This window comes from Lissotriton helveticus, chromosome 3_2 (genome assembly GCF_964261635.1).
Source record: "Lissotriton helveticus chromosome 3_2, aLisHel1.1, whole genome shotgun sequence".
Classification (NCBI taxonomy): domain Eukaryota; kingdom Metazoa; phylum Chordata; class Amphibia; order Caudata; family Salamandridae; genus Lissotriton; species Lissotriton helveticus.
The window spans coordinates 233,578,511-234,731,943 of NC_136062.1; the positions used below are offsets into that span (position 1 = coordinate 233,578,511).

Sequence of the window (1,153,433 nt, forward strand, 5' to 3'; positions counted from 1 at the left end):
TTTTGCCATATGTCTAATGAAATCAACTCCAAAGAGTAGGCCTTGAGACGCTGCTCCTCCTCCATTCGTGGCTAGTTCCACTCGCTTTGGATCTATTTTGAGCAGAACACTTTTCCTTCTCTCATTTGAGAGGGCTGTGTTGGCGTTCCCTAGGAGACAGGTGGCTCTTTGCGCCCATTGGTGCAATTTCTTTGGGTCAATTTGAGAATAATCAAGGTAGGCCCCTTCCACTATTTCGAACATTGTTGAAGTGGGCTTATAATATCAAGTAGGCTGTCCTGGCATGACTTTAGGCCTTTATCAATACCTTTCCTGGGTCTTTCCCTCCTTTAGCAATAAACGCCACCACCTTTGGGTCTAGTTCTAGCATAGAGGCAAACTTGTCTGGTAAGAAGTGGCGTGGGCATTCAGATCTCAAGTGTGATCTGACATTTTTTTTTTTGCTAAGCCAAAAGGAGAGCTACTCTGCAATATGTTGAGCAGGGGTCCACTCTGGGAATAGGGGGCGTTTGATGAGGAGTGGATTGAACGTACTTTCTCCAGATGAGTCCATAATGCTGATTTTTGACCCAGAAGCATTTGGTGCGTTGCCACTTGCTTCAATATTCCCTTGTTTGTATTTGTATTTGTAGGGGTATTTGTAAAGCGCGGCGGTCGCTCCGGAAGGAGCATCATGGCGCTAAGAGTCCTTGATTACCGGTCTGAGGGCGGAGAGGAAATTAGATGGCTGCTTTAGCGAGATCATCGGGGAGGCTGAAGATCCACGTCTTAAGAACCTTTCTGAATGGTTTTTCTTGCGTTAATTGCCTTAGGTGTTTGGGGAGATTGTTCCATGCTTTGGTGGCCAAGTAGCTTAAGGTTTTGGCTCCCTTCCTCTTCAGATTATACTTAGCAGGCAGGATGAGGTTGTCCTGGGACGAACGGAGAGATCGCCTGGGGGTATAGTGGGGAAAACGTTTGTGGAGATATTTTGGACCGGATTTATTAAAAGCTCTGAAGGCGATGATTAGAATTTTGAATAAAATTCTCTTGTGAAGAGGTAGCCAGTGTAGGGATCGAAGGGCTGCGGAGATGGAGGCTCTACGGGGCAGTTTGAGTACGAGTCGAGCAGCTGTGTTAAGCACGCTCTGGAGTTTCGCAAGAGTGCTCTTTTTTGCTCCTGCCAGTAAGCCGTTGCAGTAGTCTAGTCGTGAAATTATGAGGGCTACTGCTACACTCTTTCTGGCGTCGAGAGGGAGGAAGTTGAAGAACTTTTTTAAGGATCTTATTGTCCCGAAACATTTGCCGGCTACCGTCTTAGCATGTTGGTCAAAGGAGAGATCTGAGTCGAAAATGACGCCTAGATTCCTGGCCGTAGTTACAGTTTGGGGGGGGGCGATTGAGTCGTCTGGCCACCAGAGGGCTGGGCTGAAGGAGGTGTTCTTTCCAATTGGGATAATCTCCGTTTTATTAGAATTACATTTTAAATGATTTATGTTCATCCAATGGAAGACATCCGTTAGGCAGTTCTTGAGGTTGAGTTCGGCGCTGGTGGAGCTACCATCTAGGGGCACGATGAGCTGGGTGTCATCGGCGTAGGAGGTAACAGGTATTCCAAAGGATTCGATCAGGGATAGGAGAGGAATGAGATAGATGTTGAAAAGGAGGGGACTTAGGATAGAACCCTGTGGGACGCCTGAGGAAATCGTTTTTTCTTTTGAATGGAAAGGGCCCAGAGCGACAGTCTGTGATCGGTCTGTAAGGAATGATTTTAACCAGGATAGAGCGTAGTCTGAAATCCCTATGTTCATCAGTCTACTGATGAGGATGGAATGGGAAATGGTGTCAAACGCCGCGGTCAGATCAAGAAGGATGAGAATTGAATTTTTACGCTGATCTTGAAGCAGTTTGATCGTGTCTGATAGTTCTATCAGCGCTGTTTCCGTCGAATGTTTGGGACGGAAACCCGACTGCTGCGGGTGGAGTATGTTATTTGTTTCCAAGTGTTGTCTAAGTTCTTTATAGACCAATTGTTCGGTTATTTTGCCTAGGGCAGGGAGTAGTGAGATCGGGCGCAGATTGGTCAAGTCAGATGGTGATTTATTGGCCTTTTTCATGAGAGGCTTGACAATTCCTTTCTTCCACCGGGGGGGGACTATTCCTGTGTTAAGCGACGAATTGACTATTTTGTTAATTATTGGGTTGATCACGTCGATGGTTTGGTGTAGAATTCTGGGGGGACAGGGGTCGGAGGGGGAGCCTGATTTGCAGTCCAGGATGGCTTCTCTAGTTTGTGCTAGAGTTACAGGGGAGAACCTGCTCAAGCTTCCGGAAAGGGAGTCCGAGGGAGGGGGGAGTGAGGAGGAACAAAAAGGGGGGAAATTGCTTTGGATGGAAACTATTTTTTCTTCAAAATAGTCAGAGATTTTATCGCAGAGGTCCTGTGATGGGGGTATTTCAGGTTGCAGTGCTTTGGGCTGGGTGAATGACTTCACAATAGAAAACAAGGTCTTTTGTTTTTGATGGGATTCTTTAATGGCGTTCACATAATAGGACTTCTTGGCAGATTTGATACTCGAAAGATAGGCTTTTCTTGTTTGAGTATATAGGAGACGGTCGTCAATGTCATAGGACTTACGCCATTTACGCTCTGCTTTCCTACATAGTAGGTGAGAGGTGGCCAGGTCGGGGGTAAACCAGGGGGCATTGATTTTGGATTTTTTATGAGAGTTGCCTTGACGTTTGGGGGGATTTCTGGTTTTCATTTCGTGTGTGAGCCAATAGTAAAAGAGGTCGGCGTCGATTTCTATATTTCCGGACAGGGTCGGGGTGTGGGATTGATCCATAGGTTTGAGAGTCAGGCTTTCTTGGACTTTTTTCCAATTGGTAGGGTTGGAGGGGCGAGAGTTGGTGTTATTGCGAGAGGGGGAACATACGCTATGGATGTGGAACAAAATCAAGCTGTGGTCAGTCCAGACTTGGGGGAGCGGGGGTAGGGTGATGAGGGAAGAGAGATTGGTGCATACAGCATCGAGGGTGTGCCCATGCAGGTGGGTAGGATGGGAGACTAGTTGTTTGAGATTGAACATTTCGAGTGTTTGGAGGAAATTGGTGGCTTGGGGATCCGATTTGGAGTCGAGATGTAGGTTGAAATCCCCGAGTAGGGTGAAGTGGGGGTATCGGAGAAGAAAGTGGCCCAGGGAGTCGCACAGTGAATCAAGAAAGTCAGTGGCATTACCGGGCGGGCGGTAAATGAGGCCGCCAGAGAAGGAGGTTTGCTCGTTCAATTTGATTGAGAAACCTAGGCCTTCCGTGTTTTTTAGGGGCTCGAGGTTGAAGGAGTGGCATGGGAAGGTGTTCCTAATAATTATGGCGACACCTCCTCCTCTGCCTTTGGGTCTGTCCTGCCTAAAGAATGAGTAGCCATGAGGTAGGGAGGCAGCAATATCAGGATTGCTATCTTCTGTTAACCAAGTTTCGGTTATCATTAGGCAGTCTAGGTCCGAATCGCAGATGAGGTCGTGAATGTCATGATTATGTTTGCACATAGAGCGTGCGTTAATCAGACCTCCTTTAAAGAGCGTTGGGGTGGTCTTGGGAAGCAATAGGGGGGTGGGTATAGAGGCTGGAGGATTTGTGGGCGTCCAGTTGCAACTTTTACAGCTGATAGTGTCCGCAGGCTTTGTTAGATCGAGTATACAGGGGCAGTGTTTGCCACCCTGTAGTCGATAGAGGTCTTCAGGGAGGTACTTAATGATGGTTGGGGTTTGCGCAGAGTTTTGTGCGCTAGGCGCGGTCTTGGCGCGGACGGGCGCAGACGGGCTTGCCTTAGGCGCGCCTTCGGCGCGCAAACGGCGCTCCCGCTGCGCTTGCGTGGGACACACATTTGTGGAGAAAGAGGGTGGGCGTGGCCTATCGTGTGGGCGTGGCCTCGCGTTTCCCAGCGATGGCGTCCGTGTGCCGATTCCCTTCCCAACAGCGCTAAAATCCGCTGAATGTGGGTGTCTGCTTGGCAGGGGAAATAGTTGGAGTGGCTGGGGGTAAGTGCACAAGTTTAAAACATACAAGTTATTCACAGTGTTAAATTTTAAAAAAAGCGAGCGTGAGGACACCTCCGGCTTTCCGCCTCAGAGGTCAATCAATTCTATGGCCGGCGCTATTTCTCAGCGTTTACATAGAATGGGCGGTGGGCGTGGCCTATCGTGTGGGCGTGGCCTCGCGTTTCCCAGCGATGGCGTCCGTGTGCCGATTCCCTTCCCAACAGCGCTAAAATCCGCTGAATGTGGGTGTCTGCTTGGCAGGGGAAATAGTTGGAGTGGCTGGGGGTAAGTGCACAAGTTTAAAACATACAAGTTATTCACAGTGTTAAATTTTAAAAAAAGCGAGCGTGAGGACACCTCCGGCTTTCCGCCTCAGAGGTCAATCAATTCTATGGCCGGCGCTTTTTCTCAGCGTTTACATAGAATGGGCGGTGGGCGTGGCCTATCGTGTGGGCGTGGCCTCGCGTTTCCCAGCGATGGCGTCCGTGTGCCGATTCCCTTCCCAACAGCGCTAAAATCCGCTGAATGTGGGTGTCTGCTTGGCAGGGGAAATAGTTGGAGTGGCTGGGGGTAAGTGCACAAGTTTAAAACATACAAGTTATTCACAGTGTTAAATTTTAAAAAAAGCGAGCGTGAGGACACCTCCGGCTTTCCGCCTCAGAGGTCAATCAATTCTTGTTCAATTTCCTCAATGTCTGTATCCAAGTCGGAGGAGTAGGACAAGTTGATTTCGTCCTCCAAATCATCATCGCTGTTGATGGTGATAACAGCTGGGCCTTTTTCTTGCCCATCTGTAGCACCCAAGGCACTGTCTGATTCACCGCCAATTTGTGATGTCACTTGGTTAGATCGTTTCAATTTGTTAACCCATTTAGTTATGTTATCCCCTTTGCTTCTTTTTTTCTGGGCCTTATTCGCCCCGTCTGCCCCGTCAGGGTGTCTTTTGCTAGCAGCTGGCCATCCTTTTTCGGAGAGGGCCTCCAGTTTTTTATTGATTGTGTTATCTAATGACCCAATTACTTTATTTATAGCTTCATCAGCTCTTTCATCCTATCCTCCAGGGTACTCACTGAGGGGTCAAGGGACATGATGAGAGGCTCTGTGTCTTTCCTTCATTCTAATGCTGCGATCTAACCCCCCTTTTTTTAAATACGTTATTTATATAAGATAGCAGGCACTGTCATTCTGTCATTACATGCTGTTACTTAGCGACACAGTTCACTTTTCCACACATTTTGTCATCTTAGATAAATCACACAGAAAAACATTTGTATTGAATCTAGCGTTACCCCAATCATCATCGGCCAAATTTGATCATTCAATTTCTTGAGGTATTAAGGGCAGCTGGCAAATATCCCCTCTATAAGTATTCCAGCTCCCCCATTTCTTTATCCATTTTCTGGGACATCCCCTATGAACATACATTGTCTTTTCCACCACCATGACAGTGTCCATGTCTCCACGCCATTTCGCTAACGTAGGGGTGGTCATGCCACCCCAGTGGCTGGCAATATTCCTCTTGGCTATCATGATACCCAAAGTAGCCCAGGACTACAACGTTGAGGTCAAATCTGTTGCGTCCCAGATGTTAAGTAAGCAGCACTTGGGCTCCGCCGGGACTGGGATCCCACTTGATAAGGGACATAATTGACTCCCAATATGACGCTATTACAGGGCATGTCCAAATAGTGTGAAAAAACGTGCCAACCTCCCCACATTGTCACAGGCAGAGCGGGTTATCTACTTTTCTAATCTTACAAAGGGTAGGTCTGGTGTAATAAATTCTATGGAAAATCTTATGTTGAACAAGACATAGTTTAGATGTGATCGCTACCTCTCTAGGGGACACCAGCGCCTCCTGCCAATCCACATCATCCAATTCACCCAGGTCTGCCTGCCATTTATCTTTAAGCTTCATTAGCAGATCTGGCATGTTATTGACAATTTTCCGATATGTCAGAGATATTGCTTTTTTGTCCATGTGATCCGTGAGTAGTCTGTCCTCCAGGGGGAGGCCTCAGGCAGGGTGGCATCAGGGGGAATTCCCGCTTCAAGAGTGTGTTTAATCTGCTGGTAACAGAAGTACTCCGTTGACGCCATTTTGTACATCTCCTGGAGATGCGTTAAGGTAATCATTTTTCAGCGTACTCAAAGGTCGCTCACCCTGGATATTCCTATACAGTCCCAGTTGTGAAAGCCTTTACTTTTTTCCAACCTTCCCAGCCTGTCTGTAACCCAGAGGGGTGTCGTTCGAGTGAGTAAGTTGTGCCATCCTAACCTTTTTTGCACTATTTTCCAGACCTCAAGTGTGTGGTTCGTCTGGCCCATCATGGATTGGGTTTTGATATAGGGCGCCCAATGGGGACCCGTTATCCCAAGATGCAACCTGTCGAGGGCAAAGGCGGGATCCGTGTGTGGGACATGAATCCACTGGTTTATCACTGTCAGCTGAGCGGCCCAGTAGTAAGATTGTATGTTCGGGAGTGCGATGCCCCCATCGTACCATGAGCGGTATAGTTTCAGCATAGCTATACGGCCGGTTTGTTGTCCCAGAGGAGTTTAGTGACTTCTGCCTCAATGGCACGGAAGTGACTGGAAATGGTGCATTGTGTAGGGTGTAGAGAAACCTGGGGAGCGCCATCATTTTAAAAAGGGACGCTTTTCCCAGGAGTGACAAACGCAGTGACTTCCAATGTTGGGTATCTCTTTACAACCGTTTCAGGGGGGCTTGGAGATTTAGGGTCATAAACTCGTCCGGGTCATGGGTGACATGGATTCCCAAATATTTAAAAGTGTCCTCCACTATCGTTACTTTGTAGCCAACCAGCAGGAGTGGGGGGGGGGACCCCTCAGGGCGTAGAGCACCGATTTCGTCCAATTGTTTGTATTTCCAGAATAGTGTCCATAGGAGCTACAGATATCTAGTAGACAGATCAATGAGCGTCTGGGAGAAGCCATGTATAAGAGGATATCGTCCACATATAGAGATATGCGATCCTCACAGTCCTCTGTCCATCGAAGCCCCCGGATGACCGTGTCCTGCCGGACCCAGGCCGCCAGAGGCTCCAGCACTAGGGCAAATAGAAGGGGGAACAGCGGGCAGTCCTGTCTCGTGCCGCGATGCAATGGAAAATCCCTTGATCTATGCCCATTAGCCACTGCATGGGCCACAGGAGCAGTATAGAGTAGCCGAACCCAGGAGCAGAATTTCGGACCAAAATCTAATTTTCAGAGAACAGCGAAAAGGAAGGGCCATTCGACATTGTCGAAGGCCATACGAGCATCTAAGGACAACACAATAGCCTCTTCCTGAATAGTATGTTTGCAGCCCAGCACGTTGTGGAGGCGCCTACGATTTAAAGCTGTATTTCTCCCAGGCATAAACCCGGATTGGTCGGGATGTATCAATGTTGTGAGGTCAGGTGTGAGTCTGTTGTCCAGGGTCTTGGCCAATATTTTGGCCTCAGCGTTAATCAAAGATATGGGTTTGTAGGAGGAACATTCCTGCGCGGGCTTGCCGGGTTTATGGATGGCAACTATTGTCGCCGTCCTTTGGTCACGTGGTAGCTCCCCCTTATCCAAACTGGCCTCATACATTGCTGCCATGTACAGTGTGAGTGTTGTCGCGTTCGGCTTGTACCACTCAATGGGGATAACGTTTGGCCCCAATGCTTTTCCGGTCTGCAGTTTACCTACTGCCACCGCAATTTCTTCTACTCTAGAGATTGGGACTCTGTTTCTTCTAGTTTCTGGGGAGTTTAATATCGCGGAGGAACTCCTCCGCATCTGTTTGTGTAACTGTAAGTGCGGAAGTATAGATCTACTTGTAATGATGCGCCAATAAGTCTACGATGCGTTGGGGATCAAGAGTGGCAAGGTCCGCGGGAAGTTGGAGTTCTGCGATGCAACTACCTGCCCTTTCCCTTTTGTCAAGCCAGGCCAAGAGCTTGCTGGCTTTGTCTCCACTTTCATAGATGGTATGTTGGGTATGGGATGGCCGCGTTTTAGCTGCTTCCCACAGATACTCCCTATTCTTCTGCTTCTTAAGTTGTAATAAGTGAGCGTTTGTATCTGAGGGGTCCTGACTATGGGCTCTTTCCAAATCCTCCACTTCATGTTCGAGTGTCTCTACAGTTTTGACTTTCTCCCGTTTATTATGAGTAAGGCTCCCGGTTTTCCGTTTTTACGGATTTTTACAGATAAATACAGACAGAAAACAACGTGTTTTCTGTCTGCATTTATCTTTAAAAGTGGATAAATACAGAAAATCGTGCTTCTTTTAAGCGAGTCTCCGTGCTTTCTTTCATGAATTATAGGCCAGCAGCTGGGCAGATGGACAGCATAGGAAATTAAAAAACAGGATGAAATGTCTTTAAATAAAGGAATATGTTAACATATATTTATGGTATAGTGCTAATATCTACCATTGTATGTATTGTGTAATATTTGGCATCTTAAATAGCTAAAACACGACAGACATCAAAGTATGAGTGCGCGTCTGTCAGTTAAATAGATATGGAAATGTACAGTTTTATAACTTTATTTATACACAAACATAAAATAAATATGGATAAATACAGATAAAATGGCCCAAAAATAAATATGGATAAATACAGACGGAAATGGGCAAAAAATAAATACCATAATACCGGGAGCCCTAATTATGAGTAATTAGGGAGACAGCTTGTCCACGGATCACTGTTTTGTATGCCTCCCAGAGAACAACTGGGGAAGAGACGGATGGTGAGTCCTTTCCCTATCTCCGGGGCCTTAAAATATCTGGGATATTTGGGGAATATGCGGGTCTGAACTGTGGAATGCCAAGAATAGAGAGTGCTAATCGGAGAGTGATCAGAGATGCCTCTTGGTAGATGTGTAACTGTTGAGAAGTTTCCAAGTTCAGCTGCTGGCGTGAGTATGTAGTCAATTCTGGAGAGGCTATTATGTCCACCTGAGTAGTATGTAAATTGTTTTGTCTGGGGAAAGCGGGAGCGCCAAATGTCCACCATGCCTATGGTATCCAGGAAGTCAGTAGGGACAGAGTGTGATCGGTGTTGCTGCCGAGGGTGTATGCGATCCATAGCGTAATATAAATTAGCGTTGAAATCCCCTTCTTTATTAGATAGCCCAGTGGGAGTCGGGGAAGGAATTCGCTAAGCGCCTAAAATGATGAGGAATGGAGAGTCGGCGGGATGTAGACACACATCACGTTAACTATACGTCCTTCCCATTGACACGAAAGCGCCGCAAAGCGATCTTGATCAGCTGTGTATGTGTGTTTAATGACAATCGGGTATTGTTTCTTCTGGAGGATTCCCACCCCCCCCTTGAACCAGATGGGAACTCTAAGTGTACCGCAAGTCGAAACCCCATCTATCTAGGGCCTTGCAGACAGTTCCTGTTAAATGAGTCTCCTGCAATAGGGTGATTGCTGGTGCCTTACGCTTCAGATACTGTAGAACCAGTCATCTTTTAAGCTTATCCTGAAGACCATTAACATTCCAAGATATAATAGGCAGGTGTTGCATGTGGGGTATTTCAGGCATTGTTAACTCATATGACAGTGAAATGGGTGCAGGGTGACGCTTGTTCTCGGCTGTCTAGATTGGCATGTGGAAACGCGCGAACAATGTCAGTGGACCAATATTGTGCCAAATAAGAAATGGAAACAAACATAAACAAAATATATGAACTTACCCAAAGAACCCCAAGTATCCCCCTGCAAGACGGTATTTGAACTTCCCGTCACCCAACTTTGCAGAGTGCCTACTTCCCATTACCCGATACCTATGTGAGGGGAGAGAGCTCCTGAAGTGTCCCCCAGGGGCCCGCTCAGAAATTAGCTGACCCTTCCAAATGGTATTGAAATAAATTTTGTGATGTGCCGAGAACCCCTTGCCCGTACAGTATCTTACAGAGGATCATCAGTCATTTGCCCCTCGATAGATTCTTGTTCCAGCTGGGCCATAGAGGGTTTGGAATCTCCTCTCCTATACGTGTCGGAGCCTTGGCGTCGAGAGTCTTTGCCTGCCGTCACTCACTGGTGTACTGAACAGGTGTCCGTGTGCAGCGTCTCGTACAAGAAGTGTCCAGTATGCTCGATTCAGTTCTCCGCGGGCCGAGTCCCAGCCCCCAGCGTGTCTGCCATCTGGTTAAGGGATTTTGGTTTTGAGGTATCTCGAGCAGTGTTTTGACCAGAGTTACCACGATGTTGGACTTGACGCCAGCCCTCAAGCCAGTCCTGTGCATCCTCCGGTTTGGTGAAAAACAACGATTTCCCATCTGCCTCCACTCTCAGTTTTACTGGAAATAGCATAGAGTACTTGAGCTCACGGTTCAGGAGGTCTTGCTTCACCGCTGTGAAACTCCGCTGTTGTTTGGCCACCACTGCAGTGTAGTCAGGGAAGAAAGATATCATACTCTGTTGAAATCGGATCTGCGGGCCGATCTCGCTGTCTGGAGGATGAGATCACAGTCGCGGAAATTGAAAATGCGTGCAAGAATAGGCTGTGGGGCCGCCCCTGGCCTGGGGCTGCCCCCGGGGACCCAGTGGGCTCGTTTGACCGAGAAGTCATTGGAGAGCCCCCTGGGCTGCAGATGGTTCTTGATCAAGTCCTCCACAAAGAGGTCTAGTGTTGGCCCCCCGTTTCCTCCGGTACTCCCACTATGCGCACATTATTTCAGCAGGAGCTGCCTATGTAGTCGTCCAGCTTCGCTGCCATGGTCCTGTTATTTATTTGCAACCTTTGCACTTGTTTCTTCAGGGAGGTTGTGTCTGCACTCACGGTGGCCGTCGTTAAATCGACCTCCGTCACACGGGAGCTCAAGTTCCTGAAGTCGGTACGGATAAGTGAGAGTTCAGTGGTCACTGTGTCTATACGGGATTCCAGAAAGTTATGTACCTTATTAAGAGTGGCCATAATGTCTTGCAGTGTGACCTCTTTTCCTGGTGAAGCCTCTTTGATAGAGACCGCTTCAGCTTCAGTACGGTGGTTTGCATCTTTGTCCAGTTTAGATTTATTTATTTAAGGTTTTGTAATTTATTTAAGGTTTTGTAAAGCGCATAGTAACCCGTGAGCATCCCAGCGCTAGAAACCCAGAAAATCCAGAGGGGGTGGCCGCCAATGAAAACGGAGAGATCAGGGGAAGAGAAATGTTTTCAATGATTTTCTAAAAAGGAGAAGATTCGTTTCCATTCTCAGTTTCCTGGGAAGAGCATTCCAGTGTTTAGCCGTGTTTACAGAGAATCGTCGTCCCCCGGACCGGGCTTTCCTCACTCTATGGATCGTAATGAAGTTCTCGTGGTCCGAACGGAGCACTCTAGCGGCTTTGTACGGCATGATAAGATTTCTGAGGATGGGGGGGCCTTTATTGTGAAGGAGTTTATGTGCCAAGCAGAGAGCCTTGAACATAACTCTTTCTCTGACTGGCAGCCAGTGAAGCTGCCTCAGGGCTGGCTTTGCTGATGTTCTGGCCGGGGTATTAGTAAGGAGCCGGGCCGCGGCGTTCTGAATTCTCTGGAGGGTGTTAAAAGTAGCCTCAGGGGCTCCCAGGAAGATGTTGTTACTATAGTCCAGCCTGGACAAGATAAGGCCTTGGATCAGTAGTTTCCGTGAGATGAGAGGGAGCAAATGGAGAACTTTCCTACATGATCTTAGGAGTCCAAAGCATATACCCGCCGTTTTTTTTGCCTGGGTTCTGAAGGACAGGTCTTTCTCGAGCCATATTCCCAGGCTTTTGACCTCAGTCTTGGGGGAAGGGGGTTCACCCAAGCAGGCGGGCCAGATATTGGGGGGAAGCGAGGGACCTTTTTGTCCCAGGAGCAGAATGTCCGTCTTGGACCCGTTGAGCTTTAACGCCGAATTGTTCATCCATTCCTGGATTTCAGTGAGGCAGCTCTTCAGGTTGGAGGGTTCCTGGTGGGGGTGGGACAGGGTTACCACCAGCTGAGTATCATCAGCGTAATTGATGATGGTCACTCCAAACTGGGTGACCACCTCTTCCAGCGGGGACATGTAAACGTTAAATAACGTTGGGCTGAGTGACGAGCCCTGCGGCACTCCGCACCGGAGGGGAACTGCTGGGGAGTGGCTGTCACTCTCCCAAACTTGGAAGGAACGGTGATTGAGAAAAGACGCTAGCCACTTCAGGGCAGTGCCCCTCACTCCGATGACTCCAAGCCGATGGATTAAAATCCGGTGGTTCACAGTGTCGAAGGCCGCACTGAGGTCCAGGAGAATCACTGCCACTGATCCTCCTGTATCCAAAATGCATCTGGCCTCCTCCACTGCCGCCAGGAGGGCGGTGTCAGTGCCCTGACCTGGGCGGAATCCCGTTTGAGAACGCTTGAGTAGATTGTTGGACTCAAGGAATAGTGATAGTTTTTTATTCACTAGTTTCTTAGTGACTTCACTGCTCCCTGGGAGAAGGGAGATTGGCCTGTAATTGGTTAGGTCCTGGGGGTCCAATGCAGGTTTTTTGAGGAGGCCTTTGACAACAGCTGCCTTCCAGCTGGGAGGGACCTTTCCTTGGAGTAGAGAGGCGTTAATGAGGTCCGTGAGGGGGGGGGGACAATGGTGTGGGCTACTTTCTTCAGGAAGCGCATGGGGACCGGGTCGCTGGGAGAGCCACTCTTGATTGTGGCAAGTACCGCCGCGACCTCCTCAGTGGTTACCGGGCCAAAGGTGTCAAGGTAGGGGACGAGGGGCTCAGGGTGCAAGGGAGTGAGAGGGGCAGGGTTAAAATTATCATCACATGTGACACTAATGTCGATTGGTGGAAGGGAGGCGAGGATTTTAAGAATTTTGTCATCAAAGAATTTTGCTAGTTTGTTGCATTTGTCCTCCGCGGTGTTAGCGTCGAGGAATTTTGCTGCAGGACCTGGGACCGTAAGAAGTTCTTTTAAAATAGTAAAAGTTTCCCTCGAGGAGCTAGAGGAACTTTGTATTCTTTCCTCATAGAATGACCTTTTGGTGTTGCGGAGCGCAAGTTTGTACGTTCTGATTGATGCCCGGAAGGCTTCTTTTTTTTCTAAGAGTTTTTCCTTCCTCCATGCGCGTTCAGTCCTTTTACATTCCTTCCGGAGGGTATTTAATTCCGGGGTGTACCAGGGGAATGGATTAACCCTATTGGCTCGTTTAAGGGTATGAGAGAGGGGTAGAAGACTGTCTAGTGATTTGTTGAGCCAGGAATTGAATTCAATATCGGCTGTAATGGGTTTAGAGAAGGCATACTTCTCCAATTTATTCTGTAGGGTCACTCGTTAGGCCCGACCCCCATCTTGCTCCACTCTACGGCCACCGCTCGTGGTCACTGACCATCAGAAGGCAGTACTCACCGCCGCCTGCCTGTGCAACCTAATGGTGCACGTGGCCTGTCGGGTTTCCTGCGTGCTGGTGCGTCCCACTATGGGCAGTCTGTGTGGCTGGAGCGTGTGGCACAGAGTGGGGCAGGCACGAAGCACTTTGTTCTCAGTGTGAGCCTGGCCTTGACTCACCAAAGGTCCAGAGCGGGCTATTTACTGGCTGCAACGTGCAAGGGTGAATCTCTTTGGGCCCTGGAGTGGTATCTGTAGGAGCTAGCTCCAGCAAGGGCCTGCAAGCCAGTCTGAGAGGTCTTGAGCAGTTCAGGGGGCCTCGTTGTGAGTTCACATAAGACAGGACCCTGTTGAGCCCATGTACCCAGGAGCGACGTGTGGTCTCAGGAGGGTATAGCAGTGGTTCAGCACGTAGAAGGACATACCTTATTGGATCACATCATCTGGACCAGCGGGGCGCCCAGTATGGATCGCGTTGGATACACTAGAAGCCTCTGTGGTTGTGAGTTGGTGCCCAGTTGACAGGTACCACTTCAGCATGGATGCTGATGCTGATCGCCTCTTTCCGGCGTGAGACGCTGTGGGGTGGTGGGATTCCCCCTTGTGCTATTATGCGCGGGTCCTGTTGTCGGGTCAAGGAGGCGTGACAAGACTGGGAGTCCTGGAAGGGAGATCAGTATAGCGGTGCCGATGCCCAGGGCGTGCTGCGCTGCGAGGCGCCACCGGGCCCGCGCCTGCGGGGACTGCCGCTGGGCGCGCCACCTACTCCAGTCTGTGGTTGCGACATGCCGAAAGGCCGCAGACGGGATGGTGGCGCTGTCCCACGCATCAAGAAGGTCGCTGCAGTCGGGGCAAGAGGCGCGATGTGTGCTGGCAGAGTTCCGGCACTCCCGTGGGGATTTTGGCCGGGCGGGCTACGGAGAAAGGTTACGGAATGTCAGTTTTTAGCCCCTGGAGGTCTGGAGCTCTACGCGACGGTGTCCATCTTCCTCGTCTGCCAGCCATGCCTCTCACAGGCCTCCCCCTTTTTATTAGGGATGTGCAGCCTGCTGTGCATGCGCGTCACATGGGAGGGGGAGATTCATTGAATACTCATCTTGTAAGTCACTGGTAAGCCTTAATGTTCAATTATTTTTTATTTTTTAGGCTGCTTAGGCGCGTGACACATTCGACGTTCGCTGCTCTTGCTAATTGGCCTTGGAGCCTGTTGGTTATTATTTTCGAGGCATGCTAGGCACGCGACACGTTGCTCAGAGAACGCGTCGGCCTCTGGGTATTAGTTTCCGCGAGTTTGGCTTAGGTTGCTGAGTCCGGCTAACAGGTTGTTTGTCAATGAAGTCCCGTTGCCGTAGCAACAGGCTGTGGCCTTTATTTGCTTTTTAAGGCCTAAGCGAAGGGCAAGATCGCGCTCGACGGAGAGTCCAACCCACTGGATAAGCTCAATTTCAGCATCTGGCTATCCCAGGATGCACCATTCTTCCCATTCCCAAGATGGCCGAACCCCTCTCACGGCATCCAGATCTTCCAAGAACAACCCAGAGGTTAGGCTATCAAGGGGGCTACTACCTACTGGAACAACGGTTTGACAACAGGTTTGCCCTCTCCTTCCCAGATGACAGCTTGTCTACCTAAACAATAGAGCAGCCCCTTTCCCAGGTGTTAATTATTTGCCCTTCAAAGGCGGCTTCGACTTTTGGGCTAACACCAATGTGGCTTCCTGCCTGGCAGAGGTAACACCTCCTCCAGTGGCAACCCTTTATTGTTTCCTTTCCTGGGTGTCATTAGCAGTCTCCCCAGGAGGGCAGAAAGCGGTCTGCAGGACACACCCAAAGTACAACAGTAAACGGGCACTGGAACCCTTGGGCAACTAAAGTGATAACTTCTAAAGTTGCACTTTGCCCACCAGTGACATAAAATTTGATTTAACCATTAAATCGGGACTTAATGAACTGATGCTTTTGATACCTTACAGTATCAACTTTTGTGGTCTTATTCAGAAGCTAGCACGGCTGAGGTGTCAGTCTGTAACTACTTGCTAATGGAGCTACTAGCCTTCTCACTGCAAAAATGAAAATTTCGGGATTTTCGTTCTGAAAGATATACAAGTACACATTTTACTTTTTAACATACGGCACCCTTGCCTTAGGGATTGTTAGGCTTATACTAGGGGTGACTTACATACATTAAAACGGGAGATTTGATTTTCGCAATTACCTGAAATGGCAAAGTTAGGAAAACAGATTAAAACTGATTTTCCGGGCTATCCTGATTAGAACAACGCCCCTATTTAAGGGCATTAAATGGGAGGAGGGATGGGAGGATAAAATCTCCCTATATGCGGACGACATGCTCATTTATATGGTTGAGCCTGACAACGGCATCCCTGCCCTGCTAGAACTTTGCAACACACACGGGAAATCATCGGGCTATACCCTGAACTGGTCTAAATCGGTGATATATATACTTAAGGGCCCGGCACCGAGGCTTCGGGAGGACTGCCCCCTGGCGGCACCGACGACCTCCTTTAAATACCTGGGCGTGGTCATCACACATTCTGAAACAGAGTTCTTTGAAGCCAACCTCAAGCCGCCTATGGAACGCTTACGAGCGGACGTCAAACACTGGGCGACCTTGCCCCTCACCCTTCTGGGAAGGGCAGCATTATATAAGATGATGGCACTCCCCAGGTTCCTATATATACTGGAAAACACCCCACACCTTGTCCCACCGCGATATTTCAAACAGATCGCTACGTTGGTCTCCAACCTACTCTGGAACAATGGCCCAGCACGCATAGCCTATGACAAATTGGTGAAAAGTTGGTATGAGGGAGGGATTGCGCTTCCCAATATTCAGCTGTATTACTGGGCAGCCCAACTTAACCCCTTCAGCGCTAATGACAAGGGTAACTCGTCATGGAGTTTCCATTGATTTCAATGGAAAGTCAATGGGAATGATCGGGATGCCTTAGCATCCAAGTGGTTAAAGTAATTAACCACTGGATCCACACCCCGAGAGACGACCCAGCGTACCGGGCAGACTGGTCGCAGCTGGGGACGGACTGTATGCTCTCGGTACTGTATACCAAACCGCGACTCAAACATCTGCACGGTCCGACGCGACACACAGCGGCCCTCTGGCATATAGCGCTGGCAAGACTGGGATGGAAAGGGAAAATCACCAAAATGACACCATTATGGGACACGGGGTCACTTGGGAACCTTAGAACATGTAAAGGATTTGCGCAATGGGACTATATAGGTATCTCCACGGTGGGGGACCTCTGGGACGAAGACACGGTGATAACGTTCCCACAACTCCAGCAGCAATATGGCCTCAGACCCACTGAAACATTTAGGTACATACAAATTAGACATGCACTGCTCCAGGCGATCCCTACGGGCACTGATTTGCCAGAATCCTCACCACTTGAGGACAGACTATTGACAGAATTTATGCAACAAAGCGTGACTTCCCTCACATACAAAAAACTGCTTAACAATTTAAAAGACCCCACGCTGAAACTTAAAGGAAAATGGGAGGGAGAAATAGGCGAGGCGGATGACTCGGAATGGAACGAAGCCTTGGCCTCCCCGAGAGAGGTGGGCATATCGGCAAAGTTTAGACTGGTGCAACTAAAAATTCTACAGCGCATCTATTATACCGGGACACTGCTCCATAAAATAAATCGAGCACCCCATCCCTTTTGCTTGAGGGGCTGCGGGGAGGAGGGAACACTATTTCATACACTGTGGGAATGCCCGCACATACGGGAATTCTGGAAGAAAATAATGCGCACAATCTCACAGACACTCAAGATTTCCATTTGACCTGAACCACGTAAATGCCTCTTGAACATCTGGGACCCCAACGACCTAGATAGATATGGGATGCTTTGGGCTACACTGGCCATGACGGTGGCTAAGCGTGATATTGCACAGAAGTGGGTGGCTTCGGACCTACCCACTGCGAACAGATGGGCTAAAAACATGGATGTTCTGATGGTCACGGAGAGAACGGTATATGTCCTCCGAGCTTCCCCCCGCAAATGGAACAAGGTGTGGCCAGCGTGGAATGTTTATAGGGGTGAGATTTGTGAACCCTTGCCAGACGGAGACGACCAAGGCTCTGAGGGGGAGGATGAGTAACGGATGGAGTTGGGGATGCTTACTTGAACACACCAAATGCAGCAACATGTTAAAATAACTCACCTGTATGGTGTCTGAAGGGCAAGGAGACCTGCTGACGGGAGGGGAAGTGTGGAAATGTAATTAAACAGTGATGACTGATGTTTGGGGGGAGGGGGGACTTTTTCTTGTACTTGTGGGATAGTTGCATATGTTAGATACCACATAGCGAGAGAAAATAGACGAACTCTGGTAACTGAAGTAAGGTTAAGCGGAAGGGCAGATACAGACCTCAGACAAACAGACTGGGTTACGAATATAAAATGAAGAATGCAAATTAATACTTCAAGAAATGTATCAAATGAATACGACTGAAACAGTTCGAACGTACCATACTAACTGTATACTATGCCTTCATGTTAATAAAGATTGTTAAAAAAAAAACAACTGATTTTCCGGTCTGCAGTGGCAGACTGGGAATCACATTTTACCTCATCCCACTTAGGGTGGCATAACAAGTGCTGCAGTCCCTGGGCGACACTAACTTACAGGCCCTCGGTACCCTGGGTAATATATATTAGGGACTTTCAGGTAAATTAGGCTATGCCTATTTGGAACACAAAAAGATGATGGACGGAATCCTGAACATTGTCAAACATTCATTGGCTATGATGTATGAATTAATGAAAGAAGAATCTGTCTGTGAAAAATAATGAACATTTGGATAAAGAAAAATATACTCTGGACTTGGATACCCTTTTTTTCAATCCCTATGTGCTGAATTACTTGAACTTTTTGATTAGTGATAACGAGAAATTCTGACATCATTGTGAAGAGTGCTGGAACCATTCTTGTGTTTAAACATTCACCCCCAGTACAGCGATAAGGGCCTAAATTAAAAACTTTTATTATCATCATGCGACCCCTGACCGCAGGACAGGTCGCTCTACACGTCGCACAGCCCCGCCTATGTGCTCGTGCCTTCCCCCTCCCAATTGCCGCCACTGCCGCGAGGTCGGCTCTGCCCCCTGCTGCTGCCCGGTTCGTGTATTTGTCACTGTTGTCTTTATTGTGTAATTCTGCAATTCTGTACTTATTTTCTTCTGTTTTCACTTATTTTGCTGCTCTGCCCCTGTGTGCCTTTAGCCACTCTCCCCCCTCGTTTCGTCTGTCCGTTCCCATTCCTGCTGCTGCCCCCCTGCGGCCTGCCCCCTTTGCCTTCTGTACCCCGACGCCCAATCGCCGCCCAGCTCCTGCCTCCCAGCTGCTCCTCCCTCCCTCCCACCTCGCCTTAAATGGCGGCCCCCACAAACGCCACGACGCCAGACTCCGATACGACGCCAGCACCCTCCACGCACTCAACACCGGACGAAACCACAACTGCTTCCAGGCCGCCCCGAAACGCACCCACGGACCCTTCTCCTGCCGAACCTGCAGCTTCACCTGCGACAGAGCCACCAAACCACCAAAGACAGGACCCAACCACCTCCGCTGCATACTCCTAAACACCTGCTCCGAATGAAAACACGCTGTCAAGCTCTGGGACCTGCTCCACACCTCCGCCCCAGACGTCCTCCGCCCCAGACGTCGCCTTTGTGACCGAAACCTGGTGGAACGACGCCTCGGCCCCCGACATCGCCATAGCCATCCCGGACGGCTACAAGATCGCCCGCAGAGACCGCACAATGGGATTGGAGGAGGAATTGCCATCATCCACAAGTCCACCCTCAAGGTCTCCACACACTCAGACGACACCCTGAGCACCGCCGAACACCTGCACTTCCGGATCCACACCAACCCCAACACCACTCTTAGAGGAACACTCGTCTACAGACCCCCCGGACCCTGGCCACAGTTCATCGACTCCATTGCCGACCTCATCAGCACCCTCGCACTCGCCTCCACGGACTACATCCTCCTCGGGGACCTGAACTTCCACCTCGAGAACAACAACGATGCCAAATCCACCGCCCTGATTGACAACCTCGCCAACCGTAGCTTCAGGCAGCTCCTCACCGCTCCCACCCACGCTGCCGGCCATACGCTTGACCCCATCTTCTCCACAAGCTCCCACGTCTCCTTCGACCACACCACCGAACCCCACTGGACCGTTCACTGCTGCATCCACTTCACATACAAGAAGACCACCACGCACCACCGCACCCAACAACTGCCCAGACGCTGCTGAAGCAAAGTTACAGAGGATCAGCTTACTACCACCCTCGCCCGCAACACCCCCACCGACCCAGACGCCGCCGCCCGCAACCTCAGACAGTGGCTCAACGACTGCGCCACACCCTCGCCCGCTCAAGAAACCATCAAACAGCCGCACCAGCAAGAAAGCCACCTGGTTCACCGAAGAACTCCAGACCTCCAAACGTACCTGCCGGAAACTGGAAAAGAAATGGCTCCATGAACAAACACAAGACAGCCACACAGCCCACAAGGACGCCACCCGCAGACACCACCACCTCATCAGACTTGCCAAGAGATGCTCCTTCAAAGCCCGCCTGGACAACAACGCACATGACAGCAAAGAGCTCTTCAGTATCGTGAAGGAACTCTCCAACCCGGCGCCAACGACATCCTGCCCTCACAAGAACTCTGCGACTCGCTGGCCACCTTCTTACACTGCAAGATTGCCGAGATACATGACAGCTTCAACACAACGACTAACCCGACGCCAGTCCCCTTCCCACCCGCATCAAACGCCTGACCTCCTGGACTGACAAAACCCGCAAGATCATAAACTCCATCCACTCAGGATCACCGTCAGACCCCTGCCCTCACCACATATTCAACAAAGCTGACACAGCCATCGCACCCCAACTTCGAAAACTGATCAACATCTCCTTTGAGATAGCCACATTCCCGGAAAGCTGGAAGCACGCTGAGATCAATGCCCTTCTCAAGAAACCAAAGGCGGACCCCAAGAATTTCCGGCCCATCTCCCTGCTCCCGTTCCCGGCAAAGGTCATCGAGATAATCGTCAACACGCAACTCACCCGCTACCTTCGAGGACAACAACATCCTGGACCCACCCCAGTCCGGATTCCGAAGAAACCACAGCAGCGAGACAGCCCTCATCGCCGCCACAGACGACATAGAGGACCAACTGGACAACGGCGAAACATCGGCCCTCATCCTCCTGGACCTGTCAGCCGCCTTCGACACAGTCTGTCACCGCACACTAAAGACACGACTCCAAGAAGTCGGTGTAGTGTGTTTATCTAGGTACCTATATTGATACTCCTATTTCTGACCCTTGTCCGGTTATTAATTCACTAATGTCCATACAACGGCACAGAAACCCGTCTTCAGATTAGGTCATAGCGCATGCTGTCACATTAAGCAAGCACTATCCCTTCAGCCCCCTAGAAAAGCACACCGAGTTCTCAAAACAAATCAAACCTCCAACAGACCTGGGAAATCCCCGCGACCATTGTTTTGATTTCGCTCGAGAACTCCTGCAAAGAATGTAAGAACGACCAGTCCTTATGACATTCTTGCTGACGTCTTATGTCCATCCTTACGTCAAACACGGCACCTTTCAGGTATAAATATACTGACGTTGCCCTAAGCTAGGACACGGTGGTGACAAGCTTGGAGCAGCGATACTTGCCGGAGAGCCCAGCTGATGCAGAAAAAGCCCACGGACGCTGCCCCTCCCTTTTGACGCGCTGAGAGAGACGCTGCCTTTTCTCCTGCCGAGAAATCCAGCCTCCGGCGTTTCCAGCCGCCCTCGCGGGTAACTGGGATATCGAGTCCTGAGACAGAGATACCAACCCTCCAGCCTTCCAAATCCCAGGTACTGAACTGACTAACCCCTTACAGAGAATTCTTGAGTCAGATTCTTGGCAAAGCAAACTTAACTTAAACTGCTACTTACTTACTCCCTCCCAAGTATTAGGCTTAGGTCAGGTACACCGGGGTAGGCGTAGTTAGAAGCACCAGTTATTATTTGTTAAAAGGAATTTATTACCGCGCACGGACACCAATTGGTTTCATGGCGCTCACAGACAGAGGAGAGAAGAAGGGTGGTGAGTGTGAACAGGGTTAATCATAAGCTAACTGTAATATATGCTTTACCTCGTGCTGCATGCAGCACGAGAAATTCCCTCATGTTTTCATTCGTATTGCTGTTCCATGCCTCCGTTCGGTTCTAGTACTCTGAGCAACGATAGTCAGTTGCCCGGAGTCCTGGAGTCGAGCGGCGGCACAAACCTGTGGGTGTTATCGTTATATGAATAAAGAAGATACTTTTATTCAGCAACGTTTCCTGAAGCCTATTTACAACAATTGGCGAAGAGCGGGTATCGAACCTCTTCAACACCCACCAGGAAGAAACTCGGCTAACCTTCAGAAACTGCCGGCTCCACTCCCATCGTTCTCCTCACCTTTGGACTCCTCCTCCAACTTCCTACTCATGTGCTCCTTTGCTGGTTGCAGTCCGTTCTCTTTCGAAGGGATTTCCTCCCAAATTTGCCATCTCCCTGGCTGTTCGTATCGAGCCTCGCAACGTCTCCGTCTCGAGCCTGCCATCGCGTGAGTACCACGTCATCAATCATCACGTGAGTACCACGTCATCTACCAGCGCGTCAGCCATCTCCTTCCTGAGGCACAATCAACGCTGCTCTTTCCAACGTTACTACGTCACCACGCTCACGCACGTCGGCCATTTTATTATTCGGTTGCCTAGTTACAGCTTCACTTACACGGAGCCGATATAACAGAAGCGCTTCAGCGAAATTAACTTCCTTCAGCCATACAAAATCAAGCGCTTCCTTCTTCATTCAAAAACAACACTTCTGGTATTTTGTTATGCTTTTATTTACTTACATTGAGTGTCGAATTTCACTAATTTATTCGAGTCAATTTGCCTCATTGACAATTACAATACATCTTATTTCTCAATAATACTCAAGACTTTAAACACTTTCATTTAATTAACATATGATATTATTTTTACCAATTCTTTGACTTCATTTCATCAAAATTTAACCATAACTCATCTCCAATGGCTTCCATTCAACAATTTGCTCAACCTCCACCTTTCTTACAACTTCCTGGCAAACCAACTATTCCTTGGCGTCAGTGGGTTAGAGCTTTTGCCAATCAAATAGTGGCAATTGACGCAGTCAAGTTTGCTCCTGAAAGGAAAGTTGGCATTTTATATGGTTGCTTAGGTGTGGCTGCACAAAATGTATTTGAAAATCTTCCAAGGTCTTCTCCTCCATCTGGTGATGCTGGTGATAATTGGGACGAATATAAAGAAGCTTTGTCTCGATTAGCTCGTCACTATGGTGAAGAACCAAATGAAATGCTGGAAAGACACAATTTCTTTAAAAGGAGACAACAAGAAGATGAGTCTGTTGAAGAATACATTGCCCAATTGAGAATATTAGCGTCTACATGCGAATTTGAATCTAACCCTGATATATACATTCGGGATCAATTCGTATTTGCGTGTTATTCAAAAAAGATTCAACAACGCCTTTTAAGTTGCAAGAAGCCTACACTTCAAGAAACTATCGACATTGCTAAGAGCATTGAAAGATCCATCAATACATCCAATGCTCTTCAGAAAGATCAACCTCATACTTCTACTCACACTTCTTCATTTGATAATTCTAATTCTGTTAATTTAGTTAGTATGAATAAGTCTTTTAGACAGTTACAAAGAAAACCTAACCCTTATTGTTACAGGTGTGGTTCTAAATCCCATATTGCCAATAATCCCTCTTGCCCTGCTACAGGTAAAAAATGTGTTTTATGTAAAAAATTGGGTCATTTCCAGGGCATGTGCAAATCTGTCAAAAGGACATCTAGACCTTCTATTAATAATATTGTATGTCCTGATTTGGATGATTGCATTGATGAATTCCAAGACATGGTGGTATCAATCCATTGCAATTTCATCGATGCTTCTAAATTAGTCAAAGGTCCATACTGCTCTGCACTATTTGGGAACATTGAAGTTACAGTAATGGCAGATTCTGGATCTCCGATAACCATTCTTAACGATATATTCTTTTATGAAAAATGGAACAATTCCATTTCTTTGATTGAATCTGACCTCAGTCCCAAGGCATTTGGTGAATCAGACATTATCATGCTTGGCTATTTTAACTATAGGCTAGAATGTTTTGGCAGATCTATCATTACAAAGATTTATGTTGCGATTAAGGGTCGCAATATTGTTGGCTGGCAAGATCTCGCCAAAATGGGTATCTACCTAGTTCCTGGTTTGGATGATCCCATTAGAGTGGGTGATCCACCTGAGGGTTATTCCCCTGTTCCACCTTTTGTTCCTGATTGTCTTCTCATTAATGATCATGAGTCAGACATTAAACAAATCTTGGACAAATTTCCTAAAGTTTTTTCCAATCAACCAGGTACTGTCAAAGGCTTTCGACATGAGATTAAACTGAAAGCTTCTGCTCAGCCCATTGTTCATAAAGTTCGCCCTGTCCCTATTAGTGCCAGGGATGAGCTCAAATCTGTACTTGCTTCTCTTAAAAAGGATGGTATCATTGCACCTTCAGACTCTTCCGAATGGGTTTCGCCCATTGTTATCGTTCGCAAAAAGAGTGGTGAGGTTAGGCTATGTGCCGATTTACGCACATTAAACAAAAATATTTTGGTTGATTGCCATCCCCTCCCCAAAATTCACGACCTCCTCGCCAATCTAGGTGGTGCAAAATATTTTTCTTTAATTGATTTACGTTCGGCATACCATCAGGTGCCCCTAACTGAACCTTCTCAAGATCTCACCACTTTTGTAACCCCATTTGGTGTTTTCAAATACTTAAAACTTCCATTTGGACTCGCTAGCGCAGCTAGTGTTTTTCAAAAAATAATGGACCATCTTTTTGAATCTATTCCTGGAGTACAAGCCTATCAGGATGACATTTTGGTTTTTTCGCCTGATTGGAATTCCCATTTGTCTCATTTATCTTCTGTTCTGGGCAAACTCAATGAAGCTGGCATGACTGTCAGAGCTGACAAATGCAAATTTGGCTCTCAATCCTTAGAATACTTGGGTCATACTCTTACTCCTGAAGGCATTAAACCCAAGTCTTCTCTCATTGAGGCTATCACTCATGCTACTCCACCCAAGGATAAGGATGCTCTCCGCTCCTTTTTGGGTTTAGCGGAGTATTATGCCCGTTTTGTAAAAGGCTATGCTCAAATTGTTGAGCCCCTTCGTTCTTTGCTTCGCAAAGGCTCTAAATTTTCTTGGTCTGAAGAGATCGATGCCTCTTTTACCAACATCAAAAACATGATTGTTAGTGCTCCCGCATTACATCCTTTTCAAGATTCTGCCAGATGTTTCATTATGGTTGACGCCAGTTTGACTGGTTTAGGTGCCGTATTAGGTCAGTGGGTTTCTGGTAGAGAACACACAGTTGCTTTTTCCTCTAGGACACTTAAAGCTTCTGAAACCCACTATAGCACCATTGAACGAGAGTCCTTGGCTTGCGTTTGGGCCATCGAAAAGTTCAAAAACTACATTTGGGGGCGAGAATTCGATTTATTCACCGATCACAAGCCACTCACTCAACTTCTTAATGGGGATGGCCTAGGAAGAGCCTCTTCTAGACTTGTCAGGCTCTTGTCCAAATTGCATGAATTTCACTTCAATATTAAGCACATTTCGGGTGGTAAAAATTTTCGTGCTGACTGTTTGTCCCGCATGTCACTCAATGATTCATCCGATTTTCAAGAGATTAGTGACGTTGAGTGTGTAGTCGCCACCCTTGACGCCACCAAATTATGCCCTCGCATCACAGAAGAATCTTGGTCCAAAGCCAATGAGAATGATCACACTTTAAAATTGGTTGCACAATACATTACAAAAGGCTGGCCTGAGAATAGGAAATTGTCTAATGAGCTGAAAGCTTTTTCCATGATTTCTTCTGAACTCTCTCTGGTTGACAATTTGATAATGAGGCATGATGTATTTGTTCCTCCCTCTGATGTCAGACCTGACATCATTAAATTCGCACATCAAGGGCATCTGGGCATAACAAAAACATCTCAACTTATCAAATCCCATTATTGGTGGCCTTCTATTGAGTCCCAAGTTAAGTTTTACATTGATTCATGTAATGAATGTTTACTATCAGATAAGAAATGGAAACTCATTAATACACCCTTCCATCCTGTTCCTTTTCCAGTCAAACCCTGGGAAAAGGTTGGTTTGGATTTTTCTGGCCCATATGATATACTTCCCCATGACATGAAATATGTCATTCTTTTGATTGACTATCATTCTAAATGGTTGTATCACATGTTTTGTGACTCTCCCTCCTCTACCAATGCCATCAAATTTTTACGGAATTTGTTCATCATTGAAGGTTGCCCTTCTGTTATAGTTACCGATAATGGTTCCCATTTCATATCCGAAAAAATTTACCTCATTTTTACTGGAACATGATGTTGTTCATTTCAAAGTCGCACTTTATTTGCCCACTTCAAACGGTTTAGTTGAACGGGCTAATAGACTTCTCAAAGATGCTATTCAAACCGCCATTTCCTCCCACAATGATGTAAAGAATTTTGTTGAAGAAAAATTTTGGTCATACAACATTTCTCCTCATTGCACAACTGGGATGTCTCCCTTTTCCTTACTGAGAAATAGGAATGTTCACACCAAATTGTGTCCCAAATGGTTATTTGAGAAAAATGTTGAGATCCCTCAACCTTCTAATGTTTCTTTATCTGAAAAAGTCTCACAAAAACAACTTGTCATGAAGAGCAAACATGATTCAGGTAAATGTTTCAGTCCTATTGTCTTAAAAATTGGTGATTGGGTACTCATTAAAAACCCAAGAAAGGTTGCTAAAGGTATATCTAAATTCTCCACCCCAGTTCAGGTGACTGCTGTCAGTAAGGCTTCTGCTTTACTTGGCAACAGAGGATGGTGGAACAAGAGAGCTTTAGTTCATTTATCCAATTCACAGGCTCGCTCATTATTGTCCTTGAATAAGGAACAATTTGATCAGTGTGACTGGTCTTTTTGGTTAGATCTTCCAGTTTCTTCTAACTACTCCTCTTCCAGTCCTTTGTCAGGTACATCCGCATCATTATCAAATTCATCTTCCTTTTCTGATGCATCTGCCTCATTAATGTGTTCCTCTCCCTCAACAGCTGATTCTGAGGTTGGTGGGAAAGTGTTACATCAAGCTTCTACATCATCTGTTCGATGTAAGAGGTTACCTGTCAGGTTTAATGATTATATTCTAAATTGAAATTTGTTTTCATGTTTCAACTTGAAATACTTTTAATGCCACAGATTAATGAATTTGTTTTCTTCCCTTTACTCAATTTTAAATATTGTGAAAAGGGAGAAGTTGTAATATATGCTTTACCTCGTGCTGCATGCAGCACGAGGAATTCCCTCATGTTTTCATTCGTATTGCTGTTCCATGCCTCCGTTCGGTTCTAGTACTCTGAGCAACGATAGTCAGTTGCCCGGAGTCCTGGAGTCGAGCGGCGGCACAAACCTGTGGGTGTTATCGTTATATGAATAAAGAAGATACTTTTATTCAGCAACGTTTCCTGAAGCCTATTTACAACACTAACTGAAAAAGATGGGTTTTAAGGAGTTTACGGAAAATAGGATAATCAAAACAAAGACGAATGGGAGGGGGAAGGGAATTCCAGGTTGAGGGCGCAAGGAAAGAGAAGCAGGAACCACCGTGCTTTTTGCGTTTGAATCTGGGAATGACAAGCAAGTTGTGGGAAGAAGACCGGAGGTGCCTTGAAGGAAGATGGCGTTTGAGGCTGAGGGAGGTAAAGGCAGGGGCAAGGGCAGAAAGGGACTTAAAAACAGTGCAGCCCAATTTAAAAAGACATCGAGAAGCAACCGGGAGCCAGTGCAGGTTCCGCAACAAGGGCGTAACATGTTGGTGTTTAGGCTGTTGGAAGATTAGTCGAGCTGCCTGGTTCTGCACCAGCTGAAGCCGGTGGAGGTGGTAAGCAGGAATCCCCACGTACAGACAGTTGGCATAGTCAATACGGGAGGTGACAAGGGCCATAATGACTAGTATGAGAGCCTCAGTAGATAGGAACCTTCGGATTTTTCCGATTCTGCGAAGATGGTAGAAGCAGGCCGAGGTCACGGTGTTAATTTGAGGTCTCAGAGAGGTCACTGGAGATGGTAACACCGAGGCTCTTTACAGACTTAACCGGACATGGTGGAGAGGCAAGTGCCTGTGGCCAGAAGCAGGAGCTCCAAGGATTAGAAGGTCCTCCTGTCAGGACCAGCTCTGTCTTGCTGGGGTTGAGCTTTAGCTGACTGAAGTTCATCCACTCAGAGATGGTGAGCATGGTGGATTGAAAGTTAGTGCAAGAAGAAGGAGAGGAATCAATGGGAAAAATTAACTGAAGATCGTCAGCATAATTAAAAATAGTGACAGGGGAGTGACGAAGAGAAACTAAGAGGGGTTGCATGTAGAGGTTAAACAAAAGAGGTGATAGGGCGGAGCCCTGGGGGACGCCACATGAGAGTGAAGAGTGAGGGGCAGAAAAGGAGGATAACCGAACAGACTGGGAACGTTGGTGAAGAAAAGAGCAAACCCACATCAAGGCCAGGCCCTGGATGCCCGCGTTTACGACACGGTCGATCAGAATCGTATGATCGACCGCGTCGAAAGCAGCCGACAGGTCTAATAACACCAGTGCCTGGGCAAGGTTCCTATCAGCCCCCTGTCTCAGCGCGTCCATCACGGCCACAACGACCACTTCCGTTGAGTGGGCTGGTCTAAAACCAGCCTGTTGGTCATCAAGGAAGTGGGATGATTCTATGAAGGCGCCGAGGCAGCGGGTGACATAGGTCTCCAGCACCTTACCCAAGTAGGGGAGGAGGGAGATCGGACGGTAGTTACTAAGAACCGTAGGGTCCAGGCCAGGTTTCTTTAAAATTGGTACTACCACTGCTTTTTTGAAAGCATCGGGGACAGAGCCTGTGGAGAGTGAGTGGTTAAGAAGGTCTAACGGAGGGCCAGTACAGGCCAAAAAAGCATCCTTCAAAATTTGAGGGGGACAGCAATCATTAGGGGAACCGGTGCTAACTGCATGTAAAAGGGAGATGAATTCCGACTGAGAAATAGGGGGGAATTCATGCAACCGGCGGGGATTCATGGGGGGAAGATCAGAAACAGTGAGTGAGGACGGAAGGGGAATGTTATTTTTAATAGAAATGATTTTTTCAATAAATTGAGGGAATCACAGAGATCCTGGGAGGGTTGAGGTTGGACTGTGACACGATCAGGAAGGGAGAGTTCAGATACAATAGAAAAAATATCCTTCGTTTTGGAAGAAGATCTAAGGATTTTCTGAGAAAAATAAAAGGATTTAGCCAGGATAATCGAGTTTTTGTATAGTTTCAGAAGATCCTTGTAGATAGTTTTTAGTAAGGGATCGTAGTTCCGTCTCCACCGACGCTCAGCTTGCCTGAGGGCTAATTTATCCGATTTGAGTTGGTCGGTAAACCAGCGCTGAGCGTCGTGCGGGCGTTTGGTTTTAATAGTTCTCACGGGGGCAACCACTTCACTAGCTTGGGTCAGCCAAAGATCGAGAATGGCTGTTTGAGCATTAATGTCCAAAGAGTCACAAGGAAGTGTAGTAGACAAGATGGAGTGAAAGTGAGAAATATCAGCCCGCTTCCAATTGCGTGCCAAAATGTTAGACGCAGGTGGAGGACGGCTAGGTAAAGAAAGCTTTAATGAGAAAGAAATGAAATAATGATCAGACCAGGTGCAAGGGTAGACTGAAGGGGGAGAAACATCCAGGTTTGCAGTCCAGACTTGGTCCAAAGTGTGACCTTTATTGTGGGTGGCTGCGGAAATGTGCTGCAGGCAGTTCAAACTACACAAGAGGTCAGTGAATTCGAGCGACTGGCCGCTTTCCCGGGGGTCCAGAGGCCAGTAATTGAAGTCGCCTATAATCAGGATTCTAGCAGAATTGATGACAAGGCGAGAAATTAGATCACTAAAATGAGACAAAAAAAGGGGCATGTTGTCGGGGGGGCGATAGACCAAGACACATATAAATGAGGATTGAGGGGAGGTAGATTTCAATGTAAGGATATCAGAATTAGGAATAGGAGTAGTTGCCAGATTGGTGAAATGAAACTGTGAGCGAATGATGGCAGCAACCCCCCCACCCGTTCTACCCGCCGCCCTGTTGGACTGGAGGATATAGAATCCCAGGGGGATGGCAGCAAGGATGTCGGGGGAGGAGTCCTCGTTTAACCATGTTTCAGAAAGAAGCAGGATATCAATTATGCCATTATCTAGTAGTTGAAAAACTTCTAATTGATGTTTGGGAAGTGAGCGAGTGTTAAGATAGAGGATGGAAATGTGATTAGTATCTGGGGGGCTGACCGTAGATGACATATGGACAGCACTGGCAGGGGGTGGAGGAGTAAGTGACTTGGCTTGGTTGAAATTAGAGCCGTGAGGTGTCCATAGGCCACAGGAGTGGGCAATATCGGCAACATGGGGATCGGGAAGACTGTCGCATAGGAGGGAGTATAAGTCCTGGAAGGAGTATGTAATGCGACGGGCATTATATATGGCCCCGGGCCCCGGTCGGCCGCGGACGGGCGCAGACGGGCTTAACTTAGGCGCTACTTCAGCGCGAAGTCGGCGCTCCCGCTGCGCTCGTCCGCTGCGCTTCCACCAGGCCACCATTTATGCAGGGTGGCGTGAGCCATTAGACCGCTAGCCTGCAGATGAAGAATCAGGGCGGAAGTGGTGTAAATCAAGAGATGGCGCTCATGTGAACGACCCTCCGCGCAAACGGCACAATGCCGGGGCGGAACGGGGTCTGGAGCGGAAAGAGTCAGGTAGGCAAGTTGCCGTGCACCAAAACATTAACACAAACACTTTGCACAGAATATAAAATGAAAATTTAAAATACAGCTAGTAGTCAGCTGAGTCAATAATTAAAAAAACGTTATTCAAGCGATAGCGCTATCACACCCACGCAGCCTTGCTCGCCGCGTTTGTCTGGCCGGGGCATCCGTTTTCGCGCTAGAAATAGGAAAGGAGACAGCAGCCACTAGACCGCTAACCTGCAGATGAAGAATCAGGGCGGAAGTGGTGTAAATCAAGAGGTGGCGCTCATGTGAACGACCCTCCGCGCAAACGGCACAATGCCGGGGCGGAACGGGGTCTGGAGCGGAAAGAGTCAGGTAGGCAAGTTGCCGTGCACCAAAACAATAACACAAACACTTTGCACAGAATATAAAATGAAAATTTAAAATACAGCTAGTAGACAGCTGAGTCAATATTTAAAAAACGTTCTTCAAGCGATAGCGCTATCACACCCACGCAACCTTGCTCGCCGCGTTTGCCGAGTTGAGTACGATTAGTCAATGTATATATGTATGTATATCTTTTATCCATTTTAGTATCATATGGCTAAGAAACCATATAAATGCTTTTACAGTATTATTTTATAATTCTGTTTTTACTGTATGCACTTTACTTAACTATAAGTATTGCAATAATAGCGATTCATTTCTCTTGTATGAGAAAAGAGACTGATCAATAAATAACATCTTTTATTGAACCACGCCCATCTCTTATTTCTCTACAAACTGGTGAAACTAAGAATGCACGTACTGACTGAGTAAAATAAGTTGTCTTTTGTTTTCACACGACTCTAGAGATATACTCTTGATTAGGGGAGAGCAAAGTTGTCATGTTCTATGGTTGTCAGAAACTAAATCCCTTCTTGTCTATCCAGGGAGGTTAAACTCCTTCTTGCCTATTCGAGAAAGTTTCTAGTGAACTCTGAGCTAGCTGGCACACATAACTTTAAGCCTAATATCGTCAGTAGAAGACCTAGTTAACCACAGTCCTACGTCTATACTATTGAAGATATTATTCCAATGCGCAGAGCCTATTGGGATAATAGGAACTACACTACATGGCGCCCAACGGTTTGGATAGGCGATATATCTAACGCAAGACATTAGAGTAACTCAGTCGTGCTTTTTCACACAGACCCTTTTTTCCATAAAACTCCAAAGACGTCTGGAGTGGGTGAAAGGTTAAATCCGCCAAACTTAGTAGGAGGAGACTCCTATGTATGGTTTTTGGTTTATTCAACGTTGAAGGATACAGTGTTCCAAAAATATTGTGCATCTAATCTTTGTTTCCTTGAAAACCTGATCTGCAACAAAAACTTTTCTTGACAGTAAAATGTCAGAAACTGAAGAAGATAGGGAGGCAGCTAGAATAGCAGCTCAACTCCTGGAGGAAGACACAAGTCTCCTACAGCAAGACCCGGATGCAAAGCTCATCCCGGTCAGCATAAGAAAAACTATAACTTTAAAACTTATAGAAAATGGACTAACACCGAGAGGTGGTACAGTCATATCCGTAATTGAGGCACGCGAATATCGGCAGACAGAGATATTCAATTCATGGATAAATTTTCCAGCAGCAAACGCTGTAACAAAGGAGTTCCATTATTACAAGATAGAGGAACCTCCGGATGAGTACACCCCTTTCGAGGAGGTGGAAATACCACTCAAATACCAAGAGCACCTGCTCTGGTTTAAAGGCGCCCTAAAACATAATGATCACATCACCAGGCTCGGTCCACTAGGTAGACCAGGAGCAACGTGGCCGGTTCTAGCCGGATACACACCACATCCAGACATTGAAAAAATGTCAGTAACAGAACTTTTAACACAGTTAAAACAACTGATTAAAATACACAGACAACTAGTCCAATATGTAATGCGGACTTCAACAGTCCAACCAGCTATTAAAATTCCACAGCTGACCCCTCATCAGGGGAACACAAATAAAATCACACCACAGAACATACAGTCCTGTCTAGGTAAAGTACCCATTAAACGGGAACAAATTCCATTCTGGTTAGCACAAAAAATCACTCAAATAGAGGCGGTATTTCCAGATACCACACCTGTGGAGAAACACAGAATTCTGACTATCTGTCTCCCAATGGGGATCGCACCACATGTGGAGGACTGTGACACTTGGGGTACAGTCTTTGCTTCCATTTACACAAAAACACATGGTGTTCCTTCCATGGCGGTAATACCAGAAGTGCTAAAACAGATTCAAAATGAATACGGTCCAGAACCTGCTCTAACTCTGGGTATGAAATTACTGAAAGACTTCAAGCAGGTCTCGGCAATATTACTAGCAAACATAAAAGGGGAAGCAGCAAATGTGGCGAACCGCCAAAGATTGAAGGAAACAGATATAGCAGACCAACCATTTGAACTTGCCAGAATCATAGAAAAATCCTATGAAGAACTAGGAAGAGATAGTTTGGGTGGGAAACCAGTGAAACCCCAACTAATAGAAAATCCTGAAAAGGTATTTATTAAAAATAATCTAAACACTTCAAAAAAGAACTGGGATGGAAATAAACAATCCACTCCCAAAGAAAAAAGATTCCAGTCCAGAGGAAGGTCTCCTCGGCGGAGAGAAAGATCTCCGGACCAAGGACACAAGTCTCCCCAGAGGGAGCCCTCTGAGAAAAAATACAACCTTAGAAATAGGGATAATCTGAAGAAACCTGATAGATATCAAGATATTGATACACGTCCCTCTCGATCTTTTCAGACTTCCTCGCAGAAATTGGAAAGAAGAGGACGGTCAGAACACAGGGAAGAGCTCGTCAAGTCCAAAGACAAAGAACCTGCTCATCAAAGTAAAAAGTTACAATTTCCAAAGAAGAAGGTAGCCAGCATTAAAATAATAAAACATGCCGAGGATCCTGAGGACTCAGCTGAAAAACGGAGAGTGGGTTCAGACAATGCTAGACAGCGCAGCAGAAGTGAGCATAGCTCGCAAGATCCTGATGAATCATCTGGAGACAGTGGACACGAATGAATACATTCAAGTGGAAACTGCAGATACCAGAGTTAGCAAACCTCATAAAATATATGAAATAACCTTACGTATAGAGGGAGATAAGACTAGGAAAATAAGTAGTCTATTTTGGTATAATCTCTCCAAGGGCTATGACATCCTTCTAGCTGAAAAAGACTGGCCACCAGAGTTTGTCAGGGAGTGCCTTCATGGCGAAGAAATGATTATGCCTGCCTTCTCAAATCATATCCCAATTCATAAAAAATATACACTTGCAAGAAAGTGGGCAGTAGCCCAGGCTCCTGCACTATATAAAAATCATGTGGGATGGGATGAGGACTCTCCTCCTCACAAAATCCAGTTAAAATCTCAACCAACTGCACAGAGGCAGTACCCAATTAAGCAAGAAGCTAAAAAAACAGGTCAGGGAGATCTTAGATCAACTTGAATACCAGGGGGTAATTGAAACATGCACCTCACAAATGAACAATCCTTTGTTTCCTGTCTCCAAACCAGATGATTCATATCGTCCAGTTTTGGACTACAGACACCTTAACTCATGCTGCAAAACGTTTGCAGTACAAAACTCACACAGTGCTGCACTAATGAATAGCATAGTGCGCAAAAAATACAAAACAACATTAGACATCTCTAATGGATTCTTTTGTCAAAATATAGCACCTGAAAGCAGATATTTGACCGCTTTCTCAATAAATGGCTCGCAGAAAAATTTCTGTTGTTTGCCCCAAGGGTTCAAGAACAGCCCAGGGTTATTCTCAGCGAGAGTAACAGAATTACTACAAATGTATGATGATGAGGCATTATCTTATGTCGATGACATCTATCTAACAGATGATGACTTGGATACTCACTTGAAAAGAGTCAACACCATAATACTTGGGTTCGTAGCAGAGGGTTACAAATTCAACTTCAAGAAGTCAAGAATTGCCCATCTGACTGTCCTATTCTTAGGATATGAATTATCAAGTGAAGGCAAAAGCCTGGCTGACAATTTCCTAGAGAAATGTGCTGTAATCCAAGCACCTAGAACATTGAAAAACTTGCAATCAATTCTAGGTTTCCTGAATTTCTGAAGAACTTACATTATAAACTATGCAGAGAGGGTTAAACCTCTCTATGATCTAATAAAACTAGATTTTAAAAGAATCAATTGGACTCAAAAACACACAGAAATTTTGAGATCTTTACAAACAGACATGTTAGTTAAAACAAAACTGCAAACACGCGATAATACACGCAACCTTGTGATTCGAGTCATCCCAGGAAGATGCGGATTCACATACCTGACCTCAAATGAGGGAGAGAAGGTACCAATAGCATACAAATCACACTTGTACACAGAAACTGAAAAAACATTCAGCATTAAGGAAAACTTTGTTCACGCGGTTCAAACAGCTGTAGCAAGAGAAAGATACCAAGCTGACGGCAGACAAATTACAGTCAGAACAGCAGAATCAGCCTTTGAGGCATTAACAACCCCATGTAATTTACCCACTATGGCACTGAATCCTAGATGGATACAATGGGAAGATTCTATTGCTACAGACAAAGTGAAATACTATTTTGATCCAGAATTGACAAAATTAAAAAATCTAGAATATGAAAGAGAATATCCTCTGCCAATCGACATTCTGCCCGTACGACAGAACGCCTGTGTAATACATACAGACGGACATGCTCAGCCCTTAGTTTGGGGTGAACAAGGTTATAACGCCACATGCGAGATTACAAAAGACGTGTGGCGCGGAGGTAAATTAAGACCTCTGTTTTCAAAAACACACTCAGTGGAAAATAATTCAGAACAACAAACTGACATAATAGAGCTAAAAATGGCGCTAGATAATGCCGATCGCGAATTCCCGACACTAATAGTGTGCGATTCGTATTACTGCGTCAAATCATACAATAACGACTTGCAGAAATGGGTTGAAAACGGGTACAAAGATGACACAGGTGCCACAATAAAGCAAAAATCACTTTGGGAACAAATAGTTCTTTTAAAGAAAGAACTACCAAAGACTCACGTGATACACTCACTGAGTCATCAGCGTGATGGTGTTCACGTTGCAGGGAATTCATTGGCTGAGACAGCCACAGCGGAACCAACTACAACGGCTTCCGTAGCTACAAAAAAGCGTTCAGTAAAATACATTGACGGGGAAACAATGCTGGCGGTAAAAACGTCATCAAAAGGCGACTGCTCGGCGCTACCCCATATGTATCCACTCAATTATACATACATAATCGATGCAAACTCCGTCCCTTTTGCTCGAATCCCTGGAGTGGGGGATAGAGTGATTCCAAACTTGGACAGGAGAGGCTTGTTAATAGCAGACGCACATATGGGTGAGGGTCTTAGACATCTTACACTTAAGGATTCTCTAGAAGAATTACAATCAACATACTGGTGGCCAGGAATGAGCCTGCAACATCATATATTTGCAAAAAACTGCCCAGACTGCAACAGAGATCGCAGTGGTGACCGAGACGGCGTATTACCATGGCGTTTCACCCAATAAGGATTAGGCTATCAACATGAAATACCCAGTATGAATAATGCGTCATGTTAACATGTAGAGACTATTTTTCACTTAAAATGTAGACCCCAGCTCTCGGCTGACGTCTGAACTGTTATACAAAGATTTGCGAGTCTATAATGGCATATACGCAATTTGCATGCCACATTCTGACCAGGGTCCTGCTTTTAGCTCTCGAGCTTGTGAGACGGACATGGCCAGCATGGGCATAGCATTGCGGTACTCTTGTCACCTCCTTCCTGAGGGAAATGGGATGGTGTAAAGAAAAAACCAGGGCATAGAGCAATCTATAACAGCAAAGGTATTAGGTTCAGGAGCTGGGTGGGTCAAACATTTAATAAGTGTCCAACGTAGTCTTAATAATCTGCCAAGAAATTCTCTGAGAGGTCTCAGTCCGTACGAACTATTGTTTGGGACTAGAATGCTAATCCAGGAACTTGATAGTCAAACTTCAGTGGTTAAAGAAAAATGCTTTGATATCAAAGATCGTTTGGCTATTTTACAGGACTTAAACAAAAAAAAGAAAAGACCTGAGCAACATAAAGTTGAAGCAACAGCCAACAGCCACTGAAGAGAAACCACCTGTCCCAGCAAGGCCTGTCTGGATTCCAAAAATCGGGGATCTGGTCAGAGAAAAGATCGCGGTGAAGAAGGAATTTGGGCCTCCTTACAGAAAAGCAGTTCCTGTCTTGTCTGTCAACGGGACAAGATCAGTAGTACTACCGCCCCTTGCTGGTAAAAAGGAGAACCGAGTTGTATCCATCGACCTGGTTAAACCACAATCATGTGGCCGATAACAAGTAGTAGGCCAAGTGGACTCCCACGAAGTAGTAGAACACCAAAGTTTGCTACAAACACAGAGGTTCAAACAGAAAGACTAATAACAATTGATAAACCTACAGTAAAACAACAAGGACTATGCAACAAAGCCATGGAACTTAAACCTCTTGAAACCCAAATTAAAATCTTAAATCAAGAAACACCAGTCTATAATGATGTAACCACAGACTATGCTAATGAAACAAAGAAAATTCCAAAAACGAAAAGGAATCCAGAAGCAATTGAAACAATTGACAGAACAGCATCAGGCTACTTCATCAACTTCGATGATTTTTCTGAAGATCCAAGTGAACCTGAGGAACAGCCGACAACAAAAACTTTAAAAGACAAAGCAAAGGAACTCTTTCATCAACTAAAAGAAACCTATCTGATTTCTCCATGGATTGAACTTTGGGTGGCACTAGGAGTATTCATCCTCATACTTTGGCTCATCATGGTACTATGCTTGGGACATTTCATTGAGGGAAAATATGCTACAATGGACACAGCAAGTCAGAACATCAACTTGGTCCTGAAACCACACAAGACTTCACACATAGAGAAAAGAGAACTTTCTTCAGTAAACTTCACAGCCAATCCTATACCCGGTGGGGTAGCATGGGACAAAACTGATTACGAAATCTATGGTCCGGTTGAGCTTCTGAAGTATCCTCATCAATTTAAGATTTCATTAAGTGACTTTGTAAAACCAAGCACATTTGCTGATGATTGGGACTTTGAAAGTATTAATGATATGATGTCTGATCTAGTAATGTCAGCTAAATTTACAGAACATGATTATTTGCAAGGTTCATCTAATTACGATCAAATGTTTTGTTATAACCATTATGGTAACCATTATCTGCATAAATCTGCTCAACCTAGAAATGTTTTAAAATTTAACCAATGGGAACATTGTGCGACTCCACCAAAAGGCAGTTCAAAGACATATTTTGATAAATATTCATACTTTTCTGGGTTCAACACAAGTAATGCAGAATCATTTTATTTCAAATTGTTAAATAAGACAGGAGTGAAAACCATGCTTACAAACACAAAATTGATATATTCAGACTCATTTTTTGAAAAAATGAATACCTTCGGTTTTGATTTCTGGAACAATAACATTGAAACAAAAATGATCTGGGGCACAAAAGATTGGCAAGTGCAAGGTATAGAATCATTATTTAGAGCCTGCATGATCCCAGAACAAATTATATTTTTGAATGATACAATTCAACAGACATCCTGTCTTGGCCTAGCCAAAATTAAAGACTTAAATAAACCGTCTATTCCAAAACCAACACCTACCAGTAATAGCACAACGGATGTTGAGATAGACGTAGCCCATATTTTAAACCAAAACAGAACACATACTGATTGGAAAAAATGGTTGATCTGGCTCACAGACACAAATAACTGTCAAAACAGATTCCTGAACAAAATACAGGGGTTTAAATTGACCAGGCCAGACCCAAGATACTCCCAGAGACAACATCCAGGGATTGTAACTACTTATAGTTTGGGGAAACTCTGCCTTCAATGGCTACATACATCCACACTGTCAGAAATTAAGCAACACTTAACTTTACTTAAAGAAGGTGCTGACTTGCGTGATTTCATCATGGGACCGCGCAAACAGCGTCAAAAACGTTTCATAGCGGCCTCTATATATGCAGCTTACATCGAAGCTTGGAAAGTAACTCAAATTGAGACAGCAGAAAAAATACGGGAAATTGACTGTGTTCATTTGGAAAAATCACTTTCGGTTGTGGACAATGGGTTAATGACTCTGTCTTCCAGAATATATTCACTGGACAGTATTGTATCTTCTGCAATCGATATAATAGAACAAGACTTACTGATGTTGCAACACGGTCAGTCTCAATTGCATTCTATTGTACAGCTTGGCTGGACGTTACAAAATCTGCGTTCAGGCTATGTGCCTTGGCGTCTAATCAACACAACGTCACTATTTAATATCTTTAACCTTACTGATAAACAAATCAGTTTGGCACAAAAGGGTGCTGACTATACAATTCTGAGCATTGAAAAACTTGAGAGATTACCATTGACAATGTCAGAACGACCTGTCATTGAATGGATAATACATGGGATAATAAATATTCCGATAACAACTTTCCAGTTTCAATACTGCCAAAAATATATACAGGCAGGCCAGTATGAAAGGTTGGGTAAAGGATACATTAAGTCCACATGGAACTTGCCCTATACACACACATGTGTCAGTAATAACGGACAGAATGTATTTCTTAGTGGTAATAATTGTGAAAAATCACTAAGTGGCATACTTCTGTGTCAGGGTATTAGTTTGCATGGGGCCTGTGAAGGGACTTCAAATAACCTTTCATGTCACCAGTTAGGCACACCTGCAACACAAATAGAACCATTCTTTAGAAGACTTTCGAACGGGAGTTACATTCTAATTGTAGATCACAGATGTTGTGGCTTGCTGCCAGGAAAACCTTATCTCATAAGCGTGACTTCCAGGGTCATGTGCTGTGAAAGAGTATTGTTCCCGAATGATGCTCCAGACAGGGAGGGAAGGTTATGGCCCAGTTTAAAAATCTCTTCTATTCGAATTGATACTTTAAGCAGAATGAAGACTGTGCTCCTACAGACGCCAACCCAGTTGACGTCATCAAAAGAAACGTATGATCTCCAAGTTGCAAGGACAACGGCAGAGATTCATTCAATGTTATCAACAAATAGCCCCCTACACTTCGCAGAAATGTTGAACGAAATCTTAAATATTTCTGATACAAGTGGTATCGCCAGTGTATTTAAGACAGTTTTTTCAGGCGCTTTAACACCATTCAAAGCGATCCTGGGTATTTTTCCAAATTTCGTCCATTCCATCTTTGGCGGACTTCCCCTCCTGTTGGGACTCGTAGCAGGCATTTTATTCTTGCTACTCTTGCTTCGTTATGGCAAGCCATGTCACAGACAAGACTCCAGCTACAATGGAAGAAACGATCCTAGCTATCCGCTACCGGGACCGCATAACTAAAGTCCTTGGCTTAGCCCGGCTACGAGATCTGAATATGACCTGGTTTCTTTCATTCAGACCCATCCGGCAGAATTGTGTTATGCCTGTATTAAGATGCATGCTATGCGGCGAAGAATGCGTGTTGGACACCTGTCTTGCACTACAATCAGACGTACCATTGGATGCAGATACTTTGTTGGGTCCGGTAAAGGCTCATGCATTGTGCTGTCCCCAGCGGCTACCTATCCTGATGACGGCATTCGTGGAAACTTCACCACTGCGATTGAAGAGTAGTGAAGTACATGATGAAGGCAGCATCGACCAGGTACGACCTTCTGTAAGCAGTTCTGATCAAACCATCAGTGAAAGCAATCATGCGCGTGACTGCATGGTAGCGACATTTTCTAACCTAGTCGAACTCTCACCAGAAGCCGTAGACTGTTTTTTCGAGAATTTATCTGAAATGATGTTTTCACCGGAACAGAGAGAATGATTTTAAACAAACTTGCACATGGCGTTCCCTGAACTCTGAATTTGGCCTTCAGTTTTTTTAAAACAAAATGACTGTTTCTCTTTTCCCCTGAATAGCGAAAACTTTTTCCAAATTCCAAAATATTTACCTTTTGGGCACTTATCTTCTGCTTAAAGTAAAACTATTCTTAGAGAACAGAACTTCTATTCTTAGGAATACTAGAGTAATTACATTACCTCGACCTCTAGTTTATATGCAATTAATTGTGTTTATATGTGATGAGATGGTCTCGCAATTTTTTTTCTGTATCAAGAGCCATTTCATGTGTAATTTCGCAAATCATTCATGCCGATATAAAATGTGCATCTCCTTTTTGAATGATTATACTGCTTGAATGCATACAGTACCTATACTCATTTCGTGCAGTTCGCATACACCATTTTTAAAATACGTAAATGTTTTTGGGGTGGTCCGGTATACAAATGCACTGTTAGTTATGTTTACTATTGCTTAGGTTAGTAAATATGTACATAATTTCGTGGAGTGGGTGTAGTGTGTTTATCTAGGTACCTATATTGATACTCCTGTTTCTGACCCTTGTCCGGTTATTAATTCACTAATGTCCATACAACGGCACAGAAACCCGTCTTCAGATTAGGTCATAGCGCATGCTGTCACATTAAGCAACCACTATCCCTTCAGCCCCCTAGAGAAGCACACCGAGTTCTCCAAAAAAATCAAACCTCCAACAGACCTGGGAAATCCCCACGACCATTGTTTTGATTTCGCTCGAGAACTCCTGGAAAGAATGTAAGAACGACCAGTCCTTATGACATTCTTGCTGACGTCTTATGTCCATCCTTACGTCAAACATGGCACCTTTCAGGTATAAATATACTGACGTTGCCCTAAGCTAGGACACGGTGGTGACAAGCTTGGAGCAGCGCTACTTGCCGGAGAGCCCAGCTGATGCAGAAAAAGCCCACGGACGCTGCCCCTCCCTTTTGACGCGCTGAGAGAGACGCTGCCTTTTCTCCTGCCGAGAAATCCAGCCTCCGGCGTTTCCAGCCGCCCTCGCGGGTAACTGGGATATCGAGTCCTGAGACAGAGATACCAACCCTCCAGCCTTCCAAATCCCAGGTACTGAACTGACTAACCCCTTACAGAAAATTCTTGAGTCAGATTCTTGGCAAAGCAAACTTAACTTAAACTGCTACTTACTTACTCCCTCCCAAGTATTAGGCTTAGGTCAGGTACACCGGGGGAGGCGTAGTTAGAAGCACCAGTTGAGTACGATTAGTCAATGTATATATGTATGTATATCTTTTATCCATTTTAGTATCATATGGCTAAGAAACCATATAAATGCTTTTACGGTATTATTTTATAATTCTGTTTTTACTGTATGCACTTTACTTAACTATAAGTATTGCAATAATAGCGATTCATTTCTCTTGTATGAGAAAAGAGACTAATCAATAAATAACATCTTTTATTGAACCACACCCATCTCTTATTTCTCTACAAACTGGTGAAACTAAGAATGCACGTACTGACTGAGTAAAATAAGTTGTCTTTTGTTTTCACACGACTCTAGAGATATACTCTTGATTAGGGGAGAGCAAAGTTGTCATCTTCTATGGTTGTCAGAAACTAAATCCCTTCTTGTCTATCCAGGGAGGTTAAACTCCTTCTTGCCTATTCAAGAAAGTTTCTAGTGAACTCTGAGCTAGCTGGCACACATAACTTTAAGTCTAATATCGTCAGTAGAAGACCTAGTTAACCACAGTCCTACGTCTATACTATTGAAGATATTATTCCAATGCGCAGAGCCTATTGGGATACTAGGAACTACACTACATCGGCATCCAAGAGAAGGCCCTGGACTGGACCACGTCCTTCCTCTCCGGCAGAACCCAGAGCGTCCGCCTCCCCCCTTCCGCTCATCAGCCACCAACATCATCTGCGGCGTACCCCAGGGATCCTCCCTCAGCCCAACGCTGTTCAACGTTTACATGACCCCCCTCGCTCAAGTCGCCCGCCAGCACAACCTCAACATCATCTTCTACGCCGACGACACCCAGCTCATCCTCTCCCTCACCAAGGACCCGCACACCGCCGAAACCAACCTCCACGAGGGAATGACGGCCGTCTCCGAATGGATGAGAAACAGCCGACTTAAGCTGAACTCGGGCAAGACGGAGATCCTCATCCTAGGGTCCACCCCCTCATCCTGGGATGACTCCTGGTGGCCGACCACGCTAGGAACAGCACTGACGCCCACTGACCACGCATGCAACCTCAGATTCATCCTCGACTCCTCCCTCTCCACGTCGAAGCAGGTCAACGCCGTCTCCTCCTCCTGCTACAACACCCTCCGCATGCTTTGCAGGATCTACAAGTGGATCCCCACCGAAACAAGACAGGCGGTGACACAGGCCCTCATCAGCAGCAGGCTGGACTACAGAGACGCACTCAACGCAGGAATCCCGGCCAAACATCTCCTACGACTGCAACGCATCCAAAACTCCTCCGCCCGACTGATCCTCAATGTCCCTCACCGCAGCTACATCACCCCCCACCTGAGAGACCTACACTGGCTCCCCATCGACAAGAGGATCACCTTCAAGCTGCTCACCCACGGACACCAAGCACTTGTATTTTGTATGGATATTTCTAAAGCGCTAACTGTCGCTCCGAAAGGAGCATCCTGGCGCTGAGCGTGTGTACAAACCAAATATTCGGGACTAAATAGCAGCCATTACAAAATTGTCAGTCAGACCAAAAATCCAAGTTTTTAAATGCTTCCTAAAGGCATTTTCCTGTAAGAGGGATCTGAGGGCAATAGGCATGGTATTCCAGGCTTTAGAGGCTAACACTGTAAGAGACTTCCCGCCTTTAGTTTTAAGCTTAAACCTTGGTATGTTAATTAAATTACCGCCAGACGACCTCAAGCATCTTGGGGGATCATAGCGAGTAAAACGTCTCATGAGATATCTCGGGCCTGTCTTATTGAGAGACCTGAAGGCAGTTAGCAGTATCTTAAACAAAATCCTTTTATGTAGGGGTAGCCAGTGAAGGGTCGAAAGTGCAGCAGAAGCAGAAGATCTTCTTGATGATTTAAGAACTAATCTTGCTGCCGCATGTTGAACGCTCTGTAATTTTCTTAGCGTAGCTTTTTTGACTCCGGCCATTAGACCGTTGCAATAGTCCAATCGCGATAGTATTAGGGCCACTGCGACCGACTTTCTTGAGTCCATGGGGAGGAAGTCAAAAAACCTTTTGAGGGACTTGATGATACTAAAACAACTTCCTGCCATACTCCTTACATGTTGATTGAAGGAAAGAGAGGAGTCAAATAAGATCCCTAGATTTCTTGCAGTTTCCACTGAATGAGGGGGAGCAGGTGACTCTTCAGGCCACCAGTCCTTTGGGCAGAAAAGGACATCTTTACCAAGAGGTAAGATTTCGGTTTTGTTAGTATTGCATCTCAGATGATTATTTGTCATCCATCGGAAGACATCTGATAGGCAATTTCTGAAATTTTGCTCCGCATAGGTAGAGTCTTTATCCAAAGAGACCACGAGTTGTGTGTCATCGGCATATGATGTAACCAATATGCCGTATGACTCTATCAGTGTAATAAGAGGGGCCATGTAGATATTGAATAGTAAAGGGCTCAAAATGGAGCCCTGTGGCACCCCGGATAATACCCTTTTTTCGTTGGAGAAAAAGGGACCCAAAGATACCATTTGGGACCTGTTAGTCAAAAAGGATACTAGCCAGGTCATGGCAGCATCTGTTATCCCTATACCTCTCAGTCTATCAATCAAGATTACGTGGGAGATGGTATCAAATGCTGCCGTGAGGACCAGCAAAATCAGGACAGCCCTTTTCCCTTCATACTGCAGAAATTTGATCGAATCAGTGAGCTCGATGAGCGCCGTTTCTGTTGAATGTCTGGGTTGAAAACCGGACTGTTGTGGATGTAGAATATTATGGGTATCTATAAAGTCTCTTAATTCATAATATACTATCTGTTCGGTGATTTTCCCCAAGACTGGGAGGAGCGATATGGGACGAAGATTAGATAAATCGGTGGTCGATTTATTATACTTCTTCATTAACGGCTTGACAATAGCCCTTTTCTATTCCTGAGGAACGACCCCTGAGCTCAATGATGAATTAACAATGGCGTTGATGAAGGGATTAACTGCATCAATCAACTGATGGAGTATCAAAGGAGGGCACGAGTCAGAAGGCGCCCCAGACTTACATGCCAGAATGACTTCCCTAGTTTGAAGAAGAGAGGCCGATTGAAAGGCACTCATGGTATCAGTCAAGTTGTCCCCTCTCCCTTGATGACTAAAGGGAGAAATGGGGGAGAGATCAGGGAAGTCTCTCTGGATAAGCACAATCTTCTCCTCGAAAAAGTCCGCAATCTGATTGCAGAGAGCTGCCGAGGGCGGAATTTTTGGCTGGAGAGCTTTGGGGTGAGTGAAGGATTTAACTATAGAAAAGACAGTTTTCTGCTCATTCTGAGCCTCATTGATAGCCTTGATGTAGTAGTCTCTTTTGGCAAGTTTAATACAGGCCAAATAGGATTTCCCTTGTTGGACATAGGCAGTTTTGGCTGATTGGTTGTAAGATTTCCTCCACTTCCGTTCCAATCTCTTGCATAGTAGATGACTTTCTGCGAGAGTCTGTGAAAACCATGGGGCATTCGGTTTTGGCCTGGTAGCCTTATATTGGCGCGATTTTGACGGGACACATTCTGTGGTGACCTGATGCATCCAGGAGTGAAAACTTCTAGAATCATGAGATGCGTCCCCAGTTAGACTAGGAGCTTGCAGCTTCTGTAAGGGGCTCGCCTTTATGATTTCAGCTACCTTCTTCCAGTTTATGTCATTGGTCGACGGCTGGTTGGCCCGAGGTGTTTTTATCTGACCCACAAGACAGATATTAAAAGGGATCAGACTATGGTCTGTCCAGATTTGTGGGATAGGGATAAGGGTTGATAATGCCAGGAAGTTGGAACAAACACCATCTAATGTATGTCCAGCGGAGTGAGTGGGTGACTCCACCAGTTGTTGCAGACCAAAAATGTCCAAGGTCTGATAAAAATGGGCAGATTGGACAACATTATTGGATTCCAGCTGGAGGTTGAAATCCCCCAAGAGAGTGAAATGAGGATTACGCAATAGGAGCTGTCCTAGACATTCTCCCATTGAGTTCAGAAAAGGGGTAGCGTTTCCGGGAGGGCGATACACCAGACCTCCTGAGAATGATGTTGATGGATTCAGCATAATTGAAAATCCTATTCCCTCTGCCCCCTTTAAAGGACCTAATTCGAAAGTATGACATTTAAGGGCACTTCTAATGATTAAGGCCACACCTCCACCTCTGCCCTTCTGTCTGTCCTGCCTGAAAATGGTGAAATGATCTGGCAGGGCGATAGCCAGATCAGGATTACTGGCATCATTGAGCCAAGTCTCGGTCACAAAAAGGAAGTTGAGATCAAGTTCAAGGATCACGTCCCTGATGTCCTGACTATGACAGCAAGGGGACCGGGCATTGATAAGGCCACCCTTAAATTTACAAGCGTCTGTCCCCGGGGGGACTACCATGGGCAAGGACTCAGAAGGCCATCGGGTGGTCCATTTGCAAGACAAACAGGAGAAAGGGCCCCATATCGTCTCCATCGCGGGACAGTTGGGACATAAACCAGTGTCCTTATACATATGAAGATCGTTCCCATTATACATTCGAATTGATAACATAGGGATAGAATCAGAGTGACTATGACCAGAGCGCCTGCCGCCTGGCGCGAACTTGGCGCGGACGGGCGCAGATGGGCTTCCCTTTGCCGCGCCCGCCTACTGCGCCGCCGGGGCCAGGTGCCCATTATATAGCGATGAGGAGGGTGGGAGACAGCAAGCAACTAGTGCGCTGCCCTGGGACCCACTAAAGATGGCGGTACCTTCACGGAGAGCGCGCCTGCGCTTCACAACACCGGTCCAGCCTACCTCAACAGCAGACTCAGCTTCTACACCCCCACCTGCCAGCTCCGCTCCGCAAGCCTCGCCTTTGCCACCGTCCCCTGCATCCAACGTACGACCACTGGCGGAAGATCCTTCTCCTACCTCGCCACCAAGACCTGGAACACCCTCCCCACCCACCTACGGCAGACCCAAGACCTGCTAACCTTCAGGAGGATCCTCAAGACCTGGCTCTTCGATCCCCCTTTCCCCCCAGCGCCTTGAGACCCTCGCAGGTAAGTAGCGAGCTCTACAAGTATAATGATTGATTGATTAATTCCAGTTTAGAACCAGCCATATAATCAGTCCTGACCCATCGAAGCAAGATCAATCTACACGACTGCCTGTATCACCCACAAAGCCTTGTACACTTCCTCCCCTCGATACCTGGCAAATAAACTTAAAATCTCTGGAGGCTCTAGACCTTTTTGTAATGCGAAAAAATCACTGCTTGAGTCCCCCACCTTCAAAGGAAAAGATCCATGGCTCAATCCTTCTCAGGATATGCGGTCAGAATCTGAAACTCGCTTCCTCCACTACTCCGTACCACCACCTCTAACTGGACTTTCAGAACTGACCTCAAATCTCTTCTCTTCCAAAGACACTTCCAGAATTAATACATCCCTTTTCACATCCCTCAAGGAAGTTCTTACAATGTTGTTAATATGTAATCGATGCCTGTACGATCCTAATCCTATTGTGTTTTTGATTTTTGTGTGACTACCACCTAGTTATTTTACTTTTTCATTTATCTTGTTTGTATCTGTAACGTCTAAGTATGTAAATTTCCTCATCTAACGTACTTGATTCTGTTGTGAAGCGCTCCAACACCTTTGGGTAGAGTCTGTGCTATATAAAATCGCATTAAATAAATAAATAATCCAATCTTAGATACTCTACTCCACGAATATATGACGTTACAACGAATTCCGTTGCAACGCATGCCTTTACCACGCATGCGTTACAACGGAATTCGTTTACCACGCATAACATTTACCACAATTACTAGCGTGGTGACGTCATACGTCGTTAAGAGAAAGCGGAAGTTTATTTTCCGTTTTCTCTTAAACGACGCTGATACCCGACGTGACTTCAGGTGAGTTTCTTTTTTGGGGGGGAGACCCCCCAAGCCCCCCCCCCCCCTTTTTTTTTCCTTTACCACATATACCTTTACTACAAAAATCGTAGTAAAGGTATGCGTGGTAAAGGCTTTCGTGTTAACCACACATGCGTTGTACTGCATGCGTGGTTAACGACTTCGTTGTAAAGGCTTCGTTGTAATGGCCGTTTCCCCTACTCCACTGTACACAATTCGCTTTACAGCATTCCATGCCACTCTAATTTACTCCAAATTCCCCCCACTTCGCGATACTCCACACTATAACATTCTACTCTACCCCTCCCCACTGTAACCCCACTCTTCTCGACAACACTAACTTTTATTAGACAGGCTGAACAGCAGGCACGCTGGTGTAGAGCATAGCTAAAACACATCGACAAAGTCATTAGCACTTGCATAGGCGAGACCTAATGGCTCTACCAATGATTGCTTCCCTCTGCAGATATCTGCACGAAAATGTGCATGTTTGAGGTTTGGCGCCACTGATAGAGGGCTCAGATTCCCTTCGCAATACATAGTGCATGGGAGAATAGGTTGTTAACAGTGTTTGGTTGCAGTGGCGGCCCCAGTATCCCGTATCTTACATACATTTACTGGCCCCTGGGTTGAATGGAAGCACCCTCCCCCCGTACACCGCATGGGCTGCAGAGGCCCGTGTAACGCCCTTGTATGGTTGCGTGTCGCTCCACTTCGTCTCTGCCTTCCTTCTCAATGTTGGCTAGCTCTATATGTCGAGGGGCGTCTAGGATCTATACCTCCTCATTCGAGGCGGGTGGTATTGGTGAACGAATATGTTATTCTTGCACCCTTCGGGGTGAAGGGGGCGGATGGAGCACGGAGGGACCTTGTTTCCGTTCGAAGAGCGCGGTTGGCACTTTGTTATCACCCATGGTGGGCACCGTCACACCGAGGGGTGAAGCCTTCCAAAAGAATGGGGTTCATGTTCCACCCTATTCCTGCGGAAGGATGTGGGTCACTACACGTATGTGGCTTTTACGAGCCGGTCCCACACACACGGCACCGAGGAAGACCCGTCGACGCACCACTACCGCCCGCCACATAGAAAGGGGCGTCTGCTGGGTGAACGTGTGACCCGCCCACGGGGAAAGGGGTGTGTGTGGCTGCATTTTGTTCACGCCCCCAAAAGGGAAGGTACTGGCTGGTTCCGCCCCGAGAGGTTGGGCTGCCTAACTTCTCGGTCCGCCCTCCACGGGAGGCTGGCTGCACCACAGGCCCGCCCCGAGGAGGCGAACCTTTCTCTCCCACCCTCAGCGATCCTCAACCGGCTTCCAGGTAACAGCTGCTGCCCCTGAAAACCCCCGGTACCCGCTGCGCCGGGGCTCGCCTGTACCTGCGGGGAGGGAGGGAGGTTCGGAAGTGAGGTTCAGGCGCGGGGTCCCCCGGATCAGACTTGGGGAGGGCGCAGACCCGGGGAGCCCTCTGGGGCGGGAGTTCTGTTCGAGGAAACAGGGTTCACACCGAGAGGGGAGGCAATGAAGTGCGGCATGTTTACCCCAAGGCCATGCATGAAGGGGTTTGAACGAGCTGGGGTGAGGGGTCCAGATCGGTAAAAGAGGGCTCCGATCAGAAGGGGTTTGGATCACACGCGGGGGTGGAGTCCAGAGCAAAGGGGGAGCTGCACGGATCAGCCGTGCGAGCGGTCAGAGCGCGGACCAGGCTGGGAAAACATTGAAGCTGGTGGTGGCAACAGCGGGCACGTGTGCGCCCGTGGTGTCCAAGGGGCGGACGCCTCGGTGCTTGCCTTGCCTGGGGACGCATGGTCTGTCTGCATCTCCCTGAAGCCCACCCCGGACTTCCGGTTCTCTGTCAGAGGGTCTTCTGGAGGGGGGGAGTTGGTGGCAGTAAGCCTGTTGCCGTGAGATTCACTGGCGCCGATCCATGCGGTTTATTCATGTCAGGGATTACCGGACGTATACGGTGGAGTTGGCGGGCCACAATTCAGTGACACTCAGTAATGGATGGCTGCGTTGACAGGTGCAGATGTGGCACACTAAAAAGTGGTCAAAGCGGGTTGGGATCTGTGGCTCACGGCACCTTTGCCCCTATGCGAGATTGTAGTATTTGTACGGCGCTTACTACCCCTGTGCCGTGCGCTGAAGTACTTACCCAATGGATAGCAAGCTTCACCGTAAGGGGTGTTTCACTGGAAGGGTGTTTTTGTTGTGAGCCTTTATGGGAAGCATTTTCATGTGGTTTGTGAAGACCACCGAGGTGCGGTTATCGTGTTATGGGAAGAGCAGCTCCTGGCGGTATGATGAGTGAGGGTATGTGAGAGATAGATGTGCACATTATAATTAGGATGAACCAGTTTAGCCACCAGGGCAGCAGAATGCTGTGTGACTTTACACCCAAAGAGGATGAGGTTAATTTGAGAAGGCCCAGTAATTCAGACCACCACATGTGCCAGGCAAAGATTCTGTCAAGTGATTGCAAGGACGATCTATCAATTTTATCTTATGACTTTTGTGTCCTTTAAGTACCAATCCACCACAGAAGTACAACTCAGAAGCCTCCCAAGACCTCAGGGGAGGCATTTAGAGAATCACAGGGTGGCAGTCATGGCCAGCATGAGGGTCCAGTTCCAGTTGCCACGGGCAGTTGTAGGAAAGGTCTTTTGTAACTGGTTGTATCCCTGTAGCTTGAATAGGGTGGGTCAGCGTTGTGACCCTTGAAGTCCTCTTCTTTGTCCTGGGTACAAAAGAGAGAGCAGATTCAGTTCATCAGAGTTCTTCTCATGATGCCGACATCTCGTCAAGTCATCTCATCCTCCTCAGGTCCAGGAGTGTTCTGAAGCCAGTGCTTGAAGATGCCTCATTTATGGCTGGCACAATCTTGTGGAAGGAAATGACCCATTGGGATGCCCTAACCAATGGGGAAAGGTTCCTAGGGCTAACCCTACCAACTTTGGGTATTTTCAAGGTGGCAAAGAGTTTGGCCATACTAAACTTGGGGTGAGTGTGAGAAAAATACTATAGTCATCCCAGTGTATTCTCAAACCTAACACCAAAATCTAATTTGATTTGGTGCCTATACCCACAACAATCTCAGTGACAGAAGTTTGGTATAACAAAGCTGAGTTTATAAGAACTAGAAAGTGGATATTCACAAATTGTTTTGACATTCTATTTCCACCATTTGAAGTGTTCCCCAAATGTTATATATATATATATATACACACCCAGTAGACCTGTCAAACGGGTTGTGACACTGTAATATCAAAAGAGGCCTGCTGTGCTTGGTGCCTGACTGGTTGGGAAGACAAAAGAAGGGCACTAACTAAGGGTCAGCTAAGATTCACCCGTGACAGGTGAGGCTTCTTTGACGTGCTCCCCAAGTGTCATATTAAAAGCAACAGCAGATCGATCATGCAGGATGTGACAATCAAGCTGGAATTTACACTTTAATATAAAAAGGACCACCCCAAGACCCCCTTGCATATTTGGTCAGGTTCAGAGCGGTAATCTCTGAACCTGACAGAACATGGGGAACATTGTTTTGGCTAGGACAGCAATTTGGCACTAATTCAGCAGCTCTTGGTTTTTTCATTGTTAGCCCAACTCTTCTCTGACCAATGAAGGAAATCTCTGGCAGACATGGCATGGTCTCCATGTGGCGGTGAGAGAACATTATGGGCAGTTGTGGAACTTTGTCAATATTTGTTGGATTTTAGTTTGTCATTGTGAAGCATTTCATTTATGAGAATGTATGTATGCGCTATTGGTTATTGCAGTATGTTTCATTCAACAGTGACCAGTTGGCCGTTACTCCATTGCAGGTGGTTGTTATGCTTATAGAAATCTTTATTCTTTATGAGGCTTTGATGCCATTCTAGTGGCAAGTGGTTATTGAGATGTAAATTGATTTTTCTTTGAGGTGGCGAACAATTGGATAGCTCGATGTTTGGAGGCATGTTTTGCGTATGACAGTGCCATGAGTTGCCTTTTGTGATCCGTATGAGGATTTGTTAATGTTGAGCACTGTCTGAATCACATGACAGTCACTGAAAGCATGCTTGAGCTTTTCTGGTCATGTGTGTTATGTGTGTTCCAAGGGTACAGTTGGGCTAATATGTGATTTTGATGCCACGCTGATTCAGGGAATCGAGGGTCCAGCCTCTCGTCGATCCCAGGCAGAGTCAAGGGCCCGTGACATTCTGTCCCTCTAGGAAGTGCTACCGTACAGACATAGCAAATACAGTACAGATAGAGCAAACCCAAGGTCCAGATGTCATGTCCTTCTATTGTTTATTATCATACAGATACCTGTCATATTATCCGGGCGTTTGTCTAGCGTCTTCAACCAATTAGCATACCACTGACACACTTTCTTAATTTGTGCACCATTTTTGTATGGGTGGTAGCTGATGTTAGGAGCGAGAAAAGGGGGAAATTTAGTGAAAGGTGAGTGTTTATGCATTTGGCAGTAACTGGACTGGTCTCGATTAAAATTAAATGCAGATTATTAGAGTAAGAGGTTGAAGCCTGGTGACTAGAGTGCTTGTGAACCCCAGTGCCTTCAATTAAAAAGGGTTTAAGTGTCTCCAATACTAGTGCCATCTCTATTCTTGCTGAAGATGCACCAAGCAACAGTATCACCCAACTCCCTTGTGAACACTCTGGATGTCCTAACTAAATCTATTTGACAAGAAACTAAACAATTGAATTAATACAATTATACATTTTAATTTACTGCTTCAATATTGGTTAAAACTATTTGGGAACTGGAAGTTAAAAAACAGAAGTGCGTCTTAAAATGCTTTGCAGAGAAAGGAGTAGCCAAGAAGCAAATTGCAGGTGTAGGGCCCTTTGAAAAAAAAAAAAGAAATGCAAGTGTAAAAAAACGAAATGCAGGATGGGGACCGTTGGGGACAAGGTAGTGCTGCCAAGTGGCCGGGAGCGACATTAAACAGTGAGCAGATGAGGAGCTTTCGGTGGGAGTGGGTTAGAAAGAAAAAAAGCAGAGTGGGACGTTGAGAGGTAGGGAAATCCTGCAGGAGCACATGGGGCGGGGAAGTGAGTGGGAAGCAACATTGGGGGGAGAGAGAGCTAGAAAACAACAATCCTCATTGAGCGCTGAAAGAAAAAAGTAGTTCCCTAGTGGCAGTCGGAGAATGATAGAAGTCATCAAACCAAAAGACGGTAAAGAAAGTATGTCCCAGTAGAGGGACACATGGAAGTAAAGAAAGGAAAGCAATCTCATAAGAAGCATGACACGTAAGTCAACCAGTGATAGTCAATGAGCTCACCCAAAGATTACTGTAAGTATTAACACTGTACACAATAGATCTTTCAACAGATAAAACTGTCTGTAGGTGAGACCTAAAAAACCCTTCCCAAGCCCCACACGTCAGCTATATGAATGAAGGAAGGAATAGTGACCATTTAGAATCTATGTGATAGCAAGCACCCGCTCTCTCCAAATACAATCCAAACATTGTACAAAAAATAGTACGTTTTACAGTAGTTTTTGAAAGAATGCAACCATCTCAAAATCTAATGTGGGCCAAAAAACGGTGGCAATCATAATCTCTGATAAGTTGATACCTACATGTAGTCAGTTATTCTTTATAACAAAACATATTGCATAAGCTTTCATTTTGTGTCAATAATGGATAACACCACAGAAAACCCTTATCCAATCAAACTTTCTGATAAAAGTTGGGCAGCAGTTCGGAAAAAACTGGAATTGGGTTCTAGGATTGCAGAAATACAATTTATTAAACAAGTTGAGTGATGATAACATTAATTTGAGAGTTTTAAATGATATAAATGGCATGCTTGTCAAACAGGGTATTTGTGGCTCCTTGCAAGTGGCAGCCTTGACATTGACAAAGATGAGCATTGTATGGTTTGTGTGGTCACCCACCTATGCTGATGGTTACGGCTCCTGAGAATATATATACAAGTCAAACTTAAATATAATCTATTGAGGCATTTTATAATACTAGGTTTGATGCTGCTTTATGTGTACTTATGCAAATATGTAATGATTTAGAAAAAGTGAACCTAGCTACGGGATAGCTGAAGTCTGTACACATAGAGGGGTACAAATAGATATTCCAGGAGAGGTTGTGAGGGTAAGGTGAGCCTGGGCTGTAAGAGAAGAGAGCCAGTGAGTGACATTATTTACATATGGTTTCTCCCATTCTTTGAGAAAATAACCTATACTATGGAATACTACGCAGATGATTTTGCAGTTTTCCATATTAATTCAAGCATTTCAACAAATCACTTTTTTACTTCATAGAACATACAAAAATGACACTAGGGTGTCCACATGTCAGTGTTTTGGGGAACATTATTTAAAAAGATGATGGAACCACTTGATTGTCTCCAGCGGGTTTGTTGCCATAGCTAGAGTAGTTTGTAAAATGTGACTGTTAGGTTATGGATTAATAAAGAGCACTAATATTCCCAGATAGTTTCTAGTTGCAAGAAAAGTAACTCACAAAGCCTAGGGCATGTGTTTAAGGCTGTGGTTAAATAGCCACGTTTCGAGGATCTTATGAAACACCAGTTTTTTTCTTGCAACAGATGTTTAGGGGAATATTATTTCAGCGGTGAGCCCCTAAAATTTGGAATGCTTTCTCTCCCAATATAATGTCCTTTGGTATAATAATTCACAACAATTTCATAGAGTCATATCTATGATTATCTTCCTCAGAAGTTTCAGTACTGTCCCATGAAATAGCTTGAATCTTATACAAGCTGATTACTTTATGTATGGGCTGCCACGGAAGTTGGCAAATGACGTTGGACACAAATTCAGATTTCTTTATGGGAAATGTCACTTTAGCAGCTGTATTAAAAATGTTCAGCAGTCTCTGAATAGTTTTCTTTGATATACCTGTTACAGAAGTCAAGAAGTGACTCTTCCTTTTGGGAAAAAGAGTGAAATGGAAAGATCTGGTAACGTATATTTTTACTAATGTTTTATTTTTCCAGGTTTGTGTGGCTTCCAATGTCAAAGGAAGGTCTGACAGGACCCCAGATGTTTTTTTTAGCTAATTGTTAGTTGCATTGCATATTATCCATGTGGTAATAGGTGGTTACATTGAATTAACTTAGTACATCTGTTAAAGGTTTAACATTGACATTAAAATGTGCCGGTGGTAAGGCTGATCCTTGAAAAACGTTGACTCAAAGGTTTGACATTTGCCATTAAGACACCAAGTTGGACCGCTTGTGTCCTTTTCTCAAGGAAAAATGTTATCCGCTCATGGTGGATCTCTCGCATCTCAAAGTTTTTTAGGTCCTGTAGGAGAATATGATGGTCCATGGTATTGCAGCAATAGAGAGATTGAATAAAATAACTACCTCCCTGTCACTGCCATTGACCATCATCCGCAGATCATCAGTTGCCAAAATGAATAGAGATTCAATACCCTGAACCTAGCTTGTGCTTTATGCAGAAGATTATTAGTTCTACAAAGTGCTGTAATTGAACATTGCCAACTTTTTCTAAAAGTTTTGCCAATTAAGTTAATAATGAAGTAGGCCTATGACTAGAAGGAGCTTCTTGATTAAAAGTCTATTTTTTAAGAATAGATCGGATAATGGCTGATTTTAGGGAAGTGTGAATGATCGCTGTTGTAAGGGAATGGTTGATGATGTCATTCAAAGACAGAGCTACCTGTGACTTTTTACTTAAAAGCACTGCAGGCGTCCAAGAGGTGTTAAGAGATTCGATAGCATTAAATAGTGTGCTGGGAAATTTTGTGCCTTATTGGTTTTATTAGTATCGTTTTTCAGTGGTTCTCACTAGGTAATATTATTTATTCCTTTGTGTGAAGTATTATTTTTTTTTATGTTCCAATTTTGAGAACTGTCTGCTCCATTTTAAGTGCAGGGGATTAGCAAGGATAGGTTTCGGATTAATAGTAAAGTTTTTTATAAGTAGCAATATCATTGAGGGTGGTTTTAAAAATGTTGATGAGGAGATTTACTTTTCCGTAAATATCTGTGCTTTTGCAAGCATCAGGACTTTTTTACTCTTAATTTTACAATTTAACATGTCACGATTGATAACTTTTCACTCTGGTGAAGTGATACTTTGTTTTGATCTGAATTATGGTTCCAGTGAGATAGCAATAAGTTTTTAATATAATAAGGGCAATCATCAGCCCATGGTAATTCTATAATCCGTTTGAATTTATTGCAGTTAGCAGGAATAAAAATCAGATCAAGCGTATGTCTCGCTCAGTGGGTATGGTTATTAATTTGCTGGGTTAGGCCCATAACCTTCAGAGAGTTACAGTTATTTTGCAACGCTTATAGGAGCTGGCTCTTTATTTAGTATACCAAAACGAGTTTTTAATATAATAAGGACAATCATCAGCCCATGGTAATTCTATAACCCGTTTGAATTTATTGCAGTTAGCAGGACTGAAAATCAGATCAAGCGTATGTCTCGCTCAGTGGGTATGGTTATTAATTTGCTGGGTTAGGCCCATAGCCTTCAGAGAGTTACAATTATTTTGCAACGCTTATAGGTGCTGGCTCTTTATGTAGTATACCAAAACGAGGTGTACTGTAGAAAGAGTCCCGGTATCCCTTATAAGTGGGCTGGGGCTTGCTCTAGCAATCCCAATGTGCTCTCTTAGGGGGAAGGGTGGTCGAGCAACTTTAGGCTTATCAGAGAGGAGTGTTAGATAGCTGCTGCATACACACAGTCAACAAATGTTGCACACAACTCAATAAGGAGATGCACACCAATTTTATAAAAAGAACACATATCTTTATATAAATTTAGGCACCAAGATCATCAAAAGCAGGGAAGAACGTTTCAGTTTAAATATATTTCCAGTTTTCTAAAGTCAACACTTCGTGCAATTTCTGAAAAGGTAATGTTATCCTATGGAAGAAAGGCATATACTGCATACAGGTACTTTACAGTGCCTTACAGGACCAATATTCTGTACTTTAGGTGAGTATTGGGCAGGGTCCAAGGCAGCACCAATAGGTCACCTCGGGCAGCACTGGGGCGGCCGGGTGCTGAGGTGCAATACAGCGTTGGATGTCCTGTTGAAGTCAGTGGGGATGTATCTTGTCAAAAAGAGGCTGCAAGCTGGGACTAGGAGACCAGCAGGCGGCCGGGGGCAGAGATATCCTGAGGCATCAGGTTTTTCTCACCGGAGACACTTGCGGTACAAGGGGCCTTCACAAAGAGGCAGCAGGCGGCATCAGAAAGTCCACAGTTGGTAAACCCAAGGTGGTCTTCGGATCTCGAGGGTCTGGGGACCAAATTGGTAGCGTTGAACCACTTCAACTCAGGCTAGGGGGCACGAGTGAAGTGGTGCTTTCCGGTGCCTGGTTTTTGGTGGTCGGGGCACTTGCAGCTGTTCTGAAGGTGCCTGTAGGATGCAGGGGAGCAGCTCTGGTACTCCACAGGATTTATCGAGGACAGCAGGCAGGCCAGCAGGGTTGGTGCCAGGTCAGTTGCTGGTCTTCTGTTCCTGCTTTTGCTAGTCTTTGGTGCTTAAGCTAGGCCTTGCTGTAGTGAAAAGCAAATCTAGCGCCTGTTCACTATCAGGACATGTAAAACATGAAAGCACATGTCCCACCTTTTATATACACAGCACCTGGCCCCTGTGGCTACCTTGGGACTTACATGTAGTAAAAGGGAAATTGGGGGCCCGGCAAGTAGGAGTACTTGCCAGGCCAACATGGCAGTTAAAAACTGTACACACAGGCTCTGCAGACGCAGACCTGAGACACATTGGGAGGGCTTCAACAGAGCTCAGCACATACCCATATATTAGATTATCAGTTTCACAAATATATTCAGAAGTCAACAATTTATAATATGTTTGAGACTAGATCGTATTAGGAGACCTATATGTGTATTGTACAAAGCTAAATGCTCAGCAAATCATTTCACAAATTAAGATTACAAAATTCACGGGGATTTTTGATTAATGTTTTTTTATACAACTTGATTGAAAAGTCAAAAGCTCTACTTATGATATCAAGATTACCTCAAATGTAAACAATTGTGATGAAATATCATATCAATATCATCATCAATATCATTCATGTACCTCAACAACTTCCGCCCTCCCTTTTCTTTCGAAAATCACCGAAAAATATGTTACGAAACAACTTGCCCTAACATTATGGACAATAATCTCCTCGACGTTTTCCAATCTGGCTTCATCCAAAATTGCAGCACTGAAACAGCCCTGCTGCAAGTGATTGATGATACTGGCACAGTGCTGAAATGTTTGCTTCTTTCCACTCAGATAGATCCCAAATGATTAACATAGCGAACAGTCTTTCATCTCCATTGACTGTAGGTCAAAGCGTCCCTCAAGGTTCTATCCTGGCACCCACCTTGTTTAATCTCTACCTGGAACCATTGGGAAACTTCCTAAGCAAATCTGGGATCCATTACCATCTTTATGCGGATGACACTTAAATCTACCTCAAGGTGTCTTCCGCACACGATGTCTCACTACTCAACTCTACTCTCAACTCCATTCAAAACTGGTTGTTGGCTCACCAACTCATTCTAAATCCCGCCAAAACTGAATTCCTCCTCCTTTTACCTCTCTCTCTCACCTCCTCCCATTCAATCATGGATGGATCAGCTGAATTTACTCAACAACAAACCCATCATTGTCGACAGCGCGAAATCCCTAGGTGTCATACTTGACAAAAGATTCGACCTAATCTCCCACATCAACTCTATTGCCAAGAACGCACGATACCAGCTGCGCCTTCTGTGGGGGATCCGTCGGTTTTTCCAGGAGAAAGACTTAAAAACCGTGGTACAATCGCTTGTTTTCTCAAGACTGGATTATTGCAATTCTCTTCTGACGGGCCTACCTAAATCTCACCCCTCCCCTCTCAAATCCATCCTCCATTCAGCAGCTCGCTTCATTACAGGGTCTAAACGAAGTGACCACATCACTCCTATCCTGTCCTCTCTTCGATGGCTTCCGATCAAGGCAAGATCTATCTACAAAACTGCCTGCATCACGCATAAAGCCTTGCACACGTCCTCCCCTCGTTACCTGGCAAACAAACTGGAATTGTCCGGAGGCTCGCGACCCTCGTGCATTGCGGAAAAGCTTCTGCTTGAGCCCCCGTCTTCAAAAGGGAAAGATCGACGGCACAATCCTTCTCAGGCAATGCGGTAAGAATTTGGAACTCACTTCCCCCATTGCTCCGTGCCACCGCCTCTACCCGGATCTTCAAAGCTGATCTCAAATCGCTCCTCTTTCAAAGACACTTTCAGAACTAATACTGTCATCCTCAGGCCCCTCTTGGAAGTTCACTCATTGTAAAGTTTTTTTTGTTCCTGTTCATTCTTCTCTCCTGCTTGCTTTGTTGGATTTTGTGTTTATGTAACCTTCATCTTTAGTTTGTAATGTTGTATTGTGTTTCCACTGTTCTCTTGTAACGTAACTGGCTCGATTGTACAGCGCTCTGACACCTTCGGGTAATGTCCGCACTTTATAAAAATGCAGTACATTTTGGCATACTTTATCTGGCAGCACCTGTCACTGTACTTTTTCTCTCGGCGCTCTAGGACTGCCACTTATCACTTTAGCACTCGCGCTATATAAATAAACTGCATTCTAGAGTAGCAGCCACCTATCACTATTGTCTGCGTGCCAATTGCGAGGTCTGCCCGGCCTGTGATACAGTACACTGGTGGTCTTAGTGTCATAGGGGGTCCATGACGTCAGATGGACACTTACAAATGTAAGCACTGCCCTGGCGGAAGGTCATACTTAACCTAGTTTTGGTTCCTAGCGCTCACCTCATCTTGCAACAATTGTGCAGAAAAAAATAGATGTATACATAGGCACTTTGTGCTATGTGGAGTGGGAAACCCGCACAGTTGGTATCGTTGTTGCAGTACAGACGTCTTATGAGTTAGCCCGCGAATATGAAAGTGTTCGAGTTATTTCATGTTTTTTTTAACTCTGGTTTTGACTTGCTGTGATTAAAGTAACCAGCAGCAACGTAATTGACTGCCCAGACTGCTGCTGCCACCACGTTCGTGCACGGCGATTCTCCGCCCCTTGGGAGGCGTGGCTATGACGTCAGTCAAATGGCGAATACAGGCCTCCTATTCGAGGACATCCAGTGGCGGGTGACGTAAAGTGGGTGGTTGACCAGCCCCTCTTTTGCCATGTGGGATTCCTGTTGGTTCATCAAGCGCCGCCCTAACTAGTGCGACGTGATAAAGGAAGTGATGTGCTTTCAGCTTGAAGAGGATGGTTCAATGATTGCTCCAGAGTGCAGCTGACATACTGAACTAATGGGCCGATTAGAGACAAATCAAAACCGGTTTGCTAGTTCTCGCTGGTTTATATCATTAGCCTGTTTGTAACCCGGCTGTCGGGATGTCGGAGAATGCGAATGGCTGCACGGTGGATTTTGGCGGCCATCTTTGAATGGCTGTGTCGTCTTTCAACACAGTTTAATACCTTGTCAACTTGGACCGTTCGGATATTTCATCTGAGTTATAAGGGACCGCTGAAGAAATTTAACTGTTGCGGCTCTGAACGTTTGTGCATCTTGCGCATAGACGCAAAGTTACCCACGTTAGAGAAACAGATTTTAGGAGACTTTTTACGTATGAGTAGTGTACTTATGAAACATAGCTCTAAACATTTTACAAATTACGTTAATGCAGAGTTCACAGAAGAAACGATTGAAGTAAGTTATTGGTTGATGGCTATTTAGTTCCAGTAAGTCAGATCCGACGGGCCCCTAGCTATACTGAAGTTTGAACTACAACGTTCTAAAGTTGACCAAGCGCGAGCAGCGATGAGTACCCACGCACGCCTTTGCTGGCATAGAGAGGTATATTAATGCCATGACGAGGGGCCACGACTTCCTAATAACGAGTACACCTGGTCTCGACTGTCAAGGCGACAATGTCGGTCTGTTGGCCCTTTCAATTTAAAGGTCGGAAGATCCCCCTACCCCATGGCTGCTTTAGCACAGGGGTGCTCTTCACACCGACTCCACAAGTGGTATTGCGAACTTTAGGTATTGGGGAAACAGAAGCGGGGCCTCTGTAGAGATAGGTGTGGTTGTATGAATAGATAGACTGCAGAGGAAAAGCAAATGGTTAAAACTACCTTTTGGTGGATCCTACGTATTTTATTCCTGTCCCCGGTACGGAGAAGACAAAAAGACAGGGGTTAGTTGATCCGATATTAGAGGTCCCCATCATATCAAATACACTGTCTGAGATGTGAAGCCATTCTTTAGGACGATACTCCACGCTGCTAATACAGAATACAAATTGGAATGAATTGGAAATGAATACAACCAGTGGTAGATGCATATTTGTTGGAATCCTCTGGGGCTTGAACCTCCGTTTCTCAAAAGACAAAGAAAAAGCACCAACATTTTATGACCAGACTTAGAACAGTAGTAAGAGTGAGTTGTCTGGTTATCCAGTCATAGGGACCGGGCCCAGTGTGGTACCGCATAGTGTAAGTGGCGGGTAGACCCTGCACACGCACGACACTTGTAAGAAAAAAAAAGAAGCAGGGGTTCTTATCTGCTCTGGTTGAGCTTCCCGTCCTGTAAAATAACAGGTCCAATACACCTCAGACAGCTGTTCTGTTTTCTAGAAATTTGACTCTGAGTACTCGGACACAAACAGCAGTCTCTGTGCCACACATTCATTATTTGTGTGACGTGCAGGAGATTGGGAGTGAATTGGAATCAGAAACTTTCCCCTGTCCGTACTAGAGACTCAAAAAATGCAATACTTCCAAGACAATCGGCAATTCCTTTTATTGAAGTTGTGCCTGGCTGGGAGCATAGCGGTCTGCTCACATCTTGTCACCAAACGTAGTAGTCCCCAGGGTAGCACAGATGTGTCATGCATGTCACTTCACTAGCTGACCCAAAAAGTACAAAAAATACAAGAAGGTAGTGGTAGTAATATGCAAGTGTTTTACTTTAAAAACCTCTGTAAGCCTGGTAGGTACATATGTTTGGTATGTTATGTTGCCTTTCATTCATAATTCTCACTCATACCAAAGTGTCATGTAATTTCATTCAAATAGTGCTCACAACGTCTGATAGTGTTAAAGCACAAGCATTAAACTGCTCGTAAACACAGGGTTAGTGGTTATTGGTTATTTTTGGTTGTTAGAATTAGTCTTGTGCTCTCAAGGAAACATTCCATGCATTTCCTCCAGTTTGTGGTAAATTAATAGGAGATAGGTGTGATCATTAGTGGGGGATATGTGAATCATGCAGATGGTAGCATGATTATTAGATGGACTGAAGGAGAGTTAGGTGGTATGGGCATGGCTATGACGATTCAGAAATTGTGATTCTTGATATGTGTCATGGACAATTTGCAGAAATACAACAACAGAAAGGGAAACATGCATAGGTCTTAAATAGAAGTGTACTCAAAGGAGGCATGCAGAGGATGGACTTTAAGGATGGCGTCATTTGAAAGGTGGGAAAAAGGAGAGGCAAGAGTCTGAAGTTTCAAGTTAAGGTAAATTTTTGATGCAGGACTTACGGAATTTCGAGGATGCCTTTTGAGGTATTGTAAGAACATGGCTCTAAATATACTGGACCAGAGTAAGGTACAGTGTGTATAGAGTCCACAGTCATCAACACAACACTCAGAGAATGGTAGGGTCAAAGGGATAATTTAACGACCTGCCACAGTTCTATTCCCCAATCTTTACATAACCTATTGAACTGGGGGTCTTGCAAACAAAGTGCCAACACTTGTTGACACTTTGTTTGCGAGACCCCCAGTTCAATAGGTTATTAGAGTCCACAGTCCCCAGAGGTTTGGCAGAGGCTTAAGTTAGATATAACCTTACTCTCTAAAGTGGTCGCTTGTTCAAGCAGTAAGGCAGTATCAGAGGACAGTGTAAAGCATTTGTTGTACACACTCAGTCAGCAAATGGTTTCACACACTCAAGAACTGAACTCTAGGCCAATTGTTTAGTATCAAAATATATAGTTTTATTTTAAGAACGAATAAGGTATCAAAATATACTTTCTCAGAATGAGTTACTTTAGTTAAATACTTTTTGAAAAGGCAATAGGCTTTTTGATTACAATAGTTACAGTTGTTGCAATAGGCAACACAATTTCAAACAATGCAATATTGAGCTCAATGGGAATTTCTAGTTAAATGCAATTAGTTACTTTGTAGATTACTTTTCTAACCACAGGACTGGATCCTGGATTCAGTCCTGGGACATTTCCTGTAAACAGTTAAGTAAAAGCGTTTTTGTTACAGTAGTGATTTTTAAGGAATATTATTCTATTTTAAAAGTTGACACTTAGAAATGTTTTCACATAGAATCACCAATGGTAACCTATGGGAGGAAATTCACTTAGCAGGTAAGTAGTGTTATAATGACTTTTTCTTGCTCCGGGTTGGATCCTGGATCCAGCACTGGTGCATCTCCTGTTAACAGTTGAAAGAATGCGTTTAAGTCATACAGGCGATTTTTAGGGAATATTTGTAGTTTCTGAAAATCGACACTTGGAAACTTTTCTGGTGAAAACCAGACAATGGATTTCTATGGAAGGAAATTCAAGTTACTGGTAAGTATGGTTATGATTAGTTTTCAGGGTTAGTGCCGGGCTAAAGGATGACGCCCTGGGTTCTCTCCTGATAACAGGTGAGTAAATCGGAATTCGTTGTTCAGCTCACTTTAGGTGAATATATTAAAGTTTCAAAATTCCACACTTAAAAGAATTTCCAAGTGAAACCAGTCAATGTTACCCTATGGAAGAAAAGTGAGTTATCGGCTTTTGGGTAAGTACTCGACTGGCAGAGTTAAGGTTCTGGGCATAGACTCAGGGGTCTCCCAGGGTCAGGTAGGTGCAGTTGGTACATCCTCAGCAGCACAGGGGCAGCCGGGTGCAGAGGTAGTTAGGCCCAATGTTATCCAATGAGAGGCAGGGGGCCTTCGGCTGGTGGCTGCTGGCAAGCAGGCCACACGGCTGTGGGAGCTGGTCTCCTGATTCATGCACCTGTGCCCACACCACTAGCATAGGGCACTCAGCTCGAGGGGTGACTGATGTATGCCAGGGCAGTGGGTTTGTGGGCATGGTACACAAGGAGGTGTGCCATGTCGACTCTTTGTTTAGTTCTGCACCAGGACACTCAGCCTGCAAAGGCAGTGTATGTGTGTGTCAGGGTGCAGGGCCCCTAAGGGTGGCACAACCAGTGATGCAGCCCTTGGGGGTCTTCTCTGGTCACAATGCCCTGGATACCTAGGGTACCACTTACCAGGGGCTTAAGGCGCTCTACAAATCAAAAATACAATACAATAAAATACAATATGTGGCCAGAGATGCCAATTGGGTTTTAGTTTCAACATAGTTTTTGGGAAGGAACACACGCCATGGGCACCTGATTGGCAGGAGCCCAGGGCACACTCAGCCAAAGCAATTCGGCTAAAAGTGGGGGCCTACCGTGCAAGAAAAGATGGCACTTTCTCAAAGGTTTCATGCAATATAAGGATGCACAACTGCAGAAAGAAATTGTATTAATTGTATGTGAGATGATGTAATATTATATACTTTTGATAGGCACTGAATCAGGTGAACAGTCTTGTCGAGCAAAGACATCTCAACTCAGGGGTCCAAAGCATGAAGTAACGGCTGAGCCGAAATACAGGGAGATATCAAGGAGCTTTAGGCTACGCTTGAAGGAAACGGCAGCATCATGGTTATAGCACTGTGAGAGTAAAACAATGCAACAATGAAAAGGGTTTACTACAGTGGGATCAACTCTATAGTATTTATAGATGAACCCAAAGTACATTATGGCACGCTTGTGTTACCCGGGTCTACTCTCAAGTCTCACTTTTTATATAAGGGATGTGGTTATTCCCCTTTCACGTAAGGAGACATCCAAGCTAGGCCACACTAGTGAGTTCAAGTCTTAGAAGTTCCACGATGGGTTTGAGAAAGTCAAAGTGTCCAATGCAATAGCACTTTAATCACAGCAAGTTTCCCCACAGACCCTGTATTCAGTCCTCCCCACTCTTGTCAGTGGTAGTGTGGAGGGATAGGGCGTGCATCTCGGCCTGGCGATGCTGTGGTTGGAGTGTCAGGCATCCACAACTGTCCTCTGATCAAATGGTAAGTCTGCCGAAGTCCGGTGGCAGGTCATGTGTGCTCCTGGATTCAGGTAGTTAAATCGTTGCTCTTCTCTGTGTGGGTCACAACCCACTACTTCTCAGATGCACGCTGTTTCAGGGCGGAGGCCATTTCATTTGCCACAGCCCCCTCCCAGCAGTCGGAGGGAGTCCCAAACAGCAGCACGGAGGGTGACGGACACTTCAGGTCACAGTACTGCACAGGGCAGTAGCCCTCCTCTTTTTCCCGTGATGTACCTTGGCGACAGCCTCAATCTTCACCCTGGCCCCCACACAGCATATTGGGGTTGTCCGCACCACAGATAAGGCGATATCTGCCTTTTGGTAATGTTGATGCTCGGAGCGATAGCCCTTCTCTCGTCCTAGCGGGGCACCAGAGTGATGACTTAGTCTTTTCTGCTGCCGCCACCTTGTAAATGGGGGTCGCGAACAGCGCATATGGATTGATTGGTGCGCTGGTCCCAAAGGGTCAGAATCTCATACTCCGCTCCCATGATTGACTTGGCAGGATCCCCATTGGACTTCACTCCCTCTAAGCGATCTCCTTCTACCCACAGGGTCCTCTGATCTAGGCTCAGGTAGAAGCTGATGCTCCAGGCCCCGGGGCGAGTGTTCTTGATTCTCCTAGGTGATATCTCCTCACTCAACAGGGAGATTGGCATACCCACAGTCCTGGTCACAAGAGACCCAATTCGCGCTGAGGTTCTCCACAATGATATACAGCTCTAGTATGACAATTTGGAAGCCTAATGCTCCCCTTTTTTAATAATCTGTTTCCACACACAAATGTGATTTAGTGTCGTAGTTGTAGTGTAGTTCCTATTATCCCAATAGGCTCTGCGCATTGGAATAATACCTTCAATAGTATAGGCCTAGACCAGACGTTAACTAGGTCTTCTATTGTCGATATTAGACTTAAAGTTTTGGGTTTGCCAGTTAGCTCAGAGTTCACTAGAAACTTTCTCGAATAGGCAAGGAGGAGTTGAACCTCCCTGGATAGACAAGAAGGGATTTAGTTTCTGACAACCATAGAACATGACAACTTTGCTCTCCCCTAATCAAGAGTGTATCTCTAGAGTCGTGTGAAAACAAAAGACAACTTATTTTACTCAGTCAGTACGTCTCACCAGATTGTAGAGAAAAGGAAGAGACGGGCGTGTTCAATAAAAGATGGTATTTATTGATCAGTCTCTTTTCTCATACAAGAGAAATGGATCGATATTATCGCAATACTTATGGTTAAGTAAAGTGCATACAATAAAAGCAGAAGTATAAAATAATACTGTAAAAACATTTATATGGTTTCTAAGCCATAAGGTGGTTTAAAATTGATAAAATAGATACATACACATATATATTTGACTAATCGTACTCAACTGGTGTTTCTACCTACGCCTACCCCAGTGTACCTGACCTAAGCCTAATACGTGGGCGGGAATAGAAAGTAGCAGTTTAAGTTAAGTTTGTTTTGCCAAGTGACTGACTCAAGAAGTCTCTGCAAGGGGTTATTCAGTTCTGTACCTGGAATCTAGGATGAATGAGGGATGGTATCTCTCGTCTCTGGTCTCGATATTCCAGGCTGCCTGCGAGGGCTACCCGGAAGCGCCGGAGCTGGATTTCTCGGCAGGAGAAAGCAGCGTCTCGTTCTCAGCGCGTCAGGAAGGCGGGGCTGCGCCAGCGGGGTCTGCTCTGGGCTTCGGCAAGTCTGGCTGCTCCGATCTCGTCACCACCGCGTGTGTTTGCTTAAGGCAATATCGGTAATATTTATACCTGTAAGGTGCCGAGATTGACGTAAGGATGGACATAGATACGTCAATAAGGATGTCATACGAGCTGGTCGTTAGCACATTCTTTTGCTGAAGTTCTCGGTGAAATCAAAACAATGGCCGCAGGGTTTTTCCCAGGTTGTCATAGGTTTGATTTGTTTTGAGAACTCCGTATGCCTTATCAGGGGCTGGAGGAATATTGCTTGTCTAATTAGATGGCAAGCGTTATGACCTAATCAGATAACACGTTCCTGTGCCGTGGTGTGGCTTAATCAGATAACGGTTTCTGCATCATGGGATGGCTGCTAGTTAACTTGTTAACCAGAACAGGGTCAGGAATAGGGGGATCGATACAGAACCTATAAGAATACATCACATAGTCTTTGAAATTTGTGTTATGGGTGTTGTTCCTTTTGAAGTGCCCCCTGTCCTTTGTCCTTGAAAGCAGTCTGTACCAGTAGGAGCGACTCAAATTTTATAGCACCACAACACAAGTCGTCCGAGGGTCTCAAGGTTCACATCTTGATGTCAGCCTCACTGATATATGCTCAACGCATTTTTGTCAGGGGGCCCTTGCCATACTCTGTCGTATCAGTCCCATCTCCTTCTTGAGATATGCCCAGGCCTCTTTGGAGTGCATAAAGCGCCTGCCTCTCCCTTTGTCCAGTGAGTATGTCCCGCCCATATCTCAGGAATGTAGCAATCCACAAATCTGCCTGGGAGCTCCTCTGCCTCCACATCTCTTCTCCAGCAGAGCCTGGGGCTCCCAATATGGAACCCACATGTCTCCATGCACTGTTCCACTTCCATGCACACATTCATACTTGGATGCTGTAGCCTTCCATGTACTTCACCCACAGGCACACATACATGCCAGCGCAGTGCACACAGACTCTCATTCTGCCAGCACTACATCTATTCTGGTGTAGGCCAGGAGTGAGCTAAGTACACATCAGTGGAACTTAAATAGAGTAGGCCTCTAGGCCCCACTCCCATGTCATAGATAAAAAAGGCCTGGTTGTATTACTTATTGCAAAACAGTATGTTCTCTCCCCTGTGCTTGTGCTACTTAGCTCTTGGTAAGGGCAGTAGCAATTTACCACTATGAGGGTATTGCATTGTGCACCCATCCTAGTATAACCAGACATCAGTCCATGCCACCTGCATCCGTGTTTGCCATAGACCAAAAATTGTTACTGATGGTCAAAGACATCACCGTAGCTGGGGTTTACTCTTATTACCATGGGAGGTACTTTTTCATTCCAACCTAATCCATCTATCTTGTTTGACGTTGTAGGAAATATCAATGTTTTCGTGACTGTCTGAATGTCAACAGTAAAGAGTCTCTGTGCAAGGGGAGAGTGAAACATTTGCAGACTCATGCTGCAGTGATAGAATAGGTTCTACTAACATTTCTCGTAGGTTGGTTGCTGGGACCTGTATTAATGCCAGGGTTGTAGATCTCATTGTTCTTTTGGGAGGGTGCAGTCTAAACCTTTTGCAGCAGATTGAGACATTTCCTAGTGCTTAACTCTGTGTACAGGGGCCAAAGCCTTACACTCAACTTTTCTTGTATACTAGTAATCAGTGGAGTGGTCTAAAAGTACACAAAATGTGTCCTTAGTAGGCAAGCTTCTGCATTTTGGATCACCTGTAATAAATTCAAAATGTCATCTGTATTGGTTAGATGATGTTCCCGTAGACAAGCTGCAATTAAATTAATGCTATGCCTATAGTGCCATGCAAATGAGGGCTAACAAAGAGTGGTGTTCTATGAAATTCGATATCATGATTAAAACAGGTACTGGTGTCAGCCGTGATTTGGCTGAAATGGGTTTACTACCATTATAATGGGCAGCTAGACTAGTGCAGTCAATCTGGGGATCTCTGGGAATGTCAGTGGCGATCTTTGTGTCTAATTACAAGAATAGCAATTGCAGAGCACACTGTTCATTTTTGGCACTTAATAAGTATGTGTTACAATTAAACTCAATAGAATTCTTTTTTTTTTTTTTAGAACAAAGAAATGGTTAAAAACTGCAGGGGTTCCGGCTTGGGTGTTCCACTTTTTCTTGAATTACTATTTACTTATTGGGATTTTCTCAGATAAACACAGGTAATAAAAGGAAAGAAAATATAACATCACAGACAACAGAACACCTGAAGATCAGTTTGGATTACATATCGTAGGCATTTCACACCGTGCACAATACAGTGAAATCTGCCCACCAGCTGGCCAGTGTTTGCACAATATGTAGGAGCGGAGGACACGCTACATCCTCCACAATCACTATACTTAATGGTTAATATGTGCATAATTCCCCGGAGTATTAATTATTCTGGCCATCCATGGCTGTCCATCAGTTTATGGTTTTGTAATGTCAAGACTAGCATTGCAGTGTTTATTAGGAATGTTCGTAGCCGAGACAATATGTCTTGAGTCCTGGTGGCAAGAGGAATTCTAGAGTGATAAGTCTCCAGTCGCTTCTTGCAATCGATTAAGTCCTCTAGACAGGCTTTAACTGTGAGGGATCAGTCCCGGCCTAATACCCAAGTCTCTCGGGGCTTGTTCAACAGAAGGGCCTCCTGACATATTGAGGAAGATCCTCTGTGTTTGCTAATAGTGCTAGCATGGGGATGAGGGGGCAGTGATAGCATGATTTCAAGCTTGGTGGAAACCTGGGCTAAGATCGCAAGACAGTATTTATTTCAGGCCATGTATATTTCAGGCCATGTCCATGTGAGATGGAGGAAGTTCGCTACTTGGGTGTAACATCACATTCATCTGGGAACCTCGCTGACCCCAAATTGCCGCTGTGCTCACTGGGTACTATATACTTGCTGTAGGAACTTATAGTGGATAAGGTACAGCCTACTGTTGGGGGCTATGGTACCCATCTGCCTGCAGCAGAAGCACCATTCCTTGTCTGAGAAAGGATGCTGAAGGTCTGTTACCCATTTCTCTTTAGAGGCCAGGGCAGTGATGGGGGTCCTCTCATGTACTGAGCTGTATAATTTGGTGACAGTGTCTTGTTTGTTTTGAGAGTGAGTAGTAGAGACCGAGATTTGCAGGTGTGGGTTTCCTGAGGAAAGGGATAGGTCACTCTGTAGAATGCGCAGCCTCTATAGGATAGCAGGACGTTAAGCAGAGTTTCTCTGATGGTTGAGAGCTCTACCAAATTAATCTCTGGAAGCATGTGTCCAATCCTAATGAGGCCCCAGTGTTGCAATTGCATAACATCCGTGTGCTTGTCTGTGAGTGGATGCGACAGGAGGTTGCTTATCAATTGATTTTAGGCATATAGGGTGTGTGAGTTCATGACACTGAGTCGCATTCCAACCAGAGTTTTTAGTGCATGACATTCTGTCCCCTCCTCTATTGCCACAAGTGCCATGAAGGGCGGAGGTGTAGCCAGTAATACACACATTTTGCTTCTGTGTAGTTGTACTATAGTTCAAAATAGCACGCAACAAAGCCTCTTCATCATACAGCAGTTTTAGAACCTTCCAGCTGACCCAGGGTCATCCTCCCGCCAACATCCAAGTTACCATGCAGGCGCACAAGCGCTCAGAGTAAGGTTTATCTACAGTTATTCGGAAATATAGAAGAGCCAGAGCAGTCTGAGAAGGAATTATTTTCATCAAGGCTAACCTGTCCACTTATGATGGAGAGAAATTCAATAATGTTTAACCTGCTCTTCTATTATGGCCATCCCAACTCTGAAGTTTTCAAGCATAATTGTCTTTACCCTTACTTACTCAGATGTCTAGGTATTTTACTGAGGTTGTACACCATCGCAGGGGGGATTCCAACGCATCTAGAGGTGTGCAAGACGTAAGCAGGAATAACACTGATTTATTTCAGTGTATGGATACATGGATTGCTGTCCAAATGCAGAGAATTCGCTTTATGAACAGGCTAAGATTCATAGTACGATTGTGGAGGAATAGTGTGATGTCTTCTGGTAGCATGTTTCGGTCTAATCGTGCTGGTAAGAGTTTCAAGGGCTGTGGCATATAAGATTGGGGAAAAGGGGCAGCTTTGCCTTGTGCCTCACTTGATGTTGATGGAGAGGAGCCCATGTAGACAAAGTCTTGTGGTATCGCCAAAGTAAAATAACCTGACCCATCTCAGGAAGACTGCTGGCATTCCAATTCTGGCTAGGGTGGCAAATAGGAAGTACCAATCTAATGAGTGGAATACCTTGATGGCATTGAGGAATACTGCCATGGCATGGATTGGCAGATCCAATTGGTGCATTAGAGCAAATAAACTGAGATCGTTGAGGTCTGTTGAACCATCAACATGCAGATAATTGCTGGCAAACCAATAGTTTGAGGGCTGAAGCTGTCAGGTTTGCATTTTACAAACCTCACAGCTTCAGCCCTTAATGACCTATGTGGTAGGCTGGACGCACCAGCCAACCTTGAGTAACTCCAACAACAGTGCCTCCAGCTAATGTGCGCCTTATTGCTCTTAGAAGCATCATTGCCTGTTTGGGGGGAAAAAATGCCACTTTGCCTAGAGCAAAAAAAGAAATGCTTGGATTGACTTTTACTGCTGTATAAGATAGTTGTACAGCCGTAATGGTTCTTAAGCAATAGGTAAAGTTAGTCAATTAAAAGGGTCATATTTAGGTTATGCATGCACTGCTCTGTGAGGCATTCTGTAATGTCCTGGGGCTTAAAGCCCCTCCTCTTTCTTTAATTGGTTCACGTTCCTGCCTTTTATAAATGCATGCTCCTGTTTGGTTAGCATATCTTATTACTCTCACCTTTTGTTGTTTTCGATCCTCCCTGCGGACTGCCCCTACTACATGTATTCAGAAAAGGGGGTGGTGATGAACAGAGTGTCTGAATTAAGCAGACCACTCTTACCCAGTCCAAAGATCAGGGCTTGATCCATCACCGTTATTTAGCTCACTGCCCCATCCCAGCTCAGAACCTGGCTATATGCAAATTAGTCTGTCCCTGGCCCAGTGCATCATGGGAACAGGGCAGACCAAACTACCAAGCCAATTCTTCACCAGAAAGGAGACAAGCTTCCGGGGACCGGTTTCTGCCATTTCAGGCGTCGTCGGCCCGGCTTGCTTGAATCCTGATGGAGCAGTGAGCAAGGGACTCATGTAGTTTTCCTCATTCTTTAACGTGAATTTGTTCTCTCTACTTTTTTTCTTATGGTGATGGCTTATTAAAGAAGACCTCCTTTACACATTTGCAGTGAGCCTTTGTTATAAATGTAATGCGCACTAGTGGTTTTTTGTTTGGTTTGGTAATGGCTAAGACTTACAGAAGCTATGTTTACATTTTACGGTCTGCTTTTGTTTGTAAATGGCCGGCTGGAGTGGCTCAAAGAGTGCTTTTGTTAAACACCAGGATTACCCCAAAGCAGAGATTTTTTCTTACTACGATTAGACTGATTAACTTAGGTTGTATAAGCAAAGCCCAGAGGACTTCACGTTTGTGACATGGATGGAAGGAAAATGCACAATTAATGGTAGCTCTGAGTCTTCCACCCGTGCAGATGTGTGAATGCAATGCGCCCAGTTAAAATTTGATCGCACGTGATTATTCATCGCAGACGATATTGTTTTAGATGACATATTAACAACTACTGCTGCAAAAATAATTACAGAACTTTTATGGCAACTTCTGAGGTACGGGCACTTGTAGCAATGTGGGCTCTATAGGGGGCATGAATGGACAAAATCCGGATTCAAGCAAAGAATGCTTTTATCAACACTACATATGGTATGTTTACAATAAGCACAGGAATTAATTACTTTCTCGAGCTGAAACTCTCCAAGTCTTTAATGCGGTGTACTGTATTGTAACTTTTTAGGACTGAGAGGCTTATGTTGAAAAAGTGTAAGTGTGATGTGCAGTTAGGTATTTTTTCAGTTTCTGATAGACTCGCTCTTATTCCATACTCCCTCCCTCTCATGCTCCTGCCTTCCTTATTTCATTCCTTCATCATTCATTTCTTCCTTCCTTAAATATATAAATATGTATGTGCCATGTCATAAATTATATTATCGTTATCAATCAAGATGTGTATATTTTCGTATCTGTTTATGTATAGGATTACTGTGTGTGTACATGTCATTGCATAACTCATTTTTCCGAATCGGTGTGAATGAGTGTATATGCACATAAATGATGTATATTTTATATATGAAAGATAAGCCTGCTTGTATTTACCATTGCCTAATTGATGTAATCTATATCAACCAGTGTACGTGTCCATATACCGATTATATACAGACAAGGTGCACACCAGAAGCGTCCTAAATAATGCACAGGTCAATAGCAAGGTGACCTCTTCCCAGCTCATCTAACATATCTAAAGCTTTAATATGTGGCAATCTGCACAGGAGTTCAAGCTTCCTCTTTTGGCCCTCCCCTATAAAAAGTTGGAGGCATAGACAAGACATGCTGTTAAAGGGTTTGAGCACCTAAAACTGGCCTTACTCCAGCCCTTCGTACGTGATTTTTTAAATTATTTTTTTAATTAAACATTTGTAAATACGCCCTAAATGTCTCCCTTTTTCTAAAAAATTAACCTGTCCACTTCGCAGCGTTCTGGTGTTTCTTGGCCCCGAGAATATTTTAACTATACTGTGCACAACTGCTTTGTGAACTAAGAGCTGCATAGTTCGGAGCGGTTTTGTATTCATGGTTATTAATGTAGGCAGTGCTTTTATGTTTCGGACGCATCGCTAGCATTTTCACACAACGGCCTTTTAATTATAGTGACCTCTCCCCAGCCCAACTCACATGTTTAATTTCTTTTTGGGAACACTTGGGTGTTACATTCAAGATATCAAAGGAGCGCGGGACCGCATTGTGCACTTTCAAACTTTCCAATTTAAAATTTTGCGCTTTGAAGGTTGGAAGTTCTTCGATGTTCGTACTTTGGACCGGAACACCGCTTTAGTGTGTGAGTATAAATATTTCACAAACAAATACCCAATGTGTTAATTCCACTCCAGACTATTGCTGAGGGGTGACCTCTCCATATTAATTCCACTGCAGATTGCTACTGCAGGGTGACTTTTCCCCAACTCCGCTAACCTATTTAAAGTCTGCATCCCCAAAAATCGTATTATGCTGCAAGGTTCCTCACCTTTGCCTACAGTTTGTTACAAGCATACACCTTAAGAGTCATTCATAATGTATTTATTTTGATTTATATAGCGCGTAATCACCCCGGGGTCTCTAAGCGCTTTATCAGGTATATACCAAACAAATTCTACAGCCGATCATCAAGTTACAGCACACCCCATGCTTGCTGAAAAAGCACTGTTTTTAATTTTTTTCGAAAAGGAAGCAAGTTGGATTCTTTGCGCAGTTCGGTTGGTAAGCTATTCCAGACAGCTAGAAAGACGTTAGAGAATGCACGCCCACCTAAGGTGGATAATCTGAAGCGCGGTTGGGTTAGGAGGGTGGCATCTGAGGAGCGCAGCCGTCTACCAGGCTTGTATGGAGCCAAGCGAGCTTTAATATAGCTTGGCGCCTTTCCATACAGGACTTTATGCGTAATGCAAAGCCCTTTGAACAAAACCCTCTATTTAACAGGCAACCAGTGGAGTTCACGCAGTAGAGGGGAAGCATGCGTTCTCGTTTTTTTTTAAATCAATCTTGCAGCGTCATTCATGACAATTTGCAGTCGGTTCAGGTGTTTTTGAGGGAGCCCAGCATATAGTTAGTTGCCATAGTCCATCCTGGCTAGGATCATGGCAGATACAGCGCGCCACAGGGTGGCAAAGGACAAGAGTGAGGAGATTTTCCTTAGTTGTCGAAGGAGGCCCACACAAGTGCCCACCACCCCCGAGACTTGCTTTTGCATCGTCAAACTCCCATCCAAGGAGATACCCAGGCTTTTCACTACTGCTGCAGGTTCTGGGGGCGCCCCTAGTTCTACTGGCCAGAACCGATCATTCCAGGGGTTGCCCATGATGGTAATTGGCAACACCTCGGTCTTATCTGGATTGATTTTCAGGGAGTTCACAGACATCCAATTAGCTGTATATCTTAGGATATTCTGCATTCTTGCATGTGCACCCGGACAATCTTCCATTTGGATGATAATTTGGGTGTCGTCGGCGTAGTTGTAAATTTGACAGTCCATCTGGTTAAGGGCCGAAATCAAGGGTTGTAAATAAACATTAAATAAGAGGGGAGAGGGCAGAGCCCTGTGGCACACCACAGGTAATTGGCACTGTGGTTGAGACTAAGTCTGCCAGTTGAACTCTCTGAGTTCTCCCTTGGAAAAAAGAGGAGAGCCAGACATATGCTGTTCCCTGGATGCCTAAGTCCCTCAACCGCAACAACCATTGACTGACAAACGGTGTCAAATGCCGCGGAGAGGTCTAATAGCACCAGGGCCCCAGGGAGTTTCTTGTCAGCTCTACGTCTTAACACATCCAAGATGGATAGCATCACTAGCTCCGTGCTGTGATGCGCACGAAAAACCCTGCCTGGTTTTGCTCAAGTAAGACATTATTCTCCAGATGATCGGAGAGATGAGTAAGGACATGCTGCTCCAGAACTTTGGCCAAGAATGGTAGTTGAGAAATAGGCCTAAAGTTCTTTAGATTCTTAACGTCTGCCCCAGTTTTTTTCAACAGGGGGATCAACCGTGCCTCCTTAAAGGAGGATGGAACCAGTCCTATTTGTAGCGAATTGTTAAGTAGAGTCCAAACATCTTCCTCAATACCTGGCATAGCTAACTTAAAAACCCCCGGGGGACAAGGGTCAGCCTGGGAGCCAGATTTAAACCGCCCCTCAAGATTTGTCAGCCTGTCCTTCGTAATCAAGGGCAGAGTGACCAAGGGGTTATTCACCGGTAGAGTAGCCGGGGTAATCTGTAAAGGACAGTCCATAATCGGGGTAATAGCGATTTCTGATAGGAGATCTTTATTCTTAGTGGAAAAGAAATCCTGACATTTTTGGCAGTCTTCTTGCTTAAACTCAGGACTCTGCTCCTTGTTTTTCCTGAGTTCCGTAAGGAGTTTAAAATTTTCTTTTTGTAGGTCCGTAGCTCTAGAAATCCTATCCTCCTAGAACTCCGCTTTCCTTAACAGAATAGCATGTTTATAGGAAGCGAGCTCCTGTATGTAAAGACTCCGTACGTTGAGATTTATAATCCTTCCGCCATGCTCTCTCAGATTTACGTAGAGCCCTCTTTTTTCCCCTAAGGGATTCATTATACCAAGGGGCCCCAGATCCTCTGTCTACAATCTTCATCCTTCGTGCTGGTGCCACGAGATCTACTACCTTTTTCAATTTATCTGTTAAATCATTACAGATAACTTCTGGGTTATGTATCACCAAGTCATCATGAACATAGCCCCACCTCAGCACCAGTGCAGCCCCACCTCAGCACCAGTGCAGCCCCACCACACCACCAGCGCAGCCTCACCACACCACCAGCGCAGCCCCACCTCAGCACCAGCGCAGCCCCACTACACCACCACCTCCGCTCCAGCACTACCCCATCTCAGTAGCAATTCAGCACCACATCAGAACCAGTACAGCACCACCTCAACATTAGAACACCATCACCGAAGCACCACCTCAGCATTAGCACACCATCACCTAAGCACCAGCGCAGCCCTACCTCATCATCGGCACAGCACCATGTTAGCATCAGCACAGCACCACTTCCTCATCAGTTCACCACCACCAGTGCACCAACTCAGCATCCGCACGTCCCCACCTCAGCCCCACCACACCACCACCTCCACTCCAGCACAACCCCACCTCAGTACCAATTCAGCACCACATCAGTGCAGCACCACCTCAACATTAGAACACCATCACCTAAGCACCACCTCAGCATTAGCACACCATCACCTAAGCACCAGGGCAGCCCCACCTCATCATCAGCATAGCACCATATTAGCATCAGCACAGCACCACCTCCTCATCAGTGCACCAACTCCTCATTAGCACGTCCTCACCACAGCACCAGCACAGACCCACCTCCGCATCAGCACAGCACCAGCACTACCCTACCTCAGCACCAACGCAGCACCATTTTAGCATCCACGCAGCACTACATCATCTCACCACAAATCGGCATCACTCTACTACACCTAAGCACCTAGATAGCACCACCACTTCATCACCGCTCAGCACTACCTCCGTATCACAAAGCACCAGTTCAGCACCAACACAGCACCACCCCATCATCAGCACACACCACTTTTCAGCTTGGTTGTTTAAGAAGCTAGCGCTGGAAAGAGCTGCGTGTAAACTAGAAAGATCGCGACGGCGGACTTATGCTGACTCCAATTAAGCAATTTTTAAATGGTTTCTAAAAGGTTACCATACGAATATCCAGATAACTCATAGTACTTTTTACTCACATTGCATTAAAGAGGCCAAGAATGTTGGGAGGGAGATCTGCAAACTTGTATCTAATTTTACAGATTCTAAAGCTACGTCTCCCGCTAGAACACAGCCAGTCCCTTTGTTCGTGCCTGAGTGTTTTTTTTTTTAGGCAAAAATGATAATCCGGCTTAACTTGACAAGGGATAACAATACTCTGATTAGTTCAGCAGCTGAAGAACCAGTAGAGATTTTACAACTACCCCCACTGGTTACTGTTCCAGCACCATCAGTGGAGGAGGTAACAGTTGCATTATCAAACTGCAGGTCGGGGTCCTCAATGGATCCGATAACCCCTATATTCTGAAAGCAATCTCCGATATTATTGCTCCAGTGTATCAGACACTGTTTGCTAATTCCCTTGACTCAGGCGTAGTGCCCAATAACTGGAAAAAGGCCAGGGTGATTTCGTCATTAAAAAAGGCAAATGCTGCCCCAGACTATTAAGCACATTTTAGGCCAGTCTTGCTGCCAGTAGCTTCTACGGTTTTGGAGAAGGTGGTAAACCGGCAACATACTATCTTCTTAGCTGAAAACAACCTGCTCCACCTCTCGCAATCAGGGTTTAGAACCGGCCACAGCACCAAGACCATGTTGTTTGAGATCTCGTAGTCCATCAAGTTCAATTTGGTCTCAGGCCGCAATGTGGCTCTGGTGCTGCTGGACTTGTCAGCAGGTTTTGACACGTTTGATCATCATATTTTGCTGCACAGGTGTGGATGACCAGAAATGGACTAGTATGCTATGGTGGTGAAACAAGGAGATTTATTGAAAGACACTCCCTTATTGGACAGTTGCAAATGATGAGAGTCCCTTTCCGTATTTTCGTCAGAGGTATGGAACAGACTATGACTGGATCCTCCTTTTCTTCCTTCCACTCTCTCTCTGGGGTCTGGGCGGTGGAGGACCATATGCAGCAAAGAAAACAAAGAAACAAAAACGGGTTTCACCATAGACTCTTGAATTACAACAGCTTCGGGGAAAGGAGTGTGGGAAAAGCATCTAGACCGCCTCCAAGTGTTCGCGAACCCTAGCCAGGACTCTCTCTATCTGAGCCCATGGGTAAGCCTTTATGACTCTCCTTCCTCCCCACGCTTACAAAGCGGGCTGCTCCCAGTCGCACCCACTTTGGAGAACCAACCCCGTATGTGGGCACGTACCTCAGGGAGCCATACTTCTCCCGGAGTGTGGCTGGCTTGTCCGTGGTACCGGATGGGGTCTGGCTCCCTTTCACAAGGCTCTTCGGATTTCCTCCGCTGTGTCTCCGGTTTTCTTTTCTGCTCGGCTCCTGAAGGGGCGATGGTCGCTTCTCTTCCTGCTCGGAGAATTACCCAGGACGCCGTTGGGTCTCCTCTGTAATCTGCACTTCTGTGGTCCGGGATGACAACGCTCCTCCCTTCCTGTTTGGTGTTTAAATGCGCCGCTTCCTCTGGATACCAAGTCCTGATAGGAGCATGTGTCTGAGTCAGCTGGGTCGGGGATCCCGGGCAATGCTCACAGTTAAAGGGGACGTGACAGTCCTGCATGGGAAATTCCGACGGCGACTGAAAACAAAGGACAGGAGAAACATAAGGAGGTAATTGGTCAGTAGAGTTTTCGTCCTCTTGATCCCGGATAGGCCCAATGTGACAAGAGGTTAAAAGATCTGAGAGTGGTGGGCTCTGTGCTGAGTTGGCTGGGCTCTTTTCTTTATGGTCGCAAGCAAGTGGTTTGGATGAAACAATATGCCTCAGGAGGTGAAGAGTTGAAATGGGGGTGCCACAAGGTTCCTCCCTTAATCCTACTCTCTTTAATATTTATATGTCTCCCTTGGTGCAGCGGCTGGAATTCTCTAACATCAAGATTATCTCTTATGCGGATGATACTCCACTCCTGCTCATGTATGAGGGGGAGCCAGAGAGGACGAAGACTGCCTTTGCTAACTGTATGATAGAACTGTTAAACTGGTTGAGGGCTAACAGATTGCAATACAACCCGGATAAGACAGAGGTCTTATTATTCAGACTAAATCACCTTCTCGGTTGGGTGGGGGCCTGGCCTGAAAGTGTACCCCCTGCCACCCCCACCAACGGCTGTGGCAAAAAAAATGGGTGTAATGTTAGACACCTAGATTGCATTCAGTGCACAGTTGTCTGAGGTGGTGAAATCCTGTTTCTGGATGTTTCGCATGTTGAGGAAGTTTCTTTATTTGCTCTCCCATGAGGCTCAAATAACAGTGGTTAGATACCTGATTTTATCCAGGTTGGACTACGCTTATGTCTTTTATCTTTTGTCTCCTGGAATATCTGATCCGGCGCCTACAAGTCATGCAGAATATGGCTGTCCGTTTATTATACAAAATTCCAAAGTGTGTGTCGGTCTCAGCATACCGAGCCAATCTGCACTGGATGCCAGTTCGTCAGCAAATTTATTTATTTATGAGCTTATAAAGCGCACTTATGCCCAAAGGCGTCCTGGCGCTGCCAACTGACTCCGGAGCTAAACGGGGGAACTATTCCATAAATAACCAGGTCTTAAGCCCCTTTCGAAATGAAAGTAGCTCTGAGGCATTTCTGAGATGCCCCGGCAGGTTGTTCCAGGCTTTAGCAGCACAGAAGAAGAAGCTATTTCCTCCCCATCTGGCCTTTTTTTTACACGTGGCACCACAACCAATCTGCCTTCGGCTGATCTAAGCGATCTGCCCGGCACATACCATTTTATACCACTGCTCAAAAACTCTTGGCCTATGCCCTTCAGCGCTTTAAAGACTTGCACAGAGCTTTAAACTGAGCACGTCTTGATACCGGCAACCAGTGTAGTTGCCTAAGCCCCTCACGTACTGAAACATATCTGGGGATCCCAAGCAAAAGTCTTGCTGCGAGTTTTGAACCAACTGTAATCTGTATTCATGCTTCTTTCTCAGATTCAGCAAATTGGGTATAAAGCTCTGTCCCTAACTAATCAAGCCCTCCACAATATGGTCTCTAGGTACTTCAGGGACTGCATCAAGGCTTACTTCCCAGGGAGACTGCTGCGATCAAGCTCAGCTGGATTTATCATCTTACCGCACTTTTGGAAACTGTGTAGGGGAAGCGCTTCCTTCACAGTTATAGCAGCAAATCTGTGAAATGTGTTCAAGATGGGCATTCCATTCCGGCTAGTAGGCGTGTCTTTCCCTCCATTTCCTTACGGACATTTTCCATGACACCAATCGTTTGCTCTGGCTTAGAGGGGCCTGCTCTAACTAATGGAAAACGCCATAACCAAGATCCTCCCATAGAGCGAAAATGGGTTGGGTGTATGGCGCGAGAGGATGTTGAGTGGCAGTACCTACAACCAATGCTAATGCATGTGTCATTTGGGCACAAGGCTCCCCTGGAGGAGGAGGAGGGAGTGGCGGGGATTTCCCGGGTGACAGTGAAGCGGGCGAGAGACGGTTACTCCATCTTCGCTGTGCGGTACTGTGCCCCAACCTGCTGTGTGAAGAGGCAGGCTCTGTGCAGGGCTGCGGGGCTGTGAGGGGACAGCAGGAGCAGCTCCAGGGCTGGCAGTCTCTGGCATGGGGAGACCAGCAGGTGGTAAGCTAAAGAATGATGATGGATTAAACCCAGATCAGTTGACTGGGGGTGAGTGTTTGATTTGCTCCAATGTTCTGTCCATCATCCCCTTTGGTATCGCTTTGTTCGCCCTAAGTTGGCAGGGTATGCCCAGACGTGGGTCCCTGTTGTAAACACCACACACAAGATGTGCATTTAAGCATGTGTTTATTCTTCAGTGAAGACGTAGGGAAAACCCGACCAACAGCGCCGGGATTCAAATTGCCTCTAACGGCTTCATGCTCGAACGCCCAGCCCGTGACACATAACAAGTAATCACGAGTCACAGAATGACAATAAGATGAACATAACAGTCCCTTGCTCACTTTGCCACTAGATTCAAGCTAGCCTGGCTGATGACTGCTGATTAGCCAGAAACCGGTCCCAGGATGCTTGTTTCCGGTCCAAGGAAGACATGGCTTGGCAGTTCGGGCTGGACTGTTCCCATGAGGCACAGGGTCAGACTGATTTGCATATGGCCATATCTGAGATTGGGTGGTGGAGTGAGCTAAAGAATGATGATGGATTAAACCCAGATCAGTTGACTGGGGGTGAGTGTTTGATTTACTCCAATGCTCTGTCCATCATCCCCTTTGGTATCGCTTTACATCAGCATCACCTCAGCAAAACAACTCTGCATCACTGCACACTACACTAGACCTATGCACCAGCACAGCACCATCCCCTCAGTATCATTAATCATAATAGCTTAAAAACATTACCAAAGCCAATAGCTCTGGCTAAACCCTTGGAAGGTCTCAAAGGCGAGTCCTATTGGCTATGCCAGTGCTTGTTTGTAGTGGTAAACAGCAATATTTGTTGATATGGAGGACCATTTAGGAGATAGGTTAAAGATGTGCCTATAGGGGCGTTGTTTTATGATGGTCATAACATTTTTGTTATTTTACAGCAAGCTGTTTGGGGGTGGGGGGGAGACGTATTATTATATTATAAAAATACTAGTGCATGATGTTTTTTTATTTTGGGTTTACTTCGGGTATGTCTGTCAGAGGCTACTCTGCACACCACAAAGGGCTAAGTGAATTCGCATGCGGAGGTTTATGCTGTCTGCTTTCAAACATGCTTTCGTGTATAATACACGAGCTCTTACTCATGTTTGAGCCACTGGTGCTACAATGCCCGCTCGGGGAAAAAGCTTCTGTGACGAGATGTAAACATGCTACACAAGGACAGTCAAGGCATTGCCCTTTAAGGGAGCAGTGGGTGAGCCCTATGAAACCACTCCTCTCCACTCCCGACCAGTGCGAATGTACGGTGTAGGCGGAGCGTGTTCAAGATGGGCATTCCAGCCAGTAGGCGTGTCTTTCCCTCCATTTCCTTTACGGACATTTTCCACGACACCAATCGATTGCTCCGGCTTAGCGGGGCCGGCTCTAACCAATGGAAAACGCCATAACCAAGATCCGCCCATAGAGCGAACGTGGGTTGGGTGTATGGAGCGAGAGGATGTTGAGTGGCAGTAGCTACAACCAACGCTAATGCATGTGTCATTTGGGCACTGGGCCCCCCTGGAGGAGGAGGGAGAGGCGGGATTTCCCGGGTGACAGTGAAGCGGGCGAGAGACGGTTACTCCATCTTCGCTGTGCGGTACTGCGCCCCCAATCTGCTGTGTGAGGTGGCTGGCTCTGTGCAGGGCTGGTGGGCTGCGAGGGGACAGCGGCAGCAGCTCCAGGGCTGGCAGTCTCTGGCAATGGGGAGACCAGCAGGAGGTGACTGCAGGGTCTGAGGTGAGTGCTTCTGTCCTGTTGTGGAGGTTGTGAGACACATCTTGGTAACTGTGTTTTGTGTATTCGATTCTGGCGTACAGGACAAGTGCCTGCTGCTTGATACGTTGGTGCGCCACTTTGTCAGGGCTCTTGCTGGGTTTGGGGGGCCGGGCTCGAGCCGTTATTGTGCAGCTGCGAGGGATCGCTGAAGGGGTGGATTCACGCAGAAATATGGGCGTTACTTCTTCAGTGGGTGGATCTTTGTCCCTGTTGTGTTCAATATGAGGTGGTGGAGCTATACTAGCTCGTGGGCGGAGACCAAGGGTAGGCAAGGCTAGGGTTTGCCATTCGGCAGGGAAGGGGCGGATGAAAGCCATCCCATGGGTCGACATTAACGAAGTGGGTGGGATTTGGTCTGGTCTTACCAATAGTAAAGAGGTTGGATTTAGCTTTCGTGAGCAAGTCCTGGGAGGAGCTATGGTGGGGGAGGAACCCGGTGCTTCCGGGGGCTTGGCCCATGTCAGATGAAGGGGGCGTAGTTGTGTTGTATAGGCGTAGCTTCCTGGTGTAGGCGTGGTGTTATCTGAATTGTTAAAATGCGTTCTTGAGGTAGCGCTCGTGTTTCCGAGGGCGTGTTTTTGCTAACTATTGGCCCGCCTTTCCTGTAAGCTGGGCGTAGGCTAAGTGTATTCTGCTGGTGGAAGGGGGCTGAAATGCACTTGGTAGGGAGTGGTGTTTGTGACTGGTCTTTGGTGCGTGTGTTTTCGAAGATGAAATAAGTAGAAAGAAATACAGTATAATTAGCAACCAGGGTAGATGCACTGGTAGAGTCGGCTAGACTGTAATCCGTTAGCAGGGAAGTTTCCATGTCAGTGTTGGAAGAGCTGTAGACATTCAACATTAGATGTTTGTTGATATCTCACTCAGTTCATGTATGTTGGTTAACGGTAGGTGTAGTATTACCAGTTCGACCGTGGGGTTGTTTCCCTTACTTTAGATCGGAGTAGATGAGATCCTTTATGTGTTCGTGGTCGTGTTTATAATGGGTGCCAATGGATGATGGTACCAGGATCCCTTTTGTGATTTCTAGAGATAGGTTGTACTTAAATGGTATGAAGGAAATACTTAGTATGTATCTCCTTTACTCTCCCCTGGTTGACATCTAGGTGCTATTATGTTTTTTTACCTCCCGCTTTTTTACATCGCTTCTTGAAGCTTTTTTTTTTTTGACGTGTGCAGTGTTCAGGGCTTTAAGTGGGATGAAAAAACTGGGGGGGGGGGGGTGTCTCAAATGGGCGTGGTCAGTGTAATTAAGGGCGTGGCTTAAAACACGTAAGCTAAGTGTGCCACCCGACTTGTATTTTGCTGTTCCTGTCATTGCGTCCAAATATGATACAACAAGTCACATCATACCTACAAGTCACTACTAGTTGCATAAGATAAATAAGCAGCAACTATGGCTTGTTTATAATATTGAAAAAACTTCCACATAATGCCCTGGTGACACCACGATGATGGTACTGCTCCTTAGTTTAAAAAAGAGAAGGGAAATCCAGAGAGAAAATGACTCTCTAAAGGATTTCCCTTCCCCTACAACGCTCACCACACGCACATCGAGGTGGCTGCTGTCACTGCAGTCTGGGGAAAAAACGGACCGCTGGTGCCAGGGCACAAAACAGAGCCCGATAGAGACCCGTTTCGAGGCCCCCTTAAAACAACTGCCGGTGCTCCGACCCCTTGAGACCCGGCCCACTTAAAGCCCTGGCAGTGTTCATACAATGTTTTAGATTCGCCATGGAAACTACTGGTACAGTGGTGCATTGTATTGCCCTGCTCTATTATTTTGAGAGTGATTTCTTCTTAAGTTTATTCATTACTGGTCAACAGGATTGGGAGTAAATGCACCCATAGTGTTTGTTGGTATAATACCTGACGATATTGTTCACATAAACCCTGTGCTACATTAATTAACGATATCGGTTTTAATTACAAAAGCGTTTTTGCTACAATACATACCGCTACTACATGTTAGTTTCTTAAAGAGGCAACTAGGACCGCATGTTTCACATTTAGTTTTCCTGCCATCTTTAAGAGTCAGGTTTTCACAATGGGGGATGCAGCCTCCACCTGCACTGCACATTCTCTTGTAGCTCCACAGAAAACTTCCTGCCCATTGGGGTCAATGTTTTTTTCCTATTTCAGGAACATAAATCTTTTTTTGAGTGTGTTCCTAAAACGGATATACGTGTAGAGGATTTCAACACTAGTTGCCTCCTTGGCAATCATTTTGGACTAAAGGGATTTAGCTACCCAAGCCTTTTTTCTTATAATGATCTCCACCTGGCAGATAAGGACCCATTAGTGCTGTCTAAGGTCTTTGGCAGGGTTGAGGGCAGCTGCTGGTCCATATTCATGCCCACTAGGTTTTAAGTATTTCAGCCACAAAACTATGTGAAACCGATGTACAATATACAAAGTAGTAATGCACATATAGGGAGTGTTCTAAATGACAATGTATGATCATAAAGGCCAAGAATATATTCTTCAACAAAATTACATTCTCTCCAAAAAATCGCTACTATTTCATGTTGGTGACACACAATCAACTTAGTCTCACAATTCTACGTATTTTTACACACTCAAACATACTGTCTCCCATTCACATCTCATTTCTACCTTTCAGAAGCCATGGTAGTAGTTAAAGTTGAATTGACAAGGTAACGTTGGTGATTAGGTGAAGGTAGTGCCTTAACCGTGGTTTCTGATATTTTTGGATTTTGTGCTGCTGTATTCATAGCATATCTTAATTTTTTGTTAACACAGCTATTAGAAAATTAAACACTTGTATAAACCCCCAGGGAAACATCGCTGACTCAAAATTTTATATTTTTTTTTTGTTACTTGCTTTGTTTTTTAGGTCTCGCTGAGCCAGCGCATGCGCTGCTCTGAGACATTTAGTAGGTGAGTTTTCAAAGTGCTACCCCACACTTTGGCTGGCCTAGCGCTTGCGTTCATGCGAGCGTGTAGCAGTTATCTGTCTTTCACGGGTCATTAAGTGCACCACTCGGCTGCAACTCTTGAGGCTCCTGCCATGCCTGCTTTTGAAATTCGCGCGCACCACTCGGCCGCAGGTTTTGTTATAATTAAGTAAAGGTTTATATTTTTCATCAGTTTGTCAGTGAAGAGGCCTGTACTTAAGGCTTCTATTCTCACCATTCATATATATGTATCTCCTTTTGTTCCCATATTAATTGTGTGTAACTTTTTGTTCCTATCCGTCATATATGCATTCTTTAATTTCCATGTATCATGCATGTAGCCATTTACTCCTATATTTTGTGTATAACTTTTTGATCCCATCTTTTATATTTGCAGCCCATTGTTGCTACTGTTAGTGTATTTAGACCTTTGTTTCCCATCTATCATGTTTGTAGCCTTTTCTTCCCTGTAGCTGAATGCCACCTAACTTGACTAGTTATCAAGAATCCTGAGACATTGGCAATGGCCAATGTGCTGCATGGCCCGAGTCCTGTGATCTGCTGCAGTGCAGCGGAGTGCCAAATATGGACAATATTCTGCTTCCCAGAATAACCCCAGCCCCTTACAACTTAATTACTCCAGATCTTCCATCTGGTTATTTGGGCCCAGAAAACCAAGGGTAAATCGATAGGCAACTAGAACCTGCCGCCTGGGTGCAATTCTCTTGTGTTTACCTAAACACATTCCATGATGTAGCGAGGGCGGTCTACCTTGCTGCTTACAGGGTTAATAAAAGCACATTTTCACATTCCAAAAGATGCAAGGAAGGTGAGCTGGTTCAAAACAACCTATAATTGTGTTTATGAGGAACAATCTATTATTGCATTGATGAGGGATAGCAGCCCTCATCCTCCCCTCTATTTAGGCTGTTCTATTCCCCTGCACCTGAGGCCTGCCTAAGATGGTTCTCTGAGAGTCAAGCTCTTCTACTTTACCAGCTGTTTCTGATGTGTTCTCTCTCCCCAAAAAATAGGAGGTAGAATTTGAGTCATGCAAACCAAGCTAGACAGCAACTGAGTACATGGCGGGGTAAAGCCATGAGATTCAATGATATCTTTAAACAAGCATTGGCATAGCCAATAGGTCTAACCTTTGGTTATCCAGCACAATATCCTTGGTGCAACAACATCAACTGTTGCATGGCTAAACACTTATAAGGTCCCAAAGGCGAGACCTATTGGCTATGCCAATGCTTGTCTACAGTGAATTTTGTCCTCCTTGAGCTCACTGGAGTTGCTTAGTGTGGAGCGAATGAATGTCAAGTTTATTTTGCAAGGAGGTGGGACGTGTAAACTTACAATGAATTGTTGCATAGATTACATGATGGAGAGGAAAATCCTTTACTGCTGCAACAAATCGGTTCCCTTTACATTTTGGGCTCTCCTAAATGAGGCACGGGTGAGGAGAAGCATAAATGTTTTTTAGGTTTTGCCTGTCGAAAGCTGCGTGTTGCGCACTGCGCAGCTTTTCGCGCAGGCGAAATCTTATGTCTACAGTATGTGTGTGTTGTCCCGCCCCTCTGTTCCATTGGCTAGCTCCATAAATGGAGGCTAGCCATTGGAACAGAGAACTGTCCGTCATTTCCCGAGGCGATTGGTGGGCGTTCGCTGATTTTTTTTTTTTCTTCCCCTTTCCGCCCCTTTGAAAACGTCATGTGGCGGTTGGTAAAAAAAGAATTTTTCTCGGCAATGCGGCCGCCATTTTTTCGTGGAGCTGGGGCTGAGCGGATGCTCGAGATGTTCCGTTCTCACCAGCACAGCGCCTGGAAGGCCCTCTCGCACACCACGTCAGGATCATGTGCACACGGAGCCCGACCGTGGGGGGCATGTGACGCCCCGGATTGCTGTGCAGCCACTTTTATTTTCTTTGCAACATTGCTTCTTCCCCTGGGTGCCCCCCTCTGGCCCCATGTTGAACCCTGCGCCCTTCTGGACTCCCAGCTGCGGGGGCGCCCGGACCGCCTGCTGCTCGCTGAGGCCCGGCCGCAGGCCGCCCTGCCGCTCCTGCTCTGCCGCCTCTTCCGATGGCCCGACCTCGGGCATTCCTGCGAGCTGAAGCGGCTCAGCGGCTGCAAGAGCCACGGCAAGGCTGAGCCCGAGCTGGTGTGCTGCAACCCGCACCACCTCAGCCGGCTCTGCGAGCTAGGTAAGGAAGGGGCTGCGCGGCCTGCACACTCGCCTCCTGCACACCTCAGCCGCCCCTGCACATTGCCACAAGTCCTGCGAGCTAGGTGAGGAAGGGACTGCGCCGCCTGCACACTACCACCTGAGCCGCCCCTGCACATTGCCACAAGTCCTGCGCGTGGCGTGTGCACCACTCTCCTCCTGCACACTAACACCAACGGCGTGCACCACCTCAGCCACCCCTGTACACTCTGCTCCATGGCACTAATCCTGCGAGCTAGGCGAGGGGCTGCGCGCGGCGGGTACATCACACTTTCCTCTTGCATACTGGGCACTTACCTTAGCGGCATACGCCGCCCCCCTGCAAATTGCCACAAGTCCTGCGAGCTCGGTAAGGTGCTGCGCCGCCTGCACACTCACCTCCTGCACACTGGGTACAAACACCAGCGGCGTGCACCACTCCAGCCGCCCCTGCACACACTACACCACTGCCACAAATCGTGCGAACTAGGCATGGGGCTGCACCGTCTGCACACAGGGCACTACCACCTTAGTTGTCCATTGCATACACTGCACATTGCCACTAGTCCTTCGACCTAGGTATGGGACAGCGCGCGGCGCATGCAACACACTCGGCTTCTGCACACTGGGTTTCTCTCAGCAGTTTCTCTCAGCTCTGTTCAGAGGGTGCAGCTGACTGTACATTCAGTACTGTGCCTGTTGTTGTGTGAGTATGTGTATGTTTAAATATGTGTGCCTCTGTGTTGTATACATGCTTAGCTCTGCTTGTGAAAAAGTGGGTCAGTGCCTGTGTGTTTGTGGTGTACTGTCTGTGTGTCAGTGCCTGCATACCTGCAAGGGTTTTTATATGTCTGTGTTTACATGCATATCAGTATTCACATGTTCATTTAATGTGATATTTATGTAACATGTTGTGTGTTCCTAAGATGGAATCAGATCGGACTCTACAACTAAGCACAAGTGAGTGTGTGTGCTAGGCTGGTGTGTCTTGCCTTCCTCTCTCTGGACTCTGCTTCTTTGTGAGGGCTGCTTCTCCTGGCGGGAAGCACACACCTGGGTTCCCGTAATGCCCTGCTACAGAGAGAGCGGCCTCACAAACGAGCGTCCAGCTTTTACTGACCTCTGAGCAAGCGGCTCGGGTACATCCATATTGAGCAGGAACTGCAGAGGCCCAATAAAAATACCTTCTAAGGTGGAAGGAAATGAAAGTTCAGTCTTGTGTCCAGCAGATGCTGTTGGCCATCATGTTCACTAGTTTTACAACCCCCCCCCCCCCACACACCACCCAATTAGCTCCTGCTATCAGGTGAGAGTGGTGAGGCAGTGGGGGGGGGGGTAATCCACATGTTGCTCTCATGCTGGTAAAACTATTACCCAGCGTTAGAACAGTGCCCGGATTGGCCTTAGCAGGCTAAGTTTGCTCTCCAACAGGGACTGGGAGCCTGTGTCTACTGTTCTCCACCCCTGGCATAGCAGCTCGGGTTGGGGAGATGTCAGTGCGTATGTAAATTTGGTCATCCTAAGACAGTCGGACCAACACATAAATATAAATTTTGTCATTTACAATGCCAATCGCTCAAACTTTTCAGAAGGCGATACCATTGCATTGTAAATGCTTGTTTTAATGGTCTTTGAAATGTGTAAGAAAAAAAGAGGTTGGTTGATGCCTCATGATGAGATCAGTTGGGGAATGAACATGAGGTGACTAAAGAACAGGTGTTATATTTGCCTCAAAAGGGAGTTTGATCATTCTGTAGATTTGCATAATGAATAATTTTTGACTAAGGTACATACAGAAAGTCATGATGTAGATCAAGAAATCTGGTTAACGAAACTAGTGAATAGACATGAAAAAGATGGCTTTTTATATAACAAAGAAGCTTTCGGGAGGAAAAGTCTCAATCGGCAAGCTGTGCTCAGGGGGCTGCTTACTGCTCTGAGGGATGTGCGCACATGGAGGCGGTGAGTGAAGCCTAAACACTCTCTGTGTCTTGTTGTCGGGGGGGAGTCCATGTTCATCGCAGAGTGCTCGTTCGGTGTGGATTGAGGTATCGTGTATATGGGGGGAGCTGCACATCAGTACATTAGATATAAACCACGAATCCCAGGAGTCTGAAATCTTTAATGTTCCAGAGAGCTGCTGGCTATGTTGGGGAACTGTACTAATAATACAGTTATCCTATGAGATTCATTTAACTGCCAAAACCTCATAAAAACTTAAAAGGGATCTCAAAATTAATGAAAATGTTTTTTCCAATACAAATTTAATTTCCAAAATAAAGCACAAGACCCATTCAGTGTCTTGCTTTGAATCCAGTCATATTTAGCTAACAATGAAGTGAGTGATAATAGTGCAGGCGATGCAGTGCTCCAATGATGATTCTATTTACACCATATAGGGTTGTCCTTGTTACTTACACACTGTGTTGGATAACTGGACATATCTTGCCTCATGGTTAACAGTGTCCTTGCTGGGCAATTATGCTGCTGTGTTGCTGAGGCCAGGACTTGCTACTACATCCTGAATTTCTATTTGCAGAGGTCAGTTGCCTGTTGAGAATTGCTTGTACAGACGAGTGGATTACAGAGAAGTATCCTGAATCTCTATTGTTGATGAAAGCAAACTTTGCACTTTAACTAATTTTGAACTATTGAAACTAGAGTTTAATTCAATAGAGGTACAGTCAGCACACAAGTCGTGTTGCTGAAGGAAACTATCTTGAAACAATTTGAACACTTAGAACTATATTAAACAATTGTACTTCATACCCTCATTGGGGTCAGATACCTAAGTCTATAATTCAAATTTCATTTTTAGCAGGCAATGCACATCAATTTCATGAATACATAGCATCTTTTATTCTTCCATGTTTACATTCTCCCAGTTGGTTGTAGTCAACATGTCAATATTTCAAAATCTAGATTGACAATTAAAAACAATATCTGCATTAAAACAATATCCTGTTGACATCTGTGTTTTTATTTATTATATACTTTGAAAATCATTCATGTTGTCTGTTATTAGTATAGTCATGCGTATGTTCCTACCATATATTTTTCATATAACACTCCCCTTTGTTTGTGTTCTATTATGTCGCCGGTAATGTTTCCATTTGTATTTCCTGCATTTATATTGATTTGCTTTATATCAACATGGTTCAACTATTTATCAACTATACTTGCTACAACTGTGGTGGTTGCCTGTTATTGTAATATGTGCAGTGCAGAAGTAATTCTCTCTCCTGTAGGTTCCTAAGAAGTTTTGCTTACTAATCTACATAGTGCTTTGTCAGGTTACTCCGAGCGAGAAACGCAGGAGAAGTCAAGGGTATGAGAATTACTCCTGAAGGCTGATGTTATATGCCGGAAGAGGCCCCAGGTCCCGCTAGCTGGATCGTTTGTGTGCGTGCCATTAGTGGTGTAAGACACCCTTTCATTATTCTCAGAGTGCGTGACATCGGAGGTTACATGGGAGCATGTGTGCTCCATTTAATTTATCACCAATAGGAGTTATGTTTTTGACAAACCTCCCACCCGATTATTGAGGCTTAAAATAGTTTTAAGGAGGAAGATTAGTCAAATCTCAAAATTTGGTGAAGCATCTTTAGCCCCTGAGCGCTTTTGGCAAGTATTCGCATGTAATTGAATGTGCAGGTTACTGAATATCGACATGGCTAGCTGCTTCTTCAGTCTTTCAGAAGGCAATACACAACTGTTCCATTGTCCTGACGAAGACCCCAAGGTGATGCTTTGAATATACACGTTAGTAGGGGTTGAAACGTCGACGTTCTTAACAAGCCTTGTTGCCCAACTAGACTCTTATAAAGAACAATGAATTATAGGTAATTATGCTTTTTCTACTCCTGGGTGGCCCGCTGGATAGTTCAGTTTGGCCTTTAATACCAACTTTGAAAGCAGATTTCAACAAGCTGAGCAGATTAAAGGCGCGTTTAACGCAACAAGAAGTTGCATTGATTTCCACACGAGAAACCTTCACCCTCCAGGTGGCAAGTGCGGCCACTGAAATTCAAACACTTTCAAATACTAACCTTCCATTACATTTTGGGTAGTTGTTTCATCGCATGTTCAGTGCGTAGAATACTCACGGGCTGGCACATTTTTAAAAACATTTGTGTTCCGGCCTTGTCTTTCTTTCAGACTATATTTGGTGTGATACCTGCATTTATTCATTCTCTCTTTTCCAGTGTCTTTGGCGGTTTTCCGTTACTATTGGCATTGGCTGCGGGAATCCTGCTTCTGCTGTACCTGCTACGCAATGGCTGCTCCTCTTGTGGTACTGCGCAGGCTAGGCCAGCTGCAACTGCTTTGTGACCAGATGCATGAATGCTTTGGTACACTGCCTCTTGTGACACTCAGTGTGTTTTATGTATTATCCTTCAGTTTTTTTTTTCTCGTTTTTTTCCCCATATTTCACTTGCGTGCAACCCATGTTTTCTTGCCTCCGCTGTGAGTTTACGTGGGCATTGGAATTATGCCTCACCAGCACGTCATGTCCAGTCCCGGATTACAATCGGCTGATGGGTCCCTTAGTTGCTCATGAGCAGGAGTGTACTGGGATTGGCTTAATGGCACATGCTGCTGCACTTGGAAGTTTGGCACAATGGGATGTCTGTGAGGCTTCACAGAATCTCCTACTTCAGAGCTACATTGAATATCACACAAGTTATCCTACAATGCTAATGGAGGCCCCCAACAATGAAGGTCATTCTTGTTCCTTCACCATGCTGAATTGGATGGCATCTTACTTTTCCAACGTCGAAAATGATGTCCTTCTGGAGGGTATTGCATTCTTTTGCACTTACACCCTGATTGATTAATCAGGTACATTGCAAATGGGCATCCGCTGGGTTTCCGGATGCCTTGTTTTCAACAATTTTTTTTACTCTTACTTCCTCCTCTCTCTCTCGTTTTTCGACTTCTTCCAGGACTTGGTTTTTTTACACAGACTTTTGTCTTGGCTTTTTCCAATTTCATGGACACGCCTATTGATATCTGCTCACGCTTTTTGAACGTTGTTTTCTTTTTTGAGTTTACATGCAATGGACTTATCAGGGGGGGGGTGTGTAGTAAGGGTCCATTGTACACATTTGCTAAGTTAGCATGAGCTTTGCTGTCATGAGGCTGCTTTTGCGCACAACACTGCATGCATATATTTCACAAGACTCTGTGCCCCTTTTACATGAGAACTATCTACCTTGCAAGTTCATTGCTGTGCTCTGAGGTTTAGTCTGCACACGATATTCAAGGTTAAACAACAATGCCTCTTGTTCTCTGCTGATGAGTCCCTCGCACCTAGACATAACATGTTACACACAGCTGCACTCCTGGAAATCGTGCACTTTACAGACCCTGCAGGATTTCGCTATTTCGCGGGAAACCGCGAAATCGGCACTTTTGTAAATATGCAGCGATTTTTACAAAAGTACCAGCGAAATCGGCACTTTTGTAAAAATTGTGGGATTTTTACAAAAGTGCCCGCGAAATCTAGACATCCAGACCCCTTTCAAGAGGGTGGTGCGGAGGGGTGGGGGCCCGAAATCGCGGAATCCTGGAGGGTCGATCATATGTTTGATGTATACAGGCAGTGGGAAGAACTCTCAATGTGTAAACTGGCCTAGAATTGGAGTATCCTCAGCCAATCCTTGCGCGCTGAACAAAAATCGGCGTGCTCATTAGCTAGTAAATCCGCACGTGCCTCTGCTGTAAATAAACACATTATCATGCAGTTTAGTGAACTCCGTGTAGTTCGGAAAGAGTATGCTTTGAGGCCTAGAATGAGAGAGTAATTTTTGTACCCCGCCGTAAAATTGTCCCGAACGATAATATTCCATCTCCAGATAGGCAGGCGCTGCTGCTTCCTCCCACGTTTACGAGTAGAAGGGAAGCCAAGTGAGGAGACACTTTAGAGCAGGGAAACCCCAGTGAGACGACAATACTTATAGCTACTTCGGTTACACAAACACACACAGACCACAAACACACCAGGGACCAACACACGCAGACCACATACACACCAGGGACCAACACACACAGACACACCAGGAACCAACACACACAGACCACAAACACAAAAAACTAAGATATGTGTTTGTAGGAAAAACCTCCAAATAAAATGCAGCTAAATTGCTGCTAAATTTCCATTTTTGTGCCGCTAAATTTGCTAATCCACGCCACTATATCCTGAGGGGTCTCACTTTAATATTGCAACAGCAACCTGTTTTAGACACACTTGGAGAGACACCTTTCCGGCGAGAAGAGCTGTGCTTGTCCTGCTACGTGAACATAGCATCTAGGCCTTGAGGTATGGGGTCTGCTGCTGACAAAGCCCAGAGGTCTTCCTTTTTATAATAAACTATCTCTTGTTACCGGAAGGGTGGTTAGGTCGTTCAGTCCCTTCCCACTGTTTATTAGGTCTCTTGGAATCGATTCACCTCTTGAAATCGATCTCTTGGAATCGATTCACTTTTTCGCCCAAAAACATGCACGCCTTGCATTGCTTTCCATGGCAATGCGTGCACGTTTGGCGTTTCCCTTGCGTGAGCGACCTTTAGCGACATCTGTTTGTAATTAACTTGCAAACACATGGTGACCCTGCTCGCTCCGGCAAGGAAAACACTTTGTGGGTCTGTTTTTTTTTTTTTTTTTTAAAACACAGCGTAGATCTCCCAGAGACTTCTTCCAGCAAACACAATGCTGGCATACAGGCTGCTTTGAGCAAAGGAGAAATTCCCGCGGCAGTCACTGCGAAGCAGGGTATGTTTAGAGGTATTAAACGAGTAGTCAAACGAGAAGTCGTATGGAGCGTGTAACAAAGACGTGTTTTTAATGTTGTTTATTCCCTTAATTCTTTGAGACGAAATAATACTAGGCATTTCTCAGCAGCAGACACTACTGAGATACAGTTCAGGAGAAGTACATTTTAATACCGCTGCGCTCTCTGTAGGGATGTTGTGGGAATTGTCGCATTCACATCTGCGTCAACGGAGCAGCCATTCACCCTCCTGTCTAAAAATTCACAGTCTAATCGTAGAGCAAACTTCCGCATCCGCGGCACACAATAGCCAAGCTGTAGGCAACATGTCACTTGACTGCTACGTGCAACAAACACACGCAGCCCGAGTGAGATAAGCACAAATCAGCACGTGCCACTACAACTGCCTGTAGAGCACCAGCGACTGACTGCTGCTTTCAAACTTGGGGGAGCCGCACTTTGAGTGGTGGCAACACTCCTCCGAAAAGAGACGTCTGTGTTTTGTTTTTTCAGAAGAGGAAGAGCCGATGTTTCTCGTCCCCCCCCCCCCCCCCCCACTCTCCCTTTGACGAAACAGCTGAGTACATTGTGAATATCTGACGCTTGGTTGACTAATTTCTCTTTGGTCCCAGGACTAGGGCAGTGCAGTTGACCGACATGGCACGTTAAGCTAACAAACAGTTTGAAGGAGACGCTTCCATAAACAAACACTGACTCCCTGACACCAGCCCGCTAGGTGCTTCCAAGAACAGTCATCTGGGATTTGCTCTCACGCCACGGGGGTCCACACTCCACAGTCGTTTTCATTCTGATTTGAGCTTCTTACTCAGAGTGCGCGTGAAACGTATGTCACAGTCCATAGCAACAGTTAACCCCCAACGGACACCCCCCCCCCCCCCCCCCACCCCCCAATAAAAAAAAGCAATAGTAGCCTGTCAGACTTGAGGGAACTACTTTAGGAGTCATTAGCATATTTCTGCGCCCTGGGTGTGTCAATGCTCTGTCTACTGTGTTGTGACTGCATCCTGAGAATCAAAGGAAAACATTAAAAGAAAATCTGAGGGAGGTGAGTGTATTGGAGCGCATAGAACATGCTGGTTCTGAGGTTGTAGTAGACCATACAATACTTCTTCAGTGTGTCTTTGGTCATTCACACTTGCTCTTTCCTTCTCATGTAAACTTTTATCTGTGAAAAGTCCCTCTCAACATTGGAACTTGAGACAGGCAACGCCAAAATAGCCAGTACACAATTTGCTAAATCTGGCCACTGGTATAGCTTTCCATGTCATAACTGTTGCACCTGAAGATTGTGATTCTCTGTGACAGGTTCTGCAACATATGCGTTGAACTGGGCGCATATGCCCTCAACAGTTATTGGAGTGGTCAAAAATGAGTCAGCACTTTTGAAATTCCGGAGAAAATTTTCCTTTACGGAAGGGATCCATAACTTATGCAGAGTACCAAAGTAAGGCTTCATTGACTTCAAATGCCATGGTTGGTTAACCTCATGCGCGCGGCGGTTTTTCCCGCTGCGCGCTAAAGTTTTAAAAAACCCCGCGGTTCATGACGAGCTCAGCTCGTCATGAGCGCACGGCAGGTAAAACTCATGAAGAGCTGAGCTTGTCCTCAGCCTTGAAGGGGTTAAGGGCTATTTCTCTTACATTGTAAAATAAAAGTTGCTGAATTGCTCCTCCACATTTCTCTGCTTACCAAGTGGCAAGCACTCTAACATGGAAAATGTTCCAGTGCCAAAGTAACTAAAAGTGTCACCCAGCCTACTCTCAAGGAGATGTTTCACATCTACACTAATTAAGCTGAACACTTGGCAGACTAGGGTGTTTTCAGACTCTAGTTTTTTTATTATGTGTACTACAGCAGTCCTGCTTTCCTGTAAAAATCTAAGAATACAGTAAAGTGTACTTTTTTCAAATCGCCATCAATATGTGACCAAAGATCCTCACATTTCTTGCTGTATGCATTATCACTCAGCAAAAGTTCTGTAAACGGTTGCCACATGGATAATATAGGATTCATGGCCTCTAGGATTGAGAACCACCAGCTAAGTGACACATTCTGGATGACTCTTTGATACCACACACAGCACAAAATAAGAAATATTTGTGCTTTAGTCCCTACGCATAACAAAACAGTGCACCAGAATGGACTAAAAAGTCAATAGCATTCTTCATTAACTCTGAAGATTGTAAAGATGCTTTCAGATTGCCATCTAACAAGTGGCAAGGTTCTCTTACAGGGAGGCACTTCAGTTTGGGTATCGATTTTGACAGGTCATCATACAACATTTTCATATACATAGCTGAATCACTGTAAATAAAAACAATACCACTCCAATCTTTGTTGAACTTGGTAAGAACTTTTTGCAGCAGCGTTCCAAGTGACACTGCATTCCATGTTTTCCAAAAGTCTGGTGTCATGTTTTCACCAGTATCCCAGATGTTTTTTTACTGCACTCTTTTTCACATATACCGGTCACTATACCTTGCATTGAATGTTTAAAGCATGGGGTATTTGGCAATTCACCTACTTTCAATACTGACTAACTTAGAAAAGGGGGCTGATGTATCAAGGGTTTTTACCCATTCTTTGTGAGTAAATGTGATGGTACATATTGGGAAATATTCTTATGAAACCTACATTTTTCCTACCTGTGAAAGACTCAACCGTAGCCAAAAAATCAAATGTGATTCAGATATTCCCTGATGCTCTACAATTTATAAAAATAAATAAACACCTAAAACATGCTTCTAAACCCTGTATCTTTAGACCAAAGACCTCACAACTGAAAAAAAGACGAAGAAACAATATTTTAGTGGCATCCCTAAACAACAAAACTCAAGCAGGATAATGTTAGCCCAGTCTTTCTTACTACTACCATATATAACAAAGTTACATTGTATTGGCCCATTCAGGAAGAAATAAAAATGACTCTTTCACGCTCCTTTTCCTTTCTTTGAATGTCATTTAGTTTGTGGTTGTGCAGGTTTTTTTTCAGTGTTTATATGTTTACACTGGTGAGGCCTATTTCCCTTCCGGTAGGGTTTTCTCAGTTATAGGTTTAAACCTAAAACCGGACCGCTTAAACCTGCTATTCCAGTTCGTATTCTATGATATTGTAACAATGCTGACTATATTGTGTTCATGCATTTTGCTGCTAGTATTTGCTCATGTACTGCATCTTAGAGTGCGTTAGTTGAAATAAACATTTAAAACTATACTTCGTTTCTGATTACTCACATTGTGGACAGTTATGAGTGAGCGAAAGCTTGTCTAGCTCCCGAGATTCCCAAGATAGTGACTTATTCTGGATTGTCTAATCATTGGTAGCTTCGCTGTAGACTGAGCATGAATGAGACACTACAGCTAGTCTGTTTGGTATTTTAGGTACGGATGTGGTAGGTTGATACACTACCTATTCACTGAGGTCCTGTTTTCCTGTGCATATTTCTGTATATGTGCAGAATCCCCGCAACACTAGGGCTTCTCACTGTTAATACAACGCTATCCAATGAATTTTTGGTCTGTGTGGTATATTTGTTATGTATAGTTTGAATTGTTGATACATGTTGAAAAAACACTTCAGTCAGTTTGTCTTTTGTCACCATTGTAAAAAACTACCTTTGTTTGTAGTGTATATTGGGTATGTGTCATGTTCTGTACAACTTAGTCTCTAAAAAATATGATTTTTTCAATATATTAACACTATTTATTTCAGTTGTGCGTTTCTTGGTTTATACAATCAGTGTTGTGAATCATTGGATCATTAATTGTAGTCCTACCACTGTGAGGAATAAGTAAGATATGTATTGATTCTTATTGTGGCAGAACCACTGCTCGTATAACGTACTAATCCACACATGTCGGGTTTGGATTGCTGCATTTGGCTAATCCCTCATCATGTGATGGGAAAGAAGATGGCCTTATTCAAAGTCAATAAAATCTTCAATAGTTCTAAATTATGTGGAAAAGACCAATGTATTTTGTTGTTGTGACTCATTTGTAATTATGCCCTACCTCCATTCTAGATTATCCCTCTTTCCCTTTATTAGTACATACCATTCCCACAGTAATGACATTTTAGTGACTTTAGAAACTATATATATATATATATATATATATATATATATATATATATATATATGTATATGTTCACAGTTTCATAAATACGTTTACAGGGTTCAAGTAGAGCCTACATTCATCTTCACCAGAGAGTGTAATGATCGCACGTAAGGTAGTTATCCAAAACATAAACCGTTAATGCTTTAAACATGTATAACTCTGGAGATAATTGTTTGTATGCGCAGTTTTCAGGAATTTCAAGTTTAATTTTGAAATTCAGAGAGTTAATTACACAGAGGCGTTCAGGCATATCTTTTAACAGTAGTACCTATATTTAAGTCTCTAAAGGGCAGAACACTTAAAATATCTTTGTGGAACAAGAACTCACTACCTTCCGCGCACCTAAATGACTTGGCCATATGACGAGCCAAAAGTGATGTAGTATTGTAACTCTGTTCACTCTTATCCCATTCTGCATTTTCTGCTTCTAACACTGGCCATCACATTTTTGTATTTGTGATAAGTGGTTGAGGTGGTGAGATGTTGACTCGGGCATTGCTCCTATTGGGTCCTCTGCACACGATGTTTGGTAGCAATCTGACACTTGCCCCCCACTTCCTTTATAGTTGTTGTTGACCCACCTGTTAGCCTCTGATCTTCTCCTGGAAGCCTCCTTCAAGCAACAGAGCCCATGCCAGAGAAGCAGTGCCTCTATGCTTTGTTGACAACCATGGCTTCCCAGCTTCTGAGATACAAAGGAAGCCATGCACTCTATTTCTTAGCTCAAGTCCTTGGGTTCTAAATATTGGTCTCTAAAATGCAGAGCTCACTTTATTGTGACACTGGCTGCTTTTCTCAGTGGAAATACTTTGCCTCTCCACATGGACAAGCTTGCAAAATCGTAAAACGTGTCTAAAAGATATTGTAGTGTGGATTGCCTATTTGTCAGCTAGACCACTGCCAAAAGTGCTTGGCATTGGCTTCAACTCTGCCAGATGGTTGATTGGTGTTCTTCGTTGTTCCTAGACTATGCCCATGAGATGTATATGTTTTTTCTCAACCTTGGGACCGATTTTTAATTAGTCATGTTTCTGGCATAAGCACCTCGTATTGAAATTAAAACCATTTATTGGCAAGTAGTTGGTCAATAGGAAGTTATTTGGTGTAAGAGGGTTCAAAAAAGTTGAATTTGGTATTCGTTTGACTTCGACTCCTGTGATAATAAGTTAAGGAAACCATAGTCGGATGCTCTGTTTTAAAACTGTTTCTCTACGCTGATTGTACTGCGGTTATAAAGATGATGTTGCCCTAAGTCCTGTATTTGCTTAAGGATCCGAGTAGAAATTCCAGGGAATATATTTTGAAAGATTTAATCAGGTCCTCACTAACCTTTTTATGGGAATATGCACAAGGCAAACCTTTCACTGAACTGTTGCAAGTACCATCTTCCAAATTAGGTTTTGGTCCTCCAGGCCCTAATGAGCATCATTCTCATGCTTTTTTTTTATTTTTAAAATCTCTATACAGAGGCTAGTAGGCCGTGTAAAGCTGGAATCTTAACTACACAGATAGTGAGTCAAGATGCATCAGCAAGTGCCTCTGGGTACCTCCACCACAGCCAGTTTGTGGTCATAGCTGATTTGCTCAAGGGAATATTTTGTTTTCCTATATGGACAAGCATGCAAAATATTGAAACTTGTGGCTAAAAGATGCACCATTCTGGTGTCCTTCATTACATCCACCTCCAGGACTTTGGACTCCGATCAGTCCCTGTGCTATTATATGTGGGTCAGGTCTCCAACGTTACATCAGCCTTTCATGCTGACCCCCTGGCTCAGATCTTCTCTTCCTGAGGTGCCACTCTGTAACGAGGATTGCTTGGAGTGAAGAACAAACTAGCCTTTATTATTTTACCAGAGTTAAAGAAGTTCTAATGACTTCCCACTGGATCAGCTATTCATTATCATCTTAAGATGCATGTACCTCTGAAAAGAAGGGAACACTTAAAAAAAGAAAAAATATGGTCTAATCCCCTAAATTACATTGATGAATGGATGCTCTCTGCAGGTTGTAGCAGTTGTGTTCTACAGTTTGTCCATCTGCGTGTAGGGCACATCTACCCCAGTTAGGGTTTCAAGAACTTTTGGACGTGACGCCTCTAATGTTTTGGCACAAAAAAGCCTGTCCTGCTGTCTGAAAAGGGAAACTGTCCAGGACAACGACAGTCTGTTTTCTGGAAGTCTGTATGGTACTAAGTTTGTATAGTTATGCAAGATGTGTACTTGGAAGTAGTTCATTTTCAAATTGGGGAACAAACACTGCTAGCGTGGGACGTAGCTTTGTAGTCTCCATGTGCCCTCAGTGCTTTACCAAGATTCCAGTCCTAATGTCTGATTACCTTGTGCCTGTCGAGTCCACTGTTAACCCTATTTGTGTGACTGGCTCATCTGAGTAGTCCGCTCGTGTGGCAGCAGAGTATGGTTGAGTCTTTCTATCAATCAGTGAACTTGAAAAGCGCGCTACATACCCGTGAGGTTCTCATGGCGCTGGAGGGGGGGGGGTGCTGCTACTGCTCTAAGAGCCACATCTTGAGGAGCCTTCTGAAGGTGAGCAGGTCTTGGGTCTGTCGTAGATGGGTGGGGAGGGTGTTCCAGGTCTTGGCGGCGAGGAAAGAAAAAGATTTAACGACGGAGGTTGTTCGTTGGATGCGCGGTACGGTGGCAAGGGCGAGGTTGGCGGAGCGGAGCTGGCAGGGGTGTAGAAGTTGAGTCTGTTGTTCAGGTAGGCTGGTCCGGTGTTGTGGAGAGCTTTGTGTGCGTGGGTGAGGAGTTTGAATGTGATCTTCTTTTTGACAGGGATCCAGTGCAGGTCTCTGAGGTGGGAGGTGATGTGGCTGCAGTGGGGAACGTTGAGGATCAGTAGGGCTGAGGCGTTCTGGATGCGTTGTTGTCGTCGCTGGTGTTTGGCCGGATTTCCTGCGTAGAGTGCATTGCCGTAGTCCAGCCTGCTGCTGACGAGGGCTTGGGTCACTGTTTTTCTTGTTTCGATTGGGATCCACTTGTATATCCTGCGAAGCATGCGGAGGGTGTTGTAGCAGGAGGAGGAGATGGCGTTGACCTGTTTCGACATGGAGAGGGAGGAGTCGAGGACGAACCCTAGGTTGCTTGCGTAGTCTGTGGGAGTTGGCGTTGCTCCTAGTGTGGTTAGAAACCATGAGTTATCCCACGCAGAGGGGGTGGGACCTAGGATGAGGACCTCAGTCTTGTCCGAGTTCAGTTTCAGGTGGCCGCTCCTCTGCCACTCGGCGACGGCTTTCATTCCTTCGTGGAGGTTGGTTTTGGCGGTGTGCAGGTCCTTGGTGAGGGAGAGGATGAGCTGGCTGTCGTCGGTGTAAGAGATGATGTTCAGGTTGTGCTGGCGGGCCACTTGGGCGAGGGGGGGCCATGTAGACGTTGAACAGCGTCGGGCTGAGGGATGTGCCCTGGGGTACGCCGCAGATGATGTCTGTGGCTTTGGAGCGGAAGGGCGGGAGGCGGACTCTTTGGGTTCTGCCGGAGAGGAAGAACGTGGTCCAGTCCAGGGTCTTCTTCTGGATACAGGCTTCTTGGAGGTGTGTTCTTAGTGTGCGGTGGCAGACCGTGTCGAAGGCGGTTGACCGGTCCAGGAGGATGAGGGCCGACGTTTTGCAGTTGTCTAGTTGGCGCCCGATGTCTGTGGTGGGGATGAGGGCGGTCTCTGTGCTGTGGTTGTCTCTGAAATCGGACTGGGAAGGGTCTAGGATGTTGTTGTCCTTAAGGTGGCGAGTCAGCTGCATGTTGACGATTTTCTCGATGACTTTCGCCGGGAAGGGGAGCAGGGAGATGGGCCGGAAGTTCTTGAGGTCTTTGGGGTCCGTTTTGGGCTTCTTGAGGAGGGCGTTGATTTTGGCGTGCTTCCAGCTTTCCGGAAATGTTGCTGTCGAAGGAGATGTTGATGATCTTCCGCAGTTGGGGAGCGATGGTTGCGTCCGCTTTGTTGAACACGTGGTGTGGGCAGGGGTCTGACGGAGATCCTGAGTGGATGGAGTTCATGACCTTGCATGTCTCTTTGTCGCTGACGTGGGACCAGGAGGTCAGCTGGTTGGTGCATGTGCCGTACAGGGTGTGGTTTGTTGTGGTCGGGGCGGATGAGGAGTTGAAGCTGTCGTGGATGTCGGCGATCTTCCGATGGTAGAAGGTGGCCAGTGAGTCGCACAGATCTTGAGAGGGCAGGATCGTGTTGGTGTTGGGGTTGGAGAGTTCCTTCACTATGTTGACAAGTTCTTTGCTGTCGTGTGCGTTGTTGTCCAGTCGGGCTTTGAATGACGATCTCTTGGCTGTTCTGATGAGGTGGTGGTGTGTGCGAATGGCGTCTTTGTGGGCTGTGTTTGTGTGGCTGTCTTGTGTGTGGTCGTGGAGCCATTTCTTCTCTAGCTTCCGACATGTTCGTTTGGAGATCTGGAGTTCTTCGGTGAACAGGTGGCTTTTTTGCTGGGGTGGTTGACGGCGGGTTTTTGGTTGGAGCGAGGATGTTGGCGCAGTTGTCGATCCACTGTCTGAAATTACGGGTGGCGGCGTCTGTGTCGGTGGGTGGGTTCTGGGTGAGGGTGGAGGTCAGCTGGTCCTCGGTGACTTTGCTCCAGCAGCGGCGGGGCAGCTGTTTGGTGCAGTGGTGCGTGGCTGGTTTCGTGAAGGTGAAGTGAATGCATCGGTGGTCCGTCCAGTGGAGTTCGGTGGTGTGGTTGAAGGTGATGTGGGTGCCTGTGGAGAAGACCGGGTCAAGCGTGTGGCCGGCGCCGTGGGTGGGTTCGGTGACGAGTTGTCGGAGGCCGAGGTTGTCGATCAGGGCGGTGGAGTTGCCGTCGTTGTTGTTTTCGAGGTGGAAGTTCAGGTCCCCGAGGAGGATGTAGTCCGTGGAGGCGAGTGTGTGTGTGCTGGCGAGGTCGGTGATGGAGTCGCTGAAAAGGGCCCGGGGTCCGGGAGGTCTGTAGACGAGTGTTCCTCTGAGGGTGGTGTTGGGGTCGGTGTGGATCCGGAAGTGCAGGTGTTTGGAGGTGTTGAGGGTGTGGTCTGCGAGGGTGTGGACCTGGAGGGTGGACTTGTGGACGATGGCTATTCCTCCTCCCATCTTGTTGGTGCAGTATCTGCGGGTGATTTTGTAGCCGTCCGGGATGGCTATGGTGATGTCGGGTGTCGAGGAGTCGTTCCACCAGGTCTCGGTCAGGAAGGCAACGTCTGGGGCGGTGTTGTCGAGCAGGTCTCGGAGCTCGACTGCGTGTTTGCATGCGCAGCGGGTGTTGAGGAGGATGCAGCAGAGGTGGTTCGGTCCAGTCCTTGGGGGTTTGGTGGTTCTGTCGCAGGCGAAGTTGCAGGTGAGGCAGGAGAAGAGTCCATGTGTGCGTTTCGGGGTGGCCTAGAAGCAGCGGAGGTCTAGGCCGGTGTTTAGTGCGCGAAGGGTGTTTTTTTCTTTTAATTTATAAAGCTCGCAAATGCCCTGGGGCGTCTCGGCGCTGCGGACGATAAGCAGAATCAGTAGACAAGATTATTGGTTGAACAGCCACGTCTTTATCATCCTTCTAAATTGTAACGATGACTGAGAGGCTCTGATCTCCAACGGGAGGGCGTTCCAGAGTCTTGCCGCCGTGACGACAAAACGCCTGTCGCCCCAAGAGACAGTTTTTGTGCGTGGTACAGTTAGCTGGCAGGCAGTGGAGGAGCGGAGCAGTCTGTTGGGGTAATAGGTAAATAACTGGTTTATTAGGAACTGGGGGCCTATTTTTCGCGAGGCTTTATAGGCAATACATAATGCCTTACATTTTATACGATTTCTTACTGACAACCAGTGGTACCTTTTGATCACGTTGGAGATGGATTTAAATTTAGGGGTCCCTGACAGCATTCTGGCAGCCGCATTTTGAACGGTTTGTAATTTTTGAATAGTCCTGCTTTGTACATTAGCAAACAGCCCATTTCAGTAATCCAAGGATGACATCACCAATGTGCTGACTAGAGTTTTGCCTGCGGCCACCGGGAGAAATGGAAGAATTTGTTTGATTGTTCGAAGTTTGTGGAACGCTGCTGAGACCACCTGGTTTGCATGGGGGGCAAAAGTCAATCTGTCATCGAACACGATGCCTAGATTTCTGACCTTAAGTACTGGGTTAGGTGGATCGCCCAATGAAGATGGTCACCAGGATCTGGACCAAGAGGGGGATAGTTTACCAAAGATAATGACCTCCGTTTTATCGGAGTTCAATTTTAGGCAATTGCTGGCCATCCAATTACTGATGGCCAGCATGCCCTGTTGAAAGCCGGCTGCTACCTTCTCTCCATTGTTAACCACGAGCACCAACTGGGTGTCCTCCGCATAGGATGTAAGGCCCATCCTGTGTGCCTTGATGACTCTGGCTAGGTCCGACACATAGATGTTCAAGAGTGTCGGACTTAGGGATGAGCCTTGTGGTACTCCGCATGGTAATGTCAATTGGGCAGAATGGAAAGAGCCCAGAGTCACTAACTGGGTCCGGTTGGACAGTTATTCACTTGCATTTCCTTGGATACCCATTGCAGTGACACGGTCAATCAGGGTAGTATGATCGACTGTGTCTAAGGCAGCTGACCCATCTAACAGTATAAGCACAGCCGTGCCTCCCTGATCCAAGATGGTTCTTATATCTTCTGAAGCTTTGATTAGAGCTGTTTCAGTACCATGTGCTTTTCGAAAGCCAAATTGGGTGTCATCTAACATGTGGTGGTCTTTTATGTATTTGGAGAGTTGTTGGTTCATCACCTTTTCAACCACTTTGGCCGGAAAAGGTAAGCTGGCTATCGGCCTATAGTTCTTGGTGTCCTGTGGATCCAAATGTGTTTTTTTTTTAGAAGTGGTTTTAAAATGTTTTTTTTCCATGAGGTAGGGTAAATTCCTGATGTAAACATGTTATTACAAATTTGTGCTAATACTGGAGCAATAAGGTCCATGACGGGGGCAAGAACTTTGGTTGGACATGGGTCATTAGCTGATCCAGCTTTAATAGTGTTCATTATCTTGGCGATTTGATCCCCTGTTACTGTTTCAAACTGAAAGAGAGGATGATCTGAAAAATTTGTTCATGTAGACTGTGAATTATGATTAGTGTGTACTGAGACTTCAGTGTAGATCTTATTTACTTTCTCATAAAAATAATCCGCTAATTAATTGAATAGGGATTGTGACGGCATAGGAGCGGCTAATGGTAGTCGGCCCACTAACTTGTTAACTACTTGATAAAGTTGTTTATTTGAATTTTTAGCTAATTCGATTTGAGGTGTGTACAATTTACTTTTTTCCTGCATGATCATGAGTTTATATTTGTCCAATTCTTCCCTGTAGCAAATTTTATCTTCAGCAGCGTAGAATTTACGCCAGTGCCTTTCCCTATTTCTACACATCTGTTTTTGTTCCCTGAGAGTCTGTAAACCAGGGGGCTGAGGGAGAAATCCTATTTTTTTAGATCGATTTACTCGGTACCAGCAAATTCACTGCATTTTGGAGCCAGTTGGCGTATCTGGTAGAGGCTATGTTTGGGTTGGAGGACACCTCAGGAAGAGTGGCGGACAGAAGAGTTTTAAATTGTTCAATATTTATGTCTTTCCATACCGTAAATACCTCTGGGCTAGTTTCCAACGCTTTAGTCCGTGGGTTATTATCAGTTAGTATGTTAAATATAATTGCATGGTGATCGGTCCATGCTAGTGGCAGGATGTCTTTTACAAGAACTTGTTTTGAGCTGGAGAATAAACCATCCAAAGTGTGGCCTGCTTCATGAGTGGCCTTCGTGACCAGCTGTGCTAGCGAGGCCCATGGAATTAAGATCTGCTAATAACGGATTAGTGTCCTTGTTATGTGTATTTTCCAGGTGGAAGTTGAAATCACCTAAAATGGTGAAGGAGTCCTCTACCACTAAGGATTCAATCAAATTGTTGAAGGTGGCTAGGAATTCGGTCCTAGTTCCTAGGGGTCGATAAAGTAGAATTCCTTTGAAAGTTTGTAAGGGAGTTAACGAAATAGAAAAATGAATAGCTTCACACGTTGATGTAGGAACGTGGACTATTCGTGTGGAAAGATAGTTTCGCGAGATTATTGCCAGTCCACCTCCTTTTTTATTTACTCTATCCTGTCTCAGAGATATGTAGCCTTCAGGAGTGGCTACCGCCAAGTCTGGTTCAGAGGCTTGGTTGTTCCATGTTTCTGTAATGAACAGTAGATCGATGTTACGATCAGTGATCAAGTCTGCTATTTCTTGCTTGTGTTTGCTCAAAGAGCGAGCAGTAATAAGTGCAGCCTCTATGGTCGGTGCCTTGTTTTTATCCCTAAAATGGGTGATCGTAGTCTTTCGGTTAGATATTATGAATACCTTGAATTCACAGTGGGGACATGATATCTTTTTGTTTTTTGGCTGGGTCATCCAATTCAAATATTGTGCATGAATTATCAAGTGGTGGGTGTAGTAGAAGAAGTTCCTTGCCTAGGTAGGATTTCTTGGTATTTGAGTTGTCGGCTTGGGGGTATGGCCCTAGGCCCGATCCAGGCACGGACAGGCGCAGACGGGCTTGCCTTTGGCGCGCCCGCTGCGCGCGTGCGATGTTCCCTGTGTTGGCAGCGAAACGCAGACTGGTGGTGTGGAGAACGCGTGGTCCAGGGGTTCTGGTGCTGGCCGCGGTCCAGGCGCAGACAGGCTTGCCTCGCGCGTGGCGGCCGCCATTAGTAGGGAGGAGCAGGTGGGAGGAGCAGGTGGGAGGAGCAGGTGGGAGGAGCAGGTGGGAGGAGCAGGTGGGAGGAGCAGGTGGGAGGAGCAGGTGGGAGGAGCAGATGGGAGGAGCAGGTGGGAGGAGCAGGTGGGAGGAGCAGGTGGGAGGGGCAGGTGGGAGGAGCAGGTGGGAGGCAGCCAATGGGGTCGGGAGGCGGGGCCGCAGGGGGACGCAGCGGCGGGAAACCAGGAGGGCAAAGGAAGGCCAGGGGGCGGCGGCGGGAGAGGGGCGCCAAAGATGGCGGGAGCGGGGAAAATAACGAAGGATACTACAGAGAAGGGCAAGAACACAACAGATTATACAGTGAAAAACAGCAGAAATGCGGAGAAATATAACAGAAATTACAGCGCAAACCCCGGTACACTAAGTAATATTGGGGATGACAGGTAGCCTTGAACACGGGGCTCTCAGCAGCAGCGGGGACGGGCGTACTCAGGTGGAGCTGCGCGGTGTGGGGAGCGACTGGCCTCAACCAGGGTCAAGGGTCTTTGCTCTCCAGACCTCTACATTTTAGGTGTTCTTTGAAAGTGACAAATCTCAGTGTCTTCCAAGTGGTTATTTCACCGGGCAGTGCTGGATTCGAGCCTGACAAAAGCTTTCCTCCTTTAAAGTGCTTATCATTGGATTGTGGACCATTTCTCGAACAAGACCTTTCATCTTAAGGGATTCCAGAGACATCCAGGCACGTGCATGTTGATGGGCTCCATCTGGTAGAGCATTGTGATATGTTCTAGTCAGTCCGAACCATTCATGTTGTTTCCATTCTTGGTCTTCTCTTTGTGATGGTCAGCAGATTTATGTTAACTTGTCTTTAAATATTGATAGAGTACTCTGTTACCCTACTATGAAGCTCGCTGGTCTTACAGTGTATTGATTCTTTTGCATTATCAGTAAGGTAACCTATTTAGTGAGGGAGAGAGATACAATGGCTAGCTGCAAAATGGTAGAAGCAACTCATGTTGATGTTTCATATTAAATGTATGAAGAAGATTAGTAATGGTGGACTACGCCATGCTGATCAAAATGTAGGGAAACAAGGAGCTCTGTGAGATAAGTCCTGATTTGTGAAGTGCTTGCGACGAGAACAAATGGGTTTGAGTAAGGATTATTTGGTCAGAGGGTCCACTGCAGTGCAACCCAATGATGAGAAAAAGTGACACTGTGCCTCTTCCTGTCATGTATGCAATTATGGTCACCACAGACTCTTCCGAGTTTTGTCGGGGAGCTAACTTGCAAAACGTCATCAGCATGTTGTTGGACAGATCGGATTTGTGTCTCCACATACTTGTTTTGGAGCTAAAAAAACATCTCCGATGTCCACCGGAGGTGAGATCCAGAATAGTGATGGTACACATGGAGGAACACCCCTTCCCTCTTATGTATGTACAATATTTAGAGATTCCTCCCATTCCTCAGGAGACTGGCAGTGGAGCTCTGAAAAGAGTGAAAACTCCTAAATTACTGGAGTGATTGTTACTGGGGCTGATGGCCTAAGCAGGTTTCTTGCCTCTCCTTGCAATTGGGAAATTTGCCAAAAGCTGCAGAACTACTGTACGAAGACTGGGGCAGATAACCTAAGCAGGTTTCTTGCCTCTCCTTGCAATTGGGAAATTTGCCAAAAGCTGCAGAACTTCTGTACGAAGACTGAATACAATCATACGTCAACACCTTCACTCACCTGAACTCTTAAGTTTGATCAGTTCTCCTCCTGGATGGTAATCTGTTCGGGATCCCTGATAGATGATACTGTGATGGACTGCAAAGTATGGTTTTTCGTTGATATGCCAGAAGTCTCTTGGTCTTCTGTCATCTAGTGGCTCCTACTTGGGGCGGCCAGGTTTTGGTTTGTGCACCAATTTAATTTGCTTTATCCTTCCAAGATCAGCAGCCTTCTGTCCATTCAGTCAGAAAACACTTCATCCTCCACTACCGTTGCTCACCTCAAGTGCCTGTCCCTAAAGAGCCAGTCTTTGTTCATGTATGTTTATATTGGTATATATATATATATATATATATATATATATATATATATATAGCGCAAATCGAGCTATGAAGCCGAACTTAGCAAGAGAGCACAGGAGTTTTGTCCATTTTGGGCATTGTAGGAAAATTATAGACCATTGTGTACATCAAGTGGGGGGGATGGGGGATTGCGCCTTGGTATTGCACATTGTTTGCAGTTTTTGGGATGGAGATTAAGCAATTTGCATAGTCAAGCTATTATCAGACAAGTGGCAAGATCAGGATTCAAACCGAAATTCTAAATTTATCAGCATAGCCGCTTGATTACATGTTTTTCTCATGTAGGCCTATACGGAGAATCTTGACGTCTTGCTGGCTGGCAGGAAGTCTTCAGCCAGAGCATATTACAAGAGTAAGTACTTGAGGTTCTGTTAAAGGGCCTTGTTATAGAAAATTGATTAGTTAACTTTTTAGTGGATATTTTTTCTTTAAACACCTGAAAGGCTTAACTAGGTTAATTACCAAAAGGTGTCGTTTAGTCAATGTTTTGAGGCTGCTGCTATTAGTTTTGCCATTTTGGATGCTTTTTTAATGCATCTTCATTTACAAAAACAATGGTGGTAACCAGCCATGCTAATGTTTTTGCACCCATTTGTTGCAAATAATTAAACCAGAATGCTAATGTTTCTTCGTCTAGTATGGATTAATTCAATTCAATACTCTATTGTCTAGAAATATACGCTACTGTCGGTCTTCCTCCCTTAAATGCTGTGCAGAGATGCCTATATTACTTGCTTTAGTCAAAATAGTCTACTTTGCCCCTTTTTTAATGGACTCCAAGCAGGTGCATTTGCTATTATTTTTTTAGGACCTCTAACTTCCTTGTACTCTAACTCCACCATTCAAACTTTTCTTGTTTCTTCATCGATATCCTTTTGCGAACAGTATTATCAACGAATAAGTCTATATACTTCGCTTCATACGTGGCTAAATCCAGAAATTATTTGAGTTGATCTTCATCTGCCGGCTCAGGCCCGTCTTCAATTGCCTGTAGTGAACTTTTTTTTTAGAACCTAAAGTCCTTTGCTTAAGACTAGTTGTTCATCTGGTTCCACATCAAATTTAAATGTTTCTTTAATTATTGATAACCCACTATTTTCCTGTATGGTGAGACCCCAAATAACATGTCATTATGCCCATTCTTAGATTTACCACACTCAAGTAAGATCTACGTACAATCTGGTCTTACCATTGGGTTTGTTTTAGCACTACAGAAGGTGACTATTCAGATGACTACATTTCTTAGGTTATATTCTCTCCTTCCATAGCTGTTTGTAGTTTTCTCTTGAGGCCTTTCTCACAATAATGGGTGCATTCCATACTTTGGACATAAGGAGTAACCCCATATAGGAGTATTGTCTTTTGAGAGAAGCCGTTTAATAATCCTATGGAAGTTGAAAACACCTTTGGAAATATCTGGTATAATTTCTCTGCCTCCCACCAAAGAGCAGATCGGACACCAAATTGCTGCATCGCAAAACTTGATCTGAATTATTGGAATTGAATGTCATCATAAGTTTACGTTGTTATTGCTAACCTAATAAATAAGACTCTTCACTAGCTAAATACACCTTAGCACTAATTGTCTTAACTCTGAACTCCTATGTAGTTTGACAATTGCCTGCTACATCAATAGATTTAGTACATATCTCAGTAATCTAATATCGGGACACTCCCAAGTGAATCCCTGGAATCTTTAATAAGATATATATCTAAAAAAATACCCTTTCAGGCATAGTGACACACAAATTATGCAACAAAGTTTAACAACAGCGAGACACTAGATTTGTTCACCTCAAGTGTCTGATTTTTCTATCAGCCTTTAAGCATATGATTAACACAGTGCCATCCACTCCGTGATCGAAAAGGACAAAGTCTTTTGCCATTTCTACAGCAAAGTCCTTAAGCGTAGCACTAGCACAGTACCATCCATGCCGAGCTGTAAAATGACAAAAGCCTTTTACCTCTCCAGGCACAGTATTATATGCTTACACGTATCTCAGCAGAATAGTCTTTTATGGCCATTTTGCCTGTGCTGTCCTGCAGATTTTCTTGGTGAGTCCGCTCCTCGGATTGTCCCTTTTGGATGAGAATGCTTTTGTATATATTCAAATTGTTGGAAATCTACAGCTAGAAGTGTTGATCAGAAAAACTAGTTCCATGCCTTCAATAACACACGTTCTGATGTACATTCTAACTGCAGATTCCTCACAGCCCTTCCTCCCTGTTCTATTACGTGAATTCCGGTGACTTCTGAAAAAGCCCCAAGTTGATAAGGCACCATGTCACATCCAGCCTGTTGTGGTTCATAAACTCGTAGGGGTGGCACCTATAGGTGACTCCACACTATAACTTTTGGGTGGGGGAGCTGCAGCCGATACTGAAGCAGGGGTGTGGAATTTAATTAAATATCTACTTGTCCTGGAACAAAATCCACTTGCCTCTTTGGTGCTATGTACTGTAGCAACAAATTATGGCCGCAATCTCATTATATAAGAGCTCTTATATAGCTTATCTGATTATGCCAGAGCTCATACCATAGTAGTATTTGAATACCTGCAATCCCTCATGTTACCACGTTTCCACAGAACTACATACCGGGGCTGGAGTTAGTGGGAAGCAATAGTTCCAGGGTTAGAATGCCCTATTGAGTCTGTGCATGCCTACTAACTTGCATGTTTTCAGGGTTTTCAACAACTCTTCTCTAATCTTTTCCCATACTGAGAAATGTTGGAAATATACTCCTGACAATGGCAGACGTAAATCTCCCAGAGTCGTGAAAAAAGTGTTCGGAGGGAAAGTGAACTTGCAAACACTCAGATTTTCGCACGAGCACATCTACACATGCAAATTTGCTCATGCTAAAATGCAGTTCACAAATATTTTCTTGCAGTACTATTTCTTGTCCTACTTCTTTAAGTTCTTGGGAATTCATTAAAGTTGTATAGCTGCACTTAATGCAAGGACATATTTACCATGGTTTCACATTTGAGACTGTCTTTAATAATTGGGCCCCTAATTTGGTCTGGCATTGACCGTGACCTTTAGTGTTCATTAAAATTCTGTATCTTTCTCTTTATCGGATGGCTTCACTGTGAGTGACCACATTCTGCTCTTTCACAAGTAGCATCTCTGCACACAAAGTAATTTGGTCAGTGCCAGTAACTACTGTGGCAGTGTGTGCATTTTGAGACCCCAAAACTATTGTTGCTTTTGCCAATGTTTGTTATAATGATTAGGGCCTGGCAGCTCCCACACCAAAAACAGGTCACACATTGACAAAATGAAATAGCTGACCACCACTGTCAGACCTACTGGCTTTGCCAATGTCGTTTATTTTTGTTTCCCATAATCTTATTGAAACTGGTTGCACTTATTTTCCATTATGAATATGTTTGGGAGATATTAGCATGCCTCAACACATGTTACTAAATGATGCTGCAGAGAAATGGTAACATACATTTTACAGTAGTTTAGCAAAATGTTTTTAGGTCGAGCTGGAGAAAGCAATGCGAAGCATTGCGTCCAGCGAAGTATCTATTGTTGTCCGCTTTCGGGAATCTGAGACAGGTGATGTGCACGTGGCGATTTCACTTTGTGGGCGCGCACGCCCAGCCCGGCGCCGTGCATATCTGTGTCAGATTCACAGCAAGACAGCCTCTCGCCCCTCTCAATCGCGCGCACACATAACCACACTCATGCATGCGCACATACACATACACCCACGCAGGCACAATGCAGCAGGGCGCACGCACACAGAACCACATATACACATGCACAGCTAACAGACACACAGTCACACATATACATACATACACACGCACAGCTGCACACGCGCTCCCGCACAGCTACACTCACACATGCGCACACACCCCCTCCCGCCACCCCCACTACAACTAAGCCCCACTTACAGCGTATAAATATTACATTTATCATTATCTGATGACCAAACCTGCGGTTTCCACAAACCAATTCTACACGTCCAGCCCCTTCCATGCAGGATAGGCCGAGGAGTCTTGAAGTCCCCGCCTCTTTCTGTTAACGGTGAGCCTCATGTGGTGAAGTGGTCGAAGGCAGAGTATGTTTATCTTTTAGAGCGAGTGCAAACGCCCCAGCCCCCCCAGCCGCAGGTGACACAGGTGGAGCAATGGCACGAGGAGGTAGGACGAGCCTCGAGAGCGAGCTGCAGCTCCCGTTCCCGCTGGTGGGCAGTTGTAATCCCAGATTTTTCCCGGGGGGGGGGAGCCACAGCATAAACAGAGATGGCGGAGGCGGCGGCTGCAGCGGCTGCAGCGGCTCCGGGGATACAGTCAGCAGCGGCCGCCGGCTCCTCTTCCTCCGCCACCCGGGGCCCCACCACCCTCGCCATCATCCCCACTATCCCTCCAGGGGGAGGCTGGACCCGGCAGGTAGCCTGCAGGTGAGACCACTGGGCTGAACCAGGGTTGTTGCCCGATATTGGTCCTCTTAAGTGTCGTGGCTTGCGCCGACTCCCTAATGCACCCCCTTGCAGCGAGTGCACCACCGTGTGCTCAGCAAGCAGTCTGCATACACCGGCCAACTGACCTGTACTTTCCTGCCGGTTATTCTGTAATCATTCAGCAGTGAGATCCCACTTCCGCAATGCCCTCACGCCTCTCATTTCCTCGCTGTGATATTCGACCTCCCCCCCATTGCAGGTAGCCTGCTATGCATCTTAATAATACAGCACTGCACCGCCTACATCTCACTTTAGTATTGCTACGTTACTACTGCCACGCGGTACTCCATTTGTCCCCCGGGGCTGCCGTGCTTACACGTTTCCTGCACCCTGGAACCACACTATTGCAATGCATTTTAAAAGGGGTCTGCTGATCCTATACCTCTCCTCCCATTTCCCCCCCACCCCACCCTACTGCTGTTCCTTGAAAGCACAACCTTTCAGCACCCTGATGCTGCAGTGCAATGCAATTTTGGTGTCCCAGCTGGATCATGTTATCTTGCTGCATCCTTCTCCCATTTCATATACTTTTTTAGGTCGAGCTTGAGAAACACTGCGAAGCATTGCGTCCAGCGAAGTATCTATTGTCCGCTTTCGGGAATCTGAGACAGGGGATGTGCACGCGGTGATTTCACTTTGTGGGCGCGCACGCCCAGCCCAGCGCACATCTCCTGTGTCAGATTCACAGCAAGACAGCCTCTCGCCGTTCTCAATCGCGCGCACACATAGCCACCCACACTCACGCATGCGCCCACACACACACATACACCCACGCAGGCACAATGCAGCAGGGCGCACGCACACAGAACCAAATATACACACGCACAGCTAACAGACACACAGTCACACATATACATACATACACACGCACAGCTGCACACGCGCACACCCCCCACTCCCCCCTCCACTGCCGCCAACCCCACTACAACTAAGCCCCACTTACCGCATCGGCGCAACTCCGGACTTCCGCAGCCACCGCGGGGCTCTCCCTCGGGCATGGGAGCCCCACGTCACCACTGCTCCTCTCCTGGCCAGCCACTCCGTGGGCGCGATCTTCCAGCAGGAAACGGAAGTCCCGCCCCACGGCAGTTTTCGTTTTTGCCAGTGCACATGCACGTCTTGTTCAGAAGTGTGGTGGTTGTCATCCAGGAGTCAGAGGCTTGTTTAATGAAGCAAGTGTCGGCATTCTCGAAGGTCGCATCAGACAGCCTGCGTCGGGCATCTTTTTCTTTTCTTGTTATTAATAGTTACCCTGGATTCATCCACCTTCAACTTCCCCGATGCACAAGGGTGAGCTATGGGTGTGTATTATTGATAACCCGGTCCCTTTGATAACTGCCACTGAGGGAGGGTTTCTTTGTTTATAGATATTTATCGCTCTCCAACAAGCATCCATAGCAAACCATATTTTACACCTTCTACATCGCATGGGGAAGTTATGGGCTTGCCTAAACGGCAACCCGTTCCCGTTGATATCTGCCACTAAGGGAGGGTTACTTTGGTTGTGGATAGTGAGTGCTTTTAAATTAAGCAACCTAGGCAGACAAATAAAGTTTGGAAATAACATTGGGGCAGGAATAAAGAAAAAACGCCACGCCTAAAGGTCTCCATGGCAACGCGTAAGTGCGTTGCGCTGTTGCGGTCACGTGACGTGATGACACTGCAATCACGTTCTCACAGACCGCAAGCCCGCTCCGCACAAAGACGCCTCGCTCGATCGCCGGTTGTTCTTCACAGCGGTAACGGGACAAAGGGTCCGGGGTAGCCTCACTTTTGAAGTAGTAAGGAGTTGCAGGGGCAGGCACCTTGGAGGGGGGGCCCTAAAATAACGGAGGGCTTCTCATAAAATAACTTAAAGGATGCCTGATAAACAGTGGGCAGATAGCAGAAGGGGGATGGTTTTCAATTAATAACATGCTTGGATTAATTTTACTCATGACTAGGGGTAATTTAGAACATACTGCATATACTTCCGAGGTCATAGTTAGATTGTGATCCTAACCTATGATATATGACCAACATTGACTAAAAGCCCAACAGTTGAACTTTACGGTAATCACTCGCCTGTTTTACAAGGTGCGCAAGGCCTTTTAACCTGGGTGGCCCAAAAACCCGGATGAGTTTAAACAGACCAGACACAGATGCTAGCTCTCTGCTAACCTAAAAACTTCCCTTCTCCATGTTTAGCCCTGCAGTGTTCAGTGAGCTATTTTGGGGTTTTGTCATGTTTCCAGGCTTCTTGTTTTTGTCATTTCCAGTGTGATTCATATTGTGGTGCAGGTTTTGGGAATTACACATTTTTATGGTCTAGAGTTGTGGTATGTTAGAAAGTTTAATAACCTCAAATTAATTGGCATGAAGATGGTGCACATGTGGAATAACAAAGATGGAGGATGGTTGACAAGTGAGATCTGAGAGTGGCAGCAGCAACTGGCAGCAAACCGCCTCACCCATAACTTTTTTTTCTCTCACTGCCTCTCGTATTCAGCCCTCCATACTACCACACCCACCACAACATCCACCACCACCACGTCCACCACCACCACCACCACACCTACCTCCACCTCACCTACCTCCACCTCGTCCACCACCACCATGTCCACCACATCCGCCACCACCATGTCCACCACATCCGCCACCACCATGTCCACCACCAACACCATGTCCACCACCACAGCCTCCACCACCTCCACCACGAGGCCACTACCACGCCCACCACGGCTATAGGTGTCACATTTGGGAAAGTTAAAACTATTGGCATTGTAAATGACAAAGCTATTAATTTCGCTATTTTCAAAAACAACACATAAATAAACAAGCATTAGAAATGCAATCGGGCTCGGATTTATTTGAATTTGAGCTAATGGCATTGTAAATGGCAATGTCTTTTCGCCATGTGTTATGGAGTGTGTGCATGTGGTGTGTAGTGGAATTATGTTGGTTGAATTGTAATTTTACCAATGGTGGCATGCTGTGCTTTATATGAATATGTTTAAAAGTAAAGTGTACCATACTGCGTTTGCTTGGTGGAAAAGTGCACTGCCGGCTGGAGGTGTGTGTGCCTGGTGGAAGGGTGCACTGACGGCTGGTGGGTGTGTGTTTGGTAAAAGTGTGCACAGATGGCTGATGGTTGTTGGTGTTTGTGCATGGTGAAAGCATTCATTGACGGCTGGGGGTGTGTTGTTGTGTGTTTTCTTTTCTGTGTACTGGTTAGTGTGTGGTGGTGAGTCTGTGGGGGTGAGCCTGGGGAGTGAGTGTGGTGGTGAGTGTGTTGTGTTGAGTGGTGACGAGTGTGTGGTGTTGAGAGACTGAGGTGTGTGGTTTGTGTGTGCGTTGTGTGTGTGGTGTGTGTGTGGGGTGTATGTGTGTATGGTGTGTATGTGTGTGTGGTGTTTTCTGCACACTCACACACTGCCCCTACACATTCACACACTGCTCACCCGCACACTCCCAATGTCCACTGTTTATCCTGCACACTCACACTATGTGCACCCTTACACACTGTCTCTGCAGTCACTCTGCACTCACTGTCACTCTGCACTCACTGTCACTCTGCACTCACTGTCACTCTGCACTCACTGTCACTCTGCACTCACTGTCACTCTGCACTCACTGTCACTCGGCACTCACTGTCACTCGGCACTCACTGTCACTCGGCACTCACTGTCACTCGGCACTCGCTGTCACTCGGCACTCGCTGTCACTCGGCACTCGCTGTCACTCGGCACTCGCTGTCACTCGGCACTCGCTGTCACTCGGCACTCGCTGTCACTCGGCACTCGCTGTCACTCGGCACTCGCTGTCACTCGCTGTCACTCGGCACTCGCTGTCACTCGGCACTCGCTGTCACTCGGCACTCGCTGTCACTCGGCACTCGCTGTCACTCGGCACTCGCTGTCACTCGGCACTCGCTGTCACTCGGCACTCGCTGTCACTCGGCACTCGCTGTCACTCGGCACTCGCTGTCACTCTGCACTCGCTGTCACTCTGCACTCGCTGTCACTCTGCACTCGCTGTCACTCTGCACTCGCTGTCACTCTGCACTCGCTGTCACTCTGCACTCGCTGTCACTCTGCACTCGCTGTCACTCTGCACTCGCTGTCACTCTGCACTCGCTGTCACTCTGCACTCGCTGTCACTCTGCACTCGCTGTCACTCTGCACTCGCTGTCACTCTGCACTCGCTGTCACTCTGCACTCGCTGTCACTCTGCACTCGCTGTCACTCTGCTCTCGCTGTCACTCTGCACTCACTCTGCACTCACTCTGCACTCACTCTGCACTCACTCTGCACTCACTCTGCACTCACTCTGCACTCACTCTGCACTCACTGTCACTCTGCACTCACTGTCACTCTGCACTCACTGTCACTCTGCACTCACTGTCACTCTGCTCTCACTGTCACTCTGCACTCGCTCTGCACTCGCTCTGCACTCGCTCTGCACTCGCTCTGCACTCGCTCTGCACTCGCTCTGCACTCGCTCTGCACTCGCTCTGCACTCGCTCTGCACTCGCTCTGCACTCGCTGTCACACTGCACTCGCTGTCACACTGCACTCGCTGTCACACTGCACTCGCTGTCACACTGCACTCGCTGTCACACTGCACTCGCTGTCACACTGCACTCGCTGTCACACTGCACTCGCTGTCACACTGCACTCGCTGTCACACTGCACTCGCTGTCACACTGCACTCGCTGTCACACTGCACTCGCTGTCACACTGCACTCGCTGTCACACTGCACTCGCTGTCACACTGCACTCACACTGCACTCACACTGCACTCACACTGCACTCACACTGCACTCACACTGCACTCACACTGCACTCACACTGCACTCACTCTGCACTCACTGTCACTCTGCACTCACTCTGCACTCACTCTGCACTCACTCTGCACTCACTGTCACTCTGCACTCACTCTGCACTCACTGTCACTCTGCACTCACTCTGCACTCACTGTCACTCTGCACTCACTCTGCACTCACTCTGCACTCTGCACTCACTCTGCACTCACTGTCACTCTGCACTCACTCTGCACTCACTGCCACTCTGCTCTCACTGTCACTCTGCTCTCACTGTCACTCTGCTCTCACTGTCACTCTGCTCTCACTGTCACTCTGCTCTCACTGTCACTCTGCACTCACTGTCACTCTGCACTCACTGTCACTCTGCACTCACTGTCACTCTGCACTCACTGTCACTCTGCACTCACTGTCACTCTGCACTCACTGTCACTCTGCACTCACTGTCACTCTGCACTCACTGTCACTCTGCACTCACTGTCACTCTGCACTCACTGTCACTCTGCACTCACTGTCACTCTGCACTCACTCTGCACTCACTCTGCACTCACTCTGCACTCACTCTGCACTCACTCTGCACTCACTCTGCACTCACTCTGCACTCACTCTGCACTCACACTGCACTCACACTGCACTCACACTGCACTCACACTGCACTCACACTGCACTCACACTGCACTCACACTGCACTCACACTGCACTCACTGTCACTCTGCACTCACTCTGCACTCACACTGCACTCACTGTCACTCTGCACTCACTCTGCACTCACTGTCACTCTGCACTCACTCTGCACTCACTGTCACTCTGCACTCACTCTGCACTCACTGCCACTCTGCTCTCACTGTCACTCTGCTCTCACTGTCACTCTGCTCTCACTGTCACTCTGCTCTCACTGTCACTCTGCTCTCACTGTCACTCTGCTCTCACTGTCACTCTGCTCTCACTGTCACTCTGCACTCACTGTCACTCTGCACTCACTGTCACTCTGCACTCACTGTCACTCTGCACTCACTGTCACTCTGCACTCACTGTCACTCTGCACTCACTGTCACTCTGCACTCACTGTCACTCTGCACTCACTGTCACTCTGCACTCACTCTGCACTCACTCTGCACTCACACTGCACTCACACTGCACTCACACTGCACTCACACTGCACTCACACTGCACTCACACTGCACTCACACTGCACTCACACTGCACTCACACTGCACTCACACTGCACTCACACTGCACTCACTGTCACTCTGCACTCACTCTGCACTCACTGTCACTCTGCACTCACTCTGCACTCACTGTCACTCTGCACTCACTCTGCACTCACTGTCACTCTGCACTCACTCTGCACTCACTGCCACTCTGCTCTCACTGTCACTCTGCTCTCACTGTCACTCTGATCTCACTGTCACTCTGCTCTCACTGTCACTCTGCTCTCACTGTCACTCTGCTCTCACTGTCACTCTGCTCTCACTGTCACTCTGCACTCACTGTCACTCTGCACTCACTGTCACTCTGCACTCACTGTCACTCTGCACTCACTGTCACTCTGCACTCACTGTCACTCTGCACTCACTGTCACTCTGCACTCACTGTCACTCTGCACTCACTGTCACTCTGCACTCACTGTCACTCTGCACTCACTCTGCACTCACTCTGCACTCACTCTGCACTCACTCTGCACTCACTCTGCACTCACTCTGCACTCACTCTGCACTCACTCTGCACTCACTCTGCACTCACTCTGCACTCACTCTGCACTCACTCTGCACTCACTCTGCACTCACTCTGCACTCACTCTGCACTCACTCTGCACTCACTGTCACTCTGCACTCACTCTGCACTCACTGTCACTCTGCACTCACTGTCACTCTGCACTCACTGTCACTCTGCACTCACTGTCACTCTGCACTCACTCTGCACTCACTCTGCACTCACTCTGCACTCACTCTGCACTCACTCTGCACTCACTCTGCACTCACTCTGCACTCACTCTGCACTCACTCTGCACTCACTCTGCACTCACTCTGCACTCACTCTGCACTCACACTGCACTCACTCTGCACTCACTCTGCACTCACTCTGCACTCACTCTGCACTCACTCTGCACTCACTGTCACTCTGCACTCACTCTGCACTCACTGTCACTCTGCACTCACTCTGCACTCACTGTCACTCTGCACTCACTGTCACTTGCTGTCACTCTGCGCGCACTGTCACTCTGCGCGCACTGTCACTCTGCGCGCACTGTCACTCTGCGCGCACTGTCACTCTGCGCGCACTGTCACTCTGCGCGCACTGTCACTCTGCGCTGTCTGCACGCACTGTCACTCTGCACTGTCACTCTGCACTGTCACTCTGCACTGTCACTCTGCACTGTCACTCTGCACTCACTCTGCACTCACTCTGCACTCACTCTGCACTCTGCACTCACTGTCCCTCTGCACTCACTGTCCCTCTGCACTCACTGTCCCTCTGCACTCACTGTCCCTCGGCACTCACTGTCACTCTGCACTCACTGTCACTCTGCACTCACTGTCACTCTGCATGCACTGTCACTCTGCACGCACTGTCACTCTGCACGCACTGTCACTCTGCACGCACTGTCACTCTGCACGCACTGTCACTCTGCACGCACTGTCACTCTGCACGCACTGTCACTCTGCACGCACTGTCACTCTGCACGCACTGTCACTCTGCACGCACTGTCACTCTGCACGCACTGTCACTCTGCACGCACTGTCACTCTGCACGCACTGTCACTCTGCACGCACTGTCACTCTGCACGCACTGTCACTCTGCACGCACTGTCACTCTGCACGCACTGTCACTCTGCACGCACTGTCACTCTGCACTCACTGTCACTCTGCACTCACTCTGCACTCACTGTCACTCTGCACTCACTCTGCACTCACTGTCACTCTGCACTCAGTCTGCACTCACTGTCAATCTGCACTCAGTCTGCACTCACTGTCAATCTGCACTCAGTCTGCACTCACTCTGCACTCACTGTCACTCTGCACTCACTCTGCACTCACTGTCACTCTGCACTCACAGTCACTCTGCACTCACTGTCACTCTGCACTCAGTCTGCACTCACTGTCACTCTGCACTCACTGTCACTCTGCACTCAGTCTGCACTCACTGTCACTCTGCACTCACTGTCACTCTGCACTCAGTCTGCACTCACTGTCACTCTGCACTCACTGTCACTCTGCACTCAGTCTGCACTCACTGTCACTCTGCACTCACTGTCACTCTGCACTCAGTCTGCACTCACTGTCACTCTGCACTCACTGTCACTCTGCACTCAGTCTGCACTCACTGTCACTCTGCACTCACTGTCACTCTCACACTCAGTCTGCACTCACTGTCACTCTCGCACTCACTCTGCACTCCGTCGCCGAGGCCTAAAAATGGAATATTCAAAAGTCCGCCTTGCCTGACAAACACACACCACCCTTTTAATGTGCAGAACCCTTTTGAAGGGGCACGCGCTCCATTGTAGAGAAAATACAATTGGTCGCTTCACTAGCCCCGCGCGGTCAACATCAATAAGCCATCTAGAAGATGAGTTTCAGGTGTGTGATTTCGTTGAGTGGATGGTCAGTCACTTTTACCAGCTACATTTATTTGGGATATGAAACGAAAAAAAATGTGTGCATGTACCTGTGTGTCTATATTTCATGTGTGTACGCGCCCCAATGTCATCGTGTTTGTGCGGGCATTGCCGGGGGCCTGGGTCAGTGGGGTGGGAAGGTGACAATATTTTAATGTAAGGTTACTTGTTGTCTGTGTATATGTCTGCAGCTTCACAGAGGACCCTGCAAGAAAAGCCGATGCGTTTAAAGTAAAGAGGGCTGCATTCAGCTGCTGAGCGCAGCACACATTTTATCAGTTCATATGCGAAAAGGGCCCGAGCTGCCTTTCTTTCCCTCAGGAAATGAGGCTGCGCGTGACACTTGCCGCAGAGGCTCCATTTACCAAGCGTCATTAGCTAACCATCCCGGTGATTTCCGGCGCGCACCCTGGTAATTCGAGGGCAATCTGCCATTTCACCTGATGGCCGAGCAGAAGGCTGTGAATGTCAGCATGTCCTACTGTTCAGTGGCGAGCCGCGCAAGGCCAGAGTGGCGGAAGAGACGCATGCAAATCACATACCAGATGAATAAGTACAACTCACTTTACCCGGAGTAAGGCGATGAAAGCACAGAGCAGAACCAAACTCGTGTGAAGTCTTAATCTTCGTAAAACGGCCATAACCTCAAAGGCATTCAATGCCACATTACCCAGCGGGAAAACAAAATTCAATTTGAAATGCCACTGATTCGCTATGCCTGTGTGCACGTGAGGAGGACGCGCGCCCGACAAACGCACTGCTCTATGGTGAACGCGCGCACACCATCTGGAATGCATTAAACGGGCACCCTGACAGCTCCTAATTAAAATTAATGGACTGCCATGCGCGAAACCGCACAGAAAATGCCAAATATGGCGGACGAAAATTACATCTGCCCAATCGCATCAAGTCTACTAAAAATACAGCACCGCGCGGACCAATCACCGCGCGGACCAATCACTATTCACATTATAAAATAAAGCACTGCGAAACCACGAGCACAGAAGAATTTTTCTACCCTTTTTCCATCCTTAACAATACGGGTCGTAGCTCCTCCCCACTTCGTGGTGACGTCGCCGAGCCCGTAAAAATGTGTCATTTACAATACCAATAGCTCAAACTTTCCTAATGCGAGACCTATTGCATTGCAAATGCTTGTTATTCTTGCTTCCAATTTTTTATGAACATTTTATTTTGAAAGCAAAGAATAATCAATCTTGCTTTCAAGCTTCTGCAAGTATGTGTATCAAATCATATAACATTCTGGGAGCACTATACATAGCCTCATATTGCTAAACTTTGACAACGTGTATACACATTTATACTGGAACCACTGTTAGTAGTGTATTCAAAGCTTACAACATTTACTTAGCACGCTCACCCTAATAATAAAGGTTGTTAATTAATGAACCATAGATACAAGTCTGAACAGCATTAATATATGAGCCAAAATATTCCCTTAACTGCAGACATTGCCCTTCCCCCTTATCAGTAATGTGGTTCTTTCTTTCCAATCTTTATTTCGGCCATTTTGCCATAAAAGATACACAATACACATATACAAAATAAGAATCAGTGCATTACAATATAAAACATTAGAATGATATACTAAAATGCATTAAAAGCTGTGAGTCTTAAAATTTAGGGAGACATCAGGGTCTTTAAAATGCGATTACGAGTGTACCAGACATTAGTAAGGTATTTAGCCAAGGCAAAGACAGTTGGACCTGAGACGTCAGATTTTAAAATCCTGTACATTGGCGCGTATTCCCTGCAGCCCATATTTCTGATCAGCGGCAACAGCCAGTATTTCCTTGCAGCCTTATAGGCTGGGCAGAAAAAAGCCACATGTAGATCAGTTTCTTCCTTGGCATCACAGGCCGGACACTGCTTGGTGGAAGGGGGGGATGACCAGGAACTAGTAAATGATCGAAATGGCAGCGTGCCGTATCTCCATTGAAGGAAGAGCTTTCTGGCCAGCACAGGGGAAATGTCATCCAGGACCCCCTCAAACCTATATAGGTCCTTGCTTTGTACAAATGCCGACGATAATGACCCTTCAGCCTGGCTGTCTAGGGCCCTCGCTCGTTTTTGTTCAAAGTATGCATTAGCCAGAAATCTTTTGGAGATATTTGTTGCGGCGCTGGATGGATCATACCATAAATCGGATAGCCCTAGTTCCATACAAGTGGTTTGGATGTATTTTATCCACGGGATGCGGAGCGCTTTTGGATGGTTCAATAATTCCAACAACTCCGCCCTGTATGCAGCAAGATTGTTGCTACTCCACAGCCTATGCCAGAAGGCTATGGGTCTCAGTCCTATTTCTTCGGCTATTGGTCGTAGACCTAGATCAAGCCTTAGGGGAAGGAGCGGGGTGCTGGGCGGGAGTGCGGCTATCTGCCTAATGAAATTGTTTTCTGTTAGTGACAGACTGCGGCATGATTTGTGTCCCCAAAGTTCAGCCCCGTACAATGTCGCTCCCCTGGCCTGGGCTTTATATATCTGGATAAGTGACCCCAGCGGGCGGTATGAAGAGCCAATCATCATCCGGGCAATACCCCCGGTAGTTTGTGTCAGTTTAAGGTTCGCCCTACTCTGATGGGATCCCCAGGACATGGTTTCGTTAAGAGTCACACCAAGATATTCAAATGTGGATACTCTTTCGAGCCGTACTGCTCCTAGAATCGGGTTCGGCCACAGTTTTTGGCTCGGATTCAAAACCATGAACTTTGTTTTAGTTGCGTTAATTTCCAACCCTCTGTCAGTGCAGAAGGTCACAAATGAGTCGAGGATCCTCTGTATCCCCATAGGGGTTTTAGATAGCAGCAGGGTGTCATCTGCAAACATTATTGCAGGCACCCTGTTGCCATTCAATTTGGGAGCGTCGGTATAGTCAGTGGCATTCAAATGGGCGTTCTGCAAACTGGCAGCCAAAGGGTTTGTGCTGCAGGGGGCTGGGCCTACTTGTCCCAAGGACAAAATACACATGAGAACTTGTTGCCCTTGACAAAATGTCCTGGTTGTTAAGCTATATGTATTCCACATCCCTGCTGACGGTGCCACCTTCTGGCAGGCAGGAGCAGGAGCTGTTAAAACTCCAGAACCAGTCTGGTGCCTAGGGTTATTTAAAAGGGGATGAAGTATCCACCTGAAAGAGCACTACCAAAGTCAAGTAACTTATTCTTAATGCCACTAGTTAATTCTGTGCTAAACTCAAAGACCTGAAAAGACAATGGAAACATGATAATATAACTGTTGTGAATGATGGTGTCTTGCATTATACGCATCCTAAATGCCTGATGTTACATTTGCTCCTTGCAGGAATGCCTTGTCCATGGTTACAAGTGTCTGGGTAGTTGGTGTTGGTGGACCACAGTGTTAGTACAATCTACATTGGTGGATTGGTGGACCAAGAAGTAATTCTTACTAGACATGTCATTTCTTGACCACCAGCCGCAAGTGACCATCCACACAGCTGCACCAACAATACCTGCATATCATTGTACTGGATCTGATGGCAGTTCACCTGGAGCAGCTAGCGTTTCATAGCCTCATTCACAACGCAGCCATTATATTTCACTTCCAACCCATGTGCTGATCAACTGACTTGACTGGAGCAGTGGTCTAGCAGTAGACTAGCAAAAGAGATGATTTACCTTATCCTAGTACCTATTAAGAATTTCCAATATAGCACAATCTTCACATCTAAATAATGTTGTTTCTTTCTACATTCTTGCATCCTCAAACTGCATGCGGTCTCAAAAATATTCACTGCATTCTTTAAATCCGGCATTAAAAAAACTGTCCTTTAATTAAAACCTCTTTGTCGCCTCTCCTTGTTTCTTTTATTTCAAATGTCACTCTCCTTCCTTTCCACCCGCTTCATGCTTTCCTGTCTTAGCACAAACTACGCTTGACATGTGCATGTTTGACTACTCTCTATTTCAGCAAATTTCCCTCAACTCATTTACTCTCCTTCCGCTGAAAAGCATACCTATGCAAACTAACCGTACCTAATCGCCTTTAATTTATTTTATTAATCCCAGCAGCCGTGTGCTTGAGCTCACCCCTCTTAATATTGATTGCAACCAAACACTATTACTTTAGTCCACCACAAAAATGTGAAATGTCTACACGGAATGGTTTGCTTTGAGCGCACAAACGAATCCCAATAACAAACAGTAACCCTGAACTAACCATTAACCTTAGGTTCCGGAGCAGCGTGCTACCCAGCGTAAAGCGCTTTGACGCCTGGTGAGGGGAGGTTAGCGCTATATAAATATAATTACAATACAAGCCTGCCTATTTGTACAGGTAACTTGACCACAATGTACTATTTACAAGAGCAAGGGGACACTCGCAAGTCTCAATTGTTCATGCTTGCACAGGTAGTCAGGCACCTGGTTGTTCGTCATTGGGTCTTGCTCCTTGCAGAACACTTCCCATGAGTGAACAATGACTTTGTGGACCTGATAAGCAAACTGCCTCACCAAGCATACAAATCGGGAATTAACATACAGTTGCTTCCACTTTTGAGTAATCCCAGCAGTGTGCAAGCATACAAAATGCCAAAACTTTGTCTTCAGGTATCCCCAGTCACAATCCAAGGGCAGTGCACCAAGGATGGTCATGGCATCTGTGGTACTAGTTACTCTAGGCAATGGCAAAGCATCCCACGAAAAGCTACCGCTGCTACATTCTTGTCCTCGAGTTCTCTTCTTTGAAAGTAATATTCCTTTCTGTAACCTCTTCCCTCTGCAGTGTTAGTGTGCTGCAAGCCATAACAGGTTGGGAGCTATTTCTGCAAGTGCACAAACATTGAGTTGTCCTCAGAACTCACCTTCCATTCCCACGTCAGTCAGTCTATTAATTTACCCTATTTGTTCAAATACGATTGGCCGTGGAATGGTGCTTAAGTACTTTTAGATGTTAAGAGCTTCAATTTAGTATATTGTCCTACCAGAACCGTCAGGAAAATCAAGCAGATGTTTGTTGCTTTTGGCCAGCCTAATTTAACATGGCACGTATGTCCTGTTGTATTGTAGATCCACCTTCTTCTTCTTAGAGAATAACGTCTTGGTTAATAATAGTTCATTTTTCCTTATTCACTCAAGCTAATCTTGTATTGACCTCTTTTTTCCAACCTTTTCTGTGTCCCATCAGTGATTGTATTGTGTGGATATTGCAGTACATTCCCTCGGTTATTTACTTGTTGCAAGAAAGTTACTGCAGCAGTCGGTGATTTTTGCCATATCTGCAAAACATACCTTAATTTGGGATTAGATTAAACCCGTATGTCAACCTCGCTATAAATTCTTGATGTTACCCTAAATCCGCTGCTTAATTTCCAATCTAGTATAAGTATGCGCAAAGATTATCAGCAGAAAACCATACCCATTGTTCAGTTTGTTCAATAATAATTTCCATTTACCGATCGGCAGCAGCCCTTTTCTCTTTATGATACTGTTTATCAAGCCAGGCCAGAGTGAATTACAGATCAATAGTAGATTAAATGAAAGCTTGTTGTGATTAGGTGGTAAAATATGTTAGTACTTAATACATCGCTCAGTCGGCTTGAGTGCAAGTTGTCACCCCACCTGTTCCAGTAATGTTAGACAGATCATTTAAGCATTTATTCTTGAGTGGATTATTTATTTTCCCTGCTCCAATATACAGACGATTATATTCCTCTTCAAGAGTGGAAGAGAAACACGTGGAACAAATCCGCATCCTTTTGAGGTTAGCCTGGAATACTTAATTCGGCATCCTAGTTAGGAACACTGATTTGCCTCATTTCAGATATTTCATTACCGGAGGAAAGATCCCTCTTGTGGAAAAAGTATTGTATACTTAGCAGTGTCAAATCCTGAACTGACAATTCACGTTCAGCACCGCCCTTTCCTTTCCTTAATCCCCTTGCTATCGTCTGGCAATTTTTCTTTGTTTAATTCACCATAATTACTTTACTCATGTCTTCACACTTTTCATTTTGATGTAAAAGAATTGTTTTTAATCGCCTTGTTAGCATGTTTTCTGTTCTCAGCATCCTTGTGTCACTATCCAGCTCATGCATTGCTTTAGAAACCCCCTTAGTCTTTTATCCTCTCAACCATGAGAAAAGACTTGTTTTAGAACAATTTATCATCATATAATTTGCTGCACCACTGAACTTCTGCATATGCGCACTACCAATCTTTAGGATAGTTAATTGCACTAGAAATTCATAATTCTCTGTAGGGGATCTGTAGATGGCAATGAAGGTGTAGAAGGATAATGAAACGGTTTGACATTGGACGTGGAATACCGTCTTAAACTATTATGTAGGTAGCAGTGGTACTAGTTGACTGCACATATCTAAGTTCGAGTGGCTAGTTGTATAGTGCACAAGGTAAACAAGAGCCCAGTCTAACTGATTCTCCAACAGACTACACCTTTGCTACCAGATACTGTACGCGGAGTGATGGCAAGACCATCACTGACTTGAAATAGAAATAATTTCCTGGAGCACAGTTAATACTGCACAATGCAATGCATGTCCTTTTTTATCGTATCATAAGGATGGTTCTTTTTAATTGTGTATGCCACCAATAACTGTATCCTCTATTCATTGATAATGGCATACAATACACAATAAATTGTAGTGGTAAGAATGTAATTACGGTTAACTAACAGATTGTTGCTATTCTTGTATAATATGATGGGTTGCCAATTTTCCTAGTGATTTCAAATGGCATCAGATACAGCAGACACGTGTTTCATCACTTTGAATTTTTCAAGACTGTAAAATTAGTATTTTGAAAGTGGACCAAAGATGATAGACGTAAGTGCGACCTCTAGATAGAGCAAGGAGAGCCTTCCTCCTAGACCTAGTTACACCCTTGGTGTCATGCAGATGGTAAAAGAGTTGCCCAGTTGAGACCTAGAAATTCGTAGTTACAGGATTGACATGAAACTGAGTGACTTGATTCATATAGCTATTTGGGATTACTAATATATTTGTAACTCTCATGGACAAAGTGCTTGAGGTAAACCGAGATGTGCATACCTATTTCAAACCGCAAGATAGGTAGCCTATGGTGCAGTAGGCTTGAGTGCGGCGATTACTCGGTATGTACCGAATAGACAGTAATTTATATTGGTGGAAAAAACAAACAAATGAGACCACATGTAAAACCTGGCATCACGTGAGGGGACAGTTAAGAATCGTAAAGAAAAATAGAATGGTACCCATAGTGTATGACTTTGTTGATAATTAACTAGAATTTGAAAATGAACCGTCACACTCGTGATTAATCCTAAGGTGAAACGATAGAAAAAAGTGTGTTGGTGCTATCTGAGTTCCTCCTTCTAGTTCAAGTTCTGCATTTATATAGCGCACTACTCACCCAGAGGGTCTCAAGGCGCTTGGGGGGGCAATATTAAAAGAAGCAGTCGCGTTATTCCAACAGGGAATGACGTCCTCAAATGCACACAGAAGAATAATTTCCTTTGTAGTTTGTAAGTTCTCTTTGAAATAAAGTTTTATTGAAACATACAATTCAGCTGATTTTGACTGTTGTTTTTCACAATCTGATTATTACTTTTATATCGAAATTTTTTGCATCTCAATTTTTAATACATGGCCCAATGCATTTCGGGCAAAGTGCCCTTCCTCGGGGGCATTCTTCAACTGTTGAAGGAAAATAAACACAACTGTGAAGTATTGTTAAGTATAGCATACATTTTGTTGTGTAAAGAACACATTTTTGAAAACCTTATATCCCTTTGTGTAAATGTATACAGGAAGTTATAGTGCATCACATCAGTATTATTTCTCCAAATGTGCGTGACATTTCAATAGCCCGTGTGTTTATGTCATGTATATTAGCATACGATTTCACGTGGTTAATTTTGATTTTACAGCACCCTTTCACCGTTACTAGAATGATCCCTGCTAATGTTAGACCGACGTACCTTCCAGAACTGAAGAATATGTAGAATGTGGGTTCATGGGAAGTATAAATCGATAAATGTATTCACAAGTAGTTCACCTGGGAAAATAATCATGGTGGCACCTTATAAATTTCGGCGATGATATCGTAGAGCTGAAGTCAATATTAACGTTAATATAGTCATAAACATACCTGATGTTTTCCAGCATATGTGCTGGTTCAATATTTTATCTTAGTCACCGGATTTCACGGACCGCGTTCTAAAGGGGGAAGAACCGGAGCGTTGTTTTAATTGGCAGGTCAAATAATGCCGACTCTCTCAGCTCAAGTATTTAAACGAAACGGCACTCACCATGTCGCGTTAATCGCGTCCGGTACGCGATTCCGAGAAATCTGAGGTACTCTTCTTTGGGTGTGATACCGAGCCCAATTGGCAGGACTGGTGGCCCATTGACATGTTTCCTCCGACTTGCTCCTCCAAGACGGCCAAGAACTTGGGGGTCAAGATGGACAATGGGCTTTCTTTAAAATCTCAGATTTTGGGGGTCTCAGGCACCTGTTTCGGCCTCCTCAGGATGCTGCGGAGATTTCTCCCCCTGTTGTCTGAGGAGCACAGGAGGCTGACGGTACAGGCTCTGATTGGGTCCAGGTTGGATTACTCTAACATTCTCTACTTGGGCCTACCAGAATACTTGTTGCAGCGGCTCCAAGTGGTGCAGAACGCGGCTGCAAGAGCTATTTTTGGCTTAAATAGGCGGGCTAGTGCAACGGGGTTGTTGAAGACATTGCACTGGCTTCCAGTTCGGAAACGGATTGCCTTTAAGGCTCTGACCTTGGCTTATAAGGCCCTTCATGCGGTGGGAGCAAAATATCTTCAAAAGAGAATGACTTTTTATTATCCAACTCGCTCCTTGAGGTCTGAGTCTCTGCTCCTGGCGGTTGTCCCGCGAGTGAAGAAAGCCCGCTTGGGTGGCCGCTCCTTCGGTTTACTTGCACCACAGCTGTGGAACTCCCTGCCGCTTTCGCTGCGGGGAGCAACCAGCTTACTGGCTTTTAGAAAGGATCTTAAGACGTGGCTGTTCACTCAGTAGACGTTATTTTGTCTGCTTTTTAGGTCTTCACTGTTCTGTCCCCCTCTTTTAAACGTGTTATGTTATTATGATGCAGCATTCCTTTACCAAAAGCGCCGGGATACTCTTTTTGAGTCGCCGTGCGCTATACAAAAGATTAAATAACATAACATAACAAAGTACGAATGATCCTCATGCTGCCAGCGGTCCGTGAAATCCGGTGACTAAGATAAAATATTGAACCAGCACATATGCTGGAAAACATCAGGTATGTTTATGACTATATTAACGTTAATATTGACTTCAGCTCTACGATATCATCGCCGAAATTTATAAGGTGCCACCATGATTATTTTCCCAGGTGAACTACGTGTGAATACATTTATCGATTTTATACTTCCCATGAACCCACATTCTACATATTCTTCAGTTCTGGAAGGTACATCGGTCTAACATTAGTAGGGACCATTCTAGTAACGGTGAAAGGGTGCTGTAAAATCAAAATTAACCATGTGAAATCGTATGCTAATATACATGACATAAACACACGGGCTATTGAAATGTCACGCACATTTGGAGAAATAAGACTGATGTGATGCACTATAACTTCCTGTGTACATTTACACAAAGGGATATAAGGTTTTCAAAAATGTGTTCTTTACACAACAAAATGTATGCTATACTTAACAATACTTCACAGTTGTGTTTATTTTCCATCAACAGTTGAAGAATTCCCCTGAGGAAGGGCACTATGCCCGAAATGCATTGGGCCATGTATTAAAAATTGAGATGCATAAAATTTCGATATAAAAGTAATAATCAGATTGTGAAAAACAGTCAAAATCAGCTGAATTGTATGTTTCAATAAAACTTTATTTCAAAGAGAACTTACAAACTACAAAGGAAATTATTCTTCTGTGTGCATTTGAGGACGTCATTCCCTGTTGGAATAACACGACTGCTTCTTTTGTTGATAATTAACCATGAGTATAGTGCATTGAAGTCCGGTGGTCCTTGTTAAATAAGATAACTGACAGTGGCAGCCAACCGGTAAAAAATAATTGGTTTAGTATTTCTAAGATCTATAAACAAGAGTAAAATGTAAATATATATGGTGTCTAGAGGTGATATGTTATACTATCAATAATGCAAGTGAGCAGAGGATTGTACAATGCCAATTCGTATCCAGTTGTTTAAGTGGTGCATCAAACTGAGCGATAAAGGTAAAAGGCATGAAAAACACTGATTAAAAAAAGGACATGCTATGTCGGAACAATAAATATAACGTAGGAAAAAGCTTTTGTGGCCGGGGAAAGAATAACTGTGTAGCAGGTATGCCCTCAATGTGCCCAAGGTTTGCCAAAGCAGGCCTGTCTATGCCAATCTGTGACTGGACTGTGCCACGCACCAGAATCCCTCATCCTCTGGCTTCTGATCACCCACAGCTCCAAAAATACTTCCATCGAGTTATCAGCTCTAAAAACCCCAGGGACTTATCAATGTGGAGCTGCTGTCCTGGCCTGCGTGGGGCAGACTTCAAGCCCAGACCTCTTTGGCACTGTGGGGTGAAGTGGGGTGGGAGCTTTAAATTTGATGCAGTTTCCCGAGGCGCGGGTTGCATCAACGTGGGGCTGCTGTCTTGGCCTGCTGTAGGGATGGACTTCAAGCCCCAGATCTCCTTGCCTCTGGGAGGCAGTGCTGAAGCTTTAAATTATATGCAGTTTCTCGCAGCGTGGGACGCATCAATCTGGGGCTTCTGTCTTGGGCTGCTGCGGGGGGACAGACTTTAAGCACCAGACCTCCTTGCCACTTAGAGGCTGAGCGGGTGGTTTAAATTCGATGCAGTTTCCCGAGATGCAGGACATGCCATGATGAAGATCGAGCCAAGAGTGGGCCCATCTACATCTGTTTGAGCTTGGATGGTGCTAGGCTGGGCCACCCCTCTTGGCTCCGACTTCTGTGTTCCATCAGGCATTATGGGTAAGTGGAAAGCAAACCTATCCCATGCTATAGACAAACACCCATGTACAAATACCACTATTCTTTCTTACCTCCGTTCAGCTGTGGGAGCTATCCCAAAAGAAATCACCCCGGTAAAGGAGCAACTAGGTTTGGTTCAGAGAACAGTTTTTAATCATGTAACTTTATTGCCTTTACTACCAAAGAGGTGCCTCCACTTCAGGAAGCTACTAAGGCACAGGCAAATAAGAATTTTTCAGACTGCGGGTCTGAGCTGGTCCAACGGCTGTCTTTACAGTCTATTTCGATTGGCTCGAGGAGCAGGAATAAAGAGGACATTATTTAACAGCCCCTACTAGGAAATTCAGTCTCTGCATGGTGGCCTCGTGCAGCGGAAGAGGAGGGCTTTATTAGACTATAAGCACTGGTGCGAGACTCCTTTTGACTCCTGTAATCCGCGGATAAATAAGATCGAGGCTATGCTCTTCAAACTGGGGGACGTTTGATTGGAGTGGTTAAATCCAAATCTTTCTCTTTGGAGGCTTTACAGGATCTTCCCTAGTGACAGTTGCACCCAGCTATTGACTCCTAGCACCAACTCACATGTACATATTCAGTCATTAGGAGTCTAGAGGCTGTCGGGAGAATGTTTGCACTCAGGGAATACAGTTATGGAGGGGCATGGTAAGTTGCCACAGGGTACTCATAGGGCGGTTCTCAGTGAAATTTGTAAGAAGAATCTGGTCAGACGTGCCTTGAAGGTAGAGTGTCATATACCTCATTGAGCCTATCTATTGAGGGCAACATTTGGGGGTACGATTAGGCTTTCAATTGTTGCTATAACTTTGGATTTACCTCCAGCAGCAACCCCCTTTGTATTGGCGCTGTCCAGTGTGCTGCCACATAGTAATGAAGGGAGCGAAAATCTTACAGAGCTGGTTACACCAATGTAGGATTAGGAGCCTGCCCCTCTACGATCCAGTAGCTGTTTAATAGGGTCTCATGGGTGGACAGCGATGACAGTCTTTGAAGGGAATTGAGTAGTGGTGAATTATAATAATGCTCGTTTAGTGGGCAGTCAAGGACTTATCTTACCATACTAAGACCTAGGACCTCCGAAATTGTGGCACTACTTTTTTGTGTTCTTTTTATTTTTAATTATTGATCACTAGCCATGTCCACCCTGAAAGACTTCCATGTAGGGAGTACTCACTGATTTGAGCTGTTAGGAGAGGCATGGCCCCTATTCCTACTGCTAATAGATTTGAGGTGACTTGGAAACTCCAGGATTGACTGCATTTGTTAGGTACTATTACTCTTTCTGACCAATCGCCTGCCCCCAGCCGCTTTATTGCCTTTAGATGATGCACATTTATTTACGGTTCCTAGTTGGAATATTGCTGGGCTAGGGAACAAGACAGAGGAAGTTAGTGGTGTAGATTACACAAAGAATTCCATGTAGTTTTTCTACTGGAAGCTTGGGATGTGGAATGTAAATTTGTGCTGGATGGCTGCAGTTCCTATTATATTCCAGCCACTCCTTTATTGCATGGGAGCGCGAAAGGTGGTTTGTTCTACTAGCTCTGAGACTGAATTTTCATATCGAGTCTGTGGACACTCGTTCTCAGAATTTAGCCGCTGTCCTTCTTGGGTTGAAATCCATTGGCAATTTACTAAATTTGACTTTTTATGAATCAGATTTTATCTCGGATAAGGATACTCATGTTGATGCACTCAAAAGCATTTAGATTATTTTTATGACAGTAGGGTGAATTCCGTTCTCATAATGCTTATGGAAGATTTCAACTTACACCTTTGGGAAATTTGCCCTGTTTTAGATTCTTCTAAATGTGATGATGGAACTACAGGCACTGTGCAATTTATAGACACTCCAAGAATGGGGTATATTGATTTAATTGTTGGCTAATTCCAATTTGGATATTTTAACCAGACATCAGTCGGCTTGTGTAATGGACTAGGATAAGGGTATACTTACTTTCACAGGGAAAGGCAGTGGAAAGATTATAGATTGTTTGAGGAAAGTGAGCTGTAGATCACATGCTTTGCATACTCCTGCCATCTAGTGTTGGGTCTGGATGGTTGCAATTTGTTTGTCTTCGTAGAAGTCTTTCCAGTCATGAGGTAGGCGACTCTTCGGTGATAGTGCACATGGGCATCGACTCCATTGTTTTTTTTATGCCATCTGGTTCTAAAGGGTAACTGTTTTTCGTGTTCCCCTCGGTGCGCAATCCACTCTACCCTCGACGGTATTGTTTTCGTACGCGTATCCCATCTTCTCCGTGTATTGTATCGGTCAACAAAACTTCTATTTCGATTGGAAAACTGTATCCATTTCTGAATCGGACTCTGACATGGAAGAACACGTGCCGGAAGGTCAATGTTTCGTGTGTACCGAACACCCTTTGCCCCAAATACCTATTCAGCCCAAGCTAAAGGCTCAATTCCCACCTTCGGGCCACGGTCGGCACCGAGAAGATGTTTACAACGTCCACCTTCCGGCTTCGCTACGAAACACGCACCAAAGCCTTCCGGCTTAGGATTGAGTTAGCCAAAGTCTAGAACCGAGACGAAACCTTCGGGCTCGAAATCTGAAACCGCTTTGGAGCTGAAACATTCAAAAACGAAACCGGCTTCTGAACTTAAACCTTCGGCACTGAAAATTCATCTGACCCCGGCACCAAAAATTTCGGGTCTGAAACAAAAAGATGCTCGTTTGCAGCAGCAGGACCCCTGTTTCGACGTCCCACCCCCGAAATCAGACCCCAAACAGAAAGAACTCTATATTAATCCCCAGACAGGATATCTTTCTACCAAATTGCTTCAAAAACATAAACCAGAGTCAGAGGGTACTTATCATATTCCTTTGAAGAGGAAGCATGTTGGTACTAACCCCTCTCCTCCTCCTCCTCCTTCTCCTCCTCTATCACCTCCTTCCCCAAACTTACACCACTTACTAATTACACCAACTAACTTTCTCAACAACCTGGTGAGGAGGATGATGGCAATGGTCGGGACGATAGTTTACCAAATCCCTGGAAAGACTATAACACCGACTCACCCACAGATAGTGACCCAGACCTTTACCCTACTAAGCCTTCCCCACCTGACGACCATGTAGGATACACAGAATTACTTTCTAGAGCTGCAGAGTATCCTGGGGTGCAATTGCATAAAGAATCTCTAGAAGAGGACTTTCTATTTGAAACCCTTAGTAGCTCACAAAGGTTCACTCATACTCTCCCTATGCTCAAAGGCATGATGAGGCATGCAGACGATATATTCAAAGACCATGTTTGTGCTCACATTCTCACCCCCAGGATAGACAAAGTACAAACCTACCCTATCAGATCCAGCTTTAATTAAAGGGCAGTCGGTACTTGACTCAAGTTTCTAATGTCCGTAAACGGGTCAATTCACAATTTTCAGGGGACGACCCAACTCCAGACAGACAAACTGCCCGAGCAGAAAGTCACTGGCGTATTGCCAACACACAGGCTCTTCTAGCCAGGTGTGATAGGGCACACTGGGTCGAGATGGAGCAATTGCTCCAATTTCTACCAGATGAGCATAAGGCTAAAGCTCAAGACCTATTTCAAGAAGGAAAGCTCATCTTGAATTCATCAGTTAGGTGTGCTTTAGATGCTGCTGACACTGCAGCTAGAGTAATCAATACTAGTGTATTATTAAGGAGGCATGCATGGTTAAGGATCTCTGGCCTTAAACCTAAAGTCCAGCAATCCAATTACATACACCATTCGAGAAACCGTATCTCTTTGGACCCGTAGTAGATACGTCTTTTGAAAAGATGAAAAAGGATACAGAAGTAGTGAAATCTACGGGAGCCCTGCAGTCTCCTTCTAATTGGAGCTCCTTTTGTTGCTCCTGCTATCGCGGGGTGTCCAAGACTATGTCTTCAGACACTACTTCTGCACCCTACAAGGGCAACAATCAATCCTCCTCCTCGAGAGGCTTATTAGAGGAGGGTACAGAGGTAACAATGGCAAGGGTAGAGGTGCAGGTTCTACCACACATACCCCCCCCCTCCTAACAAACAGTGACTTGCCTACGCTTCCCCTGATCATTTAACATGTTGGGACGCATTATACAAGTCCTCCTCCTCTGGCAATCGATAACTACATACAAATGTGTGCTAGGAGTTATCCAACATTGTTTTTGCCTGGATCTTACCAACAATATTCCAAACATTCCGCCACGTTCTCACAAAATGTCACCAGAACATTTACATTTACTTCAGCAAGAGGTCCAGTCACTCCTGTCCAAAGGAGCCATAGAACCTGTGGCGTTACAACATCTAGGAACAGGTGTGTACTCCCTGTACTTTCCCATTCCCCAAAAAGATGGCTCCCTGAGACCTATTCTAGACCTCGGAGAACTAAACCTTGACCTACTGTCAGAGCATTTTCACATGGTAATACTTCAACAAGTGCTCCCGCTTCTACAGCAGGGCGATTTTATATCTACTCTAGACTCATATTTCCACATTCCAATTCATGCCGCTCATCGCTAATACCTGAGAATCATGATAGCGGGTCATCATTGCCAATTCAAAATACTCCCATTTGGAGTCACCACTGCTCCCAGGGTATTTACCAAATGTCTGGCAGTAGTCGCAGCACATCTAAGAAGACAACACATCCATGTCTTCCCATACCTGGACGTCTGGCTCATCAAAGCTAGCAATTACCAAATGTGTCTTAAAACCACTATTCACTTACTTCACCAGCTAGAGTTTACTGTAAATGCGTTGAAGTTTTATCTGCAGCCTTCCAACACACACACGTATCTGGGAGGCACAATAGACGCTCCGAGAACTCTTGCATATCCCAATGCAGCCAGGATTCTCAATATTCACTCGATTCTCACTCCATTTCAGCCTAACCAGTCATTACCAGGGAAAGTATTCATGCAACCGCTAGGAATGATGGCGTCCTGCATATTAATTGTTCCCCACGCAAGACTTCACATGCGTCCCCTTCAAGAATGCTAAGCAAGTCAGTGGAACCAATTGCAGGGTCAGTTGACCGATATAGTGTTGGTAGATGGCTACACCCATCGCACTCTGCAGTGGTGGAACCCACAAAATGTATCCAACTGGCGACCCTTTCTTGACTCTGTTCCACAGACTGTGCTAACAGCAGACTCAATGCTCACTGGTTGGGGCGCTCACCTACAAATTCACACAATCCAAGGACTGTGGACTCTAAAGTACAAGAGCCTCCACATAGATCACCTATCACCAGTGTTTCCAGCTCTCAAAGCCTTTCAAACACCTAATTGGCAAAACTGTCCTAGTCCACACAGACAACATGACAACTATGTATTATATACAAAAGCAGGGAGGGCACACACTCTCCAACTGTCACGCCTAGCACACGCCATTTGGAAATGGGTCATCATAAAATGTATCTCCTAGCAGAACATCTTCCAGGAGTAAACCATCAAATTGCCGACCTTCTCAGCAGAGACCGCAAATCCACGAGTGGGAACTTCGTCCCTAGATTCTTCTTCCCTTCTTTAGGTAATGAGGATTTCCTCACATAGACCTGTTCGCCACTGCTCAAAGCGCAAAATGCCCTAGCTTCGCCTCCAGGTTCCCACACCCGCTCTCCAAAGGCAATGCCCTGTGAATGAACTGATCGGGCATATTTGCCTATGCTTTTCCGCCTCTACCACTCATTCCGTTAGAAGTTTAGAAGCTCAAACAATCATTCTTCAAACTCATTCATATAGCTCCCACATGGGCACGTCAACCTTGGTTCACCACCCTGCAAGAGCTCTCAATAGTTCCATACCAAAAGCTGCACCTCAACTCAAGACTGCTCACTCTGAGCCTTGGAGAAATCAGGCATCCAAATCCCAAGGAACGCAACCTGGTGATTTGGCTCCTAAAGTCCTAGTTTGGCTATTTATAATTACCACCAGACTGTATGAATATCCTAAAAGAAGCTAGGGAACCTACAACTAGAGCATATTATGCAGCAAAGTGGAAAAGATTTGTTATATACTGTAACAATAACAATATAAATCCCCTTGATACCACAGTGCAAAGCATCATCTGTTATCTTTTACACTTACAGCAATCTGGATTAGCCTACACAGCCATTCCATTCCATTCCATTTTACTGCAATAGCTGCATACTTGCAAAATAGACAACAATTATCTTTATTCAAGGTACTAGTGATTCAAGTCTTTATGGAAGGACTACGTAGAGTAATCCCACCAAGAGCTCCTACTGCTCCATTATGAACTTAAACATAGTCCCTACCAGGCTAATTGGTTTACCTTTTGAACCAATGCACAAGGGTCATCTACAATTTCTCTCATGGATAGTTGCTTTTCTTATCGCAATCACTTACTTAAGGAGAGTTGGTGAACTTCAGGCTCTAACTATACAAGAGCTTGTCTTTCAACTTCACAAAGACAAAGTGGTTCTTCGAACCAATCCCAAATTTCTTCCTAAAGTAGTTTCAGCTTTTCACATCAATCAGTTGAGTTACCTGTGTTCTTTCCTCAAACGTATTTTGTAGCGGAACGAGCTCTATATACACTAGATGTTAGAAGAGCTCGACTATATTATGTGGAAAAAACAAAACATTTTCGTAAAACAAAACAACTCTTATCTTAGTTGCTTTTTTGCCACCACACAAGGGCAATCACATTTCTAAATCAGGCCTTGCGAAATGGATTGTGAAATGTATCCAAACTTATGTGAAAGCGAAAAGAACCTTGACAATACCCCCTAGAGCGCATTCCACCCGCAAAATAGGGGCTAATATAGCCTTCTTAGGGAATATTCCCCTAGCGGACAACTGTAAGGCAGCAACATGGTTTACACCGCACACATTCACAAAACACTATGGTGTTGATGTGTTAGCAAAGCAACAAACTAATGTGGACCAGGCAGTACTTAAAATGCTTTTTCAAACACCTACAGGTTAGCCACCACTTTGGGAGTTACTGCTGTATAGTTTATGCAAAGCATATGATAAACAGCTCACATGCCTTGAACAGGTAATGTTACTTACCCAGTATGCATCTGTTTTTGGCATGTAGAGCTGCATATTCACATGCGCCCACCTGCCTCCCCTATACCTGTTGCAGTTTTTTCCTACTTTACATACATACGCATGGACATCTCTATTCTACCTTTACTAACTCCATTGTCACCCTCTAGTGGAAAACAATCTAACAGTAGAGTTGATGCCCATGTGCACTATCACCAAAAGGAGGAGTCACCGACCTCTTGACTGGAAAGACTTCTTCGAAGAAAAACAAATTGCTAACATCCAGACCCAACACTAGATGGCAGGAGTATGCAAAGCTTGTGAATCTACAGCTCTACATGCCAACAACAGATACTTACTGGGTAAGTAACATTATCCTTATTGCTGTTTCCTCTGGCTTACTGTATCTACTTTAGGAATCCAAAGTGCAGTGGGTTGGCGGTAGTGACCATAACCCTTTATTGGCCAAGTTTGACTGGCGTTGTGGGCCTAATATTAAGACTCCCAAGTATGATATCCTGCTATCTTTAAAGTATCATGGATGTAGAATAAAGTGGGCCATGATTAAGCTTGAGAATTTCTGCTTTAAGTTATTTCGGCATTTTGCAGAGGACTTTGGAATTTGCTTGGAAGAAGGTGTGCTTGATAGCGAGATTTGTGCCTTTATTTAATCACATTGTATGGCTGTCAAGATAACGTTATTGAGGCAAGGTAACTTTAAAAGCCACCCACCTGAAAGGTGGTTTGGCATTTCATGTAGCATAGTGCTTCACAGAAATTACTTAGGGAAGAATGGGACAAGCTCACCTTCACATGTTCAGAGAGATTGTGACCTGTTTTGGTAGGTGGTAAATCGACCTGTATTTAAAGCCAGTATTTGCTCTTTGTTAAGCTCACACATTCCTCCAGAAGTTTTTGTAAAACTTTCTGAATCCATTTAAGGTGACTGTGAATACACTCCTTCAATTATCCAATAAGTGGGGTAAATTTTGTTTTTGATTGGGAAGAAGTGAGACTCTATTATGGCCTTGATGATTAATAAAGCACCAGGACCTCATGGCGTACCAGGTGACCTGTTTAAATCTGATGTGGAAATGTAGACACCTCTAGTAACTAACTTTCTGAACACTTCTATGATTTATTGTCTCCCAGACTCCTTCCCGCATTTGGTGATTGTGCCTAATTTTTTTAAAAGGTAGAGAGGATCTGTGTTATCAGCCCATTTCACTAATCAGCACAGAGGTGAAAATATTAGGAATAGTGATTCTAAATTGTTTAGGTACCTGGGCTAAGCGACAAAATGTGTTATCTGATATACAGTATAGTTTTAGGCCCATAGTGGGGACTGTTAATAACTGTCTAAATCTGTATTTAATAAGGTCTAAGTGTACATTTGCCCGATGTACCTCGTCCGCTAGTTGTTTTAGATGTGCGCACTCCCAAGTGGACTGGGCGCATCTTTCTCTGTCCTAATTTGTTTAACTTTTGGAGTAAGATATTGCTTTTTTAGGTGAAAAATGACAAGTTCAAATTGAACCAGATCCGCAAGGGGTATTATTGGGATCTTGCCCTTGAATTGCTCTGCGACCCAACGACAACAGTTCTTTTATAATGGGCCACTAGTAGCCAAATCATTGATTATGCAAAACTGGAAGTTTTTGGCTCCGCCATCATACGAAAACTAGATACTAAAAATGAATCCGGTAAGAAAATACGAGAAACTACATGCCCAAAGGGTAGGGGTGCCCTCAAGAAAACTGAGGGAATTTGCGTTCTTTTAAGGGGGTACAATAGAGGAAGACAGCAATGTATGAGAAAATTCTTTCTTGTTTTTTTTATTTACCTCTTTATGGTTCACTTGTTTTTGTTTGTCTGGATAAATATATTTTTGAAATGCTAATCAAAATTTTGTACATGGCTAATTTACTATATATAATGATTGGTTTTATGCATATTATGAATTTATGAATTACGGCATGGTCCTGATTATCAATTTTAAACCAGCATTTGCAATGCAATAGGTCTCGCATTAGGAAATTTTGAGCTATTGGTATTGTAAATGACAATTTTTTTATTTCTGTGTTGGTTTTGAAAATAGCTAAATTAATAGCTTTGTCATTTACAATGCCAATAGTTATAACTTTTGCAAATGTGACACCTATAGCATTTGTAATGAAATGTGTGTTGTATTTACGTGACTTAGATGTATTGCTATTACAAATAACAATGGCTTTTAATTTTTTTTAATAATTAATACTTAAATAAACGTTATTGTAATTTATAATAGCAATAGCTTAAACTTTTGTAAATGACTTTTGTGAAGATTGTGTTAAGTGTATTTTATTGTGACGAAAATCCAAGAACAGAAGTGAAATATTAACATCTTTTTGTGACATTTGTAATAAAGTTTGAGACATTGAGAGAACATATTTGAACCAGTTGTTGTTGAATGGTTGCACAGATTGATTCTGTGGTGCCCCTGAGTGGTGGTGCTGAGTGAGTGTGATAGATAGAGTGAGTGCGATAGATAGAGTGAGTGCGATAGATAGAGTGAGTGCGATAGATAGAGTGAGTGCGATAGATAGAGTGAGTGCGATAGATAGAGTGAGTGCGATAGATAGAGTGAGTGCGATAGATAGAGTGAGTGCGATAGATAGAGTGAGTGCGATAGATAGAGTGAGTGCGATAGATAGAGTGAGTGCGATAGATAGAGTGAGTGCGATAGAGTGAGTGCGATAGATAGAGTGAGTGCGATAGATAGAGTGAGTGCGATAGATAGAGTGAGTGCGATAGATAGAGTGAGTGCGATAGAGTGCGTGCGATAGAGTGAGTGAGGGCGAGAGAGAGTGAGGGCGAGAGAGTGAGTGAGGGCGAGAGAGAGATGGAGTGAGGGCGATAGATAGTGCCTATAAATTAACCCATCAAAAACATAAACACCTATTAAACTAAAATGCCATATTTGAACCAGTTGTTGTTGAATGGTTGCACAGATTGATTCTGTGGTGCCCCTGAGTGGTGGTGCTGAGTGAGTGCGATAGATAGAGTGAGTGCGATAGATAGAGTGAGTGCGATAGATAGAGTGAGTGCGATAGATAGAGTGAGTGCGATAGATAGAGTGAGTGCGATAGATAGAGTGAGTGCGATAGATAGAGTGAGTGCGATAGATAGAGTGAGTGCGATAGATAGAGTGAGTGCGATAGATAGAGTGAGTGCGATAGATAGAGTGAGTGCGATAGATAGAGTGAGTGCGATAGATAGAGTGAGTGCGATAGATAGAGTGAGTGCGATAGAGTGAGTGAGGGCGAGAGAGAGTGAGGGCGAGAGAGTGAGTGAGGGCGAGAGAGAGATGGAGTGAGGGCGATAGATAGTGCCTATAAATTAACCCATCAAAAACATAAACACCTATTAAACTAAAATGCCTGATTATTAAAAAGGAATAGACCAATATATTAGATTTGTGCAAATACAATAAAGAGAAGCAAGACCGTGAAGGGGCAGGAGAGAGTGAGACAGAAATAGAGGAAGAGTGGAAAGGCCAAGACAGTGAAGGGGCAGGAGAGAGTGAGGCGGAAACTGAGGAAGAGTGGTGAGGCCAAGACAGTGAAGGGGCTGGAGAGAGTGAAACAGAAATAGAGGAAGAGTGGAGAGGCCAAGACAGTGAAGGGGTAGGAGAGAATGAGACAGAAACGAAATGCACATGCCGAATTGCGAACAAATGTGAACATTAGCAATGCAAAAATACAACAAAGCAAGGCGAAGTTGTGGTGTGCATGGACCTACACTGCATGCAGCTCTGCCACACCCAGGAATACCCTCGCCCAAAGAACAAACTGCAGGAAGAAGCTGCCTCAGCCATGTCTGGAGGATGTAAGAAGGGGTCGACAGAAGGCCATTCCTGGCAAGGCAGCCATTGTTCCAGTGTCGTCCCTTTTACATGGTCAGTAGGAGCAAGTGGGAGGAGGGAGTGGGAGAGGGGTGTGAGATAGATCAAAGCCTTTACTGTGATCAGTGGCCGCAGGCTGCCAGTGGGAGGGAACGAGCATATGGCGAGCGGCGGGGGAGTCTGGTGCGAGGCGTAGGGGGAGGGGGAGCAGGCATATAGGGTGTGAGTGAGGCCAAGCGCGCGCCTGGGGAAGCTTTTACGCTCCAATACACAACATGCATTGTAGGAAATCCGGCTTGTTCAAGAAAGTTTGGTCACATGTAATAGGTTTCGAGCAATAAATTGCTCGACCTAAAACCCTCTCTTTTTCTCCTTGGGTGAGTCCAATTTGCCAGTACCCTGATAAGTCAAAGGTACTCAAAGACTTGGTTGCAACCAGCTTGTCCATTAGTTAATCTGCCCTTGATATTGGGGTGAGCATCAGTTTTGGTAACTGCATTTAAACCCATACACAATCTTATTTAAGGTTTCCCATCTTTAGAATGAGTTTTGGGGGAGCAGTACCACTGGGCTAGCAATGGGGCTGTGAGAGGGTTCAATAACCCCAAGCTCTAACATCTTGAACGCAGTCTTTATGCAAGCCATAATTTGGTCTGACAACGTTCACATTTTATGTTTGACAGGGAGGCTGTCACCAGTGTCTACATCATGCGTGCACCATGTTGTCTGACCAATGGTCAAGGAAAAAAACTCCGCAAACTGATGTAGGACTTGCCTGCAGTCAGGTTGCTGTTTTGCAGTGAGGATGTCAAATGAAACCTTTTCACTGACCCACCCTGTGGGTTGTTTGACAGCAGCTCATGGAGGGATTCACTTTCCTCCTCCGGGCATCCATCCGTGACAATGAGTATGGTCATGCCAGCTATGTCCTGGTGGTGTTTTAGGCAATTTACATGGAGAACTCCAAGGACCCCTTGAGGTGCCTAAGTCAACCAAGTTGGTGACCCCCCCCTTCTCCAAGATGGGCTAGAGCCTAGTTCACTTGTCATGGAGGTCCATGGAAGCCACAGGCTCCAACACCCACTCAAGCTGACCTGGTTGGTATTCCACCAGTGCGGATTACTGGCGATACCAGTGCTTGATAAACTACTGGCTGGCCTCTAAGTTCTTGTTTGCTCTCTTAATGTACTCCGCCATACGTGAACGTATGCCTAGTACATAATCCACTATGTCCTGCTTGGGCTCTTGGATAGATTTTTCCAACCTTCCCTCACAAGACTCAATGGACACCTTAAAGGATAGCCAAACAAAAGTTTGAAACGGCTGAATTCAACCCCCTTTTGTGGCACCTCTCTGTAGGCAAACAATAGGCTCCTACATTTTTCAAGGAGGACCATAATCATGCCTTTCATGGTTTTGTTGAACCTTTCAACTAAACCATTGGTCTGAGGCTGATTGGTGGGGTGGTAGTGAACTTGTAGTTCACACCACATTCATCCCACATAGCTTTTAGGTATACAACCATGAAGTTAGTCCCTCAATCAGAGACCACCTCTTTAGGAAACCCAACCCTGGTGATGATTCCAAGGAGGGCCTTGAATGTTCGAAGCAGTTGCAGTCTTGAGGGGAAATTTCTTCCAGGTATCTAGTGGCATGGTCCACTACTACTAGGATACATCTATTCCCAAATACAGTGTGAGGGTCAATGGGACCAACAATGTCAGTCCCTACACTCTCAAGAGTCCCAACCACTGGTAGAAGAATTAAGGAAGCCTTTGTACGTCTGTCTTGCCACTGGCCTGACCGGTTACACAGGAGTGACAAAACTCCTTTTAAAGACATCTCGGGCCAATGAAAATGAGCAACTAACCTGCCCCAGGTTTTAGTTTGTCCCAGATGTCCAGCCATGAGGATGTCATGGCCTAAGGTAAGCATGAACTTTCTGTACATTTGGGGGGACCACCACTCTCCTGGCTGCCCCTGGTTTGGGGTCCCTGGCTTCAGTGTACAGAAGCCCATCCTCATAGTAGACCCTGTGGATACCACCGACATCACCCTCTTCCTGCTTTGCAGCTTGCTTTTAAAAGCCTTTAAGGTGAGGGCATAGCTTTTGCCCTTGGCATAGGTTCTTCATGGAGGGTTCTCCTGAACTTAAGAGTTCTGCCAGGCCAGGCCAGACTCCATCAGCCGCAGCTCCCTCCTCAGGCACTGGGGCATCTCAGGAGAACTCTTCCCCCTGGTCCTGTGACATTTTAGACGTTGCCTTAGTGGACTTTGTGTCCTTTCTCTTGCTTTGGGTCTCTTGATCCACTGTTTCAGGGTCCAAGTTCCCAGGACTTGCCCGACATGCTGCCTGTGCTCTGGTAGTAACACACACCACTCCACCTTTTCTCATGCAGAAGTCTTAAAATCATTACCCAACAGACATTACACTGAGATGGCAGGGGATACAACCACCTTTGGGCCAGTAACCCCTCTCCATTCTAAGCTTACCAAGGCCATTGGATTTAGCTTTACCTCATTGTCAGCATTGTTAACCTGGTGGATGACACCAGGCAACAGTTGGTCTGTAGAAATCAGTCTAGTTGCCAACATAGTGACACTGGCACCTGTATCCCTCGGAGCTACTACCTCAGTACCATTGATCTTTGGCCTTTGTCTATACTTCACCGAGCTTGGAGGCAAGTCAACTATGGCTTTAATATCCACCTCATCCAGGGAAACTAAAGTAGCCTATATGTATCTTCTGGCCTGTCCAGAGTACACCTCTACCCTGTGAGAAAGTGGCATCTTTCTTGCATGGTATGCCCCCACTTTTTGCTGAATTGCTGATGTACTTTGACTGAGTGTGGCCTGGGCTCCTGGCAATCAGGTGCCCAGGGCCTGTGTTCCTTTCCTAAAACTGTATTGAAACCTAAACCCAATTGGCATCTCTGTCCACATTTCAGCCCATGGTAAATGGTACCCTAGGTACCCAGGCCACTGTGACCAGAGAAGGCCCCTAAGGGCTGCAGCACTTATTGTCCCACCCTTAGATGCCCTGTACCCTGACACACACACACACACACACACACACACTGCTTTTGCAGGCTGAGTGTCTTGGTGCAGAACAAACCAAAGAGTCGACATGGCACACATCGCATTGTGTGCCATGCCCACAACACACTGCCCTGGCTTACATCAGTCACCCCTCTAGCTGGGTGCCCTATGTCAGTGGTGAGGGTACAATGGCATGAGCCCTGTACCCCTACAGTACCCATGTCCATTCCTGGGCACTGTAAGTGCAGTGCTACCATTAAGAGTAGATGGCTACACTGAAGGCTGAGAAGTTTGGTATCAAACTTCTCAGCACATTAAACCCACACTGATGCAAGTGTGGGATTTAATGTAACATGCACGACAGAGGGCAACTTAGAGTTGCCTCCTGAAACTAACCCACAACCCGCGTCCTGACTGGGAGGCTGCGATGCAGCCACCTAGCAGACCTGTTGCTGGGCCCCTGGGAAGAGAGCCATCCGCTCTTGTGGGCCTGCAACAATGCACATCCTGGGGCGAGGTGCTAGGCCTCCTCCCCCAGGATGGGCAGAGGAAGCTTCAAAGGCATGCCATGCCGCCTTTGTGAGCTTCTTTAGGCCACTTGCTCTACTCAACAACTGGCCCCCACCTGTTCTGACCCCCACTCTGGCGGGAAGACAGGTGGGAAAACCAAAATGAGAAAAGGGGGTGTGCCAGCCTCTGCCAACCCCACCCCTCAGTTGGGGGAGGCGACGTGCAGCACAACTCCGGGCTCTCGTCATCTTGAGGATGGGGAGCCCTACCCTATCGGGGCTAGGCTCCTGCCCCCCCTCCCACTGGAGAGTGGCAAGATAGGTGGGTGTACGCACCCCAGGAAAGGGACCCATTGGTCCCTGTCCTTTCCCTACCTGTAACACCCCTAAATTTAGTATTTAGGGGCACCCTAAACCTTCCTTTCTCAGATCCCGATTCCGAAACTACAAAGAACAAGCGGCTAACAAGAGGACAACACCAACTGACATGGACCCTGCCTCACCGGCCTGTCGACCCTCGAACCTGCTCCTCCTAAACCCCGGCGTCTCCAGTGGTCAGCAACCAACCCTGGAGGACCTCACTGCCTTGCTCATCTAAAGACTGGGACTCCCACAAGCAGTGGTTCTGCTCAAACAGCAACAACCCCTGGTGCTAGCCAGGAACTGCGAATCCAGCGCACACTGCACCGACCGACCGAGCCTGGCCTGTGCCTGAGTGAACAAAGACCACTAGGACGTCCCCCCGGCGACTGTGTCTCAGAATCAAGCACCCAAGGACCCTCCTCGACGCTCCTGACGATGCCTGCAGCCTCACAGGAGACCCCTCCAACCGCGACCAGCAGAGGGTAAGATTTCCCAACCCAAAAGACACCCCTGTACCCGGCGCCCCACGGCCCCCTTGTGCCCAACTCCTGGGTGCCTACCTAACCTACAGCTTCCCAACTTACCTCTCAAAGTGGTGGTCACACCTGAAGAATCTCCGTCCCTGAGCTTTCAGCGTTTGTTCGTCATGCAGCTTTTCCATTGAAACCCATTGGGCGCACGGCGGTCCAAAAGCACCCTGCACCCAGCCGCCTGAGTGCCACTGGAAGTGCAGCATCTGTTCTGTTTTACTTCCCCACTTGCCCTCTGTAAGTGACCAGGAGCTCAGCTCCCACAGCCTCGTGGTCTGCCTGATAGCAGCCACCAACCAAAGGCCCCCTACCCGCCATAGGCTAACATTGGGCCTACTCTCTCTGCACCCGGCTGCCCCTTTGCTGCTGAGGGTGTAACTACTGTACCTACCTGTATCTGGGAGACCCCTGAGTCTAACCCCCGAACCTTAACTCTGCCAGTCGAGTACTTACCTGAAAACCTAAATTTTCTCCATAGAGTAACTTTGACTGGTTTTCACTTGGAAATTCTTTTAAGTGTCGAGTTTTGAAACTTTGAAATATTCACTAAAATTCGGTCGATTTACCGAAAACGAAATTACTCACCTGTTACCAGGAAAGATCCCAGTGCTGGATCTTTGTGTCCAGAAAACAACAAAGGGCCTTGACTCGGACTCAGTAAGGCTGAGTCAATATAACTAAGGAACAGAACAAATGCCAGTACTGAGCTCAACTACCAAAAATCCTTCTCACTTGACTTTATGAATGAAACATAAGTCGGCTTTTAAATTGCACCAATAAATCGTTTATTCCTCTTTTTTTGCATTCATTAATTTTGCAAAAAACGTAATTCTTTGTGCATAGAAATACATAGAAAACACTTGGAACAGACTATATACAGTAAATACATTTCATTCAAACCTTCCCATTATATACATACAAACACATCACACCTCTTCACAAATTTGGCCAATACAATCATCCCACATACTCACACATCATTCATCCAAAAACGACCCAGTATGGGTCAAACAGTGGTCCCAATGTCAACAACCAAAAAGAATAGAACTAAATACAATAATTTCCCTAGATTGTATGTTTTACATAATCATCCTGATCTCAACAAACTAGAACGCATCAAAATATTTGGGAACATATTGTTCGAGGCATGTGGGCCATATTATATCTGACATGGGACCAGGTCGACGCGTTTCGAACCCGGTGGATAATGGGGTTCTCCCCAGGACCAAAAGACTCTTCAATTTTCAGGGAATAAAACCCTCTTTTGTGTATCTGGTGTGTCAGTAATCCCTAGCTGTGTGTGGCACTCCTAAATTGGCAGCAGAATGTCCGTGATTAATACTGCTGCCTCCTAACCCCGCAGCTGGCGCTGCGTGTGACTGTTTAGTGCGCTCAAATCGTTAACGGGCGAACGTGCAACATCCAATGCTGGCTTTTTACTTCCGTATGTATTCTGGAAAGGCTAACCACATTGAGTTTAAACCAATCCACAGCGATCTAGTGTGTGACATGTCCGTAAGTGATTGGATCGTTGTGTCCAGTACTGACCTTTAAAAAGTAATTACAACTGTGATTTTCCGATAACTTGATTTTCATCCCTAGGATAACATTGGCTGGTTTTTGCCAGAAATTCTCAGTCGATTTTTGAAACATACCAATATTCCTTAAAAAGCTCCTTTCAACTGTTTACAGGAGATGCACCAGGGCTGAATCCAGGATCTAGCCCTGAGTAGAAAAACCTACGTAAAGTAACTGATATTGCATTTTACTTAAACTCCCCATAAAGCTCAATGTTATAATTGTGTTTAACTTGTGTTGCATATTGCAACAACTGTATCTATTGCATTGAAAAGTCTAGTGCTATTTGAAAGTATTCAACTGTAGCATCTTATTCTGAGAAAGTATTTTTATACCTACTTGTGGTTCTAAAATAAAACTATCTTTTTATATAAAAAACAATTGGCCTAGAGTTCAGTTCTTGAGAGTGTGAGACCAGTTGCTGATTGAGTGTGTACAACAAATGCTTTACACTGTCCTCTGATACTGCCTTGCTGCTTGACCAAGCTACCACTTTAGAGAGTAAGGTTATATCTAACTTTAACCTCTGCCAAACCTCTGGGGACTGTGGACTCTGTGCACTCTGTACCTTACTTTGGTGCAGTATATACAGAGCCACGTTCTTGCATACCCCCACTCATATGCTAGCCAATGTCTTGGATTGTCCACCACTGGGGCACTTTTTGGCGCATGCTGAATCTCCTTTCTTATGCTCTGCCTGATGACAGTCCGAACAAAGCCCAGAAGTCTTTCCTGGATCCCAATTATTAACTTGCTACTCTTTGCCTTTGTACTGGGAGACGTCTCTGGGCCCACCCTCTTGAGAATTATTTTGGGGGCCTTTAGGAAGCTCCCTTTTTTGTCTGGTTTTGTGCTCACCTCCTTCCCCTGCTGGGAAGTCTGTGAACCCTTTTTCTGTTCACTCCCATCGTGGGTCTTTCTGGCAATCCTGGTTCTGACCCATTTGCCAGCTATCTACCCTAGCTCTCTAGGAGAAGACTTAGAATGCAATTTCTCTGTGGTACAGTTAGTTCCTTCATTATTGAATTATATAGCCCATCATAAGTCCCACCTCATTGCCTTTTATACAGCCTTGTAGTACTTTGACTGGAGTCCACAAAGTCCACCAATTTCTGGTTTTGACTGTTATTGGTGTCTCTAAACCTCAATCTGTATTCTTCAGTAGTGTGTCCAAATCCTTCTATCGAGGTATCCTTCATATGTTGATAGGACTCGTATACCTACCTCCTCATTAATAGTCGGAAGTCTATCTCTGGCCTTTACTGAGAATTACTCCCAAAGTAGAGAGCCCTAATGCATGCGTGCTGTCCTCCTCATTTTGCAGACCCTCTCAAAGGCTGCAGACCATTTGTCAATATCGTCAACATCACTCAACCTGGGGACATTCCCTTTGGTGATCTTGGGGTCAAAAGATTCCTCCTTCTCCTTTGTATTATTGTTGTTGCCACAATCTTTGAGACAAAGTCCGAACTTAACCCTTCTTTCCTCAAGATTGATTCCTACTACCTAACCATTGGGAGGTCTGCTGGAGTGGCTCCTGTCACTTTCCACTGGTGAAGGAGATCTGGGGAATGGTGGAGAGTTGAGGTTGTCACCTTCTTCCCCATAGTTATCAATTCGATCTAGAGCCTCATCCTCCCTTTATTCAGGTGATTCTTCAGAGGACTGACCGTCCCACAATCCTTTCTTTCTCATAGGAGTTAAGGAGCTTCTCAAGTTCCTCCTTTTCAGCTGTCACTCTATAGCTAATGCAGTAACGGCATTAACACTGCGGACGGAATCACACGTTTCATTACCGTGCAAGCGTCACAACACTTGCCTTTGTCAAGCATTTGCGTGGTAAAGACAGTCTGCGCTCTAGATTCAGAGTGGATGGACGGGCGAATCGAAGGAACCGGAAGGATCCAGACTCTGCTTGGTAAGTAGAGCTGGGGGCTGGATTTTAGGGCTCGGGTAGTTTTTTTTGGCTTGGGGTCAGTTTTAGGGCTCATGACAGGGCCCTAACAATTGAATTAGTAAAATCGTAATAATTCAGAAAAAAATATTTTCGATGCTGAAGTCAGTTAAGTGGATTTCTCGTGCAAAATAGCTTATGACCAACTGGTACTGCAAAACACAGGTTCTGGATCCCCACCGCTGTGACACCAATGTAGGAAAGTGGAGTATTATGTGGTGTGAGGGTTAGACCTCCGCATGTAAGGCGATCATAGTATCCCTAAGATGGTGTTTTGTTTCGCACCTATAAATTCTTAGCCCATTTCTGGTAGTGTGGCTAAGACAGTCACCCTTTACTAGAGGAACATGTGTTAAGCATTTCAGAGTACCAACATGTACGAACATGGACGATAAGTAATTTTCACGACTTGAGAGAAATCTGACACCAATTTATAAAAATAGATTATATATTTATCTTAATTTAGACACCCAAACAAATGGAATAGCATACATATAACCGGTGCTATAGATTGTTGAAGCAATATTTAAATCAGTGCAGAAAAATGCATGAAAAAGATAATATTGCGGTCAATGTGGAAAAAACTACTAGTGACAATCTGTTGCTTGCAGGCTAAGTTACGTGGAATCCTTACAGGCCTTTGGTCCTGCTGGCTCCTGGGCCAGGCCCCAACATTCCTATCAATATTTCCTTGCGCGTGGAGTCCGGGTGCAGATTGTCCTGACTGTCCTTGGTGCTGAACGGGAGCTACGGTGGTGCTGATTTTACCGCTTACACAGTGCTGCTAAAAACAATGCAAAAACACAACATATACACAGCTGCTGATGTCGGAGGAAGGTTGCACAGTATTCCCTGTAGATGCAGCTTCGAGTGTGGGGGTCGGTTACCAGATTGGTGACCAACAAGCCTTGGCAGTGGTAAGTACAGCGGAAAGGAACCAGAACTTCACTGGGTCTGGGGAAGTGAGGTAACACCCTGTAACTTCAGGACAGGTGAGACTACAACACCCACAATGCACTGAACAACCTGGATTTGGGTGATCCCACAGAGGGCCCAGTGGCTAGCAATTCTTTTCATTGCGCAAGCGTTTTTACCTGCAGGTTGCAGAGGACTAGTGCCACTAGTCCAGGGCAGCCTAAGGGTCCTTCTGGCTTCCACAGGGGTCCCTCTGTTCGGGATTGCTGAGTTTTAGCCTAGGTCGAGGGTCAATCACTCCGTTCTAAGCCTGTTGCCTCTGGGACAAAGTATCCCTCTTTTGTTGTGGTAAAAATCCTGTTGTTTCCTCTTGATCCCTCTGTTGCAAGTTGTTCAGATGTGAGGTTCTGGTGTCAGGGGTGTTCCTGAAATCCTAGGTTTAGGGGAGTTAGATGTGTGGACACTGGTATCCAGTGGGCAACTGGTCCCTGTAGCTAGTCCGCCCCAGGTGACCTCATCCGAGGGTGTAGGTCACTATTCAGAACCCCTATCCTGCCATCCCTAAAGATGCCAGAAGTCGAATTGTGGTGTAACGACCAGTCTTCTCACCCTGCAAGTGTGACCAGCATTCTGAGGGTGTACACCTCCCTGCACAGCTAAATTCCTGCCTGCCCGGATGCAGTTGTGCCTCGGGCAAGAGGAGGATTGTTTCCTCCACTGGGAGTCAGCTCAGATGCGCATCCGAACCGGTGCAGCCTTTGAACCTCACCGCCTTATGTGCCACTTCACTAAGTTGTTTGGGAGGAGGGAGGTGTAGGACTTCCTTCCTTCCCAAGCCTTTGTTTCTGACTCCTGGGAGTGATCACACTGCCTGCAGGAGGTCAGAATCCAGTCTTGCTGGCAGCAGGGACAGGAAAAAAAGCATGGGCTGTCCAGTCAGAACACAGGGAAGCTGGGACAACCGGGTGGGCAAGCTCTAAGATCGCTACCTAGGTGCATGCCACGTCACCCATAGCACGAGAGTTGTGTCAGCAGTGAGGCGGCACGTTGTTTGATACCATCCATGACATTTCAGTGGTATGATAATGGAGCTGCCAACTTCGGAAATACCTAGGTGGCACCCTGTGTTATTCTTTGGACTCTAAAACTTCTAGTAGTTTCCTATATGGAACACTACTTTGGGCACATACAGGCTTGCACTTGTATGTCCTCACCTTTTAATATACTGCACCCTGCCTCCTCGGGTGAGCAGACCAACCTTAGGGGTGTCTGATATGTATTACAGATAGCGCATTTAACTGTGCAACACATGGTGGGGGTACAGTCGCTTACAAGCACTTTAGACTGTTCCTGCAGTCCGCAATGGCAGGCCCCGCTGTCTGTTTAGTTTTGCTTGGGTCACCCATGGTGCACAAAGAACAATTGATGGACAGAATGCTGAACAATGTCCTACATTCACCCTAGTGCAGAGTTCTAGGTCAAAATTCCAAACTGGGGTGGCTTAGTGAGCAAAAGAACTATGGATTTAACCCAGATCTCTTGACTGGGGTTGAATGTTTGATTCATTCAGCATTCGTCCATCATTTGTTGCCGGTCACCCAGGGTGGTACAAAACCGGGCTACAGCCCTGGGGACTCCATCACCTCTGAAGCCCTTGGTATCTGGCACCACATACTCGGGACTGAGAAGGGGGCAAAATCTTTGCCAATTTTGGATTACCAAGTCGATCATAGCAGTTTTGGGAGAGAGCACTGGGGTCTGGGCAGCTACTCCAGTGTACTACCAGTCATAACCATCAGCATTTGGAGCAAAAAGTTGGGGGTGACTGTACAAAAGGGGCCCTTTCCTACAATGTGCCACTGTTAAAGTAGGATTTTATATATGCAATAAGAGTAGGACAGATATATTTGGTGTCCTTGGGTATATGTACTCTTCGAAAGTAGTTGAAATCTGTGTACTCCTAGTATTCTCTCCTTTGATTTGTTAGATAATGTTGTATTGTATTCTTTATGTTGAAACCGTGACGCCATACGTCTGAGTTTTTGGAAAATGTCTTCACTTCAGTTTGTGTAAGTTATGTCGCTTCACCACAAGGAATGGTTTGGATTATGGATAGGGGGTGGGGGGGGCACTCGTGGCATGTAATGCTGCATTAAAGGAAATTGATTTTCTGTATAGTCTTGAAGCTGTGCGTTTTTTAATTGTACAGAGCAACATGAAGAAACGAAATAGATGTTTTTCTACGGTGTTGAGCAAATCTTAAGTTGTAATCATGATCATTAGGAGGATTCAGAAACAGTTGTATTGAGTGCTCTTTGCTTGTATGGATCATAAAAACATAGCTTATATAGCTGCCCCAAAACACAATATTATTGATAGTGACAGGTTGTCTAGATTACCACAGAAGAAATTCTTCAAAGTTACCCATGTATAGCTTTGCATAAGAGCATGGAAATTTCACACCCATGTCTACGCCCTATATATGTCTTTTTCATTTACCATAGTGGTTGAAGACGTTGGTTTCTAATACTAGATTAATCCTATCCAGAATCGTGTTGGTGTGTTCATACAAAGTTGGTTTTCTGTGTGAAAGAAAGTGTTGGATGGATTTGTCTCTTTGATTTTAAGTATATTGATAAACTGGGACCAGAGTCTAAGGTATCTAATGTCATGTTATTTGATCAGATCGTATCAGTCCATGTATTCAACTTGCCCCTTGTGAATTGTATGTACAATGACAGATTGACGGTGAATGGTTGAAAGATGTGGGCGATCTATTCAGAGATTTTTCTTTCTGCTGGAGAGCGTATGCCCAAATGATAGGTCGCCAGGGGTAAAGGTTTGTGCATTTTTGGTATTAAGTTTTGTTTCAATTTTAAGGCGCTATTGTCACCCTGAATATCCATGTTTAATTCCATCATTTAGAAACCAGTTCAGTGCATTTGAAAGATCGCTACGAAGTCAGTATTTTATCATATGAATACTATTTCATTTAGTAAACTACCATGGAAGATGATGGGAGGTATTTTCAAAAATCTGTCATTCCCAAAATAGGGCTGCTAGTATAGCTGCATTAGAACACTGTAAATAAGATAATAAGATCTTGCTGTAGCTTCCTGGGATACACATGTCTTCCTGCATCAAGACTATTGGCTGGGGAGGGGCTTGCGGACATTTGGTTAGTGTCAATATTTCAGAGCAGCAAGAATTTCCAGCTCCCTCAAACCCAATGGTTTGCCGAAAAGAGGAACGTAATCATCTTTGTAAATTAATGAAGATTTGATGTGTGCCATGAAGGAAAGTTTAGTTTGTTCAAGATGTTATAAGCTAGAGTGAGACTTCAGGTACCCATGTGCCCATGCAGCTGAGTGATGAACGTGGAATAGTAGAATGCCCAGCAGGTCAGAAGTATTTTGCAGTTTGGAACTTCATTTGTGGTCAAACCAGTAACTGACTGTTAACTACCATTTTAGGGTCCTTCATATCATAGCAACAATGACTGTAGGGAACCATGAAAGAAGGAGCCACCTCAATGCATAAAAAATTAGACTCCAACGCAATTCAGAATGCCCAAACACTAAAACTTGCCATGGAGAACCGCACAGACAAACGTCATCCATTTTAGGAAGAAAACGACGCCAGCTCCTTTGACACCCACCTCCAGTCTAACAGAAATGTTTTAAGACCATTCACATTACAGATGTGTGTTGTGCTAGTCTTCTATTTATTGATCGGTATGCATAGTGTTTCTACAGAATTATGTTTTTTGCCCTTCTGACAAGAGGCCTGTTAGGCCTTCCCGTAGTTTGGAAGCCAACCTGTTTTGGTTCGTCTCAAAGTAGGTTGAATGTCCTCAAACTGCAGTGCGCCCAAATTGTTGGCTTACAACTCGCCCAGGCATTTAATTTTTCCTCTTAGATAAAAAATGTTTGTATCAGTGTGTTGCTAAAAGTTAACATTTTCATGTTATTTTCTGATGTGCATGGGCTGCTGCATTGCATGAAGTCTCAAGTCTGGCCTGCTCATCATACCCGACCATTCTGTCTCATCTTTTCTTTAGGTTTCTGCACTTTCCCGACTATGCGTTTAAAATGAAGCGGCGACTGGATGAACCGGAGTCCCCAGTGTTCCCGCCTCCTCAGCGCCGAATTGCCAGCAGCACGGACGCCTACCAGCACCGCGTGCTGGCTCCAGCGCCACCCGTCTATGAGGCAGTCTCCGAGGCCATGCAGCCTGCACCGAGTATTCAGTACTCTGTCACTTCCAGCTACCAGGTATGCTGTCTAACATTTAAAGCTCTCACAAGTTGATTACTTGAATTAGAAGCTTTAAATGCTATGTAGGCTGCTGTCATCCAGACTGTTAGTTCTCGTCAAGATTCCAGCTTCTCATTGTTGACCTGATGCAGTGTTGTAAACAGATCCTTTTTGTTGCAAAAATGTATGATCTTGCTCACTGCTGTCCTCTAGTCATGTACAGGAAAGTAATCAGTACCGTGAAATATTATCTAGAAGTCTGTATAACAACCTAATCAAAGATGTTGCTTAAAATTGGGCGCTATTCTAGCCTTCTCACCCAGCCCAAGCAGCTAATGCATGATGATGGAATTGGGAGAAATTTAGACCGTAGTGGAGGATTTCCACCTTAATTCTTTAAATTGAGCACTTTTCATTAACCGACTCTGCAACCTAACTTCACATATTTTTAGATTTAGTTCATAGTTTGTAAAATGTAAAGACTCTCTAGCTTCATGGAAGCTGCAACCAGCTAGTTTTGATCACCCTTCTAGTGGCTGGTGTGATATATATTTTAGCATGCTCCCATTTATTTATTTACCAGCAGTCTATAAATTAACATGCAGTACATTTATTCCAATTTAGAAACAGTTTTGTAAGCTAAAAAAATGTAAGGAGGCAAATGAGTCATTCTTCACGACCGCTCACTCGAGCCTCCTCCCTCCCCCTGAAGAAGTTAAATATGAAGTCAAATAGTTGGTCAGCTGTGTATTCCTCTCGTTCTTAATGCATATAATTGTATGTGCTGGATTTTGTTTTACGTTCGTAATACTTTGAGTCATCTAAATGAGGCTCTTATGTTCTTAAATCTAGGTTGAGTATTCGGTCTATCCACCTTTCATTTATTTTTACTTTTTACCTCTGCCATCGAAGTAACAAATTTACAACACTGGAGAAATCTGTGAAGGTGTTTGGTAGCTGCCATGCTTTAATAAAGTATGATTTAAAAAGGGAATGCAGTCAGGCCGACGTTGTTCAGATTTCTTTTTTTTGTTTCATTTAACAATCAGATTGTCTGGTATCGATGTGAGCAAATTCGCCTATATTCAGACCAGCCGGGTGTAGTTTCTCTTTCAGTATTTCATTAGGATTGCCATATTTTTGTGCACATATATTTCTTATGCTGTAATTATTCCATTCTGTTTTCTTCTAAAAGCCAGCCGTTGTGGTAATCTACCACAATGTGATAGAATCTGAAACTACTCCTAAAATCTGTTAATACAAAAAAGCAATGTGGAGTATTTTGTATGATTATCTTTTTATTTGAAGGTTAGTGAACCTACTTTGCTTAAACATCTGCGCTCCTGGTTTTCTTATTGAACTGGGAAACAAGGGAACCCTACTCACTTGGAGCCTGGGTGTAACGATTTTAAAGGAAAACAACGGCTCCTGTGGAATCATACAGAAAGACTGGTAGTATAAATAAAGCACAATTGCGATGTGGGGGGTGGGCTGGGTGCCAAACAAAGAGACTCTCTGTACACGTTTTAGGTACGATATTTCATTACCATCTTTATATAGACATTTCAGAAAAAAAACTTTTTTTCAATATACATACAGACTTTTCACATACATAAATAAATGTTATTTGTGTCCCAGTGAATTTAGACCATAGACCCTACGCTACTATTAGTGACATAACTGTGGTATGTACAGACAGTGGTTTCTATTTTATATTTGTATCGTCAAAGAAAAGGCGACCATGAAATGTATATATAATGAGGTGAACAACAATTTAAACAAGTTGGAAACTGATATGTGGTCTACCTCTTTATATTGTCGAAGATGTTTCGACCCTTAAAGGATGTAGGGTCTCCTCAGGACTGGACAATGTGGGGACACCTGAAGAGGGCCTGCCCTGCACCTGAAAGTAGAGGTGGCTCTGTGATGTTTAAGTGAAACGAAAGACTCACATGGGTCCCGGCCGGGAGCCCACTTGAGGGTGAAGTATGCAGGTGCGAATTCCGGTAGAGCCGGCCCAAGGGCTCTGTTGGCTATATTATGATGAAACAGGAGATACGAGGGACGGCTGGCCAAGCCAAGCGCGTGGGAACGAAGAAGGGATTAAATAGGTGCGGTGGTCACCGTCGGATACCGTATTTCTTGTGGTTTGCTCGCGCTTCAATCAGCGATGCAGCCCGAATGGCTCTCTACGCTACCCGTCTGCTATGCGTCTGCTCCTGTGGTGTGATAGTTTTCTTTTAGCCATGTGGGCCATAGTTGGAAGGTGCCTGTGCATTTCAATTTTAGCTTACATTACCCTATCTCTTGTTGTTAAGCGTGATACCATTTAACTTTCTCCTGGACTCTGTTTGGCCTCGGCTAATATTGCCTGTATTGACTGTAAGCAGATAAGATATTCGGATGGAATTCAGGCCGAACCAAATCAATTTTTTTCTGCAAGTTACATTTTTATGATCAAGTAATCTCACTCCGTGAAATTCAAGACTAATTTATTCCTCCTTCGTGCAGGTCTCAATTTTGACGAAACAACAACTTTACAAACAATTTCGCTGTTGAAAAAACCCAAAAAAGCAACCAAGATCAAAACGCCAGAGTTGTTAGTTATTAATAGCACACGCAATCAAAATCCTTGCAAAATATTAGTTTATTATTACAAACTAAGAAACAAGCTTGCTCATATGGCGAATGTAGAGTGTGATGCAATATATGTCTCACCTCCCATTTTTTTCTTATATTATCCTTTGACAACTCCTTTCTTGAGATGGTCGTTGCTTCCCTGAAGTATGTTGTGAAACCTCACCTGAGAACGCCTACCTGTGTCAGTGTTCTAGCTAGGGCCCTCTTGAACTAGTAAATAGTCAATGGAGACCCATCCTTGTGCATAGCAAGTAGCTACTCCTCTTCCGTTATGCCTCCAAATAGAAAGAAAAGTGTCAGAAGGCAGAAATGATCACACCGCCTTTCAGGAACCGAGTGTTCCGAAGGGTAACAAAGTTTAAAATATTCCCTCCACTTTTCTTGTGTTAAGGGGCCTGCTGAAAATTGGGGAATTGGTGCTGATCCTTCCTTCATGGGAAAATCTAGTTGTCACGTCTTGAGCCTGGTAAAAAGAAAGGAAGTGGTCTTCCTTTGGCGACGCCCCGCTAAAATCCGGTCCTGTTTATCTCACGGGTGGAAGGGTTCAGAGCGTTTCTGATTGACTTATACCAGGGTGACTGACTGATCACATCTTTTCCTATGTAGCATTGATCAAGACTGCAAGCAATAAACATTTTTATTTCAATACAAAAATACTTCTGTAGGTGCATGACTATTGATATGTACGGTAGTTCTGAAGAGTTTGTAACTAGAGGTAAAGCAAAAAATGCTGCATGTGGTTAGGGAGGGGCAATTTATTTGGGTGTATGAAGTTTAAATAATAGAACCGTCTCCCATAAAATCGAGGGCAGCACATAGGGGGAAAAAATGAGATGGAGCAATAAAAGTCTGAAGGGGTAAAGAAGAGATGAGATCATTGTAGAATGAGGTGAAGGAGGAGGTCGGAAAAGAGGATTTTTACAGATAGAAGCTTGGTATCAGGAAAGTAACACAAAGGAAACTCTGGTAAGGGGGCGCCGGCAGGCTTTGAGTGGAAATGTAATTCCAGATTATCTGTTTGGCATTTGAGTTTCATTTCGGGATATTATTTTTTTGTGTTTGTGTTAATTTAGCATTTTCTCTATTGGTTAATGCAATGTTTAATTAGTGGTTCGTATTTTACTTGTAAATGGTGTCGGAACATCTACTGAGGCTGCTATCTTCTAACAGCTACTATTTTGCCATTTTCATTTTACGTTCCAATAGTTAATTTTTCTTTTAGAGAGGAGACCACTAACTAATTACATTCCTTTACAATTTTTACATTCAGGGGAGTGGAGTGCTCCTCCTATATTTTCACTTAACTTTTAGTTTTCCCTTTACTTTGCCCACCTTACCATCTTTGTCCAGTTTTTCTGCTTGATGTTTGGTTTCCGGGTATTTTTTCTTTTATAACATTTTTACATACACCCTGGAAGCCCCTGTGCGTGTTTGCCATCTTCTTTTTTTTTTTTTTTTTTTTTAAAGACCTTTATTGATAGAAATCGCAATTACAACACAGCGCTGAGCCCAAGGCTCGCGAATACAGTACAGTGCAATACAGAAAAGCGAAGGATCCGGTCCAGGAGTACAGAGGTCTAATTTTAAAGGTTTGCGTTCCGAAGGATAGACAAGAACAGGATAACATATCACAACAGGGTGATTCCGGCCTGTAATAATCAGGATAGCCAATTGCATAATACAACAAAAACGCCAGAGTCGCGCGCATCACGTAGAAAAATGTCTAAACCCAGAAAAGAGGAAAAAGAAAAAGAATAGAAGGCCCATAGAACAAAAAATAAAAACAAACCCCCCCCCCCCATCCACCCCCCACCCTGCACCTCTGCAGCTGGCTACGGCCTTTCCCCCCCCTAGCAGCGTGCCTGTCGCCCAATAAAAGGAGTCCCGAAATGTAGAGAGTAAAGGAAGAAACCTAATCTATATTCCCATGAAAGGAAAAGCGGGGAGGAGTCCACCACCCGTCCCCCGGCTCCACCCTCCTGCAAAGCCAACAGCACTAAACATGACATCCAGCGGCATCAAGCATTACAAGCAGGAGAAGTTGGATACACAAAAGCAGCCCACATCGCAAGCAAGGATAGCGATCCACATCCCACATGTCTGGCCCCAGCATCACCCTCCCACGGATCAATAAGGACGTAGAGTCCGGTGCCAAAAACCATTACCAGCAGAGCAAGTCACAAGGCACGAAGCCGGCACAGTGCACAGTCAACGAAATCAGCACATCACATATCTGGCTCGGTCAGCAACGAGAAACCCATCAGTCAATAACAGGAAGCGTTCATCCCTGTCCGGTTTTTTCACGTGCACCACAGTTTACCAAAGTGTCCCAAAAAAATGCGAACATCAATCCAAAAATGGCAAGCCGGTACAACCACCCAATCATGGCAGCTACGCTCAAACCCAGTGATCCCTTCCGGGCAAAGAATGAACCATCCCCACGTCACAATGCGGAGCCGAGCCAGGAGGGAAAATGCCAACATCCGACAACACCCGAGGCGACCCCCAGGCAATGGGGAGTACGGCTCGGGGAAAAGATACCCGTCGCGATTCCATTCCAAGGTCCTCACAGCGCCCCAGGCATGCGACATCCGCAGCATTGAATTTTGCGAGGTCCGGAGATTCAGATCCGCCATTTTGAAATAGGGCAGCCATCTTGATGGAGACGGACGAGGAACAAGAACAAGCGAAATGTACCTGCGAGTCAGCCATTTTCAATCTTCCCAGTGCACACACGATACCATCCACCTTGTCGATCAGGGTTTGAGCAGAGTGCGCCAGAACGTGACCGAGGGAGAGAATAGCAGCCAGAAGATCGCCATATCCTAAATCTCCACTACTCTCCCCTTCGAGTGCGTCCCCTTGTACTACAATTCCGCCACCACACTGCAGCACAGACCTCCCCAGGCTGCGCTCCATCATGGCCGTCATTTGCATGGGGGTAGACACTCAGAAACAGGTCAGGGCACTAAAAGTAGAAAGCCAGAGTTCCACGCACTATAATGCCGACAAACAATGCCAATATGCTGCCACAAGCTGAAGACCCATAGTAACGCCGTCTTGTAAAATATAGCGGGAGCGGAAATCCGGGAGCCTCCCGTTGATTGCGGAGCTCCACGAAAGCCGTTTCTCGGCAGCCAGCAAAGAGGGCACTCGCCGCCGTGCAGTTGCCCCAAACCAAGCGCCAGGCACGATCCGTCCCGTACCTGTAGTACAGCGGGGCGTGCGTGTAGAAATTCGGCTGCCTCGCACTAAGAAGGATCTGACCGGCTCACAGCGATCGCGGGCATCCCGGGTTGCGCACTGAGCGGCCGGCCTCACCATCCACTCGAGGCCCCGGTATGAGAAATGCTGCGGGCCGCATAATGCGATCAGTCATTTCTCCCGTTGGGGAGAACGGTACAGCATCAGGATTGCTCCACAGGTCGCCGGACGTCATCATCTTCAACAATCCGCCAGGGCGGGCCAGGATAGACGGCAGGATAGTTGCAAAGGAGGAGATGATCCTCGGAGCCAAGGGACTGAGCGTCCTACCCGGACGCCATCTTGGCTCCTCCCCGTGTTTGCCATCTTCATATTCTTTTTACCCGCTTTTTGGTCTGGTAGCAGGGTCTTGAGTTCAGGAGCTGCGAAGGAACCAGAGCAGAGTTTTGTCAGAGATTGAAAGGAAAAAATCGAGATCAGACAAAGTTAGAGAAGTGTCTACAGCTGTTGAAGGAACAGGAAAGCACAGATGAAAATGGAGGTTTTCAAGCTGTTTTCTCAACGTGAGAACTTCAGCCACATCGTCGGAGAATGAACACTGAGGATGTAGCATACCCTATTTAGATTCTCCCCAAAGTGCCACCACAAGTTCTCCCTGAAATGCAACCACAAGGTGTGCAGCATTGGTTTACTGAGCGGTCACTGCTCAAATATTTGCACCAAATTCCTCCCCTAGGGACAAGGGAGAAGCAGAGGTGGGCACATTATGCCATGACAGTCACATCACAAGAAACCCTCGATAAAGGCCCGAGACCTGTCAACGACCAAGTGTATACTGTGGAAACAAGTGGTATAAGGGGAGAATCCGCCGCTGAGGAGGTCTTATAAATTGATAGAGAGAGAGCGCAAAAAGAGGGAGAATCGAGAAAGCAACATGTAATATATCTGGCATGTGGAGGATACAGGCACTTGTGCTTGGGCACCAGCCTAAGAATACACACTTCGCTGAGGGTGTCTGGGTTTAAAAAGAAATTGCAGGCGGCTATTTAAAACAAATGCAAGGAGATGATGGACAGAGTGTCTAACTTTTCAGACACTTGCCCCCAGTCACAGATCTGGGTTGAATCCATCATCATTCTTTAGCTCACTTCGCCACCTTAGTTCAGACCCAGCTATCTGCAAATCAGTCTTGACCTTGTGCCTCATGGGAACAGTCCGGCCCGAACTGCCCAGGCAGGTCTTCCCTGAAGCTGAAACGAGCATCCTGGGGCCGGTTTCTGGGTAACTCCCTTCATCAGCCAGGCTAGCTTGAATCCAGTGGCAAAGCGAGCAAGGGACCCACGTCTGGGCATACCCTGCCAACTTAGGGCGAATAAAGCAAACACAAGCAGAAGAAATTGCAGGTGGCTATTTAAAAAATGCTTTTACTAGCAAAAACCTATTTAGGAATGCAGTGGACGAGTCACTTTAGAGAATAAAGAAAGGCAGCAAGACTGCAAAGGAGATGGTTGCCTTGGAGTTAAGGTGTTGGTTCCAAGGTAGACAGCCACACCGAGGAGTATACCTGCAAGAGTTCTGTAGCAGCTTGTCACGCCACATGCCACCTTCATGCATGCACCAACAGTGGGTATACCCCACAACACTAAAAGCCTTTTTGAGGAAGTGATGTCTCGGAGGGAATACGTCACAACCTAAGGGGATTGGGGACCAGAAATTGAGTGACTTGCAGCAGAGCTTTCCCCCACCCACAACACCAGTACAGTGGAGAATTGGAGGCTTCCACGACGAGCAGAGGGCAATCACTTCAGATAAATGAACAGTAACAAAACTATTCTATTGTATAGATCTGGTGCTAAAGCCTCCCATAATAGGTCATGGGGAAGAAACTGCATCAAGGAAGAGTCGATGAAAATGAAAAGTCAAGGACCTTCTAAAAATCAAGCAATAGTGATGGATTCAAATGAGGAAACGCATCCAAAGGGGCTACTCCATTTTTGCAGTGTGAATTTTATCTGGATTCACATGCTGTGCAATATTCTGCCATCTAGTGGTTGGGTACGAATTGTTGTATTTCTTGTCCTTTTTTTTTCTTGGTGGGCGTAGACATACCACCATTTGGTGTCCTCCTGTGACATCAAAGTGCTTCCTCCGGAAGCTCCCACCATTGGTCGCCATCTTCAGATTCTTTTTTTCCAGCCGTTTTTTCCACGGTTGGGTCTGGATCGAGATGGAAGGAGCTCCAGAGATTTGGAGAAAAGAATCGACAAAAATAGATGAAACTTCTACAGAACACCGATAAAAGGCTTTTTGACGTACCGACTACTATCCGACCAGCTGGAGTACGCTGAAAAGGGGAAAGCACGATACTTCGACGACACAAAGCATGCCCATGCAGGGGGCTCCCTGTGCACGGTAATGGACAAGACACCTTTGAAATTCATCAAGAATTGTCATCATAAGTACTATGAAAAAGATCCGCATCCAGTCTAAAACCTTTTCCTGCCGCTGGATCACCGAAGTGAAGATTGCAACGCGTGCTCTGCCTTCACCCCAAAAATCTTAAGGGTACGAGAGGGACAGAGAAGGGACAACTACAACATGTAGGGCCAAGGGGCCAGCACGGTCACTTCGAGATCTAGGGCTTTCCAGTGAAGAGGAGGACCACGTCGCCGAAGGCCCTGAAGTTGACGAGGATATAGACGTTCCAGTCGTAGAGGTCCAGAAGAAGACTTCGAAAGAAGTAAGCGAGCCGTCGACCTTGAAAAAACAAGAGGAGACACAAAAATGTCTCTAAAACCTCAAAAGGAGCCCCGGCATCAAAACAGTCGCCGTCCGCTGCCGCTTCCAAAGAGAAACATTCTGTCAGATCCTTAGACTGCGAAAACTCTCGATAAATCTAAGACGCGAAAGACAGTCATGAAAAAGATGTCTCGATGTCGAAAAGAGAGAGGCCGAAACAGTCTTCTACGACAACATCGGCGTTGTCAAGCACAAAGAGTAAGGCAGAGGGTCTCGACGCCGAAACACACGCTTCAGATATAAAGAAAAAGAGGCTTGAAGCAGAGATGACTAATATTTTACTTTTGACGAAAGCTTGAAGCAATTAAAGATAACGCCGAAAACGGCGACTGAAGTAGAGAAATCAGTCGAGGAACATCTCCCAAACCGCTCGACAAGGAAGAGGAATTCTTCGAGGAGGAAGGTTATGACGAGCCACTAACTTATGTGGTCTCTGCGAACTCGGAGGCTTAAGACCTATAATGGCAGGATCTCAACGCCGAATTGACCAGAAGAGGCGGTAGACACTTAACCTTCGAGGCCTTCACCACCAGATCACATTGGGATGTACAACCAAGTCATAAAAGGGCAGCAGATAACATATGGAGTACAACTTGAAGAAGAAAAGCCACAATCATGCTTTCTACTAGAAACCTTACTGCCTACACAGTCAAGGAGCCAGTTTCTGCCCATGCTACAGAGTGGATTGGATCAAGGGAAAGAAGCATTTAAAGAGCCTGCAACTTGCAAGGCAGTCACACCAAGGGGTGAGAAGAAATACAAACCTCCTTCAAAGGACCCACTGTACATCAAAGGGTCGGTGCCAGCTGACTCAATCATTACATCTACAGCCAGGAATAGGGCAAATGTCTCAACCAATGTCGGACCACCGCCAGACAAGGAGAGCATGAGGATGGAGATTATGCGGAGAAAGGTTGAAAGGAGTGCAGCAATTCAGTGGCGCATTGTAAACTCAAATATATTGATAAACAGTCACGCATATCAGCATTGGGAAGAGGTAGGAGAACTACTAAAGCACCTGCCTGAACAGTTCCATATAAGAGCAAACCACTTAGTGGACGAGGGAAAGAACATGGCAAACCCATGTTTAAAATTTGCCCAAGACGCTGCAGTCCAATCTAACAGGCAGATGATGATCTGCATTACCAAGAGAAGACCTGCATGGCTGAGAATATCCGGTTTCAAGCCAGAAGTGCAGAATAACACACTAAACTCCCCGTTCAATGGAAGACGGCTGTTTGGTAGCACCGTAGATGAAAAGCTTAATCAACTCACCACTGGGGTAGGGCACCCTGCTAGAGGAGTGGCCGATGTATGCCAGGGCAGTTTTTTGTGGGCATGGCACACAGGGATGTGTGCCATGTCGACTCTTCAATTTGTTCTGCACCAAGACACTCAGCCTGCAAAGGCTGTGTGTGTCAGGGTGCAGGGCCTCTAAGGGTGGCACAATAAGTGCTGCAGCCCTCATAGGCCTTCTCTGGTCACAGTGTCCTGGGTACCCATGGTACCATTTACCAGTGGCTGACCTGTGGCCAGAGATGCCAATTGGGTTTAGGCTTCAATGCAGTTTTAGGGAAGGAACACAGACCAATTACATCTCTATGTCGAGTTAGTGAATTACAAGCACCAACACTACAGGAACCCTACTTCCAAATACATAATGACAGAATTATCACAAGACCAGATCAACACTTTATACCAAAAGTGGTATTACAATTACACATAAACAAAACTATGCAAATTCCAAGTTTCTTCCAAGACCCCAAAACACAAGCAGAAAAAGCTTTGCACACTCTTGACGCTAGGAGAGCAGTTGTGTACTGCATTGAAAGAACAAAGAAATACAGGAAGACAAAGCAATTATTTGTATCTTTTTGCTAACAGCTTCCTAGGACGACCTGTTACCAAGAACACCATCGCAAGATGGATTGCTCAAGCCATACAATTATGCCACAAAGAAGCAGAACAGATTTTACAAGGAGCTCCAAGGTCTCACTCAACAAGGAGGAAGGGAGTAACAGTCTCATTTCTAGCAAAAACTCCAATTCAAGACATTTGCTTAGCTGCAACATGGTCTTCAATGCATACGTTCACAAAACATTATAGAGTGGACTTTCAGATGAATAAACAAGCACAAGTAAGACAAAAGGTATTACAACATATATTTACAAACCAGTGCTCCTCTTCCACCCAGCCACCACAAACCGCTACAAAATGTATGTACAGCATGTGAATCTAGAAAAGATTCCAGCGTGTATCCTTTTCTGGATTCACATGCTGTGCATTATTCTGTCATCTAGTGGTTGGGTCCGGATTTGTCTCTATTCTTCTTCTTTTTTTCTTTCTTTCTTGTTTTGGTCGCTGTCGACCACCATTTGGTGCCAGGTACGTCCCCTGTGTGACGTCAGACGGTATCCTGGATGTCGACATGCGTGGTAGACGGGAAGCTCGGAAGAAAGTTTTGCAATGTTTCCCGAAAGAACTTCAAGAAGGAATATTATCACAAAGTTCAACAGAAGAACGTCGAATAACAACACACCATCGTGTGCAGAGGCAGAGCTCCAAAAATTGGCACCACCTGAGGATCACTCCAGGACACAAATGGTGAGGTAGGGGCCATGGAGGAGACCCTCTTCAATTTTTGTCGAGTTCCATCACAAATACGCATAACGAGACCCACACACCGTGTGTAACCTCTGCCTGCTGTTAGATCACCAAGACGAAGACTGTGGGGCCTGTTCAGCGTTCCTGCCGAAGACTCTCAGGACGTGCCGGAAACAGAGACAGGCCCACTACACCATGATGTCGCTGGCCTCGAAGAAACCTACCATGAGCGAAATGGGGTTCTTCAGCGACGAAGAGGAGCTCCCAGCTCCAACAGAATCAACACACGAAGGTTCGGACGTCGAACTTATAGAAAAGGGCGCCGATAAGGCGAAGGAGTCAAAAAAGAAGACGGAGAAGGTAAGAAACAAAGATCCGTCGGAACCGAAGGGCCACGATCCAAAGCTGGCAAAGGCAGACTCAACGTAGAATAAAAAGGCGATCGAAGGTCAGCCGCGATCGAAAGAAACCCATGGGACCCATCCATAGGTCTCAGATGAGGGAAACTTGCACAAGCCGTCGAAACCAAGGGTCAACAGCGAACCAGCGAAAAAAGGCCCGCTGCCGAAAGCAACAGTTGACTTTGAAAAGGAGAGAAAGTCCCCGGCCTCAGATGCCGAGATGACCCTCTGAGTCCAAAACCAAAGGAGAAGTCTCGAGGACGAAATGGCTGCTCTCTTACAAAGGAAGAGGGAGTTCGACGAATCCTTAAAGGGTTTCCGAATCCCTAAAGCACTGGAAGCAGAACCAAAGAACGTGAATGCCGAAGAGGCAGAAGACGCCAAAGAGGCGGAAGAGACTATCTTCAACTCCCCACCAACACCGGAGCCTCGAAGCAAAGGTCCCGAGGAATACAGTAACTTACCGGAGGATGACGAAAACGAAGGAAACTTCGAAGATGACTGGAACGATCTCGACACAGAGAGGCCAGAGGAAGAAATCTGCAAATATCCCTCGAAAGCATCCCCCCAGATGACATTGCTTTGTACAACAAAGTGGTAAAGAGGGCAGCAAACCAGTTTGGGATGCCCCTGGAGGAAGAAAAAGGGGACACATTTCCTGCTGGAAACTCTGGCACCTACAACTAGAGGCACACAGTATCTTCCCATGCTCCCAATTATTTTGAACCAAGGCAAGGAGGCGTTCAAAGAACCAGCTTCCATCAAAGGGGATAATTCCTAGAGTTGAGAAGAAATACAAACCTTCGACAAAAGACCCTAAATACATACAGGGAAACGTTACAGCTGATTCAATCATCGAAACAACTGCGAGTAGGAGAGCAAATGCGGTCTCCAACACAGGACCTCCTCCAGAGAAGGAGAGTAAAAGCATTGACCTAGTGGGGAGAAGAATGGAAAAGGAGGCAGCAACGCAGTGGCGCATTGCCAACTCAAATGCCTTGCTCAACAGATATGGCCACCAACATTGAGACGAAATGGAGGAGTTTATGAACAAACTCACAGAGGGCGACACGAAAAGAGCAAATGCGGTCATCCAAGAGGATAAAAATATGGTCAACACATGCCTAAAAAATGCACTAGAAGCAGCAGATACCGCAAGCAGGCAAATGTGCACAGGAACCATACTCCGAAGACATGCCTGGCTCAGGATATCTGGATTCAAGCAAGAAGTTCAGACATCAATAAAAAATAGGCCCTTTAACGGACAGGAGCTATTTGGAAAAAAAGGGGATGAATCACTACAACCGATTAAAAAAGACAACGAGATAGCAAGGGCAATGGGGGCCCTGCAACAAAGAGGTTCTTTTAAAAGAGGAGGCTTCTCTAACAAAGACCGCCGGAAGAGGCAGCTTCAGCCAAGGCCAACAGCCACCACAACAAGGCCAGGGGCAAAACCCTAACCAGCAAACGAGTCTGCAATCTAGTTACCAGGGATGGCAGCAGCAGACAGCCCTTTCGAGCACAAGGTAACGGGAGAGGAATAGGCCAAACCTCCAGTGGGAGAGTGAATGGCTCAAACTGACTCCAACTGTAGAAGGGACCCACACAAGACACCTGGGGGGGGGTAAGATTATCCCTTTACCACAATCAGTGGAAAGGGGTCACAATAGACATATGGATACTAAATTTGATACAACATGGATATTGCTTAGAGCTAACAAACACGCCTCCTGCAAATCCTCCAAAAACAAAAAGACTCACGTTCAGAGCAGACTCTGCTAAACACAGAGATCCAAGAACTGTACCAAAAACCGGCAATAGTAAGAGTACCAAAACAAGAATGGAAAGCAGGAAACTACTCTCCATACTTGTATGAAAACAGGACCTAACCCTAAGGCCAATCATGGACTTACGATTCATAAACAGATTCATACAGACTCAACACTTCAAGATGTGCACCCTTCAAGAAATAATACCACAGATTCAAAAAGGGGATTTCTTGGCAACGCTAGATCTCAAAGACGCTTATCTGCACATCCCAGTGAACAAAGGACACAAAGTACCTACGGTTCCTACACAACGGAACACACTACCATTTCAAGGTACTCCTGTTGGGAATAAAATCAGTCCCACGGTGTTCCTACACAACGGAACACACTACCATTTCAAGGTACTCCTGTTGGGAATAAAATCAGTCCCACGGTTGTTCACAAAGTGCTTAGTAGAGGTAGCGGCACCCCTAAGAAAGGACAAGGTCCACGTATACCCCTACTTGGACGATTGGCTAATAAGGGGACGCACATAGCAAATATGCCTCCTTCACGTCCAGAAGACAAATCAGACACTGGAAAATCTGGGTTTCTCAAACCACAAGAAATCGTCAATCACCCCCGAAACAGAAAAACGATTTGTAGGAGCAAGACTCAATACAAAAGAAGCAAAGGCTTAACCCACACAGGAGAGGATACAAGCCATCCAAAACAAAGCAGCCCTTTACCACGAGGGACAGTCTCTGACCGTGAGGAAGGTGATGAAACTAATGGGCATGATGGCATCCTACATCCCACTCATTCCCCACGCTCGCCTACACACTCGCTTATTCCAGGAATGGCTCACCAACAGCTGGTCGCAAGCCAGAGGGAGTTGGGAGGATCTAGTGGTGGTTACACATGCAAAACAAAATGGTGGGCATCCAACAGCGTAGCACAGGGGAGACCTTTCAGGGACCCAACTCCCATCTGTGACAATCACAACAGATGAATCCCTCAATAGACGGGGAGCACATCTCAACAAGCTAAAGATACATGGACAATGGAGTGAAGAGGACTCCATGAAACCCATCAACTACCTGGAGTTGAAAACTGTTCTTCTGGCAATAAAGGCATTCCAGAAACATGTTCAAAAGAGAACAATTCTAATACAAACAGACAATACTACCACAATAAGCAAGGTGGGACAGCGTCCTTTCCACTGAGCAAACTTGCACAGGAAATATGGCATTGAGCAATACCGCAGGACATACATCTACAAACTGTACATCTAGCAGGAGTAGACATCACAGCGGACCAACTGAGCAGGCAGAACTGCTCTCACGAATGGGAGCTGAAGCAAACAATAATCCAGTACCTATTCAACATCTGGGGAACACCAGTGTTGGACCTATTTGCAACAGTACTGAACAAGAAATGCCAAAACTTTGCCTCGAGGTTTCCACACCACCTGTGAAACGAAAATGCGCTTTCACTAAACTGGTTGCAGACATTTGTTTACACCTTTCCACCAATACCCCTAATACAAACGGCACTGCAAAGGGCAAAAGAACCAGGGACAAACCTGATTCTCTTGGCCCCTCATTGGCCAAGACAAACATGAAACTCAACCCTCCTGGAACTATCCAAGGGACAAATGATCTGGATCAAACCCGAAAAAGACCTACTGACACTACAACAGGGTCAGATCTTTCACCCAGAGCCAGCAACGCTGCAACAGCCTGGTGCCTGAATACATAGAATTTGGTCATCTCAAACTACCACCACGAACCATGGAGATACGAGGCAAGAAAGCAATCCACAAGAAAATGCTATACAGGAAAGTGGAAGTGATGTACCACATGGTGCATCGCCAACAACAAAGCAAGTACCATAAGGACTCAAGTAACAGTTATCACATATCTAACTCACCTCTTGGACAGCGGCATAAATTTCTCAAGCCTAAAGGTGTACCTGGCTGCCATAGTGGCGTACCCGAAGGGAGAATCATGCAAGAGTTTTTTCACAAGACCAGTCATAAAAAGATTCCTAGAGGGAGCAAAAAGGATAGCTCCACCAAGAGCCGCACCAGTACCAACATGGAGCTTAAATATTGTACTTTCCCAACTGATGAAAGGACTTTCTGATGCCATGCATACAGCAGATATCAAGCATATCACCCGAAAGACCGCTTTCCTCATAGCGATTTACATCACTGCGCAGAGTGAGTGAATTACAAGCTTTAACAATACAGGAACCCTGCTTGCAAATCCACAAGGATAAGGCAATCTTTAAGACAAACCTGTGAGAAATGGTCTGGTGATGCTCACAGAGGCGGCATGCCTTCGAAGCTTCCCCCTGTCCATCCTGGGGGAGGAAACCTAGCACCTCGCCCAGGGTACTGTAGGGGCACAGGGCATGGTGACCAGAGAAGACCCCTGAGGTCTGACAAAACCCACAGTTTCTACCAAAGGTGGTATCTCAAGATCACTTAAATCAGAACATCCTGCTACCAGTTTTCTTTAAAAATCCACAAACTAAAGCAAAAAGAAGCCTCCATACCTTGGATGTAAGGAGGGCGATGTAAGGAGGGCGTTACAATACGATCTACAAAAAAACAGAAGTAATAAGGAAAACAATTGTTTGTGGCTTACTCACACACCAACAAAGGATCTGCTATCACTAAGGCGACAATTGCAAGATGGATAGTACAAGCTATTCTACTATGTTACAAGAAGGCCAATAAGGAGCTAACCATGCAACCTACAGCGCACGCCACTAGAAAGAAAGGAGCATCACTGGCATTTATGGCCAACGTAACCATCGATGCCATTTGCGCAGCGGCATCATGGGCATCACCACACACCTTCACAAAACATAACTGTGTGGACATACAAATAGATAAGGCAGCTCAAATTGGACAGAAAGTGCTACAACACCTGTTTTCAAAGACTTCCTTGCACCACAGCCTCCTCAAAACGGGGGAAACTTTACATAATCTAATGCACAGCTTGTGAATCCAGAGAAGGATTAACGCTGCAAAACGAAGTGGTTACTTACCAGTAGGAGTAGGTTCGAGGCATATGGGCTGCAGATGGTACATTTATGAATAGATCGCCATCTGGTGTTGGGCTCGGATGATTGCACTTTGTTTTTCTTCTGGAGAGGTCTGTCGTCATCGATGACTCCTCCTGTGGGTGTTAGTGCGCATGGGCATCGGCTCCATCCTTAGATTGTTTTTTTCCGCCATCGGGTTCGGATGAGGATCGAAGCGCTCCGGATCGACTTTGATAAAGAAAGTTAAATTCGGCGCGTAACCATCTCCAATTCGACAGTATTGTTATCGAACGCGACTACACTTCCATCTCGGTGCGTTTCGAAGGACGACGGCTACGAGAAGACCAGCTAGACGTAGTCCAGCCCGGAGTTCATGGAAAGGACTCCATTCAAAAAATGTCCAACGTGTGGTGCTAAGTTCCCACACAAGGACCTACACGAGGTGTGCAACCTCTGCTTGTCCCCTGAACACGAATCCAGGGACTGTGAGGCCTGTGCAGCATTTTCCTCAAAATCGACGATTAGAAACCGTCGAGCCCGAAGACACGAGGTATCGAGAATGCAGTCACAAGCAATCCCGGAGCTGTTCAAGGACCAGCACCCAGAAGAGGAGGAAGAAGAGGGCGACGAGGCGGGGTCAGAAGCGGACGAGTCCGACGTCGAGGAAATCGACGTCCAACAAACCGTGAGTGACGACGTCCCTTTACCAAAGAACCGACCCCGCACGGTGTCGACCCCGCCCTCGAGCCCGATCAGACAACCGAAAAAAGTTTCAGACGCCCCGCCTTCGGGCCCGGCAACGAAACCGAAACACTCGGTCTCCCAACATGGTGGGTCCGATAAACGACCCACCCCGACATCGACAACGAAGCTCCATATCAAGGACAGCTCGAAGTCGAAAGAGTCCATGTCGGCACCGAAACACGCTTCGACGTCAAACACCCTCGACACCGAAGACACACTCGACACCGAAAACATCGGATCCGAATAAAATCTCGGTACCGAAAATGCAAATGGACAGTCAGAAGAAAAAACACCTGTTGGACCCGAAAACTGCGGTACCGATTCAGGAATATAAAACTGATCCTAAACAAAAGACTCTGTTTATTGATCCACAAACTGGCAAGGTAGTCACAGAACTACCTAAAAAGAGAAAAAATGAACAATCGGACGACAAAACTCCTCCGAAGAAGAGAACAATAGGGACAAATACAACTCCTCCCCCTTCCCCACAACCTAGAGACACACCCTCTTCGCCTACTCCTCACAGTAGAACAACTATTCCTCCCACACGACCATCTACACCTACAACAGACGTAGAAAGTGACACAGGGGAGGGAGAACATCCTGGGGATGATGAAGACACAATCCCAGAGGAGGCAGACCCATGGGAACAGTACAATGTAGGGTCAGATAACGATAACGACCCTGAATTGTATCCGTCAAAACCTTCACCTCCTGATGATAATACTGGGTTTGCGCAACTCATTAATAGAGCAGCAAAATACCACAAGTTAGAACTACATGCAGAACCTCAAATAGAGGATTTCCTATTAGAAACACTACCCGCTGCACAAAGAACATCAGGAACACTACCAATGCTTAAGGGCCTTCTCAATCACACATCAGAGATATTCAAAGAACCAGTGAGGGCTAGGGTACTGAACCCAAGAATTGATAAGAAATATAGGGCAGCTCCAAAAGACCCAATATTCATCAAGGGACAAATTCCTCTAGACTCACTAGTGGTCACAAACTCTCGTAAGAGAGCAAACTCTTTATCTACAGGAGAAGCTCCACCTCCTGACAAAGAGTCTAAGCTAATAGATGCCTCTGGCAAGAGAGTAGCATCTCAAGCGGCAAACAGCTGGCGCATAGCTAATACACAAGCACTACTTGCAAGGTATGACAGAGCGCATTATGATGAGTTAGAAAAACTCATCACACATCTCCCTAAAGAACATCAAAAGAGCGCAGATCAACTCATACAGGAAGGGAAGCTAATTACTAACACTTCAATCAAGTGCGCCCTAGACGCGACAGACACTGCAGCAAGATCCATAAACACAAGCGTCATGTTAAGGAGACATGCATGGCTCAGGGTTTCAGGGTTCAAACAAGAGGTGCAAACTTCATTACTGAACCAACCTTTTAAAGAGAAAACACTTTTCGGCACAGGGACAGATGAGGCCTTAGAAAAGATGAAAAAGGATACGGAAACGGCTAAATCAATGGGAGCATTGCAACAGCCGACCCAAAGAGGTTCCTTTCGTAGATCCACATATAGAGGAGGATCCAAAAATACAGGTACAAGCCAGCAACAAACCTCTTTTACACCGACATCACCCAGAGGTAATTCTAGAGGTAGTTACAGAGGTAACAACAGCAAGGGTAGAGGGCGCGGAAACAACAACCGCAACTCTCCAACCCCAAAGCAGTGACTTCATACAGCTCCCCCCAGACCATATAACACCGGTCGGGGGGCGCCTATCACAGTTCCTACCTGTCTGGGAAAACATCACATCAGACAGGTGGGTGAGACAAATTATCCAACATGGTTATTGCCTGGAACTCACATCTACCCCACCAAACATCCCCCCCAAACAGCGTCCAATGAAACAAGATCACTTAACACTGTTAAAACAAGAAGTACTATCTCTGCTACAAAAGCATGCCATAGAGAAGGTTCCAAAGCAACAACAAGGAACAGGAGTATACTCCCTATACTTCCTAATTCCCAAAAAGGACGGGTCTCTAAGGCCAATACTAGACCTAAGACCTCTCAACGCATACATAAATTCGGAACATTTCCATATGGTCACGCTCCAACAAGTACTTCCTTTACTGAAGAAAGGGGACTTTCTTTCTACACTGGATCTAAAAGACGCGTATTTTCATATCCCTATTCATAAAGCCCACAGGAAATACCTAAGGTTTGTGGTAGAAGGACAACATTATCAGTTCAAAGTCCTTCCGTTTGGTGTCACGACGGCACCAAGGGTGTTCACAAAATGCTTAGCAGTGGTTGCAGCCCACCTAAGAAGACAACAAATACATGTCTTCCCATACTTGGACGACTGGCTAATAAAGGCCAAGTCACAAGAAGAATGTCTTCAGAACACACAGAAGACAATTCACATGCTGCACCAACTAGGGTTCACTGTGAACTACACAAAGTCACACCTGCAACCAAGCAAGGTTCAACAATATTTAGGGGCTACTATAGACACAGAAAAAGCCAAAGTATACTCTAATCCAGTCAGGATCCAGACAATGCTTACAATCATTCAAAGATTTCAGCCACAACACTCACTAACAGCAAGAGTGTTCATGCAGCTATTAGGAATGATGTCATCCTGCATACTGCTAATACCATATGCCAAACTACAAATGCGTCCGCTACAAGAATGTTTAGCGACACAGTGGAATCAGGCTCAAGGACAGATTACAGATCTGGTGTTGGTAGACGACCGCACACACCGCTCTCTGAAGTGGTGGAACACAACAAACATTGCCAAGGGGCGGTCGTTCCTAGAACCAATTCCACAGGTGACAATTACAGCGGACGCATCGCTCACGGGATGGGGAGCGCATATGGAGAAATATACAGTACAAGGAAGATGGAGTGTGCAGGAGAGAAGGCTGCACATCAATCATCTAGAACTACTAGCAGTGTTTCTAGCATTAAAAGCCTTTCAAATGCACGTTACCAACAAAGCAGTCCTGATCAGAACAGACAACATGACAGCAATGTATTATATTCAAAAACAGGGGGGGGACGCACTCTCTCCAACTATCCAGACTAGCGCAGGAAATTTGGAAATGGGCCATTCCTCAAAACATCTATCTGTTAGCAGAACACCTACCAGGAGTTCAAAACCAGATAGCAGACATCTTAAGCAGACAGTCGGAACAAATACACGAATGGGAACTGCACCAACAAATACTGCACCATTCTTCCAAAGATGGGGACAACCAGAGATAGACCTATTTGCCACTCATCAGAACGCAAAATGCCAAAGCTTCGCGTCCAGGTACCCACACCACCTGTCGCACGGCAATGCGTTATGGATAAATTGGTCCAACAAATTTGCATACGCTTTTCCCCCTCTCGCACTAATCCCATTAGTGGTCAGAAAGCTGCAACAACACCTAGTAGCACCCACGTGGGCAAGACAACCGTGGTTCACCACGCTCTTGCAACTCTCACAAGTGCCACACCAAAAGCTAAGAATTCGACCCATGCACCTGACACAAAACCATGGAGAAATAATGCACCCAGATCCCACACAACTGAACCTAGCGATCTGGCTCCTGAAATCCTAGAATTTGGGTACTTAGATCTACCCCCAAATTGCATGGAGATAATTAAGCAAGCGCGACGTCCCACCACCAGAGCATGCTACGCAGCTAAGTGGAAGAGGTTTGCTATATACTGTACCACTAATAATATCAACCCTCTGGACGTATCAACAAAGGAGATTATTTGCTACTTACTACACTTACAGCAATGTAATCTCGCGTATACATCTATCAGAGTACATCTAGCAGCTATAGCAGCGTACCTACAAAACAGGCAGCACATATCCCTGTTTAGAGTGCCAGCGATAAAAGCCTTCATGGAGGGCCTTAAAAGAGTCATTCCACCAAGATTACCACCTTCACCGGTCTGGAACCTCAATGTAGTACTCACCAGACTAATGGGACCACCTTTCGAACCTATGCATAGGTGTGAAATACAATTCCTTACATGGAAGGTGGCCTTTCTTATAGCCATTACCTCACTCAGGAGAGTAAGTGAATTACAGGCACTGACAATACAAGAACCATTCCTACAATTACATCAGAATAAAGTGGTTCTTAGAACAAACCCAAAGTTCTTGCCTAAAGTAATTTCAGCATTTCACATCAATCAACCGGTGGAACTACCAGTCTTTTTCCCAAAGCCACAGACGGTAGCAGAAAGGGCCCTACATACACTAGATGTCAAAAGGGCCATTTTGTACTACATAGAAAGGACACAAAATTTCAGGAAAACTTATCAACTATTTGTAGCATTTTCCCCAACACATAAGGGCAATCCTATCTCTAAAGCAGGCATCGCTAGATGGATTGTAAGATGTATACGAATATGTTACATAAAAGCAAAGAGAACATTAACTGTTCCTCCTAGAGCTCATTCTACACGTAAGCTAGGAGCATCTATGGCATTCTTAGGGAACATTCCCCTAGATGACATACGTAGAGCAGCAACTTGGTCTACACCACATACCTTTACAAAGCACTACTGTGTTGATGTGCAGGCTACACAACAAGCCAGAGTGGGCCAAGCTGTATTAAAAACTCTATTTCAAACAGTTGCGACAGACACGGGTGACCACCGCTAGGGAGGTAACTGCTGTATAATCTATTCATAAATGTACCATCTGCAGCCCATATGCCTCGAACGGAATATGCTACTTACCAGTATGCATCTGTTCTTGGCATAGAGGGCTGCAGAGTGGTACATGCCCTCCCTGCCTCCCTGGAAACCGGTGTCTGTCCCAACATTATCTTACTTAGATACACTTACATGGGCATATAGTTATGTATTCTACTCCATCTAACCCTACTATGGCAAAACAATCTAAGGATGGAGCCGATGCCCATGCGCACTAACACCCACAGGAGGAGTCATCGATGACGACAAAGACTTCTCCAGAAGAAAAACAAAGTGCAATCATCCGAGCCCAACACCAGATGGCAATCTATTCATAAATGTACCACTCTGCAGCCCTCTATGCCAAGAACAGATGCATACTGTTAAGTAGCATATTCCTTTTGCAGCTTGAAGAGTTTTCTGTATTCACATGCGACCCACCAAGCCTACCCCTGCAAAGGCAACAAACAGATGGGAAGTAAAAGACTACATCAATGTTTATTAAGGACCATCGGAAGGATTTCAAAACAAAATTACACAGAAAAAAGAATCTGAAGATCGCTACCACGCACGTCGACCTCCAGGATGCCGTCTGACGTCACACAGGGGACGTACTTGGCAACAAATGGCGGTCGACAGCGACCAAAACAGGGGAAAAAAAAAAAAAGACCTTTCTGGACCAAAACACTAGATGGCAGAATAATGCACAGCATGTGATTCCAGAGAACTCTTCAAGCTGCAAAACTACTCCTACTGGCAAGTAACCATTTAATTTCTTACCTGTCGGTGTAGTTTTGCAGCTTGGAGAATTTTCTGGATTCACTAGCGAACCCACCCTCCTCCACCAAAAAAGATGAGACCAGAGGGAGAAGGGATGCAGCACGTTGACGCCCAGAACACCAAATGGTGGTATGTCTACACTCACCCAAAAAAAAAGACAAGAAATACAATAATTCTAGACCCAACCACTAGATGGCGGAATAATGCACAGCATGTGAATCCAGAAAATTCTTCAAGCTACAAAACTATTCAGACAGGTAAGAAACTATATGTTTCTTCTTTGTGCTAAAGCCAGACAGGGCACCCATACCCATCATAGACTTATATGTTTTAAAAAGTTCACCAAGACACAAAAATCAAGATAACCAAGATGCATGAAATCATTCTGTTGCTGGAGAAAGGGGGCTTCATGGGAGCCATAGATCTCCAAGAAGTCTGTCTAAGTTCCAGGTGCTTGTTGTGTACAGCCTACATTACCAGTTAAGGGTGTTCTGTTTTTTAAATAAATATGCGCTGAGTGTTTGTACAAAATGCTGTGCAGTGGTGGCTGCGCATTTGAGGCAGGGGATACAGATCTATCCCTACCTGGACTAAAGGCTTCTAAAAGTGAAGTAGTTCAGACAGCGCTAGGAGATAGTTGATACAGTGATGGAAACACTCCACAGATTAGGATTTTTTCCTGACCCTAGAGAAATCATCCCCAGAGTAAAAAAATTTTTTTTCTATAAATCAAACCCTTACAATCAAACAGCACAACAAGTGACTTTAAACTAAAGACAGACAACATAAGAAATGACCTCATTATGGATGTAAGCCGATTCCCCAACCACACCAGAATGGCTAACACTCAACCTAAAAACAAGGCATCTTGGCTGTACTTCGATACATACTCGGAAGAAACAATACACAAACTGCTCCGCACCTTGAAGCCCTCTAATCACCTCACAGACCCTCTACCTGCTAATGCTGTAAAAGACTTCATCCCCTTGCTCCTCCCTCTCTGGACCAAAATTGTCAACCGCTCCCTGCAACAAGGCCTCATTCCAGACTCCCTCAAGGTGGGGCAAGTGTCACCTATACTCAAGAAACCTACAGCAGATCCGTCTGACCTAAACAATTACCGGCCCATCACCAATATCCCCACCCTGGCCAAACTGCTGGAGAAATGTGTCCAACTCCAACTAACAAAACACATTGACCAATTTGACCTCCTCAACTCTCATCAATCAGGCTTCCGAGCGAAACATAGCACGGAATCAGCTATGACACACATAATTGATGACGCCCTCCAAATTCTTGATCGCAATGAGTCCTGCCTCCTCATCCTTCTTGACCTCTCGTCAGCATTTGACACGGTCAAACATGAGAACTTGCTGGAGTTGCTAAGCACTAGAATGGGTCTATCGGGAACTGTTCTCAAATGGTTTTCGTCCTTCCTTCACAATCGGTCTCAGAAGTTCAAGATCGACAATGTGTTATCTTCACCTGTGCCTGCAGATCTAGGTGTTCCACAAGGATCCTCCCTCTCCCCCACATTGTTCAACCTCGTCATGGAACCGCTCGCCACCTTGCTCCAAGCTTCCAATGTTCAATTCCATATGTACGCCAACGACACACAACTGTACCTAAAGCTTCAATCCCCGGAAGATATCAAACATCTGAATTCCACGCTTATTAACACTCAATCTTGGCTAGCAGATAACCACCTCAAACTAAATGCTCTGAAAACTGAGTTCCTACTCATCTCACCCCCGGCGAAAATTTCCACCACCCAAACATGGCTCAACAACCTAACAGCACTCAATGTCCAACCCACCATAGTAGACTCAGCGAAATCCCTAGGCATCACACTGGACGCCAAGCTCAACATGCAGCAGCACGTCAGCAAAGCCACAAAAGCAGCTAATTTCCAAATAAACACACTGAGGAAAATTAAACCCTTCCTCCCTGCTGAAGACTTCCATACTGCTGTACAAGCGTTAGTCATCCCTCGAATAGACTACGGAATTGTGGCCCTCAGCGGACTCCCGCTATCCACAACAGCACCCTTAAGAGCCTCCCTGAACGCTGCCGCGAGACTCATTACTGGCTCAAGAAAACATTCGCATATATCCCCAGACTTAAAGTCCCTAAAATGGCTGCCTATTGAAGCCAGAATACAGCTAAAAATTGCAGTTATGACACACGCGGCCGTGCACCACAATGCACCCAACTACCTCGCTCAAAAATTGTCTATATCAGGAGGTTCTAGATCCAATAGAAGCTCAAAAAATCTACTCCTGAAACCTCGTAGATTCCGGAAAGAGAAAACTTACAAGCGCTCCTTCTCAGGAATGGCACCCAGGATCTGGAATGCGCTCCCTCCTGAAACCAGGCGTATCTCCTCCACAGCACTCTTCAAGAAAGAGGTGAAAACCATCCTACTGGCCAAGATCTCCTGAACCTTATAGGTGCTGGGTCAGAGACCCTGCATTGCATTGTGTCATTGCACACCTTGTCTTTTGGCATTATACCTCTACTTAATGGGGACACTACTACGCTACTTTCATACTACCGACCAATATATGATACACGTTTGGAAACGCTTGATCTTGGGGGAAAGGCTATGTTGGTCCTACTGGACCTGTCTGCGGCATTCGACACCGTCCCACACGCCGGCCTCCTCCTAAGACTTAGGGAGGTAGGACTGCGGGGGACGGTGTTTGACTGGTTTCAATCCTTCTTAGCCGACCGTCGACAGGTGATCTGGGCTCCACCGTTCTCCGCGGAAATGCCTTCGCTAGAGGTGGGGGTGCCTCAAGGATCTATCTTGAGCCCCACCATATTTAACATTTATATGGCCCCTTTGGCGAAGGTCGCGGAGGCATTTGGAGCCCGGGTCATCTCGTACGCTGATGATACCCAGCTCCTGTTTACTTGCAGGAAGGGAGAGGTTTTTAATGGCGACAGAATCAGAGACTACCTGAGTGCTGTTTTTGCATGGTTTCAGCACCAGAACCTGAAATGTAACTCGGATAAGTCCGAGTTGCTCTTTTTTGGCTGCGCGGAGGACCCTGGCTGGAAATCGTGGTGGCCTTCCGACATGTTCCCCCCTGAGAAACCCTCTGCCCAAGTCAAAAATCTGGGTGTGGTGTTCGACGACAGTCTTTCTTTTCGTCCCCACATCACGGGCTTGGCGGGGAAATTTTCGGCATTTTGAAGATGGTGAGGAAATTTCTCCCACTGCTTTCCCTTCAATATCGCAAGAACATTGTGCAAGCACTCGTGGGTTCGCGTTTAGACTACGCTAACGCACTTTTCTCAGGTCTGCCTAAATATCTGGTATCCAGACTACAAATTGTCCAAAACTCGGCGGCCAGAGCCATCTTTGGCCTTCCACGGAGAGCTAGTGCCTCTCTATTGCGCGGCAGGCTGCATTGGCTGTCTATCGCTTGCAGAATTAGGTTCAAGGTCCTCACGTTGTCATTTAAAGCCCTCCACTGTATTGGCCCAGCTTACCTTAGGAAGCGGATTGCTTTTTACGTTCCCCGGAGGAGTCTGAGATCTGCTGACCTGGCTAAAGTGGAGGTACCAGTGATCAAACGCGTGCGGATGGGTGGCCGGTCTTTCCAGTTCATGGCGGCTAGTTTGTGGAATGAGCTCCCTCTGTCACTCCGGAAGGCTAACAATCTCCTGGCCTTTAGAAAGGAGCTTAAGACGTTCCTCTTTTCCGCCTAACCAGTGGGTCTATAGTATTTCTGCCTCTGGGTTTTTCTTGGTTGTGTTTAGGACTCTGCCAAAGCGCCGGGACACCCGTTCTGGGTAGCCGTGCGCTCAAGAAATATAGTTTTAACATAACATAACATAACGTTGGTTCACTGATTCACTCTCCCTATGCCCCCACTCAGTGCTCCCTCTATACTAAAACATTGGTATAAACCTCCAGACACCCAAGGGGTACCTGAACACCTCTGTAGTGGGGTCAATGACTTATGCTGTCTTATATTACTTCTTTACCTGATTGTATATTGATATGTTTTATGTATGCTATTATTATCCTATCATGTTAGTGACTACTACGTTGCTCCCATTACTGCTGTTCATTCCTACTGCCCCTACCCTGTCTTTGTGAAGCGCTCTGATATCTGTAAGGATCTTGTTCGCGCTATATAAAACTTTGAATAAATAAATAAAACAATGGGTCTTCATTTTAAATCGATGTGCTGAGGACTGAATGGGGACAGTATATTCATATGCTGGTTTGATCGATGATTAGTAGATCATTACTTGTAAGTTACATTATATAGCCATTGCATGCTTTCAGGTCACTCGGTGTTTTGGGACGTTCATAATTGTTTTCATTTGATGTGGTTATTGAGGACATTAAAATGGGAGCAAATCTGTACACCTACCACTGTTCGAAATTGTAAAGGACCTAATTGTCCCTCTCAAGTGTAGTGTACATCATCTTGAGAGTGGCCCACTTGTATGAAATCTTTCCTGATTTAATAGTACTATGATGTTCAATAATGCATGTGTTTGTTTTCCCACTTGCCATGCCAATGTGGGACAGTTTATCTTGTTGGAGAAGAGCATCCTGTTTTGTGAGGTGTCCTGTCCAGTGCAGATTGTTGAATTGGGTATACTTAAATATAGCATTGCTAGTGACCTGGTGAGCATTTCCAAGGGTTGTCTTTTAACTCCCTGTAGTTCTGCTTCATGCTGAAGTTGCCCTTTCAGGCCCACCTCATTCAGGTTGAACTTCGTCAGAGAAGAACCTTGTTGTACAAGGACACGAGTTTATGTACTTCGTACTTCCTCTCTTGTTAATAAAAGCTTTAGTACTTTCTGTATCTAGTCTGGCCAATCCCCTCACTTTTCTCACTTGATGTTAAAGACTGCATCATATACTAGAAATTGACTAGGCGAGAGTCTTGTGTTTCTCCCAGGATATTAAGAGGTTTTAGTTCTCCAGCTGCACAAGTCCGTGGGAACCCTTTCCCCATTGGCTAGCGAGTCTTCCCCTCCCACAAACGAGAAGATGGCATAAAAGTGGCTCACCAGTCCTGCGGTCCTCAGATCATTACCGGATTGGCAAGAAGACAGGAGGACTGCCCTGCTGCTTCCGGAACCCAGCATAATCTCACCAAGGAAGGACTGCACCTGCTCAACTCAAGCGGCTGGCAAGGAGGACTATGCCTGCTGTGCCCACTTGTGGAAGAAGGGTTCCACTTGTGCCTAGAACGGAAGGAAGACTTCCCTGCTGCTTTCTGGACTCAGCAAAGAGAGGCTGCACCAAAGATAAGACTGCGCCTGCTAAATCCGCGGGACTCACCAAGAAGACGGTCCCTGCAGTGGCCACTTGTGAAAAAGGGATCCACTTGTGCCAAGTCCGAAGGAGTAACCCCAAGGCCTAGATGGGAAGCCGCCTGTTTAGCACCAGAGATACACAGGCTGAAGTAATTCTGCACTCGAGAGCCCAGCTTCTAGGATGCTGAAGTGCATGCTGGGAGACAGTCTTGACCTGTCTGAATTATCTCCCAAGTCCGTGGGGCTGGTAGCTGCCATCATTTAAGTGGACCCTGGTCTTTCTGCAACAAAACGGACACTCACTTGCAATGTTCGCTCTAATTATTTTGGTCTTTTATGCAGCAGCAATGTTTGTGTGTGCACTTTTCTCGACTTTGAGCATAATCTAGTGTAAGGATGAGCAAATTAATGATGGGAACGGGTGGCTCAAAAACCTTAGTTCTGTTTTTTTCTTTTAAACATGTCTATATTAGTATTTGGGCAACACACAACCACAAAGGGCATGAACGTGCTAGGCACATCATCCAGCATGATCAGAAAAAGGATTAAGTAATCCAGTGCCTACCATAACCAATTTAAAAAAGGTATAATTGATGCATGTAAAGAAAACACTAAATAAATAGCTGTAGTATCAAAAGGAGGTGGCGGTTCACCACTTGAGGAACCTTCCCACTACCTACCCAGACACAGCATGTGTAGGTAGATGTAAATACATTTCAAGATGGACTATAGGGACAGTGGGTGGGGGGGGCGCGAAGGCGAGGGACAGAAGGGGATCAACCCTGGAGCGGTGAGGGGGCTCGACCAGGGCCCCCAGTCTCCCTGACGCACTGTCACAATCATTCCACTGTACACCAAAAACGTAACTGCCTATCCGGGCTCCAACTTAAACACAGCTCGCAAGCACACCATGCAGAGCATCCCGACCCTTGAGCCCTAGAACTACCAGAAAGGGTAGGGGTCAGCTCATCTACCTCTGACTGGCCAGTCAACATGTCTGCCCATATTTCCAAATCACGCTCAGCATGCTCGTCTGTGTGCATGGCTCGCAGACGTCTCTCCTCTGCTACGCCCCATTCCTGCACGTCTGCCAGCCACTTACCGCTATTCGGGTCTGCATGCGGCATCCATTGTTTGGCCACCCTCCTTTTGGCCAGCACTAGACCCAACAGTACAATTCTGTGGCATATGTGGGTCCCTCGTTTACAGGTCGGACGTACTCCCAACAAATTGTTCAACTGAGTCCTCCGCTGACACCCGCATGGTTCCCTCAGGACCTACCCACAGTACCCTTGCATTTTGGCACACTCCAGGACAGCTGAAAAAAGGATGCCGGGGTCGACCCACTGTGGGGACAAACCTCTGAGCGAGCACCGTTCATCCCCTGTAACTGCAATGAGGTGAGGTAGACTTGGTGTAAGTAGAAAAACTGCATACGTTTAAACCTCACGTTGCTTGCCACTTCCGTAACTTGAGCAAACTCTTTATCAGGCCCCATCAATCGGCGGCGGCAGTGTCCCGGCCCACCTGTCCTGAACCGTTGCCACGTTGGTGTGTCGATGCTCTTTAAGGGCCGTATACAGACTTCTGATCACGTCTCTGGTCGACCCAGGGTCCAGTATAATCTGCAGAGTTAAAGATTCCCCAAGCTCAGTGGGAAAGATCGGCTATATCTCGCGGATCGTATGGGATACTTTGGCACAGTGCAAGAACTGGCCCTGGTGGAGGCCAAACACATTGCTAGTTCTCACCGTTGTGAGAAAAACACAATTAGGGTACAAGTCCCCAACAGTAGTACGATTGCCGTTGAACCATTGTGTCAAGTCCATCACGGATTTGATTGTCCGAATGGGTTTCAACCAATGTAACGGCAAAAGTCTAGCATAGGGGGCTGACGCAGCATCTGTGAGGGCATGTTCCCAAGCTGTAGCCACCGGTCTCCTCCCAAACATACAACAGCATTGGAGGTCTTCCGCCGCACCCCACACACCCAGTAGGTTTTCTCCATCGGAACACCATTGAGCAGCATATTGCAGCAGGCTTGATTAATAGTACTATTTTAGGTCTGGGAGACCAAGCTCATCTAGGTCAGTATCCAACTTCAGATGATCCCGTTTGACCCTGCTGTGCTTAACCGCCCACACTAGGGACACCAGGAGGTTATTAAGACTGGCAAAGTTAGACAACGGAATTTCATACATGGCATTTTGTACGTCACTAAGGCAGCGGGGCAAAAGATCCATTCTGCTCACTGACTTCCTCCGCATCACTGACAGACTGACCCAGAAAAGGATGGACTCGTCCAGGCCACTGAGGGCTCTACCCTGATTAAGTTGATATCCACCTACCCGAGTACTTCCTATCTGGATCCTCAAATATCGAAATGGTCCTTTTCCCACTAAACACGAGAGCGGCCAGCGGGAACAGCACCATCTCCTGTTTATTGATACAAAGACTGAACATTACACCAATTTCAGACATGATCTGCAGTAGGGTCCCCACCGACTGCTCAGGGCGGGAAACATACACAAACACGTCGTCGCATCTAGTGAGACAACATGGGTGACGCCCCCCACCTCGAACCTCCACCCCCACTAACTCGGCCTTGTCGTGGCAAAGGCATATGGCCAGTGGCTTCATCGTCAACATGAAAAGGAGTGGCAACATGGGGGCAGCCCTGTCTGGTACCACTCTCAATAAGAAAGCACTCCGACACTACGGAGCCTGTCCGAACACAGGCGACTGGGCCGGCGCAAAGTAAGTTCACCCACGACAAAAAATACTGGTCCAAACTCTATCCTCTGAACCTTCCACAGGTACTCCCAATCCAGAGTGCCAAATGCTTTTTCAACATCTAAAGTAATCAAGGCTGCCTCCATCAGCAACGGAGTGCATCAAATGATACAACCTCCTTACATTCATGTGGGTCACTCGTCCTGGCATAAAGCCACATTGGTCATCGCAATCAAGGCTGGTGACTATACCGCGCAGTCTAGTGGCAAGCACCTTTGACAGAATTTTGACATCTTATTTTCAGCATGGACAGGGGTTTGTAAGAGCGGGGATCCAACAGATTTGTTCTGGTTCTTTAAAAATAATAACAACAAGGCGGCCATTTTAGATATGGCAAATGATATCAGAGAGCGGGAATCACTATTTTGGTGTTCAGGTCCCAGCTTAAAATTTTATGTGTGGTGGAGCATAGATGTGAAGGTGCGCCATTGTGGTACCAGTCTTGCCCCTGAAAATACGGACAATTAAACAAGTGAACGATCCCATGCTAGTGATAGGGCTGCCTGTATGGGCTGTTGATACAGGGACCTCCATAGCGACCTTTTGTGCTGCCTTTGTGTAGGAAGGTAGATCCCTGACTATGGTTGCCCCCAACTTTTTGCCTGGTGTTTTGCTGGTTGTCTGACTTAGTTGACCTGGGACCCTGCTATTCAGAGCCCCAGGCCTACTGCTCTCTCTGTAAAATGGATTCCATGTACCTTAGGTACATATCTAAATTGGATACTGAGTCACCTTATCAGTCCCTGTACAGTGTACCTTAGGTACCCAGGGCATAGGTGTACCCAGGGCCTACCAGGGGCTGCAGCATGTATTATGCCACCCCTGGCTGGCCATCCAAATCTGACACAACTGGCTGCTTGACAGCTGGGGCAAGGTGGTGTAATCACCCTTTGCTTTAGATATAGTATACCTATATCTAACCCTAAAATGGACACACAGATCTCCTATCAGTCACTCCTATGGCAGGCCTTAACAATCCTGAAGGCAGAGTGCTTGGAATCGTGTGAGATGGTGCTCTGGCATGAGCTGAGCCTGTCTGCGGCTTTCGGGATCCATCCCTTAGCCGTTTCCATGATATCGCATACCATATACTCTTAAGTGCATTATAATCCTCGCGGTTATATGCCAACTCTGGTATCGCTTTATCAAAACATGTCGAGTAAGGTGTCATACGAATTGGAATACTAACCCCTCGCCAATTCTGGCGACGGGGTTAGCATTCCACCCTTCTAGAGGGACACGACATGTATGTAACCCCTAACCCCGGTTAAAGTCAGACATAGCCTCAGCTCCACAAAATGGATGCTGCCACCGAGACACAAGTCTGCCCTCCTGCTGCTGGGAGTCCTCCCAGAGCAGGAGATAAGGACAAAGGGTTTCCTGCCAGGGGCGGTGCCAGCACCGTCCCAGGCAGGGTTTGTGTATTGTAGGTAGGCAGGGCTTCAGAGGAAGGTGACTGCACGTGGCACCCCGGTGCTCACTGTGCATAGGCTGGCTGGAACCAGTTCCAGGGTCACTCCAGACCCTGTGCTGGGGAAAAGCCCGCCAAGGAAGTGGGTGTAACCACCCCCCTCCTAGTCCCACCCCTAGGGCAGGACTTAGTCGCGTGCCAGCCCCTTTTTACAGGATAAAGGTAGGAACTGGCCCCCTTCCAAAACAGATCATCTTTGAATCCTGAAACTACTTTCCACGAAAGGAACTCAAGACTTCTTCCTAAGATTTCTCCCTTGTGACTAAGGAGTAGTCACCCTGCATCCGCAGGCACCATCTTAAGAACACTGCGGTCTGCTGCAAGTCTCTCCTCCGGATCAAGACTGCCCAGCTCGACGAGAACCGGCTTCCCTGGCACCTCTGACCTCTACCTGCATCATCAGTCACGCTGAGATTCGTGGGTGTGACGAGACCTCGAGGGACCGGCCATCTTCAAGACTGCACGACTTCTTTCCAGCAAGCCCGCCGAGTAATTTCCTGGTGAGTGCTTTGGGGTCCGAGAAGCCCCGACCCTGAGCAGCTCCAGCACCGAAGTGCAGCCTCCCAGCATCTCCACGATCTGCGTGGGGCCCTTCTGCTTTTTGCTGCTCACCGCGTTGTTTGGCTACTAGCCCGCTGGCTTGTGGCCTTCTGAACGACGCCCGACGACATTTCTGCTGCTGGTCTGGTTGCTCCAGGCTGGCCCTTGCTCCCTTCCAAAAGAGGAGCACCCCGGACCCTCCTGGTCCACTCAAGACGCCATTTTGAGTCCACCGCGCGGGCTTGAATTAGCCAAGGCTTGTTGCCCAATCCTGGGTAACTTCGACGCCGACAGCTTCATCCATCGTGGGACAGCTCGCCTCTCCATCCTGGTCGCCGACAACGCCTCCTGGTCCGTGAGATCTGCAGAGCCAGCGTCGCCCACTCACCTAGTCGAGGTGACTTCGCCCGGTGCCATCCTGGTGCCCACTTAATCACTGGCTAGTGATTCAAGAACTTGGTCCCCTCTGCTTACAGGTTTCTTCTTCCTTGATCCAGGCTTGGATCCAACGAACTTTCCTTCACTGGTCGCCTGCCAGCAACTTCCTTCTTCCAGGCTCCTGGTCCGGCAACGAGATCCCCGACGTCTTTTCAGACCTATGCAGCTGCAGCCCCTGGGCTAGGTAACTTCGGCACTTCGGTGTCCCAGCATAGCCTCACTATCCTAGGGTCAGGATCCACTGTCGTTTTCTTCCTACCAGGTCGGGTTCGCCCGTGAACACTAACTTTACCTTTACTAGCTTCCATAGACTTTGTCCCGCATCCCGCGTGAGAGTGCACACTCTGCACCCGAGTCCCCTAGGTCTCCTAGAAGTAATCTAACGATTCTATAGTCAAGTCCTAGCGATTCCAAAGCCTATTAGTACTGTACTTACCTGCTAGTAATTTCGCATTCCACTTTTTAAGTATATGGTTTTTCGTGCCCCTCGGGCATTTGTGTATAACGTGCTAACTTAAGTATTTTCATAAGAGTTTTGTTGTGTGCTTAGCACCCTGTCCTCATAAAGAGTACAGGGTTGTTGTGATTCTAATAAATACACTGTTTATTTTCATAACACTTGTGTGGTGTCCTTTCACTGGGTGTTCAAGGGGTAATGTGATGGTAAAACAGCTGGCTTAACACGCCCTCTAGAGTCTTAGCCTTAGACTGCTCGTATCCATGCTACTAGGATAGCTGGTCTATAAGGTTGACTTACAACCAATCATCAATAAGGGTTGTTTGGTCTGATATATGTTATGTTATGTTATGTTATAACAATTTATAATGCGCTCAGCGACCCCAGCAAAGGGGCATCCCGGCGCAAAAGACAACGGAGCAACACAACATAACAGAAAACAGTGCCACGGAGGGGAAGCTAGAACAAGAAAGTCTTAATGGCTCTACGGAAGGACAACAAGTCCTCAAGCAACCGGATTTCCACTGGGAGGGAGTTCCAAACAAGTGCTGCTTTCACCCTGAAAGAGCGACCTCCCATCCTGCTGAGCCTAAACCTAGGAACAACGGCAAGGGCCTGACCTTGAGACCGAAGATTACGGGTAGGGACATAGAAGGAGATGGATTTGGCCAGAATCTCAGGGCCTATGCCTCTTAGAACTTTAAAGGTCAAACAAAGGACCTTCACCAAAATACGTTTCCTAACCGGGAGCCAGTGCAAAGAGCGGAGGACGTTGGTCACCGGAGAGAACTTAGGCAAGCCAACAATGGCTCTCGCCGCAGCGTTCTGCACCCGCTGCATGCGGGTTAGCTCAGCCTGGTTAGCCCCAACCAGCAAAGAGCTAACATAGTCCAGACGAGAGATGATAGTTGCCTGGACTACAAGCTGTCTTGTAGGGGCATCAAAGAACCTAAGCACAGGCCGTAAACCTCTTAGTAGTCCAAAGCAGCAGGCTGCGATTTTTTTGGTGTGCCCTATAAATGTGAGACCAGCGTCTAACCAGACCCCTAGGTTCTTCACCTCCGACACCGGGGTCGGAGTGGGGCCCAGCTCCGAAGGCCACCACTGATCGCCCCAAAGCTCCACTCCCTTCCCGACAACCATGACCTCTGTTTTTGTGGCATTGAGCTGAAGGCAGTTGCCTGTCAGCCAGCTAGCCACCGCCTTCAGTCCAGACTGAAACCTGGGGGCATCCTGTTCCGCATCCCCGCTGAGAGTAACCGCCAGCTGTGTGTCGTCGGCATATGAGACCAAAGTTAGGCCCCATTGCCTAGCGACATCAGCCAGCGGTCTCACGTAAAGATTAAACAACGTGGGACTCAGCGAGGAACCCTGCGGAACCCCCGAGGCCAGCGGCTGGAACCTGGACTTGAAGGGAGGGATGGCAACACAGAAGGAGCGGTTGTCTAGGAAGGAGCGGAACCATTGCAGCACCTGGCCACCGATACCAATCTCCTCGAGCCGCTGGAGGAGGATGCTGTGAGATACAGTATCGAAGGCGGCGCTGAGATCTAGCAAAATCAGCGCCGCCGTCTGACCAGCATCCAGCCTCGCACGGAGATGTTCCACCATCACCAGTAGGGCAGTCTCCGTGCTGTGGCCAGCACGGAAGCCATTCTGTGTGGGGTCGAGGGCGTTGGAACGGGCAAGATGATCCGACAGGGCCAGGTTGACATGGGCCTCTGTCAACTTGGCTGGCCAGGGTAGCAGCGAAATGGGACGGTAGTTTTCCGGTTTAGACGGGTCAAGAGTAGATTTTTTAATAATCGGAGACACCACCGCCTGCTTCCAGCTAGAGGGGACTACCCCCGTCTCAAGGGAGAGGTTGACCAAAGAATGTATGGCCGTACGTCCCAGAAAAGTCTGGTTCTCGGATGAGGGCCGGCCTCACTGGATCAGATGGGGACCCAGTTTTAATTTGAACAGCAAGTTTGTCAAACCCTTCCTGAGTGAGGGGAGGGAATGAAAGCAGGGTAGTCTGAGGTAAGGTCTCCTTAGGGCTATCCAACACATTGCCCGTACTCGGGAATGACCGGTATATAGCCTGGACTTTTCCCACAAAATAAGAAGCGAGGGATTCACAATGTGTGACAGAGCTCTCCGCCGTAACGGTTGACCGCTTAGACATAAGGTCTTTAACCGCCCTGAAAATGGCCTTCGCCGGGTTCGTGCTGTTCCGAAACTCTTCAGCGTAAAACGCAGCTCGGGCACGACAGATAGCCCGGTGGTAGAGCCTGACGGACATGGCGTATGCAGCTTTTAATTCAGCCCCATACGTCTTCCGCCAAGCCCTCTCCGCCCGTCTACAGGCTCCCTTCAGAGCACGCAAAGCGTCGTTATACCACGGGCTCGACACACGAGGATTGATCTTCGTTGTTACAACTGGTATCAAGGTATCCAGAGCCCCAGTGAGCCAGGAACAGAAGAGATCGTATCCTTCTTCTACGTTGTTAAAAGGGCCCGGGGAAGCCAGAGACAAAAGATGGTAAAAGTCATCCAGCTTGAGTTTACCCCAGGGTCTCCTGGGTACCCGTTTAGCTGGAGCAGTCAGAGTCGTAGCTGACATAGGGCAATAAATTGATACCAGAGAGTGGTCCGACCACTCTACAGGAGCAATTGACGTGACTTTGACCTCTGTCAGGTTGGTAAAGACCGGGTCCAGAGTATGTCCCCCAGAATGAGTAGGCTGGGAGATCAGCTGAGATAATTGAAAGGCCTCTAAGTCCATAAGAATAGTACGTGCTGCCAAGCAGGATGGGTCGTCAAAGTGCAGATTTAAATCGCCAAGAATGGAAAAATTAGCGCAGTCAGTGACAAAAGTGGCAACAGTGTCCGGGAAAGCATTCCTGAACGCCACGTCACTGCCCGGCGGACGATATACCACCATCCCAGAGAATGTAAATTCTGGACTGACAGAGACTTTAAAGGAGGCACTTTCACAGCCCGCGATCTTTAGGACAGTCCATACACAGGCAAAGCTAGATCTCACTATCAAAGCTATACCCCCTCCTCTGGACGGCCTATTCGCAACATACATCGTATAGCCAGGAGGGCATACAAGATTAGGAATGGCAGTATCGGCTGCCTGAAGCCATGTTTCGGTTAAAGCGAAAATGTCCGGTGCTTCATCCTCAATCAGATCATACACATTCTGCTGATGTTTCAGAAGCGACCTGACATTGAGATGCAGTATCCGCAATGATGATGGCAAGCCTCTACTGCGCTGCACGGCAGAAGGACTACACCGGGAAAGAGGCAACGGGGGACCGAGCACCAAGCCGTTGCAAGGGCAACGGTAAGGACCACATAGGGGTGAGACAGGCTGCAGAGTGCAGTGACAACTCACATTGCCGATGGAATACAGCCGCTCCCTAGAGTATGTTCCCATGGCGGTGGTAGGGGGCAGAGGCGAGCCAGAGCCAGCCACGTCCAGCGCGTCCTGTCGCGGACGGGCGCAGACGGGCAGGACTCTGGCACGACTCCGGCCACGCGAGGACACGCCCGCTACGCGATCCCGCTACGCTAGAGGAGGAGCATTAAGTAGGCGTCCTGTCTCCGCACATGCGCAGTCACGCGCTGGACAATGCAACCTCCCCTGCCCAGGCAAAGGTGGCGCCCACCCGGGAACCAAGCCCGCCAAACGGCGGTGGGGGCACAGATTACAATGCAGGTAAGTGGGTGATTAAAAACGGACAGCCCCTAGGACCAACAACTCGCAAGCAAGTCTAAAATTGAACAGCAATGCGCTCCGCTGCCTAGAATAGTGAACACTGCACATCAGGCCAACTTCTCACATTGGTGGCAGCGGTGGGATTTGAGCTTGCTGTTGTTTTACCACACATGCCCTAAGAATATCTTGTGAAAGATCACATAAGTACTAAAGGTACATATAACTTAGCTTAGAATACTCTGAGTTCTACTGAACCAGCTGTTGTAGCTCCTAGGGCCTAGCACACCCTAAACTACAACTCTAGCAAGGGATCAGTAGGCAAACATATAGTGTAGGTAAGTGCACCACTTACACCTCACTAGAAAAGCATGTCTACCCAGGGAGATTCTACTGAGACTCCCCTGGTCAGTGTTGACCCTCCACAGGTCACTTCAAGATATGCAGCTCTCAGTTTCCAGGAGATGAGACAGATCTGTGTCTCCAGAAAACTGAAGCAGGGGTCTAACCCCACCATTCCCTTTCTGATAGGTCTCAATTAATCTGTCCCTATCCTCTGCAGTAGTCCCCAAGCCTTGGAAGCACGCCAAGGTAGCTCCCTATTGAAAAAAACAACACTAGATGTCTCCATGCCAGAAAACATACGTCCTATCTCGCTGCTTCCATTCCTGTCCAAAATCAAGGAATCGTATGTCAATTCATTCTTAACTCACTACCTGGAAGCAAACTCAATACTTGACATATCTCAAAACGTGTTCCGGCCTCGTCATAGCACCAAGTCCGCTTTGCTGACGGTCATAGAACAGCTATGGACCTCCTTGGACGCTGGCAGAACTACAGCATTAATTCTGCTGGATTTGAGTGCGGCCTTCAACACGGTCTCCCATGAGATCCTGCTCCTACATCTGGAGGAGATCGGTGTCAAGGGCAAAGTCCTCTACTGTTTTTCATCCTTCCTAGATGGTCGGACCTTCCAAGTCACTGCCCCTCTTTTCCACCCCTGCACTGTCCCACTGCGCTGTGGGGTGCCCCAGGGGGAATCATTATGCCCTACCTTATTCAGTGTCTATGCAAGACTGCTGGCTCTGCTGGCCAAAGCCCAGGGCATCTCCCTGGTGTCGTACGCAGATGACACCCAACTGGTGATTGCCTTCTCACCAGGACATGGTAAAATTTAGACAGGATCGAACAGTCATCTCGGAGTGGATGGTCTTGCATCTCTTGGGCAATGAGGGGTGGCCTCCTGCTCTTGGAGTACCCCCCATACCCAAACCTGTGGTGAAGAACCTAGGCATAGTAATGGACAGTGATCTCACCTATGAGGTCCATGCCAAAGTGGCAGGGAAATGTTTTGGACTGTTGTGTGGCCTCAAACCAATACTAGGTCTCTTTGACTCCAAGACTCGGCAGCTTCTCATCCAACCATCTGTCCTTGCCAGACTGGATTACTGCAATATGCTTATTCTGGGAACCAACAAATCTGTAATTAAAAGGCTGCAGCGCGTTCAGAATGCTGCTGCTCCCTCAATCTTTGCCCTCCCCAAACACTGTCGTATCTTCATACTCCTTGGTCGCCTACACTGGCTCCCCTATAACAGAGAGTGCACTTCAAACGCTGTGTATCACCCATAAAACCCTTCTGGGCACTGGCCCTAGAATCTTGAGTGATCTCTATTCCTACCATGCTTCCACACTTGCGCTGTGCTTGGCAGATCTGCTCCTGGCCAGAGTCCCTCGGATACGGAGGACCAGAGCGGGTGGTTGACCTTTTAAGTTGTTGTCTCCCGCCCCCTGGAACTTCCTCCTTACCCACATCCGCAGCAGCCCTAATCACCTAACCTTCAGAAGGCTGGTATAGACCTGGCTTTTCACCCAATGTTAAACTCCCTTCTTTCTGTCACCTCACTCCGTGTTCATCCCTAGCACAGGGACGCCCCGTTGCTGGGGCAGCCATGTGCTTTACAAATACTCTAACATAACATGTGGAGAAGTGTGGCTCAATGTTTAGAGCGGCAGACCCTGATGCAGAGGTCTGGCCCGGGACCAGGGTTCAATTCCCGCCTCGGCAGGTCTTGGGCTCAATTTCCTCGGACCTGATAATTCTTGCCTCGGTGCCTATTCTAATCATGGGTCCCACTCTGCAACTCTGGGCAATAGCTTGCTTAATCTCCACAACGGCCGCAACAGCTTTGGGATGCCTGGCTTCAGCTTGGGGGTGCCCAGGAGTGGACATTTCACAGGGAAAAGCCAGGAAGGGTTCCACAGCGGTATGCGTTACAGCACCAGGACACCCCAGTTGGGGTATTAGTGCGCTTTACAAGTACAAATTAAAACATGTGCCAGTGTAGTATCCGGGAATACTACTCTGTGTAAGATAAGTAATCTGAAAGTAATGTACTGGTAATTTTATTAAAACGCCCATTCAAAGTATATGATGTCATCAGTGATGTCAGCGAAATAGTTAGTACAACTAACTATATAGGAGCAATTTCAATGGTTTTGTATGAGTGAAATGTCCGGCGAACTATAACATCTCTAAAACTTATAGTTTTTTGAGTGAATTTTAAAGGTTTTTTAAATGCTAATTCCTAACTATATAAGACCTGAAACCTATGGTTTTTTCATTGAATTTCAAAGGTTTTTTAAAATGCTAATCCCTAACTATATAAGGCCTGAAACCTGTGTTTTTTTCAGTACATTTCAAAGGTTTTTTAAATGCTAATTCCTAACTATATAAGGCCTGAAACCTATGGTTTTTTTTTCAGTGAATTTCAAAGGTTTTTTTATATGCTAATTCCTAACTATATAGGGCCTGAAACCTATGGTTTTTTCAGTGAATTTGCAAGGTTTTTGAAATGCTAATTCTATTAGCGGATAACGTTTAAATATGTTAATATCCTTGTGGGACCACCTGAGCAGCCCTAGGGGATCAGGGTGTTTCTACCCTGCCCCCTTTTTGCATTCTACACGTTTGTTTTTCTGCTTCTTTTGTGCCTCGGTCTACCTAGCACAAGATGAATGCCAACACTTCCTGGTTAGAACTGTTGACAGCCAATGAGCATGCTGCTTTCCTGTGAAAGGCATGCTGATTGGCTGCCACTGTCTGTCAACACTCCAAACCAGGAAGTGTTGGCAGCCATCTTGTGCCTCGGTAGAACCAAGGCACCAGAAAGCAGTGAAACAAAGGTGCAAAGGGGGCAGGGTAGAAGCACCCTGACCCCCTAGGCCTGCTCAGGGGGTCCCACAAGCCCCCCCCCCAGGCCCCCAAAAATATTTTTTTCCTAAAAATCGCGGTGGTACGCGCACCGTACAGAGTACAGTAAGCTTACTGTAAGCTTACTGTACTCTGTACGCGTACCGTGCACGTACCTCCCCCGCGATTTCCCCCCCAAAAATTATTTATTTTTGTTGGGCCTGGGGGGTTCCTTGTGGAGCAGGCCTAGGGGGTCAGGGTGCTTCTACCCTGCCCCCTTTTTGAGTTCTACACGTTTGTTTTTCTGCTTTCCTGTGCCTCAGTCTACCGAGGCACAAGATGGCTGCCAACAATTTCTTTTTTGGAGTGTTGACAGACAGTTGCAGCCAATCAGCTTGCAGCTCATACTCTGGAAGGTACAGAGTACAGTAAGCTTACAGTGCACTCACGGTGTGCCACCCATAGATATATAATTTGGGAAAATTAAATTTTCTCAACAACTACTGGAGCGATGTTCACCAAATATAAACAAGCATTTACAATGCAATGGTCTCGGCATCATTAAAGGTAGAGCTATTGGCATTGCTCATGACATTTCTTTTTTTTTCTTTAAATCATAAATAAATGGCATTGTCATTTACATTGTCAATACACAGCACTCTGCACTCAACAGCACACACCACTCTGCACTCAACAGCACACACCGCTCTGCACCTGCTCTCCCTACTCTGCCCTCACTACTCTGCCCTCACTACTCTGCCCTCAGAACTCTGCCCTCACTACTCTGCACTCTGCCCTCACTACTCTGCCCTCACTACTCTGCCCTCACTACTCTGCACTCTGCCTCACTACTCTGCCTTCACTACTCTGCCCTCACTACTCTGCACTCACTACTCTGCACTCACTACTCTGCACTCACTACTCTGCACTCACTACTCTGCCCTCACTACTCTGCACTCACTACTCTGCACTCTGCCCTCACTACTCTGCACTCTGCCCTCGCTACTCTGCCCTCGCCGCTCTGCCCTCGCTGCTCTGCCCTCGCTGCTCTGCCCTCGCCCCTCTGCCCTCGCCCCTCTGCCCTCGCCCCTCTGCCCTCGCCCCTCTGCCCTCGCCCCGCTGCCCTCGCCCCGCTGCCCTCGCCCCGCTGCCCTCGCCCCGCTGCCCTCGCCCCGCTGCCCTCGCCTCGCTGCCCTCGCCCCGCTGCCCTCGCCCCGCTGCCCTCGCCCCGCTGCCCTCGCCCCGCTGCCCTCGCCCCGCTGCCCTCGCCCCGCTGCCCTCGCCACGCTGCCCTCGCCACGCTGCCCTCGCCACGCTGCCCTCGCCACGCTGCCCTCGCCACGCTGCCCTCGCCACGCTGCACTCGCCACGCTGCCCTCGCCACGCTGCACTCGCCACGCTGCCCTCGCCACGCTGCACTCGCCACGCTGCACTCGCTGCACTCGCTGCACTCGCCACGCTGCACTCGCCACGCTGCACTCGCCACGCTGCACTCGCCACGCTGCACTCGCCACGCTGCACTCGCCACGCTGCACTCGCCACGCTGCACTCGCCACGCACTACTCTGCACTCGCCACGCACTACTCTGCACTCGCCACGCACTACTCTGCACTCGCCACGCTGCACTCTGCACTCGCCACGCTGCACTCTGCACTCGCCACGCTGCACTCTGCACTCGCCACGCACTACTCTGCACTCGCCACGCACTACTCTGCACTCGCCACGCACTACTCTGCACTCGCCACGCACTACTCTGCACTCGCCACGCACTACTCTGCACTCGCCACGCACTACTCTGCACTCGCCACGCACTACTCTGCACTCGCCACGCACTACTCTGCACTCGCCACGCACTACTCTGCACTCGCCACGCACTACTCTGCACTCGCCACGCACTACTCTGCACTCGCCACGCACTACTCTGCACTCGCCACGCACTACTCTGCACTCGCCACGCACTACTCTGCACTCGCCACGCACTACTCTGCACTCGCCACGCACTACTCTGCACTCGCCACGCACTACTCTGCACTCACTACTCTGCACTCACTACTCTGCACTCACTACTCTGCACTCACTACTCTGCACTCACTACTCTGCACTCACTACACACACGATAACGGCAAGTTACCCGGGCTGTGCCCAGAGGCATTAAAGTCTTTGACAGGTGCTGGGCACACTCACTTGCCTGCGCTCGTGGTTACCTTCCACTGCAGGCTGCACACTGCACCACTGTGCCAAGAATGCCCACTGCTACCTTTTACCAGCACCCGCTGCTTATTGGGGGCATTACACTGGCCCTGTACTTATAACTAGTTCGGGGCTAGTAAGCAAAACGCACTTTTCCAAAGCTGCTTCATGTTCATAGTCAAAGGCGACCAAAGAGCTGCGAGGCACAGTGGACTACCCTTACAAACTAATAAATTTTAAGAATGTAAAGCTCTTGCACCAAAAGGCGTATGCCTACCAGGTGGCATTCACTACATAAACGCTCATAAATTCACTACTAAATAAATAAAGTATTTAGGTGGACTGTTTAATCCCCTCTGGACAATCCAGTGCCTTGACATGTTTGAATGGCTATACTTTCATGCAAAAACATTCTCAAGTAAATTGCTTCTACACGCTAAACTGAATAGTCTGATTTTGTTACATATAGCAATTAACAGTCTACCCAACTTTGTTTCTAAAAAACACCTCTTTATTGCAGCAGATCGTAATGCTCGGCACATGAAAGCAATTTGCCCAGGAACGCACTTTCAAATGCATTTTGCTTGAATGAATGCAGTTGTGAAATAAGTAGACTGTTATAATCGATGTCGTGATGCTCAAGCAGTAGTTTATTTTTGATTCTGGCTGCTTCCTAGTTGTCAGTGTAGGCAGTGGCCATAACAATGGTACAATTGGGTGGCGTAGTAATTTAACCAGGTGAATAACTGTGAGAAGTTGCGGCCGCCGCATAAGAAAGATTTTGAGCACCGGGACTTATTTTTCTACAAATTAAGCACTGCTTACACTGTGGCATGGAGTCATCCTGCTCAGCTCTCGGCCTCGCGCGCGCGCCACTCCAGGCATATGTTTTCAATTATCTCCGCCGTGATGGCGAGATAATTGAAGATATATGGCCTCCTGCTCTTAAGACAATGCCTTTCATGTCTGCCCTACACAGAAAGAAAACACAAGAAAAGCACGAACGCGCGCCATTCACTGCAGACTGGTGAACGCGCCCACAACATCTGCATTACATTATCGCGGCACCCTGACAGCTCCTAATTGAAATTAATGCACTGCTGTGCGCGTAACCACACAGAAAATGCCAACATGGCGAAGGACAAATTACATTAAGCCTATCGCGTCAAGGCTACTAAAAATACAGCACAGCGAAGACGAATCACTTTGCAGATGCCATAAAAAACACGCGCGCACTAAGGAATGTTGCAGCCCGGACCCCTAAAGAAACTTTTTTTTTTTTTATAACATAAGATCTCGGAGCTCCGCCTCCCCTGCTGACGCAGGGTTGACGTAGGCCGAGCCCTAAAAAGGCACTACTGCATACCAGGCTCTACCATTTTGCCAAGTTTGCATTCATTCCATTCAGCCCTACGGGCTGCAGCTGTGTCTAAAGGTCCTATGGAAAATTGCATTGGACTCAATTTCACATTCAATTTTCTCAAAAACTACTGGAGGGATTTACACCAAACATACAAAAGGCACTGCTGCATACCAGTCCCTACCATTTTGCCAAATCAGGTGTAATTCCGTTCAGCCGTTCGAGCTGTAGCCTTGTCAGAATGTCCCTATGGAAATTAACATGGGGAAAACACGTTTTGGGACCCCCCTTTTTTCTCGGCCCCCGCTTGACGAATCCCCCCGAAACTTTCAGGGAAGGAGTGGAGCGCAGCGAGGCACATTTAAGGAAAATTACAGGCAGATCTCTCAATCGGCGCCAAAGTTATTCCCAATAGAATGTTCGGAATTTCCTATGGTAACCAGGTCCTAATTATATATACCTACTGGCGACCGCCAGTAGGTGATATATATATATATATATATATGTGTATGTATATGTATGTATATGTATATGTATGTGTATATATGTATGTATATGTATATGTATATGTATGTATATGTATGTATATATATGTGTATATATGTATATATATATATATCACGCTCCTGCTTGTGCCTTCACATGAGTCACTCGGACAGAAAACGCGACCTTCAAGCATAGGTCGAATTAAAGGTATGAAGGATTGCTGCGTGCTGTTCTCTTTCACAGTCTAAACACCAGCTGCCTGACGCGTTTCGAATTTCTTCTTTATCAAAGGCTGTGTGGTGAAAGAATTGCACAAACCGGTCCCCGCTTTCAGCTTCCAACTTATACTGAATGGCACGCCCTCTATGGGCTGTTCTGGATGAAGCTGCGCCAAGTATTCTGGAATTCGTAGTCCCGGTTCCTTTTAGTGCTTAGTAGTCCTGCTGAATTAAGACCCTGGATGGGCCCCAGCCTGCAGAACCCTTCTCATCCTCTGCCTTCTGTCCCACGCGGTAGTGGCCTGTCGATACTGGTCACTGTGGCCCCCCCTCTGTAGATGGAGGGGTGCACTCTCGGCGGCAAGGCAGCCGCCCAAAATATCACGCTCCTGCTTGTGCCTTCACATGAGAGTCACTCGGACAGAAAACGCGACCTTCAAGCATAGGTCGAATTAAAGGTATGAAGGATTGCTGCGTGCTGTTCTCTTTCACAGTCTAAACACCAGCTGCCTGACGCGTTTCGAATTTCTTCTTTATCAAAGGCTGTGTGGTGAAAGAATTGCGCAAACCGGTCCCTGCTTTCCGCTTCCAACTTATACTGAATGGCACGCCCTCTATGGGCTGTTCTGGAAGAAGCTGCGCCAAGTATTCTGGATTTCGTAGTCCCGGTTCCTTTTAGTGCTTAGTAGTCCTGCTGAATTAAGACCCTGGATGGGCCCCAGCCTGCAGAACCCTTCTCATCCTCTGCCTTCTGTCCCACGCGGTAGTGGCCTGTCGATACTGGTCACTGTGGCCCCCCTCTGTAGGTTTGTGCAATTCTTTCACCACACAGCCTTTGATAAAGAAGAAATTCGAAACGCGTCAGGCAGCTGGTGTTTAGACTGTGAAAGAGAACAGCACGCAGCAATCCTTCATACCTTTAATTCGACCTATGCTTTAAGGTCGCGTTTTCTGTCCGAGTGACTCTCATGTGAAGGCACAAGCAGGAGCGTGATATTTTGGGCGGCTGCCTTGCCGCCGAGAGTGCACCCCTCCATCTACAGAGGGGGGGCCACAGTGACCAGTATCACAGTGGTGGCTGGAGATGGCGGCGGTATCACATTGCTCCTTGCTGACCAGACTTGAAGATCTGTGCAAGATGACAGCTTTGGTGTTGTTGGATTCTCTTGAGCCACTGGTAATTCTGCTTCTTGTGGCTTAGACTTCGTCGTCAACGATAATTGCTCCGTCGACGACTGTGGCTGTTTAGTCTTCGTCGACGAGATGAACTTCGCCGTCGACGACGGAATCGTCGACGGGACTACTTTCTTCGTGGACGGGGCCGTCGACGGGACTATCTTCTTCGTCGACGGGGTCTTCCTAGTCGACGATGGGATCGTCGACGGCAGCTTCGTCGACGACGGCATCGATGACGGTAAGGTCTTCTTCTTCGACGGTAAGGCTGTCGTCGACGGCAAGCTGTTCGTCGACGCTGGTACTAGCTTCGTCGACGGAGGCTCGTCGACGAGAGGTGTGACTATTTTCGTCGACGAGATGGGACGAATCTGGACATGTACAAACGTTGGAGAGGACGCTGAGGACATCACCATAGAAGGTTTTGGTGAGGAAAAAGTCATAGTAGAAGTCACTGCAGTGGCTGTCTGACAGGAAAACGGCAGAGTAGTCCCTGCCTTGGTTACAGGCCTCTGAGGTGACAATAAAGACGCAGTCTTTTTTGATTATGTTGGCCTCACAGATTTCTCAGAGGATTTTTTCATTTTTGAGGTAGAAGGCTCACCAGCGTCTTCAGTGAGCTGGGCCTGTCTTGCCACCTTAGCCTTAGGAGTAGTCACCTTACTCTCAGCCAACCTCTTTCTAGATCCCATAGAAGACCCTGAGGCCAAACTTCCTACCTCTGAGAGTGGGATATCCTTATCTTTAATCCGCTGTATCCACAGCAGCAGGCGACCCTCTCTGTCCCCGAGGGTCTTTGGAGGAAAGGTGCGACAAATCTTGCACTCCTTAGCCTGATGATCAGGGTACAAGCAGTAGATGCAGAGAGTATGCGGATCCTCCTTAAACAGCCTTGCTTTTCCGCAGGATTCACAAGCCCTGAACAGGGACTTTGATTTAGACATGTTAGAAAGTGAAAACTTTCAGAAGTAGAGAAAAAACTGAGCAGAGCTCAGAGAGACTCCCTATAACACGACGTGCGGTAAAAATCTGAGAACCTGGGTCTCTGGGGAGAGCATTCTGGTGGGAGCTGTGGCCGGATTGGCTGCAGTTTGGTCTATACATAATGACTTGGATAGTCACTAATGTGGAAGTTTTTTCCACGGTAGCTGGGGCTACTTTACTTCCTGGTTGGGTATAACTGTTATTTGCTATGTACAAATGGCATATTACTGCTTTTTTATGTACCGTGGGACTCCCACTCCGACGACGGGGAATGATTCAGGCATGTGAATCTATGAAAGACACCCCTAATACTGGAGAAACTCCTGTTCCCTGGTGTTAAAACGGGACCGGCTCTATGGCTCCCTTTTCTAGCATGGATGTGACCTCTTGTTGTAACAGCGTGATGTGTTCTTTGGACATTGGACGGTATTTGCTGCCTGGGAGGCCACTCTTTTGCCTGAGGCTTCTAATATCTTTGACTCCTTGTCAGGAGGGGGAGCATCTACTGTCGTTTGTGGATTAGCTCGCTTTCAAGCGTTTGATGCAACTAGTGACTCTAATGGAAACTGTGACTTAATATAAGAAGGGTCTGTAGGGGCTGATTTATACTTTTTCTCAATTCTGGGATTGAGGACACGTGCTTTGGCTGGGTCTTTAAATATGTCTGGCGTGTGTTTTAGTACCCCTTTTAACATAGGAAGTGTACGTACACTTTTTTTCTGAAGTTGGAAAAGTGTCAAATAGGAAATCCTCTTCTATTGGCTCAGTGTGCAGGTCTACACCATGATATTTAGCTGCCCTATCCACTAGTTGGTTAAAAACAATGGTGTCATCAGTAGGCGACGGCTTTGTAGGATATGTAGAGGTGTCAGGGATGGATTGTGGCTCGTATGCATCATAAGTATCATTCTGGTCATCCCATGTGTTATCCTGTACATCCTGATCCTCGGGTTCTACAAAGTCATCCTGAGGATCTTCCCCCATGTTTTCGGTCTCATCATAACCTGAAGGTGTAGGAGAGTAAGGCACAAATGGCATGTTAGGAAAGAAAGGAGGAGGAGTAAAAGGCCTTGTAGGAGATGTTCCAAAGTATTTTTTCTTTAGAGGAACAGGGGAAGAAGTGTCAGTGTCCAATGGTCTTTTCTTCCTCTGGTAAACTGTTACGTGTCCTGTTTCAGGGTCTATTTAGAGTTTAGGTTGTTCTGCGCTCACTGGATTAGGATGGAAAAGTTCTTCCTCAACTGTCCGTGGTTTTGGCGCCGATGTTTTTGGTTCAGTCACTTGTTTGTGGTAAGTCTTTTGCTCGAGGACCTTTGGCTGTGGAGCTTTTTTCGGCTCGACTGCTGTTTTCGGGTCGGTGACCTTTTTCGGTTCGACAACTTTTTTGTTCTACGTCTTTTGTTGGCTGTACTGCCTTCTTTGGTTCGACGTCCTTTTTCGGATCGACGACCTTTTTCGGATCGATAACTTTTTTCGGTTTGCCGTGTTTTTTGGGCTCACGACCCCTTTCGGCTCGAAGATTTTTGGAGACTCGACGTCCTTCTCCGGGTCGACAGGCTTTTTAGTGTGATCTGGTTTTTGTGGATCAACACTTTTTGCGGCTCAACTTCCTTTTTCGGGTAGACTTTTTTTGGGATCGACGACCCTTTTTGTATCGACGAGCTTCTTCGGCTCGACAACCCTTTTAGGTTTGACGGCCTTTTTGGGAAGAGTGTTGCTCGTTCGTGGGGTATCAGAAGGCTTGGGTTTGGTCTTCGGAGCCGAGCCGGAAGGCGGGGCCTCTGAAGGAGTTTGTCGATCTCTGCTAAGGCCTTTAGGCGATGCTTCGACCGGAGCCTTGTCTTGAGATGGAAGCGGGGTTGGGGGCTTGGTACTCACGGTTTGCCCCGGTGTGATCTGGTCATCAGAGTCAGACTGGTCCTCTACGGTGACAATTTCTAGGTCGGAGTCCGCCGCTTCTGGGAGGTCATGTTAGTCGTCGAAAATGTTCTCCGGTTCCGGTGCCTGCCGCTACATCTCTTGTCTAGCGGCCCTTCGGTTCCGGATAGTTTTCTTCGACCGGAACTGAGCACAAGCTGGACAGTTTTCCTCGTTGTGCTCGGGAGATAGGAACTTGTTGCATACTGTATGTTTATCAGTATGTTGGAATTTGGAGTGACATTGTGGGCACCTTTTAAACTGGGGCCTTTCCATCGGCAACAGGCCCACGTGGCGTCGGAAAGGCCCAACGGCCCGCGTCGACGACCGGATCGAGATGGAAAGTATTATCGAGTCAAGGGGTACTGAATGAGAACAATACGGTTGAGGTAGAAGGCCTTTTGGCCTTAGAAAGTTGAAAAGTTTCGGTTCCGAAGTTGGAGTTGAAAAATAGCATCCGAACTCAATGGTGGCAAAAAACAATCTGAAGATAGAGAGGATGCCCATGCGCACTGTAGTCCAGGGGAGGAGTCACCTATCTCGTGATACTTCGAAGACTCTTCCAGGACAACAAGGTGCAAACATCCAGACCCAACACTAGGCGGCGATCTAGGCTAAGATATGAATTCAGCAGCCCACATGCCTCAAACACACACATATATATATATATATATATATATATATATATACACACACATACATACATACACATATACGAGGAGGCAGCTGAGACGGGTACTGATGAGGCCAATGGATGGCTGAAACGCGTCTGCCCAGTGTTTCAGGGACATTATTGCCAGAGCAAGACAATCAATAAATCTTGAACTTATTCCCCCGGAGCTGTGTCACGCTCTTTCTTGAGTAAGAGGGAGTTTGAGCTTCATGTTTTACCAGCTTGCAGGTGCTGGATTCGTGACACGCCCTCTCGGTATGGGTATGGATAGATATGCTCAGTTTTTTCTCTACTTCTGAAAGTTTTCACTTTCTAACATGTCTAAATCAAAGTCCCTGTTCAGGGCTTGTGAATCCTGCGGAAAAGCAAGGCTGTTTAAGGAGGATCCGCATACTCTCTGCATCTACTGCTTGTACCCTGATCATCAGGCTAAGGAGTGCAAGATTTGTCGCACCTTTCCTCCAAAGACCCTCGGGGACAGAGAGGGTCGCCTGCTGCTGTGGATACAGCGGATTAAAGATAAGGATATCCCACTCTCAGAGGTAGGAAGTTTGGCCTCAGGGTCTTCTATGGGATCTAGAAAGAGGTTGGCTGAGAGTAAGGTGACTACTCCTAAGGCTAAGGTGGCAAGACAGGCCCAGCTCACTGAAGACGCTGGTGAGCCTTCTACCTCAAAAATGAAAAAATCCTCTGAGAAATCTGTGAGGCCAACATAATCAAAAAAGACTGCGTCTTTATTGTCACCTCAGAGGCCTGTAACCAAGGCAGGGACTACTCTGCCGTTTTCCTGTCAGACAGCCACTGCAGTGACTTCTACTATGACTTTTTCCTCACCAAAACCTTCTATGGTGATGTCCTCAGCGTCCTCTCCAACGTTTGTACATGTCCAGATTCGTCCCATCTCGTCGACGAAAATAGTCACACCTCTCGTCGACGAGCCTCCGTCGACGAAGCTAGTACCAGCGTCGACGAGCAGCTTGCCGTCGACGACAGCCTTACCGTCGAAGAAGAAGACCTTACCGTCGTCGATGCCGTCGTCGACGAAGCTGCCGTCGACGATCCCATCGTCGACGAGGAAGACCCCGTCGACGAAGAAGATAGTCCCGTCGACGGCCCCGTCCACGAAGAAAGTAGTCCCGTCGACGATTCCGTCGTCGACGGCGAAGTTCATCTCGTCGACGAAGACTAAACAGCCACAGTCGTCGACGGAGCAATTATCGTTGACGACGAAGTCTAAGCCACAAGAAGCAGAATTACCAGTGGCTCAAGAGAATCCAACAACACCAAAGCTGTCATCTTGCACAGATCTTCAAGTCTGGTCAGCAAGGAGCAATGTGATACCGCTGCCATCTCCAGCCACCACTGTGGCACTATTACATAAGCGTTCATCACAGTCTGCATCTATGTCGCCACTAAAGATGCCAGACAGGCTCTTGGATTCTGAGGAAGATGAACCTGGTGATGAGTTATTTCAAGCAGCTAAGAGCCCATCTGACTTGCTTATACTAATAAAAGATCAGGAGGAAGAGGAGCAAGTGATACAACCGCCTAGGTTGGAGACTGAACCAACACCAGGGATGCAAATGCCTATGGAACTTTTCCAAAATTTGCAGTATATGTTGAGCGATTATTATCGCCGTTTTCCGCCTTCAGAGTCAGGCGAATCACAAATCTCTTCTCCACGGCCTCGAGTAACCCCGACTCCGATGACTACAATGACAGAAGAAACGGAGCATGCCCGACCATCCACACCGGTGCCCTACCACCAAACGGAGGATGAGAATACTGATGAGGAAGCTCATGAAGAAGGTGAATTAGATAAAACGGACTCGTCGGAGTATGAAGATTATCAAGCTGACACACCTTCTCCAGATGAACAACCAAAGGCTGTGTCACTACCGGTGGATATTGCAAATTTCCATAGGATTATGGACAAGGCAACTAAGATTTCTCATTACCATGGAGCCTAAACAGGACGAATGTTTCCTGTACGACTTTAAGAGTTTGTCTCAGAGGCAAAGTTGGTCTATTCCTATTATAGACTTTATTTGGAAAGAAGGTCTAAAGATCATGGCCACTCCAAATTCTTTACCTGCGGTTTTACCGCGAGTGGATAAAAAGTACAGGGCACCAACTTCTTCGCCTGCTTGCCTGATCGGCCAGGCCAAGACGGAGTCTGTCATTGCGCAAGCAGCTCAAAAGAGAGCAAAGAACCCGTCATCTCAGATCTCCACTCCTACGGACAGAGATGGGAGGCGACTCGATACCATTGGGAAAAAGGTATCGACTATTGCAGCGACCACAGTTAGGGCTGCTAATTCGCTGGCAATTCTCGGCAGGTATGATAGGCAGATGTGGTCAGACATATCGCCATACATTCAAAAACTGCCTGAACCGGACCGGACCGAAGCCACAAAAATTCTGCAGGAAGGGGAGTGTGCTTCGTCGGAGATCATTGATGCTGCAGTGGACGTGGCAGCTACAGGATTCAGACAGTTTGCAGGAGCTGCAGTCCTTAGAAGAGAGGGATGGTTGAAATCTACATCCTTTAGGCAGGAGGTGCAAGCCAAGGTGCAGAACATGGCTTATGATGGCGAGTACCTATTCGGCTCGCATGTGGATGAGGCTTTGCAGGCCATCAAAAAGGATACAGAAACTGCACGATCGTTGGGTACTCTGCAGTATCGGAAATCTTCCTTTCGTGGTGCTAGAGGAAGAGGTAACTTCACAAATAGAGGAGGATATTACCAACAACGATCATATACGAACAACCAAAATGTCCAGAGGTACCAGCCATATAAGCAACAACCTTATGGCCAGAGAAGAAATAATTATTCACAGCCCCGAGGGAAAACAACATATCGGGGCAGAGACAACACTAACAAAAAGTGAGAATCACATCCTGCCACCACTTTGTCCCAGCCAGAAACAAATTGGAGGAAGAATATCCCTACATTGCTCAAAATGGTCAAATATTACCACAGACAGATGGGTCCTGGATGTGGTTTCCAAGGGTCACATATTGGAATTTGTAAAAACTCCTCCAAATTCACCCCCAAAGGGACCGCCCCCAGCACATCTCTAAGAGCTGTTCATCCAAATCAATACAATGATTCGAAAGGGGGCAATCGAGAGAGTACCTCAACATCAGAGAGGAAAAGGTTTTTACTCTAGTTTTTTCTTGATACGCAAAAAATCGGGGGAATGGCGCCCCATCCTCGATTTGCGTGCCCTCAACAAATACATCAAAAAATGTACGTTCAGAATGTTATCACTCCAAGAGATCCTCCAGTTTCTGACAGAAGGGGACCACATGGCAACACTCGACCTTCAGGATGCTTACTTCCACGTACCCATTTTCCCCAGGCACAGGAAGTTCCTAAGGTTCAGAGTGGCTGGCAGGGATTTCCAATTCAAGGTGCTTCCTTTTGGACTACGTTCAGCCCCAAGGGTATTCACAAAGATGTTGGCACCTGTAGCGGCCCACTTACGATTACAGGGTATTCAGATATACCCATATCTGGACGACTGCCTTATCAAGGCCAATTCCTACGCCACAACAAGCAGACATGTCCAGAAATGCCTTTGCCTGCTTCAAAGCCTGGGTTTCTCAGTGAACTTCGAGAAATCGGATCTGGTACCATCACAAAGGAAGTCTTTCCTAGGAGCAACGCTGGATTCCAAGCTCGCTCAGGTCTTCATTTCAAGCGAAAGACAGGAGAAGATTCTAAAGATGGCGACTACACTCCTCAGAAAAGAGTGCATTTCTGTTAGAAAATTCAAATCTTTCCTAGGGATGATCTCATCGTGCATCCCTCTCACTCCAAACTGTCGTCTGAGAATGAGACCCTTGCAAGAGGAACTCAGTCACCAATGGGTATAGGTATCAGGTTCCTTCGAGGATATCATCACCTTAACACCTCGAATGAAGAATGCAATCCTGTGGTGGAGTCAGGAACACAACCTGCAGGTGGGTTGTGCTTTCCTCGCAGAAGTCCCCAGATTCATCGTAACCACGGATGCCTCGCTAGAAGGTTGGGGCGCTCACCTTCAAGGGATGACGATCAGTGGCAAATGGGACAGACAACAAAAGAAATGGCACATCAATTTATTGGAGTTAAGGGCCATTTTCCTCGCCATGAAATCTTTTCAAGCGATACTGGAAGACTCGACAGTGTTGATTCGAACAGACAACACAACGAGCATGCATTACCTGAACAAGCAGGGGGGCACAAGGTCAGCCCGGTTGTCCCAGCAGGCTCAAGAGATCTGGAATTGGGCTCTGGATCACAACATCAACTTGTCAGCGGTGCATGTTCCAGGAGTAGCCAATGTGCTAGCAGATTCCCTGAGCAGATCCAAGAGCAGCACTCACGAGTGGGAACTGCATCAACCAGCGCTGGATTGGATCTTCCAGAGATGGGGTCACCACGATCTAGATCTTTTCGCAACATATTGGAACAAGAAATTTACACACTTTGCGAGCTGGATTCCCCACAGAGAATCTTGCGGGGATGCTCTGTCAATGAATTGGGAGCGGATATTTGCCTACGCCTTCCCGCCAATTCCATTAATTCCCAAGGTCATCAAGAAAATGAGGAGACAACCGTGTCGAATAATTCTGATTGCTCCACGGTGGCCACGACAATATTGGTTCACACAGATTCTTCTTCTCTCAGAACGCGAACCAGTCCAGCTGCCTCAAATTCCAAATCTTCTGACAATTCAAGAAGGCAGGGTATATCATCCGGACCCTCATTCTCTGAAATTATCGGCTTGGCTCCTCAACACCATGAGTTTGCACACTTGAACATTCCACAGGACTGTCTAGAAGTCCTAGCCAATGCTAGAGCGCCTTCAACGAACAAAACTTACAAGCTTAAATGGAAGCGTTTTTGTGCTTGGTGCCAAGCTATGAATTTACATCCCATGAATGCTGGACCGGAAAAGATCTTACCCTTCTTTTTGCAGTTGGCTAAATCAGGTTTGGCGCACTCAACACTTAAAGTGTTTTTAGCGGCTATATCCCGATACCGTCAGGATGGTACGAATTCTCTATATTCCTCAAGAAAAATCCAGCAATTCTTTAAAGGTTTATTTCGTATGTTTCCACCAATACGTCGGCCACCTCCATCCTGGCATTTGAATATAGTACTAGCTCAGCTCATGCGCCATCCCTTTGAGCCAATCCATAAAGTTGATCTGAAGTTCATCACTTGGAAAGTCGCATTACTGCTGGCGTTAACATCAGCCAGAAGGGTTAGTGACATGCAAGCGTTCACGTCTAAACCACCTTTCTTGCAATTCACGAATGACTCTGTGATACTGCGCACCAACCCGAAGTACATGCCCAAGGTACCATCGGATTTTCATTTAAATGAGCCAGTGATACTTAAGACATTCTTTCCGAATCCGCAGTCGCCAGCTGAGCGGACTTTACACTCATTAGACATTAGGAGATGTCTTAAGTTTTATCTTTCAAGGACAGCTGCCATCAGGAAGACGGATCAGCTATTTGTAGCGCATGGCAGACTGAGACAAGGCTGTGCAGTGACAAAATAGACTATCGCTAGGTGGGTCTCATCAACGATAGGGCTCTGCCATCAACAAGCAGGTAAACCCTTACAGACCTTACCTAGAGCTCATTCTACGAGAGCAGTCTCTTCTTCAACTGCTTTGTTTGCTGGTGTGCCTGTCCTGCAGATCTGCAGAGCTGCAACATGGTCCAGCAGGCACACATTCACGAGGCATTACTGTCTGGATTCTTCAAGTGATACCGATGCCTCGGTGGGAAGAGCAGTCCTGCGTAATCTTTTTCAATAAGGTGAGCCTCTGATGATCTCTCCCACCTCCTCTTGCGACGCTTTAATATGTTATTGCATTTCATTATGTTCATGCATGAAAACTGTGTAGCTTAGCGTCCAAGAGCGATATATGGTATTACTGCTCACTACTCGGATTCAGGCATGTGAATCTATGAAAAACACCCCTAATACTGGAGAAGAACAATAGTTACTTACCTGTAATCTGTGGTTCTCCAGTATTGGTGTCTTTCATAGATTCACATGCACCCACCCACCTCCCCTCAGAGTCTCACCCAGACTATGGATATATATATATGTATATTTATATATATATATATGTATATATATATATATATATATATATATATATATATATATATATATATATATATATATATATACGTATATATATATATGTATATACTTAGGTACATTCCGGTGCTACAAAATCTGAGAGCCTGGGTCTCTGGGGAGAGCATTCTGGTGGGAGCTGTGGCCTGATTGGCTGCAGTTTGGTCTATACATAATGACTTGGATAGTCACTAATGTGGAAGTTTTTTCCACGGTAGCTGGGGCTACTTTACTTCCTGGTTGGGTATAACTGTTATTTGCTATGTACAAATGGCATATTACTGCTTTTTTATGTACCGTGGGACTCCCACTCCGACGACGGGGAATGATTCAGGCATGTGAATCTATGAAAGACACCAATACTGGAGAACCACAGATTACAGGTAAGTAACTATTGTTCATACTCTCTATACTTCCTAATTCCCAAAAAAGACGGATCCCTCAGACCGATACTGGACCTCAGATTTCTGAACCAATACATACTCTCAGAGCATTTCCATATGATCACTCTACAACAAGTACTCCCGTTAGTCCAGCAAGGAGACTTCCTTGCTACATTAGACCTCAAAGATGCATATTTTCACATACCTATACATCCAGCTCACAGGAAATATCTCCGGTTCACAATAGAAGGTCACCATGATCAATTCAAAGTTCTCCCCTTCGGGGTAACTACAGCACCAAGGTTTTTCTTACAAAGTGCCTAGCAGTAGTAGCAGCACACCTCAAAAGGCAACACATCCACGTGTTTCCATACCTAGACGATTGGCTCATAAAAGCCAAATCATACGCACAGTGTGCAAATCATACGTCTGACTGACTGACTGAAGTACTTATATAGCGCTCGAATGCCGTGGCGTCTTGGCGCTGCAGTGACGAAGGGAGCGGTGAGAACAGATCTTAGTGTGAGGAAAAAAGCAGGGTCTTCAGTGCCTTTCTAAAGCAGAGTATGGATTTTTGTGAGCGCAAGGCAGGGGGCAGAGAGTTCCATAGTCTGGAGGCTTGATGCGAAAAGGACCTGCCGCCCCATCGCATTCGTTTGATTCTTGGCTGACATCAGATCAAGACTGGCTGACCTTAACGTACGTGAAGGCAGATATCGAGGGAGGAGTTTGGACATGTCTTGTGGTCCCGAGCCATACAGGGATTTATGGACTAAACCGAGGGCTTTAAACCGTATTCTGGATCTGACTGGAAGCCAGTGTAGTTCCTTGATGGCTTTGGACGTTGGATGGCGGTAGGGTAGATTTAATAGGACCCTAGCTGCGGCATTCTGGATTGCCTGAAGCTTGTTCAATTGTTTTTCACCTGTGCCCAGAGTGAGTTGCAATAGTCCACCCGGGACATTACTAGTGCACTCAGTACGGTTCTTTTTAGTGTTGGAGGAATGTAGGGTAAAACTTTCCTAAGAACTTTGAGGGTGTAGAAGCAGGTGCAGGTGACCTGGTTAATCTGAGCTTTACAGGAGAGATCTTTGTCCACCAGGAAGCCAAGATTTCTAACCTTGTCTGCAGGACTAGGGCAAGTACCTGCCTCCGAAGTACACCAGAGGTCACTCCAGACGGACGGTTTTTGACCGAATTCGATTATCTCGGTTTTGTCCGTGTTCAGTTTTAAAAAGTTACAGCTCATCCAGTTTTTTACATCGAGAAGGCATTTCTTAAAACACTCTGCCGTAGCTTCAATAGACTGGGACACTGATACTATAATTTGAGTGTCATCTGCGTAAGACACTAATTGCAGGCCATGAGATTGAATCAGGGCAGCTAAGGGGGTCACATATAGATTGAACAGGGTGGGCGACAACGCCGAGCCCTGAGGGACCCCACCTGGGAGGGAGAACTCATCTGATTGTAAGCCTTCCCAGTGTACTTGTTGGATTCGAGAATCCAGAAAGGATGTTAAAAGAGTTAGGGCAGTGTCAGTAAAGCCTAGAGTTTTTAGTCTGTTTAATAAAATCGAGTGGTTCACGGTGTCGAACGCCGCCGTTAGATCTAGTAGAATCAAGGCCGTTCTACCACCCGCGTCCATTATCCTTCGAAAGTTTTCGGTTGCCATGATAAGGGCAGACTCTGTTGAATGAAGGGGGCGAAAGCCATGCTGAGAGGAGTCCAGGAGCTTATTGTGGTCAACATATCGCATCATTTTCGTGATTTATGGCTTTTTCCAGAATCTTAGCTGGCAGTGGTAAGCAAGATATTGGTCGGTAATGCTTGAGTACCGTAGGATCTAATGAGTCCTTCTTAAGGATTGGACGAATGCAGGCTTTTTTCCAGCTGCTGGGGAAAACCCCGGACATGATGATGTTGTTTATCAGAGGGGTCAGGACGGCTGCCACTGTCTGTGGGATCATGTGTAATATGCGTGGGGGGCATGGGTCTAATGGGGATCCTGACTTCATTTGTAGAATAAGGTCACTGACCTGTATCTCCTCTAATAGGGGAAAGCAGGAGTAGCTGGACTCGGCTTGGGAAGTAGTGTCATTGTTATCGTTGGGCATGGTGGGTGCAGAGGAGCTAAGGTCATTGTAGACTGTCTGAACCTTTTGCTGGAAAAAGGTTGCAATGTTCGTAACAAGGCTCTGGTCAGGGCGGAAAACAATATCGCGGGGGCTCTTGGTCAATTGGGTGACAGTTTTGAATAGTTCTTTTGTAGTGCTAGTGGCTGCCTGAATTTTGTTATTAAAATATGTTGATTTGGCCTGAACTATTGCTGTCTTATATTCCTGCAGGGCTGTGGTATATGCTCTGACAATCCAGCTGCTGCACAGTCTGGGATTTTCCATAAATTACCCAAAACCACATCTGCAGCCATCCCACATACAACAATATCTGGGAGCAGCAATAGATACCTTAGTGGCAAAGGCATATTCAAATCCAGCCAGAATAGCCAACATACAGACTCTCATTCAAAGATTTCGGCCACAACACTCCTTGCCAGCTCGAGTGTTCATGCAGCTTATAGGCATGATGGCCTCCTGCATATTCATTGTCCCTCATACCCGACTTCAAATGCGTCCATTGCAGGAATGCCTAGCACGGCAGTGGAACCAAGCTCAAGGACAACTAAAAGACCTAGTGTTGGTAGACAGTCACAATTACAACTCTCTGCAGTGGTGGAACCCACAAAACCTTTCCAAGGTGCGACTGTTCCAAGAGCCAGTTCCACAAGTAGTACTAACAGCGGACGCATCACTGACAGGTTGGGGAGCCCACCTACTTCAATACACAGTCCAAGGGCTCTTGACAGTCAAGCATAAGACACTGCATATAAACCACTTAGAGTTGCTAGCAATATTTCTAGCAATGAAAACCTTCCAGAAATACTTGTACCAGGGAAAGACAATCAAATAGCAGATCTACTAAGCAGACACAGCCAACAGATACACAAATGGGAGATTCACCCTCCAGTTCTCCAATCATTCTTCCAAAACTGGGGGCATCCAGAGATAGATCTGTTTGCCACAAAAGAAAATTTAAAATGCTAGTCTTTTGCCTCCAGGTTCCAACACCCGTTGTCACAAGGCAATGCGATATGGATGAACTGGTCAGGCAGATTTGCGTACGCTTTTCCACCAACCCCACTGATTCCATTAGTGGCACGCAAACTAAGGCAACAGTCACTCACAATGATCCTGGTTGCTCCCACATGGGGAAGACAGCCATGCTACACACCGCTCCTAGAACTCTCAGTAGTTCCCCATCAAATACTGCGCCTGTCGCCACAGCTATTAACTCAGAACCATGGAGAAATCAGGCACCCAGATCCCAATCAGATGAACCTAGCGATCTGGCTCCTGAAGTCTTGGAGTTCAGATATCTTAACTTGCTTCCAGACTGTATGAACATTATCAAGGAAGCAAGGCGCCCAACTACTAGAGCATGCTACGCAGCTAAATGGAAACGATTTGTAATTTATTGCAATAATAACCAAATCAATCCATTAGATGCCTCCATCTAAAACATAATCTCTTACTTGTTACATCTTCAAAGATGCAGTCTGGTATACTCTTCCATAAGGCTACACCTTGCTGCTATAGCAGCATATCTCCAAAACAGACAACACGTGTCCCTCTTCAAAATACCACCTATCAAAGCTTTTATGGAAGGACTTAAAAGAATAATCCCTCCAAAACATCCACCTTCGCCAGTCTGGAACTTAAACGTAGTACTTACCAGACTTATGGGACCACCTTTCGAACCACTCCATTCATGTGAATTACAATTCTTAACATGGAAGGTGGCATTTTTGATTGCCATTACCTCCCTCAGGCGAGTAAGTGAGCTACAGGCACTAACCATTCAGGAACCTTTCATGCAAATACACCACAATAAGGTAGTGCTTCGCACTAACCCTAAATTTATGCCAAAAGTTATATCCACTTTCCATATCAATCAGTCAATAGAATTGCCAGTTTTCTTCCAAAACCCGCAGCCAGTGGCTGAAAGAGCCCTACACACACTAGATGTAAAAAGGGCTCTTCTATATTACGTTGACAGAACCAAATCATTCAGGAAGACAAAGCAAATATTTGTTGCTTTTTCTCCACAACATAAGGGTAATCCCATTTCAAAAACAGGAATAGCCAGATGGATAGTTAAATGCATTCAAATATGCTATCAAAAGGGTAAGCGCACTCGAACAGTCCCCCCAAAAGCCCACTCAGCGCGCAAAATGGGGGCATCCATGGCTTTCCTAGTAAATATTCCCCTAGAAGACATATGTAGGGCGGCTACATGGTCTACCATACACACTTTCACTAAACACTACTGTGTGAACGTGCAAGCAAAGCAGCAAGCTGCTGTAAGCCAGGCTGCCCTTAAAACTCTTTTTCAAACTGCTGCAGCTGGTACAGGTGACCACCGCTAGAGGAGATACTGCTATACAGTCTATGCTAAGATATGAATTCAGCAGCCGACATGCCTCGAACGGAAAATGATACTTACCAGTATGCATCTGTTCTTGGCATGTAGGGCTGCTGACATTCATATCGCCCACCCTCCTCCCCGCTGCCTGTCACAGCTGCAGTAATCTTTTCTACATACATTCACATGGTCATCTCTTACTTTTCTATACTCCATCTTTGCCACAATGGCGAAAAACAATCTGAAGATGGAGAGGATGCCCATGCGCACTGTAGTCCAGGGGAGGATGCCCATGCGCACTGTAGTCCAGGGGAGGAGTTACCTGTCTCGTGATACTTCGAAGACTCTTCCAGGACAACAAGGTGCAAACATCCGGACCCAACACTAGGCGGCGATCTATGCTAAGATATGAGTGTCAGCAGCCCTACATGCCAAGAACAGATGCATACTGGTAAGTAGCATTTTCCATATATGTGTATGTATATATATGTATGTATCATAAACAAATTCCGGGGGGCAATTTTTAGAGCTATATTTCAATGACAGGATGTAAAACTTTCCGTTTTTTTTTCCTGCATCAGTTGTACTCTCTACGCATGCGCAGCCTTGTTTGCAAGCGCACTTTTTTTCCTTTTTCTTCAAGTTCGCCAAGCAAACCTCTCCTGATATTAAATTTGCTGCTTTCTTTTCCCGGGTCGTGTGTGTCATCCGGTGCTATACTTTTGTAATATATTAATAAACATATTGTATGTATATTTATTTGAAATGTAGTGTCAAGGCGCTAAACGTTGATTACTTACTCCGTCCAACCGCCATTTTAGTAGTTTTCCTCTGTTATTTTTACTATACCTGTTACTTTCATTTTACCCTGCGCATATTTTCTCTGTGATCGAGGAGATTTCCTACCACAGACACCATGGTGTTTGTCCTTGGCCTCCGATCTTATCAGACTTGGTCACACGTATACCTAGAAACTAATTTGAAGGACGGAAGCCACAGCCATTACAACGCGTGTTCGTCAACAAAAAAACCATTAAGATTATGCGTTTATCATGTGTGATAAATGCATACTAGTTGTAAAAGCATGTGTGGTAAAGCAATATGCGTGCTAATGGTTTTGAGGTGACGACACGCGTGCTTATGAACTGGGTCTGGGCGTGGTGGAGTCTAGGGCACCAGCCGGAGGGCCACGCAGCTCCACTCATACAATATAGAAGTAATATAGGATTTTTAAAAGTAAAAAAAAAAAATGATTTCATAATTATCCTAGATTAAGTCTTCTGCTAGTATTTATTTATTTATTCAAAGTTTTATATAGCGCGAACAGGATCCTTACAGATATCAGAGCGCTTCACAAAGACAGGGTAGGGGCAGTAGGAGTCAACAGAGATACTGGGAACAGTATAAAAGTCAATAACATGGTAATAACATGGATAAAACAACAATAACATGGTAACAATAACAATAACTAACATGGTAATAGCATGGATAATAAAAAACATACATAAAACCAATCCATATACAATCAGGTAAGGAAGTAATATAGGACAGCACAAGTCATTGATCCCAATACAGAGGTGTTCAGGTGGATCAGTAAACCAACGTGTATCATATCTTGGTCGGTAGTAAGAGAGTAGCGTAGTAGTGCCACTCTACAGGTAAAGTGTAGTGCCAAGGGATAGGGTGAGCAGTGATACAATGCAGAGTCTCTGAACCAACATCTATAGCGATCAGGAGATCTTGGCCAGAAGGATGGTTTTCACCTCTTTCTTGAAGAGTGCCGTGGAGGAGATCAGCCTGGTTTCAGGAGGGAGCGCATTCCAGATCCTGGGTGCTATTCCTGTAGGTTTTCGCTTTCCGGAATCTACGAGGTTTCAGGAGTAGATTTTTTGTACTCCTATTGGTTCTCGAACCTCCTGATATAGACAGCTTTTGAGCGAGGTAGTTGGGTGCCTTGTGGTGCACGGCCGCGTGTGTCATAACTGCAATTTTTAGCTGTATTCTGGCTTCAAAAGGCAGCCATTTTAGAGACTTTAAGTCTGGGGATATGTGCGAATGCTTTCTAGAGCCAGTAATGAGTCTCGCGGCAGCGTTCAGGGAGGCTCTTAAGGGTGCTGTTGTGGATAGCGGGAGACCGCTGAGGGCCGCAATTCCGTAGTCCATTCGAGGGATGACTAAAGCTTGTACAGCAGTTTGGAAGTCTTTGGCCGGGAGGAAGGGTTTAATTTTCCTCAGCGTGTTAATTTGGAAATTAGCTGCTTTTGTGGCTTTGCTGACGTGCTGCTGCATGTTGAGCTTGGCGTCGAGTGTGATGCCTAGGGATTTCGCCGAGTCCACGATGGTAGGTTGGACATTGAGTGCTGTTAGGTTGTTGAGCCAGGTTTGGGTGGAGGAGGTTTTCGCCGGGGGTGAGATGAGTAGGAACTCAGTTTTCAGAGCATTTAGTTTGAGGTGATTATTGGCCAGCCAAGATTGGGTGTTAATAAGCGTGGAATTCAGATGTTTGATATCTTCCGGGGATTGTAACTTTAGATAGAGTTGTGTGTCATCGGCGTACATATGGAATTGAACATTGGATGCTTGAAGCAAGGTGGCGAGCGGTTCCATAACGAGGTTGAACAGTGTAGGGGAGAGGGTGGATCCTTGTGGAACACCTAGATCTGCAGGCATAGGTGTAGATAGCACATTGTCGATCTTGAACCTCTGAAACCGATTGTGAAGGAAGGACGAAAACCACTTGAGAACAGTTCCCGATAGCCCCATTCGAGTATTTAGCAGCTCCAGCAAGTTCTCATGTTTGACCGTGTCAAATGCTGACGAGAGGTCAAGAAGGATGAGGAGGCAGGACTCATTGCGATCCAGAATTTGGAGGGCGTCATCAATTGTGTGTCATAGCTGTTTCCGTGCTATGTTTCGCTCTGAAGCCTGATTGATGAGGGTTGAGGAGGTCAAATTGATCAATGTGTTTTGTTAGTTGGAGTTGGACACATTTCTCCAGCAGTTTGGCCAGGGTGGGGATATTGGTGATGGGCCGATAGTTGTTTAGGTCAGACGGATCAGCAGTAGGTTTCTTGAGTATAGGCGTGACTTGCCCCACCTTAAGGGAGTCTGGAATGTGGCCTTGCTGCAAAGAGCTGTTGATGATCTTGGTCCAGAGAGGGAGGAGCAAGGGGGTAAAGTCTTTTACAGCATTAGCAGGTAGAGGGTCTGTGAGGTGATTAGAGGGCTTCAAGGTGCAGAGCAGTTTGTGTATTGCTTCTTCCGAATAGGTATCGAAGTACTGCCAGGATGCCTTGTTTTTAGGTTGTGTCTGCCATTCTGGTGTGGTTGGGGTATCGGCTTACATCCATGATGAGGTCATTTCTTATGTTGTCAGTCTTTAGTTTAAAGAAAGCAGAGAAGGCTTCACAGTGTGGGGTGCCATTTGTTGTGCTGTTTGATTGTGTGGGTTGTGCCTTTGTTTGGGTCTTGATTAGCTCGAACAGTTTTCTTGGCCTGTTCTTCGCTTGGTCCAACTGGCGGCTGAAGAAGTCCGACTTTGTGCGCTTTATTTTCCTAAAGTAGGCATTTCTCTTGTTCTTAAGCTTTTTGATGTTAATTAAATACATGAATATATGTTTTTAAACCATTAAAACATTTGCATCTTTCGCGTACGGGGCGCTGTAAATGACGTCACACGGAAGCTTTGATGCGACGCGTAACGTCCGCCTAGTGTTGGGTCCGGATGATCGCACATTGTTGTCCTGGAAGAGTCTTCGAAGTATCCTGAGATAGGTGGCTCCTCCCCTGGACTACAGTGCGCATGGGCATCGGCTCCATCCCCAGATTGTTTTTTTCCGCCATTGGGTTCGGATGCGGTCTCGACGTCTCTGTCGGAACCGAGAAAAACTAGCTTTTTTACGGCCAAAAGGCCTTGTATTCTTTGCGTCGGTATTGTTTGCGCACGGTCTCGAGTTCTTCCGTCTCTTGGAGTCGGAATCAGCGGAGTACTTTCACTCTTCGGACATCGAGGCCTTCTCATCGCGACACGACCGCAACTTTTCAGCATGGAGCGGAGTCCGTTTAAGTACTGTCCGCTCTGTGGGTCCAAATACCCACATATCGACGTGCACCCGGTCTGTAACAAATGCCTTTCACCAGACCATAACGAAGACAACTGCAGGGCCTGCGCAAGATTCAGGTCAAAGAAGACACTCAAGCTTCGGCGCGCGGTGCGCCTTGAGGCCAGACAAGCGGCCCCAGATCCAGAAAACATCTTCGGCGACCAAGAGGAAGAGGACCAGAGCCATCATCTTCAAATATCCCCGCCCGAGACGGAGGTCGAGGCGGATCCGGAAGACGACGACAGAGTCGTGGGTCAAGGCCTTGAATACGTCGACGAGGTAGGGGACGTCGAAGAGATTTATGGGGCCGCGGAAGATAGCTCAGGGGACGAGCTATGCCCCGAAGGTTACGAAGATCAGGATCGGGTCACGGGATCGCCTGTCGGCCTTACCCAAGATCCCATACCGCAAGCCACGGCCCCGCCCTCAGGCCCGGCCACGGACATACTTGCTGCGCAGCCCGTATCGAAACTGAAACCTACGGTATCGACTACACCTAAAATGGCCGACCCGAAAACGAAACCGAAACTTATGGATTCGAACGTCCCTAAAATGGCGGCCGTCCCACCAAAAACACCTACACCCGCTGCTTCATCGACTCCGTCGGCCCCCGGTCCACAGAAGTCGAAGAAATCTGTCGATTCCACAGTATCAAAATCGGCGCCAGAGGAGGGTTCCTCTAAGAAGGGTGGTCGGCACGGGTCAACCGCTGCGACGCCGTCAAAGCCCGCAAAAGCCAGCGACACGGCTCCAGTTCCGACTGGGACTTCGTTAGTCGGACGCGTGGTGGAGACGGAGCCGGCAAAATCACACGGATCGAAGGCTAGCACATCTACGCATCGGTCCCAGGACTCGGTGTCGGCGACTGCGGCATCTTCGTCCAAAACTCAGAAGGGCCAACAGGACGTCGGATCCGAGGGCAAGGTCAAGACCTCCTCGTCGGCGCCAAAGGCCGCTGTAAGTGACGCGTCCCCCATCGCCTCTTCACTACAGAGAATCAGGGAGAGGGCCTCTGCTACGTCGGCTCCGATGCCATCGCCACAAAAGTCGATGGACATTCCGTTGAAGCCTGCAAGTAAACTTCTCTTCCTTCTGCCGCCAAAAGAGGCGCCGAAGGCCTTTTCAACAAAATCGACGCCAAAGAAGTCGGATTCTTCAACGGCAGGAGCACTTTCAAGTCGAGTACTCGACTCAGAAGAGGATTCTGAGCGTTTTATCGACGCAGACACGGGCAAATTGACCCTTCACAAGAGGAGGATCACTTCACAGCCAGTGGACTCCTATGTCATCCCCCTGAAGAAGAAAAGGCTTCCTCAGGACGCTTCAGGCCTCATGGAACCTGTCCAGCCTCCTCCAAGAAGGAGCCCAACTCCTTCCCCAGAACACTCTGAGGGTGAGGGATATAATGAAGATGACCAATACACTTTCCCCATCAATGAACCCGATGCACAACCAGATCCATATGATGACATTGGTGACCAAGGCACCCAAATTGTGGGGCAAGACCCACAGCCTTTCAGTGCACGTGCATCCCCAACAGAAGACACTGCAGGTTTTCATGCACTCATTGAGAGGGCAGCTGCTAATCATGATGTGGACATGCATGCTGACCCAGTAGAAGAAGACTTTCTATTTGACACTTTTTCAGTCTCTGAAAGGACAGTAAAGACACTGCCTATGCTCAAAGGGGTCCTCAAGCATGCTGCGGACATCTTTAAAGAACCTACCAGGGCGAGAGTGGTCAATCCACGTATCGAAAAGAAGTACAGACCAGCACCTGCAGACCCTGCATACATTCGGGGACAGTTGCCGCTTGACTCCCTGGTGGTCGCAAATGCCCGCAAAAGGGCCAACTCCCAAACAACGGGTGAAGCTCCTCCCCCGGATAAGGAGTCCAAAGTGCTAGAGGCAGGAGGCAAAAGAGTAGCTGCACAGGCTGCCAATTTTTGGCGTATTGCAAATACACAGGCACTCTTGGCGCGTTATGATAGGGCGCATTACGACACCCTAGAGCGGGTTTTAGAACACCTGCCTTCGCAGTTTCAAGAGGGCACCAAACTGCTTATAGAAGAGGGAAAACTGATCTCCAACGCAGCCATAAAGTGTGCACTTGATGCCGCAGACACAGCAGCTAGGGCCATTAACACTAGCGTCATGCTGAGACGACAGGCGTGGCTCCGCATATCGGGGTTTAAACCTGACATTCAAACAACCATACTTAATCAGCCAGTCAATCCTGATAGACTGTTTGGTCCAGATGTTGACACCACCCTAGAAAAAATTAAGAAAGACACCGAAACTGCTAAGTCTATGGGGGCCCTCCAATCACAACAGTTTCGTGGCAACAATTTTCGTCGCTCAGGTGCACGTGGAGTCACCAGAGGACAGATGGGTCAACAATCACAATTCTCTAGAGGTGGAGCACAATCCTCGTACCCCAAACAAAACAAGGGGGGTTACCGAGGAAACAGCACCAGAGGACGTGGCAGAGGGAACAACAACTCCCGCTCCTCTGCCCCGAGCAAACAGTGACTCTCTGTCACTGCCCCCCGACCACTTGACACCTGTCGGGGGGAGACTACAGCAGTTCCTGCCCGTCTGGAGAAACATCACCACAGACAGGTGGGTGCGACAACTTATCCAGTACGGTTATTGTCTAGAGTTAAAATCCACTCCACCCAACATTCCACCAAGGCAACGGCCTATGTCCGCAGAGCACTTGCACTTATTGCAGCAGGAAGTGGTGGTGATGCTGCAAAAAGGCGCAATCGAGCTCGTGCCAGTGGGGGAGGAAGGCACAGGGGTATATTCCCTGTACTTCCTTATTCCAAAGAAGGACGGATCTCTCAGACCCATTCTGGATCTGCGTCCCCTCAACCTGTACATACTGTCAGAACATTTCCATATTCTTACACTGCAACAGATTCTTCCCTTGTTAAACCAAGGGGACTTCTTAGCAACCTTAGATCTCAAGGATGCTTATTTCCACATACCACTACACCCATCCCACAGGAAATACCTCAGGTTCACTATCCAAGGCAGGCATTATCAGTTCAAGGTCCTACCCTTCGGAGTGACCACAGCCCCAAGAGTGTTTACCAAGTGTCTGGCGACAGTAGCAGCGCACCTCAGGAGGCAGAACATCCATGTCTACCCCTACCTGGACGACTGGCTCGTTCAAGCCAAGTCGGAACAACAGTGCGCCGCGGACATGTCGACTACCATTCACCTCCTTCACGATCTAGGCTTCTCGTTGAACTACCCAAAGTCGCATCTTCAGCCGGCACATGTCCGGCAGTTTCTAGGTGCGACGATCAATACCCTGACGGCCATGGCTCAGCCAAACCAAGTCAGGATAGACAGCATGCAGTCTCTAATCCAGAAGTTCAGACCACAACACTCACTTCCAGCGAGAGTGTTCATGCAGTTAATAGGCATGATGGCCTCCTGCATCTTCATAGTCCCTCACGCACGGTTACATATGCGCCCGCTCCAGGAGTGCTTAGCAAATCAGTGGACACAGGCTCAGGGACAATTAACAGACCTAGTGTTGGTTACCAGTCGGGCATACGACTCTCTGCATTGGTGGACTCCACACAACCTTTGCAAGGGCCGACTGTTCCAGGAGCCAGTGCCACAGATTATCCTGACAACGGACGCATCTCTCCAGGGATGGGGAGCTCATCTGCTCACTTACACAGTGCAGGGACTATGGACGACGCAGCAACAGAAGATGCACATCAACTATCTGGAACTGATGGCAATCTTCATGGCGCTCAAGTCCTTCATTGTACATCTGTGCAACAAGGTAGTGTTAGTCCGGACGGACAACATGACCGCGATGTACTACATTCAAAAGCAGGGGGGCACCCACTCGCCACAGCTGTCTCATCTGGCTCAGAGCATGTGGAAGTGGGCCATTCAGAGGAACATCTTCCTCATGGCAGAACACCTCCCGGACAAGGACAATCAGATGGCGGATCTGCTCAGCAGATACAGCCATCAAATGCACGAGTGGGAGTTACACCCATCTGTACTCCACCCGTACTTCCAGCAGTGGGGTCATCCGCAGATAGACCTGTTTGCAACAAAAGAAAACGCAAAATGCCAACACTTTGCCGCCAGGTTCCCTCACCCACAGTCGCAGGGGAATGCGATATGGATGAACTGGTCAGGCAAATTTGCGTACGCTTTTCCGCCAGCCCCTCTGATACCGCTGGTGGCAAGAAAGCTAAGGCAGCACTCGATGACTCTCATCCTGGTTGCTCCAACGTGGGCGCGCCAAGCATGGTACACCACGTTCCTCGAACTCTCGGTGGTGCCGCATCAAAGACTGCGCCTCACGCCCAGACTTTTGACGCAGAACCATGGAGACATTCAGCATCCAGATCCGCAGCAGCTCAACCTGGCGATCTGGCTCCTGAAATCCTAGAGTTTGGATACCTTCACCTACCTCCAGAATGCATGGACATCATCAAGGAGGCAAGGAAGCCAACTACCAGAGCATGCTATGCTGCAAAATGGAAGCGTTTTGTCATTTACTGTACAGCCAATGACATCAACCCGCTAGATGCATCTATCCCTAACATCATTTGCTATCTGCTACATCTTTACAAGTGCAATCTAGCGTACACTTCTATTCGGATACATCTATCCGCCATAGCAGCTTATCTTCAGAATAGGCAGCATCTCTCTGTCTTCAGGGTGCCTGCCATTAAAGCTTTCCTTGAAGGTCTGAAACGAGTCATTCCCCCAAGAACACCGCCAGCTCCGGTGTGGAACCTCAATGTGGTCCTCACCAGACTGATGGGACCACCTTTTGAGCCACTGCACTCGTGTGAACTCCAGTTCCTAACGTGGAAAGTAGCTTTCCTAATTGCTATTACGTCACTAAGGCGTGTTAGTGAGCTACAAGCGCTAACAATCCAAGAGCCATTCATTCAGATTCATCCAAATAGGGTAGTACTACGTACTAACCCCAAATTCCTTCCGAAGGTGGTGTCACAATTTCATCTCAACCAAACTATTGACTTGCCGGCATTCTTCCAAAACCCACAAACGGTGGCGGAACGAATGCTTCATACTTTGGATGTTAGGAGGGCGTTGATGTACTACCTTGACAGGACACAACACTTTAGGAAAACAAAACAGCTTTTTGTTGCCTTCGCACCACAGCACAAGGGCAACCCAATTTCCAAAGCAGGAATAGCCAGGTGGATTGTTAAGTGCATCCAAATATGTTATCAAAAGGCAAAACGTACCTTGACAATACCCCCAAGAGCGCACTCCACTCGCAAATTGGGGGCATCTATGGCTTTCCTGGGGAACATTCCTTTAGAGGACATTTGCAGAGCAGCCACGTGGGTTACACCACATACCTTTACAAAACACTACTGTGTTGATGTACATTCCAAGCAGCAAGCAGCTGTAGGACAGGCTGTTCTCAAAACACTTTTTCAGGCTTCTGCAGCTGACACAGGCAACCGCCGCTAATGGAGGGACTGCTATACATTCTATGCAAAAGATATGAATTTAGCAGCCCACATGCCTCGAACTGAATATGCTACTTACCAGTATGCATCTGTTCTTGGCATGTAGGGCTGCTAACATTCATATCGCCCGCCCTCCTCCCCGGTGCCTGTCGCAGCTGCAGACATACTCTTGTATACAATCATTAGCATGGACATCCTTTACACTTTACACTCCATCTCTGCCACAATGGCTAAAAACAATCTGGGGATGGAGCCGATGCCCATGCGCACTGTGGTCCAGGGGAGGAGCCACCTATCTCGGGATACTTCGAAGACTCTTCCAGGACAACAATGTGCGATCATCCGGACCCAACACTAGGCGGCGATCTAATGCAAAAGATATGAATGTTAGCAGCCCTACATGCCAAGAACAGATGCATACTGGTAAGTAGCATATTCAATTTGTAGCGTATGCTGAGAATGATTAGCAGTACAAACTATGGTATGATCACTCTCTTACTGTCAAATCAGAGCACAGGGCGCGCTATGAGAATAGTTAGAAGTGGTCACTCATTGGAGATCCAATTCAGGTGTGTGGCTTATCCACAGTATCATAACGTTATTTTTTAACCTGTTTAAGTTTGAGGTTTGCATGAAATACTATGCTATAGGCAGATATGGATGTTTAGGCAGCACATATCTCCATGAAGCTTGGTTATTACCATTTACATATAGGTGCCAGAGGGAGGAAAAGGAAGTCTATGTGAATGGTGAGGATTGCACAATAGCACCAGATCACTCCTTAATTTGTAGACACATACAATTGCATGGCTCTTGTAAACAAGATGCTCCTAATTTGGACTGAGTTTTGAAAGGTAGTCCGACACCTGCTATCATAACAACGTTCAGTTTACTGGAAATGGGAGTTATTTACTTTGAAATAATGGAGATTGTTGTGCAGTGTTAGCAAGCATCGCTTACATGATTACGGTAACCGAGCGTGTGGTTTGATAAAAAAAAAAAAAAGTTGTGTTAACTCCTCTGCATGGGAAGCTGGATGTTTCCATCTGTCTGTCGATTTCGACCTTGAAAGCAGAGTGAACCAAATAAGTCGTATAATAGCGCTATTGTCTCAAACAGAGGTCGCTCTTATATCTGCTACAGAAACATTTGTCCTTCATGTAGCAAACACCCGCACAGAAGTGCATGATTTATTAAATACAGACGTGCTCTTGAATTTTGGGGAGTTAATTTAGAGTATCTTTAATGTGTCCTTGACTACGGGGTTACCTTACTTTTTTTTAAGTTAGAAGCAGTGGCCTTGTGACTTCTGTAGAAAGTATATTTAGTGTCTTTTCGGGATTTTTTCATTCAATTTTTTCCAGCATCTTTGGTGGATTGCACTTAATACTCGCATTAGTTGCCGGTGTGCTTTTATTAATTTGTTTACATAAATATGGATGCACATCCTGCAGCAGACGACATATGTCCCGGTTGATGGTTCGCAACCGAATGATTAGTAATTACGGAGCGCTGCCTCTGGCTACATTGAGTGCAGTTTATGGATTATTGTTTCGATTTTCCTTTTTCACATGCGTTCAACCTGTGTTCCATTGCCTGAGCTGCGATTTCGACTGGGCCCTGGATTTGAGTCTCTTCAGTACGGTGTCTCCCAACGCGGATTATGGCCAGCTGATGAGCCCCTTAGTGGTTCATGACGTGCTCTGTTCTTGCGGCGGGATTATGGCCTTAGCAGCGATACATGGAATAATAGGACGTTGGAATGTTTTTGCAGCGGCGCTTTAGTTCTTGGCATGCAGTTACATTGAAGATGACCCGGGCTTTCCTCCGATGGTGATAGAGGCTCTGGTCGTTGAGGAACATGTATGTTCATTCCCACTATTCAATTGGATGGCTGAAATGTTTTTAGATGAGAACAATGACTTCCTGTTGGAGGCTGTTGCTACATACTGTGCTTACACGCTGTTGGATTAAGACTCTTTGATTTTTCTACGTATTCTTTATTATTTAGCTACAGCTTTCTATCAAAGAGCGAATAACTTTTTTTTGGAAATGTGAACTTGACTCTGCTTTTTAGGCTTGGACTCTGCGTTCCTAATTCGCCCATGTTTATATCACGTGCTTCGATCAAGGAAGGGTGCCGTGGGGCTGAGCCTTGCACTCACACCCTGTTAAGTTAGCATGGGTTTATTAGAAGCTTACACGCTATTTTTGCTTTCCTGCTCTGCTTTGCACACGACACGTACTTGTGATATTGTTTAGAGAACGCTGAGTATTTTGCTTTATATGAGAATAATTTGGTATGCTAGATTTGTAAACTGCCTCGCTAGTTTTGTGTGTATAGTGAGAGCATGGAACATCAAGGTTATCTTGAATACTGTGTCTGTTATTCAGAATGATCCTCACACGTTCGAGACATAACACATATGCCGCACTGGCCACCTCTGATACTTGTGCGTTTCATAATGCATTGTGGAGGCAAAGTTACACACAGTTGGAGAACATTCGTATCTTGACAGTTTGTGGAGCACTGAATGTGATCCACTACTGCTGAGTACCAGAGGTATGGGTCTGCCCATGTAATCCTATGAGACTTTCTGTAGTTATAAACTAATCTGCTAGGTAGGGAGGGTGAAATGTAGGTATATTTTAAATTTGTTTACCTTTAACATTATAGGATGCTTTTTCCGTTTGTATTTCATAGAATAGTAACAATGCTGACAACCTTGTTTCTGATAATGTTTGGGTTCGAGGCATGTGGGCTGCTAAATTCATATCTTAGCATTAGATCGCCGCCTAGTGTTGGGCTCGGATGATTGCACATTGTTGTCCTGGAAGAGTCTTCGAAGTATCCTGAGATAGGTGGCTCCTCCCCTGGACTACAGTGCGCATGGGCATCGGCTCCATCCCCAGATTGTTTTTTTCCGCCATTGGGTTCGGATGTGGTCTCGACGTCTTACTGTCGGAACCAAGTAAAACTATCTTTTACCGGCCAAAAGGCCTCGATTTTCTTGCGTCGGTATTGTCTGCGCTCGGTCTCGAGTCTTCCGTCTCTTGAAGCCGGAATAAGCGGAGTTTTCTTCGCTTTCTAAACTTTGAGGCCTTCTCATCGCGACACGACAGCAAGCCTTTACGGACATGGAGCGGAGCCCGTTTAAGTACTGCCCGCTCTGTGGGTCCAAGTACCCACACATCGATCTACACCCCGTGTGTAACAAGTGCCTTTCACCGGACCACGACGACGGCAAGTGCAAGGCCTGTGCACAGTTCCGCTCCAAGAAAACTCTCAAGCTTCGGCGCGCGGTGCGCTTGGAAGCTAGGCAAGCGGCCCCAGATCCGGAGAACATCTTCGGCGACCCGGAAGAAGAGGTCCAGGGTCACCTTCTACAAATCTCCCCATCACAGACGGAGGTCGAGGCGGATCCGGGAGACGACGACGGAGTCGCGGGTCAGGTCCTCGAATACGTCGAAGAGGTAGGAGACGACGATGAGATTTATGGGGCCGCGGCGGATAGCTCTGCGGACGAGCTCTGCCCCGAAGGTTACGAGGATACCGACCGGGACACGGGATCGCCTGTCGGCCTTACCCAGGACCCGTTGCCGCAAGCCACAGCCCCGCCTTTGGGCCCGGCTACGGACTCACTTGCTGGGCACGCTGTTTCGAAACCGAAACTGAAACCGTCGGGGTCGTCAACACCTAAAATGGCCGACCCGAAATCGAAACTGAAACCAAAGGACTCGAGTGTCCCTAAGATGGCTGCCGTGCCTGTGAAGAAGTCGGTGCCCGTCACCCCGTCGGCTCCGTCGACCTCCGGTCCGCAGAAGCCGAGGAAGTCTGTCGATTCCGATGCTCCGAAATCGAAACCGACGCCCGAGGAAGGGGCCCCCAAGAAAGATGGTCGGCACGGATCAGCGGCTCCGGCGCCGTCCAAGCCCGCCAAGGTCGGCTCCAAAGAGGCTACGCACAAGAAGTCTGCGCCCCGGCCTCAAGATTCGGAGGTGCCGAAGACGGTTTCCGCGCCCAAAACGCACAAGGCCCGCGAGGACGTCGGATCCGAGGGACCGCTCAAAGCATCCTTGTCGGCGACGAAACCCACTGGCAGTGTACCGTCCCCCATTGCGGAGTCACTGCAGAGAATCAGGGAGAAAGCCTTTGCTCCATCGGCTCCGATGCCATCACCGCAGCCGCAAAAGGACGCTCCGGCTAAGCCTTCTGGGAAACTCCTCTTTCTCTTGCCACCTAAGGAGGCGCCGAAAGCGTTTTCGACGAAATCGGCTCCGAAACAGGGTTCCTCGCTGCCTGACCCTCTTCCACGTCGTGTACTCGAATCGGAAGACGATTCAGAGCATTTCATCGATGCTGCCACCGGCAAGCTGACACTCTATAAACGGAAGATCACTTCGGAGCCGGTGGACCCCTACGTCATCCCGTTGAAAAAGAAGAGGGTGCCCCTTGACGCCTCAGGCCTCACGGAACCGATTCAGCCTCCTCCAAGACGGAGCCCTACTCCCTCCCCAGGACACTCTGTGGGTGAGGAATATGATGAGGATGAACAGTACAATTTCCCTATCGATGAACCTGATGTACAACCAGATTCTTACGACGACACTGGTGTCCAGAACACCCAAGGTGTGGGCCAAGACCCGCAGACCTTTAATGCACGTGCATCCCCGACTGAGGACTCAGCAGGATTTCATGCACTAATTGAACGGGCGGCAGCCAATCATGATGTGGACATGCATGCCGACCCGGTTGAGGAAGACTTCCTTTTTGACACCTTTGCCATATCTGAAAGGACAGTAAAGACACTTCCTATGCTGAAAGGTGTTCTCAAACATGCTGGGGACATTTTTAAGGAGCCTACGAGGGCGAGAGTGGTCAACCCTCGCATTGAAAAGAAGTACAGGCCTGCACCTGCGGACCCCGTCTACATCCGGGGACAATTGCCACTGGACTCTCTTGTGGTTGCCAATGCCAGGAAACGTGCCAACTCCCAGACAACGGGTGAAGCTCCTCCCCCGGATAAGGAGTCCAACGTGCTTGAGGCAGGAGGCAAAAGAGTGGCTGCACAGGCGGCAAACTTTTGGCGCATCGCAAATACACAGGCGCTCCTGGCGCGTTATGATAGGGCGCACTACGACACCCTAGAACAGGTTATACAACACCTGCCCCCACAGTTCCAAGAAGGCACCAAAATGCTTATTGAGGAGGGAAAGCTAATATCAAACGCAGCCATCAAGTGTGCACTTGACGCTGCGGACACAGCTGCTAGGGCTATCAACACTAGCGTTATGCTGAGAAGACAAGCCTGGCTCCGCATCTCAGGGTTTAAGCAGGATATTCAGACAACAATTCTGAATCAGCCAGTCAATCCTGATAGTCTGTTTGGTCCGGATGTTGACACCACCCTAGAGAAAATAAAGAAGGACACGGAAACTGCTAAGTCTATGGGGGCCCTGCAGTCCCAACAGTTTCGTGGCAGCAATTTTCGTCGCTCAGGTGCACATGGAGTCACCAGAGGACAGATGGGTCAACAATCCCAGTTCTCCAAAGGTGGGACGCAATCCTCGTTCACTAAACAGAACAAGGGAGGTTATAGGAATAACAGCAACAGAGGTCGCGGCAGAGGAAACAACAGCTCCCGCACCTCTACTCCAAGCAAACAGTGACTTTCTGTCACTGCCCCCCGACCACCTAACACCTGTCGGGGGGAGACTGCAGCAGTTCCTGCCCGTCTGGAGAAACATCACCACAGACAGGTGGGTGCGACAACTAATCCAGTATGGTTATTGCCTAGAGCTGAAATCCACTCCACCCAACATCCCACCGAGGCAAAGGCCTATGTCCGCAGAGCACTTGCACTTATTGCAGCAGGAAGTGGTGGCGATGCTGCAAAAAGGCGCAATCGAGCTCGTGCCGGTGGGGGAGGAAGGCACAGGGGTATATTCCCTGTACTTCCTTATTCCAAAGAAGGACGGTTCTCTCAGGCCCATTCTCGATCTACGTCCCCTCAACCTGTACATACTGTCAGAGCATTTCCATATGCTTACACTGCAGCAGATTCTTCCCTTGCTAAACCAGGGAGATTTCTTAGCGACCTTAGATCTCAAGGATGCTTATTTCCACATTCCACTACACCCGTCACACAGGAAATACCTGAGGTTCACTATTCAAGGCAGGCGCTACCAGTTCAAAGTCCTACCCTTCGGAGTCACTACGGCCCCGACGGTGTTCACCAAGTGTCTAGCGACAGTGGCGGCGCACCTCAGGAGGCAGAATATCCATGTCTACCCCTACCTAGACGACTGGCTCGTACAAGCCAAGTCAGAGCAACAGTGCGCCGCAGACATGTCGACTACAATTCACCTTCTTCACGATCTGGGTTTCTCCCTAAATTACCCAAAATCGCATCTTCAGCCGGCACATGTCCGGCAGTTCCTGGGTGCTACGATCAACACCCTGACAGCCATGGCTCAGCCAAACCAAGTCAGAATCGACAGCATTCAGTCACTGATCCAACGATTCCGACCAAGACACTCCCTGCCAGCGAGAGTGTTCATGCAGTTGATTGGCATGATGGCCTCCTGCATCTTCATAGTCCCTCACGCACGGTTACATATGCGCCCGCTCCAGGAGTGCTTAGCGAATCAGTGGACACAGGCTCGTGGGCGATTGACAGACCTAGTGTTGGTTACCAGTCGGGCATACGACTCTCTGCATTGGTGGACTCCACACAACCTTTGCAAGGGCCGACTGTTCCACGAGCCCGTGCCGCAGATTGTCCTGACGACGGACGCATCTCTCCAGGGCTGGGGAGCACATGTGCTCACTTACACAGTGCAGGGACTATGGACGACGCAGCAACAGAAGATGCACATCAACTATCTGGAACTGATGGCAATCTTCATGGCGCTCAAGTCCTTCATTGTACATCTGAGCAACAAGGTCGTGCTAGTCCGGACGGACAACATGACCGCGATGTACTACATTCAGAAACAGGGGGGCACCCACTCGCCACAGCTGTCTCATCTGGCTCAGTGCATGTGGAAGTGGGCCATTCAGAGGAACATTTTCCTCATGGCAGAACACCTCCCGGGCAAGGACAATCAGATGGCGGATCTGCTCAGCAGATACAGCCATCAGATGCACGAGTGGGAGATACACCCTTCTGTTCTCCACCCGTTCTTCCAGCAGTGGGGTCATCCGGAGATAGACCTGTTCGCAACAAAGGAGAACGCAAAATGCCGACTCTTTGCCGCCAGGTTCCCTCACCCACAGTCGCAGGGGAATGCGATATGGATGAACTGGTCAGGCAAATTTGCATACGCTTTTCCGCCAGCCCCTCTAATACCGCTGGTCGCAAGAAAGCTAAGGCAGCACTCCATGACTCTCGTCCTGGTTGCTCCAACGTGGGCACGACAAGCTTGGTACACCACGTTCCTCGAACTCTCAGTGGTGCCGCATCAAAGACTGCGCCTCACGCCCAGTCTTTTGACGCAGAACCATGGAGACATTCAGCATCCAGATCCACGACAGCTCAACCTGGCGATCTGGCTCCTGAAGTCCTAGAGTTTGGATACCTTAACCTACCTCCAGAATGCATGAGTATCATCAAGGAGGCGAGGAAACCAACTACTAGAGCATGCTATGCTGCTAAGTGGAAGCGTTTTGTCATCTACTGTACGTCCAATGACATCAACCCACTAGATGCATCTATTCCCAACATCATCTGCTATCTGTTACATCTCTACAAGTGCAATCTGGCGTACACTTCCATTAGGATACATCTCTCAGCCATAGCGGCTTATCTTCAGAACAGGCAGCACCTCTCTGTCTTCAGAGTGCCCGCCATTAAAGCCTTCCTTGAAGGTCTGAAGAGAGTCATTCCCCCAAGAACACCACCAGCTCCGGTGTGGAACCTCAACGTCGTTCTCACCAGACTGATGGGGCCACCATTTGAGCCACTGCACTCGTGTGAGCTCCAATTCCTTACGTGGAAAGTGGCCTTTCTGATAGCTATTACGTCTCTGAGGCGTGTCAGTGAGCTGCAAGCGCTCACCATACAAGAGCCGTTCATTCAAATTCACCCAAATAGGGTAGTGCTACGCACTAACCCTAAATTCCTTCCTATGGTGGTGTCACAGTTTCATCTTAACCAAACTATTGACTTACCAGCATTCTTTCAAAACCCGCAAACGGTGGCGGAAAGAATGCTCCATACCTTAGATGTACGGAGGGCGTTGATGTACTACATAGACAGAACACAACCCTTTAGAAAGACAAAACAACTCTTTGTTGCCTTCGCACCACAACACAAAGGCAACCCAATTTCCAAAGCAGGGATAGCCAGGTGGATTGTTAAGTGCATCCAGATATGTTATCAAAAAGCCAAGCGCACTTTGACAATACCCCCCAGAGCGCACTCCACACGCAAACTGGGGGCATCCATGGCTTTCCTAGGGAACATTCCTTTAGAGGATATTTGCAGAGCAGCCACGTGGGTCACACCACATACCTTCACAAAACACTACTGTGTTGATGTGCATTCCAAGCAGCAAGCAGCTGTAGGACAGGCTGTTCTCAAGACACTTTTTCAGGTTTCTGCAGCTGGCACGGGCAACCGCCGCTGATGGAGGGACTGCTATGTATTCTATGCTAAGATATGAATTTAGCAGCCCACATGCCTCGAACTGAATATGCTACTTACCAGTATGCATCTGTTCTTGGCATGTAGGGCTGCTAACATTCATATCGCCCGCCCTCCTCCCCGGTGCCTGTCGCAGCTGCAGATATACTATTGTATTTATTCGTTAGCATGGACATCCTTTACACTTTCACTCCATCTCCTGCCACAATGGCGAAAAACAATCTGGGGATGGAGCCGATGCCCATGCGCACTGTAGTCCAGGGGAGGAGCCACCTATCTCAGGATACTTCGAAGACTCTTCCAGGACAACAATGTGCAATCATCCGAGCCCAACACTAGGCGGCGATCTAATGCTAAGATATGAATGTTAGCAGCCCTACATGCCAAGAACAGATGCATACTGGTAAGTAGCATATTCATTATATTATCTAAGGTACTGTGCATGAGATTATGGCGTTAGAAATAAATATTTCAAAGTTGCACGTGTCTTTATTTACATCTTGTTTTGGACTGGTGTAAGACTATAATGAAGGAGTGCTCTTGTTATTCACTTTACTTCTTGTAATCTAAGTCGCATGTTCTGGGTTGGTGTTTTTGCTCAAGGGCGAAGAACCAACGAGTCACTGATTGCTAGTCTGGTAGGGGGTTTGTGTAGTAACGTGGGTTTTGGTGCACAGTAATTCACTGAGGTCCCAAGTCTTTATGCATAGTTCTGTGTATGAGCAGAATTCCTGGAACAGTAGTTACAACAAAAAGGCTAGATAAAGGGCTTGCACTTTGAATATGAATATAAAATAGAAGAATAGTTGATACACACATCTAATTGCTGCATTCCTTAGCTGTGATTATGTGTGGATGATGTGTAGATTGAGTGGAAGATGAAAAACGTGAAAAATAAGAAAGGCTGGAGGGACGCAAACTACCCACTGCATTGTCAGTGAAGTGGATCTTTGAATTTCCAGGTCAATACACAGATAGGGTGTTGGATTCCGCAGTGGGAGCAAGAGCAACTAGTACCACATCTAAGGAAGAAAGCTAGTGCATAAAGTACAGCACAGTTGGGCAGATTTACATGCTAGTGGGAAAAATTATGCAAAAGTGGCGCAAGGGGCTTGTAAATCTGCCCCAGTGTGTGGTAGAAAAGACGCAAGAAAGGACGGAAGTGTGCAAATTACCCACTGCTAATCACGGGTAGTAGTTACCAAGAAGGCTGAATAAAGGGCCTGCACTTTGAATTTGAATTAAAGAAGTATTTGTGGTTGTTGTGTTGATTGAGCGGAATATGACTAAGGTGAAAAATTAGAGAGGTTGCAGAGATGCAAACTTTCCAATTCTTTGTGAAGGAAGTGGGTGTTTAGTTTTCTAGTTCATATATATATATTCATTGCAAATTCCCTGAAAAAACCATAGGTTTCACACATGTTCTAGTTAGCTGGACATTTCACTCCTACAAAACCATTGAAATTCCCCCGTTATAGTTAGTTCAGCTAACTATAACTCGCGTGCCCGCAATGCACTGCTGATGACGTTACATATTACATCCCTCATGACCTGGTCAGTGACATCACTCATGACATCACTATATATGTATGTATAGGTGTGTATGTATGTATGTGTATGTATATGTATGTATATATATGTATATATGTGTATGTATATATGTATGTATGTATGTGTATATGTATGTATGTATGTATGTGTATGTGTGTGTGTGTATGTATGTATATATGTATGTATATATGTGTATGTATATGCATTTATATATGTATATGTCTCCAAAATCCTCCCTCCAAAGAAGAAGCAGACGCCCAAAGGGGAACAATTCAGAGAGGCTTTAATGACTTAGCACAGCCCCAGTGGCGGCGAATGCATTTCGGAAGGGGTGCCCCACTACGTCCACACAGGGCCACAGGCCGCAGCACATTGCCCCAAACTTAGTGCTGCGGCCGGGGACGTGGGAACCAATGCACTGGTTCAGGGGTCCAGCGGGTGGGCCAGTCCATCCCCCCTCCCCCTCGCTGAAGCAGCCTCCAAACCCTCCTAGTTTGCCCTTTCAGGCCCATCAAACGCCAGTGGGTGGCAGGATTCGCCATCACCTCCCCCACTGGCGCACCATCACGTCGCATAGGTGGGTTTTGCAAATAGTCCGAAGGGGCTACTCCCTCCCCTTCGAGGCTACCCGTCCAGCCGAAGTTTTGGCTCTCTTGGCCAAGGGAGCCATCAAGCGCGTTCCTGCCCCAGAAGTAGGTTGTGGTTGCTATTCCCACTACTTTCTGGCACCCATGAAGGACAAGGGCCTGCGTCCTATCTTGGATTTCAGGAACATCAACCGCTTCCTCTGGAAGGAGAGGTTCAAGATGTTGAAGCTGGTCTGGTCTCACCTAGACGGGAGACGGGATGGTAGTGTTGGGCTTGCAGGATGTTTATTTTCACATCCATGTCCTGCCGGCCTTACCTGCGGTTCACGTTAGGTCACAAGCATTTTCAGTTTACCGTGCTCCCCTTTGGCCTTACCAGCACCCCCTGGGTGTTCACGAAAGTGATGCAGGTGGTCGCAGCTCATCTGCGCAGATCAGGGGTTCCAGTCGTCCCCTATCTCGACACCTGGCTGTTGAAGGCGGGCTTGCCTCAGGCAGTCGTCTCTCACCTCCAGACTACGGCCAACCTCCTCATTCGCTGGAGTTCTCCATCAATGTGCCGAAGTCGCACCTGATTCCCTGTCAGTGGTTCTGGACATGACGCAGTTTCGGGTTTATCCTCCCGATTAGCGAGTCCAGTATATTCGGGCTATGATTCTGATCTTTCAGCCTCTATCCTGGGTTTCAGTCTGGATGACCCTGAGGCTGTTGGGCCTCATGGCCTACTGCATCCTGCTGGTCGGTTATGCCAGGTGGCATATGCGGGCTCTGCAGTGGTACCTGAAGTTCCAGTGGGCGCAGCATCGGGCGAACCTCAGAGGGCACTGCTTGACAGTTGCAGTGCTGGCTCACGTACCAGGATTTGGTCAACGGCTGATCCCTCTCCCTTCCCCAACCAGAGCACACAGTGTTGACGGACGCATCCCTTCTGGGATGGTGCGGTTACATGGGAGAGGCAGAGATCAGAGGCCTCAGGTCACCGGCGGGGTCCGAGCCTTAAATCAATCTTCTGGAGCTTTGAGTGATTCGTCTTGCACACAAAGGCATTCCTTCTTTCTGTCCGGGGAAGAGTAGTGCAGTTGTTCACGGACAAAACCACCGACATGTGGTACTGCAACAAACAGGGCGGCGTGGGGTCGTGGACTCTGTCAGGAGGCCATCCACTTCTGGACATGGCTGGCCCATCAGGGCTTATCCATGGTCGTTTTACACCTGGCAGGTTCCCTGAACGCCAGGACGGACAAACTCAGCCGCAGGTGTATGATGGATCACGAATGGCATCTTCACTCTGAGATGGTGCATGGTCTCTTTCAACAGTGGGGAGAGCCTTGGTTAGATCTATTTGCCACCGAAGAGAACACGTAATGTTAGCAATGCTCCGCGTTGGAATTTCAAGGCGGCACTCACTAGGCGACGCTTTTCGTTGCGAGTGGAGCTGCGGTCTGTTGTACGCCTTTACGCCTATGCCACTTCTGCGCAGAGTGCTGAAGATCAGGCTCGACCAGGTTCCAGTTATTCTTGTGGCTCCGGATTGGGCACGAAGGGTCTGGTATCCCAAGCTGCTCAACATGACCATCGATCCTCCTATCAGACTGCCTCTTTGGGAGTATCTTCTGTCATAGCAGCAGGGGATGGTCCTCTACCTGAACCTGTCCAGTCTCCACCTCCTGGAGTAGAGATTGAGCGGCGGCAGTTGACGTCATTTGACTTGCCTCCCGAAGTCTGTGAGGTAATCTTGGCAGCCAGGCGTCCCTCCACTAAGACAGTATACGCCTGCCGTTAGAACACGTTTGTCGCATGGTGCACATCAAAGGCTGTGGATACCCTTTCTGCCCCTCTTTCTGAAGTTCTCTTGTTTATTCTTTCTTTAGCCCAGCATTGCTCTGCTCTGGGCACTATCAAAGACTATCTTTCGGCTACCTCAGCCTTTCTTCGGCTTCCCGATCAGCCTTCTCTTTTCAAGTCCCCAGTTGTGAATCGTTTCTTGAAAGGCATAACTCATCTCTTTTCTCCTATCCCCTTCGTTATGCCTCAGTGGGAATTGAATCTAGTCTTAACTTTTTTTTAATGTGCGCTCCCTTTGAGCCGCTTCACATTTGTCCTTTAAGGCTTCTGACGCTTAAAACTGCTTTCTGGGTAGCCATCACATCTGCCAGATGGGTGAGTGAGCTCCAGGCCCTTGCCTTCAAGCCTCCTTTCCTGTCTGTCCTTCCGGACAAGGTGGTTCTCAAGACTCGTCCTTCCTTCCTTTCGAAGGTTCACTGATTTCGCATCGGGCAGACCATCACTTTGCCTACCTTTTTTCCGCCTCCGCATTCTTCGAAAATGGAGGAGAGACTCCACTGCCTGGACCCAAAACGTGCGCTTTCCTTTTATCTGGATCGCACAAAACTGTTACGGGTGGATGACCAGCTCTTTGTTGGCTACGTGGTTGCCAAAAATTGTCGGGCGTACACAATTGGACTATCTCCCGATGGGTTGTTTTGTGTATCAAAGCCTGTTATTCTCTGAAGGAGCCTTCAGTGGGGCTGTGCGCCCATTCCACCAGGGCAACTGCAGCAACTACTGCTTTTGGACGTGGAGTTCCTCTGAATGCTATTTGTCAGGCAGCTACGTGGGCTTCATTGCACACCTTTACCAAACACTACTGCCTGGACAATCAAGTCCGGAAGGACAGCTTATTTGGCCGTTCTGTTCTCCATGACTTTCTGGTGTGATCTTAGTTTGCAGACCCACCTCTGGGGTTGGTATTGCTGGGGTATCTATTCTAAGGAAGGAATCTATAACTAACATGTTTCTTTCAGATGAACAAGTTATTATCTTTGGTAACGATATATCTGTAAGTAACATTAGTTAGTTATAGATTCCTTACCGCCCCAGCCATCCTCCCCGTTCTGCGAATTGATTCCTAGGGTTAAGGATGTCTTTTCAGGGCCCTAGTTTTGAGCACCAGTGTTCAGTGTCTTTCATGGCTCTGCGTTTCTGGCGCGGAAAGTCCTGTACAGAACTGATGTGAGCCCGTGAGGGCGACGTCTAAGTAGCTAACGCAACGTCATCCCGGTGATACAACGCCAACGACTGACGCGGATTCGACCGATGCCACCTTCCAACACACAGAGGTACTGCTGACGAAAAAACTTTCCGGATCCAGTCTGATGCCTGGGGGTAATTCTAAGGTAAGGAATCTTTAACTAATGTTTCTTACAGATCTATCGTTACCTAAGGTAAGTAACTTGTTCGTCAGCGCCTGAGCCTCCCTGTGTGTTTCTCTGGGAATGGGAAAGAAAGCTAAAGCAGGTGAGCAACTCCAGATTCTTTTGTCCTCCTCTTACTTGCCAGCTAGCAGTGTTGTAGGGCAACTTCGAAATCTTGTTTCCTTTAGGCATCCTGCATACATGCCCTTCATTCATCTCATCCGTGTGCAGCACTTTTAAAGTATTCATGACCACTCTGCTTCTCGTAGGCAGTCAGTTATCTCCTTTCCCCCCAACTGACAGTACAAGGGTCATCAGAAAAGCAGGCTCTTCCCTAGGCTGATCGTGAAACGGGAACCAGACAGAGCTTCGGTCTATGGCAACACATGTAGTCAGTCTCAGTTGATCCAGTATCTGCAGTTTGTCCCGAAAACTGTTTTGAGTAGGCTAGTGTTTGACTAATTTAGATGACCATAGCAGGAAGCACGAGCAAACCAGTGTTTATTCTTTTTGCATTCATTTTGTGCAGGGTTTCCAAGTTCAGACAAATCTGAACTGGCGAAGCTGCTTTGCTGTTCGAGGAGATAACCCAATAGCAGGCCACCATTGTTAGGTGGCGCTAGGTCAACAGCATAGAAATGTGAAAGTGGTAGAATTGCTCCATCTGCTGGGGAAAATTGCACTATACAAATGAAATGAATAGGAAGCTACCTTTATCCAACCGGTTTCAGGGAAGGGGTCAGGGGTACTTTCAGGCTTTAATTAGACCATGGATTAAGACAGCCTGCAGGAGCTACATCATCTTGTGCACCCATGCACCTAGATTTTCTAATGGACTCCGATCACTACAATGTCAAATAAAACAACAGAGCACAGTTCTGCTGACCAACAGCACAGTCCATTTTAATCCCCTCTAATGTAATCAAGATTTTCAAGTATATCCTCCGTGTAATTCCTGCTGTACGAAATGGGTCTGATGGCGATGTAATGTATTCAGCGCAATTGATTGACTTTATTGCATACCTTGATTGTTTATGGTTGGTTTTACACTGTGCAGAAAAAATCAATAAAAATATTTTTGAAAAAAAAAAAAGATTTTCAAGTATAGCGCAGCTTTTTCAAGCAATACAGATGAATTTTGTTCCAAGGTTTTTGATCTTTCATTGCTGTATAACTTTTCTGTGATCTAATCAATAAGTGGTCTCTTAACGATTGGATATCCGTTTGTGAAATCATCAGGATACAGTTTGGTGCTGCTTTAGCTGGGTTAGGATGTGTCCAGTCGGAAGAAGGCATACGGCGTAACAGCAGACAATGGCTGACAGTAGTTTGAGAGCTTAGACATACTGTTGCAGTAATTTATTACAGAATAAGGTGACCGTGTCAGCTGTGAGGGTGTGCTGAAGATCGTCCATTTGCCAAGCTTGTGGGGTGATATAGTGACATGGATGCTTATTTTTTCCTTCCATACTTTTTTTTCTCCTGTAAATCAACATCAGATATGAGGCTTCAGAATCACTGGGGTGACAGATCATAGCAGGCTACAGGTCCATGCTGTGCAGCAGTCCTAAACAGACATACAGTTAGTTGTCAGTTAAGAAAGGAAAGACAGTGGTTTACATCAGCAATGTTCCCAGACGATATGACTTTGACAGTAGGCACAGTACCCAGTGAGACTACCAGTTTCTTATTTCTCACCAACATCTGAGTTTTCGGCCTGTCCCAGTAAACATAAAGGTGTGCAACAAGACAGTTTGTGTTATTGTGTGTAGTAGCATATGTGGACAAGTTTAAAATGTTGTATCATGTGGTTCTGTGCCCAGCCTGTGATTGCTCTCTCTCTGCACACTGAACCAGGTATGTAGTAAACTGTCCCAGATGTTTTTGGTCCGAATCAAGGACAAATATTCGAGTTGTTCCTAACAATACACCACATCCTTTAACATCTCTTCACTTTGGGGGAGGTTCCATGACCCCATTGAATCACTACTAGCACCTAGTCAATAGGAGCATGAGGGTAGTGAGCCTGTACACTCCGGCAGGGACATCCGTAACATAATACAACAGTGCAACTTGTGGGATACCTGAACATTATCTGTGGTTTCATCGCCGATATAAAATATCCGTGATCTAAACTTAGCTACCCTTTGACACATCGAGACCAGATGTATAAAATCAGCGCTAACTGTGCCACGGCGCACAAAAAATGAGTTGTTCAGTAGGTCTATATTATGCAGCAGTACAAGAGAGAGATATTTTACAAATCTATTTAACATATATCAATCATAGCCTATAGTTGGAGCAGTAGCACCATTGTTCATCTGAAAGAGCAGTCTTAAATCGTAGGCAGATCGTGCCCTCTTGAAATCTATTGGTGCTTTGTTTTGCAGAGTAGACTATAATCACATAATCGATTTCTTAGAGGTGGAAGTGGCTAACTTTTCATTTAGTGTATGTAGTTGAGAAGCGGGATGCGGGAATGTGATTTGTAGTCCCCTACACTTGACACAAAGCCATTAGCAAAGGAACACTTCAAGTAACGAACATCTAGTGGCATTTTGCAGTGTAAGGAACCTACTGTCAGGGTACCAGTCAACCGTTGTGATTCTTTTCATGTGCTTTAGCCGGAGCCATACTCTCATGTCGGATGCAAGTGGCATCGACGGGTTCTAGGCTATAGGTAGTTGACTAACATATAAACAGTCAAGTCTTGTGCTGCGATGAAGGCGATCCCAAGTCCAAACTGTGAATCTCATGGTTAGGGTGTTTTGGAGAGTAACATCTCCTATCACGGTATGTAGTGGGCACGGGTCAGCGTTATCTGCTCCTGCCCTGCTTCTGTAATGATTTTCATGTTGTGTGGAGCCTTGTCCTCAGCAGTGAGCTTAATGGAGTTGTTTCCACACTCTTCACATCCATCAGACTTTCTTGCAGTTTTGAGTGTTACCAATCGTTCTGTTAACACCTACTGGTGCGCTGACTGACCACTATGCAGCTTTAGCTGTCTGTTGCACGCAGCACTGTAATCAATACTTTAAACGTAACCTTAGAGTGAGTTTAGATTCTGCTCCTTGCCCATAATTGGATGACTTTGGACTTTCAAAATCCCTGGCTTCTCTTTGCTTGTACTTGGCCTTAACTAGTTTACCATGGTTTTGATTATATCCTTTCATTGCTGAAGACTGGGAAAGGTTTCCTTTGTAATGTTACTGTGGGATTTGACCTTTTCAATCGATGCGATGGCACCACCATACCCCCTAATATCTTGCTCCTTTCCTTTCTTTCAGAATTTAGGTCGCTTAATGTCTTCTCTCTGATATCGTAACTTGCTTTCCTCATACCTCTGAATGGTCCTCTCTAAGAAGCTGCTCACCATTGTGCTTCCACCCTTCACTCCATTTCTCCTGTTAAAAATCCACCCTGGAAACTTAACACAACAAAGATAGCTGCCAGCTGCTACTCCGGATTGACTTTACCAAAGCATGAGCAACTGCAAGTGTTAACAGCGCCAATAGCATTACATGTCCATCTTGGAATTCTAGTAGATTGGTGTTCTTTATTATTTGTATAACATTCCAAGATGGCCATCATATTGCATTTGAACACAACTTGACTGCTATCTTGGAATGTTATATATGTATGTGTATATACACAAATGAACATTGTGGGGAATATTGTCGTTTTTGGCGAATTTATTTAAGTGGGAGTGTGCAACCAGTTCCTCATCTCTTGTGACAGAGTTACATCGCTTACGTGAAAGTGAATGTTTCATTTCACTACACTAATTTGCCCCTAATCCTTTATGGGATCTGAAATATCGTTTGACTTGCTGAAAAAGTGCTTCAACACCTCATCGATATCCTTCTCAATTCAAATAACTGGCTTACATAGCCACCACTCAAATTACATTCATATTTCACTATACTAAATCACAACTAATCCTTTGAGTACCGGAGTAGCGTGCTACTCGCCAATAGAGTGCTTCAACATCTCATCAGGGGTAGCAAGTGCTATATAAATGCTAACCTTTTCCCTCTTCTATCCCTCAGCTATCCTTCTCAATTAAAAAAACGAACTAACATATCCTTCATTCAAATTACTTTAGTTGTTCACTATACTAATTCATCACTAATTCAATTATGGGTGCTGGAGTAGGATTCTACTTGCCGGAAAAGTGCTATGATGCCTCATCAGGGGTAAGCGCTACATAAATGGAGAAGTGTGGCTCACTGGTTAGAGGAGGCAGACCTGGAAGCAGAGGTCAGCCCGGGACCAGGGTTCAATTCCCGGCTCGGCGGGGTCTTGAGTCCTAAAATGTCCATGGTCTCGACAATTCTCGCTCTGGTGCCTACTCGATTCACGGGTTCACACTCTGCGACTCTGGGCAATAGCTTGCTTAATCTCCACAACGGCCCCTCGCGGCGGGATGCCTGGCTTTCACCTTGCGGATACCCTGCCGGGGTTATCTCACAGGGGAATACCAGGACGGGTTCCCTAAGCAAGCGCTTAGAGACCGCTTGGTGATTTGCGCTATATAAATTCCTGTACACATAAATGCAATTACAATGCAATACAATATAAAATACCCTATTTTGATGTTGGTGCTCCCTGATTTTATTTTTTTATAGGTCTGGCGTAACAGCATAGTTTTTGCAATATTCTGTGAGTTTCAAGAAGCACTACGTAGAGAGGGGCTTTAGCTCCACCCTCATGGTGATTTGAGTACAACCTTTGATTGGGTAGAAGTTGTTGATGCCCCAGGGAGAGTACTTTTTGCACTCCTATAAGCGCATGAACATTTTTCCCTCACCCAACCTGGCCACTGCTTTCACACCTAATGATGGAATGCACAAGGGGAAAGTCTTTATAATGCGGCAGCGAATCAGAAGGGTTGGAGGTAAGTTTCTCCTTTATGTCTACTCCACAACTGCTTCCGTTTACTTAGTCTTTCATGTTTATACCCTGCTTACGGCACATGAGGGGATAGTGGAATATGTTTCCCGAGGCTGAAGTGAATGAGGCTCATCATTGGCTCATTCTAGCTGGTGCTGCAGTGACACTAAGCCCTTGTGGCTCCATGTTGCCCTAGTTGTCCCTGTCCTCTCACTCTGCCTCCTTCCTCTACCGGGATGCCCTTCTCCACTTCTCAGCACCTAGCAGACTCCATTCTTGCTGCACTCATTGACCTTGTTCTCTCACACTGACCCATGCTTCTCCTCCACGCTGCCTTTTTCCACCTGTCTGTCCCATTCTCCCCAAACCATACCTCCTCCTCCCTGTATTTGTCTTCTCCCAATTTCTTCTGCTCTGCCTTGGTTGTCTGCCTATTACTTCAGCCATTGGTACTCTCGTCCTGTTAAGAACAGCATTTCACCTGATCACTTTACCAAACTGTGATTCACCCTCTGTGCTGCTGAGCTAGTGCTTTAGTTTTCCAGGTTCTCCTTTTATAGCTGTCCTTCTCTTTTTATAAGCAGCTGTACTGCTTGCTAATCATTTAATCTGCAGTTATCTGTATTTTGTGCGGCAGCGGCTTCTACATTGGATACCGATTTAACAATAGTGATGATCATAGCATATCGTTGTTTTAGCATTCCAAGATAACCACTATGCTTAGAGGCACAGTATTGCCTGTCTTGGATTGGTACAACAATGATGCACTAATCGTAGTATCATTCAAAGATTGCACACTGTGATGTTTACTGAGCAGACATTTTGGAATGGTATTGTACATAGTCTTATCTTTTTACCCCTTAAAGGTGATAGCTTGTTTCTAAGCTTGGGCGTAAATTAGAAGTTTAGAGTTGATACACCATGTACCATACCATTTGCAAGATGGCCGCCCTCTGCTGCGTTTAATTTTATTTTTTATTCCAAGCATTTGCCCACTGGATTTGTGGTGAAATTGCTTCGTCCTACTTTATTTGACTATGTTTTGCACATTCTTGTAGAGTTTGTGTAGGCGTGTGTTTTAATATGGCATGATAAGTGAATGAATACAAAAATAAGTCGGTGTGTGAACGGTTGGATCTGTGAATGCAAAGACGTTTGATAGTGCTACTGTTATGACTTAAGTGGCTTGGCTCACCAGCGACTGAAGAGACATTTTCAATTATTAAGCTGCAGCTGCCTGCATTGCCCTTGCTTGTTTGGTTACTTATAGCTCTATTCTCTGATTCACTTTAAAAAATGAACTGCCTGATTAATAGTTGCTGTGCACGATTGGACACTGTAGCTAGTCTCTACAAACTTTAAAGTTGCAGTGTTTAATTCTTTTTTGTGTATGCTAATAGAATAAGAAAACCGTTTCCTGCTTTATTTTCTTTCCCAAGAACTGCATTTTGGAAATGTTTTTTCAGTTCAATATAATTTTAGTGGCTGATAAGTATATTAAAAAAGAATCATGTTGCCGCCTCCGGCCATTTTTTGTTTTTTTGAAAGAATACATTTTTAAAAATGTTTATGGATGTGAAACTTAAGTTTGAGATATTGCACTGGATATACATTCAGCGAACATTAGAATTACGGGGCACTTTCCCTAACCGAATGCTCTAAAACAAACCTCCAAAGTCTATTCAGGCTACACAGTTAATAAACAAGGTCATTTCTATTTTGTTGTAATGCATTCAAAAGCTTACTATAAGCATACTTGTAAAGATAAAGGTAGACCGAGTTGAAATCTAGTGTATGTTTTATAAAACTATAGACTGGATGTATGTACAGTTCTGCTGCTTCTTTAATATGTAGAGGGCACTGTTGGAATCTGTTCAGTTAACACTATAACCACCACTATTATCTGTGCCTTACATTCTAAACAGAGAATATTAATTTCCCTTACTCGTTTTGTTGAACAAAATGACTGTATAGTCTGCACTGAGGAAATATTTCTTTTCTGATATAATCGATACATTTTTTTCGTATAGTTGACATATGTAGATTGTTTTGGCTTTTGTGTACTTTGTCTAAAGTTGTGTTAATACATGAATCTGAATGTGATTCCCTTAAAGTTGTGAGCAAAGACCAAATTTACTTCTGCTCTTGTCCCCCCAACCCTTTAAATAAGGCATCCCCATCTGTTTGAAAAACTGCTTCCTTATGTTTCCTTTTTTTTCCAAAGGTGTCAGCTGTCCAGCAGAACTCCAACAACCATGGTCCTGCCGTTGCTACTGTGCACAGTGGTCACCATCACACTACGCCAGTTCAGGCTCATGGGACGCCTGTAGTACAGAGCCACACGCACACCACCCCACCAGCAGCTCCAGTGCAAGGCCAGCAACAATTTCAGAGGCTGAAAGTGAGTGTATATACGATAAACCGTTGCCTCAAATACATTTTACAGGGACTGTGGAAACATAATTGTATTACTGTGTGTTTGCATCTAACATTGGCTGCGCTGTCCCTGGTTTTGCCCCAGGCATCATGTCTGCACTATTTAACTTATGCTTCCGGCTCGTTTTTAGGTCTGGGTCTTGACAACAAAGCTATGAAGCAGACCTATTGTCTCAAATACACTTAAGTGAGCTTTGGAGTTCATCCCTTTCACACAGCTCTTTTCAGCTATTTCTTAAGAATTTGTCAAGTCATATCTTGGCTAAGCACAGGAGACTTTCTCATCTGATGCTGTTGCTTATTAAGGTGTATCTTTCTGCCTCGAGTGGAGTGTTTGATTTAAACTGCACGAGGTACTGGTTTACAGTTATAGGCCTCTGTGGGCTCCTTAATGCTAGTTTTCTGTCCTTTTCACTTGTCCTTTTGTGTCCGCTCTTACTGACAACCTTCTGTCCTCTTTTCTCTGTGTTCACTTCTGTTCTTCCCTCTTGCTCGCCCTCTTTTACCTAGAATGCTACTTGTTATCCCACCCACCACCCCTGCTAGTTATTCCCTATCAACCCTCCCTTTTCCTCCATCATGTTTCCTTTTGATGGCTTCCTTTAGTTTCACCGGATCCTGCCTGGAAACAAGGGTTCTTGCTTTCAATACAGCCCTTTTTGTTTATATGTCAAAAGATCAGACAGCATTTATGCCTTCATCATAGTCTTCCCATTTTTTCTCTGTCGTAGAAATCTAGGAACAATAAATAATAAGGGCTACTTTTCCATCCCGCCGTTGACATAAAAGAAAATCCAGGCTGTGTTGAAGGCAAGGAAGAACTAGCAGTTCTATAATTACCAGAATGAGGTGAAGGAGGTAGGAGCTTTCTCCTTAAAGTAGAAGGCAGATGCAATCCAAAGCTCAATAGAGGATCTATGATGTCTCTCAGCAGCGGTGAGTTGCAATCCAGAGACCTCACTAAAGGTTCAATGAGAGTCAAGTAGAAGCCTTATTAGGTACAACTCATTATGATCCTATTGTTTTGATGACTCACCTTGTAGTGCTGAATGCACAACCCCAGAAATTTAACAGGCACCTTAGGAGGATGTCCCTTTCTTTTGTACCTTTTTTTTTTTTGCTCGGTTTCTCCCCTTGAGGGGCACGCAACTACAACCCCTGGTCCTGCTGCATTTGAGTGACCAAGAATTTAGCCTGATCAGTCTGGGGCTAATAAACAAAATTTCAAAACGGCTTGAAACCAGTTCTAGAGATGGATCTCGAATTCACATTGTTGTCTTCCAAGCTAGAGTAGTCCCAGCCTGTTGAAGAAGCAAAAGATGTGTGCTTCCACAGAAACTTGTGGTGTGCCCAATAAGGTACTGGGAGCAGGGACAGGTCCTAAATTTGGCATATCAGAAGTCAGAGACTGCCAACGGACTAGGGTGCTGCAGCTCTTTTGGAGGCTTTGAGGGAGAGACCTCCTCTGATGTCGGATCATAACAATTACGAAAAAAACAGTATAAATGAGAGTAAAATAAACTTTGTCTAGAGACTTTTTTGGACTAGTCTTCACGGGGCGTGTAGTTAATGTGCAAATGTATTTATAGCTTTGCTTACTGAAATGTTGGTCTCTGTGGTGAGAGAACCTTTATTAAGGATTCTATATTTTGTAGAATGTCATTGACAACCTGTAAACATGGATTTATCGTGGTAAGTATTGTCTTAAAGGTAGTGGGCCTGCATTATCGATTGTGACCTGACAAAAGCTGCAGTTTTTCTGTAACTTGTCACTGGTTATCTGCGAGGGTGATGGGTTTTTAACTGTTATTCTATCAGGCACATCTGTAAAATGTGGTATCATGTTGTCAATTATATATTGCTTATATACCTGGGATTCTATATTGACTGTTTGGTTTCATGTGTATTAAGGTACTTTCATTTTTTTGTAAAGAAAATGCTACGACTGTACAGTGAATTGAGCGTTTTAGTTAAATTATATGAAAGGCCTGATTTTAGAGTGTCTGTATTGCTGGTCATTTTTTTTATATAAACTGATTTTATTGTGTCAAATATGAAACACGATGCCGAGTCCCTGTAACCCAGAAGACATCTGCCATAGTATATAATGCTGGATAATGACATTGACATATAGATTATATACTTTCAGAATCGTAAAGATAAAAAACAAGAGAACATAAACATTATAAACCCCCCATTGCACTATTTCGCTACACCAACACCAATGAATGAATTTTATCGCTATATTGTTGGTCCCTCACTCTACAGGCCTGTATGATTATACTAGGATCGAGACATCCGCTGGGGGCACTGGATCTAGGTAGCGTCACCGGTAGTCCGCCCATCTCTTCCAGAACTTTGGATGTTTTTGCGGGCATCCTATGGCTTTAAATATTGGAATCTCCAAATCCATATGAAAGTCAAGTACATTCTTCTATGCCGACAGAGAAGGTGGGACCGCTGCTTTCCACAGCCTTGTAATATCCCTTATAGCCAATGTGAGTCCCAACAACATCAGATGTATTTTATAAATATTTCCCCCCCCACCCCCAACACCCTCCATTATGTGCAGGATTACCAATCTTGGTGAGGAGGGGAGCTGCCCCCCCAATACCACTGCAAGACAAGCTAGTACCCCTCGCCAGAATCTTGTGAGTGCTGTGCAATGCCAAATCGTATGCATGAGGGATCCCTCCTCCCGACCGCAGCGTAAGCATATTGGGGATGACACTAGGCCCGTGCTCCACAGCCTTACTCTAGGATAGTACACCCGGTGCAGGTATTTAAATTGGATGAGACGTAGCCGCATCGCAATCGCCGCCTCCCGAGGGGAGACCAGTGCCTCCATCCAATCATCCCCATCTGGTGGGCCAAGATCGCTCTCCCACGCTCCTCTAAGTTTATCTAACATAGCGGAGTCACCAGCGACTGATAGATTTTAGAAATGTTATGGTCTTGTAAATCTCCCATAAACACCTTGGCTTCTGTGGGGCTAAATTCAGGGAGGGCCTCTAACCCCGCGCTGCTATGAATTGGAGATATTTATAAAATTGGGTTTTTGACATATGATACACTTGCTGGAGGTCTTGGAAGAATTTCAGGACAGAACCTCGCATCACATCTCCTAAGGAAGAGATACCTATATTGTCCCAACTGCGAAATAGAGGTAGAGATGACAGTTGTGGCAATCGTCCATTGTGCCACAGTGGGGTTCCCCCGATCAACTATTGCTGCCAATTCTTATCACAAATTAAACCAGACAATTTGGTTACTGCTAGATGGGGCCTCTTCGCCCAATCCTCTTCCCTTCCTTCCTTCTGTATGGCCCAGTTAGCCTTTCAGTTGGCTGTAGGCTCAGAAGGGACGATCATCCAGGGTTACATGACCTGATCTCCGCGGCAATGGTGCCCTCCTTATGCAAGCTTGCATTCCATTAAAGCCTCCATCTATGGCCTCAGTATCTCCCATTGGCGTCTGCCCTGTTTTGCTCTGTTAGGTTCTTTAAGGGCCTAATGCTGAAACCTCTCCTGCTCAAACACAACACTAAACTCCAGCTCTATTTCCCAGTTGTTAGACCATTGCTTCAGCTACCAAGTATCAACCCGAATCAGCTAAATTCTCCTAGTTGGTAGGGATAGTCACTCCTGGATTTTAGTTATCAAATACCTCTCAGTAGGGATAATCGCTCCGATTACAGGCCAACATTTCCTAATATGTGGGAATAGTAATTACAGTTTCTGACAGATACATCTTCCTGAGGATTCCTCACCTTCTGAATATCCCCTGCGCCAGCACTGCTGAATTTTTTCCTAGCTCTCTACGCCTACGAGGATGTCACAATGCCACGGCTCCACTCGCATCTCCCCATGACTTCACCGGAGCCATAAGAGAGCCTCGTTGGCATGATGACGTCCGTTCCCTTTTTTCCGCGCTGCTGACGCGTAACGGTTTTCTGGCACTCTCCATATTGTTGAGATCCTTTTTGTTATTCTATCTTTAAACTGTTGCTATTAGGATGTTGTCTTTGAGGAAGTCTGGATTCAAGACCTGTAGGGAGTATGGGGGTCACATGTCCATCACTGACCCCCAGGAAGATTGCTTATGGTGTTTGTCGTCTGATCACGATGTGGAGGACTGTTCCAGTTGCAGGAAGATGAACCCTAAGGCTCTTAAAGACAGGGAATCCAAGCTGTTTATGGCTAAGGCGAAGAAGGAAGGGAGAGGCCGTAAAAGAGCTATGTCGAAGTAGTCTGCTTCGCATTCGTCGTAGTCGGCTGCTTTGCATTCGTCGAGGAAACACAAAAAGAAGAGAAGACATGGATCTCGGCGCCGTTCGTCGAAGGGTAAGGCTTCGAAGTCTCCTTCGCCAGACCCTCGACGTCGTCAAAAAGAACGTGTCTCCTTCTCCTACGCCTTCTCCTTGAGTGACTCCGAAGAGATCTCCTTCTTCAAAAGGCACTCCGGCGCAGTTTCCGGCGCCGAGAGGTTCGCCGGATTAGGAAGGCTTACCAGTCCAGTTTGATCCTTCTCCTGCTTCTCCTGTGCATGAGGTCGAACCTGTGGCTCTGGTAGATCCAGCAGTTCCGACGCCGGATGCTCCTCGTTCGGGTTCTGGGTCGAATCCATTTCCGCAATTTCCTACTCCAGGTTCAGATCCAATGCATTTTTTAAATGCAATGTACGGGGTATTTGCTAAGGCAGCCTTCCCCTCCGGAGCACCTTTGGGTCCCGTGGGTCCGCTGGCCTTCAACTTGGTTGTTCCTCAGCATTATGCCCAGGCACCCTTTGTGCCTTTCATGCCAACGGAGCCGTCATGGTAGTTTCTGGTTCCGAGGGTTTCGTCGCCCTTCATGGAGACCCCGGTACAATCTGGTGGACTCATTTCTGGCTCGTGCAGCGCCGATTCCACCTTCGAATCCTCCTTCGACGCCGGCTCCAGAGATGTCGGTGCTGCGTGTGGCGCCACCGATGCCGATTCCAAAGTTTCAATCAAGGAGAGAGGCACAGACTGCTGGAGGAAGAGCAGTGTCAGACAGGAGGTTGAAGAGGGTGAGATTGATGAATCAGTGGATGATTTTGAAGGTTTACAGGACGCAAGTGTGCTGGACACTTCTGGGTGGGAGCTTTCGTCCACAAGGGCTTCTCCACCTCCATAGGTAGCCCCATACCATACTGTTATAAGAAAGGCTGCGGAGCTTTTGGACTTAGTTACCAACTGCTGAGTATAGGCCAAATTTGCTCACTGAAGTTTTACATTCTCCATCTTCAATAGTTGAGCCCTTGTTGCCTTTTAATGAAGCCTTGACAGAGCTGTGAGAAAGTGCCATCTTTCTTGCCTGGGTATGCCCCCACTTTTTGCTGAATGGCTGATGTACTTTGACTGAGTGTGCCCTGGGCTCCTGCCAACCAGTTGCCCAAGCCCTGTGTTCCTTCCCTAAAACTGTGTTGAAAATAAAACCTAATTGGCATCTCTGGCCACCTGTCAGCCCCTAGTAACTGGTACCCTAGGTACCCAGGGGATGGTGACCAGAAAAGACCCCTAAGGGCTGCAACACTTATTGTGCCACCCTTAGGGGCCCTGTACCCTGACACCCACACACTGTCTTTGCAGGCTGTATGTCGATGTACAGAACTAAACAGAGTCGACATGGCACACATTCCTGTGTGCCATGCCCACAAACTCACTGCCCTGGCATCCATCAGTCACCCCTCTAGCTGGGTGCCCCATGCCAGTGGTGTGGGCACAGGTGCATGAGCCTTCTGCCCCTACAGTTCCCAGGGCCATTCCTGGGCACTGTAAGTGCAGTGTTGCCATTACGAGTATATGGTGCTGGGAGGTCGTCATTACTAACTCCACAGCACCATGATGGCGTCACTGAAGACTGAGAAGTTTATCAAACTTCTCAGCACATTAAACCTGCACTGATGCCAGTGGGCGATTTAATGTAAAATGCACGACGGAGGACATCTTAGAGATTCCCCCTGAAACCTAACCAACTCCCAGTGTCCGGACTGTGTGGCTGCCGAGGCTGCCACCACCAGACATGTTTCTGGACCCCTGGGTTGAGAGCCTGCCGCTCTCGGGGGCCTGAAACAATGCACATCCTGGGACGAGGTGCCAAGCCTCCTCCCCCAGGATGGGCAGGGGAAGCTTCAAAGGCATGCCGCTTCTGTGAGCTTCTCCAGGCCACATGCTGTACTCAACAACTCGCCCCCACTGGTTCTGACCCCCACTCTGGTGGGAAGAACGGCGGGAAACCCCTAAGTGAGGAAAGGGGGTGTGCCAGCCAATGCCAACCCCAACCCTCAGGTGGGAGAGGCGAGGTGAAGCACGACTCTGGGCTCCGGCCATCTTGAAGATGGGGGGCCCTGCCCAATCACAGCTAGGCTCCTGCCCCTCTCCCACATAGGGGAGCAGGCTAGGGGGTGTACCCACCCCAGGACAGGGACCCATTGGTCCCTGCCCTTGCCCTACCTTTAACACCCCTAAATTTAGTATTTAGGGGCACCCTGAGCCTTCCTTCCTCAGATCCCGATTGCAACAACAAGAAGACCAAGAAACCAGAAGACCTGCAGTTCAGCTGCTAAGAAAAGGACGACGCCCACTGACTTGGCCCCAGAACCCTACAGGCCTGTTGATCCTTGAACCTGCTCCTGTGAAACTCCGGCGTCTCCTGCGGACAGCAACCTCGACAACCCCGGAGGACCTGCTTGTCTTGGACCTTCCAAAAGACTGGGACTCCCATGAGCAGTGGTTCTGCTCCAACAGCAATACCCCTGGTGCCAGCCAGGAACTGTGAACCCAGCCCACTCTGCACCCGCCCTGTGCCTGAGTGACCTAAGACCACGAGGATGTTCCCCATACCCCCGCCCCCCCGGCGACTGGGACCCGAAGTCCAGTGCCCAAATACCCTCTTCAACGAATCAGACGACACCTGCAGCCTCAGAACCAGGGACCCCTCCAACCGCGACCAGTCGAGGGTAAGATTTCCCAACACTAAAAGACACCTCTACACCCGGCGCCTTGCGGCCCCCTGCACCCTCCTTTGGGGTACCTACCTCTTCTCCAAGATCCCAACTTACCTCTCGAAGTGGTGGTGGCACCTGAAGAATCTCCGTCCCCGAGCCTGCAGCATTTGTTATGTTATGTTATGTTATGTTTTTTTTTATAAAGCGCAAACAGCTGCCCTGGCAAAGAGGCGTCCCGGCGCTGGGAACCTTGTAAACCTACCAAGAAGAGAGGGAACTGGGAACAGGGGCCTAACATAGTGGGAACAAATGGGTTTTAATAGCTTTTCTGAAGGCGGACAGACAGTTGATGGAACGAATAGTAGGTGGCAGGGAGTTCCAAAGTTTAGCCCCTAGAACTCTGAAGGAACGACCTCCAACCCGACAGTTTCGTTCGGGGGACAGTCACAAGATGTTGGCCAAAGGAGCGCAGAGCGCGCTGAGGGATATAGGGTTCTAGGAGAGGACGTAGTAGTTCAGGGCATTCAGCTTTAAGAATTTTAAAAGCGATGGTGAGAGTCTTAAATTTAATTCTGGATTCGATGGGGAGCCAGTGAAGTCTTTGGATGGTAGCTCTGGCGGAGCACCTACGGGGAAGGCCCACCACAGCCCGTGCTGCTGTGTTTTGAACCCGTTGCAGGCGAGCAATCTCCGCTTTATTAGCGCCCAAGAATAAGACACTAGCGTAGTCCAACCTGGATAGAATAGTGGATTGGATTATCAATTGGCGTGCTTTTGAATAAAAAAATCCAAGTATAGGGTTGAGGCTCCTCAGCAGGCCCACACAGGTAGCTGCCACTTTCTTTGTGTGGGCCTGAAAGCTGAGCGATGGATCGAGCCACACACCCAAGTTTTTCACCAGGGTTTTTGGGGACGGGATTGGGCCCAGCACAGAAGGCCACCAGTGGTCGCTCCAAAGTCTGGAGTTCCTTCCGAGGAGTAGCACCTCCGTCTTTCCTGCGTTCAGCTGGAGACAGTTGTCCGTCATCCACTGGGCAACTGCCGCCAGGCCATCCCTAAATCTTGTAGCCGAGTTCGAGGGGCCCTCAGTAAGAGTGATAACTAGCTGTGTGTCGTCAGCGTACGACACCAGCGTGAGGTCCCACTTTTTGGCTACAGCAGCTAGAGGCTGAACATAAAGATTAAAAAGGGATGGGCTGAGTGCAGAGCCCTGAGGAACTCCCTGTCCGATGGAGTGGGACCGAGAGATAAACGGAGGAGCTGAGACCCGAAAGGATCTGTCCTTCAAGAAAGAACGAAACCAGCCAAGGGCGAGATCACAAATCCCTATAGCCTCAAAGCGTCTTAGCAGGATGCTGTGGGACACCTTATCAAAGGCTGCGCTGAGGTCAAGCAGAATCAGCGCAGCACTCTGACCGGCATCCAGTATCCTACGAAGGTGTTCGGTGGTAGATAGAAGGGCAGACTCAGTGCTATGGCCAGGTCTGAACCCATTCTGAGAAGGGTCCAAGATGTAATTTGTGGCCATGTGGTGGGACAGGACGTTGTTAGCGTGGGCTTCAGCTAGCTTGGATACCCAGGGGAGCAACGAGATGGGTCTGAAATTTTCTAATTTAGTGGGATCCAGAGTGGGCTTTTTAATAATGGGAGTAACCCATGCCTGTTTCCAGCAGTTTGGGACAACAGCCGAAGAAAAGGAGAGATTGAGTAATGTAGCAAGGGAAGGAAGAAAAAAATCTAAGGACTCAAGAAATTGAGCCGGTCTCATGGGATTGTTAGGAGAACCGGACTTGACCTTTTTGCAGAGTTTTGCTAGATCATCATGTGAAATCGCCGGTACATTCGACAGCTTCGTGCCGATGACGAATGGGTTAGAAAGGTTAATAGGCTCGGTTGAAGCCTGTGGAAAGGCACTATAGATTTTCCTCACCTTATCTATAAAAAAGGCGGCAAGATCTTCACACTGTTGAGTGGAGGTAATACAAGAGGCAGTATTGCCACCATTTTGTAGTTTTTGCACTATTTTGAAAATGGTTTTTGTAGGGTTAGAACTTGAGCTAATTTCTTTGGCGTAGAAGGACGCGCGTGCATCGCGTATAGCTTTGTGGTACAGTTTCATTTTGGACATATAGAACGCTTTATCACTGTCCTTGTACTTTTTCCTCCATTTACGGTCCGCTACTTTACACTCTTTCCTCATAGTTTTTAGGTTATCATTATACCATGGGTTACTAGGGGAGCTAAGTCCCTTTGTCCATTTAGCAGGAATAAGGGTGTCGAGTCCCTTAGTAATCCAATTCTGGAATGCCGCATAGGACAGATTAATGTTCTCGTTGTCCTTATGACGAAATTCTCCCAAGGTGGTGAGAAGGTCAGCAGACTGCAATATATGCCATGGTCTCTTAAAACGAGAAGTAGACATTTCTTTCACTTTTTAAGTATTTTATTTATTTATTTTAGAGGTTTTATATAGCACTAGCTGGACTCAGGGGTATCAGAGCGCTTTACATTTTAGAGACAAGAAGGTCAATAAGACAGGGGACATACATAGCATCAATGTATATAAACAACATATAAGTCTCCGCCAGATAGATTTCAAAATGATACATATGGGAAATAAGCACATCAAAATATGGAAGATGTGAATAATAAAAAATATCAAAAGGCAACAAATTGAAAAAAAGCGGGAGGGGCAGAGGTGAGGGGGGGTTGGAGGGGATGAGGGCTGAAGGTGGACAAGGGAAGGGGGGTGCAAGGAGGAGTGAAGGTGGTAAACAGGGAGGGGGAAGTGACGAGGAGGAAGGGCGAGTAAGGCTGAAAAAAAGGGAGGGCGGATGCATCTAGGGTCGGACAGATGTGGCCAGTGGAAGAGAACAGATATGGATTAGGGTCCCCAGTATTTATTGAGGAGATGTAGTTTGAGTTCTTTTTTGAAGCTAGAGTAGGAAGGGTTGCAGCGAAGATCAGTTGGAAGGGCATTCCAAATGCAAGGCGCGTTGCCGGAAAAGGATCGAGACTGGGTGGTTTCCTTTTTTTAGAAGGGGGGGGGATAAGAAGTAGGGTGTTAGTACTTCTCAAGGAACGGGAGCAACCGGCTTTAGTGAGTTTGTTAGCGAGGTAGGTAGGTCGGTGTGTTTTGATGGAGAATTTTGTGTATTATGCAGGCTGTTTTGTAAGTGGATCTACCTTCAATGGGGAGCCATTTAAGGGCAGGGGAGATGTGGTCGAATCGCTTGCAGTCTGAGGTAAGCCTAGCTGCAAGGTGAAACTTTTTAACTTTCCCATTGGATAACATTGAGCGCCAGACGCCTCAAACTCACCCTGCACCCAGCTGCCCGAGTGCCACTGGAAGTGCAACAACTACCCTACTCTACTTCCCCACTTGCCCTGAGTAAGTGACCAGGAGCTCCGCTCCCCCAGCCGCATGGCCTGTTAGCTTGCAGCTACCAACCGAAGGCCCCCTACCCTCCATTTGATTGCATTGGGCCTACTCTCTCTGCACCCGGCTGCCCCAGCACCGCTTAGGGTGTAACTACTGTACCTTTCTGACCCTGGAAAACCCCGGAGTCTATGCCCAGAACCTTAACTGCACCAGTCGAGTACTTACCTAAAAGCCGAAAACTCATTTTCCTTCCATAGGCTAACATTGACTTGTTTTCACTGAAATCCCTTCTAAATGTGAAGTTTTGAAACTTTGAAATATTCATCTAAAATCAGCCGAATAACGAATTTCAAAATGCTCACCTGTGATCAGGATAGAAGCCAGTACTGTACCTTTTAGCCCAGTCCTGAACCGCAAAAGTAATCTTAACTGTACTTACCAGTTACCTGAATTTTCTTCCATAGGAAACTATTGACTGTTTTTCTGTGAAATTTCTTCTAAGTGTCGATTTTTGCAAACTATAAATATTCTTTTAAAATCGTTCCAAATGCTGAAACGTAAATACTTACCTGTCTTAGGTAGAGGTCCCAGTGCTGAACCTAGGAGTCCAGTACTGGATTACAAAAGTAAAGAGAACCTACTGTTCGAGGCATGTGGGCGGCTGAATTCATACCGTAGCATAGATCGCTGCCTAGTGTTGGGTACGGATGATTGCACTTTGTTGTCTTGGAAGAGTCTTCGAAGTATCACGAGATAGGTGACTCCTCCCCTGGACTACAGTGCGCATGGGCATCTTCTCCATCTTCAGATTGTTTTTTCCCGCCATTGGGTTCGGATGTACAACTCCAACTTCGGGACCGAAGTTTTCCAACTTTCGAAGTCCAAAAAACGTATACTTGCGATGGTATTGTTTCCGCTCGGTATCCCTCGACTCGACAACCCTTTCCATCTATCTCTGGTAGTCGACGCAGGCCGTTGGGCCTTTTCAACACCACGTGGGCCTCCTTCCGATGGAAAGGACCCCGTTCAAAAGATGCCCACAATGTCGATCCAAGTTTTCACATAGCGATAAGCATACAGTATGCAACAGGTGCCTATCTCCGGAGCACAACGAAGAAAACTGTCCAGCTTGTGCTCAGTTCCGGTCGAAGAAAACTATCCGGAACCAAAGAGCTGCTCGACAAGAGATGCAGCGACAGGCACCAGAACCGGATAACATTTTCGACGACAAACTAACTCCCAGAGGCAGCGGAATCCGACCTAGAGCTAGTCACAGTAGAAGATCAGTCTGACTTCGATGAAGACATCCCACTAGGGCAAACTGTGAGTACCAAAGCCCCTACCCTGCCTCCACCTCCAGATAAGGCTCCGGTCAAAGCATCGCCTAAAAGCCTTAGCCGCGACCGACACACCGCTTCAGAAGCCCTGCCTTCCGGCCCGGCACCGAAGACCATACCAAAGCCTTCCGGTACCCCAGGACCGAGCAAAACACTTCCCAAAAAGGCCAACGACTCAAAAACGGCCGCAGAGCCGTCAACGGATGTCGACACCAAAAAAGTCGCCGATCCGAAAAAGGCCGTCCAGCCAAAGAAGGTCGTCGATCCGAAAAAGGTCGTCGACCCGAAAAAGGTCGTCGACCCGAAAAAGGTCGTCGACCCGAAAAAGGTCGTCGACCCGAAAAAGGTCGTCGACCCGAAAAAGGTCGTCGACCCGAAAAAGGTCGTCGACCCGAAAAAGGTCGTCGACCCGAAAAAGGTCGTCGACCCGAAAAAGGTCGTCGACCCGAAAAAGGTCGTCGGCCCGAAAAAGGTCGTCGGCCCGAAAAAGGTCGTCGGCCCGAAAAAGGTCGTCGGCCCGAAAAAGGTAGTCGGCCCGAAAAAGGTAGTCGGCCCGAAAAAGGTAGTCGGCCCGAAGAAGGCCGTCGAGCCGACAAAGGACGTCGAGCCAAAAAAGCTCCACAGAAAAATAAAAAGAATCAAGCAACCGATCCGAAAACCTCGGCGCCAAAGCCACAGACAGTGGAAGAAGAACTTTTTCATCCTGAGCCAGTGAGCCCAGACCAAAACAGACTATATAGAACCTGATACAGGACATATATCAGTTTACAATAAGAACAAGAGAAGGCTGGGCACTGAAGCACCTTCTTCTGTTCCTCCTAAGAAAAAGGACTTCGGGACATCCCCTTCTAGACCTTTCACACATCCTCCTTTCACTCCTAACATGCCTTATGTTCCATATTCTCCTACACCTCGTCACTATGATGATGTAGAAGACATGGGTGAAGATCCTCAACAGGACTTTATAGACCCTGATGATCAAGGAAACCAGGATAACACACAGGACGATCAGAATGACCCTGATGACCCATATGATACACAACCCATACCCGATACCTCACCATACCCCACAAAGCCGTCTCCTACTCACGACACTGTCGCTTTTAACCAGCTAGTAGACCGAGCAGCTCAGTATCCTGGCGTAAACATGCACACTGACCCTATAGAGGAGGATTTCCTATTTAACACCTTCCCAACATCAGAGAAGAGTGTACGTATACTCCCTAAGCTGAAGGGAGTATTGAAGCAGGCACCAGACATCTTTAAAGACCCAGCCAGGGCGCGTGTCCTCAATCCAAGAATTGAAAAGCAATACAAACCAGCCCCTACTCACCCCTCTTATATCAAGTCTCATCTACCACTAGACTCTAGTTGTATCTAATGCTAGGAAAAGGGCAAATTCGCAAACAGGTGATGCCCCCCTCCTGGCAAGGAGTCAAACATTTTTAGAAGCCTCAGGGAAGAGAGTTGCCTCTCAGGCAGCAAATACCTGGAGAATTGCAAATGCACAAGCTCTCCTAGCACGCTATGACAGAGCACACTTTGATGAACTGGAGGGCTATAAGGCAAAAGCAAATGACCTAATACAGGAAGGAAAATTCATCACTAACGCATCCATAAAATGCACCCTTGATGCAGCTGATACAGCCGCTAGGTCTGTCAACACTAGCGTGTTGCTACGCCGGCATGCCTGGCTCCGCATCACGGGTTTTAAGAAAGAAGTGCAATCTACAATACTCAATCAACCCTGTAGGAGAGTAGGGTCTGCAATCCTATGATCACCCAGATTTTTGCTTTTTGCTGCACTGGTTTACGACTTTCCCTGGCTGTGGGCCTGCTAATCAGACCCACAGCCTAGCTGTTCTCTCTATCCAAATTGTACTCAGGTACTGAATTGGCACTGGGCCCTCCCCAAGTCCCTGTACCCAGGGCTGAGGTGCACCCAGAAGTCTCCCAGGGGCTGAAGCATGTATTGTGCCACCCCTGGACTGACTAACTAAACTGACACAACTGGCTGCACGACAGCTGGGGCAAGGTGGTGTACGCACCCTTTGCTTTAGATATAGTATACCTATATCTAACCCTAAAATGGACACACAGATCTCCTATCAGTCACTCCTATGGCAGGCCTTAACAATCCTGAAGGCAGAGTGCTTGGAATCGTGTGAGATGGTGCTCTGGCATGAGCTGAGCCTGTCTGCGGCTTTCGGGATCTATCCCTTAGCCGTTTCCATGATATCGCATACCATATACTCTTAAGTGCATTATAATCCTCGCGGTTATATGCCAACTCTGGTATCGCTTTATCAAAACATGTCGAGTAAGGTGTCATACGAATTGGAATACTAACCCCTCGCCAATTCTGGCGACGGGGTTAGCGTTCCACCCTTCTAGAGGGACACGACATGTATGTAACCCCTAACCCCGGGTAAAGTCAAACAGAGCCTCAGCTCCACAAAATGGATGCTGCCACCGAGACACAAGTCTGCCCTCCTGCTGCTGGGAGTCCTCCCAGAGCAGGAGATAAGGACAAAGGGTTTCCTGCCAGGGGCGGTGCCAGCACCGTCCCAGACAGGATTTTGTGTATCCTAGGTAGGCAGGGCTTCAGAGGAAGGTGACTGCAAGTGGCACCCCGGTGCTCACTGTGCATAGGCCGGCTGAAACCAGTTCCAGGGGCACTCCAGCCCCATGCCTGGGGAAAGCCCGCCAAAGGAGAGGGGTGTAACCACCCCCCTCCTGGTCCCACCCATAGGGCAGGACTTAGTCGCGTGCCAGCCCCCTTTTCCCAGATAAAGGTAGGAGCAGGCCCCCTTCCAAATTAGATCATCTTTGGAATCAAGACACGACTTTCTGCGAAAGGACTTCAAGATTTCCTTCTTCAAGATTCTCCCTTGTGACTAAGGAGTAGTCACCCTGCATCCGCAGGCACCATCGCAAGAACACTGCGGTCTGCTGTAAGTCCTTCCTCCGGAATCCGACTGCCCAGCTCGACAAGACCCGGCTTCCCTGGCACCTCCGACCTCTACTCACCTCTACAGCCAAGCTGAGAACCGTGAGTGCGACGAGACCTCAAGGGACCGACTATTGCCAAGACTGCACGACTTCTGCACAGCAAGCCCGCCGAGTAATCTCCTGGCGAGTGCTTTGGGGTCCGAGAAGCCCCAACCCTGAGCAGCTCCAGCACCGAAGAGCAGCCGCCCAGCATCTCCACGATCGGCGTGGGGCCCTTCTGCTTTTTGCTGCTCACCGCGTTGTTTGGCTACTAGCCCGCTGGCTTGTGGCCTTCTGAACGACGCCCGACGACATCACTGCTGCTAGTCTGGTTGCTCCAGACTGGCCCTTGCTCCCTTCCAGAAGAGGAGCACCCCGGACCCTCCTGGTCCACTCAAGACGCCATTTTGAGTCCACCGCGTGGGCTTGAATTAGCCAAGGCTTTGTTGCCCAATCCTGGGTTCTTCGACGCCGACCGCTTCATCCATCGTGGGACAGCTCGCCTCTCCATCCTGGTCGCCGACAACGCCTCCTGGTCCGTGAGATCTGCAGAGCACAGCGTCGCCCACTCACCTAGTCGAGGTGACTACCATCCGGTGCCCTCCTGGTGCCCACTGACTACTGGCTAGTAGTCACGAACTTGGTCCCCTCTGCTCTCAGGTGTCATCCATCTTCAAGATCCAGGCTTGGATCAACTCGAACTCTCTTCACTGGTCGCCTGCCAGCATCTTTCTTCCAGGCTCCTGGTTCGTCGACGAGGATTCCCGACGTCTTTTGAGGCCTATGCAGCTGCAGCCCCTGGGCTAGGTAACTTCGGCATTTCGGTGCCCCAGCATAGCCTCACTATCCAAGGGTCAGGATCCACTGTCGTTTTCTCCCTACCAGGTCGGGTTCGCCCGTGAACACTAACTTTAACTTTACTAGCTATCATAGACTTTGTCCCGCATCCCGCGTGAGAGTGCACACTCTGCACCCGAGTCACCTGGGCCTCCTAGAAGTAATCTAACGATTCCATAGTCAAGTCCTAGCAATTCCAAAGCCTATTAGTACTGTACTTACCTGCTAGTAATTTCGCATTCCACTTTTAGAGTATATGGTTTTTCGTGCCCCTCGGGCATTTGTGTATACTGTGCTAACTTAAGTATTTTTATAAGAGTTTTGTTGTGTGCTTAGCTCCCTGTCTCATAAAGAGCCAGGGTAGTCTTGTTATAAATAAATACACTGTTTATTTTCATAACAACTTGTGTGGTGTCCTTTCACTGGGTGTTCAAGGGGTAATGTGATGGTAAAACAGCTGGCTTAACACGCCCTCTAGAGTCTTAGCCTTAGACTGCTCGTATCCATGCTACTAGGATAGCTGGTCTATAAGGTTGACTTGCAACCAATCATCAATAAGGGTTGTTTGGACTCATATATATAGTGATCACTAGAACAGTGAGCACTGCACATCAGGCCAACTTCTCACAAACCCATTAACCAAGATTTCTTATTTGGCCCTGCAGTTGATACCATCTTAGAAAAGATGAAAAAAGATACTGACACCGCTAAGTCCATGGGTGCACTTCAATTTCAACAGTCTAGGAGCTCCTTTCGTCGCTCCTCTTTCCGAGGCTCAGGCAGAGGCAACACATCCCAAACCTCTTCATCATTTAAAACTAATACACAAGGTACCTTTAATAGAGGTTCCAATAGAGGAGGTTATCGAGGAAACAATAACAAGGGCAGAGGACGTGGTGGTAATAACACCAGAGCCTCCACCGCCACCAAACAGTGACTTGTTCACGCTCCCTCCAGACCACCTAACACCAGTCTGAGGCAGAATAGCACAATTCCTACCAGTCTGGAACCCCATTACAACAGACAGGTGGGTGAGACAAATTATCCACTATGGTTACTGCCTGGAACTCACTTCTACTCCACCAAACATACCACCCAAACACCCTCCAATGTCCAAAGAACACATCACGCTGTTACAAGATGTGCTACCCATGTTGGAAAAAGGGTGCCATAGAGCCAGTCCCATTTCCACATCAAGGGACAGGAGTATACTCTCTATACCTCATTCCCAAAAAAGACTGGTCCCTCAGCCCAATATTAGACCTCAGACCTCTGAGCCAATACATACTCTCAGAGCATTTCCATATGATCACTCTACAACAAGTACTCCCACTACTCCAGCAAGGGGACTTCCTTGCCACATTAGACCTCAAAGATGCATACTTTCACATCCCTATGCATCCAGCTCACAGGAGATACCTCAGGTTCACAATAGAAGGTCACCACTATCAATTCAAAGTTCTCCCCTTCGGGGTAACTACAGCACCAAGGGTTTTTACAAAATGCCTAGCAGTAGTAGCAGCACACCTCAGAAGACAACACATCCATGTGTTCCCCTACCTCGACGTTTGGCTCATAAAAGCCAACTCATACGCACAGTGTGCCAGCCATATCTCACAGACAATCCAGCTACTACACAGTCTAGGATTTTCCATACATTACTGTAGGAGAGTAGGGTCTGCAATCCTATGATCACCCAGATTTTTGCTTTTTGCTGCACTGGTTTACGACTTTCCCTGGCTGTGGGCCTGCTAATCAGACCCCCAGCCTAGCTGTTCTCTCTATCCAAATTGTACTCAGGTACTGAATTGGCACTGAGCCCTCTCCAAGTCCCTGTACCCAGGGCTGAGGTGCACCCAGAAGTCTCCCAGGGGCTGAAGCATGTATTGTGCCACCCCTGGATTGACTAACTAAAACTGACACAACTGGCTGCACGACAGCTGGGGCAAGGTGGTGTACTCACCCTTTGCTTTAGATATAGTATACCTATATCTAACCCTAAATGGACACACAGATCTCCTATCAGTCACTCCTATGGCAGGCCTTAACAATCCTGAAGGCAGAGTGCTGGGAATCGTGTGAGATGGTGCTCTGGCATGAGCTGAGCCTGTCTGCGGCTTTCGGGATCCATCCCTTAGCCGTTTCCATGATATCGCATACCATATACTCTTAAGTGCATTATAATCCTCGCGGTTATATGCCAACTCTGGTATCGCTTTATCAAAACATGTCGAGTAAGGTGTCATACGAATTGGAATACTAACCCCTCGCCAATTCTGGCGACGGGGTTAGCATTCCACCCTTCTAGAGGGACACGACATGCATGTAACCTATAACCCGGTTAAAAGTCAGACAGAGCCTTAGCATCCACAAAATGGATGCTGCCACCGAGACACAAGTCTGCCCTCCTGCTGCTGGGAGTCCTCCCAGAGCAGGAGATAAGGACAAAGGGTTTCCTGCCAGGGGCGGTGCCAGCACCGTCCCAGACAGGGTTTTGTGTATTGTAGGTAGGCAGGGCTTTAGAGGAAGGTGACTGCACGTGGCACCCCGGTGCTCACTGTGCATAGGCTGGCTGGAACCAGTTCCAGGGTCACTCCAGACCCTGTGCTGGGGAAAAGCCCGCCAAGGAAGTGGGTGTAACCACCCCCCTCCTAGTCCCACCCATAGGGCAGGACTTAGTCGCGTGCCAGCCCCTTTTTACAGGATAAAGGTAGAGACTGGCCCCCTTCCAAATCAGATCATCTTTGAATCCTGAAACTACTTTCCACGAAAGGAACTCAAGACTTCTTCCTAAGATTTCTCCCTTGTGACTAAGGAGTAGTCACCCTGCATCCGCAGGCACCATCTTAAGAACACTGCGGTCTGCTGCAAGTCTCTCCTCCGGATCAAGACTGCCCAGCTCGACGAGAACCGGCTTCCCTGGCACCTCTGACCTCTACCTGCATCATCAGTCACGCTGAGATTCGTGGGTGTGACGAGACCTCGAGGGACCGGCCATCTTCAAGACTGCACGACTTCTTTCCAGCAAGCCCGCCGAGTGAATTCCTGGTGAGTGCTTTGGGGTCCGAGAAGCCCCCACCCTGAGCAGCTCCAGCACCGAAGAGCAGCCCCCCAGCATCTCCACGATCTGCGTGGGGCCCTTCTGCTTTTTGCTGCTCACCGCGTTGTTTGGCTACTAGCCCGCTGGCTTGTGGCCTTCCTGACGACGCCCGACGACATTTCTGCTGCTAGTCTGGTTGCTCCAGACTGGCCCTTGCTCCCTTCCAGAAGAGGAGCACCCCGGACCCTCCTGGTCCACTCAAGACGCCATTTTGAGTCCACCGCGTGGGCTTGAATTAGCCAAGGCTTGTTGCCCACTCCTGGGTAACTTCGACGCCGACGACTTCATCCTTCGTGGGACAGCTCGCACCTCCATCCTGGTCGCCGACAACGCCTCCTGGTCCGAGAGACTGCAGAGCCCAGCAGCGCCCACTCACCTGACTGCGGTGACTTCGCCCGGTGCCATCCTGGTGCCCACTTAATCACTGGCTAGTGATTCAAGAACTTGGTCCCCTCTGCTTTCAGGTTTCTTCTTCCTTGATCCAGGCTTGGATCCATCGAACTTTTCTTCACTGGTCGCCTGCCAGCAACTTCTTCCTTCCAGGCTCCTGGTCCGGCAATGAGATCCCCGACGTCTTTTCAGACCTATGCAGCTGCAGCCCCTGGGCTAGGTAACTTCGGCACTCCGGTGTCCCAGCATAGCCTCACTATCCAAGGGTCAGGATCCACTGTCGTTTTCTCCCTACCAGGTCGGGTTCGCCCGTGAACACTAACTTTGTGAATTCTAGCTTCCATAGACTTTGTCCCGCATCCCGCGTGAGAGTGCACCCTCTGCACCCGAGTCCCCTGGGCCTCCTAGTAGTAATCTAACGATTCCCTAGTCCAGTCCTAGCGATCCCAAAGCCTATTAGAACTGTTACTTACCTGCTAGTAATTCGCATTCCACTTTTAAAGTATATGGTTTTTCGTGCCCCTCGGGCATTTGTGTATAACGTGCTAACTTAAGTATTTTCGTAAGAGTTTTGTTGTGTGCTTAGCTCCCTGTCTCATAAAGAGCCAGGGTAGTCTTGTTATAAATAAATACACTGTTTATTTTCATAACAACTTGTGTGGTGTCCTTTCACTGGGTGTTCAAGGGGTAATGTGATGGTAAAACAGCTGGCTTAACACGCCCTCTAGAGTCTTAGCCTTAGACTGCTCGTATCCATGCTACTAGGATAGCTGGTCTATAAGGTTGACTTACAACCAATCATCAATAAGGGTTGTTTGGACTGATATATAGTGATCACTAGAATAGTGAGCACTGCACATCAGGCCAACTTCTCACAATTACCCAAAATCACATCTGCAACCCTCCCACATACAACAATATCTGGGAGCAACTATAGATACCTCAGTGGCGAAGGCATATCCAAATCCAGCCAGGATAGCCAACATACAGTCTCTCACTCAAAAATGTCTGCCACAACACTCCCTGCCAGCTCGAGTGTTCATGCAGCTTATAGGCATGATGGCCTCCTGCATATTCATCGTCCCTCATGCTCGGCTTCAAATGCGTCCCTTACAGGAATGCCTAGCACTGCAGTGGAACCAAGCTCAAGGACAACTAAAAGACCTAGTATTGGTAGACAGTCGCACTTACATTTCTCTGCAGTGGTGGAACCCCCAAAACCTTTCCAAGGGGCGATTGTTCCATGAGCCAGTTCCACAAGTAGTATTAACAGCGGACGCATCAATAACGGGTTGGGGAGCCCATCTCCTTCAATACACAGTCCAAGGTCTCTGGACAGTCAAACAAAAGACACTACATATAAACCACTTAGAGTTACTAGCAGTATTTATTTCTAGCAATGAAAGCCTTTCAGAAATACTAGTGCAACAAGGCTGTGTTAATCCGGATGGACAACATGACAGCCATGTACTACATCCAAAAACAAGGAGGGACACACTCTCTGTAGCTATCTCACCTAGCACAGAGCATATGGAAGTGGGCAATTCCACAAAACATTTACCTCCTGGCAGAGCACCTCCCAGGAATAAACAATCCAATAACAGATCTACTAAGTCGACACAGTCAACAAATACACGAATGGGAGATTCACCCTGAAGTACTCCAACCATTCTTCCAAAAGTGATGCATCTAGAGATAGATCTGTTTGCCACAAACTAAAACTCAAAATGCCCGTCCTTTGCCGCCAGGTTCCCACACCCGTTGTCACAAGGGAATGCGATATGGATGAACTGGTCAGGCAGATTTGCGTGCGCTTTTCCACAAACCCCACTGATTCCATTAGTGGCACGCAAACTAAGGCAACAGTCACTCACAATGATCCTGGTTGCTCCCACATGGGCAAGACAGCCATGGTACACGACGCTCCTAGAACTCTCAGTAGTTCCTCACCAAAGACTGCACCTTTCGCCACAATTGCTAACACAGAACCATGGAGAAATCAGGCACCCAGATCCCACTCAGATGAACCTAGCGATCTGGCTCCTGAGGTTTTAGAGTTCGGATATCTTAACTTTCCTCAAGACTACATGAACATTATCAAGGAAGCAAGGCGTCCCACTACCAGAGCAAGCTACGCAGCTAAATGGAAAAGATTTGTAATTTATTGTAATAATACCCAAATCAATCCATTAGATGCCTTCATCCAAAACTTAATCTGTTACCTGCTACATCTTCAAAGATGTAACCTAGCATACTCATCCATAAGGCTACACCTTGCTGCTATAGCAGCATATCTACAAAACAGACAACATGTGTCACTATTCAGAATACTACCTATCTAAGCTTTTATGGAAGGACTTAAAAGAATTATCCCTCCAAGGCATCCACCTTCTCCAGTCTGGAACTTTAACGTAGTACTTACCAGACTCCTGGGACCCCCCTTCGAACCACTTCATTCATGTGAACTACAGTTGACGTGCAAGCTAAGCAAGAAGCTGCTGTAGGCCAGGCTGTCCTTCAAACTCTTTTTCAAACCACTGCAGCTGGTACAGGCGACCACCGCTAGAGGAGAAACTGCTATACAGTCTATGCTAAGATATGAATTCAGCAGCCCACATGCCTCGAACGGAAAATGCTACTTACCAGTATGCATCTGTTCTTGGCATGTAGGGCTGCTGACATTCATATCGCCCACCCTCCTCCCCGGTGCCTGTCACAGCTGCAGGGTTATCTTTTTACATACATTTACATGGTCATCTCTTACTTTCCTATACTCCATCTTTGCCACAATGGCGAAAAACAATCTGAAGATGGAGAAGATGCCCATGCGCACTGTAGTCCAGGGGAGGAGTCACCTATCGCGTGATACTTCGAAGACTCTTCCAAGACAACAAGGTGCAAACATCCGGACCCAACACTAGGCGGCAATCTATGCTAAGATATGAATGTATACATGCCAAGAACAGATGCATACTAGTAAGTAGCATTTTCCATACAGAGCCAGCTTCCTACACTCAGCAGTCTGCACCCAGGCAGCCTGGTTTGAGTTCAGTCTTCGGGTGTATGACATCAATTGCTTCCTGTGTCTGTACAACAAATGCTTAACACTACCCTCTGATAAAGCCTTACTGCTCACTCACACTGCCAGAAATAGAGAGTAAGGTGCTATCTACTTTTACCTTTGCCTACCTTTCGGGTTCCACTGGACTCTGTGCTCGCTATACCTCATTTTGGTATAATATATATAGAGCCAGTTTCTTACAACCACACACATGTATGGCTATTCTCAAAGAAGAAAGAAGATCTATCATAAGGGCTTGATGTGCAGAAAAATGGCACTGTTTGTGCATTACTGTAGAACACAGCACATTAACCCTCCTTCCCCAACAGACCAAGAACTAAAATGTTACCTGTTACATTTACAAAAGTCACAGCATACACCTCAATATGCCTACATTTAGCGACTGTTGCAGCATATTTATAAAACCGGAAACAGCAGTCACTTTTCCGCATTCCTGTAATCAAAGCCTTCATGGAAGGATTAATAAGAGTCTTTCCACAACGTACACCTCCAATACCAGCGTTGAATCTAAACGGTGTCCTAACACGGCTAATAGGGCCACCATCTGAGCCTCTACATAATTGCCAACTACGGTTCTTAACATGAAAAGTAGCTTTCCTCGCAGCGATAACCTCTTTATGAAGGGTAGGCGAAATGCATGTACTCACAATTATAGAACCTTACTGCCACTCTCACAGTGTGTTTACATTCTAACCCTAAATTTTTACCAGGGTCGTTTTTCCTTTCCATTTAAATCTAACCTTGTAATTACCAGTTTTCTTTCTAAAACCACAAACTATCGCAGATAATGCAATATATACACTAGCTCTGTTTTTTTTAAAAATCAAACGAAAGAAAATGCTACATCCAAAAGAGGTATCGCAAGATGGATTATTAAATGTATCCAAATGTTATGCAAAAAACCCACTAACTACTGTGCCAAGAGCTCATTCAACCAGAAAAAAAGAGAAATCATAGACCTTAGCAAAGCAGCAACGTGGATAAACCCACACACTTTCACAAAACATTATTGTGTGGATGTTCAATCAAGACAAGCTCTAGTTGGACAAACAGTTCACAAACATTATTTCAAGCCACCTCATCATATCATGCCTAAAGCCACTGTGTGGAGGGGCACTGCTTTGCAGCCTATGCATAGTGCATAGTATGTGTATCTGCAACCAACACTTGGTAGAAATGGCTCATTTTACTTACCCTGTAAGCATTTATTAATAGCATGTAGTGCTGCAAATTCACATACACCCTCCCGCTTCCCCAGCAGGTATTAGATGGTGACAAAATACCTACAGACGCAACATTTCTAAGACCTCTAAATCTCACTCCAATTATTAACTGAACTACTGTATTGTGGAATAATGCTCAGCATTTGAATCCAGAGATTCTTAAAACTGCAAAACTACTTTAACATGTAAGTACCTATTTAGATTTAATATTCATGTTCCTATTTAGAGGCCACTGTTAGATGAAAGGCTAAAGTGGAGCATTTATGTGGATCTAGAAGGTCTTGAAGCAGCAAAAAGGTCTTTGTGTTTGTCATCTTATTGTGTTGATTTTGAAAAACAATGACCAGGGAAATAAATTGGCAGTTCCTAGTTTCTACAAATGTTGCTAAACATGAGAGAGAGAAAATGCAAACAATTTGTTATCTTTAATGAAATGGCAACAATAATTTTATGGTTTGGAAAGAAAGAAGCTTGGAGTTTTGTGTCCGTATAAGCAAACCTATTAGCCAATCTAAATGGGAATCAACTTGCAAAGGTACCAAAGACACTGCCTTGCATACCCCTATTCTTTCCACTGCTGTGCATGGACTAAGATGAAATTGTAAGACCTACGAATGTAACAGCAGTGATAATGAAAAGCACAAATTCTTATATGCAAGGGAAATAGAAAGTTAAATATCCGGAATTGCCCACATAAGGTGCATCAAGGGTGAGCATTTGTCTCTTTTTTTAACCTCTCGCTTACCAAAGTCTTCTCATTCTACACTGAAACTCTATTTTAAAAATTAGAAATGTCATGCATTTAACAGTTAATTAAAATATATGTAACCTTTTTTTCCCTTGCCTTTTTCCACGAAACCATGTAAGGGTCGCTTTCCTAATGAGAACCTTTACATTTTTTAATGTATTTAAAAAAAAAAATCTTTTTATTAACAAAATCAAAAAGAAAAGGCATCGGGTGACATTTGCCGCTTCTACATTTGTCATCTATACATTTCCGTACTACAAGATAATATATACAGGATAACATTTAGGGATCACAGGGACTCATTCATGCGCTGCCGCTTCGTCCCAAACAACTGGAGGAACACACATATCCCCATGATAACTGTTCCAGGCTCCCCAAACCTTCCCCCACTTTGCAGGACAGCCCCTAGCGACGTAGACTGACCTCTCCCTGTACATACACCAATCCAGGTCCTCCATCCACCTCTCGACCCGGGGCGGATGGCTGGCGCCCCACAGCTGAGCAATGTTCCGTTTAGCAATCATACACGCAAGGGTTGCCCACTGTCTCCCATACGCACTCAAATCTGTAGGCTCCCAGACATTTAGGACACACCTTCGAGCCTCCACCGGTATCTCCACCCCTAGTACCTCTTGCATCTTGTCATGAATTTTAACCCAGTATTCCTGTATTTCTGCACAATGCCACAAAGTATGCATGAAGGTTCCCAGCTCCCCTCACCCCCTCCGGCACTCCCCGCCCGACCCATGTGCACTAGCCGGGGCCCCTTGACATACGACCTGTGAAGGATCTTTAATTGCACATGCCTGAGTCTCATTTGAATAGCCACTACCTTTGGAGAGGAGGTTGCCTCCCTCCAGTCCTCATCATCTAATTCCAAGTCGTCAGTGCCCCATTGTGCCCTAATGGTTGCCAGCGGGTCTCCCATATTGTTGAGAAGTTTTTTTATATATTAACGATATGGTCTTTTCCGGGAGATGACCATCTAAAACTCGATCTTCCAGGGGGGAGGCGTCTGGAAGCGAGGTGCCTCTGGGAATATGCGTGAGTAGGGCATGTCTAACTTGGAGGTATCGATAATGCTCACTCTCTTGTAGATGGTACTTTTCTTGGAGAGCACCGAATGTGAGCACTGTCTCTCCCCCAAACATCCCTGATCTGCGAGATCCCGATGAGATTGCATTTGTCAAAACCCTTTGTTTTCCACAAGCTGCCCAGTCTCTCTGAGTTCCATAATGGGGTCGCAAGGATGAGTTTACCGTTCCACTTAAGATGTCGAGTGGCCGCGTGCCACACCTGCACTGCATAGGCCGACGGTCCAGCGAGGGGAAATTGGCCGGCCCTGGTATATAATGCCCTCGTAAAGTCGCCCCCTGGCACCTGCCCGCGTTCCATCGCATACCCAGGGTCTCCGGGATACCCGTTGATTGCGTGGTTTACCGCCACTAGTTGGGAGGCCCAGTAGTACTTCCGCAGATCCGGCAAACCGATCCCCCCCATCATACCAGGGGAGAGAAAGTTTAGAGAAGGCAATGCGAGGCCTGCCCTCCCAAAGAAGCTGCCAGTGAAGGGCCTCAATTTCCTTAAAGTAGGACGACGGCACCGGGTCCATTGCATTCTGAAGCGCGTACAGGAATCGGGGAAGGGCCATCATCTTGAAGAGAACCGCCCTACCCAAAAGGGAGAGCGGTAGCGCCTTCCATCTCACCACATCCTTCTAAGCCGGGCCAGCGGGGGACCCAAGTTATTCGCGTATCTCAACTTCGGGTCTAACGTCCCATAAATGCCGTGGTATTGGAATCCTATCGGTTCAATTTGTAACTGGCAGGAACTCTGGACTACCGGAGGATCTCCACTAAGGACAAAGAGCACTGAGTTAATTGTGAAACCAGAGTACCTCCCAAATATAGCAAGCACATCAAGGAAACAGATTAGGGATTCCCTGGGAGAGGTGAGGTAAAGCAGAATGATTTCTGCATAAAGCGAGATCTTATGCTCCCACTCCAGCGTCCAAAGCAGCCCTCTGATCGATCGGTCCCACCGGACCCATTCCGCCAACGGCTCAAGAGCCAGGGCAAAAAGAAGTGGGGACAGGAGACACCCCTGTCTTGTGCCTCTGCCCAGATGGAAGTCAGCTGACCCATGGTTGTTCACTACAACCCTGGCCAGAAGATCTGCATACAGGAGACGGACCCAGTTGATGAACTCAGGGCTGATGCCCATCTTCCCCAAAACTGCGAACAGGAAGGGCCCCTCAATCCTCTCGAAGGCCATGGTGGCATCCAATGACACCAGGACCGCCGGCTCGTGTAACTTCGGGGCACCACCCAGTATCCCGTGCAGCCTTCGCAAGTTAAGTGCTGTATTTCGACGCGGCATAAAGCCAGATTGGTCCGGGTGAACCAGGGTGGTAATGACTTTAGCTAGTCTCGTTGCCAGGAGCTTCGCCAGCACTTTAGGCTCAGCGTTTAGAAGCGAAATGGGCCTGTAGGAGGAGCAGAGCGTTTTGGGCTTTCCCGCTTTGTGGATAACGACGATGATAGGAGAGCTGACCCCCCTATTTACTCTCTACAAACATGGCGCAAAGAAACGGAGCAAGTCTATTTGCACTCAATTTATACAGCTCTATAGGGATTCCGTTCGGGCCCGAGGCCTTCCTGGAGTGCACACTCCTAATGGCCTGTGCCACTTAATCATTTGTGAGAGGGGAATCTAAATAACTCCGATCATCTTCCGATAGTGTGGGCATTTGAATGTCGTGTATCATATCTGCACTGTCTGCCTCAGTGTAGACCCCTGCAGACATATACACTGAACTATAATATTCTGAGAACTCATTAACTATACTTTGTGGGTCGGTAATCCTATTCGAATCACTGTTCTGCAACTCTGGCACCAGCCTCGACGCCCACTCTCCCTTTTCCAGCCGTGCTATCAGTTTACCTGCTTTGTCACCGTGTTTGTATATCCTGCTCTGAGTATCTGCATGCTGTGCTTTGGCCCTATCCCTAGCTTGTCCCCTATATTCATCCTGAAGGAGTTTCAACCAGTGTGTACCCTCGGGGTCACATCTTTGGATACCTCAATCTCCTTCTTGGTCACCTCCGCCCGGTCCACTTTGGCCCGACTCTTCCTCTTTTTCCCCGCGACTAATAATAAAACCTCCCCTCATATAACAGTCTTGTACGCCTCCCACAGGGTCTGTGCCGAGTCGACAGAGCCCGCATTTTCATTAAAGTACCTTTCCATGCACGTAACAATTTCCTTCTTGGTTGCAGGCTCTTAGGTGCCACGCATTTATGGGGGCTATTCTACCTACGTCGAATTCGGTGAAGGATCATAGATTCCCGCACCTCTCGGACCGTCGCCGCCTGAGCCGCCGGTATCGGTACATAATTTATTCTGGAGAGGGTGTGGTGAGCAGCCAATACGTGTGTGTGGTGTACCCGCTTGGGTACTTCAGCCTCCAACCATCGGTAAGCCCTGTTGTTTCTAGGAAGTCTGAGACACCTCTGGGACGGCCTCAGAGTTCGGGCTGGGTGTCTATCTATCTCACCATCTATCACCGCATTGAAGTCCCCACACATCACCAGTAGGCCCACGGGCAATGTGAGGAAGATCGCACCCAGGTCACGGAAAGTGTCAGCCTGCAGTACCTGTGGTACATATACAGACATAAAAGTAACAGTTCTCCCCTCCCACAGCCCCGATATGCCAATGTATCTGCCTCGATGATCAGCCCAAGTGGCCTGGATGGCAAGGGTAAAGAAGTTTTTTACTAAGATACCCGTCCCCCTAGACCATGTAGTGAATACGGCATGAGCCACCAGTTTATATACCCCCTTGTGTAAGGCCATGCAACGATTACCAACCAAATGTGTCTCTTGCAGTAGCACCACATCTGGGGAATGTCTCCTAACCAACTGGTTTACCATTCCGCTCTTAATTTTATCCCCTAGACCATTCACTTTCCAACTTAGCACATTTATCCCCGAACCCCGTTTAATAGCGGACATTATCGTGGTAAGGAATCAGTTCAATCATAGCTATGTCACCAGATGCAAGAAAAAAGTGGAAAAGAATTACAAATATAACTGCACACAATGCAATCACAATGCGAAAAAACCCCATCTCTCAACCCCCTCCCCCTCCCTGCACCCCTGCATATGGCTGACGCCCATCCCCAACTAGCAGTGTGCCCGTCGCCAAACACTAATCTACGAACTTACTAAAGGTAGAAAATATAAGGAGGGCCAACACCCTGCCCAGCCTCCCCAAACACTTCTTCGAATCTGGGCCATTCCACAATAATTGTCAGTTAAACTAGTCTAATCAAAATGTTGACTGTGGAGCCACCTCTCCCCCCAATGTACAATATTACACATTAAATCTCACTGCCTTGTTTATTCTCATTCCACTTGTTCCTCTTCTCCACCTCGATCCTCTGATTCGCTCGGATGCTTGCTGTCCAGTCAGTCTAACGCCACCTCAGGGTTATCAAAAAACCAGGCCTTCTCGTTAAGTTCCACCCGCAGGCGGGCCGGGAACATCATAGCGTATTTCAGTCCCCTATCCCTGAGTTTCTCCTTCAGCGGCAGGAAGCTCTGTCGTTTCTGCACCCTCTGAGTAAAGTCCGGGAAAAAGGAAAGCGTCGCGTTGTCATACCGCAAGAGGGTCTCTGCTCTTGCCGCCTGTAAGATTACATCTCTGTCTCGAAAATTCAGGACCCTCGCAATCATTGGGCGAAGGGGGTCCCCGGGCCTGGGCCTTCCTCCTGGCACTCTGTGAGCGCGCTCGACTGTGAAAAAGTTACTCAGTCCCTTGGGCTTGAGGTGATTGAGGACGATATCTTCGACAAACAGATCCGGTGTTTGGCCCTCTGATTTCTCGGGCACCCCAATAATGCGAATATTGTTTCGCCTGGCCCTCCCCTCATATTCATGAAGTTTGCGATCCGCAATGGCCCTCGAGGTCTTCAGGTCCCTTACTTCTTGCTGCAACAATGCCAGAAAATCGATTAGACTAGGCGTCTTGATTTCAAGTTATTTAACTTTCTCACTCGCCTTCGTTAGATCCGCCCGTATCAAGCTTACCTCGATTGTGACGGTGTCCAATTTGTTATCCAAGGTTTCCATTTTCTGGCCTAGGGACTCCTGGACCCCATTTATAGCTGCCATAAGGTTCGTCAGAGTTGGTTCAGTGGGAGGGACTGTTCCATCACCCCCCACCGACTGAGCCCTCTTCAACTCCGTTGGGGACCCCTTGGGCATGGTATATCGGTCCAACTTATTAGTTTGCATGTTTCTGCATCCCTTGGAAGATCTGGGCAAGGATTTTTCGGTTTCCGGCTTGGTCGCCATCTAGACACCGTTGCGTCGTCACTGTTGGTCACTGGACTAGGGATTACACCCGGGGGCCAGGGTCAGAGAGCTTCCCGCGCGTCTCTGGGACCCACAGATTCCAGCCGCCGCGTTGCCGCACCCCCAGGGGTCTCAGCAAGTCAATACATGGGTTTCCCGGCCGGCCAGCAGATGGGGCGGTCTCTACAGCCACTGTTCATCCAGGCACACAAAGGACAGATCGCCAAACGTTGCCACTCTCGCCTCCACCCGCCAAGCAGGCCGTTTGAGTCACCTGTCCAGCAGCGAGGCACAGGAACCCCCACCACGGTAGGGCCACTCCGTTCCCTATGTTTCTCTGCCCCCACTGCAGCCAGACCCCACACCTGACACCACCGCCGGTAGCAGGGACCAACATGTCTGCCGAGGGCTTCATTTGTGTCACAGCAGCAAACGAATGTCCATAGTATTCGGGACCTTTATCAACAGGCGGATCCCATCTGGACAATGCAGAGTGTGCCCAGATAATGTACCTTCGGGGCAGTCCCTCGCCCACTCATCGTAGACCTCCCCTCCTGAATAAGGAGTCCACACCATCACCACCGCTCATTACGCAGTGTGGATGATGGACACCCCCCTCGCACCACCTGCTCACTTTATCTGCACCTCAAACACACAAGCGGTGCAGAACAGGCACAGGAGCCTCATGGGGGCCAGCTTCATCAATCCCCTGCTCATCGGGGCCTTGGCGTGTAATTTGGGTTCCCCAGCAGCGCCACAGTCTATTTCTGCCAGTTTCGAGCCGCCGCCCTGTAGTGCAGCACCTCGCACCAATGTTGGACGGCTCCACTCTCGCGCTCCAGGGGGCTGTCCGGGAGGATCCCTCGGCGCCAACGTCTCTCAGCAGCCGCCCGCCTCCTATGCGTACTCCGCAGGGCCCGTAACAGCCCAGAAGGAGCGCCGGGTTGTTTACGGGGCCAGACCGGTGACTTCTGGTTTACGGCCCGATGTTTGTGAACTCGTAGGCAGGCTCCCTTCTCACTCGAGCACCCGGCTTCAGATGACGGTAGGCTGCCAATCGTCGGACGGCGTAACTCCGGGGCCGAGCACCGCAGGCGGCCCGGAAAAGCGGCCGGGGATGTCGCTTCTCTTCCTCTATCTTTGGAGTGAGGTTTTGCAGCAGGATTATAGCTAGGATATTAAGGCTGGAAAGGGAGGTCGGCGTAGCCGAGCTCTCACGCAGCCATCTTGGTCTGGCGCGTGGCTCCTCCCCCTGCAATTTTATTTTTACTCTTTGAGGATGGCTACATTTCAAATAGGTTGTACAGTTGTAGACAACTGCAGCTTGCTGAAGTAATAAAGAATTTTGCCTTTGATTGGCTTATGTTGTGTATATATTCTTAGGAGATAGTGGGTGTTCGTAATCCACAGGACTGTCTTGCTTGCAGTGTACTGCCTTTTTTAAAGTCCGACAGTGGTTCGGAGGTGCCTGCAATTGTTTAGCGAATGAAGCATTGCCTGAAATCCCATAACGAAAGACAAAGGTGTTGGTTTTCATTTAGTTACCAGTGCGGGGGGGAAAAAAGACTATTTTGATAATTAAGCAAATTTAAGTTTTTATTACGGATCTAAAATCTCGAAATAAATGATTTAATGTGCATGAGTGGGATATTTGTTTTAAATTACATTTACAGCTGTATATGAATTATGTATGAAGCAAGATTTATCTGCATCTCCTTTAGTTCTGTCTTGCCATTTATAAAGTTTATGCCGATTAAATTAGCACATCATAGTTTTATTCTGTTTTTGATGTTTTGTAGCATTTATTGATACCATCCTTCACTGTGCATCCGAGCATAAAGCAATATTCTTTAATTGTACTCATCCCCTATGAGACTGTCGACATTGAAGCTGTTTTCCCCCACTTAAGGTGGAGGATGCTTTGTCTTATCTAGACCAGGTCAAGCTGCAATTTGGAAGCCAACCACAGGTCTACAATGACTTCCTGGACATCATGAAGGAATTTAAATCTCAGAGGTGAGTTCCATCCTCTTCACCATAGCGAATTATTGCTTCTGCACAAGGGAGCACTTCTGGGCTTTCGGGGAAATGCACTTGATTTTCCTGTAACATTGGAGACATGGAACAGCCTAGGATGGAGAAAACAAGATGGTCTAGGAAATCTTATTGAGACGCTTCTGCTACTTTATTAACTGCGAGTAGGATGGGTTACTTGGAGAAACTACACGTTGGGAGAAACAGCTTAAATATATAAATGCTACGAAATTGCTATCACTCCTGTCACATGTGAAGTGAATGAATTGCAACCTGTGGTGTGTTTGGATTGCGATTTAGTTTTTGAAAACTGTTAATCCAAAATCAGTTAAAGTTTCTTGTTACATTAAATATTTCGTCTTTGAAAAAATTGTGTGGGTGGGCCAGTAATTCTTTTTTCAGCATTGTCAGGTGGACACTAGGAAACAAATGTTTTTATAATGCAATGTTTTTATCTTAACTATTTCATATTCCCTACTAAATTAATTTCATTTGGAGTAGGCTTTCAGGGCTTTGAAAAATATGAGAAACATCATGGGAAGGACTCTTGGAGAGTATCTGCTTAAAATGTAGATTTTATAAGTGAGCGAATGCAAAGTAGCTTCTAAAATCGCACCATATTAATGCTGCTTTGAAACAGTTTCCTTTATTGTTTAAAGGCCGCCACTAACCCAGTTTTACATCTGTTATATATAACCGGGCCTCTATTGCAGTGTGCTTCCTGACTGCTGAGGCTCTTTATTCCTGTATTGTGTAGTGTGCACCTGATTTGGGATGTGTTGTATGAATGCACAAGATAAGGGGATCTGCTGTACCTAAATGAATCAACACTATTTAAATATGCAATACAGGAGTTCCTGACACACTCATTCATAGGACCCTTTGACGAAAAAAAATCATTTTGTGGCATAGCTTCTGTAAACTTATTGAAATATTGTAATTTAGCCAACACTTGTTTTGCCTGCATGGCCCAATTTTTGCAGCATGAATATTTGCTGGGTTCAGATGCCTTGTGTCATTCCATCATCTAGTGGTTGGGCCCAGAACTGTCTGTAATAGCTCATTTTTCATCTTCCTTCTTGTGTGGAGCTAACTATTTGGTGTCCTTTCCATCCTCTTGTAACATTGGGTGCACATCCCTAAAGCCACACTGTTGTCAGCATCTTCATATTATGTTTTTCCTGCTGGTTGGTTTGGAAACAAAGCCAGGAGCGTTCAAATCATCAGACGAAAAATTGAGATTGTCGATGGATCACCGACTGAACCGAAAAAAACGGAACTGAAGGTTAGAAGACTGACATTGAAGGAATTGACTTAGCACCGAACCCCCATACCTTACCCCCCTCCCACCCTGCTTCCTAATCCGATTGTTCTGGAGCTCTCCTTTGGAATGACATGAACCAATTGAACATCTGTGATGGAGCCATACCCTTAGATTTGCCGCCACAAGAACGGACGTCTACTCTGAATGGTGTGATGTATGTGCTCAGTTCCTGCCTAAGACCCTGCAGACTAAGGATAAAGGGAGGTGGGCTCACTATACCATGACGCAATCACAGCAGAAAAGATTGCTGACATACCCTGGTCAGTCAAGTGATGATAAGAACCGCGAGGAAACAGATGGGCACAATGAGTGGGTTCCGACATTGAGGGGGGTTGCTGAAACAGAGAGGGAGAAGGTGTCCAGGGAGTGAGGCAAATACATATCGGGTAACACCACAAGGGAGCAGTGGGGCCAAGCTGAAGCATTTGGACTCTGTCTTCCAGGGATACCCAAACACTGAAACTACTGTTGATTGAGTGCAAGCTCAAGCATAAAGACCCCATGGCTTGAAGTCAAAAGACACTGTTGGCCTTAAACTGTCTGAGCTGGCCTTGACTCCAACAGGGGAGCACAGGTGGAAGATCCCAGAGAGAATTGGGCTTGAGTACTGAAGAGGAAGGTCTCAGTTCTCCACTTAGAGTGGAAAAATGTAGGCTTTAGGCAGAGATGAAGGCCCTCCTGAGGAGGAAGTAGTTTGACCCCCTACGGGATTTTGCACTGCACTAAAGCCTCGTAAGTAGGATCAAGAGGAGGAATACATTACATTTGGGCTTCTGACACCTGAGGGCCATGAAGAGGAAGAAAACCTCTACGGTGAAGGATGTCAATTATAGAAGTATGCTTTTTATGCCCTGGAGTCAGCAGAGGAATAGTGGCCAGGACTTACATACTCTTCTGAAAAAGGTGTGGGCACATACTCTTCCAGCACCGCCAATACCCTCTCTGTCTCCACTACCTCGCAGTGTACAACATCCTGGGTAAAATTGCAACAGAGCCTTGTTGGTTGCAGTTGGAGGAGGAATGGGGGAACCCTATTCCCTTATAGAAACCCTGATTCTGTCCCAAAATAAAAACTAGTTCTTCCCAGTGCTGACCAGGAGCAAGAGGTCTTTAGGGAGCCAGCCTCAACCAAGACATAACACCAAGGGCATAGAATAATTAAGCATATTCTTCCAGAACCCTGTGTACATCCGTGGGTAACGTTAAAGCAGATTCGATCCTTGTGACCATGGCACACGTTTGATCCAACACATCCACCACCATGGGGCCTCCACCAGACAAGGGTAGCAAAGAAGATGGAGTTGGTGCCCTGAAATGGAGAGTTCAGCTACCCCCGAGTGGTGCATTACCAACTTTAATACAGTGCTCAGTAGGTTCGGGCACCAACTGTCAGAGGAAGTGGAACAGAGCAGTGCAGGAAGAGGGCAAAGATCCAGGACCTCAAGACAATCACAGCAATTGGTGAAAAATCTGCTCTCGTCGCAGTAGATACAGCCAGCAAACAGTTGCGCACAGACATCACCATAAGGAGGCCTGCATGACTGAGTGTGCCTTGGTTCAAGCAGGTGGTACAAGTAGCAGCAAAAACCTGCCTTTCACAAACACACTTTTCGGCCTGGCAGTGGATGCTTTGCTGTAGAGGATGAAAAAATACAGTGAAACAGCAAAAGGCAGCTGGTGCTTTTCATTTCAGAGACCTGTTTTGAAGAGGGTCAACTTCAAGAAGAAATTTGCCAGCTTGTCAACCCCCAAAAACGCAGCTTCACAATACAAACCAGCTCCCAAAATTCACCATTATAATGCAAACTAGCTCCCAAAATGCTCCATTGCAGTGCCAATAATGTGTTACACCTAAGCATAAGCAACCCTTTCAAGAGCTAGAGGTAGAGATCCCACTACAAGAGGGTCAGGGCACAAAACCAAGTATCTTGCGGAGCCATCCCTCCACACAGCACCAAAGGGAACAGAATCTGAGAGTTCCTTCAGGAATGGAGGACAGTCACCTCCAACAATTGGATTCTAAACTTATTTCAACATAGTTATTGTATAGAACTATCACAAAACTTCAAAACATCAGGCACATAGCAAGAACTTACAAGGATGTGAAGCTACTTCCGTTGCAAGAGTACAAGGGCCTTTGAAACAAGTATGCAGTTGAGAGGGTTGCTGTGGAACAAATGCATCATGGATATGTTCAGTTTATTATCTCGTACTAATGGCATAGAATGCACTCTGACCCATACTAGACATACATGCCTTGAACAGATTTATAATGAAGCATATGTTCAAAATGGCCATAATGGAGGGGGTAATCCCGCATGTGCAAAGGAGTCTACAGGGCAATCATAGACCTCAAGGGCGCCTACCTGCTTGCACTGATGAACGCTGGATGCAAGACGATAACCCATACCAGATTACAGAAGACTCTCCAGGATTGGCTGCAGTGTTGTTGGGCACACACACACACACACACACACACACACACACACACCTCCACCTCTCTATTGCCAGTTGCGTGTTTTGGTGAAGAACAAAGTGAAGAGTCAACATGGCACACATCCCTGCATGCCATGCCTATAACCCACTGCCCTGGCATAGGTCAGCCACCTCTCTAGTTGGCTGCACTATACCAGTGGTTAACGTACAAGTGCATGAGCCCTGTACCCCTACAGTGTCTAAGTCAATTCTTAGAGATTGTAAGTGCAGTAATGTCATAAAGAGTATATGGTCTGGGAGTTTGTCATTACGAACTCCACAGCAGCATAATGGCTTTACTTCAAACTGGGAAGTTTGGTATCAAACTTCTCAGCCCAATTAACCCACACTAATGCCAGTGTGGGATTTAATGAAAAATGCACTCGGAGGGCATCTTACAGATGCCACCTGAAAAGCGACCTAAGTTTAGTGTCCTGACTGAGTGGCTGCTCGCCAGCTGCCACCACCAGACATGTTCTTATTAAGAGGCTTTATTCGAGTACTTCTCATAAAAGCACAATACATACAAAAATGTTAAAACAGTATTAAATGGTTGCCTCTTAACAGATGAAAGCAAGTACTATCCATAAAAAGCATAAATATACATATATATACATAGGATATAAAATACAAACTGCGTCAGGTAGCTACAATAAACCCTCCCAATTTAAACATTACTTGTCTAACAATTTAACCCTAATAGACCAGGCCCACCCCATAAATTTTGCTACTGCTATGGCCAGTGGCAAGCAAGAACTAGTACAAATAATTCTCAGGGCTACAATGCTACTGTTAGTACCTACGTTTTTGCATGCAGGTTTTAACCAGGTTTGCCTAGGAACGGCATAGGCTTGACAGGCGAATAAAAAGTGACCAGTGGTCTCCCTTGCAATTCCACAAGCGGGGCAAATAGTATTTGATGAACCCCGCCACCTGCCAGTTAGGGACCTCAACGGAAGAGCACCTATCCTCAATTGACATAAAAGCTTCCTATCCCATGGCTTTGTTATCTGGTCCCAATAAAGTTCATGATCAGGAGAGATTTTAGATTCCAGATAACATCCTGTCATAGTTCTAGAGTCAATATTTCTCCAAGCCCGTTCAGCCACATAGTCCCAATACAACTCCTTTACAGTAGTTTTACTAGGGATAAGGGCACCTGGCGGGTTATCCCAGAGGGTTTGAAGACCCAACACACATAACAAGGATCTAAGATCTTTTAGCCATTTAATCTTATGGAAAACATCCTCCTTGATTAACGTCAAAAAACCCTCAGCATAATGCTTAAGTTCTGGAGTAATCCAGAGTCGTCTCCAATACAATATCGGGCGAAGCATTGCCAAATTAACCACTCCCTTTCTACCCAGCTCATATCTAAGGGGGGTACTTTCAGGTAATTGTCTTGAAGAACTTATTTTCGAACCTCTGTAATGAGTCGAGCTTCCCAAAACCCCACAACTCAGCCCTGTAGAGTGCTGAGGCCAAAGCTTTTGCCTCGCTAACCTGTAAGGCTGGCATGATTGGTTTAGTTTTTGATTTTTTATGTTCAGCCCCTAAGGCTCCAGCTAATTGTCCATGCCTTAATGTCGCAAGATCAATATGCTGGGGCCATTTAAGATCATTGGTTATATAAACACCAAGGTAGGTAAAAGCTTTGACTGCCTCTAGGGGGCGCTGGTTCATAGTCAGCCTGGAGCGGAAATTACGGTGAGGGTTAAAAACCATTAACTTGGTTTTGGCCACGTTGACTTCAAGGCCATGCTCCCCACAAAATTCCTCAAAGATGTCGAGGGCACACTGCAGGCCACTCGGAGTCTTTGATAAAATAAGAGTGTCGTCGGCGAAAATTAATATTGGGACCTTGGTGTCCGCCAACGAGGTGGCGTCTAAATTAGCCGACAGCATTCTTACTACTACACCATTAATGAACAAGGAAAAAAGCAGGGGGGCCATTGCACACCCCTGCCGAACTCCCCGCTCAACCGGGAAGTCCGCAGTGACCTCCCCTTGACTTCCCCACTGTATCCTGGCAAAATTCGCCTCATGCAGCCTCATAACCAGGGGCAGCAAGTCCTCCGGTAAACCCAGCTTCCACAACACCGACCACAGCTTAGACCTGGGAACCAGGTCGAAGGCAGCCCGCAAATCCACAAAAGCGGCATACAGGCTGCCCCCTCCCAGCACCACAGTTCGCCACCGTAGCAGAGTAAAGCGGAACACCTGGTCCACCGTACTAGTGGCCTTCCGGAACCCCGCCTGGTAAGGGGATAATGCATTGTTTTCATCCACCCAGGCCATAAGCCTGTTCACCACCATCCTCCCCACCACCTTTTGGATGGTAGCTATCAAGCTTATGGGTCTATAATTACCCGGCAAACCCCGATCACCTTTCTTGTGTACCGGGATAATGATTGCACCCTTCCAGGATAACTGAACATTTGCACCCTGGGCAACAGCATTAGTCAAAAGTAAGATATATTTGCCCCAGCGTTCCTTATCAGTAATGAAAAGATCCGCCGGGATCCCATCCAAACCCGGCGCTCTTCCTCTTGATATTGCCCTTAGGGCCAACAACACCTCACCACGACTAAAAAAGTTATCTTTGGAAAATACAGCCTTGAAACGTTCCATCTCAGAGCCAGGGCTGCTATCGTCATATTGTGGCTTAAAATAATTGACCCAGTCCTCCTCACCAACATTATTATCTGGGCAATTGGGTAAGCCGCCACTCCCCCATTTAACAATGCTCCAGAAAAGTCTAGAGTCTTTGGTCCTACTTGCCTCTCTTAGTTAATTCCAGTGTCTCTCATCCCATGATTTTTTTGCAGAGGATATACAATCCTTATACATCCTTCTTGCACCACGGATAGTCACTAGATTTTTGCTCTTAATAGCTATTCCCAAAGTTAGCCTGGCTTTTCTACACTGAGCGTTATACCACCTCGCAGAACTGGGAAGTACCTTATTGTTTTTCCTACCCGGTTTCTGGAAATGGCATCTAATAGCACAGAAAAGATTATCATGTATAGCAGAAATTTCATGAGACCCTGGAACGACAATATTTGTTTGCTCTAGGGCAATTATCGCCTTGTCTACCTCCATATCTATATTAACCATAGACTGTTGATTAGCCAAAACATTCGGCCATTTTAGCCGTCGCATGTCATTGGTGGGTACAGGCAGGGGAACACCAACCCTCTGGGGAGAGGGGTTGGCCTAATGGCGAAGGCGCTCGACCTCGGACCTGGGGATCTGGGTTCGAGTCTCGGTAACGACGCCAAAAACCCCCTGTGATTCTGGGCAAATCACTTAATCTCCCCGTGCCTAAAAAAATGAAAGTGTGTCCTCATGTAACGTAACTGGTGCTATGTAAAGCGCTCTGATAACTGATTTGGTTCGGTTCTAGTTCGCGCTATATAAAACTCTGCAAAAAAAAAAAAACACTCTTTAGCGGACTTCCCTGTTGAGAGCAACCACCATTTGTGTGTAACACACAATGGGTCATGGTCACTTTCTAGCCTATGCTTTACTTCCATATCGTGGACTCCCTTCCATAGTTGAAGACTGCACAGGACATAGTCTATCCTACTCCTATTTCTACCGTAATCAAAAGTGCATGCCCCCCCTTGTCACTCATTGTTCGCCCATTTAGTGCCCTAAGGCCCCTTTCCAGGCAAATGGCATTCAAACATATAATATCCTTCGGCCAACGTTTAATTGGATCTAGATTTAGTTTGGGGACGCCCCATAGCATATCCTCATCCATCCCAACTAGATCATCACTAATGTCCAGGGGTTCAAACGTACGGTTGAAATCTCCAGCAATAATGGTGTTATTATTCATGGAGTATATCTCAAGTAGGGAAACCAGAGCCTCAAGAACTACTGATTTCCCCCATTTGAGCCCCTAGCATATACATTGTATATATCTAGGCTCCCAAAAAAGCCCATACTCAATTTTATAAGTTGAATATCGTTACTACCAGTATCAACCACTTTTATAGTAAAGGGCAGGCATTGACGTACCCATATAATCAAGCCACCCTTAGGACGGCCCTTTTGACCTTTAATTGCCGGGATAGAATAGTTCAAGTACCCATGGAGAAAGCAGGGCTCACAGATCCAAGTTTCCTGAAACATACACACATCAAAACAATTTACAAAATCTACCCATTCCTTAGACTCCATCTTTGGGCGGATACCAGCAATGTTTCAGGAAACCAAGCTTCCTACTCCCTCCATATAGTTTGTTACCGATTCCCTGCGAGTGCCTAGCGGGGGTGCATCAAAGTCGATATTATTATCAGTGCACTCTACTAGACTAGAATTCCCCTTAGTTTGAGCCCCCCCTTGAGATGATGTTCATAATGGGGGCTAACCGTATGCTCCAAATTACTGCCAACTTCATTATGGACAAGTCAGTCGCATTCAAAAGAACATTGAATCTATTTGTTGTTTCTATTCCTCCTCTATATCTAGAATCACCCCCTTGCCAACGACCAGATGGCGTCAAATGAGGTATAGGTCGCAACCCATTTCTTCCTAAAGGGTACGCTTGATTGGAAAAATTCCTCAGTGAGGGGATCCTACGGGAGGATTTACCCTGAATGCCTGGTCTATAAAAGAACCCGAGGGGCACAACTTCAATACCCTGCCCCCTCTCTAATGAATGCTGTTCTGTCTCCCATAGTATTCTAGCAACTGTATTCGAATTGTTAAAATTTATGACTATGCAGTCACCCTCCCTGGTCTTCCTTAAGCGACCCACCCATCCTACTCTACGAACCATGAGTATATCACTTCCTAGTTCTTGACCCCCTTCTAGATTCTTTGCGAACCAGTGAGTGACCTTTGTCTTCAGTTGGTAAAACCCCTCAGTTAAACCAGCTCGTAGAGGGGGAACATTAGTCATAACCACCACTAGGGGGGTACTTTGGGGGGGGTAAGTTCAATGTAAACTGGTTTCCTATAACTGAGTCTAAATTGTTAGGAGCCAAATACCCAGGAGCAAGTTTAGTAGGTTCTAGTTGCGCTTCCTGACAAGATTGAAATGCCCCCTTCAGAGCATTAGATGACTCAGAATATAAGGTTCGAGGCATGTGGGCTGCTAAATTCATATCTTAGCATTAGATCGCCGCCTAGTGTTGGGTCCGGATGATCGCACATTGTTGTCCTGGAAGAGTCTTCGAAGTATTCTGAGATAGGTGGCTCCTCCCCTGGACTACAGTGCGCATGGGCATCGGCTCCATCCCCAGATTGTTTTTTTCCGCCATTGGGTTCGGATGTGGTCTCGACGTCTTTCTGTCGAAACCGAGAAAAACTAACTTTTAGCGGCCAAAAGGCCTCGCTTTTTTGCGTCGGTATTGTCTGCGCACGGTCTCGAGTCTTCCGTCTCTTGGAGCCGGAATAAGCGGAGTCTTGTTTCGCTTTTCGAACTTTGAGGCCTTCTCATCGCGACACGACTGCAAAACTTTTCGGACATGGAGCGGAGCCCGTTTAAGTACTGCCCGCTTTGTGGGTCCAAGTACCCACACATCGATCTACACCCCGTCTGTAACAAATGCCTTTCGCCTGACCACGACGACGGCAAGTGCAAGGCCTGTGCACAGTTCCGCTCTAAGAAGACTCTCAAGCTTCGGCGCGCGGTGCGCATGGAAGCTAGACAAGCGGCCCCGGATCCGGAAAACATCTTCGGCGACCAAGATGAAGAGGACCAGGGTCATCATCTTCAAATCTCCCCACCCGAGACGGAGGTATAGGCGGATACGGTAGACGACGACGGAGTCGTGGGTCAAGGCCTTGAATACGTCGACGAGGTAGGAGATGACGAAGAGATTTATGGGGCCGCGGCAGATAGCTCAGGGGACGAGCTCTGCCCCGAAGGTTTCGAGGACACCGACCGGGTCACGGGATCGCCTGTAGGCCTTACCCAAGACCCAATGCCGCAAGCCACAGCCCCGCCTTCTGGCCCGGCCACGGACTTACTTGCTGAGCAGACTGTATCGAAACCGAAACCGAAAGCATCGGGATCGACTACATCTAAAATGGCCGACCCGAAAACGAAACCGAAACTTAAGGACTCGAGTGTCCCTAAGATGGCTGCCGTGCCAGCGAAAACGACTGTACCCGCTACTCCATCGACTCCGTCGACCTCCGGTCCGCAGAAGTCGAAGAAGTCCGTCGGTTCCGCTGCTGCACATTCAAAATCGACGCCAGAGGAGGGGTCCTCTAAGAAAGATGGTCGGCACGGGTCAACATCGGCGCCGCCGTCCAAGCACGCCAAGGCCGGCTCCACGGAGTCTACGCAGGCGCACGGATCGAAGACTGGCACGTCTGCGCACCGGTCCCAGGACTCGGGGTCGGTGACAGCGGGATCCGCGTCGAAAGCCCACAAGGCCCACAAAGACGTCGGATCCGAGGGACAGGTCAAAACATCCTCGTCGGCGCCAAAACCAACTGAGAGTGAGACGTCCCTCATCGCCGCTTCACTACAGAGAATCAGGGAGAAGCCTCTGCTCCGTCGGCTCCGATATCATCGCCGCAGGCGCAAAAGGACAATCCAGCAAAGCCTTCTGGCAAACTTCTCTTTGTTTTGCCGCCAAAGGAGGCGCCGAAAGCCTTTTCCACCAAATCGGCACCGAAGAAGACGGTTTCTTCAACGGCTGGCCCACTTCCACGTCGGGTACTCGAATCAGAGGATGATTCAGAGCATTTCATCGACGCTGACACAGGCAAATTGACCCTCTATAAGAGAAAAATATCTTCAGAGTCAGTGGACTCATATGTCATCCCACTGAAAAAGAAAAGGGTGCCCCTTGATGCTTCAGGCCTCATGGAACCAATCCAGCCTCCTCCGAGACGGAGCCCTACTCCCTCACCAGAACACTCTGCGGGTGAGGGGTATGATGAGGATGAGCAATACAATTTCCCTATCAATGAACCAGATGCACAACCGGATTCATATGATGACACTGGTGACCAGGGCACCCAAAATGTGGGGCAGGACCCGCAGCTTTTTAATGCACGTGCATCCCCAACTGAGGATTCAGCAGGTTTTCATGCGCTAATTGAGAGGGCAGCGGCCAATCATGATGTGGACATGCATGCTGACCCGATAGAAGAAGACTTCCTTTTCGACACATTTTCAGTCTCTGAAAGGACAGTAAAGACGCTGCCTATGCTTAAAGGAGTCCTCAAGCATGCTGGGGATATCTTTAAGGAGCCTACCAGAGCACGAGTGGTCAATCCACGCATTGAAAAGAAGTACAGACCTGCACCTGCGGACCCCGCATACATTCGGGGACAGTTGCCACTGGACTCTCTTGTGGTCGCCAATGCCAGGAAACGTGCCAACTCCCAGACAACGGGTGAAGCTCCTCCCCCGGATAAGGAGTCCAAAGTGCTAGAGGCAGGGGGCAAAAGAGTAGCTGCGCAGGCCGCAAACTTTTGGCGCATTGCCAATACACAAGCACTCTTAGCACGTTACGATAGGGCGCATTACGACACCCTAGAACAGGTTATACAACACCTGCCTCCAAAGTTCCAAGAAGGCACCAAACTGCTTATTGAGGAAGGGAAGCTAATCTCAAACGCAGCCATCAAGTGTGCACTTGACGCCGCAGACACAGCTGCTAGAGCTATCAACACTAGCGTTATGCTGAGACGACAGGCGTGGCTCCGCATCTCGGGGTTTAAACCAGATATTCAGACAACCATCCTTAATCAGCCAGTCAATCCTGATAGTCTGTTTGGTCCAGATGTTGACACCACCCTAGAAAAAATAAAAAAAGACACAGAAACTGCTAAGTCCATGGGGGCCCTACAGTCACAACAGTTTCGTGGCAGCAATTTTCGTCGCTCAGGTGCACGTGGAGTCACCAGAGGACAAATGGGTCAACAATCTCAGTTCTCAAAAGGTGGAGCACAATCCTCGTTCCCAAAACAGAACAAGGGAGGTTACAGAAATAACAGCAACAGAGGTCGCGGCAGAGGAAACAACAGCTCCCGCTCCTCTACCCCAAGCAAACAGTGACTCTCTGTCACTGCCCCCCGACCACTTAACACCTGTCGGGGGGAGACTGCAGCAGTTCCTGCCCGTCTGGAGAAACATCACCACAGACAGGTGGGTGCGACAACTAGTCCAGTATGGTTATTGCCTAGAGTTGAAATCCACTCCACCCAACATCCCGCCAAGGCAAAGGCCTATGTCCGCAGAGCACTTGCTCTTATTGCAGCAGGAAGTAGTGGTGATGCTGCAAAAGGGAGCAATCGAGCTCGTGCCGGTGGGAGAGGAAGGCACAGGGGTGTATTCCCTGTACTTCCTTATTCCAAAGAAGGACGGATCTCTCAGACCCATTCTAGATCTACGCCCCCTCAACCTGTACATACTATCAGAACATTTCCACATGCTTACACTGCAGCAGATTCTTCCCTTGCTAAACCAAGGGGACTTCTTAGCAACCTTAGATCTCAAGGATGCTTATTTCCACATTCCACTACACCCGTCCCACAGGAAATACCTCAGGTTCACTATTCAAGGCAAGCATTACCAGTTCAAGGTCCTACCCTTCGGAGTCACCACAGCCCCAAGGGTGTTTACCAAGTGTCTGGCGACAGTAGCAGCGCACCTCAGGAGGCAGAACATCCATGTCTACCCCTACCTAGACGACTGGCTCGTGCAAGCCAAGTCGGAACAACAGTGCGCCGCGGACATGTCGACTACAATTCACCTTCTTCACAATCTGGGTTTCTCGCTGAACTACCCAAAGTCGCATCTACAACCAGCACATGTCCGGCAGTTCCTAGGTGCGACGATCAACACCCTGACGGCCATGGCTCAGCCAAACCAAGTCAGGATAGACAGCATGCAGTCTCTGATCCAAAAGTTCAGACCACAACACTCGCTTCCAGCGAGACTGTTCATGCAGTTGATAGGCATGATGGCCTCCTGCATCTTCATAGTCCCTCACGCACGGTTACATATGCGCCCGCTCCAGGAGTGCTTAGCGAATCAGTGGACACAGGCTCAGGGGCAATTGACAGACCTAGTGTTGGTTACCAGTCGGGCATACGACTCTCTGCATTGGTGGACTCCACACAACCTTTGCAAGGGCCGACTGTTCCAAGAGCCTGTGCCGCAGATTATCCTGACAACGGACGCATCTCTCCAGGGATGGGGAGCTCATCTGCTCACTTACACAGTGCAGGGACTATGGACGACGCAGCAACAGAAGATGCACATCAACTATCTGGAACTGATGGCAATCTTCATGGCGATCAAGTCCTTCATTGTACATCTGTGCAACAAGGTAGTGTTAGTCCGGACGGACAACATGACTGCGATGTACTACATTCAAAAGCATGGAGGCACCCACTCGCCACAGCTGTCTCATCTGGCTCAGAGCATGTGGAAGTGGGCCATTCAGAGGAACATTTTCCTCATGGCAGAACACCTCCCAGGGAAGTACAACCAGATGGCGGATCTGCTCAGCAGGTACAGCCATCAAATGCACGAGTGGGAGATACACCCATCTGTCCTCCACCCGTACTTCCAGCAGTGGGGTCATCCGGAGATAGACCTGTTTGCCACAAAAGAAAACGCAAAATGCCAACACTTTGCCGCCAGGTTCCCTCACCCACAGTCGCAGGGGAATGCGATATGGATGAACTGGTCAGGCAAATTTGCGTACGCTTTTCCGCCAGCCCCTCTAATACCGCTGGTCGCAAGAAAGCTAAGGCAGCACGCGATGACTCTCATCCTAGTTGCTCCAACGTGGGCGCGCCAGGCTTGGTACACCACGTTCCTCGAACTCTCAGTGGTGCCGCATCAAAGACTGCGCCTCACACCCAGTCTTTTGACGCAGAACCATGGAGAAATTCAGCATCCAGATCCGCAACAGCTCAACCTGGCGATCTGGCTCCTGAAGTCCTAGAGTTTGGATACCTTAACCTACCTCCGGAATGTATGAACATCATCAAGGAGGCAAGGAAGCCAACTACCAGAGCATGCTATGCTGCAAAATGGAAGCGTTTTGTCATTTAATGTACAGCCAATGACATCAACCCGCTAGATGCATCTATCCCCAACATCATTTGCTATCTGTTGCATCTTTACAAGTGCAATCTAGCGTACACTTCCATTCGGATACATCTATCCGCCATAGCGGCTTATCTTCAAAACAGGCAGCATCTCTCTGTCTTCAGAGTGCCCGCCATTAAAGCCTTCCTTGAAGGTCTGAAACGAGTCATTCCCCCAAGAACACCGCCAGCTCCGGTGTGGAACCTCAATGTCGTTCTCACCAGACTGATGGGACCACCATTTGAGCCACTGCACTCGTGTGAACTCCAGTTCCTTACGTGGAAAGTAGCTTTCCTAGTAGCTATTACGTCTCTGAGGCGTGTCAGTGAGCTGCAAGCGCTCACAATCCAAGAGCCATTCATTCAAATTCATCCAAATAGGGTAGTGCTACGCACTAACCCCAAATTCCTTCCGAAGGTGGTGTCACAGTTTCATCTCAACCAAACTATTGACTTACCAGCATTCTTTCAAAACCCGCAAACGGTGGCAGAAAGAATGCTCCATACCTTAGATGTACGGAGGGCGTTGATGTACTACATAGACAGAACACAACCCTTTAGAAAGACAAAACAACTTTTTGTTGCCTTCGCACCACAACACAAAGGCAACCCTATTTCCAAAGCAGGGATAGCCAGATGGATTGTTAAGTGCATCCAGATATGTTATCAAAAGGCCAAGCGCACTTTAACAATACCCCCAAGGGCGCACTCCACACGCAAACTGGGGGCATCCATGGCTTTCCTAGGGAACATTCCTTTGGAGGATATTTGCAGAGCAGCCACGTGGGTTACACCACATACCTTTACAAAACACTACTGTGTTGATGTGCATTCCAAGCAGCAAGCTGCTGTAGGACAGGCTGTTCTCAAAACACTTTTTCAGGTTTCTGCAGCTGGCACGGGCAACCGACGCTGATGGAGGGACTGCTATGTATTCTATGCTAAGATATGAATTTAGCAGCCCACATGCCTCGAACTGAATATGCTACTTACCAGTATGCATCTGTTCTTGGCATGTAGGGCTGCTAACATTCATATCGCCCGCCCTCCTCCCCGGTGCCTGTCGCAGCTGCAGATATACTATTGTATTTATTCATTAGCATGGACATCCTTTACACTTTTCACTCCATCTTCTGCCACAATGGCGAAAAACAATCTGGGGATGGAGCCGATGCCCATGCGCACTGTAGTCCAGGGGAGGAGCCACCTATCTCAGAATACTTCGAAGACTCTTCCAGGACAACAATGTGCGATCATCCGGACCCAACACTAGGCGGCGATCTAATGCTAAGATATGAATGTTAGCAGCCCTACATGCCAAGAACAGATGCATACTGGTAAGTAGCATATTCATTTTTATCACCTGTCTTGACTAGACTTGCATCCCTGGGTACCACTGACTTTTTTCCATTCTGCAGAGGGGATTTACAGATAGAGGGTGCCTGGTCACTTCTGACTACCTTCTGTTCTGGATTAGCAGGAAGAGTTTTGCCCTTGTTTGCTCCAACAGTCAGTGAATGTAACATATGAGAGTTGTCCTTAGCTGTAATTTCCAGTTTGTCCAGGCTTGCAGTGACTAATCTCAACCTCTCAATAATAGGGAGTAAGAAAGATCGAAGCAAGTGTTCAACTTGCCCCACCAGTGACCCGTCCCCATAAACATCTGGAGGAAGTAATGGCGAAGGAATAGGATATGGTGTATTATCAGACTCTACACCGATCCCAACACCCACTTGCTTATTCCCCTTTTTCATAGGTTTGGACCTTTTCGCTCTTTTACTTTGAGGACCACCCCCCCTTCTTTTCCTTTTGGCCGTAACTCTTTTATTTAGGGGCGGTGAGTTGACTACCACACAAACCGGAGAGCCATTGGGGGAAGATATACAGGTGGGAATTTCAACTAAGTCACCACTACCTGGCAGTGTAGGAGAGTTATTTTCCTCTAGAATGTTAGAAAGGGAATCTAACTCAATGCTGGACTCTGGCAAACTCAGGTCACTTAGCCGTTGGCTCATGCGATTTTCAGGAGTAGTACAATGCTGAATTGCCCCCCGAGAGGAACGTTTCGAGAAAAACTCAGCTGATAGTCTTTTCTCAACTGCACTTATCTGGTTTTCCAATGCAACAGAGACCGTAGTAAAGTAATTATCCAAAGTACCCAAAATGCTTCCAGTATTGGATTTCTCACCATCCTTGCCTCCCTTGGTTGACTGAGCCGCCATTACACCTCAGTCTAAAGTAATCTAGTGCACACAGGGAAAGCCTTAAAGAAAAGACTAGAAAAATACACAAAAAAATCACTGTTGTAGAAAAACCAAGGGAAATGGCCCAGCCCAGCCACAGTCGGCCTCAGACGGCCGTGGACGGCCCGCCCTCTGCCCGGGCTTAGCCCCGGGCTGTGTCCCGCACGCGTCCCGCGTGCGAGCGATCAAGATTGGCTTTTATCGGGCAGGAGGCGGGGGCGGGAAGAGGACCAGCTGCGGCAGATGACCAGCCGCACTGCAGGCTGGTCCTCGCAGTCCCGCAGATAGCCTCGGTGAATGTAGAACCCTCGAGTCTCTTTACGAGCGGCTCCCGCGAAGCGGGGGCCGCGAGGGGTGGGCTCAGAAACAGTCAGAGGAATCCGCAGGAAAAGCAACAGTCCGATAGACCTGGTGCCCAACAGGAAAACAAAGGAACTCCGTATGGCGCTTGCTCCACCAAACTTTTATCGGGCAGGAGGCGGGGGCGGGAAGAGGACCAGCTGCGGCAGATGACCAGCCGCACTGCAGGCTGGTCCTCGCAGTCCTGCCGCTAGCCTCGGTGAATGTAGAACCCTCGAGTCTCTTCACGAGCGGCCCCCGCGAAGCGGGTGCCGCGAGGGGTGGGCACAGAAACAGTCAGAGGAATCCGCAGGAAAAGCAACAGTCCGATAGACCTGGTGCCCAGCAGGAAAACAAAGGAACTCCTAGCAGGAAAACAAAGGAACTCCAGACATGTTTCTGGACCCCTGGGTCAAGAGACTGCTGCTCTTGGGGTCCTGAAACAAAGCTCATCCTGGTACAAGGTGCCAGCCCTCCTCCCCCAGGATGGGCATGGCCCACAAAGGGGAAGCTTCAAAGGCTTGCTGACTTGTGAGCTACTCCTGCCATTTGCTGCTCCCTGCATCTGGCCCCCACCGGTACTGACCCCCACTTTGGGCAGGAGAATTGATGGGAAAACCAAGTGAGGAAGGGAGGTGTGCCCACCTTTGCCAACTCCACCCCCCAGGTGGGGTAGGCGAGGTGAAGCACAACTCTCAGCAGGTGACCCAGCCAACCAGAGAGAGGCTTATGCACCCTCCCACTGGAGGGTGGCATAACTTGGGGTATACACATCCCAAGGAAGGGACCCATTGGTCCAGACCTATACCTACCTGTAATGCCTCTAAATTTAGTATTATGGGGGCAATTCTGAACCTTTCCTCCTCCGACAAGAAGAAACAAGAGGATGGGCCGAAGAGCCGTACTGAAGAAGTGAGGACACCAACCGACTTGGCCCCAACCATACCGGCCCATCCCTACCTCGTCCGACTACAGTGAAATCCTGGTGTGTCCTGCAGCTCCCAAGAACCCGGAGGACCTGCGCTGCCTTCCCAAACCAGACTTTGCCTTCCGTGAGCACGGATTAGCTCACCCACAGACTCTTGCTCCAGCCAAGTCCGCGAGTCTGCACATCTGCACCCGACGCCAACGGCCCAAGTTTGAGTGGACCAACATCACGAGGAGGTCTCCCTTGGAGATTCTGACCTGGGATCTGATGAATTCAGACCTGCCTTAAGTCTACAAAAGACGCCTGCAGTTCCTTTCTGTAGGATCCCCCTGACCGCGCTGGCAGTGTTTGTTGCAACCAAAGAACCCCCATTGAAATCAACAGGGTACCCAACGCTGTGGTGGGTGCACCTTGTGTGGTTAATGGATCCGTCTTTGCCCTGAGCCTAACACCCGGAGCTTTGCTCCCACAACCTTGTGGCCTGCTTGTGAGCATCCACCAACCGAAGGTCCTCTATCCCCCATTGGATAACATTGGGCCTTAAGGCACTCTGCCCCCGCCTGCCCTAGTGCAGCTAAGGGTGCTTTTAAAGTGCACCCTTGACCCTGGGGGAACCCTTGTTCTAACCCCAGAAAACCAACTTCAAAACCGAAGTACTTACCTTGAAATTGATAACTTCATTTCCTCCCATAGGATTGCATTAACTGCTTTCTTGTAAAAATTGTAGTGTGGAGTTGGTTAGTATGAAACTCTAAGAAACTGCAAATATACAAAAAACTATTTACTTACCTCTTCTCTAGGAAAGTAGAAAAAGTAACTAAAAACGTAATCTGAAAAGTAACTTTAAAAGTAATTGGTAAAGTAACTAAAAGTAATTTAAACTGCTATACAAACAACTGACTTGCATGTAACCAATCCAATTGCATTCAAGCTGCATTCAAGCTGCATTCAAGCTGCATTATGCTTCCAAAGTGTCCTTATCGTAACCTGTACCAGGCCTGGCTTAATTCTAGAAAATAAAATATAACTAAATAATATTTTTATACAAGAAAATGGGTCTGAGATCAGTCTTTGTGTGTGACATCATTTCTTGCCTGAGTTTGTACAATAAATGCTTAACACTACCCTCTGATAAAGCCTTACTGCTCGCCCACACTACCACAAATTGTGAGAGTAGGGTGCGATCTACTTTTACCTCTGCCTTCCTTTGGGGATCCACTGGACTTTGTGCACACTATACCTTACTTTGGTATAGTATATAAAGAGCCAGCTTCCTACACTATTTGTTTCCCCAGATCACTCGTATCACTGGTGTTGCTCAAGTGCAGAAAAGTAACCATGACACTAATCTTCATCTCTCAAAAATGGGCCATACATTGTTCTGGGATCTCTTGGAGATTGCACAAGACAGAGTAATGACACTACCAGGTCATCAGGACTTGTTCACAATACAAAGGGTGCAGGTATATCGCCTTGAACCATCAACCCTCAGCTTAGCAGCATGGTTCATGAGGATCTAGAAATTGGACATCTGGGGCTTCCACTGAGAGCCAGTGAAGTCCTAAGAGAATACAGATGTTCTATAGGTTTATACAGTGGGGCATCAGGAAGAGGTTTGTTTCACACACCGGTTATCAAGATATTTCTAGCGGTGGCAAAAAGGGTAGCTTCACCTAGGGCAGCAACCACTCCACTGTTGAACTTGAACTTAGACCTAAAGTTGATGACTCAGTCTTTGGAGCTTATGCATTAGAAACGACTCAAAACTCAAGACAGCTCTTTTGATTGCCATCACCTCATAGCGAAAAGTTAGTGAGGACAAAGCCAAACCAAAACCTTCTGCCAATAGTCATGTCCCATTTTCTTCCCAACTAAGCCATCCAAAAAAACTAGATTGTAAACAAAAAAGTGCTTCATACTCTGAATAGCAGAAGGGTAGTCATGTATTACTGGAAGGAAATGAGCCACATCGGGAAGGGAAAACAATTATATTCCCACCTTCCCCCCTGCAATCAATGGCTCACCAGTCACCAAGGGGACTTCTGCAAACATCCAGACATGTTAGGAGACAGTGGAGGGGCGCTTGGTCAAAACCAAAGAGCACAGTTGTCATGAAAGTTGCCATGCTGGCATTCATAGCAAATGTTTTCACAAATGACATCTGTATGGCACACACGTAGTCTTCCGTACACATCTTCACAAGACATTTTGTGTGGATATCCAAGTAAAACAAAGAGGCACAGGTAGGGCATAGTATTCAACATCTGTTTGCCAATAAAAAAAAAGTCAACCTAGCTGGTGAGAACACCACTACATAATTGATGCAAAGCATGGTAATCCAGAAAACATTTGCACTGCTGAACGAAATGATAATTTGCCTGTTGGGAGAAGTTTTGCAGCTTCAAGAATTTTCTTGATTCACATCAAACCATCACACCTCCTCTTAAATGAGGGTTTTTTGCTGAATACTCAAGACGGCAGATGATGTTTAATCATGTGTTTAGTTTCTGTATTTTCACGTCTGTTTTGAGGATAAAATCATAAAAAATTGCTACAACACCCCCCTCCCCCCCCCCTCCACCCCCATCACGTTTCTGTTAATGATTCAGAGGGGTCCACAGAAGTCAAAAGGTTAAAAACCACTGCAATAGTCTCAGTGTAATAATGACCTTCAAACCTATAAATTAGTTTGAGCTTTGAAAGTCTATATTCTTCCCAAGTCTTCAGATTTAGATTTTACTATGGAGTACAATTTATCTAGGCTGTGGCGAAAGATTTTATTGGATGACATGTTAACACCCTCCATAAACCTCATAGAATTCATGGGAATTGTTGCTACTATTTGTTGAACCCATGAATCATGTCTCATCAAATTAGCTAAACTAATAGAGCCTGTAAACAAAATTTCTCAACTAAGGTGATCTGAGCAGCCAATCATCATAGAGAGTGATGCAAACTTGACATTTTGCTCAAAGGAAAACTCTGATCATAAATTTCCCCCCAAAAAACTGCAAACTTTATTTCTGAAAGAGACTTTACCGTAGAATATTCCCCAGGTGTCCGACTGGATCTAGAAAATCTTGAGCAGTACCTCTGCATTCTGGTAGGTGGCATGGTTCAGCTCTGCATTGAAAGTGATGTAGCAGTGCCTATATACGCACCACCCCAGCTTGCTGAAGTCAGTTCCTTTTATTCTGCACCAACAGCGTGGATCCGGAGAGCTACCTCTGTCATTTTTTGACCAGTCTCTCCGATTGAAACTTTGAACCGCAGATTCCTCACCTTGGAATATTCCCCAGGCATTAGACTGGATCCGTAAAATCTTGAGCAGTACCTCTGCACGCCGGTGGAGTATCTCTGCAGGACAGCTACCCCACAAGCAATCCATCAACACTGTGGTCTGCATGTTTTCTCACGAAGGGATGGAAAATGATCTGGTGTTTTATACTCCTCCTTTGCCGTTCTCATTTGCTGTGGAATCTTCCCACTGGCTGAAAATGGGGAAGTCTCAGGTCTTGAAAGTAGAATAAAGTTATCTTGAAAGTGACTCTGTTACCTTTTGTCTCGAAGTTCTTTCCTGTCATCTTCCTCCTGTTGTCCGGTCAGCAACTGTTAGGAAACACACATTGTTTGGCTCTATTTCTTTTAATCAAAAAGATCTGGCAAGTGACAGGCTTACTGTAAAGGCAACTTTATCATTCTCTTGTGTGGCCATATTTCTGTTTAGGAACATGGCTTTTGTGACAATGGTTCTTAAGTGACAGATTAACATTGGTAAATTAAGGGGTTAGGGAAGCTTCCTGATGTCTTCTCTTCAAGGAGACAGAATGGCTAAAAAGTGACAGACTTTAATACTTGAAGAGACCCATCAAGCCATTCAGTGTACCCATTTATTGACTGCTGTTAAAAGTCATATCTCATTTCTTTATGCATTCACTTGGTGTATTCTTGCTTACTTGGATTTGTGCTTTGCAATTCCACTCCTTCCTTTAAGAGATATATAAAAACATATGACTAGAGTGTAGACTTGACATTGTTTTCCTTGTGTGGCAGTAAATCCGCAAACCTTTTTTGTTCTCTAATTTTTTTTTTAACATCTCAGCATTGACACACCTGGAGTGATTAGCAGAGTGTCTCAGCTTTTCAAGGGCCATCCAGATCTCATCATGGGCTTCAACACCTTCTTACCGCCTGGCTACAAAATTGAGGTGCAGACCAACGACTTGGTAAATGTGACCACACCAGGGCAGGTCCACCAGATTTCCACGCATGGCATTCAGCCTCAGGCTCCTCCACCACCACCACCACCACCACAGCCTTCTGCACAATCTACACCAACCCCATCCCAGGCAGCACCACAGCCGCTTCCTGCCAAAATCAGCAAGGTGAGGAAAGAAAGTAACATTCATTTTGATGGTTGGAAGGCAGAACTAAAAGAAAGATTTCTTAAAACTGTGATGGTGAACTAGGTCCAGCTCACATTGATGTGTCTAGTATAGATGACGAGTTGGAGAAAGACTAAGTCCAGCTTACTGGGGGTATCTAATTTAAACAGGTGGTGATGGGCAGAGCCTTCTAATTGTGAGCAGGTGTGAGTTAACTAGATAAGAATTGTAGGAACAGGATTATTGATGGTGAGTTTGGGGTTGGTCTCATGATGTGGTGCCAGGTCGGTGTACCATGGTCTGTGTGTTGCATCAACTTAATAAAATAGATTTGTTTCTATACTGAAAAAGGAAGGATCTGGAGCAATCTTACTGTTTGTGTTATAAAGCCTGCTAATTGAGAATCCAATATCTCACTTGGATGCAAAGAGATGTGCCAGTTTTACCTGCCATTAGGGAAGGCAGCTGTATTGAGATGGATCAAAGGCTAGGATGTTTGGTTCTGCTTTATAAAAGTCACATGTAGTCACAACCCAAAAACGAAATACTACCCAATAACTGCACCAGTTTTACATCCTCAGTCTATTTAGCAGTAGCATTATGAAGTAAACTAATTATGCTGATAGTAAAGCAGTGTGTCGGGCTATAACTTTTTTAATCCTGGCATTTAAACTTTGTGGATAGGGTTTAGGTGGTGCTGCTAGAAGTGAATTTCCTCTAGGCAACACAGCTTCCTATTCATGCTGAGTTATGCTGCTTTCTGATCGATTGTCACCTTCTTGATTTTCAATAAAGCGAAGACCTGAATCTGTGTTATTTGTGAAGGTGATTGAATAGAAGATTGTTCCTTTTCTCCCCAGCCTTCGCCATCTCAGGCACATACTCCAACCAGCCAGCAGACCCCTCCAGCCCTGCCTTTTCCCTCACCACGCTCCCCTGTGCAGCCACACACACCTGTGCCTGCTTCCCACGGGAACACGCCATCCCTGCAGAACAACCAGCCTGTAGAGTTCAACCACGCCATCAACTATGTAAACAAAATCAAAAATCGCTTTCAGGGGCAACCAGATATTTACAAAGCCTTCCTGGAAATCCTGCACACTTACCAGGTGAGTGGTGATTCTAGATAGAATGAGCAAGAGGAGGGTGGAGAATCGAGTTAATGGGAGTTCGTCTTGTCATTCTTGAGCGCTGAGCTTTGAAGTAGTTTTATCTCGGAATGATTTGTACTCCTCTTTGGTCGCACATGTCTTGTGAGATTATTGAAAGTTCTATAGCCCTGGACATCAGTTGGAAAACCATATAGCATTATAGGGCCTATGCAGAGGTACACAGCGTCTACCATTATGTATATCTTTCATATGTAAGCTTACACATTCTTTGTAACATTGTCTTTTTATCCCCCTTTTTCTGTATCAGAAAGAGCAGCGGAATGCCAAGGAAGCAGGTGGGAACTACACACCAGCCTTAACTGAGCAGGAGGTGTATGCACAAGTGGCCAGACTTTTCAAGAATCAAGAGGACCTGCTCTCTGAGTTTGGACAGTTCCTGCCAGATGCGAATAGCTCAGTAGTGAGTGTTGTGAATCCTTGGGACCACTGCACACCCATAACTTCTAGATGTTTGTGTGGAGCCTTAACAGTTTTGTAATTTTCATGAAGTATAGAGAAAAGTTGAAAATATGCAGTCTGATACTCTGGGTTCAATTTTCTAAGAGTGCAAACTAAACTTTGTCCTTAGTTCTTTGGTTATCATATTATTCGGCTGTTCATTTCCAGTGTACATTTTCCCCAGTTTTATACATTGCGGTTGAAAAGCTTCATATAGGTGTAAGAGAGTAGTTTTTTTCTCCAATCTCTTTAGTGGTGCTAAGGGTGCAAAACTGCATTAGCTGCTGGATTGCTTTTATGCCTTCCTCAAATACAGGTCTTAGACCTTTAAAGGTTTTTTTATCGTGTAGTAAGCGTGTCCTCCTCATTCCTGATTAATGAAAATATGCACTGGGTTTACTCCAGTAGTGGAACTTACATAGTCTCACATGCTTGAATCATTCCCTGTCGTTGTGATGCGAGTCCCCGGTATATCAAAACAGCAATGCAAAGTTAGCATAAAGTAGAAAAACAGGCCTAGGCCCATTTCAGTTTTGTAACATATTCATATATTTTTGTAAAAGAGACCAAATCTAGGCTTTAGCCAATCAGAACACCCTGCCCTCTAGAACACTCCTGAGAGAATCTCAGACTTTCAGACTTTCTACTGCACATTGTGTTAGGGAGTTTCCACTGAGCCCTGCTTAGTTTTTTCCTTTATTACTCTCTTGCGAGGTTTTACAAAACTTTTCTTCACAATTCTACTTATTTGGCTTTCTTAATCTACATTCCTGATGTCGGAGAAGGGTCTTTTTAGAGCCTGTGCCACCTTCTGTAAGAAAAGACTTCAGGTTGATATCTACCGCCTGTACCCTAACCACAAGGCCAAGGATTGTAAGGTTTGTTGTACCTTCTCCACCAAAATGCTGAGGGATCGTAAGGGGGGTCTTTCAATTTGGCTCCAAAAGCTGAAGACCAGAAAAGAGCCTCTATCTAGTGATGATAGTGATGAGACTTGTTCTCCCTTGTCTTCTAGAAGGTCTCTCAAGAGGGAAAGAACTCAAGCGCCGCTTGGGTATTACTGGTTTCATGTTTGTCGAACGTCAAATAATGTCATATTTTGCATGATCTAGATTTGTTTATTCCTCTTGTCTGCCATAATTCCATGATGGTTAGTCAATCCTTTTATGCTACTCACTAAATATCTATTATTAGACTATTCACGTTAGCCTACTGTATATAGAGGCCCGTTCCCCTTGCTCCCTGTAACTTTTAGATACTGGCATAAGCCATCCCTTTAGCATAAGTTCTCCTGATTTTTATCGTAGTTGTATGAAAGACTCAGTATCGTCTTATATTTTCGCTTATCTGATTGTTTACTGACATTTTATTAGAACATGACTACTATCCGATCATGCTACTGAAGCTTATATTGCACCCAATATTATGTCGCGTCACCCTCATGCTATCGTCACCCCCTGTTTCTGTGAAGCGCTCTGATATCTGTAAAGATCTTGTTCGCGCTATATAAAACTCTAAAAATAAATAAATAAAATAAACCTCATTCATCAGGTGAGCGCCCTCATAAAGCCTCAGTAAAGACCACCCACGGGTCTTACCAGCATAGTCCTACAAAATCTCCTCACCAAGGTGAACAGTAGAGGAAAGGACTTCTTACAGGAGACAGCAAGGTAGAAAACGCCAGTTCCGTCCCACCTTGAACACCTCCTGAAGGCAGGCGAGCCTTCAAAAAGCCTTCTTCTGTTCCCCCTGAAGAGAAACAGGCAGCGAAGGCTTTACCGTCGACTAAATCATCGTTGTTGACAACAGCACGCCGAAGAAACCATAGTCCTGGTCAAGGTGGAGCAATACTTCCCATGTGTCTACAGTCGAGGAGCAGTCATCGTCAATATTTCCTCCAACGACAGCATCGTCCACGGGATCGTCTGAGACTTTGCAGGCATCGCCGGTTATTGTACCACCGACATCCTTGTCGTCGACTATTACGACAGCGACGGCTACTTCTACAACGGCTACGGCGGCATCAATTATAACGCTGCCCAGTTTGCCTTTGACCCGGTCAACGTCAGTGGCTCCATCAATAACATCGTCGCCGAGGGGAATAAATTACTGCAGAGAAATTGAGTTAGACTGTGAACTCCATAAGTAGCATCACCTAGTTAGGTGAATCCTTTGATTCCTTCAGATCTCTTGGAGGAACAGGACTCTGAACTCTGATGAAGACGATGGCACCTTTGGTTACGCTCGCAGTCCATCGGGGTTACATATAAAATGCCAGGAAGAGCACTACAAGGAAGGCAATGAGGAGGAGCACTATTACATGCTTCCTCATGACTACCACCAACAGTATCAGGAGGAGATGGTTTGTATGCCATCCTTGTTTTCAGATCTGCAGTTCATACCTTTGGACTATAGGAAAAGATTTCCATTGCCTTCTGCTGTTCCGGAACGTGCTTTGTTGCCTCCTAAACAACATTCAGTTCCTTCCACCCCACAATTAGCGACGACGTTACACACAGTGACTGCGCGACCATTAACACTACCTCATGACAAGCAACTGGTCACCTCCGATGACGACCAGGAGGAGAGGGAGGTTCCAGATCTACATGGGGAATGGGACGACTATCTTAATTCCACTCCGTCTTCACCCTCACCAATTCTTGTAGATTCTCCACCTGAGGACATCAGTGGTTTTCATAAGTTATATATGGAAGGAGGGCCTTAAAGTCATGAAAACACTAGCCACAGTGATTCTTGTTCTTCCTATATTGGGAAAAAAATGTAAAGCCCGAGAGGACAGTCCTGCCTGCCTGGTGGTCCACCAAAAGCCAGACTGTAATCTCCCAGACGGCTCAAAGGAAGTCCAAGAACCTGGCTGCTCTGATCACAACACCTCCGGACAAAGACCGCAGGCACCTTGACAACTCAGGCAAACAATTCTCTTTGATGTCCAGACTTAAGGTCAGGGCAGCTAATGCTTTAGCGGTCTTAGGTCGCTACGATCTCCAAATTTGGTTCAACCTAACCCCTCACATCGATCAACTTCCTGATGAGAGTAAATCAGACGCCAAGAAGATCCCCCACGAAGGTGAGAGGGCTTCCTCAGAGGTTATAGACTGCCAGAGTATATTGCTATGACAGCTTATATGTCTCTGGCAGGCGTGACAGTCTTACGCCGACAGGGTTGGCTCAGAGCGACATGTCTTCAGCCTGAGGTCTAGAATAAGATATTGGATCTGCCCTTTGATGGAGAGGCCTTTTTTGGGAAATAGATCGCTAAGGCTCTCCAGAATATAAAGAAGGACACTGAGACGGCAAAGTCGTTGTGGACGCTTCAGTACCGTAAGTTATCTTTTTGCTCATATAGAGGTGGATACCAACAATACAGATATCCTTCTTCCACCACTTCTACACAACGCTATCGACCGCAATTCACTCAGCGGCAATCACAATTTATGACCTATTCCAGATCGGCACCCAGTGGGAGAGCATGGCGACGGGGGAAGGATTCGGCACCCAGAGGGAGAGCAGGGCGATGGGGGAAGGTTTACTCAGTTCGCCAATGACATCTTTCAGGCTTCCCCTTTCTTTTCCTTCCCATGCTCAGGTGCCCTTGGGGGGAGAAATCTCTTTATACATCAGAATTGGCAAAATATAACAACGGATTAATGGGTGATCAACATTATTCAGTTTGCCCTTATGTTAGAGTTTATTCAAATTCCACCTTTCACTCCACCTTGCGTACAAGTGACAAAGCATCAACCACCCCTCCTGCGGCTAGAAGCCTGGTTGATGCTCCAAAAAGAGGCAATCGAACCAGTTCTGGCATCCCAGAGAGGAAAAGGGTTCTACTCCTGTTTCTTTTTTGGTACAGAAGGCTTTTAGAAAGTGGTATCGTTTCCTAAATTTAAGGAATCTGAACACCTACTTGAAGAAACAGTCCTTCTGAAGGGCCTCCTTACAAGACCTATTACTGCTTCTTATTTTAGGAGAATTTATGGCCACTCTCGACCTTCAGGTTGCTTACCATGTTCCCATTCATCCATCACAGAGGAAGTATCGCTGCTTCACTGCAGCCAGGAGCTCCAACCAATTCAAGGTCTTGCCATTTGGCCTAAGATCAGCGCTAAAGATATTTACAAAGTCAGGCCCCAGTGGCGGATTTCCTCAGAATGCCAGGTGTTTCCTTACTTGGATGATTGACTGATCAAAGCACCGTCTATTTCGGCAGCCCGGGTGATCATGTCAGCTTGCACGTGTTAGAAAGTTTAGGCCATACCTTAAACAAGGAGAAATCAAGCCTACAACCAACCAAAAGCATTACCTTTGTGGGAGCCATATTGGACACAACTCTGAACAAAGCCTTTTCATCGCTTGAAAGAAAAAACAAACTGATATCTATGGCTCAACTCCTCCTAAGAAAAAATTCACTTTCAGTTCACCGTTACAAATCTCTCCTAGAGTCAATGTCATCTTGCATCCTCCTCATACCTTTCTGCTGCCTGAGCAGGCGCCCCCTTCAGGAACAACTAGACTTACAATGGTGTCAAGTGGTCGGTTCTTTTGAGGATATCACAGTAACTCCTACTAGGGTTCAAGGCATCTCTTGGTGGACCCAGCAGAAAAACATTTCAAACGGTCTGTCTTTTCTGACATCCCCAGCTTTGTGAGTAATAATCACAGATGCATCTCTAGAAGGATGGGGACCGTTCTAGCCAGAACTTCAAATCAGTGGCTGTTGGTAGCGACATAATCGCCTTCACCACATCCATTTGCTGGAACTAAGAGCAATTTGTGTAGCCCTGCAAGCATTCCTACCAAGGATACGGAACTCATCGGCTTAGTGCTTCTGGGAGTGTGTGATCCAGAATGGGATTTCACCAAGAGCGAAACACCTTCCGGAGAATCTGAACGCAACAGCAGGGTAAACGCACAGCAGGCTCAAGTCTGCATGCCACAATTGGGAACTGCACCAGGGAACTCTGGACAACAGCTTTCGGCACTAGGGCACACAAACCGTAGACCTGTTTTTCACTCTGAAAAACAGGAAATGCCAGTACTTTCCAAGTTGGCATCACCATCTGGCATCCTGAGGGAATGCGTTTTTGATGGCATAGTCAGGCACCTTTGCCTACAGTTTTCCTCCCATTCCCCTCCTGCCAAGGCTTCTCGTGAAGATGAAGGCAGAGCCTTGCAGGAAGATTCACATAGCCCCATATTTGCCACACCAGTATTGGCACAGAACTCCTTCTCTCAGAGAGGCAGCCAATTCTCTTGGATCCTATCCCATTGCTATTGACTATGACTCTGTGTCAAATACTGCAGCCGGATCCCAAGATCCCAAATCGCTTTGATTAGCGGCATGGCTCCTGAACAGAGTTTGATCATATGAACCTTTCCACTGAATGTAAGGATAGTCAATCAATCAATCAGGGAATTGTAAGCACACTACTCACCCGTGAGGGTCTCATGGTGCGGAGGAGGAGAGGGGGATGAGGGGGTGGGGATGAAAGCAGATCCATTGAGCCGAAGAGCCAGGTCTTGAGTCTTCCTGAAGGTGTACAGGGAGGGGGCGCGTCTGATGTCTCCCAGTAGTTCGTTCCCGGTCTTGGCTGCAATGTGAGAGAACGATCTTCTGCCTGCTCTGACTCTTTGGATGCCGGGGTTTTGGCCAGTGGGATGTTGGCAGATTGGAGGTTTCTTTTGTTATGCCCGGGCGCAGAGCACTAACAAACATATTGAATTAAATGGAAGCGGTTTTGTCCCTGGTGCCAGGAGTCAGGTATACATTCTTTCTCCTCTTCAGTTCATTAGATCCTTCCTTACATCCTTTCGTTGATGAAGTCTGTTCTGGCTCATGCATCTATTAATGTTCATCTTGCTGCAATTTCACGTTTTAGAAGAACCTCTTTGTGGCCCTTCTTTATGATCAGCGAGAATCATCAAACAATTCATGAACCAACTCTTTAGGGGTTTTTCACCTGTCAAGCCTTCCCCACCACTCTGGCACCTTAACGTGGCCCTATCTCAACTCATGAAACATCCCTTTGCCTTCTCCATCCTTCAGCTTTCACCTACATCCTAGCTGATAATTGAGCCTTCGTACGTGGAGGAGCGGATTATTGCCAGCTACCTGTGGAGACCTTCAGTGGGCAATTCCACAGGGGCGGCTTCGAGGAAAAGCACAGCGTACATTGGGGGCTAGCAGAATGGCGGCAAGCGGACGGCGTAGAGGAGGTGCTGCGGCTGCGTTGCCTGCCAGATGTAGGCGCAGTCAGCCTACCTTAACTCCTCCTTCAATGTGGTGCGGAGAGGGTCATCTGTGGCGGCTGCGGTGCTGGGAGCGACACGCCGCCTGTGCCTTTTGATCGTAGCGACCCGTCGCATAACAAAGGGCAGCGACAGTGGCCTACTGAGCGCCGTAGCCAAAGCCGCTGCAGTGCGGTGTGTGCTGCATTAGGGCAGTGAGGTTTGGTGACGGCCAGGGTCAGACCTGATTGGCTGTGGCAGAGAGGTGCGGTGGCAGTGTACCTTGCCTAAGGCTGCTAAGAAGCTAGTCTGGTGTTCCTTGGTGCACTGCCTGGCCCCTGCTGAAGGTCGTGGGCTACCGGCCGGGAGTGCTGTTGACGTGAACGGCCTGCTCGAAGGGTAGCGGGCGCCGTGCTGGGGAGCCAGAGAGTGATTCTGTACGCCGTGGGTGACCCTAAGCTAGGTAGGTGCTGCTGGACGTGGCGCGCCATACCGGACTACAGCCTTAGCGGTATTTCCCCCTAAATTGCACGAGGATCTATAGTCCTGCAGGCAGGCCACTATACCTTACGCTACTCTCCGGAGTACCATAGCAAAGATGGGAAACTCAGACTAAAATACAGTTTGAGCTCTGCAAATCATCAAGGACTGGTGAGTAAGCAGAAGACACTGCACTATCAGAGAAAGGGGCTGGAGGCTCAGATAAAGAAGACCTCTGCCATATCCTTTCAGCAATGCAGTAACGCTAGCCACAATTGACAGTAAGCTCGACTCGCTTTCCTACAGGATGGATCGCATGTCTGAGCGTGTGGATAAGCATGCTGAGAGGCTTGACATGGTTTAGCGCAGAGTGTCGGAAGCAGAGGATGCGCAAGTTGAGGCAGTGGCTGAGCAAAAGCAGATGACCTTACTTCGTGATAAGGCTTAGGACTTGGAGCACGCTCCAAGTGCAATAACATACGTATTTTGGGCCTTCCGGAGACCAAGGTGACCGGCAATATGGAACTGTTCACTAAGCAATTGCTGGCATCTTTGCTTGGGTGTGATACATTTTCCCAGGTATTCATCGTTGAGCATGCCCACCGCTCTCTAGCCCCGAAACCTCCTTCAGGGGCTCCCCCCGACCTATTATAGCGTGCCTCCTCAACTATAGGTATAGGGATGCAGCTTTACGTAAGGACAGAGAGTTGCGTGTGCTTCAGTTCGAGGGCTTGGAGGTTGCACTCTTTTGGTTCAAGAGGCTCGTAAACCATTCACACCCATGAAATGCAAATAGACTAGGCTATGCTCTACCCAGCTACATTACAGGTTACGTGTGATGGCAAGACCGAAATCTACAATGAGCACAAGACTCTACAGCAGGACCTTAAGAAATTTGGTAAAGCCAGAGCTGAGAAGGCGACCTGGGAACAGCCGGAGAGCATACGGGTGCACAGCGAACAAGAGGACTAATTAGATCGATGTAAAGGATATAAGTGGCAACGTCACCCACAGCACGTGTGTTAGCGACTTCATAGGAAACAAGGATGTATTGCTGCATCTCAGTCTGGTACCTGTGGCTAGGTATGGACCGTACTTTGGACTGAACAAGCCCGCCAGTGGAATAAGTCTTCACTATCCTGTTTCATACTCTGCGACTTCATAAAAAGGAAGGTTCATCCGTCACTGTAATGGGCTATCACTTAAATAGCTTGGATGGTATATTCTTCAACGAAGGCGTAGGCCAAGACATGGAGTGTTGGGAGGAGGTCAGCCTTCTCCCCCCGCATGTATTTCATGACCTGGCTTATTATAATAATTGCCATAGTTTGTTTTCTTGTTTTTACATGCTTTTCCTATCTTGTTTAAATTCGGGGTACGGGTACAATGTTTAAAGTGCGCCATGCTGAATGTTTCGGGATGTGGCGTGGGGGTGGAGGGGTGGGGGGGGGGTTTAGTTAGTTACACAGTCAGCAAGCAGAGGGTACTTTTTAGTTCGCCGTCACGCAATCTGTACATGGTGCTATGAGAGGTACATATTCACCATCATGCTAAGGGGCGACTATGATAATGGAAAATCATGTGAGTAATACTAACACACAACTAAATTTCATGTCCTGGAATGTGCGGGGCCTTAATAATTACAAGAAGATTTGAAAAGTGGTAGCTTACTTAAATAGGCAAAATGTGGACGTGCCATACTGCAAGAGACCCATCTGGCGCCCCGCACTGGGCTGTTAACACAGAAGCGCATGAGGGGCATTTGTGTGGCATCCGGTTTTACATCACATGCAAGGGGGGTGTTTATCTGGGTCCGTAAAAGCTCCGGCTTGCAGATTCAAGGAGTTGAGGTCGATCCCGGTGGTAGATATGTCATAGCACGATGCTGTAAAAATAGTTTCAATGCAATGCTGGTTGGTGTATATGGGCCCAATCACGATGACCTACTATTTTATCACTCTTTACATAACAAAATTGCTAGGCTCTCCCATGCACCTCAGTTATGAGGCGGCGACTTCAATTGCATACAAAGTCCAGATTTAGATCGCTCGAAGGGCCCCCCCCAAGCGTCCATCCAGGGCTGTCATTACTCAAATAGCAGAAACGGAGAACCTCGTAGATGGATGCATGGAGACATCTGTCGCCCAAGGGCAGGGGATACACGCACTACTCCTCAGCGTATGAGACACTTACCAGGATAGACTACTGGTTCGTCTCACGTTCACTGTTGCCTTCCATTATAGATTGTAAACATCTACCACACACCTATTCGGATCACTCACCAGTCCTTATAACGCTTTCGCTCAGTAATATGCCCCGAGGGGAAAATACTTGGCGATTCCCACAATTTTCTTTATTAGACCCAGTATTTAAAGATGAGTTACAGAAGGCGATAGTTGAGTTTTTTGCAAATAACATTGGAAGTGTCTCCAAGATGTGCACTATTTGGGAAACATTTGCAGCATAACCATCTCTAAATACTCAGGGGTTCTCTGATCGATTCGCTCACAACTGGACAAGGCAGAAAAAGATCTGAAAAATTTGGAGAGGCAATTTCAAGAAAATGGAGATGCAAAAATGTTATCACAAATGATGGCTCGGATGGAGGACTTTGACAAGCTTGCTAGCTCCGAGATAACACATCTAGGTAAATACGCCACAGCTAGGGCGAACGCAGAGGGAGATGGGCCTAGCGCCACGCTGGCAGCCCTGATGCGCCCCTCTGGGAGTGATGCAGATATTTCACACGTTTACAATGACAAGGGGAGTTGATGCAGGATACCCACGGGATAGTAGAGGCCTTCCTCTCATATTGCAACCAACTATACAACTCACAAAACTCTACCTTGACCAAATCAGACGAAGAGTACCAAATCAGACAGAGTACCTTGAATATATAGTGATGCGGTGGTTGAACAATTCAGATAGGGAGAGACTCCTGGCCCCCCTCCGCCGAACCAAAATTATATCTGCTCTCAAAGACATGAAAAGGGTCCGACGGACTGACTGTGGCCTTTTATAATACATTTCAAGATCAATTAGACCACATCTAATGAACCTTTTTGAAGAGATGGCGCAGAATGGTATAAAGCCGCCTTCCATGTGGGAAGCCATTTTGATTACTCTGCTGAAGCAGTGAAATGACCGAACCAGTGCTCATCCTATTGGCCACTCTTGCTGCTAAATACAAACACCAAGCTGTTAGCGAAAATAGTCGCCAACAGGTTGTCTCCCCTGATGACCATTTTGGTAGGTCAGGGGCAGACCAGGTTTGTTCCCAGCCGTTCCCTAGCATGCTATCTGCGAACCCACTTTGATACGATGAAACGCATAGACACGAAAATCAGTGTCACTGCTCTTTTTATTGACATAGAAAAAGCATTTTATTCTGTCGAGTTGCAATTTTTAGATGCATTATTAAGAAAAGTGGGGGTAGGCGAGGTGTTTCTGAAACGGGTCGAAGTTCTCTACACCAACCCTACGGCGCGTGTGAGGGTCAATTGGCCTTTTACCCAGCCGATAGCAAGTACAAGGGGTACTAGGCAGGCCTGTCTCCATTGTTGTATGCCCTGGTGGCGGAGCCCCTCGCTGGTGCCATGCGGGACTATCACTCCCACTGAGGCATTCGTTCTTCGCAATATAACTTAGCTATTGCAGCTTATGCTGACAACACCTTGCTATATATACGCGACCCAGATGCAAATTTGAACCCTATGCTCCGTGAGGTGGAACGATTTAGTCAACATTCAGGACTGCACGTAAATTGGCACAAGTGAATGATGCTCCCACTGACGCCCATTACCACCCCCACAGTTACTAACTATCCAATTGGGTGTACCGAAGAGCCTGTGCACTATTTGGGGATCCAGGTCCACACAGACCCGGATGTGGTAGTGAGAGAAAACTATGACAGAGCAACACAGAAACTATCGGAGACCATAGAGAAATGGATTAAAGTCCCCCTATCCCTTGTGGGTGGCATCGCGTTAATGAAAATGATCATACGCCCCTGGTTTCTCTTTCCATTTGTACACATCCCCATCCTTTTACACTGCACATGCTGATACTGCTTGCCTGGGCCGGAAAGCAACCCCAAATTAAATGGGAGATACTGACCAGGGCATATTCAGAAGGGAGACTCAATGCGCCAGACCTAGAAAGGTATTACACGGCCGCACAGCTACTGCATGCCCATTATTGGATTCATGGACACCAAGGTTTCCCACAGCTATTCATAGAAAGCGCCAAAGTCAGCCTCAATGCTTTAGCTGCAACACTGCTGGGTGGGTCCCGGGGTAAAACTGGAGTAATAGACCCGACCGGCTGTACAAGGGCACACCTACATTAAGCAGCATTGACACGACACTGCCCAAGTTGAAGATAACACTGATGGGGGATTATTTTTGCAGACTGTAAAGTCAAACCATGGGTCGAGGCAATTGGGTACGCCCCCAGACTATCACCGTAGATGCATATCAATACCATAGGGTGCGGCAGGTGCTTAAGGACAAACTGAGAGATGAGTTATTAGAACCTCAGGAAATGCGCTCTCTTACTTATCTCCTTTGGCATAACACCCCAAAAGATGACGTCACAGCACTATACACACTTATTAAACATGACACGCAAGCCCTGGACCAGATGCAGGAAGCGTGGCAGAACTAGCTGGGGGGTCACAATCACAGAGGCACAATGGGCACATTGCTATGCCAATACGAAATTCATCTCACAGAATGGGAAGCACAGGTTGGTGCATCAGGATTCAAGCAAGCTGGGCCGAAGACGGCTGTAATGCCAGAAACCGGTCCCCGGAAGCTTGTTTCCTTTCCAGTGAAGAATTGGCTTGGTAGTTTGGTCTGCCCTGTTCCCATGATGCACTGGGCCAGGGACAGACTAATTTGCATATAGCCAGGTTCTGAACTGGGATGGTGCAGTGAGCTAAAAAACGGTGATGGATCAAGCCCTGATCTTTTGACTGGGTAGGAGTGTTCTGCTTAATTCAGATACTCTGTCCATCACCACCCCCTTTTTGAATCGTTTTGGCCACCACAAGTGTGGAAGGGTATGCTCAGATGTGAGTCCCTTGCTCACTGCACCATCAGGATTCAAGCAAGCTGGGCCGAAGACGGCTGTAATGCCAGAAACCGGTCCCCGGTAGCTTGTTTCCTTTCCAGTGAAGAATTGGCTTGGTAGTTTGGTCTGCCCTGTTCCCATGATGCACTGGGCCAGGGACAGACTAATTTGCATATAGCCAGGTTCTGAACTGGGATGGTGCAGTGAGCTAAAAAACGGTGATGGATCAAGCCCTGATCTTTTGACTGGGTAGGAGTGTTCTGCTTAATTCAGATACTCTGTCCATCACCACCCCCTTTTGAATCGTTTTGGCCACCACAAGTGTGGAAGGGTATGCTCAGATGTGAGTCCCTTGCTCACTGCACCATCAGGATTCAAGCAAGCTGGGCCGAAGACGGCTGTAATGCCAGAAACCGGTCCCCGGAAGCTTGTTTCCTTTCCAGTGAAGAATTGGCTTGGTAGTTTGGTCTGCCCTGTTCCCATGATGCACTGGGCCAGGGACAGACTAATTTGCATATAGCCAGGTTCTGAACTGGGATGGTGCAGTGAGCTAAAAAACGGTGATGGATCAAGCCCTGATCTTTTGACTGAGTAGGAGTGTTCTGCTTAATTCAGATACTCTGTCCATCACCACCCCCTTTTGAATCACCACCCCCTTTTGAATCGCATTACAAATACCTGCATTGGGTCTATTATACCCCAGTCCGATTATGCAGATATGGCCTTAGGGAGGACAATAGGTGTCCGCGTTGTGTGTCCGAGAGGGCCGGATTCACACACCTAGTGTGGGACTGCCCGGCTAGCTGCGCATTCTGGAGGGAAGTGTTTCTCACAATAACAGAGATGCTTGAGATTCAGATCCGGAGACTCCCCTGGTAGCTTACCTGGGTTGCAATAAGTATAACCCAAAGTCTTCCCGTAAATTGGTGGCTATCGGTTAATTACTAGCTTAGCGCAGAGTGGCCATGAGCTGGATGCGTGGGACAATACCTAAAGTAACTGCGTGGCGCACGGACTTGGTTTATTGCTCCCCACAATCTGACAATTATAATGCTTTAATCCCATCCCGCTGTAGACCTAAGAATACCTGGGGGCTACTTCAAAAATAGCTAATATGGCAGTCGGCGTCTGTGGGCGAGCGGAGTGGGCAAAGGGACAAAGTCCAGAGCACTGTAGAGGGTCCATAGGCGGATAATGCCCTGCTTCTCTTCCAGGGGATCCTCATCAATAGTCATAAGCATTAGAATATTCCGCCCATGCGCGGGACCCCAGAAACACTATATTATATGTGCCCCACATATATATATATATATATATATATATATATATATATATATATATATATATATATATATATATATATATATATATATATATAATAAGCAATAGCAGCCTACTAAACATCAGAGCTGAATCATGCTGTAAAGAATTTCCACCATACATGAAAAACATGCATTAGAAACATGAGAAACAACAATAAAGATTGTTTTGGAACTGTTTTAATGCTCAGAAAGCAGTAGAAATTCTTATAAAACACTGAAAGCATAGGAAGCTCCCTGGCTGCATTGCAAATTCCCAGTCCAAATAGACTGAAAAGTTAACTTGCAGCTGAAAGCAATAAACTGACACCGCGCCTTTAAGGCACCCATGACCCCCAGCTTCCCATCATGCCTCAGGGGTGACAGTTAGGTCAGTTGTTCTTTCCGGCTCCTTCAGGAAGGATCCTGGCAACACAGCTCCACTCATTTCTGTATTTTCTGACAGAAATTTTCTTCACTTTTCACAGTTTTGTGACTTACTTTGACTTTTTACATCTTGTCAAGTAAGAATCTGTCCTTTATTGACAGTTTGGTGGGTATTTTCTGCTTTGAAATGCCTTCCCTTTTTGACAACTGCCCTTCTTGTGGCAACAAGAAGGCCAAGACAGACAGCCATGAAGTCTGTATACTTTGTCTACCTGACAATCATGACCCAAAAGCCTGTCCTCACTGCAAAACCCTGTCAGGAAGAACTCTAAAGGACAGGGAGAGGATTCGCATCTATGGCCTAGCCCAAAGGTCATCCAGAAGAATGTCTCCGGTAAGGAAGGGCTCCAAGAGGGCTAGAACACCTTCAAAGGATAAATCTACACACCCTTCAGCGTCGGGCTCGGCGCTGAGGAGAGAATTACCGGTGGGTCATTCATCGAAAAAACGACCTTCGACGGTAGGCTTGCCGTCGAGAAGAGGGGATTCAGGTACGTCGTCGTCGAGAATTCCAGCCCCTCCGCCATCGTCAGCTCGGCGTCGAGGACAAAGACCCCTCCGCCGTCGTCAACCCGGCGACGATCGGCGTTGAGGACAAAGACCCCTCCGCCGTCGTCAACCCGGCGACGATCGGCATCTAGGACCAAGACCCCTCCGCCGTCGTCAACCTGGCGACGATCGGCGTCGAGGACCATCACACCTCCGCCGTCGTCAACCAGGCGACGATCGGCGTCGAGAAGTGTAACCCCTCCGCCGTCGTCAACCGGGCGACGATCGGCGTCGAGGACCAGACCTCTGCCGTTGTCGTCGTCACGACGTTTGGCGTCGAGGAGAGGCTCACCTCTGTCTTCACAGAGAGCCCGAGATCCTCCGCCGTCGACATCCAGACGTCGATCGGCGTCGAGGAGGAGATCTCCGTCGACGTCTCGTAGGCGTTCGGCGTCGAGAGTGACCAATACCCCTCCCCTGTCGTAGCGTAGACACTCTGCGTCGAGATTGACTGCTCCGCTGTCGCCCCAGCGGCGTTCGGCGTCGAGGGCTCCGTTGTCGGCTTCACATCGCCGCTCGACGTCGAGACATCGCCGATCCTCGCATCGCTCACGGTCTAGGCATTCGGCGACGTCGAGGCATCAAGAGTGGGCTGGGTCGACGTCGAGGAACTCCGCTTCAGGGAGAGAATCGGTGATTCTAGTGACGGAACCAGCCTCCCGCCACTCATCCTCTCATTTGTCTGGGCAAGCCGCTTCAAAGTCTAGAAGCCCTGCCCGCAAGTCACCTTTGAGAGACCCTTCTTCTGCAAATGTGAGGTTGTCCCCTAGATGGAATCTGCCATTAGATCATTGGCGGGATTCAGGGGCTGCGAGACGGATGCAAGAATACGCCAGTCCTACACACAGGTCTTCGCTTCAGAGACTAGTGGGAGAAGTGGACAGACGCAGTCCTCCCAGGCACAGGGTTCAAGCTGAAAGATCACCTGTAAGGAGGCCTACTAGATCTCGTTCCCCCAGAAGGGAGGAACATTCAAGAAGACCACGTGAACGGAGGCACAGTGCTCATCGCAGGAGTAGGAGGACACCATCTACTTCTTCTACATCCTCTACCCGATCTTCCAAGAGGGATTACTCTCCCACACTTTCGGATAGCCCGATCTCTAGGGTCTCACCGGTTGATGACATCAACACTTTTCATGATGTCCTGCAAAGAGGAGCTCAAAAGCTCAACATTGAACTGTCTGTTCCACAAGTCACTACTACAGTGATATTTGAGACACTTCACCAGAAGTCTGCTTCACGCCCTTTGCTGCCATTAGTTCCAGGGATTATGGACCCGGTCAAAGATATATTCCTGGCTCCAGCGACCATTATAGCGGTGCCGGCTCGCATCCAAAAAAAAGTACAAGCCAGCTGCCTCTGACTCGGTCTTTGTCAAGACTGATCCTCCTGCAGACTCAGTGATCGTAGCAGCAGCACGAAAAACACACTCGGTCACTGCTACCTCCTCAGTCCCGCCAGATAAGGACAGCAGATCACAGGACTCGTGGGGTCGTAAGGTCTGTAACTCTGCCTCTTCTACTCTGAAGGTGTCTAGTGCGGCTGCACTGTTGGGTAGATATGATGGAGCCTTGCGGGACTCCATGGAGCGTTTCAAGTCCAAACTGCCAAAAGAAGACCAGAAGGACTTTGATGAGACAATGACAGAAGGCTGTCTGGTAGCGAAGCAGATGATTAGCACGGCTGCGGACGGCGCAGCTCTTGCGGCGCATTCATATGCCCATGGAATTTGCGCCAGAAGGTCGTCTTGATTGCGCCTGACAGGCCTCAAGCCAGATGCACAGCAACGCATCTTAAACCTGCCTTTTTCTGGTTCCTCTCTCTTCGGTGAACACACTGACGAAGAGATGAGTAGAATGAAAGCCGAACAAGAAACAGTCAAAGCAGTCGGTTTGGAAAAGAAAAAGGAGTTTAAGCGCCGTTTTAAAACCAACAAAGGCAGAGGGACTCAACAGAGGCTTCAAACCCCTCAGTGGTCCCAAAACAAGAATCCGGGCAAGACCCAGTTTCGAGGGGGAAAGTCCAACCGAGGTAGAGGAGCATCAACGAGAGGAGGGAAGTCATGAGGAGTGGCTTCCTGGAAGTGCTTCACAACATCTGGCAGAGTGGTGCAGCATCACAAAAGATCGTTGGGTGCTGAATATACTGCGCAATGGATACACACTTCGTTTCCGTGCGCCCCCAAAGAACATTCCTCCAAAGAAATCTCGTCCTCACCAGTTAGATCTGCTACGGAAGGAGGTAAAGGTTCTTCTTCAAAAACAAGCTATAGAAGAAGTACCTCCCTCGCAAAGAGGAAAGGGAGTCTACTCCAGATATTTTCTTATCTCCAAAAAGGATCAAGAGAACAAGTTCAGTCCCATTCTAGACCTTAGTCTGCTAAACAAGGTCATAGTCTGTAGGAGAGTAGGGTCTGCAATCCTATGATCACCCAGATTTTTGCTTTTTGCTGCACTGGTTTACGACTTTCCCTGGCTGTGGGCCTGCTAATCAGACCCACAGCCTAGCTGTTCTCTCTATCCAAATTGTACTCAAGTACTGAATTGGCACTGGGCCCTCTCCAAGTCCCTGTACCCAGGGCTGAGGTGCACCCAGAAGTCTCCCAGGGGCTGAAGCATGTATTGTGCCACCCCTGGACTGACTAACTAAACTGACACAACTGGCTGCACGACAGCTGGGGCAAGGTGGTGTACTCACCCTTTGCTTTAGATATAGTATACCTATATCTAACCCTAAAATGGACACACAGATCTCCTATCAGTCACTCCTATGGCAGGCCTTAACAATCCTGAAGGCAGAGTGCTTGGAATCGTGTGCGATGGTGCTCTGGCATGAGCTGAGCCTGTCTGCGGCTTTCGGGATCTATCCCTTAGCCGTTTCCATGATATCGCATACCATATACTATTAAGTGCATTATAATCCTCGCGGTTATATGCCAACTGGTATCGCTTTATCAAAACATGTCGAGTAAGGTGTCATACGAATTGGAATACTAACCCCTCGCCAATTCTGGCGACGGGGTTAGCATTCCACCCTTCTAGAGGGACACGACATGTATGTAACCTCTAACCCCGGTTAAAGTCAAACAGAGCCTCAGCTCCACAAAATGGATGCTGCCACCGAGACACAAGTCTGCCCTCCTGCTGCTGGGAGTCCTCCCAGAGCAGGAGATAAGGACAAAGGGTTTCCTCCCAGGGGCGGTGCCAGCACCGTCCCAGACAGGATTTTGTGTATCCTAGGTAGGCAGGGCTTCAGAGGAAGGTGACTGCAAGTGGCACCCCGGTGCTCACTGTGCATAGGCCGGCTGAAACCAGTTCCAGGGGCACTCCAGCCCCTGGCCTGGTGAAAGCCCGCCAAAGGAGAGGGGTGTAACCACCCCCCTCCTGGTCCCACCCCTAGGGCAGGACTTAGTCGCGTGCCAGCCCCCTTTTCCCAGATAAAGGTAGGAGCAGGCCCCCTTCCAAATTAGATCATCTTTGGAATCAAGACACGACTTTCTACGAAAGGACATCAAGATTTCTTCTTCAAGATTATCCCTTGTGGCTAAGGAGTAGTCACCCTGCATCCGCAGGCACCATCTTAAGAACACTGCGGTCTGCTGCAAGTCCTTCCTCCGGAATCCGACTGCCCAGCTCGACGAGAACCGGCTTCCCTGGCACCTCTGACCTCTACCCACCTCTACAGCCAAGCTGAGAACCGTGGGTGCGACGAGACCTCGAGGGACCGGCCATCTTCAAGACTGCACGACTTCTTTCCAGCACGACCGCCGAGGGATCCTCTGGTGAGTGCTTTGGGGACCGAGAAGCCCCGATCCTGAGCAGCTCCAGCACCGAAGTCCAGCCTCCCAGCATCTCCACGATCTGCGTGGGGCCCTTCTGCTTTTTGCTGCTCACCGCGTTGTTTGGCTACTAGCCCGCTGGCTTGTGGCCTTCCTGACGGCGCCCGACGACATCACTGCTGCTGGTCTGGTTGCTCCAGACTGGCCCTTGCTCCCTTCCAAGAGAGGAGCACCCCGGACCCTCCTGGTCCACTCAAGACGCCATTTTGAGTCCACCGCGTGGGCTTGAATTTGCCAAGACTTGTTGCCCCAATCCTGGGTCCAGCGACGTCGAGAGCATCATCCATCGTGGGACAGCTCGTACCTCCATCCTGGTCGCCGACAACGCCTCCTGGTCCGTGAGACTACAGAGCCCAGCAGCGCCCACTCACCTGACTGCGGTGACTTCGCCCGGTGCCATCCTGGTGCCCACTTAATCACTGGCTAGTGATTCAAGAACTTGGTCCCCTCTGCTTTCAGGTTTCTTCTTCCCTGATCCAGGCTTGGATCTCTTCGAACTTTTCTTCACTGGCCGCCTGCCAGCAACTTCTTCTTCAGGCTCCTGGTTCGTCAACGAGGAATCCCGACGTCTTTTCAGACCTATGCAGCCGCAGCCCCTGGGCTAGGTAACTTCGGCATTTCGGTGCCCCAGCATAGCCTCACTATCCAAGGGTCCAGATCCACTGTCGTTTTCGACCTACCTAGTCGGGTTCGCCCGAGAACAGTAACTTTGTGAGTTCTAGCTTCCATAGGCTTTTTCCCCGCCTTACGCGTGAGAGTTCCCACTCTGCACGTGGTGTCCCTAGGCCTCCTGCTCCTAACCTGAGTGTTTAGTATTGTAGGCCTAGCGTTTCTAAAGCCTCTGAGAATTGTTACTTACCTGCTAGTAATTCGCATTCCACTTTTAGAGTATATGGTTTTTCGTGCCCCTCGGGCATTTGTGTAAAGTGTGCGACTTAAAGTATTTTTATAAGAGTTTTGTTGTGTGCTTAGCTCCCTGTCTCATAAAGAGCCAGGGTAGTCTTGTTATAAATAAATACACTGTTTATTTTCATAACAACTTGTGTGGTGTCCTTTCACTGGGTGTTCAAGGGGTAATGTGATGGTAAAACAGCTGGCTTAACACGCCCTCTAGAGTCTTAGCCTTAGACTGCTCGTATCCATGCTACTAGGATAGCTGGTCTATAAGGTTGACTTACAACCAATCATCAATAAGGGTTGTTTGGACTGATATATAGTGATCACTAGAATAGTGAGCACTGCACATCAGGCCAACTTCTCACATAGTCAAAGAGAAGTTCCGCATGTTGGCCCTTCACCAAATATGTCCACATCTGCAGGAAGGCGATTGGATGTGTTCGGTGGATATACAAGATGCATAATTTCATATTCCAATTGCACTGCATCATTGCAAGTTTCTGAGGTTTGTGGTCGGCAACAAACACTATCAGTACAAGGTGCTACTCTTCGGGCTCAAATCGGCACCTCGAGTCTTCACCAAATGCATGGCGGTGGTGGCAGCTTTTCTTCACAAAAAGGGGCTCTTCGTCTATCCGTACCTAGACGACTGGCTCCTAAAAGGTCCATCTCTTCTACAAGTAGAGAGCGACTTTTGCCTTTCCCTGCAACAATTGCACAAGCTCAGCCTCCATGTCTACGTGGAAAAGTCAGTCCTACAGCCAACCCAGTCCATCCACTACCTAGGCTCCATTCTCTTCCAGGGGATCCTCATCAATAGTCATAAGCATTAGAATATTCCTTCAGGAAGGACCCTGGATACACAGCTCCACACTTTTCTGCCTTTTTCAGTCAGAAAAGCTTCTATAGAACATTTTTTTGATTTACTTTGACTTTTATTACATAGGAAATGGTTTTTAACCTGTTATTACCATGGTTTGGTTGTGGTTTCTTCCGGAAACGTAGCGCATATCCATTGCGCAGTATATTCAGCACCCACCGATCTTTTGTGATGCTGACCCACTCTGCCAGGTGTTGTGCAGCACTTCCTCCCACTGGAGTGGGTAACGGCGCCAGAGGAAGCCACTGCTCAGGCCTTGCCTCCTCTAGGCGTGGTAGAGGACTGATGATGTCCGCCTCTGCCTCTGCTCGACCTTCCTCCTCTGTATTGCGGCTTTCCTTGTGGTTTGTTTTGTGACCATTGAGGGGTTTGAACCCTCTGTTGGCCTCCCCGGTTCTTGTTGGTCTTGAAGCGTCGTTTGAACGGCACTTTCTGTTTTTCCAGACCCACTGCCTTTACTGTGTCTAACTCAGTCTTCATACGGGTCATTTCCTTATCGGCATGTTCCCCGAAGAGTGAAGATCCGGAAAAAGGTAGATTGAGGATGCGCTGCTGGGCATCTGGTTTGAGTCCAGTTAAACGCAGCCAAGAGGATCTCCTCACACATATCCCATGTGAGTAGGCATGTCCTGCTAGAAGGGCGTTATCTGCTGATGAACTAATCATTTGGTTTGCTACCAAACAGCCCTCCGTCACTGTCTCCTCAAAGTCCTTCTGGTCCTCCTTGGGCAATTTCCCTTTGAATCGTTCCATGGAGTCCCATAGGGCTCTATCGTACCTTCCCAGAAGGGCTGATTGTAGGAGAGTAGGGTCTGCAATCCTATGATCACCCAGATTTTTGCTTTTTGCTGCACTGGTTTACGACTTTCCCTGGCTGTGGGCCTGCTAATCAGACCCACAGCCTAGCTGTTCTCTCTATCCAAATTGTACTCAGGTACTGAATTGGCACTGGGCCCTCTCCAAGTCCCTGTACCCAGGGCTGAGGTGCACCCAGAAGTCTCCCAGGGGCTGAAGCATGTATTGTGCCACCCCTGGACTGACTAACTAAACTGACACAACTGGCTGCACGACAGCTGGGGCAAGGTGGTGTACTCACCCTTTGCTTTAGATATAGTATACCTATATCTAACCCTAAAATGGACACACAGATCTCCTATCAGTCACTCCTATGGCAGGCCTTAATAATCCTGAAGGCAGAGTGCTTGGAATCGTGTGAGATGGTGCTCTGGCATGAGCTGAGCCTGTCTGCGGCTTTCGGGATCTATCCCTTAGCCGTTTCCATGATATCGCATACCATATACTCTTAAGTGCATTATAATCCTCGCGGTTATATGCCAACTCTGGTATCGCTTTATCAAAACATGTCGAGTAAGGTGTCATACGAATTGGAATACTAACCCCTCGCCAATTCTGGCGACGGGGTTAGCATTCCACCCTTCTAGAGGGACACGACATGTATGTAACCCCTAACCCCGGTTAAAGTCCAACAGAGCCTCAGCTCCACAAAATGGATGCTGCCACCGAGACACAAGTCTGCCCTCCTGCTGCTGGGAGTCCTCCCAGAGCAGGAGATAAGGACAAAGGGTTTCCTGCCAGGGGCGGTGCCAGCACCGTCCCAGACAGGATTTTGTGTATCCTAGGTAGGCAGGGCTTCAGAGGAAGGTGACTGCAAGTGGCACCCCGGTGCTCACTATGCATAGGCCGGCTTGAACCAGTTCCAGGGACACTCCAGACCCTGAGCTGGGGAAAAGCCCGCCAAGGAAGTGGGTGTAACCACCCCCCTCCTGGTCCCACCCATAGGGCAGGACTTAGTCGCGTGCCAGCCCCTTTTTCCCAGATAAAGGTAGGAGCAGGCCCCCTTCCAAATGAGATCATCTTTGGAATCAAGACACGACTTTCTGCGAAAGGACTTCAAGATTTCCTTCTTCAAGATTCTCCCTTGTGACTAAGGAGTAGTCACCCTGCATCCGCAGGCACCAACGCAAGAACACTGCGGTCTGCTGCAAGTCCTTCCTCCGGAATCCGACTGCCCAGCTCGACAAGACCCGGCTTCCCTGGCACCTCCGACCTCTACTCACCTCTACAGCCAAGCTGAGAACCGTGAGTGCGACGAGACCTCAAGGGACCGACTATTGCCAAGACTGCCCGACTTCTGCACAGCAAGCCCGCCGAGTACTTTCCTGGTGAGTGCTTTGGGGTCCGAGAAGCCCCGACCCTGAGCAGCTCCAGCACCGAAGATCAGCCCCCCAGCATCTCCACGATCGGCGTGGGGCCCTTCTGCTTTTTGCTGCTCACCGTGTTGTTTAGCTACTAGCCCGCTGGCTTGTGGCCTTCTGAACGACGCCCGACGACATCACTGCTGCTGGTCTGGTTGCTCCAGACTGGCTCTTGCTCCCTTCCAGAAGAGGAGCACCCCGGACCCTCCTGGTCCACTCAAGACGCCATTTTGAGTCCACCGCGTGGGCTTGAATTAGCCAAGGCTTTGTTGCCCAATCCTGGGTTCTTCGACGCCGACAGCTTCATCCATCGTGGGACAGCTCGCCCCTCCATCCTGGTCGCCGACAACGCCTCCTGGTCCGTGAGATCTGCAGAGCACAGCGTCGCCCACTCACCTAGTCGAGGTGACTACCATCCGGTGCTCTCCTGGTGCCCACTGACTACTGGCTAGTAGTCACGAACTTGGTCCCCTCTGCTTTCAGGTGTCATCCATCTTCCAGATCCAGGCTTGGATCAACTCGAACTCTCTTCACTGGTCGCCTGCCAGCATCTTTCTTCCAGGCTCCTGGTCCGGCAACGAGGATTCCCGACGTCTTTTGAGACATATGCAGCTGCAGCCCCTGGGCTAGGTAACTTTGGCATTTCGGTGCCCCAGCATAGCCTCACTATCCAAGGGTCAGGATCCACTGTCGTTTTCTCCCTACCAGGTCGGGTTCGCCCGTGAACACTAACTTTAACGTTACTAGCTTCCATAGACTTTGTCCCGCATCCCGCGTGAGAGTGCACACTCTGCACCCGAGTCCCCTAGGCCTCCTAGAAGTAATCTAACGATTCCATAGTCAAGTCCTAGCGATTCCAAAGCCTATTAGTACTGTACTTACCTGCTAGTAATTTCGCATTCCACTTTTAGAGTATATGGTTTTTCGTGCCCCTCGGGCATTTGTGTATACCGTGCTAACTTAAGTATTTTCGTAAGAGTTTTGTTGTGTGCCTAGCACCCTGTCCTCATAAAGAGTACAGGGTTGTTGTGATTCTAATAAATACATTGTTTATTTTCATAACACTTGTGTGGTGTCCTTTCACTGGGTGTTCAAGGGGTAATGTGATGGTAAAACAGCTGGCTTAACACGCCCTCTAGAGTCTTAGCCTTAGACTGCTCGTATCCATGCTACTAGGATAGCTGGTCTATAAGGTTGACTTACAACCAATCATCAATAAGGGTTGTTTGGACTGATATATAGTGATCACTAGAATAGTGAACACTGCACATCAGGCCAACTTCTCACACTGATGCACTAGAGACTTTCAGGGATGAAGCTGCTGTGCTGCATACCTTGCGTCCCCAAGAATCTTGCGTCTTGCTGTCTTTGTCAGGAGGAACTGACGAAGAAGGAGCGACTGTGTGATTCTTCTTAGCTGAGGCTACTATAACTGAGTCCGCCGCAGGCTCTCCTTTAACAAAGATAGGATCTGAGTCGGCCGGCCTATATTTCTTCTGGATACGTGCCGGTACTGCCCTGATCGTTGCTGGCGTGAGGAAAACCTCTTTGATTGGGTCCATTATCCCTGGAACCAATGGGAGCAAAGGCCGTGTATATGATTTGTGATGAAGAGTCTCAAAAATCACCGTAGTGGACACCTCTGGAGTAGCCATCTCTATATTAAGTTTGTGAGCACCCCTTTGCAAGACGTCCAGATACGTGTTGACGTCGTCAAGCGGGGAAGCTCTTGAGCGAGGGCTGTCTGCCAGCGTTGGAGAGTAATCCCCTTTAGAAGATCTAGATGAAGATGAAGAGGAGGATGATGGAGTTCTTCTTCTCCTGTGGTGAGAATGCTCCTTCCTCACTGGAGATCTCCTAGGTTGTTCCTCCCTTCGAGGAGAACGTGATTTCCTCTGATGCACTGGAGATCTCGATCTCTCAGTCCGTACCTCCTTTCTCGGTGTTCGAGATCTGGGTTGTTCCCTCCTTGGTGATCGGGAGACCCTGGGAGTATGCGACCTGTCCGCTCTTCTCTCTCGTGAGCGTGATCGGTGAATGGTAGGACTCTGTCCATCTGCCTCTTCTGCCAGCTGCTGAAGAGGGGACCTGTGGACTGGACTCAAGTACCTTTGTAGTCTCTCTGTTGCTCCAGAATCCTTCCATTTACTCAACGGACCATACCATCTTGGTGAGAGTCTTGCCTGTGTGACGTACCGCCGCTGGGTACTCTTTTGCACAGGACTCCTACTCCTAGAAGAGGACCTCGATGAACCAGAGGCACTTAAGGAGGAATGGTGAGAAGCAGATTGTGTCACTAGGACTGTAGAAGGCACTGAAGGAGATCTCCTTCTCACCGGTGTTGGAGGACGTCTCAAAAGCCTTTCCCTCGACGTCGAACGTCTCTGCGGCGTCGACGGAGTGATAACCTTCGACGTTGAATGTTTCGGAGTTGACCTGTGGTCCCTCGACGTCGATCGGCGATGATGAGCCGACGACGGAGTCTTCTCCCTTGACGTCGAACGGCGTCGTTCTGCCTTCGACGGAGGTCTCGACGTCGAACGGCGTTGTCCTGCCGTCGACGGAGGTCTCGACGTCGAACGGCGTTGCCCTGCCGCCGACGGAGGTCTCGACGTCGACCGACCTTGGTCTGTCGGCGACGGAGATGTCAATCGACGTTGTCCTGTCGTCAACGATGCTCTCGACGTTGACCTGACATGCGCCGACGTGCCGTCGATGACGATCCCTTCCTCGACGGCGAGCGTCCGAGGGCGCTCTTACTCCTCGACGCCGAGCGCCTCCGTGGAGACGTCAGCGGAGGTGTCACACTCTTAGAAGCCTGTCGACGTTGAGACGACGGCGGGTGTGATCTGTGCCTCGACGCCGATAGTCGCCTGGTTGATGACGGCGGAGGTGATTCAAATCTTGACGTCGATCTTCTCGTCGACGGCGATCTCGTGGCTTCTCTCGATGCCGATCGTCGCCTAGTTGACGACGGCTGAGCTTTCTTCGTCGTCGGTGAACTTGACGACGACTCCCTCATCGACGCCGGTCCCGACGTCGACGGAGCTTTTTCTCTCGCAATGTCTATCAGATGCCGTTTTTTCAGCGCCGAGCCCGGTGCTGAGGTTGATGGACGCTCTGACTTGCCTTTGGAGGGAGTTCTGGGTCTCTTTGAACTCTTCCTCTCTGTAGATCTTCCTCTCATGGATCTCTGGGCCAGACCAAAGAGCCTGTTCCTCTCTCTGTCTCTAAGAGTCCTGTCAGACAGATTTTTACAATGTGAACAGTCTTTAGGATCATGATCCTCTGGCAAACATAAAATACAGACCTCATGAGAGTCTGTTTTTGCCTTCTTGTGGCCACAAGAAGGGCAATCATCAAATAATGAGGGCATCCTGACAGGAAAACCTCACAAAAAATCGACTGCTAAGCTTGGGCTTGGGAAGAGCGTTTCCTTCGGAGGAGAGACTTTTTTCGATGCAACAGAAGTGCAGGACTCTGCTCGAGACCCGAAGTCCAACAGTCTGTCAGGTAGCCTCCCTGCTGGGTTCCATGGCGTCCTGCATCTTCCTCATACCACAAGCCAGGCTGAGGATGCGCCCTTTGCAACAGTCTTTGGAGGACCAGTGGGACCAATCGACAGGGCGCTGGGAAGACCGGATCAGTCTTTCCCAGGCAGCAAGGATTTCCATCAAGTGGTGGACTCGACCTCAAAATCTGTTGGGAGTTCCTTTTCACCAACTTCTCCCGACTCAGTCAATAGTGACGGACGCCTCTCTTCAAGGCTGGGGGGCACACATGGGGTGCCTTCAGATACAAGGTCGGTGGTCGGCGCAAGAACAGACCTTCCACATCAACATGCTAGAGCTCCGAGCGGTGCATCTCGCTCTCAAAGCCTTTCTCCCTGCAATCAAAGCAGACTCGGTCTTAGTGCAGACAGACAATACGACCACCATGTTCTACCTGAACAAACAAGGCGGCACACGATATCGACTTCTCACTGGAGTCCCAGGCGATTTGACACTGGCTTCTCGCTCGGAACCTCTCGCTGGTAGCAGTGCACCTTCCAGGTGAGTTAAACATCAAGGCAGACTCACTCAGCAGGCACTTCGAAGATCAGTGCTAAACGACAAGGTAGTGGCAGAGTGTGAGAAGTTGGCCTGATGTGCAGTGTTCACTATTCTAGTGATCACTATATATCAGTCCAAACAACCCTTATTGATGATTGGTTGTAAGTCAACCTTATAGACCAGCTATCCTAGTAGCATGGATACGAGCAGTCTAAGGCTAAGACTCTAGAGGGCGTGTTAAGCCAGCTGTTTTACCATCACATTACCCCTTGAACACCCAGTGAAAGGACACCACACAAGTGTTATGAAAATAAACAGTGTATTTATTAGAATCACAACAACCCTGTACTCTTTATGAGGACAGGGTGCTAGGCACACAACAAAACTCTTACGAAAATACTTTTAAGTTAGCACGTTACACAAATGCCCGAGGGGCACGAAAAACCATATACACTAAAAGTGGAATGCGAATTACTAGCAGGTAAGTAACAGTTCTAATAGGCTTTGGAATCGCTAGGACTGGACTAGGGAATCGTTAGATTACTACTAGGAGGCCCAGGGGACTCGGGTGCAGAGTGTGCACTCTCACGCGGGATGCGGGACAAAGTCTATGGAGGCTCGTAAAGGCAAAGTTAGTGTTCACGGGCGAACCCGACCTGGTAGGAAGAAAACGACAGTGGATCCTGACCCTAGGATAGTGAGGCTATGCTGGGACACCGAAGTGCCGAAGTTACCTAGCCCAGGGGCTGCAGCTGCATAGGTCTGAAAAGACGTCGGGGATCTCGTTGCCGGACCAGGAGCCTGGAAGGAAGAAGTTGCTGGCAGGCGACCAGTGAAGGAAAGTTCGATGGATCCAAGCCTGGATCAAGGAAGAAGAAAACCGGAAAGCAGAGGGGACCAAGTTCTTGAATCACTAGCCAGTGATTAAGTGGGCACCAGGATGGCACCGGGCGAAGTCACCGCAGTCAGGTGAGTGGGCGCTGCTGGGCTCTGCAGTCTCTCGGACCAGGAGGCGTTGTCGGCGACCAGGATGGAGGTGCGAGCTGTCCCACGAAGGATGAAGTGGTTGGCGTCGAAGTTACCCAGGATTGGGCAACAAGCCTTGGCTAATTCAAGCCCACGCGGTGGACTCAAAATGGCGTCTTGAGTGGACCAGGAGGGTCCAGGGTGCTCCTCTTCTGGGAGGGAGCAAGGGCCAGTCTGGAGCAACCAGACCAGCAGCAGAAATGTCGTCGGGCGTCGTCAGGAAGGCCACAAGCCAACGGGCTAGTAGCCAAACAACGCGGTGAGCAGCAGAAGGCAGAAGGGCCCCACGCCGATCGTGGAGATGCTGGGGGGCTGCTCTTCGGTACTGGAGCTGCTCAGGGTGGGGGCTTCTCGGACCCCAAAGCACTCACCAGGAAATTACTCGGTGGGCTTGCTGTGCAGAAGTCGTGCAGTCTTGGCGATGGCCGGTCCCTCGAGGTCTCGTCGCACCCACGGTTCTCAGCTGTGCTGTAGAGGTGGGTAGAGGTCAGAGGGGCCAGGGAAGCCGGGTCTCGTCGAGCTGGGCAGTCGGATTCCAGAGGAAGGACGTGCAGCAGACCGCAGTGTTCTTAGATGGTGCCTGCGGATGCAGGGTGACTACTCCTTAGCCACAAGGGAGAATCTTGAGGAAGAAATCGTGAAGTCCTTTCGTGGAAAGTGGTATCTTGATTCCAAAGATGATCTGATTTGGAAGGGGGCCAGTCTCTACCTTTATCCTGTAAAAAGGGGCTGGCACGCGACTAAGTCCTGCCCTATGGGTGGGACTAGGAGGGGGGCGGTTACACCCACTTCCTTGGCGGGCTTTTCCCCAGCACAGGGTCTGGAGTGACCCTGGAACTGGTTCCAGCCAGCCTATGCACAGTGAGCACCGGGGTGCCACGTGCAGTCACCTTCCTCTAAAGCCCTGCCTACCTACAATACACAAAACCCTGTCTGGGACGGTGCTGGCACCGCCCCTGGCAGGAAACCCTTTGTCCTTATCTCCTGCTCTGGGAGGACTCCCAGCAGCAGGAGGGCAGACTTGTGTCTCGGTGGCAGCATCCATTTTGTGGATGCTAAGGCTCTGTCTGACTTTTAACCGGGTTATAGGTTACAGGCATGTCGTGTCCCTCTAGAAGGGTGGAATGCTAACCCCGTCGCCAGAATTGGCGAGGGGTTAGTATTCCAATTCGTATGACACCTTACTCGACATGTTTTGATAAAGCGATACCAGAGTTGGCACATAACCGCGAGGATTATAATGCACTTAAGAGTATATGGTATGCGATATCATGGAAACGGCTAAGGGATGGATCCCGAAAGCCGCAGACAGGCTCAGCTCATGCCAGAGCACCATCTCACACGATTCCAAGCACTCTGCCTTCAGGATGGTTAAGGCCTGCTATAGGAGTGACTGATAGGAGATCTGTGTGTCCATTTTTAGGGTTAGATATAGGTATACTATATCTAAAGCAAAGGGTGAGTACACCACCTTGCCCCAGCTGTCGTGCAGCCAGTTGTGTCAGTTTTAGTTAGTCAATCCAGGGGTGGCACAATACATGCTTCAGCCCCTGGGAGACTTCTGGGTGCACCTCAGCCCTGGGTACAGGGACTTGGAGAGGGCCCAGTGCCAATTCAGTACCTGGGTACAATTTGGATAGAGAGAACAGCTAGGCTGTGGGTCTGATTAGCAGGCCCACAGCCAGGGAAAGTCGTAAACCAGTGCAGCAAAAAGCAAAAATCTGGGTGATCATAGGATTGCAGACCCTACTCTCCTACATGACCCCCCCCCAAACTTTGGGACAATAAGCTAACCTTGACCAGGTGAGTCTTCTTGCTCTAAGTGGAAATACCTGGAGAGCCCATCAGCATTGCTGTGATCAGTCCCAGGTCTATGCTCCACTGTATAATCCATCCCCTGTAGGGAAATGGACCACCTAAGCAGTTTGGGGTTTTCACCCTTCATCTGATTTAGCCACAAGAGGGGCTTATGGTCTGTCTGAATGGTGAAGTGAGTGCCAAACAAGTAGGCCCTCAGCTTCTTCAGGGCCCAGACCACAGCAAAGGCCTCCCTCTCAATAGCTGACCAATTTTTCTCTCTGGGTGTCAACCTCCTACTAATGAAAGCAATAGGCTGATCATTACCATCAAAATTCAGTTGAGACAGAACAGCTCCCACACCCAACTCAGAAGCATCTGTTTGGACAATGAATGGCTTGGAGTAATCTGGACTCTTGAGGATAGGTGCTGTGCACATGGCCTGCTTTAGGTCATTGAATGCTTTCTGACAGCTTGCTGTCCACTGAACTTTCTTTGGCATCTTTTTGCTTGTCAGGTCATTAAGGGGGGTCACTATGGACCCATAATTTCTGACAAACTTCCTATAGTACCCAGTCAGGCCCAAGAAAGCTCGAACCTGAGTCTGGGTGATTGGAGGAGTCCAGTCCTTGATGGCCTGTATCTTACTCTCCAGTGGCTGAACCTGGCCTCCACCTACAAGGTGGCCCAGGTATACAACCTGTGACTGCCCTATCTGGCACTTTGTGGCCTTGATAGTGAGGCCTGCCTTTTGCAGGGCCTCTAACACTTTCCTCAGGTGGACCAGGTGATCCTCCCAGGTGGAGCTAAAGACAGCAATATCGTCAAGATAAGCTGCACAGAAGTCATCCAGCCCAGTGAGGACTTGATTCACCAACCTTTGGAAGGTGGCAGGTGCATTTTTCAGTCCAAAGGGCATTACCACAAATTGATAATGCCCTCCAGGGGTAGAAAATGCTGTCTTAGGTTTGGCTTCCTCAGCTAACCTGATTTGCCAATACCCAGCTGTCAAATCAAACGTGCTTAAGAAGTTGGCAGAAGCCAATCTATCTATAAGCTCATCTGCTCTTGGTATTGGGTGGGCATCAGTCTTAGTGACTGCATTGAGGCCTCTGTAGTCTACGCAAAACCTCATCTCTCTCTTACCACCCTGGGTGTGAGGCTTTGGCACTAGAACTACTGCGCTAGCCCAAGGGCTATCTGAGGGCTCAATGACTCCCAGTTCCAACATTTTCTGCACTTCAGTTTTGATGCAGTCTCTAACATGATCAGGCTGCCTGTAGATTTTACTCTTGACAGGCAGACTGTCTCCAGTGTCAACATCATGGGTACACCAATCAGTTTGGCTGGGTGTCAGAGAGAACATATGTCGAAAGGATTGCAGAACTTGCCTGCAATCCTGTTGCTGATGTTCAGTGAGGCTGCCACAAAAGACAACACCATCAACTGACCCATCATCAGGATTCTGAGTGAGCAGGTCTGGGAGAGGGTCACTCTCTTCCTCCTGTCCCTCATCTGTGGCCATGAGCAAGCTCATGTCCTTCCTGTCAACATATGCCTTGAGCCTGTTAACATGGAGCACTCTGAGAGGGCTCCTGGGAGTTCCAAGGTCCACCAAGTAGGTAACCTCTCCCTTTTGCTCAATGATGGTGTGGGGCCCAGACCATTTGTCTTTCAGAGCTGCTGGGGCCACTGGCTCCAGCACCCACACCTTCTGTCCTGGCTGGTACACAGTCAGTACAGCCTTTTGGTCATGCCAAGCTTTTTGAAGTTCCTGGCTGGCCTCAAGGTTTTTGGATGCCTTTTCCATATACTCAGCCATCCTGGAGCGGAGACCAAGTACATAGTCCACTATGTTGGTTGCAGGCTTTTTGAGAGGTCTCTCCCATCCTTCCTTCACCAAACACAGGGGTCCTCTTACAGGATGCCCATACAGAAGCTCAAAAGGGCTGTAGCCAACCCCCCTTCTGTGGGACCTCTCTGTAAGCAAACAAGAGGCAGGGGATCAGGACATCCCATCTTCTCCTAAGAGGTTCAGGTAGTCCATGAATCATCCCTTTCAGGGTCCTGTTGAATCTCTCAACAAGCCCATTGCATTGTGGATGATAGGGTGTGGTGAACTTGTAGTTCACACCACACTCTTTCCACATGGCAGTCAGATATCCTGACATGAAGTTTGTACCTCTGTCAGAAACGACCTCCTTAGGGAAACCCACTCTGGAGAACACTCCAACTAGGGCTCTTGCCACTACAGGGGCTGTAGTGGTCCTAAGGGGAATAGCCTCAGGATACCTGGTGGCATGGTCCACCACCACCAGTATAAACTTGTGTCCTGATGCTGTCTGGGGTTCCATTGGACCAACAATGTCAATCCCCACTCTTTCAAAGGGAACCCCCACCACAGGTAGTGGTATGAGGGGGGCCTTTGTTGTGCCACCTGACTTACCACTGGCTTGGCAAGTGACACATGAGCGACAAAACTCCTTGGTATTCTCATTCATATGGGGCCAGTGAAAGTGTGAGACAAGCCTGTCCCAAGTCTTTGTCTGACCTAGATGACCTGCAAGGGGAATCTCATGGGCCAAGGTGAGAAGGAAACCTCTCAGAGACAAGGGGATGACCAGCCTCCTGGTTGCACCAGGCTTGGGGTCTCTTGACTCAGAGTACAGGAGTCCATCTTCCCAGTATACCCTGTGGGCACCTGTGGCATTCCCTGCAGCCTCAGCAGCAGCCTGCTGTCTGAGGGGTTCAAGGGAAGGGCAGCTCAACTGTTCCTTCCCCAGGTCTGCTCTGGAGGGTCCCCCTGAGCCCAGAAACTCAACTTGATCAAGTTCAAGCTCTTTAGGCTCAGTTTCCCTCAGCTCTTCTAGATCAGCCTCCTCAGAGACTTGATCCTCAACCTGGGGCAAGGGGGAAGGCAAAGCCTTACCCTTACTGCTCTTCTTCTTGGGAGGTGTCTGGTCCATCATTTCAGGATCCAGCACCTGTTCAGTGGGGCATTTTCTGGCCTGTGACCTAGTCACAGCAAGCACATGTGCTGGCAAGCCTAACATCTCCATGTGAGTCCTCTGCTCCACTTCTGACCATTGTGATGACTCCAAATCATTGCCCAACAAACAATCAACTGGGAGGTCTGAACTGACTACAACTTTCTTTTGTCCCTTCACTCCACCCCAGGAGAAAGCTACAATTGCCACACTATGACTAGTAGTGACATTGCTGGCATTGGTCACCAGGAAATCAGTACCTGGCATGATCTGTCCAGGGTCCACAAAGTTAGGTGTCACCATGGTGACACTGGCACAAGTGTCCCTATAGGCCTGAGCCATTTTGCCATTAATCAAAGGTGTCTGCCTGTATTTGCCCAAAGTATTGGGACTTATTTCAGGGGACATATCCATATCCCCTGTACAGACAAGGACAGCCTGAGTGAGTGTGCCAACTAACTTGTCAGACCCCTCAGTACCCAAGGTTAACCCAACTAATGCCTTGGGAGTGACACTACCACTACTGACTGTACTAGGGGGTGCAGTTGCTTTAGGAGCTGTAGTGGCAGGAGTTTGTCCTCCTCCTCTTTTGGTGCACTCACTAAACCAGTGAGATTTACTTTTGCAGTACTGGCACCACCTTTTTGACTGGCCTTCTTGAGTCTTCTTCTTCTGGGAAGCCTGACCCCCACCCTCTTTGGTTTGTTGGGGACCTGGTGAAGACTTCTGGTCATTTTGCTCATTCTTAACATTACCCTTCTGGTCTGCTTTCTTCTGACCACCCTGGTTCTGGTTCTGGTTCTGCTTGATCCTTGTCCTGACCCATTTGTCTGCCTTCTTTCCCAATTCTTGGGGAGAGGTCAGATCTGAATCAACAAGGTGCTGGTGCAGCAACTGGTTCTGACAATTGTTCAAAATTTGTTCTCTCATCATTAGATTATACAATCCTGTGTAATCTGTAACCTTGCTACCCAGCAACCAGCCCTCCAAAGCCTTAGTGGCACAATCCACAAAATCAGACCAGTCCTGAGACTGAGTTTTCTGGGTGTCTCTGAACAGCAACCTGTACTGCTCAGTGGTTAAACCAAACCCATCAACCAGTGTATTCTTCAGGACCTGGTAATTGTTAGCATCCTCCACTCTTGTAGTGAGGAGCTTATCTCTACCTTTACCATCAAAGGATAGCCACAGTATAGCTGCCCACTGACTCTGGGGAATGTTCTGCACAGTGCAGGCCCTCTCCAGAGCAGCCATCCATTTCTGGATATCATCCCCTTGCTTAAAGGGGGGCACTATTTTAGTCAGGTGTTTAGTATCTAAACCCTTCTCTCTATCTCTTGGGAGATTGCTGCCACCAGTGGGAGCTAGCCCACTCATCTGCTGCTCTCTTGCCAGGGCAAGCTTCTCTTTGGCCAGGGCAATTTCTTCCCTTTCAATCCTCAGTTCAGCTTGTCTCATCCTAGCTTCATGCTCCTTTCTCTGAGGGGAAGTAAATCTCCTCTGTGGAGGATTCCTTCTCCCCTGAGAAGAGGCATTAGAGTGCAGAGATCTATTGGAGTCCCTAGAAAGAGATCTATCTCTCCTAACTCCAAGGTTAGGCCCACTTCGGGTTAGTACTGGGGGGCCCCCAGATCCTAGCCCAAGTAAGTCTAAGTTGGTCCTAGTTAGCCTTCTGACTACCTCAAGACCTTTGTCTACCTCATCCCCAGAGAGTACCTCCTGATCCTCCTCCTCAACTGCTGAATCAGTGTTGGGGAGGTCTGGATCCCCAGAGGTTCCCTCTAAGGCTGGCATGCTCTCATGTAACTGAGAGAGCTTTCTGGCATCATATGTCTCTAAGAGACCTATCAGAAAGGGAATGGTGGGGTTAGACCCCTGCTTCAGTTTCCTGGAGACACAGAGTTGCCTCATCTCCTGAAAATTGAGAGCTGCATATCTTGAAGTGACCTGTGGAGGGTCAACACTGACCAGGGGAGTCTCAGTAGAGTCCCCCTGAGTCGACATGCTTTTCTAGTGAGGTGTAAGTGGTGCACTTACCTACACTATATGTTTGCCTACTGATCCCTTGCTAGAGTTGTAGTTTAGGGTGTGCTAGGCCCTAGGAGCTACAACAGCTGGTTCAGTAGAACTCAGAGTATTCTAAGCTAAGTTATATGTACCTTTAGTACTTATGTGATCTTTCACAAGATATTCTTAGGGCATGTGTGGTAAAACAACAGCAAGCTCAAATCCCAACCGCTGCTCACCAATGTGAGAAGTTGGCCTGATGTGCAGTGTTCACTATTCTAGTGATCACTATATATCAGTCCAAACAACCCTTATTGATGATTGGTTGTAAGTCAACCTTATAGACCAGCTATCCTAGTAGCATGGATACGAGCAGTCTAAGGCTAAGACTCTAGAGGGCGTGTTAAGCCAGCTGTTTTACCATCACATTACCCCTTGAACACCCAGTGAAAGGACACCACACAAGTGTTATGAAAATAAACAGTGTATTTATTAGAATCACAACAACCCTGTACTCTTTATGAGGACAGGGTGCTAGGCACACAACAAAACTCTTACGAAAATACTTTTAAGTTAGCACGTTACACAAATGCCCGAGGGGCACGAAAAACCATATACACTAAAAGTGGAATGCGAATTACTAGCAGGTAAGTAACAGTTCTAATAGGCTTTGGAATCGCTAGGACTGGACTAGGGAATCGTTAGATTACTACTAGGAGGCCCAGGGGACTCGGGTGCAGAGTGTGCACTCTCACGCGGGATGCGGGACAAAGTCTATGGAGGCTAGTAAAGGCAAAGTTAGTGTTCACGGGCGAACCCGACCTGGTAGGAAGAAAACGACAGTGGATCCTGACCCTAGGATAGTGAGGCTATGCTGGGACACCGAAGTGCCGAAGTTACCTAGCCCAGGGGCTGCAGCTGCATAGGTCTGAAAAGACGTCGGGGATCTCGTTGCCGGACCAGGAGCCTGGAAGGAAGAAGTTGCTGGCAGGCGACCAGTGAAGGAAAGTTCGATGGATCCAAGCCTGGATCAAGGAAGAAGAAAACCTGAAAGCAGAGGGGACCAAGTTCTTGAATCACTAGCCAGTGATTAAGTGGGCACCAGGATGGCACCGGGCGAAGTCACCGCAGTCAGGTGAGTGGGCGCTGCTGGGCTCTGCAGTCTCTCGGACCAGGAGGCGTTGTCGGCGACCAGGATGGAGGTGCGAGCTGTCCCACGAAGGATGAAGTCGTTGGCGTCGAAGTTACCCAGGATTGGGCAACAAGCCTTGGCTAATTCAAGCCCACGCGGTGGACTCAAAATGGCGTCTTGAGTGGACCAGGAGGGTCCAGGGTGCTCCTCTTCTGGGAGGGAGCAAGGGCCAGTCTGGAGCAACCAGACCAGCAGCAGAAATGTCGTCGGGCGTCGTCAGGAAGGCCACAAGCCAACGGGCTAGTAGCCAAACAACGCGGTGAGCAGCAGAAGGCAGAAGGGCCCCACGCCGATCGTGGAGATGCTGGGGGGCTGCTCTTCGGTGCTGGAGCTGCTCAGGGTGGGGGCTTCTCGGACCCCAAAGCACTCACCAGGAAATTACTCGGTGGGCTTGCTGTGCAGAAGTCGTGCAGTCTTGGCGATGGCCGGTCCCTCGAGGTCTCGTCGCACCCACGGTTCTCAGCTGTGCTGTAGAGGTGGGTAGAGGTCAGAGGGGCCAGGGAAGCCGGGTCTCGTCGAGCTGGGCAGTCGGATTCCGGAGGAAGGACGTGCAGCAGACCGCAGTGTTCTTAGATGGTGCCTGCGGATGCAGGGTGACTACTCCTTAGCCACAAGGGAGAATCTTGAGGAAGAAATCGTGAAGTCCTTTCGTGGAAAGTGGTATCTTGATTCCAAAGATGATCTGATTTGGAAGGGGGCCAGTCTCTACCTTTATCCTGTAAAAAGGGGCTGGCACGCGACTAAGTCCTGCCCTATGGGTGGGACTAGGAGGGGGGCGGTTACACCCACTTCCTTGGCGGGCTTTTCCCCAGCACAGGGTCTGGAGTGACCCTGGAACTGGTTCCAGCCAGCCTATGCACAGTGAGCACCGGGGTGCCACGTGCAGTCACCTTCCTCTAAAGCCCTGCCTACCTACAATACACAAAACCCTGTCTGGGACGGTGCTGGCACCGCCCCTGGCAGGAAACCCTTTGTCCTTATCTCCTGCTCTGGGAGGACTCCCAGCAGCAGGAGGGCAGACTTGTGTCTCGGTGGCAGCATCCATTTTGTGGATGCTAAGGCTCTGTCTGACTTTTAACCGGGTTATAGGTTACAGGCATGTCGTGTCCCTCTAGAAGGGTGGAATGCTAACCCCGTCGCCAGAATTGGCGAGGGGTTAGTATTCCAATTCGTATGACACCTTACTCGACATGTTTTGATAAAGCGATACCAGAGTTGGCACATAACCGCGAGGATTATAATGCACTTAAGAGTATATGGTATGCGATATCATGGAAACGGCTAAGGGATGGATCCCGAAAGCCGCAGACAGGCTCAGCTCATGCCAGAGCACCATCTCACACGATTCCAAGCACTCTGCCTTCAGGATGGTTAAGGCTTGCTATAGGAGTGACTGATAGGAGATCTGTGTGTCCATTTTTAGGGTTAGATATAGGTATACTATATCTAAAGCAAAGGGTGAGTACACCACCTTGCCCCAGCTGTCGTGCAGCCAGTTGTGTCAGTTTTAGTTAGTCAATCCAGGGGTGGCACAATACATGCTTCAGCCCCTGGGAGACTTCTGGGTGCACCTCAGCCCTGGGTACAGGGACTTGGAGAGGGCCCAGTGCCAATTCAGTACCTGGGTACAATTTGGATAGAGAGAACAGCTAGGCTGTGGGTCTGATTAGCAGGCCCACAGCCAGGGAAAGTCGTAAACCAGTGCAGCAAAAAGCAAAAATCTGGGTGATCATAGGATTGCAGACCCTACTCTCCTACACAGAGCTTTTTCATTGTTGGGGTTGTCCAACTATAGACTTATTTGCAGACGACGAAAACAGAAAATGCCACGCCTTCGCGTCCAGGTTCCACCGCCCAGGGACGCAGGGGAATGCACTCTTGATGGATTGGTCAGGGACATTTGCCTACACATTTCCTCTCCTGTCTCTGATTCTGAAGGTGGTTTCCAAGCTCCTCAGATCGGACATGGAGATGATCCTAATAGCTCCGGGCTTGCCACAGCAGTGGTGGTACCCGGACCTTCTTCATCTGTCTGTGTGTCCACACAGACGTCTTCCTTGCAGGCCGGACCTGTTGAGCAAGATGAACGGGAGGATTCTTCATCCCAACCTTCCCTCTCTGAACTTAACGGCATGGCTCCTGAAGTCCTGCAGTATGGACATCTGAAGTTGCCTCCTGATTGTATGGGCATTTTAAAGGAAGCTAAACAAGAGCGTCATATGCGTTCAAGTGGAAGAGATTGACCCTACTAAAGAGCAGGAGGATGTTATTCTTCCATTCCTTCTTTCCTTAGCAACATCTGGTTTAAAGTATGCTTCCATTAGAGTGCACTTGTCAGCCATTGTGGCGTACCGGAAATCGCCGAGCCACATGTCTTTCTTCCAGATGCAAGTGGTTAAGGACTTCCTCCAGGGGTTAAAGAAGGTCTACCCCCCTGTCCGAAATCCTACTCCTCCCTGGGAGTTGAACCTGGTTTTATCCAAGTTGATGGGAGCTCCTTTTGAGCCCATCCACAAAGCAACGTTACAACATTTATCTTGGAAAGCCGCTTTCTTAGTTGCTATCACATCAGCGCGCAGAGTAAGCGAAATGCAAGCGTTGTGTACAAAAGAGCCTTACACTGTTTTCCACCACAACAGAGTAGTTTTGAGGACACATCCATCTTTCTTACGAAAGGTTGTGTCTGATTTTCATATTAATCAATCCATTTCTCTTCCATCCTTTTTTCCAAACCCTACGACCCCGGCTGAGCGGTCGCTGTATTCTTTGGATCTCAAAAGAGTGCTTAAATTTTATTTGGAAAACACGAAGAGTATTAGGAAGACGGATCAGCTTTTTGTCAATTGTAGTTCCATGAGAACGGGTTTTCCAGCTGCCAAGCGATCCATCTCCAGATGGATCGTCTCCTGTATCAAATTGGCTTATCAGCTAGCGAGCAAACACTTATTGTTGACACCTAAGGCACACTCTACTAGGAGGAAAGTGGCCAAAGTGGCTTTCCTACATGATGTCCCTATGTCCGAGATTTGCAAAGCTGCAACCTGGAGATCAGTTCATACCTTTACAAGACATTACTGTTTAGAATCTGATTCCAGGATCGATACTCAAGTAGGGCAGGCCTCTTTGAGGAATCTATTTCGGAATCTAATTCAAGCTTGGTTTTGTCTAAGCTTATCAATGATGTACTGTTTTGATTGTTCCTTTGCCCGCAGGGAGATTAGGTGAGGCTCGCTATTCTATTCTAATGCTTATGACTATTGATGAGGATCCCCTGGAAGAGAAGGATTAGTTACTTACCTGTAATCCTAGTTCTCTTCCAGGGGTATCCTCATCAAAGTCATAAGCAACCCTCCCGCCTCCCCGGGCAAAGGACTACTTTAACTTGGAGATATTGTTAACTTGTTTGTTTCATGTTTTTTTTACAGTCTCCGCAAAGAACAACTGACCTAATTGTCACCCCTGACTCATGATGGGAAGCTGTGGGTCATGGGTGGCTTAAAGGCACAGTGTCAGTTTATTGCATTCAGCTGCAAGTTAGCTTTTCAGTCGTTTTAGACTGGGAATTTGCAATGCAGCCTGGTAGCTTCCTATGCTTTCAGTGTTTTATAAGAATTTCTACTGCTTTCTGAGCATTAAAACAGTTCCAAAATAATATTTATTGTTGTTTCTCATGTTTCTAATGCATTTTTTTCATGTGTGGTGGAAATTCTTTAAAGCATGATTCAGCTCTGATGTTTAGTAGGCTGCTATTGCTTATTTTTATATATATATATATATATATATATATATATATATAAAAGCGCTGGGATGCCTTAGGGTAACCATGCGCTATAGAAATGTGTAATCATTCATTCATATATATATGTGTGTATATATATATATATATATATGGTTATATATATATATATATATGGTTATATATATATGTGGGGCGCATATAATATAGTGTTTCCGGCGTCCCGTGCATGGGCGGGAATATTCTAATGCTTATGACTTTGATGAGGATACCCCTGGAAGAGAACTAGGATTACAGGTAAGTAACTAATCCATGGGTACGCTGAGACACAGAGCAGATTGGCCACCAAGCTCCAGGCCTCCGGCAGGACCATAGGCCCCATCACCTACATGATAGTAATATCTCCTACATACATTGTGATGTAATATATGATTTTGTATTCTTTTTTAGTGTGCCTTTGCGCGTAATGATCCGAGATGTAGACTTGAATATGCCAGCTGTATTGACTACTTGAAAGCACTTGGATTTTTTTTTTAATAAAGTTAAAAAAAAACTAAAAGTATAACACGATTAACACATCAAGTAAGCAATAAAACAACTATTAAGGAATGGAAAAACAAAAAACAAAAAAAATACTATTGCAGTAGGAAAAACACCAAATCCTAGGATCCCCCATGTATGAGATCTGAGTGGGAGATGTCTTCCTGCAGAACGGGATCATGTTGAGGTTGTAAGTTACTAACGAGAAACATCAGGTTTTCTAGGAGGATATACCTTCCGGTGTGAACTGTTTCTCTGGTCTCCCGCAGCTGACCACAGCATGTGAAATATGCATTAAATCAAACATTTAAAAATGTAGAAAAAGAAAAATGCACCCGCAGGGGCGGTGCAGGGTGCTGGTTTGGTGTCGGTACCCTGTTCTTTTCAATCGGGATCTTCAGTTTTAGTTTTCAGCTGCAGGCTCAGTCCAGGAAGACTTCCAGGAGAAATCAACAGCTGGGCAGGTAAGCTGGAGGGCTCTGGGACGTAGGTGCACCTCTGGTTCTCTTCTCCAGGGCACAGGTTGGCTGAATTGCAGGGGTGACTTTTGAGGTCGGTTCTCAACTTACTAGGCCACGCGCGGTTGGGGGAGGTCTCAGTGCAGAGGCTGCAGGCGACGTCGGGGAGTGCTGGAGGGGTCAACCCACGGTGGACTCAGACTCTGGAGCGCTGGTGGACCTCCCTGGAACCGGTCGGCCCCTTGAACCTAGGCTGTAGGCGACTGGTGCAGTGGTGGTTCCAGACGTCTGTTTTCTTTTTCCTCCGCAGGCTCGGAGTCTTTGGTGTTTCTTCTGAACAGAGCTGCTGTTCACAGGAGATCTGTTCTTTGTTGAAGGCAGTCCGTACTCCCAGGGGTTCTGGAGGTCGTTGGCTGCAGGACAAGACGACTTTTGGCGCAGAATCTCTAGAAACTGCAGACGGCCTGGTAGGGCTTGGGCCAAGTCAGTTGTTCTCTGCAGTCTCGTCTGCTGGGGGTCTTCTTTAAGCCTTTTTTTTCTTTGTAGGTTGCGGGAATCTGCTTTCTTCGTTCAGGGCTGCCCCCTAAACCCTGTATTCAGGGGGTGTTTTTGAGGTGTCGAGGTCAGTAGCCAATGGGCTATTGACCTTAGGGTGACTACACCCTTGGTGTGCCCACGCCACGTGGGGGAGTGAGCAAATCCCTAATCCTGATTGGTAAGTGCCTGCCATCTGAAAGATGGTCTGGCACTGAAGAGTGGGCTTCATCTCTCCTCCCCCACCTGAGGGGTGAAGTTGGCAGAGGTGGGCACACCTTCTGGGCTAGCTAGTTTTTCCCGCCTGTCTTCCTGCCGACAAGGAGTGGGGACAGGAAAGGGGGCCTGCTCCTGATAGCAGGAGAGAATGGGGGTTGCATTACAAAGGCTGCAAGACCTTTGAAGCTGCCTTACCACAGACTGCTCTTCCTGTCCTGGGAAGGTGTGAACACCTCTTCCCAGGAAAGGCTTTGTTTCTGGGCTCAGGGAGCGAATGGTCCCAACGAGAAACCTGTCTCATGGTTGCAGGCTGGTGTGCACCAGTCAGGGAATCACTCCAGAGGCTGGTTGTTTTTCAGGGGGCATCTCTAAGATGCCCTTTGTGTGCATTTTTCATTAAATCCCACACTGGCATCAGTGTAGGTTTAATGTGCTGAGAAGTTTGATACCAAACTTCTCAGTTGTCAGTGTACCCATTATGGTGCTGTGGAGTTCGTAATGACAAGCTCCCAGCACCATATACTCTTAATGGCAGCACTGCACTTACCATGCCTAACAATGGACTTAGACAGTGTAGGTGTACAGGGCTGATGCATCTGTACCCTCACCACTGGCATAGGGGACCCACCTAGGGGGTTGACTGATCAAAGCCAGGGCAGTGGATTGTAGGCATGGCACACAGGGATGTGTGCCATGCCGACTCTTCACTTTATTCTGCACCAAAACATGCAGCCTGCAAAGGCAGTGTGTGTGTGTAAACGTACAGGGCCTCTAAGGGTGGCACAATAAGTGCTGCAGCCCGTAGAGGTCTTCCCTGGTCACAGTTGCCTGGGTACCTGCGGTACCATTTACCAGGGGCTGACCTATGGCCAGAGATGCCAATTGGCTTAGTTTTGAGGAAAGAACGCAGGCCCTAGGGTCCTGATTGGCAGGGACTCAAGGCACATCAAGTAATAGTGCATCAGTAGTCTGGCAAAAAGTGGGGGGGTTCCTGCAACAGAAACCCAGTTTCCTACATTTTATCGTGCATTTTCTTTCAAATTCTGCTTTGATAGGACAAACAAGATTCATAGAGCTCTTATTTATTGATTTTTTAACTTTGAGCCTCTTCCTTCAGTTTTGGCCACTTTGAAACGGTTGATATCCATATGTATTGTCTCTTCTTGATCCCTAAAAAGCAAAACAATTGTTTACCTTTACCTAGTTCTCCTTCAGGAGAAACTCCATTTAAATCATAAGCAATCCTCCTTCCTTCCCAGTGGTAGAGAGAAACTCATAGTTTACATAACGAACAGTATCGCCAGACGCGAATCCAAAAGAACTAGCACTGCCACTAAAAAAAGCAATGTCAGGTTTGTTTTTTTGTCTCCCTTGAATGCAGACTATCTCAAGTGTTACTGCTTTTCCTCTCACTTTTCTTTTAGGTTTGTATCTATTTTTGCTTAGAATAGAAATACAGCCTTCATCCAACGGCCTCGAAGAGATGAGAGAGAAAGTAGAAGAGAAGAGAAACCAAAATCCAACAGCAACTTACATGCAGTGAAAATAAAATCACATACCATGCTCCCATACAATGTTACTCAAAAAATCTCCTGTCCCCATCCCACCTTATAAAAAGTGTTAAATAGTAGACATCGTGCCTGGCGTAAGGCGAAGGACTCGCAACTATATTGGACAAGAGAGGTCTCTGAAGTGTAACACTTGTATTAAGACAAGGGCCCTACATTTTCTCAAATCATGGTAATGTGTGGTTTACAATCGCTGTCAGTTTCTCCCTTCTGCGTAAGTTCCAGCGTTTGTGCATCCAATCTGCTTGCGTGGGTATGGTGTCTGTGCCTCATCTTGACAGCAATACCTGTTTGCATCACACAGTGCCAGGGTTATAGCCCTCCCCCTAGAGGATCGTAGCGGGTACGTTAAAGCATTGGGTATCCCAAAAGAATGTAACTGGGGAAGCGGGTCAATTTGCTATAAACATGTTGTCAATGTCTGCAAGAACGTCCGGCTAATAACTATCTAATTTAGGACAGTGCCATAATAAGTGGGATAATGTGCCAGAGTGATTGCAGTGACGCCAACATCCTTCATCACTCCCCCTCTTCCACTTAACCAAACAGGAAGGTGTATAGTACCAAAAATGGACGACTTTAAGGAGAGTCTCCCTCCCAGAACCACTACATGCTGAGGTGTGGGTGCGCTGCAGAATATCGGCCCATTCCTTGTCCGAAATTTGTCGCTTGCAATCCAGCTCATATCGTGTTCCGGCCGGTGAGGCTAGGGGTGTAGCAGCGGTTTTCAGGAAGGCGTAAATGTCCTACAGCCTGTCGTCCTGCCGCGATAAAAGCCATTGTTTAAATGGGGTGAGAGGCCTGCATGCATGTGGGTGTATAGACTGATGAGCCACCCAATGACGGATGGCGAGATAGTGCCAGTGCTCAGTGTCCGGCAATCTGAAGTCCTGTTGTAGCCTTGGACACTCCAGCAGGCCCTGTATGTCTAATAGATCCCCTATTCGTTTGCAGTTTGCCTCCTATCACTGGGAGTATGCTGTACCGTGTAATTGTTTAGGGAAATCTACATTACCTATTAGTGAGGGAAGTGGCGAAATAGGGGTGGAAAGTTGTTTTAAAATACTAAGTTTATCCCATGCCCCAAATGTGGCCCTGACCACCGTAGATGTATACACTCCGGTCGGTGATTTCTTCATGGGAGCCTCAGAATCTTCCATATACGGACGCCGCCACTACCTGCTCCAAAAACCACCAATATTTCTCTGTAAATGGACGTTGCCATTCCACCAAGAATCACAGTTGAGCTGCCTGATAGTAATGGAATAGGTGGGGTAAGCCCAATCCACCCATAGCCACCGGGAGATACACATGCTCCCTGGCCATTCTAGCACGCTTACCACCCCAGATGAAGGTCTGTATGAGATGTAGTCGCTTCTTCCGTACAAAAGGAGGCGGTTGAAGCTCCATTGCCTGCATATAGTATAAATCTTAGGTAGCGGATACATTTTATAGTGACTATTCTCCCCAACTAAGAGAGGGCTTCCATGCCAAGACTGAATCAGGAAACGAGTTGTAGCCATCAGGGATGTGTAGTTGTGCATCACCAATTTCTCTAAGGTGGAAAGTAACTGGATGCCCAGGTAAGAGATTCCCTGCGTCGCCCATGAAAATAGAAAAGTTGCGGCTTGGAGTGCCTGTTTGTCTTGTGAAATGGTAAAACTACGGGTCTGGGATTAGTAGGCATTGATCTTTAAAACCGGTTTCCCTCCCAAATAAGTTATTCTAGCCAAGGGGTATCGATTGGCCAGGCTTGGTGATTGCCAACAGTAGATAGCGTACTGCGCTATCTTATGGAATTGGCCTCCCATCCTAACTCCCTCAATGAGGGGTGTGTCTCTGAATGCGCTCTGCCAGCTCGAACAGGGGTGGTGAGTGGAGACACCCCTGGCACATCCCCATAGAGATAGGAAAGGCGTGAAATAGCAAGCAGTTTACGTGGACAAACGCCACTAGATCTGAGTAGCTGGCCCAGATCCAGTTACGGAAACATGGTCCCAAGCCAACAGCCTCTAAGACCAGTTGTAGGAAGGGCCAGTTCGTCCAGGTCGAATGCGTTTTCAGCATCTTTCTAGAGAAACAGCGTGTGGACCTGAGAGCTTAGGGTTTCGTCAATTAAGTGGAACAGGCGATTAGTGTTGTCTCTGCAAGTGTGCCCGGGGATAAAACCCGATTGATCAGAGTCTGTCAACCTGGACATATACTTCCCCAATCCGTTGGCTAGGATCCCTGTAAATATCTTTGCATCTACCTTCAGTAAAGACATGGGGTGATAGCAGACACTATACTGGGAGTCCTATCCTGGTTAAGGAAAGACTTTTAAAATAGCTGATCTCATAGTGTTCGGAAGGGCACCCTGTGAGCTGAAGGATTTATTTAACGAAACCAGCAGTCGGAACAACAGCACAGCACATGTTTTGTAGAATGCAGCTGTGAACCCGTCTTGGCCGGGAGCCTTGTCCATCTTGAGCCTCACAGTTGCTTCGATATCCTCATGCACTGTGAGGTCTTTGTAGGAAGGTAGATCCCTGACTATGGTTGCCCCCAACTTTTTGCCTGGTGTTTTGCTGGTTTTCTGACTTAGTTGACCTGGGGCCCTGCTATTCAGGACCCCAGGCCTACTGCTCTCTCTGTAAAATGGATTCCATGTACCCTAGGTACATATCTAATTAGATACTGAGTCACCTTATCAGTCCCTGTACAGTGTACCTTAGGTACCCAGGGCATAGGTGTACCCAGGGCCTACCAGGGGCTGCAGCATGTATTATGCCACCCCTGGCTGGCCATCCAAATCTGACACAACTGGCTGCACGACAGCTGGGGCAAGGTGGTGTAATCACCCTTTGCTTTAGATATAGTATACCTATATCTAACCCTAAAATGGACACACAGATCTCCTATCAGTCACTGCTATGGCAGGCCTTGACAATCCTGAAGGCAGAGTGCTTGGAATCGTGTGAGATAGTGCTCTGGCATGAGCTGAGCCTGTCTGCGGCTTTCGGGATCCATCCCTTAGCCGTTTCCATGATATCGCATACCATATACTCTTAAGTGCATTATAATCCTCGCGGTTATATGCCAACTCTGGTATCGCTTTATCAAAACATGTCGAGTAAGGTGTCCTACGAATTGGAATACTAACCCCTTGCCAATTCTGGCGACGGGGTTAGCATTCCACCCTTCTAGAGGGACACGACATGTATGTAACCTGTAACCCCGGTTAAAGTCAAACAGAGCCTTAGCTCCACAAAATGGATGCTGCCACCGAGACACAAGTCTGCCCTCCTGCTGCTGGGAGTCCTCCCAGCCCAGGAGGCAAGGACAAAGGGTTTCCTGCCAGGGGCGGTGCCAGCACCGTCCCAGACAGGATTTTGTGTATTCTAGGTAGGCAGGGCTTTAGAGGAAGGTGACTGCAAGTGGCACCCCGGTGCTCACTGTGCATAGGCCGGCTGGAACCAGTTCCAGGGGCACTCCAGCCCCTGATCTGGGGAAAGCCCGCCAAAGGAGAGGGGTGTAACCACCCCCCTCCTAGTCCCACCCATAGGGCAGTACTTAGTCGCGTGCCAGCCCCTTCTTTTGCAGGATAAAGGTAGGAACTGGCCCCCTTCCAAATCAGATCATCTTTGAATCCTGAAACTACTTTCCACGAAAGGAACTCAAGACTTCTTCCCAAGATTCTCCCTTGTGACTAAGGAGTAGTCACCCTGCAGCAGCAGGCACCAACCAAGCATCGCGGTTTGTTGCCAGTCTCTCCTCCGGATCAAGACTGCTCCAGCACGACGAGAACCGGCTTCCCTGGCACCTCTGACCTCAACCTACATCATCAGCCCAGCTGTGATCCGTGGGTGCGACGAGACCTCGAGGGACCGGCCATCTTCAGAACTGCACGACGCTTGTCCAGCACGACCACCGAGTGACCCTCGACTGAGTGCTTTGGGGTAAGAGAAGCCCCGACCCTGAGCAGCTCCAGCACCGAAGTTCAGCCCCCCTGCATCCACGAGATCTGCGTGGGGCCCTTCTGCTCTTTGCTGCTCACCGCGTTGTCCAGGTCGCTTGCCCTTTGGCTAGTGGCCCTCTCACGACGCTCCACGACGACAACCACTGCTGGTCTGGTTGCTCCAGACTAGCCCTTGCTCCCCTCCAAAAGAGGAGCACCCTGGACCCTCCTGGTCCACTAAAGACGCCATTTTAGGTCCACCGCGTGGGCCTTGCATTTGCCAAGACTTGTTGCCCAATCCTGGGTCCAACGACGTCGACAGCAAGAACCTTCGTGGGACAGCTCGCACCTCCATCCTGGTCGCCGACAATGCCTCCTGGTCCGAGAGACTGCAGAGCCCAGCAGCGCCCACTCACCTGGCTGAGGTGACTTCGTCCGGTGCCATCCTGGTGCCCACTCAAATCACTGGCTAGTGATTCAGAACTTGGTCCCCTCTGCTTACAGGTTTCTTCTTCCCTGATCCAGGCTTGGATCACCACGAACTCCTTCACTGGTCGCCTGCCAGCAACTTCTCTCTTCAGGCTCCTGGATCTTCAACGAGGGTTTCCGACGCAACTTGAACCCTATGCAGCCGCAGCCCTTGGGCTAGGTAAACCAAGTACTCCGGTGCTTCAGCATAGTCCAACACTCTAAGTGTTCGGATCCACTCTTGTTTTCGACCCACCTAGTCGGGTTCGCCCGAGAACAGTAACTTTGTCTTTGCTATCCTCCATAGACTTTTTCCCGCCTTACGCGTGAGAGTTCCCACTCTGCACACGACGTCCACAGGCCTCCTGCTTCTAATCTAAGGGTTTAGTATTGTAGGCCTAGCGTTTCTAAAGTCTATGAGAATAGTTACTTACCTGCTAGTAATTCGCATTCCACTTTTGTAATATATGGTTTTTCGTGCCCCTCGGGCATTTGTGTAAATTGTGCGACTTAAAGTATTTTCGTAAGAGTTTTGTTGTGTGCTTAGCTCCCTGACTCATAAAGAGTTCAGGGTAGACTTGTTATAAATAAATATCTGTTTATTTTCATAACAACTTGTGTGGTGTCCTTTCACTGGGTGTTCAAGGGGTAATGTGATGGTAAAACAGCTGGCTTAACACGCCCTCTAGAGTCTTAGCCTTAGACTGCTCGTATCCATGCTACTAGGATAGCTGGTCTATAAGGTTGACTTACAACCAATCATCAATAAGGGTTGTTTGGACTGATACAAAGTGCTCACTAGAATAGTGAACATTATATATCAGGCCAACTTCTCACAGTCTTCCTCTAGAAGCACTGCTGTAGGTTCTGGCATTTTGTTAAGGGGGACTGTTCAAAGTATGCAGAACAGTCCGTATGGGGTAGTAGCTCAGAGCTGTACATCATGCATAGGAACGACCAAATTTACCGCGATGTCCGCATCCTGCCTCAGGGAATGCTGGGCTTGATCAACTATAACAGGAATTCAATGAGCATCAATGTGTGCAGTCAATCGGTGCGCCAAGAGTCTCCTGGCTGTGTACCCCCTGCATAATATTTCAGTTTTGTGCAGAGTAGGGCATCCTCTGCTGATTCCATATTTAGGGCCTTAAGCTGTTTTCTTGCTATGGTGAGTTGGCGCTGTACCCTATGGGAACCCACCTGCCTGTGCGACTCTTCCAACTCTCTTACCCGTGTCTCTAGTTCTGAGCGTTTGGTCTGCCTCTCCTTAAGACGTGCTGCTACTGATTTGCATGTCCTCTTCACCATCATGTTAAGAGTTTTCCCGATGGTCGCTACCGAGGTATGGGGTTTATCATTAATTTCCAAGTCCTCCGTAATCGCTTCATTCACTACTAGTAGTAGGTTCATAGGTTATTAATTTTGGGTTGAGGCGCCACATCCTAGATGTCGGACAGCTATTGGGTAGGTGCAGTACAATTGTTATAGGGGAATGGTACGATATCAAAGCCACTTCAACATCCGTATGAGTCCCCAAGGGTAGTGAGGGAGTGGAAACTAGAAAGTAGTCAATTCTAGCATAGGACTGACGTGCTGCTGAGAAGAAGGAATAGGTCTACATGACGGGATTCAATGGCTTTCAAACATGAGCTAGCCCTGCGTCTGAGAGCCATTGAAGACCCTGTGGGGAGAATGCTCCTGTGGAACCTGCTCTTTGAAGAGACTGAGCTAAGTGAGCGTTGGCACCAAATTAAAACACCGCCTATTAGGACTTTGACAACAGGTGAGTTAAGTATAGTCCCAATTATCTGGCGAATAAAGGGCTCCTGGTGATCATTAAGAGCATAAAGCATGCAATAGTGAAGTTGTGTTGGTGAAGGGAAATCCGCTCTGACAGCATGCAGCCCATGATTTCAGAATGTGCCTGAAGGACCTACCCTTGAGAGTGCGTTGTCACATGAATGGCTACCACAGCTTTCTTTCCGGGTCCTGAGGTCCTGAATTGACGGTCGAACCACTTCGATCTCATGCGGCTGCAGTCCTTTTCTGATAGATACATCTGCCAGTGGATTCCTCACCTTGTGAATATCCCCCTTGCGTCAGCAACATCCGGAAATTCTTTTGTAGCCTCGCGCCGACGTGGACGACGTCATAGAGACACGGCATCGCACGTGACTCCGCTGACGTCACCGACACTACAATAGGCCCACGCCGGCGTGATGGCATCAGTTCCCTTTTTTTCTGCGTCGTCGACGCTAACGGTTTCGGGAATATCAGTAGCCAACTGGTGACTTTGTTGCCTTATTGTTCGCTTTCTGCTTCTTTGTTTCTTCACGATGTCGACAAAGAAGACCAGCTTCAAGCCCTGCAGGGAGTGCGGGAAAATGATGTCCATTACTGACCCGCGCGAGGAATGCATTTGGTGTTTGAGCTCTGACCATGATGTGGATGGATGTTCATCTTGTCGGAAGATGAACCCGAAGGCCCTGAGCGAGAGAGACCAAACTCCTGGTAGCAAAGCTGAAGGCTGGCAAGGGAAAATCTTCGAGGTCTCGCACTCGACGGTCGAGATCGAAGTCAAGATCCAGATCTCGAGAGGAGTAGTCTTCGAAGTCCGCTTCAGACCATGCTTCGTAGTCGAGAAGGAGACATAAGAAGAAGAGGCATGAGTCCCGACGTCATTCCTGTACGGAGTCGGGGTCGAGGTGACCGAAGAAGGTACTTCCAAGGTGGTCACGATGGATGTTTCGGATCATGAAGGTGAGGCCTCGCCTTCGGAGTCGCAGGTACAGCCGCCGACTCAGGCTTCGAATCCGTCTCCGGCCCGAGATGAGGGGGAAGTTGATGTGGATTCTGCGCCTGTCGAAGAGCTGAATACAAATCCTCCACAAGACCAGCCTGAGGGGTTTCAGCCACCCTTCCAAGCCCCAGGCCAGGACCCATCGGCGTTTTTAAACGCTATGTATGGTGTCTTTTCAAGGGCGTGGTACCCCTCTGGCGCACCTTCGAGTCCCATGGGTCCTCTGGCCTTCAATTTAGGAGTCCCTCACTCCTATCCTCCTGCTCCATTCATGCCCTTTATGCCGACTCCGACGCCGCCATGGCAATACCCGGCTCCGCCGAGGTCGTCGACGCCGGTTCCGGCATCGCCCGCTCCAGATCGTCCTTGAGAGCATCCCACTGGGCCATCGGATTCGATACCGACGTCGAGCCCGGCTCCGTCGGAGCCCTTGGTGGATCCGGCTGCGAAGCGTGTAAAGGAGAGGTCCAGAAGGGAAGCACAGCGCCTTTTGGAGGAGCAAAGATATTTTAAGTCGCGTCCTGATTAGGAGGAAGGTGAACTGGAGGATGACTGTTTTGAGGATCTGGCTGATACTGGTAGTCTGGATTTTTCTCCAGAGTGGGAGTTACCATCCGGCTCTGATGCGCCTTCAAAGGACGTCCAGCATTATCATGTAGTGATGAGGAAGACAGCAGAACTTCTGCAATTGACTTTACCAACAGTGGAGTTTAAGTCTAATCTTCTTTCAGAAGTTTTGCATTCACCTAGCTCTGTGGTGGAACCATTGCTTCCGTTTAATGAAGCCTTAATGGAACCTATTATGGAGGTGTGGAAAACCCACTGACAGCTCCTGCAGCATCCAAGAGTGTGGCGAGAAGGTACAGGGTTGCTCCAGAAGACCCTGCTTTTCTGACGTCTCATCCGTCACCTGAGAGTCTAGTCATACAAGCAGCCTGTTCCAAAAAGAATGCGAGTGCCTTTCCTCAGGTCCCGCATAGGAACAAGATCAGGTGGCTAAAAAGACCTTCTCCTCTGCAAGTATGGCGTTGAAGTTGACTAATGCCACTTGCCTTATGGGGAGGTATGTGCATGCCCTTATGGACACTATGCGTACTTTAGCTCCTAAGATTCCTGATGACAGCAGGAGAGATTTTGAGCAGGCTTTATCAGATGCACAGGCTACGGAACGCCAAGTGATACAGAGTGGTCTGGACACTGCAGACTCGGTGGCACGTATCATGGGCACTGCGGTTGCCACTAGGAGATCGGCTTGGCTGAAATCTTCAGCCTTTTCGGCAGATGTTCAGGCGGCTTTGCTGGATCTGCCGTTTGATGGATCTGGCCTCTTTGGCAAGAAGGCTGATACGGCATTGGAGAGATTTAAAGACAGTAGAGCAACTGCTAAATCTTTAGGACCTCAAATCAGAGGTTCTTCAGCCAAGAGGTTCAGGGGGTTTGGACGCTCTTCCTTTCGCAACTATCGGCAAGGTTAGCAGCATCAGCAGCAGCAGAACCCCGTGTACAGATCTTATAGAGGAAAGCAAAGAGCTAGGCCTCTAGGTCATCAAGCCTTTTCCTCCTCTACCTCCTCTAACCCCCCAGCCTCAGAAAAGCAGCCCTAGATCCGCCATTCAGGATCATGTGGGTCCGGTGGGGGGTCGGCTTACCTACTTTCTACGGGATTGGGAATCGGTTACATCAGATCTTTGGGTTCTCAATCTCGTAGAAAATGGGTATGCCCTTCCCTTTCGGGAATTCCCTCCCAATTACCCTCCTTGCCAAGGTTTTTGCACGGAGGAACATCTGTTACTCCTGCAGGAGGAGGTGCTGACACTGTTAAGAAAGGGTGCGCTAGAGGTGGTCCCAGAGCAGGAAAGGGGTCAGGGATGCTACTCCTGGTATTTTCTGATTTTCTGATACCCAAAAAGGATGGCCGGCTTCGTCCAATCCTGGATCTCAGGATCTTGAATCGCTATCTGAAACAAGAGAAATTCAAGATGCTCACCCTTGCACAGGTTCTTTAAGTGCTGCTGGAAGAAGACTGGATGGTGTCGCTGGACTTGCAGGATGCGTACTTTCACATCCCAATCCTGAAGTTGCACAGGAAGTCTCTCCGTTTTACGGTGGGTTCGCAACACTATCAGTTTGCGGTCCTTCCTTTTGGAATTACTACTGCGCCTCGAGTCTTCACTAAGGTGATGGCAGTGGTGGCAGCACATCTCAGGAGGTCGGGGGTGCCTGTATTTCCCTATTTGGACGACTGGCTGATCAAGTCGGTTGGGTTTTTCGATAAATGGACCCAAGTCTCACCTGGTGCCCTCCCAGCGCATCCTGTTCATAGGTGCTGTACTGGACACGACTGTATGTCGCGCATTCCCTCCACCTCAAAGGATTCGCGACATACGGGAAATTATTCCATTATTCTACAATGGAGCGGTTGTTCTAGTCCTGAAGGTCCTTTGCCTGCTCGGTCTGATGGCTTCATGCATTCTGTTGGTGAACCATGCACACTGGCACATGAGGGCACTCCAGTGGTGCCTCCGCAGGCAGTGGTATCAGCACAATGGAGATCTCAGCGAGTCAGTGAGGATCTCCAGAGAAACTGCAGCGGATCTGTCTTGGTGGAGCGTGGAGGGCAATCTGTCTCAAGGAAAGCCCTTTCGTATCCTCCATCGGTTGCCACAGTAATCACGGATGCCTCCACTCTAGGGTGGGGTGCTCACCTGGGGGATCTGGAGATCACGGGTCTTTGGTCTCCAGAAGAACGGTTGTTTCACATCAACCTTCTGGAATTACGGGCGATACGTCTGGCACTCGAGGCCTTCCTCCCGTCCCTTCGCGGTCTGTCGGTGCAAGTCCTGACGGACAACACCACCGCGATGTGGTGTATCAACAAGCAGGGAGGAGTAGGGTCGCAGTGTCTCTGCAGAGAGGCTCTGCGCCTCTGGTCCTGGGTTCAGGACCACCAGATTTGTCTGATGGCAAATCATCTGGCCGGAGTTCTGAACGTGCGAGCAGACAGTCTGTCTGCAGTTCTCGGCCAACCACGAGTGGAGGCTTCACCCGGAGGTGGTTAGTCACGTTTTTCGGACATGGGGGACTCCTCAGGTGGACCTGTTCGCCACTCGCGAGAATGCTCACTGCCTGTCATTCTGCAGCCTCCAGTTTCCGATGCAGGGAGCCTTGGGGACGCGTTTCAGTTGAGTTGGGGCTCACGACTCCTTTACGCGTTTCCTCCCATACCCTTGATTCTTCGGGATCTGAGGAAGATTCGCCAAGACCGGTCCCAAGTTATTTTGATCGCCCCGGATTGGCCAAGAAGGGTGTGGTACACAGACCTTCTCCACCTCTCCTCTCGCCTGCCGCTTCGTCTCCCGTTCAGGGCAGATCTCCTCTCTCAGATGGAGGGGCAGGTTCTACACCCCCACCTCCATACATTACACCTTTATGCCTGGAGATGTAACGGCGCAACCTGAATTCCTTTTCTCTCCCGCACGATGTGGTGGATGTCATATTATCAGCTAGGCGTGACTCCACTAAGTCCATTTATTCTTACAGATCGGCTAAATTTGTCTCTTGGTGTGGGGAGAAGTCTGTTGACACTTTGAAAGCCCGTTTATCTGATATACTACTGTTTGCTCTTTCTTTGGCGCAGCAAGGATTTGCTGTTGCTACGGTGAAGGGCTATCTTTCGGCGTTGTCTGCATTTCTCTGTTTGACGGACCAGCCCTCTCTTTTCAAATCTCCTGTAGTTAGAGATTTCTGAAGGGGCCCACAAATAAGTTCCCTCCTACTCCTTTTATTGTTCCTCAGTGGGATTTAAATCTTGTATTAACCTACTTGATGGGTTCTCTCTTCGAACCCTTACACAAGTGTCCCATGAGGCTTTTGTCTTTTAAGACAGTCTTCCTGGTTGCGATCACCTCGGCAAGGAGGGTAAGTGAGCTTCAAGCTCTTAGTTCCAAGCCCCCGTTCTTGACCATTCATGCTGATCGAATGGTTCTTAGGACCAGGGCTGCTTTTCTCCCTAAGGTGGTATCTCCCTTCCACTTAGGTCAATCTATTACCCTTCCTACCTTTTATCCCCCCTCACCCTTCCAAGGAGGAGGAGAGGCTACACCGTCTGGACCCCAAGAGGGCGGTGAGTTTTTATATTGATAGATCTAAAGACTATCGGATGGATGACCAGCTCTTCGTTGTGTTTGCTGGCTGCAAGAAAGGAAGATCGGTACATAAAATAACTCTTTCAAGATAGATCATCCTCTGTATAAGATCTGCTACTCTTTGGCTGGTAAGGATCCTCCAGAGGGTATTAGAGCCCACTCTACTAGAGCTAAGTCTGCGACATCTGCTCTTTCTAGAGGTGTGCCTGTTGAGGACATTTGTAGAGCGGCTACTTGGGCCTCCCTCCACACTTTCGCAAAGCATTATTGCTTGGACACTGATGTGAGGAGGGACAGCCACTTTGCACTCTCTGTCCCACAGGATTTTCTGGTGTAGGAGCGTGGACGCCCTCCTCCGGGAGTGGGGACTGCTGTGGGACTCTATTCACAAGGTGAGGAATCCACTGGCAGATGTATCTATCAGAAGAACAAGTTACTTACCTTCGGTAACGCTTTTTCTGGTAGATACAGTATCTGCCTGTGGATTCCTCACTGACCCACCCGCCTCCCCGTTGTCCACTCTTCAATACCAGAGTTGCTATAATGTATTTATTTTATTGTCAAGGTGTTTTATTCAAATGTTTTATTGCATTTGCTTCACACTATGTGTTTTTCCTTGATTTTGTACTGCGTATACTGTGTATATGTCTACTGTCATTGGTCCGTCCGTGTGCCTCGAAGGCACGGAAAAAAGGGCGGAACTGATGTCATCACGCCGGCGTGGGCCTATTGTAGTGTCGGTGACGTCAGCGGAGTCGCGTGCGATGCCGTGTCTCTGACGTCGTCCACGTCGGCGCGAGGATACAAAAGAATTTCCGGATGTTGCTGACGCAAGGGGGATATTCACAAGGTGAGGAATCCACAGGCAGATACTGTATCTACCAGAAAAAGCGTTACCGAAGGTAAGTAACTTGTTCTTTAGGTCTCGCTGCGAAAAGCGCGCTCTCGCTGAGACTATAGCTGTCGGTTCAGCCAACTTTAGGAGACTGGAGACAGGACCTGGCCACGCGCACCACGCACAGCATTGAAACAGCATGGCAGAGTCATGGCAGAGTCTGATTACGACGCGCGCCTTAGGATTTGGTCGCGCACCTCCTAGGTTTCGGTTTCGTTTTGACTTTTTATCTCTTGCCATGTGCGTGAGCCAGAAACAGCCGAGGGAGGCAGGCAGGCGGGACGGACGCTCTGAGTGAGTGCTCCTGCCCGGGGGGCTCTCAAATGTCGGAGTCCAAATTTAACCAGATTTGGTGGCTCGCTGCACCCCATCGGCGGAGGTGCAGGGCTTGGGGTGCTTTGAGACGGTGAGCCAGGCTGGTAGACTCCCGCGCCTGTTCCCACAGAGTGAACTGTTTTGAACCCACCGAGAGCCATCAACTTGTGTCCTTCGCTGGCGAGAGTGTTTTCGTGCACTTCAGAGTGAACTGAGCTTTGCGGTCTCCGGAGTACCGTGGAGGTAGGAACGATAATTAGTTTTACTAAAATTGAGTGTAAACTGCTTTCCGGGATGACAGTTGTTTCACAATACTGACACGCGAGCGTCACTTTGCAGCAGTTCGCGGGGGAGGGAGTGTTGAAGGTAAAATGGGGTTTAGAATGTCTACACCCCATAATCTCGTTAACTGCATGGCGGGCTTACTTATGCCAGTTATTGCTACATGTTTTCCACCTAACCTAGTGTGACCAGATTTTCAGAACGAAAAATCGGGAGGGGCACAGATATAGAAATGGATCTAAATTAATGTCCTTTTAGGTCTTGGCATTATATATATATATATCTGTGAAGAGCTCCAGGGTCCGGCTGTCTCAGCCCTCATTCATGCCTCGTTACAAATCTCTGCTGCCTTGCTTGAATGAGGCGAGGCAGCACAGCAGGAGAGTGTAAACAAGTGAACTTCTGTCCTGAGAGGGCTGGTTGAAATGTGAGTCACAGCACAACACTGTGATCACTGTGCAGGTTCACCTGACCCTCCCTTAACAAGCATATGCAATAGGTCTTGTTACGTTATTTATGGAACAGGGTGACTTTGGCCCATTGGAGCTAATTTTGGCTATTACTAATAAAACATGTAGCGATGCGGATGGCCTTGCAGGTGCTGTATGACGCCCTTCGTTTCGTAAAGGAAGGTAACATCATCTGCCTTCTGGCATTTCTTGGTATGTCAGCGACGTTTGATAACGTCGGCAATAAAGCACTTCTAGACACTTAGGCCATATTTTTTTTTTATTCAGAGAAATACTGCACTGGCTTTCTTTTTTCCCTTTGGAAAGATCTCAATTTATATTCACTGAAACTACGACCCCCCCCCCCCCCCCCCAGCCCCTTACTTGCAGGATTCTTAAAGGTGCCACCCCATCATCCGTGCTATTTAACCCCGTGCATGACATCTCTGTGAGCTTTCACCTCACTGTCACCTCTCACTGTGTTGTAGTTCACTATTTGTGTGGATTACACCCATCTGTTATTGATTGCCACTTTGCAGTCCTGCCTCACAAGAATGCACCAGTGGATTCCTTCTGCTTTTCAGAAACTAGAATTCCCTCACTTAAACCGTGGCTCATTCGTGCTTCTTCACTAGGCAGTGCACCACTTGTAAGCGCCCCAAGCCACTCTAAATCTCAGCCGTCGTGTCCAGAGCGGCATAATAAAGGTGCATTAAATATGCTTTTTGGAAAAAACAAGAAAGATTAATGTATTCATACCACAGAATAGGTTTTGTTTGCCATGTCATGCATGCATTAGAACTTTCAGACATTAGTGGGGGCAGTACTACCATCTAGTTATTTCACCTCTTATTTTGCTAAAAGGGCATCGCACTTCATTATCATTAGGGTAAGTGAAATCTGACAGCATTACCCTTTGGCTGGCCACATGCTTATCCCATGGCTACCAATGATGATCATATAATGTACTACCTATGCTGCACCACATTCAAACGACTCGTATGCATATAAGAACATCTTAAAATAGCCCCTGGGTCCGCATTTAACCAAAGCAAATATGCTACCAGTAAAAATGAAATGAAAGAAAAATCAAGACCAATTTTTCACTCGATGTCTAGAACTTGTACTTACATTTAAGTGTGGGGTGGGGCACGCCTTAAGGAGATGTATTGGCTAGGTTAAAACAGCGCATGTCTCTTCCCCCTCACACTCACCCCGTCACCCTCACACCCCCTCACCCTCACACACGCTTACTCACCCTCACACACGCTCACTCACCCTCACACACCCTCACTCGCCCTTACAGCCTCACACTCCTCACCCTCACTCGCCCTTAGAGCCTCACACTCCTCACCCTCACACACCACATCACTTAGGGACACCACCACATCACTCGGGGACACCACTCAGGGGTACCACCTCGTCACTCGGGGACACCACCACACCACTCGGGGACACCACCACACCACTCGGGGACACCACCACACATCACTCTGGGACACCACCACACATCACTCTGGGACACCACCACACATCACTCTGGGACACCACCACACATCACTCGGGGACACCACCACACATCACTCGGGGACACCACCACACATCACTCGGGGACACCACCACTCATCACTCGGGGACACCACCACATCAGCTAACCATTCATAAACAATGTTTATATACCAATTGCAAATTAAAATAAAAATGAATGCAAAGCATTGTCATTTACAATGCCAGTAACTCAAACTTTAATGCTGCGAGACCTATTGCATTGTAAATGCTTGTTAAATAAGTGTGTCTCCTGTAGAAGACATGTTGCATTGAGCTTACATCAGCTTTGACAACAATGCCAATCTCTTTGCTGGGGCATTAAGGCCTCTTACATGGAGGGTAAGTATCTTCACCATAGAAAAGAGAAAGCCGGCCTTGAGGGTTCCGCTGTAGTGGGGATCGCACTTGCTCTGCCAGTAAGAGGTGGTGACGGGACCGTGTCCCATATTGGTGAAGCATGGAGACACCTGTAAGAAAAACAATTCAGTAGAATATATCTAACAAGAACACCAACTGGTGAAAAATAATGGATCAAGTAGAACGGGTCCATGTTGTAGCCCATCTGTCTCAGACAGCTGAAGGGTGTAGATGGTGCAGAGATCCTCCACTGCACTTTATCGAAAGTTCGCGATCAATCTGGGCGGTCCCAGTGTTCATGCATATAGCACGGGTGACAACAAGTATATCTAGAAGATTGGCGTGGGTAAAAGCTGGAAGACAACGGTCATCGAGGTTAGGCAGATAGCCGCCGGGCCCCCACCTCGACGGAGAGGTCTGAGACTGTGTGGGAAGACATCTTTTCTGATCCAATCCTGAGACCACCACTTTGTCCTGGAGCATGTGGGCCGTGTGGGTCGCTCGTTCCCAGACAAAAATGAGACAAAAGTGGTGTGCCCACCTCTACCGAATCAATTTGTCTCTCAGAATTTCAGACACATGCTTCCTGGTCTGACGTCGTGTCATTGGGATGAAGAGGTCCTTGTACCGACCTACTTTTATCCTTTTGAAGATGCCATGGGGCTGATCTTGCACCGCTTTCATTATAAGTTCCTTCTGGGTTAACTATATAAGCATGTGAGAATGTCCTGCAGGGTTCCAAACATCTCCTCTAGCTCCGGGATAGTGTGATGGAAGAGTCGAAGCACGTAGTCCACCAGTCGACCCGCTCTGCCTTCAACGGAATGCCTTTAATTCTAATATTAGATCTGCGGGACCTGTTCTTTAAGTTCTCCAAGTAATAGTTGAGATCTGCATTACGGTCTCTAAGTTCAAGAATCTCGATGCTGCATGCTTCCAACTCTTCGTCTCTGGCATTGCTACCCCTCTTTACCGTGTCTATACGCTGCCCCAGATCAACTAACTCACACCAAAGGCCCTTTCCCTTCTTGGACATCTCCATCTTAAGAGTCGCTATATCTTCTCTCAGAGTACTCAAAACAGATTACATAAAGCCGCCTGTGACAGGTGCCTCCTCGCTTGTGCCTTCGGTGGGGTGGCTCGGTTTATGGAACCAAGCAGGGGAGTCCGGATCTCTGGCTTACTCAGTCCACTTGGGGAGATTTTTGGTGAAGAAGTCCAGAATAGTGGGATCTTTTTTCGTTTTAGTGGATGTCTTCCTGCCACACCTGATGGGACTGATCGGGAATGCCTGAAGGAGCATGCACTATACTGCCTCAATTACCCAATGCGACTAATGTGGTCGGGCCCAGCAGAGCACCCTGCCCAAGACCCGGAGTCACCAGGAAGTGTGGGTCAGCGAGACCCCGTCTCAGCAATCAGTTCCTGGGGTCACGGATGTGGGGCACACGGAGAAGGCCCAAGTCTATGCCACTACTGTGGGCCCCACAGGCCCCAAGACGAAAACCGGAGGTTCTGGGCAAGTTGTCAAAGTATTGCCAATGTAGGCCAATAGCCAGAACAGCCCTGTTCCTCTTGGGACAGCCGCAGTCTGAGGTGGGCTGTGGCCGCCACACTCTTCGGTTTCCCCAGCAGGCTACTCAGTGCAGGGGTATCCAAATAAAACTTCCCTCTTAGTCCAGCTGGGGTATGGGGCCACGACTGCCTATTCTAGGACTCCGCCGGCCAACCACACCCTCCTCGGCCATCGTTCGGTCCGCTCCCCTCTGCCGCCTCCTCTGCAATGGATCACTCAGGCCTCGTCACAGGCGAGCGCCGGCAACCACTGGCAGACTCAGGACACTGGGGCTAGGTGATGGGGCAGGTCGCTACTTTGCGCTGGGGGTCCCTGAGTAGGGACTGACTACCTACACCGCTTTGCCCAGCATGGCTACCATCATGGCTCAGGGAGTGCTGCTCCACGCCAAGTCACGGAGACCCACAATCCAGCCTCTGCAGCAGTAAGTGGCGGCCAGCTGTGGTCTCCAGTCGTCTCCATGTCATGCTACCGATGTTGGATCGACCAGGCTCCCCAGATCTGCAGCAACAGGATAGGAGTGGCGGAGCTCCGCTAGATTGCTCCTACACTGGCGCCATCTTGGACATGCTCCCCTCCCGTTGCTTTTAAAATCAGTTTGTGAAAGAGTGTTTTTGCAGTGTGAATATTTCTGGATTCACATGCTTTGCACTATACCGCCTTCTGATTCTTTTTTTTCTTCTGTTGGTTATGGATAAAGTGGAGCTGGCTTGAGGACTGACAGTGGAAGAGTAATTTTTTCCTGCGGAAAATAAAGGAAGAATAAACAGTAGTAACCACAGAAGAACAACCAAGTTCGCCAAAGATCACCCCTTTTCAACTGAAGGTGTTTGGGTTTTTCAACCCTAGCAGACTATTAGGTCTCTCAACTGCATGGGCAAAGAATGCTGGTAGGGCAGGGAACACATGCCTGTCAGGTTCTGCTCTGTGCCACCACAATTTTGCTTAGGACAGCCATCAACTGTGCAGCTTATGAATGAATGGTTTGAAATACACAGCGTACAAATGCCCGGAGAAGTCTTTGCTCTACATGGACCTGAGTAGAGCTGACGATAAACCTAGAGAGTATTAGAAGAGATCACAGATTAAAAAGGCAAGTTTTGAGATTCCTCCTAAAAGCAACGGGAGAGGATGCTGTTTTCAGCTCCAGGAGGAGATGATTCCAGTTAAGGGCATTGGTTCTAAAGAATTTCTTCCACATAGGGTGGCCAGTTTAAAGAGGACAACCCTTAAGAGTCCGACTAATCAATAGCATAGCGTTCTGCCTGTTGTGTACCACACAATTTTCTTTGAAGTAGGCAGAGACTTTCCCGTAAAGTGATGTTCGAGGCATGTGGGCTGCTGAATTCATATCTATTGCATAGATTGCCGCCTAGTGTTGGGTCCGGATGATTGCACATTGTTGTCCTGGAAGAGTCTCCGAAGTATCACGAGATAGGTGGCTCCTCCCCTGGACTACAGTGCGCATGGGCATCGACTCCATCTCCAGATTGTTTTTTTCTGCCATTGAGTTCGGATGCATATTTGATCACTCAAGTTCGGAATCAATAGAAACTTTTCTTTTTGGCCCAAAGGCCTTTCCTATATCATCGGTATTGTCTTGCGATCGGTGCCGTTTTTTTTCCGGCTCAGTTCCCGAGTCGGACATCTAGAGGAGTCGCGTGGCTCTTCGGTGCTCAAGACCCGGTCGACGCTAGAGGCCTTATTCGACGGAACATCATGGAACGGAGCCCGTTCAAAAGGTGCTCCGTGTGCAACTCGAAGTATCCTCACATCGACGTCCACCCGGTGTGCAACAAGTGCCTGTCGCCGGATCACGATGAAGCCAACTGTATGGCTTGTTCTCGTTTCCGCTCCAAGAAGACAATTCGACTTCGGCGCGCCAGGAGGCCCAGCAGACGGCACCTGACCCGGTGAACATTTTCGATACCGAGGAAGAAGAGGCAGACGAGCAGGAAGATCTAGAGCCGATGTCCAATCCAGCAGCGGAGATCGACTCCAACTACGACGCTGATGTAGAAATGCTCGATGCTGAAGAAGTCGTCGACGAGGTAGGAGACGACGATGGGGCCTATGGGGCCATGGAAGATAGCTCAAGCGAGGAGCTATGCCCCGTTGAAACGATACATACGGCTCAGGTCGAGGGATCGCCACAAGGCCTTACCCAAGATCTTACACTAGGTTCTACAGCCTCGCCTACGGGCCCGGCTACGGACACTTCTAAAGAGCCACAACTGGTGAAAACGAAACCGAAAGAGAAAGCTTCGGTGTCTACACAACCGAAAGGGCTGGAACCGCCGTCGAAACAGAAAGTACGGGTTGCCTTGGTCGGCTCGAAGTCTTCTGACCTATCGGCGCCGCCACAGCCTAAAAAGGTTATCGACCCGGTGAAGTCGCTCAAGGGTGTCGAGCCGAAGACTGGGACACCGAAAGCCCTTGTCAAGGTCGTCGAGCCGAAGAAATCGGCGCCGAGGGCCGTCAACACAGGCAAAGGACTCGGAACTACAAAAGTTGTCGATCCTGCGCGTCCGCCGGACAAGGCCAAGGGCGCTACAACCCTCGAGTCCGCACCTGGTGGTGGCTCAAAGGAACCTGTCGAGTCGTCGCATCCGTCCGCCTCCTTCTCGAAGCAGGTGTCGGAATAGTTGAAACGCATTAAGGACAAAGCTTCCGCTGTCGATCCGAAGGATACTTCCACGCCGAAGCATGCCACCAAACCGCAAAAGTCGCCAGCGCCCATTCAGTTTACGCTACCACCAAAAGTGGCGCCGAAGGCATTCGCGCCTAAGAAGGTCGTCGAGGCGTCCATGAAGGTGTCCACAGGGCCAAAGCCTACACCTGCGGTTGTGGGCACGAAGCATCGACAACCCCTGCTTGACGAGCAGTCGGAACAATTCATCGACGCCGACACGGGTAGACTTTCTCTTTACAAATGAAAGATTGCCCCGGCACAGCCTATGGAGTCCTACACAATTCCATTGAAGAAGGATTCCACGGATTCACCCGTTCTTGTAGAACTGATTGCTCCACGTGGACAGGACACTGCTCCAATCTCGCCCACTTACTCAGAGGTGGAGGCTGGGGAAGGTGACTATGATCAGTACAACTACCCTGCCGACACTGATCCTGAGGATCAACATGACACATGGGCAGATGCTACTGACCCAGGGGATCCACAAACTGCCCCAGACACTCAAGTGTATAACGTGAAAACGTCGCCTACTGAGGACTCAGCGGCATTTAATGCGCTTATTGAAAAGGCAGCCAAAAATCATCATGTCCAGCTCCATGCTGACCCTATTGAGGTGGCTTTTTTGTTCACCTTTTCCACCTCTGAGAAGACCGTTAAGACTCTGCCAATGCTGAAGGGTGTCTTAAAACATGCTGGAGACATTTTTAAAGAACCCAAAAGGGTCATGGTTATAAACCCCAGAATTGAGAAGAAGTACAAGCCGGCGCCTGGGGACCCTACCTACATCAAGGGCCAGTTGCCATTGGACTCTCTAGTTGTTTCCAATGCCCGGAAGAGGGCAAACTCACAAACTACTGGTGATGTTCCTCCCCCTGACAAGGAATCTAAAGTGCTAGAAGCATCAGGGAAAAGGGTGGCGGCTCAAGCGGCCATTATCTGGCGCATTTCAAACACTCTGGCACTCTTGGCCAGATATGACAGAGCACATTACGATACACTTGAGACCCTGTTACAACACTTGCCAAATGAATATAAAGAGGCAGCAGAGATGCTCATACAAGAAGGGAAACTCATCTCAAATGCTTCTATTAAGTGTGCACTGGACGCAGCAGACACCCGCGGCCAGGGCCATTAACACCAGTGTAATGTTACGGCGCCAGGCCTGGCTCAGAATCTCCGGGTTCAAGCCGGAGATACAAACCACCATCCTAAATCAGCCCGTAAACCCTGATCACTTATTTGGACCTGAGGTGGACACCACCCTGGAAAAAATCAAAAAGGACACTGAGACTGCAAAGTCTATGGGGGCTCTCCAGTCGCAACAGTTCAGGGGTAGTTCTTTTCGCCGCTCAGGCAATAGAGGTGTTTCCAGAGGCCAACTGTCCCAGCAAACACAGTACAATAAGGGTGGCGCGCAAACCACGTACAACAAACAAAGTAGAGGTGGCTATCGCGGAAACAGCGCCAAAGGCAGAGGTCGTGGAAACAACAGCTCCCGATCCTCCGCCGCCAACAAACCGTGACGCCTTGTCACTGCCCCCCGACCATACAACACCGGTCGGGGGGGAGACTCCAGCAGTTCCTCCCAGTCTGGAAATCCATCACCACAGACAGGTGGGTCAGAAAGCTTATCCAGTACGGTTATTGTCTGGAATTAACATCCACTCCACCCAACATACCCCCAAAACACCGTCCTATGTCCGCAGAGCATTTGCACTTATTGCAGCAGGAAGTACTCGTCTTGCTGCGAAAAGGGGCAATCGAGCTTGTGCCGGTGGAAGAAAGAGGCACAGGAGTGTACTCCCTGTACTTCTTAATCCCAAAAAAGGACGAGTCCCTCAGACCCATACTGGACCTCAGACCCCTAAACCAGTACATTCTATCAGAACACTTACACATGCTAACACTGCAGCAGGTTCTTCCGTTGCTCAATCAGGGAGATTTCCTCGCCACTTTAGATCTAAAGGATGCATATTTTCACATTCCGCTACATCCGTCACACAGAAAATACCTCCGATTCACCATTCAGAATCAGCATTACCAATTCAAAGTCCTCCCTTTCGGAGTGACTATAGCGCCCAGGGTGTTCACAAAGTGCCTGGCGACAGTGGCTGCACACCTCAGGAGACAAAATGTTCACGTCTACCCTTATCTGGACTACTGGCTTGTCCAAGCAAAGTCGGCCCAGCAGTGCGCCGCCAACATGTCCCACACCATTCACCTTCTTCACGATCTGGGATTCTCACTGAATTACCCAAAATCACACCTTCAGCCCGCCCATGTACGGCAGTATCTGGGCGCAACAATAAACACTCTGGCAGCCACAGCACAGCCAAATTCAGTGAGGATCAACAGCATTCAATTGCTGATACAGAAATTCAGACCACAACACTCGCTTCCAGCACGAGTGTTCATGCAGTTGATAGGCATGATGGCCTCCTGCATCTTCATAGTCCTGCATGCGAGACTACATATGCGTCTGCTTCAGGAGTGCTTAGCACATCAGTGGACTCAGGCTCACGGACAGTTGAAAGACCTAGTGTTGGTGACCGGTCGTGCATACTACTCTCTGCATTGGTGGAATCCACAAAACCTTTACAAGGGACGACCGTTCCAAGAGCCTGTTCCACAAATCATCCTAACAACGGACGCATCTCTCCAGGGATGGGGAACTCATGTACTCCACTACACGGTGCAGGGACTATGGACAACACAGCAAAAGATGATGCACATCAACCTCCTAGAGCTGATGGCAATCTTCATGGCAATGAAGGCATTCAAGGTACATCTGTACAACAAGGTCGTGTTGATCCGGACGGACAACATGACGGCAATGTACTACATTCAGAAGCAGGGAGGTACACACTCTCCACAGTTGTCTCATCTGGCTCAGAGCATGTGGAAGTGGGCCATTCAAAGGAACATCTTCCTCATGGCGGAACACCTCCCAGGCAAGGGCAATCAGATGGCAGATCTGCTCAGCAGGTACAGCCACCAAATGCACGAGTGGGAGCTACATCCATCAGTACTCCACCCGTACTTCCAGCAGTGGGGTCATCCAGAGATAGACCTGTTCGCCACAAGGGAAAACGGCAAATACCAATACAATATATACCTATAGTCTAAAGAAATGTCAAAGGCACAATAGGTGTGTCACTCCAAATACCCACAAGTGAAGAATTAATGGAACAAAAACATACAAAAAGGAAGGCAAGACATTCCTTAAGGATAAGAACCCTCACTCACCCGAAGGTGACATGCTTCATCATTGGGGTTATCCTTACCAATGTACAGACCTGGTCTGCGTTGGGAGCTGTTACTTCTGATGGATTTAGGGAAGTAGCTCAGAGATGTTTTCACTATTAAGGACTAGGATATTGATCCCAATGGAGCAAGAGAGTGTAGTGAGGTGTGCAGCGCTGTGAAAAGATATATACACTAAGTGGTGAAGTTAAAACTGCCTAGGTGCAATCACAGAGCAATGCTTTAATAGTGTGTTGTACTTGACAGGATTAAAAGAAAGGTAACCGCACAGTGGTATGGATTTAGAACCACTGTCACTCGGTGGTCGACATGTTTCAGCCTCTAGATCACTACTCATGTATCAATGGCTTTCTTCAGGACCAGATTGCATTAGTGATGATGCTGCTGCACTGTTTGGTGTACAAATAAACATAGAATAATAAGGAAAAAAGTTTATACAGAACCGGTATTCCTGCTTGTCTTTTCAGTCAGGTCATACCCAGGTATCCTCTATAGTAGGATATTCCTGCCTCACCTCTACCTGGCGAACTGCTCTGGAGGGAGGCCCCGCTCTGTCCGTCGGTACCTCGTCACCGTCGAGAGCAAGTCCCGCACCCACAGTCGCAGGGCAATGCGATATGGATGAACTGGTCAGGCAAATTTGCGTACGCTTTTCCCCCAGCACCTCTAATACCGCTGGTGGCACGCAAGCTGAAGCAACACTCAATGGCGCTTATCCTGGTTGCTCCAACGTGGGCACGCCAACCATGGTACACCACGTTTCTAGAACTTTCCGTGGTACCGCATCAAAGGCTGCACCTCGCACCCAGACTTTTGACGCAGAGCCATGGCGACATTCAGCACCCAGATCCGCAACAGCTCAACCTGGCGATCTGGCTCCTGAGGTCTTAGAGTTTGGCTACCTCAACTTGCCTCCAGACTGCATGGATATCATACAAGAGGCAAGAAAGCCCACCACCAGAGCATGCTATGCGGCAAAATGGAAGCGGTTTGTCATTTATTGCGTAGACCACAACATAGACCCGCTTGACGCTTCTACGCACAACATCATTTGTTATCTGTTACATCTTTACAAATGCAATCTAGCATATGCTTCCATTCGGATACATTTATCCGCTATAGCGGCTTATCTCCAAAACAGGCAGCATCTCTCACTTTTCAGAGTGCCTGCCATTAAAGCCTTTCTGGAAGGACTCAAAAGAGTCATTCCTCCCAGGACCCCACCGGCTCCTGAATGGAACCTTAATGTGGTCCTCACCCGACTGATGGGTCCACCTTTTGAGCCTCTCCATTCATGCGAGATTCAGTTCTTAACATGGAAAGTGGCTTTCCTGATAGCGATTACATCGCTGCGACGTGTTGGTGAACTCCAGGCACTAACTATCCAAGAGCCTTCCATACAAATTCATTCCAACCAGGTGGTGCTGCGCACTAACCCTAAATTTCTTCCAAAGGTGGTTTCACCGTTCCATATCAATCAGACTATTGAACTGCCTGTGTTCTTCCAAAATCCTGAGACAGTGGCGGAGAGAATGCTCCACACTCTTGACTTCAAAAGAGCTTTAATGTATTACATTGATAGGACCAAAGATTTTAGGAAGACGAAACAACTCTTTGTTGCCTTTTCAGCACAACACAAAGGCAACCCCATTTCCAAGGCAGGTATAGCCAGGTGGATCGTTTAAATGTATTCAAATTTGCTATCAAAAAGCAAAGCGCACCTTAACAATCCCCTCGAGGGCACACTCCACCCGCAAGTTGGGGGCCTCCATGGCTTTCCTTGGAAATGTTCCCTTAGAAGACATTTGTAGAGCAGCCACATGGTCTACACCACACACATTTACAAAACACTACTGTGTAGATGTGCACTCCAAACAGCAGGCAGCTGTAGGGCAGGCTGTTCTAAAAACACTTTTTCAAACGTCTGCAGCTGGCACTGGCGGCCGCCGCTAATGGAGGGACTGCTATGTATTCTATGAAATAGATATGAATTCAGCAGCCCACATGCCTCGAACCGAATATGCTACTTGCCAGTATGCATCTGTTCTTGGCATGTAGGGCTGCTGACATTCATATCGCCCGCCCTCCTCCCCGGCGCCTGTAGCAGCTGCAGCACTTACACTTACTCTTAGCATGGTCATCACTCACGGTGTTACACTCCATCTTTGCCACAATGGCTAAAAACAATCTGGGGATGGAGTCGATGCCCATGCGCACTGTAGTCCAGGGGAGGAGCCACCTATCTCGTGATACTTCGAAGACTCTTCCAGGACAACAATGTGCAATCATCCGGACCCAACACTAGGCGGCAATCTATGCAATAGATATGAATGTCAGCAGCCCTACATGCCAAGAACAGATGCATACTGGTAAGTAGCATATTCGTTATAGGCTAAGCAGAGAGCCTTAAAGTTGATAGTGTTTAACCGGCAGCCAATGCAGTCTTATGGTTGCCCTAACTAACTGAGATTTAAGGATTTTTAGAAGAAAGCATGCAGCCGCATTTTCAGTGGTGTGCCACTTTTTAAGTGGGACTTTCGGAAGACCCACATAAAGACTATTACAATAATCCAGTCGACCAGAGACCAAAGCAATAACCACCACCGTCAGTAGATCGCCCGTAATAACTTACTCTATTTTTTTCCTACAATGCTGAGCCAGTAAAAGGAGGAGGAAGTAACCGCATTGCCTATTTATATTTCAGCTCCCTATCCAGCAGGATCCCCAGGTTTTTTTTAATTTGGGCATGGGTGTTGGTGCCGTGCCCAAATTAAAGGGGCCTCCAGCTAGACGACCAGATGGATGGATTATTGCGGAACTTAATGACCTCTGTTTTCGTGGAATTAAGCTTCAGGCAATTAGTATCCATCCATCTACTCACGGCACTCATGCAGTTGTTGACTGTGCTCCCAGAATAATTTTCATTTTTCGCCAGATACACTATTATTTGTGTGTTATCGGCTTATGATGTCAAAGATGGACCAAAGGATTTAATCAGAGAAGCGATCATTATAGCATGAAGATTAAACAATGTAGGAGACAGGGAGGAACCCTGCAAGGCAAGGAGTATGGATCTGAATTAAATAAACCAAGAGATACGACTTGTTGGCGCCCCGAGAGAAAGTACTTTGAAAAGGCTAGTGCTGAGTCTGCAAACACCATGTCCAGCAAGCAATTAGCCAGTATCTTGTGGTTGACCGTCTCGAAAGCTGCTTAAAGGTCTAGCAAAATCAGAATTGCATTGCCCAAAGACCACATGCGGGAGGTTGTGGCGCCTTTGTCGATTTCAAGCCTAAAACCCTCAAAATCGGAGAAAAACTCTGGCAAAGGAGACTTACATTGATGTCGCAGAAATGATGCAGCGTCAAGATTCTGATTGACACAGAGATGGGGAAGGTGCAAAAGAAGCACTCATCGAAAGGCCCCGAAAGCCTGAGACAAACGGTGCAGTGGAAATCTGGTACTAGGCCAAAGAGGTCCGACTCAAAAACCAAGAGGCCTACTTTGAGCTAGAAAGTGGCAGAACTCAGAGGTTCAAAAAGCCCTTATTACCCAAACGGAAGGATAGTGTAGGAGGCAAATCCTCTAAAGCGAACTTTGCCCTGAAAGAGGACCTGGAGGAAGGAGAAGTTGTCTCGCCGAGGGGACCTTCAGCTCTATAAAAGAACAGACTGTCATCAAAGATGCAGAGGAAAAAAAACTCCATGTAAAAAAAGGCATCTAAAGGCAAAAATGGAGGCCTTAATAAAAAGTTTGACGACTTAGAGTGATACACGATCCTGCTCCTGCCTCAGAAGGAAGCACTAGTCTAGACCGAAGCAGCTAAGCCAGCTCTAGAAATCCTGCCTGCAGAAAAGCTGGAAGAGGCCTTTGAATTTGTGGAGGAATTCACCAAAACCCCTACGAGGAGGGATGGCTTAAAGATGGACACCTCAGAGGATTGGTTGGACCTTGACGCCCATTCTCCGGAGAAAAATGTGGACCCTTCAAGGCAGTCACCACTGGACAACACATTGCAGTGGTGAAATGGGCAGTGGACACGGATGTCGTCAAACTTGAGGAGAACTAGAAAAGTCTTGCTTTCTACTCTAGACCCTATCGCCATCCCAACAAAGGTGCCAATTCCTCACCAATGTTACCAAGCATACTGGACCTGGTAATTTATTTATTTAAAGTTTTGTATAGTGCGAACATGACCCAAGTGGGTACCAGAGCACTTTACGTGCTGTTGAGGAAGGCATAGTAAGATAGTTGAAGGAGAGAGGTAAACAGGTCAGGCAATAAACAACTGGAGCAAATAAGAACATTGGGGGGGCGACAATCTGCACCAAATGAGATGTAGGTACAGCAGTTAGAGAGGATCGAGGTACGAGGAGAGTGCTTCTAGTTTAGCACAATGTTGATTAGAAGAGATTTAACTTCCCTTTTGAAGGCAAGTGTTGAGGGAGTCAGTCTTGTTTCCACTAGTAGGGAGTTCCAAATTCTCGGGGCAATGTAAATGTAAATGTACATGTATTTATATAGCGCAAATCACCGACACGGTATCTAAGCGCTTGCTTAGGGAACCCGTCCTGGTATTCCCCTGTGAGATACCACGGCAGGGTATCCACAAGGTGAAAGCCAGGCATCCCGCCGCGAGGGGCCATAGTGGAGATTAAGCAAGCTATTGCCCAGAGTCGCAGAGTGTGACCCCGTGAGTCGAGTAGGCACCGGAGCGAGAATTATCGAGTCCGTGGAATTTTAGAGCCCGAGACCCGCTGAGGCGGGGAATCGAACACTGGTCCACGGCCGATCTCAGCTTCCGGGTCTGCCGCCTCTAACCACTGAGCCACACTTCTCCACAATGCCAGACAATGTACGCTTGTAGAGTTTAAGTTTTTAAAATTTCTTTGGTTTAAGCAGCAGATTTGTGGTGCTCCTTGGGGACCGGGAGCCACCAGAGAGTTCCATCTTGTTTGAGAGGTAGAGTAGGGTATAGTGTAGTGCTCTATGGGTCATACATGCATTTTTTAAATGGATCCTTGCCTCGAAGGGAAGCCAGTTGAGCGATTTCAGGTCAGGCGAGATGTGGTTGGTCTTCTTGGAGTTGGTGATGAGTCTAGTGGCCGCATTCAGGTATACTCTGATGGGGGCTAAACTGAGTTTCGGCAGACCACCGTGAGTAGCGCTGCCGTATTCTAGTCTGGAGATGACTAGTGCTTGCACCGCCGATTTGAAGTCTTCTTGGGTGAGGTAGGGTTTGAGTTTTCTTAGGATACTCAGTTGGATGTTTGCTCCCTTGGTCGATGCTCTGATGTGATCTTGCATGTTTAGGTTTTTATCGAACGTAATTCCCAGAGACTTTGTGGAATCAATAACGTGGTGTGCAATTGAGAGCGGTGAGGTTACACAGATATTTCACGACAATGGGGGATTACTTAGTGGGTGAGATGAGGAGGAATTCTGTTTTAAGGGCGTTTAATTTGAGATGGTTGGAGGTTAGCCAGTGTAGGGTTTTGTTAAGTGATTTGAAGTAATCGGGGGAGGATATTTTCATATACAGTTGGGTGTCATCCGCATGCATGTGATATTGGATGTTGGATGCTCTGAGGTTTACAGTTAGTGGTTCAATGGAAAGGTTAAAGAGCGTGGGGGAGAGTGAGGACCCTTTGGGGACACCAAGGGTGCTGGTACTGGGGTTAGATAGAGTCTGATTGAATTTGACTCTTGGCGTTCTGTTGTTGAGGAAAGAGGCAAACCATTTAAGGACCATGCCTGAGAACCCAATCCTGAATTCCAAGAGGTTAAGAAGATTGTCATGTTTGACAGTGTTGAATGTGGATAAAAGATAGAGTAGAATTAATAGGGAAGCTTCATTCTGGTCAAGCTGAGTGAGAGCATCGTCCACTATGAGTGATGGCCGTTTCGGTGCTGGGGCCAGTACGGAAGCCCGATTGGAATTGGTCGAGAAGTTTGAATTGCTCAATGTGTTTGCGCAGTTGATCATGCACACATTTCTCCAGCAGTTTAGCAAAGGTAGGGATGTTGGTGATTAGTCTGTAGTTATTCAAGTCTTCAGGGTCCGCCGCCGAATTCTTGAGAATAGGGAGCTAACTAGGCCAGCTTTTGGGCAGTTCGGTATCTCACCTTGAAGAAGAGAGGTGTTGAAGTGATTTGAAGGTTTCAGTGTCGAGAGTATGTTGAGAATGTCGATGTTATTGAGGGGTGTGGACTGACTCCAGGAGGCATTGTTTTTGGGGGAAAGACCGGAAGGGGTGGGAAGAGGCATGGGTAAAGTGGAGTCTGGTGAGGGCGAGAGATGAAGTAATGCAGACTTTAGATCTGATTCGATCTTCTTCGCCTTATCGAGGAAGAAGTCATCAACAGCATCACACTTTGGCTGAGGGCGAGAGATAAGCTGAGATTGGATAGAGTTGTTGTTGGATTGTGTTTTGATGAGCTCAAATAGCTGTTTTGGGCGATTTTTGGCTTTGTCTAGTTGGGCATTGAAGAAGGTAGCTTTCGTCGTTCTAATGAGTTTGTTGTATCTACTTTTTAGAAGGTCAGTCGATGGGATGGATCTCCAGGTGCTTTCAGCTAGTCTTAGGCTGCGTCTGTCAGCATTTAGGCTGTCATTCAACCATGGTTTGGAGTCTTTGATGGGTATTCTTTTTAGTTGAAGGGGGGCCGTTGCATTTAGGACAGACAACATGGCGTTGTTATAGTGCTCGGTGAGCTCGTGCACGTCGCTCATTTTGGCTGGAGGTGGTAGGGAGACATTGCAGCGCGTTGTGAGCTCATTTACGTTTGCATTATGGAGCAATCTTTTCAATTGTTTTAGTGGCTGTGAAGTTTTGGAATTCCAGCTTTTAAGGATAAGGAAGTTGATATAGTGATGGTCCGACCAGTCACAAGGGAGAATAGATTTGAGATGAATGGAGTTAGGGTAGGAGATTATTAGATCTAGGGTCGAGCCTAAGTTGTGTGTGGGGCTGCCAAAGAAGTTGGTAAGGGAAGAGATCTGTTAGGAAGTTTTTGAGAGTGTTAACCGCCTCATCATGGGAGTCATTCCAATGGAGATTGAAGTCACCAAGGAAGATCTGGGGGCAGTGTCGGTCAAGGTTGGAGGAGATGGTTGTGAGAAGTTGGCCTGGTATATGATGTTCACTATTCTAGTGAGCACCTTGCACCAGTCCAAACAACCCTTATGGTGATGGTTGTAAAGTCAACCTTATAGACCGGCTATCCTAGTGGTAGCATGGACAAAGCAGTCTTCGGCTAAACTCAAGAGGGCATGTGAAGCCAGCTATTTTACCATATGCAATCCCCTTAATACCAAGTGAAAGGACACCACACAGGTTGTATAACAAAATATATATGTATTTATTTCTAACACAATCCTCTGAACTCTTTGAGGTCAGAGGCACCAGCACAATACAAGATACTTAATTAAAATACAATAGGTTGCACAAAATACAGTAATGCCCTAGGGGCACTTCGAACCATATACTAAAATAGTGGTATAAGATCCACATCATGAACAAAGGAAAGGCCTAGGGCCTGGAAAATAGCTGGGGCTACACTGTACTACCAATGGATGGAGAGCAGGAGGCCCACGGGATGCGCGTGCAGTGTCTTTGCCAGAAAGTTACCATAGAGTTAGAATGGGAACGTAAGAAATGGAAACTATTTCTTTTAGGACACTTCCAGATGGACTAGGGAAAAGCTACTTGAAACTAGGACACTAGGATAGTCAATACCCACAGGAGCACCGAAATACTCGCGTTACCTCACCCGCAGGAAGCGGGTGCATATGTGCCAACGTGTGTCGGGTTTCGTCGCTGATTCCTATGGAGCCTTGAAATAAAATGCTGCAGACGCCCAGGAGAGAAGTGTCCGGGTGGGTCCAAGGGCCGATCGAGGATGAAGAGTACCTGAAAGCAGAGGGGACAGAGTCTGGGTCACTAGCCAGTGACCAGGATAGAACCAGGAAGGAACCAGGCGATGTCGCGAAGCAATCAGGTGATGTTGTGAAGCTTGTCTCTGCAGCCACATGGACCAAGAGGTGTCGACGACGACCAGGAGCTGGATACGGACTGTCCCACGAAGGATCTCGCTGTCGGCGGTGTCGGCTTCCGGATTGGAGTCAACAAGCCTTGGCAAAGGCAACCCACGCAGAAAAGGAAGATGGCTTCTTAATCAGACCAGCAAGGTCTGATGGACTGCTCCTTTTCAGGGGAGCAAGGGCCAGTCTGGAGCAACCAGACCAGTGTTGTAAATCAAAGGTTTCGTCGTCACATAGGCCACTAGCCAACTGGACAGACGCGTCGAGCAGGAAAATGCAGAAGGGCCCTACGCAGAACTCGTGGAGTGTGAAGGGCTGATCTTCGGTGCAGTTGGGGCTGGGGTTGCTCAATCCCCAATGCACAACTTCGAGGGTGCCTCAGAAGTTGCACGGAAAGCAATTCGCTGGCTTTCCAAGATGGCCGGTCCCGCGTCTCTCGTCGCCTCCACGGGTCTCAGCTTTGCTGTGGCTGTGGATCGGGCTGTTGGATGTCTGGAAGTCTGGGTCTTGTCAGGCTCTGTGCTAGGGCTCCGGCAGGAGCGTCGACAAAGCAAACCGTTGATCGCTTGATGGTGCCTGCTTGTGCAGGGTGGTCACTCCATGACCACAAGGGAGATTCTTCAGTCTTATACGTCGAGTAGGATGTCAAAGGTCCAGAGTTTCGTATCAGAGTTTGTCAGGATAAATCTAAAGTCTTGGGACTCAGCTCCTACCTTTACCTTTACGACCGTTCCAACAGCGTCGACGGGAGGGTCACCGACGACGGCGAAGTCGTCGACGGGAGTGACAGCGTTGACGACGTTGACCGTGTAGTCGACGAGAGCCTCGCGACGACAACTTTAACAACGACGACGGCTGGATCGTCGACAATTTTATCGTCAATGACATCGGCGACGCCTATCTCGTCGTCGAGTGTACAAGTGTCCACGAGGCATGTTGCGACGACGGAGTCGACGACGTCTGCACGCACAGTACCATCGTCGACGGAACCGTCGACGATTTTGACATCGAAGAAAAGGATCACTATTTCTGTCACAAGAATTACGCCGGAGATGACCTCTCCTAGGAGAGTAACCCGCTTGCCACCATCTCTGCTATTTGATGAAGAGGAGTTAGATGAGGATGATCAGGACTCATATGGCTACGCTAATAGTCCCTCTCAACTTCTGATCAAATGTCAGGAGCCGGACTCTGAAGGACGGTATGACCAGGAAGATGGTTATCATCATCATGCTGCCCAATCACAGCATTATTCAGGTCAAGACATGGTTACGGTACCATCTTCTTTCCTGCAGGACCTGCATAAGATGCTGCAGGACTACAAATCTAAGGCTACAAGGCCGGTTCCGGCTCCAGTAGCGCCAGCAGCACCTGTATCGGCTCCTGCCTCAGCGGCTGCTCCTGAATTACCTGCTCAGGCGTCCCCTCAGCCACAGGCAACTATTAAAAAGTACAAAGCACCGGACGATGGACCAGCTGCCTTAACGGGCCACCCAAAACCGGACTCGCAAGCGGCGCAGAGGAAATCCCGCAACCCCTCTGCTCCCTTAACAACTCCTCCGGACAAGGAAGGACGGAGATTGGACAATGGTGGGAAGCGATTCTCATTGATGGCGAGTCTTCTGGTGCGAGCAGCCAATGCCCTGGCAATATTGGGCACATACGCCTGCCAGCTTTGGTGTGATGTTGCTCCGTTCCTGGATCAGCTTCCTCCAGAATCGAAATCAGAGGCAAAAAAGACCTTACAAGAGGGGGAGGCGACTTCAATGGAGATCATTGACTGTGCCATGGACATTGCCACGACGGCGTTTCGTTCGTTGGCTGGGGCTGCAGTCCTCCGTCGCCGGGGTGGCTGAAGGCGACCTAGTTTTGACCTGAGTTCCAAAATAAAGTCCTAGATTTTCCCTTTGATGGAGAAGCGGTATTCGGAAAACTAATTGACAACACTCTCCAAGTCATCAAAAAAGACACTGAGACCGCCAGATCTTTGGGTACGCTTCAGTACTGTAAGACTCCTTTTAAAGGATCCAAAGGCAGAGGTACGAACTACAGAGGATCCTATCAGCAACAGTGATATTCAGCCTACGGCTCAGGATCCCAGCAATACGGTCAGCCTTATCAAGGAAGGCAGGGCCAATCCTCCAATTACTGCAGGCTTGCAACAAGGGGAAACAGGCTTGCCCGGGACGTGATACGTCCAAGCGACAATAGCGGCCTCCAGGCTCATCCTACTGTTCCCTCCTCCAAGAAGTCATCAGTTGGAGGCAGGGTAACCAAATACCTTCGGAATTGGTCCAAGATAACATCGGACCGTTGGGTGCTCAACATCATTCGAAAAGGCCATACCTTGGAATTTACGCAAATCCCACCACCCAAGCCCCCTGCAGCCATTCCATCGAAACACCTGCGTCTTCTGCGGCTCGAAGTTCATCAGATGCTCCAGAAGGGGGCTATAGAGCCGGTTCCCTCCGGCCAAAGAGGACAAGGATTCTATTCCAGGTTCTTCCTGGTAAAGAAGACGCTGGAGAAATGGCGCCCCATTTTAGATCTCAGGGAGCTAAACACCTACCTAATCTCCCTGTCTTTCCGGATGGTCTCTCTTCAATACATCTTGCGGCTGATCAATCCGGGGGATTTCATGGCCACGCACGATCTCGAGGATGCGTACTTTCATGTACCGATTCACCCAGCACACAGAAGGTTTCTACCATTCACAGTAGCCAAGAGCCAATTTCAATTCAGGGTTTTACCGTTTGGTCTTCGCTCAGCCCCGAGGATCTTCACGAAGGTGCTGGCGCCAGTAGCAGCATTCCTGCAAAGGAACCATTTTCAAGTCTTCCCCTACCTGGACGACTGGTTGCTGAAGGCCCCGTCCAGGGAAGCAGCGCGGGACGCTGTTCAGGCTTGTACAAACTTGTTTCAAAATCTGGGACTCACTTTAAACAAAGACAAATCATATCTGGTTCCGTCCAGAAAGGCACGTTTCCTGGAAGCCATCCTGGACTCAAATCTCTCAATGGCTTTCCCAACCCTGGAAAGGAGGGAAAAACTGCAGACCTTGGCTCAGGACTTACAAAAAAGAAGGTGTCTTTCAGTACGCCGCTACAAATCTCTGCTGGGGGTAATTTCATCATGCATACCTCTGATTCCTCACTGCAGACTGAGAATGTGTCCTCTGCAGGAACAACTAGACATCCAATGGAAACAGATTCACGGATCATTCGACGACAGGGTGACCGTCACTCCGATGATAAGAGCGGCCTTATGGTGGACAGATCAGAGAAACTTGTCCCAAGGTCTATCCTTCGTAAGCGATCCGTCTCCTCAAGTAGTAACAACAGAAGCGTCAATGTAGGGTTGGGGAGCAGTGATGCAAGACCTACATGTCAGTGGCCATTGATCTCCTCACGATCGACGGCTCCACATCAATCTCATGGAACTAAGAGCAATAAAACTGGCTCTACAAGCCTTTCTTCCTCACCTAAGAGGTTCACAAGTGCTTATCAGAACGGACAACACCACGGCCATGCATTACGTAAACAAGGAAGGAGGAACCAGATCTCTTCCGTTGTCGCAGGAAGCTCAACAGAACTGGGAATGGGCGATCCTTCACAGGATATCGCTGAAGGCAGAACACTTGCCAGGAGTTCTAAACGAGAACCCCGACAGGCTGAGCAGGTTATCCTCAGTGAGTCACGAGTGGGAGTTGAACCAGCGAGTTCTAGAAGAGGTCTTCAGCCAGTGGGGCAGACCAGCAATAGATCTCTTTGTCACACCGACCAACAAGAAATGCCGGTCTTATGCAAGCAGGCTTCACCACCGAGGATCATTGGGGAATGCGCTTTCGATAGCCTGGTCAAGGACATTTGTCTACGGCTTTCCCCCATCCCTCTGATCCCGCGGCACATCAGGAAGATCAAGGTGGAACCATGCAGGATGATCTTGATAGCCCCTGCTTGCCCGAGACAGTTCTGGTACACTGAGCTCCATCTGTTGTCCTCCTCTCCCCTTGAGGACTATTCCAGATCTCCTCACAATGTCCAAAGGATAGGTTTGGCACCCAGATCTACAGTCATTACACCTGACAGTATGGCTCCTGAGCAACGAGAATTTATGAATCTCCCCATCTCAAATGAAATTAAGGAAGTCCTCTCCCAGGCGAGGGCTCCTTCCACGAACAGGACTTACCGCTTTAAATGGAAGAGATTTTGTATTTGGTGCAGGTGAGAGGGAATTGACCTCTTTACTTCAAAGCCTCATCAGCTTCTACCTTATCTTTTGTCCCTGGCTAAGTCGGGGCTGGCCCATTCTTCTATAAAGGTTAATTTGGCAGCCATTTCGAGATACAGGCGGTCTCGGTAGGAACCTTCGTTGTGGTCTTCCAGGATTGTTAAACAATTTCTTAAGGACTTATTCTGGGTCTATCCACCAGTGAGGCCTCCGCCTCCTACTTGGCACCTAAATCTAGTCCTCACTCAACTCATGAAAAACCCATTTGAACCAATTCATCGTTCTGACATGAAGTTCCTTTCATGGAAATAGGCTCTCCTTCTCGCCCTCACATCGGCAAGACGTATTGGAGAATTGCAGGCTCTTACAATCCAGGAGCCTTTCCTACAATTTAAAAGGAACACTGTTATCTTGAGAACTAACCCTAGATTCATACCCAAGGTACCCTCGGACTTCTACTTGAACGAGCCGGTTATTCTGAAAGCGTTCTTTCCTCAACCGGCTACACCAGCGGAGAAGTCACTGCATTTTCTGGATGTACAACGATGTTTAAAATTCTATTTGGATTGTACCAAAGGATTTCGGAAATCCTCTCAATTGTTTGTTGCTTTTGGTGGTCCAAGCAAAGGTCTCCCGCAGTCAAAACAGGGGATAGCAAGATGGATTACAAGTGCCATTCTACATTGCCATACTGCAGCAGGGAAACCACTGACTGGCAGGGTTCGGGCACATTCCACAAGATCAGTGGCTTCTTCAACATCCCTCTTTGCGGGGGTGCAGATTAAGGACATTTACAGAGCTGCTACCTGGAGCAGCGTCCACACCTTTACTAAGCATTACTGCTTGGAATCCTTACAGCAAGAGGATGCGGCAGTGGGCCAGGCTGTCCTGAGGAACCTCTTCCAATAATTGGTGAGCCTTCCTTTCTATCCTACCTTCCGTTATTTTGCACATTTTGTATCTTTGTCATGTTGGCTATTACAATGTATTTATTACACAAAATGTGTTTTTTATTGCTAACTGCTTGCTACTCTGATACAAAAGCATGGGAATCTATGAAAGTTCCAATACTGGGGCAAGAAAACAAGTTACTTACCTGTAACTTTGGTTCCCCAGTATTGGTAACTTTCATAGATTCCCATGCGCCCACCCACCTCCCGGAGGAAAGCTCAGCCTACAGCAGATATGGTGACTGTTACACAACGGCTACGAAAATCTGAGGTTCTGAGGTTCCTTCCGGAGAGTTCTATGGGGTGATGCTCTTCTGATTGGTTGATGCCTAAGTTTGGTCTCTTTTACAAAAAGAGGGTGATATGCTACAAAAGGGAATGAGGCCTAGGCCTTTTTCTTTCTCTTTTGTACCTACTGCTTTGGTATTTTTGTTACAGAGGCTCCCATTCCGACGACGGGGAATGATACAAAAGCATGGGAATCTATGAAAGTTACCAATAATGGGGAACCAAAGTTACAGGTAAGTAACTTGTTTTCTTCTTGGTGCCAAAACAAAATGGATCCCTAAGACCCATTTTAAATCTCAGAGGCCTAAACAAGTACAGCGAAACACACAAGCTTCACATTACCGCACAGCGAGAGAGGTCATTCCACTCATCAGCAGGTGGGGGACTACATGACAACACTAGACCTTTAGGATAAGTACTAACATGTACCAATGAACGGGTATGCTCAGACGTGAGTCCCATGCTCTCCATGCCAATGGACTCAAGCTATCCTGGCTGATGAGGGCTGAAAGCCCGAAACTTGTCCTAGGATGCTTGTTTCCAGTCCATGGAGGACCTGGCTTGGCAGTTCCGGCTGGACTGTTTCCATGGGGCACAGGGTCAAGACTGATTTGCATATGGCTGGGTTCAAACTGGAATGGCATGGTGAGCAAAAAACGATGGATTTAGGCCCAGATCCCTGTACTGGGTGAATGTATGACATTGTTCTGCATTCTGTCCATCAACTGTTGTTTTTGCAATTGTACTACATAGACCAGCCAGTTCTTTGTCTCTTTTGGCCTGGTGACTAAGGGGTCACCAGTGACTAAGATGGCCATACAAAGGTAATAGTTGAGACAATACAAAGGTGCCACACAGCAGCAGTTGTCATACTCGGGGAAAGGCGAAGGGATGCACTCTACCAGGAAGAATGGGGCACCATTGGCCTTCTTAACTGTCTCCAATATCTGCTTGGCTGCCATTTGGTCCTCAATACACACCTTTACCAAACATTGCTGTAACCCATACAAGGGAGCGAAACCGCTGTGTTGCATATAGGCCAGAAAAACAAGTGCAGATTTGCCACAGAGATTATGCATCCAATATGATGGAAGCTACAAAGTTAGGGACGTTGGAGAAAATAATCTGAATATGGTGACCACGACGTGGTGCTTCTTGAGTGTACATCTGACTTCTTCTGGGAGGCACTCCGCACTAAATGGTCAATGTCTACTTTAAAAAAAAAAAAACAACATGGAATCAAATCTGAAAGAGACATGTTAGTGATAGATTCCTTACCTTAGAATATCCCCAGGTGTCAGACTGGATCCGGAAATTTTTTGCGTAGCAGTACCCTTGCGCGTCGGTAGGCGTCGTCTGCGGCTCTGCATCCGTCGTGGGCGCCGTGATGACGTCATCGGAGTACTTAGACGAAGCCTCCGCGTGCTGACGTCAGTTCTTCTTTTTTCCGCGCCAGCAGCGCAGATCTGGAAAAAGTGGTACCGTAGTCACTTTTTGACTAACCTTTTTTGATCTTTTGATCATCCTTTTTCGAGTCTTCGACTCCGAACGGTGCCGGTAGGGATGCCAGGTTTCAAGCCCTGTGAGGAGTGCGACCGACTGATGTCGGTCACCGACCCTCACCGTCTGTGTCTCCACTGCCTCGGCGTCGATCACGACGACAAGACCTGCTCCGACTGTCGGGCCCTGACTTCGAAAGCTAGGCGGGAGCGGTCGCGTAAGCGGCTCGAACTCCGGCAGTCGGCCCGCGCCGAGAACAGTCCCGGTCCGCACGGAGGTCGAGGGACCGGTCACGGGAGAGGAGCCATAGGAGCTCCAGGAGTCGACATCACTCCTCAGGGTCGAAGTAGTCAGGTAAGCACAAGAAGTCGAAGAGACGTCATCGCTCTTCCGACTCCCCCCGACGCTCGCACGACGCGGCCGGGGGTTCTGGTGACACCGCTCACGCGGCTCCGTCGGAATCGCAGGCGCCGCGTCCGGCCTCATACCCTCCGGTCCCTGGGCCTAACGCGACGCCGGAGGAGATAGAGTGGTTCCTCATGGCCATGAGGTCCCTCTCTCCTCCGACGGACTCCGCGGCGCCTCCGGGCCCAGCGGACCTGTCTAGGGGGCCTAGCGGGTCGGGGGCTTCAGTCCCGACGCCGTCGGGTGCTACGGCTCCGACGCCGCCGGCGCCTTCGGGCCCGGCGCCGCAGGACCCCACTGGATCCGGTTCCGGATCCAGATCGCCACCGGTGGACTTGACGACCTCCCTGGCGCCGACCCCCCCGGTGTCACCCGTCCCCGATGCCTCCCTCGAGCCGGTTCCGGCGCCGAAGCGGCGCCGCTGGGCGCCGCTTCAGATGCCGTTCGGAGAGTTTACTTTCCATGAACCGGCCCCATCATTTTCTGACCCTGAGTATCAGGAGATGGGTGATGAGGAGTATTGGGAGGGGTCTGAAGACCCTCTGACACGTGAATGTCAGTCCCAGGAGGACTGGACAGGTGATCTTGGGGATGCCAGTGGTCTGGACACTTTGCCCGACACTGGCTTTGTTTCCCCCCTACCGTGGCTACGGAGGAGGGGGCAACCTATAGTGTGGTGTTGATGAGGGCAGCCAAGGCCTTGGGCCTTGAGCTCCCCGTCGCGGCCGTGAGGACTAACCTCCTCACTGAGGTCCTTAAGCCGCAGTCATGCTCAGCTGAGCCTCTGCTGCCGTTTAACGAGACCTTGACCGACGTTCTTTTGGGCACTTGGTCCAAGCCCGCTACAGGTTCGCCTGTAGATAGGAACGTGGCCAAGCGCCACCGCCCGGCTCCGGGTGACCCATGTTTCCTGTCCACCCACCCCACCCCGAGAGCCTGGTCATCCAGGCCTCCAATTCCCAGAACGCATTCCCGTCGGCTCCGCCGGACAGGGAATCCAAAAGGTATGAGCAGTACGGCAAAAAGATCTTCTCCTCCCTTGGTCTGGGACTGCAGTCTTCCAACACCGCATGCCTCTTGGGCCGCTACACCCACTCTCTGTGGGATACAGTTGCGGAAGTGCTGCCAGAGTGTCCGTTGGAGGTACGGGCCAAACTCGGCCAAGCCCTTGTGGAGGGCCGGGATGCAGCCAGATATTCTATCCGGTGTGGGCTGGATACCACCGACTCACTAGGTAGAGCGATGGCAACGACAGTGGCGGTCAGACGTCACGCCCGGTTATGGGTCCGCCAACTTTTCGGCCGATGTCCAAAACACACTGATGGACATGCCGTTTGATGGCCGGCGCCATTTTGGCGACAAGGCAGACCATGCGCTTGAGCGCTTTAAGGACTCCAGGGCTACGGCCAAGTCCTTGGGCCTCTCGGCCCCGCGCCAGCAATCGGCTGCCTTTCACTCTTTTCGTGGCCAAGGAAGGGGTGTACCCACACGTGCTGCCAGCCACGCTCCGCAGGGTAATACCAAACGCGGTGGCGGCCGAGGAAACCGCCGTGGAGGTGGTCAGGGACAACGGCGAGGTCAGTCCACACCTTCCCCCGCAGCATCCGTCTCAAAACCCTCCTAGTCCGTGCTTTCAGGCCCATGTGACGCCAGTGGGGGGGCAGGGTTCGCCTTCACCTCCTCCACTGGCGCACTGTCACGTCGGACAGGTGGGTGCTGCAAATTGTCCGAAGGGGCTACTCCCTCCCCTTCGAGGCGACCCCTCCAGCCATGCCACCGCAGTTCCACCGAGTATCGGGGTATCATTTGCGGCTTCTGCGGGAGGAAGTTACGGCCCTCTTGGCCAAGGGGGCCATCGAGCACGTTCCTGGGCCAGAAGTAGGGTGTGGTTGCTACTCCCACTACTTTCTGGTACCCAAGAAGGGCAAAGGGGGCCTACGCCCTATCTTGGACCTCCGGAACGTCAACTGCTTCCTCCGGAAGGAGAAGTTCAAGATACTGACTTTGGCTCAGGTCTTAGCTGCCCTAGACCCGGGAGACTGGATGGTAGCGTTGGACTTGCAGGACGCCTATTTCCACATCCCCATCCTGCCGGCCCACCGGCGCTACCTGCAGTTCACGGTAGGCCACGAGCACTTTCAGTTTACCGTGCTCCCCTTCGGCCTTACCAGCGCCCCACGGGTGTTCACGAAAGTGATGGCGGTGGTTGCAGCTTATCTGCGCAGGTTAGGGGTTTCAGTCTTCCCTTACCTCGACGACTGGTTGTTGAAGGCGGGCTCGCCCCAAACAGTTGTCAGCCACCTCCAGACAACGGCAGACCTCCTGCACCAGCTGGGGTTCTCCCTCAATGTGCTGAAGTCACACGTGTGCCCCTCTCAGAAGCTCCTCTTCATCGGAACGGTTCTGGACTCAGTGCAGTTTCGGGTTTATCCTCCCGAACAGCGGGTCCGGGATATTCAGGCTCTCATTCCACTCTTTTAGCCTTTATCCCGGGTCTCGGTCAGGTTGACGTTGCGGCTTCTGGGGCTGATGGCCTGCTGCACCCTACTGGTGCATCACGCCAGGTGGCGGATGCGGGCTCTGCAGTGGGAACTGAAGTTTCAGTGGGCCCAGCATTAGGGCAACCTGTCCGACCACGTCCTGATCTCGGAGGGCACTGCGAGACAACTGCAGTGGTGGCTCACGGACCGCGATTGGGTCAGCGGCAGATCCCTCTCCCTTCCACATCCGGAGCGCGTAGTCGTGACGGATGCGTCCCTCCAGGGCTGGGGAGGCCACATGGGAGAGGTGGAGATCAGAGGCCTCTGGTCTCCGGCGGAGGCCCGGCTCCACATCAACCTTTTGGAGTTGCGGGCGATTCGTCTAGCACTGGAAGCATTCCTCCCCTCTGTCCGGGGGAGTGTAGTGCAGGTGTTCACGGACAACACCACAGCCATGTGGTACTGCAACAAACAGGGCGGGTGGGGTCATGGACCCTTTGCCAGGAGCCTCTGCGTCTCTGGCAGTGGCTGGAACGCCAGGGCGTGACCCTGGTGGCTCAACACCTGGCAGGTTCCCTGAACGACAGGGCGGACGAGCTCAGCCGTCGGTGCATGATGGATCACGAATGGCGTCTGAACTCTGACGTGGCGCAAGGCCTCTTTCAGCGATGGGGAGAGCCTTGGTTAGATCTTTTTGCCACCGAAGAGAACGCGCAATGTCATCTGTTCTGCGCGTTGGAATTTCCAAGGCGGCACTCGCTCGGAGACGCTTTTCGTCGCGAGTGGAGTTGCGGTCTGTTGTACGCCTTTCCCCCTATACCACTTCTGCCCAGAGTGCTGAAGAAGATCAAGCGTGACCGGGCACAAGTCATCCTTGTGGCTCCGGACTGGGCACGAAGGTACTGGTATCCAGAGCTACTCAGTATGTCAGTCAATCCCCCGGTTCGTCTGCCTCTTCTGGAGGACCTTCTGTCGCAGCAGCAGGGGACGGTCCTCCACCCGAACCTGTCCAGTCTCCACCTCCATGCTTGGAGATTGCGCGGCGACAGTTGAGGCCATTTCACTTGCTCCTGAAGTCTGTAACGTCATTCTGGCAGCCAGGCGTCCCTCCACAAAGTCGGTATACGCCTGCAGGTGGAACAGATTTGTGGCATGGTGCACAGCAAAGGCTGTGGATCCTCTTGCTGCTCCTCTCTCTGAGGTTCTTCTCTTCCTTCTTTCTCTTGCCCAGCAGGGCTCTGCTCTGGGCACTATCAAGGGCTACCTTTCTGCCCTTTCAGCCTTTCTAAGGCTGCCTGATAAACCTTCTTTGTTCAAGACCCCTATTGTAAATCGCTTTCTGAAGGGCATCACACACACGTTCCCTCCTGTTCCGTTTGTGATGCCTCAGTGGGACTTGAACTTGGTTCTTACATTTCTGATGTGTGCTCCCTTTGAGCCACTTCACAACTGTCCTCTCCGCCTTCTTACTTTGAAGACTGCTTTCCTGGTTGCTATCACCTCTGCCAGGAGAGTGAGTGAGCGAGCTCCAGGCCCTTTCTTGTACTCCTCCTTTCCTTTCTGTCCATCCGGACAAGGTTGTGTTGCGTACTAAGCCATCTTTCCTGCCCAAGGTTGTCACGGCCTTCCACATCGGGCAGTCTATCACCTTGCCCACCTTCTTTCCGCCTCCGCATCCCTCTAAAGAGGAAGAGCGGCTCCACCGCCTGGACCCAAAACGTGCGCTCTAGTTCTATTTGGATCGCACACGCCAGTTCGGGTGGATGACCAACTCTTTGTTGGTTACGTGGGTGCTAAGAAGGGGAAAACGGTGCACAAGAGGACCATCTCCCGGTGGATCATCTTGTGTATCCAGGCATGCTACTCCTTGGTTAAAAAGGAGCCCCCTGTTGGATTGCGGGCTCATTCCACCCGAGCCACGGCGACTACAACTGCCCTGGGTCGGGGAGTGCCCTTACAAGACAGCTGTCAGGCAGCTATGTGGGCCTCGCTGCACACGTTTGCAAGACGCTACTGCCTCGACAGCCAAGTCCAGAGGGATGGCTTCTTTGGCCGTTCTGTCGTCCAGGACTTTCTGGTGTGATTATTGGTTCGCAGACCCACCACCGGGGTTGGTATTGCTGGGGTATCTATTCTAAGGTAAGGAATCTATCACTAACGTGTCTCTTTCAGATGCACAAGTTACTACTTGTGTAACGATATATCTGTAAGAGACATTAGTTAGTGATAGATTCCTTACCGACCCACCCATCCTCCCCGTTCTGTGAACCGATATCTAGGGTTAGGGTTATCCCCATTCAGGGCCCTAGTTTCAATGGCACCAGTGTTGGTTTTTAACATGGCTCAGCGCTTCTGGCGCGGAAAAGCTGTGTCTAAGAACTGCTTCAGCACGCGGAGGCGGCGTCTAAGTATTCCGATGACGTCATCACGGCGCCCACGACGGACGCGGAGCCGCAGACGACGCCTACCGACGCGCAAGGGTACTGCTACGCAAAAAATTTCCGGATCCAGTCTGACGCCTGGGGATATTCTAAGGTAAGGAATCTATCACTAACTAATGTCTCTTACAGATATATCGTTACACAAGTAGTAACTTGTGCTTCTGGACCTAACCACTAGATGGTGGAATAGTGCATAGCATGTGAACGCAGAAATTCGTCATTCTGCACAACTACTGCCAAAGGTAAGTAACCATTTTGTTTCTTATCACCTTCCTATTATAGTCCGTTTTAAATAAAAACATTTTGTTTAAGGAAATAAATGGAAATTGCACAACATAGCCATGACAAGCTGTCAATTATTATTTTTTTTAATTTTTTGACAAATTGGCTTTTCTGAGGAAAAGATTTCTATATTAATATCCAGCGTTTGGGAGGGCAATTTATTGCTGATGTTTTCGGTGGAGATTCCCCTGAAGTAGAGCTAGTGTTACAGGTCATCAACTTTTTTGTAATACTAATTTGCACTTACTACCAGAAGTTAATCTATATTTGCCTTGGTGTTCTATTTTTTCTTTTGAATCTATACTTTTTCCAGTGCTTCAGAATGCTAGTATGCAAGTTAATGACGTTATATGCTGCTAAATATTTCACCTCTCTGACAATTACTATTGGAATCTGAACATTATAATATGGAATGGGCAGTAAAGATGCAGTATTCACCAGCCCTGTTTATTTAATTTTTAATATGTTATTTTTATTGATGAGTAGGATGTCAGCACTTCAATATTCTTTGCAGCTAAGTTGGGCATTATGTTTGAAGTAGAGCAGACCCTGGTGGTTCAGAAGGAAACTGGCATGTAGGAGGTTAGAGTTAAGAAAACTTCAGCCTCTTTGCTTCTCGCACAATAGATGGAATGGTGATGCAGCTTCATTAAATCAAAATTAAGGAAATCTACTGCACCGTTTAATACTAGTGTCTGGATTGGAGTACCACCATATGTTTTGGTTTACAGACCCTGGACAATTTTTTTCATTGACAGTATTTACTTGGTCATGTATATAAAATGACAAGCATATAGTGAAAAGACGAAGCATCCATTTTTCTGGAAATAACGTTTGCACTAATCAGTAGTCTCATAACCACTTGCAGGAAGGCATGAAAAGGGCAGCTATTACGGTAAACAATAGGATTATTTCTCCCATTACTCCAGAACACTCCAATGACTTGCTCTCTTGTTTTGTCTTGACAATTTTAAGAAGCTGAGATCTCTAATTGTAGTTCTTATTCCTTCTCTTGTTCGTTAACAAGCTGCTTAGTAAGACCACTGCAGAGAAAGTGGAGTCGGTCAGAAATGACCATGGTGGAACAGTGAAGAAGCCCCAGTTGAACAACAAGCAGCAGAGGCCTAGTCAGAATGGCTGCCAGATCCGACGGCACTCTGGGTCAGGGATCACCCCTCCAGTTAAGGTAAGTGGAATTCTGTACTGGATGCTACTCTTCTATGGATAAAGTGAATGGTCCATATGGTGGTGGCCATTTTATTTTCAGTTCTTGTTTTTGATCAGAAATATGGCATTAAATTGTGCTTGCTAGCAGTCTTAAAAGACAAATGTGAAAAAATCAAGCTTGTTGCGCACGTTAGTACCTCCAGCACGTGTATCCTGCTTAGATTAGTAAGCTTTGTTATGCAGTGCGAGTCCTTTTCTGGATTCACATATTGTGCATTATTCCGCCATCTAGTTGTTGGGTCTGGAATAGTCTTAGTTCTTTTTTTTTCTTTTTTTTTTTTCTTCCTGTTTTGGATGCTTTCGACCACCGTTTGGTGCCAGGAACATCCCCTGTGTGATGTCAACGGTATCCTGGAGTTTGACGTGCATGGTAGCTATCTTCAGATGTTTTTTTTTCGTCGTTGAGTCTGGAAGCAAGACGGGACGCTCTGAAGATTTTTCAGATTATCCTGAAAAACTTAAAAAAAAAACTGAAGATTGACTTCTCATCCACAGAGGTCTCATCTCCCCCCTACCCCGACATGCCACTCCTTCTCCCCTTCAACTACAGCCCTCCCTGCTCTCCTGCCTGCATCGGCTCATCTCCTCCTCAGAACAGGCCTCCTGCCTTCATCTGCTCACTGCCTCCTCAGAACAGACCCCCCTCTGCAGCTAACTCCGAACCCCATTTGTCCTCCCCCCCACACCCTACTTACCCCCTCACTCTTATCTCAAACTCCCTTCGCAACATCGAACTTAACCTCTCCACTCTTACCAGAGATCTCTCTCGTCTTAGGAACGATTTCTACAACCTCAAATCCAGCGACCTCCCTCCCCGAAGAAACACCGCTAGCCCTGGTCTAATAAACCCCACCACCTCCAAACCGTGGAAAACAACGCCCATGCTCTGCCGGGCTCAAAGACCACTCCGCACCACTTGCACCCTCTCTCACCGGTAGATTTCCGACCTTCAAAATTCCTACCCTCCATACTCATCAACCATGAACACGCCTCCCCCCTTCTCAAGCATCCCCGTCATATTGGGGACTAGTCGTATTCCCCTCTCACCTGTCTCACCTAGACCCCCTCCTCATCTCACCTCCATCCATGCCCTCCCATCTCCCAAACCCACTCCCCTCACCTGCATGCTTAACTGCCGCTCTGCTGCCCGACATGCCATAGAAATCTCTGAAACCATCCTTAGCGAATCCATCGACATTGCGTTCCTTACAGAATCCTGGCTTAATGACCACTCTACAAGTATTCTACACCTACTCTCACCCCCCGGGCTACTCCATTATTAGGAAAGATGGACCCATCCGAAAAGGCGGTGGTGTAGCTATCATCTTCAAAGACGAACTACAGCTCTCCCCTATCAATAACGCCGAATATGCCTCCTTTGAATACCTTGTAGCTGAACTCAAAATACAGGGTTTCCCCCCCCCCATCCGCCTTCACAATATATATAATCCGCCTGGAAATCACTACCCATTCATTGACGAGCTATCTAACCTTCTTACCCAATCCTCAATTTCCAAATCTAAAAACATCTTCCTGGGAGACTTTAACTTCCATTGGAATGATACCAAAGATCCCTCAATCTCCCTCCTCTCTGACCTTCTCGAAATTAATGACCTCAAACAAACCTGTCAGTCACCAACCCATTCCAAAGGAACCACCCTTGACGCTATCATTACCAGCAAGGATCTAGCCCTCCTATCTAACATCATTCCCATTGACTGGTCCGACCATCACCTTATCCTATTCTCCATAACTACCTCCGCCTCCCCCCCTCCTACCAAAACTATTAAACCCATGAAACTGATCAGAAATCTCAGTCATATCCCTCCCGACTTACTTGAATCCAAACTTCATGCCCAACTTCTCGCTATCCCTCCCTCCCTCCCTTAACACAAATGAACTTACCGAACAATATAACAAAGCGACCCTTGACCTTCTAGCCCCTCTCAAGCTCAAAAAACAAAAAAATATTCCCTGCAAATCATGGTTTAACACAGACCTTAATAATGAAAGACTCCGACTGACTGAAAGATTATGGAGACAGCACTCCTCTCCTTCTAACCTGACCCGCCTCAGACTTGCTAGATCGTCCTACAAAAAACACATCTTTAGACCAAAAACTTCCTTCTTCAGGTCACAACTAGATCGAGCTCAGAATAGGCCAAGAGAACTATTCAGCATTGTGCGCAATCAAACTGCTTCCGCTCCCGCTGTCCCACTGGCCTCGACGACTATATGTGAAGAAATAGCTCTCTTTTTTCAGACAAAATTAAATTAATTGAGCAATCCTTCCTCTCTACTGCGATCCCTACCACCAATCCGAACATCTCTCTTAATATCCCACCCTCCATCATTACTCCCCCCACACCCACTACTGCCCATCATAACTCTGATCTCACTCACCCCCCCTTGCCCTCAAATTTCCTGGACTCCAATCATCCTAATTCTCATCCTAAAAACAATGCCGCATGGCTTAACTTCCAGCCAGTTGTGAGAAGTTGGCCTGATATATGATGCTCACTAATTCTAGTGATCACCTTGTATCAGTCCAAACAACCCTTATGGTGATTGGTTGTAAGTCAACCTGATAGACCAGCTATCCTAGTAGCGTGGACAAAAGCAGTCTTTAGGCTAAACTCTTTTGGCATGTGAAGCCAGCTGTTTTACCACAATATAACCCCTTGAATACCAGATGAAAGGACACCACACAGGTTGTTATGAAAATAAAAGGATATTTATTAACTAACATACACCTCTGAACTCTTTATGAGATCAGAGGGCTAAGCACATGACAATACTACAAAAGAAATACGAGTTTGCACAGTATTTACACGAGTGTCCTAGGGGCATGACAAACCATATACTCAAAACAATGGAATGCGAGGAAGGAAAGTACTGTAAGGAGATCCAGAGGCTGGAGGATCGGTGGGACTACGCTACGAACTAGGTAAGTACGGAGCAGGAGGCCCACAGGACTCACGTGCAGAGTGGAAACTCTCACGCGGGATGCGTACCAACGTCTATGGATGCTACAGTTTACAAAGTTACGGATTCCGGACGAACCCGGCTGGATGGAGGGAAAACAACAGTGGACCTGGACACTAGGATAATGGACCCAGACTTCAGCACCTAGAAGCTTTAGTTACCTAACCCACAGGCTGCGGGTGCATAGGGCTGAAGTTGCGTCGGGTTTGCTGCGTTGATCCCGGTGATGCCTGAAACAAGGAGTTTATTTATTTATTTATTTATTCAAAGTTTTATATAGCGCAAACAAGATCTTTACAGATATCAGGGCGCTTCACAGAGACAGGGGTAGGGGCAACAGGACTGAACAGAAATAATGGGAGCAGTATAATAGATACAAACATAATAGGATAACAGTAATGTACAGAAAACATACCGATATACAATCAGGTAACAAGTAATATAAGACGGCGCAGGTCATTGATCCCGCTACAATAGAGTCCAGGTAAACTTTGGATGTAGGGATGGCTTATACCAATTTCTTAGGATAGAGAGAACACGGGGTGGGGGCATCGGGAGGGTGATTCAACAAACTAAAGTGTATCATATATTGGTCGGTAGTAGGAGAGTAGCATAATAGTGTCACAATCAAATAGGAATATATTGCCAAGAGACAAACAGGTGATCGATAATACAGAGTGATGCAGAGTTTCTGATCCAACACCTATAAAGTTCAGGAGATCTTAGCCAGAAGGATGTTTTTCACCTTTTTCTTGAAGAATGCAGTGGAGGAGATAAGCCTTGTTTCAGGAGGGAGTGCATTCCAGATCCTGGGTGCCATTCCTGAGAAGGAGCGCTTGTATGTTTTTTCCTTCCGGAATCTATGAGGTTTCAGGAGTAGATTTTTTATACTTCTATTGGATCTCGAACCTCCTGATATAGACAACTTTTGAGCGAGGTAGTTGGGTGCCTTGTGGTGCACGGCCGAGTGTGTCATAACGGCAATTTTTAGCTGTATTCTGGCTTCAAAAGGCAGCCATTTTAGAGATTTTAAGTCTGGGGATATATGCAAATGTTTTCTTGAGCCAGTAATGAGTCTCGCGGCAGCGTTCAGGGAGGCTCTTAGGGGTGCTGTTGTGGATAGCGGGAGTCCGCTGAGGGCCACAATTCCATAGTCTATGCGAGGGATGACTAAAGCTTGTACAGCAGTTTGGAAGTCCTTGGCTGGGAGGAAGGGTTTAAGTTTCCTCAGTGTGTTGATTTGGAAATTAGCTCCTTTTGTTGCTTTGCTAACGTGCTGTTGCATGTTGAGCTTAGCGTCGAGTGTGATGCCTAGGGATTTCGCAGAATCCACGATGGTAGGTTGGACATTGAGTGCTGTTAGGTTATTGAGCCAGGTTTGGGTGGTGGTAATTTTCGCCGGAGGTGAGATGAGTAGGAACTCAGTTTTCAGAGCATTTAGTTTGAGGTGATTATCGGCCAACCAAGATTGAGTGTTACTAAGTGTGGAATTCAGAAGTTTGATATCTTCCGGGGATCATAGCTTTAGGTAAAGTTGTGTGTCATCGGCGTACATATGGAATTGAACATTGGATGCTTGGAACAAGGTGGCGAGCGGTTCCATGACGAGGTTGAACAGTGTGGGGGAGAGGGTAGATCCTTGTGGAACACCTAGATCTGCTGGCACAGGTGTAGATAGCACATTGTCGATCTTGAACTTCTGAGACCGGTTATGAAGGAAGGAAGTAAACCATTTGAGAACAGTTCCCGATAGACCCATTCTAGTGCTTAGCAGCTCCAGTAAGTTCTCGTGTTTGACCGTGTCAAATGCTGAAGAGAGGTCAAGAAGGATGAGGAGGCAGGACTCATTGCGGTCAAGGATTTGGAGGGCGTCATCAATTATGTGCGTCATAGCCGTGTTCGAGGCATGTGGGCTGCTAAATTCATATCTTAGCATTAGATCGCCGCCTAGTGTTGGGCTCGGATGATTGCACATTGTTGTCCTGGAAGAGTCTTCGAAGTATCCTGAGATAGGTGGCTCCTCCCCTGGACTACAGTGCGCATGGGCATCGGCTCCATCCCCAGATTGTTTTTTTCCGCCATTGGGTTCGGATGTGGTCTCGACGTCTTACTGTCGGAACCAAGTATAACTAACTTTTAGCGGCCAAAAGGCCTCGATTTTCTTGCGTCGGTATTGTCTGCGCACGGTCTCGAGTCTTCCGTCTCTTGGAGCCGGAATAAGCGGAGTTTTCTTCGCTCTCGGAACTTTGAGGCCTTCTCATCGCGACACGACTGCAAGCCTTTTCGGACATGGAGCGGAGCCCGTTTAAGTACTGCCCGCTCTGTGGGTCCAAGTACCCACACATCGATCTACACCCTGTGTGTAACAAATGCCTTTCGCCTGACCACGACGACGGAAAGTGCAAGGCCTGTGCACAGTTCCGATCGAAAAAGACTCTCAAGCTTCGGCGCGCGGTGCGCATGGAAGCTAAACAAGCGGCACCGGATCCGGAGAACATCTTCGGCGACCAGGACGAAGAGGACCAGGGTCATCATCTCCAAATCTCCCCACCCGGGACGGAGGTCGAGGCGGATCCGGGAGACGACGACGGAGTCGCGGGTCCAGGCCTTGAATACGTCGACGAGGTAGGAGACGACGATGAGATTTATGGGGCCGCGGCGGATAGCTCAGCGGACGAGCTCTGCCCCGAAGGTTACGAGGATACCGACCGGGACACGGGATCGCCTGTCGGCCTTACCCAAGACCCGTTGCCGCAAGCCACAGCCCCGCCTTCGGGCCCGGCCACGGACTTACTTGCTGGGCATACTGTTTCGAAACCGAAACCGAAACCATCGGGATCGACAACACCTAAAATGGCCGACCCGAAATCGAAACTGAAAGTTAAGGACTCGAGTGTCCCTAAGATGGCTGCCGTGCCGGTGAAACCGACGGCGCCTGCTACCCCATCGACTCCGTCGACCTCCGGTCCGCAGAAGTCGAGGAAGTCCGTCGATTCCGATGCTGCGAAATCGAAAACGACGCCAGAGGAGGGGTCCTCCAAGAAAGATGGTCGGCACGGGACAGCGTCTCCGACGCCGTCAAAACCCACCAAAGTCGGCTCCAAGGAGGCTACGCAGGCACACGGAAAGAAGTCTGTGCCCCGAACGCAGGAATCGGAGGCGATACAGACGGGATCCGCGCCCAAGACGCACAAGGCCCACAAGGACGTCGGATCCGAGGGGAAAATCAGACCATCCTCGTCGGCGACGACACAAACTGTGAGTGTGCCGTCCCCCATTGCCGACTCACTGAAAAGGATCAGGGAAAAGGCCTTTGCCCCGTCGGCTCCGATACCATCAACGCAGCCGCGAAAAGACACTCCAGAGAAGCCGTCTGGGAAACTTCTCTTTATTTTGCCGCCGAAGGAGGCGCCCAAGGCATTTTCAACCAAATCGGCACCGAAACAGGTGGTTTCTTCACCGACTGGCCCACTTCCACGTCAGGTGCATTTCATCGACGCTGACACAGGCAAACTGACCCTCTATAAGAGGAAAATAACTTCGGAGCCAGTGGACCCCTATGTCATTCCACTAAAGAAGAAAAGGGTGCCCCTTGACGCCTCAGGCCTCACGGAACCAATCCAGCCTCCTCCGAGACGGAGCCCTACTCCCTCCCCAGACCACTCTGAGGGTGAGGGGTATGATGAGGACGACCAGTACAATTTCCCAATCAATGAACCTGATGTGCAACCGGATTCATTTGATGACACTGGTGACCAGAACACCCAAGGTGCGGGGCAGGACCCGCAGCCTTTTAATGCACGGGCATCCCCAACTGAGGATTCAGCAGGTTTTCATGCCCTACTCGAAAGGGCGGCAGCCAATCACGATGTGGACATGCATGCCGACCCTGTGGAGGAAGACTTCCTTTTCGACACTTTTTCGGTCTCTGAAAGGACAGTAAAGACACTGCCTATGCTTAAAGGAGTCCTCAAGCATGCTGGGGACATATTTAAGGAGCCTACGAGAGCGAGAGTGGTCAACCCTCGCATTGAAAAAAAGTACAGACCTGCACCTGCGGACCCCGCATACATTCGGGGACAATTGCCATTGGACTCTCTTGTGGTCGCCAATGCCAGGAAACGTGCCAACTCCCAGACTACGGGTGAAGCTCCTCCCCCGGATAAGGAATCCAAAGTGCTAGAGGCAGGGGGCAAAAGAGTAGCTGCACAGGCATCAAACTTCTGGCGCATTGCCAATACACAGGCGCTCTTGGCGCGTTATGATAGGGCGCACTATGACACCCTGGAACAGATCGTACAACACCTGCCTCCACAGTTCCAAGAGGGCACGAAAATGCTTATCGAGGAAGGGAAGCTAATCTCAAACGCAGCCATCAAGTGTGCACTTGATGCTGCGGACACAGCTGCTAGGGCTATCAACACTAGCGTTATGCTGAGACGACAAGCGTGGCTCCGCATCTCAGGGTTTAAACCGGATATTCAGACGACAATTCTTAATCAGCCAGTCAATCCTGATAGTCTGTTTGGTCCGGATGTTGACACCACCCTAGAGAAAATAAAGAAAGACACGGACACTGCTAAGTCTATGGGGGCCCTACAGTCACAGCAGTTTCGTGGCGGCAATTTTCGTCGCTCAGGTGCACGTGGAGTCACCAGAGGACAATTGGGTCAACAATCCCAGTTCACAAAAGGTGGGGCACAAACCTCGTTCACTAAACAGAACAAGGGAGGTTACAGGAATAACAGCAACAGAGGTCGCGGCAGAGGAAACAACAGCTCCCGCACCTCTACTCCCAACAAACAGTGACTCTCTGTCACTGCCCCCCGACCACCTAACACCTGTCGGGGGGAGACTGCAGCGGTTCCTGCCCGTCTGGAGAAACATCACCACAGACAGGTGGGTGCGACAACTAATCCAGTATGGTTATTGCCTAGAGTTAAAGTCCACTCCACCCAACATCCCGCCAAGGCAACGGCCTATGTCCGCAGAGCACTTGCTCTTATTGCAGCAGGAGGTAGTGGTGATGCTGCAAAAGGGAGCAATCGAGCTCGTGCCGGTGGGGGAGGAAGGCACAGGGGTATATTCCCTGTACTTCCTTATTCCAAAGAAGGACGGTTCTCTCAGGCCCATTCTCGATCTACGTCCCCTCAACCTGTACATCCTATCGGAACATTTCCACATGCTTACACTGCAACAGATTCTTCCCTTGCTAAACCAAGGAGACTTCTTAGCAACCTTAGACCTCAAGGATGCTTATTTCCACATTCCACTACACCCGTCACACAGGAAATACCTCAGGTTCACTATTCAGGGCAGGCACTACCAGTTCAAAGTCCTACCCTTCGGAGTCACAACAGCCCCGAGGGTGTTCACCAAGTGTCTGGCGACAGTAGCGGCGCACCTCAGGAGGCAGAACATCCATGTCTACCCCTACCTAGACGACTGGCTCGTGCAAGCCAAGTCAGAGCAACAGTGCGCCGCAGACATGTCGACTACAATTCACCTTCTTCACGATCTGGGATTCTCCCTGAACTACCCAAAATCGCATCTTCAGCCGGCGCATGTCCGGCAGTTTCTAGGCGCGACGATCAATACCCTGACGGCCATGGCTCAGCCAAACCAGGTCAGGATAGACAGCATGCAGGCTCTGATCCAAAGGTTCAGGCCGCAACACTCGCTTCCAGCGAGAGTGTTCATGCAGTTGATAGGCATGATGGCCTCCTGCATCTTCATAGTCCCTCACGCACGGCTACACATGCGCCCGCTCCAGGAGTGCTTAGCGAATCAGTGGACACAGGCTCGTGGGCAATTGACAGACCTAGTGTTGGTTACCAGTCGGGCATACAACTCTCTGCATTGGTGGACTCCACACAACCTTTGCAAGGGCCGACTGTTCCAAGAGCCTGTGCCGCAGATTATCCTGACAACGGACGCGTCTCTCCAGGGTTGGGGAGCTCATGTGCTCACTTACACAGTGCAGGGACTATGGACGACGCAGCAACAGAAGATGCACATCAACTATCTGGAACTGATGGCAATCTTCATGGCGCTCAAGTCCTTCATTGTACATCTGTGCAACAAAGTCGTGCTAGTCCGGACGGACAACATGACCGCGATGTACTACATTCAAAAGCAGGGAGGCACCCACTCGCCACAGCTGTCTCATCTGGCTCAGAGCATGTGGAAGTGGGCCATTCAGAGGAACATTTTCCTCATGGCAGAACACCTCCCAGGAAAGGACAATCAGATGGCGGATCTGCTCAGCAGATACAGCCATCAAATGCACGAGTGGGAGATACACCCGTCTGTTCTCCACCCGTACTTCCAGCAGTGGGGTCATCCGGAGATAGACCTGTTTGCCACAGCAGAGAACGCAAAATGCCAACTCTTTGCCGCCAGGTTCCCTCACCCACTGTCGCAGGGGAATGCGATATGGATGAACTGGTCAGGCAAATTTGCGTACGCTTTTCCGCCAGCCCCTCTAATACCGCTGGTCGCAAGAAAGCTAAGGCAGCACGAGATGACTCTCATCCTGGTTGCTCCAACGTGGGCGCGCCAAGCTTGGTACACCACGTTCCTCGAACTCTCAGTGGTGCCGCATCAAAGGCTGCGCCTCACGCCCAGTCTTTTGACGCAGAACCATGGAGACATTCAGCATCCAGATCCACAACAGCTCAACCTGGCGATCTGGCTCCTGAAGTCCTAGAGTTTGGATACCTTAACCTACCTCCGGAGTGCATGCACATCATCAAGGAGGCAAGGAAACCAACTACTAGAGCATGCTATGCTGCAAAGTGGAAGCGTTTTGTCATTTACTGTACGGCCAATGACATCGACCCGCTAGATGCATCTATCCCCAACATCATCTGCTATCTGTTGCATCTTTACAAGTGCAATCTAGCGTACACTTCCATTCGGATACATCTATCCGCCATAGCGGCTTATCTCCAGAACAGGCAGCACCTCTCTGCCTTCAGGGTGCCTGCCATTAAAGCCTTCCTTGAAGGTCTGAAACGAGTCATTCCCCCAAGAACACCGCCAGCTCCGGTGTGGAACCTCAACGTCGTTCTCACCAGACTGATGGGGCCACCATTTGAGCCACTGCACTCGTGTGAGCTCCAATTCCTTACGTGGAAAGTGGCCTTTCTGATAGCTATTACGTCTCTGAGGCGTGTCAGTGAGCTGCAGGCGCTCACAATCCAAGAGCCATTCATTCAAATCCATTCAAATAGGGTAGTGCTACGCACTAACCCCAAATTCCTTCCGAAGGTGGTGTCACAGTTTCATCTAAACCAAACTATTGACTTACCAGCATTCTTTCAAAACCCGCAAACGGTGGCGGAAAGAATGCTCCATACCTTAGATGTACGGAGGGCGTTGATGTACTACATAGACAGAACACAACCCTTTAGAAAGACAAAACAACTCTTTGTTGCCTTCGCACCCCAACACAAAGGCAACCCAATTTCCAAAGCAGGGATAGCCAGGTGGATTGTTAAGTGCATCCAGATATGTTATCAAAAAGCCAAGCGCACTTTAACAATACCCCCCAGAGCGCACTCCACACGCAAACTGGGGGCATCCATGGCTTTCCTAGGGAACATTCCTTTAGAGGATATTTGCAGAGCAGCCACGTGGGTCACACCACATACCTTCACAAAACACTACTGTGTTGATGTGCATTCCAAGCAGCAAGCAGCTGTAGGACAGGCTGTTCTCAAGACACTTTTTCAGGTTTCTGCAGCTGGCACGGGCAACCGCCGCTGATGGAGGGACTGCTATGTATTCTATGCTAAGATATGAATTCAGCAGCCCACATGCCTCGAACTGAATATGCTACTTACCAGTATGCATCTGTTCTTGGCATGTAGGGCTGCTAACATTCATATCGCCCGCCCTCCTCCCCGGTGCCTGTCGCAGCTGCAGATATACTATTGTATTTATTCATTAGCATGGACATCTTTTACACTTTTCACTCCATCTTCTGCCACAATGGCGAAAAACAATCTGGGGATGGAGCCGATGCCCATGCGCACTGTAGTCCAGGGGAGGAGCCACCTATCTCAGGATACTTCGAAGACTCTTCCAGGACAACAATGTGCAATCATCCGAGCCCAACACTAGGCGGCGATCTAATGCTAAGATATGAATGTTAGCAGCCCTACATGCCAAGAACAGATGCATACTGGTAAGTAGCATATTCATTCCGTGCTATGTTTCGCTCGGAAGCCTGATTGATGAGGGTTGAGGAGGTCAAATTGGTCAATGTGTTTTGTTAGTTGGAGTTGGACACATTTTTCCAGCAGTTTGGCCAGGGTGGGGATATTGGTGATAGGGCGGTAATTGTTCAGGTCAGACGGGTCAGCTGTAGGTTTCTTGAGTATGGGCGTGACTTGCCCCACCTTCAGGGAGTCTGGGATGAGACCTTGTTGAAGGGAGCTGTTGATGATTTTGGTCCAAAGTGGGAGGAGCAGGGGGATGAAGTCTTTTACAGCATTAGCAGGTAGGGGGTCTATGAGGTGATTAGAGGGCTTCAAGGTGCAAAGCAGTTTGTGTATTGCTTCTTCCGAGTAGGTGTCGAAGGACAACCATGATGCATTATTTTTAGGTTGAGTGTTAGACATTCTGGTGTGGCTGGGAAATCGGTTTACATCCATGATGAGAGAATTTCTTATGTTGTCTGTCTTTAGCTTAAAGAAAGCAGAGAAGGCTTCACATTGTGGGGTGTCGCTTGTTGTGCTGTTTGATTGTAAGGGTTGTGTCTTTGTTTGAATTTTGATAAGTTCGAACAGCTTTTTTGGCCTGTTTTTTGCTTGGTCCAGCTGGCGGCTAAAGAAGTCAGACTTTGCGCGCTTTATTTTCCTAAAGTAGGCATTTCTCTTGTTCTTAAGCGTTTTGAGATGCAGTGATGAGGGGTCAGATCTCCAGGTGCGCTCGGCCATTCGCATAGCACGCCTGTCATCATTGTATGTAAATGTATTGCGACTTATATAGCGCACGTATCACCCGAAGGCATCAAGGCGCTTGCTTAGGGAACCCGTCCTGGTATTCCCCTGTGAGATACCCCGGCAGGGTATCCACAAGGTGAAAGCCAGGCATCCCGCCGCGAGGGGCCGTAGTGGAGATTAAGCAAGCTATTGCCCAGAGTCGCAGAGTGTGACCCCGTGAGTCGAGTAGGCACCGGAGCGAGAATTGTCGAGTCTGTGGAATTTTTGAGCCCGAGACCCGCCGAGTCTGCCGTCATACCAAGGCTTAGAGATCTTGGTGGAGACTCTCTTCAGTTGCAATGGGGCGACTTCGTTGACTATTGAAGTCATAGAGTCAAGGTAGTGATCGGTCAGTGATTGAACATCCGAGGCACCTGAAGGGGGAAGTAGGAGACTGCCGATGTGGGGAGGCAGGGTATTGGGGTTAAGATTCTTCATGTCCCTTTTCCAGGTCTTGGATTTGGTAGGTTGAGCCGGGTTAAGTTTAACTTTTTCGTTGATAAAGAAGGTGATAATGTGGTGATCTGACCAGTCGCAGGGTTGGATCGCCTCCAGTTGGGTAGAGTCCTCTTTGGCGATGATGAGATCGAGTATCGAGCCTTTGTCGTGTGTTGGTCTATCGCATATTTGGGTGAGGTCAAGCGCATTAAGGAAAGTTTTGAGACTATTCACCACTGCGTCTTTCTGATCGTTCCAGTGGAGATTAAAGTCACCCAGGTAGACTTGGGTGGTCTGCCGACCGGCATTGGATGTGATCGTGTCCATGAGTTGTTGAGTGAATGTGAGGTTGTCACCAGGCGGGTGATAGATGAGATGTAAAGCACAAACTAGTTTGCCCTCGCTGGTGATATCGAGGCAGAGGAGTTCACAGGAAGTAAGGGAGGGGGAGGTGGCTTTAGTAACGGAGAGGTTGCTCCTAAAAATGCATGCAATTCCCCCGCCCGTTGCTGGCAGACAGCCAGATGGAGGAGTCCGGTGGTTCCAAGGATGGAACTAGGAAGAAGGAAGTCCTGAAAAGGAAGGGGACAGAGTCTTGGTCACTAGCCAGTGACGGTGCTGGAACCAGGAGGGAACCAGATGCTGTCACCGCGTTCAGGTGGAAGAAGGGTCGCTTCTCTCTGTAGCTGCGCGGACCAGGAGCTGTTCTTCACGACCAGGCTGGAGGCACGAGCTGTCCCACGTAGTCTGCTGCTGTTGGCGGTGTCGGATCGTCGATCTGGACAACAGGCCTTGGCTAATGCAAGCCACGCGGTGGAACAAAGATGGCGTCTGGAGTGGACCAGGAGGGTCCGGGGTGCTTCTCTTTCACAAGGAAGCAAGGGCCAGTCTGGTGGACCAGACTAGCAGTGTCGAAATCTTCGGGTCGTCGTCTCAGAGGTCACTAGCCAGCCGGCAAGTGACCAGACAACAGGAAGGGCAGCAACCAGGCAAAAGGGCCCCACGCAGATCACGGGGAGGCTGGGGGGCTGGTCTTTGGTGCAGGAGCTGCGTCGGTGTGGGGCTTCAGTCCCCAATGCACTCACTCGAGGAACCCTCGGGGGTCGTGCTGGAGGCGCTGTGCAGGTTTCTTCAAGATGGCCGTCTCCACGTTACTCGTCGCACCCACGGGTCCCAGCTGTGCTGTGGATGTGGGTAGAGGTCAGAGAGGTCTGGAGGTCCGGGTCTTGTCGAGCTGGGTCGTAGGATTCCGGGATGGAAGGACTTTGCAGCAAACCGCACAGGAGCTTGATGGTGCCTGCGATGCAGGATGGTCACTCCCTGACCATAGGGGAGATTCTTCAGTCTTCTGATGTTCAGGAGGTCGAAGGTCAAGAGTTCTTCGTGGAAGTTGTCAAGAGTAATCTAATCTGGAATGGGACCAGCTCCTACCTTTATTCAGCTAAAGGGGGCTGCACTACGACTAGGTCCCTCCTATGGGTGGGACCAGGAAGGGGGGTGGTTACACCCCCTATCCTTTGTCCAGTTTCCCGCCAGAGCTGGGGCTGGAGTGCCCCAGCAACTGGTTGGAACCGGTGTATGCACAGGGCACCTTGTGTGCCCCAGGCATGTCTCATTCCTTTCAGCCTTGGCCTACCTAATACACAAAATCCTGTCTGGGGTGGTGCTAGCACCTCCCAAGGCAGGAAAACCTTTGTCTGAGTCTCCCTTGCTGCTGGAAGGACTCCCAGCAGCAGGAGGTCAGACTTGTGTCTGTGGTGGCAGCATCCATTTTGTGATGCTGAGGCTCGAGTTAACTTTAACCGGGGTTCACAGTTACAGACATGTTGTGTCCCTCTAGAAGGGTGGAATGCTAACCCCGTTGCCAGAATTGGCGAGGGGTTAGTATTCCAATTCGTATGACACCTTACTCGACATGTTTTGATAATGCTATGCCAAAGTTAGCATTTGACCGCGAGGTTCATAATGCACTTAAGAGTATATGGTATAGCGTTATCATGGAACAGCTATAAGGACTTGGTTCCGCAAGCTGCAAACGGGCTCAGCTCATGCCAGAGCACCATCTCACATAATTCCAAGCACTCTGCCTTCAGGATTGATAAGGCCTGCCGCCATAGGAGTGACTGATAGGAATATATGTGTCCATTTATGGTTAGATATAGGAATACTATATCTAAAGCAAAGGGTGATAACACCACCTTGCCCCAGCTGTCGTGCAGCCAGTTGTGTCAGATTTGGGTGGCCAGCCAGGGGTGGCATAATACATGCTGCAGCCCCTGGTAGGCCCTGAGTGCACCTATGCCCTGGGTACCTAAGGTACAGGGACTGATAAGGTGACCCAGTATCCAATTGGATATGTACCTAAGGTACATGGAGTCCATTTTAACAGAGAGAGCAGGAAGCCTGGGGTCCTGAATAGCAGGATCCCAGGCCAACTAAGTCAAAAACCAGCAAAACACCAGGAAAAAAGTTGGGGTAACCATAGTCAGATATCCACCTTCCTACACCAGTCACTGAAAGAGATGTCTTTAACATCATTACCAAACTCAAACCTTCCTCCCACACCAAAGACCCTCTCCCCTCCAAACTTGTCCAAAACCTCAAATACATCATTACCCCTTCCTGGACCTCTATTATCAACAGCTCCCTTGCCACCGGCTGCGTCCCCACTTCATTGCAACTAGGCCAAATCACCCCCATTATCAAAAATCCTCTGGCGGACCCAAACGACCTCAATAACCTTCGTCCCATCTCCAACCTTCCCCTTCTTTCTAAAGCCCTGGAAAAATGTGTCGTTCTCCAACTAGATAGACACATTGAACACTTCAACTTACTAGACCCCTTCCAATCTGGCTTTAGGAAAGGATGCAGCACTGAAACCGCCATGCTAAACATTGTTGACGACATCCACCACTCACTTGACAATGGTGAATCTAGCCTTCTGATCCTCCTTGATCTCTCTGCAGTGTTTGATACTGTTAACCACTCTGCTCTACTCTTTGTTCTTAGAGATCGATTCGGCCTAAATGGTACAACACACAAATGGTTTGTCTCATACCTACAACACCGTTCTCAACAAATCAAAATCCAAAATTGCCAATCTAACCCTACCTCCATCTCCTTAGGAGTTCCGCAAGGATCCATCCTCTCTCCCTCTCTCTTTAACCTTTTCATGGAACCCCTCACACTCATTATTAAACAAGCCGGGATCAACTACCATCTCTACGCCGACGACACCCAACTCTATTATAAGAATAAAACTCATGCTGACATCCTTCACCTCAACAACACTCAAGATTCAAGCCTGGTTCCACATTAACCACCTCAAACGCAACCCTAAAAAAAATTGAAATTATTCTTTTTTCCCCTAAAAATAACCAGCTCCCCATTCAGAATTGAATCTCTGACCTTAATGCCCTCAACTGCTCCTTATCTTTGTCCTCCTCAGTCAAATCACTAGGGATCTCCCTTGACAACCTCCTAACCCTCAAGGTACACATCAACAATTCTGCCAAAGGAGCCCTCTTCACTCTCCGCCACCTTAAGAAAATCAAGCTCTTCATCCCTATCGATGATTTCAAACTAGCAGTCCAATCCCTTGTTCTTTCTCGCATGGACTAGGGCAATGCCATTCTCACCGGAATTCCCAAGATCCACCTAGCACCTCTTAAATCTGTGCTTTACCTTGCAGCTAGGCTTACCTCAGACTGCAAGCGATTCGACCACATCTCCCCTGCCCTTAAAACCCTTAAATGGCTTCCCTTTGAAGGTAGGTCTGCTTACAAAACAGCCTGCATTACACACAAAATTCTCCATCAGAACACACCGACCTACCTCGCTCTACAAACTCACTAAAGCCGGTTGCTCCCGTTCCTTGAGAAGTACGAACACCCTCCTTCTTATTCCCCCCCCTTCTAAAAAAGAAAACCACCCAGTCACGATCCTTTTCCGGCAACGCGCCTTGCATTTGGAATGCCCTTCCAACTGACCTTCGCTGCAACCCTTCCTACTCTAGCTTCAAAAAAGAACTCAAACTACATCCCCTCAAAAAATACTGGGGACCCTAATCCCTATCTGTTCTCTTCCACTGGCCACATCTGTCCGACCTTAGATGCACCCGCCCTCCCTTTTTCAGCCTTACTCGCCCTTCCCCCTCGTCACTTCCCCCTCCCTGTTTACCACCTTCACTCCTCCTTGCACCCCCCCTTCCCTTGTCCACCCTCAGCCCTCATCCCCTCCAACCCCCCCACTTCAGCCCCTCCTGCTCTCTTCCTTACCAACCTAACAGACCACTAACATCCCTATCCTGACTGCAATTTTCTGGCTCTCTTTTCAATTTGTGCCTTATGATATTTTTGATTATCACATCTTCCACATTTTGGTGTGCTTATTTCCCATATTTATCATTGTGAAATCTGTCAGGCGGGGACTTTTATGTTGTTTATATACATTGATGCTATGTATGTCCCCGTCTTGTTGACCTTGTCTCAAAAATGTAAAGCGCTCTGATACCCCTGGGTCCAGCCGGCGCTATATAAAACCTCTAAAATAAATAAATAAAAATAAATTGACGCCGTAACAGAGGACAGAAGAAGAGCTCCGGGACCAACACCACAGGGGACTGCCATCGGTCCACAAATAGCGAGGTAGGGAACATGGAGAACATTCCCTTTAAGTGCCACCACAAGTACGCTCAACGTGACCCACATGACGTCTGCAACCTCGCCTGCCCAAGGACCATCAGGACAAGGACTGTAAGGCCTGCGCGGCGTTCCTGCCGAAGACACTTGGATCCCTCCGAAAGCAAAGCGGCCCACTGCACCATGATGTCGCAGACCTCGAAGAAAACCTCTGAGACCTGGGTTTCTCTAGCGACGAGGAAGAACAGGGAGCACCAGCAGACGCACGAGGGATCAGACATCTAGGTTGTAGAAGGTGACTCCGAAAAAATCCACCCCCAGAAGAAGGCGAGCGATCCATCAAAAAAGACGTAGAAGGTAAGACCATAAAAATTCGTCGTAACTGAAGGGCCACGAAAATAAGGCGCACAAGTCAGCCTGACGCTGAGCAAAAATGTGATCGAGAGTCAGCCGCGATGAAAAGAATCCCACGGAAGCCAACCAAAGGTTACTGAGGAGGAAAAATTGCTGATAAACGCCGAAATCCAAACACCAAACCCTCGAAAAAGGTCATAACACTGTTGAAAGCAAACCTTGTCGCTGCGAAAACAAGAACATCTCTGGCCTCCGATGCATAGAGGGCTCTCAAAGTCGAAAGACAAAGAAAACGACTCGTAGATGAAATGGCGACACTCCTCCAAAAGAAGAGGGAGTTTGACAAGTCGCTGAAAGAATTTGGAATCCCAAAGGAACCGGTTGCCGACCAGGAGAACGTCAATGCTGAAGAGGGCGAAGATGCCAAGGGAGAAGGTGGTATTTTCGACCCTCCTCCCCCAAAACCTAGAGACGAACAACCCGAGGAATACGAGGATGTACCTGAAGAGAAGGGAATATACTAAAATTTCGAGGATTCGTGGAATGATCTCAACACTGAAAGCCCAGAGGAAGAGATTTGTAGTTATCATTCAAAAGCTTCGCCTCCAGATGACATAGCTTTCTACAATGACCTAGTCAAGAGAGCAGCCAATCAATTCGGAATCGCCCTAGAGGAAGAATCTGGAGACACACGTGTCCTCCTAGAAACCCTGGCCCCAGCTACCAAGGGAACTCAATATCTTCCTATGCTCCCTAGCGTTCTGGTTCAAGGCAAAGAAGCTTTAAAGTAACCAGCTTCAAACAAGGGGGTAACCCCCAGGGTAGAAAAAAATATAAGGCCTCCTCAAAGGACCCCAAATATATCCAGGGAAACAGTACCTGACTCAATTATTGTCACCACAGCCAGAAGGAGAGCTAATGCAGTCTTAAACACCAGCCCTCCACCAGAAAAGGAGAGCAAGAGGATGAACATTGTGGGGAGAAGAATCAAAAAGTAAGCGGAAACGCAGTGGCGCGTCGCAAATTCCAGTGCCCTAGTAAACAGGTACGGTCACCAACAATGGGATGAGATAGAGGAGAGAGATCCTTAAAAAACTTCCAGAAGAGGACAGGAAAAGAGCAAGATCTATTGTACATGAAGGAAAGAAAGTGGCAAATACTTGCCTTAAGTCTGCTTTGGATGCAGCAGATGCTGCTAGTCGGCAAATGTGCAAAGGAACCATCCTGAGAAGACATGCGTGCCTCAGAATATCTGGTTTCAAACGGGATGTTCAAACCTCCATCAATAGACCATTCAATGGAGGGGCACTTTTTGGAAAGGAAGTCAATGAATTCCTTCAAAAGATGAACAAGCACTTACAATGCAACGGTCTCGCCTTTGCCAAAGTTAGAGCTATTGGCATTGTAAATGACAACATTTTTATTTATGTGTTGGTTTTGAAAACAGATAAATAAATGGCATTGCCATTTGCAATGTCAATAGTTTAATCTCTCGCAAATGCGAGACCTATTGCATTTGCACCCACCCACACACCCACACAGAGCCCCCCACACCCACACAGAGCCCCCCACACACACACAGAGCCCCCCACGCACACAGAGCACCCCACACACACACACAGAGAGCCCCTCCACACACACAGCGCCCCCCACACAGCGCCCCCCCACACATACAGCGCGCCCCCACGCGCACAGAGACCCCCCCCACACACACACAGATCCCCCCACACACACACAGATCCCCCCACACACACACAGAGCCCCCCCACACACACACAGAGCCCCCCCACACACACACAGAGCCCCCCCACACACACACAGAGCCCCCCCACACACACACAGAGCCCCCCCACACACACACAGAGCCCCCCCACACACAGAGCCCCCCACACACAGAGCCCCCCCACACACAGAGCCCCCCACACACCGAGCCCCCCCACACAGAGCCCCCCCACACAGAGCCCCCCCACACAGAGCCCCCCCACACAGAGCCCCCCCACACACAGAGCCCCCCCACACACAGAGCCCCCCCACACAGAGCCCCCCCACACAGAGCCCCCCCACACAGAGCCCCCCCACACAGAGCCCCCCCACAGAGCCCCCCCACACACAGAGCCCCCCCCACAGAGCCCCCCCACACACAGAGCCCCCCCACACACAGAGCCCCCCACACACAGAGCCCCCCACACAGAGCCCCCCCACACAGAGCCCCCCCCACACAGAGCCCCCCCACACAGAGCCCCCCCACACACAGAGCCCCCCACACACAGAGCCCCCCACACACAGAGCCCCCACACACAGAGCCCCCCACACACAGAGCCCCCCCACACACAGAGCCCCCCCACACACAGAGCCCCCCCACACACAGAGCCCCCCCACACACAGAGCCCCCCCACACACAGAGCCCCCCCACACACACAGCCCCCCCACACACACAGCCCCCCCACGCACACAGCCCCCCCACGCACACAGCCCCCCCACGCACACAGAGCCCCCCCACGCACAGAGCCCCCCCACGCACAGAGCCCCCCCACGCACAGAGCCCCCCCACGCACAGAGTCCCCCCCACACAGAGTCCCCCCCACACAGAGTCCCCCCCACACAGAGTCCCCCCCACACAGAGTCCCCCCCACACAGAGTCCCCCCCACACAGAGTCCCCCCCACACAGAGTCCCCCCCCCACAGAGTCCCCCCCCACACAGAGTCCCCCCCCCCCACAGAGTCCCCCCCCCCACAGAGTCCCCCCCCCCACAGAGTCCCCCCCCCACAGAGTCCCCCCCCCCCACAGAGTCCCCCCCCCCCACAGAGTCCCCCCCCCCCACAGAGTCCCCCCCCCACACAGAGTCCCCCCCCACACAGAGTCCCCCCCCCACACAGAGTCCCCCCCACACAGAGTCCCCCCCCACACAGAGTCCCCCCCCCCACACACACACCACACAGTCCCCCCCCCACACACACACCACACAGAGTCCCCCCCCACACACACACCACACAGAGTCCCCCCCCCCACACACACACCACACAGTCCCTCCCCCCCCCACACACACACCACACAGTCCCCCCCCCACACACACACCACACAGTCCCCCCCCCCCCCACACAACGAGGGACAGGGGGTTGGGGGGGGGGCAGAAAAGCGAGCACTTCCTAGGAGATGTTTGTCGCTCTTACTGCTTTGCCTCGTTTCTCTTCCTTGTGTATCTTATTCTGATCCCTTTCTTTCTCTGCTTTCTCACCTGTCACTACCTCATCCTATCCCTGTTTGTTTCATTCTCTTGCAATTACTCAGTCCTTGGGTAGTTTCTCACCCAGGTCCCTGTTGCTTTTTTACACCTTTCCCATTCTGGCTGCCTTCCTCATGCTGTCTCTCGCTACCTCTAAATCCTGCTAGCACCCCATTACTTACATCCCTGCGCTCACCCTCTTCTCTTACCTACACCGTAGACCCGTGATTCCCAAACTGTGTGCCGCGGCACCCCGGTGCGCCGTAATGAGGAGCCAGGGGCGCCGCGACCACAATATGGAAAAGTGAAACCTCTTTTTTTTCTGCAGCCAGTCCGACCCTGGCCACCGCCACTAGCTCATCGGATTCCTCCTTCCTGACCTATTTGACACAAAAACAGATTCTGATGGCAAATGATGTCAGAACCTTCAACCCCAGAAGTCTCGTCTCCATTATTAACACCGACCGGTTTTGCTGTCTGAATCCTTCAGCTTTCACCGACTTGGGGTTTGGCTGCGAAAGTGCCTAACCTCTGCTCACTCCAACCCGCACCACTTAATGAACAGGCATTTAATGTCTGTGTTTGAGCAAACTTTCCATGAACCCGAGGGAAGGCCACACTGCTGGTGGGGGATGCTTTCTTTTTGCATGTAAGACCCGAGGCGCACAGTCATGCTGTTCTTTGAGGAAACTATTTGAAATGGAAATGAGTCTTGAAAGCAAGGGAGTGCGATTCAGCAAAGTGTGCAAGTTAAAAAGGGTGGCGCTGCGTTATCGATAACATTTAAGTGCACATATTAAAGTAAACAAGTATTGGAATGTGGTGACTCTAAAGTCAATCAAAGGACTACATAAAAACAGGCCGTGTCAATGTTATAAATAAAAATGCGTATTGCATTAAACATTAAAAGTATTAAACTCAAATATGATCTTGCACGCAAAATGTATTCTGCATCGGGTCCCTTGGCATGTGTAGTACTTGCAAGTGTGCTGCTGCAGGATCGGATATCAGAAATTCAAATATACGTTTTTTTATCTATACCTGTCAGGAGCAAAGAAAAATCACTAATGCAGGCAGAGAACTTGCCCACAAAAGGACCGGATGGCCAGGTAGTTGATGTTGATCTCACTAGGGCCTGATTCACTGTGACTCTTCATTTCTAGAAGAATGTCTTGACACCGCCCATGAAGGCACAGAACACGAATAGTAGTTGCTGGACCTGCACTTCATTGGTGGGCAGCAAGTGGGCAGCACACGGTCACCAACTAGGACCACCAACCCTGTGGGTGAGTTTCTGGGCACTGGGAAGTTCGTAGATAACTAATGATGATCTTGTTCACTGACAATGGCTCACAGTCATTGCCAATGGCACATGCGTTTCACTTCCCAGCTAAAGATCACCAATCTACATAGATGGACTGGAGAAAGACAATAAGGGAAACCACTCTCACACCTCAGCGCTAAATAAGTTGTGCCCCAACCCTCAAAGTTGTACTTCCCAAAAAGTAGGTGTCGGATAATTCTATAAAGTTGACTGCTGTGTCTGGCTGAAGACATTGTGATGTCAGAATTTAACACTAATAACTTATTACATCTGAGTAGCTTTTATACAAGGATTGCAGGCTTCCAAATATCATAAACGGGATAAAATACCGCCTGCCATATGTTATAAAGATATTGTAAGTCACAGAGAAGTTCTGTGACCCTATAGGGCCGTGGCTTACATCCCCCCCCCCCCTGCCCACCGGTAAAAAAATGGTGGGGAGCCACGGCCAACTGCCAATTAGGTCAAGGGAGCCACGGGTCAAAAAAGTTTGGGAACCACTGCCCTAGACGCTTGGCACTCTAGTCTGACTTGCTCCTCGCTGGCTTCTCTGTGTCACGCTGTATTGGGGGTGCCGGCACCCTCTGAGCACGCACCACCTGTAGCACCTATATTTTTGGGGGCGGTAGACACTCTCGGCACCCAGTCACTCTCGTCCACCCAAACCATAGCTTCCCGGAGTGCATGTTCTTTTTCCTGTCAGGAGATCGGAACCGCTAGACCGGCCCCAGTCATCCACCCCTGCTCGCGGGCAGGAGGGGGTAGTAATGCTGTCTCCTGTACCACCCGGTGCCGTCCCAGGGAGCTCCACATCCTCCGGCCCCTGACCCTCCCTCCGGGACCACCTCCTCACCTCAGGAGCTGTCAGTGCTTGCACTCTTGCACTCTTCCGCCGCCATCTTGGCTGTCAGTGGGTGGGGAGCTGCGCGTGACGGAGGGAGAGGGGGGCGCGGCTCCGGACCTCACAACAAACCAGACACTGACACTTCCTGCGGCGAGGAGCACACTGGGAAACGTTGAGTGATGTACTGCACACCACTCAGGGGGCCGGTGTGCCGCCCATGACATGAGTGACGCCTTCAGAAAGTCCTGGGTTTTTAGTTAAGGATCCGTTGCATTCTGGGATATGCAGTTTTCTAGTGGCGCTCTAATAAATATCTCAGCATTGATGTTGGCCTAAAAGCTGGACTGTTTGATGGTTTCACACATGACCTGGGGGGCGCTTAGCAGGCATACCCCAAAATCGAAGTGCGTTCCATAACACGTCACCCACAGTCCACCCGGGGATACCGCGGCGATTGTGAAAGGAACGCTGCTGTGCTTCGCTGGCTCACGAGGGTGGATCTGTGCAAGGCAGGGACTCGAGGCTCATGGCTGAAAAACACAGAACCATCATTGAGAGGAAGAAGGACCAATATGATTTACTACAGGTAAACAGGTGAACAGATCGAGTAGAAAAGGTGTCCGAAAACAGAAGACTGACTGCGCCTGCAGAGCACTGCCTGGGCCAGCCCTGCTTCTATGAGCTGTGCGAGGCACAGAGGGTGAGACAGTCCGCAAGCGAAGTAAAGAGGCTGAATTTAGAGCGTCGGTAAAGGTGCCTTATATGGATGTTACGCAGCTCTGGCCCGCGGGCCACCCCTTTTCTCCAATACATAACTTGGGCATCTCTTCATTAGAGCATATCGACAACAGCAGTCCGCCTGGAACTCTCCCCCACAAGAGATCAACTGCTACTGGTGCCCAAGACCGCGGCCATACGAACCGGCTGCAGCCCATTACTTCTGATGCTGTAAGCGAACGCTGCATATGCTACAGGCACAGGGGAAGGCCGGCGCTGGAAGAGCCCCGAAGGAGAAGGGCCATAACAGCCAAGAGCATTAAAATTTTAGCGGGGGGCCAAGGCGGATAGCTGAAACAGCGGCAAACCAGGAGATGCGATTCACAAGGCGCACAGGCAAAACCTTTGCGCTTGTCGGCCCGCGCCTGAACTTGCCTGATCATAAGATGGCAGCCCATAATTAAGTGAGCAGTTGAGGGAAAAGAGTCGCTCAAAACCTAGGGAATTCAGATATAGCCAACACAAGAGTGCACAGAGACGTATACCTGCGGATACCCCCCTGGGCTATATGAACCTTTTGATGCGGCTCTGCCTACCTGAAGCTCCCAGCAGGGGGATTCCCCATTTGCTTCCTACAGCGCCATGCCGCAGGACGGGGCATGAAGGACCTACAAAGCCTCAACGTCGCCAGCCTACACTGAAGGCGCCCACTACGATATGTATGTAGACATTCCTGCTCTGCATCACTGCTGCCACCACACGCAAGGCGCAGAGAAGCCCGCACTCATGCCGCCAAAGAAGGCACCACCACCCAAGGTCACCAGCTTCTTCCACCCCTCAGACAAACCACAGCCGCTTGAACAAGGGGAGTCTACGAGCGTTATGGCCCTCACCAAAGATTACTTCTTATCCACATTGCGGTTTTTTATGGCTTAACTACGTACTGAGCTAAATGAAGACATGAAAGTCTCCATCGACGAGCTCCGGACAGATCTGACCACGCGCATGTCCACACTCCCAATAAGACATTGATTCAGTAGGCACGAGAGAGATAGACCTGGATACACAAACACAGGGATTAGAAAATCATACAATGGATACTCATGACAAACTGCAAGACCTTCAACATCCGCTCCAGCTAGCCCAGTTGAAATCCGAAGACCTTGAAAACGGGGCTTGACGAGACAATATACGAATCTGGGACCTGGCAGAAGGAGCAGAGGGGCCGGATCTTGAGGCGTTCCTCAAGAGATTTTTTGACGAAAGTATCAGTCCGCGTCCGCTTAAAATTAAATTGGAGTGCGCCCTCCGTGTCGGAGGACCAAGCCGTGGAGAACGGCGACGGACACGCGATGTGCTAGTTAAATTCCACTCCTTTAAGGTCAAGGAAACAGTCTTGCAGGAGGCCAGGAAAAAGGGGGACGTCTCCTTCCAAAGCCACAAATGCCCTCTGCACCAAGATCTGGCACCGGCAACACTGGCACAAAGACATCAATTTCAACCTCTTACAATGAAACTTCGAGGTGACCACGTGTAATACAAATGGACTTTTCCGCTTGACCTCAGCTTTGAACATGACCACAAACCCCGCCATTTCACGGAGCTCAATGAGGGATTCCGTCTGCTCGGTCTAACTCCAGTTGAGGAAGATCACCTGCCAGGACCAGCAAGGAAGAAGGAGGGCAGCTCCACAAGAAGGTCTCGATGGTCCATGAGCTCTATGAGTACACAAAAATGACAGTGAGGATGACAATAATTGGTCTACGTTTGATTAGACATTAAGGGAACTTGTCACCCCACCACGAAACAGAGTACGGTCCTCCTGAACATCGCGGAAAGTGGGTTGGTGACGCTCTTCTGGGGGAGATGAGAACATCTGCAAACTCGATATGGACTTCGAGAAAATGGCTCATTCTCTTTATGAACACTCAAGAGAGGCGTGGAGAGGAACTGCGGCTCCGATCTCCACCGACGAGCCCAAAAGGGTGATACCATTGGCAGTCAGGACATAACCTCTAGCTGACTCACACTGATGTTGGTATTGTTGGGGTTTTTCTTTTTGGTTTCTGGAGGGAGGGGGTGTTGTTTCTATGTAAGTGGTGGAGGGTGAAGCTTGGAAGTTGGGGAACCGATTACACATGTTCGAGATACAGCCTAGAAGCTGAGATGTCGGTGAAAATAGAGAGACATGGCACAGTCCACATTAGCATTCTGAACATTGGGCGTGCTCTAATAGGGAACGATTCTCGGCGGGGAGAAAGGAGGGGATCCAAGTGGCTATGGGGATCACAGTAGCTTCATGGAAGGTTAAGGGGTTCAATTCGCCACTTAAGCGTCAAAAGGTATGGAAATATATTACTGACCACTACTTTGACATTGTGGCCCTTCAAGAGACGCATTTAAAAAGAGACGTGGCTGCGACACAAAATATGCCCACGTATTTATAGATCTTCAGCAGGGACGACGCAGCGTGGGGGTGGCCCTACTTTTTCATACGACTAAATACCAACCAGAGTCGGTTCACGCCGATAGACGGTCGCCTAATTACGGTGAAGGGCAAATTGAAGGGGAAGTTATGCACCTTTGTCACAGCATATGCCCCTATTGTGGGCCAACCCGCCTTCCTCACTACCCTCTTTAGCCAGATTGGTGAATTTGCGGAAGGCCCGACAATCCTTATGGGAGATTTCAACCTCACATGGCAGGCAGACCTCAACAGTACACATTTCCATAGAGCATTAGCAAGCTCCTTCCCTACAGCAATAAAACAGACAATGATCTGGGTCTCAGAGACGTTTGGCTCACACTTTACCCTGCAGCTAAAGATTACACTTTTTTCTCTCATGTTCACCGCACTTATTCCAGGCTAGACTATATTTTTACTAGTCAGAGCCTGCTGGGCTCTCTGCAAATGGCAAAAATCTTCCTGCTCTCCGTCTCAGATCATTGCCCAGTCTCAATCTGCCTTAGATGGAGTATTGCAATGCCCAAGACCGCTAAGTGCTATTTCCCGGCGTCCCTAACAAGGGTTAGGCTGATGCGGGACGCTTTGCGAAATTCAATCACAGCATTTTTTAACCTTAATTCCCCACAGGACACATCACCTTTCAACAACTGACATGCGTTCAAAGCAGTTATCAGGGGCAAATGCCTAGAGCTTAACGCTACCCTCAATAAACCGAGAACCAAGGAAAGGATCAACCTGGAGGCAACATTAGACATAGCGGAGAAAGCTCACAAGAGTACCTCTAATAGGGGGACACAGGGTCAACTCACCGCCATAAGAGGGAAGGTTAAAGCATTCTAGAACAACAGAGCAGAATATACCCTTTTGCGGCTCCACCAAATAACCTACACACAGGGCAACAAAATTGGCACACACTTAAAGGCAAAAAAGGAAAAATGGAAGCAGGAGTTCATTGGGAACATATAAGACAACGAGGGCGGGTTGGAATCCAACGATGCAGGAAAGGCCACTATTTTTAGAAAGTTCTATGAACAGTTAAACACAAGGGATCAATTTGATCCCGCAACACAACCAGATTATCTGCAGGAATTAACTTTGCCAAAGGTCACTCAGTCACAATGACATCCTTACGGCCGATATCACCTACGACGAGGTGTGTAAGGCAATCAAATCGCTCTAGCCCAACAAAGCACCAGGGCCAGATGGCCTCACAGCTGAAATCGCCCCTCATCATATGCAACTCTTCAATAAAATGGCGGAGGAGGTACGGGTCACCCCCTCGATGGCTGAGGCGGTCATCACAGTGATACTTAAGCCAAGAAAAAAAAACAATTAAGCGCCTCCTATTGACCTTTTAAATTTGGATGTAAAGTTATACTAAACCCACGATAACATTAGGCGGAAAGCGTCCAAATGTAAAATACTGGCGGTAATGGGGTTGGAGGCTGAAAAGACCTTTGATAGGATGGATGGGCGTTTCTTTTTGCCACTCTTAACCGCTTTGCCTTTGCAGACAAATGTATCCACATGCTTAAGGCCAATTACGCGGCACCCCACTCCCGAGTACAGTTTAATGGTACAATGTCTTACTAGAGGGACAAGGCAAGGGTGTCCACTGTCCCCTTTGTTATTCGCTTTGAGCATCAAGCCACTTGAATGTATATTTAGGAGAACCCCAGGATAACGGGGGCTTCCCTTTGGGGGATATGATCATAATATAGCGCTCTATGCGGATGATATTCTTTTATATTTAACTGAACCGTCGTCTTCCCTCCCAGCGCTACAACTAGAATTAACCAGATTTGAACAGGTAGCGGGTTTCAAAATTAATTTGAACAAATCCTTTATACTCAACTTTACACTGCCGACACCTGAAGCAGATACAATGAAGAACACCCCCTTCCAATGGGCAAAGCAAGTCTTCAATACCTGGGAGTCCAACTAACCTCAACCGTAGAGGGACTTTGCAGGGCCAATTTCCCTTCTCTTCAACTCCAGGGTGACCGTAAACGATGGAAACCAATGTTCAACTCATGGCTAGGCTACATACACAAGATTGAAATGACAGTGGGGCTAATCTCGCCAGCCAGCAGTACCTGACAGTCCCGCCGTGAGGGCAACGGCTCCTACACTGCAGCATACCCGGACAGTGCCGTGAGGCTAATGGCAGGGACAACAGCAAAGACTCCATATCCCAGGTGCCCCGGGGACCATCGCCGCACCCGGGACGTCACCGCCTGCGCCCGGAGGCGCTATTAAACACCGCCCGTCCTGCGGGCGGCGCCGGGCTAAGCCCGTGCAAAGGGCGGACCATCTGTGGCCATCAGGGGCCAGTGGAGGCCGGGCCAGGCCCCCCCCCATATCTTCGTGAAACTCAAGCATGGGTAAGCGGAAATTACATACTTGTCAGGACCAGGTGGGAGTAAAGGCAAAAGTCCCCGGGAAGTCATCCTCAATCATCTCTTACTTGACTTCGGCGGTGGGAGTGTTAACATCGGAAATTGAATCCGCAGAAAGGGAACTTGGGCTGGATCCAACTACTACCCAATTAACAAGTACCCTGGCCCTGGATACTACCCTCGAAAACCCTGTCCCCCTGGAACCACAGGTAATTATTAACTATCCAACCGGTATAGAGCAAATAGATCTTATTGATGCCGTGGGCAGAGCCCAATGCTCTGCAAATAATGACCGCAGTAACTCTCCTATTCAGACTATAAATTATAAAGGCCAAACTAAGAAACATACTACTGTTCCAAAGAAAGCCCCGAAAAGATCCAACAAGCGCGAAAAAGTCCCAAAAAATCCTACAGAGATTCGTGGACCAGCTATAGCAAGTACCACAGAGTCCACTGTACGGGACATGATGGAGGAATTTTTCACCTCCCGGTTCGAGCTGGCTCTAACCAGTATTGCCAAGGATATTATTGATACCCTGACCACATGTGTTGCTACTCTTTTAGAAAAATGTGAGCGGATTAACACGGTTTTAAATTTGCATAATTGTGTTTCAGGGTCAGTTCATATACCTGAGCCCCCTTCATGTCTTCCCAACTCAGCCACAGGGAAAATGGTGGCTCAAGCTGAAGGGCACGGGGCACGTCGTCCCTTGCTGGTCGAAAAGCCTAGGCAGGGACAGAGCTTGACTGGGGGGCTCGTTGATCAAAATGGGGCTGAGGAACCACAGAGTAGCCAATTCAGAAAAACTGAGCTGCAAAGTAAGCCAGGTCCATCCAGGTGTCAGGGTTTAGGATCGGATCAACAGCCCAGGAATAAAATTGTTACTCAACCAAGTATTAATCTACCCCCTGAAGCAGCCCCATTGGTGGTAGTATTAGTAAGGATTCCTCCGTTAGTGGAGGGAGAAATTGAATCTTCAGATGCCCTCTTAGCGACCACTAAAAAGTGGTGTAACCGTAATTGTTCGGGTGGCACTGAAATCTCCTCAAACATTATAATGGCAAGGCGGGTGGGTTGGCTAGGGAGCACCAAAAAGGAAATCAAAGGGGATTGCATTATAGTAAACTTTAATAATCCCCTTGATGCACCCAGGCTGCTATGGGACGCCTCTGACCTGAAGAGAGAGGAAGGAAAAATTAGGGCATTATCCCTGGGCTATTTTTACCCCCCCTCAAGAAGGGTTAAGGAATACTCTAGATCTGTTCCTGGTTGTGGTAATATCCCTGGAACTATTGACTGGCCACCTAAAAACAGCACTATTAGGGAACTTCGCCATGATAGGGTTAGCTCTGGTCTCATCCCCACACCCCAACCCCTGTGTACCCAGGTAATCATGAGAAATGACACTCTAGTATTATCTAATGGGTTTTCGCCTTTGTCTCAGCTAAACGAGTTCGATTGACTAAGTCTTAGCCAGGAGACCCCATGATTTCTTCCCCCTGAAAGTGAATTAATTCCTGAGGGAGAAAATAATTATTGACTAATGAGCTGGAACATTGCAGGGTTGCGGTCTAAAAGGGATGATCAAAATTGGCTTAAGCTTATTGTAGCTTATGAAGTAGTCGCCCTTCAAGAGACCTGGGACAAGGATATTAACTTTTGGGTGGATGGTTTTAAGTCCTATTTTTAGCCAGCTCGTCCAAATCCCGCAGGGAGAGCTAAGGGGGGGTTAATGTTCCTTGTCTCAGTGAGATTGAAGGGTTCAGTAAAAATATTAGATTTTGCCTCCCCAAATTGTCTAATAGCGGAGATCACTACCCCGAATAGTTGTAAAACCTTGATAATTAACTTTTATAATTCGGAGGAGAGTGAGTACTGTAATGAACTTCTGTAGTAGGGGATCTCTGTGTATAGTCATATTCTAGTGAATAGTCCCGCACATGTGCGTGGACCCCGGCAATCAAAAATAATCTCTTAAGTTGTCAGAAAATTGCAGAACTGCAAAGACACTTAAGAGAGAATTTAAAGACAAATAATGCAGCCTATATCCACAGGCTACACTGTCCAGTACTTCAACTAGAAATTCCACCAAAATAACACACACATAGTACAGCCAGCCCAGTTTCTTCCATAGAGAAACTTGCCTCTACCAGTAAAAGCCTCTGGAATGATAGAGAGGAAGGCATGGACAGACAAGCCCCATAGGCTGCCATTATGTGGCTTAAATAGGATACTCTGCCTTTAAGAGAACTTTCCAGAACTTCTCCCAGTATCCCAGAATGCACAGCAGGTCCCTCTTACTTTCAGCTCTTTTTTCCGGCTCCTGCTAACAGGACCCTGGTGCATTGAGCTCTCCCTTTTTCAAAGGTTTATTGGAATTTTGTGCACTTTTTGGATTACAAGTGTTTTCAGTTTGTGTGCTTGGTGTTTCCCTTCACTCCTGTGTATTTGTTCAGGCTTTTTAGGGCTCTAAAATGCCTGCTCTTTTCGACAAGTTCCCAGCATGTGGAAGGAAGAAGGCCAAGTCTGATCCACACGACGTCTGCATACTCTGTCTCCCTGAAGCACATGTCTGCCAGACCTTCACTACAAGGACCCTGAGGGACAGGCTGAAGATCAGGCTTCAAGGCCTGGAGGAGAGACGACTGCAGGCTGCAGGTGGGTCTGGGCAGGCTGGGAAGGCTCCCTCTGCCTCTGCTGAGGCCTCTGGGGGGCTCCCCAGAGGCAGGAAGCCCAGCAAACGGTCCCGGTCTCCGTCGACGTCGATCGCATCGACGACGACGTCGAGAGGGATGATGACGGTGTGTTCCCCATCTCCCCGGGGCTCCGGGTCGAGACAGCGTGGAAGGTCGACGTCGAGAGGCCTGGGTAGGCCGCCGTCGAAATCACCGCCGACGGCGTCGTCGACGTCAGCGTCGAGTCATCGACGTCGACGAAGAAGGACCGACAGGCATCGGCGCTCGCCGTTGAAGCGAGATCGCCGTCGTACAGGCGCTCGCCGTCGAGGGGCTCCTCAACGCCGAGGACCGCGAGAAAACGGTCGACACAGAGAAGGAATCGACGCTCGTCGTCGAGGACTGACCGTTCGTCGTCTAGGTGGCAGCGTTCGGCGTTGAGGAAGCGGCGTTCGACGCCGGAGTCACGGGGTCGGCGTTCGACGCCGGAAAAGCGACGCTCAATGTCGAGGAGAAAAAGATCGGCGTCTCTGATGCTTTCCGCTTCTCCTAAGCGGCACAGAAGGAGTTCTGGCACCAAAAGCCACGCTGGGTCTGGAGAAGGACGCCGGAGGCGTCGCTCACGTACTGGGGGGTCTGGCTCACAGTCCCCTCCCCCGAAGAAGTCACCGGGCTCGGTGTACTCGGTGGTTTATACACCACCTCGGCCTAAGACGCCTCCCCCTTTGCCTAAGGAGGATCCTCCCATCAATCCTCCTCTGCCTCCACTTCCTCCAGCGGGACAACCTCCGCCACCGGCCCCACCTCATGCGCCTGCGCCTCGGCCGGAGATGCCTCCAGTCCTGCCACCGAGATCGGTGTCCCTGCCTCCGCTCCCTACTCCGCCTAAGGGCAATCCAAAACCTAAACCCCAGGATAGGCCACGGTAGACGCCTCCCCGGAAACCTGCGAAGCGCCCACGTGCTGGGAGATCGCGTTCACGTTCCAGGAGGAGGGAACGCTCGCGCAACAGGTGGTCCACAAGGTCAAGGCGGCGCCACAGGAGGCACAGGTCTCGTTCCCGGACAAGGTCTTCAGGGACCAGAGACTATTCCCCGACTTTGTCCGAGTCACTGGAAACAAGGGTTTCACCGATTGATGATCTGGTGTCTTTCCACGACGTCCTTTCACGAGGTGCAGCAAAACTGGGCCTCTTTGACGGTGCCCACGCCATCGGTGATCTTAGAGACGCTGCATCAGAAACATCTGTCTCGGCCGTTACTGCCCTTGGTTCCCGGCCTGGAGGAACCGGCCATGGACCTTTTTCTCACCCTGGTGGTGACTAAAGCGGCCCCCTCGAGACTACAGAAAAAATACCGTGCTCCCGACTCGGATCCGGCTTTTCTGAGGGTGGAACCCCCTCCAGACTCTGTGATTGTGACGGCGGCTCGTAAACAGCATGCCACCACTCCGTCCTCCACAGTTCCGCCAGATAAGGAATCCAGGTGGCTGGATTCGTCTGGGGAAAAAGGTTTGTGGGACGTCGGCAACTTCCATGAAGGCTGCGAGTGCCACGGCCTTGTTGGGATGCTATGATCGAGCACTCTGGGAATCTCTGCAGCAGTTTGTGGAACATCTGCCGCGTGATAAGCGAGAAGATTTCCAAGAGGTGTTGAATGAGGGGATGTTTGTGGCGAATCAGGTCATCAGTGCCACAGCCGACTCTTCCCTGTTGGCGGCGCATGGTTTCTGGCATGGAATTAACCAGCGAAGACACGCCTGGCTCCGCCTCACGTCATTAAAACCGGACGCACAACAAAGGGTTGCCAATCTACCATTCTCTGGCGAAACCCTATTTGGGAAACATGCGGATGATGAAATGGCCCGCATGAAGGCGGAGGCCGAAACGCTCACGGCTGTGGGTTTGGAAAAACCCAAGGAGACCAAGAAGTCATACCGACCGTTCCAGCGGCGGTTCGGTGGCCAGGGCAGAGGGCGTGGCCAGTCTTCAGGACAACAGCAGCAGCAGCAACAGCAGCAGTTCCGAAGACCGTTCCAGAAGCGCCAGAAAGGCAGAGGCGACCACCAGTCGGCGACAGCGACTAAAGGCCCGGCCGGGTCTAGGCCCTGAGCGCTTACTTCCCCTACATCCGTTACCCACTCCGGTGGGGGGAAGCGTTCAATTTTTTCTGGCAGAGTGGAGAAAAATTACTCAGGACAAGTGGGTGCTGAATATTGTTTGCAATGGATACAGTCTTCGGTTAACCAGCCCGCCTCCATCAATCCCTCCGGTCAGCTCGCAGTTTCGGCTGCGTGAGCTCCAGGCGGAGGCCGATATCCTGTTAAGGAAAAGGGCGATAGAAGACGTACCTCTGTCTCAAAGAAGAAGTCTGTACTCCCGGTTCTTCCTGGTTCGAAAAAAGGACAAGAACGAGTTCAGGCCCATTCTGGATTTGCGACAAGCAAACAAGTGGATTCGCAGAGAAAAGTTTTGCATGCTGTTGTTGCATCAGATTTATCCTCAGCTGCAACGGGGAGTCTGGCTGTGTGCCATAGACCTACAGGATGCATACTTCCATGTGCCCATTGCACACAAACACAGGAAGTTCCTGCGATTCCAAGTCGGCGCCAATCATTATCAATACACAGTACTGCCATTCGGACTGAAGTCTGCGCCGACAACATTCTCAAAGTGCTTGACGGTGGTAGCGGCACACCTGAGAAAGAACAAGGTGTTTGTCTACCCGTACCTGGACGATTGGTTGATCAAGGCCTCCTCCTTCTCGGAAGCGCAAGCACACTTCCAGAAGACGTGCGTTCTATTGAACAAGCTGGGGTTGCACATCAACATGTCCAAGTCTGTCCCGACTCCGGTCCAGTGCGTACAGTACTTGGGAGCCTCCATCAATACGCTGTCAGCAAGCGTGTCTCCTTCGGAGGAGAGACTGTTATCACTCCTTCGGAAGGCTCAGGCACTTATGACCACTCCATCTACAACAGTGAGGACGGTGTCTTCTCTACTGGGATCGATGGCCTCGTGTATCTTCCTAACGCCTCATGCACGACTGCACATGAGACAGTTACAAGAGTGCTTGGAGGATCAGAGGAGAGGATCTTGGGACGACAAGATACGACTGTCTCTGCATACTCTTCAGTCTCTGAGGTGGTGGTGTTCGGCGGAGAATCTCCTGAGAGGGGTTCCCTTCCACAAGGATATTCCCACGCAGACTATCGTGACGGATGCGTCTCTCCACGGTTGGGGGGCGCACTCCGGAGACTTACAGATTCAGGGGACGTGGTCACAGACGGAGTCCACGTACCACATCAATTTCCTGGAACTCAGAGCTGTTCCTTGGCGCTGAAGGCCTTTCTTCTGTCTTTCCAGACCAACTCTCTGCTTGTACATACAGACAATACGACCACGATGTATTACCTCAACAAGCAGGGGGGCTCGAGATCGCGCACCCTGTCGCAGGAGGCGCAGGCGATCTGGCACTGGCACTGGCTTCTGGCCAGAGGACTGACGATAACGGCTACCCATCTACCAGGTGTGCAGAATGTTCAGGCAGACGCACTGAGCAGACTGATTCAGGAAAATCATGAATGGGTCATAAACGACGAAGTGCTAGGAGAAGTCTTCGCAAGGTGGGGGACTCCAGACGTAGATCTGTTCGCCACTGCCGAAAACAGCAAATGCCGAGACTTCGCCTCCAGGTACTACCAGCCGGGGACGCTGGGGAATGCGTTATGGATCAACTGGTCGAGCAACTTCTGTACGCTTTTCCACCCATTCCCCTGATTCAGACGGTGCTCATCAAGCTGTCCCGGTCCAGGGCGCGGATGATCCTGATTGCCCCGGAATGTCCCAGGCAGTGGTGGTTCACGGACCTGCTTCACCGGTCTCTCCTTCCTCACATACGGCTGCCGTGCAGGCCGGACCTTCTCACGAAGTTCGGGGGGCAGATGTTGCACCCCAACCTCTCGTCTTTCAGTTTGGCGGCATGGCTCCTGAGATAGTGCAATATGGTCATTTGAATCTGCCAGAAGATTGCATGGACATACTGAATGAGTCTAAACGACCTTCCACTCGGACTTCCTATGCTTACAAGTGGAAGAGGTTCTGTATCTGGTGCTAATCCAAGAACTATGACCCTACGACGTGCAAGGAGGATGTTATTCTTCCTTACCTTCTACATTTGGCGCAGTCTGGCCTTAATGTTCATTCTATTAAGATTCATCTTGCTGCTTTGACTGCCTACAGGAAATGCCCTTCACAGACTTCCTTCTTCCAGATCCCTGTGATCAAAGATTTTCAGGAAGGCTTGAAGAAAGTATTCCCTCCTGTCAGGCTTCCTTCGCCTTCATGGGAACTGAATGTGGTGCTGTCCAGATTGATGAAGGAGCCTTTTGAACCTATTCATAAGGCTTCGTTGCAGCACCTGTCCTGGAAGGCGGCGTTCCTCGTGACCATTACATCGGCCCGCAGGGTGAGTGAAATTCAGGCGTTGTGTTGCCGAGAACCTTATACTGTATTTCATGCTGCTAAGGTTGTTATGCGTACTCACCCTAAATTTCTTCCCAATGTTATTTCTGATTTTCATGTCAACCAGACGATAACTTTGCCTATGTTTTTTCAGAATCCTTCCTCTCCAGTGGAAAGGTCCCTGCATTCCCTGGATGTTAGGAGGGTGTTGAAATTGTATCTGGATAAAACCAAGGATATTCGTAGGTCAGACCAATTGTTTATCAATTATGGATCGGTCAGGACGGGTCTTGCGACCTCTAAGCAGTCTATCTCTAGGTGGATTGTGTCCTGCATACAATTGTGTTACCAAAAAGCTAATAAGACCTTAGGGGGTAAACCTAAGGCTCATTCCACCAGGGGCAAAGCTGCCACGACAGCTCTGCTCCGTAATGTTCCTATTGCAGAAATCTGCAAGGTGGCCACTTGGAAGTCGGTCCATACCTTTGCTAAGCATTACTGCCTGGACACTGATGCCAGGGCAGACGCTCAGGTTGGGCAGGCTTCGCTGCAAAATCTGTTCGCACAATAGTGGTGGTATTTCTCTTTTCTCTACCGCCGCTTTGGTGTGGGGATGGGCTTGCCATTCTATTCACTAGATTATGACTATACATAGAGATCCCCTACTGCAGAAGGAGTAGTTTATGTCCTGTAACTCCAGTTCTGTAGTAGGGGTATCTCTGTTATAGTCGTAAGCGCCCTCCCGCCTCCCAAGTGGAGAGAGATATTCATGTAAGGAATGCTACAGGTCTGGCGTGTTACGCCTTCAAAAAGAACTGAAAGTAAGAGGGACCTGCTGTGCATTCTGGGATACTGGGAGAAGTTCTGGAAAGTTATCTTAAAGGCACAGTATCCTATTTAAGCCACATAATGGCAGCCTATAGGGCTTGTCTGTCCATGTCTTCCTCTCTATCATTCCAGAGGCTTTTACTGGTAGAGGCAAGTTTCTCTATGGAAGAAACTGGGCTGGCTGTACTATGTGTGTGTTATTTTTGTGGAATTTCTAGTTGAAGTACTGGACAGTGTAGCCTGTGGACTGCATTATAGGCTGCATTATTTGTCTTTAAATTCTCTCTTAAGTGTCTTTGCAGTTCTGCAATTTTCTGACAACTTAAGAGATTATTTTTGATTGCCGGGGTCCACGCACATGGGCGGGACTATTCACTAGATTATGACTATAACAGAGATACCCCTACTACAGAACTGGAGTTACAGGACAGAAACTACTAAATCATGGTCCTGCCCATGCATCGCCACCCCATTTTGAACACACACATAAGGGGGAGGCACTTTAAGAACTATTGGAATATGCTGACCTGTATGAACCAAGTTTTTTTGATGTTAAGGAGAGGGTCGCAACACTTAAGGGTCGAGAAAGTGAGACGATTATTGATTTTATATTCCTATCTCCTGCTTTATTAGGGTATGTATTTTTTTACAATGCTATATACTCCCTGTTCAGTGATCACTACCCGGTGATATTACTGTTAGATAACGGTTTTGAATTTACAGATACCACGGCAATTCGTAAAGGTCCAAGTAACATCAGAACCCAAGATCAAGGGAGGAGGCTAAAATGGGCAAAAATAGTCCCAGAGCACTTCTTTGATAGCCTGAGCACAAAGGTTAATGACGAAATCCAAAAATGTATTGATTGCTCTACTATGGAAGGGGAAACTATTGTATCCTTTGAAACAATCTGTAAACAGGTTGCTCTGGAATTAATTGTTCCCTCCAGGCCCAAACTTAATCAAGTAAAAAGATGGTTTGATTTGAAATGTTCGAGGGCTCATCAAAATTTGATAAAATCGTTGAAAATCAAACCTAGGGATAAAACACTGATAGCCAGCCTCAGAAAAGAATACAAACAAATTTTACTAAACCGTAAAAATGAAATTAAAACAGAGGCTTGGGAAAGTTTGATGTCTAAAGACGTCCTTAAGGACAGCTCAAAGTTTTGGCCAATTGTAAATAGCCCACTGCTTTCAGGGGAAGAGAATGGTTTATTGGATATTAATATCCCAGAAGAGGAGTGGTTGACTCACTTTGAAAATATATATGCAAGTAATGAGATATTTGACCCATTTGTAGCTCCTATCAGCAGCTCCTCTTCTCCTAGACTAGTGTTCAATGTTGAGGATGTGGAGCAAGCAATAAATTAATCTACAAGTAATAAGGCTCCAGGCCCGGACGGCGTTCCTGCCGATCTTTTTAAAAGTAACCCCAAATTGTGGGCCAAAATTTTAACAAATGTTTTCAATTCCTCTGTCACTTTAGGGTTCCCTGCCTCTTGGGCCCACTCTATTATTATTCCCGTATTTAAAAAAGGGCAGAGAGGGGATCCAAGATGTTACAGGCCCATTTCTTTAATTGATTCCTCCGTCAAAATTTTGGGTAAAGTCATTTTGTCCAAGATGTCAGAGTGGGTGACAGACAATAGAATCTTGTCTGACCTTCAATATGGTTTTAGATCCGGCAGAAGTACTGTAGATTAGTGCCTAAACTTGTACTTATTAACTAATAAATACACTGTAGCATCCAAGGGGTCTATTTGTTTAGGCTTCATGGATTTATCCACAGCATTTGATGTGGTAAATAGATCAAAGCTGTGGACGCTTTTACTAGACATAGGGATTGACCCCTGCCTGGTCTATTTCCTAGCAGACCTACATCGGGATCTATTAGCGTCCGTTAGGAGGTCTCATGAGGGTACCTGTACAAGGCGTTTTAAATCTGGTAGAGGGGTCAGACAAGGATGTATCCTGGCCCCTCTACTTTTTACATTGTATATCAACGCTTTAGATAAATCCCTGGACACTGCTACTTTGGACGTTCCGCGTATAGGGGACAGTACCATCCCGGTTCTCCTATACGCGGACGATGCGGTCCTATTAGCTCGCACCCCGATAGGTCTACAGTGACTGTTGAACACCTTTGGGGAGTTCATGGACTCTCGGGATCTGGTAGTAAACATCGCAAAATCGCATACAATGTCCATGGGGTTACGTAAGAACAAAGTAAGGACTTTATATTGCAAGGGGGGCAGAGGTTACAAGGGTGAGGGTTTTTACTTATCTGGGGGTACTGTTTGATGACTGTTGCTCCTGGGCACCCCAGTTTTTAGTGAAAAAAGCTGCCCTAGGAAGATCGACATCAGCAGTTTTAAGCTTTGCACAGTGGTTAGGAGGAAAGCCCTGTGAAGCGATTCTCTCTATCTATAAAGCAAAGTGCTTGGCAATAGCGCTGTATGGCGCAGCTATATGGGGGTACAAACAAGTGGAAGAGATACAGAAGGTAGAAAATAAATGTTTACCTCTCTCTTATCTATTCCCCAATCTTCATCCACGTTTGCTACCCACCACAAGCTGGGGGTGGGGTATTTGTGTGACCAGACTAGCTTAGCCCCCCTTATTTGCTGGCTAAAAACCTGGCTTAACCCAGAATTAATTTTAAACCGACGGATTTTAAAAGATTGTGCTAGGCTAGAAAAGGGGAATGAAATAGTATTTTTTTAAATATTAAAACAATGTTTGCGAAACTGGGACGCCCAGATATTTTTGAAAAACCAGAGGGTATCAACCAGAGGGTATCGTTAAGGGGGACATCAATTGGGTTAAAGAGCAATTCTTGTCCCTAAGGTCACAGGAACAGGAGGGTGAGGAATTAAAAAAACCTCTTGTTAGAGCTAATTTTTTATTAGTCACATCGCCATCTATTGAGCCCTACTTAAGGCTAGTAACAAGGCCTTACCATCGCTGGTTACTAACTAAATTCCGTTTTAACCTGATTCATTTTTTATTGGGATCTCTCGAAGGGTGGAGTAAGCCTGAGGATATAGCATTTTGTAACTGTGACACCAGCTCAATTCAAGATACCATGCACTTTACAATTTTTTGCGGTCATTATTGTGAAATTAGAATTACATTTATAACACCGTTATTAAAAGGGAAGGGGTTTTTACAGGCTAAGCCTTTATTTATTCTATTTACAACTGTTGGACAACCCCTGGAACATCTTTAATATTGCAAGTTATTTTGTAGCAGCTGTCCGGTTGAAAAAAATAAGATGTGACTATAGGATGAATTCCTGCCTTTTCTAACCTGTATTTTATGGATGATTACTTTTGCAATTTTTAATATCCTTTAATACCCTAAATGTATTTTATGAATTGTGTGATTCGAATGTGTACCTTTTATGATTTTAATTAATCGATTAAAGTGGTTTTGACTTGACTTGACTTGAAATGACAGTGCTCCAAAAACTCTTATATCTTTTACAAGCGCTACCTATACAACTCAATAGGGATCTCCTCCTTAGAATGCACACCCTATTGACTCACTTCATTAGGCAAGGCGAACGAGCGCGCCTGCCGTTTCATGAGTTGTGCCGACCAAGAGAAGAGGGAGGCGTAGGGTTACCCGACCTCGCCTTATACTACAAGGCCGCACAGCTCAGGATAGCGACAGCATGGTCCAAGCGGGCATTGGAAAAACATTGGTTACACCTGGATAGAGCCATTGCGGGAAGGTCGATATGGGATCTATTATGGAAACCAAAAAAAGATAGACCTGCCGACGCCTATATTAGCACCCCCACATGCACCGTTTTGAGGGTCTGGAACTCCATCTCTAGAGGGACCGAATGGACCACATTTCCCTCCCCACACACCTCGGTACACTTCAATCCAGCCTTTCCACCAGGTCTCTGCGAAGGCCCCTTTGACGCATGGAAGGAGGGGGGATGTCTCATGCTGCAGGACCTCATTCACAATCATGATATCTTAACTTTTCGCAACATGTAGGCGGGAATTCCACCAAGGCCCAGAGGAACACTACCACTATCTTCAACTAAAGCACTGGGCTTTCACACCTCAGATTCGCGATGCGGCCACACGAGAGAAGACCGCATTTGAAAAATTAGTTCAAACAGCTGTCTCTATGAAGGGAGGGGGGGATATCATCCCTCTACAAGATTCTACTTGCTTCCACCCACGCACCGTTAGATATATGGCCATATGGGAGAGACATATCTGACAGGGAATGGGCCGGGATATGGTCAGACACTGCTAAATGTAACCACTCCCTGGAACTTTGTGAGGCTCATATGAAAACCATGATGGATTGGTACCTCTACCCAACCAAGGTTAAAAGAATATCCCTGAACACATCTGATATGTGCTGAAGGGGCTGTGGTCTCCTTGACGACTTCCAACACATATGGTGGGATTGCCCCGTGCTAGGACCTTTCTGGGAGGAGATACTAGCCCATATCAAAACCCCTTACCGACTACTATTGAAGGAGTACTCCTGGGCATTAGGCACCCATCTCTGACACACCAAACCAAAATGGCCAAGACTTTCTTATGGTCCTACCTAGGGGCGGCCAAAATCGCCACTGCGGCAGCTTGTAAGTAAACCGCGTCCCCCACCCTGTCGATGTGGCAAACACCGCTCTGGAGAATACTCTGTATAGAAAGAGTGACGAATATCTTCATAGATGGCTATACATTTTTTTTATATATATAAATGTGGGATCCCTGGTTACCTACTTGACTCAGGGGCTACCTCTGGCAATATGCCCACACTATTCGAGATATGCAGCTCTTTCAATTCTAACTCACAGACCACTAATCATACAGTACGGCCAGACGAGATCTGTCCATCCGGTTCCCTAGAGAAGGCAGACATTACCCACACTGAAGTTTGTACCTCCGCTCCAATTTGATCCACACACTCGACACGTTACTCAATCGACATCACCACCACTCTATTTTTCTCGATTTCGGGGAGAGGGTTTCCTTTGTTTAGGGTATATCACCCTCCACGTTGGAAGGGTTTAAGTTACTAATGGTCCCAAGCAGAAAGGTAGACTGAATACTTGTGCTACTGTTATAGGTTACACACTGTGCCTTTAAACTGTACGAAACTGTGTCAACACTGTCATACGTTAATCAGGGAAAGGTATTGGGTGTCGGACGAAGAAAGACAGTCACCTCCTCTAGTTCGTGTAAGATATATATTCTGTCACCAATTGAACCACATACGGTCTATTGTAATAATAAAGAATGTAATCTAAGATAAAGGCTATCTAGCCGGACACAGACCATGTTCAAGTTTGCAGGTAATACTAGAAATATACTGGTTATAGTGATGCTGACGGATCTCCTGAAGGACTCCATAACCCTGAATTAGCCCCATAAAAGCATTACCCGCACATTTCTGGAAAATGTATTATCTTGCATGTTTCTGTAATAGTTTGCCAATTTTTTTTTAAAACAATAAATATAAATTAGAAGAAAAAACAAAGGGACAACAAACCGTCAAGGGCGATGGGAGCCCTACAGCAAAGAGATTCCTTTAAAAGGGGCGGATTCAATAACAAAAAGCCCACAGGTAGAGGCACCTTTGGTCAGGGACAACAAATGTCACAGCAACCACAAGGCCAGAAACCAGGACAACAAATAGGTCAGCAGTCAGGCTAGTTTGGCAGCAACAGCAGAAGCAGCCCTTTTGGGTGAGTGGCAGAGGGAGAGGCAAGCCTCTAGAGGAATAGGAAACCGATCCAACTGACTCACAAACAAGGACCCACACAAAACACCAGTGGGGGGGGGGGGGAAATATCCTTGTTCCTCGAACAGTGGAAAATATCACAACAGACAATGGATATTAAATATGGTAAAGTACGGGTATTGCATAGAGCTTACAAGAAAACCACCTGCAAGCCCACCAAAGAAGTCTGAACACGTACTGCTAAAGGCAGAGATCAAGGAACTATACCAAAAACAGGCAATAGAATTGGTGCCAAGGCAAAAATGGTTCACTCCCCATATTTCCTAATACCCAAACAAGACCTAACTCAAGGCCAATCCTGGATCTAAGATTCATAAACAAATTCATACTAACACACAGCTTCTGTGAGAAAGTGGCTCTATATATACTGGACTAGAAGGAAGTACAGTGTGATTAGAGTCCACCAACCCCAGAGTTATAACAGAGGTAAAGTCAGAACTGACCTTACTCTCCAAAGTGGTAGCTTGGTCGAGCAGTAAGGCAGTACCAGAGGACCGTGTAAAGCATTTGATGTACACACTCAGTCAGCAAAAGGTTTCACACACTCAAGGACTGAACTCCAGGCCAATTGTTTGTATATCCAGAGATATGTTTTTTTAATTTTTAGAACCAACTGTTATAAAAATATACTTTTCACATTACGAGTACTCTCATGTAAGTACTTTGCAGAGGAGCAATAAGTTTGTACACACATCAATCACAGGTCAGCTAATAAGCAATTCAGTTCTGAAACACACTCTAGCATTGAGGTCAATGGGTTTTCATAGGAAAGTACAGTTGATTAATTTATGGATTACTTTGGTAGTCCCAGGTCTAGATCTTGGATTCAGTCCTGGGGTCTAAGCTGAAACCAGATTAGCAAAAACGTTTTAGTTACAGTGATGATTTATCCTGAATATAAAGCTTTTTTAAAAGTTCACGCTTAGAAACTTTTCGAGGTGATTCTCACAATGTTATTCAATGGGAGGAAATTCAGGTTACAGGTAAAGTACGATCGCGTTACTTTTGTAACACAGCACTAGTCTGCTAGGGCCAGCACTGGGGGGTTAACTCAAAACAGGTAGGTAATTGCGTTTCAGTATTTCGTACGATTTTTAAAGAATATTTGTAGTTTTCAAAAGTAGACAGAAGAAATTTCATAGAAAAGCAGACAATGGGTTCCTATGGAGAAAATACAGGTTACTAGTAAACCCGCTAGGGATTACTTTTGCGGTTCAGTACTGGGCTGAAAGGTACAGCACTGGCTTCTCTCCTGATCGCAGGTGAGTATTTTCAAATTCGGACTTTGGCTGATTTTATAGGAATATTTTCAGTTTTCAAAACTTCACACTTTGACCCATTTTTTACTCGAAAATGTTCAATGTTACCCAATGGCAGGTAAGTGAGTTACCGGTTTCCAGGTGAGTACTTGGTTGGTGAAGTTAGGGTTCTGGGCATAGACTCAGTGGTCCCCCAGGGTCAGGTGAGTACAGTTAGTTCAGTCCCAGCGGCGCAGGGGCGGCCGGGTGCAGAGGTAGGTAGGCCCAATGTTATCCAGTGAGGGAAAGAGGGCCTTCGGTTGGTGGCTGCTGGCTAGCAGGCCACAAGCCTCTGGGAGCTGGGCTCCTGGTCACTTGCTCTGGGCAAGGGGGGAAAGTAGGATAGGGCAAAGAGGTCACAGCCAGCGGCACTCGGGTGGCTGGGTGCAGGGTACTTTTGAGCAGTCGGGCGCTCAATGTTATCCAATGAGGATCTTGAAAAAGGAGCAAAGGCTGAAGGCTCGGGGACGGTGACTCTCCAGGGACGACCAGTGCTTCGAGAGGTAAGTTGGGATGTGGGAGCACAGTTCGGTACCCCAAAGGGAGGCACAGGGGGCTGTAGGGCGCCGAGTGCAGGGGTGTCTTTGGGTGTCGGAAAAGCTTACCCTCGGCTGGTCGCGGTTGGGGTGGCCCCTGGTTCTGAGTCTGCAGGTGTCGGCTGGTTCGTCGAGGAGGGTCTTTGAGCACTGGACTTCGGGTCCCAGTCGCCGGGGGGACGTCCTTGTAGTCTTGGTTCGGGTTGGCCCGGCCCGGGCTCGGCTGGTGCAGAGTGGGCTGGGCAGGAGCTTCCTGGTGGGCACCAGGTGGGTTGTTGCAGCAGAGCCTCTGCTGATGGGAGTCCCAATCGTCGAGAGGGTCAAGGCAGGCAGGTCCTCTGGGTGTCCCAAGGGTGCTGTCCGCGGAGGTAGCCAGGTTTAGGCAGGAGCAGGTTCCAGGATCAACAGGCCGGTAGGGCTGGGGCCCAAGTCAGTTGTTGTTGTCCTGTAAGCAGCTGAACGGCGGGTCTTCTTTTTGATCTTCTTTCTTTTTTTTGATATCTGGATCTGAGGAAGGAAGGTTCAGAGAGCCCCTAAATACTAAATTTAGGGGCGTTATAGGTAGGGCAAGGGCAGGGACCAATGGGTCCCTGTCCTGGGGTGAGTACACCCCCTAGACTGCTCCTCTCCTGTGGGAGGGAGGCAGGAGCCTAGCTGGGATTGGGCAGGACTCCCCATCAACAAGATGGCAGGAGCCCGGGGTCGTGCTTCACCTCGCCTCCTCCACATGATGGGTGGAGTTGGCACAGGTTGGCACACCCCCCTTCCTGACGTAGTTTTTCCCACCAGATTGGGGGTAGGACTGGTGGGGGTCTGGTTGCTGGGTACAGCAAATGGTCTGGAGAAGCTCTCAGAGGCGGTATGCCTTTGTAGCTTCCCCCTGTCCATCCTGGGGGAGGAGACCTAGCACCTCGCCCAGGATGTGCTTTGTTGCAGACCCAGGAGAGCGGGGGCTCTCCACCCAGGGGTCCAGCAACATGTCTGCTGAGTGGCAGCCTCTGCAGCCACTCAGCCCAGACGTGGATTGTAGGTTCGGGTTTTGGAGGGCATCTCTGAGATGCCCTCTCGTGCATGTTACATTAAACCCCACACTGGCATCAGTGCGGGTTTAATGTGCTGAGAAGTTTGATACCAAACTTGTCTGTCTTCAGTGTAGCCATTATGGTGCTGTGGAGTTCGTAATGACGACCTCCCAGCACCATATACTCATAAATGGCATCACTGCACTTACAGTGCCCAGGAATGGTCCTGGGTACTGTAGGGGCACAGGGTTCATGCACTGGTGCCCTCACCTCTGGCATATGGCACCCAGCTAGAGGGGTGACTGAGGTATGCCAGGGCAGTGGGTTCTGTGGGCATGGCACACAGGGATGTGTTTCATGTCGACTCTTGCTTTAGTTCTGTACTTATGCACTCAGCCTGCAAAGGCAGTTTGTGGGTACCAGAGTACAGGGCACGAGGGTGGCACTATCAGTGCTGCAGCCCTGAGGGGTCTTCTCAGGTCCCCATGGCCTGGATACCTAGGGTACCATTTACTAGGGGTTGACTGGGCCAGAGATGCCAATTTGGTATTTTGTTTCAGCATAGTTTTTAGGGAAGGAACACAGGCCTTGGACACCTGATTGGCAGGGACCCAGGTCACACTCAGTCAAAGCACATCAGCAGTTCAGAAAAGTGGGGCATACCAAGGCAAGAAAGATGGCACTTTCTCACAGCTTCAAAATGTGTCCTTCAAGAAATAATACCACAAATTCAAAGGAGACTACATGGCAACAATAGACCTCAGACGCCCACCCTATGAACAAGGGTTACAGAAAGTACTCGCGATTCCTGCACAACAGAACACATTACCAATTCAAAGTCCTGCCTTTGAGAATAAAGTCAGCTCCACGTGTATTCACAATGTGCCTAGCCACGGGAGCGGCACACCTAAGAAGAGAGGGAATCCATGTGTACACTTATTTGGACGACTGGCTCATAAGAGCACATTTAAAGCAAACGTCAAAAATATGTTCAAACCGCTATCCAAACACTACAAAGACTAGGTTTCTCAATAAACCACAAAAAATCTTCAATAAAACCAGAAAGGAAAAAAACATTCCTGGGAACCTTAATGCACAGAACAATGTCAAAGGCGTACCCCACACAAGCCAGGATACAAGCTATTGAGCTGGAAACGTCCCTCTACCAGAATGGACAATCTGACAGTGAGGAAAGACATGAAACTAATGGGCATGATGGCATCATGCATCCCACGTATCCCTCACGCCCTGTTACACATGCGCCCATTCCAAGAATGGCTTGCCAACAGCTGGTCCCAATCCACAGGGAGTTGGGAGGATCTAGTGGTTGTTACGTGCAAGCATACTTACAATTGTTGGCATCCCACAACATAGCTCAGGGGAGACCTTTCAAAAACCCAACTCCATCTGTTACAATCACCACAGACGCATCCCTCAACGGTTGGGGGGCAGACTGCAACCAGCTGTAAGTACATGGTCAATGGAACGAACAGTATTCGATAAAGCACATCAATTTCTTGGAGATGAAAATGGTCTTTCTGGCACTGAAATCATTCCAGAAGCATATTCAGGGGAAGACTATCCTAATCCAAACAGACAATACAACAGCAATGTTCCATCTGAACAAACCGGGAGGTACTAGTCCTTTCCGCTCAGCAATCTTGCGCAGGAAATATGGCAGTGGGCTGTAGCTCAGAATATCAATCTACAAACAGTACATCTACCAGGAGTAGACAACAATACAGCAGACCAGCTGAGCAGACAGAACAACTGTTGAAATAGCAATCGGTACAATACCTTTTCAATCTTTGGAGGAATGTGGCCTCTGCATCCTCTTCAAATTGATCCCCCCTGAATGCAGAAAGACCATTTCCCATGCACTCATAACCAGCAGACTGGACTTCGGCAACACCCTCTACGCCGGAATCAACAGAAATCTCCTACACAAGCTCCAAACCATCCAGAGCACTTCAGCCAGACTTGTCCTCCGGCATAAACACATGACCCAACACCTACGAGACCTCCATAGCCTCCCTGTTGAGAAAAGCGCGACCTTCAAACTTCTCACCCACACCTACAAATCCCTCCACAACATTGGACCCAAATACCTCAACGAGAGTTTCCTTCCTCGTACCCAAAAGGAACCTCCGCTCTGCCTACCTCGCCCTGGCAGAAGCCCCACGCATCTACAGAAACTGAGCAGGCGGAAGAGCCTTCTCCTATGTTGTAGCCAAGGTCTGGAATGAGCTTCCAGTCTACATCAGACGCTCCCCTGCTCTGCACACTTCAGGAAGTGCCTTCAAACACCTGGCTCTTCGACTGACCTGGAGCTGCCCCTCCCCCCTTTCCCCACGCCTTATGACCCTCACATGTGAGTATCGTGCTTTATAAAACCCTGTTTGCAACAATATAGAACAAAAAATGCCAGTCCTTTGCCTCGAGGTTTCCACACCGCCTGTTAAAAGGAAATGCACTTACACTCAACTGGTCGCAGACATTTGCTTACGCCTTTCCACCTATACCCATGATGCAATGAGTGTTAGAAAAAGCAAAAGGTCCAGGAATAAACTAGATTCTCATTGGCCCTCATTGGCTAAGAGAGACATGGTACTCAACCCTCCTAGAACTATCCAAGAGGGTGAGGGTCAAGCTCAAAGCAGACAGGGGCCTGCTAACAATGCAACAAGGCCAAATATTTCACCTGGAACCATCAACGCTGCACCTGGCAGCCTGGCGCCTGAGTACATAGAATTTGCCCACCTCAATTTGCCTCTAAGAACGATGGAAATTCTAAAGGAGGCAAGAAAGTAGTCAACAAGAAAATGCTATACAGCAAAATAGAAGCGATACACCACCTGATGCACTTCTAACAATAAGGTTGATTCCATTAACACTCAAACAGTAATTACATACTGTGAGCAAGTGCCCTCTTTCATGCAGGGTTTACTCCCACTTTTTGCTGATGTACTTAACTGAGTGTTCCCTGGGCTTCTGCTAATTAGGTACCCAAGACCTATGTTCCTTCCCTAAAACTGCATTGAAGCCTAACCCCAAGTAGCATCTCTGGCCATATGTCAGCCCCTGGTAAATGGTACCACAGGTACCCAGGGCACTGTGACCAGAGAAGGCCTCTAAGGGCTGCAGCACTTATTGTGACACCGTTAGAGGCCCTGTACCCTGACACTCACACACTGCCTTTGCAGGCTGCGTGTCTTGGTGCAGAACAAAGTGAAGAGTCGACATGGCACACATCCCTTTGTGCCATGCCCACAAACCACTGCCCTGGCATACCGCAGTCACTCCTCTATCTGGGCGCCCTATGCCAGTGGTGAGGGTACAGGTGCATGAGACATGTACCCCTACAGTGCCTAAGTCCATTCCTGGGCACTGTGATTGCAGTGCTGCCATTAAGAGTATATGGTGCTTGGAGTTTGTCATTACGAACTACCAACACCATAATGTCTACATTGAAGACTGGAAAGTGTGCTATCAAACTTCTCAGCACATTATATAACCCGCACTAATGCCAGTGTGGGATTTAATGTAAAATGCACAACAGAGGACATCTTAGAGATGCCCCCTGAAACTCGACCAACTTCTAGTGACCTGACTGAGTGGCTGCCTAGGCTGCCACCACCAGACGTGATTCTTGACCCCTGGTTCGAGAGCTTCTGCTCTCGGGGGCCTGAAACAATGCAGATCCTGGGACTAGGTGCCAAGCCTCCTCCCCCAGGATGGGCAGGGTTCACGAAGGAGAAGCTTCAAAGGCAATGCCGCCTTTGTGAGCCTCTCCAGACCATTTGCTTCTTTCAGCAACTGGTCCCCACTTGTTCTACCCCCCACTTTGGGCGGGAGAACGGCGGGAAAAACAAGTGAGGAAGAGAGGTGTGCCCACCTCTGCCAACTTCTCCCCTGAGGTGGTGGAGGCGAGGCGAAGCACAGCCTTGAGTCCCCACCATCTTACGATGGGGGGACTCAGTCAACCAGGGACAGGCTCCTGTCTCCAGCCCACTGGAGAGTGGCAGAATAGGGGGCGTACCCACCCCAGGGAAGGGACCCATTGGTCCCTGCCCTTTACCTACCTGCAACGCCCCATAATTTAGTTTTATGGGGGCACCCTGAACCTTCCTTCCTCAGATCCAGAAACCACAAGAAAAGAAGATAAGATAAAAGATGAAAAGCTGTGCAAAGCTAACAATAGGACAACCCCCACTGACTTGGCCCCAGCCCTACAGGCCTGTTTCCCCTCAAACCTGTTCCTGCGAAATCCCGGTGTGTCCTGGAGCCAGAAACCTCAAAAGCCCCGGAGGACCTACCTGCCCTCACTACAAAGACTGAATCTCCCGTGAACATCGGACTTGTTCAAAATGCAGCTTCTGGTGCCAGCCAGAGACTGTGAATCCAGCCCACTGTGCACCTGTGAACCTGGCCCGAGCAAGAGTGGAAAAACACCATGAGGAGGTCCCCCCGGGTATCCTGACCTGCCTCCAATCGACGCCTGCAGCCTCAATCAAGGGGACCCCCCTACCGCGACCAGAGCGGTGAAGAAAATCTGACGTCCCAAGGCACCCCTGCACCCGACGCCCCACGGCCTTGTGTGCCCAAACCAACGGTGCCTGACCAACCCACGACCTCGAAGTGGTGGTCGCACCAGGAAGATCCTCGTCCCGAGCCTGCAGTATTTCTTTGTCCCGGAGGTTCTTCATTGGAAACAGGGCACCCAACCTCAAAACAGTGTGAGAAGTTGGCCTGGTATATGATGTTCACTATTCTAGTGATCACTTTACACCAGTCCAAACAACCCTTTTGGTGATGGTTGTAAGTCAACCTTATAGACCAGCTATCCTAGTGGTAGCGTGGACAGAACAGTCTTAGGCTAAAAGACTCTAGAGGGCGTGTAAAGCCAGCTGTTTTACCATATGTAACCCCTTGAATATCAAATGAAAGGACACCACATAGGATATATATATAAAATATATATGTATTTATTTCTAGCACACTTCTCTGTACTCTTTATGAGGTCAGAGGCCAAAGCACATAACAAGACACTTAGTTATTATACGTTAAGTTGCACAATTTACGGTTAGGCCCTAGGGGCGGAGCAAACCATATATTAAGAAAGTGGTATAAGTACCACGTCACAAGAAAAGGAAAGGCCTAGGGCCTAGGAAATCCCTGGGGCTACACTGTCTTAACAATAGTTTCGAAGTGGGAGGCCCACAGGCGGCGCGTGCAGTGTCTCTACACACACGCGGGATTCAATGCAAAGTCAATGGGGATTTAGAAGTTAGATTTAGAAGGATTTAGTACACTTCCGGTTTAGCTAGGAGGAAACAACTAGAGACTTAGACACTTGGATAGTCAATACCCTTGGGAGCACCGAAGTACTCGCGTTACCTCACCCACGGACGGCGGGTGCATAGGTGTGAAGATGTGTCGGGTTTCGGCGTTGGATCCTATGGAGACCTGAAGAAAAGAGGCTGCAGGCGACCAGGAGGAAGATGTCCGGGTGGATCCAAAGGTGGATCGAGGATGAAGAGGACCTGAAAGCAGAGGGGACAGAGTCTGGGTCACTAGCCAGTGACCGGGTGGAACCAGGAAGGAACCAGACGACGTCGAGGAGCAATCAGGTGCTGTCTTGAAGCTTGTCTTGGCAGCCATGTGGACCAGGAGGCGTCGACTACGTCCAGGTGCTGGAGATGGGTTGTCCCACGAAGGATCTCGCAGATGGAGGGGTCGACTTCCGGATTGGAGTCAACAAGTCTTGGCAAAGGCAGCCCACGCAGGATACAACAAAGGCTTCTGGTGCAGACAAGCAAGGTCTGAGGTGCTTCACCTTTGCAGGGAAGCAAGGGCCAGTCTGGAGCAACCAGACCAGCGATGTGGTTCAAAAGGTTTGTCGTCACAGAGGCTACTAGCCAACGGGCCAGCAACCGGACAACGCGCTGAGCAGAACAAAAGCGGAAGGGCCCCACGCAGAACTCATGGAGTGTGGGGGGCTGATCTTCATCGCAGATGAGCTCGGGATCGGGGTTTCTCATTCCCCAGTGCACAGCTATGAGGGTACCTCAGGAGCTGCACAGGTAGCAAGTTGCAGGCTTTCCAAGATGTCCGCTCCCACGTGTCTTGTCGCCTCCACAGATCCCAGCTATGCTGCAGTCGTGAAGAGAGGGTCAGAGAGGTCTGGAAGTCTGGGTCTTGTGAGGCTCTGTGCTCGGGTTCAGGCGGGAACGTCGACAAAGCAAGCCGTTAATTTGCTGGATGGTGCCTGGTTGCCCGGGGTGGTCACTCCTTAGCCACAAGGGAGATTCTTCAGGCTTCAGCAGAATGTCGAAGGTCCAGAGTTTCGTGTCAAGTTTCAATTCAGGATTAATCTAAAGTCTCAGGACTCGGCTCCTACCTTTATACAACTAAAAGGGGCTGGATTACTTTCTAGGTCCCTCCTATGGGTGGGACCAGGAATGGGGGTGGTTACACCCCCTTTCCTTTGTCCAGTTTCGCGCCAGAGCTGGGGCTGGAGTGCCCCAGCAACCGGTTTGAACCGGGGTATGCATGGAGCACCTAGGGTGCTCCAGGCAGTGTCTCAGTCTATTCAGCCCTCCCTGTCCCAATACACAAAGTCCTGTCTGGGGTGGTGCTCGCACCTCCCCAGGCAGGAAACCTATTGTCCAAACCTCCGTGACTGGAAGGATTCCCAGCAGCAGGAGGTCAGACTTGTGTCGGTGGCAGCAGCGTCCATTTTGTGACGCTGGGGCTCTGGTTACTTTTAACCGTGATAGTCAGCAACAACATGTCTTCTCCCTCTAGAAGGGTGCAATGCTACCCCCGTCGCCAGAATTGGCGAGGGGGTAGTATTCCAAAGCGTATGACACCTTGCACGACATGTTTTGATAAGGCCAAACCAGAGTTAGCATTTAACCGCGAGGTTCATAATGCACTTAAGAGTATATGGTTGGCAATTTCATAGAACAACTATAAGGACATGGTTCCGAAAGCCATGTCTGAACTGGGGTGGCAGAGTGGGCTAAAGAACAGTGATGGATCAAACCCAGATCTTTTGACTGGATGTGAGTGTTTGATTGGTTCAGATGCTCTGTCCATCACCACCCCCTTTTGTACTTCTTCATATACCCAGCCATCCTGGAGCAGAGACCAAGTACATAGTCCACTATGTCATGCTTAGGCTTTTTGAGAGGTAACTCCTATCCTTCCTTCACAAGACATAGGGGTCCCCTTACAGGATGCCCAAACAAAAGGGCTGTAGCCAACTCCCTTTTGTGGGACCTCTCTGTAAGCAAACAGAAGGCAGGGTAAAAGGATGTCCCATCTTCGCCTCAGCTTTTCTGGTAAACCTTTTATTATCCCTTTGAGGGTCTTGTTGAATCTCTCCACAAGCCCATTGCACTGTGGGTGACAGGGTGTGGTGAACTTATAGTTGACACCACATTCCTTCCACATTGCAGCTAGATATCCTGACATGAAGTTTGCACCTCTGTCAGAGACAACCTCCTTTGCCAACCCCACTCTGGAGAAAACTCCAAGTAGGGCCCTTGCCACAACAGGAGCTGTTGTGGTCCTCAGGGGAATAGCTTCTGGATACCTGGTGGCATGATCCACTACCACCAGTATAAATCTGTGCCCAGATGCTGTTTGGGGGTCCATTGGTCCAACAATGTCTATCCCCACTCTCTCAAAGGGTACCCCCACCACAGGTAGTGAGTGGTATGAGGGGGCCTTTGTTGTGCCACCTGATTTGCCACTGGCTTGGCAGGTAACACAGGAGCGACAAAACTCCTTGGTATCTTCTGACATGTGGGGCCAGTGAAAGTTAGGGACAAGCCTGTCCCAAGTCTTGTTCTGGCCTAGGTGTCCTGCTAAGGGAATATCATGGGCCAAGGTAAGAAGGAAGCCCCTAAATTGCAGAGGTATAACCAACCTCTTGGAAGCACCAGGTTTGGGGTCTCTAGCCTCTGAATAAAGGAGCCCATCATCCCAATACACTTCATGGGTACCTTGAGCATTCTCAGCAGCCTCAGCAGCAGCCCGCTGTCTGAGGGGTTCAATTGTGCCTGCCTCAGATCTGCCCTTGAAGGTTCCCCTGTCCCAAGAAACTCAACCTGGTCAGGCTCAAGCTCTTCTAGGACAGTTCCTTCTTGGATCTCAGAATCATCCTCCTGGGAGGGCTGATCCTCAACCTGAGGCAGGGGGGAAGGCACTGCCTTAATGCTCTTTCTCCTGGGTGGTGTCTGGTCCATTGTTCCAGGATCCAACACCTGTTCAGGTAAGCACTTTTTGGCATGTGACCTGGTCACAGCAAGGACATGTGCTGATATTCCCAGCATTTCTGCATGGGTCCTATACTCCACCTCAGACCAAACTGAGGTTTCAAGATCATTACCTAACAGACACTCTACAGGAAGGTCTGAACTCACAACAACTCCTTTGAGGCCAGTTACCCCTCTCCAGGAGAAGTTAACAACTGCCACACTATGGGAGGTAGTGGCATTGCTAGCGTTGGTCACTAGGTAATTCTCACCTAGTATGATCTGTTCAGGGTCCACAAAGATAGGTGTCACCATGGTGACACTGGCACATGTGTCCCTGTAGGCCTGAGCCATCTTATCATTAATCAAAGGCGTCTGCCTGTACTTGCTCTGATTACTGGGACTTACAGTAGAGGACAATACTATGTCCCCATCACAGACCAGAACAGCCTGAGTTGGTACTCTGACTAGGCCAGAGTCCACCTCAGTTCCCAGGGTCAACCCTACTACACCCTTTTGCTGGGAGCCACCACTAACAGCTGGACTAGGGGGAACAGTTGCCTTAGGGGCAATGGTGGTTGGTGCTGTGCCCTGCTTGGTGCACTCACTAAACCAGTGAGAGACTGATTTACAGTATCCACACCAGGGCTTCTTTGGGCCTTCTTGTTTCTGTTTGTTCTTTTTGGAGCCACCCTCGCTCTGTGCCTTTTGGGGGCCTGGTGAAGACTTCTGGTCTTTTGGTTTCTGCTCATTACCCTTCTGGTCTGCTTTTTTCTGATCACCGCCCTGGTTCTGGTTTTTCTGCTTAATCCTGGTTCTGACTCATTTGTCTGCCTTTTATCCCAATTCTTGGGGAGAGGTCAGATCAGAGTCAATCAGGTACTGATGTAATAACTGCTTTTGACAGTTGTTAAGGATTTGCTCTCTCATGATCAAATTATACAATCCTGTATAGTCCTTAACTTGACTTCCCAATACCAGCCTTCCAGAGCCTTAGTGGCACAATCAACAAAATCAGTCCAGTCCTGAATCTGTGTCTTCTGGGTATCCCTGACCAACAACCTATATTGTTAAGTGGTTAGGCCAAACCGATCAATCAGAGCACTCTTCAGGACAGAGTAGTTGTTAGCATCCCCATCACTAACTGTGAGGAGCTTACCTCTACCTTTTTCTGAAAAGGAAAGCCATACGATTGCTGCCCACTGACTTTGGGGTACCTGCTGTACTTTGCAGGCCCTCTCCAAAGCAGTTATCCATTTGTGAATGTCATCCCCTTCTTTGTAGGGGGGCACACTCTTGCTTGGGTTTCTATTATCATAGGACCTATCTTTATCCTTAGGGATATTGCTGCCACCCGTGGGTTCTAACCAACTCTCTCTAGCACTAGCAAGCTTCTCTTTGGCCAAGGCAACTTCAAGTTCTTGCCTCTCAATCCTCAGAGCTGCCTCTCTCATTCTGGCCTCATGTTCTCTTCTCTGAGCAGGGCCATGAGAGCCATTTGAAGCTTGAGATTGGAGAGATTCCCTTGAGTGGGATCTTCCTCTTCTCTGCCTCTAATATCCACATTTGTAAAGCGCACAATCACCCGTTAGGGTCTCTAGGCGCTGGGGGCCGTCGGGAAGATTAAGCAAGCTATTGCCCAGAGTCACATACCTCCTCTTCCTCCATTACCTCCTCTTCCTCCTCTGGTTCAATAGTATCATCTGGAGGGAAGGACTTCATCTGCACTACCTGAAGCACCTGAGTTAGGTGTCTGTTGAGCATCATACTCTTCTAAGATGTCAACCTGGAATCTGAGGGTAGGGTTTGAACCCTGTTTTAGCCTTCTAGAAGTACACAGTTGTCTCAATTCTTGGAAAGCTAAGGCTTCATATCTCGAAGCAGTCCTCAAGGGATCTGCCTCTGCAGGCAGGGAACCACTGGAGTTCACTGTCTGAGACATGGTTTATTTATTTATTTATAAAATTTATAGAGCGCGAACAATGGCCCTTAGGCGTCTCGGCGCTGATGGCCCTTAGGCGTCTCGGCGAGGTGTGGTGTTGCACCTACCTACACTATTTGTTTTCCTACAGAACCTTTCTAGGAGTTGTAGTCAGTGTGTGCTAGGCCCTTTGCTCTAAAACACTTAAGTTCAGTAGAACTTAAGTATACTAAGACTTGTTTACCTATGTACCTATAGGTACCTATGTGATCTTTCAAATGATATCTCGCGATTACAAGTGGTAAAACAACAGCAAGCTCTAATCCCACCGCTGCCACCAATGTGAGAAGTTGGCCTGGTATATGATGTTCACTATTCTAGTGATCACTTGCACCAGTCCAAACAACCCTTATGGTGATGGTTGTAAGTCAACCTTATAGACCAGCTATCCTAGTGGTAGCATGGACAGAACAGTCTTAGGCTAAAAGACTCTTGAAGGCGTGTAAAGCCAGCTGTTTTACCATATGTAACCCCTTGAATATCAAATGAAAGGACACCACACAGGAGATATATAAAATATATATGGATTTATTTCGAACACACTCCTCTGAACTCTTTGAGGTCAGAGGCCAAAGCACATAACAAGACACTTAGTTATTATACGTTAATTTGCACAATTTACGGTCGGCCCTAGGGGCGGAGTAAACCATATATTAAGAAAGTGGTATAAGTACCACGTCACGAGAAAAGGAAAGGCCTAGGGCCTAGAGAATCGCTGGGGCTACACTGTCTTAACAATAGTTTAGAAGTAGGAGGCCCACAGGCGGCCCGTGCAGTGTCTCTCTACACACGCGGGATTCAATGCAAAGTCAATGGGAACTTAGAAGTTAGATTTAGAAGGATTTAGGACACTTCCGGTTTAGCTAGGAGGAAACAACTAGAGACTTAGACACTTGAATAGTCCATACCCTTGGGAGCACCAAAGTACTCGCGTAATCTTACCCACGGACGGCGGGTGCATAGGTGTGAAGATATGTTGGGTTTCGCCATTGAAGTCTATGGAGCCTGTGAAGAAAGATGCTGCAGGTGACCAGGCGGAAGATGTCCGGGTGGATCCAAGGGTGGATCGAGGATGAAGAGGACCTGAAAGCAGAGGGGACAGAGTCTGGGTCACTAGCCAGTGACCGGGTGGAACCAGGAAGGAACCAGACGACGTCGAGGAGTAATCGGGTGCTGTCTTGAAGCTTGTCTTGGCCGCCACGTGGACCAGGAGGCGTCGATGACGACCAGGTGCTGGAGACGGACTGTCCCACGAAGGATCTCACAGATGGAGGGGTCGACTTCCGGATTGGAGTCAACAAGCCTTGGCAAAGGCAGCCCACACTGGATACAACAAAGGCTTCTGGTGCAGACCGCAAGGTCCGAGGTGCTTCACCTTTGCAGGGAAGCAAGTGCCAGTCTGGAGCAACCAGACCAGCGATGTGGTTCAAAAGGTTTGTCGTCACAGAGGCTACTAGCCATCGGGCCAGCAACCGGACAACGCGTCGAGCAGAACAAAAGCAGAAGGGCCCCACGCAGAAGTCGTGGAGTGTGGGGGACTGATCTTCGTCGCAGATGGAGCTCGGGATCGGGGTTTCTCAATCCCCAGTGCACAGCTTCTAGGGTACCTCATGAGCTGCACAGAGGTAGCAAGTTGCAGGCTTTCCAAGATGTCCGGTCCCTCGTGTCTCGTCGCCTCCACGGATCCCAGCTATGCTGCAGTCGTGAATAGAGGTCTGGAAGTCTGGGTCTTGTCAGGCTCTGTGCTCGGGTTCCGGCGGGAACGTCGACAAAGCAAGCCGTTGATTTGCTGGATGGTGCCTGGTTGCCCAGGATGGTCACTCCTTGGCCACAAGGGAGATTCTTAGGACTTCAGCTTCAGCAGAATGTCGAAGGTCCAGAGTTTTGTGTCCAGTATCAATTCAGGATTAGTCTAAAGTCTCAGGACTCGGCTCCTATCTTTATACAAGTAAAAGGGGCTGTATTACTTTCTAGGTCCCTCCTATGAGTAGGACCAGGAAGGGGGTGGTTACACCCCCTTTCCTTTGTCCAGTTTTGCGCCAGAGCTGGGGCAGGAGTGCCCCAGCAACCTGTTTGAACCGGGGTATGCATGGAGCACCTAGGGTGCTCCAGGCAGTGTCTCAGTCTATTCAGTCCTCCCTGTCCCAATACACAAAGTCCTGTCTGGGGTGGTGCTCGCACCTCCCCAGGCAGGAAGCCTATTGTCCAAACCTCCGTGACTGGAAGGACTCCCAGCAGCAGGAGGTCAGACTTGTGTCTGTGGCAGCAGCGTCCATTTTGTGACGCTGGGGCTCTGGTTACTTTTAACCGGGATAGTCAGCAACAACATGTCTTCTCCCTCTAGAAGGGTGGAATGCTACCCCCGTCGCCAGAATTGGCGACGGGGTAGTATTCCAAAGTGTATGACACCTTACACGACATGTTTTGATAAAGCCAAACCAGAGTTAGCATTTAACCGCGAGGTTCATAATGCACTTAAGAGTATATGGTATGGCAATATCATAGAACAGCTATAAGGACATGGTTCCGAAAGCTGCAGACAGGCTCAGCTCATGCTAGAGCACCATTTCACACATAACCAACCACTCTGTCTCCAGGATTGTTAAGGCCTGCCATAGGAGTGACTTACAGGTTACTATGTGTCTATATATAAGTAGGTATAGGAATACCATACCTAAACAAGGGGTGATTACACAACCGTGCCCCAGCTGAGTGATCAGCTAGTTGTGTCTATTTGAGTGGCCAGCCAGGGGTGGCATAATACATGCTGCAGCCCCTGGTAGGCCTTGGTTACACCTATGCCACGAGTACCTAGGGTACACTTCTACAGGGGCTGACAAGGTGAACCAATTCCCAATCGTGTATGCACCTAGAGTACATGGTATAAATTTAGACAGAGTGCATCTGGGCTGTGGGTCTGATTAGCAGGCCCACAGCCACATTTAAGTCGAAAACCAGTAAAGCAAAAAGTGGGGGTGACCATAGGAAGCAGACCCTACTCTCCTACAAACAGCACCCTGGACCCATTCGCCCTAGTGCCCCTGAGGGTACACCTTTGGTGTTACTTTGGTCCCCATCTTGCACTGAGCTTAACCCTAGGAGCTTTGCTCCCACAACCTCGTGGCCTGCTTGCCAGCAGCCACCAACATGGAGACCACCTATCCTCAATAGGATGACATTGCGCCTCAACACTCTGCACCCGGCCGCCCTAGTGCCGCTGAGGGTGCAATTCAAGTGCATCACTGACCCTGGGAGACCCCTCAGTCTAACCCCAGAACTTTAACTCCCACAGCCGCACTTACCTGCAAATCAATAACCTGTTTTCCCTCCATAGGATGACAGTGACAATTTTCCCTCCAAAAAACAACTAAGTGTGGAATTTTGAAAACGAAAGATTCTTTAAAAATCGTACAAATAACCAAAACGTGTTTTCTCACCTGTTTGCAGGACATGTCCCAGTGCTGAATCTAGGCATCCAGCACTGAGTTAGAAAAAGTAACTTACCTGCAATTCATTGAAAAAGCCTATTCATTTCAATATACTGTATTTGCTAAGTGTTGCATACTATTGCTCACCTGTAAATCAAACCAATTACAATTTCTATTGCATTTTCAAACTGTTCTATATCCAATAACAGGATTCAATGCTTACCTGTACCAGGCTTGCTTAGTTCTAGAAATAAAACCGCTGTATATTGTTATACAAAAACATTTGGACTTGAGTTCAGTTTTTGAGAATGTGAATTCCTTGGCTGACTGAGTGTGTACATCAAATGCTTAACACTGTCCTGTGATACTGCCTTCCTGCTCGACCAGGCTACCACTATTATAGAGTAAGGTTCTAGCAAATTTAACCTCTGCCTACCTTTGGGGACACTTGGACTCTATACACACTATACCTCATTTTGGTGTAGTATGTATTGAGCCAGTTTCTTACACATACCTCATGTACCTCCTAGATAACAACATCAAATACTCAAGCATGAATGTGCACCTCGCTGCCATAGTAACTTAACCAGAAGAAAGACATGTAAAAGCTTCTTTACAAGTCCTGTTATTAAAAATGTTCCAGAAGGAGCTAAAAGGATTGATCCACCAAAGTCAGCTCCAATACCCACATGGAGCCTAAATACAGTACTGTCACAACTAGTGACAAAACCCGTCAAGCCCATGCATGCAGCAGACCTCAAACACATTACTCTAAAAAAAAGTTTTTATAATCGTTATAACGTCCCTATGAAGAGTAAGTGAGCTACAAGCTCTAACAATCCAAGAACCATACTTAAAAATCCACATGGATAAATTCATCTTAAAGACAAACCACACTTGGTAACAAAGGTGGTGTCAAAATATCACTAGAATCAAAATATCATCCTACCGGTTTTCTTCAAAAACTAAAAACCCAAAGACTAAAGGGTAAAGAAGCCTCCATACCCTGGAGGTAAGGAGAGTGTTGCTGGACTATTTTCAAAAACATAACAGACTCGAAAGACAAAACAATTGTTTGTCACCTACGCACATACCAACACAGGATCACCAGTTACAAAGGCAACTATTGCAAGATGGATAGTAGAAACCATCCAATCACGTTACGCCAATGCCAAAAACGAATTAACAATTCAGCCAACAGCTCACTCCACAAGAGAAAGGAGCAACCCTGACTTTCATGGTTAATGTACCCATTGACTCCATTGGTGCAGCAGCAACATGGGCATCAGCACACATGTTTACAAAGCATTACTGTGTGGACATACTAATAAGTAAGGAAGCTCAAATTGGACAAAGGGTGCTTCAACATCTGTTTGCAAAATCTTCCTTTCACTACAGTCTCCCAAACATTGGAGAAACCGCTACATATTCTAATGCACAGCATGTGAATCCAGAAAAGGATTCACGCTGCAAAACATAAATTGGAACAGAAAAAAGTATCCGAAGTTGGCTACCACGCACGTCGTCCTCCAGGATACTGTCGGACGTCACACAGGGGCCGTACCTGGCACCAAATGGTGGTCGACAGCGACCTAAACAAGAAGAAAAAATAAAGAAGAAAATAAGACCATTCCGGACCCAACCACTAAATGGCGGAGTAATGCACAGCGTGTGAATCCAGAAAATTATTCAAACTGCAAAACTACTCCTACTGGTAAGTAACCATTTCAATTTGCCATCTAACCTAAGCCTATAATTGGTTGTTGCATCTGTGCTTTGGCTACATAGCAGTCTTCCAAATAATGTATATTTTACAATTCGAGTTCCTGGAAGATCTAGTGCTCTTACAATGCATAGTTGAGAAGACATTTTAGCGATCACTTTCTCTAAACAGACCTTACAGGGTCTAATAGCTTTAGCACAGGAATTTCCTTCATTGTGATTTTCAGGTCTTAGGGACTCATGGCTTTTAACTGATTTATTTCCTAGGTTGCACTGATTTTTATATGGCAATGTCCTGGGCTTTATAGCCTCCAAATTGTATAGATTGCCAGATTACGCCGCATAACTATCTAATAGCTTGCATCTTCATACTCAACCCTTGAATTTACCTGTCTTTTAAATTGATGTATCCAGACTCAACCCTGGCTGTATACTGTGTTTCCTTTGGAGGACTGTAGCTAGCGCCAGGGCACCTCAGGGTAACAGTGCGCTTTACAAATGCCCCTAACATAACATAGACAATTGTTAAGTCAAAAGTCCTGTTAACATTGGTTTGCTGCTGGCGTGGAAGTTTTAACTATACTATAAGTTTTAGTTGTGCATTTGTTGGAAGGCTCTTCAACTTATATGTGGAGTATTTAAAAGTACATTGTGGTATGTTTGTTACACCAACTATAACCTGTTTAACTTTTTCTTAAACTGCAGAAGAAGCCCAAGCTGCCAGGCATGAAGGACCCCAGCATGGCAGATTCAGGCAAGCATGGTGTTGGAACAGAATCATTGTTTTTTGACAAGGTGAGTTGAATGATGACTCGCTGAACCATGCAGACTGCCAGATTGTAAGGCTAGAGAGGGTCTCAAAACCAGGAACTATGACATACAAAAATGATATGCCTTTTGTGCAAGGGGTTTTCTGTATGATAGATTGTTCTTCTCATCAAATTTGTTGTTTGTCTGAATGCAAGTCCATCTTTAGATTCTTCTAGTAGAAAATGTATATTTGTAGAATGTGTTGCTGTAAATACACATGGTTCGAGGCATATGAGCTGCAGATTGCACACTGTGCATAGATCGCCACCTGGTGTTGGGCCCGGATGTTTGCAGTTTGTTGTTGTCCTGAAAAGTTCTTTGGAAGTCACGAGATAGGTGACACCTCCTTTGGAAAACATTGTGCATGGGCATCGGCTCTATCCCCAGATTGTTTTTTTCCGCCATCGGACTCGGATGTGTTTACTGCACTCTGGTTAGGAACTGAATTTCCTTCGGCGCGCAATCCTCACCCAGTTCGACGGTATTGTTTCCATCGCGCTCCACATCGACTCGATTCCTCACCTTCGAAGTCTTCGATTCTGGTCGTCGACGAAGGCCTTCGGGCCTACCTAGGCCCTACTTCTGACTCATGGAAAGGACGCCATTCAAGAAGTGTCCTCGATGTGGGTCGAAGTTTCCCCACACCGATCTACATGAGGTGTGCAACCTTTGCCTCTCACCGGAGCACGAGGCTAAAGACTGTTCCGCTTGTGGCTCCTTCTGCTCCATGAAGACGGTCTGGGACCGACGAGCTCGAAGAACAATGGATCGCTCGTTAGCTTCGATCCCCGACAACATCTTCGAAGAGGGCGTCGGCGTGGCAGAACACCAGCACGCCGAAGAGTACTAGCTCCTCAGACGCCAAAGACTCCGACGTTCAGGAAGTCACTCCAGCTCAACGGGTCGTAAGTAAGATAGTCGACCCCAACCCTTCCTCGACTCCCTCTAAAAAGGCTTCGGGCACACACTCACCTTCGTGCCCGGGTGCACACCTAGAGACTGCTTCCAACGCCCTGCGTTCGGGCCCGGCAAAGAAGCCCATTAAGCCTTCAGGCAGCTCGGGCTCGAGCCAGCCTATCCACGGTGCCGATCCTACACCGACACCGAAAAAAAAGCCATCTTCGTCAACCACGCCGACCGTTGCTCCGACACCGAAGCACACGGCACCGAAGACTGGCAGCGGCTCAACCGCATTCGGAGCCAACTAAAAACCCAAAAAACACCCGGAACCGAAGAAACAGGTTCCGGTAAAGGACACTTCAAAAGGGCACACTTCTAAACCGAAATCAGCTACCGACTCGGTGCCGAAAAAACCTACGGAGCCGAAAACCTCGACACCGAAGGATCTGCCCTGTTCAGAGGAACTTTCACACCTGATCCTAACCAAAGAACTCTTGTCAAGGATCCGAAGACTGGTCAATTGACTCTCAGTTCCAAAAAGAGACAACTTGATGCGCCAGCACCTCCTCCTCTTCCAAAGAAGAGAGACATTGCAACCTCTCCATTAAGGGTGCCTTCTCCTCCACCTCCCCATACTGTTCCCCCTCCTACACCTACACCTACTCCACCTCACCATTCATCTACACCATCCCCTAATCCACAAGATGATGTAGACACAGACTCTGATGACACAGATGGAGGTACACATGACCCAGCAGGGACCAATAGTCCCCCTCAGTCACCTAATCCATGGGATGATTACAACACCCCTTATGTCCCACAAGACGACATATACCCTTCTAGACCATCCCCACCAGAGAACACTATAGGTTTTAACCTACTAGTCCAAAGAGCTACCCAATATCATGGGGTGGACTTACACACAGATGTGGTGGAGAAAGATTTCCTACTAGACACTTTTGCCAATGCTTAAGGGTGTAATCAAACATGCAACAGAGGTTTTTAAGACCCCGTCAGGTTTAGGGTCCTCAATCCTCGAATTGAGAAAAAATATAAAGCTGCCCCTACAGATCCAGTCTATATTAAAGGTCCAGCACCATTAGACTCTTTAGTAGTGTGTAATGCACGTAAACGTGTTAATTCTCAGACATCAGTTGAGGCCTCATCACCAGACAAAGAATCCAAGCTACTTGACGCCTCAGGCAAAAGAACAGCGTCTCAAGCAGCTAATATCTGGCGCATCGCAACACCCAAGCGTTGCTGGCCAGACATGACAGAGCACATTATGATGAACTAGAGTCCATAATGCAGTATCTACCTGACAAATACAAAAATAGGGCCAATGAACTTGTATAGGAAGGTAAAAATATTACCAACACTTCTATTCGCTGTGCCCTAGATGCGGCAGATACCGCCTCAAGAGCAAGTAATACCAGCAACCTCCTACGTAGACATGCTTGGCTACGTATCTCAGGTTTTAAACCTGAGGTACAAAACTCCATCCTTAATCAGCCATTTGATGACACATTTATTTGGCCCAAATGTTGACATGTCTTTAGAAAAGATGAAAAAAGACACCGATACAGCAAAATCTATGGGAGCCTTGCAACAGCAAGCTCCCAGACGTTCTTTTCGTCGCTCATCATACAGAGGCAACACTAGAGGCTATTCTTCTGAATGTCCCTCCACCTCTTACAAAACCCCTAGCCAATCCACATTCACTAAGGGCTACCAAAGAGGGGGTTACAGGGGCAACAACAACAAAGGCAGAGGCAAAACTAACAACTCCCGCTCTGCCTCTACCCCTACCCAATGACTCCCCTCCCCCCACCCCCCACATTCCACTCCTGTGGGGGGAAGACTCCAACAATTCCTTCCTACCTGGACCAACATCACATCAGACAGGTGGGTGAAATTATTCAAATTATTCAATCGGGTTACTGTCTAGAACTAACATCTACCCCCTCCCAACCATACCACCCAAACAGCGTCCAATGTCACAAGAACATCTAGCACTGTTAAAGCAAGAAGTAGAATCCCTGCAACAAAAAAGTGCAATAGAACCAGTTCCCCTGCACCAACAAAACAAAGGGGTTTACTCTCTATACTTTCTGATTCCAAAAAAGGACGGCTCTCTAAAGCCTATTCTAGACCTCAGACTGCTAAACATATACATACAGTCAGACCATTTTCACATGGTCACACTGCAACAAGTCCTTCCGCTTCTGTCACAAAACGACTTCCTTGCTACTTTGGATCTCAAGGATGCATACTTCCACATTCCCATTCACAAGGCTCACAGGAAGTATCTCAGATTTGTAATAAACGGACAGCACTATCAATTAAAAGTACTCCCATTCTGAGTCACAACAGCACCAAGAGTATTCACTAAGTGCTTAGCAGTGGTGGCAGCGCATTTACGAAGACAACACATCCATGTCTTCAGGTACCTCGACGACTGGCTCATAAAAGCCAGCTCCTACAACCAATGCGTGGAACACACTCATGCCACAATACAACTGCTTCACGACTTGGGGGTTCACAATAAACCACACCAAGTCCCATCTACAACCATCCAAAGTACAACAGTACCTCAGTGCCACAATAAACACCTCAAAAGGGCTTGCCTGTCCCACTCCAGCAAGGATAGCCAGCATGCAAACTCTTCTAACAAGGTTTCAGCTACAACACTCCCTTCCAGCAAGTGTTCATGCAATTCAAAGGGATGATGGCCTCTTGCATTTTCATAGTGCCCCATGCAAGACTTCAAATGCGTCCGCTACAAGAATGCTCATCACGTCAGTGGAACCAGGCTCAAGGTCAATTGACAGACCTAGTGTTGGTAGACGGTTGGACTCATCGCTCTCTGCAGTGGTGGAACACCAAAATCCTTTCCAAGGGACGACCGTTCCTAGAGCCAGTTCCTCAGTTAATCTGAACTGCGGACGCATCGCTCTCCATCTGGGAAGCCCACCTACTGCAACACACCATGCAAAGCAGGTGGACACCACAACAAAAGTTACTCCACATCAATCATCTGGAGTTACTAGCAATATTCCTAGCACTAAAAGCTTTCCATAAGCAAGTATCAAACAAAGCTGTGTTAGTCCGCACACACAACATGACAGCCATGCATTACATACAGAAGCAGGAAGGCACACACTCCCTGCAGCTATCTCAACTAGCACAGCACATATGGCGGTGGGCTATACCTCAAAACATATTCCTTCTAGCCCAGCATGTTCCAGGAGTACAAAATACCATAGCGGATCTGTTAAGTCGACAAACACAACAGACCTACGAGTGGGAACTTCATATGCAAGTTCTTCAGCCATTCTTTCAGGTGTGGGGACAACCTCAGATAGACCTATTTGCCACCCACGAAAACGCCAAATGCCCAAGCTTCACCGCCAGATATCCACACCCACTGTCCAAAGGCAATGCGATATGGATGAACTGGTCAAACAGATTTGGGTACGCTTTTCCACCTCTACCACTCATGCCACTAGTAGTACGCAAACTACAGCAGCATTCTCTGACCCTCATCCTAGTTGCTCCAACGTGGGCCTCCAGCCTGGTACACCACACTGCTACAACTGTCGGTAGTACTGCACCAAAAATGACACCTGTCTCCACACCTCTTAACACAGAACCGTGGAGAGATCAGACACCCGGACCCAGCTCAGCTCAACCTTGCAATCTGGCTCCTGAAATCCTAGAATTTGGATATTTGAACCTTCCTCCAGACTGCATTAATGTCATAAAAGAAGCTAGACGTCCAACCACTAGGGCATGTTATGCAGCCAAGTGGAAACGATTTGTGACATATTGTCACAATAACAATATTAATCCTCTAGATGTGTCTATTCAACACATCATAGGATACTTACTGCATCTCCAAAGATGCAACTTAGCCTATACATCTATTAGACTACATCTTGCTGCAATAGCAGCATATCTGCAAAACAGACAACCTCTATCTCTATTCAGAGTGCCTGCAATTAAAGCCTTTATGGAAGGCCTTAAAAGAATAATTCCTCCCAGAGTACCACCTTCACCTGTGTGGAATTTAAACGTTGTTCTCACACGGTTAATGGGGCCTCCTTTCGAACCCTTACACAAATGTGAACTACAATTTTTAACATGGAAAGTTGCGTTCCTAGTAGCTATTACCTCTCTGCGGAGAGTTAGTGAACTACTAGCACTAACCATTCAAGAACCCTTTTTGCAAATGCATCACAATAAGGTAGTTCTGCGTACTAATCCAAAATTCTTACCCAAAGTCATTTCTCCCTTCCATCTCAATCAATCTGTGGAACTGCCCGTTTTCTTCTCGCACCCACAGACAGTACCAGAAAGAGCTCTTCACATATTAGATGTCAAAAGACCATTGCTATACTACCTAGAGAGGACACAACCCTTTTGTAAGACAAAACAACTGTTCGAGGCATGTGGGCTGCTGAATTCATATCTGTGCATAGATCGCCGCCTAGTGTTGGGTCCGGATGATTGCACTTTGTTGTCCTGGAAGAGTATTCGAAGTATCACGAGATAGGTGGCTCCTCCCCTGGACTACAGTGCGCATGGGCATCTTTCCATCCTCAGATTGTTTTTTTTCCGCCATTGGGTTTGGATGTTATTCCTATACTCCAACTTCGGAATCGAAACTAACCTACTTTCTAAGGCCAAAATGCCTCCTACCTCGACTGTATTGTTCTCGTTCGGTACTCCTTGACTCGATCAAACTTTCCATCTCGATCTGGTCGTCGACGCGGGCCGTTGGGCCTTTTCGACGCCACGTGGGACTGCTGTCAATGGAAAGAAACCCGTTCAAAAGGTGCCCACAATGCCACGCAAAATTCCCGCATACTGACAAACATACAGTATGCAACAGGTGTTTGTCCCCAGACCACAACGAGCAAACTTGCCCAGCTTGTGCCCAATTCCGTTTGAAGAAAACCATCCGGAATAGACGGGCCGCTAGGCAAGAGATGCAGCGGCAGGCACCGGAACCGGAGAACATCTTCGAGGACGAACACGACCTCCCTGAAGCGGCGGACTCTGATCTAGAAATCGTCACCATTGAGGACCAGTCGGACTCCCAATGGCCAATTCACGCCGGGGCAAAAAGTGAGTACTCAGCCCCCGACCCCCAAAAGAAAAGGCTCCGGTCGACGCATCGCCTAAAGGCCTTAGCCGAGACCGACAACTTACTTCAGAAGCCCTGCCTTCCGGCTCGGCTCCGAAGCCAAGGACTAAGCCTTCTGATACACCTGGCCCGAGTAACACTCTCCCCAAAAAGGTTGTCGTCCCGAAAAAGGTTGTCAAACCGAAGGTCGTCGACCCGAAGACGGTTATTGAACCAAAAATTGTCGAACCTAAGAAGGTTCTTGAACAAAAGGTTGGCCAACCCAAGAAAGTTATCGAGCCGAAGCCTGTAGAGCCGAAAAAGAGCTCTGAGCCACAGAAGGTCGTCGATCCAAAGAAGATACTCGACCCGCAGAAAAAGCCAGTCGACACAAAAAAGGACGTCGACTCGAGCAAAAACATCGAGCCGAAAAAGGTCGTCGAGCATAAGAAACAAGACAAACTTATCGAACCAAAGACTCTGGTTGTTCCGAAACAGGTCGTCGACCCACAGAAGACTGTTAAACTACCAAAGAACGTCGACAAGGACAAAGTTGTCGAACCGAAAAAGGTTTCCGACCCTAAATCAACAGTCGAACCAGAAAAAGCTCCACGACCTAGAGCTCTCGAGCCAAAAAGTCATGGACTAGTAACTAAGCCAAAAACATCGGCGCCACGGACAATTGAGGAAGAACTCTTCCATCCTGATCCTGTGAGTGAGCAACAGTCTAAACTGTATATATACCCTGCAACAGGAAATCTTACAGTTTATCATTGAAAAAAGAGACCATTGGACACGGACACTCCTTCCCCTGTTCCTCCAAAGAAAAAAAGACTTTGGGACATCTCCCTCAAGACCTTTTACTCCTCCTCCTTTTTATCCTAATATGCCTTTTGTGCCTTACTCTCCTACACATTCACAGTATGATGAGGAAGAGAACATGGGAGTAGATCCTCATGTCCATTTTGATGAGCCTCAAGATCCTGATGTAAAAGATCCTGATGCACAAGACAACCCAGGGGATGACCAAAACGATCCATATGATCCACAGCCCATCCCAGACACCTCCACATACCCTTCAAAACCGTCGCCTACTGACGACACCATTCTCTTCAATCAATTAATAGATTGCGCAGCAAAATATCACAATGTGGACATGCACACTGACCCCATAGAAAAGGACTTTTTATTTGACACCTTTCCTACCTCTGAAAAACATGTCAGGACACTTCCCATGTTAAAAGGGGTACTTAAACATGCGCCTGACATATTCAAAGATCCAACCAGAGCACGTGTACTCAATCCCAGAGTAGAGAAGAAATATAAGGCGGCCCCTTCAGACCCTGCCTATATCAAATCCCAATTACCTTTAGACTCTCTTGTAGTGGCAAACGCCCGAAAGAGAGCCAACTCACAAACAGGAGATGCTCCCCCTCCTGACAAGGAGTCTAAGATCTTAGAGGCCTCAGGCAAGAGGGTGGCCTCACAAGCTGCAAATTCATGGAGGATTGCAAACAAACAGGCTTTATTAGGACGCTATGATAGAGCGCATTACGATGAACTTGAAGGTTTGCTGCAACATTTACCAGAACCTTTTAAAGCTAAAGCTAACGACCTCATTCAGGAAGTCAAATTCATAACTAATGCCTCTATTAAATGTGCGCTAGATGCAGCTGATACAGCAGCAAGATCCATTAATACTAGTGTATTACTACGCAGGCATGCGCGGTTACGCATCGCTGGTTTTAAAAACTAGGTGCAATCCACAAACCTCAACCAGCCAGTTAACCCAGATTTCCTGTTTGGTCCAGCTGTTGACTCAATCTTAGACAAAATGAAAAAAGATACAGAAACCGCTTAATCTATGGGCGCACTTCAGTTTCAGCAAAATAGATGTTCCTTTCGTCGCTCCTCCTATGGAGGCGGCGCAAGAGGCAACACATCACAGACTTCCTCTACATACACGAGTAACACCCAGAGTACCTTTAATAAAGGCTCCAACAGAGGTGGTTATAGGGGAAACAATAACAAGGGCAGGGGACGTGGTGGCAATAACACCAGAGCCTCCATGCCGCCAAACAGTGACTTTATCACACTCCCTCCAGACCACCCAACACCGGTCGGAGGCAGAATACAGCAATTCCTACCAGTCTGGAAAAACATTACCACAGACAGGTGGGTGAGACAAATTATCCAGTATGGTTACTGCCTGGAACTCACTTCTACTGCACCCAACATACCAACCAAACATCGTCCTATGTCCAAAGAACACATCACACTGTTACAACAAGAAGTTGCGTCCATGCTAGAAAAGGGAGCCATAGAGCCAGTCCCTTTTCAACATCAAGGGACAGGAGTATACTCTCTATACTTCCTAATTCCTAAGAAGGATGGGTCCCTCAGACCCATTCTAGACCTCAGACCGCTAAATCAATACATACTCTCTGTGCATTTCCATATGATTACTCTACAGCAAGTACTCCCGCAACTCCAGCAAAACAACTTCCTTGCTACGTTAGTCGCATACTTTCACATACCTATACATCCAGCTCACAGAAAATACCTCAGGTTCACAATAGAAGGGCAACATTATCAATTCAAAGTTCTCCCCTTTGGGGTAACTACGGCCCCAAGAGTTTTCACAAAATGCCTAGCGGTTGTAGCAGCACACCTCAGAAGGCAACACATCCACGTGTTTCCTTACCTCGACGATTGGCTCATAAAGGCCAACTCGTACATGCAGTCTGCAAGACATACGTCTCAAACACTCCAGCTGCTATACAGTCTGGGGTTTTCCATAAATTACCCAAAATCACATCTACAGCCCTCCCACATACAGCAATATCTGGGAGCCACAATAGATACCTCAGTAGCAAAAGCATATCCAAATCCAGCCACTATAGCCAATATGCAGACTCTCATTCAAAAGTTTCAGCCACAACACTCCTTACCAGCTTGAGTGTACATGCAGCTCATAGGCATGATGGCCTCCTATATATTCATTGTCCCTCATACCCGACTTCAAATGCGCCCACTGCAAGAATGCCTAGCAAGGCAGTGGAACCAAGATCAAGGACAATTAAAAGACCTAGTGTTGGTGGACAATTGCGCTTACAACTCTCCGCAGTGGTGGAACCCACAAAAGCTTTCCAAGGGGGCGACTGTTCCAAGAGCCAGTTCCACAAGTAGTACTAACAGCGACGCATCACTGACAGGTTGGGGAGCCCACTGTAGGAGAGTGGGGTCTGCAATCCTATGGTCACCCCAGATTTTTGCTTTTCGCTTCACTGGTTTACGACTTTCCCTGGCTGTGGGCCTGCTAATCGGACCCACAGCCTAGCTGTTCTCTCTCTAAATTGACAACCATGTACTTTTAGTGCATTTACCAATTGGTACTGGGCCACCTTATCAGTCCCTGTACACAGGGCATAGGTGTACCCAGGGCCTACCAGGGGCTGAAGCATGTATTATGCCACCCCTGGCTGGCCATCTAAATCTGACACAACTGGCTGCATGACAGCTGGGGCAAGGTGGTGTGAACACCCTTTGCTGTAGATGTAGTATACCTATATCTAACCCTAAAATGGACACATATATTCCTATCAGTCACTCCTATGGAAGGCCTTATCAATCCTGAAGGCAGAGTGCTTGGAATTATGTGAGATGGTGCTCTGGCATGAGCTGAGCCCGTTTGCAGCTTGCGGAACCAAGTCCTAATAGCTGTTCCATGATAACGCTATACCATATACTCTTAAGTGCATTATCAACCTCGCGGTTAAATGCTACTTCTGGTATTGCATTATCAAAACATGTCGAGTAAGGTGTCATACGATTTGGAATACTACCCCCTCGCCAATTCTGGCGACAAGGGTAGCATTCCACCCTTCTAGAGGGACACGACATGTATGTAACTTTGAACCCCGGTTAAAGTTAACTCGAGCCTCAGCATCCCAAAATGGATGCTGCCACCACAGACACAAGTCTGACCTCCTGCTGCTGGGAGTCCTTCCAGCGAGGCTGGCTTGGACAAAGGGTTTCCTGCCTTGGGAGGTGCTAGCACCACCCCAGACAGGATTTTGTGTATTGAGGTAGGGAGGCCTGAAAGGAATGAGACATGCCTGGGGCACACAAGGTGCCCTGTGCATACACCGGTTCAAACCAGTTGCTGGGGCATCCCTGCCCCAGCTCTGGCGGGAAACCGGACAAAGGATAGGGGGTGTAGCCACCCCCCTTCCTGGTCCCACCCAGGGGAGAGACCTAGTCAGTAGTGCAGCCCCCTTTAGGAGAATAAAGGTAGGAGCTGGTCCCATTCCAAATTAGATTATCCTGAACTATTCAACAAGAAGAAACTCTGGCCTTCGACGTTCTGCTCCACAGAAGACTGAAGAATCTCCCTTGTGGACAAGGAGTGTCCACCCTGGCAACTGCAGGCACCATCAAGCGTCCACCGGCTTCACTTTGTCGTCTTCCCTCGAGGATCCAGACTTCAGAGCCCGACGAGACCCGGATTCCCAGACCTCTCCGACCTCTACCTACATCTGCAGCAAAGCTGAGACCCGTGGGTGCGACGAGACACGTGGGACCGGCCATCTTGAACGAACCTGCACTTCGCTTCCAGCACGACTCCCGAGGTAAACTCGACCAAGTGCTTTGGGGACTGAGAAGCCCCAGCCCCGAGCAGCCCCTGCACCGAAGATCAGCCCTCCAGCATCCACGAGATCTGCTTGGGGCCCTTCTGCTTTGTTGCTGCTCGACGCGTTGTCTGGTCACTTGCCGGCTGGCTAGTGGCCTCCTAGACGACGAACCTTTGAATCTTCACTGCTGGTCTGGTTGCTCCCGACTGGCCCTTGCTCCCTTCCAAAAGAGGGGCACCCCGGACTCTCCTAGTCCGCACCAGACGCTTCCTTCACTCACCGCGTGGGTTGCCTTTGCCAAGGCCTGTTGAGTCCAATCCCGTATCCGACACCGCCGACAGCGAGAGCGTGCGTGGGACAGCTCGTGCCTCCATCCTGGTCGTCGAAGACACCTCCTGGTCCACGTGGCTGCAGAGTCAAGCGTCCACTCTTCACCTGATCGCGACGACAACATCTGGTTCCTTCCTGGTTCCACTCCAGTCACTGGCTTGTGACTGTGAATATTGTCCCCTCTGCTTTCAGGTCTCCTTCTTCAACAATCCACCCTTGGATTGCACCGGACATCTCCCTGCTGGTCGCCTGCAGCATCTTTTCTTTCAGGCTCCATTGACTTCAACGCGAGAACCCGACGCACTTTGACACCTATGCACCTGCGGCCCGTGAGTGAGGTAACAAGAGCATTTTGGTGCTCAAGGGTAGTTTAACTGTCCTAGTGTCCAGTTCCACAGTCGTTTTAGTCCTACCTAGTCAGGATTGTCCGTACTCACCTTTAACTTGAACTGTACTGTCCATAGACGTTGTTACGCATCTCGCGTGTGAGTTCACACTCTGCACACGCGTTCCGTGGGCCTCCTATTACTTACCTGAAGTTAGTATAGCGTGGTCCCATCGATCCTACAGCCTCTGGACAGCTCCATTCCTTTTATTGACTTTCACATTCCACTTACTTAGTGTATGGTTTGTCGTGCCCCTAGGGCACCATTGTAATTTCGGGCAACTTGTAGTATTTTTCGTAAGAGATTGTCATGTGCTTAGCCCTCTGACCTCATAAAGAGTTCAGAGGTGTTGTTATTAATAAATATACTGTTTATTTTCATAACAACCTGTGTGGTGTCCTTTCACTTGGTATTCAAGGGGTTATATTGTGGTAAAACAGCTGGCTTCACATGCCAAAAGAGTTTAGCCTAAGACTGCTTTGTCCATGCTACCATTAGGATAGCTGGTCTATAAGGTTGACTTACAACCAATCACCTTAAGGGTTGTTTGGACTGATACAAGGTGATCACTAGAACTAGTGAGCATCATATATCAGGCCAACTTCTCACATTGGTGTGCAGCGGTGGGGATTTGAGCTTGCTGTTGTTTTTACCACGTATAATCTTGAAATATCATTTGAAAGATCACATAAGGTACCTAGGTACATATAACAAGCTTAGAAATACTCTGAGTTCTACTGAACTAGCTGTTGTAGTAGAAAGGGCCTAGCACACCCTGACTACAACTCTTAGCAAGGGATCAGTAGGAAAACCCATAGTGTAGGTAAGTGCACCACTTACACCTCACTAGAAAGCATGTCTACCACAGGAGAGACCTCAGTGACTCCCCTTGTGGTTAGTGACCCTCCACAGGTCCTTTCCAGATATGCAGCTCTCAGTTTCCAGGAGATGAGACAATTGTGTACCTCCAGGAAATTGAAACGGGGTTCTAACCCTACCACTCCCTTTCTGTTAGGTCTCTTAGAGACATATGATGCTAGAAAGGCTTCTAACACCGATGGGAGCATGCCAGCCTTAGAAGGTACTCTTGGAGATCCAGACCTCCCTGAAACAGAGAATGTAGAAGAGGAGGAGGAAGAAGAAGAACCATCTGGGGATGAGGCAGACAATGGCTCTGTGATAGTCAGCAGACTCACAAGGGCCAACTTAGACCTACATAGGGAAGGATCTGGGGGACCCCCAGTACTGACCCTGAGCAGGCCTAACTTTGGAGTTAGAAGAGATGGGTCTCATTCTAGGGACTCCAATAGATCTGTGCACTCTCATGCCTCTGCTCAGAGGAGAACGACTTCTCCTCAGAGGAGAGAACATGAAGCAAGGATGAAGCAGGCTAATCTGTGGATCCAGAGGGAAGAACTTGCCCTTGCCAAGGAGAAGCTTGCCTTTGCTAGAGAGCAACAGTTGAGTGGGGTAGTCCCCACTGGTGGCAGCACTATCCCTAGGGATAGAGACAGGAGTTTTGATAATAGACACCTGAGTAAAATAATGCCCTCCTATAAGACAGGAGATGATATCCACAAGTCGATAACTGCTTTGGAGAGAGCCTGCAAAGTACAGCAGGTACCCCAAAGTCAGTGGGCAGCTATATTGTGGCTCTCCTTTGAAGGTAAAGATAGAGACAAGCTCCTCACAGTTAGAGATGAGGATGCAAATGATTACCAAGTCTTGAAAACTGCTCTGATTGATGGGTTTGGCTTAACCACTGAACAGTACAGGTTGATGTTCAGGGATACCCAGAAAACTCAGGCTCAAGATTGGACTGACTTTGTTGATTGTGCCACTAAGGCTCTGGAGGGCTGGTTACTGGGAAGTAAAGTTACTGATTACACAGGATTGTATAATCTAATTATGAGAGAGCAAATCTTAAATAATTGTCAGAACCAGTTGTTGCATCAGCACTTGATTGACTCAGATCTGACCTCTCCCCAAGAATTGGGAAAGAAGGCAGACAGATGGGTCAGGACAAGGGTCAAGCAGCAGAACCAGAACCAGGGTGGTGGCCAGAAGAAAGCAGACCAGAAGGGTAATGAGAATAAGCAAAATGACCAGAAGTCTTCAACAGGGCCCCAACAACCTAAGGAGGGTGGGTCCCAAACTTCCCAAAAGAAGAAGAATGATGGTCCTAAGAAACCATGGTGCCATACTGTAAAAGTAAAACTCACTGGTTTAGTGAGTGCACTAAGAAAGGCCAAACTCCTACCACTACTGTCCCTAAGACACCTGCACCCCCTAGTACAGTTAGTAGTGGTAGTGTACCTCTCAAGGCTATAGTTGGGTTAACCCTGGGAACTGAGGTGGGTTCTGACTTAGTTAGAATTCCTACTCAGGCAGTTCTTGTTTGTACTGGGGACATGGATATGGCCCCTACTGTAAGGCCTAGTACTCTGGGCAAATACAGACAAACGCCTTTAATTAATGGACAAATGGCTCAGGCCTACAGGGACACATGTGCCAGTGTCACCATGGTGACACCAACATTTGTGGACCCTGACCAGATCATGCTAGGTTCAGATTACCTAGTGACCAATGCTAGCAATGTCACTACCAATCACAGTATGGCAATTGTTAATTTCTCCTGGGGAGGGGTAACTGGCCTCAAAAGGGTTGTAGTTAGTTCAGACCTCCCAGTAGATTGTCTTTTGGGCAATGATTTGGAATCCTCACTGTGGTCAGATGTGGAGTACAGGACTCATGTAGAAATACTAGGTCTCTCCTCACATGTCCTTGCTGTGACTAGGTCACAGGCCAAGAAATGCCCAGCTGAACAAGTGCTGGATCCTGGAAGAATGGACCAGACACTACCCAAGAGAAAGAATGGTAGGGTTAAGGCAGAGCCTTCCCCCCTGCCTCAGGCTGAGGATCAGCCCTCTCAGGAGGCTGACCCAGAGACCCCAGAAGGAACTGTCCTAGAAGAGCTTGAACCTGATCAGGTTGAGTTTCTTGGGACAGGGGGACCTTCCAGGGCCGACTTGAGGCAGGCCCAATTAGATTGTTCCTCTCTTGAACCCCTCAGACAGCAGGCTGCTGCTGAGGCTGCAGGGAATGCTACAGGTGCCCATAAGGTATATTGGGAAGATGGACTCCTATACTCTGAGGCAAGAGACCCCAAGCCTGGTGCTACCAGGAGGCTGATCATCCCCTTGTCTCTTAGAGGTTTCCTTCTCACCTTAGCCCATGAGATTCCCCTTGCAGGTCACTTAGGCCAGAACAAGACTTGGGACAGGCTTGCCCCACACTTTCACTGGCCCCATATGTCTGAAGACACTAAAGAGTTTTGTCGCTCATGTGTCACCTGTCAAGCCAGTGGCAAATCAGGTGGCACAACAAAGGCCCCCCTTATACCACTACCTGTGGTGGGGGTTCCCTTTGAAAGAGTGGGGATTGACATTGTTGGACCAATGGATCCCCCAACAGCATCTGGGCACAGATTTATACTGGTGGTAGTGGATCATGCCACCAGGTATCCAGAAGCTATTCCCCTTAGGACCACTACAGCTCCTGTTGTGGCCAGGGCCCTACTTGGAGTTTTCTCCACAGTGGGGTTTCCTAAGGAGGTTGTCTCTGACAGAGGTGCAAACTTCATGTCAGGATACTTAACTGCTATGTGGAAGGAGTGTGGAGTAAATTACAAATTTACCACACCCTATCACCCACAATGCAATGGGCTTGTTGAGAGATTCAACAAGACCCTCAAAGGGATGATAAAAGGGTTACCTGAAAAGCTCAGGCGAAGATGGGACATCATTTTACCCTGCCTCCTGTTTGCTTACAGAGAGGTCCCACAGAAGGGGGTTGGTTACAGCCCTTTTGAGCTTCTGTTTGGGCATCCTGTAAGAGGACCCCTATGTCTTGTGAAGGAAGGATGGGAGTTACCTCTCAAAAAGCCTAAACTTGACATAGTGGACTATGTACCTGGTCTCCGCTCCAGGATGGCAGAGTACATGGAGAAGGCATCTAAAAACCTTGATGCCAGCCAAGAACTCCAAAAAGCTTGCAATGACCAAAAGGCTGTCCTAACTGTGTATCATGCAGGACAGAAGGTGTGGGTGTTGGAGCCAGTGGCCCCAGCAGCTCTCCAAGATAAATGGTCTGGACCCCATACCATCATTGAGCAAAAGGGAGAGGTCACCTACTTGGTGGACATGGTAACTCCCAGGAGCCCCCACAGGGTGCTTCATGTGAATAGGCTCAAAGCATTTGTCAACAGGGAGGACATGGGCTTGCTCATGGCCACAGATGAGGTGCAGGAAGAAGAGAGTGACCCTCTCCCAGACCTGCTCACTCAGAACCCTGATGATGGGTCAGTAGATGGTGTAGTCTTTTCTGACAGCCTCTCTGCCCATCAACAAGAGGATTGTAAACAGGTTCTTCAATCCTTCAGGCAAAAGTTTTCACTGACCCCCAGTCAGACAAATTGGTGCACCCATGAGGTGGACACTGGTGACAGTCTGCCTGTCAAGAGTAAAATCTACAGGCAACCTGACCACGTCAGGGACTGCATAAAGAAAGAAGTCCAAAAGATGTTGGAATTGGGAGTCATTGAACCCTCAGAGAGCCCTTGGGCTAGTCCTGTAGTTCTAGTGCCTAAACCTCACACCCAGGATGGTAAGAGAGGGATGAGGTTTTGTGTAGACTACAGGGGTCTCAATGCTGTCACTAAGACAGATGCCCATCCAATACCTAGGGCAGATGAACTGAAAGACAAGTTGGCTTCTGCAACTTTCTTAAGTACATTTGACCTAACAGCTGGTTATTGGCAGATCAGGTTAGCTGAGGATGCCAAGGCCAAAACAGCATTTTCTACCCCAGGAGGTCATTACCAATTTGTGGTGATGCCCTTTGGTTTGAAAAATGCACCTGCCACTTTACAAAGGTTGGTGAACCAAGTTCTCACTGGGTTGGATGACTTCTGTGCAGCATATCTAGATGATATTGCTGTCTTTAGCTCCACCTGGGAGGATCACCTGATCCACCTGAGGAAAGTTTTGGAGGCCCTGCAAAAGGCAGGCCTCACTATCAAGGCTACTAAGTGCCAGATAGGGCAGAGTCAGGTTGTGTACCTGGGCCACCTTGTAGGTGGAGGCCAGGTTCAACCATTGGAGAGCAAGATACAGGCCATAAAGGACTGGGCTCCTTCAACCACCCAGACACAGGTCAGAGCTTTCTTGGGCCTGTCTGGTTACTATAGGAAGTTTGTCAAAATTATGGGTCCATTGTGATACCACTTAATGACTTGACAAGCAAGAAAATGCCAAAGAAAGTTCAGTGGACAGTTAGCTGTCAGAAGGCATTTGATGACCTAAAGCAGGCCATGTGTACTGCACCTATTCTCAAGAGTCCTGACTACTCCAAAACCTTCATTGTCCAAACAGATGCATCTGAGTTGGGTGTGGGAGCTGTTCTTTCTCAACTGAATATTGATGGTCATGACCAGCCCATTGCTTTTATAAGCAGAAGGCTGACCCCTAGAGAGAGGGAGGCCTTTGCTGTGGTTTTGGGCCCTGAAGAAGTTGAGGCCATACTTGTTTGGAACTCACTTCAAGATTCAGACCGACCATAAGCCCCTCTTATGGCTACATCAGATGAAGGGTGAAAACCCCAAACTTCTTAGGTGGTCCATTTCCCTACAGGGGATGGACTTTACAGTTGAGCACAGACCAGGGACTGACCATGGCAATGCAGATGGTCTCTCCAGGTATTTCCACTTAGAGCAAGAAGACTCACCTGGTCAAGGTTAGTTTAATGTCCCTAAGTTTGGGGGGGGGGGTTATGTAGGAGAGTGGGGTCTGCAATCCTATGGTCACCCCAGATTTTTGCTTTTCGCTTCACTGGTTTACGACTTTCCCTGGCTGTGGGCCTGCTAATCAGACCCACAGCCTAGCTGTTCTCTCTCTAAATTGACAACCATGTACTTTTAGTGCATTTACCAATTGGTACTGGGCCACCTTATCAGTCCCTGTACACAGGGCATAGGTGTACCCAGGGCCTACCAGGGGCTGAAGCATGTATTATGCCACCCCTGGATGGCCATCTAAATCTGACACAACTGCTGCATGACAGCTGGGGCAAGGTGGTGTAAACACCCTTTGCTGTAGATATAGTATACCTATATCTAACCCTAAAATGGACACATATATTCCTATCAGTCACTCCTATGGAAGGCCTTATCAATCCTGAAGGCAGAGTGCTTGGAATTATGTGAGATGGTGCTCTGGCATGAGCTGAGCCCGTTTGCAGCTTGCGGAACCAAGTCCTAATAGCTGTTCCATGATAACGCTATACCATATACTCTTAAGTGCATTATCAACCTCGCGGTTAAATGGTAACTCTGGTGTTGCATTATCAAAACATGTCTAGTAAGGTGTCATACGATTTGGAATACTACCCCCTCGCCAATTCTGGCGACGGGGGTAGCATTCCACCCTTCTAGAGGGACACGACATGTATGTAACTGTGAACCCCGGTTAAAGTTAACTCGAGCCTCAGCATCACAAAATGGATGCTGCCACCACAGACACAAGTCTGACCTCCTGCTGCTGGGAGTCCTTCCAGCGAGGCTGGCGTGGACAAAGGGTTTCCTGCCTTGGGAGGTGTTAGCACCACCCCAGACAGGATTTTGTGTATTGAGGTAGGGAGGCCTGAAAGGAATGAGACATGCCTGGGGCACACAAGGTGCCCTGTGCATACACCGGTTCAAACCAGTTGCTGGGGCATCCCTGCCCCAGCTCTGGCGGGAAACCGGACAAAGGATAGAGGGTGTAGCCACCCCCCTTCCTGGTCCCACCCAGGGGAGGGACCTAGTCTGTAGTGCAGCCCCCTTTAGGAGAATAAAGGTAGGAGCTGGTCCCATTCCAAATTAGATTATCCTGAACTATTCAACAAGAAGAAACTCTGGCCTTCGACGTTCTGCTCCACAGAAGACTGAAGAATCTCCCTTGTGGGCAAGGAGTGTCCACCCTGCAACTGCAGGCACCATCAAGCGTCCAGCGGCTTCACTTTGTCGTCTTCCCTCGAGGATCCAGACTTCAGAGCCCGACGAGACCCGGATTCCCAGACCTCTCCGACCTCAACTCACATCTGCAGCAAAGCTGAGACCCGTGGGTGCGACGAGACATGTGGGACCGGCCATCTTGAAAGAAACTGTACTTCGCTTCCAGCACGACTCCCGAGGTAAACTCGACCAAGTGCTTTGGGGATTGAGAAGCCCCAGCCCCGAGCAGCTCCTGCACCGAAGATCAGCCCTCCAGCTTCCACGAGATCTGCGTGGGGCCCTTCTGCTTGGTTCCTGCTCAACGCATTGTATGGTCACTTGCCGGCTGGCTAGTGGCCTCCTAGACGACGAACCTTGAAATCTTCACTGCTGGTCTTGTTGCTCCAGACTGGCCCTTGCTCCCTTCCAAAAGAGGGGCACCCCGGACTCTCCTAGTCCGCACCAGACGCCTTTTCCACTCACCGCATGGGTTGCCTTTGCCAAGGCTTGTTGACTCCAATTCCGGATCCGACATCGCCGACAGCGAGAGCCTGCGTGGGGTAGCTCGTGCCTCCATCCTGGTCGTCGAAGATACCTCCGGGTCCACGTGGCTGCAGAGTCAAGCGTCCACTCTTCACTTGATCGCGACGACGACATCTGGTTCCTTCCTGGTTCCACTCCAGTCACTGGCTAGTGACTGTGAACATTGTCCCCTCTGCCTTCAGGTCTTCAGCATCTCTGATCCACCCTTGGATCACACCGGACATCTTCCTCCTGGTCGCCTGCAGCATCTTTTCTACGAGGCTCCATAGACTTAAACGCCGGAACCCGACACGACTTTGCACCTATGCACCCACAGCCCGTGGGTGAGGTAACAAGAGCATTTCGGTGCTCAAGGGTAAATTGACTCTCCTAGTGTCCAGTTCCACAGTCGTTTTTGTCCTAACTAGTCAGGATTGTCCGTACTTACCTTTAACTTGAACTGTACTGTCCATAGACGTTGTTACGCATCTCGCGTGCGAGTTCACACTCTGCACACGCGTTCCGTGGGCCTCCTATTACTTACCTAAAGTTAGGATAGCGTAGCCCCAGCGATCCTACAGCCTCTGGACAGCTCCGTTCCTTCTATTGACGTTCACATTCCATTTACTTAGTATATGGTTTGCCGTGCCCTTAGGGCACCATTGTAATTTCGTGCAACTTATCTTATTTTTCCTAAGAGATTGTCATGTGCTTAGCCCTCTGACCTCATAAAGAGTTCAGAGGTGTTTGTTATTAATAAATATACTGTTTATTTTCATAACAACCTGTGTGGTGTCCTTTCATCTGGTATTCAAGGGGTTATATTGTGGTAAAACAGCTGGCTTCACATGCCAAAAGAGTTTAGCCTAAGACTGCTTTGTCCATGCTACCATTAGGATAGCTGGTCTATAAGGTTGACTTACAACCAATCACCATAAGGGTTGTTTGGACTGATACAAGGTGATCACTAGGGGATGCCAGGTTTTAAACCCTGTGAGACCTGCGACCGACTGATGTCGGTCACGACCTTCAATGTCGGTGTCTTCACTGTATCGGCGTCGACCACGACAACAAGACCTGTTCCGATTGCTGGGCCCTGACTTCGAAAGCTAGGCGGGAGCGGTCCCGAAAGCGACTCTAACTCCGGCAGTCAGCCCTGCGCCGCGAGAGGTCCCGATCCGGACGGAGGTCGAGGGACTGTTCGCGGGATCGGAGCCATCATAGCTCCGGGAGTCGACATCACTCCTCAGGGTCGAAGTCGTCAGGTAAGCACAAGAAGTCGAAGAGACATCGTTCTTCCGACTCCCCCCAACGCTCGTGCGATGCGGCCGGGGATTCGGGTGACACCGCCCACGCGGCTCCGCCATGAGGTCACTCACTCCTCGGGCGGGCTCCGCGGCGCCTTCGGCCCAGCGGACCCGTCTGGGGGCCCTAGCGGGTCAGGGGCTTCGGCCCCGGCGCCGCAGGCCCCCACTGAATCCGGTTCTGGATCCGGGTCATTACCGGTTGACCTGACGACCTCACCGGCGCCGGTCCCTCAGGTGTCACCTCCGGCGCTGTCTTCGGGCGGCGCCTACCCCGATGCCTCCCTCGATCCGGTTCCGGCGTCTGAGCGGCGCCACTGGGCGCCGCTTTCGACGCCGTTTGGAGAGTTTTACTTCAATGAACCGGCCCCATCCTTTGACACCCCTGAATATCAGGAGATGGGTGATGAGGAGAATTGGGAGGGGTCTGAGGACCCTCTGACATGGGAGTGTCAGTCTCAGGAGGACTGGACAGGTGGACTTGGGGATGCTAGTGGTCTGGATACCTCGCCAGACACTGGTTTTGTCTCACCTCCTACCGTGGCTACGGAGGAAGGGGCAACCTACAGTGTGGTGCTGACACGGGCGGCCAAGGCCTTGGGCCTTGAGCACCCCATCGCGGCCGTGAGGACTTACCTCCTCACTGAGGTCCTTAAACCGCAGTCAAGCTCGGCTCAGCCTCTGCTGCCGTTTAATGAGGCCTTGACCGACGTTCTTTTGGGCACTTGGTCCAGGCCCGCTACAGGTTTGCCTGTAGATAGGAACGCGGCCAGATGCCACCGCCCGGCCCCGGGCGACCCTTGTTTCCTGTCCACCCACCCCACCCCCGAGAGCCTGGTTATTCAGGCTTCGAATTCCCAGACCGCATTTCCGTCGGCTCCGCCTGACAGGGAATCCAAGAGGTATGAGCAATACGGCAAGAAGGTATTCTCCTCCCTGAGTCTGGGACTGCGGTCTTCCAACACCGCGTGCCTCTTGGGCCGTTACACCCACTCTCTGTGGGATACGGTCGCGGACGTGCTGCCAGAAAGCCCGTTGGAGGTACGGGCTAAACTCGGCCATGCCCTTGTGGAGGGCCGAGATGCGGCGCATTATTCTATCCGGTGTGGACTGGATACCACCGACTCACTGGGCAGAGCGATGGCAACGACGGTGGCGATTCGTCGCCATGCCTGGTTGAGGTCCGCCAACTTCTCGGCTGATGTCCAGAATACACTCATGGACATGCCGTTTGATGGCCGTCGCCTTTTTAGAACAAAGCAGACCATGCGCTTGAGCGCTTTAAGGACGCCAGGGCTACGGCCAGGTCCTTGGGCCTCTCGACCCACGCCAGCAGATGGGTGCCTTTCGCGCCCAAGGAAGGGGCGCCCCCACACGTGCTGCCAGCCACGCACCGCAGAGTAATACTCAACGCGGTGGCGGCCGTGGTAACCGCCGTGGCGGCGGTCGGGGACAACGGCGAGGACAGTTCACACCTTCCCCCGCAGCATCCGCCCTTAAAACCCTCCTAGTCCGTGCTTTCAGGCCCACGTGAAGCCAGTGGGGGGCAGGATTCGCCATCACCTCCTCGACTGGCGCACTGTCACATCGGACAGGTGGGTGCTGCAAATCGTCAGAAGGGGCTACTCCCTCCCCTTCGAGGCGACCCCTCCAGCCATGCCACCGCAAAACCACCGTGTATCGGGGGATCATTTGCGACTTCTGCAGGAGGAAGTTATGGCCCTCTTGGCCAAGGGGGCCATCGAGCGCGTTCCTGGGCCAGAAGTAGGGTGTGGTTGCTACTCCCACTACTTTCTGGTACCCAAGAAGGGCAAAGGGGGCCTACACCTATCTTGGATCTACGGAACGTCAACGGCTTCCTCCGGAAGGAGAAGTTCAAAATGCTGACACTGGCTCAGGTCTTGGCTGCCCTGGACCCGGGAGACTGGATGGTAGCGTTGGACTTGCAGGACGCTTATTTTCACATCCCTGTCCTGCCGGCCCACCGGCGCTACCTGCGGTTCACGGTTGGCCGCGAGCACTTTCAGTTTACCGTGCTCCCCTTCGGCCTTACCAGCGCCCCATGGGTGTTCACAAAGGTGATGGCGGTGGTCGCAGCTCGTCTGCGCAGGTTAGGGGTTTCAGTCTTCCCCTACCTCGACAACTGGTTGTTGAAGGCGGGCTCGCCCCAGACAGTCGTCAGCCACCTCCAGACGACGGCAGACCTCCTGCAGCTGCTTGGGTTCTCCATCAATGTGCCGAAGTCACACCTGTGCCCCTCTCAGCAGCTCCTCTTCATCGGAGCGGGTTCGGGATATTCAGGCTCTGATTCCACTCTTTCAGCCTTTATCCCGGTTCTTGGTCAGGTTGACGCTGCGGCTTCTGGGGCTGATGGCCTCCTGCATCCTTCTGGTGCATCACGCCCGGTGGCGGATGTGGGCTCTGCAGTGGGACCTGAAGTTTCAGTGGGCCCAGCATCAGGGCAACCTGTCCGACCATGTCCTGATCTCAGAGGGCACTGCGAGACAGCTGCAGTGGTGGCTCACGGACCGCGATTGGGTCAGCGGCAGATCCCTCTCCCTACCCCAACCGGAGCACGTAGTTGTGATGGACGCGTCCCTCCAGGGCTGGGGAGGCCACATGGGAGAGGCAGAGATCAGAGGCTCTGGTCTCCGGCGGAGTCCCGGCTCCATATCAACCTTTTGGAGCTGCGGGCAATTTGTCTAGCACTGAAGGCATTCCTCCCCTGAAGGCATTCCTCCCCTCTGTCCGGGGTAGTGTAGTGCAGGTGTTCACGGACTAAACCACCGCCATGTGGTACTGCAACAAACAGGGCAGGGTGGGGTCGTGGACCCTTTGCCAGGAGACTCCGCGCCTCTGGCAGTGGCTGGAACATCAGGGCCTGACCCTGGTGGTTCAACACCTGGCAGGTTCTCTGAACGCCAGGGCGGACAAACTCAGACGTCGGTGCATGATAGATCACGAATGGCGTCTGATCTCGGACGTGGCGCAAGGCCTCTTTCAGCAGTGGGGAGAGCCTTGGTTAGATCTATTCGCCACAGAAGAGAACGCGCAATGTCATCAGTTCTGCGCGTTGGAATTTCCAAGGCGGCACTCGCTCGGAGACGCTTTTCGTCGCGAGTTGAGTTGCGGTCTGTTGTACGCCTTTCCGCCTATACCACTTCTGCCCAGAGTGCTGAAGATCAAACGCGACCGGGCCCAAGTCATCCTTGTGGCTCCGGACTGGGCACGAAGGTACTGGTATCCAGAGCTACTCAGTATGTCAGTCGATCCCCCGGTTCGTCTGCCTCTTCAGGAGGACCTTCTGTCGCAGCAGCAGGGGACGGTCCTCCACCCGAACCTGTCCAGTCTCCACCTCCATGCTTGGAGATTGAGCGGCGACAGTTGAGGCCATTTGACTTGCCTCCTGAAGTCTGTAATGTCATTCTGGCAGCCAGGTGTCCCTCCACAAAATCGGTATACGCCTGCAGGTGGAATGAATTTGTGGCATGGTGCACAGCAAAGGCTCTGGATCCACTTTCTGCCCCTCTTTCTGAGGTTCTTCTCTTCCTTCTTTCTCTTGCCCAGCAGGGCTCTGCTCTGGGCACTATCAAGGGCTACCTTTCTGCCCTTTCAGCCTTTCTAAGGCTGCCTGATCAACCTTCTTTGTTCAAGTCCCCTATTGTAACTCGTTTTCTGAAGAGCTTCACACACATGTTCCCTCCTGTTCCGTTTGTGATGCCCCAGTGGGACTTGAACCTTGTTCTTACCTTTCTGATGTGCGCTCCCTTTGAGCCACTTCATAACTGTCCTCTCCGCCTTCTTACTCTGAAAACTGCTTTCCTGGTTGCCATCACCTCTGCCAGGAGAGTGAGTGAGCTCCAGGCTCTTTCATCTAAACCCCCTTTCCTTTCTGTCCATCCGGACAAGGTTGTGTTGCGGACTAGGCCATCTTTCCTGCCCAAGGTTTTCACGGCCTTCCACATCGGGCAGTCTATCACCTTGCCCACCTTCTTTCCGCCACCGCATCCCTCTAAAGAGGAAGAGCGGCTCCACCGTCTGGACCCAAAAAGTGCGATTTCGTTCTTTCTAGATCGCACACGCCAGTTCTGGGTAGATGACCAACTCTGTTAGTTACGTGGGCGCGAAGAAGGGATGGGCGGTGCACAAGAGGACCATCTCTCGGTGGGTCGTCTTGTGTATCAAGGCTGTTACTCCTTGGCGAGGAAGGAGCCTCCTGTTGGGCTGAGGGCCCATCCCACTCGTGCCACGGCGGCTAGCACTGCCCAGGGCCGGGGAGTCCCCTTGCAGGACATTTGTCAGGCAGCTACGTGGGCATCCCTGCACACGTTTGCAAGACACTACTGCCTGGACAGCCAAGTCCAGAGGGATGGCTTCTTTGGCCGTTCCTTCCTCCAGGACTTTCTGGTGTGATAATTGGTTCGTAGACCCACCTCCGGGGTTGGTATTGCTGGGGTATCTATTGTAAGGTAAGGAATCTAATACTAACCTGTTTCTTTCAGATGAACAAGTTACTTACCTTCGGTAACGATATATCTGTAAGAAACAGTAGTTAGTATTAGATTCCTTACCTCCCCACCCATCCTCCCCGTTCTGCGAACTGATATCTAGGGTTAAGGTCATCCCCTTTCAGGGCCCTAGTTTTAATGGCACCAGGGTTGGTTTTTAACATGGCTCTGTGTTTCTGGCGCGGAAAAGCTGTGTCTAAGAACTGACGTCAGCACGCGGAGGCGGCGTCTAAGTACTCCGACATCATCACGGCGCCGACGACGGACGCGGAGCCGCAGATGACTCCTACCGACGCGCAAGGGTACTACTACGCAAACATTTCCGGACCCAGTCTGATACAGATATATCGTTACCGAAGGTAAGTAACTTGTTCATTGCATACACTTGTAAAGCTGCCTCATGTCGATCATTGCACACATTTACTCGCCATTATTGTTTAGACTCTGACACGCAGGCGGATGCTCAGTTTGGACAAGCCTCATTAGGGAATCGGTTTGGATGATTTATCCTTTGAGTTTTTTTAGCTGTGATTATACTGGTGTTTGTCTACAGAATAATGGGTATGGGCTTGCTATTCTATTCAATGCTTATGACTATTGATGAGTATCCCCTGGAAGAGAAGGATAAGTTACTTACTTGTAATCCTAGCTCTCTTCCAGGGGTATACTCATCAAATTCATAAGCACCCCGCCCACCTCCCGATGAATAGCTGTATTAGAGTAGCGTTTCTTTCTTGCTTCATGATTCCCACTTGATAGTACACTGTTCAAAACAACCTGACCTAACTGTTACCTGTGGTGCATGATGGGAGCAGGGAGGTCTGGAAGGCACGGCACCAGTTTATCAATGTTGTGTTTTTATGTATGCAGCCTATGGGCTAATTGCCTGCTATTGCTTGCCTTTTTCTTTGAAAATAAAAGGCTATGTTTGAACACTAGAGGAGAGCATGTGTTTTTTTACAGAAATGCTATTTAAACTTATTTTTATTTTAAATGAAAAATCCAATGCAGTTTTGGCATCTTAGCCTGTGGAACGGTTTTAGGCTGCATATATATATATATGCATATATATATATGTATGTATGTATGTGTATATATATATATATATATATATATATATATTAAAGTCCACAAAGCACCCACGTGCAGCACGCACTCCAGCCAGCTCTTTCCAGGTAAGGGAGGGAAGCGGGTACAACCAGCGTCAGCAGAGCCTGACGCGTTTCGGGCATCCGCCCTTCATCTGAGGCTTCTCTGCTCTGAACAAACTGCCAACACCAGGATTGCAGAAATTTGGTAGGACTGCAGATCCCAGAATACCTTGCGATGGATGTTGCAATAAATAAAGGGACTACTTTCTGCAATCCTGGTGTTGGCAGTTTGTTCAGAGCAGAGAAGCCTCAGATGAAGGGCGGATGCCCGAAACGCGTCAGGCTCTGCTGACGCTGGTTGTACCCGCTTCCCTTCCTTACCTGGAAAGAGCTGGCTGGAGTGCGTGCTGCACGTGGGTGCTTTGTGGACTTTAATATATATATATATATATATATATATATATATATATATATTCACTGAAAAAAACATAGGTTATAGACCATATATAGTTAGGAATTAGCATTTACAAAACCTTATTTTACTCACACAAAACCATTGAAATTCCATATATAGTTAGTTGCACTAACTATATATCGCGCATCCGCAATCCACTGCTGATGATGTCACATATTACATCATTCATGACATGGTCAGTGACATCACTGATGACATCACTGATGACATCACTGATGACAACATCCAGTGACTGTATGTTTCTGTAAAGTTAAAATATGTTTTACATATTGAAGAATGAGTAGATGTATAAGTGTCTGAATGAAGGTTTTAGTAGGTGCGTGGTTGACTGTATGAGTGAGTGATTAAATGCGTCCTACTGAATGCATAGGTTAGTGACTAAACTGTGTGAAAGTTTGCATCAGTATGTCTGTTGTTGTGCAAGCTGCTGCATGTGTTGATCAGTAGCTATATGAGTGGCTATATGGGTTATTGATTGGTTGGCCAAGTATTTGTATGGGAGACTGAGTGTGTGTGTGGCTGGTTGGGAGGTGTGTGACTCTGTGCAGATCAATGTGTACTTGTATCAGTGATTGTATAAGAGAGTAAGTATGTGTTAGTATATGTTTGAAAATGTAAGGTGCTCTATGTTTAACTGTATAGATTAGAAAATGGAGGTGTGATTGATTCTTTGCATGACTGACTAGGTGTGTGAGTAACTCCATGGATGAGCAACAGAGTGTACACGTCTGTATAGGTGTATGAGTGCATATGATAGTGTTGTAAAGATGAGTGATTGTATGTATGAATGATTGTATGGATGAATGAGTGAATGTGTGTGTAGACGTAGGAATCAGTGAGTGCGTATGTAGTAACTAGTATTGGTGTGTCAATGGTTTCAAAAATTATACTCTTTTTAACACTGGGTGAAACAGAGGTTATATTAAAATGTGAGGAGATGCATTGTATTGTCACATGAATGATATCATCAGTGATGTGGTCATTGATGTCAAATGAGATGTCATCAGTGATGTCATCAGTGATGTCACTGACCATGTCATGAATGATGTAATATGTGACATCATCAGCAGTGGATTGCGGATGCGCGATATATAGTTAGTGCAACTAACTATATATGGAATTTCAATGGTTTTGTGTGAGTAAAATAAGGTTTTGTAAATGCTAATTCCTAACTATATATGGTCTATAACCTATGGTTTTTTCAGTGAATTTTCAAGGTTTTGTAAATGCTAATTCCTAACTATATATGGTCTATAACCTATGGTTTTTTCAGTGAATTTCATTGGTTTTTTAACAGCTAATATCTGTAGCTGTAAAATGTATTCTTCTTTAAATCCAAAAATATATTTTATATGTTTATGAATAATTTTTTTTTTTAATATTTTTTTTTCTTCGTTCCCGCTTCGCGAATCGGGAAGCTTCCCGTTAGCTGACCTTGATGCCGCGAAATAGACCGTGAGCCGGTAAACGTTTCTTTACCGCAAGTGCCGCGTTAGAAAACAACATCGTGACGCCTCCCGTCCGCATGACGTTTCACGTTGTCGCGTGATACGTCATATGACGTGCTACGTTAGCGAACTGGTACGCGAAGCGAGTCGCAAAGCGCAGGTTTCTGGAAGCAAACCGGGAGGCCCTGCAAAGCGCTTAACGTAAACACAGCAGGTCATGTGACTTGGTAATAACACTTTTCATTGGTTCATTTCACTTTTGGTTTCCTAATGATGTAAGACTAGGTCATATAATCTAAAATGAACACTTTTCATTGGTTGAGAACTCTTGTTTTTCCCAAATGATGAAAATCCCTCCTTCTTTCCTCACTCTGACTTTCATCATTGTGAGAGAAAGACCCTTTGTGATCACTGAGCAATGGCTTCTTTAGTAGCTTCAGCTGGTGCTTCCCCACCACCTCCACCACATCCAAGGAAGAGTGGACCACCTGCTCAAGTTATAATTCAGCAAGAAGAGGAAGAAGAGGAAGACGAGGAAGAGCAGGAAGAGAGGCAGTTTTTGCCTGAGGAGCCCAGGACGTCTCACCGGAAAGAAAACTTCATTTGGCAATTTTTTAAAATTCCCAAAGGTCAGAAAAAAGTAAATGCAAGATACGTAACTTGCCTTATATGTCAAGATAGACTGTCCAGAGGAACCGAGAAAAAATACAGTTTCGGAAACTACACAATGCATCGCCATATGACTAGGTGGCATCCTAACAACTACAGTGCTGCACAGTTTCGGAACGACCTAGATAATCTCCCTATTATGGCCAGAAGATCTGTTGTACCGGAAGTAACGGGACCAGAGGGCAGGGAGATGGTGCCAAATATACAAATGAGATTTGGTGAAGTAAAACACATCTGCGTATTTTGCGATGGATTCATTTGCTACGGAGAAAGAAGCATCACTCTGATCAACAGAGCTATTGACTATCATATGCAAGTTTGTACGAAACGCCCAAAATAATAAATACTTTTTTTTTGTTTTGTTGCTCCTGTTGAGCCCTTTACAATGAATCGTTTTCATTGCCCCCTCCAAGAAAAACCCCAAAAAATATAAAACTGTTCAGAAAAATTCAAAAAAAGTAAAAAAATGTTCCGAAAAATAATAAAAAAAATATAAAACAACAAAAACAATTTAAAAAAAAGTTCTTTTCAGAACTACCTCCCCGTTATTAAAAAATTGGTACAATATTTGGAACTGTGCCAACCTCTATTTCTCTTAGTTCGCTTCCCAGTTCGCTCGCCGGTACGCGAACTGGAAGCGAACCAAAAACAGTAAGTATAAGGGAAGGAAACAGACACTTATGTTAAAAGAAAGACAGCTATAGGGGAGTAAACTAGAGATACTATTACCCGTAATCCACTGCTGATGATGTCACATATTACATCATTCATGACATGCTCAGTGACATCATCAGCAGAGGATTGCGGGTTTTTTGGCAACGTGCCTTATCCACGGTTTAATAACGCTGCCTTTTGCTTTATATAAGTTTTCAAATTGTATGAAATATATACCAATAGGTCGTTATGAACCTTTAGGTAGTGCTTTTCTTCATGAGGTCTGGTCGCTTCCATACACATACAGATGTTTCAAAGATGATCAAGAAGTTTATCTGAATGGAGAGGAATGCACTGAGACGCCAGATCATTCACTAATGTGTAGGCACATACAGTTACACGGTTCATGCAACAAACACCGACCAAATATGACTTGCGTGTTGCAAGGCACGCCAGTTCCTGCTATCATCCCCACGTTCAAATTGTTGGAAAATGGTAGTTATTTGATGCTCAATAATGAAGATTGTTCTGGGTTAATTAAAAGTATTCCTTTTATCGTAACAGTAAGTTAACGGGTTATTTGCTGCAGAAATGTTCTATTTCCTCCCACACATGAACATAGGGAGTTTTCAATCTGGCCACAAATACCAACCTTGGGAGCAGATTTCAACGGCATGGCAAGAATAAGAGCTCTTTTGTCTCAGAGAGAGGTGGCCTTGAGTTCGGCCCGTGAAACTTTCGTGCTTCACATAGCGAACACCCGTACAGAGGTGCAGACCCTTTTCAATTCAGATTTGCCTTTCAATTTCAGCAAGATGGTTCGGACTATCTTTAACGCATCCTCCACAAAGCCCCTGGCGCACTTTTTTAAAGTTGTTACCAGTGGTCTCGTGACTTCATTTGAGAAAATCTTTGGAGTCATCCCTGCTTTCTTTCATTCTATTTTCTCCACTCTGCTTCGTGGATTGCCATTTTTACTTGCATTACCAGCGGACGCTCTTGTGCTTTTTTACATTTTTAAATATGGATGTCCCTCCTATGCAACCTCCCGCCCTGCAGCTGCTGACACTGTTCCGCAATCGCATGCTAGAATATTATGGCACAATGCCGTTGGCGATATTAAGCACGGCATATGGATTATCTTTTCGATTCTCCTACTTCACCTGTGTCCAGCCTGTATTTCACTGCCTGACCTGTGATTTCGATTGGGCCATTGATTTGTGTCTCTGCGGACCGGTTTCTCCTGACGTCGACTTTAATCAGCTGATGACTCCTATCATTACTCACGAGTTGGTTTGTCCTGGCGAAAGGATTATGGCTGTGGCATTGATGCATGGACTAATTGGTCCCTGGAATTTACTGGCGGCAGCACAGTCTTTCTTGGAACAGAGCTTTGTTGAAAACCCACCGAGCTGTCCTCTGATGGTCATAGAGGATCCGGTGCTGGGAGAGCACGTATGTTCTTTTCCGCTTCTAAATTGGATGGCTGAACTGTTTTCGGATGAAGACGGTGACTTCCTATTGGAGGCTGTTGCAGCTTATTTTGCATACACAGTTATGTCATAGACCTTTTTCATGTTTGATATGCTGAGTACTAGCATTTCATTGACAATTCATTGACTTATTTGTCAAGTTTTTATTATTTACCTTGCCTATTGGCTTAAGACTCGATAAAGTACTTGGCTGTTTTATTTTTCTTTAGCATTAAATTTTCCTAGTTTTTAATGCTTTACCTTGCGGACCGTCCACATATAAACTTGCAATCTGCTCTCATGAGATGGCACTTCTATTATCTTATTCAGTTCGTTTCCGGATCATGGGGAGGTGTCATCTAGGTCCTGGATATCTTTACACCGTGTTAAGTTAGCATGGGCTCATTACCGGTTTAAACGCCATTTTTCCTTTTTTGCAACTTCTGCACATGACACTTAGTTGTTGCTTTAGCTTTCAACCTAGTAGTTCATCGTGGTTTACATGAGAATAATATGTTATTGCTCTACTATCTGCTTTGCTTGTTAAACTATATCTGTACAGCGAGTGCTAAAGTTTCAAGAACAACACGATACAGAATTGTTATGAGGTCTGATCTCCACGACTTCATACTCATAACATAAGTGCAACTTCTGCCAATTCTGGGCATGAGGCGGGTTTTATATTACTTTGCCAAACACACATACACAACACTTGATGCGGTTCACATGAAGAGAGAGCTGGTGTATGCTGATGTGATTCCTTCAAATCTAAGACACTAAAGTATGGGCACGCCCTAAACCAACACAAAGAGACCTTCTTAGCAAATAATATAATATGTGTATTAGGGAGGGTGAGATATAAGCAGCCGCGGGCCGTGGAGGGAGTTACGGTGAGGCAGGGAGGCGGGGAGGGGGAGAAGCAGGGTGGAGCCCTCTCCACCCTGCCCCTCTCCCTCCCCGCCTCCCTGCCCCACCGTAACTCCCTCCACGGCCCGCGGCTGCTTATAAGTGTTGCTAACTCTTATTCATTTACAGCATGTTAACATACTATCACCATTCGCTTTTTATGTACTAGTAACTATGCTGGTAATTTTGCTACTGATAATATGTGTACTTGTATTCTCCACCCTGCTTCTCCCCCTCCCCGCCTCCCTGCCTCACCGTAACTCCCTCCACGGCCCGCGGCTGCTTATAAGTGTTGCTAACTCTTATTCATTTACAGCATGTTAACATACTATCACCATTCGCTTTTTATGTACTAGAAACTATGCTGGTAATTTTGCTACTGATAATATGTGTACTTGTATTATCTAAGATACTACGCCTGAGAAGACGGCATTAGTAAATAAACATTTCAAATACACATGTGTTCTTCTTAACTCCATGTTCTGGTTTCTAAGAAATATATAACGACCGACTGTTCATGAGTTCCACGTATCCTGAGGTACTATAAGTTCATATTCTGGATTGTCTAAACATTGAGAGTTTGTTATATCCAATGTGACACTGTACCTAGCTTGCTAAGGGGTTTTTGATTACTAACGTGAGTTTTGGGACACCCTAATTCGCCGAGGTTCCAATCCTCTGTCCACAGTTCTGTGTGAGAACAGAAACCCTGCGACAGGGGCACCCCCGACCCTTGCTGGAGCTTCATCACACTTGCGATACAACTCCAGCAATGCGCCACCTTTACGGCACAGATACATCACGCATCTGTGCTGTTTTTGCCCCATGATGCGCCGCATTGTAAATGCAGCACACCATAGGTGACGGAACAGCGGCACAGAATGACTAACACATCCCTGGTGATGCGCCAGTCATCATAAATCTATCCCTATGCTTCTTATCTTGTTAGAGATGAACCGCCATATGTATCATCAAAGTTTTTTGCATTTCCTAAATAGTGAACTTTAAGGAATAAATAGCGATTCTTTACCATTCCTAGTTTGCGATTAGCTATTTGCTAATTACAAATTACCCATTCATTTCCTTCATTTCCATAGGGCGGTTGGACTCACTTTTAGCTCGAACGGCTTAATGGATTTCCACGAAACTTGGCAAACGTGTAGGGACTGGTAGCCCGATGTGCCTTTGCTATGTCTCAAGATATATGCTCCAGTGGTTTTTACGAAAATTAACTTTGAAAAATATATATTGGGCTACATTGGCCTATATATATGTTGGAGCCCAAATGTAGCCCAATGTAGCCCAATGAAGCCCAATGTAGCCCAAAGATGGCCGCCAGAGACAAAAAAAACAAATGTAGCCCAAATATCAGCCAGATGTAGCCCAAGTATAGCCCAGTGACAGAATGGCCAATCAGCTTCGCAAACCTCCGTTACGCGAAGCGGAGCGCTGTACAGATATATATCTTTTTTTGAACGTTAATTTCTCAAAATCCACTGGAGCACATATATTGAGACCTAGCAAAGGCACATCGGGCTACCAGTCCCTAATATTTTGCCAAGTTTCGTGCAAATCCATTCAGCCGTTCGATTATTATTATTAGTTTTTTTTTTTTTGCCCCGCGGGGCCCTTTTAAAACCTCCACATCAAACCTAGGGGGTCAGCGAGGATCTACTATGCCCCCTTATAGTTATTTCCCCCTTTGTTTTGGCCTCCTCTTGTCTCTCGATCCTACCGAGAGACAAGATGGCGGCCGCTACGGACTTTTTGGAATGTTGACAGACGCCAGAGAACCAATCAGCTTCGCTTCACAAAGCTCCGTTGCGCGAAAAGTACGCGTCCTGGGACGCTGCCAGGTCCGCTGTTACAGATATATATCTTTTTTTAAACGTTAATTTCTCAAAATCCACTGGAGCACATATATTGAGACCTACAAAAGGCACATCGGGCTACCAGTCCCTACAATTTTGCCAAGTTTCGTGCAAATCCATTCAGCCGTTCGGGCTAAAAGTGAGGCCAACCGCCCTATGGAAAACTCAATGTTAAAAACACGTTTTGGGACCCCCCTTTTTTCTCGGCCCCCCCTTGACAAACCCCCCCCAAATTTTCAGGGGCTGCTCAGAAACAAAATGTGCCATTTTCCTGAATATTTCAGCCAATTCCGTCCACAAACGCCAAAGTTATTAGACATAGAATTTTCAAAAATCCCATAGAGAAAAAATCCTAACTATATATACCTACTGGCGACCGCCAGTAGGTAATGTGTATATATATATATATATATATATATATATATATATATATATATATGTATGTATGTGTATGTATGTATGTATGTATGTACGTGTGTGTCTGTGTATGTATGTATATATCAAGCTCACTGGGGTAACCACAAATTGAGAGGCACGCAAGCACAAACCAGCCTTTCCCCATTAAAAGCTTTATTCGGGACACGCAGCTTTGCATCTTAGTCCGCGCTGCCACAGCATTCCGCCTGACGCGTTTCGTGATGAAATCACTTCCTCAGAGGCTCACGGAGCAGTACTGGCCACACCCATTTAATCCCTTATACGCCTATTTCCGCATTTCTGGGAGATGTTGTCCACCTTTACAGTCCTGAATCGTTGCTCCTGCCGTGGCACAATCGAAAGCCCTGGATGGGCACCAGGATGTTCAGCAGCGTGCAATTCCAGGGTAAGTGCTCCGGACAGAGCTCCTAAGATGTAGCCCCTCGGCCTCCTTCCCTTTACAAGGAGTGGTGCTCTCTCGGCGGCTGGTCTGCCGCTTTTAACATCAAGCTCACTGGGGTAACTACAAATTGAGAGGCACGCAAGCACAAACCAGCCTTTCCCCATTAAAAGCTTTATTCGGGACACGCAGCTTTGCATCTTAGTCCGCGCTGCCACAGCATTCCGCCTGACGCGTTTCGTGATGAAATCACTTCCTCAGATGCTCACGGAGCGGTACTGGCCACACCCATTTAATCCCTTATACGCCTATTTCCGCATTTCTGGGAGATGTAGTCCACCTTTACAGTCCTGAATCGTTGCTCCTGCCGTGGCACAATCGAAAGCCCTGGATGGGCACCAGGATGTTCAGCAGCGTGCAATTCCAGGGTAAGTGCTCCGGACAGAGCTCCTAAGATGTAGCCCCTCGGCCTCCTTCCCTTTACAAGGAGTGATGCTCTCTCGGCGGCTGGTTTGCCGCTTTTAACATCAAGCTCACTGGGGTAACTACAAATTGAGAGGCACGCAAGCACAAACCAGCCTTTCCCCATTAAAAGCTTTATTCGGGACACGCAGCTTTGCATCGTAGTCCGCGCTGCCACAGCATTCCGCCTGACGCGTTTCGTGATGAAATCACTTCCTCAGAGGCTCACGGAGCGGTACTGGCCACACCCATTTAATCCCTTATACGCCTATTTCCGCATTTCTGGGAGATGTTGTCCACCTTTACAGTCCTGAATCGTTGCTCCTGCCGTGGCACAATCGAAAGCCCTGGATGGGCACCAGGATGTTCAGCAGCGTGCAATTCCAGGGTAAGTGCTCCGGACAGAGCTCCTAAGATGTAGCCCCTCGGCCTCCTTCCCTTTACAAGGAGTGGTGCTCTCTCGGCGGCTGGTCTGCCGCTTTTAACATCAAGCTCACTGGGGTAACCACAAATTGAGAGGCACGCAAGCACAAACCAGCCTTTCCCCATTAAAAGCTTTATTCGGGACACGCAGCTTTGCATCTTAGTCCGCGCTGCCACAGCATTCCGCCTGACGCGTTTCGTGATGAAATCACTTCCTCAGAGGCTCACGGAGCGGTACTGGCCACACCCATTTAATCCCTTATACGCCTATTTCCGCATTTCTGGGAGATGTTGTCCACCTTTACAGTCCTGAATCGTTGCTCCTGCCGTGGCACAATCGAAAGCCCTGGATGGGCACCAGGATGTTCAGCAGCGTGCAGTTCCAGGGTAAGTGCTCCGGACAGAGCTCCTAAGATGTAGCCCCTCGGCCTCCTTCCCTTTACAAGGAGTGGTGCTCTCTCGGCGGCTGGTCTGCCGCTTTTAACATCAAGCTCATTGGGGTAACTACAAATTGAGAGGCACGCAAGCACAAACCAGCCTTTCCCCATTAAAAGCTTTATTCGGGACACGCAGCTTTGCATCTTAGTCCGCGCTGCCACAGCATTCCGCCTGACGCGTTTCGTGATGAAATCACTTCCTCAGATGCTCACGGAGCAGTACTGGCCACACCCATTTAGTCCCTTATACGCCTATTTCCGCATTTCTGGGAGATGTAGTCCACCTTTACAGTCCTGAATCGTTGCTCCTGCCGTGGCACAATCGAAAGCCCTGGATGGGCACCAGGATGTTCAGCAGCGTGCAATTCCAGGGTAAGTGCTCCGGACAGAGCTCCTAAGATGTAGCCCCTCGGCCTCCTTCCCTTTACAAGGAGTGATGCTCTCTCGGCGGCTGGTTTGCCGCTTTTAACATCAAGCTCACTGGGGTAACTACAAATTGAGAGGCACGCAAGCACAAACCAGCCTTTCCCCATTAAAAGCTTTATTCGGGACACGCAGCTTTGCATCTTAGTCCGCGCTGCCACAGCATTCCGCCTGACGCGTTTCGTGATGAAATCACTTCCTCAGAGGCTCACGGAGCGGTACTGGCCACACCCATTTAATCCCTTATACGCCTATTTCCGCATTTCTGGGAGATGTTGTCCACCTTTACAGTCCTGAATCGTTGCTCCTGCCGTGGCACAATCGAAAGCCCTGGATGGGCACCAGGATGTTCAGCAGCGTGCAATTCCAGGGTAAGTGCTCCGGACAGAGCTCCTAAGATGTAGCCCCTCGGCCTCCTTCCCTTTACGAGGAGTGGTGCTCTCTCGGCGGCTGGTCTGCCGCTTTTAACATCAAGCTCACTGGGGTAACCACAAATTGAGAGGCACGCAAGCACAAACCAGCCTTTCCCCATTAAAAGCTTTATTCGGGACACGCAGCTTTGCATCTTAGTCCGCGCTGCCACAGCATTCCGCCTGACGCGTTTCGTGATGAAATCACTACCTCAGAGGCTCACGGAGCGGTACTGGCCACACCCATTAAATCCCTTAGACGCCTATTTCCGCATTTCTGGGAGATGTAGTCCACCTTTACAGTCCTGAATCGTTGCTCCTGCCGTGGCACAATCGAAAGCCCTGGATGGGCACCAGGATGTTCAGCAGCGTGCAATTCCAGGGTAAGTGCTCCGGACAGAGCTCCTAAGATGTAGCCCCTCGGCCTCCTTCCCTTTACGAGGAGTGGTGCTCTCTCGGCGGCTGGTCCGCCGCTTTTAACATCAAGCTCACTGGGGTAACCACAAATTGAGAGGCACGCAAGCACAAACCAGCCTTTCCCCATTAAAAGCTTTATTCGGGACACGCAGCTTTGCATCTTAGTCCGCGCTGCCACAGCATTCCGCCTGACGCGTTTCGTGATGAAATCACTTCCTCAGAGGCTCACGGAGCGGTACTGGCCACACCCATTAAATCCCTTATACGCCTATTTCCGCATTTCTGGGAGATGTAGTCCACCTTTACAGTCCTGAATCGTTGCTCCTGCCGTGGCACAATCGAAAGCCCTGGATGGGCACCAGGATGTTCAGCAGCGTGCAATTCCAGGGTAAGTGCTCCGGACAGAGCTCCTAAGATGTAGCCCCTCGGCCTCCTTCCCTTTACAAGGAGTGGTGCTCTCTCGGCGGCTGGTCTGCCGCTTTTAACATCAAGCTCACTGGGGTAACCACAAATTGAGAGGCACGCAAGCACAAACCAGCCTTTCCCCATTAAAAGCTTTATTCGGGACACGCAGCTTTGCATCTTAGTCCGCGCTGCCACAGCATTCCGCCTGACGCGTTTCGTGATGAAATCACTTCCTCAGAGGCTCACGGAGCAGTACTGGCCACACCCATTTAATCCCTTATACGCCTATTTCCGCATTTCTGGGAGATGTAGTCCACCTTTACAGTCCTGAATCGTTGCTCCTGCCGTGGCACAATCGAAAGCCCTGGATGGGCACCAGGATGTTCAGCAGCGTGCAATTCCAGGGTAAGTGCTCCGGACAGAGCTCCTAAGATGTAGCCCCTCGCCCTCCTTCCCTTTACAAGGAGTGGTGCTCTCTCGGCGGCTGGTCTGCCGCTTTTAACATCAAGCTCACTGGGGTAACCACAAATTGAGAGGCACGCAAGAACAAACCAGCCTTTCCCCATTAAAAGCTTTATTCGGGACACGCAGCTTTGCATCGCGCTGCCACAGCATTCCGCCTGACGCGTTTCGTGATGAAATCACTTCCTCAGAGGCTTACGGAGCGGTACTGGCCACACCCATTTAATCCCTTATACGCCTATTTCCGCATTTCTGGGAGATGTAGTCCACCTTTACAGTCCTGAATCGTTGCTCCTGCCGTGGCACAATCGAAAGCCCTGGATGGGCACCAGGATGTTCAGCAGCGTGCAATTCCAGGGTAAGTGCTCCGGACAGAGCTCCTAAGATGTAGCCCCTCGGCCTTCTTCCCTTTACAAGGAGTGGTGCTCTCTCGGCGGCTGGTCTGCCGCTTTTAACATCAAGCTCACTGGGGTAACCACAAATTGAGAGGCACGCAAGCACAAACCAGCCTTTCCCCATTAAAAGCTTTATTCGGGACACGCTGCTGAACATCCTGGTACCCATCCAGGGCTTTCGATTGTGCCACGGCAGGAGCAACGATTCAGGACTGTAAAGGTGGACTAAATCTCTCAGAAATGCGGAAATAGGCGTATAAGGGATTAAATGGGTGTGGCCAGTACCGCTCCGTGAGCCTCTGAGGAAGTGATTTCATCACGAAACGCGTCAGGTGGAATGCTGTGGCAGCGCGGACTAAGATGCAAAGCTGCGTGTCCCGAATAAAGCTTTTAATGGGGAAAGGCTGGTTTGTGCTTGCGTGCCTCTCAATTTGTGGTTACCCGAGTGAGCTTGATGTTAAAAGCGGCAGACCAGCCGCCAAGAGAGCACCACTCCTTGTAAAGGGGAGGAGGCCGAGGGGCTACATCTTAGGAGCTCTGTCCGGAGCACTTACCCTGGAATTGCACGCTGCTGAACATCCTGGTACCCATCCAGGGCTTTCGATTGTGCCACGGCAGGAGCAACGATTCAGGACTGTAAAGGTGGACTACATCTCCCAGAAATGCGGAAATAGGCGTATAAGGGATTAAATGGGTGTGGCCAGTACCGCTCCGTGAGCCTCTGAGGAAGTGATTTCATCACGAAACGCGTCAGGCGGAATGCTGTGGCAGCGCGGACTAAGTTTCAAAGCTGCGTGTCCCGAATAAAGCTTTTAATGGGGAAAGGCTGGTTTGTGCTTGCTTGCCTCTCAATTTGTGGTTACCCCAGTGAGCTTGATGTATGTATATATGTATACATATATGTATGTATGTGTTCGAGGGATGTGGGCTGCTATGGTAATGGCAGCATAGAAAAGTTACAATGACCTGGACTTAGACATGAGGATGGACACACTGGGCAGAAAGTACCAGCCACTGCCTATCTTATTGTCCCCTGCTTGGAGAAGGCACACCCTTTCTGATGTACAAAAGTGACAAATACTTGGCGGGGGTTTCTAAAGTTGTCGGTGGTCTTGACGTAAAATTTGAGGTACCTATGAATATACATAGAATGTAGAGCTCTTCTGCGGCATACTGGAGGTACTGTTCTTTCAGCCAGCATCATCCTCTCCCACAACATCAACATCCTCTCCTATGCAGACGACTCGTTCTCTCCCTCACGTAAAATACACTCAGTACCTGAATCAAGTTCAGTGCTTGGATGACTGATATTGCCCACTGGATGAAGACCAACTATCTGAAGTTGAACAACAACAAGACCGAATCTGTAATCTTCAGGAAGGGCACTTTACTGTGAGACTCCACCTGATGGCTAGCAGAGCGAGGAGTGACTGCCACCACCCACTGCAACTGGCTCCCACAACTCAATGCAACTGACTCCCACCACTCACTGCAAGAACCTCTGTATTGTGATTGAAAGCAAACTCTACATAACTTCCCAACTCAACACAGTCACTGCCTCATACTTCCACATCCTGAAGCTTCTGAGGAAGATTTTCAAATGGCTCCCAATCAACACCCAAAAGATTTTCTCGCATCCCCTGGTCACAACAAACAAATCGCCAGAAGGTTGCAGATCATTCAGAACTCTATAGCCAGTATCACTCTCAAACTCCCACACTACACTTACAGCACACTTGAAGGTGGTCCAGTGGTTCCCCATACACAAATGAGCACAATTCAAACTCCTTACCCACACCTTCTGGGCACTACATAGCACTCGCCCTGCATACCTCAACAATTGCATCTGCTTTCACAAATATTCCCGACAACACCGCTCGTCCGGACTCCTACTTGCACACATCCTACGCATACGGAAAACTAGATTTGGCGTTTGAGTCTTCTCCTACATCACTATTAAAGCATAGAATGACCTGCCACTACATAAAACACCTCATCCTCATTCCTTGAATTCTGCAAGAAGCTGAAGACCTGGATTTCCGAATAGTCCCATGAATCCCTAGGTCTGGCTAGGCTCAACTCCTCAGGACCATGATACCCTCCCAAGTGATAATGTGCTCGACAAATCTGCATAACATTACATCTGGAGGTGGTGTCCTCTTCTTTTGAGGTAGACACTTGTCCTCACCAAATAGTAATCGACTTTCCTACATCATGTAAGTCTTAGCCTCTAAACTCCCCAAGGCTCAGATCCATCACCTTCACTACATCAATCCCAAGACCGTTGAGTAGGCCTGAAATCTTTCCTTTCTCTCCTGTTCAAGTCCTGACAGACACCATCAAAGCAAGGTTCTTCTCTAAATAAGACAGTGGGATTTCTGACTCACTCTTTACACCCCTGTAGTGCAGACCGGATGCAGTATTTTTTTCAACATTAATTTCCCCTGTCTGACTTCTTCAGGTGCAGAGAAATGTGAAAACCGAGTTTGAGCACATTATATCGTACTCCAGAGTAGTAAGGGCTCATCGTAGAAAAACCTGTGGCTTTTATGACAAATAGTCTTTTTTCACTTATAAGGACCAAAGCTCATACTTCCCATCCAATCTGGGCTTCGGGGAAAAATACATCGTAGGAAATTATTGAAATTCACTTGGTCCTCAAATGCCGATTAAATCCATTGGCTTCATTTTGATCTTGCTAATTACGTTTAATCTAAACCTCTGCTGCCATTCTGCTCAGTTTGGAAGGGTTAAGTAAAAGCCATTTGCTAAGGATTGGGGACTATGAAGTAATTTTGCTCTTTGTAAACCTTTTTTGTTAAAAAAAAAACTGTTTCTATCCACATTTCCTGGATTGTTACAGGTAAGTAATATTTTACTCCTTTTAGGCACAAAATACATTTGGGAGCTTAGTGAAGGTTATTGTTTGAAAGACCTTGAAGACTTATCTGGTTTCTTGGCCCATGGAGAGTTTGAACTGTGTGTTGATTAAGCTTTGCTTCTAAATGTGCTCCAACAAGAGATACGGTCAAGATTGTGCTTGATGCCCAGCGGAGAGCCATTCAAATGAATTGTAGTTTGCAACCATGGCATTTTCCATGTTGATGAAATTTGGCCCATAGCTCTTTAGAAGGAAAGCCTCCCAACTTCTCTTTGAATGTCTACTCTGCTAGGTTCGAAAGGCTCTGCATAGTGTTGAAGCATATGAAAACTTCCTGCGCTGCTTAGTGATATTTAACCAAGAAGTGATCTCCCGAGGGGAGCTGGTGCAGCTGGTTTCGCCCTTCTTGGGGTAAGTACTTGTGTTGTTCTAGCCCCACTCTTCCACTGTAAATCACACTGAAAAGGCATAGTGCATATGTAGAAGCCTGGATGTTACTAATTCTTTCCTATAACATATTACTGAATGACCGTTCTGGTTTTGAGCACTGAAGATTCTTAGCTATATGACTAGAGCATTATGCTCTTAATAGCTGGTAAATGAGCAAATCAGTTTCTTTGATTGTTATTTTCCTCTTTAATATAAAGCGGAACCCATACTAAAAACGTTCTGATTAAAATAATTTGGAAGACTTTCATTTAAACTCAGTCTAGTAATCCACAATTTATATGTGGTCTACTTGTGAAAAACATGATCCTTCTGAGTATTGCTTCTATTCTTAGGTTGGGGATGCACTGAAGCACTAGCAAACTTGTAGACAACATAAAAAATACAATTGTCAATTTTATTTGTCATATAGACTATCAAAATTATTCTAACTTGTATTGTTCTGAGTAGATGGTTAGCCATTTGTTGTATAACTTGGACAGAACCATTCAAGGGCATTCTGCAGCTTTGATTAGTGTAAATTTTAAAATAAAATCAAAGTGTTTGATTCAAGACTAGCATTGCTCTCATTACACATGAAATATTTACAGAATTATAATTAAAGGTTTATTGAGACATCCGTAATCCAGAGAAACATAGAGTATTTCTTTCTGAAGTAGCAATTGCAGTGGTATAATATTAAGCCTTTCTCTTTGTAAGTGAGGATGTCTGTTTATCTAAGCCTGACCATAGCTTGGGTGTATATAAAAGAAGATAGATTTGCAGAAGGCACAGTACTTTCACAGGCTTCCCTTACATGTGAAGTTATTAGTCCAGCCATTTGCATCTGGTTAGAAAATCTGTTTTTTTTTTAAATAGTTTATCTGCCTAGACCAGCTTGGAATGTGCATATTCATGTAAGTGTTACCGTTATCAGTTTGCCGCAGTTTTATTGAAATCATAGCCGTAATCTAAGTCCATGTATATTTTTCATGTTTTACTAGGGTAGCATTTTTGTGAAAGTTGTTGCTACCTCTACCCCTTCAATCTTATATGCCCGTCTAAAACACAGATTGGCTTGAAGTTGTGCTGTGATATTTGAAATGTGAAAGTGTCCTTAAAACTGATTGCCAAAACTATGGCTTTCTTTCACATCTTGTTATACTAAACTGCAAACGAGGCACACAATCTGTGGTACCTGCCTAATATTTTACTGTCTCCTGCCCTCTCTTTAAACTACATAAATAGCACCCATTCCAAACCTTACTAGGCCATCCCATCATTCTTCCAACCTCTGTTCTTATTGGGTTCAATTCGGTGTTGTGACATTTTGCTAATGTTATTGCTAATTTGTCTTGATTGAATGTTCTTTCCGTACAGAAAATTTCCAGAGTTGTTTACCTGGTTCAAAACCTTCTTGGGCTACAAGGAATCGTCTCACATTGAGCCATTTCCCAAGGAGCGGGCAACAGAGGGCATTGCTATGGAGATAGACTATGCCTCCTGCAAAAGACTGGGCTCCAGCTATCGAGCATTGCCCAAAAGCTACCAGCAGCCAAAGTGCACAGGGAGGACCCCACTCTGCAAAGAGGTTAGTGGTGTACAAGAATGGGGGTATGTTTTCTCTATTGCTTGCTTATAGTAACACAGACTGCTAGGGTAACTCATCCTTGTGAGCCACACTGTGTCACAATCTTTAGTCTTGCTTGTGAGTCCAAACTTCTTGAATTATTTATGCACCCTCATTGTTCTCTGAAGGAATGTCTAAATGCCTTTTGAACCTGAATCGCTAATATTCAACTGGTCTTTATATTTGTATCTTTATGCCTATGGATGGTCTTCAATGTCACACTGTAATTAGCTACTCTTTTTCATTGATGAAGAAATATTTGCAGGTACTGGTTAATATTTTCCCCTTTTAAATTTGAATACAAACAAAAACATTTAGATCTTCAAATGGAAATATCGCTGCTTTTAATGTCTTTCAAATATGCTATGCTTGTTAAAGGTGAAGCAATTGTACTGCATCATAGATTTGGCGGACCAAAGCTTGTGACATTAGAATGTAAAACTTCCATTAAAAAAAAATGTTTGAAAACAAACTCATATTAGTCTGTGTACTCTCCAGTCTGTGGACATATATGGTAGAATTGAATTAAGGAGGGAGTGTGTATTAGAGGGAAATGGCTATTGCTTGCTTTGTGCTTATTTTCAGCATGAGGATATCAATTTCATAGTTTGTATGTCTTTTTGAGTGGCTACATCCTCAGTGCAAAGACTGCCAACACCTTAATTGTATTTGGGCCAATCTATGACCTGATCCAATCCATATTGATAATCAGCTTTGGCAAAAAAAGGCAGTGCCACATAGTTGAGCCACATACATTTTCTGATGTCTATTTCTAACCGCAGATTCTTCATCTTAAAATTCTCCCAAGGGTCGAGACTGGATCTGGAAAGCTTTTGTTATGTTATGTTAATATGTATTTATTAAGCGCTCGTACGCCCGAGGGCTTCATGGCGCTAAAGAAAGGAAACACAACACAGCAGTTAAAAGTGAAATACAGCTCAATAGTAGGCCTGCGAGAACAGCCAGGTTTTAAGAGAGTGTCTGAAGCTAAGAAGGTCTCCGCTCAGTTTCAATTGTAAGGGAAGCGAGTTCCAAAAGGTGGCAGCAAGATGGTCAAAACAGCTGCCACCAAGGCGCTTCCTTTTGTAAGATGGGACAATCAATAAAGATTTTTGAGCAGAGTGGAGATTTAAAGATGGATTATATCTAGAGACCAGCTCTTTTATAAACTTCGGGCCTGAGTTTTGTAAGGTTTTAAAAATAATACACCCGGTTTTGAATGCGATTCGCTGCGCAACAGGTAACCAATGTAGTTGTTTCAAACCAGGTCTAATAGATTGCCATTTTGTGAGTCCCAGAATAAGCCTGGCGGCTTGATTCTGGACCAACTGAAGTCGTTTCAACTCTCCCGCTTGGAGCCCCAAATAGAGACTATTAGAAAAGTCCAGTCGGGATAAGACAAGGGCAATAATGACCTGGATGAGAGCAGGCTGCGTAAGAAAGAAAGCTATTTTCCTTATTTTTTTAAGTTGAAAGAAACTGGATGACACCACAGCGCCTACCTGTCTTTTCAAAGAAAGGTCCTCACTAATTATTACTCCCAAGCTTTTAACTGAGGACGATCTCATAGGTGGAGTCCCCATGCTAGAAGGCCAGAAGCATGGGCTCCAACTTAGTTCACTCTGCCCAGGCAAGACCAGTTCAGTCTTGCCTGGGTTAAGTTTCAGATGATTACAACTCATCCATCCCTGAATGTGTGTCATGGTGTTATGAAATTCTTCCACAGAATCCTTGGTATTCAGAGGGAAGATGAGTTGCAGATCGTCCGCATAGTTAAAGATGGCATTTCTTAGGGAGTACAGTAGTGGGCGCAAGTACAAATTAAAAAGCAAAGGTGACAAAGATGAGCCCTGAGGTACTCCACAAGTGGTGGAAATGGTAGGGGCTGTAAAAGGGCCCAATCTTACTGATTGAGTGCGGCCTGTGACAAAGGAACGGATCCAACTCAACACAGGCCCCCTAAGGCCAGCTTGTTCGACACGGTTGACCAGGATGGTATAGTCAACCGTGTCGAATGCTGCCGAAAGGTCGAGTAGTACCAGGGCCTGGTGGATTCCTTTATCCGCATTCCGCCTCAAAGTATTTTGTACCGCCAATATGACAGCCTCCGTTGAGTGACACAAACGGAAGCCAGCCTGATTGGGTTCAAGATATTCTGTTTGTTCTATGAAATTAGACACGTTTGCACAGACGTGGGCTTCCAGTAGCTTAGAACTATAAGGCAGCAGTGATATAGGCCTGTAATTTAACGGATCAAGCGGATCTGCACCAGCTTTCTTGATCAGGGGGATAAGCAGGGCCTTCTTAAGGCTATTGGGAACTTTACCCTGTAGGAGTGATCCATTTAGCAGAGGAAGCACACCCTCACGAATGGCTGTCCCCACCTCTCTGAGGATATACGGGGGGCAGGTATCATTAGGTGAACCCGATTTAACCCTTGCAAAAAGATTGGACAAAATCTTACTATCAATAAGGGGAAAGGCCTCTAGCGTATGAGGATTATAGTAGGTGTCATCCAAAGGAGGGGGGAGTAAAGCATTAGAGATACTCTTTTATGGTGCAAATTTTATTAAAGAAAAAAGAGTTCAGTGAATTGCAAAGATCCTGGGTTGGAGTGACCAATAGAGAGGTTCTATCACTGCTACTAAGCTCATTCACAATATTGAACAGATCTTTCGATGTATTACGAGAGTTCAATATTTTTTCAGAAAAATAATCCGTTTTTTGTTTTAGGACAAGTTTTTGATAGTCTTTACGGTCCTTGCAGTAATCGGCTTTTTCTTGTGTGGAGTAGCCAATTCTCCACTTCCTCTCTTTTTGACGTACTTCCAATTTTAAAGACTTCAAGTGTGGAGTAAACCACTTATGTGCGTCATTAGGGCGGGAACGAGGAATGTTTATACAAGGCGCGTAGGCGTCAGCTGCCTGACATAGCCAGTTAGAGTAGGCTTCTTCAATAGCATCGATGTCCTTGGCTATGGGGGTAAGGGACAAAGCCAAGGTATTCAGAAAAGCTGAAGTATCAATGTCCTTCCATTTTCTGATTTTCCCGCCTGTTTGGAGAACTTGCTTTTTGCCCGTCTCAATAGTGAGCATAAAGTGTATAAGAAAATGGTCTGACCAAATACAAGGAGTTATAGAGAGAATAGAAAGGGGAATATTCTGGGACCATATTTGATCAAGGCTATGCCCTTTTTCATGGGTTGGCAGATGGATCTGTTGAGTTAAGTTCAGGTCTAGGAGTAAATCCTTAAGTTCTGCTGCCTGAGCGTCCAAAACAGTAGCATCAAACCAGAGGTTCAGATCACCCAACAAAACTATTTTTGTGTAATTAATTACAAGAGAGGCTAGTTGTTCTGCCAATGAGGCAGCAAACTTAGGCATAAGTTGAGGGGGGGCGATAAATGAGGACCATTAACAGTGTTCCACTGTCAGTGTCCATTTTAAAAACGATATTCTCTGAGTCTGTAAGGTCAAGAGGTGGTAATAGGGAGAACTTGTGGGTATTACGAATAATGGCTGCGACTCCTCCACCACTTTTATCGGCGGATCTATCAGCATTTAAAATGTAATAATCAGAGGGAACAGCCGCCAAAATGTGTGGTAATGAGTCAACATTGAGCCATGTCTCCGTAAGGAGCAGGATGTCGGGTTGCTCAGATCGCAGCATTAGAAATATGTCCATATGGTGTTTGGCCATCGACCTCGTGTTCAAATAAAAGCACTTGAGCTTGGTCTGTAATCCTAATACGGATGGAGGACAAGCACGGAGGCTAGGATGGTTAACATTTCCGGCTGTGTAATTAGGCTTTAAAATACCATAAGTGGCAGTGCGTTTAAGTACATGAGGTGATAAAGGTGGGCATAAATTGTCTAATGGTCTTAACAGCATCAAATCATGCGAGGAGTATGTGTAAATTTGACCAGGGGTTTTAGCCCCCGGCCCCTGTCGGCCGCGGACGGGCGCAGACGGGCTTGACTTATGCGCGACTTCGGCGCGCCTTCGTCGCGCCCGCTGCGCCCGTCCGCTGCGCTCCCGGATACACATTTAGTTATAAGCCCTGCCTCCCGGAAGAACTAGACCGCTAGCTCCGGTCCAGCCCCACCCAAGATGGCGCCTCGCCTCGCCCTCCACACAAACGGCACCAGCCGCGGTGGAACGGGCGGGGTACAGATAGAAAAGTGGACCACAACACAGTGCGCAAAATTAGTGAGTGCAATTAAGTTTTTTAAATTAAAATTCAGGCATAAAAATTAAACAGCGCTGACATCTCGATCATGCCAGTACTGTCAGCAATCACAACAAGTAACTGTGCGTGGAGTTGTACTAACAATCGGTTCCCCAGAGAGCAAAGTTGCTGCCACCAACCTTCTGTTCTCCTTCTGTTTTGCCAGTAAAGCTCCCTCTCCACTTTAGGCCTATTTTGCTCAGTATCTGCTCCCCACCGCACTGGAAGGGACTGAGTAGAGCTGCACATGTGCCACCTCTGCACACTAATGTCAGTTCCTTTCTTTCGGTGCCCTACAGTGCATATTCAGAGCTCCACTTCAAATTTTGTTGTTCTTCTGACAACTCCTAAAAGAGAAATGCAATGAGCTAGAGAACAATGTCCCCTTCTAGGACTAAAGGTTTCAAACCCTGCTGCGATTACAGGAAATAGGTGTAGGTCTCTGTAGGAAGCTGGCTCTGTATATACTATACCAAAATGAGGTATAGTGTGCACAGAGTGCAATGGAACCCCAAAGGTAGATTGAGATAAAAGTAGATAGCACCTGGCTCTCTATTTGCGTTAGTGTGGGCAAGCAGTAAGGCTTTATCAGTGGGTAGTGTTAAGCATTTGTTGAACACTCAATCAGCAAATTATGTCAAACACTCAAAGACTGAACTCCGACCAATTTGATGTGTATAAAATATTATTTAGTTGTATTTATTTACTAGATGTGTATATATGTTAATTTTCAATGCATCTTGAACAATAGAAGCTTGCAGAATGAAATTGACTTTGTTACAGGTGTGTAAATGCTTTCAATACAGTGGAAATTGTTAGATTACTTTGGATTGCTTTACAGATTACTTTCTAGATTACTTTTTCTACGCCGTGTGATATACCTAGATATCACACTGGGACAGTTCCTAGAGGAAAGGTAAGTAAGCAGTTTTTAGTTATTTGCAGTTTTTAGTTATTTGCAGTTTTTCAAAGTTCCATACAAAACCAACTCCACACTTGGAACAATTTTTAGGAAAAATAGTCAGTGTATTCCTATAGAGAAAAATGAAGGTTCGAGGCATATGAACTGCAGATCACACACTATGCATAGATCGCCATCTGGTGTTGCGCCCGGATGTTTGCACTCGTTTTTCTTGTGGAAAAGTCTTTGAAAGTCACGAGATAGGTGACTCCTCTTTTGGATGATAGTGCGCATGGGCATCGGCTCCATCTTTAGATTGCTTTTTTCCGCCATCGGGCTCGGATGTGTTTATTGTGAACCAGTTCGGTGCCATTACCGATTCAACTTTCGATGCGTAATCCTTCACCCTTTTCTCCGGTATTGTTTCGATCGCGATCCCTAGTTGATCTAGTCGACGCACATCTCTCCAAGTTCGAAGCCCTCGATTCCGGTGGTCGACGAAGGCCTTCGGGCCTACCTATGCTATTACATCTGGCTCATGGAAAGGACGTAATTTAAGAAGTATCCTCAATGTGGGTCGAAGTTTCCACACACATATCTTCATGAGGTGTGTAACGTCTGCCTTTCTCCAGAGCACGAGGCCAGAGACTGTCCAGCTTGCGCCTAATTCCTCTCCAAGAAGACTATTGGAGATCGTCGAGCTCGAAGAAGCATAGCTCCCTCGTCGACATCCATTCCCGGCGACATCTTCCAGGAGGGCGTCAATGTGCTGTAACAGGAGCGGGTTGGAGAAGAGTACGAAGCCGATGACTCCGACGTCAAAGACATTACTACTGGGCAGCGGGTCAAAAGTTCTGTCGTCGACCCCTCCCTTCTCCCCCCAACACATAAAAAGGCTTCGGTCATACCTTCACCTTCGGTGCTGAAGCCCCAACACCGAAAAAGAAGCCATCATCATCTTCCTCCTCAGTGCCCACTACTGCCTCTGCTCTGCACCCGGCACCAAAGCCTACTGACACCAATTCCTCGACTCCGAAGAAACCATCGGAACCGAGCAAAGCGCCGCTACAGAAGACTACAGACTCTATTTTTTAAAAAATATTTTTATTTGCATTTTGGTCATAACTCAACAGTACAGTCATGTAATTAGCAACCTTTATCCCCCTACTCCCTCTCCCACCCCTCCACAATAGTATTTTTCTGTTACATTTCACATAATACAGGTACAGTGTCCATTCCTCTGATAAACAGGTGTCTCTCAGCGTCTCCTCCCATGCCCTCCCTCCGGCTCCCGTGTGTACTTGTAGTTTGGTCGTGAGCTCATCTCTCTCCCATTACCCCCTCCAGACCATGGTAGTGTCTCCACCTGGACCAAACCTTTCGAAACTTTTTAGGGCACCCTCGAGATTTATAGGTCACTCTCTCGGCCGCCATGTAGAGGTCCAGCCCTCCTCTCCATTCCTCCAACTCCGGGGGAGTCGGTGAACCCCAATGTTTCGCTATGTCTCTTTTGGCTACCACCGAAGCCAGAACCAGGAAAATTAGGAGATGGCGTGGAAGGTCTACGTTATTAGTCATTCCCAGTAAAGCCAGCTTGGGCTCTTGTACTACCGGAACCTCCAATATCTCTCTCAGTTCCTTAAAGATGTGGTTCCAGTAGGTTTGAATCACCTCACATGTCCAAATTGTGTGATAGAAATCTCCGCCTTCCCTATGGCATCGGAGGCATCTAGTGTCCTCTATTTTCCCCATTTTACAGAGTCTCACCCTGTCATAATAGGTTCTGTGGAGCACGTTGTATTGGATGAGGCGGAGCCTAGACTTAATCGCCACCTCTCGAGGATGCATTAACACTATGTCCCAATCCAGGTCACCAAGTGTTCCCACTTCACCTTCCCAAGTATTTCTGAGTTTCGCCAGATCCCCTAGCATATTGTTGGTTAAAGTTTTGTAAGTGAGTGAGACTGCCTTTCCCTGAATCTGTTCCTGCAAGAGCCTCCCCTCTAATGGTGCATATTCTGGAAGCCCTGACAATTGTATGTTCTGTGCTCTCCAGGCATGACGTAGTTGGGTGTATTTGAAGAGCTGTGAGTGATGGAGCCCAAACTCTGACTTCAGGGCCTGAAAGGATTTTAATTCCCCTTTAGCGATCACATCTCCAATAGTGGAGATCCCGATGTCGTCGTGTAAATCCTTTGAGTTTATGAAGTTCAGTTAACCACGTGCAATGCCATAGTGGCGTCTGCCGGGTGGGTGTCTTCTTCCAGCCTGTACGCTTCGTGGCCTTGTTCCATGCCCGTAACGTTATAAGAGTCGCTGGGAGTAGTGGCTTCCGTACGGAGCCTCCGTATAGATAATAAAGTGTTCGAGGCATGTGGGCTGCTAAATTCATATCTTAGCATTAGATCGCCGCCTAGTGTTGGGTCCGGATGATCGCACATTGTTGTCCTGGAAGAGTCTTCGAAGTATCCTGAGATAGGTGGCTCCTCCCCTGGACTACAGTGCGCATGGGCATCGGCTCCATCCCCAGATTGTTTTTTTCCGCCATTGGGTTCGGATGTGGTCCCGACTTCTCTTTGTCGGAACCGAGAAAAACTAACTTTTTCAGGCCAAAAGGCCTTGTATTTTCTAGCGTCGGTATTGTTCGCGCATGGTCTCGGGTTCTTCCAACTCTTGAAGTCGGATTCAACGGAGTCTACACTCTTCGAACATCGAGGCCTTCTCATCGCGACACGACTACAACTTTCCAGCATGGAGCGGAGTCCGTTTAAGTACTGTCCGCTCTGTGGGTCCAAGTACCCACATATAGACCTCCACCCGGTCTGTAACAAATGCCTTTCACTGGACCATGACGACGGCAAGTGTAAGGCTTGCGCTCAATTCAGGTCGAAAAAGACTCTCAAGCTTCGGCGCGCGGTGCGCCTGGAGGCCAGACAAGCGGCCCCCGATCCAGAAAACATCTTCGGCGACCAGGAAGAAGATGAACAGGGTCATCTTCTCCAAATCTCCCCACCCGAAACGGAGGTCGAGGCGGATCCGGAGGACGACGACGGAGTCGCGGGTCAAGACCTTCAATACGTCGACGAGGTAGGGGACGTCGAAGAGATTTATGGGGCCGCGGCAGATAGCTCTGGAGACGAGCTATGCCCCGAAGGTTTCGAAGATCAAGATCGGGTCACGGGATCGCCAAGTGGCCTTACCCAAGACCCAGTGCCGCAAGCCACGGCCCCGCCATCAGGCCCGGCCACGGACGTACTTGCTGGGCAAGCCGGATCGAAACCGAAACCTGCGGTGTCGACTACACCTAAAATGGCCGACCCGAAAACGAAACCGAAACTTATGGACTCGAGCGTCCCTAAAATGGCGGCCGGCCCACAGAAACATACTGCACCCGCTGCCGCATCGGCTCCGTCGGGCTCCGGTCCGCAGAAGCCGAAGAAGTCGATCGATTCCGCTGGAACGAAATCGGCGCAGGAGGAGGGATCCTCTAAAAAGGGTGGTCGGCACGGATCAACCGCTGCGACACCGTCCAAGCACGCCAAGGCCGGCAGTGTAGTGGATACGGAACCGACTCAAGCGCACGGATCCACTGCTGGCACGTCTGCGCATCGGTCCAAGGACTCTGGGTCGGCGTCAACGGCATCGGCGCCCAAACCTCAGAAGGGCCACCATCACGTCGGATCCGAGGGGAAGGTCAAGACGTCCTCGTCAGCGCCAAAGGCCACTGTGGATGAAGCGTCTCCCATCGCCGCTTCGCTGCAGAGGATCAGGGAAAAGGCCGCTGCTACGTCGGCTCCGTTACCGTCGCCTCAGACGCCGAAGGATGCTCCGGCCAAGCCTAAAAGCAAGCTTCTCTTCCTTCTGCCGCCGAAAGAGGCTCCGAAGGCTTTTTCTACAAAATCGACGCCAAAGAAGGCGGATTCTTCTACGGCAGGGGTACCTTCAAGTCGAGAACTCGGATCCGAGGACGATTCTGAGCACTTCATCGACACCAACACAGGCAAATTGACAATATACAAAAGAAGGATCACATCAGAGCCTCTAGACTCCTATGTTATCCCACTAAAGAAGAAAAAAGTTCCTCTGGACGCTTCTAACCTCATAGAGCCTATCCAGCCTCCTCCAAGAAGAAGCCCTACTCTCTCACCAGACCATTCTGATGGTGAGGGTTACAATGAGGAGGACCAATACACCTTCCCAGTAAATGAACCAGATGCACACACAGATGCATATGATGACATTGGTGACCAAGGCACCCAAGGTGTGGGGCAAGACCCACAGCCTTTTAGTGCACGTGCATCCCCAACAGAGGATTCTGCAGGTTTTCATGCACTCATCGAGAGGGCAGCTGCTAATCATGATGTAGACATGCATGCTGACCCGGTAGAAGAGGATTTTCTCTTTGACACTTTTTCAGTCTCTGAAAGAACTGTGAAAACGCTGCCTATGCTCAAGGGAGTCCTCAAGCATGCAGCTGACATCTTTAAAGAACCTACCAGGGCGAGAGTGGTCAATCCACGTATCGAAAAGAAGTACAGGCCAGCACCTGCAGACCCTGCATACATTCGGGGACAGTTGCCTCTGGACTCTCTTGTGGTCGCAAATGCCAGAAAACGGGCCAACTCCCAGACAACGGGTGAAGCTCCTCCCCCTGACAAGGAGTCCAAAGTGCTGGAGGCAGGGGGCAAGAGAGTGGCGGCACAGGCTGCCAACTTTTGGCGTATTTCAAATACACAAGCACTCTTAGCACGTTACGATAGGGCGCATTACGACACCCTTGAGCAAATAGTACAACACCTGCCTCCACAGTTTCAAGAGGGCACCAAACTGCTTATAGAGGAAGGTAAACTGATCTCCAACGCAGCCATCAAGTGTGCACTTGACGCCGCAGACACAGCAGCTAGGGCTATCAACACTAGCGTCATGCTGAGACGACAAGCTTGGCTCCGCATATCTGGGTTTAAACCCGATATTCAGACAACAATACTTAATCAGCCAGTCAATCCTGATAGACTGTTTGGTCCAGATGTTGACACCACCCTCGAAAAGATAAAGAAGGACACAGAAACTGCTAAGTCCATGGGGGCCCTGCAGTCACAACAGTTTCGTGGCAATAATTTTCGTCGCTCAGGTGCACGTGGAGTCACCAGAGGACAAATGGGTCAACAATCTCAATTCTCAAGGGGAGGAGCACAATCCTCGTTCGTGAAACAGAACAAGGGAGGTTACAGAAATAACAGCAACAGAGGGCGCGGCAGAGGAAACAACAACTCCCGCTCCTCTACCCCTAGCAAACAGTGACTCTCTGTCACTGCCCCCCGACCACTTAACACCTGTCGGGGGGAGACTGCAGCAGTTCCTGCCCGTCTGGAGAAACATCACCACAGACAGGTGGGTGCGACAGCTAATCCAGTATGGTTATTGCCTGGAGTTGAAATCCACTCCACCCAACATCCCACCAAGGCAAAGGCCTATGTCCGCAGAGCACTTGCACTTATTGCAGCAGGAAGTAGTGGCAATGCTGCAAAAAGGCGCAATCGAGCTCGTGCCAGTGGGAGAGGAAGGCACGGGGGTATACTCCCTGTACTTCCTTATTCCAAAGAAGGACGGATCTCTCAGACCCATTCTAGATCTACGTCCCCTCAACCAGTACATACTATCAGAACATTTCCACATGCTTACACTGCAACAGATTCTTCCCTTGTTAAACCAAGGGGACTTCTTAGCAACCTTAGATCTCAAGGATGCTTATTTCCACATTCCACTACACCCGTCCCACAGGAAATACCTCAGGTTCACTATCCATGGCAGGCATTACCAGTTCAAGGTCCTACCCTTCGGAGTCACCACAGCCCCAAGGGTGTTTACCAAGTGTCTGGCGACAGTAGCAGCGCACCTCAGGAGGCAGAACATCCATGTCTACCCCTACCTGGACGACTGGCTCGTTCAAGCCAAGTCGGAACGACAGTGCGCCGCGGACATGTCGACCACCATTCACCTCCTTCACAATCTAGGTTTCTCGTTGAACTACCCAAAGTCGCATCTTCAGCCGGCACATGTCCGGCAGTTTCTAGGTGCAACGATCAATACCCTGACGGCCATTGCTCAACCAAACCAAGTCAGGATAGACAACATGCAGTCTCTAATCCAAAAGTTCAGACCACAACACTCGCTTCCAGCGAGAGTGTTCATGCAGTTGATAGGCATGATGGCCTCCTGCATCTTCATAGTCCCTCACGCACGGTTACATATGCGCCCGCTCCAGGAGTGCTTAGCAAATCAGTGGACACAGGCTCAGGGACAATTGACAGACCTAGTGTTGGTTACCAGTCGGGCATACGACTCTCTGCATTGGTGGACTCCACACAACCTTTGCAAGGGCCGACTGTTCCAGGAGCCAGTGCCACAGATTATCCTGACAACGGACGCGTCTCTCCAGGGATGGGGAGCTCATCTGCTCACTTACACAGTGCAGGGACTATGGACGACGCAACAACAGAGGATGCACATCAATTATCTGGAACTGATGGCAATCTTCATGGCGATCAAGTCCTTCATTGTACATCTGTGCAACAAGGTAGTGTTAGTCCGGACGGACAACATGACCGCGATGTACTACATTCAAAAGCAGGGAGGCACCCACTCGCCACAGCTGTCTCATCTGGCTCAGAGCATGTGGAAGTGGGCCATTCAGAGGAACATTTTCCTCATGGCAGAACACCTCCCGGGAAGGGACAATCAGATGGCGGATCTGCTCAGCAGATACAGCCATCAAATGCACGAGTGGAAGTTACACCCATCTGTACTCCACCCGTACTTCCAGCAGTGGGGTCATCCGGAGATAGACCTGTTTGCCACAAAAGAAAACGCAAAACGCCAACACTTTGCCGCCAGGTTCCCTCACCCACAGTCGCAGGGGAATGCGATATGGATGAACTGGTCAGGCAAATTTGCGTACGCTTTTCCGCCAGCCCCTCTGATACCGCTGGTGGCAAGAAAGCTAAGGCAGCACGCGATGACTCTCATCCTAGTTGCTCCAACGTGGGCGCGCCAAGCATGGTACACCACGTTCCTCGAACTCTCAGTGGTGCCGCATCAAAGACTGCGCCTCACGCCCAGACTTTTGACGCAGACCCATGGAGAAATTCAGCATCCAGATCCGCAACAGCTCAACCTGGCGATCGGGCTCCTGAAGTCCTAGAGTTTGGATACCTTAACCTACCTCCGGAATGCATGGACATCATCAAGGAGGCAAGGAAGCCAACTACCAGAGCATGCTATGCTGCGAAATGGAAGCGTTTTGTCATTTACTGTACAGCCAATGACATCAACCCGCTAGATGCATCTATCCCTGACATCATTTGCTATCTGTTGCATCTTTACAAGTGCAATCTAGCGTACACTTCCATTCGGATACATTTATCCGCCATAGCGGCTTATCTTCAGAACAGGCAGCATCTCTCTGTCTTCAGAGTGCCTGCCATTAAAGCTTTCCTTGAAGGTCTGAAACGAGTCATTCCCCCAAGAACACCACCAGCTCCGGTGTGGAACCTCAATGTGGTCCTCACCAGACTGATGGGACCACCTTTTGAACCACTGCACTCGTGTGAACTCCAGTTCCTAACGTGGAAAGTAGCTGTTCGAGGCATATGGGCTGCAGATGGTACATTTATGAATAGATCGCCATCTGGTGTTGGGCTCGGATGATTGCACTTTGTTTTTCTTCTGGAGAAGTCTTTGTCGTCATAAGTGACTCCTCCTCTCGGTGTTAGTGCGCATGGGCATCGGCTCCATCCTTAGATTGTTTTTTTCCGCCATCGGGTTCGGATGAGGATTGAAGCGCTCCGGACCGACTTCAACAAAGAAGGTTATAACCGGCGCGTATTCCTTTCCAAATCAACGGTATCGTTATCGAACGCGACTTCACTCCATACCGACGCGGTTCGAAGGACGACGACTACGAGAAACTCGACGTAGTCCAGCCCGGGGTCCATGGAAAGGACTCCATTCAAAAAATGTCCAACGTGTGGTGCTAAGTTCCCACACAAGGACCTACACGAGGTGTGCAACCTCTGCTTGTGCCCTGAACACGAATCCAGGGACTGTGAGGCCTGTGCAGCGTTCTCGTCAAAATCGACGATTAGAAACCGTCGAGCCCGAAGACACGAGGTATCGAGAATGCAGTCACAAGCAATCCCGGAGCTGTTCGAGGACCAGCACCCAGAAGAGGAGGAAGAAGAGGCCGACGAGGCGGGGTCAGAAGCGGACGAGTCCGACGTCGAGGAAATCGACGTCCAACAAACCGTGAGTGACGACGTCCCTTTACCGAAAAACAGACCCCGCACGGTGTCGACCCCGCCCTCGAGCCCGGTCAGACAACCGAAAAAAGTTTCCAACGCCCCGCCTTCGAGCCCGGCAACGAAACAGAAACCGAAACACTCGGTCCCCCATCATAGTGGTTCCGGTTCCGATAAACCGACCACATCGACACCGAAGCACCAGGTCAAGGAAAGCTCGAAGTCGAAGCAGTCCATGTCGACACCGAAGCACGCTTCGGCGCCGAAAACACCCTCGACACCGGGGACATCTTCGATACCGAAGAAATCGGATCCGAACAAAACTTCGGCACCGAAAATACAAATGGACATTTCAAAGAAAAAACACCTTTCGGAACCGAAAACTGCGGTACCGACACAGGAACACGGAACGGATCCTAAACAAAAGACTTTGTTTATTGACCCAAAGACTGGCAAGGTAGCCACAGAACTACCTAAAAAGAGGAAACATGAACATTCGGACGACAAGACTCATCCAAAGAAGAGAACAATGGGGACGAATACAACTCCTCCCCCTTCTCCCAAACCTCTCCCACACCATCTTCGCCTCTTCCTCACAATAGGCCAGATATTCCTCCCACACGCCCATCTACACCTACAACAGATGGAGAGAGTGACACAGGGGAAGGGGGACACCCTGGGGATGATGAGGACACAATCCCAGAGGAGGCAGACCCATGGGAAGAGTATAATGTGGGATCAGGTAATGATACCGACCTTGAGTCATATCCCTCAAAACCTTCACCTCCTGATGACAATACTGGGTTTGCACAACTCATTACTAGAGCAGCAACATTTCATAAGGTAGACCTACATACAGAACCTCAAGTACAGGACTTCTTATTAGAAACACTACCTACTGCACAAAGAACATCAGGAACACTACCAATGCTTAAGGGCCTTCTCAGTCATACATCAGAGATATTCAAAGACCCAGTGAGGGCTAGGGTATTGAACCCAAGAATTGATAAAAAATATAGGGCAGCTCCAAAAGACCCAATATACATTAAGGGGCAAATTCCTCTAGACTCACTAGTGGTCACAAACGCTCGCAAGAGAGCAAACTCTTTATCTACAGGAGAAGCTCCACCTCCTGACAAAGAGTCTAAACTAATAGATGCCTCTGGCAAGAGAGTGATACAGAAAAGGGGGTGGTGATGAACAGAGTGTCTGAATTAAGCAGACCACTCTTACCCAGTCCAAAGATCAGGGCTTGATCCATCACCGTTATTTATCTCACTGCCCCATCCCAGCTCAGAACCTGGCTATATGCAAATTAGTCTGTCCCTGGCCCAGTGCATCATGGGAACAGGGCAGACCAAACTACCAAGCCAATTCTTCACCAGAAAGGAGACAAGCTACCGGGGACCGGTTTCTGGCACTTCAGCCTCTTCGGCCCGGCTTGCTTGAATCCTGATGGAGCAGTGAGAAAGGGACTCATGTCTGAGTATACCCTGCCACACCTATAGTGGCCAAAAACGATACAGAAAAGGGGGTGGTGATGAACAGAGTGTCTGAATTAAGCAGACCACTCTTACCCAGTCCAAAGATCAGGGCTTGATCCATCACCGTTATTTATCTCACTGCCCCATCCCAGCTCAGAACCTGGCTATATGCAAATTAGTCTGTCCCTGGCCCAGTGCATCATGGGAACAGGGCAGACCAAACTACCAAGCCAATTCTTCACCAGAAAGGAGACAAGCTACCGGGGACCGGTTTCTGGCATTTCAGCCTCTTCGGCCCGGCTTGCTTGAATCCTGATGGAGCAGTGAGAAAGGGACTCATGTCTGAGTATACCCTGCCACACCTATAGTGGCCAAAAACGATACAGAAAAGGGGGTGGTGATGAACAGAGTGTCTGAATTAAGCAGACCACTCTTACCCAGTCCAAAGATCAGGGCTTGATCCATCACCGTTATTTATCTCACTGCCCCATCCCAGCTCAGAACCTGGCTATATGCAAATTAGTCTGTCCCTGGCCCAGTGCATCATGGGAACAGGGCAGACCAAACTACCAAGCCAATTCTTCACCAGAAAGGAGACAAGCTACCGGGGACCGGTTTCTGGCAATTTATTTGCATATAGCCGAGTTCTGAGCTGGGATGGTGCAGTGAGCTAAAAAACGGTGATGGATCAAGCCCTGATCTTTGGACTGGGTAAGAGTGGTCTGCTTAATTCAGGCACTCTGTTCATCACCACCCCCTTTTCTGAATCATTCTGGCAAGAGAGTAGCATCTCAAGCGGCAAACAGTTGGCGCATAGCTAATACGCAAGCACTACTTGCAAGGTATGACAGAGCGCATTATGATGAGTTAGAAACACTCATCAAACATCTCCCTAAAGAACATCAAAAGAGAGCAGATCAACTTATACAAGAAGGGAAGTTAATTACTAACACTTCAATAAAGTGCGCCCTAGACGCGGCAGAAACTGCGGCAAGGTCAACAAACACAAGCATCATGTTAAGGAGACATGCATGGCTCAGAGTGTCAGGGTTCAAACAAGAGGTACAAACATCGTTACTGAACCAACCTTTTGATGGGAAAACACTTTTTGGCACAGGGACAGATGAGGCCCTAGAAAAGATGAAGAAGGATACAGAAACGGCTAAATCAATGGGAGCATTGCAACAGCCGACACAAAGAGGTTCCTTTCGTAGATCCACCTATAGAGGAGGATCCAAAAGTACAGGTACAAACCAACAGCAAACCTCTTTTACACCTACATCACCCAGAGGTAATTCTAGAGGTGGATACAGGGGTAACAACAACAAGGGTAGAGGTCGCGGAAACAACAACAACCGCAACTCTCCAACCCCAAAACAGTGACTTCATAGAGCTTCCCCCAGACCATATAACACCGGTAGGGGGACGCCTATCACAGTTCCTACCTGTCTGGGAAAACATCACATCAGACAAGTGGGTAAGACAAATTATCCAACATGGTTATTGCCTAGAACTCACAGCTACCCCACCAAACATCCCCCCCAAACAGCGTCCAATGAAACAAGATCACCTGACACTATTAAAACAAGAAGTAATATCACTGCTAGAAAAGCATGCCATAGAGAAGGTTCCACAGCACCAACAGGGAACAGGAGTATACTCCCTATACTTCCTAATTCCCAAAAAGGACGGGTCTCTAAGGCCAATACTGGACCTAAGACCTCTCAACGCATACATAAATTCGGAACATTTCCACATGGTCACGCTCCAACAAGTACTTCCTTTACTGAAGAAAGGGGACTTTCTTTCTACACTGGATCTAAAAGACGCTTACTTTCATATCCCTATTCACAAAGCCCACAGGAAATACCTCAGGTTTGTGGTAGAAGGACAACATTATCAGTTCAAAGTCCTTCCATTTGGTGTCACAACGGCACCAAGGGTGTTCACAAAATGCCTGGCAGTGGTAGCAGCTCACCTAAGAAGACAACAAATTCATGTCTTCCCATACTTGGACGACTGGCTAATAAAAGCCAGGTCGCAAGAGGAGTGTCTGCAAGGCACACAAAAGACAATTCAGCTACTACACCAGCTAGGGTTCACGGTGAACTACACAAAGTCACACCTACAACCAAACAAGGTTCAACAATATCTGGGGGCTACTATAGACACAGAAAAAGCCAAAGTGTACCCCAACCCAGTCAGGGTCCAAACAATGCTTACAATCACTCAGAGATTTCAGCCACAACACTCACTAACAGCAAGAGTGTTCATGCAGCTATTAGGCATGATGTCATCCTGCATACTGCTAATACCATATGCAAAACTACAAATGCGTCCGCTACAAGAATGCTTAGCGACACAGTGGAATCAGGCTCGAGGGCAGATTACGGATCTGGTGTTGGTAGACGACCGCACACACCGCTCTCTGAAGTGGTGGAACAGAACAAACATTACCAAGGGGCGGTCGTTCCTAGAGCCAATTCCACAGGTGACAATAACAGCAGACGCATCGCTCACCGGATGGGGAGCACATATGGACAAGTACACAGTACAAGGAAGGTGGAGTGTGCAGGAAAGAACACTGCACATCAACTATCTAGAACTACTGGCAGTGTTTCTAGCATTGAAAGCCTTCCAAAAACATGTTATCCACAAAGCAGTCCTGATCAGAACAGACAACATGACAGCAATGTATTATATTAAAAAACAGGGGGGGACGCACTCTCTCCAATTATCCAGACTAGCACAGGAAATTTGGAGATGGGCCATTCCTCAAAACATCTATCTGTTAGCCGAACACCTACCAGGAGTCCAAAACCAGATAGCAGACATCTTAAGCAGACAGTCAGAACAAATACACGAATGGGAACTGCACCAACAAATACTGCAGCCATTCTTCCAAAGATGGGGACAACCAGAGATAGACCTATTTGCCACTCATCAGAACGCAAAATGCCAAAGCTTCGCGTCCAGGTACCCACATCACCTGTCGCAGGGCAATGCGTTATGGATAAATTGGTCCAACAAATTTGCATACGCTTTTCCCCCTCTCCCACTAATCCCATTAGTGGTCAGGAAACTGCAACAACATTCAATGACCATGATACTAGTAGCACCCACGTGGGCAAGACAGCCGTGGTTCACCACGCTCTTGCAACTCTCACAAGTGCCACATCAAAAGCTACGAATTCTACCCATGCACCTTACACAGAACCATGGAGAAATAATGCACCCAGATCCAACTCAATTGAACTTAGCGATCTGGCTCCTGAAATCCTAGAATTTGGGTACTTAGATCTCCCCCCAAATTGCATGGAGATAATTAAACAAGCGAGACGTCCAACCACCAGAGCATACTATGCAGCTAAGTGGAAGAGGTTTGCTATACACTGTACTAATAACAATATCAACCCTCTAGACGTATCAACAAGGGAGATTATTTGCTACTTATTACACTTACAGCAATGTAATCTAGCGTACACATCTATCAGAGTACATCTAGCAGCTATAGCAGCATACCTACAAAACAGGCAGCGCATATCACTGTTCAGAGTACCAGCGATAAAAGCATTCATGGAAGGTCTTAAAAGAGTCATTCCACCAAGATTACCACCTTCCCCAGTCTGGAACCTCAACGTAGTACTCACCAGACTAATGGGGCCACCCTTCGAACCTATGCATAGGTGCGAAATACAATTCCTCACATGGAAGGTGGCCTTCCTTATAGCCATTACCTCACTCAGAAGAGTAAGTGAATTACAGGCATTGACAATACAAGAACCATTCCTACAGTTACACCAGAATAAAGTGGTTCTTAGAACAAACCCAAAGTTCTTGCCTAAAGTAATTTCAGCATTCCACATCAATCAGCCAGTGGAATTACCAGGCTTCTTTCCAAAGCCACAGACGGTGGCAGAAAGGGCTCTACATACACTAGATGTTAAAAGAGCCATTTTGTACTACATAGAAAGAACACAAGACTTCAGGAAAACTAAACAACTATTTGTAGCATTTTCCCCAACACATAAGGGCAATCCTATCTCTAAAGCAGGCATCGCAAGATGGATTGTAAGATGTATACAAATATGTTACATTAAAGCAAAGAGAACATTAACTGTTCCTCCTAGAGCTCATTCTACACGAAAACTAGGAGCATCTATGGCATTCTTAGGGAACATTCCCCTAGATGACATATGTAGAGCAGCAACTTGGTCTACACCACATACATTCACAAAGCACTACTGTGTTGATGTACAGGCTGCACAACAAGCCAGAGTGGGCCAAGCTGTATTAAAAACTCTATTTCAAACAGTTGCGACAGACACTGGTGACCACCGCTAGGGAGGTAACTGCTTTACAATCTATTCATAAATGTACCATCTGCAGCCCATATGCCTCGAACGGAATATGCTACTTACCAGTATGCATCTGTTCTTGGCATAGAGGGCTGCAGAGTGGTACATGCCCTCCCTGCCTCCCCGGAAACCTGTGTCTGTCCCAACATTATCTTATTTAGATACATTTACATGGGCATATCTTTATGTACTATACTACACTACTCCATCTAACCCTACTATGGCAAAACAATCTAAGGATGGAGCCGATGCCCATGCGCACTAACACCGAGAGGAGGAGTCACCTATGACGACAAAGACTTCTCCAGAAGAAAAACAAAGTGCAATCATCCGAGCCCAACACCAGATGGCGATCTATTCATAAATGTACCACTCTGCAGCCCTCTATGCCAAGAACAGATGCATACTGGTAAGTAGCATATTCCTTCCTAATAGCTATTACGTCACTGAGGCGTGTTAGTGAGCTACAAGCGCTCACAATCCAAGAGCCTTTCATTCAGATTCATCCAAATAGGGTAGTGCTACGCACTAACCCCAAATTCCTTCCAAAGGTGGTGTCACAGTTTCATCTCAACCAAACTATTGACTTGCCGGCATTCTTCCAATACCCACAAACGGTGGCGGAAAGAATGCTCCATACCTTAGATGTACGGAGGGCGTTGATGTACTACATAGACAGGACACAACCCTTTAGAAAGACGAAACAACTTTTTGTTGCCTTCGCACCACAACACAAAGGCAACCCTATTTCCAAAGCAGGAATAGCCAGGTGGATTGTTAAGTGCATCCAAATATGTTATCAAAAGGCCAAGCGCACTCTAACGATACCCCCAAGGGCGCACTCCACACGCAAATTGGGGGCATCCATGGCTTTCCTAGGGAACATTCCTTTAGAGGACATTTGCAGAGCGGCCACGTGGGTTACACCACATACCTTTACAAAACACTACTGTGTTGATGTGCATTCCAAGCAGCAAGCTGCTGTAGGACAGGCTGTTCTCAAGACACTCTTTCAGGTTTCTGCAGCTGGCACGGGCAACCGCCGCTGATGGAGGGACTGCTATGTATTCTATGCTAAGATATGAATTTAGCAGCCCACATGCCTCGAACTGAATATGCTACTTACCAGTATGCATCTGTTCTTGGCATGTAGGGCTGCTAACATTCATATCGCCCACCCTCCTCCCCGGTGCCTGTTGCAGCTGCAGATATACTATTGTATTCAGTCATTAGCATGGACATCCTTTACACTTTTCACTCCATCTTCTGCCACAATGGCGAAAAACAATCTGGGGATGGAGCCGATGCCCATGCGCACTGTAGTCCAGGGGAGGAGCCACCTATCTCAGGATACTTCGAAGACTCTTCCAGGACAACAATGTGCGATCATCCGGACCCAACACTAGGCGGCGATCTAATGCTAAGATATGAATGTTAGCAGCCCTACATGCCAAGAACAGATGCATACTGGTAAGTAGCATATTCAATAGTGCGTGGGGACAGTTTATGGCGTTCTAGGGCATATGTGGGATGGGCTGCCTGGATATGTAGCCATTCATTAATTGGAGTCATATGTTCCGCCCAGTAGTAGGCTTCTAGGTTCGGGAGTGAGATTCCTCCACTATATTGGTGCCTTTGGAGAGTGGTCAGCGCAATTCTGGGTTGTTTACCTAGCCAGAGGAAGGCCCTAAGATCTGAGTGGATTTTATGCAAGAGTGTTTCCGGGAGTGCATAGTATTCGTTTGGCAAGGCATAAAGATATTTGGGAAGAATAATCATTTTGTACATGGCCGCTCGACCTAGGAGTGTAAGTGGTAGCTGTCTCCAGCGCTCCATATCAGCAACGGAATTCAGTATGATCCTCTCTATATTTTTCTGTAGCGAGAGTTTATTATCAAGGGTAATGTAAATCCCGAGATATTGAAAGCCCTCCGTTGTTTTAATCAGTTGCTCTGGCAACGTCGTCCAGCGGTCGCCGACCCCGGGGTCGTATAGGATCGATTTATGCCAGTTTATTTTATATCCGAAGTATCTACCATAGCATTCCAGTTCCAGGAACAGCTCCGGTACAGTAGGCAGCGCTTGAACGGACTCCGTTCCATCATCGATCATCGATCGTTGATGGGGCCTTTGGTGTCGAAAGGCAATCTGTCTTCGACGTCGTGTTCAAAAAACCGAAAACAAGTAGAAGGCATCGAACGAAAGACAATACCGACACCCCGAAGGCCTTTTGGCCTTGAGAAAGAGTTTTTACATATATTCCGAACTTGAGTTAAGAAAGTACATCCGAACCCAATGGCGAAAAAAACAATCTGCGCATGGAGAGGATGCCCATGCGCACTGTAGTCCAGGGGAGGAGCCACCTATCTCGTGATACTTAGAAGACTCTTCCAGGACAAAAATGTGCAATCATCCGGACCCAACACTAGGCGGTGATCTATGCATAGATATAAATGTCAGCAGCCCTACATGCCAAGAACAGAGGCATACTGGTAAGTAGCATATTCCTTTCCGGGTTAGTGATGTACAGGAGTACTTCATCCGCGTAAAGGGAAAGCTTCTCCTGGGCCAAGTCCGTATCGGTTATTCTGAATCCAGTGATCCCTGGATTTTGCCGGATCCTAGCTGCTAGGATCTCGATGGTGAGTGTGAATAAGAGGGGCGACAGGGGGCAGCCCTGGCGTGTCCCTCGCTGGATCTGAAATTCACGCGACAGTCTCCCATTTACCTTTACCTTAGCTCGCGGTGCGGTGTATAGAAGCTGAAACCTGGGACCAAAGCCAAATTTTTGAAGTACTCCCTCCAGGAACGGCCAGTGGACCGCATCGAAGGCTTTCTCTGCGTCCAGGGAGAGAAACCAGTGCGGTGTGTCTCTACCTCTCACCTCTTGCAGCCAGTTGTGGGTGCGTCTAAGGTTCAGCTTGGTGGCTCTGTCTGGTAGGAAGCCGGTTTGATCCAAATGTATCAGATCCGAGATCACCGACCTCAATCGTAGCGCCAAGACAGTCGCCAGTAGTTTCACCTCAGTATTTAGCAGGGAGATGGGTCGGTAGGACGCGCATTCCTCCCGTGGTTTGCCCTCTTTATAAATCGGGATAATTGTCGCCATGGAGAGGTCCGAGGGAAGCCTCCCCTCCTGAAATGCCCCTAGAAAGAGGTTCCTCAAGTGGGGCGCCAAAATATCCACCGTGCATTTGAGAAATTCTGCCGGGAAACCATTTGGTCCCGGCGTCCTCCCAGCCCTTAGTCTAGCAATGGCAACAGAGATCTCGGCTACCGTGATGTCAGACTCTAGCGTCTTAAGGGCCTCAGGATCTAACGAGGGCAGATCTGTCTGTTCCATGTATTGGAGAGCAGCTTCGCGCGTGCCTAAGTCCCTGGCGGTGTAGAAGCGTTCGTAGTGGGTAGCAAAGGCCTCGGCAATATGTAAATCCGTGCTTACAAGCACCCCTTCCGCATCTCCAACCCGTTCCACCCATCGTTCTGCCTGCTCCTTCCTACTGAGCCACGCCAGGAGTTTGCCTGACTTATCCCCAACGTCATATAGGCGGTGGAGGGTGGCCAGATTCTGAGTCTTCGCCTCAGCAGTTACTAGTTCCCTATATTGGCGCTGTGTATCCACCAGTCTCCGTAGAGTTACTAGACTTTTTGTAGTCAGATGTTCTCTCTAAATCTACTATGGTCCGTTCGATTTCCGCCACCTACCCCTGGAGTTTTTTCTTTTCCTCTCCGTCTATTTTGTATTCTGTCTCATCACAGGTTTGAAGGCTTCCCAAAGGGTTACCCCTGAGTCAACCAATCAATCAATCAATCATGCCATTTGTATAGCGCACTACTCACCCGGGAGGGTCTCAAGGCGCTTGGGGGGAGGGGTATGCTACTGCTCGAACAGCCAGGTCTTGAGTTGTTTCCTGAAGGCGAGATGGTCCTGGGTCAGCCGAAGGTGGATGGGGAGGGAGTTCCAAGTCTTGGCAGCCAGGTAAGAGAAGGATCTTCCTCCGGCGGTGGCTATTCGGATGCGTGGTACGGCTGCGAGGGCGAGGCTGGTGGACCGTAGCTGGCGGGTGGGCGTGTAGAAGGTCAGGCGGTCGTTGAGGTACTTGAGGCCCAGGTCGTGGAGAGACTTGTGGGTGAGGAGCCAGAACGTGATCCTCTTGTCGACGGGGAGCCAGTGCAGGTTCCTCAGGTGGCTGGAGATGTGGCTGCGTCGGGGGACATCCAGGATGAGTCGGGCGGAGGCGTTCTGGATGCGCTGGAGTCTTTTCTGTAGCTTGGCTGTGGTTCCAGCGTAGAGGGCGTTTCCGTAGTCCAGTCGGCTGGTGACGAGTGCCTGGGTGACAGTCTTCCTGGTCTCGGTCGGGATCCAGCGCAAGATCTTGCGAAGCATACGCAGGGTGTTGAAGCACGATGAGGAGACGGCGTTGACTTGTCTGGTCATCAAGAGGGAAGGGTCCAGGATGAAGCCCAGGTTGTGTGCGTGGTCGGTTGGCTTGGGTGCGGTGCCCAGGGCTGGGGGCCACCAGGAGTCTTCCCAGGCGGATGGTGAAGATCCCAGGATGAGGACTTCCGTCTTGTCCGAGTTCAGTTTCAGGCGGCTGTCCTTCATCCACTCGGCGACGTCTTTCATCCCTTCGTGTAGGCAGGTTCTGACGGTGTCGGGGTCTCGGGTGAGGGAGAGGATCAGCTGGGTGTCGTCGGCGTAAGAGATGATGTTGAGGTTGTGCTGGCGTGCGATGGCTGCGAGAGGTTTCATGTAGATGTTGAAGAGGGTGGGGCTGAGTGAAGATCCTTGCGGGACGCCGCAGATGACTTCGGTGGCCTTGGAGCGAAACGGGGGGAGGCGGACTCTTTGTGTTCTTCCGGCGAGGAACGAGATGATCCACTCCAGTGCCTTCTCTTGGATACCGATGTTGCTGAGGCGCTGGACTAGGGTGCGGTGGCAGACCGTGTCGAACGCAGCGGAGAGGTCCAGGAGGATGAGGGCCACTGTTTCCCCCTTGTCGAGCAGGGTCCAGATGTCGTCGGTGGCTGCGATGAGGGCGGTCTCGGTGCTGTGGTTGGCTCTGAAGCCGGACTGCGAGTGGTCGAGCGATCCGTTCGTCTCGAGGAAGGCGGTCAGCTGTCTGTTGACGATCTTCTCGATGACTTTAGCAGGAAAAGGGAGGAGCGAGATGGGGCGGAAGTTTTTGAGATCGGTGGGGTCCGCTGTAGGTTTCTTCAGGAGGGCGCTGATCTCGGCGTGCTTCCAGCTCTCCGGGAAGGTGGTGGTGTTGAAGGAGGCGTTGATGATGTTCCGGAGTTGGGGTGCGATGGTGGAGTCGGCCTTGTTGAAGACGTGGTGTGGGAAGGGGTCGGTCGGTGATCCGGAGTGGATGGTGTTCATCGTGAGGGCTGTGTCTTTGGTGGTCACCGTGGTCCAGGTGCGAAGGGTGGCGGTGGGGGGCGTTGGTTCGACGGTTGGGTGCGTGGGTGGGGCGCCGAAGCTGTTGTGGATGTCGGCGATCTTGCGGTGGAAGAACGAGGCGAGGGAGTCGCAGATTTCTTGTGACGGAGTGATGTCGTTGGTGCTGGGGTTGGAGAACTCCTTGACGATAGTGAAGAGCTCTTTGCTGTCGTGGGCGTTGTTGTCCAGTCGTTCCTTCAGGGATTTCTTCTTGGTGGTGCGGATGAGCTGGTGGTGCTTGCGGGTAGCGTGTTTGAGGGCGGTCATGTTGTCGGTGGTCCGGTCGAGGAGCCAGGCTTTCTCGAGGGTGCGGCAGGTCTTTGAGGTAGTCGGTGAACCAGGATGCCTTCTTGCTTCTGGGTCTGCTAGGAGGGTTCTTTAGTGGCGCGAGGTCGTCTGCGCAGGCGGTCAGCCACTGTGTGAAGTTGCGGGCTGCTTCGTTGGGGTCCGTTGTGTTGGCGGGTGGGCTCTGGCTGAGGGAGGTGGTGAGCTGGTCTGCGGTGATCTTGCTCCAATTCCTGTGAGGTACCTGTTGCGGGTGGTGGTGGGTCGTGGATCTTTCGAAGCTGAAGTGGACGCAGCTGTGGTCGGTCCAGTGGAGTCCGGTGGCATGGCTGAAGGTGATGTACTTGCTGGAAGAGAAGACGGGATCAAGCGTGTGGCCGGCGTAGTGGGTGGGGGTGTTGACCAGTTGCTTGAGTCCGAGGTTGGTGAGGTTTTCCAGCAGGGCGGTGGTGTTGCGGTCCTTGTTGTTCTCCAGGTGGAAGTTGAGGTCCCCGAGGAGAATGTAGTCGGTGGAGGGGAGGGCGTGCGGGCTGATGAAGTCTGTGATGTCTTCGCTGAATTGTGTGCGTGGTCCCGGGGGTCTGTAGACGAGGGTGCCTCTGAGGGTCGTCTTAGGGTCGGTGTGAATCTGGAAGTGGAGATGTTCGGCTGCGGCGAAGGAGTCGTTGGCGTCGGTCGTGATGCGGATGGTGTTCCTGTGGACGATGGCGATGCCACCTCCGGTCTGGTTGATGCGGTCCCTCCTGATGATCTTGTACCCGTCCGGGATGGCGATGTCGGGTGCAGAGGAGGCGTTCATCCAGGTTTCCGTGAGGAAGGCGACGTCCGGTGATGTAGCGTCGAGGAGGTTCCAGAGTTCCACGGCGTGTCTGGACGGAGCGGGTGTTGAGCAGGATGCACTTGAGGTGGTTGCTGCTGGTGTTTGTCTTGGCGGGTGCGGGGCAGGTTCGGAGGCAGGTGAACTTGCAGGTGCAGCAGGTGAAGGGTCCGTGGGTGCGTCTCGGGGTGGCTCGGCAGCAGGCGTGGGTCCGGCCGGCATTCAGTGCGTTGAGAGTGGCGGCGTCGTAGGTCAGTTGGGTCGTCTTGCCTCGGCGGGGAGGGCCGGGGAACTGACCCCTCGTTCTTGGCTAAGTATACCTTTATGTCTGCTCTCACACCTCTCAGTATCGTTGGATTTTTAAGGTCCCATGCGGCGAGGCGCCAGGAGGCCCCGCCCGCACCCCGATTCTGACCCACCCTCACCAACAGCGGTGAGTGATCCGATACTCCCCTCGCATTGTACTCCGCTGCAGCATTTACGGTCAAGTACTGTCTAGGCATGAATATATAGTCCAGTCTTGAGAACACTTTATGTGCGGCCGAGTAAAAAGAGTAGGCCGATCGGCCCGGATGCAGCCACCTCCAGACATCAGTGAGGCCTATAGTGGTAATCATCTGAGCTAGGGGGGTCTGGGTCTCCCTCGTGTGTGGCACCCCGGATCGGCCCATCCCTCTATCCATAACATCGTTGAAGTCTCCCCCTACTATTTGGATCGTATCTGCAGTGTCGAGAAGTATGTTGGCCAATGTCTTAAGTGTGTTTGTCTGTAGTTTGGGGGGTGCGTACACTGATATTAGCGTGTATGTGCGTCTACGCCTTGTCTTCTGAACCCCTACACAGGTCCCCAGTGGATCTACCCAAGTACGTGCAATAGAGAACGGGGAGGTGTTCTTTATAATGATTGCTACCCCTCTGGAGTCAGTTGTGTACCCCGCGTGTGCCAGAACTTAATGACGTCCCCTGGCTATGAAGGGGCAGTTGGTACCCTTAAGATGGGTTTCCTGTAGGAAAGTTATGTCTGGGCCTAATCTTTTAAGGTAGGCGCTTACTAATCCTCTTTTAATCTGGTTACCAAGACCGTTCACATTCCATGTCAGGACACTGAGTTTCCCGTGGTCCGCAGGTTGCGCTTCTAATGCACTTGCCATTCTAGGGTACAATCAAGACAGTGTGGACGGTCCCTGGTGTAGGAGTGAATCGTGTCGCGCTCATGTACATGACCGTTTTCAACCAATTGCTTCCCCCTCCTCTCCCCCCCAACTTCCCTTCAACAAAACTATTCGAAAATCCCCTACCCCCCCCCCCCCCCACACCCCACCTTCTCCTCCCGTCCATCCCATCTCTGCAACAAATGACTTACAGGACTTTGAGGCGGTAAAGGTCTGTCGCCCTCCCACTAACAACCCCAACTAGATTATCTCAAGGGTTCTGACCAAGGCTACCACCGGGACCCTCAGGACTGAATCGCCCAACAAACAGCGGGGCGGGTCTATCCTTGTCTCCTGGGACCCTAGAGGTGCCAACAAACCAACCAACTAACAAAGTTGTAAGGCAGATCAGGAAGAAAAAGTGCTCGTAACTTGCGTGCCCCCAGCAGCGGTGTGCTGCCGTTACGGATACCAGTTCCATACTTCCTCAGGAGTGGGAGTCTTGAGTGTCCATGTCACGATCTTCCCCTGTGCCAGTCGCTCCTTGCTCCATTTCTCGGATCGCTACGGCTAGAGGGTGTAGCGAAGGGTCCGCGGATTCATCCACGTCAGACACATTTTCGCTTTCCATGTTTTTCATCTCCGCTCCATTAAGATGTGCCAGACTGCTGAACTTGGGCCCCGGCGATGGGCGCTCCTCCACAGTCGCATTCCGGCCCCGTTCCCCCCGGCTCGTCGTGGGTCGCTTCGGGCTGGGTGACGAACGCGAGTGTCTTCTCATTCTCGGGATTTGAGACCTTTGTGCCGTGGGCGGGCTCCTTCGGAAGTTGGCTGCCGCCATTTCGGAGTGGTTTCTGCGACCTTCCTCCTCAGCCTCGCGGAGCAGGGGACGTTCCTCTAGCCACTGCAATGCCTCCTCTGGTCGATTGAAGAAGTGGGACCTGCCTTTGAAGAGTACTTTCAGTTTTGCCGGGAAGAGCAGCATGTATGATATATGCAGATCTCGCAGTTTTGCCTTTACTGAATCATAAGAACGTCGCTGTTTCTGTACATCCTGGCTATAGTCCGGGAAAATTATGATATTTGAGTTTTCTATTCTAAGTTCCGCTTTCTTTCTGGCTTCTCTCAGGATGAGGTCCCTATCTGCAAAATTAAGGAAGCGTGCAATGATCGGTCTTGGTCGTGCCCCCTCCGGCGGTTTCACCAGCAGAGCCCTATGCGCTCTTTCTATGACGAAGCAGTTCGAGAATTGGGCCTGCGGAAAGGTCGACGTTAGCCAGGTGCGTAGGAAAGCCGCTACATCTGTCTTCTCAATGCCCTCCCTAAAGCCTACGAAGCGTAGGTTGTTGCGCCTCGCCCTGTTTTCGGCATCGTCCACTCTCCATAGCAGCTGCCTGTGCGACGCTTGTAGCTCCGCCATATCTTTTCGGAGGGTGGTAAGGGAATCTTCTGCTTCTCCGAGTCTGGTCTCCGCTGTCGTCACCCTCTCTGTCAAGTTTCAGAAGTCTTGGCGGAGCAATAGGACCTCAGAGCCCACCTCACCAATTTTTGTCTCCAGCGCCGCTCTGGATTCCTGAATATCTGTCCTAGAGGCCTGGATTGCCTCCAGGAGCGTGGCTGCGTCAGTGCGTGAGCCCAGCGTCCCCGGGGTCGCCTCCTTCTGCGCCCGCATCGTGGCATAGTTCTCTATGGTCTCCTGCCTCGTCGGTCTCGCAGCCGGATCACTTTTCCCCATGTTTACTCTGTCACAGTCCGAGCAGCGGGAAACAGGGGAGATGCCCGGGACAGTATCTGTGTGTCTGTGTTGTTCCGGCAGAGGGCCTGCCGTGCCAACCAGAATCCACTGCAAGCAGTGGGGTCTCCTCCCCGCGGTCCGCCGCTCTGTAAGGCCCTCGGGGAACCCCGCTCACAGAAGCCCAGGGGGAGCGATCCTCAAGCACCCAAGGTGGTCGGCAGGTGGAGTGGCGTACCCCAAGCGCTCCCAGGCTCGTCTCGCAATGTGAGCCCCTCCAGGTGAAGTGCAGTCGTTTAGGGTCGAGACCCCGGGGGGAGAAGCACTTCCGCAGGCCAGACCCCCAGACGCAGCAGTCTCAAGTCTCCCCAAGGGACGGAGGCCTCCTCTTCTGCAGCACGTCCCACCCCTGGCGCCCGTGGGCAGTCGGGCGTGGCTCAGAAGGCGGATCCTGGTCGACTAAGCACAGGGGCTCCACCTGCCCCAAGTCCGTGATGTGGGGGGGGGGGGGGGGGGAGATGCGCTTAATCACTCACCGACCAGTAAAGGATTTACACGGTCCAGCTGCCGTCAGCGTTTAGGCCCCCTCGCAGTGCGTGGTCCTAGGCACCAACGGGGCCCCTTCTGATCATCCGAATCTCCCGCCAGGCTTGAGTGCAAGGGTGCGGATGAGCAGGACACTGGCTCCGGCCGTTCACCGCAGTAGTCCCCGGGCCTCTCTGTGTCTCTGCCCTTCTCAGGCCGCAGGTCCCGCAGCCGCTACCAGCGGCCGCTCCCTCACAGTCTCTGCGCTGCCCGCTGTTATGCCCCAGCATGCGGCGGTATTCCGGCTAATGTCCCTTTCGCCCACCTCAGGCACCGGCCGTCCCAACCCCTCAGTCAGCAGCCACCACGGGGGGAGGAAAGCAGGGGGGGGCGCGGGACCACCTCTCCACCGGTCGGGTTCCCTCTCAGGTCCCGGGGACACGGGAGCACCAAGGACCGCAGGCTCCGAGACCAGGGTGAAGTCACACCCGGACTGCAGGAGCGGACCCGGCCTCCATCTTGGGGAGGGGAGTTCGCAGCATCAAAGTCTCCTCGCCGCCGAACAGCGCCTTTAATCGGCAGGATTTCCCGGTGATCTATGTGGCAGAAGTGTCGGGACTGGTCCGGTCGCCGGTTTGTAGGGTTTTCGGAAGTTTGGAAGGAAATGTAGCATCGGATTTGTGCAGGACACCGGGAGCCGAGCAGAAGCACGTCCTACTCCGCCATGCAGTTGGCCACGCCCCGAAGACTACAGACTCTAAGCCTTCGGAGCCGAAAAAACAACCGGTTCCACAGACTCCTACAGAGACTGTAAAACATCACGGTTCAAAGCCTAAAGAGCACAAAACCCCTCCGCATTAGGTGGCGCACAAGCATTCAGAACTGAAAAAATCTGCACCGAAAGACCAACCTCCAGCAGAAGAGCTTTTCACACCGGATCCCACCCATAAAACTCTTCTAAAAGACCCAAAGACTGGTCAGCTGACTCTCAGTTCTAAAAGGAGACCACTGGACACGCCTATACTGGCTCCACCACCCAAAACGAGAGACATTGCTACATCTCCTCTCAGGATTCCTTCTCCACCTCCTCCTCCACCACACCACTCTCCTACACCATCTCCTCCACCAGTGGATGATGACGACACCTCTGATGACACAGGGGAGGGTGCAGATGATGAGCCACTAGGGCATCCTAGTCCACCTTCTACTCCAGACACCTGGGACGATTACAACATACCAGATGTCCCTAACGTACCACAAGACTACATCTGCTCCTATAGACCTTCCCCTCCAGAGGATACCATGGGGTTCAACCAGCTTGTTCACAGAGCTCCGCAATACCATGGGGTTGACTCACACACAGACCCTGTAGATGAGGATTTTTTAATTGACACTTTTGATATTTCACAAAAGTCCACCTCCATTCTACCTAGGCTCAAAGGAGTAATTAAACATGCACCAGAAGTGTTTAAAGATCCTGTTAGGGTTATTAACTCCAGGATAGAGCAGAAATGTAAAGCCACCCCAGCAGACCCAACATATATTAAGGGCCACATACCGTTGGACTCCTTAGTAGTCTCCAACGCCAGGAAAAGGGCTAACTCGCAAACATCAGGGGACGCTCCACCTCCCAACAATGAGTCCAATTTCTTGGACGCTTCTGGTAAACTCACAGCGTCACAAGCAGCTAACATATGGCGTATCACCAACACTCAAGCTCTGTTAGCTAGGTATGATAGAGCACACTACGACGAGCTAGAGACTCTATTGCAACACCTTCCGGACAAATATAAAACCAAAGCCAACGACCTCACACAGGAGGGTAAGCTTATTACGAACACCTCCATCTGTTGTGCTCTAGACGTAGTAGACACCGCCTCCCGAGCTATGATCACGCTTCAACAAGTCCTTCCTCTTCTCTCACAAGGCGACTTCCTTGCCACTCTAGATCTCAAGGACACCTACTTCCATATTCCCATTCACACCTCTCACAGGAAATATCTACGGTTTGTAGTGGACGGTCAGCAATACCAATTCAGGGTACTCCCATTCGGAGTCACCACAGCGCCCAGAGTGTTCCCCAAATGTCTGGCGGTGGTTGCAGATCACCTAAGAAGAAGACAGCAAATTCACATCTTCCCATACCTAGACGATTGGCTCATAAGAGCCAACTCATACAGCCAGTGTGCACATCACACTTACGCTACAATCCAACTACTACGCGGCTTTGGGGTTTACCATAAACCTTGCAATGTCTCACCTACAACCGTCCCACATACAACAGTACCTCTGTGCCACAATAAACACGTCAAAAGCACTTGCATATCCCGGTCTTCCCAGGATAGCAAGCATGCAAAGCCTCATAACAAAATTTCAACTGCAACACTCTTCCAGTTCGAGTATTCATGCAGTTGATAGGGATGATGGCCTCTTGCATATTTATAGTACCTCACACAAGACTCCAGATGCGTCCTCTACAGGAATGCTTAGCACGAGTGGAACCAGGCTCAAGGTCAGCTTACAGATCTGGTGTTGGTGGACTGCCGCTCACATCGTTCTCTTCAATGGTGGAACACCCAAAACCTTTCCAAGGGGAGATAGTTCATCAAGCCCATTCCACAGATTGTGCTAACAGCGGGCGCATCGCTTTCCGGCTGGGGAGCTCATCTATTACATCGCACCATTCAGGGCAAGTGGACGCCTCAAAAAAGGTTACTCCACATCAATCACCTGGAGTTACTAGCCATATTTCTAGTATTAAAGTAATTCCAGAAACCAATATCAGGCAAAGCTATCCTAGTCTGCACCGACAACATGACCGCAATGTACTACATACAGAAATAAGGCGGGACACACTCCCTACAGCGCTCCCAATTAGCACAAAGCATTTGATAATGGGCTATTCCCCAGAACATTTTTCTCCTAGCCCAACATGTTCCAGGAGTCCAGGGCATCATAGCAGAGTATATGGTGCTGGGAGGTTGTCATTACGAACTCCACAGCACCATAATGGCTACACTGAAGGCTGACAAGTTTGGTATCGAACTTCTCAGCACATTAAACCTGCACTGATGCCAGTGGGGGATTTAATGTAAAAAGCACTACAGAGGACATCTTAGAGAGGCCCACTGAAATTTAACCTACAATCCACGTCTTGTCTGAGAGGCTGCCTAGACTGCCACACAGCAGACTTGTTGCTGGACTCCTGGGTGGGGAGCTCCCGCTCTCCTGGGCCTGCAACAATGCACATCCTGGGACGAGGTGCCAAGCCTCCTCCCCCAGGATGGGCTGGGGAAGCTTCAAAGACATTCCGCCTGTGTGAGCTTCTCCATACCACTTGCTGTACTCAGCAACTGACCCCCACTCTGGCGGGAAACCCTACGTCAGACAGGGGGGGTGCCAGCCTATGCCAACTCCACCCCTCAGGTGGAAGAGGCGAGGTGATGCACGACCCCGGGGTCCGGCCATCTTGTAGATGGGGAGCCCTGTCCAATCACAGATAGGCTCCTGCCCCCCTTCCACAGGAGAGGAGCAGGCTAGGGGTGTACCCACCCCAGGACAGGATTGGTCCCTGCCCTTATTATTATTATTATTATTATTATTATTATTATAATTAAGTTTCTAAAGCGCTCAGCTACCCGTAGGTTTCCCGGCGCTAAAACCAAAAGGTGAGAGGGGAGAATCAGAGGAGAACTGTTAGATGTTGAATAGCCAGGTTTTTACCTGTCTGCAGAACTTAAGGTAGTTGGGTTCAGTTCGTATCTGAAGAGGGAGAGAGTTCCAGAGTGAGGGGGCCAACCAGGCAAAGGAGCGGCCACCCATTCTGGCTTTTTTAATTCTAGGAACTGAAAGTAAGTGCTGGTTAGAAGATCGTAAATTACGAGGGGGATGGTATGGTTGTGCCAAGGGGTTGAGATAAGGTGGAGCTAGACCTGAATTTATTCTGTGAATGATGCAGAGGGCCTTAAATTTTGTCCGGTTTTCAATTCGGAGCCAGTGCAGGGAGGGAAGGGCATTGGAGGTAGGGGAAGTGTTAGGTAATCTGCAGAGAAGTCGCGCAGCCATATTCTGGACTGTCTGCAATTTACGCGTCACCTCTTTACTGGCTCCCAGAAGGAGGATGTTCGCGTAGTCCAGTCTCGAGGTGATAAGAGCCTGGACCACGGTTTTCTGAGTGTCCAAGGGAAGCATCCAAATGATTTTTCGCAACCACTTCAAGATAGTAATGCAAGTGGATGATGTTTTGGCCACATGGTTCTTCATAGAAAGTTGGTCGTCAAAAATGACACCAAGGTTGCGAGCTGTTTTGGATGGGGTAGGTAAAGGGCCCATTTGTGAAGGTCATTGCCGGGGTCCCCATAAGGTGGTGTTGTGACCGAACAAAAGAACCTATGTTTTTCCCCCGTTTAGTTGCAGTTTGTTGTCCAACATCCAGGCTGCGATGTTACTCAGTCCTGTACGGAGGGAAGAGGAGGAGTGAGAGTCAGAGGAAAGGGAGTAGATAACCTGGGTATCATCGGCGTACGAGTAAATAGTGAGCCCAGCTTGCTCTGCAATAGTAGCCAAAGGTCTGACGTACAAATTGAATAGCAAGGGGCTCAAGATGGAACCCTGCAGCACACCACACGCCGATGTGAAGGTTTGAGAAGCAGAGGGCGAGGAGAAAACTTGAAAGGTGCGATCTGAAAGAAAGCTAACAAACCAGTTGAGAGCTGTGCCGATGATGCCAGATGATCTGAGGGCATTGATAAGGATAGGATGGGAAACCGTATCAAATGCGGCACTCAGATCAAGTAAAATGAGTGCCACGGTTTCCCCCTTATCAACTCGGCACCGGATGTTTTCCGAGACCCCTAGCAAAGTGGATTCAGTCGAGAAGCCACGTCTAAACCCGGATTGGGATGGATGTAATAATCCACTTGCTTCAACATGGTTTGACAGTTGGGAATTGATGTGTTTTTCCATGATTTTAGAAAAAACCGGAAGAAGTGAGATTGGGCGAAAGTTAGATGGGATGCTAGGGTCTGCATTAGTCTTTTTTAACAGGGGCACTATCATTGCATGTTTCCATGCAGAGGGTACTGAAGCTGCTTTAAGGGAGGTATTGAGAAGATCCACAATAAGTGCAAGAGAAGAATGGTCCAGTTTGTTTAGTATATGGGGAGGAAGGGGGTCCAGTGGAGAACCGGATTTAATTTTGCAAAGAAAGAGTCGTAATGTTAAATGGCTCCCAAGTATCGATCAGGAGAGAGGCAGGAGAACTGGTTTCTCGTAGAATCCTGGAATCACAGGAGATCGTAGGTTCAGAGGGAGTAGAAGGGGTCAGTTGACCTGAAGTAAGAGACGAGTCCTCAGGTGTCAGATGTTCAGAGAGTGGGATAGAGGCGGGTAGGTAAGGCAGCGAGGGGGAGGGGACAGGTTTCTCAAAATTGGAATAGATGGTATCTGTTTTGGCTATAGAAAATTCGGCCAATGAATTACATTGTGCAGTATCTAAGCATGGTGGTTTGGGTTGACACAATGCGCCCGACAGACTCTGTACTACCTTAAAGAGCGCTTTAGGGCGGTTTTGTGCTTCAAGGATGCTTAGGTTAACATGTTCAACTTTAGCAATTTTACAAAAAGAGTGGTACTTAGATAAAGCAGCTTTGTAAATTTGCTTGGAACAAGGATCATATTTTATGCGCCATTTGCGCTCAAGATTTTTGCAGATGGTTTTTTCTATTTTTAAGGCAGCTGTAAACCAGGGTGCGGGCGGATGGTGAAGATTGTTTTTGCATGCGTTGGGGTAAGCATGCATCTGCAGCCTTTGCTAGCCAGGTGTTAATAGCCTCAGCAGCTTCAGTACAATTACCTTCCATGTGAGGTCTAGTGTTCTCAAGATGGAGATTGAATTCATTCATGTCTAGTTTGTTCCAGTTTCTAGAAGGTCTAGATACAGTAGGTTTGGGAGGGATATTGAGTTGGCGACCAATGGTAATAGTAAAAGTTACCATAAAGTGGTCAGACCATAAGATCGGTAGTGGGGTCTCTCAATCGATAGTTTCTAAATTGGAGAGGATGGGGTCCAGAAGATGGCCTGCAATATGCGTGGGACCAGAGTTATGTAGGGTGATATTTAATGCAGCCAGGTCCTGTAGAAGGTTGCTACTAATGGAGCAGCAGGGATCATTTAGATGTAGGTTGAGATCACCAAGAATTGAAAAGTTATGGAGTTCTGGATAAGAGGTGCTATGTGTTCAGGAAAAGTGGCGGCCCATGCACTCGCTGGTCCGGGTGGGCGATAAATGAGTAGTCCGGAAAGGTAAAATTGGGAGACAATGACAGCTTAAAGAGACCTACCTCGCAGTTAGGCAGTGCAATGTCTTCCCATTTGCAGGAGTACCGTCTGTTATAAACTATATCCATTCCTCCGCCATCTTTCAAGGCTCTGTTTTTTCCGACATAGGTGTAATTATCAGGGAGAGCAGCGGCAATGTCTGGGCCGGAATGATCTTTTAGCCATGTCTCAGTGAGGAATAGAGCTGCAGGTTCCTCAGAGACAAGGAGATCAAATATTTCCCTCTTATGTTTCACTAGGGATCTGCAGTTTAGGCTAATCAGTTGAAAAAGGGTCTGTAGATGTGGGCTTGGGACGTGCAGGAGGAAAGTCGGATGAAGCTATATTAGTTAGGGAGGGGAGGGAAGTAAGGGGGAGATAGCAGACTGGGCAAATGGAAGGGGCATGGAGAGGATTCAATATAGTGCAATAAGCACAGAGTGGTGACCTGAACTTGAGCAGAGTTTCCCTAGAGTAAATGTGTAGCGGACCAGCTGGTGACGGGCCAGAAGTCATAGCCCCTATTCCCGGCCCGTCCCGGACGGGCGCAGACGGGCTTGCCTTAGGCGCGCCTTTGGTGCGCAAACGGCGCGCCCGCTGCGCTCGTCCGCTGCGCTTCCTGAAGTTACACATTAATGTATGAGCCTGTGGGGGTGGGGTGGGGGGCGTGGCCTAAGAGTGGGCGTGGCCAGCGGCCTCGGCGGAGGTGAAGGCACGAGGAGCAAGTCAAGGTGGGTCACGTGACAGCGCTAGCTCCGCTGCACGGCGCCCAAGTACAAACAAAGTGAATATTTTTAAAAGCACACAGGTAAAATACAATTTGCAGCTTCTCCCGGCTATCCGCCTCAGGAGATTTGGTTCAAGCGAAGCGCTTGCAGTCAGCGCTTATAAATCCTAGATGGCGGGGGGGGGGGGGGGGGGGGGGGGCGTGGTCTAAGAGTGGACGTGGCCAGCGGCCTCGGCGGAGGTGAAGGCGGGAGGAGCAGGGTCAAGGTGGGTCACGTGACAGCGCTAGCTCCGCTGCACGGCGCCCAAGTACAAAGTGAATATTTTTAAAAGCACACAGGTAAAATACAATTTGCAGCTTCTCCCGGCTTTCCGCCTCAGGAGATTTGGTTCCCTTGCGCTCGCTACCTGTAACGCCCCTAAATTTAGTATTTAGGGGCACCCTGAAACTATTTCCACAGATCCAGATTACGAAACAAGATCAAGGAACACAAAGACCTGCCGTGCAGCTGCTAAAAAGAGGAGGACACCAACTAATTTGGCCCCAGCCCTACCAGCCTGTCGAACCTCGAACCTGTTCCTGTTAAACCCCGGCATCTCCAGTGGTCAGCAACCTCAAAAACCCCAGAGGACCAGACTGCCTTGTGACTCTGACTACTTGGGTCTCCCACGAGCAGTGGTCCTGCTCAATGCAAGTAACAAGCCCTGGCATCAGCCCAGAACCACGAACCCTGCGCACACTGCACCCGCAAAGCCTGGTCTGTGCCGGAGTGAATTAAGACCCTGAGGATGTCCCCCCGGCGATTCTGACTTGGAATCCAGTGCCCAAGGACCCTCCTCAACGACCCTGGCGACGCCTCAGGACAAAGGACCCCTCCGACCGTGAACAGCAGGGGGTACGTTTTCCCGACCTCAAAAGACACCCCCGCATCCGGTGCCCCACGGCCCCCTGTGCCCAACTCCTGGGTGCCTACCTATCCTCCACGATCCCAACTCACCCCTCGAAGTGTTGGTCACTCCAGAAGGTCCTCCGTCCCCGTGCCTGCAGCCTTTGTTCCCTTTTCAAGATAGTCATTGAATAACATTGAGCGCCCGACGGCTCAAAAGCACCCTGCACCCAGCCGCCCGAGTGCCCGTAGCAGTGCAACCTGTAGCCTATCCTACTTCCCCATTTGCCCTGAGCAAGTGACCAGGAGCCCAGCTCCCACGGGTGCGTGGCCTGCTAGCTAGCCAGCCGCCACCAACCGAAGGCCCCCTGCCTCTCATTGGATAACATTGGGCCTAACTACCTCTGCACCCGGCCACCCCTGTGCCGCTGCGGGTGTACCAACTGTACCTACCTGACCCTGGGGGACCCCTGAGTCTATGCCCAGAACCTTAACTTCACCAGTCAAGTACTTGCCTGAAAGCAGATAACTCACTTTCCTGCAATAGGATAACATTGACTGGTTTGACTCGAAAAATCTTCTAATTGTGAAGTTTTGAAACTATAAATTATTCCTATAAAATCAGCCGAGTAACGATTTTTGAAATACTCACATGGAATCAGGAGAGGAGCCAGTGCTGTAACTTTCAGCCCAGTACTGACCTGCAAAAGTAATTTTAACCGGACTTACCCATAACTGAATTTTCTTCCATAGGAAACCATTGACTGTTTTGCTCTGAAAATTCTTCTGTCTACTTTTGAAAGTTACACATATTCCTTAAAAATCGTACCAACTACTGAAACGTAATTGCTTACCTGTATTAGATAGAGTTCCCAGTGCTGGACCTAGGAGGCCAGTACTGGATTATAAAAGTAACAAGAACGTACTTTACCTGTGACTTGAATTTCCTGCCATAGGATAACATTGCCAGTTTTTCACTGAAAATTTTCAGTGTCAACTTTGAAAATACCCTTTTATTCCTTAATCATTGCAATAACCAAAACGTTTTTACTAAACTGTTTTCAGCTTAGACCCCAAGACTGAATCTAGGATCCAGTCCTGGGATTACAAAAGTAATCTATAAAGTAATTGAGTGCATTTATGTAGAAAAACCCATTGAGCTCAATGTTAAATTGTTTAGAATTGTGTTGCCTACTGCAACCCCTATACCTAGTGAGTTTACAAAATGTATTGCCTTTCTGCAAACTATTCATCTGAGATCACTCATATTAAGAAAAGTATATCTTGATACCTGTTGGTTCTAAAAATAAAACTATATCTTTTGATATATAAAAACCATTGGCCTGGAGTTCAGTCTTTGAGTGTGTGAAACCTTTTGCTGACTGAGTGTGTACAACAAATGCTTTACACTGTCCTCTGGTACTGCCTTACTGCTCGACCAAGCTACCTCTTTAGAGAGTAAGGTCACACCTGGCTTTAACCTCTAGTATACCTCTGGGGATTGTGGACTCTATACACACTGTACCTTACTTTGGTCCAGTTTCTCACAAACGTGTTTCCGCCTCTCCCACTTATTCCACTGGTGGTGCGCAAACTACAGCAACACTCACTGACCTCCAGGCCCATAGGAATGAATTGGAGATTGCATGAGCAATTTGCGAGTACCAGAAGGTCATTGCTCATGCAATTTCAAGGGTACAAGGGTGTCAAAATGACACCCTGTTGCACCCTCTGAAATTGATCTGTGCACATATGTTGCACACACACATGCCCTAAGGGCATGTGTGCGCGCAACATGAAAGTTTGAAAAATGCACAAAAGTGCATTTTTCAAAGTTTTTGCAAATTACTATGAAGTTCAACTTCATGGTAATTTGCTACTCCTATTAGCGAAATCGCAATTTTTTTTTTAATTTCATGCATTGCATTTAAGGAATCTCAATTTGGGATTCCTTAAATACAATCGCAATTTAAGGAATCGCAAATTAGAGATTCTTTAAATTGCGATTTTTGCATTTGGGTTGATGCATCCCAATTGCAAAAATACCGGCCGCAGAGGTGCAGATTCTGAGAATCTGACAGTTTGCGACCGTTTTTTTACTTTGATGCATGTGCCTGATAGTTGTTTTATTTTAGAACCAACAGGTATCAAAATATACTGTTCGAGGCATGTGGGCTGCTGAATTCATATCTGTGCATAGATCGCCGCCTAGTGTTAAGTCTGGATGATTGCACTTTGTTGTCTTGGAAGAGTCTTCGAAGTATCACGAGACAGGTGACTCTTCCCCTGGACTACAGTGCGCATGGGCATCTTCTCCATCCTCAGATTGTTTTTTTCCGCCATTGGGTTCGGATGTTACTCCAAAACTCCAAGTTCGGAATCGAAACAAAACTTCTCTAAAGTCCAAAAGGCCTTCGACTTCGACGGTATTGTTCTCGTTCGGTACCTCTCTACTCGAACAAGCTTTCCATCTCGACTCGGTCATCGATGCGGGCCGTTGGGCCTTTTCGACCCCACGTGAGACTGCCGTCGATGGAAAGAAGCCCGTTTAAAAGGTGCCCACAATGCCACTCCAATTTCCCACATACTGACAAACACTCAGTATGCAACAAGTGCCTTTCCCCAGACCATAGTGAAGAAATCTGCCCAGCCTGCGCCCAGTTTTGGTCGAAGAAAACCATACGGATCCGACGGGCTGCTAGGCAAGAGATGCAGCGACAGGCACCGGAACCGGATAACATCTTTGATGATGACCAAGAACTACCGGAAGCTCCAGATTCGGACCTAGAGATCGTCACCGTCGAGGACTACTCTGACTCCGATGACGAGATCCCGCCGGGGCAAATCGTGAGTACACAGCCCCCAACACCAATTACCCTGCTACCAAAGGCTCTGGTCGAGGCATCGCCAAAAGGCCTTAGCCAAGATCCGAAAAAAGTTTCGCCAGCCCCGCCATCAGGCTCGGCACCAAAACCTTCAGAGACCCCAAGGCCGAGTACCATCATCCCTAAGAAGGTTCCAGAGCCAAAGAAGGTTGTCGAACCGAAAAAGGCCGTACAGCCCAAAAGCGTCGAGCCAAGGAAGACTGTCGACTATAAAAAGGCCGCTCAGCCAAAGAGAGTCGACCCCAAAAGGGGAGTCGAACCGAACAAGGACACACAGCCAAAGGCCGCCGAATCAAAAAAGGTCGCTGACCCAAAAAAGCCCACTGTACCGAAAACCGTCGGCCCGGCAAAGGTCGCCGACAAGAAGGGTGCAGTACCGAAGCCCGTACCATGGACGGACAAGGCTATCGACCCGAAAATAAGTGCTCCGAAGACACCAGTCGATCCAAAAAAGACCATCGACTCGGAAAAGGACAAACAACCAAAAAAACCTGTCGAGCACAAAAAACCTATCGAGCCGAAAGATCCGGTCGACCCGAAAAAAGGGCACGAGCCGAGGAAAAGCAATAAAACACCAAAAGTCGTCGAAAAACAAGGTGTTACCGACCCAAAAAAGTCTAACACTTAACCAAGGACTGTAGATGAAGAACTCTTCCATCCAGATCCATCAGACGACCAAGCTAAAATATACATTAACCCAGAGACTGGTTAAGTCACAATCCTGCACAGTAAGAAGAGGCCACTGGACACTGGCTCTCATTCCGCTATTCCATTAAAAAAGGACGACTTTGGGACTTCTCCCTCTAGGCCCTTCAACCCTTTCTATCCTATCATGCCTACTATACCTTTTGCTCCTTACTCTCCTTCTCACCACGGGGACAATGAGGGGAACACAGGGGAAAATCCAAAGCCAGATTATGATTTTCCACAAGATCCTCAACCACAAGAGGAACCATGGGAGGAGCCAACAGACCCATACAACACCCATCCCATCCCTGATGTACCCTCTGATCCAACTTGGCCATCACCTACTGATGACACCGTTGTCTTCAACCAACTCATAGATACGGCAGCGCAGTACCACAACGTAGACATGCATAATGACCCTGTTGAAGTAGACTTCTTATTTGACACCTTCCCCACTTCAGAAAAGAGTGTCGGAACACTTCCTATGTTAAACGGAGTGTTAAAACACGCACCTGACATATTTAAGGATATAACCAGGGCACGAGTAATCAATCCCAGGATAGAGAAGAAGTGTAGAGCAGCCCCTACAGACCCTACCTACATCAGAGGGCAGTTACCATAAGACTCCCTAGTAGTGGCTAATGCACGTAAAAGGGCCAACTCCCAAACAACGGGGGAAGCACCTCCCCCCGATAAGGAATCAAAGATACTAAAGGCGTCAGGTAAAAAGGTAGCAGCACAAGCATCCAACTCATGGAGGATTGCTAATACACAAGCCCTACTGGCTCATTACGACAGGGCACATTACGACCAGCTCGAAAGGCTAATGCAACACCTACCTGAGCCTTTTAAAGCACAAGCTGATGACCTCATACAAGAGGGAAAATTCATTACAAACGCTTCCATCAAATGTGCGCTTGACGCAGCAGACACCGCAGCCAGGTCAATTAACACTAGCGTCTTGCTACGCAGACATGCATGGCTGCGCATTTCAGGCTTTAAGAACGAGGTGCAGTCCACCATTCTTAACCAGCCAGTCAATCAAGACTTTCTATTTGGGCCTGCTGTCGACACCATTTTAGACAAAATGAAAAAAGACACAGAAACCGCAAAATCAATGGGGGCATTACAGTTTCAGCAACATAGAGGCTCCTTTCGACGCTCCTCATGTAGAGCAACTACACGAGGAAACACCTCGCAGATGTCATCCTCATACAAAAGCAACACACAAGGTTCCTTCACCAAAAACACAAACAGAGGAGTTTATAGAGGCAACAATAATAAGGGAAGAGGACGTGGAGGCAATAACACTAGAGCCTCCACTGCCACAAAACAGTGACTTGATCACGCTACCTCCAGACCACCTAACATCGGTCGGAGGCAGACTCCAAAAGTTCCTACCTGTCTGGCACGCAATTACCACGGACAGGTGGGTGAGAGAAATTATCCAGTATGGTTATTGCTTAGAACTGACTTCTACACCACCAAACATACCACCCAGACACCGTACAATGTCCACAGAACACATCACCCTGGTCCATCAAGAGGTGAAATGCATGCTGGAAAAGGGGGCCATAGAGCCTGTCCCTTTCCACCAGCAAGGGACAGGAGTATACTCCCTATACTTCCTTATTCCCAAGAAGGACGGTTCCCTCAGGCCAATATTGGACCTCAGACCCCTAAATCAATACATACTGTCAGAGCCCTTCCATATGGTCACACTACAGCAAGTGCTCCCGTTGCTACAACAAGGAGACTTCCTAGCAACACTGGACCTCAAGGATGTGTATTTTCACATACCTATCCATCCAGCCCACAGAAAATATCTCAGGTTCACAATAGAGGGGCGACACTACCAATTCAAGGTTTTGCCCTTCGGGATTACCACGGCTCCAAGAGTGTTTACAAAATGCTTAGCGACAGTGGCAGCACATCTCAGAAGGCAACACATCCATGTGTTCGCTTATCTAGACGATTGGCTGATACAAGCAAAATCGTACCAACAGTGTGCAACACACACGTCTCAAACATGTCAGTTGCTACACAGCCTAGGGTTTTCGATAAACTACCCAAAATCGCATCTGCAACCATCCCACACACAACAATATCTGGGAGCCACTATAGACACCTCCGTGGCAAAGGCATACCCAAACTCAGCGAAGATAGCCAGCATGCAGATACTTATTTGCAAATTTCTGCCACAACACTCTATGCCAGCTCGAGTCTTTATGCAGCTCATAGGCATGATGGCCTCCTGCATATTCATTGTCCCCCATGCCAGACTTCAAATGCGTCCCTTACAAGAATGCCTAGCACGGCAATGGAACCAGGCTCGAGGACAACTAAAGGACCTAGTGTTGGTAGACAGTCGCTCTCACAACTCTCTGCAGTGGTGGAACCCACAAAACCTTTCCACGGGGCGACTGTTCCAAGAGCCGGTTCCACAACTAGTACTAACCGCGGACGCATCACTGACAGGCTGGGGAGCCCATCTCCTTCAATACACAGTACAAGGGCTCTGGACAACCAAAAAAAAGAAACTGCATATCAACCAACTAGAGTTGCTAGCAATATTCCTAGCCCTGAAAGTATTCCAGAAATACTTGTACAGCAAGACTGTGTTGATCCGGACGGACAACAAGACCGCAATGTACTACATCCAGAAACAGGGAGGAACACACTCTCCACAGCTGTCGCACCTGGCACAAAGCATATGGAGGTGGGCAATTCCCAAAAACATTTTTCTCCTAGCAGAACATCTTCCAGGGAAGGACAATCGGATGGCAGACCTGCTCAGCAGGCACAGTCAAAACTACACGAATGGGAGATTCACCCCCAAGTTCTCCAGGCAGTCTTCGAAGAGTGGGGTCACCCAGAGATAGACCTATTTGCCACAAAAGAAAACTCGAAATGCCAGTACTTTGCCGCCAGGTTCCCACATCCGTTGTCACAGGGCAATGTGATATGGATGAACTGGTCAGGCAGATTTGCGTACGCTTTTCCCCCAGCACCGCTGATTCCGCTGGTGGCACGCAAACTGCGGCAACACTCACTCACACTAATCCTAGTTGCTCCCACATGGGCAAGACAACCATGGTACACAACGTTCCTGGAACTTTCAGTAGTTCCTCATCAAAGACGGTGCCTCACACCTCATCTTCTAACTCAGAACCATGGAGAAATCAGACACCCAGATCCCAATCAAATGAACCTAGCGATCTGGCTCCTGAAGTCTTGAAGTTTGGATACCTTAACTTGCCTCCAGACTGCATGAACATCATTAGGGAGGCAAGACGACCAACTACACGAGCGTGCTATGCAGCTAAACGGAAGAGATTTGTTATTTACTGCAACAATAACCAAATCAACCCATTAGATGCTTCCATACAAAACATTATATGTTACCTGCGGCATCTACAAAGATGCAACTTAGCATACTCTTCAATACGACTACACCTAGCTGCTATAGCACCATATCTTCAAAACAGGCAACACCTTTCACTGTTTAGAGTGCCAGCAATCAAAGCCTTCATGGAGGGTCTTAAAAGGGTGATCCCTCCACGATATCCCCCTTCCCCAGTCTGGAATCTAAATATAGTACTTACCAGACTTATGGGGCCTCCCTTTGAACCTCTCCACTCATGCGAACTGCAATTCTCAACTTGGAAGGTAGCATTCTTGGTTGCCATTACCTCACTCAGACGAGTAAGCGAATTACAAGCACTAACAATTCAAGAACCTTTCATGCAAGTACATGCCAACAGGGTAGTTCTTAGAACAAACCCTAAGTTCATGCCAAAGGTTGTATCCAATTTCCATATTAATCAGTCAATAGAACTGCCAGTATTCTTTCAAAACCCACAGACAGTTGCTGAGAGAGCCCTACACACACTAGATGTAAAAATAACTCTCCTTTATTATGTAGACAGAACTAAATCATTTAGAAAGACAAAGCAACTATTTGTTGCTTTTGCACCACAACACAAGGGAAATCCAATATCAAAGTCAGGAATAGCCAGATGGATAGTTAAATGCATTCAGATATGCTATCAAAAAGCGAAACGCACTTTAACCGTCCCCCCGAGAGGACACTCTACAAGGAAAATGGGGGCATCCATGGCTTTCCTAGGGAATATTCCTCTTGAAGACATTTGTAAGGCAGCCACATGGACTACCATACACACTTTCACAAAACACTACTGTGTAGATGTACAGGCTGTCCTCAAAACTCTTTTTCAAACTGCTGCAGCTGGCACAGGTAACCACCGCTAGAGGACATACTGCTATACAGTCTATGCACAGATATGAATTCAGCAGCCAACATGCCTCAAACGGAATATGCTACTTACCAGTATGCATCTGTTCTTGGCATGTAGGGCTACTGACATTCATATCGCCCACCCTCCTCCCCGGTGCCTGTCGCAGCTGCAGCATTATCTTAGGCATGGCCATCTCTTACTGTACTATCTCCATCTCTGCTACAATGGTAAAAAACAATCTGAGGATGGAGAAGATGCCCATGCGCACTGTAGTCCAGGGGAGGAGTCACCTATCTCGTGATACTTCGAAGACTCTTCTAAGACAACAAAGTGCAATCATCCGGAACCAACACTAGGCGGCGATCTATGCACAGATATGAATGTCAGCAGCCCTACAGTAGCATATTCCTTTCTCAATATGAGTGACTTTAGGTCCATATATTGTTCCATATTGTTTATTGATGACCGTTCAATTATTTAGAATCATTACAGTAAAAATAAAATACAAAAAAGTACAAATAAATAAATTTAAAAAAACAAAACTTTAGGTAATTGTGAGAAGTTGGCCTGATATATGATGCTCACTAGTTCTAGTGATCACCTTGTATCAGTCCAAACAACCCTTATGGTGATTGGTTGTAAGTCAAGCTTATAGACCAGCTATCCTAATGGTAGCATGGACAAAGCAGTCTTAGGCTAAACTCTTTTGGCATGTGAAGCCAGCTGTTTTACCACATGAAAGGACACCACACAGGTTTTTATGAAAATAAACAGTCTATTTATTAACAACAACACCTCTGAACTCTTTATGAGGTCAGAGGGCTAAGCACATGACAATCTCTTAAGAAAAATACTACAAGTTACACGAAATTACAATGGTGCCCTAGGGGCACGACAAACCATATACTAAGTAAGTGGAATGTGAGAGTCGATAAACGGAATGGAGCTGTCCAGAGGCTGTAGGATCGATGGGACCACGCTACACTAACTTCAGGTAGGTAATAGGAGGCCCACGGAACGCGTGTGCAGAGTGTGAACTCACACGCGAGATGCGTAACAACGTCTATGGACAGTACAGTTCAAGTAAAAAGGTAAGTACGGACAATCCTGACTAGTTAGGACAACAACGACTGTGGAATTGGACACTAGGACAGTTAGAGTACCCTTGAGCACCGAAATGCTCTTGTTACCTCACACACGGGCTGCGGGTGCATAGGTGCCAAAGTGTGTCGGGTTCTCGCGTTGAAGTCAATGGAGCCTGAAAGAAAAGATGCTGCAGGCGACCAGGAGGAAGATGTCTGGTGCGATCCAAGGGTGGATCGGTGAAGAAGAGGACCTGAAAGCAGAGGGAACAGTGTTCAAAGTCATTAGCCAGTGACCGGTGTGGAACCAGGTGCTGTCGTCGCGATCAGGTGAAGAGTGGACGCTTGACTCTGCAGCCACGTGGACCAGGAGGTGTCTTCGACGACCAGGATGGAGGCGCGAGCTGTCCCACGCAGGCTCTCGCTGTCGGCGGTGTTGGATCCGGGATTGGAGTCAACAGGCCTTGGCAAAGGCAACCCACGCGGGGAAGGGAAAAGACGTCTGGTGCGGACCAGGAGAGTCCGGGGTGCCCCTCTTTTGGAAGGGAGCAAGGGCCAGTCTAGAGCAACCAGACCAGCAGTGAAGATTCAAAGGTTCGTCGCCTAGGAGGCCACTAGCCAGCCGGCAAGTGACCAGACAACGCGTTGAGTAGCAAACAAGCAGAAGGGCCCCACGCAGATCTCGTGGATGCTGGAGGGCTGAACTTCGGTGCAGGGGCTGCTCGGGGCTGGGGATTCTCAGTCCCCAAAGCACTTGGTCGAGTTTACCTCGGGAGTCGTGCTGGAAGCGAAGTGCAGGTTCGTTCAAGATGGCTGGTCCCACGTGTCTCGTCGCACCCACGGGTCTCAGCTTTGCTGCAGATGTGAGTTGAGGTCGGAGAGGTCTGGGAATCCGGGTCTCGTCGGGCTCTGAAGTCTGGATCCTCGAGGGAAGACGACAAAGTGAAGCCGCTGGACGCTTGATGGTGCCTGCAGTTGCAGGGTGGACACTCCTTGCCCACAAGGGAGATTCTTCAGTCTTCTGTGGAGCAGAACGTCGAAGGCCAGAGTTTCTTCTTGTTGAATAGTTCAGGATAATCTAATTTGGAATGGGACCAGCTCCTACCTTTATTCTCCTAAAGGGGGCTGCACTACTGACTAGGTCCCTCCCCTGGGTGGGACCAGGAAGGGGGGTGGCTACACCCCCTATCCTTTGTCCGGTTTCCCGCCAGAGCTGGGGCTGGGGTGCCCCAGCAACTGGTTTGAACCGGTGTATGCACAGGGCACCTTGTGTACCCCAGGCATGTCTCATTCCTTTCAGGCCTATCCTCCCCAATACACAAAATCCTGTCTGGGGTGGTGCTAGCACCTCCCAAGGCAGGAAACCCTTTGTCCAAGCCGCCTCGCTGGAAGGACTCCCAGCAGCAGGAGGTCAGACTTGTGTCTGGTGGCAGCATCCATTTTATGATGCCAAGGCTCGAGTTAACTTTAACCGGGGTTCACAGTTACATACATGTCGTGCCCCTCTAGAAGGGTGGAATGCTACCCCCGTCGTCAGAATTGGCGTGGGGGTAGTATTCCAATTCGTATGACACCTTACTCGACATGTTTTGATAATGCAATACCAGAGTTAGCATTTAACCGCGAGGTTGATAATGCACTTAAGAGTATATGGTATAGCGTTATCATGGAACAGCTATTAGGACTTGGTTCCGCAAGCTGCAAACGGGCTCAGCTCATGCCAAAGCACCATCTCACATAATTCCAAGCACTCTGCCTTCAGGATTGATAAGGCCTTCCATAGGAGTGACTGATAGGAGTATATGTGTCCATTTTAGGGTTAGATATAGGTATACTATATCTATAGCAAAGGGTGATTACACCACCTTGCCCCAGCTGTCATGCAGCCAGTTGTCAGATTTAGATGGCCAGCCAGGGGTGGCATAATACATGCTTCAGCCCCTCGTAGGCCCTGGGTACACCTATGCCCTGGATACCTAAGGTATACTGTACAGGGACTGATAAGGTGGCCCAGTACCAATTGGTAAATGCACCTAAAGTACATGGTTGTCAATTTAGAGAGAGAACAGCTAGGCTGTGGGTCTGATTAGCAGGCCCACAGCCAGGGAAAGTCGTAAACCAGTGAAGCAAAAAGCAAAAATCTGGGGTGACCATAGGATTGCAGACCCCACTCTCCTACAGTAATTACTTTGCAAAAAGGCAATAGAGTTTGTAAGTACAATAGCTACAGTTGTTGCAGTAGGCAATACAATTTCAAACACAATTTAACATTGTGCTCAAAGAATTTTTCTACATAAATGCAGTTGATTACTTTAAGGATTACTTTTCTAACCACAGGACTCGATCCTGGATTCAGTCCTGGGACATGAGCTGTAAACAGTAAAGTAAAAGCGTTTTTGTTACAGTTGTGATTTTTAAAGAATATACATGTATTTTCAAAGTTGACACTTGAAAACTTTTCAATGAAAACCAACCAATGTTATCCTATTGGAGGAAAGTCAAGTCACAGGTAAAGTATGTTCTCGTTACTTTTGTAATCCAGTACTGGACTCCTAAGTTCAGCACTGGTAACTCTACCTAAGACAGGTAAGTAATTACGTTTTGGTAGTTGATACGATTTTTAAAGAATATTTGTAGTTTGCAAAAATAAACACTGAGAAGAAATTTCACAGAGAAACAGTCAATGGTTCCTATGGAAGAAAATGCAGATTACTGGTAAGTACGGTTATGATTACTTTTGCGGTTCAGTACTGGCTGCAAGCAAGCAGGCCACGCATCTGTGGGAGCTGAGCTCTGGGTCACTTACTCGGGGCAAGTGGGGAAGTAGAGTAGAGTAGTAGCTGCACTTCCAGCGGCACTCGGGCGGCTGGGTGCAGGGTGCTTTTGAGCCGTCTGGCGCTCAATGTTATCCAATGAGAAAGTTAAAAAGTGGACAAAGGCTGCAGACTCTGGGACGGAGATTCTTCAGGTGCGACCACCACTTTGAGAGGTAAGTTGGGATCATGTAGAAGAGGTAGGTACCCCAAAGAAAGGCACAGGGCACCGGTTGCAGGGGTGTCTTTTGGTGTCGGGAAATCTTACCCTCAGCTGGTCGCGGTTGGAGGGGGCACCAGGCTCTGAGGCTGCAGGCGTCGTCTTGTTCGTCGAGGAGGGTCTTTGGGCACTGGACTTTGGGTCCCAGTCGCCGGGGGGACGTCCACGTGGTCTTGGATCACTCGGGCACAGGCCGGGCTTGGCGGGTGCAGATTCTGTTGGATTTGCGGTTCCTGGCTGGCACCACAGGTATTGCTGTTTGAGCAGAACCACTGCTCGTGGGAGTCCCAGTCTTTTGGAAGGTTCAAGGCAGGCAGGTTCTCCGGGGTTGTCGAGGTTCCTGTCCGCAGGAGACGCCGGAATTTCGCAGGAGCAGGTTCAAGGATCAACAGGCCGGTAAGGTTCTGGGGCCAAGTCAGTGGGCGTCGTCCTTTTGTTAGCACCTGCATGGCAGGTCTTCTTGTTCTTCTTCTTGTTGCAATCGGGATCTGAGGTAGGAAGGTTCAGGGTACCCCTAAATACTAAATTTAGGGGCGTTCCAGGTAGGGCGAGGGCAGGGACCAATGGGTGCCTGTCCTGGGGTGGATACACTCCCTAGCCTGGTCCTCTCCTGTGGGAGGGGGGCAGGAGTCTAGCTGTGATAGGGCAGGGCTCCCCATCTTCAAGATGGTCGGAGGCCGGAGTCGTGCTTCACCTCGCCTCTCCCACCGGAGAGGTGGGTTGGCATAGGCTGACACACCTCCTTTCCTCACTTATGGTTTCCCGCCATTCTTCCCGCCGAGTACAGCAAGTGGCCTGGAGAAGCTCACAGAGGCGGTATGTCTTTGATGCTTCCCCTGCCCATCCTGGGGGAGGAGGCTTGGCACCTCGTCCCAGGATGTGCATTGTTTCAGGCCCCCGAGAGCGGCAGGCTCTCGACCCAGGGGTCAAGAAACATGTCTGGTGGTGGCTGCCTCGGTAGCCACACAGTCAGGACACTGGGAGTTGGTTAGGTTGGGGCATCTCTAAGATGCCCTCTGTCGTGCATTTTACATTAAATCCCACACTGGCATCAGTGCGAGTTTAATGTGCTGAGAAGTTTGATATCAAACTTCTCAGTCTTCAGTGAAGCCATCATGGTGCTGTGGAGTTCATAATGACAACAGCACAGCACCATATACTCTTAATGGCAGCACTGCACTTACAGTGCCCAGGAATGGCCCTGGGTGCTGTAGGGGCACAGGGCTCATGCACCTGTGCCCACACCACTGGCATATAAGGCACCCAGCTGGAGGGGTGACTGATGGATGCCAGGGCAGTGAGCTTGAGGGCATGGCACACAGGGATGTGTGCCATGTCGACTCTGTTTTATTCTGTACTTGGACACTCCGCCCGCAAGGGCAGTGTGTGGGTGTCAGGGTACAGAGCCCCTTAGGGTGGCACAATAAGTGCTGCCGCCCTTATGGGTATTTTGTAGTCACCATGCCCTAGGTACCTATGGTACCATTTACTAGGGGCTGACACGTGGCCAGAGATGCCAATTAGGTTTTGTTTCAGCACAGTTTTAGGCAAGGAACACAGGCCCATGTTACCTGGTTGGCAGGGACCCAGGGCACACTCAGTTAAAGCACATCAGCAATTCAGCAAAAAGTGGGGCCAGAAAGATGGCACTTCCCCCCCCCCGCCCCCCCCAACGGAAGGTGATGAGACTAACCTTGCCCTAGGGAGTCTTCATTGTCTTAAGTGAAAGAACCTCGAAAGTCCATCTGCATTTGCAGTCCCTGGTCGGTGTTCCACTTTAAAGTCCATACCCTGTAGGGAGATGGACCATCTCAATAGTTTTGGATTTTCCCCTTTCATCTGCACTAGCCATCTGAGAGGTTTGTGGTCAGTTTGAACCAGGAAGTGAGTTCCATACAAGTAGAGTCTCAACTTCTTCAGGGACCAAACCACAGCAAAGGCCTCCCTCCCAATGACACTCCAACGCTGCTCTCTGGGGAGTAGACTCCTGCTTATAAAAGCACCAGGTTGGTCTTGGCCTTCTTCATTGATCTGGGATAGGACCGCTCCTATCCCTAGCTCAGAGTCATTAGTCTGCACTTTGAACAGCTTGGCATAATCTGGTGATTTTAGAATTGGTGCTGAGCACATTGCTTCTTTTAGGGTGTCAAGAGCCTTTTGTCAACTAACAGTCCAGTTTACTTTCTTGGACATTTTCTTGGAGGTGAGTTCTGTGAGGGGAGTCACAATGGACCCATTTCCTTTCACAAACCTCCTGTAGTACCCAGTCAAGCCAAGGAATTCCCTGACTTGGGTCTGGGTTGTTGGAGCTACCCATTCCATGATACTCTGGATGTTGGGCTGTAAGGGTTGTACCTGGCCTCCACCAACAAGGCGGCCCATGTACACCACAGTACCCCGCCCTATCTGGCATTTGAATGCCTTGATAGTTAGACCTTCAGATTGCAGGGCTTGTAAAACCTTCCCAAGGTGGATCAGGTGATCCTTCCAGGTGGAGCTAAAGACTGCAATGTGATTCTGGGCAAATCACTTAATCTCCCCGTGCCTAAAATGAATGTGTGTCCTCATGTAACGTAACTGGTGCTATGTAAAGCGCTCTGAAACCCGATTCGGTTTGGGTCTAGTTCGCGCTATATAAAACTCTGCAAAAAAATATATATATCCTCAAGATAAGCTGCTCTAAAGGACTCCAACCCAGACAAGACTTGATTCATCAACCTCTGGAAGGTGGCAGGGGCATTCTTTAACCCAAAAGGCATCACAGTAAACTGAAAGTGCCCACCAGGGGTAGAGATTGCAGTTTTCTCTTTTGCTCCTGGGGCCATGCCAATCTGCCAGTACCCTGCTAAGTCAAAGGTACTGAGAAATTTGGCTGCCCCCAATTTGTCTATCAACTCATCTACTCTTGGAATGAGGTGAACATCTGTCTTGGTGACAGAGTTGAGCCCTCTATAGTGTACACAGAACCTCATCACTCTCTTTCCACCCTGTGGATGAGGCTTGGGGACCAGAACCACTGGGCTAACCCAGGGGCTCTCAGAGGGTTCAATAACCCCTAACTCCAGCATCTTGCTGACATCAGCCTTGATGCTTTCCTTGACTTGGTCTGATTGTCGATAGATCTTGTTTTTGATAGGGTTACTATCCCCAGTGTCCACATCATGGGTACACCAGTTGGTCAGATCAGGGAAGAGAGACTAGCATACTGTTGCAAGACTCGCTTGCAGTCAGTCTGCTGTTGGGCAGAGAGGGTGTCTGAAAAGACCACTCCATCCACTGACCCATCTTTTGGGCTGTAAGAGAGGAGGTCAGGGAAAGGTTCACTCTCTGCTTCCTGTTCCTCATCAGTCACCATTAGAATGGTGATGTCAGCTCTGTCATTGTAGCGCTTAAGGCGGTTCACATGGATGACCCTTTATGGTGTCCTGCTTGTGCCCAGGTCCACTAAATAAGTGACCTCACTCTTTTTCTCCAGGATAGGGTAAGGACCACTCCATCTGTCTTGGAGGGCCCTTGGTGCCCCTGGCTCCAAAACCCACACCTGTTGTCCAGGTTGAAATTCAACCAGTGCAGCTTTTTGGTCACAGCAGTGCTTCTGAAGCTCCTGACTGGCCTCCGGATTCTTGGATGCCTTTTCCATATACTCAGCCCTTCTGGACCTTAGGCCAAGCACATAGTCCACAATGTCTTGCTTGGGTTCTTGGAGAGGCCTCTCCCAACCCTCTTTTACAAGGCACAGTGGTCCCCTTACAGGATGACCAAACAGAAGTTCAAAGGGGGAAAACCCTACTCCTTTCTGTGGCACTACACTATAAGCGAAAAGCAGGCATGGCAACAGGACATCCCATCTCCTTTTGAGTTTTTCAGGGAGTCCCATGAGCATGCCTTTCAATATCTTGTTGAATCTCTCAACAAGGCCATTGCTTTGTGTATGGTAGGGGGTAGTAAATCTGTACTGCACACCACACTCCTTTCACATGTGTTTCAGGTATGCAGACTTGAAGTTGGAACCTCTGTCTCAAACCACCTCCATAGGAAACCAGGGGCAAAGCGGCAACAATAGCTTTCCTGCATAATGTACCAATGGCCGAGATTTGCAAAGCAGCAACTTGGAAATCGGTCCACACATTTACCAGGCATTGCTGCCTAGATTCAGGCTCCAGAGCAGATACACAAGTGGGCCAGGCTTCCTTGCGGAATCTGTTCCAGTGTTGAAAATCACAGAGTCTGTGTTTGCCTAATGGTGGTTTCTTATGTCTTGAGAGTTCTCCGTCTACTTTCCCGCAGGATGAGGGGATGGGCTTGCTATTCTATTCATGTGCTTATGACTATTGATGAGGATCCCCTGGAAGAGAAGGATTAGTTACTTACCTGTAATCCTAGTTCTCTTCCAGGGGTATCCTCATCAAAGTCATAAGCAACTCAGCTGCCTCCCCGGGCAAGTAGTCATGTGAAATATATATATCTATTTTTTAAAATGGTCTGCGGTTATCTGCAAAGAACAACTGACCTAACTGTCACCCCTGAGGCATGATGGGAGCTAGGGGTCATGGCTGTCTTAAAGGCACAGTGTCCATTTTCTGTTACTGTTTTTATGAGTGGGCTTTTTAGCTTTCTACTCTATGGTTTCTTCTACAATGCAGCCTATGTGCTGACAATGCTTTCACTTTCCTTTCAGGATTACCTTTTCTACTGTATAATAAAACAGTTTTTAAAGGTTTTCTTTCTCCCTGCTTTATTGGAATTTTTTTTGTGCAAAGATTTCTATTGCAGCATTGTTAAGCTTTTCCAGAGAGGACTGCATTGTATGTGTTTATGTATGTATATATACATATATGTAGAGCTACATATATATGATATATGACTTTGATGAGGATACCCCTGGAAGAGAACTAGGATTACAGGTAAGTAACTAATCCTTCCAGCCTGTCCAAGTGCCAAATGGGCCTCAGGGCAGGGGATGGTATCTCCCTGGCCTGCAAAGTGGTGGTCAGTCCTGGAAGAGTCTCGTCCCCGAGCCTGCAGTGTTTCTTTGTCCTGGAGAATCTCCATTGAAATCAACAGGGCACCCGACCTCAAAACTGCACCCTGCAACCGGCTGCCCTAGTGCTGCTTTGGTGTTAACTTGGTCCCCAACTTGCTCTGAGCTTAACCCTAGGAGCTTTGCTCCCTCAACCCTGTGGCCTGCTTGCCAGCAGCCACGAGTCCCCCTATCGCCCATAGGGCCTCTGCACCCGGCCGCCTGAGTGCCGCTGAGGGTGCAGGAGACCACTGAGTCTAACCCCAGAACCCTAACTCAAAAGACCGATTACTTACCTAGAGACTGATAACTCATGTTCGAGGCATGTGAGCTGCAGATCACACACTATGCATAGATCGCCATCTGGTGTTGGGCCCGGATGTTTGCACTTGTTTTAGTTGTGGAAAAGTCTTTGGAAGTCACGAGATAGGTGACTCCTCTTTTGGATGATAGTGCGCATGGGCATCGGCTCCATCTTCAGATTGTTTTTTTCCACCATCGTGCTCGGATGTGTTTCTCGCGCTCCAGTTCGGAACCGTCATCGATTCCACTTTCGACGCACAATCCTTCTCCCTTTCCACGGTATTGTTTTCGATCGCGAACCCCAGTCGATGCGCATCTCTCCAACTTCGAAGTCCTCGATTTCGATAGTCGACGAGGGCCTTCGGGTCTACCTGGTCCTTGGCATCTGGCTCATTGAAAGGACTCCATTTAAGAAGTTATTTTCGTAAACAATGGTCCTTAGAATGACAGTATACAAGGAAAAAAAATAAGATATAGACCTAAATGGGTACTATATATGTCCTGTGTTCAGCCGGACAAGAAATATTTAATAAGACAATGTATTTTGACATAAGCTCGAAGAACAATTGCTCGCTCGTCGACATCCATTCCAGATGACATCTTCCAAGAGGACGTCGACGTACCAGAACAGGAGCGGGTCGAAGGACACAGCACCTCCGAAGCTGAGGACTCCAATATCGAAGACCTCACTGCGGCGCAGCGGGTCGCAAGTAAAGATGTCGACTCCGATCCCCTCCATACACCATCAAAAAAGGCCTCGGCCACACCTTCACCTTCGGGCCCAGGTGCACACCGAGAGACTGCTTCCCACGCCCCACCCTCGGGCTCGGCAAATAAGTCTATTAAGCCTTCAGGCGACTCGGGCTCGAGTCAGTCTGCCATCAGGACCGAAACCCGGTCACCGGCACCTAAAAAGAGACCGCTCTTCTCCTCTGTGACGATCGCTACCTCCCCATCCAAGCACTTGGCAACGAAATCTACAAGCACCGACCCATTGACTCCGAAAAAACACTCAGAGCCGAGCAAAAAGCAGCTCCCTAAAAGTTCGGATTCACACCCTTCGAAGCCAAAAAAAAGCCTTGGAACCGAAAAAACAATGTGTTCCACAGACCGCCACAGAGATTGTAAAATCACGGTTCCAAGCCAAAAATACCACAAAACCGTTCCGGAGTCTGTGCCACGTAAGGCTACCGAACCGAAAGTCGGTGCCAGAAGACCAGCCTCCATCAGAAGAGCTTTTTACACCAGATCCTAGACAAAAAAACTCTTCTAAAAGACCCTAAAACTGGTCCGCTCATTCTAAGTTCAAAGAAGAGACCATTGGATACACCTGCACCGGCACCACCACCTAAAAAGAGGGACATCGCTTCATCTCCCCTCAGGGTCCCTTCTCCACCACCTCCTCCTCCACCTTCTCCTCCACCTCCCCCAACACACCATTCTCCTCCACCATCTCCTCCACCAAGGGACGATGAGGACACCTCTAATGACACAAGGGGGTGCGGATGAGGAGCCACTAGGGGATCCTAGTCCACCTTCTTGCCCTGATCCCTGGGACGATTACAGCACGCCAGATGTCCCTAATGTTCTACAGGAGGACATCTACCACTCTAGTCCTTCCCCTTCAGAGGACACAACGGGCTTTAATCAGCTACTCCACAGAGCTGCCCAATAACACGGGGTAAACTTGCATACAGACCCTGTGGAAGAGGATTTTCTAATGGACACTATTGATACCTCACAAAGGTCCACCTCTATTTTGCCTATGCTAAAAGGGGTCATCAAGCATGCATCTGCAAGTGTTTAAAGATCCTGTGAGGGGTAGAGTTATTAACCCAAGGATCGAGAAAAAGTACAAAGCTGCCCCTGCTGACCCAGCCTACATTAAGGGCCCTGTACCTATAGATTCCCTAGTAGTCTCCTATGCTAGGAAAAGAGCCAACTCTGACATCAGGGGACGCTCCCCTCCCCGATAGAGAGTCAAAACTCTTGGACGCCTCTGGCAAAAGAATAGCATCACAAGCAGCTAACCTATGGCGCACCGCCAACACTCAAGCTTTGTTTGCTAGGTACGATAGGGCACTCCTATTGCAGCACCTCCCAGATAAATTTAAAAACAGGACCAATGACCTCATACAGGAGGAAAAACAATCATCACTAACCCCTCAATTCGGGGCGCTCTGGACATAGCAGATACCGCCTTCAGAGCCGTCAACACAAGTGTCCTTCTGCGTAGACATGCTTGGCTACGCATTTCAGGTTTTAAACCTGAAGTACATTGTTCCATCTTAAACAAGCCATTCGATCAGGATCACTTATTTGGACCTAATGTAGATTCATTACTTGAAAAGCTGAAGAAAGACACAGACCCAGCTAAATCAATGGGAGCCTTGCAATCGCAAGCTCCCAGACGTTCTTTTAGTCGCTCCTTCTACAAAGGCTTCTCCTCTGACAACCCCTCCACCTCTTACAAGGCTCCCACCCAGTCTGCATTCACCAGAGGTTACCAGAGAGGAGACTACAGAGGCAACAATAACAAAGGTAGAGGCAAGACCAACAATACCCGATCTGCCTCTACCCCTACCCAGTGACTTCCCTCCGCTCCCACCGGACCATTCCACTCCGGTCGGAGGGAAGAATACAACAGTTCCTTCCTGTCTGGAACATCATTACCACAGACAGGTGGGTGAGACAAATCGTTCAATCAGGTTACTGTCTGGAACTTACCTCTACCCCCGAACATACGACCCAAACAGCGCCCAATGCCGTTAGAATAATTATCACTGCTCAAGCAGGAAGTTATCTCCCTCCTACAAAAGAGTGCAATAGAACCAGTTCCCCTGCAACAACAAAACACAGGAGTTTACTCTCTATTTTCTCATACCAAAAAAGGAGGGATCTCTCAGACCTATTCTAGACCTCAGACCCCTAAACCTGTACATACACTCAGACCTTTTCCGCAATGTCACACTTGAGCAGGTCCTTCCTCTTCTTTCACAAGGCGACTTCCTTGCCACTCTAGATCTCAAGGACGCATACTTCTATATTCCCATTCACACATCTCACAGGAAATACCTCAGGTGTGTAGTGGACGGTCAACACTATCAATTCAAAGTACTCCCTTTCAGAGTCACCACAGCACCCCGGGTATTCACCAAGTGCCTGGAGGTAGTTGAAGCTCATCTCCGAAGACAACACATTCACGTCTTCCCATATTTGGAGGACTGGCTTATAAAAGCCAGCTCATACAGTCAGTGTGTACATCACACCCACGCCACTATTCAATTACTCATCAAGTTGGGGTTTACAGCAAACCAAGCAAAGTCTCATCTATAACGTCCCACATACAACAATACCTCGGTGCCACAATAACCACCTCAGAAGCACTAGCTTATCCCAATCCAGCCAGGATAGCAAGCATGCAAACCCTCCTAACCAAATTTGAGCCTCAACACTCTCTTCCAGCTCTAGTGTTAATGCAGCTCATAGGGATGATAGACTCTTGCAAATTCATAGTGCCTCACGCAAGACTCCACATGCGTGTTCTCCAAGAGTGCCTAGCACACCAATGGAACCAGGCTCAAGGTCAGCTAACAGATCTGGTGTTGGTAGATGGTCGCACTCATCCCTCTCTGCAGAGGTGGAACACCAAAAACCTTTCCAAAGGGCTACCGTTCATAGAGCCAGTTCCACAGATTGTCCTGACAGCAGACACATCGCTTTCCGGCTGGGGAGCTAATTATTGCATCCCACCATGCAGGGCAGGTGTACTCCTCAACAGACGTTACTCCACATCAACCACCTGGAGTAACTAGCCATATTTCTAGCATTAAAGTAATTCCAGAAACAAATATCCGGCAAAGCTGTCCTAGTCTGCATCGACAACATGACAGCAATGTACTACATACAGAAACAAGGCAGGGGACACTCCCTACAACTCTCCCAACTAGTACAAAGGATATAGAGATGGGCTATTCCCCAGAACATTTTTCGCCTAGTCCAACACGTTCCAGGAGTCCAGAACAATATAGCAGATCTGTTAGGTCGTTAAATGCAACGCAACACAAGTGGGAATATCATCCGCAAGTTCTTCAACCATTTTTCCATATCTGGAGACAACCATAGATAGATCTCTTCGCCACACACGAAAACGCCAAATGCCCAAGCTTCGCCGCCAGATATCCACACCCTCTGTCCAAAGGCAATGCAAAATGGATGAATTGGTCAGGCAGATTTGCGTACGCCTTTCCGCCTCTCCCACTCATTCCACTGGTGGTGCGCAAACTGCAGCTACACTCACTGACACTTATCCTAGTTGCTGCAACATGGGCCAGGCAACCATGGTACACAACATTGCTGGAACTATCAGTAGTCCAGCACCAACAGCTACACCTCTCCCCACGCCTCTTAACCCAGAACCGTGGAGAGGTCAGACACCCGGACCCACCACAGCTCAACCTAGCGATCTGGCTCCTGAAGTCTTAGAGTTTAACCTTCCTCCTGACTGTATGAACGTTATCAGAGAGGCTAGACGCCCCACCACTAGATGCAGCCTGTGAGCTGGCAATACTTTCATTCCTCTTTGCAGGATTATGGTTTTCTGCTGTACATTAAAACAGTTTCTAATGCACTCTGTTTTTCTTCTCTGCTTTTCTTAACGTGTATTTTTGATAGCATTATCCAGCTCTTACTGTATGGAGGGCTGCATTGGTTGAGATATATATATCTATATATCCTACTGGAAATCCGCAACATTCTATTGGGAATAACTTTGGCGCCGAATGAGGGATCTGCCTGTAATTTTCCTTAAATTTGCCTCGCTGCGCTCCGCTCCTTCCCTGAAAGTTTCGGGGGGATCCGTCAAGCGAGGGCCGAGATAAAAGGGGGGTCCCAAAACGTGTTTTACCCATGTTAATTTCCAAAGGGCGGTTGGACTCAATTTTAGCCCGAACGGCTGAATGGATTTCCACCAAACTTGGCAAAATTGTAGGGACTGGTACCCCGATGTGCCTTTGCTATGTCTCAAGATATATGCTCCAGTGGTTTTTACGAAAATTAACTTTGAAAAAATATATATTGGGCTACATATATGTTAGAGCCCAAATGTAGCCCAATGTAGCCCAAAGATGGCCACCAGAGACAAAAAAAAACAAATGTAGCCCAAATATCAGCCAGATGTAGCCCAACTATAGCCCAATGACAGAATGTCCCAGAGTGCTCTTAAGAACAACTAGAGCGCTAACAGTCTTACTTATGACAAAAGTATGGCACACCTGAAGTCATCTTGATTGGAATAAAGTGTTAACACTTAAAACATTTAATTTGCAAAGGAACAAAATGAGGGGGTTCATTTTGCCATAGAAATTATGATTAGTGCTGAAGAAAGAAAAATTAGGGCACATTTTGAGTGACTTCTCAAATCCTCTTATATTTCATTAAAAAAATTCTGATATGCAGTCTCCCAAGATGGCCACCAGAGACAAAAGAGCCCAAATATCAGCCAGATGTAGCCCAACTATAGCCCAATGACAGAATGTCCCAGAGTGTTCTAAAGAACAACTAGAACGCGAACAGTCTTACTTATGACAAAAGTATGGCACACCTGAAGTCATCTTGATTGGAATAAAGTGGTAGCACTTAATACATTTAATTTGAAAAGGAACAAAATGAGGGGTTTCATTTTGCCATAGAAATTATATATATATATATATATATATATATATATATATATATATATATATATATATATATATATACACACACTGAAAAAACCATAGGTTTCACACCAGTTATAGTTAGGAATTAGCATTTAAAAAACCTATTAAATTCACTGAAAAAAACCATAGGTTTCACACCAGTTATAGTTAGGTCCAAATTTTACTCGCATAACCATGAGTGATGTAATATGTGACGTCATCAGCAGTGCATTGCACGCGCAAGTTATAGTGAGTCCAACTAACTATAACGTGGGAATTTCAATGGTTTTATGCGAGTAAAATTTCCACCTAACTATAACTGGTGTGAAACCTATGGTTTTTTCAGTGAATATATATATATATATATATATATATATCAAGTCACTTTCTCCTCCGTTACGAGTAGACCACAAGGGACACAGCGAGACTTCAGCAGTTGTTTATTGGGAACATAGGCATGACCGGTTTCGGCGGATTGCCTTTCTCAAATGCCACAGTCTGTTTGAGAAATGCCAACACCCACTCCAAAGGTATTAAGTGCAGGCTCCTCCTTCCAAGTGGCAAGTGGGCTCACCTGCGCTGGACTACTCTCTGCTCGCATCGATCCCAGGGACTACCAGTCCCATAATACAGCGTGCTGGAAGTTCAGTGCAGTGTAGTGGGGTATCACAAATTATTTTTGAAAGTTGCAGCTGAAGTCCCATACTTTCTGCCACGAACCTCTGAAGCAGCAAATCTGAAGGCGCAGGTACGTTAGCAGTATTTCTCTGCACGATCTCCGCCTGTTGTGATCAGCTGCTTGATTGTGCCTCAGGGGATGCAGTGGCGGGTCATGGAATATCCGACTCCTCGGTAACTTCACAAAACTTCCCATGTTTCCATGACCTCTAAGCAAAAGGGTCCTTCGTGCGCGCCACAGGGAACGCGCTAAACACCAAGTCATATATATATATATACATATACATATATATATAACGCAGAAACCTGACCGCCAAAGGTAGCGGTTACACCAGGCGTAGACCTCCACTCCAGTACCAGGTGTTTAGTCGAGTAACAAACACCAATGAAGCCACATCACGAATTCCAGTGCCAGCAATCCATATTTTATTTTTGTTAGTGCAAGAGCGAGTGCCCTCCCTGACGCGTTTCGCTTCGCAGGCGGAGCTTGATCACCATTATATATATATATATATATATATATATATATATATATATATATATATATATATATATATATATATATATATATATATATAGCTTCATATATGTTTTTCACATATGTGTGTATATATTGTTTCCGGGATCCCTGCGCATGGGCAGGAATATTCATGTCCTTATGATTTTGATGAGGATACCCCTGGAAGAGAACTAGGATTACAGGTAAGTAACTTATCCATCTGTTCTGACATTTGAAGTTGTTCTAAAGGTGAGGAATCTGCAGTTAAATTCTATAAATCTGAAAGAAACGGTTAGTTATAGAATCCTTACCTTAGAATTACCCCTAGGCGTCAGACTGGATCTGGAAAGTTTTCGTCAGCAGTACCTCTGTGCGTTGAAAGGTGGCATTGGTCGGCTCTGTCAGTCGTTGGCGTCATGGCCGCCGGGATGATGTCGCAGTAGCTAAGTTGACGCCGCACTCGCGCGCTGACGTCAGTTCTGTTCTTTCTTTTTCCGCGCTAGCCAGTGGAGATCCAGAGAGAGTGGTACCTCCAGTCACTTTTTGACTGAACTCTTAAGACTGCATTCCTGGTAGCCATCACATCTGCCAGAAGAGTGAGTGAGCTCCAGGCTCTTTCATCCAAGCCTCCCTTTCTGGCTGTACATCCGGACAAGGTTGTCCAAAGAACTCGTCCATCCTATCTTCCCAAGGTGGTCACCTCCTTTCATATTGGCCAAACCATCACTTTGCCCACCTTCTTTCTACCCCTGCATCCTTCTAAAGAGGAAGGAGAGGCTCCACCATCTGGACCCAAAACGTGCGCTTTCCTTCTATCTGGATCGCTCCAAACAGTTCCAGGAGGATGACCAGCTCTTTGTTGGGTACGTGGGCGCCAAGATAGGTCGGGCTGTACACAAACGGACCATCTCCAGACGGGTCGTTTTGTGTATTAAAGCCTTCTATTCTCTATCAAAAAAGGAGCCTCCAGAGGGGCTGCACGCCCATTTCACCAGGGCAACGGCAGCCACTACTGCTTTGGGAGGAGGAGTCCCTCTAAATGACATCTGTCAGGCGGCTACGTGGGCATCGCTGTACACGTTTACAAAACACTACTGCCCGGCCAGCCGAGTCCGGAGGGACAGCTTCTTTGGCCGTTCTGTTCTCCAGGACTTTCTGGTGTGAACTTGGTTTGCATACCCAACTACGGGGTTGGTATTGCTGGGGTATCTATTCTAAGGTAAGAAATCTATAACTAACTGTTTCTTTCAGATAAACAAGTTATTTACCTTCAGTAACATAGGTTAGTTATAGTTTCTTTACCGCCCCTGACGTCAGTGTGCGAGGGCAGCGTCTGAGTAGCTACCGTGACATCATCCTGGCGACTACGACTCCAACGACTGTTGTGGAGTCGACCGATGCCAACTTTCGACGTACAGGGGTATTGCTGCCGAAAAACTTTAGAGATCCAGTCTGACGCCTGGGGGTAAGGAATCTATAAGTAACCTATGTATCCTACAGATAAATCGTTACCGAAGGTAAGTAACTTGTTCGTCAGAAAAGGCATTATCAAAGGTAAGTAAAAAGTTTATTTGAGTTTCTGTTGTTGGTCCATGCTCTTCACTCATTTTGCAACTTCTTTTACTGTTCTCCCCACAAAGGTTCTGAACGATACCTGGGTGTCCTTCCCCTCCTGGTCTGAGGATTCTACATTTGTCAGTTCCAAAAAGACCCAGTACGAGGAACATATCTACAGGTGTGAGGATGAGCGGTTTGAGGTGAGGCACTTTGGTGTATTGTGTGACTTTGGGTGGCTTAGAAAACTACCACTCAGATATTTAGTGTTATTGCTTGTAGAATTATTGATGTATATTAGTGTTTGATGTGTGTACAAGTGTGGTGGTGTTCGTTTGGCATGTACAAATAGACTGTTTGGCCTTTTCCTAGGGTCCTTGGCACTCCCTGATTATTCTGAACTATCCACATTGTAGGTTGTCTTCCCTGTCCCGATGTCACCTCAGACTCAGAGGGCGAAACATCAACAACACAGAACTTTTCCTTTGTAGACCATTTGTTGGTCTCTTCTGTGAGATTCTTTATTTCTGTTCAAGCAACCGTACTATGCAGATCACAGTCATTAGTTTGGTTGCACATACATGTATTACTGATTTTTCATGCTGTGTGATCACTGGGGATATTTATCTCTTTTTTGCGTCTTTAGGATACCTAACCTTTCTATGCCTATCTAATTATTGTTATGAATTAACTTGATGTTTGCATACATAGAAGCAAGGCCAGTAATTTACTGATTTGAGATTCGTCATTAACTGTCTAAAGTAACTTGATCTGCTATTTATTACAAAATTTCCCGCTAAATAGATCCTTGGTGAACTATTGCTGTATAAGTATCTACAACTTGTAGTGGAGAACATGCCAAGAGAGTAGAGTGAACCATTTTGGCGATTTCCTCACCAAAGTCTTCAGCAAGCTCATTAGTGGGAGATGAAATCCCAGTTATTCAACAATCTTCACCTTAACTATAGTATGGGACACCAGTTTGCCTGGCATTGTTAATAGCCATGTGTTTACAATATCTGGGTGTTGGACAGCAGGAACATTTGTACCGTTTTTGTGTATCAGGAAGATAAATTAATTGGATTTCTTTTTGGAGTTGTGGTTTTTACTACAGAAACTTGGCGCCGAGCTGATCACAATACTGGTTATCCATGCAACCAAGAGCCATTTGTCACTGTTCAGAAGAGTGATTGCTTACACTGCTCTCCAAATCCCAGGACTCCCTTTGACCACTAGGAGGAGGAGTTAATCAGCAATGGGTTTGTGACTGTCAGCCTGAAAGATGGACGATTGAACATACTGCTGTTTGCAACCGGGTGCACATACGGTTGTTCTAATAAGTACACAAAAGGTGATGGGAGAATGCGTGCAATAAGTCACTGGCAGTAGTATTTCAACACATTGTTCTTTGCCCACTATGCCTACTCGATTAGACCCAGCAATATGCAAATCAATCTTGATGCTGCTCCAATAGGAACAGTCCAGCCCGAACTCCCAAGCCAGGTCCTCATAACTGTAGCACAAGCAACTCAAAACCATTTTTGCCCTGATTGTGCGTCTGCTGTTGGATGTAGCTTGGTTCCAGTGGCATAGTGAGCAAGGGACCCACATCCGGGCAAACCTTTGGCCACTTAGGGCGGTACATCAAACACAAAAGGCAATGGGTGAATGCTTGCAGCATGTTGAAACTCTGGCAGTTGCTTAGGATAGCATTTCAATCCACCGTAGGCTCTGGACAGTTACCTTTGGATCAGGGCAAGACTGATTTACATATGGGTGGGGTCCAAACTGAGGTGGCATAGTATCTAACATAACATGCAACCCTGAGTAATTACCAGTGTTTTCATTCAAGCATTCCATCCTAGTGTGTCGCCTTAAGTGTGACGGGCATTCAATGACCCGCCAAAATTCAGTCTCTACTTTAGAAGCTGTACTAGCCATGCTGGCCAGGCATCTTGTCCCACTGTGTTCACACTGCTCCAAAGAACACGTCTTTTCAAAAAAGATAGTACGTGCACAAACCAAAATGAATTCATGGTTGAAATTGTTTCTCTTCCAGGGGATTCTCATCAATAGTCATAAGCACTGAATAATCCCCGCCCTTGTGTGGGACCCCGGAGCATATACAAAAATACATATGTTCGAGGCATATGAGCTGCAGATTACACACTGTGCATAGATGGCCACATAGTGTTGGGCCCGGATGTTTGCAGTTTGGTTTGTTGTAGAAAAGTCTTTGGAAGTCACGGGATAGGTGACTCCTCCTTTAGATGATACTGCTCATGGGCATCGGCTCCATCCCCAGATTGTATTTTTCCGCCACCGGGCTCTGATGTGTTTCCAGCCCTCCGTGTTGGAACCGATTTGCTTCGACGCGCAATCCGCACCAACTGACAGAAATTAAGTTCCGAACGCTATTCTGCAACACCAAAAACTTCGATTCCGGTCGTCGTTGACGGCCTTCGAGCCTAGCTAGGCCTCGACTCCAGCTCATGGAAAGGACGCCATTTAAAAAGTGTCCTCAATGTGGGTCGAAGTTTCTCCACACCGACCTTCATGAAGTGTGTAACCTTTGCCTCTCCCCGGAGCACGAGGCCAAAGACTGTTCCGCTTGTGCGTCTTTGCGCTCCAAAAAGACTATCCTGGACCGAAGAGCGAGGAGAACAATGGCTCGATCTTCAGCTTCCATTCAGGACGACATCTTTGAAGAAGGCGTCAACGTTCCAGAACAACACGACGTCAACAGCAATTCCGAGGCAGAAGACTCCTAAGTCGAGGACATCACTCCAGCACAGCGGGTCGTAAGTAAGACCATCGACCCAGACCCTTCCTCGACACACCCAAAGAAGGCCCCGGTCACACCCTCGCCCACGGGTGCACACTGACACACTGCTTCTACTGCCCCACCTTCGGGCCCAGATAAGAAGCTAATTAAGCCTCATGCGACTCTGGCTCGAGTCTGCCTTCGCACGGTGCCGGCGCACATTTACCGGCACCAAAAAAGACAACTTCACCGGCTACGCCAACATCCAAACCATCGGCGCCGAAACAGACCACTACTCCTTCGGCACCGAAACCCAGGTCGGAACCAAGCAAACCCGCTTCGGTTTCGAAAAAATCACCGGAATCGAAAAAACCATTGGATCTAAAAAAATGTACCGGAGCCGAAAAAATCCTCGGAACCGAAAAAAGCTTCGGAGCCGAAAAAGACTCCTGCTTCTCCGAGTAAAGACATTGCCAAAAAACCAAAACAAACCGCTTCAGTGCCGAAACCTTCCTCCACACCAAAAGATCTGCCTCCTGCAGAGGACTCACTTCATCCAGACCCTGCTCAAAAGACTCCAGCTAGAGATCCAATCACTGGACAGCTAATTTTAGCTTAAAAAAGCGACCACTGGACACACCCAGCTCCGCATTCAAAGAAGGTCTCCCCTAAGACTGCCTTCCCCTTCTCTTTCACCTGTACCATCACCACCTCCTCCCATACCACAACATTCCCCAGCATCCTCTATCATACTAGACGATGACATCAGGGATGATAGCTCTGATGATATGGGGGGTAACATACCTGATCCAGCTACTCTGTATTTAAAATGGCTAATTGAAACGGGGATCATTAACAACGACAGAGGCTGTCCAATAGCCCTGAACCAGGGACAGTTAATAGTAACACCTAACAAGAGGTTCAGGTACACAGATTCAATAACAACTACAAATTCATACTGGAAAATTCATTCAGGTAAAGAAGGAAGGAAAAAAAGAAGACTATATTTCAAAACCAATTACAAAAAATACTCAAAATTTATTAGACATATAATTTCAGATAAAACACATTACAAGTCAAATAAACGCTCACAGAAAAGTGTTGGCAAAACTAGGACAACCAATTCATGTTACCAAACACGTGGCTAACATACAAACATTACATGTATAGAAAGAACAACAAAAACAAAATCAACAACAAAAACAAATATAATGTGAAGGACACATTATATTTGTTTTTGTTGTTCTTTCTGTACATGTAATGTTTGTATGTTCCCTGGACCCGAAGCAAGCATCCTGGGACCGGTTTCTGGCTAATCAGCCAGGCTAGCTTGAATCCACTGGCAAAGTGAGCAAGGGACCCACGTCTGGGCATACCCTACCAAGTTAGGGCGAACAAAGCAAAACCAAAGGGGATGATGGTCGGAGTGTTGAACAATGCAAGCACTCACCCACAGTCAACTGATCTGGGTTTAATCCATCATCATTCTTTAGCTCACTCCCCCACCCCAGTCCAGACATGGCCATATGCGAATAAGTCTGACCATGTGCCTCATGTGAACAGTCCAGCCCGAACTTCCAAGCCATGTCTTCCCTGGACCGGAAACAAGCACTCTGGGGCCGGTTTCTGGCCAATCAGCCATCATCAGCCAGGCTAGCTTGAATCCAGTGGCAAAGTGAGCAAGGCACCCAATCTGGGCATACCCTGCCAACTGAGGCAAACAAAACTGAATTGTTTGCTTTCCCTAAAGCTGTACTTTGTTCTGCCAAATTGGTACCTCCCGGGCAACATGTAAGGCACTTGTAAAAGGTACCATGGGTACCAAGGGCACTGTGACCAGGGAAGGCCTCTAAGAGCTGCAACATGTATTGTGCCACCCTTAGAGGGCCAGTATGTTAACTCGTGCGCACACTGCAATTGCAGGCTGCGTGTTTTGGTGCAGAGAAAGTGGAGTCAACAAGGTGCACGCTTACCTGTTACAATTTTTAACATCACAGCATTAATAAAATAAGGAAGTTTTGATTATTCATGGCTCAACTCGTTTAAGTTTGGAATAAAAAATATGGACAAGATTTGATAAAAAAATGTTGAAAAAATGAGGACTTTGTTCAAACTTTTACATGGAGTTACAAGGGCCCGTTGGCCCTATCGTTGGGCTGTGCACTCTGCATCTGTTGTACCAATTGTTCATTGGCTCTCTTCACACATACCTGTGAGCCATGCCTGCAACCTACTGCCTAAGGTATAGGTAAGACACCCCTCTTGCTGGGTGCACTATACCACTGGTGAGGGTACAGAAGCATAAGCCCTATATCCCTACAGTGTCTAAGTACATTCTTAGACATTGTAAGTGCAGTAAAGCCAGAAAGAGTATATGGTGTGGGAGTTTGCCATTACGAACCCCACAGCACTATAATGGCTTTATGGAATTCTTGGAAATTTTGGTAGCAAATGTTCGAGGCATGTGGGCGGCTGAATTCATATCTGTGCATAGATCGCCGCCTAGTGTTGGGTCTGGATGATTGCACTTTGTTGTCTTGGAAGAGTCTTCGAAGTATCACGAGATAGGTGACTCCTCCCCTGGACTACAGTGCGCATGGGCATCCTTTCCATGCTCAGATTGTTTTTTCCGCCATTGGGTTCGGATGCAAACTCCTCTCCAACTCTGAATCGAAACAAAACTTTTCTAAAGGCCAAAAGGCCTTTGACTTCGGCGGTATTGTTCTCGTTCGGTACCTCTCTACTCGATCCAACCTTCCATCTCGGATCGGTCGTCGACGCGGGCCATTTGCCTTTTCGACGCCACGTGAGCCGACCGTCGATGGAAAGAAGCCCCTTCAAAAGGTGCCCACAATGCAACTCAAAGTTCCCCCATACTGATAAACACTCAGTATGCAACAAGTGCCTTTCCCCAGACCATAGGGAAGAAACCTGCCCAGCCTGCGCCCAGTTCCGGTCGAAAAAAACCATACGGATCCAACGGGCTGCTAGGCAAGAAATGCAGCGACAGGCACCGGAACCCGACAACATCTTCGATGATGACCAGGACCTACCGGGCGTTCAAGACTCGGACCTAGAGATCGTCACAGTCGAGGACTACTCCGACTCCGACCTCCCGTCGGGCCAAATCGTGAGTACACTGCCCCCGACACCTATTGACCCCTCACCAAAGGCTCCAGTCGAGGCATCGCCAACAGGCCTTAGCCAAGATCATCAAAGACTTTAGTCAGCCCCGCCTTCAGGCTCGGCTCCGAAAATGAAACCAAAACCTTCAGACACCACAGGGCCTAGTACCGTTGCCCCGTAGAAGGTTTCAGAGCCGAAAAAGGTCACCGACCCGAAGGGCGTCGATCCAAAAAAGGCCGTACCGCCAAAGAGCGTCGAGCCGAAAAAGACTGTCGACCCCGCAAAGGCCGCTCAGCCAAAAACCGTCGACCCCAAAAAAACGGTCGATCCGAGCAAGGGAGCGCAGCCGAAGAGCGCCGAACCGAGGAAGCTCGCCGTCCCGACCAAGCCTGCGGTTCCGAAAACAGTCGATCCGGTGCCGCACCGAAACCATCGAAGCCGGACAAACCTGTCGACCAAAAAGTAACAACTCCGAAAACACCGGTCGATCTGAAAAAGACCGTTGAACCGGCTAAATACACTCACCCAAAGAAGCCTACGGAGCCCAAACAACGTGTCGACCCGAAACTTCCCGTCGACCCGAAACAACGAGTCAAGCCTAAATCAGGGCCCGAGCTGAAAAAATCAAGCAAAACACCAAAGGTCGTCGACAAACCTACCTCTGTCGACCCAAAAAGGTCCAAGCCAAAACCCAGGACTGTAGAGGAAGAACTATTCCACCCACATCCATCCGAGGACCAGGCAAAAATTTACATTAACCCAGACACTGGTAAAGTTACCATCCTGCATAGGAAAAAGAGACCTTTGTACTTTGCACCTGATTCACCTATCCCACTCAAGAAGAAGGACTTTGGCACTTCTCCCACTAGACCTTCACTTCCTTTCCGACCTATTATGCCCTCCACACTACTTGCACCTACCTCACCTTCTAACCACGATGAGGGGGACACAGGGTATGAACCACAGCCCCTATATGACTTCCCTCAAGATCCAGATCGAGGAACCTTGGGAGGAGCCAACAGATCCTTATGATACACATCCTATACCTGATGTGCCCACTTGTCCTACTAAACCATCACCCACTGATGACCCAGTAGTATTTAACCAACTCATATACAGGGCAGCGCAATTCCACAACGTGGACATGCACAGTGACCCTGTAGAAGAGGACTTCCTCTTTGACACGTTCACTACTCCAGAGAGAAGTGTCAAAACACTTCCAATGTTGAAGGGAGTTCTAAAACATACCCCTGACATATTCAAGGACACAGCCAGGCCACGGGTAATCAATCCCAGAATAGAAAAAAAGTATAGACCGGCTCCTACAGACCCCACCTATATCAAGGGCCAGCTGCCACTAGACTCCGTAGTGGTTGCTCACGCACATAAAAGAGCCAACTCTCAGACTACAGGGGAAGCACCTCCCCCTGATAAGGAGTCCAAAATCCTAGAGGCATCGGGCAAAAGGGTAGCGGCACAGGCATCCAATTCTTGGAGAATTGCTAACACACAGGCACTACTGGCTCATTACGATAGGGCACATTACGATCAGCTCGAGAGCCTTATGCAACATTTGCCCGAGCCATTCAAAGCGCAAGCAAATGATCTTATTCAGGAGGGCAAGTTCATCTCCAATGCCTCCATTAAATGTGCGCTGGACGCTGCAGACACCACAGCTAGATCCATTAATACTAGTGTCCTCCTCCGCAGACATGCATGGCTGCGGGTTTCAGGTTTTAAGAATGAGGTGCAGTCCACCATTCTCAACCAACCCGTCAACCCAGATTTTTTATTTGGCCCTGCAGTTGACGCCATCTTGGACAAAATGAAAAAGGACGCGGAAACGGCAAAATCCATGGGTGCACTGCAATTTTTGCAACAAAGGGGTTCCTTTCGGCGCTCCTTATACAGAGCAAACACACGAGGAAATGCTTCACAAACATCTACCTCCTACAAGGGTAACACACAAGGTTCCTTCACAACGAACACCAACAGAGGTGGTTACAGAGGTAACAACCCTAAAGGACGAGTGCAGGTACGCAATAACACCAGAGCCTCCACCAACACTAAACAGTGACTTCATTACGCTGCCTCCGGAACACTTAACACCAGTCGGAGGCAGACTACAACAGTTCCTACCTGTCTGGCACACAATCACCACAGACAGGTGGGTAAGAGAAATTATCCAGTCTGGTTATTGCCTAGAACGGACTTCTACGCCACCAAACATACCACCCAGACATCGTCCTATGTCCATAGAACACATCACCCTCCTTCAGCAAGAGGTGAAAATCATGCTGGAAAAGGGGGCCATAGAGCCAGTCCCTTTCCTCCAGCAAGGGACAGGAGTATACTCCCTATACTTCCTTATTCCCAAAAAGGACGGTTCCCTCAGACCAATATTGGACCTCAGACCCCTAAATCAATACATACTGTCGGAGCACTTCCATATGATCACCCTACAGCAAGTGCTCCCGTTGCTACACCAAGGAGACTTCCTAGCAACACTGGACCTCAAGGACGCGTACTTCCACATACCCGTCCATCCAGCCCACAGAAAATACCTCAGATTCACAATAGAAGGGCAGCACTACCAATTCAAGGTTTTGCCCTTCGGGGTTACCACGGCTCCAAGAGTCTTTACAAAATGCTTAGCGACAGTAGCAGCGCATCTCAGGAGGCAACACGTCCATGTGTACCCTTATCTGGACGATTGGCTAATACAAGCAAAATCGTACCAAGAGTGTGCAGCACACACGTCTCACACTATCCAGTTGCTACACAGCCTAGGCTTTTCAATCAACTACACAAAATCGCATCTGCAACCTTCCCACATACAGCAATACCTGGGAGCCACTATAAACACCTCAGTGGCAAAGGCGTACCCAAACACAGCAAGGATAGCCAGCATGCAGATTCCGCAAATTCCTGCCACAGCACTCCCCGCCAGCCCAAGTTTTCATGCAGCTCATAGGCATGATGGCCTCCTGCATATTCATTGTCCCCCATGCCAGACTTCAAATGCGCCCGTTACAAGAATGCCTAGCACGGCAATGGAACCAGGCTCGTGGACACCTAAAAGACCTAGTGTTGGTGGACAGTCGCGCACACAAATCTCTGCAGTGGTGGAACCCAAAAACCTTTCACAAGGGCTACTGTTCCAAGAGCCGGTTCCACAACTAGTACTAACAGCGGACACATCTGTCAGGTCCTTGGGTCCTCAGAATCGTACGATGCTCTATGGGTTCCACCTCTCGACAGCCCCTAGGTCTGAATAAACACAGATCCGAAGGGGTGGTCAAGCGAGGGATAAAGGAAGGGTAGGATGGGGACGGCGGGGAGAGGAAGCTGTAACGAGAACAAGGCACTATGAGTCAAACACATACAATGGAAACACCATATCTAGATGCATTAAACTGTGCAACACACGAGATAGTTAGACTCATATATCAATACCTGTAGGAATAAAAAAGGTTTGCTTTGCCTGGCAATCGGAATGTAAAACGTGTGTAAAAATCTAGAAAGCAAAGACCCACATGTTAATCATCAGATCACTGGTACATAACATAATATCACTCACATAAAGGAAACACGTACCAACTGTAAATACAGATAAGGCTTCAACAGAGGGCAAATGAGAAAGCCTGCCAGGCGAAGCACATAAACCCCTGTTGTAAGAAAACCCAAAGATAACACAAGCATTAGTCACAGATCCCACAAAGGATACTAACTCCTGGTTAACTTCACCTGGAGAAACGGTAATGTGTGTAATGGGCTTAGAACAGTCCGATATATATATATATATATATATATATATATATATATATATATATATATATATATATATATATATAATTATCGCTCCAACTCCATCAACGCCTGCACACAGAACTCACGGCGGGTGCACAACACACGGGGATGGAACCCGTTTAGTTTCTCGCCAAAACCAAAGCTCACTTGTGCACTCACAGGTCGCAGTTTCCCTCCGCAGACGCGTTTCTGCTCTCGCTTCATCAGTGCGGTATAGGACATGGGCTGTAGACTTCATGAATTGAAAGGCATTTATTGGTGTTTCATCGTCCAATAAGGAGGCGACTTCCTCCATGGGGCAATATCATTGGATGTCTCTTGCTTTGATGCAAATGTCCCAAGCCCCTTGCCAAATCAGCCAACTACGTCCTTCGCCTGCCACCTCAATGCCGAGCTGCCTTCGGTGTCCGTTCGATACTCAGACACCTCGGATTTGTATAATCCGTGACCCTAAGGTTGGCAGCGCTGCTTTTGGTGGCGGTTCACGCAGGCACACAGATTATCGCTCCAACTCCATCAACGCCTGCACACAGAACTCACGGCGGGTGCACAACACACGGGGATGGAACCCGTTTCGTTTCTCGCCAAAACCAAAGCTCACTTGTGCACTCACAGGTCGCAGTTTCCCTCCGCAGACGCGTTTCTGCTCTCGCTTTATATTCCTACTGACAATACATAGGGACTCATACAAAGAAATGCTGAATGACTCTTCAACACAACAAAAGATATACATCAGATATACGATATGTCCCAAACTGTACTGTCCCAAAGTACCGAAGGTACTCCTTCAAGAAAGGAAGAAAGGTCTCTCTTACTCCAGAGAGTTATTACCCAAGTCTATACAACGAGCCCCCCTGGGCTTGGAAGTCTTGTCTATAATGTGGCAGTACAGAAGCATAGAAATTGGCATACAATCCGTGGCCCCGTTCCGGGAGCCTAAAATACAAAGTCAATGTAACTCTTGAAAAACAGAGAGTCCAGAGATAAATCCGACACAAGAAAGCAGCAAAGACCGCTCCTCCTCACTACCACGGGAAATGGAGCCCTTCAGAACAAATGAGACTCCACACACAGTAATCACTCCCGCTCGAGAAGGCTCAAACGGGAACACCCTAGAACTGGACTGCTGACGAGCCGAGGCTCTCGAAAAGGATACTCGGGAACTTGGTGCAAAACACCCCTACCGTATTTTCGTAGAAACAGGCAGAATAAACGGCGAGGTGCGATCGTCCCTGGCTCATCTTGAAGCTTCCGCGTATGATGTCATCAGATGGTGCGTCGCGCTGAACTGTAGTTTCCTCTGTAACAAAAGCGTCTCAAGGCAGTGTTCGAGGCTGCACACCTCCATGGGTCATAACAGCATCACTGACAGGCTGGGGAGCCCATCTCCTTCAGTACACAGTACAAGGGCTCTGGACAAACAAACAAAGGAGGCTGCATATCAATCAGCTAGAGTTGCTAGCGATCTTCCTAGCCCTAAAAGCCTTTCAAAAATATGTGTACAACAAGGCGGTGTTGATCCAGACGGACAACATGACCGCAATGTACTATATCCAAAAACAGGGAGGAACCCACTCTCCACAGCTGTCCCATCTGGCGCAGAGCATATGGAAGTGGGCAATTCCAAAGAACATCGTTCTCCTAGCAGAACACCTCCCAGGGAAGGACAATCACATTTCCGACCTGCTCAGCAGGCACAGCCAACAAATACACGAATGGGAGATTCACCCCCAAGTTCTCCAACCATTCTTCAAGGAATGGGGTCACCCAGAGGTAGACCTCTTTGCCACAAAAGAAAACTCCAAATGCCAGTACTTTGCCGCCAGATTCCCACATCCGTTGTCACTGGGCAATGCGATATGGATGAACTGGTCAGGCAGATTTGCGTACGCTTTTCCCCCAGCACCGTTGATCCCGCTGGTGGCACGCAAACTGCGACAACACTCACTCACCCTGATCCTGGTTGCTCCCACATGGGTGAGACAACCATGGTACACAACGTTCCTAGAACTTTCAGTAGCTCCTCATCAAAAACTATGCCTTGCTCCACATCTTCTAACTCAGAACCATGGAGAAATAAGACACCCAGATCCCAATCAAATTAACCTAGCGATCTGGCTCCTGAGGTCTTAGAGTTCGGTTACCTTAATTTGCCCCCAGACTGCATGAACATCATTAGGGAGGCAAGGAAACCAACCACAAGAGTGTGCTATGCAGCAAAATGGAAAAGATTTATTATTTACTGCAACAATAACCAAATCAACCCATTAGACGCTTCCATTCACATTATATGTAGGCTGTGGGGTTTTAGGTTTAAACCTATAATAACTGATAAAACCCCACTGAAAGAAAAATAGCCCTCACCGGTGAAAACATATAAACACTGAAAAAACTCCTGGAAAACCACAAACTAAATGCTATTCAAAGAAAGGAAAAAGAGAGTGAAAGAGCCATGTTCTTCTTCCTGAAGGGGTCAATACAATGTAACTTCGTTTTACAAGTAGCAGTAAGAAAGACTGGCTAACATTATTCTGCTTGAGTTTTGTTCTTTAGGGATGCCACTCAAATATTGTTTCTTCTTTCTTTTACTTTTTCAGTTTTGTGGCCTTTGGTCACATATTTGATATTTTGGCTGCATTTGATTCTTTCAGCGATAGGTAAAATGGCTGGTTTCATAAAAATCTTTCCTAATATGTGTCATCACATTCACCCACAGAGAATGGGTAAAAACCCTTAATACATCATACCATAGTCGGTCAGTATTGATAGTAGGTGAATTGCCAACGCCTCAGGCTTTAAACATTCAATGCAAGGTATAGTGACAAGTATATATATATCACCAAGCATCTGGGATAGTGGTGAAAACATGACACCAGACTTTTGGAAAACATGGAACGCAGTGTCACTTGTAATGCTCTGCAAAAAAGGTTCTTTCCAAGTTCAACAAAGATTGGAAGGATATTGTTTGTTTTTGCAGTGATTCAGCTACGTATGTAAAAAAGTTGTGTGATGACCTGTCAAAATTGATACCGGAGCTGAAGTGATTCCCTGTAGTAGATCCTTGCCACTTGTTAGATGGTATTCTGAAAGCATCTTTACAATCTTAAGAGTTAATGAGGGATGCTATTGACTTTTTAGTCCATTCTGGTGCATTGGTTTCTAATGCACAGGAACTAAAACGCAAATATTTATCATTTCATGCTTTATGTGTCATCCCAACTGTGTCCCTTAGCTGATGGTTCTCAGTCAAATGGACTAAGAATGCTGAGAGGGCCTTTTCACGGACGTTTACATGGGAAGGAAAGAGCGAGCGCACATGACCCAAAGACTCACTGAAGAAGTATTGTATGGTGTACTACAATAAGATTAATTTGCAAAAATCTTATTTGGACGTCATATACACTATAAGTACACTGTCTATATACCATGTTCTTTCAGTGCAGAAAGCAAGCAATAATAAAAGCAAAACGTTCCATGAACACCGGAAAAACACTTTTTCTGTTGTTTTAGTGGCGCGAAAATGTGTAACCACTGATAACTGTTTTTTAAGATATTGAAAAAACTGAAAGAACCCCACCAGAATTTACCAAAAATAGAAACTGAAAACAGGAAAGCCTAATTATATGCTACCTGCTGCACTTACAACAATGTAACTTAGCATACTCTTCCATTTGACTACACCTCGCTGCTATAGCAGCATACCTTCAGAACAGGCAACACCTTTCGCTGTTCAGAGTACCAGCAATTAAAGCATTTATGGAGGGCTTAAAAAGAGTGATCCCTCCAAAACACCCTCCTTCCCCAGTCTGGAATCTAAATATAGTGCTTACCAGACTCATGGGACCTCCTTTTGAGCCTCTACACTCATGCGAATTGCAATTCCTAACGTGGAAGGTAGCACTCTTAGTTACCATCACCTCACTCAGAAGAGTGAGCGAGCACTGACAATTCAAGAACCCTTCATGCAGGTACATGCGAACAGGGTAGTTCTTTGAACAAACCCTAAATTCATGCCTAAAGTCGTATCCAACTTCCATATTAATCAAGCAATTGAACTGCCAGTATTCTTTCAGAATCCACAATCAGTAGCTGAAAGAGCCCTGCACACACTAGACGTTCGAAGAGCTCTACTATACTATGTGGACAGAACTAAATCTTTTAGGAAAACAAAGCAACTGTTTGTTGCTTTTGCACCACAGCTCAAGGGAAATCCTATTTCAAAGTCCGGAATAGCCAGATGGATAGTTAAATGCATTCAGATATGTTATCTAAAAGCTAAACGCACTTTAACAGTCCCCCCTAGAGCACACTCTACACGGAAAATGGCTTTCCTAGGAAATATTCCTCTCGAAGACATCTGTAAGGCAGCCACATGGTCCACCATACACGCTTTCACTAAACACTACTGTGTAGACGTGCAAGCAAAACAGCAAGCTGCTGTAGGCCAGGCTGTCCTCAAAACTCTTTTCCAAACTGCTGCAGCTGGCACAGGTGGCCACCGCTTGAGGAGATACTGCTATTCAGTCTATGCACAGATATGAATTCAGGAGCCCACATGCCTCGAACGGAATATGCTACTTACCAGTATGCATCTGTTCTTGGCATGTAGGGCTGCTGACATTCATATCGCCCCCCCTCCTCGGCGCCTGTCGCAGCTGCAGCATTATCTTTAGCATGGACATCTCTTACTTTCCTATCTCTACCTCTGCCACAATGGCAAAAAACAATCTGAGCATGGAAAGGATGCCCATGCGCATTGTAGTCCAGGGGAGGAGTCACCTATCTCGTGATACTTCGAAGACTCTTCCAAGACAACAAAGTGCAATCATCCGGACCCAACACTAGGCGGCGATCTATGCACAGATGTGAATGTCAGCAGCCCTACATGCCAAGAACAAATGCATACTGGTAAGTAGCATATTCCTTCTCAGCATAATAAATCCACACTGATGCTAGTGTGGGGTTTATTATACAGTACACTCAGAGGGCACCTCATAGATGCCCCCTGAAAAACAACCTGCCTCTGGTGGGTTCCCTGAATGGTAGACACCAGCCTGCCTCCATGAGATAAGTTTCTGGACCCCTGGGTGGGAGCCTTCTCTCCCTGGGCCCAGAAACAAAGCCTTTCCTGGGCAGAGGTGTTGGCTCTTCCTGACATGGGAGAGGTGTCATCTGTGGCAAGGGAGCATCAAAGGCCATGCCGTCTTTGTAAAACTACCCTAAGCGTTTCCTGCTATCAAACAGGCACCCTTCGTGTCTCAACCCCTTTTCGGCGGGAGGACTGGTGGGAAAAATTAGAGCAGCCCAGAAGGTGTGCCCTCCTCTGCCAACCCCATCCCTCAGGTGGGGAAGGTGATGTGAAGCCCACACTTCAGTGCCTGCCATCTTTCGGATGGCAGGCGCTCTCCAATCAGGATAAATGATTGTGCCCATTCCACGTAGGGTGAGCACACCAAGGGTGTAGTCATCCTAACGTCAGTAGCCCATTGGCTACTACCCCGAGACCCCTAACGCCACCTAAATATAGTATTTTGGGTGCAGCCCTGAACCCAGAAGGCAGATTCCTGCAGCCTACAAATAATGATGGAAGACACACAGCAGAGGAGACTGCAGAGAAGAACTGACGTGGGCCCTAGCGGCTCCTCTGCAGTTTCCAGAGATCCTGCACCAAAAGTCACCTTGTCCTGCCGCCAGCGACCTCCAGAACCACTGGGAGGAATGACTGCCTTCAACAAAGACAGGATCTCCTGTGAACAGCAGGTCTGGTATAAAGAAACTCCAAAGCAATACTCTGAGCCTGCTGAAGACAAACTTGAACCTGGAACCACCACTCCATGAGCCGCCTACGGCCCGAGCCAGAGTAGCCCACTGGTTCCAGCGAGGTCCCCCAGCGTTCCAGAGTCTGAGTCCACCGTGGGTTTCCCTTCCAGGACTCCTGATGTCGCCTGCAGCCTCGTAGAGCAAAGGACCATGAGAGTGGATCAGATTGGTGTATCCTGGATGAGCTATGTGACCTCTGGCGCTACCAAGGCAGGCCCCACCTCAGTGTCGTGTATGTTGGTGAGAATAAGATCCTCGATGAGCTCGTCAGGACTGGCTAATCTGTGAACGTCTCCGACATGCCCTAGAAGGCACAATAGATTAAGACAGATTAATCAAAGTACAATGTTCGAGGCATGTGGGCTGCTGAATTCACATCTTATGCATAGATCGCCGCCTAGTGTTGGGTCCGGATGATTGCTCATTGTTGTCCTGGAAGAGTCTTCCAAGTATCACGAGATAGGTGGCTCCTCCCCTGGACTACAGTGCGCATGGGCATCCTCTCCATCCTCGGATTGTTTTTTTCCGCCATTGGGTTCGGATGTACTTTTCTTAACTCCAGTTCGGAAACTTTTCTACAAGGCCAAAAGGCTTTCGGGGTCGTCGGTATTGTTCTTTCGATCAGTGCCGAGTTCTTCTTCCAGTTTATTTCGAAGCAGGACATCGAAGAGCGCCGCGTGGCCTTTTCGACACCAAAGGCCCGATCGTTGATGGAACGGAGCCCGTTCAAACGATGCCCCCTTTGTAATTCAAAATACCCGCACATCGATGTACACCCGGTGTGCAACAAGTGCTTATGACCAGACCACAACGAGGACAACTGTCTAGCTTGTGCTCGGTTCCGGTCGAAGAAAACGCTTAGGCTCCGACGTGCAGTGTGACAAACAATGACGAAGCCAGTGCCCGACCCGGTGAATATCTTCGACGAAGACGACAATGAGGTCGTCGAGACTGAGGATCCAGAACAGACGTCGGATCCAGGTTCAGAACACTACTCCACCTACTATGAAGAAGACTAGGAGCAAGTCGTTGAAGATGAACCCGTCAAAGAGGTAAGGGACGATGTGTCCGCCATCGGAGCCGTCGATGACAACTCGAGAGATGAACCAGGCCCAGCAGTGGGTACTGGGCCTAAACAAGACCTCGACTCTCAGAAGGCCCTCGAACCGAGGCACCGGGTCGAAAAACAACAGCTCGTCAAAGCCCTCGAGCCGAAAACAAAAAGCGCCTCGAAGGAGCAAGTCGAATCGACAAAAAAGAGCGCACCTCGGACGCAAGCACCTAAGTCTACGCACAGTAAAACGCACGACGACAAGGCAAAGTCTGGCGGTCCCATATCGGCGCCAGGACAGCAACCGCCGATAAAATTCGGACTGCCCCCAACAGCACGGCCTAAGGCTACCGATCCGAAAAAAGGGATCGAGCATTCAAAACCAGTGACACTGGAAAAAAGGAGTCATCCTCAAGAAGCAAGCGTTGGGTATCGGGAGCCCTCCTATGATGAACAGTCGAAGCTCCATATCGACGCCGACACTGGTACACTTACTATTTATCAACGAAAAATCAGGTCGGAAAATCCACTGGAATCCTATAAAATTCCACTAAAAAAGAAAAGGGACTCTTCCACATCGCCTGTCCTTTTTGAGAGTGTGCAGTACCATGACCCAGACACTTATGCATACTCACCCACACGCTCTACTGAGGAGCTAGGGTACAACTATGAAGAACAATATAGTTACCCTGCGGACAATGATCAAGATGACCAGGCTCAAAACTGGACAGACACTGCTGACCAGGGGGAGTCACAACCTATCCCTGATACTCCCTCTTATCCTGTAATGACTTCGCCCACAGAGGATACAGCGGGGTTTAGCGCACTGATAGAGAGGGCAGCGCATAATCATGATGTGCATGCTGACCCAGTTGAGGAGGATTTCTTGTTTGACACTTTCTCCACTTCCGAGAAATCAGTAAAAACATTGCCAATATTAAAAGGTGTCCTCAAACACGCAGGAGACATTTTTAAGGAGACCACCAGAGCAAGGGTTATTAACCCCCGAATTGAACGAAAATACAGACCGGCGCATGTGGACCCTACATACATTAAGGGACAGTTGCCGTTGGACTCTTTGGTAGTCTCCAATGCTCGTAAACGTGCCAACTCCCAAACTGCTGGTGATGCTCCTCCTAAAGACAAGGAGTCTAAAGTGTTAGAAGCTTCTGGGAAAAGGGTGGCTGCACAGGCAGCTAATATCTGGAGAATTTCCAACACACAGGCCCTATTAGTCAGATATGATAGGGCACATTATGACACATTGGAGCAACTGCTACAACATTTGCCTGATGCCTACAAAGAAGGTGCGGAAACACTAATACAGGAAGGGAAACTCATATCCAACGCTTCCGCTGGACGTAGCAGACACTGCAGCCAGGGCCATCAACACTAGTGTCATGCTCAGACGGCATGCTTGGTTGCGTATCTCAGGGTTCAAACCAGAGATTCAAACAACTTTATTAAATCGGCCTGTAAACCCAGATTTTTTATTTGGCCCTGATGTAGACTCCATCTTGGAAAAAATTAAAAAAGACACTGAGACAGCCAAATCTATGGGGGCCTTGCAGTCTCAACAATTATGGGGTGGTTCCTTTCGTCGCTCCAATAACTGAGGAGCTTCAAGTGGAAAGGCGTCCCAGCAGACTCAATACAACAAAGGGAACACGCAAACCACCTATACTAAAACAAGCAGAGCTGGATACCGTGGCAACAGCAGTAAAGGCAGAGGACGAAGGAATAACACCAGATCCTCCGCCAATACTAAGCTTTGACGCCTTGTCGCTGCCCCCGGACCATATAACACCGGTCGGTGGCAGATTACAACAGTTCCTGCCAGTCTGGGAAAGCATTACCACAGACAGGTGGGTAAGACAACTCATTCACTATGGTTATTGTCTAGAGCTCACATCCACTCCACCCAACATACCCCCAAAAAAAGTCCTATGTCCGCAGAGCACATACACTTATTGCAGCAAGAAGTTGTCAGCATGCCGCAAAAAGGGGCCATAGAACTCGTCCCTACACAAGAACAGGGTACAGGGGTGTACTCTCTGTACTTCTTAATCCCCCAAAAGGACGGGTCTCTCAGGCCAATACAAGACCTCAGGCCCCTAAACCAATACATCTTGTCAGAACATTTTCACATGCTCACTTTACAGCAAGTTCTACCACTACTCAGTCAGGGAGACTTCCTCGCTACCCTAAACTTAAAGGATGCATATTTCCACATACCAATACATCCAGCACACAGGAAGTATCTCAGGTTTACCATCCAAAACCAGCACTACCAATTCAAGGTACTGCCTTTCGGGGTGACCACAGCCCCCAGGGTGTTTACCAAGTGCCTAGCGACAGTGGCTGCACACCTACGGAGAAACCATGTTCACGTCTACCCCTATCTGGACGACTGGCTCATCCAAGCGAAGTCAGCCCAGCAATGTGCCAGTCACATGTCCCGCACTATTCACCTCCTACACAGTCTCGGATTCTCATTAAACTACCCAAAGTCTCATCTTCAGCCAGCCCACGTACAGCAGTACCTGGGAGACACAATAGACACTCAGGCGGCAAAGGCGCATCCAAACTCAGCCAGAATCAACAGCATTCAGTTACTCATTCAAAAATTCAGACCACAACACTCGCTCACAGCACGGGTGTTTATGCAGTTGATAGGCATGATGGCCTCCTGCATCTTCATAGTCCCTCACGCAAGACTACACATGCGTCCGCTCCAAGAGTGCTTAGCACAGCAGTGGAACCAGGCTCAGGGACAATTGAAAGACCTAGTGTTGGTGACCGGTCGCGCATACAGCTCTCTGCATTGGTGGAAACCACAAAACCTTTGCAAGGGACGACCGTTACAAGAGCCTGTACCACAAATAGTGCTGACAACAGACGCATCTCTCCTAGGATGGGGAGCGCATGTCCTCCATTACACAGTGCAAGGACTATGGACGACACAGCAGAAGCGGATGCACATCAACCTGCTGGAACTGAGGGCAATCTTTATGGCGCTAAAGGATTTCAAAGTACACTTGTGCAACAAAGTCGTGTTAATCCGGACGGACAACATGACTGCCATGTACTACATACAGAAGCAGGGAGGGACACACTCTCCACAGTTATCCCATCTAGCGCAAAGTATGTGGAAGTGGGCCATTCAGAGGAACATCTTCCTCATGGCGGAACACCTCCCAGGCAAGGAAAGCCAGATGGCGGACCTGCTCAGCAGACACAGCCACCAGATGCACGAGTGGGAGATGCATCACTCAGTGCTGCAGCCGTACTTCCAGCGGTGGGGTCACCCAGAAATAGTTGTGAAGAAACAAGGGCCCCCTGGTAAGGATGAGAATCCTGGGTCAGGGAAAACATACAATGTGAGGGTAACCACCCAGGCTATTCGTATAGCAAACACAGGCTATATATTAAACTGCAACATTCCCAAGATCAGAGAACTTAAACCATAACACAAACAATAAAAATGATATCAAAAATAGTGTATTTTAATAAAAACAGGGATAAATTTCTTTCACAATGTAAATATACAATTATAATGAATTGATGATAAAAAGTGATATATTTTATATTTACAAAAACACAAATTAAAAAACATTAGACGGGCAATGATGCATGTCCTGTCTATTGTTGCTGTGGCTGTTGTGTATGAGTCAACGCGTTTCGACACGTCGTGGTGTCTTCCTCAGGACATTTATAATTTCAGCCAATATATCTGAAATAGACCTCTATTCAAATGGTCCATCTATGAATTTCTTCAATTAAAAACAGAGTAAGTGAGGCACCGTTATTTTTCTTTCCCTGAGATCGGCATGTGTCACCTCAATTTTGGGGATCCACTGCTCCCATCTCACTTAGTCTGCATTCACAGTTCCTGTGGGTTTCTTCCAGTACAGAAATGCCTCTTGGCTATAAAAAACGGGGAATTTTTTCAAAAGTGAAGCGCAACCAACCATAGGGCAGTAACTGGTTAGGTTTAAAGACAGCTCGTGTGGTGTCTTCAAAGAAAAGCTGTTCCCCGCATATAATCACAGCGTCAGCATCGGACTTAGTTAGTCTCTTTAAATAAACAGACCGCCGTTCATATTTTCTTAAAAGGCTGCAGACAGCGCTGCAGTCAGACGGGTTTCTCCGTTTTTTCTTTTCCGACCGCGGAGAAATTTTCTGCCGTTACAAGCCGCCGGGTGATTGGACCAGTGCATGAGGGAGAAAAAAGCGCCAGAAAGGCACTTCCCAGGTACTCTGTCAAACAAACGAGAGACCTGCCAGAAGCGAGCGCTCAGCAACACAGTTTGCTGATCTCCGCGGTCGGAAAAGAAAAAACGGAGAAACCCGTCTGACTGCAGCGCTGTCTGCAGCCTTTTAAGAAAATATGAACGGCGGTCTGTTTATTTAAAGAGACTAACTAAGTCCGATGCTGACGCTGTGATTATATGCGGGGAACAGCTTTTCTTTGAAGACACCACACGAGCTGTCTTTAAACCTAACCAGTTACTGCCCTATGGTTGGTTGCGCTTCACTTTTGAAAAAATTCCCCGTTTTTTATAGCCAAGAGGCATTTCTGTACTGGAAGAAACCCACAGGAACTGTGAATGCAGACTAAGTGAGATGGGAGCAGTGGATCCCCAAAATTGAGGTGACACATGCCGATCTCAGGGAAAGAAAAATAACGGTGCCTCACTTACTCTGTTTTTAATTGAAGAAATTCATAGATGGACCATTTGAATAGAGGTCTATTTCAGATATATTGGCTGAAATTATAAATGTCCTGAGGATGACACCACGACGTGTCGAAACGCGTTGACTCATACACAACAGCCACAGCAACAATAGACAGGACATGCATCATTGCCCGTCTAATGTTTTTTAATTTGTGTTTTTGTAAATATAAAATATATCACTTTTTATCATCAATTCATTATAATTGTATATTTACATTGTGAAAGAAATTTATCCCTGTTTTTATTAAAATACACTATTTTTGATATCATTTTTAGGTCTCGCCTGTCGATGCGCATGCGCATCGAGCAAGGCGAGAGTATTGGGACTTATCCGCTCTTTATCCACACTGCAAGGAATCGTGGCGATTCCTTGCAGTGCCCGTGACTTTTAAGCTCAATGCGCATGCGCATTGAGCTTAAAAGCGCGTGCACGTCCGTCTTTGTTTACCCGCTCCGCCCCCTCCCCGCCGTCTCGCATTTCCCCCTGCCGCATCAAAGGCTTTCACGGCCGGCCGGCCATGCTTTCAGTTTCACGACCGGCCGGCCGTGTCAATTACATTCCAAAGCCCGCTCTCCCTGCTCCGCCCCCTGCTCCGGCCGAGACGCATTTCTCCTCCCTCCTCCCCCCTCCTGGGTCAGTTTCACTTGCCACCCCTACAGCCTGTCCTTTACACATTGACATTTCTTTATAAACACTTTCCTTTAAAAGACTAACTCAAATTATGCCTGAAGAAACATCTCATTGTAACACATTGTGAGAAGTTGGCCTGATGTGCAGTGCTCACTATTCTAGTGATCACTATATATCAGTCCAAACAACCCTTATTGATGATTGGTTGTAAGTCAACCTTATAGACCAGCTATCCTAGTAGCATGGATACGAGCAGTCTAAGGCTAAGACTCTAGAGGGCGTGTTAAGCCAGCTGTTTTACCATCACATTACCCCTTGAACACCCAGTGAAAGGACACCACACAAGTTGTTATGAAAATAAACAGTGTATTTATTTATAACAAGACTACCCTGGCTCTTTATGAGACAGGGAGCTAAGCACACAACAAAACTCTTACGAAAATACTTTTAAGTTAGCACGTTACACAAATGCCCGAGGGGCACGAAAAACCATATACGCTAAAAGTGGAATGCGAATTACTAGCAGGTAAGTAACAGTTCTAATAGGCTTTGGAATCGCTAGGACTGGACTAGGGAATCGTTAGATTACTACTAGGAGGCCTAGGGGACTCGGGTGCAGAGTGTGCACTCTCACGCGGGATGCGGGACAAAGTCTATGGAAGCTAGAATTCACAAAGTTAGTGTTCACGGGCGAACCCGACCTGGTAGGGAGAAAACGACAGTGGATCCTGACCCTTGGATAGTGAGGCTATGCTGGGACACCGGAGTGCCGAAGTTACCTAGCCCAGGGGCTGCAGCTGCATAGGTCTGAAAAGACGTCGGGGATCTCGTTGCCGGACCAGGAGCCTGGAAGGAAGAAGTTGCTGGCAGGCGACCAGTGAAGGAAAGTTCGATGGATCCAAGCCTGGATCAAGGAAGAAGAAAACCTGAAAGCAGAGGGGACCAAGTTCTTGAATCACTAGCCAGTGATTACGTGGGCACCAGGATGGCACCGGGCGAAGTCACCGCAGTCAGGTGAGTGGGCACTGCTGGGCTCTGCAGTCTCTCGGACCAGGAGGCGTTGTCGGCGACCAGGATGGAGGTGCGAGCTGTCCCACGAAGGTTGAAGTCGTCGGCGTCGACGTTACCCAGGAGTGGGCAACAAGCCTTGGCTAATTCAAGCCCACGCGGTGGACTCAAAATGGCGTCTTGAGTGGACCAGGAGGGTCCAGGGTGCTCCTCTTCGGGAAGGGAGCAAGGGCCAGTCTGGAGCAACCAGACCAGCAGCAGAAATGTCGTCGGGCGTCGTCAGGAAGGCCACAAGCCAACGGGCTAGTAGCCAAACAACGCGGTGAGCAGCGGAAAGCAGAAGGGCCCCACGCAGATCGTGGAGATGCTGGGGGGCTGCACTTCGGAGCTGGAGCTGCTCAGAGTCGGGGCTTCTCGGACCCCAAAGCACTCACCAGTAGATTACTCGGCGGGCTTGCTGGAAAGAAGTCGTGCAGTCTTGCAGATGGCCGGTCCCTTGAGGTCTCGTCGCACCCACGGTTCTCAGCTGGGCTGTAGAGGTGGGTAGAGGTCAGAGGTGCCAGGGAAGCCGGTTCTCGTCGAGCTGGGCAGTCGGATTCCGGAGGAAGGACTTACAGCAGACCGCAGTGTTCTTGGATGGTGCCTGCGGATGCAGGGTGACTACTCCTTAGTCACAAGGGAGAAATCTTAGGAAGAAGTCTTGAGTTCCTTTCGCAGAAAGTAGTTTCAGGATTCAAAGATGATCTGATTTGGAAGGGGGCCAGTCTCTACCTTTATCCTGTAAAAAGGGGCTGGCACGCGACTAAGTCCTGCCCTATGGGTGGGACTAGGAGGGGGGTGGTTACACCCACTTCCTTGGCGGGCTTTTCCCCAGCCCAGGGTCTGGAGTGACCCTGGAACTGGTTCCAGCCAGCCTATGCACAGTGAGCACCGGGGTGCCACGTGCAGTCACCTTCCTCTAAAGCCCTGCCTACTTACAATACACAAAACCCTGTCTGGGACGGTGCTGGCACCGCCCCTGGCAGGAAACCCTTTGTCCTTATCTCCTGCTCTGGGAGGACTCCCAGCAGCAGGAGGGCAGACTTGTGTCTCGGTGGCAGCATCCATTTTGTGGGTGCTAAGGCTCTGTCTGACTTTTAACCGGGTTATAGGTTACAGGCATGTCGTGTCCCTCTAGAAGGGTGGAATGCTAACCCCGTCGCCAGAATTGGCGAGGGGTTAGTATTCCAATTCGTATGACACCTTACTCGACATGTTTTGATAAAGCGATACCAGAGTTGGCACATAACCGCGAGGATTATAATGCACTTAAGTGTATATGGTATGCGATATCATGGAAACGGCTAAGGGATGGATCCCGAAAGCCGCAGACAGGCTCAGCTCATGCTAGAGCACCATCTCACACGATTCCAAGCACTCTGCCTTCAGGATTGTTAAGGCCTGCTATAGGAGTGACTGATAGGAGATCTGTGTGTCCATTTTTAGGGTTAGATATAGGTATACTATATCTAAAGCAAAGGGTGAGTACACCACCCTGCCCCAGCTGTCGTGCAGCCAGTTGTGTCAGTTTTAGTTAGTCAATCCAGGGGTGGCATAATACATGCTTCAGCCCCTGGGAGACTTCTGGGTGCACCTCAGCCCTGGGTACAGGGACTTGGAGAGGGCCCAGTGCCAATTCAGTACCTGAGTACAATTTGGATAGAGAGAACAGCTAGGCTGTGGGTCTGATTAGCAGGCCCACAGCCAGGGAAAGTCGTAAACCAGTGCAGCAAAAAGCAAAAATCTGGGTGATCATAGGATTGCAGACCCTACTCTCCTACACACATTGAAATACTTTATAACACAGTCATAAAAGCAAAAACCTGCTTTTACTTTAGCTTATGAACAAACTCCTACTCTTCCATTAACAATGCCTTTCACACAGGCACACGCACATGGCATATTAGGTGGCAGAGAAGCAGAGATTTCGAGGGTGTACTTTAGGCCGATTTTGTTTTTATGTTGCCATCTCTCTGTATTTTGGGAAGTTGGGAAATGTGTGAAATGTTTACGGCAAACACTTGGATGGCACAGAGGCCCATATTTAAAAACAAGAGATCTCTGAAGGTCCACCCACAAAATCAGTGCCCCTAGTTTAACCTCACATACATTCTCTCTCATTCACCCCCTCCCTCCTCTTGCACGCGGGGTCTCTACTTCTGCTCGGCTTGATTGTAAATCCTTTTCTGCGGACTGCGCGCCGCCCGCAGGTACTCAATGATGTCTCGCTTCACCACGGACACGGGTGCCAGCGTCTGACGGGCTTCCCATCCGGGTCAACCAGAAACTTCTCGAAGTTCCACTTGATGTCATTCACCTTGAGGTTATCCCAGAAGAGACGATTGGTGGGATTCCCGAAGCTGTAGCCAACAGGCGGGCAGGCGTTCTGCAAGGAAGACAACGTAGGAATGTTTATGAATATATTCATTGTGGGCCGACCAGAAATAGTGTTTCCTTCTGGTTAAACCATTGCAGTGTTGCATTTACTGATGGCTTTGCTGGGTCAAAGTGTGACCAGGAACGCTGCTGCTCCATGTTGTACACTGCATATTTTAGTAAGTACAACCTTGTTTTTAAACCTAGCAAAAGGAAGCAGTGTTTTGTGAGGAGATTCTTGTATTTGTGGGCATGGATGCTAGCTTCCTTTCAATGCCTTTCTGCGCCTCCTTGGAGGAAAAGATTCAGCTACCTGCATATTACATTCGTTCTGCTGCTGAGGCTAATTGCTGTCTCATAATCTCTCTGCATTGATGTGTTTTAGCAGGAAATGTATATATGCCGGACCAAAATGTACATTATGTAAGCATGCTGCTCCACCTGGCCATTTTCTAGCATCAGCCGGGGTTCATTTAAATGACAATAGACTTTTGATAGTTTTGCTTGGCTACCTGCTATTTTGTATTACACGCTCGTTGGGCTTGGACCTCCTTATGTGTTGTGTTCGATTTTTAACATCATTATTCTCCTTTTAAAATACACCTTTCCTTGCATTGGTTCTGTTTTAAACCTAATGGCTGTTAATTATATATATTTTTTTCTACTTATTTGATTTTGAAATTAAATCGCACTTTCCTTTGGCTTTGACGTTTTTAAACATGAGCATTTGAGTTAGAGCTTTTAGATTTGTTTATGGCTTTTTTTATTTGTAATTCTTTAGCATTGGCTACAGGAAACAAAAATGCTAAAGATTTACAAAAAAAACCCATAAACAATTCTAAAAGCACTAACTCTAATGCTGCGAGACCTATTGCATTTCCAATGCTTGTTATTGTTTGTGTTATGGTTTAAGTTCTCTGATCTTGGGAATGTTGCAGTTTAATATATAGCCTGTGTTTGCTATACGAATAGCCTGGGTGGTTACCCTCACATTGTATGGTCACCCAGAAATAGACCTGTTCACCCCAAGGGAAAACGCAAAATGCCGAAGCTTCGCCGCCAGGTTTCCACACCCGCAGTCTCAGGGCAATGCGATATGGATGAACTGGTCAAGGAAGTTTGCGTACGCTTTTCCCCCAGCCCCGCTCATACCACTAGTGGCACGCAATCTGCGACAACACTCAATGACACTAATCCTAGTTGCTCCAACATGGGCGAGGCAACCATGGTACACCACGTTCCTAGAACTTTCCGTGGTTCTTCATCAAAGGCTGCAATTAACACCCAGCCTTTTAACGCAGAGCCATGGCGACATTCAGCACCCAGATCCGCAACAGTTGAACCTTGCAATCTGGCTCCTGAGGTCATAGAGTTTGGTTACCTAAACTTACCTCCCGACTGTATGAATATTATAAAGGAGGCCTACCACCAGGGCATGCTATGCGGCGAAGTGGAAGCGATTTGTCATCTATTGTAAAAATAATGACATAAATCCGCTAGATGCATCTACTCAGAACATCATCTGTTACCTCCTACATTTACACAGATGCAATCTAGCTTACAGCTCCATTCGTATCCATTTAGCTGCAGTGGCAGCTTATCTTCAAAACAGGCAACACCTTTCCCTCTTCAGGGTACCTGCTATTAAAGCTTTCCTAGAGGGATTCAAACGAATCATTCCTCCGAAACGCCCACCTTCACCTGTCTGGAACCTTAACGTGGTTCTTACCAGACCAATGGGACCACCTTTTGAACCGCTACACTCCTGTGAGATAAAATTCCTAACCTGGAAAGTGGCTTTCCTAGTTGCAATTACATCACTCAGAAGAGTTAGTGAGCTGCAAGCCCTAACTATTCAGGAGCCATTCATACAAATTCACGCTAATAGGGTAGTGCTGCGAACTAACCCTAAATTTATGCCAAAAGTGGTGTCCCAATTTCGCATCAATCAAGCTATAGAACTGCCAGTATTCTTCCCTAATCCAGATTCCGTGGCAGAACGAGCTCTACATACCCTTGACGTTAAAAGAGCTCTCCTCTACTATATAGATAGAACAAAACTTTTCAGAAAGACTAAACAACTCTTTGTTGCCTTTTCACCACAGCACAAAGGCAACCCCATTTCCAAATCGGGTATAGCCAGATGGATTGTTAAGTGCATACAAATTTGTTATCAAAAAGCTAAACGCACATTAACAGTTCCCCCAAGAGCGCATTCAACACGCAAGTTAGGGGCATCCATGGCTTTCTTAGGAAAAATTCCTCTAGAAGACATATGTAAGGCAGCCACATGGACTACCATACTTACATTTACCAAACACTACTGCGTAGATGTACACTCCAAACAGCAGGCAGCTGTAGGGCAGGCTGTACTCAAGACTTTTTCAAACTGCTGCAGCTGGCACGGGCAACCGCCGCTAAGAGGGAACTGCTATACATTCTATGCATAAGATGTGAATTCAGCAGCCCACATGCCTCGAACGGAATATGCTACTTACCAGTATGCATCTGTTCTTAGCATGTAGGGCTGCTGATATTCACATCGCCCTCCCTCCTCCCTGGTGCCTGTCGCAGCTGTAGCATTCACAATTAATCTCTAGCATGGACATCACTTACTGTATCATACTCCATCCCTGCCACAATGGCGAAAAACAATCTGAGGATGGAGAGGATGCCCATGCGCACTCTAGTCCAGGGGAGGAGCCACCTATCTCGTGATACTTCGAAAACTCTTCCAGAACAACAATTTGCAATCATTCGGACCCAACACTAGGCGGCGACCTATGCATAAGATGTGAATATCAGCAGCCCTACATGCCAAGAACAGATGCATACTGGTAAGTAGCATATTCCTTCACTTACCTGTACCAAGTCCTGCTTGGCTCTAAAAATAAAATACAACTAAAGAAATATTTTATTATACAAACAATTGTTCTGAGTTCAGTCTTTAAGTGTGTGACATCATTTCTTGCCTGTGTTTACAGTACATGCTTAACCTCCTATGAAGCCTTACTGCTCGCCCACACTACCATAAATAGAGAGTAAGGTATTATCTACTTGTACGTTTGTAAACCTTTGGGGATCCACTGTACTCTGTGCACACCATACACTTTGGTATACAGAGCCAGCTTCCTACTTTACCCCACCCCTTCCACTGCCCTGAGGTCTAAACCTCTTACCCCTAATTACAAAGCCTTCAAAGTCTTTGGAGGTGAAAACTACTTCATAAAAACCTGGATGTCTTAGAAACCGAAAACTCCCTTGGAGCCGAAAACACTCCCTGCACCGAAAACATCTTCAGCCTCCAAAGTTTTGGCGCCTAAATCCTCCTCAGCACCAACAACACCAAATACTGCCACCGAACCAAAAAAGCAACAATTCAGCCTGTCCTTACAGGAAAAGCTCGATTGCAAACAGAACATCCTGGCTATATACTGGGATAGTGGAAGGGTGGTAATGAAACCACCTTTCGCACCTAAACAGACCATTCTGAAGAAGAAAAAAATGTTTGAGGAGGAAATCATGGAGCCTGAACCACAAAAGCCTCCACGTAAAAAGCCTAAGGCTAGGTGTACTAACCCCATCCAGTTTCTACTGCAACTTCCACCTCCTCTCCCACCTACTCCATCACTACTTATACCCTATCCTCCACAACCTGTTCTGCTGCTGCTAGTAAACAAACTTGATATGCAGTTCCTGTGGATAAGGTCAAAAGACCGTAAAGAGGCAAATTTGGTTTACTGCCCTGACCCTGTTGTAGAGACAGGGGGCCTCCCAATTTGGGAAGTGGGGCCCTCACACACCTGGGTGTCATGCTTCATCGTAGGGCATGCTCCTCGTCTTGCCGGAGGTGCAATACCTGACGGGCACCCTAGTAGCGGCTCTTTTTCTGTAATCTTTTTATCCCAGGCTATTGAGTGCAGTGGCATACGTGAAATGCAACAAGAGTGGAACTGAAAGTGTTGGTAAAACCACCACTGTATAATCATTTGGGCGAATACCTTGCTCCTTTGAACCATAGACAGAGGAAACGCTAAGATTGATTGTGTCCTTGCAAGGGTGTAACAATAAAATAAAGCTAATTGAAATGTAGGGAGAACAATGTAAACTGGATCCTCCCAGAGAAGGAAGGACTGCCCGGGGTGGTCAGAGGCCGTCACAGTAGTACGTGGCGGCCTGTTGAAGCAAAGGGACAGAGATACTCACAGTTCAGCGGTTGCTGATTAGTCTGGGACCTACCCCGTCCTCCGCCAGATCGGTTACAGAGGGGCGGGTCAAAAACGTTCCTTAGTACCTGCCGCTATGCGAGTGGTGAGCGGAGGTTACTGGAGACCCAGAAGGCGTCCTATAATGCGGGGCATTGTGATTGTGAGGTTTCCATGGCTACCAAAGTAAACGGTGGGCGCCATATTGGATGGAGGGTTAGTAGTTAGAAGGTCATCAGTGAGAAAATATCCTGTGGCTGGAAAAAAAAGGGCACAGATGAATATCCGGCACAATTGACATATCAAAGAGCGCGCAGAACACATCATCTTAAATAAATTAAATTGTCATGATTAGTCAAAGAATTAAAAAATATTAAAACATAAGGAATGCTGTGGTTATGCGGAATATTAGGGAATTCAATGTACTTCAGGTCCAGAAGTATAACATATTGAAAATGGCCCAGATATCGGAGGTGTCCTATGAAAAACCTGGCAGAAGTACTTATGGACAGGTAAATTAAGGTATGTGCCCTAATAATATAGTGAGCCAAGTGACATGGAGGCCTGTATTGAGGGGGACGGGAGAAAGAAACTTAGCTCGCTTAGGAGTGATGTCCTCATACAAAAATCAAAAAGATGACGAGTCCTATATATTCACTACGGACCATGGGATGTTTTCGTTCAGGCCCTTAGTATCACTGGACAGACGGAAAATCCAGCGTTGTACTTTTCTGAAAAGGCCCCGTTTTCACAGGTGCCTCTAGGATGGTCCATTTAAGGCTGTCAGGTGTGTGGCCGTTTTCTTCAAAATGTGAGTAGAGTTTACACTTACATCCCTCAAATAGCAACATTGGAGGTGGTAGAGGCTGCTCTTCTAGCTGAGACACGAGATTCCCGTCCACCAGTTCACTTCATTACAGAATGCGCAACCTTGGCCTTGACTGAAAATGTTCTTTTCAAAAACTACCTCTACCATCAAACCCAGGGTACTTCAATGGGGAGTACAATTGCACCCCGCTTGGCATGCCACTATATGGGGGCTTTCGAGAAAAGGGTCATTTTGATACATCCACCCACTACATCAACAATATCCTGCTCTTTCGCAGGTACATTGACAACAAATAAATATTCTGGTAAGGTGATATCTGGTCATGTGAGGAACTGTGTGGGTTGGTGAACACACTCAATACATATCTCTGCGTCACGAACACTATATCCAAACCTAGTATTCACTTCCTGGATTTAAATGATCACCCTTAATGAGGGTCGACTGAACACAGTATACAAGAAACCGACCAATTGCAATAGTCTCTTGATATACAGCAGCCACCACCCTAGAGCATTGAGAGAGAACCTCGCATTTGGTCATTTCTTAGGGCTAGGACGCAATTGTAGCACTGTCCAAGATAACGATACCAAAGCTGACCAACTGACTAATAATCTTAGACTACGAGACTACCCAACACATTGCGTCAAAATCGCCAGAAAACAAGCCTGTAATGACAATTGTGAGAAGTTGGCCTGATATATGATGCTCACTAGTTCTAGTGATCACCTTGTATCAGTCCAAACAACCCTTATGGTGATTGGTTGTAAGTCAACCTTATAGACCAGCTATCCTAATGGTAGCATGGACAAAGCAGTCTTAGGCTAAACTCTTTTGGCATGTGAAGCCAGCTGTTTTACCACAATATAACCCCTTGAATACCAGATGAAAGGACACCACACAGGTTGTTATGAAAATAAACAGTCTATTTATTAATAACAACACCTCTGAACTCTTTATGAGGTCAGAGGGCTAAGCACATGACAATCTTTTACGAAAAATACTACAAGTTGCACAAAATTACAATGGTGCCCTAGGGGCACGACAAACCATATACTAAGTAAGTCGAATGTGAGAGTCAATAAAAGGAATTGAGCTGTCCAGAGGCTGGAGGATCGATGGGACCCCGCTACACTAACTTCAGGTAAGTAATAGGAGGCCCACGGAACGCGTGTGCAGAGTGTGAACTCACACGCGAGATGCGTAACAACGTCTATGGACAGTACAGTTAAAGTTAAAGGTGAATACGGACAATCCTGACTAGTTAGGACAACAACGACTGTGGAATTGGACATTAGGACAGTTAGACTACCCTTGAGCACCGAAATGCTCTCCTTACCTCACCCACGGGCTGCGGGTGCATAGGTGCCAAAGTGTGTCGGGTTCTCGCGTTTAAGTCAATGGAGCCTGAAAGAAAAGATGCTGCAGGCGACCAGGAGGAAGATGTCCGGTGCGATCCAAGGGTGGATCGGTGAAGAAGAGGACCTGAAAGCAGAGGGGACAGTGTTCAAAGTCACTAGCCAGTGACCGGTGTGGAACCAGGGCGGAACCAGGTGCTGTTGTCGCGATCAGGTGAAGAGTGGACGCTTGACTCTGCAGCCACGTAGACCAGGGTGTGTCTTCGACGACCAGGATGGAGGCACGAGCTGTCCCACGCAGGCTCTCGCTGTCGGCGGTGTCGGACCTGGGATTGGACTCAACAGACCTTGGCAAAGGCAACCCACGCGGTGAGTGGAAAAGACGTTTGGTGCGGACTAGGAGAGTCCGGGGTGCCCCTCTTTTGGAAAGGAGCAAGGGCCAGTCTAGAGCAACCAGACCAGCAGCAAAGATTCAAAGGTTCGTCGTCTAGGAGGCCACTAGCCAGCCGGCAAGTGACCAGACAACGCGTCAAGCAGCAAACAAGCAGAAGGGCCCCACGCAGATCTCGTGGATGCTGGAGGGCTGATCTTCGGTGCAGGGGCTGCCCGGGGTTGGGGCTTCTCAGTCCCCAAAGCACTTGGTCGAGTTTACCTCGGGAGTCGTGCTGGAAGCGAACTGCAGTTTCTTCCAAGATGGCCGGTCCCACGTGTCTCGTCGCACCCACGGATCTCAGCTGTGCTGTAGATGTAGGTTGAGGTCGGAGAGGTCTGGGAATCCGGGTCTCGTCGGGCTCTGAAGTCTGGATCCTCGAGGGAAGACGACAAAGTGAAGCCGCTGGACGCTTGATGGTGCCTGCAGTTGCAGGGTGGACACTCCTTGTCCACAAGGGAGATTCTTCAGTCTTCTGTGGAGCAGAACGTCGAAGGCCAGAGTTTCTTCTTGTTGAATAGTTCAGGATAATCTAATTTGGAATGGGACCAGCTCCTACCTTTATTCTCCTAAAGGGGGCTGCACTACTGACTAGGTCCCTCCCCTGGGTGGGACCAGGAAGGGGAGTGGCTACACCCCCTATCCTTTGTCCGGTTTCCCGCCAGAGCTGGGGCAGGGATGCCCCAGCAACTGGTTTGAACTGGTGTATGCACAGGGCACCTTGTGTGCCCCAGGCATGTCTCATTCCTTTCAGGCCTCCCTACCTCAATACACAAAATCCTGTCTGGGGTGGTGCTAGCACCTCCCAAGGCAGGAAACACTTTGTCCAGGCCATCCTCGCTGGAAGGACTCCCAGCAGCAGGAGGTCAGACTTGTGTCTGTGGTGGCAGCATCCATTTTGTGATGCTGAGGCTCGAGTTAACTTTAACCGGGGTTCACAGTTACACACATGTCGTGTCCCTCTAGAAGGGTGGAATGCTACCCCCGTCGCCTGAATTGGCGAGGGGGTAGTATTCCAAATCGTATGACACCTTACTCGACATGTTTTGATAATGTTATACCAGAATTAGCATTTAACAGCTAGGTTGATAATGCACTTAAGAGTATATGGTATAGCGTTATCATGGAACAGCTATTAGGACTTGGTTCCGCAAGCTGCAAACGGGCTCAGCTCATGCCAGAGCACCATCTCAAATAATTCCAAGCATTCTGCCTTCAGGATTGATAAGGCCTTCCATAGGAGTGACTGATAGGAATATATGTGTCCATTTTAGGGTTAGATATAGGTATACTATATCTATAGCAAAGGGTGATTACACCACCTTGCCCCAGCTGTCATGCAGCCAGTTGTGTCAGTTTTAGATGGCCAGCCAGGGGTGGCTAATACATGCTTCAGCCCCTGGTAGGCCCTGGGTACACCTATGCCCTGGATACCTAAGGTATACTGTACAGGGACTGATAAGGTGACTCGGTATCCAATTAGATATGTACCTAAGGTACATGGAATCCATTTTAACAGAGAGAGCAGGAAGCCTGGGGTCCTGAATAGCAGGATCCCAGGCCAACTAAGTCAAAAACCAGCAAAACACCAGGCAAAAAGTGGGGGGCAACCGTAGTCAGATATCCACCTTCCTACAACAATAGCTAAGCACTAATAGATGACAACGTGAACAATACCAAAACTGAAGACACGCTTACATGTGTCACTGATAGAGCGCGCAGGTCACCCGACCAACAGTTTTTTTACCACAATGCGTATCGGGCCCATATATTTCAATTTATCATATCCATTAATTGGGTGATCATACACTCTACTATCAGCAACCCTTGTTCCTTCCTACCTGGTTTCCAGTGTACCCGACTTACCAATCCACTGTTACGGGTACCTATTGATCACAATGGATCAGGGAGCTAGCTGTAAAAGAAAGGCAGACACCAAAATACTTATACTTTATATATTCTATTTGTATTTTTATAATAACCACAAACTCAAGAAGCTTGGAAAACCTTTATCTAAAATTCTTCAATATCAGAAAGCATGAGGTTCACAATGAACAAACAGTCGATAACCAAAATCATACAGAGCACATATCCATAAAGGAAATAGATCAAACCAACCATTTATGAGTCTACAGTAAGGTAAGAACAAGGAACATGCTAGGCAGCAATTTCAGAATTTTGACTTAGTAAGGAGAGACTAAAGGATGGGGAAGAATAAAGAGCATACTAGAACTTCTCAGTGAAATATTTCCCCATAAAGAGGAACTACAGGTAAGGTGCAAATAGACCGTACTAATAAACCGGTGCAATAGCTTGAATGAACTTAAAGGATGGGTAAGAAAATGGAACATGCTAGAATAACGACAACTTTATATATGACTTGTTAATTCAGAGATGCGAAAAAGCATGGAAAATCAATTTTGCAAGAGTATGACTTTATTAAAGCAAAAGAAGTAAAATATAGAAGGTGCAGAGTAGACTTTTCAGCACTATATTTACCTAAAGTGGTGTGAAGACCAACCCTGGCCACGGGTCAGTTAAGGACGGGAGGAACCCCAAGGAAGGACAGTCGCCGGTAGAACAGCAAGGACGGAAGGGACTCGACAGGACAGGAAAACCCAGATTAGGATCAGGACAGGACCACCAAGGCTCGACCAGCACCCGCATTCGGAAGCAACGCCTGCGCTCCACCCTCTCTGCAGCTATCAGTCAGAACCCCGATTGGGTTATCGATCTCCCCAGCAAAGTGCTCCGCCAGCACTTAAGGTTTCTTTAACAAAACCCTTGAGTCTATGGAAATTTTGGACAGAGTGCTCCACAGCCCTCTGTATCAAGTCACCTATTGAGTGCGTTGGGTCAGTGACAGGTCAGCTATTCGGACAAGTCGGACAATTTCTCTAGCTAAACCTAGGCTAGTTATACTGTTTTCGGGTCAGTGTACCACCCCCCAAATGTTACAAGTGTCAGAATCCCTAATTCCGATTGGTCCCCAAGTAGGATAGGTCAACACACCAACCACAGATGGGGTTTTCTTCCCTCCCAGGCCCATGAATTACGATACATGAAAAGTAAGCGAGAACAAATTAGAAATACAAGAAAAAATGAGTACTCTGTATACCATGAATAGCTACTCTATACCCCTTACTTTATAATAACTATAGCATTAGTATTAGAGGCATACAACCAGTAGCGCAAAAGCAGCAGCGCAAGCATCGGCATGTGAGAACACAAAGCAGCCATCTTAATGCTAGTGCGCAAGTGCAAAAGATTCCCACCAGAACTGCGAGTACGTCGCATCACGTGATTGTGACCAACGCATGCGCAGAAGAAAACCCCGCCAAGCAGCGGCCATTTTAAATGACAAGCGTTGTTAAGGTTAATACACTTATAAGCAAGCATCTCTCGGATACCCCAAATGTCAGAATAAAAGGGAAATTAGTAAGACAAACAGGTTGAGTTAATTCGTTATAGTTATTCGAGGTTCATGAGTACAAGCAAGTCGCGTAACGTGCAAAATCTTGCTCCATCAATCCCCTCTTTGATGATATTTACTATCATCACAAAACAAATAGAATCAGATGCCAACTTTCACAATTTGCCCAATTCAATCTCTTCCAACATTCGATTCAATTTTTCTTTCGTTTCTTTGTTAGGGTGAGAATTTTTCACCCTTTTATAAATCTGATTATTCAGTTCCTCCAATTCAAACTCATCCACACTCCGTTTCATGCCTCTTCTGTTCACAGTATATTTCTTTTGGTGTTTGCGACATTTGCAAAAGACAAATATGAGGAATATGACAAAACCTATTCCGGCAATTGGCATCAGTACCTTAAACAATAAACCTCTACCTAAATTTGCAAACCAATGACCTACAGCGGAAAGACCATCAGTAAGTCTTTTCCAGGCACTGTCAACCTCCAGTGGTTTGAGTTCCTTTTCCAAATTTGTAATGTTCCTTACATACCTTTGGATTCCCACACTTTTATCAGGTATGTAAGTGCAACAATGTTGCGCTTTCAACATTCTGCAGACTCCGCCCTCTTTTGCTAATAAGGTGTCAAGGGCAAGTCGGTTTTGTAAAACCATTGATCTGATCGCAACCATTTCGGTATTGACCATCAGGAAACCCCCAGCAGTGTCGGTAGATAACCGATCTACTACTGTTGACAGTTTGCAAATTTTGTTCGAGTTTAGAACCATCCCACTGCAGGTATTATTGCACTAAAAATATCTCCTACAATCTCACCAGCAGTTTCTCTTTTCATGCGTACTACCTTGTTAGTTTCTTCAGCGCTTCTAGTGATTTTCCCCACATGGTATATCTTCGGGAAGACAATACCAAAATAGCAACTCCCATACCAATGGTCGGGTAATTTAAAGTAAGCCTTGTTCCCACAAATAAAATAAATTCCAGGAAACACTGGCTCTGTCCCATCTTTGAAACCCCACCCTCCAATTACTTTGTAATTGTGCTCGCATTCACTGGAACCAATGAAAACATTGTTATAATAACTAGTCATTTCCCTTTTTTAGACAGAGCTTCCCCTTCTTTTCGAAATAAAGGAGCATAGCAGCACTTGCTCCTCCATTTGAGGTGCTCCCTATATTTTCTGCCCATTTAGGAACTTTATGGTTCCTGTCTTTGGCTTTCTTTTTGAAACTCTCTCTTCTTTTCTCTACCATGTCCAGAAACTCCTTTTCCTTCTCATGTAAAGAACAGGTCAGGTTATTTTTATGTGCATCATCTATATTAATTTTTCCTACAGTTAGAAAATAATCACTCATGAACTTAGCTACATCCCTAGTCGTATGTACAGGGTTCAGGTTTCGTCGAACAGGAAGTTCAGAAAATGTCACGTCAGAGTTTGAATAATAATACTGTAAAGGTCCTCTTTTATAAAATAAACTAGTTAGTATACTACAGAAAATTCCATAAGTTAAGGGCAAGTGATCATAAGTCACGCCTTCAGCTACAGAAGTAGGTAGCTTCATGCAGACATAATAGTCGTCTATTTCCATAGTTTCTACATAATGCAATAACAGGTTTGCGAAAACATTTAAATGCGTCTTGTTCTTAATTTTGTTAAAGTGTAATCCTTCCTCATCTTGTGCTTCTAAGTTTAATTGTCTTCGTTTTAGACTAAGTGGTTTGTCCAACGAGTCTACTCTTCGTGGTGTCTTTCTAGTATGTGATTCTACAGTGTCGTCAGGTAAACTATTATTTGGGTACAGACTTGGATTCTTGCTCATCATAGAAGGAAGTGTTATTGTTAGTCCTATCCAAAGGATCAGTAATATAGCTACACTACATAAACATATTTGGCAACATGTTTTACAACAACCTCGCCTCGGTCCTCCATTCACATTTGAATCAGACATTTTCCGCTCAAAAGAAGCTTTTCAACCCCTCTTTGTAACTTTGCACAGGTAGCTTCCTCTGGGCAATTTCAGGTTGGTTCGTCTTCTTCGGCAGACTGGTCAGTAGTCTGTTCTTCGCCACTTTCGTCACTTATCTCAAGATCCTCAAATTCCTCCAACACCAGGTAAGTCCATTCAGGATCCTGATACTTTTCGTTCAGTCTTTTTATTCGGGCACTTCTTCGCTTAGTGCTTTCTCCAGGTGGCTCTGTTTTATTGGAAGCTTGTTTCCTCTGCTCAAGATTCTCTTCTACAATTTTCAGTCTTAGTCTCAGTCTTTTGATGTACCTTGGTTCTGTATTTTTCTTCTTGAGTCTTTTAACTGGCACTGTTGTTGGGCTTTCGTCTAATGCTCTTTTATTTTCGTTCAGTTGTGGCACTTCTGCTTCTGTCTCCTCTTCTCTTTCTATCTGACTAGTCCCAGGTCTTATTTCAGTTTCTTCTGCCTGGTTGCTAAGCTGGCCTTGTTCAGGAGTATACTGAATTTGACATTTTGATGTTTCGTTTCCTGTATCCTGAACACATTCGTCTATTTCTATCTGATCCTTTTCAAGCACTTCAAACCCTTGATTTTCTTCCGCTTGAACTTTCGCCCTAGTTTCTATCTGTCCCTTTTAAATCTCAGGAGTTCTTGGAGGTGTGTCGATAACCTGTTCTGTCCCTATCTGACCTTCCTCCTCATCAGTTTTAACATGGATTTCAATGATCTGATTTTCTCCTTCTATTCCTGTCTCTTCCTCACTATCCCACTCTCTGTCTGCATATCTCTGGCTTCTGGTTCTTATCGGATCAACAGTCAGGTCGATCACTGGGATCCATTCATTTTGACTGGTGCTCGGTTGTTCATCATCAGCTACTTCAGGACCAACATCCGGAGACCCCTCAGCTGGACAACCTTCAGCGTCAGTTTTTTCGTCTTCAGTTACTTTCTTCGTATGACTGGCATGGATCCACTTTGGTACTCCTGCACACTTCACCGCTGTCGTGGTCACCAGGATCACCTGTCTTGGCTTTCCCCACTTCGGTGCAAGGCAATTCGCTAGGGTGTGCTTCTTAAGTACCACCCAATCACCTGGATTCAATTTATGGACTGGAGTTGCTGGACTGGCGACGGCGTCTTCCCCAATCTGGTGAGAGATAGAACGCACTTGGTCACCCAGTTGCTTGCAGTACTCAAGTACCAAATCATCAGAAATGCTTATCAGTTTGTGTCCTGGTACCCATGCTTGTCGCATTACTCTTCCCATCAGGATCTCATGGGGACTCAGGCCTGTATTTCGGTCTGGAATACTTCGGATTCCCATCAGGACAAGAGGTAAAGCCTCTATCCAGTTCATATCAGTAGATTCACACATCTTCCCTAATCTCGACTTGATAGTGCCATTTATTTGTTCCACCACTCCGGAAGCCTCTGGACGATATGCACAGTGCAGTTTTTGTGTGATTTTGAATGCTTCACAGATCTGACCAATTATTTAATTCTGAAAATGCCCCCCTCTGTCTGATTCAATTGTGACTGGGACCCCGTGCCTAGGTATTAGTTCTCGCAGTAACAACTTGGCTACAGTGATGGCATCATTCTTCTTGGCCGGGTAAGCCTCTACCCACTTTGAAAATAGGCAAACAATGACAAGGGCATATCTCATTCCTCTACAAAGGGGCAACTGAATGAAGTCAATCTGTAATCTTGCAAAAGGACCTCCTGATTTCCCAATTTTTCCTATCTCAACTACTGTTTTCTTCCCAGCATTGTATTGATGACATGTCAAGCACCTCTGACAGTGACTCTGCTACTTTCCTGAACTTCGGATTGAACCATGTTTGCTTAAAAACACGAACCATGGCATCCCTACCAATGTGAGTATTTCCATGTATTAATCTGGCCATAGGAGCAAGCAAACTATTAGGCAACACAGGCATACCATCAGGGCAAACTATAACACCATCCTCGCTTCTCGGTTGACAACCAAGCTTTCTCCATTTTCCCTTTTCCTTCGGTCCTGCTGCACCTTGCAACTCTCTCAATTCCTCCCATGTGGGCACATCTTCAAACACCATAAGTTGGCAGCTGTTTCCATGCCCCCCAATTTTATATTGACTGACATTTGATGTCTTTCACAATGTTGGGCTAGTTGGTCAGCATATTTATTACCTACTGTCACATTGTCATTGCCAGATTTGTGAGCAGCACATTTGACCACTGCCAATTCCTTTGGTAACTGGATTGCTTCCAGTAATTCCTGTACCACTTTTCCATTTCTGATAGGAGTACCTGAAGAAGTCAGGAACTCTCTTTGCAGCCACAATTGGCCGAAGTCATGCACAACTCCGTAACCATACTGACTGTCAGTGTATAATGTTACTCTTTTGTTTTTCCCAATTTTACAGGCTCTTGCCAATGCAATCAATTCGGCTACTTGTGCAGACTTTATTCCAAATAGATACAATGTTTCTATAGCGCGTGATACTGTAACTACAGCATAGGCAGCACTTAGGCCTCCATTCTCATGTCTCAAACATGAACCATCTACAAACAGCTCATAATCTTCTACAGGCAAGGGCATCTCTTTGATATCTGGACGTGGTTTGGTACTAAACTCGGTCAGGTCAATGCAGTCATGCTCGACCTCTTCCTTTGCTTCTGCAATTAGTGAGTCTGGTAATAGAGTTGCTGGATTCAATATGTTACATCGAGTAATGTTTACATTTGCAGCACCTACAAGAATCCTCTCATATTTAGTCAGCCGACTAGGGGTGGAATACTGGGTTTTAGTTCTGGTCAGTAAAATTACAACTGCATGTGGAACATATACAGTTACAGGATGTCCCATAACGATGGATTCGCTCTGTTCAAGACTCATGCAAGTTGCAGCTACTGCTTTCAGACATCCGGGTAATCCAGCAGCCACTGGATCCAGAGTAGCAGAAAAGTATGCTACTGGACGTCTAGTCAAACCATGCCTTTGTGTTAGGACTGACAATGCACAATTTTCTCTTGTATCACAAAACAGTGCAAATTCTTTTGAATAATCAGGCATTCCTAAAGCGGGAGCTGTACACAGACATTCCCGCAATTTAGTAAATGCCATCAGGCTCTCCTCGTCCCATTCCACTGGGTCTTTAGCTCCTTTCCTTGTCATTTTTATCAATGGTTTTGCTAGGACTGCAAATCCCACAATCCATTGCCTGCAGTATCCTACAACTCCAAGGAACATTCTGATTTCTTTCTGAGTATTAGGTAACTGCATGTTTCGAATTATCCTAATCCTTTCTGAAGTAACTTTCCTGATACCCTTTTCTATCTGGTGCACCAGATATTTTACTGAATTGGTACAGAACTATAGTTTGTCAGGTGATACTTTGTGTCCTCCTCCTTCACCTAGATGATTCAGTAAGGCAATGGTGTCATCAACACAGTCTTTCTGACTCTTAGACGCCACCAAGAGGTCGTCTATATATTGCACCAAAACTGAGTTTCCAGGTAAGACTAAAGATTCAAGGCACTTTTTCAGAATCTGATTAAAGATTGAGGGGCTTTCTGTATACCCCTGAGGGACACGATTCCAAACGAACACGTGACTGTCTAATCCAAATGAGAAAAGAAATTTGCTGTCTGGATGCAATGGGATCGAGAAGAATGCAGGACACAAGTCAATTACAGTAAACCACTCAGCATTCCAGGGAATCTGATAGAGGATCACTGCTGGGTTCGGAACAATGGGACAGCAAGGAACAACAATTTTGTTTACCTTTCGCAGGTCCTGCACTACCCTGTACTTACCACTAGTCTTCTTGATTCCAATTATGGGTGAGTTACATGGGCTACTCAACACTTCTTGTATAATATTTGCCTCTAGCAATCTTTTTATTTCGATGGCAACTCCTGCTTTCACTTCTGCACTCATTTTGTATGGCTTAGTATTTGGGTAAACTGCATTTTCCTTTAGGGCTATTTTGATCGGGTCAACATGTGCCATTAATCCTACATCCTTTCCAGTAAAGTCCCATTCTTCTGGTTTCACGGTCTGTTGGAGTTCTTCAGGTAAGTCTTGTATTGTCAGTCGTTTAATTTCTGAGTCAGGTCTTATTAACATTAATTTGTATATTCCATCTTCGTCTGGGGTTTGAATTTCGACACCCTTTGGTGTGCAAAAGATGGTACAGTTCATTTTACACAACAAATCACGTCCTAATAAGTTTACAGGATTGGTATCACAGACAACAAATCTTTGCATTTCTTTGAAATTCCCTATTGTAATCTCCATGGGCTCGGTAACTTTGGTACTAATCAATTGATTAGATACACCCACTACTTGGATTGCTTCTCCCGAGAGGGGTAGGTTTGGAACGTCTGCTGTTCTTACAGTAGAACGGGTAGCCCCAGTGTCCAACAGAAAGGTGACATCATTTCCTTCAACCTTTCCTTCAATGTATGGCCCTGACTGGTCTACCGGCAAGGAGGCGCCAAGTACGCACTCCTTGTCCTCCCCCCTCAGGCACCGTCAGTAAGGTTCATCACAGAGGAAAGTGTCATTTAACAGGAATTGCGAAGTTGCTGCATTTCTATCCTCCTTTCCTCCCCAAATTTCTATGTCTTCACCCTGCTGTGCTTTTCCCTTAAAATTCGGTCTAGGTGCTCGGGGCAACTGATTCGCCTTTACCTGTTGCTGGGTCTTTCGTGGCTTTTCATTCTGCGTCTGTGGATTTAAATCATTAGTTTGGGGGTTACTGTTTCGTGCTTATGGACACTCGTCTCTCCAGTGCCCTATCTGTCCGCACCCGTGACAGGGGAATTTCTTTTTAGCTTCCTCTCGGCTCATTTTTACTTTGGGCTTCCCTCCACCCCCAGAACCTTGGTTTTGGGTATTAGTATTCATTTTATTTAACTGCTTTTCTTGTTGCTCAGCTAATTTTACTTGTGCCCACATGACTTTTTCCTTTAAGGCCTTTGGTTTGTCAGCCATCTCATCCTCGCAGTACTTGGCGTACCTTAAAACCTCATCTATTTTCTTAGACTGCCAACAAATGTTATTGTCTTTGATCCATTGGCACATTTCAGGTCTTAAGCCGTTTACAAACCTGTAAATGAAGTGGGTCATGTCCTTCATCTCAATGTTATCTATACCACTGTACGTTTTGAACACCTGCAACAGTCTTTCATAATAGGAATGCACAGTTTCATCCCTATCCTGGGTAGTTCTATCTATCCTGGTCCAATCAGTTTCCTTTGCAAGCACCTTTCCTTTCAGATGTAACATTACCTGATTGTATTTGTTCATTACATCGTCAGAAGGAGCCCCTGTGAGAGGGTCCCTCCGGTATTCTTTACTAGGCCAATCAACAGCAATTTTACATTCTGTCCACAAATCTACGGGAACTACGATATCGAAAAACCCATCCAGATCTTTCCACAGGCATTTTTGAACCTTCACGAACCTCTCAACCTGTCGGTACCAATCTACAGGCTTCTCTCGTAATTTCGGGAAGTCATTAGTAAAGGACACAATATCCTGTCTGGACCATGGAACGTGCACATACTTTCCACTTGGCACCTCTCGCATGGGATATAACTGTTCTGGTTTGTCAGCTTCTTTTAGAACGTACTCAGAAGTCATTTGTTTGGACCTAACCTCCTCCTTTTTCTTTGCCCACCTGGCTTTCCACTTTTCTAATTCTCCCCATTTTTGCAGTACGTTCAACAATTCTTTGATCTGTACCTTCTTTCCTGACACATTCATATTTTCCAGATCTTTGTCTGAGAACTCTGCTCTATAGGGTTTCTGCAAGGGCTTTGATTTCGAAATATCTATTCCCATACTAGCCGCAGTGTCTGTTAATTTCTCATGAAACACTCTGGTATTACGGGTAAGACTCTTACAGATAAATAGCAGTTCTTCTTCAGAAAAGGTATTTAGTCTGTCCAACCCCACATTTCCAGCCATCAGTTCTTCCAATTCTATTCTTAATTTGTAAATATATAATGGTCTCGACGGGGAATTTGGTTTCTCTAGTTCTCAACTCCATCTCTCGATTTCTTCAGGAGTTACTACAGTGGCACGTTTAGTACCAGAAGCTGACTCAATCTGCACTTCTCCTGAACTGAAAGGAGTGTTCCTTCTCTGGGAACCCCTTTCCAGCTCCCTCACTGGCAAATCCATCAAGGAAATTACAGATTCGCATTCGCTTGCCTGATCATCTACAATTAAGGGCTCTTTTCTTGGCTGTACTATAGCCGGGGTAATTATCGGTGTCTTGGGACACCCCTGTTTATCCCCATATAAAGGAACGACTGGTCCAATAGTTACTGGGGTGGTCAGGGCTTCAGGACTTGTATTTAGCTGGGAGATTTTCTGAATTAATTCTGTTCTCTGTTTAATTAATGCCTCTTGCTCTCTTTCCTGTAGTATTCTCTCCAGGCTTATTTCAGGTTCTATTTGCGGCGTCAGGGTTGGGGCCGTGGGATGCGTCATACTTGGTCCCTCACCATAATTAGGTCTCATGAATGGATTTCCTGTGCTAAAAGGTCTCGGCATCTCCTGATAAGGAGGTATTTGACAGCCGTCTCTTACATTTACAGGTTTAGGCCCCTCCTGGTAAGGAGGTCTGAGGCAAGTATCCCCTACACTAGAAGATCGAGGTCCTTCATTATAAGGAGGTGGATTTTTCATGAACAAATCGTCCAGTAAATCGTCATCTGAATCCCACTGGTCATCAAATGTTTTGTTTTCTCTGTCCTTTTCTCTCCCACCGGGTCTCCTCGTGACATCATAGGGTATAATCCTTCTACTATCCTATTCTGTCTCCATTCTTTCATTCTTTTCTCTCGGGTTTCGGGTTTTACTTTAGGATACCATTTGGTTAACCCTTTATCCATTCGGGGTTTGTCCCTCTCAAATGCCTCTATCTCCCATTCCTCTAGGGCTTTGTACTGCGTTAATCTGGGTCTGGGATGTAAATCGTTCATTCGGGTTCTCAAGTTGAACAGAATCCTGCCATTAAATGTACCTTCTAACGGAAATGCCAAAACTCCGTCATTTTTAGTGTATTCCACCCAATTTTCCAACCACACACAAGAGTGGTACCCTTTATCAAACATCATGAAAGATGCGGGAGTATTAGGTGAAGGAATGACAACTCCTTCTCTAGTTTTGATAGGCTTGTCTCTCTTGAAATAATTTTTCACTCTGCTTACTAAGGTCATCTTCCTCTTGCTTCTGTACATAATGTCGTATCTACGACCTTTCCACTTCTCTTTTCCAAACCCTAAATATTTTGGATCAGGTCTAGTCTCCGGGTTAGTTATATGCCACATATACTTCCCCGCAAGCGACTTTGTTTACAAGTCACTTCCATTCCAACTGTGTCTTTTATTTTTCTACAACCAATCAACACGGTGGTCGCAAAATGTTCTGACCAATGGGTGCGCGGCCTTTTCGTGAAACAAGTTCCCACACTTCGGTGCTCACCCCTCCTTTACAATACTAGCTCCGCTACACACCCGCTGTCTCTACCAATCCCAGCGCAGCACAGAGTGACGTCAGAGCAGCTCCGCAACTGACTCCCTCCTTTACAAGGTAACGGAAACTGTATTTCTTTCTTAAAGTGCAAGTGCGTTATTTAATTTACAACGTAGAAACATTTGCCACTGTACTCGAGTGTCTAGAAAGAAAGAATTGTTTCACTGCAAGTAAACCTCTTTTGTCTACTTTTCAAATACTACGAGTAGATCCCTTCTGCCTACCCTTCACTCAAGCATCAGAGAACCTGCTACTTCTTTGACTCATCCACTTCTTTCTGGGATATATACTAAGTCTAAAGTTTCACTAGTGAACTCCTTTGCTTACAATCAAGCTTAGACGAACCTGCTACTCCTTCCGTGTGACCCTTACTAGGTTATATCACAATAGAGGTTTTGCCAGCGAACTTTTTGCTACCATTTATTCAAACATACATTCAGAAAAACCCTAATCAGTGCTTCCAGTTCTGCCTAACCTGCACCAATTTTCCTTGAGCCAATGACCTCAGAGCGAAGTGGATTCTCCTCACCATTCGCTATTCAATTCCCCGGGGATTCCAGACAACATATAACAATCACTAACGAGTTTTGTTAAAACGTATATCAATATAGCAGCAAGAAAAACAATTTAAAACATTTCATAATTTAAAGCAAAAACATTTCACGTGATTGATCAATCTAGCAGCAAAATTTTTTTTCACAGTTTAGCAGCAAATCATCTTTTTAGCAGCATCCAACCTACCTATCTTAATTAGTCCTACCTAACTTTAACTAGTCCCTAACCATAGCTCTGCTACCAGAAAATTACTGATAGAGCGCGCAGGGCACCCGACTAACAGTTTTTTTTTACCACAATGCGTATCAGGCCCATATATTTCAATTTATCATATCCATTAATCGGGTGATCATACACTCTACTATCAGCAAACCTTGTTCCTTCCTATCTTGTTTCCAGTGTACCTGACTTACCAATCCACCGTTACGGGTACCTATTGATCACAATGGATCAGGGAGCTAACTGTAAAAGAAAGGCAGACACCAAAATACTTATACTTTATATATTCTATTTGTATTTTTATAATAACCACAAACTCAAGAAGTTTGGAAAACCTTTATCTAAAATTCTTCTATATCAGAAAGCATGAGGTTCACAATGAACAAACAGTCGATAACCAAAATCATACAGAGCACATATCCATAAAGGAAATAGATCAAACCAACCATTTATGAGTCTACAGTAAGGTAAGAACAAGGAACATGCTAGGCAGCAATTTCAGAATTTTTACTTAATAAGGAGAGACTAAAGGATGGGGAAGAATAAAGAGCATACTAGATCTTCTCAGTGAAATATTTCCCCATAAAGAGGAACTACAGGTAAGGTGCAAATAGACCGTACTAATAAACCGGTGCAATTACTTGAATGAACTTAAAGGATGGGTAAGAAAATGGAACATGCTAGAATAACGTCAACTTTATATATGACTTGTTCATTCAGAGATGCGAAAAAGCATGGAAAATCAATTTTGCAAGAGTATGACTTTATTAAAGCAAAAGAAGAAAAATATAGAAGGTGCAGAGTAGACTTTTCAGCACTATATTTACCTAAAGTGGTGTGAAGACCAACCCTGGCCACGGGTCAGTTAAAAGGACGGGAGGAACCCCAAGGAAGGACAGTCGCCGGTAGAACAGCAAGGACGGAAGGGACTCCCCAGTACAGGACAGGAAAACCCAGATTAGGATCAGGACAGGACCACCAAGGCTCGACCAGCACCCGCAGTTCAGAAGCAACGCCTGCGCTCCACCCTCTCTGCAGCTATCAGTCAGAACCCCGATTGGGTTATCGATCTCCCCAGCAAAGTGCTCCGCCAGCACTTAAGGTTTCTTTAACAAAACCCTTGAGTCTATGGAAATTTTGGACAGAGTGCTCCACAGCCCTCTGTATCAAGTCACCTATTGAGTGCGTTGGGTCAGTGACAGGTCAGCTATTCGGACAAGTCGGACAATTTCTCTAGCTAAACCTAGGCTAGTTATACTGTTTTCGGGTCAGTGTACCACCCCCCAAATGTTGCAAGTGTCAGAATCACTAATTCCGATTGGTCCCCAAGTAGGATAGGTCAACACACCAACCACATTTCACCTTTACAAGTCTCCATTTACATATTCTGGTACCGCCTATTGAATTTGGGGTTCCCATGAGAAGTTCTACAGAATACAATGGAATATATACAAATGTATCTTTTGCAGTACAGTTCAGCTTCTTTCTGCTGGGTCGCAGGTCACTCTCTCAGGAGCATCTTAGCTGTGGCTGCCAGCTGGCTGAGTTCCACTGTTCAAGGTTTTCTTCCCTCTGCCAGGGTGACATGCGCAGTAGGGACTTCTAAGATGGGGTTTTCTTCTAAGATGGGGTTTTCTTCCCTCCCAGGCCCATGAATTACGATACATGAAAAGTAAGCGAGAACAAATTAGAAATACAAGAAAAAATGAGTACTCTGTATACCATGAATAGCTACTCTATACCCCTTACTTTATAATAACTATAGCATTAGTATTAGAGGCATACAACCAGTAGCGCAAAAGCAGCAGCGCAAGCATCGGCATGTGAAAACACAAAGCAGCCATCTTAATGCTAGTGCGCAAGTGCAAAAGATTCCCACCAGAACTGCGAGTACGTCACATCACGTGATTGTGACCAACGCATGCGCAGAAGAAAACCCCGCCAAGCAGCGGCCATTTTAAATGACAAGCGTTGTTAAGGTTAATACACACATAAGCAAGCATCTCTCGGATACCCCAAATGTCAGAATAAAAGGGAAATTAGTAAGACAAACAAGTTGAGTTAATTCGGTATAGTTATTCGAGGTTCATGAGTACGAGCAAGTCGCGTAACGTGCAAAATATTGCTCCATCATCACTACCTATACTCCCAAATCCAACAGAATCAAACAATTCATAAAGAATAATTGGGGTATCCTACAAACAGGCAAACTCACATTGCAGCCACCTAGGTTTGCTTTCAAATGCACTAGGAACTTCAAAGATATCTTTGTCCACACCTGACCACCACCGAGTACCCTTGCAATCCAACGCCCACTATAGGGTCTCCCCCTGTGACTGGCCATTTTTCTTGTGAATCATGTACAGTTTGTACCCTCATAGACTCTACAAAGGAGATACAGTTAACCCCCTCATTTAAACGGGTACAAATTAGATACACAAATTGCAACACGAGCAATTGCATCTACACCTTGACTTGCCCCTGCAGTTTACGCTATATAGGCATGACCACTAGAATGGCAAAAACCAGAGTAATGGAACATCAGAGTAATATCCGCTGCCATAAACGCCCACACTCAGCTCTACTCACATTTTGAAGAAAAGGGCCACACACATCCTTCTTGACCAAAACAAACCAAGAGGCTCACAATTAGGAGAAGATGGTTATATCCAATCCAACAATTCATTGTGTCTTTGATGCAGCAGACACCAGCGCAAGAGAGGTCAACAACAGCATTATCATTAGGCGCCATGCTTGGCTAAGACAATCAAACTTTAAGCTAGATGTCTAGCAATATTTGATGAGGAACACCTATCTGGCCCACAAGTAGAACAGCACTTCTAAAGCCATGGGTGACCTTAATCATATCCGCACATGGGTTCCCTTTGGAGGGGCCAATACAGAAGGGCAGTCATAACTGCCACCTCCAAGGACACAGGCACCTCTCAAAAGCTACAAAGCTCCTGCCAATCGCAGTACACATGACGAGCATACTATAAAACACAATACAGAGGTTGAGGTTGTAGATCCGCTTCCAAGGGTACCACTTACGCTGACCAGTGACTCTATCCGCATTCACCACAATCCCACTCTCTCCACACCAGTAGTGGGTCAAATAAAGGTCTACTACGCCGATGGTGTACAAATTGCATCAGATCAGTGGGTCCTCTCGATAACTAAAGATGGCTATTGTCTCAGTCACATCTCCCCCACCCAATATCCTACAGTGAGCACAAGCAATGTCAGGAGAATATCTTACACCCCATGCAAGAGGAAGTTCGAGCTCTGCTTCAAATGGGACCATAGACTTGGTTCCAAAGCACCACCAGGGCACTGGGTATACTCACTGTATTTCCTCATTCCAATGAAAGATGGCACATTAAGTCATATACTAGACCTCGGGCCACTCAAGTGCATCCTGTCAGTCAGAGCACTTCCACATGGAAATGCACTAAGAAGTCATACAACTGGTGCAGCAAGGAGACTTCATGACAGCTATAGAACTCAAAGATGCCTACTTTCACATACTAATCCACCCAGCTCATCAACACTACCTAGGCTTTCAAGTAAGTTTCCAGCATTATCAGTTCAAAGTATTGCCATCAGGAGTCACTACTGCACCAACAGTGTTCACAAAATGTCTTGCAGGAGTAGTAGTAGCTCATCTCAGATGCGCGAGGGGTAATGTTCCCATACCTAGACGTTTGGGCGATAGTGTCATGCATATTTTGTTTGCATGCATACATTGTTTGCTTGCCCTCTAAGAAGGTAAGGAACCTTCTTCACAAGCTGGCTTTCATGCTCAATGCTACAAAATCCCTCCTCCAACCTTTACAAGTGCAGCTGTTCCTCTGCGTAACCCTAGTCTCTTATCACAGCAAAAGCTTATCCCAATCCTGCAAGAGTACAAAAGATCCAGCTTTACCTCTTTATCAACGACGTCGTCATTTTCAAAATAGTGATGAGACTTTTAGGTATGATTTATTTTTTTTAAATATATTTTTATTGCAAATTCACAATCAAACAGTGAAATATTGCAACCTTCCCAACCTTGATCAATATAAGGCACAGTTCTGTAACAAAATTGCACACAGCCATTCAGCCCACATCCGGGAGGCCGGGCGGGGTTCGTGCCCAATCCGTTAGAGGTATCAAGGAGACCACCTCAGATAGGTATCCGGTCGGCAACACAAGTTAGTATCTGCTTTTCTATAACTCCTAACCCCCATCCCAATGGAAGCATCCGAATACAGTGGTCTGGAAGTAGTATATGACGTCAGTTCCACAGCAACTTGCTCTGTCCATTCATACGTCGGAACACCCATGCTCTAGATCCCTTAATCCTCAACAAGTAACCCTCCTATATATTTACCGAAGATCTGTGCATGGGAACTCCTACACACATCCATATCAGAAGTAAACTACAACAGTCATCCCCCACTATTTGTAACCGAGCTCCAACGACCCACCCCTATGTCCCACCCCCCTCAACCGCTGCTGATATGGGACACAATCCTACGTACTCAATCAATTCCGCGCTACCTGAAGGATCCATACATACTTATCAGCTTGTCTCATGGAACCTCTCACCCCAATCATCCCTAATCTTTCTCTACAGTCAAATAGTCCTTTAGTGCTTGTACAATTGTCTCCCAGGCCCTCGCCATTTCTAGGCCCTTCTCATTTGCTGTGCGAGTGGCTTGCCGTAACCGTACTACACCTTCACTCCTAGCCCATTTCTGCAATTTGTTCATCCATCTCCTGATTGATGGGCCTTCCCTCGATTTCCAGTGCCAGATGATCTCCCTCTGGGCCAGAATATGTCCTAAGTCAATGAATTTACTTGTAATTTTTGTCTTGGCTGTGTGAGGGAACCAGAGCAGCAGACAAGTTGCCATATCGTATTCCACCTGCCGGTCAGTAACTGCGTTAAGAAGCTCCCCCACCTCCGACCAATACGTCCCCAGACTCTGGCAGCTCCATAGTAGAGGGTCCAGCTCTGCTGCAGGAGTCAAGCATCGCGGACACGCTGCGTCCTGCACTTGGAAATACCGTTGTATCTTCCCTGGGGTCAGATAGGCTCTATGTATCACAAAGAAATGCACTTGCTGGAAGCGGGCATTTCTGCACCCCTTCCAAGTTCTTTTCAAGATATGCCCCCAGACCGTATCCGGTATGGGTTTCCCTATGCTCTCGTCCCAGGTTTCCTTCAGAGCTGTGAGCGGCTCCAGTCCTTCGTGCAACATTCTAGAGTGGAGGCAGGTAACCGCCTTAAACGTACCCGCAGCCATTACTACATACTGACTGGCCAGGGTTGTACAGGGCTCCGTGAACCCCGTCTTCCAGTGCTTTTGGATCGCCGCTGTCACCGCCGCATATAATAGGAAACTCCCATCCGGGAGGCCGTACTGTTCCTGAAGCACATTGAAGGGCATCAACACCCCGTCAATATATAGATCTCCCATTACTTGAAGGCCCAAGTCCTCCCATTCCAGTAACGAGGACCAATCCCCCCCATGCGGTATTGCGGTCAGCTTCCCCAAAGGGATCTCCAGTGCATACGGACGGGTCGCCCTCGCTCTCTTTAAGCTCCTATGCCAGCAAAGCCGTAGGGTCCTCTCCTCCATGTTTAGGCCCTTTAACTCCAACTTCTGTTGCATGACGATATATGACAGGACATGCCTCTGAATGCCCGTTACCCTGACAATATCCGGGCCTCGAAACTCTCTGGCAACGTTCTGCGTTAATATCTGCAGCTGTGCCGCCAGATAATATAACTCGAAATCAGGGACCGCCAGTCCCCCGTCAGGTTTGGGTCTCATCAACTTATTCAGTGCCACTCTGCGCCTACCATGTCCCCACAAGAAGTCAGTTGTCAGTGTTCTCAGCTCTTTAAAAACCCGCTGGGGTATCCATACTGGCAATGTGCGAAAATAGTAAAGCAACCGGGGTAAAGCCACCATCTTTAGCAGTGCCACCTGGCCCTGTACCGAAAGGGGTAGGGACGCCCAGAAGGCCATGCATCCCTTTAGGGCCCTAATACAGCGTCCTATGTTCCCTTCGAGCATATCCGTAGGATCGTGATATACTCGTACCCCTAGATAAGTAAAGCATGATCCTTCCCAGATGACATCCACTGTCAGGGGCGGACGAGACATATTCGCCCGCACCGGGAACATACACGTCTTAGTCCAATTGACCTTAAGGCCCGACAATCTACCAAAATTCGACAGCATTGCAACCGCACCCTCCAACGCCAGTCCTGTATCCTCCATGTACAGCAACAAATCATCTGCATACAATGATATATTGTGTGACTGTCCACCACTTACGATCCCACTGTACTCCTCCCCAGAGTGCGCCTGAGCCGCCTGGGGTTCTATCGCTAACGCAAATAACAGCGGGGAGAGCGAGCATCCCTGCCTCGTCCCCCTACGTACCGGGTAGGCAGAGGATATCACAGAACCCAGTTTCACCCTGGCCGTCGCAAGAGAGTAGAGCACCCTCGTCCAGCGCCTAAATTGTGCACCCAAGCTGAATTTCTCTAGTACCTTATCAAGGTACTCCCATTCCAAGCTATCGAAAGCTTTCTCGATGTCTACCGACAGCACCGCTGGCCACTGGTCCGGCTCCAATTGGCTCTCCAGCACTCGAACCAGGCGGAGGATATTAATTGAGGTGTTCCTAGTGGGAATGAACCCGGCTTGGTCTGTGTGGATCAATGTGGTCATGTGTGGCAATAGTCTGGTAGCTAGGATGCGACTTAAAATTTTATAGTCCACTGTCAACATGGACAGCGGTCTATATGAGGTGACATCAGTAGCCTCCTTACCAGGTTTCAACAGCGGTACCACCACCGCCTCCCTCATCGATGGAGGCAGGCGCCCCAGCTTCAAAGCCTCAGAGTACACCTTTAGCAATCTGGGTGCCAAAACATGGACATATTTCGCATAAAATTCGACCGGTAGGCCATCAACCCCCGGTTTCTTGTTCCTAGCCATCTGCTTGATGGCCATTCTAATCTCCGCAAGCGTTATAGCAACACCCAATTCCTTCGCGCTGTCCTCGTCCAGCACAGGAAGTCTAACGCCTATCAGATAGGTCTCAATAGCAGACATTCCGACGTTTAGTTGGCTCCGATATAAATTTGTATAGTAATTCAGGAAGCGCGCTAGGACTGCGGCCTGCGAGTGGACCACTTCTCCAGTCAGCTCCCGTATACTCATGATCGGGCTCCCCCTAGGTTCCGGGTTCGCGAGTCTCGCCAGTAGTGTACCCACCTTGTCCCCCTCCGCATGCACCTTGGTAATATACAACTTGTAGTCATAGCTCCTCAGTCGTGCTGTCTCTTTCGCGACCAGTTCCCTAGCTTCCTGCAGCCGAAACTGCAAGTCCGGTCGCTCTGGCCTTCGTTGTTCTAAGTCTCTCAGTACATCATCTGCCTTCCCCACATCAGCCAAGACCGTTGCCCGTTCACTCGGAAACCTACCAATACATAGGCCCCTCACTACCACCTTCAGGGCATCCCACTCCACAGATCTAGCAGTTGCCGTGTTTCCATTTTCTTCAAAGTAATGCTCAATACCCTGACGAACAGTATCACTGAATACCTGGTCCTACAGTGTATCAGGCCGCAACTTCCATGTGGGTACGGCTGATCGCACACGATGCCATTGAACTGAAATCAACAAAGGATTATGGTCTGATATAGTTCTAGTCAGATATTCCGTGTGCGCCGTCATGGCAGCTATTGGTCCACTACACAGTATAGAATCTATTCGCACATGCAGAGCATGTAGTGCTGAGAAAAAGGAATAGTCCCTGATGTCTGGGTGGTGCTCCCTCCATACGTCAATAAGGCCCCACCTCTCTTGCCAGTCCTTCCTATGCTTGGCTAGTCTGCGCACCGGGGAGTCGGCCAGCGGTGGGTGTGATCTATCCAGTGACACATCTGTAATGGAGTTAAAGCCCCCCCCCCCCCCCTATTGGCCCTGCCAGGAAGTGAGCCAGCGAACCCGTTAACCCATCAAAAAAGCGGGCCTGGTCCATGTTGGGGGCATACACACTGCATAAAACCACATAACGGCCATACAACCTCCCCTCCACCGCTACAAATCTACCTTCAGGGTCTACTAGATGGTTCGTGGCCTGAAAAGGGACTCCCGCTCTCACCCAGATCAACACTCCTCTTGCAAATGCCGAATAGGTCGTGCCAAACACCTGACCACGCCACCGCCTCTGCAGTGTGGTACATTCCTGTTTGGTGAGATGAGTTTCTTGCAGCAACGCAATTTGAATGCCACGCCTCACCAAATATGCATGCACCTTGCAACGCCTCGACATGGTTCGAAGCCCACGGACGTTCCATGTGAGACATTTCAAATTAGGTAACGTCTCCATTGTAGTCATCCCTCAGGCGCCCCATCAGTGTCACATGCTTGCCCACATCAATACAGCACAACCCCAAATTCAAAACCCCCCCGGAAACTCCCACATCCCTCCCCCCCCCCAGAACAGGACCCAATAACAAATTATCAGCCCCCATCCAAACTTCCAACACAGCACACTTATGTCTATTCTGTAGTCGTCACTACAGAGGGCCTTAAGGGCAATAGGAGGGTGGTTCAGGGCCAACGGGAGGCGGAACGCGCCCCCACCCCGAGCCCAAGATCCCATACAATGGTCCGTCACAGTACCTGCTGATCTGCAGTCCACCGGGGTCAACAGTCCCATCAAAGCCACACATCAGTAGTCCACCACCCGCATTGTCACTCATTAAATATCCCATCCGCTGTTTGGGGGGTGACCGATGGCCCTCCTGCGCTGTCCACATCCGAGAGGTCCACTCCAGACTTTCCTCCTTCATCTTCAGTTTCCGAGCCCACCGATAGCCCCTCTCGCTGCGAGCCCGTTATCACTGCCGTCGCCACCAGTGCCCCTTTTCTATCCGCTGCTATTTGGCCATCTTGCATCATCTTCTTGAGTCTGTTGCGCTTGCGGATGCGTTGCGATTTACGCACCTGGAGAGGCCTCTGCCGTCCACGGTCCCCTCCACCTCTGCGGTCCGTACCAGCCCTGTATGATTCAAGCCAAGTCCACGTTTCATCCGGAGTCTGGAAGAAGTGAGTCGTTCCATCCATAATCACCCGTAACTTGGCTGGGAAGAGCAAAGAATACTGTATACCCTCATCCCTCAGTTCTTTTTTTACTGCCAGATACGAGGCCCTTCGTTTTTGAACCTCCTGAGTGTAGTCCGGAAAGATCGTGACCGCACTGTTATCCACCTGAAAAGGCCCTGCCGATCGTGCTTTCTGTATCAACAGGTCTCTGTCCTTAAAATTTAACACTTTGACCACCACTGGTCGAGGCGGACGGCCCGGTTGAGGCGGCCGTGCCGGAACCCTATGTGCCCGTTCCAAGGAGAAAAAGGGGGATAGGCCTTCTGGTGCCACTACTGTCTTGAACCAGTTCTCCATGTAAGCGACTGCATCATCCCCTTCAGAATTTTCGGGCAGGCCTACTACCCGTACATTATTCCTCCGATTACGGCTTCCGGAATCCTCCGCCCTTTTTTCCAGCGTCGCCAAGCGGTCTAGTATATCAGTCAGCTTATGCTCCGCCGTCACCACCGCAGGCTTGAGTTCCTGAAGTATTGTTCATTGTCTTTCACCCTATCTGCCAGCTTTGAGTGATCCGCCCTCAAAAGACCCAAACCTGCTGCAACCTGCGCTATGTCTTGATGGAGGGTTTCCTTGGTCGCCGTTATGGCGTCTAGTATCCCATCTAGACGCCTGTTCAGTCTCTGCTTCTGCGTCGTTCCCTCTGGGTCGTTTTGAGCCCCTTGGCCAGATTCCAACCCTCTTTCCGGATCTTGCCCCTGCTTCAGCGTCATCTCTTGGCTGGTCGTGGCCATCCTGCTCATCGCGCCCCCCACCTTTTTCTCAGGTGTATGCAGATTGCCTGATCCCCAGTGCGCGCGCGGTCGATACCCCTCCAGTTGGCTCCCGCGACAGCCTTGGTCTCCCTTCAGCCCGCGTGCACCAGCTCAGTGTTCTGCTTTGCAGGGGAGCCTTGGCCGGTCCCGCCGCGCCGCCATCGGTAGGGCGATCACCGTTCACTGTTCATCCTTCAGGCTGTCAATAGGGACGCGGCGCAGACCAGCCCCTCCCCCTATCACTCACCCCCCTGCGGTAGATCCGTGCGCCACGCTACAGCGCTATAACTGCAGCCGAGATCCGGTCGGTGGGCATTACGGTCCTCCAGGCTTGCTTAACCCAGGACTCCTCCACTGTGTGCTACAGATCAGTTGCCTATTTCGGAGGTTCAGCTACCTCCTCTGGAAGTGCCTCACCTCTCTCAGAGGGAGTCAGTGGCTCACAGACCTCCGCACTCCGGTGTACTCCTTATATATGCTATCTCTATGTAGCAAGAAACGGCAGCTGGCCGGGACCTTGGTAGGGCAAAGACTGCAGTGTTGATCAGGCGCGCCAGGACCAGTGATTCGGGACTCGCCACTGCCCAGGGAGCTGCTCGGTGCGGCACTGCGAGGTCGCCTCCCTATTGTGGTCTTCCCAGGTCCTGCCACGCCATGTTGAGGGGCTACCCCACCCCGCTAGTTGCACTCTCGGGTGTCTGCCCGTGTTGTGGCACGAACCAGGCCGGAACTTCAGCGCCCCGCCTGCAAGCAGCCGCGATCCGTCGTGCACAGAGGTGGAGTCCCGATGCGGTGTCTGTAACCGACCGTGTCCCCCGAGCAGCGGTGCCAAGCGCCCATACACTCGTATATTCACGAGGTCGGCGCCGCTTCGCAGGCCAGCTCCTCGGCAACAACGGCCGGAGTCTCCTCAGCTGCAGTTGCTACGGGCTGCAAGCAGGGATCGGGGTCGTCCCCTCGCGGCCGCCATCTTAGGTAACAGATGCTGCATATGTGTTCCCGATCCTGGGATGCCGCCGGGGGTTCCAATTCACGCTATCTTCCACTGACAGCTGCTCCGCGATAAGATCTCCGCTCCGCCTGCCCCTCCAACGTCTTTCCTCGGCGTTTCCCGCTTCCACGGCGCTCCGCTCCTGTCAGTTTATACTCCCCGGGTCGGGCCGCCGCCATCTTATTGCCGGTCTGCGGCCTCGCCAACCCTGAGAGCGGCACTGCACACGCCGCCTGGCCCTCTGTGTCGCCGATAAGGAGCTCCTTCACTGCCCCCGGTGCTCCGACCAGATCGCCCGCACCGAAAACGGCTCTGAGGCAAGATTTAGCAGGAGAAATTGCGGGATCGGACACGGAGCTACAGGCTCACGCCGCCATCCCCATCGGCGTCCAAGCCACACCCCCTGAGAATTTTAGGTATGATGGCCTCGTGTATCTCCTTAGTACCATATGTGTGTCTGTGTATGCCCCCCTAAAACAATGTCTCCAATTACAATCGTCTCGGGTTAAAGGGCACCTACAAGATCTCGTGTTGATCAGGCCCGCGACCCAGCAACAATCTTTTGCAGGGTTTGCCCTTCAAAACCACTGTTTGACCATTGTTAGACGCATCCTTACACGGTTGGGGACAGATGTGCAAGATCTGTGTGCGACCACTGGTCCCCCACTGCATAAATATTTACATATCAATTGTGTAGAGATTCTTGCAATTCAATTAGCTCTCAAAGTTTCTCAAAAGCATCTTCACCACAAAGTGGTTCTAGTCTGCACTGACAATATGACTGCTGTGTATTACATTGAGAAACAAGGAGGCAAGCATTTCATACAGCTCTCGCATAGCAGAGCACATATGGCACTGGGCCATACATCACCACATACATCTCCTTGCAGAATACCTCCCAAGGGTGGACAACGACTTCCCAGATATGCTCAATAGTATGCAGCAGTAGGTACACAAGTGTGAAATCGCTACAATACTGCTCCACTCATACTTCCAATAGTGGGGAACCCCGGAGATAGACCTCTATGCCACACGCCACAATGCGAAATGCCAAAGCTTTGCCTCCCGGTTTCCTCACCCACAATCCAAATGCAATGCCCTATGGATCAGCTGGTCAGGGATATTTGCTTACGCTTTTCCTCCTCTCCCACTCATTCCTTACATGGTTTAGAAGCTCACAAACATCCCTCACATTTATTCTGATATTCCCAACATTGCCTCGACAAGCATGGTTCACAACCCCACTCCAACTATCAGTTATGCCACACAAGAAGATGTCATTCTGGACTCGTCTTCGAACTCAGGACCAGGGAAAAGTCATACACACCAACCCCAAACAACTGAATCTAGCTTTTTGGCTCCTGAAGTGTCATAATTCATGGTACCTCAATCTTCCACAAGATTCTAAAACAAGCTTGCAGGCCTACCACTCGGGGATGTTGTGCCGTCAAGTAGAGATTTTGGCATTATTGTTTAGCAAAACAAATATAACTACTCTCTCCTATGGTACATGACCTTATTTGCTAACTACTCTATTTACAGCAAGCAGGCATGGCATACAGCTCTATTAGGCTGCACTTAGAAGCACTTGCTGCGTACATGCGAAATAAACACCACATTTTCTTTTGAAAATCCAGTCATTAAAGCCTTCATGGAGGGATTGAAAAGTCATTCCCCCCTCCTTCCTGCCAGCACCAGACTGGAATCTTAATCTAGTTTTCATCAGACTTCCTTTTGAACCACTACATTCATGTATATACAGTTGCTCACATAGGAGGTAGCATTCTTAATGGCTATAACGTCTCTGACGGATAAGTGAACTACAAGCATTCACTCTAGAAGAACCTTTCTTCCAAATCCCTCCAGATAAATTGGTACGAAGAACAAACCACAAATTTTCTCCTAAAGTAGTGTCTTCTTTTCTTGTAAACCAGACCATTGAGCTCCCAGTGTTCTTTCCGAAACCAGACTCAGTGGCGGAAAAGGCTCCACACATGCTTGATGTTAAAGAGCCGTAATATCCTACATCAACAGGACAAAACCTTGTCGTAAAACTCAACGTTAAGTAACTTTTTCAAACCCTCCAAAAAGCTTACCAAGATCTAAGATCACAATGTGAAAAGTAAAATGAATACAAACTTGCTACCACAAAGCTGAACGGTTTCTACTAGCAGCCCCAAGAGCTCATTCCACACGTAAAAAAGGAGCCTCTTTGGCCTTTTTAGGACACATTTCATTCATGGATATCTGTAAGGCAGTTACATGGAATAACCTACATACATTCACAAAACACTATTGTGTTGATGTATTATCTAACCAGCAAGCTAGAGTGGGTCAAACTGTATTGCAAACTCTAGTTTAAATATCTACATCAGCCATTAGCTAGCCACCCCATTACGGGAGCACTACTTTAAATTCAGTGCTAAGCATATATACATATATATAAGCACATGCTATTAATGAAACATGTTACTTACCTTGTAAGCATCTATTTGCAGTGTGTAGTGCCATCGATTCATATGCACCCTTTCTGCTCCCCGGAAGCTAATGGCTGACGTGCACACTACTCTTCTTCAACACTTATCTTTATCAAATTATAACCTGCTTGTTCATCTTTACTATCTCTCTACTGCTCCTATCCTGAATTCACCTGATTAGCCCAAAACAATCTAACAAAGGAGCTGATGACCATGCATAATACAGAAATTAGGAGGAGTCACTTTACAGCATGACTAAATACTTCTTTGAAGCAAAACAAGTTGCAAACATCCAAGCCTAACACTAGATGGGAGAAGTGTGCTAAGCAAATGAATCTAAGGCGCTACACGATATGAATAGATGCTTACAGGTTAACTAACATATTCCTTCTTGTTGTTTTCTCATCCGTGTGCTGCAAGAATGAGATTTGGGCTTTGTTAGTTCAACCTTCATATACACGATTCCTTTCTGACAAATAATAATAATAATAATAATTGCATTTATAGAGCGCATGCTTACACTGGGCCAGTCTGTCCCCGCTCTAAGGTACCAAACTCAAAACAGCAACAACATATAACCTAAGACAGGGCTACCCTTATGCAGCAGGAAATAAATGGGTCTTCAGGCCTTTACGAAAAATCGATTCAGAGCACTCCAGCCGGAGGCTCTGAGGAAGAGTGTTCCACAACTGTGCAGCCCTGGACCGGTTGGAGGCTTGTGGGATGCAAGGAAAGGCATTTATGATCTTGCAGGCCTTCCTATCCAGCAGGACCCAGACAGTGGCCCTGGGAGACTTTGAATCAGACCCATTTGTGCTCCCCTGCGGAGTTCCCCAGGGGTCCTCCCTGAGTCCGACCCTTTTTAACGTGTACGTTTCTACCCTGGCGCCAGTTATTAGATCCTTTGGATTTAACCTTACATCATACGCAGACGACACACAGATTGTGGTGTCGCTGCTTCCGGGTGAAACAAAGTACGGCAGATAGGTTCAGAGGTTGCATGAGGGAGGTCAGCAACTGGATGGCAGAAAACTGCCTTAAGCTCAATTCAGCAAGACGGACGTTTTGCTATTTGGATCCAGAGATAACTTCTGGTCCCCACGATGGTGGCCAGAGGAAATGGGGGCCCCCCCTTCACCGGTGGCAAAGGTCAAATACCTGGGTGTACTAATGGACGACTCTCTGTCCTTTAGGCCACAAATTAACGCGCTGTCTTCTGCAACCCACTATGTGCTAAAACCATTCGGAAAGTCCTGCCGTTTCTTGCGGATGAACACAGAAAGACAGTGGTAACAGGATTGGTGATGTCCCGACTCGATTACTGCAACAGCCTGCTGCTGAATGCTCAACAGGGGCTGCTAAACAAACTTCAAATCTTGCAGAATGCTGCAGCCCGACTGATTACGGGTACCCCCAAGTTTGCATCGGTAGCACAAGATCTGGTGAAGCTACACTGGCTACCAGTACGTAAAAGAATCGTTTTTAAAACGCTCTGTGTGATCTTCAAGGCATTGCATGGCCTAGGCCCCCAATGTATGACGCAGCTCTTCCAGTGGTACAAGCCTGTGAGATCAATAAGGTCGGCTGAGCTGGGGTTGGCTGTAGTCCCAAGAGTCAGGAAAGGTCGCTGGGGGGCAGGAGCTTCTCCCTGGGTGCTGCGAAGGCCTGGAATGCGCTGCCATTGAGCCTCAGACAGACATCAGACCTGCTGTCATTCAGGAGAGCCCTGAAGACGTGGCTCTTTACACACTAATTCCTCTGCGCACGCATACTAGTGATCACTCAGCGCCAGGACACCTTCGGTTAACAGTGCGCTTTAAAAATGTGAAAAATAAATAAATAAATAAAACTGAAAGAGCGGCCACCCATTCTGGCTCTCTTAATGTGAGGGACACACACCTTTCCTGTCCCAACAGATCTCAAGTGTCTGGTCGGTGCATAAGAAGTTAAAAAGTCGTGAAGGTAGGAGGGCCCCTTCCTTTGTAAAATCCGATGACTAACACACAGGGCCTTAAACTGCACTCTCTCCCTAATAGGGAGCAAATGGAGGGAAGCCAAAGCCCTTTTAGCTGAGGCTCTCTTTGGGAGCATGAGAACCAGTCTTGGCTGCTGCATTCTGGATGGACTGCAACCTCCGCATACATTTGGCAGTAGCGCCCAGATACAGGAGATTGCCGTAATCCAGGCAGGCGCCAACCACCCGCCTGGTGTGGTAGTCAAAAGACAGCTTGTTGTCCACTCATACCCCCAGATTCTTAGCTTGCTCACAGGGTGTAGGAGTGAGACTCAGAGACTGGGGCCACCAACAAACTGATTCTTCAAAAGTGATGTTACCCTTAAATTCGGTGCATGCCATTATGCCTCCCACCTTCTTTGGTACTTTGACCTATGCCTGCCATCAGCTTCCATATTGAAAGAAAGGAGTATCGGGTTGATGATCAGGTGTTGGTTGGTTTTGCTGGTGAGAAGAATGGAAAGATGGTGCAGAGCAAACTTCATCCAGTGGATTATCCTTTGCATCAAACTGTCATGCCTTGGGCAAAAAGGAGCCTCCTGGGGTCCTTAGGACTCAATCCATTAAGGTGGGAGCTGCAGCGATGGCTATAGCTTGAGCTATTGCTCTCTTGGACATCTGCAAAGCCACTATGTCAGCTTCTGTCCATGCTTTCAAAAGGCACTACTTTTTTCAGGTCTGCATGGAGAGCCATTTTGCTCATTCGGTTTTTTATGACTTACTGGTGTAAGTGCACTCTTCAGACTCCGCCTCCTGTTTGGAACAGGTAGAAGTATCCATCAGTAGAATATGATGCTTATCTTTGATAATGCTTTTCTTGTGTTTGCGGTATCTACTTGCAGATTCTCATCCAAACTTTCCATTGCACAGAGTGGACTTTTGTGAAATAAATTGACTCGGTGACTGTGATAACATCAGTCTTGTGAGTCACGCTACACGACAAGCCATTGAAACAATGAAGTGAAAAAAGGGCGTCCGTGTGCATATATGCATCTTTTTATATCTTTTTATATCTGGAATGAGATAGAGCCTCGATGTGGGTTGATGCCTGATTTCGTGATTTTTTTTCTGAATCCATTCCTTGGATCCAAGAAGGGTTCAAATATAAGAAATTTTCGTTTTTTTAATGTGAAATCATTGTTCTCTTCTGTAGAACAAAGACAACTGTACTAAATGAACCAATCCATGCGTGAGTCTCCAACATGCTAGGGAGTTAAGTCCTTTCTGGTGCTCCTTCATGCTGTTGACTGTAAAGCTCCTGAATGCTGAAGGTAATTTACTTTCTTAAGTTTCCAATTGATGCAGCTTCCAGTAGAGAGATTCTGATTTATCCTCCCAGGCCAGAATCTTACACTTCCCAAACCTGTCCGCTGCACAGAAATCTCAGATCAGCTATACAGACTACTTCACATGCATTGTACATGCACTATTCTGGATGTTGTTTCTAAAGATTTACGGGGTTGATGATCCAATTCGTATAGCTTGGAATTTGATATTGATTTAAACGTATACTTTCCCTTAGCTGCCTGTCATTTGTAATCTGTAGATGGCAATGAAGTGCACAAGTGATTTGCTGTAGTAGCCATGTCGTTTATAAGCAGCTTCTTATCACCAGTTCCATCATCTAGGGGCACATTATTCAATATGAGAGTACTCGAGTGTTAAAAGCATGATACTGATTGGGAATCCTTGTTTTGTTTAATGTCCAAGAAATAGGTCTGCTGTCTTTCATATCTATTGTTGTCGGAGAAGCTGGTATCAGTCAGTTTGAGGCATGTGTGCTGTAGATACACATGCTTTACATACTCCTTATGTTTGCAAGTTGTTTTTCTTCCTAACAATGGAGTTTATGCCCATGCGTACTATCACCGAAAGGAGAAGTCACCAAACCTCATGACTGGAAAGACTTCTTCAAAGAAAAACAACTTGCAGACATCAAGAGTATGCAAAACATGTGAATCTACAGATCTACCTGCCAAGAACAGATGCTTACTGGGTAAGTAGCATAATCCTTAATGCCAATGACTAAAGCACAGCTACTTTTACAGACGTCACATACTTGTTAGGTCTGAGAAATGTACTAATTGTAACTTTTGTGGCCTCACTGTGGTGTGACTTTTTGAGACTTTGTCCTTTAGTTTGCTGTGTCATCTGAGGCCGAAATAAGGTTGCCTGACCTAAGTGTCCCTGTATTTTCAGCTGGATGTTGTGCTGGAGACCAATCTTGCGACAATCCGGGTGCTGGAGACAGTACAGAAGAAGCTCTCGCGGTTGTCTGCTGAGGAACAGGCTAAGTTCCGTCTGGACAATACATTGGGGGGCACATCAGAGGTCATCCACCGAAAGGCTCTGCAGAGGATATACGCTGACAAGGCTGCAGATATCATTGACGGTCTGAAGAAGAACCCATCTGTTGCTGTTCCTATTGTACTGAAAAGGTATGTTCTGAAGTAAAATGTGTTTCACATTTTCATGGTTTAATTTTCATTTTTTTAGTATGTAGTTAAGCATTATCAAAGATTTTCTGCCTGTGTGTATGGAGTAATTATCTTTTATCCCTCATGTACAATCCTTGCTGTGCTATTAGCTATATTTTGCATGTGTTATTTCACCTGTTACATACAGCTTTGTGTATGTAGAATGTGCTGCTCTAGATGCACATGCCTGCATACTCCTGCCATCTAGTGCTGGACTCTGACTTCTGCAACTTCTTTTTCTTCCAAAAAAATTAGTGACAAAACTTGTTATAACTTCATTCTTTGTCCACAAGGCAAAAGCACACTGGCTCCACCAGATTTTCTAACTCTAACAAGTGACTCCCAAGAATGCACCTAGGACAATGTTATAGAATGTGTTTCATTCCACTTTTGTCCTAAAGTTACACCACAAAATGCAGAGGCAAGTCCTGTCGGGAATGGTTTACATTTTGACTCCGAAGACATGCTCTGCACCCAGGAGGAAGAGGGAAGCCCTGCATGCATCCCGCCACGCCAAGCACTAGAAGATTCATATGTATGTTTACCTGACACCTCTGACATTGAAGAGGCTATACAGCTCCTCAGGCTAGAGGTGCAGCACATGGCAGCCCCTGGGCCCAACAGAGAATTTACCCTACTTGCTTGTTGTGCTTGCAGGTCAGTCTTAAGCGGGCAACGCTTCCATAGTCTGGCATGGTGCCAGTTGTGCCGGAAGCGTTTGTCATAAGGAGATACCTCCAAGACCATCAATCTTAATCTTTTCTCTATTGAAGAAACTAAATTGTTTCTTAAAGCATCCATGATTCAGCAATTTTTTATTTAATGAGTTATTCAATTGTGTACACTGAACTATATGACACCACAATCAATTAATCCAAATGCTCTTTAAGAAAATAAACAATGAGTCCTCTTTCTCAATTCATTTTCTTTTTTTGACACTTGTAAGCATATACAAAGAGCCCTCTTTCTCAATCCATTTTCTTTTTTTGACACTTGTAAGCATATACAGACATTTTACATGGGGAGTTTTACATTCATTTAACATACATTACCTCTAAGAACACTTTAGTTTAGGACTTCGTGACAAAGTGCCCTGTTTCTGCATGGTATGCCCCCACTTTTTGCTGAATTGCTGATGTTCTTTGACTGAGTGTGCCCTGGGGTCCTGCTAATCAGGTACCCAGGGCCTATGTTCCTTCCCTAAAATTGCATTGAAGCATAAACCCAATTGGCATCTCAGGCCAAATGTCAGCCCCTGGTAAATGGTACCACAGGTATCCAGGGCACTGTGACCAGAGAAGGCCTCTGAGGGCTGCAGCACTTACTCTTAGAGGTCTTGTACCTTCACACTCATATACTGCCTTTGCAGGCTGCGTGTCTTGGTGCAGAACAAAGTGAAGAGTCGACATGGCACACATCCCTGTGTGCCATGCCCACAAACCATTGCCCTGGCATACATGCATACATCAGCCACCCCTCTAGTTGGGTGTCCTATGCCAGTGGTGAGTGTACAAGTGCATGAGCCCTGTACCCTTACAGTACCCAAGTCCATTTCTGGGCTGTATAAGTGCAGTGCTACCATTAAGCGTATATGGTGCTGAGAGTTTGTCATTAGGAACTCCACAACACCATAATGGTTTCCCTGAAAACTGGGAAGTGTGGTAGCAAACTTTTTAGCACATTAACCCCACACTGATGCCAGTGTCGGATTTAATGTAAAATGCACAACAGAGGGCATCTTAGAAATGCTCCCTGAAACTCGCCCTACTTAGTGACCTGACTCGCTGCTTAGGCTGCCACCACAGTCATGTTTCTGGACCCCTGGGTCACGAGCCTGCTGCTCTCAGGGGGCCTAAAACAATGAATATCCGGAGACAAGGTGCCAAGCCTCCTCCCTCAGGATTGGCAGGGTTCACGAAGGGGAAACATGACTTTGTGAACCTCCCCAGACCATTTGCTGCTTTCAGCAACTGGTCCCCACTGGTTCTACCCCGCATTTTGGGCAGGAGAGCCGGCGGGAAAAACAAGTGAGAGAAAGGGGTGTGCCTACCTCTGTCAACTCCACCCCTCATGTGGGGGAGGCGAGGTGAATCACAACTCTGAGTCCCTGCCATCTTGAGGATGGGGGGACCCAACCAACCAGGGACAGGTTTCTGCCCTCTCCCACCCCCACGCACGATAGGGTGGCACGATAGGGTGTGTACCCATCCCAGGGAAGGGACCAATTGGTCCCTGCCCTTAACCTACCTGTAACGCCCTTAAATTTTGTATTTAGGGGGCTCCCTGAACCTTGCTTCCTCAGATCCAGAAGCGACAAGAAAAGAAGATAAGAAGGATCGAAGAGCTGTGCAGAGCGAAAAGAGGACGACGCCCACTTCTGTAGTAGGGGATCTCTGTGTATAGTCATAATCTAGTGAATAGTCCCGCCCATGTGCGTGGACCCCGGAGCAATCAAAAATAATCTCTTAAGGTGTCGAAAAATGCAGAACTGCACAGACACTTAAGAGAGAATTTAAAGACAGATAATGCAGCCTATATCCACAGGCTACACTGTCCAGTACTTCAACTAGAAATTCCACCATAAATCCACAAACAGCAAAGCCTGTCCAGAATTCCCTTGCTTTAACAGCAAAAACCCTCTGGAATGATAGAGAGAAAGACCTGGACAGACAAGCCCCTTAGGCTGCCATTATGTGGCTCAAAACAGGATACTGTGCCTTTAAGAGAACCTTCCAGAACTTCACAGTATCCCAGAATGCACTGCAGGTCCCTTTTACTTTCAGTTCTTTTTTTCCGGCTCCTGCTAGCAGGACCCTGGAGCATTGAGATCTCCCTTTTGGGATTTGTTTTTGTGATTTTCTCACTTTTTCAAGTGTTTTTTGGTGCTTTGTTCAAAGTACGTTGGTTATTTCTTCTTTGGTGTGCTTTTGGGGCAGTCTTTTTGTCGAATATGCCAGCATTATTTGACAAATGCCCGGAGTGTTCCAGGAAGAAGGCCAAGACTGACCCACATGAAGTGTGTATCCTCTGCCTTCCCTCCTCTCATAACCCTGAAGAGTGTGAGATTTGCCAGGGATTTACCATCAGGACCCTGAGAGACAGAAAGAAGATCAGGCTCCAAGGCATGGAGGAGAGAAGACTGCAAGCACGAGGTGGGTCTGGGCAGGTGCCATCTGCCAGTGCTGAGGCCTCTGGGGGGCTCCCCAGAGGCAGGAAGTCCAGCAAGCGTCCCCATTCTCCGTCGCCGTCGATTGCACCGACTACGGCGTCGAGAGGGATGACTGCAGTCTGTTCCCCATCTCCCCAGGGCTCTGGGTCGAAGCGGCTTCGACATCGAGGGATCTGAACAGACTGGCGTCGAGATCACCGGTGACGATTTAGTCGTCGGCGTCGAGGACTCGACGTCGACAGGTGGCCCGGCGTCGGCGCTCGCCGTCGTGGCAACTTCGGCGAAAAGGAGAAGGTCGTCGTCGAGGGGATCCTCGGCGCCGACGGGGCGATCGCCGTCGAGGCACAAGAGATCGCCGTCGAGGCACAAGAGATCGCCGTCGAGGCACAGGAAGCCGTCGAGGCGAAGGAGATCGACGTCGAGGCGAAGGAGAACGACGTCGAGGCGATGGAGGTCGCCGTCGAGGTGGAAGCGTTCGCCGTCGAGGAAGCGCAGTTCGACGTCGAGGGGCCGACGCTCGCCGTCGGGTCGCCGTTCTTCGACGCAGGAACGGCGCAGAAGGAGTTTGGGCTCCAGGAGTCAGTCTGGCAGACGTCAAGGAGTCAGTCTGGCAGACGTCAAGTGCCTAGGAGAGACTCTCCCATATCCCAGCCTGATAAGGAGGGCGGGTCACCGGGCTCGGTGTACTCCGTTGTGTATACCCCTCCTAAGCCGGGGACAGTGACGCCTCCTCCTCCTCCACCTCCTTTGCCGAGAGGACTCCCTACGCGGGTCCCTACCCCGCCTCCTCTACCACCTCGGCCTCAGCCCCAGCCTCAGCCTCCACCTCAGCTGCCGGTTGACAAGCCTCCCCTGCTTCCTCCGAGGTCGGTTTCCCTGCCCAGGTACCCGACTCCTCCGAAGGGGACCCCTCGGCCGAGGGGCCCACCCAAGCCACAGTCTTCTGTCCCGGTGGAACCGGCAGGACGACCAAAGCCACGGAAGTCGCGATCCCGCTCCGGACGGAGAGGGAGGTCGCACAGTCGTCACAGGTTCGAGGCATGTGGGCTGCTAAATTCATATCTTAGCATTAGATCGCCGCCTAGTGTTGGGCTCGGATGATTGCACATTGTTGTCCTGGAAGAGTCTTCGAAGTATCCTGAGATAGGTGGCTCCTCCCCTGGACTACAGTGCGCATGGGCATCGGCTCCATCCCCAGATTGTTTTTTTCCGCCATTGGGTTCGGATGTGGTTTCGACGTCTTACTGTCGGAACCAAGTAAAACTATCTTTTACCGGCCAAAAGGCCTCGATTTTCTTGCGTCGGTATTGTCTGCGCTCGGTCTCGTGTCTTCCGTCTCTTGAAGCCGGAATAAGCGGAGTTTTCTTCGCTTTCTAAACTTTGAGGCCTTCTCATCGCGACACGACAGCAAGCCTTTACGGACATGGAGCGGAGCCCGTTCAAGTACTGCCCGCTCTGTGGGTCTAAGTACCCACACATCGATCTACACCCTGTGTGTAACAAGTGCCTTTCACCGGACCACGACGACGGCAAGTGCAAGGCCTGTGCACAGTTCCGCTCCAAGAAAACTCTCAAGCTTCGGCGCGCGGTGCGCTTGGAAGCTAGGCAAGCGGCCCCGGATCCGGAGAACATCTTCGGCGACCCGGAAGAAGAGGTCCAGGGTCACCTTCTACAAATCTCCCCCTCACAGTCGGAGGTCGAGGCGGATCCGGGTGACGACGACGGAGTCGCGGGTCCGGTCCTCGAGTACGTCGAAGAGGTAGGAGACGACGATGAAATTTATGGGGCCGCGGCGGACAGCTCTGCGGACGAGCTCTGCCCCGAAAGTTTCGAGGACGACCGGGACACGGGATCGCCTGTCGGCCTTACCCTGGACCCGTTGCCGCAAGCCACAGCCCCGCCTTCAGGCCCGGCTTCGGACTCACTTGCTGGGCACGATGTTTCGAAACCGAAACTGAAACCGTCGGGGTCGTCAACACCTAAAATGGCCGACCCGAAATCGAAACTGAAACCAAAGGACTCGAGTGTTCCTAAGATGGCTGCCGTGCCTGTGAAGAAGTCGGTGCCCGTCACCCCGTCGGCTCCGTCGACCTCCGGTCCGCAGAAGCCGAGGAAGTCGGTCGATTCCGACGCTCCGAAATCGAAGCCGACGCCCGATGAAGGGGCCCCCAAGAAAGATAGTCGGCTCGGATCAACGGCTCCGGCGCCGTCCAAGCCCGCCAAGGTCGGCTCCAAAGAGGCTACGCCCAAGAAGTCGGCGCCCCGGCCTCAAGATTCGGAGGACCCGAAGAAGGTTTCCGCGCCCAAACCGCACAAGGCCCGCGAGGGCGTCGGATCCGAGGGACCGCTCAAAGCATCCTTGTCGGCGACAAAACCAACTGGCAGTGTGCCGTCCCCTATTGCGGAGTCACTGCAGAGAATCAGGGAGAAGGCCCTTGCTCCATCGGCTCCGATGCCATCACCGCAGCCGCAAAAGGACGCTCCGGCTAAGCCTTCGGGGAAACTCCTTTTTCTCTTGCCACCTAAGGAGGCGCCGAAAGCGTTTTCGACGAAATCGGCTCCGAAGCAGGTTTCCTCACTGCCAGACCCTCTTCCACGTCGTGTACTCGAATCGGTGGACGATTCAGAGCATTTCATCGATGCTGCCACCGGCAAGCTGACCCTCTATAAACGGAAGATCACTTCGGAGCCGGTGGACCCCTACGTCATCCCGTTGAAGAAGAAGAGGGTGCCCCTTGACGCCGTAGGCCTCACGGAGCCGATTCAGCCTCCTCCAAGACGGAGCCCTACTCCCTCCCCAGAACATTCTGTGGGTGAGGAAGATGATGAGGATGAACAGTACAATTTCCCCATCGATGACCCTGATGTACAACCAGATTCATACGACGACTCTGGTGACCAAAACACCCAGGGGGCGGGCCAAGACCCGCAGACCTTTAATGCACGTGCATCCCCGACTGAGGACTCAGCAGGATTTCATGCACTAATTGAACGGGCGGCGGCCAATCATGATGTGGACATGCATGCCGACCCGGTTGAGGAAGACTTCCTTTTTGACACCTTTGCCATATCTGAGAGGACAGTAAAAACACTTCCTATGCTGAAAGGTGTTCTCAAACATGCTGGAGACATTTTTAAGGAGCCTACGAGGGCTAGAGTGGTCAACCCTCGCATTGAAAAGAAGTACAGGCCTGCTCCTGCGGACCCCGTCTACATCCGGGGACAGTTGCCACTGGACTCTCTTGTGGTTGCCAATGCCAGGAAACGTGCCAACTCCCAGACAACGGGTGAAGCTCCTCCCCCGGACAAGGAGTCCAAAGTGCTTGAGGCAGGAGGCAAAAGAGTGGCTGCACAGGCGGCAAACTTTTGGCGCATCGCAAATACACAGGCGCTCCTGGCGCGTTATGATAGGGCGCACTACGACACCCTAGAACAAATTATACAACACCTGCCCCCACAGTTCCAAGAAGGCACCAAGATGCTTATTGAGGAAGGGAAGCTAATATCAAACGCAGCCATCAAGTGTGCACTTGACGCTGCGGACACAGCTGCTAGGGCTATCAACACTAGCGTTATGCTGAGAAGACAAGCCTGGCTCCGCATCTCAGGGTTCAAGCAGGATATTCAGACGACAATTCTGAATCAGCCGGTCAATCCTGATAGTCTGTTTGGTCCGGATGTTGACACCACCTTAGAGAAGATAAAGAAGGACACGGAAACTGCTAAATCTATGGGGGCTCTGCAGTCCCAACAGTTTCGTGGCGGCAATTTTCGTCGCTCAGGTGCACGTGGAGTCACCAGAGGACAGATGGGTCAACAATCCCAGTTCTCCAAAGGTGGGGCGCAAGCCTCGTTCACTAAGCAGACCAAGGGAGGTTATAGGAACAACAGCAACAGAGGTCGCGGCAGAGGAAACAACAGCTCCCGCACCTCTACTCCGAGCAAACAGTGACTCTCTGTCACTGCCCCCCGACCACCTAACACCTGTCGGGGGGAGACTGCAGCAGTTCCTGCCCGTCTGGAGAAACATCACCACAGACAGGTGGGTGCGACGATTAGTTCAGTATGGTTATTGCCTAGAGTTGAAGTCCACTCCACCCAACATCCCACCAAGGCAAAGGCCTATGTCCGCAGGGCACTTGCACTTATTGCAGCAGGAAGTAGTGGCGATGCTGCAAAAAGGCGCAATCGAGCTCGTGCCGGTGGGGGAGGGAGGCACAGGGGTATATTCCCTGTACTTCCTTATTCCAAAGAAGGACGGTTCTCTCAGGCCCATTCTCGATCTACGTCCCCTCAACCTGTACATACTATCGGAACATTTCCACATGCTTACACTGCAGCAGATTCTTCCCTTGCTAAACCAGGGAGACTTCTTAGCAACCTTAGATCTCAAGGATGCTTATTTCCATATTCCACTACACCCGTCACACAGGAAATATCTCAGGTTCACTATTCAAGGCAGGCACTACCAGTTCAAAGTCCTACCCTTCGGAGTCACAACAGCCCCGAGGGTGTTCACCAAGTGTCTAGCGACAGTGGCGGCGCACCTCAGGAGGCAGAATATCCATGTCTACCCCTACCTAGACGACTGGCTCGTACAAGCCAAGTCGGAGCAACAGTGCGCCGCAGACATGTCGACTACAATTCGCCTGCTTCACGATCTGGGTTTCTCCCTGAACTACCCAAAATCGCATCTCCAGCCGGCACATGTCCGGCAGTTCCTGGGTGCTACGATCAACACCCTGACAGCCATGGCTCAGCCAAACCAAGTCAGAATCGACAGCATTCAGTCGCTGATCCAACGATTCAGACCACAACACTCCCTGCCAGCGAGAGTGTTCATGCAGTTGATAGGCATGATGGCCTCCTGCATCTTCATAGTCCCTCACGCACGGTTGCATATGCGCCCGCTCCAGGAGTGCTTAGCGAATCAGTGGACACAGGCTCGTGGGCAATTGACAGACCTAGTGTTGGTTACCAGTCGGGCATACGACTCTCTGCATTGGTGGACTCCACACAACCTTTGCAAGGGCCGACTGTTCCAAGAGCCTGTGCCGCAGATTATCCTGACAACGGACGCATCTCTCCAGGGATGGGGAGCTCATGTGCTCACTTACACAGTGCAGGGACTATGGACGACGCAGCAACAGAAGATGCACATCAACTATCTGGAACTGATGGCAATCTTCATGGCGCTCAAGTCCTTCATTGTACATCTGAGCAACAAGGTCGTGCTAGTCCGGACGGACAACATGACCGCGATGTACTACATTCAAAAGCAGGGAGGCACCCACTCGCCACAGCTGTCTCATCTGGCTCAGAGCATGTGGAAGTGGGCCATTCAGAGGAACATCTTCCTCATGGCAGAACACCTCCCGGGCAAGGACAATCAGATGGCGGATCTGCTCAGCAGATACAGCCATCAGATGCACGAGTGGGAGATACACCCTTCTGTTCTCCACCCGTTCTTCCAAAAGTGGGGTCATCCGGAGATAGACCTGTTCGCAACAAAGGAGAACGCAAAATGCCGACTCTTTGCCGCCAGGTTCCCTCACCCACAGTCGCAGGGGAATGCGATATGGATGAACTGGTCAGGCAAATTTGCATACGCTTTTCCGCCAGCCCCTCTAATACCGCTGGTCGCAAGAAAGCTAAGGCAGCACTCCATGACTCTCGTCCTGGTTGCTCCAACGTGGGCGCGCCAAGCTTGGTACACCACGTTCCTCGAACTCTCGGTGGTGCCGCATCAAAGACTGCGCCTCACACCCAGTCTTTTGACGCAGAACCATGGAGACATTCAGCATCCAGATCCACGACAGCTCAACCTGGCGATCTGGCTCCTGAAGTCCTAGAGTTTGGATACCTTAACCTACCTCCAGAATGCATGAGTATCATCAAGGAGGCGAGGAAACCTACTACTAGAGCATGCTATGCTGCTAAGTGGAAGCGTTTTGTCATCTACTGTACGTCCAATGACATCAACCCGCTAGATGCATCTATTCCCAACATCATCTGTTATCTGTTACATCTCTACAAGTGCAATCTGGCGTACACTTCCATTAGGATACATCTCTCAGCCATAGCGGCTTATCTTCAGAACAGGCAGCACCTCTCTGTCTTCAGGGTGCCCGCCATTAAAGCCTTCCTTGAAGGTCTGAAGAGAGTCATTCCCCCAAGAACTCCACCAGCTCCGGTGTGGAACCTCAACGTCGTTCTCACCAGACTGATGGGGCCACCATTTGAGCCACTGCACTCGTGTGAGCTCCAATTCCTTACGTGGAAAGTGGCCTTTCTGATAGCTATTACGTCTCTGAGGCGTGTCAGTGAGCTGCAAGCGCTCACCATACAAGAGCCGTTCATTCAAATTCACCCAAATAGGGTGGTGCTACGCACTAACCCTAAATTCCTTCCTAAGGTGGTGTCACAGTTTCATCTTAATCAAACTATTGACTTGCCAGCATTCTTTCAAAACCCGCAAACGGTGGCGGAAAGAATGCTCCATACCTTAGATGTACGGAGGGCGTTGATGTACTACATAGATAGAACACAACCCTTTAGAAAGACAAAACAACTCTTTGTTGCCTTCGCACCACAACACAAAGGCAACCCAATTTCTAAAGCAGGGATAGCCAGGTGGATTGTTAAGTGCATCCAGATATGTTATCAGAAAGCCAAGCGCACTTTAACAATACCCCCCAGAGCGCACTCCACACGCAAACTGGGGGCATCCATGGCTTTCCTAGGGAACATTCCTTTAGAGGATATTTGCAGAGCAGCCACGTGGGTCACACCACATACCTTCACAAAACACTACTGTGTTGATGTGCATTCCAAGCAGCAAGCAGCTGTAGGACAGGCTGTTCTCAAGACACTTTTTCAGGTTTCTGCAGCTGGCACGGGCAACCGCCGCTGATGGAGGGACTGCTATGTATTCTATGCTAAGATATGAATTTAGCAGCCCACATGCCTCGAACTGAATATGCTACTTACCAGTATGCATCTGTTCTTGGCATGTAGGGCTGCTAACATTCATATCGCCCGCCCTCCTCCCCGGTGCCTGTCGCAGCTGCAGATATACTATTGTATTTATTCATTAGCATGGACATCCTTTACACTTTCACTCCATCTCCTGCCACAATGGCGAAAAACAATCTGGGGATGGAGCCGATGCCCATGCGCACTGTAGTCCAGGGGAGGAGCCACCTATCTCAGGATACTTCGAAGACTCTTCCAGGACAACAATGTGCAATCATCCGAGCCCAACACTAGGCGGCGATCTAATGCTAAGATATGAATGTTAGCAGCCCTACATGCCAAGAACAGATGCATACTGGTAAGTAGCATATTCAATCCTCTACGAGGTCAAGACGGCGCCACAGGAGGCGCGGATCACGGTCCGGTACGGACTTCCAGAACCAGGTCTGTAGGAGAGTAGGGTCTGCAATCCTATGATCACCCAGATTTTTTGCTTTTTGCTGCACTGGTTTACGACTTTCCCTGGCTGTGGGCCTGCTAACCAGACCCACAGCCTAGCTGTTCTCTCTATCCAAATTGTACTCAGGTACTGAATTGGCACTGGGCCCTCTCCAAGTCCCTGTACCCAGGGCTGAGGTGCACCCAGAAGTCTCCCAGGGGCTGAAGCATGTATTGTGCCACCCCTGGATTGACTAACTAAAACTGACACAACTGGCTGCACGACAGCTGGGGCAAGGTGGTGTACTCACCCTTTGCTTTAGATATAGTATACCTATATCTAACCCTAAAATGGACACACAGATCTCCTATCAGTCACTCCTATGGCAGGCCTTAACAATCCTGAAGGCAGAGTGCTTGGAATCGTGTGAGATGGTGCTCTGGCATGAGCTGAGCCTGTCTGCGGCTTTCGGGATCCATCCCTTAGCCGTTTCCATGATATCGCGTACCATATACTCTTAAGTGCATTATAATCCTCGCGGTTATGTGCCAACTCTGGTATCGCTTTATCAAAACATGTCGAGTAAGGTGTCATACGAATTGGAATACTAACCCCTCGCCAATTCTGGCGACGGGGTTAGCATTCCACCCTTCTAGAGGGACACGACATGCATGTAACCTATAACCCGGTTAAAAGTCAGACAGAGCCTTAGCATCCACAAAATGGATGCTGCCACCGAGACACAAGTCTGCCCTCCTGCTGCTGGGAGTCCTCCCAGAGCAGGAGATAAGGACAAAGGGTTTCCTGCCAGGGGCGGTGCCAGCACCGTCCCAGACAGGGTTTTGTGTATTGTAGGTAGGCAGGGCTTTAGAGGAAGGTGACTGCACGTGGCACCCCGGTGCTCACTGTGGATAGGCTGGCTGGAACCAGTTCCAGGGTCACTCCAGACCCTGTGCTGGGGAAAAGCCCGCCAAGGAAGTGGGTGTAACCACCCCCTCCTAGTCCCACCCATAGGGCAGGACTTAGTCGCGTGCCAGCCCCTTTTTACAGGATAAAGGTAGAGACTGGCCCCCTTCCAAATCAGATCATCTTTGAATCCTGAAACTACTTTCCACGAAAGGAACTCAAGACTTCTTCCTAAGATTTCTCCCTTGTGACTAAGGAGTAGTCACCCTGCATCCGCAGGCACCATCTTAAGAACACTGCGGTCTGCTGCAAGTCTCTCCTCCGGATCAAGACTGCCCAGCTCGACGAGAACCGGCTTCCCTGGCACCTCTGACCTCTACCTGCATCATCAGTCACGCTGAGATTCGTGGGTGTGACGAAACCTCGAGGGACCGGCCATCTTCAAGACTGCACGACTTCTTTCCAGCAAGCCCGCCGAGTGAATTCCTGGTGAGTGCTTTGGGGTCCGAGAAGCCCCCACCCTGAGCAGCTCCAGCACCGAAGAGCAGCCCCCCAGCATCTCCACGATCTGCGTGGGGCCCTTCTGCTTTTTACTGCTCACCGCGTTGTTTGGCTACTAGCCCGCTGGCTTGTGGCCTTCCTGACGACGCCCGACGACATTTCTGCTGCTGGTCTGGTTGCTCCAGACTGGCCCTTGCTTCCCTCCATCGGAGAAGTACCCTGGACCCTCCTGGTCCACTCAAGACGCCATTTTAGGTCCACCGCGTGGGCCTTGCAATTGCCAAGACTTGTTGCCCAATCCTGGGTCCAGCGGCGTCGACAGCAAGAACCTTCGTGGGACAGCTCGCACCTCCATCCTGGTCGCCGACAACGCCTCCTGGTCCGAGAGACTGCAGAGCCCAGCAGCGCCCACTCACCTGACTGCGGTGACTTCGCCCGGTGCCATCCTGGTGCCCACTTAATCACTGGCTAGTGATTCAAGAACTTGGTCCCCTCTGCTTTCAGGTTTCCTTCTTCCTTGATCCAGGCTTGGATCCATCGAACTTTTCTTCACTGGTCGCCTGCCAGCAACTTCTTCCTTCCAGGCTCCTGGTCCGGCAACGAGATCCCCGACGTCTTTTCAGACCTATGCAGCTGCAGCCCCTGGGCTAGGTAACTTCGGCACTTCGGTGTCCCAGCATAGCCTCACTATCCTAGGGTCAGGATCCACTGTCGTTTTCTTCCTACCAGGTCGGGTTCGCCCGTGAACACTAACTTTGCCTTTACTAGCCTCCATAGACTTTGTCCCGCATCCCGCGTGAGAGTGCACACTCTGCACCCGAGTCCCCTGGGCCTCCTAGTAGTAATCTAACGATTCCCTAGTCAAGTCCTAGCGATTCCAAAGCCTATTAGAACTGTTACTTACCTGCTAGTAATTCGCATTCCACTTTTAAAGTATATGGTTTTTCGTGCCCCTCGGGCATTTGTGTATAACGTGCTAACTTAAGTATTTTCGTAAGAGTTTTGTTGTGTGCCTAGCACCCTGTCCTCATAAAGAGTACAGGGTTGTTGTGATTCTAATAAATACACTGTTTATTTTCATAACACTTGTGTGGTGTCCTTTCACTGGGTGTTCAAGGGGTAATGTGATGGTAAAACAGCTGGCTTAACACGCCCTCTAGAGTCTTAGCCTTAGACTGCTCGTATCCATGCTACTAGGATAGCTGGTCTATAAGGTTGACTTACAACCAATCATCAATAAGGGTTGTTTGGACTGATATATAGTGATCACTAGAATAGTGAACACTGCACATCAGGCCAACTTCTCACATTGGTGGCAGCGGTGGGATTTGAGCTTGCTGTTGTTTTACCACACATGCCCTAAGAATATCTTGTGAAAGATCACATAAGTACTAAAGGTACATATAACTTAGCTTAGAATACTCTGAGTTCTACTGAACCAGCTGTTGTAGCTCCTGGGGCCTAGCACACCCTAAACTACAACTCTAGCAAGGGATCAGTAGGCAAACATATAGTGTAGGTAAGTGCACCACTTACACCTCACTAGAAAAGCATGTCTACCCAGGGAGATTCTACTGAGACTCCCCTGGTCAGTGTTGACCCTCCACAGGTCACTTCAAGATATGCAGCTCTCAGTTTCCAGGAGATGAGACAGATCTGTGTCTCCAGAAAACTGAAGCAGGGGTCTAACCCCACCATTCCCTTTCTGATAGGTCTCTTAGAGACATATGATGCCAGAAAGCTTTCTCAGTTACATGAGAACATGCCAGCCTTAGAGGGAACCTCTGGGGATCCAGACCTCCCCAACACTGATTCAGCAGTTGAGGAGGAGGATCAAGAGGTACTCTCTGGGGATGAGGTAGACAAAGGTCTTGAGGTAGTCAGAAGGCTAACTAGGACCAACTTAGACTTACTTGGGCTAGGATCTGGGGGCCCCCCAGTACTAACCCGAAGTGGGCCTAACCTTGGAGTTAGGAGAGATAGATCTCTTTCTAGGGACTCCAATAGATCTCTGCACTCTAATGCCTCTTCTCAGGGGAGAAGGAATCCTCCACAGAGGAGATTCACTTCCCCTCAGAGAAGGGAGCATGAAGCTAGGATGAGACAAGCTGAACTGAGGATTGAAAGGGAAGAACTTGCCCTGGCCAAAGAGAAGCTTGCCTTTGCTAGAGAGCAGCAGATAAGTGGGTTAGCACCCACTGGTGGCAGCAATCTCCCAAGAGATAGAGAGAAGGGTTTAGATACTAAACACCTGACTAAAATAGTGCCCCCCTTTAAGCAAGGGGATGATATCCAGAAATGGATGGCTGCTCTGGAGAGGGCCTGCACTGTGCAGGGCATTCCCCAGAGTCAGTGGGCAGCTATACTGTGGCTCTCCTTTGATGGTAAAGGTAGAGATAAGCTCCTCACTACAAGAGTGGAGGATGCTAACAATTACCAGGTCCTGAAGAATACACTGGTTGATGGGTTTGGTTTAACCACTGAGCAGTACAGGTTGCTGTTCAGAGACACCCAGAAAACTCAGTCTCAGGACTGGTCTGATTTTGTGGATTGTGCCACTAAGGCTTTGGAGGGCTGGTTGCTGGGTAGCAAGGTTACAGATTACACAGGATTGTATAATCTAATGATGAGAGAACAAATTTTAAACAATTGTCAGAACCAGTTGCTGCACCAGCACCTTGTTGATTCAGATCTGACCTCTCCCCAAGAATTGGGAAAGAAGGCAGACAAATGGGTCAGGACAAGGATCAAGCAGAACCAGAACCAGAACCAGGGTGGTCAGAAGAAAGCAGACCAGAAGGGTAATGTTAAGAATGAGCAAAATGACCAGAAGTCTTCACCAGGTCCCCAACAAACCAAAGAGGGTGGGGGTCAGGCTTCCCAGAAGAAGAAGACTCAAGAAGGCCAGTCCAAAAGGTGGTGCCAGTACTGTAAAAGTAAATCTCACTGGTTTAGTGAGTGCACCAAAAGAGGAGGAGGACAAACTCCTGCCACTACAGCCCCTAAGGCAACTGCACCCCCTAGTACAGTCAGTAGTGGTAGTGCACCTCCCAAGGCATTAGTTGGGTTAACCTTGGGTACTGAGGGGTCTGACAACTTAGTTGGCACACTCACTCAGGCTGTCCTTGTCTGTACAGGGGATATGGATATGTCCCCTGAAATAAGTCCCAATACCTTGGGCAAATACAGGCAGACACCTTTGATAAATGGCAAAATGGCTCAGGCCTATAGGGACACTTGTGCCAGTGTCACCATGGTGACACCTAACTTTGTGGACCCTGGACAGATCATGCCAGGTACTGATTTCCTGGTGACCAATGCCAGCAATGTCACTACTAGTCATAGTGTGGCAATTGTGGCTTTCTCCTGGGGTGGAGTGAAGGGACAAAAGAAAGTTGTAGTCAGTTCAGACCTCCCAGTTGATTGTTTGTTGGGCAATGATTTGGAGTCATCACAATGGTCAGAAGTGGAGCAGAGGACTCACATGGAGATGTTAGGCTTGCCAGCACATGTGCTTGCTGTGACTAGGTCACAGGCCAGAAAATGCCCCACTGAACAGGTGCTGGATCCTGAAATTATGGACCAGACACCTCCCAAGAAGAAGAGCAGTAAGGGTAAGGCTTTGCCTTCCCCCTTGCCCCAGGTTGAGGATCAAGTCTCTGAGGAGGCTGATCTAGAAGAGCTGAGGGAAACTGAGCCTAAAGAGCTTGAACTTGATCAAGTTGAGTTTCTGGGCTCAGGGGGACACTCCAGAGCAGACCTGGGGAAGGAACAGTTGAGCTGCCCTTCCCTTGAACCCCTCAGACAGCAGGCTGCTGCTGAGGCTGCAGGGAATGCCACAGGTGCCCACAGGGTATACTGGGAAGATGGACTCCTGTACTCTGAGTCAAGAGACCCCAAGCCTGGTGCAACCAGGAGGCTGGTCATCCCCTTGTCTCTGAGAGGTTTCCTTCTCACCTTGGCCCATGAGATTCCCCTTGCAGGTCATTTAGGTCAGACAAAGACTTGGGACAGGCTTGTCTCACACTTTCACTGGCCCCATATGAATGAGAATACCAAGGAGTTTTGTCGCTCATGTGTCACTTGCCAAGCCAGTGGTAAGTCAGGTGGCACAACAAAGGCCCCCCTCATACCACTACCTGTGGTGGGGGTTCCCTTTGAAAGAGTGGGGATTGACATTGTTGGTCCAATGGAACCCCAGACAGCATCAGGACACAAGTTTATACTGGTGGTGGTGGACCATGCCACCAGGTATCCTGAGGCTATTCCCCTTAGGACCACTACAGCCCCTGTAGTGGCAAGAGCCCTAGTTGGAGTGTTCTCCAGAGTGGGTTTCCCTAAGGAGGTCGTTTCTGACAGAGGTACAAACTTCATGTCAGGATATCTGACTGCAATGTGGAAGGAGTGTGGTGTGAACTACAAGTTCACCACACCCTACCATCCACAATGCAATGGGCTTGTTGAGAGATTCAACAGGACCCTCAAAGGGATGATTCATGGACTACCTGAAACTCTTAGGAGAAGATGGGATGTCCTGATCCCCTGCCTCTTGTTTGCTTACAGAGAGGTCCCACAGAAGGGGGTTGGCTACAGCCCTTTTGAGCTTCTGTATGGGCATCCTGTAAGAGGACCCCTGTGTTTGGTGAAGGAAGGATGGGAGAGACCTCTCAAAAAGCCTGCAACCAACATAGTGGACTATGTACTTGGTCTCCGCTCCAGGATGGCTGAGTATATGGAGAAGGCATCTAAAAACCTTGAGGCCAGCCAGGAACTTCAAAAAGCTTGGCATGACCAAAAGGCTGTACTGACTGTGTACCAGCCAGGACAGAAGGTGTGGGTGCTGGAGCCAGTGGCCCCAGCAGCTCTGAAAGACAAATGGTCTGGGCCCCACACCATCATTGAGCAAAAGGGAGAGGTTACCTACTTGGTGGACCTTGGAACTCCCAGGAGCCCTCTCAGAGTGCTCCATGTTAACAGGCTCAAGGCATATGTTGACAGGAAGGACATGAGCTTGCTCATGGCCACAGATGAGGGACAGGAGGAAGAGAGTGACCCTCTCCCAGACCTGCTCACTCAGAATCCTGATGATGGATCAGTTGATGGTGTTGTCTTTTGTGGCAGCCTCACTGAACATCAGCAACAGGATTGCAGGCAAGTCTTGCAATCCTTCAGACATATGTTCTCTCTGACACCCAGCCAAACTGATTGGTGTACCCATGATGTTGACACTGGAGACAGTCTGCCTGTCAAGAGTAAAATCTACAGACAGCCTGATCATGTTAGAGACTGCATCAAAACTGAAGTGCAGAAAATGTTGGAACTGGGAGTCATTGAGCCCTCAGATAGCCCTTGGGCTAGCCCAGTAGTTCTAGTGCCAAAGCCTCACACCCAGGGTGGTAAGAGAGAGATGAGGTTTTGCGTAGACTACAGAGGCCTCAATGCAGTCACTAAGACTGATGCCCACCCAATACCAAGAGCAGATGAGCTTATAGATAGATTGGCTTCTGCCAACTTCTTAAGCACATTTGATTTGACAGCTGGGTATTGGCAAATCAGGTTAGCTGAGGAAGCCAAACCCAAGACAGCATTTTCTACCCCTGGAGGGCATTATCAATTTGTGGTAATGCCCTTTGGACTGAAAAATGCACCTGCCACCTTCCAAAGGTTGGTGAATCAAGTCCTCACTGGGCTGGATGACTTCTGTGCAGCATATCTGGACGATATTGCTGTCTTTAGCTCCACCTGGGAGGATCACCTGGTCCACCTGAGGAAAGTGTTAGAGGCCCTGCAAAAGGCAGGCCTCACTATCAAGGCCACAAAGTGCCAGATAGGGCAGACACAGGTTGTATACCTGGGCCACCTTGTAGGTGGAGGCCAGGTTCAGCCACTGGAGAGTAAGATACAGGCCATCAAGGACTGGACTCCTCCAATCACCCAGACTCAGGTTCGAGCTTTCTTGGGCCTGACTGGGTACTATAGGAAGTTTGTCAGAAATTATGGGTCCATAGTGACCCCTCTTAATGACCTGACAAGCAAAAAGATGCCAAAGAAAGTTCAGTGGACAGCAAGCTGTCAGAAAGCATTCAATGACCTAAAGCAGGCCATGTGCACAGCACCTATCCTCAAGAGTCCAGATTACTCCAAGCCATTCATTGTCCAAACAGATGCTTCTGAGTTGGGTGTGGGAGCTGTTCTGTCTCAACTGAATTTTGATGGTAATGATCAGCCTATTGCTTTCATTAGTAGGAGGTTGACACCCAGAGAGAAAAATTGGTCAGCTATTGAGAGGGAGGCCTTTGCTGTGGTCTGGGCCCTGAAGAAGCTGAGGGCCTACTTGTTTGGCACTCACTTCACCATTCAGACAGACCATAAGCCCCTCTTGTGGCTAAATCAGATGAAGGGTGAAAACCCCAAACTGCTTAGGTGGTCCATTTCCCTACAGGGGATGGATTTTACAGTGGAGCATAGACCTGGGACTGATCACAGCAATGCTGATGGGCTCTCCAGGTATTTCCACTTAGAGCAAGAAGACTCACCTGGTCAAGGTTAGTTTATTGTCCCAAAGTTTGGGGGGGGGGGGTCATGTAGGAGAGTAGGGTCTGCAATCCTATGATCACCCAGATTTTTTGCTTTTTGCTGCACTGGTTTACGACTTTCCCTGGCTGTGGGCCTGCTAATCAGACCCACAGCCTAGCTGTTCTCTCTATCCAAATTGTACTCAGGTACTGAATTGGCACTGGGCCCTCTCCAAGTCCCTGTACCCAGGGCTGAGGTGCACCCAGAAGTCTCCCAGGGGCTGAAGCATGTATTGTGCCACCCCTGGATTGACTAACTAAAACTGACACAACTGGCTGCACGACAGCTGGGGCAAGGTGGTGTACTCACCCTTTGCTTTAGATATAGTATACCTATATCTAACCCTAAAATGGACACACAGATCTCCTATCAGTCACTCCTATGGCAGGCCTTAACAATCCTGAAGGCAGAGTGCTTGGAATCGTGTGAGATGGTGCTCTGGCATGAGCTGAGCTTGTCTGCGGCTTTCGGGATCCATCCCTTAGCCGTTTCCATGATATCGCATACCATATACTCTTAAGTGCATTATAATCCTCGCGGTTATGTGCCAACTCTGGTATCGCTTTATCAAAACATGTCGAGTAAGGTGTCATACGAATTGGAATACTAACCCCTCGCCAATTCTGGCGACGGGGTTAGCATTCCACCCTTCTAGAGGGACACGACATGCATGTAACCTATAACCCGGTTAAAAGTCAGACAGAGCCTTAGCATCCACAAAATGGATGCTGCCACCGAGACACAAGTCTGCCCTCCTGCTGCTGGGAGTCCTCCCAGAGCAGGAGATAAGGACAAAGGGTTTCCTGCCAGGGGCGGTGCCAGCACCGTCCCAGACAGGGTTTTGTGTATTGTAGGTAGGCAGGGCTTTAGAGGAAGGTGACTGCACGTGGCACCCCGGTGCTCACTGTGCATAGGCTGGCTGGAACCAGTTCCAGGGTCACTCCAGACCCTGTGCTGGGGAAAAGCCCGCCAAGGAAGTGGGTGTAACCACCCCCCTCCTAGTCCCACCCATAGGGCAGGACTTAGTCGCGTGCCAGCCCCTTTTTACAGGATAAAGGTAGAGACTGGCCCCCTTCCAAATCAGATCATCTTTGAATCCTGAAACTACTTTCCACGAAAGGAACTCAAGACTTCTTCCTAAGATTTCTCCCTTGTGACTAAGGAGTAGTCACCCTGCATCCGCAGGCACCATCTTAAGAACACTGCGGTCTGCTGCAAGTCTCTCCTCCGGATCAAGACTGCCCAGCTCGACGAGAACCGGCTTCCCTGGCACCTCTGACCTCTACCTGCATCATCAGTCACGCTGAGATTCGTGGGTGTGACGAGACCTCGAGGGACCGGCCATCTTCAAGACTGCACGACTTCTTTCCAGCAAGCCCGCCGAGTGAATTCCTGGTGAGTGCTTTGGGGTCCGAGAAGCCCCCACCCTGAGCAGCTCCAGCACCGAAGAGCAGCCCCCCAGCATCTCCACGATCTGCGTGGGGCCCTTCTGCTTTTTACTGCTCACCGCGTTGTTTGGCTACTAGCCCGCTGGCTTGTGGCCTTCCTGACGACGCCCGACGACATTTCTGCTGCTGGTCTGGTTGCTCCAGACTGGCCCTTGCTTCCCTCCATCGGAGAAGTACCCTGGACCCTCCTGGTCCACTCAAGACGCCATTTTAGGTCCACCGCGTGGGCCTTGCAATTGCCAAGACTTGTTGCCCAATCCTGGGTCCAGCGACGTCGACAGCAAGAACCTTCGTGGGACAGCTCGCACCTCCATCCTGGTCGCCGACAACGCCTCCTGGTCCGAGAGACTGCAGAGCCCAGCAGCGCCCACTCACCTGACTGCGGTGACTTCGCCCGGTGCCATCCTGGTGCCCACTTAATCACTGGCTAGTGATTCAAGAACTTGGTCCCCTCTGCTTTCAGGTTTCCTTCTTCCTTGATCCAGGCTTGGATCCATCGAACTTTTCTTCACTGGTCGCCTGCCAGCAACTTCTTCCTTCCAGGCTCCTGGTCCGGCAACGAGATCCCCGACGTCTTTTCAGACCTATGCAGCTGCAGCCCCTGGGCTAGGTAACTTCGGCACTTCGGTGTCCCAGCATAGCCTCACTATCCTAGGGTCAGGATCCACTGTCGTTTTCTTCCTACCAGGTCGGGTTCGCCCGTGAACACTAACTTTGCCTTTACTAGCCTCCATAGACTTTGTCCCGCATCCCGCGTGAGAGTGCACACTCTGCACCCGAGTCCCCTGGGCCTCCTAGTAGTAATCTAACGATTCCCTAGTCAAGTCCTAGCGATTCCAAAGCCTATTAGAACTGTTACTTACCTGCTAGTAATTCGCATTCCACTTTTAAAGTATATGGTTTTTCGTGCCCCTCGGGCATTTGTGTATAACGTGCTAACTTAAGTATTTTCGTAAGAGTTTTGTTGTGTGCCTAGCACCCTGTCCTCATAAAGAGTACAGGGTTGTTGTGATTCTAATAAATACACTGTTTATTTTCATAACACTTGTGTGGTGTCCTTTCACTGGGTGTTCAAGGGGTAATGTGATGGTAAAACAGCTGGCTTAACACGCCCTCTAGAGTCTTAGCCTTAGACTGCTCGTATCCATGCTACTAGGATAGCTGGTCTATAAGGTTGACTTACAACCAATCATCAATAAGGGTTGTTTGGACTGATATATAGTGATCACTAGAATAGTGAACACTGCACATCAGGCCAACTTCTCACATTGGTGGCAGCGGTGGGATTTGAGCTTGCTGTTGTTTTACCACACATGCCCTAAGAATATCTTGTGAAAGATCACATAAGTACTAAAGGTACATATAACTTAGCTTAGAATACTCTGAGTTCTACTGAACCAGCTGTTGTAGCTCCTGGGGCCTAGCACACCCTAAACTACAACTCTAGCAAGGGATCAGTAGGCAAACATATAGTGTAGGTAAGTGCACCACTTACACCTCACTAGAAAAGCATGTCTACCCAGGGAGATTCTACTGAGACTCCCCTGGTCAGTGTTGACCCTCCACAGGTCACTTCAAGATATGCAGCTCTCAGTTTCCAGGAGATGAGACAGATCTGTGTCTCCAGAAAACTGAAGCAGGGGTCTAACCCCACCATTCCCTTTCTGATAGGTCTCTTAGAGACATATGATGCCAGAAAGCTTTCTCAGTTACATGAGAACATGCCAGCCTTAGAGGGAACCTCTGGGGATCCAGACCTCCCCAACACTGATTCAGCAGTTGAGGAGGAGGATCAAGAGGTACTCTCTGGGGATGAGGTAGACAAAGGTCTTGAGGTAGTCAGAAGGCTAACTAGGACCAACTTAGACTTACTTGGGCTAGGATCTGGGGGCCCCCCAGTACTAACCCGAAGTGGGCCTAACCTTGGAGTTAGGAGAGATAGATCTCTTTCTAGGGACTCCAATAGATCTCTGCACTCTAATGCCTCTTCTCAGGGGAGAAGGAATCCTCCACAGAGGAGATTCACTTCCCCTCAGAGAAGGGAGCATGAAGCTAGGATGAGACAAGCTGAACTGAGGATTGAAAGGGAAGAACTTGCCCTGGCCAAAGAGAAGCTTGCCTTTGCTAGAGAGCAGCAGATAAGTGGGTTAGCACCCACTGGTGGCAGCAATCTCCCAAGAGATAGAGAGAAGGGTTTAGATACTAAACACCTGACTAAAATAGTGCCCCCCTTTAAGCAAGGGGATGATATCCAGAAATGGATGGCTGCTCTGGAGAGGGCCTGCACTGTGCAGGGCATTCCCCAGAGTCAGTGGGCAGCTATACTGTGGCTCTCCTTTGATGGTAAAGGTAGAGATAAGCTCCTCACTACAAGAGTGGAGGATGCTAACAATTACCAGGTCCTGAAGAATACACTGGTTGATGGGTTTGGTTTAACCACTGAGCAGTACAGGTTGCTGTTCAGAGACACCCAGAAAACTCAGTCTCAGGACTGGTCTGATTTTGTGGATTGTGCCACTAAGGCTTTGGAGGGCTGGTTGCTGGGTAGCAAGGTTACAGATTACACAGGATTGTATAATCTAATGATGAGAGAACAAATTTTAAACAATTGTCAGAACCAGTTGCTGCACCAGCACCTTGTTGATTCAGATCTGACCTCTCCCCAAGAATTGGGAAAGAAGGCAGACAAATGGGTCAGGACAAGGATCAAGCAGAACCAGAACCAGAACCAGGGTGGTCAGAAGAAAGCAGACCAGAAGGGTAATGTTAAGAATGAGCAAAATGACCAGAAGTCTTCACCAGGTCCCCAACAAACCAAAGAGGGTGGGGGTCAGGCTTCCCAGAAGAAGAAGACTCAAGAAGGCCAGTCCAAAAGGTGGTGCCAGTACTGTAAAAGTAAATCTCACTGGTTTAGTGAGTGCACCAAAAGAGGAGGAGGACAAACTCCTGCCACTACAGCCCCTAAGGCAACTGCACCCCCTAGTACAGTCAGTAGTGGTAGTGCACCTCCCAAGGCATTAGTTGGGTTAACCTTGGGTACTGAGGGGTCTGACAACTTAGTTGGCACACTCACTCAGGCTGTCCTTGTCTGTACAGGGGATATGGATATGTCCCCTGAAATAAGTCCCAATACCTTGGGCAAATACAGGCAGACACCTTTGATAAATGGCAAAATGGCTCAGGCCTATAGGGACACTTGTGCCAGTGTCACCATGGTGACACCTAACTTTGTGGACCCTGGACAGATCATGCCAGGTACTGATTTCCTGGTGACCAATGCCAGCAATGTCACTACTAGTCATAGTGTGGCAATTGTGGCTTTCTCCTGGGGTGGAGTGAAGGGACAAAAGAAAGTTGTAGTCAGTTCAGACCTCCCAGTTGATTGTTTGTTGGGCAATGATTTGGAGTCATCACAATGGTCAGAAGTGGAGCAGAGGACTCACATGGAGATGTTAGGCTTGCCAGCACATGTGCTTGCTGTGACTAGGTCACAGGCCAGAAAATGCCCCACTGAACAGGTGCTGGATCCTGAAATTATGGACCAGACACCTCCCAAGAAGAAGAGCAGTAAGGGTAAGGCTTTGCCTTCCCCCTTGCCCCAGGTTGAGGATCAAGTCTCTGAGGAGGCTGATCTAGAAGAGCTGAGGGAAACTGAGCCTAAAGAGCTTGAACTTGATCAAGTTGAGTTTCTGGGCTCAGGGGGACACTCCAGAGCAGACCTGGGGAAGGAACAGTTGAGCTGCCCTTCCCTTGAACCCCTCAGACAGCAGGCTGCTGCTGAGGCTGCAGGGAATGCCACAGGTGCCCACAGGGTATACTGGGAAGATGGACTCCTGTACTCTGAGTCAAGAGACCCCAAGCCTGGTGCAACCAGGAGGCTGGTCATCCCCTTGTCTCTGAGAGGTTTCCTTCTCACCTTGGCCCATGAGATTCCCCTTGCAGGTCATTTAGGTCAGACAAAGACTTGGGACAGGCTTGTCTCACACTTTCACTGGCCCCATATGAATGAGAATACCAAGGAGTTTTGTCGCTCATGTGTCACTTGCCAAGCCAGTGGTAAGTCAGGTGGCACAACAAAGGCCCCCCTCATACCACTACCTGTGGTGGGGGTTCCCTTTGAAAGAGTGGGGATTGACATTGTTGGTCCAATGGAACCCCAGACAGCATCAGGACACAAGTTTATACTGGTGGTGGTGGACCATGCCACCAGGTATCCTGAGGCTATTCCCCTTAGGACCACTACAGCCCCTGTAGTGGCAAGAGCCCTAGTTGGAGTGTTCTCCAGAGTGGGTTTCCCTAAGGAGGTCGTTTCTGACAGAGGTACAAACTTCATGTCAGGATATCTGACTGCAATGTGGAAGGAGTGTGGTGTGAACTACAAGTTCACCACACCCTACCATCCACAATGCAATGGGCTTGTTGAGAGATTCAACAGGACCCTCAAAGGGATGATTCATGGACTACCTGAAACTCTTAGGAGAAGATGGGATGTCCTGATCCCCTGCCTCTTGTTTGCTTACAGAGAGGTCCCACAGAAGGGGGTTGGCTACAGCCCTTTTGAGCTTCTGTATGGGCATCCTGTAAGAGGACCCCTGTGTTTGGTGAAGGAAGGATGGGAGAGACCTCTCAAAAAGCCTGCAACCAACATAGTGGACTATGTACTTGGTCTCCGCTCCAGGATGGCTGAGTATATGGAGAAGGCATCTAAAAACCTTGAGGCCAGCCAGGAACTTCAAAAAGCTTGGCATGACCAAAAGGCTGTACTGACTGTGTACCAGCCAGGACAGAAGGTGTGGGTGCTGGAGCCAGTGGCCCCAGCAGCTCTGAAAGACAAATGGTCTGGGCCCCACACCATCATTGAGCAAAAGGGAGAGGTTACCTACTTGGTGGACCTTGGAACTCCCAGGAGCCCTCTCAGAGTGCTCCATGTTAACAGGCTCAAGGCATATGTTGACAGGAAGGACATGAGCTTGCTCATGGCCACAGATGAGGGACAGGAGGAAGAGAGTGACCCTCTCCCAGACCTGCTCACTCAGAATCCTGATGATGGATCAGTTGATGGTGTTGTCTTTTGTGGCAGCCTCACTGAACATCAGCAACAGGATTGCAGGCAAGTCTTGCAATCCTTCAGACATATGTTCTCTCTGACACCCAGCCAAACTGATTGGTGTACCCATGATGTTGACACTGGAGACAGTCTGCCTGTCAAGAGTAAAATCTACAGACAGCCTGATCATGTTAGAGACTGCATCAAAACTGAAGTGCAGAAAATGTTGGAACTGGGAGTCATTGAGCCCTCAGATAGCCCTTGGGCTAGCCCAGTAGTTCTAGTGCCAAAGCCTCACACCCAGGGTGGTAAGAGAGAGATGAGGTTTTGCGTAGACTACAGAGGCCTCAATGCAGTCACTAAGACTGATGCCCACCCAATACCAAGAGCAGATGAGCTTATAGATAGATTGGCTTCTGCCAACTTCTTAAGCACATTTGATTTGACAGCTGGGTATTGGCAAATCAGGTTAGCTGAGGAAGCCAAACCCAAGACAGCATTTTCTACCCCTGGAGGGCATTATCAATTTGTGGTAATGCCCTTTGGACTGAAAAATGCACCTGCCACCTTCCAAAGGTTGGTGAATCAAGTCCTCACTGGGCTGGATGACTTCTGTGCAGCATATCTGGACGATATTGCTGTCTTTAGCTCCACCTGGGAGGATCACCTGGTCCACCTGAGGAAAGTGTTAGAGGCCCTGCAAAAGGCAGGCCTCACTATCAAGGCCACAAAGTGCCAGATAGGGCAGACACAGGTTGTATACCTGGGCCACCTTGTAGGTGGAGGCCAGGTTCAGCCACTGGAGAGTAAGATACAGGCCATCAAGGACTGGACTCCTCCAATCACCCAGACTCAGGTTCGAGCTTTCTTGGGCCTGACTGGGTACTATAGGAAGTTTGTCAGAAATTATGGGTCCATAGTGACCCCTCTTAATGACCTGACAAGCAAAAAGATGCCAAAGAAAGTTCAGTGGACAGCAAGCTGTCAGAAAGCATTCAATGACCTAAAGCAGGCCATGTGCACAGCACCTATCCTCAAGAGTCCAGATTACTCCAAGCCATTCATTGTCCAAACAGATGCTTCTGAGTTGGGTGTGGGAGCTGTTCTGTCTCAACTGAATTTTGATGGTAATGATCAGCCTATTGCTTTCATTAGTAGGAGGTTGACACCCAGAGAGAAAAATTGGTCAGCTATTGAGAGGGAGGCCTTTGCTGTGGTCTGGGCCCTGAAGAAGCTGAGGGCCTACTTGTTTGGCACTCACTTCACCATTCAGACAGACCATAAGCCCCTCTTGTGGCTAAATCAGATGAAGGGTGAAAACCCCAAACTGCTTAGGTGGTCCATTTCCCTACAGGGGATGGATTTTACAGTGGAGCATAGACCTGGGACTGATCACAGCAATGCTGATGGGCTCTCCAGGTATTTCCACTTAGAGCAAGAAGACTCACCTGGTCAAGGTTAGTTTATTGTCCCAAAGTTTGGGGGGGGGGGTCATGTAGGAGAGTAGGGTCTGCAATCCTATGATCACCCAGATTTTTTGCTTTTTGCTGCACTGGTTTACGACTTTCCCTGGCTGTGGGCCTGCTAATCAGACCCACAGCCTAGCTGTTCTCTCTATCCAAATTGTACTCAGGTACTGAATTGGCACTGGGCCCTCTCCAAGTCCCTGTACCCAGGGCTGAGGTGCACCCAGAAGTCTCCCAGGGGCTGAAGCATGTATTGTGCCACCCCTGGATTGACTAACTAAAACTGACACAACTGGCTGCACGACAGCTGGGGCAAGGTGGTGTACTCACCCTTTGCTTTAGATATAGTATACCTATATCTAACCCTAAAATGGACACACAGATCTCCTATCAGTCACTCCTATGGCAGGCCTTAACAATCCTGAAGGCAGAGTGCTTGGAATCGTGTGAGATGGTGCTCTGGCATGAGCTGAGCTTGTCTGCGGCTTTCGGGATCCATCCCTTAGCCGTTTCCATGATATCGCATACCATATACTCTTAAGTGCATTATAATCCTCGCGGTTATGTGCCAACTCTGGTATCGCTTTATCAAAACATGTCGAGTAAGGTGTCATACGAATTGGAATACTAACCCCTCGCCAATTCTGGCGACGGGGTTAGCATTCCACCCTTCTAGAGGGACACGACATGCATGTAACCTATAACCCGGTTAAAAGTCAGACAGAGCCTTAGCATCCACAAAATGGATGCTGCCACCGAGACACAAGTCTGCCCTCCTGCTGCTGGGAGTCCTCCCAGAGCAGGAGATAAGGACAAAGGGTTTCCTGCCAGGGGCGGTGCCAGCACCGTCCCAGACAGGGTTTTGTGTATTGTAGGTAGGCAGGGCTTTAGAGGAAGGTGACTGCACGTGGCACCCCGGTGCTCACTGTGCATAGGCTGGCTGGAACCAGTTCCAGGGTCACTCCAGACCCTGTGCTGGGGAAAAGCCCGCCAAGGAAGTGGGTGTAACCACCCCCCTCCTAGTCCCACCCATAGGGCAGGACTTAGTCGCGTGCCAGCCCCTTTTTACAGGATAAAGGTAGAGACTGGCCCCCTTCCAAATCAGATCATCTTTGAATCCTGAAACTACTTTCCACGAAAGGAACTCAAGACTTCTTCCTAAGATTTCTCCCTTGTGACTAAGGAGTAGTCACCCTGCATCCGCAGGCACCATCTTAAGAACACTGCGGTCTGCTGCAAGTCTCTCCTCCGGATCAAGACTGCCCAGCTCGACGAGAACCGGCTTCCCTGGCACCTCTGACCTCTACCTGCATCATCAGTCACGCTGAGATTCGTGGGTGTGACGAGACCTCGAGGGACCGGCCATCTTCAAGACTGCACGACTTCTTTCCAGCAAGCCCGCCGAGTGAATTCCTGGTGAGTGCTTTGGGGTCCGAGAAGCCCCCACCCTGAGCAGCTCCAGCACCGAAGAGCAGCCCCCCAGCATCTCCACGATCTGCGTGGGGCCCTTCTGCTTTTTACTGCTCACCGCGTTGTTTGGCTACTAGCCCGCTGGCTTGTGGCCTTCCTGACGACGCCCGACGACATTTCTGCTGCTGGTCTGGTTGCTCCAGACTGGCCCTTGCTTCCCTCCATCGGAGAAGTACCCTGGACCCTCCTGGTCCACTCAAGACGCCATTTTAGGTCCACCGCGTGGGCCTTGCAATTGCCAAGACTTGTTGCCCAATCCTGGGTCCAGCGACGTCGACAGCAAGAACCTTCGTGGGACAGCTCGCACCTCCATCCTGGTCGCCGACAACGCCTCCTGGTCCGAGAGACTGCAGAGCCCAGCAGCGCCCACTCACCTGACTGCGGTGACTTCGCCCGGTGCCATCCTGGTGCCCACTTAATCACTGGCTAGTGATTCAAGAACTTGGTCCCCTCTGCTTTCAGGTTTCCTTCTTCCTTGATCCAGGCTTGGATCCATCGAACTTTTCTTCACTGGTCGCCTGCCAGCAACTTCTTCCTTCCAGGCTCCTGGTCCGGCAACGAGATCCCCGACGTCTTTTCAGACCTATGCAGCTGCAGCCCCTGGGCTAGGTAACTTCGGCACTTCGGTGTCCCAGCATAGCCTCACTATCCTAGGGTCAGGATCCACTGTCGTTTTCTTCCTACCAGGTCGGGTTCGCCCGTGAACACTAACTTTGCCTTTACTAGCCTCCATAGACTTTGTCCCGCATCCCGCGTGAGAGTGCACACTCTGCACCCGAGTCCCCTGGGCCTCCTAGTAGTAATCTAACGATTCCCTAGTCAAGTCCTAGCGATTCCAAAGCCTATTAGAACTGTTACTTACCTGCTAGTAATTCGCATTCCACTTTTAAAGTATATGGTTTTTCGTGCCCCTCGGGCATTTGTGTATAACGTGCTAACTTAAGTATTTTCGTAAGAGTTTTGTTGTGTGCCTAGCACCCTGTCCTCATAAAGAGTACAGGGTTGTTGTGATTCTAATAAATACACTGTTTATTTTCATAACACTTGTGTGGTGTCCTTTCACTGGGTGTTCAAGGGGTAATGTGATGGTAAAACAGCTGGCTTAACACGCCCTCTAGAGTCTTAGCCTTAGACTGCTCGTATCCATGCTACTAGGATAGCTGGTCTATAAGGTTGACTTACAACCAATCATCAATAAGGGTTGTTTGGACTGATATATAGTGATCACTAGAATAGTGAACACTGCACATCAGGCCAACTTCTCACAAGGTCCTACTCCCTGACCTTGTCGGACTCCCCGGGGACTAGGGTGTCTCCCGTGGATGACATCAGCACGTTCCAGGATGTTCTCCTGAGGGGTGCAGCGAAATTAGGAATCACGGTGACGGCTCCCACACCTACGACGTCCGTGATCTTTGAGACACTTCACAAGAAGCATTTGTCTCGCCCTCTACTACAGCTCGTGCCAGGCTTGGTAGAGCCAGCGGAGGAGCTGTTCCTCACGCCTGCAGTGACGAGAGTTGCTCCATCCCGTCTGCTGAAGAAGTATAGGGCTCCGGATTCCGACCCGGCTTTTCTAAGGACTGACCCTGTTCCGGACTCCTTTATAGTGACAGCAGCCAGAAAACAACATTCTACTTCTCCGTCTTCTACCGTGCCTCCGGATAAGGAGAGCCGATGAATCGACTCTAATGGCAGGAAGGCCTGTGGGACGGCGGCTACAGCCATGAAGACCGCTAGCGATACGGCTCTGCTGGGACGGTATGATCGTTCCCTGTGGGAATCTCTTCAGCAGTTCACGGAACTCCTGCCACGAGATAAGAGGGAGGATTTCCTAGAAATCCTGAAGGAAGGGATGCTGGTTTCGAACCAGGTTATCAGCTCGGCGGCGGATGGTTCTCTGTTGGCGGCCCATGGTTACTGTCATGGGATCAACCAGCGACGCCATGCTTTGCTCAGGCTCACATCACTGAAGCCGGAGTCCCAGCAGCGTGTGGCTAATCTGCCCTTCTCGGGGGAGACCCTGTTCGGAAAACATGCGGATGATGAGATGGCCTGCATGAAGGCGGAGGCCGAGACTCTGACGGCTGTGGGCTTGGAGAAGCCTAAAGAAAAGAAAGCCTACCACCCGGTCCAGAGACGGTTCAGGGCGCAGGGCCGAGGGCGAGGACAGGCTTCGGGACAGCAGCAGCAACAACAGCAGCAGTGCCGAAGGCCCTTCCAGAAGCCCCAGAAGGGTAAAGGAGGTCAGCAGTCCTCTACAGCGAACAAGGGCGCGTCCGGGTCTCGACCCTGAGCTGTTACTTCCCCTACATCCGTTACCCGCTCCGGTGGGGGGAAGCGTTCAATTTTTTCTGGCAGAGTGGAGAAAAATTACTCAGGACAAGTGGGTGCTGAATATTATTTGCAATGGATACAGTCTTCGATTCACAAGCCCGCCTCCATCGATTCCTCCGGTCAGCTCGCAGTTTCAGCTGCGCGACCTCCAGGCGGAGGCCGATATCCTGTTAAGGAAAAGGGCGATAGAAGACGTACCTCTGTCTCAAAGAGGAAGAGGTCTGTACTCCCGGTTCTTCCTGGTTCGCAAAAAGGACAAGAACGAGTTCAGGCCCATTCTGGATTTGCGACAAGCAAACAAGTGGATTCGCAGAGAGAAGTTTTGCATGCTGTCGTTGCATCAGATTTATCCTTAGCTGCAACAGGGAACTGGCTGTGTGCCATAGACCTACAGGATGCATACTTCCATGTGCCCATTGCACACAAACACAGGAAGTTCCTGCGATTCCAAGTCTGCGCCAATCATTATCAGTACACAGTACTGCCATTCGGACTGAAGTCTGGGCCCAGGACATTCTCGAAGTGCATGGGAGTGGTAGCCGCACACCTAAGGAAGAACAAGGTGTTTGTCTACCCGTACCTGGACGATTGGTTGATCAAGGCTTCCTCCTTCTCGGAAGCTCAAGCGCGCTTCCGGAAGACGTGCGTTCTCTTGAACAAGCTGGGGTTGCACATCAACATGTCCAAGTCTGTCCCGACTCCGGTCCAGTGCATACAGTACTTGGGAGCCTCCATCAATACGCTGTCAGCAAGCGTGTCTCCTTCGGAGGAGAGACGATTATCACTCCTTCGGAAGGCTCAGGCTCTTATGACCGCTCCATCTACAACAGTGAGGACGGTGTCTTCTCTACTGGGGTCGATGGCCTCTTATATCTGTAGGAAGGTGGATATCTGACTATGGTTGCCCCCAACTTTTTGCCTGGTGTTTTGCTGGTTTTTGACTTAGTTGGCCTGGGATCCTGCTATTCAGGACCCCAGGCTTCCTGCTCTCTCTGTTAAAATGGATTCCATGTACTTTAGGTGCATTTACCAATTGGTACTGGGCCACCTTATCAGTCCCTGTACCCAGGGCATAGGTGTACCCAGGGGCTGAAGCATGTATAATGCCACCCCTGGCTGGCCATCTAAATCTGACACAACTGGCTGCATGACAGCTGGGGCAAGGTGGTGTAAACACCCTTTGCTGTAGATATAGTATACCTATATCTAACCTTAAAATGGACACATATTTTCCTATCAGTCACTCCTATGGAAGGCCTTATCAATCCTGAAGGCAGAGTGCTTGGAATTATGTGAGATGGTGCTCTGGCATGAGCTGAGCCCGTTTGCAGCTTGCGGAACCAAGTCCTAATAGCTGTTCCATGATAACGCTATACCATATACTCTTAAGTGCATTATCAACCTCGCGGTTAAATGCCAACCCTGGTATAACATTATCAAAACATGTCGAGTAAGGTGTCATACGATTTGGAATACTACCCCCTCGCCAATTCTGGCGACGGGAGTAGCATTCCACCCTTCTAGAGGGACACGACATGTATGTAACTGTGAACCCCGGTTAAAGTGGATGCTGCCTCCACAGACACAAGTCTGACCTCCTGCTGCTGGGAGTCCTTCCAGCGAGGATGGCTTGGACAAAGGGTTTCCTGCCTTGGGAGGTGCTAGCACCACCCCAGACAGGATTTTGTGTATTGAGGTAGGGAGGCCTAAAAGGAATGAGACATGCCTGGGGCACACAAGGTGCCCTGTGCATACACCGGTTCAAACCAGTTGCTGGGGCATCCCTGCCCCAGCTCTGGCGGGAAACCGGACAAAGGATAGGGGGTTTAGCCACCCCCCTTCCTGGTCCCACCCAGGGGAGGGACCTAGTCAGTAGTGCAGCCCCCTTTAGGAGAATAAAGGTAGGAGCTGGTCCCATTCCAGATTAGATTATCCTGAACTATTCAACAAGAAGAAACTCTGGCCTTCGACGTTCTGCTCCACAGAAGACTGAAGAATCTCCCTTGTGGACAAGGAGTGTCCACCCCGGCAACTGCAGGCACCATCAAGCGTCCAGCGGCTTCACTTTGTCGTTTTCCCTCGAGGAGCCAGACTTCAGAGCCCGACGAGACCCGGATTCCCAGACCTCTCCGACCTCTACCTACATCTGCAGCAAAGCTGAGACCCGTGGGTGCGACGAGACACGTGGTACCGGCCATCTTGAACGAACCTGCACTTCGCTTCCAGCACGACTCCCGAGGTAAACTCGACCAAGTGCTTTGGGGACTGAGAAGCCCCAACCCCGAGCAGCCCCTGCACCGAAGATCAGCCCTCCAGCATCCACGAGATCTGCGTGGGGCCCTTCTGCTTGGTTCCTGCTCGACGCGTTGTCTGGTCACTTGCCGGCTGGCTAGTGGCCTCCCAGACAACGACCCTTTGAATTTTCACTGCTGATCTGGTTGCTCCAGATTGGCCCTTGCTCCCTTCCAAAAGAGGGGCACCCCGGACTCTCCTAGTCCGCACCAGACGCTTTCTTCACTCACCGCGTGGGTTGCCTTTGCCAAGGCCTGTTGCCTCCAATCCCGGATCCAACACCGCCAACAGCGAGAGCCTGCGTGGGACAGCTCGTGCCTCCACCCTGGTCGTCGAAGACACCTCCTGGTCCACGTGGCTGCAGAGTCAAGCGTCCACTCTTCACCTGATCGCGACGTCGACATCTGGTTCCTTCCTTGTTCCACTCCAGTCACTGGCTAGTGACTGTGAACACTGTCCCCTCTGCTTTCAGGTCTCCTTCTTCAACAATCCACCCTTTGATTGCACCGGACATCTTCCTCCTGGTCGCCTGCAGCATCTTTTCTTTCAGGCTCCATTGACTTCAACGCGAGAACCCGATGCACTTTGACACCTATGCACCCGCGGCCCGTGGGTGAGGTAACAAGAGCATTTCGGTGCTCAAGGGTAGTTTAACGGTCCTAGTGTCCACTTCCACAGTCGTTTTAGTCCTACCTAGTCAGGATTGTCCGTACTCACCTTTAACTTGAACTGTGCTGTCCATAGACGTTGTTACGCATCTCGCGTGTGAGTTCACACTCTGCACACATGTTCCGTGGGCCTCCTATTACTTACCTGAAGTTAGTATAGCGTGGCCCCATCGATCCTACAGCCTCTGGACAGCTCCATTCCTTTTATCGACTTTCACATTCCACTTAGTATATGGTTTGTCGTGCCCCTAGGGCACCATTGTAATTTTGTGCAACTTGTAGTATTTTTCGTAAGAGATTGTCATGTGCTTAGCCCTCTGACCTCATAAAGAGTTCAGAGGTGGTGTTATTAATAAATATACTGTTTATTTTCATAACAACCTGTGTGGTGTCCTTTCACTTGGTATTCAAGGGGTTATATTGTGGTAAAACAGCTGGCTTCACATGCCAAAAGAGTTTAGCCTAAGACTGCTTTGTCCATGCTACCATTAGATAGCTGGTCTATAAGGTTGACTTACAACCAATCACCATGAGGGTTGTTTGGACTGATATATGATGCTCACTAGTTCTAGTGATCACCTTGCATCAGGCCAACTTCTCACAGTATCTTCCTCACGCCACACGCACGGCTGCACATGAGACCATTGCAGGAGTGCTTGGAGGATCAGTGGGTTCAGAGGAAAGGATCTTGGGACGACAAGATACGACTGTCTCTGCATGCTCTTCAGTCTCTGAAGTGGTGGTGTTCAGCGGAGAATCTCCTGAGAGGGGTTCCCTTCCACAAGGACATTACCACGCAGAATATTGTGACGGATGCGTCTCTCCACGGCTGGGGGGCGCACTCCGGAGACTTACAGATTCAAGGGACGTGGTCCCAGATGGAGTCCACGTACCACATCAATTTACTGGAACTCAGAGCTGTTCACTTGGCACTGAAGGCCTTTCTTCCGTCCTTCCGGACCAACTCTTTGCTTGTTCAGACAGACAATACGACCACGATGTATTACCTCAACAAGCAGGGGGGGGTCAAGATCGCGCACTCTGTCGCAGGAGGCGCAGGCGATCTGGCACTGGCTTCTGGCCAGAGGACTGACGAGAACGGCCACCCATCTACCAGGTGTGCAGAATGTTCAGGCAGACTCACTGAGCAGACTGATTCAGGAAAACCACGAATGGGTCATAAACGACGAAGTACTAGGAGAAGTCTTCGCGAGGTGGGGGACTCCAGACGTAGATCTGTTCGCCACCGCCGAAAACAGCAAATGCCGAGACTTCGCCTCCAGGTACTACTAACCAGGGACGCTGGGGAATGCGCTATGGATCAACTGGTCGAACAGCTTTCTGTACGCTTTTCCACCCATTCCCCTGATTCCAGCGGTGCTCATCAAACTGTCCCAGTCCAGGGCGCGGATGATCCTGATTGCCCCGGAATGGCCCAGACAGTGGTGGTTTACGGACCTGCTTCACCGGTCTCTCCTTCCTCACATACGGCTGCCGTGCAGTCCGGACCTTTTCACGAAGTTCGGGGGGCAGATGTTACACCCCAACCTCTCGTCTTTGAGTTTGGCGGCATGGCTCCTGAGATAGTGCAATATGGCTATCTGAATCTCCCAGAAGATTGCATGGACATACTGAAGGAGGCTAAGCGACCTTCCACTAGGACTTCTTATGCTTACAAGTGGAAGAGGTTTTGCATCTGGTGCAAGTCCAAGAACTATGACCCGACGACATGTAAGGAAGATGTCATCCTTCCATATCTTCTTCATCTAGCGCAGTCTGGCCTTAATGTCCATTCCATTAAGGTGCATCTGGCTGCATTGACTGCCTACAGGAAATGCCCTTCACAGACTTCCTTCTTTCAGATCCCTGTGATCAAAGATTTTTTGGAAGGCTTGAAGAAAGTGTTCTCTCCTGTCCGGCTTCCTTCGCCTTCATGGGAATTGAATGTGGTGCTGTCCAGATTGATGAAGGAGCCTTTGGAACCTGTTCATAAGGCTTCGTTGCAGCACCTGTCCTGGAAGGCGGCGTTCCTCGTGGCCATTATATCGGCCCGCAGGGTGAGTGAAATTCAGGCGTTGTGTTGCCAAGAACCTTATACTGTATTTCATGCTGCTAAGGTTGTTATGCGTACTCACCCTAAGTTTCTTCCTAAAGTTATATCTGACTTTCATGTTAACCAGACCATAACTTTGCCTACGTTTTTTCAGAATCCTTCCTCTCCAGCGGAAAGGTCCCTGCATTCCCTGGATGTTAGGAGGGTGTTGAAATTTTATCTGGATAAGACCAAGGATATTCGTAGGTCTGACCAATTGTTTATTAATTATGGATCAGTCAGGACCGGTCTTGCTACCTCTAAACAGTCCATCTCTAGGTGGATTGTGTCCTGTATACAATTGTGTTACCTAAAAGCTAATAAGACCTTAGGGGGCAAGCTTAAGGCTCATTCCACCAGGGGCAAAGCGGCCACGACTGCTTTGCTCCGTAATGTCCCAATTGCAGAAATCTGCAAGGCGGCCACTTGGAAGTCGGTCCATACCTTTGCTAAGCATTACTGTCTGGACACTGATGCGATGGCAGATGCTCAGGTTGGCCAGGCTTCGCTGCGAAATCTGTTCGCACAGTAGTGGTGTTATTTTCTCTTTTCTCCACCGCGCTTTGGTGTGGGGATGGGCTTGCCATTCTAGTCACTAGATTATGACTATACACAGAGATCCCCTACTACAGAAGGAGTAGTTTCTGTCCTGTAACTCCAGTTCTGTAGTAGGGGTATCTCTGTTATAGTCATTAGCGCCCGCCCTCCTCCCCGGTGGAGAGAGATATTCATGTAAGGAATGCTACAGGTCTGACGTGTTACGCCTTCAAAAAGAACTGAAAGTAAAAGGGACCTGCAGTGCATTCTGGGATTGTGTGAAGTTCTGGAAGGTTCTCTTAAAGGCACAGTATCCTGTTTTGAGCTACATAATGGCAGCCTATGGGGCTTGTCTGTCCAGGTCTTTCTCTCTATCATTCCAGAGGGTTTTTGCTGTTAAAGTTTGTGGATTTTTGGTGGAATTTCTAGTTGAAGTATTGGACAGTGTAGCCTGTGGATATAGGCTGCATTATCTGTCTTTAAATTCTCCCTTAAGTGTCTGTGCAGTTCTGCATTTTTCAACACCTTGAGAGATTATTTTTGATTGCTCCGGGGTCCACGCACATGGGCGGGACTATTCACTAGATTATGACCATAACAGAGATACCCCAACTACAGAACTGGAGTTACAGGACAGAAACTACTCCTTACTTGGCCCCAGCCCTACAGGCCTGTCTGCCCTCGAACCTGCTCCTGCGAAATCCCAGTGTGTCTTGCAGCCAACAACCTCAAAAACCCCAGAGGACCTGCCTGCCTTCACTTCAAAGACTAAATCTCCCGCGAACACCAAACTTGTTCAAACTGCAGCTTCTGGCACCAGCCAGGGACCGCGAATCCAGCCCACTATGCACCCGCCGAACCTTCCCGAGCTCGAGTGGAAAAACACCATGAGGAGGTCACCCCGGGGATCCTAACCCGAGATCTGGTGACCCCTAACCTGCCTCAAGCCGACTCCTGCAGCCTAAACCCAGAAGACCCCCTAACCGCAACCAAGAGCTGATAGGAAGATCCGACCCTAAAAGGCACCCCTGCACCCGATGCCACACGGCCTTGTGTACCCAAATCAACGGTGCCTAGCCAACCCTTAACTTCCCAACTTACCTCTCCAAGTGGTGGTTGCATCCAGAAGTGCTTCGTCTCCCTGCCTACAGTGCTGGAGGTTCTCCAAAGAAAACAACAGGACGCCCTACGTCGAAACAGCACTATGCACCTGGGCGCCTCAGTGCCGCTGAGGGTGCACCTTTTGTGCTACTTTGTTTCCCCTTTTGGCCTGACCTTAACCCTAGGAGCTTTGCTCTCACGACCCAGTGGCCTGCTTGTCAGCAGCCACCAACCGGAGGCCCCCTATCCAGCATTGGATAACATTGGGCCGCAACACTCTGCAGCCGGCCACCCTAGTGCCGCTGAGGGTGCAACAACAGTCCATCACTGACCCTGGGGGACCCCTGAGTCTAACCCCAGAACCTTAACCCCCACAGTCAATTACTTACCTGTGAACCGATAATCTGTTTTTCATCCATAGGATAACATTGACAATTTTCTTCCATAAAGTTTTTAAGTGTGGAGTTTTGAAATCTAAATATATTCTTTAAAAATCTCACAAATAACCAAAACGTATTTACTTGCCTGTTTACAGGAAATGTCCCAGTGCTGAATCTAGGTTTCCAGCACTGAGTTAGAAAAGTAACGTAAAAAGTAACTTGCCTGTAATTTACTGAAAAAACCTATTCATTCCAATGTACTGTATTTGCTAAGTGTTGCAACCTGCTGCATCCCCTGTAAATCAAACAAAGTAAAAGTTCTATATTCAGCAACTTATTACTGAAAAGTATTGTTCGAGGCATATGAGCTGCAGATTACACATAGATGGCCACCTAGTGTTGGGCCCGGATGTTTGCATTTTGTTTTGTTGTAGAAAAGTCTTTGGAAGTCACTGGATAGGTGACTCCTTCTGAGAAAGTGCCATCTTTCTTGCCTTGGTATGCCCCCACTTTTTTCTGAACTGCTGATGTGCTTTGACTGAGTGTGCCCTGGGTCCCTGCCAATCAGGTCCCCGGGGCATGTGTTCCTTCCCTAAAAAGAAAAACTATGCTGAACCAAAATACCCAATTGGCATCCCTGGCCACCTGTCAGCCCCTAGTAAATTGTACCCTAGGTAGCCAGGCCATGGTGACCAGAGAAGACCCCTGAGGGCTGCAGCACTTGTTGTGCCACCCTCAGGGGCCCGGTACCCTGGCACCCTGACACTGCCTTTGCAGGCTGAATGCCTAAGTACAGAACTAAAACGAGAGTCGACATGGCACACATCTCTGTGTGCCATGCCCACAGAACCAACTGCCCTGGCATACTTCAGTCACCCCTCTAGCTGGGTGCCCTATGCTAAAGGTGAGGGCACAGGTGCATGGCCCCCCCACCCGTTCTACCCCCAATCTGGCGGGAAGACTGGCGGCAAAAACTATGCCAGGAAGGAGGGTGTGCCAACCTGTGTCAACTCTAGTCCTCAGTTGGAGGAGGCGAGGTGAAGCACGACCCCGGGCTACGGCCATCTTGTAGATGGGGAGCCCTGCCCAATCCCAGCTAGGCTACTGCCCCCCTCCCACAGGAGAGGAGCAGGCTAGGGGGTGTCCTCACCCCAGGACAGGGACCCATTGGTCCCTGCCCTTGCCCTACCTGTAACGCCCCTAAATTTAGTATTTAGGGGCTCCCTGCACCTTCCTTCCTCTGATTCAGATATCAAAAGAAGATCAAGAAGAAGACCCGGTGCACAGCTGCTAACAGGACAACAACAACAACAACTGATTTGGCCCCAGCCCACCGGCCTGTCGATCCTGGAACCTGCTCCTGCCTAAATCCCGGCGACTCCTGCGGACAGCAACCTTGGGACACCCAGAGGATCTGCCTACCTTGACCCTCTTAAAGACTGGGGCTCCCATCAGCAGAGGCTCTGCTGCAACAACCCCCCTAGTGCCAGCCAGGAAGCTTTGGGCCAGCCCACTCTGCACCCGCCGAGCCCGGCCCGTGCCCGAGGGATCCAAGACCACGATGACGTCCCCCCGGGGACTGGGACCTGAAGTCCAGTGCCCAAAGACCCTCCAGAACCAGATGATGCCTGCAGACTCAGAACCAGCGGCCACCCGAACCGCGACCAGCTACGGGTAAGCTTTTCCGACCCCCAAAGACACCCCGGCGCCCTACAGCCCCCTGTGCCTCCCTTTGTGGTCCCTACCTGTGCTCCAAGATCCCAACTTAATTCTCGAAGCGCTGGTCTCCCCTGGAGAGTCTCCGTCCCCGAGCCTGTAGCCTTTGTTCCCTTTTTACCTTTCCCATTGGATAACATTGAGCTCCCTACGGCTCAAAAGCACCCTGCACCCAGCCACCCGAGTACCGCTGGTTGTCCCACATTTGCCCTATCCTGCTTCCCCCTTTGCCCTGAGCAAGTGACCAGGAGCCCAGCTCCCACAGCCGCGTGGCCTGCTAGCCAGCAGCCACCAACCGGAGGCCCCCTGTCCCTCATTGGATAACATTGGGCCTAACTACCTCTGCACCCGGCTGCCCCTGCGCCGCTGAGGGTGAACCAACTGTACCTACCTGACCCTGGGGCACCCCTGAGTCTATGCCCAGAACCACAACTTTACCAGTCGAGTACCCACCTGGAAACCGGTAACTCACTTACTTGCCATTGGATAACATTGACTGGTTTGACTCAAAAAATCTTCTAAGTGTGAAGTTTTGGAAACTTAAAATGTTCATATAAAATCAACCGAATTCCGAAGTACTCACCTGTGATCAGGAGAGAAGCTAGTACTGTACCTTGTAGCCCAGTACTGAACCGCAAAAGTAATCCTTACCAGGTTTACTAGTAACCTGAATTTTCTCCATAGGAATCCATTGTCTGCTTTTCTATGAAATTTCTTCGAAGTGTCTACTTTTGAAAACTTGAAATATTCTTTTAAAATCATACGAAATACTGAAACGAAATTACTTACCTGTTTTAAGTTGAGACCCCAGTGCTGGACCCAGGAGCCAAGTGCTGGATTACTAAAGTAACAAGATCGTACTTTACCTGCAACCTGAATTTTCTCCCATTGGATAACATTGCCAGATTTCTGTTGAAAAGTTTGAACTTTTAAAATAGCTTTATATTCCTGAAAAATCACTGCAATACCTTAAGCATTTTTACTAAACTGTTTTCAGCTTAGACCCCAGGAACTACCAAACTAATCTACAAAGTAATCAACTGTGTTTATATAAGAAAATCCATTGAGCTCTCTGCTAAATTGTGTGTAGAATTGTGTTGCCTACTGCAACCCCTGTGCCTATTGTGTTTACAAAGTTTATTGCCTTTCTGCACAGTACTCATCTGAGACCTCATATTGAGAACAGTATATTTTGATACCTGTTGGTTCTTGAAATAAAACAACCATTTCTTTGATATAAAAACAATTGGCCTGGAGTTCAGTCTTTGAGTGTGTAAAGCCTTTTGCTGACTGAGTGTGTACAACAAATGCTTTACACTGTCCTCTGGTACTGCCTTACTGCTCGACCAAGCTACCACTTTAGAAAGTAAGGTCACACTTGACTTTAACCTCTGTTATACCTCTGGGGTTTGTGGACTTTATACACACTGTACCTTATTTTGGTCCAGTGTATATAGAGCCACTTTCTCACAATGAAGGTAACTGATTCCGGTCTGTTTTCTCAAGGGGATTGTCAGATTCCTTGAAGAACACCACCTGTTTCGCCGTGTGGCCCTCCAGATTTATTTGTAAATGGAAAACTTCTGTTTGATTCTTGGGATTGTTCTGCTAGGGTCCCAAGGATGCCTTTGTGTCTAGCCTCTCTGGAGGCTACACATTTATTTGGCGACTGTCTGGTGAATTGAATCCGGGGTCCTCTGTTTTTGTATTCAACTCCTCAAGCGGGGGTTCAGATTTCCTATATGTTTTCATTCTGGGCCGACAATCGTAAAATGCCATAACTGCATAAACATTCAAATCCAGCACCTCCAGGCTGGACCACAAGCTGCATTGGTGACCCTGAAGGCTTCCCCTAAGTGCACCGGGGCTCACCATGCTGCGCTGTTTCCTCAGAACCAAGGCACTGAAAAGTCACACTCTGCATTAAAATCTCCTTAGAGTAGGCAGCATGCTGCCGAAAAACCTCTTTCTAATCTGAAGCTACCATTGGTGGTGAGGTTGACAATAGTTGTATGGCTCCTACAAATTAAGTAGAACTCTGTGTTCGATGCATGTGGGCTGCTGAATTCATATCTATAGCATAGATCGCCGCCTAGTGTTGGGTCCGGATGATTGCACATTGTTGTCCTGGAAGAGTCTTCGAAGTATCACGAGATAGGTGGCTCCTCCCCTGGACTACAGTGCACATGGGCATCGACTCCATCCCCAGATTGTTTTTTTCCGCCATTGGGTTCGGATGCATATTTGATCACTCAAGATCGGAATCGATAGAAACTTTCTTTTAGGCCCGAAGGCCTTTCCTTAGCGTCGGTATTGTCTTGCGTTCGGTGGCCAGCTCTGGTCCTGTTCTTTTCACGAGTCGGACTTCCAGAGGAGTCGCGTGTCTTTTCGGTGCTAGAGGCCCAGTCGACGCAACCAGACTTTCGACTACACATCATGGAACGGAGCCCGTTCAAGAAATGTCCCGTGTGCGGATCTAAGTATCCCCACATCGACGTCCACCCGGTGTGCAACAAGTGCCTGTCGCCGGATCACGATGAAGCCAACTGTATGGCTTTTTCCCGTTTTCGCTCGAAGAAGACGATTCGACTTCGGCGCATGGCGCGCCAGGAGGCCCGGCGGTCGGCACCGGCACCGGTGGACATTTTCGAGGGGGAAGAAGCGGACGAGCAGGAAGTTCGAGAGCCGCTTTCTACTCCGGCAGAGGAGATTGACTACAACTACAACGCGGACGTCGAAGTAATCGATGCAGAAGAAGTCGTCGACGAGGTAGGAGATGACAATGAGGCCTATGGGGCCACGGAAGATAGCTCAGGCGAAGAGCTATGCCCCAATCGAACAATCACTGAGGCTCAGGTCGAGGGATCGCCACATGGCCTTACCCAAGACCTTACAACTGGATCCACGGTCTCGCCTACGGGCCCGACTACGGACACTTATGCGGAGCCGCCATTGGTGAAATCAAAACCGAAAGTGAAAGCTTCGGTCTCGACGAAACAGAAAGTGATTGAGACGCCATCGAAACAGAAGAAGTCTGTCGCTCCGGTCGCCTCCTCGTCTTCCGACATGTCGGGGCAGCCGAAGAAGGTTGTCGATCCGGTTAAGTCGCTCAAGGGCGTCGAGCCCAAATCGCTCAAGGGCGTCGAGCCGAAGACTGGGGCACCGAAGCAGACTGTCAAGGCCGCTGACCCGAAACCGTCGGCACCGAAGGCCGTCGTCACGGCCGGAGGACACAGCGCTCCAAAAGAGGCACTTCCTACACACCGACCGGAGAAGGCCAAAAGTTCTGCGCTCGAGTCGGCACATGCTGGTAGACCGAGGACGCCTGTCGGGTCGACGAAACTGTCCGCCTCCTTCACAAAGCAGGTGTCGGACTCCTTACAACGCATCAGGAGCAAGGCTTCAGGGGTCGATCCGAAGGATTCTTCCACCCCCAAATTCGCTGCCGTGAAGCCTAAGTCCTCGGCGCCAATCCAGTTCACTCTACCACCGAAAGTGGCGCCGAAGGCGTTCGCACCAAGAACGGTCGACGACGCTTCCGTCAAGGTGTCCACGGGGTCGAAGCCTCCACTGCCAGTGGTGAGCTTGAAGCATCGACAACCCCAGATGGAGGAGCAGTCAGAACACTTTATCGACGCCGACACCGGTAAACTTTCACTCTACAAGAGAAAGATCACGCTGGCTCAGACTATGGAGTCCTACATCATTCCCTTGAAGCGCAAAAAGCCTTCTGCGGATTCCCCAGTTCTGGTGGAGCCGCTTGATCCACGGCCTCAGACCATGGCTCCATCTTCACCCACTTATTCAGATGTGGAGGCTGGGGAGGGGGATGATGAGGAGTACAACTTCCCTGCCAACACTGATCCTGAGGATCACCAGGACTCATGGGCAGATGCGGGGGACCCTGATGATCCGCACACTGCCCAGGACACTCAAGTGTATAATGTCAAAACCTCCCCTACTGAGGATTCTGCGGCATTCAATGCACTAATTGAAAGGGCGGCTAAAAATCATGACGTCCAGCTGCATGCTGACCCTGTTGAGGTGGACTTCCTCTTTGATACCTTTTCCACCTCTGAAAAGACTGTCAAGACTCTGCCAATGCTAAAGGGGGATCTGAAACATGCTGCAGACATTTTTAAGGAACCCACACGTGCCAGGGTTATAAACCCCAGGATCGAAAAAAAGTATAAGCCGGCACCTGGCGACCCTACCTACATCAAGGGCCAGTTGCCATTTGACTCTTTGGTCGTTTCTAATGCCCGGAAGAAGGCGAATTCTCAAACTACTGGTGATGCTCCTCCCCCTGACAAGGAATCGAAAGTGCTAGAAGCATCAGGGAAGAGGGTGGCGGCTCAAGCGGCAAATATCTGGCGTATTTCAAACACTCAGGCACGCCTGGCCAGATATGACAGGGCACACTATGATACACTTGAGACCCTGTTACAGCACTTGCCCGATGAGTATAAAGAGGCAGCGGAGATGCTCATTCAGGAAGGGAAGCTCATCTTGAATGCCTCTATTAAGTGTGCACTGGACGCAGCAGACACCGCGGCCAGGGCAATTAACACGAGTGTGATGCTGCGGCGTCAGGCCTGGCTCAGGATCTCCGGGTTCAAACCGGAGATACAAACCACCATCCTCAATCAGCCTGTAAACCCTTATCGCTTATTTGGACCTGAGGTGGATACCACCCTGGAAAAAATAAAGAAAGACACCGAGACTGCAAAGTCCATGGGGGCTCTCCAGTCCCAGCAGTTCAGGGGTAGTACTTTTCGTCGCTCAAGCAATAGAGGTGTTTCCAGAGGCCAGATGTCCCAGCAAACACAGTACAATAAAGGTGGGGCGCAGACCTCTTACAACAAGCAGAGTAGAGGCGGCTATCGTGGCAACAGCACCAAGGGCAGAGGTCGTGGAAACAACAACTCCCGATCCTCCACCGCCAACAAACAGTGACGCCTTGTCACTGCCCCCCGACCATACAACACCTGTCGGGGGGAGACTCCAACGGTTCCTGCCAGTCTGGAAATCCATCACCACAGACAGGTGGGTCAGAAAACTTATCCAGTACGGTTATTGTCTGGAGTTAACGTCCACTCCGCCCAACATCCCACCAAGGCACCGTCCTATGTCAACAGAGCATTTGCACTTATTGCAGCAGGAGGTGCTAGTCATGCTGCAAAAAGGGGCAATAGAGCTCGTGCCGGTGGAGGACAGAGGCTCCGGAGTGTACTCCCTGTACTTCCTGATCCCGAAAAAGGACGGGTCCCTCAGACCCCTAAATCAGTACATTCTCTCAGAACACTTTCACATGCTCACGCTGCAGCAGGTTCTTCCGTTGCTCAATCAGGGAGACTTCCTCGCAACATTAGATCTCAAGGATGCATATTTTCACATTCCACTACATCCATCACACAGAAAGTACCTCAGATTCACCATTCAGAATCAGCATTATCAATTCAAAGTCCTCCCTTTCGGAGTGACCACAGCGCCCAGGGTCTTCACATCATGCCTGGCGTCAGTGGCTGCGCACCTCAGGAGGCAGAACGTTCACGTCTACCCTTATCTGGACGACTGGCTTGTCCTAGCAAAGTCAGCCCAGCAGTGCGCCGCCAACATGTCCCACACCATTCACCTTCTTCACGATCTGGGATTCTCACTGAATTACCCAAAATCACACCTTCAGCCCGCCCATGTACGGCAGTATCTGGGCGCAACAATAAACACTCTGGCAGCCACAGCACAGCCAAATTCAGTGAGGATCAACAGCATTCAATTGCTGATACAGAAATTCAGACCACAACACTCGCTTCCAGCACGAGTGTTCATGCAGTTGATAGGCATGATGGCCTCCTGCATCTTCATAGTCCCGCATGCGAGACTACATATGCGTCCGCTTCAGGAGTGCTTAGCACATCAGTGGACTCACGTACAGTTGAAAGACCTAGTGTTGGTGACCGGTCGTGCATACAACTCTCTGCATTGGTGGAATCCACAAAACCTTTGAGAGGGATGACCGTTCCAAGAGCCTGTGCCACAAATCATCCTAACAACGGACGCATCTCTCTAGGGATGGGGAGCTCATGTACTCCACTACACGGTGCAGGGACTATGGACAACGCAGCAAAAGATGATGCACATCAACCTCCTAGAGCTGATGGCAATGCAGGCATTCAAGGTACATCTGTGCAACAAAGTCGTGTTGATCCGGACGGACAACATGACGGGAATGTACTACATTCAGAAGCAGGGAGGTACACACTCTCCACAGTTGTCTCATCTGGCTCAGAGCATGTGGAAGTGGGCCATTCAAAGGAACATCTTCCTCATGGCGGAACACCTCCCAGGCAAGGACAATCAGATGGCGGATCTGCTCAGCAGGTACAGCCACCAAATGCACGAGTGGGAGCTACATCCATCAGTACTCCACCCGTACTTCCAGCAGTGGGGTCATCCAGAGATAGACCTGTTCGCCACAAGGGAAAACGCCAAATGCCAAAGCTTTGCCGCCAGGTTCCCGCACCCACAGTCGCAGGGCAATGCGATATGGATGAACTGGTCAGGCAAATTTGCGTACGCTTTTCCCCCAGCACCTCCAATACCTCTGGTGGCACGCAAGCTGAAGCAACACTCAATGACACTTCTCCTGGTTGCTCCAACGTGGGCACGCCAACCATGGTACACCACGTTTCTAGAACTTTCCGTGGTACTGCATCAAAGGATGCACCTCGCACCCAGACTTTTGACGCAGAGCCATGGCGACATTCAGCACCCAGATCCGCAACAGCTCAATCTGGCGATCTGGCTCCTGAGGTCTTAGAGTTTGGCTACCTCAACTTGCCTCCAGACTGCATGGATATCATACGAGAGGCAAGAAAGCCCACCACCATAGCATGCTATGCGGCAAAATGGAAGCGGTTTGTCATTTATTGCGTAGGACCACAACATAGACCCGCTTGACGCGTCTACGCACAACATCATTTGTTATCTGTTACATCTTTACAAATGCAATCTAACATATGCTTCCATTCGGATACATTTATCCGCCATAGCGGCTTATCTCCAAAACAGGCAGCATCTCTCACTTTTCAGAGTGCCTGCCATTAAAGCCTTTCTGGAAGGACTCAAACGAGTCATTCCTCCCAGGACCCCACCGGCTCCTGAATGGAACCTTAATGTGGTCCTCACCCGACTGATGGGTCCACCTTTTGAGCCTCTCCATTCATGCGAGATTCAGTTTTTAACATGGAAAGTGGCTTTCCTGATAGCGATTACATTGCTGCGACGTGTTAGTGAACTCCAGGCACTAACTATCCAAGAGCCATTCATACAAATTCATTCCAACCGGGTGGTGCTGCGCACTAACCCTAAACTTCTTCCAAAGGTGGTTTCACAGTTCCATATCAATCAGACTATTGAACTGCCTGTGTTCTTCCAAAATCCTGAGACAGTGGCGGAGAGAATGCTCCACACTTTTGACGTCAAAAGAGCTTTAATGTATTACATTGATAGGACCAAAGATTTTAGGAAGACGAAACAACTCTTTGTTGCCTTTTCAGCACAACACAAAGGCAACCCCATTTCCAAGGCAGGTATAGCCAGGTGGATCGTTAAATGTATTCAAATTTGCTATCAAAAAGCAAAGCACACCTTAACAATCCCCCCGAGGGCACACTCCACCCGCAAGTTGGGGGCCTCCATGTCTTTCCTTGGAAATATTCCCTTAGAAGACATTTGTAGAGCAGCCACATGGTCTACACCACACACATTTACAAAACACTACTGTGTAGATGTGCACTCCAAACAGCAGGCAGTTGTAGGGCAGGCTGTTCTAAAAACACTTTTTCAAACTGCTGCAGCTGGCACAGGCGGCTGCCGCTAATGGAGGGACTGCTATGTATTCTATGAAATAGATATGAATTCAGCAGCCCACATGCCTCGAACCGAATATGCTACTTACCAGTATGCATCTGTTCTTGGCATGTTGGGCTGCTGACATTCATATTGCCCGCCCTCCTCCCCGGCGCCTGTAGCGGCTGCAGCACTTACACTTAGCATGGTCATCACTCACGGTGTTACACTCCATCTTTGCCACAATGGCTAAAAACAATCTGGGGATGGAGTCGATGCCCATGCGCACTGTAGTCCAGGGGAGGAGCCACCTATCTCGTGATACTTTGAAGACTCTTCCAGGACAACAATGTGCAATCATCCGGACCCAACACTAGATGGCAATCTATGCAATAGATATGAATGTCAGCAGCCCTACATGCCAAGAACAGATGCATACTGGTAAGTAGCATATTCGTTCTGTACTGAGGGGCTCTGAAACCCATCTGAGTGGGATGCAATGTGTCATTCATTTCCCGAAAATTTGTCAAGGTATTGTTTACATGCCTCTCTATTAGTTTGCTAATGAACGGCAAGAGGGAGATAGGACTCCGATTGCTAATAACAGTTTGGTACATATCAGCTTTTTTTTCTTTCTTTAAGTGGCCTAATGACCACATACTTCCAAGATTTAGGGACCGGAGCCGTATCTAAAGATACATTGAGCAGTTCCGGTATGGAAGGTAAAATGGTATCCAATGCTTTAGCTAGGTTATGGGGGCGGGGGCTGGGTCAATAAGTGACCCAAATTTGAAAGATTTAAATACATTTTGGACATTTTCTTCTTCAAGTCTAGGAAAGCAGGCTAGTTTGCTTGGGGGGTGTAAGTTCCTACGCCTCTAAGCCTAATTCAGGGATAGTGTCCCTGTTCTTCTTCGGGACATGGTCATAAATGTCTGTTTCTTTTTTCTGAAAAAAGACTGCTATATTATTGCACCTTTCTACTGAGGTCTGGGGAGTATTCATATTTTCATGGGAACTCGTTAAAGTTTTTACCACTCTAAATAGTTCTCTTGAGGAATTGCTAGATTGAGAGATTTTGTCCTCTTAGAATTTGGCTTGAGCGCTCTTCATATCGTTATGATAGGTCCTGATTAACAGTTTATATTTAGATTTTCAGACAGGGTCATAATTCTTCCTCCATAGCCTCTCCAATTTTTTTACATTGTTTCTTCAATTCTAAAAGCTGTTCATTATACCATGGTGCCCTTCTAGAATGTGTTTTGTTGTTGATAATTCTTTTGGGGGCACACCTGTCAGCCGACTGCCCATTGTCGATATTTCATTTCTATGTTCCCATCCAATTTGGGAATATTGTCTATTAGGACCATCTGCCAGGTGTCTGAATCCAATTTGTTTGAGGTTTGTCCTGCTGTGCGGGTTTAAGTAGGCCAAATATAATTAAACGATGATCAGACCAGGGGACTGGGATAGTTTTTAGAACAGTTAATTGGGGGTCATTAGAAAAAATAAGACCAAGTATATGTCTTTTCTTGTGCGTAGGTGATGTCACACTTTGCGTTAAATGTAGTGATTCTAAATCACCTAGCAGTCGTTTAATGTGCAAAGATTTGTGCACGTTGGCGGGAAGATTAAAATCACCCAAAATAGTCAGATGGGATTTCTCTGTAATAAGGTTGATCAGGGCGTCAGGAAGCGCTTCCATGAATCTGCTGCTAGCACCTGGGGGTCTATAAATAAGTACCCCTGAAAAGGTATAATTAGGGGATAGTGCTATGTGAAACTGGAGACTTTCACATTCTGGAAGCGAAAACTAAGTTGTGGTACATCTTTCAATATAATGGCTATGCCGCCTCCTATTCTCTCCACCCGATCCTGTCTATGTATCTGGTAGCCTAGAGGAAGGGCAAGGTTGATATCTGGGCCTGAGCTATTGTTGAGCCACGTTTAGATTACAAACATGTCTTCCTCTAATAAGGCTCTAATATCAGCAGCATGCCTTGGAATTGAACGGGCATTCATTATTCCTAAATTCCATTTAGGCCCTGATCCTCTGTTGTACATTGTTTGCCTATTTAAATTGACAAGTGGCTCATTACCACACTGGGCGCAGATTTCAAGGATGAATGGGGTGTTATTACCACCTGGTTATGGAACACAGGCAGGGTGAGTCTGCAGTCTTAATAATAGCTGCTTACTAGAATAGAAAAATGTACCTGAATTTCAAGGGTCGGCAGCCCGGCCCCCGGGCTGGTTCTGGCGCAGACGGGTTTGCCTTTGATGAAACCTGGTGAAACTTAAAAGATCAAGTGTGTACCTTGAACTTTACATTCAAGTGCGTTGACAGCAATAGGATATCTGATGTCACTGTTCTTCAGAACCCTGAAGTGTTCAGATATGCAATCTTTCAGTTTTCTTATAGTACTACCAATGTAGATCTTATTGCACTTACAAATAATGGCATAGATTACAAACCTGGTGATGTAATCAATATGCGTGATTATATGGTAGGTTTTAGAACTATTATATTCAAAGTCCTGTATATCATATGTCGCTAATCTGCACATGTTGCAGTTACCACATCTAAAAGATCCTATAGTGTGTTTATGTAACCAAGTAGGTCCCTGATTCTGTACCATAGGATAACTGGGACTTAAGATGTTCCATATTGATTTGCCTTTGCAGTAAGTCACAGTCGGGTGGTCCATTACAAATGGTCTCAAACTAGTGTCAGAAGTGAGCAAAACCAGTATTATTTCAACATCCCATAGATCTTGGAAGACCATGGTTGATAACAGGGCACTAATCTTATAGGGGCCAATGTACTGTCCACAGGTTTAGTCCTAGTCTTGAGTGTGTGGTTCCTGGTCATGTTGGCCACTCTCCTTTTGGCTTTGAGTATGACGTCCTTATTGTATCCCCTAGTCAGGGATTGGTGTTTTAGGTCTGTTGCACTGTAGGCAAATTTACTGTCTTCACTAAAATTGTGGTGAGCTCTGTAAAGCTCCCCATATGGAATTGAGATGACTTGAGATCTTGGATAAGCACTGCCAAAATGTAACACAGCAATGCAAGATGATGCCTTTCTAAAAATCTTGCTACAGACCTTACCCTGATGTAGAATTATACGTACATCTAGAAAGACCATGTTGCTTTTACTGTATGCCATAGTGAAAGACATATTAAGTGTGTTGTAGTTCATATATGAAAATAATGTATGTAGTTCTTCCTCACCATCTGTCCATATTAAGAAACAGTAGTCAATGTACCTCCAGTAATGGCAAATATGGTCATGCCACTGGGCTCCACCAGGGACCCAGATATGAGCCGCCTCAAACCACCCCATGAAGAGGCAGGCAAAGGACGGAGCAAATCGGGAACCCATAACGGTCCCGCAGATCTGTCTGTACTAGTGACCATTAAACATAAACACATTATGTTGAAGAATGAGTTTTGCGATAGTAAGAAACATCTCCTTATGTTCCATCAGTTCTATTGGTCTCCTGAATAGAAAGTCTTGTAGTGCATTCAGCCCATGTTGATGACTGATATTAGTGTACAACACTACATCCATTATTACAAAAGTTATGTTTGCCTCCCAGGTGTAGTCATTGACAATATTAAGGACATGCCTGCTATCTCTTACATTCAATGGCGAGTTAGTAACGTAAGGCTGTAGGAAAACATCAACAAATTCCGCAACTCTTTCCGTAGGTCCCCCAATCACCAAAACAATTTGCCTACCAGGGGTTGAGGTCGCATCTTTATGGATCTTGGGTAAAGCATATAAGCATTGGTATCTTGGCCAGTCTACTAGTAAGTATTTGTACTCCTCATCGTTCAGTTTACCTCGTGTGTGCCACTTTTTCAGAATTCTATTGATAATGTTGGACACATCCAAGATGGGATTATGTGTCTGCTCTATATACCAGCTGGTGATACCCAGTTGTCCCGTGATTTTAGGATCATACTTTGACTTATCCATCACAACGATATTCCCATCCTTGTCAGCTTCCTTAATAATTAGGGTGTTATCATTACTCAAGCTTGTTAAGGCTACCCGTTCATTGAATGCAAGATTATTCATATAATGTGGTAGTATAGTATGTCTAATACTTTCCTTCCATTTGTCCAGTTCCCTATTAATACTCTTATCCATCACAACGATATTCCTATCCTTGTCAGCTTCCTTAATAATTAGGGTGTTATCATTACTCAAGCTTGTTAAGGCTACCCGTTCATTGAATGTAAAATTATTCATATAATGTGGTAGTATAGTATGTCTAATACTTTCCTTCCATTTGTCCAGTTCCCTATTAATACTCTTATTAAAAGCATCTATGTTGTTCCCACTAGACAATTGTGGAGTCCACTTGGACTTTAATTTTAAACCACTATTTGTACTCAAATTTGTGCACTATTCTAGATCTTGTAATACCTGATGAATCGTGATAGGGTCATTTTCATTTTCAGCTATAGATGATAACAATTTGGTATCATGTACATCCTGGATAGACAAACCCCCAAATGTTTTGTTGTAATCAGTTGATTTATTACTTACAACATTAGTAGTGAAGAATTTTTTAAGTTTGAGTTCTCACAAATTTATAGACATCAATGTTAACATCACTTACATCTCAGTGCATAGTTGGACAGAAATTAATTCCTTTTCGCATAACTGAAACCATATCACTTGTGAGTGTCTTGCTAGATAAATTGATGACTTGTATGTCCATATTGGTGCTCATCTCTTTTGGTTGGCTTTGCCCCACCAGCGTGTGTGCATACCCTCCCTTTCTCCTTGATTTTCGTCTTCCCTCTCTTGGTCTGCCTCTTGTAACCTGTCTCTGCTCTCTGTCTCGAGTTGAAGTCCTTGTTTCCCATACTTATCCTTTAAACTTCCTTTAAAAAAGAGTGATTACCAATTTGTTTGAAAGCTCCCAAATCCCCACTAGAGATGTTGCTTGACGATGTGGCACTCAGGCCACTGATTGAGGCAGTTTTATTCTCACCTTGTACCATATCCTGTCTATTCAACCTGGCAAATCGCCTTGCAAACGTGAAAACCCTTCCGTTAGCATAATCTTGTTCATCACACTTAAGTTTGCGCGCTGTACTCTGTTTTATATCTTCCTCAAACTTTTCAAGAATTTCTTCCGAGACTACAAAGTTTTTCTTTGTGCCTTCCGCTAAATTCAAATCCTCAATCTTCTTTTCAAGAGTATCTACCTCTTGTATGGTCTTAGTAACTTTCCTTTCGGAGTTCTCAGTAAGGACGTTTATTAGTCGCATAGTTACTCACTAGTTCTTTCTCCCATAGTAGCATTAAATCTTTCTCAAGGTGATCGCAGGTGGGAAAGAGTTGTGAGCGAAGACCACGAGGTATTCTGTCGAAGCGTTGATATTCTTTTAATGTAGGGCCACCCCACCATTTACTGATTTCAGTCTTCTTTAGTCTCTCCAATCTGATAAACTTCGCTTTAAGGCCTTCATGTAGCCTAACATTACCTTGTGTCACAGCTTCGTTAACCGACACGCCTGCATGTACATTTTTAAATAGGTCTTCTACTGCTCTATTTCTAGAATATTATTGTTCTTCAAATTCCACTGTACCATATTATGTTGCTACTTGTTGGGAACAATTCAGCCATAAGAGTTGAAGATGTTGCACTATATATTTAGTTTTTATAACGTTTTTTTTACTGCTGAGCATGCCATATATTACAAGTCCGTTTATTTGTTGTTTTTATATGCTGGTTTTTAACTGTGTTTTTATGGATATTTCATATCGGAATAAAGATTTATTGATTGATTATCGTTCTTGGAGGGGGGGGGACAGACAATTCGCTAAACAAAGCTTGTGAAGGTTCATACTAGTATATTGTGCAAGAGAGAGTGCCAATTTCTCAGTAACCCTGAAACATTAGGTGTATTGTTTGTTCTTATAAGGCTACTGCCATAGCATAAAGTGGTTTAGTCTTACTGTAGTCTGCCTAACCCAGATCCGACATTTACTCTCACCAGGCCTATATCACTTTATGGGATTGTAAGAAAGTGCCCTCTTTTTGCATGGTTGCCCCCACTTTTTGCTGAACTGCTGATGTGCTTTGACATAGTGTGCCCTGGGTTCCTGCCAAACAGGTACCCATGGCCTATGTTCTTTCCCTAAACTGCATTAAAAGCAAAACCCAATGGCACTCTTTGGCAACAGGTCAGTCCCTTGTAAGTGGTACCAAGGGCACCAATGACAAGGAAGGCCTCTGATGGCTGCAGCACTTATTTGCCACCCTTAAAGGCTCTGTAACTTCACAAACAACACACACAACACACACACCCTTTTTTTGCAGGCTGTGTGTTTTAGTGCAGAACAAAGTGAAGGGTCGATATGGCACACTTCGCCTACAACCCACTGCCCTGGCGTAGGTAAGTCATCCCTCTAGCTGGGTGCACTATACCAGAAGTGAGGGTACAGGTGCATAAGCCCTGTACCCCTACAGTGTCAAAACCAATTCTTAGACATTGTAAGTGCAGTATTGCCATTAATATGGCGCTGGGAGTTTGTCATTACGAACTCCACAGCACCATAATGGCTTTGCTTAAAACTGGGAAGTTTGGTATCAAACTTCGCAGCACATTAAACCCACACTGATGCCAGTGTGGGATTTAATGAAAAATTGCACACAGAGGGCATCTTAGAAATACCCCCTGAAAAACGACTTAACTCTAGTTTCCTGAGCTGAGTGGCTGCTTGCCAGCTGGCACAACCAGACATGTCCCTGAGTCGAGAGCCTGCTGCTATCTGGGGTCTGAAACAATGCACATCTGGGACGAGGTGCCAAGCTTCCTCTCCCAGGATGGGCGGGGTCCACGAAGGGGAAGCTTCAAAGGCTTGCTTCCTTTGTGAGCTTCCCCAGCTCTTTTGCTGCTCCCAGCAACTGTCCCCCACTTTGGGCAGGAGAATTGGCTGGAAAACCAAGTTGTGAGAAAGTGGCTCTATATATACTGGACCAAGATAAGTTACAGTGTGTATAGAGTCCACAAACCCCAGAGGTGTAACAGAGGTTAAAGCCAGGTGTGACCTTACTCTCTAAAGTGGTAGCTTGGTCGAGCAGTAAGGCAGTACCAGAGGACAGTGTGAAGCATTTGTTGTACACACTCAGTCAGCAAAAGGTTTCACACACTCAAGGACTGAACTCCAGGCCAATTGTTTGTATATAAAAAGATATAGTTTTTATTTTTAAAACCAACAGGTATCAAAATATACTTTTCTCAATATGAGTGATCTCAGATGAATACTTTGCAGAAAGGCAATAAACTTTGTTAACCCAATAGGTATTGGGGTTGCAGTAGGCAACACAATTCTAAGCACAATTTAACTTTGAGCTCAATGGGTTTTTCTACATAAATGCAGTTGATTACTTTATAGATTACTTTTGTAATCCCAGGACTGGATCCTAGATTCAATCTTGGGGTCTAAGCTGAAAACAGTTTAGTAAAAACGTTTTGGTTATTGCAATGATTTTTAAGGAATAAAAGAGTATTTTAAAAGTTGACCATGAAATTTTTCAATGAAAAACTGGCAATGTTATCCTATGGCAGGAAATTCAACTCACAGGTAAAGTAGGTTCTCGTTACTTTTGTAATCCAGTACTGGGCTCCTAGGTCCAGCACTGGGAACTCTACCCTAGACAGGTAAGCAATTACGTTTCAGTAGTCGGTACGATTTTTAAGGAATATTTGTAACTTTCAAAAGTAGACAGAAGAATTTTCAGAGCAAAACAGTCAATGGTTTCCTATGGAAGAAAATTCAGTTATGGGTAAGTCCGGTTAAAATTACTTTTGCAGGTCAGTACTGGGCTGAAAGGTACAGTACTGGCTCCTCTCCTGATTCCAGGTGAGTATTTCAAAATTAGTTACTCGGCTGATTTTATAGGAATATTTTAGAGTTTCAAAACTTCACACTTAGAAGATTTTTCGAGTCAAACCAGTCAATGTTATCCTATGGCAGGGAAGTGAGTTATCGGTTTTCAGGTGAGTACTCGACTGGTGAAGTTAAGGTTCTGGGCATAGACACAGTGGCTCACGGGCAGCTGGGTGCAGAGGTAGCTAGGCACAATGTTATCCAATGAGAGGCAGGGGGCCTTCGGTTGGTGGCGGCTGGCTAGCAGGCCACGCAGCTGTGGGAGCTGGGCTCCTGGTCACTTGCTCAGGGCAAATGGGGAAGAAGGATAGGGTACAGGTTGCACTGCCAGTGGCACTCGGGCGGCTGGGTGCAGGGTGCTTTTGAACCGTCGGGCGCTCAATGTTATTCAATGACGATCTTGAAAAGGGAACAAAGGCTGCAGGCTCGGGGACGGAGGACCTTCTGGAGCGACCAACACTTCGAGGGGTAAGTTGGGATCTTGGAGGATAGGTAGGCAACCAGGAGTTGGGCACAGGGGGCCGTGGGGCGCTGAGTGCAGGGGTTTTTTTTAGGTCGAGAAATCTTACCCCCGGCTGGTCACGGTCGGAGGGGTCCTTTGTCCTGAGGCTGCAGGCGTCGTCTAGTTCGTCGATGAGGGTCTTTGGGCACTGGATTTGGATCCCAGTCGCCGGGGAGACGTCCTCGTGGTCTTGGATCACTCGGGCACGGGACGGGCTCGGCGGGTGCAGAGTGGGTTTGTCAGGAGCTTCCTGGCTGGCACCAGGGGTATTATTGTTGAGCAGAGCCTCTGCTTAAGGGCGTCCCAGTCTTTAAGAGGGTCAAGGCAAGCAGGTCCTCCGGGTGTCCCACGGTTGCTGTCCGCAGGAGTCGCCGGGATTGGGCAGGTTCCAGGATCGACAGGCCGGTAGGGCTGTTGCCAAGTCAGTTGGTGTCGTCCTGTTAGCAGCTGCATGGCGGATCATCTTCTTCTTGATCTTCTTTCTTCTTTTCTTATCGGGATCTGAGGAAGGAAGGTTCAGGGAGCCCCTAAATACTGAATTTAGGGGTGGTACAGGTAGGGCAAGGGCAGGGACCAATAGGTCCCTGTCCTGTGTTGGGTACACCCCCTAGCCTGCTCCTCTCCTGTGGGAGGGGGGCAGGAGCCTAGCTGTGATTGGGCAGGGCTCCCCATCTTCAAGATGGCCAGAGCCCGGGGTCGTTCTTCACCTCGTCTCCCCCACCTGAGGGGTGGTGTTGGCACAGGCTGGCACTCCCCCTTCCTGATGTAGGTTGTCCTGCCAGTCTTCCCGCCAGAGTGGGGGTTCAGGACTGGTGGGGGCCAGTTGCTGGGTACAGCAAATGGTCTGGAGAAGCTCACAGAGGCGGCAGGCCTTTGAAGCTTCCCCCTGCCCATCCTGGGGAAGAGACCTAGCACCTCGTCCAGGATGTGCATTGTTGCAGGCCCAGGAGAGCGGGGGCCTCTCCACCCAGGGGTCCAGCAACATGTCTGCTGTGTGGCAGCCTAGGCAGCCTCTCAGTCCAGATGTGGATTGCAGTTTAGGTTTTAGGGGGCATCTCTAAGATGCCCTCTGGTGTAGTTTGCATTAAATCTTGTACTGCCATCTGTGCGGGTTTAATGTGCTGAGAAGTTTGATACCAAACTTCTCAGTCTTCAGTGCAGCCATTATGGTGCTGTGGAGTTTGTAATGACGACCTCCCAGCACCATATACTCTTAATGGCAGCACTGCACTTACAGTGCCCAGGAATGGCCCTGGGTACTGTAGGGGCACAGGGCTCATGCACCTGTGCCCACACCGCTGGCATAGGGCACCCAGCTAGATGGGTGACGTAGGTATGCCAGGGCAGTGGGTTTGTGGGCATGGCACACAGAGATGTGGGCCATGTCGACTCTGTTTAGTTCTGCACCTATACACTCAGCCTGCAAAGGCAGTGTGTGGGTGTCAGGGTACAGGGCCCCTAATGGTGGGACAATAAGTGCTGCAGCCCTTAGGGGTCTTCTCTGGTCCCAATGCCCTGGGTACCTAGGGTACCATTTACTAGGGGCTGATAGGTGGCCAGAGATGCCACTTGGGTCTTAGTTTCAATACAGTTTTAGGGAAGGAACACAGGCCCTGGGTACCTGGTTGGTAGGAGCCCAGGGCACACTCAGTCAAAGCACATCAGCAGAAAAAAGTGGGGGCACCAATGCAAGAAAGATGGCACTTCCTCACACAAGTGGGTTACCATCCCCACCCCTCAGGTGGGGGAGGCAAGGTAAAGCACAACTCCCGGTTTCCGCCTTCTTGCAGATGGGGAGACCCAGCCAACCAGAGTGAGTCTTATGCCCCCCTCCACTGGAGGGTGGCATGATAGGGGGTGTACCCACCCGAAGGAAGGGACCCATTGGTCCCAACCTTTACCTAACTGGAACACACCTTAAATCTAGTATTTATGGGCCACTCCGAACCTTGCCTCCTCAGACAAGAAGAAAAGAAGGACCGAAGAGCCGTTCCTTGTCAGGGTCCTGCTGGTCCGTCGACTCCTCCGGTGGATCCAGCCCCGGCGCCGCAGGATCGCATCAAGAGGTCCCATGCTTCCGGCCCCGGTGCCGCCTTCGGCTCTGCTGTCTGCTCCATAGTGAATACCGCTGATTCCGCCTCTGCTCCGGTTCCCGGACGGTTTTGTCCCCACCTGGGATCCGAATTGGGACACGGCGCTGCCCCGGCCGGCACAGTTTTCCGCGCAGTTTCCAACGCCGTTTCTTCCCTCCCGGATCCCTGCCCCGCCGTCGAGGCTTGGGCTGCCTGCGCCGGAGGATGATTGGGAGGGGTCTAAGGACCCTCTTTCTCATCAGTGTGATTGAGCAGGATTGGGTGGACGATTTGGAGGAGGCCGCGGCCTTGATGTCTCCTCTGAGCCGGGGTTTGCTTCTCTAGATATGTAGATATCAAAGGATCCGCATATCTATAAAAAGGCAGCAAATTACCCCAGAGATGACATCTCGGCGTGTAACACCTTTGCCTCCCACTTTGCTTCTGGATGAGGAGTCTGATGACGATGAGGATGGTCCTTATGGAGATGCCTATAGCCCATCCCAATTACAAGTGAAGTCCCAAGATTCGGATTCTGATGAGTGCTATGCTGAGGAGCGCCAGTTTGTTCAGCAAGGAAGGCCTTCACAAAAGTCACATCAGGATATGGTGGCAATGCCGTCCTCTCTTATAAAGGACTTGCAATTGATGCTACAGGTTTACAAGAGGAGGTTTCCGTCGCAGACTGTGGAACAGCAACAGCGTCCTCCTTCTCCATCCATCCCTACTACTCCTGCAGTTGCAGTGACGCCTTTGGTTTCTTGAGTTTCGGAACCAGAACCCAGAGAGAGCTATCAGGAGGTTGTGCCTATTCAGGATGATGATGTCTCATCGGATGGAGATCCTCCGGTTGATCCTCCTCATGACCCGGATAGAGGTTGGGACGATGATGTCATTCAGGATCCAGATTCACCAGTGCCGGATACTGCTACCTCCCCTCCTGCTGACATTGGAGGTTTCCATAATCTTATGGAAAGGGCGTCCAAAATATTTGGCCTACCTATTACGACAGTACAATCAGACTGTTTCCTTTACGACTTCAAGGAACCTTTCAGAAAATCCGTTCATTCAATTCCAATTATCGAACATGTATGTTCGTAAGGTACTAAAGTGATGCAGAATCCGGCAACAGTCATTCCTGTTCTTCCCCGGCTGGAGAAGAAATATAAAGCTCCAGAAGGTAGTCCTGCTTGCCTGACTGGTCAGCCGAAGCTGGACTCAGTTATTTCCCAGGCGGCGCAAAGCAAGTCCAAAAATCCATCGACACCACTTACAACACCGCCAGACAAGGAAGGGAGACGTCTGGACAATGTGGGAAAAAGATTCTCTTCTATGGCCAGCCTCTTGGTCCGAGCTGCTAATGCTCTTGCTATCTTGGGCAGATATGATCGCCAGATGTGGTGCGATTTATCCCCGTTTGTTGAACAACTTCCGGATGGATCGAAAGATGAGGCCAGGAAGATACTGGTGGAAGGGGAGCGTTCCTCTTCAAAGGTGATAGATTGTGCTATGGACATAGCAACTACAGTTTTCCGTGCACTAGCGGGTTCAGCAGTTTTAAGGCATCAAGGCTGGTTACGAGCAACCTGATTTCGCCAGGAAGTTCAAAATAAGATCTTGGACTTACCTTACGACGGAGAGATGCTTTTTGTAAAGCATGTAGATGATACCTTTCAAGGCATCAAGAAGGACACGGACACGGCAAGGTCCTTGGGGTCTTTGAATTACCGCAAAGTTCCTTTCAGAGGTGCGAGGGGGAGAGGTTTTTCCTCATACAGAGGTGGCAATCAACAGTGCTACTCTTCATACTCGCAATCCTCGCAATCTTACAAGCCACAATACACACAGCCCCAAGGCCAGTCGGCGTCTTTCTCTCGCCAGCCACCAAGAGGGCGTCAAGGGAGAGACAATTCTAAGCGGCAATAGCGGCTTCATGGCTCTTTCTACTGTTCCTACCCCTCCGATAACATCAGTGGGGGGGGGCAGGATTTCTCATTGTCTACACAGCTGGAAGGTTATTACATCGGACCAGTGGGTTCTGAATATCATTCAGAGTGGCCACACTTTGGAGTTTCAACAGCTTCCTCCAACCAGCTCCGGGCGCCAACAAATCGAAACATCTAGGATTTTTACATCTCGAAGCCCACAAACTTTTCATCAAGGGGGCAATAGAACCTGTCCCTCATTTCCAAAAGGGGAAAGGGTTTTCATTCCAGGTTCTTCCTGGCTCGCAAGACAAAGGAAAAGTGGTGTCCAATATTAGATCTAAGGGAGCTCAACACCTATCTCATAAAGCTATCCTTCAGGATGGTCACCCTTCAGGATATTCTACGGCTACTGAATCCAGGAGACTACATGGCGACTCTGGATTTAGAGGATGTGTACTTCCATGTGCCGATCTACTCAGCTCACATGCAATACCTACGCTTCACAGTAGGCAAGAGCCACTTTCAGTTCAAAGTGCTTCCTTTTGGTCTCAGGTCCGCACCAAGGATATTTACCAAAGTACTGTCTCCGGTGGCGGCTTTCCTCCGAAAACAATCTGTAGAGGTCTTTCCCTACCTAGACGATTGGCTAATAAAAGCTCCATCTTTCCAGGCAGCTTCCAAGGCGGTCACAAGCTGCATTCAACTTTTCAACCAATTTGGCCTTCAACTCAACAAGGAGAAATCGATCCTTCTTCCATCCAGGTCAGCAAAGTTTCTAGGCTCTATCCTGGACACAAATCGCTGCAAGGCCTTTCCATCGGAGGAACGTCAGAACAAACTTGTTCTGTCAGCTCGTCTCTTCCAAAAGAGGAAATCAATGTCGGTTCGTCTCTACAAGTCCGTGCTTTGATCGATATCATCCTGCATACCATTGATTCCGCACTGCAGGCTTCGAGTGCGCCCACTACAAGAGCAACTGGACAGGCAATGGTGCCAAGCGAAAGGCTTGTTCAACGACAGAATCACGGTGACACCAGCAATGAAAAAAGCAAGCAGCTGGTGGTTGGTAAAAGACAACATCTCAAGAGGTCTAACCTTCACGCTTCCTCCATCTCCCATGGTTCTAACCAAGGACGCCTCACTGGAAGGCTGGGGAGCGGTGCTACAAGAGTTGAAGGTGAGCGGTCATTGGGATCCAGACCAGCGCAAGTTCCACATCAATCTATTGGAACTCAAAGCTATTCGCTTGGCCCTACAGGCTTTTCTTCCGAGGATTCAGAATCACACAGTGCTGGTTCGCACGGACAACACAACGGCCATGCACTATATAAACAAACAGGGCGGGACAAGATCCCGGGCTCTGTCAAAAGAAGCTCAGGAAATTTGGAACTGGGCGATTCTCCACAACATTGCTCTTACGGCAGAGCACCTCGCAGGTTCGCTCAATTCAACAGCGGATGCGTTGAGTCGCCAAAGATCGATCAGTCACGAGTGGGAGTTACACCAGACCATTCTCGAGGAGGTCTTTTCAGTTTGGGGAACCCCGACCATAGACCTGTTTGCAACCCCGGAGAACACCAAATGCCAGTTCTATGCAAGCGGGGATCCTTGGGGAATGCACTTTTGATAGCTTGGTGTGGCGCATTTGTCTACTGTCCTGTCCTTGTCCTGATCAGGAAACTCAAGGCGGAACCTTGCACAATGATTTGAATTGCACCAGCGTGGCCCAGACAGTTTTGGTACAAGGAACTCCTCCTGCTGTCTCAGGATCAAGCGATTCACCTGCAGCCGCATCCATCTCTTTTGACAATGTCTCAGGGTCAAGTGCTCCATCCAGACCAGAGCTCACTCCAATTGACAGCGTGGCTCCTGAGTACAGAGAATTCCAGGCGTTGAACCTCACAGAAGAGTGTAAGGTTATACTGTCGCAGGCCCGGGCTCCGAGTACAAACAAGACTTATTGGGCGAAATGGAAGAGGTTCTGTCTCTGGTGTCAGAGGCAGGATATTCATCCATACACTTAAGCTCTGCATCCGCTTTTGCCATATATTCTTTCTCTGGCTAAGTCAGGTTTGGCTCATTCTTCTGTCAAGGTACATCTAGCAACCATTTCTAGATTCAGGGAGACTTCTTCAGGTCATTCACTTTGGTCCGCAAGGATTATTAAACAATTCCCGAAGGGCCTGTTCAGAGCTTTCCCTCCAGTCCGGCCTTCACCACCTGTCTGGCAGCTTGATTTAGTTTTGGCTCATCTGATGAGAGCTCCGTTTGAGCCCATTCACAGAGCAGATCTAAAATTTGTATCGTGGAAACTGGCTCTTCTATTAGCCTTAACATCAGCCAGGAGGATTAGTGAGCTCCAAGCGCTCACGATTGAGGAACCCTTTCTTCAGTTTAAAAAGGATGTTCTGATTCTGAGGACAAATCCAAAATGTATCGCAACGGTCCCATCCGAATTCCATCTGAATGAGCCGGTGATTTTGAAATCTTTTTTCCCATGACCTACTACACCAGCGGAGAGGTCTTTGCATTCTTTGGATGTTCAGAGGTGTCTGAAATTTTATCTCGGACGAACAAAACCATTCAGGAAGTCTTCTCAACTTTTGGTCTCTTATAGTGCTCCGTGGAAGGGATTTCCGCTTTCGAAGCACAGTATTTCACGTTGGATCTCTAATACAATTTAATTTTGTCATCAAGAAGCGGGCAAACCGCTTGAAAGACGAGTTTGTGCTCATTCAACGAGATCTGTTGCTTCATCAGTGACTCTATTCTCAGGAGTCCCTATCAAGGACATCTGTAGAGCAGCTACGTGGAGCTGTACCCACACCTTCACGAAGCACTACTGCTTGGACTCTTCCATGAAGGATGATGCAGCGGTGGGTCAAGCAGTCCTGAGAAATCTTTTTCAATGAGAGGTGAGCTTTCCCTACAATCCCTCCTTCCTGTATTGCACATTTTGTATTGATTATTGTATTCTTCTGTGGTAAAAAATGTTATGATTTGTTTCCTATGAGGATAACTATGTTGACATGTAAGGATATTCATGTAACAAAATGTGCTTTTATGTTTTACTGCTAGCTACTCTGATACAAAGCATGGGAATCTATGAAGATTCCAATACTGGGGCAAGAAAACAAGTTACTTACCTGCAACTTTGGTTCCCCAGTATTGGTAACTTTCATAGATTCCCATGCGCCCACCCTCCTCCCCTGGGAAAGCTCGGCCTTTTTCTTTACTGAGATAGTTGCTGTTACACAACAGCTACGAAAATATGAGGCTCTGAGGCTCTCTCAGGAGGGTTCTATGGGGTAAGGCTGTTCTGATTGCTTGTTGCAGAATGTTGGTCTCTCTTACAAAAAGAGGTGGATAAGCTACAAAATGAGATGAGGCCTAAGCCTAGTTTTCTCTTTTGTACTTACTGCCATGGTATTTTTTATTTACCGAGGCTCCCATTCCGACGACGGGAGAATGATACAAAGCATGGGAATCTATGAAAGTTACCAAAACTGGGGAACCAAAGTTACAGGTAAGTAACTTGTTTTCTTCCCGTTTGTTTGGCCAAAAGCCTGCGCAGAACCAAAAGCTGCATTCCCGTGGCCGTGGAAACTGCCGGGGGGGGGGTCGGTGTGAGGGTCAGTCCACCTCTGCCCCCACAATGTAACCTCGATACATTCCTAGTCTGAGCGCCGGGTCGCACCCCACACAAGTAGGTGGCAGGATTCCTCAATACCTTCTCCATTGGCGTTCTGTCACTTCCTACAAGTGGGTGCTGCAACTCGTCAGGAGGGTTACTCCCTCCCCTTCGAGTCTACCGCCTCCAGCCCCCCGGCCATTCCACCTCGATTCCACTGCATGTCGGGGGATCACATTGCGCTTCTCCGGCAGGAAATTACGGCCCTCTTGGCCAAGGGGGCCATCGAGCGTGTTCCTGGGCCGGAAGTATGATGTGGTTGTTATTTGCATTACTTTCTGGTTTCCAAGAAGGACAAATGGGGCTTGCATCCCATCTTGGACATCAGGGACGTCAATCGCTTCCTCCAGAAGGAGAAGTTAAAGATGTTGGCTCAGGTCTTGGCTGCCCTTGATCCTGGAGACTGGATGGTAGTGTTGGACTTGCAGGACGCATATTTTCACATCCCCGTCCTGCCGGCGTTACCTGCGGTTCACATTAGGCCAGGAGCATTTTCAGTTTGCCCTGCTCCCCTTCGGCATCACCAGTGCCCCTCGGGTGTTCATGAAAGTGATGGTGGTGGTCGCAGCTTATCTGCGCCGGTCAGGGGTGTCAGTCTTCTCCTGCCTTGACGACTGGTTGTTGAAGGAGGGCTCGCTCCAGGCAGTCGTCTCCCACCTTCAGACTACGGCCAACCTCCTGCACTTGCTGGGTTCTCCATCAACATGCTTAAGTCGCACCTGAGTCCCTCTCAGAAGCTCCCCTTCATCGGAGCGGTTCTGGATTCGGGTTTATCCTCCCGAGCAGCGAGTCTGTGATATTCAGGCTATGATTCCGATCTTTCGGCCTCTATCCTGGGTTTCGGTCAGGATGACCCTCCGGCTCCTGGGCCTGACGGCCTCCTTCATCCTGCTAGTGCAACATGCCAGATGACATATGCGGGCTCTGCAGTGGGATCTGCAGTTCCAGTGGGGCACAGCATCAGGGCAACCTGTCCGATCATGTCCGGATCTCGGAGGGCACTGCACGACACTTGCAGTGGTGGCTCACCAATCGCGATTGGGTCAGTGGCAGATCCCTCCCCCTTCCCCAAGCGGAGCACACAGTGGTGATGGATGAGTCCCTCCTGGGATGGGGAGGCCACTTGGGAGAGGTGGAGATCAGAGGCCTCTGGTCTCCGGCGGAGTCCCGGCTCCATATCCACCTTTTGGAGCTTCGGGCGATCCGACTTGCACTGAAAGCAGTCCTTCCCTCTGTCCGGGGAAGTGTGGTGGAGGTTATCACGGACAACACCACCGCCATGTGGTATTGCAACAAACCGGGCGTGGTGGGGTCCTGGTCGCTATGTCAGGAGGCTCTGTGCCTATGGACATGGCTGGAACATCAAGGCATTACCTTGGTGGTTCAACACCTGGCAGGTTCTCTGAATGCCAGGGCGGACAAACTCAGCCGCCGGTGCATGATGGATCACGAATGGCGTCTGAACTTGGACGTGGTGCAAGGTCTCTTTCTGCAGTGGGAAGAGCCTTGGTAAGATCTATTCACCACCGAAGAGAACGCGCAATGTCATCAGTTCTGCACGTTGGAATTTCCAAGTCGGCGCTCACTCTGCAACGCTTTTCGTCGCGAGTGGAGTTGCTGTCTGTTGTATATCTTTCCGCCTATACCTCTTCTGCCTAGAGTGCTGGAGAAGATTCGGCGTGACCAGGCCCCAGTCATTCTTGTGGCTCCGGATTGGGCATGAAGGTACTGGTATCCCAAGCTACTCAACATGGCGATCGTTCCCCCGATCCGACTGCCTCTTCGGGAGGATCTTCTGTCGCAGTAGCAGGGGACGGGCCTCCACCCGAACCTGTCCAGCCTCCACGTCCATGCGTGGAGATTGAGCGGCGACAGTTGACAGCTTTCGATCTTCCTCCCGAAGTCTGTGATGTCATTCTGGCAGCCAGGCGTAAATGTAAATTGTAAATGTTTTTGAGCTTGTAAAGCGCACTGCTACCCGTCCATAGGTCTCCTGGCGCTGTATAACTCTGGGGAACCCGTCCTGGCTTTCCCTGTGGGATGGTCCCTTCATGGGAGTCCCCAAGGTGGAGCCAGGCATCCCCGGAATTGGTGGGGCCGTTGTGGAGATTAGGCAAGCTAATGCCCAGAGTTGCCGAGTGGAACCCCTGATTAGAGTAAGCACCGAAGCGAGAATTATCAAGTCCGCTGACCAAGGTCCACGACCCTGCCGCGTCGGGAATTGAACCCTGGTCCCGGGCCGACTTCTGCTCTCAGGCCTGCCGCCTCTAACCAGTGAGCCACACTACTCCACTTCTACTAAGACGGTATACGCTTGCAGGTGTAACAAGTTTGTGGCGTGGTGCACAGCAAAGGCTGTGGAACCCCTTTCTGCCCCTCTTTCTGAGGTCCTTCTGTTCCTACTATCCTTGGCCCAGCAGGGCTCTACTCTGGGCTCTCTCAAAGGTTATCTTTCGGCCATCTCTGCCTTTCTGCGGCTTCCAGATCAGCCTTCTCTTTTTAAGTCCCCGGTTGTTAACCGTTTCCTAAAAAGGCATTGCGCACTCGTTTCCTCCCGTGCCGTTCGTTATGCCTCAGTGGGACTTAAACCTTGTCCTGACATATCTGATGTGCGCACCCTTCGAGCCCCTTCATTAACCGTCTTTTACGTCTTCTCACTCTAAAGATGGCCTATCACCTCTGCCAGAAGAGTGAGTGAGCTCCAGGCTCTTTCTTCTAAACCTCCTTTCCTTTCTGTTCATCCGGACAAGGCGGTTTTAAGGACTCGTCCTTCTTTCTTGCCAAAGGTTGTCACACCCTTCCACATCGGGCAGACCATCACTTTGCCCACCTTCTTTCTGCCTCCGCATCCTTCGAAAGAGGAAGAGAAGCTCCACCGTCTGTACCCGAAACATGCGCTCTCGTTCTATCTGACACGCACACTACAGTTCCAGGTGGATGACCAGCTCTTTGTTGGCTATGTGGGTGCCAAAAAAGGTTGGGCCGTGCACAAACGGACCATCTCTCGGTGGGTCGTTCTCTGCATCACAGCCTGTTACTCTTTGGCCAATTCCACCAGGGCAACGGCAAACACTACTGCCTTGGGACGTGGCGTTTCCTTGCAGGACATTTGTCAGGCAGCTACGTGGGCCTCGTTGCACACGTTTACCAAGCATTACTGCCTTGACAGTGAAGTCCGGAGAGACGGCTTCTTTGGCCGTTCTGTTCTCCTTGACTTTCTGGTGTAATCTAATTCGCAGACCTTCCATCAGGGTTGGTGTTGCTGGGGTATCTATTCTAAGATAAGGAATCTATCACGAACGTGTCTCTTTCAGATGCACAAGTTACTACTTATGTAACGATATACCTGTAAGAGACATTAGTTAGCGATAGATTCCTTACCGCCCCACCCATCCTCCCCGTACTGCGTTCTGATTACTAGGGTGAGGACATCCCTTTCAGGGCCCTAGTTTCATGGCACCCGTAGTCTGTTTCTTGCATGGCTCTGCGTTCCTGGCGTGGAAAGTCATGCACAGAACTGACGTCAGCGCGCATGGGTGGCGCCTAAGTAGTCTACGTGAAGTCATTTCGGCGACGGACGAGGAGCCGCGCGATGCCACCTACTGACGCGCAGGGGTACTGCTAGCAAAAAACTTTCAGGATCCAGTCTATCACTAACTAATGTTTCTTACAGATATATCGTTACACAAGTAGTAACTTGTGCTTCAGGTCTGGGGGAGCCTCCTACATACTAAATTTAGGGGGCGTTTAGGGGAGCCGCAGGTAGGGACATTAGGCAGCTTGCCTTGGGTGACTACACCCACAATTATGACACTCTCCTATGGGAGGGAGCTTCAACCTACCCCTGATTGGAGGCATCTCCCCATCTTCAAGCTGGCAGGGACTTAAAGATGTGCTTTACCTCGCCTCCCCCACCTTATGTGTGGAGGTGACGGAGGTGGGCACTATTCTTTCTAGGTTTTCCTTCCCAAAGTGGGGGTGTAAACCGGGGGCTGATAGCAGCAGCGGCTGGGCGTCACATTACAAAGGCGGCAGGCCTTTAAAGCTTCCCATTCGAGCACTGGCCCATCCTCGGAAGGAGGTGTGACACCTCTGCTTAGGATGTGCATTGTGCACACAGATATCAAAGTTAGCGAGCACCTTGCATAAACTGCATATTGTCTGTGACAGTTATCTTGAACCATCTGTCAAAGAATGTTAGAGAATCAGACAAATGTCTACAAGTGGAACAATTGACCTTGCATGTATCGTATATTCTACACCTGTACCAGTTCAACTTAATATATTCTGGTCAACACCACCGAACAAGATGAACTTGGAGATGTTAACTCGCCAAAGCATTGCTAATCCTTCAGTGAACACTGAATTTCCAGTTATTGCACTTGTCAATGAGGAGTTGGTGCCTGCAGCGATGTATTCAAAAGGTTCAGGCCATATTGTTCAGGAACTTAACAGTAAATTGGAGGAAGCTGACCTTTGTGTTGTGCCACATGCTGAGTAGGCTGATCGAAATGGTTCCAATTGAGTCATTGTACTGTCAAATGACACAGGTTTTAATATTGTGCTACTTAGATTTGTTGCATTGTTCGCAAGTCAAGGATTGTCAAAGTTATGGATACGTTCTGGAACAGGCAAGAAAAGACACTTAATCCTGCCTCATATTCTATACTAAAAACGTGACCCAGAGATGCCAAGTGTTCTTTTAAAGGCACATTTTCTTACGGTTGATGACACTGGTGTGTACGTTAAAGGATAAAAACCATTATTACTTGTTTCATTACTAGATATGTGTCTAATTCCTTTATTATAGACGCCATTTTGGAAAATGCTGAAGGGTTGCTATGGGGAGTTATTTTCTGTCTCTATAAAAACGACTTGACCTCCAAAACCTGTTTTGACACCTAAATGAAGTATATAGGTCTCATGGTTCCTGAAATATTAAAAGCATCACTACAACACATCTGCCATTTTTAGGTTTCGCCTGCCGAAGGCTGCGCTCTGCGCAGCTTTAATGCGCAGGCGAAATCTATTGTTTACCATATGTGCTTCAGGAATGTCCCCCGGCTCCCATTGGCTAGCTCCATAAATGGAGGCTAGCCATTGGGAGCCGAATCTGTCCGTCAAGGCCGGACCAGATTCGGGGGCGTTCCCGCGATTTTTTCGCTCTCCACCCTCTTCGGATCGTCATCGCGGCGGTGGGTGTGTTATTTTTTTTTTTTGAGTCGGCCTGTTTTCGTCTTTTTACAAGTGTTTGTTGTTGGAGTTGGCTGCAAGATTCGAGTTCCCACGAGGCAATCAGGTAAGGAGCATTTTGTTTATAAATGTGTTGAGTGCTCCGTGTGTTCCCGCTGTCCTTTCCTGCTCCCCCCTCCCCCTGTTCTTGTCCCCGTTCCCGCCCCCCTCCCGCAGTCCGTGTGCCTGCCCGCCCCCCCTCCCGCTGTTTTTCAATCATCAGCCATGCTTCATCAAGCGCGTGAAAGCAAGCTGAGGGCTGCCATGGTGAGTTTGCTTTGCGCTCACTTCCTCCCCCGCGGGCATCTGGTTCCACGTAATTCCCCACAAATGCACGCACAAGGTACACATGCTTCAAACATTTGGAAAACTCATAGATTTCGCAAGTGACATATAGCAATGTTCTGTTTTATAGTTCTAGATAATACAGTGCTTTGGTTTTGCAGGCACGGGTATGGCGTCTCGCAACCTCTGTTCGAATGGAATAGAAAGTAAACCTGTACAAGAAGGGCCGCCTCGTTTACCTCATCGGGAACACTGCTGTTATTGTCTCGAGTCTCCACCTATAGCAGCGCCCGCCGCAGCCTCCACACAAGCATCGGATGGGTATGAGCTGCTGCTTGGGGAGAGCTGAGCAGACATGAGTGCGCCTTCCTTGCGAGTTTTGCTGGGATTTGGCAGGGGAATTGCAGCGGTATCGGTGAGCCTCCCCCCTGCCCCCCTGCCCCGTGCGCTAAGAAAGACAATCCGCGAGGAGGGGAGCAACTCCAAGGTGTTTACCCAGGAGCTGACCGGGGGCGGGGGGCAAATGCTTTTATTTGTGGGGCGCTAAAAGAAAGGCGGCACTGCGCTTCACCGAAAAAGAAAGGGCTTCTTGTTACTTCTACCACAAGAAAACACGGAGAGCCTAGGAGTGAAGTCACGACACGAGGTGACCGACGTCTAACTGGAAGCGACAATGAGGACTGGCCGTCAACAATGCAGGGGACCGAGCAGCCAATCTTTTCTTTATGTATTCTGCAAGACCAACATGTTGGATGTTGTTCGCTTCTGAGTCTGACGCTGTACTTTGTCGCCTCTCTGGTGTCATACGTTGCGCCCTCGCAATTAGAACATACTTTGTTATTCAACTTCAACCTGTTGACATTCCGGGGCTCAAATGTGACAAGAACAGAGCATCTGCTGGGTGTGTGTTTAAAAGTATGACCCTTTGGGCTTTCACGTCATTCGGGACATTAATTTAAATCAACGAAACTAGAATTACTGCATAAAAACGGGCAAATGTCCGGAAGGTTGGCCCATGAGAGGGTGAGGTGCTCATTCAGCATCTTTCTTCATTTTATCTTTTAAACACTATAATAGGTATTGTTCCCCCTGATACCAATTTTGCACAAAACTGATCTCCTGTGCGAGCCATGCCGAGACTTGTGGTTTATTTTATTTTTTTACTCCGCGACCGCGAATACAGTTTTGCATGTTGGGGCTTGGATGTCCCTATTTAGAAGGAGAACTGCAAAACTGCAAGTCCCAGAATGCAAAGTGTTGCTTGCTGAATAGGTAGAAGGGGTATATGGGCTACACATGACAAGGAAGTTTTTTGCATATCTGCCACCTGCCTAGAAGGAATGCTGCTTTGCAGGTTCTCGTTCCAAATCAGCAGCAAATTCCAAAAGTTGTCCCAAATGCATTCTTTGAGGTGGCCATAATGTGTTTGTGCGCTAAGTTCTTGTAATGTAAAGTGAGACTGAGTGGACAAACTTCCTAAACAATTTTGTGTACCTGGAAACCTCCCACGCGCCTCGGAGCACGCGAATCAGCTGAAAGATCTCTTAGAAATATATGTTAATAGGAGAAACATGGGGCGTAGTTGCGTGTTTATTTCTTTAACCGTTCACCAAGTCTTTTAGAAAAGACCAACGTCTCCCAGTCTGTGGTTTCATCAAGTTTTAAATCTGTACGGGTGAAGTGGCACTCTTCTTGTGAAGTTTTTAATCCGGACGTTATTATGGATAAGCGCCCAAAGCCAAGGCTGACAGAAGAGGTCATACATCATGGCACGCTTGCTTGTCCCTCTCTTTCCCCTCTCCTCGCCCTTCTCTCTCTCTCGCCCTGTGCTTGTAACGCATTAACTGGTTATTCTCAATGTATTTCTAAGTGACCCGCATTTTAGCAGCTACTAAATGGGAGGGAATGGATAAAAAGCAATCAGCCCAACATTGCAAAATATCGGTAAGTGGGAAAAGCAGAGGAGGAACTAGGTATTACTTTTTATGGGGTCGCGGTACTTTTAAAAATCGTACTGAAATGGTCTGCCGTGACTTCTACGTGCCCTCCAGCCACCTCCTACACAGCTGTTAGCCTCTAGCGGTGCAGACACACACCTTGCCAGCTTACTGACTGCTCCTCCACCCTCCCCTCCTGCGCCCTCCCCTCTCTCCCCAAGCCCCACCTTCCCCGTGGGTGGGTTGGTATCTCCTCGTCAGCCTCGCTGAGCCCTGCGCGTGCAGTGGTAGCCCCTCCCGTATGAATATGGAATAGGCTGCACGAGGACAGCTATTGACATTGTAAATGACAATGCCATTTATTTATCTGTTTTCAAAACCAACACATAAATAAACAATTTGTCAATTACAATGCCAATAGCTCTAACTTTGTCAAAGGCGAAACCGTTGCATTGTAAATGCTTGTTAAAAATGTCGTCCAGAAAAACTTGGCCTGGATCAGCAATGTTCTACCAAGCGAAATTATTTCTCTAGTGATCCAATAGCACAAATCAAAAATGTAAATCTCTGGACAACAATTTCTTTTTACGGAGGTTTAACAGGGTGTCTAGATTAGGATGCAGTTACCAGCTGATTTTGAATTGCAAAGCAACCTTACAGTTTGGTTGACTGGCTTTTTATGTGTTTTCCACAAAGAGGTATCCTTGCTAAAAAGCCACCTCTCTAAACCCCACACCTCCCAACACCGTCACAAGAAGACTTTTATTTGTACTTCAGGTGGACTCCGCATGTCCCTATTGGAATGATAAATGACTCTAGTGGGTAACTGGCAGCCAGCAGTTAACTAATAGCCTAGGATTACGACAAGTACCCATCTGTTGATGGTTTGTTTAGTTGGCCATCTTCTAAGAGAGCTAAGATCGGTTGATGAACAGTACAGTAAAACATGGAGCTCCTCCAAATAATTAAATTCACTTGAGATAAATCAAAGAATAGGCTAGTATAAATGTTCAGGACTGACACAGCATGGCTGACCATTCCAGAGAATATTCCTCTAAACCTAAAAGTGCGTGTTCCTCAAGTCAGGATTTGAGGTGTATTGGCGTTCTAGTTTTCAAACAGCAGAGATAGGTAGGTAATGACCGCAGTATTGAAACAGATGTGGACACAACAATTGAGTTACCATGAGTTAAGTTGTTTTTACTTCAATTTGATTTATTGTACAGGATAGTATTGAGGTTTTATGCTGATTGAGCTTCTAGTCAGCATTAATGCACTTTGAGATTCTGAGTCTGGGAGGGTTTAATGGAAGATAATATGCAGTGAAACTGAAACAGATAACGCAGAATGATTGTTGTAAGTGCAAGTAGAGTTTTCGGTAGGTATGCCATGATTGGGAAGGTGTATTAATGTAACATCTTATCAGACAAAACATGGTGTAAGTTGAATGGCAGTGTGGAGATTTGACCCAGACATGCTTTGAGTAGATTGGATTCATTGAGTACTTGAACTAATTGTAATATTTTTAGATAATTAATTTCAAAATATCTTGCAAACAACTTTGTTTATACCAATCTCGAAATACACTGACTTTACTTAAAATAATTGCAGCGTCTGGTGCTGGCAGATTGTGGAAATTAGCACTTCGGAAAAAATCTTGGTCCCAAGTTTTTATTTCTTCAATATAAAGCTCTGGACAAACCATTGTGATAAAAACGGAGACAGTCAACAGCTGTAAAAGACTGTATTAACAGCATATAAGAAACTACCACAAAACGGACATTTGCTGGCAGCTTGCTGCGTTTTGGTGTTTTGTTTCTACTTTGTTTAATGTTGTTTTCTTAAGTATTTCAGCAGTTGGTTTGTATTCATTCCCTAAAGCAGTCTACTTTCGTGAGGCACAGGGGATGTTAAGTTTTCTTGTATTTTTAAATTTTCTTGTTTTGCTTACTTTGTCACTTTTGCTGACAGCCCCGTGTACAATTACAGGGTCTTTATCTGTGTTAAGATTTTCTTATTTGTGCTGCAGGTTAAAAATGAAAGAGGAGGAGTGGCGGGAAGCCCAAAGGGGTTTCAATAAAATTTGGCGTGAACAAAATGAGAAATACTACTTAAAATCTCTAGATCACCAGGGTATCAACTACAAGCAAAACGACACCAAGACATTGCGTTCCAAGAGCTTACTCAATGAGATTGAAAGCATCTACGACGAGGTGAGTGCGCCTGCAGAAAAAACGGCATATTCCAACATCGATAGTGAGTGCATTCTACAGTACTCTACCATATGTCTGATTGTTTTTGTACTTTTAACTCTGTTCTACAAAGATTTTTCAAGGTGTCCTGTATTTTCCCAGTATGCAGCCAGCTCATATTACTATTTCATGTATTATAGTCTCGTTCCAGTTTCTCAAGTGCTGGTGTTCACAGCCTCATTGACAAACGTAGATTGAACACTGGAAAGTTCCTCTTACGTTTTGCGGTAAACCTTTGTGAGGAACAGATTTGAAACCAGACTGGCGAGCATTGCCAGTTTCACATTTTCTGCCTTGCATTTTCTTCAAAAAGTATCCACTCATAACTTTTGTTAAAGAAACCTTATACATCACACAATTTGAATTTGAGGATGCTTAAAAAAATAGTTCACTGATAGACTTGCAAATTATGTAGATTTAATCTTCATCACAGCCATATTAGGGTGCCAATTGATATGTATTATAAAAGACATCTGTGCCACCTCAGAGACCAGCATGATAAAGATAATTCTTATTTTTTTCCTGTTCAGCCATTTTTGCCTTGCTTGTGAATTTTGGAAAGAAAGGTCTGTGCCACCTGCTGAGCCATGAGCTGAAAGGTCAAGAGATGATCACTGAACTGATTGCTGCTGGAAGCATGAAAGAACTAACTTTCTCTTTTCCTATTTCAGAGGCAAGAACAGGCATCGGAGGACAACTCTGGGGCACCCGTCGGCCCACAACTTTCATTGGTATACGAGGATAAGCACATCTTGGAAGATGCAGCATCACTCATCATCCACCATGTCAAACGGCAGACTGGTATTCAGAAGGAGGACAAGTACAAAATCAAACAGATCATGTACCATTTCATCCCTGATCTGCTATTTGCACAGCGAGGCGAACTCTCAGATGTGGAAGAGGAGGAGGAAGAAGAGGAAGAGATGGATGTGGATGAAACCACGGGGGCTGTGAAAAAGCACAATGGAGTGGGGGGCAGCCCTCCCAAAGCCAAACTGCTCTTCAGCAATACTGCTGCACAGAAACTGCGAGGCTTGGATGAGGTGTACAACCTTTTTTACGTGAACAGCAACTGGTACATCTTCCTCCGGCTGCACCAGATCTTGTGCTCACGGCTGTTGCGCATTTATAACCAAGCAGAGAGACAAATTGAAGAAGAAAATCGCGAGCGCGAATGGGAGCGAGATGTGCTTGGCATCAAGAGGGACAAGAGCGAGACCCCAGCCATTCAATTAAGACTCAAGGAACCTAGTGAGTGACAGCCTCATTCTTATTTGTTTATTTCTAGTACCCCAACACTGCAAGTGTCCGCAGTAAAATTCAGTCAAGGGGCTGCAACCTTTGGAGCCCTCACCCATTTTCATTCTTTTCTCCTAAATGCTAATCCCATGGCGCTTTGATGGGGTGGAGATGGGAAGGTCAGAAATTTGTCTGGTTGCAACTCCCCTGAGATTTAAGACGTGGTTTGCAATGTTGTTGTATAACTTGTTGCAAGAAAGAATTTTTATTGAGAATACTAATGAAAGGAACTGATAGATCAGTGTCCCAACTCAATCTGCTACATGTTGGCGTGACATCCTTAAAGAGAGGCCTTCCCAGTGGCCACAATATATTAAGATCCGTCATGTAGCATCATGGTAGTACTGGTCACTTCATGGTTCTGGAAATTGTGCTATGACACATTGTTGTTCAGTATTCTGCTTGCAGTATGTTTATTTACACAGTCTTATTGGGGTGCCCTTGGTTTACTGAGGTTAAGTTTGACAAAGATGCTGCAGTTTGGTCAGGTTATGCATTATGCACATAACTAGTTCCTAACCCAGTCTGTGCTGAAGCATGCTGCCTGTTTTAGCTTAAGGTATTTTAGGGCTGGGTTATGTTATGCGTATTGATATAATGACCATCCCTCTGATTACCTTACTCGTTGCTGTGCTTTCAGCGGTTGCTGGGTTTGTAGAGGGGAGGCCCAACATCCAAGGACTATTGAAGGCAGTGTTAGGAGATTATCTTGCCGATTGTATTTGGGGTCTGCAGGGCAGAGGGGGGCAGGGTCTTGCCAATCTCCACTAAGGTTCTGCTGCTCTGAACTGAACTTTTGCTGGATAATGCACTGCAAATATCAGGTTTTCTGTGACAAGCCATCCAGGCCTACATACAGTCTTCTTCAGAAGTTAATAGCCACTGCAGATTCCTCACCTTTAGAATATCCACCGGCACCAGACTTTATCTGTAGGATTTTAACAGCATTTCTGCTATGGTCTAGTAATTGGTGCCATGTGGCTCTTTGCTGACTTAGTTCCCGACTTGAAGTGATGATGGAGCCACAGATAAGCACCACTTCTGCATGGTTATATCTGTTCCTTTCTTTCTCTATCTGCGTACATGGATCTGGAGCTCGCTTTCAACTTTTTCCTCATCAGTTGATATATTTTTTACTCAAAAATAAATGTTCCCTGTGTATGGCAAGCCTGTCCCCTCCAAAGGCCACAGGGTTTAAGCCCTGAAAGGACTGTTTCAAATCGAGGGCTGGTGCAGCATGATAGTTCTTCCTCAGTCATTCTTCCATCCAGTCGAGATCGGAGTTCTGCGTGCCAGGGGTGCCCTATTTATGTACAGAAAATGTCCTCCGGTTGGGATGCTGTTGGCATCCAAAAAGCTACAAAGTTCCCTCCCTCCTCATGACCACTTCCTGGGAAATGTGGGACTAGGCTATCCCAGGATGTACCATTCTGCCCACACCCCAGATTGCAGAACCCCTCTCTCATGTTAGGCCTACCCACAGGTGTAGTTACCAAGGGGGCTACATGCCCCTGGAAAGCCTATTTACAGCTGGCTTCTCCTTATCTGTCTCTAGTGCCAACCTTTCTACTTAAAAAAATAAATAAAAAAAGAGCAGCCCCTCTTCCAAGTGTTACCCATTTGCCTTTCAAAGGCGACTTCGCCTTTGAAGCTCGCCTTTTGTGCTAACACCTTCTGGCGTGTCGTGGATATCCTCGAGAAATACGGGTTTTAAACTCTGTGGCCCCTGTCACAGTGTAGGTGACGGACCCGCACCCCGTGTGCTGGTGGTGTTTTGAGCACGACCACAGCTCCAAGTCGTTCTACGACTGCCAGGCCATGCTACCGAGCCCTCAACTGCTACTTTAAAAGGGAGAAATTTAAGAGGTTCACATTGGCTCAGGTCACGTCTAGCCTGAACCCTGGAGGCTGGATGGTAGCTTTGGACTTGTATGACGCCTATTTTCACATACCTGTCAGCGTTAACTGCAGTTTATGGTAGGCCGTGGGCGTTTTCAGTTTACCGTGCCCCATTTTGTCCTTACCAGCGCCCCTTGGGTGTTCACCAAAGTGATAGCGGTGGTTGCAGCTCATCTTCACAGTTCAGGAGTTTCAGCCTTCTCCCTATCTCGATGACTGGCTGATGAAGGTGGGCTCCCCCCAGACTCATTTTTCACCTCCAGACTTCAGCGGACCTCCTACTTTCGCTAGGGTTCACTATTAGCATCTCAACGCCAAACCGGACTCCCTCTTAGGCTCTCCCTTTCATCAGAGCTTTTCTGAACTGGCATTGAAAGCCTTTCTAACCTCCATCAAGGAAAGGTAGTGCAGGTGTTCACGGACAGCACCTCCCCAATGTGGCTCTGTATTGAAGGAAGCTCGCTCTCTGTATAGTGTGCCAAAATGAGGTACAGGCAAATGCCCAAAGAAATTGCAGATGCACAAATTACACCCCAAATGCTCTCTTTTGTGGTAGTTTGAGAGAACAATTAGGCATATCAGAGGGTTGTGGTAAGCATTTATTACACGCACAAGAGCAATAAATGATACTCACATAAACTATAAATCCAACACCAATTTATAAAAATAACATGTGCTTTATGTAAATTTAGATACCAAGAGCATTGGAATCGGGAAAGTATTTTTCGAGTTATGAATTTTTGCAGTTTTTAGAAATGGACTCCTGCTTTATTTAAATTTAGATACCAAGAGCATTGGAATCGGGTAAGTACTTTTTGAGTTATGAATTTTTGCAGTTTTCAGAAAGGGACACAGTGCATTTTCTGAACCGGCATTGTTATCCTATGTAGGAAAACATGCATTGCATTCGGGCACTTGCCAGTGACTTACGGTACTCTTCTTCTGGACTTGAGGTGAGTATGGTCCAATGATTAAGGCACACAAAACGGTTACCTCTGGAAGCTATTGGGTGTCCGGTTGCAGAAGTGTGGCATGGCGTCCGGTGTCCCACTCACTTCAATGGGAGATCCAGTTACATAGAAGCTACAAGCTGGGACTGGGGGTCCAGTTTTGGGTGATCCACAAGGGGGGCTCGACCCTTGAGATCCTGGGGCACAAAGGGACACCCCTGCTCCACTTCTCCTCCGACTGAGGGGGGCTCGTTGCTGCGGTGTCTTAGGTTCGGATTCCAGTGCAGGTGTCTTATCGCTGTTGGAGGGTGCCTGCAGAAAGATGCATGCGGTGACTGGAAGTCAAGTATAGGCAAACCCTAGAGTGGGCCTAGCTCTTGTGGATCTGGAGACCTTGTTGGCACTGTCGCCTCCCTTGAACTCTTGGAATGTGGCTCTGGAACGTGGGTGCATAAGTGCTTTGAGGCGTTGGGTGGCAGCAGTCACAGACTCACGTCTTGGTCTTTGCGTTGCAGAAGAGGGACGAACATGACAGGGAGCCACTCATGAAGTGGGTCTAACTGTCCTTGAAACCCTTCGAAGTGCAGGTCGGTCTTCCTCACCATTGGTGTCCGGACTGGGCACAACAAGCCTTGGCTGCTGCAAGGGGTCTGGTACCCAGGTATTGGTCCTGTGCGACTCCAGTTGGTCCTGGTGTACTTCCACGTAGTGGGGAGAAAGATCTGACCTTCAGCAGCATGGTGTCCTCTTCCTGGAGAGCTGCTGCGTCGGGCTGGCCGGGAAGCAGCAACTCTGTGTACCGCACCTTGCGTCTTTGGTGCCTATGGCTGCAGGGCAGTAGCTCCTTTACTCCAAAGGAGTTTATTCAGGCAATTGCGAAGCACTGACAGCACTTCAAGTTTCTTAGAGACTGCACTGAGGCAGAGGAGTCTGCTTCTTTCACAATTGTGGGGGCAGCTGACAGACCGTCAAAACAACTCAAATGACTCCCACAGACAGTGAAAACAAACCAAGGTACTTTTGGAAGCAATTTTTTTCCTCATCCAGCTGAGCAATCAGATCAGTCAATGCCAGCTGTTTGCGGGGGAGGTTTTACCATGCTTCATGAAATGTGGTTGGCGAGATCTTGCTAGCATTCCTTGAACAATTTCGGCCCAACCTAGCTCAAGCCATCCTGGATGGTAGTCATTATGAGTAATTCTGAGCAGAACACTTACAACTGTTTGGGTAGAGCAGCTAACACTAGCGTGGTGCTTTGACATCCCACTTAGATGAGATCCACAGGCTTCTCAGGTAACTTATAAGTCTCTTTAATGGACTAGCTGTTTGATAGATCTGGCTGGTTTGGCGAGAAAACTGATCGAGTGTTGGCAGGCTTTTAAGGAAACCTGGCTACTGTGTGTTTCTTGGGCCTTTCCTCCCCTGTGAGGCAGTACCCTCTACAGTTTCTCATCTTTCAAAGCTACTCTGGAGGATTAGTGTACTGACAACACCCAGGCCCCCTGCTCCTGCAGCAAGCCTCCCAGTCATTTTGGGGGAACGCCCCAGCTATAAAGAGCAGGGCAGTTATTAGTCCTTCGCCCCTGCTGTATCAGCCTCCAACCTGCTTTGGTTTGCCCTTAGTGGCACATGGCAACCCTGTGGGAGGCAAGATTAGACATTTCCTCCAAGAGAGGCAAAAGATACCATCTGACAGGTGGGTGTTTCAGATCGTTCAACAAGACTGTCCTGCTATTCTTTTTAGACCCATTCAAATTCTGTGGCGTACCTCATCATTTTGCTCCAAGAAATGCAGGCTCTTCTGGGCAAATGACCCATAGAGAGGGTTCTGGCCTTACACTTATGGATGGCAATTACTCTTGCTGAAGGAAGATAGAGGCCTTCATACCATTTTAGTTCTGTCCTATTGAACACCTTCTTGCTGATGGACCATTTGCAAAGGGCTCATGCTGGCCCACGTTCGGTCTGCCCTGGCTCCCTCCAGCAGACTAGATTGTGGCTTTGTAAATACTTTCATGTACTTGTCCTGCAGTTCAGCAGGTGCTACTTGTGGTCCTGGCATTTTAATTTTGCGGTCTTCTCCTTCGGTCTCTCTAGTATCCCTCGGATGTTCACAAAAGTTGTGGAGAGGGGGGCATACACCTCACTCAGGTTGGCTGGGTCCCCCATCTGCAAGATGGTGGGGATTGAGAGTTGAGCTTCTCCTCGACTCCCCCAACTGAGGGGTGGGGTTGGCAAAGGTGGGCACACCTCCCTTCCTCACTTGCTTTTCCCCATGGTTCTCCTGCCCAAAGACGGGGATCAGAACCAGTGGGGGCCTTTAAGCGTGGCACATAAGTGCAGCAGCCCTTAGAGGCCTTCTCTGGTCACACTGCCCTGGGTACCTGTGGTACCATTTACCAGGGGCTGACCTGTGGCCAGAGTGTGCCAATTGGTTTTTGTTTTCAATGCAGTTTTAGGAAAAGAACATAGGCCCTGGGTACCTGTTTGGGAGGAGCCCATGGCACACTCTGAGTACATCAGCAGTTCAGCAAAAAGTGGGTGCAGCCATGCAAAAAGAGGGCACTTTCATACACTTAGCATTCGAATAAGGAGGAAAGACTCCATCACCTGGATCCCAAATGCTTTTAAGTTTTTACATAGGTCACATCAATGACCATGAAGTGGACCATCAGCTCTTTGTTGGATTCTCTGGGGCAAAGAAAGGCAGTATAGTGCAGAAAAGGGCTCTATCAAGGTGGATAGCCCTCTGCATTGTGACAAGGTGACACGCAGAGTGCTTTCCTTGCCATCTGTCATGCTGTGACGTAGGTATCATTGCACATGTTCCTAAAGCAATAGTGCTTTGCAGCCACGTCAAATGGTAAAGGCATTTTGCCTTTTATGAAGGTTCTTTGGCCTGAGCCTAAATCAGTCAAGGAATTGACATCAACGTACAGGGGTGGCGCTTATAAGTGGCTCCTTCTTTAATGCTGAAGCCGAACTAAGTGGTAGTAATGCCATTAATATCTTCCAGATGTAGTCTGGCGCCTGGGGATATTCTAAAGATGAGGAATCTGTGGTTGGATGGAGTATACACTAGAAAGAGCCTTGCCAAAGGTAAGTATCTTGTTCTTTATGCATGTTCAGTATTTTTTAAACTTAACTTGTTGAGGGAGTCGAACATTTAACCAAACATGCAGTAGATTAGGTTGGTTAAGTTGCTGCCATAATGGCGTGTACAGTCACAAAATCACAAGTATATAGCTGGCTTGGCAGTCTCCCTAGCGCATCTCTGCTTTCCAACCTAAACATCTTTTATAACACTTGCATGTTAAGTAACTTCCCTAGGACACATAGTTTAAGTTAACGAACTGGAAGTCAGTGTTCTAAAATCGCAGACTGAGATTTTTTGCATTGGTATACATCTTTTCATGTACCAGAGTGGTTTGCTGTTGTACGGAGGCATAACTAATTGTATGTGGAGCTTTCTGCTTCATAAGGATGTATGGCTAAGTTAGCATGCTGTTCTTTTAACCTGTAACCTTTAAATTGCACATATGCTGTTGTAACACTAACCTTTGTTCATGCTTCAAAGATTGCAAAGGTAGGATTTCTATCCTTTATTTCTTTTTTTTAATGGGGTGATAGTAGCCCCAGCTGAGGTTTTTTTTGTGTGTTTCAGGTAATGCTTGTAACATTTTGCATACATGTGTTATGGGCTTATACAAGAATTTAATTTTTACTGTAATTGGCAGGTAAATAGGCAAAGCACCTATTTACAAATCAAATCAGTTTTGTCAGTAGGCACTAACACAACTCAATGTAAAATGGTCTTCCAAGAAGACAAGTTCACCAAGTTCATTGTAGTATTGATTATGAATATGATGCCATAAATCATATGCACTACTCCATTGTTAACCTAATGAGCAGGGTAAAAATACCTTTAATGTTAAATTACTGCTGCAGTTATAGTAGCTTCTGTGTGCCTAAAGACTTTTGGTGTTTGCGGTTTATGAAGTTGCAGTTTATATTAGATGCAGATTTTCTAGTGTCTTCATGTGTTATGTTCATTTTCATACAAAACAAATGTAGCCATCTCAGAAAAGCACTACTCTGTTTGAAGTCTAAATAGGGAGCAGTATTCCACCATATGCTGTGGTTTATTTCAGGGTAGGGGGATGGTCTTGTGGGATCCATAGGAGGATTGGTTATGGGTCAGTCTAGTGAGATTTCCAACAACACAATTCTTCCTTAACTTGTGAAGTTCTGCTGTGATCCAAGTTAATGGCCACTGAAAACACAGCTATAGTGTGTGTGTCAACATCTAGGGTTTACCCTAATGACCTCACAATACCTGGGCATGAAAACAGGTTCAACATAAGCTATGGTGTGCTGTGGGAACCGATTTTGCATACGTTATTGCTACAGTGAATACTTAATCACTGGTCTCTTCATACAATTTAAAAAACATGATTTTGTTTGCTCATTGGGTTGCGTGGTAATCTTCACTTTTCTACTGGTACCTAGATTGTGCATTAATATTAGCATTAAACATTAAAATAAACTTACATAACAAAAGAGGGAAAACAATCGCCTAACTTGTGCATACAACAAAAATAAGACAGATTTCACATGGCAAATACAATCTTACTTCACTCTTCCAGTTGGTTTGAGCAATATAGCTGTACTTCTTATTGCACAGTCCATATGGGAGGTAGTCCTTTGGATGGTTGCACATGGAAGATCATCCTGTCCTCTTGTTTTTAAATGTGTGTCCAAAGCATTCTTTATTGTGTTTTAAGAATGGATGACTCCTCCATAAGAAAGTATTGACTCGTTTCGGCCCTTGTTGCTGTGGGCCTCCTCAGGACATTGGAAGAATAAAGTACTTGGTTGGCAAACATGGGTATGTAGTGGAGCTGCAAATACGATCTTCTGCTGGAGATCCTCTTAGTTGGTTCCAGGAGGTAAGGAAGCTGCCGAGTGCATCTATTTGGTAGATTAGGTCACACTCTGCTAGTGGCGAAAGCCTTCATTTGCGGGGGAAGGGGTGGGGTGAGTTCTTGTTCTTCAGACTATCTTCTGTGTGCCTCTTGGGTGGACTTGTTTGACTGAAACCATTCAGGCTGATCAGTGTTGGCGCCGCTCTGGAAGTGGAGCGTATTGCACTGGTAGTCCTCTGTGTTCCTGGGCTGGTACAGTTGGCATATGGGTGTCCGGCGTTGTGATCGCGTCAGGGTTTTTTGAAACTGTGGCAGTTACTTAACTAAAAATCTGTTCCCACTACACACTATAGCTTCTCTTGAGCTATAGTACTCAAGCTCTAACTGTTGGAAAACGAGGCATTAGTTGTGAGGTCTGAACAAATAATGGGTCTACATTTGTTCTTCCCTCGGAACCAAATACCCTGTTGTAGTACTTGACTCTCGGAGGGTAGCAGTGTAGAGCAGTCTGAAGAGGTTGTGTGGGCTAGTATTCGCCATTTAGAGGTATGCAGAAATAACATTCAATAATTGATTGTCCAGTCTGTACTTTCTGTATGAAAAAAAGAAGAGTTTATTTATTACACACACACTACTCAATACTACAAATATACACTTGCTGTTGGAAATACTTTTTGACATTGCGTAAACATTCCCACCCCTCCCGTGGGGGGATGAGGGGGTGTTTTGGGAAGGGGGTCTCGTACCACCACTCACATGTATAACATCATCTTGCCCCCAAATATAGTGGGTTGACCATAATCTGGAGCGAGGTCCCTTCCCACTGGTGGACCACTTCATTGGGTACACCTACCATAGTGACACTTAATCCTGACTGAGCATCTCATACTGCCCATACAGTATACACAATTAAATCACAGTGGCTGGTTGTTCAACTAACGCAGTAGCAAGAATACATGTCTAGCCATCACTTAGAATGATAGGTACTTATCATATCTGATAATGCTGCCTTCGTAGGTGGCCTCTCGCCACTTTCCCACCCGGGCACCCCGCATGCAGGTGAGTTGGACAGGAGCCCGGGGAGCCCACCCCTGCTGCGGAGCCGGCCTTTCATTCCGGTTTGCCCGCCACTGCGGGCAGACCCGGACTCTGCAGCCAGCCGTGCAAGGGTCTCTGGGGAGTGTGATGGCACCCCCCCCCCCCCCCCCCCATCTACCTCCTGCCGCGGGGAGAGCGACCGCACTCCTTTCTCCGGGGCCCAGGAAAGGGTCCTGGGCCATACCCACCTTCATGGGGAGTGTGATGGCGCTCCCTGGCTTTTTCTTCTGCGGAGCCCGAAGATGGGGTCCCCGGCCCCAATCTCTTTACGCGGGTACGACCGGTGCTCCCCTACTTCCTCTCCGGCAGGGCCCAGAGATGGGGTCCCGGGCACTTGGAACCGCTTCACAAGGGTGCAACAGCGCTCCCTGTCTTAATTTTTCATCGGGGCTCAGGGTAGGCCCCTTGGGGCCATTTCACCAGGAACGAGACGGCGTGCCCCAAATTTATTTCGCATGAGCCCAGGATTGAGAGCCTGGGCCCTTAGGTACCTTTGCGGGGGCACGGCGGCACTCCCCTGCATCACCACCTTCTGCGGGCAGCCTCCAGGGGCACATTAAAGACCGGCGGAGGATTCCCACGTACTTCGTCGTCTGTCACAGAAAAGGTTGTCTACCTTCTGGTGGGGATATCTCCGTCTCCTTCTGGCAGATTTTAACAATCTTGGCCTCTTCCCTTCCAGGGGATACTCATCAAAGTCATAAGCACTGAATAGTCCCGCCCACGTGCGGGACCCCGGAGCAATAGCCAATAATATGCATATATCTACATACGTATATATAAATACGCATAAAATAACCATGTATATATAGATCATATACATGTACATATGCAGCCCAATATACACCATACTAGGCTCAAAAACTGCCATTATTGCCTGTAAAATCTTTACATTTGCTAAATAAAGACATATAAATTACATTATATGACAATGCAAAGAAGAAAACACTGCCCTGGTTTTCTTTGAAACACAGCCGACCTCTACTGCCCGGGTCGACGTCATGGCACCTTTCGACGGCGACCTTGATGATGTTTCGACCCTCTCGGCGGCGACCGTCGATGAGACGTCGAGTCCCGCCCTCTCACAGTCGTAGGGGAGCCAGACCTGGACCGCCTACGCTCATGTCGCTTCTCGCCTTGCTTCGACGGCGAATTCTTCTTCGACGGCGAGGGATGTTTCGACGGCGACAGACACCGCAACGGTGATTTCGATGCAGATTTTGAGCACACAGGTACCTTAGAAGAAGATCTGTCCCTCGAAGTTGAAGGAGACAGATGTTTTCTCTTCTCCCTTCCGTCCTTGCGCTCTTTGTGCTGAGAAGAAGGCTTCCTGGAATGAAATTCTTCTCTTCCACTCAGTTTCTCCTCTGTCATGCAAGGACTGAAGCCTGCTCTTCTCTCTCTCTCTCAAAGTTCTATTTGACAACTTACTGCAGTGGTAGCAGAGTTCTGGCTTGTGAGAAGATGGTAGCAAGCTACACAGACCGAATGTGGTCTGTCTTGGCCATTTTTTTACCACAGGCCGGACACAAATAAGGCCGGCATTATGACTGGAAAAATAGCCAAAAAACAGCAAAAAATTGTTGGATTAGTCAGATAATGACTAAAGATGTCGAGTAAAGACGAAAAAAATTGAGAAATACCAGAAGAAAGTGAAAAAATATCACCAACTGGCGAGCTCAATGCTCCAGGATTCTCACAGAAGGAGCCGGAAAAAAGAACTGACCTAACTGTCACCTGTGGTGCATGATGGGAGCCTGGACTCTCACAGAGGTCTTAAAGGCACGGCGCCAGATTTTTCTGTTACTATGCAGCCTATCTAGGCTAAAGCTGCCTCTATGATCCTGCCTGTTTTACCTTTGAAAATAAAGGTTGTGTGTTTCAAAGAAAACCAGGGCAGTGTTTTCTTCCTTGCATTGTCATATAATGTAATTTATATGTCTTTATTTAGCAAATGTAAAGATTTTACAGGCAATAATGGCGGTTTTTGAGCCTAGTATGGTGTATATTGGGCTGTATATGTATATGCATATTATCTATATATATATGGTTATTTTATGCGTATTTATATGTATTTATATATATATGTAGATATATGCATATTATTGGCTATTGCTCCGGGGTCCCGCACGTGGGCGGGACTATTCAGCGCTTATGACTTTGATGAGTATACCCCTGGAAGAGAACTAGGATTACAGGTAAGTAACTAATCCTTCTTGCTCCTGGTGGCCAGCCCTAGCCACCTGGAGCACTTTTTGCTGCTTTCCTGGCCTCCAAGAGGGTGAACTGAGCAAGGAGCTTTCTTCACTGGCTCCTTGCGCCAGCCGTTTACCTGGCTCTCCTTCTGAGCCTCTCTTCTCCTTGCGCAGAGGCCCAGGCTGCCTCTTACTGGCCCTGGACTCCCTAAAAGGCGCAGTCCAGAGTCCTGGGGCAGTCTGGGTTCTTTCTTCCAACTGCCCATGGTGCCAGTCTCAAATACCAGTATAATTCAGCAAGACCACTCCCCAGAGAGTGCTCCTCTTCCTGTGCAAGGGTTTGAAAGAGAAATTGGAGGGGACTGTCAGGAAGGCACTACTACCCTATCCTGCAGTGACACATAACCTCTCTGCCTCTGATCCCTTCTTCTTGCACAGGCCTCTGGGATACTTCAAGATGGCGTCGTCCAGGGGTCTCATGCCACATGGTCTCTGAAACGCCACCTTCCCCCCCTTGCTGACCTCATGACCAGGGCCTGAGCAGGACTGGTTTCTGGCACCGGGTGATACCTGCTGATTGATACTCTGTAGCTTCACCCCATCTTTCCCTCCTGGAGACCTTCGCCCTTGGGAATGCTTGCTGTGAAGGGCTATGCCTCTGATGCTACCGCTTGGGGAGGAAGGTAATTAATCCATCCTGGCAGGGTCACACCCAGCCGGCTTCTGGTTCTTAGCTGAGCCATAGGAATATGGCATTTCTGGAAGACCCATAAGCAGTACAGGCATGGCTTTGGACTCAGCACAATAATTCTACATACACAACTTACAGTGTACTTTGGTACGTTTCTGGAGTTTGTAGGCCCTAGGGAACTGAAACTACCCTATGTGGTCTCTGTTTCCGTATGAGGAAGATGGTTTGTTCCTACAGTGAAACAGTAAAGCACACTGACTATGCCTTACATGTGTTTCCCACATGTAAAGCCTATTCCATGTCACCACACAGCTCTACATAATCCTTTCCACACCATTCTATCTGTACCAGCTACTGGGCTGCGCAGGAGAGGAATCTCCCCCGCACAGCACTTGCACATGTGCACACACGTGTCCACATGTACTAAGTCCGGTGCCCCTTACCATAGCTGCAGCGCAGTGGCCTTATCTAACAAGGCGGACACAGATGTAATCCATATGCAGTGTATTCTTTTTTTTATTCTGGCTCCAGTAAGAATACTCCCATCTTCTAAAGGCACCCCTGTACCTGAAGCCCCTGCTCCTTGGAGAGCTGAGTTGACAGTGCCCCCTCGACCCTCTACATCTCTGCTTATCTCTTCTGTCGTCTCTCTGTATGAAGCTGGCTCTGTATATACTATATTCAAACATCAAAGATCTGGCACTGATGGGCACCTTCTCAAATTTTTGTGTATAAAGGATTGATATGGGGGGGATATTCTTATCTTTACCCAAAACCAGCTGTTCGTTTACACAGTCTGACCTAATCCTCTGTGCCCACTTGATTAATATTTTAAAACAGATATGAGAAGAAAAGTGGTCAGTCAAGTCACTCAACATACAGCATACCCACTCTAATTAAGTGGTATGTATGCTACAAAGAAAAATGTGTAGAGAAATGAGAAAGTATCTCACGTGTGCACCACCAGAGGAGCTACTGGTAGGTTCTCACCAGCTTGCCCACGTTTTTATCATCGTTAATTTCCTCAAGCAAAAAAGAAGATTGGGTCCAGTGAAAGAAAGGTGTTGAGAAAAAACATACAATAGAGTCCCCGTAATAAAACTTTTAATCCAAAACGTGAGTCTGCCCAGTATTAAAAACACGGCATGTTGTAAACCACTTCAAGGATGGCCAATATGTTTCATTGCCTGCTATATATTAGCGGCAAATTCGTCAAGGCAACCGAGGTCAGCAATCACCTCCCTGGACATCTAGCAATAAATCAAGAGTGACTGACAAACACACAGAAAACAATAAAGAGTGATTTATTTGGAGAGAAACACCCCCAAATCACGGCTTATTTCAGTACTGGTATTAATTAACAACGGACATGTGGCTATCATATAGCACCTAGTCCTTTGTTAAAAAGTCGTAATATTTACCTAGTGAGAGCCATGGGCCCACATACCAGCTCCCACTTAGTCGTAAGAGTGTGTATTGTTTATACTTTCGATCCCTTCACATAGCACTATTGTGCCTTACATGTTCAACTATGGCAATAGATATATCTTATTATGTGTTTCTAAACTGTGCTACTGGAAATAGCACAAAATCATTTATGTGGATTCCAACATAAGCTCAACCTCAATTTTACTCGCAAGTGTACCCTGGTGTCTGGCCAAATGCTGACTTAACGCGTGCACACAATCTCATCAATTCTATTAAAAACAATGTCACTCTGCAACATACTTGTTGCACAGCATTGTCTTGCTTCATATTTTGACCATGCCTGAGCCACTTCAATCTGCTCGGGCATGATGGCTGGACAACGTGTCACTTCATTACGACCTCGTCCACAGCCTTATATTCATTCTGCAAGGCGGCATCACTCATACCGCCTTCTTCTAAAAAAAAAACATACTCTTATCGCTTCACCAAGGATCTCCATGTGGTAATTCAACCCGGCATGTCACTCACAAGTGATTTCCTTCCATTTCAACAAGACGCGGTCAACCTCCATGTGAGTTATGACGTTTTCATCGTCACATGACCCCCGTTACATGTTCTTTGTCATTACTGATAACTCGGGCACCATCTTTAAATGCCAAACAGTAGTCTGTACAGATACCAGGATATTACTATTGTGGAGTACTATTGGAAAAATATGTATATACACACAGCGTGATCTAACAAAACCACAATACTTTACTTCCTGTCTGTTTTAACCGATCGCGGTCAGACTACTCTTACAATATGACATAGTCACCATTGCATCCCCACTGTCAAGATCAGGGGTTCGGACGTCATCTTTAAATGCCCTGGTTTTCAATGTACTGATACATGCAACTCCCTAGATCTTCCTCGTATGGGGTACTGGTGAGAACCAGATTACACATTGTGGCACGGCTCCAATATCACTACTTCTTGACTGAGGTATCAAAATGAGGCCAGTGCGAACCCAAACTACATACCTATTATACTATGCAGTATGAGAACAAGTACACCATTTTTGGCTACTCCGGATTGCATCAAGGCCATCTAAAGGATTCCCCCATCACACTCATATCAACCAGCATGCATACGTATTAGAAGTGCAACAGTGGTATCATGCGCCCAGAGAACATGTATCCATGGACCAGATATAGGGAAGTACACAGTCGTGGACTGCCACTACCCCAAGTGTAATAAAATTAATATATCGGCGCACCCCTAAAACTCTTCAAGACTGTGTTTGGAAGTAGTTGCGTTCACGGGATGCTGCCCCTAAGTGTGTAAACAGCACATTGCCTCATCCCCAACATTCATAGTGGATGTGTGTGCCCTCCCCCTGTCTGGGGCGAACCCATTGTCTACTTTATAGCAAAGGGATGTAGATACAGTTTAGAATATATATCATTGTCAGCAGTGGAGGGCAACTAATAGATTACATGGTTCTTGGGTCATCTCTGTCACCATTTACTGATCTTGTTCCACTCAATTTGGTCATTAAGGCCAATCTGAGGTGCTTTCTCTGAAAATATCCAGCGAGCTTCTTTGGTAGCGAGTATCTTATCCAAGTTACTAGAGTTGCTCACTACCTTCTCTAGCACCACCCATTTCAATGCTCTATGGTTTTGTTGATATTCCATGTAGTGTTGTACCATGTAACATGTGGTCAATTTTCCTTGAATTGTGCTAAGATGGTCCTACACACGGACCTTAATTTCACGAGACGTCCAACAAATGTAATGCAACCCCAGTGGCATGTCAATCTGTAAATCACATTGATCGAATTACAGTTGCTGAACTTGTTTAGGTACACCTCCCTTCCATTCATCAGCTGTACATTCGTAGTCTTTTCTATTAAATCACATTCTGATCAACAACCGCAAGGATAGTGCCCAGACAAAATGGAAGTGTTCACAGTGCGCTGTATCGGTCTTGTATGGACAAGCCTGTCCTTTAAATTCTGTGAGCGCTTGAAAGTGAACCCTGGTTGTGGCATTTGATACTCTGTGGTGGACAATAACGACCAATGTTTTCTAATGGCCTGTCGGATTTTAGTGGACAAGGGATCAAAGGTCAGCACAACTGGCAGGCAGTCATTAGATTCTTTGTAGGTTCTTTCAAGAAGTGCCTCCAAGGGGGTGTTGTGAGCCCTTTTGCGAGCTCTATTAACAATCCTCCTTGGATATGCCCGCTGTACTAGCTACTCAGTCAAGCTTTCAGATTGTTGCAGATAGTCATACGTGGAAGAACAGTTCTTTGATATCTAAGGAACTGGCCCACTGGGAAGTTATCCCTAAGGGCTCTTGGGTGAAACGACTATCTGAAAGAAACAGGTTAGTATTAGATACCTTACCTTAGAATATCCCCAGGCGTCAGACTGGATCCGGAAATTTTTGTGTAGCAGTACCCCTGCGCGTCGGTAGGTGTCGTCCGCGTCCGTCGTAGGTGCCGTGATGACGTCGTCTGAGTACTTAGAAGCCGCCCTCGCGCCCTGACGTCAGTTCTTTTTTCCGTGCCAGCAAGCACCGATCCGGAAAAAGTGGTACCCTTAGTCACTTTTTGACGAACTTTTTTTTATCCTTTTTGATCAATTTTTTGAGCCGAACGACTCCGTAGGTGCCGGTAGGGATGCCCGGGTTCAAGCCCTGCTCCAACTGCGACCGACTGATGTCAGTTACCGACCCCCATCGCCGGTGCCTACATTGCCTGGGGCTCGACCACGATAAGTCGTGGCCCGACTGCCGCGCCTTGACGTCGAAGGCTAGGCGGGAGCGGTCCCGTAAGCGCCTCGAACTCCAGCAGTCGGCCCGCACCGTTCGAGGTCCAGGAGGAGGTCGAGAGACCGGTCGCGGGGCCAGAGTCATCACAGCTCGTCGAGTCGTCACCACTCATTGGGCTCCAAGTCCTCAGGTAAGAGGCACAAGAAGTCGAAGCAGCGACACCGCTCTTCTGACTCCCCCCTACGCTCGCACGATGCGGACGTGGGCGTGCGGGCGACACCGCCCACGCGGGCATCGCATCCAAGCCCACACTTGCCGGTCCCTGGGTTTAATGCGACGCCGGAGGAGATTCATGACTTCCTCGTGGCCATGAGGACTCACTTCCCTCCGTCGCGGTTGTTGGTGCGCCTTCGGGCCCCGCGACCCTGACTAGGGGCCTTGGCGGGCCGTCATCGACATCGGTCCCGACGCTGCCTGGTCTGCCGCTGGTCGACCTCACGACCCCTCCGCTAGCGCCGACCTCCAGGGTGTCGCCCTCTACGCCGTCTCTGGACGACGCTGTCCCCGATCCCTCCCTCGGTCCGGATCCGGCGCCGAAGCGGCGGCGCTCGGCGCCGGCCAAAGACTTGTTCTGCTATGATCCGGCTCCATCTCTTGAACCTGCCTACCAGGACATGGAGTACGAGGATGGTTGGGAGGGGTCTGAGGACCCTCTGATACGTGAGTGTCAGTCTTATTAGGACTGGACAGAGGAGCTAGGGGAGGCCAGTGGTCTGGACACCTCCCCTGACACTGGTTTTGTCTCTCCTCCTACCGTGGCTAGGGAGGAAGGGGCAGCTTATAGTGTGGTGCTGACGAAGGCAGCTAAAGCCTTGGCACTTACGCTCCCTGTCGCTACTGTGAGGCCTAATATCCTCACTGAGGTCCTTAGACCGCAGGCTGGCACACCGGAGCCTTTGCTGCCGTTTAATGAGGCTCTCATGGACATCCTGTTGGGCACTTGGTAACCGCCGTGGCGGTGCCCAGGGACAACGGCGAGGCCAGTCCACATCCACCCCCGCAGCATCAGCCTCAAAACCCTCCTAGTCCGAGCTTTCAAGCCCATTTGACGTCTGTGTGGAGCAGGGTTCGCCATCACCTCCTCCACTGGCGCACCATCACTTTGGACAGGTGGGTGCTGCAAATCGTCCAAAGGAGCTACTCCCTTCCCTTTGAGGCGTCTCCTCCAGCCATGTCACTGCAGTGCCACCGCGTGTCGGGGGATCACTTGCAACTTCTGCAGGAGGAAGTTACGGCCCTCTTGGCCAAGGGGGCCATCGAGCGCGTTCCTGGGCCAGAAGTAGGGTGTGGTTGCTATTCCCACTACTTTCTGGTTCCCAAGAAAGGCAATGGGGGCCTACGCCCTATCTTGAACCTCAAGATGCTGACTTTGGCTCAGGGCTTAGCTGCCCTAGACCCAGGAGACTGGATGGTAGCGTTGGACTTGCAGGATGCATACTTTCACATCCCCATCCTGCTGGGCCACAGACGCTACCTGCGGTTTGCGGTGGGCCACGAACACTTTCAGTTTACAGTGCTCCCCTTCGGCCTTATCAGCGCCCCACGGGTGTTCACGAAGGTGATGGCGGTGGTCGCAGCTCATCTGCGCAGGTTAGGGGTATCAGTCTTCCCCTACCTCGACGACTGGTTGCTGAAGGCGGGCTCGCCCCAGACAGTCGTCAGCCACCTCCAGACTACGCCGACCTCCTGCACCAGCTGGGGTTCTCCATCAATGTGCCAAAGTCACACTTGTGCCCCTCTCAGAAGCTCCTCTTCATCGGAGCGGTTCTAGACTCGGCGCAGTTTCGGGTTTATCCTCCCGAACAGCGGGTTTGGGATATTCAGACTCTGATTCCAATATTTCAGCTGTTATCCCGAGTCTCGTCTGGTTGACGCTGCGGTTTCTGGGTCTGATGGCCTCCTGCATCCTTCTGGTGCATCACGCCACGTGGCGGATGCGGGCTCTGCAGTGGGACCTGAAGTTTCAGTGTGCCCAGCATCAGGGCAACTTGTCCGACCAGGTCTTGATCTCGGAGGGCACTGCAAGACAGTTGCAGTTGTGGCTCGAGGACCGCGATTGGGTTAGCGGCAGATCCCTATCCCTCTCCCTTCCCCAACCGGAGCACGTAGTTGTGACGGACACGTCTCTCCAGAGCTGGGGAGGCCACAGGGGAGAGGCGGAGATCAGAGGCCTCTGGTCTCCGTCCAAGTCCCGGCTCCACGTCAACCTTCTGGAGCTGCGGGCGATCCGGCTTGCACTGAAGGCATTCCTCCCCTCTGTCCGAGGGAGTGTAGTGCAGGTGTTCACGGACAACACCACCGCCATGTGGTACTGCAACAAACAGGGCGGGGTGGGGTTGTGGATCCTATGCCAGGAGGCTCTGCGCCTCTGCCAGTGGCTGGAACATCAGGGCGTGCCCCTTTTGGTTCAACGCCCGGCAGGTTCCCTGAACGCCAGGGCGGACGAACTCAGCCGTCGGTGCATGATGGATCACGAATGGCGTCTGAACTCGAACGTGTCTCAAGGCCTCTTTCAGCAGTGGGCAGAGCCTTGGTTACATCTATTCGCCACAGAAGAGAACGCGCAATGTCATCAGTTCTGCGTGTTGGAATTTCCAAGGCGACACTCGCTCGGCGACGCTTTTCGTCGCGAGTGGAGCTGCGGTCTGTTGTCCGCCTTTCCGCCTATACCACTTCTGCCCAGAGTGCTGAAGAAGATCAGGCGCGACCGAGCCCAAGTTATTCTTGTGGCTCCGGACTGGTCACAAAGATACTGGTATTCCGAGCTACTCAGCATGTCAGTCGATCCTCCGATTCGTCTGCCTCTTCGGAGGACCTTCTGTCGCAGCAGCAGGGGATGGTCCTCCACCCGAACCTGTCCAGCCTCCACCTCCATGCGTGGAGATTGAGCGGCGACAGTTGAGGCCATTTGACTTGCCTCCTGAAGTCTGTGATGTGATTCTGGCAGCCAGGCGTCCCTCCACAAAAATGGTATACGCCTGCAGGTGGAACAGATTTGTGGCATGGTGCACAGCAAAGGCTGTGGATCCACTCTCTGCCCCTCTTTGAGGTTCTCCTCTTTCTTCTCACTCTTGCCCAGCAGGGCTCTGCTCTGGGCACTATCAAGGGCTATCTTTCTGCCATTTCCGCCTTCTTAAGGCTCCCTAACCAGCCCTCTTTGTTCAAGTCCCCAGTTGTAAATAGGTTTTTGAAGGGCATCACTCATGTGTTCCCTCCTGTTCCTTTCGTGATATCTCAGTGGGACTGGAACCTTGTTCTAACCTTTCTGATGTGCGCTCCCTTCAAGCCACTTCATAACTGTCCTCTTCGTCTTCTTACCCTTAAGACTGCATTCCTGGTTGCCATCACCTCTGCCAGGAGAGTGAGTGAGCTCCAGGCTCTTTCTTCCAAACCTCCTTTCCTTTCTGTCCATCCGGACAAGGTTGTGTTGCGTACATGTCCCTCTTTCCTGCCCAAGGTAGTCACAGCCTTCCACATCGGGCAGTCTATCACCTTGCCCACCTTCTTTCCGCCTCCGCATCCCTCGAAAGAAGAAGAGAAGCTCCACCATCTGGACCCTAAACTTGCGCTCTCCTTCTACCTTGATCGCACACGTCCGTTCCGGGTGGATGACCAACTCTTTGTTGGCTACGTGGGCGCGAAGAAGGGACGAGCGGTGCACAAACGGACCATCTCTCAGTGGGTCGTGTTGTGCATCAAGGCATGCTACTCCTCGGCTAAAAAGGAGCCTCCTGTTGGGCTGCGGGCCCATTCCACTCGGGCCACGGCGGCTACTACTGCCCTGGGCCAGGGAGTCCCCTTGCAGGACATCTGTCAGGCAGCTACGTGGGCCTCGCTGTACACGTTTGGTAGACACTACTGCCTGGACAGGCAAGTCCGGAGAGATGGCTTTTTCGGCCGTTCCGTTCTCCAGGACTTTCTGGTGTGATTATTGGTTCGCAGACCCACCACCGGGGTTGGTATTGCTAGGGTATCTATTCTAAGGTAAGGAATCTAATACTAACCTGTTTCTTTCAGATGCACAAGTTACTTACCTTCGGTAACAATATATCTGTAAGAAACAGTAGCTAGTTTTAGATTCCTTACCGACCCACCCATCCTCCGCATTCTGCGAACCGATATCTAGGGTTAAGGTCATCCCTTTCAGGGCCCTAGTTTCATGGCACCAGTGTTGGTTTTTATCATGGCACTGCGTTTCTGGCGCGGAAAAGCTGTGTATAAGAACTGACGTCGGCGCGCGAGGGCGGCGTCTAAGTACTCCGACGACGTCTAAGTACTCCGACGTTTAGTGTGTACAGAGGCCAGTGGAAACCCAAAGGTAGGCAGAGGTAAAAGTAGATGGCACCTGTGTGAGAAAGTGCCCTCTTTCTGCATGGTTGCCCCCACTTTTTGCTGAACTGCTGATGTGCTTTGACTAAGTGTGCCCTGGGCTCCTGCCAATCAGGTACACCGGGCCTATGTTCTTTCCCTAAAAACTGCATTGAAAACAAAACCCAATTGGTATCTCTGGCCTCCGGTCAGCCCCTGGTAAATGGTATCACAGGACCCAGGGCACTGTGACCAGGGAAGACCTCGAAGGGCTGCAGCACTTATTGTGCCACCCTTAGAGGCCCTGTACCATTACACTCACACACTGCCTTTGCAGGCTGCGTGTTTTGGTGCAGAACAATGTGAATAGTGGTGCAGAACAGTGTGAATAGTTGACATGGCACACATGGATGTTTGCCATGCCTACAACCCACTGCCCTGGCATAGATCAGTCACCCCTCTAGCTGGGTGCACTATACCAGTGGTGAGGGTACAGGTGCATGAGCCCTGTACCTCTACAGTGTCTAGGTCCATTCTTAGACATTGTAAGTGCAATGCTGCCATTAAGAGTATATGGTGCTTGGAGTTTGTCATTACAAACTCCACAACACCATAATGGCTACACTGAAAAGTGAGAAGTTGGTTATCAAACTTCGGAGCACATTAGACCAACACTGATGGCAGTGTGGGATTTAATGAAAAATGCACGCAGAGGGTATATTAGAGATGCTCCTGAAATACGACCTACTACTAGTGTCGAGGCTGAGTGGCTGCTTTCAGCTGCCATCACCAGACATGTTTATGGACCCCTGGGTCGGGAGCCTGCTGCTCTCTGGACCCTGAAACAATGCACATCCTGGGACGAGGTGCCAAGCCTCCTCTCCCAGGATGGGCAGGGTCCACGAAGGGGAAACTTCAAAGGCTTGACTCCTTTGTGAGCTTCCCCCAGCCACTTGCTGCTTTCAGCAATTGGTCCCCACTGTTTCTCAACACTACTTTGGGCGGGAGAACTGGTGTGAAAAAGAAGTGAGGTGTGCCCACCTCTGCCAACTCCATCCCTCAGGTGATGGAGACGAGGTAAAGCACAACTCTCAGTCCCCGCCATCTTGCAAATGGGGGGAGCCCGCCAACCAGGGAAAGACTTAGGGCCCCTCCCACTCGAGGGTGTCATAAAAAAGGTGTACACCCCCCCTTCCCCGGGAGGGGACCCATTGGTCCTAACCTTTTACCTACCTGTTACACCCATAAATCTAATATTTAGGGGTACCCCTGAACCTTGCTTCCTCAGACAGGAGCCCAGAAGAGAAAAGGAGGACAGAACAGCCGTGCCGAAGCTAACGAGAAGGGCGCCCACTGACTTGGCCCTAGCCCTACCAGCCTGTCCCCACCTCAAACCCGCTCCAGCGAAAGTCAGCCCCCAACCTTGAGAAACCCTGAGGGCCTGCCTGCATTCCAGCCCAAAGATTCTGCCTCCCATGAACACCAGATTTGTTCATCAGACTCCACTCCGCAAGGATCTGCGGGTCTGCACCACTCTACACCCGGTGCCCACGGCCCGAGTTGGAGTAGCCCAACTGCAAGAGGTCTCCTCGGCGATCTTGACCTGAGATCCGGTGACCCCTGACCTGCCTCAAGTCTCTAGCCGAAGCCTGCAGCCACAAACCGGAAGCTCTCCCCAACCGCAACCAAAAGCTGGTAAGAAGTTCCGACCTAAAAGGCACCCCTGCACCCGGCGCCCCACGGCCTTTGTTGGCCCAATAGACGGTGCCTAACCAACTCCCAACTTACCTCTCCAAGTGGCAGTCGCACCCAGAAGATCTTTGTCCCAGAGCCTGCAGTGCTTTTGCAAACCGGAGACTCCCCATTGAAAAACAGCACTCTGCACCCTGCCGCCCCAGTGCCGCTGAGGGTGCATCCTTTGTGCTGGCCTAAACCCCTATTTGCCCTGAGCTTAAGTCCAGGAGCTTTGCTCCCACAACCCAGTTGCCTGCTCGTCAACAGCCACCAACCGGAGGCCCTTTAGCCCCCATTGGATAGCATTGGGCCTCAGCAGTCTGCACCCGGCCGTCCTAGTGCAGCTGAGGGTGTAACAAGAGTGCATCCTTTACCCTGGGGGACCCCTGAGTCTAACCCCAGAATACCAACTCCCACAGCAAAGTACGTACCTGCTAATTGATAACACTATTTTCCTCCGTAGGATAACATTGACTGTTTTTCTGTGAAAAGTTTTTACGTGTGAAGTTGGAAAACCTAAGCAATCCTTTTAAATTTTTACTGAATAACTAAAACGCTTTTATGCACATATTTACCAGTGCAATATCCAGGTATACTGCACAGTGTAAGAAAAGTAATCTGCAAAGTAATTTTACTAAAAAGCCTTTACAAAGTATATATACTGTATTTCCAAAGCATTGCATTCTCAGTAACAGTACTGTAATCAAAACAAAGTGCATATACAATTTCAATCCAAACTGTTACAACTGCATTACTACTGTAAAGTATTTATTGCTTACCTGTGCCAGGCTTGCTTGGCTCTAGAAAATAAAATAACTAAAATAATATTATTATTCAAAAACAATTGGTCTGAAGTTCAGTCTTTGAGTGTGTGAATCAATTGCTGACTGTGTACAACAAATGCTTAACACTGTCCTATGATAAAGCCTTACTGCTTGACCACACTACCATAAATAGTGAGGTGCTATCTACTTTACCTCTGCCTACCTTTGGGGTTCCACTGATCTCTGTGCACACTATACCCCAATTTGGTATAGTATATACAGAGCCAGCCTCCTACAACCTTACTATATATTTGTTGTAGTGTGGGTGAGCAGTAAGGCTTTATCAGGGGTTAGTGTTAAGCATTTGTTGTACAAACTCAGGCAGCAAATGATGTCACACACAAAGACTGAACTCAGACCAATTTGTTAGTATCAAAAATAGTATTAATTTATTTCTAGAGCCTAGTCAAGCCTGGTGCAGGTAAGTGAAATAAATGCTTTGCAAAATGTTATGCAGTTGTACAGTTGAATGCAGGTTCAAATGCAATTGGTTGAATTACAGGTAAGTCAACAGTTAGGAATGACTTTTTAGTTACTTTACAGATTGCTTGTGTACGTTACTTTTCAGATTACTTTTGCTTATCAGTGTGATATGCCTAAATGCCACAATGAGACATCTCCTAGAAAAAAGGTAAGTAATTCACTTTTAGTACATATGTAGTTTTTCAGTATTCCATAGAAACCAACTCCACACTTTACAATTTTCAAGAAAAAAGTCAATGCAATCCTATGGGAGAAAATGAAGGTTCGAGGCATGTGGGCTGCTGAATTCATATCTGTGCATAGATCGCCGCCTAGTGTTGGGTCCGGATGATTGCACTTTGTTGTCCTGGAAGAGTCTTCGAAGTATGACCAGATAGGATACTCCTCCCCTGGACTACAGTGCGCATGGGCATCTTCTCCATCCTCAGATTGTTTTTTTCCGCCATTGGGTTCTGATGTTATTCCTATACTCCAACTTCGGAATCGAAACTAACCTACTTTCTAAGGCCAAAAGGCCTTCTACCTCGACGGTATTGTTCTCGTTCGGTACTCCTTGGCTCGATCAAACGTTCCATCTCGATCCGGTCGTCGACGCAGGCCGTTGGGCCTTTTCGACGCCACGTGGGACTGCTGTCGATGGAAAGAAGTCCGTTCAAAAGGTGCCCACAAAGCCACGCAAAATTCCCGCATACTGACAAACATACAGAATGCAACAGGTGTTTGTCTCCAGACCCCAACAAGCAAACTTGCCCAGCGTGTGCTCAATTCCGTTAGAAGAAAACAATCCGGAATCGACGGGCCGCTAGGCAAGAGATGCAGCGGCAGGCACCGGAACCGGAGAACATCTTCGAGGACGAACACGGCCTCCCTGAAGCGGCAGACTCGGATCTAGAAATCGTCACCGCTGAGGACCAGTCGGACTCCGATGACCAGATCACGCCGGGGCAAAAAGTGTGTACTCCGCCTCGTCCCCGCTTATCCCAAAAGAAAAGGCTCTGGGCGACGCATCGCCTAAAGGCCTTAGCCGAGATCGACAAGTTACTTCAGAAGCCCCGCCTTCCGGCAAGGCTCCGAAGCCAAAGACTAAGCCTCTGATACACCTGGCCCGAGTAACACTCTCCCCAAAAAGGTTGTCGACCCAAAACAAGGTCAGCCAACCCAAAAAAGTTATCGAGTCGAAGCCTGTAGAGCCGAAAAACAGCTCTGAACCACATAAGGTCGTCGATCCAAAGAAGATACTCGACCCGAAGAAAAAGCCCATCGACACAAAAAAGGTCGACTCGAGCAAAAACACCGAGCCGAAAAAGGTCGTCGAGCACAAGAAACAAGACAAACGTATCGAACCAAAGACCCCGGTCGATCCAAAACAGGTTGTCGAGCTAAAGAAGGTCACCGGAGCAAAAGAGACTGTTAAAATACCAAAAAACGTCATACAAGGACAAAGTTGTCGAACCAAAAAAAGGTCTCCGAGCCTAAAACAACAGTGAAACCGAAAAAAGCTCCACGACCTAAGGCTCTCGAGCCAAAAACATCGGCGCCACGGTCAGTTGAGGAAGAACTCCTCCATTCTGATCCTGTGAGTGAGCAACAGTCTAAACTGTATATAGACCCTGCAACAGGAAAGCTTACAGTTTATCATCGAAAAAAGAGACCATTGGACACGGACACTCCTGTTCCTCCAAAGAAAAAAGACTTTGGGACATCTCCCTCAAGACCTTTTACTCCACCTCCTCTCTATCCTAATATGCCTTTTGTGCCTTACTCTCCTACACTTTCACAGTATAATGAGGAAGAGAACATGGGAGTAGATCCTCATGGCAATTTTGATGAGCCACAGGATCCTGACGCACAAGATCCTGATGCACAAGACAACCCATGGGATGACCAAAACGATCCATATGATCCACAGCCCATCCCAGACACCTCCACATACCCTACAAAACCGTCGCCTACTGACGACACCATTCTTTTCAATCAATTAATAGATAGGGCAGCAAAATATCACAATGTGGACATGCACACTGACCCCATAGAAGAGGACTTTTTATTTGACACCTTTCCTACCTCTGAGAAACATGTCAGGACACTTCCTATGTTAAAAGGGGTACTTAAACATGCGCCTGACATATTCAAAGATCCAGCCAGAGCGCGTGTACCCAATCCCAGAGTAGAGAAGAAATATAAGGCGGCCCCTTCAGACCCTGCCTACTTCAAATCCCAACTACCTTTAGACTCTCTCGTAGTGGCAAACCCCTGAAAGAGAGCCAACTCACAAACAGGAGATGCTCCCCCTCCTGACAAGGAGTCTATGATCTTAGAGGCCTCAGGCAAGAGGGTAGCCTCACAAGCTGCAAATTCATGGAGGATTGCAAACACACAGGCTTTATTAGCACGCTATGATAGAGCGCATTACGATGAACTTGAAGGTTTGCTGCAACATTTACCAGAACCTTTTAAACCTAAAGCTAACGACCTCATTCAGGAAGGAAATTCATAACTAATGCCTCTATTAAATGTGCACTAGATGCAGCTGATACAGCAGCAAGATCCATTAATACAAGTGTATTACTACGCAGGCATGCGTGGTTATGCATCTCTGGTTTTAAAAACGAGGTGCAATCCACAACCAACCAGTTAACCCACATTTCCTGTTTGGTCCAGCAGTTGACACAATCTTAGACAAAATGAAAAAAGATACAGAAACAGCTAAATCTATGGGCGCACTTCAGTTTCAGCAAAATAGAGGTTCCTTTCGTCGCTCCTCCTTTAGAGGCGCCGCAAGGGGCAACACATCATAGACCTCCTCTACATACAAGAGTAACACCCAGAGTACCTTTAATAAAGACTCCAACAGAGGTGGTTATAGGGGAAACAATAACAAGGGCAGGGGACCTGGCGGCAATAACACCAGAGCCTCCACTGCCGCCAAACAGTGACTTTATCACACTCACTCCAGACCACCTAACACCGGTCGGAGGCAGAATAAAACAATTCCTACCAGTCTGGAAAAACATTACCACAGACAGGTGGGTGAGACAAATTATCCAGTATGGTTACTGCCTGGAACTCACTTCTACTCCACCCAACATACCACCCAAACATCGTCCTATGTCCAAAGAACACATCACACTGTTACAACAAGAGGTCGCGTCCATGCTAGAAAAGGGAGGCATAGAGCCAGTCCCTCTTAAACATCAAGGGACAGGAGTATACTCTATACTTCCTAATTCCCAAAAAAGATGGGTCCCTCAGACCCATTCTAGACCTCAGGCCGCTAAATCAATACATACTCTCAGAGCACTTCCATATGATCACTCTACAGCAAGTACTCCCGTTACTCCAGAAGAATGACTTCCTTGCTACAATGGACCTCAAGGACGCATACTTTCACATACCTATACATCCAGCTCACAGAAGATACCTCAGGTTCACTATAGAGGGGCAACATTATCAATTCAAAGTTCTCCCCTTCGGAGTAACTAGAGCCCCAAGAGTTTTCACAAAATGCTTAGTGCTTGTAGCAGCACACCTCAGAAGGCAACACATTCATGTTTCCATACCTCGAAGATTGGCTCATAAAGGCCAACTCGTACGCGCAGTGTGCAAGCCATATGTCCCAGACACTGCAGCTGCTGCACAGTCTGGGGTTTTCCATAAATTACCCAAAATCACATCTACAGCCCTCCCACATACAGCAATATCTGGGAGCCACAATAGATACCTCAGTAGCAAAAGCATATCCAAATCCAGCCAGGATAGCCAATATGCACTCTCTCATTCAAAAGTTTCAGCCTCAACACTCCTTACCAGCTCGAGTGTTCATGCAGCTCATAGGCATGATGGCCTCCTGTATATTCATTGATCTTCAGACCCGACTTCAAATGCATCCACTGCAGGAATGCCTCGCAAAGCAGTGGAACCAAGCTCAAGGGCAATTAAAAGACCTAGTGTTGGTGGACAGTCGTGCTTACAACTCTCTGCAGTAGTGGAGCCCACAAAACATTTCCAAGGGGCGACTGTTCCAAGAGCCGGATCCTCAAGTAGTACTTACAGCGGACGCATGACTCACAGGTTGGGAAGCCCACCTACTTGAATTCACAGTTCAAGGACTATGGACAATGGAACAGAACACACTGCACATCAACCACCTAGAGTTGCTAGCAGTATTTCTAGTACTGAAAGCTTTTCAGAAGTACTTGTACAACAAGACTGTGTTGATCCGGACGGACAACATGACTGCCATGTATTACATACAGAAGCAGGGAGGGACACATTCTCCACAGTTCTCACCTAGCACAGAGCATATGGAGGTGGGCAATTCCAAAGGGCATCTTTCTCCTAGCAGAAACGGGGAAAGACAATCGGGTAGCAGATCTGTTAAGCAGACACAGCCAGCAGCTACACGAATCGGAGATTCACCCTCAAGTTCTCCAACCATTCTTCCAAGAATGGGGGCATCCAGAGATACACCTGTTTGCCACAAAAGAAAACTCAAAATGCCAGTACTTAGCCGCCAGGTTCCCACATCCGTTGTCACAGGGCAATGCGATATGGATGAACTGGTCAGGCAGATTTGCGTATGCTTTTCCACCAGCCCCACTGATTCCGCTGGTGGCACGCAAACTGCGCCAACAGTCACTCACAATGATCCTGGTTGCTCCCACATGGGCAAGACAACCATGGTACACAACGTTCCTAGAACTCTGTGGTTCCCCACCAAAGACCATGTCTCTCGCCACATCTTTTAACTCAGAACCATGGAGAAATCAGGCACCCAGATCCCAATCAGATGAACCTAGCGATCTGGCTCCTGAAGTCTTAGAGTTCGGGTACCTTAATTTGCCCCCTGATTGCATGAACATTATCAAGGAGGCGAGACTTCCAACTACTAGAGCATGCTATGCAGCTAAATGGAAGAGATTTGTAATTTATTGCAAAAATAACCAAATCAACCCACTAGATGCTTCCATCCAAAACATCATCTGTTACCTGTTGCATCTTCAAAGATGCAATTTGGCATACTCTTCCATAAGACAACATCTTGCTGCTATTGCAGCTTACCTCCAAAACAGACAACACATGTCTTTGTTTAGAGTACCCCCAATCAAAGCTTTTATGGAAGGACTTAAAAGAATAATCCCTCCAAAGCACCCACCTTCACCAGTCTGGAACTTAAATATAGTACTTACCAGACTTATGGGACCTCCATTTGAACCACTACACTCATGTGAATTACAATTTCTAACTTGGAAGGTGACATTTTTGATTGTCATTACCTCCCTCAGGAGAGTGAGCAAGCTACAAGCATTAACCATTCAAGAACCTTTCATGCAAATTCATAACAATAAGGTGGTGCTTCGTACTAAACCTAAGTTTATGCCAAAAGTGATATCCACTTTTCATATCAATCAGTCCATAGAATTGCCAGTTTTCTTCCAAAACACGCAATCAGTGGCCGAGAGAGCTCTACACATGCTAGATGTAAAAAGAGCTCTGCTATATTACATTGACAGAACCAAATCTTTCAGAAAAACAAAGCAACTATTTGTTGCTTTTGCACCACAACATAAAGGGAATCCCATCTCAAAATCAGGAATAGCCAAATGGATAGTCAAATGCATTCAGATATGCTACCACAAAGCTAAACGCACTCTGACAGTTCCCCCAAAAGCACACTCAACGCGTAAAATGGGGGCATCCATGGCTTTCTTAGGAAACATTCCCCTAGAAGAGATCTGTAAGGCAGCTACATGGTCTACCATACACACTTTCACTAAACACTACTGTGTAGATGTACAGGCAAAGCAGAAAGCTGCTGTAGGCCAGGCTGCCTTTAAACTCTTTTCCAAACTGCTGCGGCTGCTACAGGTGACCACCGCTAGAGGAGATACTGCTATATAGTCTATGCACAGATAAGAATTCTGCACACCACATGCCTCGAACGGAATATGCTCCTTACCAGTATGCATCTGTTCTTGGCATGTAGGGCTGCTGACATTCATATCGCCCACCCTCCTCCCCGGTGCCTGTCACAGCTGCAGGACTTTTTCTACATACATTTTCATGGACATCTTTTACTTTTCTATACTCCATCTTTGCCACAATGGCGAAAAACAATCTGAGGATAGAGAAGATGCCCATGCGCACTGTAGTCCAGGGGAGGAGTCACCTATCTCGTGATACTTCGAAGACTCTTCCAGGACAACAGTGATATCATCCGGACCCAACACTAGGCGGCGATCTATGCACGGATATGAATGTCAGCAGCCCTACATGCCAAGAACAGATGCATACTGGTAAGTAGCATATTCCTTATCGGTTTGCTGTTATTACACGTTTGTGGGAGTTGGTATTCTGGGATTAGAAGCAGAATTCCTCCAGGGTCAAGGATGCACTCTCAAAGTACCCTTGGTGGCACTAGGGCAGCCGGGTGCAGAGTGCTGAGGCCCAATGTTATCCAATGGGGGTTAGGGGGCCTCCGGTTGGTGGTTCCCCCATCCCATTCCACTCCTGTCGGGGGAAGACTTCAACAGTACCTGCCAGCCTGGGAAAACATCACATCAGACAGGTGGGTGCTCCAAATAATTCAATCAGGTTACTGTCTGGAACTAACATTTACCCCCCAAACATACCACCCAAGCATAGTCCAATGTCACAAGAACATTTAACATTGCTCATACAGGAGGTAATATCCCTCCTGCAGAAAAATGCAATAGAAATAGTTCCAGAGCATCAGAAAAAGAAAGGAGTATACTCCCTATATTTCCTAATACCAATGAAGGACGGATCTCTAAGACCCATCCTAGACCTCTAAACATTTATATACAGTCAGATCATTTTCATATGGTCACACTCCAACAAGTCCTTCCACTTCTGGTACTAAACGACTTCTGAGTCACCCTAGATCTCAAGGATGCCTACTTTCATATTCCCATTCACACAGCGCACAGAAAATATCTCAGATTTGTGCTTGACGGGCAGCACTACCAGTTCAAAGTGCTCCCATTCAGAGTCGCAACAGCGCCACGGGTGTTTACCAAATGCCTAGCGGTAGTAGCAGCACATGTAAGAAGACAACATATTCATGTCTTCCCATATCTAGTCGACTGGCTCATAAAAACCAGCTCATACAGCCAGTGTGTACTGCACACTCACGCTACTATACAACTACTTCATGACTTCGGCTTCACAGTAAATCACATCAAAACGCATCTACAACCCTCGCACATACAACAGTATCTCGGCGCTACAATAAACACCCAACTAACACTAGCTTATCCTTCTCCAGCCAGGATAACAAGTGTACAAACTTTCCTAACAAAATTCAAACCGCAACACACACTACCAGCTTGAGTGTTCCTGCAATTCATAGGAATGATGGCGTCTTGCATATTTGTAGTACCTCACGCAAGACTGCAAATGCGTCCACTTCAAGAGTGCCTAGCACGCCAATGGAATCAGGCTCAAGGTCAACTAACAGACCTAGTGTTGGTAGACGGTCGGACTCATCGTTCTCCAGTGGTGGAACACCAAAAACCTTTCCAAAGGGCGACCGTTTCTAGAGCCAGTTTTGCAGCGGGAATCTTTCTGGATTCACTATGCTTTGCATATTCCGCAATCTGGTGGTTGGGTCCGGAATCGTAGTCTTTTTTTCCTTTTTTTTTTTTTCCCCGTTTTTTTGTAGCCCAGGTGGGCATCGACGTCCTACCATTTGGTGTACCTTTGGTGACGTCGGCATGCTTCCTGCGGAAGCTCCCACCCATGGGCGCCATCTTCAGATTCTTTTTTCCGCCATTGGGTCTGGATCGTCGCATGAAGCTCCAGAAATTGAAAGAAGAAAACGCCGAAAATTCTACAGAAAGAACTTAAAAAGACTAGGAGAAGAAGACCATCAAAGCCGGGACGACGAAGGAGTAGAACTAACTCGAGATCTTCGACGTCGACTGGGAATGCGCGCACAGGGGGCCCCCTGAGTGCAGGAATGGACAATACACCCTTTAAATTCTGCCGTAACTGCCATCACAAGTACGCGCAGAAGGACCAGCACCCGGTCTGCAACCTCTGCCTGCCGGTCGACCACGGGAGCAAGGACTGCAACGCCTGCTCCGTCTTCACACCGAAGACACTCAGAATCCGAGAGAAGCAGAGGATAGCTCACCACACGATGCAGGGCAAGAGTCTAGAGCCTCGAAGGGAGCACCGGCGCCGAAAACCTCGACGACCGAAGCTGCATCCTCCGAAGCGGAGCCTTCAAGAAGGACTCCCAGAAGGCGAAGACCGGCGAAAAGCCAAGGTCGTCGAAGCAGGTCCCCTAAATAGGAACCTAGACTTCGAAGGACAAGGAGTCGAAAACCACTTTGACGTCGAAGAGGGCGGCCGAAACGCTCGACGCCGAGCATGTCGCGCAGATGGAGAAAAAGAAAAGAAGGCTCGAGGCCGAGAAGGAGAAAATCCTCCAGAGGAAGAAAGACTTCGAAGAAAAGATGAGAAGCTACAGAATCCCCTCGAAGTCCGCGACGGACGTCGTCGAGGTAGAGGAGCACGAGGAATTAGACGCCGAAGAACCGCCGAAAACTCCGGAACCCTCGGATCAGGGAGAAGAGGAAGACCTCTATTACACAGAGGGGGAATATGGGGATCAGCGTTCGAGCCACGACTCTGGATCCTCGACGTTTCAAGACCTGGACTGGCAAGACAACGATGCCGAAAACCCGGAGGAGGCTGTGGAGACATACCCCTCGAGGCCTTCGCCGCCAGATGACATTGGGGCTTACAATGAAGTCATCAGGAAAGCAGCAGCAGCTTATGGGGTTAAATTGGAGAAAGAGAAGCCTAAAGCGGTTTCTAGCTGGTAATCTTGCTTCCCACTCAGACAAGGAGCCAGTTCCTGCCCATGCTGAAGAGTGTCATGGACCAAGGAAAGGAAGCGTTCAAAAGAACCAGCGACTTGCAGATCCGCCACGCCAAGGACGGAGAAGAAGTACAAGTTCTCCTCCCAGGACCCTCCCTGCATCAAGGGGTCCGTCACAGCAGACTCTATTATCGCTGCAACTGCAAGGAGAAGGGCCAACGTCCCAACAACATCTGGGCCACCACCTGACAAGGAGAGCAGGAGGATGGACCTAACAGGCAGAAAAATCAAAAGAAACGCGGCAATGCACTGGCGGATGGCAAACTCCAACGCCCTCCTGAACAGGCACCAATATCAACATTGGGACGAGGTGGGGCAATTGCTAAAACACCTCCCAGAGCAATACCAGCAGAGAGCCACACACCTCGTTGAAGAGGGAAAAAATATCGCAAACTCCTGCCTGAAGACAGCCTTGGACAGAGCAGAAACCTCCTGCAGGCTGATAGGGATCACAGAGAGAAGGCATGCCTGGCTCAACATCTCAGGCTTCAAGACAGAGGTTCAGAACAACATCCTGAACACTCCATTCAGCGGAGAATCGCTGTTCGGCGCCCCGGTTGATGAGAAGCTCACCCAACTAAAAAAGGATAACGAAACAGCAAGGTCCATGGGGCCCCTGCAATTCAGAGGGATGAGAAGAGGCGCACTCCGGCAAGGAGGCCAAACGGAAGAAGTGGTAACACACCGGGAACATCGCACCAGGCGTTCCACCAGGGTGACAATCAGGGCCAGCAGAAGCGGACCTGGCACTACCAGAACAGGGGCCAGTCCTTTCGCGGGAGGGGAAACGGCAAAGGCCAGAGAAGGAGAGGCGGTGAGCAACCCCCCTCCAAATGACTTCGCACGGAAGGATGTGCTCCCCTACTCAAGCCCTCCGAGGGAAGAGCACAGGATAGCAAAGGGGAGAGGGTTACACGGACAAGAAACAAAAGATCATGTAACACCAGTGGGCGGCAGGCTAAGATTTTTCTTCCAAGAATGGAGAAAAATAACCACAGACAAGTGGATTCTCAACATCATACAGTTCGGATACTGCATAGAGTTGGGCAAGAAGCCGCCAAGCAGAAGGCCAAAGAAAAAAAGAGCACTCTGGAAGGGAGCTAACGCTGCTCCGAGAAGAAGCTCAGGAACTCCTCCGGAAGGAAGCCATCGAACCGGTCCCATTCAGAGAAAGGAACAAGGGAGTGTACTCAAACTACTTCCTGGTACCAAAGGTGGACGAAAGCCTAAGACCCATCCTGAATCTACGCTTCCTAAACAAACATATAAAGACTCAAAAATTCAAAATGACGTCCCTACAGGAGGTCATCCCACAAATAAGAGACGGGGATTTCATGTCCACCGTGGACCTCAGAGATGCATACCTGCACATACCAGTGAACAGGAAGCACAAGCACATGCTAAGATTCACAGTAAACCAGGATCACTACCAATTCACAACCCTGGCTTTCGGTCTAAAGTCTGCTCCGAGGGTGTTCACAAAATGCCTCGCAGCAGTGGCTGCACATCTCCGAAGAGAGGGGATCCACGTGTACCTCTACCTAGACGATTGGCTGATAAAGGCGAACTCTCGCAAAACATGCGAGGAGCACGCACAGCGAGTCACGAACACGCTGATGAACCTGGGATTCTCCATACACTGGGGAAAATCCTCAATGGAGCCGGAGCAGGTGAAGATCTTCCTGGGGGCTCAGATCAACACAATCCAATGCAGGGTGTTACCCAGCGAGAAGAGGACTCTCAGCCTACTAAGGGAGACTCGCCACTACCAGAAGGGGCAAGCTCTGTTATGTTATGATGATGATTTATATAGCGCACGGCTACTCGGGCAGAGTGTCCCGGCGCTGTACAGATCTGTAGCGGGAGTCAGAACACATCATAGCACACTAAAGGCGAAAAAGCCAGGTCTTAAGGCCTTTCCTGAAAGACAGGAGATTGTCTGTTCTTCTCAGAGAAAGGGGGAGCTGGTTCCAGAGCTGCGGAGCGTGAGCCCTGTAAGAACGGCCTCCGATACGTGCACGCTTTACTGCTGGGACAACAGCCAGGGCTTGTGTGGCCGAGCGTAGAGATCTAACAGTGAGGACAGCGAGCAAGATCATGGGGATGATGGCGTCATGCATACACCTGGTCCCCAATGTACGCCTACACATGAGGCCACTCCAAGAATGGCTACAACAACAATGGTCACAAGCTACAGGAAGTTGGGAGAATCTAGTGGTTGTAACGCACGAAGTGCAGGAAGAGATGAGGTGGTGGACCAAAAAGAAATTACAGTAGGGAAGCCTCTAACTCCACCAAACCCAACTGTGACCATCACCACAGACGCATCCCAGAAGGGATGGGGTGCACACATGAACAGGCTCAGAGTGAGGGGTCTGTGGGCACCAGCGGATGCGGTCAGACACATCAATTACCTGGAACTGAAGACCGTGTTACTGGCCCTGAAGTCCTTCCAGAAACAGCTGTACAAACGAAAGGTGTTGATACGAACAGACAACACAACAACGATGTTCTACATCAACAAGCAAGGAGGGACTCAGTCGTTCCCTCTGTCCAGCCTAGCGCAGGAAATATGGAGATGGGCAATACCACTCAAAATAGATCTGCTGGCCATACACCTACCACGGAAGGACAATGTGGAGGCGGATTGGCTCAGCAGGCAGACTTCAGCATCCCACGAGTGGGAACTCAACAATCAGGAAACAGAGAGACTATTCAGGAGATGGGGCACCCCAACAATAGACCTGTTTGCAACATGCTAGAATGCAAAATGCCAGTACTTTGCATCCAGACAACCAGAGGAACAATCCCAGGGGAATGCCCTATGGATAAGCTGGTCAAAAACATTTGCCTACGCTTTTCCCCCCCGATACCATTGATTCCCAAGGTGCTCAACAAGTGCAGGATAAGCAACATGACACTGATCCTGGTGACACCTCAATGGGCCAGACAGACATGGTATTCACAGTTTATGGAGATGACGCAGGGTCCACCCCACAAGTTCGCAAAAAGAAAGGACCTACACTCCATGCAGAACGGAGAAATTCTACACCCAGAGCCGGAGGGCCTCAGCCTAGCGGCTTGGCTGCTGAGGACTTAGAGTTCGCACACCTAAAGCTCCCAGAGAGCACCCTGAAGGTGTTGCGAGAGGCAAGGAGGCCCAGCACACGCAAATGCTATGGGAAAAAATGGAAAAGATTCACTCTATGGTGCAGCAAGAAAAAGCTGCAGAGGAAGCTGACCAAGGAATCAACGGTGCTAAGATACCTCACACACCTACTGAAAGCCAAACTAAGCTCATCCTCACTATGGGTTCACCTGGCAGCAATTGTGGCATACACAAGGGGAGAGACTGGGAGAAGCTTCTTCAGATCAAGGGTAGTAAAGAGATTCCTGGAAGGGGCAAAGAGAATAGCGCCACCAAAAAGGATGCCGCTGCCGGCATGGAACCTGAATGTGGTACTGACAGAGCTCATGAAAGCACCTTTCGAACCCATCCACAAGGCATCACTGCAAATGCTGACAATGAAAACAGCCTTTCTGGTAGCGATCACCTCGTTACGCAGGGTGAGCGAACTACAGGCACTAACACTGCAAGAGCCCTACATCCAGATACACAGTGACAGGGTCGTGATGAGAACAGACCCGCACTTCATGCCAAAGGTGGTGTCAAGGTTCCACATGAATCAGAGTATTGAGCGCATGAATCAGAGTGTTGAGCGCCGAGAGGGCGCTCCACACTCTAGACGCAAGAAGGGCAGTAATGCACTACATTGAAAGGACGAAGGAACACAGGAAAACAAAACAGTTCTTCGTGTCCTTCGCAAACAGTTACCTGGGTAAACCAGTGACTAAGAACACCATAGCTCGATGGATCGCGCAAACGATACAATTCTGCCACAAGCAAGCGGGGCAGGAGCTAACAGGAGGGGGGCACAGGCCCACTCGACCAGGAAGAAAGGAGCAACAATTGCCTTTCTGGCCAACACACCAATTCAGGACATATGCCTGGCGGCAACATGAGCTTCAGTGCACACGTTCACTAAGCACTATTGCGTGGATGTACAGATGAACAAGGAAGCACAAGTAGGGCAAAGAGTGCTTCAACATATATTCAACAACCAACGCTCATCTTTCACCCAACCGCCACAAAGATAACAAAACCACTACAAAATCTATGCACAGCATAGTGAATCCAGAAAGATTCACGCTGCAAAACGAATAGTTTCTTACCTGTCGGTGTAGTTTTGCAGCTTGAAGATCTTTCTGGATTCTCTAGCGAACCCACCCGCCTCCGCCAGAAAGATGAGGCTGGAGAAGAGGGTGGAAACACATGGAATAGAAAGCAAGTTGAAGCTTACAAGATACGTAAAAAGAATTGCGTTGGAAAAATGATTAACAAACATAGCCATGGATTCACTACAAGGACACAAAGAGAAAAAAGAATCTGAAGATGGCGCCCAAGGGTGGGAGCTTCCGCAGGAAGCATGCCGACTTCACCGAAGGTACACCAAATGGTGGGACGTCGACGCCCACCTGGGCTACAAAAAAAAAGAGAAAAAAAGACTACGATTCCGGACCCAACCACCAGATTGCGGAATATGCACAGCATAGTGAATCCAGAAAGATCTTCAAGCTGCAAAACTACACCGACAGGTAAGAAACTATTCGTTCCTCAAATAGTCATGACAGCGGACGCATCGCTCTCCGGCTGGGGAGCTCACCTACTGCATCACACCATGCAAGGCAGGTGGACACCGCAACAAAAGTTACCCCACATAAACCACTTGGAGTTGCTAGTTGTGTTTCTAGCCCTAAAAGCTTTTCAAACTCAGGTCTCAGGCAAAGCTGTCTTAGTCCGCACAGACAATATGACAGCTATGTACTACATAAACAAGGGGGAACACACTCTCTGCAGCTCTCTGTTAGCACAGCAGATATGGAGATGGGATATACTACTAAAGATCTTTCTCTTAGCCCAACACGTTCCAGGAGTACAAAACACTATGGCAGATCTGCTAAGTTGACAAACACAGCAGATCCACGAGTGGGAACTTCATCCGCAAGTTATTCATCCGTTCTTTCAAATGTGGGAACAACCTCAGATAGACCTCTTCGCCACCCACGAAAACGCAAAATGCCCAAACTTTGCCGCCAGATACCCACACCCATTGTCCAAAGGCTGGTCAAAATGTATTTGCGTATGCTTTTCATCCTCTCCCACTACTTCCGTTAGTATTACGCAAACTACAGCAACATTCCCTGATTCTCATTCTAGTCGCTCCAACTTGGGCCAGACAACCGTGGTACACCACCCTGTTGCAGATGTCTGTAGTACCACAGCAAAGACTAAACCTATCTCCACGCCTATTAACACAGAACCATGGAGAGATCAGACACCCGGATCCAGCTCCGCTCAACCTAGCCATCTGGCTCCTGAGGTCATAGAGTTTGGTTACCTTAACCTTCCTCCAGAATGTATGAACGTTATCAAAGAAGCTAGACGTCCCACCACTAGAGCACGTTATGCTGCTAAGTGGAAACGGTTTGTCATATACTGCCAAAACAACCAAATAAATCCTTTAGACGTATCTATTCAACACATCTTAGGATACCTATTACACCTTCAAAAGTGTAACTTAGCCTACACATCTACCAGACTACACCTCGCTGCCATTGCAGCATACTTACAAAATAGGCAACATTATCTCTTTTTAGAGTACCAGCTATAAAAGCTTTCATGGAAGGACTCAAAAGGATAATTCCTCCCAGAACGTCACCTGCACCAGTGTGGAAATAAAACATTGTTCTCACAAGATTAATGGGACCCCCCTTTGAACCATTACATAAATGTGAAGTGCAATTCCTAACCTGGAAAGTAGCTTTCCTAGTAGCTAATAATTCTCTCAGAAGAGTTAGTGAACTACAAGCATTTACAATTCAAGAACCCTTTCTGCAAATGCATCATAACCAAGTGGTTCTTCGTACTAATCCTAAATTCCTTCCTAAAGTCATTTCGCCATTCCATCTAAATCAATCAGTTGAGCTGCCCGTATTCTTCTCACAGCCTCAAACAATCGCAGAAAGAGCTCTACACACCTTAGAAGTCAAAAGACCATTACTGTACAAACTTTTCGTAAAACAAAACAGCTTTTTGTGTCTTTTTCACCGCCACATAAATGCAACCCCATATCAAAATCAGGGATCGCTAGATGGATTGTTAAATGCATACAAATATGCTACCACAAAGCCAAACGTACATTAACAATTCCTCCAAAAGCCCATTCTACAAGGAAGATAGGGGCTTCCATGGCATTCTTAGGGAACATTCCCCTAGAAGATATATGCAAGGCAGCTACATGGCTTACACCGCACACATTCACAAAGCATTACTGTGTAGATGTGCAAACTAAACAACAAGCCAATGTGGGACACGCTGTACTAAAAACACTGTTTCAAACAACTGCAACAGATACTGGTGGTCGCCGCTAGGTGTGGGTACTGCTATACAATCTATGCACAGTGTGTAATCTGCAGCTCATATGCCACGAACGGAAAATGCTTCTTACCAGTATGCATCTGTTCTTGGCATGTAGAGCTGCAGAGTTGCACACTGTGCATAGATGGCCACCTAGGGTGGGGCCCGGACAAAACAAAAATAACAGTTGCAGGCTTGGCAACTAGCTGGCTGTACTACGACACATCAAATACAATTGGAGTCACAGTGCTGCCTGATGACTTAGGTGTCTAAAATAGCATAAGATAAACCGCACCCTGTACCCCATAGATGAACGACTATTTTTAGTTAAGACTTTGGTAATTGTTGGTATGTATCGTGAACCAAGAAGGTTTAGAAGCACCTCAGAGTTCCTATATTTATGGTGCCTTCAAAATGAATACAAACAAAATATATGTCTAGAATAATAAGGGCTCAATGAAGACTGTTCCCTTTATAAAAATAGCGATCTGAAGTTATTGACATAGCTCATCATTTCTGTTGGGTCAGAAGGCACCTGGTGGTCTGTGTATCTATAGTGCCTTTAAAATACATATGAACAAGCATTTGCAATGCAATAGGTCTCGCATTTACGCGAGTTTAACTATCGCCATTGTATTTGACAGTCTTTTTATTTATGTTTTAAAAGCCAAAACCAAAATAAAAGGCATAGCCATTTATAATGCCAATAGCTCAGACTTGCGTAACTGCGAGACCCATTGCATTGCAAATGCTTGTTTTGCTAATGGTGTGTGTTGTTGACCTGTCTGCCTTACAAATGTCACTAGTGGGATGTTTCCTAGGAAGGCTACGGTTTCCCTTTCCTTGCAGTTGAAGTGCGGCCTTGGCGGAGCAGGTAGAAGCCCTCTTTGTTTTCTGATTAAAAAATAAATGAATACATTTAACTATCCATCTAGCTATGCCTGCCTTGGGGATGGGATGTCCTCTTTGAGACTTTGCCAGGAAGACAAAAAGCTAGTCCGATTTACAGAATGGCTTGGTCCTGTCAATGTGGAACATAAGAGCTCTTTGGACATCTAGCTCTCTTTATATTCACATTGGTATTGGACTCTTGATAAATATTCAGACAGTGCATAAATGCTTTCTTTAGCAAATCCCAATAGACAAAAATGGGAGAAATCATACAAATATACAGATCCTTACACTCACTGTAAAGGAAATGTAAAATGTGCTTCTCATTTTCTTCTACATCCCTATATCTGACTTACAAGAGGCACTGAATGGCTCTATGTTGTCTCTTGATCATCCAGGTGAAATAAGTTAGTACCCCTCATTGATAGCACTTTCGCATAATCTGTTGCGGCAACCTCTGCCTGCACCTTGGGAGAGACCTTCTACAGCAACTTGTGTTTCTCATCATTTATTTTAAATAGCGTCATAATGGTCTGTCTTTTTCTACTCAACAGTTGCAAGATATGCCCCCGTGTTTCCTCAAACCCATTCAAAATCTGTTTCTTAAGTTCTCTACATTAGACCACTTCTGAAGTTTATTTCTAGGACTGTTCCTTTAAAATCACAACATAATCCTGAAATTCACAATGAGCAAGCTTTCTACCAATTTAAATCTAGCCCCCCCACCAAAAAAAAAGACATAACATTGTTATCCTAATCGTAATGGGTTTTGCTTATCTGTCTGATGGTCTTCCAAGCCCGCTTCTATTAAATTGTGTATTTGACACTGTGCCATGTTCTGAGTACCTGTTTTGATCCTTTTTCTGTGGTAGTAGCACATTTATTTAATGCCAACGATTTTCCTTTAAAGCCACTATTTAAAGCTGTCCTGAAGTATTACCTCTTTCAGACTGAAGGCACTTCACCCTCCATGCCAAATTTATTGGCCTGTGGAGTGTTAAAAATAAAATAGTTGTTCATTACACAAAGCTTTAGAAAACCCAGTGACGTAACCAATATTGTGCAAAATGCTTGAATTTGGACACTTTCTGTTTGGGAAACCCATACCAATGAAACATTTTCGTAGATGACCAACATGTTCATTTTTGGAGCTTGTCATTGTTGAATGCATTAATGAATGGGGAAGACTTTTTCATTGCACTAGTGTGGTCCAGCGCCTGAGTTCTCAGAAAATTAATTCCCATCATAAGTTTGATGGAAATCTTGCGCCTTCTTTCACCATTTGAAATTCCCTGTCATCTTCTATTTGTAATTATTGTGCACTTCTGCAGATTTGCAGAAATAGGCTTCCAGGATACATGCTGTTTCAGCTGGAGCTGAGATGTGGTCTCTTTCTTGCCTTGGTCAGGCAAGTGGTGTATGATCCTTTCTCCCCACTGCTCCATTTCCTTTCTCTTTGCAGTGGATATAGATGTGGAGGACTACTATCCTGCATTTCTTGACATGGTGAGGAATCTTCTGGATGGCAATATGGAAGCACTTCAATATGAGGACTCACTGAGAGAAATGTTTACCATCCATGCCTTTATTGCCTTTACCATGGACAAACTGATCCAGAGCATCGTCCGACAGGTGAGACTGTTTCTGCATGGGAATGGGGGTTTTAATTGTGTACTGTGTAGGCGGGAAGCTTACATTAATTGCTAATCTTGATTTTGTTGATTGTCAAGGAACATTGAGCCATTTCAGAATGTGTAGACCAAAAAAGCTTAATAAACGTTTTTTCCAACTTGAATCTTTTCAGAATGTACATATTGTGCGTTATTCTGCCATCTTTTGATTTGGTACAGAAATTCCTTCCACCCCTGTTTTCCATTACAAAATAGAATGCCTGTCCTTGGCTATGTCAGATGCACCTTGAACCCTCAGTGCCTAGTTATGTTATGTTATGTTATAACAATTTATAATGCGCTCAGCGACCCCAGCAAAGGGGCATCCCGGCGCAAAAGACAACGGAGCAACACAACATAACAGAAAACAGTGCCACGGAGGGGAAGCTAGAACAAGAAAGTCTTAATGGCTCTACGGAAGGACAACAAGTCCTCAAGCAACCGGATTTCCACTGGGAGGGAGTTCCAAACAAGTGCTGCTTTCACCCTGAAAGAGCGACCTCCCATCCTGCTGAGCCTAAACCTAGGAACAACGGCAAGGGCCTGACCTTGAGACCGAAGATTACGGGTAGGGACATAGAAGGAGATGGATTTGGCCAGAATCTCAGGGCCTATGCCTCTTAGAATTTTAAAGGTCAAACAAAGGACCTTGAACAAAATACGTTTCCTAACCGGGAGCCAGTGCAAAGAGCGGAGGACGTTGGTCACCGGAGAGAACTTAGGCAAGCCAACAATGGCTCTCGCCGCAGCGTTCTGCACCCGCTGCATGCGGGTTAGCTCAGCCTGGTTAGCCCCAACCAGCAAAGAGCTAACATAGTCCAGACGAGAGATGATAGTTGCCTGGACTACAAGCTGTCTTGTAGGGGCATCAAAGAACCTAAGCACAGGCCGTAAACCTCTTAGTAGTCCAAAGCAGCAGGCTGCGATTTTTTTGGTGTGCCCTATAAATGTGAGACCAGCGTCTAACCAGACCCCTAGGTTCTTCACCTCCGACACCGGGGTCGGAGTGGGGCCCAGCTCCGAAGGCCACCACTGATCGCCCCAAAGCTCCACTCCCTTCCCGACAACCATGACCTCTGTTTTTGTGGCATTGAGCTGAAGGCAGTTGCCTGTCAGCCAGCTAGCCACCGCCTTCAGTCCAGACTGAAACCTGGGGGCATCCTGTTCCGCATCCCCGCTGAGAGTAACCGCCAGCTGTGTGTCGTCGGCATATGAGACCAAAGTTAGGCCCCATTGCCTAGCGACATCAGCCAGCGGTCTCACGTAAAGATTAAACAACGTGGGACTCAGCGAGGAACCCTGCGGAACCCCCGAGGCCAGCGGCTGGAACCTGGACTTGAAGGGAGGGATGGCAACACAGAAGGAGCGGTTGTCTAGGAAGGAGCGGAACCATTGCAGCGCCTGGCCACCGATACCAATCTCCTCGAGCCGCTGGAGGAGGATGCTGTGAGATACAGTATCGAAGGCGGCGCTGAGATCTAGCAAAATCAGCGCCGCCGTCTGACCAGCATCCAGCCTCGCACGGAGATGTTCCACCATCACCAGTAGGGCAGTCTCCGTGCTGTGGCCAGCACGGAAGCCATTCTGTGTGGGGTCGAGGGCGTTGGAACGGGCAAGATGATCCGACAGGGCCAGGTTGACATGGGCCTCTGTCAACTTGGCTGGCCAGGGTAGCAGCGAAATGGGACGGTAGTTTTCCGGTTTAGACGGGTCAAGAGTAGATTTTTTAATAATCGGAGACACCACCGCCTGCTTCCAGCTAGAGGGGACTACCCCCGTCTCAAGGGAGAGGTTGACCAAAGAATGTATGGCCGTACGTCCCAGAAAAGTCTGGTCACGGAAGAGGGCCGGCCTCACTGGATCAGATGGGGACCCAGTTTTAATTTGAACAGCAAGTTTGTCAAACCCTTCCTGAGTGAGGGGAGGGAATGAAAGCAGGGTAGTCACCATCTTATAATTCTTTTTAATGTTCTTAAGTAAGGAAGCAAGGTCTACAGTTGGGGATCATAAGTACAGAAAAAACAGGGAAGCCCTGAAAGAATGCCGTTGTCTTTGACCAGGAACAACTCCAAAGGAGGGGGGTCACAGGGAAAGAAAAACTTTGAAAACCACAGTTTTTTCTATTGGGCTTCGGCCACATGGTCGGAGAATTGACGTCCTGGTGATGTTGGTGAGGGAACACCGCTTTTATATTTTGCCTCAAATGGCACCACAAGATTGTGCAGAAAGTAAAACAAGGGGTGCAATTTGTGCCCATCTAAAGACCATCAGCTGAAAAGGTGGCAAGTGTGTTCTGAGTTCCTTCCCTGAAACATTGAAGTGAGGGAGAATCAATGTTGGATACCTTATGCAATGGAGCAATCAAGACAACCCCGACACTCACGGTCTTAGGAATCTCCTAATCCATTGAAATTGTTTAAGATGCCCCAGGGAGATCAAGGATCAGGTGTCAAAGAATCATCTATGAAGAGGTGTGGCGCCGCGGCCAGGGCGACTGACTCCGGAATCTGGGGATCACGGTTCGATCTCCGGTGCTGGCGGCAGATTAGCCCAGCGCCATGTGACTCTGGGCAATAGCTTGCAAAATCTTCCATGCGGCCCCCAGCGCCAAGAGACCCTTACGGGTGATTGTTCGCGCTTTGCAAATGTGGATTATTGTTGTTATTATTACCACAATCATGGGGGAAAGCGGTGCACAGGAAGCCACAGAAAGGTGTGGTAACACCCCAAAAAAGCCTAAGACCTCAAGATCGAAGCAGTGGAGTCAAAAACCACTTTGACGCCGAAACAGAAGGTAGGAGCAGGCAGAGTTAAAACCTAGATACTCCAAAAGTCTAAAACAAAGGAAACCGCTGAGAGCACACCTTCTTAACCTGGCTTTACGCTGAGGACAAGGAGCCATACAATACCCTATCTGACTCCCTGAGCCCTCCAAATCAGACCTCCATGCATGTACCCCGACCCTTAAAAAGGTACATGGTTGAGGGTGACCAAGATGGCTGACGGATATGACTTTTTTTTCGGTCCCTCCATCCTCGCTGCTGCCCGGCCTTTCCACCTGCCCCCCAATCTATCTCGAGCAAGGAGCTGTGGAGGTAGAGCCGCTGCTGTGGATGGCGTAGCCCCCTCTGTGGTTCCTCGAAATTCTTGCGGAGCCGCAGTCTCGGGCTGAAACGTGCGGCCTGGACAGGAGGCTCTGGGCCTGCACGGAGCTAAGACGGCGGGGGTGGCGCGGCAGAGACTGGATGCTGCTGTGCCTGCGACTGCCCACACCACCTCCAAAGGTCTGGGCCGCATCGTTCTGCTTGCTGGAGCTGCGACCCGCTGGGGTGGTTGGCTGCTGTAGGTCTGGGCCGGTTCCCCTCTAATTGGCCCCTGAAGGACCTGAAGAGCAGTGGTGGTCCACACATAGTGGGAAAGCGGGCCGCCTGGTGTGATTTGCCCTAATTAGTAGGGAAAGCCTCGCAGGGGTGGTGGTCCTGCCTAGCTGGTTGGTGTTGTAATCTCTCTCTCCTTCTCTCTCTCCCCGTCCACCCCTCCCCTCCCTGACCTCTTGGTATGAACCGCGCTACATCCTGGAGTGTGGGTTAGAATGTTGGGATTAAGCTGCTGCCGCCAAGCTGGAAGCACCTGTAGTATTCATGACAATAAACTTAACGTTGGAACTTATTAATTGGTAGAGATTTATTACTACATTTATGGCGACGAGGGTGGGATACTGAGCCAGGGTCAGTGTGGTGTTTTCCCCTGGATATATTTGACGCTTGAGCGGAGCAAAGCAACAAGGAAGTCTCACCCAGTTTATGAAGAAGAATAATTCGGTCTACCTCGAAGCCGGTTGAGAGCGGAGACAAGGAGTTAAACCGTCGATGTTGAGGTGAAGCGTATGACTCAAGGCAGCGGCGCTCTGATCCAGGCTGTGAAGAGACGTTCATCGGCACCAGGCTCAGTCCCCTCCGTGGTTTGTGAGGACTGTTATGCTGTGGGCGAGAAGCAGGGAACTCTCGTGAGGAGAAGACGGAGCAGGTCTTGTTCCGATCTTGCGCAAAGTCGTCGACGGGAAGTTCCGGCCCTGAAAAGGGGCAGTAGAAGGAGGACTTCGTTTGCCTAACCCTTCATGTGTGAAGGTAGGAGGGAATAAAGGAAAAGGAAAGCAGAGGACTCCTGGCGGTGGTTTTCCGTTCTGGGTGAGGAGATGTTACTTGACACCATGCTGAATCCCCTCCGTGGTTAGTGAGGACATCCAGCCGGTGGTGAAAAGCGAAAAGTCTTTGGGTGAGAAGACGGAGCACGTCTGGCCCAGACCTAGCGCAGAGCTGTCGACGGGAAGCTTCGCTTCAGGGGACGCGTTTTGGAAGGAGGATCTCGGAATTTGCGCTCTTCCGCTGTGGTGTGGAGAGGGCGGTTGGAACGGAAGGCACTCCATGCAGTTCCCGAGCGAGTCGCACAGGTCTGTGAGGGGAGCCATGGAAGCTGCGTGAGGATAAAGGAGTGGAGAAAGGAACGCAGTCCATGTGAAAGAAACGGCCGTGAGGTGAGCGCCAAGACTGCGAGTCGTGAGTGAAGGACAGCATTTGGGAGTGGTTAACCCATAATCTCAGAAGCATAGAGGTGAGCAATTATCGGCCTCAGTGAATGAGAAATAATTTTATATTAAGTGGAGGAAGATTAACCTCAGCTGTACTGCATAATTGCATGGAGTATTTGAAACGCTAGGAGGAGCGTTCGAAGAAATGTACGGTGTGGAAAACGAATGAAGCTGTGCTGGGGCAGTGATTGGTAGCTGCATTAAGAAGATATTTCATTGAGTGGTGAAGAGGAGGAACCTCAGCCGTACTACCTAATTGCAGGGAGCCACCGAAACGCTAGGAGGAGCGTTCAACGGAAGGTACGGTGTGGAAAACGTATGAAGTTGCACAGTGGCAGTGTATGGTAGCTGCATTGAGAAAACATTTCATTGAGTGGTGAAGAGGAGTAACCTCAGCCGTACTACCTAATTGCAGGGAGCCACCGAAACGCTAGGAGGAGCGTTCAACGGAAGGTACGGTGTGGAAAACGTATGAAGTTGCACAGTGGCAGTGTATGGTAGCTGCATTGAGAAAACATTTCATTGAGTGGTGAAGAGGAGTAACCTCAGCCGTACTACCTAATTGCAGGGAGCCACCGAAACGCTAGGAGGAGCGTTCAACGGAAGGTACGGTGTGGAAAACGTATGAAGTTGCACAGTGGCAGTGTATGGTAGCTGCATTGAGAAAGCATTTCAGGAACATAAAGTTTAGCGAGCTTGGGTTCCAGTGATCGAAAATTAACTTGGGCAATACCTTGAGTGATGTAACCGTCAGCGATTATTGAGGAGGAGAGAAAAGGAAAACTGTACAAGGGACAGTGGGGGTCGTCTCCCCGAGGTGAATTCATTGAAGTCAAACAAATAATAGGAAATTAATATTATGGGAGCAAAGGAGGTGAGGTGATATATTAAGTGACCACCTATCAGTAGTAGCACCCCATTAGAGTTCAGACGCAGGATCCCTGTCTCTGTATCCTAGTGCATCTGCAACAGGGAAAATCTGTCAAGGAGTAGGAATTGAATTTCGGGTGTCGTGCCGGGCACCTAGCTTCCGACCAGTCCTCAGTTGTTAAAGGGGTATTGGTTCTATTCTAAGGAGGTGTGTGTGTCATTAAAAGTCGCATGTCTGACGGGGCAGTTTGGTGCGAAGGTGGAGAGCGTTAAGGAGACGACGACGTTTGGAGGCGTTCGCCTTAAGAACAGGCGGTTGATTTATTAAAGCACCAGGACTCAGGTTGTGCAACGATAATTTAAGAAAATCTTCTAAGGAACGTGGGGTTTGCAGTGGGCAAGTGTGAGAAGTACCCAGCACCCTGCGAGTATCTCATAGCGAGGCAGTGTGAATTACAGTCACGTTTCTTTTCTTTTCTCAAGCCTCTGTTCAATACGCACACAGTCAAAACAGTCCAGTATTTGCCATCAAGATTCACCCTTCTGTGTTTAAGTGCCCATAACCTGACCATCCCATTTCGGTATCCAGTCAGAGTTTATTTGCTCCTTGCCATTTTGCGGAAGGGTCACCTGAGCAGTCCTCCTGGAAGCTCTTCTGTAATATCCATTGTGATCTAACGCAAGTGCATGATATCCTTAAGGACCCCTGGGGCAACGTGGCCAAAAGATAACAGTGCTCAGTAGTGATCAGTGTGGGTACTGTAGTGCTGCATTTGTGAAGTGGTGGCACATTCCGTGGAAGAGAAGAGGTATTGCAGCACACCCAACACGGAGTGGGGCCGAAGGTACAATCTCCCTCCACCTGAGCCGTTCATGGAGGAGGTTAATAAAAACATTGCAGAGTGGAGGGAGTGGAAAGTGTATTTTGAAAACTATTTGTCCGTTTTGGAAGAAGAAGTAGCATCCTTGTCACCGGAAGCTAAAGCGGAAATTCTACTCCACAGCTTAGGTAAGGGTGGAAGGAAAATGTATCACAACATGGAGAAGGTTTTCATGTCAGGTACGGACAGAAACATGTATGAAAATATTCTGAACGTGTGGGATGAATATTATATACTAGCCACTAGTGGAATGGCACATATGGATGACAGTTTCAAGGAAAGAATGGAGGGCAAAGAGGATATCAGTGCCAGCAAGGTAGCTCTGAGATGCACTGTTTTAATAGGAGAAGTTGAGACAGAAATGATTACTGACACTGGTTCGAGATATAGCATGGTAAGCAAAAAAGATTGGGACAGAAAATTTGCAAAAAAATATGGCAGTGAACTAAAAGAGGCCAACACAGTCCTGAAAACATATGCAGGGGAGGATATACAGATTATTGGATACAAAGTCATGGATGTAGTTTATAAAGAAAACAATACGAGGAGTACTATATACATAACGAGATGTAGTATCAACACGCTAGGGTGGAGAGATCAACAGAAGTTGAGGATTTTAGGGGAAAAAAGAATAAAAGGACACAGGAATGAGCTAGCAGGGTATCAAAGCAAACAAAATACCAGAGGAGAAACTGTTAACGTTCGCATGCAACCACCTAAGATTACGGCAGCATTTGAAAATACTGCAAAGGAAAAGAAGTGGGGAAGTGAAGCTATTAGGGATGAACACAACGAGAAAAAAGACACACATCAAAGCCAGGTGGAGGAAAGAGAAATACGTAAGAAACCAGACAGAATGGACAGTAGTAAACAAAAAGTGAAGACGGGTGGAAAATCGGGAAGACTGGTGGTGAGTGTAGATACCACAACCAAAGAAAGAGGATGGCAGATGAATAAAACCGACCAGTCCGTTTGCAAAGTGATGCAGCACAGAATGAAGCCGGATGGGTTCCAACCCAAGTGGTCAGAGGAACATATGGACAATTGTGATCTAGAAAGAGTGAGAGATGCAAGATACATCGAGCCTAAAGGAGAAATAAAAAATGAATACATACAAGGGATCGAGTATGGAATGACGGAAAGGGAGTGCAACAGAAAGCCGAGAGACCTAAAAGGATCCCCACTAAAAGTTAAGGAAGGGAAGAGGGTTCCAGTATATGGTATGTGGAAGAAGCCGAAGTGCAAGGGCTCAGAAGACACGTATGATTTCGTGTATGGCAAACCCAAGAGGGAACAGGAGGACACACTCAAGCCTGAGGAGACTCATGCAAATGATCGGGGGCCGTCTAAAACTAAATGCGACAAAGATGGCAATAATATTCATGACCAAGGAAGTGGGAGCAGAAGAAGGCCCAGTCCCGGTATTGATAAGTACATCGAAACGGAAGTAGGTTTCATCAGTGGTAGCCTTAGGGGTGCGTCCTGGCACAAGCTACTGCCCAGAGAAAAGGATTGTACAGTCATGCTAAATCTTCCGGTAAGGGATAGTAATTCCAGCAGTAAGAGTTCGGAATCCCAGGGAGAAATGGACGGAGTAGTAAGCTTGGACATGGGAGAGCTAAATGGGAAAAGGTGGTGATGCCTTGTTTTCACCAACATGGGGATGCCCGTAGTGTTACAAAATGCATACATTGATTAGCTTCATCTATCGTCATGAGTGGCACTCCCGGTTGGTTCCAGACTGTTCCAGTTGCCTAATGTTTGACAAAGTAACCACATAGCCTTCTTACTCCTGTTCTAAATTTTAAAGGCACCAGACTTTTACAGTTGCTTAACGCTGGAAATGCTACCCCGTAACTATTTCAAATTTACTTGACAGTTACAGTTGATTAACATAGGAAATGCAACCTGTTAACTTTTCCTATTTCTTTATTAATGTTTTTTAGAGTCTTACCATATCTCTGCAAATGTATATGAGAACAGGGCTACCCACCCTATTGATACAGAACTTGATTTGGGACTATATACGCATTTTCCCCCCATCCCAGCCTTCCCTGCGCATCTTCTCCCTGCACATTCTCTCTCCATCTTTTCTAAGTGAGGGAGGTGTGTTGTAATCTCTCTCTCCTTCTCTCTCTCCCCGTCCACCCCTCCCCTCCCTGACCTCTTGGTATGAACCGCGCTACATCCTGGAGTGTGGGTTAGAATGTTGGGATTAAGCTGCTGCCGCCAAGCTGGAAGCACCTGTAGTATTCATGACAATAAACTTAACGTTGGAACTTATTAATTGGTAGAGATTTATTACTACAGTTGGGCCCCCCCTTGTCTTGGCTGGGGTGGCCCTCTGTGCTGGTGGTGACCGCAGGCTCAGGAAGTTCGGCCGGTAGAGAGGCAGTGTGCAGTGGAGGGCCTGGAGTTGAAGCAGGGCCCGCAGTTACATCCTCCTAGATCGCGGAGGCTGGTGTTGAGGTGGAGAGGGGCTACTGCGGTTTCTCTGGTGAAGGAACTGGCCTCAAGCCTCACAAAGGTGAGAGGCCCTGTGGTGAGAGCTGGTGCCTGGGGCGGAGAGACACAGGATAATCAGATGCGAGGCTGTCCTTTTTTAACAGGATGCTTCGCTCCAGTGAGAATCTGTGGAACAGGCCTGGACTGGCTGAGAGGAGAGAGCCCACTCTCCTGTGAGGCGCAGCATGACTAGTCGACGTTTGAGCAGTGGCCAGTGCGGACTCGGGATTGGCTTTGAGGACATTTACCAATACAGACTTAGGTGGCTAGATGACATCCGAACGCAACAAGAAGGGGGGCACACTCAAGAACATGTTTGCGAATCCACGGGCCACTAGACGAGGGACGGGCATCAAGTAGGGAAGCCCTGGTCACACGCTCCTATCTGGAGACCCTGTTTGCCTCATTGCGGGATGACCTTTTGGCGGTCAAGAAAGATCTAGTGCGTGAACTACAAGTGGTTTCAAAAAAGGTGATAGACATCACAGATAGAGTGGATGCATTAGTATACCATGAGATTACCCAGGATGTCAGACCAGCAGCTAGACCACATCTGGCAGCCCACCTTAGGGGTGTGCTAGCTTGGTGGTGCAACACGCCTGCTTGCAGAGCTAATTTCCTGCCTGTCCTGGTGCCAAATGGGCCTCCGGGCAGGGGGTGAACTCTCACAAGTCTGTGGGAGCTGGGGTCGCATATCAAAGAATCAGGGCTTTGAAACCTGGGGCCTTGATATGTTAAATTACTAGCCATTGTGCTGGAGAAGGTGTGACCACCTTCCTCCAGAGCTGGCATTGTTTCTTGCCTCATCGTGGGCTTTCACTTGCAGGGTCACGTCTGTGGTATCTGGCTGGATGATACCAGTCAGCCAGCAAACTAGATAGTGATAGGATTTTTGGGGGGCACTTCTAAGGAAGTTAAATCATTTTGATGGGTTCTGTGCTGTCACAAACAAATTTTAGGTGACACATTTAAAGTCGCAGTTTTTGTCCTTGTAGTCACAATGTCACTAAACCCAGAAGTAGGAAAGCTACCTCCAAAACCGATTTTGAGTGTCAACGTAGAAGGGGACTGCTCATTATTTTGGCCATATCTATGTGTGGGCACATAGGCTCTGCACAAGGGGAGACCGGTTTCCCCTTCTTGGATTTTGAGAGGTAGGGGCACTCTGCAATTGTATGCAGCAGGAGCTTAGATTAGTGCTGAAGGACTGAACATGCTCCCTCTTGTATCCAAGACAAAGAAGTAGACTCCAGTTGTCAGCTGGCCAAGCTCCTTTGTAGCTACAGAGACACAACAAAGTTGAAAGGGACTTTTCCTTGGAGTACGCAGCTGGGACCGATGGCAACTGACTTTGCTGTTGGCCTCTGCCCGACACCCGGAGAGTCTCCAAGTGCACTCCCCATATGTCCTGGGGGCTTTTGAAGTGTACTCCTGTTATTGTTGGGGAACCCAAAAAAAAATGGAAACTTTTCTCCAGAGCTTCAGGGGGACAAAGTATCCAACTGGCAGTTCCACAGCATTGGATTTAATTTCAGCTTCATCCCAGTCAAGGCTCCTAGCTCCTCCGAAAAAACAATCAAGGACCATTTTGGGTTGGGCCTTAATCAATATTCAGCAAGAAGTCTCCGAAGCTCTAACCTGCTTGAAGTATTCGCCTTTCGGTGGCACGGCGGCAGCTACAGTTTCAGCAGCAGCCTGCTGAGGTAGTGTTTTTTGTCTCAAAAAGTGACATACTTTCACCATGACCAAACCATTCGGTGTATCCTACCCAGGATTCTGTCTGTCTGCCTAGGTCCCTGTCTACCACTCCCACTGATTGGCTATTGTTGCCTCCCTGTGGGCTTTTGGCTTTATTTTCACTAAACTCTTTAGACAGTAATATTTGTGTCATGGTTTTATTCTCCTCCCAACATTTACTCTTTATTTTTTAATAGGCTGTGGAATTTTATTGTGTTTTGGGCAACTTTTTCTTCTGTGTATACCTTGCTTAGATACTATTCAAATTACCTTAGATTTAAGCCTGGTTGCTTTGTGTCATGTTAGCAGGGATTGAGCACAGGTTTATTTTTTAATTCATGTGACATCTAGCGGATGGTGGCCTTATCCTTTGAGATGGACTCGTGTCCAGCCCAAATAATAAACATTCCTACAGAAATTCTCTAATCAACTGGCACGGCCACTAACAATTGAGGAGATATATGAACTGATGCAGCACCTCCAGGATAAGTGTAAGAAAAAGGTGAAGGGGTCATACAAGAAGGCAAAACAATAGACAACACATTCCTCAAATCTGCCTTTGACACTGCAGAAATCTCAAACACATAAATGTGCACAGGTACCACACTCAGGAGACATGCATGGCTCAGATTATTTGGAGTTTAAGCTTGAGGTGCCAGCCTCTATAATTAACTTACCCTTCACAGGGGGATCTTGTTTGGGTCAGCTGGGACAAAACACTTCAACATATGAATAAAGGTGAAAGGAAACCACATGACCAAGTCCATGGGTGCCTTGCAATTCAGGGGTTCCTTTTAAAAGAGGTACACATGGCAGAACATCTTTCCACATTGCCCGATCACAGGTACAGATATAAACACAAGCCACCATGGCCCGGGGATCTGCCACATCATGGCAGTACCAACAATACCAAAGGCAGCCTTAAGAGTCAGGGCAAGTGTCAGACCCCCAGGGGACATTAACCTCCAAATGACTTTTTAAGACAGGGCCCCTGAACAAATAACACCCGTAGGGGGCAAATTTATACAATTCCTCTAGGAAATCAGTACTAAACGTAATACAATATGGATATTCCACAGAATTGGAACACAAGCCTCCAAATGTAAAGAAAATGCTTTACATAGGGAAAGAACGTTAATGGCTACATCATGAGTTAAAGGAACTGCTACAGAAGCAACCCATAGATTATGTATTCCTGCAGAGCGTGACAAGGGGCATATTCCTTGTATATGCGGGTCCGAAAACAGTATCAAACCCTGAAGCAAACAAATGCATAAAAACACAAAAGTTTAAAATGACCTCATTCAAGGAGGCCATCCCCCTTCTAGAAGGGGACTGCATGGCTATTTTAGATCTGAATGAAGCCTGTTTTCATATACCAATGAACAACCATTGCAAGGAGTATCTCAGGTTTATGGTAAGCAACTCATATTACCAGTTCAAAGTGCTGCCCTTTGTTATAAAGTAAACACCAAGGGTAATCACTAAGTGCCTCATGATGGTGGCAGCTCACTTCAGAAGGCAGGGGACAATATGCCCACTATTCATAGGTTGTGTTTTACCCAGAATTTGGAGAAATCATCCCCACACCAGAGAAAAGGTTTTCTAGGGGCGACCTTCAACTCCAAAAAGGGGAAAGCCTTCCTTTTATAGAAAAGAATCACTGCACTAACAGAACAAGCTCTCCTCTACCAGAAGGAACAATGGTAGTAAAAACAGTGATGAAACTACTGTGTGTGATGGCCTCTTGCATACCATTTATCTCATTCGCCACGTTCCACATAAGACCTACTCAGGAAGGGTTACAAAATTAATGACCGACTACGAAATAATGGGGAGAATCTAGTGATAGTTACAGGAAGAGTTCATAGGAAAATGCTATAGTGTAATGTTCAAAACATGTCAAAGGGAAAGGTATTCAACTAGCCGCCCCATTCTGTAACTACTACCACAGATTATTCCTGCACAGGCTGGATAGTCTATTTCAGAATAACTATTATAGGGCCAAGGGGCACAAGGGCTACTGAGCCCAACCATGGTGGTTGAAGTCTTCTATTCCCGGGGCCTGACTTACTATGGATCCTGAGCAACTGGGCCAAGTACCGCTTCTTCAATTGACTTTTAGGATAGCATGATCCAGGTAGTGCAAGGATCCCCTGGCATGGGTGGAAGTGGCAAAGATACTGATTAGTGCTCACAGGATCACAACTCAACATGTGCGCAACAATAAATCATTATCCAGCCATATACTCCCTTTTAGGGAGACATATTATATTTCTTCCGCTATCCACACACCGGAAAAATAAGACATTCACAAACAGTTACACCCTCCCTTCTGAGTTCGGGGCTCCAGTGGTACTTTGTAGGTTCCGTTTTCCACTCCCTCTTCACTATAGTGAATGTGGTTATTCCCCATTCACAATTGGTAACATCCAGGGTATGCCCTACTAGTAGTCCAAGTCCCAAAAGTCCGCTTTGACTCTAATGTACAGTTAAGAGTTTTCCTTTGCTAACTTAGCAACAAGTTCCGCTGGGCCAGCAACCCCAAAACCAGTCTCACCCACACTGGCAGAAATGAAGCTGCTGGAGTTCCCGAGGGCACCCCCTCCCGTGGGTGCTAGCTGCAGCTGAGTTAGCCGCACGCAGCCTAAGCTGCTGCACTCAGCAGGTTCAGAGCCTCTCACCCACTGTCTGGCTCCTGAAGCAACCAAGGGGTATCCGATTAGAAGTGTTTCTTTGACTTGGTAGTATTTTGCACAAGGAAGAATAAGGAGGCCACCAGTTCTCTCAAGACTTATTAACTTAGTGGCTATCTTTTTTTATAATCAAATTTTTATTGTTTTTAAAACAATTCAGCCGATACACGGAAATAATTGGTTTGAATCCATTCGTAAAAGCAATGTACCCCCCAATCACAAACCCCATAACACTGACACAGACAACTTAGTGGCTATCTTGAGCACTCATTCCCGTCATTCTCCCTATTCAAAAGGATTAATAGGACTTAAATAGCCCTGTTACTTTCTCCAACTTATGCTTAATATTAGTTGGTTTGATTGTGCTCATTAAAATATTTACAATACCAATTTTGGTAACTGCACATATGTGGGAGATATTGTAATGTTTATACATTTAATGTAAATATCCTTGTTAGGGGATTTGCTTTTCCTTCTTTATCATCTGTCGCCTTAACTTTTCAATTATGCTAATCAACCATTCTGTTTCCTAGCTCCAGCATATAGTGAGCGATGAGATCTGTGTACAAGTGACGGAACTTTATTTGTCAGAGAGCAGTTGTGGAGCAACTGGAGGTCTTCTAGGCACGCAGTCATCCCGCACCCTTGCTGAAGCCAACTTCCAGCGGAAAGCGGAGCAACTTATGGCTGATGAGAACTGCTTCAAGGTATGTAGCAATGTTGAAAATGTGAAGAAACCTAATGCAGCGCTCCTTAGAAGACCAGGGCTTCTCCATTACAAAGATTCCATCCTTGCTATCTAGGATGGAACAGTATGTCATCTATCATTGTCAGACTGTTATTGTGAAAACCTCTGCCTTCACTCTTAACATCAGAAAGAGAGGGTGTAAAACATAAATTTGATCCATAAAGGCTCAAGACGCACATTTCAGCGTGATAAACCCTACTCTCAGGATGGCAAAGGTACCCCAATATGAAACAGAAAGATTCAGTAATCCATAAAGGCCGAGCAGGCACAAAGATACAATGACACAGTAAGGGCATTGGTTCACCTTGACTCTTTAAGGAATAGGCCGACAAATGAGCAGACTAAACAGCCAAGGGAATTTGAACGGTCAAACAGGTTTAAGTTAATTATTAAGAATATTATATCTGAAAGAAACAGGTTAGTATTAGATTCCTTACCTTAGAATATCCCCAGGCGTCAGACTGGATCCGGAAATTTTTGCGTAGCAGTACCCTTGCGTGTCGGTAGGCGTCGTCTGCGGCTCCGCGTCCGTCTGCGGCTTCGTTGGTGCTGGGATGACATCGCCGGAGTACTTGGACGCCGCCCTGACGTCAGTTCTTCTTTTTTCCGCGCCAGCAAGCGCAGGCCCGGAAAAAGTGTTACCCTTTAGTCACTTTTTGACTAAGCTTTTTCAATCCTTTTTGGATCCGTTTCGAGTCATGCGACTCCATCGGTGCCGGTAGGGATGCCCGGGTTCAAGCCCTGTGCCGACTTCAACCGACTGATGGCGGTTACCGACCCCCACCGCCGGTGCCTACATTGCCTGGGGCCCGACCACGATGACAAGTCGTGCCCCGACTGCTGGGCCTTGACGTCGAAGGCGGGAGCAGTCCCGTAAGCTCCTCGAGCTCCGGCAGTCGGCCCCGCGCCGCTCGAGGTCCCGGTCTGGAAGGAGGTAGAGGGACCGGTCGCGGGGCCGGAGTCATCACAGCTCGGTGAGTCTACACCACTCATCGGGCTCCAAGTCCTCCGGTAAGAGGCACAAGAAGTCGAAGAGGCGACATAGCTATTCTGACTCCCCCCCGACGCTTGTTCGACGCGGCCGGGGGTTCGGGTGACACCGCCCACGCGGCTCTGCCGGAGCCGCAGGCGTCGCGGTCTTCCATACCCGCCGGTCCCTGGGCAGAACGCAACGCCGGAGGAGATCGACGCCTTCCTCATGGCCATGAAGTCGCTCTCTCCTCTGTCTGGTTCCGCGGCGTCTTCGGGCCCAGCGGACCCGACCGGGAGCCCAAGCGTGCCAGGTGCTATGGCCCCGGCGCCGTCAGCGACTTCGGTCCCAGCACGACAAGGCCCCACTGGATCCGGGTCGCCGCTGGTCGACCTTACGGCCCCGCCGGCGTCGACCCCTAGGGTGTCAACCACGGCGCCGTCCTCGGACGACACCGTCCCTGGTCCAACCCTGGGTCTGGCGTCGGAGCGGCGTCACTCGACGCCGCATTCGGCGCCGGCCGAAGAGGAATTCTTCGATAATCTTGGTCCATCCTTTATCCCTGAATTTCAGGGCATGGACGACAAGGGAGACTGGGGGGAGGGGGGGTCTGAGGACCCCCTGGCACGTGAGTGCCAGTCATATGAGGACTGGACACAGGAACTAGGGGAAGCCAGTGGCCTGGATACCTCCCCAGACACTGGTTTTGTCTCCCCTCCTACCGTGGCTATGGAGGAGGGGGCAGCTTATAGTGTGGTGCTGATGAGGGCAGCCAAGGCCTTGGCTCTTGAGCTCCCCGTCGCAACAGTGAGGTCCAACATCCTCACAGAGGTCCTTAAACCACAGGTAAGCTCCCCAGAGCCTCTACTGCCGCTCTCACAGACGTCCTGTTGAGCACTTGGTCCAGGCCCACTACAGGTCCTCCTGTAGATAGGAACGTCGCTAGGCGCCACCACCCAGCCCTGGGCGACCCTAGTTTCTTGTCCACCCAACCCACCCCTGAGTGTCTGGTTATCCAGGCCCCTACCTCCCAATCCGCATTCCCGACGGCACCACCAGATCGGGAATCCAAGAGGTGAACAGTTCGGAAAGAAGATGTTCTCCTCCCTTAGTTTGGGGTTGCGGTCAGTCAACACCGCGTGCCTCTTGGGCCGTTACACCCACTCTCTGTGGGATATATTTGCAGACGTGCTGCCTGAGTGCCCGGAGGGAGCCCGGGCGAAACTCGCTCAAGCCCTTGCAGAGGGAAGGGACGCAGCGCAGTATTCTATCAGATGTGGACTGGATACCACGGACTCGCTAGGAAGAGCAATTTCCACGTCTGTGGCAGTTCGCCGCCACGCCTGGCTGAGGTCCGCCAACTTTTCGGCCGATGTCCAAAACACCCTTATGGACATGCCGTTTGATGGCAGCCACCTCTTCGTGGCAGATCATGCGCTGGAACGTTTTAAGGACTCCAGGGCTACGGCCATGTCATTGGGCCTGTCGGCCCCGCGCCAGCAATCTTCTGCCCAGCGCTCCTTTCGTGGCCACAGAAGGGGTGCTCCCACACGTCCTGCCAGCCACCTGCTGCAGACTTAACATTCAGCGCGGTGGCGGACGTGGTTACTGTCGCGGCGGTAACAGGAGACAGCGGTGCGGCTAGTCCACATCCACCCCCGCAGCATCCGCCACAAAGCCTTCCTAGTCCGAGCTTTCAGGCCCATCACGTCGGACAGGTGGGTGCTGCAAATCGTCCTAAGGGGCTACTCCCTCCCCTTCGAGGCGACCCCTCCAGCCATGCCACCGCAGTACCACCGCGTGTCGGGGGATTACTTGCAACTTCTGCAAGAGGAAGTTACGGCCCTCTTGGCTGAGGGGGCTATTGAGTGCGTTCCTGGGCCAGAAGTAGGGCGTGGTGTTACTCCCACTACTTTCTGGTTCCCAAGAAGGGCAAAGGGGGCCTACGCCCTATCTTGGACCTCCGGAACGTCAACTGCTTCCTCCGGAAGGAGAAGTTCAAGATACTGACTTTGGCTCAGGTCTTAGCTGCCCTAGACCCGGGAGACTGGATGGTAGCGTTGGACTTGCAGGACGCCTATTTCCACATCCCCATCCTGCCGGCCCACCGGTGCTACCTGCAGTTCACGGTAGGCCACGAGCACTTTCAGTTTACTGTGCTCCCCTTCCGCCTTACCAGCGCCCCACGGGTGTTTTCGAAAGTGATGGCGGTGGTCGTAGCTCATCTGTGCAGGTTAGGGGTTTCAGTCTTCCCCTACCTCGACGGCTGGTTATTGAAGGCGGGCTCGCCCCAGACAGTCGTCAGCCACCTCCACACTACGGCCGACCTCCTGCACCTGCTGGGGTTCTCCATCAATGTGCCGAAGTCGCACCTGTGTCCCTCTCAGAAGCTCCTCTTCATCGGAGCGGTTCTAGACTCGGCGCAGTTTCGGGTTTATCCTCCTGAACAGCGGGTTCGGGCTATTAGGCTCTGATTCCGATCTTTCAGCCTTTATCCCAAGTCTCGGTCAGGTTGAAGCTGCGGCTTCTGGGGCTGATGGACTCCTGCATCCTTCTGGTGCATCACGCCAGGTGGCGGATGCGGGCTCAGCAGTGGGACCTGAAGTGGGCACTGCAAGACAGTTGCAGTGGTGGCTCACGGACCGCGATTGGGTCAGCGGCAGATCCCTCTCCCTACCCCACCCGGAGCACTTAGTTGTGACGGACGCATCCCTCCAGAGCTGGGGGGGGCCACATGGGAGAGGCGGAGATCAGAGGCCTCTGTTCTCCGGCGGAGTCCCGGCTCAACATCAACCTTCTGGAGCTGCAGGCAATCCGGCTTGCACTGAAGGCATTCCTCACCTCTGTCCGGGGGAGTGTAGTGCAGGTGTTCACGGACAACACCGCCGCCATGTGGTACTGCAACAAACAGGGCGGGGTGGGGTCGTGGACCCTTTGCCAGGAGGCTCTGCGCCTCTGGCAGTGGCTGGAACATCAGGGCGTGACCCTGGTGGTTCAACACCTGGAAGGTTCCCTGAACGCCAGGGCGGACGAACTCGGCCGTCGGTGCATGATGGATCACGAATGGCGTCTGAACTCGGACGTGGCGCAAGGCCTCTTTCAGCAGTGGGGAGAGCCTTGGTTAGATCTATTTGCCACAGAAGAGAAAGCGCAATGTCATCAGTTCTGCGCTTTGGAACTTCCAAGGCGGCACTCGCTCGGAGACGATTTTCGTCGCGAGTGGAGTTGCGGTCTGTTGTACGCCTTTCCGCCTGTACCACTTTTGCCCAGAGTGCTGAAAAAGATCAGGCTCGACTGGGCCCTAGTCATCCTTGTGGCTCCGGACTGGGCACGAAGATACTGGTATCCCGATCTACTCAGCATGTCAGTCGATCCCCCGATTCGTCTGCCTCTTCAGGAGGACCTTCTGTCGCAGCAGCAGGGGACGGTCCTCCACCCGAACCTGTCCAGTCTCCACTAACACGCGTGGAGATTGAGCGGCGGCAGTTGAGGCCTTTTGACTTGCCTCCTGAAGTCTGTAATGTGATTCTGGCATCCAGGCGTCCCTCCACAAAATCGGTATACGCCTGCAGGTGGAACAAATTTGTGGCATGGTGCACAGCAAAGGCTGTGGATCCCCTTTCTGCCCCTCTTTCAGAGGTTTTCCTCTTTCTTCTTTCTCTTGCCCAGCAGGGCTCTGCTCTGGGCACTCTAAAGGACTACCTCTCTAGCAATTCCGCCTTCTTAAGGCTCCCTGATCAGCCCTCTTTGTTCAAGTCCCCGGTTGTAAATAGGTTTTTGAAGAGCATCACTCATATGCTTCCTCCTGTTCCTTTCGTGATGCATCAGTGGGACTTGAACATTGTTCTGACTTATCTGATGTGCGCTCCCTTCGAGCCACTTCATAACTGTCCTCTTCGTCTCCTTACTCTTAAGCCTGCGTTCCTGGTTCCCATCACCTCCGCCAGGAGAGTGTGTGAGCTCCAGGCTCTTTCTTCTCAACCTCCCTTCCTTTCTGTCCAACTCTTTGTTGGCTACGCGGGCGCTAAGAAGGGGCGGGCGGTGCACAAACGGACCATTTCTCGATGGGTCGTCTTGTGCATCAAGTCTTGTTACTCTCTGGCTAAAAAGGAGCCTCCTGTATGGCTAGGTGCCCATTCCACTCGGGCCACGGTGGCTACTACTGCCCTGGGTCGGGGAGTCCCCTTGCAGGACATCTGTCAGGCAGCTACGTGGGCCTTCGCTGCACACGTTCGCAAGACACTACTGCCTGAACAGCCAAGTCCGGAGAGATGGCTTTTCCGGCCGTTCTGTTCTCCAGGACTTTCTGGTGTGATCATTGGTTTGCAGACCCACCACCGGGTTTGGTATTGCTGGGGTATCTTTTCTAAGGTAAGGAATCTAATACTAACCTGTTTCTTTCAGATACACAAGTTACTTACCTTCGGTAACGATATATCTGTAAGGAACAGTAGTTCGTATTAGATTCCTTACCGCCCCATCCATCCTCCCCGTTCTGCGAACCGATATCTAGGGTTAAGGTACCAGTGTTGGTTTTTATCATGGCTCTGCGATTCTGGCACGGAAAAGCTGTGTATAAGAACTGACGTGCGCGAGGGCGGCATCTAAGTACTCCGGCGAAGTCATCCTGGCGCCGACGACGGACGCGGAGCCGCCAACGACGCCTACCGACGCGCAGGGCAACTGCTACGCAAAATTTTCCTTATCCAGTCTGCCGCCTGTGGATAGTCTAAGGTAAGGAATCTAATACTAACTACTGTTTCTTACAGATATATTGTTACCGAAGGTAAGTAACAAGGGCTTTAGTTCTATTACTATACGCCGGAGAATGTGCATGTCTTGTATTGTCTGTTCTACAACATGGATTATTAATAAATAACATAAACAGCATGTTTGTGTTCTTGATTTGAACTGCACCCTCCGGGCAGCAGTGGGCATGGCAGCACTGAGAACTTAAGTTTACCATTCTAACTCCAGTCCTAGGATAGTCAATGAAGTTACACATTTCCTAAATATTTTCGTAAAGGTTTAAAAAGTGGGTTTGCATTGTGAAAAAGGCTGGCCTTGGGGAACAGCTCAAGGCAGAACATTTGAAATACCTACCAAAGATTGGGTCACTCCGCCCATGTATGGAAATCTGGTGGTTTTTGTTTCTCTAATTACCCAATGTTCACAAACATTTGTTTCTTTTTGGCTGATACTCACATGCGATTTCCAATGGATATGTGGTCTCTAATGCAGATAGATTTCATACTTTTGAGGTTCTGTAGTAGGGGATCTCTGTGTATAGTCATAATCTAGTGAATAGTCCCGCCCATGTGCGTGGACCCCGGCAATCAAAAATAATCTCTTAAGTTGTCAAAAAATTGCAGAACTGCAAAGACACTTAAGAGAAAATTTAAAGACAAATAATGCAGCCTATATCCACAGGCTACACTGTCCAGTACTTCAACTAGAAATTCCACCAAAAATCCACAAACAGCAAAGCCTGTCCAGATTTCCCTTGCTTTTACTGCAAAAACCCCTCAGAAATGATAGAGAGGAAGGCCTGGACAGACAAGCCCCATAGGCTGCCATTATGTGGCTTAAACAGGATACTGTGCCTTTAAGGAAACCTTCTAGAACCTTCTCCCAGTATCCCAGAATGCATAGCAGGTCCCACTGACTTCAGTTCTTTTTTCCGGCTCCTGCTTACAGGACCCTGGCATTGAGCTCTCCCTTGTTTCAAGGGGTTATTGCATGTTTTGGCACTTTTGTGTACTAAAAGTGTTGCAGTTTACTTTCTTGGCTTTCTCTTCTCTTCTGTGTGCTGCTTCAGGTGTTTTAGGGCTCTAAAATGCCTGGACTCTTTGTGAAGTGTCCAGCATGTGAGAGGAAGAAGGCCAGAGGTGATCCCCATGATGTCTGCATCGTCTGCCTCCCTGAAGATCATGTCCCTGAGGAGTGTGTCATCTGCCAGCAGTTTACATCTCGCACTCTGAAGGAAAGGGCGAAGATCAGGCTGTCTGGCCTTGAGGAGAGGCGCCTGCAGGCGGGTCTGGGCAGTCAGGGAAGGTTCCCTCTGCCTCTGCTGAGGCCTCTGGGGGGCTCCCCAGAGGCAGGAAGCCCAGCAAGCGATCCCGGTCTCCGTCGACGTCGATAGCCTCGACGATGACGTCGAGAGGGATGACGGCGGTGTGCTCCCCTTCTCCCCGGGGCTCCGGGACGAGACATCGGGACGACTCGACGTCGAAGCCACCGCGGACGAAGTCGACGTCGTCTTCGGCGTCGACGTCGAGGGCTTCTTACCGACGTCGTAGACATCGGCGCTCGCCGTCGAGGCGACACCGCCGGTCGACGTCGAGGGGATCCTCGACGTCGAGAACATCCAGACGACGTCGGCGACGCTCATCGTCGAGGAAGGACCGTTCGGCGTCGAGGAAACGTGCGACGTCGAGGAGAGAGAGGTCGACGTCGAGAAGAAAGAGGTCGACGTCGAGAAGAAAGAGGTCGACGTCGAGAAGAAAGAGGTCGACGTCGAGGGATCGGCGCTTGACGTCGAGGGATCGGCGTTCGACGCCGAGGAAGGAGAGGTCGACGTCGCGGAGGCGGCGTTCGACGCCGGAGTCAAGGAAACGCCCTTTGACGCCGGAAAAGCGACGCTCGACGTCGAGCAGACGGAGGTCGACGTCTAGGAGTCGGTCAGGCTCTCCGAAGCGTCGCAAGAGGGATTCTAGTCCCAGGAGTCACGCTGCTTCCAGCGGGGGACGCAAGAGGAAGCGGTCTCCGGCTGAAGGGGCGGGCTCTCAGCCCTCTTCGCCTAAAGGATCACAGGGCACGGTGTACTCTGCGGTGTACACTCCTTCTCGGCCTCGGTCGACGCATACACCTGGTCCGAAGGCGGTCACTCCTCCTCCTCCTCCTCTGCCTCGAGAGGACCCGCCGACGCTGCCTCCACTTCCAGCGGACGACCCGCCTCCACCGGTTCCTCCGCGTGGGCCGGCACCGCAGCCGGAAGTTCCTCCTCCGAGGTCCACTTCGCTGCCGTTTTTGCCTGTACCTCCTAAGGGGACCCCGAAACCTGCGCCCAAGGAGGCTCCGAGGAAGACTCCACCACGGAAACCGGTGGGGAGGCCACGGACTGGCAGGTCTCGCTCTCGCTCTCGCTCTGGGAGACGGGACAGGTCGCGGCACAGATCGTCCTCGCGGTCGAGACGCCGCCATAGGAGGCGCGAGTCTCGCTCCCGCACGGGATCCTCTGGCTCCAGGGATCGTTCTCCTACCCTGTCGGGATCACCGGATACGAGGGTGTCCCCAATTGATGACCTGGTGGCGTTCCAGGATGTCCTCTTGAGGGGCGCTGCGAAGCTGGGCATTCCCCTGACAGTGCCCACGCCGAAGACGTCCGTAATCTTTGAGACGTTGCACCAAAAACACTCGTCTCGCCCTCTCCTTCCTCTGGTACCGGGCCTGGAGGAACCAGCTATGGACCTTTTCCTCACCCCAGCGGTGACAAAGGCGGCACCATCTAGGTTGCTGAGGAAGTACCGGGCCCCGGACTCGGACCCGGCTTTTCTGAGAGCGGAACCACCTCCGGACTCCGTCATTGTGACGGCGGCACGCAAACAACATGCCTCCGCTCCGTCATCCACGGTTCCCCCGGATAAGGAGTCCAGGTGGATGGATTCGGCAGGGAGAAAGGTCTGTGGAACTGCCGCCACCTCCATGAAGGCTGCGAGTGCCACGGCTCTGCTGGGTCGGTACGCCCGCTCCCTCTGGGACTCCCTGGAGCGGTTTGCGGAGCACTTGCCTCGTGAACAGCGTGAGGATTTTCAGGAAGTGCTGAGTGAAGGGATGCTGGTGGCCAACCAGATCATCAGTGCGGCAGCGGACTCTTCCCTGTTGGCTGCTCATGGTTTTTGCCATGGGGTCAACCAGAGGCGCCACGCCTGGCTCCGTCTTACGTCCCTGAAACCGGACGCACAGCAGAGGGTGGCCAACCTGCCGTTCTCCGGCAAGTCTCTTTTTGGACAGCATGCGGACGACGAGATGGCCCGCATGAAGGCGGAGGCCGAGACGCTCACGGCGGTGGGCCTCGAGAAGCCTAAGGAGACGAAGAAGCCGTACCGCTCATTCCAACGGCGGTCCGGTGGACAAGGCCGTGGACGTGGCCAGGCTTCGGGACATTCGCATCAGCAACAACAGTTCCGTAAGCCGTTCCAGAAACGCCAGAGGGGCAGGGGAGGCCAGCAGTCGGCTCCAACGCCCAAGGGCCAGGCTGGGTCTAGGCCCTAGGAACTTACTTCCCCCGGATCCGTTACCCACTCCGGTAGGGGGAAGCATCCAATTTTTTCCGGCAGAGTGGAGAAAAATTACTCAGGACAAGTGGGTGCTGAATATTGTTTGCAATGGATACAGTCTTCGGTTCACCAGCCCGCCTCCATCGATTCCTCCGGTCAGCTCGCGGTTTCAGCTGCTCGAGCTCCAGGTGGAGGCCGATACCCTGTTAAGGAAAAGGGCGATAGAAGACGTGCCTCTGTCCCAGAGGGGACGAGGCCTGTACTCCCGGTTCTTCCTGGTTCGCAAGAAGGACAAGAACGAGTTCAGGCCCATTCTGGACTTGCGACAGGCAAACAAGTGGATTCGCAGGGGAAAGTTTCGCATGCTGTCGTTGCATCAGATTTATCCTCAGTTGCAACAAGGGGACTGGCTCTGTGCCATAGACCTACAGGATGCATACTTCCATGTGCCCATTGCGCGCAAACACAGGAAGTTCCTGCGGTTCCAAGTCGGCACCAATCATTATCAGTACACAGTACTCCCATTCGGACTGAAGTCTGCGCCGAGAACATTCTCGAAGTGCATGGCGGTGGTGGCGGCGCACCTGCGGAAGAACAAGGTGTTTGTCTACCCGTACCTGGACGATTGGTTGATCAAGGCATCCTCCTTCTCGGAAGCGCGAGCACACTTCCAGAAGACGTGCGTTCTCTTGGACAAGCTGGGGTTGCACATCAACATGGCCAAGTCGGTCCCGACTCCGGTCCAATGCATACAGTACTTGGGAGCCTCCATCGATACGCTGTCAGCAAGCGTGTCTCCTTCGGAAGAGCGACGATTATCTCTCCTTCGGAAGGCTCAGGCTCTTATGTCGACTCCATCTACAACAGTGAGGACGGTGTCTTCTCTACTGGGTTCGATGGCCTCTTGTATCTTCCTGACGCCGCACGCACGACTGCACATGAGACCGCTGCAGGAGTGCTTGGAGGACCAGTGGGATCAGAGGACAGGATCCTGGGACGACAGGATACGACTGTCTCTGCATGCTCTTCAGTCTCTGAAGTGGTGGTGTTCAGCGGAGAATCTCCTCAGAGGGGTTCCTTTTCACAAGGACATTCCCACGCAGACTGTCGTGACGGATGCTTCTCTCCTGGGATGGGGAGCGCACTCCGGGACTCTACAGATTCAGGGAACGTGGTCACCAGTGGAGGCCACGTATCACATCAACTTCCTGGAACTCAGAGCTGTTCACTTGGCGCTGAAGGCCTTTCTTCCGTCCTTCCAGACCAGCTCCCTGCTTGTGCAAACGGACAACACTACCACGATGTACTACCTCAACAAGCAGGGGGGCTCGAGATCCCGCACTCTGTCACAGGAGGCGCAGGCGATCTGGCACTGGCTCCTGGCCAGAGGACTGACGGTCACGGCTACCCATCTGCCAGGTGTGCAGAATGTTCAGGCGGACGAACTCAGCAGACTCATTCAGGAAAACCACGAATGGGTCATAAACGACGAAGTGCTGGGAGAAGTCTTCGCAAGGTGGGGAACTCCAGACGTAGATCTGTTCGCCACCGCCGAAAACAGCAAATGCCGAGACTTCGCCTCCAGGAACTACCAGCCGGGGTCGCTGGGGAATGCGCTATGGATCAGCTGGTCGAACAGCTTTCTGTACGCTTTTCCTCCCATTCCCCTGATTCCGGCGGTACTCATCAAGCTGGCCCGGTCCAGGGCTCGGATGATTCTCATTGCCCCGGAATGGCCCAGGCAGTGGTGGTTCACGGACCTGCTTCACCGTTCTCTCCTTCCTCACATTCGGTTGCCGTGCAGGCCGGACCTTCTCACGAAGTTCGGGGGGCGGATGTTGCACCCCAGCCTCTCGTCTTTGAGTTTGGCGGCTTGGCTCCTGAGATAGTGCAGTATGGACATCTGAATCTGCCCGTGGATTGCATGGACATACTGAAGGAGTCTAAGAGACCTTCCACTAGGACTTCATATGCTTACAAGTGGAAGAGGTTTTGTATCTGGTGCCAGTCTAGGAACCATGACCCTACGACCTGCAAGGAAGATGTCATCCTTCCTTACCTTTTACATTTGGCGCAGTCTGGCCTTAATGTTCATTCCATTAGGGTTCATCTTGCTGCATTGACTGCCTACAGAAAATGCCCTTCACAGACTTCTTTTTTCCAGATCCCTGTGATCAAAGACTTTCTGGAAGGATTGAAGAAGGTGTTCCCTCCTGTCAGGCTTCCCTCTCCTTCATGGGAATTGAATGTGGTGCTGTCCAGATTGATGAAGGAGCCTTTTGAACCCATTCACAAGGCTTCGTTGCAGCACCTGTCCTGGAAGGCGGCGTTCCTCGTGGCCATTACATCGGCCCGCAGGGTGAGTGAAATTCAGGCGTTGTGTTGTACTGAACCTTATACTGTATTTCATGCTGCTAAGGTTGTGATGCGTACTCACCCTAAATTTCTTCCCAAGGTTATTTCTGATTTTCATGTCAACCAGACCATAACTTTACCTACGTTTTTTCAGAATCCTTCCTCTCCGGCGGAACGTTCTTTGCATTCCCTGGATGTTAGGAGGGTGTTGAAATTTTATCTGGATAAGACCAAAGATATTCGTAGGTCGGACCAATTGTTTGTCAATTATGGATCAGTCAGGACGGGTCTTGCTACCTCTAAGCAGTCCATTTCTAGGTGGATTGTGTCCTGCATTCAATTGTGTTACCAAAAAGCTAATAAGACCTTAGGAGGTAAGCCTAAGGCTCATTCCACCAGGGGCAAAGCTGCCACGACAGCCTTGCTCCGTAATGTGCCGATTGCAGAAATCTGCAAGGCCGCCACTTGGAAGTCGGTTCATACCTTTGCTAAGCATTACTGCCTGGACTCTGATGCCAGGGCAGACGCTCAGGTTGGGCAGGCTTCGCTGCGGAATTTGTTCGCACAGTAGTGGCATCATGTTTTTTCTCCACCGCCGCTTTGGTGTGGGGATGGGCTTGCCATTCTATTCACTAGATTATGACTATACACAGAGATCCCCTACTACAGAAGGAGTAGTTTCTGTTCTGTAACTCCAGTTCTGTAGTAGGGGTATCTCTGTTATAGTCATAAGCGCCCGCCCTCCTCCCCGGTGGAGAATTGTTCATGTAATTAATGCTACAGGTCTGGCGTTTTTACGCCTTCAAAAAGAACTGAAGTCAGTGGGACCTGCTATGCATTCTGGGATACTGGGAGAAGGTTCTAGAAGGTTTCCTTAAAGGCACAGTATCCTGTTTAAGCCACATAATGGCAGCCTATGGGGCTTGTCTGTCCAGGCCTTCCTCTCTATCATTTCTGAGGGGTTTTTGCAGTAAAAGCAAGGGAAATCTGGACAGGCTTTGCTGTTTGTGGATTTTTGGTGGAATTTCTAGTTGAAGTACTGGACAGTGTAGCCTGTGGATATAGGCTGCATTATTTGTCTTTAAATTTTCTCTTAAGTGTCTTTGCAGTTCTGCAATTTTTTGACAACTTAAGAGATTATTTTTGATTGCCGGGGTCCACGCACATGGGCGGGACTATTCACTAGATTATGACTATAACAGAGATACCCCTACTACAGAACTGGAGTTACAGAACAGAAACTACTCCTTCTCAGTACTGAGCTTTATTCTTCAAGGGGAAGGATTCCTCATCTTTATAGAGCCTGGCTCTTCAAAGTGCAGGATCAAGTATTTACTCCCTAGGTGAAACTGTTTTCTTTGCCTTATGCCTCGTTATAGCTTCTTAGTATGTACTATGTTTTGTGGAGCACCCAAGCACTAGAAGGTATTACTCAAGGTTTCCAATGATGATCTTTTGTTACCCTTTGCTTGCCTCTGCATGCATGATTCTGCTGTAATATTCAGCAGTTCAGTTTTCTGTGCACAGTTGCTCTTTGGTGGTTTATTATTACACTTCCAGAACAGAACTGGTTTCTGAGCCATGAGTGCTGATTTGCTGCTTCAGGATGAATTGCTTCTTTTTCTAGAAAGAAATTTTCTTTTCAAGCTTTGATTGAGTCCGAAGGTACTTAATGACAAAAGAAAAATAAGTAGTGTGGATTACAAACAACGGTTTGGAAGATCCTCTGAAGTCATGAGTGTATTGAGCTCCCTATGTAAGGGAGGATCCAAATTGATGTTCTAATATAAGCATGTTGTAAACATTGATTGCTTGAAAAAATTCTTACCAAAGAATACCAGCAGTAATGTAACCCGTTTCTAGCTGAACAGCAGTACTTAATTTAAACTGGTGGTTTCCTGTGCTCGGCACCTGCACTTACTTTTCAACACCGGCTCTCATGGAACTGTTTATGTAATATAGAGAAGAGCACAACAAAAGGTGTTTATTACTCAAATAGACATTGAAGCAACTCATACCTGCCGCCAAAGCCATTTCTGATAGCTTTAGGGGGGCCTCGAGCAGTCTGAATTGTCACACTTGTAGCAGTGTTATTGCTAGTAGTTGAGTATGCACTGTCATTGGCAACGCTGGCATGGGCAGTGAGTGGTACAAGCTGGTGTGGCCCCCTTGTGAGGGCCCTGGAAATTAATGTTTGAGGCATGAGCTGCAGATCACACACTATGCATAGATCGCCATCTGGTGTTGGGCCCGGGTGTTTGCACTTGTTTTTGTCTTAGAAAAGTCTTTGGAAGTCACGAGATAGGTGACTCCTTCTTTGGATGATAGTGCGCATGGGCATGGGCTCCATCTTCAGATTGTTTTTTTCCGCCATCGGGCTCGGATGTGTTTGTCGCGCTTCAGTTCAGTGCCGTTACCGATACAACTTCCGACGTGTAATCCTTCACCCTTTTCTCCGGTATTGTTTCGATCGCGATCCCTAATCGACGCACATCTCTCCAAATTCGTAGACCTCGATTCTGGTCGTCGACGAAGGCCTTCGGGCCTACCTAGGCCATTACATTTGGCTCATGGAAAGGACTCCATTTAAGAAGTGTCCTTAATGTGGGTCGAAGTTCCCACACACAGATCTTCATGAGGTGTGTAACCACTGCCTTACACCGGAGCACGAGGCCAGAGACTGTTCAGCTTGCGCCACATTCCGCTCCAAGAAGACTATTCAAGATCGTCGAGCTTGAAGAGGCATGGCTCGCTCGTCGACATCCATTCCTAATGACATCTTCCAAGAGGGGGTCGATGTACCGGAACAGGAGCGGGTCGAAGAAGACTATGAAGCCGATGACTCTGACGTCGAAGACATCACTTCTGGGCAGCGGGTTGTAAGTACTGACATCGACCCCAACCCCCAACACTTAAAAAGGCTTCGTCATACCTTCACCTTTGGGCCCACACCGAGACAGTACTTCTCAAGCCCCGACTCTGGGCCCGGCAAAGAAGTCAACAACTAAGCCTTCAGGCCGCTCAAGTTCGAGTCAGCCTGCCGTCGGTGCCAAAGCCCTTACACTGAAAAAGTAGCCATCGTCTTCCTCCTCCTCAGTGCCCACTACTGCCTCTGCTCCGCACTCTGCACCAAAGCCTACCGGCACCAATCCCCCGACTCCAAAGAAACCATCAGAACCGAGCAAAAAGCCGCAACCGAAGACTACAGACTCTCAACCGTCAGACCGAAAAAACCTCCCCCACGTCCTCCTCCACTACACCACTCTCCTACACCATCTCCTCCACCAGTGGATGATGATAACACCTCTGATGACACAGGAGAGGATGCAGATGATGAGCCACTAGGGCATCCTAGTCCACCTTCTACCCCAGACCCCTGGGACGATTAAAACACATCAGATGTCCCTACCGTACCACAAGACGACATCTACCCCTCTAGACCTACCCCTCCAGAGGACACCATTGGTTTCAACCAGGTCGTTCACAGAGCTGCACAGTACCACGGGGTTGACTTACACACAGACCCTGTGGCAGAGCATTTTTAATGGACACTATTGATATTTCACAAAAGTCCACCTCCCTTCTACCTATGCTCAAAGGAGTAATTAAACATGCTCCGGAAGTGTTTAAAGATCCATTTAGGGCTAGGGTTATTAACCCCAGGATAGAAAAGAAATATAAAGTTGCCCCAGCAGACCCAGCCAACATTAAGGGTCACATACCGTTGAACTCCTTAGTAGTCTCCAAAGCCAGACTAAGGGCTAACTCACAAACATCAGGGGACGCTCCACCTCTCGACAAAGAGTCCAAGCTCTTGGACGCTTCTGGTAAACGCAGTGTCACAAGCAGCTGGCATATGGCGTATCGCCAACATTCAAGCTCTGTTAGCTCGGTATGATAGAGCACACTACGACGAGCTAGAGACTCTATTGCAACACCTTCCGGACAAATATAAAAATCAAGGCCAACGACCTCATACAGGAGGGTAAGCTTATTACTAACACCTCCATCCGTTCTGCTCTAGACGTAGCAGACACTGCCTCCCGAGCTATCAACACAAGTGTCCTTCTGCGTAGACCTGCTTGGCTATGTATTTCAGGCTTTAAACCTGAAGTACAAACTTTCATCCTTAATCAGTCATTTGACGAAAAACACTTGTTCGGACCTACAGTGGATTCCACTCTGGAGAAGATGAAAAAAGACACTGACACGGTTAAATCACTGGGAGCCTTGCAATCGCAAGCTCCCAGACATTCTTTTCGTCGCTCCTTTTACTAAGGCACCTCCAAAGGCTACTCCTCTGACAACCCCTCCACCTCTTACAAACCTCCCACCCAGACCACATTTACCAGAGGTTATCAAAGACGAGGTTAAAGAGGCAATAATAACAAAGGTAGAGGCAAGACCAACAATACCCGCTCTGCCTCCACCCCTGCCCAATGACTACCCTCCCCTCGGACCATTCCACTCCGGTCGGGGGAAGAGTGCTACAGTTCATTCCCGTCTGGAACAACATCACCACAGACAGGTGGGTGAGACAAATTATCGAAACAGGTTACCGTGTAGAACTCACCTCTACCCCCCCAACATACCACCCAGGCATCGCCCAATGTCACTGGAACATTTATTACTAAAACAGGAGGTAATCTTCCCTCCTACAAAAACATGCAATAGAACCAGTCCCCCTTGATCAGCAAAACACAGGAGTTTACTCCCTGTATTTCCTCATCCCAAAAAAGGATGGATCTCTAAGACCTATCCTAGACATCAGACCCCTAAATCTATACATTCACTCAGAACATTTTCACATGGTCACGCTTCAACAAGTCCTTCCTCTTCTCTCAAAAGGAGACTTCCTTGCCACTCTAGATCTCAACGACACCTACTTCCATATTCCCATTCACACCTCTCACCGGAAATATCTCCGGTTTGTAGTGGACGGTCAGCATTACCAATTCAGGGTACTCCCATTCGGAGTCACCACAGCACCCAGAGTGTTCCCCAAATGTTTGGAGGTGGTTGCAGCTCACCTAAGACAGCAAATTCACAATTTCCCATACCTAGACGACTGGCTCATAAAGACCAACTCAAACAGCCAGTGTGTACATCACACTTACGCTACAATCCAACTACTACACAACTTAGGGTTCACTATACACCTTGCAACGTCTCACCTACAACCGTCCCACATACAACAGGACCTCTGTGCCACAATAAACACGTCAGAAGCACTTGCATATCCCAGTCCTCCCAGGATAGCAAGAATGCAAAGCCTCATAACAAAATTTCAAATGCAACACACTCTTCCAGCTAGAGTATTCATCCAGTATCGGGATGATGGCCTCTTGCATATTTATAGTACCTCACGCAAGACTCCAGATGCGTTGTCTACGGCAATGCTTAGCACGACAGTGGAACCAGGCTCAAAGGTCAGCTTACAGATCTGGTGTTGGTGGACGGCTGCACACATCGTTCTCTGCAATGGTGGAACACCCGAAACCTTTCCAAGGGGCGACCGTTCATCGAGCCCGTTCCACAGATTGTGCTAACAGCGGACGCATCGCTCTCCGGCTGGGGAGCTCATCTATTACGTCACACCATCCAGGGCAAGTGGACACCTCAACAAAGGTTACTTCACATCAATAACATGGAGTTACTAGCCATATTTCTAGCATTAAAGTAATTCCAGAAACAAATATCAGGCAAAGCTGACTTAGTCTGCACCGACAACATGACAGCAATGTACTACAAACAGAAACAAGGTGGGACACATTCACTACAGCTCTCCCAACTAGCACAAAGCATATGGAGATGGGCTATTCCCCAGAAATGTTTTCTCCTAGCCCAACACTTTCCAGGAGTCCAGAACATCATAGCAGATCTGTTAAGTCGTCAAACGCAACAGATTCGCGAGTAGGAACTTCATCCGCAAGTTCTTCAACTGTTTTTCAACATGTGGGGATAACCAGAGATAGATCTCTTCCCCACACACGGAAATGCCAAATGTCCAAGCTTCGCCGCCAGATGTCCACACCCACTGTCCAAAGGTAATGCGATATGGATGAATTGGTCAGGCATGTTTGCGTACGCTTTTCCGCCTCTCCCACTCATTCCACTAGTGGTGCGCAAACTGCAGCAACACCCACTGGCACTTATCCTAGTTGCTCCTACATGGGCCAGAAAACCGTGGTACACAACACTGCTAAAACTATAAGTAGTCCCGCACCAAAAACAACACCTCTCCCCACGCCTCTCAACACAGAACCATGGAGAGATCAGACACCTGGACCCAGCACACCTTAACCGAGCAATCTGGCTCCTGGAGTCTTAGAGTTAGGTTACCTTAACCTTCCCCCTGACTGTATGAACGTTATCGGAGAGGCTAGACGCCCCACCAACAGAGCCTGCTATGCAGCCAAGTGGAAAAGATTTGTGATATACTGTAACAGCAACATCAATCCGCTAGATGTCTATTCGACACATATGTTCTCTACTCCATCTTCAGTGGCGTAATCTAGGATACACATCTATTAGGTTACACCTTGCTGCCATAGAAGCCTACTTACAGAATAGGTAGCACTTATCACTATTTAGAGCACCTGCATCAAAGCATTTATGAAAGGTCTCAAAAGAATCATTTCTCCCAGTGTACCACGCTCACCGGTGTGGAATCTCAAAATTGTTCTCACACGACTAATGGGCCCTCCATTCGAACCTCTGCATAAATGTGAATTGCAATTTCTTACATGAAAAGTCGCTTTCCTTGTGGCCATTACTTCCCTTAGAAGAGTCAGTGAGCTACAAGCACTAACTATTAAAGAACCATTTTTACAACTCAATCATAACAAAGTGGTTCTCAAAACCAATCCAAAATTCCTCCCTAAGGTTATTTCTCCCTTTCACCTCAATCAGTCTGTGGAGTTGCCTGTTTTCTTCTTGCAACCACAAACTGTCGCAGAAAGAGCTCTTCCTACTCTAGACGTAAAAAGAGCACTCCTTTATTACATTGAAATAACAAAACCTTTTTGGCAAAAACAAAACAACTTTGTGTCCTTCTCACCACCACATAAAGGCAACCCCATATCAAAATCTGGAATTACAAGGTGGGTTGTTAAATGCATACAAGCAAGCAAAACGTACAGTTCGAGGCAAATGAGCTGCAGGTTGTACATTTAGCAATAGATCGCCACCTGGTGTTGGGCTCGGATGATTGCAGGCTGTTGTTGTCTTCTTGGAAGAAGTCTTTGTAGTCACGAAATAGGTGACTCCTTGGACAATACTGCGCATGGTCATGGACTCCATCCTCAGATTGTTTTTTTCCGCCACTGGGCTCGGATGAAAGTTTTCCGCTCCGGCTAGAAAATACTTTTTTCGGCATTTTCGAAGCGTAAAACTTTAGACAAACAACTTTCGACATCGAAGACACTTTTCGACATCACCAGCTACATCCCGGTTCATCGACGCGGGCCGTTGGGCCCATCGGCGCCGTACGGCCTACGCCTCATGGAAAGAACTCCATTCAAGAGATGCCCGGTATGTCGAGGAAAATTCCCTCATAGCGACCGTCACGAGGTTTGCAACCTCTGCCTCTCGGCAGAACACGACGAGTCGACCTGCACAGCCTGTGCCTCCTTCCGATCGAAAAAGACCATTCGGGATCGGAGGGCCCGTCGACACGAGATGAGGACATCAGCACCGGAGGCCATCTTTGAGAAGGAGATCGTCGAACAGGCAGTCTCCGAGGACGAGAACCCATTCAAAGATATCTCCGAGGACGAGACTCCACTCGCCGCCGAGGAAGATTATATCGGGAGCAGTGGACTCGGACGATTCGATTCCATCCCGACAACCCGTGAGTACCTCTGGCCCTGCACCACAAACACTGCCCAAACCAAAGGCAACGGTCAGCACTCCGCCCATGGGGCCCAGTCGAGACCGAAATCTACCCTCTAACGCCCCGCGTTCGGGCTCGGCTCCGAGGAAAAAGACTACACCTTCCGGTGCCGCAGCACCGAAAAAACAACATATGCCAATTCCACCTCCTCCATTGGCACCGAAAAACCCTTCGACACCGAAGGACTCTTCGGCACCGAAGCTAACACACCCTTCGGCGCCCAAAGACTCTTCGGCACACAAACCTAAACAGGCATCGGTGCCGAAACCAAAAACAATAACGGAACCGAAAGCTTCGAAACCATCCGGCTCCAAAAACAAAGACGGGAAGATAGACTCCGGGGCAACAGGACCAACAAAACCTGTCTCCACGCCGAAAATCTTTGATAACTGTACCAAAGACCACAAGGCCTGATACACACAAGCCTAAAGAACCTTCGGCACCGAAGAAATTGCCACAGGACTCAATAACTCCTCCTAAGGCAAAAAACGCTAAAGAACCACTATCGACACCGAAAAAATCGGCGCCGAAGAGGACTATACAAGAGGAAGAACTATTTAGACCATATCCCTTACATGAGGATGAAGAGGTCAACCCAGATTATACCAAGGAGGATGATGCATATAATTTCCAACCAAATAATGCACCAGACATACCTGATCCTCAGTATTACCCAACAAAACCTTCCCCTCCAGAGGATAGTTGGGTTTAATCATCTACTGAACAGAGCTGCACTTTACCACGGACTTCCAATGCACTCTGATGCCATTGAGGAGGATTTCCTATTGGACACTTTTGAGCAATCACAGAGATCTACTCAAATACTACCTATGATCAAGGGGGTCATTAAACATGCCCCAGATATTTTTAAAGACCCAGTAAGGTGTAGGGTACTAAACCCAAGAATAGAGAAAAAGTATAGGCCAGCACCATCAGATCCTATCTACATTAAGGGACACCCTCCATTGGACTCTTTAGTTGTGTCTAATGCACGTAAAAGAGCCAATTCCCAGACTTCTGGGGACACCCTCCCCCCCCTTTGATGAAAAAGGACACAGACACTGCTAAGTCTATGGGTGCATTACAATCTACCCAGACTAGAGGTTCTTTTCGCCGCTCCTCTTATAGAGGAGGCTCCAAGCAGACCGGTGCAGATAACACGTCATCTTTTAAAACACAAACACAAACCCCCTCTAATAAAGGTTACTATAGAGGAGGGTACAGAGGCAACAACAATAAGGGAAAAGGTAGAGGTAACAATAACAACCGCTCCTCTTCCACTCCCAAACAGTGACTTCCCTCTGCCTCCCCTACAACATTCAACACCAGTAGGGGGCAGAATATCACCGTTCCTACCTGTCTGGGATTCCATCACAACAGACAGGTGGGTAAGACAAATTATCCAACATGGCTACTGCCTAGAACTCACAGCAACCCCCCCCCAAACATACCACCCAGGCAGCGTCCAATGTCCACAGAACACATAACACTGCTTCAACAGCAAGTTCTAGCACTTCTACAAAAGATGCTATTCAAGAGGTCCCCGAACAAGAACAAGGAACAGGAGTCTACTCCCTGTATTTCCTAATACCCAAAAAGGATGGGACATTAAGACCGATCCTCGACCTCAGGCCCCTAAACCACTACATTCAATCAGATCATTTTCACATGATCACTTTACAGCAAGTACTCCCAATACTACAACAGGGAGACTTTCTGACAACACTAGACTTAAAGGACGCCTATTTTCATATTCCTATACATCCTGCGCACAGGAAGTATCTAAGATTTGTCATACAAGGACAACACTATCAGTTCAAAGTCCTTCCATTCGGGGTCACAACAGCACCACGAGTGTTTACAAAGTGCTTAGCAGTAGTAGCACATCTCAGGAGACAACAGATACATGTCTTCCCTTACCTCGACGACTGGCTCATAAAAGCAAGATCGTTCAACCAGTGTGTACAACACACCAAACAAACAATTCAGACATTACACGACTTAGGGTTAACGATAAACTACACCAAGTCGCACCTAGAGCCTTCGCACGTTCACCAATATCTAGGAGCTACCATAGTGTGGTAAATAAATAAATAATACCTCTATTTTTGACTGGATATACAATAACAGATAGCTCAATAAATAAGAGTCAAGATTCGAGGTAGCTGGAGTTTGCAGGTTTAATACAGCATAAAGGACAGGAACAGGACAACCTGCACGGGAATAGGATGGCAGCGCTGCACGGGGGCAGGATCGGGACAACAGCAGCTAACAGCTAACTTTTAATAACAGTGCACAAGTATATATAGTTAAACAAAATACATGGTATTCAATACAATAGGCGTAGCAGTGGGCAGGGCCTGTAGCAGTCGCGAAAGATAAGGCAGAAAGTAGGTGTAACAAGAGGCGTGAACAGGGCGTATACATAGACATGTGATGTAAACGTAACGGAATATGTCTTAAATGGGGCGGAAACATGGAGGGGGCTACCTAAGGAGCCGGGACCTCTAACCTAGAGATGCGCGCAAACTGGCAATGACGTGTTACTAGGGAGAAGCTGGGGGCTATGACTTCTGCACTAGAAGGAGAGACGAAAGTCTGGAGAGTCAGAGCGACATGTACCTAAACACTATCTAGTATCTGATGTTTAGAGAACATGTTGATAGAATCCAAAAGTTATCAGGGCAAAGGCTAACAGACACTAAGACTGGTGCATGCATTATTCTATATGTAGTGTGTGTTGAGGAATATTAAATGACCATTAATACAGTATTTCTCTTACATGGAGACGTAAAGGCTAGACCATGACGGAAACTATTGATGCGATTCAGTAACTTAGGAATGCAGAGAAGGAGAGCTGGACTGATAACTAGAATCATAACATACTCTTGGCAGACTGGCAGGCAGAGCCAGGCCGAGCCGGGCACTGTGAGGCAGGAAGTAAGTGAAGGGTCAGGGATACAGGTGGGGGCTGTATCGCTCCTCGGAGAGGGTTCAGGAGACAGGAACTGAATCTGAGTCCGGGCCCTTTTGAGGCCTAGAAACGGGGATTTTTACAATGAAATAACGAGCACACTGAGAAACGTGGCAACATAACTTTACATAGGCCTGATGCTCGCTCGTATTCACGAAAACTAGGAACTGGCATACTAGAGATGGACACAACTGTAATTGCGTCTTTAATCGATCATGGGGAATACATATGCATATTAATCATGCACATACAACATAACATGGGGAACACGTAGGGACACAGAACATGGCAAAATTTACTTTTCCACAATAGACACATCAGTAGCTCTAGCCTATCCCAGTCAAGCCAGGATTCAAAGCATGCAGAGCTTAGTCTCCCTTTTTCAATGCCAACACTCTCTTCAGGCCAGAGTGTTCATGAAACTAATAGGCATGATGGCATCTTGCATCTTCATAGTTCCTCATGCAAGACTGCAAATGCGCCCAATACAAGAATGTCTAGCACAACAGTGGAATCAGGCTCAAGGTCAGCTCACAGACCTGGTGTTGGTAAACAGCCGTACATATCACTCTCTGCAATGGTGGAACACCAAAAACTTGACAAAGGGACGGCCGTTCCTAGACCCTGTTCCACAAATAGTGCTCACGACCGATGCATCCCTCACAGGATGGGTAGCGAAATCTCCTGCACTATACCACTCAAGGCCAATGGAACAGCCAACAAAAACTGCTCCATATCAATCATTTAGAGCTGCTAGCGATTTACCTAGCACTCAAGACTTTTCAAGTACAAGTACAAAACAAAGCTGTTCTAATCCGGACGGACAATAGGACAGCTATGTATTACATACAAAAACAGGGGGGGACACTCTCTGCAACTGTCCCAGCTTGCACAGAACATTTGGAGATGGACCATCCCTCAAAACATACACCTGACTGTAGGAATTCACAATAAGATAGCAGATCTGTTGAGTCGTCAATCACACAGATTCACGAATGGGAGTTGCACCCACAAGTCCTACAACCATTCTTCCAAATGTGGGGGCACCCACACATAGATCTGTTTGCCACCCACGAAAACACAAAATGCCCAACCTTCGCCGCCAGGTTCCCACACCCGCGGTCGGAGGGGAATGCAATATGGATGAATTGGTCAGGCAGATTTGCGTACGCTTTTCCGCCTCTCCCACTCCTTCCAAGCTCAGACAAGAGTCCCTCAAACTAATACTAGTGGCCCCCACATGGGCACGCCAGCCATGGTTCACCACACTACTAGACCTCTCACTGGTTCCACATCAGAAATTACGGCTCACGCCATCCCTGTTAACACAGAACCATGGAGAAATAAGGCACCCAGAACCAAGCCAGCTGAATTTGGCAATCTGGCTCCTGAGGTCTTCGAGTTTGGCTACATAAATTTACCACCAGAATGTATGAACATAATTAAAGAAGCTAGAAGACCCACCACTAGAGCATGTTATGCTGCTAAGTGGAAAAGATTTGCAATATATTGTAACAACAATGATATTAACCCATTGGATGTTTCCATCCAGAATATTATGTTCAAGGCATGTGGGCTGCTGAATTTATATCTGTGCATAGATCGCTGTCTAGTGTTGGGTCCGGATGATTGCACATTGTTGTCCTGGAAGAGTCTTCGAAGTATCACGAGATAGGTGGCTCCTCCCTTGGACTACAGTGCGCATGGGCATCCTCTCCATCTTCAGATTGTTTTTTTCCGCCATTGGGTTTGGATGTACTTTCTCGACTCAAGTTCGGAATATACTTAAAACTCTTTTCGCGAGGCCTTAGGGGCGTCGGTATTGTCTCTCGTTCGGTGCCCAGTACTTCATCCAGTTCTTCTAACAGGACTTCGGAGGCAGTATTGCCTTTTCGACCTCTAGGCCCCGACGAGCGTCGACGATGGAACGGAGCCCGTTCAAGAGATGCCCCGTCTGCAACTCCAGATACCCTCACATCGATGTGCACCTGGTGTGCAATAAGTGCCTATCCCCGGACCACGATGAGGCCAGCCGTAAGGCCTGTTCCAAGTTCCGGTCGAAGAAAACGCTTTGGCGCGCCGCGCGACAGTCGGCCCAGCAGACGGCGCCAGACCCACAAGATATCTTCGAGGCAGAGGACATCGAGGGAGCCGATCAGGAGGATCCTGAACAGCAGTCTGACCCTGCATCGGAGCACGACTCACATTATAGTGTGGACGAACACCAAGACTACGTCCATGAGGAAGACATCGTCGAGGTAGGAGACGACGCAGAAGCCATCGGAGCCGTCGATGACGACTCAAGCGATGAGCAAGGCCCGTCTGCAATCGCGGGGCCCAATACTGACACTATACTCTCTAAGGCTCAGGTCGAGGCATCGCCGGAAGGCCTTAGCCAAGATCTTTACCCGCATTCTATAGCCCCTCGTCCAGGCACGGCTAAGAATACTTCTACAGAGCCATTGGTCGATCAACCATTTTCAGCGGCAAAATCGAAACCGAAACCGACAGCAACTGTATCGAAACAGAAACTGCTGAAGACAGTCCTCGGATCGACAGCCTCGGATTCGTCGGCTCCAGCCCAATCTAAAGGTGTCATCAACCCTTCGGGGTCACAAGGGGGCGTCGACACGAAACACGGGACGCCGAAACCTGTCTCTGCCGTCAAGCACGTTGCGCTGACGCTGTCGACGTCCACGCCCAAAGATGGCGACACTGGCAAAGGACTCAAGGCTAGGAGGACTGTCGATCCAAAACTTCCAGCCTCGGCGCCGATATCCAGCAAGGCCTTTGAGTCGAAAAGTGCACCCAAACCGAAAGAGCACGTCGCGTCCAAGCAAAAAGGCGTACCTGTTGCGCACCGACAGCTCGAATCGACGCAGGGCCGCAAGCAGCCCAGTGATCCTACAAAGTTGGTCGGATCGAAGACTGCAACACCCTCAAAGAAGGTCGGTTCGTCTCCACTGCTTACACAACCTATTAAATATGGACTGCCCATGACCGCTCGACCAAAAACCTTCGAGCCACAAAAAAGCACCGACACTACCAAGAAAGTGTCGGCAGTTTCAAGGAGTCAGTCCGCTGAAGAGGATGTGATGTTCCAACCACCCTTCTATGATAATCAGTCAAAACTGTTTATCGACTCGGATACGGGTAGACTCACCATTTACAAACGGAAAATAGTTCCAGAAACTCCTTTGAAGTCATACAAGATCCCTCTAAAAAGGAAAAGAGACTCGGCAACCTCACCTGTTCTTTCTGAGCCTGTGGAGTCCTATGAACAAGACTATTCCTATTCGCGCACACGCACCTAGAAGGACATAGGGGAGGGATACAATGAAGGTGAGTTCAATTATCCTGCTGACACAGATCAGGATGAACAGCAAACCTGGACTGACCCTGGTGAGCCACACACCACGCCTGACACCCAGTCCTATACCATCAAAACCTCGCCCACTGAAGATACAGCTGCGTTTAACGCTTTGATTGAACGGGCAGCCAAAAACCATGATGTGGACATGCATGCTGACCCAGTAGAGGAGGACTTTTTGTTTGATACTTTCTTGACTTCTGAAAGATCAGTAAAAATATTGCCTATGCTGAAGGGTGTCCTTAAACATGCTACTGACATCTTCAAGGAGACCACAAGGGCACGGGTTGTAAACCCAAGGATTGAAAAGAAGTACCGGCCTGCGCCTGTCGACCCTACGTACATCAAAGGCCAGCTCCCGTTGGACTCCCTCGTGGTGGCTAATGCTCGTAAAAGGGCAAACTCTCAAACCAGTGGTGATGCTCCCCCTCCGGACAAAGAATCCAAAATCTTTGAAGCATCTGGCAAGCGAGTAGCGGCTCAAGCAGCAAATATTTGGAGGATCTCCAATACACAGGCCCTATTAGCCAGATATGATAGGGCGCACTACGACACGTTAGAGCAGCTACTGCAACACCTGCCTGAGGCTTATAAGGAGGGAGCAGAAATGCTGATACAGGAGGGAAAATTAATTTCAAATGCGTCCATCAAGTGTGCACTAGATGCAGCAGACACGGCAGCTAGAGCCATAAACACAAGTGTGATGCTTAGAAGGCATGCCTGGCTACGCATCTCTGGTTTTAAGCCGAAGATACAAACTACTTTACTCAACCAGCCGGTTAACCCTAAATTTCTCTTTGGTCCTGATGTAGACACCACCCTTGAGAAAATTAAAAAAGACACTGAGACAGCAAAATCCATGGGGGCTCTGCAGTCACAACAGTTATGGGGCGGTTCCTTTCGTCGCTCCGGTAACAGGGGAGCCTCCAGAGCTCAAGCATCACAGCAAGCCAAATACAACAGAGGGGGCTCGCAGACCACCTATAACAAAAACAATAGGGGTGGCTATCGTGGGAACAGCACCAAAGGCAGAGGACGAGGAAATAATAATACCAGATCCTCCGCCACCAATAAACAGTGACGTCTTGTCACTGCCCCCCGACCATGTAACACCAGTCAGGGGGAGACTTCAGCAGTTCCTGCCAGTCTGGGAAAGCATAACCACAGACAGGTGGGTGAGAGACCTTATCCAATACGGCTATTGTCTAGAACTAACCTCCACTCCACCCAACATACCCCCAAAGCACCGTCCTATGTCCGCAGAGCACATGCACTTATTGCAGCAAGAAGTACTCTACATGCTGCAAAAAGGGGCCATAGAACTCGTGCCTTTAAATCAGCAGGGTACAGGGGTGTACTCACTGTACTTCTTAATCCCTAAAGGACGGGTCTCTCAGGCCCATTCTAGACCTCAGACCCCTGAAACAGTACATCTTGTCAGAACATTTTACCTTGCTGACTTTACATCAAGTTCTACCATTGCTCAGTCAGGGGGACTTCCTAGCAACCCTAGACCTCAAAGACGCATATTTTCACATCCCCATTCACCCAGGACACAGGAAATATCTAAGGTTCACCATAAACAACCAGCATTACCAGTTCAAGGTCCTGCCTTTCGGGGTCACTACTGCCCCCAGGGTGTTCACCAAGTGCTTAGCGACAGTGGCGGCGCATCTTCGGAGACAACACATCCATGTCTATCCTTATCTGGACGACTGGCTTGTTCAGGCAAAGTCAGCCCAGCAATATGCCAGCCACATGTCCCGCACAATTCACCTCCTACACAGTCTGGGATTTTCGCTAAATTACCCCAAATCACACCTTCAACCCGCACATGTACAACAGTACCTGGGTGCGACAATCAACACTCTGACAGCGACAGTGCACCCAAACTCTGCCAGAGTCAACAGCATGCAATTGCTCATTCAAAAATTCAAGCCCCAACACTTGCTCCCAGCGCAGGTATTCATGCAGCTCATAGGTATTATGGCCTCCTGCATCTTTATAGTCCCTCACGCAAGGCTACACATGCGTCAGCTTCAGGAGTGCTTAGCACGACAGTGGAACCAGGCTCAAGGACATCTGAAAGACCTAGTGTTGGTGACCGGTCGTGCATACAACTCTCTGCATTGGTGGAACACACAAAACCTTTGCAGGGGACGACCGTTCCAAGAGCCTGTACCACAGATAGTGCTGACAACGGACGCATCTCTCCAGGGTTGGGGAGCACATGTCCTCCATTATACAGTGCAGGGACTATGGACAGCGCAGCAGCAAAAGATGCATATCAACCTATTGGAGCTCATGGCAATTTTCATGGCAATGAAGGCCTTCAGACTGCATCTGTGCAACAAAGTCGTGCTGATCCGGACGGACAACATGACTGCTATGTACTACATCCAGAAGCAGGGCGGCACGCACTCTCCACAATTGTCTCATCTAGCCCAGAGCATGTGCAAGTGGGCCATTCAAAGGAACATGTTCCTCATGGCGGAACATCTCCCAGGCAAAGACAACCAGATGGCGGACCTGCTCAGCAGGCACAGCCACCAGATGCACAAGTGGGAGATGCACCCCTCAGTGCTCCAACCATATTTCCAGCAGTGGGGTCATCCAGAGATAGACCTATTCGCCACAAAGGAAAATGCAAAATGCCAAACCTTCGCCGCCAGGTTCCCACACCCGCAGTCTCAGGGCAGTGCGATATGGATGAACTGGTCAGGCAGATTTGCGTACGCTTTTCCTCAGCACCACTCATACCGCTAGTGGCACGCAAACTGCGGCAGCACTCCATGACGCTCATCCTAGTTGCTCCAACGTGGGCACCGCAAGCGTGGTACACCACGTTCCTAGAACTTTCAGTGGTGCCTCACCAACGGCTGCGACTCAAGCCCAATCTCACTCACAACCGTGGAGACATTCAGCACCCAGATCCGCAACAGTTGAGCCTTGCAATATGGCTCCTGAGGTCATAGAGTTTGGCTACCTCAACCTGCCCCCTGACTGTATGAACATCATCAAGGAGGCAAGAAGACCTACAACCAGGGCATGCTATGCGGCCAAATGGAAGAGATTTGTCATTTACTGTTCTCATAATGCCATAAATCCGCTAGATGCATCCACGCAAAACATTATATGTTATTTGTTGCACCTATACAGATGCAATCTAGCATATGGTTCCATTAGGATACATTTGGCCGCAATGGCAGCTTATCTTCAGAACAGACAGCATCTTTCTCTTTTTAAAGCGCCCGCCATTAAAGCTTTTATGGAAGGGCTCAAAAGAGTGATTCCTCCCAGACACCCTCCTTCACCTGTCTGGAATCTAAACATAGTTCTCACCAGACTAATGGGACCACCGTTTGAACCTCTTCACTCTTGTGAGATACAGTTTCTAACATGGAAAGTGGCTTTTCTAGTGGCAATCACATCACTAAGGAGAGTTAGTGACCTTCAAGCCCTAACTATTCAAGAGCCATTCATACAAATTCATGCTAATCGGGTGGTGCTGCGTACCAACCCAAAATTCATGCCTAAGGTGGTGTTGCAGTTCCACATTAACCAAACCATAGAACTGCCCGTTTTCTTCCCAAATCCAGACTCGGTGGCAGACAGAGCACTGCACACGCTAGATGTTAAAAGAGCTCTCCTGTATTACATAGACAGGACAAAGGATTTCAGGAAAACTAAGCAACTGTTTGTTGCCTTCTCTCCACAACACAAAGGCAACCCCATTTCCAAGTCAGGTATATCCAGATGGATTGTTAAGTGCATACAAATCTGTTATCAAAAAGCTAAGCGCACATTAACAGTTCCCCCTAGAGCGCATTCCACACGCAAGTTATTGGCATCCATGGCTTTCCTAGGTAACATTCCTCTAGAGGATATATGTAGAGCAGCTACATGGACCACCATACACACATTCACCAAACACTACTGCGTGGATGTACACTCCAAACAGCAAGCTGCTGTAGGTCAGGCTGTTCTCAGAACTCTTTTTCAGACTGCTGCAGCTGGCACGGGCAACCGCCGCTAAGGAGGATACTGCTATTTATTCTATGCACAGATATAAATTCAGCAGCCCACATGCCTCGAACGGAATATGCTACTTACCAGTATGCATCTGTTCTTGGCATGTAGGGCTGCTGACATTTATATCGCCCGCCCTCCTCTCCGGTGCCTGTTGCAGCTGTAGCACTCAGAATCATTCTCAGGCATGGTCATCACTTACTGTATTACACTCCATCTCTGCCACAATGGCGAAAAACAATCTGAAGATGCCCATGCGCACTGTAGTCCAAGGGAGGAGCCACCTATCTCGTGATACTTCGAAGACTCTTCCAGGGCAACAATGTGCAATCATCCGGACCCAACACTAGGCGGCGATCTATGCACAGATATAAATGTCAGCAGCCCTACATGCCAAGAACAGATGCATACTGGTAAGCAGCATATTCCTTGTTACCTTCTACACCTACAAAGGTCCAACTAGGCTTACTCTTCCATACGACTGCATCTAGCAGCAATTGCAGCCAATTTACAAAATAGACAGCACCTATCTCTCTTTAGAGTACCTGCGATAAAAGCATTTATGGAAGGATTAAAATGAATAATCCCACCTAGGTTACCACCTGCACCAGTATGGAACCTGAACATTGTCCTTACAAGACTCATGGGACCCCCGTTTGAGCCTTTACATAAGTGTGAATTGCAAATCCTAACATGGAAAACTGCATTCCTTGTTGCCATCACCTCTCTCAGAAGAGTTAGTGAGATACAAGCATTCACAATAAAAGAACCATTTTTTCAGATACACCCAAACAAAGTGGTTCTTAGACCTAACCCAAAATTCCTGCCAAAGGTGATTACTCCTATTCACCTTAACCAATCAGTAGAGTTACCAGTGTTTTTCCAAAAACCAGACTCTGTTGCAGAAAGAGCCCTACACAGCCTAGATGTTAGAAGAGCTCTTTTATACTACACAGACAGAACTAAATCCTTCAGAAAGTCAAAACAACTATTTGTATCTTTCTGTTCACCACACAAAGGCAATCCCATATCTAAAGGAGGAATTGCCAGATGGATTGTAAAGTGTATTCAAATATGCTATCTAAAGGCAAAACGTACACTAACAGTTCCTCCTAGAGCGCACTCCACTCGCAAACTAGGAGCCTCTATGGCTTTCTTAGGAAACATACCACTAGAGGACACATGTAAGGCAGCAACATGGTCTACCATACACACCTTCTCTAAACACTATTGTGTTGACGTGCAAGCCAAGCAGCAAGCTGCAGTAGGCCAAGCTGTCCTTAAAACACTATTTCAGTATGCTGCAACGGATACAAGTGACCACCGCTAGGGGAGACACTGCTGCACAATCGTTGCTAAATGTACAACCTGCAGCTCATATGCCTCGAACGGAATATGCTACTTACCAGTATGCATCTGTTCTTTGCATGTAGAGCTGCATAGTTGTACATGCTCTCCCGCCTCCCCGGGACTTGTATCCGTTCCAATACTCATCTTACTTAGATGCACACGCATGGACATCCTTTTCTCTTTACTTCTACTAACTCCATCATTTCCCATCATGGCGAAAAACAATCTGAGTATGGAGTCTATGACCATGCGCAGTATTGTCCAAGGGAGGAGTCACCTATCTCGTGACTACAAAGACTTCTTCCAAGAAGACAACAACAACCTGCAATCATCCGAGCCCAACACCAGGTGGCGATCTATTGCTAAATGTACAACTCTGCAGCTCTACATGCCAAGATCAGATGCATACTGGTAAGTAGCATATTCCTTATCTATTCCTCATAAAGCCCACTCTACCCGCAAGATAGGGGCTTCAATGGCATTTCTAGGGAACATTCCCTTAGAAGACATCTGCAAAGCAGCTACATGGTCTACACGACACAGCACTATTGTGTAAACAAAACAAGCTACTGTAGGCCAAGCTGTACTCTACACTATTTCAAACTACTGCAACAGATACTGGTGGTCGCCGCTAAGGACGGATATTGCTATACAATCTATGCATAGTATGTGATCTGCAGCTCATATGCCTCGAACCGAAAATGCTACTTACCAGTATGCATCTATTCTTGGCATGTAGAGCTGCAGATCCACACACGCCCACCCACCTCCCCGGCTACCTTTATGTGTTCCAGTATTATCTTCCAGTATTATCTTATTTAGATACAGAGATACAGCACACATGGGCATCTTTTCTGTTTCTCACAAAACTCCGTCATTTCCCTGCTGGCGAAAAACAATCTGAAGATGGAGGTGATGCCCATGCGCACTATCATCCAAAGGAGGAGTCACCAGGCGTGACTTCCAAAGCCTTTTCCCAGACAAAAACAAGTGCAAACATCCGTGCCCAAAACCAGATGGCGATCTATGCATAGTTTGTGTATCTGCAGCTCTACATGCCAAGAACAGATGCATACTGGGAAGTATGTTATGGTAAAAATATTGGTCTGCATCATAGGATCCTCGCTGATAGTCTTAAAAACATGGAATCTGTTGGGATCCCAGAACACTTTATCTTCACATCTTGAGAAAATTCATTTTTATTAGGTCTCGGCTATAACGCGCTGAAAAGCGCGTTCTCGCCAGAGAACTATTGTCTGCGTCTCAGCAGTCTGAGAACACCGAAGTGATACAGGACCTGGCCGCGCGCAGCGTTTCCCCATAGGATAACGTTGTGCGCGCGGCCAGGCCTTGTCTCTACAGCATTGCATGCAGAGCGGATCGCGTCGCGCGCCTCTCTGGAATGCAGGGGGAGTCTGCAGAGAGGCGCGCGGCGCTGATAATCAGCCATGCTTTTTTTTTTTTTCGTGCCGTCTGAGCGTGGAATGCGGCTGGATTGAACGCCAGTGCTCTTAATCGTCCTTGTTAAAAAACGCGGGGAAGCACCTCAGTTGAAAGCATGCAGTTTACAAGAGTTATATGCTACAGGAATAACAAAAAACACCCTGAAAATACTTAACACACTTTGATAATGCAAGATTAAGCAAAATGTGCACTATAAACAAGAAGTAAATTGGTGGCATGGATTATTTTAATGCGTTGTACTTAAGCCTTGTCTCTGTGAGCAATGTTGTGCGCCTCAAAGCAAAACCTGCTCTGACTAAAAGATACAAATTAACAGATTTAAACTGTACCATATATCGAAGTTTATTTCTAAAATGCAGCATGCATGATACAGAGAATGTCGATCGCCATCAGCCTCAGAGCAAGAAGCCCATTTCCTAAATGTTATAACAACTAGATCACAGTACCACGCAAGGAGCAGTGATGCTCACTGAACTCTGATCAAGGACCAAAGGCAGCGAGCAATGGCTGAGCTCACAGTGGTCTACAACACACTCACGTCATCATAATAAACACTTCATCGTCACCATGAAACAGAAGTATATGACATGCTACCCTAGGGCTGGAGAACATACAGACATTCAGCCAGGACTCAGGCATACACACGACAGATGTAAACACTTCTCCCCTCATCCACACGGGGACAAAGTACAGAACAATACACGGATTACGTGGACAACACAACAGCTTCGGGCTACACCTTCAAAACAAAGCAAAACCAAAAAACTCTGATATACTGTCATTGTAAACTGAATTTATATAGCACTTACTAGCACTAGTAATATCTTCACTCGCCCTCTATGAAGAACAAGCCCACCCACACACTGCCATGCACACACGGACACCACCACTGCCATGCACACACAGACACCACCACTGCCATGCACACACAGACACCACCACTGCCATGCACACACGGACACCACCACTCCCATGCACACACGGACACCACCACTGCCATGCACACACGGACACCACCACTGCCATGCACACACGGACACCACCCGTGCTTAATTTGTAATAAAAATGAAGTGGCAGGGCTTTCATTTGTAAAAAATTAAGTGAAAGGGCACTCGTCCGGAGGCTACTGTAGTTTGCCATACACATTACGCGACTTTGAGCTATTGGCATTGTAAATGACAATGACTTTCATTTATGTTTTGGTTTTTAAAACCTAAATAAAAGACCTTGTCATTTACAATGTCAAGACCTTAAATTCGCGTTCATTTACAATGCTAATAGCTCTAACTTTTGCAATGCCGAGACCGTTGCATTGTAAATGCTTGTTTTACTAGGAGGTGATACCTCAGTACTCAATTTGTGGAGTTACCTCCCAAAGGAATGACAGGACTTCTTTTTCATCAGATATTTTATTTCTTAAGTCATTTAAACAAAGTAAAAAAGACCACATTGCAGCACCTGACCACAAGGCAACCATGAATTTAAACCGAAACAGCTTTTTAAAGTACCTCGAGATACAGAAAATTAAGCACAAAAGAAGCCTGTCCGGTCTAGAGTTCATAGTGTAAGAGACAAATACACTAGTACTTTAAGGAGCCATAAGCTTTCTTTTTCTGGCTCATGCTAAGATCACCTTGGGAATACTCTGGGTTACTTTAACAAGTTTATTTCGAACTCTTCAATTTGAAAGTTACATTTTTGCAGCGTGAATCCTTTTCTGGATCCACATGTTGTGCTTCATTCCGCCATCTAGTGGTTGGGTCCGGAATAGTCTTTGTTTCTTGGTTTGTTTCTGTTTTAAGCGTAGTCGAACACCATTTGGTGCTAGGTCAGTCACCTGCGTCACGGAGTTTGTTATGCCTAGCAGCCATCTTTAGATTCTTTTTTTAGCCATTGGGTCTGAATGCTAGAGGGGATGCTCTGAAAAATAGCTGCAAATCTTCCCAAAAACTTGAGTTTTAAAGAAAAATCAGACTTAGACTACGTGACCGGAGTACACAATTGGCCCTCGGAGACGACGTCTTTATTAATGTACACCTTCGCTAGCATAATTCGGCAAATGGCACGGTGGGGATCATGGGAAATACCCTCTTCAAATTTTGCCCCAAGTGCCACCACAAGTCCGCCCAACGCGATCCACGCGGCCTGTGCAACTTCTGTTTACCCAAAGATCACAAGGACAAGGATTCGAGACCTGCGCTGTGTTTCTGTCTGAAGATTCTAAGGGCATGCTGAAAGCAAAGAGAGCCACTACGCGACAATGTCCAAAGGACAGAAGAAACCTTCCTTGAAAGACTTTGGTCTCTCCACCGACGGGGAGGACCAAGGGGTACCAGCAGAGTTGGCACATGAAGGATCTGACATCGAAATTCTTGTATGTCCCCATAAAAGGATGGCGAAAGACTGTGAAAAAGACGGACGAGGTAAGACTCTGACACCTGTCTGAATCAAAGGGCCATGATAAAAAGGCGCAGCCTAAGGCAGCCCCGAGGCCAAAAGTAAAGACGATAGAGGGTCAGCCACGATCCAGAGAACCCCACCGAACCTTGCTGAATGACTCCGACGAGGGAAGATCGCATAAGGCGCTGAGGCTTAAGCACGAACCCGCTAAAGGAGCTACACCGCCCTCGAACACAGAGTCCACCACTCCAAAGAAGTGGAAATCTCTGGCCACCAACGCCGAGAGTGCCCTTGAGGTCGAAAGAAGGGAAAAAACACCTCGAGGCAGAAATGGCGACACTCCTCCAAAAGAAGGAGTTCAACAAAGCACACAAAGGATTCCGAATCCCAGCGTTTTCCACCACCAATTCAGAAAATATCAACGCTGAAGGCACAGAGGACGCAGAAAAGGAAGAAGAAATTCTCGAATCGCCTCAAACACCCGAAACACGTGCCGAGGACATCAAAGACTACATCGACACCCCAGAGGATGAAGATGCCTCTGAGACTTTTGAGGCTCATTGGAACGACCTCGACATGGAAAGCCCAGAAGAGGAGATATGCTACTATCTCTCAAAGGCTTCGCCTCCAGGTTACATTGCCTTTATTAACTGCCTCTTGAAAAGAGCAGCTGATCCTTTTGGGGTCGCCATCGAAGAGGAGGAGGAGGAGGAAACATGCTTCCGCTTAGAGACATTAGCCCCTGTACAAAGTATCTTCCCACGCTACCAAACATCCTGGACCAAGGCAAGGTAGCCTTTAAGGAGCCAGTCTCAGCCAAGGGACTGACACCAAGGGTCGAGCAGCAGTATAAACCCTCCTCCAAAGACCCTAAGTATATAAAGGGAAATCATTACCTTGAAATACAGGTGGCTCCGACGGACACGCAGGCGCTAGCCCGGAATGTAGATCGCTTAATCACGTCCTTACAGCAGTCAGTGTCTTTTGAGAATTCTCTACCACTCTCGTTGATGGGACGGCTGGCCGTCGCCAAGATGGTAATGCTCCCTAGGACATTTTATGTCCTCCAGAACTCACTATGTCCGCTCCCACCACGAGTTTTCAGCCCTCTCAATACGTTACTCATGTTCCTGCTATGGGCGGGCCAACGCAGTAGGGTAGCTCTTCACAACGTTGTCCGCAGCTACGAGGAGGGGGGCCTCGAAGCTCCAGGCGTCGACCTATATTATTACGTGGCCCAGTTACAACGTGCGACCCGTTGGTTTACAGACAGACAATTGGGAAACACGCCTTCTCTCTGGTAGGGTAGACATCCAGACGCTACAGGTCACCCTGATGCAGGGTAGGGGGGGCGGACACGTCCCTTTCATATATTGTGCGACACACGGCCGGTATATGGCAGCGGTTTGTTGAGAAGGTCTTACGGAGGGCACCCTTTCACAGGGAGCTCCGGATCTGGATACTGGCTCTCTTCATCGACATGGGGCAATATATGTCCTTTCAATCTTGGAGGGAGGGTGGTTGTGAAGTTCTGGATGACCTTTACCCTAACGAGACCTTCCTTACCTACGGGCAGGCGAAAGAGACCTTTTGCCTTGGACGGGGACAATTCCTACACTTCCGGGGATTTAAGGATGTGGTGAAGGTCACCTGGCCCCAGTACCCAGACATTCCACCAATGACCCACACCTTGGATATCCTCCTTTCCTGCAGCAAGGGGCGTAAACTGATGTTCGAGGCATATGAGCTGCAGATTGCACACTGTGCATATATCGCCACCTAGTGTTGGGCCCGGATGTTTGCAGTTTGTTGTTGTCCTGAAAAGTTCTTTGAAAGTCACGAGATAGGTGACTCCTCCTTTGGACTACATTGCGCATGTGCATCGGCTCCATCCCCAGATTGTTTTTTTCCGCCATCGGGCTCGGATGTGTTTCCTGCGCTCCGGTTAGGAACCTAATTTCCTTCGGCGCGCAATCCTCACCCTGTTCGACGGTATTGTTTCGATTGCGCTCCACGACCCGATTCTTCACCTTCTAAGTCTTCGATTCCGGCCGTCGACGAAGGCATTTGGGCCTACCTAGGCCTTACTTTTGGCTCATGGAAAGGACGCCATACAATAAGTGTCCTCGATGTGGGTCGAAGTTTCCCCACACCGACCTACATGACGTGTGCAACCTTTGCCTCTCACCGGAGCACAAGGCTAAAGACTGTTCTACTTGTGCCTCCTTCCACTCCCAAGAAGACGATCCGGGACCGACTAGCTCGAAGAACAATGGCTCGCTAAAAAATCGATCCCCGACGACCCTTTTGAAGAGGGTGTCGACAAGCCAGAACACCAGCACGCTGAAGAGAGTACCTGCTCCTCAGACGCCGAAGACTCCGATGTCGAGGAAGTCACTCCAGCTCAATGGGTCTTAAGTAAGATCGTCGACCCCAACCCTTCCTCGACACCCTCTAAAAAGGCTTCGGGCACACCCTCACCTTCAGGCCCGGGCGCACACCGAGAGACTGCTTCCAACACCCCGCCTTCGGGCCCGGCAAAGAAGCCCATTAAGCCTTCCGGCAGCTCGGGCTCGAGCCAGCCTATCCACGGTGCCGAACCTACACCGAAGAAAAAGCCATCTTCGTCAACCATGCCGACCGTTGCTCTGACACCGAAGCACATGGCACCGAAGACTGGCAGCGGTTCATCAATCCCGAAAACGCATTCGGAGCCTACTAAAAAAAAAACTAAAGCTCCAGATTCACACGCTTCGGAACTGAAAAAACACCCGGAACCGAAGAAACAGGTTCTGGTAAAGGACATTTCAAAAGGGCACACTTCTAAACCGAAATCAGCTACCGACTCGGTGCCGAAAAATCCTACGGAGCCGAAAACCTCAACATGAAGGATCTACCCTGTTCAGAGGAACTTTTCACACCTGATCCTAACCAAAAAACTCTTGTCAAGGATCCGAAGACTGGTCAGTTGACTCTCAGTTCCAAAAAGAGACCACTTGATGCGCCAGCAACTCCTCCTCCTCCAAAGAAGAGAGACATTGCAACCTCTCCCTTAAGGGTGCCTTCTCCTCCACCTCCCCATACTGTTCCCCCTCCTACAACTACTCCACCTCACCATTCACCTACACCATCCCCTAATCTACAAGATGATGTAGACACAGACTCTGATAACACAGACGGAGGTGCACATGACGCAGCAGGGACCAATAGTCCCCCTCAGTCATCTAATCCATGGGATGATTACAACACCCCTGATGTGCCTTATGTCCCACAAGGCGACATATACCCTTCTAGACCATCCCCACCAGAGGACACTATAGGTTTTAACCTACTAGTTCAAAGAGCTGCCCAATATCATGGGGTGGACTTACACACAGATGCGGTGGAGGAAGATTTCCTACTAGACACTTTTGATAACACACAAAGGTCTACTGCCATTTTACCAATGCTTAAGGGTGTCATCAAACATGCAACAGAGGTTTTTAAAGACTCCGTCAGGGCTAGGGTCCTCAATCCTCGAATTGAGAAAAAAGATAAAGCTGCCCCTACAGATCCAGTCTATATTAAAGTTCCAGCACCATTAGACTCTTTAGTAGTGTCTAATGCACGTAAACCTGGTAATTCTCAAACATCAGGTGAGGCCTCACCACCAGACAAAGAATCCAAGCTATTTGACGCCTCAGGCAAAAGAACAGCGTCTCAAGCAGCTAATATCTGGCGCATCGCCAACATCCAAGCTTGCAGCTTCAACCTGACAAATACAAAAATAGGGCCAATGAACTTATACAGGAAGGTAAAATATTACCAACACTTCCATTCGCTGTGCCCTAGATGCGGCACATACCGCCTCAAGAGCAATTAATACCAGCACCCTCCTACGTAGACATGATTGGCTACGTATCTCAGGTTTTAAACCTGAGGTACAAAACTCCATCCTTAATCAGCCATTTGATGACGCATTTATTTGGCCCAAATGTTGACATGTCTTTAGAAAAGATGAAGAAAGACACCGTTACAGCAAAATCTATGGGAGCCTTGCAACAGCAAGCTCCCAAACGTTCTTTTCATCTCTCATCATACAGAGGCAACACTAGAGGCTATTCTTCTGAAAGTCCCTCCACCTCTTACAAAATCCCTAGCCAATCCACATTCACTAAGGGCTACCAAAGAGGGGGTTACAGGGGTAACAACAACAAAGGCAGAGGCAAAACTAACAACTCCCGCTCTGCCTCTACCCCTACACAATGACTTTCCTCCCCTACCCCCCCCCCCCCCCCCCCAACATTCCACTCCTGTGGGGGGAAGACTGCAACAATTCCTTCCTGCCTGGACCAACATCACATCAGACAGGTGGGTGCGACAAATTATTCAATCAGGTTACTGTCTAGCACAAACATCTACCCCCCAAACATACCACCCAAACAGCGTGCAATGTCACAAGAACATGTAGCACTGTTAAAGCAAGGAGTAGAATCCCTGCTACAAAAGAGTGCAATAGAACCAGTAACTCTGCACCAACAAAACAAAGGGGTTTACTCTCTATACTATTCCAAAAAAGGACAGCTCTCTAAGGCCTATTCTAGACCTCAGACCGCTAAACCTATACATAGTCAGACCATTTTCACATGGTCACACTGCAACTAGTCCTTCCGCTTCTGTTGCAAAACGACTTCCTTGCTACTTTAGATCTCAAGGACGCATACTTTCACATTCCCATTCACAAGGCTCACAAGAAGTATCTCAGATTTGTAATAAACAGACCGCACTATCAATTCAAAGTACTCCCATTCGGAGTCACAACAGCACCAAGAGTATTCACCAAGTGCTTAGCCTTGGTGGCAGCGCATTTACGAAGACAACACATCCATGTCTTCAGGTACCTCGACGACTGGCTAATAAAAGCCAGCTCCTACAACCGATGCGCGGAACACACTCATGCCACAATACAACTGCTTCATGACTTGGGTTTCACAATAAACCACACCAAGTCCCATCTACAACCATCCAAAGTACAACAGTACCTCGGTGCCACAATAAACACCTCAAAAGTGCTTGCCTATCCCACTCCAGCAAGGATAGCCAGCATGCAAACTCTTCTAACAAGGTTTCAGCTACAACACTCCCTTCCAGCAAGAGTGTTCATGCAACTCATAGGGATGATGGCCTCTTGCATTTTCATAGTGCCCCATGCAAGACTTCAAATGTGTCTGCTACAAGAATGCTGATCACGTCAGTGGAACGAGGCTCAAGGTCAATTGACAGACCTCGTGTTGGTAGACGGTCGGACTCATCGCTCTCTGCAGTGGTTGAACACCAAAAACCTTTCCCAGGGACGACCGTTCCTAGAGCCAGGTCCTCAGATAATCTTAACTGCGGATGCATCGCTTTCCGGCTGGGGATCCCACCTACTGCAACACACCATGCAAGGCAGGTGGACACCACAACAAAAGTTACTCTACATCAAATCTGGAATCACTAGCAATATTCCTAGCACTAAAAGCTTTAGAAAAGCAAGTATCAAACAAAGCTGTGTTAGTCTGCACAGACAACTTGACAGCCATGTATTACATACAGAAGCAGGGAGGCACACACTCCCTGCAGCTATCTCAACTAGCACAGGACATATGGCGGTGTGCTATACCTCAAAACATATTCCTTCTAGCCCAGCAAGTTCCAGGAGTACAAAATACCCTTGCGGATCTGTTAAGTCGACAAACACAACCGACCTACGAGTGGGAACTATGTAAGTTCTTCAGCCCTTCTTTCAGATGTGGGGACAACCTCAGATAGACCTATTTGCCACCCACGAAAACGCCAAATGCCCAAGCTTCGCCGCCAGATATCCACACCCACTGTCCAAAGGCAATGCGATATGGATGAACTGGTCAAACAGATTTGCGTACGCTTTTTCACCTCTGCCACTCATGCCACTAGTAGTACGCAAACTACAGCAGCATTCTCTGACCCTCATCCTAGTTGCTCCAACGTGGGCCAGACAGCCGTGGTACACCACACTGCTATAACTGTTGGTAGTACCGCACGAAAAATTACACCTGTCTCCACACATCTTAACACAGAAACAAATGGGAGATCAGACACCCGGACCCAGCTCAGCTCAACCTTGCGATCTGGCTCTTGAAATCCTAGAATTTGGATATTTGAACCTTCCTCCAGACTGCATGAATGTCATAGAAGAAGCTAGACGTCCAACCACGAAGGCATGTTATGCAGCCAAGTGTAAACGATTTGTAACATATTGTCACAACAACAATATTAATCCTCTAGATGTGTCTATTCAACACATCATAGGATACTAACTGCATCTCCAAAGATGCAACTTAGCCTATACGTCTATTAGACTACATCCTGCTGCAATAGCAACATATCTGCAAAACAGACAACATCTATCTCTATTCAGAGTGCCTGCCATTAAAGCCTTTATGGAAGGCCTTAAAAGAATAATTCCTCCCAGAGTAACACCTTCATCTGTGTGGAATTTAAACTTTGTTCTCACACGGTTAATGGGGCCTCCCTTCGAACCCTTACACAAATGTGAACTACAATTTTTAACATGGAAAGTTGCGTTCCTAGTAGCTATTACCTCTCTGCGGAGAGGTAGTGAACTACTAGCACTAACCATTCAAGAACCCTTTTTGCAAATGCATCACACTAAGGTAGTTCTGCATACTAATCCAAAATTCTTACCCAAAGTAATTTCTCCCTTCCATCTCAATCAATCCGTGAAACTGCCCGTTTTCTTCTCGCAACCACAGACAGTACCAGAAAGAGCTCTTCACACATTAGATGTCAAAAGAGCATTGCTATACTACATAGAGAGGACACAACCCTTTCGTAAGACAAAACAACTTTTTGTGTCTTTCTCACCACCACACAAAGGTATTCCCATTTCAAAATCTGGGATAGCTAGATGGATTGTCAAATGCATACAGATTAGTTACCACAAAGCTAAACGTACGTTATCTGTTCCTCCTAAAGCCCACTCTACAAAAAAGATAGGGGCTTCAATGGCTGTTTTAGGGAACATTCCCCTAGATGACATCTGCAGAGCAGCTTCATGGTCTACACCGCACACATTCACAAAACACTAATGTGTAGATGTGCAAACCAATCAACAAGCTAATGTGGGCCAGGCTGTCCTCAAAACATTATTCCAAACTACTGCAACAGATAGGGGTGGTCGCCGCTAGGGATGGGTCCTGCTATACAATCTATGCACAGTGTGCAATCTGCAGCTCATATGCCTTGAACGGAAAATGCTACTTACCAGTATGCATCTGTTCTTGGTATGTAGAGTTGCACACGCCTCCCCGCCTACCCTTGTCTGTTCCAGTATGATCTTAATTAGATGCAAATTTCATGGGCCTCCTTCCTTTTATTGCAAAGCTCCATAATTTCCCTAATGGCGAAAAACTATTTGGGGATGGAGCCGATGCCCATGCGCAATGTGGTCAAAAGGAGTCGCCGCCTATCTCGTGACTTCCAAAGAACTTTTCAGGATAACAACAAACTGCAAACATCCGGGCCCAACACTAGGTGGCGATCTATGCCGCTCTACATGCCAAGAACAGATGCATACTGGTAAGTAGCATTTTCCTTCAAACCTGTACAAGGCCATGACACAGGATTCAAGCTCCCCACCCGCACCACCGTCCGTCGAATGGACATGGTAGGCAGGAAAATGGAGTAGGAGACCGAGTTGAAATGGTGCATCGCAAACTCAAATGCCCTGTTAAACAGATATGGTTACCAGCAATGGGATGACAGAGGAGCTCATCTACAAGCTCCCAAAAGAGGACAAGAAAAGTGCAAAATCAAATGTGGCAAATACATGCCTAAAGTCAGCACTCGACGCAGGAGATACGGCGAGTAGACCAATGTGCACAGGTACCACACTAAGGAGACATGCTTGGCTACGAATATCTGGTTTTAAGCAGGAGGTGCAGACCTGCACAGGGGACAACATGTTCGTAAAAGAAGTTGACGAATCCCTCCAAGAAATAAAGGCACCTAAACCGCAAGAGCTATGGGAGCCCTGCAGCAAAGAGGAGCTTTCAAAAGAGGAGGTTGTAGCTGAAGGAAACCCACAGGAAGAGGAGCCTTTGTGCAAGGACAGCAGATGCCTCTTCCACAACTAAGCCAGGGCACGGGCAACAGTCAAGTCAACACAGGTTATCACAACCGGCAAAACACACCTAAAGCAGTCGTTTCGAGGAAGGGGAAGAGGAGCTGGATCAAATTGACTCCTGCAGAATAAAGGACCCACACACACACACCAGTGGGGGGCAGGATAGCACAATACCTGCGGCAATGGCAAAATATCATTACAGACAATTGGATATTAAATTGATAAAACACAGATATTGCTTAGAGCTGACACACACCCACCTCCAGCAAGCCCTCCAAAAATAAGAGTACCTCAAATCAAAAATCACACAATTGAGATCAGAAATCAAAGAGCTTCTTCAAAAGCATGCGATAGAAACCGTTCCAAAGGAAGGCCATTTCAAGGGAAACTACTCACCATACATACTAGTTCCCCAGCAAGAACTTAAACGAAGGACTATCCTAGACCTAAGGTTCATAAACAAGGTCATTCTAATGCAACATTTCAAAATGACTACGCTTCAAGAAATACCACAGATTTAAAAGGGAGACTACATGGCAACAAAAGACCTCGAAGGCACCTATTTTCACAACCCCATGAACAAAGGCCACAAAGTATCTCAGATTCTTACATAAAGGGGAACAATACCAGTTCAAGGTACTTACTTTCAGAATAAAACCAGCACCACATTTCTTCACCAAGTGCCTGCCTAGCCGTTGTGGCAGCACACCTATGAAAGGACGGAATACATATTTACCCTTATTTAAACGACTGGCTTATAAGAGCAAATACAAAGCAAGAATTTCACAATCATGTTCGAACAGTAATCCTCACACTCGAAAAACTAGGATTCTCAATAAATCACAAGAAGTCGTCCACAAAGCCAGCACAAGCAAATACTTTCTTAGGTGCTCAAAACTCGCACGAACTTATACAACACAATACTGGACACACACCATCAGGCAGGAAACATCACTGTACCACAGGGGTCAAACTCTGACTGTGAGGAGAGCCATAAAGCTCATGGTTATGATTGCATTGTGCATCCCACTCATTCCTCATACCTGCCTCCATATGCGACTCTTCCACAAATGACTTTCCAAAAATGGTTCGCAGGCCACAGGGAGTTAGGAGGATCTAGTGGTTGTTACACAGAAACTGCAAGCAGAAATACAATGGTGGACATCCAGGAACATAGCACTAGGCAGACCATTCAAAAGCCCAACTCCTTCTGCAACAATCACCACAGATTCACCGCACAGCGGGTGGGGAGCGCACCTCGGCCAACTGAAAATACAAGGGCAGTGGAATGACATCAACTCCATAAAACACATCAACTGCCTGGAGATGAAAACAGTCCTAGCACTCAAGGTGTTCCAGAAACACATTTGCAAAAAGACTATCTTGATTCAAACTGAAAACACCACCACAATGTTCTACTTTAACAAACAGGGATGTGCGTAGTCCGCCTCCGTCCGCAACCTAGCACAACCGATCTGAAGATGGGCAATTTCAGAAAGAATCAATCTGCAAACAATACCCCTACCAGGAGCATACAACACAATAGCAGACCATCTGATCAGACAGAGCAGCTGCTCACACAAGTGGGAATTGAAACACAAGACAATACAATACATCTCCAAACTCTGGGGGACCCCAGAGATAGACCTGTTTGCGACAATACAGAACAGGAAATGCCAGTTCTTTGCCTCCAGGTTTCATCACCACCTGTCAAAAGGGAATGCCATTTTGCTAGATTGGTCAGGGACATTTGTTTAGGCCTGTCCTCCATTACCCCCAATCCAAAGAGTCCTGGTAAAAGCTGAAAACCAGGGACAAACGTAATCCTCATTGCTCCACAATGTGCCAGACAAACATGGTACTCAAGTCTGTTAAATGTGTTCATGGGACAAATAATCAGACTCAAGGGGGACAATGACCTACTAGCAATTCAGCAGGGGAAAATATTCCACCTGGAGCCAGAGACACAACGCCTAGTGGCCTGGCACTTGAATATGTAGAGTTTTGTCACCTAAACTTGCCCCAGTAAACAATAGAAATTCTAAAACAAACGACAAGGCAATGCTATGCCACAAAATGGAAACAGTACACCACTTAGTGCACAGCAAACAACCTATGAATTCAATCACCACATAAACGGCAATCATATACCTAACACACCTTCTAGACAGCCACATCAACTACTCAAGCCTAAAAGTACACCTCACAGCAATCGTTGCATACACCAGGGGAAAAGACTGCAACAGTTTCTTCATATGACAGTCCATAAAAAGATTCCTAGAGGGATCAAAAAGAATTGCACCCCCAAGGACATCTCCAGCTCCCATGTGGAGTTTAAATACAGTCCTCACGCAACTTATGAGAGAACCATTTGAGCCTATGCACAAAGTGGACCTCAAACACATCACCTTAAAGACGGCATTCCTAATAAAGTGAATATCTGAAAGAAACACTTAGTGATAGATTTCTTACCTTTGAAGTACCCCCAGGAGTCAGACTGGATCCGGAAAGTTTTCGTCAGCAGTACCCCTGCGCGTCGGAAGGTGACGTTGTGCGGCTCTGCGTCCGTTGTTGGCGTCGTGGTCACTGACCTGTCACGGCAGCTACTTAGCGCCACCCTCGCACGCTGATGTCAGTTCTTTCTTTTTCCGCGCAAGCAAGCGCATATCCGGAGAGAGCGGTACCCCCAGTCATTTTGGGAGTTTTTCAAGGCCTTTTTGTCTCTATTTTTCGAGTTGATCGACTCCTGGTACAGTAGTGATGCCAGGCTTCAAGTCTTGCGGGACTGTCATCGCATAATGTTGGTGACAGACCCGCACCTCCTGTGTCTTTACTGGTGGGGGGCGACCCCGACCCCAAGTCTCGCCCCGACTACCGTGCCATGGCGCCGAAGACTTTGCCGGAGTGGTCCTGAAAGTTGCTTGAAGTCCGGCAGTCTGCTCCGCGCCGCTCAAGGTCCCGGTCCCATTGGAAGTCGAGGGACCGGACGCGGAGCCACCACCATCGTTCGTCGGGATTAAATCCTTCACACTCTGGGTCAGGTGAGACGAAGCATCACAAGAACTAGAAGACGTGTCATCGTTCTCTGACTTCCTGTCGCTGCTGAAGGTGCGGGTGATGCCTCCCCCTCTGCTCCGACGGAGCCTACGGAGTCGGTCGGCCTTCCCGGGTCCGCCTGCAACTCCAGCCCAGCTGCAGGAATTTGTCAGCATGGCTTGCCTTCAAACCCCGCCGGCCTGATTCGGGGTCCTCACCCTTTACTGTCGGCGGCTCCGGCATTGCTGTTGGCTCCGGCCCCGGCATCAAAGGGAACCCATGGATCCAGGCCTAGATTCCGGTTGACTTAGTGACGCCTCCACCGACGTCGACCCCACCAGCACAACCTCCGACGACGCCCGTGCCCCCGGACGATGTCGTCCCCGGTTTCAGCCCTGATGTGCACACAGTGCCGGAACAGCGCCACTCGACGCCAATTCCGACACCGATGGGTCCTTTCTACCCCTATGTCCAGCCTCCTTATTTTCGGCTTGTTCATCAGCCTTCGGAGGAAGGGGAGGACTGGGAGGGGTCTGAGGACCCTCTCACAGCACAATGTGAGTTTGACCCAGACTGGGCAGAGGAGCTGGGGGATGCCAGTGGTCTTGATAACTCCTGACCTTGGCATGCTAACTCATCCTACCATGGCAAGGGTGCAAGTTACGCAGTGGTGTTGCGTACGGCGGCCAAGGACTTCCGACTTGAACTCCCTACAGTGGCCGTCAGAACTAACATCCTGATAGAAGTGCTTCAGCCAGTGGCTCTCTGCGGAGCCACTGCTGCCTTTTAATGATGCACTTTCAGACATTCTTTTGGGCACCTGGTCCAGGTCCTACACGGGCTCCTGTGGATAGGAGAGTGGCCCGACGCCATTGCCCGGCCCCAGGCGACCCCATTTTCTTTCCCAACACCCCACCCCTTGGTGCTTGGTTGTCCAAGCCTCTGCGTCCCGAAGCGCATTCCCTACTGCACCCCAGACAGGGAATCCAAGAAACTGGAGCAGTTATGTAAGAATATATTTTCTTCCGCCAGTTCAGGTCTGCGGTATGTGAACACTACATGCCTCTTGGGCCGTTATTCCCACTCTGTGTGGGATATGTTGGCGCAAGTGCTGCCTCAGTGTCCAGAGGAGGCCCGGTCAGTGCTCTCTCAAGCTGTTGCTGAGGGGAGAGATGCAGCAAAATTCACGATTCGATGTGGCCTTGGCACCGCCGACTTGCTGGGCAGGGCGATTTCCACGACTGTGGCACTCCGTCGCCACGCCTGGCTGACGACTACTGGTTTCTCTGGGGATATCCAGAACACCCTGATGGACATGCCCTTTGATGGCATTCGCCTTTTTTGCAACAAAGCAGATAGTGCGTTGGAGCCCTTTAAGGAGTCGCGGGCTACAGCTAAGTCCTTGGGCCTTTCCGCCACACTCCCTCCTCTGCCTTCTGCTTTTCACTTCTTTTGTGGCCACGGAAGGGGCGCCCAACACGTTCGCTTCAGAGGCACAGGCCTGCGCAGCTACAGTTTCAGCGTGGATGTGGGATTCGCCGGGTCAGGGTGCCAGCGAGCGGGTCAGTCCACCTCCACCCCAGCCACCACTTCCTCCAAACCTTCCTAGTCCGATTGTTAAGGCTCATCTAACACAAGTGGGTGGCAGGATTCACCATCACCTCCCCCACTGGTGCACCATCACTTCGGACAGGTGGGTTTTACGAATCGTCCGAAGGGGCTACTCCCTCCCCTTCGAGACTACCCCTCCAGCCATGCAACCCCAGTACCACCGCATGTCAGGGAATCACTTGGCACTTCAACAGGAAGTTCCGTTGATTTATATAGCGCGCTACATACCCATAGGGTCTCAAGGCGCTTGGGGAAGGGTGGGGAATTATTTGTCGAATATCCAGGTTTTAAGTTGCTTTCTGAATGCTAGGTGGTTTGAGTTGCGGCCTTCTTGGCCAAGGGGGCTATTGAGCGCGTTCCTGCACCAGAAGTTGGACATGGTTGTTATTCCCACTACTTTCTGGTGCCCAAGAAGGACAAGGGCCTGCGTCCTATCTTGGACCTCAGGGCGTCTATTGCTTCCCCCGGAAGGAGAAGTTCAAGATGCTAACTCTGGCTCAGGTCTTCTCTGCCCTCGACCCTGGAGACAGGATGGGTGCCTTGGACCTGCAGGAAGCATATTTCCATGTTCCCGTCCTGCCGGCGTTACCTGCGGTTTACGGTAGGCCACGAGCACTTTGTTTACCGTGCTCCCCTTTGGCCTTACCAGCCCCCCTCGGGTGTTCATGAAAGTGATGGCGGTGGGCGTAGCTCATCTGCGCACATCAGGGTTTCCAGTCTTCCCCTATCTCGACGACTGACTGTTGAAGGCGGGCTCGCCCCGGACAGTATTTTCCCACCTCCAGACTATGGCCGACCTCCTGCATTTGCTGGGGTTCTCCATCAATGTGCCGAAGTCGCACCTCGTTCCCTCTCAGAACCACCTCCTCATCGGAGCGGTTCTGTACACGGCGCATTTTCGGGCCTATCCTCCCGAACAGCGAGTCCAGGACATTCGGGTTATGATTCCGATCTTTCAGCCCTTGTCCCGGGTTTCGGTCAGACTGACCCAGGGGCTGCTGGGCCTCATGGCCTCCTGCATCCTGCTGATCAATCCTGCCAGGTGGCATATGCGGGCTCTGCAGTGGGACCTGAAGTTCCAGTGGGCTCAGCATCAGGGGAACCTATCCAATTATGTCTAGATCTCAAAGGGCACTGCACAACAATTGCAGTGGTGGCTCACAAACTGGCATAGGGTCAATGGCAGATCCCTCTCCCTTCCCCAACCGGAGCACACAGTGGTGACGGATGCTTCCCTCCTGGGATGGGGCGGCCACATGGGAGAGGCAGAAAGCAGAGGCCTCTGGTCTCCGGAGGAGTCCAGGCTCCATATCAACATTCTGAAGCTCTGGACGATCTGTTTTGCACTGAAGGCATTCCTTCCTTCTCTCAAGGGGAGTAGTGCAGGTGTTAGACAACACCACCGCCATGTAGTACTGTAACAAATAGGGCGGGGTGGGGTTAGGAAGCTCTGCGCCTCTGTGCATGGCTGGAACATCAGGGCATTATCCTGGTTGTTCAACACCTAGCAGGTTCACTGAACGCCAGGGCGGACGAACTCAGCCGCAGGTGCAGGATGGGTCACGAATGGCTTCTTCACTAGGAGGTGGCACAAGGTCTCTTACAACAGTGGGGAGAGCCTTGGTTAGATTTGCACGCAAATTCGTTGTTTGGCTGATTTCAGATGAATATTTTAAAGTTTCCAAACTCCAGACTTAAAAGAATTTTCGAGTGAAACCAGTCAATGTTACCCTATGGAAGAAAAGTGAGTTTTCGGCTTTTGAGGAAGTGCTTGACTGGCATAGTTAAGGTTCTGGGCAAAGACTCGGGGGTCTCCCAGGGTCAGGTAGGTACCGTTGGTACACCCTCAGCGGCACAGAGGCAGCCGGGTGCAGAGCGAGTTAGACCCAATGTTAGCCTACGGGCGGCAGGGGGCCTTTGGTTGGTGATGGCTGGCAAGCAGGCCACGCGGCTGTGGGAGCTGGGCTCCTGGTCACTTGCTCAGGGCAAATTGGGAAGTAGGTTAGGACCAAGGTTGCACTGCCAGGGACACTCGGGCGGCTGGGTGCAGGGTGCTTTTGAGCCATCGGGCGCTCAATGTAATTCAATAGAGAATTTGGAAGATGAACAAAGGCTGCAGGCTCGGGGACGGAGATTCTTCAGGTGCGACCAACACTACGAGGGGTAAGTTGGGATCTTGGAGGATAGGTAGGCACCCCGGAGTTGGGCACAGGGGGCCGTGGTGCGCCAAGTGCACGGGTGTCTTTTAACGTCAGGAAATCTTACCCTCTGCTGGTCGCGGTTGGAGGGGTCTCTGGTTGTGAGGCTGCAGGCGTCGTCTGGGTCGTCGAGGAGGGTCCTTGGGCACTGGATTTCAAGTCCCAATCGCCAGGGGGAAGTCCTCAGGGTCATTGTCCACTCAGGCACAGGCCGGGTTCAGCGGGTGCAGAGTGTGCTGGATTTGCGGTTCCTGGCTGGCACCAGGGTTGTTGCTTTGTTTGAGCAGAACCACTGCTCGTGGGAGTCCCAGTCTCCGGATGAGCAAGGCAGGCAGGTCCTCCGGGGTTTTCAAGGTTGCTGTCCGCAGGAGACGCTGGGATTTAGCAGGATCTGGTTCAAGGATCAACAGGCGTTAGGGCTGGGGCCAAGTCAGTTGTTGTCGTCCTATTGTTGGCAGCTGCACGGCAGGTCGTTCTTCTTGTTTCGAAATCGAGATCTGAGGAAGGATGCCCGTAAATACAAAATTTAGGGGCGTTACAGGTAGGGTAAGGGCAGGGACCAATGGGTCCCTGTCCTGGGGTGGGTACACCCCCTATCCAGGGCCAGACTGGCCGTTGCAGGCACCGGGCAATGCCCCGGTGCGCCGCAAGGGTGGGGGGCGGTTTTGGGCCCCTGGGGGCCGTTTTTGTTACAGGACCGTTTTTGCAGCATAGCTGCCAAATCGGCCCTGTAACAAAATCGGCCAAAAACCGGCCCCGGTAAAGAGCTCGGTCTCACCCCCCCAGGGAGAGGGGATGGGGGCGGGCGGCCGAGCACTTTGCCAGGGCCGGTTTTTGTTCCCAGTTCGCCCTACCCCTATCCTGCTCCTCTCCTTTAAGAGGGGGGCAGGAGCCTATCTCTGCTTGGGTAGGGCTCCCCATCCTCAAGAAGGCCCGGAGCCCGGAGTTGTGCTTCACCACGTCTCCCCCACCTGAGTAGTGGGGTTGGCAGAGGCTGGTACACCCCCTTTCCTCACTTAGGGTTTCCCGCCTGTCTTCCCACCAGAGTGGGGTCAGAACCGGTGGGGGCCAGTTGCTGAGTACAGAAAGTGGCCTGGAGAAGCTCACAAAGGCGGCATGCCTTTGAAGCTTCTCCTGCCTATCCTGGGGGAGAAGACCTAGCACCTCGCCCAGGATGTGCATTGTTGCAGGCCCAGGAGAGCGGAGGGCTCTCTACCCAGGGGTCCATTAACATGTCTGCTGTTAGGCAGCCTCTCAGACCAGACGTGGATTGTAGGTTTCAGGGGGCATCTCTAAGATGCCTTCTGTAGTGCATTTTACATTAAATCCCACACTGGTGTCAGTGTGGGTATAATGTGCTGAGAGGTTTGATATCAAACTTCCCAGTCTTCAGTGTAGCCATCATGGTGCTGTGGAGTTCGTAATGACAACCTCCCAGCACCATATACTCTTAATGGCATCACTACATTCACAGTGCCCAGGAATAACCCTGGGTGTACTGTAGGAGCACAGGGCTCATGCACCTGTACCCTTACCACTGGCATAGTGCACCCAGCTAGAGGGTTGACTGATGTATGCCAGGGCAGTGTGTTTGTGGGAAGCACACATGATGTGCGCCATGTCGACTCTTTGTTTAGTACTGCACCAGGACACTCAGCCTGCAAAGGCAGTGTGTGAGTGTCAGGGTACAGGGCCCCTAAGGGTGGCACAATAAGTGCTGCAGCCCTTAGGGGTCTTCTATGGTCACAATGTCCTGGGTACCTAGGGTACCATTTACCAGGGGCTGACATGTGTCCAGAGATGCCAATTGGGTTTTAGTGCAACACAGTTTTAGGGAAGGAACATATGCCCTAGGCACCTGATTGGCAGGAGCCCAGGGCACACTCAGTCAAAGCACATCAGCAATTCAGCAAAAGTGAGGGCATAGCATGCAAGAAAGATGGCACTTTCTCACAACATCTTTGAGGTTTTCTTAAACTTTGCGCAATTTTTAAATCAACTGGTGGTTTATTTTTTTCTGCAGAATGCCTTCGCTCTTCGTGAAGTGCCCTGCATGTGGGTGAAGAAAAACAATAGCCATGGGGCTCCTTCCGCAACTAGAAATTCTTACTCTATAAACTCCCATAGAGGAAGATCCAGTGAGAAAACACAAAAAACAGTCATCGCCATAATTCTGGGCATTCTCACCATTCAGGACCCCGGTCATGTCACAGCAGCTGTCATCTAGTGTTGTCTGGATGTTTGCAAGTTGTTTTTCTTCTAAGAAGTATTTCCAGTCACCAGGTATGTGACTCCTCCTTTCGGTGACAATGTGCATGAGCATCGACTCCATTGTTAGATTGTTTTTTTCCGCCATCGGGTTCAGATGTAAATTGTGTCGCTGCTGTTGGACACCCTTTCTCGTTTCCCCTCGGTGCGCAATCCACTACCCTCAACGGTATTGTTATCCGATTGCGTTTCCCATTCTCTGCGTATCGTATTGACTCTGAAATCTTCGAATCTGAAACTTCGGGGAAGACCGTTGGGCCTAGCTGCGTCGGGTCAGCCCACTGACGATGGAACAGACTCCATTTAAAGTCTGTCCCGGGTGACGCGCCATGTATCCACGCAGCAACTGGGTCTGTCCCCGAAACACGACACAGGTCTGGGACTCGTACCGATCTTTTAGATCCAAGAAGACGCTCTGTGACAGTCAGGCTCGACGTCACAAAATGCACCAGCATCATATCTGCTACGTTCCGGATCTCTTCTGAGAAGATTCCAACCACGAGGTCTTCGACGCACAAGGAGCCGGGGAAGAACAACACATCTCCGTGTCACAAAGAAGCTCTTGAAGAGGGTTTCCTCTTAAAGACTTTTTCTTCTCAAAGAGTAACTCATACACTGCCCATACTTAAAGATGGGCTTAAACACGCATGCGATATTTTTAAGAACCTGGTGCCTGCAAGAATTTTAACAGCAAGGGTAGATAAGAAATCTAAACCTAAACCTGCACCTACAGACCCAGTCTACCTTAAAGGTCAACTTCCCTTAGACTCCCTAGTGGTTTTTATCCTCACAAAAGGGCAAACTCCCAAACAGGAGATGCCTACTCCAAACTCATAGATGCCTTATGCAAAAAAGTAGCTGCGCAGGCAGCCAATCATTGGCGTATTGCCAACACTCAGGCTCTTTTAGGGAGAAATGACAGGGCTCACTACGACAAATTGGAACAATTGCTCCAGTTCTTGCCAGATGAAAACAAATCTAAGGCGCATGACTTAATTCAGGAAGGAAAACTTATTTCTAACAGTTCCATTAGGTCCGCTTTAGACGCAGCTGACACTGCTGCTCGCGCTGTTAACACTAGTGTTCTTTTAAGAAGGCATGCCTGGCTCAGAATTTCAGGGGTTAAACCCGAAATCCAGGCCTCTATCTCAAACATACCCTTTGATAAGGAACACCTATTTGGGCCTGTGGAAAAAATGACGGAGGACACAGATGTCGCGAAATCCATGGGAGCTTTGCAGACCCCATCCAATTGGGGTTCCTTTTGCCGCTCCTTCTATAGGGGGGCTAAAAGAACCTCTCCACACAACACCTTTACTTTATATAGAGGCAACAATCAATCACCCTCCTAAAGAGGTTACTTTAGAGGGGGATTTTGAGGCAATAATGGCAAGGGAAGACTTAAAGGTAACACAACCTGTATTTCCCCTGCAGCAAACAAACAGTGACTTGCCTCGTCCTGTCATTCCACACCTGTCTGGGGACGTCCCTCTTAATTTCTTTCTGTCTGGAATACAATAACTTCAGACAGATGGGTCCTAGAAATGATCCAATCTGCATATTGCCTGGAGCTTACCGACATTCCCCCAAACATTCCTCCACTATCACAAACAATGTCACAAGAGCATCCGCACCTTCTAAAACAAGAGGTTCACTCTCAAATCCAAAAGGTTCTATAGAGCCCGTACTATTACAATATTGAGTCGGCGTATAATCCCTATACTTGTACCCAAAACAGACGGCTCTCAGAGGCCTATACTAGACCTCCAAGACTTAAATCTCTATAGTCAGTCACAGCATTTTCACATGGTGACACTACAAGTGCTCCCACTCCTTCAACAAGGCGACTTTTTGTCTACTTTAGACTTGAAGGACGCATACTTGCATATTCCAATACACCCCGCTCACCGCAAGTATCTCAAGTTTGTGGTAGCGGGACAACATTACCAGTTCAAAGTGCTTCCATTCGGAGTCACCACTGCTCCTAGAGTGTTCACCAAGTGCCTGGCAGTAGTCACTGCTCACCTGCGAAGACAACATATTCACACCTTTCCATACTTGGATGACTGGCTTATAAAAGCCAGTTCTCTCACAAAGTGTTTACAGCATACTCAGAGGACAGTACAATTACTGCACTATCCAGGGTTCACAGTAAATCTGTTCTAGTCCCATATCCGACCCTCAAACACGCAAACTTAGTTGGGAGCCACTCTTGATACACGGAAACTCTAGCCTGTCCCAATCCTGTCAGGATCCGCAATATTCAAGCTCTTATTTTACAGTTTCAGCCCAACCCCTCATTACCAGCTCGAGTATTTATGCAGCTACTATGTTTGATGACATCTAGCATCATAATAGTTCCATATGTAAGACTTCAAATGCGTCCCCTTCATGAATGTTTACCACGTCAGTGGAACCAAGCTCAGGGTCAATTGTCAGATCTAGTTTTGGTGGATGGCCGCTCTCATCTCTCTCTGCAGTGGTGGAATCCACAAAACCTATCCTAAGGGCGGCGTCGACCCTGTTCCTAATAGCAGACGCATCGCTTACTGGCTGGGGAGCTCATCTCCAAACTCACACAATTCCAGGCCTGTGTAGTCTAAAGCAAAAACAACTGCACATAATCATCTAGAGCTGCTAGCAGTATTTCTAGCGCTGAAAGCCTTCCAGACTCACCTTGTGGGCAAAGCTGTCCTGATACGCACCGACAACATGACAGCCGTGTATTACATACAGAAACAGGGAGGGACACACTTTCTCCAACTGTCACTCCTTGCACAAGCCATTTGGCGGTGGGCCATACATCACAATATTTATCTCCTACAGGAACTCCCCCCAGGGGTAAACGATCAGATCACGGATCTGCTCAGCAAGCAAAGATAACAGATTCACGAGTTGGAACTTCACCCTCAAGTTCTCCTCCCGTTCTTTCAAATGTGGGGCTTCCCAGAGATAGTTCTATTCACCACACACCTAAACGCTAAAAGCCCGAGCTTCGCCTCCAGGAATCCACACCTATTATCCAAAGGCAATGCACTATGGATGAACTGCTATGGGATATTTGCCTAAGCATTTCTGCCTATTCCACTAGTGGTCGGAAGCTCAGGCAAATGTTTCTCCGGCTAATCCTGGTAGCTCCTACATCCGCTTGTCAACCCTGGTTCACTACCCTGTTGGGATTCTCAGTAGTTCCTCATCAAAAACGACATCCCACATCCAGTCTCCTCACACAGAGCCATAGAGAGGTAAGACATCCAGATCCCAGACATCTTAACTTTGTGATCTGGCACCTGAAATTATAGAGTTTGGTTATCTGAATCTTCCACCAGACTGTATGAATATCATTAAAGAGGCCAGAAAGCCTACTACAAGAACTTGCTATGCAGTGAAATGGAAGTGGTTTGTTATATATTGTAACAACCACCATATCAACCATTTAGATGCTTACATTCAGACCATTATTTGTTATTTGCTTCTTGTACAGTAAACCGGTCTAGCATATCAATCAATCAAACAAATTTGTAGAGCGCGCTACTCACCCAATAGGGTCTCAAGGCGCTGGGAGGAGGGGTAGCTGCTACTGCTCAAACAGCCAGGTCTTAAGTTGTTTGCTGAAGGAGCGATGGTCCTGTGTCAGCCGTAGGTGGGTGGGGAGGGAGTTCCATGTCTTGGCCGCCGGGTGAGAGAAGGATCTTCCTCTGGCATACACATCCATACGCTTACGTCTCGCTGCAATAGCTGTATACGTTCAAAATAGACAGCATCTGTCACTTTTGAGAGTACCTGTTATCAAAGCTTTTATGGAGGGACTCAAATGAGTTATTCCACCAAGACTTCCACCTGCACCAGCGTGGAACCTTAATTTTGTCCTTACCCGACTAATAGGTCCACCCTTTGAGCCATTTCATGAATGCAAACTGCAATTTCTCACTTGGAAAGTTGTTTCACTCGTTGCTATTACTTCACTCAGGAGAGTGGATGAGCTTCAGGCATTAACCATAGAAGAACCATTTTTACAAGTCCACCAAAACAGAGATTCTTCGCACTAACCCCAAATTCTTACCAAAAGTGGTATCTGCCTTTCACATCAACCAATCTGTTGAGTTACCTGTGTTCTTCCCTCAACCAGATTCAGTGGCACAACGAGCTCTAACACTTTAGACGTAAGACCAGCACTGTTATATTACGTAGAATGCACCAAACCTTTTTGTAAAAAATTAAACAACTCTTTGTTGCTTTTGCTCCATCACACAAAGGCAATCCCATTTCAAAATCGGGTATTGCACAGTGGATAATTAAATGTACTCAGACATGCTTTGCAAAAGCATAAAGAACTTTCCAATTCTACTTAGAGCGCATTTCACCCGCAAACTAGGGGCTTCCATTGCTTTTATTGGAAACATCCCTATAGCTGACATCTGTAAAGCAGCAACATGGTTTATACCACACACATTTACAGAACACGATTGTGTAGATATTTTCGCCAGAAAACAAGCTAATGTAGGCCAGGCAGTTCTTCGTACACTTTATCAAACTGCTGCAAATTAAAGCTATATAGTCTATGCAAAGCATGTGATCTACAGCTCACATACCTCAAGCGGAAAATGCTACTCCCAGTAAGCATCTTTTTTTGGCATGTAGAGCTGTGGATTCACATGTGCCCATCCACCTCCCCGGGTACCTGTACCTTTTGCAGTATTCTCTTACTTGGATACATAAGCATGGACAGCTCTATTCTACTACTCTTACTAACTCATTCTCACTCTCTGCGGGAAAACAATCGAACAATGGAGTGGATGCCCATGCGCACTATCACCGAAAGGAGGAATCACCTACCTCATGACTGGATAGACTTCTTCGAAGAAAAACAACTTGCAAACATCCGGGCCCAACAGTAGATGACAGGAGTATGCAAAGCATGTGAATCTACGGCTCTACATGCCAAGAACAGATGCTTACTGGGTAAGTAGCATTTTTCTTCCTCCTGAAAAGGAAAGCGTAGAAAGCTGGCTCTTTATAGTGTCAAAACAAGGTATACTGCGTAGAATCCAGGTCACCCTTATTGATTTACAGAGTCAAATATAACACTAGATGCGGACTTTTCTGTTCGCAAGGGCGAGCAATTTAGCCTTCTGAGAGAGTACTGCTAAGCATTTGTTGTACACAGAGACAATAAATGAGACACACACTCAAAAGTAAATCCGACTACAATTTAGAAAATAAGGCGTATGTTTATCTACATTTCGATAGCGAGAACTTTATCAAGTAAGTACTTTTTTAAATATTGATTTTTACAGGTAAGCAGAATGTTCACTTAAATGAGTCTTTATGCAGCAGTGCTTACCAATGGAGAAAAGCATATATTGTATATAGTTATTTACGGTCTGTGTCTGGCAGTCTCCTTCGAGACTTAGGGTGGTAGGGGGGGGCCAAGGTCCAAAGTACCACAAGCAGTTCCTCATTACCTTTCCGGGGGCATCCGGTCATAGAGTTGCAAGTCGGATTGATAGCTCTGTGCGCATGGCTGGTGGAAAGAAGGTGTCCACCCAGAAACAGGGTGCAGAGGTGGACCTGGGGACAAGTCCAGGAGCTCCCAACCAGTGCCTCTAGTCCAAAGGATCCTGGGAACAAAGGGGCACAGCCGCTTCATGGGTACCCTGGGCTGGGTTGCTTGCATGCAGAGTGGGAAAGGCAGCTGGGCTCTGTGCATCCTAGGGCCTTGTGGTTGTCGGTCTCACCAGTTGAGGGTGCACAATTCAGGACTGCTGGGCCACTCTGGAAGTGAGTCGCTGCAATGCTGACGTCCCTCAACAGCTGCTTGGTCACAGTACTGTTAGTGTCCGGACTGGAATAAACTGGCTTAGGCTGCTGCAAGGGGTCTGGTACCCCGGGTATTGGTTGTGTGGGGGATAGATCTGATCTTTAGGAGCACAGATACTGCTTCCTGGGATGCTGCTGGATTTGGCTGGCCGGGTGTCAGGGACTGTCCGGGACTATGTGGGGAACACAGTCAGAGACTTGGGCAAGGACTAGGAACTGGGTAGAAAACGTACACAGGAAGGGGAGTACAGCGCTGCCCAGGATCATACAGGGGGTCAGAGGAGAAAAAGGGATCCAAAGGGGAAGCCTGTACAAGTGAACAAGATGGGTAAGACTCAGAAAGGAAGGGCACTCACAAGGCAATTTAGCATTCAGAATAACTACACCCAGGATGAATGTGCAAGACATACATATGAAACAACATTAACAATAAAGGGGGGTGTGGGGTAAAGCACTCAGGAGCTCCACACGGTAAGACTGAAGCTCAGTAAGTTTCTTACCCACAATTGCTGTTACAGATACTGACTGCAAATACCCACATGTAGGATATGCATGCAAAGGCAGGGTCTGTGGAGCTTATACCTATGGTGATGTTATAAATGGAACTCAAAGACAATACTCACAGTGAACAAGAAACACCACCTAGGGAGTCAGCTGAGCCCACGGATCCGGGCGATCAAACAGGAACGCGCAAGGCAGTAACAGCAAAGGGGTAGAACTAAACACAAGCACAATAGACAAGGAGCTAGCAAGAAGAAGTGCTTAACAGGAAAGAAAATGACAGGGCACACTTGGCAGAAAGCAGGTAACAAACATACAAGGTAACAGAAGTAAGACAGCAGAATAGAAAGGCAGCAAACTAGAACTGGAACGAAGGAAATGGGAAGCAAGGCAGGGACTGGAAACGGATATACAGAAGGGGAGGCTACAAGGGTATACTAGAATAGTGCAGGTTAAGGAATCAAGAAAACAAAGTAGCATAGAAGGCAGTGCTGGGGCAGGAAAAAGAAGTGAGCTAAGGCTCCGGAGTCAAGGCAGCACTGCAGACAGTGATGGTTCAGGAACAGAGAACTACCAAAGCTTCAGGAGTCAAGTTAGCACTGCAGGCAGTGCTAGTTCAGGAACAGGGAAATTACTAGAGCTCAGGAGTCAAGGTAGCACTGCAGGCAATACTGGTTCAAGGAAACAGGACATAGCTACAGCTCAGGAAACAAGGAGTCAAGAGAGCACTGCAAGCAGTGCAAATCAGGAACAAAAAATAGCTAAGTCCAGAAGCAAAGAATAACTATAGCTCAGGAAACAAGGTAGCACTGCAGGCAGTGCTAATTCAGGTACAGGGAATAGCTATAGCTCAGGAACTCAGGTAGCGCTGCAAGCAGTGCTAATTCAGGAGAAGGGAAACTGCTGCAGTTCAGGAACAAGGAATACTAAGGCTATGGGGTCAGGGTAAACAGCAGCAGGTCAGGAACAAGGCATAATTAAAGCTCAGGAAACACTGGAAACAAGAATAGCAAAAGCTCAGGGAACTCTGGAACCAAGGATTGGTCTCACCGGTAAACAGCTACAATGACCAATCTTTGCCTGAAGGGAGCTGGGGCTTAAAAGAGCTCACAGTAATCACATGCAGCTGGTGTGAGCAGGCCAGCAGCAGCCAGCCACAGGTGAGCTGAATTCCTCCACCCATCCTTGGCCTGCAGGGGTGGAGACAAAGCAGTGAGCAGGGAATTCTGGGTAATGGAGTTTCAGACATGAGTAGGCTGGCTTTAAGTCTAAGCAGGCTGGCTTTCACAAAACCCGGCATGGATTGGGAATGGATGTCAATTCCCAAATAGTGTCCAAATGGCTGGAAATCAAGATATGCATGCAGGGGAGTGTCAGGAAGCATATTAGAACACTGGAGAGTCCCACAGTACAGCCCCCTGGTGGTGGACACGAGAACACAGGGAGCGAATCGTGACACCGGGTAGCAGCAACTCGTGAACCAGATTTTGCTTCTTTAGTGCCTGGGGATTGCACGGGAGTAGCTTCTCTACTCCAATGGAGATTGTTAGCAATATGAGAAGGTCTGTCAGTCTACCAGGGTTCTTGGTAGTTGCTCAGCTGCAGGACTAGTCACTCTACAGCGATTGGCAAGACTGGTGCATGGACTGGGCATGGTTTCGCCCCAAAAGTTCACAACTGTCTTCAGTTCTTGTTGTCTTTCGGATTTTTGTCCTCTTCTTTCGGATCCGTTGAATCTGAATTACTGACATGAGGGGTGCCTCATAAGCACTCAATTTAGAGCCGTTAAGGGAAGTGACAGGTAGTAGCCAATGGATGTCTACAACCTCTATATAACCACTTCCTGTGGGAAGTGGGCATAACTGTGACCCAGTGAGCCTAATTTCGCCAGAACCAAGATGGTGGAATTCTAAGTTTTGTGTTCTTATCGGGTAGCCCACCTTAGGGATGGAACTAGCCTGAAGGAAAACACATACTGACTAGCTAAATTTCTTGCATGTACTGGAGCCAGTCGGCCCGGGGTACGGGCAGCATTTCCCCTGTCTGGGGAAGCCTTGGATCACATATCAAAGGCAGTAGAGGCGTTTCAAGCCTCCTGCCGTGATATGTTGATCAGTTAGCCATCCTGCTTGCACCTCCAGCTGTAGCAGGCATTGTTTCTTCCCTCAGAGAGCACAGGCTCTAACCTGCAGGGGGTCAGAAACCTGTCTGTAGTGGCAGGCTGGTCCACACCAGTCAGTCAGTTGGTATGTTTTCAGGGAGCACCTCTAAGGTGCAAGTATTAATAATTACACTGTCCGGGAGGATAGGCTGAGCAAAAGTCTAGTATCTCAAATAGAGAGGGAGAATTAAATGCAGACCCTAAGCCTCCCCCAGCAGCTTGCCTGCACGTAATCGTACTTGTCAATGCACCGGAGCGAAGGGTCTCACAACAAGAGACAACAGATCAGCTAATGGCCAAGCCACCACAGTTCAGACATGGTCATGTGCATACGCATTCCGTTGCAACGCATGCCTTTACCACGCATGCGTTACAACGCGAATGCTATTCCCGTGCATAACCTTTACCACGAATATTCCTTTACCACACATACTTAAATCACACACTCGATCGCCGTCCACCAAAGAGCATCCATCGACGAGATGGTTCAACAGCAATTGTTCCAAAGCACTAGCAAACCTACGCAAAACCCTGAATAAGTCTGCAAGAAATATTCAGGTCCCTGCGCTGGGGTGGGTACACCACCTAGCCTGCTCCTCTCCTGTGGGAGGGGGTCAGGAGCCTAGCTGTGATTGGGCAGGGCTCCCCATCTTCAAGATGTCGTGCTTCACCTCGCCTCTCCCACCTGAGGGGTGAGGTTGGCATAGGCTGCCACACCCCCTTTCCTCACTTAGGGTTTCCCGCCGTTCTTCCCGCCAGAGTGGGGGTCAGAAACCAGTGGGGGCCAGTTGCTGAGTACAGCAAGTGGCCTGGAGAAGCTCACAAAAGCGGAATGCCTTTGAAGCTTCCCCTGCCCATCACATTAAACCCACACTGATGCCAGTGTGGGATTTAATGTAAAATTCACTACAGAGGGCATCTTAGAGATGCCCCCTGAAACCTAACCTACAATCAATGTCCTGTCTAAGAGGCTGCCTAGGCTGCCACACAGCAGAAATGTTGCTGGACCCCTTGGTGGAGAGCCCCCCCTCTCCTGGGCCTGCAACAATGCGCATCCTGGGACCAGGTGCCAAGCCTCCTCCCCCAGGATGGGCAGGGGAAGCTTCAAAGGCATTCCGCCTTCGTGAGCTTCTCCAGACCACTTGCTGTACTCAGCAACTGGCCCCCACCAGTTCTGACCCCCCACTGTGGCAGGAAGACTGGCGGGAAACCCTACATCAGAATGGGGGGTGTGCCAGCCTGTGCCAACTCCACCCCTCAGGTGGGAGAAGCGAGGTGATGCACAACCCTGGGCTCCGGCCGTCTTGAAGATGGGAAGTCCTGCCCAATCACAGCTAGGCTCCTGCCCCCCTCACACAGGTGAGGAGCAGGCTAGGGGGGGTGTACCCGCCCCAGGAGAGGGACCCATTGGTCCCTACCCTTGCCCTACATGTAACGCCCCTGAATTTAGTATTTAGGGGCACCCTGAACCTTCCTTACAGAGATTCAGATTCCGAAGCAAGAAAGGAGAACAAGGAACAAGAAGACCTGCCGTGCAGCTGCTAAGAAGAGGAAGACACCAACTGATTTGGTCTCAGCCCTTCCGACCTGTCGACCCTCGAACCTGCTCTTGCTAAACCCGGCGACTCCAGTGGTCAGTAACCTTAAAAACCCCGGAGGACCTGACTGCCTTGTGACTCTGACTACCTGGGTCTCCCACAAGCAGTGGTACTGCTCGAAGCAAGTAACAAGCCCTGGCATCAGCCCGGAGCCGCGAACCCTGCACACTCTGCACCCGCCAAGGCTGGGCTGTGCTGGAGTGAATCAAGACCCTGAGGACGTCCCCCCGGCGATTCTGAGTTGGAATCCAGTGCCCAAGGACCCTCCTCGACAACCCCGACGACCCCTGTAGCCTCAGCACAAGGGACCCTTCCAACCACGACAAGCAGGGGGTAAGATTTCCTGACCTCAAAAGACACCCCTACACCCAGCGCCCCACGGCCCCCGTGCCCAACTCTTGGGTGCCTACCTATCCTCCAAGATCCCAACTTACCCCTCGAAGTGTTAGTCGCACCAGAGGATCGTCCGTCACCGAGCCTGCAGCCTTTGTTCCCATTTCAAGATCTCCATTGAATAACATTGAGCGCCCGACGGCTCAAAAGCACCCTGCACCCAGCTGCCCGAGTGCCCCTGGCAGTGCAACCTGTGTCCTATTCTACTTCCCCATTTGCCCTGAGCAATTGACCAGGAGCCCAGCTCCCACAGCCGCGTGGCCTGCTAGCCAGCAGCCACCAACCGAAGGCCCCCTGCCTCTCATTGGATAACATTGGGCCTAACTACCTTTGCACTTGGCTGGCCCTGTGCCGCTGAGGGTGTACCAACTGTACCTACCTGACCCTGGGGGGACCCCTGAGTCTATGCCCAGAACCTTAACTTCACCAGTCGAGTACTCACCTGGAAACCTATAACTCACTTACCTGCCATAGGATAACATTGACTGGTTTGACTCGAAAAATCTTCTGTGTGAAGTTTTGAAACTCTAAAATATTCCTATAAAATCAGCCGAATACCGAAGTACTCACCTGTGATCAGGAGAGAAGCCAGTACTGTACCTTGTAGCCCAGTACTGAACCGCAAAAGTAATCCTAACCGGGTTTACTAGTAACCTGAATTTTCTCCATAGGAATCCAGTGTCTGATTTTCTATGAAATTTCTTCTGTCTACATTTGAAAACTTGAAATATTCCTTAAAAATCGTACCTACTACTGAAACGTAATTACTTACCTGTCTTAAGTAGAGATCCTAGTGCTGGACCTAGGAGCCCAGTTCTGGATTACAAAAGTAACAAGAACGTACTTTACCTGTAACCTGAATTTTCTCCCATTGGATAACATTGCTAGATTTTCACTGAAAATTTCTAAGTGTGAACTTTTAACCCCTTCGACGCTCATGACGAGCTGGGCTCGTCATGAGGTAGCCTCCTCGCACGCTCATGACGAGTCCAGCTCGTCATGAATAATGGGTTTTTGAAAATCCCAGCGCAGGAAGGGAAAATGTGCCGCGAGGATGTGGTTAAAATACCTTTTTATTCTTTAAAAATCATTGCAATAACTAAAACGTTTTTTACTAAACTGTTTTCAGCTTAGACCCCAGGACTGAATCTAGGATCCAGTCCTGGAGTTACAAAAGCAATCTATAAAGTAATCAGCTGCATTTATGTAGAAAACCCCATTGAGCTCAATGTTAAATTGTGTTTAGAATTGTGTTGCCTACTGCAACCACTGTACCTATTGTGTTTACAAAGTTTATTGCCTCTTTGCAAAGTAATTACCTGAGATTGCCCATATTAAGAAAAGTATATTTTGATACCTGTTGGTTCTAAAAAATAAAACAACTATATCTTTTGATATAAAAACAATTGGCCTAGAGTTCAGTTCTTGAGGGTGTGAAACCTTTTCCTGACTGAGTGTATACAACAAATGCTTTACACTGTCCTCTGGTACTGCCTTACTGCTTGACCAAGCTACCACTTTAGAGAGTAAGGTCACACCTGACTTTAACCTCTGCAATACCTCTGGGGATTGTTGACTCTATACACACTGCACCTTACTTTGGTCCAGTGCATATAGAGCCACTTTCTCACAGGACAACCATGCAGAAAGGGCACTTTCCTACAGATTCTGCATCTTGTTTGCCGCTGATGCCTTGAGTGCGACCACAATGCAAAGACCTTCGTCAACTTCCGATCCATGCACCCCATGCAGTGGTCTTGATCCCGGTCAAGGGGCAGGTCCATGGATCGGTTACAGATTCCCTAGATCCTAGTCACACTCAGTTGTCTTACGGTAAGTCGCACTAGGCGAAAAAGAGCAAGAGGTCTTAGACTTTGTCCCATCTGTCGAAGTTTTCCGACGACACAAGGGAGCGTGGTCATTCAAGGCCTGGCTCCGTGGTAGAGCCTACTCCAGCTCTACCCTTTGCCAATTTGTTTATTTTGTTTTGCTTTTTAAAAAAAATTATTTTTATTTATCATTTTACAATAACAAGATGCTGTTCTTAAGCCTTTAAAACAGTAACAGATAGCTTTGGTACACTAATGAGCATTACATTGTCTCCTTGTACAGAACTATAACATAAATCATATGGTCCTGGTCCGCCTGTACAACTGTCCTGTTTTCTCACTTCCGCATTAGTGACCAAGGCCTGGTTCACAATAAACCTTTGTAATAACACTGTCGATTCACCAGTTAGGAGGTGTGCTTGTTGTGTTACTTGGACCTTATGACTAGAGGCCCTAGGTGTCGTCCATATCTAGGAGGGATTGTCGCAGTGGGTGCCAAATATCAAGTGGCCTAGATGTGACTGGCTGTAGAGTAGTGTATAGCTCGCAGTTAGTGTTGCAGTACAATAAACTGTGAATCCATGCTTTTTGTGGGGGGAGGAGGGGGCGGGTGACTCTGCTGCCCTACTTTATGGCTAGCACTCGTTTGGCTAACAAGAGTGCAATCGCGACGTATCGTTGTATGGACTCCCGGAGGTCTTTCACATATCCCAGAAGCGCCAAGTCTGGTGCTGGCATAATAGAGATGTTCAACATGATCGAAAGGACGGTGAATATGTCTGCCAATATTTTTGGAGCTTTTCACAGTTCCATGTCATATGCACCAAAATCACAAATTGCGCCAGGCATTTGGGGCAGGTACGTGCTCTGGCAGTGAAGAGGTTGTGCAATTTGGCTGGTGCTGCGTATGTCCGCCTAAAAAGTTTGAAATGAAGTAGCTAGTCTGTAATTGAGGGATACCTTGCGTGTCTGCACACAGCAGTGCTCTCATTGAGAGTCTGATATTTTGTGCCCCAGATCGCATTCCCTGGCCCCATATGTCCCGGCATCCCTGGTTGGGAAGTGGGCGATACTTGCCTTATATAGCTTGGATATTAAATTCTCCCCTCCGATGTCTGAGTTGAGAAGTGTTAGGGGGGAAGCTGTCCAGCTCCAAAGGATAGCTGGGGATCTGGGCTCTCAAAGTGCCCTGCAGCCTGCGCAGTATAAACTGGTCCATATATGAGGTCCCGCGGAAACGCCATCCTCCAATCTCGAGTATACATGCCCTCCCAGGAACAGGTCTCCCATGCTGTCTAGGGAGTATTTTGTGAGTGTGCGTCGCACCAGAGCTTCTTGCATGACCGACAGCCATGGATTGCTAGCCAGCTGGATCGCCGAGGAGTAAAGTGTGCGGTTTCCATTTTGGGTATCATGGGGTCCCTAGGGAGGGGCCCTGGGGTAGTATAGCAGCCAGCGGGGTTTGGTCGACGAAGTCCACCTCTGGTTTGGCATACTGGATTTGGGCGTCTGGATGATACCAGTGGTGCGCCAAACAGCATTGTGCCACTTGGTAATATACCTGAAAATGTGGGACTCCAAAACACCCCTCTCATATGGCAGGGTCATTGTGTCCCATCTAAGCCTGGATTGTTTGCTGTTTCGTTGCAGTGCCTCGTCCAGGATCCCCATCTCCGGCCTCTCAGTAGTCCCCACGCTCATCAATCCAACCAGATTGGGAGGTGGGGGCTGTGGTTGGTCCTTTTTGCCGAGTCCGCGACCCACAGCCCTGGGCTGCAGGCGGTGCTCGCCCACTGGCTTCCCTTAGGCTGAAGCCGAAGTCTGCGGTATTCACAGCCGGCATTTGCGTGAGTCTATTATTTCAATGTTTCTGCTCCTTTATTCCAGTGCCCATCCCAGCTACCTTTACAGTGTGCCATGTGAGCATATTGGATGTCTTTTTGATCAGGAATATGGCATGGATTTCGGGACAGCCGGCGGAGCTACAGCGCTACGCGGCCATAGTGGTTGGCAGCCTGACCACGCCCCTGCTTTGATACCTTTACGAGAGTGACCCTTGCCCAACGTCGTGAATTTTGAGGCAGTGCACCTGATTTTTGGGCGGACCATCGCCATTTGCACACCCTCTGGGTCTGGACGGCTCTCTATTGCTTTTCCGGCAGTTCCGCGTCCGGCATCAGTTGGGCCCCATGGATCCGGACCATATCGGCCTTCCCCAGTGCTAGTCCAGATGTTGTTGCTCCTGGCGCTGTCCCCATTGTCATCCCCAACTCCGACACCAGGACTTGGGGAAGATTGGGAGGGGTCACTGGAACCTGAAGAATACCAGCCCCTAGACCCTAATATGGACTGATGTGAGGACTTGGCTGATGCAGTGGATTGGACACCTCCCCAGATACTGGCATGGTCTCTCCTACCGTGGCTATGGAGGAGGGAGTCTATTTTGCCTTGGTGGTGAGAAGGTCGGCCAAGTACTTGGACCTTAATCTGCCCTCTGTGGCAATCAGGACTAACCTCTTGAAAGAGGTGCTTGCAGCCAGGAGCTGCCTTCATCAGAACCCCTTCTCCCTTTTAATGAGTTCTTAATGGATGTCCTGCTTGAGACCTGATCAAAGCCCAACCCAGGGGCTCCTGTGAACAGGACAATTGCCTGCCACCTCCGCTCAGCCCCAGTGGACCCTAATTCCGTCACACAGCACCCTACCCGGGAGAGTTTGGTGGTCCAAGCCTCCACATCCTGTGTAAATCCTGGCACATTCCCTACCACCCCATCGAATAGGGAATCTAACAGGCTAGGCAACTTAGGCAAGAAAATGTTTTCTTCCACCAGCCTGGCACTGCTGTCTATGAACACCACCTGCCTTTTGGGCTGTTACTCTCAGACACTGTCGGATTCAGTTGTGAACATAGTGCCATGGTCCTGGGGGAGGCCCAGGACATACTATCCCAAGCTATGGCAGATGGGAGAGATGCAGTCCAGTTCACAATCTGATGTACGCTGGACAATACCGACTCGCTAGGCAGAGTGGTTTCTTAGTCAGTGGCCTTGAGACGCCTGGCTGAGAATGACTGACTGGCTTTTAAGAAAATGTCCAAGCCTCGCTTTTGGACATGCCCTTTGATGGCACCATTGTCTTCGGTGACAAGGCAGACTCAGTGCTGGAATACTTCAAGGATAGGAGAGCTACGGCAGGTCCTTGGGCCTCTCCATGCCCCACCTGTAAGAAAGTGGCTCTGTGTATATACTGGACCAAAGTAAGGTACAGAGTTCACTGTCTCCAGAGGTTTGACAGAGGCTAAAGATAGATATAAACTTACTCTCTGAAGTGGTAGATTGGTCGAGCAGTAAGGCAGTATCAGAGGACAGTGTAAAGCATTTGTTGTACACACTCAGTCAGCAAATAGTCTCACACACTCAATAACTGAACTCTAGGCTAATTGTTTTGTATATAAAAATATATAGTTACTATATTTTAGAACCACAGTAGGCATAAATACTTTCTCAGAATGAGATGTTGCAATTGAATACTTTCAAATATCAGTTGACTTTTAAATGCAATAGATACAGTTGTTGCAATATGCAACACAAGTTAAGCACAAAATAACATTAAGCTCAATGGGAGTTTTTAAGTAAATGCAATAAAATTACTTTACGTGGGTTTTTCTTACACGGGGCTGGATCCTTGATTCAGCCCTGGTGCATTACCTGTAAACAGTTGAAAGAAATCGTTTTTGTTGTACAGGCGATTTTTAAGGAATATTAGTAAGTGTGAAAAAGCCTGCAGCCTTTGTTCACCTTCCAGATTTTCTATTTGTTAGACCCGGCTTCCTGGGCACCAGGGCACTCAGGGGTAACTGCGCTCCAATCGCATCATCTGGAGTGTTCCCTCACTGATGTCCTGGGGCCTCAGTACTAAAGGACCCAAAACTGGATAACCAAGTACTCCTCTCCAGCACTTGACTCTCTCAGGGTAGCGAGACAGAGCAGTCCAAGGCTTACTCAAGGAGGTGAGGTGGGGTTAGACATTCAGATTACAGTGTAAACCGTACCACCAGCTGATAAACTCAATGTCCAGTCAGTGCTTTACTTTTTATAAAAGAAAAAATACACATAAGATAATTATTCTACACATAAAACTAGGATAAACAGTGAAAACCAGAAGTCTCTACAACCCTCTGGGGCAGAGTTCTGACCCCGAACAGTATTATAGCGCCTAGACGCCAAGCACTATAAAAACACAGTTAACATGAACACACACAGTTAGCATTGCATATTACAGATCATGTTACACAGGGCTGTTCTCATTCACTAGAGCCTTGATACCAAACTTTGTATTGAAAGGATATAGTTTCAGCATATGAGGCAAAGTCAAATGGTCGTGATCAGGCCCATAACCCCCCACCCAAAGCAACAGAAGTGCCCTCCCATTGTGAGTGAGGACACTGCTCTAGAGGTGTCAGGGATCTGATCAGAGGTGCCGGATGTCTTGGCACAGTTTACTGAAGTCCCACTAGTCCAGTAGCCACTGGCTAGCTGAAGAAGGGTAGTGGCTGGGCAGAGTGCCAGTTCACCCTGATACCCTCAGAGTTCACAAAAAGAAAGGTGGGGTCTGCTTCACTGGCCTCTCTTCCCAGTTACTGCTTCACTGGCCTCTCTTCCCAGTTACTGCTTGTACAGGCTCCCACAGCGCAAGGGAGGAGCCTAGAGGGGATTTGGTCTCACCTTCAAAGACTAGAATCAAGCATCCACCTCTCTGGCTCTCGTCATGTGCTGCAAGCTTCTTTCCACCAGCCTCTGTGATGTGCTGTAGGCTTCCTTCCCACACCTTTGGTGATGTGCCGCAAGCTTCCTTCCCACACTGGGCAGCTGTCTGTAATTTCCTTGGTCCAAAGCGAACGCTCATCCAAGCCTCACAAACAGCTGGTCCTTAATGTTGCCTTCCTTCCAGACCGCAGTGAACAGAGTCTTATCTCTGTCTTCACACCGCGGGGTCGCGGCTGGTAACTGTCCGAGGGCTCTGGTGTGGCCACTCGACAGTCATAGACCAGTCTTTGAACAACAGCTGACCACTCAGGCCAGACTTTTATCACCTCTGATTGATAGGCTCATCCAATCAGAGGGTCTGCTACTTTTTACACCTCCAATCACAGACCATTCACCGCGTGTTCAATGCATGGGTAAAGCATGTAGCAGGTCGTGTTCTGGTATCAGGCTGTGCAACCCTCTAGAGAGGAATTTTAATTAACTCCAGCCCAGGAGGCCCTGACAAGTGAGGGAGGGTCCTATCCACACAGTTAGTGCAGCTAAACCCAGATAAGAGCTGAGGGTCTCCCCCAGCCCACCAGGCCTTTCCAAGGAAATAGGGAGGGGGACGGGGGAGCTGGGATGTCCAGCAGGACAGCTCGCATTCCTCACACTGGCTCAAATCACCATTCTTCCCCTGTACACCCACGGGCTCTCAAACACACATCAGCCAGACAACGGCAACAGGCCCACAGGCATGGCAAACTGCACAGACTTGGTCAGGAGGGTGCCTAGGGACTCACCCCTCCTGACTATAGATTTATTGCTGCCACCACTGTCAGTCTACCACAGCCATAATAGAGAGGGCAGTAGCCACTCTCTGAAAAATAGGGGTGCACTAGGCATGCCCCCTCGACCTCAGAGCCAAGCTCTAGGGTCTCAATCCAGGTAAACCGGGAGACCCTCAGTGGACATGTATGATTGTCATGCTCACTGAGGTAGGGATCTAGAAACTATACAGTAGCTTTTTGAGTGACTTGCCTGGAGATTAGCATAAGGCAGGGGAAGCACTCTCTCCAGAGACTTGCAGGAGACTTCCCGTCCCAACACTATTGAATAACATTGAGCGCCCGTCGGCTCAAAAGCACCCTGCACCCAGCCGCCCGAGTGCCCCTGGGAGTGAAACCTCTGTCCTAATCTACTTCCCCATTTGCCCTGAGCTAGTGACCAGGAGCCCAGCTCCCACAGCCGCTTGGCCTGCTTTCCAGCAGCCACCAACCAAAGGCCTCCTGCCTCCCATAGGATAACATTGGGCCTACTCTCTCTGCACCCGGCTGCCTCTGTGCCGCTGAGGGTGTAACAACTGTACCTACCTGACCCTTGGAGACCCCTGAGTCTATGCCCAGAACCTTAACTCTGCCAGTTGAGTACTTACCCAAAAGCTGATAACTCACTTGTTCGAGGCATATGAGCTGCAGATCTCACACTGTGCATTAGATCGCCAACTGGTGTTGGGCTTAGATGATTACATGTTGTTGTCGTCTTGGAAGAAGTCTTTGTAGTCACGGGATAGGTGACTCCTCCCTTGGACAATAGTGCGCATGGACATCGACTCCATCCTTAGATTGTTTTTTTCCGCCACTGGGTTCGGATGAAACTTTTCCGCTCTGGTTCGAAATCTACTTTTCAAGTACTTTAACGCGAAAAAAAATTCTTAAAACTTCACAAACAACTTCCAATATCGATAAACATCGACTCTACTTAATCAGCTCGATTCCGGTCGTCGAAGCGGGCCGTTGAACCTACCCACACCGTGGGGCCCACACCTCATGGAAAGGACCCAATTCAAAAGATGCCCCGAGTGTTGAGCAAAATTTCCACACAGTGACCATCACGAGGTCTGTAACCTGTGCTTATTGCCAGAACACGAGAATCCGGCTGCACAGCCTGTGCATCCTTTCGATTGAAAAAGACCATTCGTGATTAGAGGGCCCGTCGACGCAATATGCAGAGATCAACTCCAGAACCGGTGGATATCTTGGACGAAGGTCCGAGCGTCCCAGAAGAAGATTTCGATGATCTCCAGATCGTATCCGAGGCAGATGACTCCATACCTTTGGGTCAAAGCGTGAGTACCACTACCCCTACCCCAGCCCCAAAATCGAAGGCAAAGGTCAACACTGCCTCTGGGGCCCATTCGAGACCGAAAACACACTTCGAAAGCCCCGCCATTGAGCCCGGCTCTGAAGAAAATAATGAAGCCTTCTGGTAGCTCCACACCGAGCAAACTGCATGTGCCAATACCACCTGCTCCCTCGGCACCGAAACAAAAAGAAGTCCCGGTTCCGAAAGACACTCCGGAACTGTCGACTCTGAGAGACAAAACGGCTCTGAAAACAACGAAGCCTGTTTCTGACGCTTCCAAGTCAACGAAACAGGCTTTGGCTCCAAAGACAATATCTTCAGTGCCGAAATCTACGTCAAAGGACTCAACATCAGCTCCTGAGGCTAAAGACAAGCAACAACCAGGTTTGGAACCGAAAAAATCGGCGCCGAAGGCTGTGCCTCAAGAAGAGGAGCTTTTTCAACCAGATCCTTTACAAAAAAGGATCTACATTAATCCAGAAACAGGACATGTTTCCACTACACCACACAGGAAGAGGAAGTCAGATACAACACCTACACCTCCAGTGCCTGTCAAGAAGGGCTCTGCCACATCTCCTATGCACCCTTCTTCTCCTGTATCTCCTTTTCCTTTAAACATTTCACCTCAAAATTCTCCTCCTCATTCTCCACCACATACACCACCTCAGGATGTTGATGATGATGAGTATAGCATAGGGGGAGGGAGAGACCCAGATTACCCTGTTTCCCTACCCAACAGGTTCACCAGACTGGGAGTATCCAAACCCACAGGATGTACCAGATATTGCTGACCCACATACATATCCATCTAAACCTTCTCCTCCAGAAGACAATATTGGGTTTAGACACTTAATGAATAGAGCTGCCATCTATCACAATGTCACCTTGCATTCAGATGAGGCAGACGAAGATTTTTTATTAGACACTTTTGAACACTCGCAAAAAACTGTGCAAATACTGCCAATGATTTAAGGAGTCATAAAGCATGCACCAGAAGTGTTTAAAGATCCTGTACGAGCTAGAATCATAAACCCAAGGATAGAGAAAAAGTACAGAGTGGCTCCTGGGGACCCTGCCTACAATAAAGGACAGCTACCCTTAGACTCCCTAGTAGTTTCAAACGCTAGGAAAAGAGCAAATTCCCAAACATCAGGCGAAGCACCACCTCCTGATAAAGAATCAAAGATCATAGACGCTTCAGGGAAAAGAATAGCTGCCCAAGCTAGCAATACATGGCGCATCGCTTACACACAGGCCCTCCTTGCAAGATACGACCGGGCTCACTATGATCAGTTAGAGAAGCTCTTACAACATCTACCTGACCAATGTAAGGCACAAGCAAATGACCTCATACAAGAGGATAAGCTTATATCAAATGCCTCCATTAAATGCGCACTTGATGTAGCAGACCCTGCATCTAGAGCAATAAACACCAGTGTCCTCCTTAGACGTCAAGCGTGGCTACGCATTTCAGGATTTAAGCAAGAAGTGCAAACTACTATCTTATATCAACCATTCAACCAACAACAATTGTTTGGTCCAGAGGTAGACACAGCACTTGAAAAAATGAAGAAAGACACTGACACAGCGAAGTCTATGGGAGCTCTGCAGTCCACCCAAGCACGAGGCTCTTTTCGTTGCTCCTTCTACAGAGGAGGCTCCAAACAAGCTGGAGCAGACAATTCAGCTTCTTTTAAAGCCAGTACACAAACAGCCTCTAATAGAGGATACTTTAGAGGAGGCTACAGAGGCAACAACAAGGGAAGAGGTCGAGGAAATAACAAAAATCGACCCTCTCCCAACACTAAACAGTGACTTCCTTCTGCTCCCCCAACAGCATTCCACTCCTGTAGGGGGCAGACTAACAGTTCCTACCTGTCTGGAATTCCATCGCAACAGACAGGTGGGTAACACAAATGATCCAGTATGGTTACTGCCTAGAGCTTCCAGCTACCCCTCCACATATACCACCCAGACAGCATCCAATGTCCATAGAACATCTAACGCTGCTCCAACAAGAGGTTCTCTCATTGCTGCAAAAAGATGCAATAGAGCTAGTTCCGTTGCAACATCAAGGAACAGGGGTTTACTCACTCTATTTCCTAATACCTAAAAAGGACGGAACACTAAGACCAATTCTAGACCTAAGACCTCTCAAACAGTATATACACTCAGATAATTTTCACGTGATCACTTTACAAGTGCTCCCATTATTGCAACAAGGCGATTTCAAGGACGCCTACTTCCACATTCCCATACATCTTTCTCACAGGAAGTATCTCAGATTTGTACTAGATGGACAACACGATCAGTTCAAAGTCCTTCCATTCGGGGTCACAACTGCACCACTAGTGTTTACAAAGTGCCTAGCAGTAGTAGCAGCACATCTCAGAAGACAACATATCCATGTCTTCCCATACTTTGACGATTGGCTCATGAAATCCAAGTCATTCAATCAGTGTGTCAAGCACACATCTCAAACAATTCAAACACTGCACCACTTGGGGTTTAGAATCAACTACACCAAGTCACATCTCCAGCCCTCTCATGTACATCAATACCTAGGGGCTACGATAAACACCGACACAGCTCTAGCTTATCATAGTCCAGCCAGGATACAGAGCATTCAAGCCTTAGTCACTAAGTTTCAAAACAAACACACTCTCCCAGCCAGAGTGTTCATGCAACTAATAGGCATGACGGCATCTTGCATTTTTATTGTACCATATGCAAGGCTGCAAATGCGCCCATTGCAGGAATGTCTAGCACATCAGTGGAATCAGGCTCAAGGATAACTTACAGACCTGGTGTTGGTGGACAGCCGCACACATCGCTCTCTGCAGAGGTGGAACACCAAAAACTTGTCCAGAGGGCGGCCGTTCCTCGAACCTGTGCCACAGATAGTACAGACAACAGACGCATCCCTCACAGGATGGGGAGCCCATCTGCTCCACCATACAACTCAGGGAAAATTGACCGCTCAACAAAAGGTGCTTCACATCAATCACCTAGATCTGCTAGCAATATTCCTAGCACTAAAATCCTTCCAAGTACATGTACAGAACAAAGCTGTCTTGATCCGGACGGACAACATGACAGCCATGTATTATATTAAAAAAAACAAGGAGACACACATTCCGTGTAACTTCACACAGAACATTTGGAGATGGGCCATTCCACAAAAGATATATCTGCTTGCAGAACACCTTCCAGGAGTTCACAATCAGATAGCAGATCTGTTAAGTCGACAGACACAACAGATTCACGAATAGGAACTACATCTGCAAGTTCTTCTACCATTCTTTCACAAGTGGGGTCATCCAGACATAGATCTGTTTGCCTCACACGAAAATGCAAAATGCCCAACCTTCGCTGCCAGCTTTCCACACCCGCTGTCCAAGGGCAATGCGATATGGATGAACTGGTCAGGCAGATTTGCGTACGCTTTTCCGCCAATCCCGCTAATACCACTAGTAGTACGCAAGCTCGGACAACAATCTCCCAAATTGATCCTGGCAGCTCCCTCATGGGCACGCCAACCATGGTTCAGTACACTGCCAGAACTCTCTCTAGTTCCACACCACAAACTGTGTCTGACACCATCCATGCTAACGCAGAACCATGGAGACATCAGACATCCAGATCCAAGTCAACTGAATCTGGCGATATGGCTCCTGAAGTCTTAGAGTTTGGTTACCTTAACCTGCCACCAGACTGTATGAATATCATTAAAGCCAGAAGACCTACTACTAGAGCTTGCTATGCTGCAAAATGGAAGAGATTTGCCATTTACTGTACTAATAATCAAATTGATCCTCTAGATGCTTCCGTACAAAATATCATCTGTTACCTTCTCCATTTACAAAGATATAATCTAGCATATTCATCTATACGTTTACATCTTTGCAGCCATTGCAGCATATCTACAAAATAGACAACATATGTCGTTATTTAGAGTTCCTGCAATCAAAGCTTTCATGGAAGGATTAAAACGAATCATTCCTTCTAGGTTACCACCCTCTCCAGTGTGGAACCTAAACATTGTTCTTACCAGGCTCATGGATCCCCCCTTTGAACCTTTACATAAGTGTGAACTGCAATTCCTTACATGGAAAATAGCTTTCCTTATTGCTATTACCTCTCTTAGGAGAGTTAGTGCCTGCTGGCATATGCGGACTCAGCAGTGGGACCAGAATTTTAATTGGGCTCAGCATCAGGAGAATCTCTGACATGGTCCAGATCTCAGAGGTAACTGCAAAAGATCTGCAGTGGTGGTTAGCGTACCTCGATTGGGTCAGCGACAGACGCCTCTCCCTTCCCTAACAAGATCTGAAAGTAGTGACAGATACGTCACTTCTGGGATGAGGCAGCCATCTGGGAGAGAAGGAAATCCAAGGCCTCCGGCAAAATCCAGACTCATCAACCTTCAGTAGCTCCAGTTGATTCAGCTGGCTTTGAAAGCCTTTCTACCCTCCATCAAGGGAAGGCTAGTGCAGGTGTTCACGGACTGCCCACCACTATGTGGTACTGCAACAGTAGGGGTGGGGTTGTGGAGCATCTGTCTAGAAGTTCTGCACCTCCGGATATGGCTGGAATATCGGGGCATGTCCCTGGTGGTTTAACACGTGGCAGGCTATCATCACCCCACACGTGCTCCCCTCCAAAGACTACATCCTTCTGGGAGACCTCAACTTCCACCTTGAAAAGATCAACGACCGCAACACCGCCACCCTCTTGGACAACCTCGCCAACCTCGGACTTAAACAACTGGTCACTTCCCCCACCCACATCGCAGGTCACACACTCGACCCCATCTTCACCTCCAGCAACCATGTCTCCTTCAGCCACACTACGGATCTCCTCTGGACTGACCACAGCTGCGTTCACTTCACCTACAACAAGCCGAAACCCATCATCCACCTCCAACCAACTCTACAAAGAAACTGGAACAAAATCACCACGGAGCAGATCTCCACATCGCTCCTTCAAACCTCCCCAACCCTCTCTTCTAACGCCAACGAAGCCGCCTCCAACCTCACCCTTTGGTTATCCAACACCGCCGACACCTTAGCACCACTGAAAAAACGTCAACACAAACTTGGCATCAAGAAGGCCTCATGGTTCAACGATGACCTCAAGAAGTCCAAGAAACTGTGCCGCTCCCTTGAAAAGGCCTGGAAAAAAGACCCATCCACCAGCACCAAGGACGCCTTCAAAAGCGCCATCCGTACTCACCACCAACTGATCCGAAAAGCCAAGAAAACAGCATTCAAGGATCGACTTGACAACAACTCCCACAACAGCAAGGAACTTTTCAACATCGTCAAGGAATTTTCCAACCCCTCGGCCAACTCCAACGACATCACCCCCTCTCAAACCCTCTGCGATTCCCTAGCCTCTTTTTTCCACAACAAGATTGCTGACATCCACAACAGCTTTGACAACCAACCCGGAAGCCAACCCACCCTACCAGCAGCTGACCATCTTCCCCCTGTTAACACCCTTAACGCCTGGAACCCAATCTCCACTGAGGACACCATCCGCCTGATGAATTCCATCCACTCTGGATCCCCCACAGACCCATGCCCTCACTACATCTTCAACAAAGCAGACTCCGTCATAGCTCCGCACCTCCGAGACGTCATCAACTGCTCCTTCAACTCCGCTACCTTCCCAGAAGACTGGAAACACGCTGAACTCACCGCCCTTCTGAAAAAACCAACAGCAGACCCCACCGAACTCAAAAACTACTGCCCCATCTCGCTTCTTCCATTCCCGGCCAAAGTCATCGAGAAAGCTGTCAACAACCAGCTCGCCGCCTTCCTCGAAGCCAACAAATCACTCGACCCCTCACAATCTGGCTTCCGAGCCAAACACAGCACTGAGACCGCCCTCATCGCAGCAACAGACGACATTCGAACTCTACTGGACAATGGAGACACAGTCGCCCTCATCCTCCTCGACCTCTCTGCAGCCTTCGACACAGTCTGCCACAGCACCCTTTTACAACGCCTCAGAAACATCGGAATCCAAGGAAAGGCACTGGAATGGATCACCTCGTTCCTCACCGGAAGAACCCAGAGAGTCCGCCTCCCACCATTCAAGTCCGAGGCCTCTGAAATCATCTGCGGCGTACCACAAGGATCCTCACTCAGTCCCACCCTCTTCAACGTATACATGAGCCCCCTCGCGGCCATCGCCCGCCAACACAACCTCAACATCATCTCTTACGCGGATGACACTCAACTGATCCTATCTCTCACCAAGGACCCCAGCACCGCCAAAACTAACCTACACGAAGGAATGAAAGAAGTTGCCGAATGGATGAAACAAAGTCGTCTGAAACTGAACTCAGACAAAACAGAAGTCCTCATCTTAGGTACATCCCCCTCTGCATGGGACGACTCATGGTGGCCGGAAGCCCTCGGAAATGCACCCATCCCAACAGACCACGCACGGAACCTTGGCGTCATCCTGGATTCTTCACTCTCAATGAACAGACAAGTCAGCGCCGTATCCTCTTCCTGCTTTAACATTCTTCGCATGCTCAGAAAAACATTTCGCTGGATCCCCTCCGAAACAAGGAAAACAGTCACCCACGCTCTAGTCACGAGCCGACTGGACTACGGAAACACCCTCTACGCAGGTACCACCGCTAAACTCCAGAAGAAACTACAACGAATCCAAAACGCCTCAGCCAGGCTCATATTAGACATCCCACGCAACGAACACATCTCTGGTCACCTTAAAGACCTCCACTGGCTACCCGTCAATAAGAGGATTACTTTCCGTCTGCTTACCCACGCACACAAATCACTCTACGACATCGGACCAGATTGCCTCAACTCTCGACTGTCCTTCTACACCCCCTCCCGCCAACTTCGCTCTTCCAGCCAAGCCTTCGCCACTGTACCTCGCATCAACAAGACCACCATGGGAGGCAGATCCTTCTCATACCTGGCTGCCAAAACATGGAACTCACTCCCCGCTTACCTTCGCCTCACCCAGAATCACCTAGCGTTCAGAAAGCAGCTTAAAACGTGGATATTTGACAAATAATCCTCCTCCCCTTCCTAAGCGCCTTGAAACCCTCTGGGTATGTAGTGCGCTATATAAATTTTATGACTTGACTTGACTTGACATTTGAACACCAGGACAGATAAACTCTGCCAAAGATGCCTAGCGAATCTGGAATGACATCTTCATCCGAAGGTGGTGGTGCAAGGTGTCTTGCAGCATTAGGGAGAGCCTTGGTTAGATAAGTTTGCCACCACCTAGAACGGGCAATGTCGGCATTTTTGCCAGTCACTCCAGTTCTCGAAAAATCTAAAAATGGTTACGAGACCTGCAGGTCTAGTAACTCAAAAAAATCTACTCAACCTAACTGTAAAACACCTGACCTCTGTCACTAAAATCCGAGCAAATGTGACAAGTTAACAAGATTTAAAGGCATTTTTATTGCTATCTTGTCACATTTGCTCGGCTTTCAGAGACAGAGGTCAAAAGTCAGTATGTCTTCTACTCCGACCTAAAAATAGCTCATCCTAATTACATCTCTCTCTTAAATGCAAGTGGATTTTGCGAGCCCTTCACTTTGCTTGTTCGGTCCTACAGGGCTTTGTAGTGTGAAACAGTCGTACAAACTCACCTCCTATAGGTATTGCTTGGGTATCTATTCTAAGGTACGTAATCTGCGGCTAGAAGTATCTTCTCAGATGAACAGCTTACTTTTTTTCGGTAACGCCTTATCTGATAAAGACTTTAGCAGCAGATTCCTTACTCACACACCCATTGTCCTCACTCTGCAAATGGATTTCCAAAGGACAGGGCTTTCCCCCTTCAGGGCCCTAGTTTTACCCACCAGTGGTCCGTGTTCTTTGTGGCTCTGTGCTCCTAGCGTGGACAGTCACGAAAAGATACTGACCTCCGCGAGCTGGGGTTACACCTAAATAGGCACCATGCACGTCATTTCTGGCACAGCCGACGACACCACATAGAGCCGAACTATGCCACCGACCTGCATGCAGTGGTACTGCTCACGAAAAGTTTCCAGATACAATCTGACCCTGGGGATAATTCTAAGGTAAGGACTCTGCGGCTAGATACAGCCTCTACCCAATAATGCGTTACCAAAGGTAGGTAACTTGTTCTTTAAACCATCATTCTAAGAGATGGCAATAAAATAACAGACTTCATGACTTACCTATTAATTGGCTGAAACAGACAGAACATAGCCGATGTTATCAATCTATGCAAATCTTTTGGTTTGTTACGACTTTTCCTCTGAATAAATGTTCTCTTTTTGCAGCTTATATTCAACCAGAGTCGAGGCCAGGTTGTCTTAACTATTGAGCTGCTGGACACAGAGGAGGAGAATTCAGATGACCCTGTTGAGGCGGAGGTAAGAGCGGCTCTCACGTGAGACTCTCAGTGCAGCTCATGCTGCACAGGACGCTCTTGGAAACCTTGCTCACAGCGGGCCATTCAGGGTGGAAATCTGACTTTTTGGTGTTTTTTATTTATTTTTTTTAGGGACAATTTCTAACTGTAAATACTTAAGAAAATCAGGCTGGGAAAACACAAACACTGAAATGTGCAATTAACTTCCTTCCAGCGATGGTCTCATTGTCCAGTCAAACTTGTTCATAGGCCAAATCGATGTGCATTTTTGTTATCCATGTGGTTTGTTACAATCAAGAAAAAAACTTGTAATATAAAAATAAAAAGTTTTAACGATCTACAGTGAGTATAGTGATTTTTTTCCTTTGTTTCTTTTCTTATTTCTAGGTGTCAGAATTTTTTTTTCATTTCCTTTTCCAGTTTGTTTTCCTCTCCATTGTATCTAAATCAGCTTTCCTTCTTTATCTTCTGTTTACCAGTCTCTCCCCACTGTTTCATCATTCTTTACTTTCTTCATATAATCAGATAATTGCTACTCCCACTTGCCCTTTCAGGCACTCCCATGTACCAACTTCTTCCTCACTCTATCCTTTTCATCCCTTTTAATATGATTGAGTTGGTCAATGTGGCTCTGGTTTTGATATTTTTAACGACTAGATTGATTCTTTTTAGGACCGAATTGTCAAAGCTGAATAGAATAAACTTGAATGTAATGATGAGCCCGTGTATGCCCAAACATCAGCAAAAACTAAAAAAGGATCATGCAACGCCTTTTGAATTGGACGAATAGAGAATCTTCCACCATATTTTTGAGCTTTAAAAGGAATTGTGTTTTTTACTAATGATATGCCCCCTGAACACTAGAACACCACTATCCATTCATTTCCTTTGACTGTGCGCTGTGGGTAGGTACAAACAAGGCAGAAAAGAGAAACTGTGTAACCATTCCAGTAAGACTTGTTTATAAGGAAGTAGGAGAAAAATTCTGGTTTCCTTTTGTAAAAAGTACCAAAACGTTATGTTTGTCCTTTTGATAGGAATTTTGAAAAAAATACATGTTGTCGATATATTTCAAGAACTTTTTTTTTTTAACTGGGAACCCAGTTTTGTGTAGCTGCCACTTTCTCAAAGTTGAAATATGTTGGAACGTGTTTGCTGGGTGTAAAAATCGTTGTGGCAGGATGTTTTTTATGAAAGACTATGCAAACAAGAAAAGTGCCCTTTAATCAATAAAGAAAGTTCTGTCAATGATTTTAGGGACATTGAAAGGCTAGTGTACATGGGCACATTGTTAAAAAGGGCTACCTTTTGTAATGAATGAATGGTATACAAATAACATGTTTCAGTGGCACGGCCTGGACAAATGAAAAAGTTGCATACCGATTGTCTATGTACCAATGATCAGTAATCTTCCAAAGACAAACCATAGGGCTGTGTTTGATGATGGACAACTTTTGAATGCTCACTACAGTCCTTTGCACATAGTCTGTTGCCTTGTCTTTTGCTGCCGACCTTCGCAATTCATCTTAATTAGTTATAGATTTTAAAGAAGTTTTCAGCCTTTTAACATCACACTACTCTATTCTGCCTTTCCTTTTCCCCGTTTGCCTTTCCTGTCTCTGCATTCTTTGTTTTGTCTTATTGTAATTGGTTGGTAGAAGGTAGAGTTTTCCAGGGTGATTCTCAAAGTTAGAATAGTGCTTAGTTAAGGCAGAAGAAAAAACACTTGCACTGCCTTCTGCAGAAAATTAATAAATTATTAACATATAAAATATAAAGTCCTTTTGGCATATTGGTCAAAACATGGTAGTGACGATGGGACCCTGCTTTTCAGCTTTTAAAAAGTGGGTTATAAAGTTATTTGTCTGTTTAAATCCTATAAGAATGACTTTTAAACTATTATGCCTTCACACTCCTCCTTGCTTTGCCTGCTTGACAGAAGTGTAGAATTTACCATTGAATGTTAAATGTCTCTTTGGGGTAAGTAGATGCAATTATCTGGCGGTGCTCTGGCACATAGTGAAGTTCTTGGATTTGCTGCCATTTTGCTATACCTTTTAATTGCTATTAAAATAAATTGTAAGAAAATGTGTATCTGTAAAATGTTTACAGGTTTGCATCTCTACTTTCTTCCTGGCTTCTGAAGGCAGACTGTTGGACTTTTTTTCTGCTAATTGAGATTGGAAAGTGGCCATGAATAGTTTGTAGGGATGCTTATTGCATGTTTTAAATGTTTATTTTCAGTTATTCCAAATGCATAATGGAAGAAGGGGTGGCACATGTTATAATGTTTCTGAATTTATGTACAGACAGATACTATGTCCTCAGCCCCCCCTTCCTTCAGTGTATGGGATTTCCTTCCGTAAATAGGAAAGAGACTTAAGACTTTGCAAAGCAATTTTCAAAACCGAATTCCTATGCATCTTCATAGAGTACATTGATTTTCCTATCTGTTCCAGGCTGAAAGCTTTTGCTTTCCCCACCCCATTTGTGAGCTTAATTAAACTGTATCGGCCAGTTTTCAAAGAATATGGCTGACGTGGTGTTTTCTCTTACATCACCAAAATGGGATGTACTTCTAAAAACTGGGCCCCGTTTCAACCTTTCCCATGAAGCACCTTCAACTCTCTAATTTTGTAAGAGCTTCCAACACTTTTAACAGTAATGACATTTCTTTCAGATTTATGCTTGCAAAACGTTCGTATTGACATGGACAAGAAACATACGAGTAAGAAATCATGTGCACCCATCGGAAATTTTTCCTTATGCAGACCCTTGCCTGGGGTAGAATGAAACTTGAGTCTGAGGGCTTACTGCTCTTGCAGGCCCTCTACCATAGATTCACTGTCTCCATTCAGATTGTCCCCAGTGAGTACCATGCAGGGCTCCTGGAGTATCTTCGAACAAATGAAAGAGTGCTGTGTTGTATATTAACTAAGGAGGGGCTACCTCTGAAACCCACATGCCCACAAGTACTCGAAATTCTACCCCAGGTGGGTTTAGCCACTATACGGTATACCAAAAGGGCTTGGTTGTTGTGTGGGTACCTCAGACGTTTTAGGGCTGGTTGCCAGTCATTTGTTTGCAACGTAACAGGTCGACTAGCGAGTGCATAATGGGGATGAGTGAGTAGAAAGGAACTTGTTCTTCCCTGCTCCAGACAGTCTATTAATGCATGGGAGGAGGAAAACATAGCACCCTGCATTGTTAGGCAGGCAGTGCAATGAACAGCTTGTGATTCAAGGTACCGGAGTACCCCTTCTAGACAGGGGATCTAGTGCTAACTAGCTTAGCAAAAAAATAATCACCCATATGATGTATTACTTGAAAAGTACTGAACTAGTCTGAAACAAGCCAGGCTCATGAGCTGTTTTATAAATTGACAATATTAGCTTATACATTGACTTTGATTAGTTATGTATGCCTCTGAAATGCACAACTAGTGTAGGCATGCAAGCCACCGGAGAATTCCAGCCTAGTTAATGCCCTTCATGTGCCCACTTCTACTCCCTCATGTTGCTAGTTTGCTTAGGCCAACAAACAGAACAGAGTTCCTCTTACTTTGGAAGTCTTCATTGAAGATCACCAATTCATTGTGGGTGGGGATAGTTATTTTCCTACACTGGACCAAAAATATTTGTCTGTAGCAGTGCAGAGTCAGACTCCCTCTACCGCCTGTGTTGTAATATTTTTGTCTAACCAATATTTACACCCTTACTCTACATCCTTTTAAAGGTAGAGTGACTCCTGTTTCCTCTGTAATATAGCATATGTCCTGGTCATTTCAATCCTGTTTAGCCAACGTTTATTTCTATGAATCTATAGCTATTGACATTTCTCCAATAGTTTACTACAAATTTTTAAACGTCCTAAAGTTTGATGTATATCTGCCAAACGCCTTTATATAAGCAGTGTCAGTTCACTTGAGAAGGACCCAAATCTGTACTATGATCAGTAGTTGATTGAGTTGATTCTGTAAATTACCTAAAGTGCAGTGACAGCTGTCCTTATATCTACTTTAGTTAAATGAGGTTTATGTAGACAAGTGGCGAATCACTCTCTTGGGCTTAACCAACATTATTTGGCATTCCTTTATGCTGCAGAACTACCCAAATGCCTCTTTAAATATTAAAGTAAGAAATGTCAAACATTATCCAAACAGCAGACGTGACAGAGTGCACAGTTGAAATTCATCAGTCCTTATGCGTTCCAATGACTAGAATATTACTTTGGCCAAACTATGTATTTGAAAAATAATTCTCTTACTCCGCTTTGTGCTCCAGAAGGATCTTCTGCCACCTGATCTACATTTCCCACCTGTAATATCCCCTTTGGAGGATAAACAAACTTTACCACCTGGTTGTGATACCTTTTCATCAGCTGAAGCTGGTTTTGTTACTGGTCTTTGATTGTTAGTCTTGGACTGTTATGCCACATTTGGAACCATGCAGAGCCATAAAACTGCCCCCGGAAGACAGGCAACTGCAACAATCCAAAGCAGTTTTCTCCCTCCGGGCCATTTTCCCTTGTGTTCATGGCAAAAATGCTGCTCCTTAAAGGCAACTCCCCTGTGCTCTTCAGTAAAAGGCAGAGCTTGGCCCACTCTGTTTTGCTGTGTAAATCAGCAGTGCACAAGTGTTTTAGACCTGCCTAATGTGGGACCCCTTTCTTCTACTCCCATATCAGGATTCCTCCAACTGCATATGTGGAGCAGACCTTTGCATGCTCTTTGGGTGTGATGTGTCTGTTCTACTACTGTGGCAATCTATTAGACTTCAGGGAGGACATGACGTTTGATTCCTACCCACGAATGCATGTATCTCTTGGGCGATCCCTTACTAAATTGAATTGGCATAATATGTTGAACCTTTCTTCCCCTAGTTCCAATGGATCCAAATGTGATTGGCAATTACCATTAATCACTCCTGTCAGTCAGAATAATATGTATTTTGAAGGCTTATAATGGTCTGGTGGGAACGTTTGTTTCAGCAAATAAATTTTTGCTCAGCAGGGTATGGCAGTTTTTCCACCTTTTCCCTTTATTGATCAGCTTACCACCTGCTTGGTTTTTACTGTCTTGATGGTATTTTTTTGCCTTGTAGAAGAACGTCATCATTGGGGCTTCCTGGAAACCCTTTACCACGTATAATTTTCAATCTCATTTGATGTAGATCTGTCACTGAAGACCCCTCTAGTTGAACCTGGAGCATGCAAAGTCTGTCTCTTCGTGCAGACGTTCTTTTAATATATAGTTTACTGCTCCCTCTTGGCTGAGTCGGTATTTGCTGTTCAATGGTATTTGTTCCGTTACCCTTCTTTTTTTATTGGTGTCTTGTACACCTTCTACAGAGCAAATTCGCATATTATCCAATGCTTGTTTGTATGAATCATTGAGCTGCCTTAGTCTTGTCCTGTTGAGTAGCACTCTTTAATGCGTCAAAGAAAGGAACTGAGAAAGTTAAAGTAAACATTCGTTACTGGAGATTTCTGTGCTCTTAACCTTTTACCTAACTTGCTTCACGCAACCTGCCCTCTCCACTCGTCTCAAGTCAGTTCATCCTGGTAGAGTGAGGGGTAAGGCTTACCCACTGGTAAGGTGAGGGCTTTTGCGTGGTTATGGTCGCAGATGCACTTTGTCTTTTTTTTTTTTTTTTTGAGAGAGAAATTTAACCAGTTTTCACATCTTTATTCTCTTCACTGTCTTGGTAAGGATATCCCATATGATGAAGGAAAGGAGTCCCAGGACTGAGTACAGAGCGAGTAAGGTACTGTTATGGTGGGCAGCATTGAGCTTAATCTATGGGCACATTCCTACTGTATCCCTGGAGTGGGCGTCAGGAGGATTTGTTCCTAATCTGTTGAGATTCCACTTGGAAGGGACGAGAAACACAACTGTTTTTTTCTTATAAGGTCATGATTTGATACAAGGTGAGGGTATTAAATACATAAGTGGCAAGAGCAAACTTTGGATGGTTTTATATTTGGAACAAGAGGTGTAAATGCTGATGTTGGAAAATGTCCCTCTGATCTCAAACAGACGTTCCCCATCCACCAATTTCAAATGGGTATTGTGTAGAGCCTGGCAATAATCTGCTGGGTCCAAGGCAGACTTAATTTTTGGGTTGGATATTGACCCCTCTGGTAACCACCTTTTGCTCTGTGCGTGATTTCAGCGCTGGTCTGACTACGTGGAGCGATATGGAAACTCTGATTCGACCTCCCCTGAACTACGGGAACATCTAGCCCAGAAGCCAGTGTTTTTGCCCAGGTGAGTTATTTGTTTACATCCCATTTAAGAAGGGATGAATCAAGTCGGGTACTGTAACGTTCTATGCATAAAGGGCGGGCAAAGGACAAAAGACTTTAAAATTGTGATTTTTAAAAAAAAAATTATAATCGGGTGTAAAAACTTTGGCCATCTGATCTACAAGAACTTTTTGTTCACTCACCAGTATTCTAGTGGAAGCTAATGAAATGTCCAGAAACTTACAAAACGAGCTGTGTGCGCGCGCATACTCACTAAGCAGAGTTTTACAGAACATGCATCAAATATTGTTTAGATATTATGGAATCTCATAACATTTTCCCCCAAGCTACATATCCAGAATTTTTTACATGTGATAACAATCCTACCAGCCTTTCTCAGAAATGGTCCTGAGCCCTGCACACACACATGAAAGTGGGTACTAAAATTTATGTAGCTGAAAGTCTGTGCTGCATAAAAAATCACTTTGCAATATCTATTCTGAAATCTGCATTCTATGTATGAGCTTGGCATTGTGATAGGTTCAAGTGAGTTTTTGAAGAATGTAATGAAGATCCTGAAAATAAACTGGAAGCCCAAAACCTGTTGGCCTCCACTTCACAATATTTTTCAGCCTTTGGATCCAAAATATATTTTTCTTATTTTCCTCACCCTGAGGAAATTTAACATTTATACTTCAAAGCTTTAATGTGCAGCTGAGCTTACATTGGTATTAAAATGACATTTTGACGATCCTGTGATATATTGATATTTGTTATAACCTCATTTCGACCTTGGCTCCTCCATAACGGAAAACCCCTTTCAAGTTCTGCTCACATTCCTTTAATAAGATAACAAACTGACTCGATCCAGCGCTTGTAAGGCCTTTGTTATAAACTGTGAAGTCCCAATAGGTTGTCATGCTTGCAAAAATAAAAGAAGTAGCCCAGGATATCGCCTGTATCTGTGAATGATGCAGATATGCAATATGTCAGTACTGCAGTATACTAGAGTATTAGTAAATTCATACAGCTAAAGAAAAAGTCTCACTAATTATACATAAGCTTTTTTGTAATTCACGTTAAAAGGTTTCAACAGGATGAAAATAATAAAACTTATATTGACACCCAGCTTTTCGAATGACGTTCCCACATTGTCCTGGAGTTATCTTTCAACTTATTTGAATGTGGTACACTCTGATAAGTCTCTATAATAGATAAGGCAGCCTACCTTTTCTAGTGAATATCGATGGCATACATCTTAACAGTGGCAGGGAAGTATATTGTTACAGGATTATTCCATCTAAGAAGGCATGATCCACAGAGATGCTATTAAAAAGAGATTGCATAGGGTAGACTGACATAGGAACCCCATGCTCTCATTGGTTTTTTCACTTTCTTTGCTAGAACCAACAAGTGTTGGCTTACAGCCCTCTCCTTGGATAAAAATGCTTAGCTGCACTAAGGGGAAATCCAATAGTAAATTATTTCATTATGAAATATATATATATATATATATATATATATGTTCACTGATTCTGAATTCAGCTGTGTTAGCTCTACTTCAAATGTAAAGTTAAATATTAGATATTTAGGCCAGGATAATCTGAAGTTTTGCATCCCTCTCTTTTCAAATAGGCTAAGGCTCTGCATTGATGCTAAAGTACATCATATTTTTGCATCAATGCCGAACCATAGCCTGCCTCTTTTTAGCCATAGGGTAATCCTACAATTGCTTTTCTCTATTGCTACCAGTGGGCATTAAACCCCATCCCCATTTCTTGAGTGCACTAGTGAGTATACTCCGTGCATTTTTCCTTATTTTTTAGGACAACAGTTTGTAAGATTTAAAAGCTAATGTTACAGTCACTATAGAAAGGCAATTTTATGATGGATGTTGAAGATGCTTTCTTTGAACTCTCTGGCCACAGGTCAGTACCTGGTAGAAAGTATCAAAGGTACCCAGGGCACTGTTACCAGTGAAGGTATCTAAGGGCTGCAGCACTTATTGTGCCACCCTTGGAGGGCTAGTACCTTTACACTCGCACACTGCCATTGCAGGCTGCATGTTTTGGTGCAGAACAAATTGAAGAGTCGACATTGCACACATCCCTGCGTGCCATGCCTACAACCCACTGCCCTGGCATAGGTCATCCACCCCTATAGCTGGTTGCACCATACCAGTGGTGAGGGTACAGGGGCATGATCCCTGTACCCCTACTGTGTCTAAGCGAATTCTTAGAAATTGTAAGTGTAGTAATGCCATTAAGATTATATGGTTGCTGGGAGTTTTTCATTACGAACTCCACAGCACCATAATGGCCTTACTGAAAACTGGGAAGTTTGGTATCAAACTTCTCAGCACATTAAACCCACACTGATGCCAGTGTGGGATTTAATAAAAAGGCACTCAGAGGGCATCTTAGAGATGCTCCCTGAAAAACTACCAGCCTCTGGTGAATTCACTGACTGGTACACACCACCCTGCCACCACAAGACATGTTTCTGGACACTTGAGGTTGGGGCTTTCGCTCCCTGAGCCCAGAAACATAGCCTTTCTTGGGCGTAGGTGTTCACACCTTCCCCCAGGCCAGGAAGAGTCATCCGTGGCAGGGGAGTTTCAAAGGCCTTGCGGCCTTTGTAATGCGACCCCCAAACTCTCCTGCTATCAGGAGCAGGCCCCCTTTCTGATTTCTCTTCTTTTCAGAAGTAAGACACGTGGGAAACATTAGCCAGCCCAGAACGTGTGCCAACCCCTGTCAAGCCCACCCCTCAGGTGGGGGAGGCGAGGTGACGCCCACTCTTCCGTGCCCGTCATCTTGCAGACTGCAGGCACTCACCAATCAGGATTAGGGATTGTGCTCACTCCCCCACCTGGGGTGAGCACACCAAGAGTGTAGTCACCCTAAGGTCACTAGCTACTGACCTTGAGGTGCTAAAACGCCTCCTAAATACAGTATTTAGGGGGGCAACCCTGAACCAAGAAGTCAGACAAGAAGAAAAGGACAAACAGCCGTGCCAAAGCTAAAGAAGATGAGGATACCCACTGACTTGGCCCCAGCCCCACCGGCCTGTCCCCAGCAACCTCAAGAAACCTGAGGACCTGCCCTGCCTTCCAAAGAAAAGACTTTGTCTCCCGTGAACACCGGATTTGTTCAACAACAGACTCCAAGTCCACGAGTCTGCACCAGACGCCCACAGCCAGTGGTCGAGTGGCCCAGCAGGAGGGGGTCTGCCTGGTGATCCTGACCCGAGATCCAGTGATCCCTGATCCGCCTCCAGCCGACGCCTGCGGCCTCAGTCCAAAAAGCCTCCTCCCCCCGACTGACGACAAACCAGCACCCTAGTGCCGCTGAGGGTGCACTTTCTGTGCTATCTTGACCCCCCCCATTTGCCCTGAGCTTAAGTCCAGGAGCTTTGCTCCCACAACTTCATGGCCTGCTCGTAAGCAGCCATCCACCGGAGGCCCCATATCCCCCATCGGATAACATTAGACCTCAGCACTCTGCACCAGGTCGCCCTAGTGCCGCTGAGGGTGTTTCAGGTGTGCATCCTTGACCCTGGGGAAAGCCTGTTTCTAATTCCAGAATACCAACTCCCACAAACTTGTACTTACCTTTAACTTACATTTTCATCCATATGAAAATAGTGTAGTGTTGGTTTCTACGAAACACTGTAAAACTGAAAATGTACAAAAACTGATTTACTTAACCTTTTCTTTAGGAAATGTCCCAGTTTGAGATTTAGGCATATCACACTGAGTAGAAAACGTAACTTAAAAAGCAAGCTGAAAAGTAAACTGCAAAGTAATCTGTAAAGTAACTTAAAAGTAATTTCAAAACATTGACTTACCTGTAATTCAATCAACTGAATTTGAACCTGCATTTAACTGTTAAACATTGAATGAGATTTTCCAAAGCATTTATTTTACTTGCCTGCACCAGGCTTGGCTTGGTTCTAGAAATAAAATAACAAAATAATATTTTTGGTACAAACAAATTGGTCTGAGTTCAGTCTTTGAGAGTGTGACATCATTTGCTGCCTGAGTGCGTACAACAAATGCTTATGAATACCTTCTGATGAAGCCTTACTGCTCGCCCAAACTACCACAAATAGAGAGTAAGGTGCTATCTACTTTTACCTCTACCTACCTTTGGAGTTCCACTGGACTCTGTGCACACTATACCTCATTTTGCTTTAGTATATACAGAGCCAGCTTCCTACAGAGGGAAATACCCTGCTCCCTTATGTGGCACTTCCCTGTAGGTGAAAAGCAGGCATGGTAGTAAGACATCCCATCTCCTGAGTTTTTCAGAGAGTGCACCAATCGTACCTTTCATGCTCTTGTTGAATCTATCATGTAGACCATTTGTTTGTGGGTGATATGGGATAGTGAACTTATAGGTTCGAGGCATGTGGGCTGCTAAATTCATATCTAGTGCATAGATCGTCGCCTAGTGTTGGGTCCGGATGATTGCACATTGTTGTCCTGGAAGAGTCTTCGAAGTATCACGAGATAGGTGGCTCCTCCCCTGGACTACAGTGCGCATGGGCATCGACTCCATCCCCAGATTGTTTTTTTCCGCCATTGGGTTCGGATGTGGTTTCGACGTCTCCGTGTCGGAACCGAGTATATTTGTTCTTAAGGCCAATAGGCCTTCGTTACCTGCGTCGATATTGTTTGCGTACGGTCTCGAGCATCTTCTGGCTCTCTGGGTCGGACCTCTGCGGAGTCGAGGAACTCTTCGGACATCGAGGCCCTCTCGTCGCAGCAAGACCCCGACGTACTGAACATGGAGCGGAGCCCGTTCAAGTTCTGCCCCGTCTGTGGATCTAAATATCCACATATCGACGTGCATCCGGTCTGTAATAAATGCCTCTCGCCGGACCACAACGAGGAAAACTGCATGGCCTGCTCTAAGTTCAGGTCAAAGAAGACGCTCAAGCATCGGCGCGCGGCGCGCCTCGAGGCCCAGCGAGCGACTCCGGCACCCGACAACATATTCGACGACCCCGCAGAAGACGGCGGAAGCCATCATCTTCAGATTTCACGAAGAACACGTCGGAGGCAGGCCCAAGACCTTGAATACGTCGAGGAGGTAGGGGACGGCGAAGAAGTTTATGGGGCCGCGGAAGATTGTCATGTATTCCTATAGGTTCTGAATCAATCCCCCTATTCCTGACCCTATTCTGGTTAAACTAACTATCAAGTTAACTAACAGTCAGCCCATGAGGCAAGAAAAGCCCCCATGATGCAGATACCGTTATCTGACGCAGTCACACTACGGCACAGGAACGTGTTATCTGATTAGGTCATAACGCTTGAGATCTAATTAGACAAGCGACATTCCTCCAGCCCCTGATAAGGCATACGACGTTCTCATAACAAATCAAACCTATGACAACCTGGAAAATCCGTGCGGCCATTGTTTTGATTTCACAGAGAACTTCAGTAAAAGAATGTGCTAACGAGCAAGTCGTATGACATCTTTATTGACGTATCTATGTCCATCCTTACGTCAATCTCGGCACCTTTAAGGTATAAATATTGCCGATCTTGCCCTATGCAAACACACGCGTGGTGACGAGACGGAGCAGCCATACTTGCCGAAGCCCAGAAGCAGAGCAGACCCCGCTGGCAGCAGCCCCGCCTTCCTGACGCGCTGAGAGACGCGCTGCTATCTCCTACCGAGAGACCCAGCACCGGCGCTTTCGGGCAGCCCTCGCAGGCAGCCTGGAATATCGAGACCAGAGAAAGAGATACCATTCCTCATTCATCCTAACTTCCAGGTACAGAACTGAATAACCCCTCACAGAGAATTCTTTAGTTATTCACTTGGCAAAAACAAACTTAACTTAAACTGTAACTTTCTATTCCCGCCCACGCATTAGACTTAGGTCAGGTACACGGGGTAGGCGTATTTAGAAACACCAGTTGAGTACGTTTAGTCAAATGTATATGTGTATGTAAATATATTTTAATCATTTTAAACATCATATGGCTCAGAAACCATATCAATGTTTTTACAGTATTACTTTATACTATTGCTTTTAATGTATGCACTTTACTTAACTATAAGTATTGCAATAATATCGATCCATTTCTCTTGTACGAGAAAAGAGACTGATCAATAAATAACACCTTTTTATTGAACACGCCCGTCTCTTCCTTTTCTCTACAATCTGATGAGACTAAGAATGCACGTACTGACTGAGTAAAATAATTGCCTTGTGCTCACACGACTCTGGAGATACACTCTTGATTAGGGGAGAGCAAAGTTGTCATGTTCTATGGTTGTCAGAAACTAAATCCCTTCTTGTCTAATCAGGGGAGTTAATTCTTTCCTGAACATTCGAGAAAGTTTCTAGCGAACTCTGAGCTACGCTGGCAAACCCAAAACTTAAGTCTAGTATCGACAGTAGTAGACCTAGTTAATGTCTGGCCTAGGCCTTTACTGCTGTAGGTATTATTCCAATGCGCAGAGCCTATTGGGAAGATAGGAACTACACTACATGGCGCCCAACGCGTTTGGAAAGGGCGATAAAACTAACGTAAGACATTTAGAGTAACTCAGTCGTGCTTTCTCACTCAGACCCCTTTTCCCAAATACTCCAAAGACGTCTGGAGTGGGTGAAAGGTAATATCCTCCAAAACCTCGCAGGAGGGAACTCCTATGTAAGGTTCTTGGTTTAGTCAACGTTGAAGGATACACTGTTCCACAATATTGTGCATCTAATCTTTGTTCCATTAGAAACCTGATCTGCAAACAAAAAGAATAACCTTTCTAACAGTAAAATGTCAGAAAGTGATGACGAAAGAGAGGCAGTTAGATTAGCAGCTGAAATAGCAGCAGCAGATACTGCACTAAAGGATGCAGACGCGGATATAATACTCATTCCGGTCAGCAAAAGGAAATCTATAACCTTAAAACTTATAGAAAATGGACTGACACCTAGAGGTGGCACAGTCATATTCGTAATTGAGGCACACGAATATCGGCAGACAGAGGTATACTATACATGGATACATTTTCCAGCAGCAAATGCTGTAACAAAGTACTTCCACTATTACAAAATAGAGGTTCCACCCGACATTTACACTCCTTTCGAGGAGGTGGCAGTACCACTCAAATTCCAAGAGCATTTGCTCTTATTTGATGGCGCCCTAATACATAATAATCACATCACCAGGCTCGGTCCTTTAGGTAGACCAGGAGCAACGTGGCCGGTCTTAGCCGGATACACACCACACCCAGACATCGAAGGAATGTCTACAGGAGAGCTGTTAATACAGCTAAAACAATTACTAAAAATTCATAGACAATTAGTCCAGTATGTAATGCGGACTTCAACAATTCAGCCAGCGATTAAACTTCCACAGCTGACCCCTCACCAGGGGAACACAAATAAAATCACACCACAGAACATCCAATCCTGCCTAGGTAAAGTTCCGGCTAAACGGGAACAAATACCATTCTGGTTGGCACAGAAAATCACCCAAATAGAGGCGGTGTTTCCTGACACCACCCCGCTAGAAAAACACAGGATTCTGACTATATGTCTCCCAATGGGAATCGCACCACACATAGAGGACTGTGACACTTGGGGTACAGTCTTTGCTTCAATCTACACAAAAACGCACGGTGTTCCATCCATTTCGGTAATACCAGATGTGCTAAAACAAATTCAAGATGAATACGGTCCAGAACCAGCTTTAACTCTTGGTATGAAATTACTGAAAGACTTCAAGCAGGTCTCGGCTATATTATTAGCCAATATAAAAGGTGAAGCAGCAAACGTGGCGATCCGCCAGAGGTTAAAAGAGACAGATATAGCAGACCAACCAGCTGAAATTGCCAGAATCATAGAAAAATCTTATGAAGAACTAGGTAGAGATAGTTTAGGTGGAATACCAGTAAAACCGCAACTGACTGAAAGTCCAGAAAAAATATTTTTTAATAATAATTCACCAAAAAAGAACTGGGATGGAAACAAACAATCCAATCCAAAAGAAAAGAAATTCCAGTCCCGAGGAAGGTCTCCTAGGCGAAGGGAAAAATCTCCGAACCAGAGACACAGGTCACCCCAGAGTGACCCCTCTGGGAAAAGATACAACCTTAGAAATAGGGATAATATTAAAAAACCTGATAGATATCAAGACATTGATACACGTCCCTCTCAATCTTTTCAGACTTCCTCGCAGAAATCGGAAAGATGAGGACGATCAGAACAAAGAGAAGAGCACGCCAAGTCCAAAGACAAGGAACCTGCTCAACAAAAAAAGAAATTACAATTTCCAAAAAAGAAGGTAGCCAGTATCAAGGTAGTTAACAATGCCGAGAATACTGAGGACACAACTGAAAAACGGAGAGTGGGCTCAGACAATGCTAGACAGCGCAGCAGAAGTGAGCATAGCTCGCAAAGTCCTTATGAATCATCTGGAGACAGTGGACACGAATGAATATCTTCAAGTGGAAACTGCAGACACCAGAGTTAGCAAACCCCACAAGATATACGAGATAACATTACGTATAGAGGGAGATAAGACTAGGAAAATAAGGGGACTATTTTGGGATAACCTTTCCAAGGGTTATGACATCCTTCTAGCTGAAAAAGACTGGCCACCAGAGTTTGTCAGGGAGTGCCCTCATGGCGAAGAAGTAATTATGCCTGCCTTCTCGAATCAAATCCCGATTCATAAAAAATACACACTTGCTAGAAAGTGGGCAGTGGCCTTAGCACCTGCTTTATATAAAAATCATGTAGGATGGGATGAGGATTCTCCTCCTCACAAAATCCAGTTAAAATCACAACCTACTGCACAAAGGCAGTACCCAATTAAGCAAGAAGCTAAAAAACAGGTAAATGAAATACTAGATCAGCTAGAATACCAGGGGGTGATTGAAACTTGCACCTCACAAATGAACAATCCTTTGTTTCCGGTCTCCAAACCAGACAATTCATATCGTCTAGTTTTGGATTACCGACACCTTAACACATGTTGCAAAACCTTTGCAGTGCAAAACTCACACAGTGCTGCACTAATGAATAACATAGTGCGCAAAAAATACAAAACAACCTTGGACATCTCCAATGGATTCTTTTGTCAAAACATAGCACCAGAGAGCAGATATTTAACTGCATTCTCAGTAAATGGCACTCAAAAGCAATTCTGTCGGTTAGCCCAGGGGTACAAGAACAGCCCGGGGGTATTCTCAGCGAGAGTAACAGAATTACTACAACTATATGATGATGAAGCATTATCTTATGTCGATGACATTTACTTAACAGACGATGACTTGGATACTCACTTGAAAAGAGTGAACACCATAATACTTGGGTTCGCAGCAGAGGGTTACAAATTCAACTTTAAAAAATCCAGAATTGCCCATCTGACAGTCCTATTCTTAGGATATGAGTTATCAAGTGAAGGCAAAAGCCTGGCTGACAATTTCCTAGAGAAATGTGCCGTAATCCAAGCTCCTAAAACACTAAAAAACCTACAGTCAATTCTAGGCTTCCTAAATTTCGGAAGAACATACATTGCAAATTACGCAGAAAGGGTCAAACCCCTTTATGATCTAATTAAACCAGACTTTAAAAGATCCAATTGGACTCAAACACACACAGAAATTTTGAGATCCTTACAAACAGACATGCTAATTAAAACAAAATTAGAAACACGTGATAACACACGCAATCTTGTGATTCGAGTCATCCCAGGGAGATGCGGATTCACATACCTGACCTCTAATGAGGGAGAAAAGGTACCAATTGCATTCAAATCACACTTGTACACAGAAGCTGAACAGAAATTCAGTAATACAGAAAAAATCATTCGTGCAGTTCAAACCGCAATAGCTAGAGAAAAAGAGATAGCTGACGGTAGACATATCACAGTCAGAACAGCAGAATCAGCCTTTGAGGCACTAACAACACCGTGTAATTTACCAACAACAACATTGAATCCGGAATGGATACAATGGGTGAATTCAATCACAACGGACAAAGTATACTACTACTTTGATCCAGAACTAGAAGAATTAAAAAATCTAAAATATGAAAAGACGTATCCTCTGCCAACCGACATTCTGCCTCTACGACATTACGCCTGTGTAATCTATACAGACGGACATGCTCAACCCTCCGTTTGGGGAGAACATGCATACAACCCCCCATGTGAGATTACAAAAGAAGTGTGGCGCGGAGGTAAACTAAGACCTCTATTAACAAAATCACACTCAGTAGAAACTAATTCAGAACTACAAACTGAAATAATAGCATTGAAAATGGCGCTAGATAATGCGGATCGCGAATTCCCGACACTATAGTGTCAGATTCATATTACTGCGTCAAAGCATATAACAAGGATTTGCAGACATGGATTCAGAACGGTTACAAAGATGACACAGATGCACCAATAAAGCAGAAATTGCTCTGGGAACAAATAGCTCTTTTACAAAAAGAACTACCAAAGACTCACGTGACACACTCACTGAGTCATCAGCGTGATGGCGTTCACGTTGTAGGGAATTCATTGGCTGAAACAGCCGCAGCGGCAGCCACTAAATCGGCTCCCGTAGATCGAAAAAAGCGTACATTAAAATACATTGACGGTGAAACAGTGCTGGCGGTGAAAACGTCATCAAAAGGCGACTGCTCAGCGTTACCGATCAACTATCCACTCAATTATACATACATAATCGATGCAAACTCCGTCCCTTTTGCTCGAATCCCTGGAGTGGGGGATAGAGTGATTCCAAACATGGACAGGAGAAGCTTGTTAATCGCAGACGCACATATGGGCGAGGGTCTCAGACACCTCAAACTGAAAGATTCTCTGGAAGAATTACAATCACGGTACTGGTGGCCAGGCATGAGCCTGCATTACACCATGTTTGTAAAAAAACTGCCCAAACTGCAACAGAGATCGCAGTGGGGAGAGAAACAGTTTAATACCTCGTCGTATCAAGGCAGATAATATGACCAATAAAAAGCAGGGCTTGCGATTAACATATAAAGGCTAGTTTCCACTTATAATGTAGATCACCAGCACTCGGCTGACGTCCGGACTGTTATACAAAGATTTGCGAGTCTAAATGGCATATACGCTAAGAGCATGCTACGTTCGACCATTGTTTTCACTCAAGCCCACCAGCCTGGGGGGAAACATGGCCGAATGAGCACAGTCCAGCGGGAATCTTCTCACTTCCTTCCTGAGGGTACGGGATGGTGTAAAGAAAAAACCAAGGCAGAAAGCAATCTATAATGGAAAGGATATTAGGTTCGGGAGCTGGGTGGGTCAAACATCTAATAAGTGTCCAACGTAGTCTAAATAACTTGCCAAGAAATTCTCTGAAGGGATTCAGTCCGTACAAATTATTATTTGGAACTAGAATGATTATCTCTGACCTCGACAGTCAGACTTCAGTGGTTAAAGAAAAAAGCTTTGATGTCAAAGACCGTTTGGCTATTTTGCAGGACTTAAACAAAACAAGAAAAGACCTGAGCAACATACAGTTGAAACAGCAGCCAACAACCACTGAAGAATCACCACCTGTCCCAGCAAGACCTGTCTGGATTCCAAAAGTCGGGGATCTAGTCAGGGAGAAGATCGCGGTAAAGAAGGAATTTGGGCCTTCTTACAGAAAAGCAGTTCCTGTCTTGTCTGTCAACGGGATAAGATCAGTTGTACTACCGCCACTTGCTGGTAAAAAGGTGAACCGAGTTGTATCCATCGACCTGGTAAAACCACAACATGTGGCCGATAACAAACAGTAGGCCAAGTGGACTCCCAATAAGTAGCAGAACACCAAGGTTTGCTACCAGTACAGAGGTCCTAACAAAGAGGCTCATCACATTTGAAACGCCTACAGAAGAACAACAAGGACTATGCAACGATGCAATAGAACTCAGACCTCTGAAAACCCAAATAAAAACATTTAGCAGAGACACACCAATCTATAATGAAGTACCAAGTGAGAATGCAAGAAACAAAAATCCTGAAGCAATTGGAACAATTGACAGAACTGCATCCGGCTACTTCATCAACTTCGATGATTCCTCTGAAAGCCTCAGTGAATCAAAGACACAGCCATCATCAAAATCCTTTAAAGACAAAGCTAAGGAACTTTTGAACCAACTGAAAGAAACATATCTGATTTCTCCATGGATTGAATTTTGGGTGGGTTTTGGTGCATTTATCCTCATACTTTGGCTCATCATGGTATTAACTTTGGGACGCTTCATTGAGGGAAAATATGCTAAAATGGACACAGCAAGTCAGAACATCAACTTGGTCCTCAAACCACACACATCTTCACACGTCGAGAAAAGAGAACTTTCTTCAGCCAACTTCACAGCCAATCCTATACCTGGTGGGGTAGCCTGGGACAACACTGACTATGAAATTTATGGTCCGGTCGAGATCCTGAAATATCCACACCAAATCAAGATCTCCTTGAGTGACTTTGCAAAACCAAACTCATTTGCTGATGATTGGGACTTCGAAAGCATTAATAACATGATGTCTGACTTAGTAATGTCTGCTAAATTTACAAAACATGATTATTTGCAAGGTTCTACAAATTATGATAGTATGTATTGCTATAACCACTATGGTAACCATTTTTTACATAAATCTGCACAACCTAGAAATGTTTTAAACTATAATCAATGGGAACATTGTGCAACACCTCCAAAAGGGAGCTCAAGAACCGTTTACGACAAATATTCATATTTTTCAGGTTTTAACACAAGTAATGCTGAAACATTTTATTTTAAATTGTCAAACAAGACAGGGATGAAAACCATGATAACCAACACAAAGTTGATATATTCAGATTCATTCTTCGAAGAAATGAATACTTTAGGATTTAATTATTGGGACAAAAATGTTGATTTGACAAGTGTTTGGGGTACAAAAGAATGGCAAGTACAGGGTTTAGAAGCTTTGTTTAGAGCTTGCATGATCCCAGAACAAATGATATTTTTAAATGACACTGTTCAACAAACCACCTGTCTTGGCCTAGCCAAAATCAAAGATTTAAATAAACCGTCTATTCCAAAGCCAACAATGTTTAGCAATAGCTCTGATACGGATGAAGAGATAGACGTAAACCATATATTAAACCAAAACAGAACACATCCTAATTGGAAACAATGGTTGATCTGGCCCACAGATACAAATAACTGTCAAGACAGATTCCTGAATAAAACACAGGGGTTCAAAATGACCAGGCCAGACCCTAGATATCCCCAAAGACATCACCCAGGGATAACAACCACCTACAGTGTGGGCAAATTATGCCTTCAGTGGCTACAAACTTCCACACTGCCTGAAATTAAGCAACACCTAACTTTACTTACTGATGGTGCTGACTTGCGTGATTTCATAATGGGACCACGCAAACAGCGTCAAAAGCGTTTCATAGCAGCCTCTGTATATGCAGCATACAATGAGGCCTGGAAGGTTAATCAAATTGAAACAGCAGAGAGAATACGGGAAATTGACCGTATTAATTTGGAAAAATCACTTTCTGTAGTGGACAATGGGTTAATGACTCTGTCCTCCAGAATTTTTTCATTGGACAGCATTGTGTCTTCAGCAATCGATATATTATCGCAAGACTTACTGTTATTACAACATGGTCAGTCACAATTGCGTTCTATTGTACAGCTTGGCTGGACGTTACAAAATCTGCGTTCAGGCTATGTGCCTTGGCGTTTAATCAACACAACGTCACTATTCCAAATCTTTAACCTTACTGATAGACAAATCGGTATGGCGCAAAAGGGTGCTGATTATACAATCTTGAGCATTGAAAAACTAGAAAGATTACCAATGACAATGTCAGAACGACCTGTCAGTGAATGGATAATCCACGGAATCATAAATATTCCAATCTCAACCTTCAGGTTTCAATACTGCCAAAAATATATACAGGCTGGCATGTACGAGAAATTGGGGAAGGGGTACCTTAAAACAACTTGGAACCTGCCCTATTCACATGCATGTGTCAGTAATAAAGGACAGAAAGTGTTTCTTAGTGGCAACAATTGTGCTATGTCACTAAGCGGCACGCTTCTGTGTAACGGAATTAGTTTGCATGGAGCCTGTGAAGGGAATTCATACAACCTTTCATGTCACCAGCAAGGCGCACCTGCAACTGAAATAGAACCATTCTTTCAAAGACTCTATAATGGGAGTTACATTCTTATTGTAGACCGCAAATGTTGTAGTCTTATGCCCGGGACTCCTTATCTAGTCACTACGACTGCGAAGGTCAAGTGCTGTGGACGTTCTTTGTTCCCCAGCTCCTTTCCAGACAGGGAGGCAAGGGCATGGCCCAGTTTGAAAATTACTTCTATTAGAATAGATACTTTAAGCAGAATGAAAACAGTGCTTCTTCAGACGCCTACAAGGCTCTCGTCATCAAAAGAAACGTATGATCTACAAGTCGCAAGGACGACTGCAGAGATACATACATTATTATCAACTAATTCCCCCGTACATTTCGCGGAAATCCTGAGCGAAATCTTAAATATTTCTGATACCACTGGGGTCTCAAAGGTATTTAAGACAGTATTTTCGATGGCATTAACACCATTCAAAGCCATACTGGTATTTTTCCAGATTTCGTCCATTTGATTTTTGGCGGACTTCCCCTGATCCTGGGACTAATTGCAGGAATCCTATTCTTAGTCCTTATTTTTCGTTATGGCAACCCATGTCACAGATCAAACTCTCGCGACAATGGAAGATACAATCCTAGCCATTGGATACCGGGACCGGATATCAAAAATCCTGGGACTCTCCCGGCTTAGAGACCTGAACATGACTTGGTTTCTATCATTTCGACCAATGTGGCAAAGATGTGTTTTACCTGTATTGAGATGTCTGCTATGCGGAGAAGAATGCGTGTTAGACACCTGTCTGACGCTACAATCGGATGCGCCAGTGGATGCAGATACATTGTTGGTTCCTACCAAGGTTCACGCTTTGTGCTGCCCTCAAAGGCTGCCAATCCTGATGACGGCATTCGTGGAATCTTCACCACTACGATTGAAGAGTAGTGAAGTTCAAGATGAAAGCAGCATTAATCAGGTACGACCTTCTGTCAGCAATGCGAATCAGAATGTCAATGGAGACAATCATGCGCACGAATGCATGGTTACACCTATTTCCGACTTAGTGGAACTTTCCCATGAAGCTGTTGACAGTTTTTTCGAAAGCCTTAATGATATGATGTTCTCTCCAGAACAGAAATAGAGACTTTTGAGCAAGCTCGCACACGGCGTTCCCTGAATTCGGCCTTCAACTTTAAAAATAAAGTCACATGAACAATTTTTTCCACCAGTTCACGGACAGCAATTTTTTAGCGGCCCCAAATTATTTTTTACAAAATTTTCGGGACACTTATCTTCTGCTTAAAGTAAGAAACTATTCCTAGAGAACTAAGATTTCTATTTTTAGATACTTTATAAACTTTAGTTGCCCGCTGGTATGTTCACAAATATTTTATTATGTGATGAGATGGTCTCGAACTTTCTTTCTGTATAGCCATATTAAGAGCCATTTCATGTGTATTTCTCATATACTAAATAAGCAATAATGTCTACAAATGCGTGTTTACTTTAGCGTTTAATTCATAGCTTAAGTGCATACAATATATATGACTGCAATTTTTCAGTATATTTGAAAATTTCAAAATGCATTTATGTAATTTTGGGGTGGTGAGGTATACACTATACTCTATAGTATGTTGTACTATGTTATACTATGCATAGATTAGTAAATATGACCATAGTTAGCGTGGAGTGGGTGTCATGTATTCCTATAGGTTCTGAATCAATCCCCCTATTCCTGACCCTATTCTGGTTAAACTAACTATCAAGTTAACTAACAGTCAGCCCATGAGGCAAGAAAAGCCCCCATGATGCAGATACCGTTATCTGACGCAGTCACACTACGGCACAGGAACGTGTTATCTGATTAGGTCATAACGCTTGAGATCTAATTAGACAAGCGACATTCCTCCAGCCCCTGATAAGGCATACGACGTTCTCATAACAAATCAAACCTATGACAACCTGGAAAATCCGTGCGGCCATTGTTTTGATTTCACAGAGAACTTCAGTAAAAGAATGTGCTAACGAGCAAGTCGTATGACATCTTTATTGACGTATCTATGTCCATCCTTACGTCAATCTCGGCACCTTTAAGGTATAAATATTGCCGATCTTGCCCTATGCAAACACACGCGTGGTGACGAGACGGAGCAGCCATACTTGCCGAAGCCCAGAAGCAGAGCAGACCCCGCTGGCAGCAGCCCCGCCTTCCTGGCGCGCTGAGAGACGCGCTGCTATCTCCTACCGAGAGACCCAGCACCGGCGCTTTCGGGCAGCCCTCGCAGGCAGCCTGGAATATCGAGACCAGAGAAAGAGATACCATTCCTCATTCATCCTAACTTCCAGGTACAGAACTGAATAACCCCTCACAGAGAATTCTTTAGTTATTCACTTGGCAAAAACAAACTTAACTTAAACTGTAACTTTCTATTCCCGCCCACGCATTAGACTTAGGTCAGGTACACGGGGTAGGCGTATTTGGAAACACCAGTTGAGTACGTTTAGTCAAATGTATATGTGTATGTAAATATATTTTAATCATTTTAAACATCATATGGCTCAGAAACCATATCAATGTTTTTACAGTATTACTTTATACTATTGCTTTTAATGTATGCACTTTACTTAACTATAAGTATTGCAATAATATCGATCCATTTCTCTTGTACGAGAAAAGAGACTGATCAATAAATAACACCTTTTTATTGAACACGCCCGTCTCTTCCTTTTCTCTACAATCTGATGAGACTAAGAATGCACGTACTGACTGAGTAAAATAATTGCCTTGTGCTCACACGACTCTGGAGATACACTCTTGATTAGGGGAGAGCAAAGTTGTCATGTTCTATGGTTGTCAGAAACTAAATCCCTTCTTGTCTAATCAGGGGAGTTAATTCTTTCCTGAACATTCGAGAAAGTTTCTAGCGAACTCTGAGCTACGCTGGCAAACCCAAAACGTAAGTCTAGTATTGACAGTAGTAGACCTAGTTAACGTCTGGCCTAGGCCTTTACTGCTGTAGGTATTATTCCAATGCGCAGAGCCTATTGGGAAGATAGGAACTACACTACAAGATAGCTCAGAGGAAGAGCTATGCCCCGAAATCTACATGACTCAGGCTCAGGTCACGGGATCGCCACTCGGCCTTACCCACGACCCTGCACCGCTATCCCCGGCCCCGCCTTCTGGCCCGGCCACGGACACTCAAGCGGAGCCGCCATTGCCCGTATCGAAACCGAAACCTTCGGATTCAACGGCACCAAAGATGGCCAACGTCCAACCGAAAACGAAACCGAAACCTTCGGATTCGACCACACCTAAAATGGCCGACGTCCAACAAAAAATATCGAAGCCTGCTCCTTCATCGACTCCGTCAACCTCCGGTCCACAGAAGTCAAAGAAGGCTGTCGAGTCGACAGCGCCGCAAAAGGTGCCCAAGGAACCTTCCTCTAAGAAGGCCGTCCATCAAGTGTCGAGCACGGTTGCTCCGGCGCGGACTTCCACGACTGTTGACGCGCCTTCGGACTCCACTGCGGCGCCTCCAAGTAAACGCACGGTCGAGTCAAAGTCGACTAAATGCCACGACCTGAAGACCGGAGGCACTACGCATCGGCACAAAGATGCCGGATCTGCAGCACCGGTGCCAAAGGCTACATCGGAGACGCGACCCGTTAGAGCCGAAGATTCGTCCACGGAATACTCGTCGACACCGAGGGACTCCGACACTACCGAACATCGGTCGTCGGTTACAAAACCCTCTGCTTCCTTCACAAAGCAGGTCACCGACTCCCTTAAACGTATTCGGGAGAAGACTTTGTCGTCAACGGCTCCCATGCCGTCGGCTCCAACATCGGTGGACACACCTCCAAAGGCCTCGACCAAGCTTCTCTACACTCTGCCACCTAAGGTGGCACCGAAGGCGTTTGCACCCAAATCGGTGCCGAAAATCGCTGCCACGTCGGAACCTTCAACGCCAAAAAGCCGCTTGGATCGACATCAAGCCTCGGAAGACCAATCTGAGCATTACATCGATGCCCAAACGGGGAAGTTGACCCTCTACAAGAGGAAAATCACTTCCCAACCGCTGGAATCCTATGTCATTCCACTAAAGAAGAAAAGGACGGCACAGGACATTCCTGCCCTTGTTGAACCTATTCTCCCAACACCAAGACGGAGCCCATCACCTTCCCCCAACCAATCAGGAGGAGAGGATGGGGACCCAGACGACCAGTACAATTTCCCAGTTGACAATGACCCTGATGTTCAACAGGACTCATATGACGACACTGGGGACCAAGGTGGACATCAGGTGGTACAAGATCCACAGAGTTTTGGGGCACGTACATCACCAACAGAGGATTCTGCAGCATTTAATGCTTTGATAGAGCGGGCAGCTGCTAATCATGATGTGGACATGCATGCTGACCCGGTGGAGGAAGATTTTTTGTTTGACACTTTCTATGTTTCGGAAAGAACAGTTAAAATACTTCCTATGCTCAAAGGTGTCCTTAAACATGCCCCAGAGATCTTTAAAGAACCTACCAGGGCAAGAGTGGTGAACCCACGTATCGAGAAGAAATACAGGCCAGCACCTGGGGACCCTGCATATATTCGAGGACAGTTGCCCCTGGATTCGTTGGTGGTCGCCAATGCCCGCAAACGGGCGAACTCCCAAACAACGGGTGAAGCTCCTCCCCCAGACAAGGAGTCGAAAGTGCTTGAGGCATCCGGCAAAAGGGTGGCGGCGCAGGCTGCCAACATCTGGCGTATAGCAAACACACAGGCACTATTGGCACGATACGATAGGGCGCATTACGACACCCTATAACAGCTCCTTCAACGCCTACCTGATGAATTTAAGGAAGCGGCCGAGATGCTCATACAAGAGGGAAAGCTCATCTCAAACGCTGCAATAAAGTGCGCACTTGATGTGGCTGATACAGCGGCTAGGGGAATTAACACTAGCGTCATGTTAAGGCGACAAGCATGGCTTCGCATATCTGGTTTTAAACCCGACATTCAAACCACAATCCTCAACCAGCCCGTCAATCCTGACAGACTGTTTGGTCCTGATGTTGACACCACCCTTGAAAAGATTAAAAAGGACAATGAGACTGCTAAGTCCATGGGGGCGCTTCAGTCTCAACAATTCAGGGGAAGCACTTTTCGTCGCTCAGGAGCACGTGGTGTTACCAGAGGACACTTGGGTCAACAGACACAATTCACGAAAGGTGGTGCACAATCCTCGTACCCCATGCAGGGTAGAGGGGGTTACCGAGGTAACAGTGCCAAGGGCAAAGGCAGAGGAAACAACAACTCCCGTTCCTCTGCCGCCAACAAACAGTGACTCTCTGTCACTGCCCCCCGACCATCCAACACCTGTCGGGGGGAGACTCCAGCAGTTCCTGCCAGTCTGGACATCCATCACCACAGACAGGTGGGTCAGGAAACTTATCCAGTTCGGCTATTGTTTGGAGCTCACGTCCACTCCACCCAACATACCACCAAAGCACCGTCCCATGTCAGCAGAGCACTTGCACTTATTGCAGCAGGAAGTTGTGGTGATGCTGCAAAACGGCGCAATCGAGCTCGTACCAGTGGAGGAGGAAGGCACAGGGGTGTATTCCCTGTACTTCCTTATCCCGAAAAAGGACGGATCCCTCAGACCCATTCTGGATCTACGCCCCCTCAACCTGTATATACTGTCAGAACACTTTCACATGCTTACACTGCAGCAGATTCTCCCCCTGCTGAACCAAGGGGACTTCCTAGCAACCTTGGACCTCAAGGATGCTTATTTCCACATACCACTCCACCCATCCCACAGAAAATACCTCAGGTTTACCATTCAAAACAGGCACTATCAGTTCAAGGTCCTACCATTCGGAGTGACCACTGCCCCCAGAGTATTTACAAAGTGTCTGGCGACAGTTGCGGCGCACCTCAGGAGGCAGAACATACATGTCTACCCTTACCTAGACGACTGGCTTGTTCAAGCAAAGTCGGAACGGCAGTGCGCCGCGGACATGTCCCACACCATTCACCTCCTTCACAGTCTGGGGTTCTCGCTAAACTACCCAAAGTCGCACCTTCAACCAGCCCATGTGCGGCAGTATCTGGGTGCAACAATAAATACCCTGACTGCTATGGCTCAGCCAAACCCGGTCAGGATCGACAACATTCAGTCGCTCATCCACAGGTTCAGACCACAACACTCCCTACCAGCGAGAGTGTTCATGCAGTTGATAGGCATGATGGCCTCCTGCATCTTCATAGTCCCGCACGCACGGTTGCACATGCGTCCACTCCAAGAATGCTTGGCAAATCAGTGGACACAGGTTCAGGGACAACTGACAGACCTAGTGTTGGTGACCGGTCGGGCATACAACTCTCTGCATTGGTGGAATCCACACAACCTTTGCAAGGGACGACCGTTCCAGGAGCCTGTGCCACAGATTATCCTAACAGCGGACGCATCTCTCCAAGGATGGGGAGCTCATGTGCTCCACTACACGGTGCAGGGACTGTGGTCCACCCAGCAACAGAAGTTGCACATCAACTACCTAGAATTGATGGCAATCTTCATGGCGCTCAAGTCCTTCAAAGTACATCTGTGCAACAAGGTCGTGCTGATCCGGACGGACAACATGACAGCCATGTACTACATCCAGAAGCAGGGAGGTACTCACTCGCCACAGCTGTCTCATCTGGCTCAGAGCATGTGGAAGTGGGCCATTCAGAGGAACATCTTCCTCATGGCGGAACACCTCCCGGGCAAGGACAATCAGATGGCAGATCTGCTCATCAGGTACAGCCATCAAATGCACGAGTGGGAGATACATCCATCAGTACTCCACCCGTACTTCCAGCAGTGGGGTCATCCAGAGATAGACCTCTTTGCCACAAGGGAAAACACAAAATGCCAAAGCTTTGCCGCCAGGTTCCCTCACCCGGAATCGCAGGGGAATGCGATATGGATGAACTGGTCAGGCAGATTTGCGTACGCTTTTCCCCCAGCGCCTCTCATTCCGCTGGTGGCAAGAAAGCTAAAGCAACACTCTATGACGCTCATCCTGGTTGCTCCAACGTGGGCACGCCAACCATGGTACACCACGTTTCTAGAACTTTCCGTGGTACCGCATCAAAGGCTGCATCTCTCCCCAAGCCTCTTGACGCAGAACCATGGCGACATTCAGCATCCAGATCCGCAACAGCTCAACCTGGCGATCTGGCTCCTGAGGTCCTAGAGTTTGGCTACCTCAACCTGCCTCCTGAATGCATGGACATCATCCGAGAGGCACGGAAGCCCACCACCAGAGCTTGCTATGCAGCAAAGTGGAAGCGGTTTGTCATTTACTGTACAGACCACAACATCAACCCGCTAGATGCATCCATTCCTAACATCATCTGCTATTTGTTACATCTTTACAAATGCAATCTAGCGTACGCTTCCATTCGGATACATTTATCCGCCATAGCGGCTTATCTCCAGAACAGGCAGCATCTCTCTGTTTTCAGGGTGCCTGCCATTAAAGTTTTCCTGGAGGGACTGAAACGAGTCATTCCTCCGAGAACACCACCAGCTCCAGTGTGGAACCTCAATGTGGTCCTCACTCGGCTGATGGGACCACCTTTTGAGCCACTCTACTCATGCGAGATTCAATTCCTGACATGGAAAGTGGCTTTTCTCATTGCTATTACATCGCTCAGGCGTGTTAGTGAGCTACAAGCGCTCACCATCCAAGAGCCATTCATCCAGATTCATTCAAACAGGGTGGTGCTCCGCACTAACCCCAAATTCCTTCCTAAGGTGGTGTCACAGTTTCATATCAACCAAACTATTGACCTGCCCGCATTCTTTCAAAACCCACAAACAGTAGCGGAAAGAATGCTTCATACATTGGACGTTAGGAGGGTGTTGATGTACTACATTGACAGAACACCACACTTTAGAAACACACAACAACTTTTTGTTGCCTTCTCAGCACAGCACAAAGGCAACCCTATTTCCAAAGCAGGAATAGCCAGATGGATTGTTAAGTGCATTCAAATCTGTTATCAAAAAGCTAAACGTACTTTAACAATACCCCCAAGGGCGCACTCCACACGCAAGTTGGGGGCCTCCATGGCTTTCCTTGGCAACATTCCTTTGGAAGACATTTGTAGAGCAGCTACGTGGTTTACACCACACACATTTACCAAACAATACTGTGTCGATGTGCATTCCAAACAGCAAGCAGCTGTAGGACAGGCTGTTCTCAAAACACTCTGTTCGAGGCATGTGGGCTGCTAAATTCATATCTTAGCATTAGATCGCCGCCTAGTGTTGGGTCCGGATGATCGCACATTGTTGTCCTGGAAGAGTCTTCGAAGTATCCTGAGATAGGTGGCTCCTCCCCTGGACTACAGTGCGCATGGGCATCGGCTCCATCCCCAGATTGTTTTTTTCCGCCATTGGGTTCGGATGCGGTCTCGACGTCTCTCTGTCGGAACCGAGAAAAACTAACTTTTTACGGCCAAAAGGCCTTGTATTCTTTGCGTCGGTATTGTTTGCGCACGGTCTTGAGTTCTTCCGTCTCTTGGAGTCGGAATCAACGGAGTGCTTGCACTCTTCGGACATCGAGGCCTTCTCATCGCGACACGACGCAACTTTCCAGCATGGAGCGGAGTCCGTTTAAGTACTGTCCGCTCTGTGGGTCCAAATACCCACATATCGACGTGCACCCGGTCTGTAACAAATGCCTTTCACCAGACCATAACGAAGACAACTGCAGGGCCTGCGCAAAATTCAGGTCAAAGAAGACACTCAAGCTTCGGCGCGCGGTGCGCCTTGAGGCCAGACAAGCGGCCCCGGCTCCAGAAAACATCTTCGGCGACCGAGAAGAGGAGGACCAGAGCCACCATCTTCAAATCTCCCCGCCCGAAACGGAGGTCGAGGCAGATCCGGAAGACGACGACGGAGTCGTGGATCAAGGCCTTGAATACGTCGACGAGGTAGGGGACGTCGAAGAGATTTATGGGGCCGCGGAAGATAGCTCAGGGGACGAGCTATGCCCCGAAGGTTACGAAGATCAAGATCGGGTCACGGGATCGCCTGTCGGCCTTACCCAAGACCCCGTACCGCAAGCCTCGGCCCCGCCTTCAGGCCCGGCCACGGACATACTTGCTGCGCAGCCCGTATCGAAACCGAAACTGAAACCTTCGGTATCGACTACACCTAAAATGGCCGACCCGAAACCGAAACTTATCGATTCGAACGACCCTAAGATGGCGGCCGTACCACCAACGACGACACCCGCTGCTTCATCGACTCCGTCGACCTCCGGTCCACAAAAGTCGAAGAAATCTGTCGATTCCACAGGGTCGAAATCGGCGCCAGAGGAGGGATCCTCTAAGAAGGGTGGTCGGCACGGGTCAACCGCTGCGACGCCGTCAAAGCCCGCCAAAGCCAGCGACACGGCTCCGGTTCCGACTGGGACTCCGTTAGTCGGACGCGTGGTGGTGATGGAGCCGAAAAAAATCACACGGATCGAAGGCTGGCACATCTGCGCATCGGTCCAAGGACTCTGGGTCGGCGGCTGCGGCATCGTCGTCCAAGACTCAGAAGGGCCAACAGGACGTCGGATCCGAGGGCAAGGTCAAGACCTCCTCGTCGGCGCCAAGGGCCGCTGTAAGTGACGCGTCCCTCGTCGCCGCTTCACTACAGAGAATCAGGGAGAAGGCCTCTGCTACGCCGGCTCCGATGCCATCGCCATAGAAGCCGATGGACATTCCGGTGAAGCCTGCGGGTAAACTTCTCTTCCTTCTGCCGCCAAAAGAGACGCCGAAGGCCTTTTCAACAAAATCGACGCCAAAGAAGTCGGATTCTTCGACGGCAGGGGCACTTTCAAGTCGGGTACTCGACTCTGAAGAGGATTCGGAGCGTTTTATCGACGCAGACACGGGCAAATTGACCCTTTACAAGAGGAGGATCACTTCACAGCCAGTGGACTCCTATGTCATCCCCCTAAAGAAAAAAAGGCTTCCTGAAGACGCTTCAGGCCTCATGGAACCTATCCAGCCTCCTCCAAGAAGGAGCCCAACTCCTTCCCCAGAACACTCTGAGGGTGAAGGATATGTTGAAGATGACCAATACACTTTCCCCATCAATGAACCAGATGCACAGCCGGATTCATATGATGACATTGGTGACCAAGGCACCCAAGATGTGGGGCAAGACCCACAGCCTTTCAGTGCACGTGCATCCCCAACAGAAGATTCTGCAGGTTTTCATGCACTCATTGAACGGGCAGCTGCTAATCATGATGTGGACATGCATGCTGACCCAGTAGATGAAGACTTTCTATTTGACACTTTTTCAGTCTCTGAACGGACAGTAAAGACACTGCCTATGCTCAAAGGGGTCCTCAAACATGCTGCGGACATCTTTAAGGAACCTACCAGGGCGAGAGTGGTCAATCCACGTATCGAAAAGAAGTACAGACCAGCACCTGCAGACCCTGCATACATTCGGGGACAGTTGCCGCTTGACTCCCTGGTGGTCGCAAATGCCCGCAAAAGGGCCAACTCCCAAACAACGGGTGAAGCTCCTCCCCCGGATAAGGAGTCCAAAGTGCTAGAGGCAGGAGGCAAAAGAGTAGCTGCACAGGCTGCCAATTTTTGGCGTATTGCAAATACACAAGCACTCTTGGCACGTTATGATAGGGCGCATTACGACACCCTAGAGCGGGTTTTAGAACACCTGCCTTCGCAGTTTCAAGAGGGCACCAAACTGCTTATAGAAGAGGGAAAACTGATCTCCAACGCAGCCATAAAGTGTGCACTTGATGCCGCAGACACAGCAGCTAGGGCCATTAACACTAGCGTCCTGCTGAGACGACAGGCGTGGCTCCGCATATCGGGGTTTAAACCTGACATTCAGACAACCATTCTTAATCAGCCAGTCAATCCTGATAGACTGTTTGGTCCAGATGTGGACACCACACTAGAAAAAATTAAGAAAGACACCGAAACTGCTAAGTCTATGGGGGCCCTACAATCACAACAGTTTCGTGGCAACAATTTTCGTCGCTCAGGTGCACGTGGAGTCACCAGAGGACAGATGGGTCAACAGTCACAATTCTCCAGAGGTGGAGCACAATCCTCGTACCCCAAGCAAAACAAAGGGGGTTACCGAGGAAACAGTACCAGAGGACGTGGAAAAGGAAACAACAACTCCCGCTCCTCTGCCCCAAACAAACAGTGACTCTCTGTCACTGCCCCCCGACCACCTAACACCTGTCGGGGGGAGACTACAGCAGTTCCTGCCCGTCTGGAGAAACATCACCACAGACAGGTGGGTGCGACAACTTGTCCAGTACGGTTATTGTCTAGAGTTAAAGTCCACTCCACCCAACATTCCACCAAGGCAACGGCCTATGTCCGCAGAGCATTTGCACTTATTGCAGCAGGAAGTAGTGGTGATGCTGCAAAAAGGCGCTATCGAGCTCGTGCCGGTGGAGGAGGAGGGCACAGGGGTATATTCCCTGTACTTCCTTATTCCAAAGAAGGACGGATCTCTCAGACCCATTCTAGATCTGCGTCCCCTCAACCTGTATATACTATCAGAACATTTCCATATGCTTACACTGCAACAGATTCTTCCCTTGCTAAAACAAGGGGACTTCTTAGCAACCTTAGACCTCAAGGATGCTTATTTCCACATTCCACTACACCCGTCCCACAGAAAATACCTCAGATTCACTATCCAAGGCAAACATTATCAGTTCAAGGTCCTACCCTTCGGAGTGATCACAGCCCCAAGAGTGTTTACCAAGTGTCTGGCGACAGTGGCGGCGCACCTCAGGAGGCAGAACATCCATGTCTACCCCTACCTAGACGACTGGCTCGTTCAAGCCAAGTCGGAACAACAGTGCGCCGCGGACATGTCGACTACCATTCACCTCCTTCACGATCTGGGCTTCTCGTTGAACTACCCAAAGTCGCATCTTCAGCCGGCGCATGTCCGGCAGTTTCTAGGTGCGACAATCAATACCCTGACGGCCATGGCCCAGCCAAACCAAGTCAGGATAGACAGCATGCAGTCGCTAATCCAAAAGTTTAGACCACAACACTCGCTTCCAGCGAGAGTGTTCATGCAGTTGATTGGCATGATGGCCTCCTGCATCTTCATAGTCCCTCACGCACGTCTACATATGCGTCCGCTCCAGGAGTGCTTAGCAAATCAGTGGACACAGGCTCAGGGACAATTGACAGACCTAGTGTTGGTTACCAGTCGGGCATACGACTCTCTGCATTGGTGGACTCCACACAACCTTTGCAAGGGCCGACTGTTCCAGGAGCCAGTGCCACAGATTATCCTGACAACGGACGCATCTCTCCAGGGATGGGGAGCTCATCTGCTCTCTTACACGGTGCAGGGACTATGGACGACGCAGCAACAGAAGATGCACATCAACTATCTGGAACTGATGGCAATCTTCATGGCACTCAAGTCCTTCATTGTACATCTGTGCAACAAGGTAGTGTTAGTCCGGACGGACAACATGACCGCGATGTACTACATTCAAAAGCAGGGGGGCACCCACTCGCCACAGCTGTCTCATCTGGCTCAGGGCATGTGGAAGTGGGCCATTCAGAGGAACATTTTCCTCATGGCAGAACACCTCCCGGGCAAGGACAATCAGATGGCGGATCTGCTCAGCAGATACAGCCATCAAATGCACGAGTGGGAGTTACACCCATCTGTACTCCGCCCGTACTTCCAGCAGTGGGGTCATCCGGAGATAGACCTGTTTGCCACAAACGAAAACGCAAAATGCCAACGCTTTGCCGCCAGGTTCCCACAGTCGCAAGGGAATACGATATGGATGAACTGGTCAGGCAGATTTGCGTACGCTTTTCCGCCAGCCCCTCTGATACCGCTGGTGGCAAAGAAGCTAAGGCAGCACTCGATGACTCTCATCCTGGTTGCTCCAACGTGGGCGCGCCAAGCATGGTACACCACGTTCCTCGAACTCTCGGTGGTGCCGCATCAAAGGCTGCGCCTCACGCCCAGACTTTTGACGCAGAACCATGGAGACATTCAGCATCCAGATCCGCAACAGCTCAACCTGGCGATCTGGCTCCTGAAGTCCTAGAGTTTGGATACCTCCACCTACCTCCAGAATGCATGGACATCATCAAGGAGGCAAGAAAACCGACTACCAGAGCATGCTATGCTGCAAAATGGAAGCGTTTTGTCATTTACTGTACAGCCAATGACATCAACCCGCTAGATGCATCCATCCCTAACATTATTTGCTATCTGCTACATCTTTACAAGTGTAATCTAGCGTTCACTTCTATTCGGATACATCTATCCGCCATCGCAGCTTATCTTCAGAATAGGCAGCATCTCTCTGTCTTCAGGGTGCCTGCCATTAAAGCTTTCCTTGAAGGTCTGAAACGAGTCATTCCCCCAAGAACACCGCCAACTCCGGTGTGGAACCTCAATGTGGTCCTCACCAGACTGATGGGACCACCCTTTGAGCCACTGCACTCATGTGAACTCCAGTTCCTAACGTGGAAAGTAGCTTTCCTCATTGCTATTACGTCACTGAGGCGCGTTAGTGAGCTACAAGCGCTCACAATCCAAGAGCCATTCATTCAGATTCATCCAAATAGGGTAGTGCTACGTACTAACCCCAAATTCCTTCCGAAGGTGGTGTCACAGTTTCATCTCAACCAAACTATTGACTTACCGGCATTCTTCCAAAACCCACAAACGGTAGCGGAAAGAATGCTCCATACGTTAGACGTACGGAGGGCGTTGATGTACTACATAGACAGAACACAACACTTTAGGAAAACAAAACAACTTTTTGTTGCCTTCTCACCACAGCACAAAGGCAACCCTATTTCCAAAGCAGGAATAGCCAGGTGGATTGTTAAGTGCATCCAAATCTGTTATCAAAAGGCCAAGCGCACTTTAACGATACCCCCAAGGGCGCACTCCACACGCAAATAGGGGGCATCCATGGCTTTCCTGGGGAACATTCCTTTAGAAGACATTTGCAGAGCAGCCACGTGGGTTACCCCACATACCTTTACAAAACACTACTGTGTTGATGTGCATTCCAAGCAGCAAGCTGCTGTAGGACAGGCTGTTCTCAAGACACTTTTTCAGGTTTCTGCAGCTGGCACAGGCAACCGCCGCTAATGGAGGGACTGCTATGTATTCTATGCTAAGATATGAATTTAGCAGCCCACATGCCTCGAACTGAATATGCTACTTACCAGTATGCATCTGTTCTTGGCATGTAGGGCTGCTAACATTCATATCGCCCACCCTCCTCCCCGGTGCCTGTCGCAGCTGCAGATATACTATTGTATTCAATCATTAGCATGGACATCCTTTACACTTTTCACTCCATCTTCTGCCACAATGGCGAAAAACAATCTGGGGATGGAGCCGATGCCCATGCGCACTGTAGTCCAGGGGAGGAGCCACCTATCTCAGGATACTTCGAAGACTCTTCCAGGACAACAATGTGCGATCATCCGGACCCAACACTAGGCGGCGATCTAATGCTAAGATATGAATGTTAGCAGCCCTACATGCCAAGAACAGATGCATACTGGTAAGTAGCATATTCAATCACTTCACATTCTGCCATCGTGTGTTTAACATAAAGTTTGTACCTTTGCCTGACGCCACCTCCTTTGGAAAACCCACTCTGGTAAAGATGCCAATGAGTGCCCTAGCCACTGCAGGATCAGTGGTAGTCGTTGGGGGAATTGCTTCAGGATACCTGGTAGCATGATCCACTACTACATGAGGGGTTGCTCGTGTTATCTCCTTCTAATTTACACATTATCGCTGCTATTGCTTTCAATGAATTTTATTGTATCTTCTGATGATTTTACTATTGGGAACTTGTACTGTATGAATTTGACGTTGAGTTCAGTACTTAGGGGCTTTGGGTAATACGCTTATTCACTTACCTAAGATAAGAAATTCCGGGCCGGCAGCCACTTCCTGCTCTCTTCCACTCGACAGAGGCACCATTTTTTCTCAGTGCGTCCTCTAGTTGTCAGACCAGCTTCCCCATAAGAATGCGTGCTGCACAGATGCCAGCGACTTGAGGGGTTGCTCGTGTTATCTCCTGCTAATTTGCACATTATCGCTGCTATTGTTCATAATTAATTTTATCGTATGTTATGATGATTTCTCTATTGGGAACTTGCACTGTATGAATTTGATGTTAAGTTCAGTACTTAGGGGCTTTGAGTAATACGATACTTCACTTACCTTAGACTGAGGAGTCCAGGCCGTCAGCCACTTCCTGCTCTCTTCCACTCGACAGTTAGAGATGCCATTTTTGCTCTGTGCGTACTCTAGTTGTCAGAGCAGCTTCCCCATAAGAAAGGGGGCTGTGCAGACGCGCAGCGGGGTCGCCAAAGGCACACCTAACGCAAGCACGTGTGCGCCCGTCGGCGTCCCAAATGCCCCAGCCATGTTGCTCATCTCCCATCTTGCCAAAATGCTCCTCTGGCCTACAGACACAATGAACTTCTCATGCTTCGCCCACACCCTTGCTTCAATTCTAGCAGGTGGGAGGTTTTAGATCACACTCCTCCTGTCTGCAATAGATGCAATTTTTGCTTGCGCCCAGGTACGGATGTCTCCCAGTACTCTAGTACCTTTTCCAGTGATATTAAGAAGGGGCCCCTGTTTAAAGCAGCAATGATTAATACTCGCTCACTAGGGAGACGACGTCAGGACATTTTTGACCTCCTTTCTGATAAACCGGTCGATATTTTATTAATTACTGAGACCTGGCTCAATGAAACTTCCAATCCCATTATTGAGATTGCGATACCTGATGGATATAAGATTTCCCCAGGCATACCGAAAAGTCGATAGGGGCTGTGGTGTTGCGGGTATATACAGGGACAAGTGGGCCTTCTGCTGCGGCGAGTCTTCACAGCTAGGAGAGGGTGAAGTCCTGGACTTCAGTATCATTTCCCCATACGCCTCGCTGGGTGGAACATTGGTTTATAGGCCCACCGGCAATGCAGGGCTTTTTCTAACAAAATTGGAGGATGTTATTATTCCCTGCGCTTTACGTTTTATGCACTATCTCTTCATGGGGAATCTTAATATTAATTTGGACCAGGTAGATGTAGGGGATACCTGGGAATTCTTAGACTCATTAAGCCTTGCCCAGCTTACTCAATGGGTCAGGGCACAGACTCATTCAGGTGGCCATATCCTTCATCCTGTTTGCTCCAACTTCCCCATTATGGTTGAAGATCCACTTCCAGTGCCATGGTTCGACCATTTCTTGCCCTACTTTTCCTGGGCCGCAGACGGCAACATCCTTCCAGGCCAGCCCGGTCAAGGACTGGCCACTGCCAAAATTGACCTGCTGACTTTCAGCCGTGTTCTGGCTGAGTCGAGGCCAGCCCCCTCTAATGATTTGGAGCGAGCTCTTGAAAGCTTCTGTAGCTGGATCAGGCGGGCGATGGAGCTCCTCTCCCCTACGTTCCTCCTTAAACAGTCCAGGAATTCTCCTTCTAAGCGGTGGTTTTCGTCCGAGCTAAAAAACGCAGAAGCAGCATTGTAAAAAATTAGAGCGCAGCTGGAGGCAGTAGTATTGCCCCTCGACGGAGCTGACTCTTAATAAAGCCCAGAAGATGTATTATATCTCTATAGCTCAGGCAAAAAGCCTTTACTATGCGGATCGCATTGCTCTAGCCAGGAAAAACTCCAAAGACATTTTTTCCATTGTCCATAGCTTTATGGCCCTTAGAGCTGAATCCATCACACTTCCTTCTTCAAACGACTGGTGCGAGGAACACTCAAATGTCTTTATTGATAAAATGTGTTCATCCAGGCATCTTTCACTCTAGGCAATTATTCTACGGTCAGGTTCTATTCCCCGGAGGTGCTGCATGTTGAATCTCCTTCCCTGACGGTTTTCTCACCCATCGATCTGCCTGAGTCACTGAGGGTCCTTAAGGCCCTGAAATCAGGCTCCCCATCGTTAGAATTGGGGGTCTCTGGTTGGCGCAAGTATGCACTTGTGACAAGCAGGGACCCTCTCCTCTAAGTCAGGGCGAAGGATGACCCCTTAGAATTACCCTTGCTCACCCTCTAGGTGCGTGGCGTGAGCAGCCAAGGCTATTATTCAGGCGTTATTCAGTTAAGCATTTGTAATAACACACACAGTAAAATGTACCAATCCCCCCATAAATGGACACCAGGCTGTGAATATATAAAAATACGTTCCTTTATGTAAAAATATATATGCAGGTAAGACTTATCACAAGACCAATAATAACGTTTTTAAATTAGGCCACAAGATTGTAAATAGGCAAGCGTTTCTCAGTTACAGTTCCAATGTATCTTCTGTCTTGTTCAACTCACTTGTAAACAGTTCTCTCAGTTCGAGTTATGCAATAATTGGGGCCTCTTGCCCCGTTCCTGGAAGGTATGGCGCTCCCAAGCGCCTCTGTGGGCTTCGCAGCGATCCTCTGTGCTCCACACGGAAGAAAACCCCGGGCCCTACCAATGCTCACGCATCTCGTGGTGTGGGGTGAATGGAGACCAGAGAGGGGCCTCTGGAAACCCTGGGCCTTTTCCGGAGGTGGGGGCTGAGCTGCGGAGCAGCAAGCAGGCGATGAGAGGAGCCTCAAGGAACCCCGGGCCTTTTCCAGAGGTGGGGGCTCCTGGCTGCAGTGAGGAGCAGGGAGGCGATGAGAGGAGCCTCTTGGGCCAAGGCACAGGGAAGGCTTACGGGGAAATAAAACGTTGTGGGCCCCGAGCCCGGTTTGAATTCCTTCCTTAGGGGGACGAGTTGGACACTGGCAGTGGACTCGTCCCTTGCAGTGTCTCCGGGTCTCCGTCTGCAGCAGGTGGGTGCACACAGGCGGGCGCGGCCCACGACCCCGGTACAGATGGTACTGGGGTCTCCCAACAGGGGGGGCGGCGCGGCCTGCAAACTCCTCGGGTGGGCGAGCGGGGGCAGCAGGGCACGGTCCTTCGTGTGGGCTTAGGTCACCGGCCTGGAGGAAATTCCGCTGGGACGGCTGAGTGAGCGTTCAGCGCGCTCCAGTGGCAGGCAGGGGCAGAGGAGCAGGCAGCCTGACCCGGGGGCAGAGAGCGACTCCAAGGAGCGAGGCTCTCACGTGTAAAGGGCAGGCGAGCTCCCGAGGGGCGCTGTCTTACTCCGGCGGGAGGCACACACGGCTGGCAGATGGCAACGAGCGAAGACACAATGAACCCACTGGTCCTGGGGTTCAGTTCAGGGGGCAAGCTCAGTCAAGCCCTTGGAGAAAGTTTCTAGCACAAGTCAGCAAAGTCTTTTCAAAGTCTTTTCCTCTCCTTCCTCAGCAAGGCAGACAGCAGGCCAGTCCTTCCAGCTTCTTCTTCTCCTTCTCGTTGGGCAGAGGTTTGTTGTGGGAAACAGGATTCTGATTTACAAGGAGCAGGGCTCCTACTTTTATTCAGCATTTCTTTTGTCTTTTCAGGCCAGGGGGGCCTTTGCATAACTTCTTTGTCTCTGAGCACTTGTTGGGTGTACTTCTGGCTTCTGCTTTCAGTGTGAGGGGCAGGCACATCAGACGCTCCACAGGAGGTGGAGCCAGCATTGTGTGGACAGGGGCAGCCAGGAGTACCTTGATGACAGTGCTTCGCCCTTCCTGGGCCAGGCTCAGGCTGAGTCATCAGCCGCTCCCCAGGAGGCGGAGGCAGCATTGTGGTGGCAGAGCACAGCCCTATTAAGAGTCCTGGGGCACTCCTACCTCCCACTAAGGTGTAATCCTTGCATTCACCACCTGTCATCCCCCAGCCCTGTCACTCACACATCCCAGACAGTCAGATACACATACTAGCAGAGGCGGACTGAAATGGTTAGGCAAGCAAATGCTAACTTTCTAAAAGGAGCATTTGCAAACACAGGATATTAAAATAAACTTTACTAAAAGAAATATTTTATTATTCTGAGTCCAGGCATACTAAACTTTATTTTCTACCATGTTCCCTGAGCCTTCTGGGATTATAGAGTGTAATAATTCCAGCAGCCTAAGAGAACAGGTAGCCTTACAATAGTGAAAAACGAATTTGGCTATAATTCACTATTAGGACATGCCACAAACATCAGAGCATGTCCTACCTTACACTTACAATGCACCCTGCCCTTGGGCCTACCATAGGGGTGACTAATATGAAGTTAAGGGAAGGTTTAGGTGCTGGCAAGTGTGTGCACTTGCCCAGCCAGCATGACAGTACCAGACTGCACGCAGGTTCTGCAATGGCAGACCCTAGACACATTTAAAAGGCTGCTTCTGTGGGTGGCGCAACCAGCGCTGCAGGCCCACTAGCAGTATTGGCATTTTACAAGCCCTGGCACTCCTGGTGCACTTTACTGGGGACTGACAGTAAATCCAATGAACCAATCATGGACATCAATCACAGTTACACTTTATATAGGGAGAGCATATGCACTTTAGCACTGGTCAGCAGTGGTAAAGTGCCCAGAGTCATTAAACCAACAAAAACAGGTCAGAGAGAATATTGGAGGAAGGCAAAAAGTTCAGGGATGACCCTGCCAAGAGGGCCAAGTCCAACACCGTCTGATCCCTGTGCAGTCACGCCCTTCGGCTTCAGTTGCAGAGATGGTGAACCCCCGAAGTTAACACTCATCAATCTGTCCCTCCAGGAGGCTTATGTTCCTTCAGCATGGAAACAGGGCAAGATTTAGCCACTTAAGAAAAAGAAAAAAAACAGTCATTGGATCCGCTGAACCCAGTCAGTTAACGCCCCATCTCCCTTTATCCAAGCGTGGTGAAAGTTTGCGAAAAAGTTGTAAACAAACAACTTACTGACTTCGTCGAGGGCTCCTGCCTACTCCATCTGGCCCAATCCGGGTACAGAGCCTCTTATAGTACTGAATCGGCCCTAGTGGAAGTCTCTGAAACCATTCGGGAGTGCCTGGATTCGTGCGGTAGGGCAGCTCTAATCTTGTTAGACCTCTCCCCAGCATTTGACTCTGTCCCCCATTCTCTGCTGCTAACTTGCCTTGCGCCTATGGGAATTTCAGGTGCTGCCCTGAGTTGGCTGAAATCATTTTTGGAGGTTCGCAATCAACAGGTGTGGCTCCCCGTTCTCTTCCTCACCTCAGAAGGTAACTACTGGGGTGCATATGGGGTCCTCTTTGAGCCCCCTTATTTTTAATTTCAATGACTCCTCTCATTTACTTGGCTGAAGAGTTGGGAGCCAAAATTATAGCATACTGACACTCCGCTTCTGTTTACCTGGGGAAAATCAGTGTTCCACGTCCTTCGGCAGAAATGTGGTCAGCAGTCTTTCCTCAGCGCAGCTTAAATGTAATGTGGACAAATCGGAAATCCCCCACCCCCGCTCCCCCGCGATGTTCCGGGAAGTACTATGGCCAACCAAATTCTCTTTGCCAGTCTCGACCGGGCAACCCGCTAAGAATCTTGGAGTCTGGCTCGAAGAGAATCTTTCTTTCTCTACCCAGGTTAAGAAGCTAGTGCGGGATTTGCCTTGGGATACTTAAAACCCTCAGGAATTTTTTTCTACTCCTCCCGAGGGCAGCCAAGGAAATGGTGACTCTGGCCCTGATACTCCCACGGTTTGATTATGCTAACGCCGTGTATGTCGGCCTTCTGGGTTACCGTCTCAATAGACTGCAGGTTATACAGAATGCTGCGGTGAGTCTTTTTAACATCCTGATGAGGAGCAGTATCTGAAAGAAACAGGTTAGTGTTAGATTCCTTACCTTAGAATATCCCCAGGCGCCTAACGCACAAGTTACTTACCTTCGGTAAGGATATATCTGTAAGAAACAGTAGTTAGTGTTAGATCCTTACCTTAGAATATCCCCAAGCGTCAGGCTGGATCCGGAAAGTTTTCGTCAGCAGTACCCTTGCGCGTCAGTAGGCGTCGTCTGCAGCTCCGCGTCCGTCGTCGGAGTACTTAGACGCCGCCCTGGCGCGCTGATGTCAGTTCTTCTTCTTTTTTCCGCGCCAGCAAGCACAGATCCGGGAACAGCAGTACTCTAGTCATTTTTGACTAACTTTTTTTATCTCTTTTGATCACTTTTTGAGTCGATTTTGACTCGCTGTGCTGTTAGGGATGCCTGGTTTTAAACCTTGCGACGCCCGTCACCGCCTGATGTTGGTGACCGACCCCCACCCTCGGTGCCTTTACTGCCTCGGGCCGACCATGATGACAAGTCGTGCCCCGACTGCCGGGCCTTCACCTCGAAGGCTAGACGGGAGCGTTCCCGTAAGCTTCTCGAGCTCTGGCAGTCGGCCCCGTGCCGCTCGAGGTCCCGGTCGAGGAGGAAGTAGAGGGACCGGTCGCGGGGCCGCTGTCATCGCCGCTCGTCAAGTCACCACCACTCGTCGGGCTCCAAGTTCTCCGGTAAGTCAAGGCATCCGAAAAAGAAGTCGAAGAGACGTCCTCGCTCTTCTGACTCCCCCCAACAGTCACGCGACGTGGCCGGGTGTTCGGGCGACACCGGCCGCAGGCGCTGCGTCCAGCTCCATGCCAGCCATTCCCTGGGCTGTACGTGACGCCGGAGGAGATAAGTGCTTTCCTCGCGGCCATGAGAACTCACTTTCCTCCGTCAAAACCTGCCGAGGCGCCATCGGGCCCTGCGGGACTGACTGGGAGCCCTAGCGGGCCTCGGCACCGTCGGGTGCTTCGGCGCAGTTGTCGACTCCGGCCCTGTAGCCGCAGGGCCCCACAGGATCCAGGCCTGGATCCCGGTCGTCGCCAGTCGACCTCACGACTCCTCTGCTGGTGCTGACCCCGAGGGTTTCGCACCCGGTGGCGTCTTCGGACAACACCGTCCCCGGTTTTAACGCCGGTCTGGGTGCGACACCGGAGCGGCGGCGCTCGGCGCCGTCTCGGATGCCGATGGGTGAACAGTTCACCTACGACCTGGCTCCATCATTTTTGCCTGGTTTCCAGGAGATGGATGACGAGAAGGACTGGGAGGGGTCTGAGGACCCTCTAGCACAGCAGTGCCAGTTGAGCCAGGACTGGGCAGATGAGCTGGGGGAGGCCAGTGGTCTAGACACTTCGCCTGACACTGGATTAATCTCTCCTCCCTCCATGGCTTCAGAAGAGTGGGCTACTTATAGCGTGGTGTTGAACAGGGCGGCCAAGGCCTTGGCTCTTGAGCTCCCTGTCCCGGCCTTGAGGACTAACCTCCTCACTAAGGTGCTCAAACCGCAGGCAAGCTCCTCGGAGCCTCTACTGCCGTTTAACAAAGCCCTCACCGACGTTCTGATGGGCACCTGGTCCAAGCACTCTACAGGCCTCCCTGTGGATTGGAACGTGGCCTGATGCCACCGCCCGGCTCCGGGTGACCCCTGCTTTCTGTCCGTTCACCCCACCCCCTAGAGCCTGGTTATTCAGGCCTCTACGTCCCAGACCTCATTCCAGATCGCTTCTCTGGGTCGGGAATCCAAAAGGTATGATCAGTTCGGGAAGAAACTGTTCTCTCTGAGTTTGGGGCTGCGATCTGTCAACACCGCCTGTCTTTTGGGCCTTTACAACCATTCTCTGTGGGATACGGTTGCGGAGGTGCTGCCACAGTGTCCGGAGGAGGCCCAGACACGGCTCACCTAAGCCCTGCCGGAGGAGCGGGATGCAGCACGGTTCTCGATTTAGATGTGGACTTGACACCACGGACTCGCTGGACAGAGCGATTTCCACGACCGTGGCGATTTGTCGCCACCCCTGGCTGCGGTCTGCCAACTTATCGGGGAATGTCCATGCCACACTCATGGAAATGCCCTATGATGGCCGTCACCTCTTTGGCGACAAAGCGGATAGTGCGCTAGAGCGTTTCAAGGACTCCAGGGCTACGGCCAAGTCCTTGGGCCTCGGCCAGCGCCAGCAAACTTCCGCTTTTCGCCCCTTTCATGGCCAAGGACGGGACGCCCCCACACGTCCAGCCAGCCACAGGCCGCAGAACCAGTCTCAACACGGTCGCGGACATGGTTACCGCCTTGGCGGTACCGGGGGACAACGGCAGAGTCAGTCCACATCCGCCCCCGCAGCATCTTCCTCAAAACCTTCCTAGTCCGGCATTTCAGGCCCATTCGACCCCAGTGAGGGGCAGGGTTTGCCATCACCTCCTTCACTGGCGTACCATCACGTCGGACAGGTGGGTGCTGCAAATCGTCCGAAGGGGCTACTCCCTCCCCTTCGAGGCAACCCCTCCAGCCATACCACCGCAATACCAAAGCATGTCGGGGGAACACTTGCAACTTCTGCAAGAGGAAGTTACGGCCCTCTTGGCCAAGGGGACCGTTGAGCACGTTCCTGGGCCATAAGTAGGGTGTGGTTGTTATGCCCACTACTTTCTGGTTCCCAAGAAGGGCAAAGGAGGCATACGTCCTATCTTGGACCTCCAGAACGTCAACGGCTTCCTCCGGAAGGAGAAGTTCAAGATGCTGTCATTGGCTCAGGTCTTAGCTGCCCTAGTCCCTGGAGACTGGATGGTGGCATTGGACTTGCAGGACACTTATTTCCCCAGCGCTACCTGCGGTTCACGGTAGGCCACGAGCACTTTCAGTTTACGGTGCTCCCCTTCGGGCTCACCAGTGCCCCTCGGGTGTTCACGAAAGTGATGGTGGTGGTCGCAGCTCATCTGCACAGATCAGGGGTTTCAGTCTTCCCCTATCTCGTCGACTGGTTGTTGAAGGCGGGCTCGCCCCAGACTGTCGTCTCCCACCTCCAGACTACGGCCGACCTCCTGCACCTGCTGGGGTTCTCCATCAACGTGCCGAAGTCACACCTGTGCCCCTCCCAGAAGCTCCTTTTCATCGGAGCGGTTCTGGACCCGGCGCAGTTTCTGGTTTATCCCCCCGAGCAGCGGGTTCGGAATATTCAGGCTCTGATTCTAATCTTTCAGCCTTTATCCCGGCTCTCGGTCAGGTTGACGCTGCGGCTCCTGGGGCTGATGGCCTCCTGCATCCTACTGGTGCATCACGGTGGCGGATGCAGGCTCTGCAGTGGGACCTGAAGTTTCAGTGGGCACAGCAGCAGGGCTACCTGTCTGACCACCTCCTGATCTCGGAGGGCACTGCAAGTCAATTGCAGTGGTGGCTCATGGACCGCGATTGGGTAGACGGCAGATCCTGCTCCCTACCCCAAACGGAGCATGTAGTAGTAACGGTTGTATCCATCTTGGGATGGGGGGCCATATGGGAGAGGCGGAGATCGGAGGCCTCTGGTCTCCGGCGGAGTCCCGGCTCCATATCAACCTTCTGGAGCTGCGGGCAATCCAGCTTGCACTGAAGGCATTCCTTCCCTCTGTCCGGGGAAGTGTAGTGCAGGTGTTCACGGACACCACCACCGCCATGTGTTACTGCAACAAACAGGGTGGGGTGGGGTCGTGGACCCTTTGTCAGGAGGCTCTGCGCCTCTGGACATGGCTGGATCGCCAGGGCATCTCCCTGGTGGTTCAACACCTGGCAGGTTCCCTGAACGCCAGGGCGGACAAACTCAGCCGTCGGTGCATGATGGATCATGAATGGCGGCGTCCGAACTGGGACGTGTGGCGCAAGGCCTCTTTCTGCAGTGGGGAGAGCCTTGGTTAGATCTATTCGCCACAGAAGAGAACGCACAATGTCATCAGTTCAGCGCGTGGAATTTCCAAGGCGTCACTCGCTCTGAGGCGCTTTTCGTCGCGAGTGGAGCTGCGGTCTGTTTTATGCCTTTCTGCCTATACCACTTTTGCCCAGAGTGCTGAAGAAGATCAGGCGCGACCGGGCCCAAGTTATCCTTGTGGCTCCGGACTAGGCACGAAGGTACTGGTATCCCAAGCTACTCAGCATGTCAGTCGATCCCCCGATGCCTCTGCCTCTTCAGGAGGACCTTCTGTCGAAGCAGCAGGGGACCGTCCTCCACCCGAACCTGTCCAGTCCCAACCTACATGCGTGTAAATTGAGCGGCGGCAGTTGAGGCCATTTGACTTGCGTACTTGATGTGATTTTGGCAGCCAGGCGTCCCTCCACAAAATCGGTATACGCCTGCAGGTGGAACAAGTTTGTGGCATGGTGCACAGCAAAGGCTGTGGATCCGCTCTGTGCCCCCCATTTAGAGGTTCTCCTCTTTCTTCTTTGTCTTGCCTAGCAGGGCTCTGCTCTGGGCACTATCAGAGGCTACCTCTCGGCCATTTCAGACTTCTTAAGGCTTCCTGATCAGCCTTCTCTTTTCAAGTCTCCTGTTAATAGATTCTTGAACGGCATCACACACGTTTCCTCCTGTTCTCTTCGTGATGCCTCAGTGGGACTTGAACCTGGTACTAACTTATCTGATGTGCGCTCCCTTTGAGCCACTTCATAATTGTCCTCTTCGTCTTCTGACTCTTAAAACTGCATTCCTGGTTGCCATCACCTCTTCCAGGAGAGTGAGCGAGCTCGAGGCTCTATCTTCTAAACCTCCTTTCCTCTCTGTCCATCCGGACAAGGTTGTTCTGAGGAGTCGTCTTTCTTTCCTGCCCAAGATGGTTACAGCCTTTCATATCGGGCAGTCCATCACCTTGCCCACCTTCTTTCCGCCTCCGCATCCCTCGAAAGAGGAAGAGAGGCTCCACCGTCTGGACCCAAAACGTGCGCTCTCCTTCTATCTAGACCGCGCACGCCCGTTCTGGGTGAACGACCAGCTCTTTGTTGGTTACGTGGGCGCTAAGAAGGTACAGGCGGTGCACAAGCGGACCATCTCTCGGTGGGTCATTTTGTGCATCAAGGTTTGCTACTCCTTGGCGAAAAAGGAGCCTCCTGTGGGGCTGCGTGCCCGTTCCACTCGTGCCACAGCAGCTACTATTGCCCTGGGTCGGGGAGTCCCCTTGCAGGACATCTGTCAGGCAGCTACATGGGCCTCGCTGCACACGTTTGCTCGGCACTACTGCCTGGACAGCCAAGTCCGGAGAGATGGCTTTTTCGGCCGTTCCATTCGCCAGGACTGTGATCTTGGTTCGCAGACCCACCACCGGGGTTGGTATTGCAGGGGTATCTATTCTAAGGTAAGGAATCTAATAATAACCGGTTTCTATTAGATGCCCAAGTTACTTACCTTCGGTAACAATATATCTGTAAGAAACAGTAGTTAGTGTTAGATTCCTTACCGCCCAACCCATCCTCCCTGTTCTGCGAACCGATATCTAGGGTTAAGGACATCCCTTTCCGGGCCCTAGTTTCATGGTAGCAGTGTCGGTTTCTATTAAGGCTCTGCGTTCCTGGCGCGGAAAGCTATGTACAGAACTGATGTCCGCGCGTGAGGGCGGCGTCTAAGTACTCCGACGTCATCCCGGCTGTCACAACAACTGACGCGGAGCCACAGACAACGCCTACCGACGCGCAAGGGTACTGCTTACGAAAACTTTCCGGATCCAGCCTGACGCTTGGGGATATTCTAAGGTAAGGAATCTAACACTACTATTTCTTACAGATATATAGTTACAGAAGGTAAGTAACTTGTGCGTTAGGCGGGATCTGTGTTCACTTCATCGGCTGCCTGTGTCGAACGAGTCAAGTTTAAAGCCCAGACCCATCGTGCCCTGCATGCCTTCGACCCTATCTACTCAAAGAAGCGTTTCCTGTTCTACAGCCCCGCCAGACACCTCTGCTCATCTCAGCTCCTGGCCCACATCCATCGCTTCCTGCTTACGAGAAGGGGTGCAAGTTCTCTTGCTGTCAGAGCTGCTACAGCGTGAAATCTGCTTCCTTTGGCTCTTCGCAGCACCCAGGACTTCGGTCTCTTCAAAAAAAGACTGAAGACGCCCCACTTCCCCTCTCTAGGCTTGCGCCGGGACACTCCTTGGAGTATCTGTGCCCGTTATAAGCTCCAATAACATAACATAAATCTGTTTTCTGATGCAGTTTAAGGGTCAAGGGAACCAACAGTGTCAATCCTACCCTTTCAGAGGGAGCCCCAACCACTGGAATTAGGAGGGCCTTTGGGTGGCCGCCTGTCTTGCTAATGGCTTGATAGGTCTCCTGGGACATGCCTGACCAATAGAAGTGGGTGACTAACCTACTCAAGTTATTGCCTGGCCAAGATGTCCAGCTAGGGGGATGTCATGGGCGAATGCGAGGAGAAACTCTATGCCGGTGAGGCAGAACCACTCTCCTAATGCCACGAGGTTAAGGGTCTCTGACCTCAGTGTAAAGGAGTCCTACCTCCCAGTAGGTCCAGGGGGAGCCACTGACCTCTCCATGTTCCTGATCAGCAGCTTGCTGTGTCAGGCTTTCAAGAGTGGGACAGGTCCTCTATCCCTTGCACAGATATTCCCTAGAGCATGCCTTGGGCCCAAAAGCTCTGCCGTGTAAGGCCCAAGCTCCTGGGGCTCAGTTCCCTCTAGTGCTGACAGGTCTTCTCCTTGAACTGGTGTCTGTTGCATTTTCTCTTGGAAGATTGGTCCATTATCTCAGGCTCCAACTCTTCTTTTTCACCCCGGACAGGTATACCCAGCATAGAGGCATAGGTCTTCTTTTGGACCTCAGCCCATGCTGTGAACTACACATCGTTGCCTAGCAGACATTGTACAGGAATTGCTGAGGATACCATCACCTACCTTTGGCCAGTAGCCCATCCCCATTCTAAGAATGCCATCGCCATTGGATGTACCTTAGCCTGATTATTAGCATTGTGGACTGTATATATGTCACCGGTCAGGTATAGTTCTGGGGATATCCGTTTTTTGGTCACCATAGGTTATGTGTACCTGTATCTTTCAATGCTTCAACTCTCATCCCATTGATATGTGGCTTTTGTCTGTACTTCTCCAGGTTACTGGGCCAGACAGCATGAGCAGCTACATCTACCCCAGCCTCTCAAACTAAAGTTGCCTCAGTGAGCTATCTGACGTGGTCATGGCTCACCTGTGATCCCATCTGGACACTTCTAGACTTACCACTGCATTTACTGCAGTTGCACTAGAAGCATTCTTTTTGTTGGGCCTGCTAAGGTCTCCAGTTTGATGTCCAAGAGCTTTAGAATCATGACACCAAGCCTTATTGAGATCCCAGTTCTTACCCTGGTATCCACCCTTAGACTGTGTGGAGTTTTTGGGGTCCACACTGATAAGCAGGTTTTGGGGGGTCTTAAAAAGTCTTTGTTTTTATCTTTTGCTTGATCACCATCTTTTCCTGGCAACCCCTTTAAATTGGTCACTCCAACCAGTGGTAGTTTTGGTCACCCTTGTCTTGACCCAGCGGTCTGCCTTCTTCCCCAAGGAGAAAGTAGACCTAGGTCTAGCAGGTACTGATGTAGCTTTTCATATCTACAAATACTTAACAGATGCTCTTTTACAATTACATTAGAAAGCCGATCATAATCATGTACATTGCTGCCTTTTAACCAGCCACCTAGTGTCCTTACTGAAAATCTACCCATGTCTGATTTTGGGTTTCTCGAGTCTCTGAACCTGATCCTGTATTCAATGGTGAGTCCAAAGCCCTCAATCAGGGTATCCTTCATGTAGTCATAGGGCTCAGCATCTGACTCGTTCAGTGTCAGGAGTCTATCCCTACACTTTCCTGAGAACAGCGCCCACAGAAGAGAGCCCCAATATGTTTTGTTGAGCTGTCTCATTTTACAGGCCCTCTCAAAGGCTTCAAACCATTTGGTGATATCCTCACCTTTGAATATTTTGGGACGATCGCTTTGGAGATTTTCGGACCGAAAGCTTCATCCTTCTCCCTATTTATGATTTTGCTGCCACCAGAGATGGGTCTTAGGACTATCTCACCTTGTTCCTTTTCTATAGTTAGGAGTTTAACCTCTAATGCTATCCTCTTGGGTAGTTTTTGAATATCTGCATCTTCACTATCTATTTCTTCTGGGGTGCTATCAGTAGTGCTCTGTGTTATTGCTTTCTGTAGTGGTGGAATCCGTGTCAACATCATCCACCTGTGGGTTCTCGTCTTCTTCCCTAGTGGGGGAACCTTTAGTTGCCAAGGCCTTATTTTCTGCCAGCAACTGCTGCAGATGAGCTTTTGTGGGTCTAGGTCTCATGACAAGTTTCCATGGGGGGGGGGGCGTGGCTTGGTGCCGATGTGAGCAGGAGCGGACTCCGGAGCTCTGGCCACCGTACCCCTTGTTGCCATTGATCTTGAGCCCTGGGCGCGATTATCCGCACGGCTGAAGGCATCGAGATTGCGCCAACCCCAGAAAGAAGCGGCGGTGGCAGGCCCTCGAACGGGAAAGAAATTAAGAGAAATCGGCTCACTTCCTTGCTGGCGAACCTAAGATGGCGGCCGCGAGGTGAAGGGTTGGACTCTGCCTCTGATTGAGATGAGGAGTGGCCAGAGAAACCTCGCTGGGGCAATCCGTATGCTGAAGAGGAGTCTCGGCGATAGTGAAGCAGGGGCCCCAGAACCATTGCCCTCTTCGGAAATTAACACCACACGGGCCGTAGGAACAAGCTAGCGACAGCACCGTGGAAGCAGCAAAAAGGTGAGTGACGGAGCTATGGCCTGAACGACAGACGCAAATTGCAGGGACAAGGGCAGATAGCTCTCTTTGCCTCTGTAAGAAAAATGGCTCGCACCTGAGACCTAGAGCGGCCTGGAAGCCTCGGCTGGCACTGAGGCGAGTCCCGGCCCTCTGAATTGGCTTATGAGGAGGGGTGGAGGCCCGAGTGGACTGCAGAGAAGTCCCCGGCTATCCTACAAAACTTCACAACATAGTTTGTCCCTGAATTGGGGTTCTAATCTTAGAATATCCAAGGCAGACCTTTTGAAAATATGTGAACATCATAAGTGGCACTGCTTGTTTATCGAAATTGTGCCCCCCTCTGATTCGCGAACGGCAACTACAGATCCCGTACGCAATGCTATTTGCGTCGCGTCTCCGAGTGCCCGACACAAGTAGGGTACAGTTCCTTACTACTCCACAAGAAGCGTGGGAATGACTGGACTCTCATCAGGGTCAGGAGCGACGCACTCTATCCCCGGACCTGACACAACAGCGTGCGAATAATAGCAAACTAACAAATCGTTCCCCGTCCCCAAGGAGCGGAGATCTGAGAGGCGCAGAGTGCTGCATGCAGTTGTGGAACTGAGAGGGGCTCTAGCCCTGGATCGAGCAAAAGCGTAATTGAAATTGATAGATCAGAAAGCTCACTGGCAGCCAACGTGAATGAGGACTTCGTATCCGAATTGCCAAAAGTCACACCTCAGACGGCGGATGTCATTGCCTAAATGGGGCAAACGATGGAGGAAAGTCGGGGGACCATTGGGCTACATGCAGGGACCCGAGCGGTGAGATCAATTATGGGCTCTACCACCCATGTTATAGAGACAGACTGACAATTACATATGAACCAGGGCTTCTGCTCAAGCCAAAATACAAGGGGGTACGGCCTGGGGGGGCCCTGGACCCCAGAAGGGTAAGCTACATAACCCGACACTATCCGATAACTTTTTAATACCTATTGTTAGTTTGGATGGAGACTAGTTTTCCGTTACCTGTCCTGGGGAAGGGGAGTTGGGGTGTTCATTTTGATAAGGGGTTGTCGTTTGGGGTTAGACGTGTCACTTTCAGTAAAGTCACTAGGGATGGAAATTACTGCATGTAATGGCACCCCCTGTAGATATTAAATGTATATCTTGGAATGTCTGGGGGCTGCATACTATGCTACGCAGCCACAAAATACATACCTATCTGATTAAGAGAGGTGTGCAACGTGTGTTACGGCAAGAAACCCACCTGTTGGCAAAGGAAGGGGCTGCACTCCAGCGTCGGTGGAGGGCACAAGTGTTTTTTACTAGCTATTTGTCCTTTGCCAGGGGCGTCCAGATCTGGGTAAGGGTGGAGCACCCTTTCAGTGCACTCAACAGATAATAGACCCTGAGGAAAGATTTATGGTAGTGTCTGGACTATTAGATGGCAGTTATTACATTTTATTCTAACTGTATCGGCGTCCACAGAGCAGGCTTAGATTATGCCAATTGTGTTGGCTACATTAAGTGCATCATAGTCTGGAGGTAGACGCACATATGCCTGCTTCTCGCCATCTGGCCTGATCAGTGTGTTGACCTTGGCAACATCAATATCATAAAGCTTCTTTACAACCTGTTTGATCTGGTGCTTGTTTGCCTTGACCTCAACAAAGAAGAACAGCGTGTTATCTTCATTCTTCTTCATGGCTGACTCATTGGTACGGGGTAACTTAATAATTGCCTAATGGTCAAGTTTGTTCCAACGAGGAGCACTCTTCCTGGCATACTTCGGTTGCCTCCTTAACCTCAAGGTCCTCGGCCTCCTGAAAGTGGGGGCTGTCTTAATTTTCTTCTTCTTGTGACTGTGTACCCCCTTAAGAACAGCAGTTTTAGCTTTCAAAGCCTTGGACTTTGATTTGGTTTTAACAGGGACTGCTTCCTTCTTGGCCTTCGGTGCCAAGGCAGAAATATAGTACTTGGGAGCCTCTATGCTCCTAATACGGAGCAACCTGCTTTTCTGGCCCAACTCCCTGCATGCTTGCCCCGGTGCAGACTGGCTCAGCGATATTAGGTGGCAACTTTAATTGTATTACCGATACTGGACTGCTCTCATCCCCACTCTATGATGCTCCCATACACAAGATAGTGGAGTGGTCCCAGCAGTGGCAACAGCAATGGGGGATGATAGACTCCTGGAGGGCTCAAAACCCTGGGGAGAAGGACTACTCATTTTTCTCCACGATGCATGAACTTCATGTCCGATTGGATGCTATATTTTGTTCTCCGGATGTGCATGAGTGTGCGGTCTAGTGAATACCTAGCTAGAACAAACACTGACAACAACCCGATATTAAGTTTAGTGTAGACCCGTGAGAGACCCGAAATACCCACCTGGAGCCTGAGACCCGAGGCATGGAGGATCAGATCTTCTATGCTGCAGTGGGTACTGCTATAGGACAATACTTACTAGAGAATGCCAATACGGCTATGAGTCCCTTTATAGAATGGGATGCCTTTAAATGGTCATCAGGGGACGCTGTATCACGGAAATGGTGGGGACACGGATGGTCCTCTTACATGACATACAACTGGCGGAGCAACAACTCCGTGAGATTTAGAAAGAAAGTCCTGGAAGGGTGGACAAGCATGAGGATCTATTAAAGGCAGAAGAAGCAGTGGCAACCCAAGTAGAGTGACTGCGTTGCTTCAACTATAAAAATTATACGATGCACGTCCATTCAGAAAGGCACATATCTGGAGCTCTCCTGGCTTGGCTGGCAAATCCGGCTTGGAGGGGGAAAGTGATACTAGAATTCAGGGGGCAGGGAGGAGAAACATACTATAGGCAGCAGGATATTTATTAATGATCAGTTCCTCGAGTACTATACTAGCCTGTACAAAAGCAGACTGACCCTGTCAGGAGACCTAGACGAATTCATAAGAGATGTGGAACTCCCGAGACTAGATGAGGAGGCTGCTGCTAACTTAGGCAGTGACCTAGAGATCGTGAGGTGAGGTGAGAGCGGCTATCAAGAGTATGGCCAGAAATAAGACGCCGGGGACGGACTGGCTGCCGGCAGAATTCTACTTGACTTATCCTGAATTATTAGCTCCCCGACTGGTAGACCTATACAATTGGGCAAGGCAAGAGGGGTGACTCCCCAAGACAGCGAGGGAAGCGGTTATCATCGCACTTCTTAAGCCAGGGAAACCGGCGTGGGATAGTGCGGCATACCGACCGCTCTCCATGCTTAACTTGGATTACAAAATCCTGAGTAGGATATTAGTTTCCCGCATGTGACGACATTGATACATAAAGACCAAGCGGGCTTTATCCCCACCTAGAATACAGCTCAATGTTAGATGGCTATTGCATGTGATGGAGGCAACAAACATCGCGGTTGATATTGAAAAGGCATTTGACAGCCTCTAATGGCCTTATCTATTCCAAGTGATGAGGAAATTCCAAACTTTATTGGGTATTGACTTGCCTAGACCTGCCTCCCACTTTTGATGTAATAGCGCTTCATGTATTATGCGTCTATAGAGTCATGTGACCGCTTTAAAAGTGCCTGCCGCTATTACTACGTATTCACACACTGCCGACGTCTGGTGTTCTGGGAGACCCTCCTGCTAATGTGTCTGTATGGCCGCTGTGAGAGCTGAATATAGAAGAACATCTCTCCCTGGAAGGTCATATCGTTCCCGTAGGTCATTAAACGGGTTCATGGCGCTTTCTTCATACATCAGAGATCTCTATGGACTAATAAAATATTATGCTGTTTTGCTAATATGTGGGGGTATGCTGTGGATGAGAATAGGGCAACCGGAGCAGTTGCCACACAGGGAGCAATGGACCATTATGCCAAATAATTTTGATTCATTATACCTGCAACTAGACCTCTTGTATTGTATGATTGTGCTGAAACCCAATAAAATTTGTTTACAAAAAAAAATACAAGATTCCATGCTTTGCAGAGCTTCTTAAGTTTGGATGACCTAAGGGGCCAGAAGGGTGCCATGTTGAGCTCCAGGGAAGTCCCTGTCTCAGACATAGTTTTTAAAGTAGTTGGGAACCTTTTAGGAACCTGCTAAATACTTTCTAAAGGCCTAAATGTCTTTAATACTTTTTAAATTCTAAACAGTTTTAATATGGGACTTAACACAAGGCCCTAACAGCTAGTCTAAAACCATTTTTAAAGAATTTGAAATTGACGAAAGTATTTTTTAACTAATGACAATTTTGGATTCCTTAGTGAAATCACTAATTAACCAAGTGGTGGAAGTTAAATTGCAATTAGCGAAAAGGGCGGGGAGTGAGAAAACACTGGAAACAGCCAGGGCATGGATAGCTTTGGTGGAGCTTCTAAAGCACTCAGAGGAGGAGAGAGATGACCGCTTAATAGAGGAGCCCTGGCAACACAGATTGAACCCAACACCCTAAATTCTGCCGTATGCCAAATGTCATGAGCGCACTGGCGTAATTGCACTCCTCTATGATAAGCCTAAGGCTGCTTGACCACACTACCCCCTGTTAGAGTACCTGGGATTGCCATAGCAAGCCCCCTTTCCCCTCATAAGGGAATTCCTGGACTCGTTACACATTACGTTTCATTTTGATATATAAAGAGCCAGCCAGCCACATTTGTGGTACAGCGGTGGGATACAAGACTTGACACCAGATGCAGTGGTGCTAACAGCGTTGGGAGTCCAATGGGGATCTGCCTAGTCACAGAGGCGCTGAAGGAGGAGACCGGGAGGCCAGTCCGGTGAAAAACAGTGGGTTTGGTTCTTGCGTTGCTGGAAGGCATAGGGACACATTTAGTCCTTTTCTTCTTGGGACCGGGTGTCCAGTTGCAGAGGGTCTTTGGGGTGTCTGGTTTCTCTGTCCAGCAACACTTGCGGTGGACGGGACCTGCCAACAGAGGCTGCAGACGACATCTGGGAGTCAACGAGGGATTACTTCACAGTGGACTCTGTACTTTGAGGACCACGTTGACACTGTTGGCCCACTGCAACACGGGCTAGGGGGCTTGGATGCAGTGGTGATTGGCAGCGTCAAGTTTTGGTAGTGCTGGAGTCCTCTTGGTCCTTCTTGTGCTCTCTGCAGGATGCATGGAACAGGTCCGCTGTCCCTCTGGAGGTCATGGTTCCTGAGCAAAGGCTGCCAGGTCTCCCAGGTTTTGGGTAGTCAGCAGCTGCAGGACAAGTCGACTTCTAGTGTAATGGGTGAAGTCAGCAGACTGGCAGGTTTGGCACCAGGTCAGTTTCTGGGTCTTCTGTTCTTGCTGTCCGACTCTTCTCAGCCATCTTTTTTCTTCAGGTCGTTGGGATCTGTTCTTTTGGTACTGAATTTAGGGGCGTGAGGGGAGTGTAGGGTAATAGCCAATGGGCTGTGTAGTCACTATACCCCCTATATGATCCCTTCCTGTGGGAAGTGGGGATATCCCTGTCCCAGAATTCCTAAGTATGCCATCACAAAGATGGCTACTTATGAAAAGTGGTGTCCACCTCAGTTTAGCTCACCTTAGTGGTGGTACTAGCCTTGGGGTGGCACGCCTACCTGACCAGTTAATGTTCCCACATGTCCAGCTGCCAAAGGGGGTCGGCTTCCTCTCCTGTGAGAGGAGCCAAATTCGCATTTCAAGGGCGGAAGTTCTTTGAAGCTCGCCTGCCTAGGAAGGCTAATCTCCCTCTTCTTGGACAGGCTTTTGTTTTGTATCTCCAGAAAACCGATTATCTCACCCTAGGAGGTCAGAACAATCTCAGTGGCAGAAAGCAGTCAGCGAGCACACCAGAGGCTTGTAGGTTTTATGGGGATACCTTTAAGGTGCTCTCTGTATGCATGTATTGGTAAATCCAACACTGGAATCAGTGTGGGTTTATCAACACAAGAGGTTTGATACCAAGCATCCCTATTTGCAGTGAAGTCATCATGTAGCTAGGGAACTCGTTTTCACCACTGCATATCTGCTCATGCAGGTATGCCCTCACATGTAAATGTAAAATGTAAATGTAGTACTTACATAGCGCACGTATCACCCCCGGAGGGGTCTCAAGGCGATGTACACATACCGCGGTGGAACCCTTCCTGGCCTTTCCCTGTGAAGTGCCCACTCCTGGGCACCCCCAAGGTGAAGTCAGGCATCCTAGCGCTGTTGGGGCTGTTGTGGAGATTAAGCAAGCTATTGCCCAGAGTTGCAGAGTGGGACCCATGCTTAGAATAGGCACCGAGGCGAGAATGATCAGGTCCGGGGAAATTGAGCCCAAGACCCGCCGAGGCAGGAATTGAACCCTGGTCCGGACCAGACCTCTGCATCAGGGTCTGACGCTCTAACCATTTAGCCACACTTCTCCACATGTAATACCAAGCACCCTGCCTTAGTGCTGTAAGGCCTGCTGTAGGGGTACTTACAAGTACTACATGCAGTGTTTGGGGGCCTTGAACACATGGATATGTGTCAGGTTGTGTTTTCAGTTTGGTCTGCACCAAAACGCGATGCCTGCGATTGGTAAGTGTGTGGCACAGTTTGTGCTGCAGCCCTTGGAGGACCCTCCTTAATACTTCAGGCCCGGGGTACCATTTACTTGGGACTTGTAGAGGGTGCTAAAACCATTGCCAATCAGGGGATCAATTGTACAGTTTTGGGAAAGATCTGACACTGGGGCATTGGTTAGCAGAAACCCAGGTCACATCCAGTCGAAATCACATCATTTACCAAGAAGAACGGGGGAAGGTGACCATGTCAAAAAAGAGTGCTTTCCTACACCCTCCATGCAGGAAAACAATCTAGCAATGTAGTCTATGACAATGCGCATTACTAACAAGAGGAGTCGTCTCACTACCTTGTGACTCGAAAGACTTCTTTGAAGAAAAGCAACTAGCACACTTCCGAGCCAAACACTAGATGGCAGGAGTTTTAACAGAAAGTGAATCTACAGCACTACATGCCACGACCGGATGTCAACTGGGTAAGAAACATTTTCCTTTATGTTCAGAGATGCACCAAGGTAATTCGTATTTATGCATAGTCAGTCATGGAGGATGTGTGTTAAAGCTTGGGTTAACCACATATTTGACTCTAGTATCACAATTATATCTCCTTTTTAGGTCGAGCGACCTATCTCCATGCGCATTGAGCGGGAGCGAGATATATAGGGCTTTAAACAGACTTTAACTAACTGGCGATTTGATGCTGTGCCCGTGCGCTTTTAGGTCAATGCGCAAGCGCATTGACTTAAAATGCGCTTGCACAGCATCAAATTGTCAGCCATCTGTTGCCCAGCTTGGTGCCGCTCCACCCCCTGCGGCATCAAAGGCTTTCACGGCCGGCCGGCCTTGCTTTCAGTTTCACGAGCGCTGCATTGTTTTCACGGCCGGCCTCCGGCCGTGACTTGCATTTCTCCTTCCTTCGTGATGACGTCTGATTTTACATGTTTGTTTACTATGTTTTGTCATTGCTGCTTGTTTAACACATTGCGGTAGCCTCAGCTGTAATGGTATTGTTTGGTTTTCTTTTTGTTTTGTAACCTGTGAAGGTATTGTTTGCCTTTGTAACTTTCGATTGTGTTTATGGTGTTTGATTTCCCCACGTTTTGGGATTATTGTGCTTAACTTGATATCGAGTTTATTGTAGTTTGCTTTCTCTTTGTGACTTACAATCTAGTTTATTGCTGCCCAAATACACCACATATTTTTATTTATTTTGTCTTCATAAATACAAAAGGTTTTTCTCCAAAGCACAAACATCTATCTTCTGCCCAATTGCTTCTTATAATTAATACTTACCACGATCCATTAATCGCATTATACTTTTTTAACACAACCATAGAGCAAACTGTTCAACACATTTATACAAATTAAGCAGAAAAATAGCTGGTCATCTACAAAGCAGTATTTTATGGTCCAGCTACAGGCAGAAAGCATGTGCGCCTCACTCAACAAACTATACTATATTATAGTTCATCTTTAAACTCTACACACTCTCTGCCCATATTAGTAATTTGCTTATGTAATTCCCCATCGCAAACGGTTTTCAGACTTTGGAAATGTATTTAACCACAGGGGAACGATTTGTGCTAGCAGAGTGGGGATATGCCTATGAAGTGATATGGATTAGAAATAGGCTATAAAATGGCACTGCAACATAACTGGTATTTTGCCATAATATTAAGATGGTGTGTAGAGACCATAGAGCTAATGGGGTTGGTGTTGAGTCATGGGCAGTGCTATGAATCGTGTAGTGTTTGTAGCTTCACAAGCTCACAGGCTTTCTCTCCTTTTGTCATACCCCACAGCCATCTGTTGCTTTGAGACCGGCCTCAGGCCGGCATTTCTCCTCCCCTAATTATTCACTGCATGGCCGGCGGCACATCAAAGGCTGCTGCTTCCCATGCGTCTCGTCACCCTTCCTCCCTTGTTGTTCTTTGCCTGCTGGTTTATTTTGCAGACCGTAGTTTTGAGTAAGTACTAAACAAGCAGCTTGAAACACCACGCACCATTCCCTCTTAGTTCCTGAGTTTGCACGACAACACTTTGACTTAAAATGTAACTCCACAGAGCCGCTTTCAATTCTAATGTAAAGGAGTAGCAGAGGTGAACGCCACTAACACAGTTCATGGCAGTGTGCCTTTATTTATTTATTAAAGGTGCAGCTTTCACTTTGAGCTTGCATTTCTTTGTTCAGAATCAGCGCCACTTTCAGGCCCCCTGATTAGTTAATTAAATACTATTAGTTTTGTGTTTTCCTTCATTACAGAAATTTAAAATAAACACCTGGCTATAGTATGAATGCAGCTCATTACAAGGAGAACCCTCACACCCCCTCACCCTCACATACCCTCACACCCCCTCACCCTCACACCCCCTCACACAACCCCTCACCCTCCCTTACCCTCACCCTCACACCCCCCACCCTCACACACCCTCACTCACCCTCACACAACCCCTCACCCTCACACACCCCCACCCTCACACACCCTCACTCACCCCCTCAGCACCACCACATTATCACTCAGCACCACCACATTATCACTCAGCACCACCACATTATCAATCAGCACCACCACAGCACCACTCAGCACCACTCAGCACCACCACAGCAGCACCACCACAGCAGCACCACTCAGCAGCACCACTCAGCAGCACCACTCAGCAGCACCACTCAGCAGCACCACTCAGCAGCACCACCACAGCAGCACCACCACAGCACCACCACCACAGCATCACTCAGCACCACCACATTACCACTTAGCACCACCACAGCACCACTCAGCACCACCCCAACACCACCCCAACATCACTCAGCACCATCCCAGTATCACTCAGCAGCACCACTCAGCATCACCACAGCTCCACTCAGCACCACCACAGCACCCCTCAGCGCCACCCCAGCATCAATCTGCGCAACCATTCAACAACAACTGGTTCAAATATGTTCTCTCAATGTTTCAAGCTTTATTACAAATGTCACAAAAAGATGTTAATTCCACTTCTGTTCTTGGATTTTCGTCACAATAAAATACACTGAACATAATCTTCACAAAAGTTATTTACAAAAGTTTAAGCTATTGCCATTATAAATTAAAATCACTTTTATTTAAGTATTAATTATTTAAAAAAATTAAAAGCCATTGTAATTTGTAATATCAATACATCTAAGTCACGTAAATACAAAACATGTTGCATTACAAATGCTATAGGTGTCACATTTGCGAAAGTTATAACTATTGGCATTGTAAATGAAAAAGCTATTAATTTAGCTATTTTCAAAACCAACACATAAATAAAAAAAATTGTCATTTACAAGACCAATAGCTCAAACTTTCCTAATGCGAGACCTATTGCATTGCAAATGCTTGTTGGGTAATGGGTATTAACCAATTACATGTGTGCATTAAGCAAAAATTGCTCAGTGGCCTGCAAGGGTAGCCTATTTAACCTAGTGGTATCTTGGAACAACTGAGGGAAAAAACACGATTTCCCATCATAAGATTTTCTTTAATGTACTTAAACTTAATATCTCCCACTATGTATAATTTCAAACATTTTCATAAAGAAAACATGATTAAACAATGCAATTGTCTAATCTGTCAAAAAGAGAAGCAATGAGTGGTGGCACAGATATTCCTTTTTATGTAGAAAGATGTATTGGCTCTGCTCATTTAAGATTCCCAGAAGTTGCTCTGTACCATCGTGATCTACTTTGCAAGTTAGTTTACATGTTTGCTCCATAGAGCAAGGGTTCCTGAGAACACTGCCTATTTAGGTGAAAAATGACTGCTATAATTGACATCTGAAGAGGGTTTTTAGTTGGACCACACATCTTTGGAAACAGCATCTCTCAGGTGTGTTTTTAAGGGGGTAAAATGGGGCTTTTGCTTTTCTTTCTTGAGGTAAATCTCCTCTTACCTACTCTCCCGCCCGCTATGTCTGCCCTCTTTATAAGTGGGCTTTTAATCCTAGAAAGGTACACATTATATGGTGTGTCTGAGAGACGTATTCCAGTGATGGTTAGGATTTGTCAAGTGATACCATAATAGGTAGAGAGGGGTAGCTTAGGCTGGTATTTAGTGCTAGTGGTGGGAATCCACAACACATCAGTCTACTTCCCATGAGCTCATAATTCCAAAGCAGTTGAGCTCGGCAGACATAAATTACAAGAATTTAAGGCGTTTTAAACAACAAGGTGCTCACTGAAGTCTACGTTGCACAAAATTAAAAGAGAGAGGGATAGAGCCAACAGTCACCTCTTACTTCCTCCTTAGCAAAACTCCATCACATGATAGTAAAGCTTGGTTATAGAATTCAAAGGATGAGATTACCAGTTATTAACTCATCCTTTTAGTTCCATAATCCAGTTTTACCGTCTTGAGAGCGAGTTCTGTGAAGCCTTGTGTATATGAGGTAGAGCAATCTGGTTGGCACAGAAAAATATTAAATATGTGATATGTATGCTTACAGGTTCTCAAAACTGGTCTAAAGGGTAAGGCCTCCCCAGTACATTGGTTAGAAAAGATTTTTGGTTTTATTGTTTTCTATTCTACTGCAAATCTGTGATGGTTGTATGTGGCGGTAGTGTACAGTTTCATTGTGTTATAGTTCTTGATTTAAATGGTGAAGTGTTGGGTTTTGTTGGTTTTGGGTCTTTGTGGGTGTTATTACTCCAAACATGTTTAAGTGCAGAACTGTTCACAGGAGGGTGGCCATATTGGACCAACAGCATTTATATCCTGTACATCACCTTTTAGCCATTTCAGAGCATTGAAGAATGTGGCGAAATGGTTGTAGAAAGGACAATGCAGTGGAGGTTGGAAAATTCTGCTTTGGGCTGCGATAATAAAGTAAAGTTGAAGTAGCCGTTTGATGAATGTGCATGAAATTTTACAAACTCTTTACCCATCTAGCTGAGTTTCCAAGTGATATAAAAATAGCATTTTCAACTTTAGAGGATTTGTTTCTGTCCATTACACAAAAATCTGCTGAATGGATTCACACTCTTTTGTGGCTTAATGTAAATCCATTCAGTAGTCACAAGACATTTTCTGTGCAAAAAGATATTGGGTGGGCTTCGAAGGGATATTTTGTTTGGACCCTAAATTTGCAATTTGGATGCAAATCTGAATTTGTGTAGGTTCCTCAAAGTAAGTGCATATCCAAGTGGTCTCATTGGCTGGGTATGTGTACAAATATTAGTTGTGGCCACCAATATGCAAAGAGAGGGATCCACAAAATCAATGGTGGGACGTTTAATCTGACTAATTGAGCCTTATCCAACTCCAGGGATTATGTGTTGGATCACAGAAGTGCAGATTCAGTCTTCAGAATAAAAATATATGTTCTGTCGCAGAATTCACAGATTGAAATAGGAAAGGGCTGATCACTTTCTCTCTTTGGATCCTAGATATTACAGTGGGCAACAAAGATTCATGTTTGGTCTTCTGACAAATCTTTCAAAATATGGGTTTGTTGATCAAAATTTAATAGGAATTTTTACTTGTGCATACAAATATTGGCCAAATTAACACTGGACTTTGCTGGAATGTAGTGTATGATTGACTGAAATATTTGTGGTGTGATGCCTGCTTAATAGTAGGCATTCACCTACCAACCACTTTTGGCCTGTGCCCCTCTCCTTCTCAACGTCCCTTATCGCGAAATCAAGACTCCCTCCCTCGTCCTCTGCTTAGGAACCAAAGTGGAAATAATGATGTGCTTCCATTCTTGCGCTGGAAGCAGAAGTCAGGTGGTCTTTTACACCAGCTTACTCAACAATCGGAGGCAATGTGTCTACACCCTCATGAGATGGTCTTATGCATGACTTGGGAAAGCTTTGTGAGTCTGCCTTATTTTTATTTTTGTGACTTGCTTAGGTTTTCCTACAGTGAATGCGACAACCCCTGCCAGCTCACAACTTTTTATCAGATGCTGAGCTTTACCCATTTGCCAAAGTTAAACCTTCAATCATAGTAGAGTTGCCATCTGTCCCCTCAAAGTACACCTTGAGTCAATTATTCAATCACTTATTTATCAATCTGGTTTACAGGCCTTTTTTCTGCACCTCTGGCTTGTCCTCCACTGCGAAGGTCTCGCCAGCCCACCGTAATTGTGGTCCTTGCCTTTACTTAAATGTGTATGTACTTGAATGTGTGCATTGTATCTGACAAAGACTTCTAGGCGCAGATTCCTTACCTTAGATTTATCCTCGGGCTTCACAATGGATCCGTAAATTTTTCTTGAGCCCTACCCCTTAGTGCTCGTATGTGGCATCATCCAGCTCCGCGTGGCGGCGGCCGCACCAGAAGTGATGTGCGCGGCACCTATGTAAGCGCCACCCCAGCGCACTGACTTCATTTCTTTTCTTTCTGCGCCAGTCAGCGCAGATCCAGGAAGAGCTACCCCTTAGGCAATTTGTGACTAGATTTTTTTTCAAAGTTTTGTCAGTCTTTTCCTCCGGGTGTGGCAGGAATGTCATTAAAAAAGGACGGCTTCAAGCACCGCGGCGCCTGTTACCGCTCTATATCGGTGAGGTATGCAACGGTTACCACGCATTTTTTACAACACGGTACCGTTACCACGCTACTTTTACCACGCAAGTCGTTACCACGACTTGCGCTCGGGGGCGCTCCAGGATAGTAAATTGTTTAATTTACTATCCAACTCCTTCCCTAGAGTCCACGGGGACTGGAGTTGGAATAGTAAATTAAAAAAATTACTATCCAGCGCCCCTCCACGCAAGTCGTGGTAACGACTTGCGTGGTAAAAGTAGCGTTGTAACGGTACGCGTTGTAAAAGAACGCGTGGTACCGTCATACATCCATCGGTGACTGACCCGCATCTTGTGTGCCTTTGGTGCCTCGAGCGCAACTACGATCTAAAGACCTGCTCTGATCTCTGCACCATTGGCCTCAAGACCTTGAGCGGAGCGATCCCTCAAGCTACGGGTGGCTCGACATGCGAAGCCACAACTATCCAGATCCCGGTCGAAGGGAAGGTCGCGGCAGTGGTCGCAGAATCTGAGAAGCTTGGCGCACTCGTAAGTCGTCTAATCACCCTGACTGGAGCAATGCCTTCCAGGCTAGAGCATGAGCCCTATTCTTATGGGCTAGGACTTTTCAAGGCAGGTTGAACAATACAAGCACGCTGAATGAAAAATGACTGTTACAGGTTTGTAAATACTTTGAATACAGTTGAAATTTCTGTTAAATTACTTTTGATTTCTTTGCAGATAACTTTTTAGATTAATTCTTATACTCAGTGTGATATGCCTAGATATCACACTGGGACACTTCCTAGAGAAAAGGTAAGTAAGCACGTTTTTGTATATTTGCTGTTTCTTAGAATTTCATATAAACCAACTCCGCACTTAACAATTTTCAAAGAAAAGCAGTCAATGCATCGGAGGAAATGAAGTTATCAGTTTACAGGTAAGTACTTGGTTGTGGGAGTTGGATTTCTGGGGTTAGAACCAGTGTTCCCCCGGGTCGAGGATGCACTCTCAAAGCACCCTCAGCTTCACTAGGGCGGCCTGGTGCAGAGTGCTGAGGCACAATGTTATCCAATTGGGGATAGGAGGCCTCCGGTCACCAGCAGGCCACAAGGTTGTGGGAGAAAAGTTCCTGGTGTTAGGCTCAGGGCAAAGGGGGTCCTGATTTGGCACACAAGGTGCACCCACATGGGCAGACAGGGGCCGGGTGCTGGTTTGGCGTCTGGTGCCCTGTTGATTTCAAAGGGGATTCTCCAGTTGCAACAAACACTGCAGGCTCAGCGACGAAGATCTTCTTGAGGAAACCAGTGGTTGGAAAGGTAAGTTAGGATGCCTGGAGATGCTGGGACACCGTTGGTTTGACCACCCAAGTCCATGGGACGTTGGGTGCAGGGGTATGTTTAGGTGTCGGGTTTTTCTTACCGGCTCCAGCCGCTGTCGGGGATCCTCCAGAAAGGGGTTGCAGGCATCGATTTGAGATTAGAGGTAGGTCAGAGATCACCAGATCAAGGTCCGGTTCGCCGGGGAGACCTCCTTGTGGTGTTGGGCCACTTGAACTCAGGCGTCTCGTGCAAAGTGTTGCAGAGTCACGGATTTGGCTGCAGCCAGTGTCTTTGGGTGAGCTAATCGGTGCTCACAGGAGACAAAGTCTTGTTTGCTAAGGCAGGGCAGGTCCTCCGTGTTCTTGGGGGCTGCAGATGTAGAACGTGCTGGAGCAGGATCGAGGTGGGGCAGGCCAGTAGGGCTGGGGCCATGTCAGTGGGCGCCCTACTCTTCTTAGTTCAGCACAGCTTCGTTGATCCTTCTTCTCTCTTCTTGTCTGGGGAGGCAAAGTTCGGTGTTGCCCCATAATACTAGATTTAGGGGTGTAACAGGTAGGTACAGGTCGTAACCAAAGTGTTCCTTTCTTGGAGTGGGTACACCCCCTATTATGCCACCCTACAGTGTGAGGTGGCATATGCCTCACTCTGGTTGGCTGGGTCCCCCCATCTGCAAGATGGCGGGGACTGAGTTAGATTACACCTCACCTTCCCCACCTGATGGGTGGGGTTGGCAAAGGTGGGCACACCTCTCCTCCTAACTTGGTTTTTCTGCTGATTCTCCTGCCCAAAGTGAGGGGTCAGAACCGGTGGGGGCTAGTTGCTTTGAGCAGGCTGGAAAATGCCAGTCAGCCAGCACACTAGAGGACTAGTTGGGTTTCAGAAAAGACCACTGAGATGCCCTCTGGGTACCTTTCACAATGAATCTGACACTGGCATCGAGGTGTTTGATACCAAACACCATTATTTTCAGGATAAATTCAGTCCTCAGCACATGCAGTGCATTGAACACATGGTGAAGAAACCTCTAACCACTGTGAAGTATCCTTTCAGTTGATGTGAACAAAAAGGGATATCACAATCATATTTGTACTGTGGAAACCCATGCAAGAAATATTCTTTATATGTAAATGTTATAGCATTATATTTGCAGCTCCTAATTATGTTGTGTCAACATCACCCCATCTCAGTGACTCCATTTGGTGGTGCCCAACATCTCAAACCCTCCAAATCCACCTGTAATATTTGTGTGAAACCTGGAGATCAACATGTGATTGTCCCCACATCTCTCTAAAAAATAAGAGAGCCTACCTGTCAGGCTCGGAATTTCTGCCTGTATCGTCTATAATGGAGAGTGCATCAAAACCATCCCTGGTGACTTGATCTGTAGTGTTCAATGCAATGCATAATATATTGTATGTGGTTGGAATTTGAAATTGGTCTTATAGCCCTGAAGAAGTCACATGGTATTCCCCTATCGACAAAACACATGTTGGCTGGGCGCAAAAAATTAAAGACCAGGAAAAACATAAAAAAATTTGTGTGCGATTATTAATAATGAATTGTCTTTTATAATCATGCGTGTGCTGAGGATTGCATTTATCTTGTAAGGACCTATGGGTCACGATTTGGAGGGTTTGGGGTGATTCCCCTCCCCTGGAGCACTGCAGTTAATTGGGTCCGTGACATATAATTAAGAAGTAATTTTGTGAGCGCCAGAAATTTCCTAGTACAAACTCACCCCAGTAGGACAAATTTATTTTTTATTTTCAGTGCAGCCATTTTGTAGCTGGGTAACTTGTAAGGACCAGGGCCCAGTGCATGCCCTTAAGATGGCTGCCTGATCACTTGCAATATCTAGCAATGGAACTAGACACCACAGGGGCCTGTCTGCTCATGCAGATGCACCTTTACATATAATATAATGCACCGCGCCTTAGAGCTCTAAGGCCCTGGAAAGAGGTGACTTACATATAGTAAATGCAGTGTACCTTGGCATGGCACAGAGTTCTCTCACCGGAGAAGAAGCCAACCACATTTGGCACCTGAACAGGTGGGAAAATTAGTCAGATAGGCATGTCCACCCCAGTCTAGTACCACCCTTAAGGTGGGCTCCCTGAAGTGGCAGCAACATTTTAAAGTTAGCCATATTAGTGATGACAAACTTGGGAAGTCTAGGACAGGGTTGTAGCCCCTTCCCACAGGAAGTCGTCATATAGAGGGCATAGTGACCCCAGGAGTTGGTAGCCCATTGGCTACTACCCTACACTCCCCTAATGCCCCTAAATTCAGTATTTAGGGGACACGCTGGCACCAGAAGAGTAGTTACTGCCAAACTATGAAGGACAATGAAGAGCCGCAAAAGCAAAGACTGAAGAAGAGCAACTGACTTGGCACCAGCCCTGCCAGCACGTCTGCATTTCCCCATCGAATTGCGCTAACGTCGTCTCGTCCTGCAAGCTTTTGTACCTCCAAAGCCTGGGAGGACTGTCTGCCTTCAATAAAGATTCAAGGACTTATGTGGAGCACCGGACCAGCTCTCCTGCATCCTGGAGGCACCTAAAGAAGAATCGCAAAGATTCCAGATCTGCCAAAACCCAATGCTGCCAAGCATCACTGCACCCAAGCCGAAGTGGACCAGTGGTGTCAGCGTGGTCCCAAAGCCCCCGAGTCTACAATGATTTCACCCCTCATGAACTTCCCGTCGTCGCCTGCAGCTGCCCTCAAGTGTCCCCGTGTCCCCTACCATCACAAGGCTTGAAACCTCTGGTTGGTTCAGTCCGGCTGACTTACCAGTCAAAACCTGTAGCCTCTTTTCCTGCAGATAATCCCCATTGATTAGTATTGGGCAACCGACACTGTATTGTACCACTGCACCCGACAGCCCTACCTAGTGCCACTGGAGATGACCTGCTGGCACTGCTTTGGCCCTTGCCCTATACTCACCCAAAGTCTAGGAGATTAGTCTAGTAAGTCTCTGTACTCTACCTGAAAGCCATGCTTGTTTTTCCTCCCATAGGACAACATTGCAGCTTCTGAAAAAGGAACCAGTTATTGTTCTTTTAAGTGTCAAAGTATTTCTCTTGAAGATTGTACTTGCCTCATATTTATTCTGGTGCCTAAACATGTATAAAGGATATGTGTTGTTTTTATAAATTGGTTTGGATCTCCTCCTGAAGTTGTGTGCATTTATTGACTGTTGTGTGTATTTGCTGTTGTCTAACACTACTCTCTGATAAGACTAAGGCTGCTCGACCACATTACCCCCTAGAAGAGCACCTTGGGATGGCTAGAGCAAGCCCTTGTCCACTCATAACGTAAAAGCTGGGCTCGTTGCACAGCATACCTCATTTTGGTACATCACATAAAGAGCCAGCTTCCTTCAGTACTGCAACAAACAGGGCTGAGTGGGGTTGTGAACCCTTTCTCAAGAGGCCTTGCGTCTCTGAGCATGGCTGGAACAGCAGGGCAGATTCCTGGTGCTTCAACATTTGGCGGGCTCTCTGAAAGCCAGAGCAGACTAACTCAGCTGTAGATGCCTAGCTACTCACGAATGGCATCTACATCCGGAAGTGGTGCAAGGTCTTTTTCTGCAGTGGGAAGAGACTTGGTTAGATTTGTTCGCCACCAACGAGAATTAGAAATGTCAGCAGAGCTGTGTGCTGTAGTTCCAAAGCAGCTCTTGCTCAGAGACTCTTTTTGTGTCAAGTGGAGTTCAGGCCTCCTCTACGCCTTTCCACCCATACTACTCCTGCCCAGAGTTCTCAAGAAGATCGGGTACAACCGGGCCCAAGTCATCCTTGTGGCTACGAACTGGGCATCGTAGAGTCTGGTATCTCAAGCTGTTGATCATGGCCATCATTCCGCCGATCAGGATGCTCCTTGGGGAGGATCTTCTGTCGCAGCAGCGGGGGAGGGTACTACACCCCAAACTTGTCAACACTCAGTCTTCTTGCGTGGTGATTGAGCGGCGACAGTTGACAGCTTTCAACCTTCCACCCGAAGACTGCAATGTTATTCTGGCAGCCAGGCATCGATCCACCAAAACAGCATAATTCTGCTGTTTGGGCAAGTTTGTGGCATGGTGTACAGAGAAACGAGTTAACCCTCTTTCTGTTCACCGTTTTCATGATCTTTTGTTGTTCTTTCCCTTTCCCAGCGGGCTCTACTCTAGGCACTGTTAAGGGATATCTTTCTGCTGTCTGTGCTTTTCTGCGATTGCCTGACCAACCTTCCCTCTTCTAATCTCCTATTGTACATAGGTTTGTGAAAAGTTTTCTTTTATTTATATTTAATTAAAGTACTTGGCATATCCAAAAACTGTTTTCAACCAGTTACCGTAGGGATACTCAAAGTGCGGCCCGGGGCCCGAATGCGGCCCTCCTAACCTTTTAATAGTGGCCCCCCTGGTGAACAGCAACACTGGGCTGCTGTTCACATGACAGAGTAGGAACATTCAGAAAGCTGTGAAACAAATAGGCATACTTCATTTACATGATAACTAAAGTAACCGTAAAGAAGAAAAGAAAGTGTCCTAGACAATTCAAACACCTTTAGCTTTAAAGACGTCTTGCACTAAACAAGTAAAAACATGATGAACTATGCAAACTACAAGAAAGTGTATTTTATTACCAGACATGAGCGTTTTACCTTAGTAAAATAGATTATATCACTGCATTGCAAAGCATTTATTAGCAGTAATAGTTTTCAAACATGATCTTAGCAACATTCCTGCCGCCCCGTTCTGAACACGAATGTCATTAGTGAACCAAGAGACAAGTCATTTGTCTGGGTCAACTTATGTGTAGCCTTGGCTGTTATGTAATTGGAGCAACATTATAGTTTATTAAATAAAACACAAGAGAAGGTCTTGTACAGCACACGTCCTGAACTCCGTTATTTTGAGTGGCTCTCATATGTGGTAATGAAGAAATAGGAGGCAAAGTGAAATTAATCAAGAGGGTAAGCCAGGACTGAGACCAGGTTTTCTGGTTTCACATTTTGTAATTCAGCCACCAGATCCAGCATCTCTTTCCCTCACGTTTTACATCAGAAGCTAATAGTTGGACTTTAATTCTTGGCGCATGAGACTAGAGCATTGGTGGCAGACAGAATTCACATGAAGGTGCAGTTTGTTGTCCACACCATGCATCTTCTTTGTGTCCCCCCTACGTCCACCTTTCATCACCAAGACCCTCGCATTACTTCCATCAGTGCGGCCCTCTGGCATGCCACAGACAGTACTTTGCGTACCCTGAGAAAATGTTTGAGAGTACCCAAGTGTTACAGTATAGTCCACAGAGGTAAACGTTGTGATGAGGCAAGTACAAAATTATTGCAGTGTAGGTTGCACAGAAAGGCCTTTAATGATCAGACTGATCACGATGTTTCCGAAAACCGTTCGGTCGGATTCCCAATGACTTCAATGGGAGCCTGTGTTCCAACCGACAACCTAGACTCCCATTGAAAAAAGTGGTTGTCCCAGAAAACCTTGCACCCTGTGATGGGCTCCTCTTGGGGCCTGCCACACCGTGCATGCTTATAGAGGGGACCCATTGGTACCCCCACAGGCCCCAACCAGAGTTCAATGGGTTAAGGGGGGGCCTGCTGTGGGCCCCAAAGTCTCATTCCAACGGCTGCTCCTTGTCGGACAAACAGATTCAGAATGGCTGTCTGAATCCGACATCGTAATGCGTCAGTCGGAAACGTGGTCCATAGGCCTGTCTGATACGGCTCCGACCGACTCGGTTTTTCCCGATGCCGATTGGAACCGAGTCAGAATGCCCGAATGGTTTCCGACTATCGTAATTGGTCAGTCGGATGTGTTTCCGAATCGGTTGGAAACGCAGGTTCCGAATCATCTGATTCGGACAAACTGAATGCCATTCGGAGCCTTTCCTACTGACTTCGTAATCGGCCTCTTAGTGTTTTGTTAATGTGCTGATGTTTTTTTATGATGTACTGCACAAATTTTAGTTAAGTGTGTGCGTCAGAGCTGGGTATGGGTTGAGGGAGGGGGTGGAGTGGGAGAGGCGGGGGTTCTTCCGATGAGTAAAGTTGAGATCTAGTACGGAGTCTTTCCCAGACCCATAATGTGCTCACCAGTGTCTTTCTCAGTTACAGTGCGAATCACTGTCTGCCAAATATCACTATGAATTAATGTTGGGTATCTATTTCAACCTCTAAGTAAAGTTAATATGCTGTTCATTGGTGTCAGTAGGGTGCTTAGTGGGCCTGGGCACATAAATAATAAAGTTCAAAAACTCTCGCCATGAATCTGCCCTGATCATTTTGTACTGTGAAGGTTTCCCATTTAATCTTGTTTCCTGGCCAGGCTGGTTTGATTATTGTTGATCAAAGGCAATTGATAAAGCACTTAAAGATTGGCATATGAATGTTCATCAATATGAGTGATCATATCAGCCATCGTCATTGGAAAGCAATTCCAAAGATTCACTTTATCTTCTACCTTGGTCATGGCTGCACCATAGTTTTCGCGCAGCACACATCGGTGTCACTACTCACCCAGATTCTCAGGTATTTCATGGAAGAGTTGCATCATGTTAACTGGAAATCTAGTTTGCATTCTGATTTGCTTGGTGTCGGTGGGAGAACTACTGATTTGCCCTAGTTCATGGTTATCCCTGACAGGAAGACAAATCTGAGATACTCTCCTATAATGGATAATGTTTATATAACCGCCTTAAACGAATACTCGCATGTCATCTTCGTACAGTGAGTGTGCAGCAGTCTCGATGTATTTCAAAGAGGTCTGTATGAGTGTAAAGGCTAGAAGCTCTACAGCAATAACAAATAAATTGGAGACTAATGGTCAACCCTGCCTGTTGCTCCCGAGAATCTCGATAGGTGCAGAGTTGTTATTTTTGGCGTGTGCCACTGGGTGGCTAAATAGTAATTTGACCCGACCAATGAATGTCTTTCCCAGATCCATTCACTTGAGAGTGATGAACAGGTTCCACTCTAGAGTCGAAGGTTTTAGATGTGTTCAGAAGAGCTGCAGTAGCACTGATATGCGGGTCAAATATGTAGTGGGTCAAAAATCGTTCGTAGGTTACGCAAGTTCAGTTTGCCCAGAATTAACCCTGATTGGTCCAGTGGGATAAGATTCAGGAGGAGAGTTAGTAGTCTTTTTGCTAATAATCTAGTAAACATCTTGGTGCTTATAAGGGAATGAGGGTGGTATGATCACACTTATGAGCACATTTATCTTGCCCTTATGTTTTAGTGGGTCTTCCCAAAGGATAATAATATCCACTTGGTGCTTGCCTCCTCGCACACTGCAAGCAGGTGGGGACAATATGTGCATGTATTCTTTTTAGAATTCGCTAGTTAGTTTGTCACTCTCTGATGCTCGGCATGCCTTTGATATCCTGTTTAATTTTTTTAAATCCAGATTAAGATTTCTAGGTATTGACAGGGTGCATTGTTAAGCCAGTGCAGTGTTAACGAGGTAGGTAGTGATGTCTATTTGAACTAGTTTTGTTTTGATGGTATAAAGATCAGAATAGAATTTGGTACACCCCTGCAGAATGTGTTCTGCCACATATTGGTTGCCTTTCGCTATAAAGAGATCTTAATGTAATTGCCAGCAAAGGAGCGGCAAACTATATGTGCAAGTGTTTTCCAGGGTCTATCGCTCTTGCCATATTTTATGGTTTTTAGTTAGGTAATTTGGCTCAATGTCTACTATCTCATTGAGTTTGCCAAGCTTAACTCACATAATGTTTATCAATTTGTCATTCGGGGTTTTCCCTTAATCGTTTTCTGGTGTGCATAGTTTGTTCTCATGCTTGTGTCGATGTGCCCTAAAAGGTTTCAATATGCCAGCCTGCCTAGATATATATAAAACGTAAATGTTTCTCAAGAGCGTTTCTGCATTGTCCACCAACTGTGCATTGTGTGTGAATTTGTTCTTTATTGTGGTCTTAATTCGTCCCAGAAGAATGTGGCCATCAGGGCCTGCTGGCAAGCATCTAAACGTGCCTTGCACTTTAGAACCAAGAATGTGGCAATCAGCATGACAGGGAGTCCTCCAATAGCTTTTTAGGTCTCTCCTACGCAGCGCGCATGCGCTGCATAGAAGGAGACCTTTTGGAATTGATCAGCATTTTGGCCAAAATAATGCACGTTTTGCATTGCTTTCTATCGCAACACATGCACGTTTGGCGTTTCCGTTGCAGGAGCGAGCAGCAGCACCATGTGTTAGCAATTATCGCGCTCGCTCCCGCAAGGTAAACGCTGCATGTCCCTGCTCTCGGCCGCACTCCCCCACCCCTCCCACTTGATTATTATTGTAGGCGGCCACTCCCCTTCCTGTATGCGACGCTCGCCGGGGCCCTTGTCTTTCAGCGCTTGTTTGTTGTGCTAAAGCCCCTCCTGCTGCGCTTTAACTTTAAAGGCGGCCACTCCCCTTCCTGTATGCGACGCTCGCCAGGGCCGCGCTTGTTACAATTGCTCACAGTTGGTCTCGTGATAATTTCAATAACTGCAAAATGTTGTCTTGGCAACTATACATTTAGTGACTACAAGCTGTTGTACCTGGGTACCTTTTGGCGAGGTGCCAAAATAGGGTCAACAGTACCATCGCCACACAGCCGCGTTTACACTGCTGCTCTCAACAAGGGGCAAGGGTGCCATGGGTGCAAGGACAGAAAATGGCCCAACTATTTGCTCGTTTTAAAGTAAAAAACATCTAAACATTGTTTCTGAATTACGGTTGAGGAAGAGCTCACTTTCAATGTAAACAGTACACAATAAAGTTCACAAAGCCAGGTCCGATGTTCTGTCTTTATTCTTAGTGAGATACAACAAACAGTCACCGAATGTCGTTCCTTCTGACTGACTTCGTCAGAGCAAGAAAATGTTTTCATTCATCCCACTGAACTGCTGATCCATTCATTCAGTGTCTGATGTGTTTTTACAAGCAGTCACATGGCATGTGCTCTACATATAGGGTGATGTTGGTCACAAGCATCAAATAGCGGTTTTCATGTACAATTGCGTTGCAATGGGCACCTCTGAACTGGCGCTACTGCACCTGCTACACCACTGATAACCACGCCCCTTTTCCTCGCTCAGACGAACCGTGCCGGAGCTCTTTTGCGAGAACCCTTTTGTGCACGCCGTATGTACGCAGTGACCCTGCAAACATGGGGGTCTCCGTCGAGCACTTCCATCCACCAACCTACTCTGCGCATAGACAACTATGCACAATTCCTGCTCTCAAAAAGACAGTATTCCGGATGCACTTGTCTGTCACCATGCCCAAACCCAAGTCTCTCTCACTTCCACTGTTTTTTTTTTTTTTACATGACACACGTGCACACAACTTAACCATATTTCCATTAAATAGCACAGAAGCCCATCTTGGGGGACGGGGGGTGTGAATTAGTGAGTGTGTGTGTGCGCGCGTGTGGTCTATCACCAGTGCACATGAAGTAACAGTAGATGTTGTATCATCAGGATAATCTGCTGCATGGGTAAAAACGTATAAGCTCCAAACGACAAGACCTATTAGCTATCCCAATGCTTGTGATTAATGGAAGTTGTCCAGGAGCATATGTATCTTACTGTGTCTTTATCTACACCTGACCAGCTTTAGCTAAATGGAGGGTTTTATTCTAGTTATGCCTGTCATTTGTTGTGGCCAGTCTCCCTGAGTGAGTGTTGTTTGAATCTTTTCCATTGCAAATACACTTTGATAGCCCCTTTCTAAAGTGCAGTTGGTCTTAATGCGAAATCCCATGTCCAAACACTGTCCAGTTGAGCCATTTGTTCCAGTGCTTGCTCACTGTTTTGGTAGGCTGAAAAAATCTTCACGATGACCAACTGATTTGCGATAGGTGCTAATACACCAACAACCCTCTTCCTTCTTACAGACCATTTGAGCTGAAAAACCGAGATCAGTTTCAACATAAGTTGGTCTCTGGAGTCTTAAGGATAGTCTCGCTCCAGAACACAGCAGGTTCCTTTAACAGACTGGAGTCTTTTGGGACTTGTTCTTGTGGCTATCTGAACCCCTCTACAAAACCAAGTGTGGGATCTGTGTGTCAGTATCAGCGGTGGGTTTTCTCAGCTTGCTAGGTTTTTTAAGCGGTTTGGCCTTGAATTTGTCAGCATGGTCTACAGACCACTGAATTGCCAACCTTTACAACTAGAAATGCTAGAACGTTTGAATTGAAGTGTACCCCTCTGTCTGGTAACTCGGCAAATAGACTATTGCTGGCATAAAAAAAATCGTAACCAGCTTTGAAACTGTCAGAGAACACTGCTGTATTACGTAATATGAGTCATATTTCACACTGTATTGCAAAATGTTTAAGTATTTTTATGATTGTAGCTTGTCACTAGAAGGAGTGATCTCGTTCTGATTTATTTCTTTTTTGCCTTATATTACATGCTGTCTTAAATGCCTAACAATAAAATCAGATTATTGCGCTGACTGCATATAGTAATTTTCTGTTACTTACAATGGGCCTGATTTAGACCTAGGAGGACGGGTTATGTCTGCCAAGATCTAAATCAGATCTTATGTATCTTGCAGTCTTGGATGCTTGACTTTGCTCCATTTAGAGTCAAGTGCTTAAAAGGGAATAATTAGCTAATCTGATATTGGTGACACTATGAATAAATGTCAGTATTCCCAGGATACAGCAATGGTACCTTTCATGATCAAAGAATTGGTGTGTTTCAGGAGCTATTAGAACATGAGCATCTCAATGGATGCTATAAAAAATGGCCTTACCAAACCAAACATAACTTTTTTCACACAAGAGCTGAATTGCTTCTAGATGAAAAGTTTCTTCTGTATATCCCCTAGCTCCATATTCGACCTAAATAAAATCTGTTTTTACCTTATGACAAAAGTCCTTCAGTGTTCTTCACTTAAATAATTTGTGGCAGATCATCTTTGGTCTCATAATGGTATTCTTTGAAGTATGCCAGGTGTTGCAACTTTCTTCACAATTGCCAAAGCTAATTTGCACCGCCACTAACCCATTACATTGTAATTAAAACTTAAATATTGACTGTGTCCTTGTTTTCCTTTCCTCAAATAATTTTTTTTGAAAGTTTTACAGAGTACAACCAAAGTAACTAAGGAGACGATAAACCAAATGATAAAAGAAAAAATATAACAGCAGGTGGACACTAGTTCCCTAGTCTGTTATTCTATACAATTGTAACACAAGATAGAGGTCTACATGTATTGGCAGACCTGTGAACAATCAAAAGCGTGCAATCATTATTTCCATGTGTAGCGCTACAGTGGTACGAGTACCAATATAAGAGTAACTGAGACCTTTTACTTAAAATTAGATCTTGCTAAACCACCTTTAAGTTATGTAAAAAAAAATAGTAACATTAAAAATAATAATAAGGCCAATGGCTCGTGTTAATAAAGATAGATACACTTGATAGTAATGTAAGAAGTGCAATTGAGGTAATTATAATGTTCTGTTCGGTTAGGGTACGGTATTTCTCGTGTGTACCGTGGTGAATTGAATGTCAAAGGTTGTCATGGGAGTTTAAAAATGAAGGAGGAAGAGTCCATAGTGTTCCACATTTTCCTCGAAGATGTGCTCCACGGGGTAAATAGTAGAGTAGTGTTGTCAGCTCCTCTTAAAAAGATTAGCCACTCTTGCCACATCTTGAAAGAGACTGACTTGAATGATTTTCAGTTACTTAGGATTATTTTGCACGCCAGAGTGAGCATTAAATCAACTAAGTCTCATTTGTTTACGTTTTGTATTTGTGGATCTAGGTACCCAAGTAAAATATATGAGAATTCTCTATTTGGAATGATATGTTGGGTGTGTGTTATATATTCAAATATCCGATCTCAGAATGGGTGCAAAATTGGGCAATGAAATAGCATGTGTGGAATATATGAGTAAGATTCAGCTCCAGTTTCTTTGTTGTTTTTAGCTGCCCATGGGCTGCTGTTCTCTGTTCCTTCTGGTAGCCACATATGCCTACACACCACTGGGGATGCCACAAGGCTCACCTCGCCGCTCACCTCCCGCCCAGAAGCTAAATAAGGGAACATGGTCACACCGGGACCTGACACTGCCTGTGCTTGCTCATCCTCTTCCCCATACCACTCACCGCGATGGCGTCCACCCTACCTAGGCCCCCCCCCCACGTTCTTTCGTGGAATGTCAACGGTCTGTTGGACTGCATAAAACGCACTGCTGTCCTTCGAAGCGCTCACCGGCATGCACCAGACATCCTGTTCCTGCAGGAAACACACCTTCTGGGCTCACAATGTAATTTCCTCGCCCGATATGGGTTTGACAGGGTCTGGCACTCTGTGTTCACGCTGGGCTCCAGGGGGGTGGCCATTTTACTCCGGAAGGGGCTGCCCTTAACCCTGACACGAGCAGACACAGACGTACAGGGCCGCTGTGTGGCCCTGACTGGGAGGATTGAGGGACACCCCATTAACCTCCTATGCACATACATCCCTCCTGCCGTCATGGCCCCCGCCCTCCGCTGCCTCACACTGGTGATTTTCTCCTTCCCACAAGACCTGATGGTAGTAGGAGGTGACTTCAACGCTCTATTACAGCCATCAAGCGACACAACTGGTGCCCCATCGGCGGCTCGCCTTGCCTCTGCAAAACGCCTATCTGACTGGCCCTTGGACCTTGGCCCTTGGCCCTAGGTCTCTGCGATGCCTGGAGGGTGTGGAATCCCCGTAAATTCCAATTTACCCACAAGTCGGTGGCTCATCATACCCATTCTCGTATTGACCTATTTCTACTCTCTGCCGTGGACTATCAATTGATGTCCGGGTCCACAATTTTACCCAGGGGTGTCTCTGACCACTCCCCTGTCTCCCTTCGCTTCGGACATCCCCCTGGCGGTGTCCGTGGGGTATGGCGAATGAATGCCTGGTTCTTACAGGACGCAGAACTCGCAGAGTCCCTCGGGCAGGAATTGCAGCAATACTTTTCCACAAACGTGGGCTCGGTCCCCTCGCCGGGCACGCTGTGGGAGGCCGGCAAGGTCGTGATGCACAGGGTGACTAGGGGTATGGTCCACGCGAAACCCCTGGAACAATCGGCCCGACTCACGCAGCTGGAGAATCAGGCGGCACAGCTGGAGGAGGCCCAGGCTACCAATGATGGTGACGACTCTGCCCGACAACTTACACTGATCCGGGTGGGGTGATAAAAACGGCACACTCCTCCATAATCTGGTGTCATATCCTAAAGCCAATCGCATTATTTCCGAGATTCGGGATGGAACCGGAGCCCACCACACTACCTCTCATGACATTGCCCAGACGTTTGCGGACTAATATGCAACCCTCTATGCGGCCCACCCTCCTCTTTGCTGTCCGAGACTGGGACTCAGTTGCCCTGCCTCTCCCAGAAGTACTCCGAATCCCTGGACCGGCCCTTTTCCCCGGAAGAGATACATGGGACTATCTCACTGTTGCACTCCGGCAAAACGCTTGGGCTCGACGGTTACCCCCAGGAATACTATGCGGCCTACCAAGACACGTTGGTCCCGCACATACAAGACCTGTTTAAACACATGGTCGAAGTGGGGGCCTTCCCACCAGAGACAGATGTGGCCACTGTTGTAGTCCTCCCGAAGACGCAGCCACCCTCCCTAGAGTTTACGGACTACCATCCCATCTCCCTTATTAATACGGAAGTAAAACTCTTCGCCACCGTGGTGGTCCAACGGTTACGGCCACACTTACAAGACCTGGTGCATCCCGATCAATACAGCTTCATGCCTGCCCGGGGGACCCAGCACTGCATACGCCATCTCCATCTCGCCCTGGCGCATCGCCATCTCCTCTAGACTTTGAAAAAGCATTTGACACGGTGGACTGGGGCATGTGCTGGAGAGGATGGGCTTCGGCCTCCCTTTTCGATGCCTCATCCGAGTCCTTTACTCTGCCCCAAAGGCGAGGGTCCTTATCAACGGCGTGCTTTCGGAGGCGTTCCCCATCAGGAGGGGCACCCGCTAGGGTTGCCCGCTCTCGCCGCTTCTATCCGCACTAGCAATGGAACCCATAGCCTCTATTATCCGTCAGTATTCCCTCATCCGCGGCTGGGCCTGGGACCGGCACCAGAGCGTCAAAATTGCCCTGTACGCTGATGACGTCCTTCTTTTCCCGGCGGACCCGGAGAGCTCTGGCCCGCGATGCCTGCACGCTCTTTCGGCCTTTGAACGGGTCTCTGGCCTCCGGCTCAACCCCGCGAAGTCCACCCTATTTCCCTTGCACTCTTCCCAGGCATGCTTCGACTGGCAGGCGACCATCCCCCTGCGGAGGCAATCCTTCAAGTATCTGTGGGTATGGGTGGCCCTCCTCCTGGAGCTCAAGTGGGCCCTGAACATCACGCCCCTGGTTACTAAAGCCAAAGCGGACCTCAGATGATGGCAGATCCTTCCCCTTAACACTCTCCATAGGAGTGCTCTTTTCAAAATGATGGTACTTCCCTGATTCCTATACATCTTACAAAACGTGACCACCCATCTCCCAGGAGGTTGTTTTCGGGAGTTGGACGGCATCCTCACCCGTTTTTTATGGGGAGGAGGCAGGCCGCGCATGTCCCTAGCACATTGCCGCATACCTTCTTACGATGGAGGAATGGGAGTAACCAATCTCCACCTCTACTCTCTGGCCACGAGGCTGATTGTGATCCTCGACTGGTTTGCAGGCGGCTGGTCCGACCCGGCGTACCGAGTGGAGCTCCGGTCGACGGATTTTGCGCAACTCCAGGCCTACCTATATGGGAGCCCAGTCCCACTTGCCCTCACTCCCCATCACTAGAACGGTGCTCATGGCGTGGCGTACCGCCCTACGGTACGTTAGATGGGATCAGAAACTCACCAGACGCCTTAATGGTGTGGGGCCTGGCTAGAGGAGGTCTCGTCCCTCCAGAACTTCCGTAAATGGGACCACATCGGGATCTCGCTGCTCGGGGACGTTTGGGTGGGGGACCATGTCAGATCGTTTGCAGACCTACAACACCACCACTCCCTCCACTCCTTCCAATTCTACAAATACTTGCAGTTGAGGCACGCCCTCCCACTTCTGTCCCCAAATTCAGTCCCCTGGAGGCCCAAGTGATGATGGGGAACCTGGGCAGAGGAGGGTTGTCATGGATTTACCGGTCCTTGGTGAATAACGGTACCGCGTCCTTCTACTCTCTCCGGGCCCGATGGGAGGGGTAGCTGGGCCCCCTGGAAGACGCGGACTGGAGGAACGCTCTTATGGCACCCAAGACCCTGACGACCTCTTCCAAGTTGCGTCTAGTCCAACTCTACTACCTCCACATGGCATACCTCACCCCGGCACGCTTGTTCAGAGCCCACCTGGGCCCTCCCCAGCATGTCCGCGCTGCAGCCACGCCCCAGCCGATTTCTACCACATGGTGTGGCGATGCCCCGTGCTCACGCTGTTCTGCGCAGGGGTGGAACGTGAACTCACACAGGCTCTGGGGTGGGAGGTCCCTCACAACCCGCTACGCCTGATACTAGGAGTGTTTGATGGCCTTGATGGATCACGAGCAGACAGACGCTTTCTGGGCACAGCAGTGGCAAAGCGGGATATTACTACGCTTTGGTCCCAGGTCAAGCGCCCACCTTGAGGGGCTGGAGACTGGGTGGGCTAGTGTGATACCTAAGAGGAGCCCTCTTCGAGGCCTGAGGTTGTCCGGAGCTCTTTGGCAAAATATGGGGCAAATGGTTTAATTTATCGCCAGTGTGAAGGGTCCAAATGGTCGTGTAAGTGATGCAACGGGTGGTGGCAGGGTCCCGTCAATTTCGGTCGAGTGAGTCTTACTCATACTCCACTTAATATAATGTACCTGTCTAACATGTCTGATTGCTACCAATGTTTCTTTTTTACCTGCAAAATTTAATGAACTTGGTTATCAAAAAAGATTCAGAGATCCAGCATTGAGGTGAGTAGATGAGATTAAGCTTGTTGAGCCTAGCTGGTGTCCTGTAGGACCTATTTATAATCACGAATTTCGTTTGAGAGTGTAGGTTAGACTTTATTCCTAAAGGGAGACATGATTTTACGCTCCAAATGAAATTCAATAGAAGTGGAGTTGGGTTCAGCTTCCCACTTCTTTTCGTTGATTGTGAGATTCTTACATTTTTTGGATAGTAGGAGTTTATATATGCTTGACACTATGTGACCGCTCTCGAGCAGTTTGGATCGTCCGGGCGGTAGAGAAAAGTCAGCTGGTTGTATTGAGTTTTTAGATATTTGGACTTTTTGAGTTTCAATTTTTTTTTACATATCAAGATTGGATAGCCTCTTCTGTATTTGTAGTTCAAAGAAGGATGTTGGAGAGGTGCCCTTGTATAGCTATTGGATAAAATTAATACCTTTCCATGACCAGTCCTGCCAGAAGATTAGGTCACCATCTATTCTTATTTTGGCGTTATACCAGATTGCAATCATCTCAGAATTGGCAATCTTAACAGTAGAGTGCCTGACGTGTATTCTGGATAATATATTTGGAATGCTGTATGATAGATGTGTGCATAGCCATGATCACTGGGAGTGGGATACCCTTGATTAAATCCGCTTCAGTTTCAATCCATAAAGGGCAGTAATGTTGGCTGTCCACAAACCAGGCCGTCCCTTGTCTGCATAGGAATGCAGTTTGATAGTTTCTGAAGTTTGGGAGGCTGGTTCCTCCTCTGTTTTTGGCCTTTTTGAGTTTGCCACAGAAATTCTTGCTTTCTTCCATTGCAATAATAAGTTAGTGAGAACCCTATCAGGTTTTTTTTCCTGAGGTTTTCTGGCAGAATCATACATAGCATACTGATAAGGGAGTTGATCAGTGGTGATATCATCATTCTAATTGTTCCTACCCTCCCCCACCACGTGAGAAACTTTGCTGACCCTCTCTCCAGAAGTTCAGAGATGTTCTTAGATACAGAGTTTTCAGTCTCTTGCAATGTAGTTATGAGATCGTTAGTGAATAGTGGTCCCGGTTGCCATGCCAGACATGTGTCTCCCAAGATGTCCCTGTCACCCTGATGATTCAGCAGTTTAACTTCCGTTTGATCATTATTAAGGGTGACTGTGTCCTTGCTTTTGACAAGCACCGGTATCTGCGTCCCTCGTCTTGAGTTGACCCTGCTTGGTCAGATTGTGCTTCTGTTTTACACTGTAGACTGCTTCCTTCCGAATATTTACTTTATTTGCTAATCTTATTAGAGTTTAAAGGATTTGAATTGTAACGAGAAAAAGTTTTTTCAAACATGTAACAAGTTCTTATTCCTATTCAGTGTCACGTTACCCACAGATAACCTACCTGAAAATTGAGGTGGAACTGGAATAAGTATTGTTAAAACGTTTATGAATAATCTGTGTTAAATTAGTTTTTGAAAGCTGTTTAACTATCAAGCATATGCCCCATGATTTATTGATATCTGAACTTGTATGGGAAATCAGTGGAAATGTATTCCAGCTGCACAACTAAATGGTTTCTAGATGTCTGACCATATGCCTCACTAGTAAGCTTCATATCACCCAATGTTTTCAGCTTTAGGAATCTAAACTTGCATGTAGTTGGTTCCGATATAAGCATGTCAGGCTCAAGGTGCGATATATAGCATTCCCGGCAATGACGCATTAATTCTCGGCTTGGGTTTTGTGGTTTACAGGAACCTGCGGCGGATCCGTCGATGCCAGCGGGGCCGAGAACAGCAGGAGAAGGAGGGGCTTAATAAGAAGCCCATGGAGAACCTGGAAAGCCTGGACAAACTTGAATGTAAATTCAAGCTCAACTCTTACAAGATGGTGTACGTGATCAAATCGGAGGATTACATGTACAGGCGGACGGCTCTGCTGCGAGCTCAGCAGGTAGGAAAACTGAAGAGCAAAAAGTCTATTGCAGGAGAGATGTTTGCTTTCCTCGCTCTGGAACGACAAGGGGGCGGAAGCACAGGGAGAAGTTTTATTTAGAGTTGGTTCTTCCAGTCTGGTTTATCTCACTTGTGTCCTACAATAAATCCACACTGGTTTCTGAGTGCAAATAGTATGGCCATTTAAAATGCTGTTTGTAGAACTGGCTGTTTGTTTAAAATGCTTCGGTACTTAATAATATGTCCCCATAACTGCTGTAGTTTATCTCACCATGTGCAGCCCAGTCCCACCCACTTTGAAGTGTCTTGTCACCCAGGGAAAAAAATCTCCATGTGAGGAATGTGCATGCAAATCTTAATACAACCATACAAAGACTGTATCTTATCTGTATGGAAGGATTCCTAGAAGTCAAGGGCTTCATGGCGTTCCCCATAAACTGCTGCTTCTAGAACATCCCAATAACTCTCCATCCAAGTTCTCTACCTTAGGTACGACTGCAAAATGTTCACATCTAGTCTGCTGTCATTATGCTTTAAGCTGTGAGGCCTCTTAGTATGTGTTGCCTCTTCTGCTGACAGCACCCAATCAGGAGTCTTTTTGATAAACTGTTCGGCGTTGAGGTTTACACACCTTTGAATAGCCACTGCTTGAGAAAAGGATTATGTAATGTCAAAGGGGAAAGTATGAATGAGATTTTTCTTAAATTGAAGGAAGCTAGCGTGAGTTTCTTAATTTCTGATTAACCTATGTGTTCTACAAACAGGACCCTTTACTCAAAGTGCTGAAATGGTTTTGTGTAAATTAGGAGATTTGTGGGTTTAACAGAGAAACAAAATGCAGCTCATAAGTATCGGCGCATGCAAGATCATAGAACAAATATACTATAGACACCTTAAGTGATAGTGTCATATCAGTGTGTGTTGGGATTGATGTTGCCAGTAAAGAATGATTTTACGATTACATAAATGCTATAATTTTTGGAAATGCAAAATATTTTGATGGTGGTGGTGTCACTGATCGAGCCCTTGGCCTTTCTGCATTAAATCTATAAAGCTGTTGTAATAATTTATTTTCTACTTCTTCTTTAGTCTCATGAAAGAGTAAGCAAGCGGCTACACCAGAGGTTCCAGGCCTGGGTGGACAGGTGGTCAAAGGAGCATGTGACTCGCGATATGGCTGCAGACACAAGCAAATGGCTAATGGGGGATGGACTGGAGGGTCTGGTGCCATGTGCCACCTCCTGTGCGGCTGAGATACTGCACTACGTAAACATCAACAAATACAGAGTCAAATATGGGACTACCTTGAAGACTACATAAATCCCTGGACTGACGCATTGCATCTAATCATTTGTTTGTGTGTGTCGAAGGAATGGCCTTAGAGCCTTGCCCCATCCTGGTGCTCGTCGCTGAAGGAGCTACACATGGCTAGTACTGCAACCAGCAGATTTTAATAGTTCATAGCTAGGATTACTCCTTTGGAGTCGCAAGATGGAGGAGAACGTCTTCACACTGGGGTACATTTTGTTGCTTTATAGTGGAGGAGACTTGCCAGCAGCTCACATGAAGTTGCAGAACTGCTTCTGTAATTCTGAAGCGACCTAGGAACAATGGAGCAACAGTGGACCCCTGGACACACTTGGCACGGCCTGGGGATATTTAAAAATAAATATATGTAATTAATGCTAAGACATGAAGTTTTAATGACAGCCAGCACATACGTTTTGTGCTCCCTCTCCTCTATAATCCTCATCCCCACCACATCTGGATTACTTTCCAACTGTCATAACCCTTATGCTGTCTACAGGGACTATTGGAGAAGCACGTCTCCGACTACAATTTTCAGCCAGTGAGATTGTTCAGGATTTAAGCTATTGCCTTGACTACATCCACCTACTTTCTTTTGTGGAGGAGGCAATTGACAACCTTCATAGTTCACTCCTGCCAAGTTTTAGATCCAGTGTTGGTGAACTAGCAGTGATCCTTCTTTATTTCTGACCTTTACTTCCCCTCCAAGCTAAGCTAAAGCACCATTTTAAATGTCACCCCATCCCCATGTCACTAATGAACCTGCCGTTTGTAAATACCTGTACAGTGTCAAATGTTTTTTTAAAGAAAAGAAAACTGCTTGATGTGGTGACAAGACTATACTAGCCTTTTTTGTGTACCATAGTTACCAGTTGATTTCCAATGTAGTACCTCTGACCGCAAGGCCACGTTTCTTACAGTTTTTACCAAAGGGACTTATATTCTAGTTCATTTTTTGGGAGGTGGAAGGGGGGTTGTGAGTTTCTTTTCAACCCATATTCTTCTCCATCCTTTTTTTATATGTAAATAAACTGAAAGTTTTAGCTATCATTTTCGTTCAGGAAACCTTTTGCATATTCAAACGTAGGCAGGTAAGACGGGAATCACGAACTAAGACACTGATATGCCTGTAGCTTATCACGTTTTTGACTCAGCTGAGGTCCAGATAGACAATATTGTCTTGTACTTTGGGTGCAGACATACTATCACTTTGCATATTATTTATACATATGATCAGCTGTATATAATTTTCCTTCATTTAAGCTTGCAGACACCTACACAGCTATTTCAATCTTTCAATGAAACCTGTGGACTTCTGGCCCTGTGTGGCATGAAGTATGGCGGCAGTAATCCCTTTTCTAAGAAGTATCTATTTGTGGGGTTTTTTAATCTAGAAATTGTTTTGTCCCCAAAATGTTCGAATATAGGATTTAAAGGTTATGGCCACAGGCATACGTGTATGTTGATAGTGAAAGATCCTCAGCACTCAGTAGCTTACTTGTTTTGGAATTCTCTAAGAATGTATTTTTGGTGCTCACTAGACCATAGTCCTCTATCACGTTTCTTTAAGGAGTTTTATTCATGTCATTGATATTGCGTTAATAATATGCATGAGAGCTGTGAAGAGATTACTCGTTTGTAAGATTCTGCAACCAGTCAGACTAGAATGCTACTTTAAAAAAAAGGCTTCTCTATTTTTCATTCACTCAGCTGCCATTCACTTGCCTTAATACATTTGCAGAATTTAAGTTTCCTTCAGGATATATTTTAATTTCCCATTATCCCTCAAAGGGAGTACATTGTCAGACTAATTATGCATCTATCATTATGAAAATAGTACAAGAAAGCAAGTGTGGTTGTCCTCATAATACAGCACTGGATTTTGCTTGGCTGTGTGTGGATATGGCTAATTACTCGCATCCGTGTGCGGTAGAGCATTTTGAAACGAGTGAGGTTTCAAACCTCCTTCTGGGAATACAATTCTTGGATGCTTGCATGATACTGGTTGATCGAAAGACTTTGGATTTGAAATACTGCACTGCACCCCTGGCTTTCAGAATGCGTATCTAGTTGGAGTTGTTTAGAAACAGAAGCTTTGGGAGTCAAATAATATTTGCTGGTGATAAGCTACAACTACCACATACCTTTTTGCAAAGGGCTTCATTTCAAATATATACACAAAGTCGTTCATCTGCATTGACTAGGTAAGAAACCACAGTACTTATAAAATGTTCCTCCTTTTAAGGTGCTTGTTTTCATTACTAAGCCAGTGTTTTAGACTTGTGTTTCGCAAGGGTTACAAGAGTCTAAACATTAAGTACAGTTACAATGCTTGAGAGGCCTACTCTTAACAAATGCATACTGTGCTTATCTTCTGATCTGCTTTTCCTCTCATACTGAGAATGTACAGATAGCTCACCCGATCCTAATTAGGCAAAGGGAGTTTTATTACATTCATGTAGAATTTAACTGTTTAGGAAGACGTGGTGCTAGTTTAACACATAAAATATATGAATCTCAGATTTGGAATGAGCATGGCTTAAACAGTGTTTCTTCATGGTAGGAATGACTTTAACAGACCTAATAAATGTTACAAAAAGTTTGATGGCATGTGTGTCTGTAGATACACATGCTCTGCATACTGCTGCCATCTAGTGTTGGGTCCGTAGTTGTGCAAGTTGTTCGAAGAAGTCTTTCCAGTCACAATGTCGAGTGACTCCTCCTCTTTGTAATATTGCTCATGAGCATTGACTTCATTGATGGATTGCTTTCTCTCCGCAATTGTATTCGGATATGTGTGCCTCTGCTCTTTTTCAACTCCGTTTGGTACAAATATTTGATTTCTGTACTGTCCTTGATAGTTTTGTTCTGTAGTAGGGGATCTCTGTGTATAGTCATAATCTAGTGAATAGTCCCGCCCACGTGCGCGGACCCCGGAGCAATCAAAAATAATCTCTTAAGCTGTCCAAACATGCAGAACTGCACAGACACTTAAGAGAGAATTTAAAGACAGATAATGCAGCCTATATCCACAGGCTACACTGTCCAGTACTTCGACTAGAAATTCCACCAAAAGTCCACAAACAGCACAGCCTGTCCAGGGTTTTCTTACAGAGAAAACCTTGCCTGTAACAGCAAAACCCTCTGGAATGATAGAGAGGAAGAAGTGGACAGACAAGCCCCATAGGCTGCCATTATGTGGCTCAAAACAGGATACTGTGCCTTTAAGAGAACTTTCCAGAAACCTCACAGTATCCCAGAATGCACTGCAGGTCCCTTCCACCTTCAGTTCTTTTTTCCGGCTCCTGCTAGCAGGACCCTGGAGCATTAGCTCTTCTTTTTTGAGCTTTTTCTATATTATTTTTGTGATAAATTTGGATTTTTACAGCTTCACTCGACGTCTTTGGCCTTTATCTACATTCTGCTGTGTTTTTTTGGCAGAATTTCTGCAGTATCTTGTCTTATACTACTTCTAGTCTGACAAGTGCTTGTCTGCAGCTGTACTAAAGGCCAAAGCTGAAGCTCACAGGTTTGTATTCTGTGTTTGCCTGTGTCTTTTGACACCTGTCTTCTCTGTGACTTCTTTTCTGGGAAGCTTTGGCTCCCAGGTTTAGAACAGAGGAGTTTGAAGGCATCTTCAGCCTCTGGGTAAGGAGAGGGTGGGTCCTCTACCGAGTCCCATGCTGTAACCTCTGGGGTTCTCCCCGGTAAAGGCACGTCTGAGCTATGACGCGGTTCCGGTCGGCTTCGAGGACGTGGAGATGCCTCGACGTCGATGGAGTGCCTCGACGTCGGTGGAGTGCCTCGACGTCGGTGGAGTGCCTCGACGTCGGTGGAGTGCCTCGACGTCGGTGGGGTGCCTCGACGTCGGTGGGGTGCCTCGACGTCGGTGGGGTGCCTCGACGTCGGTGGGGTGCCTCGACGTCGGTGGGGTGCCTCGACATCGGTGGGGTGCCTCGACGTCGGTGGGGTGCCTCGACGTCGGTGGGGTGCCTCGACGTCGATGGGGTGCCTCGACGTCGATGGGGCAGTGATGCTCGACGTCGATGGGGCAGTGAGGCTCGACGTCATGGAGCAGTGATGCTCGACGTCATGGAGCAGTGATGCTCGACGTCATGGAGCAGTGATGCTCGACGTCATGGAGCAGTGATGCTCGACGTCATGGAGCAGTGATGCTCGACGTCATGGAGCAGTGATGCTCGACGTCATGGAGCAGTGATGCTCGACGTCATGGAGCAGTGATGCTCGACGTCATGGAGCAGTGATGCTCGACGTCATGGAGCAGTGATGCTCGACGTCATGGAGCAGTGATGCTCGACGTCAAGGAGCAGTGATGCTCGACGTCAAGGAGCAGTGATGCTCGACGTCACGGAGCAGTGATGCTCGACGTCACGGAGCAGTGATGCTCGACGTCACGGAGCAGTGATGCTCGACGTCACGGAGCAGTGATGCTCGACGTCACGGAGCAGTGATGCTCGACGTCACGGAGCAGTGATGCTCGACGTCACGGGGCAGGTATGCTCGACGTCACGGGGCAGGTATGCTCGACGTCACGGAGCAGGTAGGCTCGACGTCACGGAGCAGGTAGGCTCGACGTCACGGAGCGGTGATGCTCGACGTCACGGAGCGGTGATGCTCGACGTCACGGAGCGGTGATGCTCGACGTCACGGAGCGGTGATGCTCGACGTCACGGAGCGGTGATGCTAGACGTCACGGAGCGGTGATGCTCGACGTCACGGAGCGGTGATGCTCGACGTCACGGAGCGGTGATGCTCGACGTCACGGAGCGGTGATGCTCGACGTCACGGAGCGGTGATGCTCGACGTCACGGAGCGGTGATGCTCGACGTCACGGAGCGGTGATGCTCGACGTCACGGAGCGGTGATGCTCGACGTCACGGAGCGGTGAGGCTCGACGTCACGGAGCGGTGAGGCTCGACGTCACGGAGCGGTGAGGCTCGACGTCACGGAGCGGTGAGGCTCGACGTCACGGAGCGGTGAGGCTCGACGTCACGGAGCGGTGAGGCTCGACGTCACGGAGCGGAGAGGCTCGACGTCACGGAGCGGTGATGCTCGACGTCACGGAGCAGTGATGCTCGGCATCATGGAGCAGTGATGCTCGACGTCATGGGATAGTGATGCTCCTTTTGGGGCGTTGGTCGCTTGGACTCCGCTATCTTCCGTTGGGTCCAGACGTCACGGTTATGGATGTCTCGGCGTCTCGGTGTTTGACACCGTGGTGACATTTTGACGTCGGAGTGTTGGTTATCGTAGAGACAGTCACTGTCTTAGTGATGGTGACGTCGTAGTGAAGTCGACGTCATGGGTTACAGCCACGGAACACTTACCGGTGCTTGCGGCCTGGGTCTTGTTCCAGGCCTCGCTCCGTGGTGAGCCCCTCTTCGTAGGAGGGGACTTTGTGTTCCCGGCACCGTCCACTCACGACTCCGAGCAGTTGATCGGCGTCGAGGAACCCTTCAGATGGGGAGTCTGTGGCTACTCACCACGTGTGAGCGAGGGACGTTGGTCCTTTTTTGCTTTGTTTTGAGTAATCGCATGCCTACTCCTCGGCTTGGCAGGGGCCTTTGGCCCCTCAGTCTGCGAATCCCCGTGCCTTGATGCCGGGGATGCATCTTCCTCGAGTATGGGGAGTCCCTCTCCGACTCTTAACTGGTTGGCGGTACTTAGCTTTGGTCCGCTACCACCTGCCAGGAGGTTCTGGCTTCGAATGTACTTCTGACTTGGTCGCAGGGGTGGCGGCACGTAGACGTCATGCTGTGGCCCGCTGTTGCTGGGCGGTTGTGGTAGGATCCCTGTGTGGGGGTGTTTTCTAAACCGATTTATGGTTCCCCTGCCAAGAGACAGAAGGGAAGCCTTACAAGAGACCTGATGGTTTCAGTTCTAAGCATCGGTGTCGGAGCGGAGTTTTCTCTCCTGCCGACCCCCAAGTATTGTGGGTTTGTCCTACGTTGCCATACTTGTTTTCGTCGGACGTCTCTGCAGCCTGCGGCTCAGGAGGGTGCTTCTACTCTCCCATTCTTTGGGCAACCCTTGGGCTGCCATGGGGGTAGTGAGTGGCCCGCATAAGTCTGACTCGAGACTTTTGGAAGGCTGTAGGTTTGGGGCGTGGAGACCGGCTTGAGGCCTCCTTCCCTTTCTAGCGGCGTTTTTCCTCCCAGGGTTTGTCTGTGGTCCCGGGCCGCCTTTAATACTTCACAAGTATATTGTGCGCATACGCGGGAGAGCTTGTTGCTCCTCGGCGAACAAAGGCCGGCCGGGTCTAAGTCAGTCTTCGGTTCATCAGCCCTTCTCCAGCTATTCCTCCGGTCAGCTCACAGTTTCAGCTGCGTGAGCTACAGGCAGAGGCCGATATCCTGTTCGGGAAAAGGGCGATAGGAGACGTGCCTCTGTCTCAAGGGGAAGAGGTCTGTACTCCCGGTTCTCTCTGGTTCGCAAGAAGGACAAGAAAGAGTTCAGGTCCATTCTGGATTTGTGACAAGCAAACAAGTGGATTCGCAGAGAGAGGACTTTCGCATGCTATCGTTGCATCAGGTTTTCTCCTCAGCTGCAACAGGGAGATTGGCTCTGTCATAGGTCTACAGGATGTGTACTTCCGGCGATTCCGAGTCGGCGCCAATCATTATCAGTACACAGTACTGCCAGTCGGGCTGCCCTCTGCGCCCAGAACATTCTCGAAGTGCATGACGGTGGTAGCTGCACACCTGAGGATAAACGAGGTGTTTGTCTACCCGGACCTGGACGATTGGTTGATCAAGGCCTCCTCTTTCTCGGAAGCTCTAGCACACTTCCAGAAGACGTGCGTTCTTTTGAACAAGCTGGGGTTGCACATCAACATGTCCAAGGCTGTCCCGATTTCGGTCCAGTGCATACAGTACTTGGGAGCCTCCATCGATACGCTGTCAGCAAGCGTGTCTCCTTCGGAGGAGGGACGATTATCACTCCTTCGGAAGGCTTAGGCTCTTATGACCGCTCCATCTACAACAGTGGGGACGGTGTCTTCTCTACTGGGCTCGATGGCCTCTGGTATCTTCCTCACGCCACACGCACGGCTGCACATGACACCTTTGCGGAGTGCTTGGAGGATCAGTGGGATCAGAGGAATGGATCTTGGGACGACAGGATACGACTGTCTCTGCATGCGCTTCAGTCTCTGAAGTGGTGGTGTTCGGCGGAGAATCTCCTCAGAGGGGTTCCCTTTCACAAGGGCATTCCCGCACACACTATCGTGATGGATGCGTCTCGCCACGGCTGGGGGGGGCACATTCCGGAGACTTACGGATACAAGGAACGTGGTCCCCGTTGGAGTCCACGTATCACATCAATTTCCTGGAACTCAGAACTGTTCACTTGGCCCTGAATGCGTTTCTTACGTCCTTCCAGACCAACTCTCTGCTTGTACAGACGGACAATACGCCCACGATGTATTGCCTCACCAAGTAGGGGGGTTCGAGATTGCGCACTCTGTCGCAGGAGGCGCAGGCGATCTGGCGCTGGCTTCTAGCCGGAGGACTGACGATCATGGTTACCCATCTGCTAGGTGTGCAGAAGGTTCGGACAGTCGCACTGAGCAGACTGATTCAGGAAGACCACTAATGGGTCATAAACGACGAAGTACTAGGAGAAGTCTTCGCATGGTGGGGGACTCCAGACGTAGATCTGTTCTCCACCGCCGAAAGCAGCAAATGCTGAGACTTCGCCTCCGGGTACTACCAGCAGGGGACGCTGGGGTATGCGTTATGGATTAACTGGTCGAACAGATTTCTGTACGCTTTTCCGCCCATTCCCCTGATTCCGGCGGTACTCATCAAACTGTCCCAGTCCAGGGCGCGGATGATCCTGATTGCCCTGGAATGGCCCAGGCAGTGGTGGTTCACGGACCTGCTTCACCGGTCTCTCCTTCCTCACATACGGCTGCCGTGCAGGCCGGATCTTCTCACGAAGTTCGGGGGGGCAGATGTTGCACCCCAACCTCTCGTCTTTGAGTTTGGCGGCATGGCTCCTGAGTAGTGCGTTATGTCCATTTGCATCTACCAGAAGTTTGTATGGACATACTGAAGGAGGCTAGGCGACCTTCCACTAGGACTTCTTATGCTTACAAGTGGAAGAGGTTTTTGCATCTGGTGCAAGTTCAAGGACTATGACCTACGGACGTAGAAGGAAGATGTCATCCTTCCGTATCTTCTACACCTGGCGCAATCTGGCCTTAATGTCCATTGCATTGAGGTTCATCTTGCTGCGCTGACGGCCTACAGGACATGGCCTTCACAGACTTCCTTCTTTCAGGTCCCTGTGATCAAAGTGTTTTTTGGAAGGCTCGAAGACAGTGTTCCCTGCTGTCCGGCTTCCTTCGTCTTCATGGAAATTGAACGTGGTGCTGTCCTGATGGATGAAGGGGCTTTTTGAACCTATTCATAAGGCTTCATTGCAGCACCTGTCCTGGAAGGCGGCGTTCCTCGTGGCCATTACATCGGCCCGCAGGGTGAGGGTAATTCAGGCGTTGTGTGGCCAGGAACCTTATACTGTGTTTCATGCTGCTAAGGTTGTTCTGCGTACTCACCCTAAAAGTTCTTCCGAAGGTTATATCGGACTTCCATGTTAACCAGACTATAACTTTGCCCACGAGTTTTCAGGATCCTTCATCTCCAGCGGAACGGTCTCTGCGTTCCCTGGATGTTAGGAGGGTGTTGAAATGTTATCTGAATAAAACCAAGGATAATCGTAGGTCAGAATAATTGTTTATCAATTATGGATCAGTCAGGACCGGTCTTGCTACCTCTAAACAGTCCATCTCGAGGTGGATTGTGTCCTGTATACAATTGTGTTACCAAAAGGCTGATAAGACCTTAGGGGGTAAACCTAAGGCTCATTCCACCAGGGGCAAAGCTGCCACGACTGCTTTGCTCCGTAGTGTTCCGCTTGCAGATATCTGCAGGGCAGCCACTTGGAAGTCGGTCCATACCTTTGTTAAGCATTACTGTCTGGACACTGTTGCCAGGGCAGATGCTCGGGTTGGGCAGGCTTCGCTGCGAAATCTGTTCGCACAGTAGTGGTGTTATTTCTCTTCTCCACCGCCGCTTTGGTGTGGGGATGGGCTTGCCATTCTATTCACTAGATTATGACTATACACAGAGATCCCCTACTACAGAAGGAGTAGTTTCTGTCCTGTAACTCCAGTTCTGTAGTAGGGGTATCTCTGTTATAGTCATAAGCGCCCGCCCTCCTCCTCGGTGGAGAGAGATATTCATGTAAGAAATACTACAGGTCTGGCGTGTTACGCCTTCAAAAAGAACTGCAGGTGGAAGGGACCTGCAGTGCATTCTGGGATCCTGTGAGGCTTCTGGAAAGTTCTCTTAAAGGCACAGTATCCTGTTTTGAGCCACATAATGGCAGCCTATGGGGCTTGTCTGTCCACTTCTTCCTCTCTATCATTCCAGAGGGTTTTGCTGTTACAGGCAAGGTTTTCTCTGTAAGAAAACCCTGGACAGGCTGTGCTGTTTGTGGACTTTTGGTGGAATTTCTAGTCGAAGTACTGGACAGTGTAGCCTGTGGATATAGGCTGCATTATCTGTCTTTAAATTCTCTCTTAAGTGTCTGTGCAGTTCTGCATGTTTGGACAACTTAAGAGATTATTTTTGATTGCTCCGGGGTCCGCGCACATGGGCAGGACTATTCACTAGATTATGACTATAACAGAGATACCCCTACTACAGAACTGGAGTTACAGGACAGAAACTACTCCTTTTTGATCGTGCTTTCCACTTCTGTGCTATTTTCCAATTTTGTCTGTTCGGGCTTTGACCAACCACCCTTCAGGCACTGTCTGTCTCGGGTCAGCCTTCCCGCGTGTCACTGGCTCCATCTAAAATGTTTTTCTACTGGAAGGTACACCCTTCAGGTTTTGCCCGCATTGCCACGCAAAACACCCACTCACTGGCCAACACCTTGTGTGCAATCTGTGCCTTTCACCCGACCATAAGGAAGCGGACTGCAACGCGTGTAAGGTGTTTCGGTCCAGGAAAACCCTTTTGGATTGAAGGGTAGTCGTCTCGAAATGTCACAGAAGTAACTCCTGACTTTTTCAGTGTAGTACACACGCAAGAGGAGCAGACTACCAAGGAAGAGGAGGCTTTCTCTATCAACGAAAGCTCTGATTCCGACCTGGAGGTAGATATGGAGATGCAGGAACTACCATCTGGTCAGCCCCTCCAGTAAAGCCCACCAACAAAATGTTGGCACTCCCGTTAATGGAGGACGCCGGACCACCACTGCCTTCAGGCATTGGTCTGATCCCAAAAACTGTTTTGGACTCTCCATCCTCGGGCCTGGCGCTGACGATTTCTTCCAAAGCCAAGCTTTTGACATTGACCTCTTCAGACCGAGAACATGCTTTGGTACCAGGCCGAACTTCGTTACCGATTCGGCAGCGGCAGCCGACCCAATCTTCCTCAACGCCAAATAAGCATCCCACTTCTAAGCCGAAAACCTCTGTATCTAAACCTTCTAGGCCAAAAGACTCTAAAGCATCATTGGCTTCCCCGTTTCCTGTCGAACCCAGTCTGGAAAAAAATGCACATTCATCCGAGACAAATTCAAATACAGGAGGGAACTGGTCGGATCCTTGCTTTTCTACCTCCAAAGAGGAAATTAACATTTTAATAGGCACTCTAAATTTCTCTTCCTCCCAGAAAGAAAACTGAGGACATTGCCACCAGCCCTGCCTATCATCCTCCTCCTCCGCCACCACCTCCTCACTCTCCAACACCACTCTCTCTGACACACGACCCACTTGATGTTTCACCTCGGGGTCACCACACTCGGACACTAGGGGCGTTGGGGGGCGGGGGGGTCATTTGGTGATCCTGACCCTTGGGATACATACAAAACTGACCCCCAATGCAACCCAAGTCCAGCTCATCCCACCCCTCCTTAGGGGGCCACTTCCTTCTAGCAGGTTATCTCTAGGGCAGCAGCTTTTCATAACGTTGAGCTGCACAGAGAATCCCACAGAGTCCCTCGAATAGGACTTCTATTCCCACAGAGAGTCCCTAGAATAGGACTTCTATTTGACACCCTCTCCTACACACACAAGGACTCCCAATTTTTGCCCTTGCCTCCTGGCAAGATGAGTCATGCCGAGGACATTTTTAAGGAGCCAGTTCTTGGCCGAGTCACCACCTCTCGGGTGGACAAAAAATATAAAGCGGTGCCTTGCGACCCCTTGTTTATCCAGATTAAAGTACCACCTGACTCCATTGTTGCAACTACTGCATGCAAAGGGGCAAACAGGCAGGCTACTGTGGATACCCCCTCCTGAAAAAGAAAGCAAACACATAGATGCTGCTAAGAAGAGGGTGGCAGTACAGGCAGCCAACCATTGGCATCTTGCCAATTCACTGGCTCTTCTAACACCACAATAGAGCCCATTGGGACGAGATGGCGGTACTGTTGTTATCCGTCACCCCCCCCCTTCCCTCCCCCTCCGGAAGAATATCACAAAAGGGGTTAGCAACTTGTCACAGAGGGGCAGGCCATTACAAACACCTCCATCCGCTATGACCTTAACGCAGCCTGAGGTATTACTACCAGTGCCCTTCTCAGAAGGCATGCCTGACTTGGGTGCTCTGGGTTCAAACCAGAGGGCCAGCAGGCAATCTTAAATATGCCTTTTGATAAAGAGCACCTGTTTGGACTGCACGTGGTATCTACCCTTGATAAAATAAAAAAGGACACTGATAGCGCTAAGGTGACTGGAGCGTTACAAGCTTCTGCGTCTAGAGGCTTTTAAAGGGGCATATAAATCCACCTCCACAGATGCTTCCCAACAAAAGCCAACTCAATCCCCCCTACACCAGGGCTATTTTAGAGGTTCCTTCAGAGAAAGTAACAGCAAAGGAATGGACAGGGTTGTGCCGCACGCGCAGCAACACCCACTGCTAACAGTGACTATCCAATCTTACCTTCCAACCACACAACACCTCTCAGGGGCAGACTTCAGTTTTTCCACCCAGTCTTGGATTCCATCACCACAGACAAATGGGTACTGACCAATATCCAACCTACCTATTGTCTGGAGCTCATTACCACACTGCCCAGCATTCCACCTCTCACGTACATCTAACGCTTCTCAAACAAGTGGTCCAAGCCTTCTTTTCATAGGGGACCTAGAACCTGTTCCTCTTCAACAACAAGGATCTGAAAGAGACACGTTAGTGATAGATTCCTTACCTTAGAATATCCCCAGGCGTCAGACTGGATCCGGAAATTTTTGCGTAGAAGTACCCTTGCGCGTTGATAGGCGTCGTCTGCGGCTCCGCGTCCGTCGTGGGTGCCGTGATGACATCATCGGAGTACGTGGGTGCCGTGCTGACGTCAGTTCTTCTTTTTTCCGCGCCAGCAGCGCAGATCCGGAAAAAGTGGTACCTTAGTCTTTTTTTGACTAAACTTTTTTGATCTCTTTTGATCATTCTTTTTCGAGTCTTCGACTCCGAACGGTGCCGATAGGGATGCCATGCTTTAAGCCCTGTGAGGACTGCGACCAACTGATGTCGATCACTGACCCTCACCGTCAGTGTCTCCACTGTCTCGGCGACAAGACCTGTTCCGACTGCCAGGCTCTGACTTCGAAAGCTAGGCGGGAGCGGTCCAGCAAGCGACTCGGACGGAGGTCGAGGGACCGGTCGCTGGAGCGGAGCCATCGTAGCTCCGGGAGTAGACATCACTCCTCAGGGTCGAAGTCGTCAGGTAAGCACAAGAAGTCGAAGAGACGTCATCGCTCTTCCGACTCCCCCCGACGCTCGCACGACGCGGCTGGAGGTTCAGGTGGCACCGCCCACACGGCTCCATCGGAGTCGCAGGCGTCGCGTCCGGCCCCATACCCTCCGGTCCTTGGGCCGCGCGCGACACCAGAGGAGATCGAGCGGTTTCTCATGGCCATGAAGTCACTTACTCCCCCGACGGGCTCCGCTGCGCTTTCGGGCCCAGTGGGACCCGTCTGTGGGCCCGAGCGGGTCGGGGGCTTCGGCCCCGACGCCGTCGGGTGCTTCGGGCCCGGCGCCGCAGGCCCCCACTGGATCCCGTTCCAGGTCGTCGCCGGTGGACCTAACGACCTCCCCGGCACCGGTCCCTCAGGTGTCACGCCCGAAGACGGCGCCGTCCCCGATAACTCCCTCGCTCCGGCGCCGATGGGTGCCGCTTCCGACGCCGTTCGGAGAGTTCATCTTTCATGAGCCGGCCCCATCATTTGACACCCCTGAGTACCAGGAGATGGGTGATGAGGAGTATTGGGAGGGGTTTGAGGACCCTCTGACACGGGATTGTCAGCCCCAGGAGGACTGGACAGGTGTACTTGGGGATGCCAGTGGCCTGGACACTTCGCCAGACACTGGTTTTGTCTCCCCTCCCGGGGCTGCTTACAGTGTGGTGCTGACGCGGGCGGCCAAGGCCTTGAGCCTTGAACTCCCCGTCGCGGTCGTGAGGACGAACCTCCTCACTGAGGTCCTTAAACTGCAGTCAAGCTCGGCTGAGCCTCTGCTTCCGTTTAATGAGGCCTTGTCCGACGTTCTTTTGGGCACTTGGCCCAGGCCCGCTAAAGGTTCGCCGGTAGATAGAAACGTGGCCAGACGCCGGCCCCGGGCGACCCTTGTTTCCTGTCCACCCACCCCACCCTTGAGAGCCTGGTGATTCAGGCCTCCAATTCCCAGACCGCATTCCCGTCGGCTCCGCCTGATGGGGAATCCAAGAGGTATGAGCAATACGGCAAGAAGGTATTCTCCTCCCCAAGTCTGGGACTGCGGTCTTCCAACACCGCCTGCCTCTTGGGCCGCTACACCCACTCCCTGTGGGACACGGTCGCGGAAGTGCTGCCAGAATGCCCGTTGGAGGTACAGGCTAAACTCGGCCAAGCCATTGTGGAAGGCCGAGATGCGGCACGTTATTCTATTCGGTGTGGACTGGATACCACCGACTCACTGGGCAGAGCAATGGCAACGACGGTGGCGATTCGTCGCCACACCTGGTTGAGGTCCGCCAACTTCTCGGCTGATGTCCAGAATACACTCATGGACATGCCGTTTGTTGGCCGTCACCTTTTTGGCGACAAGGCAGACCATGCGCTTGAGCGCTTTAAGGACTCCAGGGCTACGGCCAAGTCCTTGGGCTTTTCGGTCCCGCGCCAGCAAACGGGTGCCTTTCGCTCCTTTCGTGGCCAAGGAAGGAGTGTACCCACACGTGCTGCCAGCCACGCACCGCAGGGTAATACCCAACACCGTGGAAACCGCCGTGGTGGCGGTCGGGGACAACTGCGAGGACAGTCCACACCTTCCCCCGCAGCATCCGCCTCAAAACCCTCCTAGTCCGTGCTTTCAGGCCCATGTGTCGCCAGTGGGGGGCAGGGTTCGCCATCACCTCCTCCACTGGCGCACTGTCACATCGGACAGGTGGGTGCTGCAAATCGTCCGAAGGGGCTACTCCCTCCCTTTCGAGGTGACCCCTCCAGCCATGCCACCGCAGAACCACCGTGTATCGGGGGATCATTTGCGACTTCTGCAGGAGGAAGTTACGGCCCTCTTGGCCAAGGGGGCCATCGAGCGCGTTCCTGGGCTAGAAGTAGGGTGTGGTTGCTACTCCCACTACTTTCTGGTACCCAAGAAGGGCAAAGGGGGCCTATGCCCTATCTTGGACCTACGGAACATCAACGGCTTCCTCCGGAAGGAGAAGTTCAAAATGCTGACACTGGCTCAGGTCTTAGCTGCCCTGGACCCAGGAGACTGAATGGTAGCGTTGGACTTGCAGGACGCTTATTTCCACATCCCCGTCCTGCCGGCGCTACCTGCGGTTCACGGTTGGCCACGAGCTCTTTCAGTTTACCGTGCTCCTCTTCGGCCTTACCAGCGCCCCACGGGTGTTCACAAAGGTGATGGCGGTGGTCGCAGCTCATCTGCGCAGGTTAGGGGTTTCAGTCTTCCCCCTACCTCGACGACTGGTTGTTGAAGGCGGGCTCACCCCAGACAGTTGTCTGCCACCTCCAGACGACGGCAGACCTCCTGCACCAGCATCAATGTGCCGAAGTCACACCTGTGCCCCTCTGAGAAGCTCTTCTTCATCGAAGCGGTTCTCGACTCAGCGCAGTTTTTGGTTTAATCCGCCCGAACAGCGGGTTCGGGATATTCAGGCTCTGATTCCACTCTTTCAGCCTTTATCCCGGATCTCGGTCAGGTTGACGCTGCGGCTTCTGGGGCTGATGGCCTCCTGCATCCTTCTGGTGCATAACGCCCGGTGGCGGATGCGGGCTCTGCAGTGGGACCTGAAGTTTCAGTGGGCCCAGCATCAGAGCAACCTCTCCGACCATGTTCTGATCTCGGAGGGAACTGCGAGACAGCTGCAGTGGTGGCTCACGGGCCGTGATTGGGTCAGCAGCAGATCCCTCTCCCTTCCCCAACCGGAGCACGTAGTTGTGTCGGACGCGTCCCTCCAGGGCTGGGGAGGCCACATGGGAGAGGCGGAGATCAGAGGCCTCTGGTCTCCGGCCGAGTCCCGGCTCCATATCAACATTTTGGAGCTGCGGGCGATTCGTCTAGCACTGAAGGCATTCCTCCCCTCTGTCCGGGGGAGTGTAGTGCAGGTGTTCACGGACAACACCACCACCATGTGGTACTGCAACAAACAGGGCGGGGTGGGGTCGTGGACCCTATGCCAGGAGGCTCTGCGCCTCTGGCAGTGGCTGGAACATCAGGGAGTGACCCTGGTGGTTCAACACCTGGCAGGTTCTCTGAACGCCAGGGCGGACGAGCTCAACCGTCGGTGCATGATGGATCACGAATGGCGTCTGAACCTCGGACGTGGCGCAAGGCCTCTTTCAGCAGTGGGGAGAGCCTTGGTTAGATCTATTCGCCACAGAAGAGAACGCGCAATGTCATCAGTTCTGCGCGTTGGAATTTTCAAGGCGGCACTCGCTCGGAGACGCTTTTTGTCGCGAGTGGAGCTGCGGTCTGTTGTACGCCTTTCCGCCTATACCACTTCTGCCCAGAGTGCTGAAGAAGATAAAGTGCGACGGGGCACAAGTCATCCTTGTGGCTCCGGACTGGGCACGAAGGTACTGTTATCCAGAGCTACTCAGTATGTCAGTCGATCCCCCGGTTCGTCTGCCTCTTCAGGAGGACCTTCTGTCGCAGCAGCAGGGGCCGGTCCTCCACCCGAACCTGTCCAGTCTCCATCTCCATGCTTGGAGATTGAGCGGCGACAGTTGAGGCCATTTGATTTGCCTCCTGAAGACTGTAATGTCATTCTGGCAGCCAGGCGTCCCTCCACAAAATCGGTATACGCCTGCAGGTGTAATAGATTTGTGGCATGGTGCACAGCAAAGGCTGTGGATCCACTTTCTGCCCCTCTTTCTGAGGTTCTTCTCTTCCTTCTTTCTCTCGCCCAGCAGGACTCTGCTCTGGGCACTTTCTAAGGGCTACCTTTCTGCCCTTTCAGCCTTTCTAAGGCTGCCTGATCAACCCTCTTTATTCAAGTCCCCTATTGTAAATCGTTTTCTGAATGGCATCACACACACGTTCCCTCCTGTTCCGTTTGTGATGCCTCAGAGGGACTTGAACCTTGTTCTTACATTTCTGATGTGCGCTCCCTTTGAGCCACTTCACAACTGCCCTCTCCGCCTTCTTTCTCTGAAGACTGCTTTCCTGGTTGCCGTCACCTCTGCCAGGCGAGTGAGTGAGCTCCAGGCTCTTTCATCTAAATCTCCTTTCCTTTCTGTCCATCCGGACAAGGTTGTGTTGCGGACTAGGCCATCTTTCCTGCCCAAGGTTGTCACGGCCTTCCACATCGGGCAGTCTATCACCTTGCCCACCTTCTTTCCGCCACCGCATCCCTCTAAAGAGGAAGAGCGGCTCCACCGTCTGGACCCAAAACGTGCGCTCTCTTACTATCTGGATCACACACGCCAGTTCCGGGTGGATGACCAACTCTTTGTTGGTTACATGGGCGCTAAGAAGGGAAAGGCGGTGCACAAGAGGACCATCTCTCTGTGGATCATCTTGTGTATCCAGGCATGTTACTCCTTGGCTAAAAAGGAGCCCACTGTTGGATTGCGGGCTCATTCCACTCGGGCCAAGGCGACTACAACTGCCCTGGGCCGGGGAGTGCCCTTGCAGGACATTTGCCAGGCAGCTACGTGGGCCTCGCTGCGCACGTTTGCAAGACACTATTGCCTGGACAGTCAAGTCCGGAGGGATGGCTTCTTTGGGTTGGTATTGCTGGGGTATGTATTCTAAGGTAAGGAATCTATCACTAACGTGTCTCTTTCAGATGCACAAGTTACTACTTGTGCAACGATATATCTGTAAGAGACATTAGTTAGGGATAGATTCCTTACCGACCCACCCATCCTCCCTGTTCAGCGAACCGATATCTATGGTTAAGGTCATCCCCTTTCAGGGGCCCTAGTTTCAATGGCACTAGTGTTGGTTTTTAACATGGCTCTGCGCTTCTGGCGCGGAAAAGCTGTGTCTAAGAACTGACGTCAGCACGCGGAGGCAGCGTCTACGTACTCCGACGTCATCACGGCGCCGACGACGGACGCGGAGCCGCAGACGACGCCTACCAACGCGCAAGGGTACTGCTACGCAAAAAATTCCGGATCCAGTCTGACGCCTGGGGATATTCTAAGGTAAGGAATCTATCACTAACTAATGTCTCTTACAGATATATCGTTACACAAGTAGTAACTTGTGCTTCAGGAGTATACTCCCTTTACCTTCTGATTTCCAAGAAGGACATGTGTCTAAGACCAATCTTAGATCTCAGACCTCTAAACCAGTACATACTATTAGAACATGGTCACTCTACAGGATGTCATTCCTCTTCTGCAACACGGAGACTTTATGGCAACACTAGACCTAAAGGACGTCTACTGCCACATACCAATACACCCTGCTCACCACAAATTCCTACCATTTTTAGGTCTCGTGTTTGGCAGCGCTTGCACTGTCTCAGCGAGACTTAAAGTAATCTGTATATTGGCTTCACCTCCGTGTAATTTTTCCTGCCCCTCGTGATTGGTTTAAGTTTGGCATTGCTGTTGTTTTCTTGATTTCTGTTGGCTGTTGACCCTATGGTTACTTCGTGTAGTCCCGAGGCAGCGGGTCTAACTACAGTTTTGCTCCGCTCGCACTTTATTGCGTGTAGTGGGCAATCTGGTTGGGGGCGTGGCCCCCTCCTCTCACTCATTCCGCGCGGGCGCTTGTTTTTCTTCCACGTACAGTAGCTGAGAGGGTTGAAATCTGAGCTCCGCTCTGCAGATCGCTCTCACCTGTCTGCCCTTTCCCCCCCTCCTTCACACGGCAGCTGGTCCATCCAAGATCAGTGAAACAAAATGAGTACCGGCATTCGCTGCTCTTCCGACAACCCCCCTTTTCATTTTACGAATTCTAAGTTAGTCCCTATAATAAAAGAGGTGCCCCCTTCCCCCGACCGACCCCCGCCATTCCACATGCTCATGCCTTGGGGAACTCTTTTGCACGGATGACGTATCTTTACTTCCTACGTCGACTTCAGAGTAACTTTGCACTTAGCACCTCGTAATGCAACTTCGCAGAATCTCTTGAGTTTAAAATTTGACCCTTTCCTCCTAAACACAGAAAGAATCGTGATTAGCAAACCCCACATGTGCCGCTGTACATTTTTGTGTTGATTTCAAAACTTCTGGAACAGGTAGTGCCGACGCCTCTGCTGGGAGACCGCCAGCCCCATTAAGAGGCGAAGCCCCTTCCCTGTGCCCTGATGGGACTGACGGCCAATGCCTTCACTCCCAGGAGTCGGTGAATCACCGACACGCGCGCCCGCTTCACTGCCTGTCCTAACCCCACGGTCTGAGTGCGGTTTCTCTTTTGTTGTATAAAACGATGCATAAATATCTTGTGCTGTGTTGGTCTGTGCCTGCTGTTACTCTTTGCTTAACCTGCCCATATTTGATTAGCTGAAATTGCACTATTGGTGGAGAAAAACGGTACATCTTGGGGCAATGCTTCTTTAGAAAATAGCTGCCTTTTCTGGGTAATTAATAATAAGCCGTGAAGCTAAAGTCCAGATAAAGATCAAATGGCTTCGACTGTAGTAATATTGTTACGGTCCAGTGGTTGCCTCTCCGTTTATGAAAAATGTATGTAATATGTTGTCCATGTGCAGCGAGTTCTATCCCTGTGCCACTTTCTGCACGTCCTGGGGTAGCCTGCGTGACAAGGGCACATGTGACCCACTGACTTCTCTCAGGAGCATTAAAATATCACACAATTAGGCACACTGCAGGCACTGGGGTTGCCTCTTAGGGAATATAGGGGTCCGTGTCTACTCCGAAGAAGTGCAAGCTTTGCCGTTTCCCACAGGAAATGCAAAATCGGTTTATAATTATATTGTCCTATAACATGTTTTTCTTTTTACTAAAATGGTAGGAAATGTGACTAAAACTTAAGTAGATCACAATGCAGTCTGCTGCACTAAACGGGGCATTTCAATCAATCAATCAATCATAACACTTGTATAGCGCGCTACTCACCCGGAAGGGTCTCAAGGCGCTTGGGGGGGGGGGGGGGGTCCCGCTACTGCTCGAACAGCCAGGTCTTGAGTTGTCTCCTGAAGGCGAGGTGGTCCTGGGTCAGCCGAAGGTGGATGGGGAGGGAGTTCCATGTCTTGGCCGCCAGGTAGGAGAAGGATCTGCCTCCGGCGTTGGCTCTTCGGATGCGTGGTACGGCGGCGAGGCTAGCGGATCGTAGCTGGCGGGTGGGCGTGTGGAAGGTCAGGCGGTCGTTGAGGTACTTGGGGCCCAGGTTGTGGAGAGACTTGTGTGCGTGGGTAAGGAGCCTGAACGTGATCCTCTTGTTGACGGGGAGCCAGTGCAGGTTCCTCAGGTGGCCGGAGATGTGGCTGCGTCGAGGGATGTACAGGATGAGTCTGGCGGAGGCGTTCTGGATGCGTTGTAGTCTTTTCTGTAGCTTGGCTGTGGTTCCGGCGTAGAGGGTGTTTCCATAGTCCAGCCGGCTGGTGACGAGGGCCTGGGTGACCGTCTTCCTGGTTTCGGTCGGGATCCATCGGAAGATCTTGCGGAGCATGCGGAGGGTGTGAAAGCATGAAGAGGAGACTGCGTTGACTTGTCTGGTCATCGAGAGGGAGGAGTCCAGGATGAAGCCCAGGTTGCGTGCGTGGTCTGTCTGCTTGGGGGCGGTGCCCAGGGCTGGTGGCCACCAGGAGTTGTCCCAGGCGGTGGGTGATGGCCCAAGGATGAGGACTTCCGTCTTGTCTGAGTTCAGTTTCAAGCGGCTGTTCTTCATCCACTCGGCGACGTCTTTCATCCCTTCGTGGAGGCTGGTTCTGGCGGTGTCGGGGTCTCTGGTGAGGGAGAGGATCAGCTGGGTGTCGTCGGCGTAGGAGATGATGTTGAGGTTGTGTTGGCGTACGATGGCTGCGAGAGGTCTCATGTAGACGTTGAAGAGGGTGGGGCTGAGTGATGATCCTTGCGGGACGCCGCAGATGACTTCGGGGGCCTCCGAACGAAACGGGGGGAGGCGGACTCTCTGTGTTCTTCCAGCGATGAACGAGATGATCCACTGCACTAGCATGCCACTGTCTGCCGACAGAAGCCTACTCCATTAAAAAAGCTGCTCTATGCAGGTTGGTGTCTACTGCACTGACCACTCGCTGTGTGCTTGCGTGTGTCTGCTGCACTACCATTGTGCGCATGCAAGTGCCTGCTGCACTAGCCTGCCGCTGTGTGCATACAGGTGCCAGCTGCACTAACACTGTCTGCATAAAGGTGCCTGCTGCACTAGCCTGCCGATGTATGCATACAGGTTCCTGCTGCACTAAAACTGCGCATACAGGTGCCTGCTGCACTAGCCTTCCGCTGTGTGCATACAGGTGCTTGCTGCACTAAAACTGTGCGCATACAGGTGCCTGCTGCACTAGCCTTCCGCTGGGTGCATACAGGTGCCTGCTGCACTAACACTGTGCACATACAGGTGCCTGCTACACTAGCGTGTCACTGTGTGCATACAGGTGCCTGCTGCACTGACCACACACCGATACCTGCCGCACTAGTATGCCCCTGCGTGTGTAGTTTCAATAACAGACCACTGTGTGCAGGCATGTGTCTTTTCCATTAGCATGTCACTTTGTGTAGCCACATCAGCATGTTACAGGACACCTTTCGTCCCCCATCTTCGCACAGTTGTGCAGGCAGGTGCCTGCTGCTCCTACCGCGCAGGCAGGTGTCTACTTAGCTAGCCGGCCTCTGTATGCAGGCATGCGCCTCTGACCCCACCATGTGCCAAGTGCAAGCAGCTATCTATCGCGCACAGCCCGCGTGAAACATGCAGGCGTCTCGCCTCGGGTCTGCAATGAGTAAACAGGTGCCACCTCCTCTCCGGATCAGCGTTAGGAAAGCGGTGTCTGCCTCCCTAATGCACACCCCGTGGCCCGCCAATCCTGCACACACTCTCCGAGACCCGCTACAGCCAGAGGAGGCTAGCCCGTCCTCTCAGCCGTGCCCCTTAGCACCACTGACTGCCCCAAGTGCCTCTTCTAAGTGCACTTCCCTGTCTACTCCTAATGCGCGCACTTTATACAAACATAAGCCCGCTGTCACGGCGCCCTCTCCTTGTGCCGTCACTTGCCTGCTGCGCCCTCAAATGTCAGGCCCTATGCATGTGCTGCCCAGTGCCTTCATCCCTGCGCCCCACACCTGTGCCAGCAGGAGCCCTAGCCCGCTCTGTGCCAGCAGCCTCCCACCACCCCAGCAGCTGACTGGAGCCCCCATGCCCCGTCAACCGTGCCCCCACCCCATGCGCAGTCCAGCATATTTTCCTTTACGGTGAGTGAGCACCTGCTACCCTAGATGTACTTCCGTGTGACCCCTCGGTGTGCAGGCAGGTGAGTGTTGCACTGCTGCTCCGGCCGTGTGGAGTAGAGAACCTGCCCGACCACCAGTGTGCAGTTAGGTGTGTCCACCGCTAGTGCCCCCTTCATGTGTGCCTGACTCTCCAGGGTTCCGTCCATGAGCAGTCAGGTGTTTGCACCTTGTTTACCCCCTCCAGTGCAGGCAGGTGCCCCCCCCCCCTCCCTAAAGCTCCATTAAAGTCCAGTCAAGTGTCTGGTCTTCGCGGTCTTACTCCTGTGGAGGCAGATACCCCTTACCCCCTCATAGTCTGCCACATGTGCAAGCAGGTGCCTGCAGAGTACATTCATCCAATCTCCCATCGCTGCTGTATGTTCTTTATTTCTTCCTTTTATCGTCTTGATGACTCCTTCCTCTGTTCCCCTCTTCCTTCATCTTTCACTTCCTCCTCCTTCCCACGTGTACATCCCTTTACCTCCCCTTCCCTAACTCTCCAATCCACTCCCTTCCAAGGCCCTTCTCTTCCAATTCCCTCTTCCTGCCCCTCTCCCTCCCTCTCTTATCATTCTCTTCCCTCTCCTCCCCTATCCTTCCCTTAACCTTCCCTTCCATGCCCTTCCCATCCTTCTAACCTCCCACGCCCCTTCTCTACTCTTCCCTTCCCATCATAGATGCGGCACTCAAGCCTCGACATAGCATCTCCTCATGAGCACAAAGTGCCTCTTCATTCATACATACACTTTACAACGCACCCTACCGGAAGACCTGCTTTCACCACCTCATTTTAGAAGAACTGCTTTCAAGAATGCACAGCCTCGGTCAGCTGGTGTTATGGACTCCGTCAGCGATATGTCATGTGTGATCTTACAGCAGTCAGTCACCCACAAGAAGACGCGGCCTCAAGGTGTCTGTATTGTCACCTTGATGAAAGCAGGCTTTATTATGCGGCACCCTTGTATGGTGTAGGCTTGTTTTCTATTGCTGGCAGTTACCAACAAGCATTTGCAATGCAATAGGTCGCGCATTTTCAAAAGTTTAAGCTATTAGCGTTGCAAATGACAATGCCTTTCATTTATGTTTTGGTTTTTAAAACATAAATAAAAAGCATTGCCATTTACATTGTCAATAGCTCAAACGTGTTAAATGTGAGACCTATTGCATTGCAATTGCTTGTTTTTATAGCAGGCAAACTTTATCAATTCAAATGCTTCCATTCATGGTGACTCCTGCTCCTCAAGGTTTCACAAAATGCCCGGCAGTGGTTTCAGCACAACTGCAGAGACAACATTTCCACATATTTTGGACTATTGGCTCATTAAAGCCAGCACTCTTGAGCAGTGCCAACAACACACTCCACTTAACAGACTAGGATTCACTATTGGTGTCCTCAAGTCTCATCTTCAACCTCCACAAGTTCAACTTTATTTCGGAGGAATTTTCAACACAGTTAGGATTAGCCTACCCCAATCCTGCTCCAATTCAGAACTGTCAGGCAACTCTTCTCCAGTTCCTGCCAAACCACGCACTCACAGTACAAACTGTCATGCGTCTGCTTGGAATGATGGCATCTTGGATTGCCATAGTTCCCCACACAAGTTTACACATGCGTCCTCTGCAGCAATGTCTAGCTCAACATTGGTCTCAGTCACAGGGTCACCTGGAAGATCTAGTCTCGATAGACTCAGCAGTAGACGCCAACACCCTGGAAAGGGGCTTGCTTTTCTGGGCCCTGTTTCTCACATAACTCTCACCACGGACGCATCACAGACAGGATGGGGTGCCCACTTACAAGATTTGACAGTACAAGGTCTTTGTGTTGGCAAACATCAATCTCTACACATCAACTACTTGGAGCCTCAGGTGGTTTACCTAGCACTGAAAACTTTCCTTCCTCACCTGTCTCAAGGTTATCCTAGTTTGGGCGGACAAACTGACAGCCACGTATCATCTACAAAAATGGGGGTTTGGAGCATGATCTTCACAACTGTCACACCTATCTCAGACCATGTGGAAGTGGGATTTTCACCACAACAGTCACCTTTTAGCTGAATATTGTTCCAGGACCAGAGAACAACCTTGCAAACCTGCTCATCAGAATGCAGCACTTAGTCCACAAGTGGGATCTCCATCCTCCAGTCCTTTTCCCCTAATTTCAAAAGTGGGGGTTTCCTCATATCTGCTGTTTTGCAACACTGGAAAACCCAAAATGCCCAAACTTTGCCTCCAGGTACCCACACCCACTATCCAAGGGAAACACACTATGAATGAGTTGGTCAGAGAGGTTTGGAAGCTCAGGCAAACGTCTCTCACCACGATACTTGCAGCTCTCATTTAGATGCGTCAGCGCTGTTCACAGCACTACTAGATCTCTCCGTAGTTCCACACAAGAAGCTCCACAACAGGCCCTACCTTCTCACTCAGAATCAAGGATAAATCCTACACCTAGATCCCAAAACCGTAAACTTCGAAATTTTGCTCCTAGAGTTTGAATATCCTGACTTACCACCAGAATGTATGACCATTCTCAGGGAAGCAGGCAGACCCACAACTAGAACCTGGTATGCAGCCAAATGGAAACGCAATGAAAGCCAAAGTGCAAGACATTCTATGCTACCTGCTTAATTTACCGAAAGCAAATTTAGCTTACACTTCCAAACGGTTACACCTCATTGTAAATGCTGCCTATCTCCAAAATAGATAATCTAACAATGGAGTTGATGCACAAGCGCCATATTACCAAGAGGGGAGTCACTCGACCTGGTGACTCGAAAGACTTCTTCGAAGAAAAACAACTTGCGCAACTCCAGACCCAACATTAGATGGCAGGAGAATGCAGAGCATGTGAATCTACAGTAGCACATGCCACAAACGGATGCTTACAGGCTGAGTAACAAAATCCTTCCCCTCTATGTTCCGGTACCCCTGAACACTAAATATACTGAATATATATAAACATATTCAGAGAAAGGGTGAAGGATCTTGCATGCAGAGATGCACCCACAAAAAATATCAAGGCAGAATTCACGGTTGATCAATCCCTTTTTCAAAAGTACATTGCACCACCTATTGTCTAACTCCCGCCTTGCCTGTTAAAACAACAGTTGACTGTCACATTCCATACCCTCTTTGGTAAGCAGCCTGCTAGGGTTAGTTTTACCTACATGCAGTGTAATGAGATTGACCAGGGTTCTAGACTAGTACCATATCATTGTAGCACTCTGCCAGGAAGGACTAAAGAAAGAGTAATGTAACGGTTATCTGGCGCTCTGATTGTCATGTTATATGGCAACGTTTGTTCACTGCTGCTGGGCCAGCTGGTCATAGCCCTGTCTCTTCTGAACAATTTTGTTGAACGCACTCTTTGCTGTTATGTTATATGTTTGATATCTAAAATTGTGAACCAGGCTATAGTGGGGCTTAACCTTTTCAAGCATGTGGGAATCTTGGAACCAGTACACTTTGTGCATCATGAATAACCTCATTATTAGTTTATTCCATGGGTGAGCCAACCTAGAAAACACAAAGTAGATGCTGTGTGGTCTGGTATTTTCATTTCTAATACTAGTCTTACATCTTGGTTCTATATCAACGTAAATATATGTTCGAGGCATGTGTGCTGCTGAATTCATATCTGTGCATAGATCGCCGCCTAGTGTTGCGTCCGGATGATTGCACATTGTTGTCCTGGAAGAGTCTTCGAAGTATCACGCGATAGGTGCCTCTTCCCTCGGACCACAGTGCGCATGGGCATCCTCTCCATCCCCAGATTGTTTTTCTCCGCCATTGGGTTCGGATGTACTTTCCTACTCTCCAAGTTCGGAATCTAGAAAAACTTTTCACAAGGCCAAAAGGCCTTCGGATCCGTCGGTATTGTTCAGCTCTCAGTACCGATACAGTTTTTGAACGTTTGTTGCACTCCAGTCGTCGAATCGGGCCGTGAGGCCTTCTCGACACCACGTGGACCGACCGTCGATGGAACGAAGTCCATTCAAGTACTGCCCGCAGTGCAACTCGAATTTCCCGCACACCGACAAGCATCCAGTGTGCAACAAATGCCTATCTCCAGATCACAATGAAGATAGTTGCCTAGCCTGTGCCCAGTTCCGATCGAAAAAAACTATCCGAATCGACGGGCGGCGAGGCAAGAAATGCAAAGGTCGGCGGCAGCACCCGAGAACATCTTCGATGATGACAGAGATCTAGCAAGCGCCGACGACTCGGATCAAGATGATCATAAATACTCGGAGCACGACTCTGAATATTACCTCGAGGAAGGAGAACTAATCGTCGACCTCAAGGAATATGATCAAGACATCGTAGCGGTCAAAGACGACTCCGATGACGACGAGAGGCGAACGGTGAGTACACCGCCCCATATAGACACTACACCTCTATCAGAGACTCAGGTCAAGGCATCGCCAGCAGGTCTTAGCCGAGATCAACAACCTCGTTCTACAGCCCCGCCATACCGCCCGGCTAAGAACACACAAAAAGAGCCCTCTGAGATACGATATACGACACCGGTTCAATCGAAACCGAAACTCGTCAACAATACTGTCTTCGGACCGAATTACGTCGAACCGAAGGTGACTAAGCCGAAGGGCGTCGACCCGAAGGCCACAGTACCGATACAACCTTCGAAGCCAAAGACTATCGAGTCGACATCGAAGACCAAAGCTGTTGAGTCGACGTCGAAGACGAAAGCCGTCTAGTCAACCTCGAGGCCAAAACCCGTCGAATCGACACAAAAACAAAAGCACGTCAAATCGACCCCCAAGAAGCACGTCGAATCGAGAAAACCAGCGTCCGGTATCGACAAGGGGAAAACACCGGTCGACGAAAGCACAAGGCCTGTGCCCAAACTACCGTCGAGCCAAAACTGAAACAGAAAGTGGACCAAAGTAAATCGGTCGAGCCGAAGCGCATCGAGCCGAAAAAGGGCATCGACACAAAACCGCAGGCTCCAAAAACACCTAAAGACACTGTCGAACCGACAACACCGCTCGGTCCGAAAAAGGTGGTGAAGCCAACCAAAGACGTTGAACCGACAAAACCTGTCGAAAAACATCATAAACCGGTCCAAACACCAAAAACGGTCCAAACACCAAAAGGCGTTGACCCGTAAAAAGACAAACCAAAGGCTACAGCACCAAAACCAAGGACTGTGGAAGAGGAACTTATTCATCCAGATCCCTCCACAGAAGACCAGTCAAAACTGTATATTGACCCAAACACTGGTAAAGTGACTGTGTACACCAAAAAGAAAAGACCTCTGCCAACTGAAGACTTTTCTACAATTCCCCTGAAGAAAAAGAGAGACTGTGCTACCTCTCCTATATTCTTTGAACCGATCACTACAGCTATGCCTCATACCCCATATGCCCCTGCCTCACCAGAACGCTCTGACTACAACCCAGACGAAGATCAGGATGCAGATGTAGGGTTTGGCTATCCACAAAACCCACTTGCAGACCCTCACTCACAGCCATGGGGTGGGGGAGGGTAACCAGACACTGAGGGAATTATGCCCATTACAGAGCCTGCAGTTTACCCCACTAAGCCTTCTCCAACAGAAGACACAGTAGCCTTTAATTCACTGCTGGATAGAGCAGCAACCTACCATAATGTAGATATGCACTCTGATGCTGTTGAGGAAGACTTCCTCTTTGATACATTAACAACATCTGAGAGACATGTTAAAACACTCCCAATGCTAAAAGGCGTATTAAAACACGCAAGTGACATTTTTAAGGACACCGCTAGAGCACGGGTCATAAACCCTAGAATTGAAAAGAAGTATAGGGCTGCTCCTATAGACCCTACATATATCAAGGGCCAGCTACCCCTAGACTCCCTAGTGGTATCCAACGCACGTAAGCGTGCCAATTCCCAGACAAAGAGTCTAAAATCTTTGAGGCATCAGCAAAAGAGTAGCAGCTCAAGCAGCAAACTCATGGAGAATAGCCAACACACAGGCCTTGCTGGCCAGATATGACAGGGCACACTACGACAGCTTGGAAGAAATTCTCCAACACCTACCTGATCCTTACAAACAGCAGGCTGATGAACTCATACAAGAGGGAAAGCTCATCACCAATGCCTCAATTAAATGTGCCCTTGACGCGGCAGACACAGCTGCCAGATCCATCAATACAAGCGTGCTGCTCCGGTGACACGCCTGGCTTCGCATATCGGGCTTTAAAAATGAAGTCCAATCCACAATCCTTAATCAGCCCATCAACCCAGACTTTTTATTTGGTCCAGCAGTTGACTCAATTCTGGATAAAATGAAAAAAGATGCTGAAACTGCGAAGTCTATGGGAGCTCTCCAGTCCCAACAACACCAGGGCTCCTTTCGTCGCTCCAATTATAGAGGAGGAGCGCGTAATAATGCATCACAGCAATCCTCCAACTACAAAAGTAACACACAATCCACATACAACAAAAACACCAACAGGGGTGGATACAGAGGAAACAACATCAAGGGAAGAGGTCGTGGAGGCAATGCAAATAGATCCCCCACTAACACCAAGCAGTGACTTCTTACCACTACCCCCAGACCATATAACACCAGTCGGGGGAAGAATACAACAATTTCTGCCAGTTTTGTTAAATATCACAACAGACAAATGGGTCAGGCAAATTATCCAACATGGCTATTGCCTCGAACTCTCCTCACCTCCACCCAACATATCACCCGTGCACCGTCCAATGTCACAGGAACATATTACGCTACTACAGCGAGAGGTCATCAGTATGCTACAAAAGGGGTCCATAGAACCAGTCCCACTACAACATCAGGGAACAGGAGTATACTCTCTATACTTCCTTATTCCAACAAAGGACGGGTCTCTCAGGCCAATATTGGACCTCAGGCCCCTCAACCTGTACATTTTGTCGGAGCATTTCCACATGCTCACTCTCCAGCAAGTCTTACCACTGCTTCGCCAGGGAGACTTCTTAGCAACATTAGACCTCAAGGACGCATACTTTCATATCCCAATACACCCTGCTCACAGAAAGTATTTAAGGTTCACCCTTCAGGGACAACACTACCAGTTCAAAGTCCTACCATTTGGTGTCACGACAGCTCCAAGAGTGTTCACCAAATGTCTAGCTACAGTGGCAGCACATCTCAGACGGCAACACATCCATGTGTACCCCTATCTGGAAGATTGGCTCATACAAGCGCCAACAGCCCAGCAATGTGCCAACCACAGGTCACAAACCATACATCTGCACAGTTTAGGATTCTCGCTAAACTACCCAAAATCACATCTACAACCCTCCCACGTCCAACAATACCTGGGAGCAACAATAGATACACTGGCAGCAAAAGCATATCCCAACTCCGCAAGAATCAAGGGAATGCAAACGTTGATACAAAAGTTCAGACCCCAACACTCACTACCAGCTCAAGTGTTTATGCAGCTAATAGGCATGATGGCATCGTGCATATTCATAGTCCCTCATGCCAGACTACATATGCGTCCGCTCCAAGAATGCCTATCAAGACAGAGGAACCAGGCTCACAGGCAATTAAAAAACCTAGTGCTGGTGACCAGTCGGGCATACAACTCTGCATTGGTGGAATCCACAAAACCTTTGCAAGGGACGCCTGTTCCAAGAACCTGTCCCACAAGTAGTGTTAACCGCGGACGCCTCTCTCATGGGATGGGGAGCTCATGTCCTACACTACACAGTACAGGGACTCTGGACTGTACAGCAAAAGAAAATGCATATCAATCTTCTAGAGTTGATGGCAGTCTTTCTAGCCCTAAAAGCTTTCAAGAGACACTTATGCAACAAAGCTGTGCTAATCCGGTCGGACAACATGACAGCTATGTATTACATTCAAAAACAGGGGGGGGACACTCGCCACAGCTGTCGCACCTAGCTCAAGCAATGTGGAAATGGGCCATTCAAAGCAACATGTTTCTCATGGCAGAACACCTCCCAGGCAAGGACAATCAGGTAGCCGACCTGCTCAGCAGGCACAGCCAACAGATACACGTATGGGAAATTCACCCCAAAGTGCTCCAACCATTCTTCCGGAAGTGGGGACACCCGGAAATAGACCTGTTTGCCACAAGCGAAAACGCAAAATGCCAGTTCTTTCCTGCCAGGTTCCCACATCCGCAATCACATGGGAATGCGATATGGATTAACTGGTCAGGCAAATTTGCGTACGCTTTTCCCCCAGCTCCACTAATACCGCTGGTGGCACGCAAAATGCGCCAACATTCCCTGACACTAATCCTGGTTGCTCCCACATAGGCGAGACAACCATGGTACACAACGTTCCTAGAACTGTCAGTGGTGCCTCATCAAAGACTGCGCCTCACACCCAGTCTTCTAACTCAGAACCATGGCGAAATCCAACACCCAGATCCGCAACAGCTGTACCTGGCGATCTGGCTCCTGAAATCCTAGAGTTTGGATACCTCAACTTGCCTCCAGACTGCATTAATATTATCAAACCGGCAAAAAAAAACAGTGCCAGAGCATGTTATGCATCAAAGTGGAAACGTTTTGTCATTTACTGTAATAACAATGACATTAACCCACTTGATGCTTCCACAAACATCATTTGCTATCTCTTGCACCTACAACGTTGCAATTTAGCCTATTCATCCATCAGGATACATTTAGCTGCGTTAGCAGCATATCTGCAAAACAGGCAACACCTTTCACTATTTAGGGTGCCAGCAATTAAAGCGTTTATGGAAGGACTTAAACGCGTCATTCCTCCAAGACACCCACCTTCACCAGCCTGGAATCTAAACATTGTTTTAACCAGACTTATGGGACCACCTTTTGAACCACTACACATGCGAAATACAGTTTCTTACTTGGAAGGTGGCTTTCCTTATTGCCATTACTTCGCTTAGAAGAGTTAGGGAGCTGCAAGCCCTAACTATTCAAGAGCCATTCATTCAAGTACACGCAAATAGAGTAGTTCTCAGAACAAACCCTAAATTCATGCCAAAGGTGGTATCCCATTTCCATATAAATCAAACTATAGAACTGCCAGTGTTCTTTCAGAACCCACAGACAGTAGCTGAAAGGGCATTGCATACTCTAGATGTAAAAAGAGCCCTACTCTACTATACAGATAGAACTAAGGCATTTCGGAAAACAAAACAGTTGTTTGTTGCTTTCTCACCACAACACAAAGGCAACCCTATTTCAAAGTCCGGTATAGCCAGATGGATCGTTAAGTGCATTCAGATATGCTACTTAAAGGCAAAACGCACCTTAACAGTTCCCCCTAGGGCGCATTCCACACGCAAGCTAGGGGCATCCATGGCTTTCCTAGGAAATATTCCTTTACACGAAATTTGCAGAGCAGCCACATGCTCAACAACACATACATTTACAAAACACTATTGTGTAGATGTACATTCAAAACAGCAAGCTGCTGTAGGCCAAGCTGTTCTCAAAACTCTCTTCCAGACTGCTGCAGCTGACACAGGTGGCCACCGCTAGGGGAGATACTGCTACACATTCTATGCACAGATATGAATTCAGCAGCCCACATGCCTCGAACGGAATATGCTACTTACCAGTATGCATCTGTTCTTGGCATGTAGGGCTGCTGACATTCATATCGCCCACCCACCTCCCCGGTGCCTGTTGCAGCTGTAGCATTCACTCTTTTCATGGCCATCTCTTACTGTACTATACTCCATCTCTGCCACAATGGCGAAAAACAATCTGGGGATGGAGAGGATGCCCATGCGCGCTGTAGTTCGAGGGAGGAGCCACCTATCTCGTGATACTTCGAAGACTCTTCCAGGACAACAATGTGCAATCATCCGGACCCAACACTAGGCGGCGATCTATGCACAGATATGAATGTCAGCAGCCCTACATGCCAAGAACAGATGCATACTGGTAAGTAGCATATTCCTTTTGTGAAATCTTTTTAAATGTAATTTTGCATAGATCCATTAATAGCAGAACATGCAATAGTTTCCCCCTCATTGTTGACAAAGAAGCCATTGCATTGAACAGTGTCCTTAAAGCAAAGTAGCAATATTGAAACAATATAGGTGCAAACTGAAATTGCGATCATTCTCAAACATATCGAGCAAAATACTTTTCCCCCCTCACCCAACCCCAATACCCCTAAACCCATTGAACATTACAATGAAAAAAAAGAAAGACTCAAGAGGAGAAATAAGGCATAAAAGGAAAATAAATAATGGGCGGCCTTTGGAGAGATAGGACACTAAGGGCCCCCAAGTAAATTCTAAATGTTTTAAATCATCTCGGAATACATCATCCTTTCCATGCTTAGTGCCCGCCACAAACTGGAATGCCATTGTGTTGGAGGCTGGAGCCTCTTTCTTTTTCCAAACCGCAGCCACTGCAGCTGCATCCAGCATAACCCCATTATTGCTCTGTTGCCGTTAAGTTGGCGTTTCAGGGAGTCATCTGTCAGCTATCAACTTGAGAATTTTTAAGAACTTTTTCACGAAACCAGTAACCACTTTGTTTCAATAGTCCATCCAAGAACACCGGGTCCACCAAAAGTTGGAAGCTGGACATTAGTGTGTTTATTTTAGTTTTTTTACTGCAATCACCTGCATGAGGATTCTCAGATATTTTTTTTCTTTTTATTGGTTGGAATGGGTTATAGCGCCAAGTGGTTAGCCATTGGAATCGTACTTAGCTGGGGCTCAACTTACCAATGAGTAACACTTTGGTTTTTGATCTCCAGTTCTTTCACCCATTGATTGATTGATTGAGGGTTTCTAAAGCGCTAGAATCGACTCCCGAAGGAGTATCTCTGCGCTGTAGACCGCTGGGGAAACCCGTCCTGGCTTTCCCTGTGAGATGGTCCCTACTGGGTATCTCCAAGGTGAAACCAGGCATCCCTGGCGTATGTGGGGGGCCGTTGTGGAGATGAGGCAAGCTAATGCCCAGAGTTGCCGAGTGTGATCCCTAGTTAGAGTAGGCACCGAGGCGAGAATTATCGAGTCCGTTGACCCTGGTCCAAGACCCTGCCGCGTCGGGAATTGAACCCTGGTCCCGGGCCGTCCTCTGCTCCCGGGTCTGCCGCCTCTAACCAGTGAGCCACACCACTCCATACTGAGCATGGTTCGGGTGGTTGAGTTGTTGGCACCCAGTCAGAACATGAGCTGGGTATCTTTAGCATAGGTCAAGAGAGTTTTCTTGTACTGCTCGTAAGTGCCTTCCTTGGGAGTAAGTGAATATTGTAATGACAGGTAGAGATGGATGATCTTTGTAAATTTGCTCAGTGCATCAGTTGTACTTTCGGGTTCCAGTTTTACTGGTTCCATTACCTGTTGTAGACACGAAGACAACTCCTCTGTGCCATATAGTTGTAGATGCATTGTAATAGGTTAGTATGGTGCACAGTAATGTATGGTGCAGGGAGATCAAGTAAAATTAGGCCCCATTAATTGCTTTCAGTAGCATCGCTCAGATATTTTTCAAAGTAGTCTGTATTCCCCTTCGTGGACTGAAAAAAGATCGTCATATGTATAAAAAAAAAGGCCCAGTCTTCCTCATTCCGGAAGTCAGTTGATCAGGTGATACCTCAGTTTGCTTACTTAGTGTTTTTTTCTCTAAATACTTATTTAGTCAGTGGGTACCGTCACTTTGTAAACAGGTAAATGGTGCAGAAACTAATAGCCCCTAAAATCATACCAAAGACGGTAACATGGAAACATAAGTCGATCTATTCTTTGATTGTGCTACATACCAAGACTCGTCACAGAAAAACTGCATATATGGAGAGAAACATTTTGGATAACTAATAATCTTTACAGCAACAAGTTTTCACAATTTATTGGCATAATCCACCTTTCTTTCTGGGCAGTTCTTGCTAACTTTGAGGAAGTTTTACCTGTGCACTAGCACAGCTTCATCCCTGATGCCCTCTAAAACCTTTTATACATCTTGTTCTTTCTTTCACAAGGTTGTCCCGGGCGCTGTCCTAGTTTGTACAATTGTAAACATTTACTTTTCAAAGTTAGTTGGCATTTTGTTTTCTGTAAGATGGTCCTTGCCCACTTTTCATGTGCTAATTTATATAAAATTCAAAGTACTAGATGGCATGTTCGCCTTTAGATCGCATGCTAGCATACTTGCCATCTAATGTTGTGCTCCGATAGCCTAAGTTGTTTTTCTTTGAAGCAGAGGTTTCTGTTTTGAGTCAATTTGTGATCTTGCTTCGAAACCCACAATGACCAGGACAAAATCTCCACCTTCAATTGTATTTTACTGCCATACTTTCATACCCCCCAGGAACAGCACACTACAAAAGACAGTCGCTCAACTCCGAGGAACGCAGTCATGTTTCTCAACAGAGACACTACACAAACACTCTTGGTTAGGAATTGACCTGGACTCGAGTACCCACACATGGTAAATACCTGTGCATCCCCACAAGCAGGAGCCTGAGTCAGCACAACCGTAGAAAAGGAACCATTTTAAGAGGTCATAATGAAGGAATGTTCCATACACAAAAAAGGCCAGTCTAGAGACATTAGTCTTAAATCTCCCGTGGAGTTACTAACAAACTCACATTCACAACAGTCGCTGCACACTGACTTTTTAGACTAAGTATGGGCTAGATATTCCTGACCCATATGAAGAGCCAGTCTTAACTGATGGAGAAAAACTCTGGTACGACCAGAGCGTGTACCCCAGGATAACCCCTCTTTTGAGCCCTACCCAATGAAGGCTTCTCCGCTGGGTGAAGCATGGCATATTGCGCTGTCCTTGATGGAGCTGTGGCTACCCAGAAACTGGAGCTGTATGTAGTTGAGGAGAAAGATGACTTTCTGGTAGAAACACTCTCCAATACTGAAAGATTGGTTCAGTTCTTCCTCATGCTAAACAGCCTGATGTTGTTTAGCATGTGTGGCCCAAGACCCAATTAAAAGAAGGGAAGCACACAATGCATGTCTGGCCAAAAATTCCAAAGAGCCTGTTAAAAGAAAGGTTGTAGAGCCAAGGGTTGTACAGAAGTATAATACACCACCGGATGAGGACTCTTCGTACATCAGAGGCTGTGTACCACCCACATCCTTGGTGGTTCACACTGCCAGAGAGGGCCTACACCAAATGCAACGCAGCAGTTTGTAGTTTTTGTAAAGCCGCTTAAGAAAACTTATCTCCAAGTTAGGCCTCTCTAGAGTGAATATCCAGTATTTTTGAGTGGTAGAATGTGCCTAGTCACAATGGTATCCTTACCAGACATATGTAAAGCTGCAATTTCGTCACCGCCTGCCTTTTCAGAGCACCAATGGGTATACAATGGGGTCTCCAACATTTTACATAATGGGAGCTTCTTCTGCTCATCGAAATTTCCCCTTAGCTTATAGCAAGCTTTAACACTGAAAAATAGTGACCATGTGTTAATAATAAACTAGTGCCTGCCTTATGCAGGATTATCAATAGCCACCACCCAAGCATTTCAGGTGAACTAACTGTTTTAGAAAGGCCGTTCAGTTTCTGAAAATTCAAATTTTCTGTCAAGTTGCACTTTCCTTTTTGGGCAAAAAAGCTGCAATTTTCCAGATGAAAAACCTTTTCTGAAAACATGTTTTTTCCCCCAAGCATCAGCTTGTTATCTTCTGGTAGAGATTTTTAACTACAGGTTACTCCCTTTCAAATTGTCCCTTGGCAATAGGCTGGATCTGTAAAATCTTGAACAGTACATCTTTTTTAGCGCCGGGACACCTCCTAGCGAGGTAGCTGTTCGCGCTTTATAAAATGCAGTATTATTATTATTATTATCCTGGCAGGAGGCGTCGATCGATTCTGCTTTGACTACGTGCATATCGAAAGTGATGTCACCAGGCCAATATAAGCACCACCCCGGCATGCTGGCAGCTGTTTCTTTCTTTCTGTGCTAATACCATGGACCTGGAGAGCTAATCAGTCACTTTTGACGACTTTGCTATTTTTTAACTTTTGTTGACCCCTTTTTCTGTGTGTTTGTGAACATGTCACCTCCAAAACCTACCGGTTTTAAACTGTCACAGATACATGTCCATGTTGAATTACTCACTTGTTTGACTGCCAAGTGCACATCCATGCACCTCAAGTTAATCCATGAGCGGTCGAAGAAGCTCCTGGCGGTTCAGCAGAAGCAGGCTCTGCCGGTTCAGTTTCTGAGAGAGATTGTGCTGTTGCCGGGGAAGTTCATCTTGCTCCAAGAGGTCCTCTTCGAAGTCTGATAAGTCGAATAAAGACAAGAAGTCATCATAGTGTGCTTCAGGTTCCTCCTCTCAACCTGGTATTTTGAGGCCTGCACTCTATCTGTGGAGCTGGTGTCTGGCCTCTTCTACGCCTCTCAGAGTTTCCTGGGGCCTGTGGGACTCCTGCTCAGTTTTAGGAGTTCTAGGATGCCATTTTTGGACCACCATCTCCCTCTAGCGTACCTTGGTGCCCTGACTGGGTTACCACCGGTGGGTCCACCACCCATGCCAGCTGGGCCTTCTCGATCTGCCCCACGATTCAGATTGGCACTGCCATGGGTGCCTTCTTCCATTCTTGCTCATTTTCATCTGGCATCATTCTTGGTGCTGCTTCATGGCGTGCCCAACACCAACTCTGCGCGGGCGCCGCCCAGACCCTACCAAGCTTTGGACTTACTGTCCCTAGATAGATCCTTCCTTCCTGAAAAAAGCAATGACTAGGAAGGGTTTGGTCTTTGAGGAGAACCCTGAGCCAGAAGAAAACAGATGACAGTGGCTTGGACACTTTTCCAGACTGGCTTACATTCCATTCCAGGCCCTGTTGCAGACAAAGGTGCATCCATTACCCCTGTGATGTACAGGGCAGTCCTTGACATACAGCTGCCAGTAGTAGAGGTCAAAACCAACATCTTGACAGATGTGTCACCCTGGAGTGGGCTCAGCTGAACAATTTCTTCCCTTCGTTCTCCTGGGGACCGGGGCGAAACCTTGTACAGGGGCTTCTGTGCAACGCATGATTGCCCGTTGCCACCATCCTGCCCCAGGAGATCCAGCCTTCCTCTCCCTGCACACCTATCTCGAGAGCCTGGTTGTACAGGCTACCACAAAGAAGATCAACCCTAACACGTTTCTTCCCACTCCACCTGACAGGTAATCTAAGAGTCTAGACACATTTAGAAATGCTTTTCCAATTCCACTAGCTTGGCCTTGAGGTCGGTGAACACAGCATGCCTTTTGGGCTGATACTCCAGTGCATTATTAAACACTGTTGTGCCGCTGCTTTCTATGCTTCCCGAGGAGGGCTGAACCTTTCTCAATCAAGCCCAAGTGAACAATCGGGATGAAGAGAAGTTTGCCATCTGGTGTCGACAAGATTCTACAGACTCCCTGGGCAGGTCCATGGCCTTTGCGGTAGCACTGCGTCACCTTGTCTGATTGCAGTCCACTGGTCTCGGAGGTTGTCAAATCATTATTATTATTATTATTATTATTTTATTTTGTAGAGCGCATAGTCACCCAGAGGTATCCCAGCGCTAGGAACCCTAACTCTGCATTTCAGCGGGCCATGGAGGAGACAGAAAGTGAAAGGGGGGGAGGGGTGGAGGGGGGGGGGGTGGGGAAAGAGACTCGGAATTGTGGGAGGGCAAGAGCACTAGGGAAAGAGATGCGTCTTTAGCTGCTTCCTGAAGCGCAGATATTGTGATTCACGTCGTAGGTCGCGGGGGAGCGAGTTCCACAGGCGTGCAGCTTGGACCGAGAAACGTCTTCCTCCTGATCGAGCTTTCTTGAATCTAGGGGTGTTAATAAAGTTTTCTGTGTCTGAACGGAGGGATCTTATAGCTTTATAGGGGATGATGAATTTACTAAGAATTGGGGGGCTTTGATTTTGCAGTGATTTATGGACTAGGCATAAGGCCTTGAATTTGACTCTCTCCTTTATGGGGAGCCAGTAGAGGAGTTTGAGAGCAGGTTTAGCAGAGGTTCTGGCAGGGGTATTTGTGATAATCCGGGCCGCAGTGTTCTGAATTCTCTGAAGCTTGTTAAGAGTCGTTTCAGGAGCGCCTAGATAAATCACATTACTGTAATCAAGCCTCGATATTATTAGGCCTTGGATTAACAGTTTTTGTGAGTTGAAGGGTAGGAGGGGGAGGACTTTCCTAAGGGATTTCAGGAGTCCAAAGCAAGTCCCGGCTACCTTCTTTGCCTGTATAATGAATGAGAGATCAGTGTCGATCCATACCCCCAGACTTTTTACCTCTGCTTTTGGGTCAGGGGGAGGACCTAAACAGGCTGGCCAGATGTTCGGGGAGAGTGAAATTCCTTTCGGGCCAAGAAGAAGGACCTCGGTTTTCGTCCCATTTAGCTTTAGGGCTGACCTATTCATCCAGCAATGAACCTGCGTGAGGCAGTTATATAGGTCAGCTGTATGTTGTTTGGGGTGGGACAAGGACACCACTAGTTGTGTGTCGTCGGCGTAGCTGACGACGCTCACTCCGAATGGGGTGATGACCTCCAATGTGGACATATAGATATTAAATAATGTGGGGCTCAGGGAGGAGCCCTGAGGCACACCACATTGGAGGGGCATTTCGGAGGAGCGGGCGTTCTTTTCCCAGATCTGGTAGGTCCGTTGGGCTAAAAAGGATGAAAGCCAGGATAGGGCTGGGCCTTCCACACCAACTCTTCCTAACCAAATCATCCTAGACTGACATGTCCTTCGATGGCTTTCGCCTATTTGGTGACAGTCAACACAACGCTAGAGCACTTTAATAAGAACCAGGTCACTGCTAAGGCTCTTGGGGTGTCCCCAACTGCCCGAGTGCATGTATGTGCGTCTGCAATACCAGCCATACCGACAAGTCCAGTAACCTACGCAGTCCTTTCGTGGACGAGGTTGTGGATACCAAAGAGGATGCAGGAGCCAATCCCCCACCCCTATGGCTGCTGCAGTCTCTAAGCCTCTTTACTGCACCCTACATCCAGCACACCCATCATGTTGGTGGGAGGATCAGGCACCACCTGCCCCAATGGTCTGCAATTACCTCCAACGAGTGAGGGCTTCAAATTGTCCAGAAGCGGTATGCCTTTTCTTTGTGGAAACACCTGTGTCCTTGCCACCATTCCAAGAACGACTAATGGGGACCATCTCTCCATGCTTTATCTTGAACCTCAACAGAAAAATAGGCATACTGTAGGAAAAAGTTATCTTACACAAATTTTAACACAGTAAATACTCAAATTAGTGACCAGTAACTGTATCTATTTATCTCTAATCATGGCTGATTAATTACATTTAGAACACGCTCAATAACGCGTATTACCGGTACTCATACCCGAGATCGACATTCAAATTGATAAATAATCATACATATACATCACATTTCTTTAATAATAAATAACATCAATTGTCTCAGCTCTGGACCTAGACTGTGCTCTTCTCAGCTCCTAGGCTTACCTTGCATACCATTCTCATATTTTTGCTGTGGCTCCTGCGGTCCAGCACTTCTTTGAGTCTACAATGGCTACTGTTGGCACACTTCTTTCCTTGATCATTTTTCTCACACATAGTATGACTGATAGAGCAGGGCCTACAATGGCCAATCTCCTAGTGACTGCTAAATTGTGTGTGGAGACAGATGGTCATGTGCCATACCACACTTAGGCCGACTGTGGATGTCTGTGTTTTTGTTTGTGTGTGTGCGTGTTTTTGTTTGTTTGTGTGTGTGCGTGTGTGTTTATGATAGAGAAGATTTTTCCAAGACCGTGCTCTTTGTTTGGCAGACTGACACTCTAAAGGTCAGCAGACGAACAGTGGTGCTGTATCCTCTGAATGGGGTGCTGGATTTGACCTTATCTCTCAGTGCTGCTTCTATGGTGTTGGTGAACTATCATTAGCTTACTTGCTTCTCTAATGAGACCCCCATTGTAGACATTAATGTGCGACAAGAAGCATAGATCAGGCAAACAGTCATAAAAAAAAACCTTGTTTAATGCATCTTCCACATCTGCCTACAAGTTACTGTTTTAGGGTGAGGTCTATTTTTTTCCAGTCTGTTTGGAACTTGTGCTGTAGATTCGTGTGTGCCCTCCCTGCTTGCCAGCTCATGCTTGTTTCCTCACCCTATAAACATTTAAATTATCATATTAATAATGCACCTATAAACACACACTCTTCTGGTACGCAACACTCCATATACCTTTCCTTACCTCTTTTAAGAAAAGCAAGCTAATGGTGTAGCCTTCACCCTCATGCATTGTGTGTTTTGGTGAAGGCTCAAAAGTCGTCTCGAAACCTCTCCTAAGAAAAGCATCTTGCAATGTCAGCACCCAAAACTATGTGGTCTGAATCTACATCACCACAAGTGGCAAATTGATTGTTACAGGTAAGTAATGTTTTCCTCACTTTTGTATTCTTCACCTTTTGAATGAATTTCACCAGTTGGATTTGGAACTTTGTAATAGCATTAGCTCCTCCGAGCTGGCACTATCGGACTCTACATCTACAAGTGATGACATGAGCTATATATAGGTGTCAATCCAGCTCGATTACATCAGTTTCTTCCTTGCCTTTTGACTGATCGAGGGCTCTACTCTCAACTTTGTCTGTTCTCCATCACCAGAACTTGCATCAAAGTGTCCCCTACAAAAAACACAGGCTGCAGACTTTGCTGGTACTTCAGGAAACCGATGTTGGTTATGCATGAAACTGTGGGGTGTCATGTGACAAATGCGGTGATGCACCGTTACATCGCAACTTTTACAACGGGAGGCTTTTACAACGGAACTTTTACAACGCAGGATCCATTACATCGGATGCCATTACAACGCATGGCATTACATAGCAGATGCTATTACAACGCATGGCATTACATCGTAAGTATAGGTAAGTATTTAATTTTTTTTTAATTTATGAATAATAATTATAATTAAATATATTTATTTATGTTTTTTAATATTAATTTATTATTTATTATATTAATTAAAGTAATTTTTAAAATAAGTACAGGTGTACAGGGGTGTTTTTAGGTTTCAGGGTAGGGTTTGGGGTACAGGGGTGTTTTTAGGTTTCAGGGTAGGGTTTGGGTTTTGGGGTACAGGGGTGTTTTTAGGTTTCAGGGTAGGGTTTGGGTTTTGGGGTACAGGGGTGTTTTTAGGTTTCAGGGCAGGGTTTGGGTTTTGGGGTACAGGGGTGTTTTTAGGTTTCAGGGTAGGGTTTGGATTTGGGGTACAGGGGTGTTTTTAGGTTTCAGGGTAGGGTTTGGGTTTTGGGGTACAGGGGTGTTTTTAGGTTTCAGGGTAGGGTTTGGGTTTTGGGGTACAGGGGTGTTTTTAGGTTTCAGGGTTTGGGTTTTGGGGTACAGGGGTGTTTTTAGGTTTATGGGTAGGGTTTGGGTTTTGGGGTACAGGGGTGTTTTTAGGTTTCAGGGTAGGGTTTGGGTTTTGGGGTACAGGGGTGTTTTTAGGTTTCAGGGTTTGGGTTTTGGGGTACAGGGGTGTTTTTAGGGTTTGGGTTTTGGGGTACAGGGGTGTTTTTAGGTTTCAGGGTAGGGTTTGGGTTTTGGGGTACAGGGGTGTTTTTAGGTTTCAGGGTAGGGTTTGGGTTTTGGGGTACAGGGGTGTTTTAGGGTTCAGGGTTGGGTTTGTGCTTAGGGCTAATTAAATTATATTTACCATTTATAAATTAATTAAAATATATTTATTAAATTAAATTAATTATATTATATTAATTACATTTTTTAATTAAATTAATTAAATTAAATAAAATATTTTTATTAATTTATTTTAATTATAATTTTTAAAAATATTTAAATTAAATTAATTTCATTATATTAATTAATTAAAATTAATTACAATTTTTATTAAAATTAAATTAAATAAATAGATTTAAATTTATTAAATTAATTACTATTTTAAAATGTATTTTAATTAAATTAAATTAATTAAATTAACTTAATTACATTTTTTTAAAAAGATATACTTACCTATACTTACGATGTAATGCCATGCGTTGTAATAGCATCTGCTATGTAATGCTATTCGTTGTAATGGCATCCGATGTAATGGATCCTGTGTTGTAAAAATTCCGATGTAACGGAATGCGTTGTAAAAAACCGCGTTGTAGTGACACCAATCCGACAAATGCTCCATGATGTATGTCCTGAAGACAATCAGGGTGCAAGAGGTAAAGCTATACATTGCTGAACACAAAAAGGCTTGTCATCGACTTGCTTCAAATTTTAAGCCTGTTCTGGATCCGGGTTTCTGTCCTACTCCAGGTTGCAGTCTTCCAGGAAGGTAAAGTCGAGTGACAAGTCTTGCCACAAGCGCAAGAAGTCGAAGTAGGACTCCTTTGTCCCACCAATCCTGCTCCAGGGAGCAGTTGTGCAGTCAGCACTTTAGGACAGGTTCTCCTGCTATCCTCATATGTCGAGGCTGGTCCCAATGCACTCAGTTTCCCCGTCTGTTGTCAACCACACCGCCTTTAGAGAAGCTATGCTTCAATTTTTTGGGGACAATGCCAGCTCCCTCTGGATCGCCTTCAGATTACATCGAGCCTTGGCTGAGCCTCCAGTTGTGTTCCTTGTGGCCGATCCAACCCCGGAAGCACCCACAGGGTTTCCACCTATTTCCCTTCCTCGTCTGTTCTAACCGCTCCAGTTGCACTTGCACTGTATGCGACTCCAATGCTTGTTTCTAGTCTGAATTAGGCATTGGCCCCCAACAGATCTGTCTTCCTGTGAGATTACCAAGGTGCAGCCCGCAGCTTTGGATGATCTTCCAGCCTCTCCCATGAAGCCCATATTACCTCATTTGAATCTGATTTTGATGCTGCTGAAGTGCTCCAAAATGATCTGCACAACAAAGATGGCTGTGAGAAGACTTGACATTGTGCTCCACCCGCCAACTCCCATTGCATTGATACTGGCAGAATGGCAGTAATTCATTTATTTTCCTGGGATGGCGTTTGACTCGTCTTTGGGGCCCCCCTGAGGAGAATGCCTCTTTTGCATCGACAGAAGCTCATCAGTCACTGGTTGACACCACAGGAGTTGATAATGAGATGGTAGTGTCTGAAGAGGGTCCAGAGGGGTGACTTGACCCCTGGAATAGAGCCTCCTGCCAGGGCAGGGAGCAGTGTCTCTTTTCATAGCTGTCCCCAGGAGAGCTGGCAGGGACGAGGGGGAATCCAGGCTGCAGATGGCCCAGTTAAAAATCGAGGAAAGGAAACTGGCCATGGGAAAGGAGATGGCCTTGGAGGAGAAAAAGTTGCTTTTGGCTCATTACCTGAGTCTGCGGTTCCTGGCTTTCAAGGCCAGACAGGCAGAGTCCAGAAGTGGTGGCTGCAGCATTTCTACAGTGCCCTCTGGAGGCAAGAGAATCCAAATATCTGAAAGAGAAAATTATTTATTTTGAAGGTTTTATATAGCGCTAGCTCCACCCGGGGGGGGTATCAGAGCGCTTTACATTTGCATGCCAATAAACAGATAACCTAAAAGAGTATGACGAGAAATATAGAGTACGTAATGAAAAAGGGAAAGAGCGGATGGTCAACCAACCAGTAAAATAAATATGTTGTTACAGACTATTATACAGTACACCAGAGGAGGGCTCAGAGGCCATAATAGTGTGGGGGGATTGGGTAAGTGAGAGGGTTATTAATTGCTCACCTTAGAATTACCCCCAGGCGTCAGACTGGATCCGGAGAATTGTTCTTCATCAGTACCCCTGCGTGTCGGTCGACTCCACGTTCGTCGCTGACTTCAGTTCTTTCTTTTTCCGCACCAGCCAGTCACTTTTTGACTCTTTTCGCAACTTTTTGTTGACATCTTCTCGAGTTGTTCGACTCCTGGTGCACGTAGGAATGTCCCGTCCTCGAACAGGCTTCAAGGCTTGCGACTACTGACGCAAATTGATGTTTGGTACGGATCCGCACCTTGTGTGCCTCTGGTGTTTGGAGTGCAGCCACGACCCGAAGTCGTGATCCGACTGCCGGGCCATGAACCCAAAGTCTTTGCTGGAGTGGTCCTGAAAGCTACTAGAAGCAGTCCGCTCCGCGCTGCTCGAGGTCCCGGTTGAGAGGGAGGTCACGGAGCCATCACCACCACTCATCGTCGAAGTCTTCGTGCAAGTCGAAGCACAAAAAGAAGGCAAAGAAGCATCGACGCTCTTTGTGTTCTACCTCCGTTCTTTGACCGGCGCAGGTTGTGGAAGGTAGTCGTCTGGCTCCGCCAACTGAGCCTGTTAGGTCGACCGTGAGCGAGCCTGCCTCCCTCCCTCCCAGGAGCCGGGGCGACCTCTGCCCAACTTTGTAGTTTTTGCGAAGCCCTCCACTCGATCTTTGGGCAGCCCAACTCTGCCGGCGCGCCTTTGTGCTTTGTGGACTCAGCTCGGGGCTCTAGGACTTCGATGTTGGCCGATCTGGCACCGCAGGGCCCCCAGGGACCAAGGCCTAGATCCGGTTTGGTGCCGGTCGACCTCGTGACACCTCCAGCACAGAATCCAGTGGGGACACCTCTGACGCCGGTCGGGTCCCCTGCCAATGTCGACCCCAGTCTCCACTGTGACGTCGAGACGGTTCGGGATCGGCACCAACTGTACTTTTGTACCACTGTTCTCCCCTAGTGTTCCCTATCACCCTAAGTGGCTACCAGAGGAGGAATGGGAGGAGTCTGTGGACCCTCTGGCAGACCATTTAGAAGAACCAAACTGGAGAGAGTAGTTGGGTGATGCAAGTGGTCTGGACACCTCCCCAGACCTTGGCATGCTATCTCCCCCTACCGTGGCTAAGGAGGAGGATGCATCATACGCAGTTGTGTTGTGTGGGGCGGCTGAGGCCTTAAACCATGAGCTTCCTACGGTGGCGGTCAGGACTAACCTCCTGACTGAGTGCTTCAACTGGTAGTGGCCTCTTCGGAGCCCCAGCTGCCGTTCAATGAGGCCCTCACGGACATTCTTTTGGGCACTTGGTCCAAGCCCAACACAGGGCTATTGATAGGATGATTGCCTGATGCAACCGCCCGGCCCGGGCGACCCCACTTTCCTCTCCCAACACCTCACCCCTGAGAGCTTGGTGGTCCAAGCCTCGATTTCCAAGGGTGCATTCTCTACCACACCACCTGATAGGGACTCCAAGAAGCTGGAGCACCTTGGGAAGAAGTGTTTTCTTCCTCCAGCTTAGGACTGCGGTCGGCGAACACTGCATGTCTCTTGGGCTGTTACTCCCATACTGTGTGGGACTCGGTAGGACAGGTGCTGCCATAGTGCTTGGAGGAGGCCCGGGCCGTGCTCTTACCGAAGAGAGAGATGCAGCGAAGTTCGCCATAAGATGTGGGCAGGACACGGCCGACTCGCTAGGCAGGACGATTTCAATGTCAGTAGCCCTGAGACACCACACCTGGCTGAGGTCCACTGGCTCACTTGTTTGGTGACAAGTCAGACTCGCGCTTGAGTGCTTTAAGGGCTCCAGGGAAGCAGCCAGATCCTTGAGGCTCCCTTCCCCCCACCACCATCCCCCCCCCCCCCACACACACAGTCTGTTTCTTGCCCCTTTTTTGGCTATGGAAGGGATGTTCCGCCCAGAACCACAGGTCTGCGCAAGCTGTCCAGCCTCTACACATCTGGGGACGTGGGACCGTCGTGGGTCTTTGGGCCAGCGGGGGGCCAGCGAGCGGGCCAGTCCACCAGCACCCCCTCTGCAGCAAGCCTCCAAGCCCTCCTACTCTGACCTTTCAGGGACATCATACGCCAGTGAGCGGCAGGATTTGCCATCACCTATCCCACTGGCTCAACATCAAGTAGGACAGGTGGGTTTTGCAGCTAGTCCAAAGGGGCTACTCACTCCACTTCAAGAATACCCCTCCATTCATGCCACCTCAATTCCATTGCATGTCAGAAGATCGCTTGGCCCTTCTCAACCAGGAAGTTACAGCTCTCTTGGCCAAGAGAGCCATTGAGCGAGTTCATGCCCCAGAAGTAGGTTGTGGTTGTTATTCCCACTACTTTCTGGTGCCCAAGAAGGACAAAGGCCTGCGTCCTATCTTGGATCTCAGGAACGTCAACCCCTTCCTCCGGAAGGAGAAGTTCAAAATGTTGACACTGGCTCAGGTCTTGTTTGCCCTTGACCCTGAAGACTGGATGGTAGCATTGAACTTGCAGGACGCTTATTATTGCATCCCAGTCCTGCCGGCCCATCTACGTTAACTACGGTTCACGGTAGACCACGAGCACTTTCAGTTTGCCGTGCTCACCCTTTGGCCTTACCAGCGCCCATTAGGTGTTCACTAAAGTGAGGGCGGTGGTCGCAGCTCATCTGCACAGATCAGGGGTTCCAGTCTTCCCCTATCTCGAAGGCTGGCTGTTGAAGGCGGGCTCGCCCCAGGCTGTCGTCTTCCACCTTCAGACTACGGCCAACCTCCTGCATTCGATGGGGCTCACCTTCAACTTGCTGAAGTCATACCTGATTCCCTCTCAGGAGCTCCTTTTCATCGGACCGGTTCTGGAAACTGCGCAGTTTCTGGCTTATCCTCCCGAGTAGCGAGTCCGGGATATTTGGGCTATGATTCTGATCTTTAAGCCTCTATACTGAGTTTTCAGTCAGAATGACCCTGAGGATACTGGGCCTCATGGCCTCCTGCATCCTGCTGGTGGACTATGCCCAGGTGGCATATGTAGGCTCTGCAGTGAGACCTGAAGTTCCATTGGGCACAACATTAGGATAATCTTTCCAATTGCGTCCGGATCTTGGAGGGCACTGCACATCAATTGCAGTGGTGGCTGATGAACCAGGACTGAGTCCCTTTCCTTCCCAGCCAGAGTTCACAGTGGTGACAGATGCATCGCTTCTGGGGTAGGGCGGCCACATGGTAGAGACGGAGATCAGAGGCCTCTGGTCTCCGGCAGAGTCCGGGCTCCACATCAACCTTCTGGAGCTTTGGGTGATCCTTCTTGCACTGAAGGCATTCCTTTCTACTGTCAAACGAAGAGTAGTGCAGGTGTTCACGGACAACACCACCACCATGTGGTACTGCAACAAACAGGGCAGAGTGGGGTCCTGGGCCCTATGTCAGGAGGCATTCGCCTCTGGAAGTGGCTGGAACATCAGTCCCTGGTGGTTCAACACCTGGCAGGTACTCTTGAACGCCAGGGCATACTTACTCAGCCACTGGTGCTTGATGGATCACGAATGGTGTCTTCACTCAGAAGTGGTGCAAAGACTCTTTCAGCGGTGGGGAGATCCTGGTTTGATCTATTCGCCACCGAAGAGAACGCACAATGTTAGCAGTTCTGCACGTTGGAATTTCCAAGGCGGCACTTGCTCGGCGACGCTTTTTGTCGCGAATGGAGTTGCGGTCTTCTCATCCAGGGGACACTCATCAATAGTTATAATCTGTGAATAATCCCCGCCCACGTGCGGGATCTCAGAGCATATAGAAAATACATATATATATATATATATATATATATATATATATATATATATATATATATATATATATATATATATATATATAAACTTTATTTCTGGCCTTAGCTGTTGGGTATTGGCACTGACAGGTGCCGTTTACCACCCTAGCCCACTTGGGCATGATGTTTTTGGGTAATTCACTTGGTTTTCTTAGCCCACTGGGGCGACATGGGAAAGATTGGACCGAAGGTATTTTTTTGGTTTTTAAGTATTGCTCACTTGAGCACTTGTATGCCTTGTGGATCTAAAACTTTGAAATTTTTTGCAACTTGTGCCAATTAACTCTCATTAGCAATAACCTTTGGCTTTATTTATTTTTGCATCAGGGTATCGAGCTCAATAACCATCAAAACTGTCACCATTGAGTCTTGGTTCGCATGTTCTTTCTGCAACCTAATATAATAATGTGCTGCATCAAATTGTATTTAATTTAACTTTTGGATGCATATCGGTTTATCAATATTGCATTTCGTTATAACAATGATGATTTGTACACAAAACACCGGATGTATGAACACAGCCCAGTATTTCACCCGCTAGTCTGTTTTTCATGACCATAGACGTGAATACCAGGTGACTTTTGTATATATGCGTTGAAATTCAGTATACTCGTTCTCGTGACAAAGCAGGTTTACCTGCGAAACGCGTCGAGAAAGCCTTCTTGAATAAAAAACGCTGTGCAAACCTACAAGTGGCCCGGACTTCTTTCTTTATCTAGGAGAGTTTTCGGCTGAAAATATATATATATATATATATATATATATATATATATATATATATATATATATATATATATATAAATATATATATATATATGAAAACATATACAGGCAGCCTAAAATGTTTCCAACATGGCAAAAAGGCCGAAATTACATAAAAAGACCCTCCTAACCCATAAGGAAAAGAGGACATGCACTGAAAAGTTGTCATACAACAATGCTTTATTGCCGCAAGGAAAACTTGTAATTGCAGGCAGTTGCCTGTAGGCTGCATAGCAGAGCAATAATGAAACAAAAAAACTGACACCTTGCCTTTAAGGCTTCCAAGGGTTAGGGTACCGTGCCTTTAAGACCTGCAGGAGACCTTCTGCTCCCATCGTGCACCACAGGTGACAGTTAGGTCAGTTCTTTTTTCCGGCTCCTTCTGTGAGGATCCTGGAGTTTGAGCTCTTCAGTTTTTTGACTGAAATTTATATATTCAACATTTTCTTTGAAAATTCAAAAATTTTTGATTCCTAGAAGTATATTCTACTGGTTTTCTGACTTTTTCCAATTTTTTCCCAGTCAGAATGCCTGCTTTATTTCGGAAATGTCCTTCCTGTGGCAAGAAAATGGCCCTGTCAGACCCACACTCGGTGTGTATTGTGTCTTCCTTCTTCACACAACCCTGACCAGTGTTATCATTGCTAGAAGTTTTCTAAAAGGACTCTGTGTGACAGAGAACGCAACAAGCTGAATGCCCAGCTGGAGAGGGATAGAAGCCATCATGGTGGTGGCCTTGGAGACATCAGAGCCCCCTCTTCCAGCAAGCAGCATCCGGCGTCCTTCCACCTCCCCTGATTCCAGGAAGAAGCAGGTGACAAAATGTTCTCCGTCGAGAGCGCCGTCGAAGAGGCCGAGGCACTCTTCAGCATCGAGGGACAAGTCATCGTCTAGACGTCGAGACCCTCCGCCGCATGCCAGTAAGTCGGCGTCGAGGCACAGCACTTCGGGCTCGAAGGCTGTGGGTCCAGAGAGACTTGTTAACGCCCCATCAACGTCGAGGCTTCCGTCGACGGCGAGGCATTCTCCACCACCCTCGAGAGGGTTGGCGTCGAGAGACTCACTGGCAAAGACCATGCCGCGAGTGGACAGACTGTCGACGTCGAGAACGTTGTCACGGCATTTGACGCGAGGAGATCGACGTCAGCAAGGCACCATGTGATGTCGAGGTCCCACCATCATCGCGAGCGGTCGACGTCGAGACCAATGTTGAGGACAGGACGGCATTCTCACAGCAGATCGCCGCACAGATCGACAGTGAAGGTGGCACAAACCTTATCGACATCGAGGCGTTAGACGTCGAGGGACAACACTGCATCGCCCACTGAGGAGGCCCGGAGCAAATCAACGTCGAGATCCCGCTCAACGTCAAGAGCCCATTCATCATCCCCAGGGCTGAATATTGTGGAAATTTCTCCAGATAGATCTCCTAAGACTGGCGAAAAGGAGGCTTTCGGTCTGTCGCCACGGTGGCTGAAGGACTTCAAAGGGAGAAGCGACGGCAGAAGTCCGGGCTCAGACTACTCGCAGACATACTCACCCTCTAGAACCTCAAGAGACCCTGACATAGGCGCTCCCGAGAAACCTTCAAAGTTGCCTCCCAAACGACCAAGGTCGCCTTCCACACGCTGATCACGGTCAAGGGGTCGTCACAGCTCGCGCCACGTACCTGCACACAAGAGGAGGCGCAGAAGATCATTTATCTGGTCTTCTTCCACTAGATCTTCTGTTCGGGACTACTCACCAACCCTTTCATCTACGCCACCTTTAAGAGTGTCTCCCATTGAGACTTTCTCTGACGTACTTGGCAGAGGAGCTAAGAAACTGAATATCAGTTTGTATACTCCCGCGGTCCCTACATCAGTCATTTTTGAGACATTGCACCATCGTACGGCTCCCAGACCTCTTGCTACCTCTGATGCCAGGCTTTTTAGATCCAGCTATGACTACGTTCCTCACCCGTGCCACAGTGGGTTCAGTTCCGTCAAGGATCGCAAAGAAGTACAAGGCTCCAGACCAAGATCCCTTGTTCCTTAGGTCTGATCCTCCTGCGGATACAGTCATTGGAGCAGCCGCCAGGAAAGTGCACTCCGCAGCCTCATCAGCTTCAGTTCCTCCAGAAAAGGACAGTAAGCAAATGGATCTTGTGGCAGGAAGATGTGTAGTACGTCTGCATCGTCTATGAAAGTAGCAAGTGCATCAGCCCTTCAAGAGCGTTAAGACAGGTCTCTTTGGGACTCCCTGGCTAGGTTTACCGACAAGCTTCCCAAAGAAGATCGACAGGACTTCCAAGAGATCCTGCAGTAGGGTGATTTAGTAGCAAACCAGGTCATCAGGGCTGCTGCAGACGCCTCAGACCTTGCAGCGCATGGCTATGCACATGGCATCTGCTCACGCCGCTCAGCATGGTTGTGCCTCACATGTCTTAAACTGGACGCCCAGAAGAGGATTCTCAACCTGCCTTTCAACGGCTCCTCCTTATTCAGCTCTCACGCTGATGAGATGACAAAGATGAAGACTGAGCTGGACACGGTCAAAGCAGTTGGACTAGAGAAGCGGAAGGAGTTTTGTAAACGCTTTCGTCAATACGACAAACGCCCCTTTCAGCAGAGGGTTCAAACCCCTCAGTGGTCCTCCCAAAACCAGCAGAGGTCTCAATTCCTGCAGAAGCATCCTAGCAGAGGAAGGGGGAACAATAAACAACAGCAGTCATCCTCCAAGCAGCCTCCAACGCAGTGAGGCATTGCTTCCTCGGCACCTGTTCGCCACTCCGGTAGGAGGGAGTATTGTTTTTCATCTAGAAGAGTGGGAAACCATAAGAGAGAAATGGGTGTTGAATATTGTGCAGCATGGTTACTTGCTGAGGTTCAAGTCCCCTCCACCGCAAGTTCCTCCACAATTGAAGTGCCTTCCGCAACAACACAAGCTACTGTTGCAAGGCAAGTGGTATACCCTTCTCTCCAAGAAAGCCCTAGAAGAGGTCCGTCTAATCCAGCAAAACCAAGGGCTATACTCGCGGTACTTCCTAGTCCAAAAGCGAGGAGTAGCCAAAGAGTACAGACCTATCCTTCACCTGCGCCTGCTGAACAGGTATATAAGGAAAGAGACATTTAGGATGCTAGCCCTGCACCATATATTCCCACATCTTCACCAGGGGGGACTGGATGTGTGCATCGACCTGCAGGATGCCTACTTTTACATTCCTGTGTCAGTGAAGCATCACAAACTCCTCATGTTCCAGGTGTCTCAACAACACAATCAGTACTGAGTACTTCCGTTCGGGTTCAAATCCGCCCCCGAACGTTCTCCATGTGCTGGCGGTGGTAGCTGCATTCCTCCGCAAGCGAAAAATCTTCATCTATCCATACCTAGACGACTGGCTCCTAAAGAGTTCCACACCTTCACTACTCCAGAGCCATCTCACCTACTGTCTCCAACTTCTTCACTCCCTGGGGTTGCAAGTCAACTACAAGAAGTCAGTTCACAACCCAACACAGAAGATACATTACTTAGGCACTTCCCTGGACACCCCAAGGGCAAACGTGTGTCCTTTGGAGGAGAGGTTGTCATTAATGCTGATCAAGTGCCGCACTCTTCTCAGCGCTCCACATCCTACAGCCAGGCAGGTGTCATCGCTGCTGGGATCAATGGCCTCATGCATCTTCATTGTGACCAATGTCAGACTTCACATGCGGCCTCTGCAGCACTCCCTTGAAGATCAGTGGAGGCAGCGGTCAGGTCGTTGGGAAGATCGTGTGTCTCTTCCTCAGGCTGCTAAGCACTCCAGCAAATGGTGGATGAAATGGTCACGCCTTCTACAAGGGGTCCTTTTTCACCAGGTCCTTCCGACCCAGACTATTGTTACAAATGCCTCACTGCAGGTTTGGGGAGCTCATATGGGCCAGCTTCAGGTACAAGATCTCTTGTCCGAGACAGAGCGAAGTTATCACATCAACTTCCTGGAGCTAAGGGCAGTTCATCTGGCTCTGATGTCTCTGTACCCGTCTCTCCAGTCCAGTTCCATTTAGATTCAGACAGACAACACAACTACAATGTACTATCTGAACAAGCATGGAGGCACCAGGTCAAGGGTCCTGTCCCTGGAGTCCCGGACCATATGGAAGTGTCTTCTGGCGAGGAGTCTCACGAACGTAGCTGTCCACCATCCAGGGACCTTGAACGTGCAGGCAGATGTTCTCTCAGCAGAGACTGCGTAGAAGTGCACAATTGGGTGCTAAACAACGAGGTCGCTCAGGTCATTTTTCGGCCGTGGGGAATGCCAGACATTGATCTGTTCGCAGACTCAGCAAATACAAAATGCCCCGTCTTCGCATCCAGATTCCCACAACAAGGATCACCGGGGAATGCACTTTTGATCAGATGGTCGCAGACATTGCTTTACGCTTTTCCACCACTCCCTCTGATCCCGGCGGCCATACAGAAGTTTTACAGGGCCAACACCAGAATGATCCTGATAGCTCCATAGCTCCATAGTGATCCCGCCAGTAGTGGTATCCGGATCTTCTGCAGCTATCCGAGGCCCCACACCGGAGGCTTCCCAGCCGCCTGGACCTGCTGACCAAGAACGAAGGGAGAGTATTTCATCCAAAACTCTCGTCCCTGATTTTGACAGCATGGCTCCTGAGGTTATCCAGTACGGGCACTTAGACCTCTGAGTATTCTCAAGGAAGCAAAAAGACCCTCCACCAGGAAATCTTATGCTTTCAAATGGAAGAGATTTTACCTGTGGTGTAAGGACAACGCTTATGATCCGATCAAGGGTCAGGAGCAAGTGATCCTCCCCTACTTGTTATACTTGGCGAAGTCCGGCCTGCAATATTCCTCCATAGGGGTTCACCTGGCTGCAATTACGGCTTACAGGAAGTCTCCGAACCAAGGGTCATTCTTTCAAATGCCAGTGGTCAAGGACTTTCTGGAGGGACTCGGGAAGGTTTATCCCCCAGTGAGATCCCCTTCTCCGCCTTGGGAACATAACATTGTTCTTACTAAACTGATGGGTGCTCTTTTCGAGCCTATTCATAAGGCGTCTTTGCAGCATTTGACCTGGAAGGCTGCTTTTTTAGTAGCCATTACTTCAGCCCAGAGGGTGAGCGAGATTCAGGCACTGTGCTGTAAGGAGCCCTATACGATGTTTCATGCCAATAGGGTGGTGTTACGTACACATCCGAGCTTCCTTCCTAAGGTAGTCTTGAATTTTCAAATCAATCTGGTTATTACTCTGCCCACCTTCTTTCCTAAACCATCAACTCCCCCGGAGAGATCATTACACTCTTTAGATCTCCAGAGAGTATTGAAGTTTTACCTTGCCAAAACTCACACACTTAGGAAATCTGACCGTCTCTTCATTAACTAAGGTTGCACTATCACCGGTCTATCTGCGTCTAAAAGATCCATTTCTCGATGGATTGTCTCTTGTATAGCTTTATTCTACCTGTTAGCTAACAAGACCTTACAAGGCAAACCTAAAGCACACTCTACCAGAGGGAAAGCTTCTACCACAGCTCTCCTTTGCAATGTTTCAATGTTTGAAATCTGTAAGGCAGCCACATGGCGATCAGTGCTTACCTTCACACGCCATTACTGTCTAGATGATGCACAGGCCAATGCCCAGGTTGGGCAGGCCTCGTTGAGGAATTTGTTTGCATGATTGTAATTTGGATGTATTGGTTTTCATGTTCTGTATACTCTGTTGCTCGTCCGCGAGGAAGTGGGTGTGGGCTTGCTATTCTATTCACAAATTATGACTATTGATGAGTATCTCCTGGATGAGAATGATTAGTTGCCTGTAATCCTAGTTCTCATTCAGGGGTATACTCATCAAAGTCATAAGCGACCCTCCCTCCTCCCCGGACGAGCATTACTAGAGTTGTTCTGTATTAATTGCATCATCTACTCAGGTGTCTATACATAATGCACCGTCAAAAAAAAGTGACTTAACTGTCACCTATGGTGCATGATTGGAGCAGAGGGTCTCCTGCAGGTATTAAAGGCACTGTACTCTAACCCTTGGAAGCCTTAAAGGCAAGGTGTCAGTTTTGTCTTTGTTTCATTATTGCTCTGCTATGCACCCTACAGGCAACTGCCTGCAATTACAAGTTTTCCTTGTGGCAATAAAGCATTGATGTATGACAACTTTTCAGTGCATGTCCTATTTTCCTTATGGGTTAGAAGGGTATTCCTTTTTACATTGCAAACCTATGTAATTTCTGCATTTTTGCCATGTTAGAAACATTTTAGGCTGCATGTATATGTTTTCACATATGTGTATATATATATATATATATACATATATATATATATGTATTTTCTATATGCTCCGGGATCCCGCACGTGGGCGGGGATTATTCACAGATTATGACTTTGATGAGTATACCCCTGGATGAGAACTAGGATTACAAGTAAGTACCTAATCCTTCTCTACGCCTTTTTTGCCAATACGACTTCTACCCAGAGTGCTGAGGAAGACCGACCGGGCCCAAGTCATTCTTGTGGCCCCGTACTGGGCACGAAGAGTCTGGTATCCTCAGCTCTTGCACATGGCCATCGATCCTCCAATCAGACTGCCCCTTCGGGAGCATCTTCTGTCACAGCAACAGGGGACGGTCCTCCACCCGAATCTGTCCAGCCCCCACCTCCTTGCGTTGAGATTGAGCAGTGACAGTTGACAGCTTTCGACCTTCTGTAACATTATTTTGGCAGCCAGGCGTCTCTACACCAAAACGGTATACACCTGTAGATGGAACTAGTTTGTGACATGGTGCGCAGCAAAGGCTGTGGATCCCCTTTCTGACACCCTTTCAGAGGTTCTCTTCATTCTTTCTTTGGCCCAGCAGGGCTTTGCTCTGGGCACTCTAAAAGGCTATATTTCGGCCTTTCTTCGGCTTCCTGATCAGCCTTCTCTTTTCAAGTGTCCTATTGTAAATCGCTACCTTAAGGGCATCACTCATTTGTTTCCTCCAGTTCCTTTCGTAATGCCCCAGTGGTATTTGAACCTGGTTCTGACCTACCGTATGTGTTCTCCTTTCGAGCCGCTACATAATTGTCCACTCAGACTTCTGACACTTAAAACTGCCTTTTTGGTTGCCATCACCTCTGCTGGCAGAGTGAGTGAGCTTCAGGCTCTTTCTTCCATATATCCTTCCATCCTTTCCTGGCTATTTATCCAGACAAAGTTGTCCTTTGCACTAGGCCTTCTTTCCTTCCCAAAGTGGTTACCTCTTTCCACATAGGACAGACCATCACTTTGCCCACCCTCTTCCTGCCCCCGTATCCTTCTAAAGAGGAAGAGAGTCTCCACAGTCTGGATCCTGAACGTGAGCTTTCATTCTGTTATGTTAGCTAAGTTTATAAAGCGCGCAGCTGCTTCAGCAAAGAGGTGTCCCGGCGCTAGCATTAGAGGGACAGAGCCTAAGAAAATGGACGGAAAGGCAGAGGAAAGAGTGGGCAAATTGAAGCAAGATTAGATTGCAGGAAAAAGATCAGTCTTAATAGCTTTACGGAAGGCCAGCAGGCTATCCATACTGCGAATATGAAGGGGCAGTGAGTTCCATAACTCGGCTGCCAAACAACAAAAGGACCATCCCACAATGCGGAGACGCTTCACGCGGGGAATAATGGCCAAGTGTTGCCCCAGGGAGCACAGCTGGTGTCCAGGAACATACGGTGTCCGCAAATTAGCCAAAAGCCCGGGAGACGCGAATTTAAGAATTTTAAAAGATAGACAAAGAATCTTAAATTCAATTTGCTTAGCCATGGGCAACCAGTGTAGTTGTCGAATAGCACCAGCTGTAGCGCATCTACGCGGGAGCCCCAACAGGACTCTGGCAGCTGTGTTTTGGACTCGCTGCAAGCGCACCACCTCAGCCTGATTCCAAGGACGAGTGAGCTGGCATAATCAAGTCTTGATAAAATCGCTGCCTGGACAATCAGCTGACGAGTAGGTGGATCAAAGAACACCAACAGGGGTATAAGTCCGCGAAGAAGACCCAAACAGGTACCAGCTATCTTCTTGGTGTGGTCTTGGAAGCTGAGGGAGGAGTCCACCCAAACCCCAAATTTTTTAACCACTGTCTTGGGGATAGGCATGCTGCCAAGAATAGATAGCATCCATGGTGCGGTCTGTCGTCTGCGTAGGAGACCATAGTAAGGCCTTTGTCCCTAGCCACCGCAGCAAGGAGTTGAGCATACAGATTAAAAAGTACAGGACTCAGAGCAAAACCCTGAGGCACCCCCTGCCCGATGCACTGGACACATGAGAGAAATGGCAGGGCGGTCACTTGGAATGTACCCCCTGACAGGAAAGATCTAAACCATTCCAAGGCTAAGCCAACAACACCTGCCTCCTCTAAAAGGCGTAAAATAATATTATGGGAAACCGTATCAAATGCAGCACTGAGATCTAAAACATCAGTGCCCTGTGTCCAGAACGGTCTGCAGGTGTTCGGACACAGCCAAGAGCGCAGTTTCCGTGCTGTGGCCAGGGCGGAAACCAATCTGGGAGGGATTCAGGGTGCCATTACTATTGAGGAACCCAGTTAAGATGTTATTAACATGAGCCTCAGCGATCTCGGCTATCCATGGTAGGAGAGAGATGGGGCGAAAGTTTTCCAACTTAGCAGAGTCCAGCGACTGTTTTTTCAATAATGGGACCACCATGGCCTGCTTTCACGTCTCAGGTTCCACCGCAGTAGCAAAAGATAAGTTGGTGAACTGGCATAAAGGAGCTAAGAGCACAGAAAGGGAGTCTCTGAACTGGGCGGGCTACAAAGGATCAATCGGGGAACCCGATTTAACTTTTCCGCACAGCTGGAGAAACTCTTCCTGAAAGATGAAAGAGACAACCTCCAAAAGATGGGCAGGAGGTGACTCATAAGAGGCAGTGAGAGAGTGGGGCAACAAAGGGAACGACCTATAGATCGTTTCTACTTTATTCATAAAAAAAGTCACCAGGTCTTCATAATGTTGCTTAGAGCTAATCACAGAGGTAGTGGAGTTTTTTCTGACTCCGAGATCCTTAATTATTTTAAAGATACATTTAGCCGGATTTTGGCTAAGTTAGATTTCCTTAGCAAAATAAGCTGCCCGGACAGAGTGTATAGTCCTGTAATAACTTTTAATTGCAGCCTGGTAACAAGCTTTGGCCCCGGGAACGTAATCCTTTCTCCAGGTATGCTCCAACCTTTTACAAGATTTGCGAATCTCAGCCAGAGATTCGTTAAACCAAGGATTGGAATCTAAGTTGCGACCCTAAGGCCATTTAGCAGGGATGTGAGAATCTAGAGCTTTAGAAATTCAATTGCAAAGCGATCTATAAGATGCATCAGGATCACTATGCAAGGAGGAGGGTGAGCAGAGAGAAGAGCATGAAAATCCACGAGCTTCAATTTGCGTCATTTATCTGGGGCTGACCTGTGGCCGGAGAGGCCAATTGGGTTAAGGTTTCAATACAGTATTTAGGGAACGAACACAGGCCCTGGGCACCTGATTGGCAGGAGCCCAGGGCGCACTCAGTCAAAGCAATTCAGCAAAAAGTGGGGTCATACCATGCAAGAAAGATGGCACTTTCTCCCACCCACCCACCCACCCTCCCGTTCTGTGAACTGATTTCTAGAGTAAGGGACTTCCCTTCAGGGCCCTAGTTTTGTTCCCCAGTGGTTCTTTGAGAGCCATAGTTTTGTTCACCAGTGGTCAGTGTCTTCCATGGCTCTGTGCTTCTGGTGTGGAATGTCGTGTAAAGAATTGACATCAGCCACAGGGGCGTTGTCTAAGTAGATACCGCAACATCATTCTGGCAACCACCACGACAACAACGGCTAATGCGGAGTCGACCGATGCCACCTACCGACGTGCAGGGGTACTGCTGAAGAAATTTTATCTGGATCCAGTCTGACGCCTTGGGGTAATTTGAAGGTGAAGAATCCATAATTATTCCATGTCTCATAGTGATATATCGTTACTGAAGGTAAGTAACTTGTTCATTGAAAACTCTTGCACATCTGGACCTTCAATATCTGAAAATTTAAGATGTTGCCTTTGGCCCAGGTTCCTACTGCCTTTTAGGGTGCATACTTTCATGTACCTCTGTCTGGGCTGACTGTATTACATTTTTATAAATGTACTTATATATTTGCATGTCCTGCAGTGTTAAACACTTTCCGTGGTTCGTAGTGGGGTTTGATCATTTCCAGTTTGCCGACCTACTCTCCAGCCTCACCTCTGCCCCTCGAGTATTTACAAAGGGTTTGGTCATTGCCCATCTTTGCAGATTGGCGGTAAATGTACTCTCTCTTGGATGATCTCCATTGATGGTAATAAGCATTTGAATAGCTCTGTCCATGTGCGGGAATCCCGGAGCACTTTTCTATATAAATCTTAAGTATAGACGTTCGCCTTTCTTCAAGAAGGCTTGCAGAAACTTGTAAGAAAGAACATATTGTGCAGCCTGTAACAGTCTACAATGGAGGAATTCTTTAGATTGTACTTGCAATAGGGTGATAAAAACCATATATAATATTCAAATATTGTATAAGTTGTAAAAATCTTTCACAAACCTTTTTTTGTAAAAGTAGAAGATAAAGATAGCAGGACAGAGAAGCCTCATTGGCTGCTAATAATGTTTAAAAAAAAAAAAGTCTGTGCCCTTAAGGACTCGGAGACCACCAGTATCCCCCTCATGCCCTCTAAATGGCAGTTGCCTCATTTCTTTTTTCTAGCACCTTGTGACCCGATCCTAGAGTACAGGGCTCTGCCTTTTAGGGTTTTTCTCTTCAAAAATCTCTACTGGAGTTTTATTTAAACTACTTCACTGGATGTTTTTCATCACTCACTATTTTGGTCTGTTTCTGACAGAAAATTGTGGTATTTTGTAATTTATTATACCTTCTTGATTTGACAACTACATTGCCTGCGGGAGACAGAAGGCTAAATCAGTATGGATTTTGTCTTCCATTTATCCATGTTCCTGTAGTTTTGTTATCATTATAAGAAATGTGAGCGACATACCCTGAGAGAGAGGCTGAAAATTCTTCTTCATAGCACGGAGGAACGTGGCAGACAGCAAGAACAGTCTCATGGTGAGACCTCGGAGCACAGAGAGGGTCAGTCCTCTACCAGAACTCTGCCATCTACCTCTAAAGGATGTGGAGGTACAAAAAGAGGGCTGCATCCAGAAAACTGCATCTTTCCTGGTCGACGTCGAGAGGGTCGACGGTGAGATCAGGGTCAGCACTGACCTGTTTGCAGTCTGGTGATGGTTCAATGTCGAATAGGAAGTGCAGATCAATGTCAAGGCACGGTACAACACTTATGCTTACACTGTCTACACTTACAGTGAGGTAGACTTCGAGAAGCACAGACGTCAAGGCGTAGGCGAAAATCACTGCATAGGGACAGATCAACGTCGGAGGTCATCGCCATCGAGGAGAAAATCGACTTTGAGATGTCGACTGAGGTCAACGTAGAAAAATCTTCTCGACGTTGAGAAAACAGGAACAAAGGAGACTAATACACTCTTGTACTGATGCTGAATATTCAAGGGTATATTCACCCTCTTCCCAAGTCCCTGCTGTATTCTCCACCACCACCTCCTGTTCCTGCTATGCCAGTCATATCTGCGCCTATCACGACCTAGATCGCGCTCCACAATGCGCCATCGCTTTAATTATCACAGCCATCATGCAAGGTGCTCGTAGTCTACCAGACATCGACATTACAGATTATGTTCTCACTCAAGAACAAGATCCCACACAGGGTCGCACATAAGATCACGGTGTTATACCACACATACAACCTCATCTTCTACCTGGTGGTACTTTAACGGATTCACCACCTCCTCGTGTTTCTCTTGTGGATGATATCACCACCTTCCAGGAAGGTTTGGTTAGACGAGACGCAAAGGTTAATATACAGATGTCAGTCCCCACACCCTCCATATCTGATTTCCGGGGCTCCACCAGTGGTCAGTATCCAGACCTCTACTTCCATTGGTTCCGGGACTCCTAGACCCAGCAATGAAGCGTTTTCTGGCCCCAGTCTCAACTAAGACTGTGCCCTTGAGGCTTCAGAAGAAGTACAGGCCTCTTGTTCGATCGAATCAGACTCCTGATTCAGTTGTTACCTGGCAGCAGAAAAAAAACATACTACCTCTCTTGCTTCTTCAGTACCACATGGTCAGGAAAGCAAAAAGCTGGACTTTGTAGGACGCCAAGTCTGCATTACAGCTGCAACTACAATTAAAGCAGCTAGTGCTACTGCCCTTCTCGGCAGGTATTATAAAGCACTCCGGGACTATATCTAACAGTTTGCAGATGACCTTCCCAGGGACAGACGGGAAGATTTCTTAGAAATCATAAATGAAGGCCTCATGGTGTCTAACCAAGTTATCAGTGCCGCAGCGGTCTCTTCCTTGTTAGCGGCACATGAATACTGCCATGGCATCACTTTAAGAAGACACTCTTTGCTGGCATCTCTAAAACCAGAGTCTCAGTAAAGGATTGTTAATCTTCCTTTCTCAGGGACCACCCTCTTGGGCAGCCATTACGATGACGAGATGGCGCGCATGTAAGCAGAAATGGAGACTCAAGGTGGTTGGCTTTGAAAAGCCAGAAGAGCAATGGCATTCCTTCAGGCCTTACTAACTCCGGTTTTACACTCGGAGGATTCAAGCCCTTCATGGGTATCAGTATCACAAACAACAACCACAGTAACGACCATACCAGCAACAGCAAAAACAGCAGTCTAAGGGATACTTTACCCAGCAGCTACCCAAGGGGGTAAACCAACATCAGGTGCAAAACCATGAATCTTTCCTTCCCCCTCTTCCATTACCCACTCCGATAGGGGGAAGCATTTCTCTTTTCTTGGTAAAGTGGCAAAAGATAGCAAACAACACCTGGGTTCTGAATATTGTTCTAAATGGGTATTGTCTCAGATTCACAAGTCCTCCTCCTCCTACCTTACACCCAACATCTGCAGATGATTTGCTCAGATATCAACATCCTGCTAAAGAAGCATGTGATGGTTCCCCACAACCAGCGGGGGAAGGGCACCTGCTCCAGATATTTTCTGGTGAAGTACAAGAATAAATCAAGACCCATTCTCGACTTGAAAGTATGCATTTGGCAAGGGTAGTTTCAGATGCTGACATCTGCATCATATGTATCCCCCCAATTACAGCACGGGGATTGGCTCTGCTCCGTTGATCTCCAAGTTGCGTACTTTCATGTACCCATCGCTAAGGAACACAGCAAGTTCTTGAGGTACGTAATGGGGCAGGACTACTACCAATACCAGGACCTTCCATGTGGCCTGAAGTCAGCTGCCAGAACTTTCTCAAAGTGCATGCCAGTGATTGCGGCCTACCTCGGGAAACATCAAATATTTGTCTATCCCTACCTAGATGATGGGAATATAAATGTCGTCCGTGACCAATTTGTCATGAGCTAAATTCAATATATTCAACAGTATGTATTGTGTACACTACTACAATACTGACAATCAATATCTCAACGTATTTTCACATTACTCCACATCAATCATAATTTAGGAATGCAAGTATTGAGAGACCACACAAGTAGAAGCGCCAACCAAACCATAATTATGTACAAAACATTTATTTGTATGAGGTAATTTGTTCAATGAATAAAGGTTGCGCGCTGGAGAGGAAAGGGGAGGGGAGTGGTAGATGTGGGTGGTAAGAGTTTAAATCACAGGAATAGGAAAAAATAACAATTCGATGCTTTTCGAAACACTGGTAGTCAAGCCCAGTAAAAAAGACCTGTCCGATGTATAACATTCATTTACATGTAATCTGTACATTTACAACGTGCACCCAATGCATTTTCCAGGGGTATGAGGTGGAGAAAAGGTACAGGTCTTGTACAGTGGTATGTGTAAATTATGATTGGAGTGATGTGAAAATACGTTGAAATATTGATTGTCATTATTGTAGTACTGTATACAATACAAACTGTTGAATATATTGAATTTAGCTCATGACAAATTGGTCACGGATCACGTTTATATTCCCGTACTGTACCCAGGTCCGTTTTGACTTATTGAGTTACCTCATTATCTAGAACACCTACCTAGATGATAGGTTAGTAGAGGCGTCCACTACGCAGATCGCCCAGTGCCATTACATCTGGACATGCAAAGTCTGGGCCTTCACATCAACCAGAGCAAGTCAATATCCACTCCAATTCAGAATATACAGTATTTAGGTGCGACCGTCGACACCATGCAAGCAAGTGTGAGTCCTCCGGGGGAGAGACTTTCATCGATCCATCAGAAGTGTCACTCTCTAATGAAAGCCTCTCCTTCTACATTGTGGTGATTGTCATCTGCCCTGGGCTCCTTGACCTTGTGCATCTTCCTCACCCGGAATGCACGTAGCCACTTGCGTCCCCTTTAAGAATGCCTCGAGGACCAGTGGGACAAAACAACAGGCAATTGGGAAGACAGGATTGTTCTCTCCCTTCATGAAAAACATGCTCTAACATGGTGGTGCTCACCAATAAACCTGCTTAAAGGCATGCGTTTTCACCAACCGGTTCCGTCACAGACCATTTGTGCCGGATGCATCCTTATTGGGTTGGAGCACCTAGATGGATCATCTCCAGATTCAAGGCTCATGGTCTCAGAGGGAGGGGAAGAATCACATCAATCTCCTTCGAGGTCCGGGCAGTCATCCTGGCGCTAAGTGTTTCTCAGTCATTCCAGTCCCAGTTCCTGCTTGTTCATACTGACAACACAAATCACCATGTATTACCTCAACAAGAGGTGAGATGAAGTCCAGACCCTTGTCCCACGAAGCTCAAGCAATCTCAAACTGGTTCATAGCCAGGAACTTGCGGATCAAGGGAACTCCCCTTTTATGTGTGCAAAATGTTCAGGATGACACTGTAGGAAAGTAGGATCTACTTCTAGGGCTGCCCCCACTTTTTGCTAAGCTGTATTTTCACTAGTCTGACTGGGATCCCAGTCTATCTGCTTTCTCCAGAAATTGTGTTGAGTACTTGGGTACACTCCAGATTGGATACTGGACAACCCTTATCAGTCCCTAGTATATGGTACTAAGATACCCAGGGCATAGGTACCCCAGAGATCTCCCATGGACTGAAGCATGCATTATGCCACCCATGGAAGACCATGCAAAATGGAACAATAGGCCTGCCATTGAAGCCTGTGTAAGTTGGTGCATGCACCACTGACTGATGATAAAGGTTTAATATATCTAAGGGTCACTGCACTTACAACTTGTATGTCACCCTTATAGCAGGCCTTTGCAATCCTGAAGGCAGGGTGCTTGGTTCTAAGTGAGAGGGTGCCCCTGCATGAGCAGGACACCCCTGCAGCCTACGGAGTCCATTCTCCCGGGTTGTCAGTGAAGCAGCCATATACAATTTAGAGGGGCACCTTGTAATTACGCAATGGCCGTCTCAAACAGCTGCAACGAATCCCATCATGTTTGGTATCAAACATGGAGGTTTGATTCCAAGCACTGGAAGAGCCCTCCGTTAGGTTCTCGGTGTTCCCGGTACTAGTCTTCCAGACCCAGACAGCACAAAATGGTTGCTGATGACCAGAGACACATTTCTGTCTTCCTGCTGCTGAGCCAAGCTCAAGCAAAGGATGGTGGAACAATAGGCCTCCTGTCACAGGGAGTGGTGACCCCCTCCCAGACAGGATTTAGTGTACTGGGACCGGGTAGGTACACTTGCCAGTGCCAGAAAGTATGCATTAGGGGCACACTTGGTATCTCCATGCATAGTCCAGTTCAAACCAGTTCTTAAAGCCATTAGCTCCCGCTCTGGTGCTTAACTGGACAAAGGACATGGGAGTAACCTCCCCCCTGTCCAGACAATCGCCTGGGAGGGTCCCCTGAATCTTCCCAACCCTTTCTCCAGGGTACTTAAGGGCTTACCTGGGTGTAGGTCCCTAGATCCGTAGTGGCATAAGATTCAATCTGAGCACTCTGGACTTCGTTTGGGCCTGACTTTGTCTATCTTCCAATCTGCTGCATCATACAGGAACCTTCCAAAGCCTGTGAAGCATCAGAGACACCTGAAGTAATCTCCCTTGGAGTGAAGGAGTCACTCGCCTGTATTTGCAGGCACCGCAACCAAGTCGGTATGCAGATCCTGAGCTCCTCCGGATTCCGTGGGCTCTGCAACACTGGTGGTGGTTTTCCACAGCTCCCGAAGGCTGCTCTACCCTCTTAACAAGTATGAGGCCAGTATCCCTTGTTGGGGTTGCAATAACCGAACCTCTGTGTACCGCGTCAAACTTGCAGTTGCAAAGGCTTGTTGGCTTCTTTCAAAGAAGACCGTAGAGCTCCTAGTAGCCCCAACCTCTAGCACCTCCAGTGACCAGAATCTTCAGCCACACCGCATCCTGGCCTGCATCTTTTGGTGAGCTTCTTCAGGTCCTCTCGCAACTCCAGTGCCTGCGGCCTGTAGGTCCTCTTGAGAGTCACACTTGTTTCTTTTGGGCCTGCCTTTTGAGTCCGCTGGACCTTGCTGGTCCCGACGTTGCTCCTTCTTTGATTCCTGTGTGGCTTGCCTTTGCCAAGGCTTGTTGGTGCTTCCACCGGACACCGACCCCTCAGCACTCGACATCCTTCGTGGGACAGCTCATGCACGACTCCTAGTCTTCCTCAGCGTCACCTGGTCCTCACAGCTGCAGAGTCAAGGTCATCGTCATCCTCCCTAAAGCACCCGACATCAGAGGGCATGCGTCTTCCAAGTCTCCTGGTCACTCCTGAGTTGCATAGACTGTGTCCCCTCTGCATTCAGGTACTCCTTCTCAAGAATCCACGTTTGAATTCCCACGGACACTTTCTCCTCTTCCAACAGCAGCACTTTCCCAAAGTCCTCCATCGGGTTCGACTGGTTTCTGATACCATTTCACACATATGCACCCCGCTTCCCTGGTGTAGGTAACGTAGGTACAAGGGTATCCACGGGTGGGGTAGCTCTCTAACCTTCTGTCTTCCACAGGTGTCTTCAGGGTCCACTGGGAAGGGTCGGTAATCTTAAAAAATCCAACCGCGACTTGCACATAGAGTTGTACGGAGCACACAGCCATGTTTCCACACTGCACACGCTCTCCGTGGGGTCCCCATCCACTCACCTTGGGTGGTTCCTTGGGGTCCTAGCACTTATACGTCCTCTTGACACTGTCTTGGCTCGAGTCGTGGTTCTTATACCACTTTCTTAGTATATGGTTTGGTCCCCTCCTGGGGCCACTGTGTATTTTGTGCTATTTACTGCGTTTCTTTGCTAAAGTATTGTGTGCATTGTTTTTATCTCCGTGTTGGAGATATTAGAACGTACTAGAGAGTATTATATAATAAATACATATTTTTTAAATACTTGGTGTGGTTCTTTTTCACGTAATCTATACTATAAGATTGCATTCTGGTAAAACAAGCTGCTTTACACTCCTGGACTAAACCTGAAGGCTGTTCTCCACAGCTACCACTTAAAGAGCTTTCTAAGCTTGTCTAAGACATCTTAAATCACCATAAGGGCTGTCTGGACTGGTGCAAGCTGCCTCCTTAAGTTAGTGACCATTAAAGTAATGGGGTGACCCAAAAAGGTACTGGACCTGGGTTATTTACGATACAGAAAAAATGGTCCAAGACCTCTATATTTTCATTAATTCCTCAATCAGTAAATTTTCAAATCAAGAGCTTGTCATTACAGATCAGCTCAACACAGTAAATGTATCTCACTCTACAAGAACTGAGAACTTCGAAAACATTCGAAAAAGGCAGCACCAAAAGATAAATTATATTCAAAACCAAGTAATATTTAATGTTACCAGGTCAGCAAATTACTCATTTCAAACATTTGTTTTTGTAAATAGCAGTGGTTGCCCCAATTCGAGCGTGCAGATAGAAAAGCTCTGGGTGAAAAAGTGTGTGAAAGATTAAGACAGAAAAGGAATTCACAGAAAATATTTGTGACATAAAATAATCATAACTGTTTTTTATATATACCATACGAAGAAATTAGTTAATCGTAGTGTACAACCTGGCCAAAATCAAAAACAAATTAGCTCAAATGTTTATCTTTGAATGTTCATGACTCCTCAGTGTCAACAATGAGGTCTGCACATCAATATACAGAGACAAAATGGTCCAGGTATATGTTACTAAGGGCGTCGACGTTTCGACTCGTCTTTCCGGCCTATCAGTCAATTAAGCCTTGGCCATGCGAGTCTTCATCAGGACAAAGAAATAACGAGGCAACCAGGGGTAATAGATGACCCTAAAACAAAAAACAGGAATTCTATAAGTGCTGCCGTAACTAATGTAGAAATCAAGCCCTACCCATTTCTAAGTGGCTTACCCTTTCAGAAGAATGGGGTGGCGATTATTCCCACACTCCCAAGACGTTTTCTTCAATCCTACAATAATAAATATTAAAAAACCATGTATATATAGAACTAGCTCTCAGTCGACAAAGTCCATTAATCATGATAGGACCCCAATATTATTTACCAGAACGGTGTTGAGAGGAATGGCTTCTTCCATAAATTACTGAATCCAAATACGTAGTCGATGGGATGCAATTTCAATAATGAGTATAGCACTGTAAGGGATATAATTATGTCTATCAGTGTCATTCCTCAAGGGTGATACTCATAGGATATTGTATGGAGGGACGGTATAACTATACCTTAAAGTGTTCAGGGTGTCCTTATCCCTCAATTCCCAAGAAGAGATGAATGTACTGGAAAAATGATAATGGTTCAAGCCTGAATCTATGTAGTAAAACTCTGTAAAAACATAATAATAGTAGGAGCCATTATTGTAAACTCTATTCCTATACACTGTCAACGCAATGACAAGAAAGAACGCAGGCATCTTGGTGAATTACCTATGTTTTTTTAGTGCAATCAGATGCTCCTCATCCATGTATTATTCATCACCATCCAACGTGGGCATAGTACTGTCCCACCTCTCGTGTCTCTAAATGATAATAAACGGCAACATTAGCCGACTCAACACTGCGTCATAGCTGCAATATCCACCAGGACCTAGTGACGGTGCTTACCGTGTGTACACTACACGTTGTCCGACCGAGTTAGCCCACAGTTAGATAGCAGTTAGATAGCAGCTAGAAAGCATCCCATCGACTACGTATTTGGATTCAATAATTTATGGAAGAAGCCATTCCTCTCAACACCGTTCTGGTAAATATTAATATTGGGGTCCTATCATGATTAATGGACTTTGTCGACTGAGAGCTAGTTCTATATATACATGGTTTTTTAATATTTATTATTGTAGGATTGAAGAAAACTTCTTGGGAGCGTGGGAATAATCGCCGCCATTCTTCTGAAAGGGTAAGCCACTTAGAAATGGGTAGGGCTTGATTTCTACATTAGTTACGGCAGCACTTATAGAATTCCTGTTTTTTGTTTTAGGGTCATCTATTACCCCTGGTTGCCTCGTTATTTCTTTGTCCTGATGAAAACTCGCATGGCCAAGGCTTAATTGACCGATAGGCCGGAAAGACGAGTCGAAACGTCGACGCCCTTAGTAACATATACCTGGACCATTTTGTCTTTGTATATTGATGTGCAGACCTCATTGTTGACACTGAGGAGTCATGAACATTCAAAGATAAACATTTAAGCTAATTTGTTTTTGATTTTGGCCAGGTTGTACACTACGATTAATTAATTTCTTCGTATGGTATATATAAAAAACAGTTATGATTATTTTATGTCACAAATATTTTCTGTGAATTCCTTTTCTGTCTTAATCTTTCACACACTTTTTCACCCAGAGCTTTTCTATCTGCACGCTGGAATTGGGGCAACCACTGCTATTTATAAAAACAAATGTTTGAAGTGAGTAATTTGCTGACCTGGTAACATTAAATATTACTTGGTTTTGAATATAATTTATCTTTTGGTGCTGCCTTTTTCAAATGTTTTCGAAGTTCTCAGTTCTTGTAGAGTGAGATACATTTATTGTGTTGAGCTGATCTGTAATGACAAGCTCTTGATTTGAAAATGTACTGATTAATTCAGGGATTAATGAAAATATAGAGGTCTTGGACCATTTTTTCCTCAAGTTAGTGGACATCATATACCAGGCCAGCTTCTCACACACTTATCAGGGCGTGCTATACATTGATTTGTTTGACATAACGGAAAACAAACCATGCCTCAACTTCGCCAATACTTCCAACCAGGGATTCTGGGGAATGCCCTACGGATCAACTGGTCCAACAAATGTCTTTACTCCTTTCCGCTGATACCATGGATCTTGGAGTCCTGATAAAACTGTCCTAATTGAGAGCCAAGCTCCCCCTGATAGCCCCGAATGGGCTTGTTATTTGTGGTTCACAGACCTTCTTCACTGGTCACAGCGTCAACATCTTAAGCTGCCATGCAGACCAGACCTTCTAACGAAGTTTGAAGGCCGATGGTTCACCCCAACCTCTCCTTGAATTTGGCAGCATGGCTCATGAGCTAGTGCAGTATGGACACCTGAAACTGGCACAAGATTGCATAGACTTTCTCAAAGAGGCAAAAAGACCTTCAATCTGCTCAGCCTATGCCTTCAGGTGGAAGAGCTTTTCCATTTGGTGTTATTCCAAGAACATAGACTCTATATCTTGCCAGAAAAATTTGATTCTTCCCTACCTTCTTCATCTGGCAAAATCTGTGTTGTAGTTCTCCTCCATAAAAATTAATTTGGCAGCCCTTACTTCCTACAGAAAATGTCCTTCACAAACCTCTTTTTTTTAAGATTCCTGCAATGAAGAATTTTTTAGACGACATAAAGAAAGTTTTCCCTTTCATTAGGTGCCCTTCCCCTTCTTGGGACCCTAAACATAGGCCTTTCACGTCTCATGCAAGAGCCTTTCAAACTCAATCGTTAGGCATCCCTTCAGCATCTCATGGGAAATTTCTTCCTTTGTAGCTATAACATCAGCTCATAGGGTTAGCGAAGTCCAGGCCTTATGCTCTAATGAACCTTTCACAGGCAAGGTAATCATGAGAACTCGCCCTAAATTCCTTCCTAAGATTATTTCTGATATCCTTGTTAATCAGACAATATCTTTGCCAACATTTTTCCAGAATCCATCAACCCTGGATGAACAATATCTCCATTCCCTGGACGTAAGGGGCGTCTTCAGATGTTATCTGGATAAGGCATGTCATCCGCAGATCGGACCAGCTGTTTATAAGCTGTGGCCTGGTCCATATAGGTTTGGCCACTTCCAAGCAATCCATCTCCAGGTGGATAGTCTCTTGCATACTATTGTGTTACCAAAAAGCTAACAAGACTTTGTCAGCTAAACCAAAAGCACATTCTACTAGCGGCAAAGCACCTGCTGCAGCTTTGATTCATAATGCCTCTATCACGGAGATCTGTAAAGCGACTACATGGTGCTGTGTGCACTCATTGAACAAGCACTATTGTTGGACTCCAGTCCTCGAGCAGATGCCCAAGTGGGACAGGCCTCCTTCAGAACTATGTTTGCTTAATACAACCCTAGTTTTTTCTCTTTTATTATTTTCACCACCTTTGATAGGGATTGGTTTGGTAGTCTATTCAAACACTTATGATGAATACTGGAGATCCCCCAAGAGAGAAGAGAAGGTGTCTTACCTGTAATCCCAGGGCTCTCTTGGGGGAATCTCCACTGAAGTCATAAGCGATCCTCCCCCTTCCAGGTGGGCATAACCGAGGACAACATTACTTTGACTTCCAGTAAAAAAGAACCGCAACTGGCATCTACAGGACATGATGGGATACTGGTGATCTCTGAATCCTTAAATACACAGACACCGTTTTAAACTCACATAATAGCAGCCTATTAGGCTACGCTGTCCTGCTATCCTTCATCATCTACTTTTACTAAAAGGGTTTGTGAAAAAGATTTTTACTGTTCAATGTTTGCTTTAATGTTATACTATATGTGTTTTTCCCCACCCTTTTGCAAGTAAAATCGGAAGAATTCCTCCATTGTAGCCTATATTATATGCTGCATAATATGGTCTTTCTTAAGTTTATCTGCAGGCCTTCCTAAAGAAAAGCGAACGTCTACTCTTAAGAGGATTTATATGAAAAAGTTCTTTAGGCTTCATGCATATGGGCGAAACTATTCAAACGTCTAAGGGGCGACACGAGATGGCTCGAACTCCTAAAAGAATGTGGTGTTGTGGGTTTACAGGAGACATGGGATAGGGACTGTGATTTCTGGCTAGATGGGTATACATCGTATTTTTTACCTGCCCAAGCTTCAAGCTCAGGACGGGATAGAGGGGGACTGATGTTTTTAATATCTGTTAAAGTGGGAGGCTCGGTGAAGATCCTAAATACTCCATCTCAGAATTACTTCGTTTTGGAAGTTACTATGCCCAACAATTACAAATTTGTTTACATCAACCTTTACAATGCTATGCAAGGCACTCTTTACAATGAGAATATCAACTCACTGGCAAAGTTTTTAATTAAATATAAGGAGGGTCAATCCACTTTTGTATATTTCACCCTGATGGGGGATTTTAATATACATTTATGTCAACTTAATTGCCATTATAGAGACTATGATACCCTAGATAACCTGCCCTATCCACACTTTGAACATTCTGCAAAAGGGGCCGCCCTGGAAGAACTACTTTCGGAGAATAACTTATCCGAACCAGAGTTCGCTGACATTAATGAGAGGGTGGCAACATACAGTGCAAGGGACAGTAACACCATCATAGATTATATATTCATTTCTCCTGGCATGTTGCATAATGTTATTTCTTATAATGCTATACAAAGAATTTTTAGTGATCACAACCCAGTGGTGCTGAAACTGGACAATAATAATTTGTCTTTATTTAATAAGGATGTAAACACAGAAACCATGTTAGATCTAGCTGTCCAGGACCAGGGGAGACGGGTAAAATGGAATAAAATCATCCCAGAGGACTTTTTCCAATCACTTTACTTAAAGGTGGGGAAGGAACTCAATACTTGTAGGGAACCACTGAAGTTTGGTGGGAACATTATTTCCTCATTTGAATTAATTTGTCGACAAGTGGCTGAGGATTTAAAGTGTAAACCGAATCATAAGGAGCAAAAGGCGCAGGGGTGGTTTGATAACGATTGCTCTAAATCCCATAAAGCACTACTCATTGCGCTAAAAAAGATACCCCAAGATAGACATGAAGTCGCCAGGTTAAGGAAAAAATACAATATAACCGTTCTGAAGCGAAAAAATGAAATTAAAAAACAAGCATGGGACCAACTCTACGAGAAGACCACTTTGAGGGACAGTGCCAAATTTTGGTCTATAGTTAATACCCCCCTATTTAACGGCAAAGATAACGCGCCATTAGAGGTAAATATTCCGGAACGGGATTGGCTAGACCACTTTGAGAAAATTTATGGCAGTAACCTTGAATTAGACCCTTTTGACCCAGTGCTGGATGAGTCCCGGGAGACCCCGCTTAGATTCTCTATTAAGGAGGTACAGAAGGCCATTGAGGACACGGCCAGTCATAAGGCCCCAGGCCCGGATGGGGTACCGGCTGACATGTTTAAATCAAATCTGAGCGTGTGGTCAGTAGTCCTCACCAATGTATTTAATATAGCCTGTATAGACAAAACCAGAGTTCCAACATCTTGGTCATAGTCCATTATAATCCCCATATTTAAGAAGGGCCAACGGGGGGATCCAAGATGTTATAGGCCCATATCATTGCTGGATTCTTCTTTTAAAATTTTGGGTAAGGTTATCCTTGCAAAGATTTCATCTTGGGCAACAAATAATGATATTCTGTGTAACGCTCAGTACAGTTTTAGATCAGGGAGAGGCACCGAGGATCAATGCCTAAACTTACACCTCATACTGAGCAAATATACAGTTGCGACCAAGGGCTCAATTTATTTGGCCTTTATGGACTTGTCCACAGCTTTTGACCTAGTTAATAGGTCAAAGTTGTGGACAATGCTCCTGGAGCTGGGTTTGGATCGGGCATTGGTAAATTTTCTGTCGGAACTCCGTAGAGACCTGAGAGCGTCTATACGTATGACTCAGGAGGGGAAATGTACTGCATCCTTTAAATCTGGTAGAGGGGTGCGCCAAGGATGCATCCTGGCCCCAATGCTTTTTTCTCTATATATAAACTCGCTGGGAAGTACCTTGGCAGCGGCATCGGTCGATGTGCCACGTATGGGTGGTTCTTTGATGCCCGTTTTATTATACGCTGACGACTCGGTGCTGCTTTCAAGAACCCCGATAGGTTTACAAAAATTGCTCAATTCCTTCGGGGCATTCATGCAAGATCTGGATCTAGTGATTAATATAGAGAAATTGCATGTAATGTCTGTGGGGAAATGTAGGAATAGTATAAAAACCCTCTCCTGTAATGGTACAGCAATCTCGAGAGTTAAAGTTTTTACCTACCTAGGAGTGGTATTTGATGATAAAGGTTCCTGGGTACCACAAATCACCAACAAGGTAGCGGCTGTGAGAAGATCGTCGGCTGCTATTTTGGGTTTTGCAAAGCGATTGGGTGGGAAACCAGCTGAGGCCATACTGACCATCTATAGAGCCAAAACCTTAGCCATTGCAAGGCATGGGGCCTCGATATGGGGCTATAAAGATTCAGCCCCGATTCAGAGAGAGGAAAATAGATTCCTACGATCCCTTATGGGTCTCCCCAATCTACACCAGCGTTTGCAGTACACATGGAACTGGGACTGGGGTATATCGGAGATACCCTGTGTATGGCCCCAATTTTATCATGGATCAGAACCTGGCTTAATCCCAATCTGTCTCTAAATCATGAAATCATTAGGGATTGTAGGGGGAGGGATAAAGTGGCAGAGATACAGTGGTTGGCTTTTATTAAATCTACAGCAGGATATTTGGGTCGACCAGAATTGTACACTAACCCTGAAAGCCTGACAAGAGAAGATATTAAATGGGTTAAAATACACTATATAAAAAAGCGAGAAGCAGAAAGGGAAGCGTGCGAAATTATGAAGCCAACTGTAAGGTCACATTACATGTTGATTACGTCAATGTCTATTCAATCATATTTGACGACTGTTACGAAACCATTCCACAGGTGGCTTCTTACAAAATTTCGCTTTAATCAGGCGCATTTTCTGTTGGGTACTTATGCTAAGTGGTGTAAACCTCATGAGAATGTACCATGTAAATGTGATGATTTCTCTGATCAGGACTTACTGCATTTTGTGTTTTTTTGTCCCTTCTTTAAGACTGGCAGGGAAAAATTTATTAAACCATTATTAAAGAACAAAGGGTTTAAGCAAATAAAACCTGCCTTAGTGTACCTACAACTCATGGAGTCTCCACTAGTCATGTTCCGGGTAGCCAACTTTCTGACTGCCTCTATTCGTACCAGACAGAATAGACTTCGGATGATTTCTGCCTTATATTTTGTAGATGGTGAACAGTGTTAGTTGTCATAAACGATTAGTGTACTAAAAGAACTGTTGAGATCATTACTACTGTGTATATACTGATTTTTAATCTTTTTAACTTTTATATTGTTTTATAAATTAACTATCGTTTATGATATACCAATGTATTTGTATAGCATACTTTTATGATTTTAATATAATCGAATAAAGTGATTTTGACTGACTATTCTAACGCCTATGACTCAGTGGAGATTCCCCAAAGAGAGAACTTAGATTACAGGTAAGAAACAATACCTTCCAGTACTTTGATGACTGGCTCCTGAAGTAAAATGTACCAAATACTGTGTTTAAAGTACCCCTCATAATTCACACTCCGTTCCTTTTGCCCTTAAGTCACTCTCATGCGCTCCTTATAATAGTTAACATGATATGCGAGTGTGATTGTCGGAAAATCTGAATCTCAACCAATACCCTTCCCCCTCCCACACACCTAAGTATTACTAACAAAGCTACATCCCTGATGAGAATTCTTGGCCTTATGCATTCTGTTGGTCCCACATGCTGGTTGGTACAAGCCGACTTAGCAGTGTAACCTCTGTCTACAGTAGGCTCAGCACTAAGGCATCATTTTGTACACCATCTGTATTTCGGAGGAGGGAACCAAGGACCTTCAGTTGTGGCTGTTAGCCACCAATCTTGCTTGCAACAAACAGGCTGTTCTCCATTCCACACCCAGAGCTCATAGTAGTGATAGATGCATCATCTTTGGTTTGGGGCGGTCATCTGCGAGAGATGGAGAATCAGGGGCCTTTGCCCATCAGCTAAGCAAAACCTCTACATCAACCTTCTGGAGCTTCTAGTCATTCATTTGGTTCTGAAGGCTTTCTTCCCATACATCAAGGGAATTCTTTTCAGGTCTAAATGAACATCACACCCACTATGAGGTACTGCAAAAAGCAGAGCGGTTTAGAGTCTTGTGCCAGGAGATGCTGCTGCTCTGAATATCGTTAATGTCTAATCCCAATATCTGATGAACTATGAATAGAATCTCCATCTGGAGCTGTGTGCTTTGGTTGGATCTTTTTGCCACAGGCGAGAATGCACTGCACACTGGAGTTTCCACAAAGAGATCGATGGAGAGACTAATTCTGCCTGTAATGGGACACAGGCCTCCTGTATACTGCCTTCCCACCTTCTCCCCTCCCTCCTCAGGGCTACCCAGGCTCACCTCCTACTGATAGCTCCAGAATGGGCCAAGAGAGTGTGATACCCCAATGTGTTGAGCATTTTACTCCCCGATCTAGCTACCTTTTTGGTCTAATCAGCGTGCAGTGTCCAGCATCCAAATCTCCACAACCTCCACCTCTGTGCAAGGAGATTGAGCAGCTCCAACTGAACAGATTTGATTTATTCACTGAAGTTGTGAACTTTATCTTTGGAGCCAGCCAATCATCCACCAAATCTATTTGTTACATTTATTTGGCTCACTTTTTGACCTGGTGCAGATACCATTATTTTGAACCCTGACGACCAAAAGTTTGGAGGTTTCAATTGTTGTATCTATGACCAAGCAAGGCTTTACTTAAGTTACCGTCTGTGGGAGTTAAGGTTCTGAGGTTAGACTCGGGGGTCCCCAAGGGTCAGTGATGCACTCTTGTTAGACCCTCAGCGACACTAGGGCAGCCGGGTGCAGAGTGCTGGGGCCCAAGGTTCTCCGAACCTGGTAAAGGTTATTTGTCGACCCTTTCAACTTTACTTTGTTTGCCTGCTCAACGTTCGTTACTCAAGCTACCAGTTGTGATTTGTGTTGTTCTTTATTTTTCAAGGACATCACATCCCTGGCATCCTTGCACTCTTTATCATGCTATTCTAGGAGATTTATAGGGTGCATGGTGACCCGTAGGCATCCCAGCACTATAGATGTGTGTGGCACATCCCTATGTGGTATACCTGTGCTCCTGGATTCAGAACACATCTCTAGAACCTGCAATGACTGTGCCCAGATGAGCCGAAAAGGCTACTTGGGACTGCAAGGTGAAACTTTGGTGCCAAACACCATGTTGTGATCAGTCAAATTAGAAAGGAAGGTCCAGTACCTGCTCCTGGAGATGTTATATATATATATATATATATATATGTACATATATATATATACAGTACATTGAAATAAATAGGCTTTTTCAGTAAATTACAGGTACGTTACTTTTTACGTTACTTCTCTAACTCTGTGCTGCATACCGAGATTCAGCACTGGGACATTTCTTGCAGACAGGTAGTCAAGTCAAGTCAAAACCACTTTATTCGATTAATAAAAATCATAAAAGTATACAGAGCAATTTAAAAGTATTAAAAAAAATGTATATACAAGATAAAAATACTGTACAAATTCATTTTAAGATCATTAACAAACGTTTTGCTAATTTAAAGCAATTGAGTGGTCTGCATTGGCAATATTTTAGGAGGATTGAATTTCTTGTTCGGCTTTCAGTCTCGCCCTCCTAATTCTAACAGACATAGCACAAAAGCTGGCGACACAAAACATGATTACAGGGGATTCCAACAGTTGTAAGAACAATAAAGCCTGTCTACACTGAATAAAATTCATATTCTTCAATAAAGGGAGAATAAACCTTTTCCTGGCATCATGGTACAAAGGACAAAAAAACGGAGCTGCAACTTCAGGTCTACTCCAGCCATGCAAATCCCAAAGTACCGTATGTATTTGGTTAAACCGGAATTTTGTCAGTAACCATCTATGGAAAGAGTTGGTCACTGTAGACAGATAGGGAGACATCGTTAAAGGCAGGGTAACCAGAACATGGCCCCTAACCGATGGTTTACTTAGTTCATCAGCTTCCCTCTCTGCCTCCCTTAGCATAGTAAAGTTAGTTTTTACCCACGCCAAATCCGATTTACATAGAGATTCTGGGTTGTGGAAAATCTCCGGTCGACCCAGATGTACGGTTAACATTTTTATGTAAGACAACCACTGTATTTCCTTCATATTATGTAGGTTGATACAATCCTTTAAGATCTTGTGGTTTAAGGAAAGATTTGAATTCAACCAGATTCTAATCCATAACAGAATGGGGGCTATATTGATTATATCTGCTATATAACCTATCCCCAATTCAAGATGGACGGAATAGGTAGCTGTGGGTTGCGGGAGGCCTAGGAGTGACCGGAAAAATTTATTTTCTTCTCTTTGTATGTGGTCTGGTTTAGTAAATCCCCATATTGCTGCCCCATACCTTGCAATAGACAGGGTCTTAGCCCTGTAAATTGCCAGGATTGCCTCATAGGGTTTCCCCCCAACCTTTTCGCAAAACCGAGCACTGCCGCCGAAGAGCTTCTCACAGCATTTGCCTTTGAGAGCTGTGGGGACCACGTACCCCTATCATCAAAAACTACTCCCAAATAGGTAAATACCTTTACTCTGGTGATTTCTTCATTGCCGCAGAAAAAGGTCTTGACTTTATTTTTAGAGACACCCAAAGACATAACATGTGACTTGCCATTGTTTACTACCAGATCCAGGCTTTTCATAAAATCCCCGAATGAGTCCAGCAGTCTTTGAAGGCCCAACGGGGTCCTTGTTAGTAAGACTGCGTCGTCCGCATATAGGAGCACCGAAATCGGGGTGCCTCCCATACGGGGGACGTCGGGTGTTGCTGTTAACAGGTTTACCTCCAACGAATTTACATATAGCGTAAACACCATAGGAGCTAAGATACATCCCTGTCGTACCCCTCTGCCAGATTTAAAACTTGATGTACATTTCCCCTCGTTGGTCATCCTAATCGAGGCATTTTAGTCCCTATGCAGCTCGGCCAAAAAATACACTAGGGACTGGTCAAGACCCATCTCCAGGAGCATAGTCCACAGCCTTGACCTATTTACAAGGTCAAAGGCTGTGGACAAATCCATAAAACCCAAGAAGATAGAGCATCTGGCAGCCTTTGTGTATTTAGCTATGATCAGATGTAAATTCAGACATTGGTCCTCCGTGCTCCTCCCCGCTCTAAAGCCGTATTGAGCGTCGGACAGTATGTTATTGTCCGAGGCCCACCCAGTTATCCTTGCTAAGATAACCTTCCCCAAGATTTTTATGGAGGAATCCAGCAAGGATATAGGCCTATAGCATCTGGGGTTTCCTCTTTGACCCTTTTTGAACCCTGGGATTATTATTGATCGGGACCATGACTTAGGGGATCCCCCGCAGGCCAAGGTGTTAAAGACATTGGTCAGAATATTTGCCCAATACTAAGGGTTTGCCTTGTACATATCAGAGGGTACCCCATCTGGGCCTGGTGCCTTTCTCCCTGCTGTGCCCTCAATTGCTTTAATGACTTCCGCTATGTGAAACCTTATTGGTGTAACTGGGGATTCCGAGGCTGGAGCCACAAATGTTTCCAGTTCCAGGTGACTTCCATATATTTTTTCGAAATGGTTCAACCAGTCCTCTTCAGCTATATTGGCTTCTAAAACATTATTTTGAGAACAAGAAAACAGGGGAGTATTAATAATGGACCAAAACTTTGCACTATCTTTTAGGGTTGCTTTGTCCATAAGCGCAGCCCATGCATCCTGTTTAATTTCATTTTTCCTTTCTTGTACAGTTTTTGAGTACTCTCTTCTGAGCTGGGCTACCCGGGCTTTACTCCTGGGTCGCTCCTGAAGAGCTTTTTTAAGGCGGTTATGGGATTTAGTGCAATTATGGTCGAACCAGCCCATTGGCGCTTTATTTTTTGCTGGTCGGTTGTTAAGTAAGTTCTTTAGCCACCTGGGAGCAAACGGCTGCATATGAAGTAATTACTTCCTCCCCGCTAGAGAGGACATCCCCACAGATGTATAGGTCATGTGCTGCCTTACTAGTGATGGTATTGAAGAACTCCTCAGGCACAACTTTACTCCAATTTAGCCTCCTCCCCTGATCTTTAGCCTTAACTTCCACTACTGCCTGTGGCGGAACAGTTTTGTTTAAAAAAGAAAAACCATCTACCAGCTCAATCATCACTGGATTGTGGTCGCTAAAAGACGATGGTATAGCATTATAAGCGATGACATATTTTAAAAGTCCTGAAGAGAGAAAAATATAATCAATTATTGTTTCACAATCCCTGCCTACATACGTGGCTATACGTGTGCTTTTGTCAAAAAACCCTGCTTCAAACAGGTTGTTTGTAGACAGGAGTTTTTCCAAAGCTTCCCCCTTATGGGTGTGCTCGAAATGCTGCGGGGATGTGAAATCTGGACCATCATAATCAATTAAAAGACAGTTCTCACTACATAAATGCACATTAAAATCGCCCAACAAAATATATTGGCAAAAAGTGGTTTGCTTTACATTATAGGTATTTAAAAAATCTGTCAACCAAGCCAAATGTTCATTTGGGGAATCACCTTGCTGGGAATTATAACAATTCACAAGAATCAATTTGGTATTGTCTGTTAGTCTTAGTTCTAGGACAAGAAAATTGTGAGAAGCACAATCTACCCTTTTCACCTTCCCCCTTATATTCACAGAAACTAATAACACAAGGCCACCTCTATCCGTTCCTGCTGACGATCTCAGTGCAGGGACAAAATACGAGGTATAACCATCCATCCAAAAGTCACAGTCCCTATCCCAAGTCTCTTGGAGAGCCACTATATCATGTAGTTTAACAAAATTTAACCAATTACTATCCTCTCTCTTCGATCGCAGGCCAGCAACGTTCCAACTTAACATCTTAACCGTTTCCCCCTCACCGTGATATTTTGTTACGGTGTTACAGTGAGCGATGACAGGGGTCGGTATAGTGTGATCAGATGCCAGGGGAACCAGGTCTGGGAGGGACTCTTCACCAGGACCCTCACAGACCTCCTGTCAATCACACAGTTCTAAACCGGAGAGAGCATCGAATCTGTTTTGTGTGACAATATTTCGACCATGATTAAAATAATTTTCTCTGCAAGGGGCCTGGTGTATGGACCATAGCAGGTGTATAAGGTCTTCTACTCATGCTATGTTGGGACGCTCTAGCTAGGTGATTATAAAAGAAACCAAGTGGTCGCACGCCAATGCTATTTGCATCATGCGTCATGGAGGCTGCCCTTAACATAACGGTGGCCACGGGTTGTGGGTGTCTGAAATTTACAACTATGCAGTCCCCTGTGCAGTTCTTCCTAGTGGGCCCAATCCAGTTTGCCCTTCTGGTTGTTATAATATCCGGGGCAAATTTGATGGGGAAACCGCACCTCCTGTTTAGCCATGACACAGTTTTATTTTTAAGGGAGTCATGCGACTCCTCGAGTGTCTGGGCAATGTGCGTATCCTGAGGTGGTACATTGGTTAATACAACTACATAGAGGCTACATTCAGGAGGAAGATTTATATATTTACTTCTCCTCACAGAGATGTTACTAGCTATAACTTCAGGCCCCGTAGTTGGATGTGTGACTACACTTGTTGCAGTGGGACAAGCCTCCATTGCTGGGTCAGGTCTTAACGTGGGTAGGGTGGGTTGATGCTGAATCTCAGGTATGGTTTCCTGCTCTTTCCCACCCGAGCCTTTTCCCACCGACTTTGTACTATCAACTACTGTCACTTGTTTAGCTATCAACTCTCCTAGCCTCTTTAATTCGGCAGTTATACTGTCAAGTTTACACACTAAGGGTTGAACATACTGGATTAATTTTGCCTCAACCGTGGCTTCCAGGGAGCGAAGTAATTGGGCAAATTGGTCTGGGCATAATTTGTTATTAGACATAGTACTCTCTTCCTGTTCTGTACTAGACTCATCAGTGTTGATCCTTGTTGGTAAATGGGTAGCTGCCCTTTTTTTTGGATGCTTACCCCCCCTTTTACTTAGTTGTTTCCTACAATTTCTGACTGGTCTGGTAGGTGGCAGTACTTCTTCATTGTCATCACTTCCTGTGTTTACATCTACATAGGGAGGCTCAGTGTGAATCTGGGCAACCACCGTGGTAGCCGCTGTTTGATCCACAATTGGGGTAGCAACCACTGGGGGAATCTCCGGATGGGTTGGAGGATCTTCAACAGAGTTTGGTGGGCTACCCCTACCTAGCGAGGCTCTCCTATCACTATTTATTTTGTTCACCATCTTCACCAGATAATTGTCAATAGGGCCTGCCCCCGATACAAATTTCTCCCTCGAGGCACTTGGCATGATGAATCCTGTTGGCAAAAATAGTAAATAAGGCAGAAATATATCCGCAGTTCGACAGGATGATTACAGATACAAAATATCGAAAGAACGATTGTCTGGGTACGAATACCTTAAGTCAACAGTAGTCCCGAAACAAATCGTCCAGAGTTTATGGCCCAGCCCTGCCTCTTCCTGTCTATGACTGTCATAGACTGTCCCGCCCTTGTCCCGGGCTTCTCCCGGGCGCGCCCGCGCGCAACGAGGAACCAAGGGAGCCTTTATGCACCTCCTGGCGCCTTCAGGTCGGCATCAGCGGCGTCCTTGCCACGCTGGGGCTGCTGGGGATTGTAGTATCTAGAGGCCCGGCGGAGCCAAGCCTTGCCAGACCCAGAGCGGAGCTAAGCCCGGCCCGAAAATCACCACACGGAGGACAGGAGGACAGGAGACAAACAGCGGAGCCAAGCCCGGCCGTCTGCAGCACTCCAGGTCAGCTGCAACGGTTCCCCCTGGACTCCACACCAAGAGAGCCTTTATGCGCCTCCTGGCGCCTTCAGGTCGGCGTCAGCGGCGTCCTTGCCGCGCTGGGGCTGCTGGGGATTGTAGTATCCAGAGGCCCGGCGGAGCCAAGCCCGGTCAGACCCAGAGCAGAGCTAAGCCCGGCCCGAAAATCACCACACGGAGAACAGGAGGACAGGAAACACACAGCGGAGCCAAGCCCGGCCGTCTGCAGCACTCCAGGTCAGCTGCAACGGTTCCCCCTGGACTCCACACCAAGGGAGCCTTTATGCGCCTCCTGGCGCCTTCAGGTCGGCGTCAGTGGCCTCCTTGCCGCGCTGGGGATTGTAGTATCCAGAGGCCCGGCGGAGCCAAGCCCGGCCAGACCCAGAGCGGAGCTAAGCCCGGCCTGAAAATCACCACACGGAGGACAGGAGGACAGGAGACACACAGCGGAGCCAAGCCCGGCCGTCTGCAGCACTCCAGGTCAGCTGCAACGGTTCCCCCTGGACTCCACACCAAGGGAGCCTTTATGCGCCTCCTGGCGCCTTCAGGTCGGCGTCAGCGGCGTCCTTGCCACGCTGGGGCTGCTGGGGATTGTAGTATCCAGAGGCCCGGCGGAGCCAAGCCCGGCCCGAAAATCACCACACAGAGGACAGGAGGACAGGAGACACACAGCGGAGCCAAGGCCGGCCGTCTGCAGCACTCCAGGTCAGCTGCAACGGTTCCCCCTGGACTCCACACCAAGGGAGCCTTTATGCGCCTTCTGGCGCCTTCAGGTCGGCGTCAGCGGCGTCCTTGCCACGCTGGGGCTGCTGGGGATTGTAGTATCCAGAGGCCCGGCGGAGCCAAGCCCGGCCAGACCCAGAGCGGAGGTAAGCCCGGCCCGAAAATCACCACACGGAGGACAGGAGGACAGGAGACACACAGCGGAGCCAAGCCCGGCCATCTGCAGCACTCCAGGTCAGCTGCAACGGTTCCCCCTGGACTCCACACCAAGGGAGCCTTTATGCGCCTCCTGGCGCCTTCAGGTCGGCGTCAGTGGCGTCCTTGCCGTGCTGGGGTTGCTGGGGATTGTAGTATCCAGAGGCCCGGCGGAGCCAAGCCCGGCCAGACCCAGAGCGGAGCTAAGCCCGGCCCGAAAATCACCACACGGAGGACAGGAGGACAGGAGACACACAGCGGAGCCAAGCCCGGCCGTCTGCAGCACTCCAGGTCAGCTGCAACGGTTGCAGACAGGTAAGTAAATGCGTTTTGGTTATTCGTGCGATTTTGAAAGAATATTTTTAGGTTTCTGAACTCAACATTTCGAAACTTTTTGGAAGAAAATTGTCAATGTTATCCTATGGAGGAAAAACAGGTTATCGTTTCACAGGTAAGTTACCGTCTGTGGGAGTTAAGGTTCTGAGGTTAGACTCAGGGGTCCCCAAGGGTCAGTGATGCACTCTTGTTAGACCCTCAGCGACACTAGGGCAGCCGGGTGCAGAGTGCTGGGGCCCAAGGTTCTCCGATGGAGGATGGGGGCCTACGTTTGATGGCTGCTGGCAAGCAGGCTACTGGGTTGTGGGAGCAAAGCTTCTAGGGTGTAGGTCAGGGCAAATGGGGAAACACAGTAGCACAAAAAGTGCACCTTCAGCGGCACTGAGGAGGCCGGGTGCAGAGTGCTCTTTCGACGTTGGGCGCCGTGTTGTTTTCAATGGAGAACTTCCATTTGTCAAAAGCACTGCAGGCAGGGAGACGAAGGACTTCTAGGTGCGACCACCACTTCAAGAGGTAAGTTGGGAAGTTAGGGGTTGGTTAGGCACCGTTGGTTTGGGTATACAAGGCCGTGGGGCATCAGGTGCAGGAGTGTCTTTTGGGGTCGGATCTTCTTACCAGCTCCTGGTTGCGGTTAGGTTGGCCTTCTGGATTTAGACTGCAGGCGTCGGCTGGAGGCTCGAGGCAGGTTAGGGGTCGCCGGATCTTGTGTCAGGATCACTGAGGTGACCTCCTCATGGTGTTTTTCCACTTGAGCTCGGCTGGATTCGGCGGGTACAGAGTGGGCTGGATTTGCAGTTTTCTGCTGCTGCCAGAAGTTGCAGTTGAACAAATCTGGTGTTCACAGGAGAAGCAGTCTTTGGAGGTGAAGGCAGGCAGGTCATCTGGGGTTTTCGAGGTTGCTGGCTGCAGGACACACCCGGATTTCGAAGGAGCAGGTTCGAGGTGAGACAGGCCTGTAGGGCTGGGGCCAAGTCAATGGGCGTCTTCCTCTTGTTAGCTGGCTGCACAGCTGTTCGGTTCTTCTTCTTTTGTTCTTGTAGTTTCTGGATCTGAGAAAGCAAGGTTCAAGGTGCCCCCTAAATACTAGATTATTGGGCGTTACAGGTAGGTAAAGGGCAGGGATCAATGGGTCCCTTCCCTGGGGTGGGTACAGCCTGTCCCTGGATGGTTGGGTCCCCCATCCTCCAGATGGCAGGGACTCAGAGTTGTGCTTCACCTCGCCTTCCCCACCTGAGTGGTGGAGTTGGCAGAGGTTGGCACACCTCTTTCCCTCACTTGTTTTTCCTGCCAGCTCTCCTGCCCAAAGTGGGGGGTAGAACCAGTGGGGACCAGTTGTTGAAAGCAGCAAATGGTCTGGGGAGGCTCACAAAGGCGGCATGCCTTTAAAGCTTCCCCTTCGTGAACCCTGCCCATCCTGGGGGAGGAGGCTTTGCACCTCGTCCCAGGATGTGCATTGTTTCAGGACCCCAAGATCAGCAAGCTCTTGACCCAGCAGTCCAGAAACATGTCTGTTGGTGGCAGCCTAAGCAGCCACTCAGTTGGGTCACTAGAAGTTGGTCGAGTTTCGGGGGGCATCCCTAAGCTGCCCTCTGTTGTACATTTTACATTAAATCCCACACTGGCATCAGTGTGGGTTTAATGTGCTAAGAAGTTTGGTACCAAACATCCTAGTCCTTCAGTGTAGCCATTATAGTGCTGTGCAGTTCGTAATGACAAACTCTCAGCACAATATACTCTTAATGGCAGCACTGCACTTACAATGCCCAGGAACGGACTTGGGCACTGTAGGGGTACAGGGCTCATGCACCTGTAACCTCACCACTGGCATAGTGCACCCTGCTAGAGGAGTGACTGATCTATGCCAGGGCAGTGGTTTGTAAGCATGACACACAGGGATGTGTAACTAACAAAAGCGACTAGGCTGTTCCTCAAGAAACAAGAAAAAGGGGGAGAGAGAGAAGAAGAGAGAGAAGACGTCACGGGGGGGGGGGGGTTGGGATAGTGCTCAGTGGAGGACTAACCTGGGTCTCCAAGTTGTTGGATTTAAAGGCCTCACACACCCTTGCGAGTGTCATGCTTCATCATCGGCAGTGCTCCTCGTTGGACAGGCGGTGCAATGTCCAACGGGCTCACCTCAAAGAGGGGCTCTTTGGCGGAGATCTTTTATCCAACTGCCTATGGGTGAAGTGTGGGTGAGGGGCCAGGAGAAGGAGGATAGTGTGAGTGAGGTTAAAATGTGGCAAAAGGTACCGGAGATCAATTTATTCTGGTGGTCCCTTGTCACAAGTAAAAGCAAGAGAAAGCTACTGTTATCGCAGGAAATTTAGGATTCCACGTAGCGATACAGGGCTATAGTGAATTACGTGTGGTCAACATGTTTCTCGCCTAGGCACAATGGCTGCGATTCTTCAGGACCTATTATAAACTACTATCACACAAACATGACCTAATAAAGTATCTGTTTATTATATCATCAGTTGTACTACCTGTATGGTACTCCTCTTGCCTAGGGGGAGACAAAAGAAATTGTTACCACAGATATAGTGACAACCGGTGACCCTTACGTGACCGTGAGCATACAGTGCTAGTGTGCATAAAGTGACATACTAGTAGTGATTCGTGACTAGTATGGGTGTATCTGAACACTTTGGGATCACACATTAAAACCATATATACATGACATCTATATACATGCTAACAGCAGCAGCTTATTCAGAACGCCAAGTTCAATCTATGGCATGGGTAATGGGTTACTCACCTAAGGGTCAAGCTGCGTAGGTGACAACAGTACCCGGTAGATGTGACATCAGGGGGGAACCATAGGGGTTTAAGGCTAAGGAAAATCAGAGATCACTTTGTTAAGGTATAAAAGTTCAAGGCGTAGTTGGATCACTTCCCTGTTAGTTTCAGATGTGTATCAGGTGGTTGAGCGGTATAGGTTCATCATACCGATAGTACTTGCTCTGTAGAGCCGAGGCTTAATATGTAACGTTCGTTATCAAATAATATTGCACTATTTATATTAGCGTAGAGGGTGATGTGGCCTCTCGCAAATGTGGGTCCCCAGAGAGAGTGAGAGTTTCACCGCCAGATAATGACTCCAATATACTCGCCCGTTATTGTCCATCGGCGTACCCTCGTATATGTAACCCATGGAGAGGGCGGGTGAGTCAAAGGTAAAGAAAATATATATACAATTGAGGCAACATGAAGTGTATGTGTCACCCGGTTCATTCACGCTGACTGGTCTCATAAGCGGAGCGTGAGTGTTAGTTACTCATCGGTGGTAAATACATGTATTGGCGCATTAAGAGCAAGGCGGCGGCGGGGCCAAAGGGAGGACGGGAAGAGGGGAGCCAGAGGGAGAACGTGCCCTCGTGTTTGTAGGTATAGCGCTGGGGCGCTTAAAGAAATTGCACTTACTTCACACTGCCTAAGTCAGCGCCGGTTCTGCCTACCCATATCCACCGGGTCCGGATAGTGGTGTGTCATGGTGTGTAGCCGGGTTAACTAAAGTTGGGGGCGTGGCTAGTGCAGGGAGTAGTTGGGTCCCGCATGTCACATGACATGGACCGTGACTGTGGCGGCCATTTATAAACAGGACTAAGGAAACCAAATGGTAGTTAATAACTATTTTCAGTCGCCTGTTCACACGTTAGAGCGTTACTAGGACTACTATGTAGCACTCGGTCAACAAATGTAAGCAACAGTCATATCATTTGGTGAGGGAGGTGAGATTAGTGTAGACAGTAATGCAACTCCTAATGTCACCTGGATCATACTGTGACTGTTGCGGCCATCTTAGAGAGGGGTATGGTACAGGGTGGACACACTGATGTTGGTATTACCATTAAATCAAAAGGGAGAGAGAGGACTAGGTAAGCTAGTCCGGGTCCCCTGATTATATGTAGAAATATCAATATAGGACTAGCTAGGTTGTGTTAGTGAGACTCAGGAGGTACATCTGTTGGCAAACCCTCAGGTTTGGTCATGAAGCCCTCACACACCAACCTAGTTGGTGTCATGCTTCATCATCGGGCCCACCACAGTGACACCGAATGTGTCCCGGGTGTGCTGCGACTCCAGATTACTGAGGAGCTGGTATGCTTGCTGAGTGTGCAGTGATAGTGAGAATGAACATGAAAGGTTAAAAGCTATACAGGTGGTCCCAGTTCCCGAGGGTGAAAGGTAAATTTTAATACCTGGGCCCCTGTTAGCAAGATAAAAAGGCTGTGGACGATGTGGAGTGTATTAAGAGCTCCTACGTCCTTGTGGTCTACATGTTTCAGCCAGGCCTTTTGATTAAAACTGGCTTTCCTCAGGACCAATGAGTATGTGTGGGTGACAATAAACTATATTAAGTGACAATGTGTGGTAAAAAGTGTCGCACTCGCTAAGGTGCTGTACGTGTAAGAGGGGGATTCCCTCTACTTTACTGTACATAGAACATAAAGACAATACAGACATACAAGGGAGAACCAGTGAGAATGGTATTTACCAAAACACAACATATGGCCGACTTCTAGTGTTCGTGAGCGACCTAGAGCGGCAGATAACGTGGCCATGAGCGTTTGCCATGGCTGAAGTGAAAATATGGCGGTAAAGTTTTAAACGCAGTGGCAGTGGTGGGCTACACAGCGAAACAAGCATAGCGTGAGGTACAGGTAAGTATGGTACATAATTCCTCACACTTGCTACTTGCTGTTAAAGCCTCATGGGTCACTTGGCAGGGAGGGAAAGAAGACCCTAAACGTTGTAAAAGGTCAGAGTTAGGATGGTACCTGTTGAGAGAAAATGCTGCTTACCCAGAGCGTCGTGTAGAGATCACTCGTTTACTCACGGTATTTCCGATCAGCGTGCTCCTGCGACCTATCGTCCTGCTCCAGTGTCCCGAGTGAACTTTGCTTGGCTCAGGCAAGGGCTTAAATAGCTGGTTCAATTGGTAGCACCTGGAAAAGGGAACAGGGTGCGGTCGCGCTGGCTCTAAGTGCGCGTGTGCAGGGAGAGAGTGGCACTCGCGTTGTGCATGCGCGGTGATCAGTTCCAGCGCATGCGTGTGCTACAGAGCTATACACATTCGCGCATGCGCGTAGGAGATGTGTAGAGGAAAGTGACTTGGGACCAAAGTGTAGTGGCCCATTAGGGGTAAGAAGACGATAGAAAACAGTGGTAGCGACATGTGCGCACTAGCGCATGCGCAACCGAAGGGTAATGGCCCATTAGGGACATGGGATGATTAAAAAGCAACAGTTAGCGAATTTAAAAGCATAGAGGCAAATACAGAGTTGGGACAGACCACGAGTCTGAGCGCAGACAGGGATACAGACTATGAACCGACAAGGGATGTTTATCTGGCTAAGGCATTCCACGGAATGGAATCATTGAGCCCCTCTATATGGGTAGAAAGGCGGTAAATCCAGCGTTGTTCTTTGCAGAGTAGTGTTTTCTCATCGCAACTGGATGGTGCAAATTGTTCAATGACTGTCCAGGTGAAGTCATTTGGGGTATGATTTTGGGTGATGAAGTGTTGGGTCAGCTTGCTGATGTTTTTGCCACAGCGCATAGTACTTCTGTGTTCAGTCATCCTGGTTCTGACCTTCCTGGTAGTCATACCGATGTATTTCAAACCACAACGACAGGTGATCAAGTATATTAAGTTGGATGAGTTACAGTTGGTAAATTGTCGTTGTGTCCAGGTTTTTCCATTTTCCAAAGATAGTGTTTTGGAAGGGGTAGTCAGGTGGCAGACGCTGCAATTGTAACACGGTTGGTGGCCTGTTATCTCTGGTAGACCCCACGCATTCAAAATTGTCTGGCCTGTTTGTTGTTTCTTTCTGGGTCTCGTGGATACCAGTTGGTCTTTCAAATTCTGTGCTCTTTTGTATGCAAACCGGGGGGGATCCCAGTTCCTGGTGCCTGAATTGATGATCTTCCAATTCTTGCGGATTATGTTGGAAACCTGGTTCGAGGCGGTATTGTAGGTGGTAACACATGTCATGATGGGTGTTTCTTGTGGTTTGACAAATGTTTCAAGAAGAGCCTCTCTGTTCTGGTTGCGTGCTCTTTTGCAGGATCTAGAAATGATTCTAGATGGGTAACCTCGGTCCTCCAGCTTGTGGACCAAAGCTTTTGACTGGTGTTTGAAATCGTGGAGGTTGCTGCAGTTCCGGCGTATGCGCAGAAATTGCCCAAATGGCAAATTCTCCCTCAGGGGTCTGGGGTGGAAACTGTCAAAGCGCAACAAAGAGTTCCTGGATGTTGGTTTGTAGTGAGTGGTTGTTGTTAGGCCTCCCTGATCAGGTCTTATATTGAGGTCCAGAAAAGCTAGTTCTGTTGGGCTGCTGGTGCAAGTGAACTTGAGAAACGGGTCAAGATTGTTGATCCAAGTGAGGAAGTCTTTTAGTGTCTCCTCATTGCCCTCCCAGACAATGAAAATGTCGTCGATATATCGACGCCAAATTGTTATGTTGGCTGAGTAGGGGTTCGTGGGGGCTTCGATGTTAGTCTGTTCAAAATGGTGGACGTATAGCCCCGCCACGCTGGGCGCAAAGACACTCCCCATCGAGGTGCCATTGGTTTGTAGGAAGAATGTGTCCTCATATTCGAAGTAATTCTCTTTCAAAGCTAATGAGGCGCAATCCAGGATGAAGTGACGAGGGGTGCGATGTTGCCAATCAATCTCCATCAGGACATCGTGGAGTACCTTCAGTGTGGCATCTTGGGGGAGGCTCGTGTACAGGCTCTCAATATCCAGTCCGACCAGGAGATGTTTATCTGGGTCGAAACTGACATCTCTGATGATGTTGAGGAGATGTTTTGTGTCCTGGATGTAGGATCGAGTTTTCTGAACTAACGGGTTGAGGTAGTGATCACAGAACCGTGATAGCGGTTCTAGAAGGGATTTGATGCCTGACACTATGGGTCTGCCCGGAGGTGGGGTGACCCCTTTGTGCACTTTGGGCATGATGTAAAAATAGGGTACTTTTGCGTCACGTGTATTGAGATATTCAGCTTCTTGCTTCGAGATGTAATCAGCGTCAGACGCCTCTTGCACTAGTTCTGTGATCTTTTTCTGTAAATCTTTAGAGGGGTCTCTCTGTAATATTCTGTAGTTGCGAGTGTCGCTGAGGAGTCTGCGGCATTCGATGTCGTAGTCGCTCTTGTTCATGATGACTATTCCGCCTCCTTTATCCGCTGGTTTGATGATGCGAGTGGGGTCATTTTGGAGTTTCTTGACGATTTCCCTGTCTCGAAAAGAAAGGTTATTGAAATGGTTTTGGGGCTGTAATTTCTCGACCTCTGAGTATACTGCCAACTCAAAAGTGCTGATCTCTACTGGCACAGTGGCAGGTGGCGGGGTGAAATTGGATTTGGGTTTCAAGCCTGTTTCATTGATGATTTCTGGGTCATTGGGTTTCTCTTTATTTTCGAAAAACGCTTTTAACCTCAGTTTTCTGAAAAACTCGGTCAGTTCGACATGGAGTTTGAAAGTATCCAGTCTGGTGGTGGGAACGAACGACAGTCCTTTATTTAGGACGTTGGTTTCCTCATTGGTGAGGGGTGTGTCAGAAAGGTTAAATACCAGAGTGCTAGTATTTGCTGGTTCAGTTATTTGCTGGGGCCCGCTTGCTCTTTGGCTTTGTTCTTCGTGTTGGCACTCACTGGGTCCTCTTCTGCTGACCACTGTGCTGGTTGAGGTGCCCACTGTACTTGCTGTGGCGGATTCCTTCTCTTGCCGCGAGGTCTGCGGCCTTGGCCTAAAAAAGGATATCTTTGGTTTGGGTTATTTTGGTAATACGGCACCTGGCCAGGCGGGTATAGTGGTGGGTATCCATAGTATGGAGGCATGGGTCCAAAAGGTGGTGGTCCGAAATTTTGGAATTGTGGGGGGCCTTGCCAAGGTTGTGCCCGTTGTTTACCTCCACGGCCTCTCCCTCTAGCTTTGTAGGATCCATTGCTGGAGCCGCTAGATATGGAACTGTTGTCTCCCGAGCTATCAGTGTTCTGGCCTTTTGTGGGTGCAGTGTATACATCATCAGCATAAGGATAAGTTTTTAAGTAGCTGAAATTCTTGAGGTCCTTTTCGAATTTCTTTATTTTGGTTTGGGTTAGATATTCTTTATAATCGTTCATCTCCCGATTCTGATCTTCCAGTTTCTTTTTGTATCCTGTCAGAGTGGTTTTGAAATGGGTTTCGGTTGCTTGAATCTCTATTATGACTGCGTCTGATAGACGTTTAGCAGTTTTTATTATTAGGATGAGCCAGTCCCTGGTGCAGTGCCAGGCTATCTGTGCCCAGTCTTTTCTGAAAGTGACATCGTCAAGGAATATTCTTGGAGCGTTAGTGACCAGCAGGCCTTTGGGCGCTGTGTTGGTTCTAAGGTATTGTGCGAGGATAACGCCGTGTAGAATAGTGCGTATCCTGTTACGCTTTTTCTCAGTAAGAGTGTCCCAGTCTGTAGTTTGCGCTATTGTAGTTGCTGTGTTAAAATCTGCCAAGAGTGAGGGGTCGTCGAGGATTTCAGTAACGTCATCCTCAGTGAAGGTTAGGCCTGTGTTTTGTGCCATCTTGTATTGGTGAGATGTCTCTCGCAGCTGTGCGCTGCCAATTATCAGTAAATCAAAAGGGAGAGAGAGGACTAGGTAAGCTAGTCCGGGTCCCCTGATTATATGTAGAAATATCGGTTGGTAAATGTTGGTATTACCATGACATGATTAAAACAGCACCGGATCCTTCGTTAAGGATATCATCATAGTGCACTCCATGGAATGTCCTCATTAAGCCCCCGTGTATCAGAAGACAGACGGTGTATCCACCTCTGTTCTTTTTGAAACAGATTTTGTTTGGATTTGTTGCTTGGGGCTTCAAGGACTAACCATCTCAGGGAATCAGCCGTGTGTTTTAGCTCTGAGTAGTGTTTACACATCTTTGTATTCGTTTTTTTGCAACGAAAGTTGCTCCTGTGTTCCGAAATGCGGATTTTAATTGGGCGAGTGGTCATGCCCACATATTGTAGATCACATGGGCATCTGAGTAAGTAAATGCAATTCGATGTATTGCAATTAGTGTGGCCCCGAAGCTCCCACAGGAAGGAATCTGTCAGTTGGATGTTTTTAGAGATGTTAGTAAAAGGGCAGGCGCTACAGGAGCCACATGGGTAATGTCCCTGTACCGGAGGTAATTGCCAGAGTGTAGTCTGTTTCTGGGTTACAGCCAGCTTGGGCCTGGTATGGACCAGGATGTCTTTTATGTTCCTTGATCTTTTGAATGCGAATCTAGGGGTGGCCAAGTCAAGTACCCCTGTGTTCAAGATCTGCCAGTGTTTCTTGATAATCTTTTTAATTTCATTTGAGGCTGGAGAAAAGGTGGTCACACAGGTCAAAAGATCATTGTTTTCAGGGGAAGAGGTATTGTATTCAAGCAAGGCCCCTTTATGATTATTTTGTGCCCGTTTCCGTGCTTTGTTGATTTCCCTTGTGGGATAACCCCTATCCCTCAGATTGCGGGATAGAATGGAAGACTCAGTCTTGTAATCAATCAAGTTTGTGCAATTGCGCCTCACGCGCAGGAACTGCCCAAAAGGAAGATTCAATCTCAAAGCCCTGGGGTGGTGACTTGTAAACAGTAGCAAGCTGTTGCGGTCCGTTGGTTTACGGTACATTGTGGTGTCTAGCTTCCCTCCCTCCAGCCTGATGGTGAGATCCAAGAATGCTATATTGGATGTGGAGGCGCTGATGGTAAAGCTAAGGTAGTTGTTTAGTGTGTTAAGCCAGTTGAAGAACTCCTTGTAGAGATCTTCCGTCCCTGACCAGAGTATGAGGATGTCATCAATGAACCTCCTCCAAAGTTTAATGTTAGAATGGTAGGGGTTCACTGGTCCATTGATGTGGTTGTCCTCAAAGTCAGCCATGTAAAGGCAGGCCACCGAAGGGGCAAAAGTACTGCCCATGGAGGTACCCTGTTTTTTTTTGGTAATGCTGCCCTTTAAATTCAAAGAAATTTTCAGTGAGAGCGAGATTCGCACATTCCATAATGAAGGAAGGAGGTGTAGGAGAGGTCCATTCTTCGGCACTCAGAACTCTCTCAATCACACCTAGCGTGGCCCTCTGTGGGATGTTCGTATAGAGGGCCTCCATGTGTAGGGTGATGAGGAAATCAATTTGAATGTCTTCCTGTATGCTGTCCAGGAGACGGAGGACATCAGTTGTGTCCTGGACATAGGAAGGGGTTCTTTTTACCAAAGGTTGTAAGAAATGGTCGCAAAATTGCGAGAGGGGCTCCAGTACAGAGTTGATGCCCGAGACAATCGGACGTCCTGGTACTGGGGTGGTCCCCTTGTGAATTTTGGGGAGGGTGTAGAAATAGGGCACCCTGGGTTCACACGGAACTCAGCCTCCTTTTTCGAGATCCATTCCTGGCAGAGGGCCGATTCAACCAAACCAGAGATGGTTGTCTTAAGGCGGCCTGTTTAATTGTGATGGTCCCATCGTTAGCTAGGGAATCCAACACCTGCATTTCTGAGTGAGAAAGATTCTGATGTCTCTTACTCGGTCCCATTGAATCAATGTCCTTGAGTACAGCTTGCTCATAAGTCAAGATCTCATTGGGAACCATCCGACTGTGTGGCGTGAAATTAGATGGATTATGGATTATGGAGGCCTGAATCAATGGGGGTCTCAAATGGTCTCCCCACGAAAAAGGCTCTGAATCTGATCTTTCTAAAGAATTTCTGGATTTCGCAGTTCTGTTGGAACTTATCTATTTTGGGGCTAGGGACGAATCCGAGCCCTTTTTGCAACACCTTTTCTTCGCAATCAGTGAGTTGGCGTGAAGAAAGGTTCACTACCAGACTCACTTTCGTCCTGTCTTGCTCCTGGTTTCCATCCCTTGAGCCTGTGGGTCTTCCCACTGCACCCTCACTGATTGCGAAGAAAAGGTGTTGCAAAAAGGGCTCGGATTCGTCCCTACCCCCAAAATAGATAAGTTCCAACAGAACTGCGAAATCCAGACATTCTTTAGAAAGATCAGATTCAGAGCCTTTTTCGAGGGGAGACCATTTGAGACCCCCATTGATTCAGGCCTCCATAATCCATCTAATTTCACGCCACACAGTGGGATGGTTCCCAATGAGATCTTGACTTATGAGCAAGCTGTACTCAAGGACATTGGTTTAATGGGACCGAGTAAGAGACATCAGAATCTTTCTCACTCAGAAATGCAGGTGTTGGATTCCCTAGCTAACGATGGGACCATCACAATTAAACAGGCCGACAAGGGCGGAGCCACGGTCATAATGAACACCACCGATTATGACACAGAATGTCTGAGGCAACTCGGGGACAGGCGCTACTACACCCCTATTCCAGCAAATCCCACTGACCGCCTTAAGACAACCATCTCAGGTTTGGTTGAATCGGCCCTCTGCCAGGAATGGATTTTGAAAAAGGAGGCTGAGTTCCTTGTGAAAAAAGAACCCAGGGTGCCCTATTTCTACACCCTCCCCAAAACCCCAGTACCAGGACGTCCGATTGTCTTGGGCATCAACTCTGTACTGGAGCCCCTCTCGCAATTTTGCGACTATTTCTTACAACCTTTGGTAAAAAGAACCCCTTCCTATGTCCAGGACACAACTGATGTCCTCTGTCTCCTGGACAGCATACAGGAAGACATTCAAATTGATTTCCTCATCACCCTAGACGTGGAGGCCCTCTATACGAACATCCCACAGAGGGCCACGCTAGGTGTGAATGAGGGAGTTCTGAGTGCCGAAGAATGGACCTCTCCTACACCTCCTTCCTTCATTATGGAATGTGCGAATCTCGCTCTCACTGAAAATTTCTTTGAATTTAAAGGGCAGCATTACCAACAAACCCAGGGTACCTCCATTGGCAGTACTTTTGCCCCTTCGGTGGCCTGCCTTTACATGGCTGACTTTGAGGACAACCACATCAATGGACCAGTGAACCCCTACCATTCTAACATTAAACTTTGGAGGAGGTTCATTGATGTCATCCTCATACTCTGGTCAGGGACGGAAGATCTCTACAAGGAGTTCTTCAACTGGCTTAACACACTAAACAACTACCTTAGCTTTACCATCAGCGCCTCCACATCCAATATAGCATTCTTGGATCTCACCATCAGGCTGTTGGGAGGGAAGCTAGACACCACAATGTACCGTAAACCAACGGACCGCAACAGCTTTCTACTGTTTACAAGTCACCACCCCAGGGCTTTGAGATTGAATCTTCCTTTTGGGCAGTTCCTGCGCGTGAGGCGCAATTGCACAAACTTGATTGATTACAAGACTGAGTCTTCCATTCTATCCCGTAATCTGAGGGATAGGGGTTATCCCACAAGGGAAATCAACAAAGCACGGAAACGGGCACGAAATGATGTTAGAGGGGCCTTGCTTGAATACAATACCTCTTCCCCTGAAAACAATGATCTTTTGACCTTTGTGACCACCTTTTCTCCAGCCTCAAATGAAATTAAAAAGATTATCAAGAAACACTGGCAGATCTTGAACACAGGGGTACTTGACTTGGCCACCCCTAGATTCGCCTTCAAAAAATCAAGGAACATAAAAGACATCCTGGTCCATACCAGGCCCAAGCTGGCTGTAACCCAGAAACAGACTACACTCTGGCAATTACCTCCGGTACAGGGACATTACCCATGTGGCTCCTGTAGCGCCTGCCCTTTTACTAACATCTCTAAAAACATCCAACTGACAGATTCCTTCCTGTGGGAGCTTCGGGGCCACACTAATTGCAATACATCGAATTGCATTTACTTACTCAGATGCCCATGTGATCTACAATATGTGGGCATGACCACTCGCCCAATTAAAATCCTGCATTTCGGAACACAGGAGCAACTTTCGTTGCAAAAAAACGAATACAAAGATGTGTAAACACTACTCAGAGCTAAAACACACGGCTGATTCCCTGAGATGGTTAGTCCTTGAAGCCCCAAGCAACAAATCCAAACAAAATCTGTTTTAAAAAGAACAGAGGTGGATACACCGTCTGTCTTCTGATACACGGGGGCTTAATGAGGACATTCCATTGAGTGCACTATTATGATATCCTTAACGAAGGATCCCGTGCTGTTTTAATCATGTCATGGTAATACCAACATCAGTGTGTCCACCCTGTACCATACCCTCTCTAAGATGGCCGCAACAGTCACAGTATGATCCAGGTGACATTAGGAGTTGCATTACTGTCTACACTAATCTCACCTCCCTCACCAAATGATATGACTGTTGCTTACATTTGTTGACCGAGTGCTACATACTAGTCCTAGTAACGTTCTAACGTGTGAACAGGCGACTGAAAATAGTTATTAACTACCATTTGGTTTCCTTAGTCCTGTTTATAAGTGGCCGCCACAGTCACGGTCCATGTCATGTGACATGCGGGACCCAACTACTCCCTGCACTAGCCACGCCCCCAACTTTAGTTAACCCGGCTACACACCATGACTACACACCATGAGACACCCATATCCACCGGACCCGGTCGATATGGGTAGGCAGAACCGGCGCTGACTTAGGCAGTGTGAAGTATGTGCAATTTCTTTAAGCGCCCCAGCGCTATACCTACAAACACGAGGGCACCCTCTCCCTCTGGCTCCCCTCTTCCCTTTGGCCCCGCCGCCGCCTTGCTCTTAATGCGCCAATACATGTATTTACCACCGATGAGTAACTAACACTCACGCTCCTCTTATGAGACCAGTCAGCGTGAATGAACCGGGTGACACATACACTTCATGTTGCCTCAATTGTATATATATTTTCTTTACCTTTGACTCACCCGCCCTCTCCCTGGGTTACATATACGAGGGTACGCCGATGGACAATAACGGGCGAGTATATTGGAGTCATTATCTGGCGGTGAAACTCTCACTCTCTCTGGGGACCCACATTTGCGAGAGGCCACATCACCCTCTACGCTAATATAAATAGTGCAATATTATTTGATAACGAACGTTACATATTAAGCCTCGGCTCTACAGAGCAAGTACTATCGGTATGATGAACCTATACCGCTCAACCACCTTATACACATCTGAAACTAACAGGGAAGTGATCCAACTACGCCTTGAACTTTTATACCTTAACAAAGTGATCTCTGATTTTCCTTAGCCTTAAACCTCTATGGTTCCCCCCTGATGTCACATCTACCGGGTACTGTTGTCACCTACGCACCTTGACCCTTAGGTGAGTAACCCATTACCCATGCCATAGATTGAACTTGGAGTTCTGAATAAGCTGCTGCTGTTAGCATGTATATAGATATCATGTATATATGGTTTTAATGTGTGATCCCAAAGTGTTCAGATACACCCATACTAGTCACGAATCACTACTAGTATGTCACTTTATGCACACTAGCACTGTATGCTCATGGTCACGTAAGGGTCACCGGTTGTCACTATATCTGTGGTAACGATTTCTTTTGTCTCCCCCTAGGCAAGAGGAGTACCATACAGGTAGTACAACTGATGATATAATAAACAGATACTTTATTAGGTCATGTTTGTGTGATAGTAGTTTATAATAGGTCCTGAAGAATCGCAGCCATTGTGCCTAGGCGAGAAACATGTTGACCACACGTAATTCACTATAGCCCTGTATCGCTACGTGGAATCCTAAATTTCCTGCGATTACAGTAGCTTTCTCTTGTTTTTACTTGTGACAAGGGACCGCCAGAATAAATTGATCTCTGGTACCTTTTGCCACATTTTAACCTCACTCACACTATCCTCCTTCTCCTGGTCCCTCACCCACACTTCACCCATAGGCAGTTGGATAAAAGATCTCCGCCAAAGAGCCCCTCTGTGAGGTGAGCCCGTTGGACATTGCACCGCCTGTCCAACGAGGAACACTGCCGATGATGAAGCATGACACTCGCAAGGGTGTGTGAGGCCTTTTAAATCCAACAACTTGGATACCCAGGTTAGTCCTCCACTGAGCACTATCCCAACCCCCCCCCCCCCGTGACCGTCTTCTCTCTCTTCTTCTCTCTCTACCCCCTTTTTCTTGTTTCTTGAGAAACAGCCTAGTCGCTTTTGTTAGTTACTTGCCTTGGGGCTTTGACTGCGGCTGGACCTTCCATTCTCACTTTTCCGTGAATGGTAATCTGAGCCCTTGGATCAGATTTTGATCCGAAATCTCCCCTCCCTTTGGATATACACAGGGATGTGTGCCATGTCGACTCTTCACTTTGTTCTGCACCAAGACATGCAGCCTGCAAAGGCAGTGTGTGAGTGTCAGGGTAAAGGACCTTTAAGGGTGGCACAATAAGTGCTGCAGCCCTTAGAGTTCTTCTCTCGTCACAGTGCCCTGGGTACCTGTGGTACCATTTACCAGGGGCTGACCTGTAGCCAGAAATGCCAATTGGGTTTAGTCTTCAATGCAATTTAGGGAAGGAACATAGGCCCTGGGTCCCCGATTAGCAGGAGCCCAGGGCACACTGAACGTCAGCAATTAAGCAAAAAGTGGGGGCATACCATACAGAAAGAGGACACTTTCTCACAATGACTTTATACCCCAATGTACTTAAGTCAAGGAAATTGGTTTGAACTGTTACATGATGCCATTGCCCTAGACACCTCCCCAGACACTGGTCTGTTCCCACAGAAGAAAGAATGTTCTTTTTTGTAAGGATGCAGAGGGCATCAAAAGTACTTGATTTCCAGCTACCCACTATGTAGGTGTGACTAATGTCCTCCCAGAGATTCTCCAATCGGTTAGGCACCTATAGAATCTCTTTTACCCTTTAATGACCTTCTTCGAAGAAAAAATTAAAGCAGCTGCCTTCATGCCCAAAGAAATGTATCGAATCACAAAAACTCTTCTCAAACTCCCCGAGAAGCCACCAAACACTAGCGACGCACAAACCCGCTGCAACAACCTTGCAGAGTTCTTCTTCCAAAAAATACTAACAATCTACACTTCCTTCTCACCCATCCAGCTTGACATAACCCCGCCAATCTCCCAAATGCGGAGCTCCAACCTTCAGCCACCTTGGATACCCTTCCCCTTCTCAACCCCTCCACATTAGAACCCATTATGCACCAGGTGAAATCGGGCTCCCCCCAAGACCCGGCACCCCCACGTGCCCTGCTGCCAGCTATGGCTCATTCTTCCCACCACACTTGACCTGCTCAATGCCTCCATTTCCTCTGGTATAGTCCCCCCTCCCTGGAAACGCGCCATGGTTAAGGTCCTTTTGAAAAAACCTAACTTAGGCCAAGACAACCCCAGTAATTATCGGCCAATCTTCCTGTTACCATGGCTGAACAAGATCCTGGAGAAATATGTCAACTCAGTACTGGTAGAGTTCCTGGCGAACAATCACCTGCTCGATCTCTTCCAGACAGGATTCCGTCCCATGCATGGGACCAAAACCGCCCTTCTCTCGGTAACTGAAGAGGCCAAGAAGATCCTTCTTATAGGAGGTTCTGCAGCACTCATCCTTCTTGACTTAAGTGCTGCATTCGACACTGTAAATCACGACATACTAATACACCGACTTACCAACTTAGGAGTTTCAGGAAATGCCATCACCTGGTTTAAATCCTTCCTGGCGGACCACTCTTTCCAGGTTTTTAAGGGCAAAATCACCTCCTCCAGCAAACCACTCAGTTGCGGTGTGCCTCAGGGCTCCTCCCTGAGCCCCACGCTATTTAAACCTTTCGACGCTTAATACGGAGCGGTTCCGTCATCAGCGTCGGTTGGGCTGTGCTGATGACAGAACCGCTCGGTCATCGGCACAGCCCTCGGGGGGAGCGCTGGCGCTCCCCCCCTGGGGCATCGATCTCGGTGGTTTTCCCTGGGGTGGCAGCGGAAGACTTTCCGCTGCCACCCCCTGGCCCCCCACGCTTCCTGGTGATGTCAGCGCGCACAGCGCGTGCCGAAGTCATCAGGAAGCGCTGGACACGCTGGAAGCCATTTGTTTCCAGCGCGTCCAGCGAGAGGAGGTAGGTTTTGGCCTCCGGTGGGGCGGGGGGGGCGCTGTTCAGTGCCTTGAGGCATCGGGGGGGAGGAAACAGTGTTCCCTCTCCCCTGATGTCCCAATGCCGGGCATTCCTGGTGCACGATCGCGCACAGCGTCGCGATTGTGCACCAGGAATGCCCCACTAGACACCAGGGATTGTTTGTTTTTGTATGTATTGGGTGCAGGAAGCGACCCCTTGGGCAAGGGTCACTTCCTTTTGGGGGCAAATTAATTTTCAGACTTTTCTGCCCCCCCTGGGGCAGATCGGCCGTTTTTTTGGCCGATCTGCACCCAGGGGGGGCAGAAAAGCCCACTAGACACCAGGGATTGTATTTTATTTATAAAGGAAGCGACCCCTTGGGTAAGGGTCACTTCCTAGGGGCCCACATTTTTTTTAGACTTTTCTCCCCCCCTGGGGGCAGATCGGCCGTTTTTTGGGCCGAATCTGGACCTGGGGGGTGGCAGAAAAGCCCACTAGACACCAGGGATTGTATTTTATTTATAAAGGAAGCGACCCCTTGGATAAGGGTCGCTTCCTAGGGGCCAACTTTTTTTTTTAGACTTTTCTGCCCCCCCTGGGGGCAGTTCGGCCGTTTTTTGTGCCTAATCTGGACCCATGGGGGGTAGAAAAGCCCACTAGACACCAGGGATTGTTCTTTTTTTTTATAAAGGAAGCGACCCCTTGGGCAAGGGTCGCTTCCAGGGGGCTAAATAATATTTTTTAGACCTTTCTGCCCCCACTGGGGGCAGATCGGCCGTTTTTGGGCTGAATCTGGACCCAGGGGGTAGATTAGCCCACTAGACACCAGGGATTTGGTTTTTTTTAATAAAGCAAGCGACCCCTTGGGCAAGGGTCACTTCCAGGGGGCAATATAAATATTTTAGACTGTTCTGCCCCCCCCCCGGGGGCTGAACGGCTGATTTGTTTTACCGTTTCTGGACCCAGGGGGGGGTAGAAAAGCCCACTAGACACCAGGGATTGTTTTTTTTTTATAGGAAGCGACCCCTTGGCCAAGGGTCGTTTCCTTGGGCCCATTTGTTTTCAAAAATATGTTCTGCCCCCTCTGGGGGCAGATTAGTGTTTATGTTTATGTTTATGTTTTTTGCGATTTTTATAGCGCACAAATACCCGGGGGTGTCTCGGCGCTCAAAATACAGAACGATAGCTATGGAAGGCATTAGTGTGAGAAAAACCAGGTTTTTAGTTTTTTCCTAAAGCTGATGAGCGTGGGAGCCGTTTTGATATATAGGGGTAATGTGTTCCAAAGTTTGGCTGTGGAGATGGTGAAGCATCTATCACCCCAGGAGGCCCTTTTAGTTCGTGGAACTTTGAGCAGATGGGCTGAGGAAGAGCGGAGTGTTCTTGAATGTTCAAGCGGGCAGAGGGCGATTTTAAGAAACTGTGGGCCTAAGTTGTTGATGGCTTTGTATGCAATGCACAGTGCCTTAAATTTTGTCCGGCTTCTGACTGGGAGCCAGTGCAGTTGTTGAATATACGGGGAAATGGATGAGAACTTGGGAATGCCCAGTAAGATTCTAGTTGAGGCATTCTGAACTAACTGTAGCCTGTTAAGGACCTTTTCCTGGGCGTTCAAAAGAAGGGCGTTACTATAATCTGTTCTGGCAAAGACCAAGGTACTGAATATGGTTTTGCCGGCTGACGTAGGGAGGTAGGGCAGCAGTTTTTTTTATCTTTTTCAGAATGAAAAAGGATGAGGAGACCACGGAGTTGACATGATGTTGAAAAGTCATTTTATTGTCAAACGTGACTCCAACGTTACGAACCTTAGTGACAGGTTGAGGAGGAGTTCCCATCTCAGGTGGCCACCATTGAGGGGACCAAATAGGTTCCCGTTTCCCGAATGTCATCACCTCTGTTTTGTCAGAGTTTAATTTGAGACAATTTGATGACATCCAGTAACTGATTGCCCGCATTCCCTCTTGAAAGTTTGCAGCAACTGAAGTACCATCGTTGTGCACAGATAGCACCAGTTGTGTGTCGTCAGCGTAGGTTGTGAGGGCGATTCCGTAGGACTTTATCACCCTCGCTAAGTCCGAAACATAAATGTTAAACAGTGTCGGACTTAGCGAGGAGCCCTGTGGTACTCCGCAGGGAAGGGTAAATGTATGGGAGGTGAAGTGGCCCATATTTACTGTCTGTGAGCGGTCAGCTAGGAAGGAAGCAAGAAGTTCTTTGGCCTTGTTCTGAATTCCTATTGCTGAGACACGGTCGATCAAGATGGCATGATCGACCGTGTCAAAGGCTGCTGAGAGATCCAGTAGTATTAATACTGCCGCTCCTCCATTGTCCAGTGTCATCCTTATTTCATCTGCCGCTTTTATTAAAGCGGTCTCGGTACCATGACCCTGTCTAAACCCAAATTGGGTTTCATCCAGTAGGTTGTTTTTGTCTATGAATTTGGAAAGTTGGATATTCATAGTTTTCTCGAAAATTTTAGCTGGGAAAGGAAGACATGCAATGGGGCGATAGCTGGCAGGGAGGAGGGGATCCAGAGTAGGTTTTTTTAAAAGTGGCTTGATGATAGCCTCCTTCCAGACAGGGGGGTAAGTGCCGGTGGTAAACATAGCATTGCAGATGGTCGTCAGAGCGGGGGAGATAGCTTCTGGGATGAGATTGAGAATGGCAGGAGGACAAGGAGCTAAGGGTGAACCTGATTTGGTGCCTGATATTAGTCGTCGGACTTGTTCCTCCGTGGCAGCTTCGAAGACCGAAAAAATAGATGCATTACTGGGTGGCAATATATTGGTAGTAGTAGTAGGGGGGGACTGGGTAAAGGCTGAGAAAATCGAAGTGACTATCTTCGAAAAAATTGGCAAGAGAGTTACAGAGGGTTTGTGATACGTCAGAGCGAGGGGCGGGGGGGGTTAGAAAGATGAGTAACCACCTGAAACAGTTCTCGTGCAGAATTTTTTGCCTGATTGATTTGGGAGGTGTAATAGATTGTCTTTTCCGAGGTAATGAGGTCTTTGCATTTGGAGAGGGCGCTTTTGTAAGCAATTTTGTCTGGGATTATAATTGCGGCGCCAGTGTTGTTCCAAATTTCTGCAGTGTTGTCTCTGCAGTCGTAGGGATTCCGTACACCAAGGAGCCGAGGGGAGCTTTCTGCTGCGATGGGAGATTATCGGGGGTGCTAGTTTGAGACAAGCCATGTTTAGGCTATTAAGATAGTTAATGGAGGCTAGTGAGGGATCCTGTTCCGTGGTGCTAATGCTATCCATCAGCATAGAAGTAAGATGGGAAGTATTGATATTTTTCCAGTCTCTGGAAGAGATAGGAGAAGATGATATGGTAGAGAATGGAAGAGATTTAAGTTTTATAGTGAAACAGACTGCTGAGTGATCAGTCCAGATGAGAGGGATCACCTCTGAGACCAGAATGTGTGGATTACTGGTAAATAGCACATCTAGGGTATGTCCGGCTTTATGGGTATGCTGATTGATAATTTGGTGGAGACCGGCTGCTGATAGATCGTTAGTTAGCGCCAAGGTATCAGGGTCACAAATGGATTCAAGATGGAAATTGAAGTCTCCCAGTATGGTGAAATGTGGAGCTCCTGCTGTGACCTCGATTATGTTATTAAGATTATTAAGGAATTTAGATCTAGACCCGGGCGGGCGGTAGAGTAGCATGCCTATGAATGATTGGTTGCCAGAGAGGCTGATGGAGAAGGAGAAGGCCTCACAATCGCTGTATTTGGGGTCAGTGATTTTAACTTTGAGATGGTTCTTATATATGATGGCTATCCCTCCACCCTTTCTTTTAGTTCTGTCTAGTCTACATACACAGTAATTTTCAGGGGTGGCTGCTTTAAAATCTGGGCCGGAGGAGTCATCACCCCAGGTTTCGGTGATGAATAGAAGGTCAAGGTTATGTGACTCTATGAATTCTGATATTTCAGTTTTGTGTTTAAGAACAGAACGTACATTAATAAGTGCTGCTAAGACCTGGGAGGAAGGGATAGTGGAAGGGGTAGTAATAGTGCAAGTGGGACATTTGTGTGGACCTACGATAGGATTAGTATGTAGCAGGTTAGGTAAAAAGTGTGGCAGGTCTGCCGAGGTTTTCAAATTTCGGAGTTGATCGGGAGTATATTTAAGTACAGGCGAATTTTGGGAAGTGTACGACGCAGCCCATTCAGGGGGGGTGGCCCTAGGTCCGGCCTCGGCGCGGACGAGCGCAGACGAGCTTGCCTTAAGCGTGCCTTCGGCGGACAATCGTCGCGCCCGCTGCGCTCGTCCGCTGCGCTTCCGGTGGGTAAGCATGTTTTATGGAGGTGGAGAGGGTGTGGAAAGGGGGCGTGGCCAGCGCGAGTGGGCGTGTCCGATGGGCCAGGAATGGCGGCAAGATTCAACAACACTCAACCGCGGCAGCGATAATTCGGCTGTGCGGGAGTGTCTGTGCCTGCAGTTATGAGTGCCCAGGAAGTGAGTGAGTCTAAAAACACAAGTTATCACAATAAATGGTTAAAAAAATTCGCTATCGTGGCTCCTGGCTTTTCGCCTCAGGAGGGGTTCTGTAAATGCCGCGCTCTTGACTCAGCGCGCGTTTAAATATCCTGGAAAGGGGGCGTGGCCAGCGCGAGTGGGCGTGTCCGATGGGCCAGGAATGGCGGCAAGATTCACCAACACTCAGCCGCGGCAGCGATAATTCGGCTGTGCGGGAGTGTCTGTGCCTGCAGTTATGAGTGCCCAGGAAGTGAGTGAGTCTAAAAACACAAGTTATCACAATAAATGGTTAAAAATATTCGCTATCGTGGCTCCCGGCTTTTCGCCTCAGGAGGGGTTCTGTAAATGCCCCGCGCTCTTGACTCAGTGTCTTAATTTGGCCTCTCTGCCCTCCGTAGGGTTGCTTCCAGGGGGCCCACATTTATAAAGATTTATATTCTGCCCCCCATGGGGACAGACACCCCATTTGTGACATACCCTGTGACATAGCCTGTTGTAATGTGTGTTGTTTTTGTTTCTTCTAATGTGTATTGTGTTATTTTCTCTTTAGATTGTTGCCGTGTGTGGTTCCGTTACTGGTGGTTCTGTTGTTCTGCTGTTTGTGTAGTTGCATGTGTTTAGTAAGAGACCTTTTTTGTTCAATTGTAATGTAATTATTTTTTTTGCAAAGTGTGTAATAATACGAGTATGTTTGGTTTCTTTTTTTTGTGATTGTAAAACATGTTTTGCATTTGTTCTTGATGTGTACTTCTGTAGATGTAAGTTTTTTTTTCTTCTTTCTAGTGGGATATCGTTGCCTATTTGCTGTGTCTTTGCAGAGTAGGTGCTGGTGAGTGTAGCTGTCTCTTGTAAGTGAATTGTATATTTTTTTAATATATATATATTTGTGATAAAGGCTTACATTTTTTTACTTACTTTGCACAGTGTTGGGGTTGTTGAGTTGTTTGTGCAGTCTCCTTTATTTGTAAGGATAATGGCTAGCCGCCGGATTACTGCTCAGCAAGTTGTTGGAATGCTTTTTGATTCTTCCTCTGACCATGGTCCGGAGACTGACTCTGATTCTGAGCCAGAGGTGGGAGGTGAAGATTCAGGTAGTGAGTTTTCTCTACACATGGCTTCATCTGATGATGAAGATACTCTGAGTGCTGATGAAGCTACTTTTGGTGTGGATGAAGTGCCTGTGGTTGCGGAGGACATAACTGTGCCAATATTGCGGCAAGAGGCATCTGGGCTGCAGCCTGGGGCTGCTAGACTTCCAGTTGGTGTAGTGAGACAAGAGGCAGCTGGGCGGCAGCCTGCGGCTGCAAGACTTGACGTTGAAAGTTCTGACCTCTGGGTTGCACCAGGCATGGTGCAGCCGATATTGCCTGAATTTACTGGTGTTCCAGGGTGTAGGGTGAACACTGAAACTTTTTGCCAATTGATTTTTTCAAGTTGTTTATGGATGATGTGATTTTGGCAGAGATTGTAGAGCAGACTAATTTGTATGCAGAAAATGTTTTGAGGGTGAACAGTGCCAGCCTTAAGCCCCACGCTAGAGCTACCCGGTGGACTCCCACAAATTAGGAGGAGATGAAAATGTTTTTGGGTTTAACTTTTTTGATGGGCTTGCTTAGGAAACCATCAATGGCTTCATATTGGTCTACTAGTCCCTTGATGGCAACAGCTATATTTCCGGCAGTCATGAGTCGTGATAGGTATTTGTTTCTGCTTCGGATGATGCATTTTGTTGACAATAGTTATGCTTTGGCACGAGATCACCCTGATTGTGACCGTCTTTTCAAGATTCGGCCTGTCATTGATCATTTCGTTGATCGATTTCCTGAGATCTTTTATCCTGGGAAAGAAATTGCAGTGGATGAGTCTTTGCTGTTGTTCAAGGGCCGCTTGGTATTTCGGCAATATGTTCCTAGTAAGAGGTCACGCTATGGAATTAAACTTTATATGCTGTGTGACAGTCTGACTGGATATGTCTCTAATTTCAGGGTGTACACCGGTAAGGAATCCAGGATTAACCCCCCTGGTTGTCCGTCGACTTTTGGAGTGACTGAGAAAATTGTGTGGGAACTTGGTCGTGGATTTTTTAACAAAGGCCATCATTTGTATGTAGATAACTTCTACACTGGTGTGCGGTTGTTCAGGGAATTGGCCAAAGTGGACACTGTTGCTTGTGGCACAATCCGCTCAAACCGTAAAGGTCTCCCAAAAGAACTTGTTTGTCAAAAGCTTGCTCGGGGACAGTGCAGTGCATTGCGTTGTGAGGAGCTTCTAGCTGTGAAGTTTTCAGACAGGAGAGATGTCTACATGTTGACTTCCATACATGATGAAAGCACTGAACCAGTGACTGTTTGGGGTCAGGTTGCAGAAGCGCGCAAACCTGTGTGCATAATGGACTATAATAGGCACATGGGTGGTGTTGACAGAGTAGATCAGAGGTTGGAACCGTATGCTGCTCTTCGTAAGGCTTACATTTGGTACAAGAAGTTGGCTATCCATCTTTTCCACTTGGCAACCTTTAATGCTTTTGTTGTGTTCCAGAAATCTTGTCCCCAGTCAACGATGACTTTTGTAAAGTTTCAGGAGTCTGTAATAGGCAGCCTTGTTTTAGTGGAACAGGCAAGTGTTCCTAGAGTTGGAGTGGTGGAGGATGTTGCCAGATTGAAAGATCGCCACTTTTCTGATCAAATTCCTCCTACAACCTCAAAAGACTTTCCCAGTCGGAGATGTAGAGTCTGTTGGCGAAGAGGTTTGCGGAAGGAGGTTCGTATGTACTGTCCCGACTGCCCTTCAAACCCTGGGCTGTGTGTACCTGCTTGTTTTAGATTGTACCACATGCAAAAGAATTTTTAGGAGCATCCATGAGTGGTAAAGTGAACTGGTTGGTCTTTATTCTTTAAAACTTTTTGTTCAGTTTCAAAGTTGGCATTTGTGTAGTCTTTTTAGATTTAGTTGTTGTGTTAGTAGATTTGTATCAATTTGCAATTTGTTTTTGTTTTTCATTTTTCATTTGTTTTGAAAAAAAACTAAAGTATGATGTTGGTTTGCGTGTAGTGTCCATTGTCTGACGGTGTGCATGGTTTGGCGCTTGGCTGGCGGTGTCTGTGGACTGGTGCTTTTCTGGCAGTGTCTGTGGACTGGTGCTTGGCTGGCGGCGTGTGTGGTCTGTTGTTTGGTTGGCGGTCGGTGTGGTCTTGCGCTTGCCTGGTGGTGTGTTGGGATTGGTGCTTGGCTGGTGGTGTGCCTGGGCTGGAGTTTGGCTGGCGGTATGTGTGGAGTGGCGCTGTCCTGGCGGTATGTGTGGACTGGTGCTTGCCTGGCGGTGTGCGTGGTCTGGTGTTTGGTTGGCGGTGTGCGTGCTCTTCCGCTTGCCTGGTGTTGTGTTTGGATTGGTGCTTGGCTGGTGGTGTGCCTGGACTGGTGCTTGGCTGGCGGTGTCTGTGGTCTGGTGCTTGACTGACGGTGTGTGTGGTCTGGTGCTTGGCTGGTGGTGTGCGTGGACTGGTGCTTGGCTGGCGGTGTGTGGGAAGTGACTTAATGCTGGTTACTACACACAGTGCTAGTTGAGCGCCACATCACCGCCACTCCATGTAATCCATGAGTTTGTGTAGTTGCTGTGTCAGGAATGGGGGCGTGTGAAAGTGATGGGCCCTTGATTGGCGTTGTCTGCTGGTGGAAGTGTAGTAATGTGATGGGTCAGCGGCAGGCGGTGTGAATGTTTTGTATGTGTCACATGTATGAAAGGTGTATGAATGGCCTGTAAAGCGGTTGGTGCCTTGTCGTGGCTTTACAGCTCACGAGCTGTGAGTCAATGGTTCAGTTTCTTGTCCTTTCCATTATTAACAGTGTATTTCATTTTTTGTGAAATCACTTGCTAATACAATGGTATATACTGACCCATCACTCACCCTCATGCCAAATCCAACCAGTATGTGTGTGTGTTTGAAAACTTGATGTCTGTGTAGTTTTTTTTTCCTTTCTTTTTTTTTTTGAAGCAGGACGCACCTTGTCACTTTTTATGTAAATGTTGTGATGTGTTCCTTTTGTGCCTGGTGGTGTGAATGGTCTTCTGTGTGTCAGTTATGAAAGGTGTGTGAATGGCCTGTAAAGCGGTTGGTGCCTTGAAGTGGCTTTACAGCTCATGAGCTGCGAGTCATTGGTTCAGTTTTTTTGTCCATGTAATTGACAGTGCATTTCATTTTTGTGAAATCTCTTGTTAATAAAATTATATATACTGAACCATCACTCGCCCTCGTGCCAAATCTAACCAGTATGTGTGTGTGTTTGAGGAATAGATGGCTGTGTAGGGATCTTTTTTTTCTTAGTCTCTGTGCCAAGGTGTACATTCCGCTTACGAATAACCTGCCAATTGTAGATATTCTTGAAAACCCATGGGACTACATGGTGATGTCTCTCTTGTGAAATCTAACAATTAATTGTATCTACAATATCCTGCAAAACTCACAATGTCCGTCATATTTTCCTTGCAATATTGCGCCCAAATTGTCACGCTGCACAAGTAAACAACTAATTTTGTCAAAACTAATTGGTTTAACTAGGGGGGTCACATGGGTTTTTCACTCCTTCCTCGGTTACCATCTAGGGAAACTTTGCATACCCACACATTTTTGGAAAGTAGACATCCGGGGGCTTTCAAGGGGGTATGGCTTGCATGGATCCTCCAACGTTCCTTTTCTCATAATCCCTAGCAAACTTTAAATGTAGCTGAAATAAAAAAAAAATCCAAGCATTTATGTGTTTAAAAGCGTGGCATCACTGGGCTCACACAAATTTCCACCCACCCCGCGTTCCCCCAGGTCTCCTGAAAACAATGGTACCTCACTTGCCTGGGTCTGCCTAGTGCCTGCGACAGGAAACAGCGCAAAGCGCAACGTGGTCACACCGGAATTTTCGCAGTGAAAACTGGCCCTTTTGTGGCAAAGTGCCTACCTTTCGTTTTTGAACCCTAGCTCTGCTGGCACCTAGAGAAACCTAGAAAACCTATACATTTTTTAAAACTAGATACCCAGGGGAATTCAGGATGGGGTGACTCAACTGCCTCCCACCAGGTTCTGTTACCCAGAATCCCTTGCAAGCCTAAAAAATTGTCAAAAAAACGCATTTTCCTCACATTTCTGTGGTGGAAAGTTCTGGAATCTGCATGGATCAACAAATTTCCACCCACCCCGCGTTTCCCCAGGTCTCCCGAAAAAATGGTACCTCACTTGCGTGGGTAGGCATAGTGGCTGCAACAGAAAAAGGCCCAAATCGTACGGTGGAGAATTTAAAATAACTTATAGCAAAACTACCTTCTTTTTTGGGGGGTAACCGGGTTTTTTGCCCGGGGCTCGGCGGCAAACTTGTGAAACTACCAATCCCAAACAGTTCTGAAAACTAGACACCCGGGGGAGTCCAGGGAGGTATGGCATGCGTAGGTCCCCCAATGTTTTCCTACCCAGAATTCCTTGCAAACTTTAAATTTAGGTAAAAAAATCACTTTTCCAAACTGTTTTGCGTGGGATCTCCGTGCCGGCACAAATGTCCTACCACCCAGCGTTCCCCTTGTTCTCCCGTGTAAAATGATACCTCACTTCTGTGGGTGGGCCAAAGCAGAACAGGCCAAAAATTTATTTTTAAGAAATTGTAGCATTCAGGATTGACAAATTAAGCGCAGAAAATTCTACTGTTTTGGGGTCATACTAGTCACAGGTCTTTGGCCCACCCACACAAGTGAGGTATCATTTTACTCGGGAGATCAAGGGGAACGCTGGGTGGTAGGACATTTGTGCCGGCACGGAGATCCCACGCAAAAATGTATGGAAAAGTGTTTTTTTTAACCTAAATTTAAGGTTTGCAGGGATTTCTGGGTAGGAAAAAATTGGGGGACCCACGCATGCCATACCTCCCTGGACTCCCCCGGGTGTCCAGTATCCAGAACTGTTTGGGTTTGGTAGTTTCCAAAGATGCCCACCGAGCCCCAGGCCAAAAGCTCAGGTGACCCCCCCAAAAAATAAGGTAGTTTTGCTAAAGGTAATTTTTAAGTCTCTACCGTACGAATTGGGCCTTTTCCTGTTGCAGCCACTATGCCTACCCACGCAATTGAGGTACCATTTTTATCGGGAGACCTGGGGGAACGCTGGGTGGGAGGAAATTAGTGTGAGCCCAGTGATGGCACGCTTTCCCACACAAAAAAGTGTGAAAAAACTGATTTTTTTCAGCTAAAATTGAGGTTTGCAAGGGATTCTGGGTAAAGGAACGTTGGAGGATCCACGCAAGCCATACCTCCTTGGAAGCCCCTGGGTGTCTGCTTTTCAGAAATGTGTGGGTTCGGTAGGTTTACCTAGATGGCCATTTAGCACGGGGCCAAAAACCCAGGTAACCCCCCTTGCAAAAGCTGGTGGTTTTCACATAGGCAAATTGCGTGGATCCTCCAACGTTCCTTTACCCAGAATCCCTTGCAAACCTCAATTTTAGCTGAAAAAATAATTTTTTTCACACTTTTTTCTGTGGGAAAGCATGGCATCACTGGGCTCACACAAATTTCCTCCCACCCAGCGTTCCCCAGGTCTCCCGATAAAAATGGTACCTCAATTGCGTGGGTAAGCATAGTGGCTGCAACAGGAAAAGGCCCAATTCGTACGGTGGAGAATTAAAAATTACCTTTAGCAAAACGACCTTATTTTTTTGGGGGGTCACCTGAGCTTTTGGCCCGGGGCTCGGCGGGCATCTTTGGAAACTACCAAACCCAAACAGTCCTGGAAACTAGACACCCGGGGGAGTGCAGGGATGTATGGCATGCGCGGGTCCCCCAGTGTTTTCCTATCCAGAAATACATGCAAACCTTAAATTTAGGTTAAAAAAAACACTTTTCCATACATTTTTGCGTGGGATCTCCGTGCCGGCACAAATGTCCTACCACCCAGCGTTCCCCTTGATCTTCCGAGTAAAATGATACCTCACTTGTGTGGGTGGGCCAAAGGCCTGTGACTAGGATGACCCCAAAACAGTAGAATTCTCTGCGCTTAATTTGTCAATCCTGAATGCTACAATTTCTTAAAAATACATTTTTGGCCTGTTCTGCTTTGGCCCACCCACACAAGTGAGGTATCATTTTACTCGGGAGAACAAGGGGAACGCTGGGTGGTAGGACATTTGTGCCGGCACGTAGATCCCACACAAAAAAGTTTGGAAAAGTGATTTTTTTTACCTAAATTTAAGGTTTGCAAGGAATTCTGGGTAGGAAAACCTTGGGGGACCCACGCATGCCATACCTCCCTGGACTCCCCCGGGTGTCTAGTTTTCAGAACTGTTTGGGTTTGGTAGTTTCACAAGTTTGCCGCCGAGCCCCGGGCCAAAAACTCAGGTGCCCCCCCCAAAAAAAGAAAGTTTTTCTATAGGTTATTTTGAAATCTCCACCGTACGATTTGGGCCTTTTCCTGTTGCAGCCACTATGCCTACCCAGGCAAGTGAGGTACCATTTTTTTCAGGAGACCTGGGGGAACACGGGGTGGGTGGACATTTGTTGATCCACGCAGATTCCAGAACTTTCCACCACAGAAATGTGAGGAAAATGCGTTTTTTGGGTCAATTTTTTAGGTTTGCAAGGGATTCTGGGTAACAGAACCTGGTGGGAGGCAGTCGAGCCACCCCATCCTGAATTCCCCTGGGTGTCTAGTTTTCAAACATGTATAGGTTTGCTAGGTTTCCCTAGGTGCTGGCAGAGCTAGGGTTCAAAAACGAAAGGTAGGCACTTTGCCAAAAAAGGGCCAGTTTTCCCTGCGAAATTGCGGTGCGAACACGTTGCGTTTTGCGCTGTTTCCTGTCACAGTCCCTAGGCAGACCCAGGCAAGTGAGGTACCATTTTTTTCGGGAGACCTGGGGGAACACGGGGTGGGTGGAAATTTGTTGATCCACCAAGATTCCAGAACATTCCAACACAGAAATGTGAGGAAAATGCGTTTCTTTTGTCAAGTTTTTAGCTTTGCAAGGGATTCTGGGAAACAGAACCTGGTGGGAGGCAGTTGAGTCACCCCATCCTAAATTCCCTTGGGTGTCTAGTTTTCAAAAATGTATAGGTTTGCTAGGTTTCCCTAGGTGCCGGCAGAGCTAGGGTTCAAAAACGAAAGGTAGGCACTTTGCCAAAAAAGGGCCCATTTTCACTGCGAAATTGCGGTGCGAACACGTTGCGTTTTGCGCTGTTTCCTCTGGCAGGCACTAGGCAGACCCAGGCAAGTGAGGTACCATTTTTTTCGGGAGACCTGGGGGAACACGGGTGGGTGGAAATTTGTTGATCCACGTAGATTCCAGAACTCTCCACCACAGAAATGTGAGGAAAATGCATTTTTTTGACAGCTTTTTAGCTTAGCAAGGGATTCTGGGAAACAGAACCTGGTGGGAGGCAGTTGAGTCACCCCATCCTGAATTCCCCTGGATGTCTAGTTTTCAAAAATGTATAGGTTTGCTAAGTTTCCCTATGTGCCGGCAGAGCTAGGGTTCAAAAACGAAAGGTAGGCACTTTGCCAAAAAAGGGCCCGTTTTCACTGCGAAATTGCGGTGCGAACACGTTGTGTTTTGCGCTGTTTCCTGTCGCAGGCACTAGGCAGACCCAGGCAAGTGAGGTACAAGTTTTTTCGGGAGACCTGGGGGAACACGGGGTGGGTGGAAATTTGTTGATCCACGCAGATTCCAGAACTTTCCACCACAGAAATGTGAGGAAAATGCGTTTTTTTTGTGACAATTGTTTAGCTTTGCAAGGGATTCTGGGTAACAGAACCTGGTGGGAGGCAGTTGAGTCACCCCATCCTGAATTCCCCTGGGTGTCTAGTTTTCAGAAATGTATAGGGTTGCTGGGTTTCCCTAGGTGCCGGCAGAGCTAGGGTTCAAAAACGAAAGGTAGGCACTTTTCCAAAAAAGGGCCCGTTTTTACTGCGAAATTGCGGTGCGAACACGTTGCGTTTTGCGCTGTTTCCTGTGGCAGGCACTAGGCAGACCCAGGCAAGTGAGGTACCATTTTTTTTGGGAGACCTGGGGGAACACGGGGTGGGTGGAAATTTGTTGAGCCACGCAGATTCCAGAACTTTCCACCACAGAAATGTGAGGAAAATGCATTTTTTTGACAATTTTTTAGCTTTGCAAGGGATTCTGTGTAACAGATTCTGGTGGGAGGCAGTTAAGTCACCACATACTGAATTCCCCTGGGTGACTAGTTTTAAAAAATGTATAGGTTTGCTAGGTTTCCCTAGGTGCCGGCAGAGCTAGGGTTCCAAAACGAGAGGTAGGCACTTTGCCAAAAAAGGGCCCGTTTTTACTGCGAAATTGCGGTGCGAACACGTTGCATTTTGCGCTGTTTCCTGTGGCAGGCACTAGGCAGACCCAGGCAAGTGAGGTACCATTTTTTTCGGGGGATCTGGGGGAACACGGGGTGGGTGGGAATTTGTTGAGCCACGCAGATTCCAGAACTTTCCACCACAGAAATGTGAGGAAAATGCGTTTTTTTGACAATTTGTTTGCTTCGCAAGGGATTCTGGGTAACAGAATCTGGTGGGAGGCAGTTGAGTCACCCCATCCTGAATTCCCCTGGGTGTCTAGTTTTCAGAAATGTATAGGTTTGCTAGGTTTCCCCAGGTGCCGGCAGAGCTAGGGTTCAAAAACGAAAGGTAGACACTTTGCCAAAAAAGGGCCCATTTTCACTGCGAAATTGCGGTGCGACCACGTTGCGTTTTGGGCCGTTTCCTGTCGAAGGCACTAGGCAGACCCAGGCAAGTGAGGTACCATTTTTCTCATAAGACTTTGGGGAACGCGGGGTGGGTGTAAATCTAAAGATCCACGCAAATTCCAGAACTTTCCACCACAGAAAAGAGAGGAAAATGCATTTTTTCCAATTTTTTAGGTTTGCAAGGGATTCTGGGTAACAGAACCTGGTGGGAGGCAGTCGAGTCACCCCATCCTGAATTCCCCTGGGTGTCTAGTTTTCACAAATGTATAGGTTTGCTAGGTTTCCCTAGGTGCCGCCAGAGCTAGGGTGCAAAAACTACAGCTAGGCACTTTGCCATAAAAGGGTCCATTTTTAACAGCAAAATTGAGGTGAGACCACTTTGCATTTTGTGCCATTTCCTGTCACAGGCACAAGGCCAACCCACACAAGTGAGGTACCGTTTTTATCGGGAGACTTAGGGTAATTCATATTTGTAAATCAACTGTTATTAGCTATTGAGTTTTCATGTATTTCTCCCTTCCCAATGAAAGACATTGTGTAAAAAAAAATCTTTTTGAAAAATGACCAATAATTCTCATGCTAGTATGAGTATTCCCAGTTTTGAAAATGTACAAATATATACTGTTTCTAAACTATATAATTTGTACCCAATTCAGAAATACATAGGTGTCTTTCATACCGATTTTTCCATGTATACATTTTCCAAGAATAAGTGCTCTATACCCAGTAAATAATAAAATACCATTGAAAGTTGCTGCTTAGTTTTTGGCTCTGAGTTCGTCGGGTTCTTGGTGAAACTACAAGTCCTATATATCCCCACAACCAGGAAGGTCAAACGGATGTAACGGTATATTGCTTTCAAAGAGCTGTCAAAATTACAAGAAGTTATAGGTGAAAACGTTGAGACAAAAGGCTGTTTTTTTCAACTAATTTTCAATTATTCCAATATTTAAATGTTAGTTTCTATAAAGAAACCTTCATGGATTTAGACAAATGACCCCTTTCTGAATTCATAATTTTGTCTACGTTTCGAAAATGTATAGCTTTCCAGGATCCATTATTGCTTTCAAACTCATTTCTACCATTAACTGGAAGGAGGTTGAAAGCTCTAAAAATAGCAAAATTAGGCTATGTCCCAGAAAAATGCAAAAACTGTGTGAAAAATGTTGGTTCTCCGACAAAAGACTGTCATTCCCTGAAAGCTGAGAAAATGGAGATTTCAGCCCCACAAACCCTTTTTTGATAACATTTGCAGGGAAAAACCCAGAGGCTTTCATTTGCAGCCCGTTTTTCCCATTTTTCTGAAAAAAACTAAAATTTCACTGTATTTTGCTTAATTCCTGGGACCCCTCCAAGGGAATCCACAAACCCTGGGTACCTTTAGAATTCCCATGATGTTGGAAGAAAAGGACGCAAATTTGGCGTGGATACCTTATGTGGTCAAAAAGTTACAGGGGCCTAAGCGCGCACTACCCGAAATCGCCAAAAAAAGGCTTACCACAGGAGGCGAAAAGGCCTAGCAGCGAAGGGATTAACATATATATGATCCCCCTAGCTGAGATTGTACGTCCCTTCGGCATAAAAATCATCACTTATGCCAACGACACTCAGCTAGTGGTGGCCCTTAACCAGCCAAACACCGCCCATTACAACCTGAGTGGATGCCTGGAGGAGGTGGTCAAATGGATGACACTCTCCTGTATGAAGTTGAATAGAGACAAAACTGAGCTCATGCTCTTAGGTAATACCCCCAAACTCATTATGAACTCACTGTGGCCCACCTGCCTCGGTCCTGCTCCAGCGCCAAATGACACAATCAAAAGCTTGGGCATCTGGTTGGATAAATCCCTCAACTTTAACCACCAAGCAGCTAAACTTGCAGCCACCTGCTATGGTCTACTGAGGCTACTTCGGAAAATGCTTCCCCTACTTCCATTCCAGGCGAGACAGATTATGGTACAGGGTCTCATTCTGTTGCGCCTGGACTTTGGGAATGCCCTCTATCTAGGTCCCCTCAGTCCACTTTGCGCAAGCTCCAGGTCATCCAAAATTGCTCAGCCCGAACACTCTTTCAGATCCCCCGTCGACTGCCAATCAATCCTGGTTTGAAGAACCTCCATTGGCTCCCAATTCGGGAGAGAGTTGAATTTAAGACCCTGTGCATTGCCCACAGGGCCTCCTGGAAGACAGGCCCTGCTATCAACCAATCGCTGGTTACCCCCTACCACCCAAACATACAGCTTAGATCAGCATCTTCCCTATTCGCCATAGTACCCAGGATAAAAAGATCTAGATGTGGTGGCCGCTCCTTTGCTTATAACTCGGCCAAACTCTGTAACTCTCTCCCCCCCACTTGAGGCCAGAGCCCAATCTGCTCCCATTCCGTAAGCTTTCAAAAACTCTGCTCTTCAATAAACCTGTGTAGTTCCTATCTGTATCTCTGCACGTGTAATCTGCAGCGCTAGGACGCCTAAGGGTAGCTATCGCGCTTAACAAATGGTCTTTTCATTTCATTTCATTTCAATGAGGCCCGCACAGATACTCTTCTGGGCACTGTGGCAGAGATATTCTCTGGATCTCTAGTAAACTGATAAATTGCTTGTTACCATAGACCAGCACCAGGCAACTCTGACTTTATAAAACACCACACTGCCTGAAACCTTTTGTGGAATTAACATCCACAAGTAAGATCCATTAAAGGTCCAGTAAATCTCAGACAATTGATCTCAATGTACACTTTCATCAGGCACCTAAGATCCTCCCACTTCCAGCTCCTGAGGACAATCTGAGTCAAGCGGGCAAGATGGGGAGACAGATCATTTACCCATATAGTACCGAGGCTGTGGAATTCCCTCCCACTCAACCTCTGATCACTACCCAACAAAATCTCCTACAGGAAAACCTAAAGACCTGGTTGTTTTCCCGTTAATGTACATATGGTCGTAGCTCTCAGAACAGCACTTACCAGTGCGGGGAAGCCTTTAGACAGCCAGGCGCTTTACAAAGCGTAAACATAAACCTGACTCCTTCCCCAATACAAACAAGAAATAGTGTGCAGTTCCTGAGTGGGTCAAGAAGGGGTTTGCAGTAGAGAGAAGTGTATATAGAATAATGTAGTCCTATATCATGGAGTGGGGTAGGGGAATTATCCCTTTGGAACTAGGGCCCTCACACACCCAGCCAGCTAGGTGTCATGCTTCATAATTGGGTCTGCTCCTCGTCGGGTAGGTGCTGCAATACTCAACGGGCACCCAATGAGGGGCTCTTTAGCACAGATCTTTTGTTCCTGCCGTTTGGTGAGGTGTTAGTAAGGGGCCTAGGATAGTGTAGTGAAAGTGTGGGCTAAAAACAGGTTGGGTAGTTCAAAAGCAATTTTAATAAGATGGCTCCCACCTGATTAAAAGAAGGAAGAGTGGCGACCTATCAAATCCAAGTGCTCTACTCTAAAGGGGTCAACTTGTTTCTTGCCTAAATCGTGCTATGGATCAAACGGCAATTCATCAGGACCATGTGTAAACTATCTACACCCATGATAGTAGTGAACCAACCAACCTACCACGTGTAAAGGTGAAGTACCTAAGCAATTTCAAGGAGAATCAACAAGCTCTAATAGGGAGGCTTCAACAGTGTCTGGCGGAGCTGTGACACCTCTAGGTTTAGTACCCTAAAATCAGCGTCACTACGCCGTACGACCTACCCCTTCCGCATCTATAAAGATAGTGGCGCCCACTCACTCACGGAGGCATCCCAATTGGAACATGATGTTGTTACTGGCATTGCCAACTCAAACACTTAGACTACCCTGGCAAGTAAACAAGCCAAGAAAATGGTACCACTTGCCAAAAGGATTCGAATTAACTTGATGGTGTCAGGGAGAGTCATCCGTAAAGGGGGAAGGAGCTGGACCCCCCTGTACCCAGAGTGCTACAGATCCTCAGTAGCCCAAGTGGATCCTCGGGGCCTTCCACATGTGTGAACTTGGGAGGCATTCAAGTTTCAATACAGTAAGTAACTCCCTAGCAGCTTATCATGCCCACAAAAGATCAAGTGGATGTGGTAACCACAGGTACTCTGTGCAAGAAGGGTCTAAAACTGGGGCACCTGCCGTGTGATATACTGGCGGTTGAAGCTATGGAAAGCCATTTGACGCCCTCTCTCCCCCGACTCATTTCACACTAAATCCAAGCCAAGGTGCTGTCAGGCAAACCGCCTTGTATCAGTCCAACGTCAAACTGTTATTCATCTCGAAATACCACTCTCAGGGTCTCTATGACATATTGAACCAGTGAATTATCTAAACCTAAACCTAAGGATGGCTATTCCATAGCTCAGTCATCTGGAATCAAAGAACATCATTTCAATTGAGTATCTGAAACCAAGTGGTGCACAAATCTCAGATCAGACGCTGGCGACGTTTGTCTCCCCTAATCATGCGCAAAAGTTTCTGTCCAAAGAGGAGGTGTCTTAGTCCTGGGGCATCAACCTCAGTGTTTATAAAGAAAATGGCTATACCATGGTTCTTTCAAAACAGCCGTCAGCATTGATTGTGCCCAAGTAAGGGACATACTCCATCTTGAAAAGTGCCTTAGGTTCCACCTATTAGGCCTCTAGAGATCAACGCTCAGGGTTAGGGAAGTCCTCCCTGGCTGAACGGATTTGGCTACCATAAATTTTAGTCCGTAAGTCCACCGATTTAATTAAGGGAAGCACCCAGTCACAAACTCATGACTCCTTGCTCCTTTCTCTATGCTCTTGGAATATTTGTGGCCTCGCCCAAAAACAGTAGATCACAGACCTACTTGAATTCTGGATAGAATTGGAAATTATCACCTTCGAGAAACTTGGTCCTCTGAGAGCAGCCCGCAGAAACCCGGGCTGCAAAAAGCTAGCCTCCTATTCTAAGTTGCCACAAAAATGCCTCAAGCAAGCAGTACGGGCTGAGACGACCGGGCGCAGTAAAGTTCTGGACCAAACTCTTGTACAAGAGCAAAAGTAGGAACTCAAAGACCTTCTAGTCCATGACCAACCAGCAGGCGAATGGATCCGGCAGATCTGGCAGTGCTAATATCGCTGAATCCGATTGTTCATCTTTTCTGACAAGACATTTCACGCCCACTAATTCTGCAGGAAGCTTAGATTGTTACAATATCCAGCGACAAAGTCAGCCCTGCCTCATGAGTTCTGTGGCGCATTCTAGCCCTGCCAAATTTCGAATTGTAGAGGCTTCTTGACCCTCTCGACACACCAGCTGAACTTGGTTCTGGCAAAAGCCAGATCTGATGGGGCCCGAAGGCCAAAATGTCTGCCGCAGACCTGATTTAAGCAAGACGTGTCCTTTTGGGCCAGGAAACTCCCTCCATTTTTTTTATTAAAGCCATACGAGCTCATCCATTCTGGAAACATGGTGATCTGTCACCATTCAGCTTCTTCATAAAGGTGGTTCCAAATCTGACCCCAGTAATTACAGGCTGATAGCTCTACTTGACAATGAATCCAGATTGTTTGCCCGTATACTCCTTGAGGATCTGCTGCAACGGGCAACGTCCAGGGTCTCTCATCCCTAAGAATCAAACAGGGTTTACCGATAACTCTGGCACCTTGACAAACTTGTTAGCAATGTCTTTATCATCAGAGAGGGTGCTAGCACCTCGCACCATGCTGTACTACTGCTTTGTGGATTTCAAAGCAGCGTTTGACTGTTGCCAGGGCTGCTCTGTGGAGGAAGTAAACGGTTTGGGGTATCCCATAGAGTTTCCTCGAGGTAATCATACACATTGACACGTGGATTTGTGTTAAGCTGGTTGACGGGACTTGTGTGTCCAGGAAAATTACCAACTCGCTAGGGGTCAAGCAGGGGTTTGTGCTGGGCCCATTACTTTTTAACTTGTACATCTCTGATTTGTCCAGCGCTCTCGACAATACGAATAGCACCCCACTCCCCCAAGATCCGGGGTGAACACATTAACAACCTGTTTTATAGAGAGGACCTAGTTCTGCTCAGCTACACAAGAGTCAGACTGCAGCCCATATTGATGTCTTGTATTCTTATTACGATGCAAACCGCCTGTAAGTTAACTTAAGGAAAACTAAAATCCTTATCTTGGGCAGAAAACTTAATAGGGTCGGCACCTGAATGGCAATAAAATCTCTAAAGAACAGACATACAAATGCATGAGTGTTACAATCAACGCAAGGAGCTCCTTCGTCCACCATATGGAGGCTGTAGGAACAAAGGCCCTGGCCCTCCTGTCCTCCTTCTTGAAACTGTCCATCTTGCTGTGTGGGATAAACCTCGATCCACTTTTGAAGATAATGAGGGCAAAAACCATCCCATCCTTGGTCTACGGCAACAAGATCCTGCTGGGGAGGAATGGTAAGCTCCAATAATTTGGTGATCAGGATTTATAAGGCCACTCTTTGTTTGCTGAGAGCTTCAGCAGCCGCACAGACCCGACTGGAATTCGGCCTTATTGGCCAACAGGTGGAGCGGGCAGGTGCGTTTTAAAATTTTTGTCACAAGCTCCAGTTGGCCAGAGGAGGAATTTTGGGGGCCCTATTATGGGATGAAATTAAGTTAAGTGGTGGCTTCAGTGGTACGAGGAGTCTTTGCAACATATCGCTTGCAGCTGCCCTGCTGTTTTAGGGGGACGGAAAGAACCCTTTAGGCCAGAATGGAACAAACTAGGCACTAGTACGTGACGACAGGCTATTATTAACTCACTTAACCCAGATAACACTGTGGTGTCCTCGGTAATAAGAAAGACACTGGAACAGGTAGGTCGAAATTCACTATAGATTTAATCACCTCATCCATCAACTGCGAGAGTCTCAACTGCCAGAAATAGAATCTGGAATGAACTCTCATGCATTATAAATACAAACATTCTATATGAAATGATAAGGCAGAAAGGTTCTTCGTAGTGTTAGATATGAGAAAACAAATGTAATAAATATATAATTAATACAATGTCACTGTGAACGGGTGGGACTGGCGGGCCGGAATAACAAGCGAGGAGGCCGTATGAAGTGGGCAATGTTTGTTTATTCTTGCCACTAGACAGATAAAGTATGTAAGGGTTCTGGAAAACGAAACACAAGAAACAGTTCCACTCGATGAAGGTAGTGGTCGGGTCCGGGTCACGTGACGTGCTGTTCCTTCCGGGGTCGGGTCTGGGTTGGTCCTCGGAGGTTCCGGGAGAAAGGAAAACAAAAGAAAGGAGCTGTTATTCCCACCGGACTTGTTAGGTCGGAACCGCTCACCAACACCCAGGTACAAGTGAGAGGGAAAGAGCGACCGTGAGGAGGGAAGGAGGGTCGGGTCAGGAATCGAAACGGGACGGAGGTAGAGAAGCAGAACGTGAACTGTGAGAGGGGACGTGAGAGGGGAAGAGACTTCAACTACAGTGCTGTACAGGGCTATGAACTTGCTCTACAAATATCTACAGTGACATAGGCGATACCGTGACACTAGGGTGACTATATACAAAGGGGGAGTATCTACACTGCACCTAACGTGCTACAGGGGTGGTTCTCGGTTACTCATGCGCTCCGCCGCAACTCTCCTGGTTGAGTTGCGGCCGCTCCCCAGCCACCTCCTGCGGACACCACCAGTCCTCGCTCCACTCGTCTTCTTCCTCGGTCGCCTTCTGCGTCTCCACTCCGGTCTGGGTCTCCTGCCACGAGCTTGATCCGACGACTGTGTGGTTCTTGCTTCCGGCTTTTCCACTGTCCGGATCCTGGATGGGGGAGGTACTTCCGGGTTCGCGCTGACGTGTTTCTGTGACAAGGGGTCTCCTGATTGGCTCCTGGAACAGAGAACAGAGATGAGGGTTTCTGGTTGGCAAGGCTGTTGCTAGGAACGCATCGGGATCGCCTCCCCTGCCACGTGATTGTCCGTGGAGGCGCGGCCCAAGGGAGGTACGGGATGCAGCCGCATCACAGTCACACATCTCCCTCTTTTACAGCAAAAGAGAAATACAATAAAATAAGATCTAAATGATAAGAAAACATGTGATACATAACTATACACAGTCTTTCATGTAAGCAGGCAGTCTACGTACTCTCTGACTCCTTTTGTCGTACATTCATCAACGCACCTGTAGATCTAGCTTGAAATTGAAACAAACTCGTTGAAGAGGAAAAAGATTTATTATCTACTCAAAGACTCTCCTTACAGAGTGAATTTGGATTAACTACACCAACTCGGTTTTTATTCCAAATTCTACCATCATTAGTCTTGACTGCATTATTAAATAGTTTAACCACATGTCTACTCTTTGAGAATTTGGACCATGGCTTGCGACCAACAGGAGTTTTAATTTTAACAAGATCACCAACTTTAACATTGTTAAACTGAGCACATTTCCTATCATCAAAATATGCTTTCGTTTTGATATGTTTGTTCTCCTTTTATTTCTCCAATCACTTATGTTGTTGTCCACTATATCTTTATTTAAGTTCATCCAACCAGGACATATGTCTTGAAGAACCTCTTTCCAATTTATTCTATTAGCCCTTGCTAATTGTATACTTTCTTTAAGAGTTTTATTAACTCTTTCTACAGCACCATTGGTTTCAGGATGATAATTTGCACTTCTTTTCTGAACAATGCCACAATCCTTAAGAAAACGTATAAATTCAGTAGAACAGAATTGTGGTCCATTGTCTGAGAGAATGCTATTGGGAAAGCTTTCCCTTTTAAAAATATCCTCTAAAAATGTAACAATAAAATTAGTAGAAATGTCTCTAACTGCACCCACTTCAATAAACCTAGAGTATAAGTCAAGTACAACAATAAGATCAGGGGTGTCACTCACTCCATGTAATGGACCAACGATGTCAATCTCAATTTCATCCCAAGGATAATTTGGTAATCTTCTATACACCATGGGAATTTGCTTGGTTTTAAGAATCTTATCACTCGCACAACATTTGACACAATCACGAACAACCCTTTCAACTTCTAGATCCATTTCAGGCCACCAAAATTGTAACCTCAAATATTATTTTGTCTTAACGATGCCAAGATGACCAGAGTGTGCAAGACTTAGAAGTTTATTCCTTATTCAATAGGAGGTACAAGTCTTGTGCCACGAGCAAGAACTCCATTAACAACTGGCAATTCCTCCCCAACCAAAGCCCATGGTTTTTCCAAACGCTTGTTATAGTTCAACATCTCCATAACATTCTTAATCTCTTGATCTTTCTCCAATTCATTTTTCCATTCAACTTCACTAATTGCACCAGAAGTAATTTCACACACTTTGACAATATCATCATCACAAGTGTCATCTTCATCCAAGTCAAATACTTCCGGATTAACCAACCTAGAAAGACAATCCGCTGCTTTATTGATGACTCCAGGAATGTAGTCAACATCAAAATCAAATTCTTGTAGAGAAATAATCCATCTTCTAATTCTTGAAGAAATTGTGTCTAAACCTTTTTTTTAAAAATACCTCTTTAAATGGCTTATGATCAGACAATACTCCAAATAAGATTTTTGAACTGCCTCAAAGCCCCAAAATGGCTAAAGATTCTTTCTCAATAACTGAGTGGTTATTTTCAGGACCTCTCAGACATCTAGAAGCACAGGTAATACGTCTTTCAACACCATCATTCTTTTGAACTAAAACTGCTCCTAATCCTTTGGTGCTAGCATCTGTTAACACAAGTGGTAACTCCCGGAATAAATGCTTATAATGATGGAGCTTTCATCAATTCTTCCTTAATAGAACAAAACTCGACGCATTCATCTGACCAGTGAAAGACAACACTTTTAGCTGTGAGTTTCCTTAAATTTTGAGTCTTATCAGCATAGACTGGGATAAACTTACTATAAAACTCTACCATTCCTAGAAAAGATAACAGTTCTTCTTTATTTTCTGGCGTACTTATATTCACAATTGAATCTACCAGTTCTTTCTTTGGAAAAACTCCTTGTCCAGTAATACAGTGACCAAGATAATTAACTTGTTCAAGCCCAAACTTACATTTCTCCTTTCTTAATGTTAAACCCGACTCTTTAAGTCGTTTTAACACAGCACACACTCTAGAATAATATTCTGATTTAGAATTGCCAAAAATCAATAAATCATCTTGATAACATCTCACACCTGACAAACCTTTCAAAATTTTGGACATAACACGTTGAAAAACCGCAGCGGCAGAAACAAGACCAAAAGGCATTCTACGAAATTTGTAGGTGCCTATGGGTGTCACAAACGCCGTCAAGCCCTGTGAAGTCTCATCTAATTCAACTTGATGGTAGGCTAAGGCTAAATTGAGTGTGGTAAAAAACTTAGCGCCTACTAAAGTAATAACCATCTCATCGATATTTGGTAATGGGAACCTATCTACAATAACTTCTTTATTGAGAGAGCACTAATCTATGCAAAGACGAAGCTCACCACTGGCCTTCTTAGCAACGATTATGGGAGCCAACCATTCCGTAGCTTCAACCGGTTCAATCACACCCACATCAATCAAACGTTCAATCTCTTTTTGAACACCAGCCTGTTCATTCAGAGGAATTCTTCTCAAGTCGTTCTTCTCAACAGACGACTCAACTTCTACACCCCCACCCGCCAGCTCCGCTCCACCAGCATCGCCCTCGCCACCGTCCCCCGCGTCTGAAGAATGACCACCGGTGGCAGATCCTTCTCCCACCTCACCGCCAAGACCTGGAACACCCTCCCCACCAACCTACGACAGACCCAGACCTATTAGCCTTCAGAAGACTCCTGAAGACCTGGCTCTTCGATCACTAACAGCAGCAATCCCCCCTCCCCCCCAGCGCCTTGAGACCCTCACGGGTATATAGTGCGCTTTATAAGTGTCTTGATTGATTGATTGATTTGGCAACCACTGGAACTGCACAATTTCTCAATTTTATATGATGTTAATAGCCTTTTAAACACCCAGGTTTGTCTGTAAAGACATCAGGAAATTGTTCTGCGAATATGGCATCTTGATCACACACTTCTTGTATTTGTACCTGTGGAACAGCTTTAGGATTAAGACTAACGCCTAAAAGACGTTGATGTGGCCATCCTAAAAGAGCGTCACCACGCTTAGCTACATATACTTTACCAGCAATTATACGTCCGCTCAACTCGATCGTTGCTAAAAAATAACCCAACATTTTGGTAGGCATGCCACCATACTCTTGTGGAGAAACATCACTTCTTAGAAGTTTCACTTTAGCACTAAAATGTTCAGAAAATATATTTTCATTGATCATGGTCAAATGAGACCAGGAATCAAATTTAAACTCAAGTTGTACACCTTCTACCTCAACTGAATGAGAAGGATGTGTAACTCCTACATCATTCACTTGAAAAGTAACAGCTTTAACTTGTGGATGATCTTTCGTTCCAGTTTGATCTTCCTTTATTACTTTACTTTTACAACACCTTGAAAAATGGCCCTTTCTACCACAAGTATCACAAATGACTCTTAATGCAGGACAAAACGAAGCATTTGCTAAATGTCCCATTCTACCACACCTAAAACAAGACAACTTGCTGGTACCTGTAGAAGTATTATAAGTAACAGGTGAAAAAACACTCTTGTCTTTGTACTCAACATTTTTGTTTTTAACTTGACTGACAACTTCATCCACAGTTGAATTTGTCGTAACAGGCTTACTTTTCTCAACATTCAATTCATCAACACATTTCATTATGTGTTCAACTTGCTTTGCAATAGTTATTACGTCATCTAAAGGTGGCTCATTTTTTAACCATAACTCTTTTCTAATATTATCATGAGCACATTTTAACACAAATTGATCTCATATTCTCTCCTCAGAAGCACCACCGAATTTACTAGAGGAAGCTAATTTCCTTTATGCCGATACAAATTCTTCTACAGATTCATCTTTCTTTTGTTCACGATGGCCAAAATGATACCTTTCCATAATTGTGCTCAGTCGCGGGAGATAATGACGTTCTGTAGTAGGGGATCTCTGTGTATAGTCATAATCTAGTGAATAGTCCCGCCCATGTGCGTGGACCCCAGAGCAATCAAAAATAATCTCTTACAGTGTCAAAAAATGCAGAAAAGCATAGACACTTAAGAGAGAATTTAAAGACAGATAATGCAGCCTAAAAAAGGCTACACTGTCCAGTACTTCAACTAGAAATTCCACCATAAAATCCACAAAACAGCAAAAGCCTGTACAGATTTCCCTTGCTTTACCAGCAAAGTCCCTCAGGAATGATAGAGAGAAGAACCTGGACAGACAAGCCCCATAGGCTGCCATTATGTGGCTCAAAACAGGATACTGTGCCTTTAAGAGAATCTTCCAGAACCTTCTCCCAGTATCCCAGAATGCATAGCAGGTCCAACTTAGTTTCAGTTCTTTTTTCCGGCTCCTGCAAGCAGGTCCCTGGAGCATTGAGCTCTCCCTTTTCAAGGGTTTTGTTGGTGTTTTCTCACTAAATTTGATTTTGTGTACTTTTAAAGTACTTTGGTGACTTTCTTCTTGGTTTTCTGCACTCTTTTATTGTCCATAATGCCTGCATTATTTGACAAATGCCCGGAGTGCTCCAGGAAGAAGGCCAAGTCAGACCCCCATGAGGTGTGTATCCTCTGCCTACCCTCTTCCCACATCCCAGAGGAGTGTGTGATCTGTAGAGGCTTCTCTGGCAGGACCCTGAAGGACAGGAGGAAGATCAGACTTCAGGGACTTGAAGAAAGAAGACTGAAGGCTCAAGGTGGGTCTGGAGGGGGTTCTACTGCCCATGCTGAGGCCTCTGGGGGGCTCCCCAGGGGCAGGAAGTCCAGCAAACGTCCAAGATCTCCGTCTGGGTCGGTTGCCATGACCACGACGTCGAGAGGACGGTCCACGGCCAGTTCCCGGTCTCCCCAGGGCTCTGGGATGAGAAAACGTCGCCCGTCGACGTCGAGGGACTTACACAGGCCGCCATCGAACCCGGTGTCGATTTCCTCGTCGTCGCCGTCGGCGTCGAGCGGACGGCATCCGAGGGCCCGGCATCGGCGCTCGCCGTCGAGGCGACACCGCCGTTCGCCGTCGAGGGCGAGGACATCGTCGTCGTCGAGGGGATCCTCGTCGTCGAGGCCGCCGTCGAGACGGAAGAGGTCTCCGGCGCCGAAGAAGTCGAGACGATCGAAGAGGTCGACGTCGAGGCGTTCGAAGAGGTCGCCGGCGAGGCGATCGAAGAGGTCGTCGTCGAGGCGGTCGAGGTCGCCGTCGAGGCACCAGCGACCGTCGTCGAGGTTTAGAGGTTCGTCCATCTGGTCGGGGTCGACGTCGAGGCATAGAAGCCGGTCGACGCCGAGGAGTGCGAAACGGTCGACGCCGAAGGGCCGCTCGACGTCGAAGGAACCACGGTCGACGTCTGAACACCGGTCTTCCGCGTCGGGGGGCCGTAAGGACAGGCCGAGGACTGTGGGGGGCTCCCCGCAGTCAGAACAGGATGGTGGCTCGCCGGGAACGGCGTATTCAGAGGTGTATACACCAAGGAAGTCGGTTATACAGCCTCCTCCCCCTCCTTTGCCTAGAGGGCCTCCTCCGAGGGCTGCGACGCCTCCTCCATTGCCTCCTCTACCTGCTCTTCCGTCAGGACCACAGGCCCCGGTGCCGGGTGCTCCTCCTCCGGTTCCACCGAGATCGGTGTCGATGCCCAACCTTCCGACACCTCCGAAGAAGACTCCGAAGTCGAAGGTTCCTCCTAAGCCCAAGACGTCCGACCCGGGGAAACCGGCGGAGCGTCCCAGACCCAGGAGATCGAGGTCACGCTCAGGGAGAAGGGACAGATCTAGGAGTGGACATGGATCCTCCTCGAGATCCAGACATCGCCATAGGAGGCATCGGTCCAGGTCCCATTCGGCCTCTGAGACCCGTTCGTATTCGCCTACATTGTCGGATTCACCGGAGACGAGGGTGTCTCCGATAGATGACATTGGCACGTTCCAGGAGGTTCTCCTGAGAGGGGCGGCGAAGTTGGGGATCAAGGTGACGGCCCCTACGCCCACAACTTCTGTGATCTTCGAGACTTTGCACACGAAGCACCTGTCTCGCCCCCTACTGCCTTTGGTGCCGGGACTGGTTGAGCCGGCTGAACAGCTCTTCCTTGCGCCGGCGGTGGTGAAAGCTGCTCCCTCCAGGCTTGTCAAGAAGTACTGGGCTCCAGAGTCGGACCTGGCCTTCTTGAGGAAGGACCCAGTGCCTGATTCGGTGATTGTGACGGCGGCTCGGAAACTACATGCTACCTCCCCGTCCTCCACTGTGCCTCCGGATAAGGAGAGCCGCTGGATTGACTGGACGGAAGGCGTGTGGGACGTCTTCCACGACGATGAAGGCCTCCAGTGACTCTTGCGTTGTTGGGACGGTACGACCGCGCACTGTGGGATTCCATGGACCAGTTTGCGGACCTTGTCCCGCGGGACAGGAAAGAGGACTTCATGGAGATCGTCCAGGAAGGGATGCTGGTTTCGAACCAGGCCATCAGTGCCGCGGCGGATATCTCCCTGCTGGCCGCGCATGGATACTGCCACGGTATCAATCAGAGACGCCATGCTTGGCTCCGGCTGACGTCGCTCAAGCCTGAAGCGCAACAACGAGTGGCAAATCTGCCGTTTTCCGGTGACACCCTCTTCGGGAAACACGCAGATGACGAAATGGCCAGGATGAAGGCCGAGGCTGAAACCCTGACGGCTGTGGGCCTGGAGAAGCCGAAAGAAAAGAAACCCTACCGCCAGTTCCAACGGCGGTTCGGGTCGCAGGGTAGAGGAAGGGGACAGTCTTCTGGGCAACAACAGCAGCAGCAATACAGAAGACCCTTACAGAAACATCAGAGGGGTAGAGGTGGACAGCAGTCCTCTACCGCGCACAAGGGCCCGGCTGGGTCTCGCCCCTGAGCGGTTACTTCCCCTTCATCCGTTACCCGCTCCGGTGGGGGGAAGCGTTCAATTTTTTCTGGCAGAGTGGAGAAAAATTACTCCGGACAAGTGGGTGCTGAATATTCTTTGCAATGGATACAGTCTTCGGTTCATCAGCCCTCCTCCATCGATTCCTCCGGTCAGCTCGCAGTATCAACTGCGCGAGCTCCAGGCGGAGGCCGACATCCTTCTAAGGAAAAGGGCGATAGAAGATGTACCTCTGTCTCAAAGAGGAAGAGGTCTGTACTCCCGGTTCTTTCTGGTCCGAAAAAGGACAAGAACGAGTTCAGGCCCGTTCTGGACTTGCGACAGGCAAACAAATGGATTCGCAGAGAAAAGTTTCGCATGCTGTCGTTGCATCAGATTTATCCTCAGCTGCAACGGGGAGACTGGCTTTGCGCCATAGACCTGCAGGATGCGTACTTCCATGTGCCCATTGCACACAAACACCGGAAGTTTCTGCGATTTCAAGTCGGCACCAATCACTATCAGTAGACGGTACTTCCGTTCGGGCTGAAGTCTGCGCCCCGGACGTTCTCGAAGTGCATGGCAGTGGTAGCGGCACACCTGCGGAAGAACAAGGTGTTTGTCTACCCATACCTGGACGATTGGTTGATCAAGGCCTCCTCCTTCTTGGAAGCTCAAGCACACTTCCAGAAGACGTGCGTTCTCTTGAACAAGCTGGGGTTGCACATCAACATGTCCAAGTCTGTCCCGATTCCGGTCCAGTGCATCCGGTACTTGGGAGCCTCCATCGATACGCTGTCGGCAAGCGTGTCTCCTTCGGAAGAGCGACGTTTATCACTCCTTCGGAAGGCTCAGGCTCTCCTGTCCGCTCCATCCACGACAGTGAGGACGGTGTCTTCTCTGCTGGGATCGATGGCCTCTTGCATCTTCCTGACGCCACATGCACGGCTGCATATGAGACCGCTGCAGGAGTGCTTGGAAGATCAGTGGGACCAGAGGAGAGGCTCTTGGGACGACAAGATACGACTGTCTCTGCATGCTCTTCAGTCTCTGAAGTGGTGGTGTTCAGCGGAGAATCTCCTCAGAGGGGTTCCCTTCCACAAGGACATTCCCACTCAGACTATCATGACGGATGCTTCTCTCCTGGGATGGGGAGCGCACTCCGGAGATCTGCAGATTCAAGGGACGTGGTCCCCGTCGGAGTCCACGTACCACATCAATTTCCTGGAACTCAGGGCTGTTCACTTGGCGCTGAAGGCCTTTCAACCGTCCTTCTGGACCAACTCTCTGCTTGTACAGACGGACAATACGACCACGATGTATTACCTCAACAAGCAGGGGGGCTCGAGATCACGCACTCTGTCTCAGGAGGCGCAGGCGATCTGGCATTGGCTTCTGGCTCGAGGACTCTCGATAACGGCCACTCATCTGCCAGGTGTGCAGAATGTTCAGGCAGACGAGCTGAGCAGACTGATTCAGGAAAATCACGAGTGGGTCATAAACGACGAAGTACTAGGAGAAGTCTTCGCAAGGTGGGGCGCTCCAGAGGTAAATCTGTTCGCCACCGCCGAAAACAGCAAATGCCGAGACTTCGCCTCCAAGTACTACCAGCCGGGGACGCTGGGGAACACGTTATGGATCAACTGGTCGAACAGCTTTCTGTACGCTTTTCCACCCATTCCCCTGATTCCAGCGGTTCTCATCAAGCTCTCCCATTCCAAGGCGAAGATGATTCTGATTGCCCCGGAATGGCCCAGACAGTGGTGGTTCACGGACTTGCTTCACCGGTCTCTCCTTCCTCACATGAAGCTGCCGTGCAGGCCGGACCTTCTCACGAAGTTCGGGGGGCGGATGGTGCACCCCAACCTCTCGTCTTTGAGTTTGGCGGCATGACTCCTGAAATAGTGCAATATGGCCATTTGAATCTCCCAGCGGATTGTATGGACATACTGAAGGAGGCTAAGCGACCTTCCACTCGGACTTCTTATGCTTACAAGTGGAAGAGGTTTTGCATCTGGTGCAAGTCTAAGAACTATGACCCTACGACATGCAAGGAAGATGTCATCCTTCCATATCTGCTACATTTGGCGCAGTCTGGCCTTAATGTCCATTCCATTAAGGTTCATCCGGCTGCTTTGACTGCCTACAGGAAATGCCCTTCACAGACTTCCTTCTTTCAGATCCCTGTGATCAAAGATTTTTTGGAAGGCTTGAAGAAAGTGTTCCCTCCTGTCAGGCTTCCTTCGCCTTCATGGGACTTGAATGTGGTGCTGTCCAGATTGATGAAGGAGCCTTTTGAACCTATTCATAAGGCTTCGTTGCAGCACCTGTCCTGGAAGGCGGCGTTCCTCGTGGCCATTACATCGGCCCGCAGGGTGAGTGAAATTCAGGCGTTGTGTTGCCAGGGACCTTATACTGTATTTCATGCTGCTAAGGTTGTTATGCGTACTCACCCTAAGTTTCTTCCCAAGGTTGTTTCTGATTTTCATATCAATCAGACTATATCTTTACCTACGTTCTTTCAGAATCCTTCATCTCCAGCGGAAAGGTCTTTGCATTCCCTGGATGTTAGGAGGGTGCTGAAATTTAATCTGGATAAAACCAGGGATATTCGTAGGTCAGGCCAATTGTTCATCAATTATAGATCAGTCAGGACGGGTCTTGAGACCTCTAAGCAGTCTATCTCTAGGTGGATTGTGTCCTGCATACAGCTGTGTTACCAAAAAGCTAATAAGACCTTAGGAGGTAAGCCTAAGGCTCATTCCACCAGGGGCAAGGCTGCCACGACAGCATTGCTCCGTAATGTTCCGATTGCAGAAATCTGCAAGGCGGCCACTTGGAAGTCGGTTCATACCTTTGCTAAGCATTACTGCCTGGACACTGATGCCAGGGCAGACGCTCAGGTTGGGCAGGCTTCGCTGCGAAATCTGTTCGCACAGTAGTGGCGTTAATTCTCTTTTCTCCACCACTGCTTTGGTGTGGGGATGGGCTTGCCATTCTATTCACTAGATTATGACTATACACAGAGATCCCCTACTACAGAAGGAGTAGTTTCTGTCCTGTAACTCCAGTTCTGTAGTAGGGGTATCTCTGTTATAGTCATAAGCGCCCTCCCTCCTCCCCGGTGGAGAGAGACATATTCCTTTATGGAATGCTACAGGTCTGGCGTGTTACGCCTTCAAAAAGAACTGAAACTAAGTTGGATCTGCTATGCATTCTGGGATACTGGGAGAAGGTTCTGGAAGATTCTCTTAAAGGCACAGTATCCTGTTTTGAGCCACATAATGGCAGCCTATGGGGCTTGTCTGTCCAGGTTCTTCTCTCTATCATTCCTGAGGGATTTTGCTGGTAAAGCAAGGGAAATCTGTACAGGCTTTTGCTGTTTTGTGGATTTTATGGTGGAATTTCTAGTTGAAGTACTGGACAGTGTAGCCTTTTTTAGGCTGCATTATCTGTCTTTAAATTCTCTCTTAAGTGTCTATGCTTTTCTGCATTTTTTGACACTGTAAGAGATTATTTTTGATTGCTCCGGGGTCCACGCACATGGGCGGGACTATTCACTAGATTATGACTATAACAGAGATACCCCTACTACAGAACTGGAGTTACAGGACAGAAACTACTCCATCTAGTTGAAGCATGCATATTTCATATTCATTTAAATTTCTCTGATCTACGATACTGAGCTCAGGTAAATGTTCAAGCACCTCTTGTCCCTCACCCTCTAAACAATATAGTAACAATGAATGTTTGCGCTCTGCACTTAAGTTTGTACTGCAGACTTGCGTAATTTACAAAAGTCTTTTTCCATTTTTGCCATCTTATACTTGGTTCACCTGGACTCGTAAAAAAAAACGGAGTTTGCGTCACATTCTGCATTTTTTTTTAGATAATGAATAATACCTTTAAGATATTACCATGTAACTGAGTAAACAATATTATCAAGTCACGGATCACTTTGAATAAGCTGTCTCCAAATTATATATACAATTATAATAAAATAAGAGGCTTTTAAAAAAAAAAGAAATTGGTGTGCCAGTCACCAGTTAAGCTGGCTACAAAATAATCATTCTTTTGTAAATAAAGAATTATATATCCATTCCTTTTTTTATTTTTTATTTAATAGATGATAGAGACTCTCCTTTCAAATTGTTCCTCTGCTCACTGTCTAAGATCAAACCAGAGGAGAATTACACTCCTAAATGAAACACCAGTACCTTAGAAATCACTGCAGTCTTCTTTGTGGTAAATCTAATCCAAAGCGACACAACTCAAGATAAAGTTTTTTTTTAAACGAATTCTTGAGTCAAGATTTCCACGTAGAGCCGAACAAAGATGTTACAGACGATGCGCAGTAGAGGTCTTCAAACATAGAGATGATGCTAATGACACGCAGATCTAAACAAAAAGCAAATATTGTAACCCCTTTATGCCGTCACTGGAACGCATATCGGAGACATCCATCATCACGCAATGGACGTTCAGAAATCCTAGAACGCAGAGATGACGCCTAATGACATCAATGGAACGCAAATAAAACTACATTCGTGCAGAGATGACGCCTGATGACGCCACTGAAACGCAAATCAGCAACAGCCCGCTCCCTTAACTCTAATCTCCTCACCTTCTAAAACTTCCTAAAATACATTTCAAAGGAAGTATAACACTTCCGCTGAACAAGAGAATCATTCTCAAATTTCAATAAGACTACTGCTGGAGGAGTTGTGTCTTCACAGGGAAACAGGACAACGGTACGCCGAATTTTGAGATGATCAGAAGCAGAGATGGTTCTTGTTCTTCCACGATCGTCGCCAATAAATTGTGGTGTCCTCGATAATAAGTAAGACACTGGAACAGGTAGTTCGAAATTCACGATAGATTTAATCACCTCATCCATCAACTGCGATAGTCTCAACTGCCAGAATAGGCACACACACCACTATGGAATCTTGCTGGCCAAGGTTGTGGCCTTCACTGTTAATAAACTATGTAGGAAAGACACAACCCCTGGTGTGGCATTACCCACAAGTTCTAATATCCTACATGACCGCGCGTCAGCTCTACAGCCCATGGAGGCAAACTCGTCCAGTTTTAGGAACAGAAGGACGGGCTACAAAGAATGGCCACCCGGAAGTGCCATGGAGGTACATGGTCATTGCACTAGCCTGCGGACCTCGCAATGTGGGAAGAATACTACCCTGCTGAGTCCACACCCCTGCACCAATATTATTTTTTTAACCTTCTTTTACAGTGGAACTCGTTTATGAATTACCCATTTTAAAGTGTTATGTTGATAGGTCTATGAAGCATACTCTGAGTTTCCAGTTATTTATATATGGCACTCTGAGCAACCAACTCTTCTTGAAAAAAGCGTGCTGCTTTTTGGCATTTTGCACTTATCAATCAAAAAAGTCTGTTGCTACTTTGCACTTTTGCACAACCCCGCCTCAATGAGGTAATTCTCTCCTTTTCCTTTATAGTTACAATGTTCTTTGTTTCCTTAATCTAGCCATTGACCTTGGAGCAGGTTCCAAGGTAGCTAGGTACCTGACCCTTACTGTAGAAGCAAAAAGTTTTGATTATCAGTGAAGTTCTACAGCTGAATTTTAGTGATTCAAAGTTCTTGCATATGGAATTGTAATGCATTGTTTATCCTGTTTTAATTTGTAATGGTTTTTAGTAACCAAACAGTAAAAGTTAAACATACTTTAGCATCGACAGCTAACCACCTCATTGTGTTGGGGTTAAATATCAATGTGCCAAAGTCACATCTTACTCCGCAGATGCTCCCTTTCATCTGACCCATTCCGAATAAGTTACGGTTTTGTGTGGCTTCCTGTGGAGCGGAGAGTCCAGGATTTTCAGGCTATGCTACCAATGTTTCAGGCTCTGCCCTGAATATTGGTGCTTTTCACTCTTTAGGCTGCTGAGATAGTTTGCCACCTGATAACTGCTGGTGAAATATGCTAGGTGGCATATGTAGGCTCTGCAGTGGGACCTGAAGTCCTAGTGACCACTCTAGTAGTGCAATCTGTCGGCTTGTATACAATGTTTAGAGGAGACTGCAAAAGATATTCAGTGGTGGCTGCTGAACTGCAGTTAGGCCAGTGACAGACCCCTAACCTAACCCCACAAAGATTTGACAGTGGTCACGGATGCATCACTCGTGGTTTGGGGAAGCGATTGGGCGAAGTGGAGAACAGAGGACTCTGGTTTTCAGCAGGTCAAGTCCACATCAATTTGTAGGAGTGGAAGGCAATTTGCCTGGCTTTAAAGGCCTTCATGTCCACCTTCACGGGAAGGCTGGTGCAAATGGTCACGGACAGCACCACTGCCATGTGGTACTTCAACAAGCAGGGCGAGTGGGCTCTTAAGTCCTCTGCCAGTTGACTCTATGCCTTTGAAAGTTGCTTTGCCAACAGGGAATTTCTCTGGTGGTAAATCACCTGGCAAGATCTCTAAATGAGAAGGTGGACAGCCTCGGCCACATACACTTAGCAGACCACGAATGGCAGTCACACCCAAAGGTCATTGTCACCTTGGCGGCAAGACACCCTCTACGAAATTGTTGTACCCCAACCATTGGGACAAATTTGTAGGTTGGTGTGTCATCCGCCAGATTGATCCACAGCAATGCAAGTTGTCTGAAGTTTTTCTGCTTGTTTCGTTGCTGACCCAGAAAGGCCTTGCTTTGGGCACTGTTAAATGCTATTTATTGGCTCTTTCAGTTTATTATGCAGTTGCTGAGCCAGTCCCCTTTATTTAAATCACCTGTTGTAATAAGATTTCTGAAAGGTTTACATTTGTTTCAACCAACACCTACTGTTGACTTGACCTTGGCTCTCACATTTGTAATGTCCACTCCTTTTCAGCTGCTGCACTGTTGTCCGTTGAGATTTCTGCAGTTGAAAACAGCCTTTTTCATTCCACTGGCTGAGCATGTGTGTGAGTTGCAGGCTCTTTGTCAACCTGCCTTACATAATATTCTTCACAGATAGTGTTGAGGAACCTCAATACATGTTGGGCAGGCTATCACCATTCTAGCATTCTTTGCCCCACCTCATCCCTCTTAGGAGGAATAGAGACGCCATTGTTTGGACTCTAAAAGGGCACTAATCTTTTATATAGTTTCTACTAAAAAAAAGCGGGTGGACATTCTGCTCTTTGTGGATTTCTGTGTGTCACAGAAGGGCTTGGCGGTGCATAAACGAACCTTCTCCCAATGGATTGTTCTATCCATAAAGATCTGCTACACACTGGCTAAGAAGCAGCCTCTATCGCCAAAGCAGATACCACTGTGCTGGAACGTGGAGTGCTTCTCTTGGATATTTGTCAGGTGGCTACATGGTCATTGGTAGATACGTTCGCAAAGCACTATTGCCTCAATAGTCTGCTGAGAGGGGCATTTTTCCTGCACCGTCCTACAAGACTTTTTTGTATTATTAGAAAAACAAGATCCTTACCTTCAGTAACGATTCTAATGGTCGATACTCTATCTAACCACAGATTCCTCACCAACCCTCCCTGTTCTGTGTATGGGACTCTTTTACCATCTAAAAAGGTCCAAACTTGGAGATCTGCACACTGGTCATACCAATAGGCTCTGTGTCTGAGGGCGTAAACAGCTTAAGAAATTAACTGACATCAGTGTGCATATGTGGCTGTACTCTCACTTCCAGAACAGATTGACGGCGTCTAGAAGCATGGTACCACCTACCAGCATGCAGGACCACCAATTGCAAACATTTAGGATATGACGCCAATATTTCTGCCTCAGACACCGATTCCAGTTCTGGAGCTCCTATACCTGTTAGTCATGATAGCCATGCATCCTGTTGGAGTCCAGCATGAGTATCTTCTTGGGAACCGTTTCTACAATTCCTTTCTTCATTGATCTGCAATGGTGGATACCACATCAAATCCGTTGGTGGGTTTTCAATGCCGATCTCCATAGCTGCAGGCTATTGTGGTTACAAATACCAGCTCATCGGGCTGGGGTACTCATATGGGTGATACCATGGTGAGAGGCCAGTGGTCCCCAGCAAAGCAGTACTGCTACTTAAATGTGTTGTGATTGCATGTCTTGTGCCTTTTCCTTAAATGCCCACCTACCTTCCATCTCAAATAAAACTATTGTGCATCCTTAGCATTGTACACAAACATGGGTGTAGTCATCCGTGTGTTGTACCAGTGTGCTGCACACAAACCCATATACTCTCCATTTGCTGTAGCTCTCACAGGATCACACATACCTGTGAGGGTTTCTCACACGTGTGCTGTCCCAGTGTACAGTAGCACTAATTGGCTTATGCACATACCAGTCAGCACATTCCAGCTTGCATATGATCTCCCCACATCTCCTTCCAAAAGTGAGCTAAGCACATAGTAACCAAATGTCTTTGAGTGGGCCATTCTCTTGACAAAAGGTTCCCTAGAGACTGCCCTCACTTGTTACCATTCTCTGGGTGTGCTTTACTCTTTCTCAATGATCCTGCTTCTGTCTAGAATCCTGCAGAGTGAGGGATGATTAAACATAGCCATCTGAAAGAGACACGTTAGTGATAGATTCCTTACCTTAGAATATCCCCATGCGTCAAACTGGATCCGGAAATTTTTGCGTAGCAATACGCCGGCAGGCGTCGTCCGCGGCTCCGCGTCCGTCGTCCGCGTCGTTAGCGCCGGAATGATGTCGTCGGAGTACTTAGATGCCGCCCTCGCGCACTGACGTCAGTTCTTCTCTTTTCCCCACCAGCTAGCGCAGATCCGGAGAAGCTCTACCCCTTAGTCATTATTTGACTAAACTTTTGATTTTTTTGATAATTTTTCTACTCGAGTCTTCGACTCTTACGGAGCCGGTAGGGATGCCCGGGTTCAAACCCTGCTCCAAGTGCAGCCGACTGATGTCGGTTACCGACCCCCATCGCCGGTGTCTTCAATGTCTAGGCCTCGACCACAACGACCACACCTGCTCCGACTGCCTGGCCCTGACGTCTAAGGCTAGGCGGGAGCAGTCCCGCAAGCGACTAGAGCTCCGGCAGTCGGCCCCGTGCCGTTCCAGGTCCCGGTCCTACAGGAGGTCGAGGGACCGGTGGCGGGGTCAGAGCCCTAGTAGCTCCAAGATTCGGCGTCGGTCTTTAGGATCCAGGTCCTCAGGTAAGAGGCATGAGAGGTCGGAGAGACGTCATCGTTCTTAGGACTGGACATATGAGCTTGGGGAGGCCAGTTGAATTGACACTTCGTCAGACTCTGGATTTGTCTCCCCTCCCACCGAGGCTATGGAGGAGGGGGCTGCCTACAGTGTAGTGTTGATGCGGGCGGCCAAGGCCTTGGGCCTGACGCTCCCCGTCGCGGCCGTGAGGACTAACCTCCTCACTGAGGTCCTTAAACCGCAATCATGCTCCAATGAGCCTCTGCTGGCGTTTAATGAGGCCTTGTGTGACGTTCTTGTGGGCACTTGGTCCAAGCCCGCCACAGGTCAGCCTGTGGATAGGAACGTGGCCAGACTCTACCTCCCGGCCTTGGGCGACCCTTGCTTTTTGTCCACCCATCCCACCCCCGAGAGCCTCCAGGCCTCCACTTCCCAGACCGCATTCCCGACGGCTCCGCCCGATCGGGAATCCAAGAGGTATGAACAATTCGGAAAGAAAGTGTTCTCGTCCCTGAGCTTGGGACTGCGGTCAGTTGATACCGCATGCCTCTTGGGCCGCTACACCCACACCCTGTGGGACACGGTCGCAGACGTGCTGCCACAATGTCCAGAGGAGGCCCGGGCTAAACTCGCCCAAGCCCTTGGAGAGGGTCGAGATGCAGCGCGCTATTCCATCGGTTGTGGGCTGGATACCACGGACTCACTGGGCAGAGCGATGGCAACGACGGTGGCAGTTCGACGCCACGCCTGGTTGAGGTCCGCCAACTTTTCAGCCGATGTCCAGGCCACACTCCTGGACATGCCGTTTAATGGCCGTCGCCTATTTGGCGACAAGGCAGACCATGCGCTTGAGCGTTTTAAGGACTCAAGGGCTACGGCCAAGTCCTTGGGCCTCTCGGCCCCACGCAAGCAAACGGGTGCCTTTCGCTCCTTTCGTGACCAAGGAAGGGGCGCTGCCACACGTGCTGCCAGCCACGCACCACAGACTGCTACACAGCGTGGTGGCGGCCGTGGAAACCGCCGTTGCGGCGGTCGGGGACAACGGCGAGGACAGTCCACACCTGCCCCTACAGCACCCGCCTCAAAACCCTCCTAGTCCGTGCTTTCTGGCCCATGTGACGCCAGTGGGGGGCAGTGTTCGCCATCACCTCTTCCACTGGCACACTGTCACGTCGGACAGGTGGGTGCTGCAAATCGTCCGAAGGGGCTACTCCCTCCCCTTCGAGGCGACCCCTCCAGCCATGCCACCGCAATTCTACCGCGTGTCGGGGGATCACTTGCAACTTCTGCAAGAGGAAGTTACGGCCCTCTTAGCCAAGGGGGCCATCGAGCGCGTTCCTGGGCCAGAAGTAGTGTGTGGTTGTTACTCCCACTACTTTCTGGTACCCAAGAAGGGCAAAGGGGGCCCACGCCGTATCTTGGACCTACAGAACGTCAACGGCTTCCTCCGGAAGCATAAGTTCAAGATGCTGACTTTGGCTCAGGTCTTAGCTGCCCTGGACCCCGGAGACTGGATGGTAGCGTTGGACTTGCAGGACGCTTATTTTCACATCCCCGTCCTGCCGGCCCACCGGCATTACCTGCGGTTTACGGTAGACCACAAGCACTTTCAGTTTACCGTGCTCCCCTTCGGCCTTACCAGCGCCCCACGGGTGTTCACGAAGGTGATGGCGGTGGTCGCAGCTCATCTGCGCAGGTTAGGGGCTTCAGTCTTCCCCTACCTCGACGACTGATTGTTGAAGGCGGGCTCGCCCCAGACAGTCGTCAGCCACCTCCAGACTACGGCCGATCTCCTGCACCTGCTGGGGTTCTCCATCAACATGCCGAAGTCACACCTGTGTCCCTCGCAGAAGCTCCTCTTCATCGGAGCGGTTCTAGACTCGGCACAGTTTCGGGTTTATCCTCCCGAACAGCGGGTTCGGGATATTCAGGTTCTGATTCCGATCTTTCAGCCTTTATCCCGTGTCTCGGTCAGGTTGACGCTGCGGCTTCTGGGGCTGATGGCCTCCTGCATCCTTCCGGTGCATCACGCCCGGTGGCGGATACGGGCTCAGCAGTGGGACCTGAAGTTTCAGTGGGCCCAGCATCAGGGCAACTTGTCTGACCATGTCTTGATCTCGGAAGGCACTGCAAGACAGTTGCAGTGGTGGCTCACCGACCGCGATTGGGTCAGTGGCAGATCCCTCTCCCTACCCCAACCGGAAAACGTAGTGGTGACGGACGCGTCCCTCCAGGGCTGGGGGGGCCACATGGGAGATTCGGAGATCAGAGGCCTCTGGTCTCCGGCGGAGTCCCACCTCCACATCAACCTTCTGGAGCTGCGGGCGATCCGACTTGCACTGAAGGCATTCCTCCCGTCTGTCCGGGGGAGTGTAGTGCAGGTGCAGGACAACACCACTGCCATGTGGTACTGCAACAAACAAGGCAGGGTGGGGTCGTGGACCCTATGCCAGGAGGCTCTGCGTCTCTGGCAGTGGCTGGAACATCAGGGCGTGACCCTTGTGGTTCAACACCTGGCAGGTTCTCTGAATGCCAGGGCGGACAAACTCAGCCGTCGGTGCATGATGGATCACGAATGGCGTCTGAACTCGGACGTGGCGCAAGGTCTCTTTCAGTAGTGGGGAGAGCCTTGGTTAGATCTATTCGCCACAGAAGAGAACGCGCAATGTCATCAGTTCTGCGCGTTGGAATTTCCAAGGCGGCACTTGCTCGGAGACGCTTTTTGTCACGATTGGAGTTGCGGTCTATTGTACGCCTTTCCGCCTATACCACTTCTGCCCAGAGTGCTGAAGAAGATCAGGCGCGGCCAGGCCCAGGTTATCCTTGTGGCTCCGGACTGGGCACGAAGATATTGGTATCCAGAGCTACTCAGCATGTCTGTCGATCCCCCGATTCGTCTGCCTCTTCCGGAGGACCTTCTGTCGCAGCAGCAGGGGACGGTCCTCCACCCGAACCTGTCCAGTCTCCACCTACAAGCTTGGAGATTGAGCGGCGACAGTTGAGGCCATTTGACTTGCCTCTTGAAGTCTGTAATGTCATTCTGGCAGCCAGGCGTCCCTCCACAAAGTCGGTATACGCCTGCAGGTGGAACAGATTTGTGGCATGGTGCACAGCAAAGGCTGTGGATCCACTCTCTGCCCCCCTTTCTGAGGTTCTCCTCTTCCTTCTTTCTCTTGCCCAGCAGGGTTCTGCTCTGGGCACTATCAAGGGCTACCTTTCTGCCCTTTCCGCCTTCTTAAGGCTACCTGATCAGCCATCTTTGTTCAAGTCCCCAATTGTAAATAGGTTTTTGAAGGGCATCACACACATGTTTCCTCCTGTTCCTTTCGTGATGCCCCAGTGGGACTTGAACCTTGTACTTACTTACCTAATGTGTACTCCCTTTGAGCCGCTCCATAACTGTCCTCTCCGTTTTCTTACTTTGAAGACTGCTTTCCTGGTTGCCATCACCTTCGCCAGGAGAGTGAGTGAGCTCCAGGCTCTTTCTTCCACACCTCCTTTCCGCTCTGTCCATCCGGATAAGGTTGTGTTGCGGACGAGACCCTCTTTCCTGCCCAAGGTTGTCATGGCCTTCCACATCGGGCAGTCCATCACCTTGCCCACCTTCTTTCTGCCTCTGCATCCCTCAAAAGAGGAAGAGAGGCTCCACCGTCTGGACCCAAAACGTGCGCTCTCTTACTATCTGGATCGCACACGCCAGTACGGGTGGATAACAAACTCTTTGGGCAGTGCACAAGCGGACCATCTCTCGGTGGATCATCTTGTGCATCCAGGCGTGTTACTCCTTGGCTAAGAAGGAACCCCCTGTTGGGCTGAGGGCTCATTCCACTCGGGCCACGGCGACTACGACTGCCCTGGGCAGAGGAGTGCCCGTGCAGGACATTTGTCAGGCAGCTACGTGGGCCTCGCTGCACACGTTTGCTAGACACTACTGCCTGGACAGCGAAGTCTGGAGAGATGGCTTCTTTGGCCGTTCCCTCCTCCAAGACTTTCTGGTGTGATTATTGGTTCGCAGACCCACCACCGGGGTTGTTATTGTTGAGGTATCTATTCATAAGGTAAGGAATCTATCACTAACGTGTCTCTTTCAGATGCACAAGTTACTACTTGTGTAACGATATATCTGTAAGAGACATTAGTTAGTGATAGATTCCTTACCGACCCACCCATCCTCCCCATTCTGCGAACTGATATCTAGGGTTAAGGTCATTCCCTTTCAGGGCCCTAGTTTCATGGCACCAGTGTTGGTTCTATCATGGCTCTGCGTATCTGGCGTGGAAAAGCTGTGTATCAGAACTGACGTCGACAACGGACGCGTGGCCGCGGACGATGCCTGCCGGCGCGCAGGGGCTATTGCTACGCAAAAATTTCCGGATCCAGTCTGACGCCTGGGGATATTCTAAGGTAAGGAATCTATCACTAACTAATGTCTCTTACAGATATATTGTTACACAAGTAGTAACTTGTTCGATAGGCGATTACTCCAGACTGGGTGCGGAATTATTGGTATGCTGATCTCGGTATTCGTTTCCCTTTTCCTCTCCTGTTGAGGGTGAACCTGCTTTATCAGCAGGGTGGTTAGTTGCAAAACTAGAGACATTCTGTGTATCTGGAGAACTTAACAACATCTTGACTGGAGATAAACCCACTACAACATTCATTTATGCAGGCCACTGAGTAAGGTTGTTGAGTGGTGCAAGCCAGCAGTTTTGGATATTTTCTGGTAAGAGCTTTTCTACAGACACCGCTCTCTCTTGCCCTACAAGGCTTGTTGGTCTCTTACTGTTAATGCCTGTTTAACTGAATTATCGGCCCTCATGTACCTTTCTGACCAGTCTTTTTAGGTCGAGCCTAGCTGCAGCGCACATGCGTTGCTCGCTCTGCGAGACTGCTGTAGTCGAGTATGCGAGAGAACCCGCACGCACTCCCCTTCCAAAATATTTATTGGCTTGTGTCATTGTCTTTCGTAAATGCTGCCTTCAGATTCGTTAATAGGCTTGTTAGTCCCTCCTTAGTACGGCCCGTCTTCATTTGTACCCTCCCATGGCGACTGGCCCCTTTACTTCGGTTGTTACACAGGACCTGTTATTTAGTCTGTAAGCCCTATTTACTTTATTGAGTTTCTCTTACTGCATTCCGGACATGTGCTGCTTCAACTGAAACCGCTTGTGTTTTTTTAAGCAGCACGGCCGCCCCCGTAACACTGCGCCTGCTTTCAATCACTTCAACCTGGAATTATCTCATGTCTGTTTCAACATCGTCCACCACAAGGAAAATGGATTTAGAAATAATTCGCGAATTAAGTCATGTGAATTCCAGGTAGCACATAATCGTGTGCTAATGGCCTGAAGCTGACAATAGCACATCTGTGTTACATGTCATCTCCACTAAAGCCAGCTGACGGGTTGTTTTCAAAAGCCTGTTTTATTAACACCACCGCCACCAATATCATCAATACCACCACCAATACCAATACCAACCACCAATTAAACCACCATCAATACCACACCCGCCACCAACACCAGTACCACCACCACCGCCACCTCAATCAATCAATCAATCAATCATACCATTTGTATAGCGCACTACTCACCCGGGAGGGTCTCAAGGCGCTTGGGGGAAGGGGTATGCTACTGCGAGAACAGCCAGGTCTTGAGTTGTTTCCTGAAGGCGAGATGGTCCTGGGTCAGCCGAAGGTGGATGGGGAGGTGTGAGAAGTTGACCTGATGTGCAGTGTTCACTATTCTAGTGATCACTATATATCAGTCCAAACAACCCTTATTGATGATTGGTTGTAAGTCAACCTTATAGACCAGCTATCCTAGTAGCATGGATACGAGCAGTCTAAGGCTAAGACTCTAGAGGGCGTGTTAAGCCAGCTGTTTTACCATCACATTACCCCTTGAACACCCAGTGAAAGGACACCACACAAGTGTTATGAAAATAAACAGTGTATTTATTAGAATCACAACAACCCTGTACTCTTTATGAGGACAGGGTGCTAGGCACACAACAAAACTCTTACGAAAATACTTAAGTTAGCACGTTATACACAAATGCCCAAGGGGCACGAAAAACCATATACTTAAAAAGTGGAATGCGAAATTACTAGCAGGTAAGTACAGTACTAATAGGCTTTGGAATCGCTAGGACTTAACTAGGGAATCGTTAGATTACTTCTAGGAGACCTAGGGGACTCGGGTGCAGAGTGTGCACTCTCACGCGGGATGCGGGACAAAGTCTATGGAGGCTAGTAAAGGCAAAGTTAGTGTTCACGGGCGAACCCGACCTGGTAGGAAGAAAACGACAGTGGATCCTGACCCTAGGATAGTGAGGCTATGCTGGGACACCGAAGTGCCGAAGTTACCTAGCCCAGGGGCTGCAGCTGCATAGGTCTGAAAAGACGTCGGGGATCTCGTTGCCGGACCAGGAGCCTGGAAGAAGGAAGTTGCTGGCAGGCGACCAGTGGAGGTAAGTTCGATGGATCCAAGCCTGGATCAAGGAAGAAGAAAACCTGAAAGCAGAGGGGACCAAGTTCTTGAATCACTAGCCAGTGATTAAGTGGGCACCAGGATGGCACCGGGCGAAGTCACCTCGACTAGGTGAGTGGGTGACGCTGGCTCTGCAGATCTCACGGACCAGGAGGCGTTGTCGGCGACCAGGATGGAGAGGCGAGCTGTCCCACGATGGATGAAGCTGTCGGCGTCGAAGTTACCCAGGATTGGGCAACAAGCCTTGGCTAATTCAAGCCCACGCGGTGGACTCAAAATGGCGTCTTGAGTGGACCAGGAGGGTCCGGGGTGCTCCTCTTTTGGAAGGGAGCAAGGGCCAGCCTGGAGCAACCAGACCAGCAGCAGAAATGTCGTCGGGCGTCGTTCAGAAGGCCACAAGCCAGCGGGCTAGTAGCCAAACAACGCGGTGAGCAGCAAAAAGCAGAAGGGCCCCACGCAGATCGTGGAGATGCTGGGAGGCTGCACTTCGGTGCTGGAGCTGCTCAGGGTCGGGGCTTCTCGGACCCCAAAGCACTCACCAGGAAATTACTCGGCGGGCTTGCTGGAAAGAAGTCGTGCAGTCTTGAAGATGGCCGGTCCCTCGAGGTCTCGTCACACCCACGAATCTCAGCGTGACTGATGATGCAGGTAGAGGTCAGAGGTGCCAGGGAAGCCGGTTCTCGTCGAGCTGGGCAGTCTTGATCCGGAGGAGAGACTTGCAGCAGACCGCAGTGTTCTTAAGATGGTGCCTGCGGATGCAGGGTGACTACTCCTTAGTCACAAGGGAGAAATCTTAGGAAGAAGTCTTGAGTTCCTTTCGTGGAAAGTAGTTTCAGGATTCAAAGATGATCTGATTTGGAAGGGGGCCAGTCTCTACCTTTATCTGGGAAAAGGGGGCTGGCACGCGACTAGGTCCTGCCCTATGGGTGGGACCAGGAGGGGGGTGGTTACACCCACTTCCTTGGCGGGCTTTCCCCAGGCCAGGGGCTGGAGTGCCCCTGGAACTGGTTTCAGCCGGCCTATGCACAGTGAGCACCGGGGTGCCACTTGCAGTCACCTTCCTCTAAAGCCCTGCCTACCTACAATACACAAAACCCTGTCTGGGACGGTGCTGGCACCGCCCCTGGCAGGAAACCCTTTGTCCTTATCTCCTGCTCTGGGAGGACTCCCAGCAGCAGGAGGGCAGACTTGTGTCTCGGTGGCAGCATCCATTTTGTGGATGCTAAGGCTCTGTCTGACTTTAACCGGGGTTAGGGGTTACATACATGTCGTGTCCCTCTAGAAGGGTGGAATGCTAACCCCGTCGCCAGAATTGGCGAGGGGTTAGTATTCCAATTCGTATGACACCTTACTCGACATGTTTTGATAAAGCGATACCAGAGTTGGCATTTAACCGCGAGGATTATAATGCACTTAAGAGTATATGGTATGCGATATCATGGAAACGGCTAAGGGATAGATCCCGAAAGCCGCAGACAGGCTCAGCTCATGCCAGAGCACCATCTCACACGATTCCAAGCACTCTGCCTTCAGGATTGTTAAGGCCTGCCATAGGAGTGACTGATAGGAGATCTGTGTGTCCATTTTAGGGTTAGATATAGGTATACTATATCTAAAGCAAAGGGTGATTACACCACCTTGCCCCAGCTGTCAAGCAGCCAGTTGTGTCAGATTTGGATGGCCAGCCAGGGGTGGCATAATACATGCTGCAAACCCCTGGTAGGCCCTGGGTACACCTATGCCCTGGGTACCTAAGGTACACTGTACAGGGACTGATAAGGTGACTCAGTATCCAATTTAGATATGTACCTAAGGTACATGGAATCCATTTTACAGAGAGAGCAGTAGGCCTGGGGCCCTGAATAGCAGGGTCCCAGGTCAACTAAGTCAGAAAACCAGCAAAACACCAGGCAAAAAGTTGGGGGCAACCATAGTCAGGGATCTACCTTCCTACATAACCCCCCCCAAACGAAAGGAGATAAGGCTAGCCTTGCCAGGTAAGCCTATATTGCCTGAGTGGCCATATAAGGAAGTACCAGCACTGGCATGGTTACCCCCTATCTCATGGTCCACTAAGCAATCCCTCACCCTAAGGGTGTCTGAGGGTCTCCACCATAGGGAATCTCTACCTGTGGTGTGTTTTGGCAAAGTAAAAGGCTGGTGCTGAAATGGAGTACTGAAGTGAGGCTCCACTAATTTTGGGCTCAACTTCCTCCAATCATTTTCCACCATAGAGGCCTTTCTTTCCAAGACTGAGTTGTTTTGGGCTCTCAGGGTCAACCTCTGGCTACCTACAGCTGGAGGTTGGGTCCCTCTGTTTGGCTTACTGGAGGGACAGGTCAGGTTTGGGGCCCTCAGGTCCCAGGTTTGGCTGTGCCCAACAGTGTCCATCTGTGGGAGGTCCCTAACTAAATTTAAGGGGGATCCCTCAGGAGTTGGTTTTATTTTCACTTGGCTAGGGCTACTAGCTTCAGTGCCCTTAATCTGCTGATTGGGGAATTCTTTTGGACAGGGGGCCCTTTGGGGTCCACCACTGGCCTCCCTGACCTCTACAGCCCTGGGCTGACTGAGGCAGGGTAGAGAGGGGCAGGTTACCTGCTCCAGACTGGGTCCCATATTGGAAGGGTCCACTGACATCAGGGGTTCTGCCAGGCTAGGCCTGACTACCCCTGTGGCAGTTTCTTCACAAGGGGTCAGATCAGTTCCCTGAGGAGGCTGATCTTTTCCTAAAGTCTGGTGGGAGGGAGGTTTCTCTTCCTCCTCAATGCTCTCTGTCTGAGTGGAGTGATCCATAGTTTCAGGCTTCACAACACTATCATCTGTCTGAGTTTGAGCTGTGGCCATCACAACTCTCCCAACCTTTTCAGGAGGGGGCTCAGTTTGGGTGTGGGCTGTTACCATGACAGCCTTGACAACCTGTTCTGGGAAGGAAGTTGTCAGAGATTGGGTTGTGACTGGCACAACCCTCCTGACCTGTTCAGGGAGGACATCTTGGACTGGGGCTGTGGCTATCACTGCCCCACTAACCTTACCATGGGTATTTACCATTTTAGAATGGGTTTCTTGCTCAACTTCAGCCCAGGCTGAGAGCTCTAAATCATTCCCCAGTAGGCAATCTACAGGCAAGTTTGGTGACACTGCCACTCTCTTGTGGCCAGTGACACCTCCCCAGCTGAGATTGACCACTGCCATGGGATGATCTCTCTGTACTCCATCAATATTGGTCACCTGGTATGTGGCACCAGGTAAAAGTTGCCTTGAGGGGACTAGACTCTCAGTCACCATAGTGATGCTAGCCCCTGTATCTCTATAGGCCTCAACTTTTATACCATTGATGAGGGGCTCCTGTCTGTACTTGCCCAAAGTGTTGGGACAAGTTGTGAAGTTGGCAAACCCCATGCCAGTCTCACAGACAAGAGTATCTAAGTCAGGGGACCTGGTTAGGCCAGAGTCCCCAGGAACTCCCAAAGTAAATGCACCCAAATTCTTGGGGGCACTCCCACCACCTGGGGGATTACTACTAGTAGTAACAGGAGGTTTGGGAATGTTACTTGGGGGTATGTTTTCCTTATTGTTATTCTTTGGGCAACTGCTGTCAGTTTTTAAATGACCCACCTGTTTACAGGGATAACAATAAGGTTTCTTCTGGTTGTTGGAAGGATTCTGGGACCCACCCCCCTCAGAGGATTTTTGGGGCCCTGATGTGGTTTGATCTGTAGATTTATTCCCACCCTTCTCTTGAGGCTTGGTTGATTCCTTTTTCTGGTCACCACCTTGGTTCTTGGGCCTAATCCTGGTTCTGACCCATTTGTCTGCCCTCTTACCCAATTCTTGTGGAGAGGTCAGATCAGAGTCTACCAGGTGCTGGTGTAATAACTGGTTCTGACAATTATTTAAGACTTGCTCTCTCATAATAAGATTATACAATCCTGTGAAGTCAGTAACCTTGCTACCCAGTAGCCAGCCTTCCAAAGCCTTAGTGGCACAATCAACAAAGTCAGACCAGTCCTGAGACTGAGTTTTCTGGGTGTCTCTGAGCAGCAACCTGTACTGCTCAGTGGTTAAGCCAAACCCATCAACCAGTGCATTTTTCAGGACCTGGTAATTGTTAGCATCCTCAACCCTAGTAGTGAGGAGCTTATCTCTACCTTTGCCATCAAAGGAGAGCCACAGTATAGCTGCCCACTGACTCTGGGGAATGCACTGCACAGTGCAGGCCCTCTCCAGAGCAGCCATCCATTTCTGGATATCATCCCCTTGCTTAAAGGGGGGCACTATTTTAGTCAGGTGTTTAGTATCTAAACCCTTCTCTCTATCTCTTGGGAGATTGCTGCCACCAGTGGGAGCTAACCCACTCATCTGCTGCTCTCTTGCCAGGGCAAGCTTCTCTTTGGCTAGGGCAATTTCTTCCCTTTCAATCCTCAGTTCAGCTTGTCTCATCCTAGCTTCATGCTCCCTTCTCTGTGGGGAAGTAAATCTCCTCTGTGGAGGATTCCTTCTCCCCTGAGAAGAGGCATTAGAGTGCAGAGATCTATTGGAGTCCCTAGAAAGAGATCTATCTCTCCTAACTCCAAGGTTAGGCCCACTTCGGGTTAGTACTGGGGGTCCCCCAGATCCTAGCCCAAGTAAGTCTAAGTTGGCCCTGGTTAGCCTTCTGACTACCTCAAGACCTTTGTCTACCTCATCCCCAGAGAGTTCCTCTTGATCCTCCTCCTCAACTGCAGTAGCAATGTTGGGGAGATCTGGATCCCCAGAGGTTCCCTCTAAGGCTGGCATGTTCTCATGTAACTGAGAAAGCTTTCTGGCATCATATGTCTCTAAGAGACCTATCAGAAAGGGAATGGTGGGGTTAGACCCCTGCTTCAGTTTTCTGGAGACACAGATTTGTCTCATCTCCTGGAAACTGAGAGCTGCATATCTTGAAGTGACCTGTGGAGGGTCAACACTGACCAGGGGAGTCTCAGTAGATTCTCCCTGGGTAGACATGCTTTTCTAGTGAGGTGTAAGTGGTGCACTTACCTACACTATATGTTTGCCTACTGATCCCTTGCTAGAGTTGTAGTTTAGGGTGTGCTAGGCCCTAGGAGCTACAACAGCTGGTTCAGTAGAACTCAGAGTATTCTAAGCTAAGTTATATGTACCTTTAGTACTTATGTGATCTTTCACAAGATATTCTTAGGGCATGTGTGGTAAAACAACAGCAAGCTCAAATCCCAACCGCTGCCCACCAATGTGAGAAGTTGACCTGATGTGCAGTGTTCACTATTCTAGTGATCACTAAATATCAGTCCAAACAACCCTTATTGATGATTGGTTGTAAGTCAACCTTATAGACCAGCTATCCTAGTAGCATGGATACGAGCAGTCTAAGGCTAAGACTCTAGAGGGCGTGTTAAGCCAGCTGTTTTACCATCACATTACCCCTTGAACACCCAGTGAAAGGACACCACACAAGTGTTATGAAAATAAACAGTGTATTTATTAGAATCACAACAACCCTGTACTCTTTATGAGGACAGGGTGCTAGGCACACAACAAAACTCTTACGAAAATACTTAAGTTAGCACGTTATACACAAATGCCCGAGGGGCACGAAAAACCATATACTTAAAAAGTGGAATGCGAAATTACTAGCAGGTAAGTACAGTACTAATAGGCTTTGGAATCGCTAGGACTTAACTAGGGAATCGTTAGATTACTTCTAGGAGACCTAGGGGACTCGGGTGCAGAGTGTGCACTCTCACGCGGGACAAAGTCTATGGAGGCTAGTAAAGGCAAAGTTAGTGTTCACGGGCGAACCCGACCTGGTAGGAAGAAAACGACAGTGGATCCTGACCCTAGGATAGTGAGGCTATGCTGGGACACCGAAGTGCCGAAGTTACCTAGCCCAGGGGCTGCAGCTGCATAGGTCTGAAAAGACGTCGGGGATCTCGTTGCCGGACCAGGAGCCTGGAAGAAGGAAGTTGCTGGCAGGCGACCAGTGGAGGTAAGTTCGATGGATCCAAGCCTGGATCAAGGAAGAAGAAAACCTGAAAGCAGAGGGGACCAAGTTCTTGAATCACTAGCCAGTGATTAAGTGGGCACCAGGATGGCACCGGGCGAAGTCACCTCGACTAGGTGAGTGGGTGACGCTGGCTCTGCAGATCTCACGGACCAGGAGGCGTTGTCGGCGACCAGGATGGAGAGGCGAGCTGTCCCACGATGGATGAAGCTGTCGGCGTCGAAGTTACCCAGGATTGGGCAACAAGCCTTGGCTAATTCAAGCCCACGCGGTGGACTCAAAATGGCGTCTTGAGTGGACCAGGAGGGTCCGGGGTGCTCCTCTTTTGGAAGGGAGCAAGGGCCAGCCTGGAGCAACCAGACCAGCAGCAGAAATGTCGTCGGGCGTCGTTCAGAAGGCCACAAGCCAGCGGGCTAGTAGCCAAACAACGCGGTGAGCAGCAAAAAGCAGAAGGGCCCCACGCAGATCGTGGAGATGCTGGGAGGCTGCACTTCGGTGCTGGAGCTGCTCAGGGTCGGGGCTTCTCGGACCCCAAAGCACTCACCAGGAAATTACTCGGCGGGCTTGCTGGAAAGAAGTCGTGCAGTCTTGAAGATGGCCGGTCCCTCGAGGTCTCGTCACACCCACGAATCTCAGCGTGACTGATGATGCAGGTAGAGGTCAGAGGTGCCAGGGAAGCCGGTTCTCGTCGAGCTGGGCAGTCTTGATCCGGAGGAGAGACTTGCAGCAGACCGCAGTGTTCTTAAGATGGTGCCTGCGGATGCAGGGTGACTACTCCTTAGTCACAAGGGAGAAATCTTAGGAAGAAGTCTTGAGTTCCTTTCGTGGAAAGTAGTTTCAGGATTCAAAGATGATCTGATTTGGAAGGGGGCCAGTCTCTACCTTTATCTGGGAAAAGGGGGCTGGCACGCGACTAGGTCCTGCCCTATGGGTGGGACCAGGAGGGGGGTGGTTACACCCACTTCCTTGGCGGGCTTTCCCCAGGCCAGGGGCTGGAGTGCCCCTGGAACTGGTTTCAGCCGGCCTATGCACAGTGAGCACCGGGGTGCCACTTGCAGTCACCTTCCTCTAAAGCCCTGCCTACCTACAATACACAAAACCCTGTCTGGGACGGTGCTGGCACCGCCCCTGGCAGGAAACCCTTTGTCCTTATCTCCTGCTCTGGGAGGACTCCCAGCAGCAGGAGGGCAGACTTGTGTCTCGGTGGCAGCATCCATTTTGTGGATGCTAAGGCTCTGTCTGACTTTAACCGGGGTTAGGGGTTACATACATGTCGTGTCCCTCTAGAAGGGTGGAATGCTAACCCCGTCGCCAGAATTGGCGAGGGGTTAGTATTCCAATTCGTATGACACCTTACTCGACATGTTTTGATAAAGCGATACCAGAGTTGGCATTTAACCGCGAGGATTATAATGCACTTAAGAGTATATGGTATGCGATATCATGGAAACGGCTAAGGGATAGATCCCGAAAGCCGCAGACAGGCTCAGCTCATGCCAGAGCACCATCTCACACGATTCCAAGCACTCTGCCTTCAGGATTGTTAAGGCCTGCCATAGGAGTGACTGATAGGAGATCTGTGTGTCCATTTTAGGGTTAGATATAGGTATACTATATCTAAAGCAAAGGGTGATTACACCACCTTGCCCCAGCTGTCAAGCAGCCAGTTGTGTCAGATTTGGATGGCCAGCCAGGGGTGGCATAATACATGCTGCAGCCCCTGGTAGGCCCTGGGTACACCTATGCCCTGGGTACCTAAGGTACACTGTACAGGGACTGATAAGGTGACTCAGTATCCAATTTAGATATGTACCTAAGGTACATGGAATCCATTTTACAGAGAGAGCAGTAGGCCTGGGGCCCTGAATAGCAGGGTCCCAGGTCAACTAAGTCAGAAAACCAGCAAAACACCAGGCAAAAAGTTGGGGGCAACCATAGTCAGGGATCTACCTTCCTACAGGAGGGAGTTCCATGTCTTGGCAGCCAGGTAAGAGAAGGATCTTCCTCCGGCGGTGGCTCTTCAGATGCGTGGTACGGCTGCGAGGGCGAGGCTGGTGGACCGTAGCTGGCGGGTGGGCGTGTAGAAGGTCAGGCGGTCGTTGAGGTACTTGGGGCCCAGGTCGTGGAGAGACTTGTGTGCGTGGGTGAGGAGCCGGAACGTGATCCTCTTGTCGACGGGGAGCCAGTGCAGGTTCCTCAGGTGGCTGGAGATGTGGCTGCATCGGGGGACATCCAGGATGAGTCGGGCGGAGGCGTTCTGCATGCGCTGGAGTCTTTTCTGTAGCTTGGCTGTGGTTCCGGCGTAGAGGGCGTTTCCGTAGTCCAGTCGGCTGGTGACGAGTGCCTGGGTGACAGTCTTCCTGGTCTTGGTCGGGATCCAGCGGAAGATCTTGCGAAGCATACGTAGGGTGTTGAAGCACGATGAGGAGACGGCGTTGACTTGTCTGGTCATCGAGAGGGAGGAGTCCAGGATGAAGCCCAGGTTGTGTGCGTGGTTGGTTGGCTTGGGTGCGGTGCCCAGGGCTGGGGGCCACCAGGAGTCGTCCCAGGCGGAGGGCGAAGATCCCAGGATGAAGACTTCCATCTTGTCCGAGTTCAGTTTCAGGCGGCTGTCCTTCATCCACTCGGCGACGTCTTTCATCCCTTCGTGTAGGCAGGTTCTGGCGGCGCCGGGGTCTCTGGTGAGGGAGAGGATCAGCTGGGTGTCGTCGGCGTAAGAGATGATGTTGAGGTTGTGCTGGCGTGCGATGGCTGCAAGAGGTCTCATGTAGACGTTGAAGAGGGTGGGGCTGAGTGAAGATCCTTGCGGGACGCCGCAGATGACTTCGGTGGCCTCGGAGCAAAACGGGGGGAGGCGGACTCTTTGTGTTCTGCCGGCGAGGAACGAGATGATCCACTCCAGTGCCTTCTCTTGGATACCAATGTTGCTGAGGCGCTGGACTAGGGTGCGGTGGCAGACAGTGTCGAACGCAGCGGAGAGGTCCAGGAGGATGAGGGCCACTGTTTCCCCCTTGTCGAGCAGGGTCCGGATGTCGTCGGTGGCTGCGATGAGGGCGGTCTCGGAGCTGCCTCCACCAATACCAACACCACCACCAATACCAACACCACCACCAATAACAAGACAACCACCACTAATACTACCACCACCATCAATACCAACACCAATACCACCAAAACCAATACCCCCACAGCCACCAATACCACCATCATCAATACCAACAATACCAGTACCACCACCAATACCAGTACTAATATCAATACCACTGCCAGTACCACTACCTCAGCGCCTCTCGCTCAGTACTATTAGCAGGGGCACTGTACAAGGTCGGAGCTGCAGCTGAGACCATCCCTCCGTCCGTGCCTGCCATAAAGCACAGCCCACCCTGCACCGGGAGGTGAAGCCAGGGCCCTACTCAAATCAAGAAGAGGGCAGAAAATAGCCACCCCCGCTCTTCCTCCTGAGACACGACAGTGTTATCACAGAGCGAAAGGTGTTGGAGCGCTTTGTTAGTGTTAATAGTTCAGGTCATATGTAACTCTCACTTCACACTTTGTGTCTGGGTAATTTACAACACTTACACATCTTCTTCAATGCACTATTTATCACTACTTTGAAGACGTCGCAGGCCCGTCTCTTCCGCTGATATTTACAATCTAACAAGCAGTCAAGAAGGCCCTTTATTGCAATGTGATAGGTCTTGAATTTACGAGAGTTTAAGCTATTAGTATGGTAAAAGACAATGCCTTTTATTTATGTTTTAAAACCTAAAACATAAATAAAAGGCATTGTCATTTACAATGCCAATAGGTCAAACTCGTGCAAATGAGAGACCTATTGCATTGCAAATGCTTGTTGTATTAAGTTGCCACTTGTTTGGTTCCCGTCTGAATTTAACTCCCTCATACCTTGGTCAATAAAAACTCTTTGGATGGCATTTGTGCCTACTTTTAAAGAATCATGGCATTGTCTACTGCAATCTCTAGGGGCGGTTCATGCTAGCAATTATGGATTATTTGCTATGTTAGCTTTTACTCGGTTAATCAACACTAGTCGATCCTCTCCATGGAGGGTATTATTTTAAAGTGAGAAATCTGCGAGAAGTAGTCTCCTTCAAAAGAAAATGTACTTTGCTGTGGTAACAATAGTTCTGGTAAATATTTCTTTCTGCAGATTTCTCACCACCCTTCTGCCTTCCTGTGAGTTTATGCAATGATTAGTAATATCACAAAATATGCAAACATACCATGTGCTATTTTGTCACTGTTTTTGATGCGCTCTTCCTTCGCCCACAAATTGAGACCACTCGCTTTCTCATAGCAGAAAAGGCCACTTTATTCAGGATATGTATATTCATAAATTTCCCAACAGATCATCAATCATGTAAATTTGGCAGTTGAACCGAAACCATTTATTTATTTATTTATTTATTTCATTTCATTATAAATTTAGACTTTATACCGAAACCATCAAATAATCTCTTTTCTTGTATTGAACTCATCATAACTTCCCCAACATTTTCTTTCCATTTTTTCCCCTCCATTGTTCTGTATAATTCCCTCTATCTAACTAATAACTGGAGGAGCCCGCTCTAGACTTCTCCTCCCTGGGGATTTTATGCCACCCAGGAAAACCAAGGAGTTTTCCTGGCCCCACCCAGAATAAGACAACTTTCCCTCATAACTTCGAACTACACCATAAATTTACCTGTAATTCTTGCGCGAGCATGTCTCTAATTTCAACTAAATAGTAGGCCATGCCTAACTGAGACAGGTGGACCCCGTCATTTCGAAAAAGATGACTCTCGCTACTCGAGATGGTTTCGTGTGATAAAACCCCAATCTTCATCACTTTACAAAACACCCTCATAGCTTTGTTTAGTTTACGTCTGGCCTTTTCAACTGCTGCATGCGACCTGGCCTGTCGCCAAGATTGTCTGTATATGAACTCTGTCCAAAACAAGCGAGTGGTCGGCCAATTTGTCTTCAGCACCGTCAAATCAAGTTGCATCTGCTTGATGAGCGTGAGGCCCGACATTTTAACTAAATCGTTCTCACCTAGATGGATGATAAGATGATCCGGAGGACCACGCATGTGCAACATCTGCGTTAATGTTGGAAACAGATCGGCCCACTTCATGCCTCCTTTACCCTTCCAGACTACTTCGTGCTGCGCACTCGGAATACCCAGTGCCCGTCCGTAAATCTGCTTTTCTGCAAACAGGGCTGCCCACTTTACAAACGAATGGCCTACCATCCAGGGCTGCCGTTTAAACTTCGAATTTGCACCCCGCACAGTACCTGAAATGAAATAAGAATTAGACCAACGCAACCCAACGATGTACCAAAAACAGCAAAATCATTTACGCACATAACGTTTGTAACTATTAGACCTCCATCTGCCAATGCGTTTTAGTACATCCAAACCCAAACCCAACCTGCCAGCCTCTGTAGCAGCCCCTATACGAAAAGAGTGTGTGGCAAAAGTTTTCGGGTTTTCCCCCAAGAATGTCAGAGCCCTTCTCAATACCGCCAAAAATTGTGAGCTAGTAATCTTCTCTCCAGATTCATGAATGAAAATATGACCTGTTTTAAACGTGTCCCCAGAGACAAATCGAACCTACTCCTGCACAGGGCAACAATCTGCCATCCCACTACTGTTCAGAAAGACCCACGTACCTCGGCCTAGCTGATCGGTTTTAGACTTCCTCACCCATATCCCCAACCTATGCTCACTTACTGAAATCTCTGTACTGGATAGACCTCCTTCTTTGCCAACTCCCAACACTTCAGACACCCTGAAAGCCCCAAAGAACATACAAATCATAGCTAACCTAAAACGCCCAACCTCCCAACAATCATAACAAAACAGCCCCAACTGTTGTAACAACTTCTGCAACAACTCAAATGTGATGGGAGCTCGAGGCCGCTGAAAACCGATTGACCCTCTCTGCAAACCCCTCAACATTTTCCTCACTAACTGGTCATCCACCGGGTCAAAACCCCACCACAATTGACCATAGAAAGATACACCGGACAACTTCCCTGCAATGGTGGTGTGAGACAGACCTTTATCTATGAGAGTCAAAACAAAATCACAAATACTACCTTTGACCTTCCCCACTGACTCAGATCCTCCCAAACTCCGTGTATAATGCAAAAACTCCTGCCATGCTTGCACATAAGTTCTCCTAGTCGAAGGGGCAATGGACTGCTCGACTAGCTGACAGATCCTCACTCCCCTAGTGCCCAAAGGTTGTGTGGCACTTCCGTTTTGTGGAGATCCGCCCCTGGCGCCAATTCGCGAAACTTCTGCCACTGAAAACGGGAAAGAGCATCAGCAATGCAATTATTAATCCCTGGGACATGTCTAGCTTTGAACATCATGTTGAGGCGCAAACTTAGAAGCATAAACATTCTCAATAACTGTAAAACTCTAACGTCTTTGGCCTTCTGGTTGTTTATCAGGTTCACCACTGCCATGTTATCAACATGAAATAACACCGACCTGTTCTGAAATTCTTGTCCCCACACTAGTAATGCTACGATCAGGGGAAAAAGCTCTAGAAAAGCAATGCTTCTGCCGTGACTCTTCCAACGCTCTGGCCAACCCTCTGCACACCACCTTCCCTCCCAGAAGATGCCAAAACCACTGGACCCCGCAGCATCGGAATATATTTGAACTTGCCATACAAAATTGTCGTCAACAAAATGTAAAGGTGTGCCATTGAAATTATCCAGAAAACACAGCCACACTCGCAAATCTTCCTTGATGTTTTTAGTCACCCGAACCCTGTGGTGTGGGAGATATGCACCAGATAAAGCCATGCCCAGCCGTCTACAAAAAGTCCTTCCCGCCCTCACCACTCGACAAGCGAAGTTCAAATAACCCAGCAATTGCTGCACTAGCCTCACCTCGATCATATTTGTGTTCATAACTGTGAGGAGAAAAGACTTGATCTCGCAAATTTTATTCCGTGGAAGGCATGCTGTCATGTGTGTGGTATCTAATTCAATGCCCAGGAAAGTTATGACTGTATCAGGTCCTTCGGTCTTGTCTGGCGCTAAAGGGACCCCCAGAACCTCCGCAAGCCTCTGGAATTGTGTCAATGCTTTTTTACATTGCCCCGTGTTTGCCTTTCCTATGAAAAGGAAATCGTCCAAATAGTGACAACTGACACCCTCTGGACACATCTGAGAAAAAATCCATTGTATGAATGTGCTGAACATTTCGAAGAGCGCACAAGAGGCCACACAGCCCATTGGTAATACCCTGTCAACAAAATAATGCCCTTGAAAGAACATCCCCAACAATTCAAAATCAGTAGGGTGAATGGGTATCAAACGGAAGGCAGATTGAATATCACATTTTGCCATTTCAGCCCCCTTTTCCATCTTTGTCACTAGCTCCATTGCTTCATCCACTGTTGTGTAAGACACTGATGTGTCCAACTCTGATATAAAATCATTTAAAGATCCCCCTTCTGGCTAGGATAGATGCTGAATCATTCTATACTCGCCAGCAGTTTTCTTGGGAATGACTCCAAGAGGGGACACCATCAAATTCGGTAAAGGACAATGCCGGAAAGGGCCCGCTATTCTACCTACCTCGATTTCAGTTTCCAGCTTTTTACGTACCACTTCCGGCAGCTCCTTAGCCGAACGCAAGTTGTCGGCCCACCTCTGTTGTCTGGGGCCCTGATACCCCAGTTTGAAACCTTCCCGAAACCCTCAGAACAAACGAGATGCTGAATCTGTATCGTGATATCTATTCAACCAGGGCACCAAGCTATTCAGTCTAATTGGAGTAGGCGCCTTTTGGGAAAGTAGGGAAAGGGGCACCCCTACCTCTCGCTGCCCAGCCACCCTGCTCTGGAAACCGCTGTTGGTCACTGACCCTGTGCCCACTGAAACCCCCCGCTGAGGCATTACATTGCGTGAGTGGATGACGCCCCCCGCAATGGGAACAGTCGTGCTTGAAACGGCACAATGGTCTGTTGCACATTCCTCTGTTATAATTCCAACAGGCTCCTGTACCTGATGAAAAACCCCTTCCCCATGTACCCGCTCCAGATTGAGCGGGACGCCATAGAAAGGGCCGGTAGGGGACTGGCAAGCCACTTGCTGTGTGTGTCGTAGCCGATGGATGAGATGTGGACATCCATTGAAGCCAAAGCTCCGAATCTACGTCACCCCAAGGCTTCTCTACACAAATGCTAATACGAGCTCGAAACTCCTCGTCATAGTTAAGCCAAGAGTAACCCCCAAAGTGTAACTGCGCCTTCCTAACTATGTCCATGTATTTGTAAAGGGCAACAGACCTTTCTGGATACCTTTCACAATATATACTTGCGTATATCAGAAAGGCGGAAGTCCAGTTCTCAATCGTACGAGGCACCCTGGGACGTCGCGCTAACTCCCATTCCTCCTCTTTGGAACCCTCTTTGGCCTGTACATCTCGGTGCAGCAACTTGAATATGTCAACAAATTCGTGATTCCATATTCGCTGCTTAGTTTTGTCCGACAAGTGGGACCCCAAAGGCATCGCCAACCCCATATAAGGAAGCCGCTGCCTAACATTAATAGCTACCCTCTGCTCCGATGCCGCATACTGAACAGTCCCTCACCTCAGAACTGGCAACTCCTGAGGTACAACAGTTTGTCTGCCTTCCCTTCCCCCAACAACTTGCACCACAGGTAACTCACGAAAATTCGCCCTGTCATCTCTCCCCTCATCCCACACTGCCCACCATTGATGCTTACCGCATGATAACTGTCCTGCACGACGCTGCAATTCTGTCGGAGACATCCGCTCTTGATAGTCTCTTGGAGTCACATTCACCACAGAAGAGTCCGCACTTGACCTCTGAAACAACAAAGAAGAATTCGTTGCCCCCCCCAACCCCGACCTCTTTTGCCACAGCGCTCTTTTTGCCTTTCTTTGAATTCCCGACCTGACCCTTTGCCGCCTGACTAAAATCACCCCTTAGCAGAACACCACCACTAGTACTCGGGCAAGCTTCACCCCCCACTCCGCCATCAAAATTTGACCAAAGCAGATCAGAACTCCGCTCTTGAGGCCTGTCTGATCGCAAAAAATCCGCTCTGGATTCGCTGGAGTATACTTTACCAAGCTCCCCAGTATGCCGTGACACAATAGGGGCAGCCGCCTGAACAGATGGCGCGTTCTGAAAATTAACCATCTGCGCCTCAGCCATGTCGCTTGCTACTCGTGAGGTAGTAACCACATCCATAGAAACATGGCGCATATCTTGATTGTCAGTGAACCTTGGGCGCTCGACCCAAAGCGACTGACCCTCTCCGCTCCTGACCCGTGCGCTCTTCGTGTGTGGTGCGTCATACGGTGAAGGGCGGGCACGTGGAAACAGGTATTGTGTGTCCCACCGCCTGGCTTCTTGATCCGCTGACAGTGCTCTATGTCATTGCTCCTGTTCAAACTCTCCATCTGTGTCAGTACCCTCAAAAAACTCATCCTCTACCTCAGAATCACTCGCATCTTGTGTCTCTTGAAATGTTTCAACTGGCTTACATGCCTGAGGACCAACGACTAAAGCCAAGGGCAGCTCTCGTGCGCCAGACTCAATGGTTCTAGTCAGCATCGAACTATTCTGAGGTAGTTGCATATGAATCAATTGGAGAGGAGAGGCGCGGGTAGGTTGCTTATCATAAACCATTTCTTCATCGCTGTCACTGGAGTAAGCCACCAATGAACCCGTCCCCCCTCTCATTATGAAATTCTGACTGACAATGTTCTGTCCATGGTCCATGCCCGCTGCGTCACGAACAGGAAAACAATTTAAGGGATGAGGAGGTAATGGAAACCCCTGCCCGCCCATCCTGTCCTGGGTAAGAGCCACTTTCTTGATAGCCTTTTCCTTCCCTTTTCTCTTCAGAGCCACCTGTGTACCACTCTTAGCCGCTCCTAAAGGAGTTCCCGCCACCAGCGTATTTACCTCAGAGGCGGTCAGTCTGTTGTCAAATTTGTTCGCTGGCTTCTGACGTGTGAGGGAAGAAGCTCTTCGCACCATCACGCCTTTTCCTGTCTCACCAGGTCGCAAAAACGTCTCCCCACCAGCGCTCAAAGAACGAGCTCGCCCATTACGTTTCTTGACAGAAGCCGGTTGACAGGCTTCAATGTCATATTTCACCCCCTTTGCCGCTTGTCTCTGTGGTGGGCGCTTCGGGGGAAGCATTTCATCACGCGCTGCCTGTGTCAGCATGTCTTCTCTCCCTTCTCGCTGGATCACTCTCAACGCCGCTATCAGCTGTTCACTCATTTCCATACTGAGAAAAATATAAACTTTCTCTGCCTAACTAACCTTCGCTTCTATAACATTAAAATAATTAACCTGCCTGAAACTCGAATTTCGCTAAAAAGGAATAAAACCCCCTCTCTAACTACCTGCGCCTAATCTCCTCAGAAAACTACGCGCTGATTGCCTGCCCTGACGCTCCCTCTATCTCGCGCTCCTGGACCCTACCATTATGCGCGAAATCCGCAGGGGGAGACGTCTCGCGCCGCTCCCCCTGCAGAGCCATTCTACTTCACACTTTTGAATAGAGTACAGGAAATGTGCCAGTAACTTGCGAATGTCAGTGCCTTATATCTTCCGATGTAGTCACTTCCTGGGCTGGCAAAGCCACTTGGCATGGCATGACAGCACTGAAGTGCTATTGCTGGGGAAGAAATGTTTCTGGAACTAACACCTGGATGATATTTATAAGGCAAGGAAGCTGTGGGAAGATATTTTATCCACCATGAAATATTTTTACTGAAGATGTTACATTTTTATTGTGCGTATAATTGGATCAAATAAGATCCCTATGTTCCAGCTGAATAAACTTTAGTGACCTTTGAAGGCAATGATGTTGATCAAGTGGCTGCTGATACCACCATTTCCTGGTAGGTAACGTCACCCATTGTTATAGTCTGTAAAAAGTCCACTGCCCACAGTCCACTGGCCCGGAATACTCTAGTAGGGCTATGTTAACAGCAGCATTCTCTGGCCAAATACCTGTTAAGAGACGTATGTTAGTTGTCATGCGGGCTACATTAGAACGCTACAACTACCTCTCTTGCTATCACCTTAACATGTCTACCTCGTCTAGCCTATATATAAGCTGATATTAAATTTACTATAAGATGTTTTTTTCTCGTTTTCACCTTTGACCACAATTGTCATTTCTTTCACGTCTCCCTTACTAATAATAAATCTTCAATAAATGCTATTATTCAAGTTTTAATTAAATAATGTATCCATAATCTAACCACTCTACTAACCCTAACTCAAACCATGATAAATATGTCTAATGATTTGTGTGTACCTAAATGTAAACAGGTTTGGTTACATTTACATTGACTTGTGTACCCAACCCTTAAAGTACCTTATACCAATTAAACTGTATACTTTTTTATATTTATTTTATTTGGCAGTGACCTAATGTCAGCTATAACTAATTGAAATATGTAATATAAACTAATGTTTTTGTAATTTCCGGGACATTTATTTGATTTTTAAGTTAAACGATTTCAAATTCAAGCCAACCTGATTGTAACTCCAATAGTATTCCAAACACTAATCCTTATCTGAAACGATTTACAATGTAGAAAAAGGTAGAAGTGTTGGCTATTCAACAATGTTTTATCACAATCAAACATTCTCTAAAATGAACAGTGATAGGACTGCTTCGTTTTAATATTATATTATGTAACCTATGATGGCACATCCTATTGTATTCAAAATATAAAGATGATGTGCTACTATTAAGTCACTTTTGGAGAATATGTCGCATTTTTAGCACATATGATGTCATATACCTAATAGGATTTTATTATTTGTTACCGTCTGAAGGGACACCAAGTATCGGAAGCAACTCTTCAATTGTTAATGATACTGTAGCTCTCTCTCTCTCTCTTTCTCTCTCTCTCTCTCTATCTCTCTCTCTCTCTCTCTCTATATATATATATATATATATATATATATATATATATATATATATATATATATATATATGAACAACAACCTTCCTCCACAAGAAAAGAAGCAGGAGCCCAGGAGAGCAGGTAAGACGGGTTTTATTGACACAAAGGCTGTCCCAGTTGCGGCAGATGCATTTCGGCGTGAAACCTTCTTCGGTACCCGACACCGGGAGCCCTCATCAGTATTCTGTTCCTGCTGCCTCTGATGAAAGAGTTTGCGTGGCCCGCCCCTCCCCCTGCCAATGAGGCACACCTGTCACAGTCCGTTTTAACTCCAGGGACTGCAACTCCCAAAAGGCCATGTGGTAGCGGCAATTCGGGTCCGTGAGATAGGGAGGGTGTGAAGAAAATCCCCACCGCGGTCACATAGCAGGACACGATGATTGAGCCTTTCCCTGCCGTCTTGCCAACAAGTCCGTCCCCCTGCTCCCCAATACGCCACAGCCTCGCACCCAGAAGATCCAATGTGCAGGGATCAAATATGCTGTAAGCACAATGTCCAAATCGAGGTAATTTACCTCACTGCGCGGGTCCTCTGTTAGCAAAGCGGGAACTGGATTATCCCTCCCGGGAAGACGTGAATGCCGTGAGGCGGAAGCCAGCAGTTATCCAGAACCCAAGCGTGGCGGGACTCCTGAATTGTGCCACTGGCAGACACAAGAAATACGAACAACAACCTTCCTCCACAAGAAAAGAAGCAGGAGCCCAGGAGAGCAGGTAAGACGGGTTTTATTGACACAAAGGCAGTCCCAGTTGCGGCAGATGCATTTCGGCGTGAAGCCTTCTTCGGTACCCGACACGGGGAGCACTCATCAGTATTCTGTTCCTGCTGCCTCTGATGAAAGAGTATGCGTGGCCCGCCCCTCCCCCTGCCAATGAGGCACACCTGTCACAGTCCGTTTTAACTCCAGGGACTGCAACTCCCAAAAGGCCATGTGGTAGCGGCAATTCGGGTCCGTGAGATAGGGAGGGTGTGAAGAAAATCCCCACCGCGGTCACATAGCAGGACGCGATGATTGAGCCTTTCCCTGCCGTCTTGCCAACAAGTCCGTCCCCCTGCTCCCCAATACGCCACAGCCTCGCACCCAGAAGATCCAATGTGCAGGGATCAAATATGCTGTAAGCACAATGTCCAAATCGAGGTAAATTACCTCACTGCGCGGGTCCTCTGTTAGCAAAGCGGGAACTGGATTATCCCTCCCGGGAAGACGTGAATGCCGTGAGGCGGAAGCCAGCAGTTATCCAGAACCCAAGCGTGGCGGGACTCCTGAATTGTGCCACTGGCAGACACAAGAAATACGAACAACAACCTTCCTCCACAAGAAAAGAAGCAGGAGCCCAGGAGAGCAGGTAAGACGGGTTTTATTGACACAAAGGCAGTCCCAGTTGCGGCAGATGCATTTCGGCGTGAAGCCTTCTTCGGTACCCGATACCGGGAGCCCTCATCAGTATTCTGTTCCTGCTGCCTCTGATGAAAGAGTTTGCGTGGCCCGCCCCTCCCCCTGCCAATGAGGCACACCTGTCACAGTCCGTTTTAACTCCAGGGACTGCAACTCCCAAAAGGCCATGTGGTAGCGGCAATTCGGGTCCGTGAGATAGGGAGGGTGTGAAGAAAATCCCCACCGCGGTCACATAGCAGGACACGATGATTGAGCCTTTCCCTGCCGTCTTGCCAACAAGTCCGTCCCCCTGCTCCCCAATACGCCACAGCCTCGCACCCAGAAGATCCAATGTGCAGGGATCAAATATGCTGTAAGCACAATGTCCAAATCGAGGTAAATTACCTCACTGCGCGGGTCCTCTGTTAGCAAAGCGGGAACTGGATTATCCCTCCCGGGAAGACTTGAATGCCGTGAGGCGGAAGCCAGCAGTTATCCAGAACCCAAGCGTGGCTGGACTCCTGAATTGTGCCACTGGCAGACACAAGAAATACGAACAACAACCTTCCTCCACAAGAAAAGAAGCAGGAGCCCAGGAGAGCAGGTAAGACGGGTTTTATTGACACAAAGGCAGTCCCAGTTGCGGCAGATGCATTTCGGCGTGAAGCCTTCTTCGGTACTCGACACCGGGAGCCCTCATCAGTATTCTGTTCCTGCTGCCTCTGATGAAAGAGTTTGCGTGGCCCGCCCCCCCCCCCCTGCCAATGAGGCACACCTGTCACAGTCCGTTTTAACTCCAGGGACTGCAACTCCCAAAAGGCCATGTGGTAGCGGCAATTCGGGTCCGTGAGATAGGGAGGGTGTGAAGAAAATCCCCACCGCGGTCACATAGCAGGACACGATGATTGAGCCTTTCCCTGCCGTCTTGCCAACAAGTCCGTCCCCCTGCTCCCCAATACGCCACAGCTTCGCACCCAGAAGATCCAATGTGCAGGGATCAAATATGCTGTAAGCACAATGTCCAAATCGAGGTAAATTACCTCACTGCGCGGGTCCTCTGTTAGCAAAGCGGGAACTGGATTATCCCTCCCGGGAAGACGTGAATGCCGTGAGGCGGAAGCCAGCAGTTATCCAGAACCCAAGCGTGGCGGGACTCCTGAATTGTGCCACTGGCAGACACAAGAAATACGAACAACAACCTTCCTCCACAAGAAAAGAAGCAGGAGCCCAGGAGAGCAGGTAAGACGGGTTTTATTGACACAAAGGCAGTCCCAGTTGCGGCAGATGCATTTCGGCGTGAAGCCTTCTTCGGTACCCGACACCGGGAGCCCTCATCAGTATTCTGTTCCTGTTGCCTCTGATGAAAGAGTGTGCGTGGCCCGCCCCTCCCCCTGCCAATGAGGCACACCTGTCACAGTCCGTTTTAACTCCAGGGACTGCAACTCCCAAAAGGCCATGTGGTAGCGGCAATTCGGGTCCGTGAGATAGGGAGGGTGTGAAGAAAATCCCCACCGCGGTCACATAGCAGGACACGATGATTGAGCCTTTCCCTGCCGTCTTGCCAACAAGTCCGTCCCCCTGCTCCCCAATACGCCACAGCCTCGCACCCAGAAGATCCAATGTGCAGGGATCAAATATGCTGTAAGCACAATGTCCAAATCGAGGTAAATTACCTCACTGCGCGGGTCCTCTGTTAGCAAAGCGGGAACTGGATTATCCCTCCCGGGAAGACGTGAATGCCGTGAGGCGGAAGCCAGCAGTTATCCAGAACCCAAGCGTGGCGGGACTCCTGAATTGTGCCACTGGCAGACACAAGAAATACGAACAACAACCTTCCTCCACAAGAAAAGAAGCAGGAGCCCAGGAGAGCAGGTAAGACGGGTTTTATTGACACAAAGGCAGTCCCAGTTGCGGCAGATGCATTTCGGCGTGAAGCCTTCTTCGGTACCCGACACCGGGAGCCCTCATCAGTATTCTGTTCCTGTTGCCTCTGATGAAAGAGTGTGCGTGGCCCGCCCCTCCCCCTGCCAATGAGGCACACCTGTCACAGTCCGTTTTAACTCCAGGGACTGCAACTCCCAAAAGGCCATGTGGTAGCGGCAATTCGGGTCCGTGAGATAGGGAGGGTGTGAAGAAAATCCCCACCGCGGTCACATAGCAGGACACGATGATTGAGCCTTTCCCTGCCGTCTTGCCAACAAGTCCGTCCCCCTGCTCCCCAATACGCCACAGCCTCGCACCCAGAAGATCCAATGTGCAGGGATCAAATATGCTGTAAGCACAATGTCCAAATCGATGTAAATTACCTCACTGCGCGGGTCCTCTGTTAGCAAAGCGGGACTGGATTATCCCTCCCGGGAAGACGTGAATGCCGTGAGGCGGAAGCCAGCAGTTATCCAGAACCCAAGCGTGGCGGGACTCCTGAATTGTGCCACTGGCAGACACAAGAAATACGAACAACAACCTTCCTCCACAAGAAAAGAAGCAGGAGCCCAGGAGAGCAGGTAAGATATATATATTACCTACTGGCAGTCGCCAGTAGGTATATATAGTTAGGACCTAGTTTCCATAGGAAATCCGGAACATTCTATTGGGAATAACTTTGGCGCCGGTTGAGGAATTTGCGTGTAATTTTCCAAAATTTAGGCCAGCTCCGCTCCGCTCCTTCCCTGGAAGTTTCGGGGGATTCGTTATGCGGGGGCCAAGAAAAAAGGGGGTCCCAAAACGTTTTCCCCATGTTATTGTCCACAGGACGTTCAGACACGGCTACAGCCCGAACCGGTGAATGGAATTACACCAAACTTTGCAAAATTGTAGGGACTGGTACGCAGAAGTGCCTTTTCTATATTTGGGGAAAGTTGCTCCAGTGGTTTTTACGAAAATTAACTTAAAAATCACATATATATCTATATGCGCGCACCATACGCGTACCCGTACGTGCACCCGAACGCGTACCATACGCGTACGTGCGCGTACCTCTACGTGCACGAGCTGCATGCTGATTGGCTGCCACTGTCTGTCAACACTCCAAAACAGAAATTGTGGGCAGCCATCTTGTGCCTCGGTAGACTGAGGTACAGGAAAACAGATAAACAAACGTGTAGAACTCAAAAAGAGGGCAGGGTAGAAGCACCCTGACCCCCCAGGCCTGCTCAGGGGGGTCCCACAAGGACCCCCAAGCCAAAAATTAAAAAAAAAAAAAAAAAATTTAAAGTCGCGGGGTACGCGTACGGTACGCGCACGGTACGGGTACCCCGCGACTTTAAAAAAAATATATATATTATTTTTTGCCTTCGGGGTCCTTGTGGGACCCCCTGAGCAGGCCTACGGGGTCAGGGTGCTTCTACCCTGCCCCCTTTGCAAGTTTTCAACCTTTGTTTCAGTGCTTTCTTGTGCCTTGGTTCTACCGAGGCACAAGATGGCTGCCAACAATTCCTGGTTTGGAGTGTTGACAGACAGTGGCAGCCAATCAGCATGCCTTCCCGAGAAAGCTGCATGCTCATTGGCTGTCAACACTTCTAACCAGGAAGTGTTGGCATCCATCTTGTGCTAGTGTTGACAGACAGTAGCAGCCAATCAGCATGCCTTCCCGAGAAAGCTGCATGCTCATTGGCTGTCAACACTTCTAACCAGGAAGTGTTGGCATCCATCTTGTGCTAGTGTTGACAGACAGTGGCAGCCAATCAGCATGCCTTCCCGAGAAAGCTGCATGCTCATTGGCTGTCAACACTTCTAACCAGGAAGTGTTGGCATCCATCTTGTGCTAGTGTTGACAGACAGTGGCAGCCAATCAGCATGCCTTCCCGAGAAAGCTGCATGCTCATTGGCTGTCAACACTTCTAACCCGGAAGTGTTGGCATCCATCTTGTGCTCGGTAGACCGAGGCACAAGAAAGCAGAAAAACAAACATGTAGAACACAAAAAGGGGGCAGGGTAGAAACACCCTGACCCCCTAGGGCTGCTCAGGTGGTCCCACTAGGATATTAATATATTTAAACGTTATCTGCTAATAGAATTAGCATTTAAAAAAAACTTGCAAATTCACTGAAAAAAACATAGCTTTCAGGCCTTATATAGTTAGGAATTAGCATTTAAAAAACCTTTGAAATTCACTGAAAAAAAACATAGGTTTCAGGCCTTATATAGTTAGGAATTCGCATTTAAAAAACCTTGCAAATTCACTGAAAAAACCATAGGTGTCAGGCCTTATATAGTTAGGAATTAGCATTTAAAAAACCTTTGAAATTCACTCAAAAAACTATAAGTTTTAGGGGTGTTATAGTTAGCTGGACATTTCACTCATACAAAACCATTGAAATTGCTCCTGTTGTACTAACTATATTTCGCGCACCCGCAATCCACTGCTGATGATGTCACATATTACATCATTCATGAGATGGTCAGTGACATCACTGATGACATCTCAATGTGTATGTTTGAGTATACACCAAAAAAAGAGGGGCTGCAGTTTAGACTTTTTGACCATCAGCTGTTACCCCACATTGTGAACTAATAGGACAAGGGGAGTGCTTTTTAGTAAAATGACCAATGTACGCAGAAATTGATGTTCAGCTTTGCTAAGATCAGTTACACTGGAACAACCCCATATCTCTGCAACCTATAATGCCCTGGTCTTCACCTTAGCCTTATAGACTTTTAAGGTAGATGAAATTCATTTAGCTTTTGCGGATCTAAGGGGTCTTGGAATGGTTGCTACATCGTGGGTTAAACTCAGCTCACTTATCCTCATCTGTTGTGCCCAAGACATTTTTTTGTCAATATGATGCCTAGATAGTTAAACGCAGTAACTCTTTCTAGAGATGCACCTTCTAAAAGGGTAGAACCAGTGAATGATCTCTGTGGGATTATGGCCGTAAACTTAATTTTATCGAAGTTTAGCAACAGTCCTCTTTGTTAACAAAATTTCCCAAATCAGTCTACCAACGTCTGCAACCCTTGAGGGGTCTTTGGAATTAAAAGAGAATCGCCGGCAAACAGCAGAAGGGGAATTCTCTTGCCCACCAACATGGGTGCATATTTTAATATAATGTTCCAAGTGTGGTACTACCCCATTCAGGTTACAAAAGTACAGGGTAGGTGCCAACACACACCCTTTCCGGGCACCATTGTGGGTAGCTATATTATCTGTGAGTTCGCCCTTGGGTCCCCATCGAATCTGTACCTAGGTTTCTTGATGCAGATGCATGATGACTTCTGGAAGGGCAAGGGGTATCCCCATATCTCTCAACTCCTCACGCAGTTTTGGGTGGAGAACCAGGTCAAACTCCGTTTCCAAATACCAGTTATAGATGAGTCTTTTCCAGTATAACTGTTCTTCAGTATATCGCTACAATCCTAAATACTTGGTATATGGTAGTTGTTTGCCTTCTGAACCCTGCCTATAAATGTGACAACACCGATTTATTCTCTATCCTCTCTTCCACTTTATAGAGGATCTGTCTATTGAAGACTTTTTGCAGTACATCTATTAGACTTATGGGTCTATAATTAGACGAGGAATCTCTTTGGTCCTTTCTTATATTCTGGAACGATTTTTACTTCCTTCCATCTAAAATAGCATTAGTTACGATGTTTATATATTTAGCCCAGGATTCTATGTCAGGAAGGAGCAGATCGCCTGGGACCCTGTCTGGGCCTGCAGCCTCACCGGCAGCTATAGATTTGATTGCCTTCAGAGAGTTTGCCAAGCCTATATGGAATTTCGGGGTTGGTAAACTAAAGGAATAATCTATGCAATCCGGTGTATTCCTATCTCTATCACTCACTGTGGTAGAGTGGCCATACAAGTCTGCAAAGTGGGAATGCCAAATTTCTGATTTTATGCAATCCCCACTAAGTCGGATACTGGACGTGTGCCCTTTGTTGGATGTCAGTAACATCAACAGTGGTTCTTTCGGGTATTAGAACAATTGCTTTAAATCATACGTATGCCTTCAGCACTAATCAAGGTATGGTTTCAAAGATATGCTTCATTAGTCAGCTTTGAAGTGCAACACCAGACAAACGAAAAAGGGTCAGAGTGGTTTTTTAATTAAACAGTTATTTTTTCTTTTATCTTTTTGATTTTTCAACTGACACCTTCTGTTAGAAATCACAAGCAGAAATTTTTACTTTTTCATAAAATACAAAATGCGGCGCAACAATTCAAATCAGTGACTGAATGTGAAATATAGTGACAGTGTGACATATATAAGTGAAAATCTATGTACAAGTGAATGAGTGATTATAAAGAACGGGGGAAGGTTAGAAAAGGCCAATTCCTATCTCATTAGTACTCGGGACCAACACACGGGGACTGGGAAGGGATTATTGCGCCAGGTCTTCAACGAGACAGAGCTGTGCCGAGCGGACGAGTCCAGAATCCCGATCCGACGAAAGGAAACCACACATTAAAAAAATCCCGCCCTGTAATCGAATGGGCATAATTGATGGCAGACAGCTATAAGGATACCTACATATGCAATTGATCGTCGAAAGTAATACACAACGATCTTGGTGACTAGAGACTACAGTCAAATAGAAATATCCTTGAATATGGCCACAAAGTAATACAAAATAGAGTCAAGATTGCTGAAGACACCCGCACCAAGTAAAATATAAGGATGTCTGCTCGTTGAAGACCTGGCGCAATAATCCCTTCCCAGTCCCCGTCCTGAAGAAGACCCGACAGTGACCCACAAATTAGGTGTCCACAGGGTCGAAACGTCGACAGAACCATCAAAGGACCAACTTACCGAGTCCAACACATCATAGCTAATCTGAAATAGCGTGTTGGTCCCGAGTACTAATGAGATAGGAATTGGCCTTTTCTAACCTTCCCCCGTTCTTTATAATCACTCATTCACTTGTACATAGATTTTCACTTATATATGTCACAATGTCACTATATTTCACATTCAGTCACTGATTTGAATTGTTGCGCCGCATTTTGTATTTTATGAAAAAGTAAAAATTTCTGCTTGTGATTTCTAACAGAAGGTGTCAGTTGAAAAATCAAAAAGATAAAAGAAAAAATAACTGTTTAATTAAAAAACCACTCTGACCCTTTTTCGTTTGTCTGGTGTTGCACTTCAAAGCTGACTAATGAAGCATATCTTTGAAACCATACCTTGATTAGTGCTGAAGGCATACGTATGATTTAAAGCAATTGTTCTAATACCCGAAAGAACCACTGTTGATGTTACTAATGTATTGCCCAGGTTCTCAGGGATACTGGGTTACCCCGTAAGAATTATTTATCTTTGTTGGATGTCAGCTGCCAAAACCTCTTAGTATTCTTTTTTTTCCCTATCCTCATATAGATCCTCCTGTAACCTGCACTCCCATTCCACCTGGGCTTTGTGCTGGTTAAGTTTGTTGTGAGCCCTACAACCTGTAATAGAAGGAATATCTTTTTTCAGGAGAGCCTTCTGTAATTCTAATTTGGCCATACTACAATCGTTATTTAACCATGTGCAGGATGGTTTAGGGGCATTTGTTCTAGGGTAAGACCTAACCATGAAGTACTCTTTCAATTTTGCAAACAACGTATGATATATCTCAGATGTAAGCTGCCATATACAATTGCTATGGATCAAGTTTTTAAGAAAATGGGTAGTCTTTATCAACTCCTTCATAAAGTTCATTAGTTCTTGGTGTAGTGCTACTTTGTGCCATTTGATTCTCCTCCTGTCATTAGAGTGCACCAGCTCTGGAGTTCGGGAGATAGGAGTGCTCTTGGTATTCCCCAGACAAATATTAAGAAAACCATATAAGGCATTATGATCACTATCTGGCTGTTGCAGTGGCGTAACAAACCTTGAGGGGGGCCCCCCTGCAGTGTAAGTTAAGGGGCCCCCTCCGGACTCAATCTGGAGCTCCCCAGCAGAAGTGCAGTGCTGACGGGGCCCCCTGGAGAGTGAGGCCCCCCTGCACCGCGGGGGCTGCAGGGGCCTGTGTTACGCCCCTGGGCTGTTGAAGGACTTTCATGTCCTTAAGATTGGACCGGTTGGGAAGCTCTGCCATTCTATAATCTATTCTGCTTGTTACCCTAGGTCGATCAAATGTATTGGCTGATAAGGTATGCCCATTGTTGGCTCTCAGACGAAACATTACTGTAAACGCCAATAATTGGTGAGCTTTTAAAGAGGTTAACAGTGAACTATGGAAGTTACTGTGGGACGGGAGGGGTGCAAGAATAGTGCTAGTCAAATTACAACATGGCGTTTACGACGGAGGCCTGGCTGTCCACGACCTCCGGAAATACTACTGGGCGTCAAAATTGCGCGTAATCAATGATTGGGTCTTTAGATACCGCGATGGCCCGGCATACTGGGTTGATCATGTAGTGATGGGCACTCGTGGCTAACTGGCTGCCCTATATTGTAAACGCGCTGGGTGTTCCATGCCACTCCACACAAAAGCAGTGTTGGACGCGTGGAAAGGGGCTAATAGATTCCTTGGGTGGGACAGCCGGCTGACGGAACGCACCCCACAGTGGGACAGTGATATATTAAAGGAAGTTGGGAAATTGCAGGGCTTTGGTAAGTGGAAACTGTTAGACATAGCCCACCTAGGAGATGTGTGGCAGGGCTTGGTAATCATATCATTCAAAAGCTTACAGTCGGAATTCCAACTTGCGGAAACAGAGCGATATAAGTATATGCAATTAGGAAATGCACTTCGCACACATATCCATGAGGGGGAAAGTATCGCGGAGTGCAGCCCGTTGGAGGATTGTCTTCTATTGGACCCCATCCCCGAAAAGGCACTATCCTTAACATATAAAAAGATTGTTAATAATTTACACGACCCCTTAGGGACCCTGAGAAAGGCCTGGGAGTCTGACATCGGGTTACTAGAGGATGATGATTGGGTGGAAGCCATGCAGAGCCCAAGGGAAGTCGCAATTCAGGCACAATTTAGGCTAATACAGTTGCGGATCCTCCACAGGTCCTACTTCACTAGCAGACTTATGCATAAACTAGGATGCATACTCACAGATACATGTATTCTGGGCTGCGGCACTACAGGTACCTTTTTTCATATCCTAGGGGATTGATCTTTTGTGTATTGTTACTGGATGAAGGTAATACTGGTTATGTCGGATGTCCTGGGACAAAAAATCCCCACAGATGACAGATGGCACATACTGTGTGTAACAGGGGAGCAAGTATGGCCGCAATACAAAAAACTCTGGCTAATGGTGGCGGCGATGGTGGCCAAGAGGAATATTGCCTGGGCGTGGATCAGTGGAAAGCTGACTTGGATTGGTGCGATATAGCGTAAAAAGTCGTAAATGAGAGCAGGGGCTGCCCCAAGAAGTGGGTGACAGTGTGGCTTCATTGGGCTGCTCATAGGGGTTTGTAATGTAACAGACAGGCAGGGGTGGGTGCTGGGCGGTACGACCAACAGGTGGCACAGGAACTCTAGTAATAGCCCGCACTGTACTGTCAGTTCGGGGATCCAGCAAATAGATTGCTCATGAAGAAGTACTGTATTATACAATGTTTTTGCCAACCATGCCCTAGATTACTGTACTGCACACTGCACTTTGTTTAATATGTACGATAAAAAGACTTGTTAAAAAAAAAAAAAGAATTGTTGAGCCAAGTTGGTCCCTCTCCTCACAGGGGCCAACTCTAATTATGGCATCCCCCACAACTCGTCCTCCTCTTCAAAGGCCATAGAGCAGCCTGGACTAGGGGGGTCTCGGCCACAATTCTGCTCCTGGATTTAAGTACTGCGTTGTAGGGATCGAATTTGCGATAAACGCATATTATTGGCCAAATATGTCCAATATAATCTTGTAAACATATACTCGATCAATTAGAATAAAGTGTGGTCATTTAGTTTCCTAAAATTCACTTTTAGTAGGTTAGTACTATTGACACGGCTGAAGCCATTTTGTTTCGTTTCTTGGTGTGCAAATGCGGTTTCCCCGAAATCACGTGACTATGCCTTTTCCTCTAAACCATGGCGTCAGCCAAACCGTGGTGGATGTCTGCTAACTGGTAGCTCAAGGGAAACTCAAGGTCGCACCTGCCTTCTTTGCGGGATGCGTACATTCTTACAAAGCCTGTTCTTGTCCTCACCGTCTCTAGATAGATTGGGAGGCACCCGGTTGACCTGCCCCCGGAATAGCTGAGGCCTAGGATACTAGCAATCAATTGTGCCTTATATGGGTATTCCTCTTGGCCTGCTGACAAACTGTGTTTTTCCTTGTAGGGTGTCATTCTCGATGTGTGAAACGTATATATGCTTTGTACTTTGAACATGTAAGCAGTCTCCTCTGCGCACCTCTGAGGTTGTGTAGACCGGGGCTCCCCTGTCAGGGTTTTGTTCTTTGATGAATAAATGATTGAACCTTCTCCATTGCCGACTGAATTATTAGTTATCCTTAATCTGTATATGGGTTATTGGTAAGTGTGACCCATTAGAATTTATTTGATTCCTTCAGTTGGCGACTCCGCCGGGACTCAGCGATAGGATCGTCCCCTCCTGTAAGCGGGAGTAGCGGGACAAGGAGGAGTTCTGGCCGAGTGGGTGGACAGAAAGAGGATCCTGATTTGAGACACCCGTTTGTGGTAAGAAAACAATCCGTTCCCCTCTCGAGCCCAGTACCCCTCCCAGCTGATTGAAGACCCTACGCCGGAGTCCTACGGGCTTAACCCGAGAGAAGAGCAGACTGTGTCGGTCTGTTTAGATATCGGCAGTGGAGAACCTGCAATCGACCTGAGTGCACCAGGTGAGTGATCTTTGAAATTGAATTGGATACGACTCACTTCGAGGAAGTGTTTCTTTTTGAATATACAGTTAACTGTCTTTGTTTGAAGGTGGCCGGGGAAGCCGGACCACAAGGGAATCGAGGGATCTATCGTTGTGGCGAAGGGGCTGCACGAGTAGAGACCTTACGGACTTGTTTTGTGATTAATTGAGACCACCTCTGATGCCTTAGCAGAGTACGGTGTTGCTCGTTCGGCCGAATTTTCTCTGGGAAAACTCTGGGAGCAACTGGGTAAGCTAGGGGTCTGGAGACGTGTCCAGATACCCGGCCCAACCAGAACAGGACCATGGGATGGCCTGTGAGAGAGTTCGTGGTTCGCCGATCAGAGGGTCTCGGAGCACTCTAACGATTGTCTCTCTTTGTGAATCTGTTGGTCTGGAATTCTTTTGAATCGATTCCCCGAACAGGAGTCGACGGGCTCTGTTCGTATTTGAAGACGTCATTTGCATTTGAACAGGTTACGAGAACTAATTGCCTTGCACTGCTTTGCAGCACTTTATTGCGACGATTGTATGAGTGTATGCTATGAAAGGACGCGTCCGATTGTGTGTGCGTGATTATATGTAAAAAAAAGAGCGAGAAGAATAAAGCACAATGCAGTGTTTTAGTAAATTGTGTTTTGGGTGCTGCTGTCGGAGAGGTACGCGGCTCGAAGAAAGACAGCCGGCCCCTCGCGAAGGCAGCCCCAGTTTCGATACGTATACCAAACATGGCTTACAGCCAATTTTGTTTAATACTCTGTGGAACAAGTACACCAGGGACAATTCGGATTTACAATGGCCTCTTACGGGGTCTTTTGATGAGAAAAAGATAAATTATATACAGAATAAATTATTTATGAAAAAGAGTCGTCAGTCAATGTTTGATTCCTTGAACTTATGGTTGAAGGAAGCAAAAAGACGACGAATTAGGGAAGAGAAGCTGGGGAAGATGAAGTCGGGTCAGACGGTCACACAGAAAGCTATAGCATATGATAAAGACAAAGTGGAAAAGAATATTGAACGGATGGATAGGCAGTTTCGGTTGGAAACCGATAAAAGCTATGTAGCCAGACCAGAGACAGGAGATGAATTGGAAGAATTGTTGGAAACCCGACCACCTCCCCCTTATGCCCCGCAAGGTCTGTATCCGGCCGTGCCTGTGGTACGAGTCGATCAGGCGAGTGCTGTTGCAGCCGCCCGACCACGATCGGGAATGATTGCCACGGCTCTCGTTGGCGGATCTGGATCCGACATTCCGGTTTCTCCCCTTCTCTTCGACTAACTACCTCACCCTTATTATCCCTTCGGCCGGAAGCGGCTGTCCCTTCTCCCTTGCACCCTGTGTTTCTCTCTCCTCCAACTCAGACCTCATTGGATCTTCGAAATATGGTTGGCCCTGGGCCACGCCCAAGCGACCGATGTCTGACTCGAATGATCAACGAGCTTTCACGCGGTCGCTGTTGGGACAGGAGGAACGGAGAGCTATTATAATTCAGGCATCCCAGTGGATACGGAATCCTATTGATACTTTGGAAGATATTTTGAGTACTATGAAGGATTATGAACCCGTTGCACAACAACTGGCCCTAGAGAGAATGGCGATCCGATTGATTTCACTATGGGAACAGTGTTTTGAGGAAGGATTACCTCCTCAGATACTGCGTGATATCAGGGACCACGCTCATAAATTTCATCTCCAAATTTGAAGAAGTGTATCAGAATGTAAACACCCTTTTGCATTCTAGGGAAAGGATGCACCGAAAAAGTGCTGAATGGGGAACGCAACACCCCATGAGGGAAGTACACCCCCTTTTCTTTCCAGAATTACCTGAAATTAAGGATAATGCGGGTAATGTTACTAGAGCACGGGAGGATGCCAGACTTCAGGAACAATGGGTTTATACCCCTTGGAAACGAAGTGAGGTTCTTACGTTAAAAGCTCAGCTCCCTGACCCTCGTAAAAATCCTACGGCCTATTATAAGGAATTGACAGAAGCCGCTAATTCGGCTATTATGACTATAGCTGACATCGAGCTATTCTTTGGCCTCCTGATTCCGGTGGATATCTGGAGACAGATACATGATACGGATCATATTCCTGAGTTGGGAGGTACCTGGAACCAATTAAAAGATTGGGATAAGGAACGAAAGACGGGTGAGAAACCCCGGGATGAAATATTGGCAGTACCAGAAAAGATCGTTACCTATATGCAGACTCTCCTCCCTCCGAGGAAGGTAGATTGGGATAAATTGACAGCATGTAAACAGAAAAAGGACGAAAGTGTGTCCGATTTCTTCACCAGGTTTGAGAAGGTGTTCATAGATTTTAGTAGTCAGGACCTTTCTACGGAAGGTGGAATTCGATTATTTGTAAACAGATTTGTCACGAACTTGCTTCCTGAGGTTATGACTCGTCTTCAATCGGCAGAAAGTACCTGGACTACGGCTGCGCCCTCTGTTATTCTTAGCATGGCCCAATATTATGAACATCGCGTAAATGAGAGTAAGGAGAAATCAGAGAAAAGGAACAAGGATTTAAAAACCAGGGTACTATTGCAGCAGGTCAGTAGCGGGAATAGTTCAGGGCGAGGAGTACGAGGTTCCTTTCAGAGAGGTCAAATGTCAGGAAGAGGAAGGGGAGGCCCACCGAATATCGGGATTAATCAATGTTCCTATTTTAAAGAGGAAGGCCATTGGAGAGTAGATTGCCCTTTGCTACAAGGGAGAAATGGACCCAATAGTGGGCGGGGAAGAGGTCGAGGAAACATAAATCGAAATAGTATGAGGAGGGAAGAGACACAACATGAGGGTTCTCGTAAGAATCACTTTGATGACCCTCAGAATAGACAGTACTACAATGAACACTATGACAGGTACAAAGACCAAGAGTACGCATGAGACAGCCTAGGACAGAGCGGGGGCCGTATTACAGTACCAGTGGAACAAGAGGGACCTTATGTAGAAGGAGAACTGTTGGGTACATCAGGGAAGTTTTTAGTGGATACTGGTGCGATGAGTAGTTCAGTCGCCCAGACACTGGTCCCAGGGGCAGCTCTGTCTGGCCAAAATAATGTATCAGTCGGATTCTCTGGAATACCGGTAGTCAGCCCTGTTTCAAAACCTCTGCCTTTTACGATTGGTCCCATTTCTATGCATACCCCTTTTCTCCTTACTTCTAATTGTGGAGAGAATTTGTTCGGTTTGGATATTTTAAAGAAGCTTCATGCACGAATCTACTGCTCACCCGATGGTGTTTTTCTAACAATGCAGAAACCACCTATAGAGATCGCTCAGTATTTTGCTAAAAATTAACCCTTGCCTCCTGAATTTGCTACCATCCCTTCGACCTTGTGGGCGAAAGGGGATACCGACGTGGGTCTGTTAAGAATAGACCCTGTGTCAATCACCATAAAACCAAATGCAAAGATGCCTCGCATTCCACAGTATAAAATTTCACCAGAGGGTGAACAAGCATTGCTTCACATTATCCGCGACTTAGTTGACAAAGGAGTGGTGGAAGAAACAGCTGCAAACATCTGCAACAGCCCCATTTTGCTGATTTTGAAAAAGACTCCGATTGATGGTACCCCGGATTATAAGTCCGCATATCGTTTTGTGATTGACCTTAGAGAGGTCAATAAAATAGTGGTCCCACAATACCCAGTGGTACCAGATATCACCACGATCCTTACTATGATCCCCCTACTGCTCAATATTTTTCTGTTATCGATTTGAAGAATGCTTTCTTTAGCATTCCTATTCATCCTGATAGCAGACATATCTTCGGATTCTCATTAGGAGGACGAAGCTTTAGATTTACGCGCGCACCTCAAGGCTATACAGAAAGTCCTAGTATATATAGCCAGGCCTTGAAAGCAGTATTGGACGAACTAGTTCTGCCCACCAGCAATGCAATCATTCAATATGTGGACGACATTTTGGTGGCCTCCGATACGGAGGAAGGGTGCCGAGATGCAACTGTGAAGTTGTTACACCATTTGGCTAAAAGAGGTAATAAGGTCTCCCTTTCCAAATTTCAATATTGTCGACAGGAAGTGACCTACCTTGGCCACTTACTGTCGAAAGCGGGGAGGCGTCTAACATCAGAACGAATATCTGTAATCACTAACATGTCTGTACCGCGTACCCAACGTGATGTCCGTGCTTTTCTTGGCATAACCTCTTACTGTCGCCAATGGATTCCTAACTATTCCCTCATCTCTAAACCCTTGTTGTACTTGACTACCAAAGATGTGCATGAACCCCTACCCTGGACGGATGAATGCCAAGAAGCCTTTGATTCTTTGAAATCTGCTTTATGTTCCGCACCTGTCTTGGGTACCCCGGATTACCGGAAACCTTATTCACTTTATGTGCACGAGGTGGACGGTTGTTCTCTTTCAGGATTTCGGGGGAAAACACAGACCCTGTGCCTTCTTTTCATCAGTACTGGATATAGTAGCACGAGCCCTTCCCAGTTGTCTGAGGGCCACTGCGGCGGTAGCGGTGGCCATCCGACAATCAGAGGGGATAGTATTGAACACTGACCTCACAGTAATGGTACCTCATGCTGTGGATATTTTGTTAAATAAAACTAAAACCCAGCATCTTATGAGTGCCCGCTTGACAGGATACGAATTGACATTGTTTGCACCCCACATTACCATTACGAGATGTGCCACATTGAATCCAGCAACACTATTACCTCTCCCTTCTAGTGACACGAAGGACGATATCCATGATTGTGTGTTTAGAACTGAGGAAGAAACAAAGGGCCGTGTAGATCTCACAGACATTCCTTTACCAGAACCCCAAGGAGAATTGTATGTTGATGGTTCCTGTTTTAGGTTACCAGATGGAACTGCAACAGCTGTGTATGCTATTACGACTTTGAAAACGGTGGTAGAAACTGCTAGGATTTCACACCACTCGGCTCATGCAGCTGAACTAATAGCTTTGTTACGTGCGCGTGAAATTAGCAAAGGATTGAAAGTAAACATTTACACGGACAGCCAGTACGCCTATGGCGTTGCCCATAGTTTCGGGAGGTTATGGAGGGAGAGGGGTTTCTTTACCACACATGGCCAAAAGATTCAACATGGTCCTTTAATTGATCGTTTGTTGTTAGCTTTGACACTACCAGATAAAGTGGCCATTATCAAATGTAGCGCCCATCAGAAAATAGTCGATTCTACAGGAAAGGGAAATGCCTATGCTGATTCAGTGGCGAAGGAAACAGCTCAGACTAAAGCAATTCCCATGTTTCCCAGTACTTCAGCTCGTTGGGTGGCGGAAACTTCTGTGTTTGACAATACCATAGAGAGTGTAAGGGAATTACAGAAAGAAGCCACCATAGATGAGACACAGAAATGGGAGCAGGAAGTAGGGAAACTGGACAAGAACGAATGTTGGATAGATCGAACTGAAAGACAGCGTTGGTTACTCCCTAATGCATTAGTATATGCACTAGTGACCATGGCCCATGGCCCGGCACACATAGGAGCAAAAGGTATTTGTGCTGTGTTAGACCCTGTCTGGAACAACACAAACATTCCCAAAACGGCCGCACATGTGGTCAAGTACTGTCCAGTGTGCTTACGCTATAATTCGGGGGCAGAGAGTCCGTTCTAGGTGGAAATTTTGCACCACCATCCTTGCCTTTTGAAGTTATTCAGATTGATTACATCCAAATTGAGAGAGTTAATAACTTAAAATACGTACTGGTGGTGGTTTGTGCTTTCAGTAAATGGGTTGAAGCCTACCCCACCAAAGAAGCCACGGCGGTGGCAACTGCTAAAGCTTTAAATAAAGAATATTTCCCCAGATATTGTTTGCCCCGAATTATATAGTCGGACAATGGATCACACTTCAATTCGGCATTGGTTCAGAGTGTATGTGATGGTTTACAAATTCGCCAGAAGTTTCATGCAGCCAGACACCCTCAGTCAGCAGGGCTAGTTGAAAAATACAATGGCATATTAAAATTGAAAATGGCCAACATCTGCGCAAGCACTGGAGTAAAATGGCCTGATGCACTCCCTTTGGCATTACTATCCTTAAGAACGACTCCACACACGAGAACTGGGTTGTCTCCATATGAGGTCATTTTTGGCAGACCTGCCAACGTGTGGGGAGTCCCTAGACCTAGGTCCTTTAGAGACATTGATTATCCTTTGATGACAGATTATTTGTATGCCTTAACTAAAGATCTGCGTTCTATTCATCAACAGGTATCCGAGACATTGCAGCCGCTACCAGAGGGTCCCGGACATCGACTGGAACCTGGACAGTGGGTTCTGGTAAGGAACTACCAGAGGAAATCGAGTTTGGAGCCGAGATGGTCTGAGCCCTACCAGATCTTTCTCGTTACCAGGTGAGCTGTTAAGGTGCACGGGCGGAAACACTGGATTCATGCGAGTCATCTGAAGCGACTCCCTCTACCTTTGCCCTTTGATTTGCAAAACCGTGAAGGAATTCCAAGCCAAGAAGGAGAATCGCCCCGGTGCTTTGTCCCTTTTTCAGAAGCTCGAGACAGGGGGCAGCCAAGTGAAAGTGAGCCCCCAGTCGACAAAGTGGTGGCCCAATCAGCGGAGACCAGTATTGAGGGTCCATCACAAGATTCGGATGTATCTAATGCCCGTGCCACTGAGTTGTTTTCTGATCAGGAGCGACCTGGTCACTGCAAATACGACCTGCGGCCCCGAAAACAGTGCGGTACCCCAGCTCCTCCTGATAGGAGATAGGGAAAGACTTGAGTCTAGAAACCTTGGATAGATTTGCTGGGGTACTGAGTGAGACACTGGACTGAACACGTTGAGAGCTAGGAACATTGTGCTAAATAGCTCTGTTCAGAAAGAAAGACTGAGTTAGGGGCTGCGGTCGTTCCACAAGACAAAGGAAATTGTTTGCTGTTTTGTCCATGGATATGAATGACGAGAGTTTGCCTGTGAGACTCTGAACGGACACAGGGAAGAAGAACCCCTCTGGTGGCGTGTGTGCTTTGTGGATACAGATAGTTTTGGACTTATAGAGAGGGACCGAGTTATATCTGAACTGTTAGCGAGCATGTTTCCTTTTGCCCGATTTGCTATGGAGGACGAGAGACCACTAGCCCCTCGGCGATATATGGATAATATGCATTTGTTTTCCGGATGGTCCACCAGAGTGAAGGTGGCATTCGTTGTTTTTATCATTATTATCACAATTATTATGATGAGTGTGTTTGTATAGCTAGAATTTCAACATCCAGTACAGAAATTACTAGGCACCACTGTTGCTCCAGAAGAACACCTCTTTTACTCTTTGCCCCCTTATAAGGCTAGGCATAGAGAGACTTACATGAAGAATGCTTTTATAGAAATGTTGCATCAAACCCATTACACTACAAATAAGACGAACTGTTGGGTATGCGGGTTACTCCCTTCAGTAATGCATCAACACGAACTGTTCATTTCCCTACCGATGTCCTATTTAGCCAGTTGTGAAGCATGGTTCCAATTATTATCTTTGATGTATTCGCATTATGTAGCTGAACCGAAAATGTATACGGAAAAAGATTATGAGGTCATTTTAAAATACATAGAGAAACATCAGGGATTTGATGCACCTGGAAATGAAGGAGAGGGCTCATTGGACCCTAATGCCTGCATGAATCTATACACAGATTATAAGAATGTTACATGGCTAATGGAAGAAATGCAGGATTTTGAACTTTTTAATGATACGATGTACTTTCAGCGTTTTAAGGACCGAAATGTTACTAATGACAAGGCCTTACCAATCCCTATCATTAATACTACCTCCCCGTTTTGCATACAGGGCAGAGGCCATGTTAAGGTAGGCAGAAGTAGATGTAATTACACCTACACTCTACAAGTGTACAGTACCCCACCTATGATCACCCCACCAGATGTTTATTTTGTGTGCGGTGAGAATGCCTACACATGGCTTCCCCGGGGTTGGGCAGGAAGTTGTTATCTTTCATTTCTTTATCCCCCTGTATATGTTGCCCCTCCTGACTATCATAGAACTCATCAGTTGATACAGAAAGAGGAAGTAGTGAGCCGAAATATTAGGAGTTATGATCTAGATGCTACTGATCAAACAGATACTTCCCTACAACAATTCGAAGACTTTGCGAAGGGACTTACTCCCTTCTGGGGCCCATATTCAATAGTCGCAGAATAAGACGTTTGTCGAGGATAGTTGAAAATGTGGTCCAGACCACTACTGGAATTTTAACTAACATCACAGTAGAGCTTGCTGCAACGAGGATTGTTTCGCTCCAGAACCGGATGGTTCTTGACGTCATCCTCGCAGATAGGGGAGGAGCCTGCCGTGTGAATGGCAGCTCTTTCTGTGTGTTTATTCCAGATTCAGCGCCCACTATTCATTTAGCTATACAGAAACTACATCGATTAGCTAGCGAGGCCCATGTGGATAATGGCATCTGGTCCCTTAGCAGTTGGCTTTGGGGTCTTTTAGCTACCTGGGGTTGGAAGATATTTATGATACTGTCGGGGGCATTTGGAGTAATTTTTACATGTTGCTTGTGTCTCCAATGTGGCCCTGCCTGTTGCTCGTTTTATGCCACTAGGATCACGTCAGCATTGCAATTTACTCGACAAGTCAAGGTAGAAAAGCAAATGATACAAAAGGAAGTGTCTGACCTCATGCAAATAGATGAGGGGGTATTTGTAGAATAGAAGTATGTGTATTGGCCATATTAGGCCAAAAGGGCCGTCTGTAGGGATCGAATTTGCGATAAACGCATATTATTGGCCAAATATGTCCAATATAATCTTGTAAACATATACTCGATCAATTAGAATAAAGTGTGGTCATTTAGTTTCCTAAAATTCACTTTTAGTAGGTTAGTACTATTGACACGGCTGAAGCCATTTTGTTTCGTTTCTTGGTGTGCAAATGCGGTTTCCCTGAAATCACGTGACTATGCCTTTTCCTCTAAACCATGGCGTCAGCCAAACCGTGGTGGATGTCTACTAACTGGTAGCTCAAGGGAAACTCAAGGTCGCACCTGCCTTCTTTGCGGGATGCGTACATTCTTACAAAGCCTGTTCTTGTCCTCCCCGTCTCTAGATAGATTGGGAGGCACCCGTTTGACCTGCCCCCGGAATAGCTGAGGCCTAGATACTAGCAATCAATTGTGCCTTATATGGGTATTCCTCGTGGCCTGCTGACAAACTGTGTTTTTCCTTGTAGGGTGTCATTCTCGATGTGTGAAACGTATATATGCTTTGTACTTTGAACATGTAAGTAGTCTCCTCTGCGCACCTTTGAGGTTGTGTAGACCGGGGCTCCCCTGTCAGGGTTTTGTTCTTTGATGAATAAACGATTGAACCTTCTCCATTGCCGACTGAATTATTAGTTATCCTTAATCTGTATATGGGTTATTGGTAAGTGTGACCCATTAGAATTTATTTGATTCCTTCAGCGTTTGATACCATAGACTACCACATTCTGCTAAGAAGGCTTAGGGCAGTCCGGATTCAAGGCAAAACCCTAGAGTGGCTCATCTTCTTTTTGACGGACAGATTGTTTCAGATCATGGAAACCTCCTGTCTCTCCGACACTATGCCAGCAATATGTGGAGTCCCACAGGGCTTGTCTCTCATCCCCACGATATTCAATGTTTATATGTGCCCGCTGGCAAAAATCGAACAAGAGTCTGGGCTATCTATAATCTCCTATGCAGATGACACACAGCTGCTGGTCTCCTTCGCAAATGGCCCGAACTCGAAACATCATCAATTGTGTTGAACTGGATGGCCAACTGTTGCCAAAAATTAAACTTCGACAAAACAGATCTGATGATCCTGGGGAATAACCACTGTCCCAGGCCTGTGATTAGTTGCCCGGATGTGCATGGGAAACCCTCCCGTCTCCAAATCCTCCATAAAGAACCTGGGTATGTGGCTGGACAAAGCAATAACAATGGACGATTAAGCTAAAAAACTAGCAGCCACATGATTTGGCCTTCTGAGAATGATCCAGAAGATTATAGGGATTATCCCGAAACACCTAAAAAGAATTGTGATTCAGTCCCTGGTGGTGTCTCGCCTTGACGATGGCAATTCCCTTTATATGTGCTCACCAAAATATGCCACAAATAGACTGCAGGTTGCACAAATTGCGGCGGTCAGGTTACTTCTTAAAATCCTAAGACACGAATCAGTAAAGTCGTCCTTGGCTGTCCATTCATACCAGGATCAAGTTTAAATCACTTTGCCTAGCTCAAAAAGTAATGAATGGCATGAGCCCTCATAAAATAAGAGACATCATCTCCCAATATGTATCGATGAGATGTCTTCGGTCTGCACAAGACCGCCTCATGAGAACTTTAAGAACTAAGAGACGAAGATGGGGAGGCAGATCTTTTTCATCCCTGGTCCCGAAGTTTAGAACTCCATGCCTCGGGAGCGGAGACTGCTTAAAGAGGAGCCCAGTTTTCGGAGGAAGCGTATGGTGTGGCTGTTCCCACTTTAACCTCCAATCGCCCACCATCGCTCACAACACTTATTTAAGGCTTTTAAACCCCCGGGCAGCCATGTGCTTTACAGAAACCAAAACATAAACATCTAACTTAGAACGTACCCCAGCTATGTTCCAGGAAACGTAGGGTATTACTGAATTGTACCCTGAGCTGAAGCAATTATGCCATAGTTTCTACATTAGTTTGCCTCTGGATTGATTTTACCCCATATTGGATCATTATCATTGGCTCTACATCTCTGCGGGCCACAGTTTTAACCTCACTCTCACAGATATGTGATATCTCTCCTTCCAGTCAATCAACCATAGATGTATCTGAGATGGCAGGGGTTACAAAGTTTACATTAGGCTGCAACATTAGATTCTCTGTGGGATTTTGCTTAAATGGAATGAAAGTATTCATGGGGGGAGGGGGTCCTTAAGCCATCCTAAACTGAATGGGCCCTCCACTAAAGAGTTTGATCTCAGTGTGAGTTTGATTGAATCCATAGTCAACTCTACACTATTGGTGCTACTGCATTTAAAAAATCCGACATTACAATTGAGTAACAATGTCTAACATACCTGATGTAATGGGTACATTTATTAATTACAGATTGCTCCTCCTCCTTATACTTGGGGTAACTTTGGGACTCCTGTCAAGTAAACTGCCCCTACAGTATTTACCCCACCACCTCTGATCCTGTCATTTATTGGCTGGCCAGATAGATCATTGCCAATAACAGATCTTGTTCTAAACTCATTCCCTTTGGGCACCTCTCTTGGGATTCCATTTTCATGGCTCATCTGGTGTTTTGGACCTTTTGGGGAATAAGGGATGCAAACGGTGGGCAGAGGGGGTCGCTTTTCTAATAGACCATCCTAGCATGATGACTGTATGCGCAAAGTAAGATTTTTCATCACGCTACCACCCATACTTATATCTTTGTGCCTATTACGCTCAGAAATTAACTGCATGTAAGTTATAGGACGGACCAGAGACACCAGTATGGCTCCAACCACAACAGGGCACCTTTTCTGTCTAATAATACCAACCTCAGTTGTGAGGGAAGCTGCACCTTTAAAATCATTATCTCTTCCTGCATTTTGTTACGCAAAAAAAACATCGCTGAGGAGAGCTCTGGACTTCGCAGCCTCACCCGCCACAGCTTTTATTGGTGAAGTCAGACTTATAGGGCATGCATTTACCTCCACACCTGGGAGCTCTAATGTTCTGACAGGCATGGAATCATAATTTGAACCCCTATGTCCTCCTTTAACTTCCTGCAATGGAGGTAAGGTTGAAAGAAGTGAACCCCCAATCTATTCAAGCACACTTAGGATTTAGACCATGGGTTTCCTCCTGAAATGTCAATTGCATTAGACCCAACAGGCTGGGAGGTGGAGGACGATGGCCCAGCTGGCATCTTGTCTATTGATAGTTCTAAGCCATTTTGCGATGTCTGTTTCCTTCGTTTAACAAACAATGGAGCAACTTTGGGTCAAGTATTTGGGAGTAAGCCACCTTTATCACCCTCATTAGTGCTTCTACCTCATCATAAATTAAGTATCAATATCATCCAGGTTTGGAGGGAGACTCAGCTTGGATGGGTCCGGTGGCAATACCAGCTTGCTACTTTTGGTTTACCTCCCTACTAGCACTTCTGTGGCCTTGTGTTTGCCCATGTCAAAAGGCTTATAATCTTTATGTGATGTTTACTACTAGCAATTTATCAGCACGCAAGATGCCAGCAATGACAATGAGTGTCCATAGATCAATTAAGGGACAGACACCGTACCTAGTCTACAAAGTCAGCAGAAAGGAATCAAATCCATTCTTTCCACTGATTCCTGGGATCAAAGTGGGGAGAACCAAAGGGACTTTTTAAAGCCCAGCTAATAAATCACAGCTGCTCAGCACAAGGGCTATTATGGGATGAGAAGTCCCTTGGAGCGGTAGCCCCTCCCTTAGCTCTCCCCAAGTAGCGCTGGAAACACCAGAGTCCTCTTCCTGAGCACGGATAACCAAGCAACAGTCTCCATTTGTAATGACAGCCAGGCAAATTGTAGCACTTTCCCCTAGTGTTGGAACGCCTCCCCCTTTTCAATCATTCGAAGCGAAAGAATAGTAATTTAACTTATGCAGTAGCTTAGTATATATCTTTAAGTCTCAGAAACATATACGAAACACACTCACAGGATGATGTAACCAGTGATGTCATGTGATGCCATCAGTGATGACACTGACGATTTCATGAGGGATGTGATATGTAAGGTCATAGTCAGTGCTTTGGTGGGGCGTAAGTTATAGTTATCTCAGTTAACTATAGCTGCAGTTTTTTTTGGTTTTGTGTGTGTAAAATCTGAGCCCTGTTACCTTTGTTTTGTTCAGTCAATTTCAATGGTTTTTTACATTCTTTTTCCTAATTATAACGTCCCTGTAACCTTTGTTTTTTCAGTACATTTCTACCGCTTTTTAAGGCTATTTCCCAACTATAACGTTCCTGTAACCTTTTGTTTTTTAGTAAATTTCACCATACTTTTTTTTACAATTGAACTAATACATATTTTTACAATTTATAAATACATTTTATTCACACTTGCATTGTTATTATACATTTTAAAAGTAAAAATTAAGGTAAGGTAGCTTATTTAGTCTTTCTAGGAATGCAATGAAGCAAGTCTTTTTTTTTAATTATTCATTTTATGGATCTGCGGATCCATTCCCAAACAAAAGCACACATTCAATAATAAATCTAAAACACATTTAATACAAACATATGCTATTACAAGTTCTATAAGTGTGCACTGCCTGTGTGTGGTTGTATGAATGACTGTGTGAGTCGCTATATGGGTGTGTAACTGGGTGTGGCAATGTAGGCATGTGTGTCGCTGTAGGGGTGTTTGTCGCTGTATGGGTGTGCGAGTTGCTGTATGAATGTGCGAGTCGCTGTATGGGTGTGCGAGTCACTATGGGTGTGTGAGTTGCTGTATGGATGTGCATGGGTGTGATAGTGGTTGGGTGTGTGAGTGGCTATGTGGGTGTGAGTGGTTGGCTGTGTGGATGTGTGAATGGTTGTATAGGTGTGTGAATGGTTGGATGGGTGTATGACTCGGTGTACGAATTGTTTTCTGGGTCTCTGAATGGGTGTGTAACTGGCTGTATGAGTGTGTAAGTGAGTATGTGAGTGGTTTTGTGAGTGTGTAAGTGCATGTAGGAGTACGTGCAGAGTGTGTAAGTGGCTCTGTGGGTCTGTAAAGGAGGTCTGTCACCAGCTGTACGAGTGTGTATGTGAGTGTCTGAGTGGGTGTGTGAGTGCCTGTGTGGGTCTGTGATGAATGTATGGGTCTGTAAGTGGGGGTGGGAGTGGCTGAATGAGTGTAAATGGGTGTGTGAGTGGTTTCTGGGTCTTTGAGTGGATGTGTGAGTGGCTGTATGGGTGTATAAATGGTTGTGTGACTGTGTAAGTGAGTGTGTGGGTCTGTAAGTAAGCGAGTGGGTCTGTAAGTAAGGGAATGCGTGGGTGGTTCTCTGGGTGGATGTATCAGTGGCTGTATGGGTGTGTGAATGGTCTGTGAGTGGGTGTATGTATTTTTTTAATTGAGGTCTGGATCCGTGGATCTGCCGTGAATTCAAACAGGGGCTGCGTTGAGCGTGGCAGTGGATACGCAGATCCTCGCGCATCAAAAATAAAACATTTTTGTGCAATTTCTTGGCCTTGAGGGGTCCCACACATACCCCTCCTCTATCCTGACCCTTCTATCCTATTTATTTTTTATCCCCCCATCCACCCGGGAACCATATGCTGATTCATTAAATGACAGCTGCTACTTTCCTCTCAGTTGCAGCCAGCCAATCATGGCAATGCTGTTGGCGCGTGGATGCACGTCTCTAGATACACATAAATCTTTCTTCTTTAATAACACAAAAACTACTGAACAGATTTACATCAAATTACAAAAAGCACTCTTTCTGGACCAAGATCTGACTTTCTGCCTAATTTAGTGTAATTCCTTTCAGTGGTTCGTACTGTAGTCATGTCTAAAATCCCTATGGGAAATTGCATGTGGAAAACGTGTTTTTGGACCCCTCCTTTTTCTCAGACCCCACTTGACAATTCACCCCAAAAAGTTCAGACAGCAGCTGAAGTGACTGGCACACTAGTTTTTAAATTTTGTGAAGATTTGCCAAACTGCGCCGAGGTTATTAGCACTACAAAAAAAGTTTTCCTATGGAAAATAGGTCCTAACTATAGCTACCTACTGGCGACGTCAGTAGGTAATATATGTTTAGGAAAGTGGGTCTCTGTTGTAGTAACCCCCTATTTGTTTTGCCTAGAACTGATGCCAACCTGACCAAAGAGTGTACTGGGATCCTGCTAACCAGGCCCCAGCACTTGTGTTCTTTCCCAAAACTGTTCCTTTGCATCACAATTGGCACAGCCTCTGGCCCCCATGTAAGTCCCTTGCAAATGTTACCACTGGTACCAAAGGGCCCTGTGACCACAGAGAGCTTCTGCGGGCCGCAGCATGTATTGTGCTACCCTTAGAGACTCATCACCTGGGACATTCACCCTGCCACTGCAGACTGCGTGTCAGCGTTGGACGCCAAACCCAAAAGTCAACATGGCACCTCTCCTTGGGTACCATGCCTAACAAACACTACCTGTGGCATAGACAAGTAAGCCCTCTAGCAGGGTGCACTATACCCCTGGCGAGGGCACATTGGCATAAGTATTGTGCTCCTACAGTGTCTGTGCCATTCACATACATTGTGAGGGCAGTTAAGCCATTTTAAGTTTAGGGTCTGGGAGTTTGTCATCACGAACTCCCCCGCACTATGATGGCTTTACTGAAGACTGAGAAGATTAGTATCAAACATCTCAGCACATTAAACCTGCACTAATCCCAGTGTTAGATTTAATATAAAATGCACTTAGAGGGCATCTTAGTGATGCCCCCTGAAACACACCCAGCCATGTTGTGGTTCCTGGCTGGCTGGTAGCCATCTGCCACCACCAGACATGTTTCTGGACCCCTGGAAAGAGAGCCATCAACTCCCTGGGTCTGGAAACAAAGCACATCCTGGGCAGAGGTGTCATGCCACCTCCCCCAGGATGGGAAGGGACCGCAAAGAGGGAGCTTCCAAGCCCTGCCAGCTTTGTTAGCTAACCTCAGCCTTTTGCCTTTATAAGCAACTGGCGCCCACAAGCTCTAACACCCATTTGGGTGCAAGAACCAGCAGGAAAACCTAGCCAGGAAGGGAGGTGTGCCTACCTTTGCCAACCCCACCCCTCAGGTGGGGGAGGCGAGGTAAAGCATACATCTTAGTCCCCTCCAACTTGAAGATGAGGGTGCTCAGCCAATTAGGAAGAGGAGTATGCCTCTCCCCACTGGAGTATTGCATACTAGGGAGTGTAGACACCCCAAGCAAGGGGCCCATTGGTCCTGACCTGCACACCCCTGTAATGCCCCTAAGTCTATTATCTAGGTGCACCCCTGAACCTTACGTCTTCTGTTTCGATGGACCAAATAAGAAGATGAAACAGGACCTCTTCTGGGCCAGCAACTGAACCGCTGCAGACAAACCTCGGCAATAAACCCTCCACCTGCACCCGAGTTGGCCACTGCAACTGCTGTCCATCCCGAAACCCTGCCTGACCTAAAAAAAAAACAGAGGCCCTGCAACCTTTGCCAAAGTGCCAAGAATCTCCTATTGGACTAGGGGCTCTGGTCCCTGGCATCAGCCGGTACCAGAAACACCACAGTTGGGACTGACACTGGTGTCAATGTGACTCACTTCTACAAAAGAACTCTCCAACCGCAGTGGTAGAGGACTGACACTTGTGTTGTCGCGACTCTGCCCTGCCAGAAGAGAAGCATCCCAGCGGACGGCCTGCGCTATCTTGAGGGATCCTCTCGGCCCCCATGACCCAAACTGTGCCTGAGAACCCGTATCTTCCTGCAAGTGGCCTTGTCAGCCTTCTCTGGCCCTATCTCTGGACTGTAACCTCCCTGTGATAGTGCGACGACGGTGGAATTTCTCCAGCCGATCGCCAGCGACCATGACAGAAAACACGGTCTGCTAAAAACTAGCCTACTACATTAATCTCCGCTGACCACAAGGGTACATCTCATTGCTGGTATTCCCCGCCGCAGTGTAGATACTGAAAGCCCACACGAACGACATTGCCTGCAGTCTGGAACTGTAAATCGAGTACTTGTAAGTCGGTCACCGTCTTTTTCCCCACAGGATTGTCTAGCATTCTCTATGTATTGCTCTAACTGGATATACTGAATAACAAATATTTTCTTCATCGACTGAAAAGTACTACTTAAAACTCTACAAACCTATTTTTTTTTTAAACGTTGATGCGTTGGAAGTATGACAAATTACCTGCATCGAGTAACCTTTGGTTCTTAAATATAATGCAAAGTATAACTTTTTTATACTTACCAAACAATCTGGATTCAGTTTTTGATTGTGTGATAACATTTATTGCCTAAGTGTGTACAATAAATGCTTAACAATGCCTTTTGATAAGCCTAACTACTCCACCATACTACCATAAATAGAGCTGTTGATAGTACCTACTTTAGCCTCTGCTATACCTCTGGGAATCCCCGGACTCTGTGCACATTATACGTTGCTTTGGTATAGTATATACAGAGATGGCTTCCTAATATAAACGTGTATGTATATATATATATATATATATATATATATATATACATATATATATATATATATATATATATATATTACCTACTGGCGGTCGCCAGTAGGTATATATAGTTAGGATTTTTTCTCTATGGGATTTTTGAAAATTCTATGTCTAATAACTTTGGCGTTTGTGGACGGAATTGGCTGAAATTTTCAGGAAAATGGAACATTTTGTTTCTGAGCAGATACTGAAAATTTCGGGGGGGTTTGTCAAAGGGGAGCTGAGAAAAAAGGGGGGTCCCAAAACGTGTTTTTCCCATGTTAATTTCCATAGGGCGGTTGGCCTCACTTTTAGCCCGAACGGCTGAATGGATTTGCACGAAACTTGGCAAAATTGTAGGGACTGGTAGCCCGATGTGCCTTTGCTAGGTCTCAATATATGTGCTCCAGTGGATTTTGAGAAATTAACATTCAAAAAAAGATATATATCTGTAAGCGCGCTCTGGGCAGCGCTCCGGTTCGCGTACTTGACGCGTAACGGAACTTCGCGTAGCGAAGCTGATTGGCTCTCCGGTGTCTGTAAACATTCCAAACAGTCCGTAGCGGCCGCCATCTTGTCTCTCGGTAAGATCGAGAGACAAGAGGAGGCCAAAGTGAAGGGGCAAATGACCATAAGGGGGCATAGTAGATCCTCCCTGACCCCCTAGGTTTGATGTAGAGGCTTTAAAAGGGCCCCGCAGGGCAAAAAAAATAAATAATAATTTTTGGTTTTTTTGCGTGGGGAGCGCCCGGTCCGTGAACCGGGAAACGTTCTGGGGAGCGTACTAAAAGGAAAAAAGAATGATAGACTTTTCAAATACTGTATGTTAATTGATTGTTGGTTTTGTTGATTATTTTTTAATTTCTTAAGCAATTATTTATTATTGTGATTGTGTTTCAAAATTTAATAACATTTCTAACATTTCACTGTCTGAAATGTCGTCATTTTCATTGAACATAGCTTCTAATCTCTGAGTGTGTAAAATGTCCTCATTTTGAAGGAGGTCATCTACTGCTTGCACACATTGCAGTAGTTCTTGGTCCCAAGTTTCATCCATAAATTCTATATAATTTGGATCAATTAATTCTTGGCTGCTCTCTTGCAGGACAATTTGAAATGAAACTTTCTGTTCGCCTTCCATGTTGCCTGAAATTTGGATAAAAAAAATATATATTAGTAGAGATAGGGCACTGTTGGGATTAATTTTAGATAGGCAGTTTTTATCAGTGAATTTATCTTTGGGCAGTGTATAGTATCAGAGTGGAAGTAGGAATATAAAAAAGTGTATGTGATTTAACGTAAGTAAATTCATAATTATACAAGAGAAACCTAACTCTATCCATAACTATAACAGAGAAGTCTATCTAAATCTATAACTACTACAGAGGGATAGTATATAACTATCAGAAAAAGTTTACCATATTAACTGATAGTGCACAATATACTTCAGTTTTTAAAATAACAACTTACCTTTACAAAGAAGTTGAAGTGATTAGTGAAAATCCAATTGAAATGTACACCAGGAAGTAGTAGTCAAAATGGCTGTGTTTCCTTCTCTTCCTTTATATATATTCAGGTATATAACCAATCAAATGTCAGGTAAAAAAAGTAGAAAATGAAAGTAACATTTTCATTGGTTGTCAATTCCAACACTTCAGATGTGTTTTGTGAAGTAATTTACCTCACGGTATTTAGAGAGGTCTACAGGCTAAATGGCTAAATGGAATTTCAATCAAATTTGTGAAAATGATAGGGATTGGTATGTAGTATGAGCTAATCTATATTTGGTGAAAGTGTCTCCAGTCGTTTTTCTGTAAATTACTTTCCCACCTTTTTTGATGGAGCGCTTCCCGGGGAGCGCCCCGGTACGCGAACTGGCGAGCGCCCCGGTACGCGAACCTGAAGCGTTACGGGAGTCCACCATTTTGTGTTTTGGTCGAATTAAGATACAAGATGGAGGGCAACTAATGTTCAGAATGGGTAGAAGGGGGCACGGTAGACTTATCTTGACCCCCTAGGTTTTCTGAGGGTGGCTGAGGAGGCCCATATGTGCGGAAATTTTTTTTTTTTTTTAAAAATTTCGCGAGGTTAGCTTCCGGTCCGCGTACCGGGTAGCGCCCCGGGGAGCGTACTTTGTTGAAAATTAGTGAAAAAAGTTAGAGTAAAATAATAATTGTGAGTATCATAGTTAGGGTAGCTCTGAGAAGAGCTTTTGGGTTTATGGTACATTTAGGTACTTATAAGTAGGTACCAATGCACAGTCTTAAATTCAGAATGAAAATTCTGTTGCCCTCATCTGAGAAGTGAACTCCATCTCCTCTATATATCTTGCATGTAGTAACGCAAGTTATTGTTGTACACGGAGCCCATTCCATGGTCTCTCATGTAAGCTGAAACAGATTTGTTTACATGCTTCCTCGACTTCTCAATTTGTGGACAAAATTGGTTCGACCACCTCCATTTCTGTCTTTGGCATATATTTGAATATACCAAGGCAGTCTGAGGAAAAAGTGCCATTAATTGCTCAAAGGTGTCCTTTAAAAGCATTTCCAGACCTACCCCAGTCAAAGTGCCCAAGTCATTACCTCCACAGTGCACAATTAACAGGTCAGGTTTTGGCAAATGCATAAAGGTTTTCACCAATGGTATCAATTGGTGACATTTTAATCCTCTGTGGCCAAACCACTTAATTTCCACATCTTGTAAATTGAGGTTAGGTAAATTTCTGTTATCAGCATACCTCTGAGCCCAGTAGATGTAACTATGTCCAACAATCCAGACAGAAAACATGGTGAGAGAAGGTTCTTCTGCAGTCAGATGAAGTGTGGCAATGAAATGGCAGTTGAAAAAATAAGAGTTTAAAATGAAAAAAACTGTGGAGTTTCTGTGTTAATGAAGCAGTAACAGTGATTGGTGGATTTTGATTGCTGAAAACAGAAAGTTAGGGTGCATGGATGAGTTCTTTGAAAGATGTATTTTGAATGGTCAATAAAAAATCATTAAATGAAAGATTGCACTAGATATGCAGGTGCACTGAGAGTTCAGAGTTCAATTGAAACATTGTTGTGTGAACTTGCAAACACCAGAGGTCTTCCAAGAGGTGGTTGCTATGCAAAAAAGGCAGAGAGGGCAGAGGGGGGAAGGGTTTTGATTTGAAAAAAGTGAGGGAAGAGTTTTGATTGGGTGACATGAGAGATATGTGTGAAGAATTACAGCATTTCTGTGCTTTTGATAGCTGCAGACTCTGGAGTGCATACCTTTTGCTCTGCTAAAGACAAAGTGGTGCGTTTCTGAGACTGTTTTGAAACTCATAAAGTATTTGCTAAGGTGAGAAAAGATTCATTTAATTTAGATAGAGAATAGTGTGCTTTAAGGAGAAAATTATGAAGAAAGTTGTGTTTTTAAAATGTTGCTTTGCCTCAAGTGTTTTACAAATAGATTTTGTTTCTTTGAGAAATTGTAATTGGAGAAAATGTGAAGTATTAGTACTGACAGGGTGTTTTTGTGCATAGGAGCTGTGCAGTGTTTTCAAATTATGACTTGAAAATCGTTTTTGAGGAAAAGGAATGCTTTTAACATTTATGAGAAGGACATAATGGTGTCTGCTTCTTTATAAGGCATTGGAGTGTCTCTGATGTTATTTTTCCCATTTTAATGTAAGACCTTTCCCCGTGGTGCAAATTCCTTGTAAATATGCTCCCACCTGTGTTTGGCAAATTTAGATTTTGAATGTTTGAGTTACACAGCCATGTTAAAAGTGACCCAAAAATGCTGCAAAGGCAATCAAAAAACGCTTTCATGTGTCTTAAGGACATTTTAAGTCATTTCCCCATGTGCAGTGTTTTCAAATTATGACTTGAAAATCGTTTTTGAGGTAAAGGAATGCTTTTAACATTTATGGGAAGGACATAATGGTGTCTGCTTCTTTATAAGGCATTGGAGTGTCTCTGATGTTATTTTTCCCATTTTAATGTAAGACCTTTTCCCGTGGTGCAAATTCCTTGTAAATATGCTCCCACCTGTGTTTGGCAAATTTAGATTTTGAATGTTTGAGTTACATAGCCATGTTAAAAGTGACCCAAAAATGCTGCAAAGGCAATCAAAAAACGCTTCCATGTGTCTTAAGGACATTTTAAGTCATTTCCCCATGTGCAGTGTTTTCAAATTATGACTTGAAAATCGTTTTTGAGGTAAAGGAATGCTTTTAACATTTATGGGAAGGACATAATGGTGTCTGCTTCTTTATAAGGCATTGGAGTGTCTCTGATGTTATTTTTCCCATTTTAATGTAAGACCTTTCCCCGTGGTGCAAATTCCTTGTAAATATGCTCCCACCTGTGCTTGGCAAATTTAGATTTTGAATGTTTGAGTTACATAGCCATGTTAAAAGTGACCCTAAAATGCTGCAAAGGCAATCAAAAAACGCTTCCATGTGTCTTAAGGACATTTTAGGTCATTTCCCCATGTGCAGTGTTTTCAAATTATGACTTGAAAATCGTTTTTGAGGTAAAGAAATGCTTTTAACATTTATGGGAAGGACATAATGGTGTCTGCTTCTTTATAAGGCATTGGAGTGTCTCTGATGTTATTTTTCCCATTTTAATGTAAGACCTTTCCCCGTGGTGCAAATTCCTTGTAAATATGCTCCCACCTGTGCTTGGCAAATTTACATTTTGATAGTTTGAGTTACATAGCCATGTTAAAAGTGACCCAAAAATGCTGCAAAGGCTTTAAAAAAACGCTTTCATGTGTCTTAAGGACATTTTAATTCATTTCCCCATGAATGTAGGTAGGCTTCACCTTAAAGAAACCTCTGGATAGGCCACACCTTATCGTCATCTTGAATTAATCATTTAAAATGCTAGGGACAGATTTATGATAGGTGTATGCCTCTTTTGCGCCACTGTGCGTCACTTTTGTGATGCAGTGGCGGTGCAAAAGATTTGCTATGTGGCGACAAAATTACAAATTGATGCATCTAGGCAGATGTGTCATGCTGTAAAAAAAACGTGCCATATGAAACCGATGCAGCAGTGATGCAAAAGATGGACCATGTTGCAAGACAGGCCTCACTTCATCTCCAACAAGATAAGAAGCTTAGGGATAGATTTATGATGACTGGTGCATCCCCAGGGATGGGCCAGTCATCCTGCGCCGCTGTTCCGCCACCCATGGTGCGCTGCATTTACAATGCGGCGCACAATGGGGCAAAAACAGCACAGATGCGTGACGCATCTGTGCCGTAAAGGTGGCGCATTGCTGGAGCTGCATCGCAAGTGCCATGCAGCTCCAGCAAGGCTTAGGGGTGCCCCATCTCCATTTAATCTGCAACCCTGAGTAGGCCTCACCTTAAACAAACCTCTGGATAGGCCACACCTTATCGTCATCCTGAATCAATCATTTAACATGTTAGGGACAGATTTATGATAGCCGTGTGCCTCTTTTGTGCCGCTGTGCGTCACTTTTGTGACGCAGCGGCGGTGCAAAAGATTTGCTATGTGGCGACATATTTAAAAATTGATGCATCTAGGCAGATGTGTCATGCTGTAAAGTCCTGTGCCACATGAAACCTGCGTCAGTTTTCATATAGGTGTTTTGTTGCAAGGTATGCATTAATTTGCAAGGAAGCCCTGTAAAACTAACACAGTGAAATTTAGAAGATTTCACTGACTCAGCTTTATAGCATTGCTGAATCAAATCATTACGCCTGTTTGAAACAGGCATAAGGAGTGATGCACCATGCAATGTGTGGCTTGCTCCTGTGCATTGCAGTAGACATGTTGCGCTTACGACGTGATTCCTGAAATGTGCTGCTTTTGCGGCACAGATGCGTGACGCATCTGTGCTGTTTTCACTCAATGGTGCTCCACATTTAAAATGCTAGGGACAGATTTATGATAGGTGTATGCCTCTTTCGCGCCATTGTGCGTCACTTTTGTGACGCAGTGGCGGTGCAAAAGATTTGCTATGTGGCGACAAAATTACAAATTGATGCATCTAGGCAGATGTGTCATGCTGTAAAAAAAACGTGCCACATAAAACCGATGCAGCAGTGATGCAAAAGATGCACCATGTTGCAAGACAGGCCTCACTTCATCTCCAACAAGATAAGAAGCTTAGGGATAGATTTATGATGACTGGTGCATCCCCAGGGATGTGCCAGTCATCCTGCGCCGCTGTTCCGCCACCCATGGTGCGCTGCATTTACAATGCGGCGCACCATGGGGCAAAAACAGCACAGATGCGTGACGCATCTGTGCCGTAAAGGTGGCGCATTGCTGGAGCTGCATCGCAAGTGCCATGCAGCTCCAGCAAGGCTCAGGGGTGCCCCATCTCCATTTAATCTGCAACCCTGAGTAGGCCTCACCTTAAACAAACCTCTGGATAGGCCACACCATATCGTCATCCTGAATCAATCATTTAACATGTTAGGGACAGATTTATGATAGCTGTGTGCCTCTTTTGTGCCGCTGTGCGTCACTTTTGTGACGCAGCGGCGGTGCAAAAGATTTGCTATGTGGCGACATATGTAAAAATTGATGCATCTAGGCAGATGTGTCATGCTGTAAAGTCCTGTGCCACATGAAACCTGCGTCAGTTTTCATATAGGTGTTTTGTTGCAAGGTATGCATTAATTTGCAAGAAAGCCCTGTAAAACTAACACAGTGAAATTTAGAAGATTTCACTGACTCAGCTTTATAGCATTGCTGAATCAAATCATTACGCCTGTTTGAAACAGGCATAAGGAGTGATGCACCATGCAATGTGTGGCTTGCTCGTGTGCATTGCAGTAGACATGTTGCGCTTACGACGTGATTCCTGCAATGTGCTGCTTTTGCGGCACAGATGCGTGACGCATCTGTGCTGTTTTCACTCAATGGTGCTCCACATTGTAAATGCGGCACACCATGGGTGGCAGAGCAGCGGTGCACATTAACTGGTGCATCCCTGGGAATGCGTCAGTTAACATAAATCTGCCACTTTACATTTAAGTATGAGCAGGGGACACAGAGTTGGTGAGGCTTATCCAAGGTTAAGAAGAGATGAGTCCTGTTCACTGAAAACTTGGACATAGGCCTTACCTCCTCAGTATCGCTGGTCATGGCTAAATAATAGCTGCAAAATGTTACTCTTGTTAAACAATTTTACTATTTTAGTCTCTGAGATTTGTGCCTTACTCTGCAACATCTCATTGTTGTTCTCTTTCTTTAAAGATAACGACAACATCAACATGAGCGACAATCAGCGATCAGTTGATCTCGACCTCATAATTGAACTCGTAATTGAAACATCAGTGGAAGTAGATCCCTTGGATGATTTAAATCCTGAGGATGAAGAAGAACATGATGAGGATGCAGATTTGTCAGAATTGTATGACATAGGGTGGGAAGCTGACGTGCTTGAGCCTATGGAACTATAAACATTTATTTTTTAAAATTTATAATAAATGAAAAGTAAAAATGTAAACAGTTTCATTTAAAAATAAAGACACCTTCAAAAACAGGTTATGTGTAGTGTCTTCAATAAAATATTAAAATATGCTCATAAAATTAGATCAGATTCACATATAAAACAGCACAGGTAAAATGAATATGAATTCCATTTCTTTTCTGCTATTTCTGTATTCTAAATTTGCCAAGCACTAAAAATGTCAAGTAGTGTGTTAAGTTTTTGATGACTGTTATTGATTTACTGTTTGGTAATAGTGGTTAATAACATTTTTTATTATATTTTACCACAGATTCAACTGCAGATCATTTCAAGATTTCAGCATGCCAACTAAAGAAAGACTTAGAAAGGGTGCAAAACATCAAAGACAGCAGGTAAATGATATAATGCAGCAGTCCTCTAAGAAAAAAACTTGTCAAGTCACCAAGAAAGCACCGGGTAAGAGCACAAAAACATTTATAAGAAATATTTGTACTAAAAAAAATATTACTACAGAAAATGTTTCAGTCCAGAAAAAGAGAAGCATTTTAAACGGAAAGGAAAGGCCAATCAAAAATGTTACTGCTAGAGCAAGAGATAACTCTGTGCATGATAGTAGAAGGAAACAACAGTTTAGGGACATTCGTAAACGAATGTTCCGCAACAGGATAATTGGCAATTTGTTAAAAAATATTAAGAAAGGTCAACAGAAAGTGGTTTTTTATAAGAGAAAACAAAAAGTTGAGAAAGTTATTGATCAGGCATTTGAAATTAAACGTAAGTTATTTATTTTGATAATCAATAGAATTAGGAAGTTAAACAAGGCAATTTATGATTTCAAAAGAAATAGTAGATGGAAGAGAATAGTTAATCGTAGTAATTTTTGTGAAGTTTTTTCCGGAGAATGGATGCATAGTTCAAGTTGTGAGGCATTTTTTAATGCGGAGAGTTATTTCCAGGATAATGATTTGGTGCATGCAGTTGACACCAGTGGTCGAGCTTATGAAGTGAAAGATGGTTGTCCAGTTGAAAAAGAAAAACTTGTGACAACAGAGACAGAAGAGGTGTTAGGTAATGAGGTTTTAGGAAGACGTCCTAAGGGTCCTGTGTACACCTGGAAGTGTAGTAGTATTTGCAGTGTGCGACAGGATTCCATCAATTTGCTTTGTGATTTTTGTACGGACATTTAATAAGAAAAGTTTGAAGCAGAAAATGAAGTTGTTGCAAGAATTAGATCCTTGCAGAGTGAGAGAAGTGACAGGTTTGCATGGTCATTCACTGGCTTGTCTTTCCAGGAGAGTATGCCAGAGTGTTTTTCATCATTTCAGGATGCTAGCAGTGCATCATAATAAAGTGAGGAAATTAGTTAGAATGTTGTATTATGCTAAGAGTCCAGCAATTATGCTTAAACAATTATGCGCTGCTCTTTTGCATGGTTCAGAAGTAGATGTGAAGAATATTTGTGCAGAAATTGAGTTTGGTTACTTTGGAAGTAAAGAGGAGAATGTTGAAATTGACCAAGAAGAAGAGGGTAATGTGGAAGATAGTGTACAGGTTTCCAGTACAGATAATTTTCAGAGGGAAATTGCGACGTTTCAGGTGAAATCAAGTGAGAGGCCTAATTTCACTTGTGTGTGTTGTCGACGCACTGATTATAAGAATCAGACTAAGTTAGTGGATTTATATGCAAAAAGTGAAAGGGAAAATAATAGTGAATGGAAGGATTTCACAACATATTTGATGGTAGAAAATTGTTTTGATTTGGGATCGGATCAACGTGTGTGTACTTATTGTTGTAGCAAATTAAATCAAAACCAGATGCCTGCTAGAGCAGTTCATAATAATCTGGAATTGGTTGAGATTCCTTCTGAATTGAAGGATTTAAATACTTATGAATCTATTTTGATTCAAAGTATCCATCCCTTTCAGGCTATTGTAAGAATGGAGCCAAAGACAGGGAAATTGCCTCCATCAGATTTACAGAGAGGATTAAAGGGAAGAGTTGTTTATTTGCCTCTAGATTTGAAGAAAAACATTAACACAATTGGAGTAGAAAAAGTGGAAGAGGAACCTCTGGTTATCTTAGTTAATGGGGTTCCGACAAAGAATAAGAAAATATGGCAAGATTTAGTGGATGTTAGGAAAGTCAAAAAGGCAACATTGTATTTGAAAAAAAATAATAAGTACTATAAGAATGTTTATGTTGCAGAAGAGGAAGTAAGTGAGGAAGAGGATAGCGATTTGTGTGCTGGTCAAATTGAGAAAGTAGAACCCTCTACTAGTGAAGAAATATATGAACATTATAGTGTTCATCCTTTGCATTCCAAGGAAGTCATGGGGAATGCTATTGAGTTGTTTCAAATGAAACAAGCCAAAGGGAGTCCCATTAGTGTTTGGGAGGAAAGTTTGGAAGCTCGGTGTTTCCCACAGCTTTTTCCAACAGGTCAGGGAGGAAGATATGATGAGCGACCTCATCAAATTCCTGCTTCTGAATACCGGACTTTGCGATTGTATGCAGGAGATGCTAGGTTTCGACAATGTATTCCCTATTTGTTTCATCTCCTGTTTGAAAGCGATCTGTCTGGACTGTCATATGCAGTGAACCACATCTTGAAAAGTGGTATACACATGCAAAACATCTCGGCAAGTGACTTTATGGATAAAGTCAATGTCCAAGACAGTATTTTAGATTCTCACCTGATTAATCTCATGGCGTGTCAGCGTGGTACTAATGAGTACTGGTACCGTCGTCATGGTGATTTAAAATGTATGCTGAGGAACTTAGGAACTCCCACATGGTTCCTCACTCTGAGCTGTGCCGAGTATGGCTGGGAAGACTTACTTGAATTTCTACGAGAGGCAAATGGAAATATCGAAAACATCGAATTCAAGACACCCGGAGAACTGTGCTCTTTGGATCCAGTCAATGTATGCCGGTACTTCAATCATAGATTTGAAGCTATGATGTCTTTCATCATGAATAAGAAGTATCCACCTCTTGGAGAGGTGTTGGATTTCTTCTGGAGAAAGGAGTACCAAGCAAGAGGTGCTCCTCACATACATATGCTGTTGTGGATCAAGGATGCACCTAAATTTGGAACAGATCCAGAAGACTCAGTGATGAGTTTCATACAACAGTATTCTACGTGTGCTGTTCCAAACGCAAAGGAGAAGAAAAGCCTAAGAGAAAAAGTTCTACGTTTCCAAAGCCATCGTTGTGGAAAGTACTGTCGTCGTAAATTCCGAAACAAGGACAAGTTCTACACCAAATGTCGTTTCGGCTTTCCACGACCGGTGATTTCGCTTTCCACGACCGGTGATTTCTAAAGGAAGAGTAAACAGTTTGATGTCTTCGCTGCGACATAATGTGATGAAGAAATCACCTAAAAACACATACAATTTGAAGAGGAACGAAGAGTCCAAGTACATCAACGACTACAACCCGGTGATTTTGTCCATGTGGAATGCTAACATGGATATACAGTTTGTGGCTGATAACTGTATGGCTGTGGCTCGGTATGTGACATCTTACATCACCAAAAAAGAGAAGACAGAATTGAAGGATATGTGGAAGGACATTTCCCATGAAAAGAGCCTCAGCAAGAAGTTGTACAGTTTCAGTCTGAAGATGTTGTCGCATCGAGAAATCGGAGCTTACGAATGTTCTGACCGGTTGTCTTCAGCAAGTCTCTATGCCAAATCCAGGAGTATCGTTTGGGCGAGTCTTGGTCTTGCTGCAACGCGTAATTGAGTTCTGAAACCTGTGCGGGAAATTGAGTATTTGGCGGAAAAGGAGCCAAACAGTACCGACATTTTGAAGACCAACATGTTGGATACATATTATCCAAATCGAAGCAGTCACCTCGAGAATGTTTGTCTGTATGAGGTTTCTTCAAAATTACATATTCAAGAGGAATATCAAAGAAGATACTGAGAAAGGAGTGTATGCTGTAATTGGAAGTGAGGGATGTCTGGTCAAGCAAAGAAAATGCCACTTGGTAAACCATCGAAAATTGAGTGGCGAATCTCCTGAAAAAAAGGAGTTTTTCTATTTAGCACTTTTACAACTTTTCAAGCCTTGGCGTGTAGAAGAGGAACTGCTTGGAGATTTCCTCTGTTACGAAGACTCTTTCACTGCCGCCAAGGAGACCATAGAATGTCCTGCTTTTCCCAAATATGTAGAAATGTTGAATGTGGAAATCGAGCAGGAAGCAACGATTGCAGCCGAGATTGCCAGAGACAGTTCTCAGGACAGTCAGAGTTCTGCTTCATTGAGTCAGGATCCACTAGGAGGACCTGTTATCGAAAATGAAGCTGCCACTGCTATGAATGAAGTGGAAAGAGCCATGGCACATGCTCAGGAGGATGTGGTTAACTTAGAAGAGTTGGAAAGACAACTCAACGTTGAGCAGAGGAAAATATATGACGAAGTTACCATGCAAATTGATCATGGATTAAGTCATGAGAAGAAAGAGTGCTCATGTACGTCGTTGAAGCCTGTCCGACTCTACGTGAGTGGAGAAGCGGGAACTGGAAAAAAGTTTCCTTATTAAAGCAATTTCATGTTATTTGCAGGAAAGGACTGAGTCATCGCTGTCTTGTGTTGTCACCGCTCCAACTGGACTGGCAGCACATAACATTAAAGGGATTACTTTACATCGTTTACTGATGCTGCCAGTGGAGCATGACAACAAATTACAATATCACAAGCTATCTGGAGATGCTTGTTGTGAAGTTTCAAGAATCTTGAGGAAAATGAAAGTTCTTATCATTGACGAAGTAAGCATGGTTTCCAATGTCATGCTTGCCTTTGTGCATTTGAGAATGCAAGAAGTTCTCAAAACAGAGTATGATGTGTTATTTGGTGGCAAACACATCATTGTTTTCGGAGATCTTCTGCAGCTGACAACAGTGAAAGGGCAACCTGTGTTCAAAATGCTCACGCATGAAGATACCAGGAAGTGCCTAGGGAGCATTGGCAACGTCAATATATGGTTAAACTTCAATTATGCTGAACTGCATGAAAATATGCGTCAGGCGAAGGATGAAGTTTACAAGAATATTCTACAAGATGTTAGAATTGGAAAAGTGACCGAGCATGGGAAAGAAGCTTTACATGCACGATTACTGTCAAATTTATATCCAGAACAAGATGTTGTGCCTGAGAATATTTTTCAGAAAATTACTGAGAAGAAATCTGGAATATGTTTGATGCCAACTCTTGCAGAATGTGCCATCTTCAACAACAAAATGTTGCATTTAGAAAAGCAAGAGATTGTGAAACTGGAAGCTATTGACAGAGTAGAGCATATGGGATCAACAATTATTTTGTCTGAGAATTTGAAATCAAAATTGGATTCATTAGAGAAGACTATATCTAAAACTGCAGGTTTTGAAAAGAGTCTGAATGTGTGCTTGAACTGCCGTATAATTTTAAGAAGGAATTTACATGTTGAAAGAGGTCTGGTAAATGGATCAATGGGTAATGTTGTTGATTTTGTGAAATACAGAAATAGAGATGGAATTGAATTTTTAAAAATTAAATTTGATGGCATTGAGGAAGTACAGCTAATTGGTCGTTGTTCTGCTAGATTTTTGCTTGTAAAAGACTTATATGTTCGCCGTAAGCAGTTTCCTGTTTGCTTGGCATATGCGGTGACAATCCATAAATCGCAAGGTTTAAGTGTAGACAGTGCATTGGTGAATATTGGCAGTTCTGTGTTCAAGGAGGGTATGGCATATGTGGCATTGTCAAGAGCTAGAACTTTATCGGGATTGTACTTGATTGAGTGTGATGTCACAAACATTTGTGCGGATCTAGATTGTGTTAAGGAATACAATAGGTTGAGAAGAGAGTATGCGCCACATTTGCCTCAATATCCTTTGTTTGAGAAACGTGTGGTAGGCCGGAAACGAAGAAATGTGACCAATACTGGGGAGGTTGTAGCAAAAAGACGAAAAGTCGATGAACCTGAAATTATAAGCAGAAACAAAAAGGATTCTGTTGAAGATGTTGTTGGTTTTCAATTTGAAAACACTTCTGGTGTCAACTGCTATGCTAATGTAGTGGTTAATGTTTTGTTTTCTCTAGAAAATGTAAAAGAAGAGATTGTGGTCAATTCTGATCAAAGATTATGCAGTTTGTTAAATTCTGTGTTAGAGAAATGTAGCACTGATAGAACAAAAATAGAAAGTGTGTCTGAAATTCGAAATCTGTTAGACAGATGTTCAGGCCAAACACAATTCTCTCAAAATATTCAGCAAGATTGTCAGGAGTTTTTATTGTATATGCTTGATGTATTGCATGCTGAAGGTGTAGATGTAGATCATCTGTTTGGGCTTTCTTATCAATGGCAGCATGACTGCGAGAACTGTAGGGTATCAAGTACTACTAGTGTAGACTCAGAAAGATTTATATATTTAACTTTGCCAGACAGTAAATCAGTCTCCTTTAATAAGCTAGTAAAAGCAGCTGATCACAACATGGAATGTAGCCAATGTAAATCTGAAATGATGTCAACCTTATTTATACGAACATATGGCCAGTATGTCATTTTAATGTTCCAACGATGTAGGTCTGATGGAAAAAAATTGACAACTTTAATTAAAAATGTTGTGGCTTCACAGTTGTCAATATCAGGAAGGACTTTTGTAACTGTAGCAATTATATATCATGACGGTCCTTCAATAACATCAGGACATTACACAGCTTATTTAAAGTCTAGAAATGGCTGGTCATTCTGCAACGATTCTGTTTTAATTTTCAAAAAAAAATTGCCGTATGACCTTAAAAATTCTTACCTGGTGTTTTTAAAACCAAAATTTTAGGGAAAGAATCTCGGGATGTGCTCTGAGGAATTTCAAGAAGTTCTAATGGCTCCTACACGATTTGGCCTTGAGGATAAGTGTAGTACAGAGACATAACTTCTTACCATAACACTGGACGTCATGGAAAAATAAGTGCACTTTGAATGAGTTCAGAAAAACTATTTCTTTTTATAAGCTAATTCAAGCAGCCAATCAAAACATGGAGTAGAGGGAATGTAAGTCTGCAATGCTGTCTACTGTTTTATATTGCTTTGTGATTAAAAGTGATGTAGAGAATTAAATAATTGTAGTAGTCATAGAGGTAGTGTAAGTCTGCTTCATAGTAAGCAGTATCAGTGTCATAGGAAATGTAGAACATGAGTGAGCAAGAAGGGTAAGATATTAGTAATCCAGGATTGTGAAAATGATCTTCAACATTTTAATTCTGAAAGTTGTGGAAATACAACATGACGGGATTGGCTTACAAGAATTCCAAGAGTTATAAATGGCTCTGACATGATTTGGCCTTGTGGAAACGTGTGGTAGAGAGCGAGAAGTCATTTATTGTATGTAACATATTTTTCAAAACGATGGAGGTTTTCTTTCAGAAAGTGGCGGCTGAAAGTAATAACAGCACAACAGAGTGAAAGCTGTTCATAGGACATCCTTCGACGTCATGGAAAGTAAGGTAACTTTAAGGAGTTCTGAATTCTGATTTGTTATGTTGTATGGGTTTTTTAAACACAATCTCTTTGATTGTGTTTTTTTTTCCCCGCTGTTATATGATGAATACCTTCAAGTCACTGTTTTTAGTGAAATTTGATACATTCTGAGAACAGCAAAAATAAACCATTTAACATGTATAATTAATTCTGTACTGTTTGCATTTATGATGTACATGTAGAACTGTGTAGGAGGCATGGAGAAGGTGAGGCTTCTGTAAGTGTCAAAGTTGTTGCATACAGTGCTGCACTTCTGGGTACTGTTTCATATGCTGGACTACATCTGCACTATGAGATACCTAAGCAAAGGCAACACAGGTGATGTGTATGAACAACTGTGCCCCTGCACTAACACAAATGCGTACAATTTCAAAATTTGTATATGATTGTTTACATGCAATAGTGACATATAGCACATCAATCTAAACAATTGGTGGAAATACGTAATTCAGTAACAATTCATCTATTGAGACGGGTAAGTCAATCAATAGTCTGTATTTGCAGTGTCCATTTTCTGTTTATTGTTCCATTTCCAAAAAAGCCAACACGTGTTTCATCGCAAGGAACAAATGCGAATCTTCAGGGCTAAACAAAAAATTCAGGGTATGTTTTTACTACACATGTATTGTTTCAAATATCTATGCAGACAACGGGTGACTCATGGTGTCACCCTGGTGGACACGGCATGCGCAGAAGGTGGTAATGTGACTTAGTGTCCATGTGGAGAACAGTCTTGACGCAAGTGACATAAGTGACATGGTGGTGTGTATGGTGCCAAACGATATTTTTTCAGGAACAAGGTGACTGGTGTGACTTGTTGATCAATACTTGAACAAAAAACCTGGCCGGTTAGGAAAGTGAAGTGATGAGACAGGTGGTGTGTGGTATACAAAGGATGGTTTCCCAAATTTCTCGTAAGTGACACAAGTGAACGTAATAGAATCGCATTAGGATTGACAATGTTACATAATTGTGGTTGTCCATTACATAGTGCGTATAGAGTATGGTACCTATAATTATTTTTATTCTAAAAGTGCGCACTTTATTTAAATTAGTTCTGTAATGCTGGACTACGGTTTTAGCGTACCAGACATACCTGGAGAATGTCTTTCAGGCCAGGATGTGCTGGTTCAGAGTGGACATAAGAAAGGGCGCGAAAGGACCGGTCAGGGCGTGGACTGTGTACATCGTTGGTGAGAGGATTTCAAAATGACAGATGGAAGAGAAGCGGAGGAAAATTTTTTTTTAAACGTGAGATGATAGAGAGCTTATGAATTGATGCACAGTGAAAAGCACGCTGGGCGTTAGATTTGAACCATCAAAGACAGGCGGATTGGGTCCGTTATAACGAATTTTATATGAGAGGGATATGGATTAATGCAGTAGTCTGAATGACAAAATATAAGAATAAACAACCAAAGAACCAAAATACCAGTAGGGTAAACCACACGGAGCTACATGCGATTGTAAGCCAATAGCTATGCGAAGGGGTGCTTTTGAAAAAAGTTAAACAATTGGAAAAGTGAAAAATTAGAAAGGTAAAAAAATATTTTAAAAATTTTTTATTATTGTAAATATAGGAACTCACCAGGCTAGCCAAAAAATTGTGTTTATTTGGCTTCACTGCACTAAGGGTGTCTGCCCCGGTAGCGGCAAAAACACCCAGTATCGCGTTTTTTTTTTGACAATAGTATCTGATGTGTGGATAAACACAACTGCAACAAAAGCAAGATATACAGCGCATTTACTAGGATTGAAAGACCACGTTAAAAAGACAACCGGGTAACATGGGCGCATGGTGGTGAAGGAAAGCCTACCTTGGTATTAGGTGGGTTGAGTAGAAACCGGGAGGAGAGAGGTCTTTGTGGTTACAGGGCGGGTGCGCTCGTGACCCACAAAGAGCCGTGTCCTTTGGAAAGAGTAAAACAGGCGAGTGTAAGACTCTAAGTGCTCTATGGAAACCAGATCGTTTTCATATTCCGATGCTGATTTAAAAGGGGTCGCAATGGTTACGGGTATGAATGCGCTTACCTGTCGGACGAAATTCCCCCTCTTGAAGTTTCCCGGCGCCGTGTTTCATGAACGGACACGTAACCGGAAGTGGGGCTCGTTTAAATACTGATTCCGTGTTGGTGAGTTTCAGAGACTAGAACGGTAGTCCTAGAGCTCAAATAGATGCGCGTGGCCAAAAAAAGAAGAGTTACTACCCCGAGTTGTAGGGTGAGATAAGAATTGAATTTTGACATGAAGAGTAATGTGTTTATATCCGACTGACGCGCAAATGTCTGGCGCGGAATTGAAGTGTTTAAAACCACTATTATTCATGCGAGAAAAATATAATTTCTATTTTAAGTTGCTAGTTAAGTGTTGAAAACGTTCAAATACAAGGCGTCTTTTTTGCAAATTATTTTGCAAAATATAAATACCCATAGGGAGGTAATAGGTTCAACTTATTGCGAGGCCCAACTGCGACCTCATTCATAAACCATCAAGGATACGATAGGATGATAGAATATGTAACTAAACACCCAGCCAGGTGAATAGGGGCTTAGACATGTAAGTGTGTTTACATGTCAAGATGAGATAATATTTGTGTTGTTATTATCAAAAGTCTCAGTGTGGAGACATACGCGAGATGCATAGCATTTGACTCCCCGGGTAGGGGTAAAGTCATACATCACGATAGATCGCGATTTACGAATTATTCTATCGCACAGAGGATCGGGAGTTGGTCCTGACTACGTGAATTGTAGTTGGATGGAGCAACAAATTACTCCTGAAACTAGTTAGTATACATGCCGGTTCAGAACGCAGAATGAGAACAACAACATGGTATAAGTGAAATACAGTAGGTTATAACCATACATATTCAATTCGGAGTACTTAAGAGGGAAACAAAAATACAGCAACAAAAATACAGTTAGACACAGGTAATTATTTTAGTTGCCCAGGAAAAATTGCAATTCGGGGTCATAATTTAAACCGCATTCAATGCTACGAAGGCGCATAATCCAAGTCGCTTCCTTGCGTCTTAGAAGTAGTTCACGGTTACCACCTCTCACGTGAATGGGTACAGTTTCTATTCCATAGAAAGAAACCTGAAAGTCGTCTGTATTAGGTTGACACTTGGCTACATGAAGTGCCACGGGGTATTTTGGATCCTGCTTCAAGATTGCTCTCATATGTTCGGAGATTCTTTCTTTCAACGCTCGTATTGTACTACCCACGTACTTTTTCCCACAATGACATTCGATAATATAAATTACATATTTAGTGGTGCAATTTATGTTGGTTCTGATCTCGTATGTCTCTTCTGAGGGGCCTGTGAAGTCTTTAGTCTTGTGCTTGGCCCATTTGCACATCGGGCATAATCCACATTTAAAGAAACCATTACCCCGTTGGGTTAGCCATGTCGGATTTCTATCTACCCGTGGCACTGTGGGACTGAGCCTGTTTCTCAGAGTCCTCCCTTTGCGAAATGTTATTTGAGGGGTGGCCGGGATTATTTCCTTTAATGTAGAATCCTCTTTTAACAGCTTCCAGTGTTTCGTCAAGCTGGTTCTGATCGAGTTGTGTAGAGCATTGTACTCTGTTATCATTCTTACTGTACTCACTTTCTTCAACTGGGGGTCTTTAGTTTTCAGCGTTTCCTCTCTCTTTATTTTATCTAATTTAGATTTTGCTTTCGACAAAATTGCTTTAGGGTAGCCTCGTTTAGTAAATCTCTGATTCATGTCATTGATTGTCTTATCCAGTAGCTCGTCATCGCTACAGTTTCGTCTTGCACGAAGAAACTCGCCAAAGGGTATAGAATTGATCTGATGGACGGGATGAAAACTGTCTGCTCTTAGAATTGCATTACAAGATGTGGGTTTCCTGTACAAATTACTCTGTAGGGTGTTGTTGATTACAAAGAATTCTAAGTCTAGAAATTCAATGTGCGATCTACTTTGTTTCATAGTGAAACTGATTTCCCAAAGATTGTTGTTCAGAAAGTCAAAAAAACTTTGTAGTAGAGCATCAGTTCCGGTCCATAGTAAGATGCAGTCGTCTATGTAGCGACCCCAGAACAAAATGGAATCTGTGAATGGACTACTGGATGTGCCCCAGAGATGGTCTGCTTCGAATGCTCCCATGAAGAGATTAGCGAAGGAGGGTGAGAATTTAGAACCCATGGCTACTCCGCGTTTTTGCTGGTACCATTGCTTTTTAAACATAAAAAAGTTGTTATCCAAGATCAAACTCATCATAGAGATAAGCATTTGAGTGTGCGACCAGAGAGAAGCGGGCCGTTTAGACAACACTTTGGTGATTGCTTCAATGCCCAGTTTAGGGTTGATGCTGGTATAGAGAGCAACCACATCCATAGTAACTAGTGTGGTACCTGGTTGCCATTCTAGATCTCCTAAAAGGCTGAGAATATGTTTGGAGTCTTGAATATATGAAGGGAGATTTCTGACAAGTGGGCCCAGAAATAGATCAACATATTCCGCTAATCTCTCAGTTGGACCTCCATTTCCTGATACTATTGGTCTACCAGGGGGAAATGGGAGATCTTTGTGAATCTTAGGTAGTGTGTAAAGCCATGGATACGTTGGCTTTAGTACTTTCAGGTACATATATTCTTCATCATTGAGGAGACCATCCTCTTTCCATTTAAGTAGATGGTCGTTGATCGTCTTTGTGAGCACCCCCATGGGGTTGGATGCAATAGGTTCATAGCAGGAGAGGTCTGCTAATTGGGTCAATATTTCGTTGTTGTAGTCTTCTGCGTTCATTACCACAATGTTTCCTCCTTTATCTGCCTCACGAATAATGATGGAGGGATTCAGCGTCAGTACAGATAAAGCCTTACGCTCTCCTTTAGTTAGATTATCTTTGAATATGAATTTTTCTTGTAATTTTTTGGTATTGACCTTGTTGAGGTCTTCTAACACATGTTTATGAAAATTATCAATGCTGTTACCGCCTGGTAGGGTAGGAGTCCATGTGGACTTGGATTTGAGACCACTGGCTACCCCAACATCCATATCAATGTTAAGTTCTTCTAAAAGTTGCCCCATTTCCATAGGGATATCTTCTCGTTCAGTGATTGACAAAAGTAGATGGACTGCTTGTATATCTTTTATTGTAGTTACAACATTATCACTCAATACATCAGGAATGTTTTTGATATTTTTCTTAGTAGGAACTTTCCCTGCAAAGTATTTTTTGATCTTTAGGTTGCGGACAAATTTGAAGAGATCTATTTTGATTTGACATATATCCCCGGTGGAGTAAGGGTTGAAACTCAAACCTTTAGAGAGTAAATTAGTCATGTCAGAAGTGAGGGGGAAGGAGGATAGGTTGATCACCTGTACTTCCGTATTAGTATTGTTTAGTTCTGTGTTCTCCCTGATCTGAGTTTTCTGCGATACTCGTCGTTTGCCACCCCTGGACCCTCTGTGGGTTTTGGAGGTGTAGGACCATCAAAGACAGGCGGATTGGGTCCGTTATAACGAATTTTATATGAGAGGGATATGGATTAATGCAGTAGTCTGAATGACAAAATATAAGAATAAACAACCAAAGAACCAAAATACCAGTAGGGTAAACCACACGGAGCTACATGCGATTGTAAGCCAATAGCTATGCGAAGGGGTGCTTTTGAAAAAAGTTAAACAATTGGAAAAGTGAAAAATTAGAAAGGTAAAAAAATATTTTAAAAATTTTTATTATTGTAAATATAGGAACTCACCAGGCTAGCCAAAAAATTGTGTTTATTTGGCTTCACTGCACTAAGGGTGTCTGCCCCGGTAGCGGCAAAAACACCCAGTATCGCGTTTTTTTTTTGACAATAGTATCTGATGTGTGGATAAACACAACTGCAACAAAAGCAAGATATACAGCGCATTTACTAGGATTGAAAGACCACGTTAAAAAGACAACCGGGTAACATGGGCGCATGGTGGTGAAGGAAAGCCTACCTTGGTATTAGGTGGGTTGAGTAGAAACCGGGAGGAGAGAGGTCTTTGTGGTTACAGGGCGGGTGCGCTCGTGACCCACAAAGAGCTGTGTCCTTTGGAAAGAGTAAAACAGGCGAGTGTAAGACTCTAAGTGCTCTATGGAAACCAGATCGTTTTCATATTCCGATGCTGATTTAAAAGGGGTCGCAATGGTTACGGGTATGAATGCGCTTACCTGTCGGACGAAATTCCCCCTCTTGAAGTTTCCCGGCGCCGTGTTTCATGAACGGACACGTGACCGGAAGTGGGGCTCGTTTAAATACTGATTCCGTGTTGGTGAGTTTCAGAGACTAGAACGGTAGTCCTAGAGCTCAAATAGATGCGCGTGGCCAAAAAAAGAAGAGTTACTACCCCGAGTTGTAGGGCGAGATAAGAATTGAATTTTGACATGAAGAGTAATGTGTTTATATCCGACTGACGCGCAAATGTCTGGCGCGGAATTGAAGTGTTTAAAACCACTATTATTCATGCGAGAAAAATATAATTTCTATTTTAAGTTGCTAGTTAAGTGTTGAAAACGTTCAAATACAAGGCGTCTTTTTTGCAAATTATTTTGCAAAATGTAAATACCCATAGGGAGGTAATAGGTTCAACTTATTGCGAGGCCCAACTGCGACCTCATTCATAAACCATCAAGGATACGATAGGATGATAGAATATGTAACTAAACACCCAGCCAGGTGAATAGGGGCTTAGACATGTAAGTGTGTTTACATGTCAAGATGAGATAATATTTGTGTTGTTATTATCAAAAGTCTCAGTGTGGAGACATACGCGAGATGCATAGCATTTGACTCCCCGGGTAGGGGTAAAGTCATACATCACGATAGATCGCGATTTACGAATTATTCTATCGCACAGAGGATCGGGAGTTGGTCCTGACTACGTGAATTGTAGTTGGATGGAGCAACAAATTACTCCTGAAACTAGTTAGTATACATGCCGGTTCAGAACGCAGAATGAGAACAACAACATGGTATAAGTGAAATACAGTAGGTTATAACCATACATATTCAATTCGGAGTACTTAAGAGGGAAACAAAAATACAGCAACAAAAATACAGTTAGACACAGGTAATTATTTTAGTTGCCCAGGAAAAATTGCAATTCGGGGTCATAATTTAAACCGCATTCAATGCTACGAAGGCGCATAATCCAAGTCGCTTCCTTGCGTCTTAGAAGTAGTTCACGGTTACCACCTCTCACGTGAATGGGTACAGTTTCTATTCCATAGAAAGAAACCTGAAAGTCGTCTGTATTAGGTTGACACTTGGCTACATGAAGTGCCACGGGGTATTTTGGATCCTGCTTCAAGATTGCTCTCATATGTTCGGAGATTCTTTCTTTCAACGCTCGTATTGTACTACCCACGTACTTTTTCCCACAATGACATTCGATAATATAAATTACATATTTAGTGGTGCAATTTATGTTGGTTCTGATCTCGTATGTCTCTTCTGAGGGGCCTGTGAAGTCTTTAGTCTTGTGCTTGGCCCATTTGCACATCGGGCATAATCCACATTTAAAGAAACCATTACCCCGTTGGGTTAGCCATGTCGGATTTCTATCTACCCGTGGCACTGTGGGACTGAGCCTGTTTCTCAGAGTCCTCCCTTTGCGAAATGTTATTTGAGGGGTGGCCGGGATTATTTCCTTTAATGTAGAATCCTCTTTTAACAGCTTCCAGTGTTTCGTCAAGCTGGTTCTGATCGAGTTGTGTAGAGCATTGTACTCTGTTATCATTCTTACTGTACTCACTTTCTTCAACTGGGGGTCTTTAGTTTTCAGCGTTTCCTCTCTCTTTATTTTATCTAATTTAGATTTTGCTTTCGACAAAATTGCTTTAGGGTAGCCTCGTTTAGTAAATCTCTGATTCATGTCATTGATTGTCTTATCCAGTAGCTCGTCATCGCTACAGTTTCGTCTTGCACGAAGAAACTCGCCAAAGGGTATAGAATTGATCTGATGGACGGGATGAAAACTGTCTGCTCTTAGAATTGCATTACAAGATGTGGGTTTCCTGTACAAATTACTCTGTAGGGTGTTGTTGATTACATAGAATTCTAAGTCTAGAAATTCAATGTGCGATCTACTTTGTTTCATAGTGAAACTGATTTCCCAAAGATTGTTGTTCAGAAAGTCAAAAAAACTTTGTAGTAGAGCATCAGTTCCGGTCCATAGTTAGATGCAGTCGTCTATGTAGCGACCCCAGAACAAAATGGAATCTGTGAATGGACTACTGGATGTGCCCCAGAGATGGTCTGCTTCGAATGCTCATCATAGAGATAAGCATTTGAGTGTGCGACCAGAGAGAAGCGGGCCGCAGTGATTGACAAAAGTAGATGGACTGCTTGTATATCTTTTATTGTAGTTACAACATTATCACTCAATACATCAGGAATGTTTTTGATACCTACAGTGTTTAAGGATGTGGTACTTGATGAGATGGAGCCTGGGGCAGATGTGTTGCCCTCTGGTTTCTTTGATTTAGTAGAGGGAAATGGAGGTCCAACTGAGAGATTAGCGGAATATGTTGATCTATTTCTGGGCCCACTTGTCAGAAATCTCCCTTCATATATTCAAGACTCCAAACATATTCTCAGCCTTTTAGGAGATCTAGAATGGCAACCAGGTACCACACTAGTTACTATGGATGTGGTTGCTCTCTATACCAGCATCAACCCTAAACTGGGCATTGAAGCAATCACCAAAGTGTTGTCTAAACGGCCCGCTTCTCTCTGGTCGCACACTCAAATGTTTATCTCTATGATGAGTTTGATCTTGGATAACAACTTTTTTATGTTTAAAAAGCAATGGTACCAGCAAAAACGCGGAGTAGCCATGGGTTCTAAATTCTCACCCTCCTTCGCTAATCTCTTCATGGGAGCATTCGAAGCAGACCATCTCTGGGGCACATCCAGTAGTCCATTCACAGATTCCATTTTGTTCTGGGGTCGCTACATAGACGACTGCATCTTACTATGGACCGGAACTGATGCTCTACTACAAAGTTTTTTTGACTTTCTGAACAACAATCTTTGGGAAATCAGTTTCACTATGAAACAAAGTAGATCGCACATTGAATTTCTAGACTTAGAATTCTATGTAATCAACAACACCCTACAGAGTAATTTGTACAGGAAACCCACATCTTGTAATGCAATTCTAAGAGCAGACAGTTTTTATCCCGTCCATCAGATCAATTCTATACCCTTTGGCGAGTTTCTTCGTGCAAGACGAAACTGTAGCGATGACGAGCTACTGGATAAGACAATCAATGACATGAATCAGAGATTTACTAAACGAGGCTACCCTAAAGCAATTTTGTCGAAAGCAAAATCTAAATTAGATAAAATAAAGAGAGAGGAAACGCTGAAAACTATAGACCCCCAGTTGAAGAAAGTGAGTACAGTAAGAATGATAACAGAGTACAATGCTCTACACAACTCGATCAGAACCAGCTTGACGAAACACTGGAAGCTGTTAAAAGAGGATTCTACATTAAAGGAAATAATCCCGGCCACCCCTCAAATAACATTTCGCAAAGGGAGGACTCTGAGAAACAGGCTCAGTCCCACAGTGCCACGGGTAGATAGAAATCCGACATGGCTAACCCAACGGGGTAATGGTTTCTTTAAATGTGGATTATGCCCGATGTGCAAATGGGCCAAGCACAAGACTAAAGACTTCACAGGCCCCTCAGAAGAGACATACGAGATCAGAACCAACATAAATTGCACCACTAAATATGTAATTTATATTATCGAATGTCATTGTGGGAAAAAGTACGTGGGTAGTACAATACGAGCGTTGAAAGAAAGAATCTCCGAACATATGAGAGCAATCTTGAAGCAGGATCCAAAATACCCCGTGGCACTTCATGTAGCCAAGTGTCAACCTAATACAGACGACTTTCAGGTTTCTTTCTATGGAATAGAAACTGTACCCATTCACGTGAGAGGTGGTAACCGTGAACTACTTCTAAGACGCAAGGAAGCGACTTGGATTATGCGCCTTCGTAGCATTGAATGCGGTTTAAATTATGACCCCGAATTGCAATTTTTCCTGGGCAACTAAAATAATTACCTGTGTCTAACTGTATTTTTGTTGCTGTATTTTTGTTTCCCTCTTAAGTACTCCGAATTGAATATGTATGGTTATAACCTACTGTATTTCACTTATACCATGTTGTTGTTCTCATTCTGCGTTCTGAACCGGCATGTATACTAACTAGTTTCAGGAGTAATTTGTTGCTCCATCCAACTACAATTCACGTAGTCAGGACCAACTCCCGATCCTCTGTGCGATAGAATAATTCGTAAATCGCGATCTATCGTGATGTATGACTTTACCCCTACCCGGGGAGTCAAATGCTATGCATCTCGCGTATGTCTCCACACTGAGACTTTTGATAATAACAACACAAATATTATCTCATCTTGACATGTAAACACACTTACATGTCTAAGCCCCTATTCACCTGGCTGGGTGTTTAGTTACATATTCTATCATCCTATCGTATCCTTGATGGTTTATGAATGAGGTCGCAGTTGGGCCTCGCAATAAGTTGAACCTATTACCTCCCTATGGGTATTTACATTTTGCAAAATAATTTGCAAAAAAGACGCCTTGTATTTGAACGTTTTCAACACTTAACTAGCAACTTAAAATAGAAATTATATTTTTCTCGCATGAATAATAGTGGTTTTAAACACTTCAATTCCGCGCCAGACATTTGCGCGTCAGTCGGATATAAACACATTACTCTTCATGTCAAAATTCAATTCTTATCTCACCCTACAACTCGGGGTAGTAACTCTTCTTTTTTTGGCCACGCGCATCTATTTGAGCTCTAGGACTACCGTTCTAGTCTCTGAAACTCACCAACACGGAATCAGTATTTAAACGAGCCCCGCTTCCGGTCACGTGTCCGTTCATGAAACACGGCGCCGGGAAACTTCAAGAGGGGGAATTTCGTCCGACAGGTAAGCGCATTCATACCCGTAACCATTGCGACCCCTTTTAAATCAGCATCGGAATATGAAAACGATCTGGTTTCCATAGAGCACTTAGAGTCTTACACTCGCCTGTTTTACTCTTTCCAAAGGACACGGCTCTTTGTGGGTCACGAGCGCACCCGCCCTGTAACCACAAAGACCTCTCTCCTCCCGGTTTCTACTCAACCCACCTAATACCAAGGTAGGCTTTCCTTCACCACCATGCGCCCATGTTACCCGGTTGTCTTTTTAACGTGGTCTTTCAATCCTAGTAAATGCGCTGTATATCTTGCTTTTGTTGCAGTTGTGTTTATCCACACATCAGATACTATTGTCAAAAAAAAAAAACGCGATACTGGGTGTTTTTGCCGCTACCGGGGCAGACACCCTTAGTGCAGTGAAGCCAAATAAACACAATTTTTTGGCTAGCCTGGTGAGTTCCTATATTTACAATAATAACATTTTTTAAAATATTTTTTTACCTTTCTAATTTTTCACTTTTCCAATTGTTTAACTTTTTTCAAAAGCACCCCTTCGCATAGCTATTGGCTTACAATCGCATGTAGCTCCGTGTGGTTTACCCTACTGGTATTTTGGTTCTTAGGTTGTTTATTCTTATATTTTGTCATTCAGACTACTGCATTAATACATATCCCTCTCATATAAAATTCGTTATAACGGACCCAATCCGCCTGTCTTTGATGGTTCAAATCTAACGCCCAGCGTGCTTTTCACTGTGCATCAATTCATAAGCTCTCTATCATCTCACGTTTAAAAAAAATTTTTCCTCCGCTTCTCTTCCATCTGTCATTTTGAAATCCTCTCACCAACGATGTACACAGTCCACGCCCTGACCGGTCCTTTCGCGCCCTTTCTTATGTCCACTCTGAACCAGCACATCCTGGCCTGAAAGACATTCTCCAGGTATGTCTGGTACGCTAAAACCGTAGTCCAGCATTACAGAACTAATTTAAATAAAGTGCGCACTTTTAGAATAAAAATAATTATAGGTACCATACTCTATACGCACTATGTAATGGACAACCACAATTATGTAACATTGTCAATCCTAATGCGATTCTATTACGTTCACTTGTGTCACTTACGAGAAATTTGGGAAACCATCCTTTGTATACCACACACCACCTGTCTCATCACTTCACTTTCCTAACCGGCCAGGTTTTTTGTTCAAGTATTGATCAACAAGTCACACCAGTCACCTTGTTCCTGAAAAAATATCGTTTGGCACCATACACACCACCATGTCACTTATGTCACTTGCGTCAAGAATGTTCTCCACATGGACACTAAGTCACATTACCACCTTCTGCGCATGCCGTGTCCACCAGGGTGACACCATGAGTCACCCGTTGTCTGCATAGATATTTGAAACAATACATGTGTAGTAAAAACATACCCTGAATTTTTTGTTTAGCCCTGAAGATTCGCATTTGTTCCTTGCGATGAAACACGTGTTGGCTTATTTGGAAATGGAACAATAAACAGAAAATGGACACTGCAAATACAGACTATTGATTGACTTACCCGTCTCAATAGATGAATTGTTACTGAATTACGTATTTCCACCAATTGTTTAGATTGATGTGCTATATGTCACTATTGCATGTAAACAATCATATACAAATTTTGAAATTGTACGCATTTGTGTTAGTGCAGGGGCACAGTTGTTCATATTCATTGTAGACCAGTTATCTGGTCTTTTAGAGTGGTTGTGAGGTATTACCACTCGCCCTATTGCCTACACCATTTTTACTCTTGCTTGTCACCATTTAGCGGTTACCAAGGTGTGCGCCCAGTGTATCTGGAATTCCCTAAAAGACCTCAGCAGGTGCTAACAACACAGGTGATGTGATTGTGAAATGAGGAAAAGAAACTCCACATTTTTCAATTACATCACCTGTGTTTCCTAAGTTTACGAATGACATTGTGCAGATGAAGTTTAGGTCTGTCCCCGGACACAGAAGAGGTCTGGCCCTTGTTCAAGAGTGAAGTGGATATGACTTACTTCATTGGTAGGCCTTCACATGTATTATCTCCTCTGTATTCTTCAACAAGCATAAATTTGATATGCAATCCTGAGTAGGCCTCACCTTAAACAAACCTCTGGAGAGGCCACACCTTATCGTCATCCTGAATCAATCATTTCAAATGTTAGGGACAGATTTATGATAGGTGTATGCCTCTTTTGCACCACTGTGCGTCACTTTTGTGATGCAGCGGCGGTGCAAAAGATTTGCTATGAGGTGACAAAATTACAAATTGATGCATCTAGGCAGATGTGTCATGCTGTAAAAAACCCGTGCCACATGAAACCGATGCAGCAGTGATGCAAAAGATGCACCATGTTGCAAGATAGGCCTGACTTCATCTCCAACAAGATAAGAAGCTAAGTCTTCTGTAAATGTCAAAATTGTTGTATATACTGCTCAACTTCTATGTACTCTTTGATATGCTAGACTCCATCTGCACGATGAGATACCTAACCAAAGGCAACACAGGTGATGTGATTGTGAAATGAGGAAAAGAAACTCCACATTTTTCAATTACATCACCAGTGTTTCCTAAGTTTACGAATGACATTGTGCAGATGAAATTTAGGTCTGTCCACGGACACAGAAGAGGTCTGGCCTTTGTTCAAGAGTGAAGTGGACATGACTTACTTCATTGGTAGGCCTTCACATGTATTATGTCCTCTGTTCTCTTCAACAAACCTAAATTTCATCTGCAACCCTGAGTAGGCCTCACCTCAAACAAACCTCTGGATAGGACACATGTTATTGGCATCCTGAAACAATCATTTAAAATGTTAGTGTCTTGCGACACTTTTGTGAGACAACAGCAGTGCAAAAGATGCACCATGTTTTAAGATAGGCCTCACATCATCTGCATCAAGATACTGTTAGTTTAAAATGTATATCTTTAGGACTGTGTAGGGGGCCTGGAGAAGCAGAAGCTTCTGTAAGTGTCAAAGTTGTTGAAAAACTGTTTGTCCTTCAATCTTTTCCCTTGTCTTTTCTAATTTTTAAATACATGTTTTAATATTTTTCAAATGTTTGTTCTCTCTTTCACAGATTGAAAGTATAAAAATAAAAAGTGAGTAAGTTAACAACAATTATAAGGTAAATGTTTTGTACTCTTTTTGTTACATTTCTATCACATTCACCTACTATTAGTTCCACAGCTTCATTTCTTTAACCCTCAGTTTCCTACCTTTGCTACTTTCCTCATTCCTTTCTCTATTACCTACTTACTCAACTCCTTCCACTCTTTTTCTCAGTCCCTCTCTTCTCATAGTTCCTCACTCTTGTTCACTCACTCCGTCTCTATTACTCTTAGTGTCTTTGACTGATCACTCTTTCACTACTTGTTCATAATGCTTTCTCTGTGTAGTTGAAGCACACTAAGGAGCATATTATGAACACAGCCAATGAAATTATTGCTGTTTTTATTGGCAGAAAACTGCTGCAAAAGTGGTTTTAGCGGCAGTTTTCTGCCGCAAAAGCGGCTTTAGCGACACATTTCTGCCGATAAAAGCTGCAAAACTTTTATTGGCTATGTTGATGATATGGCTCTATGTTATTTACATTTCTTTGCTGTTTCAATTAATCTTTTTCTGTTATTTTTTCTTTTCTGTTTTCTGTTTTTTCTCTCTGTTATTCCACATGTTTTAATCTTATTTTGAACATTCACTCACATTCTACAAGAAACTCTTCTTTGTTATTGTTCTACTCTCTTTTTTTTTTCACTTCTTTTTTTATTTTGTTTTTCACAATTATACCCTCTTCCATCTTTTCTTCGGTAAATAGATCTATTAAACAGTATCTCTGGTTTAATCCCTATAGCTGTCTTTCTTTTAACATTACTCTCTGTTTACTTCCCTTATACTAACTCTTCTTTTTTAAAAAAAAAATTTTTTTGGGTTCGCTCCCAGTTCGCGAACCGGGAAGCGAACTGGGAAGCGAACCAAAAGAAATAGAGCTTGCCAGAGTGCTAAACATTCTAGCAATTTTTTTTGAAAGGGGAGGTAGTTCTGAAAAGAACTGTTTTATTTATGTTTTTGTTGTTTTATATATTTTTTTTATTTTTCTGAACATTTTTTGTTTTTTTTGTATTTTTTGAACAGTTTTATGTTTTTTTTTTGTTTTTGATGGAGGGGAAACAACAAAAAACAGGCATTGGAAACGGCTCAACAGGAGCAAAAAAAAAAATTACTGTCTGGGGCGTTTAGGGCAATTGTGATTTTCATAAGCTCGGTTGATTAAGGTAATACTCATATTACCACAAGACAATAATGCACCACAATACAAGCAGGTAAACTTCATATGGACAAAGTTGTCCTGAATGTTTGGCACGGTTTCCCGTGCCTCTGCTGGTGTCAAAGATATCTGTGATGATGACCTGGCCACAGGAGTTGTTGGGTTGTCCTGCTGGTCACGTATCTCTGCCCGGCTGTAGTTTAAAGGATGCCACCTGCTCATATGACGATGCATGGTGTAGTTACCGAAGCTGTATTTTTTTAAGGTGCCTCTAGATAACTTCTCCTTACATATGAGGCAGGTGACATATCTGGCATTTACTTTCTTCTGCCCTTCAGGGATCGAAAAAAACTGCCAAATAAAACTGGTTTTCCGATGTGAAACCCGGGGCTGCTCTTCTAAAAACTGTGGTCCTTCTGTCTCCTCTTCCTCTTGCTCATCCTCTTCCTCCTCTGTGTTGCTGATGAACTGGGGAGGTGGTCCTCTCTTCCCATGAGGAGGTGGTGGTGGTGGTGGGGGTCCACCAGCTGAAGCTACCAATGAAGCCATTGCTGAACTATCAAAAAAAGGTCTTCCTCTCACAAAGATGAAAGTCAGAGTGAGGAAAGAAGGAGGGGTTTTCATCATTTGGGAAAAACAATAGTTCTAAACCAATGAAAAGTGTTATTTTTAGGTCACCTGACCTAGCCTTACATCATTATGAAACCAAAAGTGAAATGAACCAATGAAAAGTTTTATTAACAAGTCACATGACCTGTCACGCTTATGTTACGCGCTGCGGAACGCGCCCCGGATCGCTTCCGGGTCGCTGCGCTTCACGCCTCGGTTCGTGCTCCGGAGCACTTCCGGGTGCGCTAACGCGGCGCGTCATAAGACGCATTATGCAACAACGCGATACATCGCGCTTTCGCGACGCGCCCCTGATCGCTTCCGGGGAGCTGCGCTTCGCGTCTCAGTTCGCGTACTGGAGCACTTCCGGGTGCGCTAACGCGGCGCGTCATAAGACGCATTACGCGACAACGCGATACGTCGCGCTTCTGCGACGCGTCACGATGTTGATTTCTAACGCGGCAGTTGCGCAAACGGACCGTTTACCGGTTCGCGGACCGGGTCGCGGCATCAAATTGAGCTAACGGGAAGCTTCCCGGTTCGCCAACCGGGAGCGAAGAAAAAAAAATATTTAAAAAAAATGTATTAATAAACATATAACATATATTTTTGGATTTAAAGAAGAATACATTTTACAGCTACAGATATTAGCTTTTAAAAAACCAATGAAATTCACTGAAAAAACCATAGGTTATAGACCATATATAGTTAGGAATTAGCATTTACAAAACCTTGAAAATTCACTGAAAAAACCATAGGTTATAGACCATATATAGTTAGGAATTAGCATTTAAAAAACCTTATTTTACTCACACAAAACCATTTAAATTCCATATATAGTTAGTTGTACTAACTATATATCGCGCACCCGCAATCCACTGCTGATCATGTCACATATTACATCATTCATGACATGGTCAGTGACATCACTGATGACATCACTGATGACATCTCAAATGACATCACTGATGACATCACTGATGACATCTCAAATGCCATCACTGATGACATTTGACAGATGTAGATCTGAACAGTTTCTCCTGATGTGTAGAAACTGTCCTATCAGGAGATTTTCCCTTAGTGACCGTGGGTGGGCACTGTTAAAATGCAATAAGCCATTATGGTTAGTAGGCTTTGTGTATAGAGAGCTTGCCAGTTTTCCATCTTTTGCCAAAATGTTCACGTCTAGTAAGGCGATTTTCTCTTTGTTGCAAGTCATTGTGAAGCGTAGGTATGTGTTGAGTTGGTCTAGCCACTCTTTGAAGGTTTTCATGGTATTGTTTGAATCGTGAAAGATTATCAAGATGTTGTTGATATATCTGCCCCACAAGCAGATTTCATTGTGGTAAGGGTTGTTATTCCAAATATTCTCTTCTTCAAACCAGCACATGTAAAGACAGGCTATACTCAGGGCGAATGTGCTGCAGTTGTAAGAATAGTTAGTCTTTGAACTGGAAGAAGTTCTCTGTTAGGACAATGTGAGCTAGTGTCATTATCCAGTGAATTGGGGCTTGCCAAGGGCAATCTTCATTTTGTAAGAGTCCCGGGTGGCACATAGGCTCTCTTCTTGAGGGATGCTAGTGTAGAGAGCTTCTACATCTAACCGTGTCAGGGTCTTAGTCAGACACAGGCAACCATATTCAGGGTGGGACATCCAAGAGACCGACACTCCACATTCTGATCTAGGAAAGAAACAAGTATAACTATTCTTGAAAGCATATGTTCTCCTTTTTCTGCTTTGGATCTAATGACAAAGTTTTGTCTTTTCCGTCTGCAATGATCTCTTCTGGTTCTAGGGAATGATTTGGGGATTCTACTCATACTTTGTGCTCTGGGTTCTTGGTAGTTGAGTCTAACCCTCCTTCACCCTCGCACAGTAAGAAGGGCTAAGGCAGTCCCCTTCTGGACCATCACTCCATACACTGCTGAATAAGTACACCTTTGACTATTTGGCATAGACACAATGTCATCAATATGACATATCCGTGCTGGTAATTTCCCTCTCTCCAACTGGTCCTTCCCCACCAGTGGGACTGATCTGTGTTGAGCATGTTGAGAAATAGGACTTACAATTATAACCAAATCTAGGGAAATATGCATCCACTTATTCTAGGACCTGCACCACCTGTTCATGCAACACTGCAGTTTCTGCCTGTATGTACCACTTCCATTTGATTACATTTGCTTTTTGTGCATGCCCTGTTCTGTGTGACTAGGGTAACTCATCACCCATTGCATTAGAGGAATTTCAAGTCTCAAAATCACATTATGCCCTATTGTCATCTGCCCGGTGTCTATCAGAGCACAATAACCACCAGCAAATGTTTTTCAAAGGGAGTTTACCACTCACCAGCATATGTATATCTCTCTCCAACATCTGGCAATGTTTTAGTCCAAAGTCCCAGGAGCATCCTCTTCTTTACTTTTTTCCCCCACATACTCCATTTGGCATACTGCCACTGGACTGTCACATGTAACTCAATGTCTCCTTCCTGTACTGGCCACACATCTAAAGTATATTGTATATCTCTTTTGTCAATTTAAAGCACATTGTTGCTGCTTTCCCCACTCAGAATCATGTTGAAAAATTGCATTTCTCATTATTTCTTCCTTAAAGCTCTGCATAGCATCCTTCAATGTAAACCAAAGTTTATCATTCACTGGCCAGCCTGACTTGTGACTGCACCCAGCAACCGCTAATTGTACCAGGCTGATTTGATTATCTTCTCTATAATTCCTAAAATGATCCTATTCAGTGGAGTCAATGCTAACTGTACAAAACTTAGCTGCATTTCCTCAGTTTAACATCACTTCGGAGGTTCCTAAATCAAATAAACATACAATCCACACTAGCAAAGCCTCCCCTGGTTTCTGTTGGAATCTGTCTAAAATGGTCTTAATCTGTTGCTGAGGTAAGTCTTCCAGAGAATTAATTAAAACCTCCTGTGAGTATTGTGAATTAAACTGCAGCTCTCTTTGGAGCATTGGCGGCTGTGGATGGACAACATTCCTTTTTTCCGACTCGCTCTGGCTATCTGAAAACTCTGGTAATTTATACTGCTTCACACACTCGCTCTTCCGCTCTCTGATATATTTCCAGTTATCTTTTAACAATTTGTTTTCACACATCAGCATATTAGTATTCTTTTTAACTTCAACTAACTGCTGCTGTATTTGTTCATTTTCCTTTTCCAACTGCACACATTTTTACGGGCTCGGCGACGTCACCACGAAGTGGGGAGGAGCTGCGAGCCGTATTGTAGCGGGTTTCTGGCTCATGCTGGAAAAATTCTTCTTTGCTCGTGCATTTGCAGTGCTTTATTTTATAATCTGAATGGTGATTGGTCCTCGCGGTGCTGTTTTTTTAGTAGTCTTGATGCGATAGGGCATATGTAATGTTCGTCCGCCATTTTTTGCATTTTCTGTGCGGTTTCGCGCACGGCAGACCATTAATTTTAATTAGGAGCTGTCAGGGTGCCCTTCTAATGCAATCCAGATGGTGGGAGCGCGTTCCCATTCTGCATTGCATGTATAGGGCGCGCGTTCGTCTGCAGCCTTTTTGTGGCTGAAAAAGAGGCAGTATTTAAATACAGATTACCAAATGAGTTACACAATGATTGTGCTCGCCTGTAACTGCACGGGATCACTTTGTATTAGCATGGGTAGCTCTGAAAATTCCATCAACACAATTTAGAGAATATCATGTATCAGATTTGGAGTGTGCCACATGCGTGCTGCTAGGCTTCAGTGGCAGGCAGCGGCTGCCTGCAGACCCAAGAAGGATGATGAGACAGAGCAGCCCTGCAGATTAGATCAGCACAGATCAGGCTTCAGTGCCAGGCAGCGGCTAGTTGCAGACCCAAGAAGGATGAAGACACAGAGCAGCCCTGCATATTAGATCAGCACAGATCGGCAGTGCGGCATGTGCGTGTCTGCCGTGCTGCTGTGAAGGGAACTAGGCTTCAGTGGCAGGCAGCGGCTGCTTGCAGACCCAAGAAGGATGATGAGACAGAGCAGCCCTGCAGATTAGATCAGCACAGATCAGGCTTCAGTGCCAGGCAGCGGCTGCTTGCAGACCCAAGAAGGATGAAGACACAGAGCAGCCCTGCATATTAGATCAGCACAGATCGGCAGTGCGGCGTGTGCGTGTCTGCCGTGCTGCTGTGAAGGGAACTAGGCTTCAGTGGCAGGCAGCGGCTGCTTGCAGACCCAAGAAGGATGATGAGATAGATCAGCTCTGCAGATTAGATCAGCACAGATCAGGCTTCAGTGCCAGGCAGCGGCTGCTTGCAGACCCAAGAAGGATGAAGACACAGAGCAGCCCTGCATATTAGATCAGCACAGATCGGCAGTGCGGCATGTGCGTGTCTGCCGTGCTGCTGTGAAGGGAACTAGGCTTCAGTGTCAGGCAGCGGCTGCTTGCAGACCCAAGAAGGATGAAGACACAGAGCAGCCCTGCATATTAGATCAGCACAGATCGGCAGTGCGGCATGTGCGTGTCTGCCGTGCTGCTGTGAAGGGAACTAGGCTTCAGTGGCAGGCAGCGGCTGCCTGCAGACCCTAGAAGGATGATGAGACAGAGCAGCCCTGCAGATTAGATCAGCACAGGCAGCTATTTAGCTATTTAGAGAATGACATGCATCAGATGTGGAGTGTGCCGCGTGCGTTCAGGCGCCATTGGTGTTCGGTGAAGGAGGCCCCACACTCGTATGTAAAGCCAGCCACCAAGATCACTCGGACAGGCAGGAGCCCCTTCTGGCAGTTGACTTCCCCCGGATCCCAACATGCGTGCACAGAGTCGACCCTCGGCTTGCAGAGGGGCTAGCCCCTTTCCAATAAATCAACTAGGCTTCAGTGCCAGGCAGCGGCTGCTTGCAGACCCAAGAAGGATGAAGACCCAGAGCAGCCCTGCAGATTAGATCAGCACAGATCGGCAGTGCTGCGTGTGCGTGTCTGTCGCGCTGCTGTGAAGGGAACTAGGCTTCAGTGGCAGGCAGCGGCTGCCTGCAGACCCAAGAAGGATGAAGACACAGAGCAGCCCTGCATATTAGATCAGCACAGATCGGCAGTGCGGCATGTGCGTGTCTGCCGTGCTGCTGTGAAGGGAACTAGGCTTCAGTGGCAGGCAGCGGCTGCTTGCAGACCCAAGAAGGATGAAGACACAGAGCAGCCCTGCAGATTAGATCAGCACAGATCGGCAGTGCGGCATGTGCGTGTCTGCCGTGCTGCTGTGAAGGGAACTAGGCTTCAGTGGCAGGCAGCGGCTGCTTGCAGACCCAAGAAGGATGATGAGACAGATCAGCCCTGCAGATTAGATCAGCACAGATCAGGCTTCAGTGCCAGGCAGCGGCTGCTTGCAGACCCAAGAAGGATGAAGACACAGAGCAGCCCTGCATATTAGATCAGCACAGGTCGGCAGTGCGGCATGTGCGTGTCTGCCGTGCTGCTGTGAAGGGAACTAGGCTTCAGTGGCAGGCAGCGGCTGCCTGCAGACCCAAGAAGGATGATGAGACAGAGCAGCCCTGCAGATTAGATCAGCACAGATCAGGCTTCAGTGCCAGGCAGCGGCTGCTTGCAGACCCAAGAAGGATGAAGACACAGAGCAGCCCTGCATATTAGATCAGCACAGATCGGCAGTGCGGCATGTGCGTGTCTGCCGTGTTGCTGTGAAGGGAACTAGGCTTCAGTGGCAGGCAGCGGCTGCCTGCAGACCCAAGAAGGATGATGAGACAGAGCCGCCCTGCAGATTAGATCAGCACAGATCAGGCTTCAGTGCCAGGCAGCGGCTGCTTGCAGACCCAAGAAGGATGAAGACACAGAGCAGCCCTGCATATTAGATCAGCACAGATCGATAGTGCGGCATGTGCGTGTCTGCCGTGCTGCTGTGAAGGGAACTAGGCTTCAGTGGCAGGTAGCGGCTGCTTGCAGACCCAAGAAGAATGATGAGACAGATCAGCCCTGCAGATTAGATCAGCACAGATCAGGCTTCAGTGCCAGGCAGCGGCTGCTTGCAGACCCAAGAAGGATGAAGACACAGAGCAGCCCTGCATATTAGATCAGCACAGATCGGCAGTGCGGCATGTGCGTGTCTGCCGTGCTGCTGTGAAGGGAACTAGGCTTCAGTGGCAGGCAGCGGCTGCCTGCAGACCCAAGAAGGATGATGAGACAGAGCAGCCCTGCAGATTAGATCAGCACAGATCAGGCTTCAGTGCCAGGCAGCGGCTGCTTGCAGACCCAAGAAGGATGAAGACACAAAGCAGCCCTGCATATTAGATCAGCACAGATCGATAGTGCGGCATGTGCGTGTCTGCCGTGCTGCTGTGAAGGGAACTAGGCTTCAGTGGCAGGCAGCGGCTGCCTGCAGACCCTAGAAGGATGATGAGACAGAGCAGCCCTGCATATTAGATCAGCACAGATCGGTAGTGCGGCGTGTGCGTGTCTGCCGTGCGGCTGTGAAGGGAACTAGGCTTTAGTCGCAGGCAGCGGCTGCCTGCAGACCCAAGAAGGATGATGAGACAGATCAGCCCTGCAGATTAGATCCGCACAGATCAGGCTTCAGTGCCAGGCAGCGGCTAGTTGCAGACCCAAGAAGGATGAAGACACAGAGCAGCCCTGCATATTAGATCAGCACGGATCGGCAGTGCGGCGTGTGCGTGTCTGCCGTGGTGCTGTGAAGGGAACAAGGCTTCAGTGGCAGGCAGCGGCTGCTTGCAGACCCAAGAAGGATGATGAGACAGATCAGCCCTGCAGATTAGATCAGCACAGATCAGGCTCCAGTGCCAGGCAGCGGCTGCTTGCAGACCCAAGAAGGATGAAGACACAGAGCAGCCCTGCAGATTAGATCAGCACAGATCAGGCTTCAGTGCCAGGCAGCGGCTGCTTGCAGACCCAAGAAGGATGAAGACACAGAGCAGCCCTGCATATAAGATCAGCACAGATCGATAGTGCGGCATGTGCGTGTCTGCCGTGCTGCTGTGAAGGGAACTAGGCTTCAGTGGCAGGCAGCGGCTGCCTGCAGACCCTAGAAGGATGATGAGATAGAGCAGCCCTGCAAATTAGATCAGCAGAGATCGGCAGTGCGGCGTGTGCGTGTCTGCCGTGCTGCTGTGAAGGGAACTAGGCTTCAGTGGCAGGCAGCGGCTGCCTGCAGACCCAAGAAGGATGATGAGACAGAGCAGCCCTGCAGATTAGATCAGCACAGATCAGGCTTCAGTGCCAGGCAGCGGCTGCTTGCAGACCCAAGAAGGATGAAGACACAGAGCAGCCCTGCATATTAGATCAGCACAGATCGGCAGTGCGGCATGTGCGTGTCTGCCGTGCTGCTGTGAAGGGAACTAGGCTTCAGTGGCAGGCAGCGGCTGCTTGCAGACCCAAGAAGAATGATGAGACAGATCAGCCCTGTAGATTAGATCAGCACAGATCAGGCTTCAGTGCCAGGCAGCGGCTGCTTGCAGACCCAAGAAGGATGAAGACACAGAGCAGCCCTGCATATTAGATCAGCACAGATTGGCAGTGCGGCATGTGCGTGTCTGCCGTGCTGCTGTGAAGGGAACTAGGCTTCAGTGGCAGGCAGCGGCTGCCTGCAGACCCAAGAAGGATGATGAGACAGAGCAGCCCTGCAGATTAGATCAGCACAGATCAGGCTTCAGTGCCAGGCAGCGGCTGCTTGCAGACCCAAGAAGGATGAAGACACAGAGCAGCCCTGCATATTAGATCAGCACAGATCGGCAGTGCGGCATGTGCGTGTCTGCCGTGCTGCTGTGAAGGGAACTAGGCTTCAGTAGCAGGCAGCGGCTGCTTGCAGACCCAAGAAGAATGATGAGACAGATCAGCCCTGCAGATTAGATCAGCACAGATCAGGCTTCAGTGCCAGGCAGCGGCTGCTTGCAGACCCAAGAAGGATGAAGACACAGAGCAGCCCTGCATATTAGATCAGCACAGATCGGCAGTGCAGCATGTGCTTGTCTGCCGTGCTGCTGTGAAGGGAACTAGGCTTCAGTGGCAGGCAGCGGCTGCCTGCAGACCCAAGAAGGATGATGAGACAGAGCAGCCCTGCAGATTAGATCAGCACAGATCAGGCTTCAGTGCCAGGCAGCGGCTGCTTGCAGACCCAAGAAGGATGAAGACACAAAGCAGCCCTGCATATTAGATCAGCACAGATCGATAGTGCGGCATGTGCGTGTCTGCCGTGCTGCTGTGAAGGGAACTAGGCTTCAGTGGCAGGCAGCGGCTGCCTGCAGACCCTAGAAGGATGATGAGACAGAGCAGCCCTGCGTATTAGATCAGCACAGATCGGCAGTGCGGCATGTGCGTGTCTGCCGTGCGGCTGTGAAGGGAACTAGGCTTCAGTCGCAGGCAGCGGCTGCCTGCAGACCCAAGAAGGATGATGAGACAGATCAGCCCTGCAGATTAGATCAGCACAGATCAGGCTTCAGTGCCAGGCAGCGGCTAGTTGCAGACCCAAGAAGGATGAAGACACAGAGCAGCCCTGCATATTAGATCAGCACAGATCGGCAGTGCGGCGTGTGCATGTCTGCCGTGGTGCTGTGAAGGGAACTAGGCTTCAGTGGCAGGCAGCGGCTGCTTGCAGACCCAAGAAGGATGATGAGACAGATCAGCCCTGCAGATTAGATCAGCACAGATCAGGCTCCAGTGCCAGGCAGCGGCTGCTTGCAGACCCAAGAAGGATGAAGACACAGAGCAGCCCTGCATATTAGATCAGCACAGATCGGCAGTGTGGCGTGTGCGTGTCTGCCGTGCTGCTGTGAAGGGAACTAGGCTTCAGTGGCAGGCAGCAGCTGCCTGCAGACCCAAGAAGGATGATGAGACAGAGCTGCCCTGCAGATTAGATCAGCACAGATCAGGCTTCAGTGCCAGGCATCGGCTGCTTGCAGACCAAAGAAGGATGAAGACACAGAGCAGCCCTGCATATCAGATCAGCACAGATCGGCAGTGCGGCATGTGCGTGTCTGCCGTGCTGCTGTGAAGGGAACTAGGCTTCAGTGGCAGGCAGCGGCTGCTTGCAGACCCAAGAAGGATGAAGACACAGAGCAGCCCTGCATATTAGATCAGCACAGATCGGCAGTGCGGCATGTGCGTGTCTGCCGTGCTGCTGTGAAGGGAACTAGGCTTCAGTGGCAGGCAGCGGCTGCCTGCAGACCCTAGAAGGATGATGAGACAGAGCAGCCCTGCAGATTAGATCAGCACAGACAGCTATTTAGAGAATGGCTTGCAGAGGGGCTAGCCCCTTTCCAATAAATCAACTAGGCTTCAGTGCCAGGCAGCGGCTGCTTGCAGACCCAAGAAGGATGAAGACACAGAGCAGCCCTGCAGATTAGATCAGCACAGATCGGCAGTGCTGCGTGTGCGTGTCTGTCGCGCTGCTGTGAAGGGAACTAGGCTTCAGTGGCAGGCAGCGGCTGCCTGCAGACCCAAGAAGGATGAAGACACAGAGCAGCCCTGCAGATTAGATCGGCACAGATCAGGCTTCAGTGCCAGGCAGCGGCTGCTTGCAGACCCAAGAAGGATGAAGACACAGAGCAGCCCTGCATATTAGATCAGCACAGGCAGCTATTTAGCTATTTAGAGAATGACATGCATCAGATGTGGAGTGTGCCACGTGCGTTCAGGCGCCATTAGTGTTCGGTGAAGGAGGCCCCACATTCGTAGGTAAAGCCAGCCACCAAGATCACTCGGACAGGCAGGAGCCCCTTCTGGCAGTTGACTTCCCCCGGATCCCAACATGCGTGCACAGAGTCGACCCTCGGCTTGCAGAGGGGCTAGCCCCTTTCCAATAAATCAACTAGGCTTCAGTGCCAGGCAGCGGCTGCTTGCAGACCCAAGAAGGATGAAGACACAGAGCAGTCCTGCATATTAGATCAGCACAGATCAGGCTTCAGTGCCAGGCAGTGGCTGCTTGCAGACCCAAGAAGGATGAAGACACAGAGCAGCCCTGCATATTAGATCAGCACAGATCGGCAGTGCGGCATGTGCGTGTCTGCCGTGCTGCTGTGAAGGGAATTAGGCTTCAGTGGCAGGCAGCGGCTGCTTGCAGACCCAAGAAGGATGAAGACACAGAGCAGCCCTGCAGATTAGATCGGCACAGATCAGGCTTCAGTGCCAGGCAGCGGCTGCTTGCAGACCCAAGAAGGATGAAGACACAGAGCAGCCCTGCATATTAGATCAGCACAGATCGGCAGTGCGGCATGTGCGTGCCTGCTGTGCTGCTGTGAAGGGAACTAGGCTTCAGTGGCAGGCAGCGGCTGCTTGCAGACCCAAGAAGGATGATGAGACAGATCAGCCCTGCAGATTAGACCAGCACAGATCAGGCTTCAGTGCCAGGCAGCGGCTGCTTGCAGACCCAAGAAGGATGAAGACACAGAGCAGCCCTGCATATTAGATCAGCACAGATCGGCAGTGCGGCATGTGCGTGTCTGCCGTGCTGCTGTGAAGGGAACTAGGCTTCAGTGGCAGGCAGCGGCTGCCTGCAGACCCAAGAAGGATGATGAGACAGAGCAGACCTGCAGATTAGATCAGCACAGATCAGGCTTCAGTGCCAGGCAGCGGCTGCTTGCAGACCCAAGAAGGATGAAGAAACAGAGCAGCCCTGCATATTAGATCAGCACAGATCGATAGTGCGGCATGTGCGTGTCTGCCGTGCTGCTGTGAAGGGAACTAGGCTTCAGTGGCAGGCAGCGGCTGCCTGCAGACCCTAGAAGGATGATGAGACAGAGCAGCCCTGCATATTAGATCAGCACAGATCGGCAGTGCGGCGTGTGCGTGTCTGCCGTGCTGCTGTGAAGGGAACTAGGCTTCAGTGGCAGGCAGCGGCTGCCTGCAGACCCAAGAAGGATGATGAGACAGAGCAGCCCTGCAGATTAGATCAGCACAGATCAGGCTTCAGTGCCAGGCAGCGGCTGCTTGCAGACCCAAGAAGGATGAGCAGCCCTGCATATTAGATCAGCACAGATCGGCAGTGCGGCATGTGCGTGTCTGCCGTGCTGCTGTGAAGGGAACTAGGCTTCAGTGGCAGGCAGCGGCTGCTTGCAGACCCAAGAAGGATGAAGACACAGAGCAGCCCTGCATATTAGATCAGCACAGATCGGCAGTGCGGCATGTGCGTGTCTGCCGTGCTGCTGTGAAGGGAACTAGGCTTCAGTGGCAGGCAGCGGCTGCCTGCAGACCCTAGAAGGATGATGAGACAGAGCAGCCCTGCAGATTAGATCAGCACATGCAGCTATTTAGAGAATGACATGCATCAGATGTGGAGTGTGCCGCGTCCGTTCAGGCGCCATTGGTGTTCGGTGAAGGAGGCCCCACACTCGTAGGTAAAGCCAGCCACCAAGATCACTCGGACAGGCAGGAGCCCCTTCTGGCAGTTGACTTCCCCCGGATCCCAACATGCGTGCACAGAGTCGACCCTCGGCTTGCAGAGGGGCTAGCCCCTTTCCAATAAATCAACTAGGCTTCAGTGCCAGGCAGCAGCTGCTTGCAGACCCAAGAAGGATGAAGACACAGAGCAGCCCTGCAGATTAGATCAGCACAGATCGGCAGTGCTGCGTGTGCGTGTCTGTCGCGCTGCTGTGAAGGGAACTAGGCTTCAGTGGCAGGCAGCGGCTGCCTGCAGACCCAAGAAGGATGAAGACACAGAGCAGTCCTGCATATTAGATCAGCACAGATCAGGCTTCAGTGCCAGGCAGTGGCTGCTTGCAGAACCAAGAAGGATGAAGACACAGAGCAGCCCTGCATATTAGATCAGCACAGATCGGCAGTGCGGCATGTGCGTGTCTGCCGTGCTGCTGTGAAGGGAACTAGGCTTCAGTGGCAGGCAGCGGCTGCTTGCAGACCCAAGAAGGATGAAGACACAGAGCAGCCCTGCAGATTAGATCGGCACAGATCAGGCTTCGGTGCCAGGCAGCGGCTGCTTGCAGACCCAAGAAGGATGAAGACACAGAGCAGCCCTGCATATTAGATCAGCACAGATCGGCAGTGCGGCATGTGCGTGTCTGCCGTGCTGCTGTGAAGGGAACTAGGCTTCAGTGGCAGGCAGCGGCTGCTTGCAGACCCAAGAAGGATGATGAGACAGATCAGCCCTGCAGATTAGATCAGCACAGATCAGGCTTCAGTGCCAGGCAGCGGCTGCTTGCAGACCCAAGAAGGATGAAGACACAGAGCAGCCCTGCATATTAGATCAGCACAGATCGGCAGTGCGGCATGTGCGTGTCTGCCGTGCTGCTGTGAAGGGAACTAGGCTTCAGTGGCAGGCAGCGGCTGCCTGCAGACCCAAGAAGGATGATGAGACAGAGCAGCCCTGCAGATTAGATCAGCACAGATCAGGCTTCAGTGCCAGGCAGCGGCTGCTTGCAGACCCAAGAAGGATGAAGACACAGAGCAGCCCTGCATATTAGATCAGCACAGATCGATAGTGCGGCATGTGCGTGTCTGCCGTGCTGCTGTGAAGGGAACTAGGCTTCAGTGGCAGGCAGCGGCTGCCTGCAGACCCTAGAAGGATGATGAGACAGAGCAGCCCTGCATATTAGATCAGCACAGATCGGCAGTGCGGCGTGTGCGTGTCTGCCGTGCTGCTGTGAAGGGAACTAGGCTTCAGTGGCAGGCAGCGGCTGCCTGCAGACCCAAGAAGGATGATGAGACAGAGCAGCCCTGCAGATTAGATCAGCACAGATCAGGCTTCAGTGCCAGGCAGCGGCTGCTTGCAGACCCAAGAAGGATGAAGACACAGAGCAGCCCTGCATATTAGATCAGCACAGATCGGCAGTGCGGCATGTGCGTGTCTGCCGTGCTGCTGTGAAGGGAACTAGGCTTCAGTGGCAGGCAGCGGCTGCTTGCAGACCCAAGAAGGATGAAGACACAGAGCAGCCCTGCATATTAGATCAGCACAGATCGGCAGTGCGGCATGTGCGTGTCTGCCGTGCTGCTGTGAAGGGAACTAGGCTTCAGTGGCAGGCAGCGGCTGCCTGCAGACCCTAGAAGGATGATGAGACAGAGCAGCCCTGCAGATTAGATCAGCACAGGCAGCTATTTAGAGAATGACATGCATCAGATGTGGAGTGTGCCGCGTGCGTTCAGGCGCCATTGGTGTTCGGTGAAGGAGGCCCCACACTCGTAGGTAAAGCCAGCCACCAAGATCACTCGGACAGGCAGGATCCCCTTCTGGCAGTTGACTTCCCCCGGATCCCAACATGCGTGCACAGAGTCGACCCTCGGCTTGCAGAGGGGCTAGCCCCTTTCCAATAAATCAACTAGGCTTCAGTGCCAGGCAGCAGCTGCTTGCAGACCCAAGAAGGATGAAGACACAGAGCAGCCCTGCAGATTAGATCAGCACAGATCGGCAGTGCTGCGTGTGCGTGTCTGTCGCGCTGCTGTGAAGGGAACTAGGCTTCAGTGGCAGGCAGCGGCTGCCTGCAGACCCAAGAAGGATGAAGACACAGAGCAGTCCTGCATATTAGATCAGCACAGATCAGGCTTCAGTGCCAGGCAGTGGCTGCTTGCAGAACCAAGAAGGATGAAGACACAGAGCAGCCCTGCATATTAGATCAGCACAGATCGGCAGTGCGGCATGTGCGTGTCTGCCGTGCTGCTGTGAAGGGAACTAGGCTTCAGTGGCAGGCAGCGGCTGCTTGCAGACCCAAGAAGGATGAAGACACAGAGCAGCCCTGCAGATTAGATCGGCACAGATCAGGCTTCGGTGCCAGGCAGCGGCTGCTTGCAGACCCAAGAAGGATGAAGACACAGAGCAGCCCTGCATATTAGATCAGCACAGATTGGCAGTGCGGCATGTGCGTGTCTGCCGTGCTGCTGTGAAGGGAACTAGGCTTCAGTGGCAGGCAGTGGCTGCCTGCAGACCCAAGAAGGATGATGAGACAGAGCAGCCCTGCAGATTAGATCAGCACAGATCAGGCTTCAGTGCCAGGCAGCGGCTGCTTGCAGACCCAAGAAGGATGAAGACACAGAGCAGCCCTGCATATTAGATCAGCACAGATCGATAGTGCGGCATGTGCGTGTCTGCCGTGCTGCTGTGAAGGGAACTAGGCTTCAGTGGAAGGCAGCGGGTGCCTGCAGACCCTAGAAGGATGATGAGACAGAGCAGCCCTGCATATTAGATCAGCACAGATCGGCAGTGCGGCGTGTGCGTGTCTGCCGTGCTGCTGTGAAAGAAACTAGGCTTCAGTGGCAGGCAGCGGCTGCCTGCAGACCCAAGAAGGATGATGAGACAGAGCTGCCCTGCAGATTAGATCAGCCCAGATCAGGCTTCAGTGCCAGGCAGCGGCTGCTTGCAGACCCAAGAAGGATGAAGACACAGAGCAGCCCTGCATATTAGATCAGCACAGATCGGCAGTGCGGCATGTGCGTGCCTGCCGTGCTGCTGTGAAGGGAACTAGGCTTCAGTGGCAGGCAGCGGCTGCCTGCAGACCCAAGAAGGATGATGAGACAGAGCAGCCCTGCAGATTAGATCAGCACAGATTGGCAGTGCGGCATGTGCGTGTCTGCCGTGCTGCTGTGAAGGGAACTAGGCTTCAGTGGCAGGCAGTGGCTGCCTGCAGACCCAAGAAGGATGATGAGACAGAGCAGCCCTGCAGATTAGATCAGCACAGATCAGGCTTCAGTGCCAGGCAGCGGCTGCTTGCAGACCCAAGAAGGATGAAGACACAGAGCAGCCCTGCATATTAGATCAGCACAGATCGATAGTGCGGCATGTGCGTGTCTGCCGTGCTGCTGTGAAGGGAACTAGGCTTCAGTGGAAGGCAGCGGGTGCCTGCAGACCCTAGAAGGATGATGAGACAGAGCAGCCCTGCATATTAGATCAGCACAGATCGGCAGTGCGGCGTGTGCGTGTCTGCCGTGCTGCTGTGAAAGGAACTAGGCTTCAGTGGCAGGCAGCGGCTGCCTGCAGACCCAAGAAGGATGATGAGACAGAGCTGCCCTGCAGATTAGATCAGCCCAGATCAGGCTTCAGTGCCAGGCAGCGGCTGCTTGCAGACCCAAGAAGGATGAAGACACAGAGCAGCCCTGCATATTAGATCAGCACAGATCGGCAGTGCGGCATGTGCGTGCCTGCCGTGCTGCTGTGAAGGGAACTAGGCTTCAGTGGCAGGCAGCGGCTGCCTGCAGACCCAAGAAGGATGATGAGACAGAGCAGCCCTGCAGATTAGATCAGCACAGATCAGGCTTCAGTGCCAGGCAGCGGCTGCTTGCAGACCCAAGAAGGATGAAGACACAGAGCAGCCCTGCATATTAGATCTGCACAGATCGGCAGTGCGGCATGTGCGTGTCTGCCGTGCTGCTGTGAAGGGAACTAGGCTTCAGTGGCAGGCAGCGGCTGCCTGCAGACCCTAGAAGGATGATGAGACAGAGCAGCCCTGCATATTAGATCAGCACAGATCGGCAGTGCGGCGTGTGCGTGTCTGCCGTGCTGCTGTGAAGGGAACTAGGCTTCAATGGCAGGCAGCGGCTGCCTGCAGACCCAAGAAGGATCATGAGACAGAGCAGCCCTGTAGATTAGATCAGCACAGATCAGGCTTCAGTGCCAGGTATCGGCTGCTTGCAGACCCAAGAAGGATGAAGACATAGAGCAGCCCTGTATATTAGATCAGCCCAGATCGGCAGTGCGGCATGTGCGTGTCTGCCGTGCTGCTGTGAAGGGAACTAGGCTTCAGTGGCAGGCAGCGGCTGCCTGCAGACCCAAGAAGGATGATGAGACAGAGCAGCGCTGCAGATTAGATCAGCACCAATCGGCAGTGCCGCGTGTCTGTGTCTGCCGTGCTGCTGTGAAGGGAACTAGGCACATGCAGTATTCCAGCAACATACCTTTTATTACTAATCAGAGATATACTGTCCTAATATGAGTCACTCCTGACATTACTGTGCGTCTGAAATGCTGGTAGGGCTGAGAAGAGTCAGCCATATGTTAGGCGACCTCGTTATAAATGCATTATGGTACAATCCCGGCAACTTTGCTTGTTCTAGGCAAGGGAAAAACAGATAAACTTTTATAGCTGGCATGCAAACAGTGCGAATATAAAGCACATTTTAGTCATCAGTGAAATTACCATGTACACATAAGGAGACAAGTACAGCTAGTAAGCAGAGTCCCAGTGACTGCAGTGTGTGAGTGTGCAGGGTGAACAGTGTGTAAGTGTGCAGGGTACACATTGAGTGAGTGTGTAGGATGAGTGTGCAGGATGAACAGTGTGTGAGTATGCAGGGTGAACAGTGTGAGTGTACAGGGTGAGCAGTGTGTGAATGTGTAGGGGGCAGTGTGTGAGTGTGCAGGAAACAAACACTCAAACTAAGTCCACCACACACATACATAACACCACACACATAAGACCACACACACCATAGAGCGGTACAAAAGGCGGTGGTGATGGACGGAGCATCTGAATCAATCAAACACTCACACCCAGTCAAAAGATCTGAGTTTAATCCGTCACCGTTCTTTAGCCCACTCTGCCACCCCAGTTCAGACATGGCTATATGCAAATCAGTCTGACCCTGTCACACCATACACACACATACACCACACACACATACCACACACACACACACCATATACACACCACACACACATACACGACACACACATACCACACACACACACCACACACACACCACTCTCTCACAACCACACACTCATCACCACTCACAACACACTCACTACCACAGACTCACCCCCACAGACTCACCCCCACAGACTCACCCCCACAGACTCACCTCCACAGACTCACCCCCACAGACTCACCACTACAAACACAAACACACACACAAACACACACACAGCAACATAACACCAGCCATCAGTGCACCCTTTCACCAGGGCCAAACACCACCAGCCATCAATGCACTTTTTCACCAAGCACAAACACCATCAGGCGTACAACACCAGGCAGTCGTCAGTGCATTATTTTACAAGGCGCACTCACCAGCAACCGTCAGTGCACTCTTTCACCAAACATACACATCATCAGCCATCTGTGCACTGTTTTACTTAGCACACCTCCACCAGCCGTCAGTGCACTCTTCCACTAGGCACACACACCTCCAGGCGCCAGTGCACTTTTCCACCAAACACACACACCACCAGCCATCAGTGCACGCATCAATTAACGCATCCACAATTAACTTTTGTAGCAATCGCAGTATGGTACACTTTACTTTTAAACATATTCATCTAAAGCACAGCATGACACCATTGGTAAAATTACAATCCAACTCACATAATACCACTACACACCACATGCACACACTCCATCACACATGGCGAAAAGACATTGCCATTTACAATGCCATTAGCTCAAAATCAAATAAATCCGAGCCCGATTGCATTTCTAATGCTTGTTTATACATGCTACCAAAAGCACTCAATAGAATCCACGTTTTTCTCCCTGAGGGTCTAACCTCTTTTTCCTCTTCAAAGAAAACTTTCTGCAAACATCAAAATATACGTGCTTGCCCCTCGTCTGCTAAACATGCATAAGAGGCGTCTTCTCACCCCATTATCTCAGTTGGCATCTGGGAATCTGCAACTGAAAACATTGTCTTTTGAGAAAAAAAAATCACCTTTCCCTTTTAAAATCTTACCTCACTTCTGGTACCAAAATGTCTTGCTTTACGCTCCCATGTAAAAGAAATTCAGCACTCCCAAGATAAGGCTCTCGGTACAGCAGGAAAAAGTACCTAGAAAGAAGGCTTAGCACTCACAAAATGAGGTAAATCAAAAAGGCAGTTGAAAAATAAAGCGTGGGATTGTATTAATTAAACTCTCTAAAAGAAAGACTTTCCCAGATGTCAAATGAAACAGGTAAAACAACATGCAAATGTAGAAGTATGTGTGTACAAGCAAATAATACAACACTCACAAATAATCATATGTATGAGATAAAACACAAGCAGATAATAATAGTAAAACACACACAAATAATAATAATAGCACACTCACGAGTCAAATGCAATGGAGTAAAACATAAGCAGATAATAATGAATGATTCACAA

The 1,153,433-nt window shown here is 47.7% G+C and overlaps 1 protein-coding gene and 1 pseudogene across 5 annotated transcripts; one reads left to right on the forward strand and one right to left on the reverse strand.

Moving 5' to 3' along the window:
- The first annotated feature begins 48,540 nt into the window (after positions 1 to 48,540).
- Positions 48,541 to 914,153, forward strand: SIN3A (SIN3 transcription regulator family member A). Of its 5 annotated transcripts, none has more exons than XM_078685092.1 (22): positions 48,548 to 48,641; positions 54,225 to 54,277; positions 156,557 to 156,770; positions 248,005 to 248,181; positions 279,545 to 279,651; positions 301,158 to 301,440; positions 302,301 to 302,549; positions 302,860 to 303,012; positions 389,459 to 389,629; positions 450,755 to 450,844; positions 492,012 to 492,130; positions 493,526 to 493,736; positions 556,712 to 556,828; positions 620,136 to 620,374; positions 692,982 to 693,165; positions 693,876 to 694,455; positions 735,600 to 735,769; positions 749,618 to 749,791; positions 829,676 to 829,768; positions 835,941 to 836,035; positions 911,595 to 911,793; positions 912,885 to 914,153. In XM_078685092.1, the coding sequence occupies exons 3-22, from the start codon at positions 156,588 to 156,590 to the stop codon at positions 913,113 to 913,115; spliced, it is 3,825 nt and encodes a 1,274-aa protein (XP_078541218.1). In that variant the 5' UTR covers positions 48,548 to 48,641; positions 54,225 to 54,277; positions 156,557 to 156,587; the 3' UTR covers positions 913,116 to 914,153. The 5 variants fall into 5 exon arrangements, with proteins under 5 accessions (XP_078541219.1, XP_078541218.1, XP_078541221.1 ...); XM_078685095.1 differs by having other exon boundaries at positions 389,471 to 389,629; positions 912,885 to 913,932; XM_078685093.1 differs by lacking the exon at positions 54,225 to 54,277 and having other exon boundaries at positions 48,541 to 48,641.
- Positions 881,112 to 907,751, reverse strand: LOC144826401 (large ribosomal subunit protein uL23 pseudogene; annotated as a pseudogene).
- Positions 914,154 to 1,153,433: the final 239,280 nt, after the last annotated feature.

Bases quoted from the DNA above. Each gene is read 5' to 3' on its own strand.
- SIN3A (XM_078685093.1), top strand. From the start codon at position 156,588: ATGAAGCGGCGACTGGATGAACCGGAGTCCCCAGTGTTCCCGCCTCCT. The intron at 450,845-492,011 runs GTGAGTTGAATG...CTACTCTGCTAG, and splicing joins AATCATTGTTTTTTGACAAG to GTTCGAAAGGCTCTGCATAG. The intron at 836,036-911,594 runs GTGAGTTATTTG...TGTGGTTTACAG, and splicing joins AAGCCAGTGTTTTTGCCCAG to GAACCTGCGGCGGATCCGTC.